The 1153433-nt window shown below is 43.3% G+C and overlaps 4 protein-coding genes, 1 long non-coding RNA gene and 1 pseudogene across 10 annotated transcripts; all 6 read left to right on the top strand.

Annotated features, from left to right (window-relative positions):
- Nucleotides 1-31849: 31849 nt before the first annotated feature.
- Nucleotides 31850-31968, top strand: LOC141142061 (5S ribosomal RNA; annotated as a pseudogene).
- Nucleotides 31969-136810: 104842 nt separating this feature from the next.
- On the top strand, nucleotides 136811-146954 carry LOC141141379 (uncharacterized). The gene is made up of 3 exons (XR_012244054.1): nucleotides 136811-136948; nucleotides 140754-140889; nucleotides 143372-146954. It is a non-coding gene; the product is annotated as an uncharacterized lncRNA (long non-coding RNA).
- Nucleotides 146955-223063: 76109 nt separating this feature from the next.
- Nucleotides 223064-514866, top strand: LOC141139298 (adhesion G protein-coupled receptor F5-like). Of its 2 annotated transcripts, none has more exons than XM_073625271.1 (21): nucleotides 223064-223227; nucleotides 392734-392859; nucleotides 409565-409634; nucleotides 435600-435740; nucleotides 436618-436776; nucleotides 443044-443147; nucleotides 446859-446917; nucleotides 450894-451033; nucleotides 453311-453526; nucleotides 456999-457199; nucleotides 463422-463577; nucleotides 466860-467081; nucleotides 474130-474336; nucleotides 477607-477750; nucleotides 479169-479371; nucleotides 483430-483606; nucleotides 496552-497916; nucleotides 502647-502688; nucleotides 502782-502841; nucleotides 503314-503380; nucleotides 507374-514866. In XM_073625271.1, exons 2-21 carry the CDS (start codon nucleotides 392743-392745, stop codon nucleotides 507448-507450), a joined length of 3927 nt encoding a protein of 1308 aa, XP_073481372.1. In that variant the 5' UTR covers nucleotides 223064-223227; nucleotides 392734-392742; the 3' UTR covers nucleotides 507451-514866. The 2 variants fall into 2 exon arrangements, with proteins under 2 accessions (XP_073481372.1, XP_073481371.1); XM_073625270.1 differs by lacking the exon at nucleotides 223064-223227 and adding an exon at nucleotides 329137-329354.
- A 9161-nt stretch (nucleotides 514867-524027) lies between these two features.
- On the top strand, nucleotides 524028-867926 carry LOC141139297 (adhesion G protein-coupled receptor F5-like). 4 transcript variants are annotated; one of them, XM_073625266.1, is made up of 18 exons: nucleotides 524028-524125; nucleotides 550312-550427; nucleotides 567320-567374; nucleotides 569621-569773; nucleotides 571846-571977; nucleotides 606774-606986; nucleotides 666039-666242; nucleotides 682181-682333; nucleotides 692720-692899; nucleotides 713047-713265; nucleotides 726257-726388; nucleotides 804777-804976; nucleotides 827801-827980; nucleotides 835367-836704; nucleotides 841962-842003; nucleotides 845020-845085; nucleotides 850684-850765; nucleotides 865283-867926. In XM_073625266.1, exons 2-18 carry the CDS (start codon nucleotides 550326-550328, stop codon nucleotides 865351-865353), a joined length of 3522 nt encoding a protein of 1173 aa, XP_073481367.1. In that variant the 5' UTR covers nucleotides 524028-524125; nucleotides 550312-550325; the 3' UTR covers nucleotides 865354-867926. The 4 variants fall into 4 exon arrangements, with proteins under 4 accessions (XP_073481367.1, XP_073481370.1, XP_073481369.1 ...); XM_073625268.1 differs by lacking the exon at nucleotides 524028-524125 and adding an exon at nucleotides 528409-528494; XM_073625267.1 differs by lacking the exon at nucleotides 524028-524125 and adding an exon at nucleotides 537792-537906.
- Nucleotides 867927-874290: 6364 nt separating this feature from the next.
- LOC141139296 (adhesion G protein-coupled receptor F5-like) lies at nucleotides 874291-1003205 on the top strand. 2 transcript variants are annotated; one of them, XM_073625264.1, is made up of 19 exons: nucleotides 874291-874439; nucleotides 884019-884119; nucleotides 884285-884400; nucleotides 888424-888478; nucleotides 890858-891010; nucleotides 908323-908454; nucleotides 912760-912972; nucleotides 917889-918083; nucleotides 921696-921857; nucleotides 956327-956506; nucleotides 958188-958406; nucleotides 972964-973101; nucleotides 974225-974424; nucleotides 985284-985463; nucleotides 987022-988350; nucleotides 991888-991929; nucleotides 995472-995537; nucleotides 996969-997050; nucleotides 1000351-1003205. In XM_073625264.1, coding segments are annotated over exons 1-19 (3636 nt in total). In that variant the 5' UTR covers nucleotides 874291-874437; the 3' UTR covers nucleotides 1000422-1003205. The 2 variants fall into 2 exon arrangements, with proteins under 2 accessions (XP_073481365.1, XP_073481366.1); XM_073625265.1 differs by lacking the exon at nucleotides 884019-884119 and having other exon boundaries at nucleotides 874312-874439.
- Nucleotides 1003206-1017630: 14425 nt separating this feature from the next.
- On the top strand, nucleotides 1017631-1152029 carry LOC141139295 (adhesion G protein-coupled receptor F5-like). Its single transcript, XM_073625262.1, is given in 17 exon segments — nucleotides 1017631-1017732; nucleotides 1020457-1020511; nucleotides 1021704-1021801; nucleotides 1026992-1027054; nucleotides 1091991-1092192; nucleotides 1094427-1094621; nucleotides 1098493-1098654; nucleotides 1102774-1102944; nucleotides 1112569-1112781; nucleotides 1118269-1118406; nucleotides 1121613-1121812; nucleotides 1123234-1123428; nucleotides 1139409-1140740; nucleotides 1145539-1145580; nucleotides 1146819-1146884; nucleotides 1149363-1149450; nucleotides 1151160-1152029. Coding segments are annotated over 17 exon segments (3393 nt in total). The 3' UTR covers nucleotides 1151231-1152029.
- The last annotated feature ends 1404 nt before the right edge of the window (nucleotides 1152030-1153433 follow it).

Here is a 1153433-nt window from a genome sequence, read left to right as displayed (position 1 = left end):
TTCAGAGTTTTACTTTAAAAGATAATGCTTTGGGTGAGACAATTGCATAAAAAATGGTGCACTGTCCAATCATAAACAATGAATACGGAACAAATAAGCAATGATTATTTATACTTCTGTAAAAGTGCTTTGTGATATGAAACCAATTGCTGTTCACTAATTAAAGTGTTAAAGTGATTGTAAAGGTTTTTTTTTTTTTTTAAACAACAAACATGTCATACTTACCTGCTCTGTGCAAGGGTTTTGCACAGAGCGGCTCCGATCCTTCTTTTCTGGGGTCCCCCTGGCAGCACTCCTCCTCCTCGTCGAGTGCCCCCACGGAGAGCCAATTTACATGGGGGCACTCATGCAGGCACGCTCCCGAGTCCTGCTGCTACATCCATTGACAGAGACAGCAGGACTTGGCCCCGCCCACGGCTCCTGTGTCACTGGATTTGATTGACAGCAGCGGGAGCCAATGACTCCTGCTGCTATCAGTCTATCCTATGAGGACCCGAGAAAGCGGCTGGAGCTGCTGGGCTAATGCTTGTCGCTGGAACGATCGGGTTCAGGTAAAAAAAGGGGGGATCTGGGGGGCTGCTGCAGCACAGAAGGTTTGCATAGAATGCATTAGGTGAAAAACCTTGAGGGTTTACAACCCCTTTAATATGCTGTACTACATTGAAAATGATAAATAACAATAATATTAATAATAAATTATATTACGTTATCTACTTATAATAAAGTGCAATATGTGCTATAAAACAATTCACCAAAGTACTTGTGCAGTAAACTTTACAATAAAGTCTGATTTTGTTATGATAATTGTCCATGCAGTTTATGAAGAATCCAAATATATAAATCCATCCGATGTTCCACCACCGATGTTGAATGTATTACCACCATTCAGGAGTGTAAGCCTGCCACCATGGAAGAGAGGGGCTGCTAACCAGAAAGCTAACCTCCAAATTATAGGAGGTTTTTAAATGCCAAACATATCTGCTCTGTTATACATATCTGCTCTGTGCAGTGGTTTTGCACAGGGCAGCCCCAATCCTTCTCTTCTCGGGTCCCACACCAGTGCTCCTGGCCCCTCTACCCTGCTGAGTGCCATAGCCAGCCGTTAGCTATGGGGGCACTTGTGCGTGCTTGTTTCCGAGCCTTGCTCTGTGTGTCTATGAGACACACAGAGCAAGGCTCAACCCCACCCCCTGCTCCCTCCTCACTGGCTGTGATTGACTTCAGCAGGAGCCAATGGCTCCCTCTGCTGTGTCTCAGCCAATGAGGAGAGAGAGACCTGGAAGAGACGCTACTCCCGTACACAGTGCTGGATTCAGATGTGGCACAGGTAAGTGTTGGGGGTGCTGTGGGGGCAGCAGCACACAGAAAGTTTTTTACCTAAAATGCTTTAACGTAAAAAACCTTCAGCCTTTACAACCACTTTAAATAGACTCTGCCTGACCCTGGATGGCTGCCAAAGTCACATGGCCTGTCAGCATCCAAGCGAATCGCTGTCCCGGTGACCCAGAAAACCATAGAGGAACCAAGTTCCTCTTGACTTCCTCTCTCTCTGCACTGCCTTTGTGATTAGTGGGAAGAAGAATGTTCCTTACATTGGTGGTCAGTGGGAAGAAGAATGTTCCTTACATTGGTGGTCAGTGGGAAGAATGTTCCTTACATTGGTGGTCAGTGGGAAGAAGAATGTTCCTTACATTGGTGGTCAGTGGGTAGAAGAATGTTCCTTACATTGGTGGTCAGTGGGAAAAAGAATGTTCCCTACATTGGTGGTCAGTGGGAAGAAGAATGTTCCTTACATTGGTGGTCAGTGGGAAGAAGAATGTTCCTTACATTGGTGGTCAGTGGGAAGAAGAATGTTCCTTACATTGGTGGTCAGTGGGAAGAAGAATGTTCCTTACATTGGTGGTCAGTGGGAAGAATGCTGCACTCTTCTCGATGTAAAATGCATTTTTTCCCGATTAATAAATATAAAGCACTTTACCATATGTAGCAATATAAAAAAACAGAGTCCATTATAACCTCAGTGTATAAAATGGGGTCTCATTCACTTAGAATTTAAATTTAACCCTAAGCACACAGCTTAAATAACGAAGGAGTGGCTTCACAACAACGCTGTGACTGTTCTTGAATGGCCCAGCCAGAGCCCTGACTTAAACCCAATTGAGCATCTCTGGAGAGACCTAAAAATGGCTGTCCACCAACGTTTACCATCCAACCTGACAGAACTGGAGAGGATCTGCAAGGAGGAATGGCAGAGGATCCCCAAATCCAGGTGTGAAAAACTTGTTGCATCTTTCCCAAAAAGACTCATGGCTGTATTAGATCAAAAGAGTGCTTCTACTAAATACTGAGCAAAGGGTCTGAATACTTAGGACCATGTGATATTTCAGTTTTTCTTTTTTAATAAATCTGCAAAAATGTCAACAATTCTGTGTTTTTCTGTAAATATGGGGTGCTGTGTGTACATTAATAAAGACCAAAATGAACTTAAAGTGGAGTTCTACCCAAAAATGGAACTTCCACTTTTTAGATCCCCCCCCCCTCCGGTGTCACATTTGGCACCTTTCAGGGGGGAGGAGGGAACAGATACCTGTCTAATACAGGTATTTGCTCCCACTTCCTGGCATAGATCACCGCGGTGATTGCGGTGACCTACGCCACTTCCGCCGCCTACCCCGTCCTCCCCCGCTGTATTCTGTGAGACACAGAATACAGCAGGGACCTGTGAGGACGCGCAGCGCGGCTCGCGCATGCGCAGTAGGGAACCAGGAAGTGAAGCCGCACGGCTTCACTTCCTTACTCCCTTACCGAGGATGGCGGCGGCAGCAGCCGAGAGCTGAAGGACGGATCGGCTTCGGCTGCCGACACCGCAGGCTCCCTGGACAGGTAAGTGTCCATATATTAAAAGTCAGTATTTGTAGCTGCTGGCTTTTAATATTTTTTTTTTTTCAGCAAACCTCCGCTTTAAATGATTTTAGCAAATGGCTGCAATATAACAAAGAGTGAAAAATTTAAGGGGGTCTCAATACTTTTTGTCCCCACTGTATATATATATATATATATATGCTTCATTTCTCATTCTTTAGCAGGAGGGTTTATGTGAGGACACCTCTGCTTTTTCCCAGACTCCTATCCTCTCTAGCACAGCCATCTCCAGTACCAGAGGATTGATGAAGGAATGTCTGTGATTCAAGGAGTGATTCAACTCAGCCACATCATTTCCCAGACAATCAAAGGCTTTCTGCTCCTTACTGACAGGTATTGTGAGACACCAACATAAATACTTCCCATTATACCCAGTGACTGCAGTGCTTTCTTATCACACCACTCAGGCTGTGATTATACTTTCTATCAGTCTGCTTTAAGCACACACACCACTAGACACAATGATTGCATAATCAGAATTTGTGTGGGGAACGGGGATGCACCATCATCAGGGCCGGTTTTAGAAATCATGGGGCCCCGTACAGCCTACCTGGGGCCCCCCTGACCCTGCCACTGACCCCATCCACCTGCCTTAAAAAAAAAAAATGCAGCTTTTGTCTTCAAATGATTTTTATCTTCTTGTAGCCTGTTATCAATTAGATTAGACTTGGATCTAAACATGCCTTAGCCCATCCCTGCTAATGAGAATCAGACTCCATACATCACTTGCAGAGACAATGAACAGTCTTTTGCTGATTTTGTTTTTTTTTTTATTATTGGGGGGGTACAACTTGGTTGGGGAAAAAGTGTATATGGGATGCCTATAGGATGTTTCAGTTACCATCATATTTTAGAGATTATACGCACTAGCACATATTTGGAGCCAGAAGATATGATGTGCATCTGTAACTGTTGTGATTCTCTTCCTGCATCTCCATGCAGACTGTTGCTCCTCCTGCACTTAACTCCCACAGACTATTGTTTCCAAGAATACCCTATTCAATACCGTGTACAGAATGAGGACATCACTCCTGACCGTGTAAGAGTGATGTTCCCAGAACTTCTTTCCTCCTGCACAAACTTATCCTGAAGTGAAGTAATGTCACATCTTCTTCTGTTGAGCAAGAAGAACCCATTCTGAATAAGTCCTTAAGCAGACTCTAGTTGCTTCGTTGCTACTAAGCCAGAGGCCTGCAGCACCTCTCCCCGGAGGCCTAGTAGGTTAAAAGCATTCTCTTGGATAATGGCCTACTGTTCCCAGCCAGCCCAGCTTGCAAATCCTGTGCCCTCAGGCCACATCAATTTCACACATAACCACACAGTCTCTCCTCTGATCCAGGACTCCCCATCATTCCCCGTGTAAATGATGAAGACTTTTCTCACTGACCTTTCACTGCCCTGAGTCCTTGATGAGGAACTTGACCAGACCATACGTTCCGACAGCTTCACCTTCCCCTCTGCTCCAGGAGTTCTTTATCAATCACTGTGTGACATCGCCAATGACCGTGTAGAGGCAAAGTTCCTACACAGCTCTCCCCGGGCCTCCTCCTGCGATCGGCGCATCCTCCCTAGATAGGGGTGCCCTCCTGCTGCTGCCTAGTATTCCATCCTTCACTTCACTCAGTCGACATCTCCTCCCCAGTGGCATGTTACCTCAGCTTATATAGGAGTCCTGCCTCCTGCCAATGCCAAATGGGGATTGGTCAGGGCTCCCACATGAGCTGCCTGCCGATCCAGTTCTAGGCCCAGCAACTCTTCCAGAACATTCTCCCTGAAAGCAGGGTAGCACCTCAGAACTGGAGCACAGGTGGTCACCCCCACTGCTACTCTGACCACTCCCAGCCCCCAGATCAAAACAGACAGGCCTAGCTTGCAGCATAGGCCTGCCTAAATTTGCCTGTGCTGAAAGTTCCTAGTAAAAACCTATTACTAGCACCTGCCTATTGGTAGAGGGTGCTACATGTGTTTAAATCAGCTGAAGCATATACTCCAATAATTATTTAAATTTTTTTCAAACATGTTCACACTAGCATTGCTCTCTGAAAAGCGATCTACATTTAGATTGCTCTTCAGAGAGTAGGTAGCTGGTGCTGATGAGGCGTTGTATCACCTCCTAACCACCTGTTTTAAACACTTAAAAATCCTGATTGCAGTTAAATGGCATTTTGTTGAGCAGACAACATGGTGGGTGGTGACAGTGGGGATAAAAGCATTGCAGTTGTGGAATATGTAAATTCCCCTCAGCTGCCTTTCCAGCATTAGAGTTCTTTCAAACAAAGCCGATCTGCTCAGCAGGGGATCCGTGGGCGCATTTCCTGCTGAATTGGAGCAGATGTCAGTGTTTTGACATCCGTATCTGTTCAGTTTGTGTCCACAAACCACACAGCGCACAGGAGTGCACTTATAATGGCTCTATGGGTAGCCGGATGTAAACAGATTCATGTCCATTTGCATCAAGCTACCTCTGATCTGGCATGTTTAAGTCTGCAAAAATACAAAAGGACACAGTCCTTTTCTCGTACTTATGTAGACCTACAAGGAGCTTTCAATCAGGCCCACATGAAAAACTGACAGGTGGGCCTAATTGGAAAACTTGCACCTTTACTTAAGGGGCAGTTGGGGATGTAATTTGGAACTAATGCATGATATCATAAGCCATCCTCCCCTAGGTGCAAGATAACACTTACCAATTGTCAATGTCCTTGCACCCAGCAGTCTACCTAGCATTTTGACACCTGGCGTGGATCATTTGACTAATAACAATGGGCAGAAAAGTATGAGCACTTTTGCATTAGTGGCCAGTGAAAAAATGCCCCTTTATACAGTGGTCAGTAGCAAATGCTCCCCTCATGTTGGTGGTCAGTGGAGAATTACCCCTTCTGTTGGTGGTCAGTGGAGAACTACGCCTCATGTTGGTGGTCAGTGGAGAACTACCCCTCATGTTGGTGGTCAGTGGAGAACTACCCCTCATGTTGGTGGTCAGTGGAGAACTACCGCTCATGTTGGTTGTCAGTGGAGAAGTACTCCCCTAGGCAGTGGTCAGGAGAGGATTCTAATCTTTAGATAGTGGTCAATGTAGAAATGCCTTCTTATGTTGCTGGTCAGAGAAAAAGAGCCCCCAAATATTGGTGGTAGGTGGAGAAATGCCCCCTTACACAAGTGTTCAGTGCACAATTACATTGGTGGTTAGAGATGAGCAAAATTGAGAGTTTTAGTTTCCCACAACACTTCATTCAAAATCAGGATAGTTTTGTGAAGTGTATTGGAATCAATGAAAAGGCAAAATTAAAGTCCATGTATAGGCAAAACTTTTTCCTGGTGTCTCCATGGCAGCATATTTGTGATAAGCTCCGCCCTGGACTCCTCCCCTCAGGATAGTGAATATATTATAAAAGAAAGACCAATACCCCCATAGCATTCTCCTTTTTTTCCTCATACCTCATGGATGGTGGTGTTGTGTGTCCTTGTCTCTGCCGTGTGCAGGTTCCGTCTGGGTTCAGGCTCTCCCAGATGCAGTCCTTCTCCTTGGGCTGCTAAAAGCGCTGATAAGGTGGTGAGCCCCTTTTTAGGGTCTTTTGGGGCAGCATCAGTCTCCTAACCTGGAGCATTGGTCCTGCATTCTGGGTATGGCTGGTACAGTGCTGTGTGGGCAGGTAAGGCAGCTCTGCTATTTTTGTTTGGTATGCCACTGTCATTTTTTGCTAAACTTTAACATTTTCCCTTTGGTTTTCCCCTCTTTGCTCTCCCTTTAGCTTCCCTCTGGTGGCATCCCTCATGCTGTGAGGCGAGCGGGCTGCCGTCATAACAAACATAGTCTCTGCGAATCAGAGACTGTAGGTGGGACCTGGGCGGCATTTGCAGCCGTACGGCGCATGCGAGATGAGCTGGCCGCTCTAGCACTATCTTCCTTGAGGGAAACAGCTTCAGGTTTTGCCCTCACAATAGAAGAAATGGGAGGGCATGGACTAAGGTGATCCCTTGCCCCCCCACCCCCTTATTCTTCCCTTGTCCTATTTAAGGGTGAGGGGAGGTTAGTATGGCAGCCTGCTTTGGATCATCAGGTTGCCTGTGCTGAGTGCTCCTGAATGCCCTCAGATCGCTGGTGCTCTGGTGGGTGGTATTTTTTATTAAGAAAAAAAAAAAAAGATGTAGTAAAGAGGGTGGAAATATAAGACTAGCGGTTGTGGCGTGCTGGACCATGCGAATGTTTATTTTTGAAAATCTGTCTTTTTTTTCCCTCTCTATTTCCTTCCAGTTTTTCTATCTTCTATCTAACTGTTACTGCCTGCCCCGCAGCAATGAGTCAGCCACCTTCAGATCAAGACCCTTGCTTACTTAGGTAAGGACATGCACTTGGGTTCCTCGTTCCTGAAAAAAACAAAATTATGTTGAAAGGAAATTAAAAGACTGCTTTTATGCTGTTACTTTTGTTTCAGCCCTATATGCCAAAATAAGTCTAACAAGACTTCTGGCCGACATGGAGGTCATTCCCATCCAAGCCCTGAACACAATCGTCTAGATCACCACATCATTCTGATGAAAGGTCATCATCTAAAAGACACCGATCGGCAAATTCTCCCAGACGAGAAAGTTCTAGAAGGTGTCAGGCTTGCGGAGCCGTCCTTATGGCGGATAAGTTGGTCTGCAAGGACTGTTTCTGAAGCTATGCCACTCAAGGGGAGGCTGAAGCTCAACAAGTGACAGATTTGATCAAGAAAGTCGTCAAAGACTCACTAGTGGAGCTAATGGGATCAACACCTTCCCAGCAGGCTGCGACAAGTGGGCAGGATGAAACTTTGGATGTAGTGCTCCCAGGTCCTTCTGCCACTGGTCCTGTAAAGTCCGCATCATTACCTCCTTCTATAACTGCAGGAGATAAAGATGGGTCAGAGGATTCAGCTGAGACTGACTTGTCAGGATTCAGTTTTTCTTTAGTTCAGCTGTTTGTTTCAGCAGCAAAGCAAGCAATAGGCTGGGAGGAGGTCGAGGAACCTCCTAAGAAGTCGAGGTCCTATTTTCCATTTCTGAAGAAGAGACTTTTCTTTTTTACCTCTTATGGAGAAAATGAAGGACCTCACAGAGAATGAATGGAAAAAGACGGAAAAAGGATTTTCCCTGAATTGTTTAAATAAGCTTTACCCTTTAGCCGAGTTAGACTGAGCTCTTATGGACACCTCTCCGGTGGTTGACGCTGCAGTAGTTCACCTAGCCAAGAACATCACCTTGCCAATGGAGAACTCAGCCTCCTTTAAGGATCCTTTAGATAGGTGCATTGATTCAGACCTCAAAAAGGCCTACCAGTCGGATGGAGGCGCCTGCAGATCAGCAGTGGAGTTGACGTCAGTCTTGAACGCTATTAGAGTCTGGATGCAAAACATAGAGGTGGCCATTCGGCAAGATGTACCAAAGGATGATATTATAAAGGCACTGGAAGAGCTCAAGATATCAGCTGATTTTGTGGGGGAAGCTGCCATCGATTCAATAAGATATTCAGCTAGGGCTATGCTGCATGCGGTTATGGCCAAATGGGCCTTGTGGCTAAAACCATGGGCTGCAGATGCAGCCTCTAACCAGAAATGGTGCAAGATCCCCTTTGATGGGAAGGCATTATTTGGGGACAGGCTTGAAAAAGCGATCTCCCGGTTGACTGGAGGGAAGTCAGGAGGATTACTTCCTCAAGACAGAAGGATGAGACGTTCCCGGGTATTCTCTTCCAAGTTTCAGTCTTCCAGGAACAGGAATTTCTCACAGTTCCGTCAAAACAGAGACCCTAAAAATAATTGGAGAAGCACTCAAGCCACTTTTTTTAAATCTAGTAAACAGAGGATTCTTTCCAATCCCCAGGATGGGGCGAAACCTTTTTGATGCGAGGCCACCCCAAGTAATTCCGGTCAGGGCCAGGTTAAGTCGCTTCTCCGGGGTGTGGTCCAACCATTGCAAAGATTCTTGGGTGGTATCCACTGTCTATTTTGGGCATTTCTGGACATTTTTAGACCATCCCTGGCAAGATTCATTCGCCCTAACGAGAATTCCACTCTCCCCACAGAAGGCAGAAGCACTGCAAAAGTTTCTACTCCTGTTGCAGGTTCAACAAGCTGTAGTTCCTGTCCCTCCCTCCGAGAAGTTCACAGGGTTCTATTCAACCCTTTTTCTAGTCCCCAAAAAGAATGGGGAATGGAGACCGGTGGTGGATTTAAAACCACTAAATCGTTTTATTCATTTAGATACCTTCAAGATGGAATACTTACAAACGATCATCCAGATGGTGCAGCCAGGAGATTGGATGATTTCAGTGGATCTCTAAGGTGCCTATTTCCACTTTCCCATTCTTCCCGCCTTCCAGAAAATATCTAAGGGTTGCAGTCGGTCATACACATCTCCAATTCCAGTGTCTCCCCTTCGGCCTCTGCACCTCCCCGAGGGTATTTTCAAAGGTCCTGATTTCAGTTCTAGACCCTCTAAGAGAGAGAGGACTGAGAGTATTTCACTACCTGGATGACATCTTGTTGCTAGCTCCCAATCCGGAACAGCTTCCGGAGCATAAAGAGATCTTGCTATCCACCCTTGCAGAATTTGGGTGGCTAGTGAATTGGGAGAAGAGTCTTCTCACCCCAACCCAGTCAATGATCTACCTAGGAGCCCTATTCAACACTTCAGTCAGAACAGTGTGTCTCCCTCCCCAGAAAGTAACAGCTATTTCCCAGAAGATGAGTCATGTCAGGTCACTATTCCGCCTCTCTGCGTCAGGTTGCTTGAGTTTAATCGGGACCATGTCCTCCTGTATCCCGATGCTGCCTTGGACTCATTGGCACCTGAGATTTTTTCAAGTAGGCTTCCTGTCACAGTGGAAGAAATAGTCGTTGGATCCGCGGATATTTATCTCGAACCCCATGAAGAGGAGTCTTCTATGGTGGACGAAGAAAGATCTGATCTCAAAGCCACGCAGTGCCACTCCTTGACCATACTTACTACCGATGCAAGTTTAAGGGGTTGGGGAGCGCACTGCAATCAATTCGCAGTTCAAATTCCCACTGCGGGAATAGTCTCAAATGTGCTGTAGATATGGGCAGCCTATCTAGCCCTAGTGAACCTGGGAGATCATCTGCAACAAAAACTGGTCCTGTTACGCTTGGGCAGCTGTGTCGTATATCCACATCCGTATAACGGCAGGGGGGAACTCACAGTATTCCTTTATTGAGGGAAGTTGAGCCCATTATGTTGTGGGCAGAAAGGAACCTGCTGGATCTGAAGGCAGTCTACCTTCCGGGCCACCTGAACGAGGAGGCAGATCACCTGTCCGGGAACTTTCAAGACAGCAACGAATGGTCCCTTCACCCCTCAATATTCAACTGGATCACGAGTCTCCAGAATCCCCAGAAAATCGATCTCTTCGCCTCATCAGTGAATGCAAATTACCGAGGTTCCTCTCCCGCCTGCCTCATCCCCAGGCAGAAGCAGTGGATGCCCTTTCGAGTTCTTGGCAATGCAGGACAGCATATGCGTTTCCCCCCAAACCTCTAATCTCGAGGTTCCTCCTCAGAATACTGAAAGAATCTATCAGAGTGGTGGCAATTATCCCATACTGGCCGAGGAGGCCATTGTTCCCCTGGGCAATGTGCCTCAGTACCTGTCTCCCCGTCAAGATTCTGATCTTACCTCTCAAGGGAGATTTGTACACCCGGCACCTCACAAGCTGAATCTTCATGTTTGGATGTTGAGAGGCAAAAATTCCAATCCCTAGGTTGCTCATCTCAAGTAATTTCAACACTGTTAAAGGCTAAAAAACCATCCAAAAATTGTATATACACAAAAGTCTGGAATAAGTTCAAAATATTTTAAGCTGGCAGGTGTTCAGACCCCGCTGTCCTTTCTTCCTCGCTCCTCTTAGATTTCCTACAAGCAGGCCTAAACCTCGGTCTCGGACTAAGTTCTCTAAAGGTTCAAGTGGCGGCTATTTCAGCAGCTACACAAAAGAGATGGGCAGAAGACATGCTTATTATCCAATTCTTCAGAGCAGTTAAGAAGATTTGGACGCCAGTAAAGCAATCTTTTGCTGCTGGGGATCAGTCCTTTGTCTTAGACTTTCTAAAAACTCATCCTTCATTGCACCGTCGGAATCCTCTTCTTTATGGAACCTGAAGCTCAAAACTGCCTTTTTGATTGCAGGTAAAAGAGCCTCGGAACTTCAAGCATTGGGGGCAGAAGATGAGCATATATCCTTTTTTCCAGATAGAAGCTACGGCCAGTTCAAGGTTTTGTTACTAAGGTATCTTTCCAATCCACTCTCTTGGAAGTTTGGGCACTACCTACCTTTCCAGATCCACAGTCAGTAAGTAAGTATGATACCATTTCCCGTTTTTTTGTTTGTTTGCTTTGGATAGAGTGGAGAAGGCAATGTTTTCTTTTTTTTGTTGCTGTCTGTATACCATTGGGTACATTTTCCTTCACTTCCTCGCCTATTGATGCAATAAGAAGTTGAAGAAGATCTCAAAAAGTGAGTGGAATTCCCCATTAAAATTTTGGAATGACTCTCACGTTCTTTCTCGGCGACAATGGATACCAGTATAAACAGTGGGGCGAATCTCCCCAAGGAAATCACAGACAACAAAAACTTCACAGGGGGTTTAACCCTCTCCCACTTTATCTAAAAAAAAAAAAAAGAAGATACACCTTATACTTTACACTAGATATACACTTTAATAACCACTTAACAACCGGCCCATAGCCAAATGAAGGCTACAGGGTGGTTGCTTAACTCTGGGAGGGCGTCCAGGGACGTCCTCCCAGAATTCCGCTCTCGCGCGCCCCCTAGGGCGCGCACTCGAGAGCATCCATGACCGCTGGGTCAAGAGGACCCGGCGCATTGCGGATCTCGGTAAATGGCCGCTAATCGCGGCCGTTTACCATGTGATCATTCACATGTAAACAAACCGGTGTCATGTCATGACGCGGGTTCCTCTCCTCCCCTCCTGTGTACCGATCGGTACACTGAGAGCGGAGAGGGGGATGGATGGATGGTAGCAGCGCTGTGGGCTGGATGTGTAGTGCCCACAGCGCTGCACAGTGACAACTGCCATCCATCCATCCATGCTCAGCCATCCCTCACTACTCTGCAATGCCCTTCAATGCTGTGCAATACTCTGCAATGCCCCACAATACTCTGCAATGCCCCACAATACTCTGCCATACCCTGCAATACCCAGCAATACTCTGCCATACCCTGCATTACCCCGCAATACTCTGCCATACCCCGCAATACCCAGCCATACTCTGCAATACTCGGTGATACCCAGCCATACTCTGCAATACTCTGCCATACCCAGCCATGCTCAGCCATACTCAGCCATACCCTGCCATACCCTGCCATACCCTGCAATACCCCGCAAAACTGTGCAATACTCTGCCATAACTCGCAATACTCTGCCATACCCAGCCATATTCTGCAATACTCGGTGATACCCAGCCATACTCTGTCATACTCGGCGATACCCAGCCATGCTCGGCCATACTCTGTCATACCCGGCCATGCTCAGCCATACCCAGCCATGCTCAGCCATACTCGGCCATGCTCAGCCATACTCTGCTGTGCTCGGCCTCTGTATGTGGCCAGGTTGTGGAAGTCTCACACATGTGGTATCGCCGTACTCAGGAGGAGAAGAAGAATCTATTTTGGGGTGTGATTTTTGGTATGTACATGCCATGTGTTAGAAATATTGTATAAATGGACAATTTTGTGTTAAAAAAAAAAAAAGCGTTTTAACCACTTCCCGCCTGCCATCATACAACGTCCTTGACTTTGTGCGGGGATATCTGAATGATGCCTGCAGCTACAGGCATCATTCAGATATCAGCTTATTCATCCGGCGATTCCCTACACCATAAGAACAATCATAGTGGCTGTTACACTACTTGATCGTTCTTACGGTAGGCGAGAGGGGACATCCCCTCCTCCCACCGCCCTCCGGTGCTTCTACCGACTCACCGCTACGATCGAAGCCAGGATCGTTTTTTTGGGGTTTTTTTATTTCAGGCACAGCCTAGAGGTGAGATGTGGGGTCTTATTGACCCCACATCTCACTGTAAAGAGGACCTGTCATGCCATATTCCTATTACAAGGGATGTTTACATTCCTTGTAATAGTAATAAAAGTGATCAAAAAAAATTTTTTGGGGAAAAAAGTGTCAAACTAAAATAAATAAAGTAAAATGAACAATAACAACAACAAAAAAAATTTAAAGTGCCCCTGTCCCCGTGTGCTTGAATGCAGAAGTGAACGCATACATAAGTCCCGCCCAAATATGAAAACGGTGTTCAAACCACACATGTGAGGTATCGCTGCGATCGGTAGAGCGATAACTCAAAATTTGTAACCAGTAAAAAATTTTAAAGCGTCGCCTATGGGGATTTTTAAGTAGTGAAGTTTGGCGCCATTCCACAAGCGTGTGCAATTTTGAAAGGTGACATGTTAGGTATCTATTTACTCGGCGTAACTTCATCTTTCATATTATGAAAAAACATTGGGCTAACCTTACTGTTTTGTTTTTTTTAAAAGCACAAAACAGTTTTTAAAAAAAAAAAAACGCGTTCGAAAAATTGCTGCGCAAATATCGTGCGAGATAAAAAGTTGCAATGACCGCTATTGTATTCTCTAGGGTCTTTGCTAAAAAACCATATATAATGTTTTGGGGTTCTATGTAATTTTCTAGCAAATAAATGATGATTTTTACATGTAGGAGAGAAATGTCAGAATTGACCTGGGTGCTCCAGAACGCCTGAAGGTGCTCCCCTGCATGTTGGGCCTCTGTATGTGGCCACGCTGTGTAAAAGTCTCACACATGTGGTATCGCTATACTCGGGAGTAATAGCAGAATGTGTTTTGGGGTGTAATTTGTGGTATGCATATTCTGTGTGTGAGAAATAACCTGCTAATATGACAATTTTGTGAAAAAAAAAAAAACTTGGTTTTGCAAAGAATTGTGGGAAAAAATGACAACTTCAATAAACTCACCATGCATCTTTCTAAATACCTTGGAATGTCTTCTTTCCAAAAAGGGGTCATTTGTACTTTTCTGGCATGTTAAGGTCTCAAGAAATGAGACCGTCAGTAATTCAGGTGTGATCAATTTTCAGATATTGGCACCATAGCTTTTGGACTTTCACAAAGACCAAATAATATCCACCGATTTGGGTTATTTTTACCAAAGATATGTAGCGGTATAAATTTTGGCCAAAATATATGAAGAAAAATTACTAATTTGCAAAATTTTATAACAGAAACGAAGAAAAATGCATTTTTTTTACAGATTTTTCGGTCTTTTTTCTTTTATAGCGCAAAAAATAAAGAACCCAGCGGTGATTAAATACCACCAAAAGAAAGCTCTATTTGTGTGAAAAAAGGGACAAAAAATTTCATATAGATACAGTGTTGCATGACTGAGTAATTGTCATTCAAAATGTAAGAGCACCAAAATTGGTCTGGTTATTAAGGGGGTTTAAGTGCCCAGTGGTCAAGTGGTTAAGGTGTCATTTGGTTATTTTTAAGGGTGCAATGGGACTCCTGAGGATTACGAAACCAACCTGGACCTGTTCTTGTGCCAAAAAAACAGTCCATCAAAAAAAACAAAAAAACAAAAGGAACAAAAAAGTTTTGAAAACAAGATCTACAAAGGTCACTAAGGTCATCACAGAGGACAAGAGGGCACTCTTTACATCTAGAGGAAAAAAGATTTAATCTTTAATTAAATATGGAAGGCTTCTTCCCAGTAAGAGCTGTGAAAATATGCAATAAATTCCCTCCAGAGGTGGTTCTGGCCAGCTCGGTAGATTTCTTTAAAAAAAGGCCTGGATTCTTTCCTAAATGTACATAATATAACTGGGTACTAGCATTTATAGGTAAAGTTGATCCAGGGAAAATCCGAATGCCTCTTGGGGGGTCAGGAAGGAATTGTTTCCATTGCTGTAACAAATTGGATCAAATTGGATCATGCTTTGCTGGGGTTTTCTCCTTCCTCTTGGATCAACTGTGGGTGAAGGATTGTGTATACGGCAGTGATGGCGAACCTTGGCACCCCAGATGTTTTGAAACTACATTTCCCATGATGCTCCACTACACTGCAGAGTGCATGAGCATCATGGGAAATGTAGTTCCAAAACATCTGGGGTGCCAAGGTTTGCCATCACTGGTATATGGGATTGTGTGATTTTTATTTTATATGGTTGAACTAGATGGACTCGTGTCTTTTTTCAACCTGACTAACTATGTAACTATGTAACTGTATTAGTGTCATGGGTTACTGCAAAGTGTTAAAAGTGTCAGTTAGTGTCTGATTTTTCACCACAATATCGCAGTCCCACTTATAAGTCGCCATTTTCTAGTATAAAAATAAATAAAATTCTATACAGTAAATATATACCATAGTTTGTAGATACTATAACTTTCCTATTGGTTCTAATCAATCATTAAACGTTTATTGGAATTTTTTTTACCAAAAACATGTAGCAGAATACATATTGGACTAAATTTATGAAGAAATTAAATTTTTTAAATTCATTTTTGGGATCTGTTTTATAGCAGGCAGTAAAAAATATTGTTGTTTTTTTTTCTAAATTGTCGGGGTTTTTTTTGTTTATAGCACAAAAAATAAAACACGCAGTGGTGATCAAATACCACCAAAAGAAAGCTCTATTTGTGAGAAAAAAAAATGTTAAAAAATCACATAACCGCGCAATTGTCAGTTAAAATAATGCAGTGCCGTATCATCACAAAAAATGGCCTGGTCATGAAGGGGGGTAAATCTTCCGGCGGTCAAGTGGTAAAACAGTGGGACAAGTAAGCAGGTCTGCGTTACAGGAGAAAGAGGAGTTATAATAATTCATTTCTCATTACAATGCATTCCAAATGTTTTATTGGTTCCCAAACAAAGCAAAGCAAACAAATATTGAAACATTTCCAAAGAGAACCTGAAATCAGTGTCACAATTAGATCCATCAGACATTTAATGAATATATTGATAAAAGTTATTTTATGATCCAAAGTATAAGTAGAATTTTATCAAATGATCACCACCCTGTCTTCTGTTCAGGAGTAATCCTTGTATTTTCTTTCTCTGGACGGATCTGCAGTTGTAGTCATTTGGCCAGCAGAGGGAGGCCCTTCTCTACATAAAATCTGCACTGAGAAATAGCAATGAAGAGAAGAGGAAGGGAAATGTTTTGGTAATCTGCTGGAAGGAAGTAATTAGAAGTGTTTATATACAACTTGTCAGTGCCAATTTAAAATTCTCATGCAAAATGATTTATTTACAAGGCAATAATAATTCTTCTATGAATATTTGTAACAGTATTTTTTTTCCTTTATTGTCAGCGATTTGATGGGAAATCCTGTGATACACAGTAGTCTACAGCAGCCAATCAGAAAGAAGATTACAAGACCTGGGCAGAAAGCTGGTATCTGGGTTGCATGGGTAGCTGGACATAAAAGTTTGTTTAATAAATCTTAGAGACAGGGCTGTGTTGCTAATGAGGTTGCACGGAGGCTGGGGGTGGGGTCCTCACTGAGGCTCAGTAATGTTGCTCTGTTTACACATGACAACATTACTGAGCTGGTTGCTAGGGCCCTGGCAGCTGGGCACATACGTTCAGCCCCTGGGGTACCTGCACCCTAACAACCAATGAGGCTGTGCTGTCCAGCCACCTGCATTCTAGTAACCAATGAGGCTGTATGGCCCAGCCAACAGCATCCTAGCAACCCATGATGCACAGTTTGTTTGGTTACTAGGGCACTGGCGGTCAGACCACACAGTATCATTGGTTGCTGTGTCATCATCCTAGTAATTAGATGCTGGGGGGGGGGGATATATCGCCTTCCAGCCACTTGTCAACCGCCTACTAAAGGCAATCCACTGTGGATCGCTTTTCAGAGGGAAGGTAAGGGCTGCTACAAATGTAAACTAGGCCTTACAATGTGTATCTAGCCATATGACTCAATGCAGATTGATTAAAGTATTTATCTAGAAGTGATTGCTTTACTAAATGTTTATGTGTATTGAATTACCTGGCTTAGTACACACGTTTGGCAGGACCCCGGCCTCCACCACTGCATCCTTGTACAAGACCCTGCTTGCAGCCCTGACACCATATTGCAGCTCTGCATTAACAGTGCGCCCACGTCTGCACTCACCAACAACACACTGTGCACACATTTGTTCTCGTTAACGACACACCTGTGCCCACTTTTGCACACACAACCTCCAAATACGTCTGTATTTGCCAACATCACATCTCCACGCATTTCAGTACAAGCTGCCACTGCACCTCTGTACTAGCTGACATTGCACCTAATGCAATTTTGCACTCTCCAAACAAGGCAACAACACTCTTTTCTGCACTCTTAATATTGCAACTACATGCACTTCTGCATTTAAAAAGGCACACTTTTCCACTTTTTTCGCAGCCACTGTGCCATCAAACGCCACCACTGTGCACATCAAACGCAGCCACTGTGCACATCAAACCCAGCCACTGCGCCCATCAATTACTGCTACTGTGCAATCAAACGCAGACACTGTGCCCATCAAACGCAGCCACTGTGCCCATCAGACACAGCCACTGTGCCATATCAAATGCTCCCATTGTGCCATCAAATGCTGCCACTGTGCCATCAAATGCTGCCACTGTGCCATCAAATGATGAAACTGTGCCCCATCAAATACAGCTACTGTGCCCATCTTATGCAGCCTCACTGTGCCCCATCAAATGCAGCCTCACTGTGCCCCATCATATGCAGCCTCACTGTGCCCCATCATATGCAGCCTCACTGCCCCATCATATGCAGCCTCACTGTGCCCCATCAAATGCAGCCTCGCTTACTTACCTTACAGGCAGCTCCGCTCGGGCCGTGTGTTCCATGGAGCTGCCGACGTCACTTCCAGTTTCCCTGTGGAACAGGGAAACCGGAAGTAACCTCTTAACTTGAACAACAAAGCTCCCCATCAAATACAGCTACTGTGCCCATCTTATGCAGCCTCACTGTGCCCCATCAAATGCAGCCTCACTGTGCCCCATCAAATGCAGCCTCACTGTGCCCCATCGTATGCAGCCTCACTGTGCCCCATTGTATGCAGCCTCACTGTGCCCCCTCATATGCAGCCTCACTGTGCCCCATCATATGCAGCCTCACTGTGCCCCATCATATGCAGCCTCTCTGTGTCCCATCATACGCAGCCTCACTTACCTTACAGTCAGCTCCGCTCGGCCGTGCGTTCCACGGAGCTGCCAACGTCACTTCCAGTTCCCTGTGGAACAGGGAAACCGGAAGTAACCTCTTAACTTGAACAACAAAGCTTCCACCCATAGCGCTGTTCGGCGCTTTGGATTGCGCCGCAAAGCAGGTCAAAAGCCTGCAAATGAAGCGTCTCGTCTGCAATCTTGTGCTTGCATTGACGTGGCGCTTCCCATAGTGCACTGTGTCTGGCGACCAAACACAGTGCACTTAAAGAACATTTTTTTTCTATTTTTTTTAAAGGGACCTTATTGTGACTGCTGGGTGGGGGGATGGCGCCCATGCGCCCCCTATGGACAGGCCGCCACTGCATTTGACATCACCTTAATGATGCACACCTTTGCACTTACCAACATAGCAATGACAAGCGCTTTTGCACTCACCAGTACCACAATGACTTTCGCTAACACCACACATTCACATACTTCTGTACTACCTGACACCACAGCTATGTGCACGCTTGCACTTGCCAATACCGCACCAGGGGGTTCTTGCTGACACTGTACTGATGTGCTCTTTTTCACTCACTAATATCACAATGATGTGAACTTCTGCACCTTCCAACACAGTAAGGCCCCATACACACTGTTAGATTTTCTGCAGATTTTTGTCTTCCGAGTTACCAAAACCATGTAGTGCGAGGGCCTGCCTGATTGCATACAAATTGAAACTCTTAAGGCTTGACCTCATATTATATGATTTTGGTAAATCTAATAGTGTGTATGGGGCTTTACAATGCGCTGTTCTGCACTTACCAACATTGCAGCTACGCCCATCAGGCACAGGCCAACATGTACTCTTGTATACATCCTACATGCACTTCTGCATTTGTCAACACTGCCACAGTTCACATTTTTTCATTCACCAACAGTGCACCTCTGTGGATTTCGGCACTAGCCAACACTGTACCTCTGCACTTTTGCAGTAGCTAACACCTAAACACACTCTTTGCAGCACAACAGCAATGCGCCTTTCTGCACTCACCAAAGCCGCACAAATGCGCACTTTTGTAACTGCCAATACCACAACTGTACATGCTTCTGTAGTCATGCTCTCGCTACCTGTCACAGGAGAGGTTTGCTCTCTCTCCCCTCTATAGCAACAGCAGCTTTATTCATTGTTGCGTGGCAAGGCAGAGAGAGCACAGTGCTCATGTAATGTCCGGGGTGAGTTCCCAATGGCTAAAGTATCCCAGTAACAAGACAGGACGGGGGAATTCTAATTATGAAGTTTACTGGCAGTGGCAAGGCATCAGGGAGTGGAGCAAATGGTCTATAGGTATAGGAATTACATTAATCAATATTCAAAGCTGCACAGTTTTTTTACCTACTGTGGTTCCTTTCCTGCATAGGCAATATTCTTGAAAAAGCCTGTATGTAAAAAACTAGTTAAGTAACCATTTATTCCATTAATTTATTCAATTTATAACATGTATTTCTGGTGAACAAAAACAATCTTGGATGATCTGCACTATTTGAGTATTTTTTCTACTTTGTGGATTCCGGTGGAGTGAAGCAGTATACAGAATACTTTATTAATCCCAAAGGAAAATTGGGAAATTGTTAAAGTTGCCCAATTTCCCTTTTGAGATTAATAAAGTATTGGAGTTTGAAGAGATGGCCGAGGTCCATTCCTGAATCCTATGCGGTGATTGCATTCTACAAATGGCAAGTGGACTTTCCTGGTACCAACACAGGTATCACAACATATTAATAGTAAAAAAAAAAAAAAAAAAAAAAAAAAAGTATATCATTAAAATCTCCTAGAACATTAATACAGAGTATTGCGAAAAAACTCCCTCACAGCTGGACACTAATTGTTTACACAAAAGTACTTTCCAGCACCATATACATGTTAGTGGACGATGGAAACAAATAAATAGATAGCTCTTCGACATGTTTCACGGATAATCGGCTTCTTCAGGAGTGTTGGAGGGAGTGAATTTCAAAAAAGATTAGTATAGCATAACATAATAACAATAACCAATGATGCTGTACAAAGCAAGCTGACATTATGGGGGAGATTTACTATATCCTACTGGTGCACACAGAATCTGGTGCAGCTGTGCATAGTAACCAATCAGCTTCTAGGTTTTATTGTGAAAGCTTTATTGAAAAATTTGAAGTTAGAAGCTAATTGGTTATGATTCGCAACTTCGACAGATTTTGTGTGCACAAATTTTAGTAAATCTTCCCCTATGCTTTACGTATAACGCAACATAACTGAGATGGGGGAAAAAAGCTTACCCAAAGGGACTAGGCGGGCAAAGGGGAACTAGCACATGCAAGGGCCTAGGACCAATCCTCACCTGGCAGGTATAGGAGCAATATAAGATAAGGGAGATATCTGTATATATATAGAAAAGCACATATACAGTGCCTTGAAAAAGTATTCACCCCCCTTGAAATTTTCCACATTTTGTCATGTTACAACCAAAAACGTAATTCTATTTTATGTGATAGACCAATACAAAGTGGCACATAATTGGGAAGTGGAAGGAAAATGATAAATTATTTTTTAATTTTTTTACAAATAAATATCCGAAAAGTGTAGTGTGCATTTTTATTCAGCCCCCTTTACTCTGATACCCCTAACTAAAATCTAGTGGAACCAATTGCCTTCAGAAGTCACCTAATTAGTAAATAGAGTCCACCTGTGTGTAATTTAATCTCAGTATAAATACAGATATTCTGTAAAGCCCTCAGAGGTTTGTTAGTGAACTTTAGTGAACAATGTTCAATTCATCATCAGAAAATGAAAAGAGTATGGCACAACTGCAAACCTAGACATGGCCATCCACCTAAACTGACAGGTCAGGCAAGGATTCATCAGAGTAGAAGCCAAGAGGTCCATGGTAACTCTGGAGGAGCTGCAGAGATCCACAGCTCAGGTGGGAGAATCTGTCCACAGGACAACTATTAGTCATGCACTCCACAAATCTGGCCTTTATGGAAGAGGGGCAAGAAGAAAGCCATTGTTGAAAGAAAGCCATAAGAAGTCCCGTTTGCAGTTTGCGAGAAGCCATGTGGGGGACACAGCAAACATGTGGAAGAAGGTGCTCTGGTCAGATGAGACCAAAATTTTATTTTTTTGCCTAAAAGCAAAACGCTATGTGTGACGGAAAACTAACACTGCACATCACCCTGAACACACCACCCCCACTGTGAAACATGGTGATGAAACCATCATGTTGTGGGGATGGTTTTCTTCAGCAGAGACAGGGAAGCTGGTCAGAGTTGATGGGAAGATGGATAAAGCCAAATACAGGGCAATCTTGGAAGAAAACCTGTCTGCAAAAGACCTAAGGCAGAGGTCAGGGCCGTCTTTAATATTGATTGGACCCTGGGCAAAAATTTTCTTGGGCCCTCCCCCATGCAATTTCGCTCTCCACCCCAACATCCCCCCCGCCTGTCAGCGATAATGTGATCTTAACCACGCATACACAGCTCACATTACATTTATGGGCTGCTCTGCGTGCCGTAGCCATATGACTCCCATGCGCATGTGCGAGATTGATGTCGCCGCAGCCCAGCTATTCAAGTGGCCAAAGATAGAGAACCTGGAACAAAGACTGGTAAAAGAGGGATGTGCCAAGGGTTAAGGGGAGCCATGACAGCACAGTGCTGGAGGGCTCTGTTTACAGGTAAGTCTGTCATAATGTGCTAGTATGTAATGCATACTAGTACATGACTTAAAACTGCAGGGAAACCAACTTTTTTATTTAAAAAAAAATGATTTTACTCCGCCACTTGTTGACCGTCTAACTGGGAAAAGATGTTATGTCTTTGACGTTAAAAACCGGGCTTATGGCTGCAGCTAGATGCCATAACCCCGGTATAATTTTTTCCCTCAGGCACCGGTCTTCCTTATAAAAATGGCCTTCCTTATAAAAGTGGCGGATTCGCTGCTGGGTCACTTTTAGAAGTGACAGGAGGGTGGTTTTAGAATCGCTTTCTGGTGGTTTTATGGCTTACCTGGCCCTATCAGGAAATCGGGAAGGAAAAATGGCCTTCGCTCATCTCTATACCCTCAGACAGTGATGCACGCCAAATCTTTTGGAACTACATTTCCCATAATGCTCAACTATATTGCAGAGTGCATGAGCATCATGGGAAATGTAGTTCCAAAACATCTGGGGTGCCAAGGTTCGCCATCACTGCCCTAGGAGGACCAGAGTGACGTCATGATGTCACTTCTGGTTTCGGCAACATGTAAACAAGGCCATTTTTTTTAAAGCAAAAGATCAAAATTAATTTTTATTTTAATCTTTTTCTTTTAATGGTAGGAGAGATTTGGGGTTTTTTAGACTCCAAATCTCTCCATAAAGAGGACTTGTCATGCTGTATTGGTATTAAAAGTGATCAAACATTTTTTTTAAAGGGACAGTGTAAAACTTTTAAAAAATAATAAAAAATAATAAAGCAAAAACGTTTTTTAAAGCGCCTCCCAGCTCCGTGCACGCAGTGGTGAACACATACGTAGGTCACGCCGCGTACGTATGTAAATGGTGTTCACACCACACATGTGAGGTTTGGCCATGAATGTCTGAGTGACAGCAATAATTCTAGCGCAAGACCTCCTCTGTAAATCTAAAGTGGTAACCTGTAGAAATGTTTAAAGCGTAACCTATGAAGATTTTTAAGTACCATAGTTTGGTGCCATTCCATGAGCGCACGCAATTTTTAAGCAGGACACGTTAGGTATTTATTAACTCAGTGTAACATCATCTTTCATATTATACCAAACAATTGGGGTGTATATTATGTTTTGCTTTTTTTAATTCAGGAAAGTGTATTTTTTGCCAAAGAAATTGTATTTGAAAAAACGCTGCACAAAAACCATGTGACATAAAAAAATTGCAACAACTGCCATTTTATTCTCTAGGGTCTCTGCTAAAAAATATCTATATCTATATCTATCTATCTATCTATCTATCTATCTATCTATCTATCTATCTATCTATCTATCTATCTATCTATCTATCTATCTATCTATCTATCTATATATAGATAGATAGATAGATACTGTGGATAGATAGATAGATAGATAGATAGATAGATAGATAGATAGATAGATAGATAGATAGATAGATAGATAGATAGATAGATAGATAGATAGATAGATAGATAGATTATATATATATATATATATATATATATATATATATATATATATTATATTTTTTAATGTGACAACACTGAAGAAATAACACTTTGCTACAATGTAAAGTAGTGAGTGTACAACTTGTATAACAGTGTAAATTTGCTGTCCCCTCAAAATAACTCAACACACAGCCATTAATGTCTAAATCGTTGGCAACAAAAGTGAGTACACCCCTAAGTGAAAATGTCCAAATTGGGCCCAAAGTGTCAATATTTTTTGTGGTCACCATTTTTTTCCTGCCTTATGCCTCTTGGGCATGGAGTTCACCAGAGCTTCACAGGTTGCCACATTGTAGCAAAGTGTAATTTCTTCAGTGTTGTCACATGAAAAGATATAATAAAATATTTACAAAATGTGAGGGGTGTACTCACTTTTGTGAGATACTGTATATATAGATATATATCTATATATAGATATAGATATATATCTATATATATATAGATATATATATATCTAATATTTGGGGGTTCTAACTAATTTTCTAGCAAAAAATACAGATTTTTACTTGTACAGGACATGTGTCAGAAAAAGGCCCGGTCAGCAAGTGGAATTATAGAAGCATATCAAGCAGTGCTGGGTTTCACTATGTGTGGAAGATGTGCCATGGTTGGCCCATGCTCTAGCTGGTCAACAGAACAACAGCCACAGGTCAGGTCAGGGTTTAGGAACTGACCACAGGCGGTCTATATGGGGAGAAGGTATAACCATTAAACTAGTGGCATCTCTGGGGGGTGGCTATTGAGTCTATAGCCCAGAATCTGGGGCCCATAGCCCCGAGTCTCTTGCCGCCGGGTCCCTGCCTAACCAGTGGGTCGCGGCTGCGGCGGGTGGACTTAGAGAGTCAGATAAGAGGAGAGAAGTGAGCAGGCGGACGAGCAGAGATGACATCATCTCTCTCTGCCCGCTCCACATCACCGCTCTTCTGCCCTCACAGCCGGGCCTCTTTAAAGTGGGAGCGAGGTGCAGCGTGGAGCAGAGAGATGACATCATCTCTCACTGCCCGCCACACATCAGTGCTCTTCCACCCTCACAGAAGGGCCTATTCAGTGTCGGAGGTGCGGCCTGCCTGCCCTGCATCACTGCTCTCCTGCCCTCACTAAATGAACCAGTGCTGCCACCAATGCAGTGACAATGCACATTTGGTGGCACTGGCTGGCATGGCAGATGACAATCCACTTCACTTGGCAAGTGACAATCCACATCTGGTGCCAGGCGTTGTGGCAAGTGGCAACCCACATCTGGTGGCAGGTGATGTGGCAAGTGACAATCTGCAAATGGTGGCAGGTGACGCGGCAAGTGACAATCCGCATGATGATTGAAGCGCCAACACCAGCCACCTATCACTGGCAGCCCCCCCGGCCTGCAAAAAGGTTGGTGACCCAACCAAAAAGGTTGGGTCTAGCCCCAGATCTTTTTCAGACCTAGCAACGCTCGTGCATTAAACCACCAAAAATATGGCTCTATGTTCTGTAATAATGGATAAATATTTCAGGACTCCAAAAGACCAAGTAATTGTCCATAGCTACTGAGGGTATAACAACCTGGACAGATGGGTAGAAGTCATAGCCAAAATATATCCAAAAGCACTTGGTATTTGCTGCACTTGGCTTAGTGTTTCTCACATGAAATTTTCCCCCATAAAAAAATAATTACATTGCATTAAATTACTGTATTTTTTGCTCCATAAGACGCACCTGACCATAAGACGCACCTAGGTATTAGAGGAGGAAAACAAGAAAAAAAATATTCTGAACCAAATGGCTGCGGGTCCTGCTGGGAGCTGGCCGAGGACCTGTGGGTCCTGCTGGCTGCTGGTCTGTAGAACCTGCTGGGAGCTGGCTATGGCCTGTGTGCCACAGGCCATGGCCAGCTCCCAGCAGGACCTACAGGCCAGTGGCCAGTAGGACACACAGGCCAGCAGGACCCACAGACCATGGCCAGCTCCCATTATGATCCACAGTGTTGAGGGCTAATTTGAGGTTACTGGGTAGACACTGGGGCAGAGTAAATGGGATGTATGGGGGGGTGGAGAGAGATGGGATGGGGGGATCAGCTGGCCCTGGGGGTGTCAGGGTCTCTCACCTCAGTGATAGCAGCTGCTAGTGCCAGCTCAGCAGGTCCTTGCATGGCCTCCTCCAGTCCTGGGGGAGGGGGGGTTATGCTCCTGTCCTGAGGTCAAGCAAAGTTGCAGCCTGAACCAGTCACATTGGTCCCAAGTCCCGACTCCCTGGCGCGCCCTGCCTCCAAGATCCTGGAAGTTGTAGTTCCCTGGCTGTGCTGCGCTGCTTCTCCACCCACCGAGAGCTTGAGCGTGCGCGGAGTGGACTACAACTCCCAGAATGCAAAAGCGTCAGCTAGTTGCCGGCCGGCCGCCACAGTCGTGCCCCCGACCCGACTATTCTAACACGGCGGTGGCAATGACGGGTCAATATTTGCTCCATAAGACGCACAGACATTTCCCCCCATTTTTTGAGGGAAAAAAAGTGTGTCTTATGGAGCAAAAAATACAGTAAACAAGATGTATAAGAACAAGTTTTTATTGATGACAACCACAAGGCCAGAAATTTGGCTTTTTGTGCATGCAGACAAAATTCACTTGCTGGTCACAAGATCAATGGCAAGCAATGTACTTGTTGATCATAATATGCCTTATATAGTGCATGGAGCCTTAAACTTACATATCCCCCAGTGACAGGGGGTCTGCATGTGTCACCGGTCTCAAACGTGAACGAATGAGAGACAATAACTGTAGAATGATGAAAAATTGGAGCAATTTTATTCTGCCATGTTCTGGTTCTTTCTCTACTTTATGTCCACTGTTAGCCAGTGAATATAACACTTCAATATCATTTATAACATTATCAACAATTACAATACTGTGCCTAGAAGCATGTATCTTGTTTCATTTACACAATGATAGAAACATTCAGGGATGACAAAACAAATGTAAAACAATTACGGTTTGCATAACTTTTGCATGTGAACTATTTTTCTTCCTTGTGCCTCTTGAATGGTATATGGCTGCTGACAGTCCGTATACTGCATAGTCAAATACAGTAAACAGCATAACACAAACTAAGGCCAAACCTCTGAATCCATCAAGATACACATAAAAAATATATATTTATTTATTTTATATATATATATATACATCCAGTTGTGCATCTAATATTTTAGGCCTATCATTTCAATTATACAAACACTTTTGACTAATTTAAATGTTTTTACCTTTTACACCTTGAACTAATCAATTGCTAATAATTATAATTAATGATAATAATAATGATATTATATTGATAATGATAATAATACTCAATACTGGTGTTTAACGCAACATCTATCATTGAGGAGCCATTATGAGTCTTTTACGTATAAATTTACCTAAATTTATGTCATTAAAACTGTTCTGCATACCTAGAATGATGAGAAATGAGAACCGTTTTATTCTGCCATGTTCTGGCTTTTTCTCTACTCTATTTCCACTGTTGGCCAGAACGTCACTTCCCCCCTCATTACTGTGTAATGCGCTACCTACAGTTTGCTTCCAGATCATCTTTTACAGAACTCAAACTTAAAGTGGAACTTCAGTCATTTTTTCATCTTTCCATCTATTAAATCTTCTGCCATTGTTGTTTTAACTTTGGATAGTAAAACATTTTTTTTTCTGCCAGTAAATACCTTATACAGCCCACTTCCTGTTTCTTGTCTGGAAAAAAAGCCTAGGCTTATGATATCATGCACAGCTCTCTCTCTCCTGAGAGTTTGCTAGGAAGGGAGGGGGGGGGGGGGGAGTCATAAGAGGGCCAATGAGAGCTGCAGAGCTGGAGGTGTGTGTCTGTGTAAATCCAGGAAGTGAACAGACAGCAGCTTCAGCTGCTCACAGTTTAAATGGTTGCAGCCAGACTCAGCGGAGGGAGATTTCTGCAGCATATTTGGAAAGTACAGAATCACAGTATACATACCTCCCAACTTTTTGAGATGGGAATGAGGGACACCTATCAGCAAAAGTATGCAAGCATAGGACACACCCCTTGCCACACCCCCTTAAAGGAGAATTGTACAAAAAAATAAGATTGGTTAAACCCACAAGTGCTATTTGTTTATATTGGCTTTTGTAATTTATAACAGCAGGGGCTCAAAAAGCAGCTGCTTTGGGTCCCCAAACAATGATTGGGCCCAGAGCAGCTGCCCCTTTTGCCCCGCATTAAAGACGGCCCTGGCAGAGGCTCAACTTCCAGCAGGACAACAGCCCTAAACATACAGCCAGAGCTACAATGGAATGGTTTAGATCAAAGCATATTCATGTGTTAGATTGGCCCAGTCAAAATCCAGACCTAAATCCAATTGAGAATCTGTGGCAAAAAAAGTGCTGTTCACAGACGCTCTCGATCCAATCTGACAGAGCTTGAGCTATTTTGCAAAGAAAAATGGGCAAAAATTTCCCTCTCTAGATGTGCAAATCTGGTAGAGACATCCCCAAAAAGACTTGCAGCTGTAATTGCAGCAAAAGGTGGCTGTACAAAGCATTGAGTCAGGGGGGCTGAATACAAATTCACGCCACACTTTTCACATATTTATTTGTAAAAAATCTTGAAAACCATTTATCATTTTCCTTCCACTTCGCAATTATGTGCCACTTTGTGTTGGTCTATCACATAAAATCCCAATAAAATACATTTACGTTTTTGACTGTAACATCACAAAATGTGAAAAATTTCAAAGGGTGTGAATACTTTTTCAAGGTATTGTATCTCTCATAGTTGTCCATTACAGCCATTGCTTCTTGATTATACACAAGTCCAAAAAAATATATTTCTTTAATCGTACATCACGGGTCACAGAGTTATAGTAATTACTATGTGGGTTATAGTCCACCTTCAGGTGATGGACACTGACACACCCTAAACAGAAAGTTGCCTCCCTATATAATCCCTCTCACTACTAGGAGTATCTCAGTTTTTTCGCCAGTGTCTAAGGTGTTGGTCACGAGTGAAGATATGCTGTGCTGAGCTTCTCTGGAGCAATCCTTGCTGGGGCTAGCTATGCAGCCTGATCCATTCAAAGTGTCTTTTATGCCAAATCGAATGGTGCCCGATCCTCGTAGCCGAAGAAACAAGGTTTTGCCTGTAAGGCTTCTCATTTTAGAGAGCTGGCTTCCTCCAGACACCCCCACCTGAGCTGAACTCTTCCCCTCTTTAAGAGTCTGAGTATAAGGGAGAACTAAAAACGATTGGCAATGCCGTTTTCTTTCACCGCCCCTACACGGTGGCGGCTTCCAGGTCTCCTTCACGCCATCCCTCCCTCACTCAGCCAATCCCGTTGGATCGGAGAAAAATTGCAAAATTGTCGGAGAGACATAAGAGCAAAGAAAAGCATGAAAGAGGTTTTGGTGATACAGGCATTTCCTATTTGACACATTTACTATTTGCATCAGGCTGAGCATTAATAGCAGCGGCTGTGGCTGGACTTTTTCTCAAGCAGTGGATGCGATTTCTTCTAGTAGTACCTCTGCTTTGTGCATCGGGCTATGGTCAGAAGGGGAGGTTGAAACACCCCCAAAAAAGAGTTAACAGGGTCTCCCTCAAGCTCTGGAAAGCCTACTCATCTCTACAAATGGCATCCTCCCCTGAGAGAGGGTGGCTGGTCAGAGTGAGCATCAGGGCCATGAAATGTCTGCAACTGTTTTTAACACTACAGCCCCTGTTTATTTCATGAGGCATCCTCCCCTGAGAGAGGGTGGCTGGTCAGAGTGAGCATCAGGGCCATGAAATGTCTGCAACTGTTTTTAACGCTGCAGCCCCTGTTTATTTCATGATATTTTTTTTAAAAAAGTTTAGTAACTTTAATCGCATCCCAGTGTGGTTTAAAAATGCGACAGGTTCTCTTCCATTACCCAGGACCCTCAAACTGAGGAACTAGGGGCAGGAGAAGACGAATTCCCTAAGGGGACCGTGGTGAGGCTGAAGACTCCTCTTCTGAGGTGTCAAAATGCGGGAGAATCAGCTGTTCCAATCTTAAGATTGATGGTGCAATTTCTTGCTGAATGATCGCTCCACTTTTATGTACCCTTAACTGAGTGTTTGGGTTCACTAAAGCCTCCTCAAGCTGTGCAGGCCTTTTCCTGTCCATTCATTGCTGGAAAAGCTTTTTTGTATCTGAGAGGATCATTCAGATAAGCATTTTTTTCCCTCCTAAAAAGTTTTCACACTTTATCCTATGGTGGAGGAAATTCACTAAGTAGGGTATACCAGCAATTGACGCTGCTATATCCTCTGTGGGTAAGTTTGACTTGTCAGGCAGACAATGCTCAAATGCTTAGGGATCCAACAGATAAAAAGGTGGAATTCCTATTGGAAAAAAAACAAAAAAAACCCACTTTTTTTTCTCTGGCAGATTGAGTGTCTCAGCCTGCATTGACAGTAATTGCTTAATCATTGAGAGACCAGTTTAAACAGGTGTTCAAGGTTATCCTGCTGAGCAGGCCCAGGAGGTAGCTTTATGTTTGCAATAGTTGCTATGAGAGATTCTATCCTTCAGGCCTTGCGCTCTTCGTTAAGCGCCTTGTAAGAAGCTCCAGGCTAGTCTTCCTTTTTGCGGTGTAACAGCTATTTGAGGATGTTTTTGATAATACATCCAAAGAAATTCTGGTGGAAAGCACCCCTTTTGTCATTTAAGAAAAGGAGTAAATGTATTTTCGTTTTAAAGCTCCTTCTCCTGTGTCAGAGGCATCAGCCTCCAGGCAGTCACTGCAGCTTTCACCGTCAGGTTCAGTCGAATAGGGGGAATTCTGCAGTTCACAAGGATCTGACAGGAAGAGTGTCAAGACGAATGGGGGACTTCCTCAATAGCTCCAGGGTACAAACTGGAGTTCCAGAGTTCCTGTCTCCTCGTTTTCTCAGATCAAACGTTTCTAAGGATCCAGAGAAAAAGAAAAAAGTGATCATGGGGATCCCCATGTAAGAACAGAGGTTGGGGTTTGATTCAAACCTCTTTTTTTCACGGTGCCAAATCCGAATGGGCATTCTGGATCTCAAAAGTCTAAATTCAATTCCTGAATATAACCACTCTTTTTTCGTATGGAGTCAATCCAAATCAGTTATCTCCATCCTACAAGGAGGAGAACTTCTGGCATCAATCAACATCAAAGATGCATACTGCCATATGTTTCCTCACTCACTAGTAATATCTACTTTTCAAGGTGGAAAATCTTCATTTTAGTGTGTAGCTCTGCTTTCCGGTCCAGCTACTGCACCTTGAGTGTTTACAAAGGTTCTGGCCCCTCTTCTAGCCAAATTAAGGGCCCAAGGTATGACGATTATGGTTTACCTAGTCGATCTGTTCTTGATAGACCAGTCGGTAGCCCGCTTAGACCAAAGTATGGTCACCACATTCAACTACCTGGAATATGTAGGTTGGATTCTCAACCTAGGAGAAATCTTTAAAACCATGAAGAAGGCTAAAATACTTGGGTCCGATCATAGGTACACCCAGAAAAGGGTATTCTTACCCCAGGCAAAGATCAGCGCCATAAAGGAACTGATTTAGGTGGTCGAAGCAAGATTAATTTCTTCTATTCAACTTTGCATGAGGTTGTTGGGAAAGATGGTGGCTTCATTCGAGGCTGTTCCTTATGCTCAGTGTCATTCGAGACTGCTGCAAAACAGTATCCTATCGGCTTGGAACAAAGGGTTCAAGCTCTACAAGCTCTTTCCTATACGGAAACCAAAATTCCAAAACTAAGACCCCATGGACACCTCACACCATCTTTGGACAGACCAACTCGCCAAGCACCAAAGCCAAGAGTCTTGTAGTCATTTTTGAAATGTCAATGGATGCACAAATAGGATCAGTAGTCAGCGGATCTCACCATCTTCTCCGCCTGCTACGTAGACTCATCCCATTCGTGCCAGAAGAGGACAAAGCAGCAGTAGTTGGAACAATCATCAATTCCAGACTCGACTACGCAAACTCCCTCTACATAGATACAATACATACAATATCAGCTTGCGCGCTTACAACTCATCCAAAACACGGCGGCAAGACTGTTAACAGGAAAAAAACCCTGGGAATCCATCTCCCCTTCCCTGAGGAGCCTACATTGGCTAACCGTAAAGAATCGGATCACTTTCAAGACCCTCTGCCTCACCCACAAATGTATACATGGAAACGCTCCTCAATACCTATGCGATAAAATAAAACGCTACACACGCAATCGCAGTCTTCGATCTTCTAACCATAACCTCCTCCTTATTCCAAAAACCCGCTACAAAACAAAGGGAGAACGAAGATTCGCAGTCCAAGGACCACGGCTATGGAACGCTCTACCTACACACATTCTCATGGAAGAAAACCATCAGGCCTTCAGAAAGAAACTCAAGACCTACCTCTTCTAAGAAGCTTGACTACTCGCAACTGCAGTTGCTAGACAAATCATTCATTCATTCATTCATTCATTCATACATTCCCAATGTGTCTGACTCCAAAGCCTACGGCCACATCACCCTGATAGTGCCCGTTCTCGTCTGATCTTGGAGGCTAAGCAGGGTCGGGCCTGGTTAGTACCCGGATGAGAGACCATCTGGAAATACCAGGTGCTGTAGGCTGGGTGCGCCGGAGCCTCAGTTTATGGTTAATATCATAAAATTTACTAAGGGGAAAATCCTTCCTTCAGTTACCTGGGAAGTGGTAACAACATATGCCAACCTTTTTTGTTTAGCTTGGGGAACAGTCCTGGAAAAGGCAACTGTCCAAGAGAAGTGGCCCAGATCAGAAATGGCCTTGCCCATTAACATTTTAGAAATTCAGGCAGAGCTCTTGGTCCTGAGGGCCTGAACGTTCATTTTACAGTATTGTCCTGCCAGGATTCAATCCGACAATGCCACAGCAATGTTAATCACCAAGGGGGCACAAGAAGTTGTGCGGCCCAGAGAAAGGTGAATCATATCCTATCTTGGACAGAAAACAATGTACTTTGCCTATCGGCAGTCTTCATTCTAGGAATAGAAAATTGGCAGGCGGACTACTTGAGTCACCAGCAGTTGTTCCCTGGAGAATGGTTCCTTCACCCCTTCCTGTCAATATGTCAAAAATGGGGGATCCCAGACATAGATCTGTTTGCGTCTAGGTTCAAAAAAGAAATCGACAACTTTGTGTCAAGAGCAAAGGATCCGCTAGCATGCGGAACAGATGACTTGCTATTCCCGTGGAATCGGTTCTCACTGATTTATGCATTCCCTCCTATTCTGCCTGCATCCACGACTTCTTTGCAGGATCAAGCAGGAAGGAAAGTCGTTGATTCTTGTGGCACCCAGCGGGGCCCAGGAAATCTTGGTATGCAGAGATCATAAAGATGGCAGTAGGGGACCCATGGACCCTACCATCACGGCCAGACCTTCTCTCGCAAGGTCCGGTGTTCCATCCTACTTTACAAATGCTAAATTTAACAGTCTGGCTATGGAGACCCACACTCTGAAGAAGCGTGGGCTGCCAGGTTCAGTAGTTTCTACCTTGGTTAATGCAAGGGAGCCGGCCTCCATAATTATATATTATGGAGTCTGGGAAACATAGGTCTCCTGTTGTGAAACCAGGAGTTGCATCCCAGGAAATAGGTCAAAGGTAGAATCCTTGACTTTCTGCAGATGAGGTGAGAAATAAAGCTGGCCTTGAGTGCTTTCTAAGTACAGGTCTCAGCCTTATCGGCCACTTGCTTTGCATTCTTTGGTTCGTAACTTTATTCAGGGGGTAACATGGCTTAATCTCCGGTTAGGTAAACCCCTGAACCCTTGGGACTTGAATTTAGTTTTGTCGGCATTATAAAACAGCCTTTTTTTGGGCCGATACGACATATTCCCTTAGTCCTTTTTTGACAAGGAAACTATTCTTTCTGGTAACCATATTTGCTGCAAGAAGGGTATCAGAATTGGCTGCTCTTTCTTGTAAAGAGCCATATTTTTTCTATTCAAGGATAAGGTAGTATTGCGTCCTCATCCTAACTTTTTACCGAAGGTAATATCAAGTTTTTATCTAAACCAGGATATTGTTCTACCTTCATTTTTGCCAGGTGAACACTTAGAGGATCTTCACATAACTCCAGAAATATACAATATAAATAAAAAAATTCAAAGTTTCTTAGAAAGCACCACATGGCCCAGAGAGCAATACAAACATCTGTGTGTAGAAGCAGAGATCCAGAGGCAGAGAATGAGTATCAAAACCCTCCACCAATGGGTATCCTGCTTGCTCACTTTAGATGATGGACACCTGAGCTAACAGGAAGCCATACACGCATGTCTCCCTGAATTGGGGTAAAGGTAAAAACCCACGATGTAGACAGCAAGCTCCAGGCATTTACCCTATACATCTAGATAAAAATAAAATCTAAGTGCTCTCTGCTAAACTTGCCAAGAATTTATTAAAAAATTAGAATTACATTCATGTAAAACAGGCTCATATGCATAGGACGTAGCTTCATATTACTTTCGACATACAGGATGGCAGCGGGTGACATCATCCGAACGTGGCCCCCCCCCCTGTGTTTGTTATGTCTAATGGGACTTCGTCCCGCTGATGAAGTCCCATTGGACGTATCACGTACGGGTGGGGGGGGGGGAGCCACGTTAGGGATAACTGTGTGCCTAACCATTGTTTTACTATACTGTTAGAGTTGCTTTTACTAGGGGAAGAGATGGAATTTATTAATTATTATTATTTGTTGCAGGGACACAAATGCCATCCCTTCCCTCCTGTCAGAGCGGCAATCTGCCTTGTTTACATAGGCAGACTGCCGCTCTGACTCTCTGCCTAATGATTGGTGGGTGCCAGCGGACATCGAGTCCATGGTACCCGCCGATTGGCTCCCGCTGTGTGTAATCACAGAGGAAGCAAGCCACTGGCTGCACGTATGCGTGCCCCCTACTCGGAAGAGTTAGATCACGTATATATACATGATCCGGTACAGAGGTTTCACCCGGTAGCAGTAAAACTGCAATATGGCGGACCTTAAGTGGTTAATTGATGTGTTTGAGGGCTTGCGTTCGCTTCAAATGGATTTTAGTGTTCTCAAAAAATCTAGTGGCAATGCAAACCCAGCTAGAAGTAGGGCTAATGCAGGTCAGAAGGAAGTCAACTGCAAGTCAAATGCACATGCCAGGGCTCATTCACATCAGTGACCACGTTGTACATTTCAGAACCGTGCACATTACTGTGGGCTTTAACACTTGTTAAATGTGTTGGTGCGATACAGTGTCAATAATTTTACTTGGCACCCCAACGCATCTCGCGATGGACATGCATTGCAGTGAGTGCAGTACGATGTGCAGTAATGTGCTAATATGTCTGCGGTGCGCTGTTCAAAAAATTATGTGTGCAATCACTGATGCAGTCGCTGCTCATCACAATCCCAAAGTTCATCGATACAATGTAAATTAGCAGATTAATATATAATAATAAAAATATTAACATATTAAAATACAGGTTAATTGTTGGGCATAAGTGGGGTGATTTTGGTGTATTTTTGTTTATTTTAATTAGTGTGCTTGGTATTTGTGTTTTTTCCCCCTTTTTGTGTATTTATCCTTTGTTTGTGGGCCATTTTTTGGTACTAAAACTTGTTCAGGATAGTTCAAAGGAGCCTCCTTATCTCCTGGGAGCCTATTGCACTCGTAAAAAGGACCAAAAACCATCTAAAGTTCGCTCTCACAATTGACTTCAATACATTTGGCCATAATGATAAAATTTCACTGAAATGTCCTGAGTTTTGCTGGAGTTTCAGGGAAATGAAAAGTCTGTTTTTCTCACTCCTTATAGATATTACTTATTAAACAGTTCATATGAATATCTTAATGTAAACCATCTGGAAACAAGGCATTAACTTGAAAGCCTGTTGTTGTTCCTATTATAGAAACGTCTCCAAGCCTATTAGAAACCTAGAGTATGAATTAAAAGTTTGTAACCCATAAAACATAAGACATTGGGATGTTTATTACAAAGTTACAATGACTGCTATGGGATTTCTTCCCTTTCCTAGTACTATGAACATTCTCAGCCATCCTCTTCCTGTACATAGAGACCTTGGTGTAGCATGGGTCACACAAGAACCGATAAGTGCCTATTCTTTTCTGGTGGTGGCTGCTTTGAAAAAAGAAGATAAAGTGACTTTATGATTACATGGTGGACACCCTTGTACTTTGTTTTTAGTTCTGTGCATATTTTATATATTTTCTTAAAAAAAAGGATGGTATTTTGATAGATATTGTTATGTATTATATTCAGGGCCAGTTCACACTAGGAATCGCACAGTAACACGTGTGTGGTGAATGTGGTGCAGGAAACACACATAGAACATGGGTTTCCCACACCGCGTTTGGTGTGAACAGGCCCTCAGTGGAAAAAAAAAATAATACGAATGCAACAATGTTGTTAAAATGCATTTTATTTATTTTCTTAATTAAACTGTAACTAAAGGCAAAACTTTTTTCAGATTTGAATAGAGCTGAGGTTAAACAAACTGTCAGGTTTTTATTGCTGTCTTTATCCCTATTAGGAAGATTTAATCCAAAATTTTAAGCTGCTAACAGAACTGGAATAGAGGGGAAATCTTCCATAGGGACACTTGTTCAGTGACAACTGTCTAAGGCCCAAGGCGTACTGGGCATTTAGCCCCAGTGCACAAGCCTCCCGTCCTAATGTGAGGGCAGAGGGCACAGTTGCACCATCCAGCCTTGCTGCTGGCAGCCCTCTCAAACTACAGTATATGAGAGGCTGACAGCTGCTGTGGATGGATGGGGCTGGACAGTGCACCTAGTGCTACGAATGTTTAGGGCAGTATGCGCCAAGGGACCAATGCCCAGAACGCAAGTGGTCTGCAATCCAAGCATTCATCTCTGGGCGGATACAGCCCGAAACATAAAGTTTGAAAGGCTACCATCAGTGGGGCTGGATGGTGGACATGGACTGGAGCCTTGTGCACCAGATCTGTTCATTAGGCTTTACAGTTGGCAGTAGTTACAGCCGAATCCTGCTCCCACAGCTAGACTGGATAGGAGAAGAAACATAATAAAGCTGGGAGCTGCAGGCACAGGGGCTGCTGGGCGCTGTAGTCCTCCAGAAGCAGCCTGTGAAAAAGCGGGATTACAAGTCCCAAGAGAAGAGGGCTGCTGTGGAGGAGGAAAGAGGACTGGAAAGCCCAGACTGTGGGGAGTCTCATGTGGCGAAAGGAGAGGAAGGAGCTGTGTTGTCAGAAGCTCCTGTGTGCTGTAGCAGGGAGACTAAAGCCACTGCTCCTGTTTAGTGGCTGCTACTGCCATGCCAAGAGACTCAAAAGCCCAGGCTGTAGGGAGTCTCATGTGGCGAAAGGAGAGGAAGGAGCTGTGTTGTCAGAAGCTCCTGTGGGCTGTAGCAGGGAGACTGAAGCCACTGCTCTTGTTTAGTGGCTGCTACTTCCATGGTGACTGCAACGTGTGCACAGAGGACCATGGTCTGAAGTGGTGGGACTCATTAAAAGACTGGCTCTCATTTCTTATCCTGATGAATTTTCACTAAAGTTGTGGTGTCCAGACCCATGTCATCATAGTATTATAAGGCCCAGCATGCTGCAGAGAATATCTGCACCCAGAACATCTGCTGCTCCTTCCAGGGTTGCTGCTACTGTGTTCAGGACTTACCCTAAGACCCCTTTCACACTTATACGACTTGACCCACGATTTTGGACTGCAAAATCGCATGACAAGTCATTCTCCATGATTTTGAATGACTACCATTCATATTGGCACGACTTTAAGTCGTGCTGACTTCAAAGTAGTTCATGCACTACTTTTTTTCTGAAGTCGGATCAAAGTCGGATTCCATATTAACTGATCTGACTTTGGCATGCGACTTGTGCATAAAGGGGAACTCCACGAAATTTTTTTAAAAGAAAAAAACGGCATGGGTTCCCCCTTCATGAGCATACCGGGCCCTTCGGTCTGGTATGGCTTTTAAGGGGACCCCCCACGCCAAAAAAACAGCGTGGGGTCCCCCCAAAATCCATACCGGACCCTTATCCGAGCACTAGCCAGTGAGCGCCCCCCCCCCCTCCTGAGCCATACCAGGCCGCATGCCCTCAACATGGGGGGTGGGTGCTTTGGGGCAGGGGGGCCCTGCGCCCCCCCACCCCAAAGCACCTTGCCCCCATGTTCCCGACAACCCCGACCATTGTTTTTCGGGGTCTGCATGCGGGGGGCTTATCGGAATCTGGGAGTCCCCTTTAATAAGGGGCCCCCAGATCCCGGCCCCCCACCCTATGTGAATGAGTATGGGGTACATCGTACCACTACCCATTCACCTGGGGGAAAAAAGTGTCCATAAAAAAAACACACTAGACAAGTTTTTAAAGTAATTTATTAGGCAGCTCCGGGGGTCTTCTGCCCGACTTCGGGGGTCTCTTCCGACTTCTTCGCTCTCTTCTCCCGCTCTCTGATTCTTCTCCCGCTCTCTGGTGCCTTCTGCCTTCTACAGGGCTCCTCCACTACCTTCTTCCAGCTCTTTTATTAGCCTTGGCCCGGTCTTCTCCGTCGTCTTCTTCCCTCTTCTCTTCCTCCGATGTTGACACGGCGCTCTCTCCCGTTTTAATGCTGTGTGCGCGTCGCGCAGCGATTTATATAGGCATGGGGCGTGGTCACTGGGTGATGATCGTTGCGCACCGCGCACACGGCATTACAGCGGAGAAGACCAGGCCAACGCTAGTAAAAGAGCAGGAAGAAGATAGCGGAGGAGCCCGGCAGAAGGCACTGGAGAGCGGGAGAAGAATCGATGAGCGAGAGAAGACACCACAGAGCGGGAGAAGAGAGCGAAGAAGTTGGAAGAGACCCCCGAAGTCGGAAGAAGATCCCCAGAGCTGCCTAATAAATTACTTTAAAAACCTGTCTAGTGTGGTTTTTTTTATGGACTTTTTTTCCCCCAGGTGAATGGGTAGGGGTACGATGTACCCCATACTCATTCACATAGGGTGGGGGGCCGGGATCTAGGGCCCCTTATTAAAAGGGGCTCCCAGATTCTGATAAGCCCCCTGCCCACAGACCCCGACAACCAACGGCCAGGGTTGTCGGGAAGGGGCCCTTGTCCTCATCAACATGGGGGCACAGGGCCCCCCCTGCCCCAAAGCACCCACCCCCCATGTTGAGGGCATGCGGCCTGGTACGGCTCAGGAGGGGGGGGGCGCTCGCTCGTTCCCACCCCCTTTCCTGACCGGCCAGGCTGGTGCTCGGATAAGGGTCTGGTATGGATTTTCGGGGGACCCCACGCCTTTTTTTCGGGGTGTGGGGTCCCCTTAAAATCCATACCAGACCGAAGGGCCCGGTATGCCCATGAAGGGGAAACCCATGGCGTTTTTTTTTTTTTTTTAAATTGCCATGGAGTTCCCCCTAATTATTTGGTAATCAAAGTCGCACCCCTGCTCATTGAAGTCGTACTTCAAGTGGTGGGGCAAAGTCGGATCCACAGTCGTATGACTGTGTTGTCAAAATCGCAGCCGTGAAATCGCGGCAAAATCGCGCGACTTTGGAGTAGCACAAGTGTGAAAGGGGCCTTGCCCTTACCCTCAGAGACCACAAGTGTTAGCCTGTTTCTGATGAACTTCAACGTGATGAGAGGCCTTTGGTCACCATATTTGCTATACTTCTGCACCACCCCTTTCTGGGACCCCCCTGGGATTTTTTCCAAGCAGTATCCCCCTTTTCCCATTTGTGTTATTGGTGCAGCAACTGCCATTTGCCATTGTTTGCCATCATTTTTTAATATTGCTGTTGTTGCTATTTGCTTTACTAGACATGGTGCCCAAAAAAACTACCTTTCTTTCAGGCTTGTTGTGTCAGACAGTGCGGTACTGCTTGGGTCGTTAGCACAGTGCTTCCTTTGGAGTAAGTGCTACACTGGAAACACCTGAAAGTCATGATTTAGCCATATTTTCTCATATTGTGTATATCATGAGATCTTGAGAAATGTATATAAGGATAATTTTTTTGGATTTCAGTGATATATGAGCCCTGAAAGATTTGCCTGAACATGAAGAATAATGTTGGCATTTTCTGTCCAAATACAGTCTTATCAGATGCGTTCTCCACCCTTTCTCAGTGTACCAGCTTGTCGCTCCACATTTATCTGGTCTCTACCATGAGGGCAGGGCCTCCTCACTGTCAGGGATTTTAAAGAATTGTCCTTTCATTTGTCATTTTTTGTGACAATGGACAGTATTGTTCTTAAGAACGAGTCAGGGAATTGAGATGTCTTAGGAAATGATAAATGCTGCCTTTCTCATTTCAAAGATTAACAGGGACAAATGAAGAACAAATAATATTTTAAGCATAGTTAATATCTTCATGAAAGGCAGCCGTGTTCTAGCTTAAACAAATCCTTTGGTCATTATTTAAAGGACAGCTTTCTGCCAATCTACCGATTCAGGATTTGCAGATAAGGGGGAGGTAAGCACAGTGTGTAAATTAATGTTAATTTCTGTATATTTAATTCCCAAATCCAGTCCTTGATTGTCCTAGCCAAATCTACCTCCAACCCTGTTATCTTATGCTATACCAAAACCCTAAATTAAATTCTAGTAACCAGTTTTAATCCCAGATAATTCCAGTACCAGCATCCAGCCATCAGCAACCACAGTCATGTAAGTGCAGCCTAAAATCCACTGAATTCTACCACTCTCATCCCACATAATGTACAAATCTCAGATGATTTCCTTTATTCACCAGAAACCTGACCAGTGGCGGCCCATCCATTAGGAGCGCACGGGTGCCACCCCCCCCAATCCATGGGTCCGGCCCCCCTGATCTACATGCAGGGCGCCGGACGCATGGATTCCAATTGGGGGGGGGGTTAAGCACATTTTTTTGCAGAGTGCCCCTTTTGTATTGAACTTTACTGTAATTGTGTTGTCCCCCTATACATTGTAAAGTGCTGCGTAAACTGTTGGCGCTATATAAATCGCGTATAATAATAATGGGAAGAAGTATCACATTTGAAACAGGAGGATCTCTTCTATTTAGAAGATATGTAGTGCAAAGTTAGATTTATGGAAAAGTTGATGAAGGTGAACTTATACTTAAAATAGCACTAAAGGCAAAACTTTAATTTTTTGCATTGTGGATAGAGTAAGGGAGTTTTTTTTTAACCCTTATCAGGTTTTTTTTATCTGCCATCTGCATCCGTTTGGGGAGATTTTCCTTCAGTTCCTGTCCCATAGCCAAAGCAGGAAGTTAGAGGAAATCCCATTAAAGTGAGGGAATTCTTGGTTGTCTCAGGGTCACCAGATCTTTTGTCCCCATTGGAAAATTTCCCATCCCTTAGGCCCCATTCACACTAGCGCGTTTTTTGATGCATTTTGCATTTTGCAGAAATGCACGGGAATTTTTTAACATGGGTTCCTATGGAACATGTTCACATCAATGCTTTTTTGTATCTCCGCGTTTTTGGAAAGGGTCGGGGACTTTTTCTCATGCAAAATGCAGCGTTTTGCATGTAATGGTTTTCAATGGACAAGCATCAAAAACGCAAGTGCACCTTTTTTGCAGCGTTTTTGATGCGTTTTTGATGCGTTTTTGGTGCGTTTTTGCCGTTTTTTTTTTTTTTTATTTTTTTTTTTTTTGTAATTTTTTTGTAAGACTGTAAAAAAAAATGAAAAAAAAAAAAAAAAAAAAAAAAACGCAAAACGCAAATCGCGGCAAAATCGCGGCAAAAACGCGGCTCAAAAACGCGGCAAGCATGAAAAAAAAACCTCCAAAAACGCTCAAAAGCAACATGCATAGGTGTGAATCGAGCCTTAGTGTTCTGAGGAAAACTCAAAATTTGGGATTTTTCTTTACTTTCACTTTTAATATTAATGATAAACAGGACAAAGAGGGTGAATCTCCCTAATGGGACACAGCAATAAAAACTTAAAAGGTGTTCTAATCTCTCTCCACTCTATCCAATACTAATAAAATAGTTTTGCCTTTAGTTGTACTCTAATTAAAGAAGACTGACATGCCATGAAAGCCCTGGATTATGTTTTACTGAATAGCTGTATCCATTGCTACTGTATGCCTGCTGTTCCTGACCACCTCTAGCCACATTTCCAAAGTCGCTAACCACTTCATGCAGCATGTCCCCAGTTGTAAACACTTGTGTAGCATTAAGGATAGAAAAGTGTGGCGCTGGTGAATGGTGATGTAAAAGTTGTAGGTCAGGACATGATAATCCTTAAAAAGAACAAATAACAATTACAGTGTGGATTTGTGTAATCAAAAGCAATTGTTTTGGGAGGACATCTAAAAGAGTGTATAGAAAATAAATTGAAAATGAAAAACTCAAATGTGTGAGGGAGTGAAATGTTCGATAACAACCTGTAGGGTGGCTAAAAAACAATCATACATACACAACCATATTCTAAAGTGACATTGCAGGAGGATAGATAAGAAGTACAGGATATCTTAGTATACTAAATATACAGCTCCACGCAAAAATACTGTTCATTGGTGTTAAAACCAGAATTAAGGATTCACACTATGTGGAAGCTTTTTTCTTTTTCCTTTCTCTGCCTGTTGTCTCACGTGGCTGGCTGTTGAGGAAACGGTCATTCGGCGACCGCAACCGAATCCTGGGAGCTCTGGATCCCACCCTGGCACACCATCCGAGGACGTCTGACGAGATTTCGTACCAGCCTTCGCACAGACCTCCACCCCACACCGCCTGACGGTACAAGCCCGATTGACTCACCGCCAACGGCCTGTGAGTCCACCAGATCCGGTAAGGGCATTCTTTTGTCTTTTTTTTTCGATGTTGGGATCATCCACATGAGTCAACAATCTTTCCGTACTTAAGGATCTGTCATCATCTCACGGGAAGACGGCTTATGTCCGGATATTTGTGGGACTTATTTAGTAGTACTTTATTTGTCCCCCAATTAACATTGACCATTCACATATGCGTATCCCCTCATAGGGATTCTGACGTCCCCTCTTCTGGTTTTAACACCAATGAACAGTATTTTTGCGTGGAGCTGTATATTTAGTATACTAAGATATCCTGTACTTCTTATCTATCCTCCTGCAATGTCACTTTAAAATATGGTTGTGTATGTATGATTGTTTTTTAGCCACCCTACAGGTTGTTATCGAACATTTCACTCCCTCACACATTTGAGTTTTTCATTTTCAATTTATTTTCTATACACTCTTTTAGATGTCCTCCCAAAACAATTGCTTTTGATTACACAAATCCACACTGTAATTGTTATTTGTTCTTTTTAAGGATTATCATGTCCTGACCTACAACTTTTACATCACCATTCACCAGCGCCACACTTTTCTATCCTCCTTATTTCTACTTGCAACGGTCAAATTGCTGTGTTGGCTGCTTTACAAGAGTTGGCGCAATTTCTACACCTTTTTTACACTTGTGTAGCATGTCCACACTCCCTGACCACCTCCTGCCACATTTCCAAAGTTCCTGATCACGAGCTGCAACATTTCCACAGTCCCTGACTACAGGGCTGGACTGAGACAAAAATGTGTCCCTGGACTTCATCCAGACAGGCCCAATTTCATTTTGCAAACACGCACAAAAACAGTATATAAACTATATGCAATTGCACAAAAAACCCTCCCCCCTACATCTGAGTCCCTAGAGAACCATCCTTACATCAGGGTCCCCAGAGAGCCCCTCCTTACATCAGAGTCCCCAGAGAGCCTCAGTCTTGCATCAGTGTCCCCAGAGAGCCCCCCCCCCCTTACATCAGAGTCTCCAGAGAGCTTCAGTCTTGCATCAGGATCCCAGAAAGCCCCCCCCTTACATCCGAGTCCGCAGAGAGCCTCAGTCTTGCATCAGGATCCCAGAGAGCCTCCTCCTTACATCAAGGTCCCCAGAGAGCCTCCTCCTTACATCAAGGTCCCCAGAGAGCCTCCCCCTTACATCAGGATCCCCAGAGAGCCTCCCCCTTACATCAGTGTCCCCAGAGAGCCCTTTCTTTACATCAGGGTCCCCAGAGAGCCCCCCCTTACATCAGAGCTCTCAGAAAGCCCCCCTTACATCAGAGTCCCCAGAGAGCCGACATTACATCAGAGTCCCCAGAGAGCCTCAGCCTTGCATCAGGGTCCCCAGAGAGCCCCCCCTACATCAATATGAGAAACATATTACTGAATATGCAACTCTTTGGTAATATCCAGTGCCACACTTGAGGCCCCCTAAACAGAATAAAATAAGTTCCCTACCATGTAATCAGTGCCCAAGGTGAAGATGCCAAACTGTGTCCCACCCTCCTTCCCTCGGGTTGGGGCTGAGAGGTGGTACAATGGGCTGTGTAGTAGACAGTGCATACAGAATAATGTAATCCTGTGGCCTCTTGCTGATGTTGGTACCTGACTCGAGTGCTTGATGCTGGATAGTTCAGTTTACTGAGGTTTACCGTAAGAGGGAGCCCGCTCTCACACATGAGATAGGGTAGCTGTGAGCGGGGGGGCGGGGGGGGGGGGTATTTACCCTCTACCCCACCAGTCTGATCAAGCTGGGTGCTTCTCATTCCATAGAGTTTAGTAGTTCAGAAGTTTAAAGAGTAGCAGTGAGTGATGTTCATGTGGTGGCCCCCTACCCCCCCCAGATGAACACTTCACCCTGGGCAGCTGCCCCTCCTGCCCCTACCCTTGCCCTGGCCCTGAATGTATTTATGGTATGACATGATGGAAGGAGTGAAAACAGAAAATCCAAACTGTATGTTAAAAAAAAGAAATATTAAAAACATATCACTGCTAAAAGTTACAGATTTATAAATAGTTAATAAATACATGTACTTTGGGGAATATTATTAGAACTATGCTATATACTCTATAAGGAAAATAGGCATAAGCATACTATTCGTTTACATTTGTGATTGAACATGTATTTATATTCCATTGTAAATTTTATTTCACATGGAATGAGGACCGCTGTCAGAAAGTCAGCTTCAAAATGAACTGCTGTTTTACGAGATGCTAAAAAAAAAATCTGTTCTTTTAAACTATTTTTAATGACCTGAAGTGGCTTTTCCTAAACCATTTTAAGTTGGGAAGTTGTCTTTATATTCTAGGAAATCTCATCTTTACTCTCAGAGGGGGTAGGAGTTCCAATGTCAGGACACTTCCACCAGTGAGAAGATTACACACCGGAAAGAGAACTGGGTGGTGGGGGGGACAGATATATAAGTTAGAAGCCAGGTTTTTGTATTGTGTTACATTGGGTCTAATGTTATGGAAAAATTAGTGACTGATTATAAATTTAGACATTTTCAAACTATCTTTAGAAAAGGATAATTTTACATATCATAGCAAAGAATGATTTGGTCAGCTTTTCTGCCATTTGTCAAATGCAGATCTAGCTTCTATTACCCACTCACCTGCTACTGATCCAGCAGTGCTTAGACATTCCTCTTTCAGGTTAACTGATGCCCTGAGTCATTCAACCTACTTCTTATTAGCCTAATACACACCTCCCAACATTTTGAGATGGGAATGAGGGACACCTACTAGCAAACATATGTAGGCATAGGACATGCCCCCTGCCAAACCCCCCTAAAGGAGAATTAACCAAAAAACAAAAGGTTAATTAAATCCACAAGGGCTTTTTTTTACCACTACTATTCCTTTATATTGGCTTTTAAAATTTACAAATGCAGCAATTTAGAATTTTAATGAAAGGTTTAGCACTGCAAACACCTGGACAAAAGGTATTATGTATATTCTTGTAAAGGGTACCAAGGCAGATAACCACCAGTGTTGTGGGATTTCAAAATCCCACTGACCACCAATGTTGCATAATTATAACAGAAAGGAGGGTTAAAGTGCCACTGATCACCAATAAGGAGTGGGGTTAAAATGCCACTGACAACCAATAATTGTGGGATCATTGTTTTTTTGGGTGGTGGTGGGTGGGATTGGGTTGAAAATGTTTTGGATTTATCAATGGCATTCAACAACATCAATGACAGTGCAGTTTCATTCTCCAGGCTAAGGGCACTTTACCCACCCCAACATCACCTCAAGTTTCTTAATTTACAAAAACCTGTGGCAAAAATATGATCACACTGAAAAGGAGTCACTTTGGTGGTGTTTGTACTATCCTGACATTTTTAAATTTGATATATTTTACACAAGGAATTAAAAAAATAAAAATATAAAAAAAACAGTGGTTATTAAATACCACCAAAATAAAGTTCTATCTGTCTCAAAAAAAGTGTTATAAAATCTATTTGGATACAGTGTTGTATGAATGAGTAATTCCCAGTCAAGGTATCACAGCACTACCAGACTCTCATAGACCCTTAACACTGATACTATATTGTTGGCGAAGGTCCTTGCCAACCGCCTTGTACTTTACTTCCATGAATTTGTATTATTTATTATATAATTTATTAAATAAAAATGTAGTAACTCACATTTAAAATCGATTACAACACCATCAGATCCCTGATGAAGTCACGTGGTCTGTGACGCAATTAGTCGGGAAGGAGTTGGGTACGTCACTTCCGGTTTTTGGCCGATCCTGGAAGTTCATGGTTTCTGATGCTGTTGTAATCGATTTTAAATGTGACTTAATACGTTTTTATATAATACATTTTAATTGGAATACTACAAAATGAGGATTTGCTTTCTTGTATAACCATATCACCTACTGGAGGAGAGTGGATAATGGGAGAGAGTGTGGACAGACTCATAATGCATCACATTGCTGATTGGAAGAAAGGATATGATATAGCCACCCATAGAGAGGAATTGCTTACACCCTAAATGCCTTCTGGTCTAGGGAATGAGGTGAGCTGCTAGCCCACACAGTGTGGATTGAGGTGGAAATGGAGAGTGATCACATCACTGAGGAATTTGATGACACTTGCACAACGGATATCACTGGATACACTGATTTTGTTCTTTTAATGGACACTGTTATATAAAAATCAAGTCGCTAAATTGGATTGTTTTTCACTTTATCACTGTATTGATTAATATTTAATCTATTTTTGCTTATTTGCACATTTTTGCACAATTTTGCATTCTTTACAGCACTGGTGTTTTTGGCTTCAAAACCTAGTAGGGGTACTTTTTAAACCACTTCAGCCCCGGAAAGATTTGCCCCCTTCCTGACCAGACCATCATAATGCGTCGCATTAACTGACAATTGCGCAGTCGTGCGACGTGGTACCCAAACATAATTGACGTCCTTTTTTTCCCACAAATAGAGCTTTCTTTTGGTGGTATTTGATCACCTCAGCTATAAATAAAAAAAGAGCGACAATTTAAAAAAAAAACAATATTTTTTAGTTTTTGCTATAATATCCCCCAAAAAACGGATTTCTTCATCAGTTTAAGCCGATCAGGGGCGGACTGACCATTAGGTCACTCGGGCGCCGACCGAGGGCCCGGTGTCCAGCAGGGGGCCCCACAGTGTTGCCAAACGCCCGTAGATTTAACCCCTTTTTTAGGCTGACTGTAGCCCCGTTATGGGCATCGGTGCCCGTAAAAAAGATGGCCGCGAGCCGACCATGGAACTGCGCATGTGCCGCTCCGAAGCCGGCCGGGCTCGTGAAAGCTCGTCCGCGCTTGGCCGGGGCGGCGCATGCACAGTAACGTAATGGCGCCCACCGGCGCTATTTTCAAATAGACGCTCGGGACACACCATGGCAGAGGAGACAGAGACAGAGAAGCCGAGCAGGGGTGAGGACTGAGGAGGAGGAGGAGAGTAAAACTGTGGGGAGTGAGAACGGTGGACATCGCTGGGAGCCCGGAGGCGGTAGAGGGTGAAGCTGTGGCATGCAGGGGAGGGACAGAGACTGATGTGTTCTGTCCACCATCATATTACTTCTCCACATCATCAGTGCTGTGTCCTCCTCCTGTGCCCATTTCACCTCTCCACAGGTCAGGGCAGCACATCTGTGGAGAGGTGAAAGTGACCCAGGAGGAGGACACAGCACTGATGATGTGGAGAAGTAATATGATGGGGGACAGAGGAGGAGGCTACTGTGAGGGGGTGATGAGGACACTATCATGTCCGCAACCTCTGTCCACCTCCTGCAGTATGTCTGCAACCTCTGTCCACTTGCAGTATGTCCGCAACCTCTGTCCACCTCCTGAAGTATGTCTGCAACCTCTGTCCACCTCCTGAAGTATGTCTGCAACCTCTGTCTACTTGCAGTATGTCTGCAACCTCTGTCCATATGCAATATGTCCGCAGCCTCTGTCCACTTGCAGTATGTCCGCAGCCTCTGTATACTTGCAGTATGTCCGCAGCCTCTGTCCACCTCCTGCAGTATGTCTGCAACCTTTGTCCACTTGCAGTATGTCCGCAGCCTCTGTACACTTGCAGTATGTCCGCAACCTCTGTCCACCTCCTGCAGTATGTCCGCAAACTCTGTCCACCTCCTGCAGTATGTCCGCAACCTCTGTCTACCTGCAGTATGTCCGCAGCCTCTGTCAACTTGCAGTATGTCCGCAGCCTCTGTCAACTTGCAGTATGTCCGCAACCTCTGTCCACTTGCAGTATGTCCGCAACCTCTGTCCACCTGCAGTATGTCCGCAACCTCTGTCCACCTCCTGCAGTATGTCCGCAGCCTCTGTCCACCTCCTGCAGTATGTCCGCAGCCTCTGTCCACCTCCTGCAGTATGTCCGCAGCCTCTGTCCACCTCCTGCAGTATGTCCGCAACCTCTGTCCACCTCCTGCAGTATGTCCGCAGCCTCTGTCCACCTCCTGCAGTATGTCCGCAGCCTCTGTCCACCTCCTGCAGTATGTCCGCAGCCTCTGTCCACCTCCTGCAGTATGTCCGCAACCTCTGTCCACCTCCTGCAGTATGTCCGCAACCTCTGTCCACCTCCTGCAGTATGTCTGCAGCCTCTGTCCACCTCCTGCAGTATGTCCGCAACCTCTGTCCACCTCCTGCAGTATGTCCGCAAACTCTGTCCACCTCCTGCAGTATGTCCGCAACCTCTGTCTACCTGCAGTATGTCCGCAGCCTCTGTCAACTTGCAGTATGTCCGCAGCCTCTGTCAACTTGCAGTATGTCCGCAACCTCTGTCCACTTGCAGTATGTCCGCAACCTCTGTCCACCTGCAGTATGTCCGCAACCTCTGTCCACCTCCTGCAGTATGTCCGCAGCCTCTGTCCACCTCCTGCAGTATGTCCGCAGCCTCTGTCCACCTCCTGCAGTATGTCCGCAGCCTCTGTCCACCTCCTGCAGTATGTCCGCAACCTCTGTCCACCTCCTGCAGTATGTCCGCAGCCTCTGTCCACCTCCTGCAGTATGTCCGCAGCCTCTGTCCACCTCCTGCAGTATGTCCGCAGCCTCTGTCCACCTCCTGCAGTATGTCCGCAACCTCTGTCCACCTCCTGCAGTATGTCCGCAACCTCTGTCCACCTCCTGCAGTATGTCTGCAGCCTCTGTCCACCTCCTGCAGTATGTCCGCAACCTCTGTCCACCTCCTGCAGTATGTCCGCAGCCTCTGTCCACCTCCTGCAGTATGTCCGCAACCTCTGTCCACCTCCTGCAGTATGTCCGCAGCCTCTGTCCACCTCCTGCAGTATGTCCGCAACCTCTGTCCACCTCCTGCAGTATGTCTGCAACCTCTGTCCACTTGCAGTATGTCCGCAACCTCTGTCCACCTCCTGCAGTATGTCCGCAGCCTCTGTCCACTTGCAGTATGTCCACAACCTCTGTCCACCTCCTGCAGTATGTCCGCAACCTCTGTCCACTTCCGGCAGTATGTCTGCAGCCTCTGTCCGTCTCCGGCAGTATGTCCGCAGCCTCTGTCTGTCTCCGGCAGTATGTCCGCAGCCTCTGTCCTCCTCCTGCAGTATGTTCACAACCTCTGTCCACCTCCTGCAGTATGTACTCAACCTCTGTCCACCTGCAGTATGTCTGCAGCCTCTGTCCACTTGCAGTATGTCCGCAACCTCTGTCCACTTGCAGTATGTCTGCAACCTCTGTCCACCTGCAGTATGTCCGCAACCTCTGTCCACCTCCTGCAGTATGTCCGCAGCCTCTGTCCACCTCCTGCAGTATGTCCGCAGCCTCTGTCCACCTCCTGCAGTATGTCCGCAACCTCTGTCCACCTGCAGTATGTCCGCAGCCTCTGTCCACCTCCTGCAGTATGTTCGCAGCCTCTGTCCACCTCCTGCAGTATGTCCGCAACCTCTGTCCACCTGCAGTATGTCCGCAGCCTCTGTCCACCTCCTGCAGTATGTCCGCAGCCTCTGTCCACCTGCAGTATGTCCGCAGCCTCTGTCCACCTCCTGCAGTATGTCCGCAGCCTCTGTCCACCTGCAGTATGTCCGCAGCCTCTGTCCACCTGCAGTATGTTCACAGCCTCTGTCCACCTCCTGTAGTATGTCCGCAACCTCTGTCCACCTGCAGTATGTCCGCAGCCTCTGTCCACCTCCCGTATCATGTCCGCAGCCTTTGCCCCTCTCTGCTTCCATCCCAGGGATCCCTCTCTGCTTCCATCCTAGGGGTCCAGGGGTGTACACATGTTGCAGCCTCAGCAGAAATTATACACCCTGTCACGCTTGGCATGGGGCTTGCTCTGCAAAGGTAGTGCAACCTTATGCAGTACAGCGACCAAGCGGCTAAAGCAGGCTATAAGGAGGTGTTGTATTGCCTCATCACATAACCTGCTTTAAGCCCTTGGATCCCACACTAGCATGCTGCTACTGCGTGCATTACACATGGTTGCTGGGTGTTTGCAGAGTGGCCCTATTTACTTGATTGGGTCACTATCACCCACCAAAAGCAACAGGGGGTATAATTCCTGCTGCAGCATGTGTACATCCTCAGCTGCTGCCTCTGCAGCTAAAGGGGGTAGAGACCAATGTATGTAATGTGGGGAGTGTGGTAAGGGACACAGGGGGGGCCCCATGGTCTCCTATTGCTCGGGGGCCCCATGAGTTGTCAGTCCGCCCCTGAAGCCGATATATATTCTTCTACATATTTTTGGTAAAGTAAATCACAATAAGCGTATATTGATTAGTTTGCGCAAAAGTTATAGCATCTACAAAATAGGGGATAGATATATGGCATTTTTATTATTTTTTTTTTTACTTTACTAGTAAATATAAATATAGATTTATATAAATCCATATATCTAGTAAAGTAAAAAAAATAATAAAAATGCCATATATCTATTCCCTATTTTGTAGATGCTATAACTTTTGTGCAAACCAATCAATATACGCTTATTGTGATTTTCTTTACCAAAAATATGTAGAAGGATATATATTGGCCTAAAGTAAGGAAAAAATTTATTTTTGTTTTTTTAAATTTGGGATATTTATTATAGCAAAAAGTAAAAGATATTGTGTTTTTTTTCAAAATTGTCGCTCTTCTTTTGTTTATAGCGCAAAAAATAAAAACCACAGAGGTGATCAAATACCACCAAAAGAAAGCTCTATTTGTGGAAAAAAAGGACGTCAATTTTGTTTGGGTACAGCATCGCAAGACCGCGCAATTGCCAGTTAAAGCGACGCATTGCCGAATCGCAAAAAATGGCCTAGTCATTCAGCAGCCAAATCTTCCAGGGCTGAAGTGGTTAAGCAGCAACCTCACGATTCAGCATTGTACTGGTAACCATTACTAACTTGCAGTTCTTACATAGTAGCGCAGAAGTTCAGTTATCTGTAATAACAAGACACTGCTCTTGTCAATGGTGTCACCTTCATACACATTCTGTAGCTTTCTGTGGTTTTCAGACAGCCTGCACCCCCTCCTTCATCAAGAACTCAATGATGACACACTGCTCATGCTTGGAATTCATTATTTACTTGCAATAAAAAAGAAGAAGAGTTATGCCCCGTACACACGGTCGGATTTTCCGACGGAAAATGTGTGATAGGACCTTGTTGTCGGAAATTCCGATGGTGTGTGGGCTCCATCACACATTCTCCATCGGATTTTCCGACACACAAAGGCTATAAAATTTTCCGACAACAGAATCCGTTGTCGGAAATTCCGATTGTGTGTACACAAATCCGACGCACAACGTGCCACGCATGCTCAAAATAAATAAAGAGATGAAAGCTATTGGCTACTGCCCCGTTTATAATCCCGACGTACGTGTTTTACGTCACCGCGTTCAGAATGATCGGATTTTTCGACAACTTTGTGTGACCGTGTGTATGCAAGACAAGTTTGGGCCAACATCCATCGGAAAAAATCCTAGGACAAAGTCCGACCGTGTGTACGGGGCATTACTATAGGGGAAAAGTTACTCTATCAACGTGAAATTTGAACAACCTTAATAAAAAGTTATGCTCACTTTTGCATTTCTTTTGGTACAGCTCTCGTATATCCAGCAGGGATGCGGTGGACATTTTAACGACATGCTCTATTCATGCATAAGATTATTACAGTCATGTGCTGGATCTGGCCACATTTGCTGGCATTTGCTTTTGTTTATCAGGGCGATTTTAGGATTTACTGGAGGTGGGTGAAGGAAGAAAAAGCTGTTATGTGTAAATAAAGAGCAATTTTTGTGTTCTCAGCAAAGTCAACCTGCATTGGTAGTTTTGGGTATGTGGCTCCTGGCAACAAATGAAACCTCTGTATGTCTCCTAACACAAAAAAAAGCAAAATATACCTTCATGAAAGCACCCTCTCTTAACCCTTTTAAAGCGGTATTAACCCCAAAACCATACATTTCTCAAATTGCAGCTTACTGATTCTTGGATGTGGTGACTTAATTCGTTTTCTTGTATTTTCCTGTATTTATACCTGGTAATTAGACCAATAAGTCTATCATTTTTCAACTTACTTTAACAGACCAAGCTGTCCAGACAAGGCCGAAGTTACAGGGTCAAGACAAAACGTTTACCAATGACAGGAGTGCTTACTCAGCTACTCAATAATGTAAAACCTTTATCCCAAAAGAAAAAAAAAAAACTGTTGATGTACCTGCCTATAAAGTATAAGCTTGAGTTCAGTTTCAATTTGTTAGTCGGGTCCATCTAAACCTGCTAGTCTAACCCTACCCTCTCCCCAGACTGACAATGCTACTGTCCAAAGGTGTCTGCTTTACTACTTCATCAAGAATGAAGACACCTTATGGCAGAAATGTGTTACTGGCAGGATCACTAAGTGAACTAAAGGGGGAAAAAAAACTTATAAAAGAAAACAAATGCAGCCATCACATCTTATGCCGTGTACACACGGGAGGACTTTACTTTTCCACCGGACTGGTCTGACGGAACAAAATTTCTCTTGCAAATCAGACAGACTTTAGATTTGGAACATGTTTCAAATCTTTCCAACGGACTCGAGTCCGGTCGAAAAATCTGTCTGTATGCTAGTCCGACGCACAAAAAAGGACGCTAGGGCAGCTATTGGCTACTGGCTATCAACTTCCTTATTCTAGTCCCTTCGTACATCATCACGTTCAAACCAACGGACTTTCGAACGGACTTTAGTCCGTTCATGTGTGGGCAAGTCCGGTCACCCGAAAGTTCATCGTAACTCAGTTGAAAGTCCGTCGGAAAGACCGTCGGACGTTTGATGCTGAAAAGTCCGCCCGTGTGTACGCGGCTTAAAGATTGGTAAGCTGCAATAAATAACATTTTTGGTTTTGTGTTTAATACTACCTTCTGTGCTCATTTTCAGGGAATAGAGCAGGGGTGTCAAACTCAATTTCATTGCAGGCCGCATCAGCAATATGGCTGCTCTCATAGGGCCGGTTGTATCTGTAAGTTTATACAAATGTATCTTCTCTATCATATTAGATAGCTGCCTCTGCATTCCATTATTACTGGTTTTGGTAATAAATTAAGACTTAAGCTGTGAAGGGTGGGTGCAGACCAGCACGGAGGCTACTCCCACTCTTGTAGCAGATGATGCACTTCTGAAAAGGGTTGCACACCACTGGTGTCATCCACAAGAAAAGTTTTTGGTGATTGCTCAGATCAAACATGGTGTGGCCATGGTGTTCTGTCTGAGCAGTCTTCAATAAAGTTTCTTGTGGCTTATACCAGTGGTGTGCAACCCTCTGGTGGTGGGGCAGCAGAGACAACCCTCTCTGCAGCTGCACAGAGAAGTGCAGGATCTGGCAGAGGAATCCTGTCCTCCTCTCTGCTGCCAACTGCTTAGACAAGGTAGGGGTGGAGATGAGGGGAGTACCACAGCTGCAGGATAGGTGCGAGGTCCACATTAAATGGCCTGGTGGGCTGCTTTTGGCCCGCGGGCCTTGTGTTTGACACACGTGGTATAGAGGAATAAGCTGTAATAATTATGTTTTTCCTCATGCCAGCAAAGTCCACTCCTATGGAACCTCTTCTCTAAGGTGCTTCCAGCCACATTTGCATTCCTGCCATCTACTCCTCCTCCTACAATGCATTGTTTATGTACCTGCATTGCACGTGATGACACTAAAAGATACCCATAGGGAAAAGAGGACAGCACTGGTGCCGGCCAAAGTTGTGGTAAGGATAGTGATACAGCCTTCTCATCTTTTTATTTTTATTATTTCATCCCAGAGTTGGGCTTTAATAATTAAAGCTGAGCCCCAGTCAAACAGCAAAATACACAGATAAAATTTATAAAAGAGAGCTGTTTTACCTGTCAAATGATTTGTTTTTCTGTCCACCTGCAATTCACAGCTAATAACCTGACTTTTCTCTGATGCAGTTTAAGTAGAACTATAGTCAAAACTTTTTTTTTTCATTTTGGATAGCGTAAGGGAGGGTTATAACCCCTGTCAGATTTTGTTTTCCCCATCTATGCCCCATTGTGGAGATTTCCCTTCACTTCCTGTCCAATAGCCAAACAAGAAGTGAGAGCAGACTAAGAGAATTCCTTGGGGACCCCCAGGTCACCAGAACTAGTGTCCCCATTGGAAGATTTCCTCTCTATTACTTTTATGGGGACAATACAAAATGTAGGATTTTCTTTTACTTTCACTTTCAATGATAATGGTAAAAAAAGGACTAATAGATAGAGAGGGGGAATCTCCTTAACTGGGGCACAGACAGCAATAAAAACTCGCAAGTATCTAAGCCCTCTGCACTCCCTCCAAAACAAAAAGTTTTGCCTTTAGTTATACTTTAAACACATGTTCACACTGAGGACGTGTTTGAAATCGATTTCAAAGCGGAATTTCAGTCTGACTTCGGAGTCGATTTGACAGACATCTGTGCGGGTTCATGCACAGATGTCTATTGAAATCGCCCCTGAAGTCGCCAAAAGTAGTGCACAAAACTACTTTTGGACGATGCCATTGCCGGCAATAGGCTCCGATTTGGCATGCAGTTTGACATGTCAAATCGCATGCCAAATTGGCCCAATGTGAACGTGGGCTAAGCAACACAGTTAGGTTACCTCCCCGCCCTCTGATAATGAATGGTCAAAGAGCAGAAACAGACTAATTAGGCCATCTCTGCTTTTCTGACAGCATGTAAGCACCAAACACTTTCCCCCTCCCAGTATTAGACCTCTAAACTCCCTCATCACTGAACCCCTAAGATATTGAAGCCTAACTCAAAACTAACCGTAAAAGCCCAAATTTTGGAAAAATATCCCAATCTTAGCCGTTTATAGGCTATCACAAGATGATCCATGAAGATTTTTCTGGTACCAGAGAGTGGTGATTGGAAGTGATTGGAAGTTGCAGTCCAGGCCAACTGACCAGTCTTGTTCAGGACCTTTTGAGGACACTAAGTTAGACAATTGAGGCAGTCAATGGGCAGTATCCATGTTAGCAGAAAGTGATGTGGGTATTGCAAGAAGAACAATCCCATACTACAGAGCAGAAATAGGAAGAATTATGAGTTATCGGTTGACCAATGTTTTAGGTAAGTATTTGGGGCTTTTAGTTAGATGTTTTGAAAGAAAAAACCTTGTGATTAGTTAGGGGCAAAGCAGATGGGGGAAGTTTTTGTTTTTTTTAACTGGAGATGAGCTTTTATCTAAGACCTAATTGCTAACTGATATTTTAGTAGACAGTGCAGGCTGTCCTATATCAGGATCCTCTACTCTAATAGCACATAGGACTAACACATGCGGCACTGAGAGTCCAGCTCCAAAAGCAGCTTAATAAAGCATTTTGTAGTTAAACTCGGGACAAGCAAGCCCCCCACCCCGCAAAAAAAAAAATACACAGCACTCACAGGGGTGTGTTGAAGAGATCAGGCGGCTGCACAGCTGGTGGATCATTTCTATCTGACAGCTGACAGACAGTTGGCTCGCAGTTTTACATACACTCCCGGCAGCTACAGCCACTGGGAGTGTGTGCAAAAAAACCCCATAGCCACCAACATAGGGCTTACAGCAGTGGTGGCAAAAGGGTTAAAGGGGTGAACATTGTCATTTAGATAGAAAGTGTTTGGAAATCCAAAATTTTACAGTCGTCACCAGAACAGGACATTTTCCAATGGGGACACACTCTCTCACCTCTCTGGGTGCCTTAGTTGTCCTGGCTTTCTCAGTCCCCTGAAACCTCTAGATCCCCTCAGTGCTTGTCTCAGCTTTCTCAGTCCTCCAGACCCTCTTAGCTATCTCAGCTCTTAGTCAAGGAATCTCCTGTCTCCAGCATGAAGTGCTTTCTCCTGAGCAGAGCACACCTGTCTCCTACCGTGAGCCCTGGTCTATGCCCAAGCCTGCCATTATAACAACTGTGCAAGACCTGGACACTAGTTTGGAAACTTCTTCCCCCAAAAAACTCCTCGAAGTCTCCAAATTACAGAATCCAATCCAGGAACATCAAAACCTGAAGAAAACCAAAAGATCTGTTTTATTTCATTTTGGCTGTAGACGTTTTGTGGTTTCTTTTAATATTATTTTCTGTTAATATTGGCAGCAAGTTATACTCTGCCTGAAACTCTCAATTCTCACAGTTGGCAATTTCCTTCTAGCCAGCTGTATGAACAATCTAAATTCCTTTACATTCTGTGAATATTTTCGGTCCCTTTAAATCACAGATACGTGCCATCCCTGTGGATTTTGTCTTTGTTATAATTGGTTGCCGGACAGTTGGGAGCTATTTCCTTCTATTGTCCTACCATCCGTTTGCTCCTCTAAATATTTGACACGATCAGTTGGGAGGTATCCGCCATTAACACTTGTTGTACATAACAAGTAACATGGTGTTGGTAAAAAAAAACACATTAACATAATCATCCATTGTTCTTGCACTTGATATCTGCTGTGACTGTCCCTCAAAACGTACCTGTGCAAGTTTACGGCTAAAGTGTAACAATAGGCAAAATCAAAATAGTCATGTAAGACACAGTCTGTCTCTCTAGCGTTAGCACAGCAATTTTTGCTTTTTAAGTCCTCCCTGTACTGTAGACACTTCCTGTTACAAGGTGATAATGCTCTGTGCCTGTTGTGCTCCTTCATTGCCACCCTGTCCTATTCTCTACCAATGGACCCTGCAAGAGTCTGAGGATGGAGGACTCTGAGGATCAGTTACATAGTTTACAGTTTTTCACTCTGGAGAAAAGGTGCTTTATTGGGGATATAATTACAATGTACAAAAACAGTATGTCAATGGTGACTTCAGCCCCGGAAGGATTTACCCCCTTCCTGACCAGAGCATTTTTTGTGATTCGGCACTGCGTTGCTTTAGCTGACAGTTGCGCGGTCATGCAACATTGTACCCAAACAAAATTTTTGTCCTTTTTTTTCCCCATAAATAGAGCTTTCTTTTAGTGGTATTTGATCACCTCTGTGGTTTTTATTTTTTGCGCTATAAACAAAAAATTTTTTTGAAAAAAACCAATATTTTTTACTTTTTGCTATAATATATATATAAAAAAACTAATTTCTTCCACAGTTTAGGCCGATATGTATTCTTCTACATATTTTTGGTAAAAAAAATCACAATAAGTGTATATTGATTGGTTTGCGCAAAAGTAATAGTGTCTACAAAATAGGGGATAGATTTATGGCATTTTTATTGTTATTTTTTTTTTTTACTAGTAATGGCGGCGATCTGCGACTTTTATTGGGACTATGACATTATGGCGGACACTTTTGACACTATTTTGGGACCATTGTCATTTATACAGCGATTGGAGCTACAAATAGCCACGATTACTGAATAAATGACACTGGCAGGGAAGGGGTTAAACACTAGAGGGCGATCGAGGGGTTAAATGTGTCCTAGGGAGTGATTCTAACTGTGGGGGGGGGGGACTCACTACAACATGACAGCAATCGCTGCACCCGATGACAGGGAGCAGTAGCTCCCTGTCATGTTGCTAGGCAGAACAGGGAAATGCCTTGTTTACATAGGCATTTCCCCGTTCTGCCTCTCCTCGCCGCAATTGCGGGCCGCCACCGAACATCGAGTTCGCGGGACCCACGGGTACGATCCCGCGGCGAGCGGCGGGCGCCATAGGCAGCAAAAAAGGGAGGTACAGGTATGCCCATTTGCCTGCCTGTGCCATTTTGCCGACGTATATGTGTGTGCAGCGGTCGGCAAGTGGTTAAAGTTGTTGAAGGGGACACACACCTATGATTTGCGGTTAGAAGAAAGAAGGTTTGACCTTAGATAGAGGAAAGGGTTCTTTACTGTAAGGGCAGCCATGGACAGGGCAAAACCACTGGTTGCAGGAAAGAAAATTGCTCGGCTCCCCCATCAACACAGACAGTGTTGCAGGCGAATCCTTCCTGCAGAGCCATTGTGTTCTCCCGGCGGGGGAAGTTGTCCCCACTAAGAGAACACAGTGATTATTGCTAGTGGCCATAGCAGCCGTTAGCAATAATTGCATGTAAAATACAACAGGTAGGGTGTACCCAAATTGATTGATCAATCAACTTGGGTACATTCAGGTTGTCCATACATGGCTTGAATCTTGGCCGGTTCCTGCTGTCTATGGCCAGTTCAAAAGCAGTAAAAATGTAGAACTCCCTCTCCCAGAAGGTGGTAGTAGCTGAAAAAGTCTTCTTCAGGAAGCAGAATATACAGGGAATGGTTAGAGAATAAATATCATAAACAAAAAAAAAAAAACACATATAGGTTGAACTGGGTGGTCTTGTGTCTTTTTTCAATCTTAGAAACTTTGCAAGTATGTAAGTAATGGTTCCCAGTAGAGATGCACCGATACCGGTATTGGTGCCGACACCAAGCATATGCGTGAGTATCAGTACTCGCCCAAATGCTCCTGATACCGAAATTAATAATTTGCAGTGTGATTTGGGTCCATACAAAGAATCGCATGTTATTTGAACAGAAACGCAGTGCAATTCCTGTACAAATCACATGCGATTCCCCCCCCCCCCCCCCCGCTCCTGTTTGTGTGTATAGAAAGGGATTTAAGTGCCATCTAGTGGGCAGTTTAAAAAATGTCTGAATTGTATTTGATTTTCCCACTGCTCCTGTGTGTGTATACAGAAGAGAAAAGCGACATCTAGTGGGCAGTTTTAAAAAATGTTAAAACTCACAGTACATATCTGGCCACATTTAAAAAAATTTACATAGGTGTCCCAGTCCGCCGATGATAGCAAATCAGAGCCACTGGAGGTGGTCACAGGGCTGGAGGGGATGTAGAGGCGGTCCACCCCCAAGCTGACATTACTTCTGTCTTATACCCACGGGTCCCGGAACTTCTCCTCCAGGCCTGTGAGCACCTCCAGCGGCCCTGATTTGCTATCATCAGTGGACCGGGACACCTATGTAGATTATTTTGCATGTGGTCAGACATATACTGTGAGATGCTAACATTTTTTTAAACTGCCCACTAGATGGCGCTTTCCCCTTTTATAATTATATATATATATCTATATATATATAGATATATATATATATATATACATATATACACACACACACACACACAAACACAGAAGTAGTGGGGAAAATGAAATGTGATTCGGACAGGAATTGCACCGCATGCAATTTTTTGCAGTTTGCAATTTTTTGTATCGACGCAAAAGTATCGGTACCGCAAGGTATTGGTACTCGGTATTAGCGAGTACTTGACCGAAAGTATCGGTACTCGTACTCGCGGATAAAAAAAACGGTATTGGCGCAACCCTAGTTCCCAGTACACCCAAGTGTGGTGGTTGTATGAATGCTTCCATCCCACAACATTGCTCATGTAATTTACAATCATAACCCTAAATTTGTAAGGACAAAAATAACACTATAGTTTCCCTCAAAACATGTTATCCAAACATTCTGTTTGTGGCCAGTTATATAATGTTATATAATGTGGTTATAGACAGAGAATTTTGTGTGACCAGCTGAGGGCGCTCCTTCAACATGCACTACTCATTGATGCCAATCCCTTTATGATTGATTTCCTTTTCCTAAAAGAGGCTAAAATAGCTCATTCTGTATCTCCATCCGCTGGTGGCTGTGTCTTCCTTGCCTCTCAGGAGGAAATTATTAATAAGAGTTCTTCAATCATGTTTGGTGATTTTGTCTCTGTTTGCTTGTTATGTGCAGCATGTGGACACTTCCTGTTTAAGTTTATTATTAGCCCTGGGAGAAGCTCTTTGGGTGCTTGTGCTGGTTCTCACACCCAAGCCTCTGCCCATTCATCTCTACATTTTTCATTTGGGGTGAATTTTTTACCCCCCACATGCTTCTCTATAAGTCGTAATTATTTTCAATGGTAATCATGAAAATAAATTTATATTAATAATGGACAGAACAAAACTGGAGACAGTGAAGACTTTCTTTATCCGTATGTTTTATATATAATCAGGTATGTAAAAAAAAATAAAAACCAACGTGTACTGTACTGTTGTGAAATATAGGTATCTGCACAATGAATGAAATAAAATCCAAGGTTTTATTAGTAGTGCGCATAGTGCGCCATGGCGAAACATGAGGATAATAAATGCAGTCAAACATAAGGATTATGTGTTGTGCTTTTATAATGACAGGCCCACAGGAAACAAAATTATATTAACACAATCCTCTAAACCAGCCATTTTGAACCATCATGCCTTGGCAAAACGTCTGAAATTTGCACAATGATTGTCTACAAGCCAGTTTTCATTGTGCACCATTATAATTTTTCTGCCGCTGGTCTCCTAACAACCGAGGACATCGTCGGCTGATAAGGAGGATGTCAGGTGCCTGCACAACATCCTTGTTTGCCCCTCACCTGGCCCTCTCCATCAGCACTGGAGTTACATTAGCTGAGTGAGGGAGAAGAGAAACATTGGAATACTAGTCAGTATCAGTGTGCAAAGGTACGTTTGCTTTGGAAGAATGAATCACCTCTAATGTTATGCTAGCCGCACACCAGTCGGAAAAACATTTTAAACCCATTTCGGAAAAACGAACACTGTCATGAGCGCCAACGATATTACCATCATGTAATGACCGAATTTTGAACAATAAATCACTCAATGGTCATAAATGAGATAGTTTCTCGTGTGTTTTTTGCTTCTGGGTCACATATGCTCAGTACCAACATTTACATTTTTTTAACGGGTGAGAAACACATTAACCTTTAAATTTATCATCCGTTCGGCAGAAGTTTTCCAAATTTTTCTTTTTGATTTTTTGGTTCAAAAATGTCACAAGTAATTTGTGCCCATTAACTACTAGACGAAACACGAACGAACTGTCCAAATGACAGATTTTCTAACGATTTTTCCTCTAGTGTATGGGCACCATTTGGTGTCCTACGTGTGTGGATGTTGCTGCTTTCAGTAAAACTATTTCTTTAGTTTTTCACATTTTAGAATGGGTGGCCTCAAGATTGTACATCATTTTAAAAGGTGCCTTGACTGAGAAAAGGTTGAGAAATACTGCTCTGAACAGCTATGACTGGGTAAAAATGGCTAACTTGACATTACATGGGCCCCAAATTAGTAATTATTACACACAATACACATGAAACAAATGGGCAATTGTGATAAAATGTGGCAACAAAGTGGCGAGTCGTGACAATATGAAGGCAACAAATGGCCAATTATGATAATACATTTGCAACACGTGACAATGTGGGCAATTGTTAAAAAAGGTTAATTGCACAGAATTGCACAGAATTACTGAACAGGGATTAGGGGTGTATAGTAAGTTAAGTAGAACTATAGGCACAACTTTTTTTTATTTTGGATAGAGTAAGAGAGGGTTAAAACCCCAGTCAGATTTTTTTTCCGCCATCTGTGTCTCATTGCATTGATTTCCCCTCACTTCCTGTCCCATAGCCCAACAGGAAGTGAGAGAAATCTTTGTAAATTAAGGGAATTCCTTGGGGACATCCAGGTGACCGGAACTAGGGTCTCCATTAAAAGATTTCTCTCTTTTTTTTTTTTTTTTTTTTTTATGGGGACAACTCAAAATTTGGGAATTTTTTTTTTACTTTCACATTAAATAATAATGGCAAACAGGACATATAAAAGAGGGGGAATCTCCCTAACGGGGGGCACAGACAACAATAAAAACTGACCGGGGCTCTTATTCTTCTGTACTCTATCCAAATTAAAAAAAAAAAAAAAATTGCCTTTAGTTATACTTTAATTCCAATTATCTGAAGTTCTAACAAGCACCTTTATGATTAATTACAAAGGTTATTCAACGTTTGATTAAATACACTTTTGATATTGTTTTGCTAACCTTTTTAATGAACTGATCAATGAAAAATGAATAAATCTTTAATTTCAGATGTTCAGGTGAGACTCAGGTTAAAGAAAACCTTTTCCCTTTTTCCTTCTGCCTCCAAGTGTCATTCTTGCCTTTCGTCATCCATGTCCCATCTGTCATCCCTCCAAACCTTACATTATGTGCAGGCTTTAGTCCATGTACCTCAGCCCACTATAATATAAAGTCTTAATTATATATTTACGACACAGCAATAAAATGATGACCAAAATGGAAATACTGACACTGATAAGAAAGATCATGGATGACGCCTGTAACGTGCTGTCATTCAGTTTTTCCTATATCCTCTGCCTATTGTTTCAGAAACGTACAGTGCCTTGCAAAAGTTTTCACCCCCTTGGCTTTTTACCTATTTTGTTACATTACAGCCTTTAGTTCAATGTTTTTTTAATCTGAATTATATGTGATGGATCAGAACACAATAGTTTAAGTTGGTGAAGTAAAATTAGAAAAATATATACATAAAACTATTTTTTAGAAATAAAAAACTGATAATTGGCATGTGCGTATGTATTCACCCCCTTTGTTATGAAGCCCATAAAAAGCTCTGGAGCAACCAATTACCTTCAGAAGTCACATAATTAATGAAATGATGTCCACCTGTGTTCAATGTAAGTGTCACATGATCTGTCATTACATATACACACTTTTTTGAAAGGCCCCAGAGGCTGCAACACCTAAGAAAGAGCCACCACTAACCAAACACTGCCATGAAGACCAAGGAACTCTCCAAACAAGTAAGGGACAATGTTGTTGAGAAGTACAATTCAGGGTTAGGTTATAAAAAAATATCCAAATCTTTGATGATCCCTAGGAGCACCTTCAAATCTATCATAACCAAATGGAAAGAACATGGCACAACAGCAAACCTACCAAAAGACGGCCGCACACCACAGCTCACGGACCGGGCAAGGAGGGCATTAATCATAGAGGCAGCACAGAGACCTAAGGTAACCCTGGAGGAGCTGCAGAGTTCCACAGCAGAGACTGGAGTATCTGTACATAGGACGACAATAAACCGTACGCTCCATAGAGTTGGGCTTTATGGCAGAGTGGCCAGAAGAAAGCCATTACTTTCAGCAAATAACAAAATGGCACGTTTTGAGATTGCGAAAAGGCACGTGGGAAACTCCCAAAATGTATGGAGGAAGGTGCTCTGGTCTGATGAGACTAAAATTAAATTTTTTGGCCATCAAAGAAAACGCTATGTCTGGCGCAAACTCAACAAATCACATCACCCAAAAAAAAACCATCCCCACCGTGAAACATGGTGGTGGCGGCATCATGCTGTAGGGATGTTTTTCAGCAGTCAGGACTGGGAAACTGGTCAGAGTTGAGGGAAAGATGGATGGTGCTAAATACAGGGATATTCTTGAGCAAAACCTGTACCACTCTGTGTGTGATTTGAGGCTAGGACGGAGGTTCACCTTCCAGCAGGACAATGACACCAAACACACTGCTAAAGCAACACTTGAGTGGTTTAAGGGGAAACATGTAAATGTGTTGGAATGGCCTAGCCAAAGCCCAGACCTCAATCCAATAGAAAATCTGTGGTCAGACTTAAAGATTGCTGTTTACAAGCATAAACAATTCAACTTGAAAGAGCTGGAACAGTTTTGCAATGAGGAATGAATAGGGTGAATAGTTATGCACATTGACTATTTTTGTTATTTTGTCCTATTTGTTGTGTGCTTCACAATAAAAAAAAATATCTTAAAAGTTGTGGACATGTTCTGTAAATTAAATGATGCGAATCATCAAACAATCCATGTTAATTCCAGGTTGTGAGGCAACAAAACACGAAAAATGCCAAGGGGGTAAATACTTTTGCAAGGCACTGTAGCCCAAAATGCAATCCTAAGGAAAGTTCAATCATATATGTATATTGCATGTAAACAACAGAATGGCATAGATAAATAGATCCTTTCTCCAGACCCTTCACATTAACAGCAATCTTTCCATAAGATTATATGTGTACTTAATGTATTTTACGCATATTATTTCCCTGCAAAAGCCTCCCATATGTCGACATGCAAAAGCCCTGAGACTGCTGCTGTGCATTGCCTTTTTAGATGTGACATCAGCAGCCCCAGCAGAAGTGGAGCTGTCACATAAGTGCTACTATATAGCACATGTGTCAAACACAAGGCCCGGGAACGAATATGGCCCTCCAGGCCATTTCACATGGCCCTCGCATCTCTCCTGCAGCTGTGGAACCCCCCTCGTCTCCACCCCCACTTTGTGTCAGCAGTCGGTAGCACAGAGGAGGACAGCACTCCTCTGCCAGATCCTACCCTTCTCCCTTCAACTATGGAGAGGCTCGTCTTGGCCCCCTCCCCTTCTCAGCAGTCAGCAGCAGAAAGGAGAGCAGAACTCCTCCGAAAGATCCGGAGCCTCTGTGTCTGTGTGTGTGTGTCAAACACAAGGCCCTGGGGGCCAAATCTGACCCTCCAGGCCATTTTTTGTGGCCCTCGCATCTCTCCTGCAGTGGCAGCACCCCCTCATCTCCAACCCCACCTTGTCTCAGCAGTCAGTAGCAGAGAAGAGGACAGAACTCCTCTGCCAGATTCTGCGCTTCTCCCTGCAGCCACAGAGAGGCTCGTCTTGGCCCCCTCCCCTTCTCAGCAGTCAGCAGCAAAGAGGAGGTCAGAACTCCTCCTACAGATCCTGCACCTTTCTGTGCAGCCGAAGCACCCCCTTGTCCCCACCTCCCCGAAACTCAGCATTCAGCAGGCTCCAGCAGCTGACTCCACCCCTCCTCTGGTTCTCCTCCAGACCCTGCACTTTCTACTTCCCAACCTTGCATTAACACAAGGTAAGGATGGTGCACTGTGATGTAAGGTAGGGTGGGGGATCCTTGACTTCTTGCTCTGGAAATCTAGTCCTACAGATACAACCGGCCCCTTGAGGGCAACCATAATGCTGATAGAGCCTGTAATGAAACTGAGTTTGGCACCCCTCCTCTATAGTATTCTGCTCTGATTGCTACATAAAAGGTCATATAAGGAGGTAAGGGGAGGGTGGAGGAGCTAGGCCAGCATAGACAGTAATTAGACAACACTCCCAGAAGGGGAAAGGACTATGCAAGGGGACGGGGAGGAACTGTGCTAGGGAAGTGACTCTTCCAGAAGTATTCAACTTGTATAGCAAGTTTAAAGGCTCAGTGAAAATGAAGAAAAATTGTTTATGGAAAGAAAAAAAACACTGCAAGTAAGCAGTACAAATACTTTATTTGTGTGTGATTTTATCTGCAGTTTTAAAATGAATGACAGGGTCTCTTTAATTTTATCTATAGGGCAAAACTTGATAATATACACTGACATCCTGCTGTGTGTGCGTGTCAATAAAGGAGTCACATGGCTGAAATAATAACTCGTCTAGAAAAGAATAAGAAAATAAAAAACAAAAGGCTTCCCATTCGTAGACTGGTTTCTCAGAAGATTCTTTATTTCAAAATACAAAGTGACAAATGCAGCATTCTAGACACAAAAATAATCAATGACGTGTGCTCAAAAGAATTTTATAACTTGTTGTACAATTATTTTCTGCAGATGGTGGCTTTCAAGTCATGTCATTGAAATGAGTACAGGGCAGATACAGACTAAAAAATATCTGCTACTATTACAAGCACAAAAGATGGGAAGAGGCAACTGATCTCTAAAATTGCTTGTTGGCATACAATGGAGTTTTCCACAAATCTCTATTAAACTTTTTTAAATATCTTCCCATGTATGGGAAAACTTTGGGCATCAAAGGTCTCAGATACTTTATTAGAATTGTATTTATTTTATCTTAAAGGATATATGTAGCCAAAACTCTTTTATTTTTATTTTGGAAAATTGAATTTATTAGAATTTTTCAGACATAAGAAACCATATACCGTATATACTCGAGTATAAGTCATCCCGAGTAAGTCGAGGCCCTAATTTACCACAAAAAAATGGGAAAAACTTATTGACCCGAGTATAAGACGAGGGTGAGAAATGCAGCAGCTACTGCAAGTGGAAAAAGAGGGTCAACAATGCCCATCTGCAGCTGTATACCTCCCTGTGTCCTGTGCATGTGTCCTGTGTATATGTGCATGTGTCATGTGTCCTGTGTATATGTGCATGTGTCATGTGTCCTGTGTATATGTGCATGTGTCATGTGTCCTGTGTATATGTGCATGTGTATATGTGTCATGTACCTGTGTATGTGTCCTGTGTATATGTGCATGTGTCATGTGTATATGTGCATGTGTCCTGTACCTGGGTCCTGTGTATGTGTCCTGTGTATGTGTGCATGTGTCTGTGTCCTGTGTATGTGTGCATCCTACCTGTGTCCTGTGCATGCCTCCGTGTGCTGCTCTGCACTGATCAGCGTGTGCTATTACTATTCGGCTGCCATTCACTGTTCAAAAGCCGTGCCTCCTCCTCGTCCGTGATAGGCAGAAAACTCCATTTCCCAGCAGTCTGCGGTCAGCCTATCACGGACATTCTCTCATCCTCATACCACGGACGAGGATGAGAGAATGTCCGTGATAGGCTGTATACTGACTGCTGGGAAATGGAGTTTTCTGCCTATCACAGACGAGGAGGAGGCGTAGCTTTTGAACAGTAATTGGCCGCCGAATAGTAATAGCACACGCTGGCCGCCGTCTGCCTGCATGAAACGCTGATCATGTAGGCAGACGGCGGTGACTCGAGTATAAATCGAGGGGGGCACTTTTAGCCCAAAAAAAAAGGGCTGAAAATCTCGACTTTTACTCGAGTATATACAGTAAACAGTAAAAACAAATACAACCCAGCAAAAAATAAAGTGCATAAGAGAATGAAATAGGACCATTAGCCCTCTCAGCTGTACACAAAACCTTAACAGAGATTATCTTATATGTAATCAATAAAGATCTCCCAGCCAGGGGTAGTAGCTTCAGTTCACATTAGAGATAGACATCAGACCTATTATGTTAACATCAAAAATAAGGTTCAGTCCAGAGTGTCAGTGGCTGAAAGCCAACACTGCCATACCTTTTCGAACTTTTTGGGACAACCTCTACTTAAGTATGTGGCTTTATATAAAGGCAGAACTTTGTTAACAATGCCTTTCCGATAAGATAAGGAGGGAGCCTCCGGTTTCTTCCAGCACAACAAAATGGCCTTACATGAATAGAAGAGGGAAAATTAAAGAATGGTCCTTTGGGCCCTGCGTGGGGCCACCTCCTCCATTAGACCTAACGTGCAAATTGGAATGGTCATAGGAACTGGGATGGAAATGAGGTCCTTGAGAGTACGAGTAACCCCCCCGTCCAAAACTCCTGGCTGACAATGCCAAAATATGTGATCAAAATCGGCAGGAGAGGTGGAACAGCACCAACATTCCGCCAAGTCACTGCCATATATGGTGGCTATTCTTGGTGGAGTATATTAAGCTCTGTGGAGCAGTTTAAATGGAATGCATCGGTAAAACTGTTTTGTTTTTAATTCTGGATGCCACTATGGGTTCGAGATTTGTGGTCTCGGCGAATTTTTGTGAAGATTCACCCTGAAGAATTTTTTAAGCGGTAATGCACATAAAGCCTTTAAACTTTGGCCAGAAGACTTACAGTGCCAATAAGGGGTCTTTTAGATAAGTCAACACCCAGGGCCGGATTTCCCAATAGGCACTGTAGGTATGTGTCTACAGGCAGTGCCAGGACAAGGTTATCTAGAGCCCAGAGAGAACAAAACAAACTCCTCCCGCCCCCCCCCCAAGATGTATGAACATTATGTGTCAGCAAAAATCCCCCCACAAAAACATTACGCACTACTCTGCATGCTTACCCCATAAGCATAAATTCCCCATCCTCCCAGTACAAATACCCACCTCCATTTCTGAAATCCCTCCTCTCAGCACAAATCTTTGCCCCCCACCAAAAAAAAAATCCCTTTCGCTCAAATGCCCCCCCAAAAAGAATTTGCCCTCCTAGCACAAATCCTCTACCCCAAAAATGTCCCCTCTTATTACACATCCCCCCCTCCTGCCACAAATTCCACCCAAATCCTCCCTCCTAGCACCAGCTCCCCTCCCAACACAAATCCCCCTAAATCACAACTTTTAGCACCCCCCCCTCCAAATTTCCTCTCCTAGAACAATACTTAGCCCATGCCGCCTCCCAAATTCCCCTACCCAACACAAATCTCCTCCCCCCCATCCCCTTGTGGCACCCCCCTCCTACCTCACATGATACCATAGTGCCCAGGGCAGCTTCCCCTCCTGCCCACCGCTTGTCCTGTCCCTGCCTACAGGTGCCCTTTTCTAGAGGGCGTTTTTTCTGTATGAGTTTTTTTTAACCCACTGCCTGACAGCAAGGGGTTTCACACACAATCCAGTGGCTGCAGCCACCAGCATTGTGTGTAAAATTGACAGGCGGCTTCCTGCCCATCAGGTGGAAGCATTCGGGTGGCTGCACTGTCGCTCATTTGCTTCCACACACCCCTGGTACTGGGGCCCCCACCATGTATTCCAGGCTGCGCTTGCCTATCTGCGGGCCCCGGACAGACATGGTGGGTGCAGGTGGTTGGAGCGGATGGAGAATAATGGACACGCGCCCGCTCTCCTCCCCTTCTTGCAGTGCCCTGGAAAGAGGGTGTGAATTGCAAGCGTGCATTGCAATACATTCAGTGGAGCCCAAAGGAGACATGCAGGGTCTAAAAGACCCTGCATTTCTTATTAAAGAGAACATGTCACCTAAAAATCATCACATTGGGGATGTTTTGTCCCCTATGTGATGGGAAAAAAAAAGTTTAAGCACATAAAATCCCACTCAAAAAACATTTTGAGGCCCCTGACCCCCACATATACAAACATACAAACGTAAATGTATGTGTTGGGGGACACCTACATGTGAAAACTTTGATTGCAATACACATGTTACATATCACTGTGTGAGAGCAATAATAGTAGCACAAGACCTCCTTGGTAACACTAAACTGATTACCTATAGGGGGCTTTTGAAGAGTCGCCTATAGAAAATATAGGGTGCTGAAGTATGTCACCATTTCACATGTTCACTTAAATTTAAGGTTTGACATGTACAACCTCATTTTTTACATTTTTCCAATAATGTAGGTAGTTTATTGCATTTGTTTGCCCTAAAATCCACTTTTGTGTGTTTTTTACAAAAATGTTGCGTTTCCCAGACCTTTGCTGTAATTTATCAAGAAAAAAAAGTCGGTCTCACTGACTTTTTTTTGGGGAGGGGGTGCTTCAGAATTCTCTGCTCATAGGCTCCTGAGATGTACACTATATTAGAAATGTGCGCCTTCAATAAATTTGTTTCGTTTCGTTCCGTTTTGTATTAGAATTAATTATCGAATGTTTGTTATATGATGGATTTATCATTATGAGGGGCTCCCACCATCCCTGTGCTGTGCTGACTTCCTGGGTTTTTAACTTTTAGGTTCGGTAACTTTTCGTAACAATTACGAATGTTCGTTAGGAATTTGGATCCAAAATTCGTAAACGAAATTTCATATTTCGTACAAAATTCGGAAGCATAGCAATTCGTATTTCGGATCCTCCCGAATGTACAAATTTACGGAAATTCGTACGAAACTAATCGCACATGTCTACACTATATGTCACTATAAATTGAGGGGCACAGATCAGCCATAGTGTCAGTGAATTGGAAGCTGTTGTAGAGAAAGCTGACAAGCTTGCATTGGGAGAGATTGAGGTCAGTTAAGGCACTTTCACACTGGGGCAGGGGGAGCGTCGGCGGTAAAATGCTGATATTTTTACCGTTGTTTTAGCGGCACTTTCTGCGCTTTTAAACCACGCTAGCGGCTGAAAAAGAATTAAAAATGCTGGCAATTCGCCGCTGCAGAGAAGGTGAATCTCTCCAGCAGGACATAGAGAACAATGTGAATCTTACCGGGGCTTTAACCTATTCTTGCTGTTTCCAAACTACAAAAAAAAAAAAATGGTTTTGGCTTTGTAAACACTTTAACATGAACATTGCGCATAAACTCACTCATTGAACACATCTCCACCAAGTGGCTTGTCATTGTTGCATTTTTCTTGTGAACTTTGCTGACCTGATAGTTAAAGTAAATTGGTCATATAGAACTATCGATGCTGCATTTGAAATGTTCATGGTGTCTGTCTGTTATTATGTCTATCTATGCAGGAGCAGCGTTGTCACCCTAGGATGCTCGCTACTTGTGCGTACAGCAGTACAGTCTATTTACTAAGTCCTGCATATCTACACATTATATCATCGGTGCGAGGATTTAAAATTATAAAAAAAAAGATCCTGATATACTGTCATAATAAACCTTAGGTTAGAGGATTTACCTAGGTTTTAATTCTGCCTTATTGCAGTTTAGATTAATAAATGAAGTTTAAAAGTAATAACATCCATTGCACCCTCCTGGGAATCTGCTGTTCACTATTCACTATTTCCACATTTATCAGGAATTACTAAATTAACTTAATAAAATGCATGTCATTCTGTCAAATGGAATATAAACATTTAGGGGTGTGTAAATCGTTAAAGTGGCTGAACAGAATTAATTCATACACATACACACATGAATGTGAGGATACGCCTTGTACATAGTTTAGTTATTTATTTATTTATTTTTTTCCATAAAGTTTTTATTAGAAATAGTAGAGAACACACATATGTAGAATTTCACAGAAATACATAATATAAGTCAAATGAAAATGGTCAAAGTATGTGTAGCGCTGGTAGATTTTCCAATCTATTACCAATAGGTAAATACCAATAGGTAAATTTAGTGGGTCATCTGTTCTGTACATAGTTCAGATTTAGTTTATTGTCAGATTTAGCCTCTGTTCCAGTTCGGCTGTGTTGCGTGTAGTTTCACACTGTGCCTGTGGGTGTCGTTGTCACCATGGGTCAGTGTTGGAAAGGCAACATGCTGAAGTGTATGAGTGCTCTTCTGTCCCGGAGATAACTCGGCGGCGGTGGTCCTCCGGGTTGCATTCTGGGAGAGGGTATTTATGGCACAGACGCCATGTTTTGGGGAGCTTTACCTCGTGGCCCTCCTGGCCTAGAGGCATGTGTTTGTGAGTCTACCTCGTGGCCCTCCGAGCTGGAGGGTTGCGTTGCGGCAGCCGTGCGGGTAGACCCAGAAGCCTGTCTGGGGCCTGCTATCGCTGGGATGGTCCTGTGCTGTCTGTCCTGTGGGAAGAAGCCGGACAATCGGGAAGATCCAGGGGAGGACACATCTTGGAAGAGACCATGCAAGGCTGGTCTTAAGAAGGGCCTGGTGGATTGGATTACGCATTGTAAACTACTCTACCGCACAAGTACTGCCGGGTTGGCTTAAAGGTTCTGGTACTGTGTTTGCTGTTCATCGAGAACTATTACATCCTGTGGCAGAGGATCGTACAGTTTTGTCACACCCAAGTCTGTGGCAGAGACTTTTTGTCTGTCCTGCGTTCCGGCTGCTAGGTTAGTGAGAGAGACCTATCCGGGCGAGCAAAGATTTAATATTGAGCTGAGGATACATTCATCTCAAAGATTTCAATTCCTTAACGCTACGCCAAGAAAAGGTATTTGAACTTCCCTGCAACTCTTCTTCTGCCTCTTTCCTGCTACTTCTTCCAGTTATCTCCCATTAAAGCATTGAAAAAAATACTCAAGTGACTGGTGCCTACATTGTCTGGTAGTGAGCTCAACGGGACCCTAGACCTGGTACTGGTGAAATTACTGGTAAAAAGGTGACGGTAACAGCCCGCTAAAAATCAGCAGCTCCACCGTGAGTTAGTGCTACATATGTAAATATTGTAACTTAGAGGTTATGAAAATCAAAATGTTAAATAACGGTAAACTGAAGAGGGAGAACCCTGTATCTGTGGAGTTAGAAGCTTGCTGGGCACATGATTTTTGGTTGGGTTTGTGAGTTTTATAACCTTGTGGGTAGGATAGGAGTTATGGAGGAGGTGGGAATGTTTTGGTAGAGTCGGGGTGTATCAAAGGGGGTTCTGATAGAGTAGAGTGTTGTAGGTCAGGTTCAGCACAAGGTTTTCTGTGTGTCTAGGAGGATACTTAGGTATCTGGGGAGAGGCGTGTCAGTGATAAAAAAAAAGGCGGTAATTGGTGTGTTTAGGGGAGGTGGGACAGGAAAGAGGGGTCTAGGGGCAGGGGGATGAATGAGGTATAATTTTGTAAGTGGTGATAGGGGACCGGGGGGGGGAGGTGTTTGTTATCCATCTCTCTTTCCCCCTGGTGGGGGAAGATAAGGGGAGCAGTGGGTTTTGTGGAGACGTGGGCAATAAAGATAGCTAGTTGTTCTCGGTCTGTATATATAGTGAATATAAGGGGGTGTTTGAGTTGATTCTGGATTTATGTAGTTGTCATAGGAGGATGTCCGGTGGGCGTTGCATTGGTAGTGGTGAGGTCTTTGTAGTCTGTTGTTGTCTGGAAGTGGGTCCAGCAGGCCCATTTGGAAGAGAATTTACCGGGTGTATCGTGGGCGATGCTGATGAGGCGTAGTTTAGCTATTTTAAGTGGAGTACTGTTTTTGCTACAACATACAAAGACATTTTAGACAATTGTGCCTTTCCATATTTTTGGCAATATTTTGGGAAAGGCCATTTTCTGTTCCAGCATGACTGTGCCCCTGTACACAAAGCTAGCCCTAGCTCCATAAGGGGGGGGGGATTCAATAAATAAACAAGGATTGTTTTTGGAGTTATGGACCTTTATGTAGAGATGGAGAGGAGCCAACTTTATTGAAAGGGTTGAGATCCGTTTTAAAGTATGTAAACCCTCACCTTGTAAAAACAACCCATTCAATTTAAAATAGAAGTAAAAGGCAAAACATTTGTGTTTATATATTAAAATAAACAATAAATACCTTTTTTTAAATTTAAAAGTGATCACATGACCTCTGTTCACAGAAGCAAAAGGGGCTTGGAGAGATTGGGGTGGAGAAGCAGCAGTAGACTGATTTTCCCACTATATAGTTGTGCGGGGGGGGTGTCAGCACAAGTCTTGGCTATTGGAGGACAGACAGGCTGTTCTCCCAACACTGCCAGAAAACTGACCACATTGGGATAGATATTCTCCTAAGACTAGCATAGCTGTTTTGAAATAGGAAAGTGGGGGGACTGGCAGGATCACCAGGTATTTCACACAAAGGAAGCAATGCAAAGAAAACAAGATACTTTTTAATACAAGTATATGGTACAACAGACACAAATCAGAAATTTGAAATGTTGGGGTGACTTATTCTTTAGAGAGCTGTTGGCTTCACAGCCGACAGCCTCCTAACATCCAATGACGCTGCAGTGAGTGGAGCTTGATGAGGAAGCTGAGACACTAGTTCCCCATCAGGTCCAAACTCGCCTTGTAATTGACAGCAGGCAGTGGGTAGATTCTTTAGCCAATAGCTAATGGATAAGGATCTGCCCACTGCCTGCTATCAATCACAAGGGGAGCAAACCTAGTATCTGTAAATCCCATAAGGCACTGCCCCCCCAGGTACAGGACCTCCCCCACCGATGCGCTGTCTGTGTGACAGCTTCAGCACCGAGGAGGGGGCACCACTGTACTGAGGTCGGAGTATCTGTATGGACACTCCACTCTCAGTGCGCCTCCTCATTCAGTCTGTGCCCCAGATTCATGTACCTGTGTACAACAGGTACATAAATCTGTTGCCCACACCGACATTTGTTGTGTGGGGGCTCATTGGAATTCTAAAGAGTGTCTTAGACACTATTTATGATGTCCAGGGGTGGTTTGATGAGTTTGGTGTGAAGGAACTCAAGTGGCCTGCACAGAGCCCTGACTTCAACCCCACTAAACACCTTTGGAAGGTCAAAGGTGTAAGCCAAGTTTTCTAATCCAACATCCTCACAAATGGCTTTTTTTGAAAGAGTGAGGCTGTTTTAGCCAATGATTTTGTAACTGGCTAGCCTACAAGCTCATGTAGATGTGATGGTCAGGTGTCCATCATTTTCTGACTAACTAGTGTATATATTTAAAAAATATTGAATGCTGTTTGTTCAGACTTCCGTTTTAAATGGTGCTCAAAATTGTTTTGTTATCTTGCCTCTCTTTATTTTGTCTCTTAGATTATTTTTGTTTGAAACGTTTTCAGCACAAGGCGACACTTAAACTCTTTTATGGGTCCCCAGAGTTGTTACTCCATATGCAGTATATGTCGCTGTCCTTCATGCTAGTTATAACTCCCAGGAGATAAGCTCAGTCGCCATTTCATGTCGCGCACTGCAAATTTTCCTTCTAGTAAAAGATAAAAGGGGTTAATGTGAGCTATCACAGTCTGCTCTTCTCCCAGGATTTAAAAAAGCAATCCTCCAGGGGACTAGTAATCATCATATTCTATAACTGGAATGTTCTCATAGTGAATCTGAGAATATCGTCTGCAAAGTCTGAAGATTCGCATTTGGCGTGTTTACATATGATGTTGGTTTAATAGAATGTCCCGTCTCTCATAAAAATGTGTAAACCAGTTCAGAAAATACTTCTCAGGGTAAGCATTACAATTTAGTGAAATCCTAACTAGAAGAATCTGGATGAGAGTTTGATTTCACTTATTTATAGGGCATCAAACAGGGATAGTTGACATTTCCACTTCTAAATAAATAAAAAAAATGCCCAACAATCATTAAAAAATGCAATTCTCACTGCAATACTCACCTTCTCCCTGGTGCTGTCCCCCACAGAATCACCTTATTTGCGATCCATCACCAATCCTCTACCGGGTTGAATGCCCATCATCATTCAGACTGCTTCCTGTCAGCTGCCCCTGCTGGAGCAAATTGGACCATGCTGTGCTGGGGTTTTTTGCCTTCCTCCGGATCAACTGTGGGTATGGGATTGTGTATAAAGGATTGTAAACATTTTGTTCCCCCTTTTTATTGGTTGAACTAGATGGATTTGTGTCTTTTTTTCAACCAGACTAACTATGTAACTATTATTGAAGGTCGGGGGGGGGGGGGGGGGACATTACTCAGCTCACTTGATTCTCACCAACAGAATTCCCTAGAATGTAGTGATGGGAAATCTAAAAATTAAAGTTTTGACCAGAACAAAAAATTATTTCTTTAGAAACCTTCATCTCCTTTGGGGGGGGGTGGGTTATGGGTAATTATACTCCCAAAGCCTGTAGGTAAATAAGAGAACCAGAACCTTCACTAATGCCGCGTACACACAAGCTGACTTTTTTTTCCCAATCGTGTGTGGGCTCCAGCAGACTTTTTTTTTCCAAAAGTCCGACGGACCTAGAAATAAAACATGTTTCAAATCTTTCCGACGGACTCAAGTCCGGTCGACAAATCGGCTCGTCTGTATGCTAGTCCGGACGGTCTAAAACCGACGCTAGGGCAGCTATTGGCTACTGGCTATCAACTTCCTTATTTTAGTCTGGGTCGTACGTCATCGCGTACGAATCTGTCGGACTTTAGTGTGATCGTGTGTAGGCAAGTCTGTTCGTTAGGGAAGTCCGTCGGAAGTCCGCCGAAAGTCCGTCGGATAGACTGTCGGACCAGTCCGGTCGAAAAGTCCGCTTGTGCGTACGTGGCATAAGTGGAAGTATGGGTTTAAAGTTCGAAGTGCCTCCACCCAGGATAGAGGAGAGTCCCTTCCTGAGAGATGAATCAGTAGTCTAAGGAGAGATTAAAATGATTCTAAAGGAAAGAATTAAAAAAATAATAATAACAAACATGTTATACTTACCTGCTCTGTGCAATGGTTTTGCACAGAGCAGCTCCAATCCTCGTCTTTTTGGGTCCCATGCTGGCAGTTTTACCGCCTCCCCCTGCCGAGTGCCCCCAATAGCAAGCCTCTTGCCATGGGGCACTTGTTTAGGCTCCTTTACGTGACGTCAGAGGAAGGCAGGGTCATTAGTTTACGTCACCGAGTGGCCCCGCCCTCAGCTATATAACAGCTGTAAAAGCCAGAAGCGTGCAGTGTGTGCGGGAGCCTCCCCTGTTGCTTTTTTTTTTTTTTAGACTAAGTATAAGATCATCCTAGATTGTAAGCTCTAATGAGCAGGGCCCTCTGATTCCTCCTGTATATAATTGTATTGTAACTGTACTGTCTGCCCCATGTTGTAAAGCGCAAACTGTTGGCACTATATCAATCCTGAATAATAATAATTCAATCCTGAATAATAATAATCATAGCACATTAGTTTTGAACATTGATATGAACATTATAAACATTGATAAAAAAAAGTGTGCTACATCACTTACCACTGATTTTGCCCTTTGACAAGTCAGGCTACTTTAACTACACAACCCTGTTTTGGCTCATAACAAACATGTCTGCAACCCATTTTGGGTCCTGAACCATAGTTTAACCACTTCAGCTCTGGAAGGTTTACCCCCTTTCATGACCAGGCCATTTTTTGCGATACAGCAGTGCGTTATTTTAACTGACAATTGCGCGGTCGTGCGACACTGTATCCAAATAAAATGTATGTCTTTTTTTCCCCACAAATAAAGCTTTCCTTTGGTGGTATTTGATCATCACTGCAGTTTTTATTTTTTGCGCTATAAATAAAAAAAGGCCGACAATTTAAAAAAAAAAAAAAAATATTTTGTACTTTCTGTATAAAACATTCCTAATAAAAAAAAATGTAAAAAATCTAATTTCTTCATCAATTTAGCCCAATATGTATTCTGCTACATATTTTTGGTAAAAAAATCCCAATAAGCATATATTGATTGGTTTGCACAAAAGTATAGCGTCTACAAACTATTGGTTATATTTATGAAATTGTTATTTATTTATTTATTTATTTATTTTTTACTAGTAATGGTAGCGATCAGCAACTTATAGCGGGACTGCGACATTGTGGCAGACAAAACAGACACCAAGTGACACTTTTGACACTTTTTTGGGGACCCGTGACACTAATACAGGAATCAGTGCTAAAAATATATGCACTGTCACTGTACTAATGATACTGGCAGGAAAGGGGTTACCATCAGGGGCGATCAAAGGGTTAAATGCGTGCCTAGGGAGTGCTTACTAACTGTGGGGGAGGTGCTTGTATAATAGGAAGGCACAGATCCGTGTTCCTGCTTTGCAGAAACACAGGATCACTGCCTTCCCTTCTCACAGAATGGCGATCTGCCTTATTTACATAGGCAGACCGTTGTTCTGCTTCTCTCCCGAACGATCAGCGGGTCCTGGTGGACATCGAGTCCACCGGACCCGCTGATTGGCTCCCGCTGTGATTGTGCGTGCCTCAGACCCAAAAGTGCAGGATTACGTACAGGTATGTGATTTTGCACAGGAGAGCTGCCTTGCTGCCATGTATGTACAGTATACTGTCGGCAAATGGTTAATGAACACTTAAAAAAAGAATGGTTAAAACCATTCCAGAAAGATTCCTCTTCCTGGAAAAATAACATGAAGTGAGTAGAAAACCATACAGTGAGTTGAATAATACGTTTGTCACCTAAACAGTTTTCCTATTTGAAGATTCCCAACTGCAACATTTTCGATTTCCCATCACTTTCTGTCTTAGTTAGATTGGTCAACAGGACAAATAAAGAAAGTGAGCACATATAGTGCTAAAAACCTGCAGGGGTTGTAAACCCTTCCCTGCTTTATTCAAAACTTTTTTCGGAATATATACACTTTAACCGATTCCTGACCGCCTCACGCAGATATACTGCGGCAGAGGGGCACGTACAGGCAGATTAACGTACCTGTACGTTGCCCTTTAAGAGGCGGCTCGCACACACCCGCTGGGATTTCCGTGACCGCGATCGCGGGTCCCGCAAACCCAATGTCCGCGCGGATACCCGCGATCGTCTCACGGTGAGGAAGAATGGGGAGATGCTAATGTAAACTAGCATCTCCCCGTTCTACCTAATGACACTGTCACTGATCTCTGCTCCCTGTGATTGGGAGCAGCGATCAGTGTAGTGTCACACACAGCCCCTCCACCCCACAGTTAGAAACACTCCCAAGGACACACTTAACCCCTACAGCGCCACCTAGTGGTTAACCCCTTCACTGCCTGTGGCATTTTTACAGTAATCAATGCAATTTTTTAGCATTGATCGCTGTTTTAATGCCAATGGTCCCAAAAATGTGTCAAGATTGTCCGATGTGTCCGCCATAATGTCGCAGTCACAATAAAAGTCGCTAATTGCTGCCATTACTGGTAAAAAAAAATCAATAAAAATGCCATAAAACTATCTCCTATTTTGTAGACGCTATAACTTTTGCGTAAACCAATCAATAAGGGCTTATTGCGATTTTTTTTTTCCAAAAAATATGTAGAAGAATACATATCGGCCTAATCTGAGGAAAAAAATGTTTTTTTAAATATTTTTGGGGGATATTTATTATAGCAAAAAGTAAAAAATAATGTGTTTTTTTCAAAATTGTCGCTATTTTTTTGTTTATAGCGCAAAAAATAAAAACCGCAGAGGTGATCAAATACCACCAAAAGAAAGCTCTATTTGTGGGAAAAAAAGGACGTCAACTTTGTTTGGGAGCCACGTCGCACGACTACGCAATTGTCAGTTAAAGCGAAGCAGTGCCGAATGGCAAAAAGTGCTCTGGTCAGGAAGGGGGTAAATTCTTCTGGGGCTGAAGTAGTTAAAGTACATGAGTACTTTTAGTAAACCCTTCTAATCTAAACTCACCTAGAAACCGACCCCCCATCTGTTTACTTACCAGAGAATGACAACCACAACCTCTTCTACTGTTTACATCCTCAACTGCTCAGTGGGTCACCATAGACTGGATTCTGATGTCTCTATTCTCCCAGTCTCCAACCTGAGTATGGTGGAAAGGATTTTTATACCTGCCTTAGGCTCCATTCACACTAGTGCGTTTTTTGATGCATTTTGCATTTTGCAGAAATGCATGGGAATTTTTTTAACATGGGTTCCTATGGAACATGTTCACATCAATGCATATTTGTACCTCTGCGTTTTTGGAAAGGGTCAGGGACTTTTTTTCATGCAAAATGCAGCGTTTTGCATGTAATAGAATTCAATGGACCAGCATCAAAAACGCAAGTACAGCGTTTTTGCAGCATTTTTACAGCGTTTTTGCAGCGTTTTTGACACGTTTTGCGTTTTTGGCGGGTTTTTTTTTTTTTTTAGACTGTATACAGTCTAAAGAAAACTGTAAAAAAAAAACAAAACAAAAAAAACCGCTAAACGCGGCCTAAAAGCTGTAAAAATGCTGTTCAAAAACGTGGCAAGCACCGCAAAAAACACTGCAGAAACGCTCAAAAGCAACATGCATAGATGTGAATCGAGCCTTAGGCCCTTTACCCTTGTTTTTTAAATACTACTTATACATTTAATGATTTTTTTTTGTGAATGCATACCTGAATTAAGGGTATTTTTAAATTTTGAGTCATTTAAAGAAGATCTCCAGATTAAATTGACTTGCCATTGTCCATCCCATTTTCCCCAAAAAACTATGGTATGGGATCAGGGTCAAAGGAAGTTCTCGTAAGGGCTTACCTAGGTTGGAGTCCATGGCACAGAGATGTACGCTCACCCTTGCAAATAGACACAGCCCATGGTAACAAAGAGATAAGCTACCTGGGCTGTGAATCTGTGCACGGGGGCTTGACAGGAATTTGCCAAAGGATATTCGAAGTAAAGCCATAGTCAGGGATTCCAGAAGTCAGAATAAACGATAAGCAGAGCCAGAGTCAGAAGCCGGAGTCAGTCTTGGAACACTGGAAGACTGGAACACTGGACACACAGGAACACTGGAAAACTGGACACACAGGAACACTGGAACACTGGACACACAGGAACACTGGAACACTGGAACACTGCACACACAGGAACACTGGAACACTGGACACACAGGAACACAGGAATTTTTGGCAAAACAGGAAACAATAGACAATGAACTGACAAAGCCCTCAGAGTGAGGCAGTGCTTTATACCCAGGTGATTGGATAAACTGCCTCAGCTGAACCAGGAGTGACAGGTACAATCAGAGTATCGCCCACAGTACTTCATGAAGAACTAGGCGTAGCGGGAAAGCAGGCTGAAAGGAACTGTGGTGTGGCTCAGAGGCAAAGTAACATGCCATCTGCATGGCACGGTAGGGACCGTGACAGTTTTGTGAATGATGCTGGCCTTCAGCCACCCTGGTATTTTCATCAGTAGTTTTTTTTTTTCAAAATATTGCAATATTCCTTCTCCCTGTACCTGGGATCTATCAATATGTAATGATTATCCTAATGGATGTGATATGGATGGATATTTACAAACTTGTATGTCAACTCCATCAGTGAGTACAAAATCAACCGTTGTTAAACACTGCCATATTTTAACTCGTGTGTTTATTTTTTCTACACCTTAAATTTACATCTTCCTCATATGCCTCATATTTCCATCACACATGCCAAGAGGTACAGTATATTCTCTCTTGTACCACTCATTCTCTCATTCACTACTTTGCATATGCAGACTCTATTTTTCAAAATTCTCACAATGCTTTCCCTTGACATCTATATTCTTGTCAAAAGAAGTTTATTGAGTATACAATGTTATAAAGATACATAAAGTAAGTTTACAAGGATCTATAAAGTAAGCTCATTGTTTTACAGTAGGGTTTATATAGGTAAATATCATGAAATTTCAAATATTAAACATTGGGTTCACGTAAACCTAAATTAAAGATATATATCATTTCCTTAGTTACTTTTGTAGGTATTTAAATGATTTATACCTACTATACATATTGTTTACAAGTAGTGTGTATATAGGTCAAATAAATTCTGATAATGAGCTTTAATCGTAAGGTGGAGAAAAGGAAAGAGAAAGAAGAAAAAGGGTTGAAAGGTAGAGGTATGGTCCACAAGGTTGTCCCGCTCGTCAGTTTATTATTCTTTTTAGTTCTCTTTGAAGCCTTAGAATGGGTGTCTCTGTAAGTCATTTAATCTGTTACCATGGCAACAGGACAGAGTCATTGAAGTTTGACAGGAACTGTTGTTTTATCCAAGGATGCCAAAGTTTTTCAAATTTTGGAATTTGATTTTGATCGATGGCTACCATCTTAGCATGGGACATTGTATTATTCATTCTGTGAATTGTTTCTGCTAGTACCAATGTAGGAGATTTCCATGCCTTGGCCACTGTTTGTTTTGCAGCCGTTATTAGTTGGATCATAAGTTTGAATTGAGAGAGTGTTAACCATTCCGGTTTTAGATTAAGTAAAGTTAAATATGGATCTGGTTGTATTATTTTTTTAAATATTTTAGATGCAATCACGAAGACTTCCTTCCAGAAGGTTTGGATTACTGGGCACGTCCACCATATGTGTAAATGTGTGCCTATTTCTGGGCATCCTCGAAAACAAAGAGCTGAGGTATTAGGTGAATATTTTGCCACTCTAGCGGGTACAAGGTACCAGCGAGTTAGGACTTTATAATTTGTCTCCAGTGCTAAGATGTTGGGTGAAGATGACTTAGATGTGAGCCATATGTTAGACCAGTCCGTGTCTTCTAAAGTTCGTCCCAGGTCCTCCTCCCACCTCTGAACGTAAGAGGGTCTATTAAGATTTGCTACTCCATATAATTGATTATAAAGTGATGAAATTGTACCTTTAGCAAATGGATCTTTTGTACAGATTGATTCAAAAATGGATAATTGGGATAATGGTGTATCCCCCTTTAGGAATGATGTATAGAAATTTTTGATTTGGAGATATCTAAATATCTCAGAGTTTGGTAGATCATATTTTTCTCTAAGTGATGGGAATGAAAGGAATGATTTAGATGCTATGAAGTCATTTAGTGTCTGAATGCCTGATGTTGTCCAAGCTTTAAAAGAATTTGGGTAGATCCATGCCGGATAAAAGGCCGGATTTCTGATAAAAGAAAGGAGAGGATTGTGTGGAGATTGTAACTGATATTTGGTTTTTAGTTTATCCCAGAGAGATAAGAAGTGTTTAGTTATGGGATTATGAATTTTAAAGCGGTCTTTAGGATCAAGCCATAATAAATTTGATATTAATAGAGGGTCATTTTCTGAAGCCTCTATAAATACCCATAATGGGATTTCCTGTTTTGCATGGTATTTGGACAGACTGGCCAAATGTGCTGCTCTGTAGTAGTTAGTAAAATTAGGGTATCCCAGGCCTCCTTTATTTTTGGGAAGATGTAGTGTGTGTATAGGTATATGTGGTTTAGAAGAGCCCCATATAAACGAAGTTGCTCTTTTTTGTACTATTCTCAAAAAATAGGAAGGAATTGGAATAGGGAGGACTCTGAATAGATAAAGCAATTTGGGTAGAATAGTCATTTTGATTGCATTAATCTTCCCTATCCAGGATAAAGGAAGTTGCGACCATTGTTTTATTAGATTTGTGATCTGTCTTAATACAGGAGGATAATTGGTTGAGAATAAGTCAGAATGAGATGCTGTTAAATGAATTCCAAGATATGGGATTGATTTTTCTGCCCATGTGAATGGGAGTGCAGCCCTAGCCGGGATCAATTCCATGTTTGTGAGTGAAATATTAAGCACTAGGCATTTCTTAGGATTAATCATAAGGCCGGATAGGGCTGCAAACCCATCAAGAGCTGGTATTAAGTTAGGACCAGAGACCTGTGGTGATGATAGAAAAAGTAATATATCGTCTGCAAATATACATAATTTGTGTGTAATACCTCCTACTTCAATGCCAGTTATAGTTTGGTTTGTTCTGATGTATTGGGCCATGGGTTCGAGTATAAGGGCAAATAATAAGGGAGATAATGGGCAACCCTGTCGGGTACCTCTTTCGATATTAAAGGCTTCAGATTTGTATCCAGCATATTTTATATAGGCTTTGGGTTTATTATATAATGCTTTGATCCATGTTAAAAAGTGGGGTCCAAAACCCCATTTTTGTAATGAATATTGCATATATTGCCAGGATACTGTGTCAAATGCCCTCTTAATATCGAGAGACAGAAAACATAAAGGGATTTTCCGTTTTTTAGCAATATGTGCCAATAACACTGCCCTGCGTATATTATCGCCTGCCTGTCTATTTGGCATGAAGCCTACTTGATCTCTATGTATTAATTTTCCTATAATGCTATTGAGGCGTTTTGCTATTATTTTTGCTAATAATTTAATATCGAGGTTTAACAGAGAGATAGGCCGATAATTCACACAGGAAGTATCATCAGAAAGGGGTTTTGGGATCATACAAACAATTGCCATTAGTGTTTCTTGCCGAAAAGAATGTCCATCTAGAAGTTTGTTAAAAGTTTCAGTGAGAATGGGAGAGAGTATTTCTGAGAATGTTTTATAGTATAAAGCCGAGTAGCCATCTGGGCCTGGTCTTTTATTAAGTTTTAGGTCTTTTATGGCGTTAGCAACTTCATCTATAGTTATAGGCTCATCCAAACTGCTTTTTTGATTTTGAGATAACTCAGGTAAGGTTATTTTTGAGAAGAAGGATTCAGCCTCTGTAGGATTAAATTCATTGTTTGTCTTGTATAAAGTTGCGAGATGTGAGTGAAATTTATGGACTATTTTAACTGGATTACAAGTGTAAACATTTTTTGATAATTTCAAACGTATTGGTTTGAAAGATTTGTTAGTTGAATTTAATGCCCGAGCCAAATATGTACCTGGTTTGTTTGTATTCATGTAGAAATTGTGTTTGGAGCGTTTGAGGGATTTATCAACTGACTCCGTGAGAAATAGATCGTATTCCAATCTAGATTTTTCCAGATGAGATTTTGTACTCTGAGATGGATTATCTTGGAATGATATGTAGGCTGCATTAAAATTGAGTTCTAGTTTTTTTGCTAGATTTTTGCGTTCCCGTTTAAATAGTGCCATTTGTCTTTGTATTGTACCACGCAAGACAGGCTTATGAGCTTCCCACAGTGTTATTGGGGAGATGTCTGTTGTATTATTAATTGATATGTATTCCTTTAAAGCTTGTTCAATGGCCATCTGATGTAGTGGGTGTTTGAGCATTATGTCCGGTAAGTACCACGTTAGGTCATGCGCTTTTGGTATGGCTGAGGCTATAGTAGTGTATACTGCATTATGGTCAGACCACGGAATCGGAATTATATCTGATGCAATAATTTCTGGTATAATTCCTATTGTTAGAAAAATATGATCTATTCTGGTGAAGGTTTGATGAGGGTGCGAGAAATAAGTGAATTTCTTTTTCATTGGGTTACTTTCTCTCCATGAATCTACCAGATTGTATTTGGAAAGAAGTTGAGAAAAAGGTAATCTAGAGGTTATTTTGGATGGTGTAAAAGGTGATTTATCTAGAAATGGGAGGAGGACCTGGTTCGAATCCCCACACATTATCACTGTTCCTATTTTGTGTGTATTAATCACTTGTAATATATGTGAGAGGAATGGTGTAGGTTGTTTGTTAGGAGCGTAGTAGGAAATCACCGTGATTGCTGTATCCATTATATAACCCATGAGTATCAGGTATCTACCTTCTGGGTCTTTAATTTCTGATGATAAGGTGAATGGTGTGGATCGGTGAAATGCAATTAGAGTTCCCCTTTGCTTGGCACAGGCAGAAGCCGTGTAAATTTGTTGATAAAAAGGAGAAATATATTTTGGAGTAGAATCTTTGGTGAAGTGTGTTTCTTGGAGGCATACTATGTGAGCCTTCTTGTTATGGAAAGTACGGAAGGCTTTGGTCCTTTTTTGAGGGACATTTATTCCCTGAACATTCAGGGAAAGTATATTCAGTGGTGCCATGGCAACAGATCAAATAGTTTTGACTTACTTTTTGTTATGCAGAGCTGACTGCGCAGATCAACCTGTGTGGACTGGAGAGATGAATAGATAGAAAAGAAACCAGTGAATTCTGGAGTAAAGAGTAAAGAAAAAACATACGAGATTAGATGATACATTGTATAAATTATTTTTTGCAAGTAATCACAATTTACCCGTGAAAGAGAATAAATATCTCTCTCAGGGGAATAAGTGCCTTCGTCACACTCCCACATAATATGGTTGGGAGAATGAGGAGGGCTAATGGGGGTACACGGATCTTCCGCTTACAGGAGAGAAGTGCTATGTCAAAAGACATCAAAATGATGTTTCATTAATTGGAGTGCAGAATATAGTTTTTGTTGAAATTATTTATTCCAGGGTGGTTGTATATGGTTAGTCTTGCCCTAGGCTAAATAATTCAGTTAGAAAGGTACTGTTAATAACTTTGGTATTGATGAAGATAGTTTGAATTATTTTGGGATTTTAACCCTTTTAGAGTAAACAATTACATATTTTATTCATATGTAACTGTTTAGATATGTTAACTCATAAAATTGAGGTTGTATTGCTTCAGATTAGAATAAACAAAAACATAATTCTAGGAACTAGTTAGATAATAATATATTTGTTTTAAGAAAAGAAAGAAAAAGCTTCCATTACTTCTGGATTATTGAACATATTTGTCCTAAAAAGTAATAAATCTATTGTTATTACCTGATAATATATAACTGAACAAGAATTTCCTTATTTCACTTATATATTCTAAGGCTATATGAATCAGAAGTAATAAGAAATATAACTGGAATGTAACATGATCCCACACAGTGTGTGACTATCAGAATGCAGTTACATTCAGTTATAAATATAGTTTTTTTATAGAGAACCATCTCTTAGTATAATAAATGAAGAGATATCAGGAATTAGGATGTCAGTCCATTGAATCTTCTTGGTCCATGGATGATGTGGCATAACGGCCTCTTTTGTGAGAATGATGATTCCCATTTTGTTCTGAAATTTTCTGGGTGCTGCCTGAAGGTGAAGATGACGCCATTCTTCTGCGTGTGGGAGAGTTGCTGCTTGTGGGTTCTGTCAGATTTAATTTTAAAAGGGTTTGTTGTAGTTCATCTGCTGATCTGCTTCTGTAAATTGTACCTTGGTAGTTAAATCTGACTGAAAAAGGGAAGCCCCATTGATACATAATGTTGTGGCGTTGCAGTTCCATTAGTTGGGGTTTCATGGATCGTCTTTTAGTAATAGTAAGTTGGGATAGGTCAGCAAAAATGTGATAATTGTGTCCTTGAAAATTAAGTTCCTTTTTTTCTCTTGCAGCAATTAGTATTTGTTCTTTCGTTCTGTAATAATGAAATTTTGTGATTATATCACGTGGGGGTCCATCTTTCTTTTTGGCTGTGAGGGCTCTGTGTACTCTGTCCAGTTCTAAACGTTCAATAGGGATATCTGGCTTTAGTTCTTGTAATAGAGCAGTAATAGTAGATTGCAGGTCTGTCACAGTTTCAGGTATTCCCCTTATGCGTAAGTTTGAACGTCTGGCTCTATTTTCGTAATCTTCGAGCTTAGTTTGAAGTATTAAATTCTCTTTTTTTAATTGTTCCAATTCTGTTATATTTTCTTGGGTTGTAATTTCAATTTCATCCATTTTTATTTCTAAAGCTGCGGTGCGGTTTCCCAGCTCTCTTATTTCTTTGGTTAGGCTTTTTGTTATTTGGTCTGAGGTTTGTTTTAAAGCCTTATGAAGCATCTTTTCAAATTGTAATAATATTACTGGGGATACTGAGGAGGCTTGTGGAGAAGTTTGTGAGAGGATTTGTTCTGTATCTGACTCAAATGGAGAGTCTTGCTGTGACATTTTCTGTCTGTGTGAGCGCCCTGATGCTGTAACTTGTGAGGTGACTGGAGCTGCTTCAGCTGCAGTGAGTGCCTGTGAGCTCTTTGTGAGGTGATTTTTATTTCTGCCACGGTTTCCTCCCAGTACCATATTTCCTGCTCAAACTTTCACAGTTTGTTCCCTGGGGTAAAAAGGTTGAAATGGATACCTTTTGAGCCTGCAGGCTCCGCTTTGTCCTTCTCTTCTCTCCTCAGCGGTGTGGAGCTCTAACAATGCATGTCTGCTCTGCTAGGCTCTGCCTCCTGCCCCGACATCTATATTCTAACAAATAATTAAAAAAAAAAACAACCTTGTGTACTTGTGCTCAAAAGTTCTCTATGACAATTACATCAATATAATAATGGACACTGACATTTGGAACTCCATCCTTATGTAGCCTTTGTAGACCTGTCTTATGGTGTCCAGCTATGATGTCATCCCCCACTGCATGGACGTTGTGTCAAGTGTTTGTGACTTCTCTATAATAGATTGGCAACTTAAGCCTAATAAGTCACCAAGGCTGAAACACATACACTATACAATTTACTTGTATAATTTTCCTTTAGACTTACCAAAACCATAATATGAGTTCACACCTGAACACTTTTAATTTGTATGCAATCAGGCTGGATCTTGTACTACAAATTGAAGGTAAATCGTAAGGAAATTGAATAAGAAAATTGTATAATGTATGGCCAGCTTAAGGCTCCGATCAGATCTTGTGGAATGGCGCTTTAAATTTTTTTTAGAGGTTACATGTTTAGAGTTACAGGGGAGGAGTACCAGTGGGATCGCTCAGCGCGACTCACGCATGCGCAACAGGGAACCAGGCTGTGAAGCCACAAGGCTTCACTTCCTGATTCCCTTACCGAAGATGGCGGCGCCTCCACTCGAGAGCTGAGGGACAGATCGGCTTCGGGTGCTGACATCGTGGGCGCCCTGGGCAGGTAAGTGTATATATATATGAGGTACAGTTTCACTTTGCAAAGAATACCCAATCACATGCAAGGAAAATTATTTAAAAAAATGAATTTTTGCTTGCACATGATTGGATGATGGAAGTCAGCAGAGTTTACTCCCCTCATTTACTAAGCTCTAAGGCTGGGTTCACACTGGTGCGACACGACAGCCGTCCTACTTTGGATCCGACTTTGCCCTGCGACATGAAGCCGGCATGTGTCCGACTTTCAATGAACGGGGATCCGACTTGGATTCCCGCCAATGCCGGCACTGTGTTTGGTATGAATCTTTAGGGGGGAACTCCGCGCCAAATTTTAAATAAAAAACCGGCATGGGTTCCCCCTCCAGAAGCATACCAGGCCCTTGGGTCTGGTATGGACCTTGAGGGGAACCCCCTACGCCGAAAAAACGGCGTGGGGGGTCGCCCCCAATCCATACCAGACCCTTATCCGAGCACGCAGCCCGGCCGGACAGGAATGGGGGTGGGGACGAGCGAGCGCCCCCCCCCTCCTGAACCGTACCAGGCCGCATGCCCTCAACATGGGGGGTTGTTGCCTTGGGGGAGGGGGGCGCGCTGCGGCCCCCCCCACCCCAAAGCACCTTGTCCCCATGTTGATGAGGACAAGGGCCTCTTCCCGACAACCCTGGCCTCGCTCGTCCCCACCCCCATTCCTGTCCGGCCGGGCTGCGTGCTCGGATAAGGGTCTGGTATGGATTGGGGGCGACCCCCCACGCCGTTTTTTTCGGCGTAGGGGGTTCCCCTCAAGGTCCATACCAGACCCAAGGGCCTGGTATGCTTCTGGAGGGGGAACCCATGCCGGATTTTTATCTAAAATTTGGCGCGGAGTTCCCCCTCAAGATGATCTGAGCACAAGTCGCGTGCCGAAGTCGGATCATGCGAGACGGCAATCCGACTTTGATCCGACTTCAATGATAGTCAATAGGCTGAAGTAGGATCAAAGTCGGACCAAAGTAGTACAGGGAGCATTTCTAAAGTCGGAACGACTTGTGTCGGACCAGTTAGGACGGCTCCCATAGGGAAACATTAAATTTCACACGTCATGCGACATGAGCTCCCAATGTCGGAGCGTTTGTCGGACCAGTGTGAACCCAGCCTAAAGCAACTACACTTGCAGAGTGCAATCAATGATCTGTAGTGATGAATAATTCAAAACTCATGATGGAAAATTCTAAATGTTAATGTGGTTTTTGTTCAAGAAAAGTCATATGCAATGTAATGCACGTGTTCTAGGCACAAAAGAAATGTGTTTAAAATTGGACCAGATTTTAAGGGCCTTTCGACAAAATTATTTGACTCATTATGTGCCTAGAACATGTGCATTACATTGCATATGACTTTTTACATTGCATATGAAATTTTAAGTTTTTTTTTTAACAAAATTAGTTGACTCCATGGGGTTGATTTGTTAAAGGCAAATAAACTGTGCACTTCGCAAGTGCAGTTGCGCCAGAGCTTAGTAAATGAGGTAAAGCTTCACTTTGCAAAAAGTACCTAATCATGTGCAAGAAAAATTAAAAAAAAAAGAATTTTTGCTAGCACATGATTGGATGATGGAAGACAGCTGAGCTTTTGCTCATTTACTAAGCTCTGCAGCAACTGCACCTAAGTCAACTAATTTCCTTTAAAAGCCCTTAAAATTTCATCCAGTTTTAAACAAGTCTAGGACAGGCGCATCACATTGCATATGATTTTTCTTGAACGAAAACCACATTCCAAGCTAAAAAAATACAATAATAATAAATATATATTTTCATTAAAAAATGCAAATGCACTCACTGGGTGTGCATGTGTATGGAAATCGTGATCTCACCACATGTTACATATCACCGCAAACATCAGAGTAAGAACTATAATTCTAGGACCTTCATTTATGGTTTACAATAAGCTGATGAGCTGCAAAAACCCTTTAAAGTGTTTTTTATTTTGTACAAAGAAATCTCAGATTAAATTGTGTTTGTGTTCAATAACATTCATTTTAGTGTATCCTTTAGTGAAAATATAGATTTCATAAACAGTTGCACAAATATGTTAGATAAAAAATTTCAACTACTATATTTTTGTTCTGCAAGGCCTCTTTTCTTTCAGAAAACTTAGACTCCATGCACACTAGCCTAAAAAAAAACACTCAGAACAGCAGCTTTTGCTTTTTTTTTTGCTTTTTTTTTCTGCTTCTAGAAGCAAATAGTGTTATTGTATATGTCCATGCACACTACAGTGGATCTAGAAAATATTCACAGCGCTTCACTTTTTCCACATTTTGTTATGTTGCAGCCTTATTCCAAAATGGTTTCAATCCATTATTTTCCTTAAAATTCTACAAACAATACCCCATAATGACAATGCGAAAGAAGTTTGTTTGAAATCTTTGCAAATTTATTAAGAATAAACATTTTTAAAAAAATCACATGTACATACTGTAAGTATTCACAGCCTTTGCCATGACACTCAAAATTGAGCTCAGGTGCATCCTGTTTCCACTGATCATCCTTGAAATGTTTCTACAACTTGATTGGAGTCCACCTGCGGTAAATCCAGTTGATTGGACATGATTTGGAAAGGCACATATCTGTCTATATAAGGTCCCACAGTTAACAGTGCATGTCAGAGCACAAACCAAGCCATGAAGTCCAAGGAATTGTCTGTAGACCTCAGAGACTGTTTGTACCAAGGCACAGATCTGGGGAAGGGTACAGCAGCATTGGGTCTGCAGCATTGAAGGACCCAATGAGCACAGTGGCCTCCATCATCCGTAAATGGAAGAAGTTTGGAACCACCCGGACTCTTCTTAGAGTGGGCTGCCCGCCCAAACTGAGTGATCGAGGGAGGAGGGCCTTAATCAGGGAGGTGACCAAGAACCCGATGGTCACTCTGACAGAGCTCCAGCGTTTCTCTGTGGAGAGAGGAGAACATTCCAGAAGAACAACCATCTCTGCAGCACTCCACAAATCAGGCCTGTATGGTAGAGTGGCCAGACAGAAGCCACTTCTCAGTAAAAAAGCACATGACAGCCCACCTGGAGTTTGCCAAAAGACACCTGAAGGACTCTCAGACCATGAGAAACAAAATTCTCTGGTCTGATGAAATAATGATTGAACTCTTTGGCCTGAATGGCAAGCGTTGTGTCTGGAGGAAACCAGGCACCGTTCATCACCTGGCCAATACCATCCCTACAGTGAAGTATGGTGGTGGCAGCACCATGCTGTGGGGATGTTTTTCAGTGACAGGAACTGACAAACTAGTCAGGATAGAGGGAAAGATGAATGCAGAAATGTACAGAGACATCCTTGATGAAAACCTGCTCCAGAGCGGTCTGGACTTCAGACAGGGGCAAAGCTTCATCTTCCAACAGGACAATGATCCTAAGCACACAAACAAGATAACAAAGGAGTGGCTATGGGACAACTCTGTGAATGTCCTTGAGCGGCCCAGCCAGAGCCCAGACTTGAACCCAATTGAATATCTCTGGAGAGATCTGAAAATGGCAGTCCACTGACACTCCCCATCCAACCTGATGGAGCTTGAGAGGTCCTGCAAGGAAGAATGGGAGAAACTGCCTAAAAATAGGTGTGCCAAGCTTGTAGAATCATACTCAAAAAAACTCAAGTCTGTAATTGGTGCCAAAGGTGCTTCAACAAAGTATTGAGCAAAGGCTGTGAATACTTATGTACATGGGATTTTTTGGGCTTTTTTTAATTTTAAAAAAATTGCAAAGATTTCAAACCAACTTCTTTCACGCTGTCATTATGGAGTATTGTTTTTAGAATTTTGAGTAAAATTATGCATTTAATCCATTTTCGAATAAGGCTGTAACATAACAAGGTGTGGAAAAAGTGAAGCACTGTAAATACTTTCCGGATGCACTGTATTTTAGTCTAGAAGGTTTTTGAAGCTTCAACTACTAGGAGCAGAAAAAAATACTCTTTTGTTTTCCCTTTTGGGGACGATTTGCCCGCATTAAAAAAAAAAAAACTGAACGTGCCTAACTGCTTCTAAAAAGTGGCACAAAAACGGTATCATGAGCATTTTTCATCCAGCGTTTTTCTGGCATTTTTTTTAGCTTATCGTTTGCATGGAGCCTCAAAATGTTATGGGGGGGAGGGGGGGTTAAGTAATTTCATAACCAAAAATGCAGATTTTAACATATGTGCAAAAAAAATTAAAACATTGTTCTAGAGACTAGAGTGGAACTGGTTAGAGTGGCAATAATAAGAATCAACTGACTTTGTTGTCCATGTCTATAATGTTACTAAAACTGGAGCAAATGGTTGCCTAAATTAGGCACAGGTAGTTTGAAAGTTAACAACGTCCAGAAATGTGTTGTAAAGGCTCTACTGAATTCTCTCAATAATTTTAGAAGTGGGTCCTCACTAGAAATTTTAGCACACTTATCATTTAATTAGCGTTAGGTCAAGTGACGATTAGATATGTCTCAACAATTAGTGCTAGAGAGGCAAAAAGAAGCTTTTAAGCACTTTCCCTTGAGTGGCAGATTTGAACATTTGCCACATAAACAATTAGCTAATGAAATCTATTTCTGGATTTGACATGATGTGCTACATCTTGATTTTAACATGTTCCCAAGATAGGAAATCCTAGTCTTTCAAAATAAAATATGGAACACTGTGTTTAGAGCTTCTAAAACATCTGTGTTAAAATGTCCCTTTTAACCTTTTTTTTTCTTGTTTACATTGTAAAGTAGATGTAATTTAAATTGGACGACACTCTTCATTAATCCAACCTGAGCCAGTGAATGTAGGACTGAATTCCCAAAAGTAAAGATTACCATGTGCCTTCTTTGTTTCTGTGAACACCTCTTCCCCTATTAATTTTATACTTATCTTTAGTCTTACATATTCCTATTTTATTTTAATTAGTTCAGGGTCTCACCAAACTTAATAAGTGGTAAGAGCACTGGTCAGTGAACACATACTTTGCGGTAGAGTGTGGACATTGCCCTCCATTCTCTAAGTGAGCCTTTCTAAACCAATTGTCAAACTCCGTGCCCAAGTTAAACCATACTGTGGCATGTGAACAACCCCATCAGGCTGTTATTTTGCAGTTTGGGTAGGCAGCCAGGGGGCAGTAAAACCGCAACCAATTTTACCACCCCTGACTGCCCATCTGAAAGAGACCTATTTCATGAGCAGTTTTACCCCAGAAATGTAATAGAGGGTAAAGTTACTAGTTCTGGTGACCCGAGGGTCCCCAAGGAATTCCCTTAATTTGCAATGCTTTCCTTTCACTTCACGATTGGCTATGGGACAGAAAGTGAAGGGAAATCTCAGCAATGGGACACAGATGGCGAAAAAAAATCTGACAGGAGTCATAACCTTTCCTTACTCTATCCATAATAAAAAAAAGTTTTGCCTATAGTTTTACTGTCAAGTATCCTCATACATATACATTTTATGAACTAACTAAGACTCACAAAAATTTGCAAATGCCTCTGGGACAACTTCTTAACTCAGTGATGGGTTGTTAGACTGTACTTCCAAGCCGACTTGTTGACGTTCATTTCACGTCACAAGTCTACCATCTATGTGAAAGAAACTACTGAATTACTGAAGATTCTTGATGAGGTAATTATCCCTTCACAAACTATTTTTGTGGCCATTGATATTGAGGGCCCATGTTATAGTATCCCTCACATGATTGGGATTAAAATGATTGAAGGTCATCTAAAAGAACGTGGATAATCCTGTTGGCCTTACAATAGGTTTGTCATGATATTATTAGAACACACGCCAACACATAATATGTTAACATTTCAGGATTCCCACTACCTCAGGTGCAGGGAGTTGCATTGGGAACTTTCTGTGCCCCATTGTGTTCTGCTTGAGCGCCAAATACTTTCTGATAACTTGCCCTCCATGTATCTATACCACGTTTTGCAGTGGCACAGGTACAAAAATGATGTGTTTGTCATTTGGACTGGTACTTCTTAAGAAGCTCTTGGTGAAAATACATCTATTTTAAAATTCGCTATGAGTTTAAGTGATCACAAAGTTTTATTTTTGAATGTTAAAATTATAGTGAAGGAAGGAGGTTTATTGGCTAATGCCGCGTACACACGAGCGGACTTTACGGCAGACTTTGCCCGGTGGACTTTTCGACGGACTTTATGACGGACTTTCTGAATGAATGAACTTGCCTACACACAATCCACCAAAGTCCGTTGAATTCCTACGTGATGACGTACGACCGGACTAAAACAAGGAAGTTCATAGCCAGTAGCCAATAGCTGCCCTAGCGTGGCTTTTTGTCCGTCGAACTAGCATACAGACGAGCGGACTTTTCGACCGGACTTATTGATTTAAAACATGTTTCAAATCTAAGTCCGTCCAACTTTTGAGAAAACAAAGTCCGCTGGAGCCCACACACGATCGAATTGTCCGACGAAATCCCGTCCGCCGGGCAAAGTCTGCCGTAAAGTCTGCTCGTGTGTACGCGGCATAAGACTTTATACAGGAAACCCACAGTGGGTAATACTTCATTCCACCAGCACCCAGCAGCTCTCTTATCTCGAATTAAAAGTATCCATAGCCTTTTCTCCAAACAGTGGGAGATGGTATGGATGCCTGACATTGACGACCATCTTTCATAGATGTGTTCCCTATGGGGGATGTGATGGTTTGCCTCATCATGCCCCCCCCCCCCCTTATTCTTGTGATACTATAATCCCTCATTTTTTCTCATTATATGATGGCTAATGGGGTGAATCCCTGTCTGTTACAAGGCAGGGATTCTATCATGTGGAGCTATGGACACGGCTCCACCAGTAGACGTCATGGGTAGGCAGGGTCTGCACTATAGCCAAACATCACATTTTGTGTTGTATACATCAACCACTATTATGCAGGAAGGGGTAGATAAGGAGAGCCTCAGGGCCTCTAATGCTGCTTGGGGTAGACTGTTCCCTATCTTGGTGGGAGATACCTAGAGTGTTGCATCAGTGGGTAAACTAGTGAGCCAATGGACTTTTATTATTTATACTGTACATAGGCTTTTGCATTAATTGTTACTTAAACATCTGACTGATACTTTTTAATCAGCTCCTTGTCTGAGCAATTATTAGCTATACACCTATTGTATAATTGCTCTGATACCTATGTACATATGGTCCCAATCAACAATTTGCAATATTTCACTATACAAGCTGGCAAGTGTTTCTCAATATTTTGTATTGACATAGATCTTATTTACCTTACATTTAACTTACAGCACTTACATTTCAGATGAATGAAAGCCTTACAGGAACTTTGGTGATCCTTGACCCATTGTATGACCATTGCTGTCTCCTTTTGGGAGTTTGTCCATGGTTCATTACATGACTAATCTGATGGTTTTCTTGACCCATGTAAGCTATGTTATTACATAGTTACATAGTTCATAGTAGGTGTGGTTGAAAAAAGACACAAGTCCATCAAGTCCAACCTATGTGTGTGAATATATGTCAGTATTACTTTGTATATGCCTGTGTGTTGCGATCGTTCAGGTGCTTATCTAATTTTTATCTAATTTTTAGGTGCTTATCTAGTTTTTTGAAACTATTGATGCACCTCGCTGAAACCACCGCATGTGGAAAGGAATTCCACATCCTTGCTGCTCTTACAGTAAAGAACCCTCTATGCAGTTAAAGGTTAAACCTCTTTTCTTCTAATTTTAATGAGTGGTCATGTGTCTTATAAAACTCCCTTCCGCAAAAAAGTTTTATCCCTATTGTGGTGTCACCAGTATGGTATTTATAAATTGAAATCATATCCCATCTCAAGCGTCTCTTCTCCAGAGAGAATAAGTTCAGTGCTCGCAACCTTTCTTCATAACTAATATCCTCCAGACCCTTTATTAGCTTTGTTGCTCTTCTTTGTACTCGCTTCATTTCCAGTACATCCTTCCTGAGGACCGGTGCCCAGAACTGGACAGCATACTCCAGGTGAGGCCGGACCAAAGTCTTGTAGAGTGGGAGAATTATTGCTTTATCCCTGGAGTTAATCCCCTTTTTAATGCATTCCAATATTCTGTTTGCTTTGTTAGCAGCTTGGCATTGCATGCCATTGCTGAGCCTATCATCTACTAAGACTCCCAGGTCCCCTTCCATCCTAGATTCCCCCAGAGGTTCACCCCCTAGTGAGTAGATTGCATTCAAATTTTTGCCACCCAAATGCATTATTATACATTTTCCTATATTAAACCTCATTTGCCATGTAGTTGCCCACCCCATTAATTTGTTCAGATCTTCTTTCAAGGTTTCCACATGCTGCGGAGAAGTTATTGCCCTACTTAGCTTAGTGTCATCCGCAAATACAGAGAACTGTTTACCCCATCCTCCAGATCGTTTATGAACAAATTAAACAGGATTGGTCCCAGCACAGAACCCACTTCCCACCCCTGACCATTCCGAGTACTCCTCACTTATCACCACCCTCTGAACTCGCCCTTGTAGCCCGTTTTCAATCCATGTACTTACCCTATGGTCCATGCCAACGGACCTTATTTTGTACAGTAAACGTTTATGGGGAACTGTGTCAAATGCTTTTGCAAAATCCAGATACACCACATCTACGGGCCTTCCTTTATCTAGATGGCAACTCACCTCCTCATAGAAGGTTAATAGATTGGTTTGGCAAGAACTATTCTTCATGAATCCATGCTGATTACTGCTAATGATACCGTTTTCATTACTAAAATCTTGAATATAGTCCCTTATCATCATATTGATGTTAGGCTAACTGATCTGTAATTTCCAGGGATATATTTTGGCCCTTTTTTAAATATTGGTGCTACATTGGCTTTTCTCCAATCAGTTGATACCATTCCAGTAAGTAGACTGTCAGTAAAAATTAGGAACAATGGTCTGGCAATTACTTGACTGAGTTCCCTAAGTATCCTCAGGTGCAAGCCATCTGGTCCCAGTGATTAATTAATATTACGTTTCCCAAGTCTATTTCTAATTCTGTCCTCTGTTAGCCATGAGGGTGCTTCCTGTGATGTGTCATGAGGACAAACACTGCAGTTTTGGTTACTGAAGCCCCCCGATTCCCTCGTGAAGACTGAGGAGAAGAATAAATTCAATGCTAATGTTAATTTTTGTGATATAATAAATACACCCCTTTATCTACTAATGAAACTTTTTTTTTTTTTGTTCAATGGATTTTTTTTTTTTTTTAAGAACAAGTTAGATGATACGACTGACATACTGTATCCCAAAACAGTGAAATTGGCAATCGGATAGAAGTCAGCGTTACACTGTAGAATAACATAACAAAGTACCAATGAAGCTGATTTTTTTCAAAGTGGAAGTACATTGAGAGCTTTCCTTTTCCCACTGCAGGCATCCACAATCAGCATTAATGAATGGAAATGACTATTGCTGTAATGTACCAATGCATTGTTGTAAGTAGTGTTTGATTGATGGTAACAATATACAAGTGTGCTGAGCAGTGAGTATTTGAGTTTATATATGGAGGTAAAATTCTGATGTCCTGAAATTACAACAAAATTAACCTTTTTTATATGTTTTTATGTGATGTTTTGGATTTATTACCAATAAAAATTGGGCCCTGTTTACACCTCTGTAACTTATGTGCGTTTTTGGTGCAGTGCATTAAAAAAAGTTCTTCATGTGTGTACATCAAAACACAAGGTCTATAGAGTTCAATAGTAAATGCACCTTAGACAAAAGTATCAAGAGATCCCAGATTTTTCCACTTCTTAATCAATGATTGAACAGTACTGACTGGTGTATTCAAGGCTTTAAATATTATTATATATCCTTTTCCATCTTTATAAAGTTCCAGTTATGCAGGTCTTTTAACAGTTCTTTTCTATTCGCCATGGCTAAGAATCTAGCCTGCTCAGTGCATCCATGTGAGAGCTAATAAACTCATTGACTATTTATACATGGACACTAATTGCAATTTAAAAAGCCACAGATGTGGAAATAAACCCTAAATTGCCATTTTAACCTGTGTGTCTCACCTTGTGTATCAGTACCAAGGATAAACATTCCAGGGTATGTGAACTTTTGATCAGCGCCATTTGGATGATTTATGTTATGATGTAAAAAGGAGCCAGACAACAATGGCTTCATATGATCACTATCCTTAAATGGATGATCGGTCATATTTTCAATGTCAATCCCAAACTTTCACAATTTCTGCCAGGGTATGCAAACATTTGAGCACAACTCTGTGTGTGTGTGTGTATATATATATATATATATATATATATATATATATACATACACAGTATCTCACAAAAGTGAGTACACCCCTCACATTTCTGTAAATATTTTATTATATCTTTTCATGTGACAACACTGAAGAAATGACACTTTGCTACAATGTAAAGAAGTGAATGTACAGCTTGTACAACAGCGTAAATTTGCTGTCCTCTCAAAATAACGCAATGCACAGCCATTAATGTCTAAACCGCTGGCAACAAAAGTGAGTACACACCCCTAGGTGAAAATGTCCAAATTGGGCCCAATTAGACATTTTCCCTCCCCAATGTCATATGACTCATTAGTGTTACAAGGTCTCAGGTGTGAATGGGGAGCAGGTGTGTTAAATTTAGCGTTATCGCTTTCACTCTCTCATACTGGTCACTGGAAGTTCAAAATGGCACCTCATGGCAAAGATCTCTCTGAGGATCTGAAAAAAAGAATTGTTGCTCTACATAAAGATGGCCTAGGCTATAAGAGGATTGCCAAGACCCTGAAACTGAGCCAAGACCATACAACAGTTTAACAGGACAGGTTCCACTCAGAACAGGCCTTGCCATGGTCAACCAAAGAAGTTGCATCCAGAGGTTGTCCTTGGGAAATAGACATGTGAGTGCTGCCAGCATTTCTGTAGAGGTTGAAAGGGTGGGGGGTCAGCCTGTCAGTGCTCAGACCATACGCCGCACACTGCATCAAATTGGTATGCATAACTGTCGTCCCAGAAGGAAGCCTCTTCTAAAGATGACGCACAAGAAAGCCCTCAAACAGGTTGCTGAAGACAAGCAGACTAAGGATATGGATTACTGGAACCATGTCCTGTGGTCTGATGAGACCATGATAAACCTTTTTGTTTTAGATGGTGTCAAGCGTGTGTGGCGGAAACCAGGTGAGGAGTACAAAGACAAGTGCATCTTGCTGACAGTCAAGCATGGTGGTGGTCATGGTCTGGGACTGTATGAGTGCAGTCGTTGCTGGGGAACTACAGTTCATTGAGGGAACCATTAATGCCAACATGAACTGTGACATACTGAAGCCGATCATGATCCCCTTCCTTTGGAAACGCCCACAGGGCAGTATTCCAACATGATAACGACCCCAAACACACCTCCAAGACGACCACTGCCTTGCTAAAGAAGCTGAGGGTAAAGGTGATGGACTGGCCAAGCATGTCTACAGACATAAACCCTATTGAGCATCTGTGGGGTATACTTAAAGTGGAGGTCCGTTGAAAAAAAAAATATTAAAAGCCAGCAGCTACAAATACTGCAGCTGCTGACTTTTAATATATGGACACTTACCTGTCCAGGGAGCCCGCGATGTCGGCAGCCGAAGCTGATCCGTCCTTCGGCTGCTGCTGCCGCCATCCTTGGTAAGGGAATAAGGAAGTGATGCCGTGCGGCTTCACTTCCTGGTTCCCTACTGCGCATGCGCGAGTTGCGCTGCGCATCCTCTCAGGTCCCTGCTGTGTTCTGTGTCTCACAGAATACAAAGGGGGAGCACGGGGTAGGCGCTGGAAGTGGCATAGGTCACCGCAAGCGCCGTGGTGAGCTATGCCAGGAAGTGGGAGCAAATACCTGTATTAGACAGGTATCTGCTCCCTCCTCCCCCCTGAAAGGTGCCAAATGTGACACCGGAGGGGGGGAGGATTGCAAAAGGTGGAAGTTCCGTTTTTGGGTGGAACTCCACTTTAAAATGGAAGTGGAGGAGTGCATTAACATCTACCAGCTCCGTTATGTCATCTGGAGAAGTGGAAGAGAACTCCAGTGGCATCCTGTGAAGCTCTGGTGAACTCCATGCCCAAGAGGGATAAGGCAGTGTTGGAAAATAATGGTGGCCACACAAAATATTGACATTCTGGGCCCAATTTGGACATTTTCACTTAGAGGTGTACTCACTTTTGTTGCCAGTGGTTTAGACATTAATGGCTATGTGTTGAGTTATTTATTTTTATTTTTATTTTTTTAAGGGGACAGCAAATTTACACTGTTATACAAGCTGAACACTCACTACTTTACTTCGTAGCAAAGTGTCATTTCTTCAGGGTTGTCACATGAAAAGATATAACAAAATATTTACAAAAATGTGAGGAGTGTACTCACTTTTGGGAGATACTGTATATATATATATATATATATATATATATACACTTCTCAAAAAAAAATATGAAAGGAAGACTTTGAAAACACATCAGATCTCAATAGGGAAAAATATCATGCTGGATATCTATACTGATATGGACTGGGTAATGTGTTAGGAACTAAAGGATGCCACATTGTTTGATGGAAATGAAAATTATCAACATACAGAGGGCAGAATTCAAAGACACCCTGAAAATTAAAGTGAAAAAATTATGCAGTAGGCTAGTCCTTTTTGCTGACATTTCATTGCAGCAACTCAAAATGGTACTCAGTAGTTTGTATGGCTCCTACATGCTTGTATGCATGCCTGACAACGTTGGCGCATGCTCCTAATGAGACGACCGATGGTATCCTCGGGTATTTCTCCCAGATCTGGACTACTGCATCACTGAGCTCCTGAGCAGATTGAGGTGCAACATGGCGGCATCAGATGGACCGAAACATAATGCCCCAGAGGCGTTCTATTGGATTTAGCTCAGGCGAGCGTGGGGGTCATTCAATGGTATCAATTCCTTCATCCTCCAGGAACTGGCTGCATACTCTTGCAACATGAGACTGGGCATTGTAGTGCACCTGGAGGAACCCAGGACCCACTGCACCAGCGTAGAGTCTGACAATAGATCCATGGAATTCATCCCGATACCTAATGGTTAGTCAGGGTGCCAATGTCTATCCTGTAGAGGTCTGTGTGTCCCTCCATGGATATGCCTCCCCAGACCATCACTGACCCACCACCAAACCACCAAACCGGTCATACTGAACAATGTTACAGGCAGAATAACGTTCTCCACAGCTTCTCCAGATCCTTTCACGTCTGTCACATGTGCTCAGCGTGAACCTGCTCTCATCCTCTCATCAGTGAAAAGCACAGGGCGCCAGTGCCGAACCTGCCAAATCTGGTGTTCAATGGCAAATGCCAATCAAGCTCCAGAGTGCCGGGCAGTGAGCACAGGGCCCACTATAGGACATTGGGCTCTCAGGCCACCCTCATGAAGTCTGTTTCTGATTGTTTGGTCAGAGACATTTACATCAGTGGCCTGCTGGAGGTCATTTTGTAGGGCTCTGGCAGTGCTCATCCTGTTCCTCCTTGCACAAAGGAGCAGATACTGGTCCTGCTGATGGGTTAAGAACATTCTATGACCCTGTCCAGCTCTCCTAGAGTAACAGCCTGTCTCCTGGAATCTCCTCCATGCTCTTGAGACTGTGGCTGTGTATTGATGTGCCATCCTGGAGGAGTTGGACTGCCTGTGCAACCTCTATAGGGTTCAGGTATCGCCTCATGCTACTAGTAGTGACACATACCCTAGCCAAATGCAAAACTAGTGAAAAACAGTTAGAAAGGATGAGTTGGGAAAAAAAAGTCTGTGGCCTCGACCTGTAAAACCATTCCTGTTTTGGAGATCATCTCATTGTTATATACACTGTGTTAAACAGTATATACTGTGTTATTTCACACAATCTCAGTTTGTGAGTAAATATTCTGTGTTAACCTCTTCCAGACCAGCCGCCGCAGTTTTACTGCGGCAGGTTGGCTCCCCTGCGTGAAACCACGTAACTGTACATGGGCTCGCAGGGTCCGGATAGCACAGCGGGGTCATCGCGACCGAGCGATTGTGAGCAGGAGACACAGAACAGGGACAAGTGTGTGTAAACACACACTTCCCTGTTCTGTTCTGACAGGAGTGACAGATCGCTTGTTCCTATTAGCTGGGAACCACAATCTGTCACTTCCTGTAGTTAGTCCCTCCCCCTTCAGTTAGAATCACCTTCCAGGGAACACAGTTAACCCCTTCACCGCCCCCTAATGTTAACCCCTTCACTGCCGTGACATTTTTACAGTAATCAATGCATTTTTAATCGCACTGATCGCTGTATTAATCCCAGTGGTTCCAAAAATGTGTCAAAATTGTCTGATGTGTCCGCCATAATGTCGCAGTCACAGTAAAAATCACAGATCGCTGCCATTACTATTAAAAAAAAAAAAAAAATAATAAAAATGCTATAAATCTATCCCCTATTTTGTAGACACTACAACTTTTGTGCAAACCAATCAATATACGCTTATTGCAATTTTTTTTTAACCAAAAATATGTAGAAAAATACATATCGGCCTAAACTGAGGAAAAAAATAGTTTTTTTTATATATTTTTGGGGGATATTTTTTATAGCAAAAAGTAAAAAATAATGTGTTTTTTTCAAAATTGTCGTTCTTTTTTTTTGTTTATAGCGCAAAAAATAAAAACCCCAGAGGCGATCAAATACCACCAAAAGAAAGCTCTATTTGTGGGAAAAAAAAGGACATCAATTTTGTTTGGGTACAGCGTCGTACGACCGTGCAATTGTCAGTTAAAGCGATGCCGAATCACAAGAAGTGCTCTGGTCAGGAAGGGGGTAAACTCTTCCGAGGCTGAAGTGGTTAATACATGATCTCTGTACTGGTGATTGAAGGGTTATTCCAAATAATCTGTGGTTCGATGATTGAACATTGGGCGTTATTCCCCACAACCTCTTATTCAATGCAATCTTTGTGTTTGTATGTGGGTGTTGTGTTATTTCACACAACCTTTGTGATCGCGTATGGGCATGTGTTATTCCCTGCGATCATCAAGATGATTAGTGGATATTATGTATTATTCTTCACCATCTGTGAATTGGTGCAGGGGCATGCATTATCCCATCCAATCTCTGCATTGGTGAGTGGACATTGTGTGTGTTTTTGCAGCCAGGCTGGTGATATAGACAAAAAACTGATTAGAGCTTGTTATCTTGCACTACCATACTGCTTATACACCCATTACGGCTTGTTGTTCTTATAGCACAATGGGCGAGCTGACCTCAATAAAATGTTATTACTATCGGCAGAGGTATACATGCTTCTCCTGCTTCCAGTAGTAGCTGGCCTTGCTTCCTGGTACAGTGGAGGGAAAAGAGACAATTAGAATTATTATCACTGTATATTTATTGAGCGCCAGTATTTCACAATTTGCTGCCAAATCCAAAGGAAAACAGTAATAATGACGTCAATATAAATGTAAACCTGCAGATGTTTTGCGTACATGCCCAAGACACATGTAACCCCTTCTTGTCTAAAACAAAATAAAAAGTAAAAAAAAAATCTTTAACTGCATTTCAAAACCATGCTATTATACAGTCTCTTTACCATCAGGATGTCTACATAGACCTAGGAAGATGGATAACTCAATACTGCTTTGGGGAAAATTGTCCAACAATCTCATGTCTATGAGAAGCTCTGGACATTCTTTTTTTTTAACATGATACACTAATAATGGAGCAGTCCATAGCATAAACATGCATGCTCAGCCAACCAAGAGAGAACACGGTGGGCCAAAAGATAAGGGCTGCACATCTGACCCTTTATAGCCATCTTGCGATTTCCAGATCTTTATGCAAATATCCTCCTACTTTTGTTCAACAGGTCATTCTACTTTTTCTTTCTTAGTATAAGAAAGCTAGCTTGCAAAAAAAAACCCAAATTGACCCTGTCCAACAATTCCCTCTTAAAACAGAGGTTTTAGTTGCACTCATTTGCAAATACATGTGGATGCTGCAGTGCCTACGTCAAGGCACCTCTCTGTACTGCAGTCCTAATTCTATATTTTTGAGAGTCACCAGGTTGGGTCATATATAGCTTATGTACAGGTGTGTAAGACCTGGCCTGCCTTCTGGACTCTACTACCGCCTTCTGCCTTGGATCTTGTTTGCCCCGCTGTTACTGAGCTCAGCTTGTCTCCTGGACTCTGTCTTTGACTCCTGATTCAGCACCACACTGCCCTTATGTTACTGACCTCCTGGTACCTAGTTCGTTTTCTGTGATCCACAGCCCCCTGATCTGGTTTGGCCTGAAAACTCCAGAACGTGTGCCACTCTGTGCCCTCACACTCTCTGTCACCTCCTTCAGGAGTGTTGCGCAGGAGGTCCAACTCATCTACTCAGTTTCTGCCAGGTACATGATACAGCACTTAGAAAAACTGGTAATAAACAGTTTTTTGTTTTTTTTTTACATTGTAACTCAAGCAGGGTAGTACTTGGCTGGGGTGCAGGGGGCATTTGTTCCCTGGGCCAGCACTAATAAAATATGCTGTGCTGATGGCACTAAACACAAATGTTGTACCATTCAGACATTGATTAGAGCGGGACCTGCAGGAAGTGAAACATTATACATCTACCTGCTCCCTGTTGGACCTGTGATCATAGATTCTGGCAGCAGCACTGACTTTATTGTGGCTCTGAGATGTAATGTGACCACATTACAAGGGTGCAAAGCATATTGATGCTGGCTGATTTTAAAAGGGGTGTCACAATAAATGACTTCCTTCAGAAACAGCTGTCTTTCACCATGCACAACAATCACTGTGTCAAAATGGAATACTTTGCAAGGTTCTTTTTCTTTAGCCCAAATGAATCTGTCTCTACCATAAATGGACCAGTTGGTTTTATATGCCCCAAGCCAAAGGTTCCAAGACCTCCCCTTAACTCCAATCTGAACTACATATGTAGCGCTGGTAGATTTTTTCAATCTACCGCTTATATAATTTAGTGGGTCATCTGTTCTGTACATAGTTCAGATTTAATCTATGGCTAAATTAGCTTCTGTTCCAACCTTGGTTGTGTTGCGTGCAGTTCCACTCCGTGTTCTGTAGATGTCGGTGCCACTACAGACCGGAGCTGGAAAGCAACAGACTGAGGTGTATTGAGGGCTCTTCTTTCTCAGAAGTAACTCGGCAGAGGTTGTCCCCTGCGGTGCATTCTGGGAGGGGGTATTTAAGGGGAAGACGTCATATTTCTGGGTCTTTTTGTTCCACCTGTTGGCCCTCCTGACGGACAGGTATGTGCTAGGAGTCTTACCTCGTGGTCCTCCGGGCCGGAGGACCACGATGCTGCAGCGTGTAGGTGGGCCCAGAACTACAACTGCTGTGGAGATGATCCTGTGCTGTCTGTCCTGCGGGAAGAAGCTGGACAATTGAGAAGAATCCAGGGGAGGACCCGTCATGGAAGGATCATGCGGAGCACTGGTCTGGAGAGGGGCCTGGTGACTCAATTGGAGGACGCATCTTAAGTTAACCTACCACATAGTACTGCCGGGTCGGCTTAAAGGTTCTGGTACTGTGTTTGCTGTTCACTGAAAGCTACTACGTCCTGTGGCAGAGGATCGTACAGTTTTGTTCTACTCAAGTCTGTGGCAGAGACTTTTTGTTCGTGCTACGCACCGGCTGCTAGGTTAGTGAGAGAGACCTATCCGGGCGGGCAAAGATTTAATCCTGAACCGCAGATACATTCATCCCTGAGATTTCAATTCCTTAGTGCTACATCAAGAAAAGGTATTTGAACTTCCCTGCAACTCTTCTTCTACCTCTTTCCTGCTACTTCTTCCAGTTATCTCCCATTAAAGCATTGGAAAAGTACTAAAGTGACTGGTGCCTATATTGTCAGATAATAAGTTTAACGTGGACTCTAAATCTGGTACTGGTGAAATTACAGGTAAAAAGGTGACGGAAACAGCCCGCTTTAAATCAGCAGCTCCACCGTGAGTTATTGCTACACATAGAATGACTGTTGGGTGTTTATCACTGTCTCTATCCCTATAGGGGAGATTTTACCCTCATTTCCTGCATGTCACCAGAACAGGAAATGAGAAGAAATCTTTCCAGCAGGAACTTAGAAAGCATTGCCTATCTATAGGCTAAAAAAACAGTTTTAGTTCCTACAATCATAATTTCTTGTCATTTTACAGCCAGCATGGCTTCATTCAATGTCACAAAACACAATGATTAATGCCGAGTTTATACAGAAGAGCAAAAACTCATTAACAGCAACTTTTCGTCATTATTTTAGGCTTATGATAATTTTCTGGACACATAACTCAGAATGACTGACCATCTGTTTTCCTCAAGTGGCTTTATATCTTGCTGCACTAGGGAACTGGGTTCAAGACCACTGCTGAGTATAATAATCATATTGTGGATCATAAAGACTTATTTTGTTAAAGGCAGCATTTAGAATCACATGACCTGAAATTTCACATGCAGATGATGGATAGACAAACAAAACAGACAATTTTCTGTCACTGTGCAGCATACAGCCTGTGTGGTGTTCATATAATTTGCAATTTGCAATGCTGACCATATACATATTGGCAAGATATTCATTGTGGTTGTTTTATAAAGCTGTAAAATTCCCACACAGAACATTTTTTTCTCTAAATACTGGTGACTAGCCATTTGTACTCTGCTTGTCATTTTTTGGGCACAGCTTCAACAGTACAAGTGTTCTTTAGGTTTTGAAAGTCTATCCTTTTCCGCATAGATCATACTATGAACTTTCAGGAATGTTATATGCCCTGTACTTATCCAGTGTCTTCTCCTAAGGAACATCAACGTCATACAGAAGAGCTGCAAGATGATAAGTGACACATAGAAGAGGATAGTGTACATCCCATTATTAGTGTCCCCACATAGATTGCATCCTTTTGTAGGGAAAGTAGTTTTTGTCATAAAAGGAAAACACAATTCGCTTTAATGGCTAACTGTGTTGAGAATCATATCAAAATAGATAGTCTCCTTTGTCAGAGGACAACTGTTCATATCAGAACGCAAGACTTTTAAAGTGCTGAGTCAACACATACTCACATAGAACCATATATAATAAAAACATACTTTTTTAAAATTTCACTTAAAGTAGAACTATAGGCAAAACGTTTTGGGTTATAACCCCTGTCAGCATTTTTTGCCATCTGTGTCCCATTGGGAAGATTTCCCTTCACTTCCTGTCCCATAGCCAAAACAGCAAGTGAGAGGAAATCCCTGCAAATTAAGGGAATCCCTTGGGGCCTCCAGACTAGAACTATATTATTTCATTTATAGATATTAGTTGTTCCCAAGACATTAATTCCATTAGTGGGATAGAGATAGTTTTCTCAACATGTTTCACTGATTACCAATCTGCTTCCTCAGGAGACATAGGAGGTATAAGGTGATGCTACTATTGCTAGTTATGTGCTGAGTCCAAAAAGGTAATCAGATCCATAGTACAGAGGGAAAACTGATGAGGATTTACACATTGATGTAAACTTTGGTCATTCAAGTAACTTTAGTCTCTGAGTGAGTTTAATGCTGAATGCTTCTATGTCAGCTGGGCTGGACTTCTCTGGGGAATTCAAATAAGCCATTACAAGACTGATATACTGTAATTCACTATAAAGAATGTTGTCAGTAGTGATTGCATTAGATATCAGCAATTAGGCTTCTATGAAAAGTAAAAACACTTTATGGATATGGGTGTTAAATATCCACATTAGAAAATCCAATAAGAAGAACTTGCTGGAAAACAGTCCAGGAGCCAATTCTCCAATACTTGCATTGCTGGTTGTTCTGCCAGCTGCATGCGCCTCTTGCCCTTTACTTCCCTCTCGCTTTTGTGAAGCAGCTGCCTCTCACCCTGAGCTTCCTTAATGTTTGCACATCACAGTGGTTCTGTGTGATCCCGCTCACTCCTGCCCTCCTCCATCCTGGCTGCAGTGGACCTGAACCAATCAGAGGCGGAGAAAGGACTTACTATACAGAAATTGAGGATCATGGGAAATGTAGTCTTAAACGGGCACTGTACAATACAAGTGAATAGCTGCAGAACTTCAATACTCAGGCTGACCTGTGTCAGGAGGAGGAGAGATACAGGTTGTTTCCTGGACAAATTAGTGCCGCACAGGGGGAGAAAGAGTGCAGACCTGTGCTGTCTGGGTCTACGCTCCCACTAAAAGACAGAGCGAGAGAATGGATAAGAGCTAAGCCAAAGCCATGGAGGACCATATACAGTATCTCACAAAAGTGAGTACACCCCTCACATTTTTGTAAATATTTTATTATATCTTTTCATGTGACAACACTGAAAAAATTACACTTTGCTACAATGTAAAGTAGTGAGTGTACAGCTTGTATAACAGTGTAAATTTGCTGTCCCCTCAAAATAACTCAACACACAGCCATTGATGTCTAAACCGCTGGCAACAAAAGTGAGTACTCCTAAGTGAAAATGTCCAAATTGGGCCCAATTAGCCATTTTCATTCCTGGTGTAATGTGACTCATTAGTGTTACAAGGTCTCAGGTGTGAATGAGAGGCAGGCTTGTTCAATTTGGTGTTATCGCTCTCACTCTCTCATACTGGTCACTGGAAGTTCAACATGGCACCTCATGGCAAAGAACTCTCTAAGGATCTAAAAAAGAATTGTTGCTTTACTTAAAGTTGGCCTAGGCTATAAGAAGATTGTCAAGACATTGAAACTGAGCTGCAGCACAGTGGCCAAGACCATACAGTGGTTTAAGAGGACAGGCTCCACTCACAACAGGCCTCACCATGGTCGACCAAAGAAGTTGAGTGCACATGCTCAGCATCATATCCAGGGGTTGTCTTTGGGAAATAGACGTATGAGTGCTGCCAGCATTGCTGCAGAGGTTGAAGTGGTGGGGGATCAGCCTGTCAGTGCTCAGACCATACGCTGCACACTGCATCAAATTGTTGTGCATGGCTGTCGTCCCAGAAGGAAGCCTCTTCTAAAGATGGTGCGCAAGAAAGCCCGCAAACAGTTTTCTGAAGACAAACAGACTAAAGACATGGATTACTGGAACCATGTCCTGTGGTCTGATGAGACCAAGATATATTTATTTGGTTCAGATGGTGTCAAGTATGTGTGGCAGCAACCAGGTGAGGAGTACAAAGATAAGTGTGTCTTGCCTACAGTCAAGCATGGTGGTGGGAGTGTCATGGTCTGGAGCTGCATGAGTGCTGCCGGCACAGGGGAGCTACAGTTCATTGAGGGAACCATGAACGCCAGCCAACATGTACTTTGACAAACTGAAGCAGAGCATGATCCCCTCCCTTCGGAGACTGGGCTGCAGGGCAGTATTCCAACATGATAACGACCCCAAACACACCTCCAAGATGACCACTGCCTTGCTAAAGAAGCTGAAGGTAAAGGTGATGGACTGGCTAAGCATGTCTCCAGACCTAAACCCTATTGAACATCTGTGGGGCACCCTCAAATGGAAGGTGGAGGAGCGCAAGGTCTCTAACATCCACCAGCTCTGTGATGTCATCATGGAGGAGTGGAAGAGGACTGAAGCTCTGGTGAATTCCATGCCCAAGAGGGTTAAGGCAATGCTGGAAAATAATGGTTGCCACACAAAATATTGACACTTTGGGCCCAATTTGGACATTTTCACTTAGGGATGTATTCACTTTTGTTGCCAGCGGTTTAGACGTTAATGGCTGTGTGTTGAGTTATTTTGAGGGGACAGCAAATTTACACTGTTATTCAAGCTGTACACTCACTACTTTACATCGTAGCAAAGTGTAATTTCTTCAGTGTTGTCACATGAAAAGATATAATAAAATATTTACAAAAATTTGAGGGGTGTACTCACTTTTGTGAGATACTGTAAGGTCCAAGTTCTTAAATGTTGAGCTGGAGCCGTGCAGATTTTGGAGTCATGCATCGGGACTGAGAGACTGAGCCATCATGAGCTGCTGTGTCTTGGAACCAGAGCTGAGAGACCTATTGCTGTTTGTGTCTACAACCATTGAGGACTGAGACTTCTAGAACAACTGATTGCCAAGTGTACTGGACCTGATCCATTTCATACCTGGAGTGGTGAGCGGAACTACTGAGTTTAACCTCTTGCTGCTCACAATCAATGCTAACTAAGACTGCCCTTTACTTAGCAGCCAATCAGCCATCCCTTGTGTACAATAAAAAGGAAGAAAAATGTGCAACGCTATAAACAAACTAATGTCAAGAATGAAAATTATGGACAATATTGAGGATAAAAGTGATCAGAAAATTAAACATGTGGGAATATTGAAAAATATAGTGACATATAATCAATATAAAAAATAAATGAAAGTGATGAAAAATACAATAATAGAAATTCAATAGAAATTAATGTCCATATGTGATGATGAGGGACCACATAAGGTCATAATAAGTCCCAAAAGTGAGTGATCCAAAACAAGTATGTGACAATCAATGAGATCTTAAGCAAACATCAAAGTGAGTAGTGAGTAGCATAGAGAATCCACCACCAGAAATACCAATCTCTTACCGGAAAGATTGGACTTATACAGGTATACACCTGATAAGCCAATCAAGCTTAGGAGGTAACCAGGAAGGCACCAATTCAATACATAGGATGCAGCTGTTGGCACTTTCCTTTGACTTTGACAACACCTTGCCTTCAGGAATATCAGGGATTAGCCATCCCTTGTGTACAGTCTTAAGGGGACAGCTACAGTTGCACCACCTACAGTAGTGTATTTAGGTTTTGTGCTGCCCTAGGCCTGACTAAACTCGTGTGCCCCCTAATTTAAATATGACCCACCCCTTCCTGCCAAGGCCACATCCCTTTCTGTTTAAGACCCGCCCTGAAATTTTCGAGTGGGGACACTAGTTTTGAGGGCCGGGGGGGGGGGGGGGGGGGCAATGGATTCCCTTAACTTGCATAGATTTCCTCTCACTTCCTGTTTGGCTATGGGGCAGGAAGTGAAGGGAAATTTCTGCAATGGGACAGGGATGGTAAAAAATAAACTGACAAGGGTTATAACCCTCCCTTACTCTATCCAAAATTAAAAAAGAAAGTGTTGCCTATAGTTCTACTTTAAGCACAAATTTCTGATAATTTTATGGAGAGGACTAAGAAGATAAAGTGACTTTATGATTACATGGTGGACACCCTAAGGTTTGCGGTCCAGGATGAGGGGACAGTCAAAATTAGAAGGGGCGCCCCCCCCTCCACAGTTGTGGAATGCCAGCTGCCCGCACACCGGAAGCAGTGCGGCCGCTTTATGGGGGCGCTAGACTAATTTGCCTCTCAGCCCAGTCCATCCCATAAGACTGGTGCTACACTAACAGTGTAGCGCAAGCTGGCAGGAACTCTTTTCATGCTGCCCCCTTGCTAAGTGCTGCCCTAGGCCTGGGCCTTGTCGGCCTAGGCCAGGATGTGTATTAGAAAGTGGTGAGTAAAGACACACATGATACATATGAATGCAATGTAGCAAAGTTAGTCAAATTGATTAGACTCTGTGTTTCTGCCTTTTACATGCTTTTTTTAACAGTTATTTGTTACAAATAAAACATGCTATGATGTATGGTCCTATGTGAGGACATGTAAATTTGAACCCTAAAAGTCCTGTGTTGTTATAGGAACGGATGTCCAATAGATTTGGAAAGGACATAGTGTTTTGATCAGTCCAGCACATCATCTTATCTTTTTTATTTCACAAAGTGTTTTATTGGGTTTTAAAGTTTTATACAAAGTACAAAGCTTCTGGCATATAAAAAACTGTGTAAGAGAAAACGTGACAGAGGCTGATACACAGTAGCAGGTCCATTCAAACATCAGAACAATACACATAGAGTTATCACAAATGAGTAGAAGGTTTAGAAGTGTACAAAGCTAGCCTCGGCATAGCGTAAAAGGTTTCCCAGTAGAAAAGCATATTGTTCAAAAAGCTTTATCCTGAATTGGAGCAGAAATGGAGAAAGGGAGAAGGCAGGAACAACTGGAAAGCAAACAGAACACCAGAAAGGAGGAGAGAGTAAAAGATAAGTAGCCGCCTGTAGTCCACAACAGCCTGTCATTTCATATTCATATTTTTTATAGTAGGGCCCTTTGTCAGACTAATTACAAATTAAGCATGGAAATTTAAAGCACACAGTGTATCTGAAGTGCAAACGAGGAAGCAAACTTGAAAAGAAAACATGCAAATTAGGCAGCATGGTTGATAATAAAAATAATCCATAAACAAATGTTAGGGGATTTAGTGCATATGGGAAGTATCTTCAAGACAGACGTTTGTTAGCATAACGTTTTATTTAGTACTGGCCGGTAGCCATAAAATGCCCAGGACTAATGGATGATCTGACATGACCTGAAAATTCTTTAATAGATACCAAGTCCTCTTTTCTTTTCTACAGTTTTTACATCAGGCCTGTTTTTGAATTCATTGATACCCTGAGTTTTCCACCTATGCTTTAATATCTTTTAAAGCAAGGTCTCCTTATTTACTTGTGAGCGGGCTTCTGGTTGGCCACCAGCAACGGCCATGCTGACCAAGGACACCTCACTTCATCTTATATGTCTTGACCAGATTGGGGTCTCAACGCATCTTACTAGGAGACAACTCCACCATCTTGGCTACTCACTTACTCCCAGCTTAAGGCTCACTCTCCACTTGTGTCACCCCATTGGCTCCTAATAAACTATTGTCCACAAAATCAGCCATTTAGAATGCCTTACTGTTTTGGTTGGGGGGTCAGCATGGTCTCGTTCGGGCGGCCTGTTCTTAGTGGCCCAATGAGCGGTGAGTGGAGCCGGACTCTTCCCGAGCCTTCGAATGGGATCGTTGTCTCTCCCCCACTGGTCTTCCGTGGTCTCTTCTGGGATTGCGCCCATCTTAGTGCACCGGTAGACTTCCGGCGGGATGACCTCACGACCGTCTCACCACCCAAAGGGAGACTGCCATGTCCTTTAGACTCCAAAAATTGCAAGAGGTGATATAATACACACTTTTCTTTACATACACTGATGAAATTAAGCTGGCTTAGTGGGAACACATTTTTACTTAACCCCCCAACTCTAAAAGATTTCAGTTTGTTGTTCAATTGCGTTGTACAGTTTATAGGTGACATAAAAGGTGGAAAAAGTTCTGAAATTATTTATCTTTGTCTCATTTTTTTACATCACAGAAACCTGACATTTTAACAGGGGTGTGTAGACTTTTTATATCCACTGTATAAAGATTATCCCATATATGCCCATTTTAGTAACTGCTTCACATCAGCACATCAGCACAAACATGGATTTGCTTTCTGACATATGTAGCACCCTTGTCCCAAAGCAGGGATATAGGTAAATTTAGTTGTGCTGGGAGGTAGCCAGCCTGGCTAATTTGTAGTGTTTAGTAATTTTCTTCCTAATCCTGTTTTAGCTGGGGCTTCTCCTTTTTGTCAGTAGGTGGCGCTGTTGCCTTTGACATTAATATGATGAGCTGCAGTGAATTCAGGTTATGAATAAACATACCTTTCTCAACCAATCAGACTGGCCGCTATGTTTGCTGGGAGAAGCTATTTATTTGGAAGAAGTCAGGTGATCTAGGTCTGGTGCCCAGTTTCTATCTTGTTCATCACCCACCATGCTTAGTAACCTGCATTCTGAGGGAGTATGTCAGCCCTCCCCCCCTCTGGGGGTCACCACCAGGCTCCCGGAAAGTTGGAGTAGGCACTACACATATTAAAAAATGTACTTGTGCATTGCCCACGGCAATTATATATATTTTTTCACCTGAGTGATATATCACATAGCGCTGCATTTTGTTTATTTTTAATATTTTATACACAGATTATGAGAGTGTGAATATGCTTAGCGGCTGTGGATTGGTTCTCTTACTTTTAAAACATTCTTTGCACACTCTTCATTGGTAGCTCGCAAGACATCTATCTATATCACAGGCGCTACACATATAGTTGGGAATAATATGGCTATATTTAGACCCTCTCTGTGAGGCTTTACTGTTTAAATTTGATAGCTGCTGTCCAAATCCCCCCCTATTTTCAATTTGTGTTGCTCTGTGCTCTATCATTATAGGTTCTTTTGGGACACTTTGGCTTTCTCCCCCGTTGATGCGAATGGTTGGCCTTAGTGAGTTCCCTCCAGTTTTTTTTTGCAGATGTTGATGGCAGCTCTAATGTGATGGATGGATGAGATCAGTGTTTTTCTTTTAACTACTGTATGGCTGTAATAACATTAATAATACATAAAGACGCTATGTAAGTGACCTCTGATCTAATTAGGTTTGTTAAATTGTTATACCAACTGATTATGTTTTTGAAATGTATGGTCTTATTCAGACTTTGGTTATAACTCTTTTGTTATGCACCCCGGAAGAAGGAAAACAATTTTCTGAAATGCGTTTAGTACTCTTTACCAGCAGAATACCATTGGGTTCTTACCTGCATGGCGGAGGATACAGAGAGGACTTTGGTTTAACCAGTTAACGGACGCCCGCCACAGTTGTACTGCAGCAGGTCGGCTCTCCTGCGCGAATCGCCCTCATTGTATGTCGGCTCGCACAGGAGCAGTTGCGGGCAGGCGCGCACCGCCAGCAGCACGCTCTCGCACCCACTGAATGCTGCGGGAGCGTGCCCGCAGGTTGGGCGGACTCGATGGCTGCCGGCGACCCGCGAATGCAGTGAGGAGAGACAGAATGTTTTGCCTTTGTAAACAAGGCAAATCCCCATTCTGACAGGTGACATGACAGATCTACTGTTTCCAGTGATCGGGAACACTGATCTCTGTCATGTCCCAGGCAGCCCATCCCCCCTACAGTTAGAACACGCTGAGGAAACACAGCTAACCCCTTGATCGCCCCCTAGTGTTAACCAGTTCCCTGCCAGTGTCATTTTTACATTGATTAGTGCATTTTTATAGCACTGATCAATGTAATAATATCACTGGTCCCCAAAAAGTGTCATTTGGGGTCAGACCTGTTTGCCGCAATGTCGCAGTCCCGCTAAAAATCGCAGATCGCCACCTAAATCTATCCCATAGTTTGTAGACGCGATAACTTTTCCGCAAACCAATCAATATACGCCTATTGTGATTTTTTTTGCCAAAAATATGTAGAAGAATATATATCGGCCTAAACTAATGAATACATTTGTTTTTTTATATTTTTTTTATTGGATATGTATTATAGTAAAAAGTAAAAAAAAAATTTTTCTTTCCAAATTGTCTCTTTTTGTTTATAGCGCAAAAAATTGCACGACCATGCAATTGTCAGTTAAAGCGACGCAGTGCCGTATCACAAAAAATGGCTTGGTCATTAAGGGGGCAAATCCTTCCGGTCCTTAAGTGGTTAATATAACCTGTTACTTTCACACCGTGATACATTTGTATTGTATAATGCACAAACAGCCGTTTCCTTTTTAGAGAATGTTTTTAGTTCAATCTTATTTTATCGAAAGACCACTTTCAGTAGCCCAATCACCCAGAGAGGCCATGTCTGTCAATCTCCAGTGTCAGAGAATTACTGCCCTTGCCGCAGCTAGGAAGTGTCACAGTAAATCTTTTTTGTTGATTTGAGAGGGCCCGGGCTCATAGACAAGAGGGCTACCTCTGGTGAGGGTTGAATAGAGGTCGCCATCAGTTTGCAGTGCAGATGAAAAATTGTTTGCCAGAATTTCCTTACAGGAGGCCAATCCCACCAGATGTGGAGCAAGGTACCTCTAGAGGACAAACATCTCAATCAGGTGTCTGGCAGAGATGGATTGAAACATCGTATAGTAGATGGGCATCTGTACCATCTAGTCATCAACTTGAACCCTTTTTCCTGGGTCTTAGTTGCTAAAGAGAGCTTATGTGTCTAAATGAAGCATTTTTTCCAGTCTATACGAGAAATAGGGTGTTGTAGCTCTGATTCCCAGGTGTATTATTCCATGTATTATGGGAGGTTGGGAGAATAAGCATTGAGCAGTAGGGAGTAAAGTTAGGAGACTACATGTGTTGCGGGATTGGCCTGCAGGAGCATGTCTTAGAATCCTGATGGTTCAGATAAAATATCTGACAAAGAAGGGAATTACGAATATATGATAAGACTTGTCTCTGAAGCCACTGAGTTGGGTGATGAGAGGATACTGTCAGTAAGGACGGGTCTGCATGAAGGACTTTGGCAAGTCGCCTGTAGTCATCTGTACACCAAGGTCCGAACCCCGTCCCACGTATGGCTGGTGGAAAGGCCGGAGTTCCAAAGAAGGGAGTCATGGGTCTCAACTGTTTGGATATGGCACCAGTTCATGTCAATCGGTCCCATATTTGGATTGTCTGGCGGGTAAGGTCGCTAAAAGACTACGAATCCTTATGAGGTCCACGGTAAAGCACAAAGCTCAATCAAGTTTAAGTAATTTTTCAGTTGGACCCAAAGCCTGGATGAAGGATGGTGAAACCAGTCCAAAATACGTGTGAGCACCACTGCCTTGTGGTACTAGAAGCATTTGGGACTCCAGCCCCTCCACTAACTTTTGGAAGAGAAAGAGTTTCATATCTTATCCTGGGACAGGCTGCTTTCCACATGAATCTGGAAAACATCTGGCGGAGCTTCTTGAAATACGAGGTAGGTATATATAGATAAGGATTGTTTGGAATAAATATAGTAACCGGGCGAGGACATTCATTTTCAAAACATTTACCCTTCCTAACCAAGAGAGCCGTTTGGTTGCGTATGTGGATTAGTCCTCCTGGGTTTTAAGGAACAGGGGAGTGAAGTTCCCAGAAAAGAGCCAGGATGCGTACGTTGGTATGTTGATTCCTAAATAGCGAATAGAGGTGGAGCCAGTCTTAAAAGGGAATGAGGACGAAAGTTGTTGTAGGGCCGCCTCTGACAATGAGATATTGAGGATTTCCGATGTGATTAACTTTAAAGTTGGGTGATCTCGCAGTGCATTGACTGTCTCGCAGTTCATTATGGGGCGTTCAGCGAATTTCCCGTGAACGCCCCATAATGTTCTAAATTCAGCGAACACACGATGTTCAAGTCGAACTTAAGTTGCCGCCCCTTCCCAGAAGGCATTGCAAACAGGAAATGATGCGATGGGCCACGGCCAGGGAGGAGGAAGTGAAAAATGAATACAGCAGATATACAGTAGGTGCTGAGAAAATTTTTTTTAAAATATCCAATTCGTTTACAGTGCACAGTTTAGTAAGGGATGCTGAAAAGTTTTAAAAGTGGGTGGAACTTCACTTTAAGGCAAATTAAAACTTTGAATGTTTCTTGTACCATGTCAAGAGGCCCATAGGAGGTGGAGCCCCAATATAAACTTTCCTTACAAACATCTTTAAATAGCAAATTGCAATTAAAGCTGAACATTTTGAGGGCCCATATAATTGTTTGTCATGTACATCATGATGCATTGTGTTAAGACAGCTATTAAAAATAATGAGCTGCCAATGCATCAAAAACCCTGTTTGAGTTTGCTCACTGCACGATGGAGATGTAAAAAATTTGAAAGAACAAAAAAACCCCCAAAAAGTCCTGAAAATCAGACATGTCACATATTCATAGTTTCATGTGTGCGCATCACACGGGCTGTGCAAAATTTTAAAGAAAATTTAAAAAAAGAAGAAAAGTCCTGAAAAGCAGATGGGTCACAGTTATCAAGTTTTGAATGTGTGCACCACACTGCAGAGCTGTAAAAAGATTTAAAGAAAAAAAAAAAATCTGATGTTTCACAAAATTTGTAATATATTACACTATGGTATAATATAAAACAATAGAATTGCGATAAAACACAAAAAATGAGTCAGTTCATCAGATATGAAAACATAACATCCCTATGTGAGTCCACCAATCATTCTAGCCATGAGACTTGATAAACTGTGATGATGAAACCGCCAACAATCACCTCATGTGAACAATACCCAGGTTTATACCCAGCCTGGGCCTTTTTCCTAATGGAATCCAGGATGTCACTCGGCAGGATGTCACTCGCTCATATGGATGGATATATGTCAAAAACAACAAAAGCTTCACATGGCATAAAACCTTTTTAACCACTTAACAACCGCGCCATAGCTGAATGACGGCTACAGCGCGGCTCGGTAACTCGGGCGTACATTGATGTCTTCCAAGAATCGCGCTCTCGTGCGCCCCCCCTGGGACGCGCACATGGGGGTGACCGCCGGGTTCGGTGTCACGGATCACGGTAAATGACCGCTGACAGCTGTAGTGCCCACAGCGCTGATCTGTGCCCATTGCAGCCTCATCCAGCAATCCATCCATGCTCAGCCATCCATGTTGTCATACTCATCCAGCAATCCATCCATGCTCAGCCATCCCTCTGTCATACTCATCCAGCCATCCATCCATGCTCAGCCATCCATCTGTCATACTCATCCAGCCCTCCATACTCAGCAATACTCATCCATGCTCAGCCATCCATACTCAGCAATACTCATCCATCCATGTTCAGCCATCTATACTCAGCAAAACTCATCCATCCATCCACCCCCATCCATACTCAGCCATACCCAGCCATACTCAGTCATACCCAGCCATACCCAGCCGTACCCAGCTGTACTCAGCCGCACTCAGCCATACCCAGCCGTACTCAGCCATACCCAGTCGTACTCAGCTGTACCCAGCTGTACCCAGCCGTACCCAGCCATACTCAGCTGTACCCAGCCGTTCCCATCCATACGGAGCCATCTCATCCATACACAACCATCCCATCCGTACTCAGCCATACTCAACCATACCCAGCCATACTCATTCATGCTCAGTCATCCCATCCATACCCAGCCTTCCACATTTATGGCTCAACTATGCTCAGCCATCGCAATCCACGGCTCATCCATCCCCATTCATGCTCATCCATGCCACATCAGTTCTCATCCATGCCACATCCATGCCACTACACTGCCACTATTGTGTTAGAAATATTGTATAAATGGACAACTTTGTGTAAAAATGCGTTTTTTTTTTTTTGTTTTGTTTTTTTGTAAAATCTTTATTTAGCAACATTTTAGTAGAAAACTACACACATTGTAGAAATGTAAAACAAAACACATAGAAAACATGTCCAAATACAGGCCAGTGCAAATGAATATTTCAGACCCAAGGTGGCATCACAATCAAAAGTCTATAATAAACACCCTGAATCAGGATGATCGTGGGGTGATGGGCTGGTCAAAGGCCAGTCTCAACCCCTTTCGAGGTGCTAATTGATCAGGAGAGCCAATGGGCGAGCACCCTCCTGCCGACGGTCCGAACAGAGGGGGGCAATATGCCTCCAACAACCTCGTCCGTCCCTCCATTCCCAGGAAGGGCACACTCCCCAAACCCCCATCCAACCAGAGGTGGAAAAAAAAAGGGGGTCCACCCCAGTGTGACGAGGTTGCCCTCCTCCTTGCTAGCCGCTGCCACCCTGTGTCCGAGTGGTATAACATATAACGTCTATGAAAACAGCCTGGTATCAGGGAGCCAGTAAGTAGTCATGAAAGCAAAGTTAGAGAGGGAGAGAAAGAGAAGTAAAGGATTAGAGTCAAGGTGTACCAGGTAAGAAAGGATGTGAGGGAAGGGAAAGGGTGGGGGGGAGAGGGGTGTGGAGCATACCTCATAGTCTGAGAAGGTCTTGTAGATCTGCACCGAGCGAGTTCCGCCAAAGACAGGTCATCTTTATAGTGGGTAGATATGGAAAATGTCTGTCAATGGGCATTATTGCCGTTATTCAAACGGGATCTCAAGGACGGTTCCGCTAACTCTAGCAGGGCCAAATCTAGACTCGAGGGTATGAGATTCGGGTCAAACATAAAGTCACTCCAAGGTCCCCATATGAATTCAAAACGTTCCAACTTTCCTTTACAGGATGCTATCCAATGCTCAGCTTCCCTAATGTCATTAACTTTTTTGATCCAGTCTTCCCTAGAAGGGACATAAAAATGCGTTTTAATTTTCTTTCCACATTTTCCTAAAACATGTAGAAAAAAATGACATGTTCAAAAGACACATTATGCCTCATATATTATACATTGGGGTGCTTTCTTTCCAAAATAGGGTCATTTCTGGGGCGTTTCCATTGTCCTGGTGCTCCAGGGCCTTCAAAAGTGTAAGAGGTAGTCAAGAAATGATATGTGTAATTTATGCTCCTAGAACGTCTGATGGTGGTCCTTCAATGTTGGGCCTCTGTATTTGACCACGCTGTGTAAAAGTCTCACACATGTGGTGTCGCCCTACTCAGGAGGAGTAGCAGAATGTGTTTTGGGGTGTAATTTGTGGTATGCATATGCTGTGTGTGAGAAATAACCTGCTAATATGACAATTTTGTGAAAAAAAATCTAGAATTTGCAAAGAATTGTGGGAAAAAATTAAAGATTCAAAAAACTCACCATGTCTCTTACTAAATACCTTGGAATGTCTACTTTCCAAAAAGGGGTCATTTGGGGGGTATTTGTATTTTCCTGGCTGTTAGGGTCTCAAGAAATGAGATAGGCCGTCAGTACTTCAGGTGTGATCAATTTTCAGAGATTGGCACCATAGCTTGTGGACTCTATAACTTTTACAAAAGACCAAATAATATACACCAATTTGGGTTATTTTCACCAAAGATATGTAGCAGTATAAATTTTGGCCAAAATTTATGAAGAAAAATGACTAATTTGCAAAATTTTATAACAGAAACAAAGAAAAATGCATTTCTTTAAAGAATTTTTAGTCTTTTTTCTTTTATACCGCAAAAATAAAAAAACCCAGTGGTGATTAAATACCATCATAAGAAAGTTCTATTTGTGTAAAAAAAAAGGACAAAAATTTCATATGGGTACAGCGTTGCATGACTGAGTAATTGTCATTGAAAATGTGAGAACACCGAAAGCTGAAAATTGGTCGGGTTAGGAAGGTGGTTTAGGTGTCCAGTGGGTAAGTGATTAAAAAAGTATTTTAAAGTAAAGTAATGCACTTACAGAGTAAAAATTTCATAGAAGCTTTAAGTTTGGTGTTCCGGCCGGCGCACGACCAAAACAAACCCATCCTTCCGGGACACGAGGGGATAGGTGACTTCAGCGCGTCGCTCCACCTTACGCATTTTGTCAGAGATTACGTCGTCCAGGGTCCATGGTACATTGCCGTTTGTTGCAGCACGCTGCAATGGATGTGCATTGATTTACTGTGGTAGGGTGCCACCCAAAATGAATGACAATGCAATGTGCACTGCTGTGCGTTGTCGCAGTACAGAAGTGTCAATGGGCCCTAATTCTCTGTCATGGAAAGTCAGTATGCATCCACATGCTGGTAAATGCACTTGTACTTTCCCACACCTCTTGGCCACATCTGTAGGTGTCATGCTTTGGCAGCTATAAAATGTAATAATTCCACTGGTGACTTTGTTTACATAGCAGCTGCTGTTGAAAATCAGGAAAAGAAAATTATAGGAGTGGTCACTACAATCACTGCAAACACTCAGAATCCTGCATTTTATTCAGCTAGAGGTGTACCTATGGGCAGGGCCGTCTTTAGCGCAGGGCAAACGGGGCACTTGCCCTGGGCCCAATCTTTGTTGGGGGGCCCGCGCTAGCCGTAACTTGGGGCCCCGATCACAGCTTTGCAGAGCGCACAGAGGACACGGGAGGAGGTATTCCTCGCTAGTCAGCTGAGAGGGGGCGGGGCCAGGAGCTCCACTGATGCTCTGACCCCGCCCACGTGCAGCCTGTGTACTCCGAAAAGAGCTTCTGTAGTGAGAGCCAGTGATCGGAGTGCGAGTGTCAGTGGAGCTCCCGGCCCCATCCCCTCTATACTGGCTGGTGAATACAGAGGTCTGGGGGCCGGGCCCGGGAGATCCAATGACACTCCCACTCCGATCACTGGCTCTCACTACAGGCGCTCTATCCCCAGTACACAGGCTGCACGTGGGCGGGGTCAGAGCGTCAGTGGAGCTCCCGGCCCTGCCCCTCTCAGCTGGCTAGCGCGGAATACATCCTCCCATGTCCTCTGTGCGCTCTGCAAAGCTGTCATCGGGGCGACAATTCACGGGTGATGTGGGCCCAGGGCCCACCCAACAAAGCATCAGTGGGGCTCCCAGCTGCTTTAGTGAGAGCAGAGAGTGGAAGCCCCGCCCACAGTCTTGAATGTATGTAATGAGTTTGGCTGGCCAGGTATGTCCTTACAACCATAAAATGCCTGATTGTTTAAACCCTGAGCTGTGTTATTTAACTGTAAAGATGTGCATTGCTGAAAGTCCTCTGACCATCCCCTGTATAATGTCTGCAGTCTCTGTCTCCTGCAGTATGTCCGCAGTCTCTGATTGTCTCCTGCAGTATGCCCGCAGTCTCTGATTGTCTCCTGCAGTATGTCCGCAGTCTCTGATTGTCTCCTGCAGTATGTCCGCAGTCTCTGGTAATCTCCTGCAGTATGTCCGCAGTCCCTGATTGTCTCCTGCAGTATGTCCGCAGTCTCTGATTGTCTCCTGCAGTATGTCCGCAGTCCCTGATTGTCTCCTGCAGTATGTCCGCAGTCTCTCATTGTCTCCTGCAGTATGTCCGCAGTCTCTGATTGTCTCCTGCAGTATGCCCGCAGTCTCTGATTGTCTCCTGCAGTATGCCCGCAGTCTCTGATTGTCTCCTGCAGTATGCCCGCAGTCTCTGATTGTCTCCTGCAGTATCTCCGCAGTCTCTGATTGTCTCCTGCAGTATGTCCGCAGTCTCTGGTAATCTCCTGCAGTATGTCTGCAGTCTCTCATTGTCTCCTGCAGTATGTCCGCAGTCTCTGATTGTCTCCTGCAGTATGTCCGCAGTCTCTGGTAATCTCCTGCAGTATGTCCGCAGTCTCTGATTGTCTCCTGCAGTATGTCCGCAGTCTCTGATTGTCTCCTGCAGTATGTCCGCAGTCCCTGATTGTCTCCTGCAGTATGTCCGCAGTCCCTGATTGTCTCCTACAGTATGACCGCAGTCTCTGGTAATCTCCTGCAGTATGTCCGCAGTCTCTGAGTGTCTCCTGCAGTATGTCCGCAGTCTCTGATTGTCTCCTGTATAATGTCCGCAGTCTCTGTCTCCTGCAGTATGTACACAGTCTCTGATTGTCTCCTGTATAATGTCCGCAGTCTCTGATTGTCTCCTGCAGTATGTCAGCAGTCTCTGATTGTCTCCTGCAGTATGTCCGCAGTCTCTGGTAATCTCCTGCAGTATGTCCGCAGTCTCTGAGTGTCTCCTGCAGTATGTCCGCAGTCTCTGATTGTCTCCTGCAGTATGTCCGCAGTCTCTGATTGTCTCCTGCAGTATGTCCACAGTCTCTGATTGCCTCCTGCAGTATGTCCACAGTCTCTGATTGTCAACTGCAGTATGTCCGCAGTCTCTGATTGTCTTCTGCAGTATGTCTGCAGTCTCTGATTGTCTTCTGCAGTATGTCTCTGAAACTCTCCTGTAGTATGTGTATTAATGTGCCCCTTTACTTGCTCAATTATTTGGGATTGCTCCACTGCTCAGTGAGAGGTAATGATGTGCATGAACCTCTAGCAACCAATCAGCAAACAGTAGTGATCTGCTTTAATCTCTAGCAACAAATCAGTAAGTGCTAATGATGTGCTGTAACCCCTAGCAACCAATTAGTGAGCGCTAATAATGTACATTAACCTCTAGCAACCAATCAGCAAGCAGAAATTATGTGTTGTAACCTCTAGAAACCAGCCATTGAGCAGTAATGATAGGCTGTAACCTCTGGCAAACAATTGCAATCGCTGCGTGATCTGCTGCAGTAAACTGATTTTGAGTCTACCTGCTATTTTTTGTATGTCTCAGAATGGAGGGGGGGCCCCAAGAAAATGTTTGCCCAGGGCCCAATCAAAATTAAAGACGGCCCTGCCTATGGGAGCAATAAAACAGTGACACAGACAGTCATATTATACAAATACATGGACATGAACTGTCAGTCCTTTTGCCAAAAAGAGCACAGCTTTGGCATTGCAGTGAGCTCTGAGTGCTATGAGATGTGTCTTCCTGCATGTTTTGGGCTGGTGACAACAATATCATTATTCTTCCTCTTATATCTACCATGGCCACAACACACGTTTAGGTAAATTCCATAGGCATGTGCAGGTGTCTGGTGTAGATTCCTCCTGCTGCCTGGGCCCTGTGTCATTTACCAGCCACTTTCTTTTCTGAATGAGCACAGTGAGTGATCACTCACTGTGTTCGTTCATAACTGAAGTCTAGTAAACTGTGTTTACTAGGCTTCAGTTTGTGAATGAACAGAAAGCCACTCAGCACAAAGCATTTCCCATTCATTCACCATCCAGTGCAGCTGAAGCTGCAGAGAAAGTGACTGGGACATTTCTGTCCTCAGCCCCTTTCTCTGTCACAAAAGTGAGACATCAGGGGTCTGTTTAGAACCTGATATTTCACAAAAGCTCCTAAAAGAATTGTAAATACAAAATACTGTAAAAAATAATAATAAGTAAATAATAAAAATAAAAAAACACTGACACTGCCCAACTGATACCAATCTCTGCCCTACTGACACCGTCCACTTTTTAATACATTTTAAAATATTTACATTAACGAGTCTGTGTCTGTCTAAATATATATGTGTGTGTGTATATATATATATATATATATATATATATATATATATATATATATATATATATATATATATATATATATACACACACACACACGCATATGTGTTTGAGCTTTGGGGTGCACACTCTAGTGCAATAGTTTGTGCACACCTATGGTAAATTCTTTAAAGCATTTCCAAAGCCTTTTTTCTGGTTTTGCATAGGAACCCCTGTCATTTTTTTTTTTATGCTGTCTATATCCTATTGGGGAGATCTTCTTCTTCATTTGCTGTCTCGGGACACAAGATGAATGGAAAGGAGATCTCTCCAAAGTACGGGACAATTCACTTTTAATTGTCACCAAAACAAGCACCCCTATTAGAAGATTCCTTCACAGGTCTGATCACAGGTGCAGACCTTGGCTCACCACCGTGGAAGACGAACAAGACAAGGAATTGCCGCACACTGGAACTCCAAATTTTCTTGATGTCATCTTTATTGTCAAAAAAGGGTCAGACAGATACAGGCAATGGTAGACATTTCACAAGCAATAGCTTGCATGTTCACAACCCAGATTGTGAACAAGCAAGCTATCGCTTGTGAAACGTCTACCATTGCCTGTATCTGTCTGACCATTTTTTGACAATAAAGATGACATTGAGATCATTTGGAGTTCCAGTGTGCGACCAATTCCTTGTCTTGTTAGTGAAGTCAGTGGATGGGTGTCAGCTAAAGAGGATACTTGTGAGTGTCCTGAAGAAAAGTGGTGCATTGAGTCTGCTGCCAGAGCAAGCAAAGGACTTATCTTCCCACACAGCTATAGTTTGGTTTAGTTGTGAATCTGCTATCCAGATCAATTTAATGGGGTCAAGTGAGAGTTGTCCTCATCTTTGCATAGTTCAAGTTGGAGTGTCCCACTAATCCCTTCTTCTATCCAAGTTCTACCAATAAATACCAAAAAAAAACCAAATACCCTAACGAGCAGAAGAGTGTGCGGGTGATAGTGTGAAAATACCCAAGTGTCTGGTTGCAAGATATGTAGAGGGAGGCCCAGGAAAGATCATACTCCGCAACCCCTACGGGGGCAGTGCTACACACTTATGAGAATTAGATGTTGGTTTCCCCACATCCTATTCACATTACAGGAGACTGTGACTGGCTTTCAATGGAGCCGGTTCACCCATCTCCATAATGGCTGTGGAACGAATTGCACAGGGGTCCTGTATGTCTTTGGCTCAGTTTCAGGTCCGAATTCAGGCAAAAATTCAGGCCTGATTCGTTCCTGAAACAGGGAACAGGAACGCCCCAGACCCCTTCTGTGAGCCGCACCTGAATTAAATGTGAACCCAGCCTTAAACATTTTCCCCCACATTCAGTCCCGGTGAAAAAGGTCATCAGGACAAATAGAGGTGGTGCTTGTCCCAAGTGAGGGCACAGTCAGCAGTAAAACCTGACAAGGATTCTAACCCTACCTCACTCTATCCAGAGTAAAAACAAGCATTTCGGTTTAACATACACTTTACAGCATAAAGCATAAATTACAATAAGGTGTATTTACTAAAACTGAGGAGTGCAAAATCTGGTGCAGCTCTGCATAAGGGCCGGTTCACACTGGTGCGATGTCAGAGATTGGATGTGATTCACACTGCACTGCAGTGAAAATCACATAGATCTCTGTGCGATGCAATTTCAGCCATAAAGATCGAATGGCTGAATTTGCATCAAACTCGCACAGGACCATTTTTTTTGTCCGCAGCAGAATCGGATCGCATGGATGTTAACACCCATGCGATCCGATTCCTGTCCGGGTTTGCAGATCGCACTGCGACATGCGAACTGATTTGGGGGCGTCACTAACTTTTTCCTGACACTCCCAGCAGTTCGCATAGGGCAGCATGAACTGTACATATTCCTATGCAGTTTGTCAGCTTTCCCCACTACAGCTTTCAATTCACTGCCACTATTTCTGCTCTGTGCCCCCTTTTTATAGTGATGGGGCTGGTCTCCTTTGTTGGCCATTTTAGGCCTGCTGGCCAAAGTTTAAAGGCCATGCACGGCATTACGATTTGAAAAACTCTCCAGGGTGAATCTGCACATACATTCCCTGGAACTGCAAATCTCGAATCCCCAGGATTTCTCTTGAACCAATGGTAGAAGTGAACCCAATCCTCATCCCTCGCTAAGACAGGCTGTATACTTAGAAACATTAATCTGTACAAAAACATTGAGAGATCATAAAGTGAGCCAAAAAACAAGAAGACGTCTAAATATATTTTATTAAAATGAAGTTAAGCAATAAGTTAGTTTTTATTTATTTTAAGACAAAATATTGACTGGTCTTTTTTGGAATGCAGAAAACACTTCATTGTGTCAGAAAGCAGTGAATAAATGATTTGAACTTTCACCTACGGCATGCTAAATTCATATTTATTTCTGAATATGGAATATTTTATTGTTCAAACATTCTGCTGTGTCTGTGTCCAAGGGGAACATGGGACTAAGTGAGCAACATGTGGAAAAGTCCCATATTCTTTCCAGCTATGGGATTTTAATAAAAATAAGACTTCAACTCCATCCTCTGTACTCATAGTCATTATGTTGAGTGTAAAGAGATGAGGGGTAACACTTTATAAGAGGGACATCCTTTATTAAAAATGTAAATTTCAATATGAATTTTTGCAACCTGCAACACCAAGTAATTAAAGCGGTATTAAACCCAAAACCAAATATGTAATCTATTTTCACTTTTTCCAATCATTAGATGTAGTGGCTGCTTTTGTTTTAGTTTTTAAAGTGTAACTAAACCCAAGAGCCTGCATTCACTATATCTGGTCTCCCACAGTACAAAGAACATGAAAATGCAATTATTTTGTAAATATAAATTGCATACCTTTTCTCAACAGCAGTATATAGCAGTCTTGTGACTTCTCTCAGTGTCCGGCCGAGCACTGGTTAAAGCTTGTAGGAGGAGTTTTCATTCTTCTCTGACTGTCCTCTGAGGCTGCCTGACCCCTGACACTATGTCTGGACTGTGCTGATTGGTCCTGTGCTGATTACATGCACCCTCCCCAAAAAAACAAACAAAAAGAAACTCTCTAGCAAAACCCACCAAACTGAGCATGTGCAGAGTGCCTAGAAGGCTTGAGATGGATTGGGGACAGTAAAAGAAGGGGAAGTTTAAAAAAGATAGGATCAAACAGCTTTTTTACGCAAAGTGCAGGATTAACCCCTTAGGTTCTTCAGTGACTATAACCAGAATGCTTTACTACATATACAGACTGATTTTACTGTTGTGGGTTAAGTAACACTTTAAGACTTTTTTCCTTAGCACTTTCAGCAAACAGTTTTGTTCCTTTGGCATAAAGGTTTTACATAAATAAATAAAGTCTGGTCATTGTAGGAACCCCTGCCAGTGGTAAATGGTTTGGCTCATCTCTGTAACTGATACATTCTGCTGGAAAGCTTGTTCTATTGAAAGAAAACAGACTTACTGGCTGGATCACCAGATGAAAATAGAAGAAAGAAAGAAAGCCTAAAAAAGAAAATGATTTCAGCTATCACATCTAAGAAATGGTAAGCTGCAATATAATAAATATTTGCTTTTGGATTTAATTGCCCGTTTAAATACTGGTGCTGGTTGATGATATTTACCAGATAGCAGATAAAATCTATACAGTGATCTGCTGGTACTACTAAGAAAATACTGCTTTTATGCTAAAGTCAGATTATCCTCACATTTTCCTTTATTTTAGACTCATAACTGGACAGAAGTGGGATTTCTGATTGTATAATGTGTGGGCCTGTGAACCTTCCTTATTCTGCGACATTCATCCTACCAAAGAAATGTTTTTGGGGGTGCTTATTTCAGATGATTGCAAAATGAGTAAAGAATGTGCCCTGGCAATGGGGAAAATTATTAGAGAGATCACCAGCAGGAGAAACGCTGTCCTGATTTTCCTTTATAGATCGTTAGTTATCACTAAACGGACCATCAGCAGGAGGAAGAAGTCCTGATTCCTCTATATAAATCTTCAGTTATCACTTGAGGGATCACCAACAGGAGGAAGGAGGTCCTGATTGTCTAAAATAGATCTATAGTTATCACTAAAGGGATCAGCAGCAGGAGGTAGGAGGTCCTGAATCTCCTAGATAGATCTTTAGTTATCATATAAGGATCACCATCAGGAGGAAGGAGGTCCTGATTCTCCTAGATAGATCTTTAGTTATCATATAAGGATCACCATCAGGAAGAAGGAGGTCCTGATTCTCCTAGATAGATCTTTAGTTATCATATAAGGATCACCATCAGGAGGAAGGAGGTCCTGATTCTCCTAGATAGATCTTTAGTTATCATATAAGGATCACCATCAGGAGGAAGGAGGTCCTGATTCTCCTAGATAGATCTTTAGTTATCATATAAGGATCACCATCAGGAGGAAGGAGGTCCTGATGGTCTAAAATAGATCTATAGTTATCACTAGGAGGATGATCAGCAGGAGGTAGGATGTCCAGATTCTCCTAGATCAGGGGTCTCAAAGTACCGGCCCGTGGGTCATTTGCGGCCCTCGGACCGGTTACAAGTGGCCCGCAGGCAGGGCCAATCCTAGGCGGGTGGCAGCGGCTGGGAGCTTTCTCTCTCTGTCTTCTCTCCCCCGCATGCTGCTGCAGCCCAGCACAGGAGAGCAGAGTGGAGGGAGGATTGTCCATCGCCCCGCCCACCTGTTCTATCGAGAAATGCCCCATCGAATAGTGCCTGGGCTGAAGGGTGCATGCGTTGTACGTAACATCACAACAGGTGATTTTACCATCAGCTGTTGTGACGGCGAGGCGGCGCAGGCGCAAGCGCACAATAGCCGACAGAATTTTTTTTTTCTGTCAGATTGTGCCCCACGCTCCCCCGTGCTCCTGTGGCAAGTTCATGTCCATTATGGATGGATTTCTACAAGTTGTGGGCGGATTTATGGGCACTTGGGGGCAGAATTACATATCCAGTGCTGCAAAACAAAACTTTGTGATGGGCAGATTTCTACATTTCTTGTGAGCGGATTTATGGGCACATTGGGGCAGAATTAGGCCAGTGCTGCAAAAAAATAAAACTTTGGGGGTTATTTACGAAAGGTAAATCCACTTTGCACTGCAAGTGCCCTTGAAAGTGCACTGAAAGTGCACTTGGAAGTGCAGTTGCTCTAAATCTAAGGGGTAGATCTGAAATGAGTGGAAGCTCTGCTGATTTTATCATCCAATCATGTGCAAGCTAAAATGCTGTTTTTTTATTTTCCTTGCATACCCCCCGCGGATCTACAGTGACTTTACTTCCAAGTGCACTTTCAGTGCAAAGTGGATTTGCCTTTAGTAAGTAACCCCCTTTGTGATATTCTGCCCCAAAGTACACATAAATCCGCCCACAAGAAATTTAAAAATCCCCCCATCAGAAAGTTTTATTTTTTTGCAGCACTGGCCATCTTATTCCGTCTCAAAGTGCCCAAAAATCCGCCCACAAGAAATGTAGAAATCCGCCCACAAGAAATGTAGAAATCCGCCCATCACAAAGTTTTGTTTTGCAGCACTGGATATGTAATTCCGCCCCCAAGTGCCCATAAATCCGCCCACAATGTGTAGAAATCCGCCCATCATGGACATGAGCTCGCCATGGGAGCGCGGAGCACAATCTGACAGAAAAAAAAAATTCTGTCGGCTATTGTGCGCCTGCACCGTCTCGCCGTCACAACAGCTGATGGTAAAATCAGCTGTTGTGATGTTACATACGGCATATGCGCCCTTCAGCCCGGGCACTATTCGATGGGGGGCATTTCTCGACAGAACACCTGGACGAACTGCGCATGCGCCGTACGTAATACCACAACAGCTGATTTTACGATCAGCTGTTGTGTTGGTGAGACGGCGCCTGCGCACAATAGCCAACTGAAGACATTTTTCAGTATGTAGGTGAGGGGCGGAATTTAACATGAAGGGGGCGATTTTTTTCATGGAAGGCCAGTGCTGATTTAACATGAAGGGGGTGGATGTTTCCATTGATGACCACTGCTGCAAAGATGGGGGCAGAATTTTAAACGTTTAGCTAGCTAAATAGACCCTCCAGGAAGAATAGAAGATAAAGATTTGTTTAGCAGATTTGTTTGGGCATCGTTAAAAATTCCGCCCCCATCTTTGCAGCACTGGCCATCATTGAAAACATCCGCGCCCTTCATGTTAAATTCCACCCCTCACCTACATGAACACTCCTCGGCAGCGCAAGGCACAAAGTGACAGAAAAATGTCTTCAGTCAGCTATTGTGCGCAGGCGTCGTCTCGCCAACACAACAGCAGATAGTAAAATCAGCTGTTGTGCTATTACGTACAGTGTATGCGCAGTTCGTCCCGGGCACTATTTGATAGCGGGCACTTCTCGACAGGACACTGGCCCTGGATCCATGGTCCTGCTGCCACCACAGGGCGTAAGATTGTGGTGTTCTCAGGGTGCCCAGCCACTAGGCCTGTAATGAAACCAGGACCTGAAAGGAGGAGAGGACTCGAGAGGCAGAATATCAGGCCACCAGCTGACTGCCAGGAGGAGAGGTAAGTGAGCCATCACACAGAGGCTGAGCAAAGTCCTTAGTTGCTGGACTGGGGTTGAAATTTGTGAAGAGGGGGTATTTGTGGAGTGTGTGTGTGTGTGGAGGGGGGGGGTATTTGTGGAGTGTAAGGGGGGATATTTGTGAAGTGGAGTGTGGAGGGGGGGTATTTGTGGAGTGTAAGGGGGATATTCGTGAAGTGGAGTGGGGGGGGTATTTGTGGAGTGTAGGGGGTAATGCTGGGGTTTAATATTGCGTCCGCTGACACCAGTGCTGGGGTTTAATAGTGCGTCCGCTGACACCAATGCTGGGGGTTAATATTGCGTCTGCTGACACCAGTGCTGGGGGTTTATATTGCGTCCGCTGACACTAGTGCTGGGGGTTAATAGTGCATCCGCTGACACCAATGTTGGGTGTTAATATTGCATCTGCTGACACCAGTGCTGGGGGTTAATAGTGCGTCCGCTGACACCAATGCTGGGGGTTAATATTGCGCCTGCTGACACCAGTGCTGGGGGTTAATATTGAGTCCGCTGACACCAGTGCTGGGGGTTAATATTGAGTCCCCTGACACCAGTGCTGGGGGTTAATAGTGCATCCGCTGGCACCAATGCTGGGGGTTAATATTGCGTCCGCTGACACCAGTGCTGGGGGTTAATATTGCGTCCACTGACACCAATGCTGGGGTTTAATATTGCGTCCGCTGACACCAGTGCTGGGGGTTAATAGTGCATCCGCTGACACCAATGCTGGGGGTTAATATTGCGTCCGCTGACACCAGTGCTGGGGGTTAATATTTCGTCCGCTGACACCAGTGCTGGGGGTTAATATTGCGTCCGCTGACACTAGTGCTGGGGGTAATATTGCGTCCGCTGACACCAGTGCTGGGGGTTAATATTGCGTCCGGTGACACTAGTGCTGGGGGTAATATTGCGTCCGCTGACACCAGTGCTGGGGGTTAATAGTGCGTCCGCTAACACCAATGCTGGGGGAAAGGACAGTTTGCATGCGGCCCCCAGTGGATGTGAACATTTGTCCTGTGGCCCTTAGGTAATTTGAGTTTGAGACCCCTGTCCTAGATAGATCTTTAGTTATCATATAAGGATCACCATCGGGAGGAAGGAAATCCTGATTCCTCTATAATGATTATTAGTTAGACCTCATTTAGAATATCATTTAGAGTACCACGTTGCACTCTCTCTTTAGTAAATCAACCCCAAATGACTCCAGAGATGGGCAACATCTTAAAAAAATCTGAGGAATAAAACATATCAGGAAAAACTGCAGGCACTTAATATATACATTCTTGAGGAAAAAAGGGAAAGCGATTAAAACCCGTTAAATACATTAATGCCCCGTACACACGGTCGGACATTGATCAGACTTTCCGACAACAAAATCCATGTATTTTTTCCGATGGATGTTGACTCAAACTTGTCTTGCATACACACGGTCACACAAAGTTGTCGGAAAATCCAGTCGCTCTGAACGCAGTGACGTAAAACACGTACATCGGCGACGGAACTATAAACAGGGCAGTAGCCAATAGCTTTCATCTCTTAATTTATTCTGAGCATGCGTGGCACTTTGTGCGTCGGATTTGTGTACACACGATCGGAATTTCTGACAACGGATTTTGTTGTCGGAAAATTTTATAGCCAGCTCTCAAATTTTGTGTGTCGGAAACTCCTATGGAAAATGTGTGATGGAGCCTACACACGGTCGGAATTTCCGGCAACAAGGTCCTATCACACATTTTCCATTGGAAAATCCTATTGTGTGTACAGGGCATAAGGGTTTGGATAAGGCCCAGGAAGGTTGTATTTCTCAATGTTAAGCTAAGATTGAAAACACAAGGACATAACTTCAAACTAGCAGGAGGAAACTTCAGAACTAACCTAAAAAATAATAATTTTACTAAAAGAATAGTTGATACTTGTAACAAACTTCCAGCAGATATAGGGAGTCATTCAACAATAATTGAACTAAAACATGCTTGGGTCAAACATAAATTTATACTAAAAAAAAAAAAATCAAAAAAGGGGCAGACTTTATGAAGAACCTTATCATTTTCCGCTGTCACCCTTTTATATTTTTATTATTCATGAAACTGGTAGTAGAGGGCTTATGAAAGAAATCCAGAACCAGCTTTCTGACCTCCAGACCCAAGGGAAGGCAAGCATAGGTATGTCATCAGTGTTGGAGGACTTGCTATACAAGGAATCCCTGTTCAGCAGCTCAATAAAGCCAGCTCCTTTGAGCTTTGAACTAAAGCAATGAGAGAGAAATCTAGACAATGCACCCCTTCAATATTTTCAAAGCTATTTGCTGTCACAGTTGATTACCTCCACGCATATCAAATGAACCTATCAGGCCCAGGTAGGGCACCTTATCTGCAAGCTGTAGTGTCAGGGGAGAGATGCCATATGGCACTAATGTTAATGAGGATGCTGGCAAAATGGTTCCCATTTATTTAGAAATGTAGTAAAGCCTGTCAACATCAACATAATTTCTGTATCTGCATTATTCTCTCTTCAATAATCTCCTGCAGTCAGATTAAGTAGAGCTTTTGGTATGGTTCTTGAGCAGCAGCCTTGTAAATCAGCAAATAATTGTGCATGGCATTAACAAACATTATCCACCTCTTGGGGGTTGTACCAGCATCCCTGCCCCTTCAATATTGTACCAGGACAAAAAGAAAATCATTTTTCGGAATTTAAAGGTACATATATTTGATTTGGAAACATCACACTATTTTTATTAAAAAGAAAAATATTTTATTAACCAATTATGTTAAAATTGTAAAGCACATACTTATTTTTTTTTTTTGTGTTTGCAATACGTCCACCGCCACATCATTGGTAAGTACATAGCTCACAAGTTTTATGGCAAGAAAAGCATATGCTATATATTATGGGAAGAACCATAAACTATATATTATGGGAAAGAAACGATAACCAGCACTGTAACAGTTGGTCTATATGGGTGAGACTATTTGACATATGTTGACAGGCTGACAAGAAGACTATGTTTGCAGACATGACAGTGTAGTAAGAAATAGCTTCTGGCTAGAAGACATTAGTAGTAGTAGTAGTAAGTTTAACTGTACACTGTATATGGCCTTTTGATGTCATTGGTGGATGCGATTGTTACAGTGTAAATAATATATATATTACCAATACTTTTCAGCCTGCTTCTTAAAGATGACTATAGTGATATACAGTAGGTTGGTATAAACAAAGTCTCTTTAGGAGTGTATGGGAAACCAGCGAAGAAGTTCATCATCAGCAAGCTAAATGGACCCTTTGAGGTCTTTCCAAGTAATATTACCATTATCATTTGACCTATAGAGCCGTATTAGTTTATATACAGCATAGAAATATATATTTAAATATATATTTATAGATAAATACTCTTATAAAGGGCAATGGTGTCAATAGATGGATGGAAGGCTCTTAAATTTTCTCTATGGCCTTATGCTCACAGATCCTTTAAATACACCTCCATTGTTGATTCCTGTTTCTACACTGATGTATCATCAGGGTATTCTGATAAAAACAAATTCCAGGTATATGGACACTGAATATTATTTATTGTTGGTTACAGACCCTACTGTGTTGATAATAGACCCTTGATATATATTTTTCCTACGGTCACCTACATTCCATAACAAGCCCTTCAAGTAGGTCCTATAGGAGATTATAATTAGATTTATATTTAAAGAAAAATAAGGACCAGAGAGAAATGTTTAATTGTGTTTTTTTATAGCCATAGATTCTTACCTGAAGTCGAGGTACTTTTCTGGACTTCAGTAAGGAAAATCAGTGCTGAACATTGGCATAAAATTGGACTATCTGCAGACTTGACCCCTAATAGATAGGAAGGATTTTAGGGATGTAGGGTCTAAGTGCTTTAGATGGTATGAATAATTGTGGCCATGATGTCTGCAGATCTTGGGGTGGGGGTCCCTTCACTGTTACTAAGGGGCAAAGCCCACCCCTAATGAAAAACCCCCACCATAATCCTCCCTCCAACAAATGATTTGGTCCAATGTATAAAGCAAGGTCCATAAAGACATGGATGAGCCAGTTTGGGGTGGAGGAACTTGACTGGCCTGAACAGGGTCCTGACTGTTGGAGTGGAGACTGCGAGCCAGGCCTTCTCGTTCAACATCAGTGCCTGACTTCACAAATGCGCTTCTGGAAGAATGGTCAAACATTTCCATAGGCAGACTCCTAAACCTTTTAGACAGCCTTCCCAGAAGAGGTGAAGCTGTTATAGCTGGGCCAACACAATATTGAACCCTACGGACTAAGACTGGGATGCGATTAAAGTTCATGTGCGAGTAAAGGAAGGCGTCCCAATACCTTTGGTAATATAGTGCGTATATATATATATATATATATATATGTGTGTGTGTGTGTGTGTGTCTGTGCCAAGGAGTAAAAAACAATACTTCTTGTCTACAAGTAAATGAAAATATGTAACCAACAAAACCATAAATCATATCATCCTGTCAGCGTTATCCTAACAGATGTGCAAAGAACATGTGCAATAGTTCATGAAATAAATTAACAAAAAAAAAGAATTCATGAATTAAAAGAACAAATAAACTATAAATATATTCCAAATTTGACATGTACAATTAATTCATAAAAAAATCTTGTGAAAATGTTGTTACAACAAAGTGCTTAAAGTGTCCAGTGCAATAGTGTGCCACATTTTATATGCAATGTTCCAAAAAAGTGCCCTGTGCTTTAAAAAGTAAGATGCAAATCTTCAAATAACACAAAGATATTCCTCATGTACTGTGTATTTCTTCAAATGTGAAGATAAACCAGTGAAACCTCTATCAGTCACACTAAATGACTCACCAGAACTAATGACCTAATCAATTTAATCAATGGGTCCTCTCTTGTCTAATCAATTAGTCCCAGTGGTTTCTCCTCAAAGAGATGATATCAGCATAAATTAATTGTCAGAAATTATGGGTGGAAGACAAGAAAAGACAATTCTCATTGCATAAATCCTCTTTTATTAAAACCACATTAAAAACAAAGTAGTGCATTCAAGTATAAGAGGTGTTGTTCCCAACACTAAAGGTTAACCGCACTGTCTTGTTAGGCCTTTTTCACACCTATGCATTTTTTAGTGTGTTTTCAGTTTTGCAGAAACACAGTACAGTCCATTTAACATGGTTTCCTATGGGCCATGTTCACATCTGTGCATTTTTGCAAAGGGCCAGGGACTTTTTTCTGGTTTTTGACTCCATAGACTTCAATGGATAAAAAACACGTATTGAAAAATGCAAACTGCACCTGGAATATGCAAACTGCAACCTGCATAGGTGTGAACCAGGCCTTAAACTGCGGCGGCTCCAGCTGCACACACTGGCTGCAGGCACACACAGACCAACGATGTACAAGCCCCACCTTACGCTTTTCGTCATGATGATGTCTTCAGGGATGGATTTTGGATGATGAGAATCTTCTTTACTTGTCTTCCACCCATATTTGCTGAGAATTGAATTATGTTGGGAACTCAAATTGTGTTACTGGCCAGATCAGCAGATAAAAACAGGGAAAAAAATACTAAAAAAAAAAAAGCTAATGCAGCCACCACATCTAAGGATCGGTAAGCTGCCATATATTACATTTTTGGTTTTGTGTTTAATACTGCTTTAAGGAGACCACTTTGTGATTCTCATCTATGGAGTGTCTTCAATGCAGGGAGCAGCCATCTTGACTGGGTCTAGAGGACAGTGATTGAATGATGCACCAGAACATGGAGAGTGAACTGTGCTGCTGTAGTAAGGGAGGTCTGTTGTACCACCAGCCAGGTAGGAAGCCACTGTGGGGACCATGTGCTGCTGCAACCATTCTCCTGTGTTAAGGAGCTGGGAGGGAGCACCACAAGGCTGCAGTGAAGGGAGAACAGTGGTGTGTGGCCAGAGTTTGCTGGAGCTATCTGATGTTGTGCTCCCCAGGAGAAAAGGGCTGATTGGAAACTGTTGTTGCTATCATACTCTGTGCAATGCTACATGTGAAGGGACAGTCCTGGAGGCAAGCATGTGTGTGGGAAAGAGACTGAGCTGCTGCTGCAGCTATGGAATGAACAGATCCCTGCCATAGTTGACTACAATTGGGCGAGAACTCAGAGAAGCAAAGAGACTGAGAACCTTTCCCCTGGGAGGGTGGGATTTGGATGCCTGGTATGATCAGGCTGTACTAGAGAACACTCCCACCACTTGTATGAAAGGAAAACAGAGATGGAAAAGGATTGAAAGAGAGAGATCATCAGCAGCCTCTATCCCCGTCTGACTTGAACTGGACTGTTACTGAATAAGAGCACCTGTCCAGAGACCCAGAAAAGAGTATCCTGGGATTGGTAAGAGCCTAAAATATTACGAGTTAATCTGTTGTCTGCTGGGAGCTGTTGTGCTTTCTTCAAGAGCCCCAACTTTGGCGGCCAATGTTTTTTCTTCAATCATTTTTCTGTTTCATCAATGGGACTGTTATAGCAGATCAGGACTGTGTTTATAGGCTGTTGAAAACTAAATGCAGTTCTGTTCTGTTAATTACTGTTAGTCAGAATACTGCAGGTGTATAACCATACACTATATTGTCCTAAATATAGCAGGGAAAGGAAGGCTGTGTTACACTTCCTTCTGTCACAGCAAACTACCAAAACTGTCCTTCTGCCTTGATAATCAGTTGGCAATTGTCAAAGGGGGGGGGGGGTGTTGTGGGGGTATTGTGGGGGACAGAACAAGGCTAGATGCTTTGACTGCCAAATATTAGCAGCAGCACAGGGTGTTCCAGGAGATAAATGGGGATTATGACCTTTCCTCTGTTGTTTTTCTTGGAATGCCCAGGACATTGGAACAAAGTGTCATGACACAAGGGAAGTTACAGAAGAGAGGAGGATTTTGTCATTTTGGTGTATGAACGTTTTTTTACACCCTTTGTTTAACTACTTCTGAATTTTATGCCCATATAAGTGGTATATGCTCTTAATGACATAATTATTAGGTATGGTTCTAATGTTCCATGAAAGTCATATAATTACTTGGCGTAAAGTTCAGATTTAACTTACTGTTTGGTAGAATTGCCGTGCTGAATCAATTTAAAATGCACTCCCTGAAAACAATACAGCTGAGACAAAAGTCAATTCCCACTTCATAGGATTTATGATCCTATATGCTCAATTCCTAGGTGACTTAAAACGGTGCTCCAGCCCCCCACAATTTTTTTTTAAATCAGCAGCTACAAATACTGCAGCTGCTGACTTTTAATATTAGGACTCTTACCTGTCCTGGAATCAAATGTCAGCACCCCAGCCGATGTTTCCATCGGCTCTTGGGTGCTGCCGCTGCCATAGCCTGCAAGGGAAATCGGCAGTGAAGCCTTGGGGCTTCACAGCAGATTCTCTAATGTGCATGCACGTTCTGAATGTCCCTGTGGCAGGAAATGAGGAGGGGCTGCTCGCCACGTAGAGGTCCAACGGATCTGGGGACAGGTACCTATCAAAAACAAGTACCCTCTCCCCCCCCCCCGAAAGGTGCCAAATGTGGCACCGGAGGGGGGAGGAGAGAGATAAGCTGAGCTTCCACTTTTGGGTGGAACTCCGATTTAAGCTGGCCATGCACCAGTAGAATTTGATTTAAACATTCATATGGACATTCTGAAAGATCGTTTGTCTAAGAGCCCTTTCACACTGGGGTGGTTTGCAGGCGCTATTGCGCTAATAATAGCGCCTGCAAACCGACCCGAAAGTGCTGCTGCTGTGTATCCAGTGTGAAAGCCCCGAGGGCTTTCACACTGGAGCGATGCGCTGGCAGGACGGTAAAAAAAGTCCTGCCAGCAGCATCTTCGGAGCGGTGAAGGAGCGGTGTGTATACCGCTCCTGCCCATTGAAATCAATGGGATGGCGCGGCTATACCGCCGGCAAAGCGCCTCTGCAGAGGCGCTTTGCAGTGGTATTTAACCCTTTCTCGGCCGCTAGCGGGGGGGTAAAACCGCTCTGCTAGCGGCCGCATACCGACGGTAAAACGCCGCTAATAATTGCGGCATTTTACCGCTGACGCCGCCCCCCGCCCCAGTGTGAAAGGGCTCTTAGGATTCATTAGTGCCATTATAGGACACATTTTGTATGAAAACCCGGAAAAAAATTGATTGATTTAGATCATAAAAGCTTTTTGGTTAACCTCTTCATACTACTGGGCACATACCTAGACTATAAACAAAAATCTGGAGCTGTAAAATAGTGATGGGCCAATCTATTTGGGTTTACTTCTACCTCAAAGTGGATCTTGCAGCTCTGAGCAACTAAAACATACAGTATAAGGTATTAAGGTATCCCCCCCCCCCCATTCACAATTCTAAATCCCTAGGCCTAACAACAACAAAAAACTTAACTAAAAGAAGGAAGAAATACCTACCTTAGATCACAGCTTTTGTAATATTCTCCTAAGCAAGGTGACATCACTCATCCCTCTCATGCAAAAGCTAAGGATTCCAAATTTGGTAAAATTGGCCTCCATGTTTATAAAACATGACATTATTTTAATATGCGGCCTGAATTATCCTTGATAACAAATACATTGGCTGAGCACCACAGTTGGTTACCAAGACCCATGAATGCTCTCCTACAGATGTTTTATTGAAAATAGAAGCCGGACCTCCCAGGGAGAGAAGACCTTTATTTATCCTGTGTAGCTTCCAGAGACATCAGCTAATTCCATGGGGGGAGCATCACTGTGGTTAGGAAATGGTAAGAATAGATTTATGAGAAACAGACAGAAACACACAAATGTCCTCGTGTCATCTCTTTCTTTCAGGAACTTTTATTGTCATAGAGCAATAGATTCTATCAATTTCTAAAAATAATCCTGAGGTAGGCTCATCATAACCTCCAAAAGACCCCCCACAGAACCAGTGTGGATCAGCCATCTTTGGATCACTATACATATTGCAATTTGTTAATTTTCAGCATTAGATTTAAGAAAATTTTGTGAAATGCGACTATCCAATCAATGTCTATCCAATCAAGCAGGTCCTTTCACTACATAATTGCAATTTGTATTGTGAACTTTAGAAAATAAGGTACAGAATTTATATATCTCACTCCAATCATGGGTCCAAAAAAAAAGGAGTTTATCCCAAATTTTTGGATAGTGGTGGAGATACTTTCTCCTCTCCATTCCCTGCCCTAGCCCACTGCAACTGGTCTGGTGTAAAGTTTTTATACAGTATAACTATTTAAACATAATTGTTTAACATATTACTACAAGGCAAATAAAATTAAAGGTAGCAGTGTTTTTTAAGTAAAGATGATGGGAACAATACTAGTGGTATTTCAGAGTACATGATACATTCTGGAAGAATACACAAACAGACAAACAGTCCCGGGGCTAGGAAGGTAAGTGCAACCGTTTACCCTACAACACACATATAACTTATGATCCCTTTTACTTTCTACCAAAGGCAACAAACCATGAATAAGGGTGAGTGGAGGACTGTACTCCAGAAGCCCACACCTTATTAACTGCCTGGAGCCTGGAATAAATATTTTTAGACAACTTGGAGTGATTTCAAACATGCAAAAACATAGTACATCCGCACACGTCTGTATTTCTTTCCCTTCATTGCATAAGCATGGCAGTACAAAACAGTCAAGCTCCAACTTGGGCTAGACATGGTCCAAAATGTTCCTCTGTGAAATAATAGACTGAAGCAGGAAGTCAGAAGATGCATAAAAGAGGGGAAGATCTGGCACTGAAGCGTGGAACAGGTGAATGTGACCTATGTGATGGAGATGAACAAAGGCAGACATTTCTGAAGTCCAGCCTAAGTGACAACCATGGCTGCCCCCATAGATACAGTAAAAAAATAAATATAGCCACCTAGGTGTAGGAAGTGGATTACAAGGTAAAAATAAAGGGAAAAAAGCCTGAAAAAAGAAAATGCAGCCACCACACCTAAGCACTGTAAAGCTGCTGCAATATATTACATTTTTGTTTTTGGGTTTAGAGTATAATTTCACCTTGCCCATTGACTCCAATTCATCAATATGGCAAAATTTCACCAAAATCTTCAGATTTTTGCTAAAATTATAGAGAAATTAATAAATAGGTCAAAGTGGTTCTAAAGGTTAAATGTTTTTTCCATAATGCATTTCCTTGCATTCCTAGGCTTTGCTGAGAACAGTGGGAGCCATTGGGGAAGTTGAAGCGCAACTGAAAAGTAGACAGTTGTGGACGGAGTCGGTTGGAAGCCGTTTGGAAGCCGTTTGTGGGTTCTAGGACGAGTGTGTACCTGGGGAGAGAGGTAAGAGCGGAGACCCAATACACATGGAAGACCATCGGGTGAAGTATGAACGGTGTAGAAAACTTACGCAAACAATCCCAAAAAGCACGGTATGACCAGTAGATACTGATACAGTATCTAGAAATATGAGTAGTAGGTTAATATCCTGTGTTGAGTGTCAGTCCATATAAGGACAACAGAAACACTTTGAATGGAGTACATTTTATGTCCATAGGAGCACAAGCACTTTATATTGAGAGCACCGTCATACTGGGACTTTTTACTGGACTGTTTGCTGTTATTGGTTTTATATCACAGTATATTAATGCTTTATTTATGCTTTATGCTTTTATCAAAATGATGAATGTGGGCTTTACAGGTCAAATTTATATAGATAGCAGCGTTGTTTTCAATTTCACATATACTGTATGTTTGACATTTGTGTTTATTTAGCACATAGGGTTAACTGCGGCAGCTACAGATAATTAATTTTGACAATTTGTATTCATTTATATGATTCCACGGAGTGGGGTAATATTTTTGAAATTGCTTCATTGGCTCCTGCTGCTGTCAGTCAAATCCTGTGAGCAAAGAGCGGGGCCCGGGGCTGAGCAAGGCTGTGTGTGTTTATGGACACACACAGCCTTGCTCAGTAGTGTGCTCTCATGTCTGCCACCATAGCAAGTGCTTGCTATGGGGGAAGACACAGAAGAGGAGGAGCCAAGATTGCTGGCAAGGCACCATAGGAGAGGAGGATCGGGGCTCAGAGCAGATGAGTATAACATGTTTAATATTTTAATTTTAAATAATGCCCCACTGGAGAGGTTTTCTCCTACTTCCTGTCCCTAAAATGCCTGTACAAAAACTGGGCAGTACAGTTACATAGCTCCCAACTGTACCTCATTTCGGGGGCTGTCCCTCATTCAGAACAAAGTTCCTCTGTCCCTCTTTCCTTCTAATTTTTCCCATTTTGGCCTGATCTATATAAAATGCACTACTTAACTATCACAAAGTGTTCACCAGTGCTAAACCTTTCATCCAATTTCTAAATTGCTGCATTTGTAAATTGCAGAAGACAATATAAAGGAATAGTAGAGGTAAAAAAAAAAAAAAACACTTGTGGGTTTAACCAATCATTTTTTTGTACAATTCTCCTTTAAGGGAGGTGTGGCAGGGGGTGTGTCCTATGCCTACATACTTTTTGCTTATAGGTGTCCCTCATTCCCAGTTCAGAAAGTTGGGAGGTATGCAATTGTCAGCAGGACAAGAAGCTACATGAATCAATAGAACATCTGATTTAAGAATAAAACTCCACACCACAAATTAACAGTCCAGATACAATTTGTTCCAAACTTAAAGTTGGGTAGGAGATCAAATTAGAAAACCAAAGGAGTTGATTTACTAAAAGCAAATAGGCTGTTCACTTTGCAAGGACATTTGTCTGATGAGGTCTCTCTGACTGACTTCCATCATCGAATCAGGTGTAAGGAAAAATGCATTTTTTTTCCTTGCACATGATTGAGTATTCTTTGCAAAGATAAATTTCACCACATCTACTAAGCTCTGAGGCAAATTCCCTTGCAAAAGTGAACCGCCTATTTGATTTTAGTAAATCAATCCAAAAGTGCTTTGGGGAAGGTTTATCCCCTGCATCAGAACTAAGAAGATATAACAAAGTAGTATTTAAATTAATACAATTTTCTGTTTTTTTGCAGAACCTAAAAAGATGATAGAAAAGTAAGCTGTATAAAATATAGCTGCATATTATAACTATAGATACTATGAATAAGACACATACTGTGAATATATGATCATGATTATAATATTTTCAACAGAAATATATTTAGTAAAATGTAAAACTCACTATAACTCCAAATAGTACTAGAACTTGTTAAACAATATAAATAGTAATGTAGTAATAGTAATTATATATAAAATATAATGTATAAACAATATAAATATATAAATCAACAAAAAAGAGATAGCTCTGTAATAAGGATTATTTACTATGATTGCATGATATTATAATTATTATTTTCAAAGGGCAGCAGTCATCTTTTCCTTCCTTACAAATCATTGCACATTTTTTCAGCAATTAATTCAAAACACCTCTTTCACTATGGCCGCCAATCACTGAGGCGCCCTTTGTTTGGTGCACTTTGTTTAATCCATTGGAAGCCATCTCTATAATGAAACCATCTTGTGTTTGCCTCCCAAGCCAATTGTTCCCAGTCCTCCCCTGACCTGGTCCCCCACATGGGGTGCCGTGTTTCCTCCTGCTGGCCACTACATCACAGCAGGACACAGTAGTGATATTGCGGCTGGTGGGAGGAATCATAGAGCTCACTACAGAACCAAGTATTCGACACATGTGAATAGTGTGGATAGTTTCAGTGCCTTTAGCTTAGCAAGAGAGCAAAGACTGAAGTCACCACCCACTGGAAAGGTAAATATTACTAATCTTCTTTTACAATGTTGTTATTCTTCTTCTATTATTTTACAGTAACAACAGGGTCACTCAAGAATGAATAACCCATGAAAAGATAAAGCAACAATACCAGCTTTGCTGCATTATTCACCTTTAATCCAGAGATTTCTCCAGTAGTACTTTATTATCTGCCAGTAGATGTCCGCAGCCTGATGGCCAGCATCATTCAACACAAACATCTTTTGAGCCCAGAATGTTCTGGATCCACTGTGTACACACGACCAGTTTTGCGTCAGAATAAACTCCGAAGGTTTCTCCGACGGAACTCCGATGGAATTCCATTCAAGCGGTCCTGCCTACACACGGTCAAACCAAAGTCCGACCAAAGTCCGACTGTCCAGAACGTGGTGACGTACAGCACGTACAACGGGACTAGAAAAAGGAAGTTCGATAGCCAGTAGCCAATAGCTTCCGTCTCGTACTTGCTTCAGAGCATGCATCGTTTTTGGTCCGTCAGAACAGCATACAGATGAGATGAGCGGTTTTCCCGATAGGAATTGGTTCTGTCGGAAATATTTAGAACATGTTCTATTTCTAGGTCCATCAGATTTTTCGAAAAAAAAAAGTCCGATGAGGTATACACACGATTGGAATAGACGATGAAAAGATTCCATCGGACTTTTTCTGTCGGACATTCCGCTCGTGAGTACACGGCTTTTCTCGTTATGGAGTAGAGAAGCAGCAAATTGATAGTTTCATTATCACGCTGAGTGAGGTTTTCCTAGAACAAGATAAAAAGAAATATCATGCAGGTGAACATATAGGAGCACAATTTGATGATACTTAAACAAGAATGAGCTGCATGGTCGAGCTGCCAGAAAGAAGCCTTTACTGCGTCAATGTAAAAAAGTCAATATAACTGTGAAAAGACTCTTCTGCCTTTTCTAGATGATTGTGAGACAAATTTCTTAGTTCTATGACTGAGCTTGAATCAAATAGTGTGATTTTATTTCCACACATTAGCTCAAAAGACCTTCCTGCACACATAATTTCAGGAGATTTCATAACCTCGGTTATATACTTATAGGACCAAATTAAAATGTAGATATTAAGAATATAACATTCCCCTATGAAATATGAATAATAATCATATTTCCTTTATATCATTCACACGTCCATCCATATCACAAATACTCTGGCTTTGATCTAATAATTCCAAATGTTTTGTCATTTGTAACTGAGTTTGCAACTCCAGAACCCATTCTTCTCTTAAGCATATTTTGCAAAAGATCATCACCTTTCCTGATTTCATTTCTAATTCGAAAATAATTTTTTTTCATTCTAAACATTAAACATAACTGAAATATAATGCATAACATAATAATAATAAAAATAATGACTATAGGATGCGATAAAATATTTCCTGCTCCGGGATTAATTGAAATTTTCCCCCAAATTGATATACTATTACTGAATTTTTTCCACCAATTATTACCTGAGAACTCTGACCATTGATGAGCTATTTCTTACAAATTTCCTTGTTCATGTTTAAACAATATTTCTGCATTCTGAAGTTCCTTAAAGCGGGGTTCCACCCAAATTTTGAACAATATCTGTATGTATTCTCTTCCTTGCCTAGATGCTGACATGCCGTTTAAAAAAATTTAAATCGCCGTAATTACCTTTTATTTTTCTATTCTTCTTTGCACTTCCTGGTTCTCCTCCAGTGGGAGTAGGCGTGTTTCTAGCCTCTCCCAGACTCCTGGGAGCTAGTCTCAGGCTTCCCAGGATGCCACTGAGCATGTGCGGGAATGAGAGGTGAATGCTGGGAGCACAGCATTCACCGCATCCAGGAAATAAATGCTTGTGGGCTTCAAATGCCCACAATGAAGATGGAAACCGCCTGCAGTGAATAATATAAGTTATTCTTTCCGACGACATCTGACACAGGCGGACATATTACACACAATATGTGAGTATGTAATGCTGAGAAGAAAAGTTTGTGAATGAACTCAAAAAAAAAAAAAAAACGATAGATAGGTGGACCCCCGCTTTAATCACTTACGGACTGGCCGCCGTCGTTTTACGTCGCTACTTTGAAGAGGAATACCATTGTTATGGCAGCAGCTAGCTGCCATAACCCCAGTATCCTCTTCTTCAGCGGGCGGTCTGCTTCAAGATAAAAGCAGTCTCTGTGGCGGATTTGCCGCAAGATCACTTTTATCGGCGGCGAGAGAGGGTCCCCCCTCCTGCCGCTCTCCGGTGCCTTCTGCCACTTACCGGAGCCATCGACAGTGGCGGAGGCTATCGTGTCCTGTCCCTGGCTTGGCATGGAGACAAGTGAGGGGAAGATGGCCACTCATTCTCCATACCACTGCAGGGCGGAAGCGACGTCAAGACGTCACTTCCGTCCATAGCTCTTAAAGGGACTTTTTTTTTTTCAAATGACATAAAAAAAGTTTTTATTTTATTGCATTTTAGGGTAAATATGAGATCTGAGGTCTTTTTGAGACCCGATCTCATATTTAAGAGGTCCTGTCATGCTTTTTTTCTATTACAAGGGATGTTTACATCCCTTGTAATAGGAATAAAAGCGACACAATTTTGTTTTTTTAAAAGGATAGTGTAAAAAAATAAAAGGTAAAATAAATAAGAGAAAATAAATAAAAAATTTTAAACACGCCCTGTCCCGCCGAGCTTGCATGCAGAAGCGAACGCATATGTGAGCCGCGCCCAAATATGAAAACGGTGTTAAAACCACACATGTAAGGTATCATCGTGATCGGTGAATGAGAGCAATAATTCTAGCCCTAGACCTCCTCTGTAAGCCTAAACATGCAACCTGTAGAATTTTTTAAACGTCGCCTATGGAGATTTTTAAGGGTAAAAGTTTGTCGCCATTCCACGAGCGGGCGCAAATTTGAAGAGTGACATGTAGGGTATCAATTTACTAAGCGTAACATTATCTTTCACAATAGAAAAAAAATTGGGCTAACTTTACTGTTGTCTTATTTTTTAACTCAAAAAAGTGTTTTTTTTTTTGTAAGACCGCTGCGCACAGAAAATATTGCCTCGACTGCCATTTTATTCTCTAGGGTGTTAGAAAAAAAATATATATAATGTTTGGGGTTCTAAGTAATTTTCTAGCAAAAAAAAAATGTTTTTAACTTGTAAACACCAAATCTTAGAAAGAGGCTTGGTCCTTAAAGAGGAGGGCCAGTCAAAAAAAAAAACAACAAAATTAAAAGTCAGCAGCTACAAATACTGCAGCTGCTGACTTTTAATTAGACACTTACCTGTCCCAGGGTCTAGCGATGCGGGGGGTCGAAGCCCCGCTCGTCTCCCCCTCCGTTCAGCGGCGCCGGCATTGCAACTGTGGGCGCCAGGCTGTGGCTTCACAGCCTGGCACCCACTGCGCATGCGCAAGCGGCGCCGCGCGCCGTGATTGGCCACTCAGTCACCTGGGACCTGTAATGGGTCCCAGATGATTGACAGGAGGGAGGGAGCAGAGCTGAGCCCTTCCTGTGCCGAGACGGAAGTGATGTCACCAGCCCAGGCACTGGAAGAGGCAGACTACGAGGGACCACCTAGCAACAGGCATTTAGAGGTGAGTAAAAAAAAAAAAAAATATCCAAATGTTTTTTTGTATTTTTTTTTTAGGATTTTTCATGTAGTTTTTTTTTTTTTTTTTGGGGTGGAACCCCACTTTAAGTGGTTAACTAAAGCTATTAATAAACCTTTATCCTTTTGAATTACATTTGCCCATTCTTCCCAAGGAAATTCATCTATCTGAGATATATTGTATTGTGTGGGAAGAGCACTTATATTTTCATAAGCATATTTGTTAAATTTGTTCTCTACCCATTTACATTTATTGCTACAATGTCTCCTTCTATACAATGCGAAGAAAGTTTTAATACCTTCTGTGTCTGTCATGATTTGGAAACAAACATTCTTTTTATCTACAAGAGTAATTAATTCAGAAGTAGTTTCAACTTTTTCTATTCTTGCTGAACATAATGTATGATTATGATAACAAGAATGAAATATACTTTTGTCTTGATTAGGTAAACAAATAACTTTAGACTGGAATTGTAAACATGATGACAGATCTAAGGCCCCTTTCACACTGGGGCGGTGGGGGCGTCGGCGGTAAAACAGCGCTATTTTTAGCGCTGTTTTACCGTCGTTTTTGCGGCTGTATTCGGCCACTAGCGGTGCGGTTTTAACCCCCGCTGGCGGCCGAAAAAGGGTTAAAACCGCTCGAATAGCGCGGCTATAGCCACGGTATTGCCGCGGTATAGCCGCGCTGTCCCATTGATTTCAATGGGCAGGAGCGGCGAAGGAGCGGTGAATACACCGCTCCTTCACCGCTCCAAAGATGCGGCTGGCAGGAGTTTTTTTCTTCTCCTGTCAGCGCACCACTTCAGTGTGAAAGCCCTCGGGCTTTCACACTGAACAAACAGCAGCGGCTGTTTTGGGTCGGTTTGCAGGCGGTATTTTTAACGCAATAACGCCTGCAAACCGCCCCAGTGTGAAAGGGGTCTAATTGTCCTAATTCAAAATTGTCACTGTTAAACGCAAAATCTGTATACTGTAATTTATAATTTAATAATTGTGTACTGCTGACAGGTAATCCCAAGACAGTAATTGGAACCAGTATTTGTTCTTTCCCTACTATTGGAATCATAAAAGAACTATAACATACATTCTGATTGCATCCTATCCATTTATTTACCCATAATTGTATGATTAATTGCATATACATATTGTCTGGGTAAATTCTGTAAAATGCCAAGAGGAGTTATTCCACCCTGAAATGCTTGCGCAATTATTTTCAAATTAGTGGAATATTCGGTCTGGATCTCTAAGCATGCTCTGGTTATATGAGAATGTTGTTCACTTGTCATTAAATTAAGAGTAATATTTTGAAGATGTAATATAGATGGACCCATTACATTAGCTGTTTTAATAAACATATCTTCTAATATCTGATTTAACTTTCTTTGTACCTTAATACTTTTAATCCCACTAAACCAGGGGTCTTAAACAAGCGGCCCTCCAGCTGTTCCAGAACTACAAGTCCCATGAGGCATTGCAAGGCTGACAGTTACAAGCATGACTCCCAGTGGCATGATGGGACTTGCAGTTCCGCAACAGCTGGAGGGCCGCCAGTTTGAGACCCCTGCACTAAACCAACTGTCTCAAGATCAGACTTTAAAGTGTTAAAATCCATACTATTTCTTATACTTCCAATAGTACCGACTCCTCCTAAAATACCTTCAACAATACCACCCTTATTTCTGTTATGATTCCTACTATTAATTCCAAACCATCTTTCAATACCCAATTCCATATTAAGCAAATGTCCTTGACATTGTCGAAACCTTGTAAAAATTTTCCATTCTGAAATATTAAAGTTCCACAATATAATGACAAACTTTCCCTCTCTCAAGAGAGCTCTGGATTGGAAATGGTTAATCTGGAAAGGATTAGCAGGAACATTTTCTTATCAATACATGGAGTTTTCCTTGGAGACATTACAACACTTGCATTAGCACATTTCAATGGATAGTTTTCTATTGATATACAGCACTCATATATACCGGTATCATTTAAAGATACACCTATTCGATGATAAATAAATTTATCATTAATCCAATTCACACTACCAAAAATTCCTTTATGAATTATATTAGTAGTACTGTAAAGAAAACTACCAAAAAATTCACCATTCCTTTTCCAAGTTAACAATGAACTTTGAGGTAAATATATCTGTGTACTACATACCAAATGCAAACTATCTTTGTCTTCAATAATTTTTAAAGACTGTGGAGACACTTTTATTTCTGGAACAATCATATCTACCACAGTAATACTAATTGTAACACTTATTTGAGCTAATTTTCTTGTTACTTTAAAATCCCATATTTTTACAATGTCCCCCTTTTCATCTCCTATTATATTTAAATGTTCTGGATCTAGCATTTTTACAAAACTTTGTAATAGGTAATAAGACTGTAATTCTGGGTAAAGTAATTTCCCAGACCTTATAATATTATTAGTAACATCTCCAGACCAAATTGTTGAATCATTACCTTTTACAAATACTGACCAGAAACCCCTTTCCACTATAATACATTCAAAGGTTCCGGTTCTGTTATTTAGTTTATAAGACCCCTGCATTTTAACAAATTTTGTTTTAGATTTTATTTTTACGTTGACTTCAACATCATTACTATGAATGAAATACAATTCCATACAGCAAGTATATCCTTGTCCTATGCATACATATCCAAACAAATCTTCAGCCGTATTGATATCAGTGTATGTAAATTTATCTCTTTTGTCATCTATAGTGATATCATTGTCTTTATCACTTTTGTCATCTGTATTGATATCAATATCTTTATCACTTTTATTATCTGTATTGATATCAATATCTTTATCACTTTTATTATCTGTATTGATATCAATATCTTGCTAGCTTTTGTTATCTATATTGACATCAATGTCTACATCTCTTTTGTTTCTGAATAATGTAATGTCTTTGTTGTGTAAATCTTCAATCCTGTTAACCTCTGCATTGCTGGAACAGTTTGTGATATATTTTACCGCAGATAAAATTGTCACTAGAGAAAAGATGATTCTTGTGATTATGATGATAAGTCTTCTCTCTTTAAAACTTTTATTTTCTTTTGTTGTCATCTTTCCTTCTTTTTGGAATCCATGATTCCTCCAGGTCAGATTTTTAGAAATCATTCCTGAAAAAAGAAATGCAGTATCATTATCTCGGCATATACAATTTGCATTGATTGGTGTGTACTCACATTTTATGTTGTCTACGTGCATTTTTCACTGAATTGAGAGGTCTTTGGACTTGCACCATTACACCTTGAACATCTAAAATGTCAAATGGACCTTACCAATTACTTTGCCATGGTCCACTTTTCCTGAAAATTATTATCATAAGTTGTCCTCCTTTCTTAAACTTAGAAATACTGTATGTGGAGGCACCATTTTTTGCATACAAGTAGCTGCATGTGGCAAAATATTGTTCAGATTGTCCTGTAACATCTGTAACCATTTTGTTTTCTCTATTGCCTGTCTTTGCGGCATAGACAAAGAAAATTGAGTACTGTCCGTGATACTTTTTTTATTTGCACTAACATACAATTTTTCAGGACAAGCTTTCGGGGTATGTCCCCTTCTTCAAGGTCCAAGCAGTACTGATTCACAAATTTTTAAGCAGAATGTTAAAGAAGGAAAAAAAAAAAAAAAAAAAGAAAACCAAACACAATCGGCATAGACAAAAAAGGTTCATTGGGAAACACAAGCGGCATTTTCCTTCCTGTCATTAATTCATTAAATCATTAATTCATAATTAACCCCCATCAAATCATTCTTTGCAGCTATTACCTTTTGTACCACCACCCCCTCCCTTTAGAATGTAAGCTCTACGAGCAGGGCCCTCCTGTACCTTTTGTATTGAACTGTACTGTAATTGTGTTGTCCCCCTTATACATTGTAAAGCGCTGCGTAAACTGTTGGCACTATATAAATCTCGTATAATAATAATAATAATATAATAATAATAATAATAATTCAAAAGGAGAATACTGTGTTGTTGAAGATGCTGTGATTCTGACACTCATCAGAACAAATGGTACAGCATCAACCCAAGTATTTCCTCTGTCTAACAACATTTTTGCAATTCTAGATTTGATAGTCCTATTCATTCTTTCCACAATACCTGCAGACTATGGATGATATGGTACATATCTGATTCCTCTTGTACCAAATTGTAATGTAACTGTAATGTCTGCCTTCATTTTGTTAAGAGCTGCACAGACTGTTGGCGCTATATACTGTAAATCCTGTATAATAATAATAATAATAATAAAAATGAAATCTCTGTTCTATTCCCAAGATTTTACACATTGCCTGCATGATTTTACCTGTAAAGTGGGATCCTCTGTCACTATTGAGGTTTGTTGGTATACCCCAAACTGGAAAAACATCAACCAAAACTGAAGCAAATCTAAATCCATTTTTCCCTGATGGTAATGGTCCTATATAATCTATTTCTATAGAAGACCAAGGACCGTCTGCTGGGGGAAATGAAGAAAATGATAAAAATGTCATCTGGGTACAGTGTAGCATGACTGCGCATCTAACATTAAAAGTGCCAAAGCGCTGAAACCTTAAAAATAGCCTGGGTAGGAAGGGGGTGTAAGTGCCCTGTAGGCAAGTGGTTAAACACCATGCCATAAAATTAGGGACCCATAATCAGAAAATTCTATTCCTTTGATCATCACGAAAGTTGAAATGATCACAAAAACTTTAAAAGACATCCTTATTGTCAAACGCATCTGCTCTTAAATCATAGTGGGGGATATCTTTCAAAATTTTCATCAACTGATCATGTATTTGCAACTTAAGCTTAGACGCTCTATCTCATAACTTTAACTTGCGTACTTCTGCTTCTCTCGCATCATCTAATTCCAAAGGAGAATCTGTTATATAAGAGGCCTTAGGCATTTCTGACTGAGTTTTGATATTCCTCGTCGTAACCACAGAGATATGTTTGTTTTTTGAAATTGTAACATCCTACATTTCCATTTCACTCTCCAAATGCTCAATATAGTTACAAAAAAATCACAGTTTGAACAACTAGGTTCAGTAGATAAATTCTCATGTGTTTTGTGTAATTTCTGAAACATTTTCACCTCCTGATTTGTTCACTACACAAATCATATGTTTTTTCTGGCACATCATAAACCATTGATTTAAAAACTGTAACTAGCTTCATTACATTCCGTAATTTTTTTTTGTTTTAACTAAATCTAGCCTTATCAATTTCAACATTCGCCTGTGAACATTGTTCATACATTGATTTCCACAAAATAGTGTCAGACACATAATTCGCTAAACCTTTAAATTGTATTTTACTTTCATTAGCTAGACCAGGGATCTTCAAACTACGACCCTCCAGCTGTTGCAGAACTACACATCCCATGAGGCATTGTAAAACTCTGACATTCACAGACATGAATAGGCATGATGGGAATTGAAGTTCCTGAACAACTGGGGGGACATAGTTTGAAGACCCCTGAGCTAGACAATCAACACATTCCATGATTTCTCACTGAATATAGGACTTTTTCCTTTATGCGCTGATCTCAAATAACCGTCTTTCAAGACTTCTGATTTCCACATGAGATTCTCAGGTGTTCACAATCATCAATCGATCAAATTTTCTTCTAGGTTCATTTAATAGTTCCAAAGTTTAATTTCAATACATCACTTCTCCCCTCTGATTAAGGAAGGAAGTGGTAAAAAAAGCTTCTGCAAAACTGATACTGGCTGCCATGCGCCAAGGTAATAAAGTCAATATAACTGTGAAAATACCTGCCTTTTCTAAATGATTGTGAGATAAATGTCTTAGTTCTTTGACTGAGTCAGCTTGTCAAATAGTGTGATTTGATTTCCACACAAAAGTTACAAAAATATTTACAAATGTTGCAGATTAAAATACAAAATAAATGTAGGTTTCAAATAAGATCAAAAATTATAAGATAAAGTTGTTTGTTTCAAAAATATAAGTTCAAGACATGTGCTTAAGATGGCTGAAATTTCCTTTGTTCTGAGATCAGCTGTCTGTATGCAGATTTATGTAGATATGTTAGAATTGAAGAGAAGAAGAAGAAGAAGAAGAAGAAGAAGAAGAAGAAGAAGAAGAAGAAGAAGAAGAAGAAGAAGAAGAAGAAGAAGAAGAAGAAGAGTGACTCTAACCATGTGTCTTTCTTTTAAGAAACTCAATTTTCTTGTTGAAAGCACACCTAAAAATAACCACTCCCTTGTTACTCCCATTATAACCTCCCCTCCACTCCCCACAAGGGTGGGGGCTAGGAGTAAGAATTCAATTTGGCCAGCATGACTAATTAAAGACAGAGCTAGAAGAGAGTTTGCAAGACAGCTTGGCTCAGAGTAATTATATAAACACCCAATTTCTCAAGCAAGATATCAGTGACATAGGAATACCTTTAAAAACATAAAACTAAAGATCATCAATCAATGTATCTTGACAGCCTCTTGAAATTGAGAACTCAGTTCAAATGTCAACATCTGTAAGTCATTAGCTCAAAAGACCTTCCTTGCACACATAATTACAGATTTCATAACCTCAGTTATATACTTATAGGACCAAATTAAAATTTAGATATTACGAATATAACAGTCAACGCCACAAAAAAAGCCCGGTTACAATATGCCCAACAACACCTTGACATGCCTCTCCGGCTTTTTTGTGGCAATGGCAAAGTAAAGGCTTCTTTTTGGCAACATGACCATGCAGCTCATTTTTGTTCAAGTATCGTTCTATTTTGCTCCTTAACCACTTCCGGACCGCCGCATGCCGATAAAAGTCCTAACTTTGAAGAGGAATATTGTTGTTATGGCAGCAGCTAGCTGCCATAACCCCGGTATCCTCTTTTTCGGCCGGCGGTCCAGTTTCCGATAATAATGGTCTCTGCACCGGATTCGCCACAAGATCACTTTTATCGGTGGCGGGGGAGGGCCCCCTTCCCACAGCGCTCCAGTGCCCTCCGCCGCTTACCGGAGCCGTCGGCAGCAGCGGAGGCAATCGGATCCTCTTCCTTGCTGGGTATGGAGACGAGTGAGGGGAAGATGGCCCCCACCCATCTCCATACCATTGCAGGGCAGAAGCGACGTCAAAATGTCACTTCCTCCCATAGCTCTTAGGGGGCCATTTTTTTTTAAATGAGAACTTTTTTTACATTTTTTTAAATTGCATTTTAGTGTAAATATGAGATCTGAGGTCTTTTTGACCCCAGATCTCATATTTAAGAGGTCCTGTCATGCTTGTTTTCTATTACAAGGAATGTTTACAGGAATAAAATAGGAATAAATAGGAATAATAGGAATAAAAGTGACACTTTTTTTTTTAAAAGAACAGTGTAAAAATAAAAAATAAAGGTAAAATAAATAAGACATTTTTTTTTAAAATGTGCCCTGTCCCGCCGAGCTTGTGCGCAGAAGCAAACGCATAGGTGAGTAGCGCCCGCATATGAAAACGGTGTTCAAACCACACATGTGAAGTATCGCCACGATTGGTAGAGCAAGAGCAATAATTCTAGCCCTAGAACTCCTCTGTAACTCAAAACATGCAACCTGTTAAACGTCGCCTATAGAGATTTTTAAGGGTAAAAGTTTGTCGCCATTCCACGAGCGGGCGCAGTTTTGAAGCGTGACATCAATGGGTATCAATTTACTTAGCGTAACATTATCTTTCACAATATAAAAAAAATGGGCTAACTTAACAGTTGTCTTATTTTTAAATTTAAAAAAAGTGTATTTTTTCCAAAAAAAGTGCGCTTGTAAGACCGCTGCACAATTGCAATGACCGCCATTTTATTCTCTAGGGTGTTAGAAAAAAAATGTATAATGTTTGGGGGTTCTAAGTAATTTTCTAGCAAAAAAAACTGTTTTTAACTTGTAAACAATAAATCTCAAAAAGAGGCTCGGTCCTTAAGTGGTTAAAAACAAACACATTGTCTTTTTCCAGAGCAGCCTGTGTTTCTCCTGAGGTTAGAGTGGGGGGCCTATTCATGCATTCTCATCTTCATATTAAGTACCCAAAGGCTGCTCTGTTACTTTGTCTATTTGCCCTTCCCACTGTATTTATACGTGTACATATGCATAACATATGTGCACATTTATGTATAGGCTTTCAACTTTGGTGATGTAACATTGAAGTGTCACACCCCCTCTTTTTTTTCTTCCCTATTGGCTTAAAAGGTTTTCTTTTCCACATACGTTTTCATATTTTCTTTTATGTTATGACTTTATTACTGCATCGATTGTTTCCATCATAGGTGTGCGCAGCCTATTGCATTAGGGTGTGCACCCCAACTCTCAAACACACATGAACGCCACCTGCTGTCACAGAAAGGAGGCTCTGGTGGTGGGAGAAAGTTGATAGGGAGCATATTACGTTACGCCCTAAATACAGGTGTAACGTGTTCCTACTGTTGAACCTAGCCTTTAATATAATGAGGGCATTTACACTGGTCACTGGCACCCCCAACTACCCACCTGGTGCTGTCCCTGGATAATGCTAATGCACATGGGGTGATTAGGGTGTGCCCAGGCACACCTGGCACACCCTGTGCGCACGCCTATGGTTTCCATATTCCTGTGCACACATTTTTTTCTGTATGTCTATATTTATCTGCTATTAGGCATCATATTTCATCTGTATTTTTGATAGAGTTAATATCTTTCTTAATTCAGTGATTTTTTTTTTTAATTATTATCTAATTGGATAGTCCCATATTAATGTATCCATAGTAGTTTCTTTTTCTTTTTTGTATCTTGTAAGTTTTTTGCATTTCTATACATGGTGGAGCCGCTGGTCCCTGTAGTCCTCCGGCCGCGGCTCCAGCCAACATAATATATAAGGCCACTTTTTGTAATGCTCCCTTAGGCCTGCAGAAGGAGCCAAATGCTCAAAGCGCACAGCATCACGCTTCGAGCAGCTTCTTGTCTGGTACCTCCTATCCTTCCAGTGACGTCACTTCTGCTATGCTTTCCACGCTGGTTAGCGTGGCTTCCTGGGTCTCTTTCAGGCTACTGAGCCAGCCATCTCTCTGCCCAGCAGCCGGAACAGATGACAGATAGATCCACAGACGCTGATACCAAATGAGCAATTGTATATCTTACCTCTTGTGAGTGTTTTTCATCTTTTGCTATAAAAACCTTTTAACCCGGATACTACAGTTAGCTGGCACTTCCTTCCCTTTCTGCTTCTTTCCTCTTGGTCTATACAGAAAGGTCCCAACTCTGAGGACAGCAGTCGCAGGTGGTCCCGTGAATTCCTTTATTACACCCCTATAACCACAGACCAGTGACATTTTATGGATTACCCTCCACCCTGATCATTGGTATTTTTAGATATTTATTGCTGGCTGGACTATATACTCTATATAAACTCTGTGCCCCCATTTCTCAATTTTCTGTTTCTCCTGAGGTTACCTTTGGTTTTTTCTTTGTATCCTGAACAATTCTTCAGGCAGTTGTGGCTGCAATCTTTCTTGGTCTGCCTGACCTTGGCTTGGTATCAAGAGATTCCCAAATTTTCCACTTCTTAATAAATGATTGAACAGTACTGAATGGCATATTCAAGACTTTGGATATCTTTTTATATCCTTTTATAAAGTTCTATTACCTTGTTACACAGGTCTTTTGACAGTTCTCTTTTGCCTCCTATGGCTCAGTATCTAGCCTGCTCAGTGCATCCATGTGAGAGCTAACAAGCTCATTAACTATCTATACACAGACACTACTTGTATATTAAAAACCATAGATGTGGGAAATTAACTTTTAATTGCCATTTTAACCTGTGTGTGTCACCTTGTGTGTCTGTATCAAGGCCAAACATTCCAGTGTATGTTTTGATCAGGGCCATGTGGGTGATTTCTGTTATCATTATGATTTAAAAAGGAGCTGAACTATAATAAATAATAAATAAATAAATAAATAATAATGATAATAAATGGCTTCATATGATCACTATCCCTAAATAAAAGACAGTTTTTGGCATGATCACTTCAATATCAATGCCAAAATTTCTCGATTTCTGTCAGGGTATGCAGACTTTTGAGCACAACTGTATAATGAGTATGTTATGGGACTGTTTCTGTGATCAAAACATGGAAATTTGAAATCAGACATGACTCCTACAAACAACACATCTCCCTTTTATCTGAACAATCACCAAGGCCATTTCTGGTAGTGATGAGCAATCAGCATAAAAACTGGTTCGATTTTTATTTTATGCTCTTGACTATAGAATAAAGAGTACTCCAGGTGCATATAAATGGTGCTCGTCTGGTTTCCAAATTGTGTTAATCTCTCTACATCTAGATGCAAACATTCAGGAAAATCACAAAGTACTGCAACATCATTTCTCCTGATACGACCATCACTACATTCTGGCACAGGCCAAGGATAGCGGTATGTTAACATACAATATGAAAGTACTTGTATTTTATTATTGAATCAAAAAGCCAAGATAAAATATGTTAAAGAAAAAGAAATTGCGCTAGGTGCATAAAAATTAATGAAAAGATAAAGAAAATTCCTGCTGCTGTGCACTATAACCCCGATATAAGGGCACAAAAAACAAAAAAATAAAATATAAAGAGTGCAGCGCTGGACATGTGAAGTGAATAGTGAAGTTTGATAGACCAATTACCGTCCCCTGGAGTATTCCTGTGGTGGTTCCCCCATATCTGCTAAGCTTGTTTTGACCCCCCTGAATAAGGGCGGTCACAGGCTTTCTGGTAAGCCTTTTATTCATCTATTCGGTGGTGGGCAACATTGAATATTGAAGATGTATCCCTGAAATCTACATCGCATTATATACACTGTTTTGGACTTTTATGTGCTGTCATAAGTTTTATTTACAGGAGTTTTTTCTTCACTTATTTTAATTCATATGTCCACGTTCTAAAATATTTACAATATATATATATATATATATTTTGGTATATTGACTTTGAATCACCTTTTACCATTTAAATAATTGGTCTATCAAACTTCACTATTCACTTCACATGTCCAGCGCTGCACTCTTTATATTTTATTTTTTTAAGATAAAATATGTGTATTCCCAGTAATGACCAAGCCCAAGATATTTCTAGATCTGATTTGAAAACAATTTTACCACCAACCTACCCAAATATAAATAGTGTTCTTATTATTTTGTTAATTCTTATGGTTTTTCTGTATAGAAAAAGGGCAATCAGCGCAAAAAGTCCATTCCACATATGGGGACTAAAACATCCAAAAAGTGAAAGGCAAGATCCCTCGTGACGGAAAAGGAAATACATTTTCCAGTAATATATTGGTAACAAAATCCTCCATCACAGACAGCCAGATGCGCTTACCGGATCAGGTGGACCTCTGTATTATAGGAGGTCATATGCGTGTTTATTCTGTTTATGAAAGATCCAATCATGGAAAATGGGGGACGAGGAATCAGAGGCTGTCCCAATTTTCTGTACCCGGAGCTGTTTAGGATATAAAAAAAGTAAGTGCCATGTTGTGTGCAGTGTGCACAGGGAGGTGCTGTCATGGCAGCACCTCCCTGTGCACACTGCACATGACATGTCACTTACTTTTTTTATATCCTAAACAGCTCCCGGTACAGACACAATAATACACTGATGCCTGTTTTTCTCATCTGTCCCGTGAGTGGCGTTTGTTTATGCGCACTTTCTTAGTGCCGGCAGTACTTCACTATGTTATATTTTTTTCCTCTTATATGTATGTGATCCTCCGCGGTCCGTATGGAAATCGTTTGTGGTAGCCTTACCATTCCTTTCATTCCAATCATCTGAAAAGCCTCTCCAAGTTCTGGTTTTAATTCATCACAACCCCACTAAGTGTGTTTGACCCCCAGACTGCAAAGCTGAGGGTCCATGATTTCTGGTGAGTGGGGTCATAGTAGGGGAGCGTATCTTTGATGTATGGTCCTTGAAGTTTCCTTATCACTTGGCTGTGAATTTTTACCGTCACCAACAACTATAATTAATTTTTTGCTGTCAGCGACAATTTTTACTTTATTATTTGATATATCACTTTTGCACTTGTGCACTTTACATTGTAATTGTATATGTTTAAACCACTCCACTAGCGCTGTTAATATTTGTTCATGTGTATTTTAAAGCATATTAGATGCTTTATTACTGTAAATTTAGTGAAGCAGATGTACAGTAAATGAAGGACCCCAGCAGCACTGATCTTCCGGAGGTGAGCAACCACAGAGAGGTGAAAGTCCTCTTTCTCTACAATAAAGCACCTAAAGAAAAGATAAATGTGATGTCAGATACTCTTTGGTAATGGTCATTTTAATCCAAGATAATAACATAAACATTTAAAGCTTTTTCTTTTTCAGCCAAAAACTGGAAAACAATCAACATAAACCCCCCCACCCTCATATAGTTGCTGAGCAGTGAAAGACTTAGCATGTCTGGTAATTAGACTTTTTTACAGTCCCTATACTATCACCATTAGGGATGAGTGGAGTGATTTTGCTGAAATGCATTTGACTGCAAAATTACCAATTTGGCCAATGGCAAAATTTCGCAAAGCATTACACTCTGTTTCGTTCTTTGAGCTAGTTACGCTGAATTTCCTTGATAAAACAACAGATCTAGCATGAGAGGTTGCAGACTATACATTACCTCTTGCATGGACTGACTCCTTACAGTATCTGTGAATTAATACCTACCCTAATGTTACCGATTTTGCCAAATTAAATCTGCACCCCTTGTTAGTCACTACCAAACAAAAATTGAAAGCATTGGACAACTTCCCTTTGTCCCTTATAGGTAGAATCATCCTTATTAAAATGAAAATACGTCCTATTTTCCTCTATTTCCTAAGACACTCCCCCATTTGGATTCCAAAAAGTTTTTTAAACAATTTGACTCACTATTTTCCATGTTTTTGTGGAAATCCTGCCCCCCCCCAGATTCAGTAAGAAAGGGGGGGGGGGCAGGAATTCCACAAAAACATGGAAAATATTGAGTCAAATTGTTTAAAAACACAAGGAGGTCTGGTGTGCCCCAACCTACGGACTTACTTTTTAACAGCCCTTCTTACCCACGCCCACAACTGGGTGATCTCAGATGACACTAATTCCTCTGTGATCCTTGAGGCCTCACATTTGGGATCCTACGAAACCTTACATTATCTTCTTCTTAGCTTTCAAGCCCAATTTACTCTTACCCTCTCTATGCAGGCGGCGCTTAAGGCTTGGCAATTGACAGTGTCCAAACGCTCTGCAAGCGCTTCTCATTGATTGGTCTCCTCATACCTCTGTCTGGTTTAACCCGGTACTGTCTGAGTTCCAGTCGATTCCTGATCTGACTGTTTGGGCGTCTAGGGGCATTAAAACCCATGGCCATATTTGTGCTGGAGGGACATTGTTAACTTTTGACAGCTGGTTGTTTTATTATGATTTCTGCAGCTCCACCATGCCTATCATTCCCAATCTGGCGCTTCACATTTGGTTCTTGCACCTTCTGACATAGAAAGCTATGCTTCGTGATGACTCTTTATCCAAACCATTGTCTGCAATTTATAAGGCTCTCATGCCTTCAGTTCATGTTGGCATGGAGAGTCTTCAATCCAAATGGCAGGTGGACGCTCCTGATATTGATGATGAAGACTGGGAATATACGTGGGATTACCCCTTTTCACAGTTAGTCACTAGTCAAAACAGATTCATTAAATTTAAACTGCTGCACAGGATTTACCTGAGGCCTCTAAGGTTGCATAGATTTTATCCTGAGTTTCTTCCCAATGCTGGAGATGTGTGAGTGACTGCTGATTTGGAACATATCTTCTGGCTTTGCCCGAAAATGGAAGTTTTTTGGACTGAGGTCACACAGTTTATTGCCCAATTGACTAATATAGTAGTTACCCTGCTAATAGACTTTTGTTTACTTGGCTTAGTGGGTCCCTTGGCCATTCATCGGCAATTAGGACCCTTGCAAGTTTATTGTTATTCTATGCCCGTAAGGCTATCACCTTGAAATGAAAATCAAAGATGCCCCCACTTTGAATTTCTGGAAATCTTTGATTAATGGTGTTGTGCCCCTTTATAAGACCACCTACCTGTCTCATGGCTGCCCCCAAAAATTTAACAAAGTGGGACCTATGCTTTGATTCCCCTTCTACTAACGCATAGTAATTCTCTAGGTCTCCTAGACAACTCTTTTCTTTGGCAGCTGAGACATTTTGGTACTAGATCATAACCGTTTCTTATGCCGCGTACACACGGTCGGACTTTTCGTCTACAAAAGTCCAACGGATGCTGACGGACTAAAGCTGGCTGGTAATCCGATCGTGTGTGGGCTTCTCCGGACTTTCAACTGACTTTTTTAGCCTCAAATCCGACGGACTTTAGATTTGAAACATGCTTCAAATCTTTACGTCGTAAGTACGACGGACCCCGAAATCCGCTCGTCTGTGTGCTAGTCCGACGGACAAAAACCCATGCTAGGGCAGCTATTGGCTACTGGCTATGAACTTCCTTATTTTAGTCCGGTGTACGTCATCACGTACGAATCAGTCGGACTTTTGTGTGGTCGTGTGTAGGCAAGTCCGTTCGTAAGAAAGTCTGCCGCAAGTCCGCAGAAGGTACGTCGGAAGTCTGTCGGACAGGCTGTCGGACTTTTGTAGACGAAAAGTCCGACCGTGTGTACGCGGCATTAGTCTCATTTATCTGTTGCTAGAGTGCATGCTAGGAGTGCCTTTTTTTCAGATGTATTGTCTCCTTAAAGACGTTTTATTTGAGTTATGATACTGTTATATATAGTGGGTAAATAAAAGAATCACCCCCCTGATTAAAATAATAACATTGTGTTGCTTTGCAGCCTGAAATGAAGACAGACACAGTTTTTGTTTTATCCAGCTGTATTTACTAATGCAACATATAACATTCAAGTGAAAGATATAACACCAACATGTAAAAAAAACATCAAAAAACAAAAAACAAAAACAGAATCACTGAGTTGAAAAAAAGGATCACCCCCCTTATGTCAGTATATTGTTGGACCACATTTTGCTTTAATTACAGCCTTTGGTCTGTTGGGATATGTCTCAACTAACTTTGCACATCTAGACTTTGCAATATTTGCCCACTCTTCACTGAGTGGTCATTTTTGCTGTGTGCTTTGGGTCATTGTTGTGTTGGGAGGTAAACCTAATTTCCCATTGACAACTTTCTGGCAGAGGGCAGCAGATTTTCCTCAAGAATTTGATGGTATTTTGCCCCATCCATTTTTCCTTCTATCCTGACAAGTGCTCCAGTCACTGCCTCAGAGAAACACCCCCATGACAGGATATTACCACCTCCATGCTTTACTGTAGGAATGGTGTTATTTGGATGGTGAACTGTATTGGATTTCCACCAGACATATCGTTTCGTGTTGAGGCCAAATAATTCAATTTTATTCTCATCTGTCCACCTTAAACGCACCTTGAGGATTCTGAGGCCACACGGTAAAGGCGTTAAGACTAGATTGAATTTTTTGGTCTCAACACCAAATATAAATAAATATATTTAGTGTCTTTAGAGTTATTTTTTTGTTATTGTTTTTTTGAGCTGGGGTATGCTCCAAAGCTTTGTTTTGTATCACCTACTTATTAAACTAGAATCCAATAAAAAAGAATTTATAGAAAAAAAATAAGAAATAAAATAACAGATCAACTTTTTTTATTTTGTGGGTCGTTTTTGGAGTTGTATTTGATGTACAGTGTTTTTATATTTATAGTTACATAGTAGTTGAGGTTGAAAAAAGACACAAGTCCATCAAGTCCAACCTATGTGTGTGATTATATGTCAGTATTACATTGTATATCCCTGTATGTTGCGGTCGTTCAGGTGCTTATCTAATAGTTTCTTGAAATTATCGATGCCCCCCGCTGAGACCACCGCCTGTGGAAGGGAATTCCATATCCTTGCCGCTCTTACAGTAAACAACCCTCTACGTAGTTTAAGGTTAAACCTCTTTCTTCTAATTGTAATGAGTGGCCATGAGTCTTGTTAAACTACCTTCTGCGAAAAAGTTTTATCCCTATTGTGGGATCACCAGTATGGTATTTGTATATTGAAATCATATCCCCTCTCAAGCGTCTCTTCTCCAGAGAGAATAAGTTCAGTGCTCACAACCTTTCCTCATAATTATTATTCCTCCAGACCCTTTATTAGCTTTGTTGCCCTTCTTTGTACTCGCTCCATTTCCAGTACATCCTTCCTGAGGACTGGTGTCCAGAACTGGACAGCATACTCTAGGTGCAGCCGAACCAGAGTCTTGTAGAGTGGGAGAACTATCATTTTATCTCTGGCATTAATCCCCTTTTTAATGCATGCCAATATTTTGTTTGCTTTGTTAGCAGCAGCTTGGCATTGCATGCCATTGCTGAGCCTACCATCTACTAGGACCCCCAGGTCCTTTTCCATCCTAGATTCCCCCAGATGTTCTCCCCCCAGTGTGCATTCATATTTTTGCCACCCAAATGCATTATTTGACATTTTTCTACATTGAACCTCATTTGCCATGTAGTTGCCCACCCCAATAATTTGTTCAGATCTTTTTGCAAGGTTTTCACATCCTGCTGAGAAGTTATAGCCCTGCTTAGCTTAATATCGTCCGCAAATACAGAGATTGAAGTGTTTACCCCATCCTCCAGGTCGTTTATGAACAAATTAAACAGGATTGGTCCCAGCACAGAACCCTGGGGGACCCCATTATCCACCCCTGACCATTCCGAGTACTCCCCATTCATCACCACCCTCTGAACTCGCCCTTGTAGCCAGTTTTAATACATGTACTCACCCTATGGTCGATGCCAACGTACCTTATTTTGTACAGTAAATGTTTATGGGGAACTGTGTCAAATGCAAAATCCAGATACACCACATCTACGGGCCTTCCTTTATCTAGATGGCAACTCACCTCCTCATAGAAGGTTTATTGATTGGTTTGCTTTATCTCTTTGCTTTCTATTTTTTGTGTATTTATTTGAATACAGTTCTTTTACAATTGTTATATTTTTTTACATTTTGTTTTTCTTCCTTTGCTGTCTAAAATAATGAGGCTAATGATGGGGCTGTTGAAAGGAGATTTCCTAACCCTCAGGAGCTACAGTATCGCACAAAAGCGAGTACACCCCTCACATTTTTGTAAATATGTGATTATATATTTTCATGTGACAACACTGAAGAAATTACACTTTGCTACAATGTAAAGTAGTGAGTGTACAGCTTGTATAACAGTGTAAATTTGCTGCCCCCTCAAAATAACTCAACATACAGCTATTAATGTCTAAACCACTGGCAACAAAAGTGAGTACACCCCTAAGTAAAAATGTCCAAATTGGGCCCAATTAGTCATTTTGTCTCCCCGGTGTCATGTGACTCATTAGTGTTACAAGGTCTCATGTGTGAATGGGGAGCAGGTGTGTTAAATTTGATGTTATCGCTCTCACTCTCTCATACTGGTCACTGGAAGTTCAACATGGCACCACGTGGCAAAGAACTCTCTGAGGATCTGAAAAAAAAGAATTGTTGCTCTACAAGAAGATTGCCAAGACCCTGAAACTGAGCTGCAGCATGGTGGCCAATAGCATACAGCAGTCTAACAGAGTCCTATCCAGAGGTTGTCTTTGGGAAATAGACCGATGAGTGCTGTCAGCATTGCTGCAGAGGTTGAAGGGTGGGGGGCCAGCCTGTCAGTGCTCAGACCATACACCGCACACTGCATCAAATTGGTCTGCTTGGCTGTTGTTCCAGAAGGAAGTCTCTTATAAAGATGATGCACAAGAAAGCCCACAAACAGTTTGCTGAAGACAAGCAGACTAAGGACATGGATTACTGGAACCATCTTCTGTGGTCTGATGAGACCAAGATAAACTTCATTGAGGGAACCATGCATGCCAACATGTACTGTGACATACTGAAGCAGAGCATGAACCCCTCCCTTCAGGGACTGAGTCGCAGGGCAGTATTCCAACATGATAACGACCCCAAACACACCTCCAAGTGGTTGCCTTGCTAAAGAAGCTGAGGGTAAAGGTGATGGACTGGCCAAGCATGTCTCCAGACCTAAACCCTATTGAGCATCTGTGGGGCATCCTCAAATGGATAGTGGAGGAGTGCAAGGTCTCTAACATCCACCAGCTCCGTGATGTCGTCATGGAAGAGTGGTGGGAGTGGAAGAGGACTGCAGTGGCAACCTGTGAAGCTCTGGTGAACTCCATGCCCAAGACGGTTAAGGCAGTGCTGGAAAATAATGGTGGCCATACAAAATATTGACACTTTGGGCCCAATTTGGACATTTTTAGTTAGAGGAGTACTTACTTTTGTTGCCAGCGGTTTAGACCATTTAGAGTTTTTAGAGGGAACAGCAAATTTACACTGTTATACAAGCTGTACACTCACTACTTTACATTGTAGCAAAGTGTAATTTCTTCAGTGTTGTCACATGAAAAGATAAAATAAAGTATTTACAAAAATGTGAGGGGTGTACTCACTTTTTTGAGATACTGTATGTAAAGCACAGTTTTCAATGAAAATTGTCACCCCTACTAATACTAATGTATGCTCCTGTAGCTATCACAGACTTTTTAAAAGTATTAGATTTATTGTCAAAGGCTCTTTGATAGATATGAGTGCGTTATGTGAGGAATGCAAGGGACTCTTGTAGAGTACGTAATAAAATATAATGCTGTGACATATGGGTATCAATGACTGTCATTTAGGCTTTGGGTCAGGCCACTTAGCAAACTGATGACTACTGCTCTTCTGGTAATGTTGTAAGCTTTTTCTGAAGAACAGATATTTATGATAATTGCATGCCCTCAGCAGAAAATATATAGGATTTTCTAGTGACCAGGCTCAGGGTTACTGAAAAAAATAAAAAAATAAAAGTATTCAAAATGCAACAGCCTATATATCAGGTTTTGTTGTTGGTGCTCCCCAAAATAAAACTTGCAATGTAGTACTTCTACTTTTTTTTTAGTCTAAAGCCCAACTTTTTCTTTTTTTTTACTAGTGTAGCTCTCTTGTTTTTTTTTTTTTTAATTTTTTTTTTTGGGGGGGGGAGGTGGGGGGGGTTATGACGAATAGCCCTTAGTAAACAGGGTATTGTACTAAACATGTTGGTAAAGAACAGAAGCAGAACCTTTGCTGAGTGGATTAGTGGCTTTGATAATAAAGTTGGCAGTGTCTCCATCCAGGACAGGGCCTCTGTGAACTGAGGGGATTCCATTCCTGGGAAAGTATCTATTAATCTAATCAAAGCAATTAAGAACAGAGGAACCACTGCATCCAGCATATAACATTGACCATATATAGATGTACACCAGTATGTAAATAATACAAGTTTTATATAAGAAAAAAATAATATTTGTACATACAGACAAAGTACAAACAAGTATTAACAAGAGCCCTGATGGAATTGTGCACATATATCTGGGTATATATTGCTATTAATAAAGATATCTCCAGATGAAGTTGCAGCAAAGTTCAGTTGCAGGGGCCTCTGAGGATGATCATGATATGGCGTCCGTCTTTGCGTCAGTGACCTGAGAACAAGATCCGCGGTGATAGGGAGATCCTCTCTAACTTTTGTCCAAAAAACCTGGAACGTAAATTCTCACCAGCCAAAACCGTGGTATGGCACTGGATATCAGAGTCAGCCTATGTATTCTGCATCGTAGTCCGTAGTAGCTTTTCATCTATCATGCAACTGGACCTCTAACTACCAGAAATGGCTGTCAAGTGTCTAACCTGGCTTAAGCCTATGCTGGTTAATAAGCCCTAAGCCAGAACTAGCTATAGAATCCCAGACGTGAAGGGACAGGGCTAACTGAAATAACAAGAGCTATATATAAACGCTATTGCAATAAACAGGTTTACCTACTAATATACTGGAAGGTTGCCACTACACACATACAATAGCACAGACTGAGCTATCTGGCACTGTGCATGTAAGATAATAACAATAGGACTGAGATACTCTGTCTATCATAAGGATTCAGATACGCTATCAGAACATAGGAATACTTAACCACTTCACCTCCGGAGGATTTGGCAGCTCAATGACCGGAGGACTTTTTACAATTTTTCACTGCGCTGCTTTAACTGGTAATTGCGCGGTCATGCAATGTTGTACCCAAACTAAATTTGTGTCCTTTTTTTCCCACAAATAGAGTTTTCTTTTTATGGTATTTGATTGCCTCTGCAATTTTTATTTTTTGCAATATAAACGGAAAAAGACTGAAAATTTTGAAATAAAATGATATTTTCTACTTTTTGTTATAAAAAATTTTTAATAAACTAAATTTCAGTCATACATTTAGGCCAAAATGTATTCAGTCACATGTCTTTGGTAAAAAAAATGTCAAAAAGCGTCTATTTACTCGTTTGCGCAAAAGTTATAGCGTCTACAAACTAGGGTACATTTTCTGGAATTTACGCAGCTTTTAGTTTATGACTGCCTATCTCATTTCTTGAGGTGCTAAAACCCCCCCAAATGACCATTTCAAAAAATTATTTTGGAAAGTAGACACCTGAAGGAAATTGCTGAGAGGCACGTTGAGCCCATTGAATATTTTATGTTTTGTCACAAGTGATTGAAAAATGACAACAACAAAAAATTACACAAAGTTGTCAGTAAATAATATATTGCTCACACATGCCATGGTTATATGTGGAATTACACCCCAAAATACATTCTACTGTTTCTCCTGAGTATGGGGATACCTCATGTGTGAGACTTTTTGGGAGCCTAGCCGTGTACAGGACCCCGAAATCCAATCACCGCCTTTAGGATTTCGAAGGGTGTAAATTTCCTCACTACCTATCACAGTTTCGAAGGCCATAAAATGCCAAGATAGCACAAAACCCCCTAAATGACCCCATTTTGGAAAGTAGACACCCCAAGCTATTTGCTGAGAGGCATGTTGAGTCCATGGAATATTTTATATTTTGCCACACGTTGCGGGAAAATGAAAATGTTTTTTTTTTGTTTTTGCACAAGGTTGTCACTAAATGATATAATGCTCAAACATGCCATAGACATATGTGAAATTACACCCCAAAATACATTCTGCTACTTTTCCTGAGTACGGGGATACCACATGTGTGAGACTTTTTGGGAGCCTAGCTGCGTACATAACCCGAAAACCAAGGAGACACTTCAAGCTATTTGCTGAGAGGCATTTTAAGTCCATGGAATATTTTATATTTTGCCACAAGTTTCTGGAAAATTAAATTTTTTTTTTTTTTTACACAGCGTTGTCACTAAATGATATATTGTTCAAACATGGCATGGTTATATGTGGAACTACACCCCAAAATACATTCTGCTGCTTCTTCTGAGTACGGGGATACCACATGTGTGGAACTTTTTGGTAGTCTAACCACGTACAGGACCCCGAAAACCAATCACCGCCTTCAGGCTTTCTAAGGGCGTACATTTTTGATTTCACTCCTCACTGCCTATCACAGTTTCGGAGGCCATGAAATGCCCAGATAGCACAAAATCCCCCCAAATGACCACATTTTGGAAAGTAGACACCCCACGCTATCTGCTGAGAGGCATGTTGAGTATTTTGCAAATCTCACTTTTTGTCACAAAGTTTTGAAAATGTACAAAAGAAAAAAAAAATGTTTTTCTTTTCTTTCTTCATTTTCAAAAATAAATGAGATCTGCAAAATACTCACCAACTCACCATGCCTCTTAGCAAATACCTTGGGGTGTCTACTTTCCAAAATGGGGTCATTTGGGAGGGGGGTTTGTGGTATCTGGACATTTCAGGGCCTCCGTAACTATGATAGGTAGTGAGAAGTAAAATCATAATTTTACGCCTTTAGAAAGCCTGAAGGCGGTGCTTGGTTTTTGGGGTCCTGTACGTGGCTAGGCTCCCAAAAAGTCTCACACATGTGGTGTCCTCATACTCAGGAGAAGCAGCAGAATGAATTTTGGGGTGTAATTCCACATATAACCATACCATGTTTGAGCAATGGAGGTTATTTACTAAAAGTGCATGGTGAAAAATATGGTGCATCTCTGCATAGAAACCAATCAGCTTTCAGGTTTTATTGTCAAAGCTTAATTGAACAAGCTGAAGTTAGAAGCTGATTGGCTACCATAAACAACTACATCAGATTCTGAGTGCTCCAGTTTTAGTAAATTCCCCCCAATACATCACTTAGTGACAACTTTGTGCAAAAAAAAGTATAATTTTCCAGAAACTTGTGACAAAATATAAAATATTCCATGGACTCAACATGCTTATCAGCAAATAGCTTGGGGTGTCTACTTTCCAAAAAGGGGTCATGGGGGGGGGGGGGGTTTGAACTGTCCTGGCATTTTATGCACAACATTTTAGAAGCTTATGTCACACATCACCCACTCTTCTAACCATTTGAAGACAAAGCCCTTTCTGACACGTTTTGTTTACATGAAAAAATATTATTTTTTTTGCAAGAAAATTACTTTGAACCCCAAACAGTATATATTTTTTTAAAGCAAAGGCCCTACAGATTAAAATGGTGGATGTTGCAATTTTTTTTTCACACAGTATTTGCGCAGCGATTTTTCGAGCGCAATTTTTTTGGAAAAACACACTTTTTTAATTTTAATGCACTAAAACACACTATATTGCCCAAATGTTTGATGAAATAAAAAAGATGATCTTATGCTGAGTACATGGATACCAAACACGACATGCTTTAAAATTGCGCACAAACGTGCAGCAGCGACAAACTACATACATTTTTAAAAGCCTTTAAAAGCCTTTACAGGTTACCATTTTAGATTTACAGGGGAGGTCTACTGCTAAAATGACTGCCCTCGATCTGACCTTCGCGGTGATACCTCACATGCATGGTGCAATTGCTGTTTACATAGGACACCAGACCGACGCTTGCGCTCGCCTTTGCGCATGAGCACAGGTGGGTGCTTTTTTTTTTTTTTTTAATTATTTATTTTGCTTTTTTATTATGTTTTTAAACTGTTCCTTTAATTTTTTTTAAACATTTTTATTGTTATCTCAGAGAATGTAAATATCCCCTATGATAGCAATAGGTAATGACAGGTACTCTTTTTTGAAAAAATTGGGGTCTATTACACCCTAGATCTCTCCTCTGCCCTCAAAGCATCTGACCACACCAAGATCCGTATGATAAAATGCTTTCCCGGTTTCCCAATGGCGCTGTTTATATCCGGCGAAACCTAAGTCATGAGATGCTCGTAGCTTCTGGTTTCTTAAGCTATAGAGATGATTGGAGCTATTCTGGTCTCTGATCAGCTCTATGGTCAGCTGGCGGAACCTCCAGCTGCATTCTCGGGTTCCCTGTTGGGACAGGAGAGCCCAGGAAATCCATGGAAGACTGTGGGGGGGGGGGCGTTCCCTCCCACTGTTTATAAAAGCAGTCTAGAGACTAATTAGCTGCTAGGATTGCTTTTATATGAAAGCCAACCTCTGGCTGAAGAGAATGATGCCAAGATGATACCTAAACCTGCAGGCATCATTCTGGTATAACCACTCAAAGTCCAGCAACATACCAGTACGTTGCTGGTCCTTGTTGGGCATACATTGTAATGTTCTTTTTTTTATGCAGCCTGTTGGCTGAATGAAATAAAGAGATTGATCAGTGGGTATGCCCACCATTAGAATACCGCCCTTCATCCACCCACTTCTAATGATGGGCATACATGCACCATTTTTTTTAAACTGTGGTGGAGAAATCACCGCAGACAACGCTGGAGTCATGGCTTTATGTATCGTGGGAGCATACACTGTTGCTGTCAAGATAAATAAACCCGCGCTGCAGCTGAATGGCGTACCTGCTAAGCAAATGATGGTTAACAATAAAACAAACATTACAGTATAACAGTAAGACTTACCATACCTGCACAGCAAATACAATAAAACATGGTAAAAATAAAACATTGCAATCTGTGCCTAAAAAAATATATGCCGAAGCATGGGGGCAATCCGCCCCTAATGTTAGGAGCAAATCACTCCTTCACCCCTGCCCCCATGCTTCGGCATATATGCTCTTTTTTTTCTTTTTAACTGTGGTGTTGATATCACCTCCTACAGCGCTGGAGTCATGGCTTTATGTATCGTGGGAGCAAACTCTGTTGCTGTCAAGATAAATAAACCCACGCTGCAGCTGAATGGCGTACCTGCTAAGCAAATGATGGTTAACAATAAAACAAATATTACAGTATAACATACCATACCTGCAAAGCAAATACAATAAAACAGTAAAAATAAAACAGAGAGAGATCGATAGATATAGAACAATAGTGAGCGAACAGTAGAGCGGACAGTAGGGAGCGAACATAAGAGAGAGAACAATAGAGAGAGAGAAGAAAAATACAACCACAACTATTTTTGGATTTTTTATCTTATTTTTTTTGAGTTTTTGTGTGTGTTTTTTTTTCACTTTTTTCACTTTTATAAAAACTGTAAAAAAACTGCAAACTGAACGTTGCAGATTAGGGTCTATCAAAATGTGATGGCCATCACATCTTTCAAGACCCCGAGACCCTGTGTTAGTGTGCCTAGGACTGTGTGGCGCTGTACCCTATGCTAATACTAGTGTGTCGTAGCGTTCAAAACAGTCACAAATGCAAAGACCAGGTTGGTCAGAACAGGAGGGACAATAAAAGCGGGTGTCACGCCTAAATCTGCGTTTTCTGCAGACACGACATCTTCTTTGGGGTGTTTTTTGGGTAGGGGTACCAGGGAGGACATGCGGAAAATGCCTCTCATGCAGCCGGCTCACTGCATTTGGATTGGGAAATTGGGCAAGAGCACCGTCTGGATACAGAAGGGCTGTGACGATCTCTTCCTTGAATTTAAGAAACGATCCAGTCCGCCCTGAAGCTTTGTATAGCACAAAAGCGTTCAGCAAAGCCAATTGAAATAAATAAATAGACACGTTTTTGTACCAGCGTCTGGCCTTACGGGCAATTAGGTACAGCGCAAACAACTGGTCATTGAGGTCTGTCCTCTCATGCTAAGGTTGTATTCGTGGACACAGAGGGTTTCTCCACAACACCAGTCGCCGTAAGAATTTGGACTGTCGTGTCTGCGTGAAGCGAGGACAGAACAAAAACATTCCGTGAATCCCTCCACTTCACTGCTAGCAAATTATTACACTTCAAGCAGGCTCTCTCCCCCCGTCTAAGTCGGGATTCTACAAGCCGTTGGGGGAAGCCCCGGCGATTAGATCTCACGGAGCCACATGCGCCAATTCCATAATCAAAAAGGTAACTAAAAAGTGCCACACTCGTGTAATAATTGTCCACGTAAAAGTGGTACCCCTTTCCGAATAAGGGTGACACCAAGTCCCACACTATCTTACCAACGTTCCCTATGTAGTCAGGGTAGTTCTCCGGCTCTATGTGACTATCTCTTCCCTCGTAAACCATAAAACTATATGTATAGCCTGTGGCCCTGTCACAGAGCTTATACATCTTGACCCCGTATCTGGCACGCTTGCTGGGAAGATACTGTTTATTCGGCCAGAAAACGTAATCAGGGACTCATCAACGCAGAAAACTTGATCAGGAGTAAACAAGGCTGCCAAATGTTGGTTTAAGTGGTTTACGAGGGGCTGAATTTTGCAGAGCCGATCAAATCCAGGGTCACTCCAAGGACGACAGAGTTCATTGTCATTGAAGTGCATGAACGGCAAGATCGGCTTGTATCGTGTCCTGGTCATGGAGGCAGAGAACAAGGGCATATGATGAATTGGGTCAGTGGACCAATATGACCTCAACTCACTCTTTTTAGTTATGCCCATGAGGAGGGATAGGCCCAGAAAGGTCTCAAATTCGGAAACTGTAATTGATTTCCAATCTCTGGGTCAGCTGGCGATTAGCGGCGATGAATTGACCAGCATACAAATTGCTTTGGTCCACAATAGATCTATAGAGATCTTCAGTGAAAGACAGCGAATAAAAATCAAGTGACGTAAAATCAACTGTTTCCACCTGAATTCCAGGTTGGCCAGTGAATGGGGCAAGTATAGGTGCTGCAGAAGTGGTGGGCTCCCAATTAGGATTAGCGAATGCAGCAGGAAGGGCACTATGGGCTCGACGGGCCTGTGTTCGTCTTCTTCTTGGTGGCAGTGGGACACTACTCGCTTGCCACCTCGCCAGCTTGAACTGCACTTATCGGACTCGCCACATCACCAAGTGTTACTGCAGTGCTGGATGTGTGACCAGGATGTACTAGGCCGCTGGTGCTTGCCAGTTCACCAGAAGGAATAGCAGCACTAGTACTGGCTCTCTGCTCCATACAAGGGACCTGCAGTTCTTGCACCTCAACAACAGCAGAACTGGGTCTGGTATGCCTGACCTTGGCAGGGACCACAACTCCGTCATCAGAGCTATCTGTCAGGGTGCCGCTGCTGTCTACAGGTTTGTATTCTGAGCCTGAATCTGACAGATGAGTGACTTCCTCTTCACTATCTGTCATGCTCAGAAACGTGTAGGCCTCTTCACTAGTGTACCTTCGATTTGACATTTTGGTCTCTAAATTTACTGGTACACTAGTGAGACTCACAGGTAAAAAAGCTCCTGACTGTTAGCTACTGATTCAAACGCTACTAAAAAACTGTTAGCGTTCGCAGGGATCAGGCCTGGCTCTGCGAATGCTGCAGTTATGCGTTTGGTGTTTTGTAAGTGACAGTGTTCAATTGATACTGCACTTGGGTGGGCTGGGCTGGGCTGGGCGGAGGGGCTAAACGCAGGTGCTAGCAGGTATCTGGGCTGATCCCGCTAACACTGCGTTTTTGGGAACCCTAAACTGCAGGGGACGATAATATAGATCTGATCAGTTCAGATATTGATCTGTTCAGACACTATACTACTAAAGGGAGGTGTATGGTGCGTGCGAGGGTGTTAGTGTTACTGGCATTAATCTGACGCTGCCTGGGGAGACGCAGACACTAAAACCTAACTTTGATCACCCGCCGGGTGATCAGGGGGTTAAACCTTTATTGAGTAAAATACGGCGGGTGCCCTGACGCTATAAAAAAAAAATTTAAACTATACTGCGTCACCTGTGAAACTTATACAGTGATCACTGGTGACAGGGGGTGATCAAGGGGTTAAACCTGTATTGGGGGGTTTGGGGGGGGTCTGACGCTAATCTGACGCTGCCTGGGGTGACACAGACCCTAACTGACGCTAAAACCTAACTTTGCTCACCCGCCGGGTGATCAGGGGGTTAAACCATTATTGGGTAAAATACAAGGGGTGCCCTGACGCTATAAAAAAAAAATCTAGCTAAACTGCGTCACCCATGACACTTATACAGTGATCACAGGTGACAGGGGGTAATCAAGGGGTTAAACCTTTATTGGGGGGTTAGGGGGGTTCCTAGACCTATCTGGGTCTAATACTAATTACCCTAACACTGATTAGTGTCACTAATGACACCAGTACAGCAATCCAAAAAAAATCTGAATGCTGTACTGGGTGACACAGTGACAGGTGGTGAAGGGGTTAACTGGGGGGGTAATCGAGGGGTGAATTGTGTGCCTATGTGACCTGATGTCTGTGTAGTGTTGTGCAACTCACTCTGAGATGTCTTCTCTCCTCGGTCTGGAATGGAAAAGACCGACACGAGGAGAGATGACATCACTTCCCCTGTCAGTGTTTACAGTTACACGACAGGGGAAGGATCTCATTCGTCAGGACCGATCACCAGGTCCAGGCCAGATATGATTGGCCTGGGCCTGGGGATTGAACGGTTCCTGATTGAATCCTATGGTTGCAGCCAGCGGGGGGGGGGAGCGCGCGTGCACGCCCCCCAGCCAGCCACGCAACGTATAGCTCTGACGCTTTATGCAGCTGGACCAACCTGCTGCAGCATAACTGCGGCGGCTGGTCCGGAACCGGTTAAATAATAGTCCATAATGACCTGGCATTAACAGAATGGACAGGATATGTGGCTGAGACTTCTCTCTCTCTTTATTTCCTCCTTCTGAGATTTAAGCTAGCCTGCCAATGACAGAAAGTGCTAAAAATATAATTTTAAATAACACTGTAATATCAGCAGCTAACAGTAGAAGGCAGCAGATCTCTACACTAGCAAACTTGTACCCGTTCCTTGAATGACAGAAATGTAAAAGGGATATTTTTCAATGCTATAATATTATCCCGCTACCCTCTCATACCTGTCAACATTACAATGAAGTGGTGCAGATTCACTTTACTTACATAGTTGGTTATAGTCAGACTTTGTAACTATAGAATAACATATTCAAATAGGCACTTTTAGACTTGCAAATGTAGTCAGGGAAAACTTTGAACAAGCTCAATAGCTATGGTGAGGCGCTCCCACACAGCAAGACTTCCCTTGATGAACACCCAACAGTAACTCAAACCATAGACATACAAAAAAGAGAGCCATGCCAAGATTGGAAAAAAAAGTCCAAGATAGTTTTAATTGTTGATGAAAAAGTCATATAAAAATAAGCAACATATTTCAGGGGACAACACCACTGTCCCTTCATCAGGGCTCAACACAGGATAAAACTTGGATAGACTCAGAGAAAACAGGGACTTCACAGAATGGAAAGAGCAACAATGATAAAACCAAACCCATATCTCGGTCCTGTCCCCTTCACCCCTCCTTCCCTCCTTCCTGCCTCTTCCCTAAACCTACCTTTTCCCCCTTTATTCCTCCCCCTTTCTTTCTTCCCCAAGTAATCCTGGGAATACGGTATCCTAAGGTGCCACAATCTTTGTACATGAACTACAGAACGTCTGGTTGCATTTAAACAACTACATACCACTGTATTTAATTGATATTATCTTATTTAATGACTCTTCTATTTGTTGCCAATTTTTTTGTAACTGAACAAACACTTGAATTTTCTGGTAAACCTATTAAAAAAGATTGCAATCAAAGCTGAACTCCAGGAATTATACTGTTTGCAAACTTACATCGGTCCAGTTTGGCTCTGTGTAATTATATCTGACATCTGGAGGGCCACTGGGGATGCTGTAAACCACTGTTGTAGTCAGTGCTACATATAGCGAGAGTGGTGATTTTACAGGTTCTGTGCAAGTGGCTTCCTCTCTGCATACTGGCAACAGGGGATGCTCCATCAGCACCTCCACCATTCATAGAATTCCTTGTGTAGCACCTACCTAGGTAGGTTGCTAGGATGTATAACGGTTTGTGTAGTGTTAAAACATGACACAGGAACAGGAAAGTAACAGGAAGTCCTGTGTGTTTCACAGTGCTGCTGTGACTGTATTGGCTCTGCTATATCCCGGCAACTTTGGAAGGTGCTGGATGAATAGGAGTGACTCATGAGTTAATATCTTTCTTAATTGAGTGATTTTTTAAAAATTATTGTCTAATTGGATGTCCCATATTAATATATCCATAGTAGTTTCTTTTTTATTTTGTATCTTGTAAGTTTTTGCATTTCTATACATGGTGGAGCCGCTGGTCCCTGTAGTCTTCCGGCCATGGCCCCAGCAAACATACTATATAAGGCCACTTATGGTAATACTCCCTTAGGCCTGTAGAAGGAGCCAAATGCTGGAAGCGCACAGCATTGCTTTTCTTCTCGTCCCTGTACCTCCTATCCTTCCAGTGACGTCACTTCCGCCATGCGTTCCACGCTGGTTAGTGTGGCTTCTTGGGGCTCTTCCAGGCTCCTGAGCCAGCCTTCTCTCTGCCCAGCAGCCGGAACAGATGACAGTGCTCCTGCAAGATGGTTTTAGGAGGATCCACATATCCACATCCACAGACTCTGATACCAGATGAGCAATTGTATATCTTACCTCTTGAGAGTGTTTTTCATCTTTTGCTATAAAAACCTTTTCACCCGGATACTACACCGTTCTTGTGATCATTTTGACCCCACGTGGTGAGATCTTGCATGGAGCCCCAGATCGAGGGAGATTATCAGTGGTCATGTATGTCTTCCCTTTTCCAATTATTGCTCCCACAGTTAATTTCTTCACACCAAGCTGCTTGCCTATTGCACATTCAGTCTTCCCAGCCTGGTGCAGGTCTACAATTTTGTTTCTGGTGTCCTTCGACAGCTCTTTGGTCTTCACCATTGTGGAGTTTGGAGTGTGACTGTTTGAGGTTGTGGACAGGTGTCCTTTACACTGATAACAAGTTCAAACAGGTTCCATTAATACAGGTAATGAGTGAAGGACAGAGGAGCCTCTTAAAGAAGAAGAAGATACAGGTCTGTGAGAACCAAAAATCTTGCTTGTTTGTAGGTGACCAAATACTTATTTTCCACCATAATTTGCAAATAAATTCTTTCAAAAATCAGACAATGTGATTGTCTGGATTTGTTTCCACATTTTGTCTGTCATAGTTGAGGTATACCTATGATGACAATTACAGACCTCTCTCATCTTTTTAAGTGGGAGAACTTGCACAATTGGTGGCTGACTAAATACTTTTTTGCCCCACTGTACAATGCAGAACTATTAATCCTGTATTGTACGTGGTGGAGGCTAGCGTGCGACTGTGACCAAAAAAAGCTTAGAGAGGAGGTGTCGGGGACCATTGTAGCACTGAAGGGAGTGGGGTGGAGGGGAAGGCCCACTGCAAGAGTACATTTTTTGTTGTGCCTGGAGTTGGGTTTAAAGGATAAATATACAATCTATGGGAAAAAAATGGTGGACACCTGACCACAACACCTATATGAGCTTGTTGGACATCACATTCCAAAACCAGGGGCATAATTAAATGGCATCCCTAGCCTTACCTTTGTGGCTATCCCAGAATCCACTATTCTGGAAATGTTTTCAACAAGATTTTAAAGTGTGTATGTGGAATTTTCGGCACAATGAGCCAAAGGAGTATTAACAGTGCTCTTCACTACAAAAACCCGAGGTACAATAATTTGGAAGGGTGTCTACATACTTTTGACCATACAGTATGGTTGCTGGTGTTATGTTGTCCCCTGGCAGGTGAAGCTGGCTCACACGAAGCATGGAGTCCTGGTGGGGGAATTTGGCCAGGAACCCTATGGTCCCAGTTTATTTTGTTGCAAACTGACACCAAATCACCGCCCTCAGGATCATTTCACCAAGGGAGTGGATGTAACGGAGAGGCTATGGTGCAGATGCTATTCACAGGGCTGCAGATGAGAGAGAAGTTGTAGTAGGTGAAAAGAAGTTGACCCTTGCCTTGACCCCAGGAGGAATAGCGCCGCTAAGCGCTTTACCGCCGACGCCCACAACTCCCCAATCTGAAAGTAGCCTAAGCTTTTTTTTTTTTCAGCCAAAAACTGGAAAACAAGTAACATAAACCCAACCCCCCCCCCCCCATATAGTTGCTGAGCAGTGAAAGACTTAGCATGTCTGGTAATTAGACATTTTAAAAGTCCCTACACTATCACCATTAGGGATGAGTGGAGTGATATTGCTGAAATGCATTTGACTGCAAAATTACCAATTTGGCCAATGGCAAAATATTGCAAAGAATTACACTCAGTTTCGTTCTTTTGCACGAGAGGTTGCAGACCATACATTACCTCTTGCATGGACTGACTCCTTACAGTATATGAGAATTAATACCTCCCCTAATGTTACCGATTAAATCTGTACCCCTTGTTAGCCTCTACCAAACAAAAATTGAGAGCATGTGACAAAGTCTGTCTGGTTTAACTCAGTACTGTCTGAGTTCCAATTGATTCCTGATCTGATTGTTTGGGTGTCTAGGGGCATTAAAACCCATGGCCATATTTGTGCTGGAGGGACATTGTTAACTTTTGACAGCTGGTTGTTTCTTACGATATCTGCAGCTCAGATCATTCCCAATCTGGCGCTTCACAATTGGATCTTGCACCTTCTGACATAGAATGCTATGCTTCATGATGACTCTTTATCCAAGCCATTGTCTGCAATTTATAAGGCCTTCAGTTCATGTTGGCATGTAGAGTCTTCAATTCAAACGGCAGGTGGACACTCCTTATATTGATGATGAAGACTGAGAATATACATGGGATTACCCCTTTTCACAGTTAGTCGCTAGTCAAAACAGATTAATTAAATTGAAACTGCTGCACATGATTTACCGGAGGCCTCTAAGGTTGCATAGATTTTATCCTGAGTTTCTTCCCAATGCTGGAGATGTGTGAGTGACTGCTGATTTCGAACATATCTTCTGGCTTTGCCCGAAAATGTAAGTTTTTTGGACTGAGGTCACACAAATTATTGCACAATTGACTACTATAGTAGTTACCCTTTACTTGGCTTAATGGGTCCCTTGGCCATTCGCCAGGCAATTAGGACCCTTGTAAGTTTGTTGTTATTCTATGCCCGTAAGGCTATCACCTTGAAATGAAAATCAAAGGCTGCCCCCACTTTGAGTTTCTGGAAATCTTTGATTAATAGTGTTGTGCCCCTTTATAAGACCACCTACCTGTCTCGTGGCTGCCCCCAAAAATTTAACAAAGTGGGACCTATGCTTTGATTCCCCTTCTACTAATGCACAGTAATTCTATAGGTCTCCTAGACATCTCTTTTCTTTGGCAGCTGGGACATTTTGGTACTAGGTCATAACTGTTTCTTAGTCTCATTTATCTGTTGCTAGAATGCATGCTAGGAGTGCCTTTTTTCTATCAGGTATATTCTCTCCTTTTATTTGAGTTTTGATACTGTCATATATAATGGGTAAAGAAAAGAATCACCCCCCTGATTAAAATAATCACATTGTGTTGCTTTGCAGCCTGAAATGAAAACAGACACAGTTTTTGTGTTATCCAGCTGTATTTACTAGTGCAACGTATAACATTATAACATGTTATTATGTCAGTATATTGTTGGACCACATTTTGCTTTAATTACAGCCTTTAGTCTGTTGGGATATGTTTCTACTAACTTTGCACATCTAGACTTTGCAATATTTGCCCATTCTTCACTGTGTAGTCATTTTTGCTGTGTGCTTTGGGTCATTGTTGTGTTGGAAGGTAAACCTTTTTGCCATTGACAACTTTCTGGCAGAGGGCAGCAGATTTTCCTCAAGAATTTGATGGTATTTTGCCCCATCCATTTTTCTCCTATCCTGACAAGTGCTCCAGTTACTGATGCAGAGAAACAACCCCATGACAGGATATTACCACCTCCATGCTTTACTGTAGGAATGGTGTTATTTGGATGGTGAGCTGTATTGGATTTCCGCCAGACATATCATTTCATGTTGAGGCCAAATAATTCAATTTTATTCTCATCTGTCCACCTTAAATGCACCTTGAGGATTCTGAGGCCACATGGGAAAAGGTGTTAAGACTAAAATGTAATTATTTGGTCTCAACACCAAATATAAATAAATATATTTAGTGTCTTTAGAGTTATTTTTTTTGTTATTTTATTTTTGAGCTAGGGTATGCTCCAAAGCTTTGTTTTGTATCACCTACTTATTCTACAAGAATCCAATAAAAAATAATTTATATAAAAATATAATAATAAAATAACAGATCTACTTTTTATTTTGTGGGTCATTTTTGGGGTTGTATTTGATGTGTTTTTATATTTATCTCTTTGCTTTCTATTTTTTGTGTATTTATTTGAATACAGTTCTTTTACAATTGTTATATTTTTTTACATTTTGTTTTTCTTTCTTTGCTGTCTAAAATAGTGAGGCTAATGATGGGCTGTTCTAAGTCCAGGATAGTTGAAAGGAGATTCCCTAACCCTCATTAGCTACAGTATCTCACAAAAGTGAGTACGCCTCTCACATTTTTGTTAATATGTTATTATATCTTTTCATGTGACAACACTGAAGAAATGACACAATGTAAAGTAGTGAGTGTACAGCTTGTATAACAGTGTTCAATTGCTGTGCCCTCAAAATAACTCAACACATTAATGTCTAAACCGCTGGCAACAAAAGTGAGTACACCCCTAAGTGAAAATGTCCAAATTGTGCCCAATTAGCTATTTTGCCTCAGCGGTGTCATGTGACTCATTAGCGTTACAAGGTCTCATGTGTGAATGGGGAGCAGGTGAGTCAAATTTGGTGTTATAGCTCTCACTTTCTCATACTGGTCACTGGAAGTTCAACATGGCACTTCATGGCAAAGATCTGTTTGAAGATCTGAAAAAAAAAGAAATGTTGCTCTACATAAAGATGGCCTAGGCTATAAGACCAAAGAAGTAAAGTGCACGTGCTCAGAGTTCTATCCAGAGGTTGTCTTTGGGAAATAGACGTATGAGTGCTGCCACCTTTGCTGCAGAGGTTGAAGGGGTGGGGGGTCAGCCTGTCAGTGCTCAGACCATACGCTGCACACTGCATCAAATTGGTCTGCATGGCTGTTGTCCCAGAAGGAAGCCTCTTATAAAGATGATGCACAAGAAAGCCCACAAACAGTTTGCTGAAGACAAGCAGACTAAGGACGTGGATTACTGGAACCATGTCCCGTGGTCTGATGAGACCAAAATAATGGTGGCCACACAAAATATTGACACTTTGGGCCCAATTTGGACATTTTTATTTAAGGGTGTGCTTACTTTTGTTGCCAGCGGTTTAGACAGTAATAGCTGTGTGTTGAGTTATTTTGAGGGGAAAGCAAATTTACACTGTTATACAAGCTGTACACTCAACTACTTTACATTGCAGCAAAGTGTCATTTCTTCAGTGTTGTCACATGAAAAGATATAATAAAGTATTTACAAAAATGTGAGGGGTGTACTCACTTTTGTGAGATACTGTATGTAAAGCACAGTTTTCAATGATAATTGTCACCCCTACTAATACTAATGTATGCTCCTGTAGCTATCACAGACTTTTTAAAAGTATTAGATTTATTGTAAGAGTCAAGGGCTCTTCGATAGATATGAGTGCGTTATGTGAGGAATGCAGGGGACTCTTGTAGAATACGTAATAAAATATAATGCTGTGACATATTTAGGCTTTGGGTCAGGCCACTTAGCAAACTGATGACTACTGCTTCTCTGGTAACATTGTAAGCTTTTTCTGAAGAACAGATATTTATGACAATTGCATGCCCTCAGCAGAAAAAATAGAGTATGAGAAAATATATAGGATTTTCTAGTGACTAGGCTCAGGGTTACTGAAAAAAAAAAAAGTATTCAAAATGTAACAGCCTATATAGCAGGGTTTGTTCTTGGTGCTCCCCAAAATAAAACTTGCAATGTAGTACTGCTACTTCTTTTTGAGTCTAAAGCCCAACTTTTATTTTTTTGTAGCTCTCTTGTTTTTTTCTTTTGTTTTTTTTTGTGGGGGGGGTGGGTATGATGAATAGACCTTAATAAACAGGGTATTCCACTAAACCTGTAGGTACAATAAATAACAGAAGCAGAACCTTTGCTAAGTGGATTAGTGGGTTTGATAATAAAGTTGGCAGTGTCTCCATCCAGGACAGGGCCTCTGTGAACTGAGGGGATTCCCTTCCTGGAAAATATGCAGTGATCTAATCAAAGCAATTTAGAACAGAGGAACCAGCATCCAGCATAATATAACATTGACCATAAGTATATAGATGTACACCAGTATGTAAATAATACAAGCTTTATACAGGAAAACATTAATATTTGTACATACAGACAAGTACAAACAGGTATTTAGCCCTGGTAGAATTGTGCACATATATCTGGGTATATATAGTTATTAATAAAGATATCTCCAGATGAGTTGCAGCAAAGTTCAGTTGTAGGGGCCCCCGAGGATGATATGAGTCCGTCTTTGCGTCAGGGACCTGAGAACAAGATCAGCAGTGATAGGGAGATCTTCTCTAACTTTTGTCCAACCAGCCTGGAACGCAAATTTTCACCAGCCAAAACCGTGATCTGGCACTGGATCTCAGAGTCAGCCTATGTATTCTGCATCTTAGTCCCTGGTAGTTTTTCATCTATCATGCAACAGGACCTCTAACTACCAGAAATGGCTGTCAGGTGTCTAACTTTGCTTAAGGCTATGAACTATAACTGAAATAACAAGAGCTATATATAAACCTTATTGCAATAAACAGGTTTACCTACTAATATACTGGAAGGTGGCCACTACACACATACAATAGCACAGACTGAGCTATCTGGCACTGTGCATGTAAGATAATAACAATAGGACTGAGATACTCTGTCTGTCATAAGGATTCAGATACAAACTCAAGAAGCTATGGGCAGCTGAAGTTACGCTATCAGAACATAGGAATACTTAAATAATAGTGCATACAGACCTGCAGTTAACAGAATGGACAGGATATGTGGCTGAGACTTTCTCTCTTCACTGTCTACTTCTGAATTTTAAGCCAGCCTGCCAATGACAGGAGGTGCTAAAAACATAATTTTACATAACATTGTAATATCAGCAGCTAAAAGTAGAGGGCAGCAGATCTGTACACTAGCAAACATGTACCTGCTCCTTGAATGACAGAAATGTAAAAGGGATGTTTTTCAATGCTATAATATTATCCCACTACCTTCTCATACCTGTCAACATTACAATGAAGTGGTACAGATTCACTTTACTTATATAGTTGGTTATAGTCAGACTTTGTAACTATAGAATAACATACTCAAAGAGGCACTTTTAGACTTACAAATGTAGTCAGGGAAAACTTTGAACAAGCTCAATAGCTATGGTGAGGTGCTCCCACACAGCAAGACTTCCCTTGATGAGCACCCAACAGATCTGTCCACATCACGGATCTTGTGGACAGATTACTGGGAGGGGCTGGGGAAGACCCGGCTGTCATGGTGCACGTTGGCACCAATGACAAAGTCAGAGGCAGATGGAGTGTCCTAAAGAACGATTTTAGGGACTTAGGTGCTAAATTGAGGAAAAGGACCTCCAAGGTAGTATTCTCAGGAATACTACCGGTACATCGAGCCACACCAGAAAGGAAGAGGGAAATTAGGGAAGTAAACAAGTGGCTGAAGAGTTGGTGTCGTAAGGAGGGGTTTGGGTTCCTGGAGGACTGGGCCGACTTCTCAGTCGGTAACCGGTACTATAGAAGGGACGGACTGCACCTAAATGAGGAGGGTGCAGATCTGCTGGGAATGAAGATGGCCAAAAAGTTAGAGGGGTTTTTAAACTAGGCGATGGGGGGGAGGGTCCAGAGACAGTGATAGCCAGCGCGGATGATATTCCAGAGGGTAGTGTTGGGGGCATTAGTGGTAGGTTAACCAAAGCACAAAAACACAAGGTGAGTATAGTAGCAAGTCCTAGTTGCAATTTTGAAACACCCAATACGAGGACAATATGCGACCGGTCTAAACTATGTGGCATGTTCACCAACGCCAGGAGCATGGCAGACAAGATGGGTGAACTAGAGATACTGTTGTGCAAGGAGGATTTGGATTTTGTGGGAATTTCAGAGACCTGGTTCAACAGCTCTCATGATTGGCTGGCAAACATTCAAGGGTATACCCTATACCGCAAGGATAGAGAGGGTAAAAAAGGGGGAGGGGTATGCCTATATATCAAGAATAATGTACAAGCGAATGTGAGAGATGACATCACTGAGGGAGCTAGAGAGGAGGTGGAATCCTTATGGGTAGAGCTCCAAAGGGATGAAGCTAAGGGGAAAATAATACTGGCAGTATGCTATAGGCCCCCTAACCTGAAGGAGGAAGTGGAGACGGATCTCCTATCACAAATTGGATTAGCAGCAAGGATGGGAAGTTTTATCATAATGGGGGATTTTAATTATCCAGACATAGACTGGGCGGAGGGAACCGCGCATTCATTTAAGGCTCGCCAGTTCCTTAATGTCTTGCAGGACAACTTTATGGGTCAGATGGTAGACGCACCAACTAGAAATAAAACATTACTGGATCTACTGATTACCAACAATACAGACCTGATCACAGATGTGGAAATACGGGGCAATTTAGGTAACAGCGATCCCAGGTCAATTAGTTTCAGCATAAATCACACAAATAGGAAACATAAAGGGAATACAAACACACTGAATTTCAAAACAGCCAACTTCCCTAAACTACAAACCTTGCTAAAAGGCATAAATTGGGATAAAATATTAGGAACAAAGAATACGGAGGAGAGATGGGTTTGCTTTAAGAGCATATTAAATAAGGGCATTAGCCAATGTATCCCATTGGGTAATAAATTTAAAAGAGCGAACAAAAATCCTGGATGGCTTAACTCCAATGTAAAAATGCATATAAAAGCAAAGGAGAAGGCCTTCAAAAAATACAAGGTTGAGGGATCATCCTCAGCATTCAGACTTTATAAAGAATGCAATAAGAAATGTAAGGGTGCAATTAGGACGGCTAAGATAGAACATGAAAACTGGGGGCGTGTCCAAGATGGCGCTGGGAGCGGACGTGTAGTACCAGAGCTCCCATTCCGGACCTAAATCCTTCTAAAATCCTGGTGTGGATTTTGCACATATCGCCCCGCCACATACACCGAGGTCTCCCCTGAGACTCGGGGAATGCGCAGATACAAAAAAGGGGCACAGAAGCCGCGACTTCCTGAACATACGCGAACGCCGCCGAAGTCCGGGCCTTCTCTCCCTAAGGCTCACCACATGGAGACGCAGACACCCGCCCCGCCGGACGGCGCGATCCAGGCTGGATCCCAGGCGTTTGAGGCCCTGATGCAGGCTATTTCCACATGCCAGGCCACTCTCACCATAAAAATAGACCATGTCCAGGAAGAAACCGCTCTCATCCGCCGAGACATGGACCGGTTCAGGGAACGAGTGGGGGAGGTGGAACGGCGGGTCTCTGCCTCAGAGGACGTGCAGAGAGAACACCATGAGGACATCCAGATTCTGAAGACGAAGGTGAAGGCACTCGAATTCAGGGCCGAAGACGCCGAGAACCGGAATCGGAGGAATAATCTACGGGTCCTCGGTCTCCCGGAGGGTGCAGAGGGGACAGACCCGGTCGGATTTATGGAGAAGCTGCTGCCGACTCTCCTCCCGAAAGCACAGTTTTCCCCGCACTTCTCCATCGAACGAGCCCATCGAATGCCTGCTAGCAGAGGCCCACAGGGAGCGCCGCCGCACACTTTCATTTTCAAACTCCTGCATTACAGAGACAGGGATACAGTGCTCCGCTCTGCTCGCTTGCAAGGAGACCTACACTACGAAAATACGAAAATTCTCATCTTTCCAGACTACTCTGTAGAGACACAGAGGCAGCGGAAATCTTTCGACCATGTTCGTGCCATGTTGAGGGAGAAAGGAATCAAGTATAGTATGCTATTCCCAGCCAAATTGAGGGTGCAGGATGGCGAGAAAGTGCAGTTCTTCACCTCTCCCAGAGAGGCGGCTGCTTGGGCTGATACCATCCGAAGGTGACTTCCACCTGGAGAATTGTGAGTACACTGCTGGAGAGTCTGCAGGGGTTTTGTTCCTGGAAGGAAGGGATTGATACTGGACATCTTTGTAAATCCCCTATCATACCATCAAGGGCACCCAGGGGCTATTTGTTCAGTACCTTCTCTGTACTTTTGACTCTGGACCTAGCCCACATTCCCTCCCTCCAGCATATTCCTAGTGGCACGCAGGTCTCTCCAGGTTCCAGCGAGGGGTTAGGAGGGATGATCGGTGTGATATGCTGAACCTCTCCCTATATATAAATACCCTTCATCGATACTGTGTGCTGCTGGACAAAAGAGGGGTCTCCTCATTAATCCTGGGTGGCCACCGAGGACGCAGTTGTGACCCCTTATCCTCTTTGGGACAGGATGGGGCCCTAGTAGCCACCTGCATTTTGTACTTTCCTCCCCCCTTCTCCCCCCCCTCCTTCCCCCTGCTACTTTCTCCAGCAAATCCTCGATCCCGGCCGGGGTCGGGGACACTCGGCAACTACCGCAAGCTTTGTGCCCCCGGGGCTCCGGGCGATCCACACCACCGTTTCTTTACCGGAACTCAAAGTACACTTGACTATTTTTCTTTTTTTTTTTTGATTCTCAGAGGTTGGTTGCCTCTAGTTCACTGCCTCCATGACTAGCCTTTGGGCTGTTGCAAATTTTGGGTTACAAACCTGCCTCCGTGTTGGGGGGTCGGGTGGGGTGGGGGGTGGTTTGGGGATGTTGAGCCATGTTTCTGGCTCCCAGTTTTTTGTTTTCTATTATTTGACAGTACTGTGTTTGCTCAGTTTACTAGAACTCTTGCCAAGCCTTGGTTCACTTCAGGCGTCCTTTGTGATGGCCGGCGGTGCACCGGGACTTGTATGCAACATATATCCTGTTTCTTTAATAATTAAATTGTATACATGACCAACCTTGATATCCTCTCCTGGAACACACGGGGTCTAAATTCTCCACTGAAATGCTCCTTAGTGTTTCAATTTATCAAAAAGCATAACCCTCATAATGTGGTGCTAATGGGGGACTTCAACCTGGTTCCGGACTCTGGGTTGGATAGGAGCTCAATGGGCGGTACGCCTCGCCATGACTTGGCGGACTGGGCTGACACATATGGTCTGGTGGATGTTTGGAGATGGAAAAACCCTCAAACTAAAGCATTTACATGCCACTCAGCCACGCATAGATCATTCTCTCGTATAGACCTGGCCTATGTGGCGGCCCCTGTCTTTCCCAGAGTTCGGGATATCAGCATACTTCCAAGGGGGATCTCGGACCACGCCCCGCTGCTGCTATCCCTGGAACTGACGGCGACTCCGTCGAATAGACTCTGGAGGTTATCCAGATTCTGGATATCTGATACGGATGTGGACTCTCAGTTTCGGGAATTGATGCAGCAATTTTGGGAAGTCAATCCGGGCACTGCCCCTGATAACACTGTCTGGGAGGCCTTTAAGGCCTCATCAAGGGGGCATTACCAATGTATTATTGCTAAAGTAAGGAGACTACGTAGGGCAGAACTCACTAGACTTGAGGCTGAGGCGATTAGGCAGGAGGCTCTTTATGTCCGGTCTCGCGACCCACAAGACTATACCACACTCCAATCCCTTATCCAACAAACCTTATTGACTCAGACCTCCCTGACACAAAAAAAGCTACTATACCAATCCCAACGCATATTTGAGCAGGGTGAGAAGACAGGTCGCCTGTTGGCCTGGCTCTCCAGGGAACAATTCGGGGTAACGGCAATAGCGCAGATCAGGGACCAGGATGGGACACTTCATTCCTCCCCAGCGGAAGTAAACAGATGCTTCACCAATTATTATCAGCAATTATATAGCTCACGAGTAGTATATGACCAACAAGCCCTCACTGACTATTTGGGGGAAATTGATATTCCAGTCCTTACACCCACCGCAGCAAACAATCTGGACGCTCCCATCCAAGTGGAAGAGATACAAAAAGCCCTCAAAATGATGCAGACAGGGAAAACGCCGGGTCCGGACGGCTTCCCGGTGGAGTTCTATAAGATTTACATGGAAGAACTAGCCCCTAGATTACAGATGGTTTTTAGCTCAGCTCTAAAAACTGGGGCCCTCCCGGCCTCGATGAGTGAAGCAGTTATAGTGCTCATTCCGAAGCCGGGGAAGGACCTTACCCTCTGTGCGTCTTACCGCCCTATCTCTCTCCTAAATGTTGATGCGAAGGTTTTAGCCAAAATCCTTGCCAACCGTTTAAATAAAGTTATCACTGCCCTGACTCATCCGGACCAAACCGGGTTCATGCCCGGTAGAGGTACAGATATAAATATCCGTAGATTGCACACTCATATTGCGGTGGCTGACCCGGGGAGCCCTGGGGTGGTAGCCTCACTCGACGCAGAGAAAGCTTTTGACTCGGTCGAGTGGGGCTACCTATGGAGGGTACTTTCCAGATTTGGGTTTGGCCCGGTTTTTCTCTCTTGGATTCAAATGTTGTACGCACACCCAAGGGCTCGCATACGCACGGGAGGTAACCTCTCGGAACCATTTCTCTTGGAGCGGGGGACCCGGCAGGGATGTCCGCTGTCCCCGGCATTATTTGCCTTGGCCCTGGAGCCGCTGGCGGCCCATATTAGAAGTGACCGGGCTATTAGGGGTATCAGGGTAGGCCCACTGGAGGAGAAACTGTCCCTTTATGCCGATGACTCCCTCCTTTATTTAGCTGATGCCTCCGGGTCCTTGAGGGCTGCCTTGTCTCAGTTTGATGCCTTCAGACGCTTTTCAGGAGTCCATATCAACTGGGACAAGTCAGTTCTCTTTCCACTTCATCCATCCCTACCTCGCATTGACACTCTGACCCCTCTTGGATGGGTTGAAGAGTTCACGTATTTGGGTGTCAGAGTGGCCTTGTCCTTAGATGGTTACCTGGAACGTAATATTCTTCCGGTAGTGGACAAGCTTACCAAACAGTGCACTACCTGGCGCAAGCTCCCACTTACGCCGGTGGGCAGAGGGAATTTAATCAAAATGGTGTATATGCCCAAACTGCTATATTTTTTTTCGTCACACTCCTGTTCACATACCCCGGGCTCTATTCCGGAGAATCGACAGCATTGTAAGTGACTTTTTCTGGGCGGGTAAACCTCCTAGAGTGGCCAGACGGACCCTCTATCTTCCCCTCTCTGGAGGTGGCCTGGCCCTCCCAAATTTCCTTATATATTACTGGGCGGCGGTTTTGGTTACCGTCCGCTGGTGGTTTTCCCAGCCTAGGCAGAACCCTGCGGTTACCCTCGAAGCTGCAATCCTTGGTTCATATGCAGCCCTTTCTAATCTAGTCTTCAGGGGGTGTAAAGCACACCCGGCTGTTACGGTGCCTATGAAGACCACTATACGGGTTTGGCAGTGCTCCCGGATGGCACATCGTGACCCCATGGAGGTCTCCCCTCATACACCCCTTTGGGGCAACCCCTCTCTTCCCCATTTGAATACAGTACCTGATCCGGCGGCGTGGGCAGCGAAGGGCATTGTTACCCTTAAGCAAATAATGCCAAATGGCAAGATCCTAACATTCCTGGAACTAAAACAAGCATTTAAACTTCCTCGATCCTTCCAATTTCGCTACTGGCAGCTCCGACATGCCCTTACCTCCCAATTCCCTAGCCCAATCACTCTGACTTCTGACTCTATTGAGAGACTTCTTACATCAGAACATTTGCACAAACCACTTTCCACCCTCTACATGTATCTTACAGTGGCTCACGACACGGACACCTCACACTTGCTTGCTGGCCAAGTGGAAGGTAGACATTCCCAACCTAGACGAGGAGATATGGGAGGAATGTGTTTCCACATATATTCCCTCTATGATAGCGTCCAGAGATCGTTTTGTGCAATTAAAATTCCTGCACAGGGCATACTATACCCCACAAAGGTTGGCTAACATATACCCCTCTCACAGCCCACTGTGCACGAGATGCTCCACCGAACGTGGCTCCTTCTTCCACATGGTATGGACTTGTCCCAAGATCCATCCCTTCTGGAGAGGTGTAGCGGAGGTATTAACGGAAGTCTGTGGCGCCGCGCTGACACTGGACCCTCTTGTCTTCTTGCTCAGCTATCTTGGGGATGTAGAAGGTGACCGCTATACCAAATTATGCTTAACTTTTGCCCTCTATTATGCAAGACGAGAAATCCTATTGAAATGGAGGGGTACAGAGCTCCCCACAGTTGCCGCATGGCGAAATGCAATCAATAAAGTCCTTCCATTATACAAAATCACGTATGAAAGTAGAAACTGCCCGGCAAAATTTGATAAAATATGGTCAAACTGGTCTGATGCCTAAAGCAGCGAATTCACGTTAAGTACAAATGCATCCATAAACCACTGGGGAGCTGGGGGTGGCTGTGGGTCGTTCTCTGGTTTATCTCTCCCCCCCATCGTCCTCCCCCCCCCTGCTTCCCTCCCTTCCCCATGTTCCTCCCTTCCCCTCCTTCCTTCCTCCCCCCTTCTCCCTATTCTCTCCCCCCCCCCCCGGTCGCAATAATCTCCTTCTCGTTATATCTTTAGCAGGAGAATGTTAGGCATAAGATAAGAAGATCTCTGTTTGTATTAAATATATGCACCTCCCCTTATTCATACTGAACCATTTGATATTGGTAGTTTTAAAATAGACATATTCGTTACTACAGTCTGCTTTTCTCCTTTGGAAACTGTGATTTTCTGTGTGCCTGGCAATGGTCAAATCCCACTGAGTTATGATCTGGTGGCAAATACTGTACTGACTATGTTCATGTTATATGTATTTTATAATTCTCTTTTCTTTCTTAAAACAAATAAAAACTCTTACTGTCAAAAAAAAGATAGAACATGAAAGACACATAGCGGAGGAGAGCAAAAAAAATCCCAAGAAATTCTTTAAGTATGTAAACAGTAAAAAAGGGAGGACAGACCATATTGGCCCCATAAAGAACGAGGAAGGACATCTGGTTACAAAGGATGGGGAGATGGCAAAGGTATTGAATTTATTCTTCTCCTCAGTCTTCACGAGAGAATCGGGGGGCTTCAGTAACCAAAACTGCAGTGTTTATCCTCATGACACAACACAGGAAGCACCTCCATGGTTAACAGAGGACGGAATTAAAATTAGACGTGAGAAACTTAACATTAATAAATCACCGGGACCAGATGGCTTGCATCCGAGGGTACTTAGGGAACTCAGTCAGGTGATTGCCAGACCGTTGTTCCTAATTTTTACAGACAGTCTATTGACTGGAATGGTACCAGCTGATTGGAGAAAAGCCAATGTAGCACCAATATTTAAAAAGGGCCCAAAAAACATCCCTGGGAATTACAGACCAGTTAGCCTAACATCAATAGTATGTAAAATCTTGGAGGGGATGATAAGGGACTATATACAAGATTTTAGTAATAAGAACGATATCATTAGCAGTAGGGATGAGCCGAACACCCCCCGGTTCGGTTCGCACCAGAACCTGCAAACGGACCGAAAGTTCGCACGAACGTTAGAACCCCATTGACGTCTATGGGACTCGAACGTTCGAAATCAAAAGTGCTCATTTTAAAAACTAATTTGCATGGTATTGTCCTAAAAAGGGTTTGGGGACCCGGGTCCTACCCCAGGGGACATGTATCAGTGCAAAAAAAACTTTTAAAAACGGCCGTTTTTTCGGGAGCAGTGATTTTAATGATGCTTAAAGTAAAAAAAAAAAAGTGAAATATTCCTTTAAATATCGTACCTGAGGGGTGTCTATAGTATGCCTGTAAAGTGACGCGTGTTTCCCGTGTTTAGAACAGTCCCTGCACCAAATGTCATTTTTAAAGGAAAAAATCTCATTTAAAACTGCTTGCGGGTTTAATGTAATGTCGGGTCCTGGCAATATGGATAAAAATCAGTGAGACAAACGGCATGGGTACCCCCCAGTGCATTACCAGGCCCTTTGGGTCTTGTATGGATATTAAGGGGAACCCCACACCCAAATTAAAATAAGGAAAGGTGTGGGGCCACCAGGCCCTATATACTCTGAACAGCAGTATACAGGCGGTGCAAACAAGACAGGGACTGTAGGTTTGTTGTTAAGTAGAATCTCTTTGTAATTTTGAACGGGTACATTTTTAACGTGTTTAGCTCCAGCCAAAAAATCTTTTTTAAGCTTTTTGGAAAACATAGGGAAGGGTTATCACCCCTGTGACATTTGTTTTGCTGTCTTTCCTCCTCTTCAGAAGATTTCACCTCACTTTTTGTCCCAATGGATTGGAAAGCATCAGTGGAAAGGAAAAATGTTTTTCCCATATTAACTCTTACAGGAGAGAATTTCCCTTCCTAGGGGTAGATTTCATCTCACTTCCTGTTGTCTCCTTCTGTTTGCAAGTAGGAGTCGTTTGTAAGTTAGTTGTTTGAAAGTAGGGTCCTGCCCTATATACTCAGCAGAAATTTGGGCCTTAGGTGTTGCTGTGGCCACAACACTGTAAGCCCTCACAGGGCCCTGCTGTGAAATATTAGATCAAGAATTGTAATTACATGCCCCTGTTGAACAGGAGCTGAAAAATTAGGCCTTAGGCACTGGTGCTGGTGCCACAACACTGCAACCCCTCACAGACACTCTAGTTGGAACACAGGAACGAGCCCTGCTGCAAAGTATCGCATCAAAAATTGTAATTACACGCCCCTGTTAAACAAGGGCTGAAAAATTGGGCCTTAGGCACTGGTGCTGGTGCCACAACACTGCAACCCCTCACAGACACTCTAGTTGGAACGCAGGAACGAGCCCTGCTGCAAAGTATTGCATCAAAAATTGTAATTACACGCCCCTGTTAAACAGGGGCAGAAAAAATGGGCCTTAGGCACTGGTGCTGGTGCCACAACACTGCAACCCCTCACAGACACTTTAGTTTGAACGCAGGAACGAGCCCTGCTGCAAAGTATTGCATCAAAAATTGTAATTACACGCCCCTGTTAAACAGGGGCAGAAAAAATGGGCCTTAGGCACTGGTGCTGGTGCCACAACACTGCAACCCCTCACAGACACTCTAGTTGGAACGCATGCTGCTGATGCTGAGTGCCAGGCTCCACCTCCATACTGACACAATCTTCCTCCTCCTCCTCCTCATCCTCGTCCTCTTCCTGTGTGATCGGCGGGCACGCAGGAACACTGTCTGGATAAAGGGGGCCTTGAGAGCTAAGGAAGTCCTCCTCTTCCTGCCTCTGTTCTGCCTCAAGTGCCCTGTCCATTATTCCATGCAGCGTGTGCTCCAACAGGTGGACAAGGGGGACAGTGTCACTGATGCATGCACTGTCACTGCTCACCATCCTCGTGGCCTCCTCAAATGGTGACAGGACAGTGCATACATCCCTGATCATGGCCCACTGGCGTGGGGAAAAAAAAACAAGCTCCCCTGACCCTGTCCTGGTGCCATAGTTGCACAGGTACTCATTGATGGCCCTCTGCTGCGTGTGCAGCCGCTGCAGCATGGCCAACGTTGAGTTCCACCTGGTGGGCATGTCACAGATTAGGCGGTTCTTGGGCAGGTTAAACTCCTTTTGGAGGTCCGTCAGCCGAGCACTGGCATTATATGACCGGCGGAAATGCACACAGACTTTCCTGGCCTGCCTCAGGACATCCTGTAAGCCCGGGTACCTGCCCAAGAACCGCTGCACCACCAAGTTAAGGACGTGAGCCAAACAGGGCACATGGGTCATTTGTCCCTGTCGGAGGGCAGAGAGGAGGTTGGTGCCATTGTCGCAAACCACCATTCCTGCCTTAAGTTGGCGTGGCGTCAACCACCTCTGAACCTGCCCCTGCAGAGCTGACAGAACCTCTGCCCCAGTGTGGCTCCTGTCCCCCAAGCACACCAGCTCAAGCACCGCATGGCATCTTTTGGCCTGCGTACTTGCGTAGCCCCTTGAACGACTACGGAGCACCGCTGGTTCCGAGGAAGAGGCCATGGAGGAAGAAGAAGAGAAGGGGGTGGAGGAGAGAGGTGTGTCACAATCATTAGCATTTTGGAGGCGTGGTGGCGGAACAACCTCCAACACTACTGCACCTTGTCCTGCATCCTTCCCAGCTGCCAGCAGAGTCACCCAATGCGCCGTGAAACTTAGGTAACGTCCCTGTCCATGCCTGCTGGACCATGAGTCAGCGGTAATATGCACCTTACCGCTGACCGCCCTGTCCAGCGAGGCATGGACATTGCCTTCCACATGCTGGTAGAGAGCCGGAATCGCCTTCCGTGAGAAAAAGTGGCGTTTGGGTACCTGCCACTGAGGAACCGCACATTCCACAAACTCACGGAAGGGGGCAGAGTCTACCAACTGAAAAGGCAGCAGTTGAAGTGCTAGCAATTTTGCCAAGCTAGCATTCAACCGCTGGGCATGTGGATGGCTGGGAGCAAACTTCTTTCGGCGGTGCAGCAGCTGGGGCAGGGAAATTTGCCTGGTACAATCTGACGTCGGTGTACCAAAATCAGATTGCCCACAAGTACTTGGCTGTGACACACCTAATTCTACACCTTCATTCCTCTCAGTGCAGGTCTCAGAGAGGACTGAAGGTCTAGTGGGGTTGGAAATCTCAGCTGATGAGGAGCAAGGAGAGGTCCTCTTTGTTCTTTGGTGTGGGTCTTTTAGATACGCTTGCCAACGAACTGCATGGCAGGTCAACATATGTCTGGTCAAGCATGTGGTACCCAAGCGGGAGATGTTTTGGCCACGCGAGATACGCTTGAGACATATGTTGCAAATAGCAGCGGTGCGATCTGATGCACTCGTCTCAAAAAAGGCCCACACCAATGAACTTTTTGAATAACGCGCAGAGACTGCAGCGCCCTGCACATGTGGAGCTTTGTGGTGTGATGCAGTCAATGTGCTGCCCTTAGGCTGGCCCCTGGAGGGCATCCTGCCTCGTTGGTGATGTGCCGCCTCCTCCTCCTCCTCCTCCTCCTCTCTCCTATCAGGCACCCACGTTGAGTCAGTGACCTCATCATCCCCTCCCTCCTCATCACTGGAGCAAACCTGGCAGTATGCTGCAGCAGGGGGAGCATGACTGCCAGATTGCTGTCCTTCTTGGGCACCCCCTCTGTCCGTGCTCATGTTACTGCCTTCATCGAGCTCAGTATCATCATCAGAGCCTTCCAAACGCTGGGCATCCTCCTGGAGCATGTACCCAACACTGTGGTCAAACAGTTCGAGGGACTCCTCAGGAGGACATGGTGGGGCTAGGGAAGAAGTTACTGATGACATTGAGCCGAGGGAAGAGGCCGCTGCTTTGCCAGACAAAGTACCCTGGGCATGGGTGAGAGAGGATGAGGAGGATGAGGACGGCTTGGTCATCCACTCGACCAAGTCTTCCGCATGTTGCGGCTCAACATGGCCAGCTGCCGAAAAAAAGGCCAAGCGTGTCCCATGACCACGTGCTGATGAGGATGCACCGTCTCCACGACCAGCACTAGACACAGAGCCTGCTTGCCCTCTCTTATTGGCTTGTGACTGTCTGCCTCTCCTTCTTGGCCTTCCAGACATACTAATGGCCCCTGTAGCTGCACTAAGCTGGGATATATATATATATATATATATATATATATATATATATATATATGTACTGATACTGCAGCTAGCAAAATCAACTGCCTGCCTGTAGTATGAGAACACCACCAACCTTCTACAGGTAGCTTTAGCTGAACACTGTGAGGTGGACGCACCCCACTAACTTGTAGGTTTAGCTGAACACTGTGAGCAGGACGCACTGCACTAACTGTAAATAGTCTAGCTGCCTGACTGTGGTACTAATAGGATCAAAAGAACACCAGCAATTTTCTTCAGGTAGCTGTATTTACTGTAACAAGACAAGCCTGCCTGTCAGTAAGAAGATAACAGAAACGGATCTAGCTGAACACTGTGAGCAGGACGCACCCCACTAGCTTGTAGGTTTAGCTGAACACTGTGAGGTGGACGCACCCCACTAACTTGTAGGTTTAGCTGAACACTGTGAGCAGGACGCACCCCACTAACTTGTAGGTTTAGCAGAACACTGTGAGCAGGACGCACTGCACTAACTGTAAATAGTCTAGCTGCCTGACTGTGGTACTAATAGGATCAAAAGAACACAAGCAATTTTCTTCAGGTAGCTGTATTTACTGTAACAAGACAAGCCTGCCTGTCAGTAAGAAGATAACAGAAACGGATCTAGCTGAACACTGTGAGCAGGACGCACCCCACTAGCTTGTAGGTTTAGCTGAACACTGTGAGGTGGACGCACCCCACTAACTTGTAGGTTTAGCTGAACACTGTGAGCAGGATGCACCCCACTAACTTGTAGGTTTAGCAGAACACTGTGAGCAGGACGCACTGCACTAACTGTAAATAGTCTAGCTGCCTGACTGTGGTACTAATAGGATCAAAAGAACACAAGCAATTTTCTTCAGGTAGCTGTATTTACTGTAACAAGACAAGCCTGCCTGTCAGTAAGAAGATAACAGAAACGGATCTAGCTGAACACTGTGAGCAGGACGCACCCCACTAACTTGTAGGTTTAGCAGAACACTGTGAGCAGGACGCTCTGCACTAAATGTAAATAGTCTAGCTGCCTGACTGTGGTACTAATAGGATCAAAAGAACACCAGTAATTTTCTTCAGGTAGCTTTATATACTGTAACAAGACAAGCCTGCCTGTCAGTAAGAAGAGAACAGGAACGGATCCAGCTGAACCCTGTGAGCAGGACGCACTGCACTAAATGTAAATAGTCTAGCTGCCTGACTGTGGTACTAATAGGATCAAAAGAACACCAGTAATTTTCTTCAAAATACTGTAACAAGACAAGCCTGCCTGTCAGTAAGAAGATAACAGGAACGGATCTAGCTGAACACTGTGAGCAGGACGCACTGCACTAAATGTAAATAGTCTAGCTGCCTGACTGTGGTACTAATAGGATCAAAAGAACACCAGTAATTTTCTTCAAAATACTGTAACAAGACAAGCCTGCCTGTCAGTAAGAAGATAACAGGAACGGATCTAGCTGAACACTGTGAGCAGGACGCACTGCACTAAATGTAAATAGTCTAGCTGCCTGACTGTGGTACTAATAGGATCAAAAGAACACCAGTAATTTTCTTCAAAATGCTGTAACAAGACAAGCCTGCCTGTCAGTAAGAAGATAACAGGAACGGATCTAGCTGAACACTGTGAGCAGGACGCACTGCACTAAATGTAAATAGTCTAGAAGATAACAGGAACGGATCTAGCTAAACTGAATACAGTGTGTATATATATATATATATATATATATATATATATATATATATATATGCAACACCTGGGATGCATATATATAGACAATACACTTTAAGTGCAGCTAACTGACTGACTGTCCTGCCTAATCTAGCTAACTCAAATGAAATTACACTGTCTCTCTCTCTCTCTATTTCTCAGCACACCGGAACACACTGCACAGGGCCGCCGTGCAGGCGGCCTTATATAGTGTGGGGCGTGTACTAAATCCCCTGAGCCATAATTGGCCAAAGCCTCCTTGGCTTTGGCCAATTACGGCTCTCTGTTAAGGCGGCGCTGTGATTGGCCAAGCATGCGGGTCATAGTGCATGCTTGGCCAATCATCAGCAAGCAATGCACTGCGATGCCGCAGTGAATTATGGGCCGTGACGCGCCACACGAATTTGGCGCGAACGGCCCATATCGTTCGCAATTCGACGAACGATCGAACAGCCGATGTTCGAGTCGAACATGGGTTCGACTCGAACACGAAGCTCATCCCTAATTAGCAGTAATCAGCATGGATTCATGAAGAATCGTTATTGCCAAACCAATCTATTAACCTTCTATGAGGAGGTGAGTTGCCATCTAGATAAAGGAAGGCCCGTAGACGTGGTGTATCTGGATTTTGCAAAAGCATCTGACACAGTTCCCCATAAACGTTTACTGTACAAAATAGGGTCCGTTGGCATGGACCATAGGATGAGTACCTGGATTGAAAACTGGCTACAAGGGCGTGTTCAGAGGGTGGTGATAAATGGGGAGTACTCAGAATGGTCAGAGGTGGGTAGTGGGGTTCCCCAGGGTTCTGTGCTGGGACCAATCCTATTTAATTTGTTTATAAACGATCTGGAGGATGGGATAAACAGTTCAATCTCTGTATTTGCAGACGATACTAAGCTAAGTAGGGCAATAACTTCTCCGCAGGATGTGGAAACCTTGCAAAAAGACCTGAACAAATTAATGGGGTGGGCGACTACATGGCAAATGAGGTTCAATGTAGAAAAATGTAAAATAATGCATTTGGGTGGCAAAAATATGAATGCAATCTATACACTGGGGGGAGAACCTCTGGGGGAATCTAGGATGGAAAAGGACCTGGGGGTCCTAGTAGATGATAGGCTCAGCAATGGCATGCAATGCCAAGCTGCTGCTAATAAGGCAAACAGAATATTGGCATGTATTAGAAGGGGGATCAACTCCAGAGATAAAACGATAATTCTCCCGCTCTACAAGACTCTGGTCCGGCCGCACCTGGAGTATGCTGTCCAGTTCTGGGCACCAGTCCTCAGGAAGGATGTACTGGAAATGGAGCGAGTACAAAGAAGGGCAACAAAGCTAATAAAGGGTCTGGAGGATCTTAGTTATGAGGAAAGGTTGCGAGCACTGAACTTATTCTCTCTGGAGAAGAGACGCTGGAGAGGGGATATGATTTCAATTTACAAATACTGTACTGGTGACCCCACAATAGGGATAAAACTTTTTCGCAGAAGAGAGTTTAATATGACTCGGGCCACTCATTACAATTAGAAGAAAAGAGGTTTAACCTTAAACTACGTAGAGGGTTCTTTACTGTAAGAGCGATAAGGATGTGGAATTCCCTTCCACAGGCGGTAGTCTCAGCGGGGAGCATTGATAGCTTCAAGAAACTATTAGATAATCACCTGAATGACCGCAACATACAGGGATATGTAAGGTAATACTGACACATAATCACACACATAGGTTGGACTTGATGGACGTGTGTCTTTTTTCAACCTCACCTACTATGTAACTATGTAACTATGTAACTCAAACCAAAACCATACAAAAAGGAGAGCCAGGCCAAAATTGGATAAAAGAGTCCAAGATATTTTTAATTGTTGGTGAAAAAGCCATATAAAAATAACCAACATATTTCAGGGGGCAACACCACTCCCCCTTCATCAGGGCTCAACACAGGATAAAACTTGGATAATCTAAGAGAAAACAGGGACTTCACAGATCTGTAATAGAGCCATGTGAATGGAAAGAGCAACAATGATAAAACCAAACCCATATCTCCGTTTCGTCCCCTTCACCCCTCTTTCCCTCCTTTCTGCCTCCTCCCTAAACTTTTTGCCCGTTTATTCCTCCCCCTTTCTTTCTTCCCCAGTTAATCCTGGGAATACGGGGTCCTAAGGTGCCACAATCTTTGCACATCAACTACAGAATGTCTGGTTGCAGTCAAACAACTACACATAACCGTATTTAATTGGTATTATCTTATTTAATGACTCTGACATTTGTTGCCATTTTTTTTGTAACTGAACAAACACTTGAATTTCCCGGTAAACCTATTAAAAAATATTGCAATCAAAGATGAACTCCAGGAATTATACTGTTTGCAAACTTACATCGGTCCAGTTTGGCTCAGTGTAATTATATCTGACATCTGGAGGGCCACTGGGGATGCTGTAAGCCACTGTTGTAGTCGGTGCTACATATAGCGAGAGTGGTGATTTTACAGGTTCTGTGCAAGTGGCTTCCTCTCTGCATACTGGCAACAGGGCATGCTCCATCAGCACCTCCACCATTCATAGAATTCCTTGTGTAGTACCTTCCTGGGTAGGTTGCTAGGATGTATAATGGTTTGCATAGTGTGGTCTCCTGTTGAAACATGACACAGGAACAGGAAAGTAACAGGAAGTCCTTTGTGTTTCACAGTGCTGCTGTGACTGTATTGGCTCCTCTATATCCCGGCAACTTTGGAAGGTGCTGGATGAATAGGAGTGCAGATCAGCAGCATTAATATGGATGCCATCTCAGTCAATTACAAGCATAGGGGCATCTATGCATGCTGGGAGGGGTATTTATATTTGGTGGAACATACAGGAAGTGCTCTTTTCCTTGAGAGGATAGTCCACCTGAGGAGGGGGTGCCCTCCTCAGCACCTGCTTCCATGTGGGCTCGGGTGGGAGGCCTGAGAGCTGAAATGCTGACCTGAAGAGCTGACTGAGGTTGAGCCGTTCCCATGAGATCTGTCTGGGATCGGCGGAGGGTGCTTCTGGAAGGTTGGAAGGAGGCTACCATACGGTCCAGAGGCCATGTGAGTATAGACTGTAAAGATCTTTGGGCCTATTTCCTTGGCTACCCCCCTCTGTGCTAGGAAAGTCAGCTACTGGGTCAGCAGGAAGAGGGTACTGGCTAGTGTCCTGCAGAGCAACCGTCCATTATTCCTACAAAGGACTTGATCACGAGTGTACAGTGTATTGGGCAGTAATTCCACAGTTCAGTTAAAGAAAATGTCCTCCTTGTAACTGGTTGAATTTGTATTATCCCACTACATTCCCTTCCCCATCCAAGGTCTACAATAAAATATCAAAAACAACCGAAACCCCTAGACTGATCATTGAAGAAACGAGCGGAAGTAAGAATGTGCCTGGCTGTGGAAGAAAATACTGTGTGCCTGGCAGCAGGAGTTGGACTAGGAGAAGGTCCGGGTAATATATCTAGTGGCTCCTACGGGGGTAGCGCTACACTTGTATAATTTTTTTATTGAATTTTTTATTCCGTGATTAGATGAGGTGAAGAGGAGGGCCAGTGGCATCATGATCTCTGCCTCATTCAATCACAGAATGCCTTGTATCCATTGAAAGAAATACAAGGCATTCTGTGAACGGTGGGTGGTGCTGCAGAGAAGAAGCCACTCACACAGAACACAGAAGATCACGGCTCTTACTGTATGTAGCATGGGCTACTACAGTGTTTTGCACCATCCCCAGTGACCCTCCAAATTTCAGATATACAGTATCTCACAAAAATGAGTACACCCCTCACATTTTTGTAAATATTTTATTCTATCTTTTCATCTGATAACACTGAAGAAATGACACTTTGCTACAATGTAAAATAGTGAGTGTACAGCTTGTATAACAGTGTAAATTTGCTGTCCCATCAAAATAACTCAACACACAGCCATTAATCACACAGCAGAAAGAGGAATCAGCACCACAGAAATACCCGGACAATTTTGGATCCCAATTAAGAATGCTCCCGCTCAGTCCTAGTAAAATACTAGTAGGTAGTGAGAATAAGTAAATTTGCAGCGCAAATCTATGGAATATCAACAAGTGTGTGGACAATTCCCACCAAATATGTATTTATTCTGAAAAAGATGAACTTTATATGGTTCTAAAATACCCAGCCCCTCACTAGAAAACTCTATTATATGTGTGAAATCAGCCTAAATTGTGTAATTATTCATATCTAAAAAGTGCAAGTGCAAATCCCTATGTAATTATATGAATAAAGTGCAAGTGCTTATAAAATGAATCTGTGTCTGTAATAGCACAACATTCAATGTGTTAAAAGCAAAGCTCTCTAAACTGTAAACAATAATGTGTGTAATGATTAACTTATAACTGTTGATGCGATTATAATAAACCAAATAATGTTACAATTGTTTTTAGATATGAATAATTACACAATTTAGGCTGATTTCACACATATAGTAGGGGCAGAGTTTTCTAGTGAGGGGCTGGGTATTTTAGAACCATATAATGTTCACCTTTTTCAGAATAAATACATATTTGGTGGGAATTGTCCACACACTTGTGGATATTCCATAGATTTGCGCTGCAAATTTACTTATGCTCATACAGTCATTAATGTATAATCCGCTGGCAACAAAAGTGAGTACACCCCTAAGTGAAAATGTCCAAATTGGGCCCAAATGGTAGCCACCATTAATTTCCAGCACTGCCTTAACCCTCTTGGGCATGGAGCTCACCAGAGCTTTACAGGTTGCCACTGGAGTCCTATTCTACTCCTACATGACAACATCATGGAGCTAGTGGATGTTAGAGACCTTGCGCTCCTCCACCTTCCGTTTGAGGATGCCCCACAGATGCTCAATAGGGTTTAGGTCTGGAGACATGCTTGGCCAGTCCATAACCTTTACCCTCAGCTTCTTTAGCAAGGCAGTGGTCATCTTAGAGGTGTGTTTGGGGTCATTATCATGTTGGAATACTGCACTGCGGCCCAGTCTCCGAAGGGAGGGGATCATGCACTGCTTCAGAATGTCACAGTACATGTTGGCATTCATGGTTCCTTCAATGAACTGTAGCTCCCCAGTGCTGGCAGCACTCATGCAGCCCCAGACCATGACACTCCCACCACCATGCTTGACTGTAAGCAAGACACACTTGTCTTTGTCCTCCTCACCTGGTTACCGCCACACACACTTGATACCATCTGAACCAAATAAGTTTATCTTGGTCTCATCAGACCACAAGACATGGTTCCAGTAATCCATGTCCTTAGTTTGCTTGTCTTCAGCAAACAGTTTGCGGGCTTTCTTGTGCGTCATCTTTAGAAGAGGCTTCCTTCTGGGACAACAGCCATGCAGACCACTTTGATGCAGTGTGCAGCGTATAGTCTGAGCACTGACAGGCTGACCCCCCCACCCCTTCAACCTCTGCAGCAATGCTGGCAGCACTCATAAGTCTATTTCCCGAAGACAACCTCTGGATATGACTCTGAGCATGTGCACTCAACTTCTTTGGTCGACCATGGCGAATCCTGTTCTGAGTGAAACCTATCCTGATAAATCGCTGTATGGTCTTGGCCATCTTGCTGCAGCTCAATTTCAGGGTCATGGCAATCTTCTTATAGCCTTTGCCATCTTTATGTAGAGCAACAATTCTTTTTTTTCAGATCCTCAGAGAGCTGTTTGCCATGAGGTGCCATGTTGAACTTCCAGTGACCAGTATGAGAGAGTGAGAGCGATAACACCACATTTAACACACCTGCTCCCCATTCACACCTGAGACCTTGTAACACTAACAAGTCACATGACATCGGGGAGGGAAAATGGCTAATTCGGCCCAATTTGGACATTTTCACTTAAGGGTTTAATCACTTTTGTTGCCAGCGGTTTAGACATTAATGGCTGTGTGTTGAGTTATTTGAGGGGACAGCAAATTTACACTGTTATACAAGCTGTACACTCACTACTTTAGATTGTAGTGAAGTGTAATTTCTTCAGTGTTGTCACATTAAAAGATAAAATAAACTATTTACAAAAATGAGAAGGGTGTACTCGGGGCTCAGTCCTACAGGAACGAGTAGGAACGACATTTCTGTACTTTTTTCACAGCAGGAACGTCGTTCCCATTAGCAGCAGTGTCCTGCAGGACTGCGAGCTGTGGCAGACAGAATGGGTGTGCAGGTAGGGTTGACACATTATCCCTTTAATCCAGGACACATATTAATTACACAGGTTCTGTGACTGATTAAGGTGGTAATTAAACTCATTGGTGCCTTATCTGCATTAAATCAGCCTCAGAACCTGTGGAATTAATATGTGTCCTGGATCAAAGGGATGATGTGGCAACCTTATGTGCAGGAAGGGAGGGTGTCCATGTCAACGGGGGGCAGTCCGCCCCCGGGAACCACACATTGGGGAAGAGGGGGGTGTCATCTCAGCGTGCCTGTCCTCCACTCCGTCGGCCCTCCTCCTCCAACGGCCCCTATAACAAAATCCTGCTTCCTAGAGTTCAGTGACTGGAGTAACAATGCCGCTGCCACGGCATGTATTATAGGAAGCGGGACCTTGTTACAGCGGCCACTGGAGGAGGAGGTCCGAGGGAGGGGAGGACGGTTGCGCTGGGATGACACCCCCCCTCCCCAATGTGTGGCACCCAGGGCAGACTGACCCACCTTGGCACTGGTAAGGCTGCACTGATGGGGACACTGATCACGCTGCATAGCTGGGGAACTGATCAGGCTGCATTGATGGGGACACTAATCAGGCTGCATTGCTGGGGGCACTGATAAGGCTGCACTGCTGGGCACTGGTGAGGCTGCATTGCTGGGCACTGGTGAGGCTACATTGCTGTGCACTGGTGAGGCTGCATTGCTTGACACTGGTAAGGCTGAATTGCTGGGCACTGGTAAGGCCGGCTTGCTGGGCACCGGTGAGGCCACATTGTTGGGCACTGGTAAGGCTACATTGATGGGCACTGATAAAGCTGCATTTGATGGGCACTGGTATGGCTGCACTTGATGGGCACTGATCAGGCTGCACTTGATGAGCACTGATCAGGCTGCATTTGATGGGCACTGAGGAGTGAGCAGCCCGGGGCAGGGGCCCCACTTTGCACAATCAACACAGGTGGCTTGAGGACATTGTGTGTGTGTATATATATATATATATATATATATATATATATATATATATATATATATATACACAGGGCTTTTTTCAGCGGGAACGTGGGGGAACGCAGTTCCTGCACCTCCAGCACTGAATGTATCTAATGGCAAGGGGTGCTAGGGTGTGCTGGGGTGTGCTGGAGGGTCGCTGACTGCTAGGAGATCTATTGTTGCTGGAGGGGATCTGTTTTTGTATGGTGGCCTATTGTTGCTGGGGAGGTCTATTATTGCTGGTGGGGGATCTATTGTTGCTGGGGGAGGTTATGTAGCTGTGGGGGTCAACTGCTGCTGGAAAGGATCTACTGTTAAAGGAGGGGGTCTATTGTTTCTGGCTGCTGGAGAGTCTTTTGATGCTGGCCGCTGGGAGATCTGGTATTGCTGCCGGAGTCTATTGTTGTTGGGATGATATTTTGTTGCAGGGGTTCTATGTTTCTGGGGGGTCTATTGTTGCGGGGGGGGGGGGTATATTGCTGCTGGCTGCAGGGGATCTATTGTACTGCTTTTCTTGTTATCATTACCAATTTCCATACCAATTACTTTAGCATAGCATGACAAAATCATACTTGGCTCTGTATTCTCTGAATGAGACGTTGCTAGAAGGTGGGTAGGGGGTGGAACCAAGAGATGTTGCTCGGAGGTGGGTAGGGGGCAGAGACAAGAAGTGACTCAGTAGGTGGGAATCCCAGCACCTATTCTTTGAGAAAATACACACACACACACACTTTTTTATTTTGAGGTGGGGGGCGGGAATCTTGGGTGAGTTCCCACACTTTTTTCCCCAGGACTTGACCCCTGGGTGTACTCACTTTTGTGAGATACTGTACTTACATCGCGCCATGCTTGACCAATATAAGTATGCAAAAAATATCATTCCTGGAGTTCCAGGCTGCTGGCAGGTTAAGCAGAGCAGGATAATGCCACAGGAATAAATAATATCCTGTCTAATAAAACAGATTTTGTCTGTCAGCACCAACTATTATTTCCTCTTCTGGGATAATAAAACTCATTTTGTAATTTCTGCCTGTTGCCAGAACCATCCCAAAGAAAAAAAATCTTTGTGTTAAAAAAAGCAGCATTTATTGACTCTTCAAGCCGTCTTTTTGTGTGAATGGAGAATTATGTGAAAGTTAAAGGCAATGACAAGCTGTAAACACAGCACAAGGACACAGCACTGTACTGTAGACAGCAATGTGTATGTTCAATAGAAATGTTACAGCAATCCCCAGTGTCACTGACCCGGCTTCCTCTAGGAACAATTCTTCTCCGTCCCTACCCGCCCAAACAAACCCTTCCTACACAGCGGGAGGCAGTACACTGTCTCCTACTGACTTGTAGAGGGGAATACGGATTGTCAAAGCAGAAATATGTGTGGGAAAGGAGATGGCGTTTCAGGGATCTTTATGAAAAGCATATGGCTTAATCTAAAAATTATTATTTCAAGTGGCTTGGGGAATTGACTCCAGCCTTTATGTAAGGCAGATCCACCTTAAAGTGGGACTCTGGGCAAACGGCTAAATATACAGTTGAAATATACATACTGTACATATAAACGGTATTATCTTCCAAATGATCTGTTTTTATGTTTCACCAGCCAAGTGATTCATAAACCTCTGCTGCATTCACAGACCAAAAGTGGCAGAGTAAAAAGTGAGCGTTCTTCTCCAATCTGGAGGAGCAAAGCCTTACATAGGAAAGGATGGATGAACGGTTCTAATTCAAGGATAATTTATTTGATTGTTATAATCACACCCAATGTGTTTATGGATTTTATTAAGATAAATATAAAAATTGTGTAGAAAACAATATCAGATCCATATAAAAACCATTTGAGGAAGAGAAAGCGGAAAAATGTACTATGTAACATTATTATATTGAATATTATGTATAATAGTGAAGAAAAAAAAGCACCTGAAGTATATTATTCTGTATACATATACTGTATATACCACACACTTCTGGGAATAACATACTCACTCGCCTTGCATCACCCCCTTGCATTATATTTTATTTGTTTTGGTGCTTTCTTCTGGTTGCGTGCATAGATAGCTGTTTTTACCGGTGGATGCTGTCTGCCATCCTAAAGTATGTGCCTTTTCCCACTGTACACATGGATTGCTGGATTTTGGTCTATAGTTAACTTCTGGGGCCTTGCACAGAAAAGGATAGACAAATTGTCCTTCAAAGATATTTGTTTGCTGTTAACTGTGGGTGGGAAGGGGGGGAACAGCAGACACAGGAACACACACAACCTCTCCTCTAGCTGGCAGCACAGTGGTAGGGGCATGGGGATGAGGAGAGCAAGCATAGGCACACACAGTCCGCTCCTCCAACTGTTACATTATTTTATTGAATATTATAAATTCGCCCCTTTTTAACAAATGAAACCACCAAGCTACTCATTCACTCCCTTATTATCTCTCGCCTTGACTGCAACTCCCTTCTCATTGGCCTACATCTCCATAGGCTATCCCCAATTCAATCTATCATGAATGCTGCTGCCAGACTTATCCACCTTACCAACCACTCAGTGTCGGCCACCCCTCTTCTCCAATCCCTACACTGGCTCCCGATTCACAACTCTGCCCCCAGCTACATCATCAATCTTGTCTCCAAATATCACACAAACTTCCCTGTTCGCTCTTCTCAAGACCTCCTTCTCTCAAGCTCCCTTTTCTCCTCCTCCCATGCTTGTCTCCAGGACTTCTCCAGAGCCTCTGGAACTCTATACCTCAATCGGTCTGGCTATCTCCTACTCTAGCTGCCTTCAGGCAATTCCTAAAAAACTTATCTCTTCAGGAAAGCCTATCATGCCTCCAACTAATATTTTACCACTTCCATCAGCTCATTCCCCACATTTACAACCTTTTGTACCACCTGCCCCACCCTATTAGATTGTAAGCTCTTCTGAGCAGGGCTCTCTTGACCCTCTTGTATTTTATTGTATTGTAACTGTATTGTCTCCCTTTTATATTGTAAAGCACTGCTTAAACTGTTGGCACTATATAAATCCTGTATAATAATAATAATTTTGTATAACAGAATAAAAGAACACCAGAAGTGTATTTTACATATTCAGTATATACACCACACACTTCTGGGGATCACACATTTTATTTATTTTGGTGGTTTCTTTAGGGACACACGTGGTTGCGTGCATAGATAACTGTTTTTACCTGCAGGTATTTTTTCAAATTGTGGCTGTGCATAGCTTAATTTTGGTCTAGAGCTCAACTCCAGCTGTATCTGTTTGCCCCATATTGGTACTATGGGGTTGATTTACTAAAGAGACAAAGACTGTGCACTTTGCAAAGTGCAAAGTGCAGTTGCTTCAGAACTTAGTAAATGAGCATAAACTCTGCTGACTTCCATCATCCAATCATGTGCAAGCAAAAAGTAGCAAAAAGAAGCAAGTAGTGCACAGTCTACTTGCCTTTAGAAAATCAAGCCCTATATGTCCACACTCTGCAAGATAAAGTAGGGACTGGCTGGAGAGGAATCACTATGAGTTAGGGTTTGCTAAATGTAAGGGTTATTAAGTGGTTACACCTCTTTAGAATCTTATGTATTGCACATGTAGCAATGTGGACTACAATTATAAAGTACAGTGATCCTCCGGTATTTCTATGCATCGCATGTCCCTCTAGTGCCCAGTGTCATCAACTGACATCATGTTTGTGAGCCAAGCTAAAGGGATTATGGGATGAGTAGTTCTTCAGACTGATAATTGCTTCGCATGACTCTGTATCTGGACTACATATCCCAGGGATCTTTGCTACCATCGGAGAGATTGCTGGGAGGAACTGTATAAAAAGCTCTACCCTGCCCTGTGCTCGTCCTCCTGGGCCTGACGCGAGACGGACCTCTCTGTGTATGGAGAGAGAGGTTGTGGCCTACCACGCGATCTATCACATTCCAACCGGGATGAGAGGGGCCTAGCACTGCTTGCTGTTCGTCAGACATCCATTCAGCACCACTTCAGTCACCTGCCAACCTGTGTTCTGAGCTTCTTATCGGGAGATCGATACAGCGGATCCGCTGCACGTGTGTTGCTACAGGATCTGCTGTCCAGAGGGCATTACATTGGCCTGGTCATTGGTGAGAGGACAATCACCTGCCTTTACAAATCCTTTTCCCTCGGGTTCACTGGAATACTTTGCACACACATCTCTACCTCGGGAGTACTTTACTGAACCTATCTTGAACACTGTGCATAGACACCTTTAGCTTTTACCATTTCAAGAAACTGTATTGCTTGCTATTACACCTTATTGGATACAATTAATGAGCTCCTACTGCAGATGAAGACCATCAGATCTGCAACGGGGACATTACTGTCATTATTGCTATAAGGGTCCTTATACCATTGCCATTAAGTCTGACCTCTCATTAGGGTTAAAGGTTCCTAGGCTGGCCGAGGTTTCCCCTTTAGAAATTTGTCAGTATAACCATTTAAGTGTGTTTATCCTATCAGGTGCAAGCAGAACTCCACTGTACTTGTGTATATAATAGACTGTTTTACCTGCAAAAATCTTGGCTTGTGTTATTTGGAGGAATTCCTTTGCTGAGTTGGCGTTGTTGCCTAAAACTCAGCAGATCTATTATCTCCTCTTTGTGACAATATCTTCTTTGAACTGTTCTAGTAAACATTATCGGAACATAGCCACACAGAGTTGTCTAACATATTGCTTTAAGGTGGTGCTAAGATGTCTGAACCCAGAGTGTCAGGTGGGATGGAATGTTCATCTGGTCATGGCAGTGCAGATGAGCAGGTAAATCCAAGCAGTCCCTTAGGGGGGCGTGTTACACACAGCATATATGGAAGCTATGTATGACCTGAACACTGATTATACAGCGGGGACAGAAAGTATTCAGACCCCCTTACATTTTTCACTGTTTGTTATATTGTAGCCATTTGCTAAAATCATTTAAGTTAATTTTTTTCCTCATTAATGTACACACAGCACCCCATATTGACAGAAAAACATAGAATTGTTGACATTTTTGCAGATTTATTAAAAAAGAAAAAATGAAATATCACATGGTCCTAAGTATTCAGACCCTTTGCTGTGACACTCATATATTTAACTCAGGTGCTGTCCATTTCTTCTGATCATCCTTGAGATGGTTCTACACCTTCATTTGAGTCCAGCTGTGTTCGATTATACTGATTGGACTTGATTAGGAAAGCCATACACCTGTCTATATAAGACCTTACAGCTCACAGTGCATGTCAGAGCAAATGAGAATCATGAGGTCAAAGGAACTGCCTGAAGAGCTCAGAGACAGAATTGTGGCAAGGCACAGATCTGGCCAAGGTTACAAAAAAAATTCTGCTGCACTTAAGGTTCCTAGGAGCACAGTGGCCTCCATAATCCTTAAATGGAAGACATTTGGGACGACCAGAACCCTTCGTAGAGCTGGCCGTCCGGCCAAACTGAGCTATCGGGGGAGAAGAGCCTTGGTGAGAGAGGTAAAGAAGAACCCAAAGATCACTGTGGCTGAGCTCCAGAGATGCAGTCGGGAGATGGGAGAAAGTTGTAGAAAGTCAACCATCACTGCAGCCCTCCACCAGTCGGTGCTTTATGTCAGAGTGGCCCGACGGAAGCCTCTCCTCAGTGCAAGACACATAAAAGCCTGCATGGAGTTTGCTAAAAAATACCTGAAGGACTCCAAGATGGTGAGAAATAAGATTTTCTGGTCTGATGAGACCAAGATAGAACTTTTTGGCCTTAATTCTAAGCGGTATGTGTGGAGAAAACCAGGCACTGCTCATCACCTGTCCAATACAGTCCCAACAGTGAAGCATGATGGTGGCAGCATCATGCTGTGGGGGTGTTTTTCAGCTGCAGGGACAGGACGACTGGTTGCAATCGAGGGAAAGATGAATGCGGCCAAGTACAGGGATATCCTGGATGAAAACCTTCTCCAGAGTGCTTAGGACCTCAGACTGGGCCGAAGGTTTACCTTCCAACAAGACAATGACCCTAAGCACACAGCTAAAATAACGAAGGAGTGGCTTCACAACAACTCCATGACTGTTCTTGAATGGCCCAGCCAGAGCCCTGACTTAAACCCAATTGAGCATCTCTGGAGAGACCTAAAAATGGCTGTCCACCAACGTTTACCATCCAACCTGACAGAACTAGAGAGGATCTGCAAAGAGGAATGGCAGAGGATCCCCAAATCCAGCTGTGAAAAACTTGTTGCATCTTTCCCAAAAAGACTCACGGCTGTATTAGATCAAAAGGGTGCTTCTACTAAATACTGAGCAAAGGGTCTGAATACTTAGGACCATGTGATATTTCAGTTTTTCTTTTTTAATAATCTGCAAAAATGTCAACAATTCTGTGTTTTTCTGTCAATATGGGGTGCTGTGTGTACATTAATGAGGAAAAAAATGAACTTTTTTTAGCAAATGGCTGCAATATAACAAAGAGTGAAAAATTTAAGGGGGTCTGAATACTTTCCGTCCCCACTGTATATGTACATATGGGCCATAGTTCATTTAATATACAAATCAATAGCCAGATATTAGGTTAAGGGAATACACATAATTTTAAAATAATCCCAAGCTAATATTAGGTATACTAATACAAAATATACCTACGGTAGTTATAAATAATATTACAAGATAAAAACACTGCAAAGACAGACAGGCAAAACCACTAATTTGCTGTTCCTCTTTATAGCTTCCGGTTTTAACTCTCTAATCACACAGCTGATTCCTTGTCCAGTGCACAGGCCAGTGACATAATAATGTACAAAGCTAAATCAAGAAAAATCTCTCAGATACAGTACCTTGAGATATATTTGATATTTCAACAAATGCCAAATAAAAGTGACATGATGTATTCGTTCTCACATTCTAAATCAAAGACTAAGTTCACCTTTTTTCTTATTTCTAAATTCCAGCTCCCATGTACCAATATACTATTAATGTACCTCTGTTGCAGAAAAATAAAAGCTCTCTTTGATTTTTAGAACAAAGCCTTACCTTAGCCCCTGGTGTGTTCAATAGAAAAGTTCATGACTTCCTGGTATGTACCCTATTTTTCGCTCCATAAGACGCACCTCACCATAGGACCCACCTAGGTTTTAGAGGAGGTAAACAAGAAAAAAATATTCTGGACCAAATGGTGTACTAAAATATTTACCAGTGCCAATAAAATGCAGCCTGACCAGTGCCATGAAATGCAGCCTTACCTGTGCCACTTCCAACTTGCACAGACTGAGATTTCTTATGCATCCTCCTGTCACTCAGAAGACAGAGCAGTCCGAATGGCCGCTGCGACCGTACTCCATTCGGCCGCTCAGGCTGCTCTGTCTTCTGTGAGTGAGTAAGTGAGTAACAGGCCCAGCGGGAGATCGCTAGGTGCTCACGGGAGACGGCCCTGCTGCTGTTGGCCTGGTATTGTAACATGTGGCAGCAACGACGGGGGGGCTGGGCATAGCCAGTATTCACTCCATAAGATCCAGAGCCATTTTCCCCCATTTTTTGGGGGAAAAAAGTATGTCTTATGGAGCGAAAAATACGGTAGATTTAGGACATAAAAACCAGTAAGACACAGGAAGCATTTCACCAGCTGACCTCATTAGCACACACACCCTGTACCCATCAACTATGTTTGCACAGCATTTGCCAGACTTGTCAATGTAGGCTGCCACAGCTGCTATGTTTGCATGGCATCCCCAGCATCTCTCCAGAAGTCCAGTCTTTCTTGGCACACTTCTGTTGGGCTCTGCCCCTCTTCTGTATATATAAAATAGGAAGGAGCTTTGTCCAGATGGAGTCCAGCCATATGAGAGAAGAGAAGCTGACTGCTGCCTGGAATGGCTCTGCTCGGCTTCAGCTACCTTCTCTGCTATCTTTCATCACTGGAGATGCCTGCTGTGAGAAGCCTGCCGACATGCCTGGGGCTGCTGAGACCTGTAGTCCCAAAACACACACCCTTCTGCATGGAAGGGAAATACATAGGCAGCCAGCAAGGTGTGGATGAGTTTCTGTCTTGATTCCAGCAAAGCTGCTACAATCCTGTGTCCTGGAGCTTTCCACATGTATGGGACTAGGGATGTTAGGAAAAGACTGAACTTTATGATGTTGAACAGTTATCTTGTGTTTCTCATCATGTTGTCAGTAAAGCCTTTGAAACGTTTCCATGCCTTGTCTGAAGGGGTGCAGGTGGTAATGGTGTATGGAAGAATAGGGCTTGTAATTCACATACACGGGGTGAAATGGTGACATGCTGTTGCTACAGGGTAACAAGTACAAGAGAAGGAGGATATGACAGCCAGACAGAGAACAGTATTGGCAGGGGTAACGGGTCTCATGCATTGTGAAGGAGGCGGTTGGTGCCCCAGCAATCAGGACACCCTAGGTACCTAGCCATATGGTACAGCAGAGTTAACTATGCACGCGCATGGGGCCTGTGCTACTTGCCGGCAGGACCTACTCTGTCACGGGGAGATGGGTGGCGGGGTTTAGCTGGACTGGTGGAACAGGACATTGCAATGTGGTGTCTCCTTCAAAATGTTGCATCCTGAGCGGGTGTATGTATCGCGGGGCTGTGAGGCACCTGTACAGAGCAAAGGGAACGTAAGCTCTGTGTGCACCGGGCGGGTTAGCAAGTCATCCCCGCCCATAAACGTGCTGCAAATGCACTAAAAAGCATGGTAAAAAGAAACTCACCACGCTCCACTCAAAAAGAGATCTGGAGCTTCTTTGGAAAGTTTGTCATGCGTAGGGCAGTCCATTCAAGTGAATTGGCTGCCCTATGTGTGACGAGCAGCAAACAACACATACAGAAATGTAAATGGGGACTGACAGCTGAGTGTCTCCATCCACTCCCTCCTATGTACATGCATAAAGGCAGCCATGCACTATACAATCTGGTTGTAAAATCTCTGTACAATTTCCTTTACATTTACCAAAACTATGGCATTGGAGACCTACCTATCTATCCATTCACTCTGTATCCAACCAGTTAGGCCCTTGCAGTTTATCAGGGGTGTCCAACCTGCAGTCCATGGGCCACATGTGGCCCCAGAGAGTTTAGCATTCGTAGAGATGCTGGGGATGCTGTGCAAACATTGCAGCCGTGACAGCCTACATTGACAAGCGTACAAACGTACGCCTGTGCAAATATAGTTGATGGGTACAGGCAGTGTGTGCTAGAGAGGTCAGCTGGTGAACTGCTGCCTGTGTCTTACTGGTTTTCACGTCCCATATTTACATACCAGGAAGTCGAGAACTTTTCTATGGAACACACCGGGGGCACCGGAAGTGGATTAGCATTATGGAGGTCTAAGACCTGATCACTAGGTACCAAAAGGAAGAAGTAAATTAGGACACGTATGAGACCTGTGTCTGGTGGTGTTGCATTCCATACTAGGAGTGACACAATATAGGTACGCTGAAATGGTGGAGTGCATAAGGGCTCTGCATGTCCCTACGAATTCAGTTCAACCAAAAAAATAAAATAAGTCATATAATCCTATACACACAATCCTATATCCACAGTTGATCCAGAGGAAGGCAAAAACCCCAGCAAAACATAAACCAAATTTGCTCCAGCAGGGGAAAAAATTCCTTGCTGTTCCCTGAGAGGCAATCAGATATTCCCTGGATTAACTTTACTGGTTTTCAGGTCCCAAATTGACATACCAGGAAGTCATGAACTTTTCAATGGAACACACCAGGGGCTAAAATTAAAGAAAGCTTTTATTTTTCTGCAACCAAGGTACTTGGGAAGAAACATCTTATGCCGCATACACACGAGCGGACTTTACGCCAGACATTGTCCTGCGGACTTTTCGACGGACTTTACGTCGGACTTTCCAAATGAACGGACTTGCCTACACACGATCAACCAAAGTCCAACGGATTCGTACGTGATGACGTACGACCGGACTAAAACAAGGAAGTTCATAGCCAGTAGCCAATAGCTGCCCTAGCGTCGGTTTTTGTCCGTCCGACTAGCATACAGACGAGCGGACTTTTCAACCGGATTCGAGTCCGTCAAAAAGATTTGAAACATGTTTAATTTCTAGGTCCGTCAAACTTTTGGGGAAAAAAAGTCAGCTGGAGCCCACACACGATCGAATTATCCGATGGACTTCGGTCCGCCGAACCAAGTATGCCGTAAAGTCCCGTCGCGTGTACGCGGCATTAGAAGTAACTCTGTACATCAGTGCTGCACACAAGTGGCTCATCTCTGAGTCGGGGGATTGCCTTAATGTTTGATTTTTCACATGACCGCAGCCTCCGCCTGGTCCTAGGCATTGGTGAGAAATGCCTTCAGATGAGGTGTTACCCCACTTGCACAGGCGCAGTAGACCCCGCCCACACCAGGATCTGCCTTTTTTACTTCAATGACTCACTGGAACACAAACTAAGGCCAGCCGTACACGGTGCAAATTTCTTTCCTGCAACCATGGGTTGCAGGAAAGAAATTCACACGATTCTGCCATCAACGCAGACAGTGCTGACAAGGGAATGCCTCCTGCCAGGCCATTATCTTCTTCTGGTTGGGGAAGCCATCCCCGCTGGGAAAGGACAGTGACTATTGCTAGAGACCATAGTAGCCACTTGTGATAATTGGATGAGAATCCAGCAGGCTGGTTGTACCCAAGTTGATCGATTGATCAACTTGGTACCTTCATCCTGCCAATTAACGGTTAAATTCTCAGCCAGTTCCTACTGAACCGTTTGAGATTCGAACCGTGAATGGCCAGCCCAACAACATGGGGTTGAGATGGTAAAGGTGGTAAACATAATCTAAAGACAAAGAACACAGACATCTGAAGAGTACCTCAAGACTTATGACTACCCAGACTGAGCTTTCATTAAATGGATTGAGAACTCACAGAGTGATATATTTATCCTCCATGTGGCTTGAGTGTCAGAAAAACTCTAAAACATTGTCATTAAACATTGAATTCCAGTGTCTTTCAAGCCTAGCAATACACTAATATAGCAACTTGTATATCCAAAATACAACAACCAAATACAAGTGACGTAACTTGATACAAAGCTGAGTAGAGAGGATTGCAAAGACCTGTACATTGGGGAGATACAGTAAAACAAACTTTCTACAAATGAATGAGTTAGCATACAAGGGTGAACTCAGCAGAGCACAAATCAGCAGTTCTTTTTCACCTTAAAGCGGAGTTCCAGGCTTTTTTTGTTTATTAAAAGTCAGCAGCTACAAAAAGTGTAGCTGCTGACTTTTAATAAACAGACACTTACCTGTCCCATGGTCCAGCGATGCAGCCGCAAGGAGCCCCGCTCCTCTCCTCCTCCTCTCCTCTGCGCCTCCATTGAAATTGTGGGTGCCCGGCCCTGAAGCCACAAGCTGTCACAGCCTGCTGCTCTCCCAGTGGACAGGCAATCTTCTGGGACCTGTAATGTGTCCCAGAAGATTGCCGAGAGGGAGGGGCCGCCTAGGGGGAGAGGAGGGGTAGCCTAGGCGGCCCGTAGGCGGAAGCAGGAAGTGGGACAGGAAGTCGCACTCAAAACTAAGCACCCCCCCCCCAAAACAAATTACATGCCAAATGTGGCATGTAAGGGGGCAAGGAGTGCTTAAAGCGGAAGTTCCACTGTTCGGTGGAACTTCGCTTTAAATAGTAACTTTAAAGCTTTGCTTTTTTTAAAGGGTTATCCTTAAAAAACACAATCACACCTCCACACGCCGAATCCCGTTTTGCTATCTTAGCTTTCTACATCACCAGGAGCCAGCTTTCTTCTTGGCTGCTCCTGCAGCCTCTTGGGATAGGTGACAGTGATATCCCAATTGGTTGTAAGAGCAGGGACATGTCATTCTTGTCCAGGTGAGAATGGAGGCAAGGAACAGGTCAAAGTAAAAGAAAAAGTAAATAAGCACATAGGCACATAAAATAATAATTGTCTTCTTCAAATATGGAGGGAAGTAAAGATAGTTGAAAGGAGGCATAAATGAAGACACTCATTAGAACTGAAGAAACAACTTGGATGAGCACTTGAATTCAACATTCAGTTGAATATGGCAAACTTCTACTAGATATGCAAAGAACAAAGTGTTACATATAGGTGTAGCACCCTTGTCCTAAAACAGGGCTACAGGTATATTTAGCGGTGCTGGGTGGTAGCTAGCCTGGCTAACTTGTAGTCTTTATAGATCAAATGGGTGTCCTCCTAATCCTGTTTTAGCTGTGGCTTCTCCCTTTTGTCAATAAGTGGCATTGTCGCCTTTGGCATTAGTGTGATGGGCTACAGTGAATTCAGGTTATGATTAAACATACCTTTCTCAGATAATCAGACTGGCTGCTATGAATGCTGGGAGAAGGTATTTATTTAGAGAAGGTCAGGTGATCTGGGTCTTCTCTGCTCAGACTGCCGTCTGGGTGGGTGTGTGAGAAACAGCTCCTGGCTGCTAGGCCTGAAGCCTGAGGCCTATCCAGGAGTTCTCCTGGCTGCTAGGTCTGTTTGAGGCCTATCCAGGTGTTCAAGATTTTACAGAGGAGATCTTGCTCAATACCTGGAAACAAGGGGGGGATGGAGCTCTAGAAGAATACCAGAGGTGACTCTTCATGGACTGGGGACCCATGAGGTGGCTGGGAGAGCTTCAAGAGAGAACTCATCCAAGAGAATTCTGTGTGATGCTGTGAGAAAAGTTCAGTTACTAGAGGAGTTGGCCTATTATACAAAGTACAGATGAGCTGGTTCAGCTTAAAGGCTCTTTTCCTGTACTGCTGTCTGCCTTTTTGTCTAAGGAGTCTGCCTGTCTACTGATCGTTACTATTTTTGACTAATGCCGCGTAAACACGATCGGACTTCTCGTCGGAAAAAGATAACAAGGTTTTTCGGACGGGATTCCGCTCAAGTTTGCCTTGCATACACATGGTCACGCAAAAGTTGGCTGAACTTACGACCGTCAAGAACGCGGTGACGTATAACACTACGACGAGCCGAGAAAATGAAGTTCAATGCTTCCTAGCATGAGTCGAATTGTTTCCGAGCATGCGTAGGAATTTTGCGCGTCGGAATTGCCACAGATGATCGCATTTTCGGATAGGAACTTTTTCCGACCGAAAAATTAAGAAAATGCTCTCAATCTTTTGCTGGCTGGAATTCGGCCAGCAAAAGTCCGATGGAGCATACACACGATCGCATTTTCCGACTAAAAACTCTCATCGGTCTTTTGCAGGCCGAAATTCTGATCGTGTGTACGCGGCATAAGGGTGTCCTGTGCCCCATCCCCTCTCTCCCACATTTTCCTGTTTGTGAGAAATTAACTTCTCTTTGTTCAGGCATAAAAGTGACTGGTGCCCATCTTTATACCATGTACACCACCCACCATGCCTAGTAACCTGCACCCTGAGGCGGAATGTTGGCCCTCCCTGATTCCAGGGGTCACCACCATGCCTCCGGAAATTGGGGGGGTTCTACATAGGCAAAGACAAGGTCTTCTGAAACAATGTGCTCTGGACTGATACATCAAAGATAGACTGTTGTTTAGTAGAAACAGTAGACCTGTTTGGCAGAAACCAAAGACCGCATTTAAAAAAAAACACCTCATATCTGTGAAACATAGTATTTGGAATGTTATGGTTTGGGGTTGCTTTGCTATTTCTGGGCCTGGGCAGCTTGCTCTAATCAAGTGAGTTAGATTTCTGCATTATATTTAGGTGTGCTGGATGCGAATGTGAGGCCATCTGTCTAAAATTTGAAGCATAAATGGATTTTTCAACAAAAAAAATGACCTAAAGCAAATCCACCAAAGAATGGTCAAAAAAAAGACATTGAGGGTTAGTGACTGGCTTAGTCCAGGCCCTGATCCGAATCCCATTGAAATGTCGTGGATGGATTTGAAACAGACTATTCATGCAGTAAAAATCACAAATATCTTGCAACTAAAGGAATTCTGCATACAGAAATGTTGCCAAATCAATGTCAGAGACTAATGGGCGATACAAGAAGTTATTTCTTTTAAAGGAGGCAAAACCAGTATCTGAGGGTAAGAGCGCCTGTACTTTTTACCCAGTACACCATTACATCCATTGCTGTTTTTTTATGCTTTGTTATATTATAGATATGAAAAGCATATCACAGGAGAACAAATGCATCCCTCCACAACTCAACTACAGCAGAGTAGTCATACAGTAGATGAAAGGTTATTTGTGTAGAGTGCTTAAGCAGTACAAAGACAAAACTGAAGCTTTTCATTCACCTCAATACACAAAGCGCGTTAAGTGGAACTCTCGGTGCATCACTTCTGGTTTCGGTGGAATGCACGCCAACTACCCAGCACCTTTCTAAACCAACCAGACATTTTGAGCATACACGTTTTGCATATAGATTGTATGTGTTTGCTATGGAAATGAACGTTTTTAATAAAATGAATGGTTTTTACACTATGAAAGGATCCCTCTTCTCTTTCTTTTGATTCTGGATCTCCACCATTTCTGATCCATTGGACCATTGGTCTATTCAACCACGAGTGGAGGATGTCTATTCCAGGCACCATCCCAGTGGCATTATCCGGTATTTCAATGACCAACAAGCAAGGCTGACTTTTCTTGTACAAGAACAGGGTCAATACAGTGTGGTGAGTGTGGATTTTTATATGAACACGTGGTGACACAGTAATCTTGGGGGCATTTTCCTGGTGGCTCTTCTTTCGCTTTTTTCCTAGCTTTTATGGATGGACACTATCGATCATGATAACTGTAAACTAATCACTATAGACTGAGCACTTATCAATGTATTGATTGAATATTGATTAATAGTAATTTTCTATTTTACACTTAATTAATATTTTTTGCAAGCGCTACCTGCCACAAAATTTTTTTTGCGTTATTTGTAACACAAAGACCGAAGCCTAAATATTTTGAGGTCCATACCAACTGAGAATAAAACATGTTGCTCAAACAGGGGTTAAGGGAGAGAGGAGCAATCTTAACTATACAGGTCGACACAGGATGTAAGTAGAATGGGGGAGGTGTTCCTAATAGGGGTTAGGGGAGAAAAGTTGGGAGAGGACAGAGGGAGGGAAGGTGCAGGAGGCAGGGAGTGGGACTTTGCCTATCCCAAACAGGACCATATTGGGTATAGGTAGGATTTGAAGAGAGTATAATATGGTATTTACACAGGGAAGTGGATGTCGTGCCTAAACATTGATGTTTCGTCAGAGTTATGAGTTATTCTAACTCATTCGTACAGGTGAATTTGTTTTCAATAAAACCACATATTAAAAAAATTAGAGTGTGCATTTTTCAAGGAACTAGTGAGGCTTTCCATTAGTCCAATATCTTCTACTCGTTGAACCCACTGTTGCACTGTTGGGGCGAGGAAGATTTCCATAATGCTGGAATACACAGGTGTGCTGCATTTACCAAGTGTTTAATCATGGATTTTGTATAACTTGTTGCAGATATTGAGTTATGGTGTAGGGAAAAAAATGCAGGTGCTTTGGGGATTCTCCTATCTGTGAGTTTTTGAGTTATCTCATGTATTTAGGTCCAATAGGTGTTTATGGTCAAACGTGACCAGAAAAAGTGTAATAGGTCTCTAGGTTCTAGGTCACATCTCCAGTACATTGCTGAGCAGGAGGAATATATGGCATGAAGCATGTTTGGGGTACGACAATGGGTGATGAGCTTCTGGTCAAATTTCTGGTTTTAATTGCTTATGGAAGACTTGCACGCAGTGGCGGCCCGTCCATGGGGGGCGCACGGGCGCCGTCCCCCAAAGCTAGTAACCCAAAAAAAAGTTCCTTTAAAAAAAAAAAAGGTCCTTTAAGTGCGCTGTGCACGGGCGCCGGACTCAGTGCACTATGGGCAACATGATGTCTATGCAATCATGTGATTGCAGGTGAGATGCTTCATTTGCCTGCTTTTTTGAGTCCTTGTGTTGCAAAGCAATGCCCCTGAACACTCCCATCTACAGTAATTCTCCCTGTTGTGGGGTTTTCTATGTGCACCGCCGTAGGACATGGAAAGCGGTGCTTTCCTTGGAGCCGCGGTGTCACTTCCGGTTTCTCTGCGTCAGTGGGAAACCAGAAGTGACATTGTGGCTCCGTGGATGGAATGCACTGCCTGAGCGGCGCATTCTTTCAGAATCTCTCAGCTGAATTGGTAGGTTCAGAGAGATGGTATATATTACATTATTACAGATGGTCTCATAATAAGGAAAATTATTTAATAGTACATGGCTAAAATAGTTTTTTAGTGTAATTGCAAACTGTTGTATGCTTGGGCTGATTTACCAAAGAAGTTTGAAGAATCTCATCTCACTAAAAACATTGTGTGAATTTTCACTTCAATTGTCAAGTCATGCAAAAAGCAAATTTCTGTTCACTTGTACCCTGCCCCATGTGCTATTCATCAAATTTCACTACATACTCTGATCTCATTTTACCACATACTCTGACTCATATGCTATACATCCTGTTATACTGCCTACATAATATGCCCTAAAACTCATTTTAGCACATACCCTGACTCATATGCTATACATCCCGTTATACTGCCTACATAATATGCGCTATATGTCATTTTACCACATACTCTGACTCATATGCTGTATATCCCGTTATACTGCCTACATAATATGCGCTATATCTCATTTTACCACATACTCTGACTCATATGCTATACATCCCGTTATGCTGCCTACATAATATGCCCTATATCTCATTTTATCACATACCCTGACCCAAATGTTATACATCACATTACACTAGATATCCTACACCAAATGCTATACATCCAATTCTAATACAGTGTATACATTACACCATATTTAGACTCTTCCCCTCTCTCTCCTCTCTGCTTCTCTTTTTGGTAATTCTCCAGCATTTTCATCTCAGTATAAAATATACATTAATATTGCTATCCTTTTATTAAAGAGCCCACATAATTTCAGCAGTGTACAGGCTAACATATGGTGGAGGCATCAGTGTAGGGAAAAGCACCCTTCTATACTGTATTGGCAGGTAAAGTGCTGTACACACTTACAGTATTGGGGTACAGTGCTGTATACACCTGGCTCCTTCCTATACTGTATTGTAGGTACAGCCCTGTGCACACCTGGCACCCTTCAATGGGGGGGGGGGGGGGGGGTACAGCAATGTATACACCTGGCATCTTGCAGTCTCCCTCCTTTTTCCCATATTGGCAGTGCTAGGATATGATGCAACATTTTTATCATATTGGCACATCTGTGTGGGGTATATGATATATATTTTCTAATTTTTAAGTGATACCACGTATGTGCCCCGAACCCGCCCACTTTTGACTTTAGCAAATCAAAATTTGCCACGCGTCACTTCTGGTTTCCCGGCCAATCAAGAGGCTGAAGACTTATAACACGGAAGCCGCCTGGTATCAGGGGAGCCATGACATCGATGGAGGCTCTGTTTGCAGGTAAGTACCTGGACCTGGAGGGGTTTGCGCCCCCCCCCCTCAAAAAAAAATTTCACCAGTTGCCACTGCTTGCACGACATGGAAAATATTGATTGCTTCAGTTGAAAAAGTGATACCTAGGTCTCTCTCCATACTATCATCGCATACTAGCCCATTATGTTGCACTTACCTGCAAATGAACCCCGCGATGTCCCCGCTGGTGGTCACATCCATCTTTACCCCTCTTCCTTCCAGCGCCGCGGACTCCGGCTCTGTGACTGGCCAGAGTCGCCGGTCCCGGCACGGGCCATTTAGAAACGGCACAATCGTGCCCTTTCTTCAGTGCGCATGCACCGGTGATGTTGGCGCAAGCGTATATGGTAAATATTTCCTAAACTGTGCAGGTTTAGGAGATATTTCCAGTACCTACAGGTAAGCCTTATTATAGGCTTACCTGTAGGTAAAAGTGATGTAACTAGGTTTACAACCACTTTAAGCAGTTCTGCAAAGAAGAGTGAGCAAATATTGCAAAGTAAAGATGTGCAAAGTTAGTAGAAACTAAAGGCTGTAATTAAAGTAATTAAAGCAATAGGTGGTTCAACAAAATGCTGACATAAGTGTGTGTGGGGGGGTACTTTTTCCAACTCAGTGATTCTGTTTTTTATTTATTTTTTCTGACATGTTGGTGTTATACCTTTCACTTGGATGCTTGGATGTTATAAGTTGCACTGAATAAATACAGCTGGATAAAACAAAAGCTGTGTCTGTCTTCATTTCAGGCTGCAAAGCAACAAAATGTGATTGTTTTAAAGGGGGTGATTCTTTTCAATACCCACTGTAAATGTTTTTGTTGAAATGGCTCAATTGGCAAAGTTTTTAAAGTTTATATGTAGGCACTGTTTGAATGAATAATTTCAATGAGGCATACTTACTTTTTCACATGACTGTATATTTCATGTACTTTTTGTAATAGTGTTCCTTTAAATAGAAGTTACATATTATTTATGCAACACAACATAAGTCTTCAGTATGCATGTTAGAAATGTATCGTCCAGCAGTGTTATTCTCACTGGAGGTGTGGTCTTCCAGGGAATATTAAGAATTGTGCATACCCTTCACAAACCTTCCTGACTTTATCATAGCAGGCAGCAAAACCGAAGCTAGGATTAGCAGAGGAGACACAAAAAAAAAAAAAAGGTAAGAAAATTAAAACATGAAAACAAATTTGTATGAGCGCTTTGTTTCTAATGCAAAATTAAATTCCAGATATATTTTTTTTACAAGTGTCAATTGTTTAGCAGCTTGTATGTGAAAATATACACGGACTGAGCATGTATTTATGGAACAGGAAATTTTCTGCAACAATTTGCCTTCCTGTTTTGGGGGTCTATTTTTTTGTTATAGTTTTGTGATTGTGTTCAGCTGTGGGATCGTCAGACTAAATATTGGTTTGTTTTAGAGAATAATTCATTTGTTTTTTTTGCTTGATGAAGTTTGCAGCAGGAATTCAGCTTATTACCAAAAAAAAAAAAAAAAAGTTGGATTGTGCTATCTATTTATTTGAATGATGTATATTTCTCTATGAGAGCTATTGTTGTGTTGAATACCTAATTTATTCAGTTTAGCTTTGTTTTCTGTTATTGCTTTATGCTCATTTATATAACTGGAGATGACAACTTTCAGGTTTCTTTTATGTTTCTAAAGTGTGAAAATGTTGCTTTAAAAGAACAATGTTTTGCAAAGGTCAGCAAAGCTGTTCGTACAAGACCTAGTCACGTTAAGAGCAATCTCATAATTACTTTTTATTATCTATGCTAATACATGAACAGTGCTTTGCTGGACTTGCGATATCTTGCAAAAATGTAATATTACCTATTCTTCAATGTGGGGGCTTCTTTAGTTTTTTTTGTTTTTATTAATTTTTTGTGTATTTTCACCTGTTCTTCAGGCCAATAACACACTCAGTGTCTTAGCCCCCGTTCACATCTCGCGATTTGGGATCACAGGCAGAATCAGCGCGATCCCAAATCAGAACACGTGATGTCCTTTTGGGTGCCATTATTCTTTAGTGGCACCCAAAACATGATGCAATCTTGCCGTATTCGTCGCGCGACACAACGCAGTATATTTCAGTGTGTTGGTGCATGTTTAACACAGTATATTTTAGTGCAGTATATTTCAGTGTGTTAGTGTACGTATAGCGCAGTATATTTTAGTGTGTTGGTGCATGTTTAACACAGTATATTTTAGTGCAGTATATTTCAGTGCATTAGTGTACGTATAACCCAGTATGTTTCAGTGTGTTGGTGCATATTTAACACAGTATATTTCAGTGCGTTAGTGTATGTTTAGTGCAGTATATTTCAGTGCATTAGTGTACGTATAAGGCAGTATATTTCATTGCGTTAGTGTACTATAACACAGCACATTTCAGTGCGTTAGTGTATGTATAACGCAGTATATTTCAGTGCGTCAGTGTACGTATAACACAGTATATTTCAGTGCGTTAGTGTATGTATAACGCAGTACATTTTAGTGCGTCAGTGTACGTATAACGCAGTATATTTCAGTGCGTTAGCGTACGTATAATGCAGTATATTTCAGTGCATTAGTGTACGTATAACGTTGGGTGTATTTCAGTGCTTTGGTTTTAAAAATATGCTACGCTTGTCACCAAAAAAGAAGCTGGGGGCTTCTTTTTGAGTGACAAAGCGCATAGAGCAGCCCACGAAGTGAATAGGCTGCTCCATGTGTGACACGTGAAATCGCATGCAAATCAAATGCAAATTGCGAGCTAGAAAGCTTGTTCCCGCTACACAAAAGTCTGAAGGCAGCTGTAGGGTGGCTGCTCTGTCTGTGGAGGAGCAGGGGAGACATGTTTGGACAGCAGCTTTATCAAACGGGGGTGGGGGGGTTATGTTTGACGGACTAGTAGATTTCGATGGACGAATTAAAGCCAAACTATAGCTAACACTTTTTAAGCAGTTACAGCTGTAGATTTTTTTCCTTTTGGGATAAAAGTTTTACATCAATGAATAAAAAATGACCATTGTAAGCCCCTATCAGTGGTAAATGGTTTGTCTCAACACTCTAACTGCCACTTTTGCAAGACAGCTTGGTCGGGTTAAGGAAGTTAAAAAATAACAGACTTACCGGCAGAATCACCAGGTGAATATATGCCTAGAAAACAAACGCAGCCATTACATTTAAATAATATTAAATTGCACTATATTACGATTTTTAGGCTCCATGCACACTAGAGTTTTTTAAGCTCCTAGAAGCTGTTATTAGCATTTTTTTCTGCTCCTAGAAGATAAATAGTGTTATCCTATGTGTCCATGCATACTACTTTAGGCTACTAGCGTTTTTGAGCTTCAGCTTCTAGAAACAGAATTTTAAAAAATCTGTAGCGTTTCTTGACGCGTTTCTCCAGTAGAAATGCTCCTAAACGCTACTAATAGTGTTTTTAGCTTTCCCCCCCCCCCTTTCTTTTAAAGCAACTACAAAAATACTAAAAAAATGCTAATGCTCCTAAACGCTCCTAAACACTCTTAAATGCTCCTAAATGCTACTAAACGCTACTAATAGTGTTTTTAGGTTTTTTTTCCCTTTTTTTTAAGGAAGTGCAAAAATACTAATAAAATTCGAACACTCCTAAATACCCTTAATGCCATGTACACACGAACGGACATTCCGACAACAAAATCTTGGATTTATTTCCGACAGATGTTGGCTCAAACTTGTCCTACATACACCAAGTCACACAAATGTTGTCGGAAATTCCGAACGTCAAGAACGCGGTACAACACATACGATGAGCCGAGAAAAATGAAGTTCAATAGCCAGTGCGGCTCTTCTGCTTGATTCCGAGCATGCATGGAATTTTTTGCGTCGGAATTGTGTACACATGATCAGAATTTCCGACAACGGATTTTGTTGTTGGAAAATTTGAGAACCAGATCTCAAATTTTTGTTGTCGGAAATTCCGACAAAAATGTCCGATGGAGCCTACACACAGTCGGAATTTCCGACAACAAGCTGTCGGAAATTCCAACTGTGTGTACGCGGCATAAGCGTTCCTAAATAGCTACTAAAACGCTGCTACAAAAAGCTTTTACCAGAATTTTCTATCCAGTGTTTTTTCTTAGCTAAAAAAAAAAACGCTAGTGTGCATGGAGCCTTATTTTTGAATTTAGATACATTTGAATAAATTATCTATTCCCGTCTTTTACCTCTGGTCGCTCCCCTTCCCCCTTCCTTTCCCAGCTATGTTATGTACATATAGAAACAATTTACTGGACACCTTTTGGGTCACCATTGCCATTTTTTTTTAGACCACAACAGAATATTTACATACTTATGTGCATATCGGAAAATAGATCATAAGACTCAGTATTTGTGAACTGAATGCAGACAACTGATCTAATCATGTGGGTAGTTACTGTACAATAAAACCTTATAAATACCTTATATATTATTCTTTTCTGATTACAATTTGATGATGTAAGCAAATGTTTTGAAACCTAAAGGTGACATGCCCAATGTGGGTTGGCAGATATGTATATCAACTTTGTATTTAACTGTTTGGCTTGAGTTTAGTCTTTAGCTATGACATGACATGAAATGACAAACTGTCTGGCATTAATATTTGTGTTGTATCCAAAATTAGAGCAGGTTGAATTCATTTCTATGTCTCAGTTGACTGATATCTTGGAGAGTATTGGTTTAAGAAGGTAAATGGTGTTATCAATTACTTATGAATTGTCTGAACCTTAATCCTTCTTCAGATATGGTCGGAAATGTGTTGCAGTTGTCATAAGTGGATAATAGTAATATTTACCTGCTTAAGCCAACTAGAGTTCTTACGTGTTGGTATTCCTGTTACTGTGCCATCAAAAGTGGTCTAATGGAGAGTGGATATGCAATGGCAATTTATTATACAGCGACACTGGATAATTATGATATTACATTTTTACTATTGATGAATTACAATCCTGTAATGGTTTGTGCATACATGCAGCCTATATGAATGTTTGGAAATTAATGCTAACATAGTTATCTTTACACGCTAAGAGCACATGTTTAATTTTTAGGTTTTTGGGTTTTCACGAAATCCAAACCTGACAATTATCGTACCCCATCCTAACCCAAAACAATAACTTTTTTTCCCTCCATTCTACTCTGATTACTATCACTATAGTTTATTCTAAGTACAAATAACTTTGTTATTTTCATCCTTAAATAAACTTCTCCTTAAATAAACTAACCTTGTATACATAGCCACATTCTTATTATATGTACACCTGTTACAGTGCCTTGAAAAAGTATTCATACCCCTTGAAATTTTCCACATTTTGTCATGTTACAACCAAAAACGTAAATGTATTTTATTGGAATTTTATGTGACCAACACAAAGTGGCACATAATTGTGAAGTGGAAGGAAAATGATAAATGTTTTTCAATTTTTTTTACAAATAAATATCTGAAAAGTGTGGTGTGCATTTGTATTCAACCCCCTTTACTCTGATACCCCTAAATAAAATCTAGTGGAACCACTTGCCTTCAGAAGTCACCTAATTAGTAAATAGAGTCCTATGGTAACCAAGCAAATTCCGCCCTTCTTGGTTTCCCACCATTGCGCTTGTAGAACAATTAATATGATGAAGCTGCCAAATCTGTGAAATAATATATTAATTTGCAATAGTGTCAAAGAAAACTAATATAATATATTATTTCACAGTAAATAGTCCACCTGTGAGTAATTTAATCTCAGTATAAATACAGCTGTTCTGTAAAGCCCTCAGAGGTTTGTTAGAGAACCTTAGTGAACAAGCAGCATCACAAAGGCCAAGTAACACACTAGACAGATCAGGGATAAAGTTGTGGAGTGGAGAAGTTTAAAGCAGGGTTAGGTTATAAAACAATATCCCAAGCTTTGAACATCTCACGGAGCACTGTTCAATCCATTATTCGAAAATGGAAAGAGTATGGCACAACTGCAAACCTACCAAGACATGGCCGTCCACCTAACTCTGGAGGAGCTGCAGAGATCCACAGCTCAGGTGGGAGAATCTGTCCACAGGACAACTATTAGTCGAGCACTCCACAAATCTGGCCTTTATTGAAGAATAGCAAGGAGAAAGCCATTGTTGAAAGAAAGTCATAAGAAGTCCCATTTGCAGTTTGCGAGAAGCCATGTGGGGGACACAGCAAACATGTGGAAGAAGGTGCTCTGGTCAGATGAGACCAAAATATAACTTTTTGGCCTAAAACAGGCATGTCCAAAATCCGGTTTAATGTGGCCCCACTGGTAATTTGGATATATATACGGTAACTTTTGTGGCCCCCAATGAATCTCTGAGCACCGTATTTACCGTATTTATCATTCTGGCAGCCTTGGAGGGGACAGGGAGGAGGCAGGACGAGTGCCGTCAGATTACATACAGGTGGATCTACTGTTTACTCGGTGGCCTCTGTAATAGGAGGTCCTGTCTCCTGGGCTGACATTGGACTGTTCTGTCTAGTATAGGAGGTGGGACTTTGTATTAAAGAGGCTGCCGAGATTCTCCTGTATGTAATCTGTTGGCACTCGTCCAGACCCCCTCTCTGTCCCCTCTGAGGCCGCAGATGGGCATTGATCAGGCTGCACTGATGGCAATAGTGAGGCTGCATTCAGAGGCTGCATTCATGTCAGTGGTGAGATTGCATCCATGTCAATAGTGAGGCTGCATTCATGGCAATGGTGAGGCTGCATTCATGGCAATGGTTAGGCTGCATTCAGGGCAATGGTGAGGCTGCCTAGAGAGGCTGCATTCATGGCAATGGTGAGGCTACAGCTGGGCACTGATTAGGCTACATTGATGGGCACTGACCCTTATTTTGCTTCACAGTTCTCTATCTAAAATGTAATTTTCTTCCTGAAACTTTCCTCTTGTGCGTGTTATATGCCGATAAATACAGTATATCCAAATAACACGCCTAAGCTCATCCTTAGACTCTTCACCACACACAGCCACAAAGGCAAGAGAATTAATTTTTGGCAGTGTATTAGTTAATTTTCCATTTAATTTTAATAGTTCACAGAATGTCAGGCAAAATGGTCGGCCCTCACGCATGTTCACTTGATCAAATCTGGCCCTCTTTGAAAAAAGTTTGGACACCCCTGGCCTAAAAGCAAAACGCCCTAAACACACCATCCCGACTGTGAAACATGGTGGTGGGTGGCAGCATCATGTTGTGGGGATTCTTTTCTTCAGAAGGGACTGGGAAGCTGGTCAGAATTGATGGGAAGATGGATGGAGCCAAATACAGGGCAACCTTAGAAGAAAACCTGTTAGAGTCTGCAAAAGACTTGAGACTGGGGAGGAGGTTCACCTTTCACCAGGACAATGACCCTAAACATACAGCCAGAGCTACAATGGAATGATTTAGATCAAAGCATATTTATGTGTTAGAATGGCCCAGTCAAAGTCCAAACCTAAATCCAAATGAGAATCTGTGGCAAAACTTGAACATTGCTGTTCACAGACGCTCTCCATCCAATCTCACAGGACTTGAGCTATTTTGCAAAGAACAATGGGCAAAAATTTCACTCAAATTTCTAGATGTACAAAGCTGGTAGAGACATCCCCAAAAAGACTTGCATCTGTAATTGCAGTGAAAGGTGGTTCTACAAAGTATTGACTCGGGGGGGGGGGGGCTGAATACAAATGCACGTTACACTTTTCAGATATTTATTTGTAAAAAAAATTGAAAACCATTTATCATTTTCCTTCCACTTCACAATTATGTGCCACTTTGTGTTGGTCTATCACTCAAAATCCCAATAAAATACATTTACGTTTTTGGTTGTAACATGACAAAATGTGGAAAAATTCAAGGGGTGTGAATACTTTTTCAAGGCACTGTATGTGACCATTTTACTGCAAAACGGATAATCACATTCATTGAAAGAAAAAGGAGGAAAAATGAACAAATAATCCAAAGGACATATCAATCATGACTACCCTGCCACTGCTGTTCAAGAGTAAAAAAAAAAAGGTTTTTAATTGAAAAGACCCATACTAGATGCATAGCAGATGTTAAAAGGCACTTGTCATTAGAGAAATATAGGGGCTGCCATTGCTAAACTCCTTAAAACTCTGGTTGGCTTCAGTACTTTCTGATATACTGACTGAAGAAACATGCTATAAAGACAAACATCCTTAGCTGCATATTTTTCTAGGTTAGTGAGTTGGACAGTATTAAAGCTAAAGGACCATCATGACAACCAATCAACTAGCCTTCGTCATTTTAGTCTTGTGATAAATTTCCTTTAGGCTGGGTTCACACTATTGCAAATTGTCATTTGAACGCTTACCTAAAATGGCGGTGGCAGCACCCGGGAGCCAATTAAAAAATCCGCCTGGGTGTAGACACTGCTGGATTCGTGGACAGGTAACTGTCCTAATATTTAAAGTCAGAAGCTACGGTATTTGTAGCTGCTGACTTTTCTTTTTTTTTCTGATGGAGTCTGGCACTCCTCTCTAAGCTTAACAATATCAAACAGACTTAAAGTGACAGTAAAAAAAAAAAATCTCTTTAAGTTTATATTCTTAACTCAAAAAAGTCCCTTCTATTGCTCTCAGCCACTTCTAAATCTTCAAATTTCTTTTTTTGCTGCTGTAATCAGACTCATTAGAGGGTGGCTATGTTGGTCCTTCTTGGCCACACTGTATGTAGTAATGTAGCAGCCCTCTCTTGCTCACTCCCAAATGGACTAAGGACTATGAACTATGGGGTTTCCAGTGTGCATTAGGCTGGGTTCAGACTGATGCAGTCATGGGTCCCAGTACGGGGTCCAGTGTGTTCCTGAACACTGATTTAGGTGCGAATCAGGTCCGAAATTTTGCCTGATCTCTACACAGTACACTTTTCCATTGTGGACCGCGGTCGTCCCAGTGATATGTGAACTGGCTTAATTGAGAGCAGGTCACAGTCTCCTGTCATGTGAATTGGATGCGGGGAAAACCGTTTCCAATTCGCATAAGCGTAAACCAAGCCTAAAGCAGTGCACATGATTATGGCTAACAAACAAACAGACATTAGAGGGAAAAGGAGAGGTTTGTAAGTTCATGGAGAATATTACAAAAACACAGAAAAGATTTAATGAAAAACAGTTTACAGGGTCATTAAATAGTGGATATGTATTGATTATTTTTGGAGAATAAGGATATTGTTTAGTGTCATTTTAATAGTCATTTCTCTTTTTTTCTGTTTCAATAAGTTTATTGTTTTTTGGGTTTAAAAATGAACAAGAGATTACAGAAGCAAGCTTGTAAATTGCCCACACAGAGGCTAGAAAATGGGTAAACATCACCAATGAACAATAAAGATCCTAATTACGCTAACCAAAGTGACATAAGTCTGAAATTAGGGGATAATACTGAGAAATAAACAAAAAATGCCATGTCCCCCATAGGTGGCGATGGCATGATCAGGAATAGTGAGGAACCAGGGACATGCAGTCCGGGGAGGCAGAGCCTCACCTGCCATGAATAGAAAAAAAAATACCAAAAAAAAGACCGGGCTTTGACGGTTGTAGCTCGGCAACCTGGGGGTAGGTAGCTGAAGTCCTACCCCACCACTGGACAAATTTTGGGGCTCCTGACACCTATACTTCCGGAGATACGGGGCTTCTTGTGCAGCCTGTCAGAAGCTACATACAGAGCAGACCGTTTAAATACAAGCTGGCACACTCTGTTTGCAGCAGACTGAGAGGATGAGCTCACAGTGCCTCTCACTTCTTGTCAGAAGCACTGAGCTTAATGGACAGCTTGGAGCCTTGGACAGAAGGAGAGCAGCGCCATCTAAGTGCAGCATTATTAAGACATTTTATTCCATAAAAGACAATTGGTAACTGACAAGATGTATGAGATGTCGGCACATGTGGGATTAATAATGTGGTTCATCCACTTGAAGCCTTGGACCAATGGTAAAGCACCATTGGAACAAGTTATCATATACAAATGCGGCACTGGAGGAACGCCTCTCACTGCAGTGTCATAGAGGGGGGCATGTGTCTAAAAGACACATGCTCCATTCCAGCCCAGCCCTCTTATCTAGAAGGAAAAAGCATGGGTTTATGGGTATACAATGTTTTTTTCACACAGTTAAGAGGGAGAATGGGAATCTGCTGCTGCTGAAAAGGTACTGTTTGAATCAAGCTAAATCATATCTTATTTATTATGCTATATGTTATAACATAATAATTTATTATTTATCTATTTACTGTGAAATTACTTGTTTGAAGTTATAACAGTAATTTGTCTGTTAAGCCACCTGCTTGAGTACCGTTTTTGAAAATATAGTAAATTACCTTAAAAACAATATATAATAATTTTTTTGTATATTACTTACTTATGTAATTAACCACTTGCCACCCAGGCCACTTCTCTCCTACAATTTTTGCTAGAACCCCAAACATTATAAATATTTTTTTAGCAGACACTCTAGGAAATAAAATGGTGGTTGTTGCGACTACTAATATGTTACATGGTATTTGCGCAGCAAATTTTTTTTGGGAAAAAAATCTGTTTCATGAATATAAAAAAAACAAAAAAACACTAAAGTTAGCACGATTTTTTTGTATAATTTGGAAGATGATGTTACGTCAAGTAAATAGATACCTAACATGTCATGCTTTAAAATTGCGCACACTCGTGGAATGGCGCCAAACTTTGGTACTTGAAAATCTCCATACTCGACGCTTTCAAATTTTTTACAGATTACATGTTTAGAGCTACAGAGGAGGTCTAGTGCTAGAATTATTGCTCTCGCTCTAACGTTTGCGGCGTATATAACCTGTGTGTATCTGGCTCTGATACCAGCCAGTGCCTCACCAGCCACTGAACTCACCGCATGTCCCTGTGAGGAACTAAAGAGTAGGCGAGAAAAGCAGAAAAACAGGAAAAGAGGGTCGTAGGTAAGAGAGAGGGGAAAGGGGTAACTTGGACTCGGATGCCCCAAAGGGAAAAATCAGACAAGGCCCAAACAAGGCGATTGAGGGAAACTCATAAGAGATCCATGGTTCCCAAACCTTTAGAAATTTGGCATGTGAATCATTCACAATACTGCACATTCATTCATGAAGCATCATATCGTTCATACGTGTCTTCACCCCCTGGAAGACTACGCGTTGGATTTTCCAGGCGTGAGCTATAGCCTGTTTAACCACAATAAAAAGATATGTGGCCAGCTTCTGCTGTGATGCGTATAAACCAGGTATTGGACAATGTAATAGGGCTAACCTAGCATCCCTATGGACCGTTAGATGGAAAAGGGTCTGAAGTAAGCCAAAAACCCTAGACCAGAACCCCATTTCTCTTTTTTTTCAATCTATGTAATTATGGTGAGTTGAAAGTGGAGCTAAGATCACAGTTTTAAAAAAGTGTGAGCAGGTAGAGATTTATGACAGAAGAGACCCTGATGGAGACATTTACTAAAACTGGTGCACTCGGAATCTGGTGCAGCTGTACATGGTAGCCAATCAGCTTCTAACTTTAGATTGTTCAATTAAGTTTTGACAATAAAACCTGGAAGTTTCTATGTAGAGCTGCACCAGATTTTGCACTCTCCAGTTTTAGTAAATAACCCCTGTATGTGTCTGCCATAAAATCTCTTCCCCTGCCTGCTAGGAATTTTTTTCTAATAGTACACTTTCTATTGTGCAAGCTAAACTTCTGTACACACCTGGCATGGGTGAGATGTGCAAGTACAGGGGTTATATCAGTAATGGCGGGCCAACAGAGCAGAAAGAAGTGTACCATATTTTGTAAATATGCAAGAACCTTGGGGGACCAAGCTAAGTACAGTTCTTCTTTGATAGTCTAGATACAGTGGAACCACGGTTTGCGAGTAACGCGGTTAACAAGCGTTTCGCAAACCGAGCACTCTATTTCTAAAATTCCTAACTCTGTCTCGCAAAATGAGCAGGATTCAGGCCAAAAGCGGTGTGCAGTACCGCTTTTGGCCTGAGGTCGGGGGCCCCGGAGCCGAGCAGAGCCGAAAGTCGCCGATCGGCGCCGTCCGGAAATGCACAGAAAAGCCAGAGGACAGTTCGGCTGACCTCGGCAAACCTTGGAAAGACTCATGAATGGAGTCTTTCCGAGGTTTGCCGAGGTCCGCCGAAGTGTCCCTCTGGCCTTTTCGACCGTTTCTGGGGCTCTCTGACACCCCCCGCCTCTGGCCGCATGCGGTATTGCATCCCATTGAAGTCAATGCGGAGCAAATTATTTTAGTTTCCATTGACTTCAGTGGGAAAACTCGCTTTGATATGCGAGTACATTGGATTACGAGCATACTCCTGGAACGGATTATGCTTGTAATCCGAGGTTCCACTGTATTTACATTTATCTTTAGCTTTGACTCTCAGTATTTACCTTTAAAATTGTCAATAGGCATTAACTACACCTTACATTTTCTGTTGGATAGACAAATTAATTTAAGCATATTTATTGCTTGAATTCATCTGCAAGCATATTATATCACTCCCAGTGGTGGCCCGTTCATTAGGGGCGTGGGGGGCGCCGCCCCCCTAATCCATGCGCCCAAACCTAATCTACATGCAGGGCGCCGGATGCATGGATTTCAAGGGGTCTTTTTTTTTAAGCACACGATTAGAGCCCGTGGCTCTAATTGGCTTCAAAAGAGGGTGGGCTCAGGGCGCAGAGTACTGCGCTCTAAGCCTACTCAGTTGTGTGGCAATAGCAAACTAATATTCGCTATTGTCTTCCTGATTCTACTCCCAGCCAATCAGGAAGCGGCACCTGATACCCGATTGGCCGGAAGTCTTAGGAGTCTCAGGAGGACCCAATTCCTATTCAGCCACGAGGAGAAGCAAAGGCCCCGCCTCTTCCCTGGAGCAAGGAGCAGCATTGGCCTTGTAAGGTAAGGCCACTGATCTCCGCCATCTGTCTCCTGTGGGGGGACACTGATCGCCACCATGCTTCTCCCATGGCGGGGGGACACTGATCGCCACCATCCTTCCCCCATGGGGGGGGGACACTGATCGCCACCATCCGTCTACCATGGGGGGAGACTGATCGCCACGGACCATCTTCCACGGTATAGGGGCAGGTTTGTTATCCCCCCTCAAATATAAAGCACCAGCCGCCACTGTTCCCTCCACGCATGTCAGAGAGCTTGGTGTAATTCTAGACTCTGACCTCTCCTTCGGACCCCACATCCATTAACTGGCTAAACCTTAATCTTCAAAACATTTCCATAATTTGCCCCTTCTTAACCGACACAACAAAACAACTAATTTGCTCCCAGGTTGTCTCCCACCTGGACTACTGCAGCTGTATTCTCAGTGGCTTCACTGCCCTCAGCTATATCACTCACATCACTTCAACATATTGGCCAGATCATCCAATCCACTCCTCCCAGGACCTCCTATTTTCTAGCTCTCTCATCACCTCCTCCCCATCTCTCATCCTCTGGAATTCCCTACCCCCAACTGTTTGACTGCCTCCTACATTTTCCACCTTTAGATGATCTCTGAAAACTCATCTATTCAGGGGAGCCTACCCTGCCTTCACCAGAAAACTGTACCTTGACCATCTCCATCAGCATTTCCCCCTCAGCTGTAACCTTTTGTAGTACTTCCCCCTCCCTTTTAGATTGTATGCTCCATAAGCAGAGCCCCATAATCCTTCTGTATTGAACTGTATTGTAACTGTACTGTCTCCCTTTACCGCACAAACTGTTGGCACAATATAACTCTTATATAATAACTTGCTCCAGGTCAGGAAAAAACAGTGCTTACAATTGTATATCAACACATTTACCTACCATTCAAAATGGTTTGTCATAGTTAATTACGTGAATTTAGGTTATGCGTAAACCATTGCATCAGTGCCATATGGTTGCCATGATTGTGGAGCTCTTGGGTTCAGGTTTCTTCTCATTTTACTCCAGCGCGCTGGCTAATTAATGTATGTATGTCATATAGCTTGCCTAGGCTGTACTTAGCTGTGACTTGTTGCTTTTGTAAAGTATACCTTTATGATGTTTTGCTGCAAACTCTTTCTATGCTAGTTTAGGCATCAGTCATGCCTTTTATGCATGGATATATACATAATGCTTTTATAGCCCTCAAAATTTCCACTCGCCTGCTCGCATTAGGCAAGTGGAAATAAGCTGAGGATGAGTGTGGAGCTGCATTGGAGGGCTCTGCCCAGGGCCTACCTAATGAGCAGGCAACCCAGGGCACTGCCCAGGGGCCCCAGCTACATGGGGAGCCCCTGCACTTTCCCTGTCCCCTTGAATCTTGGCCAAGTCAATCGGGTAAGCAGGCGGCTCAGCAGTGAGGGGGGGGGGCTGCCCGTAACACTCCTCCCAAGGTCTTGTTCACTTAAGCTGAGGAGGAGAGACCACAGCAACCCCAGGAGTGTTCATATTCAGCAATGCTGTAAGTGAGTGAGCACATTATCACAGTCCTAACCTGCCACTATTTCACGCTATATTAGAGCTTAAGACATTTGCTTTGAATCTAGAAGCTAGCTAAAAAAGTTAGGAGCCAGTTTTTTTAAACTAACAAATCTTACCAGTGGAACAAGTAACATGTTCCTGAACGTGAACGTCTCGTCTAACCCTTTTGCTGCCAGAGCCGTTTTTTGCACACATTTAAAAAATCATTTTAGGCCTGAAGATTATATAAAACCCCCAAACATTTTTTTTATGTCACACAATATTATCGCAAAGGTCTAGGAAATGCAAAGTTTCAGTAAAAAAACACATTAAAAGGTAATTTTAGGGGGCACCAAAATGCAATAAATTACCCAATTTTTTGGTAAAATATAAAAGCCGAGGTTGCACTGATTAAATAGATACCCAACATGTCAAACCTTAAACATGTCAGCCCCCTATATTTTCCATAGGCGGTGGTGACAGGTTCTCTTTAAAGAGATATCTGCATGTCTCCCCTGTACTTCACTGGGTGTAATGCAATGCACATCACTCTGCATTACATTCTTTCCCAGCCTTGATGGCCAGGGAAACTGTCAACGGGAATGCGGAAATTACATCACTTCCGGGTCAACAACTAGAAGGGGAGGAGAGCGGATGTGTGTCCACTTCCTCCCCACCCCCTCTACCCAGCAGCACCCGCTATGCCAGTCCCACAGATGGGCAAGTGGAGCCCAGGATACGTAGCGTGCGGGGGGGGGGGTGACGTGAGGGATTTGGGGAGCATTCGGGTACCAGGTCGAAACATCTGATTGCATCTTAATATTGTTAGCGTTGTTGTTAATAATTATTTTTGTAACTTAATTCTGCATAAAGCCTTTAACAGTGTAATTTCATGAGATAATTTATGAGGGCATGTTTAGGGGCGGAATTAGGGGCAGGCAGGGTAGGGGTTGGTTGGTGGCGAGTATTTCTTAAGGCCTGGCTAATAGCCCAGGACTTGAAATTTTGAGCCCTGTGCTATTGTATACCAAAACCTGTATAAACCCTTCTGCATATGGCGTTTTGCAATATATTTAGCAGTACAGTAAATATAAACCCTAAAAAAAAGATGTGTAGTCTCTTTATTCTTGGTTACATATCATTGCTGCTGATCTCCAGCAGCCTCTTTGCAGCTATGTCCAGTTCAGAAGCACTGAAATTATGACTATGTGGCATTTCCCAAGGCAGTTATCTTGATGCCAACAAGAATAGATCATGCCTGTGTAATATTGTTGCCTGTGTTGCCATGACTACATATAGTCACCAACGGCCTGTCCGACAACACAGGTATACAACTGTAAGACAGGGATAAAGTATTGTCATCCTATAACAGGAAGTACCTGAGCAAAGACCTTAATGGCAGGATCACCAGGTATTATTTTAAAAATATTAAAAATTACTTTTGAAATCATATTAACAAAACATGGTATAGGATGTTCACATTGCATCTTAGTGAATATGGTGAAAATCCAATTTGTGAATAATACCCAATCACGGGCAAAGAAGATAAAAAAAAACAATAATTTTGCTTGCATGTGATCGGATGATGGAAGTTAGCAGAGCTTCACTTCATTCACTAAGAAAAGGGAACATTCTCTTGCAAAGTGAACAGTCTATTTGCCTTTAGTAAATTAACCTCTCTGTTTCCCCAACGTACCAATGTAGCCCCCTGGAAGCGAATACTAGCTTCCTAAAATTCAGTTTTTGCATAGGGCTTAGCAAACCCATCATAAGACATTGCTCGAGTCTATTTGATTGGTGGCTCAGGCACCAATAACACTGCATTGTAGAGCTGGGTACAGGTGTGTACCCTCTTCTTAAAGCGGAGTTCCACCTTGTACAAAAAACAATTATAAGTCAGCAGCTACAAATGCTGTAACTGCTAACTTTTAATATAAGAACACTTACCTGTCCATGGTTCCCACGATGTCGGCACCCGAAGCCATTTCGTCCATCAGCTTTGGGTGCAGGTGCCGCCATTGCAAGTAAGGGAAACTGGCAGCGCTTGCTGAGTGGTCCCTTCATCTTCTAATGCCCTGTACACACGAGCAGATTTTTCGGCAACAAAGGTCTGACAGTCTTTCCGACGGACTTTCGAACTAATGGACTTGCCAACACACGATCACACCAAAGTCCGACGGATTCATACGTGATGACGTACGACCGGACTAAAATAAGGAAGTTGATAGCCAGTAGCCAATAGCTTCCCTAGTGTCGGTTTTTGTCCGTCGGACTAGCATACAGACGAGCGGACTTTTCAACCGCACTCGAGTCCGTCAGACAAATTTGAAACATATTCCAAATCCAAAGTCCGTCAGATTTTCGACCAAAAAAGTCTGCTGCAGGCCTGATGGAGCCCACACATGGTCAGATTGTCTGCCGTATTCAGTCCGTCGGACCAGTCTGGTTGAAAAGTCTGCTCGTGTGTACGCGGCATAAGACACACACAGGTCCCAGGTGGCAGTGGGGGGGAAGGAGTAAGGGGACTAGATTGTGAAAAGTCTTATATGTGGGTGGAACTCCGCTTTAAGTGTGGGTGCACGACCGGACTAAGGTGGCAGTGGGGGGAAGGAGGAGGGCCCATATAACTCGGGGAAATTACGTACCTTGCCATGGCAGGGTACATAGGAAGTGAAGAAGAAAAACAATAGAAAACAAGGTAAAACAAACACAGAAATAAAAGTTGCATTAATTGACTAGATTGTGAAAAGTCTTATATGTGGGTTGAACTCAGCTTTAAGTGTGGGTGCAGCAAGTAGGTGGCAGTTCTGGGCTGACAGATGCAAATTACTTTAATAAAGGCTTGCTTGTTTCTGTAACTGGCAATAGAGGATCATATCTGTATTTGGAAATTTGTGTGGAAATTTTTAGCAAACATTGAGATCCAGGATTGATTCAGAGATGGAGTAGGTGGGGTCCCCAATTTTTTTTATAAAGCAAAGCAACCACTGCTTTTAGTTTACTGTAGTGAGGGTAGGGATATATAGAATCTGATTGGTAGCTGTGGGTCTTAGAACGGTGTTCTCTACCCTATTAAATAAGCCTGCAGGTCACTCTACATGACTTGGTTTACTGACTTCACTAATGAGTCCAACACACTGGACTAAAGCAGTCTTTCACACGCAGACATTACATTTAGTGTTCCTTCACATCCAGGTCTGTTGTGAGCAATGAGGATGAAGGTTCTTCCTCTGCAATCAGGAAATGGAAGCAGCTGACTGGACACCCTGCTATTCAGGAAGGCAGGATATTATGCTACTTAGTCCTGTGTGACCCCTGGACTGTCTCTCTGTGCTTTCTACATTTCATATTGCATCCATCGAAGGATTCATCCATCACCAGAATACATTCTCTTCATTACTAGTGACCTGCTTGCCTGGACTCTGCTGTAAATCATCTTAGGCTGTACTCATTAGTTACCAGAGCACCTGCTCCATACAAGCATGACCTGTCTATGTACATTAAATAATGGAAAATAACAGTATCCACTGAGCAGGTTGTAACTTCCCAGACACTTGGCAGCAACCCTTTTTTTCTCTTTGGTTCACCTTCATTTGTCCCAATGGCATCATTTCCGAACTGTAATCCCAGGGATTTTTGGATAGAAACACGTGTCCTTAACCATGCATATGTAGTAAAATCTACTACAAACCCAACAGAACTGCAAGTATTTTTATTGTATTAAAATGGCATCCTTTAAAAAGAATAATGTATCAATAAACACACTACTATAGTTAGAGTTAGGGGAAAGATGTTCTTCATATTGATCTTTTATGCCACACTTGTTCAGTACATTAACCATTGTGAGCCTGGTCTGTAGTTATTCAAAGAGGTGCATGTTGGTTCTGGCGTTTCTAAAGAACCAGGGTCTGTATAGCACTAAAGGGTATGAAGTAACACCACTATAAAGGGTTAACTTGGCAAGAAAAGGAGGAGGAGTGTAGATGTTATTAGTAACCAAGTGAAGGTAAGAGGTAGGAAACCTACAAGCAAACAATTGTTAGGTCAATTGTTAGGCTTGGTACCTAGTAAGGTGGCAGGTCCTCCAGTAGTGTGGGGGTCGATGTCTGGCTTCCTAGACATCCTAGGTCCTTACTAGGTGCATGATGGGACCCATTCTGTTACTGGGAGTGAGTTAACAAAGATATGCTGGAACTGGTGAAGTGGGCACCGGCTCTGCACGTCTCTCCTAATGCAACATACTACTAGTTACAGTGTGTAGTGACATGGAACAAGACACTTCACAGAGGAAATATATATGTCATTTTACTGCACACAGTGAGGGAGATCCCAATAGCGACATCTGTTACAAAAACTAGAATGGTAACCTCATGTAGAATATTGTCAGAAACCATGAAATCAGACCGAGACAGAAGTACAGTTAAATCACACTTGTTTAATGATAAAAGTAAAAAGAACAAACATAGTCAAAACATAGCCAAAGTTCAGTAAACGGAATGGATAGTCAACCAAGTCAGAAGTCAGGGATCAAAGTAGTGGAACAGCAAGCAGGATCTGGAGCCAGAAGGGATGTCAGCAAAGCCAGTCTTTAAACAGGAACACAGGAGATAGTTTCTTGTGATGTGACCAAGGCGAAGGCAGAGCTCCTCTGGACTGGACGGCTTAAGTAGGCAGGACTGACGAGCAGGATCATCAACAGCTGAGTAACTGTGGAGAGAGATGGGAGCTGGCAATTAGCCAACAGCTGAGCAGCCAGCTCAGAGTAGGAAGGGCTGAGCCCAGCCCTGACAAATATGAGACTAAAATGAATAAAAACATAGAAGAGTCAGCTGGTTGCCATTGAGGATATTTTACAACAAAAGTACTACTACACCTGTAGGGGTCTTCATTTGGGGTGAGAGGCTGCGGCACACTATTGATGCACTACGGGTGGTGGAAGCAATTGTCATATTTTTATGAACTGAACTTTTTGCATTTGATTGCACATTTATTACCAAGGATTTTTACAAACACTTTAAATTCATTTTTTATCGTTGAAAAAAATTTTTCATGTTGGATTTATTTGTTCCTATGTATTGTATATTGTCATTCACATTTGCATCATAAGTTGAATAAGTGTTTGGTGCTCTTGCTATGTTTTGCACATCTATTTACATTTATATCACTTTATGACATATTCACTGTTTATTTATTTGAGTAAGTGCCACATTTATTTATTTGATTCATTGCATAATATGTGGGAACACTTTTTAATGTTGGCAGCCACTCTTGGTCCTTTTTTTAGCTTGGTTTGCGCATTAGTTTTGTTCATTTATTGTTATTCAGCTATTATCCACTTTGCACTTGTGCAGCAACCATGGAAGTTTTTGTTTTTTAAGAAAGTAGAATTATTGATCTAGATAATATCTTTGACAAACAAGAGACTAATCAACTAGGAGATATAGAGAGTATTGAATAAAACACCCCAGTTGAAGTCCTGTAGGACGAAATGCGTTGGGTTATTGCTTGCAAAGCTCCACACAATGTGCCTGTTTTTTATGCTCTTTGTGATCACAATTTTATTTTACACATCTAAAGTGATGCTTGTACCCTTTTTGTTACATTAAATCCATACTTTTTGATTTATGCCGTGTGGAAGCCTTCTCTTTTCTTTTATGATTGCCATTCCCATTATTGATGGATGAGAGATCTGTGGACATTTCCTAAAATCGGGAGATCGTGGTTGGGTTCTTGCTTCTGGTATTTCTTGCCTGCTGCATCATTGCTGGCATGTATCCCCGTCTTTCAAACCTCAGGAGATCGTGCCTGTGACTCCGGTTTCTCTCCATGCCTGTATGACTCACTGCTGTTGGCGTGTGTGTCCACATCTTATGGTAAGAGTACCTACCCCTCCCTTGGGTGGTGGAAGCACAGTCTTGGGTGTCTTTTCATAGAACAGTGGAACATCATCATCCGTGTTTATAAGATCTTCTGACACCTTCTGTACCTATCAAGGGTTTTTTGGAGCATATCCCGATATCAATTATTGATGGACTTGTTATTTTGTCACAATTTGTTTATGTTAATTGGATGATTTATAGATACAGCACGTGCACTTTACACATATCTATATGTGTCTATATTCATTTAGTTATATATTATGGTAACACCCAATCTGTGGTATCATTGATTTATGTGATTTTGTTGTTCAATTGTATTTAGCACGTGCACTTTCACACATTTATATGTACCTATATTAATTTGTTTGGATATTACAGTCATTTTGGCACAATCTTTTTGTGTGTATGTTTACTTTACTTTCAGGTTTATACCTGGGGCACATATGTTTGCTTCACGCTGCACTTTTTCCACTTAGATATAGAGAGTAGTTTCAGAAAAATGTGACACCTCATGGAAAAAAAGATGAAAATGCATGGTGGCATATTGCTACCCATGAGAAATATATTAAAGATAAATGAATACCTAGAAGGTTGAGATGGGATGTACCCATTAATGATGGACTGTTAGATAAAGAATCAACAGATGAATGGTTCCATTTTTTAAATGATAAAGGTTTGGAGTTACTTGAATTTTTGATTAAGAGAAAACAATGCAAGATAAGGAAGTTAGATGCACAAATTTCTGAATTGAAAGTTGGCTTAGAACCATCGAAAGAACTTCCTGAGTTCTAAACAACTGAATGGAGATATGGAACAAAAGGATAAAGAAACTGTGGTTAGGAAGAAGCGATATTAAGGACTATTTAGGAAGGGATATTATGGACTATGAGGAAGATCTTGTTTTTAAATGGCAAAATAATTTAGATGAGACAACTATGAAATCTACTAATAGTTCTCCTGAAAAAGAGGTTGAAAACATTTTTTCATGTTGGATTTATTTGTTCACATGTATTATATATTGTCATTCACAATTGCATCCGAAGTTGAAGAATTGTTTGGTGCTCTTTCTACGTTTTGCACATCTATTTACATTTATTTCACTTTATGAAATGGTTATTTATTTGAGTAAGCGCCACATTTATTTATTTGATTCATTGCATACTGTGTGGGAACCCATTTTAATGTTGGCAGCCTTGCTCCTTTTTGTAGTTTGGTTTGCGCATTAGTTTGTTCATTTATTGTTATTCAGACATAATATTTAGCACCTTCTGCAGTATGTGCTCATCTACACCAGCACCTAAAATGACCTGAAGGTCTACTTTTTTAAAATATAGAACTAAAAACCTAAGAGGTAGTACCATAGGGGACCTACAATTGTTTGCTTCTAATGACCAGAAAACACTTGTAGGTTTTGGCTGAACTTTCACTTGCTCTTCAACTGTGCCTGCCATTTAAGGTTATACCGAAAGCTACCTTTCCTATAAGTTCTGTAAAATCATCAGTTTATAGAATTCTATGGGTCCACTCCCTTCCTCTTCTTTGTGATTCTCAGGCTTTATCATTAAGGATTTACACTATATGTCTGGGATCTGGTCTTTCTCTGATGAGCTCTGACCTCTGTTTTGTTCCTGGAATAGATATGAACTGAAATGTTTTATGTGCAGTTTATGACTAGGCTATAAAGTATGATTCTAACTTTGTTCATGTTCCAAGGAGAATTTATGTGCATAAATAGGAAATTAATTTTTCAGGGCCAGTGGGCTAAAGTTTTCACAGGGGTCTCCTGAGAGCTATGTACTTAGAGGGGCGCTGAGCATTATTGTATGAGGCCCCTTGTGTCAATGTGCCAGTGTTTGGGGCTGAACCATGTTGTTTTTTTTTTATTCTGGGAACCCCAAGAATATGTCTACAAATGGCTTATGTACAAAAATATTTGAGTGAGTAACATATCCATGACAGCTGTAACCAGGACTGCGACATTTGGATAGGGTTCACCAACATCCCGGTACTTACTGTGACTACAATACCTCTGTATGGAAGATCTATGACTGTTTTCGTCTCACCTCTGTACTAATCATGTGTTGGCTTGTTGGTATAGACCAGGGATCTCTAAACTTTTGAAACAAAGGGCAAGTTTTTTGCCCTTCAAACTTTAAGGGCCAGTGGGAGTAGACACTGCCCTGGCATCAGTGGGAATAAACAATGCCATAAACTTGGTGGTCAGTGGGAATAAAAAAAAATGACATCATTGGTGTCAGCAGGAGGAATAGTACTCCATCATCGGTGTCAGTGGGAGGAATTAGTTCCCAATCTCTGGTGTAAGTGGGAGGATTAGTGCTCCATGTTTGGTATCAGTGGAAGAAATAGGGCCTTGTATTAATGGAATGAATTGTGCCCCAAGGGCTAGATAAAAGCAAGCAAAGGGCCACATATTACCCACAGGCCATAGTTTGGAGACACCTGGTATAGACATTGGACAACCAGACTACATCTCTGTACTGTATCACCAGGGTCTATATTAGCATTAAGGATCTGAGGCACATGAGGAGTGACAAGAGGCTTGTGTGATGGTGTCACTTAGGACAAATTTCCCACCTTGCCTCATGAGAAGATCATGACATCTGGCATCAGTCTGTGGTATTGCTCTTCACCAGTGGGCCCCCAATTGTTACCAAATAATGCAATGCCTAGAATAATGAAAATGGTCAGCTGTTAAAGTAATCCTATACCTATGGCTAATACCTTATGATGGAAACTCCCTTTTCATTTTCGATATAAGGTGATGACCTTCTAAACCTTTTCAGTAAGAATGTTGCCAACTTAGCATTGTTGCATGCATGTTGCAGGTCTCTTTCTGGTCTCACTATAGCTGAATGTCCCCAATGTTTGTCTCAGAAGGACTCTAAATAAGGTTCAGTTGTTGTATCTATAATAGCACTTCCTCAGGGGCCAGTGCTCCAGTACAAGCTAGGCCATTTATGTGAATGTAGTGGTGGCACATTCTCAGGGTCCTGGCTAATAGTACAAACCATGGTAAAGAACTGATGATCTTGGCTGTGCTCTGTTGTATTGTACTCTACTTTGAACTCAAGTGGTACTAAATGCTAGGTTTTTTTTTTACCTTAATGCATTCTTTGAATTAAAGTAAAAAATGCCCCAGTATCTTTCTATGCCCCCTGTCCCCAAACATCTGTAGTCATTGCTGTTGGTTCCAGGACAATCAGTGCTGCTTCCCTGGTCTTCTGGGTGTAGAGGAGGGTACTGAGGGCAGCAGAGGAAAAGGGTCCCACTGTGGTCACTCAAATTGCTGGGAAAAGGGAGGAGAAGGGAGCAGGGACGTGGCTAGGTAATTAACAAGCCTCCCACAATTAGGCAGGGGGTGCAAGTGGCTTGGGGACCAGCCACAAAAGACTGGGTTTAATATCACTTTAATGCTAACATTTTTAGGACAGAGCATCTATAAGTTTATCTAGCGTAGCCAATTGGCTCCCTTATAATGAGTGCCTGCAGAAAATATGGTGTTTTCTTGGGATCTTGGGTAGGCAGGGCTATTAGAACATGGGCAAATCATTTCCTTCCCAGGTAGCATCAACTGGCCTCTTGCCCTAGATTACATTAGTGTGAGTCCCCAGTCCCAGAGGGAGGCAAGTAGTGTACAATAATCACATTTACATTAACATTGCTGACACTTCATCCCGCATTCCTCTACTGGCTGAGCAAATATAGAGCATTGATAGCAAGAAGAGGCAAGTCCAACATATTTTCTAAGCTTTGTTTTCACAACTTCAAGGTAGACAACCTCAGGGCATACAACTTTTGGGCAAAGAGCTCCTCATCAATTATGGCAGTGATCGTTGGCTCATCCCCAGGTCAGGCAGCAGTGGTCGCTGGCTCATCTCGGTCAGGCAATCTATGTCCTGTCCCCAACTGCCTCCTATCCACGGCATCAGGACCTCTCTAAGTATTCCAAAACTGGAGAATACGAATCACTGGAAGCTCTACATTTCTGCAGGAAGGGCCACACCAATTTATATGGGGGCCAGCTCCAGAGTCTCACTCCTGTCATGTAGACTGTTTAAACTCCTAATACTTTCTAACGTAACCCATTATTTATCTGTAGGGAGGGCACTGTCTAGTGTCAAAACTGGAAATAGTACTAACACCCCCTTACACTTGCATGGACAAGTGACACCTGAGCCATACTAGGTTATGTTGTTTCTTTTATTAACTCATCTATTTCTATGTGATTTAGAAGGAAATTAAAAAAAAATGATTTGCAGCTAATAACCAGTTGGTAGACCCGATGTACTGACTACTCCATAGAAATTAGTAAAAGTCTCAGAAAAGTCTCAGAAAAAGCAACTGTTTATATTTGACTGTAATATTTATATTAGATACAATAGAAAAATGAAAAGATATGTGGACGGAGTCCCTTTAAAACGTCACACTCCCTTATCTCACCCGTCCAGTCCTGGGGACACAATTCTTCCAGTGTACATTCTATAATGTCAGTGGTTTCACAGGGAGATTTTGCAGGTTTTATAATGATTGTCTGCTGCGCATTGTCTGAAGTTCCTTTTTAGATGAATGTTCTATTCTTAGCCCCTAATTTTCTTTTCTATTGTACACAAAACACTCGATGTTTGGATTTTCCTGACTGAGCGCTATACGCGGACAACTGGCTGGTTAAGTGGTACAGCAGAGAGTGGTGACAAACTTATAACAGGCGGTACACTCTCCTCCCTAAGCCAACAAAAGTACAGGTGAAACAATTAAACATGAAAATGTTTTTATATGTAAACCTTAACTAAATACCATTTAGTTTACAATATTATTATCTATCATTAGCAATTGCCGTTTTTAAAAATAAACAACTTGTTTTCACCTTTTTTTTCATCTTTTGGTTGAATGGTTGAAGCAGATCCCCTGCAGCCTCTTTTAAGTCATTTCCTGTCTACATGCATTCCAGAGCATGCCTGCATGATGGTGATCACAGTTTACCATGCTTGTGTAATGTGTGTTGAAATGGCAGCTTGTAGTCTCCATTAGACAGGGTGACAACACAGAATTACAACTGAGACAGGGACAGAGTGTTTTCACATAGAAAGAAGAAAGGAGGGCGCACCGACCTTGTGCATTACCAAAAATAATTTTAATAAAGCTAAAAACAGTAATGGTTATACTCACATACAAACGTGGTATACAAGCATTCAAGGCAACAGCAATAGCGAACGGTTCCTCTTAGGTCAATAGTGGGAACCAAAGATACCAGAGAACCAGACAGTATTGCAGTTAAAAAAAAAAAAAAAATTTTTTTAAAGCACCCCGTCCCGCCGTGCTCGTGCGCGGAAGCGAACACTTACGTAAGTCAGGATCTCCAACAGGTCATGTTTCAAGGCTTCCCACTATTTTGCACAGGTGATTTGATCAGTTTCACTGCCTTAGTAATCACCACAGGCATTTCATCTGAGGGAAAGCCTGAAAACATGACCTGTTGGGGTCTGCTGCTGTCTTGCTGCTGTTTCATTCCTCTGTTATCAGCATGATAACTTCTGACAAGTTCTCCAACACAGTAGATAAAAACAGCTGGAAATTTGTGTCAGGAATGTTGGTGAAGAGAAATTAGCAGAGAGCTTGTCTATTCAAACTGCAGCTCTACATGTTTATTCGTTCCTTTGTCCTATGTGGAGGGGGGGGTGCCTTTCCTCCAATCAACTCACACATAGTGTCACATTTTCTAATACGATGTGCACTTTCCTAAGAGCGTAGAATGCCGATTACAGCAGATATACAAATAAAACTTATGTAGGGAGATTTGTTTAATCTCTGTGTATCTGAGGCTGTTCACGTCACTGGGTATATGTGAGGGTTTACATCCACTTTAATTAAGTAATTCATTAATTATTATTTATTATTATTATTAGGGATGAGCCGAACACCCCCCCCCCCCCCCCCCGGTTTGGTTCTCAGCATAACATGCGAATCGGCAAACAATTTGTGCGAACACGCGAACACCGTTACAGTCTATGGGACACGAATGTGAAAAATCAAAAGTGTTAATTTTAAAGGCTTTTATGCAAGTTATTGCCATAAAAAGTTTGGTGACCCGGGTCTTGCCCCAGGGGACATGTATCAATGCAAAAAAAAGCTTTAAAAGCGGCCGTTTTTTCAAGAGCAGTGATTTTAATAATACTTAAAGTGAAACAATAAAAATTAAATTTAAATATCGTGCTTGGGGGGTCTCCTTAGTCTGCCAGTAAAGTAGCGCATCTTTCTCATGTTTATAACAGTACCACAGCAAAATGACATTTCTAAAGGAAAAAATTTCATCTAAAACTGCTTGCGGCTGTAATGTATTGTTGGATCCTGGCAATATAGATAAAAATCATTGAAAAAAACAGCATGGGTTCCCCCCAGTCCTTTACCAGGCCCTTTGGGTCTGGTATGAATATTAAGGGGAACCCCGTGCCAAAATGTAAAAAAAGGGCATGGGGGTCCCCCCAAAGTCCATGCCAGGCACTTCAGGTCTGGTATGGATATTAAGGGGAACCCCACGCTAAAATGAAAAAAAAAATTAAGGAATTAAGAACAAATTAAGAAAAATCACGTGGCTTCATCAGGGGTCAATTTCCTGATGAAGTCACGTGATTGCGACGATACGCGTTGGATTGGCTTACTTGAGCAGCGAAGTGACATCAGGCCACGAGCTCGCTGCTTGTTTTTATCTCGTTTTTTTACCTGTTTCACTATGTGAGTACTTTTAAACCTTCAAATTCAAATAAATATCTGTGATTACATGATTAACAACTTGGTTCCCCCCCCTCTTCTTTTTACTCTATGTTCACGGATCTGGGAGGCTGTCCACTGTCACTGAGGCATATAGAGATAACCTATCATTATATATGAAGATTGTACATCAGTCTACCAAGGGATATTAGGATATCTAGTCCACTACTACACAAGAGAAACATCAGATGAGAGCAATTGGAGGATTTACTGACCACCACCCTTTGTTACAACACGCTGTTACCTTACAGAGGTAAGGTAAGTTAGTCACTGCACACCTGAGGTGTGTATACACTGAAGAGGATTCACATCACTTATGCACTAAAAGACTGTGTTTTCACTGACTGTCACTTGGAGCACAACACTTCACCGCATCTTATTTTTATTTTATTTTTACATTTTCTCTATTCATGTGCACTGTTGGACTCTACCTCATATTTTGTAAGCATTAGCACTTTTTTATTCTATGCAATTTGAAGGTTATGCGATTATGTAGCAATTTTATGCGTTTCTATGCAATTTTGCACATGCGATGTCACTTTATATGCATTTTTTTGCAATTTGAAGGTTATGTGATTATTTAGCAATTTTATGCATTTCTATGCAAATTTTCACATATACGATGTCACTATATATGCATTTTATGCAATTTTGCACATGCATTGTCACTTTATATAGCACTTTAACTAATTTAGCACTTTATTTATGGTACTAATTCTCTCACTAGAGCACGACACCATATATTGATTTTTATTTACTTATTGTTGGTGCGGTTTGACCAGTTCGGTGTCTGCTGCAGCTAGTGTTCCGTTGTTTATTGTTGTCCCGGTAGTGTGGAGATACTTTTTCTTAATTAATGTACCCCATACTCATTCACATAGGGGGGCTGGGATCTAGGGGCCTCCTTGTTAAAGGGGGCTTCCAGATTCCAATACGCCTCCCGCCCGCAGACCCCCACAACCACTGGGCAAGGGTTGTGGGGAAGAGGCCCTTGTCCCCATCAACATGGGGACAAGGTGTTTTGGGGGGGACCCCAAAGCACCCTCCCCATGTTAAGGGCATGTGGCCTGGTACGGTTCAGGAGGGGGGTGCTCTCTCGTACCCCCCTTTTCCTGCGGTCTGCCAGGTTGCGTGCTCAGATAAGGGTCTGGTATGGATTTTGGGGGGACCCCCATGCCATTTTTTTTTTTATTTTGGCACGGGGTTCCCCTTAATATCCATACAGACCTGAAGGGCCTGGTAATGGACTGGGGGTGAACTCACACCTTTTTTTTCAATGCTTTTTATGTATATTGCCGGGATCTGACAATACATTAAAGCCGCAAGCAGTTATAAATTAATTTTTTTCCTTTAGAAATGTAATTTTGCTGCTCTCATTCATTATACTATGTACGGCGGCTATGTAAGCAGCCTTATATAGTGTGGGGTGTGGGGTGTAGACCCTGAGCCATGATTGGCCAAAGGCACCCTGAACTTACGTTCGAGTCGAACATCGGGCTCATTCCTAATTATTATAATTATTTATGTATTATTTATTTTATTTACAGTTAGGTGCTAGGGTTAGGGCTTGATTTATTTATTATTATTTAATATGTACAATTTGGGGTGTTTGCGGCAAATTCAAAAGCTGCGGAACACCCTTTAAAAGTCTATGGGAGAAATAAAAAATGCTAATTTTAAAGGCTTATATGCATGGTATTGTCATAAAAAGTGTTTGGGGACCTGGGTCCTGCCCCAGGGGACATGTATCAATGCAAAAAAAAGTTTTAAAAATGGCCGTTTTTTTCGGGAGCACTTTTGATTTCAAACGTTCGAGTCCCATAGACTTCAATGGGGTTCTAACGTTCGTGTGAAGTTTTGGTCTTTTCGCAAGTTCTGGTGCGAACGGAACAGGGGGGTGTTCGGCTCCTCCCTAGTAAGGGCACACCCAGATCAAAATTCCGCCAGTCCCTTCTGAACCAGCTGAATTCAAAACAAAAATTCTAGGATTTCTCTTTCTAAAACGTAACTTGAGGTTTGTAATCCTGCAATATAAGCCACAATTTAACAATTGCATGTAGGTAATACAGCACTACTTTGACTAAACCACAATTTCCAGCATTTGCTTAGATTTTCACCAAAGCCCTAAGATCCTGTACTCTTAAAAAGACACTTTAACATACTTTTTGTTATACTGTATGTCAAGACAAAAACTTTTATCTAGTTTTAAACAGAGTGGGGAAGGATTAGAACTCTGTCATCCAGGGCTCCATTGGAGAGCAATCTCCTCACCTTCTGTCTTGATAACAACATTTTACCAAATGGGAAGTGAGGTAAGATCTGCAAACGGGACACAGAAATAAAATTTTGACAAGGGTTCTAGCCATCCTGTACTGTACTGAAGACAATAATTTTTATTCCTGATCGTGTTGTTGGATAGTTCCCCTCACTTTCTGTCTAGTAAAATGTTGCAGCAGTACAGGAATTATGGGTAAATCTCTGTGACAGAGCCCCAGATAGCAGTAAAAAACAGGATCGGGATTCTAATCCTTCTCTGCTCCATCCAAAACCATGAGAAAAGTCTTGGTTTAATGTAAACTGACACTGTCAGATGACAAACAGAGAGGTCATTGAGGGTACTCATATTCATATTTTGCTATGGGGCCCTATGAATTATAGCTACCACCCTACTGGAAAACCTTCCTTTCTGTGCTTTGATGTGGTAGGGCACAGCTGCAGTTAGGGAATGGCATGAACCATGGAACACTGGCTTTTAGGTTTAGAAGTTCAGATTCAGAACATTTGGATATTGATAACTTTAGGTAAGTAAAATTTATGTAACCCCTAAAGTGGTTGTAAACCCTTAAACCCAGTGAAGTGACTGGCCTGGCCTCAGGTGATACACGGAGATGAAACATATCCTCATACATAAGCTCTACCTGTCTATCTGCTGTCTTCTCTTCTCTACATCTGTTCAAAGTCCAAAATGTATAAAGCTTGGCTGAGCGGTTAGAAAAAAAAGGGCAGAGAGCTGAAGGTACACTCTGCAGAGCTCAGTGAGACAAGCTCTTCTTGTTGGACCTATTGAACCTTCCAGTAGTAGTTGTATGGGAACTCCCATTCCAATGGTGACAGCAAAGCCCTTTTGAGAGTCTATCAAGGCTCGTTGTTGTCACCTTTTGATGCACAGTACCTACTGGCATGCCAAGGCACCATCACTCCAGCATATTCAAATTTCCTTGGTATGATTTCTAGCCACTCATCAGTAAAATTACAGATTCAGGAATGCTACAACTTGGTCTGCTCACCTCAATTCTCATTGACAAGCACTCAAGGCACTGCTGCAGGTCGCCAGCCTGGAAATGAAGCACCAAGAATTGTGAACAACGTTGTCAACTAACAACACAAAAAAGTAAATTACATCAAGGATTAAAAAAAAACAGATGCAATTATACAAACAATAAAAAAAATTAAAGAAGAAATCCAAGTCTGCCACTGTATGCATAGTTATATTGACCCAGCTTGGACCAATGTAACTGAGCATATACCATACCTGTTTGATCCCTCTAGAACAACCTTTCTCAATCTTTTCAACACAGAGGAACCCTTGAAATAACTTTCTGGTCCCAGGGAACCCCTGCTAAGAATGACTATAACTACAACTCATGACACATTAGTGTGATGGTGAGTAGGAAGAATGCTAGTGACCCAAGCTGTAGACTATATGTGTTGGTTACTTGCATTGCACCCCTTTAGTAACTTCAGACCAAGCAACAACAAAGATTCAAACATTTTACTTGAAGAATAAGTTAACATGATGATAAGACAATTGACAGTCCAAGAAAAAGTGCAAACATTTCCTAACACCCCTAGTCCCTAACTACAGGCTTGTGGCTGCCCCAGCATACCTGTTCAGGCAAAAGTCTGGATGTCTGGAGTCTAGCTCTGACTTTGGCAGAATACAGGCCATTCAGACTACAGTATCAGGCAGACCTGGCAGGGTAAACCAATCCCAAATTGAACTTCCCTCTGGTGGAACTCTAGGGTTCCTTGGAACCCTGCACTAGCAGCTGAAAATCACTGCAGTAGGCACCACCACTACAGTGATCTCCAGTAGCTTCTGACTCTCATGCCAAACACCTGCTCTGCTGCATTCTAAGCATAGGAGGTTTGCTGCTCAGCATGGGTATCATTCAGAGAATGCTTTGCATTTTCTCAGTGAATACAATGTGTTCTATGGTTAAATCAGTTGTAGAGGCAGGAAGGTAATGTCAGCCAAATTATTACACAAATAGTAACTTGAAATTTATTGTATGAATGCAAGATAAATTGACACTGCCAATACAATGGTAAAGAGACATGCAACAAGCAAAAGACAACCTAGGGGTAATTCCTACAAAGGCTGAGAGGTGGCAGCACAATGCAGAATAACTGTATCTAAGACAACGGAGTATAAGAAGAAACCAATAGTAATAAACATCACAATATAGTTCAATCCAATGCAAACATAGATAATCGTGGTTTCCTTGAGAAAGGGGGGGGGGGGCGTCACACCTCTCTAACAGAGAGGCTGACTGTAGTGGTAGCCCAGGTGGTCCACCACAGGGTTCTCTAGGCAGGCTCCAAAGAGGAGTGGCAGAAGGAGTCTCTGGTCTGGATGTCCAGGTAGCAACAGATGCTCCAGGGATGGGTGTATGAGAGAGGCAGCTAAAGATATAGGACCACCCAACGGGAAGGCAGTATAGCACAGTGCCCCCCACACTATACCACCTACCTAAAACACTTTTTCAAACAGCTTTTGCAGGTTTGAAAGTCTGAATTTGTTTAGAGTACAAACCAGCAAGGGGATTTTTCCTCTCAGTATGGGAAACGGAAATTTATAAAAGCTACTGGCCTCTGTTCCTTCTGACTACCCGACCTAAATAAGCCAAATAAAGTTAAAAGGGAAATTTCCAATGGGAACAGAATTATTGCAATGTAGGAAATCCTTTGTTACATTAAAGAAGAAACTGTTAATCATAAAAATATTATTTCATAGAGCTGGGCTTCCTAAATTATGGTTAAGCCTAAATGAAGAACAGTTTTTATTATTTGAAACCAAAAAATATAATGTGTTCATACTCCCAACATGCCTTCGTGTGACAAAAGACATTGGAAACAGGTACACAGGGCTTTTTTTCAGCGGGAACGTGGGGGGAACGCAGTTCTGGCACCTCCAGCACCAAATGTATGTAATAGCAAGGGATGTGCTGGAGGGTATATTGATGCTGTCTGCTGAATGATTTATGGTCACTGGTGGGGATCTGTTTTTGTGTGAAGGTTTATTATTGCTTGTGGGGGATCTGTTGTTGCTGGAGGGGGGGGGTGTTTTATGGTGCTTGTAGGGATCTACTGTTGAGGGAGAGGTCTAATGTTGCTGGCTGCTGGAGGGTCTATTAATGCTGACCGCTGTTGCTGGGGTGGATCTTTTGTTGCTGAGGGGGGTATTTTGTTGTGGATGGTCCATTGTTTCTGTGTGGGGGAGTCTATTGTTGTGTGGAGAACTATTGTTGCTGGGGGGAACTATTGTTACTGGGGTGGGGACCATTGCTGCTGGGGGAATCTATTGTTGGGTGAGGGATCTACTTCTGCTGGGAGGGGAACCTATTGTTGTTGGGGTGGGTCCATTGTTGCTGAGGAGGTCTATTGTTGTGTGAGGGATCTATTGTTGCTGGGGTGGGGTCTATTATTGCTGGGAGGGGAATTTTTGTTGCTTGGAATAACCTATTGTTGTTGGGGTGGGGTTTATTATTGGTGGGAGGGGAATCTATTGTTGATTGGGAGGATCTATTATTACTGGGGTGGGATCTGTTGTTGCTGGCTCCAGTGCATCTATTTTTACTGCTTTTCTTATTATTAGACAAGGACAAATTCCATACAAATTATGTATCTCTTAGCAACCTGGAACTCATCTGCCCTAGCAACCACTAAACATATCCAGTGCTTAATTTTCCTCGGGGGGGGATCTAGAGACCGTGACACCCCTACCATTTACAGATCTTGAGGACTCGGTATCTGTGCACATTGTACAGAATGCATGAACCTCTGGAGTAGCGTTGGCCCAACGCCGTTGGGCTCCCGTGATCTCTGAGAGTGTGTTTGAAAGATGGGGTAGTGCTATGGTCTTTGGACTTATATGTAAATTGAAGCAATACATGGTAAAGTCATACGCCTGTTCTCTAATGTTTAATTCTTTCATCTCAGTGACCTTACACATATAAAAAAAAAATCAGCAAAGACATGTTTTATTATTAACCTTATGGATTCTCTTTCATAAAATAGCAGCATTTACTGCAGCCTATAACAATGGTTCAGTGACCTCAGTACAGTTAACAGCATGCCAAGACATAACAGGATTAGGATTCATGCTCAAGAAGACCATAAAGGGGCATGCACAGCTTGTGTGATCACTTTCCTGAGACCCGCTTCTGCCACACACAGTTACCTATTGTGATGAATTAGATGATGCGGCTCTATGCGGTAATTCACCCAGGGTTGCATAATGCATGCACACAGACATATGCTACAAGTGCACATATATTTGGGGAATCAAAAATTACATTGGTCATCGATATTGCAAGATTGTTTTAAAGTGTCGCTGACCATCAGTGATAAAGGATGGGGTGGGTTAAAGTGCCACTGACCACCAATAATTGGGGAATTGTTTTGTGGATGGATTTCAAGTGTTTCCACACAATGCCATTTGAGTTCAATGCAATTTTAACCCACAGGGATCCGAAGGATGTAAAAATAGAAGTCTTGCACATAGCTTCAGTAAGCAACTTAATTTTTAACTACCTTAATACCAGAATGTTTTTTTTTCATTTCCAAAAAAAATGTGGCCAAAACGATATCACCTTGGGGTGTCCACTTTACAAAAAGAGGTCATTTTGGTGGTATTTGTTCTGTCCTCTCATTTTTATTTCCTATATTTTATGCTAGAAAGTAAAACAAGAAAAAAAGACAACAGAGGCACAAACTAGATGTAATAGATAGGTACCCTTTTAATAAAAAGACAAATGGCAATTCACTTGTAAAACAAAATGGATCTTTTTAAACGGAGTAAATGTACCAATGGCAACATCACATTTCAAAAAAGCTAGGATGGGGCACCAAAAAGCTTGTCAAAGTAAGTGGTACTAACAAGGAAGACCTGGAAGAACACTTTGCAACTAATATGGTTAATTGGCAACAAGTCAGTAACATGATTGGATAAAAAGGGAGCATTCTAGAGAATCAGAGGGGTTGATTTACTAAAACTAGAGAGTGCAAAATCTGGTTTCAGCTGTGCATGGTAGCCAATCAGCTTCTAACTTGAGCTTGTTCAATTGAGCTTTGACAAAAAGTACTCAAAATTGATTGGTTTATATGCAAAGCTGAACCAGATTTTGCACTCTCCACCTTTAGTAAATCAACCTCAGAGTGTCCCAGAAGCAGGGACGGCCTGTCCATTGTGGGCACACGGGCACTGCCTCCCCTATCCACCGCCGCCGCCCTCCCTTGATGCGCCCACCTCTTTCAGGATGCTGGGCGCATCAATTTCTATGGCGGGGGTGGGCGGGGGTATGTTTTTTTTAACATCTGATTAGAGCCAGAGGTTCTAATAGGCTTCAAAATAGAATGGTCTCAGGGCGCAGAGCATTGCATCTGGAGCCCACCCAGTTGTGTTGCAACAGTGAATTAATATTCGCTGTTGCAACACTGATCTTCCTCGCGGCCAATGGGGAAGCAGGTCTGATACCCGTCACCCGATTGGCTGAATGGACAGGTGATCCTATTGGATGCCTAGGAGGAGGGGAGGAGATGCATGGCGGAAGCAAGGAGGAGGAGACACAGGAGCCACTGCCCGATGTCTAAACCACATACTGCATCTATGATAACAGCATGGCTTTGTAGTAGAAGAGTCCGGGTCCTTACCTGGCCATGCCTGCAGTCCAGACCTTTCACCAACTGAAAATATTTGGTGCATCTTAAAACAAAAAATATGTCAAAAAAGGACTGTTGAGCAGTTTGAATCCTATATCAGGCAAGAATGGGACAACATTCTTCTCCCAAAACTCCAGCAACCAGTCTCCTCAGTTCCCAGACGTTTACTGAGTGTTGTTAAAAGAAGAGAGGATGCTACACCATGGTAAACATGGCCCTGTCCCAACTTTTTTGAGAAGTGTTGCTGCCATCAATTTCAAAGATACGTTATTTTTTCTTAAAATGTATCATTTTCTCATTTTAAACATTTGATATATTTTTTTATTTTCTATCATGAATAAAATATGGGTTTATGAGATTTACAAATCATTGCATTGTCGTTTTATGCAGATTTTACACAGCGTCCCAACTTTTTTGTAATTGGGGTTGTACTTGCCATTGCAATAGCTATTTTAAACCATGTGAATATAGTCTTTAGCTTTATTGGTGCATATTGCTGAAAGCAAACAATTGTTATTACTTAGCTGGAAGAGGGGGACCCAAATATTTTTGCTGCATAAGTGCTCCTAGCTTATTTGGATTTGCGCATCTGCAAAAGCCCTCAGATGGAGGTCAGAAGACACTAATGCCCCCTACACGCGATTGGATTTTCCGATAACAAATGTTGGATGTGAGCTTGTTGGCTGAAAGTCCGACCGTGTGTATGCCCTATTGAACATTTGTTGTCGGACTTTCCGTCAACAAATGTTGGCTAGCAGGTTCTCAAATTTTCCGCCAACAAAACATTGTTGGCGGAATTTCCAATTGTGAGTACACAAGTCCGACGCACAAAAGTTCACGCATGCTCGGAATCGAGCAGGAGGAGCCGCACTGGCTGTTGAACTTCCTTTTTCTCGGCTCGTAGTACGTCTTGTACGTCACCACGTTCCCACGTTCATAATTGTTGGCCAACATTTGTGTGACCATGTGTATGCAAGACAAGTTGAAGCCAACAACCTTCCAACAAAATTCCACGGTTTTGTTGTTGGAAAGTCCGATCGTGTGTACGGGGCATTAAAAAGATCTTAGAAACAACTTAAGATGATTTCCAATATAAGCTGAGCGGAAGGGGGCTGTAGCAACTAATGAGGGCCCAAATGGGAGCGGGCATGAGACTCTGATACTAACCTCTTGAGTCTTTTAGGTCCTCCTAAATAAACCAGAAAAAGTTCTGGAGCCGGCAGTGACAAGCGGAGGATTGGTGGACCGTTGGCTGTTTGCCACCAGCAGTTAGGCTTCTGAAGCATATTGAGGAGGAGATCCATAGTGAGTCCGCAGTCATGTTACTGTGTTTGTTAGTGGGGCTGGTCAGCATTGTTCTGAAACTTCTGATCCAAAACTCCAAAAACAAAAATGCTGATGTCAGATGTCAAAAATGAATGTCCCGCAACAAAGACAGTCTGTGTTAGGTTTTTATAAAGGAGCACTTGTCTTTATAATTCCTCTATCTGGCCTTCATCTGTAGTCCCAGTGTTTGCAGGATTATAATACAATTATCAGGAAGTAATATATTACCACCAGGTAAACAAACATACACAGGCGAGCAAAAACCGCTCAGCTGCAGTGAGGTCATATTAAAGACCTTTTCAGCATATGCACTTCCAACCATGGAGGCTTTTACTTAATCCACTGGGACATCTATATAACTTTGTTGCCCCTCTTTCCCCCACCCACTATACAGGTTCCTACACATGTCTTTCGAAGAGAAGCTGTCAATTTGATAGTGGTAGAATAAAATTAAATTTGTATAAAATCTTTGGATTTTTGACTTGTGACCCATTGTTTTCTTTTTTTTTGAAAGAGAGAGCACAGCAACAGCTGTTTACTTTCAGACTGTCTCTATCTTATTGAAACTCTGTAAGGAACAGTTTGAACAGCTCATTCAGTTGCGTTTGTAAATTTTGTTTGAATGATTTTCAACAAAGCACGTATGGATAGACTTGAAAACATGTAATTCTAGGGCATCACCTGTTGGCTTAAAATAAGAATACAAACTATTCAAATACAGTTTTTAACCAATAATACATAAATAGATAAATACTACAACAATAAAACAAATAAAACATCCCCTTTAAAGCAGTGTCAAACCTAAGACAAAAACTTTTAATTTATTGCAGCTTACCAATCATTAGATATGGTAGCTGCATTAGTTTAATTTTTTCACCTGGTGATCTGGCCAGTAACACACCTCCTGAATTAGCAAGCCCCAACTCTGGATGAAAAAAGCACAGGGACGCCTTTGGGCAGCAGCATGTTTAATCTTGAGGGGAGTGTAATGCAGCGTACACACGGTCGGACTTTTCGACCGGACGCCAACGGACCGAATCTGGCAGACAATCCGATCGTGTGTGGGCTTCACCGGACCTTCAGCGGACTTTTCCAGTCGCAAATCTGACGGACTTTAGATTTGGAACATGCTTCAAATCTTTACGTCGTAACTCCGCTCGTCTGTATGCTAGTGCAATGGACAAAAACCGATGCTAGGGCAGCTATTGGCTACTGGCTATCAACTTCCTTATTTTAGTCCGGTCGTACATCATCACTTACAAATCCGTCGGACTTTTGTGTGATCGTTTGTAGGCAAGTCCGTTCGTTAGAAAGTCCGTCGGAAGTCCATCAAAAGTCTGTCGGACAGGCTGTCGGACTTTTGTTGCTGAAAAGTCCAACCATGTGTACACGGCATTAGATGTACTGGAAGATTTAGATAAACTAATAAAATAGATCCAAACTCCAGCTCACATTGCAGTTACACAAGCAGTTACAGAAACAGTTTTTTTTTTTTCTTAAAGGTTTTACATTAATAAATAAAAGCTGATCATTGTGAAAAAATAAATAGACTTATGCGTGTGGATTAAAAATTAAATCAACAAATAGATCAAAAATCACAATAAAGTAATAAATGTGGAAAAAACTTGAATAGTGAGATAAAGCTGCCAAAACTCCTATAGTGTCACTAACACTATTTTTTAAAGCAGAATCGCTAAATCACAAATAACATCAATAACCATACAATCATACTAGAGAAATATATACTGTACAAAGCATATATAATAGGAAAAAAAATGTGTTTTCAAGATTTGTGAAAATAAAAAAGTCCAGTGTAGGAAAATGTGAATATCAATAGCAATGGTGTACAGTCCTTCTTCAATAAAGTGGTAAGTGCTTGACAGACAAATCCCAGTATCAACGTTCATACATTTGTGAGGAACCCCAAAAAAGAGCAAACTTCGACACCATGTACAATGGCCACTCACCCCTATTCTAAAGGTAATGCGCATCAAACTGCTGAAAGCAAACTTCATATGCTATCATCCGTCATTAGCCATCACACATTCAACAAGGAAAATAACTCATGGAGGGAGATTTACTAAAACTGGTGCACTCAAAATCTGGTGCAGGTGTGCATGGTAGCCAATCAGCTTCTAACTTCAGCTTGTTTAATTAGGCTTTGGCAATTAAACCTGGAAGTTGATTGGTTTCTATACAGAGTTGCACCAGATTGTGCACTCCCCAGTTTTAGTAAAAAACCCCCAATGTGTAGTATAAAGCAGTAGTTTATTTAAAACAAAGATAGACTTACATTTAAAATAGATGTGCAAGTAGCCAAACAGATATGGGGTCACACATCAGTGAGATGCTGGAAAAGGAGAACTTCCGGTTTCAGCTGTCACCCGGCTCCTCCCTAAAAGCTGATCATTGTAAACCCAACCCGTCACTGGTAAATGGTTTGTTGCAACCCTCTTAACCGACACATTTGCAGGAGAGCTTGTTCTGTTGAAAAACAGACATATTGGCCAGATCACCAAGTGAAAATAAAATAAAGAAAGCTTAAAAAGTTAAAAGAATGCAGCCATCACATCTAAGAATTGGTAAGCTAAAATATAATAAATGTTTACGTTTGGGTATAATACCACTTAAAGCTTTGTTGCAGATACTCTTACAACTCCAATAAAAATATACTGTAAATCCCAAGTAAGTAGCTGGATAATTTCTCTTGTATTTTAGTTGCAATGTTTCTACAATAGCGGTTGCTGGCACAATATATTTGAATTTTTTTTTATAACATCTCCTGTTTTGGTTAGTAAAAAGCTAAGATGTCAGAATTCTAAGTGGGTCTAATTCACTTCCTGTCATATTTACACCCATTAAGTTGTCTTCCCAGAACAGGCTGTACAGAAAACAGGTCATGAACTGATAGAGAACGCCAGTGATATCATAGAAGACGAAAAAGTTCTTCTTTCTGTCTGCAAAAGATTTACACTACAGGATGTGCTACCCAAGTGGATATCACAAAATAAAGATGAACAGTTAAGGCTGAACTCCGGGCACCAACATTTCCATGGCTTTAGCATAACTTCAAAATAGTATCCAAAAAGAGATCACATCACAGCAGAGGATTGCAATGTTCTGGGGAAATGCAGGACCCCTATCCATATCAGGCATGTGAAGCACCTGATGAAGGTGTTCTGCGTTTGCTAAATTTTCTAACCATTAGTGGGGTCAAATCAAAGTCCATTTTCGACCATAGTGATGAGAACATTCAAAAAAAGCAGGATGGAAAGTTTTCACTAACTCATTTCTAATGCCACGTACACACGGGTGGACTTTTTTCACCCGGACTGGTCCGACGGACTTTCCGATGGACTTTTGATGGACTTCCGACGGACATTTGAACGAATGGACTTGCCTACACATGATCACACCAAAGTCCGACAGATTCGTACGCGATGACGTACGACCGGACTAAAATAAGGAAGTTGATAGCCAGTAGCCAATAGCTGCCCTAGCGTTGGTTTTCGTCCATCGGACTAGCATACAGACGAGCGGATCTTTTGACTAGACTTGAGTCCGTCGGAAAGATTTGAATCATGTTTCAAATCTACAGTCCGTCAGATTTTCGACTGGGAAAAGTCCGCTGAAGCTCCGATGAAGCCCACACACGATCGGATTGTCTGCCGGACTTGGTCCGTCGGACCAGTCCGGTCGAGAAGTCTGCTCGTGTGTACGCGGCATAAGGCCTGATTCACAGGGCTGTACTTAAAGTGACACTAAAGGTTCTTTTTTTTAAAATAACAAACATGTCATACTTACCTCCACTGTGCAGCTCGTTTTGCACAGAGTGGCCCCGAACCTACTCTTCTGGGGTCCCTCGGTGGCTCTTGTGGCTCCTCCCCACTCTTCCAGGGGGTTACCCTGCGGGTGCACTCCCGAGTCATTCATTCGGCGTCCATAGATGCCGAATGCAGGCCTCGGCCCCGCCCCCGGTGCCCGCATCATTGGATTTAATTGACAGCAGTGGGAGCCAATAGGCTGCACTGCTATCAATCTATCCAGTCAAAAGCCGAGAACCCCGGGCAGAGAGACAGCCCGTCCCCGTGGGTCAAGTTCTAGGGCTCAGGTAAGTAAAACTGGGGGGGCTGGGGAGCCGGTCACTGCCAGAAGTCTTTTCACCTTAATGCATACGATGCATTAAGGTGAAAAACACAAAGGTTTACAACCCCTTTAAGTGTCCATCCGTGTGAAGGGCCGTGTTTACCCACACAGAATGCACAGGTGTTCTATTCATCCAAATGCAGGCAGTCCCGTTCATGTCTATAGGGATACAACAGCTGCACAAATACAGCCGCTGCTCCCATTTTGACATCTATGTGGGTGTGTGTGCATGTTCCTGAACTCACATTGTCTGCATTTGGGGACATGCTCCTGTGCGTACCAATAGAAATGAATAGGGCTACCTGCTGTGCATCCCTTGTGAGCAAACATGGCCCTTTGCATGGATGTACACTTAAAGGGGTTCTAAAGGCTCAAGTTCTTTTTATCCTCATGCATTTTATGATGCATGAAGGTAAAATACCTTCTGTGAGCAGCAGCACCCCCCCCCCCCAAGTCCCCCATACTTACCTGAGCCTGAGCCAATAAGGAGAGGGAGGGGCCGAGCCGCAGGCTTGTGTGTGAATGGACACCCAGAGCCACGGCTCAGGAGCGAGCCTGCTTGGGTGCCTCCACAGCAAGCTTCTTGTTGTGGGGGCACTTGGCAGGAGGGAGGGGCCAGGAACGCTGCTAGGGGACCCAATAAGAGAAGGTCCGGGCTGCTCTATGCAAAATCAACTGCACAGAGCAGGTAAGTATAACATGTTTGTTTTTTTTTTTTTTTTTAAACAAGACTTTAAAGTGTAAGTTCACTTTTACAGAAAAATCTGTAAGGTGAACTTACACAGATCCCCTTCCTCCCCCCCCCCCCCGGTCCCGCTGACCTGAACAGCGGCAATCTCCGGTTCTAAGCCCCGGTATATCCACTCTCCTTTTGAGAGTTCATACTGTATTCTTTGGAGGAGCATGAACTCATATGAGATGTGACATCAATTAAAGAAACTTTCCAAACAAAAAAAATTAAATAAATACATAAAATATATTCATATTAACCGCTTCAGCCCCGGAAGAATGTACCCCCTTCCTGACCAGAGCACTTTTTGCGATTCGGCACTGCGTAGTTTTAACTGACAATTGCGCGGGCATGTGACGTGGCTCCCAAACAAAATTGACAACCTTTTTTTCCTACAAATAGAGCTTTCTTTTGGTGGTATTTGATCACCTCTGCGTTTTTGATTTTTTGCGCTATAAACAAAAAAATAGCGACAATTTTGAAAAAAACGCATTATTTTTTACTTTTTGCTATAATAAATATTCCCAAAAAATATTGAAAAAAACATTTTTTTTCCTCAGTTTAGGCCGATACGTATTCTTCGACATATTTTTGGTAAAAAAAATCGCAATAAGCGTTTATTGATTGGTTTGCGCAAAAGTTATAGCATCTACAAAATAGGGCATAGTTTTATGGCATTTTTTTTTCTTATTTTTTTACTAGTAATGGCGGCGTTCATCGATTTTTATCGTGACTGCGACATTATGGAGGACACATCGGACAATTTTGACACATTTTTGGGACCATTGGCATTAATACAGCGATCAATGCTAAAAAATTGCATTGAATACTGTAAAAATGTCACTGGTAGTGAAGGGGTTAACCACTAGGTGGCGCTGTAGGGGTTAAGTGTGTTCTAGGGAATGTTTCTAGCCATGTGGGGGAGGGGCTGTGTGTGACACTACACTGATCGCCGCTCCCAATCACAGGGAGCAGAGATCAGTGACGCTGTCACTAGGCAGAACAGGGAGATGCTTGTTTACATTAGCATCTGCCCATTCTTCCTCATCGTGAGACGATCGCCCGTATCCCCGCAGACATCGGGTCCACGGGACCCGTGATCGCGGTCACGGAGCTCCCAACCCGCAAGCCGCCTCTTACAGGGCAACGTACAGGTACGTCAATCTGCCTGCACGTGCCCTTCTGCCGCAGTATATATGTGTGAGGCGGTCGGGAAGCGGTTAAACCCCCTATTAAACCTTAGTTAGCACTAATTAACCCCTTTTCCCTTTCTCCTCCTTGACCTTTATTTTTAAATTTTGTTATGAAATTTTTTTTTATTCATATTGTTTGAAATTTTTTCAGTGTTAGATAAAAAAAATTGAACAAAATTCAGAAGAAAACACAATTTTTATTTGCAAATACTGTAAATACGGACACGTTTTGTACCAGAAGCATCAATTTACTGTAGTGTGATTTTAAATGGGACAAATTATAGAATAAAATGACTTATTACAGTAGCACTACTTATTGTAAAACATTTGTCAAAATAAATATAAAATGCATTTATTTTTCTTTATGCTGAAAGAAAGTCTAGTCCCCCCCCCCCCCCCCAAAAAAAAAAAAAAACAAACGAAAAAAGGTTCTCCCTGGTAAAATCATAATGTGCTAGTATGCAATGCATACTAGCACATTATGAAAGACTTACCTTCCCCTCCAGATAAATTTTATTAACATTGAGTGTAATCTTCTAAGATATGTGTGTTGCAATGTTATTGGTAGCAATTGCATTTTATAGGTTATTTTTGGTAGTAAAACCATTTTATATACATTAATTCTTCCCGCCCAGGATAGTTGACCCAGATGTATTCTATTTAGTTCGGTTTTTACCTCATTTAACAGTGCGATAAAATTCACTTGGTATAGCGTTTCCATTGATGTAGTGATTTTTACACCCAGGTAATTCAGTTCTTTTTTACCCTACACAAATATTTTTGATAAGAGTAGTCACTTTCCTTACTGTGGTTTATTTCTAATGCTTCGGATTTAGTTGGGTTTACTTTAAAGTTCGATAACTTTCCGTATTCTACCAGGGTGGCCATAACATTCGGGAGGGAAGTCCTTGGATGGGTTATGTACAACAGGATGTCATCTGCAAATGCGGCGAGTTTGTATTCTGTGTTACCCATTACTACCCCACTGATATCCCTATTTTGTCTTATGTTCGAAAGGAGGGGTTCTAGTGTCAGCAGAAAAAGCATAGGGGAGATTGGGCACCCCTGTCTTGTACCATTGTGCATGTCGATTGGCTCAGAGAGGGTCCCATTTATTTTTACTCTCGCCGACGGCCTTGAATACAATGCCTTAATCCATTTACACATCCTCTCCCGCAGCCTACTTCCTCGAGCGTACTCATCATGAAGTCCCAGTCTACTCTATCAAATGCTTTTTCTGCGTCTATAGATAGCAGTAGACCTGGGACTCCGCTCTTTTTGATTTCCTGGACTAATAGGAGGGTTTTAATACTGTTGTCTCGTCCCTGCCTACCCGAAATAAACCCAACCTGGTCCGGGTGGATGATCCTCTCTATTACCTGCTTCATTCTATCCGCCATCACTTTTGCGAATAGTTTAGTATCCACATTTAACAGGGAGATAGGCCTGTAGCTTGAGCATATTGTAGCATCCTTGTCCTCCTTATGAATGATCGTTATATTAGCTGCCAGTGCTTCTCTGCTCATTTCCCCCTTATCTCCTATGTCGTTCATGTAGGAACACAGTTTAGGAATTAGGTAGTCTTGATATTTTTTATAATAGAGTACTGTCAGCCCATCCGGGCCTGGGCTCTTACCTACTTGTGTCTCCCTCTGCCTTTCTCACTTCAGTCTCTGTAATAGGGTTCTCCAGTGTGGTTCCCTCATTTTCCGTTATTTTGGCCATTCCCGCCTCACTTAAATAGTTTTTAATTTTCACTTGTTTTTGCTCCCTCTCCTTAGTTGTTACATTTCTATTTATGTAGTATAACTCCCCGTAAAATTCTTGGAACGTCCTTGCAATATCTGAATCCCTGTAGCTGATCTCATTTGCTCTTGACCTTATCTTATCAATATATTTGTTGTTTTTCTTTTTACTTAATATCTTCGCCAGATGTCTACCAGGTCTATTACTGCCTAGATATCTTTCTTTTTTTACGAGATGATACTTCTTCCGATTTTCTTGTTCGATTAACTGCCGCATAGCCTCCCTACTCTTATATAGTTTTACCAATGTTTCTCCATCCCTCGCTATCTTATGATGTTGCTCTAATTTAATGATTTCCTCCTGTAGCACGCGAAAGGTCTCTCCCTGTCTTCTCTTTTTTTCTACTCCCGCTTTTATTATGATCCCTCGGATGTAGGCATTATGAGCCTCCCAAACTATTGTTTCTGATGTTTCCTCGGCGGTATTGATTTTAAAGTAAAATTCTAGTTCTTCTTTAATGAGTTTATCTATTTTTTCATCATGTAGGAGCTCTTCATTTAGTATCCAGTTGTTACTCCGCGATTTATGCTTACTAAATTTTATTTGTAGGCTCACCGGGGCATGGTCCGAAAACGTCATTGGTCCTATATTTGTACCCTCTACCTCTTCCACATACTGATGCTCCACAAAAAAGAGATCAAGCCTAGAGTACGTCGCATGGGCGGGGAGTAAAAGGTATAATCTCTTACATTCTGATGTTGCATCCTCCATATATCTACCAGCTGCTGTTGATGCAGCTTTTTCTTGAGTTTGTTCATCCATATACCCTCGGACCCCCGAACATGCGACGTACTGTCTTTCCCTGGCTCTAGGCAGATATTAAAATCTCCTGCAATAATGGCCCTCCCTTTCTTAAAGGCTTCGAACTTTGCCAGGATTCCCAGTAGAAACCTTCCTTGGTTGGTGTTTGGGCAATAAATGTTCGCCAATGAACAATCCGTCCCATTCAAATTACCTCTTATAAACAGGAAGCGACCCTCCGGGGCAGTTACTCTCTCCTCTATTATGAACCCTACTCCCTTTGCAAAACCAATCGCAACTCCTTTTGCTCCTCTTATCGGGGAGTCTCCATAAATCCAATACGGGAAATACCTTGTAGCTATTTTCTTGCTTTTACCAAGGTATAGGTGGGTCTCCTGCAAGAAGATCACCTCTGCTTTCAGGGATCTCAATTCTCCCATTATGTTCGCACATTTTATGGGAGAATTGAGGCCCCTCACATTGTATGTAACTATATTTATCCTGGCCATCTTGTTGTTTTTACCACATTTACACCTTTGCGTAGCCCAAAAGGACTAAATGGTTGGGTCCACAGAGGAATGGACCGGTCTCGTCCTACCCGTAACCCCCCGCCCCCCCTCCCCCCGACCCTCCCCCGCCCCTCTAACCTCCCCTCCCCCCATTGGGGTTGTTTGACCTCCTAGGCCCTTTTAACCCGCGGCCCCACCCACTCCACTCGGCCCTACGGTTGCCCCCCTAGAGGTTGAGCTCAGTGTGGCGATCCTTGTATCCAGCCGCCACCCCCGGGCCCCGGCCTTCCCCCCCCCCCCCACTACCCACCGCCCGCCCCCCAATGTTAATAAAATTTATCTGGAGGGGAAAAACACCAAGATTAAAATTTACACAATTGATTAACACTAAAGGTAAAGGGGGGTGGGGAGCACCAGACATAAGGAAATACTATGAAGCTATCGCCCTAGCCAGAGTTATTGATTGGGTTAAAAATAAAGAAAAACTAACAGATTAAATGACTTACAGAGACACCCATTCTAAGGCTTCAAAGAGAACTAAAAAGAATAATAAACTGACGAGCGGGACAACCTTGTGGACCATACCTCTACCTTTCAACCCTTTTTCTTCTTTTTCTTTCCTTTTCTCCACCTTACGATTAAAGCTCATTATCAGAATTTATTTGACCTATATACACTCTACTTGTAAACAATATGTATAGTAGGTATAAATCATTTAAATACCTACAAAAGTAACTAAGGAAATGATATATATCTTTAATTTAGGTTTACGTAAACCCAATGTTTAATATTTGAAATTTCATTATATTTACCTATAGAAACCCTACTGTAAAACAATGAGCTTACTTTATAGATCCTTGTAAACTTACTTTATGTATCTTTATAACATTGTATACTCAATAAACTTCTTTTGACAAGGAAAAATAAAGAAAAACACTGGGTAGTAATAGAAAATAAAATTAGTAATACTAAATTGGACAAGATTATATGGATCTCACCCCAACAGAGAAAATACAGCACCGAAACACATGAAATCACTAAGCATGCACTTAAGATATGGGACACCCTACACAGAAAGGAACACTGGGAATACAATTCACCCTTGATGCCACTTAAAGACTTAAAGCAGTTTGCACCAGGGAAAGAGGAATGGTTTGGCAAATGGTTACTAGAAGAAAACATACAATTAAAAGATGTAATGTGCAGGGGTAGAATATGCTCATTCCAAGAGCTGCAGGATAAAAGAAATATGATAGTTATAAACCCCTGGCGCTATAATCAATTAAAACATTATATAGATTCCCTACCGCGACCAATCAGATCGGTGAATAATTTATTACCACTTGAGAAAATTTGCGTGGATAAAAAGGAGAGAGGGGGCTTCTCCCGGATATATAAAGCGCTAGTTGAACTTGGAAAGATAGATACCCCGGACTGTATAGGGAAATGGGAGAAGGAGTTAGAGAGAACTCTCACAGATACAGAAGTCTCACTGATTTTAAAAAGAGTTTCAACTACATCGGTTAATAGCAAATTGTTAGAACTAAATTTCAAGTGCCTGACTAGAATGTACCTGACCCCAGATCGGGCCCATAAAATACAAAGGGATAAGTCGCAACTCTGTTGGAGGGGCTGTTCAGAATTAGGGACAATGGCTCACATTTGGTGGCTATGCCCGGAAATGAGAATGTACTGGGGCGAAGTGAGAAAATACATTAAAGAGATCACTAATTTAGAGGTCCCAAACGACCCCTGGATATTGTTATTTCATATGAGTGATATGCCCACTAAAACATATCTCAGAACATTATTGCCACATCTTATTGACGCAGCCAAGAGCCTAATCCCTAAGTATTGGCAAAAGAAAGAGAGACCAAAGATGAGGGAATGGTTTAATAAAATTAATGAGATACAGTGTCTGGAGTATTTAAGGTTTAGTGAAGGGATAAAAATGGGGGCCTATGAAACTAAATGGAAAGAGTGGGAAAAATTTAAAGAATCCCCAAAAGCGTTTGAGATGTGGTCCGCGTAACCCAGAAATAGGGATCATCGCCCCAGGGCACGATATAGAGGTACACCCAAAGCGGGAGCAGACAGGAAGAGAGAACGGGAGGTCAGAGGAGAGGAACGCAGAGGGATGGATGGGGTACAGTCTGCGGGGAGGGGGAGGGGGTGAGGGGGGGGTATCGGTAGGAAGGAAATATTAGTAAATCTTAGAATGAATACTTACTTGTGTTGTTTGGTAATATATTAATTTGGATTCTTAAGCAAACTCAAAGCCACGATGATGTGAGGATAAGATGGAAAAGAAATTTGAATTTTAAATAATTGAAAAATCATTTCCCGGGAGAAACTTTCTAACTGAAGTGGCAAAAAAAAAAAAAAAAAAAATGAAAGACTTACCTTGAAATGAAGCCCTCCAGCAGGGAGCTGTCACCATCGACAGGGCTTCCATCTTCACCTGGTCTTCCGTTCAGGTTTGCGGGCTCCTGCCATTTGATAAGTTGACCCGCAATAATGTTACTCCTGCGCATGCACCCGCGATCGCTCCTGAGAGAGACAGAATGGAGATCTGTCAATGTAAACAGACAGATCTCCGTTCTGTCAGGGGAGGAGAGACAGATCTGCTGTCCCAAGTGATTAGGAACAGCGATCTGTCTCCTCCTCCAGGCAGTCCCCCCCCCCCAGTTAGAAATACTCCCTAGGGAACATATTTAACCCCTTGATCGCCCCGTAGTGTTAACCCCTTCCCGGCCAGTGACATTTATACAGAAATCGGTGGCTATTTTTAGCTCTGATCGCTGTATAAATGTCAGTAGTTCCAAAAAAGTGTCAAAAGTGTCCAATCTGTCCATCGCAATGTCGCAGTCCCGCTAAAAAACGCAGATCACCGCCATTACTGGTAAAAAAAAAATAATAATAATAAAAATGCAATAAATCTCTCCCCTAGTTTGTAGACCCTATAACTTTTGCGCAAACCACTAAATATACGCTTATTGCGATTTTTTTCACCAAAAATATGTAGAAGAATACATATTTCGGCCTAAACTGATGATGAATTTTTTTTTTTTTGGATATGTATTATAGCAAAAAGTAAAAAATATTGTTTTGGTTTTTTTTCAAAATTGTCGGTCTTTTTTTGTTTATAGCGCAAAAAATAAAAATGATAGAGGTGATCAAAAAGAAGAAGAAAGCTCTATTTGTGGGGAAAAAAGGACATCAATTTTATTTGGCTACAGAGTCGCACGACCGAGCAATTGTCAGTTAAAGCGACCAGAGTTCTGGTTAAGGAACAAATACAAATGTTTTAAAGGTCATGTCACTTGAAGGTTTCATCGAAAACCACTAGATATGTTCTCTGCACGTTTCAGAACATGTATCTCACACGAGGCTTGCTTGGGAACTTCCTCTTTATTAAAACAATCCAGCATTTCCGTTAATTGTTGTTGGGGATAAATTTTATCATGACAAGGGTTCCTGTTCCACTGCATTCTGTACACAAACTCACCGCACATCAATGGCTCACTGAGAATCTTTTGCAAGGTTTACTGCTATCTTGGCTGGTTTTCAACAGACAGAATTCTAATCAAATGACACAAGGCTCCAGTACAGCTGAATGGTAGAACAAGATATTTGCATATGATTGTCTATCAAGTAAGAATATCTAAGGCTGACAGGTGTGGTTCTGTAAACTTCCTTATCTGCCATCTGAAAAAACTGATCTGCTCTTCATTTCATACACTATACTTATTTTTGAAGTGGTCATACAGATTTCAGTGCCCTGCCTACAGACAGACAGATCACTCTACCAGAGGGACAGACCTTAACCGCTTCAGCCCCGGAAGATTCTACCCCCTTCCTGACCAGAGCACTTTTTGCGATTCGACACTGCGTCGATTTAACTGACAATTGTGCGGTCGTGCAACATTGCACCCAAACAAAATTGACGTTCCTTTTTTTCGCACAAATAGAGCTTTCTTTTGGTGGTATTTGATCACCTCTGCGGTTTTTATGTTTTGCGCTATAAACAAAAAAAGAGCAAAATTTTGAAAAAAAAAGCAATATTTTTTACTTTTTGCTATAATAAATATCCCCCAAAAATATATAAAAAAACAAATGTTTTCCTCAGTTTAGGCTTATATGTATTCTTCTACATATTTTTGGTAAAAAAAATCGCAATAAGCGTATATTGATTGGTTAGCGCAAAAGTTATAGTGTCTACAAAATAGGGTATAGTTTTATGGCATTTTTATTATTATTTTTTATTAGTATTGGCGGCGATCTGCGATTTTTATCATGACTGCGACATTATGGTGGACACATCAGACACTTTTGACACTATTTTGGGACCATTGTCATTTATACAGCTATCAGTGCTATAAAAATGTATTGATTACTGTATAAATGACACTGGCAGGGAAGGGGTTAAACCTTAGGGGGCGATGAAGGGGTTAAGTGTGTCCTAGAGAGTGATTCTGACTGTGGAGGGGATGGGCTTCAACTTGCATGACAGCGATCACTGCTCCTGATGACAGGGAGCAGTGATCTCTGTCATGTCACAAGGCAGAATGGGGAAATGCCTTGTTTACATAAGCACTTTCCCGTTCTGAGGCTCCGTGACACGATCGCCGGGAAAACCTGCAGATATCGAGTCTGCCAGTCCCGCGGGCACGGTCACGTTGTACACGGCGGGCACGTGCCTGCTAGCCCCGCCAATTAAAGGGGATGTACAGGTACGCCCATTTGCCCACCGCTGCCATTGTGCTGACGTATATTGGCGTGCAGCGGTCGGCAAGTGGTTAAGCCACTGCGCCTTCTAATTAGCCCGGTGGTGGAGCAAGGAGGAGGGAGGCCGAACTTCCGAGGGACGGCGCCGTAGTGCCGTCACCCAGAAGCGGGGACAGGTACCTGTCAAAAACAGGTACCTGTTCCCCGTCCCCCATGAAAGGTGCCATTGTGGCACCGGAAGGGGGGAGGAGTCAGTTAAGCAAGGGTTACACTTTTTGGGTGGAACTCCGCTTTAAGGACCAAGCCTATTTCTGACACTTATTGTTTACAAGTTAAAATCAGTATTTTTTGCTAGAAAATTACTTAGAACCCCCAAATATTATATATAATTTTTTAGCAAATACCCTAGAGAATAACATGGCGGTCTTGCATTATATTATGTCTCGCCATGGTATTTGCGCAGCGGTCTTTCAAATGCAATTTAAAAAAAAAAATACAATTGACTGAATTAAAAAAAAAAGTTAGCCCATTTTTTTTTGCATATTGTGAAAGATGATGTTACGCCAAGTAAATAGATACCTAACATATTACGCTTTGAAATTGCACGCACTCGTCGAATGGCGACAAACTACGGTACTTAAAAATCTCCATAGGCGACAGTTAACATTTTTTAACAGTTTCCAGTTTAGAGTTACAGAGGAGGTCTTTTTTTAGAATTGTTGCTCTCGCTCTAACGTTCGTGGCGATACCTCACATGTGTGATTTGAACACCACTTACATTTGAGGGCGCGACATAGGTATGCGTTTCTTTGGTGTGCGAGCACACGGGAACGGAGGCCCTTTAAAAATTTTTAAAATTTTTTTCTTATTTATTTATTTATTTATTTATTTTTTATATTTTTACCTTGCTCCTTTAAATTAAAAAAAAATTCTGATCACTTGTAAACATCCCTTGTGACAGTAATAGGCAGTGACAAGTACTCTTTATGGAGGGATCTGGGGTCTAAAAGACCTCAAACCCCTCCTGTGCACTTCAAAGTATTCCAAAACACCAAAATCAGCATTTTTGAATTCCTTTGATTCTTTTAAATCGATGTCGTTTGCAACCGAGTAAACCGGAAGTAACGTCGTGACATTGCTTCTGTGTTTCTACATCGGAGACCCGAGCAAAGCCGATTATGGCCTTGTTCGGGACACTGACCAGCCGGCGGAAGGCGGTGGGGGGGGGGGCTGCTTGTGATAACGGCCGAGCGGCTCATTAGCCGCATCAGTTGTTATCACCTGAAAGCTAACCGCCAGCTCGAAAAACTGGTACTGGGGTGATGCCTCAGGCTGCAGGCATCACCTCAGTACAACCGCTTCAACAAAATGACATACAGGTACGTGATTTTGCGTGAAGTGGTTAAAGCATATGTAAACCCAAAAAATCAAAAATGCAATTTATTTAAGAACTGTCAGACGGCGGAGCAGGCAGATAGCAGGAGCCTTCGACGAGACCAGATATTTTTTGGTTTTTTTTCCTGGTCGTCAGGTCGCTTTGTGATTGACAATGCATCTACAGCAGGGGACATTTCTTTTTATTTTTGCCTTTTTTAATAAAGGACTTGTCAAAAACTCGTGTTGTGCCTTTACTCATTTTTTACCCTTTTTAATGAATATTCATTGGCATGTAGGGGGTGGGGGTGGGATCTGGGAGCCCCCTTATTAAAGTGGGCTTCCAGATTCTGATAAGCCCCCTGCCCGCGGACCCCCACACCCACCGGCCAGGGTTGTGGGGAAGAGCTGTTTGGCCACAGTTTCTTTTTCATAGTAAAGCTTTTAAGGTGGCTTGAATATAACCGAGCTACTCTCTGATATAACCAGTAGGAATTCAGCAGCTATCTCTATGTAAACATCCTCTGTTATTACCTTGTACTTTAATCTGATATATGTCAGCCATAGAGTCTTATAGCAAATGAACTTGTGTTGCAATATCATGGCATAAGATAGGAAGAACTTTTTAAGGGTTTTAGAAATTTTTATTGCCTGTTCCTGCATCTCCGGCCTTGTGTAATAGGTTGTACACTGTACACAGAGTAGATTATCAATGTCAAGATAGTAAAGAATTCTAATAATGTATTTTATAAACATCACATACATTGCTTTTAAGCTGAATTCCAGGCAATCAACTAAATATGAACAAGCTCAACACTCAAAATGATCCTTCGAGATCAAATGTACAAGAGGCTTCCGCAAGCGCTCCTTAAAAGAGAGTCTTTCTCTGAGTCCGGAGTCAATGAGGATGATAAACATGATCAACTTCTCCAGCTCAGGGTATATCTCGGGCTGCTATCTCATCCTTGATGATATCCTTGATGATATCCTCATATTTTCCAAGTCCCTGGAGAGCCGCCACACAGATGTCTGTCATGTGCTTCAGAAACTAAGAGAGAACAATCTCTATTGTAAACTGGAGAAGTGCGAGTTCCATGGTGAACAGTCAGCTACAACGGAGGTTACATCAGCACGTAGACTAGGTCACCAGAATTTCTGGGAAATGGCCCAAAAGTGTTGATTCTTCCCAGGGTGATCCAGTTCATCCAATGTGGGAAAAATATTACTAACAATTGGATCTTCTGAATTCATGGCCTTCGCCTGGACATTTCTTACACATTTGACATGCATATAGTATATTTCCTGCTGCCTTCCCACATCCGGGGAGCTTCTTGTGCTCTATACAGCCATTTACTTGTTATTTTCGATCAAGAAATACACACAACTACTTGCCATTATCCTCATAGACAGCATCCCTTTCAGTGAGGTCCAGGGTAGTTTTGGTAGACCCAGCCAGATAATCTATGAGTAAAAGCAGCACACATACACTTGTAAGGCACACAAGTAACCCCTTAATTGCCCTCTGATCACTCTTGTCACCCTGTGAGTGTCACTAGTACAGTGTACAATATTATTAATGATCACTGTATTAGTGTCACTAGTGAGGTCAGTGTCAGTTAATCATTTAGTGTACCTCCCAGCCAGTGTCAGCTAGTTCCATATTGTCCACCACACTATCATAGTCAAACTATAATGCTGTGTACACACGGGTGGACTTTTCGGCATCAAAGGTCCGACGGTCTTTCCGACGGACTTTTGACGGACTTTCGAACGACTGGACTTGCCTACACACGATCACACCAAAGTCCGACGGATTCGTACGTGATGACGTAAGACCCGACTAAAATAAGGAAGTTGATAGCCAGTAGCCAATAGCTGCCCTAGCGTTGGTTTTCGTCCGTCGGACTAGCATACAGTCGAGCGGATTTTTCAACTGGACTCCAGTCCGTCGGAAAGATTTGAAACATGTTCCAAATCTAAAGTCCGTCTGATTTTCGACCGAAAAAGTCCGCTGCAGGTCCGATGAAGCCCACACACGGTCACATTGTCCAATGGATTCGTCCCGTCGGACCAGTCCGGTTGAAAAGTCCGCTCGTGTGTACACGGCATAAGTCACCGATTACTGCCATTATTAGTATAGTGTCTGTACAGATCAGTATCTTGATCACAATCAGAACTATGTTAGAGTCCCCAATAGTATGGTGTCCCCAAAAAGCAGGATCAGACCCAATCACTGCTAGCACTTGTGACATATAGCAGAATGCATTTTGGCTGAATTTATGAAGACATTTGATTTTATTGGATATGTTTTATAACAAAAAATAGAAAATATTGATTTTTTTCAACCTCTTTTTATTTTCATTATTTATATTATAAAAAATAAAAAGAGTGGTGATCAAATACTACCAAAAGAAAGCTCTATTTGTGTGAAAAAAAATTATATAAATTTTGATTTTGTTGCATGACTGCGCAATTGTCAGTTATAGTAGTGCTAAATAGCAAAAAAAAATGACCTGGTCATGAAGCGGGTAGAACCTTCTGGAGATAAGTGGTTAATGTGGGTTTTCTACATTCTGTTATTGTATAATTCATGCTAAGACACAAGAGACTTGATTTATTAAAACTGGAGAGTGCGAAAATCTGATGCAGGTCTGTCTAGGAACCAATAAACTTCCAGGTTTCATTGACAAAGCTTAAAGTGACACTAAATAGAGAAGTGTTAATATCTCACATAAATCATATATATCATGTTACCGTGTTTTGTTTTTCAAAAATAAAATCCTAAAGTACCATATTCCTGCAGCGCAGTTTTGTGGTCGTATGATCTTTCTCTGTTCTTTTGCATCTGCAGGGAAATATCCTTGGGAGGGGCTTCTATACTTCTGCTAATGTATGTCCTCTACAGAAGTTTTTCTCAACCTTTTACGACAAAGTACCCCTGCGAGTCAAAAAAAAATTCCAAAGTATCCCTATCTCGAAAAAGTGATAGGCACTGAAAGGCGGCACCGATGAGGCTGCACTGATAGGAGGCACTGATAGAAGGCACTGAGGCTGCACTGATAGGAGGCACTGATAGACTACACTGATGAGGCAGCACTGATAGGAGGCACTGATGAGGCTGCACTGACAGGAGGCACTGATAGGCTGCACTGATAGGGGGAACTGATAGGAGGCACTGATTGGAGGCAATGATAGGAGGCACTGATGGCTGCACTAATAGGCTGCACTGATAGGAGGCGCTGATGGAGGCACTGATGGCTGCACTGATATGAGGCACCGATGGCTGCACTGATTGGAGGCACTGATAGGAGGCACTGGTGGCTGCACTGATAGGAGGCACTGATGGCTGCACTGATAGAGGCACTAATGGACTGCACTGATGGCTGCACTGATAAGAGGCACTGATGGCTGCACTGATGGAGGCACTAATGGACTGCACTGATAGGCTGCACTGATAGGAGGCACTGATGGCTGCACTGATAGGGGGCACTGATAGGAGACACTGATGGCTGCACTGATAGGAGGCACTGATATGAGGCACTGATGGCTGCACTGTTGGAGGCACTGATGGCTGCACTGATAGGGGGCACTGATGGCTGCACTGATAGGAGGCACTGATAGAAACACTGGTGGCTGCACTGATAGAGGCACTAATGGAGGTACTGATAGAGGTACTGATGGCTGCACTGATAGAGGCACTGATGGGAGGCACTGATGGCTGCACTGATAGAGGCACTGATGGGAGGCACTGATGACTGCACTGATAGGAGGCACTGGTGGCTGCACTGGTAGGAGACACTGAAGGCTGCACTAATAGGGGGCACTGATAGGCTGCACTGATGGAAGCACTGATAAGCTGCACTGATAGGAGGCACTGATGGAGGCACTGATAGAGGCAATGATGGCTGCACTGATAGAGGCACTAATGGAGGCCCTGATAGAGGTACTGATAGCTGCACTGATAGAGGCACTGATGGGAGGCATTGATGGCTGCACTGATAGGAGGCACTGATGGCTGCACTGGTAGGAGACACTGATGGCTGCACTAATAGGGGGCACTGATAGCCTGCACTGATGGAGGCACTGATAGGCTGCACTGATAGGAGGCACTGATGGAGACACTGATGGCTGCACTGATAGAGACATTGATGGAGGTACTGATAGGAGGCACTGATGGCTGCACTGATGGCTGCACTGATGGAGGCACTGATGGCTGGACTGATAGAGACATGGATGGAGGCACTGATAGGAGGAACTGATGGCTGCACTGATGGCTGCACTGATGGAGGCACTGATGGAAGCACTGATGGCTGCACTGATGGAAGCACTGATGGCTGCACTGATGGCTGGGCATGCTGCCATGTGTAGTTCTTGAGCAGGCAGGACTCACCTTTTTTTCAGGGAGCTGCAGCAGGCCTCTACACACATGGCAGGCAAGACATCTGAGGCATGCTGGAGAGGGGGATGAGTCGGGAGATGGGAGGACATGGGGCCACCCCTGGTTAATCAGTCCTGGCCAGGCAAACATCTTCCTTCTGGGCAGTGTGGCCATTACATTGACTGGGCCCCTGGCAGATGCCGCTGGCCTGACACCCCCCACCCCCCATACACGGGGCGGACTGCTACTCCATTGGTAACACAGTCCTGCGCAGCAGGCTACAGCGAGCCACCGGGGACTTGGGGATTTGTGTGTGTGGGAGGCGGGAAACGGGGGACAGAGAACTCTGCATACCCCCTGCCCGTGGTGCACGTACCCCAAGGGGTACCACGGGTTGAGAAACCCAGCTCTACAGTAAGAGCCTGTGTCTGCTCAGCCCTGATTGGTGCTGTGCCGGTCACATGACCAAAAAAAAAAACTGTTTCTGAAGAGCAATTCAAATTAAATTATAAATATAAAAAGTAGCTCCCTATAGATCTTTATTGAACATGAAATGTGTATTTTGCGTTGTAGGCAGAGTCAGAGGTAGCTGACATTAGCTTTCATTTTGTTCAGACAGTATCTGCATCTAAGGCTCTTTTTTACTTTACATGTATTAGCAATTACATTTTCTATTTCTATATTTAATACTGATTTATATTAAAATGATGCATTTTTGTGAATCTCTTAGTGAATGTAATCAATCAGAATATTATATCTCACGCTCATAGCTTTTAGCAATAGAAGGACATTGAGGAGGAGGGAGGGGACTCTATAGTCATGTGGGCTGTACAGATAAGAAAATTGAGGAAATGAAGAGCTTAGAAGGGAACTGAAATATAAGCATGCTCAGTAGAGGACACCAGCTGGTCTACACAATCTCAGCCTGTAATGGGGACACAGTGAAGATGGGAGGGACAGCTGAAGGCAAGATCAACCAGGTGTATTTTACTCTACACAAAATGAATGCTTTAGTGGCTTTTTGAGTATGCACACTCTGTTATATAGCATGTAATGAGAGTCTTTCATAGTCTGGGTTTAATGACACTTCAATAAAGCAAAGGAATTACAGTGCTAACTTTAGATTTTTTCTTTATTTGACTGATATATATTTCAAGGAGAAAGCTTATACCATTGTTATCTTCATCTCCATATTTGAAAGACAATTACACCTGTAAAAGGCTCACATCTGTTTATGCTATATATCATGCTTAACAATGACTATTTTAAATTGTGTCCGATACTGGTGTGGTACTAAGTATTGTAAATACTGGTCTTTAAATTGTTTCTTTTTTGGAGTGAAACATGATGAGTTTCTAAGTATAGACGTGTGGAATATTTTCCTTTTAAAGTCTCATAATCCCTCTTTATTTCCACATAAAGTTACAATCTAATTATGGCAGACATGACGTTTCTTCTGAAGACGGTCACCATATTAAAGGAGATGTAGAGTCTATCACTAAAATCTCTTCAATTTCTTTAAAAAGTTAAAAAGTCATTGTTGATATTTTAAATTTGCAGATTTCATTAACATAGTAACGGGTGATTCTGCTCTAACGGTCTTTGTTCAGACACTTATGCCGCGTACACACGACCGGATTTTCCGACGGGAAATTTGGATGTGAGCTTGTTGGCGGTAAGTCCGACTGTGTGTATGCTCCATCGGACATTTGTTGTCAGACTTTCCGCCAACAAATGTTGGCTAGCATGCTCTCAAATTTTCAGCCATCAAATGTGTGTTGTTGGACTTTCCGATCGTGTGTACACAAGTCCGTCGGACAAAAGTCCAAAGTACAAACACGCATGCTCGGAATCAAGGATGAGCCGGAAGCGCTCGGTCTTGTAAAATTAGAGTTCGTAATGGAGATATCACATAACTATTGAACTTCCTTTTTATTGGCTCGCCGTACGTCTTGTCACTTGTCACTACGTCGTAATTGTTGGCCAACATTTGTGTGACCGTGTGTATGCAAAACAAGTTGGAGCCAACAACCTTCAAACAAAATTCCATGGTTTTGTTGTCGGAAAGTCCGATCGTGTGTACGGAGCATTATACTTACAGGGTGGCAATGCATTATTCCCGTCTCCCAGTTGCTCTGCTGCCTTGTCACCCAGTGTTATGTGCTTTGAAGACTATATTAATCTGTGCTGGTGCTCAATCCACAGGATTTTTCCACCAATAGGGATTAGCTCAATGTTTGGTCCAAACATAAGTTTAGGGCATATGGCGTGGACGAACTTGACAGCTTCCAACTGTCACTGGTTAGTGTCCTTACCAACCACTTACGTCACCGACCCATTCACTTACATGGCTAGTAAGGATCGGCTATCTGTTCGAGTCGAACATTGGCTGTTCGACCGTTCGCCGAATAGCGAACAATTTGGGGTGTTCGCGGCAAATTCAGAAAGCCACGGAACACCCTTTAAAAGTCTATGGGCGAAATCTAAAGTGCTAATTTTAAAGGTTAATATGCAAGTTATTGTCATAAAAAGTGTTTGGGGACCTGGGTCCTGCCCCAGGGGACAGGTATCAATGCAAAAAAAAGTTTTAAAAACGGATGTTTTTTTCGGGAGCAGTGATTTTAATAATGCTTAACGTGAAACAATAAAAGTGAAATATTCCTTTAAATTTTGTACCTGGGGGGTGTCTATAGTATGCCTGTAAAGTAGCGCATGTTTCCTGTGTTTATAACAGTCCAAGAGCAAAATGACATTTCTAAAGGAAAAGAAAGTCATTTAAAAGTGCTAGCGCTAGTGCCGGCTATTAATGAATTGTCGGTCCCGACAATACACATAAAAGTTATTGAAAGTCATTGAAAAATAAAAAAAGGGGAACTCCGCGCCATAATTTTTAAAAAATGCCATGGGGTTCCCCCAAATATCCGCCCCTCTCTGATGCAACGCAGGAATATTTTCACTTTTATTGTCACTATGGTCAAGTTTACCCCACTAATGATTAGCAAATCGTATGAACGTTCTTAAAATGAAAACTTTTTTTTCTTGAATCATACTTACCTAGGTGTCATCTGTCCCCTGCTGACTTTAAGACTGAGAACTGACTGATCAAACACCACTGATCACTCAGTTCTCAGAGCTCCGTGAGCAGAGAGCTGGTGACTGGTCAAGTTTACCCCACTAATGATTAGCAAATCGTATGAACGTTCTTAAAATGAAAACTTTTTTTTCTTGAATCATACTTACCTAGGTGTCATCTGTCCCCTGCTGACTTTAAGACTGAGAACTGACTGATCAAACACCACTGATCACTCAGTTCTCAGAGCTCCGTGAGCACAGAGCTGGTGACTGTCAGTCACCAGCTTTCGGCTCTGCCCCCCCTCCGCACGCTCACTGGAGTGCTGGGCTGTGTGGGTGCGTCTCAGGCTCTCTGCGGCTCGCTGAGAGGCTGAGCCAGATGCCGCTCTAGGCATGTGGATTGATCCCAATGTTTCTTAAGCCTGCACCGGCTCTATGACATCAGCTGACAATGGGCTTCAGCTTGTTGTCTGCTGAAAAGGGGTCACAGTGCAGAACAAACTGCACTCCTGTGATCCACAGGAGAAGTAGAGCCAAACGAGCTTTAGCTGTACTTCTCCTTTCAGATTCTGCAGTGTCTCTGCTGTCCTGAATCACTTTTTTCTGCTCCAAACTGGTCTGATGCATCAATCAGTCATCAGTTAAACTGATCTGATGCATCAATCAGTCATCAGTTACAGAGATATTCATCAGATGTGGGACATAGGGAATTTCACAAACTTATTTTGATCTTTTTATGTAAATTAAAGTTATTTTCCGAGAAACAAGCTCATATAGTAAGTTATGAAAACTTGATGCTTCGAAGTGTTACTTCACTTTCCTTTATGGTATTCAAAACCCAAAGGAGTGAAGTTGAGGTTCTGTCAAAAACCATGAATCAGACTGAGACAGAAGTACAGTTAAATCACACTTGTTTAATAATAATAATAAAAAGGTAAACAGAGTAAACGTAGTCAAAACATAGCCAGAGTTCAGGAACCAGAACGGATAGTCAGGCAAGCCAAAATGGGCGGCACGGTGGTGTAGTGGATAGCAATTTCGCCTAGCAGTAAGAAGGGTTGCTGGTTCTATGACTTCAGCTGACAACAGGCTTCAGCCCGTTGTCTTCTGAAAATGGGTCACAGTGCAGAACAAACTACACTCCTGTGATCCACAGGAGAAGTAGGGCCAAACGAGCTTTAGCTGTACTTCTCCTTTAAGTTTCTGCAGTGTCTCTGCTGTCCTGAATCACTTTTTTCTGCTCCAAACTGGTCTGATACATCAATCAGTCATCTGTTACAGAGATATTCATCAGATGTGGGACATAGGACATTTCACAAACTTATTTTGATCTTTTTATGTAAATGAAAGTTATTTTCCAAGAAATAAACTCATATAGTATGTTATGAAAACTTGATGCTTCAAAATGTTACTTCACTTTCCTTTATGGTATTCAACCTACCTGCTACCTATACTATACTCCCTGCCTGGAGTTTGCATGTTCTCCCTGTGCCTGCGTGGGTTTCCTCCGGGTACTCCGGTTTCCTCCCAAACTCCAGAGACATGCTGGTAGGTTTATTAGATCCTGTCTAAATTGGCTCTAGTATGTATGAATGTGAGTTAGGGACCTTAGAGTGTAATCTCCTTGAGGGTAGGGACTGATGTGAATGTACAATATATATGTCTAAAGCGCTGCGTAAATTGGCGGCACTATACAAGTACCTGTAATAAATAAATAATAAATAAAATGTCAGGGAGCCAGAGATGAGCGTAGTAGAACAGCAAGCAGGATCCGGAGCCAGAAGGAATGTCAGCCAAGCAAGTCTTTAACAGGAACACAGGAGAGCATCTCTAGAGATGAGGCGAAGGCAGAGATCATCTGAGCTGGATGGCTTAAGTAGGCAGGACTGACGAGCAGGATATCATCAACAGGTGAGTTATTGTGGAGAGAAAGGAGCTGGCAATTAGCCGACAGCTGAGCAGCCAGCTTTGAGAAGGGCTGAGCCCAGCTCTGACAAGTTCAAGCAGATTGTCAAGGAAGACGTCTGAGCAATCAGAATGACAGAAGAAGACCTGTGTGCAGAGTTCCTATTAAAAGATTCGTCCGGTGCATGCGCATGTGCGATAGCGTGAACAATGGCGTGTGCACGCTTGTGCCTTGTGACAGCACTTGCCGCCCAGAAGCACTATTTAAAGGAGACTGTTACCATTCTGCTTTGCTGTCCGGTCTACAGCGTTTCCTGAGAACCCTTGATCAGGGGCATAACTACCACCATAGCGACCCATGCGGGCCCTATGGGGCCTGCAGCCGAGTGGGGCCCAGTGAGGATAAGAGCACCGCCAGCACAGTCTCCCAGCCAGGGGAAGAGAGAGGAAAGGAAGAGGCGAGCTGTCCGTATCAGCAGAGAGCTGAATTGCCTGATGTAAGAGCTTTCATTAGAACTTCCAGTGTTCCCGGGGCTCACGTCACATAGCTCCACCTTTTGGCCCAGTGCCTTAGACAGAACGCTGATCCAATGCGGGACATGTGACGTCATCAAAGGCGTCGGGCCAAGAGGTGGGGCTATGTGACAATTACAGCGGGCAATCCTGCTCTCTGCTGATCTGGGTGGCTTGCCTCTTCCTCTGCATAGGTGGGGCTGTATGGGGCACAGGCAGACCAGGCTGTATTGTGCACAGGTCACGCTGTATGGGGCACAGGTCACGCTGCATTGACACTAGGGCAGCTGTGGGGCGGGGCTGTTTGCAGGGGGGCCCCATACAACATTTTGCTATGGGGCCTTGCTATTTCTAGTTACGCCCCTGCCCTTGCTGCTGTTATTCTGATTCCTGATACCTGGCTTGTTCTTGACCTTCCCTGCTTGCTGCCAGTCTCTGATCCCGGCTTGTCCTGACGTCTCTTCTGCCTTCTCCTTGGTCCTTTGCTGCCTGCCTGTTGCCTACCCGGCTTGCTTCACAACTTCGCTTTGGCTACTGCTCCTGTACCGCATCTGCCCGCCTGTGTATGACCCGGCCTGCCTGCACCTGTTTACGTTCCGGACTACAGGACACCTCCCAGTTGTTTGCTGACTTCAGCTATCAGCCTGATCCTCCTGAACTACAACACCTCCTTGCCGTCCGTAGCCTTCAGCTACCTGCCGGCTTCTCCTGGACTATAATACACCTCCCTGCTGTGTGCTGTCTCCAGTTTACAGTTTGTTACTGCTTCCTGCCGGGTTCCCTGCTCCAGTCTGCAACTGGTCTCCTCACAGCATCGGAAGTCCGGGTCAGCTCCTGCATCTTCTAACCTGTCAGGCACTTGTACCCCTTTGCACTTCTGAGCCCCTGTCTGCTCTATCAGGGGTTCTCGATCCTGAAGTATTCGAGAAGCCAGATAGATAAAAGGTGATATTGCGAGCCACAATGGTATATTGCCTCAAATGTGGAAATCACCTAGCTGCCCGCGCAGAACACTTTTCAAATGCCGTGCAATACAATGTATACAAAAGATACGCTGCGCTAAGGTGAAAATGTCAATCTGGAGATCATTAATGCATATTAGGTATACTGAAAATACAGCATAAGCGGCTTATCCAGCCACAGCAAGGCACAAAGGATATATGTATAAAAAAAAAAAAAAAAAAATTTTTAAAGTGATTATAAGGTGCAATGTGTAAATAATATACTAGATGTATACCATTAGAATAAGAGTAGCGATGATTAAACTACTAACTGTATATATAATAAATGAAAAATTATTTATATAATCTGAAATTTACCGTGTAAAAAATATATATAAATAATATCACAGTGATAAGTGCAAAAAATACAACAAAGTGCCAAGTGCCACACAATGAGTGTGAATATCAAATCCAAGATGTGATACGTGGTTATTAATGTCCAATTTATGAAAGAAATGCACATAAAGTCCATAAAAACAGTTCATAAAAAATCCAACGTGCGTGCATTAATTTTAGTGCTTAGTGCTCAGAATTCCATGCTCAAGTGCCATCCAGTGACCCCCTGGGGACAGCTGCTCGCCTCAGAGCATGCAACTCAGCTGTGAGACTGAATCTAAACACCCTCATGAGCAATCCCATGGCTCAGTGAGACTGTTATCAGATTGGTGCACTCAAGCACCTTGAAAATGTGAGTACCCTAATGTGGGGAGCTTTTATTCCAATAAACATTTATAAACGATATCACACTATCCAGTTTTTCTTTTTCTTTTCCTTTATTCCTAACTGTGGAGCTGCTGCTGAATACTGTGTATCTGGATTCCATCACTGAGCCGTGGGATGGCTGGAGAGAGGGGGCGGTGCCTGTGCTCCCTTAATAGACGGGCTGCCCCTGTTCTTCAGGCAGATCGTTTACACAGCCAACCTGTTTTGGGGACTGTAGCTCCACCCCCTTTATTAGAGCTTTAGGCCCCTTTCACACTGGGGCGGTTTGCAGGCGCTATTGCGCTAAAAATTGCGTCTGCAAACCGACCTAAAACTGCCGCTACTGTTTCTCCAGTGTGAAAGCCTATATATAGAAGTCCAATCTTGTGGATGGAAATCAACAATAAAAAAACCAATGTAGTGAAAAATATAGATCTAAATGCTCAGTCCCATGATAGATCAGCCATATAAACTTATATGTGAAAACTCAATAGTTCAGTGCAAACAAATTTGGTGATGACTTTAATGATGAAAAGGTGATCTAGTACAGTACTCCAGAATCATGCACTGCACCCCTGTGAACTGGACAGTCACCAGAAAAGCTGTCTGCCGTTACAGCAGCAAACAAACACTCAGTGTAGATCCACCATCTGTTGTGGGGAAAGCTGTTGAGCAACTCGCACCATCCAGATGTAGCTGTAGTAAATAAAGCTCACCGGCAGCCAGATGAAGTCTCCATAATGTAGCATTTTTTGGAATTGTAGGTTAAAAGCCAAAATAAAATGAATAAAAAAAAACATATGACAATGGATGCCACTGCCAACCCGGTATCGGACAGTGGCCTGACGACAGCACTAGTGTCTGCTCCCCAAAGCTTTTCGTCCAATAGGACGTTATCAAGGGGTCTTACAATTCCAATAAATACTACACTATGGAGACTTCATCTGGCTCCCAGTGAGATTTTTTTAGTACAGCTACATCTGGATGGTGCAAGTTGCTGAACAGCCTTCCCCACAACAGATAGTGGATGATGCTGGAGCACTGTACTTGATCACCTCTTCATTAATCATGTCTTTAGTCTGCTTGTCGTCAGCAAACTGCTTATGGGGCTTTATTGTGCATAATCTTTAGAAGAGGGTTCCTTCTGGGATGACAACCATGCAGACCAATTTAATGCTGTGTCTGGCGTAAGGTCTGAGCACTGACAGGCTGACCCCCCACTCCTTCCACCTCTGCAGTAATCCTGGCAGCACTCATACATCTATTTCCCAAAGACAACCTCTGGATATGACGCTGAGCACGTGCACTCAACTCCTTTGGTCGACCATGGCGAGGCCTGTTCTGAGTGGAACCTGTCCTGTTAAACGCTGCATGGTCTTGGCCACCATGCTACAGCTCAGTTTCAGGGTCTTGGCAATCTTCTTATAGCCTAGACCATCTTTATGTAGAGCAACAATTCTTTTTTTCAGATCCTCAGAGAGTTCTTTGCCATGAGGTGCCATTTTGAACTTCCAGTGACCAGTATGAGAGAGTGAGAGCGATAACACCAAATTTAACACACTTGCTCCCCATTCACACCTGAGACCTTGTAACACTAACGAGTCACATGACACCAGGGAGGGAAAATGGCTAATTGGGCTCAATTTGGACATTTTCACTTAGGGGGTGTACTCACTTTTGTTGCCAGTGGTTTAGACATTAATGGCTGTGTGTTGAGTTATTTTGAGGGGACAGCAAATTTACACTTTTATACAAGCTGTACACTCAATACTTTACATTGTAGCAAAGTGACATTTCTTCAGTGTTGTCACATGAAAAGATATAATAAAATATTTACAAAAATGTGAGGGGTGTACTCTCTTTTGTTAGATACTGTGTGTATATATATATATATATATATATATATATATATATATATATATATTACCGTGCAAAAGTTTTAGGCAGGTGTAAAAAAAATGCTGTCAATTCAGAATGCTTTTATAAATAGAAATGTTAATAGTTTACTTTTATCAATAAACAAAATGGATAGTAAATGAACAGAATAGAAATAGCATATCAAATCAATATTTGTTGTGACCACCATTCACAAAAGCATCAATTCTTCTAGGTACACTTGCGCAGTTTTTTCACGGAGGGTGAGTTTGGCCCTTAGGTAATTAAGCACCTTGTATATTTGCCTTAGGATTCATGCACTCTGATGGGGACCGTTGATGTAAGAGGGGCACTCTGATGGGGACAGTTGATGTAAGGGGGCACTTTGATGGGGACATTTGATGTAAGGGGGCGCTCTGATAGGGACAGTTGATGTAAGGGGGCACTCTGATAGGGACAGTTGATGTAAGGGGGCACTCTGATAGGGACAGTTGATGTAAGGGGGCACGCTGATAGGGACAGTTGATGTAAGGGGGCACGCTGATGGGGATATATGATGTAAGGGGGCACTATGATGGGGACATTTGATGTAAGGGGGCACTCTGATGGGGACACTTGATTTAAGAAACCCTGATATAAGGGGTATAGGTTTTTGTTTAATCATCCTAATCTAATGACAGCCTAATACATAGTATGGTTCCCTGTTCACTCCTGCATTATCTGTCAGATATTATGTTCGGGTTGTGACTTGTGGTACAGAAGCGTGCCAAGTAACCTGGGAATACTGATTCCCTGCATCTCTCTCACACTACTGACATTATGCCCCTTGACATATTTTACTGAGTGCAAGATCGGATAATATTAGATTAGGCTATATCCGGCTCTGCCCCCCAACAACCCCCCTACTCCAAGCTGCAAATCCAGCCATACAGAGATATACATGTAGCGGGCACCTACATTTATGTAGGTGAGCTTTCTGAGTTTAAATTACAAAGTATGGTTTCAGGTAAATTTAGGCAGGCTTGTATTGTGATTCCAGGCCTGGTTGTTTATTTTGGAAACTGGGAGTGTCAGTGTAGTGCAGGGTGTGGCCACCTGTGCTTGAACCCAGAGATGCCTCCTCTTGCTTTCAGTGGAAATGGTTCTGGAAGAGAGGTTGGACTTGAGATCTGAGTGACAGGCAGCTTGTAAGTGAGTTCTGGCCAATCATTCATTTGTTTGGCAGGAGCCGGGACTCTCATAAAAGCTGGGGTCACATGGTGCAAGGCAGTTCCAGAAAGGGAGAGCCCGGAGAGAGAGGGTCCCCTGCGGGGAGCCAAGCAGAGCCCCCCTACAGGGAAGGAGGGACAGGACAGGGAGGAGAGGAGTTAGCAACACCACACAGCATGTAGTCGCTGGTGTTGCTGGGCGCCCCTGTGGGGAAGGGAGCGTGCCAGACTGGAGGGAAGGGATGGAGAAACCATTACAGAAGAAGTAGCAACTAAGCGGAGGACAACTGGGCGATCGATTGTTTGTGAGTGGAACATGGACTGTCGATCAAGTGAGTGAAAGCCCAAGGGAAGGGTACTACCAGAGGCTGAGGGATGTTGGTACGCAAGTCAGTGAGACAGGTGGTGATGGCCTGTGACTTTGGGTTCAACAATGCCCCAGGATTCCACTCAGTCAGGCGGGAGGAATTATTCAGAGTAATCTCTTCCTTAGCTCAACTTGGAAGTACTGTACAGACGGGAAGTAGTGGTCAAAAGGCGGCGGTAAAGCTCCAAGCACAAATAGAGATACAGATTGTTCTTAAAAGTTCTGTAGGTGAAGAAGTTATTCAGAGTGACTCTTTACCATATATTCTCTAGTAAATCTACTTCTTTCTTCCCACTGAAGAAGTCATTCAGAGTGACGTCTCATAGTCCGCATTGTTCTAAGTCTTTGCATGAGAAGGCAAAGGAAAGATTATAAAGCAGCAAAAGAGCATCTCAGAAAACCCTTCTCCTATCCCAGTTCATGTTATACCAATAAAAGCAAGAGAAAATTACAATATGGACTGTTTTCTATTTCTATAGACTGCGATGGGCTAGATGGCAAATGTAAATTACGGATAGAACACACAAATTGCAGCTCCTTCGGGGGTAGTGCGCGACATACACAGGCAGCTATGCTTTGCAACATGGCAGAAATGAACCCCCTTGTCACTTTTGGTGGGTTGTTCCGCCCTTCAAACAAGACCCACTCAAGTGAATGGGGTTTTGCCACAACCGTGAGACAATTGCAGCACAGTGGTGCAGACTTTAGGGGTTTAAACACACCGCAAATTGCCCTAGAGGGCACTGCAAGTGTAAACAAGCCCTTAGGGAGAATGTTGTGGGAAGTTTATTTATCCAACCACTCCATCACATGCACTGCCAATGACCGGAATACTTTGTACTGCTACTTTACAGGCAACATAATTCCTGCAAATTTAGAAATATCACGTTTCAGGCTTGTAGGGTAAACAATGCTGTGTATCATGGCTTTTTCACATTTGCGTTGTTCAGGAAAAAGCAAGTGTGTAGTGTAAATAAAGGGATTAGATTAGATTATGTTGTAACCTTTGGAGGTGAACTTAATATGTAAATATGATATGAGGAGGCTTTTTTTCGTGTTGGAGAAGAATTGGAATACCTGTCAAGTTTTTAACTCCTATCTGGGGTTCTTTTCCCCTCACTTCTAGCCTGGGTGACAACGGTTTCACCAGATAGGAAGTGAGGAACAATTTGCAACAGCAGCATAGAAATATAAATGTTTTTTTTTCCCCATAAAGTAAGGAAGGCTAGAACTTTAACTTTTTATTGTTGTCAGGGTCCCTGTAGCAGACTTTTTACTTCCTGTTTGGTGAAACTGTTCCCACCATGACAAAGAGTGAAGATTTGGCAATTTAACTGTTGCCTTTGAAGCCGAATGAAAAGACCCTCTCACCATGATACTTTAACCCCTTCCTGCCTCCCCCCATATCCCTTTAAAGTGATTGTAAAGACTTTTTTAATTTTTTTAAATAACAAACATGTTATACTTACCTCCTCTCAACAGTTGGTTTTGCACAGGGCAGCCCAGATCCTCCTCTTCTCGGGTCCCTCTTTGCTGCTCCCGGCCCCGCCCTCCTTTGAGTGCCTCCTCAGCAAGCAGCTTGCTACAGGGGGCACTAGACGTGCTATTAGTTTCGTACAAATCGAAAATTCGTACGAATTTCCGGAAAAAAAATTTTTATCCATACGAATTCTGTACGAAATACGAAATTTCGTTTACGAATTTCGGATCCAAATTCATAACGAACATTCATAATTGTTACGAAAAGTTAACAAACCTAAAAGTTAAAAACCCAGGAAGTCAGCACAGCACAGGGATGGTGCGAACCCCTCATAATGATAAATTCATCATAACGAAAACTCGTAATTGTTACGAAAAGTTAACAAACCTAAAAATTAAAACACCAGGCAGTCAGCACAGCACAGGGATGGTGGGAACCCCTTATAATGGGCACAGCGGGTGAACACTTAGACCTGGGAACTCAGCACAAGGATGGTGGGAACCCCTCATAATGGGCACAGCAGGTGTACAGACCTGGGAACTCAGCACAGAGATGGTGGGAACCCCTCATAATAAGGTCACATCAGGTGTACAGACCCGGGAACTCAGCACAGGGATGGTGGGAACCCTATGGGAATTTCTATGCTTACGAATTTTGAACGAAATACAAAATTTTGTTAACGAATTTCGGATCCAAACTCCGTTACAACAGAATCATGACTGGTGTTTTGTTCACCAATCAGAGGAAGTCAGCACAGCACAGGGATGGTGGGAGCCCCTCATAATGATAAATTCATCATAACGAACTTTCATTATTTTGCGAAAAGTTTACGAATCTAACGAAAATTCGTATTTCGTATGAATCCGAATTGAATTTCGGACACGAATTACGAAATACGAATCAATTTTCGTACGAAACGGAACAAAACAAAACAAATTTATTGACATCGCACATGTCTAGGGGGCACCCAAGCCGAGTCAGAGCTCTGTGTATCCATTCAGACACGGAGCCCCGACCTGTCCCCGCCCCTTCTCTCCCCCGATTGGCTGACTGACTTTGATTGACAGCCAATCAGGAGGAGTGTACTGGATGGCTGAGGGGATCGTGGGCATTGCTGGAGAGAGAAGGAGCTCAGGTAGGTAACTGGGGGGTGCTGGGGAGGTTGCTATACACAGACGTTTTTTTATCTTAAAGGAAAAATGCATTAAGATAAAAAAACCTTCTGCCTTTACAACTCCTTTAAAGCTAAACTAAAAGCTACATTTTAAGCTGGCAGGCTTTTTATTGCAGAACAGACATGCATTAACTCTTCTGCAATAAAGTGTACTTTTCTGCCTGTTTGCAATCCTCTGTGGAAAGTACACTGAGTTGTGCATGTGCAGCTCAGTGTACATTCTGGCACACTGCCATTGTGCTGCAATTACTGCACTCCCATGCGTGTGCAGGGGAACAATTATTTCCTGATCCCCCAAGAGGCAATCAGATTTTCCCTGGATAAACTTTACCTATAAATGTCAGTACCCAGTTATATTATGTTCATTTAGGCAGGGTTTTTTTTCTCAAACAATAGGTGCTGGAACTTAACCATGGCCCCACAACCCCCCCCCCCCCCCCCCTACACACCCTCCAAATCACATCAAATAGTTCAGTCAAATTTCACAAAAACAGTAGGAGGGTCTTAAAGGGGCATTAAATACCAGGTTTGCAATTTATACAGAGTGCAGAGCTGTCACTTGTAAACACAGAAACCAGACTTCTGTGTTTACAAGTTATTGTGGTGAGCAGGCACCAAAGGGTCTGAGCCAGAGGTGGTGGAACTGAGTTTCACCAGGTTCCCCCTGAAAAAAAGCCCTGCATTTAGGAAAAAATCCATGATGCATGTACATTTAGGAAAAAAAACATGTCATGATGCATGTCTCCTATGGCACTGTCCTGCTTCCCATGCCAAGTAATTTGTCTATTATCCCAAAAAAATGGCCAGCATTTCACGAGATTTTCCTCCTCCCCCTTTTCCATAGACTTTAGTGGGATTCATAAAATTACTTGGTGAATCAAACCCAAGCAGATTTGCCTACCATTACCTGATTGTATGGATTAGGATTGTAAGTTCGGCAAGGTTGTAGCATGGATAGCCATTTTTTGAGAGTCTAGATCCTGATTAATTATAATGTGAGATGGGCAAGTTGGATGAAGTGGCCATGTCAGGGTGTATGCGCGCTATAAAGAGAGAGTGCTACATTCCAACCGTGGCCACTAAAAGAGGTAATATATGATAGCAGTGCTAAGGGTAGCATTTCAGTTGAAGTACTCCACAAACCTAATGTATTCTCAACCTATTTTATCCCAGGCTGTTCTATTAACTTTTTTGAGCTCTGGTATTCTTACCTATCAGCTTCTGAGTTCAGAGAGAGCTATTGAAATTCATCCTTTCACAGCACCAAAGTGACCAACTACCATATCTATGTTTAGGTGTCAAAACTAGGTGACAGGATAACTTTGCCCATTGAATTATGTTTTAATACAGAAGAGCACTTTGTGGGGATGTTAGCTATTTCTTTTCCATTTTTTGTGTAGTGCCCTCAGAGCTACTGTTATGCTAAATTTAGTTTTTGCCCTCTCTGTAAGCAGGAAGGCATGGTTTGATTAGCTAGGTCTGCTCTAGACTCCATAGGTTTGTGCTCAAATGCTTCTCCCTGTCTACCAGGGGCTCCTGGGACATAGTGGGTGGGAGAATTATTATCACAGCCTGCATTTGGGATATCTCCTCAGCGAATCCCTGGTTGTTATGCAGGTGACCAGCAGGGGGCTGAGAAAGGTTTAAATGGGCCAAAGTCCAGAACAGAGGTCTCTTGGTCCTGGGGGAGTAAGACCAAGCCTGAGGTCTGCCGCATCCCTGGGAGATTCACCATGGGCTGCAGAATTGCTGTGGGGTCACTGCTACAGTCTGGCTGGGGGACCTCTGCCCTATCCTTCTGGGAGTGTTTTCAGAAAGTCCACTACAGATCCACTGAAGTACTGAAGTTTGCAGATTCTGCACTTGGCTGCCTGAAAATCAGAAGCAGTGAGTACTTGTCTGTTGGATCCCTAGACTTTCCTTAAAGTGGAGTTCCACCCACTTTTACAACTCTTCAGCATCCCTCACTAAACTGTGCGCTGTAAACGAATTGGATATTTTTTTTCTCAGCACTTACTGTATATCTGCTGTATTCATTTTTCACTTCCTCCTCCCTGACTGCGGCCCATCGCATCATTTCCTGTTTGCAATGCCTTCTGGGAAGGGGCGACAACTTCCTCTGACACTGCCGTTGCTATGGAAACCTGACCTGAAACCTATTACACCGCTTGTGCTGCACTGAGCATGTGCGAGATCTGCAAGGATGAGATCCAGGAAGAAATACAGTCTGGCTTCAGATGCCCACACTTAAGATGGCCACGGCCTGCTGTAAGTTTATAAAATAACAAACTACTGCTATAAACTAACAAAACAGACCTTAGTTTACAGACTAACTTTACTAGAATACATTAAGCTTGTGTATTATAGGGATATTTTTATTTTAAAAGTATCATTTCGACCGGAACAGCACTTTAACTCCTTTGGAGGACCTTTAGTTGCTACCCTTTGCACTCAGGACTGCATCTCTTTTGGGATTCCTGTTTGTTTGCTGCTCAGATTTACAACTTTAAAGAGAGTGTTTTCACCGTGACATTTTGGTACAGCTTAGTGTCCTCATTACCAAGTTATAATTTTCTGGAGTATCCCTAAGCTTATCCCTACCCAATCCAAGTTCTTTCCCACAAATAAAAACACCATAAAAAAAGAGCTGCACGGCCTGTTTACTGACTCTGTGTATGAAATGTTGTGTGTCTGGCTGCCATGTGCCGAACAGGGAACTGAGCTTGGAATCAAATTGCCGGACCAATCTGGTCTGTGCACTGCATTTGTGGTTTTGTTTGCTGCACTAGTCAATACACTTCCTTATATTAAAGTCTTAAATAGAGGGGTAGGGTAAGACTATCTTCTCTGGGGCCCATACTGGACACAAGCGTTTCTGTTCAGCAAAATACTTCCATAGGAATTAACTGGGACTAAATCAAAACCAAAACAAACTGACACAAGTGGCAGGAAACCTTAACCACTTGCCGACCGACTCACGTTGATATATGTCGGCAAAGTGGCACTGGTGTAGAAAACGATGTACCCGTACCTCACTGTGTCATCGGTGGCCCGCGATCGTGGCACGGAGCAGCCGAACGGGGAGATGCCTATGTAAACAAGGCATTTCATGGTTCTGCCTAGCAACATGACAGGGATCTACTGCTCCCAGTTATTGGGAGCAGTGATCTCTGTCGTGTTCTAGTAAGCCCACCCCCCCTACATTTAGATCGCCCTAGTGCTTAACCCCTTCCCTGCCAGTGACATTTACACAGTAATCAGTGCATTTTTAGAGCACTGATCGCTGTATAAATGCCAATGGTCCCAAAATAGTGTCAAACATGTCCGATCTGTCCGCCGCAATGTCACAGTCACGATAAAAATCGCAGATCGCCGCCATTACTAATAAAAAAAAATTAATAATAAAAATGCCATAAATCTATCCCCTATTTTGTAGACGCAAAAACTTTTGCGCAAACCAATCAATATACGCTTATTGCGATTTTTTTTTTAACCAAAAATATGTAGAAGAATACATATTGGCCTAAACTGAGGAAGACATTTTTTTTTTATTTTTTTTTTTGGGATATTTATTATAGCAAAAAGTAAAAAATATTGCTTTTTTTTCAAAATTTTCGCTCTTTTTTTGTTTATTGCGCAATAAATAAAAACCGCAGAGGTGATCAAATACTACCAAAATAAAGCTCTATTTGTGGGAAAAAAAGGACGTCAATTTTGTTTGGGTACACCGTTGCATGACCGTGGAATTGTCAGTTAAAGCAACGCAGTGCCATATCGCACTTATGCCGCATACACACGAGCGGACTTTACGGCAGACTTTGCCCGGCGGACGGGATTTCGTCAGACAATTCGATCGTGTGTGGGCTCCAGCGGACTTTGTATTCTCAAAAGTTGGACGGACTTAGATTTGAAACATGTTTTAAATCAATCCGTCGAAATCGAGTCCGGTCAAAAAGTCCGCTCGTCTGTATGCTAGTTCGATAAAAAGCCACGCTAGGGCAGCTATTGGCTACTGGCTATGAACTTCCTTGTTTTAGTCCGGTCGTACGTCATCACGTACGAATTTGACGGACTTTGGTGGATTGTGTGTAGGCAAGTCCGTTCATTCGTAAAGTCCATCGTAAAGTCCGTCGAAAAGTCTGCCGTAAAGTCCGACCGTGTGTACGCGGCATAAGGGCTTGGTCAGGAAGGGGGAAAACCTTCCAGGGCTGAAGTGGTTAAATGTAGGCAATGGATTCCACTATATTCTGTATTTTCTTTTACAAATATCCCCAGGTCACAGAAAAATAGCATTTTGACATCAGCAAAAACAGGACAATCTTGGACAATCTTGTTTCAGTGCAAATAAATCTCAGCATAGCAGTGCCATGTTAAGAGCATTATAGGTCTCCGGGCAATACAGTGCACTGGGGCCCTGTCTACACAATCACGCACAAGAATAAAAATGCAAATTATCAATAAGGCTATATTTATATGTACTTCCAACAAAATCAGTGTTTAAACAAGGAGCTGGCAAAGGTAATAAAAAAAACAGTACCCTAGGACCTGTGAAATATAGAAAAAAAAGAAAAAAACAGTGCCCCAGGACCAGAATAACCATACTAATTATAACCTGAGCACAATCTACTTTAGACCTACTAACAACTATAGATCTATATAGGGCATGTTTGATACAGATTGATGGTTCCTTTACGCAGGCCCTCATAATTACATAGTTTTGATCAATCTAAAACTGTATATAAACAGTACTGTCGGATTGCAAAAATGTATGGAGCATCCTATCAAAGTAATAAACCAATAGTGGGGATTGGGATGGAGAAGGAGGCTGCTGTGACCAGGAAGTTGTTTGCAGGAGAAAAGCGCACTAATATTCAGGGATCCTGGAGGCTGGATTACTGGACAGAAGAACAGAAATGTCAAGTATCAGGGGTTTTTTTTTTGTAATTTACCCACTCTTGCCACTGCCACACTATTTGCCCAGTAAAACAACTCCTTTATTTCTTGATTCATCTACCGTTTCCTGTGGCAGAGGCAGGCAAAATATCCAACAGCGGCTTGGCGGCGATGGGAGTTGTAGCATGCGGTAGGCTGGCTGCGCTAAGCTTGAGCACACAGCCGCCATGGACTACTCCCATAAGCAACAGCGGCGGCTGTCTCACGCGACGTCACCTGACAGACTGACAGTCAGTCAATAGTGAGTCTTGATTCAGCGGGCGGAAACTCGGATAGCCGCGGCGCCGCCCGGCGGCCATTGTTTTGGTTATACAAACAGACAGTACAGTATTTAACTTGGGGGGTACACAGTAAAATTGGGGGGGACGTGGCCCCCTCAAGCCCCACCCTGGTGACACCACTGAGCACTGGCACAATGCGGCAGCAAACTTTGTGACATCTGAATGATCAGGGCTCAAAATTTCAAGTCCTGAGCTACTAGCCAGGCCTCAAGGGTTACTCGCCACCAGTTGCGCCACCCAACCCCTACCATGCCCCGCCCCTAATCCCACCCCTAAACTTGCCCTCATAAATTATCTCATGAAATGACACCTAAATGTTTTACGCAGAATTACATTATAAAAATAGATATTAATAACTTTATCTGTGGCCCCAATGGAGATATGTGTCCCCAATGCAGCCTGTGTCCCCAATGCAGCCATGTGTCCCCAGTGCAGCCTGTGCCTGCCGGTGCAGCCTGTGTCCGCCAGTGCAGCCTGTGTCCGCCAGTGCAGCCTGCATCACCAATGCAACTTGTGCCCGCCAGTGCAGCCTGTGTCACCAGTGCAGCCTGTGTCCACCAGTGTCACCAGTGCAGCTCTGTGTCCGCCAGTGCAGCCTGTGTCCGCCAGTGCAGCCTGTGTCACCAGTGCAGCCTGTGTCCCCAATGCAGCCATGTGTCCCCATTGCAGCTTTGTGTCCCCAATGCAGCCATGTGTCCCCAATGCAGCCATCCAATCCTGGGACGGGTGATCTGTCTATCAAAGTGCCCGGACAAGGGGGAGGGGCTGTATATGACGGCGCGTGGTGGGGAAAACACAGCTATTGAAATGAAAGCTGTTATGTTCCCCGCACTCTGATCAACCAGGCGGCGGCTCTCCTCTCCCTTTCCCTACGATCGCTCTGACAAACCCAGGCTGCCAGCGGTACTCGCCCCCCCGCCCCCAGGCAGCCCACACTCTTTTTTGAGGGCTGTGAATGATGCTTGGCTGGGGTCGCTGGGCAGGTGGGGCCCCCCCAGGCAAGTGGGGCCCCCGGGCAACTGCCCAGCGTGCCCAAAATTTGGTTCAGTTTCATGAAAAATGAGCAAGGTATCCATTGTGGGGAATTACAAAATAGATAGGTAAATTTAGGTATGAGTTTCATTTTAATTAATTTAATGTGGCCTAATAGGGATAGAGGAAGGTTCTCCCAGGCTTTTAGTTTGGCCTTGACTCCTTGGACCACCGGGTCTAGGTTAACAGGGATAAAGCTGGATGCGTCTCTCAAGACGGGTACCCCCAATTACACCATTTCGTCCACCCGTTGCATCTGCAGATCTGGCCGGGCTAGTCTTTTTGCCTCAGGGTCGATAGCCAGCAACTGGGATTTTGTCCAGTTCACCTGTAATCCTGTTACCTTGAAGAATTCAGTCAATACTTGCAGCGCTCCTCTAAGGGAGGAGTCCCCGTCTTTCAGAAAGAGCAGGAGGTCATCAGCATACAGAGCTACCCTCTCCTCCAGCCACGCTATTTTTAGTCCTTTAATATGGGGTGAGACCCGCAGTGCTTCCGCCACCGGTTCAATAGCTATTGCAAACAATGCTGGAGAGAGGGGGCAGCCCTGCTTGGTACCCCTGGACAGCGGGAAGGGGGGAGAAACACTACCTCCCAGTCTGATTGCTGTCTTTGGGGATTTGTATAAAGTTTGCAGCCAGGCAATAAGAACCAATGGAAATCCCATCCTCTGCAGAGTTTCCCAGGAAAATGGCCATTTAACGAATCGAATGCCTTTTCGATATCGAAGGAGGCAACCATTCTAGTGCTCACATTGTCATGTATGGCATGCAAGTTGGTGAATAATCTGCGGAGGTTATTATCTGTTGATTTATGTGCCATGAACCCAGTCTGATCTGTGTCTACAATGGAGGGCAGAATAATAAGATTTTAAAATCAATATTAAGAAGTGCAATGGACCTGTATGAGGTACTGTTTGGGATCTTTACTGGGCATAAGGATTAGAATAATGTGTGTATCTGCCATAGAGGGTGGGAGCGCTCCCTCCTCCGGACATTGGGTATACATTGGGTATACAGGTCTGCCAACAGGGGGGCTAGGAGATCCTCATGAGACCGATAAAATTTGACGGGTAGGCCATCAGGACCCGGGGCCTTCCCAGTTGCCAGTGTGTTAATGATAGCATGTACCTCCTCTGCAGTGATAGGCCTAACCAGATGGGACCTCTCCTCATCTGAGAGCCACCTCAGAGCCAGGGGGTCCAGGAGAGGTGCCATCTCGCCAGGAGTCATATCCTGAGGGAACGTAGTACTGTATAGTGTCTGATAAAAGGTCTGAAACTCCTTTAGGATATCCTCTTGGGATGTAATAGATTCACCTGTGGGAGAGATCAATTCGGGGATCAGAGTTATGGGGGTGTCGTGATGGGACATCATTGCCAGTAGTCTGCCATTTCTATCACCCTGCTCAAAGAATCTTTGTTTGGTGTGGAATACCTCTAAACGCGTAACCTCAGTGAGATGGAGGTGGAGATCTCTCTTTGTGGACTGCAGCAGTTCGAAATTGGAAACAGAGTGGTCAGACCCGTAAGTGGCTGATGCCGCCTCAATTTCCCCCTCCAACCGCCTTGTTTTGGCTTGTTGAGTCACTTTCACCACCCTAATTGCTGACATATAGTGTCCTCTAGTGAACGCCTTGAAGGCGTCCCAAACTATGGGGGAGAGGATGACCCGGCGTTATGTTCCCAACATTCGCGCAATGTTTGTGGAGTCTGCCCTGAAATCTCATCATGGGAGATCCAGCGGGCCCCAAGGCGCCACTGCCTTTGTCTCGGGTCCGCATAGTGATCTTGAGGGAGGAGTGATCAGAAAGCCGCTAGGTAGGTATGTTGCCTCCACTATGTCATTTAGCATAAGTTGATTTGCAAACGCGTAGTCAATTCTAGAGGGGGTTTTATGAGGTGGAAAAACATGAATAAGCTTTAGTTTGGAGGAGGTAACCACCTTCACACTTCAGCAACCCCTGCTGAAAGTGTCCACTCCAGCAGGTCCCCAGTAGAGGACTGTGAAGGCATGGGCCTGTCAAGATCAGGGGAGAGGGTGTTATTGAAGTCTCCTAGGATTAACAATTTAGCTGGACAGTATGGGTTAATCCTCTCCAAAATAGTGTACAGCACTTCCAGTTTGAAAGGTGGAGGGATATAAACTCCTACTTTGAAATACCTTTTGTTGCCAGGCCGTCAATACCAAAATTACAAATTTGCCATGGGGGTCTGTAAGAATCGCCTCAACATTACATGGGTAGGATTTATTTATCAGTATTGAGACCCCCCTGGCATATGAGGAATACGTGGCATGAAAAGTTTTCTGAACCCAGGGCTTTTTCAAGGCTATCAGTTTGCCACCCATCAAGTGGGTCTCCTGTAGGGTCAGTACCTGCGGGTTGTGCGTCTTGACATACTGGAACATCAGTGCCCTTTTAAATTTGGAGTTGAGGCCTCTGACATTCCAGGATATCACTGACATTGTTCCCTGATCACGTGAAGCCATGATCCCAGGGGAGAATTGCTAACTTCAGGGTGAATGATTCCCAACTGAATCCCACTTGATGAGTGTTTTTAGAGCCTGAGCCAATCGCACATAACATAGAAAACATAGCAACCAAATTAAAACTTCCCAAGCACCAGGTGCTTATCCTACCATTTCCCAGCGGCCCCCAGAACATCATGGGGGAGGCCAGGAAGTGGTCTATACCCAAAAACAGAAAAAAAAAATACAAAACACGATGCCTGTGAACCTGAGAGTCAGGTCACAGTGCAGTCATCAGTAGTACTGAACTGAATTTTCAACTTTTGCAAAAAGCGGGGTGTAACAGTTTGGGGAACTTTTGTGCTCTTACAAAATAACAGTAGGCGATGGTTTGGGGATATGCATCCCAACTCAGCAAGGAGGACCAGGCGATCCGGAGCACTTGTATAGTTCCTCTGGGTAGTTGATATTCTCCAGATAGATGGATAGCACCAGGCCCTCCGCTCCTTGTAGAAAAAAAATAAAAACCTGATGGGGGGTCAGGTGTAGAGGTACATTTGAAGTAACTTCGGCATTTGGAAGATCTGTGCATCAGATGAATTAATGAGAAGAAACTTTTAACGCAAGCTGGTCAGCCAGTCGTCAGCATCCGCTGGGTTGTCAAAGAATCGGGTCGTTCCGTCATGTTGGACTTCTAAGCGGCTTGGGTAGAGCATGCCATATTTAATGTTATTATCTCTAAGCTGTCTGCGGACATCATTGAAGGTTTTCCTCTTTCTCTGCAGATCAGCCGAAAAGTCAGGGAAAAGAAGAATAGAGGAGTTGCAATGTTTGCGGGCTTCCGAGAGAATCCTGTCCCAATAGTTAAGGAAGCGGACCAAAAAAGGCCTAAGAAGATTCCCTGGGATGGCTCGGCCCGTGGGCACACGGTGGACCCTTTCAACCACGTATGTAGGGGGTATGTCCGTGAGGCCCAGTGGTTTTTTTAAAGAACTCTTCCACGAAAACAGCAAGATGGTGCCCTTCTTCTCCCTTAGGCAGACCCAGGACTCTGACATTATTGCGTCTCAGTCTATTTTCGGCGTTTTCCGATTTTGCGACAAGGGACTGTAGTTCAGCAGTAGAGTGGTGGTCCTAAGATCTTCGGTGGCTGATACTCTGGACTCAGTTTTGGTCATTCTCCCCCTTATTTTGTCAAGGTCGTTCCGTATGAGATTACACTGGTCAGCGAGGTGGTCAATGCGCACCAGCAGCGAGGTCCTACTTTGCTCAATCGCAGCAAGGATCATGGCAGTACCGTTCTGAGGAAATGGGAATGACCCCTCCATCATTGTAGCCTCTCCTGGGTCTATTTCCAAGTCAGACAGCATGGCACGAAGCCGCCCCTACCAGTACTGGGTCTGTTCGCGGGGAAGACGCAGTGGTAGCCGGAGCGGTGTGTTGGTTTTCGTGGCTTTGGAGGACCCCTTCCCCTTTTTGGAGGAGGAGGACATCTGGCAGTTCACCATGGGAGCCCTCTATCTGGGATATTTGTCTGTGCTCAGGTGAGCGTTCAGGGGGCAGTTAGTGGGCGACCAAGCTGGCAGCAGGCGCTGAGCCCCAGGCGAGTACACGCTGGACAAGTTGTCAGTGTTTGCCAGCAGCCCCTCACTTCACAGCAGACACACAGGCAGCGACAAGGTGGTGAGGATGTGATGCTGGGAACACCAGAGTGGGGGAGGCCAAGAGCAGTATGGCTGAGGCAGAGGGTTGGCAGATGACAGGTGACACTTGGCCCCAGGAGTTCACAGCCAGCTCAGGTAAGCAGTCTCTGCTGGGCTGGGCAGCACACCAGGCCTTGGCATGGGTGTGGATGGGTGGCAGGGTGGTAGGAGACAGACCATCCACACACCTGATTTTGGGAAACACCGGTGCTTTACAGGCCTCACTAGGCCGCACCAGGCCGCGCTAGGCTGTGGCCGCCATGGACGTCCCCAGCAGCCGAACGGGCCTCCGGACTGTGCTAGGCAGGTGAATGGGCAGGCAGATGTGGATGGAGGGCAGTCCCTTACCTCCAGTCCGGCCGGTATCGGTTCTCCCCAGTGTGGCACAGGCCGGCAAAATGGCGGCGGCCACAGGATGGTGGAGGCTATCTTGTGTAGATGACCCCGGCCAAAGAGATTCCACAATTTTGCCCAGGATAAGGCAGGGAACGGGCTAGCAGTGTATCAGCTTGTTTTTTAGAGGCAGATGCACGGATGGCAGAGGATTCAGTTCAGGATACCCGGAGCTCCCCAGATATACGTCCGCCGGCGCTCACATCCGGACACGCCCCCCGCAGCTAACCATCTATATAGAAATCATTTTTAGACGTAATCCCTATTCATTTGTGCTGCCTGAATTTTATTGAAGTAGCACACTCCCAATGACATGTGCTGGAATTTTCTGTGTGTTTTTTTTATATATAATGTAAAATATTGTACAGCAGTGAGAGGAGAACATAACAAATGTCTGTCAAATAGTTACTCGTGATAGTTGTTGGATTTGCTAGGACCTGTTCTGCAGGTTCAGGGACTATTTTACGAGAAATGATCATATCCATTTGTTTTATGGATGTACTAAATGAATGATGTAAAAAACAGATAACATTCCTGCAATATCATGTTTACCTTATTATATATCTACCATGGTTGTAATATAGTAGGTAGTAGTAAAGTAATATACCGTAGATACATTATTTGTGTATACCAACTAGTACAAATAGAGTTAAAAGATACATGCAAAAAAAGCAGTAAATGCAGTAATATTGATCTTATGATCTTATCGTATCTTATTTTATGATTATCTTATTATATGTTATGATCTCTCTGAACTATCTTTTGCAAAGCATTGCATCAAAGCCACAATTTTCCAAATTTTATTCTAAACTAGACATTTTGTAATATGAAGATGTCTTTAAGTATATACCTCTATTGCCCAGATCGATGGTCAAAAAAATTATAGATAATTTTTAAAAAGTATAGAAAATTGTAAAAAGTAGTCTTTTTTTTCTTCAATGAAAGGTAATAAGCTCAGAATTCCTAAGCATGTGGTGTCAGCCCTACCACCTTCATTTCTGACGGACTACATAGAACATAGCCCTCTCCTCATTTCCTTTCCCCTCCTCATTTCCATAACCCCTTCTTATCCCTTCCCCCCTTCTCATCTCTATAACCCCTCTTTATCTCCTCCCCTCTTTATCACCATAATCCCTTATTTTCTCTCTCTCCCTTCTCATCTCCCCCCCCACTTATCGCCTCCCCATCCTCATCTCCATATGCCCTCCTCACCTCCTCCTCCACCTCATCTTCATAACCCCTCCTTATCTCCTCCCCTACCTTATCTCCATAAACCCTTCCAATCTCCTTCCCCTCATCTCCATAAACCCTCCTTTTCCCTCCCCCCTCCCCATTTCCCCTTCCCTTTCCTCATCTCCACAATGCCTCCTCATCTCCTTCTCCACCACATCTTCATAACCCCTCCTTAGCTCCTCCCTCTCCATAATTCCTCCTCATCTCCTTCTCCACCACATCTTCATAACCCCTCTTTAGCTCCTCCCTCTCCATAATTCCTCCTCATCTCCTTCTCCACCACATCTTCATAACTCCTCCTTAGCTCCTCCCTCTCCATAATTCCTCCTCATCTCCTTCTCCACCACATCTTCATAACCCCTCTTTAGCTCCTCCCTCTCCATAATTCCTCCTCATCTCCTTCTCCACATCTTCATAACCCCTCCTTAGCTCCTCCCTCTCCATAATTCCTCCTTATCTCCTTCTCTACCACATCTTCATAACCCCTCCTTAGCTCCTCCCTCTCCATAATTCCTCCTTATCTCCTTCGCTACCACATCTTCATAACTCCTCCTTAGCTCCTCCCTCTCCTCTTCTCCACAATCCCTCCTTATCTTCTCCCCCTCCTCATGTCCATAACCCCTTCTTAACTCCTTCCTCTCTGCATATCTATAATCCCACCTTATCTCCTTCCTTTCCTCATCTCCATAACCCAATCTTATTTCCTCTCCTTCCTCATCTTCATAACCCCTTTCTTATCTTCTTTCCCTCCTTATATACTTACCTCCTTCTTAACTCCTCCTCCGCATCTCTATAACCCGTCCTTATCTTCTCCCCCTCCTTATTTCCATAACTCCTTTCACACTGGCAGAGAACACAGGAAGTTATCAGCTCACAAGATTTCTGGCAAAATCATCAGGTATTTTTTGTGCTCTTATTAAACAGATATAACAAAACACTATTTACCATACAAAAAGAAGCAAATTAGAGACATTCATTGCTTGCTTATACATACTCTTTAACCACTTCCCGTCCCGCGTATTGTCATATGGCGTCTGCAGATGGGATCTCCCATCCTGGGAGGGCGTCATATGACGTCCTTGGCTTCCCAGCGGTATAGGGGGCACTAGTATATAGGAACACCGATCGGTCTCCTCCCCTAGTCAGTCCCATACCACCACAATTAGAATCACTCCCTAGGTAACTCATTTAACCCCTTGATCGCCCCCAAGTGTTAACTCCTTCCCTGCCAGTGACATTTCTACAGTAATCAGTGCATATTTATAGCACTGATCACTGTATAAATGTCAGTGGTCCCAAAATATTGTCAAAAGTGTCCAATGTCACAGTCACTATAAAAATCGCAGATCACCGTCATTACTAGTAAAAAAATAAAATAAAAATAAAAATGCCATAAATCAATCACCTATTTTGTAGGCGCTATAACTTTTGCACAAACCAATCAATATAAGCTTATTGTGATTTTTTTTTTTTTTTTTTTAACAAAAATATGTAGCAGAATACATATTGGCTCAAACTGAGGAAATTTTTAAATTTGGGATATTTATTATAGCAAAAAGTAAAAAATACTGTTGATCAAATACCACCAAAGGAAAGCTCTATTTGTGGGGAAAAAAATTATAAAAATTTCATTTGGGTACAGTGTTGCATGACCGCGCAATTGTCATTCAAAATGTTACAGCGCTAAAAGCTGAAAATTGGCCTGGTAGGAGGGGGGTGAAAATACTCTGTATTGAAGTGGTTAAGGATCAAGTAATAGTGGGGGAAGCTGACACAAGTTCAATGTTCTACTTCAGGTCTGCTTTAAAATGACCTTTACATAAGTTTATAAAAGTTATGTAATTTATAGTTAGAAGCCCTTTAAACAGAATTGGCACCGTGCCTTCTTTTACCAGAGTAACAGGAAGTTCAGCTACAGTTCCAGGTGCTGATCATCTGCACTGAAACCGATCACTAGTGTCTGTTGGCACCATCAAGAAGGCGATTAAACTCACTGTACCAGCCAGAATCATTTATCCTCATTCTACTGCAGTTAGTCACTTTTCAGTATCTTAATATCAACGCTACTAATGTTTTCTTTTCTGATGCGTGAATCATCAGCCGCTCACTGCCAGAATGAATTTTTCCACCTGATTCTACTTTGATCTGTGGATCGAAAAGATTTATGCATTAAAGATAAGGCAAATGAAAAATACTGCTGAAAAATATTGAGAAAAGCCATTAGCTCCCACTAATTTATTCAACTACATGGATTGTGTGTTTCCTCCCTGTGTTTGCGTAGGTTTCTTGTGGGTTCTCTGGTTTCCTCCTACACTCCAAAGACATTCTGGTAGGTTAACTGGCTCCTGTATAAATTGGCCCTAGTATGTGTGTACATGCTAGCTATGTACATGTATTATCACATTCTACATGCTGGTACCAAGCTAAGCATTTGGGAAGGGTCAAGGAAAGACTCTGACTACCAACCGTGTAAAACGGAAAAGGCTTGCAAGTGTATTAGACATGGTGCCAGAGAGCTGGTCCATAGAATTACAGAGAGTTGGAAACGAGTGACATACAGTATCTCACAAAAGTGAGTACACCCCTCACATTTTTTATAAATATTTTATTATATCTTTTCATGGGACAACACTGAAGAAATGACACTTTACTACAATGTAAAGTAGTGAGTGTACAGCTCGTATAACAGTGTAAATTTGCTGCCCCCTCAGAATAACTCAACATATAGCTATTAATGTCTAAACCGCTGGCAACAAAAGTGAATACACCTCTAAGTGAAATTGTCCAAATTGTGTCCAATTAGCCATTTTCCCTCCCAGATGTCATGTGACTCGTTAGTGCAGCTCAGTTTCAGGGTCTTGGCAATTTTCTTATAGCCTAGGCTATCTTTATGTAGAGCAACAATTCTTTTTTTAAGATCCTCAGAGAGTTCTTTGCCATGAGGTGCCATGTTGAACTTCCAGTGCCCAGTATGAGAGTGAGAGCGATAACACCAACTTTAACACACCTGCTCCCCATTCACACCTGAGACGTTGTAACACTAACGAGTCACATGACATCGGGGAGGGAAAATGGCTAATTGGGCCCAATTTGGACATTTTCACTTAGGGGTGTACTCACTTTTGTTGCCAGCTGTTTAGACGTTAATGGCTGTGTTGAGTTATTTTGAGGGGACAGCAAATTTACACTGTTATACAAGCTGTACACTCACTACTTTACATTGTAGCAAAGTATCATTTCTTCAATGTTGTCTCACCAAACGGTATAATAAAACATTTACAAAAATGTGAGGGGTGTACTCACTTTTGTGAGATACTGTACATACATACAATGTGCAGTATACAAATGTCTCTCTTCAGTTAAGTGAGAACTATATGAGCATCTCTACTGAAGCTGAATGTAGATTTAAAGTTTTGTGCTCCAAAGGGTCCAATCTGACAGCAATCATCCTTAAAAATCGGACCACGGCCGTTTCCTCTTGATAAAATGTACCATTTAGCACTCTTATGCCCCGTACACACGGTCGGACATTGATCGGACATTCCGACAACAAAATCCATGGATTTTTTCTGACGGATGTTGGCTCAAACTTGTCTTGCATATACACGGTCACACAAAGTTGTCAGAAAATCCGATCGTTCTGAACGCAGTGACGTAAAACACGTACGTCGGGACTATAAATGAGGCAGTAGCCAATAGCTTTCGTCTCTTCATTTATTCTGAGCATGCGTGGCACTTTGTGCGTCGGATTTGTGTACACACGATCAGAATTTTTATAGCAAGCTCTCAAACTTTGCGTGTCGGAAATTCTGATGGAAAATGTGTGGTGGTGCCCACACACAATCGGAATTTCCGACAACAAGGTCCTATCACACATTTTCCGTCGGAAAATCCGACTGTGTGTACAGGGCATTAGACATTCTCAATATTCTTTTCTGAAGTGCATGTAGGTAAAAGTCACACTTTTTATATCTAAGAAGGGAAGTGTCCCCCATATGTGGGGTTTTCTAGGCAGCAAAAATTGTAGAGTAATACTACATGAATTGAAATTTGTGGATCTTTATTGATAACAACCATAAAAGCTTAGCAGTGATAGTTCTAATAACAGCTGTAGTACAGGCGATATAAAAAGCCAACACAAATGGGGCTGAACACAATATTAACACAACATTCATTATCAAAAATGCTGATGGTGCACAAGAACTGATATGTTTCGACCTAACATGGTCATTTTCAGAGGATTAGTGTGCTGTGGAAAAATTTTTATATATAATATAGGTTCATAGTTATAGACATAATAAATAGTATTGGAAAAACATCTAGATGTGTAATTACCAATCACAATGTATTATAGAAATTCTCCTAGACCTGAAGTCCTCTAGAAAGCCTTTCACTCGATCCCACCAAGAGATCCCGGCCAACCGACACTCCAGATGGGGAGCCCCATCACCCATGCGCAGCTTACAAAGAGTCACACTTGTGGAAAAACTTGTGGGGGTTTTTTCCACAAGTGTGGTTCACTTTTTATAGCCATTCAAACCCCTTGTGTTTTTCCAGGCCTTCCCACCTCTACACAGGAGTAAAATTATGTCAAAATCACAAACAACTCGCACTGCATACTCGTTGCAGGTTGGTACTCAAGAGGTTAAAGGGAATCCTCAGTCTCCATTTTCAGTTTATTTTATTTAACTTTGGCTGAAGAGAACAGCCCTGTGCAAAAGTTACACATATTATGATAGCACTGATATAAAAATCCAGCGCTGTAAAAACCTGCAAATAACTTTATTGCCATTTTCATTTCTACCAAGTTTGCCCTGCATTCTAGTGAATGAATGGGAAGAGCTTCACCATAAAATGCCTTAGGTAGGGTGTGACTGGCAGGTTTGTGTGGGGGCAGCATGAGGTTAGTTTATATGGTTATTTTATCACACACATCTTTTTGACTATAACAACTTCTACACTTCTTGGAGCATTTCATTTTGGAGTCAGTCTATGGGAATTTGTTCAGCCAAAACAGCCTTTGTGAGATACAGGTGTTGGGGGAAAAAAATACCTGGCTTTCAATTGGCTTTCCAGTTTACGCCAAATGTGTTGGAAAGGGATGAGGTCTGAGTTTTGTGCAGGCCACTCAATTCCCTCTACATTCAATTATGTCTTTATGGATCTAGCATAGGAGGGAAGGGACTTCCCAAAACTATTGCCACAAAGGTTGGAGGCGCACAACTGTCTTTGTATACAAGGGCAGTGCCCTTCCCTGGAAACACTTGAACACAATTATTTAAAAGAGGTGTACACATTCTTTTGGTGCCTTCAGTGGAAAGACATGCATTCCCACCATCCTTGGACAGACCATCTCTCCTAGCACCAAAGCCAAGAGTCTCGGAGTCATCTTTGACTCAGGAATGACAATGGATGCACAAATAGGATCAGTGGTGAGCGGATCCCACCATCTCCTCCGCCTGCTACGCAGACTCATCCCCTTCATCCCAGAAGAGGACAAAGCGGCAGTTGTGGGAACAATAATCAATTCCCGACTCGACTACGCAAATTCGCTCTACGTAGGACTACCACAATATCAACTTGCGCGCTTGCAACTCATCCAAAACACGGCGGCTAGACTCTTAACAGGGAAAAAACCCCGGGAATCCATCTCCCCATCCCTAAAGAGCCTTCATTGGCTAACCGTGAAGAATCGGATCACATTCAAGACCCTCTGCCTCACCCACAAATGCATACAAGGAAACGCTCCACTATATCTCCGGGAGAAAATAAAACACTACACACCGAATCGCAGTCTTCGATCAGCTAACCAAAACCTCCTTATCGTTCCCAAATACCGCTACAAAGCTAAGGGAGAACGACGATTCGCAGTCCAAGGACCTCGACTATGGAATGCTCTCCCAACCAACATCTGCATGGAAGAAAACCACCAGGCCTTCAGGAAACAACTAAAGACCTTCCTTTTCTAGAAGCTGACTACAGAGAATGCATCTAGCGCCTTGAGGCGATTCAGTTCACATTTGCAGCGCTTTACAAATCATTCATTCATTCATTATAGAATGCAGGTACAAGTTTGAAGACATTATGTGCGAAATTATCACAAAAACAGTCCGCAAGATATCTATTATGTCGCAGTGACTATAGTTGATAAGAAGTCCTGCATCACCTACTGCTTTTTTTCCATGTGCCGAAAATATATACAATCTTTTTCAATTATACGTTGCACACATCGCAACAGGGATTTTCTGATGCACATGACACATTCCACAGTAACATGCAATGCATATGAACGATTGTTTATTTGTTGCAGTAGTAAAAATTTAGCGATCTGCACTATTTTAATGTTGCACCACTGATAGTTTAACGGGCCCTTTGTTTAGTTGGTGTACTGTTCTGATTCTGAATGATTATCTGCATATGACACAAGAGTATAGGATCACCACCTTCTTCCACTACACTTCTTTTACTGACTACGGTCTTGCTTTGTCACTATGTAGACAATTCATTCCAATTCTTTATTCATACCCTGAGCTATTCTCTTAAGAGTAAAGGAATGCATGTAAAAGTTTAAGTTTTACATAAAGTTAACACAAAAGTAGAAAATCATTAACAAGTTCACTGGCTTTCGTTTTAATACAGAACTCAAGGCAGAAAATCATGTTCTTTATTCTGAGAAAAGGTAGGTGACCCTGCGCCACAGTTCTTTATTCTGTTCTGCTTCTGGTCTCCCCTCCTCCCCCTGCCTGCTGATTAGACAATGAACGAGCAGCACATCAGTGTTATTTCTCCTCCTGTTAGCATGTTCAGAATGTCAAGCTGCCTACCGGCGGCCGGATGTGGTCCTTTGCTTGCCTTTTTTTGCCCCCTGGTGCACTATTCCTCCCACTGATTTGAGACTAGGTATGGGCAGAATGGACCCCTGTTTGGTTTGCACCAGAACTTTCGACACCGCGAATATTCGGACCTGAATAACGAACCCCATTAAAGTCAATGGGACCCGAACGTCAAAAATCAAAAGTGCCCATTTGGAAGGCTTATATGCAAGTAATTGGGCATAAAATGGTTATAGCGGTCCGGGTCCTGCCCTGGGTGGGGATAAATTAAAAAAAAGGTTTGTGAAAAACGTAATTTTTAAATGAGCATTTATTTTTTGATTTTTGAAGTGAAAGCCTAAAAATGAAAAATTCCTTCCAATATAGTGCCTGGGGGGTTCCCCTTAGTCTACCTGTAAAGGGGCAGATCTGTACCATGTATTGTAATCCGCTGCAGCAATAATTGCATTTATAAAGCCAAAAAAATGAAATTTTCCCTGCAAGCTGCCTTTATTTTGCTCAGCAACAGCTGGGGAGCCAGTGTGTATGATGAGGCCACAATTTAGTGTATTGGGAACAAGATTAGAGATTTTTTGGATACATTCTGGTGTCACTTTGACTTTGTATAGAAGTAATGGGTGCGTAAAAATTGGTCTTTGGGTGTCGTGGTGCCTTCCCACCGTAACCCTACAGAGGTACTCTTGATGAAAGCAAGAATTGGCCTCGCTGTAAAAAGTTGCAATGATATGCACCTGTCAAACAGGTGCAGAAAGATTACTCTTTGGGTGTCGGGGGCACCTTCCCACCGTAACCCTATAGAGGTGCTCTCCATGAAAGCAAAAAAAAATTGCAATGATATGCACATGGTTGGTGTTTTTGCCATGTTTGATGTGCCTGAGACACAGTTTGCAGATAGCAACAGTGCTATCTGCTGCAGATGTGCGAAAAAGCTTTGGGGAGTGGGCCGGGAGATAACAGCTGCAGAATGTGATGAAATAGGGTGGCTGCTCTCTGCTCTTTCTTGATGTCGGCCACCTTGGGGTTGTGCCGCCTCACCTTTAGTTTCCTCCTCTGCTCTATCTGGCACCCAAGTCGCATCAGTGACATCAACATCTCCATCTCCTCCATCTTCATCATTACCCCTGGAGACAACTTGGCAATATGCTGCGGCTTGGGGAACATGAATGCCAATTTGTCTACCAGTGTTCCTCCCTCTCTCTAGGCTCATGTTCCTCTCATCCTCAACCTCAGAACCAACATCTGAATCTAGTAATGACTGGGCATCATCAAGGCGCTAGTGCTGATGCTGTGGTCAAATAATTCAGCTGACTCCTCAATGGCTGATGTTGGGGCTATGGCAGGAATAGACGTGGACAAGGAGGCAACTGCAGGGGACTGCACACTTGTCTCTGCTTGCATGACAGAGGATGAGGAGGATGAGGAAGGTTTAGTAAGCCAGTCCACCACCTCCTCTGCATGCTGTGGCTGGATAGCACGGGCAAACTCACTAAACAGAGGAAATGATGCCCTGCCTGAGGACTGACCACCACTCTCACTACACTACAGTGAAACTATCTGAGCTGTCCCTACTCTAGCTGCACACTATGCAAAGCTGAATGATGGTCCTCCTCACTACACTCACACTATCCCTAGACTGACACTAAACTAATATTCTACACTGACAATTGAAGCAAAATAGCACAGTATAGCACACTAACTAACTGATAGCACTGAACAGAGCCCTGTTCTATCTCTCTCCATGCCGAAATCACACTGAAAATGGCTGCCATTGAAAGAATACTTTTATACTGTGGGGCGGGAATGAGTCATGATTGGATAAAGTCATGATGACAGTGTCCAATCATGACTCTGACAGTGCTCTGTGCCCTGATTGGCTGAAGCTTTCACTGCTTCAGCCAATCAGGGCTTGCAATGCACTGTTCAGCGCCACAATGCATTGTGGTCGGTTCGGGGGGCCAAACAAACGGTCGAACGACCCGTTTGTTCGGCTGTTCGTCGAACGTCCGAACAGCGAAAGTTCGGCCCGAATTTAAGCTCGGGCCGAACCGTTCGCTCATCCCTATTTGAGACACTATTCTGCCTAAAGACATCAACAGTGGGGCACTATTCATCCCAATGATACCAATGTTGAGGCACTGTTCCTCCCAATGAAAGCAATGATGGGGCACTATTCCTCCCAGTGATACCAACGATCCCTCTCCCTAATACCAAATGTGGCAATGTTTATTTTCAATGATGCCAGGAAAATTTCCACTCCCGCTGGCCACAGTCTGGCCTCCCTAAAGTCTGAAGGACAATAAAATGGCCATTTGTTTAGGAGGTTTGGAGACCACTGGTTTAAGGCAACAGGACCTTGATTCCTGGTGCTGACCCACCATTTCTCTTAAGCTGCATTGCTGTATGATTAAAAAAAAAGCTGCTATTAGATATTTATCAAATTTTGTTTCCTTTATTTGAGATATGCTGCAGGCTTGTACTAGGATCTCCCCCTAATCTCCAGGCATATAATAGGGATATTATTGCCTGGAGATTATTATACTACGTCTGACAGTTGACTTTTAACTTAATGCGTAGTCTTCAGTATATGTTTATTCAGTTAGTAGAATTCAGACTACATTCTTGAGGGCTTTGTCCCACCCTATGCAGTTATTATTGAAATATTGTATTATGCGGTATATATATCGTCAAATATATCTTTCATAAAACATGTATGCTGGAATGCTTTTGTTTCTTAATACTTTATCTTCAGATTAGCTTGTATTATGTGTCCTTGCATCTCCGAAGAGATAGTTTAAGTGCTTTCTATCCTTCTGGTCACTGTACATGGTTTCTTTTTGTACTTGTGAAAATGTATAATGAAAGCAGATTAAACTAAAAAAGCTGCTGTATGTATGTGTGTAAAATGTAAAATACATTTCTTTATTATGCCTCCAATCCAGTCAACTCAAGTGATATACTCTTGCCCTATAGGTTTTATGGGAGTAAGACATATTGTACGAGCACTAAATATGTTTAAATGGTATCTCACCCAGGTTTGACTCATTGGGATGTCTGGAAATCTCCTCTCAAAGTTTTTTTTTAAAAATCGGAGAGATAGGGGACATTCATTCATTGTTGGTACCCATGGCAGATGGCCCAAGAATATTGGGGTAAGCGTGCTCCTCAAGGAATTTCATTATCCCCTTGGACATCAAGGTCTACGTTTCGAAGATTGAGCAAACATAGCAAGAAGTTAATCCAATACATTAAGTCTTGTAGGTATCTAAGCAGAAGTAATCTACTGTGTTCTCCAAGTATCAACTATTACAGAAAATCTCAATTATTTAGAAAAGGGAAGCTCTGAGATTAGAGACAACCCCTTATTTCCTGAAAATATTACTGCCACATAATCTCAAATGCTACAAAGCTGTACTTGTTTTAGCTTTTAATGATGATAGTTAAAGCAAAACTCCAGTCTCAGCTATTTGTGACAAATCTGCTTCAGCCTCTGATGCTTGGTGAAACACTTCTGAAGGAGGTTCTGGAAATAGATGGGCCCCCCTACCTGTGTAGAGGCAACCTGCCCTGGTACAAGTCCCAGTAGCTCACCAACAAAGTTAGGCTCCTGTCCCAAGGGCTTTTTACAGTTTATTTAACAAAACACAGACAATGCAGAGATGTGGGTTCAGGGTGCAGGATACCAGAAACACAGCTTCCCGAAAATCTAAAAGTTACAGGCCCTTTTGCATCAAGAGCATAGCCACAATTCCTATAATTCTATAAAAGCAGCCACAATCCAGAGATTGCACCACCTGGTTGAATCGGGTCCTCTGCTCCTGTTTCGACCCTATTCAGGGCCTTAACCGCACTGACACCACCACTATACCTTAAGAACTGATGTAGAGTAATACCTTTTATGTATTTTAAGGGACACACAAGAATTAGACTCATAACTATATTATAAATAGCAGAGTGTATTGACAAGCTAAGTTCAGTCCCATAATGCATAACAATGGAAAACACAACCAGGTAACACGCTGTATACAGGGTTCCTTGCAGTGATTTTAAATTCCAGCATATATTATATCTCTGACAGCATAAACTATAGCTTTCCTCATAGGATGAGCCGCAGCAAGTGACAAGAGTGGATAGCAGTTTTGGATATGGGGCACTTGGGAGCTCTCACAATGGCTGGGCCTGTGGTAAAAGACTTAAAGCAGCATTCTGTGTGGTGTTCCGTGTGGGGAAAAAAATATTAAAAGTCAGTAGCTACAAATATTTTAGCTGTTGACTTTTAATATATGGACACTTACCTGTCCAGGGAGCCTGCGATGTCGGCACCCCAGCCAATTTTCAGATCGGCTGTCGGGTACAGCCACCGTCATTTGTCATAAGGGAAACCAGTAGTGAAGCCTTACGGCTTCACAGCTGGTTCCCATACTATGCATTTGCAATGCACGCTGCGCTTTCTAATTGGCCCGGCAGCGGAGGAAGGATTAGGGTGGCCGAACTTCCAAGGGACATGCCGTAGGACTGTCTCCTGGAAGTGGGGACGGGTAAAAACAGATACCCATTCCCCCCTCCCCCCTGAAAGGTGCCAAATGTGGCACTGGAGGGGGAGAGGCAGCAGATAAGCGGAGGTTCCACTTTTGGTTGGAACTCCGCTTTTTGTTCTAATGCAGATCTGCCCTCAGGATCAAATAACCTAAATACAGTCCTTAGCATTACTTTTCTATCAGCTCAGTTGGGGCCCTTGATGACATTGGCTCTTGTGAATAAAATATGTCTGTGGTGTAAGTAGTTATAATCCTGCACCCGGTGGTGGGAGATGGTAGAAATCTTTGACACAGTATCCAGCATAACTGTGGGTCTACAACCCTCTCACCGCTCTCCCTGGGGATCTCCTCAGCGACTAGCCAAGACGTAAGCAGGCAAGCTAAAATGGGGGTTACCACTGGGCTCGGGCACACAGGGGGGCCTGGACAGCAGGGGGATCGGTGGGAGGGGTGAGTGTCTCTTCCTCCAGCAGCTGAAAGCCGGTTTTCTCTCCCACTCCCATCCACCGGCTTTCAGCTGCTGGAGGAAGAGATGCAGACACAGTGAGTTATTCTGTAATTGTTCTCCTTACCCATCTCCCCTCCCTGGGCTGCCGACATCTGATTCCCTCCTGTGTACACCCCCCCCCCACCGCAGCGCCATCAGCTTATAAATGATTTTATTTGTGTAATTGGGGGGGGGGAGAGCAGAGGCAGGCTGTATGGGGCGCCGTGATTTCTAACGACAACCCTGGTTGGAGGGGCCCTATTTTCTTGTCCTTTAGCAGACTAGTGGGAAGGAGGATGTAGGCTGTAGCAGTAGGTCGCCTTCTTGACTCCTGTAGCAGGCCTGGGCGGCAGTGATCTGGATCAATAGTTGATGGTTCTGGCTAGCACCGGAACTCTTCTCACTTCCTGGTCTCCCAGGTGACACTGAGGGCAGTGGAGCCATAGGCTCCTGCTGCTGTTAGTCAAGCTCTTGTAAGGAGGAAGCAGGGGCGTGCATTGCTGTCAGTGTGTGCCTAGGAGCACAAACACATAAGTGCTTGCTAAAGCGGTACCTAGAGGAAGGAGGAGCTAACAGCACTGGCGGAGAACTTTCAGAGGAGAAGGTAAGGGACCTTTCTGTGCAATATCATTGCACAGAGTAGGTAAGAGTACTTTTTTTTTTTAAAACAAAAAAACTACTGTATAGCCTTTAGTATCACTTTAAAGTAATTTCTTGCAAAAAATGCAGATTTTAACATGTGTGTGTGAAAAATTTGGAAATTGGCATGTAGACAAGGGGTTAAAAGGTATCTACCTGTAATTCCTTTTTATAGTTTTTTGTAGGTTAAATTTTTGTAGGTCACATTTTACTATAAGAAAATATGCTAGAGGAGCTGTAAAAGCTGACATTTAAAATACTTTCAGTAGAGTTCTTAGGGTTAATTTTATTGCCAGAGACGTGGGTTTTAGTGTTTGGAGCATGATTTTTACTCGTTTGTAGAGCTAGCTGCGTGTGCCAGTGTTAGGGTTCATGTACTGTTTAGGCTTGCCTCAGAAATTATAGATTTTAAGGCTGACTAATCACAGATGTTCCAATTCAAATGCTATTAAATTCTTGCCAGATGCTCAGTGTTTGTTAGACGCTTAGCTACTGTTTTATAAGCAGTTTTAGAGCATTCAGAAATGTTTTGCAGGGTTCCAAAATGTTATGCAAATGAGGACATAGTGTGCCTCTTCTTTTTGCTAGAGAAAGATTGTGGGTTTTAGCAGGTAATTTACTATATAGCTTATTTTAGAATCTGACTCACTGAGAAAACTCATTATTGCAGAACTGTGGCTGGGTTATGGACAATTAAATATTGACATATTCTTAGCAGGCGGTAAATACGCTTTCAAACAAGCCACAGCTAATCTCTGAAGCTGTAGAGACTGTGGAGCAATTCATCCTCAAAGTTCACAACAGAAGCAGTAAAGTCATTTAAATCAGGTATCAACACTTTGTTCTCCTAATATGCCTGTTCTAATATTTATGTAGCAACCCGGAGTTTAGGCAGGGTTGCTCCTCACAAATTTACTTGCCGGGAGTAGTTATCCTGGTTGATTGTTAGAGATCTATTGATTTCTCCCTAAGTTTGGTCTTGTTGCACTTTTCTCTTCTACCACTAGGGGGCCAGGCACTTGGTGGACGGTACTAGATATGAGAAGGGCAACACAAGGTCAGGTTATGGGTATATGGCTATATGGGGTATCTCAGCCAATGGACAGGGATTTTTTTTAATCCCTTGGCCTGCTGGGAGAGCCTATACATTTGGGTGGAGTCAGGTGATCTCGGTTCTGTGCCACCTGGGTGGCTGTCTGGGTGGACGTGTGTTGTGCTGCTAGGCTGGAGATGGGGCCTATCCCGGGCACATCTGGCTGCTAGGCTGTCTGAGGGCCTATCCAGAAGCAAGAGAGCAGCGCTGGGTTGGGACTGCGGCTTGCAGTCCAACCAGAAGTGACGGTTCTGCCGGCCAGAGAACCTGTCGTGGTCAGAGGTAGAGGGGAAGCTGTCACCAGTAGGGGACTATCTGCCTAATTACCAGGGATCACAGAGAGTAACTGAAGCAAGTACCGGAGCAGTATTCTCCCCAACCGGGGATGGTGAAGAATTGGGAAACTTCAGTGGGTATCAAGCCAGGGACCCAACCAGCGGAGGTGACACATGCAGAGCAGCCTTATTTGTCAAGCCAGGGACCGAGCAGGCCAGTGGGGTGAAGCTTGAGACGTACCTTGAGTGCCAAGCTAGGGGTCCAGCAGAGAGTCGGGGGTGACGCTTGAGGAAGATACTACAGTGAAGATTGGAGGAGCTCAAGGGATTCAGTGGCAGTGAATCAGCGGGTCTAGTGAGAGACCAGGAGCTCAGTGGGCTGAAGAACTACAAGGAGTGATTGTAGTGAAAGTTAAAGAACTGTTACCCTTTGTGTTAGGAACTGTTAAAGACTGTTGCCATAGGAGACAGCATTCCTGCACATGCAGATGTGGCATCTTGCTGGATGCCTTTCCCTGCATGGCTGTTTGAAGTCTCTATTGAAGTCTCTATTGAAGTCTCAGAGTCTGCCAATTAATCTTGCAACTACCTAAGGGTGTCCTGGCCCTAACCCTCTCTCCCCCAAAAAAGTTTGTTAAGAGAAATAAACTTTCTTTTGTATTCAATTGTCTGGCGCCCAATAAATTTAACTACTCTGCACCCACCATGCCTCATAACCCACTACATACAAGAGGGTGTCAGCTATCTCTGGCCCTGGAGGTCCTCATTAGATCAAAGGAGGCCTGAGACCTTGCTACATTTACATTACAGATTAGATGGCTGGCAGGCTAAAGCCAGGTACACACATACCGAAAATAGGCCAGTTCAGCAGGAACCAGCTTAATTTTGGTTTGTGTGTACAGCTGTCTGTTCAACAAAGGCCGGTATAATGACCCATTTCTATTGAATAGTCCTGTTGGAAAACCAGCATTCAAAATTAAAAAACAAAAAACAAAAAAACCTCAACGTGTATAGCTTGGTTTAGTCTCTGCTGGGAGGGGGAGCAAAATAAGGTATTGCTCAAGAAATGAAAGTGAGAGTGTGAGAAGTGAGACTGTTTTTGTTCTGATTGTTGAAGGTGCATTGCTCTACATTGCCTGCAGCTACAGAGGTCAGCCAGGTCTTTTTTAAAAGCCTATTTACTGTTTGTTAAGGCCGCTTGCACATGGGGTCATCTAGCTGAAGTGCATTCTCTCAGTGTTTTAGTGTGCCGGGAGGGCCAGTTACAATGTCTAGCCTTGCTGCAGGTAGCCTGTCTAAGTCTATGTCAGGCTGCGGCTTGACGGGGCTTTATGCTGGGTGTATATAGGAACAAAGACACATGCTTACCAAATGCCCTTGTTAGTCATTGTGTTAGCAGGGCCCCATGGAGAAAAAACACACACTTCACCTCCACCTTTTTAGTCCTCAACATCAATACATCTGCACAATGCACATCCAACATCAACAAAGGATGGCTGCCCAATTCTTCCATTGTCCTCACAGTATGGCCCTATAGGTGGGTCCTCCAGTGGAGCTTGTACTGGGCTTACAGGATCTTCCAGTTCAAGATTTTGAAGGCCTAATATAGCCTTACCCACAATACCCACCCAGGGTAGGGGTCTCTCTATAAGGGGGACTAACCCCTGCTTACACACTGCATACTTGCCAACTGTCCCGAATTTCCTGGGACATTCCCGGGATTTAGACCCTTTTCCCGATTTAATCGTTTGTCCCGAGATTTAATCGAGATGTCCCGAGAAATTCGTTTTTTCACGATTTTCGGCACCGAGGTTCGCGCAGCCGGCCGATAGAGGTCCGCGGCCAGCGGAGACTATGTCTCCGCTGGTCGCCATTTTCAAGAAGACCATAGAAGTAGGCTGGCTAGATGGCTACAATAGAGATTGAGCTGCGGCGCTGCCCACCCCCCGGCCCGCTCCGCCCCGCTGCCAGTCTCTGTGACCTGTTATGGAAAGGGGTGGGGGATGGGCGGCGCCGCAGCTCAATCCCCACTGTAACCATGCGCCTCCGCTTGACCAACTTTGGGGCCGCATAGCCTGGATGTCACGGGGGGGGGGCCAGTCTGGATGTCACAGGGATGGCGGTCTGGATGTCACAGTGGGGGACGGTCTGGATGTCACGGGGGGGCGGTCTGGATGTCACAGGGATGGCGGTCTGGATGTCACAGTGGGGGGCCGGTCTGGATGTCACAGGGGGGGCTGGTCTGGATGTCACAGGGGGGGCCAGTCTGGATGTCACAGGGGGGGGCGGTCTGGATGTCACGGGGGGGCCGGTCTGGATGTCAAAGGGAGGCCCGTATAGTCTGGATGTCACAGGGGGGCCAGTCTGGATGTCACAGGGGGGGCCGGTCTTGATGTCACGGGGCGGCCAGTCTGGATGTCACAGGAGGGGCCGGTCTGGATGTCACGGGGGGGGCTGTATAGTCTGGATGTCACAGGGGGGCCAGTCTGGATGTCACAGGGGGGCCGTTCTGGATGTCACGGGGGGGCTGTTCTGGATGTCACGGGAGGGTCCGGTATGGATGTCACGGGGGGGCGGTCTGGATGTCACAGGGGGGGCCAGTCTGGATGTCACGGGGGGCAGTCTGGATGTCACAGGGGGGGCCGGTCTGGATGTGACAGGGGGGCCAGTCTGGATGTCACAGGGGGGGCCAGTCTGGATGTCGCAGGGGGGCCGGTCTGGATGTCACAGGGGGGGCCAGTCTGGATGTCACAGGGGGGGCCAGTCTGGATGTCACAGGGGGGGCCAGTCTGGATGTCACAGGGGGCCGGTCTGGATGTCACAGGGGGGGCCAGTCTGGATGTCACAGGGGGGGCCAGTCTGGATGTCACAGGGGGGCCGGTCTGGATGTCACAGGGGGGCTGTATAGTCTGGATGTCACAGGGGGGCAGTCTGGATGTCACGGGGGGGCGTAGAGTCTGGATGTCACAGGGGGGGCCAGTCTGGATGTCACGGGGGGTGTATAGTCTGGATGTTACAGGGGGGGCCAGTCTGGATGTCACGGGGGGCTGTATAGTCTGGATGTCACAGGGGGCCATATAGTCTAGATGTCACGGGGGGGCCGTATAGTCTGGGTGTCATGGGGGGGCCATATAGTGTGGATGTCACAGGGGGGCCGTATAGTCTGGATGTCACAGGTGGGGCCGTATAGTCTGGATGTCACGGGGGGCCGTATAGTCTGGATGTCACAGAGGGGGGCTTATAGTCTGGATGTTACAGGGGGGGCCAGTCTGGATGTCACGGGGGGCTGTATAGTCTGGATTTCACAGGGGGGGGCTGTATAGTCTGGATGTCACGGGGGGGCTGTATAGTCTGGATGTCACAGGGGGGGCCGTATAGTCTGGGTGTCACTGGGGGGGCCAGTCTGGATGTCACGGGGGGGCCGTATAGTCTGGATGTCACAGGAGGGCACCAGATGTAATGGGGACTGATGGGGACACAGATGTAAAGAGGATTCTGCTGATGGGGACACAGATGTAAGGAGGACTGATGGGGACACAGATGTAAGGAGGACTGATGGGGACATAGATGTAAGGAGGACTCTGCTGATGGGGACACAGATGTGAGGAAGGCTCCGCTGGGGACACCTGATGGCATCTGGTGGCAGGCAACATGGCCGGTGACACGCTCAGGGCTCCCACTGATTCGGCATTATGGTGAGTTGAATGATTTCATTTTATATTACAATGTAATAATAGAAATAATGCGCTTCAATCATCCTGACACCATAACAATCATGGTGCTGGGATGATTGAATCGCTAACACCAGGTGTTTGGAGTATCTTTATCTGCTGATTGTTAAACTCTGGAATACACATTTCTATTGTGGTGTAGGATCTGGGGCTGCTGTCCCTCCATCCCTGTCCCCCCCTTTCCCCCTTTTCCTCTCCATCCCTCATTCATCTCAGACTCTAACTACACCCCATTTGAGCTACGCCCATTTAAGCCATGCCTACTTTTCCACATAATCCACGCCCACTTGTCGGCACGGCGCGCAAAGCGCGCCGCATTTTTTTTCAACTATGTCACGCCCACAAATGCATGCCCCGCTCCCTAATTATAATGCGACTCCGCCTACAGCCAAAAAAGTGTCCCTAAAAATATTTTTACAATGTTGGCAACTATGACACTGTAGTAGAGTAGGTTTACCTCTACAAGCATTTATTAGCAGAGGAAGACTAAGGAACCCTGAACTGGGTTTAAGAAGCATAAACAAGGCTACTCCAATGGTTTTATTAAATGTTTTTGATTACTGTGCCATGCCCTAAAAAAAACATAATATGCATCAATGTTTTTAAAACCTAATTTGTAAGTTAGTATTTACACAGGGACACCCTTGTTTTTCTCATTGCCTATCCATACTCTATTTACTGCCTACTACTACAACACAATGATTGTGATTTACTGTTGCTTCTTACAACACAAGTCAAAAGGAGTGTTTTTATAAAAAATTGGTTCAAAATCAAATGTTCTCAGGAAATATTCTCTATATTATGGCCATTAGATGGTTCTGAGTATCATGGGTAATATGCATGCTCATCTGCTCCATCTAGTGGTCGTAATGTGATATTTTCTGCATTCACACGTGCGTTCTGCAGGGAATATAACCTGAGATCATTAAATATCACCCCATTTGCATAGAACAAATTTACATGCAGTTTCAATGGATGAAAAGCAATGCAAATTTCTTTATTAATATACTTTTAAGAGTCAAGAAACCCTGTGAAATTGATGCACTACCTATATGGCTTTTATCATAACTTAACAGCCATTGAGCAGTATTCCGTAACAAATGTAAAATGCCCCAACAAAACTTTTTGGGAGTTTTGCCTGTTCAGAATGGTTTGGTGTTTGGGAGAAAAGGGGGCAATAATATCAATGTACTAAATACCTGCTAGCAACTTTTAGTTGCTAAAATTAGTTAAAGCGGTGTCCCCCCTCCCCTCCAAAAATAAAAGTCAGCAATTACACATACTGTAGCTGCTGACTTTTAAAATATGGACACTTACCTGTCCTAGAATCCACCGATGTCGGCACCCAGCCGATGATTCTATTGGCTGTTGGGTGCTGCCGCTGCCATTGCCGGTAAGGGAACCCATCAGAAAAACCTTGCGGCTTCACAGCCAGTTCCCTACTGCGCATGCGTAAAGCACGCTGCGCTCTCTTACTGGGCCGGCAGCAGGGGGAGGAAGGAGGAAGAGCCAAACGTCTGACGTAGGGTTGCTACATCATACCTTTAATCCAGGACACATATTAATTACACAGGTTACGTGGCTGATTAAGGTGGTAATTAAACTCACTTAGTGCCTTATCTGCATTAAATCAGCCTCAAAAGCTGGGAAATTAATATGTGTCCTGGATTAAAGGGATGATGTAGCAACCCTAGTCTGACGTACCTCACCGCCCCGACGGAAGTGGGTACAGGGTACCCGTCAAAAACAGGTACCTGCTCCCCCCCTCCCCCTGAAAGGTGCCAAATGTGGCACTGGAGGGAGGGAGGAGGCTGATAAGCGGAAGTTCCACTTTTGGGTGGTACTTCTCTTTAAGAATTAGGAGTCACTTTAAGATAAACAGCAGGGCTCAAAATTTCAAGTCTTGAGCTACTAGCCAGGCCTTAAGGGCTACTCACCACCTGTTGCCCCACCCAACCCCTAACCTGCCCGCCCAAACTTTCCATCCCTAAACACGCCCTCATAAATTATCTCATGAAATGACACTTAAATGTTTTATGCAGAATTAAGTTACAAAAAAAAAACTTTATCAGTGCCCATCAGTGCAGCCTCACTTGTGCTCATCAATGCGGCCTATCAGTGCCCATCAGTGCAGCATATCAGTGCCCATCAGTGCAGCATATCAGTGCCCATCAGTGCAGCCTCACTTGTGCTCATCAATGCAGCCTATCTGTGTAGATGAATACCGCTCCACCTGTGCCCAACAACATAGCCTACCTGTGCCCAACAATACAACCTACCTGTATCCATCATTGCCCCTTCACCTTTGCCCAACAATGCAGCCTACCTGTGCCCAACAATGCAACTTACCTGTGCCCAACAATGCAACCTACCTGTGTCCATCAATGCCGCCTACCTGTGCCCAACAATGCAGCCTACCTGTACCCAACAATGCAGCCTACCTGTGCCCAACATGCAGCCTACCTGTGCCCAACAATGGAACCTACCTGTGTCCATCAATGCCGCTTCATCTGTGCCCAACAATGCACACTACCTGTGCCCAACAATGCAACCAACCTGTGTCCATCAATGTCGCTATATCTGTGCCCAACAATGCACACTACCTGTGTCCAACAATGCAGCCTACCTGTGTCCATCGAGGCAGCCTATCAAAGCAGTCTATCAAAGTACCCGGGCCAGGAGGTGGGGCTGTATGTGACAGTGAGTGTGGAGAACGCTCGATAATTCTAATGAAAGCTATTACAGCAATGTTCCTCGGCGCCCTTATGATCCGGCTGCCTACTCTCCTCTCTCTTCCCCAGGGCAATCGCTGGGAGAATGGCTCCCATTCAACCCCAACTGTCAGTGGTGCTCGCCCCACCCCCTACCACCCCCCCGTGCTCAGAGGCAGCCCACGCTCGCGAGTAGGCCGGTGGAAAATTTGAGGGCTGTAAACAGTGTTAGCAAAATGAATCCTTGAACTATGTGGGTTATGTAAACACTTAACTCGGGTACACATGATCAGAATATCGTACAAAAAATATCGCTTTCGAACCAATTGTACGATAATCTGATCGTTAATACATAGCTTTCGTCCGAAATTTTCCAAAGGGACAAACACGAAAATCAGTACAGTTTTTGTCTGAAAATACAATACAAATGCACTACATCACTTCCGAATTTTTATTGCCATACAAGAATTTTCGTGCTTTAGTAACCTACGGTATTTGTTTTCAATATGGAGACTAGCATGCAAAATAAAATAAAAACGGGACGATCATTCATCCGATAATCTCATTGTGTTTACTAGGCTTTAAGATGTCAGATTTAGTCCTTTATCTTCTTTCTGCCAGTTGAACAATGACATATCCTGTAATCTGGATCTGTTTTTTCAGGAACAGTGTAACTAAAGTCTGCAGGAGGGCAAAAGTCTTGGCTTGGGCCTTTGTTATGTAATAATTCAGGTCATATATGGGCAATGCAGGTAATATGAGTATTCAGAAAATCAGACGAAAAATATTTTCAAAGCGATCGTACGATAATCTGATCATTAGTACACAGCTTTTGAGAGCTGATCATGACAGTTCAAGCCAAATTATCTGAAGGGACAAACACGAACATCCTTCTCGTACAATACCAGAACGAACAATTTTAGTTTAAACAGTACAGTATTTGTCCAAATTTTTTTTTTTAACTAGTTATGGCGGTGATCAGCGATTTTTATTGGGACTGCGACATTATGGCAGACAGATCGCACACTTTTGACACATTTTTGGGACCATTGACAATTATACAGCGATCAGTGCTATAAAAATTGCATTGATGACTGTGTAAATGTCACTGGCAGGGAAGGGGTTAACACTAGGGGGCGATCAAGGGGTTAACTGTGTTCCCTAGTGTGTGTTCTAACTGTAGGGGGAGGGGACTGACTAGAGGAGATGACAGATTGTGGTTCCTAGCTAGTAGGAACTCACGATCTGCCTCTCCTCTCCTCACAGAACAGGGATTTGTGTGTTTACACACACTCGTCCCTGTCCTGGCTCTCATGCCCGCAATCGCAAGTGGCCGTCAGTCATCCTGACCGCTGACCACTCGCATCGGCACCTCTGTGCGCACCTGCTATCCCCCCCTTAAAGGGCTGACGTACAGCTACGACGGTTTGCGAGAACGTGCCGACCTGCCGCAGTATAGTGACGGCAGCTGGTCGTCAAGCGGTTAAAGCGGACCTTCAATCATTTTTTCAACTTTCCATCTATTAAATCTTCTGCCCTTTATGTTTTAACCTTGGATAGTATTAGTGTTACACCTTGGATAGCGTTAGTAAAACATTTTTTATTGCTAGTAAATACCTTATACAGCCCACTTGCTGTTTCTTATCTGGTAAAAAGCCTAGGCTTATGACATCATGCACAGCTCTCTCTCTCACTCTTGTGAGAGTTTGCCAGGAAGGGAGGGGGATGAGTCTAGGGGGGCCAATAAGAGCTGCAGAGCTGGAGGTGTGCCTCTGTGTGTTTGTGTAAATCCAAAAAGTGAACAGGCAGCAGCTTCAGCTGCCCACAGTTAAAATGGTTGCATCCAGTGGAGGGAGATTTCTGCAGCATACAGGAAGTACTCGAGTTACGAACACCTGAATTACAAACGATTCCTACTTACGAACGGCCTCAAATGCCGGCCACTTGTGCTTCTCGCTGGTCCTGGATACCTCCGAGCACCAGTGGACACATCCCAAACTGCAGTACTACATGTACTGCATGGCCAGAAGAGCCCCAGATAACATAACAAGCGCCCGGAAAATCCCACATCCATGCACAGGAGGAAGTTACACTTACAAACGCAGTGTTCCGACCGGAAGTTACACTTAAAAACGCAGTGTTCCGACCGGAAGTTACACTTACAAACGCAGTGTTCCGACTGGAAGTTACACTTACAAACGCAGTGTTCCGACTGGAAATTACACTTACAAATGCAGTGTTCCGACCGGACGTTACACTTACAAATGCAGTGTTCCGATTGGAAGTTACATTTACAAACGCAGTGTTCCGACCGGAAGTTACACTTACAAACGCAGTGTTCTGACCGGAAGTTACACTGACAAACGCAGTGTTCCGACCGGAAGTTACACTGACAAACGCAGTGTTCCGACCGGAAGTTACACTTACAAAGGCAGTGTTCCGACCGGAAGTTACACTTACAAACGCAGTGTTCCGACCGGAAGTTACACTTAAAAACGCAGTGTTCCGACCGGAAGTTACACTTACAAACGCAGTGTTCCGACTGGAAGTTACACTTACAAACGCAGTGTTCCGACTGGAAATTACACTTACAAATGCAGTGTTCCGACCGGACGTTACACTTACAAATGCAGTGTTCCGATTGGAAGTTACATTTACAAACGCAGTGTTCCGACCGGAAGTTACACTTACAAACGCAGTGTTCTGACCGGAAGTTACACTGACAAACGCAGTGTTCCGACCGGAAGTTACACTGACAAACGCAGTGTTCCGACCGGAAGTTACACTTACAAAGGCAGTGTTCCGACCGGAAGTTACACTTACAAACGCAGTGTTCCGACCGGAAGTTACACTTACAAAGGCAGTGTTCCGACCGGAAGTTACACTTACAAACGCAGTGTTCCGACCGGAAGTTACACTTACAAATGCAGTGTTCCCACCGGAAGTTACACTTACAAACGCAGTGTTCCGACCGGAAGTTACACTTACAAACGCAGTGTTCCGACCGGAAGTTACACTTACAAACGCAGTGTTCTGACCGGAAGTTACACTGACAAACGCAGTGTTCCGACCGGAAGTTACACTTACAAACGCAGTGTTCCGACCGGAAGTTACACTTACAAACGCAGTGTTCTGACCGGAAGTTACACTGACAAACGCAGTGTTCCGACCGGAAGTTACACTTACAAACGCAGTGTTCCGACCGGAAGTTACACTTACAAACGCAGTGTTCCGACCGGAAGTTACACTTACAAACGCAGTGTTCCGACCGGAAGTTACACTTACAAACGCAGTGTTCCGACCGGAAGTTACACTTACAAACGCAGTGTTCCGACCAGAAGTTACACTTACAAACGCAGTGTTCCGACCGGAAGTTACACTTACAAACGCAGTGTTCCGACCGGAAGTTACACTTACAAATGCAGTGTTCCGATTGGAAGTTACACTTACAAACGCAGTGTTCCGACCGGAGGTTACACTTACAAACGCAGTGTTCCGACCGGAAGTTACACTTACAAACACAGTGTTCCGACCGGAAGTTACACTGACAAACGCAGTGTTCCGACCGGAAGTTACACTTACAAACGCAGTGTTCCGACCGGAAGTTACACTTACAAATGCAGTGTTCCGACCGGAAGTTACACTTACAAACGCAGTGTTCCGACCGGAAGTTACACTTACAAACGCAGTGTTCCGACCGGAAGTTACACTTACAAACGCAGTGTTCCGACCGGAAGTTACACTTACAAACGCAGTGTTCCGACCGGAAGTTACACTTACAAACGCAGTGTTCCCACCGGAAGTTACACTTACAAACGCAGTGTTCCCACCGGAAGTTACACTTACAAACGCAGTGTTCCCACCGGAAGTTACACTTACAAACGCAGTGTTCCCACCGGAAGTTACACTTACAAACGCAGTGTTCCCACCGGAAGTTACACTTACAAACGCAGTGTTCCCACCGGAAGTTACACTTACAAACGCAGTGTTCCAACCAGAAGTTACACTTACAAATGCAGTGTTCTGACCGGAAGTTACACTGACAAACGCAGTGTTCCGACCGGAAGTTACACTTACAAACGCAGTGTTCCGACCGGAAGTTACACTTACAAACGCAGTGTTCCCACCGGAAGTTACACTTACAAACGCAGTGTTCCCACCGGAAGTTACACTTACAAACGCAGTGTTCCCACCGGAAGTTACACTTACAAACGCAGTGTTCCCACCGGAAGTTACACTTACAAACGCAGTGTTCCCACCGGAAGTTACACTTACAAACGCAGTGTTCCCACCGGAAGTTACACTTACAAACGCAGTGTTCCCACCGGAAGTTACACTTACAAACGCAGTGTTCCCACCGGAAGTTACACTTACAAACGCAGTGTTCCAACCAGAAGTTACACTTACAAATGCAGTGTTCTGACCGGAAGTTACACTGACAAACGCAGTGTTCCGACCGGAAGTTACACTTACAAACGCAGTGTTCCGACCGGAAGTTACACTTACAAACGCAGTGTTCCCACCGGAAGTTACACTTACAAACGCAGTGTTCCCACCGGAAGTTACACTTACAAACGCAGTGTTCCCACCGGAAGTTACACTTACAAACGCAGTGTTCCCACCGGAAGTTACACTTACAAACGCAGTGTTCCCACCGGAAGTTACACTTACAAACGCAGTGTTCCCACCGGAAGTTACACTTACAAACGCAGTGTTCCAACCAGAAGTTACACTTACAAATGCAGTGTTCCGATTGGAAGTTACATTTATAAATGCAGTGTTCTGACTTACAAACAAATTCCACTTACGACCAAACCTACAGTCCTTAATGTGTTCGTAACACGGGGACTGCCTGTATTTGGCAAGTACAGAATCACAGTATATAGAAAATAATATGCAAAGTGGTTGGAGGGAAGCTTCCGAATGGCAAAGATGTTTTTATTACTAATTATGTGAGCAGACTGCAGTTCCTCTTTAACTTTTCAATTTGCTGTTTGTTTGTGCATTTTGCATTAAAACATTCTTTGTCCATAAATATCATTTCAGCACATGTATTAAAGGGACAACTTGCATAATAAAATTTTTACTTTGTATAAATATTCACTTTTCAGATAACTTTCATGTTTTTTAGAATAGAAAGAGAGGGCGCAATCTTATCATTCATCCTAATACAAACTTTCCATACATTTTTTGGGGAAAAAAATGCACATTACTGCCAGTACTGAAGCTGGGGGGAGTTGGGAGTTGTGGCTCTCTTTGGCCAGTGCAGTAAGACCTGAATATCCGGCCGTCTGGCTTCTTGAGTTCTTTCACCTTTTGTATGTAAAATAAAATCCAAAGAACGACGAAACAAGTTTGTCCACATTTACAAAGCCTAAGTAGGTGAAAACTAAAAGAGCTGCAGATGAGACATTCCTGAGAAAGCGTCACCAGGAAGTAAATTCAGTAAAATATGTATAGTGGTTTCAGCTCTGCTGCCTTCCTATCTCGAGCATTCAGACCCAGTGCTGTCTCTGGAGTAGCTGTCACGCATTCCCGTTTGCTGGAGATGATCTGTCTACTGCCTGCGGATTATTATTACTAAAAATGCTACTTACTTTAGATATCCTACAGCCAGGAACTACAACAGAACAATTTCAATAGCATCCAAAAGGATCAGAAGGAGCAGGTGAGAAAGATAATCATGTCAAATTTATGCTGAATTACTGAAAATAAATAGAAGCCAGATTTTTGTTAGTAAAATATAGGATGGATTTACAAGGGTTTGGGAAGGAGAATTTTGAAGGTTTGGAAGAAAAATGGTTTTAAATAAAATTAGAACCTGTGGCTCCTGGCAACTTTTCTGAGGATATGTGTTTATGGGGGTCTTTGTAGTAGCAGGTTGATCTACCTGGGTGTGGCATTTTGTCAGTAGTCATGACTTTATGTCATAAGGACTTTTATAGATAAATTTTGTTTACATAACCTTTTGTATTCAATGGTCCATCCATAGATGGTTTGAATCTCAGCCAGTTCAACAGGGATCGACCAAGATTCAAAATATCTATGGGCATGCTGATTGAAGTCGATCCATCAACCGGCTTGGGTACAACCAGCATGTCATATTTTTACATGCAATTATTGCCAGCAGTGCAGGGAGTGCGTTTGAACTGCTTATGCTGGCAACACCAATGATTTTATTAGAGCCTGATCCAGCTATAGATAATTAAAACAGACCTCAGTCAACCTTGGAATGGTCATCTTCTCTACACATTTGAAGGTTTCTCTAAACATCATCTGATTCATAAATAGAGCAAACAGATAAATAGTAGGCATTACATAAGTTACTGGATATCCAAGCTCATTCATATCCAATTGGCACCCTTCTTCTGGATCAGTCATTTTCGGGGCTGAGGTCCTGGTGCTGTGAAATCTACAAACTTTAAATACTGAGAATTGTTTGACCTAATAAAAAAAGTGTGGACTTGATGGTTAATTCATTTTATGAAATAGGTTCCGGTTGTCATCGAGGGTTAGGAAGGTGAGGTTAAAAATTATGTTTGAGGGAGTTAAGTGATAGGATTTTTTGGTTAACTTAGGCGTTAAGGGTCAATTTTTAAGGGTCAGGTCAAGTGTAATGATGGTTAAGTACTTGGGCAGTTTTTCTCCATTATTGTTAACTATTTCTTCGAACACAAGAATGGATCAAGACAGTTTTGAGTGGCTGTTGTCAGGGTTGGAGTTTGGGGTAAGGTTAAATGCTGTGGACAGGTTGAGAGTTAAAGTGAACCTGTTTTGAGAGAAATGTAGAGGCTGCATTTGCTTTCTTGCTTGGCTGTTTCGCAGACCTATTTGATTTCAATACCTTCTGTGTCACGGACATAGACGAGGCAGACTAGTAGGAAATGCCTGAGGTCCTTCTCTGCAAACCTGTTCCAGGTCAGTAAGTCAAAATCTTAACGCAAGTGGGTCAGCAGGAAAGCCAGAATTAGAATTTTCAGAAAAAAGATGTTAGCAATGGCTGCCATGTTTTTATCTCATGACAGATTTACATGAAGTATATATGTAAAACTTAAAAAAAGAATGTTTGGGCTTTACATACACTTTTTCTTGTATGTTTTGTGCATTATTATGGCACGCTGGCAAGCACCTCTAACAAACAGTGGTGTGCTTTTTCAATGGCCTTTCTAATGCTGCCATTGTTATCAATAAATCATTTAATATAATGCATAAAAATGCACATACTTTTTTTGCCCAACACGTATCACACAAGTGTGAACTAGCACCACAGGTAAAAATCGCTAACTTGTGTACATGTGCTAATGTGCGTTAAAACTTGTAAAATCATAGAAGACCAACAACAGAAAAAGAAAAGATCTTTCACCGACTTACTACCTCTGCTGGAAGTCTATTCCAGGTATCAGTTACTCTTTAGATAAAATAATGCTTTCTAGGGTTAGTTTTGAACTTAGAAATATAAAAACATTCAAAAGTGACATTGAAAAAGAAAAATACCAAGTGGTCCAATGAGTTTGCCCCTTTTTTTAAATTTATTTAATGTATTTATTATTTTTTTTTTATTTCTTTGAGTAAAGATTTACGTTTGTCCTAAGCATGTGTAAATTCCCTTACTATTGACTGACTCACTACCCCTGTTGGAAGCCTACTCCAAGTATCAACTGCTTTTTCGGTAAAACAATAATGTCTTATGTTCGTTTTTAACTTTTCTTGTGCTATGTCCCCTTGTTCTTGATCTTGTCTTCACATTAAAAATACTGCCCTTCTGCCCTTCTGAACTTTACTCACACCCTTAATGTATTTAAAGGTTTCAGTCATGTCTCACATTTTCATTTCTTTCTTCAAGACTGTACATATTAATTTCTTGCAGCTTCTCCTGATACATTTTATCCCTCTAACCTTTCACCATTTTTATTTCCTATTTTTGTACTCATTCTATCTTATCAATATCTTTTTTAAGTGAGGTCGTCAGAATTGGACACATACCCTAAACCAAAGATTTAATCTCAGTTCACACTGAGGCGACCTGTCAGCTGCCTGACAACTTGCACTCCATTCAGTGCAACGGAACCATTCTAATTGAGACAACTCAAGTTGATTCGACTTAGAAAAAAGGTTCCTGTACTATTTGGGGGCGACCTCAGAGTGACTTGCATTGACTTCTATTACAGAAGTCGTTATGCAAGCCGCGCTGAAGTCGCGCTGTATGGGGCGCTTTAGAGTCGGGCGACTTTGAAGCCGCCCCAGTGTGAACCGAGACTTACTGTATTTAGGGTAACCAGGACCGCCTCCCGCCTGCTGGTGATCCCTCTATTGATAATTAAAATTCTTTATAGAGGAATCAGGACCTTCTTTTTTCTGCTTGGGATGGTCTAAAGATACCTATATATATATATATATATATATATATACACACACACACACAGTTGTGCTCATAAGTTTACATACCCTGGCAGAATTTATGATTTCTTGGCCATTTTTCAGAGAATATGAATGATAACACAAAAAGGTTTCATTCACTTATGGTTAGTGTTTGGCTGAAGTCATTTATTATCAACCAACTGTGTTTACTTTTTTTAAATCATAATGGCAACAGAAACTACCCAAATGACCTTGATCAAAAGTTTACATACCCCAGTTCTTAATACCATGTATTGCCCCCTCTAATATCAATGACAGCTTTAAGTCTTTTGTGGTATTTGTGGATGAGGCTCTTTCTCTTCTCAGATGGTAAAGCTGCCCATTCTTTTTGGCAGAAAGCCTTCAGTTCCTGTAAATTCTTGGGCCGTCTTGCATGAACTGCACGTCTGAGATCTCCCCAGAGTGGCTCAATGATATTGAGGTCAGGAGACAGATGGCCACTCCAGAAGCTTCACTTTATTCTGCTGTAGCCAATGACAGATCGACTTGGCCTTGTGTTTTGGATCATTGTCATGTTGGAATGTCCAAGTACGTCCCATGCGCAGCTTCCTGGCTGATAAATGCAAATGTTCCTCCAGTATCTTTTGATAATATACTGCATTCATCTTGCCAACAATTTTGACCAAATTTCCTTGCCTTTGTAGCTCACACATCCCCAAAACATCAGCGATCCACCTCCATACCTTTCATCGTAGGCCTTGCTGACTCCTCTCCAAATGTAGCGTTTATGGTTGTGGCCAAAAAGCTACATTTTGGTCTCATCACTCCAAATGACTTTGTGCCAGAAGGTTTGAGGCTTGTCTCTGTGCTGTTTGGCGTATTGTAAGCAGGATACTTTGTGGCATTTGCTTAGTACTGGCTTTCTTCTGGTGACTAGACCATGCAGCCCATCTTTCTTCAAGTGCCTCCTTAGTGTGCATATTTTCCTGGCAGTTGTGGCTGAAATTTTAGTTGGTCTACCTGACCGTGGTTTGGTTTCAACAGAACCCCTCATTTTCCACTTCTTGATTAGAGTTTGAACACTGCTGATTGGTATTCTCAATTCCTTGGATATCTTTTTATATCCCTTTCCTGTTTTATACAGTTCAACTACCTTTTTCCGCAGATCCTTTGATAATTCTTTTGCTTTCCCCATGACTCAGAATCCAGAAACGTCAGTGCAGCACTGGATGAAAGATGCAAGGGTCTGTCAGGAGTCCAGAAACGCATTGACCTTTTATACACACACACTAATTACAAGCAAACAGATCACAGGTGAGGATGGCTACCTTTAATAGCCATTCAAACCCCTTTGTGCCAACTTGTGTGCATGTTATCCGGCCAAAATCCCCTAAAAAAAGTTAACAATAAGGTAACTTGTTCCTTATAATAAAGTTAAATGCCTAATATTATCCTCATCAGAATCTAAAACCTAGCTAGGGAGGAGCTTTGGGTTTGGAACGAGGTAGAAGTCAACTGTCGGGAAGCTGTCATTTACCAGCAATTGAAATGCCCTTTTGTCAGTTTTTCTGTAGTACATTGCATACACCACACAGATGCACCACTTCACAGGTTTAAGGCACCCCAGGCATGTTATTTTTTAAATAATTGAGCGTTTTTTATGTTCCACATTGTTATAATTGTTGCTCCCCACCAAATGGTATAAAAAAAATTGCACTCATTTGTTTTCTTCAGGGAAGTGTCCAGCCCCCCACGCCATCTGTTTGACAATCGCTTGCCTATTAGCTTTGAAAATGAATTGTTTTTAAAGATGTATCTCCCATTCCACTGTAGTAGTAAAATCAATTAAAAAAAAAAACACACAACTTGCTTGGTTGTGCTGTCTATCTTGATTTCAGAAAAGCATTTGATATGATTCCACGCAATGATCTCATTAAAAAAGTGCACAAGCTAGGATTTAGCACTTTTAGCACTTGGACGATCACCAGCAGGAGGAAGGAGGTCCTTAAACATATATATATATATATTTATAGTTGTGCTCATAAGTTTACATACCCTGGCAGAATTTATGATTTCTTGTCCATTTTTCAGAGAATATGAATGATAACACAAAAACATTTCTTTTGCCCTGTACACATGGTCAGACATTGATCAGACATTCCGACAACAAAATCCATGGATTTTTTCCGACGGATGTTGGCTCAAACTTGTCTTGCATACTGACGGTCACACAAAGTTGTCGGAAAATCCGATCGTTCTGAACACAGTGACGGAAAACACGTACGTCGGGACTATAAACGGGGCAGTAGCCAATAGCTTTCGTCTTAATTTATTCTGAGCATGCATGGCACTTTGTGCGTCGGATTTGTGTACACACGATCGGAATTTCCAACAATGGATTTTGTTGTCGGAAAATGTTATAGCAAGCTCTCAAACTTTGTGTGTCGGAAATTCCGATGGAAATGTGTGATGGAGCCTACACACGATCGGAATTTCAGACAACAAGTTCCTATCACACATTTTCCATCGGAAAATCCGACCTTGTGTACGGGGCATTACACTCATGGTTAGTGTTTAGCTGAAGCCATTTATTATCAATCAACTGTGTTTACTCTTTTTAAATCATAATGGCAACAGAAACGACCCAAATGACCCCGATCAAAAGTTTACATAAGATTAGGCATTTAACTTTATTATAAGGAACAAGTTACCTTATTGTTAACTTTTTTTTTTAGCTCTAAGAACAAACAGGGCCGAGAGCTAAAATTTGTTTTACTGACATGATTGTTTTGTGAATGATTTTTTTTTAAACCAACCCGCAGATTTTCATGAATCTAAATCCCTTTCCTTGTCACACATACAGTGTCTTGAAAAAGTATTCACACCCCTTAAAATTTTGCACATTTTGTCATGTTACAACCAAAAACGTAAATGTATTTTATTGGGATTTTATGTGATAGACCAACACAAAGTGGCACATAATTGTGAAGTGGAAGGAAAATGATAAATGGTTTTCATTTTTTTTACAAATAAATATTTGAAAAGTGTGCTGTGCATTTGTATTCAGCCCCCTTTACTCTGATACCCCTAACTAAAATCTAGTGGAACCAATTGCCTTCAGAAGTCACCTAATTAGTAAATACAGTTCACTTGTGTGTAATTTAATCTCAGTATTAATACAGCTGTTCTGTAAAGCCCTCAGAGGTTTATTAGAGAACATTAGTGAAGAAACAGCATCATGAAGGCCAAGGAACACACCAGACAAGTCAGTGATAAAGTTGAGGAGAAGTTTAAAGCAGGGTTAGGTTATAAAACGATATCCCAAGCTTTGAATATCTCATGGAGCACCGTTCAATCCATCATCCGAAAATGGAAAGAGCATGGCACAACTGCAAACCTACCAAGACATGGCCGTCCACCTAAATTGATAGGCCAGGCAATCAGAGAAGCAGCCAAGAGTCCCATGGTAACTCTGGAGGAGTTGCAGAGATCCACAGCTCAGGTGGGAGAATCTTTCCACAGGACAACTATTAGTTGTGCACTTCACAAATCTGGCCTTTATGGAAGAGTGGCAAGAAGAAAGCCATTGTTGAAAGAAAGCCATAAGAAGTCCTGTTTGCAGTGTGCGAGAAGCCATGTGGAGGACACAGCAAACATGTGGAAGAAGGTGCTCTGGTCAGATGAGACCAAAATTGAACTTTTTGGCCTAAAAGCAAAATGCTGTGTGTGGCAGAAAACTAACACTACACATCACCCTGAACACACCATCCCCACCGTGAATCATGGTGGTGGCATTATCATGTTTTGGGGATGCTTTTCTTCAGCAGGGACAGGGAAGTTGGTCAGAGTTGATGGGAAGATGAATGCAGCCAAATACAAGGCAATCTTAGAAGAAAACCTGGTAGAATCTGCAAAAGACCTGAGACTGGGGTGAAGCGGAGGTTCACCTTCCAGCAGGGCAATGAGTCTAAACAGTCCAGACCTAAATCCGACTGAGAATCTGTGGCAAGACTTGAAAAGTGCTGTTCACAGATGCTCTCCATCCAATCTGACAGAGCTTGAGCTATTTTGCAAAGAAAAATGGGCAAAAATTTCACTCTCTAGATGTGCAAAGCTGGTACAGACATCCCCAAAAAGACTTACAGCTGTAATTGCAGTGAAAGGGGGTTCTACAAAGTATTGACTCAGGGGGGCTGAATACAAATGTACCCCACACTTCACATATTTATTTGTAAAAAAAATCGAAAACCATTTATCATTTTCCTTCCACTTCACAATTATGTGTCACTTTGTGTTGGTCTATCACATAAAATCCCAATAAAATACATTTACGTTTTTCGGTTGTAACATGACAAAACGTGGAACATTTTAAGGGGTATGAATATTTTTCCAAGGCACTGTACAATACTTTAATACAATACTTTATTAACACAAGCTTTACATTTGTCTAGCATTGCGTGCAACATAGTAAAAGATTGGACGTTCACACTCCTCCAGTTCATCATCTATCCATTAGGTTTTTTTAGCATTATTTATTACCTGCTGCCACTCATTTCTTTATTCAGTGTGAGTTCATAGACTTCAGTTCTCCTGCTTGGTAAACCCTATATACTTGTAATGTTATTTATTACAGGTATTTATATAGCACCAACAATTTACGCAGCACTTTAAATATATTGTACATTCAAATTAATTCCTGCCCTCAAGGAGCTTACAATCTAAGTTCCCTAAGTCAAATATATACACGTTCTAGGGCCAATTTAGACAGGAGTCAATTAACCTTCCAGCATGTCATTGAAGCATGGGAGAAAATGGGAGTACCGGTGGGGAAACACACGCAGACACAGGGAGAACATGTAATCTCCAGGCAGGAAATGTTGTGGTTGGGGTAACAAACGAAAACCCTAGTGCTGCCAGGAGGAAATGCTAACCACTTAGCCACCGCCTGTCTATTGCAAAAAAACAAAAACTACTGGCTAGATCTAAGGATTAGCTGGACATACACCGCTTATCTGTTCCATATGTAATGCTTCTAATAAGTGTACTCTCACAAAGCATTGCATTCACCAGCTTCATGCTTGGGTTGGAAATACTACTGACAAATGAACAACAGATCAGGAAGAATCCAAACTAGACTATGCCAACATTAATGTCATGTTATTGAAGAGGCTCAATTAAAGTAAAAGTCTAGGTAAAATAAACAATGACATACACAGTCTGTTCCTAACATTTTTTTCTACCTGTAATCGAGTGTTATTGCCTGTTAAACTTGTCAATAGGTTGATTATTTTCCTAATTCCTTTAACGCACCAAGCTGTCCAGCAAACGTGACAGTTCCAGGGTTTGGGATAAACCATACAACACTAGCTGGTCACAATAGCCAATTATTCATGTTTTCCAAAAGAAAAAGAAAACGTTGTAATTGCTTACAATTAAATATGTACGATTAAAGAATATGTTACCCCAACATTACTTATTCCTGATATGTGCCTGCTGTACCATTTACTTGTATGAGAAAGTATCCTGTTCTATTTGTATTCCTTCCTTTGTGTGAAATACCTGGTGATCCTGTCATATCTCTGCTTTCCGAATAAAAACTGACCACACTAAGCAAGAGAACACAACTTGGTCAGTTCTCTAACTATGCTGGGAACTCAGCCTGCTTTCCTCCAATAATTAGACTTGCCCTGACACCCCCTCCCCTGCACAGCCATTCACTGGGAAGCTCAGTGTACTGCTGCTTCTCCTCCCCCAGCATATGCAGCTGAGAACAGAGGGAATGTGATCACTTATAAAAAGGGAAGGGGGGAAAAGGTATTTATAATGTTTTTTATATCTATACGCAAATGTTTTGCCTTTCATTTCTATTTCTATTTTAAACTGAATGGGTTGTTTTACAAGGTGATCGTTTACATACACTTTAAATACAAGTAAATAATATGTAAGAGAAAAACCTATAAAATGAATGCGCTAATGTCCTAATAAACAGCAGCTGCTAGCACTACAATCAGACAGGATATTTTGTAACAATTAAAAGGTAAAAAGAGTGCAGCGCTAAATGTCAGCGCGATATATGTTCAAATCAATGAACATGACAAATAAAAAATATCAATAAAGTGCAATGTGCCAAAATAACAAGTGCAACACTAATATGTACATGTACATACTCAAATAAATATAAATCAACAATAAAAAAACACATATAACTAAAGTTCAATGTGCAAATAAATTATGTGCAAAACAAAATCCAGTTAGTGAGGAGTCCACACATAGGAACTGTAGGTAAAGAGCAGCCACTGTGTGTCAAAAAAGTCTAAATGAGAAAATGAATCCACTCTAGTAATGGTAGTAGAATATCCAGTGTCCACTTAAGGAGTCACCAAGGCATGTGCATCCATCACCCAGAGGGGAGAGTAGAGTCCACACGTTCTGGTAAGCGTGTTTACTCTCCCTTCTGGGTGGTGGATGCACATGCCTTGGTGACTCCTTAAGGGGACATTGGACATGTGTGGACTCTTTCACTAACTGGATTTTGTTTTGCACATATTCATTTATTTGCCCATTGCACTTTAGTTACATGTGGTATTATTATTGTTGATTTGTATTCATTTGAGTATTTATATGTATATATTAGTGCTGCACTTGTTATTTTGGCACATTGGACATTGATATTTTTTTATTTGGCACGTTCATTGATTTGAACATATATTATGCTTACATTTAGTGCTGCACTTTTTACCGTTAAATAATATGTATGGATGACCACATTTTCCTGGGTTTGGTTCGCAAGCAGTTTTGAAAATTCTGTAAGAAGTTTTTGCAACAAACCCCATTGAACTTTTTTGGGGCTATCCAGTACTTGAGATTATTGGCTCTTGTGGCTCAGACAACCAGGGGCAAGGGCTACGCACTGCACTGTGGGTTGTTCCACATTTCTGGTGGGTAACCTGTAAAATTTTTGAGACAAAAGTTTACAATCTTTCCTGAACCCCTGGGATTTGCTGCTAACCCGTGGTAGTGGTAGGGCCCTCTTAACCCTCTTGTATTTTATGGTATTGTAACTGTTCTGTTTCCCTTTTTACATTACATTAAATGCTGTATAATATTAATAATAGTGGTGAATGTTGGTGGTAAACCAAAACCTCATCCCTACTAATAAGGATATTTCTTCACTACAACAGCACTTGTGTACCTCCCAACCTTCCCTCAGTTTGAGGGATAGTTCCTCTTTTGGAACCAAATCCATCTGTCCTTCTTTTCTCCTTAGTGGTCTCTCGTTTTGGTCTGATGTACAGCTATCTATGAAAAATGTGCTTAAACCTTCTTCTTATCGCTTAATTATCTCATTTTTTATTTTAAAAAGCAAGTATAAAAGAAAAGTCATGTTGGGAAAAAAAACAATTTTGAGTTCAGCCAGTAATTTTTGGCACATACTTTCTTAATAGTTTGCATAATTAGGTACTTGGCAGGGGTGTGCCCGTTGCCTAAATACATTGTGATAAAAGGTGTCTCTTCTCATCTTAGAAAGTTGGGAGGTATGGCACTTGTCTGAAGTATTATGTTTTAATTAAACCAGGTTTACAATGCATGTTTTTGTACTAATAATTGTTTTTCAACGGATTTATGCATGTGTACTTGCTACTTTATAATACATTAGTAGTATAAATGTGGAGTGTTCTTTCAAGGCTTGTGGCTGTGTGCCATGCTTTGTGTGCTCTGTTGTAAACAAGGATACAATACCAGTGTTTTGTGTCATGACTTTTATTGAGGTAATTAAGTTTCATTTAATAACCATTGCTTGATACAGTAACAGTGAATAAACGTTTATTAAATGTAGTGAGGCATATGCTTTTCCTAAGAAGTAGGAAAAAAAAAGCTGACTATAAGTAGGGACGTTAGAATTTTGTTTTAATTAACTAATTATTTAAAAATGTATTTTTATGTCTGCAATGATTCTGGTATGTTTCTGGATGATGGTAAATTGTAAGAGAATTCTTTTGGAATTAGGAAGCTTGCAAATGTTTTAACATGAGGGACTAATGCAGTTCAACCAATAAAAATCCCTGCCACCTTTTCCATTAGCATGTAGCACCAGAAATTAATATGGGGTGCTTGTGCCTTGAAACTCGCTTATCGTGACTCTCCAAGGTATCATGCTGATTGTACACACACAGTATATTATCAAAAGTGTTAAGACGTCTGCCTTTACACGCACATGAACCTTAATGGCATCCCAGTTTCAGTCCATAGGGTTCAATATTGAGTTGGCCCACTTTTTGCAGCTTCATATACTCTTTATTAAACTTTCCTTTTTTCCTTTTTACACAACACGTACATACAATTCATTAAACAAAATACTTGTGTCCAGTTATCTTAATAGTTAGACATTCCATGAACATACAATGAATACTTAAATATTTATAAACACTAATCTACCCATAAATATTTACACACACACACACACACACACACACACACACACACACACACACACACACATACATACACACATATATATATATATATATCTATATATATAGATATATATCTATATATCTATATATATAGATATATATCTATATATATAGATCTATATATATAGATCTATATATATAGATATATATATATAGATCTATATATATATATCTATATCTATATAGATATATATATATATATCTATATATATATATATATATATATATATACTACATTGTCAAAAGTATTAAATGTATTGGGACACCAGCCTTTACACACACATGGACTTTAATGACATCCCAGTCTTATGCTGGCCATACACTATATGAAAAATCGGCCGAAAAATCGTTCATATAGACACTTCGTTCGTTTTTCGGCAAGTTAATGGGCACAAATCGATAATCGTTTGTGACGTTTTTGTGGGAAAAAAACGAACGGGAAGTTTGGAAAATTTCTGCCGAACGTACGATAAATTGCAAGGTTAATGTGTTTCCCGTCCGAACTGTCTGCACTAGTTATATGTAAAAAAAACAAACAAAAAATTATTTATTCATGTCCACTGAACAATTTATGGGTCATTATATGATGGCACGATCGTTTGCGGTCACGGTCGAACGTTCGTTTTTCGAAAATGTGTTCGGTCGATTTTTCGTATAGTGTATGGCCAGCATTAGTCCGTAGGGTTCAATATTGAGTTGGCCCACCCTTTGCAGCTAGAACAGCTTCAACTCTTCCGTGAAAGCTTGAAGCATGGACAGAAGTACCAGGTCTCACCACAAGATGGGCTGTGGAGACTTAATAAATAGAGCAGTGCCAACGTCCTAAATCTACAAAGGTCAAAACTATACCCAAGGGGGTGGAAAAATGGACTTTGTAGGCACCAATCATAAAATTCAATAAGAATGTTTTATTATACAAAAAAATAAAAAAAATACAAAAATCAAAAAACACAAATAATGTTTAAAAGAGCATTGCAGTACCGTGAGACCATAACCCTCTATTCAATATAGGAGACAACAAGCTAAAAAGGCTCTACATGTTTCGCAGTTGAATGCTTCTTCAGGAGCAATTTAGGTCACCTATATTATGTAAATCCTGGAGCCAAAATGGAGTGAGAAGTCCCGTTTACCAAAAGAGAATAAAGGGAAGACAGAAAAACCAGAAAAGGGGAGAGGGGGAAAAACAAAAAAAGGGAAACGGAAAGAAGAGGAGGGGAGGGGGGGGGGAGGAAAAGAAAAGGGAGAAATAAAAAAGGAGAAGGGAAAAAAGAGAGGGGAGAAAAAAGTGTAGGGAGGGAAAAGGAAACAGCGACCAAGGAAAAAGGGGGGGGAGCCAGGGGATGGGGGGGGGGGGGAGGGAAGAGAGAAAGGAAGAGAGAAGAAGGAAAGAGAAGAGACAAAAGGGGCTGGTGATAAAAAAAGATCTATATAATGAGGCCTACCTCGGTATAAAATCAGAAATGCTGATAACTGGATACAAGTTGTCAGGTTCAGCAAAAGAAAGGCTGAGGCACAATGGATAACAATGAATCTAGATATAAACAGTATGGTACAAATTACACTGCCAATTACTATATCTGTATAAGTATGTAGCAGAACAACAACAAATACTGCCAAAAGACTGACTAGATAATCCACAAGCTAGCAATGTAGCCAGGACTGCATATCTAGAAGGTCTCACCTTGTATAGAGGGATATATAATAACCCGATCCTATAAGTAGTAGTAATGGGTTGTTCCCATACAGGACATCAGCGGTAGGAAATCAGTGAAAAAGGATCAAGCTGAAATTTTTTGAATGTCCATCAATACAGTTAAACAGCGGTCAGAGACAGGCCATCTAAAGAAGTAACACACAAACTCAGTATCGCCAGTCAAAGGGTTCACATCCAAGTATACCATGACCAGAACTCAAGACAATGGGAAACAAACACTTACCAGGCAGTAGTAACACTGAACATGGCGTCAGAACGCTCCCTTTTAGTACACGCCCCAATCAGGTGTGCAACAAGTGCAACACCTGACTCGGCCGACCAAGGCTGCGCGCGCATCCCCGTAAGACCGCGCATGCGCAGTGACAACAGGTCAGCTATCGCAGACCCGGACAGGGGCGTGTTCCTTAAAGGCTTTCAGCGTAGCCCATTACCACGCCACCTCATTCTACGATGCCTGAGCGTTCTGACGCCATGTTCAGTGTTACTACTGCCTGGTAAGTGTTTGTTTCCCATTGTCTTGAGTTCTGGTCATGGTATACTTGGATGTGAACCCTTTGACTGGCGATACCGAGTTTGTGTGTTACTTCTTTAGATGGCCTGTCTCTGACCGCTGTTTAACGGTATTGATGGACATTCAAAAAATTTCAGCTTGATCCTTTTTCATTGATTTCCTACCGCTGATGTCCTGTATGGGAACAACCCATTACTACTACTTATAGGATCGGGTTATTATATATCCCACTATACAAGGTGAGACCTTCTAGATATGCAGTGCTGGCTACATTGCTAGCTTGTGGATTATCTAGTCAGTCTTTTGGCAGTATTTGTTGTTGTTCTGCTACATACTTATACAGATATAGTAATTGGCAGTGTAATTTGTACCATACTGTTTATATCTAGATTCATTGTTATCCATTGTGCCTCAGCCTTTCTTTTGCTGAACCTGACAACTTGTATCCAGTTATCAGCATTTCTGATTTTATACGGAGGTAGGCCTCATTATATAGATCTTTTTTTATCACCAGCCCCTTTTGTCTCTTCTCTTTCCTTCTTCTCTCTTCCTTTCTCTCTCCCCTCCCCCCTTCCCCCCCCCCCAATCCCCTGGCCCCCCCCCCTTTTTCCTTGGTCGCTGTTTCCTTTTCCCTCCCTACACTTTTTTCTCCCCTCTCTTTTTTCCCTTCTCCTTTTTTATTTCTCCTTTTTCTTCCCCTCCCTCCCCCCTTTCCCCCTCCCCTCCCTTTTCTCCCCCCCCCCCTCTTCTTTACGTTTCCCTTTTTTTGTTTTTCCCCCTCTCCCCTTTTCTGGTTTTTATGTCTTCCCTTTATTCTCTTTTGGTAAACGGGACTTCTCACTCCATTTTGGCTCCAGGATTTACACATGTTAAGGTTTCATTACCAAACACGTCCCCGCATGTGATTGTTTGTCACCATATGCTCGTTGGGTTATGGATCCACCGGTTGGCTCCCCTATGTTGTCCATTAATACTAATTGAAACTCTATTAACAAGACTCTAAGTTAATATTAATATTATGTATTATTTTGGTGTATGTCCTGTGTTTTTTTCCTCTCTCCCTAATATAGGTGACCTAAATTGCTCCTGAAGAAGCATTTGACTGCAAAACATGTAGAGCCTTTTTAGCTTGTTGTCTCCTATATTGAATAGAGGGTTATGGTCTCCCTCCTTGGTTTGAGGGCTATCCCTCTATATCCCCTATCTGTATGTGAGAGAGCACTAGCGGTTGCCTTGCTCGGTACTGCAATGCTCTTTTAAACATTATTTGTGTTTTTTGATTTTTGTATTTTTTGTATTTTTTTGTATAATAAAACATTCTTATTGAATTTTATGATTGGTGCCTACAAAGTCCATTTTTCCACCCCCTTGGGTATAGTTTTGACCTTCTGTGAAAGCTGTCCACAAGGTTTAGGAGTGCGTCTATGGGAATGTTTGACCATTCTTCGACAAAGTGCATTTGTGAGGTCAGGCGTTGATGTTGATTGAGAAGGCCTGACTCACAGTCACCACTTTAATTCATCCCAAAGGTGTTCTATCGGGTTGAGGTCAGGACTCTGTGCAGGCCAGTCCAGTATCTCCACCCCAAACTCGCTCATCCATGTCTTTATGGACCTTGCTTTGTGTACTGGTCCAAATCATTTGGTGGAGGGGGGATTATGGTGTGGAGTTGTTTTTCAGGGGTTTGGCTTGGCCAAGTGAAGGGAACTCTTAAGAAAGCAGTGCACAAAGCAAGGTCCATAAAGACATGGATGAGTGAGTTTGGGGTGGAGGAACTTGACTGACCTGCCCAGAGTCCTGACCTCAACCCGAATGAACACCTTTGGGATGAATTGGAGCAGAGACTGCGAGCCAGGCCTTCTCGTCCATATCAGTACCTGACCTCACAAATGCTCTTCTGGAAGAATAGTCAAACATTCCCATAGACACACTCCTAAACCTTGTGGACAGCCTTCCCAGAAGAGTTGAAGCTGTTATAGCTGCAAAGGGTGGGCCAACTCAATATTGAACCCTACGGACTAAGACTGGGATGCCATTAAAGTCCACGTGTGTTTAAAGGCAGCTGTCACAATACTTTTAATACTTTTGACAATATAGTGTGTGTGTGTGTGTGTGTGTGTGTATATATATATATATATATATATATATATATATATATATATATATATCTGTGTGTGTGTGTCTATGGGTAGATTAGTGTTTATAAATATTTAAGTATTCATTGTATCTTAATAGAATGTCTAACTATTAAGATAACTGGAGACAAGTATTTTGTTTAATGAATTGTATTTATCTGTTGTGTAAAAAGGAAAAAAGAAAAGTTTAATAAAGAGTATTTGAACTAAAAAAAAGAACATGCATTTACGATTATGCATAGATTGTGTGCAAACAAGAAAACTGCATGCTTGCAGAATCTACTGTGTGACTGTGATGCACGTACACACGCAAACAAGCTTCATCACATATATGTGGAATTTACTGGCAAGTGTGATTTGCTATGGAATGTATGCCCCACCGTCATATACCACCTAAGCAATGACAAACATAAAAATGTGAATTTCTTTAAGGCTGATTTACATCTTTGAGTTGCGGCAACATACCCGTTACTGTATTGCACATTACATGCATTGATGCATGCAAAATAGCACCTAATACCGTATACACACGGGTGGACTTTTTGGCATTCTGAAGGACTTTCGACGGACTTTTGACGGACTTCCGACGGACTTTCGAACGTACGGACTTGCCTACACACGATCACACCAAAGTCCGATGGATTTGTACGTGATGACGTATGACCGGACTAAGATAAGGAAGTACATAGCCAGTAGCCAATAGCTGCCCTAGCGTCGGTTTTAGTCCATCAGACTAGCATACAGACGAACGGATTTTTCGGCCGGACTCGAATCCATCGGAAAGATTTGAAACATGTTTTAAATCTAAAGTCCGTCTGATTTTCGACCGAAAAAGTACGCTGCAGGTCCAATGAAGCCCACACACGGTCGGATTGTCTGATGGATTCGTTCCATCGGACCAGTCTGGTCGAAAAGTCCACCCGTGTGTACACAACATTAAGCACCGAGGCATTATTTATGCTTTGCAATGCGATGTAATACACCATAGTGTGATGCAGTGTGATGTTACAAAAATGTTGGAACAATGTACGATCTGACGTGGCTGATAATGGGGACGTTCTTGTGCATCAGAAATTCATTGATCCATTGATTTCACCGCACAAATGTAGATGGGCTGTTGATTTTTTAGGTCTGTTAGCATTTTGAAATGCACATTCAAGATATGACTGAAACCACTTTATGTGCACATGGCTAAAGAAAGTGTAAACAGCCTCAGTGAACTGTACACAGAGGGGTATTGAAGGCCCCCTGACCCACCCCTGTCTCCTAGGGAAAGGGTGCCTTGACTGCTGGAAGATTGGCAGCTACGTGGGTGTTAAACAAAAGCAGGGAGTTTAAGTGGTTCCGACGGGAGCACGAGGTGACTGGGTGGAGCCGGAACTCTAGAAAAAGGCTACCCAAGGGTCACGTCCCACCACTCTGAGGAGATTCTAACATCACAAGAGTTGCCCACCCGCCTGCCCGTTGTGACTTTCGTCTCAGCTTTATTGGCGGTTTTTCCTGGCCAGCGGTGGATATTGCTTTATGGGTTATGCCCTCAAGTTTAAGTCTTGGATCAGTTTAATGCCTGTCTCGCACTGATGGTGGAGACAGGCCTCTTAGACTATCTGTGTTTGTTATGGATGCTCACGATATAACCGTGACTGGCATTGTTATGTGGTATGTTGAACACTGTTACAGTTAGAAGTTCAATAAAGCTGTGGCCTTGCCCTAATTCCACCTTAAAGAAGGAGTATGGGTTTGGCATTTTTTCCCATATTCATACTTGCCTAGGTGGATGCAGCATCGGTCCAATGCTGCATTTGTCCCCCGGTGTCCCTGCGCTGAGAACCAAGCCATCGAACATCGCCGATGGCTCGGTTCTCTCGGCACCCCAAGAGGAGAGCTGCTGACTGTCAATCAGCAGCTCTCCTGCTCTGCTCCTCCACGCTCATTGGAGCGCTGAGCTGTGGAGGGGCTCATTGAGCAGCTGAGACTGCCATCAGTCCAGGCACCTGGTGGATCCAGACTTCCAAAGTTGGGATGACGCGGTGCCTGGACTGATCTTGGTAATGTCAGCAGAGAGTAGACTTCAGACCGCTCTCTGCTGAAAACGGGTCACAGGAGTGCAAAACTGATTGCACCCCTGTGACCCTTAGGAGAAGCCCAGCCAAACGAGCTCAGGCTGGACTTTTCCTTTAAATAAGTCTGTGTGTCTTTTCTGGGGGGGGGGGCAAAGTTTTGGTTGGTAATAAAACATGCCTACGCTTCTCAGCAGTCATGTATTGCACGTGGACGTATCTTTATGTTCCATGGGCATGGAACAAAGATTCCAATGATTTTTTTTATGCATTCCAATGTTTTTTTACATGCATTTAGCTTGGAACATGCCCTTTTTGTTGATAAACGAGCCAGACGCATTTTACCTAAAGTGTTGACGTGTGCGTTCTGTAGTGAACCTTATAAGAAGCAATGACACAAAAGAAACAATACATGGATGTTCAACATGCATGGCAAACTATTTGCTTTCTTAAAAAAGGCCTTAAAGTTGAGTTCCACCCCCTTTTGAGAGGTGGTCTTAAACGAAAGACCACCTCTCCACCCCTCATTTTTGGATATTTTTTTTTCTTCTAACGTACCTTTTTATGAAGTACACAGTGTACTTTCGATCCATCTGGTCCGCGGCGCAGAACATCATACCCTTTTTGTGCGGCGAGACCCTCCACTGTCTTCTGGGACCTGTGTGTGCCCCAGAAGACAGCTGGCCATTCACAAAGCACTGCGCGACTCGCGCATGGGCAATGAAACTGCAAGGCTCCACTGCCAGTTTCCCTTAGTTAGAATGGCGGCACCTGCACCCGATCTGATGGACGGATCGACCACGGGGGGGGGGGCGACATCGCGGGCTCCCTGGACAGGTACGTGTCCATATTAAAAGTGAGCAGCTACAGTGTTTGTAGCTGCTGACTTAAAAAAAAAAATAGATATTACTGACAATATGAGCTTACTTGAAAAAAATCTCCTTTCATGTTGTGAATGCTGCCTGTCTGTTGGCCATCTCTTTCCACAAATACCTGTATTTCCTGCATTCTTTGCAGCTTCTCTTCTGCTGTTTGTATTACTAAGGACCACATATCCCATGGTACCTTGGTGCCTGAAAGGCTTGATTCCTGTGATATAGCAGTGTCAACCCACAGGGCATTGTGAATACAAGTCACCAAATTCTAGGATATAAATGTGAGAGGATCTTCACAAAGTAAGTTTGCAAACTTCAAGATTGGTCAGATTAATAAAAGTAGGCTAGAAATAAGTGAAATACATTGTGGAAATCAATATATGAATTTACATTCTGACCATAGATACACGTTAAAGGGTAACTCCACTTTCGTGGGGGAAAAAAAATTGCAAATAAAGAAAAAATAATATAGCACATATAATTGCGACACTAATCATATTGTAGTTGAATGTTATTAAATATTACCTTTCCTTTTCAATCTGCAGCCACTGTGATTTTCTGAGAATGCATTGCAATATGGCTACCTGGAGTTGTTCCGTACACAGAATGTGCTGACCACTCCCCCAGAAACCTAATTTCCTGCTTGTGTGATTGGCTCACCAATTTTCCCAGAAGTCTGCCTAAGATTTCAGGCATCCCCTGCATCCCCTGCAACAAAAATGTCATTTTTGGACACTTTCAATAGGAGCACGTCCAAAGGGATGCAGGCCCAGCAGATTTCCTCAATAGTGCCTTGCAGCTGCACACCTGACAGTTAATTATGAAACCACTCCCATTAGCCCCACTCAGCACAGAGGCACAGACAAACACACATGGATTACTTCAGAATAACAAAAGGTAGGAATCTGCAACAAAGGTTGTTATAATCCTTGCAATGTACATAGATCACCTAGAGGGGAATGCTTTTTTCTCAACAAAAGTGAAGTTATGCTTTAAGCTTGTACATAGTAAGTTGTATTTTCTACATTAGAGGCACGACAACCCCATATAGACTTTTTTTTTTTTTTTTATCATTTAGGCCTCATGCACACAGGACGTTTAAAAAACACCAGTGCTGCTGCCAGGAAAAAGCAGCGTTAAAAACGCGATGTTAGCAACATTTTTATAATAGCGTTTATGGGAGTTTTTTCCACATTTTTTGGCGTTAGCTTTTTTTTGGTGTTTTTTTTTCAGTAAAACAATCCCTATAATGTAAAAACGCCTAAAAATGCTAAACATTTGTTACAGCGTTTAGCCACATTCAGCAGCATTTTTCATTTTTACAGCTTAACAGCCTCTGCTTCTGGACGCACAGGCTGTCGATTTTTTTCTACTGGCCCTAAATACTTATTATTACACAGGATTTATATAGCACCGACAGTTTACACAGCGCTTTATGACATTAGGGCAGACAGTACAATTACAATACAATTCAATAGCTGTGGGGGATGAGCTAATGGATAAAATAGTCCAGTTGTTAGATGGAGGCAGGATAGGCTTCTCTGAAGAAGAAAGTTTTCAGGGATCGCCTAAAAGTGGATAAATTTGGAGACAGTCTGACAGATTGGGGTAGGGAATTCCAGGCGTGGCTCGGGAGAAGTCCTGGAGGCGGATATGGGAGGAGGTGATGAGGGAGCTAGAGAGCAGGAGATCTTGGGAGGAATGGAGAGGGCGATTAGGTTGGTATTTTGAGACTAGGCTAGTGATGTAGCTGGGGGCAGAGTTGTGGATGACTCTGTAACTTATTGTTAGTATTTTGAATTTAATTCGTTGGGTGAGTGGCAGCCAATGGAGGGATTGGCAGAGAGGGGTAGTAGACACTGAGCGGTTTGTAAGGTGGATGAGTCTGGCAGCAGCATTCATGATGGACTGAAGGGGGGATAGTCTATTTAAAGGTAAGCCAATGAGGAGGGAGTTGCAGTAGTCGAGGCGAGAGATAACCAGGGAGTGAATCAGGAGCTTTGTGGTTTCATTGGTTGGACGTAGTTTAGAGATGTTGTGGAGGTTGAGGCAGCAAACTTTGGAAAGTGATTGGATGTGGGGGCGAAAGGAGAGTTCAGAATCCAGGATAACACCAAGAACCCTGACATGTGGGGATGGGTGGATGGTTGTGCCATTGCTCTTGACAGATAAGTCAGGAGAAGAGGCACGTGGGGGAGGAAATATGATAAGCTCGGTTTTGGACAAGTCGAGTTTAAGGAAGCGGTGTGACATCCATACAAATATGTTGGTTAGTTAGTGATGCATGAGGAGACTGATGGAGTGAATTGAGGGGGGGAAAGATAGATTTTTGTCTCGTCAGCGTAGAAATGATATTGAAAGCTATGAGAGGCTATCAGCTGACCCAGGGAAGAGGTGTAGATTGAAAATAAAAGAGGTCCAAGAACAGAACCTTGGGGGACCCCGACGGAGAAGGGAAGAGGAGTGGAGGAAGTAGAATTGTAAGTGACACTGAAGGTGCGTTGGGATAGGTAGGATGAGAGCCACTGAAGAGCACAGTCACGGAGACTGAGGGAGTAAAATTTTTTGAGGAGGAGGGGGTGGTCAACCGTGTCAAAGGCAGCTTAAAGGTCCAGAAGTAGGAGTACAGAATAGAGTCCATTGGTTTTTGAAGTTAGTAGGTAATTTGTGAGTTTTAAAAGAGCAGTTTCTGTGGAGTGTTGGGGGCAAAATCCAGATTGAAGGGGATCAAGAAGGTTATTCTTAATGAGGTGGTCACTCAGTTGGTTGTAAACCAGGCGTTCAAGGAGTTTAGAGGAAAAGGGGAGCAAAGAGATAGGGCGTAGGTTGTTAAGATTGGAAGGGTCCAAGGGTGGCTTTTTAAGTATGGGGGTGACCAGTGCATGTTTTAGAGCATTGGGAAAAATGCCAGAGGTGAGGGAGAGATTGAAGATGTGGGTTAGAGAGTGTAGGATGGAGTCAGAGGGCGACCGTAGCATGTGAGAGGGAATAGGGTCCAGTGGACAGGTAGTTAGCAACTTCGTCTGTAGTAGCAGATTTGAATGAGGGGAGTGTCAGTTGTACCTGTTGACATGGGGTCTTAACTGGGGGAGATACCTGTAGAGTGGAGATTTTATCACGGATTGTATTAATCTTGTTTTTGAAGTGATTAGCGATATCCTGGGCAGTGAGTGAGTCAGTGGGTGGAGGCGGTGGAGGACAAAGTAGAGAGTTGAAGGTAGAGAAGAGTTTACAGGGACTGGATGAGAAGGTGTTAATGAGAGTTGTAAAACAGGTTTGCTTGGCAGTGTGGAGGGAAGAATAGTATTTTTGGAGGGCAGATTTGTATTGGTTGAAGTCTTTGAGAGACTTAGTCTTGTGCCACAGACGCTCAAGAGTGCGACTACGTTTTTTGAGAATTTTAGTGTCAATACTTATGCCTCCAAACACCTCTGAAAATGTATGTGTGCATTGACACATAGGCTAACATGGAGGGGCATTTAGAGGCAGTTAAAAAAAAAAATCACACGCCCCTAACAGCAGCTGTAAAAACATTCTGTGTGCATGAGCCCTTATTATAAAATGGTGCCAGCCCTATGCTTTGTCATCAGTTCAGATTCAAATGCTTAGTCCTATAACCAAAGGTATGACATTTAGCTATCTGGAGGAAATTGTCTTACGGCGTAATATCTCTGACTCAGCTAGGGAAATAATGATCAATCACAGAGCCCTGGAGCTAAAACACACACAAAAATCTCTTTTTATTTCATACAAAGGGTCCCATTTAGTGCTTTGCATGCTATTTCTACATAATATGGAGTTTTTGTTTTTTATTAATTAAAGCATACCCATAGTCACAAACCTGCAGTGTGCAGGAAAACAGGCACCATAATTGCTTCTCATTGTCTGTCCCTGCAGGGCATAGTTCATAGTCCCCAAAATTCCTATGGAAATGCCAATAAACCTGCGTTTAGTTACAGCCCTGTCTGCATCCAACAATATCCTCTCACTTCCTGTTGAGTGCACAGGATAGGAAGTGAAGGAAAATCTCCTCAATGGTGCAGAGATGACAAGAAAACTGGTAAAATTAGCAAAAATGTTGGCTTAAGATATACTTTAATAATGCACTAGCACAGCAGGGGAGTCTACTGCCCTGTACACACGGTCGGATTTTCCGACGGAAAATGTGTGATAGGACCTTGTTGTCGGAAAATCCAACCGTGTGTAGGCTCCATCACACATTTTCCATCGGAATTTCCGACACACAAAGTTTGAGAGCAGGCTATAAAATTTTCCGACAACAAAATCCGTTGTCGGAAATTCTGATCGTGTGTACACAAATCCGACGCACAAAGTGTCATGCATACTCAGAATAAATTAAAAGACAAAAGCTATTGGCTACTGCCTCGTTTATAGACCCGACGTACGTGTTTTACGTCACCACGTTCAGAACGATCGGATTTTCCGACAACTTTGTGTGACCGTGTGTATGCAAGACAAGTTTGAGCCAACATCCGTCGGAAAAAATCCATGGATTTTGTTGTCGGAATGTCCGATCAATGTCCGTCCGTGTGTACGGGGTATAAGAAGTAGTGGAGTGACAGACAGTAAAAACAAATGGTATGGCTATATAGTAAATATATGATTGAATACAGGTGCAGGTTTAATACGCCTAAGAATTCAAGCAACATATAACAGAACAAAAAAGCAATTGGTAAAGACAAAACAAAATGCACATTTATTTTGGACATACAGAATATAACATCTATGCCCAGGGCTGCCATTAGAAATTGTGGGGGCTCCCTATAGTCTGCGTGACAGTCCCCCGATACAGCCTGCCTGAAAGGGTCGATCCCCCACCCCCTCCACCTCACACAGATAAGGGACTTATTATGTATGCACTGTAATCAGCTGTGGTCCCAACAATTAAATAAATGTTCCCAGGGCTCAGGGGTAGAGAGGGGACTATTTAATATTTTTTTTAATAATAATTTTCTGGATCAGGCGGAGTAATGCCAGACAATTAAAGTAAAGTTCCAGCTTGCCCAATGGGTTGAAGAAGAGGCCAGAACTTTCAAATAATTGTCAGGAACAGCTTAGAGGATACTGTTTTTTTATCCCAAAAATTACTAGAAAGTGTCCTCTGTCCTCAGACCCTGCTCTTGAACTGTTGGGGTCCAGGGAACTTTTATTTAATAGCTGGGAGCCATGACCTAAGGGATTATTGCGCATGCGCCCAAAGGTTTTTAAAAAATCTCCTCTCTGGCCCTGGGCCCCCTGCTGAATTAAGACCAATCAGCACTGTCAAGAAAGATGGACAGGGGTCATGCAACCTCATAGGAAAGTCAGAGGAGAATGAAAAAATCTCCTAAAACCTATAAAGAGGAAGTAAAGCCTCTTAAAAAAAAATACACCCTGCAAGGCAAAGGCATAATGAGCCAGTATGCATAGCATACTAGCTCATTATGAATTACTCACCTGAGATCGAAGCCCCAGCATTGGCCCTCGTTCGCCTCCTCGGACGCCACCATCTATCCTGTAGTGACTTCCGGGTATCGTGGCTCCAGTGCTGTGACTGGCCAGTGCTGCGATGACGTCACTCCAGAGCATGTGCGCTGGTGCCAACGGCATGATCGGTGCGCCTGCGCCCAATGTCTACGGTGCATGCGATGTAGACATCAGTGCCGCTATTCCTGCAAATATCTCCTAAACCTTTTAGGTTTGGGAGATATTTCTTATACCTACAGGTAAACCTTAATCTAGGCTTACCTGTAGGTTAAAGAGGTTGTAATGGGTTTACAACCACTTTAACTAGACACTGATAGAAGTCACAAGACTGCTATATATATACTGCTGATGAGAAAAGGTATTTAGCAGTTTATATTTACTAATTTAATTGCATTCCCATGTTCTGTGTGCTGCGGGAGACCAGATATAGTGAATTCAGGGTCCTGGGTTTAGTAACACTTTAATAAATAACCATCTTGAAATACATGTAAAGGAAAAAAGTATTTCCAGTTCCCAAGCACACCCAGCTTGTTTAAGATCTCCTTTTGTCGGATATGGTAAGGGACAGTTAATGCCCTTGTTTGAATGTAGTCTCAATCCACTCAGTGACATTCATTAGCCCTAAACTTTAAAGTAAATCCCTTTGAGTACTTTACTTCTACAGTAAAGTACTCAAAGCCTTACTGAAGCCTTGCTGAAAAGCGTGTAGAACCACTCCGCAGGTGACCGCCCTTTAAGTTATAGCAGCAGTTTTAACAAGTTCTCAAACGAAACAAGTAATACACAGAGTGGAGGTCATAGTTTGACCACAGTAGAGGAGATACAGTGGGAGGAGATACAGGAGCTACAGATCTCCTAAAAGTGAGTACACCCCTCACATTTTTGTAAATATTTTATTATATCTCATGTGTCATTTCATGTGACAACACTGAAGAAATTCCACTTTGCTACAATGTAAAGTAGTGAGTGTACAGCTTGTATAACAGTGTAAATTTGCTGTCCCCTCAAAATAACTCAACACACAGCCAATAATGTCTAAATCGCTGGCAACAAAAGTGAGTACACCCCTAAGTGAAAATGTCCAAATTGGGACCAAAGTGTCAATATTTTGTGTGGCCACCATTATTTTCCAGCATTGCCTTAACCCTCTTTGGCATGGAGTTCACCAGAGCTTCACAGTTTGCCACTGGAGTCCTCTTCCACTCCTCCATGAGGACATCACAAAGCTGGTGGATGTTAGAGACCTTGCACTCTTCCACCTTCCATTTGAGGATGCCTCACAGATGCTCAATAGGGTTTAGGTCTGGAGACATGCTTGGCCAGTCCATCACCTTTACCCTCAGCTTCTTTAGCAAGGCAATGGTCGTCTTGGGGGTGTGTTTGGGGTGGTAATCATGTTGGAATACTGCCCTGTGGCCCAGCCTCCGAAGGGAGGGGATCATGCTCTGTTTCAGTATGTCACAGTACATGTTGGCATTCATGGTTCCCTCAATGAACTGTAGCTCCCCAGTGCTGGCAGCACTTATGCGGCCCCAGACCATGACACTCCCACCACCATGCTTGCCTGTAGGCAAGACACACTTGCCTTTATACTCCTCTCTTGGTTGCCACCACACACACTTGACACCATCTGAACCAAATAAGTTTATCTTGGTCTCATCAGACCACAGGATATTGTTTCAGTAATCCATGTCCTTAGTCTTCTTGTCTTTAGCAAACTATTTGTGGGCTTTCTTGTGCATCATCTATAGAAGAGGCTTCCTTCTGGGATGACAGCCATGCAGACCAATTTGATGCTGTGTGCGGTTTATGGTCTGAGCACTGACAGGCTGACCCCCCACCCCTTTAACCTCTGCAGCAATGCTGGCAGCACTCATACGTCTATTTCCCTATGACAACCTCTGGATATGACCCTGAGCATGTGCACTCAACTTCTTTGGTCGACCATGGCGAGGCCTGTTCTGAGTGGAACAGCTGTTCTGCTAAACAGCTGTATGGTCTTGGCCACCATGCTGCAGCTCAGTTTCAGGGTCTTGGCAATCTTCTTATAGCCTAGGCCATCTTTATGTAGAGCAACAATTCTTTTTTCAGATTCTCAGAGATTTCTTTGCTATGAGGTGCCATGTTGAACTTCCAGTGACCAGTATGAGAGAGTGAGAGCGATAACACCAAATTTAACACACCTGCTCCCCATTCACACCTGAAGCCTTGTAACACTAATGAGTCACATGACACCAGGGAGAGAAAATGGCGAATTTTGCCCAATTTGGACATTTTCATTTAGGGGTGTACTCACTTTTGTTGTCAGCAGTTTAGACATTAATGGCTGTGTGTTGAGTTATTTTGAGGGACAGCAAATCTACACTGTTATACAAGCTGTACACTCATTACTTTACATTGTAGCAAAGTGTAATTTCTTCAGTGTTGTCACATGAAAAGATATAATAAAATATTTACAAAAATGTGAGGGGTGTACTCACTTTTGTGATATACAGTACATATAATTAATTTTTTAGGGTTGGGCATATGGACGAACACTTTCGACCTTTTTTTCAATCCCAGGGGGTTTTTACAATGAAAACTATGCCGCAAACAAACAGTTGGCACGTGGTTGCGACACTGTCCTACTGACTTAATTTGGCACGTTTGCCAAGTAGAATGCCTGAGTTATATCAGTAATGAAACCTACTCATCTGGCTACCTTTAATGCTGACAGGAGACATTAGACTTCAGCATGCCTTAACACAGGTTCCTTAGTGCATTCTGTCGTGATTTTATTAACATCGACTGCTCAAGCCTTGAAGAAGGAGGAGGATTTTACCCCAAAACTAGGTGGCTGTATTTCATGCTTTTAACCATTAAATGTTCAAAAAAGTCCTTGCGTGAGATGAACTTTTGCATCAGGCGCTCCTCAGTACACATCTAAAGATGTACTGTCTGGCCAATGCTTCCTTTGTCACTTTGAAAGAGGGAGTAGGATAGAACCAGAGCAGGGTCCAACCATACTTTATTTCAACCATTCAACCACATTATTTCAACCAAGCTATGAGTAAGCACTAACGTTAGTGCGAAACATCAGCTCTATTCCTGTCTGCTGTTACCCTGTAATTGATGTGCATCTTCCTAAATAAACAAGGCTAATCTATGAGTGCGGCTGTCCAGAATTCATTCCCGTCTACTCATACTTTATTTCAACCATTCTTTGAAGGAAAAAATCACTGTGTGGTAGATCCATAAGCATCAACTTTCATTTCTTTTGGTGCAGCACTAGCACATCCATTAGTTATGAGGGCCATGGCAATATCAACAGACCTGAGTGCCCGTCTTGTTAATTTGTAAGTAGACAGTGGGAAGAAGGAAAATACATGGATCAACCATCTGTTTTTAGTACCCCTTTGCCACTTGCATGAACTTAGCCTAACACTGTTGATCCATTTCAACGACTCCTTTTCCATAGTCCTTTGGTATTAAAAACACAGAGTGTAGTCACAAACGCACTGCTTATAAGAAGATCCACATTACAGTTCGGGGCAAACCCCACAGGTCCATTTGCATAACTTTTTAATGCAATGAAAACCATTTATCTTTACGAGCTCTATCAACAGTGGGAATCCACCTTTTCGAGCTGCCCACAACAAATATTTATTATTGACTTTATTCTTTATTGGTTACTCAGTTACGACACAAAAGACATACTGTTTAGTGGAAACAGGTTTCATTCTGGTGTTTCTTTATTTTGAGACAAGGAAATGTGTAACATAATAGGAGCTATAAATCCCTCCTGGAAAGCAGTTGTTGAAAACACCCATTTAAATGGAGCAGATTAGTATTGGGTGTCAGTGCTGAATGTGGGAGAAGTGTGAACAACTAAGTTCCATTGCAGCCTCGAATCTGAGCCAGGCATATGCATGACTTTCCTGAAAGGTAGCTTAGCTCCCAGAGCGTTATTATGCTTTATGATGTTTCATTGTACTTCTGTGTTACAACAAACAATAGACATATTCTTATTATTTAAAAAAAGGCTTTATGGGTCAGGATCAAAGTGAAAGATGAATACAACACTGTACAGAGACATTATTGATGAAAACCTGCTGCAGAGCGCTTTGGACCTCAGACTGGGGTGAAGGTTCATCTTCCAACAGGACAACAACCCTAAGCACACAGCCAAGATAACAAAGGAGTGGCTATGGGACAACTCTGTGAATGTCTTTGAGTGGCCCAGCCAGAGCCCAGACTTGAACCTGATTTAACATCTCTGGAGAGATCTGAAAAATGCTGTGCACAGTCCTGGTGGTTCCAAACTTCTTCCAATTACGGATGATGGAGGCCACTGAGCTCATTGGGACCTACAATGCTGCAGATATTTTTCTGTACTCTTCCCCAGATCTGTGCCTCCATACAATCCTGTCTCGAAAGTCTACAGATAATTCCCTGGACTTCATGGCTTGGTTTGTGCTCTGACATATAGACAGATGTGTGCCTTTCCAAATCATTTCCAATCAACTGCATTTACCACAGGTGGACTCCAATCAAGTTGTAGAAACATCTCAAGGATGATCAGTGGAAACAGGATGCACCTGAGCTCAATTTTGAGCGTCATGGCAAAGGCTGTGAATACTTATGTACATGTGATTTTTTTTGTTTTTTATTTTTAATACGTTTGCAAAGATTTCAAACAAACTTCTTTCACGTTGTCATTATGGGGTATTGTTTGTAGAATTTTGAGGAAAATAATGAATTTAATCCATTTTGCAATAAGGCTGTAAGATAACAAAATGTGGAAAAAGTGAAGTGCTGTGAATACTTTCTGGATGCACTGTATTTCAACAGAGTGTGTAATATAATGAATGGGTGAAGAAGTAATAAATTCTGGATATTATCAGATGGGTAAAATGTATTTTGTTTATTACACGTATTGATATAGCCCTGACAATTTGCACAGCACTTTACATATATACTCACTGGCCACTGTATTAGGTACATCTGTTCAATTGCTTGGTAACACAAATTGCTAATCAGTCAATCACATGGCAGCACTTCACTGCATTTAGGCATCTAGATGTGGTGAAGACAACTTGCTGAATTTCAAACCAAGCATCAGAATGGGGAAGAAAGGGGATTTAAGTGACTTTAAATATGGCATGGTTATTGGTGCCAGATGGGCTGGTCTGAGTATTTCAAAAACTGCTGATCTACTGGGATTTTCACACACAACCATCTCTAGGGTTTACAGAAAATGGTCCAAAAAAGACAAAATAAGTAAGCCGCAGTTGTGTGGAGGAAAATGCCTTATTGATGTCAGAGGTCAGAGGAGAATGGGCAGACTGGTTCGAGAAGTATGAAAGGCAACAGCAACGCAAATAACCACTCTTTACAACCGAGGTATGCAGAATACATCTCTGAATCCACAACACATCGAAAGTTGATGCAGATGGGCTACAGCAGTAAAAGACCACACCGGGTGCCACTTTTGTTAGCTAAGAACAGGAAACTGAGGCTAAAATTCACACAAGCTCACCAAAATTGGACAATAAAAGATTGGAAAAACGTTGCCTGGTCTGATGAGTCTTGATTTCAGCTGCAATATTCAGATGGTAGGATCAGAATTTGGTGTAAACAACATGAAAGCATGGATCCATCCTGCCCTGTATAAACAGTTCAGGCTGGTGGTGGTGGTGTAATATATGTGGGGGATATTTTCTTGGCACACTTTGGGCCCCTTAGTACCATTTTCGTTTAAACGCCACGGCCCACCTGAGTATTATTGCTGATCATGTCCTTCCCTTTATGACTACAGTGTACCCATCTTCTGATGGCTACTTCCAGCAGGATAATGCACCATCACAAAGCTCAAATCATATCATCACTGGTTTCTTGAACATGACAATGAGGTCACTGCACTCCAATGGTCTCCAAAGTCACCAGATCTCAATCCAATAGAGCAACTTTGGGATGTGGTGGAATGGGAGATTCACATCATGGATGTGCAGCCAACAAATCTGCAGCAACTGTGTGATGCTATAATGTAAATATGGACCAAAATATCCGAGGAATTTTTACAACACCTTGTTGAATTTATGCCACGAAGAATTTAGGCAGTTATGAAGGCAAAAGGGGGTCCAATCCGGAACTAACAAGCCTAATAAAGTGGCCGGTGAGTGTATGTGGTATATTTGCTTCAGTCCCTGCCCTCAAGGAGCTTACAATCTAAGGTCCCTAACTCACATTCATACATACACATATTAGGGATGATTTAGACAGGAGCCAATTAATCTACGACCATGTCTGGGAGTGTGAGAGGAAACCCACGCAAGCACAGGGTGCACATGCAAACTCCATGCAAGTAGTTGAACTTAACTATTTTTCACTGATCACAAACCAGCCTGTATCCTCTTCGATGCACTGCATTCAGCTAGGTACCAAGGCCCTGGAGTCAGCTTTTGCTCTACTGTAGTCCACCATCTAAATAACAGGCCATACACCAAAGACATCCAGTCAAGGTTTATTGCCATGACATCACACTGCTATCTTCCATCCAAAGTCACGCCCCAACATGTTATGCTTACAATAGGGCCCCTGTTGTGGGTAAAACATGTTGGGTGCATGGCTTTGGGTGGGAGTGAGCAGTGTTCTGTCATTACAGTCTGAAGCTGTGGAGCTTGGTGTAAGTGGAGCTGGAATAAGTGGGAGTTAAAAACCAGAGTTAGAGTATACAAGTCTTGCTGTTTGCTGTCTGTTTGCTGTCTGTTTGCTGTTTGCTGTCTGTTTGCTGTTCGCTGTCTGTTTGCTTGGTTGCATTTTTGGGGCTTTTCCCTTTAGTTTTTAATTTGCCTTTTGCTGTCACTTTTTAAATAGCTTTTTTTTTTTTCTGGTTTCATCAGTCTATCAATTAAGGGGTGTGGTTAATTGCTCACAGGTGCCTATTTAACTGGTTGTAGGACTCAGTCTGAGCGTGCTCAGTCTGAAGCTGTGGAGCTTGGTGTAAGTGGAGCTGGAATAAGTGGGAGTTAAAAACCAGAGTTAGAGTATACAAGTCTTGCTGTTTGCTGTCTGTTTGCTGTCTGTTTGCTGTTTGCTGTCTGTTTGCTGTTCGCTGTCTGTTTGCTGGGTTGCATTTTTGGGGCTTTTCCCTTTAGTTTTTAATTTGCCTTTTGCTGTCACTTTTTAAATAGCTTTTTTTTTTTTTTTCTGGTTTCATCAGTCTATCAATTAAGGGGTGTGGTTAATTGCTCACAGGTGCCTATTTAACTGGTTGTAGGACTCAGTCTGAGCGTGCTCAGTCTGAAGCTGTGGAGCTTGGTGTAAGTGGAGCTGGAATAAGTGGGAGTTAAAAACCAGAGTTAGAGTATACAAGTCTTGCTGTTTGCTGTCTGTTTGCTGTTTGCTGTCTGTTTGCTGTCTGTTTGCTGTTCGCTGTCTGTTTGCTGGGTTGCATTTTTGGGGCTTTTCCCTTTAGTTTTTAATTTGCCTTTTGCTGTCACTTTTTAAATAGCTTTTTTTTTTTTCTGGTTTCATCAGTCTATCAATTAAGGGGTGTGGTTAATTGCTCACAGGTGCCTATTTAACTGGTTGTAGGACTCAGTCTGAGCGTGCTCAGTCTGAAGCTGTGGAGCTTGGTGTAAGTGGAGCTGGAATAAGTGGGAGTTAAAAACCAGAGTTAGAGTATACAAGTCTTGCTGTTTGCTGTCTGTTTGCTGTTTGCTGTCTGTTTGCTGTCTGTTTGCTGTTCGCTGTCTGTTTGCTGGGTTGCATTTTTGGGGCTTTTCCCTTTAGTTTTTAATTTGCCTTTTGCTGTCACTTTTTAAATAGCTTTTTTTTTTTTTTTCTGGTTTCATCAGTCTATCAATTAAGGGGTGTGGTTAATTGCTCACAGGTGCCTATTTAACTGGTTGTAGGACTCAGTCTGAGCGTGCTCAGTCTGAAGCTGTGGAGCTTGGTGTAAGTGGAGCTGGAATAAGTGGGAGTTAAAAACCAGAGTTAGAGTATACAAGTCTTGCTGTTTGCTGTCTGTTTGCTGTTTGCTGTCTGTTTGCTGTCTGTTTGCTGTTTGCTGTCTGTTTGCTGTTCGCTGTCTGTTTGCTGGGTTGCATTTTTGGGGCTTTTCCCTTTAGTTTTTAATTTGCCTTTTGCTGTCACTTTTTAAATAGCTTTTTTTTTTTTTCTGGTCTCATCAGTCTATCAATTAAGGGGTGTGGTTAATTGCTCACAGGTGCCTATTTAACTGGTTGTAGGACTCAGTCTGAGCATGCTCAGTCTGAAGCTGTGGAGCTTGGTGTAAGTGGAGCTGGAATAAGTGTGAGTTAAAAACCAGAGTTTAAAACAGGAGGTTATAACAGGGGTCATAGTACCTGTGTAGTGTGAGTATCTGAGTGTTGTCTGAGTAGTGTGTGTGGATCGTTAGTACTTGTGTATTGTGTACTTGTGTATTGCGAGTGCACGTAGGTCTGTGAGTACCTGTGTATTGTCTTGTTGTGTACCTGTGTATTGTCTTGAGTATTAGTGCCAGGAAGCTAGCTGTTAGGTAATTTGGACAGGGTAAAATCCCCAAATCCTCACTATATTTAATAGGTACGATGCCCGGCGGGTGTGGAGAGGTGACTCTTTGTACATCTTGCCGCATGTATGCGATCCTTGATCATCCGATCGAGGGCGAATACTGCTGTGCAAAATGTATGCACATTGTTTCCCTGGAATCCCAGGTTCTGAATCTGGGGAAGCAACTGTCAGCACTGAGAAGTCCCTCCATACTAAAGGTGAGCCAGGAACGTACACGGCAGGGGCCAGCACAGAGGCGGGTAGAGACAAAGAGGTGCAGGCACTAGCAAAGAGTAGATGGGTGACAGTCAGGAGGGGTAGAGGGGGAAGTGCCAGAGAGGCCGATCCAGGACTGGAGCATCCCAATAAGTACGCTCCATTGAGTGACATTGGTGAAACCAGTCAGGGACCAGCACTGCTGGAGATGAGGGACTCTCCTAGCTGCCAGGGGAAGAACTCCTCCAGTGAGAGTGGGGGGGCAGCAAAGGGAAAGGAAAGACAGATTCTGGTGGTAGGGGACTCAGTTCTTAGAAGGACAGAGAGGGCAATCTGTAACCAAGACCTGAAGCACCGAACAGTATGTTGTCTACCGGGCGCTCGGGTTCGGCACATCACGGATCTTGTGGACAGATTACTGGGAGGGGCTGGGGAAGACCCGGCTGTCATGGTGCACGTTGGCACCAATGACAAAGTCAGAGGCAGATGGAGTGTCCTAAAGAACGATTTTAGGGACTTAGGAGCTAAATTGAGGAAAAGGACCTCCAAGGTAGTGTTCTCAGGAATACTACCGGTACATCGAGCCACACCAGAAAGGCAGAGGGAGATTAGGGAAGTAAACAAATGGCTGAAGAGCTGGTGTAGTAAGGAGGGGTTTGGGTTCCTGGAGGACTGGGCCGACTTCTCAGTCGGTAACCGGTACTATAGAAGGGACGGACTGCACCTAAATGAGGAGGGTGCAGATCTGCTGGGAATGAAGATGGCCAAAAAGTTAGAGGGGTTTTTAAACTAGGCGATGGGGGGGAGGGTCCAGAGACAGTGATAGCCAGCGCGGAAGATATTCCAGGGGTAGTATTGGGGGCATTAGTGGTAGGTTAACCAAAGCACAAAAACACAAGGTGAGTATAGTAGCAAGTCCTAGTTGCAATCTTGAAACACCCAATACGAGGACAATATGCGACCGGTCTAAACTATGTGGCATGTTCACCAATGCCAGGAGCATGGCGGACAAGATGGGTGAACTAGAGATACTGTTGTACGAGGAGGATTTGGATTTTGTGGGAATTTCAGAGACCTGGTTCAACAGCTCTCATGATTGGCTGGCAAACATTCAAGGGTATACCCTATACCGCAAGGATAGAGAGGGTAAAAAAGGGGGAGGGGTATGCCTATATATCAAGAATAATGTACAAGTGAATGTGAGAGATGACATCACTGAGGGGGCTAGGGAGGAGGTGGAATCTTTATGGGTAGAGCTCCAAAGGGATGAAGCTAAGGGGAAAATAATACTGGGAGTATGCTATAGGCCCCCTAACCTCAGGGAGGAAGTGGAGACGGATCTCCTATCACAAATTGGATAAGCAGCAAGGATGGGAAGTGTTATCATAATGGGGGATTTTAATTATCCAGACATAGACTGGGCGGAGGGAACCGCGCATTCATTTAAGGCTCGCCAGTTCCTTAATGTCTTGCAGGACAATTTTATGGGTCAGATGGTAGACGCACCAACTAGAAATAAAACATTACTAGATCTACTGATTACCAACAATACAGACCTGATAACAGATGTGGAAATACGGGGCAATTTTGGTAACAGCGATCACAGGTCAATTAGTTTCAGTATAAATCACACAAATAGGAAACATGAAGGGAACACAAAGACACTGAATTTCAAAAGAGCCAACTTCCCTAAACTACAAACCTTGCTAAAAGGCATAAATTGGGATAAAATATTAGGAACAAAGAATACGGAGGAGAGATGGGTTTGCTTTAAGAGCATATTAAATAAGGGCATTAGCCAATGTATCCCATTGGGTAATAAATTTAAAAGAGCGAACCAACATCCTGGATGGCTTAACTCCAATGTAAAAATGCATATAAAAGCAAAGGAGAAGGCCTTCAAAAAATACAAGGTTGAGGGATCATCCTCAGCATTCAGAATTTATAAAGAATGCAATAAGAAATGTAAGGGTGCAATTAGGATGGCTAAGATAGAACATGAAAGACACATAGCGGAGGAGAGCAAAAAAAATCCCAAGAAATTCTTTAAGTATGTAAACAGTAAAAAAGGGAGGACAGACCATATTGGCCCCATAAAGAATGAGGAAGGACATCTGGTTACAAAGGATGGGGAGATGGCAAAGGTATTGAATTTATTCTTCTCCTCAGTCTTCACGAGTGAATCGGGGGGCTTCAGTAACCAAAACTGCAGTGTTTATCCTCATGACACAACACAGGAAGCACCTACATGGTTAACAGAGGACGGAATTCAAATTAGACTTGAGAAACTTAACATTAATAAATCACCGGGACCAGATGGCTTGCATCCGAGGGTACTTAGGGAACTCAGTCAGGTGATTGCCAGACCGTTGTTCCTAATTTTTACAGACAGTCTATTGACTGGAATGGTACCAGCTGATTGGAGAAAAGCCAATGTAGCACCAATATTTAAAAAGGGCCCAAAAAACATCCCTGGGAATTACAGACCAGTTAGCCTAACATCAATAGTATGTAAACTCTTGGAGGGGATGATAAGGGACTATATACAAGATTTTAGTAATAAGAATGATATCATTAGCAGTAATCAGCATGGATTCATGAAGAATCGTTCTTGCCAAACCAATCTATTAACCTTCTATGAGGAGGTGAGTTGCCATCTAGATAAAGGAAGGCCCGTAGACGTGGTGTATCTGGATTTTGCAAAAGCATTTGACACAGTTCCCCATAAACGTTTACTGTACAAAATAAGGTGCGTTGGCATGGACCATAGGGTGAGTACATGGATTGAAAACTGGCTACAAGGGCGTGTTCAGAGGGTGGTGATAAATGGGGAGTACTCAGAATGGTCAGGGGTGGGTAGTGGGGTTCTCCAGGGTTCTGTGCTGGGACCAATCCTATTTAATTTGTTCATAAACGACCTGGAGGATGGGATAAACAGTTCAATCTCTGTATTTGCAGACGATACTAAGCTAAGCAGGGCAATAACTTCTCCGCAGGATGTGGAAATCTTGCAAAAAGACCTGAACAAATTAATGGGGTGGGCAACTACATGGCAAATGAGGTTCAATGTAGAAAAATGTAAAATAATGCATTTGGGTGGCAAAAATATGAATGCAATCTATACACTGGGGGGAGAACCTCTGGGGGAATCTAGGATGGAAAAGGACCTGGGGGTCCTAGTAGATGATAGGTTCAGCAATGGCATGCAATGCCAAGCTGCTGCTAATAAAGCAAACAGAATATTGGCATGCATTAAAAGGGGGATCAACTGCAGAGATAAAACGATAATTCTCCCGCTCTACAAGACTCTGGTCCGGCCGCACCTGGAGTATGCTGTTCAGTTCTGGGCACCAGTCCTCAGGAGGGACGTACTGGAAATGGAGCGAGTACAAAGAAGGGCAACAAAGCTAATAAAGGGTCTGGAGGATCTTGGTTATGAGGAAAGGTTGCGAGCACTGAACTTATTCTCTCTGGAGAAGAGACGCTTGAGAGGGGATATGATTTCAATTTACAAATACTGTACTGGTGACCCCACAATAGGGATAAAACTTTTTCGCAGAAGAGAGTTTAATAAGACTCGTGGCCACTCATTACAATTAGAAGAAAAGAGGTTTAACCTTAAACTACGTAGAGGGTTCTTTACTGTAAGAGCGGCAAGAATGTGGAATTCCCTTCCACAGGCGGTGGTCTCAGCGGGGAGCATTGATAGCTTCAAGAAACTATTAGATAATCACCTGAATGACCGCAATATACAGGGATATGTAATGTAATACTGACACATAATCACACACATAGGTTGGACTTGATGGACTTGTGTCTTTTTTCAACCTCACCTACTATGTAACTATGTAACTATGTAACAATCATCCATACGGGTGGTGTCATGGTTGGGATTCAAACTGACAACCCAGGCACAGGGCCGTCTTTAAGGCAGGGCAAAAGGGGCAGATGCCCTGGGCCCTGTCATTGTTGTGGCGCCCAAAGCAGCTGTCTCATACTTGCCAACTATCCCAGTTTAAATTCATCCATTAGGGTTTTAGTCTTGTGCTGTGTCCTGATATCTCAGTGTGAAGTTCTGTTACTAATGCTGCCCAGCTCTGCCTTATTGTTGTGCACAGATGACTCAACTGCAGACCCTGTGTTTACATGTAAATTCTGGCATTGATATGTCAAAAAAGTGATGGCATTCATATGTAAATAGTGGCAGACCAGCAGCATTTATATGTAAATAGAGGCGTTATTCATATGTATATCATGCCTACCATCAGCCTGTTCTGCAAAGGTAAGAAAATTAGTGGTGGGAGAGGTAGTGTGAGGTGTGCAAAGGTAGGCAGAGAAGGAATTACAGTTTGGGGTGCACAGATGAGCAAGGAGGGGATGTGTAGAGGTAAGGAAGGTGGGTGCAAAGATGAGCAGAGGAGCAGGTAGAGTTAAAGGGGTGGAGGGTTGAAGCGGAAAGGGTGGGGGAGGTTTGGGGTGCAGAGGTTAGCAGGGGTTTTAGGGTGCAAAGGTGTACTGACAGGGTGGATAAAGATGTAGGTCACATGTAGGAGCCCATTAAATTCAATGGGCTGTTCTATGCTCTACAAATGCAGAAGAAAGTCCCAAACCTTTTTTCAAAATCACACGGTGCCAAGGCACATGTCAGCATACGTGTGAGGGTGTCATTAACAATTAATGTCACTGCTGTGTATCTGCTAAAGGGCAGCATGTTTCTGTGGTGTCAGGAAAGCGATTTTGAATGCGTTACCAACACACACAAATGTGAACGCAGGCTAAATATCTCAGTTACATTGGTGGTCAGTGTAAATCTTCTCATTACATTGCTGTTTGGTGTAGAATCCTTCCATTCACATTAGTGGCCAGTGTGAATGTCCCTCTTACATTGTTGGTCAGTATAAATCCCTCCTTACATTGGTAGTTACTGTGAATGCTTATATTACATTAGTGGTCAGTGTAAACCCCATATTACATTGGTGGTCAGTGTAAACCCCTATTACATTGGTGTGGCCAGTGTTGAAACTACTGTTTATATTGGTAGTCGGTAAGAAAAAAAAAATCAGCAATGCCCTTGATCACACTTCCCCTCCCCCCAGCACTGTCACTGATCCCAGGATCCTAGGAATCCCTAGGAGTTTTTTCTCTATTAATGAGTCCCCTCACCTCCCCAGTCTATGGTGTGCAGGCAGTAAGGAGGTGATGTGCTGTAACCTCTAGCAACCAATCAGTAAGCAGTAATGATGTGCAGTAACCTCTAGCAACCAATCAGTGAGCAGTATTGATGTACAGTAATCTCCAGCAACCAATCAACAACCAGGAATCATGTGCTGTAACCTCTAGCAACTAATCAGTGAGCCGTAATGTAGGCTGTAACCTCTAGCAACCAGTTAGTGAGCGGTAATGATACACTGTAACCTCTGGCAACCAATCTCAATTGCTGCCTGATCTGATTCAGTAAACATATTTCGAGTCTAGCTGCTATTTTTTTATGTCTCAGAGCAGGTAGAGAGCAAAACTGCATTGGGGGGGCCCAAGAAAATTTTTGCCCAGGGTCCAATCAATATTAAAGAAGGCCCTGCCCAGGCGGAAGCGCTAACCGCTAAAAATTTCCATTATAGATAGTTTAAAGGAGTTGTAGCACTTTTAAACTTTGCTGTCTTATAGTGGGTTAAGTCCAAGGAGGTGTATGCCACCTTGTGGACTTACCTCTTTTCTTTACAATTAACACTTTTTCAGCATGCCAGAAGTACTGCTGTCGCAAAACTTCTGGTGCTCTGATGGCACATGCGGCACTGCTGCACAGCAGTCACTCTGTCCGTCTTTCCCCTCCACTGTCCCTCACAGAATACTTTGTATTTTTTGAATAGGTTCACATAATATAATAATAAATATAAATACAATGTATCAATTAAATGCTCATTGTCATGCAGTTTTTGGGGGTTGCTGTTGGTAAAACTGAATTTCTGGTGGGCAATCTTACCCTATATTTAACGTCCACAGAGAGAAGACTGTATGACGTCTGAGTCCTTTTCTGAAATTGAAAAAACTGACAGATGCTGATTATGCTGACATTTAGATATTTAATCATTTATGTAAGGTAATATGGCAGCTTTTCCCCAACAACCAGTTCTTGATCATGCAGCAGACGTCCTATAGACTTTAGCACTGTTGATGACAGTGAGCTCAGGGCTGTTAACAACTTAACAACCTAAAAAAAACTATAATAATATTATTAATAATATAAAACACTCTCATTGATCATCTAAAATTATATTGGTCGCTTAAAATGTTGTCAGGAGTTATTGTGTGAATGTGAAACACACAAGAATGCCATAACGTCACTTTCTGCAATACTAAACTTAGGACAACCAAACTGTCAGCGCTATATAAATCCTGTATAATAATAATAATATGTAAAGAATTTGAGATATTTGCCATTAATGATTTCATCTCTCGTATCTGTACATCCCTTAAAGACCGGAGCAATTTGTACATTTCAACTATGAGCCTGTTTATTTGCCATTAATTTTCTCGCTATGATAAGATTTTTTTGGGGTAGCCATATTGTTTTGAATAAATATTTTATTTTCTATGTAATCTATAGATGTAGATGATAGATGATATAAAAATGTAAAAAATGTAAAAAGAACAAAAAAAAGTTGTGTTTTTTTCCCTGTTTTGACCAACGTTACTTTACAAACGTGGTTTTACTGTAAAAAAAAATTTAAAAAAATGACATGTTTAATTCTATTATTTGTCTATTTCAATTATTTCAATTAAGTTTCTTGTACAAAGCATGCAAAGTTATTTGCAAATGAAAAAAGGCATTTTTTTAACTTGAACATTCTCTTAATATGAAACAATGAAAAATTAACAAACAATACAAGTGAAAAAAAAATATTAATAGCAAAAAAAAAAAAGACAGTTAGAGGGAAGGGAGAGAGTGAGGAAGAAGTGAAATTAGGGCTGATTAGAGATAACTACAGGTTAGTAAGTACTATGAATAGTTTTTCTTTAAATAGATGTTATGTCTTATGCTGCAAATGAAGGCCACACCTTTGATCCACAAATTAATGAAATTGTTAATACAATGAAACATTATATCATTTTACACAGTAGTGGCAATACAAAGCCTCTCCTGGCTGTCAACTTACAGCCGCCTTTTCATTGTAATAGTGGTGGGAGGAGAGCCACAGCAATGGGAGAGGATCTAGACATAGGGAATGGTCCTTGAAAATGTTTTTGAAGTTTAAGTAACTTATCTTGGTTAAAGGAATTTGCAGGAAAAGGTGGAACAGCCTGTTCATGGGATACTCCAATAAACATAAACAAGGCTTTTAAATGGAGAGCAGCTTCCCTTTCATTTTATTTGCTTAAATGTGAAAGTCAGAGGCAGAAGTGCCTTAATATTACACTGCACATACACATACTGTATATGGGGCTGTAGGCACAGGAGTGCCTAGGCACACTTTTTTTTACCAGGAAGTACATTTTCAGGAGGGATTTAAGATAAAGATATATTTTCAGGGTAAATGTTTCTTAGACACAATTAATTTTTCTTAATGTTCCTTCTAACATAGCAAATCTTCATAATTTTGGGTCATTTTCAGTGTTCAAGCTAAATATAGCAGGGAAAGGAAGGCTGTGTTACACTCCCTTCTGTCACAGCAAACTACCAAAACCGTCCTTCTGCCTTGATGATCAGTTGGCAATTTTCAAAGGGGTGTGGGGTGGGGGTATTATGGGGGACAGAACAAGGCTAGATGCTTTGACTGCCAAATTTTAGCAGCAGCACAGGGTGTTCCAGGAGATAAATGGGGATTATGACCTTTCCTCTGTTGTTTTTCTTGGAATGCCCAGGACATTTGAACAAAGTGTCATGACACAAGGGAAGTTACAGAAGAGAGGAGGATTTTGTCATTTTGGTGTATGAACGTTTTTTTTTTTTTTTTACACCCTTTATTTAACTACTTCTGAATTTTATGTCCGTAAAGTGGTATATTGACACCCAACATGCTCTTAATGACATAATTATTAGGTATGGTTCTTACGTTCCATGAAAGTCATATAATTATTTGGCATAAAGTTCAGATTTAACTTACTGTTTGGTAGAATTGCTGTGCTGAATCAATTTAGCATGCACTCCCTGAAAACACTACACCTGAGACAAAAGTAAATTCCCACCTCATAGGATTTAGGATCCTATATGCTAATTTCTTAGGTGACTTAAAGCGGTGCTCCAACCCCCCCCACAAAAAAATTTAAAGTCAGCAACTACAAATACTGAAGCTGCTGACTTTTAATATTAGGACTCTTACCTGTCCTGGAATCCAGCGATGTCGGCACCCCAGCCAATGTTTCCATCGGCTCTTGGGTGCTGCTGCCACCATAGCCTGGAAGGGAAACCAGCAGTGAAGCCCTCCGGCTTCACAACAGATTCCCTACTGTGCATGCGTGAAGAGCGCTGCACGTTCTGAATGGCCCTGCAGCAGGAAAGGAGAAGGGGCGCTCGCCGTAGTGAGATCCAACGGATCTGGGGACAGGCACTTGTCTAAAACAGGTACCCTCTCCCCCCCACCCCCGAAAGGTGCCAAATGTGGCACCGGAGGGGGGGGGGGACAGATAAGCGGAGCTTCCACTTTTGGGTTGAACTACGCTTTAAGCTGGCCATGCACCAGTAAAATTTCATTTAAACATTCATATGGAGATTCTGAAAGATCGTTTATCTTAGCATTCATTAGTGCCATTATAGGACACATTTTGTGTGAAAACCTGGGAAAAAATTTTTGACTGCCATGCCAACGTTTTGAGTTCTACACTTAATTTTGAGATGCAAATGCGCATTACAATAAGTCACTTTTTACGCCAAAAAACACAAATTCACAGTTAGAATCTCAATCAATCTAGAAAAAAATCATCCTTCTTCAATTTACCTTGTCAGTTAAAAACAATTGTCAATTTGACCCCATTAACTATTAGAAATTCGAACAAATATTCCCCAAACTTTTTTTTTTTTGGAAATTCTACTGGTGTATGGCCAGATTTAGTAAGCAAATACCCTCTTGTTGCTTAGTACGTTTGAAAGATTATTTGGATTCCTATCTTTTGTCCTTAAGCTAGGATTCCCCACTCCCTTCTTTTGAACTATGATTAATTGTACAGGTGATTATGCAAGGTACCCACCCTCTTTGACATCTGTTCTAATCAGGAGTTGCTGTAATTTCCCATTGCCCAACCTACAGCCATTTGGAACTTACTGTTCAGCCCTTGAAGCTTGTGTAGAAAGTAGTACTTTTTTTCTTTAGCTTGGTGCTTGTTCAGTTGAAGATGCTTACTAAGCATTGCTTAGATTGTCTGTGAAGGTTCTTATTTATCCAGGTCCTGGTATATCTAGTGTAGTGGTGTAGTTGCCACTAGTAACAGACAATTAACCAATTCACCCCTGCCAGACTTCATACATCACTTGCAGAGACAATGAATAGTCTTTTGCTGGTTTTGTTTTTGTTTTATTGGGGGGTACAACTTGGTTGGGGAAAAGGGTATATGGGATGCCCATAGGATAGTTTAATTGCCATCATATTTTAGAGAATATACACACTAGCACATATTTAGAGCCAGAAGGTATGATGTGCATCTGTAAAAGTTATGTTTCTCCTCCTGCATCTCCATGCAGACTGTTGCTCCTCCTCTGCTCTACTCCTGCAGAGTTTCCTACCAAGGATTCCTTATTCGATACCGTGTAGAGAATGAGGACACCACTTCTGCCCGTGTAGAAATGATGTTCCCAGAAACTTCTTTCCTCCTGCACAAAGCTTCTCCTCAAGTTCCCCTCCTGCACAAACTTATTCTGAACTGAAGCAATGTCACATCTTCTATTAAGGCCAGAAGGACCTACTCTGAATAAGTCCTTTAGCAGGCTCTGGTTGCTCGCTGCTACTAGACCTGAGGCCTGCAGTACCTCTCCCCAAAGGCCTAGTAGTTTAAAAGCTTTCTCATGGACGGTGGACTACTGTTCCCAGCCAGCCCAACTTGCAAATCCTGTGCCCTCAGGCCACATCGATTTGACACAGATCCCCACAGTCTCTCTTCTAATCCAGGACTCCCCATCATTCATCGTGTAAATGATGAAGACTTTGCTAATAAACATGTAGAAGCAAAGTTCCGTCACAGACTTCCTGGCACATCCAGCCCTCCACTGTGGTAACACTCACTGACCTTTAACTGCCCTGAGTCCTTGATGAGGAACTTGACTGGACCATACGTTCCGACAGCATCACCTGCCCCTCTGCTCCAGGAGTTCTTTATCACCAACCGTGTGGTGACAAAGACAATGCCAATGACCGTGTAGAGTTCCTTCACAGATTCTCCCTGGGCCTCCTCCTGCGATCTGCGCACCCCCTCCAGATGGGGGTGTCCTCCTGCTGCTGCCTAGTATTCCATTCCTCACTTCACTCAGCCGACTTCTCCCCCCAGTGGCATGTTACCTCAGCTTATATAGGAGGCCCATCCCCTGCCAATTCCAGTCGGGAATTGGTCAGGGCTCCCACACAAGCTGCCTGCCACTCCAGTCCTAGGCCCTGCCCCTTTTCAGAACATTCTCCCTGGAAGCAGGGGAGGCGCCTCAGAACCAGAGCACAGGTGGTCACACCCACTGCTACTCTGACCACTCCCAGCCCCCAGATTAAAACAGACAGGCCTAGCTTTCAGCACAGGCCTGCCTAAATTTGCCTGTGCTGACAGTTCCTAGTAAAAAAAACAAAAAACTATTACGAGCACCTACCTATTGGTAGAGGGTGTTACATTGGTAGCAGTATATCTAGTTGCATTTAGTCACATCCAATTGGACTCTAATGCTGAAGACGTTTTGTAGATTCTCCAAACCACTTCTTCAGTTCCAGTGAGTGTTAGCAACATACCTCTCAATTTATATCCACACAGCCCACACTAATCCAATCACCATGGAATGTGTCAAGGCAGATGTTGTTTGTCCAAGAACAGGAGGGAGGTGTGAAAACACCCTATTCTAATTATTTCTGAGTTTCAGGATTAACTGGTGGGGTATTCCTCACACTCCTTAGAACTGAAGAGGTTGCTTGGAGAAGCTTCAAAATGTCTTCAACATTACAGAACAAGTCCAGAGTTAAATAATATAGATTATATGTTTCTCTCTAAGTAACTATTACGTGGGCCTTAGGCCCTGTTCAAATCTGGAGATTTGGGATCGCGGGAAGAATTGGGGCCGTGTGGCAAAATACACCACGCCTGTTAGGGTGCCATTCATTTTTAACAGCACCTAAAAAAGGAGCAGGAGCTTTTTTTGGGCGACAAGCTGCGCAATCTTGGAGAAACCACACCACATTTATTTGCCACTACAAATTCATGGCACCCAAACACATGTGGTGCGTTTTGCCACTATTGATGTGCAATTTGGGATCATGGGTAGAATCACAGTGATTCTGCCCATGATCCCAAGTTGCCAGATGTCTACGGGGCCACAAATCTGGAGGCATTGGGGTTGATTTATTGAAGGTAAATAGGTTGTTCACTTTGCAAGGAATGCACTTTGCAAAGGAATCTGTCTCAGAGTTTAGTGAATGAGGTGAAGCTCGGCTAACTTCCATCATACTATCATATGCAATGAAAAATACTGATTGGGTATCCTTTGCAACTTTACAGCATTCACTAAGTTCTGGGGAAAAATGTCCCTTGCAAAGTACAACTTCGCTTGCAAAGTAAATGGCCTGTTTGCCTTGAGTAAATCAACCCTATTGATTTGTAAAGGGGCTATAATAGCAGTGCTCCCTAGCAGGCTCATGTAATGTGTCTCCCGAAGCATGTCCCCCTATCACATGTCTGCAGTCTCTGACCATCTCTTGTAGCATGTCTACAGTCCCTGACCATTTTTTGTAGCTTGTCTGCAGTCTCTGACCGTTTCTTGTAGCATGTCTGCAGTCTCTGACCATCTCTTGTAGCATGTCCGCAGTCTTTGACTATCTCTTGCAGCATGTCTGCAGTCTCTGACCATCACTTGTAGCGTGTCTGCAGTCTCTGACCATCACTTGTAGTGTGTCTGCAGTTTTTGACCATCTCTTACAGCGTGTCTGCAGTCTCTGACAGTTTTATATTCTCTTCAATATATGTGTTGCCCTTTAATGATGTCAGGGGCTACATCTGAGGCCCCATATATCATGAAAGTTGACCACCTCTGCTGTAATTCTTTACCAGGTGCTGCCCTTATAACGAAATATAATATCTGCCTGTCAGTTCACAATGGAGATTAATGATGACCAGATCTCTAGGGCTGCTTTCTGGAGATTTAGTTGGGGTTAGCATCATTATACATTTCATGTATGGTGGAAACTTTCTTCCCCTTCCTTCATTTATACCCATTATATCTGCTTTGAGTTCAGCTTTAACCCTATATTATTATTAGGATACAATATTTTTTGTGATAGTGCTCCTTTAATCAGGGCTGACATTTGTATTAAAACTTGCATTAACTGTCCCATATATGGCCACCTTTAATTACCGTAAATAAAGGATTGTATTCTGTGTTTTTTATTGTGCAAGAATTCCACCTATAAACACTGTCTGCAAATGTGCCATTCATTGTGAAAAATATGCTGCTATGCCAGTGATTCTGATTTCATTTAATTTCAGACACAGCAAAAAGCCTTAAGCGCCAAATAATTTCTTCGTAAATGTCTTTGTTTGGGGCTAGGAATTTATTTTTCATCTTCAGATATTTTAGCCTACAAGTTCACTTGTATACTTATTTTTCAGATTGCTTGTTTGTAGAATGTCAGGTTTAAAATAGCTTAAAAAGTCTATTTTTTGAAGTTGTTCTGCTGGTTTTAGACCCACACATTGAGAATGAGGTAGCCCAGCCTAGCCCAATTCTAGACAAAACTTGTTGTAGAGAGTTATGCCGTGTACACACGGGCGGACTTTTTGACCGGACTGGTCAGACGGGATGAATCCGTCGGACAATCCGACCGTGTGTGGGCTTCATCGGACCTGCAGCGGACTTTTTTGGTCGAAAATCAGATGGACTTTAGATTTGGAACATGTTTCAAATCTTTCCGACGGACTGGAGTCCACTTGAAAAATCCGCTCGTCTGTATGCTAGTCCGACGGACGAAAACCAATGCTAGGTCAGCTATTGGCTACTGGCTATCAACTTCCTTATTTTAGTCCGGTCGTACATCATCACGTACGAATCTGTCGGACTTTGGTGTGATCGTGTGTAGGCAAGTCCGTTCATTCGAAAGTCCATCGGAAGTCTGTCAAAAGTCGGACCTTTGATGACGAAAAGTCCGCCCGTGTGTACACGTGATTAGAGTAGAGAAGGATCTGGCCTGTGCCAGGTTTTTATTTCCAATTATGCCTCTACTAGGGAGATCACCCCATATCATCCTGTCAGGACAGGAATTTATAGCAAATCTCTCCAAATTAGACACAAACAAAAACTAATTTCTAGTAGAACAGAGAAGGGTCAGAACTTCTGTTAATGTTTTTATTACTCTCTGTGTCTTTCTGTTCCAGTGATGCCCACACAACGTAAACCTTGTCCACGTGTCATAGGGACAGAAAGTGAGAGAAAATCTTCCCACAGGGCTCATAGACTAAAAAAAAAAACACATTTTCACTGTCTCTATTCAAGGCTTAAAAAAAATGTCTTTGCCTAGAGTTAGACGTTAGATTGAACCTGTACTCAGACTATATACACTAAAGTATTTTTATATTCTGAACAAGCAGTAAAAGCAAGCCTCCATTCATCTCTGTAGCTATAGGCATTTTGGAGAAATCCATCCTCAAAGGTCACAGCAGAGTCAATGAAATCTTATGCCGCATACACACGACCGGTTTTGCCGTCGGAATAAACTCCGAAGGTTTCTCCGACGGAACTCCGACGGAATTCCATTCAAGCGGTCTTGCCTACACACGGTCAAACCAAAGTCCGACCAAAGTCCGACCATCAACCGTACGACGGGACTAGAAAACGGAAGTTCAATAGCCAGTAGCCAATAGCTTCCGTCTCGTACTTGCTTCAGAGCATGTGTCGTTTTTGGACCGTCGGAACAGCATATAGACGAGCGGTTTTCCCGTTAGGAATTGGTTCCGTCGGAAATATTTAGAACATGTTCTATTTCTAGGTCCGTCCGAATTTTGCAAAAAAAAATCCGATGAGGCGCACACACGATTGGAATATACGATGAAAAGCTTCCGTCTGACTTTTTCTGTCGGACATTCCGCTCATGTGTACGCGGCTTAAGAGTTTACTCCTATTATTTTCTATAGCAGGAGAATCATGGAAGCCTGTCATATCTTTAAAGTGTTTGAAAAGGTTTTTTTTTTTTTTTAAATAACAAACATGTCGTACTCAGCTGCTCTGTGCAGTGCTTTTGAATAGAGCAGCCCGATCCTCCTCTTCTCGCGTCCCCCACCGGCGATCTGGGTCCCTCCCCCTTGCAGAGTGCCCCCATAGCAAGCCACTTGCTGTGGGAGCACTCGTGCATGCTTACTACTGAGTCGTCCCTCTGCGTTCATAAGACACAGAAAGCATGGCTCAAATCCGCCCCCCCCGCTTCCACCTCTCTGGCTGTGATTGACAGCAGCGGGGGCCAGTGGTTCCTGCTGCTGCATCTCAGCCAATCATGAGGGAGAGACCCGGTAAAGCCTCGGGTCTCATGTACATCGCTGGGTCGAGATCAGGCTTAGGTAAGTATTAGGGGGTCTGAGAGGGGAATACAGAAACGTAAATAAAACCTTCATCAAGTGTTTCAGCTGCTGGAAACCAACTGAAACTCAACTTTAGTATCTCTGTTGTGATCTTTTGTGATTTTTGAAAATTAATTACTTTGTCTAGAAAACATCAACACTGTCTTATGCAGGATTTCACAAAACAACATGAAAAATAAAAATACACTGGTGCTCAGAAATGATGAAGCAAAATACTATAAATAAATCAAGGAAATCCATAAAAATGAACAATATGTTGGAAAACACTGGATAAAGGAATTTTCTTGTAGGGCACAGTATCAGGCTATTCACAAAGGGCGGCTCTTCTCTGGAGTGAAGTCAGCTCAGATCCATCAAAGAAAAAACAAAAGGAGAGGAGCGCCTCTAAGTAAAAAGGTTTATTGCAATTGACAAGTTAAAAGTATCCACTTACATGTAAAAACGATGTTCTGGGTGGGATGATATATATATGGGGCTTTCCTGGGAACCGGTGTTCTTCCCTCCACCTTCTTCTGAAATATATCATCCCACCCAGAACATCGTTTTTACATGTAAGTGGATACTTTTAACTTGTCAATTGCAATAAACCTTTTTCCTTAGATGCGCTACTCTCCTTTTGTTTTTTATGCAGGATTTCAGAATAGTCTCAACCAAATCATGCTCTTCAAAAACTTACAGGATTTCAAGAGGGCAAATAGAAAAAATTATAGTGAATCTGTACCCTATCATCTAGGAGGAGCTTTTCTTCCTTTCCATGTGACCCTTGTATTATCCACTACCCCTTACCACTCCCTTTTTGTGTGCAAGCTTCCTCTGCCCCCCATGTCATACTCAGCCGACATCTTTGGTGACTATTTCTGTATACAAAAAAAGGCTGCGCTGCTGCTAGTGAGTATGTGCAAAAGTAAATCACTTAAATATCACGACTAGTGCACCGATATGTGATGAATAAGCAATGAAGAATTAAATCTGAAATTCCAATATTGACAAAAATTCCAACATAACTCCCATAAAATAAACACAAAAAATTGAGCATGAGAGGTCAAATTCAAAACTGGATAGAGAAAGCAAAGTCGCGTATTAAAATCACAAGCCGGCCGGCTCAAAAGCTGCAGCAGCTTTTGAGCCGGCAGGCTTGTGATTTTAATACGCTAATTACGCCCCCTGTTTCCCTGCCCCCACTCAAACATAACAGAAAATGACATTCTACACAACCAAGGTTACATCTATGCATGGATCACATTTATACAATGTCTCTACTCTTCCCCATTGCTTTAGGACTCATTCACATAGGTGGCCAAGGGGTGGTAAAATCCAGCAGTTGAGCCCTGGTTTATGCCCTCCAACCCCCCGCACCTGAAGAAGGGTACGCAGCTGCTCATGGCTGTACACATGGCACAGCACATATTAAACAGCACAGTACCGCCTCCGTATAGTATTATGTAACAGAGAAGTTCCATGGAAGAAACTGGCAATACTAATAAGGTTAAAACCACAACGCTAATTAAGTCATGAATACACATGTGGCTTTTTTCTTGTTTCCAGACAATACGCACCTCTAGACCTTTTCTGTTTATCTAAATGTATTGTTTTGTTTACAACTATTTACCTACCTAATCTTCTCACAAGTATTTAACCTTGGAGAGGAAACCAGTAGATTAAACATTAAAGTATATGTCAAATCAAAATAATAAAAACATATGCAGTACATCCCTAAAAAATATGCATATTTTCCCATGTTTTAGCCTATGTTTACGTTGGAGTGATTTGGCATGCGATTTCAAATCACATGGCAAATCTGCGGCAATTGCCGGAAATGGCACCATCCGAATCGGTGCGACGCCGCATTTGCAGCACCGCACCGATTCCCAAAAGTAGTTTCCTCTCACTGAGCCTGTCAGTAACATTCTGTTTAAAAGCCTTTTGGTTGCTGGAAGTGCAGGTCTTACATGCCGGTAAAATCTATAAAATTTATGGCAGTACCTAAATGCAAGTGGAACACAGTGGTGGAATTACCAGGGTCACAAAGGTTGCACTTGCGACTGGACCCTGGTGTTCTACTATTGTGGGGGGGCCATCGTTTACGTGGCCACCATTATTTTCCAGCACTGCCTTAACCCTCTTGGGCATGGAGTTCACAGAGTTTCACAGGTTGCCACTGGAGTCCTCTTCCACACCTCCATGACGACATCACGGAGCTGGTAGATGTTAGAGACCCTGCGCTCCTCCACCTTCCATTTGAGGATGCCCCACAGATACTCAATAGGGTTTAGGTCTGGAGACTTGCTTGGCCAGTCCATCACCTTTACCCTCAGCTTCTTTAGCAAGGCAGTGTTCCTTTTAGAGGTGTATTTGGGGTCGTAATCATGTTGGAATGCTGCCCTTTGGCCCAGTCTCTGAAGGGAAGGGATCATGCTCTACTTCAGTATGTCACAGTGCATGTTGGCATTCGTGGTTCCCTCAATCAACTGTAGCTCCCCAGTGTCGGCAGCACTCATGCAGCCCCAGACCATGACACCCCCAGCACCATGCTTGACTGTAGGCAAGACACACTTGTCTTTGTATTCCTCACCTGGTCGCCACCACACACGCTTGACACCATCTGAACCTAATAAGTTTATCTTGGTCTCATCAGACCAGAGGACATGGTTCCCGTAATCCATGTCCTTGGTCTACTTGTCTTCAGCAAACTGTTTGTGGACTTTCTTGTGCATCATCTTTAGAAGAGGCTTCCTTTTAGGACGACAGCCATGCAGACCTATTTGATGCATTGTGCGGCGTATGGTCTGAGCACTGACAGGCTGACCCTCCACCCCTACAACCTCTTCAGCAATGCTGGAAGCACTCATACATCTATTTTCCAAAGACAACCTCTAGATATGACGCTGAGCATGTGCACTCAACTTCTTTGGTTGACCATGGCGAGGCCTGTTCTGAGTTGGAATCCCTTTAAACCGCTGTATGGTCTTGGCCACCATGCTGCAGCTCAGTTTCAGGGTCTTGGCAATCTTCTTATAGCCTAGGCCAGTGATGGCGAACCTTGGCACCCCAGATGTTTTGGAACTACATTTCCCATGATGCTCAACCACACTGCAGAGTGCATGAGCATCATGGGAAATGTAGTTCCAAAACATCTGGGTGCCAAGGTTTGCCATCACTGGCCTAGGCCATCTTTATGTAGAGCAACAACTCTTTTTTTCACACCCTCAGAGTTCTTTGCCATGAGGTGCCATGTTGAACTTCCATGACCAGTATTAGAGAGTAAGAGCAATAACACCAAATTTAACACACCTGCTTCCCATTCCCACCTGAGACCTTGTAACACTAACTAGTCACATGACACCGGGGAGGGAAAATGGCTAATTGTGCCCAATTTGGACATTTTCACTTAGGGGTGTACTCACTTTTGTTGCCATCGATTCAGACATTAATGGCTGTGTGTTGAGTTATTTTGAGGGGAAAGAAAATGTACACTGTTATACAAGCTGTAAACTCACTACTTTACATTGTAGCAAAGTGTCATTTCTTCAGTGTTGTCGCATGAAAAGATATAATAAAATATTTACAAAAATGTGAGGGGTGTACTCACTTTTGTGAGATATTGTATATCTTGAATGTGTAATATAATTTTACCACAGTATTATAGAAGCATACTATAACTTGTATATAAGATTGAATATTAGTTTCTTGTTGAGACAGCGCTGGTAATATATACCTACAGGCACAGAAGTGATCTCTATGATACAGCGCACAATGGCAGACCAGAACTTCTGAGCCACCGGGCAATGCCAAAAAGTATGACCAAAATTGGCTGGTGAATGTGAGCAGAGCCAACATTCCGCTGAGGTCCCCGGGTAATTTTAGATAACTTTGCTGGAGTATAATCTATAATCTTGAAGTGAATTAATCGGTTCATTGCTGATACTAATTGGGTGAAAGGGAAACGCCACATATCATCCCAGTCTTCTCCTCCCAAGTCTGGAACTTCCTCAATCCATTGTTCCCTACACCTGGTTACCGAGGTGGGGGAGACACGGAAAATGTCCTTATACAACTATGACAACGGCTTTTTCATGGACTTGTCCAGTAGGACATCTCTGAAGCTGAGGACTTAATTTACACTCTGGTGGATTTTTTTGCTTTTATTGAACAGATATTACAAAAAGGTATATTGAAGACCAAATCCAGGAATTAGACAAAATATACCCTGTCAACTGAGCTCCCTCCACTCCAGGGATTGAAAGATTTTTAGGACTCGGGTAGCCTACGAAATTGCATCACTTACCTTTACCCCCACTCTGGCCGGTTCCACCACTCTCCTCCTCTCCCTCTGACACTCTGGGTTGTGGGTGGTCCCTCTGTGTCATCACATACAATGCATGTGTAGGCAGGCCCTTGATTCACCGCCAGCAACGACCGTGTTGGCCAGGGTCCTCCTTCTAGGAATGAGATAGGGTATGCAGACACCTGTAATGAGAGAAATTCTGAAGATCACTCATCCTGGCCTGAGACCTATCTCCAAAAATAACTGTCCACACGTTCAGCCATTTAAAGAGTCACTAATCCCACATCTTAAAAAAACTATCAATAAATTCTATATTACATGCTGTTGATACTCACTTAGTCACTATGGAATTTATTTTATATATTCTGCAAAAAAACTGGTTGACCCTGCTGTTCTCTATCTCCCTATTCTGTCCATGTCCCCACTGCAGTTGGGGATTTTGCAGAGCAGCGTTGGCAGCTAGTGCACATGCTCAGTGGGTTTCTATGCTGAGCATTTCCTCCCTATCACATCTGAGCAGCCCATGTTTCTATAGTGTCACACATGTGGGCGTATATACAATGGTAAATGACAGCTTACTCCTCCTGCATGCCCACTAACCAGCTAAACACAATGGGGTGGGATATTACATCTTGACTGATAGAGGCTTTACCTCCCTGTAATTCTAAGACACAGGCTGGAGGGGCATGCAGATTTCCACCCATGCCATCTTATTGCCAAAGATAATAAAGATTTGATTTCAAATATATATTTGTATGATAACTGTTTATTGATATTAATTATTTATTTTTACTCTGTATCTCAAAGGATTTTTTTTTATTATGAACATGTGACTAGCAGTAGAGGACTAGAAGCTCCTCCTGCCACTGTTTCCCTGCAGACAGGCTGGGAAAGAGCTGGGTCATGTGACAGCTGGTTATTGATTAGGAAAGAAGGTACTTAGATATTTTTTTTAAAATAAAATACTTACAGTGCCATAATTCACATAGAGTAATAGAAGGGACGATGTAAATTAAACTGCGTGTTTAGTATCACTTTAATATTTTTACCGTGACAAATGTAATGAAAAGTTCTTTACATCACAACCTTTATCTCCACATGCCCAAACCCAACACGCATATTCTGCACAGTGCATGTCCAACACAACGTTCTTAGATTTCCATATACCATAGAATATACATTTTTCTGCATTATACATTGATATACTGGGCTGCAAGAAAGATGTATTCTCTCTTTTACTTCCATATCTTGATGGTACCAGTTGAGGATAGTAACAAGTCTATAGGAATTATGGCAACAAACAAAGTTCACATTTTCAGCTTTGCACAATCAACGCTTGAGATGTCTGTGCAGACCTACTACAAATTAGGTAAAGCAGATCTAAATTTAAAAAAAGCCCTGCTGTATTCCTTGCTGTTTTCTCTTGATACTTTCCTTTTGCACATCTTCAGGCCGGTCATGTGACATGCAGGGTGCTCTTCCTCTTTAGATATTCTCAGTGGTGGGTGGTCCTCAATTATGCAGAGAGTGGTGCTGATGACGTCAGCAGTGCTCTCTGCATTATTACACCGCGAGCGCAGAAAGCCGCGTTGGCCCCCCTTTAGTGCACTCACAGAATGCTCTCAGTCTTCTTGGTTGAATGACACTGGACGCAATTCAACCTGGAAGACTGAGGACATCTAGTAGTGGAAAGGAATTATTTCTCTATATTGTGCAATCAGGCTGGTATAAAACATGCTTCACATTTTATTATATTTAAGTGGAGATATGTACTCCCTCCAGCTATGTACTTCTTCACTGTTGCTGACATGTTCACATGTTCACATGATTGGGATGACATTCCTGCACAATTGCTGACTTACCATGCCTTTGCATTGTGTCTTAGGGGGGGCAGCCACCTTGATAGAAGGCAAGGCTTGATAGAACCTCTAGAAAACAGTAGCAATAGTAGAACAGTAAAAGCATCATCAAATCTCACAGTAAATCTCCCAAGACTAGCAGTTAGAGGTAGCAGTGCCTTAGATCTCACACTGCAGATAATTAGGCTGTACAGTATATGAAGCTATAGGTACAGGAGAGCCCAGCCACCTTCACATACCAAGAAATGCTTTCCAAATTTTCAGGCCAAATTTCCCATGTAGCAAAACTTCACTTTTTGAAACCGGTTTCCCTGTAATTTATCCTGACATCAAGACATGTGGAAATTCTACTTTAAGTCATGAATCATACAGAGTTTTGTGAGGAGGAAGGTAAGAAGGTTCTATTGCAGATGAAACAAAATATGCTTCAAAGCATTCTTGCTAGCATTTTATTCATTTTTTTACAGGTAAAGTTTGTTTTTTCTTTTCTTTCCACTTTTTTTTTATGACTCTTCAATAGTATATTCTTATAGCGGTTTCAATTTCAAAAGTTGCCTGGGGTGAGCGGAACACACAAGACACCCTAGGTAATGACGCACTTGTTGGTACTACAGGCCATGCTTTGTGCCGCTGCATGTCAGAGCACGCAGAACACAGAATCAGAGATAATTATAATTACTACAGAAGCATACATTAAATAAAAGTAGTGAGGTTAAAAAATAAAATGTGCATCTAATAAAATGGCTGAGCCACCGGGAAATATCTATTATGCCGCGTACACAAAAGCAGAATGTCCGACAGAAAAAGTCAGATGGGAGCTTTTCATCATCTATTCCGATCGTGTGTATGCCTCATCTGACTTTTCTTTTATAAAATTCTGACGGACCTAGAAATGGAACATGTTCTAAATATTTCCGACTGAACCAATTCCTGTCGGGAAAACCACTCGTCTGTATGCTGTTTCGACGGACCAAAAACGACGCATGCTCTGAAGCAAGTACGAGACAGAAGCTATTGGCTACTGGCTATTGAACTTCCTTTTTCTAGTCCCGTTGTAAGTGTTGTACGTCACCGCGTTTTTAAAGGTTGGACTTTGGTCGGACTTTGGTTTCACCGCGTGTAGGCAAGACCGCTTGATTGGAATTCCCTCGGAGTTCGGCAAAACCGGTCGTGTGTACAGGGCATTACTGTTTTTGCTGAGATAAAGAAATGGGACTTCATTGTATGCAAAGCGCTATGCTAAGAATCTGCCAATGTATCATCCTGGATGTCATAGGGCAGGGGTGTCCAAGACAGCTATGAATGCGGCTCAACACAAAATTACAAAATCACTATTTCTTTTTTTTGTAAAAATGCATTTATACTTAGCGAACACTTGACTGAAGACGAATTACTGGACCTTTTATAAGTTTTATCTTCCCCAAAAAAAAATCTCCCACTCTTCACAATCATGCCTTATTTATGCCATCAGTTTTTGGCAGCACCTATATTTGTGAGCAACTATTTTCAAGGATAAAACACACAAAGGGCAAAATTAGAACCAAAGTATCTGATGAGCACCTTGAAAATTCATTGAGAATTGCTGCTACATCCATCAAACCAGATTTTGAAGCGTTGGTTTATCAAAAACAGTGTAAAATTTGACACTAGTTTCATGTTGCCGTCTTTTACTTTTATAATAAAAAATATTAGAAAAAAATGAAGTTTTATTACTCAGATTTATACTCAGACATTATCTATATCAGTGACCTTTAACTTCTGATCTGCCTAACTTTTTCTGCTCATCAGTTATCCTTATTGTAAGTGTATTTTATGTGTGGCCAAAAACAATTCCAGTTCTTCCAATGTGGCCCAGGAAGGTCAAAGGGTTGGATACCATAGTCATAGGGGGGTCATTCAGGGAAATGTTGACCAATGATTATGAGTGGATCATAGGAGGGCACAGAACAATGTGCAGAATCTGATTGTATATTCAATGTGTTCTTTCCATTTTGTCATCTGGAATCATGAGGGCTGCTTCTGAGAAGACCCTATGTAAAATGCAACCATCTCTCCTAGGAGAATCCTGATTAGTAGACTTTGTTGTATGCTCTGCATATAAGAAAACAGTACAATGTGGCTTTATTAGGTTTATACTCAGACAAAAGTTAAAAAAAAAAAAAAAGAAAGAAATAATATTAACCACTTCAGCCCCGGAAGATTTGGCTGCTGAATTCTTTTTTTCTCACAAATAGAGCTTTCTTTTGGTGGTATTTGATCGCCTCTGCGTTTTTTATTTTTTGCGTTAGAAACAAAAAAATGCGTCGATTTTGAAAAAAACGCAATATTTTTTACTTTTTGCTATAATAAATATCCCTCAAAAATATATTAAAAAAACATTTTTTTTCCTTAGTTTAAGCCGATATATATTCTTCTACATATTTTTGTTAAAAAAAATCGCAATAAGCGTATATTGATTGGTTTGTGCAAAAGTTATAGCGTCTACAAAATAGGGGATAGTTTTATGGCATTTTTATTATTCATTTTATTTTACTAGTAATGGCGACGATCTGCGTTTTTTTATCGGGACTGTGACATTATGGAGGACACATCGGACACTTTTGACACATTTTTGGGACCACTGGCATTTATACAGCGATCAGTGCTATAAAAATGCATTGATTACTGTAAAAATATCACTGGCAGGGAAGGGGTTAACACTAGGGGGCGATCAAGGGGTTAGCTGTGTTCCCTGTTTGTGTTTCTAACTGAAGGGGGAGGGGACTGACCTAGAGGAAGTGACGGATCATGGTTCCTAGCTAATAGGAAGTCACGATCTGTCACGCCTCTCAGAACAGAACAGGGATGAGTGTGTGTGTTTACACACACTCATCCCTGTTCTGCCTCTCGTGCCCACGATCACTCGTGGCTGGTGGTCATCGCGATCGTTGGCCACGAGCATTGGCACCCGCGCTGAGCAGTGAGCGCTCAGCCCACCTGCTATCCCGATCTTGCGAGCCGATGTATAGCTACGACGGCTCACGGGGTCGTGCTGACGGCGGCTGGTCGGCAAGCGGTTAAAAAAGGGGCAGATTCAATGAACCACTTTTTTTCTGCTGTCATTCTTCAATGTTCTATATCAGTGATTCTCAAACTGTGCTGTGTGAGATTTGCAGGTGTGCCATGGGAGTTTTGAAAATTTTTTTAAATTGCTAGTGTTTTGAAACCTTGAATGTATTGAAAAAATTTAATTGTAAATCAATGTTGCAAAAGTTAAAAAAGTAAAATATATAAAAACCATAGGCGTGCGCACAGGGTGTGCCAGGTGTGCCTGGGCATGCCCTAATTACCCCAGGTGGCACATATTCCCTCTGTTAAAGACCCCAGATATTTCGCACAAAAAAAAAAAAAAAATGTAAAAAAATATAGTAATAGTATAAAAAAATAAAATTGTAAAAAATATTTAAAAAATAAAATAATAAAAATAAGAACTACTGCCACTGTCCACTACCCTACTGACACCAATCTCTGTCCTACTGACACCATCCACTGCTTTAATGACACCCTGCACTGCTATACTGACAATGTCTGTATATATACACATACACGCATATGCGTTTGAGCTTTGGGGTGCATACCCTAATGCAATAGGTTGCACACACCTATGATAATAACGCAATCTCTGTCAGTCTGTCATCCGTTGCTTCTTTTTGTAACGCAAGACTTGTGCGAGATCTCCATTTGTTTGTTCCGTTTGTTGGCTTTGGAGCCTCGCTTCAATCTGATTTGCTCTTGAAAGCAGACACATCCTTCACATTCATTTTAAAATGAAATATAATATAATATAATATCTAAAAATAAATAAGTTCTTCACCACAAAAATTGTTAAAGTTTGAGAAACACTGTTCTATATACTGTTTTTTAATATTATTAATAAGACCCAATTCACCCCTGAGCAATGCTGCTGTGTTTTTAGCTCATTTTTTGGCATGTTTTTATAGCACTAAAGAAGCTCATGTTCCAAATGTTGGCACTGAGCCAAGCGCATTCTGCATTGGGCATTTTTGCATCCTTTCCCCTGGCTGCTACCTGCGTTTGCACATGTCATTAGGAAATAATGGCACCACAAGCACGTTGCTCATTTTTTGTGCATCTCTGCTACACCAAGAGGTGAACAAGATCAGCCTTGTCCTCATAGGTGTGCACAGCTTATAGCATTAGGGTGTGCACCCCAAAGCTCAAACACACATGAGTGCGCATGTGTGTATACAGTATATATATATATATATATATATATATATATATATATATATATATATATATATATATACTGTATATATATATACACACACACACACACACACACACACACACACACACACACACACACACACACACGCAGATACACACTCTTATAGCAGAGATCAGTGGGAGATCTTTCCAATCTCCCTGTCAGCACACAGAGTGCTAATGCTAATTAGCACAGGGGGTGTGCATTAGGGTGTGCCCAGGCACACCCGGCACACCCCCTGCGCTTGCCTATGCTTGTCCTTTATGTTCCAAAGTCCGCTAAGGCAAAACTAACCAAGGGACATACAATTCTATTATCTGATCAGAGTGCAATTTGATCAAAACAATTGAATTGGAAGCGAATCGAATAGCCCTGACTTCCCTTCTGATCAATTTAGACTCAGTTCAGAGTCGATCGTCAAAGGCGGAAATTATTGATCATTTTGCATTAATCAGCAGCACCCAGACGATTCCGATTTGATTATATTTTGATGGATCGGTTTATGAGGTTGGCTGGTGGAAATACAGATATAATAATATAATAAACAAACTGGAACATAGACAACGATTAAAGACAAAGTGGCTGCATGCTCAGCAAGCGATTAAATCAGCTGCTGAATGTGCTTAAAACTACTTTAAAATTGTCACACTTGCAATCCTGTCGCTATTAACAGGATCTTTGAAAAGTGCTGTGAAAATACCTGTTTCTACAGGTCACTCCACTCTTGACTGGATGACTCGGTGAGAGGTAGGTTAGATAGGTTAGAAGTCAGGGACGCTTCAACATTTAAAGATATTTCAATGTTGAATTGTAATGGAGTTATTGTAATTAAAATGAATTAAGTAGGTCTACGACAATATTATACTGAGTGCTGTCACCGTTGTATATTTCATTAAAAAAAAGAAAATATTGAAAATAATTTCAAATGGTAATGAGTTATGAAATCCTTAAAGGGGAAACACCCAATATTATCCAGAAAACCAACTTTGACCTTTCTTAGAAACAAAGAGTCAATATCATCTGCTCAGTACGGGGTAGGACTGTGTTGGAGCATGGAGGTGGAGTGTCGATATGGATCATGCTTTTGGAGGGCAGGAGATTTATAGTACACAGACTAAAAAGTGCAAAGACTAAAGTGGACCGTATCATTTCTTTGGAAATGATTAGCACCTGAAGGCCTTTTTCTTCTGTTTCTTATATTTATACTGTGTTTTCACAATTTTATATTGATTTTCACATGTATTTCCTTTTTTTTTAATGTGAAGTATAAATGTGTATACTGTACTTGGTAGTCATTTGTGAGCACGGGGGTCATTAGGTAAGCCCTAAATATTGAGTGATTATATTATATACTGTATATAAATTTGTGATATAAAAATGCATTTATACAGTACTGTGCAAAATTTTTAGGTAGGTGTGAAAAAATGCTGTAAATTAAGAATGCGTTCAGAAATAGAAGTGTTAATGGTTGCCTTCAAAATCGCAGGTTTAAAGGGTTTAAATGTGTTCCCTGTGTGTGTCCTAACTGTGGGGGGATGGGACTGACTAGGAAGAGACAGAGATCGGTGTTCATACGTAGTATGAACACACAATCTGTCTCCTCTCCCCTGAGAGAACCGGGATCTGTGTGTTCACTCACACACAGATCCTGGTTCTCGTTCTGTCATGAGCTATCACGGGTGCCCAGCAGTCATCGCGCCAGCTGGGCACTCTCATCGGCTCTGGCGGCGAGCCGCAGGTGCGTGCGCACCCTAGTGGCCAAAAGGCTAAGCGACGTAAGGTAACATTGTTTCGCTGCCGCAGTACAACTGCGGCGGCTGGTCGGGAAGGGGTTAATTCTTCTAGGTACACTTGCACACAGTTTTTAAAGGAATTGTGCAGGTAGGTTGTTTCAAACATCTTGGAGAATTAACCACAGATCTTCTGTAGATTTTAGGCTGCCTCAAATCCTTCTGACTCTTCATGTAATCCCAGACAGACTTCATGATGTAGAGATCAGGGCTCTGTGGGGGCCAAACCATCACTTCCAGGACTCCTTGTTCTTCCTTACACAGAAGATAGTTCTTAATGACATTGGCTGTATGTTTGGGGTTGTTGTCCTGCTGCAGAATAAATGTGGTGCCAATCACACGCCTCCCTTGTGGTATGGCATGATGGATAATTATCTGCCTGTATTTGTCAGTATTGAGGACACCATTAATCCTGACCAAATCTCCAACTCTATTTGCAGAAATTCAGCCCCAAACTTGCAAGGATTCTCCATCATGCTTCACTGTTGCCTGCAGACACTCATTATTGCATATATATATATAAAAGCATTCTTACGTTACAGCATTTTTTCACATCTGCCTAAAACGTTTGCACAGTACTGTACATATATATGTACGTAAGTACGGAGATTTAGGGCTACAGTCACATTTTCATGCCTTTTACAGACATCCCAACCTGCAGAAACTCATTTCAGGGAGGTGGCGCTTCGCGCCCGCAAACGCCCACCCCCCGCGGCAAAATATTATTTAATTTGTCTTTAATTTTTTTTCACAATGCTTTTTGTGGGGAGGGGGTTGGGGCAGTGGACAGTGTTGGTAGGACAGGGGAGAGTGGTGTCAGTAGTTTTTTTTATTTTATTTTATTTTATTTTTTTACACTTTTTCATTTTTTTAGAATTTTTTTACAATTCTTTTTTTTATATTTTTTAGGGGGCTTTGGTGAGATGTCAGGGGTCTAAACAGACCCCTGACATCTCCCCTTTGAGACAAACATAGGGACTGAGAACACACATTCCCCAGTCCCTTTATCGGCACTAAAGATGAATGAACAGGAGACAGAGGCTCCTGTTCATTCATAAACTGAACAGAGTAAACACAGTTTACTATGCTTATTTATCACAGAACACAGGAGCGATCTCGCTCGCTCTGTCCATTAACTAGTTCCCCCCGCACCCGGCCGGGAGAGGAGAGGAGGGGAACCGGCTGCGGGGGACAAGGGGGCGGAGGAGAACAAGGGGGGTGCGGAGAAGGACATGGAGGGGGCCGGAGGAGAATGGGGGCAGAGAAGGACATGGAGGGGGCTGGAGGAGAACGGGGACAGGGAAGGACATGGAGGGGGCCCGGGAGGAGAACGGGGGCAGAGAAGGACATGGAGGGGGCCGGAGGAGAACGGGGACAGGGAAGGACATGGAGGGGGCCCGGGAGGAGAACGGGGGCAGAGAAGGACATGGAGGGGGCCAGGGAGAAGCACACAGAGCAGCTAGCGATGATCGGTGCGGCTGGAGGGACAGCTGTGATCACCGATCTCCCTGTATAGCTTTTTAGCTGACAGCCGCGGGAGGGAGAGAAGGAGAAGCGGCTGTCAGCTAAAAATCTATACAAAGGAGATCGGTAATCACAGCTGATCCCCGCTGCACCGATCATTCCCGGGAGATCGGGAGACGCTTGCGGGTGTGCGGGAGCCACCGCAGAAATGCGGGAGTCTCCCGCACCTTCTAGGAGACTTGAGATGTCTGCTTTTAGATGCTCTTTTTTTTTTTGCTGTCCATTATTAATGTGTTTTTCATACACTCCCATTAAAATCTTGAGGCCAAAAAGCATTATGCGATACCAAAAGATGCACATAGGTGTGAACGGGCCCTACAGACAATGCTCAGATTCCTCTTGTTGTGCATTTTTGAGTGACGGTCAATAGAGGTGTCAGTGGGAAAGTTGGCCATACTCTTAGTAGATTCTCGAACAACCATTCATATAAATATTTCTGCGAACATTAAAAAAAAAAATTCTTTGTACCTTCGATGACTTGATGAATGTTGTTAAAATTTTATTTGCTTCAAACATTTAAATTTTGGAATAAATGTAATTAAAAACTTTATTCACTCAAGAAAAATTTTCAATATTGCTTCTTTGAATTTTCTCATCACATAGAAAATGACTGTCTATTTGACCCCACTAACAATTAGGAAATCGCTCCTTAGGGTGAACAATAGAGAAGGGGCAGGTTTCATAACTCTACTTGCAGTAGAGCCATAGGCATCAAGTGAAAGACATTGAGCATGGAAAAAAAATATATCAGCATATATAAGATATATATATACTGATAAGGTGCACTGTTTGCTTGAATCAATAAACTTTTCCTGTGCTGCGATCCTACTTTCAGTGGAAAGAAAAGTCAGGCGTTGTATAATGAGCTGTCATCGGACATCAGAGATCAGCCTATAGAGATTTAAGTCACACTCCGGAGAGATGCTATATAAACTGCTCTGATCCTTCGTTTACATGAGGTCTGTTTGGCCTCGGGACATCCTGACATCTTATAGATTGGCTGTGTGAGATGCAGAAACCTGTCTGTTTAACAGCGCCCATCTCAACGCGTGACGTAAATGGCTTTTCACATTTTTTTCTTTACTTTCTAATATTCTTGGTAATAAATAAGTGTATAAAAATATTTTTTTTTCATGATTTATTTAAATATCAAATATTGCATATGGCTATTTAAAATTTACCATTTCTAGCTAGCTGATAGGACAATAGGTTGGTTTTCAAAATCCTACCGAAAAAAAAAAACGCATGGCAGCCCATGTACACAGGTTAGCCATTGTTTTGATGAAAAGAAAGGAGGGCGCAAATGCCTAGTGCATTACCTTCACCATCAGTTAATATTTATTGAAAAAAGGCAAAATATACCCACAACATGAGATGATTAAAAGCATATCATTCACAACTCCAGTATCAGGGATGACAAATCTCTGCAATTGGAAAGTTGACGCGTTTCGGGAGGCAAGCTCTTTTCCTTTTAATCATCTCATGTTTGTGGATATGTTTTTTGCTTTTTTCAATAACTATTAATTGGTGTTGAAGGTAATGCACTAGGTGTATTTTTGCCCTCCTTTCTTTTCTTTATAGTGATTTGGAGTTTCCCCGCTCAAGGAGGGCAGCAACACTAGAGACAATAATAAGCATCAGAGTGAGCGCTGAGGTTTAATTGTTTTTAGCTATTGTTTTTAAAAGGTGCTAGTACACTGTATAAATGGTTTTAGTACCCTGCACAATAGTATATTGTAGACAATATTTAGTACAGTAGTAAATGAAAAGCTAAAGGGTATCTAAAGCCATTTTCGTTTGCTTTGGATATGGTGGGAAAGTGCTAACCCCTATTAGGTTTTTATAGCTGTCTGTGAACCCACTGGGAAGATTTCCTATCTGTTTTTTTCTGGGTGATTACTGTTACAGGACAGAAAACGGGAAATCCAAAATGTTCTAGTTATCACTAGAACAAGAATAGAAATCTTCCAAAGGGAACCCTTGTCCTACTGACAGTTGGGGATTTCTCTTGCTTTAGAGAAAGTTGCCCTCTCTTCCTGTTGTGTTTCTGGGACAAGAAGTAAAGTGAAATCTCCCTGTGGCACAGAGTGGAATAAAAAAAAAAACACCCAAAAAACAAAAAGGGGTTTAAACCATTAATGTACTTTATTTCTTGATGACAGACAAAATGATTTTCCATAAAAAAATAACAATTTTTGCTCCTCTGTTTCAGATTGGTGGCATGAGACACAAGATGCGTTTTGTATGGATCTTTATCTTGACGCTGATGACGGCTCGGGTGACGCCGACTGATGGGGTCCTGGAATCATGGGGGGTCTCACAGTTGCTGTCTCTTTTGGTGAGTATCAACAAGTAACACTGAATGTTGTTCATGCCGCTTTCTGTCACAAACAGGGACAACCATTCCAGCGTTAACTCCAATCAAAGAATTGTACTTAAAGTGTTACTGAACCCAGGAGCCTGCATTCACTATATCTGGTCTCCCACAGTACACAGAACATATAAATGCAATTATTTTAGTAAATATAAACTGCGAAATACCCGTTTTCATCAGCAGTATATAGCAGTCTTGTGACTTCTATCAATTTCTGGTTAAAGCTTGTAGGAGGAGTTTTCATTCTCTCCTCTGACTGTCCTATAAGACTGCAGGACCCTTGACCCTCTGTCTGGACAGTGCTGATTGGCCCTGTGCTAATCACTCGCACCCCATTCCCCCCCCCCCCCCCGCCCCCTCCGCCCAGCAAAAAAAAAAAATCTCTAGCAATTACGAGATGAAAGCTATTGGCTACTGCCCCGTTTACAATCCCGACGTACGTGTTTTCCGTCACCACGTTCAGAATGATCAGATTTTCTGACAATTTTGTGTGACCGTGTGTATGCAAGACAAGTTTGAGGCAACATCCGTCGTAAAAAATCCATGTATTTTGTTGTCGGAATGTCCGATCAATGTCCGACCGTGTGTACAGGGCATTAGAGTGACAATGCTCCTCCTTCATAGACAGTACAATAAGTGACCGCTGTCATCCTCGGGCAGGAAATTAATTACTGGCAGGATCACTATGTGAAAATAAAGGGGGAAAAGGCCTAAAGAAGAAAACACATGCAGCCACTACATGTAAGGACTTGTAAGATGCAATATATTACCTTTTAAATAAGGTTTAGCTATGCTTTCACTTTTGGATGCTAAGGTTATGTAGATAACATATGGCACATTTTCTCGTAACTTAGACCATATGGATGTCACCCGTACTTAATCATTGCTCAAACATGACCTTTATTCAGTTACAGATCTAGACATGTTTCACAGACACGAGGACTCTCTTTATCAAGGTAACAGTGACAATGAACCAAATTCAGATATACCTTACAAAGTCACTAAAAGCATTTGCTAACACCTGCCCAAAACAATTAAGGGCACCTATCACCAATGTAAATATACAATGAATACAAACATTTCTGTTTTTATTCCATACGATAAGGCCTCATTTAGGAGTCTAGATTTATTTTGAGCTACTGTTTTCGTGGGAAAAATAATAGCAAAAAACAAAAAACAATAATAATGATATAATAGACACTATATTGCCAAAAATATTGGGACATCTGCCTTTACACGCACATGAACTTTAAAGTGGTTGTAAACCCTTACAGACCACTTTGTGCTACAGGTAAGCCTATAATAAGGCTTACCTGTAGCTACCCAGGACATCTCCTAAACCTGCACGGTTTAGAGCCTGAGACGGCCGCTCCCCGCCCCTCCACAGCTCAGTACTCCAGTGAGCGAGGAGGCAGAAGAGCAGAGATCTGTGACTGACAGTTTACAACTCTCTGCTCGGGGATCTCTGAAAACCGAGTGATCGGCAATGTTCGATCGCTCGGTTCTCAGTGTAGAGGTGCCGTGGCACAGTTGCAGCATTGGAGCGATGCTGCATCCACCTAGGTAAGTATGAATCGCAAAAAAAAATAATAATCCTTTACTTCTCTTTTAATGGCATCCCAGTCTTAGTCCGTAGGATTCAAAGTTCAGTTGCCCCCCCCCCTTTGCAGATAAAACAGTTTCAACTCTTCAATCCAGACTACACTGGTTGCAGGTCCTTGATGCTATCATATAACAAAAACTTTGGGGTTGATTTGCTAAAGTGCAGTTGCATTCTGAAAGTGCAATTTCTCCAGAGCTTAGTAATTGAGGTAAGGCTTCACTTTCCAAAGTATACCCAATCACATGCAAGGAAAATAAAAAAAAATAGCATTTTTGCTTGCATATGATTGGATGATGAAAGTCAGCAGAGCGTCCGCTCATTTACTAAGCTCTGGAGCAACTACTCTTGCAGACTGCAACTGCACTTTGCAAAGTGTACAGTCGATTCGTCTTTAGTAAATCAACCTCATAGTGTCTGTGGCACCAGTTAGCTAAGGTATGACCCCAGCCACCAATCACCGCTTCAGGGACTAACCCAGCTGACCTCAGACACCCACCGGTCTTACCACTACCCAGTCACTATGGATGCCATACTTAAGATGGGTCCCCACTGTTTTACCAACAACACCAGATTTAGACCCCCATCATGGACTTCAGGTTTACCTTATATTTGGGAATAATTATCTGCCGGTAAGTCACAGGTGCCGCACCGAGGGTACGAAATCAGTGACAGGCTGGAATATACGCCAGTTGTATTCTGATGCACATCTGTGTAGTACTTGCATATGGGGATGTATGCGCTGCACTAAGCTCCTTTTTTCAAGCTTACTTTCCTTTTTTACTGATACTGTACTGTATCAGGTCAACAGAAACAGAACAGGACTACTGGAACCTCCCTCAGTCTCTTGTACATAACTGATAACAGTGCAGAGGGCACAGGCAATCAACTGCCAAGATTTCTGGCAGGATCAATATGTTTTTATTTTTGTACGTATCAGATACAATATTTCCAATGGTTTATTTAAAAGGCAAAAAAGGGAACAAACAAGAGAAGTTCATTGTTAGGATTTGCACACACTTTAATTAGTCTTCTTCATTGGGTGCCGAGGGCTCTCTGGCACCCTTTCTCTGCCAGTCTTGACCCCCCCCCCCCATTGTCATTTACTACATTTACACACTGACTGTTAGTGCTTCTGTCACAAAGTTGCATCTGTATATGATTTGAGGCTGAATAAAGCTCATATTTGGGCAATGATGGAGGTGACATCTACATATCGCCTGCCTTGAACAGATTGTAAAGCATTCAGACTGTTTTCATCTATAACTAAACGCATTTCCAAAAGAATGTCAGACTCGCAGCTATTTTGTTGCCTTCTCCATAGTAGTTAATTTAATCAAATCCAATCACTTGCTTGGCTCACTTTAGACACAAAACCTCAGAGTCCACATTTTTCTATATATGGCTATGAGATTTATGACATAAATAATTGCTTATCCACGGTGTTTGGTCTAGGCTTGAAAAAACATCTCATATAACCATAAGACATCCTGCAATAATTAAAACATTGGGGAACAAAGAGAGTTGAGTTTTAGGGCTTTTTGTGTGGCCGGATAACAGATGTTGGCCCATTGTTTTAAAATTCATTTTGAATTCCTTTTCATGATTGTTAAAACTCTAGTTTATGTATATGACCTTAGCCTGTATGCAAATTGTTTTTCAGATATGTGCCTTTAAAGTGCACCTGTAAACAAGGGCAATTTTAGAAATGGATGAACAAGTAGCTAATGGAGGTTATTTACAAAAACAGGAGAGTGCAAAATCTGGAGCAGGTCTGCACAGAAACCAATCAACTTCCAGGTTTTATTGCCCAAGCTTAATTGAACAAGCGGAAGTTAGAAGCTGATTGGCTACCACGCACAGCTACACCAGATTCTGAGTGCTAAGTTTTAGTAAATCTCCCCCAATGTCTTATAAGTGGACATCCAACAGTCCAGGATTGCAAGGGTATGCATAGTCCCTGTGTTTTAGGAGGGCCTCTCAACAGTCCCAGATTCCAAGGGTATACATAGCCAATGTCTCACTGGAAGGCCCCCCAACAAACCTGGATTCTAAGGACATACATAGCCAAAGTCTGTTGGGAGAGCCCTCCAACAATCCTGAATTCCAAGAATATGCATAGCCAATGTCTCACAGGAGTGTTCCTCAACAGCCCCAGATTCCAAGATTATGCATAACCAATGTCTTGTAGAAGGGCCCTCATTAACAGTCCTGAATTCCATGGGTATACATAGCCAGTGTCTGATTTTATGTTATGATTTTTAACTGATTTTTTGTGTGAAAATGCCTTAAATGCAAGAACAAAAATATAAAATATTGTAGCTTGTCAATTCTTTGGTGTGGTGGCTGCATTCTTTTTCTTTTTTTTTTGTAATTTTATCTGGTAATCCTGTCAGTCCTAGGGTGGCAATGCTCAAATGCTTATTGTACGAGGAAGCCACCTAGGACAAGACATGTGTTGAGACTCTAGAACACCCCCCCTCCTCATTATTACAACATAAGGGGAGGTTCTGTCGTTTACAAAAAAACTGATAAGGGTCCAGAAAAGGCAGATATAACAAGTAGTTAGGAGGTTTCTGGATTTTTTGCAGGATCAACAGATATTTTTTGCACTTATAATAAAATGCTTTCAATGATATCAGCACTGTTGATTGGGAAGGGGGTGTGTTGGTAGTGGTCCAACTCTTACGTGTGCTGCCAGCACAGAGTATTTAAACATATAAAAAAGAAATCCTGGTATTCCTACCAGGATCAGAAATTGGCTAATTATGCAACAAAAGTCTACTGTAGATCTAGGTATCTATAAAATTACAAAATGTATTGGTCCCACTTCGGGCACACACTACATAGATTTAAAATGCAACTGTAAATATTGGTTCAACTTTACACAGCAAACTTCTCAAGGTTCTCTCAAGAAGGAGAGATTCCCCAGAGAAGGATGATCCTGTGGGCACATTAAGAAAAAAAGAAGGAAAAAAACACATATACAAGACAATGCACAAAAACAATCAAAAACCAAAACACAGGAAGTCCAGACAGCAGCCTACCATTCACAGTGAAACTGATATGCGATTAACTCGCATTGATGCAACAAAGGGCATGTAAAAAAGAGAAGCGGGAAAAAGGTCCCGAATTCTAGTATTAAAAAGGAAATATATTACAGTTTCACTGCGAATGGCCCCCGGGGGATCTCAAGAAATTGGTGGTAAAAACCATTGAATCAAAAAAATACAACAGAGTATTTAAACCCTATCTGTTGCAAATCATGAAAAAAAAAAAAAGATGCCAACATTGATTACTCCTTATGCAGCCTGTCTGCATTACAGCAATCATTTATGAAGCTTCAATTGGGCTTCAAGTGCTGAAATAAATAGGTAAAGTAACCACCTCCCCTGTCCTCTCACTGCCAACTGCATTATGTTTATTGCAGTTGCGCTATAAGAAGATGGCAGATGGCCGCACTGACTTCTTTTGGATAGGTTTACATTTCTGTGATTTCATCATATGCATACCTCCCAACTTTCTGAGATGGGAATGAGAGATGCCCATAAGCCAAAGTATGCATTAATAGGACACACCCCCTGCCACTGCCCCTTACAAGGAGAATTAATACGCTAAAAAAAAAAAAAAAAAAAACACAAGTGCTTTTTTACCAATACTATTCCTTTATATTGGCTTTTGAAATGTACAAATACAACAATTTAGAAATGGGAGGAAATCTTTACTACTGTAAAACACTTTTTGATAGAAAAGTGCATTTTTAATACAGGTATATACATCAGATCAAAATGAGGGACAAATGAGGAGGAGAGAGGGACAGAGGGACATTGCTCCAAATCAGGGACAGTCCCTCGAAATCGGGGACAGTTGGGAGGTATGCATATATACAACACTCCACGCTTATTATGAAGGTACTCTTTGCAATTATAACCCATAACAATCAATCACATCATCAATTTAGACAGACCAATGGCGGGTGATCATTAATTATCTGTAACTTCACGTATTGGTTTATTAAACATGTCCGCTTGTGTTTGAAAGGAACTGGGTTGCCCGGCGTGTGAAGTGACATTTACGTTGAATTCTTTGCTTTCTTTCATTTCTTGGAAACGTTCAGCTGTCGTAAATGTCTGCGCGATTGTAGAGAAAAGCTCATTTAGTTTAGTATAATGTGAGGATTAGGCAAACCGGTAACAAAAATAACATTTGATTTACATGTTTCTCTTATCTCTTTCTATGCTGTCCAAGGACTTTGTAAAATGCAGAGGTGAGTTACAGGTGCTGGAGCTGTGTAGTATCAGCTTATATAGGCTTTGCTTTAGTAGCTTAGCTGCTTTAGTAAATCCAGGCATAGCAAGCAAGTGTATAGAGATAGAATCTTTATTTTTTTTCCTTCTAACCTTTCAGATCTGAACTTGAATACTGATAAAATCAAATGCAGATGCAGAACTCTGAGAGCGTGGAAAGTGAAATAAATTTAGTCCATCATCTCATTAGATGTACAGGATAGGCCAGGGTTTCTCAACCAGGGTTCCATGGACGTCTAGGGTTCCTCCAGAGGTTGCAAAGGGTTCCTTGAGCAATGAGCAATTTCTGCTTCTCAGATAAGTTCCCACTGACACCAATGATCTTTTTAGCTATCTGTAAGGGGGTAATTCTTCCTAATGACCACAAGTGTAAGGAACATTCTTCCCAATGACAATCACACTAATGTATCATGAGTTGCAGATATAGTAATTTTTAGTAGGGGTTCCCTGAGACCAGAAAGTTATTTCAAGGGTTCCTCTGTAATGAAAAGGCTGAGAAAGGCTGGGCTAGGCTATCCTGTAATTGGCATGCTGAGATAAATAAGGGGTACATATGCACATCTAAAGGATTAAACACTGACAACACTGCAACCTCTTTCTTTCTTTCCTTGGCACATTTCCTTTCGCATATTATTTTACATACAGCACTTCAAGCTGTATTTCCCAGGATTGAGGAGCAACATGGCAATTGATTATATTTATCACAAAGGATAATTTATCTTTGAAGTGAACCCGTCATTAGGATTACACACTTGGTATAAAGTCACTCTTTAACCACTTGCCCTCCAGGAAGATTTACCCCCTTCATGACCAGGCCATTTCTTTGCGATGCGGCACTGCGTTACTTTAACTGACAATTGCGTGGTCATGCAATGCTGTACCCAAATAAAATTGATGTCCTTTTTTCCCACAAATTGAGCTTTCTTTTGGTGGTGTTTGATCACCACTGCGTTTTTTTTATTATTTGCGCTATAAACAAAAAAAGACAACCAATTAAAAAAAAAAAAAAAATATTTCTTACTTTCTGCTATAAAACATATCCAATAAGAAAACTTGAAAACAAATTTAATCCCTTGATAACTTTAGGCCAATATGTATTCTGCTACATGTTTTTGGTAAAGAAAATCCCATTAAACGTATATTGGTTGGTTTGCACAAAAGCTATGGTGTCTATAAACTATGGGATATATACTGGAACATGTATTTATTTATTTTACTAGTAATGGTGGACATTAGCGAGTTATAGCAGTACTGCGACAGACATTCGGACACTAATTGACCCTTTTTGGGAAACCAGTGACACTAATACAGTGATCAGTGATAAAAATATGCACTGTCACTGTACTAATGTCAATGGCTGGGAAGGGGTTAAATATCTAGGGCAATCAAAGGGTTAAATGTGTGCCTTGCCAGTGTTTTGGTGTACTGTGGGATGTGCTTTTACTAGAGGAAGTAATGGATTTTATTCCCTGCTTTGCGGTGAAAGAAAATCTATTACTCCCTGCTGACAGGACAGGGCTCTGCCTTGTTTACATAGGCAGTACTCTGTCCTGTGTAAATTCATAACGATGAAGAGGTAGGTTGGAGAAGCTATAAAGTGTACTTAACATTACAGAACAATTACAGTTGAATGTGACAGGCTACTACTAGCTAGGAGCACGTATTTTTACCTTCCTGGTGACCTATGAGTCAACACTTCTGAGTATGTGAAAACTGCTCCACTCATGGAATATCTGCTCCGCTTGTGGTTCCTCTGGCTCCCACATCACTACAGGCCATGCAAGTCGACAGGAGGATCCACAGTAGGTGACAGATGTACTAAATATCTCAGAGGCAGGGGAGTTTTAACTCACAGGTTGCTAGAAATTGAACTATACCTGATCTTCTAATACAGGGTGGCTTTACATAAAGATCCTGATCCTGATGACAAGGACAATAATGTACCTATAGTTACCCTACTGTTTTTAAACTGCTGTAGCAGTCACTTCCAGGCACATGCACATGGATTTAAAGTGTCACACAGATCGGACAGTGCAGCAGAGGTGGACCCCAGGATGTAATGAGCGGGACCGTGGAAAAATGGCAGCAATTGCTTCAGTTACAAGGACCCCTTAGCATAAGAGCAACTGCTCCTGCCAAATGATGACCAGCAGCTAAGGGTGTAATGTGCATCACATTATCTTTGTGCATTTGTGCATTTGTGCATTTGTGCATTTGAGCACTTTTGAAATGAGCACTTAAAAACCTCTTTCTCTTGTGAACAACATTACACCCTTGGCTGCTGGTCATCATTTGGCAGGAGCAGTTGCTCCTGTGCTAAGGGGTCCTCTTAGCTGAAGCAATTGCTGCCATTTTTCCATGGTTCCCCTCTTTCCATCGTGGGGTCCACCTCTGCTGCACTGTCCGATCTGTGGGACCACTGACCATTCTACCTCTGGTTACATGCGGTATTTGTATATGCATCCTAATCTCTACTACCCATATGACATAAAACCTCAGAAGAAGGACTATGTTTGGTCCGAAGGTGTCTACCCCAGTATGTACAATTGCTAGCTCGCCAACTCTCTATGGGCAGGTTGTTCAACATACATGTAGCACCCTGGTGTTTAGGCAGGGTTGCTCCTGAATTTACCTGGCTAATTGTTGAGGATCAATTGATTTCACACTAAGTCTGTAATTGCTGCACTTCTCTCTTTTGCTGCTAGGTGGCCAGGTACCTGGTGGCATTAGATATGAGAAGGGCAATGCAAGGTCAGATTATGGGTATATGGGGTATCCCTGCCAATGGGTAGGGGTTTTCTTAAATCCCTTGGCCTGCTCGGAGAACCTATATATTTGGGTGAAGTCAGGTGATCAGTGTTCTGTGCCACCTGGACGACTGTCTGTGTGGATATGTGTTGTATTGCCCGGGCTGCTAGGCCAGAGTTTGGGCCTATCCCGGGCACATCTGGCTGCTAGGCTGTCTGAGGGCCTATTCAGAAGCAAGAAAGAGAGCAGCGCAATGAGTAGCTGAAGCAAGTGCCGGAGCAGTATTCTCACCAACCGGGGACGGTGAGAATCGGGAAACCTAAGTGAGTATCAAGCCAGGGATCCAACCAGCGGAGGTGACGCTTGCAGAGCAGCCTTGTGTGTCAAGCCAGGGACTGAGCAGACCAGTGGAGTTATGCTTGAGAAGTATCTGGAGTTCCAAGCTAGGGACCCAGCAGAGAAGCGGGGGTGAGACTTGAGAAAGATACTACAGTGAAGATTAGAGGAGCTCAAGGGATTCAGTGGCAGTCAATCATCTAATCTAGTGTGAGAGACCAGGAGCTCAGTGAGCTTAAGAACTACAAGAAGTGATTGTAGTGAAAGCGAAGGAACTGTTACAACTTGTGTAAGAAACTGTTAAAGACTGTTGCCATAGGAGACAGCATTCGTACACATGCAGATGTGGCATCTTGCTGGATGCCTTTCCCTGCATAGCTGTCCTCTTGTTGAAGTCTCGGAGTATGCCAATTAACATTGCAACTACCTAAGGGTGTCCTGGCCCTAACCCCCTCTCCCAAAGTTCTGCTAAGAGGAATAAAAATCCCTTTGCATTCAAGAAGTGTCTGGCGCCCAATCAATCTACCTTGTATTACAACCACTATGCCTTGTAACCGATCACATACAGAAGGATGTCAGCCATATTTGGCCCTGGAGGTTCTCATTAGACTGAAGGAGGCCTGGGACCTTGCTACATACAGATGCATTTATTTGGGTATATGTATCTTGTTTTTATATGATGCTACTTATTGTTCCTATTTTTATATGATGTTTCAATGAAATAAAACGTACTATTTTTACCTAGATACCTGGTCTGCCTATTTAAAATCCATGAGGGGTTTTACCGTGCCTTGAGCACTAAGTTTTTTCTTTTGTTCAATATTGGATTGGACAGACCAGGTTTTCTGACTATACACTTGCCAATTCCTCCTTTCTTTACCTCCATCACCAATGCCATCTTCGCCATTCAACACTTTATTACTAAAAACTCAATGGGCAGTTGAGATCCTCCAAATGAAGTTTTTAATGGTCAATGGGAAGCTTTAGTGCTGGAAATGGGCAGACCTTAGCAATGACTTGTGTCAAAATGAATCACGTTTCACTAGGACAGAAAGTGAGAGGAAATCTTGAAGCGGGACAAAGACAGCAACCCCCCTCCCAAATCTGCTTTTTATTGTTGTCTGTGTCCACATTTGAGATGTCCTATTATTTCTGTCCTGGTGGCAATGATGTCATCTCTACAGAAAGCAAAGGGAAAATTTGCACCAAGCCTCATACAACAATAAAAACCCACACAGAATATGAAAAAGTGCAAAGTCCATTATCTATATCATGCATTTTTTTTTTTTAAATATGGATAATGCTCTTTGTTCTTTTTTACATTCTGTATCTATGTATTTCTTATTTATGTGTAGCGGTTGGTTACCACTAGTTACTAACATTCACCAAATCACCCTGCTTCCAGACCCCCATCTATCACCTCTGAGACAGTGAGCAGTCATTTGCGTAGTTTTATTGCGTTTATTGTGGGTTACAACTTGGTTAAGGTAAAGGAAGATATGGGATGCTCATAGCACTTATTAAATTGTCATCACTTCGGTAGAATATTGATTAGCAGCTTTAGCCCTGAAAAATGATGCACTTCTAACATTCACAGTCTATTTCCTTTGCATATCTCCACTGCAGACTATTGCTCCTCTTCCTCCTCTGCACTGACTCCTGCAGAGTATCACTCTTCTTCTTCTACTGCAAAACTGTTAAATTCCTGTGGCTTCACTTCCAGTGAGACAAGAAGGGATCACTCTGAATAACCCCAACTTGCTGGCTATACTTGTTACTGTAATAAAGTCTCTGAATTATGCAAATTAATAAGCCAGAGGCATACAGTACCTCTCCCTGGCGGCTCAATGAATTTGGTAGCTACACAGTCTTTTGGAAGGTATTACCAGAGTGCTTTACCAGGTCAGAGATACTCGGTACCTCTCCCCGACGGCCTAGCACGCGGTAATAAGCGGACTACTATTCCCAGCCAGTCCATAACTGCAAATGCTGCGTTCCCCGGCCACAGCATTCTGCACTACTCTCAACAATTCTCCTTTTGCTTCTTGCACACTGACCTTCTCCAAAGCACCAGTCCTGTGTTCCCCGGTCACAGGACTTTGTTCTATTCTCAACAGTCCTCCTTTGATTTCTTCCTCACTGACCTTCTCCAAAGTGCAAGTCCTGAGTTCCCCAGTCACAGCAGCTTGACACCAACTCCATGGTAAAAGGTCTTTATGCAGGAATCCATCCTAGCGGCTCCTCTGGCCCTCCTCTGCGCTCGGCGCCGCCCCCCCCCAACATGGGGACGCCCTGCAGCAGCTACCTACCACTCCATTATCCTTTCCTGCACCGTGAGAACTCCCCTAGAAGCATGTGACCTCAGCTTATATGGGAGGCCTGCCCCCTGCCAACACTGAATGGGAATTGGTCAGAGCTCCTCACATGAGCTGCCTGCCACTCAAACCTCAGGTCCAACCTCTGTTCCAGAACAATCTTCCTGAAAGCAGGGGAGGTGCCTCTGAGTCAGAGCACAGGTTATCACACCCACTACTACACTAAACACTCCCAGCCCCAAATCAAAACAAACAGGCCTAACCTAAAGTACAGGCCCGTCTAAATTTGCCTACATTGATATCTTAAACCCAGAAAAATCCTATTTTAGCATCTACCTAAAGGTAGAGGGTGCTACATATGTTTTGCACTATTTTGGCAACATTGTGACATCATTATGTATGTGGGTTGCCCTTGTTAGCTAATCGTTTACACTGTGTATATAATGTTTGTTTCTGCTTGCCGTTGCCATCATTATATTGCTTGAGAAAGGGACCTGCGAGCGGTTTTAAAGTCATCCTGACATCTAAAATGAAATGATGGTGGTTATAGGGAAATGCATAGCAATTATCCAAAATGACTGTTTGACAGAAGGTCTGAAAGAGCAAAAAGGGGAGAATGAAACGGAAAAAAAAACAGAAATAAAAGTTGCTTCTGCTTTTTATTTCTATCACACTATGGGGTTGATTTACTAAATCTGGGGAGTGCAAAATCTGGTGCAGCGCTGCATAGAAACCAATCAGATTCTAGGTTTTTTTAGTGAAAGCTTAATTAAACAAGCTGAAGTTAGAAGTTGATTGGCTACCATGCACAGCTGCACCAGATTTTGCACTCTCCGGTTTTAGAAAATCAATCCCTATGTTTCTTTTAGAAAGGAAACTTTCAAGGTCCCAAAACATTGGTATGAACTCTGTGACCTAATGTTTAAAAATAAAACAATGAAACAAATGTCCTGGAGCGCTAGTAAGTTTCTATGTTTTATAGCCATAAAAACCTGACTACGATTCTAATTCCCCGTACACACGGTCGGATTTTCCGACGGAAAATGTGTGATAGGACCTTGTTGTCAGAAATTCCAACCATGTGTAGGCTCCATCACACATTTTCCATCGGATTTTCCGACACACAAAGTTTGAGAGCAGGCTATAAAATTTTCCGACAACAAAATCCGTTGTTTCCGATCGTGTGTACACAAATCCAACGCACAAAGTGCCATGCATGCTCAGAATAAATAAAGAGATGAAAGGTATTGGCTACTGCCCTGTTTATAGTCCTGACGTACGTGTTTTACGTCACCGCGTTCAGAATGATTGGATTTTCCGACAACTTTGTGTGACTGTGTGTATGTAAGACAAGTTTGAGCCAACATCCGTCTGAAAAAATCCTAGGATTTTGTTGTCGGAATGTCTGATCAATGTCTGACCGTGTGTACGGGGCATAACACTTTTCACTCTATCCAAAACAAAAAAAATAAGGGTTTTGGCTAAAATAACTCTTCAAAATCCATGGCAGGAAAAACAAGGTAACAGCAGTTATGTGCCAACATTCCAGTGTAGTTTCTGTTCACTGCCAATCTTGATATGGGGCAAACTCCTTCTACAGTTAGGCCCAGAGTAAGAAAGCTAAAGGAAGAGTAGATGCAGGGCCCACACCTTTGGGTTCCTAGGGGTTTGGCATATGGAGTGGTTAAAGAATTTAAATTACATTTAATTGGAATGGTCTGTATCTGGTTGGTGGGACAGAAATGAACAGGGTGGGCTTCAAGGGATGGTACATTAGAGATTTCATGCAGTCTTCAACCAGAAGATTGCTGACATCAAACTTTTCATTCACACCCCTTTTTTGTTTCTTCTTTTCTTTTGTTACTTCAGATTTTAGAGCATGCTGATAGTGGGCTATCCTTGGTAGTCATAACAGTTGTCAGGGTAACATGGTTCTTGAAGGCAGTCAATATGGTCAAATGTAAATTGGGTAGGGACCCATCTTAAGTACAGCACCCCTTATTATGTATGGTTGAGTGCCAGTGAACTGGTGATCATTCATGGTCTGTGGTACAATTGTCTCTAAGTTGGTGTTGTGCTGCTGGAGGCCTATCTCACAGGTTTACGCAGATACTGAGTTAAGTACAAGCGCCTCAAAAGAACCTTGGGCTCCATTCTTTTTGTATTTGATTACATTATGTTGTTTATACTATTTGTTTGTGAAAGACTGCCATTAAACTTGTCTGTGTCACGTGTTGGTTATTTATGTTAGTTGTTGGGTAGTGGAGTGGTGCCCAGGCAGTCTGAGAGACAAACGATCTTTAATAACCTGGTCATGAACTGGTTTAATTATCACAGGTGTTATTATAGGTGTTTACAGGAACCATGAAATGCCTATGTACGCAGTACTGTTAACCTATTATGTTCTAAAAACATAATAAAATAACATTAATGCTTCGTACAAACGATCGGACTTTCCGCCAACAAAACCGTGGAATTTTGTCCAAAGGGTGTTTGCTCAAACTTATCTTGCATACACACGGTCACACAAAAGTTGGCCAACAATTACGAATGTAGTGACGTACTAGACGTACTACGTGGTTTTTCAGCTCTTTAGCGCCACCCTTTGGGCTCCTTCTGTTAATTTCATGTTAGTAGAAGTTTAGTGAGTGTTGATTCGCGCTTTTCTTTTCGCGTTTTTCATTTTGTGCTTTTCAGTTCGTTTCTGAACGGCCGTTCGTCAACCAGGCATGTTGTGGAATTGGAAGAGATAACATATTATTAATTATTGGCCTTGGAGTTATTGATTTGACATTTTTTTTTGGTTGAATAATTATTGATTTGGTATATTTTCTATATTTTTGGATGCATAGAATGTACTTTTTGGTTAAATTCTATTGGCAGATAGCATGTCAATTTTTTTTTTAATGTACAATAAAAAAATTGTGGAGAATAATACTTGGCTTTGTGTTTTACTTCAAATGACAGTTTGGGAGTAGGCAGTTACATTTTAAAAAATACAATGTAAAATTACCAAGGGACACCAACATAGTTGTATCTTTTATCTTATAAACTACGGGATAATGGTGTTGTGGTAACTTGCACAAATAAAAAAAAAAAAATATATATTATTCTTGATATCACTAGAAAAAAAAAGCCTTGGAAAATTTGTTTTGCAATAACTCCATCAGTATCACCAGCAAAGCAGCTTCATTCTTATCCCATTAAAGAAGAAGAGAATTGTGCGCTGCATTTGAAGATTTCATAATTTGCCACGTCACGAATCTTAATTCTCCATTACGAACGCTAGTTCACAAGACCGACCGCTTCTGTTTCCAAGCATGCGTGTTTGTACTTTGGACTTTTGTCCGACGGACTTGTGTACACACGATCGGAAAATCCGACAGCACACATTTGTTGGCGGAAAATTTGAAGACATGCTAGCCAACATTTGTTGGCAGAAAGTCCGTCAACAATTGTCCGATGGAGCATACACATGGTCGGATTTTCCACCAACAGCCTGACCTCCAACATTTCCCATCGGAAAATACAATTGTTTGTACGTGGCTTAAGACTTTTGTTACCTCCCATGTTTTACTTCTTTGTGCCCCAGAGCAGTTCCGGCATCTGACTGTAAATGATGGTGTTTAGAGGGCAACGAACAGCAATTATCAGAAATTATTGTACAACAGAGAGTCTGAAAAAAAAACCTGAAACACCAGTTGCTTCCTATGGATGATAAAAGTAATATAAGATAAAACTACTAATTGCACACACCGATTAAATCCCCCCCCCCCCCAAAAAAAAAATACTAAGAAAGTTGTAATTAATGAGATAAGTTATTTTTGATTTATACTGACCAGACTTTTGGTCTTAAAATCTTGGCAATGGACTAACCGGTATCTGGAGAGTGAGGATTTCATGGAAGAATAAAATCTGTTCTGAAAAACCACAAATGTGTTACTCTTTAAAGATATCTGTAGCTAAGGAGAAATGATTGTTAATTATGTTCTAACAAGACAGTTTTATCATTTTCTTTTCAAGATCAACTCTGTCCAAAACCGATATTTAATTGTGTGTGGGCAATGACAAGGTGAATCACATTCTGGCTTTCCTTACTATCTGATTGGTTAAGTTTGGCTTAGACAGTTTTGTACATTTTTTTTCTGCACATTGTATATTGCCACCTAAAGAGGAATGGCAGGTAAGGCATTTTTTGCATAGTTACATTGGACCAGCTTTAACCAATGCAACTATGCATATACCGTAGCCATGGGATCCCTCTAGAAGCTGAAATAAGCACATCTAGTCCAGTAACCTTCACTAACTTCCATGTTCTGTGCCGAGTGCCCTCCCTGCTGCATTGTGAACACAGGCCACTCATCATGGGCACCATTCAGAGAACACTTTGCATCATCTCAATTGATGCAAATCTTTCTCTGATTGGACAAGGTGGAGAGGTGGGGCGGTGATGCCACCCGCCAGCTAGTGGACATCACTGGAAGAGCGGTGTCTACTACAGTGATTTCCAGCTTGTAGAGGGTTTCCACAAGCTGGACCAATGTAACTATGTAAAAAATGCCATACCTGGAATCCAGCTTTAAATTGGAACTCCTGCGCCCCCAATGCCTCTTTAGGATTTTTGAACCCCTATGTATAACTTTTTTCCTACAGTCTTCAGGACAGTGATGTCACGGGCCCTTCCCCTTCTTTGCTAGCAGTGGTAGACGTTCTGTTCTCCTGGACTGAATGGTGGCCAAGTAACTTTGCATGACCACTAATCAGTCCTGGAGTACTGTTGGCCAAGGCTCTGTGATGATGCGGGGGGCGGGGGCGTGTTCACAATAGCATGGTACACCATTCAACCTAGTGTTCTGCTTTAAATGGTTTAGTATGGAATACATTTGCTTGGGACATGGAATTGTCAATGACCTAGTATCATTGGTGCTATTGTTGGAATTAGAGTAATTTCCATTTTGATAATAGTTTTGGTCTTGGAATTATGAATTTGAGAGTTTTTATGATTTTGAGAGAAGTATGATTTTTTGGTATAGGGTTACACTGAGAGTACAGGTTGGGGGTTTGATAAAGTAAAAGTAAGATCACTAGAGTACACCATTGCACCTTAAAAAAGCATGTTTATTACTTACCTTGTTAGTAAGCGGTGAGTCAATGGGCACCGCTTCCTGTGTGCCAGATGTCAGATGAGTGCTCAGGTACCTCCTACCATCCGCTACATCACTCCTGTGTCCTGTAGTGTGTAACCAATTAAAGCACTAGATATCACTGGTCACTTTTGCCTCACGGATTGATGGATATAGAGGTACCAGTAAAACCAAACACACATCCTGCCTTTATATAATATATACTATGTTTTCTTTTAGGGGCATCAGGACCATGAACTGGAGTCTGACACAAGAAGTTTGTCTAGGCAGAGACGAGATGTTTCTACTGGTAATACAAATCATTGTTATAATAATTATAAATGGTATTGTCTCACGTATTACAGAACCAGTTTGTCACTGTAATGATGATCGCCCTTTATTGAAAAACATTCAAGGGAACATGTCATAAGATATACTGTATGTGAGGGCTGAATTCTGGAAATGTGTAGACCAATAACTCATTATTAAAGTCAGGGTTATGCAAGACAAAATCGACCTGTTTCTATGTGCAGTATTTCTATATTGATAATTTATCATGTTTGTATAATGTGGTGTCATCTAGATCAGCCTTTGTTATCCAGGGTTCCTCCAGAGGTTTCCAGGGGTTCCTTGAGCATTGGGCAATTCCTGCCTCTCAGATAAGTAACCACTGACACCAATGATCGTTTTATCTAGCTATAAGGTGGGATTTTTCCCAATGCCAACAAACGTGCCAACAAACTTAAGGAGCATTCTTCCCAGTGATCCTCACACTAATATACTGTGAGCTGTAGATACTGTATAACAATTATTAATAGGCTTTTTAATTAAAATTTATAATTTGGCTTTATAATTATCAATAGGAGTTACTTGAGCCTGAAAAGTTATTTTAAAAGGTTCCTTCATGTTACACATGTTGAGAAAGGCTGGTCTAGACAGATTAAAATATTTGGGAGAATACGTTTAGGTGCTCATGTATTGTAGGATCAGGGCTTTTTTTCAGCTGGAACTTGGTGGAACTCAGTTCCACCACCTCTGACTCAGGCCCTCTGCTCCCTGCTGACCACTATTACTTGAAAACACAAAAGCCCAGTTTTATGCTTACACGTGGAAGTTTGTTCCCCAACAGCTCCCACAGATCAAATCTCCCGAGTGGCTCCCACTGAGTGAAGGATGGTTACAAGGGAGATGCAGGTACACGGGGTGCAGTGCAAATGCCAACATCACCACTGGATGATCTCCCCGCAAGTGAGAGAGGTGGAGCCAACTATAGTATGCAGGGAGGTACTAGAGCTGGCTGGGTGCTTCAGCTCAATACAGCAACAAAAATAAGACATGTGGAAGATGGTGGAGCTTTTAAATAGATGGGGGCAGTAGAGGGGGGTTGTATGCAGAGGTCAGAGCTGAAGAGGGGTAATTGTGAGATGTGGATGAAGGATTTGTGGAAGAAGGCTGAATTCTGTACTCTGTGTGTAGGGCACCGCTAAACTCTGCACTCTGTATGCAGCGCACCTCTGAACTTTGCACTATTTATGTAGCACACCCTGAACTCTGCAGTCTGTGTGTAACCCCCTCCCTGAACTCTGCACTCTGTACATATTGCACTTTGTACATATTGCACTCCTGGTATTTAATGACCCTGTTAAGACCCTCCCACTGTTAGTGAAATTTGACCACACCCACTATTTGATGCGGTTTGGAGGGTGTGTGTAAGGGATGGGGGGGGGGGGTTGTGATTCAGTTCCTGTACCTATTTTCTGAGAAAAAAGCCCTGTGTATTATGTATTAGCAGTGCAGAATTATCCTGTAATCAGAGTGCTCGTGGAGAGCAGTTTAGTGTAATAGCTCTTGTCATGGTATTTTATACACAATGGAAGATCGGGAGAACTGCTGACATTTCTCTTGATGTATTTGTTTATCATTCAGTCAACAAATCAGTGGGCTGCACATTATATTATTTACCATATCATGTCCTATGTCTCTACCCAGCTCCTCAGGGGTTAAACACATTCCAATTCAGACCAAAAAGGCCAGCACAGAGAAGCCTTAATACAAATACACCTCTTTATTCCACATACTCCATCATCTTGAATAAATAGAAGGTAAGTAGTACAGCACGTGAATTATCAGATAGCAGCATATCAAGTTGTACTACCTACTGCCGATTGAGGATGATGGAGTATAGGAAACAAAAACATTATTTGCATGTAAAGCCAAAATGTTTCTTTATAATTTTAGGCTATGATTAGAAGCTCTATTGGGTCGTTGGCCAGGGTTGGTCACGAAAGCTTACGGTGTATGTGCGCCTGGAGTGGCAGTCTAGGGGTGTCTGAAGATCACTGTGAGTGAGGGTCACTTTGATTTAAGGCATCATGGTCACTGCACTATTACATGCTTTTTTTGCACCTGCCTCCTGGGCCGGGCCTTTTGGCTGGGACCGGAGGAATTTTTTATTCCTGGCCGCAGGGCCTGGCCGTTGTATTGCACAATGGCCACCTTTTCACTCTCCCCTACTCCCTTTTCCCCCGCTTTCTTTTAATTTATTTCCTTTGTGTGTCACTTTTTGTATTTTTGTGTGGTACACGTTTTGCACTGTGTGATGAGTAGGGTTGCAGGTCCTCGGGCGTGCCCTGAAAGTCTTGGGAGGGGATGGACATGGCCTTCTGGCTTGGTTAACCCTCTCTCATGGGGTCTCCCTTCGGGGGAGCCCCACCGAGTACTTGGGGGGGTCTGTTTCGGCAGTCCCTCCAGAGAAAGGGGTCCATCTGGTTTCGGCCAGTCGGACCAAGTGTAAAGTACCCTTGTCCCCGTCTGGAGCCTAACCCCCCCATGGGATTCAGGCCAAGGTCCTCTGCTTTTAGAGGGCTTGTGTACCCGTTGCACTTTTTTGTGTTTCACTCTTTATGTTTCACGCCCCATGGGCTTTCAAAAAAAAAAAAAAAAAAAGCTCTATTGGGTGTTTTTATACTATTTTCTTATTGGGGAAATTCATCCTCACTATTTTTATTAAAAGACCACTGTCTCTGGTACAAAAGGTACCAGAGAAAGGTTCCAAAAAAGAAATCTAATACTTTGGAGTTGTCACTGGAACAGGAGAAAAGGAGAAGTCTTTCAGTGGGGAACAATTGTCTAAAACTGGTCATAAACGTTTATTTTTTTCTCATTCAGCCTGCTTCTGGCTGAAAAAAAAAAACCAACTATCGATCCCCCCATCCACACTAAACAGGACAGACAAATCTCTGTGGATGGACAAATCTCCGACTGCCAGCTGTTGTATTCTGACAGGCTGTCGAAATACATAAACAGTGACTGCAGCCAATTGGCTGCAGTCACTGTTCGACCAACTTTTTTCTAACAATCTCCTTTGAGTTCTCAATCTAAGCTTGTTGAGCCGGGTGGTTTCGTCAGAGACAACCATGGCTCAAACTGCGTCTGAGTTACAGGAATTGACCAAAATTCTAACCATGTATGGCCAGTTTTAGAGAGGGGTTTACCCTTGATTGGTGAGATCTCCTGATGTATCTCTGGACAAGAAGTGAAGGGAAATTTCCTCATTGGCACACAGACAGGTTTCTTAAGCATTGCGTATTCTATCCAGAAAAAAGCTTTGGCTTTATTTATACATTAAATTCAGATTTTGTTTACCATCCTTGGGTAACAAGGGCAATGGGTGTTTTAATCCCATATACTTCAGTTGAAGCAAAGGATATTTATTTTTAAATCTTGTATTAATTGACATAATATTTTAATATTACATTCAAGTTGTTTTATTTTTTTATGAGATTTCTCTGTCTTTGTGAGTGATCCAGATGCCCATCCTATGTGTCTATTGTTGATTGGTGTGCTTTTTTACGGTGAGACCCAGTGGTTTGGAAATAGTAGGGGGGGTGCATTTGGATGGTGTTAAAAAAAAAAAGCAAGCTATTCTCCTTTCTCCCCAGTAGACTCTTCTGTGTTCATCAAGGGTTGTGATGCATGCATCGCTTGGGCAATGGCATTCATTTCAATTGCTCCCAGTGGGAGTTCACACAGTGAGTCAGGCAAAGTTTCCATATGGACAGCTTATGTAAATGTTGTTATATATTTAAAATTTCAACCTACCCGCTAATGTTCCCGTGTGTGTGTGTGTGTGGGCGAGGGCTACAGTAAACCCAGAGATGAGGGCGGGGCCTGGAACCAGGGAACACATTAACCACTATTTTGCATAGCTGAAATTCAGGGACATTCAGAAGATGAGTGTATCTCTAACGAAGCGTATTTGGCAATGCACAGCCATATATACAGTATACTGTAAGAATGCTACAGTGAATGAAGAGTCACCCAGGAAGTAGGATATATATACCCTCTTTTTCATTTAACATACAAACATATTTCTGTATGACATTTAAGATACTTCTAGAAAAATGATCATGACATTTAAAGCTAATAAAGTCATCCTCTTCTGTGGCTGCATGAATCTACTCACAATTAAACATTACAAGCTGAAAATTTAATTAGTGGTTTAGCCGCAAAACAAATATTAGCTGAGGAAATTGACACAGCGTACAATCTAAGTATTTCAAATTAGTAACATGAGATTATTATAGGGCAAAGCAGCACAGACAGCAAAGCTCAAGTGCAAAGTGCTGTCACTTAGACTTATGTCTGCTGAAGTCAGGCCACCAATAGATGGATTTTGATTGGTTGCTGTAGGTAACAGACAGATCTACATATGTTGTTTTATGAGTTTGCTGTAGGTGCTTCTGTTTGCACTCACAATACAAAAAAACATACTGCTAGGTTCAGCAGTGCCAGATCCAGATGAAGGTAGTGTGTACACTAGTGTGAGAGCAGTAGTAGGGACTTGTGATTGGCAGCTCCTGGGAAGGGACTGATATTAATTGTGCTATATAGTCTGGGGGGGGTTATTAAAATTGGAGCACGCAAAAACTGGTGCAGCTCTACATAGCAACCAATCAGCTTCTGGGTTTTTTTTTGTCAAGGCTGAATTGAACAAGCTGAAGTTAGAAGCTGATTGGCTACCATGCACAGCTGTACCAGAAGTATATAAGGGTGTAACTACATTCATGACAGACCATGTATCTGCTTTGGGGACTGGAGCTTGTGTGATTTACAGTATATGGAGGTAGTAATAGTGTTTAACAAATACATTTGAACAAAATGAATGCTTCAATACTCTTTCTCTTCCCTCCCTCCTCCCTCTCTCCCCCTCTCATTTTACCTCCCCCCTCTCTCTTTTTTCCTTTCTTCCCAATCTCCTCTCTCTCCCCCTTTCTCTCTCTCTGTCTCTCCTCCCCCATCTTCCCCTTTTCTCTCTCTCCCTCCCCCCCCCATACCCTCTTTTTCTCTGTATCTCTCCCTTTCTCCCCCTGTTTTCTCCCCCTCTCCTCATACCCTCCTTTTCTCTCTCTCTCTCCCTCTCATTCCCTCTCCTCTCTCTTTCCCCCTCCTCTCTCTCTCTCCCCCACCCCCCTTTCTCTCTGTCTGCCCCCCCTCTCTCTTTCCCCCTCTCCCCCCTTTTATCTCTGTCTCTCTCCCTCTGCCCTACCTCTCTCTCCCTGTCTCTCCTTTTCTCCTCCCACTCTTTCTCCGCCTCTTCTCTCTTTTCCTTCCCTCTCTCTCTTCCATCTCCCTCCTCTGTCTATCTCTCCATCTTCCCCCCTTTCTATCCTCCCCCTGCCCACCTCTCTGTTTCTCCCCCCTCCTCCTCTTGTTGCCTAGCCCCCCCTTCTCTCTCCTTAACCCACTTCCCCCTCTATCTCTCTGCCTCTCTCTTCCCCTTCTCCCCCTCTCTCTCACTCCCTCTCCACCCCCCCTTTTCCCTCCTCTCTTCTTCTCTCCCACCCCCCTTCTATCTTCCTCTTCCTATTTCTTATCCTCCCTCTCTCTATCCCCCAAATTTCTCTTTACCCCTCCACTATACCCATCTTGCTTTCACTTTCCCACCTCTCCCTCCCCCTCTTTTCCTCTCCCCCCTCTCTTACCCCCCTTCTTCCTCTCCCTTCTGTCTTATCCCCCCACTCATCCTCTCCCCCTCTTAACCCCCCTCTCTTCCTCTCCCCCCTCTCTTATCCCCCCTCTCTTCCTCGCCCCCCTCTCTTATCCCCCCTCTCTTCCTCTCCCCCTCTCTTCCTCTCCTCCCTCTCTTACCCCCCTTCTTCCTCTCCCCTCTGTCTTATCCCCCCACTCATCCTCTCCCCCCTCTTAACCCCCCTCTCTTCCTTTCCCCCCTCTCTTATCCCCCCTCTCTTCCTCGCCCCCCTCTCTTATCCCTCCTCTCTTCCTCGCCCCCCCTCTCTTATCCCCCCTTTCTTCCTCTCCCCCCTCTCTTATCCCCCCTCTCTTCCTCTCCCCCCTCTCTTATCCCCCCTCTCTTCCTCACCCCCTCTCTTATCCCCCTTATCCCCCCTCTCTTCCTCTCCCCCCTCTCTTATCCCCCCTCTCTTCCTCTCCCCCCTCTCTTATCCCCCCTCTCTTCCTCGCCCCCCTCTCTTATCCCCCCTCTCTTCCTCTCCCCCCTCTCTTATCCCCCCTCTCTTCCTCTCCCCCCTCTCTTATCCCCCCTCTCTTCCTCGCCCCCCTCTCTTATCCCCCCTTTCTTCCTCTCCCCCCTCTCTTATCCCCCCTCTCTTCCTCTCCCCCCTCTCTTATCCCCCCTCTCTTCCTCTCCCCCTCTCTTATCCCCCTTATCCCCCCTCTCTTCCTCTCCCCCCTCTCTTATCCCCCCTCTCTTCCTCTCCCCCCTCTCTTATCCCCCCTCTCTTCCTCGCCCCCCTCTCTTATCCCCCCTCTCTTCCTCGCCCCCCTCTCTTATCCCCCCTCTCTTCCTCGCCCCCCTCTCTTATCCCCCCTCTCTTCCTCGCCCCCCTCTCTTATCCCCCCTCTCTTCCTCTCCCCCCTCTCTTATCCCCCCTCTCTTCCTCGCCCCCCTCTCTTATCCCCCCTCTCTTCCTCTCCCCCCTCTCTTATCCCCCCTCTCTTATCCCCCCTCTCTTATTCTCCCCCCTTCTCTCCCCCATCTCCCTCTTGCTCTCACTTTCCCCACCCTCTCTCTCTCTCTCTCTCTCTCTCTCTCTCTCTGTATTTTTTATGCTGTATATGGCAATGCTTTTTTCGACAACAGAAACTCAGTACTTATATGATACACAGTGGGGCGTTCGGCTAGATTAATTGTGAATTAAATAATAGATGAGTGAACAAGTAGATCATCTGACATAAAGTTAGGTACGCTGATTCACCAAATGTGAACTATGATGTTTGGTAATATGAAAAGAACAAATTAAAAGATTGAGCAATGTGAATTGCTACTGCTGATTTCTTTTTTTGTCATGGCCCTGGGGCTCTTATGCCTGATCTGACACAAACATGTAGCCAGTGGAGTATGAAAAGTATAAAGGAGGAAGAGACAGTAGCAATCACGTGCAAGGAAATAAAAAAAAAAACATATATGTACATACATGTGATTGGATAAATGACGAGAATGTAGCTTCACCTTATTTACTAAGCTAAGTGAACATTCTTTACTCATTTAGTAAATTGACCCCCATTAAAGTGTTTGTAATCCCTAGCCATAAACTTATAATTTGCTGCCTTTTGTTTTGTAATATCTGTTCGAGTGCAAAACATGCTTGTCGATCCTGCCTTAAATCTCATAAGATGATATCTTCCTGTGCTATCTGCCTGTGCAAACTGTTACCAGTTTTTTTTTTGCCAGCTCTCTCTGTGGACTACAGAGTCCTGTCCCCACATGGTGAGAGAGGGAGGTGCTCCATAGTCCTGTGCTATCTGGTACTGCTGCTTCAGCATAGATACAGTCTGTTTGAACCCTAGGACAGGAAGTGAGTTAGTGGCTGGATCAGGTGAAAAGGAAAAAAAAAGAAAGCTAATGCAGCCATCACATCTAAGGTCTGGTAAGCTGCAGTATATTATTACAATTTTGTCTTAGGTTTAGACACATTAATTGATCCCATAGAGTTGAAAACAGTATTTTACTGAACAGAAGGGGCTTTATATATAGTGTGTATATGTGTGTGTATATATATATATATATATATATATATATAAATATATACCGTATTTATCGGCATATAACACACACTTTTTTCCCCTGGGGAAAATCGTGGGTGCGTGTTATAAGCCGATCCCCGCCGATTTTGTGTCATCGGAGCGATCGCGGCAATTGCTGCGGTCGCCGCCGACATACACAGCCGTGGGTAGATTCAAATATGGCGCCGAGACTGCAGGGATTCGTCGGAGCCGAGATACACATACCAGAGTGTTCTTGGCTTTTTTCGGCGCCGCCGTCACGCCCAGTCCCGCCCCTTGGACCTGTGTTATGTCCATCATAGGGCGGGACTGGGCGTGACTGTAAGCGGCGCTGAAAAAAGCAGAGAACACTCTGGTATGTGTATCTCAGCTCCGACGAATCCCTGCAGTCTCGGCGCCATATTTGAATCTACCCACGGCTGTGTATGTCGGCGGCGAGTGCACAAAGCTGCAATGACATGGCTGGACTGGGGCAAAGCTGCACGGGCAAACCTGCACTAACAAAGCTGCACTGGGGCAAGGCTGCACTGGGGCAAAGCTGCACTGACAAGGCTGCACTGACAAAGCTGCACTGACAAGGCTGCACTGACAAGACTGCACTGGGGCAAGGCTGCACTGACACTGAAAAGGCTGCAGATGGACAGATAAGGCTGCATTGATGGGCATTTTAATGTAAGTATTTTTTCCTTAAACTTCCCTCCTAAAAGTTTTTTTTCCTTAAAATTCCCTCCTAAACTTGCGGTGCGTGTTATACGCCGGCGCATGTTATACGCCGATAAATACGGTATATATATATATATATATGTGTGTACTGAGCAGAATTATAAACGTAACACTTTTGTTTTTGCCCCTATTTATCATGAGCTGAACGCACAACTTTTTCTATGTACACAAAAGGCCTATTTCTCTCAAATATTATTCACAAATCTGTCTAAATCTGTGTTAGTGAGCACTTCTCCTTTGCCAAGATAATCTATCCACCTCACAGGTGTGGCATATCAAGATGCTGATTAGACAGCATGATTATTGCACAGGTGTGCCTTAGGCTTGCCACAATAAAAGGCCACTCTAAATTGTGCAGTTTTACAGTATTGGGGGGGTCCAAGGGGTCTGAAAACCAGTTAGTATCTGGTGTGACCACCATTTGCCTCACGCAGTGCAGCACATCTCCTCAGCATAGAGTTGATCAGGTTGTTGATTGTGGCCTGTGGAATGTTGGTCCATTTCTCTCCAATGCTCCCAAACATGCTCAATGGATGACATGTCCGGTGAGTATGGTGGCCATGCAAGAACTGGGAAGTTTTCAGCTTCCAGGAATTGTGTACAGATCCCTGTAACATGGGGCCGTGCATTATCATGCTGCAACATGAGGTGATGGTCGTGGATGAATGGCACAACTATGGGCCTCAGGATCTCGTCACAGTATCTCTGTGCATTTAAAATGCCATCAATAAAATGCACCTGTGTTCGTTGTCCATAGCATACGCCTGCCCATACCATAACCCAACCACCACCATGGGCCACTCAATCCACAAAAAAAACAAAATAAAAAACTGCACTATAAAGTGAAATTGCAAAGAAATCAATAATGCAATAAATCAGTGTATGTAATAGAAACACTCAATCCACAACATTGACATCAGCAAACCTCTCACCCACACAATGCCATACACGCTGTCTGCCATCTGCCCTGTATAGTAAAAACCAGGATTAATCCGTGAAGAGAACACCTCTCCAAAGTGCCAGATGCCATCGAATGTGAGCATTTGCCCACTCAAGTCGGTTACGACGACGAACTGCAGTCAGGTCGAGACCCCGATCAGGACAGCGAGCATGCAGATGAGCTTCCCTGAGATGGTTTCTGACAGTTTGTGCAGAAATTCTTTTGGTTATGCAAACTGATTGTTGCAGCAGCTGTCTGGGTGGCTGGCCTCAGACGATCTTGGAGGTGAAGATGCTGGATGTGGAGGTCCTGGGCTGATGTGGTTTCACGTGGTCTGTGGTTGTGAGGCCGGTAGGATGTACTGCCATATTCTCTGAAACACCTTTGGAGACGGCTTATGGTAGAGAAATGAACATTTAATTCAAGGGCAACAGCTCTGGTGGACATTCCTGCAGTCAGCATGCCAATTGCATGCTTCCTCAAAACTTGCAACATCTGTGGCATTGTGCTGTGTGATAAAACTGCACATTTTAGAGTGGCCTTTTATTGTGGCCAGCCTAAGGCACACCTGTACAATAATCATGCTGTCTTACATACACAAAAGTTGACACAAAGGCGTTTGAATGGCTATTAAAGGTAACCATCCTCGCCTGTGATCTGTTTGCTTGTAATTAGTGTGTGTATATAAAAGGTCAATGAGTTTCTGGACTCCTGACAGAGCCTTGCGTCCTTCATCCAGTACTGCACTGATGTTTCTGGATTCTGAGTCATGGGGAAAGCAAAAGAATTGTCAAAGGATCTGCGGGAAAAGATAGTTGAACTGCATAAAACAGTAAAAGGGATATAAAAAAGATATCCAAGGAATTGAGAATGCCATTTAGCAGTGTTCAAACTCTAATCAAGAAGTGGAAAATGAGGGGTTCTATTGAAACCAAACCACGGTCAGGTAGACCAACTAAAATTTCAGCCACAACTTCCAGGAAAATTGTTTGGGATGCAAAGAAAAACCCACAAATAACTTCAGGTGAAATGCAGGACTCTGAAAACATGTGGTGTGGCTGTTTCAAGATGCACAATAATGCCCCGTACACACGATCGGATTTTCCGACGGAAAATGTGTGATAGGACCTTGTTGTCGGAAATTCTGACCGTGTGTAGGCTCCATCACACATTTTCCATGGGATTTTCCGACACACAAAGTTTGAGAGCAGGATATAAAATTTTCCGACAACAAAATCCGTTGTCGGAAATTCCGATCGTGTGTACACAAATCCGACGGACAAAGTGCCACGCATGCTCAGAATAAATAAAGAGATGAAAGCTATTGGCCACTGCCCCGTCTATAGTCCCGACGTACGTGTTTTACGTCATCGCGTTTAGAACGATCGGATTTTCCGACAACTTTTTGTGACCGTGTGTATGCAAGACAAGTTTAAGCCAACATCCGTCCGAAAAAATCCTAGGATTTTGTTGTCGGAATGTCCGAACAAAGTCCGACCGTGTGTACGGGGCATAAGGAGGCACATGAAGAAAGATGGGCTGCTTGGTCAAATCGCCAGAAGAAAGCCATTACTACGCAAATGCCACAAAGTATACAGCTTACAATACGCCAAACAGCACAGAGACAAGCCTCAAACCTTCTGGCACAAAGTTATTTGGAGTGATGAGACAAAATTGAGCTTTTTGGCCCCAACCATAAATGCTTCCTTTGGAGAGGAGTCAACAAGGCCTACGATGAAAGGTACACCATTCCTACTGTGTAACACGGAGGTGGATCGCTGATGTTTTGGGGATGTGTGAGCTACAAAGGCACAGGAAATTTAATCAAAATTGGTGGCAAGATAAATGCAGTATGTTATCAAAAAATACTGGAGGAACATTTGCATTCACCAGCCAGGAAGCTGTGAATGGGACGTACTTGGACATTCCAACATGACAATGATCCAACACACAAGGCCAAGTCGACCTGTCATTGGCTACAGCAGAATAAAGTGAAGGTTCTGGAATGGGCATCTCAGTCTCCTGACCTCAATATTGAGCCACTCTGGGGAGATCTCAAATGTGCAGTTCATAAAAGACAGTCCAAGAGTTTACAGGAACTGGAGGCTTTTTGTCAAGAGGAATGGGCAGCTTTACCACCTGAGAAGATAAAGAGCCTCATCCACAAATACCACAAAAGACTTCAAGCTGATATTAAAGGGGGCAATACACGGTATTAAGAACTATGTAAACTTTTGATCAGGGTCATTTGGGTAGTTTCTGTTGTGATTATGATTTAAAAGGAGTAAACACAGTTGATTGATAATAAATGTCTTCAGCCAAACACTAACCATATCATTCATATTCTTTTAAAAATGGCCAAGAAATCATAAATTATGTATGGGTATGTAAATGTATGAGCACAACTGTATATATATTTTATTACAATGATGGCAGTTACCTGTGTTGCTTGCCATTATCTCTTTCCATGTGTGGAACAACTTGCTCTTCTCTGTCAACAATCTGTTCCTATACGTCTGTAGGGTTTGGCAGTGATTTACTTGATATTCTTGCTAGGGCGGTTTTCTAACCAGAGGCACTGATCGCTATCATTGAAATGATAAAGCTCCATTGTTCCATTGTTAAAAAATTATCTAAATCCAAACTCCAGCCAAATTTTTTTTTCTTAAGCCAGCCATAGACGGTTCGAATCTCAGCCAGTTCAGCAGGAACTGCCCGAGATTCGAACCATGTATGGACAGGCTGAATGTACCCAAGTTAATTGAACAATCAACTTGGGTACAACCAGCCTGCTGGATTTTACATGCTATTACTCCAAGAGGCTGTTATAGCGGCTAGTAATAATCACTGTGTTGTCCCGGCGTGGAGAACACAATTGCTCGGCAGGAAGGATTTCCCTGCAGGGTTGCCAACCGTCAGCAAATTCACAGACAGTTTGTAAAAATCTGTGATTTTTTACAACTGTCTGTATATATCCGGAGCTGATAATTTGTAATGCAGTTTGACTTTCTAAGTGTAAACCAGATAAACTACTTGTTATGGGTATTGTCAGTGTTTCCATATTGTGTTTATACTGTATAAATATTGGTTGTCTTAGTTTTTAATATGTTCTGTAAATTTTGCAGGGTGTCAGTAAAAAAATGTGCTCCACCAGTAAATCTTCCATTTTGTCAGTAAAAAATGCTGCAGGAGGTTGGCAACACTCTTACCTTGTCAACACTGTCTGTGTTAATGGGGGAATTGAACAAATGTATTTCCTCCAACTAGTGGTTGGAGGAAAGAAATTTGCTCCGTCTCTGACTGGCCTTAGGCAGGCCATGGGACCACGGGTTGAAGGAAAGAAAATTGCTCAATTCCCCCATCAACACAGACAGTGCTGATGAGGAAATCTCTCCTATAGTATTCTGACAGCAGGAGGTTTCCTAGCTGTCACAATACAATGATATTTGCCTACTGCCATAGCCGCTCACTGTAATCACATGAAAAAAAATCAGACAGGCTGGTTGTACTAAGGTCAATCGATGGGCCGACTTCAGTACAACCAGCTTGCCCAGACTATAATATAATTCCTGCCGAACTCCAGCCAGATAAATTCCAGATAAAAATACAAAATCCATTAAAATAAGACCTGTGCGGTTCATTTCGTTCCGAATTTATAATTTTTCGTTATTCAGAGATTCGGATATATATGCGAAATACAGTATGAACTAAGTTTATCGAATGCTCCGAATAACCAAATTAAATTCATCTGAATTTCCGAAATTAAAATTAAAATTCAAATAGAATTTTACATCAAATTCCATTCGCATTCAAACTGTAAACATATTTCTGAAATCAAATACTGTGTGTGTTATTAGAGTACCACTTTGAAATAATGCTATTTTTGTTAAGCCAAAAGTGATTTATCATTAGTCATTGTAATCATTTGATGAAGATTTTTCTTTTGTTTGTTCACTTTGCCGCATTAGAATAGAAAAAAGTATAAAATTTTCATTTAGACAGATTTGAAATTCATCGATTTGAACATTTTGAACTGAAAAAAATCAGTAAATTCGAAGAAAACCCAAAAAATTCCGAATACGAATTCCGAACACAAATTGAAAGCATCAGCCGAATTTAACGAAACTGAATAACTAGATTAACGAATCTAAACGAAATAAAACATATTTTTTCCTCATGCAGATGTTTAATTAAAATATAAATTAATAAAAACAGCTTTTACTACAGTACTCAGCGTCAGTTCAGAGATTACCACTTCAAAACTTTTTCTGACACACTGGGGGATATTTACTAAAGGAAAATCCACTTTGCACTGCGAGTGCATTTGGAAGTAAGGTCGCTGTAGATCCGAGGGGGACATGCAAGGAAAATAAGAAAACAACATTTTAGCTTGCACATGATTGGATGATAAAATCAGCAGAGCTTCCCCTCATTTCAGATCTACCCCTTAGATTTAGAGCGACTGCACTTCCAAGTGCATTTTCAGTGCACTTTCAAGTGCACTTGCAGTGTAAAGTGGATTTGCCTTTCATAAATAACCCCCTAAATGTCCTTGTTTTGATGGCCAGCATCACTCTATCCACGTTTTCTAAGCCCAGATCATCTAGGACCCACCCCAGCCTGTGAATGGATGGTGAAAGGAGAAGCAGCACAGAGATGAGCTCATCTCTTTGTCACTTCTGCTTTCTCAGCACATGAATTGATTTGGCTCTTTATGCTGTTTCTCACTTTGCCAATGTGAGCCCTGCTATACAGAGCCTGCAAGAGACTGATATAGGGAAAGTATAGGTGCTTACATTGCTTGCATTGAAAGTGTTTGTGAACCCATATAAGTAAGTCTATGCCAGCCCCTCTATTATAGCTAGGTATAGCACACTGTACATGTCTTTTTAAAAAAACAAGGCTTGTAAATACCTTTTTAGGGTGATCTCCAGGCCGGTCACGTGACCCGCGGCCGCTTTACATTTTGGATACATGGATACTGCAGGAGGGGCTGAGATCTCCCTCTGACGTCAGTCAGGGAGATCACACGGCCACTCAGCCCCTCCTGCAGTAGCCCTGAAACCCAGCCGTGAGTCACGTGACCGGCCTGAAGAGCGCTCTAAATCAGTATTTACATGCCTAGTTTTTGTAAAAGGCATGTACAGTGTGGTATGCCAGGCTATAATAGAGGGACTGGCACTGAGCATTTAGAATTTTTGATTTATATGAATAGCGGAGAGGGGGGGGAGCCGGGGACACAGGCGCGGAACGGACAGGCAAGGAGGGAGGGGTAAGGGGGAGAGAGGAGAGCTGCGGATGATGGAGGGACGTACACTGACCACGGTGGTCAGGGCTCAGCAGCCCTGATTTTCGTGGTCAGCGCGGAGAGGGGGATACAGGAAGTGGCAGATTCAAGGAGGTTTTTTTTACAGTTTACACGGGGGAAGATTACACAGCACAAGCACTGTGCTGTTTAATCTGCTCTAGGGGACCAGGATCTCTATTTATTTTTTTTTTGGGTTAACAAACACTTTAACTAAATACATTTAAAGTTCAACTTTAAACATAACAGAGGCCTAAACTGTTTGCTATTCTATTAAAAAATGTTCTTGCTGGAGTCATAAACGTTTATTGCTTAAAAGAACAATGGTTCCCTAGCCTACATGATCTTGTATAATTAAGCAGAAAATCCGAGCATTTCCATTATGTCAGCTGGAGCAAAGAAATGCGGTTATCCCTCTTGTCTTGCAGCATTGGGGTTATGCGTTGTCATCTCACTAGGATAGTATCTGTGTGATGTTTGTGTGCTGTCCCCAGCATGTTTGGGTTTCCATGTGGGAAAATATGGCTAGTTTATGTGGGTAATGATGGGATGGCTACCGATTGGTTGCTTTGGGTTACTGCAAGTCTTTTTACTGCCCTAAAACATATTTAAAGCAAAAACTTTTTTTTTTTCGTTTTGGATAGAGTGTAATAAGGTTAGAATTCTCAGCAGGTTTTTATTGCTGGCTGTGTCCCCACTAAGTAGATTCACCAGCTCTATTTGTCCTGGTAACCACTGTCATCAAGGCAGTAGGTAATGGAAAATCCTAAAGTTTAGTGTTGTCACCAGAACGAGAGATGACGGAAATTTTTCAACTGGAGAAACCTGTTCTGGGGGCAACAAGAGAATTCCCCTAAATTATAAAGATTTCCTCTCACTTTCTCTTGCATACCTGGTATACCAAACCTTTCTTTTTGTGCTGGTGATCGTTGTTACTAAGACTAAAGTGCGGAGAAATTCCAGTGGGGACACTATGAGTGACAACTGTCTTAGAAGAAACTTTCCTGATCCTTACTCCCTTTTGTGTATACAGAAGACAAAGTAAAATTCATTTACAAAGACAAAAAAAAAACACAATGGAAATAGAAAATCCCAAATTTTAGAGTTGTCATTAGAATAGGAGGTGAGATGGAATCTCTTGGAGGTGTCTGTCCTGGGGAGAGGAAGTCACCTAAATTGTAGAGTTTTTCCTGTCACTTTCTTTTACATATCTGGTATACTAAACTTCTTTATTTGTCCTGTTGATCATTGTTAGCAGGAATAAAAGTAAGGGGAAGTTCAATATTTTATGAGTTGTCACTGGAACAGGAAGAGAGGAGAATTTTCCAATGTGGACACTTTGGGGGAAAGTGTCACCAGAACAGGAAGAGAGGATAATTTTTCTAATGTGGAAAGTTTGGGGGAAAGTGTCACCAGAACAGGAAGAGAGGGGAATTTTTCCAATGTGGGCACTATGGGGGAAATTGTCACCAGAACAGGAAGAGAGGATAATTTTTCTAATGTGGAAAGTTTGGGGGAAACTGTCACCAGAACAGGAAGAAAGGGGAATTTTTCCAATGTGGACATTATGGGGGAAATTGTCACAAGAACAGGAAGAGAGGGAAACTTTTCCAATTGGGACACTATAGGGAAAATTAACACTGAATGGTGCAAACATAATGCTTGCACCACTCTTCTAAACATAGAAAATAGTGCAGATTGACAAAAGGGGCGCAAGCCCCTTTGTTAATTAGGACTGATCTGCTCCCTGTTATATGCTGTGTCTGTCACAGACACAGTACAGAACAATACATGGCCTGGATTTGTCTACCTGCTCCTGCCCCATGCTCAGCTAAGTGTGGGAGCTAGAAGGAGGGCTCTGATCACAAGAGCAGAGGGAGAGTTGTGAGCTGTCTGCTGACAGTTTGCATTCCATACACCAGGTCCGACATGGTAGGGATTTGCAACAGTTTTCTTTAAAACTGCTGTATTCTCTTTTTTAATAAGGAGTAGACCCTGTACCAGTTTCTATTTCACACTATTTCACATGTGGCACAGATAGACCTAAAACAGGTCTGTCTGCTTAATTAGGGTGGCGCACGCCAGTTTTCTGCCACAGGAAGCCTAGTTAATCCTTTGATATGAGTGATAACTGTCCAAGACGGGTCTTTCCTCACCAATACTTCCTGTTGTGTCTACAAAAGAGGAAAAAAAGGTAATTTACCAAGACAACAAAAAACACATAACGGCATTGGCCATTCTCTACTCTATCCAAAACTAAGTTTTAGCCTTTTAAATACTTTAATAAAACATCTCCAGCAAATGTTCTGCAGGTTTCCATCATGGAACATTTTGCCCTTCTTTCACTGTAGAGAAGACCAAGCCCAGTCGGTTCTCTGCATACATAATCATAGAAACAAAAACAAGTATTATCAGCTGTAATCATCCTAAACTATGCAATGTGCTAACGTAATCAGGTCACAGAAGCTTCTTCTTCCATCATTTCAAGCGGAAACCCGCATTTGTCTGAAGTTTTATTTAAAGAAACTTGTGGCATTCTGTGGTGTCAGACTGTTACGTTAGTGGCACTGTCAGACAATGGGATGGCAACTCATGTATGTGTTGTACTTTCATCACTAATCTCTAGTGACCTTCAGAGGGAGTGTGCTGAATTCTTGTAGATCTGTATTAACTGTATGCTATGGAGAGTATGTAGACCATTGGCAGGATGCCGAATTACTTTGTGCCTATTGGTTTTTCATCAGTCACTGGCAAATAAGTGTGTGGTTTTTATTGCTGTCTGTGTTCCTGTTAGGGAGAATTGAGTTCACTATTTGTCCTAATAGCCATGATCACTGAGACTGGATGGGAGGGAAAATGTAAAATTTTGAGTTGTCATTGGAATAAGCATAGAGGTGAAATCTAACAATGGTTTGTCTGTTCTGGGGACACTGTCTAAGAGGGAATTTCCTCAGATTTTTCTCTCACATCCTGTTGTATCTTGATTTAGGAAGTGAAGGTAAGTCTTCCCACTTAGACACACGCACCAAAAAAAGTTGACCAGTAGTGGTCCACTTTCTTGATATGGGAGGCCTGCAAATGTGGCCCTTGACATCGCCAAAGGGCAGCACATACAATTCAATTATTATTTATTATCAATTAATGCAGACACACAACAGGATATAATCAAAGACTAAAGGCATTATTGTCAGAGACTGTGGACATAATACAGGAGATGATCAGAGATTGCAAACATAATGAAAGAGATGGACAGAAACTAAAGACATAATACATAAGATGGACAGAGACTGGGGACATAATGCAAGAGATGGTTAGAGACTGCAGACATGATACCAGAGATGGTCAGAGACTGGGGACATGATACAAGAGATGGTCAGAGACTTCGGACATGATACAAGAGATGGCCAGAGATTGTGGACATGAAACAAGAAATGGTCAGAGACTTCGGACATGATACAAGATATGATCAGAGAATGCAGATATTCAGCAGGATACTGTCAGAATCTGTGAACATGCTATAGAAGTTGTTGGAGGCTGGAGGCATATTAACATGAGGCTGCTAGAAATCACTACTATAACAGGGCAATCGGGAAACACAGATCAATGCCTTCAGAGGCCCTGAAGGCGGCACAAAGAATACCCTCAGGCTGCAGCTTGGACACAATGGGGGAGATTTACTAAAGCTTGAGCACACAGAATCTGGTGCAGGCATAGTAACCAATCAGCTTCCAGGTTTTATTGTCAAAACGTAATTGAACATGCTGAATTTAGAAGCTGATTGGTTACTACTATGCATAGCTGCACCTGATTCTATGTGCACCGGTTTTAATAAATCCCCACTTATGGGCTTAAACCTACTCTGTTGAAAATTAAGAGAAGTGCTTTAAATTTAATAATATTGAGATATAAGATGGATTCATTTAGAGCTAATATGTGAAATAGGCCCATGTGCAGGAAGCACATGACCCACATCTCTCATCTAGTATAAAGACCATATTGATCACTGTATGCTCAGTGTCTGCTATTGTAATATGTATGCTATTTATACAGTATATGTATACTTACTTATTATTTGTGGCTCAAATTTCAGATGATTCCTGTAGAATTAGCTGAAATTCAATCCGTGGGTGGCCTTGTGGGCACCACCCGGCTCAGGAAAATTTGGAAACTAAGGCTGCTTATGTTGGAGACCACGTTAAACCGGTGGTCCATTGTATATTTAAAAAAATGAAGGTATTTTGCCAAAATTGGGACAGCTATGAGGTATATGAGTCAGAAATGCTGGGACGACTAGTTACTTTACCACTGATGTGTTGCAGATTGCTAACCCCTATGTAGCCTTTCTGTTTGCTTTGACTTTTTGACAGCCACGGGATGTCATTTCATTACAAAATAGTTTAGAACCTGATAATACCAAGAGATTTGAGGGTGAAGTGTTTAAAGTGTTGCTAACAACAGCCCGACCACCTGGCACGAGCAAGGGCATAGCTCACTCATTAAACAAACTTGTCAGTTCACACTCCTCTAAACTAAACCGAGATTAATCTATGCAAGGTTGACAATAAGAACATTTTAATCATCAACTTAGAAGCTTTAAGTGTCAGATGTTTAATTTTAAGGTGAATTTAAAGCTTTTACCGCTGTTCAAAAACTCTACAGAGATTCTTGTGCCATCCTGTAGGATCAAGAAGACAACTCAGTATTGCTGCGGATCACTGGTGGTCCAGTATACAGTCCATCACAGCCCAACTCTGGCAGGATGGTCATAACTATGACTGCTTCCTCTAAACGCTGCCTCAAAATTGATAAAATTACTGATTATATAGCCAAGTGCGATGAAATACGCAGCTATAAAATTAAATTGTGTCGACGTTGACTAAGATTTTTCAGTCTTAAAAAAAATCATAAGCCCAGTGCTAACCCTCATTTGTAAACATAAAAATGGATTGGGACATCCACGTCTTCTTACCTAGCCTTGCCAAACTCATCTGCATGGCTAAATTTATAAAATTGAACATTTTAAATCAGAATGGCAGGTTAGAGAAGCTAAATGTGGCAGATGTGCATGAATCACTGAGGCCTAAAATCAAAAAACTTAGGGGGTTACTTATACACTGGACAATTCCTTCCTGCTCCCCTACTATGTACTAAGTATATTTTATTATTTACTAATTTTTAGTTCAACATGTTGAGCACAAAAAAATAAACATTACCCAATATACTATTTGCTAAAATTCTTACCCCATCACTTGCAATTTACAACTTTCAACACTGCTGGCTCATGTTTTATCAGTGCTGCTTCCCTGAATTTCTGGTTTCACAGAAAAAAAGTTAACAGTGAGCAGCAGAGTCTACAGTCAGTCTGTTTAGCTTAGAGAGGGGAAGGGCAAGGAGGAGGAGGGAGGAGCAGAGGCTAGGCTAGGTCATCCTAGGCTATGAGTCTGTGTGATTCTATTGATGTACAAAGTGCACCTTTGGGATGAGTTACAGTGGAGAAAGCGAGCCAGGCCTTCTCATCCAACATCAGTGCCGGACCTCACAAATGTGTCAAACATTCCCATAGACACACAACCTTGTGGACAGCCTTTCCAGAAGAGTTGAAGCTGTTATAGCTGCGAAGGGTGGACCAACTCAATATTGTCTCAATACTTTTGGTAATATAGTGTATATATATATATATAGTATATCCACTATTGCTTCATTAATTTCATAAGCAATAAAAGGAACCTGTTTAATACTTTTGGGAATTCATTTATGTAGTGGGGCTTAAAGAAATCTTTAAAACGCAACTTCAGGAAATTTGAAAATCCTCTAACAAAAAGCCACCACCACAATGAATATCCTTAGTTTTATCATCAAATATGGCTACAATCCAGACTAGTGCAAGAGTTAACTGTTTGCTTAGTCTGGGGGAGAGTTTTTCCAATTTAACTCACCTGGTCATCCGCTCCCCCCAGCAGATGGCGCTCCCTTATGCTCCAACAGTGGACATTCCCTCGGTGTCAGGTCTATGGAACCTGCATCAGTCCTGATGTCTTCAGGACCTTAGACCACTGGGCATGAGGAAGAAGATGCTGAGGAGACCTGTCTAACAGTGTCAAGGATCGAGTAATTAGATCTTCTTTTCTATATTCTGTAGACCAAAGCAAGCAATTAAAGTGGAACTTCACCCAAAAGGGGAATTTCACCTTGTTTGCCTCCTCCCCACCTTCTTTTTTGGTTTGGGCACTAGTTTTGACAGGTACCCACTCCTACTTTTGGTCAGATCGCCATGGTAATCTGAGCGGAAGTTCAGCCCCCCTTCCTTCCGCGCAGCGCGGCTTGTGTATGCGCAGTGGGAAGCCGCAAGCACTTACAGCCGCCTTCCCAAAAGTAAACGTGTCAGCTCCTGAACCTGAAGATGGCCGAAAAACAGGTTCAAGTGAGGACTGCACTGGATCTCTAGACAGGTAAGTATCCTATTAGTAAAAGTCAGAAACTACAGTATTTGTAGCTGCTGACTTATTTTTTGTTTGTAGGGTGAAGAACCTCTTTAACCCTTGCACTTTGGGTGCAGCCCCACTGCAAGGGATAATTATTAGGTTTCCTGGAGTTGGGTTTTAGGGCATTCAAATGAAATGTAATTGACTCAATGATGGCATCATCAAATGCTTTATCGAACAATTTTTCTGACTTTCATAAGAACATTCCAATGAACATGTAACCATGTTTGGCTAGCTTTAGAAAGATGTAAAACGAGTGTAGTGTTATACAGTGAAGCAGCTTAACAGATATATGAACATTAGACTAGAGGTCATGTGTGCACCAGGAGTCTAGTGTTCCGAAGAACAGCTTTGTAGTTGTAAAAAGCCAGGAGGATCAGCTGAAAAGATAAAAAAACAAAAACAGCTTGTGTAGATCTAGATTAGCAAACAAAGCGGTTAGTCACACCTTAACCACTGAAAATGCTATAATCTTTCCTGTCTTCTCAGTCACATGCACGCAGTGCAATTGTCCTTCAGGGCTCTGGGTAAACAAAGCATTTATTGACGCTGTGTCTGATACTGTTACTATTTGCCAAGACATACACTACTGGCCAAAAGTTTTACAACCCCCCTATTTCTCAGGCTTTATTAAAAATGTACGCATTCGAATGTCCAATTATACTCTTAAAATTTAAGAACACAACAGATAAACAATTGGAGATAAAAATTCAATCACTAAGTGGTTTCTTTAACAAAATTAGAAACACAGAAGTATGACGGCAGGAAGAGACCAAGTGGTCCATTGAGTCTGCCTCCTTCTTAATTTTTTTATTTTTTTAAAGCCTCCACCCTACTTGGAGCATACCCTCCAGTCTGACATCACAGGTCCTGTTCCTTCTGACCTTCCAGTTGTGATCAAACTATGTAGGCAGGTGAAGTCTACTTCACTGCAGGTGGCACTCTCACTGCTGTTGGAGAGGGACTCAAGAGGAACATGGTTCCTCTATGGTTTCCTGGGGGAAGCTATCCTATTGGATGCTGCCACCCCATGTGACTTTGGCAGCCTTCTTGGGTCAGTCAGAGTCTATTTAAGGCCCTGGCTCCTAGATTTGGCACGTATTTTGCATGCAGGCAGCGTAGGGAAAGGTACCCGCCTGAAAGGGACAGTGTTAGCAGTAGGGAAAGGATCCTGACAAGGAGGGAGGGTCTGTGACCCCTCTAGAGTCTTCCCGTTTGGGTACAAGATGGCCAGGCCACATTCTACCCTATATAGGGTGCTGTTCACTTTGGTCCATTCACTTTGCTGAAAAACATGAGTGCACCCAGTTATATGCCCCCCCCCCCCCCCAAATTCTGTTGTGAACTTTTTGTGCATACTTCAATACAAGTTCTTTATAACATTCGCCTGTGTGAATAATTGCCACGCTGCACACCACCTACAAGTGACACAAGCAAAAACTTTTTGGTATAAGAAGGGTCTACTGAGCTTCAGATTGGCCAGGAGGAGGCCTTTTGGTTCCTTTTGGCCCTCCTCACTATACCGCCTGGTTATACTTTTTGTCCTTATTTTGATGTCCTTTTGGGAGGTACTGTATGTGGCTTGCCAGGTATTATGCCATGGGCACTGAGAGTCTTGTATCAGGCCATGCCATCTAGGGGTGGAACCAAAGCTGATCTTCATTGATTATGGGAATAGGTTAGAGGGCATTTCAGGCAACACCGTATGGGAAATGCAGAGAAAAAAAAAAAGCTAATGAAATATTAGGTAATTCATCTTAAAACATCAATCACACACATAGTTTGCTTTTACTCAAAGCTCCCTCCTTTTGGAACAGATCTTGGCTTTTCTTGGAGACATTTATTTTCTCAGCAGAGTAAAAATGACTATTATGTATAACTCTAAACCGTCTGGTATCCATAGTGAGCATATGATTGTACGGGCCCTCCTGGCCTTGGCTTGCTAGGGCTGCAGCTGGTATCTGGTCTGGAAACAGATAGCAGAGCTGGTACAACCTCTCCCTTATAATCCCCGGACATAAATATGAAGCTTTGGATCAGATAGCTGAGTGATGAATAGGATGCTCTCTATCTTCCAAACTTTTGGAGGGTTAGACCGCCCAAAAACAATACGCTGCCTTCTCATAATTCTTAGGGGCGTCAACAGTAAGATCTCCTTGTCAGAGCTTCCAACTTCTGCTATGAAAGCTCACCTCTGCTGCTGCATATTTTATGTTGTAAACTGAACTCAAAATTAAACAGGGAAGGTACGGCATTTAGAAATGGATTCAGCCTTCTAGTGGGAATGGAACTCAGGCGTAGAAAATATACTGATGGGGAGCCTGTGGCATGAAAAAAAGCCAGATAGATGGTCCAACTTGATGGCATTTACCCGAAACTGAAATGTCAGTTCTAGGTGGACATGCCCATTAAGTATCTGTTTCAGCTTTCTGATTCACTTCTCTTCTGCGCTGCACCATGTGAATCCAATGGCTTCAGTGCTTTGAATTAATGACCCAGATCAAGTATGCAAGGACTTTTCTCTAGCTTATCTGATCTGTCTGCTGGCCCGGCCATGTCGCAGCCAGGCAACTAGCATACTCAGAAGGAGGTCTGCAACGGTAGGCCTCATATTTCTTTCATGACAGGTTCAGTTTAAAGCTGGCTATACATGTTTACATGCCTTTCATCTTGCAGGCAGAATGTAACAGATTCCTATATCCGTGCTATACAGTGTAGATGGACAAATTTCATGCTGCAGCTATTGTATTGTGACAGCCGACCCCACTGGCTGTCAAATTACCTGGACAGTGCTTGCATCTGATTGGATGCAGCTGTTGTTTGCCAACAGTTTTTTAGCCTGGCCTGGACACACCAATTTTTCAATCATGGGATGTCCATCAGGAGGCAGCCAATAGGGCCACGCCCTGAACCAATCTCAGCCAGATTATCAGGAGCTGGACAGAATTTGAACGGTGTATGGCCAGTTTAAGACTACTACAGGGCACCCCATTCTCCATCTCTGATTTTCAGGAGTAAACCAATCGGAATGTCTATTTAAAGGAAGAGTCATAAGAGAAATACATGGCCCGCCACTTAAAAAAAAGTAACTTGCCCTTTGGAGGACACCATGTGATCAAAGCTTGGCCATGTGACCACTCAACTAAATTATTTCCCTCTTGAGACGAGGAGGATAAGGGGAGGATACAGGGATGTGATCACTTTGTTTAAATACATCATTAACATGAAATACATTCTAGCAACAAGGCAGGAAGGGGGAGATGTTATCTCTGGGAGTTTTTGTTGGCCAGGCCTTGAGAGGTACGTAAATGGGCTATACCATTGTAAGGACATTATTTAACTTTGGCCAGAAAGGCACAGTTTGTTTTTATAGACTGGCTCTCCTTATCTGCATGAGCATTTTTTTGTAAAGGTGAACTAACCCTTTAAATCTTAGTGCAATTAAAAAAAAAAAAAAGGATCACAGACAATACTCAGTTCTTATTGTTGCAAGTGCACTAATAGTCCACAGTCAACTCAATGTCCAAATATGGAAAGACTTCTCTGCAGTAAGAGCTGTGACAATGTGGATTAAACCACTTTGTAAGTGGTTCCAAGAAAAGGCTGGATATGTTTCTAAATGACCAGAATATAATTAGATACTATTAATATTAGGTTATAACATTGTATTCTTATTCTTGTTATTAATTATTATAATATTTAATAATTATTATAATACAGGATTTATATAATGCCAACAGGTTGTGCAGCACTTTACAAGGAACGGTACAGTTACAATACAATTCAATACATTAGGGCCATGCTCGTGAGAGCTTACAATCTAAAAAGTAGATTCAGGGGAAATCTGATTGCTTTAGAGATCAGGAAAGATTTTTTTCCCCCCATTTCAGCTAATTGTATCACCCATTATAAAGTTGTTTTTTTTTTATTTTCCTCTGGATCCTCTGCAGGTTTACAGTTGAGGATGGCGGTCTTTAATATATTTATTTTTGTCATTTGGTTGAACTTTATGGATATGTCCTTTTTTTTTCTCAGCCTGACTAGCTATCTATTTATATGACAAGCAATGTACGGACTCAGAAAAATGACAAGCAAACAGATTTATTTATCTTATCTGATTTTTGCTTTTTTGACAGTATTGGTGGATTTTCCATTCCTAGAAGTCTGGGGAAATTAGTCTTTCTAAAGTAGGCAGCACCACCTACAGGTCTTTTTGAGTAATGCACACAGTACCTAGCTATATAACTCTTTTTCTGCTTGATGACTAATTTATTTGAGAATTTAGATCTCTGAACAAAAATGAACAAAACAAAAACAAGAATATAAAATGAATATATGGCAGCTTAGCAGTCCTTAGATGTGGTGGCTACATTCATTTTCATTAGCTAGTCACCTCCTGTGAGTTGAAATTGAAGAATACAACAATGTTATCTTATTTCTGGCAACTACTAATCCCATTAGTCTACTCTACACATGAAGGATATAAAGGTAGACATGTTTGTAACTTGAGAACCATGGCTCCCTCCAAAGATTCAGTGGAGGATTGAGTGTAGCCACCCAGGATTGCAAGATCACCAGATGAAAATAAAGGGGAAAAAATGGAAAATACAAAAGAATGCAGCCACAAAATCTAAGGACTGGTAAACTGCAGCATATTATGTTTTTGGTTTGGGATTTAGGTACACTTTAAATTCATTCATCTTAATTTGGTGTATATGATTGGAAACACTTATAACGCTATGCTAATTGTTCCACATCTTTTTTCTTATTTTTTAATAGACTACATTCTCGATGTTGAGATTAGTATTCCTGACCCTTCAATGGCCATCCAAATAAAGCAGTACTTATCCTATAATCTCACTTTTCCCTTGGCTCTGGGCGCTGGAGACACTAATATCACAAGTATAAAAGTGACCACAGGTAAGTTCTCACCATGGTAAAATTTACAGTAAATAGCCTTTGGTATTTTTTTATATTATATTTTTCCAAAAACATTGTTATAAGTATTTTTAATTTAAATTAATTTTTCCAAAAAAAATATTTATTATAGAGCAGATACATGACACAGTTAGCAAAGCATGTTAGAGTTTCTAAAAAGTACAGCATTACCTGCATGTTTATTGGTGTCCTGTGTATAACTTATAAGCCAAGCAGGGGCCCCACATTTTTTTTTTACATACCTTTAAAGTATAACTAAAGGCAAAACTTTTTTTAGTTTTGGATAGAGTGGAGAGGTGTTAGAACTGTCGGGTCTTTATTGATTTTTGTGCCTCCATTAGGGAGATTCACTCTCTATTTGTCCGGTTTACCATTATCATGGAAAATAGAAGTGAAACTAAATCCCAAATATTGGGTTGTCACCAGAACAGGAATAAAGAGGAAATCTTCCAATGGGGACATTTGTTCTGGTGACACCCTGGGATTCCCTCATTTTGGATGGATTACCTCTCACATCCTGTTTTGGCTATAGGACAGGAAGTGAAGGGAAATTGCCCCAATGAGATATAGATGGCACAAAACTGGCAGGGGGTATATAACACATACCCTTGCTCTATCCAAGGAAAATGTTTTGCCTTTAGTTTTGATGTAGGTCATGTCTGAAAAAAAACAAAAAAAACAAAAAAAAAAAAACCTTGGCAGAAAGAGTTAGGAATGATCATATCATGCTGGATTGTACTGGACTTCTCCAGCTCAATGTGCCAGGGTTGAATTATTTGAGTTATGTATTCACACTCTAGCTGAACAACATGATGATTCACTTTTCTGACACCCTGTGTATATCTGTACTTCCCTTTAGCTTGTAACCAAACAGGATCAGAGGTGCAGTGTTCCTGTGAGAGCGGGTATATGTGGTCATCTGATGTATGTGCCTCAAACAAACCATGTTCCGGTGTCAGTGATTGCAGCTGCATCACGAGCTCAACATTTCCGACTCAGTTCTGCCAGCCCCAAACAGGTGAGGAACTAACAGTATGTGTCCTGTGTATGTATGAATTGTTACCTTGAGAATACCATCTTAATAGAAGAAATTGGCTTAGTAATTAGTACGCCTACCTTGCAACATAGGGGTCCTTAGTTTGAACTTGAAAAAGCGCATGAGCATGAAACCCGTTGTCATGGCAACAGGGACGCATGTGTTCCACACTGGCCACATCGGCTTCCTTCTTCCGGGTACCGTGCTACTGCCCAGGGCTCCAGTGACGCCATCCACACACGCCGGCGGGTTCAGCTTGAATACAGCTACTGCTTGTTACACCTTGCAGCCATAGTGGTTGGCGCTTCCCCATGGCTTTCCTCGTTTTGGATCCACAGTCCATCTCAGATCCATCAGTATCTGAGCCAGCTTCAAAGTCAGTGTGGTAACGATGCAACTATATGTTTTATGGATTATGTACTGCTTTTAACTGTTTTGTGAATAAATCTCCAGGAAGTTCTGAGTGCTGTCAGCCTTGTTTGTCCTTAGTTTGAATCCCACCCAGGTCACTATCTGCATGGAGTTCGCATACTCTCCCTGTGCTTGCGCGGGTTTCCCCTGCGTACTCCTGTGTCCTCCCTAACTCCAAAACACGCTGGTAGGTAATTGGCTCCACTCTAACCTGGCCCATGTATGTGTGTACAAATTGGCTATGCACATGTGTTATCACATTCTGCATGCTAATTCCGAGGGTTGAGGAAAGACCTACCAAACCCCCTTTATGAAATTTAGGATTTTCTGAATATCCTGAAATCCTGAATAAGGATATCAAGTTCAGTTGCCACTGAAAGGATATATACATGGTAAGAGTCAGAGTAGCTGCAGTAAAAGTTGAGTGACTCAAAAGTCATGGGACCTATCTTGCACCGTTTTGTCTATTTCTCTCCTAACTAGTCACCTCTGTTGGACAGTCTCCAACCTGCTGTCCTTTTTAGGACTTAAGCTGAACTGCATTTTAGCATAAACTGGCAATGTAGTTGTATCATTCATAAGAAAGGAGAAGATGAAAGCCATACTACTGACGTGATTGACAGTTTAATCCAGCCTTTCTCAGCCAGGAATCTGTGATACCCTAGGGATCCTCCAAAGGTCACTATGGGTTCCTTGAGCAATGAGGAACCTTTGCCTCTCAGTTAGGTAACCACTGACGCAAATGATCTTTTTAGCTGTAAGATGGGGATTCTTTCCAATGACCAAAAGTGTAAGGAGGATTCTTCCCAGAGACCATCACACTAATGTACTGTGAGCTGGAGCTATAATAATTATTAGCAGGGGTTTCCTACTTCAGAAAGTTGTTTCAAGGGATCCTCCATGTTAAAAAGGTTGAGAAGGGTTTAGAAATGTTGAGGCATAATTCCTAACTTCAGCAAAACAATTTTTCCTTTTTTGTTCTCGATAGGGTGGGAAGAGTTAAAGTTTTTATTTTTGTCATTGGAAGATTTTTTCTTGTTTCCAGTTTCTATGACTCCAATACATGGAATGGAGGGGTGCGGATGTCATTGGGACAAGATGGCATGAACAGAAATTAGGAATTGTCCAAAACTGTAACCCTTCCTCACTCTGCTAAAAATGTGTTTTTGTCTGTGCACCCAATGGAGAGATGTTCTGTCACTACCTGTCCTGTCCTTGGTCTTATGATATTTCCATCACAGTCATATTCCTGGGCAAGGCCTGGAATAGTAGGGTGCTGTAACAACTGCCAGCAGGTTTGCTGAAATCAGCATAGACAAGAACATATGTTGCCAGTACACCATGAAGCCATAATCAATAGTTCATTGTTTTATTGAAATGATCACATCACAGTAAGTGCAAATGCAAAACTACACTTGCACTTATTATGATGAAGTAGCTTCAATAAAGGTTTGGATTATTGACCATAGGTCCATAGTGTACAGGCAACACTTGTTCACAGTAGGGACACAGAGGACGTACAGATGTTTTCATTATACAGTGAGGACGGAAAGTATTCAGACCCCCTTAAATTTTTCACTCTTTGTTATATTGCAGCCATTTGCTAAAATCATTTAAGTTCATTTTTTTTCCTCATTAATGTACACACAGCACCCCATATTGACAGAAAAACACAGAATTGTTGACATTTTTGCAGATTTATTAAAAAAGAAAAACTGAAATATCACATGGTCCTAAGTATTCAGACACTTTGCTCAGTATTTAGTAGAAGCACCCTTTTGATCTAATACAGCCATGAGTCTTTTTGGGAAAGATGCAACAAGTTTTTCACACCTGGATTTGGGGATCCTCTGCCATTCCTCCTTGCAGATCCTCTCCAGTTCTGTCAGGTTGGATGGTAAACGTTGATGGACAGCCATTTTTAGGTCTCTCCAGAGATGCTCAATTGGGTTTAAGTCAGGGCTCTGGCTGGGCCATTCAAGAACAGTCACGGAGTTGTTGTGGAGCCCCTCCTTCATTATTTTAGCTGTGTGCTTAGGGTCATTGTCTTGTTGGAAGGTAAACCTTTGGCCCAGTCTGAGGTCCCGAGCACTCTGGAGAAGGTTTTCGTCCAGGATATCCCTGTACTTGGCCGCATTCATCTTTCCCTCGATTGCAACCAGTCGTCCTGTCCCTGCATCTGAAAAACACCCCCACAGCATGATGCTGCCACCACCATGCTTCACTGTTGGGACTGTATTAGACAAGTGATGTGCAGTGCCTGGTTTTCTCCACACATACCGCTTAGAATTAAGGCCAAAAAGTTCTATCTTGGTCTCATCAGACCACAGAATCTTATTTCTCACCATCTTGGAGTCCTTCAGGTGTTTTTTTAGCAAACTCCATAATGGCTTTCATGTGTCTTGCACTGAGGAGAGGCTTCCGTATAGCCACTCTGCCATAAAGTGGGCGGCGCAGTGGTGTAGTGGATAGCACTTTCGCCTAGCAGTAAGAAGGGTCGCTGGTTCAAATCCCAACCACGACACTACCTGCCTGGAGTTTGCATGTTCTCCTTGTGCCTGTGTGGGTTTCCTCCGGGTACTCCGGTTTCCTCCCACACTCCAAAGACATGCTGGTAGGTTAATTGGATCCTGTCTAAATTGTCCCTAGTATGTATGAATGTGAGTTAGGGACCTTAGATTGTAAGCTCCTTGAGGGTAGGGACTGATGTGAATGTACAATGTATATATAAAGTGCTGCGTAAATTGACGGTGCTATATAAGTAACATAAATAAATAAAAATAAAATAAATAAAGCCCTGACTGGTGGAGGGCTGCAGTGATGGTTGACTTTGTACAACTTTCTACCATCTCCCGACTGCATCTCTGGAGCTCAGCCACAGTCATCTTTGGGTTATTCTTTACCTCTCTCACCAAGGCTCTTCTCCCCCGATAGCTCAGTTTGGCCGGACGGCCAGCTCTAGGAAGGGTTCTGGTCATCCTAAACGTCTTCCATTTAAGGATTATGGAGGCCACTTTGCTCTTAGGAACCTTAAGTGCAGCAGAAAATTTTTTGTAACCTTGGCCAGATCTGTGCCTTGCCACAATTCTGTCTCTGAGCTTTTCATGCAGTTCCTATGACCTCATGATTCTCATTTGCTCTGACATGCACTGTGAGCTGTAAGGTCTTATATAGACAAGTGTGTGGCTTTCCTAATCAAGTCCAATCAGTATAATCATACACAGCTGGACTCAATTGAAGGTGTAGAACCATCTCAAGGATGACCAGAAGAAATGGACAGCACCTGAGTTAAATATATGAGTGTCACAGCAAAGGGTCTGAATACTTAGGACCATGTGATATTTCAGTTTTTCTTTTTTAATAAATCTGCAAAAATGTCAACAATTCTGTGTTTTTCTGTCAATATGGGGTGCTGTGTGTACATTAATGAGGAAAAAATTTAACTTAAATGATTTTAGCAAATGGCTGCAATATAACAAAGAGTGAAAAATTTAAGGGGGTCTGAATACTTTCCGTCCCCACTGTAGTTGGGCTTGAAATTAGTATTATTATTATTGTGCCGTCTTTCTTGCATAAGAATTTTATTTGCCCCCATTGCTCTGGGCCTCACTTTTCTACCTGTGCTTGGGGTGAGAAATCACTTGAGGTCTGACAGTTGCTGCCATTGCCAGGCAGTTGTTAGACTTTATGTAATCTTTAATTTACTGATAAAGCTTGTTAGTAAAGCTTGGGGTTTGGAGGACAAATATCAATTGTTTCATATACTCAAATACTGTAAATAAGAGTGAATATGCAGACTCTTCCATAAGATCAGCTGCAACCAATTCTCTTTTGAACATATGAAATTGTTGTCAGTGTTAATTATTGTGCCAGCCAAAGACGTAGATTTTGATTAAAAGGGGTAGTTCACCTTTACCAGAAAGTGGCAATGCATATAAGGGGTGGCTGTAGATAAATTGTAAAAAACACAATAATTGTTGCGTAGGGTGTTCCAGCAGGCAGAGCTGTGTCATCTGGGATGATGAAAACATTTTGGTTTCCAAATACTGAACATATAGTCCAAGTTCTAACCAATGAGGAGCAAAGAGTCACTATTGAAATAGTATATGTATGTAAATACAAGGATATATAGTTAGGTATGACTCATGATGGGGATGATGGGTTTTAGAAGGAAGTCCATAGCCTGGGTAATAACCACAGGGAGTATAGCTGACACAGGTAAGGTAGCACGCTGAAGAGTAGAAGAAACACTGGGAAGGATACAAGACAGACAAGCAGCGCCAATCTAAGTGCAGCAATATTAGTATAGCAGGCACATCTCTATGAGTATCAGATGGACATCAGGGATCCAGAGCGGTATCCAGGCAGCGCTGTGGGGTCTTGCTCGGCGGCGCCAGTGGTTTCCGGTGTCCAGGGCTAGATGTAAGGGGCGCAGGAAGAAGCCATCAGGCAGGAGGTCCCTGGTCTCTAAAAGAGGAGGCTGTAACGTGCACGCTTTCGGAGCATGCGTGCTCCTTCTTCAGGCATGGTTGTCGGCCATCTTAGGTGTGGTATATAGAGATGGCAGGGTGGGCGGGCCAATCGGATCACAGGACCGCCCCCCTTTCGGTAACTACACACACCCCAGGGAAGCCAAGGGGTGGGAATTGAGCATAACATTGTACAAACCATTTGAAACTTTATGTGTAAAGGAAGGGTACATATGCACACAGACGCCCACAGACAGACAGGACACACAAAAAACATGAAAACACAAAGCATCACAGGATAATGGATGACGATGGGATAGATGATTAATCGAATGTCCTAATTGACTGATCGATTAATCATCTATCCCATTTTCATCCAATTGAGTTAAAAAGTGCAACAAGGGCCAACAGGTGAAGCAGCTAACAAGGGGCAGCAAATAAGTGAACTATCAAACCTCAGCACATTTGCAGGTTCACTATTTCCTCTGTTGATGCATTGCTGAAGTCAGAGCTACTGCGACAGTGGAGAGAGTGTGCACACAAAGGGATTTGAATAGGGGAAAGAGCACACTCCTGTGATTATGGGGGTGAGCACTAGTAGCTTGAAGTGTCTTAGCATGTGCTAGCAACATAGAAGGACAGGAGGCATCTTGGGGAGTTTTTCGGCCAAACTTCGGTAGGTATGTAAGTGGCCTACACCTATAACAAAGGCATTATTCAACTTTGTTCAAAGCTGCGCAGTTTGTTTTTATCTATAGGTGCCCCTTACCTCCATAAGCAGTTTTTGGTAAAAACAAATTAACACTTTACTAATTACACTGACGTCTGTTCAAAAGAAAATTGGATGAGAGAAAAGAATGAAGACCATAGAGTCACTGCCTTTGCATCAGATTTGCAGCCAACCACTAGAAGTCAGTTATAGTAGCCAACATACAACCTACAGCTGCTGTTGAGTTTTTCTGAAGGCTGCCCTTTCATAGTACTGCAAAAGAGACACAAGCCCATCTAGTTCAACCAATAGAACCAATAACTTATATCAAGTTCATCACCTAGAGTTTTTAGCTACCTTTGTGCCCTGATGAAAGGCACACTGTTGAGCCCCTTAAATGTGTTGGCCTTATACAAAGACTCTGCTTGCTTGTTTCATTTGAAGATCACTTTGGACTTTAACACTACTGTATAGCACTTAGGTCCTTATCTCTTTCTACATACAACCTACATGACAAGTTTCATTCTGCACGGAGCAACACAAGGATGTTTTTTCTGTTGTTTTTACAATGTTATGGCTGCAATACTGTTTACTTTCCTATAGGGCCCAGTATCATCCAGGACCATGCTAGTTTGACACACTGTATGCTTTGTTTTACAGTTGCTACAAAAATGAGCCTCACAATCTTGAAAGATTTTACACCTGATTTTCTGAACTCAGCTTCATCCTCATACCAAGACTGCAAAAACTTTCTGGAAAGTTCGGTAGGTTTAAATATGCATGTGAAAAGAATATGTATAAAATGACACATTGCACTGAATTTCTATATGGACTCAATTATAGACATAAACTGTATTGCTTTCCAGCAGTGTGCTGATTGATCATACAAGTTTCTAGAGGTATCCAATAGACAAGTGTTTACATTTTCTTTAAAGCGCAAAACACCCCAGTAATTAATTTCTCCGTTTGGGATGGAGGCAATCAGGCTGAATCAGCCACCATCGTCTGAGAGCTAAGGATGGTTCCAGAGATGCGCTGTCTGGGGCTCAAACCTCTGTAGAAGCCTTAGGCCCCTTTCACATGGGCTTTGCAAGCAGGTGCACCTGTCAGTTTTTCAGGCGGACCTGTTTGGAAACTCCATGCAAGGCTATGGGCAACCGGATAGATGTGTGTCTGTTTACATCCACCTGCTTCTGAGTCCATCCAGGTCTGGAAAAAAGGGGGAAGAGATCTGCATCTATTTCTGTTTTTCCGCTCCTAAACGTGACTGATCAGACCTAAACGTGATGTCCGTTTATATCCTGCCTCCCATAGATCTAATATAGGTCTGGAAAGTTCTGGGTTTTTTTTTTATAATGGAGCTAAACACTGAACAGATACAGATGTCACAAAAGTGACATCCATCCCATCGTGCTTCCATTCAGCAGGGGATCTGTTCATGAATTTGCTGCTGAATGGACCCGATGTCACCCATGTGAAAGGAGCCTTTGATAGCTCACTTTATTCTAGGTAACAGCAGCACATGTGTCGCCCCCTGCTGGACACTTCACTGGTCTATTTGGAGAAATCGTGGGTTTTCTGATTGGCTGGCTGTTGGTGCCAAAAGGTGTTAGTCCCCACCCTGTAGTTCTTAAATTTCGTCATATTGTGCTTAGCTCCTTGGCATTAGCCTTATCACAACATCCCCGGACCCCAGCCATTAGCCTTTATATTCACAAGAAAGGAATGTCCACACAAAGTTATAGTTTCCACACTTTGCTCTTATTCTTCAAAGATGGCAGTGACACATCACATCACAAAGACATACTTTTCGGTGTTGAATGGCATACTTAGCCAATCACATATAGTGGACGTAACATAGCAGTCAATTGTGAAAGACACATTGCACATCACTGTTAAGCCATATTCCATTAATATCTCTCCTCCAGTCGTTGGTACTCACTCAGAGGGCTCCGACTTGCCCATAAGGCTTTATGCATCAGGCTCATGACTCTCTTCTAGTTGTTCCAGAGACAGGCCTGCAGCTGCTACTCTAGGTACAGCAGATTTCACTAGAAATCCTAGGTGCATTAGTACACTCCTCAGAGAACACTAGCCTGGCTTACAAGGCCTTCTGCATCCCGGTCTCAGTCAGTTAGACCATTTTATGTGAGACAGGAAGACTACAGCTGGCACTCCTGGGGTATTGAACTATCTCACCCAAGACCTTCTGCCCCATGTAGGGCCTTGGCTGTGCTGAATACATCTGCATAGGTGTGGGGTGTTTGGCTTCCATGCCCTGTCTGCCTAATGCTCCTCCCCTCCTGGCCCTTACATAGGCACTGACATGACATCACAACAGGAAGGCTTTGTCTAAAAGGGGACCTAACACCCAATTACATTATTCTGTGTTACAGCACTAGTGGAAAACTAGCTAACTGCACCTTCTTACAAACAGATCAGCACAGTTATTCAGAATTCAGAATTAAGATGACATTTTCATAATTTAATGGAAATTGCATCTCTGTGGCAAGCCTTTTCCCTTGGAAGTCCCATATCTTTAAAATGTGAACATTTGATTTCACAGACCATTTAACTATTCATTATTTAAAATGTATATAAACCAAGCCAAAACTTTTTTTTTGGATTAGTATAGAACCCCTGTTTCTGTTTTTACTGCTGTCTGTGTCTCTGCTGGAGAGATTCACGCTCTATATTTGTCCTGATGACTATTGTCACTGGGACAGAAGGCAATGACAAGAGCTACCTTTTATAGTTGTCACTGGAACAGAAGTGGAGGGGAAATCATCCAATGGAGACACTTAAGGTGACAATTGAGGGAAATTTATCTCACTTTGTAGAGATCGTGTCTTCCTTCCTGTTGTGTCTGGTACAGGAAGTAAAGGGAGATCTTTTCAGTGGGACATACAGTAGACTGCAAACTGTTTTATTTATCAAGAAAAACATTTTTTGGCTTTAGATTACCTTAAAGGCTGTAAAGGCAGAAGGTTTTTTATCTTAATGCATTAAGAGAAAAAGCGTTCTGTGTGCAGCAGCCCCCCTCAGCCCCCCTAATACTTACCTGAGGTCCATCTCTGTCCAGCAATGTCCATAAATGTCTCAGCCGTCTGAGATTCTCCCTCCCCGATTGGCTGAGACACAGCAGTGGTGCCATTGGCTGCCGCTGCTGTCAAAGTCTGACAGCCAATCAGGGGAGACAGGGGGCGGGGTCAGGTCAGGGCTCCATGTCTGAATGGACACAGGGAGCTGTGACTTGGCTCGGGTGCCCCCATAGAAAGCTGCTTGCTGTGGGGGCACTGAACAGGAGTGAGGGGCTAGAAGAGTCGAAGAGGGACCTGAGAAGAAGAGGATCTGAGCTGCTTTGTACAAAACCACTGCACACGGCAGGTAAGTATTACATGTTTTTTATTTTTAAAGCAAAAAAAACAAGACTTTACAATCACTTTAACGATTTTTATATTTTAGCTGATTAATGAACTTTGAAATTGAAAAAAGGTTTAATGTCTGTTATTTCAGATATAATTTTTTCATTTTGGTTGGCATAGAGAGAGACTCTGTTGAGGAGGAACTGCAGTCTGCTCACATAATTTGTAATACAAAAACATCTTTGCTATTCTTAAACTTCCCTCCAACCACTTTGCATATTATTTTATATATACTGTGATTCTGTATTTGCCAGATATGCTGCAGAAATCTCCCTCCACTGAGTCTGGCTGCATCTATTTTAACTGTGGCCAGCTGAAGCTGCTGCCTGTTCACTTCCTGGATTTACACAGAGGCACACCTCCAGCTCTGCAGCCCTGCAGCTCTCATTGGCCCTCTTATGACTCATCCCCCCCTCCCCCTCCCCTCCTGGAAAACTCTCACCAGAGTGAGAGAGAGAGAGCTGTGCATGATGTCATAGGCCTAGGCTAATGACCAGAACAAGAAAGAGAAAGTGGTCTGTATAAGGTATTTACTGGCAGAAAAAAATGTTTTACTATCCAAAGTTAAAACAACAAGGGCAGAAGATATAATAGATGGAATGTTTAAAAAAAGACTAAAGTTCCGCTTTAAGTTTCTATTGTGGTCTGTGTCACCACTGGGGAGAACCACCCCCTCTTTTTGTCCTGGTGACCACTCTTACCAGAACATAAAGTGATGGGAAATCCAGAAGTTTATAGTTGTCACAGAAGGTGAGGGAAACCTTTCACTGGATTAACCTGTTCTGGTGACAACTAAATAGGGGATTTACCCTCACTTCAGAGAGTTTCCATCTCACTTGTTTCTGTGTCTCTGGGACAAGAGGGAAAGGAAAAAAATATGATAGGAGTCTTAGTTCCTCCACACTACATCTACAATCCTACTTTCCTAAGGCAATCACTATTCACCCCCCAAAAAATAGCTTTAGATCTACTGTAAAACAATAAAACATTACACAATATCCATATCTAAGTTGTTCCTAACCCCATATCTACATTTTGTTTGTTCTCCAGTTTAATAAATCTTATCAATCGCTTCCTGGCTTCCAGTCAGCCAATGTTACCGGTTTCAGGTAAGAAATTGTTATGAGTATGTAGTGCTCCAATGTTCTTTAGTTCTTGATATTGAGACTTATAGGAAACACACTAATGCACTACAACAGACAGCAAGAAGAAAGAAGGGGGGATTTGGTACTTTAAAATGAGGCACATATGCAGTGTGCCTCCATCCCTGGTACAAAGACTGAGAAAAAGGGTTCTTGGGACTTTGGTTAAGGCAGTAAACATTGTGAAAGTTAGTTAAATGATGGTACAATTTTATTAATCATAAATTCATAATACATCTAAAAACCAGAAACCACATGCAAGAAGGACATTGTAATAAATGTGATTCTATAAATATTAACACGCACATAAGTATGCGTGCATACAATACAGGCATCAAGGGTACAACAGTGCATAACAACCAAGCGCCACATAGTGGTCTGAATAAATAGGTTATGACATGAAATGAATTAATATATGTACATGGATCATCTGAACAACATAGCAGAAACAATAAAGATGTATACAACCATAAGGACCATGGTGGATAAAAATAGATGCTAAGAAGTGGAAATCAATGCATGTATCTGCATCCCTGTTTCCCGATGCATTTCCTGCATTAGGAACACTCATCAGGGGCAGGTGCTTCTGGGATATCTACAAAATATAAGGAGGTGTAATTAATGGGTCTGGTTGTGGTACAATATATTAACGGTGGGACAACAAAGCCCACCTTGAGTACTTACATGGGAATACTGCGATGAGATGTGGTGAGTGTGGAGCCAGAGCCATAGTTTTGCCCATCATTGGAGCTGAGGTGGCCTAGGGCCGCACGCCAGCAGGGCGCATACACAAAGCCCCCCTATACAAGGACACAGGATGCAGAATGCTGAAGTTCTTGGTGGGACCAGATGGTGAGCCAATGGTGGCAGCCAGAAGGAGTCTAGGAAAAATAATATCATTGTATCATATTAATTATCCGCCAAGAATAATTAATCCAGGCGGATAGAGGATACTGAGGGTAAAGGGTGTATGTTAACCTGCAAGTGGCGTCCTTGGGTCCCAAAAAAGGTTAGATGTGGAGATGAGATGTGACATCCGAGGATATAGCATCAGGACTGTGTCAGAGGAGGCTATATATAGCCGCCCAAAGGGCGCGCACGCCGTAGGCCACCAGCGTCACGCTGGGTCTGGCAAAAAGGAGGAAGGCGTCCCGACACAGACGGCTTACACCGCCCACGGGGAACGCCCGTGTTCCCCCGCTGCCAGACCGAAGATGGTAATACACACGCTCCACGTCGTGACGCCAAGCATGACGCCACACGTGAAGCTGGAGGAGTGGTGCCGATGCACTGTGTGCGCCAAGGAGTCCCCCCACGCATCTGGCCGCCTGAAAGGGGCGGAGGGAAGGGTGGTGGGGAAGAGGCACGCAGAGCGCATCGCAGCTCCCATTAATGGACAAGTAACGGCCACAGATACACAGCCAGGCACACATCAAACACAGAACCATGTCATACTGCGAGACTGCTGAATAGAAACCTGAACACAATGTGGTTGTGTTCAGGGTGAGCCAAGCCCAGACACGATGCATGGTCAGTCCGGGACTTAGAGACCTAACACATGGGTAGCGGGGGAACACTGCTGACCCTGTAAAACATGCCTCCATCCCTGTTGCAAGAAGAAAGAAGGGGGGGATTTGGGACTTTAAAATGAGGCACATATGCAGTGTGCCTCCATCCCTGGTACAAAGACTGAGAAAAAGGGTTCTTGGGACTTTGGTTGAGGCAGTAAACATTGTGAAAGTTAGTTAAATGAAGGTACAATTTTATTAATCATAAATTCATAATACATCTAAAAAAAAAAAAAACAGACAGCAAGCACAAAGACAATTCAGTGTTGCTCAGTAGAGCTTGCAATTCAATAAGGAATATGGAATGATATGTGAAACCTTAAGCAGGATGGACCAGCATCTTTAACAGCCTGTGCCAATCAGGTCACCAGGTGACATCATCGGGTGGCTCTGCCCCTTGGTTATTTAAGTACCGTCACATGGCGGAGCTGTCACACAACTGGAGCCTTCTGTCTTTTTTACACTACACTTTTTTTGGGTGAATGAGTAGAGGTCCTATGTACCCCATACTCATTCACATGGGGGGGGGGCAAGATCTTGGTGCCACTTATTAAAGGGGGCTTCCAGATTCTGGTGTCACCCCCCCCCCGCACCCCAACAACCACTGGGCCAGGTTTGTGCAGAAAAGGCCCTTGTCACCATCAACATGGGGATAAGGTGCTTTGGGGGGCATGTTGAGGGCTTGTGGCCTGGTATGGTTCGGGGGGGGCACTTGCTCACCCCCCCTTTCCTGCTTTCTTGGATAATGTTCTGGTATGGACTTTGGGGGGGACCTATGCCATTTCTTTTTTACATTTTGATGTGGGGTTCCCCTAAAATCCACACCAGATTGGGGGGGGGGGACTCCACGCTGTTTTTTCTGAATTTTTAATATTTTAAAAATACTATTGTTACTGTGGATTAAAGGTATACATTTTAATTTATTTTAGAATTTGTTGCATCTATAACAATACTGAAATTCTGTTTCTGATTTAAAAGTTTTTACAAGTGAAGTACAGTTTGTTTGTTCCTGTTTGCATATTTGTAAATATTAATGTGTAAAAAAATAGAAAAGAAAAAAACAGTCAACAGTAAAATAATGGCTAAAGGCAGTCGTGAAAGGCATGCTGATGGAGCAAGCTTTATTTATTTTATTTTATTTTTTTAGCACATGAAAATGAAATATCAAATTTTTAACTTTGATCCATTAGAGCTGTGAAGTAACGAGTCAGAATTTAACTTCCATGATTTTTCCTGCAGCACAAAAAAAAAACTGGTCGCTATTGTTAACAAACATTTACCTTAAGGCTCGGTTCACACAGGGGCAACCCGACTTACAGCGCGACTTTGCAAGGCGTTTTGGAGGCAACTTTAGTGTGATTTTAAGCAACTTACAACGCGACTTAAAGTTGCCTCCAGGACAGGGGACTTTGGCTGTGGCCAATCACAAAATAATCAGCTCTCTGGGAGGGAGGGGTTTGCCTGTGTAAACTAATTTTTTTTCCTGTAAAGTCGCTTCAATATAGATGGAGATCCGACTTGGAGGCAACTTCCATTGAAATCTATGGGTACAAGTTGCCTAGAAGTTGCCTTGAAGTAGTACAGGAACCTTTTCTGAAATCGGAGCAACTTCAGTAGTGTACATTAAGACAGCTCTCATTCACTTCAATAGAATTTCTAATGTCCCGCGACTTGGGGCAACTTGAGGTCTGACAAGTCGGATCCCAAATCATTGTAGTGTGAACCAGCACTTAAGGAGAGTTCCACTTTTGCAGCCAAATTGGCTACTTTATTTTTGTTATATGTCCCCGTTAACATGGCATAATTTAACAAAAAAAAAAAAACGGCAGCTTACCTGCTGTTTTCTGAAATTCAAGCAAGGAAAAATTCTACTAAGTTCTCTTTGTTATGAGGGGGCTGGAAAGCTGCATTTGCCATAATTAACCCGGCACTGTGCAGGCAGAAATCATCTCATCAGTTGTACTAGATTTGAACAAAGTGTGTCTTCAAGAGTTCAATGTTTAGAAGCTGGACTTCTACATTGTATGTTAAGGAGAACTGAGCAGCTGTCACAGCCCAGCTATTGAGACAAATTACGCTGAACTAGTTGACAAATGCTTGCAGTCAGCCATGACACCTTCTCTTCAGAAACATAAAAAAGTAAGATATAGTTAAAAAAATATGCTGTGTGAATATCAAAACATAACAGTCATATAGTGGGTTTTCTCAAATGTACCTGCAAATGTGCAAAACACTTTAAATTGTGTTGGTTTAGCCGTAGGAAATAATCCGTACTGTTTCCTACTCTCTTCAAGACAAAAAGAAAAAAAATATTTTGACTTGATGGATTTGGGCTTTAGTTTTTGCACACTGTGATCATTTTTTTTTAATTTCAGACCTGGAAGCATTGTTGCCGATTACACTGTGGTCTCTGAGCCTACTACTACGGATGTACTTAGCACTGCCAATACAAATTTAATATCAGACTTATCCACCACTGTCTACAAAGCAGCTTCTGTTACACAAATGGTTCAAGGTAAGACATTTTATTTACTTAGTTCCATAAAATGTTGGCTGAAGGATGTTGTGAGCGAATAGTACAACATCCATTCCCGATTTCTTCTGTGACTAACGAAACTGTAAGTGATGATGATTCTGTCACTTTCAATTTAGAAAATGTCATTCCCTGTGCTTAATTAGCTGAATTGGACAGCAGGGGAGAATTCGTTTGTGTGTTTGCTTCTGCGTGCGAACATGGAGGGATGGGGCACTTTATTTTTTTTAATTTATTTTAGTTTTTATTTTTACACCGTCCCTTTCATTTTTTTGTTATCCCTTTTATTCCTATTACAAGGTAAAAAAAAAAACAAAACAAAAAAAACAGATCTCTCATTTACCTTTAAAAGCAAAATAAATTAATTTTTTTGACACTTAGAGGAAAAATTATTTAAGCCCAGGAACCGGCAGTGATGTCAGAGGTTGCTCCGGTCCTCCAAGGGCATAGAGCCGAGTGGGGGCCATCTTGCCCCCACTCGACTTCCTGCCTATCCACCACTCAGATCACTTCCGGGTTTACAGACGGCTCCGGTAAATCCGGAAACGTCCGAAAAAGTGATCCCGTAGCAAATCTGCTGCTGGGATTACATTTATCTGATGCTGAATCGCCCATGGAGCAAAACGATACCGGAGTTATGGCAGCTAGCTGCTGCCTTATCCCTGGTATTATTAAATGTCAAATAAATGGCTTAAATGTACTGTGGGCGGCCAGCAAGTGTTAAAGGACCCTCCTTCCCCACCCCCTGTGCATACACGCAAATGCAAATGCGAGCATAAGTCCAGCACATGTATGTAGACAGTGATTGCACCACACATCATAACTGCACCACAAACATCAGAGTGAGAGCAATAATTCTAGGGCAATCAATTCCAAACTGATAACCTCTGAAGGCTTTAAATAATTCACCTTTAAAAATTTTAGGTACCAAAGTTTGTTGCCATTTCACAGGCTTGCGCAATTTTGAGTCTTGACATGTTTGATATTCTGCAGTGCGCGTGCGCCCCCTATACCGCCGGGAAGCCGAGGACATCATACGACGCCCGCCCAGGATGGGAGATCCCTCCTGAGGACGTTATATGTCTGTACATGGGTAGGGAAGTGGTTACGTTGTTTTGGTTTAGCTGTAAATTATAAAATAGTTAAAATAAATAATTATAGATCAAAGGGTTAACTGGGTGCCTAGCTGGTGTTTCCATACTGTGGGGGAGATGCTTGTACTAGGGGAAGGCATGAATCTGTGCCCCTGCTTTACAGAGCACAGGAGAATGGTGATCTGCCTTGTTTACATAGGTAGACTGCCGTTCTCCCTCTGTACTGAAGGTTCGGCGGGTGCCGGCGGACATTGAGTCTGTGGTACTCGCTGAGTATGTAAGTTGTGCGGTCAGCAAGCGGTTAATCCTTTCTTACTCTATGCAAATCTAAAAAGAAAAGATTTTGGCTATACATATACTTGAAAATGTATGTCAGGGCAAAAAAAAAATGTAGTGAATTTATACAATACATGCACAGTTTCCAAAGTTTTATCCATTTAAATACACTTCAAGTACAGAAGAATACCAGATGATCTGTCAGAAATACATTTAGCTTGAAAGTCTGGTGTTTTTTTGTTTTTTTTGGGAGTGGGGCGGGGTTGCCACCCCCATATAAATAAAAGCTGACTGTTACACACATCCCTGTCAATGTGACATATGGTTTCTCCCGACTCTCTCACTGACATTTTTGTTGGGCAGCTTGGCTTGCTACAAAAAATGGAAAAATTAATTAATCTACTAACAGAAAAAACAAGTAATTAAACTGTAAAATGTCACTGGGGAAGTACTTGTCCACGGGGTGACAACGGGTGGCAATGGTGCTGTGTAATTTCACAGCAGAACGGACATTGTTGTCACCCTGGTAAAAGAAGTAAAATAATAAGGGATCTACTGGCCTTGATTATTATAAGGGATCATAGGTTGGATTTGATGGACTTTTTTCAACCTCACCTACTGTATTTGTAACTGACGGCTGCTCTCCTGGATGCCTTGCTGCATTTGCCTGTTTGACCATTATAATCTATGGTCCTGCATATCTGGCAAGAGGCTTGTCTATGAGGTTATGGCTGGTGACAGATCCTTATAGAATCAACAGAATTAAAGCTGTAAAATGTTACAAAGGGAGGCAATTATTTTCTTTTTGTGTGTTGAAGGTAAAGGTCTGCCGGATAGGTTTGCAATATTGTAAAATCCCAAGGTGGCTTATTTTCTTGAATTTTCATAGGTTGGAGCAGCATCAGTGTGAGTCCAAACAATATCTTCGTTAATGACAGTGTAACGCTAATATGTTCACTGAATGTCACCACTTACTCTGTTTCCTGGTACTTCAATGGCACGCAGAAGATAGAAAACGATACGAATTGGTCATACACAACAGCCAGTGTTGCTGGTGGCATCCAGTCTACCTTAACTATAAGAAAATCATCATTAAATAATTCTGGTAAGACATTTTTCTTTTGTTGTTTAAAATGGGATATACTTAAAATGTCAAATGGAACTATTGTGTACCTTCCTATATACTAAAATTGAGGGGTCCCTTTTGTTAATACTGTTGTGCGCTCTTCATGAGGACCTTGAATAATAGAGGCTATCGCTTGCAGGTATTTATTCCCTCTCAAGGAGATCTCGGTATTCCACTGACAATGCCTTCTATGGCTGGAACTAAAGCTGGCCATACACTAGTAGAATTTTATGCCTAAATATTTGTTTGCAGAATGTAGTTCAATTTTCTAATGCTTAGTGGAATCAAATGGCCATTCGTTTTTGACTGTAGTGATGAGAATATTCAGAGGAGCCGGATGGAATTTTTTTCTTGAATGTGCTTTTACATTCATTTAAAAAATGTATTGTAAAAGCAAACAAAATTTTTCAGCACATTTGAACGGCATTCATCAGATCTCTGTAGGCACTATCGAATGTACAGATGAGTGTTTTTGTACAAACATTCATATGAAAATCTACCAGTATATGGTTATTGATGGTCCAGAGATGACACAGTATTGTAAATCTTGGTAAAACATGTACAAGAAGGAAACCGCCAAGCAAGTTGTGTAGAGTCCCTATAACCCGTTCAAACAATTAAATGTATTTATTTCTTGTAATTTTCTTTGAGACCTGATAAAAAGGGGACCTTCTGAAGCCCAAAATGCATTGGATTTTTTATAAATACAACTTCCAATAAATATATTTTCTTCACTGTATACAACTTGCTTGGAGCTTTCCATCTTGTACATGAAGTCTATCTGTGATATGAGTTGACCCATGGCTCTTGAATGGGGATTTCTCTTAAAACTTACCAAAACACCTACCTCGAAAAAGTGATCCAGTGCCCCATACTTCTCCTTCCATAGTTTACCTGTGTCCTAGTTTATTATATTGGTTGCTCAGTACCACATTTATCGGTGTATAACAAACACAGGCGTATAACACACACCTTCATTTTAAGAGGGAAGTTTCAGGAAAAAAAACTTACATTTTAAATAAAGAATTTTGAAGCAAAATAAGGGTCAGTGCTCATCTGCAGCCTCACCGGTGCCCATCAATGCAGCCTCACCATTGCCCATCAATGCAGCCTGGTCAGTGCCCATCTGCACCCTCACCCATGCCCATCAATGCAGCCTGGTCAGTGCCCTTCTGCACCCTCACTATTGCCATTGCCCATCAATGCAGCCTGATTAGTGCCCATCTGTAGCCTTACCATTGCAGCCTGATCAGTGCCCATCTGCAGCCTCAATATTGCAGCCTGGGCAGTGCCCAGCTGCACCCTCACCATTGCCCATCAATGCAGCCTAATCAGTGTCCCTCTGCAGCCTCACTATTGCCCATCAATGCAGCCTGATCAGTGCACATCTGCAGCCTCACCATTGCCCATCAGTGCAGCCTGATCAGTGCCCATCTGCAGCCTCTCCATTGCCCATCAATGCAGACATGCCGGATTACAGAGAGGGGATCTCCTGTTTACTCAGCGGCCACTGTAATACGAAGTCCCGGCTCCTATGATAGACAGGACACTGGTCTAATGCCGGGACGTGTGACATCGAGGAGGTGGGGCTTCATATTACAGCGTCCGCTGAGTAAACAGGAGATCCCCGCTCTGTAATCCGGCGGCGCTCACTCCCCCATTCCCCTCTGAGGCAGCCCAGATAAAATATTGGCGTATAACACGCACACGTGATTTGCCCTCTATTTTCAGGGGGGAAAAGTGTGTGTTATACGCCGATAAATATGGTAAACCAGGAACCCATTTGTCATAGTTATCTACAACATTTGTCCCATCCTGGTTCACTTTGCTTCACCCAATCTATTATCATGAGATGTTCTAAAATTACAAAAGTTCCTTTAAGTGATTCATTCTAGAGTTCACCGAAATGTTTTCACTGGCTGGCAGCTTTATGGGGTAGACTCGTTGGACCATTTTTTTTTTTTTTGCCATCACTTTTATATGTTTCAAAAGGTCCATACCTCTGTATGGACCCGAGGCTGGGATGTAAGCAGTGCAGAAGCCTGTACTTTGCACAAACAATGTGCTGATCACTATTGCAATGATCTGCAGGCTTCAATTCAAAAATGTAATACATGTATTTTTTATTTTATGAATGTGGTGCATTTGTTATGTTTTTTGCACAAGGTGAACTATGTCCCTATTATTTGTTTATTACAGGTACTTACATAGCACAGTCAATTTATGCAGCACTTTACATAGATATATATTGTACATTCACCATCATCAGTCACTGCCCTCCAGGAGCTTAAGATCTAAGGTCCCTAACATACATTCGTACAAACACATATTCGAGCCAATTTAGACAGGAGCCAATTAACCTTCCAGCATGTCTTTGTAGTGTGGGAGGAAACCAAAATACGTGGAGGAAACCCACGCAGGCACAGGGAGATAATGTCCTTAAAAAAAACATTTCTTTCTTTGTGCATATCAGATGTACCTAAAAACAAATATAGTGACAGCGGCCAGTGACATGGCTTTGTTTATTAACAAATCGGGTTGATGATCACATGTCTTTGTCAGGAAACAAAGCCAGGTGCTTTTTGTTTTTTTAAGCAATTATTTTGGTTGATTTCTAAAAAAAATTTGGTGAATGCCCAATAGATTATTTTGCATTACTATACACCACCTTGGCCAAGATCAAGCTGCCTGCCCTCCACTGAGCTGCAGGAAGACAAAAAAGAGGCTCTCTTTAAGGCTGGCCATTCATTATACAATTTTCTTGTACAACTTTCCTTTGGATTTACCAAAACCATATAATATGAGGTCAAACCTAAACACTTTCAATTTGTATGCAACCAGGCAGGCCCTTGCACTACATAGTTGATGGTAAATCTAAAGGAAATTGAACAAGAAAAATGTGAGTGTCAATACTTTCGGTCAAGTACGCAGTGATAACAAGTACATGTCTGAATCACATGCGGTTTCCTGCACTGCTCCTCTGTGAACCCAGGCTGAAGTCACCATGACAAGCCTGGGTTCACACATGAGCGGTGGGGGAAACCGCATGGGATTTGGACAGGAATCGCTCTGCATTTCTGTTTAAAGTGCATTTTTTTTGCTGTGTGTTTTGCAGTACGATTTCAGCCCATTCATTTTGTATGGGCTCAAATCGCACCACAAAGGTATCGGTTTAGGTGTTGGAGCATTTGCACGAGTACAAGTACTTGTACAAATGCTCAGTATCGGCACTGATACCGGTATCAGTATCGGTACAACTCTAGAAAATTGTATAATGTATGGCCAGCGTTAGGGTCAGTGATGGCACAAAATCTTTTGTGGAATATGTATCATTATCCTTTAGCTGCTGAGAGGTTCAGATAAGGATAAATAAAATGTGTACATCCAATGAAAATGTTACATTATTATTTCTACAATCTTTTGACCTTTGTCTTTGTTTTATGTTTTTAAGGCAGCTACCAGTGTCATATAGTTGAGGGTTCCTTCACTTATACAGCAGACTCGACTATACAAATTAATACTCTGGATCTGACACCAGTGAAATCAGTTGTCACCTGTAACAGCATGAAGGTTGAAGTCATTAAGTGCTGCACAAAAGGAGGGAATGTGACATTTAATCTCACCTGCCAGAAAACTAGTGGAAACATTGTTGGTAATTATTCCGAATTAAGAATAAAAAAACAGCTAGATTTTGTTTTGTTTTTTTCTTTACAAGAGGACGTCACATTCTTGCATTCAGATTGCTCCATTTAATGTTTTTTTTTTTTTCAAATATAAAGTTTATTCAACTCCAAACAGGGGCGAGGGCCCCGATATACAAACAGAAGTGAGTACAAACACTTTGTTACACTTACTATACAGAGGTCACATAAATTCAAGACATTGTACAGTACATGTGTGAGCATGGACCTTCCAAGCGTGTGACTACCCCTGGTGTGATATATGTTAACGAAGGACAATATTGTGCTAAGTTCTACAGCTTCGGGGTGTCCCCCGCTCCATTTAATGTTACAATGAGGGAGACAATGGGGTTTATTTACTAAATCTGGAGAGTGCAAAATCTGGTGCACCTGGGCATGGTAGCCAATTAGCTTCTACCTTCAGCTCATTCAATTAAGTTTTGACAATAAAACCCGGAAGTTGATTGGTTTCTTTGCAGAGCTGCACCAGATTTTGCGCCTAGTTTTTGTAAATGAACTCCAATGTCTGAAGGCAAACGAGTTCTTCAGTGCAGTCGGTTTACAAAACCTATAGTCTTCTGTGAATCCTGTGTTGTGGGTGAACCCTGCATAAAATGTTTATTTATAAACATCATATTAAAAGAAAAAATTTGAATAAGGACTGGTTCACACCGGAGTTATCCTGTGCGCTACAGTGTGATGTGATTTTTAGCCCATTCATTTGAATGGGCTGAAATTGCACTGGATAGCACCAAAAGTAGTGCATCAAAAACGCACTGCAACCAGATTGCCTGGTGCTTCTGTACCAAGCAATCTGGTGCAAGCTAACGCAGTGCTTTTGCGGTCTGCATTTGGGGTGTTTAAGATTACATTGACACCCGCAGCAGATCGCAAAGGCATGTGTTTTGAACATGGTGTGCGGGAAATGCGCATGGAACGTAGGATTCCCACACCACATTCTGGTGTGAACGGGCCCTAAACCCAACTTGGACAAAAAACAAAGACATAGAAACCTCCCAGTAGCTATTAAGAAGAAAATAAGCAGCTTCTGCTTCTCACCAACGTTGTCCCCTGCAGCCTCATCATCTCATTGATCGAGCCCTGTTCTTCAAGATTTTATGATGCTCATCATCATTCGACCACCTCCTGTGAGCCCAGGTCTTCATGGCATACCACCCCACCTCCATCCAGGGATCACAGGAGAATGCTGCAGAGGGTGGCACAATGTAATATTGTTGCACCAGTTTGTGCAACATTTAGGATCAGCCCAACACCAAGGGGTGAGGAAGTACTGTGATGTCACCAAACTGAAGACACCTAGAAAAAATGGAGCCTTGAAAAGAAAAAAAAACAACAACAACATTGTTTAAAGCCTACAGGGGTACTCTAAATGGGTTGGGGGGAGGGGGTAAACTGGAAGGGGTTAGGACAGGTAAGTCCAGGAATGGGCTTTAAAAGCCTTATATAAACTTCAAAGTTGTTATCGTTTACCTTTAAGGTGTCTTCTGATCTAATAACAGCCCAAGCTTCTCCATGGGTGGATGCAAAGCTTGAAGCTCCAAATTGCTCAACATTCAAAATCCCATGGTTTTCATTTGTGCCTGTTCCCACCTGAGCATAGTGTCGCTTAAAGCTTGTAACTTTTAACTTGTAGCTCAAAATAGTACACAAGCTTCTTTTGAGCTACAAGCTTCAAGTTTGATGAGCTTTTGGCCCCAGTGAAACAGGATCTATGATTGAAGGATGGGTGTATGATTGAAAGGTCCGCCCCTCTTTTCATAGATCGTGTTGCATTCATAGAAGCATTAGTACAGCTTTCATGGATGGAGTACCTGGGCGGAAAGTCTGGACATAGTTGGACTCTCTCACTTAGAGCCTGTGACAGCCTCTTAACCCCCCCCCCCCCCTTAGTGACTAAGGGTCGGTTCACACATGGGCAACACGACTTTAGCGCGACTTTGCACGGCGGCTTCGACGCGACCTCGACGCGACTTCGACGCAACTCCGACGCGACTTCGGCAAATTACGAGGCGACTTGAAGTCGCCTCCATGACAGGCGACTTCGCCTGTGGCCAATCAGCTCTCTGGGAGGGAGGGGGGGAGGGAGGGGTTTTCCCTGCAAAGTCGCTTGACTTTACAGAGAGATCCGACTTGGAGGCGACTTCCATTGATTTCTATGGTACAGGTCGCCTACCAAGTCGGATCAAAGTAATACAGGGAGTACGCTCTGAAGTCGGAGCGACTTCAGTAGTGTCTATTAAGACACTAGCGTTAACTCCCATCAAAACTATTTCTGGGGCGACTTGGGGCGACTTGAGGGCGTACAAGTCGGATCCCAAGTCGCCCCAGTGTGAACCGAGCCTAAGGGTAAAACAAATGTTATTGCCTAAGCACAATTTTGCAACTTTGACATTAGTTAGTAAAACTGTACATATCATCACGACTACTCAGTGTATCCAGGATTATACCTTGTTTTTTTCAGAACAAATTGGACCTTGTTTTGGTGGTAAATGGTAATGGATATCTCCCGATTTTTCTTTTATTATCAAAACTGGTCCAAAATAGTAAAAAAAATGTTTTTTTTTTTTAAATATAGCTGTATATTTCTTGCTCTTACCATAGTTTACCACCAGAGAACAACCCAAAATAAATTCCCCTGCTCCTGGTGATCACAGCAATACCACCCGTGTATGTTAGTTGTTGTTTGTACCTGTAGTAGGGCCCAGAAATAAAGGTGCACATTTTGCCTTTTTTTTTTTTTTTTCCTGCCTAACACACACTGACACTGACTTACTGATTCACTCATTTTAATTTTTTGTTTCTTAATTTTTTTTTTAAGTGTACCCAAAATATACTGACCGTGACCTTTTCCCCCGACCTTTGGCCTTGTCCTTTGACCCTAAGGGTCGGTTCACACTGCCGTGATTTGGGATCTGACTTGTGCGACCCCAAGTCGCGTGACATGAGGACTCTCATATTAGTTAATGAGAGCTGTCTTAATTAGCACTACTATAGTTACTTTAGAAAGGGTACTACTTCAAGGCGACTTGTGCCCCATAGACTATGGTAGTCGTCTCCAAGTCAGATCCTCATCTATATTGATATGATTTGGATCAGACTTTACAGGAAGATTACCCCGGCATTCCCTGAAAGACTATTTATATAAATTATTCCTGCGCTACCTTGGAAAACAATGGTGCACATGGACAGCTGCAAACACTGAGTGGGATCAAACAAAGCCCATGGGTAGTGTAAAAAATATAAATAAAAAGTGCTGCGCTGGTCCAATAAGGTGTAACTATGTGATAGTGTGCGGTAAAACAAAATATACAGTAAAAAACGGAGGGGTGTACGGGTAATGTGTCTGTGTGCACAGTATCCTGTGAAAAAAATCAAACGGTGTAAAGGAGTGAATATCTATCCTGTATCTAATGTCAGGACTGTAGCGGTGCAGTGTGTGCAGGGAACCAATAGGGATAATCCTATCCCGTTTGGGACGGGATAGGCACTGACACAGGTCTGGATTGACGAGCTTGCCGCTCGTAGGATATACATGGGATGTACACCTGCTCCATGTGAGTACATGCCTTTGACTTGAATAAAAGTATCGTCTTGCTCAAAATACTACACTATCTGGCATCCCCTTTTTTTGTTCCTCCATATGTTGACTCTGCCATTGTTGATGCTGGTACTGAGGGATTAAAGTGCAGGGACCATCGGCTCCGGTCCAGGGACCCCAAAGAGAGACCATCTCTTCCATTTACACTCTATGCGGTTGTCCCATTGCCGCAAGGTAAGGGGCCACTACCTATCTGTGTGTGTTTGAGCACGAAGAGGATAGACACCCTCTCTCTTTCGGCACCCCACTGATTATTTGTTGCACATTTGGATTTTTTTAAAGGATCACTGAATATCTCTTTTGAGTTTGCACTGGCACATATGCTTCATTGTATTTGCAAGGACTTGGTTTGGACTTCACGCAGCTATATTTCTAGTGGCATTTTCTACCTGGGTCGTATAGAGTGATGCCACACACCTATGCTGCACTGATGCGTTTTTTGCACAATATTTATTTTGTATAGTTTTTCACTTTGTGTCCATATATATTTACCCTGCAGAATTTGCACTTTCTTTATCCATATATTTTACTCTTTGCATATGCTATTTCTGTGATATTTATTATTTGATTCTTTTATACACATATTTTACGATTACATTTTATTGATATGGGTTGCACAGTGACACTACAGCACTTTAAGGTTCATCTGCACAAGCTCTATTAGCACTAGGTGTGCAAGAGGATTATCCCTATTGGTTCCCTGCACACACTGCACCGCTACAGTCCTGACATTAGATACAGGATAGATATTCACTCCTTGACACTGTTTGATTTTTTCACAGGATACTGTGCACACAGACACATAACCCGTACACCCCTCCGTTTTTTACTGTATATTTTGTTTTACCGCACACTATCACATAGTTACACCTTATTGGACCAGCGCAGCACTTTTTATTTATATTTATTCCCTGAAAGACGCTTCAAAGTCGCATCAAGTAGTACTCAAGTCGCAAGCAAATTGCCAGGAAGTCGTCTGGCAAAGTCACACCGTAAGTCGCACAACTTTCAGGTAGCGCCAGCATGAACCGAGCCTTTCACTAACCCTGTCAAACCTCGATCTAGATATTTTTTTCTTTATTTTTTATTCTTATTTATTTATTTTTACACATACCTGTTTGTTTATATCTTCCTCCCCTGCAAGAAGAGAAAAATACAATGTAGACACAGGGGTGAACTCACGGTGTCTGATCACTACGATAGCCAATCAGAGGCTATCACAGCGATTAGTCCCGGGTCCTGATTGTTAGTACCAGACCCGATGCTCTCAGTGAGCACAAAGGAAGATACGCATATATGTGGCCCCACGGAAGAAAAGCCCACTTCTGTGAGGCCACCTATGTGCGCACGGTCGTGGGGAAGAGGTTAACCTGCAATAATACTTGATCAATTCGTATTGCTGGTGATTTTGAAGAAAATTTCAGGCATATTACAGATGTTTTTGCATGTGTATCAGGCTTCGGGAGTTTGTTTCCTTGGCTGGGGAAGAGGAAAAGATCAATTCTATAGGCATATAGTCTATGGCATCAAAAACACTAGATCAATGCACTCAAAAAAAACCTCATGTACTTGTCTAAGTGTAAGGTGACTAAGAGTACAAGTGTCAACAGGCACAATTAGAAAGAATGGGATTCTATGTAGTCAGGAGTAAAGAAACAAGCAGAAAAAGGCCAGGTGTCAATTGGGGTTGATCTCTATTATCCCCTACCACACCAGAAGATTACAGAAATGGGGGGTGGGGGGGGGGGGTGGACGGTGGACGGATGGAGGATTTCACCTAGAAGAAGTGCATCAGCCCAAGGGACACATCCTACTGACTGTAAGTTATGTCCCTTGTGCTGATTTTTCTGTTTTTTTATTTTGGCTGCACCTAGGCTTTAAGTGATTGCAGGAACCTGGCTTCTGATCTTGTTCCAGGAATGGTGAATGACATTCATAATGATGCCCTATAGTCAAGTCCTGTTTGCTAAGTAAGTCATGGATTAGAACTAATGAACGCTAGGTATTTAAAGGGTCTAGTTATAATTTATTCGCTGTGCGAATGCCTCAAAACTTCACACAGATTTCACCAAAAAATTGCTGTAATGTCTCCAATATGTTTATTTCCTATGTCCATCAGTGCCACCTAGTGGCCATAATGTGATATTTACCTGAAGTACCTCAATTAGGGAAATACTGCATTATGGCTACTAGGAAATAAACATATTAGACACATTACAGTGATCATTCGTGATGCTTGAGGATTTATTTTTATTTTTTTAATAAATAGAGCCCTAGTGTTATCATATTATAATTAAATACAAACTATTGTCTATGTTCACTTGCTAGCAAAAGCATCCATGTATGAATATTGCCATTCCTCTGTATTGCATTATTTTTATCCTGCTGTGTTTGGGGCCTAATAAAGGCATATTAATATTCTGTTGGATCTGTTTCCTTGGACCTAATGCAAGAATTTTCCTGAGCATTACAATATGCTATGTCTTTATTTTTCTATATCACACCATCTATTTTAGATGCTGCTATGCTATCACACGAGTTTCAGTATTTCTGCTTCTTTATTTTATGTCCATAGGGATCTCAGAATCCTCTTCAATGTGTCAATCTTACACAATTACGGAAAATCCTCAGTCGTGCGCCTCAACACAGACCTCCACCTTCAGCTGTGCCTGCACAACAACTAATGGAGCTGTTCTAACCCAGGACATTACAGTGACCTATAACGTCTCATGTACGTATCATGGAGAGACCAATAAAGTTGACCATACATAGTCATCTTGGCTGGGGTTGGCCCTCGCTGTTTAGACGGTTCACAAATTTGACAGTTATTTGGTGCTGAATGCTAGACATGTGCACTGCGGAAAAATTTGTTAATTTTCGTTTCATTAGTTTTTTGTTTTTTTCCAGAAATGCGAAAATTCGGAAATTTGCAAATTCATAAATTCGAAAATTTGGATTTCCTAAATTCGTAAATTCGAAAATTTGGAATTTGTTAATTCGAAAATTTGTAAATTCGGAATTAGAAAATTTGAAAATTCGACAATTCGGAAATTCGAAAAATTCGGAAATCCGAAAATTTTAAAATCCGAAAATAAGAAAGGAAATCTGAACTAATAATAACTAACTATTAAATTATAGGTATTGTAATTTCCTTTCAAATTTGTCTGTTAGTGAACGTAACAAATTTATCTGAAGTTAAGAATTATCTGAAATAAAGAATGCTGCAGCCAAACAAATGGAACGGAACTAAATAATAATAAATAATAATACGTTTTTATTATTAATATTATTGTTATTTATTATTATTAATTTGTTACATTCCATTAGTTTAGATACGGCATTCATTATTACGGATGATTCGTAACTTCGGATAAATTGGTATTCGTTATGTTCACTAACAGCCAAATTTGAAAGGAAATTCCAATACCTATAGTTAAGTTATTATTAATTATTATTTCAGACTTTCGAATTTTCTAGTTTTTGAATTTTCGGATTTTCATTCTTATTTTCGGATTTTTATTCTTATTTTTGGATTTCCGAATTTCCAAATTTTCAAATTTCCATGTTTTGGGATTTTCGAATTTCCGAATTTTGAATTTCCGAATTTCGAATTTCCAAATTTCCGAATATTCGGAAATTTGGATATTTCTGAATGAATGATTTTGTCTAAATTTGTAAAAAAAAAAAACGAATTTGGAACTGAACGAATTGCACATGTCTACCGAATGCACAGGTGGGCGATATGGGAGTTTGAGCTAGTTAGTCCCCCTAACTTTCTTCCCTAGAGACACAAGAGACCAACATTGCTGCCTGTGGACTGTGGTGAATGTGGCTCTTGGAGCATGTAATGAAAACCTTTTCAAGTGCAGGGCAAGACTGCAGGTTTGATTTAATTTTCCCATCCATTGAAGTACACACTCACCTTTCCTTCAATCTCCCACTGCTAAGTTCAGCTGCCTGGGGCAAAGGAATCACTCCAGTCAGGGCTCATACAGGGCTGGGGGGGGGGATTCTCCGACCCTGGGTGATAGTCCTATGCAAGTCAAAAGGAGGACAACTGCAGGTCGATGAATTCTGAATGATCTCAAGACTGTGTCAAACAGATGCCATCAACAGAAGCCTAAGGCTCAATGACACAGGCCCTAAAATAAATGAGCATAGCCTAGGGCAGGGATACCCAACCTCCGATGAGGCCCGCGACCTCCTGCTCTGGGATGGCAGGTCGGCAAGCCCAGATCGCAGGTTTCTCCATCTGCCATCCCAGAGCATCAGTGTTGAGAATGGAGCCGGCGATAGAGGAAGCATGCGGCTTCTGTAGAAAGCAGAACCGATGCTTCCTGTAGAGCTTCGACTCCTGGTACAGGTGGAGTGATACCAAATGCACGTCGCCTGGGACAGCAACAGCTGGTGATACCTGCAAAGTGATTCCCGAAGTGAAGATTGTGTTTCAAGGTCAGTTTTCTTTTAATTACAATCACATAGCAACGGGCATATCTTTTTGTAGTTCTGCACTGGTTACTCTAGGCTGCTTTACGTGCTTGTCCGTGTATGGACTCCGCTTTGCTCAATAGGGATCGATCCGCTGATCCCCGCTGAGCAGGCGGATGACAGGGCCCTCTCCGCTCCCTGTGCGGAGATGGACCTATCAAAGCCCCACTATCCTCTTTGGAGATCAGATGAAAGTGGACCGCCTGTCCGTTTTTATCCGATCCTATCGGATCCGATTCTCCAGATGGATGGAAAATAGGGTTTCCATCCGTCTGGATTTCATGGACAGGATTGGATCAGATATCGGCGGATGTCAGCGGTGACATGTCATAGAGGTGCATGGAGCTTCTGATCTGGTCCGCCTGAAAAACTGACAGGTGGATCTGATCGGAAAGCCCGTGTGAAAGAACCCTAAAACTGATCCGCAGGTGCAGCACAGTGCACCTACGGGTTACCTGCACTGAGCAATAGACTTCTGTTATTTACCTGCGGGTTTGGTACGCTTTCTGAAAGTGCACCTCACCTGTAGGATATAATAAAATTCTATGGCAAAGTGCAGCTAACTTTCAGGAAAGCCACAAGTGCACTGCACCTGCAGCGTGGGTAAACCGCAGGACACATCAGTGTGAAAGCAGCCTTAAGCCCCATACACACTATCAGTTTTTCTGCTGAGTTTTTCCTTCAGGTTTACCAAAACCATGTAGTGCAAGGGCCTGCCTGATTGCATACACATTGAAGCTCCTAAGGTTTGACCTCATATTATATGGTCTTGGTAAATCTGAAGGACAAACTCAGCAGAAAAACTGATAGTGTGTATGGGGCTTTAGGCCCCTTTCAGTCCGATCGGGTCCATCTGTCTGCTTTTCAGGTGAACCCAATCGGACCCTCCATTCATCTCTATAGTGTCCGTTTACACTTACTTACCTCCAATCCGACCTGCTCCGAAAAAAACAGAATGGGATCTGTCCCCTTCCATGTAGGCGGATTGGTCCGGAGCGCCCATAGAGTATAGTGGGCTGTGTCTGTGTCCACTCTACATATGTAGAGCGAACACGGACCTGTCATCTGCATGACCGGTTCCTAGACATGTGCACTGACAAAAAATTTGTTCGTTTTAGTTTTCGTTTCATTTGTTTTTATGCTTTTTTGAAATTTCCGAATTTTCAAATTTTCGAATTTCCGAAATTTTCGAATTTCCGAATTTCGAATTTCCGGAATTTCGGAAATTCTAAAATTCAGAAATTTCGGAACTTGAAAAATTTGGAAATTTCTGAATTAACAAATTTGTCAAAATTCGTTAAAAAACGAATTCGGAACTAAACGAATTGCACATGTCTACCAGTTACCAAGTCGCTTAAGTGGCCCTCGCTCTTCAAAAGGTTGGGCACCCTTGGCCTAGGGGGAAAAAGGCTACATGATTACAGGCTCCATTGTTGGAAATGCATTGTGGCCAAGGACTAGTACGGTGAACATGCTAATGCATATATGATTGTTAAACCTCTGTTCTCTTTTACTATCTGCTTAGATGAAGTTAACGTCACTGGAAACTCAGACAGTATTTCGGAAGGGGATATCCTCACATTAACGTGTAAATGTAGTATCATGAACGTACAGAATATGGCCTGGTATTTTTTGGGTAATGACAACGCAAACTCCAGCATTGATCCTAAATATCAAACTACTGATCGGTCTACCTGTAATTCTGTTCTGACAATCCCATCCAATATCACGTCAGTGAACTGGAATGGTAAGTAGATTGATCTGGAAAAAACAGAAATATTATTACATTGTTGAGGGCCAGCCAACATTTAAATTCTGCATCTAAAATCATGACAAAAAGCAGAGGTTTTAACTGTGTGTGACAGCCACATATCAGTATCAACAGGCTTTAATGTATTATGTCTCAGATGGTTTACAATTCCTTTCTAGTAATCACTTAGCTCTTTTAGTACCAGTTACTAGAGGATATTAAAACAAGTAAGAGAGAAATTGATTGGTTGATAGGAAGGAATGACAGTCTTCAGTCTGGCACTTCATGCATCCCATAATAGTGGGAATGTGGTTCCCGCTCTAAACTATGGGAGTACCAAATCTAAGACTATTGGAAGATGTTGAGGAAGGGCAGTGCCCAGGACAGGTTCCTGTATATTTATCCACTTGAAGACTGATGCCCTGTACACACGGTCGGACATTGTTCGGACATTCCAACAACAAAATCCATGGATTTTTTACATATTCCTTGTACGAGAAATTATATTTATAGAGGGATCTGGGGTAAAAATTATCAAAAAGACCCCAAATCTCTCCTTTACCTTCAAAAGCAAAAGATATTTGTTTTTTAAAGCAAAAGATCTAAAAAAATGCTATGTGCTTACTTCCACCCTAGACCGGATGTAACGCCATGACATTGCTCCGGTCATCCAAGGCCATGGAGGCGATCAGAGATGATCTAGTCTCTCAATGCCTCTGTGACCAGCCAGCTGCACCGTCGGACTGTTTCTCGGGCGCGCCGGTGAAAACGGTAAGCCCAAGAGACACCAGAAAGCGTCAGGAGGGGGTAGGGCGATCCAGTGGCTAATGAGCTGCTCGGACTGCTTTCCTGAGAAAGCCAGCCGCCGGCTGAGGAAAAAGATACTGGGGTTTTGGCTGAGCTTCAGCTATAACCCCAGTAAACCACTTGCAAACTGCAACGTATATAAATGTACTGCAGTCGGCAAGTGGTTATATATAATTTTGGCATTTCACACAGTGTTTAAGATAGAACTATGATCAAAATAAAAAATGTAATATATGATGCAGTCCGTCACTAGCATCAACATGCAACATATTGCGTTTAGTGTCACTCATAGTAGAGGTGAAAGCAAATCCCTGTGTCTCAGAATATTGGGTGCAGGCTTTTCCTAATACCAATACCCATGACTAAGCCCCAGTGGGCAAGGCAAAATGCATCAGGGTGTGTGGTTTGGTGGAGACATCTAGGCTGAGGCTGCTCCTTATCGTTTATTCACCTGGGCTGGTTGGGAATAGCAGCGATCCTTTCCTCTTTACAAAAACACTGTTCTTTCTGCAGTGAAATGGTACAGCAGCGTTGTCACCCTGTGGACAGTGTAGCCAAAGGACATATTGTTTTTAACCACTTGCCGCCTGTGCTATAGCTGAATGATGGCTACAGCGCGGCCGGCTAGTTCTGGGGTGCCGTCATATGACACTACTGATCACAGATTGATGTAAAGAGCCAATCAGCAGCTCTTTACCACGTGATTAGCTTTGTCTATGCTGATAGCATGAGGAGAGGAGAGGACAGCCGATAACCAGCTTCCCAAAAAGGGACATGTACACTGATAATCAGGGCACTGATTATCAGTGTCCTGATTATCAGTGCAGTCCCCAACACCAGTGCTGCCAATCAGTGCCCACCAGTGCTGCCAATCAGTGTCCACCAGTGCTGCCAATAAGTGCCCACCAGTGCCACCTATCAGTGCCCATCAGTGCCGCCTATCAGTGCATCCTCATCAGTGCCTACCAGTGCCGCCTCATCAGTGCAGCCTATTAGTGTCCATCAGTGCCGCCTCATTAGTGCCCATCAGTGAAGCCTATCAGTGTCCATCAGTGCAGCCTTATCAGGGCACATCAGTGAAGGAGAAAAATTACCTGTTTGCAAAAATGTATAGCAAACTATATAAAAGGTCATTTTTTTTCAAAGTTTTCAGTTTTTATTCGTTTATGTGGCAAAAAATTTAAGGTGGATGTAAACCCATTTTTTTTTAAATTAAGGCTTGCACCTTGCACAGTATAGGATTTAATGTCATCTGTGTCCTGTCTTGCCACAAAGAGTTAATTCAGCTCTAAGCAAGCCTCTTATCTTTTTTCAGTTAGATAAAAACTGACACAGTCATGGCTCATAGAAGCCTCTTAATTTTTTTTTTCTCCTTGGCTTGGGTGAATTGGGAACACATTTAATATAAGATATTTGGAGGAGGGAGGGGGGATGGAGGGAGGGGGAGAGAGGAAAGTTTCCCTTTTTTTGGGGGGGGGGATTGGGAAGTGGATAAAGATGTGTTGACTTTTTGTGATAAATATAAATATGTTATAAAGGTTGTTTTAATGGACATGTCAAATTTAATAACATTTAATAATAATAAAGATAAAAACTGACACACAGAGAAATAGGTGTCAGTTCTTCCCCCTTGTTGTGAGTGACAGGTGATTTATATATCTTATGCACAAGCCTGAGAGAGACATTCTGTGTACTTCATATCCCCTCCTCCTTTCTTCTCTAGCTCTCCCAGGATTGGCTGCTCCACACCTCAACATGATTGGGCATGCTGAAGTAATGTGGTGACTTTTCTGGGTTTTGACTGGATGTTAGTGATCATAGCAGAAGTTCAGTGTAAGAAATATACAGGAGAAAATGCATGTTGACAAGGGGAGTGTAGAGGTGGGCGGGGAGTCTACTGACATCACGACTCCACCCACCGAGCTCCAGACAACAGACCCACCCACAGAATATGCAGTTTTTCGGGTCTCATAACAGACAGAGGGGAGACATTTGACAGGTAAAGATACATGCAGGAGGCATGTATATCCTTATAGATAACCCCTACGGCAGTAGTTTAGAAAGGATGAGAGTGGGTTTACATCCACTTTAAAATCTAGAGGTGATTAAATACCACCAAAAGAAAGCTATATTTGTGTGAAAAATTTTTAAAAATTGTGTTTGGGTACAGTGTTGCATGACTGCGCAATTGTCATTCAAAGGGCAACAGCGCTGAAAGCTGTCCTGGTCAGGAAGGAGGTAAAAATGCCCAGTAAGCAAGTGGTTAAAGGCCTTTAGTTAATCAATAAACAAACTAAAGTCCAACTAACACTTTCTAACTGCTTGCCGACCAGCTGCCGTCATTATACCATTATGCCAGGTTGGCACTATCCCGCGAACCGCCATAGCTTTACGTCGGCTCCTGTAGCCTCCCTGGCGGTTTTCCCAAGTGTGGCTCGGGGTTGAAATTCAGTACCATTAGCGGTAACCCCGAGCCACACTCGGGATCGCATTGCAGGATCCTGGGGCGGTGTTACTTACCTTGTCCCAGGGATCCTGCGATGTCACCCGCAGTGTCCGAGGGCGCTGTCCTCCTCCGAAGCCTCTCAGTGCCAGGCTCCGTTCCCTGCGAGCGGCGCGACGCACGGGGGGCGGAGCCTGGCGGCAAATTAAAAAAAAAGTAAAAATCATAACACATGCAGTACTGTAATCTTACAGATTACAGTACTGTATGAAATGATTTCACATCCCTTTTGTCCCCATTGCTCTGGCCCATGCCCTGCATGCAGTTTTACATGATATACACTGTTCTTTCTGCCTGGAAACTGGAGATTGTCCATAGCAACCAAAAAGTGTCCCTTTACGTCAAAAGTGGCTTTAGACCAGCTAGAAAACAGTGATAGTAAATTAGAACACTTGCAGAATTGAGCGATAGTGAATTGTGGGGAAATTTATTTTATTACTATTTTTTTTAATTTTTTTTAATTATTTATTTTTATTTATTATATTATAATTTATGTTTTTGTGTTTCAAACTTTATCATACCCGGGATATCTACTAGACTCTGGTTTGGACAGATTTAAGTTTGTTATTATTAAGATTTACAGACCTACAATATAAAACGCCAAATTTCCATGCAAAATAATGGTACCGCTTTCAGCACCTAAAATCCGAAATAATCATACCGCCAGGGAGGTTAAGCAGTATAGCAGGCGCACGTGTGTACCCGCTGCACTGCAGGAGTGCCGATGCTCGTGGCTGGCGGTCGCGATGACCGCTGGCCACGTGCAATCACAGGCACAAGAGCCAGAACAATGATATATGTGTGTAAACACACAAATATCTGTTCTGTGAGGAGAGGAAAGGCAGATTGTGAGTTCCTACTAGCTAGGAACAACAATCTGTCATCTCCTCTTGTCAGTCCCATCCCCCACAGTTAGGACACACTGAGGGAACACAGTTAACCCCTTGATCGCCCCCTAGTGTTAACCCCTTCCTTGCCAGTGACATTTACACAGTAATCAATGCATTTTTTATAGCACTGATCAATGTATAACTGTCAATGGTCCCAAAAATGTGTCAAAAGTGTCCAATCTGTCTGCCATAATGTCGCAGTTCCGATAAAAATCAGATCATTGCCATTACTAGTAAAAAAAAAAAATAATAATAAAAATGCCATAAATCTATCCCCTATTTTGTAGCCTCTATAACTTTTGCGCAAGCCAATCAATATATGCTTATTGCGGTTTTTATTACCAAAAATATGTAGAAGAATACATATTGGCCTAAACTGAGGAAAGAATTAGCTTTTCTAAAAAAAAAATTGAGGGTATTTATTATAGCAAAATGTAAAAAATATTGTGTTATTTTCAAAATTGTTGCTTTTTTTTGTTCATTTTGTTTATAGCGCACTTTTTGGGAAGTGTGTTATTTACATGATTACCAAGTGATAATAAAGCAAAAGAAACTTAAAGAGGAACTGCAGTCTGCTCACATAATTTGTAATAAAAGCATCTTTTCCATTTTGAAGCTTCCCTCTAACCCTAACCACTTTGCATATTATTTCCTATATACTGTGATTCTGTACTTGCCAAATATGCTAAAGAAATCTCCCTCCACTAAGTCTGGCTGCAGCCATTTTAACTGTGGGCAGCTGAATCTGCTGCCTGTTCACTTCTTGGATTTACACAGACACACAGAGGCGCACCTGCAGCTTTGCAACTTTCATTTGCCCTCTTATGACTCATCCCCCCTCCCTTCCTGGCAATGTCTTATGAGAGTGAGAGAGAGAGAGCTGTGCATGATGTCATAAGCCTAGGCTAATGACCAGACAAGAAACAGGAAGTGGCCTGTATAAGGTAATTACTGGCAGAAAAAAATTATGTTTTACTATCCAAAGGCGCAGAAGATTTAATAGATGGAAAGTTGAAAAAATGACCGAAAGTCCACTTTAAAAAAAAAAAAAAAAAAAACCATGAATGCAGAAACAGCACTAGTAGGCTAAAATATATTACATTTTTGGTTTTATAATTTGGTTTATTATAGAGGTTGTAAACCTCTCTGTGTCAATTGTTACTATAGGTACTGTAAATATCTCATAAACGTGCGCCATTTAGGAGGTATTTGCTGTACACCGCACCAATGATATCATTGGCGCATGTGTTGTGAAGAAGCGGCCGCCTGTGCCGTTGCTTCAATAGCGAGTGCCGTGACCAGCGGCTCTTGCGTGCATGTGCGGGAGTGATATCATGCGACTCCGGTCAGTCACAGAGCCGGACATGCCCGTTTTACTGCACATGCAGTGGGCTGACAGCTTAGGGAGAGACATAGTTCGTTTGGGCCAGCTTGGCCCAAACAAACTATGTAAATTAGTTCAAAAGCTGGAGTTCTCTTAATTTTCTGCATTGGTACTACAATATAATATTATCATTGATTTACTTCTTTAATATAGTGGATTTTTAAATACCATGTATTATTGAAGTCATCGTCCTCGTCTACTTGTAAGGTGTTAATACGTATCATGTTTTATTTTATGGTTTATGTAGCACTTTCCCTGAAGGGGCCGCTGTAGTTTAATAGGTTCTTTCCCAACACAGTGCAGAGGCACTAAGCTCCGTGGGGGGAGTGAAACACGTTGGGGGCGGGGCCTGGTCAGAGTCCAGGCTGCAGTTGCCACATTCATTGCAGTAGGACACCATAGATGTGCAACTTCCAGGGGTTACTCTTCCTTTCTTGAACCTTTTCAGGAGCCAGGATGGGCTCCATCCCCTGTCAGCAGTCTAGCAGCAGCTGCGGATGCACTGTCCACCTACCCCCTCCCTATTGAGCTTGAGCGGACCACACACTTTTTTCAGGTCACAGTGCAGAGGCAGCCAGGCACACAGCAACAGTCCATTCACGCTCATTAAACAATCTAGGGGATGTCTTTTTATAGTTTATTTGCTTGTAGAAACTTGCAACAGGAGGGGACCACGGGGAATGGGACACTCTAAAATGCTTGAGTACAATTCTGCAGAGGACATTTTACTTAGCAGCAGTAGCACTAATGTAGGTAGACTGGAACAGTCCATAGTTTACAGCTGGGGACCATGAAGTAGTATGAGCACAGATAAAGGCAGACTGGAACAGTCAACAGTTCATAGCTGTAGAATATGAAGTAGCTTCACACAGAAAGATGTTTTACTCACTCCTGGTACACAGACAGTCCATAGCTGCAACCTCTTGCAAAGTAGTGTCATATTTAGGCCAAAGGGCTCCAGGGGCAAACAGCCCCTCTCCTCTCAGCTCAATGATCCATTCCCACAGGGGGTAAAAAAGACAGCCTTCTCAGGGCTCCAGACTATTTAACAGCAACCAAGCCACCATCTGAGCACACCTCCCTAGGGATTGCCCAGGCCCTGCTAAATATTCAGGCTGGGAGTTTTAATTATCCCTTCTATAAACTGTAGAAACATGGAACAGGATCCATTGGTTATCCTGAAACTACATAAACTAGTGTGTACATCTATTTGCTCTACTCTAGTGAAGGGGCAGTGCTGTCATTTTAACAGCCAGAAATTGCTGATAATAATAGTAAAGGGATGGTAACAGGGGGAGAGAGACAGGGCTTGCCACAAACACTCAGTGTGCTTGTATAATACTTGTGGGGCGTATTAAGTAAGCTCAAGATATGCAAGCAGTTAAAAACAAAAAAATAAATACCTGCCTTTTATATCTCTATTTCCCTTATAACATATGCTATGTTTTTTTTATCTTGCAGGAACTTTTATTTGTATGGTTAATGGCGCCTATCCAGGAAACAAGACAATTGCTGTGTACAGAAAGGCCAAACCTTCGCAGATTACCATATCCCCAATTAGCAGAGGATTCACGTGCGACTCTACAGTCAACTTTTCGTGCTGTGTGGACCACATTGAAGCCTATCAATCATCCGGCTCACAAATCAATATCACAGGAACCATCACCCGTAATGGACTTTTTAAAATTCAAATATAATACATTTTGACATTCATCATAAACTTTAAAGCAGAGTTTCACCCAAAAGTGGAACTTCCGCTCGTTGTACTCCTCCCCCCTCTGGTGCCACATTTGGCACCTTTTGGGGGGGAGGGGGTACAGGATACCTGTCTTTCACAGGTATCTTGTTCCCACTTCCGAGGGCAGCTTTAGCTTTCAGAGTTATGCCCCTTACACACGATAGGAAATTCCGCCAGCAAAAGTCCGATGGAGCATACACACGGTCGGAATTTCTGACCAAAAGCTCACATCGGACTTTTACTGGCGGAATTTCCGATCATGTGTACGGGGCATAACTCTGAAAGCTAAAGCTGCTTTAAAGGAAATCTGTAATGAAAAAGTTATTGGGCTGCCATTGCTGAAAATGCTAATTGTCTGACTAATATGCTGACCCTCTGGTTTTGTTACTTTAAGTCACACACCTGGAACAAGTATATGGATTAGAAAAATCAGAAGAGTCCAAAGTACTTTTCTACATACTTGTCAATGGTCATTGAAAGAGTACTAAAGCCAGTGAGTGAGCATAACAGTCAGAGAGTGGGGAAAACAGATAGAATTCTGGGGTGTTTCATGAGAGGGATCACAGCAGAAGCAAGGAGGTCCTGATTCACCTATAAAAGAACTTTAGTTATCACTAGAGGGATCCCTGGTAGGAGGAAGTGATGTTCCACCTTTGAGCCAGAGAAGGGAGATTGAGGACACAGTCCTCTATCCTCATCTCTGCAGCCTCAGCTGCATAAAATGAATGGACATGAATAGCTCTGTACAGAGCTTCCTATTCGCTCACATACTGAAGCATTGTAAACCCAGTTCACTATGCTTCAGTTATGAATGAACAGAGTCAGTGATCAGTACCGATTGCTGACTTTGTCCATTAATAGAGGGAAGGGGCCAGTAAATTACATATTTATTAGCCCTTTCCCTGATCTCCATCCTGACACATCCCCTGCAGCAGCCGGAGGGAAAGAGGCGGGGGTAAGCTATCAGAACTGCAGTGGGGAATAAGGGGGGGGGGGCAGGGGAGCACACAGGGGCCTGGGGGCATAGAAAGAAGAGGAAGCTGGATAGGAGGGTTGGTGGCATATAAAGGAACCAATCTCCTCCATTTTCCTCCTGCAGCCACTGAATGCTTTCAGGGGGATGAGGAAATGAAGCAAGCTTTCAGCAGCTGCAGAAGAAAAATGTAGGGGATCGGTTCCTCTATATGCTGCCCCCACTGTCCCTCCTAGCCAGGTGTACATGGGTGCTGCACAGGCCCCCAGAGCATGGAGCCAGGTCGCAATTACGACCCCTGTAGTTACACCCCTGATCTGCCTATACAGATCTTTCGATATCACTAGGGAGATCAACAATGTTAGGAAGGAGGTTCTGCTTCCTCTATACAGTATAGATCTTTAGTCATACCTCCCAGCTTTTTGAGATGGGAACGAGGGACACCTATTAGCAAAAGTATGTAGGCATAGGACACACCCCCTGCCACACCCCCTTAAAGGAGAATTATACCAAAAAACTTGTTAGTTAAATCCACAAGTGCTTTTTTTTCCACTACTATTCTTTTATACTTGCTTTTAAAAGTCACAAATACAGTGGTTTAGAAATTGGATGAAAGGTTTAGCACTGTGAAACACTTTTTGAAAGATAAAAAGTGCATTTTATATACAACTAAATACAACTATAGATCAGACCAAAATGAGGGACAAATGAGGAGGAAAGACGGTAGGAGGGACTTTGTTCCAACTCATGGGACAGTCCCTTGAAATTAGGGACAGTTGAGAGATATGCTTTAGTTGTCACAAGAAGGATCCCCGGCAAGAGGAAGGCGTTCCTGATTCCTCTATATAGATTTTTAGTTAACAACACCAACAACATCACCCCACATATAATCAAGATGAAAAAAAGCAGACATGCTTGAAGTCCAACCTGGTGACAACCACAGCTTCCTCCATAGATCACAGATACGCAGAAAGGGAGAGCATAGTTACCCAACGACAGGAAGTGTGTTACTTACAGAATTACCAGTAATAATAAATAATAATAATAAAATATATGTAAAAAAGGTAGGCAGAACTGCTTAAGAACATCTTTTTTATCCTCAAAAAAAAAAAAATCTTTCTTGCACAGTGACTATTGTCAGTCCCAGCTAAGAAAGCTTATATTATACAGATCTTTATACTGACCTACCCTAAGTGTAAAGCGGAACTCCCAGCAACTATTTTTAACATTTTTTTTTAATATAAATGCAAGCAATGTAAGTGCTTGAATTTCACTTGGCATAAGCCTCTTGCAGTCCCCGTACAGCAGAGCTCAGGAAGGGGAGGAAAAAAAAGCAGCACAGGGAACCTATCATTTGTGCAAGAAGCAGGGAAAAGACCTGTTAGTGAAAGTGAAACTGCAGCAGAGAAAGATCAGGACCTCTCCCCTGCCAGGTAGGACTGTGCTTTTGCCAAATAAAAAAGCATGCTGCCTACACTGTTGATCTTCTAAAAAGCAAAAACTGTGCCTAACACTTCTGGAATGTCGGACACCTGTGCCCCCCACCACGTGCTGTGGTTCCTTTTGCTGGACCCTGTGTCATCAATGAAAAATTAGTGATATAGGGGCTGGCGGATAGAACTGCAGCACTCAGCAGGGGGGTCAGGCATCTGACAAACCCAGAAGTATGAGGGGCCCCATTCACACCTGAGCATAGCGTTTTCAGGCAGAAAGTCACGTGATTTTACCGCGATTTTTGACGCATTTTTTAATCACGTTTTGCCGCGATTTTGCACAGGTCAAAAGGTCGCCAATGTAAAAAGCAGAAAAACGCCCAAATCTGCCTAAAAAAAAAAGTTCAAGAACTTGTTTGCGTTTCAGGCATTTTGGGGCTTCTGGCTTCAGGCGTTTTGGAGTGGAGATGTGAACCATCTCCATAAAGAATAATTGATTTTTTCCCCTCCAGCGTTTTGCAGCTTCAGGCTTCAAGCTGCAAAACGCTCAGGTGTGAATGGGGCCTAAGTCTTCAGCAGTGGTAGGAAGCAAAGATTGGTCAGCTAGAAAGGTAAGTATTAAATGTACCCTTTACTAAATCATTGTGTAAAAACCTGAATTGGACATAGTATCATCCACTTGCAATCGTTGGGTCCTTTTTATGAAATAATGCACATTGTCTGATCAGTAAATAGGTATTAAGGGTGTTACCATTGCCATAATAATTTATATGAATGTACCTCTTCCTTCACAGCTATGACTCTTTCTGGCAACTGTTTTACGCGTCAATATACTCTTTCTAAGCCCTACTGTAAAAATTTGGAAGCTAACTGCATCATTACCAACTTGTTAAATGCTACTGTGAAGAGTGCAGCAATGGTACTTAATTATATAGAGGGTAAGATTTCTTATCTTTTTATTTTCCATTTTGAACTTAGTAAATTGCGCATGCTCTTTGACTGGCTAATTTGGAATGCTGTGTTTTATTTAATGGCTCTATTCAAAAAAACAATCATTGGACGAATGCCACACACACATTTGTGCATGCGCAATGAATTTGGGCCATCATTTCTCTAATAGATTAATTCCTATGATCATTAACTCCATGTAGTGGACAAAATGCGAGATATTTTCTCATAGAGGTATGACATAAAGCTATACCACATTGTGGCCACTAGATGAAACTGAAAATTCAGGAATTAATCTATTAGAGAATTTTACAGCCAATATACAATAAGCATGCACGAATGTGTGTGACATTCATCTAACGAATGTTTGGTGTCAGTGTGAATAGTATTCTCATGACTATGGTAAAACAGATGCAAGCTGGCCTCATACCTTTGCACAAACCCTACTATTATGTTTACCATCTTAAATAACCAAACGACACCCTTTTGGAGTAAACTTGGCCGTACCGGCCATTTTACTAACAATAAACCATAAACATATTATTTACAAGCAATACTTTTTCAGATCAGTCGTAACCATGTTGTAGATCTTTGAAGGCACTGGAAAGACCCCGAATTTATATAGTATCAGCGTTGACACACCAGGTCCCCAGTCGCAGCACGCCGACTCGGAGACAATACCAACTCTTCAATTTCCAACGCTGATACCCATATCCAAATGCCCAGTTAAACCTTGGTTAACTGGCAGCTTCCCGAGGATCCCATACCAAGATGGTTCCCCACTATGCCATACTGGTCTTAATTTAGAAGGCCTCCAAAGATCTCAACCGCTATAACTTACAACAATCAATGCCAAAGGTTCCAAATGTAATACAAACAACAGGCCGGGAGGGTGGGAGCTGTTTCTTCGTCCGGTGGCCTCCGACTGACCACCGGACACTGGCCCCTCCCTAACTATGCTGCATACTATTCTGGCCACCCCCTCTATACTGACCAACTAAAAACACCCAGTTAAACCTTAATTGCCAAGCTGGCCCTGCTACCCTGTCATGCCAGCCCTGCACCTATTTCTGCGTCTTTTGCTACTGGCTTCTCTATTTTCAGTGTAAACAATGTTTTTAGCAAGGCCTCAGAAGCATAAGGGGGATGGCAGTAGAACTCTGTTCAAGTGTGCCCAGTAAATTTAGTCATGAGCAAACGTAATCTGTGTTCATACAATGCACCCCCCCTGAAATAAAGGTTTTACTACAACGCTGGTGCCGTCAAAGCAAGATGGATGTAATGGGCTTCAAGTTTAGTGATTTTATGGCAATGTAAAATAATTATTTTAGGTAACTGCAATAATAATAATAAATAAAATGTGTAGCATGGTAATGAATCCTTCTATTAAATGCAAATTTCTCTGCAGATTCAACATGTAATAATCCGCCAGATGGTTTATCCATTAACATTGGTGCCGCAGCAGAAAACCAAGACGTAACAGTTTCCTGTCAGCAGATTTCTCCCAATCAGGATGGGACTCGTATTTACACTTGCAAGAATGCTAAATGGGTACTGGCCAGTGATAACTGTGTGTCTAAAGCTCTCAACAATCTGAACAACCAAGTTGCGGTACGTTTTTTTTTGCAGTGCTTTTCAGCCAGGTGCCACAAACAGTAATATAACATCCAAAGACATAACTAGAACACCTGCCAAGACCATAAAGATGTCAAGTGATACAATATTGCACCAGAATAAAATCTGCCAACTTGTAATGTGCCGTGAAAAAGGACCTAATGGGATGGAAATGGTTACTATATGATATAGGGTATAACATAAAATGTTTATTAAAGGGGATAGACTGTGTTCAAGGTACTAAAAACACAAGTTACCATCTTGGCATTCACTGACCAAAGGGTTCCCCAGCACACGCAAATTGTGCGTATATTTTACTACACGAAATATGTACTGCTTACGAAAGGCACTGGTGGAGCGCATGCAAAACCGAAAAACATTCAAAGTGAAAGCGCCTTACTGAAATATATTGTATATTAAGAAACGCTTATTCATTACTGGTACATTAGGGACCTGGATAAGGGGGAAACAATAAAAATGCTGCATTATTTGCGTGTGGAGCATTATGCATTTTGTTTGTATTAAAAATAGTGTGGCACAGTTTATGGGACTATATTACATACACTATGTTACCAAAAGTATTGGGGTGTTTGCCTTTACATGCACATGAACTTTAATGGCATTCCAGTCTAATGCCCTGTACATACGGTCGGATTTTAAGAACGGAAAAAGTGCAATCGGATTGTGTTGTCGGAAATTCCGATCGTGTGTGGGCTCCATCGGACTTTTTCCGTCGGAATTTCCGACACACAAAGTTTGAGAGCAGGATATAAAATTTTCCGACAACAAAATCTGATCGTTTAAAGTCCGATCGTGTGTACACAAATCCGACGCACAAAGTGCTACGCATGCTCAGAATAAATTAAGAGAAGAAAGCTATTTGCTACTGCCCCGTTTATAGTCCCGACGTACGTGTTTTACGTCACCGAGTTCAGAACGTTCGGATTTTCCGACAACTTTGTGCGACCGTGTGTATGCAAGACAAGTTTGAGCCAACATCCGTTGGAAGAAATCCGATGGATTTTGTTGTCGGAATGTCCGATCAATGTCCGATCGTGTGTACAGGGCATTAGTCCGCAGGGTTCAATATTGAGTTGGCCTACCTTGGAAAGTTATAACAGCTTTAATTCTTCTAGGAAGGCTGTCCACAAGGTTTAGGAGTGTGTCTATTGTTTGACTATTCTCCCAGAAGAACTACCAGCAATTGTGAGGTCAGGCACTGATGTGGACGAGAAGGCCTGGCTCATAGTCTCCGCTCTAATTCATCCCAATGGTGTTCTATCAGGTTTAGGTCAGGATTCTGTGCAGGCCAGTCAAGTTTCTCCACCCCAAACTCGCTCAACCATGTCTTTTTGGACCTTGCTTTGTGCACTGGTCCAAATCATTTGGTGGAGGGGGGATTATGGTATGGCGCTGGGCTTGGCCCCTTAGTTCCAGTGAAGGGAAATCTTAAGGTGTCAACATACCAAGACATTTTGGACAATTTCATGCTCCCAACTTCGTGAGAACAGTTTGGAGATGGCCTCTTCCTGTTCCAACATGACTTGTGTTTCTTCCATTTGTGAATAATCGCACCAACTGTTCTCATCCTCTCACCAAGCTGCTTGGCGATGGTCTTGTAGCCCAATTCCAGCCTTGTGTAGGTCTGCAATCTTGTCCCTGACATCCTTGGACAGCTCTTTGATCTTGGCCATGGTGGAGAGATTGGAATCTGATTGATTGCTTCTGTGGACAGGTGCCTTTTACACAGGTAACAAGCTGAGCTTAGGAGCACTCCCTTTAAGGGAGTGCTCCTAATCCCAGCTCATTACCTGTATAGAAGACACCTGGGAGGCAGAAATCTTGCTGATAGGGGATCAAATACTCATTTCACTCATTAAAATACAAATCAATTTATAACTTTTTTAAATGCATTTTTCTGGATATTTTTGTTGTTATTCTGTCTCTCACTGTTAAAATAAATCTACCATTAAAATTGTAGACTTAACTTTTTTTGTTTTTCAGTGGGCAAATGTACAAAATCAGCAGGGGCTCAAATACTTTTTTCCCTCACTGTACATAGTCTTAACCATAGTAAAAGCATATAAAAAAGATGCTCCTTCAGTGCCCCAACCCAGGTTTCACCTTCAGCATTTAGCTGGCCATACGCTAGTAGAAGTTCCTTCAAACGTTTTTGTTTTAGGACGATTGTTCAATTTTCTAGTTATTAGTGGGATCAAATCAACATTTTTTTTCCAAACAAATTTCTAAGAGTGTACATGGCTTTCGTTCGGGAGAGTCCATTCACTCCAAAACCAAACCTTAAAAGTACTTTTGAACGACATTCATCAAGTCTACTGAGAAAAATTTACTTGTGTATTGCCAGTTTTTCTCAGGGGATTTAAAGGTAATAACACACATTCCATTCCTATTTATTTAAAAAAAAATCCTCCTTTCTATCAATTGTCACACATTAATGGAGAAGTCCAGCCAGAACTCGTTTGGCTGGGCTACTCCTTTGGGTCAAAGGGGTGCAATTCGTTTTGACTGAAGTCCGCTCTCTGCGCTCCCCTCCCCTCCACAGCTCAGCGCTGTAGTGAGCATGGGGGGGGGGGCAGAGTGGAGAGCCGCTGACTGACAGTCAGAAGCTCTCTGCTCAGGGAGCTAAGAGTACCGAGCCATCTGCGACGTTCGAACGCTCGGTGCTCAGTGAAGAGGCGCCTGAGGACAGACTGGCACCTCTTACCATCCACCTATGTAAGTATAAATGGGGAACCCCCCCATACTTCTCTTTTAACCACATCCCGACCAGCCGTTGTACTGCGGCAGAATGGCAGGGCTAGGCGAAACAACGTTGTGTAACGTTGCTTCGCCCTGTGGCCACTAGGGGGCGCACGCCCCCCGCGCCAATGCGATCGCTCGGGGCACACGGATGACCCGGAACACAAACTAGGACACACATTAACCCCTTCACTGCCCCCTAGTGTTAACTTCTTGAATGAAATTTTTACGGTAATCAATGCATTTTTAATCGCACTGATCACTGTATCAATGCCAATGGTCCTAAAAATGTGTCAAAATTGTCCAACGTGTCCGCCATAATGTCGCAGTCATGATAAAAATTGCTGATCGCCGCCATTACTAGTAAAAAAAAAAATTATTAATAAAAATGCCATAAAACTATCCCCTATTTTGTAGACGCTATAACTTTTGCGCAAACCAATCAATATACGCTTATTGTGATTTTTTTTTTTACCAAAAATATGTAGAAGAATACGTATCGACCTAAACTGAGGAAAAAAAATGTTTTTTTTATATATTTTTTGGGGATATTTATTATAGCAAAAAGTAAAAAATAATGCATTTTTTCACAATTGTTGCTCTTTTTTTGTTTATAGCTCAAAAAGTAAAAACTGCAGAGATGATCAAATACCACCAAAAGAAAGCTCTATTTGTGGGGAAAAAAGGACGTTGATTTTGTTTGGGAGCCACGTCGCACGACCGCGCAATTGTCAGTTAAAGCGACGCAGTGCCGAATCGCAAAAAAGTGCTCTGGTCTTTGGGCAGCCAAGTGGTCCGGGGCTTAAGTGGTTAAAGCTGGTATACACTAGTAAAATTTTGTTTAAAATCTTTTGTTTTAAGAATGTTCATTCGATTTTCCAGTGAATATTCCTTTTTTGACCTCAGTGACAAAAACTCTAGGGAGCAGGATGGAAAGCTTTTCTCAAACAAACACAATTTTAAGAGTATATGGTTTTTGTTTGGGAAAATCTATCCGTTACAAAATCGAATGTTAAAAGGATAATTAAATTCAAAGTACTTGGCAAGTAGATGAATGTTCTGAGAATTTTCAGCAAATTTTCGTATGAACATATGGCCAGTGTTAGCTCTCTGAGGGCTTTTCACAAGGCAAGATTCAAATAGAACATACATAAAATGTATCAAATTATAAAATATTCCAAAAAGCGCAGTATAAATATTACATTCATATAGTCAGGATAATGCATCTCCTGTCATTAACTACACATGCTTTTTTTTGCTATGTGAACTTTAATGTGTTATTTTTAATTTTTCAGGATCTGCTTACAAGCCCAAACCCTAACCAACAAGTTCCCTCTATTGTTGCTATGTTAAATAACACTGTAAGTCAGAATCAAGATATAACGAATTCAGGCGCCAACATTCAGCTTGTGGTCAACATATTAAAGCAGGTTGGAAGTGCTGTTACATCAGTGCCAACAACGGTTATGCAGGTAAGCAGGGGATACTGTATGTATAAGATTTGCTGCCTAGCCTAATCAGTCTATCTATCTATTTATCTATCTATCTATCTATCTATCTATCTATCTATCTATCTATCTATCTATCTATCTATCTATCTATCTATCTATCTATCTATCTATCTATCTATCTATAAAACAACTATACCTGAGATTCAAAATTACCACAATTTAGTGTATAAATAATATAATATAAGAATCATATAATATACATAATCAATATTAATATATTATAATGGCACCAAATTTCCATCACCTTACAAATGAAGTGACTCAATAACACAACACAAATCAATATGCGTACATTTTCATGTTAAGGTAGTGGAAGGAGTCAAAGGTCTATTTTTCTTTTTTTTTGTGATAGATCCAATCCTTATTCAATTACAGTGGCCATTTTTTCAGTTCCCTTTTAAATATTCAATAATGCATACTATAGGTACAAAAACATACAACTGATGAGATTAGGAGACAGTGGACAACTACGGTACGTGTCAACCTTATGGCATACGTATCTTCCCAGAGCAGGTATCTGCAATAACAAGGTTTAAAGGCTTTCTATTTTTTCCATGAGGTTTCAAAATATCAATAGCCAAAAATATATGAAATTAATTTTAAAAAGTCCAGAATCCCATGTTCCATATTTCATATGTCACATGTCATTCACAGGTCATTGCCAATAATTACATGAGAACTTACCCTGTTTATGGTCTCTTGTATCAACAGATGGTCAAACACTCTTGAGTAAACTCCCAATAGGCTCCAACTTTCTACACCAGTCTTTCTCAACCAGGGTTCCTCCAGAGGTTGTTAGAGATTCCTTGTGCAACAGGCAATATCTACCTCTCACATTAAAGGAGTTGTAAACCCTCAAGGTATTTCACCGTAATGCATATGCATTAAGGTGAAAAACCTTCTGTAGTGCAGCAGCCCCCCCCAGAGTCCCTCTTTTACTTACCTGAACCGGATCGTTCCAGTGACAAGGACAAACACAACAGCTCCAGTCACTGTCTCGGGTCCTCATTGGATAGATTGATAGTAGCAGGAGCCATTGGCTTCCGCTAATGTCAATCAAATCCAGTGACACGGGAGCCGGGGGTAGGGCCGAGTCCTGCTGTCTGCGTCAATGGATTCGGGAGCACGTTCGCACGAGTGCCCCCATGGAATGCGGCTCTCCGTGGGGGCACTCAAGGAAAGGAGGAGCCAGGAGCGCTGCTGAGGAACCCCAGAAGAGGAAGATCGAGGCCCCTCTGTGCAAAACCCTTGCACAGAGGAGATAAGTATAACATGTTTGTTATTTAAAAAAAAATAAAAATTAGATCCTTTACAAACTCTGTAAGTAACCACTAACAGCAATTATATGTTTAGATTTCTTGGGTCACACTGGCCCCCAAGTAAGGAGCAGTCTTCCAAGTGATTATCACATTAATGTATTGTTAGCTTTAGAAATATTTTTTTTTAGCAGGGGTTCCCCGAGATTAGAAAGTTTTTTCAAGCTCTCCTCTATGGTAAATAGGTTGAGAAAGGCTGCGCTACATGTTTTAAAATATTAAGAACAAAAAACTCAATCAAAAAACACTACCTTATGGACCATTACAGGCCATACACAATGTTAAATATCACCATTATCCTATTATAAAAATTAAATACAAGACAGAAACTAAAGGGCTAAAAAGGGCTGTTTATTTGTACACTTTTTAAAATCACATACTATGGTACAGTGGAACCTTGGTTTGCGAGTAACGCGATTAGCGAGCGTTTTGCAATACGAGCACTGTATTTTTAAAAATCATAATTCGGTTTGCAAGTGTTGTCTTGCAAAACGAGCACGATTGAGGCCAAAGCGTGTGCAGTACCGCATTTGGCCTGAGGTGGGGGGACGCTGGAGCCGAGCGGCGCCGATTGGCACTGTTCGGAAATGCACGGAAAGGCCCGAGGACAGCTCGGCTGACCTCGGCAAACCTCTGGAACGGAGTCTTTTCGAGGTTTGCCGAGGTCAGCCAAGGTGTCCTCAGGCCTTTCTGGCCGTTTCCGAGGCTCTCCGGCCCCCCCCCACCTCTGGCTGCATGTGGTATTGCATGCCATTGAAGTCAATGCGTAACCAATTATTTTCGTTACCATTGACTTCAATGGGGAAACTCGCTTTGATATGCGAGTACTTTGGATTACGAGCATTCTCCTGGAACAGATTATGCTCGTAATCCACTGTATATTAACCGCTTGCTGACCGCATCACTTAGGCTCCTGAGCTGGATCACATACCTAGTATGTGATCTGGGACTTCCGGATAGGGAGTGCGTGCGCAAACAGCCAGCGCCGTGGCTACGCTGTGATTAGACACAGCATGAGCCAATCAGCGGGTGCCAGTCAATGGATGTCCTTCGGCACCTGCTGATTGGCGTAGAGAGACACAGAACAGAGCTCTGCATATGTAAACAAGGTAGAGCTCTGTTCTGCCAGCAGGGATATGATGGATTTTCTTTCCCTGTAAAGCAGGGGATAAAATAAATCAGATCCCTTAGTAAAAAGAGGACACAGTACGCACAAACACTGGTTAGGCACACATTTAACCCTTTGATCGCACTAGATGTTTAACCCCTTCCCAGTCAGTGTCATTATTACAGTGACAGTGCATATTTTTAGCACTGATCACTGTATTAGTGTCACTGGTTCCCACAAAGTGTGAAAAGTGTCAGACTGTCTGCCGCAATATCGCAGTCCCGCTATAAGTCGCTGATTGCCGCTATTACTAATATAAAAAATAAAAATAAAAAAATATTCCAGTATAAATGGCATAGTTTGTAGACCCTATAACTTTTACACAAACCAATCAATATATGCTTATTGGGATTTTTTTTTTACCAATAATATGTAGCAGGATACTGTATGGCGCTTTCCAGAAAATTAGAATATCATCAAAAAGTTATACGATTGCTCGGAAGCAAGGATGAGCCAGAAGCGGTCGGTCTTGTAAACTAGCGTTCGTAATGGAGAATTAACATTCGTGACGTGGCAAATTATGAAATCGCGAAATGCAGCGCACAATTCTCTTCTTCTTTAATGGGATAATAATGAAGCTGCTTTGCTGGTTATACTGATGGAGTTATTGCAAACAAATTTTCAAAGTCTTTTTTTTTCTAGTGATATCAAGAATAATATTACTATGCTTTTTTTTTTTATTTGGGCAAGTTACCACAACACCATTATCCCGTAGTTTTTAGGATCAAAGATACAACTATGTTGGTGTCTCTTGTCAATTTTACGTTGTATTTTTAAAATGTAACTGCCTACTCCCAAACTGTTATTTGAAGTAAAACACATAGCCAAGTATTATTCTCCACAATTTTTTTTATTGTGCATTAGAAAAAGAAAACAAATAAAATTAGACATGCTATCTGCCAATAGAACTTAACCAAAAAGTGCATTCTATGCATCCAAAAATATAGAAAATATACCAAATCAAATCATTATTCAACCAAAAAAATAATGTCAAAGCAATAACTCCAAGGCCAATAATAAATTACACGATCCTCCGATTCTGCAACGTGTCTGGTTGATGAACGGCCGTTCAGAAATTAACTGAAAAGCACGAAATGAAAAGCGCAAATCAACACTCACCAAATTTCTACTAACACGAAATTAGCAGAAGGTGCCCAAAGGGTGGCGCTAAAGAGCTGAAAAACAACGTAGTACGTCACTACATTCGTAATTGTTGGCGAACAATTGTGTGGCCTTGTGTATGCAAGACAAGTTTGGGCCAACACCCTTCGGACAAAATTCCACGGTTTTGTTGGTTAACAATCCGACTAGGCTTTAGTGTGTAACTGTTTGGACATACGATGTATGGCCAGATATCTTACACACAGGGTCTGCAAGAGCCCTGCATAGCAACCACGATCTGCTGATTGTGGGTGCACTGCTTTCCAGGCTCCCAACCAAACAAATAATAAATGCACTTTTTTTTCCTGCAAAAAGATGTGCATTTATTTATTTTTTTGTAAAGGTGAACTTATCCTTTGATCCAAAACTTCTGAGCATTTCTGGAAATGTCTGTAGCAATTTAAAAATAAAACCCTTGGCCTCATTTGTTCCAGGAAAGGTTGGGGGCAGAAAGAGAGGACTATTTATTGACTGTTGGGTGTAGCTGGAGTAATCTGCAGTGTTGTGTTTCCGACAATTAAATTAAAGTCCCAGCCTTCCCCTGTGAATTGCTGTAGAAGAGGCTGGGACTTTAATTGTTGTTACATAGTTACATAGTAGGTGAGGTTGAAAAAAGACACAAGTCCATCAAGTCCAACCTATGTGTGATTATGTATCAGTATTACATTGAATATCCCTGTATGTTGTGGTCATTCAGGTGCTTATCTAATAGTTTCTTGAAGCTATCAATGCTCCCCGCTGAGACCACCGCCTGTGGAAAGGGAATTCCACATCCTTGCCGCTCTTACAGTAAAGAACCCTGTATGTAGTTTAAGGTTAAACCTCTTTTCTTCTAATTTTAATGAGTGGCCATTAAAGAAGAGTTAAACTCTCTTCTGCAAAAAAGTTTTATTTCTATTGTAGGGTCACCAGTATGGTATTTGTATATTGAAATCATATCCCCTCTCAAGCGTCTCTTCTCCAGAGAGAATAAGTTCAGTGCTCGCAACCTTTCCTCATAACTAAGATCCTCCAGACCCTTTATTAGGTTTGTTGCCCTTCTTTGTACTCGCTCCATTTCCAATACATCCTTCCTGAGGACCGGTGCCCAGAACTGGACAGCATACACTAGGTGTGGCCGGACCAGAGTCTTGTAGAGCGGGAGAATTATCGTTTTATCTCTGGAGTTGATCCCCTTTTTAATGCATGCCAATATTCTGTTTGCTTTGTTAGCAGCAGCTTGGCATTGCATGCCATTGCTGAGCCTATCATCCACTAAGACCCCCAGGTCCTTTTCCATTCTAGATTCCCCCCATTCATATTTTTGCCACCCAAATGCATTATTTAACATTTTTCTTCATTGAACCTCATTTGCCATGTAGTTGCCCACCCCATTCATTTGTTCAGATCTTTTTGCAAGGTTTCCACATCCTGCGGAGAAGTTATTGCCCTGCTTAGCTTAGTATCGTCTGCAAATACAGAGATTGAACTGTTTATGCCATCCTCCTGGTTGTCTATGAACAAATTAAATAGAATTGGTCCCAGCACAGAACCCTGGGGAACCCCACTACCCACCCCTGACCATTCCGAGTACTCCCCATTTATCACCACCCTCTGAACTTGCCCTTGTAGCCAGTTTTCAATCCATGTACTCACCCTATGGTCCATGCCAACGGACCTTATTTTGTACAGTAAACGTTTATGGGGAACTGTGTCAAATGCTTTTGCAAAATCCAGATACACCACGCCTTCCTTTATCTAGATGGCAATTCACCTCCTCATAGAAGGTTAGTAGATTGGTTTGGCAAGAACAATTCTTCATGAATCCAAGCTGATTACTGCTAATGATACCGTTCTCATTACTAAAATCTTGTATATAGTCCCTTATCATCCCCTCCAAGAGTTTACATACTATTGATGTTAGGCTAACTGGTCTGTAATTCCCAGGGATGTATTTTGGGCCCTTTTTAAATATTGGTGCTACATTGGCTTTTTTCTAATCAGCTGGTACCATTCCAGTCAGTAGACTGTCTGTAAAAATTAGGAACAATGGTCTGGCAATCACTTGACTGAGTTCCCTAAGTACCCTCGGATGCAAGCCATCTGGTCCCGGTGATTTATTAATGTTAAGTTTTTCAAGTCTAATTTTAACTCTGTCTTCTGTTAACCATGGAGGTGCTTCCCGTGTTGTGTCATGAGGATAAACACTGCAATTTTGGTTACTGAAGCCCCCAGATTCACTCATGAAGACTGAGGAGAAGAATAAATACAATACCATCTCACCATCCTTTGTAACCAGATGTCCTTCCTCATTCTTTATGGGGCCAATATGGTCTGTCCTCCCTTTTTTACTGTTTATATACATGTGACAGACCTAGCCGGGAGAGAGACTTTTGGAGGGCACTGTATGCTAGCCTCTTGCCAATCGATCGTGGGCCCTTGCATTTGGGGTAACGGTGCTCTTTGTGAGCTGTATGCCTGGGGACCCGTGAGGTGGTATTACTGTGGATTCCCCCAGGACACACAGACTCTGGGGACACTGGATTTGCCATATTGGAATAGTGGCTGATTCATAATGCTGGGACAGATACTGTTAGGAGATGCTGATGTAAATTCCAGCACCTGTCTGTCTGTTGTCTGCTAAAATGTGTATTGTAAATAAGTCTATAGTATGGGATCTAAGAGTCATTAGATCCCCATTGTTGTTTGTGTTAATTAACTCTGCTATTGTGTGAAGAAGAGTCTATGTTGATTGTGATAATGTTGATTGGATTTTCTGAACTACAAGACGGCCAGTCTGGCCTAAAAGTCGTGTCTGAGTCATCTAGGCTGTCTAAAGGGATTAGTTAATTAGCTCATGTTAATTAGGTTAATTAGGTTACAGCTGTATTGTTAGAGTAATATGAGCAGGAGGTCTGCACCTCCACTTTTAGTGTATAAAAGCCTGTATTTTGCAATAAAGTGAGATTCCTGTTTGAACTTACATACAGCCTGCCTGGTGTTTGTTCTGAGCTATCACAACTGGGTTAGAACAGCACATAGCTGAAGTTCTAATCCCGGAGCATTGGATGACCGAACCATCAGACGTTGCAATCTGATTCAATAGTCTACAGAGGAGTGTCGGGAGAGTGGAACCGAGCGAGCAAGGGGCTCGTTACAATACATAAAGAATTTCTTGGGATTTTTTTTGCTCTCCTCCGCTATGTGTGTTTCATGTTCTATCTTAGCCATCCTAATTGCACCCTTACATTTCTTGTTGCATTCTTTATAAAGTCTGAATGCTGAGGATGATCCCTCAACCTTGTATTTTTTGAAGGCCTTCTCCTTTGCTTTTATATGCATTTTTACATTAGAGTTAAGCCATCCAGGACTTTTGTTCGCTCTTTTAAATTTATTACCCAACGGGATACATTGGCTAATGTCCTTATTTAATATGCTCTTAAAGCAAACCCATCTCTCCTCCGTATTCTTTGTTCCTAATATTTTATCCCAATTTATGCCTTTTAGCACATTTTGTAGTTTAGGGAAGTTGGCTCTTTTGAAATTCAATGTATTCCCTTTATGTTTCCTATTTGTGTGATTTATACTGGACCTAATTGACCTGTGATCGCTGTTACCTAAATTGCCCCGTATTTCCACATCCGCGATCAGGTCTGTATTGTTGGTAATCAGTAGATCCAGTAATGTTTTATTTCTAGTTGGTGTGTCTACCATCTGACCCATAAAATTGTCCTGCAAGACATTAAGGAACTGGCGAGCCTTAAATGAATGCGCCGCTCCCTCCGCCCAGTCTATGTCTGGATAATTAAAATCCTCCATTATGATAACACTTCTCATCCTTGCTGCTAATCCAGATTGTGATAGGAGATCTGTCTCCACTTCCTCCCTCAGGTTAGGGGGCCTATAGCATACTCCCAGTATTATTTTCCACTTAGCTTCATCCCTATGGAGCTCTACCCATAAGGATTCCACCTCCTCCCTAGCTCCCTCAGTGATGTCATCTCTCACATTCACTTGTACATTATTCTTGATATATAGGCATAGCCCTCCCCCTTTTTTACCCTCTCTATCCTTGCAGTAAAGGGTATACCCTTGAATGTTTGCCAGCCAATCATGAGAGCTGTTGAACCAGGTCTCTGAAATTCCCACAAAATCCAAATCCCCCTCGTACAACAGTATCTCTAGTTCACCCATCTTGTCCGCCATGCTCCTTACATTGGTGATCATGCCACATAGTTTGGACCGGTCACATATTGTCCTCGTATTGGGTGTTTCGAGAATGCAACTAGGACTTGCTACTATACTTACCTTGTGTTTTTGTGCTTTGGTCAACCTACCACTAATGCCCCCAATACTACCCTCTGGAATATCTTCCTCGCTGACTATCTCTACCTCTGGACCCTCCCTCCCATCGCCTAGTTTAAAAACCCCTCTAACTTTTTGGCCATCTTCATTCCCAGCAGATCTGCACCCTCCTCATTTAGGTGCAGTCCGTACCTTCTATAGTACCGGTTATCGACTGAGAAGTTGGCCCAGTCCTCCAGGAACCCAAACCCCTCCTTACTACACCAGCTCTTCAGCCACTTGTTTACTTCCCTAATCTCCCTCTGCCTTTCTGGTGTGGCTCGATGTACCGGTAGTATTCCTGAGAATACTACCTTGCAGGTCCTTTTCCTCAATTTAGATCCTAAGTCCCTAAAATCGTTCTTTAGGACACTCCATCTGCCTCTGACTTTGTCATTGGTGCCAACGTGCACCATGACAGCTGGGTCTTCCCCAGCCCCTCCCAGTAATCTGTCCACAAGATCCGTGATGTGCCGAACCCGAGCGCCCGGTAGACAACATACTGTTCGGCGCTTCAGGTCTTGGTTACAGATTGCCCTCTCTGTCCTTCTAAGAACTGAGTCCCCTACCGCCAGAATCTGTCTTTCCTTTCCCTTCGCTGCCCCCCCACCCTCACTGGAGGAGTTCTTCCCCCGGCAGTTAGGAGAGTCCCTCAGCTCCAGCAGTGCTGGTTCCTGACTGGTTTCGCCAATGTCACTCAATGGAGCATACTTATTGGGATGCTCTAGTCCTGGATCAGCCTCCCTGGCACTTCCCCCTCTACCCTTCCTGACTGTCACCCATCTACTCTTTGCTAGTGCCTGAACCTCTTTGTCTCCACCCGCCTCTGTGCTGGCCCCTGCCGGCACCTGTCATGTACGTTCCTGGCTCTCCTTTAGTATGGAGGGACTCCTCAGTGCTGACAGTTGCTTTCCTAGATTCAGAACCTGGGCTTCCAGGGTAACAATGTGCTTACATTTTGCACAGCAGTATTCGCCCTCGATCGGATGATCAAGGAACGCATACATGCAGCAAGATGTACAAAGAGTCGCCTCTCCACACCCGCTGGGTGCAGGAGATTAGTCCGTCTGCACCCAAAAGTAATTTAATAGTCCTTTTTGTGTCCCTGGGCCCCATTTCTTTAGTGCCTGTCAAATGCTCTGAAAAGTGATCCACCATGAAACACTTTTCAGAGGGGTACACCTAGCCTAAAAGATAGGAGGGTTTTAGTTCTGCTTTTTAAATCCTTGTCTGCCAACAGACTTTACAAAACCCCTTTTTTCCCCCCATGGAGTTCTTCTTTAAATGCACAGGCCCAGAGAGAGAAATATAGCCCTGTTATGGGGGGGTCATAGGAAGTTGCCCTCTCCACACAGGCTATGGCGCTAACCTGCAGCTAACCGGCGCTAATCTGGCTCCCAAAGGAGCCAGAGCCTTCGCTAAAGGAAGAGTGGACTATGAATATATAATTTGCAGTGCTTCCACCTAGAACAGGACTCCAGCTATATGTAGAGATGTCCCCTTTCTAGGACAATAACTAGAAACTCACCCAAAATAATTGACAGCAGTAGTACTAATACACCCAGCATAGATTTCTAAGATTAAAGATATGCAGACACACCAGCAGGTGATTATTGTAACTTTATATATGATAAAGTGATGGCATTACATACAACCAAAGCATTAACAAGAAGAATGTACTTATGTCGTAGAAGAACAGTGTACATATGTATCTATATATCCGGATATATAACTAAAGACCGTTAACACCAATACCACCAATTAGGCCCTGTGGCACAGTTCCATTGCAAAGACCCCTGATGAGCTGGCTTGCAAGGCGTAACCCAATCCGGCTTCAGAGGACAAATGCTGATGCATCTGTGGAGCGGTGGCTTCCTGGGAACACTTGTACAGATGAACCTAGCATCTGACTACAGGCTATCAATGCGACCAGACCTCTACCTATCTAAGTGGCCATCGGAAGCCTGAATGGATGGATGGATACAGCACAAAATCAGCCTGCAGCACCTCCTGGCCTGCAAAGCATGTGTCTGGCCACTCTCTCCTTTCATTTCCTGTAAGAGCCCTTTCACACTGGGGCGGTGCGGGCGCCGGCGGTAAAACAGCGCTTTACTGTTGTTTTAGCGGCTGTATTGGGCTGCTAGCGAGGCGGATTTACCCCTCTGCTAGCAGCCGAGAAAGGGTTAAAACCACCGCAAAGCACTGCTGCAGCAGGGCTATGCTGGCGGTATAGCCGCGCTGCCCCATTCATTACAATGGGCAGGAGCGGTGAAGGAGCGGTATACACACCGCTCCTTCACCGCTCCAAAGATGCTGCTAGCAGGACTTTTTTTAGCATCCTGCCAGCGCACCACACCAGTGTGAAAGCCCAGCCAATTTGTATAAGCCAGAGTACATTTTGTGAATAAAACAATGAGTGAAAATAGCACTCAACCTGCGCAATTGGTGATAAATAAACAAACTAAGTGAGAGTAGCTTGTTGTAAGCAGATGTAAATATGGAAAATAATTAATAAAAATTAATTAAACCGCGCTCTCTATAGAGTATGTGATTTAAAGTGCAAGTGCTCAAAAGCAATAAACAATCTCTATATTCAAAAATATATAAGCTCAGCATCAAATATACCAATGTGTAATATAAACTGTATGTGACGTCACAATAAAGTGATCAAGTGCATATACAATGTGATAAAAAGTTCATTAAATTTTCTGTGATCTATTCCTGTGATTCATTTCGGGTCCTGGTAAAACAAGGATCTTTCCACCACCATCACCACCTGCCACACATCCTACTCACCGAAATCCCATGACACCCATTACAGGTAGTTATATGCGCTTAAACGACAATCCAGATTGGAATTCCTTACAGCCTCAACACTGGTCCAAGTGGAAGATCAAACATTTTGTGAATATTGCTGTACCTTGAGCTTGGCAATAGCTGGCATTATTGAACATTGGAACATCTGCAAAACCACCACAAAACTAGTGTGTCTTTGTTTCATCCATAGATCTAGTAGTTAAAATTTTCTCCTTCACTGTCAGGCTTAAATTATGAGGAATCGAGGAATACAAAGCCTCAATATCCAATGTCATCCTTATTGTGCCCTCTGGTACAGTAATATTGTCTAGTAATGTTAGGAGGTGAGCTGTATCTCTAATATACGATGATTAAGATGTCACAAATAGTGAAAAAGATTTTATTGATATACTCACTTTCTTAGTCAATGCTGCAGATCCCCTTTCCTACACCTTGAACAGTAAGTCCTTGAATATTTCTTGTTTCTCCTTTCCCAATGTTGATTGTAAGAGCCAAGAAAGTACTGTAACACTGGCAATAATGCAGCTATTGGTAAATTTCACGTTAAAATGTAATTATTTCCAAATGCCTTAGCAAAATCAACAATTTCCCCCATGTCCCCTCTTGAAAGAATAAGGAATAATCCTGGACAGGTACACCGACAAGGTCACATCCCTGAACAGGTGCCTTTCCCATCCTAGAAAAAAAATTGCATACGGCAGATCACATTTTGTGCCCTTGAGCTTGGCAATAGCTGCCATTATTGAAAATAAATTTCTAATTGGCCAGGAGGAACCTCTGTAAATCCCCCACTAAATTAGTTTGTATTTCATTCATAGATCTAGTAGTTAAAACTTTCTCCATCACTGTGGGGCCTAAATTATGAGGAATTAAGGAATACCAAGCCTCAATATTCAATGTCATTAGTATTGTGCCCTCTGATACAGTACTATTGTCTAGTAATCTTAGGAGGTGAGCTGTATCTCTAACATATGATGGTTATGATGTCATAAATGGTTGTATAATGTTATTGATATACTCACTTTCTCAGTCAATCCGGTTGATCCCTCGGCTCTTATATGTCATGCAAGCTGTACTGCTTCTTTATCTCCCATTACTTCTTGACAGTTTTTTAACTCACTTCCCTTATATGTGATATCACTCCCATGTACAAATACAGAAACCACTGGTGCCACTTAATTATTACCTTCTTCCAACACCCCATTTGTCCTCTTTATTGCCCCCTCAGTGCCCTATTTGCCTTTTCTTTTTGATGCCCCTTCTTTGAAGAAATGTGTCCCCCTCCAATTTTTACTTTCAGGTGCACTGCTCTCTTATTGTGTGGAGTGTCCTTCCATATTATGTTGTTTGTGTTCATTGTAATTAGTAGCACCCTCCAACATATGCATTCCTGTCTCTTTCAAGTTTACCTTCTTTTCCCACCAATAATTCTCTGTCCAGTTCTTCAATGGTGTTACAGATCTCCTTGTCTTCTCTTTCATAAATTACAGTTTGCTTAAACAACATTAGTGATTCCGTAATATGGTAATGCATTCCTTATTTACCATATTTAGTTGTTGCTCATAAAACTCCACTAGCACAGTCGTCATATTTCATGAAAAATTCTAAAAATGATTCTCCCACTTAAGCTTAAACTCACTGGTGACCGCTCTGATTTGTGCAAAGATTTGAACAACAAGTCCTTAAGAAGATATATTTTCGCCTAAATTTTTCTTTAAAAAAATGACATTCTATTGTACCTGTGATTTCCTCTCATACAGATATTTCATTATGTACAACAATCTTAGGATCACTCTTCCTTCTGTTTAATGTTATCATCGCTCTATTCCTTCAGCAATATGTCTTCCCAAAAGCCCAAGCCCAACTTATACATATCGTAAACAAAATAATTGCAGACCAACCTAAAAGTAAAAAACCTCTGTTTCATTTGTCCTGCAAAAATGATTAAAATATAGACAGAGTAAGAGAGACTCATCATAGCATAGCAGATTTCAGAGTTCGTGATATCACTTCCTCCTCCTTCCTATGTCTTTCTTCACAAAGAGTTCACCATCTACTAATTCAGAATCTTTTAATATAAATCTATCTATTTATCCTAAATCTTTCTGATTTTTTTTCCAGGATTTCCTAAATTCTATCAGCATTGTTGTGGACAATTCAACAACAACCACTTGGAACAAGATTCAGAATAAAACCAGTGAAAGTTCGACTCTGTTAAATTCAGTAGAGTCATTTGCAACGAAGCTGGAGTTCAACGATACTACAATTAATATAACTAAGAAAAACGTCCAGTTAATTGGCAGTGTAGCAAGTAGATTGTCAAATAATTATAATGCCAGTTTTGATTTCAATGATGCGAACAATTTAACGGGCAACATTGTAATTAACAAAACAACGCTGGACAAAATTCCGAACAATACAAGGGTTGTGAGTGTTGCCTATGCTACTTTAAAAGATATCTTAGGTGACCCTCAAAACTCTACTTCCAAGTCGAATGTGAATGGTCTTGTCATGACAACAGTTTTGTCAAGTAACTACTCCGAATTCAAGATTGGGATGGATTTTAAAATCAGTAATTCCTCACTGACAAATGCCAGCTGTGTATGGTGGAACTTCACAAAGCAAGATTGGGATACCACCGGCTGCGAGCTAAGTAGCCTGACAACCAATGACACCGTGCACTGTATTTGCAATCACTTGACGTCCTTTTCTATTCTCATGTCAACAAGTGACCTTTCACCAGAGGCTGAGATAATATTATCTTGGATTACATACATTGGTGTGGGCATCTCCATATTCAGCCTGGTGGTCTGTATCATAATTGAAGCTATGATCTGGAAGTCGGTCACCAAGAACAAGACCTCCTACCTGCGCCATGTCTGTATCATGAACATTGCCATCACACTGTTAATGGCTGATATCTGGTTCATCATTGGTGCAGCTATGAATACGACAAATAAACTTAAAGCCTGTGTAGCGGCAACATTTTTTGCGCATCTCTTTTATCTTTGTGTCTTCTTCTGGATGTTAACAATGGGACTGATACTGTTCTACCGCCTAATGTGTGTCTTTCATGACCTGAGCAAGACAACCATGATGGGAATTTCATTTTTTCTGGGATATGGATGCCCTGTTATTATTGCAGTGATCACTGTGGCAGTCACTCAGTCTCAAAACACCTACCTGCTTCCCACAAAATGTTGGCTAAATATTATAGAAAGCAAAGCATTCCTTGCATTTGTATTACCAGCTTTAACCATTTTATTAGTGAATTTTATCACCTTGTTGGTGGTAATTATTAAGGTTCTCAGACCTTCAGTAGGGGATAAACCTAAAAAAGAGGAAAAGAGCACCTTAAACCATATCACAAAATGTATACTGATCCTAACACCGTTACTTGGCCTGACATGGGGCTTTGGCATCGGGACAATGGCATCCTCATCAATTGTAATCCATGGAATTTTTGCAGCATTGAATTCACTTCAGGTAAGTAATATGCTTTTAGAAAACTTTCTTGTAGATTTATGTGGTTGTCTCAGTTAGGGATGAGTGGAGCCATATCAGTGAAATTGAATAAATTAACCAGTTTTGTCTTTGCTGAAATTTCATTATAGTAAGTTTCTAATTTTACCTATGTAAAAAAAAAACACTTTCCAATAACTGTCCTCCACCTAAAGCCTATCTTAGCAACCAGTCAGCGGATGGTCATTCCTCTCCTTTAAGTAGGGTCATTTGACACCTATGAATGCACTAATGTACACATTTTTTCCAATGACACATTGCATTAAGGCAGTTCATCCATTTTAAATGGGCTCTTAATTGGCTTCAACACATGGAACATTGCACTTGGACCACTGTTGGGCAACACAACATAATTTATATCCTTGTAATGTGGTGCACTATAGCACAGATGCCTTTGTTTTTACTGCATATGTGCATTAGAGTGGGATTCAAAATAAATGGTAACACATAATTTCAGCTAATAAAGGGAATTTTTGGCACTAAGGTTCTTAAAGGAGCTTCCCCAACCCATTAAAGCCAAGTTAAAGTGGTATTCAAGGTTCACCTTTTTTTTTTTAAATAACAAACATGTTTTACTTACCTGCTCTGTGTAATGGTTTTGCACAGAGCAGCCTCTTCCTCTTCTCAGGCCCCCCCCCCAGCACTCCTGGCTCCTCCCCCTTGACCAGTGCCCCAATAGCAATCCGCTTGCTATGGGGGTACAGGTGTGTGCTTGCTCCTGAGCCCTGCTCTATATGTCCATAAGACAAATAGTGCCTCGGCTCCGCCCCCCTCTCTCCCTATTTGCTAACTGGCTGTGATTGACAGTAGTGGGGCAAATGGCTTCTGCTGCTGTCTTAGCCAATAGGAGAGGGAGTCCCGGGCTCTCATGAACATCACTGGATCAAGAGGGACCTCAGATGAGTATTAGGAGGGGCTGTGCGGGATGGAGCAGCACACAGAAGTTTTTTTTTAGTAGAGGTAAAGAAGGTAAAGAACCTTAAACCTTTACAACCACTTTAAACCTTTACATTTCAAAAGCGGGATGTGATCAGACAGGCTAGCCTAAAAGCAAACAATGTGATGAGATTGGGTCACAGACAAAAATCTAAATCTGGTGGGGTATCTAGTCTTTCTACTAATACATTTTAAAATAAAGCATTTTTTGCTGAAATGGCAAAACTTCAGCAAAAATGTTGCTAAATGAAAACTTTCTATATAGCTCATCCCTAGTCCTAAAGTGCATATGTCAAATAAAAAGTTGCTTTTTACATAGAATAGTGCTCTACAAAGGAGACACACAATGAGCACCCATCAATGTGGGTTGTACTTGGTGAGACCACAGGATAGTGTTGGAAAGGTAGCAAAGTCTTTGTGACTTTGCTAAGTTAGTTACAGGCCAAGTCATTATTTTGGATGGAGAGCTTGACACATGTTATGGTAAGATTATCATATCACTGCAATGTGTCAGATCTGTGTGAGGCAGCCAATCATAGTTATGGCCAATTGGCATGTGGGTTTAGGAGGTTGCTGACAAGCTCTCGCATTACCCTCAGGCAGAAAGGCCCAACATTCTAATCTAGAGGGGACCAAACATGCTGCTGCAGAAATCTGTACAACCACCTTACCTTTATGCCTGCTGGCCACTTTATTTTCTTTTAAAACGACAGGATCTCTTTAAGGCTTGAAATGCTGACAGGGAGTACAGCCTCATTCAGTTTTAAAGCCTTTTGACCAGACATTATACTGCACCAATCCATCCCATACTGCATTGGGTGCTATATGGTCCAAACTAAGCTGAGCAAACTTTTAGACTATCACAGTTGCACTGCTTGCTGCATAACATTAGCCGTTAACTAACTCATTTAACTTGCTGCCTAGATTTGCTTTTCAAAATCAATTAGCCAATTAAAGGAGACATTATTGGTAATTGTAAGAGCTTTATTTTTTTAGGTTGTGTTTTTAAACAGATTTTTTTGGCACTTCTTTTATATTTTATAGTATTTGTTCATTTTACGGATCAATACCCTGCCTTGAAAAAGTATTCACACCCCTTGAAATTTTCCACATTTTGCCATGTTACAACCAAAAACGTAAATTTTTTGGGGGGGATTTTTATGTGATAGACTAACACAAAGTGGCACATAATTGTGAAGTAGAAGGAAAATGATAAATGGTTTTCAACATTTTTTACAAACAAATATGTGTAAAGTGTATGTGTAATAGCTCAAGCTCTGTCAGATTGGATGGAGAGCACCTGTGATTGCATTTAGGTCTGGACTTTGACTGGGCCATTCTAACACATGGATATTTTTTGATCTAAACCATTCCATTGTAGCTCTGGATGTATGTTTAGGGTTGTTTTCCTGCTGGAATGTGAACCTCCGCCCCAATCTTAAGTCTTTTGCAGACTCTAACAGGTTTTCTTCTAAGATTGCCCTGTATTTGGCTCCCTCCATCTTCCCATCAACTCTGAACAGCTTCCCTGTCCCTGCTGAAGAAAAGCATCCCCACAACATGATGGTGTCACCAACATGTTTTACGGTGGAAATGGTGTGTTCAGAGTGATGTGCAGTGTTATGCCCCTTACACACGGTCGGAAATTGATCGGACATTCCGACAACAAAATCCATGGATTTTTTCCGACGGATGTTGGCTCAAACTTGTCTTGCATACACACGGTCACACAAAGTTGTCTGAAAATCCGATCGTTCTGAACGCGGTGACGTAAAACATGTATGTCGGGACTATAAACGGGCCAGTAGCCAAAAGCTTTCGTCTCTTAATTTATTCTGAGCATGCGTGGCACTTTGTCCGTCGGATTTGTCTACACACGATCAGAATTTAAAGGATCGGATTTTGTTGTCGGAAAATTTGATAGCCTGCTCTCAAACTTTGTGTGTCGGAAATTCCGATGGAAAAAAGTCCGCTGGAGCACACACATGGTCGGAATTTCCGACAACAAGCTCCGATCGCACATATTCCGTTGCAAACGGAACATCTAATGGCTTTTTTTCAACAATGGCTTTCTTCTTGCCACTTTTCCATAAAGGCCAGATTTGTGGAGTGCTCGACATAGTTGTCCTGTGGACAGATTCTCCCACCTGAGTTGTGGATCTCTGCAGCTCCTCCAGAGTTACCATGGGCCTCTTCTGTGATTAATGCTCTCCTTGCCCGGCCTGTCCGTTTAGGTGGACGGCAGTGTCTTGGTAGGTTTGCAGTTGTGCCATATTCTTTCTAATTTCAGATGATAGATTGAACAGCCCCTGAAATGTTCAAGGCTTGGGATATTTTATATAACCTAACCCTGCTTTAAACTTCTCCACAACTTTAACCCTGACCTGTCTGATGTGTTCCTTGGCCTTTACGATGCGGTTTGTTCACTAAGCTTCTCTTACAAACCTCTGAGGGCTTCACAGAACGGCTAAATTTATACTGAGCCTAAATTATATCCAGGGGGACTTTACTAATTAGGTGACTTCTGAAGGCAATTGGTTCCTAACTAACTGGATTTTAGTTAAGGGTATCAGAGTAAAGGGCGCTGAATGCAAATGCACACCACAATTTTCAGATATTTATTTGTAAAAAATTTGGAAAATCATTTATCATTTTCTTTCCACTTCACAATTATGTGTCACTTTGTGTTGGTCTATCACATAAAATCCCAATAAAATACATTGACGTTTTTGGTTGTAACATGATAAAATGTGAAACATTTCAAGGGGTATGAATACTTTTGCAAGGCACAGTAGTTATTGCTTAGGGGTCTATATATATATATATATATATATATATATATATATATATATATATATATATAAAAAATGTTGGACCAACATGACGAGCAATCACCCAGCCTTGACAAATACTGACAGTATTTTAATTAATAGAGTCATTTCCTATAAATGTTAGTTCTATCTAGTGGTCATAATGTGGTATTTTTTCTGAAAGACCTCAATTAGAAAAATATGCATTATGGCCACTAGATGGAGCTGAAAATCATAGGAAATCATTATGTTAGGCAAAACACGGACAGAATAAGCCAAAGTAAATGTTTGTCATATTTTTTATTTTTTATAAATATACCCCCTAGTGCAGGGATATGTCATGTTGTTCTGCAACAGCTGGAGGTCCACTAATTGCATATCCCTGCCCTAGTGTAACCATAACATTTGCTTTGATGAGAATGAGTACAGACATAGCATTTCCCTTTGTGATTGCCTTTCATTAACTATACAGATGTTCTGAGCAGAGGGGTAGCATGATTTAGTCAGTCCTCTGATCATTCCGCTGTCTGTATAATTTGAACTTCAGTAATTCAGTATATTTTGGTGTGGTGAGTCGCATCGACTGGACACACAGTAAAGAATCTTGTTTTGCAAACTGTGGCTCCTTTTTAAGTCCCCTGGATGTGTGCATTTGTGTGTGTGTGTATATATATATATATATTATTATTATTATTATTATACAGTATTTATATAGCGCCAACAGTTTACGTAGCGCTTTACAACTTGAGGGTAGACAGTACAAATACAATACACTTTGATACAGTAGGAATCAGAGGGCCCTGCTCCTTAGAGCTTACAATCTAAGAGGGAAGGTCAAGAGATACAAGGGGTAATAACTGTGGGTGATGTGCTGATTGATATATATATATGAAGAACAAGAACAAAATTGTAAAGCAGTGGTTAATATCTTTGTGTGTTTTATTTCAGGGCCTATTTATTTTGGTGTTTGGATGTTTGATGGATAAAAAGGTACGTTCTAAGAATACCATGTAGCTATTTTTTGAACAGAACAGCATAATCCTCAGGAAGAACTCATGTTTGATTTGCTCTTCTACATTCCAGGTACGGGATGCCTTGCTCAGCAGGTTCTCCATCTCCAGATGGACTTCACAGCTGACAAAGGTAGGGAGTCATGTTTGTTACAGTTTGGTACAGATTCATTTAGTATGGGCATCTGTCTACCTATGACTTTAACACTTCCAGAATCACAGCACATGTAACTGCTGCAGCAATTGCCAGGAACTCAAATGTTTGGCTTCTGCCCATTACTAGTGGACTAAAGCTGTCCAATGACACCATGATCCTGAATAGTAGTACAATACAATATAATCCACATATTCTATTTTTTAATATGTGGTAAAGATTCAATGGGCTGTGTTTATAGGAGTGCTGGGAAAAAGTGTAGTACTGAGCAACCAATCAGATTCTCCCTTTCATGTTTTCAACTGCAGAATGGGAGAGTGAAAGTGAGTATTTGATTGGTTTCTGTAAACAACCTGTTTCTAGTTCTAACAATATTATCTGTGACATCCAAAGAATGTGGAACTGTATCTATGCTAATCATGCTAATTTTATGTATTTTTTTTTTTTACAGACTTCCAATCTAAGTTCTACAGATCCCGTTACTGCAAAAAAGGGTATCAATTTGTTTGCTAAAAAGGGTAAGTAAACAAAAGTCAGAGAAAACTGGAGCACCAAGGCCCCCATCAATACTGTCTCCATTAGAGCATAGTGAAGTCTATAGTGGGCTTACCTTTGTTTTTATGATGATGTAAAGAAGATTGCTCTCTGGTTTGTTCTTGTGGCTTGCTGTCAACCCATTGTAATGGAATGGGTGGACGGCACACTTTCTAGGGTGGTATGATATTTTAAAACTTCTTTTGTTTTTTTAAATTGCCCTTGTGTGTCCCCGTGGTGGGCACACGCACTGTACTGTGAGTACCTTGTCCATTGGACGGTGCAGTTCACAAAAAGAAGGCATAGAGCCAATGAGACCTGTGGCTCTGTACCACAAGATTGCATGGACCAAAAACTGCATCACACAATATAAACTTTGGCTACAGCTAGCAGCCAACTTCCTGATCACAGCCGGAAGCAGCCGGAACCAGTGTAAATTAGTACCAGTGTCATTCAGCACAGTGTCATCCATCCGTTCACTGTCATACAGCCCTCTACAGTATATGTCAGCTCCATCTTGTCTGTGATCTGAATCTGGAGTTACAGGCCTTGCAGATGTCCTAACCACATTAGAAAACATTGGGCTAATCCAACTGGATCAGGGAACAACCTATGTATGTAGACAAATTACATAAAAAATACCGCGCTATACAATTTAGATAATGACAACAATTATAAATCTTATATCATCAGGTAGTGACAATATGTGAAAAAAACAGTGATATAATTTTGAAAACTAAAACCAACAAATAAGAGCAGCTGCTATAAGTGGGATACGCACAAGAACATTTGGTATAGTTGATAGCACCGCTAACAGCAGTGATATTAAACCCAATGCTAAAAAACTGTGATAATTCAACAAAACAAGTGCATAAGTAGTAAAAAAACGTCCATCTGTATGAAAAGATAATGTTGTGGATAATCTTCCAATACAATGATTAAATAAATCCTCCACTGCACCGCAGTGATGACACCACACAGAGTGCTTGCTTACCATAAGGCAAGCTTAAATAGCTTGGGACCTATTACCCGGCCAGGGCCTTTATCCAAAGGAAATCAGGGGGGTGATATTCCAAGCCCCACGAAAGGGGTCATCACCGACACAGATTCCGCCAAGCACAGGTCACATAGAGAGCCAGATGAGTGTTACTCAGATGTTCCCCAAAAAAGGAACGGATTCAACATAGCGTAATACTGATAACTCTCATTTATTTAGAAGATAGAAAAACACTTACAATGTCACGGAGATAAAACAGCAAGGCAGCCGGCCGGCTAGTGTAAACACCCGTCCTACAGACGGCACACGCGGAACGTCAGCACGTCAGCTCCTCCCGACCTGCGTTTTGTCACACGATGACGTCGTCTGGGGCACAGCACAGTGTCATCCATCCATTCACTGTCATACAGCCCTCTACAGTATATGTCAGCTCCATCTTGTCTGTGATCTGAATCTGGAGTTACAGGCCTTGCAGATGTCCTAACCACATTAGAAAACATTGGGCTAATCCAACTGGATCAGGGAACAACTTATGTATGTAGAATTTCCCTGACTATGGCCAATGCCCCCTGATAAAGCATTCCTAGGGCTCTTTCGCATTGTGCATCAGCAACTTCCATTCACAGGCAGTGAGGAGGCAAGATGTTGCCTCCCCACCTCCGGATTTAGCCCTACAATTTTCCATACTGTGATTGCATGCTGTTATGGTGCAGTTGTAGCATGGCCCCATAGAACTGCATTAGCCGCCGAAAGCAACATGCTGTTCAAGTTTTGCTGTGGCTTGCCTACAGCTGTGAGCGGCTATATGTTAGTGTTCATGTGGGGGGCCTTGGGGCAGCAGAACTGTGGCTCAACCATCTGGACTTACTGCCCCCAGGCAAGTTCACTGATAGGGAGGTAGAGCTGGTCCTCCTGTACAGGGCCTGGGCTCCATCAGCTCACGAGGGGGCCTAGGGGCAGAGAGGGTCTCTTTGAGAACTTTTTGGCAAAAGTAATCCCAGGAGCTCTGGCTCCTAGCATTTAAATAAAAATTCCCCAGGCCCCATCAGTTCAGCAGCAGGGGCCGGGGACAGGGAGAAGGTCATTTACTAATTTTTCGCAAGCCGAAGGAACAATTCTCTTTGCCACAGTTCCTGACAATTAAATTTAGGTTCCAGGCCTCTTCCTCTATATCAGTCCTCCAGGGGCAGGCTGGATTGCTTTCTTAGGAACCATTGACAGTGGTAAGCTGTCATACATAGAAGCGATATGAATTCTGCTTACATGTACTGGAGGATGTTTGACTCCCACAAAACAGGGGGTCAAATGAGCAATATTTCAGGTTTTTGTCTGGGCGTCCAAACAGCCAAAGTTTGGTCCAAGCCTAGATTCAGACCAAACTGTTGGCCCTTCCCTAGTTAAGGGGGGGGGGGTTGTCAGGCAGGCAGTATGGGACCCCATGATTTCTAATGGCGGCCCTGCAACCAGCCGTACGTGTAAACAAAGCCTTAGGGACATGTTGCATTAGCAACTTTGTAGCAGAGATTTGTAGGCTACAAACCTCTCTTCTTTTTTTCTCTGGTGATTTGTAGCTGGATATAAAGTTTGTGATGTCGCAGGCAATAAAGTTAAAAAAGCTACAGTACATTTACAACCCCACCCCAATCCTCGAACACTTCCTTGCCACCGCCAGAGGGTCTGGGACAAGCCATGCTGTTCCTGGACCTTCTGGGTTGTACAGGAGACAGTGAGGGTAAGGGAGTGATAGGCTCCTGCAGCTGTCCATCAGTTTGCTAGGAGGAGGAGGCAAGGATGTAGCTTGCAGTGTGCTTGAGCCCTCATTTTCACTAGTGTGAAAATACGCACTACATCTCGCAGTTTTGTTCACAAAATGTCCAAAACACATGCCACGCTTTTAGTGCCACTCTTTGTTAACGGTACTCTAATATCGGCAGGCAAGGGTGTGTTTAAGTGCGCACAGGAACAAGCAAACTAGTACGCAAAAAAGCACAGATGAAAAACACGAGAAGAGCAACGCTCAAAAAGGGGCATTAGCTTCTATGCTGTATTTGTCACATTTTCCAGGAAGAAGACTATAAATATTTAGTCAGCCTGAACTTCCTCAATCTGTGTGACATTATCCAACATGTTTGCATAATATCACATCTCTCTTCCTTCAATGAAGAATGGACCAACAGCCTGAGGTTCAGTAGCAATCTTGTGACTTTTCAATGTGAACACAGTAAATCCACCACCACACAAAGTGCACGCTTACCAGCTGCACAAGTTCAGACACTTGTGGCTAATACCCAGCCAGGGCCTTTTCCTCCAAAACCGGAAGATGTTTGGTCTGGTCATATGACGTAGTAAGTCATTTGGTCAGGAACGTAGTTGGAGGTACAGCTTATGGACCCATACACAGTACACGTGGCGATGAGGAGATGGCAGCTTTCTGTTGTGTTCAGCTTAGAGCTGTTCTAAAAAGTGCTCTGGTCAGGAAGGGGGCTGAAGTGGTTAAAAATGATTGCCAATGCTTTAAAATGTACACATTATTTTTCTTCACACTTTAGATCAATACTTAGTAGACTTACAGGGGTGTATTTATTAAAAATTTGTATAGCTGTTCATCGATCAAAGCTGCATGCAAATTAATTCTATGAGAGTGGGGCAACATCAAAAAGTTTTCAGACTATAGTCTATGCAGTTTGAATGTGTGAGTGTGGAAAATACCTCATTATGGCCACTAGATGGTGCCAACTATTCTAAGAAATACGTATGCTCCTCAGCTCCACCTAGTGACTACAATGTAGTATTTTTTGAACTCTGGAAAATATAGCCTGAGAACATTTGATTTCTAGAACAGAACAAATTTGCATACTGTATCAGTAGACAAACAGCTATATAATGTGTTACACCCCATATGGTATGTGAGTCCTGAACCTAGTATTTGTAATGTATTTGATGTCTATGTAAACCCTAATGTTTGTATCTTCTTCCCTAGGAGTATACAATATTTCTTCAGCTCATGTGAACTCCTCCAGCGAAATGGCTTCAAATTCCTACTCCTTGCTCTCCTGACAATAAAGGGACATACCAGCTGAACCCTATTGCCTATCTCTGGATATGCTCTAGTGTGTTTGTTGAGTCTGCTGTATGCACTTTATTCCATGCTGTCATTCATTTCTTTCTTCTAGTGCATTGTAATGCAGGCAAGCTGAACTGTTACCACTATAATCTGTTTGATATCACAGACTGGTTATTGTTTATTTTAGAGTATCACAGCTTATATACAATATCATCATGCAATATACTTGAAATAATCGTCTGTCTGTTTTCAGCTGAGGCTAAGTGAAATCTAAATTATATTAGATGTAAATTGTACAGTAACATATCATTTTCCTGAGAAAAGTTAGCTGTAAAGTTTAGTCCCTGCTTCCCATGGAAAAAGCTATTACACTAAACTGCATTCGACTACTATAGAGAATGTCATGCACGCAGGGATTTTGCCTAGTGCCAAAAGAAATTATATCATTATTTTTCACCACTGCATACCAGAAATATGCTATACAGTGTAATACACAGTGAACACTGCTAACTGATCTAACTAAAAGGGTTATTTATTAAAATAAAAAAATCACAGCAGTTTGTCCATTAAACCTGACTGTAAATTCATTCTGTACAAATGGGGAAAAATCGAATGTTCTGCGGCTATATACTCAGCAGTTCAACTGTATGAATGTGGAAAATGCTGCATGCATTATATCCACTAGATGGTGCTGAGGAGCATACTTAATTCCTGTGATAGTCAGTGCCACCTATATTCTATAATCACATATTGCAGATAATTTAGCCAGAGAACATTCGATTTTGCCCCAATTGCACAGAACGAAATTACATGCAGTTTCGCTGATCGAACAGCTGTGCAATTTATTTTATAAATATACTTCTAAGAGTATGTTCAATATTATACCGTATACCCTGCTAAAGGGTTGCTTAAAGCGTATGTCCAGCCAAAACTATTTTTGTATAAATTATTTTTTATTGATGTCTGTGATGCTGTTCCTTCATTTCTGGTCTGGTCAACATTTTTTATTGGGACAGTCAGGGTAAACCTCTCTAACAAGGCCCCAGACAGCAATAAAACAATAGGGGTTCTAATCACTCCCCGCTTCTTCCAAACCTATAAAAACACTTTAATAAAGAGTAATGTGCAATTTTCAATATTTTTTTAACAAGCAGTGATCGGTCATCTTTTCTTGATCTGACTGATGACTGGCGTCCCCAATAATTTTCCGTCTTTGTACTCTTTTATTCAACCTATTTATTAAAAAGTTGTATGTATGAGAACATTTGCATCACTTTAAACCCTTTATAAGCCTTCTTTATCTAAATACGTTTTATCAGTCTGCTGTTACTATGTGTAATATGCCCTTGCAGGATGCCTAAGAACAAAATTTTATAAAAATAGATATGGCAAGGAGTTGCTTAAAGTTCATGTGTATGGATGATGATGATGATGTTGTTGTGGAGCTTGATAAAGAATAACAAGAGGGTTAGTAATAAGTCATGGAGGGAATGCTGCTTTATATACCCTGTGGTGTTGCTCAATTTATCCGGTATGGCAGCTGGAACTGGTAGGTCAGACTCCGGATCATGCAGCACTGTGGTTGGTTGTACAGTGCTGATGTCATTGGGAGCTTGTCCTATCATACCAATTGTTGTTAGTTGACCGTGCGCTGTCGGTGATAGCTGGATCATAGTTCTGGAGTGCGTCCCAGAACAAGACACTGACACATATGTGATGCATATATGCAGCGGCTGGCCGTTAAGGCCCAGCCTCCTGCTGCTGCATATATGCATGTTTATGTTGTAAAGGTGTTAAAATACATTAGGTAGTATGGTCTTTGCTGAAGTGAGGATCAATGTTTCGACTTGTTGATCTGCTTCTTCAGCTGGGATCATATGACACATGCCCAAGTTTTTATGTGAGCAACACTGGGGTGATCCCAGACCAGCAGTTTCTCCCGGAAAGTGTTTTTTTTTACACTCTACTTATTCGTCACAGTAAAAAAAAAAGTAAAATAAAAATCAACTTGAAACAACTTTTGCATACTATACTGCCAGATCTTTAAGCAAGAAGCCATATTCTGAAATACATAAGTACTATGTGAGATACACCAACCTCATTCCACTGAATTTGTGTCAGCTAACTTTGATAAAAAGGTCATCTCCATCATCTGTTGTTGCATTGTTAGTGAATTCCCAAGCAGATGCTGTTGAAAAAAAATAAAATTGAGAACACAAAGAGGAAATAGCAACATATTTGGGCAATGTATGTTACTCTAGAACAGGGGTCTACAGACAATGGCCTGCCGGTCACATTTGGTCCACTACACGATTTTATCCAGCCTTCAGTATGTCCCCAGTGTGCACAGATTGAGAACTAAAGTGGTTGTAAAAACTTTTTTTATTTAATTAAAATAATAAACATATTATACTTATCTGCTCTGTGCAATGATATTGAACAGAATGGTCCCTTACCTCCTCTTTGGGAGTCCCCCCGCCAATGCTCTTCTCTCCTGCGTGTGCCCCCAAAGACACACACAGTGCGGCTCAGTCCCGTCCCCAGATCTCTGTTCAGAAATTGACTGACAACAGCTGGAATCTATGGCTCCTGTTTTTCCTGGGTCTCCTGTGAGACTAGGAAGAGGGGAGAGAGGAGATGCAGACGGGCATAGTAATGGATCGAGGACTCAGGTAGGTGCTTTGGGGGGCACAACAAGTGGTAAAACTTTATGTACCTTAATGAGAGTGCATTAAGATAAAAAAAGTTTTAACTTTAGAAACACTTTAAGGTTGGAAAGGGGCTGCCTATGGTCTATGCATCAACCACCTCCAACCCACACTCAGACTCCAGGGGGACTCTTATGGGGACCCTAATTTGCTATAATTAGGATCCTAATGTAAGGGGTGACTCTGATGTGATAGGGGACTCTAATGGGAACCCTGACCCTGGGGGGTGCTAATGGGGTTCCTGAGGTAAAGGGGATTCTGATGGGGACCCTAAAATAAAAGGGAATCTAATGGACCCTGATGTGACGGCAGACTATATCGGGGACCCTGATGTAAGGGGGGACTCTGATCTAATTGGACCCTGATGTACGAGTTACTCTGTTGTAAGGGGGAATTTTATGGGGGTTTTTAAAACACACAATGTAGTGATCTTACTGAAATGTTTGGAGACCCCTGCTCTAGAACATATGAGAGGTATGGCTTATTTGGATGTTGGTTGAGTGGAGAGGTAACATAAGACTGAACTCTGGAGTGTTTAGAATTTCTGTAGATCTACAATGCTCTTAGCAAATATTTTGAGTTATTTTAATATTTATCTACAAGTCATTTTTCATACTGTTTTCACATTTGTATGGCAAAAGTTTAACACGTTCATACATGATCAACTATTGTCTCATGCAGCCTTTCTCAAACAGGGTTCCTCCGATTTGATAAAACCTCCTATTTGATGGTGCCTGCACAGTTCTAGGATAAATGCCATTTGGTAGAGCCAGCAGCATGGCACCATTTTTAGCTGCCTGGGTGGCACTCTGACCACTTCCTTAAGGAGGGCATTCTTGCCACTGACTACCAGTATAAGGGGCATTTTTCCAAATGGCCATCAACAAATTGGTTTTATCAGGGATTCCCTGAGCCCTAAATTATTTTAAGGATTCCTGTGGAGTAAAAAAGGTAGAGAATGGCTGGCCTAAAGTTTATAGGTAGCCTAAAGAGAACCAGTCATGATCAAAATTATGCAAGAATCTGAACACCTTCATTCTGCACTATAAGTCTGCCCCTGATTTAACTAGTGAAAGGGTAAGAGGGGTGTTATTTCTGAGTTCTTAATTGATTCTGCTATACCAGCAACTCCCCCTAATGATTATTTATACATCTTCCTGACCTTGAGAATCTTTTATTGGTGTCTAGGACTGTGCAGACCTTTTGTTTCGGTGCGCCTAAAATTTATTAAGCGGATTTAAACTGAAAGTTCCGTTTGGCCTTAAGTTACGCTAAATAAAGTGGCAAATATATATATTTTTTAAAGGTAAGCCTGTACATTTGTGATCATTAAAGACTGATTATTTAGATTCTTGCATAACTTTAGCGATGGCGGTTCTCTTTGGTAGTATACAGTCCATTGTTTTAAATGACAGACCATGCCCATAGTCATGCACAAAGAGCAATAAAGTACTGTCACTGTAACTAAGTAAGAAGCAAGCAAAGATGGCTACTCCATCGCATATATACATTTACAGAATATACACAGAAAAACATTATTTTAAAACATTAGTATATATTGATAAAGGTATTTACATTATGCTAATCACACTCACATGCATACCTAAAAAATACAAAACAATTACAGTTCCATTTTACATTTTGCTAACCACATCCTATATTCAAATCTATTTGACATTTGGGACTTTCCCATTAAGAGCTTTCATAGTTTTATTTTGTATAACTATTTATTTCACTTTCTTCGTTGCTAAAATGTTGTATTTGAATTCATTGTGTGTTGGCTCCTGCTGTAATTTTGCTGAATGTGTTGCTTGTATGTACTTAAAGATCACGTTATTATTGTGGTTATATTAAACTAAAAAATGTATGTTCACTAAGGCAAGAGTTGTGTTTATTTTATGCTCAATTTGTGTGCTTTGTAGGCAAAAAAGCACGGGGGTAAAAACAGGAATCTAACAAGCATGATCTTTAGCAGCCAATCAAATTCAAGTTACACTACATGGCCAAAAAAAATTGTGGACATCTGACCATCACACCTATATGAGCCTGTTGGACATCCCATTTCAAAACGATTGCTCCCATAATTCTCCCAGCTATAGCAACCGTTACTCTTCTTAGAAGGGACTCCGAGATTTTTGAGTTTGCCTGTGAGAATTTGTGTCTATTTGACCAAAAGAGAATTTGTAATGCACTATTTGATGAGAAGACCTGGATAGCAATTTGCATTCCACTTCATCCCAAAGATGTTCAGTCAGGTTGAGGACAGGGTTCTGGTAAGACCACTTGAGTTCCTCTAAACCAAACTCATCAAACTCTGTTTTTTGCTCATATGAACTCAATAATATGGAAGGGTGTCCTCATACTTTTGGATATTTAGTGTACGCTGGGTAAGAAAGAATCAACTAGCATATCACTGGCTCCGCTGTTAATCTCAGTTGTTCATATATGGTTTTGCTGTTATATTTAAATTTGTACTGCAGCTTCTACAATGATACCATGGTATGACCACGCAGAATGGCAAGCAATTCTGAACGTTTGACTTCACATTTCTGAAAAACGTATCTGCTCCAGTAAAGCTGACTATACATCAGAAGAATTATGTTGGACGTTCTTACCAATTCTAAAAAATTGTTTGTCAGAGTATTTATTCCTGCCATCATTGTCAACCAGGCATTTGCCTGGAGGGCAGAGGCTGCATGTCCCAGGGCCAGGACAAAGGGTGGGCAGAGGGAGGGCCCCAGTAGCGTTCTTGGAGCCGGGCATCCAGCCATGCCCTGCTTCAATTGCCGGCATCCGCATCATCCCTTACCACCCGTCATGCTTGTCAAACAGAGTTGGGGAAGCTTCCCCTAGGCTCCTCCTTGACTCTGATGTGCCCTATGAGAGAAGATGAGGAGGAGCCTGGACCGAGGAACATCTCCGTCCCAGAATTAAACAATGATGTATACAGTCTGAGAGCTGTGTATGGAGGAAATGGCAGTGGACTTTGATCAATGCTAGAAGAGTAAAGGAGAGAGGTTATGGAGGGATGTGGAGGACAATGATCATCGAGAGGTACAGTAGGCGATGATAGAAAAGAATGATGGTGACCAGAAAGTAAAATGGCAGAAATGGCAGTGGATAGAAGGGAAGGAGAATGATTCAGAGCGGAACGTGGCAAGGATGAATTTAAAGGAGAATGTTCAGGGTGCAGAGCATGCATCTTTAGAGCAGAAGGATAAACTAGAGAAGAGTTACAGAGAGAATGAGAGTGCCTGTGGATAGAAGAGGGAGGGGATAAAGGGGTTTATGGTGGCATTTGTACAAGAAGGGAGGGGAGGGGTGAATAAAAAAAGGGCTGCTCAGTCTAAAATACACAGCCTATTTTTTGTCCCAGTCTGGGCCTGTTGTCAACTCATTTTGTTTAAAGTCCCTTGAAATTTCATCCAGGCCTTGCATGGAATCCCATTGATTTTGCACCTGGAACATGCTTATTACAACATATACGATTTTTACAGAATGAAAAACACATTTACAGTTAGAAATTCCTTCATTTGAGACAGGTTTTCTATCCTACTCCGTATTTTCTCGACAGTATGGTCAAAAATGATCATTTGACCCCACCAACCACTAGATAATCAAACAAAAGTTCTGAAAATTACAATTTCAAACTTTCTATTATTTAGTGACGGTGCTCCATTATTCTACTAAAGGCTTTTGAAGGGCCATTGTTGCTCTTGCTCTTGGTATGATCATGCTTTTCCGTACTGCCTTTGGATGTTCACCGTTGAGTGCTTGCAGTCCCCATTTGATTACATGCAAAATGAGAACATAAGTATGAGAGACCACAGTCAGTAATTCCTATTTTGTGAAAGTTGATGGATTCACTGCTACTTAACATCAGGGCAATAAAGGTGGCATTAGCTTTGTGTTGCTCAAGAGATGTGATGTCCAGCTGCTCCATCCTGTTCAAATATGACCTATTTGTATTGTATCAGGTTGATTTGCTAATGGCAAATAAGCTGTTCTATTTTCAAGTAAAATTTCCCTTAACTTAGTGAATGTGGTGAAAACTCTGATTGCAACGAATCACAATCACATGCAAGGACAATTAAAAAAGTATTTTTGCTTGCATGTGATTGAGTAATGGAAGTCAACAGAGTTTTGCCTCATTCATAAGGCACAAATTCCCTTTCAAAGTTAACAGTCTATTTGCCTTTAGTAAATTAACCCTTATGTGTTTATTATTTTCTTTACAGCGATTATATACAGTACCATATCCACATTTGAAATCTTTGACACTATCAAATGCACAATAAATAATTCTTGGACATTTTTGGCATTGCCCACCTCTAAACCACAAACATCCTAAAGTGAAAAGAGCTGTGTGTATGTTAATACAATAAACCTTCATACAACCTGAGACAGATCTGGAATCACTGTATATTTAAATTATTCCTTCCACGTATTCTACATAACTATACTCTGTTTCATGTGTATAAAGTCTGAATGCGAAAAAGCTTTGGATGTTCATTGATAAGATGCTGAATATGTATATGTCTTGTATAAACGTATTTTTTGTCGTTACCTACACATACAACTGCCATAATGCATGCTGTACTTGTGTCTATTATTACTATGATATGTCCAGTTTATTGTTGCCTACGGCATTTTTTTCTTACTAAATTGTTTTATAAATATGCAAATAAAATCACAGAACCATTTCAGTATTTTTTTTAATGCCTAAAATACACAGCTGAAGCTGAACTGAAGGTGACGGTATTACCTTTCTTTTGTATGTATAGGGTTCATTGGGCTTCAGATCAAAGAAAAGAAATAGAATAAAAAGTAGCCAGCACCCAAGCTGCCAGCACTTGTTAGGGCTTTGTTCCAGAATTATTTCCAAAATACTAATAATATTATAATAATATAGCTCTTAGCACTAAAAAATGTAATACCATTAGCTGCTGACACCTAACACAATCCCATATATTTGTGTGTATCGAACCATTAAACTATTTATGTGCTGTGCTTTGCAAAGTGAATATCACAATATTAAGCAAATGGAATATAACTAAAAGTTAAAAATACTCCTAACCCCAAACATTAGAAGTATATTTATCCAATGGGTCTATAATTAATGCTAACCATATAGATTATAAAACCAAAGTATAATGCCCATTAACCATAAAACAAATATAGTCCTTGAAAGTCCAATCGTGAATCTGTACAGCCCAAAAAAATGTAAACCAAAGAGAAATATATATATATGAATATGCAACAAATTCTTCACAAAAAAAATCTCTTAATTTTTTTGTGCTGTGCTCATAATGCTGTGATAATTGTGCTCCCCCTCCACTGGGTGTGCTCTCCCCTGGATTTATGTGACCTTACAATGAAGTTCGGTCAGATACTGCTTGTGTCCCTCTGGGACTGAGGTAGGTGTTTATAAATATGGGATTCTCCACCCTTCCTTATTCTTCTTTACTCCAGTGTATGGATATCTTTAATGCAAATACCAATCAGCCATTTTCATAAAAGGAAGGAAAATTGCCAAACAATAGAGCTTATACCATTTTGTTTGTCAGTGTGCTATTGCCATGTAATTACCACATGATGTCAGTAATCAGTAACTACCACTGATGAAACACATCCAAAATCAGAGCGTCCTGACGACAGTTGCCCTTCCCCCGAGGAAGCCACGTGAGGCCTAATATACTATAGCTCCAGCTCTACCCTAAAATAATATAGCCTTAGCCCTATTAACCCAAATATAGCCCTAGCTCTACTAGCCCTCATATAATATAGCTCTAGCCCTATTAACCCTAATATAGCCCTAACTCTACTAGCCCTAATATAATATAGTTCTAGCCCCATTAACCCTAATATAGCCCTAGCTCTACTAGCCCTAATATAATATAGCTTTAGCCCTATTAACTCCAATATAATATAGTTCTAGTCCTAATATAATATAGCTCTAGCCATTTTGACCTTCATATAATATAGCTAGGGATGAGCCGAACACCCCCCGGTTCGGTTTGCAGCAAAACATGCGAACAGGCAAAAAATTTGTTCGAACACGCGAACACCGTTAAAGTCTATGGGACACGAACATGAATAATCAAAAGTGCTCATTTTAAAGGCTTATATGCAAGTTATTGTCATAAAAAGTGTTTGGGGACCTGGGTCCTGCCCCAGGGGACATGTATCAATGCAAAAAAAGTTTTAAAAAAGGACGTTTTTTCGGGAGCAGTGATTTTAATAATGCTTAAAGTGAAACAATAAAAGTGAAATATTCCTTTAAATTTCGTACCTGGGGGGTGTCTATAGTATGCCTGTAAAGTGGCACATGTTTCCCGTGTTTAGAACAGTCCGAGAGCAAAATGACACTTCTAAAGGAAAAAAAGTCATTTAAAAGTACTCGCAGCTATAATGAATTGTCGGTCCTGACAATACACATAAAAGTCATTGAAAAAAACAGCATGGGATTCCCCCACAGTCCATTACCAGGCCCTTTGGGTCTGGTATAAATATTAAGGGGAACCCCGAACCAAAATTTAAAAAAATTGCATGGGAGTCTCCCCAAATTCCATACCAGGCCATTCAAGTCTGGTATGGATATTAAGGGGAACCCCGCGCCAAAATTAAAAAAAAAATGTCGTGGGGGTCCCCCTTAAAATCCATACCAGACCCTTCAGGTCTGGTATGGATTTTAAGGGGAACCCCGCTCCAAAATTTAAAAAAAAAGGCAAATTTTGGGGGTCCCCCAAAAATCCATACCAGACCCTTATCCTAGCACGCAACCTGGCAGGCCGCAGGAAAAGAGGGGGGACGAGAGATCGCCCCCCCTCCTGAACCGTACCAGGCCACATGCCCTCAACATGGGGAGGGTGCTTTGGGGTAGCCCCCAAAGCACCGTGTATGCGGGCGGGGGGCTTATCAGAATCTGGAAGCCCCCTTTAACAAGGGAACCCCCAGATCCTGCCCCCTCCCTGTGTGAATTGGTAATGGGGTACAAGTATCCCTACCATTTCACAAAAAAATTTCAAAAATGTTAAAAAAGACAATAGCCGGTTTTTGACAATTCCTTTATTAATGGCTTCTTCTTTCCCCGCTTCTTCTTCCATCTTCTTCTGCTTCTTCCCAGCCATCTAGTGACAGAAGAGAGAAGTGCAGCAATTCCAGAATTAGGGTGGAATGAATTGATCCCCTATCAATTGGCCAAAGTGACTATACCTGGCAGGTAAATTTGCTATCAGCCCTGCCTAAACATCAGGGTGCTACATATAGTGTTCACATAAAAAGTTACTCTAAAAAAAGAATAATTGTTACATTCACAAAATTAATATCCCTTATACATGTCACCTGCCATCCAGCTATTGGTATCTAATGTTTTAGGGTATACATCAAATGGCTACCTATCACAGAATATACCATAAGTTATTGAGATGGCCTCTACTTCTTTAAACAAAAATGGGAATACTCATCCACAATTATACAAGCTTATGTTAGAATCAGATACTTTATATTTCATTAATCATTCATATCACAACATAAATTTACAAAAAACATATATTATGGCACCCCACTACAGACTTAAAGCGGAGTTCCACTCAAAAGTGGAACTTTTGCTCATTTGTCTCCTCCCCTCCCCCTCCGGTGCCACATTTGGCACCTTTCGGGGGGGGGGGGGGGATATCCTGTCCCCACTTCCAGGAGACCGGGCCGGGGTGAATTACGTCAGCAGCTCGGCTCCCTCCTCCTTCCCCTGCTGCCAGGCCAGTAGGAGAGCACAGCGGTGCCTCGCGCATGCGCAGTAGGGACTCGGTGTGAAGCCGTAATGCTTCACTACTGGGCCCCCTTATCACCAATGGCGGTGGCAGCATCTGACAGCTGATGGATACATCAGCTGTAGTGCCAACAGCGCTGGACTCCAGGACAGGTAAGTGTTCTATTACTAAAAGTCAGCAGCTGCAGTATGTGTAGCTCCTGGCTTTTAATTTTTGCAGGGGTGGGCGGACCTCCGCTTTAAAGAGGTATGAAAACCAAAATTAAAAATGTTATATGTTTACGATTACCAATCCTGAATTGTGGTAGCTGTATTCGTTTTCTTCTTTTAGGCTTTTTTCCTTTATTTGTCCCCTTTGGCACAGACAGCAAAAAATGATGGCAGGAGTTCTAATCTTTGCCTATTCAATTGAAGAACAAATTATTTGTTATTGAAAACACTTTAAAGTGTATCCAAACCCCCAAAAACAGAAAACAATTATACTGAATCTTATCAGTCCTTAGATGGAGTGGCTGCATTTGTTTTATATTTTTCAGTTTTTATTCCTTTATATTTACCTGGTGATCCTGCCATTAACTGACTTCCTGTCCTAGGGTGCCAACACTCACTTGACAGACTGTATCCAGGGGCGTAGCTACAGGGGTTGCAGTAGACGTGACCGCGACTCGCCCCCATTCTAAAGGGGGCCTGTGCGGCCACCCTGTAGGTATGGCCGGCGCCAGCATAGGCGGCTAGGTGGGTAGGAGTACCAGCGTACTGTGCACACGGGTGGCTGAAGGTCAGGGGTGACTAGCAGAGCTCCATGCTCTACCGCACTGGCTGCTCTTTAGCTCTCCACCTGACCTGTGTCCACAGCCGGCTCCTCTGGGTCCCTCTCTCCTGCCCCATCCAGCACCGCTCAGTCCAGTGTCTGTCCTCCCCAGCCAGAGTCCCGCCCCCTAAGTCCAGCTCACAGTGCACTGCATGCTTCTCCCAGGCAAACAAACTTTCAGCACACAGATGCAGCCCTATGTAAGCCGAAATCGGCAAAAGTAGTGCATGAACTACTTTTGCAAATCGGTGCAGCGCCGCTAAGTCGGCGTTGCACCGATTTGAACGGTGCCATTTCCGGCAATAGGCTGCGACAAATCACTCCAATGTGAACGGGGGCTTACACTTGTTTCAAAATGTGGCATTAGACACACTGTTTTCTTTAAAGCATTCTGAATGCCAACTAAAGTGGATGTAAACCCTCACATATACCCAGTGATGTGAACAGCCTCAGATATTACACAAAGATGAAACAAATCTCCCTACATAAGTTTTACACGTATATATACTGTCTTCAGCTTGCTATATTCTTTAGAAAGTGCACATTATGTTAGAATTTTTACTTCCTCATTCAGCAGTGGGAGGGGAGTTTGGGCATACAGCGTGTGACAGCTGATTGGAGGAAAGGTACACACCCCCCCTCCACATAGGCAGATACTTGCAGAGCTGTGCTGTGAATAGACCAGCTCTCTGCTAATCTATTTATAGCACCCACCCTGACACAAATTTTCAGCTGCTTTTATCTCCTGTGTCAGAGAACTTGTCAGAAGTTATCATGCTGATAAGAACAGAGCAGCAGAAATTCAGGAGGCTTACTGCTTTGGAGAGAGATAAGAAAACACTACAGATATATGTGTCCTGGTCAAATTTCATGAATCGGGTTTACATCCACTTTAAAGCACCTGTCACTAAATAAAATGGTAAGCCTGCAAACCTGTTCACACAATGTGTTTGCTTTTCTTTGCTTCAAAAATGATACCCCATGTTGCTTTCCTGGTGCTTCAAAGTGTCTTCAAAGCCTCCATAGAAGTCTATGACAATGCTTGCTTACAGCTCCTGAGCCTTTTGAGAGGCTTTTATTCAGTGTTAGCTCACTTTGTTTTCTGCAATGCTTTCTGAAGTGATAGGCACGTTAAAGGCTAAGGCAAATGTAAATGAGCCCCTAAGGTTGATAGAAGTAGAACAGGATTGAGTGTAAGTGGTATTGTATATGTGGGGGAGCAGTGTTGTAATGTACAGACCAGCCTTTTTTCAACCAGGGTGCCCAGGCATCCTGGGGTGCCTTGAGGTTTCTTCAGAATACCTAAAAACTGCCCAAAAATTGTATACAAGCCGGCGTGTGGATGAAGTCTGCCTTTTACTTACACAAAGCCACAGGTTTTCATTGTGCACCATTACAAGCTACTAGCTGCCGGAGCCCTAACAACCAATGACAGAATTGTTTGACCCTCTCCATCATCGTTGGCATCACATTAGCTGAGTGATGGAGAAAAACTGAGGGTGAAGAGAAACATAGGAACACTAATCAGTACCAGTTTGCAAAAATGTATTTGCTTTGGAAGAATAAATCCCCTCTAATTTTGGGTGCCCTACATGTGTGGATTTTGCTGGATTATGTAAAATAATTAAAACAGTTGTTACATTTTAGAATGGGGTGCCTCAAGACTGTCCATCATTTTGAAAGGGTGCCTTCAGATTGTCCATCATTTTTAAAGGTGTCTTGACTGAAAAAAGGTTTAGAAACACTGGTAATAAGTAACACCTGTTCTTATTTTCATTACATACTGTATAATGGATAGACATGTGCGGTTCATTTTGTTCAGAATTAACAATTTTTCATTATTCAGGGATTCAGATATACCCGAATTACAGTATAAACAAAGTTTACCGAATTCTCCGAATAACCAAACAAAATTTGTCCGAATTTCCGAAATTCAAATTGAAATTCGAATCCAATTTTACATTGAATTCCATTCTAATTCAAACTGTAAACATATTTCTGAAATCAAAGACTGTGTGTGTTATTAGAGTACCATTTCAAAATAATGCTGTTTTTGTTAAGCCAAAGTTGATTTAACCACTTAATAACTGTGCTACAGCTGAATGACGGCTACAGCGTGACTCGATAACTCTGGGAGGGCGTACATTGACGTCCTTCCAGAATCACGCTCCCGTGCGCCCCCTGGGGCGTGCACACGGGAGTATCTGTGACCGCCGGGTCCTCTGGGTCCAGAAGACCCGGCGCATCACAGATTAAGATAAATGGCTGCTGTCAGCGGCTGTTTACCACGTGATCGCTCCATTAAATGATGGAGCGATCACTTGTAAACAAAGTGCGTCATGTCTGGTTCTTTTCTCCCCTCTCTGTACCAATTGATACAGTGTGAGCGGAGAGGGGAGAGATCGGTTGCAGCAGCGCTGTGGGCTGGATCTGTAGTGCCGACAGCACTGCTCTGTGCCCATTGCAGCCTCATCCATCCATCCATTCATGCTCAGCCATCCCTCTGTCATACTCATTTATCCATCTATGTTCAGTCATCCCTCTGTCACACTCATCCATCCATCCATGCTCAGCCATCCCTCTGTCATACTCATCCAGCCATCCATACTCAGTAATACTCATCCATCCATGTTCACCCATCCACACTCAGCAATACCCATCCATCCATGCTCAGCCATCCATACTCAACAATACTCATCCATCCATCCATGTTCAGCCATCCATACTCAGCAATACTCATCCATCCATCCATGCTCAGCCATCCATACTCAACAATACTCATCCATCCATCCATGCTCAGCCATCCATACTCAGCAATACTCATCCATCCATCCATGCTCAGCCATCCATACTCAGCAATACTCATCCATCCATCCATGCTCAGCCATCCATACTCAACAATACTCATCCATCCATTAATGCTCAGCCATCCCAACCCCCCCATCCATACTCAGACATACCCAGCAATACTCAGCCATACCCAGCCATACTCAGCCATACTCAGCCATGCTCAGCCATACCCAGCCATATCCAGCCATACCCAGCCATACTCAGCAGTACCCAGCCATACCCAGCCATACTCAGTCATCCCATCCATATTCAGCCATACCCAGCCATACTCATTTATGCTCATTCCATCCATACTCAGCCGTTCACATTTATGGCTCAGCCATGCTCAGCCATCCCCATCCGCGGCTCATCCATCCCCATTCATGCTCATCCATGCTACATTAGTTCTCATCCATGCCACTACAGTGCCTCACAAAAGTGTAATCGGTAGTCAAATTAGATTAGAGAAATGTATGCCCCTAGAACACCTGATGCTGCTCCCTGCATGTTGGGCCTCTGTATGTGGCCAGGCTGTAGAAAAGTCTCACACATGTGGTATCACCATATTCAGGAGGAGTAGGAGAATCTATTTTGGGGTGTAATTTTTGGCATGTACATGCTATGTGTTAGAAATATTGTATAAATGGACAACTTTGTGTAAAAAAAAAAGCGTTTTCATTTTCTTTCCACATTTTCCAAAAACTTGTAGAAATAAGTGATATGTTCAAAAGACTAATTATGCCTCAGATTATAAGTTGAGGTGGTTTCTTTCCAAAATTGGGTCATTTTTGGGGGCTTTTCCATTGTCCTGGTGCTCCAGAGCCTTCAAGAGTGCAAGAGGTAGTCAGGAAATGATATGTGTAATTTATGCTCCTAGAACGCCTGAAGGTGCTCCCTGCATGTTGGGCCTCTGTATGTGGCCACGCTGTGTAAAAGTCTCACACATGTGGTATCATCATACTCAGGAGGAGTAGCAGAATGTGTTTTGGGGTGTAATTTGTGGTATGCATATGCTGTGTGTAAGAAATAACCTGCTAATATGACAATTTTGTGGAAAAAATAAAAAATCTTGATTTTGCAAAGAATTGTGGGAAAAAATTACAACTTCAAAAAACTCACCATGCCTCTTACTAAATACCTACTGTCTACTTTCCAAAAAGGGGTAATTTGGGGGGTATTTGTACTTTCCTGGCTTGTTAAGGTCTCAAGAACTGAGATAGGCCATCAGTACTTCAGGTGTGATCAATTTTCAGAGATTGGCAGCATAGCTTGTGGACTCTATAACTTTCACAAAGAACAAATAATATACATTAATTTGGGTTATTTTTACCAAAGATATGTAGCAGTATCAATTTTGGCAAAAATTTATGAAGAAAAATGACTAATTTGCAAAATGTTATAACAGAAACTAAGAAAAATGCATTTTTTTTACAGAATTTGTCAGTCTTTTTTCTTTTATAGCGCAAAAAATAACCCAGCGGTGATTAAATACCACCAAAAGAAAGCTCTATTTGTGTGAAAAAAAGGAAATATGGATACAGTGTTGCATGACTGAGTAATTGTCATTCAAAATGTGAGAGCACCGAAAGCTGAAAATTGGTCTGGTTAGGAAGGAGGTTTAAGTGCCCAGTGGGTAAGTGGTTAAAGAGTCATTGTAATCATTTGATAAAGATTTTTCTTTTGTTTGTTCACTTTGCTGCATTCGCATCGAAAAAAATATAACATTTTCGATTTGACCGATTTGAAATTTATTGATTCGAACGTTTCGAATTAAAAAAAAATCAGTAAATACGAAAAATAAATAAAAAAAGACAAAACAAATTCCAAATACAAAATCCGAATATAAATCCCGAATGGGGATTGAACGAATCAACCGAATTTAACAAAACTAAATAACTAGATTAATGAATCTAAACTAAACGAAACACATTTTTTTCGTCATGCATATGTCTAGTAATGGAGTTGCTTTGTAGTTCACAGAAGATAGCTGGAAAGGCAGATAACATTGAAATTGTAGGCTAGTGCACAAGGACCCAAGGAAAGCTAAAAAAAAAAAAAGTCTGAAAAAAGGAAACCGAATGCATCAACCAAATCCAAGGGTTTAGCTATTCTTTAACGTGCTACTATGCTGTTGTCCGTCTCCATTGTATTGTATAATGAAGAAAACCACTTGATAAAAGATGCATTCTGAGTCTAAAATATTTATATTAGTCTTAATTAGAATTTATGTTTTATACCACTGTGAATTCCCATATATTTTTTTTTTACCTGTGTGGTATCTATCAGTCCTGGTGTCTTCTTCCTGGTGGAGTTGCTTCTGCAGCTGTTTTCCTTCACCCAGTCATATACTGGAATGTCCACATGTGAAACTTGAAGACAGAAAAAAACACAAAGGTAAATTCTTTGTGTAAGTCAGGAATGAGGAAGTTTGTCTACAAAATTCTCATTATCAGTGGTATACCCATATTATTTCCTAAATACAGTTCAGTGCAGCACTTGTCCCACTGGAAGTATGTGAGTGAGGAACCGCAGGAGACAAAATACGGCAACATGTGAGTACTGCCTAATTAGAGCTTCTTATGACAGCGGGAAAATCTACCCACATTTAGCTAGCTCAAGCAATAATCTCACCTATGCTGTCCAGCCGTAGCCAAGAGATTTTGGGAAAACAGTGACTAGTTCCCCTAGAATTATTCATATGTTTTCCCTCTTGATATACTAGAGCTAGAAGTATCTGGCATCGGCTCACCTCCTCCATCCATACCATAAATATGGACGCTCCAAGCTAAGGTGAGCTAAATTGATCATACCATACCCAAGAGACAATTCAGAGGGTGTAGACCTGAACATACATTAGACCATTAGACCATCCCAGAAAATGTGCGGTTTATAAATTGTAACTTTTTTTTATACTGTAAGGCAGGCTAGCAAAATTACTTTAGAATAAGTCGGGTATGCACGTGCCGAAAATTGTGTGTACTGCTGTCTGTTCAACAGAAATCAGTCGTACGACCAGCTTCTGTTGCACAGGCATGCTGGAAAACCAGCACTCCAGCAGCTGAACCGAATATTCTGATCCCCCTATCAGAATACAGTAGCACTGCAGGGAAGATACCTGGATCAACATCGCTTGTGTAGATGTGGGGATCAGTCAGTTTGAAAAGAAAAACTGTGTGTGTACCCAGCTTTACTCCCTTATGCATGTACATACTGTTGTGGTATCTGTTACATGGAGGCAGTTAACTAATCCTGCTTGTTCGCTTTGGGCCCGGTTCACACTGCCCATGACTTCAAAGTTGTGTGACTTCTGTGCGACTTTGAAGTCGGACCCCAGCATGACTTTGCAACTTCTGTAACAGAAGTCAATGCAAGTTGGACCAAAAGTAGTGCAGGAACCTTTTTCCAAGTCGGAGCGACTCAAGTCACATCGATTAGAATGGTTCCATTGCACAGAATGGGGTCCAACTTCTGATGCAACAAGTGCTCCAAAGTCAGAGCGATTGTCGCATCAGTGTGAACCAGGTCTTAGGTAACTATGGACACTATGGAAAGCTGTGTCTGCAAGAACATTACAAAGGCAATAATAGTAATATAATTTTTAGAAGAAAAACAGTCTTCCTTAAAAGTACAGTTTTTTTTTTTTTTTTTTTTTTTATAATGGATATAGGGGTTGGTTGATTTACTAAAGTCAAATTTCTGTGCAGTTTTGAAAGTGCAGTTGCTCCAGAGATTAGTAAATGAGGTAAACCTTCACTTTACAAAGAACAACCAATCACATACAAGGAAAATAAAAGAACAACATGTTTGCTTGCACAGGATTGGATGATGGAAGCCAGCAGAGCTCTCCCTCATTTACTAAGCTCTGGAGCAACTGCACTTGCAGAGTGCAACTGCACTTTCAAAAGTGCACAGTAAATTTTACTTTAGTAAATCAACCCCATTGTCTTCCATAAAAGTGCATTTTTAATAAGGAATATAATCTTCTTTTACCACTTCCCTACTGGGCCAATTCTGTCATTTCACTCCTACACGTAAAAATCATATTTTTTTTAGTAGAAAGTTACTCAGAATCCCCAAACATTATATATATTTTTAAAGCAGTGGCTCTAGAGAATAAAATGGTGGGCGTTGCAATTTTTATTGTCACACAGTATTTTCACAGCAATTTTTATACACTTTAACCTCTTGCCGACCAGCCGCCATCATTATACTGTGGCAGTTCGGCTCTCCTGCGCAAACCGCCGTAGCTGTACGTCGGTCTGTGCAGTGAGGCTAGCCGGACTCCATGTCCGCCGGCGACCCGCGATCGCGGTGTACAGATGCAGAATGGGGGGGGAACTGCCTATGTAAACAAGGCAATTCACTGTTCTGCTTAGTGACATATCAGAGATCTTCTGTTCCCAGTCATCGGGAATAGCGATCTCTGTCATGTCCTAGGTAGCCAATTCCCCCTACAGTTAGCACACACTTAGGGAACACACTTAACCCCTTGATCGCCCCCTAGTGTCAACCCGTTCCCTGCCAGTGACATTTATACAGTAATCAGTGGTTATTTTTAGCTCTGATCACTGTATAAATGTCACTGGTCCCAAAAAAGTGTCCGATCTGTCCGCCGCAATGTTGCAGTCCCTCTAAAAATCGCAGATCGCCGCCATGACTAGTAAAAAAAAAAAGTTAATAATAAAAATGACATAAATCTATTTCCTATTTTGTAGAAGCTATAACTTTTGCGCAAACCAATCAATATATGCTTACTGTGATTTTTTTACCAAAAATATGTAGAATGCATATTGGCCTAAACTGATGAAGAAATTTGTTTTGTTTTTTTTTTTAATTTTGGGGATATTTATTATAGCAAAAAGTAAAAATATTTTTTTTTTTTCAAAATTGTTGGCCCTTTTTTGTTTATAGCGCAAAAAATAAAAACCGCAGAGGTGATCAAATACCACCAAAAGAAAGCTCTATTTGTGAGGAAAAAAAAGGACATAAATTTTGTTTGGATACAGCGTCGCACAACCTCGCAATTTTAAGTTAAAACTATGCAGTGCCGTATCGCAAAAAAGGGCCAGGTCATTAACCTCCCTGGCGGTATGATTATTTCAGATTTTTGAGGCTCAAAGCGGTACAATTCTTTTGCATGGAAATTTGGCATTTTTATGATATAATTCTTAGTAATAACACACTTAAATTTGTCCAAACAAGAGTCTAGTAGACATCCCGGGTATGATAAAGTTTGAAACACAAAATAATAAATTATAATATAATAAATAACTATAAATAGTTATAACAAATAATAATATAATAATAATAAAAATTATAGATAATTATAATAATAGAAATTTGCTAAGTTGCAGAATTGTCGCTGTCATTACTTTCAGTGTTTGATGACGAATTTCCCCACAAATCACTATCGCTCAACTCTGCGAGTGATTCCAATTTATTATCGCTGTTTTCTAGCTGGTCTAAAACCTCTTTTGAACGGTTTCGGTTGCTATGGACAATCTCCAGTTTTCAGGCAAAAAGAACAGTATATATAATATAAAACTGCATGCAGGGCACTGGACAAAGCACTAGGGACAAAAGGGAGGTGAAATTATTTGATACAGTAATGTAATCTGTAAGATTACAGTGTACTGTATGTATTGTGTGTGTTTCACTTTTTGAATTTGGCGCCGTGCTCCGTCCCGGTGTGTCGTAACGCTCGCAGGGCACGGAGCCCGGCTCTGTGATACATCGAGTGGAGACACAGCCGCTGCACACAGCGGGAGGACATCGTAGGATCCTGGGGACAAGGTAAGTAACTGTACCTGGATCCTGTGATGCAATCCCGAGTATGGCTCGGGGTTACCGCTTTTGGTACTGAAAATCCACCCCAAGCCAGACTCGGGAATACCTCCCCCCACCCCGGCCGGATTGACAATGCTGCTGTCTGCTGTGCCTGCTGTGCTAGTTTCTTCAAAATACAGGAGGTGTGTTACTATCCAGATCACCGGGTGAAAACAAAGGGAAGTGCCAAAGAAAATAAATTGGATGCAGCGTGCAGCCAACACATCTAATAATTGTCAAGCTGTGATATAATACATTTTTGGTTTTGGGTTTAATCTTTTTTTTAAGAGTGCAATTTTTTTTAAATCTTCCTTAGGAGCAGAGTTTTTCTAAAATCTACAAATATGGCTTTTTTCTATATTATTGTTCCATTTTGGATGGTGACCATTGTTGTAGTGCAGGTATGAATGTCCCCTGTAGGTTTGAAATGATTTCTTAAATTGGTGTTATCGTGGGTGAGTTCGTGATCTAAGGCTAGGTAAGTGAAATTACTAACGTGTGTGAAGTGGAGACCAAACTTGTTAATACAGAAATTTACAAAATGAAATATGGAGTCTTCAGGGCCAGCCCATATTATTATTATATGATCTATGTACTGACTATAGAAAATGATTCTAGATGCTAAAGGATTGTCCTATATATATCTATCATTCAGGTAGCCCATATTAAGAATGGCATAACTGGGAGTTTAATTGGATCCCATTGCTGTGTCACGTACGTACTTGAAATAAAGATTGAAAAAAAACAAAACAACATTACAAGGAAAATCTAGTACAGTCTAATGGAAATGATACGCATAAGGTAATAGGTTAAAGATAAAAAGGCCTTCTTTATGGGAATTTTTTCTGTGCAGGGAACAAACATTCAGTGAAAGTCATGTTTATATTGGGTATCACATGTAGAGTTTCAGAGTTTCCAGTAGATGCCTGGAATCACGTATGTATGCGGGGAGGGAAGTACCGAGAGGTTCTAAGAAATAATTATATTCTGACAGACTGCTGCTGCTGAGGTTGGTCCACCTGGAGACATGTCTGAATCCTCATAGAGTTTGGGTAGAGGATAGAAATATAGTGTGTTGTACTATCATCTATAAAGGTAAACCCACTGCTTTTTTTAAATACTCATATCTATAAGAGCTTTGTCAATTTCCAGTAATGTTTACAATTCTTTTTTGTACTCGGATAGAGGAGAGGTTTGTGTAGGTGATTGCATCTGATGGAAGTTGTAAAGATTCCTTTTTGTAGTCATTTTTCTTTTTTTATGACAATGCCATCTCTTATTAGATTTTATTTCCAGCAGTTTATTTAAAACCTTTTTCTCAATAATTGTGAGATTATTATTAATTATTTTGTATTCTTACTGTTGCTAGATCTATCTTCAATCATACAATTTTATTAATTCAGAGTAGTCAACATGATAGAAAGCTTTCATAAAAGATCCCTTAGCATAAGATAGGTAAAATTAAGATTTTGGTCTAAGAGTAGTGTGTTTAATGTGAAGATTATATACTGTACGGTTTCTAATTCCATCTCTGTAGTATTGTTTTGAGAATTAAGATCTTATAAAGTCTAATAAAATATCAGTTTCTCTCTATCGTCCCAAAGATAGGGGTTCAACTGGGGTTTCAGATTTGTTGTCTCTAATTCAGAGAAGCAAAAAGATAGAAAGTTTCAATAAAAGATTCCATGGTATGAGGATACACTTCAAAATAAAGATCCTTTAATAGTCTTAATAAAAAAAAAAATCGGTCTCTCTCTATCAGCCCAAAGATAGAATCTGGATTTGGCTGGGGCTTCAGATTTGCCATTCTCTGTTAGTCAAGTACAAAGACAGAGTGTCTTGATAAAAGATCCATTGGTATGAGAATGAAGTTCAAAATAAAGTTCTTTTTTTTTTAATATATAAACTTTATTTGATTTTATGCAACACTTGTATACAAAACATTTTCAAATCCATATACATAATTTATCTTGTTAATCCCCCCCCCCCACTTTGTCTGGTCTTCTTCTTTATTCGTTATTTGTCTCTTCCCATTCCCCCCTGCTCCTCATCTTTACCAGAGCCCTGCATCCACTTTTCCATAAACGTCCTGGTTTTCTTAAACCCTATCCACTTTTCCCATATAGTGTTGAATCTTTCTGCCTGGCCCTCTTCTCTACTACTTAGATATTCCATTCATCCAGAATAAAGATATTTTAATATTTCTAATAAATGCATCTGTTTCTCTCTATCAACTCAAAGATTTGGATTCAACTGGGGTTTTTAGATTTGTCTTCGTCTGTAAAGACTGACAATTCAGAGATAAAGAACCTTTTTACTATCATATGCCATATGAATTTATTTATGTCTGTAAATATCGTTTAAAATCAGGTGCAAATTTAGGACCATTAGCCTGGTTTCACAAATGTGCGGTGCGAATTGAAGCTCAGGTTTCACTGGGGAGATAACAATCTCCTGTTCAACGGATTCATTGCGTTTTTGCTCAGGATTAGAGAGCAGGGAGAGGGGGAGGGAGGGGGGGGGGAGAGGGGGAGGTGTAGTGAGGAGAAAGAGAAAATCCTTGTTCAGAACGCAATGCATCTACGAATCAGATGCGTTCCCATAGGAGATAATAGGCTTGTAGTTCGCACCGCAATGCCCAAAAAACGCACACGTTTTTTGTGCAATGCGCAGTGCGAATGCAACGCACATATGTGAACCAGATGCATTCATATGAATGTATTTTAAAATGTCCTGCGAATTAGATGCGGTGTAAGCCGCATCTAATTCGCATAGGTGTGAACCCGGGCTTAATAAATAGGGAAGTTGTTTCCTCTTGAAAGTATGTTAGTGGATATATTAAATCAGTTTACTGCAACTTAATGAAGTTCTAAATATTTTTGACTTTTTATGTGAAGCCATGGATCTTTTTTTTCTGCTTAACTTTGCGTATTTTTAATTTTTCTTTCAAATAGTTTGTTTGAAGTAATTCCTTAAAAGTTAGAGTACTGGTGGTGTTGACTATGGGGATATCTTCTAGGTTTTGTTTGGATCATGTGTATTCTCACAAATATGCAGTACATAGATCTTCTTACACTTTTTCTTCTATAGATAGAGACCAATAGGGAGGTAAGTACAGCGCTGCGCTGAAATCTAAAAAATACCAAAAAAGCAGCTAACACACCTATAGACTTAGGTTAAAGATTCAAAACAAAAATAAAAGTGTAGCGCTATATATGTTAATCAGAAGGTCATACGTGTATACCAACAATGAATGAAACCTTATCACATCTTGTATGACCAAAGGTATGAGGTGCATAATAAAGTGACACTGTGTAATTCAAAACAACTTGACTTGAATTCACCCATTCTTTCTTCAAAACCGTTTGTGGATGTGGAAGCTGTGTTGATATCCCTCTTCCTATTGCACGCTGAGGATACTTGACGAGTTATATTGACCAGACGGGTTGGTCAACAAGCCTTTTTGACTTGTAAGACGTAGGTCTTTTCAAGTCATTAAGTTCCGGTAAGCCTCTTGATGTTCCGGTGATGGCCCTGACACCTATTTAGACCCTCTGTTCACCTGTGGTTCCTTTAGCCTGGTTTCACACATGTGCGGTGCGAATTGAAGCTCAGGTTTCACTGGGGAGATAACAATCTCCTGTTCAACGGATTCATTGCGTTTTTGCTCAGGATTAGAGAGCAGGGAGAGGGGGAGGGAGGAGGGGGGGAGAGGGGGAGGTGTAGTGAGGAGAAAGAGAAAATCCTTGTTCAGAACGCAATGCATCTGCGAATCAGATGCATTCCCATAGGAGATAATAGGCTTGTAGTTCGCACCGCAATGCCCAAAAAACGCACACGTTTTTTGTGCAATGCGCAGTGCGAATGCAACGCACATATGTGAACCAGATACATTCATATGAATGTATTTTAAAATGTCCTGCGAATTAGATGCGGTGTAAGCCGCATCTAATTCGCATAGGTGTGAACCCGGGCTTAATGTCTACTTACCTGCCAGATTTGATGAATTCCATCTACGTGTGAACTTGGGAGTTATATTTTCATCATTTCTAACGTACAACCCCCATAGACTTTTGGTGGTGGTTTTTTTCTTTCACAATTTACTACCATTTTATATTTTGGACTTTTTTTCTCCATATGGACTTAAGTGGTTGATTTGCCGAACCTTTATGGTTTTTTTAGATATAATTTATTATTTATTTGCAATTAAGTTTTATATTTCACTTCAACTGTTGTTTTGAATTACACAGTGTCACTTTATTATGCACCTCATACCTTTGGTCATACAAGATGTGATAAGGTTTTATTCATTGTTGGTATGCACGTATGACCTTCTAAATAACATATATAGCGCTACACTTTTATTTTTGTTATAGATAGAGACCAAACTTGTTGGATATAGGGACATTTATAAGATATGGTGGTATTATTGTGCTCTAAAGGGACTTTTGTTGTTGGTCTTGATGGGGAGTCCTTAAAAGATACGTATGTGAATCTTTTGTTTTTTTTAATCATACTTACCTAGCTGGATGCAGCATCGATCCACACTCCTGTGGATCCACAGGTGAAGTACAGACAAACAAGCTTTGGCTGCACTTCTCCTTTAAGCATTTGATTCAGTGTATTTTTAGTACTAGATTTCTAACTTCCTTATTTGTGTGGAGTAAGAAAACTATTATAAATCTGTTCAGTGGATTACAAAGTTTTTGAGAGTGTCATAACTTTGGCAATATAGAACCATTTTTATATATTGAGAAACAGGTATGGGGTGACTTTGTTTTATGTACTGACTCTATTTCTTGGAATACATTCTTTACATCATAATTCAATAAAATGTCACAACACGAGGTATTGTAATGGCAGAGATTGCATATCTTGTATAAAGCAAGGATACGTTTCATTCGAAACACTCCGTCTTGTATTCCATAGTGAAATGTATATGTCATACAGAGAGGAGACTCATACTAAACAGATCCTATTTATAGGAAAGTATTGACTCTTTGGGGTTGATTTAATAAAACTGGAGAGTGCAAAATCTGGTGCAGCTCCGCATAGAAACCAATCAGCTTCCAGGTTTTATTGTCAAAGCTTAATTGAACAAACTGAAGCAAGAAGCTGATAGGCTATCATGCACAGCGGCACCAGATGTTGCACTCTACGGTTTTAGTAAATCAAGCCCTCTCTGTCTGGTATGGGGTTTCTTTTGTGATGAACTGTGGTGTTGGTTTTAAGCTAATTAGAAGTGAAGGATTGTTTGGAATGTTTGGTCTTGCACATGAAGATTTTCTCTGCTTTGTAATCTTTTTTTATCTTGTTCTAGTTTATTGGTTTTGGTGATGATAATTAGTAAATTACATAGTTTATAAGGTTGAAAAAATAGACCATGCAGTTCAACCTGTGTGTATATGTGTTTCTAATTTTTATTCTATAACAATTCACATAGCCTGTATATTCTCCTTTCTGGGGAAGACATCTAAAGCTTTTTGAAGTTGTCGACACTCCCAGCTAGTACAAATTCTTGGGGGAGGGAGTTCCACATGTTTACTGCTCTAATAGTAAACAACCCTTTCCACAATCTAAGGTTAGACCTCTTTTTTTTCTTCCTCAAATTGTGGTTGAACGTCCTCTTAAAGCAGAGTTCCACCCACGCCTTTAAAAATGAAAAGTCAGCAGCTACACACACTGTAGCTGCTGACTTTTAACATTAGGACACTTACCTGTCCTGGAGTCCAACGATGTTGGCACCGCGAATGATGTTTCCATTGGCTGGTTGGGTGCTGTCGCCACCATTGAGAGCAAGGGAACCCAGCCGTGTAGGCTTTGGGCTTCACCACCGGGTCCCTACTGCGCATGCGAGAAACGCGCTGCGCTCTCTCACTGGCCCGGCAGAAGCGGAGAAGGAGGGAGGGAGGGACCGTGCTGCTGACGTAATTCACCGTGGCCCGGTATCCCTCAAGTGGGGACCGGGTACTTGTAAAAAACAGGTACTCGCTCCCCCCGAAAGGGGCCAAATGTGGCCCTGGAGGGGGGGATCAGATAAGTGGAAATTCCACTTTTGGGTGGAACTTCGATTTAAGAGACCATAGAGTAAACAGTTTATTACAGTTACTGGAGTCACCTTTGATATATTTACTCAGAATGCTAATTTGTAGTCCTGTGAGCCTCCAGGTAATTGACCAAATCTGGTCTCCAAAATAGTATATCTTTGCAAATGATCAGCTGCTAACGTTACGCATGTCTCATAACCATGCAAAATAGTTAAACCAAATTGTACACACGCTGCGCTTATCAAAATAAAAAAAATAAGAAATTTCCACTAAAATATTAATAAAGTGATATTGTGCTTAACATATACAAAATCTATTAATACTATACTATACGTTAATGTGCAATAAATTTCAATAAATGAATAAATAGGTAAAAGTGCTCCAATAAGCCTGTGTATTGCAAATATTCCACAAAGCTTGTGCAATTTTCAAACATAAATAGATAATTCAACACAAACATCCATGCGATTTAGTGTTGCATCCAAGCATATCAGTACTGCATCTATGCAATATGGTGTTAGTGCAATGTTTGAACAATAAAAAGTTAAATAATACAAAAAAACGCATCCATGCGATTTGGTGCTACATCCATGTGATTCTATGCAATTCAGTGCTGTGTTGCTGTGCAATGATCAAATTAACAGTCCGATTTAGTGTTGCATCCATGCATTTCAGTGCTGCATCTATGCAATATGGTGTTAGTGCAATGTTCAAACAATAAAAAGTTAAAGAAATACAAAAAAACGTATCCATTCGATTTGGTGTTGCATCCATGTGTATCTATGCAATTCAGTGCTGTGTTGCTGTGCAATGATCAAATTAACAGTCCACAGATCTTCCACAATCCATTCATGTGTTATGGTGAACACAAACTAAATATAATATGCAGGGTCCTTGATAGATTTGCGCTGGTCCTCTGTTCCTCAGAGCAGTCCCGTTTGTACAGTAACAAGGCGCTTAAGGGCGCCACACTAAAACAGCAGAGACGAACGGGCAACAGCGGCCGGTATGGGGTGGCGTGCTAATCTGTTCCAACAGGTTGTATGTATAACGTTCCGTCCTGTCCCCTTCCCCTACACGTGTTCGATACAAGGGGTATTTCGTATCTTCATCAGGGGGTGATTTTGATGAAGGTACGAAATACCCCTTGAATCGAACACGCGTAGGGGAAGGGGACAGGACGGAACGTTATACATACAACCTGTTGGAACAGATTAGCACGCCACCCCATACCGGCCGCTGTTGCCCGTGCGTCTCTGCTGTTTTAGTGTGGCGCCCTTAAGCGCCTTGTTACTGTACAAACGGGACTGCTGTGAGGAACAGAGGCACCAGTGCAAATCTATCCAGGACCCTGCATATAACATCGAACCCAGAGAGGTTCTAAGGCGCATTCTGACCAAGCTTAATTGCAAGGTCACACGCCCTAAGGTGAGGGGCTATCACCTGGGGGGGAGCACTTGTATAAGCGCACAGCACTTTAGTTTGTGTTCACCATAACACATGAATGGATTGTGGAAGATCTGTGGACTGTTAATTTGATCATTGCACAGCAACACAGCACTGAATTGCATAGAATCACATGGATGCAACACCAAATTGCATGGATGCGTTTTTTTGTATTTTTTAACTTTTTATTGTTTGAACATTGCACTAACACCATATTGCATAGATGCAGCACTGAAATGCATGGATGCAACACTAAATCGGATTGTTAAAGCGGAGGTTTGCTGAAAAAAAAATATTAAAAGCCAGCAGCTACAAATACTGCAGATGCTGACTTTTAATATATGGACACTTACCTGTCCAGGGAGCCCGCGAAGTCGGCAGCCGAAGCCGATCCGTCCTTCGGCTCTCGGCTGCTCCCGCCGCCATTCTCGGTAAGGGAATAAGGAAGTGAAGCAGTGCGGCTTCACTTCCTGGTTCCCTACTGCGCATGCGCGAGCCGCGCTGCGTGTCCTCACAGGTCCCTGCTGTATTCTGTGTCTCACAGAATACAGTGGGGGAGGACGGGGTAGGCGGCGGAAGTGGCGTAGGTCACCGCAATCACCGCGGTGATCTATGCCAGGAAGTGGGAGCAAATACCTGGATTAGACAGGTATCTGCTCCCTCCTCCCCCCTGAAAGGTGCCAATTGTGACACCGGAGGGGGGGAGGAATCCAAAAAGTGGAAGTTCCATTTTTGGGTGGAACTCCACTTTAATTTGATCATTGCACAGCAACATAGCCCTGAATTGCATAGAATCACATGGATGTAGCACCAAATCGCATGGATGCAATTTTTTGTATTTTTTAACTTTTTATTGTTTGAACATTGCACTAACACTATATTGCATAGATGCAGCACTGATATGCTTGAATGTAACACTAAATCGCATGGATGTTTGTGTTGAATTATCTATTAATGTTTGAAAATTGCACAAGCTTTGTGAAATATTTGCAATACACAGGCTTATTGGAGCACTTTTACCTATTTATTTATTTGTTGTAATTTATTGCACATTAACGTATAGTATAGTATTAATAGATTTTGTAAGCACAATATCACTTTATTAATATTTTAGTGGAAATTTCTTTTTTTTTTTATTTTGATAAGCGCAGCGTGCGTACAATTTGGTTTACCTTTGATATATTTGTTTTCAATGTTATCGGATGTTGTGCCATATATGATCCTGGGATTGTCCACATAACTTACCAGATTTTGATATAATTGTACAATGCCTCTTCTCTGGAGGGAATAATTGTAATCCTTGTAATTGGTCCCTAAAGCTAAGGTTTCCCCTCCTCAATAATGTTCTCAAATGTCTTATGCCGCGTACACACAATCGGACTTTACGGCATACTTGGTCCGGCGTACCGGATTTCATCAGACAATTCGATCGTGTGTGGGCTCCAGCGGACTTTGTTTTATCAAAAGTTTGACGGACTTAGATTTGAAACATGTTTCAAATCTATCCAGCGGACTAGAGTCCGGTCGAAAAGTCCGCTCGTCTGTATGCTAGTCCGACGGACAAATACCGAGGCTAGGGAAGCTATTGGCTACTGGCTATGAACTTCCTTGTTTTAGTCCGGTCGTACGTCATCACGTACAAATCCGTCGGACTTTGGTTGATCGTGTGTAGGCAAGTCCGTTCATTCGGAAAGTCCGTCGTAAAGTCCGTCGAAAAGTCCGCCGGGCAAAGTATGCCGTAAAGTCCGGTCGTGTGTACGCGGCATTAGTATTCCTTTTTGATACTTCTATTTTAGAAAGAGAGAAGAGTAAAATAATTCTAATTTAATTAGCTGAAGCGTCTTTTCTACATACTTCAAACTTCTTATCTCTTTGCACGGGCATAGATAAGAAGGGGATAAGGGGGGATAAGGGGGGTCCAACCTCTCTTTCCCCCCAGAGCATGTGGGGCACAGCGCAGTAGCTATTGCTGACAGCCACGGCAAACGCCCAAAGCAGGAGCTGCTCCAACAGCCTGTCAGTTCAGTGCAAGCGAAGCCTGCCTGTACTCTGAACTGCCCTGGTATATTCAGTGTATTTTATGGCAAGGGGAGAGCTGTAATGAGGGGGCAGAGCTGTACGGGTGGGGTGGGGGGGGCTGTATACAGAGGAATTGTACTTGGGAGAGAATTGTGCTATCAGAATGAATCTGTACTAGTGGGGAGGGGGGTCTTTTTTTGGGGGAGGGGTTTACGTTTAGAAGGAGGTAATTTTTTGTTCTGCTTTGTCTACTGGCCTGTGCATTACACACCCTAATCTCTGTGTTCTCCTGACCCTTGCATCCTGTATGTTACACACTCCTTACCTCTGCGCTCTGTGCCATAAGCACTTTTTACCCTTGTACTCTGTAAGATGTACAATCTTGAGCCTGTTATGCACTCTTGACCCCTGCTCTCTGTGTTTTACGCACTTCCTACTCCTGTGAGATGTGCAACTTGACCCCTACTCTCTGCAGTACTTATTCTTGAGCCCTGCACTTTGTACATTTTCAATTCATGACCCAGTGGCGGAACAATCAGGGTCGCACCAGTCGCACTTGCTACTGGGCTCTGCCTTTCCGCCACAATGGGGGGGGCCCCAGGACCCAGCATCTCCCCCCCGCACATCCAGTTGTCACTTCACTACGCAGTGGAGGGGCAGCGATTGGCAGCTCTGTGGTGCCTGCAAGCCGCGGGATCTCCCTCTGGCGTTCAGTTCCCTTTTCTCTCTATACAGTGCAGAGGGGAGGGGCACAAACTCCTCTTCAGCAGCAGATCAGGTGGCTCTCGGGTGTGCTCTCTGTTACTCCTGCAGAACATGCTGGAGGCGGATCCTGCCGAGGCTTGCATTTTGATTGGGATGGACTCGAGGAGGGGGTGTGGCCAGCCTCAAATGTGATGGCGCCCACTCCACCTTCTGGTGCAGGTGCGAGGCTCAAGCTGCATGGACAGACCCTGTGAGAGACTGGAGCAGACGGTGGAGATACTCTGATAGAGGTAAATCAGATTGGTACACCAGATTAAACTTTGCTAGGTTTCATTTAGTCATTGAATTATCTGTTTGCATAAGCTGATCTCCTTGCTATACAGGTCTATTTCAGCACAACTCCTCTTGCTTTTATCTCACCAGCATCACCTTTTAAAAACACATTACAAATGTACACCTCCACCCTTAACTAAAATAGATGGAACCTCAGCATCTCCCCTGCCAGCCATTGTACCACTTTGCTGTCGCTAAACAAGATTACAGATTTATTTGATTATTATTGTTACTGGGACATTAGGCTTCCAATGGAGATGTTCCTAATATGTATGAAAATGTAAAAAATTGCTAAAGTCACCATATATACTGTGACAGTGTGACTGATTTTTTTTAATCTATTGTTAATGTGAACGTGGATATTTATTTGGGTTTATTATTATAGTTTATAATAAGCTACAATAGGAAATCCAAATAAATATCTGCATTTTTGCATTACCATGAAAGTAATATAAAAGTACAGTCACAGTATATATGGTCACTTTAGCAAGTTTTCACATCTTCATGCATTTTACGATAATATCTCATATAGAATCCTAATGTCCTAGTGACAATAATAATAGATACATGCACTGGGCACGCAGAGAATGTACTCTAAATCTCTCATGGGGTGTCCAGGGTCCCTACAGCAGCATCTCTCCCCGCTATTCACCACATGTCACAAAAGTTAAACAGTAAACTTTAGGGCTCTTTCACGCGGGGCAGATCCGCCCAGCGAACTCCGCTTTGCTCAGCGGGGGATCGATCCACTAATCCCCACTGAGCAGGCGGATGACAAGTCCGTCTCCGCTCACTGTGCGAGGACAGACCTATCAGAGCTCCGCTCTCCTCTATGGGAGATTGGATGAAAATGGACCGCTTGTCTGTTTTCATCCAATCCCATCCGATCCTCCAGACAGATATAAAATAGTGTCACCATCCGTCTGGATTTCGTGGACAGGATTCGATTGGATAGCAGTGGGTGTCAGCGGACATGTCACTGCTGACATCCGCCGCTCCATAGAGGTGAATGGAGTGTCCAATCAGGTGAATGGAGTGTCCAATTAGGCTTGCCTGTAGCTGCACTGGATATCTCCTAAACCTGCACGGTTTAGGAGATATCCCTGTATTTGCATGTGCTGACGTCATGCGGCACATGCGCACTTAAGCCAACTGAAGCAATGGCATGCATGGGCGGGAGTGACGTCATCGCGGTTCCGGCCAATCACAGCGCCGGAGCCGTGATACCCGGAAGCTAGCCCCAGGTGAGATGTTGGCGGCCTGAGAGAGAGACGAGGACGGCTGTGGGGGCTTCATTCTCGGGTAAGTAATTCATAATGAGCTAGTATGCTATGCATACTAGCTCATTATGCCTTTATCTTGCAGGGTGTGTTTTTAGTTTTTTTTGCAGGAGGGTTTACTTCCTCTTTAAAAAAAGGTGTCCCTAAAAACTTTTTTGAAATGGTGGCAACTATGGGGGCCCCTGACCTAGGCAGGTATCGGCTTCAGTAAACAAGTGATTCACACTGCTTGTACACTGAAGTCGATACCTGCTCGGGTCAGAAGCCCCTCCCCTCTCCACTGTATAGACTCGGCAAGTAAACTGCTAGCCGGAGGGAGATCCCGCAGCTCGCAATGGGAGTAAAGGGCCCTGGATAAGTGGCAGGGGCAGCTGGACGAGGTCAGGGGGGCCCTTCATGGTTTCTTGCACCGGGGCCCTGAAGGTTCTAGTTACGCCACTGTCATGACCCCTGCTCTCTGTACATTATATACACCTGATCTTGATGTGTATGTTAAGTACTTTTGTACCCTGGGCTCTGTGTGATATGCATTCCTGACCTCTACTCTCCTGTACTCTGTGCCATATGCACTCCTTACCCCTGCACTCTCTGACTCCTACACTCTGTGTCTTAGGCACTTCCAATCCATGTACTCTGTAAAATGTACAATCTTGACCCTGTTACGCACCCTTGACCCCTGCTCTTTGTGTCTTACACATTTTTTACCCATGTACTGTATGGGATGTGCACACCTGACCCCTACACTGTCTGCATTACTTATTGTTGACCCCTGCACTCAGACCCCTGCTATCTGTACATTATATACATCTGATCCTGATATGTGTGTTGTGTACTCTTGTCCCCTGGGCTCTGTGCGATATGCATTCCTGACCTCTGCTCTCTGTGGGTTATACACCTCCACCTTCTGTACTCTGTGCCATACGCACTCCTTACCCCTGCACTCTCTCTGTTGCATACTTTTGACCCCCATGCTCTGTTTCTTAAAGCAGAGTTCCACCCATTTAAAGGTCTCAGCAGCTACAAAAAAAGTAGCTGCTGAATTTTAATAATTGGACACTCACCTGTCCCACGATCCAGCGATGCAGGCGAACGAAGCCCCGCTCCTCTCCCCCTCCTCTCTGCGGCGCCGGCATCACTACTGTGGGCATGCACTGCGGATGCCCAAGCCACACTGCACGCTGTGATTGGCCGGACAATCTTCTGGGACCTGTGACGTGTCCCAGAAGATTGGAGGGAGGGGGGAGAGGTGAACTTCCTTCCAGCGCCGTGGAGCCCCGGGAGGAAGTGGGAGCTGGATGCCTCTAAAAAGAGGGTATCCGCCCCCCCCACCCAAAAAAAATGACATGCTAAATGTGGCATGTCAGGGGGTCACCGTCACTTAAAGCGGAAGTTCCATTTTTGGGTGGAACTGCGCTTTAAGCACATCTGACCCCTGTACTTTGTGCAATATGAACTCTACATTGCCCTGCAGTGATTAGACACAAGAGGCGGGATTTATGATTTCTCCAATCACAAGTAGGGGACAGGGATTGCGCCTCTCCAGACATTCTCAGCCAGGATAAGGAACTGTCCATGAGTAAAGCAGCAATGTGGCGGCCTTTTTTGGGGGCATCAGATTGATTGGGCTCAGGGGTGGCTGTGTCAGTTTCATTTCGGGACACTGTATTGTCCTGAAATGAAGGTGCCCAGGACCTAGGACAGACCTGCAAAATGGACCACGTTGTCACCCTAGTGGCCATATACAGTATATACAGTCTAAGGACAGCAAGTGGTTAAAGCAAGTGAGAACAGTCTCCTGCTGGAGCGTGATGTGAAATAGATCTGTAATGTCAGCAGAGTGCTTTAAAAAAACAACCTGAGATGTTATCAGGCCCTGCTGCTTTCTTTATGTTTACTCCCATTAGGACATACCTTACATAGTGATATCAGGTTGAAAAAAGGTACAATTCTAGTGTTTATCACTTTCTTCATGTCACGCTTGTGAGTATGTGTTTGACGTTTAGTTTTAATAAAAGTCAATGGTAATGCACTGTGTTTGTGCCCTCCTGTTTACTGTTACAGAACCATGACTGGGGTATTGCCCATGTTACGGCTGCCGTGTCACTTACCCAATTCCCCTTCATTTTACTTCCGACCAGCTTAACCGGTTCCCGACCGGCTCATGAAGATATACTGCGGCACAATAGAAACATAAATGATCCAAGGTCCGCCTCCATCCCTAATTCAATACATATATACAAGGGGTTCACCCTGGGACTTTGAGTGAGGTGAATATGGTTAGTCAAGAAACATGTCATGGAAGTAAAATCATGTAGATTTATTACAATTGTTGCACATCTGAAACACAACAGCAATAACTACAGGCCCATAAAATATGCATAAAATGTGAACATGAGACAATCCACATACATGGTAAAACAATATATAACAATATACAAACATCAGAGAAATTTGCAAGCATGAGTAGTACCCAACGACGTTTTGCGAGACCACGCTTGCTCTTCAGGGGTAAATGCTTTGCTATATCTGTAATACAAGTAGTAAATCAAATGAATGAGTGCATATTACATCAAACAGGCAGGAAGGTGAGTAATCATCGGAGTCAGGCTAGGGACCCCAAAAGGTAACCCCAATTGGGGAACAACCGGAGCACCGACATGGCCTTTGTAGATACAAATATAAGTGTCCTTAGAAGTCTACCCTTGTCCATGATCATGAACTATAAAGATGGTAAAAAAAAAGAATATATATATATATATATATATATATATATATATATATATATATATACACCAGAAAGACCCTGCCAATGAGGTAAACTTCCTGCTGTGTTGGGTATGCATATTGCAAAAATAATAAGAGAGTATGTAGATGCAGGTGATTTTCCTGTATTGTTTCATATACATATAAGCGTATAGGGACCAGCATAAAGTAAATGCTGGTATATGTTGGGAGACTAAAAGGGCATAAATAAAGGACATTACAGAGTAAAGAAATGTTGGGCCAGTAAGTGTGCAAGTGCACATTGAGTGGAATAGAGTGGGGGTTGAAAGAAAAGGATAACAAATGTGCTAAAATGTCAACTAAGCTATACAGCAAAACAATTTACCTGGGTGTGATGTGAGACCATCCCATTGTGGAAGTGCAGCTGCGGCACAATGGCTCTCCTGGGCGAAATCCTGTACGGGTACGTCCTTTCCCTTAGTGGCCACCAGAGGGCGCCCGCGCACCCGCTGCATGGCGAGGGACATGTCGGACTCCTAAGTAGGAACATCAAAATGTCTCCTCACCTAGTAAGTCACATCCCCAAACAGTTAGAACATGCTGAGGGAACACACATTTAACCCTTTGATCGCCCCCTAGTGTTAACCCCTTCCCTGCCAGTGACATTTACACAGTAATCAGTGCATTTTTATAGCACTGATTGCTGTATAAATGTCAATGGTCCCAGAAATGTGTCAAAAGTTTCCGATCAGTCCGCTGCAATACTGCTAAAAATCACAGATCACCGCTATTATTAGTAAAAAAATAAATTTTAAAAAATGCCATAAAAATGCCATAAATCTTTCCCATAGTTTGTAGACGCTATAACCTTTGCGCAAACCAATCAATATACACTTATTGCAATATTTTTACCAAAAATATGTAGAAGAATATATATTGGCCTAAACTGATGAAGAAATTATTATTATTTTTTTTTTTTTTAAATTGGGGATATTTTTAATAGCAAAAAAGTAAAAAAAATGGAGGTGATCAAATACCACCAAAACAAAGCTCTATTTCTGGGGAAAAAAAGGACGCAAATGTTGTTTGGGTACAGCGTCGCACGACCGCTCAATTGTCAGTTAAATCGATGCAGTGCCAAATTGTAAAAAGTGCTCTGGTCAGGAAGGGGGTAAAATCTTCCGGGGCTGAAGTGATAATTCAACTATAATAACACAGACCAAACATCTTTCTTTGGGTTTAAATGGCCATAGCAGCCCTTTTATTAAACAACCATAAATAACAATAAAATCTCTTTATTATATTAACATTACATTCTCAATTAAACAAAAACAAAACATCCTGATGTAACTACCAGCTCTTCTACTAGGTCTTAGGATATTTGAAGGCACACTTGCATGACCAACCAGCTGTATCTGGCATCAAATTACATCTCCACGGCCCCCAGCCGCAACTACACCGGCAGCCAGCTAACCCAACCCATATACTTCTGACACTTATTTGGGCAGGTACACACATACCGAAGATGGGCCCAACCCATCGTTCTCCAAAGAACGAAACCATTCCCGCCTTCAAAAACCATGCGACCTCTGCTTGCCGCTATGACTACACCAATCCCACCCAAAATTACCTGTCAAAGTAACTACCCATATAAAAAATAAAGGGGCAGGAGGGTGGGAGAAGCTTGTCCGATGCTGTCCCCTGACCAACTGATGCCAGAGTCAACACTTCCCCCCACTAGAACCCTAGAACCACACCCTACCCTCCACCAATGGGTTAAGGCCTGTTCTCTTTAACCACTTGCCGCCCGCCATATAGCAGAATGACGGCGGCAAAGTGGTTTCAATATCCTGACTGGACGTCATGGGGGGGCGCGCATCGCGGCGATCGTTGTTGCGGTGTGTCAGTCTGACACCCCGCAACACCGATCTAGGTAAAGAGTCTCCGTCAGATGGACACGGCTGATCACGATGTAAATAGGAAGAGCCGGTGACAGACGCGAGTAGAGGAGAGCCAATCGGCTGCTCTCCTGACGGGGGGGGGTCTGTGCTGATTGTTTATCAGCACAGCCCCCCCTCGGATCCTACCCAGGACCACCAGGGAAGCCGCCCAGGACCACCAGCGAAGCCGCCCAGGACCACTAGTAAAACCAGCCACACGGGTCCACCAGGTATGCCCCCTAGACCCCCAGGGAAAAACTAATCAGTCCAAAGGCAGCTGCCAATCAATGCCCAGGCAGCTGCCAATCAGTGCCCACTCCAATTCCTACCACTGCCAGTGCCACGTATCAGTGCCACGTATCAGTGCCCATCAGTGCCACCTATCAGTGCCCATCAGTGCCGCCTATCAGTGCCCAGCAGTGCCGCCTATCAGTGCCCATCAGTGCCACCCATAAGAACCCATCTTTGCAGCCTTTCAGTGCCCATCAGTGTCGCCTATCAGTGCCCAGCAGTGCCCACCAGTGCCACCCATGAGTGCCCATCAGTGCCGCCTATCAATGCCCATCAGTGCTGCATATCAGTGCCACCCATCAGTGCCGCCTAACAGTGCCCATCAGTGCCGCATATCAGTGCCCATCGTCAGTGCCCGCTCATTGGTGCCACCTCATCGCTGCCGCCTTATCAGTGCCCGTCAGTGCCGCCTTATCAGTGCCCATCAGTGAAAGAGAAAAGTTACTTATTTACAAAATTTTTAAACAAAAACAAAAGCAAAATTTTTTTTTTTTTCAAAATTTTCGGCCTTTTTTTATCTGTTTCGCAAAAAATAAAAACCGCAGAGGTGATCAAATACCAGCAAAAGAAAGCTCTATTTGTGGGAACAAAATGATAAAAATTTAGTTTGGGTACAGTGATGGATGACCGCGCAATTGTCATTCAAACTGCGACAGCGCTGAAAGCTGAAAATTGCTCTGGGCAGGAAGGTGTCTAAGTGCCCTGTATTGAAGTGGTTAAAGACAAAACACTCTTATATTAACCCCTCCTTTACTACATCCTAGACTGTCAAACCCAGTCATGTAGGCCTTTCTGCTTAAGCTGAGCCTGCAGCTCCAGGCCTATATCTTTCTTAAATCTGCCTTGTTGAAATCCCCACCTTCAATACAAATACTCCAGTGAGGAAAAAAAAGAGGTGCTGAGACTTTATATGAGTTCATGCAAAGTAGTGAGAGCACAAAAACCCTTGTACAACATGACACAATATTAGGGATGCACCAATACCATTTTTTAAATTAAAATACTTCTCGCCGATACCAAGTGCAGATACTCTGCTGTGTGATTTGAGTCCATACAAAATGAATCGGTGCAAATCTTACTGCAAAGAAGGCGATTTGAACGGAATGCAGTTCCATTTCTGTCTGAAAAGCATGCGGTTTCCTCACCGCTCCTATGAGGCTTGTCATAGCGATTTAAGCCTGGGTTTACACAGGAGCAATGCAGGAAACCGCATGACAGGAATTGCAACACATTACTATTCAAATTGCATGCGATTCTTTGCAGTGTGATTTGCGTACATTAGTTTTGTATAGACTCAAATTGAATTGCAAAGTTTTGGTTTAGGGTATCAGGAGCATTTTTTTTTACGAGTATTATTATTATTATTATACAGGATTTATATAGTGCCAACAGTTTACGCAGCGCTTTACAACTTGAGGGTGGAGAGTACAAATAAAATACACTTTAATACTGCTTATTAGATAAGCACCTGAATGACCGCAACATCCAGGGATATACAATGTAATACTGACACATAATCACACACATAGGTTGGACTTGATGGACTTGTGTCTTTTTTCAACCTCACCTACTATGTAACTAAGTAATACAGTAGGAATCAGAGGGCCCTGCTCCTTAGAGCTTACAATCTAAGAGGGAAGGTCAAGAGGTACAAGAGGCACTAATCACTGAGAAATGCATCCCAGCTTAGTCTCCCTATAAATTTATGGCAGCTTATGGGGTGGTGCAGACAGGGGCAAGGGGCAGACATCATGGCTCTGTCCTGAGTGGCTCTGTCATGAGTGATGCACAGTTTCACCGACGCAGTTTAATGAAAGCATGATAACTAAACATGCATGAACAACAACAAGAACTCTGCTCCACTCTGCAAGACGACAAGCAAACCAGCTTTGACATTTATTTTATATTAGGTTAGTTTCCCACTCTCTATCCACTAACATGCTCCTTATTCTCTTCCTTCTCACATTGGTGTCTTCTATCCTCAAATTATCTTTACTCTACTCCCCCTCTCTTCTCTGCAGCATGCACATACCCTCTCCCTACTATGGCACCCATCATCTCCTGCATTTGCTGCACCCACATGCTGACATAAACACCAGGGCCACTAGACACGTGCGCTCATGCACATCCCACTCCCACCTTGCCTTCCTCGCCCTCCTCCTTCTCCTAGTCTCAGGTGGCATTTCTCCTAATCCTGGTCCGCCATTTTCCAAATGCAAGCCATATATCCAATACCCCTCCCCCCCTGGCAACCACCGCAATCCACTCAGTTTAATTTCTATCCCCCTGCTTCCTCAAAGCACCCCACCAATCTCATGCGCCCTTTGGAACGCCGGCTCCATCTGTAACAAGCTAACATCTGTACATGACCTCTTCATCTCTCATGGCTTGAACATACTCGCCATAACAGAAACCTGGCTTCAAAATTTTGACTCAGCTTCTCCTTCTGCCCTCTCCCATGGTGGTCTCCATTGGACTCACTCCCCCAGACACAACAGACAGAAAGGAGGTGGAGTTGGCTTCCTTCTATCCCCACAAAGCACCTTCCAAGTCCTTCCTGTCCCTCCCTCTCTATCCCTCTCTTCTTTCGAGATGCACTGTATTCGTCTGTTTTCTCCCATTTCTCTGAGGATTGCAACAATTTATAGGCCTCCAGGACCGGTATCGCGCTTTCTTGATGACTTTGCTGCCTGGCTACCCTACTTTCTCTCCTCTGAAATACCCACCATTATTCTTGGTGACTTTAACATTCCTGTCAATGTTAACAGCACAACTACTGACCTTATATTCTACCATCTCTGCAACCCTGGCAACCTCACCAACACCCCCTTTCCTCTATCTGATCACAACCTCATTACTTTCACTGTATCCTTGCCTCCAACCACCCATCCCTCCAAGCAGCAAACAATTACTTGTAGAAACCTTCGCCACTTTAACCCTTCTCTTCTCTATTCTGCTACCGACCACCTATATGACATAATCTCTCCCCTGTCCTGTCCTGTCCTGGCCACCTCTGTCTACAACAGTTCACTCTTATCATCACTAGATGCACTTGCTCCTCTAACCACACGCAGCATCAGGCCCTGACCGTTACAACCCTGGCAAACTGACAACACTAGAAATCTCAAGAGACATTGCCGTGCTCTTGAACGACTGTGGCGTAAAACCAAATGCCTGCAAGACTTCACCCTATATAAATCTGCCCTTCTAAAATACAATTCATGCCTCCATGCTGCCAAACAAGCCTACTTTGTCTCTATTATTAATTCCTTGTCATCCAGTCCCCGTCGGCTCTTCTCAACCTTTAACTCTCTGCTTCGTCCACCACCCCCTCTACCCACTAACTCACTCACTGCCCAAGAGATTGCCAATCACTTCAAAGACAAGATCGATGCAATTCGTGAAGGACATCTCCACTGTGCGTACGTCTTCCCCACCCAACATACCTTGCCTAGCAGCACATTCAACACTCTCCTCTTTTGAATTGGCTACTACGGAAGAGGTTACAAAAATTTTCTCGGATGCCCACCTAACCAATTGCCCCTTGGATCCTGTTCCCTCACAACTACTACGGTCACCCTCTTCTTCTATCCTATGTTCCCTCACCCACATCTTCAATCTCTCCCTCTCTAGTGGCATCTTCCCCTCACCTCTAAAACACGTGCAGATCACTCCCATTCTTAAAAAGCCCTCACTGGACCCTACCGACCTGAACAACTTAAGACCCATCTCATTGCTCCCATTCACCTCTAAACTTCTAGAACGCTTAGTCTACAACCGTCTTAGCTCCTACCTCAATGAAAATAACCTTCTTGACCCCTTACAGTCTGGCTTTCGCTCGCAGCACTCCACGGAAACTGCCTTACTAAAACTCACTAATGATTTACTAACTGCTAAAACCAACAGCCAGTACTCCATACTCCTACTACTTGACCTCTCTGCGGCCTTTGATACTGTTGACCACCCGCTCCTTCTCAATAAACTACATTCCCTTGGCCTCCGAGATTCTGCTTTACCCTGGTTCTCTGCCTATTTATCACAGCGCTCCTTCAGTGTCACCTACAACTCTGTCTCCTCCTCTCCACTGCCCCTTTCTGTGGGGGTCCCCCAAGGCTCGGTTCTTGGACCCCTTCTCTTCTCTATCTACACCTCCTCCCTAGGTCACTTAAAAACTGCCCACGGATTCCAATACCACTTATACGCTGATGACACCCAAATCTATCTGTCTACTCCTCACCTCACTCCTTCAGTCTCCTCTCGCATTACTAACTTACTAACTGACATATCAGCATGGATGTGGCACCACTTCCTTAAACTAAATCTCTCTAAAACTGAGCTATTAATATTCCCCCCCGCCCGTGCCCCCCTCCATGACTTTTCCATCAAAATCAACAATGCAACCATCAGTCCCTCCCCTCACGCCAGGGTACTAGGTGTAATCCTAGACTCTGACTTGTCATTTCGGCCTCAAATCCAATCGCTGTCAAAAGTTTGTAGAATTCACCTCCGTACCATCTCTAAAATTCACCCTTTTTTAACAAATGAAACCACCAAGCTCCTCATTCACTCCCTTGTTATCTCTCGCCTTAACTATTGCAACTCCCTTCTCATTGGCTTACCTCTCCATAGGCTATCCCCTCTTCAGTCTATCATGAATGCTGCTGCCAAAGTTATCCACCTTACCAACCGCTCAGTGTCTGCCAACCCTCTACTCCAATCCCTATACTGGCTCCCAATCACCCAGCGAATTAAATTAAAAATACTAACCACAACATACAAAGCCATTCACAACTCTGCCCCAAGCTACATCACTAATCTTGTCTCCAAATATCACCCAAATTGACCTCTCCTCTCTTCTCAAGACCTCCTGCTTTCAAGCTCTCTCATCTCCTCCTCCCATGCTCGTCTCCAGGATTTCTCCAGAGCCTCTCCCATCCTCTGGAACTCGCTACCTCCATCTATCCGGCTATCCCCTACTCTTGCTACCTTCAGGCGATCCCTGAAAATTCATGTCTTCAGGAAAGCCTATCACGTCTCCAACTAATCTCCTACCACTTCCATCAGCTCATTCCCCACAGTTACAACCTTTTGTACCACCTGCCCCACCCTATTAGATTGTAAGCTCTTCTGAGCAGGGCCCTCTTATTCCTCTTGTATTTTATTGTATTATAACTGTATTATCTCCCTTTTATATTGTAAAGCTCTGCGTAAACTGTTGGCGCTATATAAATCCTGAATAATAATAATAATAACCGTGGGGGATGTGCTGATGGAGAAAATAAATGTACAGTTGTTAGGTAGGGACCGGATAGGCTTCTCTGAAGAGATGAGTTTTCAGGGTACTGAAGGGCACTGAAAAGATGAGTTTTCAGTATGAGCATACTCAGTATCGGCACCTACACAATATAATATAGATGTGAATGTAACCTGTATAATCATAAGTCTAACAATCACAGAAAATCATGGATAACATGTATGCTTCCTCATTCTCAAACAGACAGCAGATGGTCACAAGCAAAATTAAACAGCACAAGGGTGAAAAGATACTGCCCACAGCGTGTGCGCAGGCCACCATCTTGGTAGCATGTAGTGAGATCTATTGGATTTCTCTTATTCAGGGACAGTGTGAGTTAGAGAAAGCTATATATATGTATGGCTAGATCTATTCACAAGAGGTGCCCGGGGACGTGATGTACTCTATAGGGGAGATTTACTAAAACTGGAGCACACAGAATCTGGTGCAAATGTGCATAGTAATCAATCAGCTTCTAGGTTTTATTGATAAAGCTTAATTGATCAAGCTGAAGTTAGAAGCTGATTGGTTACTATGCACAGATGCACCAGATTCTCCATGTCCCAATTGTAGTAAATCTCCCCCATATCTTGTGAGAAATTTGGGGCATGAAATGCTGAAAGCCACTGAAAGCTGAAAAATGGCCTGAGCAGGAGGGGGGGGGGGGGTAAAAGTGTCCGGTATTGAAGTGGTTAAGTATGCCCATGTGGATGAGGCCTTGTTCACTAAAATAAATGAACAATCTATTGATTTACTAAGCAATCATGAAGAAATCTTTCAGTGGGTTTCATGATCAGCCCTTCAATATTATAATACAATTCTCTTTTGTTTCAGCAACCTACAGCAGAATGACAGCACTGCCATCAATTTTGTACCTATTTTTATGTCTCTCATGGCAAACATCCAGTGGCTTATCAGAGGAAAATTTTCAAGATCTTTTAGCGCAAAATGTAAGTGAACAATACAAATAACATGTTGTATGTTTTTGTCACAACCGGTCACATGAAGGAAAATAACATGACTAAAGTATTGGTTAACCTAGGTCCTCACAATGTTAGAATAAAGACACAGACTGAGTGACATGGGTTTTATACGGCCACAACAGCCAATTTTATTAACCAAAGAATAAAATAACATAATATTAAAACACACCAATAAGTGCAAATTCAACAATGTAATGCCCAACAAGAGGTCTTTGGGTGTCCTTAACCTCCCTGGTGGTATGATTATGTCAGGAATTTTGTACCAAAAGCAGTACAATTTTATGCATGGAAATTTGGTGTTATGTATTGTAGGCCTGCAATTCTTAGTAATTATTTACTTAAACCTGACCAAACAAGACTCTAGTAGACATCCCAGATGTGATAAAGTTTGAAACACAAAATCATGAATTATAATCTAATAAATAATATTTTTTTTTTCAATAATGTAATACACAATAGTGAAATTTGTCAAACAAAGAAAATTCAATAAGCATCCTGAGCGTGATAAATTTTGAAACAAGGTACAGCACAAAGTCCGAAGTCATAATCAGGACAATGGAACCTACTTTCTTTTTGGACTTTCTTTCCATTGCCATCTCTCTTTGAACAGCAAACCACGCACATTTGCGGTTGGCGGTATGTAGTCCATAAAGTGAGACCAGTCAGGCGTTCTGGGTTGGCAACGTCAACAGCACGTCGTCCTGGTCTGTTCACAGCTACTGATGGCGTCTGGTGGTTGACAAAAATCTGCTCAGCCACCTTCCAGATAAAATCAGAATGAACAAGAGGCTTATCACTCTTTTCTCTGTACAGGATATATGCATTCCAAAAGCATTGTTCCAGAAGATGCCTGAAAATCTTCTTATAATACTTTTTTTGCTGTAGTCTATCACGACTTGCACATCTTTTTCACCTTTTATGTGGACCATGGCAGTGGAGGTATTGTGCACAGTACTCATGAGACACACATCCTTCTTGTCTCGCCATCGCATTGCCATCATCTTACCCTTCTCCCAGGCGACCATTTCACAGGTTTTTAGTTTTTTCTTGGCAAACATAGATGGCATGTCATGTCGGTTAGGCCTAACGGTACCATACGCATCAGTCTTGTTTTGTAGCAAAACCTCATACAGTTCCGGAGACGTGTAGAAATTGTCAATGTTCACACAATATCCCTGGTTCAGCAATGGCTCCAGCAGTGTAAGGACAGATGATGTGGCCATCCCTTAGCCGCTGTACCTGGGGTTGAACTTCGTGCCTTTAACGGTGTAAATGATCGAATTTCAGATGTACCCAGTGGATGACTCACAGAGCATGTAGGATTTGATGCCAAACCGCGCTCTTTTGGATGCAATAAACTGTATCCAGTTTAGACGTCCCTTGTAGGCCATCAGACTTTCATCCACGCTGACGTCCCTTTCTGGCACGTAGGCCTGCTGGAAATTGGTCACAATAATTTGGCATACCTCCCAGATTTTTTTTAGTTTGGGCGCAGGATGCGTGGCCTCATCAAATTCTTCGTTGTTCGTGAAGTCGAAATACTTCATGATGAGGGAAAACCGGTATCCTGACATCACGGTGCCAAAAAACAGAGTGGCCAGTAACTTATTGGTGGTCCAGTACCATTTCGGGAGCGGTTTCCGCACCACCCCCCTGAAGAATGATGAGTCCCAGAAACTGCCAGATGTCCTCTTTGGTCACCGGTTCCCACCTTCTGCTTCTGGAAAACCTGGCATGAAGCGTAGCGGATTGCTGCTCTTGGTAGCGATTTGTCTCTGTGACAATTTTTTCAATTACCTCCTCAGTGAGGAATAATTGCAGGTATGCCAGAGGGTTGTCACGCTCAACATCTACCTTCATCCCAGGTGATCCAGTGAAGGGGAATTTTGGGGGCGCTACCTGGTCCGTATTACAGTCAATAGGGCACCAAGTGCGCACATCGCAGAGGTCAGGTGCAGGATCATCACCGTTGTCACTTGCCAGATCAGTGTCAGATGACAAATCTCCCCACAACTCACTATTGCTCAGTTCTGCGAGCAACTCTGTGTCGCTGTCACTCAACTGGTCCAAAAGCGCTTTTGTAGTAAAGTGGCGCTTTTTTTATGCCATGTTATAAAAATTTTTGCGCACAAATGACAGTAAAATGGCAGGCAAGGGGCACTGTACAGTGATCAAGTGTCAGATCTGAGATGATACAGGGTAATCCTCTCAGATTACAATGTATCACCTCTTTTATGTGTGTCACTTTTGAATTACCCGCCCAGATCCGCTCCCATGCACCGCTGCTGCTCGCAGGGAACGGAACCGGGAAGTCAGATGCCAGTCGGCGCTCTCGCCGGTGATCTCGCCGGCAACCACAGTGGAGGACGTCGCTGGATCGCCAGGAGAAGGTAAGGGGACTCTGCTGACAGCTCTACAATGTTACCCCGAGCGTGACTCGGGGTTACCGCTCCTGGCAGAGAAAATCAACCCCGAGTCACATTTGGGAATACCGCCAGGGAGATTAAGGCGCAATTTTTACTGGAATCGTCCATGTCCTCAGCCATGCCCCAACCGGCTCAAAGACTTTCCGACATCACACATAATTCCATATTCCCCTGCCCCAGGAGACCTCGCTCATGGGAAAACATTCACAACATACACCATTTAGTAAATTATTATTACATTTTTCTTTTTTTTTCTGATTATTATTATAATTTTTTTTGTTTTATATAAACTTGATAAAAACTTTAGACACATAAATACAACCACTTACCAATCCACTTCGGTAAACCCCTAATACCAGGGTGGGTGGGTGGGTAGCTGACACTTCTCCTGACTCCTTGGAATGTGAGAGAACTACCTCATCACAAAGACCCTCTCATCTGAACCCTGCCCCTTCGAACTCTGCCTCCAATTCGCTCTTCTCCCACTTATCCAAAATGTCCCCCTCTCCTCCCACTTATCCCCAATGTGCCTTCTCTCCCCCCTCTTATCCCCAAATATTCCTTCTCTCCCCCCACTTATCCCCAATATTCCTTCTCTCCCCCACTTATCCCCAATATCCCTTCTCTCCACCCACTTATTCCAAATGCCCCCCCTCTCTCTCCTCCCACTTATCCCAAATATTCCTCTTCTCCACCCACTTATTCCAAATGCTCCCCTCTCCTCCCACTTATCCCCAATGTCCCCCTCTCCCCCCACTTATCTGAAATGTTCCTCCTCTCCCCCACTTATCCCCAATACCCCTCTAGTCCCACCACTTATCCTCAATGTCCCCCTTCTTCTTCTACTTATCCCCAATGTCCCGCTTCTCCCACTTATCCCAAATGTCCTTCACCCCCCCCCACTTAGCACCAATGCCCCCTCCCCCCACTCAGCAACAATGTTCCAACTCTCCCCCAAGTTAAAATTTAGGACATTGCTCCCCCCCCCATTTAGCAATGTCATCCCCTATCCCCTCTCTTTGCACTAATGCCCCCCCACTCCACTTAACATTGCACTCCTACTGCAAGTTGTAGTTGCTTTTCTGTAGCAGCCCCTCTCTCTGATACTATCTAGGTGGTGAAGAAAAGGGCTTGGGAGTGGGAGGAGAGCTTTGTACTAGAAGGGGGGTTGTAAACTGTCCTGTGAGATATGCATTCCTGAACTCTGTTCTCTCTGCATAGCACACTCCTGAACTCTGCACTCTATACATAGTACAATCTTGCATTTTGTATATAGCACACTCCTGATCTTTGCATTCTGTATGTAGCAATCTCCTGAACTCTGCACTCTGTGCAGAATGCACAAATGGTATTTAACAATGCCCCATTAAGACTCTCCCACTGTTAGGTGGCGGTGACATGGTTAAATTCCTGCACCTATTATCTGAGAAAAATAGCCCTGCCTATAGTATGTCTGCAGTCTTTCATTGTCTCTTGCAGTATGTCTGCAGTCTCTGACCATCTCCTGTATCATGTCTGCAGTCTCTCACCATCTGCTGTAGTATGTCTGCAGTCTCTAACCATCTCCTGTATCATGTCTGCAGTCTCTCACCATCTCCTGTAGTATGTCTGCAGTCTCTCACCATCTTCTGTATCATGTCTGCAGTCTCTCACCATCTCCTGCAGTATGTCTGCAGTCTCTCACCATCTCCTGTAATATGTCTGCAGCCCCTGACCATCTCCTGTAATATGTCTAGCACTAAATATTATGCACAACCCTTAAGTCAGGGTTATGATTGGCTGCCTGCTCTGCTGTATATAAGTGCTCCTCCTTATATACAACCTGAACATCTGATTGGCTACCCACAGCCTTTAAATATTGGTTGGTAATGAGAAGATATCTCTTTGACTACTGTAGTCAAAGAGATATCTCAGATCTAGCCAATAATAAAAGGCTGCAGGCAGCCAATCATAGGCTCAGGCTGTGAGTGGAGGAACACTTTGCGTTTTGACAGCCACAGCATGTATGCAGCAGCAGAGCAGTCCCTGGGTCCTCATTCTTAGGTGCTAAAAGTCCACAGGTCAGGGGGCACAAATGACTTGCCTTGCCCCGGGTGCTGACAACTCATGCTATGCTACTGCTGGCAGGGAAGGGGTTAATATCAGGGGCAATCAAAGGGTTAAATGTGTCTCTAGGCTTGAGTCAGAGCCAGTAGAATGCCTGCTGTCATCAAAAGTCCTGCATTTCCACTTGTCCTCACTGTACTTCCACCTCACGATAGCTCCTTCCTCTAAACTGACCAAGGTTTTTTTGAAGTGGCAACAAGATATTCCTTCCTTAACTGAGGAGGACTGGTAAGGCTGTGTTTCTTCCTATGTCACAAATTTGATCTCTGCATGGGATCGCTTTATTCAATTGAAGTTTCTGCATAGAGCTTACTATACGCCTCAGAGACTAGCTGCTATCTACCCTGATAGGTCCTTGTCATGTCCACGATGTTGGAACCTGTAGGCTTCTTTTATACATGATTTGGTCATGTACCCTTCTGAAGGAATATAGGGAGAAGGCCCTAGCAGATATTAACCAGGCTGCAGGGACTACCCTTGCACTTACCCCTGAGTTCACATTGTTAAATGTAATTGCAGACCCCACTGTGCGTAAATATACTAAACTATTCATAATATATGCTGCATATTATGCTCGTAGAGAGATTTTGCTGAAATGGAAGGCTGCGATGCCACCCACTGTTGTCTCCTGGAGAAATACCCTGAATAACGTCTTACATTTGTATAGAATAACGTACATTAACAGGAACTGTCCGAGTAAATTTGACAAGATCTGGTCTTCCTGGATAGAGTCTTGGGACTCCCTACAAATGGAGATTTCTCCACCTAGCCCAGAGGTGGACCCATAGAATTGAACATACTACTTGACTTGGTCTCCCCTGGCATGGTTACGCCCCCCCCAGCTGACTCTCCCCTCCCTTTGTAGCAATTTCCTCCTTTATCCTTGGGTCCTCCCCCCGTTCTACCACCCTGCCTCTTCCCTCTCTTATGCCCCGTACACACGGTCGGATTTTCTGACGGAAAATGTGTGATAGGACCTTGTTGTCGGAAATTCCGACCGTGTGTGGGCTCCATCACACATTTTCCATCGGATTTTCCGACACACAAAGTTTGAGAGCAGGATATAAAATTTTCCGACAACAAAATCCGTTGTCGGAAATTCCGATCGTGTGTACACAAATCCGACGGACAAAGTGCCACGCATGCTCAGAATAAATACAGAGATGAAAGCTATTGGCCACTGCCCCGTTTATAGTCCCGACGTACGTGTTTTACGTCACCGCGTTTAGAACGATCAGATTTTCCGACAAGTTTGTGTGACCATGTGTATGCAAGACAAGTTTGAGCCAACATCCGTCGGAAAAAATCCTAGGATTTTGTTGTCGGAATATCCGAACAAAGTCTGAGCGTGTGTACGGGGCATTACACTCCTTTTCCTTGGGCCCTCCCCCCCTTGATGATGCGATCCTGGCCTTTGTCAGATGCTCCAAATGCGTTGTCTATTCTGTTAGATGTTTCCCCTTGCACAGTTCTCTTTTTGTTGTGAACATGTATACCTGTACATTTATGTATGCCATGCAACTATTTTCTGTTACTGACATGTGATTACTCTAACTCTAGTTCTTTCCATTGTAAAAAAAAAAAAAAAAACAGTGTGTGTTCCTGTTTAGCAGAAACACAAGATCTCTGTCTTCTCCTGTCACAGAACAGCGATCTGCCTTGTTTGCATAGGTAGACTGCCGTTCTGTCTGCCTTGGGAATGAACGGTGGGTCCCAGCGGACATTGGGTTCATCGGACCAGCTGATTGGCTCCTCATAAGTGCCAACAGTCCCGATTTTCCCGGGACAATACCAATTTTGGGACCCTCGTCCCGATCGGAGGCCGTCCGATTCTGGATTTTGCCTTTTTTGCCCAGGGAAATCGGGAATGTTTGCTTTTGCACTTTTGCAGCAGTTGGCTTCAACAAAGCTGCACGGATCGGCCCCTCCCCTCTCCACTGAACACATGGTGCCGGCTGCTCGTGGAGTTCCTTCTGCTCTTGTCCCTGTCTCTCAGTGTAAAGCCCAGGCAGCAATTTAACTTTAATGTACAGGAGGAAGGTTAACTATATACAAGGGGGGGGGTTAGCTATATACAAGAGGGGGGTTAACTATATACAGGAGGGGGGCTTAACTATATACATGAGGGGGGTTAACTATATTCAGGAGGGGGGGTTAACTATATACAGAAGGGGGTTAACTATATACAGGAGGGGGGTTAACTATATACAGGAGGAGGGTTAACTATATATAGGAGGAGGGTTAACTATATACAGGAGGAGGGCCGAACTATATACAGGAGGGGGGTTAACTATATACAGGATGGGGGTTAACTATTTACAGGAGGAGGGAGTTAACTATATACAGGAGGGGGGGTTAACTATTTACAGGAGGGGGTTAACTATTTACAGGAGGGGGGTCAACTATATACAGGAGGGGGTTAACTATGTACAGGAGGGGGAGGGTTAACTATGTACAGGAGGGGGTTAACTATATACAGGAGGGGGGGGTTAACTATGTACAGGAGGGGGGTTAACTATATACAGGAGGGGGGTTAACTATGTACAGGAGGGGGTTAACTATATACAGGAGGGGGGGTTAACTATGTACAGGAGGGGGGTTAACTATATACAGGAGGGGGGTTAACTATGTACAGGAGGGGGGTTACCTATATATAGGAGGGGGGTTAACTATATACAGGAGGGGGTTAACTATTTACAGGAGGGGGGTCAACTATATACAGGAGGGGGTTAACTATATACAGGAGGGGGGTTAACTATTTACAGGAGGGGGGTTAACTATATACAGGAGGGGGGGTTAACTAGTTACAGGAGGGGGGGTTAACTAGTTACAGGAGGGGGGTTAACTGTATACAGGAGGGGGTTAACTATATACAGGAGGGGGGTTAACTATATACAGGGGGGTTAACTATTTACAGGAGGGGGGAGTTAACTATATACAGGAGGGGGGTTAACTATTTACAGGAGGGGGTTAACTATGTACAGGAGGGGGGTTAACTATGTACAGGAGGGGGAGGGTTAACTATGTACAGGAGGGGGGTTAACTATATACAAGAGGAGGGTTAACTATGTACAGAAGGGGGGTTAACTATATACAGGAGGGGGGGTTAACTATATACAGGAGGGGGGGTTAACTATGTACAGGAGGGGGGTTAACTATGTACAGGAGGGGGGTTAACTATATACAGGAGGGGGGTTAACTATGTACAGGAGGAGGGGTTAACTATGTACAGGAGGGGAGGTTAACTATGTACAGGGGGGTTACTATGTACGGGGGGAACTATGTACAGGGGGGTAACAATGCACTGGGGGGGGTTACTATGTACAGGTGGGTAACAATGCACGGGGGGGGTTAAGTACAGGGGGGTAACTATGTACAGGGGGTAACTAGGGGGAGAGGGGTAACTATGTACAGGGGGAGGGGGTAACTATTTACAGGGGGGTAACTATGGCTCTGCCTGGGACACTGATGTAAGGACTAATGCCCCATACACACGGTCGGATTTTCCGATGGAAAATGTCTGATCGGAGCGTGTTGTCGGAAATTCCGACCGTGTGTAGGCTCCATCGGACATTTTCCATCGGATTTTCTGACACACAAAGTTGGACAGCAGGAGATAAAATTTTCCGACAACAAAATCCGTTGTCGGAAATTCCGATCGTGTGTACACAAATCCGACGGACAAAGTGCCACGCATGCTCAGAATAAATAAAGAGATGAAAGCTATTGGCCACTGCCCCGTTTATAGTCCCGACGTACATGTTTTACGTCACCGCGTTTAGAGCGATCGGATTTTCCGACAACTTTGTGTGACTGTGTGTATGCAAGACAAGTTTGAGCCAACATCCGTCAGAAGAAATCCTAGGATTTTGTTGTCGGAATGTCCGAACAAAGTCTGACCGTGTGTACGCCCTATAAGGCTGGGAACACTGGTGTAAGCACTGACTCTGCTGGGGGTACCTGATGCAAGGATGGACTCTGCTGGGGACACCTGATGCAAGAACGGACTCTGCTGGGGGCACCTGATGCAAGGACAGACTCTGCTGGTGGCAGGCGACGTGGCAGGTGACACGCTCACGGATCCCACTGATTCTGCATTATGGTGAGTTGAATGATTTCATTTTATATTACAATGTAATAATAGAAATAACGCACTTCAATCATCCTGACACCATAACAACCATGGTGCCGGGATGATTAAAACGCGCTAACACCAGTTGTTTGGAGTATCTTTATCTTCGGATTGTTAAACTTTCTAGAATACACATATTTCTATTGTTGTGTAGGATCTGGGGCTACTGTCCCTCCATCCCCCTCTCCCCCTTTCCCTCTCCATCCCTCATTCATCTCAGACTCTAACCCCCTTTGAGCCACGCCCATTTAAGCCACGCCCACTATTTTGGGTAAACCACTGCCACTTCTCGCCACATTTTTTGTTTTTCCCTATGCCACGCTTGCAAACGCATGCCCCCCTAATTATAATATGACTCCGCCTACAGCCAAAAAAGTGTCCCGGAAATTTCTTTTACAATGTTGGCAACTAAGACCCTTTTTCACACCGAGGGCGTTTTGCAGGCGCTATAGCGTTAAAAATAGCGCCTGCAATCTGCCCTCAAACAGCTGCTCCATTGTTTCCAGTGTGAAAGCCCGAATAGCGGCGTTTTACCGTCGATGCTATAGGCGGCTCGGTGTGAAAGGGGTCTTAGGCTCCCGCTGTGTCTAATCACAGCGGGAGCGGGTCACCGGTGGTGTGAACACACGTCCCAGACCCAGAAGAAGGAAGAAATCACGTACAGGTACGTAATTTCACGCTTAAGTCCACCCTGCCACAGTGTATGTACTGTATGTGGGGCGATCCTTAAGTGGTTAAAAAACTAAATACGCAAACCCAAATATGGCCTAAAACATTGGCTGCGGCTCTATTGATTTCAAAAACAGTAATTATTAAATCATTATAAAAGGAAAAGACAAAAAAAATATGGCCTCTCACTACAACTCAAGCCTCATCCATGAAAAACTGAATTTTTCAAACAACCGCCTCCTTTTTTCAAGGCGACCCACCACATAATAAGGCCCCAAAAAAAAGGGGCGGGGAGCTCAAAAGCTGTATTCTTTGTCAGCTCACCTCACACTATAGATGTAGAGGGTCTCCACAACCCTCTAGAATTTTCTAAAAGGTCACCTGACTTTTCTCCTCACTTTTTTCCCCTCACAAAAAAGATGCAGGGAGAATCTTGAAACCTGCTGCTGCCATGATCCAGTGAGGGAAGGGGGGCCTTAAAACAGGCTTCCCTCATATCCCTTTCACTCTTTTTTCCTAATATTACACAGCCAAAATGTTACAGCATTTACAGAACTCCAGGTAACATGTAATACATACTGTATGTAAGCAGCTGTGTGCAGGGCAGCCTAGCTGGCTGCAGGAGGTAGTGGGTTAACAAGTGTATATTCTCACTTCCAGCCTCTTTGAAATGTTTATTATGTGTACATAGGTTCAGAGCTGTTTGGCCTCTATATTGTCTCTGGCACCATTTTGAAGAAGTCTGGTGTCCTGATAGGACAAGCAAATCTCGAGAGATTTGGTCGGCCATTTTTGGGTGGATATCTTATATAGGATGGCTCAGCCATGTTTAGTGCAGTTCACGTGTGTACACAGATAGGGTGAGTGAACCTGCTTGTCAGGGTGAGTGAGGAGACGATAGGGAGAGTGTTCTGGCCTGTGAGGGATAGCTCAGGGTTCCCTTTGGAGTCCTGTATCAACAATCCTGGTCGGATAAAAGACTCCCCATGGCGGATAATAAATCCGGTGCCCTCGCTGTGAGGAAGGGACAAGTGTATTAGATGCCTATATCCATCTGCTGAAGGAATACCGCTGTTATACCGGGTAACGTGTGTGAATATCAGCCTCTACAGATACGCATTGTGTACTTGGGTTTATACTGTGTCAGTCAGTGAGAAGTGACTATAGTGCTGACAAATACAACTACTGCTTACATCAGAAGCGACTTTGCTGTGTATCTATGCCTCCATGTCTGGAGTGAAACTACTTGCATTACTGCTGTAAATACTCTACCATCATCTCTCCGGTAATAAACATTGCCTGGTTATAAAGTCAGTACGTGTGATTCCCTCTGTGAAGCCGCTACACCCTACACCCGCTTACATGTAAACGAGAGCTGTGTAAGCTGCACAGGGATAGGAGACCTGGTTTTACACTATTGCAGTTCAGTACCACTTCAAAGTCCCGTCCCTCCCCCACCCTGTGAATGGACAGTGGAAAGAGAAGCAGAAGACTGATCTCATCTCTTTGTCATTTTCTTCTCTAGTCAATATCAGTTGCGGTTGGTGGTAGTTTTCTTTTGGGGGGGGTGGCAAACAGTGCACCCACCAATGCCGCCCCCCCTCCCCGGTCCGGTCGGGTCTGAAGCACTTACCCCATCTATGGTGGTGAGCATCATGGGCGGTGGGCATCACGAATGGCTTCCCCTTTTCTCCTCCACAGGCATCAAGGGTGGTGGGCATCACGGGCGGCTTCCCCTTCTCTCCTCCGAAGGCATCACGGGCGATGGGCATCACGGGCGGCTTCCCCTTCTCTCCTCTGCAGGCATCACGGGTGGTGGGCATTATGGGGAGCTTCCCCTTCTCTCCTCCGCAGGCATCACGGGCGGCTTCCCCAATCTCCTCCGCACGCATCACGGGCGGCTTCCCCTTCTCTCCTCCGCAGGCATCACGGGTGGTGGCTATCACGGGCGGCTTCCCCTTCTCTCCTTCGCAGGCATCACGGGCGGTGGGCATTATGGGGAGCTTCCCCTTCTCTCCTCCGCAGGCATCACGGGCGGCTTCCCCTTCTCTCCTCCGCAGGCATCACGGGCGGCTTCCCCTTCTCTCCCCTGCAGGCATCACGGGCGGTGGGCATTATGGGGAGCTTCCCCTTCTCTCCTCCGCAGGCATCACGGGCGGCTTCCCCTTCTCTCCTCCGCAGGCATCACGGGTGGCTTCCCCTTCTCTCCTCCGCAGGCATCACGGGCGGCTTCCCCTTCTCTCCTCCGCAGGCATCACGGGTGGTGGGCATCCTGGGCGGCTTACCCTTCTCTCCTCCGCAGGCATCACGGGCGGCTTCCCCTTCTCTTCTCCACAGGCATCACGGGCGGCTTCCCCTTCTCTCCTCCGCAGGCATCACGGGTAGTGGGCATCCTGGGCGGCTTCCCCTTCTCTCCTCCGCAGGCATCACGGGCGGCTTCCCCTTCTCTCCTCTGCAGGCATCATGGGCGGTGGGCATTATGGGGAAATTCCCCTTCTCTCCTCAGCAGGCATTACGGGCGGCTTCCCCTTCTCTCCTCAGCAGGCATCACGGGCAGCTTCCCCTTCTGTCCTCTGCAGGCATTACGGGTGGTGGGCATTACGGAGAGCTTCCCCTTCTCTCCTTTGCGGGCATCACGGGTGGTGGGCATCATGGGTGGCCATCCCCTTCTCTCCTCCGTGGGCATCACAGGTGGCTACCCCTTCCCCTGCTCAGGGGCTTCCACTGGCTTCTGTCTCCTCCCTCCTCGTTGACGGCTAATCGGAACGCTTCTCCTTTTGGCCAATCGGGAAACGGGTCCTAGACCTGTTCCCTAATTGGCGGGGAGAAGATTCAGTGTGAAATTAGCGAATATTCATTCTCTAATGTCACACAACTGGGTGGGCTTGGTTCGCAGTGCTCTGTGCCCAAAGACCACCATATTTTGAAGCCTATTAGAGCCTCTGGTGTTAATCACGTGTTTAAACCCCCCCCCTCCATTGTAATTCATGCATCCACCGTCCTGCAAGGCGCCGGATGTATGGATAGGGGGTGCGGCGCCCTTAATGTGCGCCCCTGGTCAGCACGTTCCTTTTATTGCAGCACACCTGATTGGCTCCTTGTGTTGTCCCCCCCCCCCCCCAGTCTTAGCTCTGCTGTACCAGGACTGTGAGAGGAAGATACTGAGTTACATGTACAGGCAAAGCGACATACTAGTATATAGTTGCCTGTTTTCGGGTCCTGCTGTGATTGTACACAGCGGGAATTTGTCAGCAGGTCCTGGCCAATGATTAATGGGCAGGACCTGCTGACCAGCTGTGTACAATCGCTTTCCAGGCAGTGTCATTAGTACTGTGAAAGTGTATAGTGCTTTCACTGATCACTGTATTAGTGTCATTGGTGATGTCAGTGGCAGTTAGTGTCCGATTGCCAGCCGCACTTTAGTGTATAGCAGTGGGGCAACAAAATGAAAATTCTGGACTGAAACCGAAAACTCAGGATGCACGTGGCCGAAAACCGAAATCGAAATGGACAGTTTTAAATTTTTTTTTATTATTTTTTTTATTTAATTGTATTATATTTGACTTTTTAATTAATATCATGAATTTATTTTCAGCCACTAACGGCACCTTTTCAGCCAATAGGCTGCTTTCACACTGAGCAGTTTCTGAAGCGTTTTTGCATCAAATCGGTGTTCCAGCCGCAATTTTTTTTTTAAAAGTCAGCAGCTACAAACACTGTAGCTGCTAACCTTTAATAAGGACACTAACCTGTCCAGGGAGCCCGCGATGTTGGCCCCCCGAGGCTGATCCATCCATTGTGGCTTCACTGCCCGTTTCCTACTGCGCATGCACGAGTCGCGTGGCGCTTTGTGAATGGCCCTGTTGTTTTCTGGGACACACACATGTCCCAGAAGACAACGGGGCAGCTCGCCGAAGAGGAGGAAGCGCCGCGGAATAGGAAGAGGCAGATTAGGAAGACTGCCTAGCAACAGGGGTTTCTGGGAAGTAAATTTTTTTTTTTTTCACATTTTTTAAATATTTTTTTATTTTAGGGTGGACCTCCGCTTTAAAAAAAAAGCACAAGAAAAGCTCAAGAAATATGCATCCCTTTAAATTCTATGATTCTACTGGTCAATTGTGCTTCTGTTGCGGTGTGGAAAATCATGATTGCTGCATTTTTGGTGCATATTTGGACAGTTAACCTCTTCAGCCCCGGAAGGTTTACCCCCCTTCATGACCAAGCCATTTTTTGCGATACGGCACTGCGTTACTTTAACTGACAATTGCGCGATCCTGCAACACTGTACTTTAATAAAATGTATGTGTTTTTTTCCCACAAATAGAGCTTTCTTTTGTTAGTATTTGATCACCTCTGCGCTTTTTTTTTTTTTTTTTGCGCTATAAACACAAAAAGACCGACAATTTTGAAAAGAAAAACAATATTATTTACTTTATGCTATAAAACATATAAAAAAAAGTGTAAAAAAAAATCAAATTTATTCATCAATTTAGGCCAATATGTATTCTGCAACATATTTTTGGTAAAAAAAAAATCCCATAAAGCGGACCAGTGACACCAATACAGTGATCAGTGCTAAAAAAAAAATAACTGTCACTGTACTAATGATGGCAGGGAAGGGATTAACATCAGGGGTTAAATGTGTTCCCTGGGAGTGCTTTCTAACTGTGTATGTGTGTGTGGGGGTGTGTGCTTAGACTGGGGGAAGACAGAGATTTGTGTTCCTGCTTAGCAGAAACACAAGATCTCCATCTTCTCCTCTCACAGAATGCCGATCTGCCTTGTTTACATAGGCAGCGTGCCGTTCTTCCTCTCTTGGGAACGATCGTGGGGTGCCGGCGAACATCAGGTCCTTCAGACCCGCTAATTGGCTCCCGCTGTGCCCATTTACAGCAGGAGCGGGTTACTGACAGCGCGCGTGCATGTCCCAGACTCGGAACTAGAAATCACGTACAGGTACATGATTTTGTCCAGAAGGGCCAACCTGCTACAGTATATATACATGGTCCAAGAGAGGTTAAAAAAGCGCACCAAAAATGTACCTCCGCATTGAAATGCATTGCAAACGAAACAAAAATGCATAAAAAGCGCACGCATGTTGCCATTTTGATGCAGATTTAGAGTTACGTGACCTATGAAAATTGCACAATAAACGCAGCAAAATCCACCTTTTTTTTTTCTATCAGCAAAATGCTCATAACCCCATTTTTGGCCAATAATTTTCAGTGTCCGATATCCAGTGCATCCCTAGTGTATAGTGCCATTAGTAGTATAAAAAGGAAAAAGAAAAAAAATTCAAATATATTCCACAGTTTGTAGACGCTATAACTATTACGCAAACCAATCAATATACATTTATTGGGATTTTTAGCAGAATAAATTTTGGCTAAAATTTAAGAAGAAATTCGATTTTTTTTTTTTACATTTTCTATTAGATTTTTTTACTAGCAGAAAGTAAACAATATTGTTTTTTTTTTCAAAATTTTTGGTCCTTTTTCATTTATATAACAAGGCATAAAAAACCCAGTGGTCATCAAATACCACAGATGAAAGCCCTATTTGTGGAAAAAAAAGGATATGCATTTTGTTGCATGACCGCGCAATTACCACTTAAAGTAGCGCAGTGCTAAATAGCAAAATATGGTCATGAAGGGGGTAAAATCTTCTGGAGCTCAAGTGATTAGGCAAAGAAGGAACTAGAGAAAGCAGAGTGCGTCTTTGCTAAAACCTACATACTAGCCTGATATCTGCTTTGTAGGAGAACTTAGCTTTCTGACCGGTGTCAGGAATGTGTGTCTATTCATTTCTGAATGGTTCAGGGTTGTGTGTCCTTGTGAGTGTTTTTGCAAGTACCAGTGTATACCCGTGTACTGTAATTGCATTCCACATGTTCTGTACATGAAGATTTTACTCATGTTCTGTACACTCTTGCACACTGTATGGCCCTTTTACGGCTGTGCCCCATGAGCCTCTATTTTGCAGCCTACCAGACCTCCAATGTAAACACACAGCAGATGTCTCAAGGTTGTTAGAAACTGACTTCAGAGTCTCTGCTTTGATCTTTGAGGATGAATTACTTCATAGTACACGCGGCTATAGAGGTCATAGATGGCTTGTTTAACCGCTACCCACGCAAATATACTGCGGCAGGGCGGTCCTCCTGCACAAAATCACATACTGGTACGTGATTTCGTGCACTGGGTCTGGGGTGCGCGCCACTGGTAAACCACTCCCGCTGTGATTGGACACAGTGGGAGCCAATCAGCGAGTACGGCGGACCCTATGTCCGCTGGGACCCGCCAATCCTTCTCCTGTAAACAAGGCAGACCGCCGTTCTGTGAGGGAGGAAGATAGAGATCTTATGTTTCTGCTAAGCAGGAACACGGATCTCAGCCTTCCGATAGTACAAGCATCCCCCACACAGTTAGCAAGCCATTCCATGGAACACATTTAACCCTTTGATCGCCCCTGATGTTAACCCCTTCCCTGTCAGTGTCATTAGTACAGTAACAGTGCATTGTTTTAGCACTGATCACTGTATTCGTGTCACTGGTCCCCAAAAAGTGTCACTTAGTGCCAGATTTGTCTGCCGAAATGTCGCAGTCCTGCTAAAAATCTCCGATCACCGCCATTACTAGTAAAAAATATATATATAAAAAAAAAAGTCCATATATCTATCCCATTGTTTGTAGACGCTTTTGCACAAACCAATCAATATATTTACCAAAAATATGTAGCAGAATACATATTGGCCTAAAATGATGAATACATTTGTTTTTTCTACATTTTGTTATTGGATATGTTTTATAGCATAAAGTAAAAAATATAGGGTTTTTTCCCCAAAATTGTCTGTCTTTTTTGTTTATAGCGCAAAAAATAAAAAGCGCAGAGGTGATCAAATACCACCAAAAGAAAGCTCTATTTGTGGGGGAAAAAGGAGAACAATTTTATTTAGGTACAGTGTTGTACAACCACGCAATTGTCAGTTAAAGTAACGCGTAAAATGGCCTGGTCGTGAAGGGGGCTGAAGTGGTTAAGGGCCAGTTCACACCACAATGTGAAAATCGCGCATGCACGTTTTTGCAGGGCCCTGCGCTCCCATTCCTTTTATTTAGCTGCTGGGAGCGTGCAAAAAATACAGCAGACGTGACTTTTAAAACTGCACAGCACCATTAAATGGCGATTGCGCTAAAGAGGGCAGCCTGTTCCCGTGCAGGGAGGGAAACGTGCATGAAAATACATGTTTCCTGCACGGCAAGTGGTGTGAACTGATCCTTACAGCTCTTTTTATGCCTGTTCAGTATATGTAATGTTTGCACACATGTCCAATCTAAAGAGATAGGGGTAAGGGCAACCGAATTATGAACCCGCAGACAGAATCCTCACTCTGTTCCCAAACAGATATCCTGTTCTGCTCTGAAGGTAGAAGTTTGTTGGCCTGTGTGAAGTGCGTTATGTGACACTTGTATGTGATGATTAAATGTCGGTGAACAAAAACAACTTACATTTGACATATGTTGTTCCAGATGCTCCGTTTGGATGACAACACTCACATTTCTTTACAGCGAGAGAAGCGTGCAGGTAAAAAACGTCATCGCTTTTCTTACATGCAAATTAAGGTGGCTTCATAGTATTTATATGTGTGTGTTATTTCTAATGTCTAGTAATACCTATCAAATTTTGAATTGCACTCTAAAGCAGAGTTCCACCCGTTTTTTAGTTTAATAAAAGTCAGCAGCTACAAAAAGCATAGCTGCTGACTTTTAATAAACCGACACTTACCTGTCCCACGGTCCAGCGATGTGGCCGCCCGGAGGCTAGCTCCTCTCCCCCCCCCTCCTCGGTGCTGTCAGCTGTCATGGTAACTGTGGGCGCGATTCGCGCTGCGCTCTCCTATTGGCCAGCCAATCTTCTGAGTTGTGTCCCAACAGATTGCTGGCAGGGAAGGGCCGCCTAGGGGGAGAGGAGGAGTCGCCTAGGCGGCCGAAGATAGGAAACATGAATTGGGACAGGAAGTCCCACGAAAAAAAAGGGTACACACTCGCCCCCCAAAAAAATGACATGCCAAATGTGGCATGTCAGGGGGCGAGGAGTGCTTAAAGCGGAAGTTCCACTTTTGGGTGGAACTCCGCTTTAAGGCCTCACGCACACTGGACATTTTTGATGCTGCTTTTAGGGGCATCTAGTTTTTCTGCCTCTAAAAGCTCCTGCATGTTAGCCTATGTGTCTATGCACACAAAGGCATTTAGAGAAGTTTAGAGGCAGTAAAAATGGCAGCGCATTCAGGAACAGCGGCGTTTCAGTAGAAAAAACACTTAACGCGTGTAAACGCATGTTAACTCTAGGAGAGTTTAGCGTTTGAGCGTTAATTCATATCAATGGGCAGAATAAATTATTCTGCCTACTGAAATGGATTAATACCAATGCGTTTGTCATGCCTAAATATGTTACACACGTTTTTCTGCAAAAAACAAAATGCAGGATTCAGGAGTGCTTTACGCTCAGAATGCAGGGATCAGGAGTACGTTACGCCCAGAATGCAGGGATCAGGAGTGTGATGTGAAGGGTGGTAAAGGACACTGCTGTGGGGTGGACCTGCCCATAGCAGTGTCCTCTGACCCTTCACATCACCCCCTCTGCCCCCCCTCCCCCTCTATTCCTTCCCTCCCAAAACGATGTTCCATAGCAGTGTCCTACCTGTGTACACAGAGGAGAGAGAGTGGAAGGCAGCACAGTTCTGCACAGAGGGTGAAAGTGGGAGCTGTCAGAGTGACTTTTCATATCAACAAACTGCTGATTGGCTGCTTAGGACGCAAAAAATGTTAATTTGGCCAGCTCCTCCTCCTGACCTCCATCCTGAGCTGTACTGCCTCCCACTCTCCTCTGTGCACTGATAACAGTGGCGGAGAAGGGGGGGGGGGGGGAAGGACCATGGACCAACACCTAGGGGGCTGAGGAGAAAAAGTAGGATGACACCTAGAAGGTGGAGCAGAGGAGAATGGAGGCGGGGAGAATACAACCAGCACCTGGAAGCTGGTTTAAAAAAAAAAAAAAACTTATACAGATGGGCCGGGCGCCCCTCTAGGAAGGGCGCTCGACCAACACCTAGAAGGCGCAGTGGAGGAGACTGGGGAGAGAAAGAAGGACGAGCACCTAGAAGGCATGGAAGAGGAGGCTGGAGGAGGGAGAGACGAACCGGCACCAAGGAGCCGGTTTAAAAAAAGAAAACGTATACAGACGGGGCGGGCGCCCCTCTAGGAAGGGCCCCCAACCAATACCTAGAAGGCGCAGTGGAGGAGACTGGGGAGAGAAAGAAGGACGGGCACCTAGAAGGCATGGAAGAGGAGGCTGGAGGGGGGGAGAGACGAACCGGCACCAAGGAGCCGGTTTAAAAAAAAAAACGTTTACAGACGGGCCGGGTGCCCCTCTAGGAAGGGTGCCTTTAGGTACATGCCTACAGTGCCTAGTGGAAAATCCAGCCTTGCTTTTACCCCTTCTCTCTGCTGTGCTAGTGGGACTGATCATAGTGAGTCTGCTTGGTCAGCACCAGCACAAAGTATCGCTCTGATTTGTGCTGTAAGCACTGCACAGAGAAGAGAGAGAAGAGCGGGGATTGTAAACCAGCTGACAGCTCATCACCCACAGAGGTAAGTACAGCAGGAACTGGGGGGTGGGGAGGGGATATGGTGTTCATTTTTTCATTTTTTCTGAACAGGTGACCTTACACCTTTAGTAGTGGTGCCCCCATGTACACATATCAATAACCAATTTCCTATTTAATGCACTTTACTATTTATACAACCTTATCAGTTTTTCTATCATTGCAGCCAGCCAGGATATGGCCAGCTATGCAGTTGATATTGAAATAAGCTTCTCTGATGCCGCTTTGGCCACAAATTATACAAACGTTTTGAAGAATATGGATGTGTATGCTTCACTGCCGAATACTATAGTGATATCCAGTGTTTCATCCTCTGGGGGTAAGTATTCTGGTGTACCAGTTTTCTCAGAAAGCATTTACTTTTTTCTTTTTGTTTTAAATAGTTTTTCAGATGTCTGATCATTTTAACACATGACATAATACATATACAGGATTACTCTGTAAAGCAGTGCAAAAAAGACTGGTAATAGTAAACAAATGGCTGAAATGTGGCCGCCTCTTCAGACCTGATAGAGTATGTTGGTTGTTGGGGGCGCTAGTTCTCTGAGCAGGGCTTTTACAGTTGTGCAGCAGAGTATCCTAAGGTGCAGTGGACACAGTACAGACTGAGGGCCTTACCGGGGCAGCATCTGCTGGAGAGGTGGCGGTTTGGCAGGTGGCTGAAATGGTGGCGGCTTAAAACGGCCTGGAGCGAGTGCCTGCAGGGGTACTGGAGATGGGTGCTGACTACAGCACACAGTGGCATCCTCTAACTCTGGCCCTACTTGCACTGGAATAGGGCCTGAGTAGTTTCCCCTGGCACCTATACTTTGTCCCTGCCAAACGGGGCTCCCTACACTATGCAACCACCAGATATGCGCCAAACCCCGTAGTGCCGTGGAAAATCACGAAGTGCAGAAGTGCACAGCTGCCTCTCCTGTGACACGCATGGAGGCTGCAGGGGAACATCTTCCCCTTAGGTCTCAACTCCATCCCTGAGCATGAGCAGCAAGGCTCCACATGCTGGGCGAAGAAGAACTTCACTTGCCAACACCTTAAGCTATCCCTATTTTTCATAATTAAACCTTAATCTTAACTTTTACACTTACACGTCATCCTTAAACTAATCCTTCAAAATAAAGAATTACATCCTTCAACCTAAAATTCATTTTCAAGTCCCTACTTACTGTCCCATAATGTGCATACTAGCACAATATGACTTAAACTACCCAAGTGCCCAATTTTTTTTTTTTGGTGCGGTTTACTACCACTTTAAACTGTCTGCATTTAGGGACATGCACCTGCACCTACACAGTTGTCACATTGGGACACAGCAGCTGCGTACATGCAGCTGCTGTGTCTCAATTGACATGAATGGAACTGCCTGCACAGGGATGCATTGAACACTTGTGCATCCCCTTGCAGGTAAACACGGCCCTGCACAGGCACATGGTATAATATGCCCCATGTGAACGAGGGGCAAGGTCTGAGGGACATTTCAACACCCTAAATGCTGCACTACCACACGTAGCATGGCCCCATTCACATCAATAGTTTGTGTTTGGCAGGTGGTAATGCCCACCAAACATGGCAAGGAGTATCATTCCAGACAAGAAGCAAAGCATTGTGGCTTCAGCATGTGTACACCCACGGACGCTGCCTTTGCAGCTTAACCTGTAATGTAATGTAACCACATAATGCACATGTATGGCAGCAAGGAGAGTGGGCTTTAACACCCAGATGCTGCACATATGCATTCATGGGCTGCAGAGCTTTTTTTGCTGACTGAGCTGTCACAGACAGGATCTCCCAATCATGTAATCACTGTGACAGCCAACCGCAGTAGTCACATGATTGGCTGATCCTTGTGGTCCATTAGACACACAGGCCATATTAAAGGTGGGAAGCGGTTAAGTGTTAATGAGCAACTGTGTTAAAGAGGAGGACAAAAAAAAGAATTTGTTTCAAATTAGTGAAGGTCTTCCTTAAGCCCTGGCTTCATACAGTTACCCCATGGCTGCATGTGCTCCAGCACAGCAGCCTATTTGTTTGAATGTGCCGCTGTACCCTCTGCAAACACAGGAAAAAGGCCCCTCTTCCTTTTAAGAAAACTCAGCTGCAGGGAAACTGCATAGTGCAGTGTGGTTTCCAGTTCATGGGGGTGCCATTATGATTAATGGCCCCCCAACACATCTCCTAAACTGCATTGCACTTTTTTGTGGGCATACCATTAATGCAACAGAACTCACAGGTGTGCCGCTATCCCAAAAAAGACAGGCATTGGAAAACCAGTCAATAATGAAACAGGGAAAAAGATAAACAAAGGAGATTGAATGCCCTTGGCCTTGTGCATCTAGAGAAGAAAGTCCTAATTTGCCTCTAGCATCCCAAATAATTGTCTTTTTCTTTTAGCCTGTACTTTCAATCAAACCCACGCAAACTGCTCCTGTAGTGAGAATTCTGTCTGCCTAGGAACACCTGGACCATGTGTCAATGGAAGCTGTATTTGCATCACCACCCTTCCGCTGCAACAATACTGCATACGTAAGTAAATGCCTTACATGATTACATGCCTTACGTGCCTTAAAAAAGTATTCATACCCCTTGAAATTTTCCACATTTTGTGATGTTACAACCAAAAACGTAAATGTATTTTATTGGGATTTTATGTGATAAACCAATACAATGTGACACATGAAGTGGAAGGAAAATGATAAATACTTTTCAAATTTTTTTACAAATAAATATCTGAAAAGTGTGATGTGTATTTGTATTCACCCCTCTTTACTCTGATACCCATTACTAAAATTTAGTGAAAGCAATTGCTTTCAGAAGTCACCTAATTAGTAAATATAGTCCATCTGTGTTTAATTTGTGTCCATCTGTGACTTCACCATTAATATCAACAACACAATCATTGGTCCCTCCACACATGCCAGGGTCCTGGGTGTAATCCTTGACTCTGACCTCTCCTTCAGCCCCCATATCCAATCACTGGCTAAATCCTGCCGCCTTAACCTCCGCAACATCTCCAGAATTCGACCCTTCCTGACTAATGACACCACAAAGCAACTTATTCACTCCTTGATTATTTCCCGCCTCGACTACTGCAACTCTCTCCTTAATGGCCTACCCTTGAGCAGGCTATCCCTCCTTCAGTCTATTATGAATGCTGCTGCTAGACTAATACACCTCACTAATCAATCTGTTGCTCCTCTCTGCCAATCCCTTCACTGGCTTCCCCTACCCCACCGTGTAAAATTCAAAATGCTAACCATAACATTCAAGGCCACCCACAACATCACCCCATCTACATCACCAACCTCATCTGCAGATATCGCCCAAATCGCCCCTCCGCTCCTCCCAGGACCTCCTGCTCTCTAGCTCCCTTGTTACCTCCTCCCATGCTCGCCTTCAGGACAACATCGCCCCCATCTACATCACCAACCTCATCTGCAGATATTGCCCAAATCGCCCCCTCCGCTCCTCCCAGGACCTCCTGCTCTCTAGCTCCTTGTTACCTCCTCCCATGCTCGCTTTCAGGACTTCTCCAGAGCCTCTCCCATCCTCTGGAATTCCCTGCCCCAGTATGTCCGATCAGCCCCTACCCTATCCACCTTTAGGAGATCCCTGAAAACTCATTTATTCAGGGAAGCCTATCCCACACCCACATAACTGTTCCTGAGCCACCCCCATCAATCATTCTTTGCAGCTATTACCTTTTGTACCACCACCCCCTCCCTTTAGAATGTAAGCTCTACGAGCAGGGCCCTCCTGTACCTTTTGTATTGAACTGTACTGTAATTGTGTTGTCCCCCTTATACATTTATTGTAAAGCGCTGCGTAAACTGTTGGCACTATATAAATCTTGTATAATAATAATAATAATAATAATAATAATAATAATAATAATAATTTAATCTCAGTATAAATACAGCAATTCTGTGAAGCCCTCAGAGGTTTGTTAGAGAACATTAGTGAACAAACAGCATCATGAAGGCCAAGGAACATAACATACAGGTCAGGGATAAAGTTGTGGAGAAGTTTAACCGGCTCCCGACTGGCTCATGCAGATATACTGCGGCACAATAGCTCTCCTGGGCGAAATCTCATATGGGTACGTCCTTCCCCTTAGTGGCCACCAGAGGGCACTGCACGGTGGAGGACCCGATGCGCGTGTCCGATGGGCGCGATCGCGTGCACGAGCGCCAGCACGTGCACACGATGTAAACACACAAATCCCTGTGCTGTCAGGGCAGAGGAGACATGTTGTTTGTTCCTACTAAGTAGGAACAACGATATGTCTCCTCACCTAGTAAGTCACATTCCCATACAGTTAGAACACGCTGAGGGAACACACATTTAACCCCTTGATCGTCCCCTAGTGTTAACCCCTTTTCATGCCAGTGACATTTACACAGTAATCAGTGCATTTTTATAGCACTGATCGCTGTATAAATGTCAATGGTCCCAAAAATGTGTCAAAAGTGTCAGATCTGTCTGCCGCAATGTCGCAATACCACAAAAAATCGCAGATCAGCGCCATTACTAGTAAAAAAAATATATATTAAAAATGCAATACATCTTTCCCATAGACTGTATATGCTATAACTTTTGTGCAAACCAATCAATATATGCTTATTGCAATTTTTTTTTTTTTTTTTACCAAAAATATGCAGAAGAATATATATCGACCTAAACTGATGAAGAAATGTGTTTTTATTTTTTTATTTTAATTTGGGGGATATTTAATATAGCAAAAAGTAAAAAATATTTTTTTTTTTTCAAAATTGTCGCTATTTTTTTGTTAATAGTGCAAAAAATAAAAACCGCAGAGGTGATCAAATACCACCAAAAGAAAGCTCTATTTGTGGGGAAAAAAAGGACGCAAATTTAGTTTGGGTATAGCATTGCATGACCTCGCAATTGTCAGTTAAAGCGACGCAGTGCCAAATTGTAAAAAAAGTGCTCTGGTCAGGAAGGGGGTAAAATCTTCCGGTGCTGAAGTGGTTAAAGCAAGTTTAGGTTATAAAAAAATATCCCAAGCTTTGAACATCTCACAGAGCACTGTTCAATCCATCATATTAAAATAGAAAGAATATGACACAACTGCAGACCTACCAAGACATGGCCGTCCACCTAAACTGACAGGCCGGGCAATGAGAGCATTAATCAGAGAAGCAGCCAAGAGGCCCATGGTAACTATGGAGGAGCTGCAGAGATCCACAGCTCAGGTGGAAGAATCTGTCCACAGGACATCTATTAGTGGTGCTCTCCACAAATCTGGCCTTTATGGAAGAGTGGCAAGAAGAAAGACACTGTTGAAAGAAAGCCATAAGAAGTCCCATTCGCAGTTTGCGAGAAGCCATGTGTGGGACACAGCAAACATGTGGAAGAAGGTGCTCCAGTCAGACGAGACAAAAATTGAACTAATTGGCCTAAAAGCAAAAGCAAAAAATGTGTGGCATGAAAACTAACACTGCACTTTAGCCACAATACATCATCTCCACTGTGAAACATGGTGGTGGCAGCATCATGTTGTGGGGGTGCTTTTCTTCAGCAGGGACAGAGAAGCTGGTCAGAGTTGATGGGAAGATGGATGGAATCAAATACAGGGAGTCTGCAAAAGACGTAAGATTGGGGTTGAGGTTCACCTTCCAGCAGGACAACGACCCTAAACATACAGTCAGAGCTACAATGGAATGGTTTAGATCAAAGCATATTCACGTGTTAGAATGGCCCAGTCAATGTCCAGACCTAAATCCAAATGAGAATCTGTGGCAAGACTTGTAAATTGCTGTTCACAGACACTCTCCATCCAATCTGACAGAGCTTGAGCTATTTTGCAAAGAAGAATGGGCAAAAATGTCACTATATAGATGTGCAAAGCTTGTAGAGACATCCCCAAAAAGACTTGCTGTGATTTCTGCAAAAGGTGGTTCTACAAAAGTTTTGAGTCGGGGGGCTGAATACAAATGCACGCCACACTTTCCAGATATTTATTTGTAAAAAATGTAGAAAATCATTTATCAATTTCCTTCCACTTCACAATTATGTGCCACTATGTGTTGGTCTATCACATAAAATCCCAATTAAATACATTTAGGTTTTTGGATGTAACATGACAAAATGTGGAACATTTCCAGGGGTATAAATACTTTTTCAAGGCACTGTATTTATATTTGTTGGACTAGTGTAGCCTTTTACCTGCTTACCCTCCTGACTACTTTGCTGTTGCGAAACATGGATATGCTATTCGTTTCTGTGGCTAAGGTTGCCTCCTTTTCTGTAAAGGAAAACTAACTTTATTATCTGTTTTCTATTAATAACAATGCCCACAAAACCAATTTTGACCGACCAGGTGGCAATTTTACCTGTGGTCCATCTCGTTGCTCACCTTTGATGGAGTATACTGAGGAGATGCAGTGTGTCTGTTCAGTGGTGCACCTACGGTATTTGGCTGTGCCTCCATCCCCATAACTCCCTGTACTGAGGGCTGCATCATGCATTATGGCTTCTGCCTCAAGCCACTAGTAGTAACATGTGGGCTCACACAAGCTCTCAACTTATTACCGACTTTGTTTTTAAGGATGGTGATGATCAAGTGCCCCACACTTTGCTTTGCTCTGCAGACTTCCATGCTTGTATGAACATATGCTCACTCTGGGAGGGGCTACAATCACTGGCCCTAGAGGGTGGATTTCATGGTTACATGAGCCATAAGTTTCTGTTTCCATTTGCTCCAGTGCCTATAAATGATAGGCCAACATTCTTTTTGTACACTGCATTTCAAGATGGGTGGGTGACACAAAAGCTACTTGTGAAAAGCATAAATTGGTGGTATACAACTGTAAGTGTTTGGTTATTTACACCCATACCGTGAATGACCAAAGGATAGCAGATTTAAAGCGACATGCCAATTTTTAGGAGATTTTACATTGACCATTAAGGGTAAAATAATAGTGTCTGTGTAAAGACAGTAATCATGAGAACAAACAAGCAATGGCAGCTTGCAGCAATGAAGGGCAGTATAATTGCCTCTAATATGGGCCAGTGTTGAAGAGTGTTTGAACCTTTAACAGGCCTGGCCGACAACAAGAACTAAATGTAACTAATAGCAATGATGTGTGGGTCAGCGACCATCTCATCAGTCCTCTTGCAGCAATCCAAAGAAGCAATATATGTTCTTCGGTGGGGGGCCCCTTTAACTCAAGATGTGCAGTGATGCATGCGACCCATGCACTCTTGCAGTTGAAAACATCTCCCCAGAGCAGCCTCCTACTTTCCAGCCCAACCCTGTCACGTAACTGACGGTTGAGCCTGACGAGCAGTGGGAGGCATCTCATACAACCCTGGCTCAGGGACCACCAATGTTGCAACAGTGGCCTCGAGAGCGTGGTGGTGTAAGGGTGCCTGAAATTTCTTGCTTGTGCGGGGTATGGTACCCGGGTGGACTAGGAAGCCAGGCAGCAGACGTAGATAGGTCAGCAGATGCTTGGCTGAAGGTAGTAGGAGGTACCAGATGTGTGGTTAGACAAGCCGGGTTGGCAACAGATGGTCAGATGCAGGCATAGACGGCAGGCAAAGAATGTTCAGGAAGCAAGCAGAGATCGGCAACGTAAGTTCAGGCAAATAATGCAAGAAGCAAGGCCAAATTCCAGATACAGGCCAGGGTCAGGATAAGAGAGGTACAACAGAGTCAAAGGCAAGCTGGGTCAAATACAGGAGTCAATAGGATCAGGTTTCAGGCTCACAGTTACAGATCAGATAGAAAAGTACCAGTGCATCTTCTGCACCTATATATGGTATTTGGCGCTAAGCTTATTGGTACACGTGCGTGCCCATGCGTGTTTACGCTTGCGCATTGGCGCACACATATTTTTGTGCCTGGCAGGATGGGCACCTGTAGAATTCTGCCTCTGGGCAGCTGTTGTGCCAAGGCCAGCATGTCCCTGACAAACCCTGTCTAGTCCAGATCAGGATGGCTGGACACAAACTCTCACGCTCTTTTCACTTGCAAAGTCTCCTTCAAACTCCCTGTGTCTTCTCGGGCTTTTCACTTTTATTTGCTCCCGTCATTTGGTGATTGCTGATAGGTTCTGTAGTTTAAAGTAGGCTCAAGTTTTTTTACTTTCTACATTCTATGCATGAAGGTAACCCCCCCCCCCCACCCCCCTAATCCTTACCTGAGCCCCCTTTGATCCAGTGATGTCCACAATAGTCTGGGCTGTATGTGGACTCTCAGTCCTCATTGGCTGAGACAGAAGCTGGAGCCCATTGGCCCCCACTGCTCTCAGTCACAGCCAATGAGGACAATGTAAGGGGGAGGCGGGGCTGTGCAGCGGCTTTATGTGTCTTGTGGACGCATAGAGCAGCGGCTTGGGATCGAGCATGCAGTGGTGCCCCCAGGGCAAGCGGCTTTCTCTGGGGACACTGCTCGAGGGAGAGGAGCCAGGAGCATTGGCAGGGGACCCGAAAAATAAAGGTTCAGAGCTACTCTGTGCAAAACCACTGCACAGAGCAGGTAAGTATGACAAGTTTGTTATTTAAAAAAAATAAAAATAAATAAAATAAAGCAAAGTATTAATATTACTCTAAATATAAGTGGTTGAATAGGGTGAAGGTTTTTTCACTTTCATGCATTCAGTGTGCAACTCCTCTAATACTTACCTGAGCCCAATCCCGGTCCAGTGCTGTAAATGAGAGCAGCGGCTCTTCCGGGTCTCTTGTTCCTCATTGGCTGAGACACAGTAGCGGGTCTATCAATCACAGCCAGTGAGGAGGGAGTGGGGGCGGGACTGACCCATGCCTTGTGTGTCCCATAGTCACACAGAGGTGGCCCGGGAGCGAGCACGCATGAGTGCCCCCAGAGCAAGCATGAGGGCACTTGGCAAGAGGGAGGGGCAAAAGCGCCAGCAGGGGACCCGAGAAGAAGAGGATCAGGGCTGCTCTGTGCACAATCATTGCACAGAGCAGGTAAACATTATGCAATTATGCATTAATTATTTTAATAAAAAAAAACACTTTAACTGTGAAGAAAAGTTCTGCTTTCAACCTACAACTCCCAGAAGTCTCTCAACATTTGCATTAAGGCTATGACAAGCAAAAGTGTTTTTTTTGCCATTCAGCCAGTCAACATAACAAAAAAAAAAAAAAAAAAAAAAAAGAAAAAACGGAACCGATTCCCCCATCCACACGTTCGGTGTGGATGGGGAAATCTTCCAGGCTGTGTCATTGTATTCTGACAACGGGGAGACTCCTCTACTTTCCCGTCATAAGAGTACACAGATTAGTGCTGCTGAAACTGAAATTTTCAAGCAGTCCGATTCTTGAAAAGTCGATTGATAGGTTGACTTCTCATGAACAGGAATGGCCATACATGAATCAAAATTTACATTTTCCTGCCAAAGTCTAAATATCCATGTATGACCAGTGGTGGCTGCATTAGGGTTGACCGAAGAGTGCAACATGTGGTGCAGCTGTGCATGGTAACCAATCAGCTTCTAACTTTAGCTTGCTCAGTTAAGTTTTGACAAAAAAAACTGGAACCCCACTAGGTTTTATGCAGAGCTCCAACGGATTATTATTTGGGCAGCAGAGGAATGAAGGAAAGACAAACATGTGCTGCTGGGGATAGAAAAATATAAACCTTAGTGCCTTTGGATAAAAGAACTGATCATCAAACTCCAGCTGCAGTAAAAAACTTGCTAATAAACAAATGGCAAAGAAGCAAAGTGAGAATATAAAAACAGTTTGCTGCACTTAGGATTTATCACATTCATGTAAACATATTATTAAATACACAAATTAAAATAATTCACTCACATTTAAAAGTGCCTTATAGTCCTGGCACCTAAGCGTGTGTAGCAGGCGATTATTAAGGGTAATCTGCCCTGATAGGAAAAGCCGCCGTTTGCGGCGTTCAGCTCGATTCCCGGGTAGTTTCGTATGGGCGGAAGTAACGTGATGACGCGGTGAAACCTTCGACGTTTCAGCCTGTCACAAAGCCATCAAGTGATCTAGTGCTGCTGGGGGTTAGGGTAGGGGGAATAAAAACAAATCTGTTGACTCAAATGGGCAAATTACTGGTTTGCCTTATGAAACATGAAATTTACAAAAGGTTTGTTCATCTAAGAAAACACATTAAAATGCAGGGCTGCTGATAAGGCAGTATAGCCAGCCCTCCTGTACCAGGCCTAAGCCCCATTAAAAAGGGGGGGGGGTCTGGGCACCTGGCATTTGGATTACTCTCTGGTGAACATTTGCACAAGAGTCCTATTCACTGGAATGGGACTTGTTGGATGGTGGTATTATTTCTGCCATGGCTGTGAAGCATAGCATAATGGCCATGGCATTTTAGCAAAAATATAATTTGATATTTTCAAGGGGGGAGACTGTCAGGTAGGCTGTACGGGGCCATGTGATTTCTAACAGCAGCCCTGTTAATATGTAAGGTAATATGATCTTGCCATCAAACCAGTGTTGCCTGGAAAATATGATCTGTACTGGGGGAATTTTTCTTCACATGAACCAATTTTTTGCAAGGGTTTAAGTGCAATTAATTGTACCTAGTAGCACATTTTTTTTCACACACCATTTTAGTCATCAGCTGATTGACATATTCCTTACAGTAACCAACCTTTCAGAAATATGAAGTATGACTGCATTGCTAAGGTACATAAATAGACGTTAAACGTGTCCTAAAAGGGTTCTTTGGGGAAGAAAGTTTTAACAGCTCACAGGAGGTAGTAAACTAAGAGCTATAACTGATGATTTATAGGGGGCAATGTACTGTATATCAGGAGCTTTTGACGTGGAGCAATTTCACCAGCATTCCAAATATAAATGACCAAGTTAAAGTGGTTGTGAAGGCTGAAGGTTTTTTACCTTCATATATTCGATGCATGAAGGTAAAAAACCTTCTGTGTGCTGCCCCCCCCCCCCCCCCTATTTTTCAAAAGCTATCCTAGCGGCTGATTAGCTGCTAGATGGCTTGTACAGGCAGTGGGAGTGGACATCCCCCCTCCCGCCCCCCCGCTGCCGCCTCTCCGGGCTCTCCCGTGTAATCGGGTTATCTCAGCCACCTATTTCTATGTTCCTGGGAGGCTGGAAGTGACGTCATGACGTCACTTCCATGTTTTTTTTTATATGAAAATGTATTCAGTTTTTCCATAGTACAGCAATGCTAATGAAAAATAAAAAAATCATAATAAGGTGACCAGATGTAAGCCAAGGAGGAAGCATTTACAAGGAGCTCCGATCATCCTACTCTAATCCTTCGCCATCCTTACTGCTGAACAGCCTGGTCAGCCTGTACATCTGCCCTACCTAATCCCTGGCATCCCCTGCTTCGGATTCAGTCATTATTTCTGTGCCCGGCCAGCCGGCCCTGCTGCAGTAATCCGGCCAAGGCGGGCTCCAGATACTCGCAGCTCTGATCAACCTACTCTAATCTTTCGACATCCTTGCTGCTGAACAGCCTTGTGAGCCTGTACATCTGCCCTACCTAATCCTTGGCATCCCCTGCTTCAGATCCAGTCATTGTTTCTGTGCCGGGCTGGCCGGCTCTGCTGCAGTATTCCGGCCAAGGCTGGCTCCATATACTCGAGGCCCACCGACATCTTGAGGACTACAGTGCTTCTCACATGCTACCTGATCTACTGTGGCAGCACTCTCTCTACTCCTCCATCCCTGCTGGTGGAATCCCCTGGGGAGGGCTGGTTTATTCTGCTGTATCTGGGGGCGGTCGGCCCCTGTCATCTAGGCCTCATAGGGAGTGCTGGGCAGGCCCTCTATTCATCTGTAGCTGCTCTCACTGCTCAAAAGCATCATCTGTTCTAATCCCTGGACTTGGCTGGCTTGAGGGGGTACTGGAGCGGGCAGCCTGCACCTGCAATCTGGAGGCCTGAGCCTGTGCTGAGATGCTGCCCTGGTGAGTACCCCAGTGGTGTCCACTAACACCCTGAGACTGACTGCTGTGTGCCATGTGTCCCCCCCCCCCCTGCCAGATTACCAATTAGCTATCCATCCACCTGCTTCATCCTACCAGACCCTTGCCCTCAGATTAATAGGCCCTAAGAACCGGGCCAAAAACTCATCCACAAGCCGCCCGCCCCCTGTCACGGCTGCTAAGCTAGATCCTTCTCTCATAGGGAGGTTGCAAGCCCTGCTGGCTGAACTAGCTATGGAGTCTGAAACTTCCCCAAGTGTGGCTCTCCCTGCCCCCTCCATCCAGGATAGCACTGCAGTTATCCTGGCCACCACTGAACAGAGCAAAACCTCCATGCTGGTGAGAATCGATCGCCTTTCAGAAGAATGTAATCTCATTAGAAACAACCTAGATAAGATCATAGGTAGGCTGACTGAATCGGAATCCAGAATTTCTGCCACTGAAGACCTTACGGCTACTCACACTAACAACATAGCGGACTTGCAACGCACGGTACACCTACTTGTCGCCAAAATCTATGATGCAGAAAACAGGGCAAGATGCAACAATGTCCAAGTCCTGGGTCTCCCAGAGGGAGAGGAGGGCGATCGCCCGGCCAAGTTTGCGGTAGAGTTCTTCAGGAAACTGCTAGGCCTCGCGGATGTCTCTCCAACCTATATCTTTGAGCGTGCCCACCATGTACTCACAGGACGCACTATCCCTGGTCCGAACCCCCAACCCTTCTTGGTCCGCTTCCTTAACTTCAGGGACCGCGACAGCATCCTTTCCGAAGCCCCCAAACACCCCTCACTTCCATACGGCAATTCCTTGGTCCTACTGTTCCCGGATTTCTCGGCTGAGCTGCAGCGTAAGAGGAAGTCCTTTAATGAGGTCCGTAGGCGCCTACGTGAAAAGGACAATAAATACAGCATGTTGTACCCCAGCCATCTCCGGGTCCCTCACAATGGCTCGGTCAGGTTCTTCGACTCCCCGGCCGATGCGGATAACTGGCTGGACACCCTGCGGTAGGCATGGTAAGCTGTTCCTCGCTACAAGTTGCTTTAAGAAAGTTGCCTTAAAGATGCTATTTTCCCTCCGGACACACGCATTAAGGGGTTGTTTATTCAGTCATCAGTCTTTTGTTGTCTAGCCCTCTGGTCTCACCACCTACTTTGCTGCAGGCTGCCTTCTAAGTCTCTCACGCAAGCCATATCCACCGTTTCAGATGGGCTACAGTTCTACTTCCTGAGGCTGAGGTGTATGACTTACCCCTGATTATGGTCCCTCTCTCACTAGAGCCATCGAACACTGGAGTTCCTCCTGGTCCTGGACTAGATGTATGTTTTCTTCTAGATCCTTCTTCTCCAGAGCTACCTTGTTGGACACAACTCACTGAAGTATCTAACCCCCCTCAGTTTTTTCGGCCTCTTGAAGAGGCAACAGCGGCGCCAAATTGCCGCATTCTGGAACTCTTCAAAAAAGTCTGAAGATCTATCTGTTAAGGTTTTTAAAGTGACTGGCATTGTTGTTGGGGTTGCCAGTCAGTATAGAGTTCAACAGGTTTTGGGTATTAAACTGGCAATAGTTCGTGTTTTTTTTTTTTTTGTTTTTTTTTTTTAAGGGTACCTTATGGTGAGTAGGAAGTTCATAGGTTACTGTTTTACTTTTTCTTTTTTGTACACTCTATATCCACTGAATGACACTTTTATATCACATATTCTGTCAATACTCATCATGCTCAGAACCAATTTCTTTTTGCATCCCCCCTAGGTCCCACAGGGGGCTGAGCCTCCCCGCACAGGTATTATCTAGTACCATACTATGCCAGTGCCTTCATGGAGTTAAAACTGGTGTAATGGAACGTACTGGGTCTCAATGACAAGGTAAAAAGGGCTTTGATGTTTAAATACTTGAATGGTCATAGACCTCATATCTTGTTCCTGCAGGAGAATCATCTTCTGGGGAATAGGATTCTAGCGCTGAGTAGACCCTGGGTACAGCATTCTTTTCATGCAACGTACTCCAGTTATGCAGGGGGAGTGGCCATCTTATTGAACAAATCCCTTGCATATATGGTTCTACATCTAAAAAATGATCAGGAGGGCCAATTCATAATCCTCCTACTAGAGATCAGAGCGGTAGTATATGCTCTAGTGAATGTATATGTTTCTTATCCCTTCAACCAGCGGCCCTCTACAGGATATATAAGCATTTAGCTACATTAAAATTCTCCAGACTATACATAGCTGGAAACTTTAATTCTACGTTGGATCCATCTCTTGACTCGTCCAATCCAAAAAGGGTATATTCACCAGAATTGCTTCAATAGGCACAAACCTTTAATTACACAGAGATCTGGAGATGGAAGCACCAAACCTCTAGGGCTTACTCCTTTCACTCCACTACTCACAAATCGGGCTCCAGGATCGGTTTAGTCTTTGGTAACACCTGTGCCCTGGCAGCGGTGAGGGGGGTCTCGTACTTACCTGCGGGCCTCTCTGACCATGCCCCTCTAGAGGTCACTTTGGGGTTGTCAGACACCAGAGGTCAAGACTGTTGGCGCTTTACAGCCAAATGGTTACAGGACCCTAAGGTGGGGGAGGAGGTCTCTCCTAAACTACAACAATACTGGGAGATCAATGAGGATTCAGCCTCAGCGCAGGTAGTCTGGGAAGCCTTTAAGGCCAACACCAGGGGAGAATACATTTCGGCTATCAAAGCGGTTTGTTCTGAGATGTCCTATCAGGTTCAGTTACTTGAGGAGGGAGAGGCTAAGGCCGCGGAGGCATTTTCTGGCTCCCCGACTTTGGGTCACTTCAGCCAGCTAGCTGAGACAAGAGGAGCATTGTCTCTACACCTAGCCTCGGCCACACATTTATATCTAAATTCACTGGCAGGGAGGATCTTTGAGTCTGGGGACAAAAATAGCAAACTCCTGGCGAATCTAGTTGCGGACTCTAAAATGCAGACAGTAGTGTCAGAAATTTGTGGTTCGGATGGTCAGGTGATCTCCGCTCCCGAGCTAATTCTAAAAGAATGCAGATCCTTCTGTGACTGGCGTAGGGAATTTTTACAGTCCTTGCATCTACCCACTCTTTCGCAGGACGATCTTGAATTTTTGGACAAAGATTTTACCACCAAGGAGATAGAGTAGGCGATCTGCTCATTCCCCAGCGGTAAAAAAACCAGGACCAGACGGCCTACCTGGTGAATGGTACAGAATGAATGCCTCATTAATTTCACCAAAACTGTTGAAGGTCTTTTCTGAATGTAAAGGAAAAATGTCCTTGCCCCCTTCTATGTATCAGGCACATATAGTCCTCATCCCTAAGCCCGGCAAAGACAAATCCCACTGTGCTTCCTATAGCCCAATCTCCTTGCTAAACTATGACCTCAAGATTTTGACAAAAATATTGGCAACCAGGCTGCGGACGATTCTCCCATCTCTTGTTAATATAGACCAGACTGGTTTCATGCCAGGGAAATCAACAGATATAAATTTACTTAGTGTGTTTACACATTTTTAGCTTCCTTCCACTGAGTCCTCCACTAGGGTAATGGTTACACTAGACATTAAAAAGGCGTTTGATTCGGTGGCGTGGCCTTTTATGTCTTCAATTCTAGAAGTCATGGGTTTCGGAGAAGGATTCCGCAGGTGGATCAACATATTCTATAAAGACCCGACAGCACAGATAAAACTTAATGGTGCTCTGTCAGCACCCTTTCGTGTTGGAAGAGGTACAAGGCAAGGTTGCCCTCTGTCGCCAACTCTCTTTGCTCTGGTGATGGAGCCACTTGCCTCGGCCCTCAGACAAGCGGACAGGGTAAGGGGCATACAAGTGGGTTCCATACACGAGAAAGTTGCCTTTTACGCAGATGACCTTATTCTTTTCTTAAATGACCCTGCCCAGTCCCTTCAGGAGACGCTGGCCGTTCTATACAATTTTACTAGCTGCTCAGGACTCAAGGTAAACTGGGACAAATCCCAAATTTTACCGATAGATAATGCCACGAAGGATGTAGCAGATCCCAACCTCCCTTTACTATGGACAGACAAAATTAAATATCTAGGTATTTACATCTCCACATCTACCTCTGACTACAATAGCCTTAACTTAGAGCCACTAATACAACTGACGAGAGCAAGACTGAAGGCGTGGGCACATCTCCCCCTCTTTCTAATCAGGAGAATTAATCTATTCAGGAAGAAGCATCTACCTGCTTTTCTCTATGTTCTCAGACATGCCCCCGTCTGGATACCCAAAACAGTATTTCGCCTGATAAGCATTTTACTGTCTTTTCTCTGGGGCACCAGTCACCCGAGATTTAGGCTGACAGTGCAACAGAGACCTTGGGGAGAGGGAGGTCTGGCTTGTCATGACCTCCATCCCTTTTTTGTTGCTGCCCTGTTATCCCATGCCCACAACTGGCTGGTCTCAGATGACTCCAACACAGCGGTGGTCCTGGAGGCAGCAAGTCTAGGGTCTTATGAGGAACTACGGAACCTACTTTACCGGGGTCTTAGAGCTCCCTTCCCTCTTACAATGGCAATGAGAGCGGTCCTGAGGGCATGGTCGGTGGCAAATTCCTTGCGCCCCATGCCTCCTGGACACATCTCCCCACATAACCCTCTTTGGTTTAACCCGCAGCTGTCAGGATTTGGGTTCATTCCTGATCCCAGTGTGTGGGCCTGCAAGGGCATCAAATATGTGAGTCAGATTTGTACTGAAGGCCGACTACAGACATTTGATAGATTGAAACAACAATATAACCTACCTAATTCACATTTGTTTAGGTTTTTGCAGCTTAGGCACGCCTTTAACACTCAGTTTGAAAATGCACAAGTGGCCTTTTACACCTCAAACCTGGAGACTTTGCTCAGGGATGAATCTAAACCTTTATCCAGCATATATAAAACATTACTTCCCAACATTCACACGGGCCTTGAAAACCTTAAGGCAAAGTGGGTGTCCCTTTTCACAGCTAGTATCGGCTAGAGATAGATTAGTGCAATTCAAAATACTACATCAAGTGTATTACACGCCCATGCGCCTACACAAAATATATCCATCCATCCCAGCTTCTTGCTGGAGATGCGACTCGCCCTCAGCGAGGGCAGTTTAAGGACAGTTTTTTTGGAACTGTCCTTAGATTAAAGTCTTTTGTGCTGAGGTCACCACTTTTATTTTGACTGTCGCCACCATTCCTGTGCCATTGTCAGTGGAGGTATGTCTGTTGGGACTCGTAGAACCGCTGGCCCCTCGCCGGGCAAGTAGAACCCTACTAGGTTTATTTCTTTATTATGCTCGTAGGTCTGTAGTACTCCGATGGAAGGCTTCGTCCACACCCTCAATACATTTTTGGAAGAGGTTGGTGAACTCGGCTCTGCCGCTATACAAGGCTACTTACCTGTCGCGTGGCTGTGCTAAGAAATTCCATAAAATATGGGACATCTGGACGGAATCCCTGTCCACTAATGCAGACTCGATGGACGATTAGTAACGCTCTATTAATTACTTGTAATGGCTCAAGTGGCATCTCTGAACTTGTAGGCTTCCTTGGGTTGCTCGGTCAATAGTTAAGGGGAGAGGGGGAAATGTGAATGTGTATATGTAACGTGTACTTCATTTCGTAAGTGATTAAAATAAGCTATGTGGAGTATCTGTGGAAATAGAAGAATACTTTAGATAATCTACACAGGTGGTTGAGCGTACAGCAGTTTGGTTGTTTATTATTATTTTAGTTTTTAGCTTGTCTGTGACCAAGCCTGGGTATGCCCAATAGGCTGTGTATTGTATTTTTTTTTTTTTACCTTGAAATTACAATAAAAACAACTTTCAAAAAAAAAAATCATAATAATAAAATACAGACTGTGCTCAAAGATTATAGAAGCAGAAATTGTAAATATGTGTTGCAAAATATTAGGCAACATTCATGCGGCACTATGATAACATTGACTAGGTAAAGGACTAGCATCTGATCCAATGTTTCGCCTACCATTGGATGTGAGTTAATGTGGAGGTAACTGATAAGCGTGGATGAAAGGGGTAACCTCGTCAAAAACTTCCTGTTTTGGAAGATGCAAACACTGCCATTTTTTTTTTGGAAAGCAGAGATCCATTTTTTTTTTTTTGTGCCTTCTAGGGTAGAGGAGTGACAACTCCCAACAACTCCCAATTTTTAGTCTAAACCCAAAAACAGAAAGATAATACAGTGAAGCCTACGGTTTCATAAATGTAACGGCTGCATTGGTTTTCATGTTTTAGTCTTTTTTTCCTTTATTTTCACTTGGTGATCCTGCCAGTAACACACTTCCTGTCTTAGGATGATAACCGTAGGTTATCACCCTAGGACAGAACTGCAGGAAAAATGTAACCGATAATAGTGCAGCACAGGCAGAGAGTCCAGGAAGTTATCAGCTCACTGGATTTCTGACAGAACTTTTTTTTGGGCACTTATGAAACAGATATGACAAAATATTTTCAATGGTAAATTTACCAGACAAAGGGGAGACAAATAAGATAACTCATTGTTAGTTTTACATACATTTTAACCTCTTGGATACCAATATCGTAATAATAGCACATATAAAATCTCACCAATAAATGTGATATTAACACAATATTGGTATTTAAATTGAGAGGTTAATGATCATGTGTTTTGAAGTCCCTAATTAACCTCTTCAGCCCCGGAAGGATTTGCCCCCTTAATGAACAGGTAATTTTTTGCGATATGGCACTGCGTCGCTTTAACTGACAATTGCACGGTCTTGCGACGTCCTTTTTTTCCCACAAATAGAGCTTTCTTTTGGTGGTATTTGATCACCTCTGCAGTTTTTATTTTTTGCGCTATAAACAAAAAAAGACTGACATTTTGAGGAAAAAAAAACAATATTTTTTACTTTCTGCTATATAACCTATCCAAAAAAAATGTATTCATCAGTTTAGGCCGATATGTATTCTTCTACATATTTTTGGTAAAAAAAAAAATCACGATAGGCGTATATTGATTGGTTTGCGCAAAAGTTATCGCATCTACAAACTACAGATAGATTTAGGGACTCTTATTTTTTTTTTATTGTTTTTACTAGTAATGGCGGCGATCTGCAATTTTTAGCGGGACTGCGGCTGACAAATCTGGCCCCAAATGACACATTTTGGGGACCAGTGACATAATTACATTGCTCAGTGCTATAAAAAAGCACTGATCAATGTAAAAATGACACTGGCATGGAAGGGGTTAACACTAGGGGGCGATCAAGGGGTTGAGTGTGTTCCCTAGGTGTGTTCTAACTGTAGGGGGGATGGGCTGCCAGGGACATGACAGAGATCACTGTTCCGGCAGCGCGCTTGCTATCCTCCCTGCATGGACAGACGTACAGGTATGTCAGTTTGCACAGGAAAGCCAAACTGCCGCAGTAAATGTATGGATAATACATGGTAATATACTGTAGTTATGCATCTAACGAAGGTACCTTACACTTTACAGCACTGATCCCCGTTCTGACAGGAGAGTACAGCGCGATCGTCTGTTCCTAGTGATCAGGAACAGCAATCTCTCTGTACTCCCAGGCAGTCCACTCTACCTACAGTGAGAAACACCTCCCTAGGACACACTTAACCCCTTGATTGCCCCTAGGGTTAACCCCTTCCCTGCCAGTGACATTTATGCACTGATCAGTGGCTCCGATCACTGTAATAATGTCACTGGTCCCAAAAAGTGTCCGATCTGTCCGCCATAATGTCGTAGTTCCGCTAAAAATCACTGATCACCACCATTACTAGTAAAAAAAATATATATAATAATAAAAATGCCATAAATCTATCCCCTATTTTGTAGATGCTATAGCTTTTGTGCAAACCAATCAATATACGCTTATTGCGGGTTTTTTTACCAAAAATATGTAGAAGAATATATATTGGCCTAAACTGATGAAGAAATTTTTTTTACTTTTTTGAGGGATATTTATTATAGCAAAAAGTAAAAAATACTGTTTTTTTTTCCAAATTTTGTTTATAGCGCAAAAAATAAAAACCGCAGATGTGATCAAATACCTCCAAAAGAAAGCTCTATTTGTGGGGAAAAAAAGAACATCAATTGGGTACAACTTCGCACGACCGCGCAATTGTCAGTCAAATTGACGCAGTCAGAAAAAAATAGTCTGGTCATTAAGGGGTTAAATCCTTTCGGGCGTTAAGTGATTAAGATGATTACCCCTTCCCTTTTTGATCATTTTTCTGTCTGTTGACATATTGTACCTCTATGGAAATAAAATAACCGTGCAGGAGTATAACCGCAAAGTCCTTCACCATCCTCCAAGTTAATTTTCTGTAAACAGCATCATGAAATGAGGAAGAGAACACAAAAACTGGTTATATAACATTTAGGAATTAAAAGAACTTGAAGCCTCTGTTTATGAAATGCCTGGTGGGGATTTCCACTGCCAAGTTGTTATTGGTCTATACATACTGCTCGTTGTCACTATTCTCTTTCCTGTATGAGAACAATAAATATAACCTGCAATATAATACATTTTTGTTTTGTGGTTTAGATACCCTTTGTCCTGCAGAGGCTGTTGTTAAAACTTACCCTGGGCCTCCTGTGATATTTCCAATCAAGAAGAGCTGGCATTGAATGTACAGGATGAGACTTCAGAATCATTGTCACTAGTCACAGATCCCCTTTGCAGGCTGTGCAGTAAGGAGAAATTGTTTAGCTTGGCTTCTGAGCTTCTGGTCATCCCGGCCAGCACTGAAATTGACCCTGTATGCCTAATGCAGTGTTCTTTGGGCTGTACAAATTCTCAGATTGTCTCTTTAGCTGACAATATAACTGTTAGTAATTCTGTAAAAAAAAAGTTTGTTTGTGTAAGGGTAAGAGAGTAATTGAGTGTGGGACTACTAACATATATTAAACTATTGTAAAGATTTTTATTAAGGCCCCTTTCACACGATCGGACCGTTCAGGTCCGCCTGTCAGTTTTGACGGCGGACCTGAACGGGCGCTCCATGTTAGCCTATGGAGCGACGGATGTTCCCTGACATCCGACCCCGTCCGATCTGCTAAAAGCAGACGGATGGCCCTACGTCCAGATCCGTTGCGATCGGATCGGGTGAGATCTGAGGAAAACAGACATGCTGTCCGTTTTCATCCGATCCCTCCATAGGCAGCAGCGGCGCCTGACAAGCCCCTCCCCGCTCAGTGAGCAGAGAGGGACCTGTCATCCGCCGGCTCAGCGGAGATCAACGCACTGATCTCCCGCTGAGCCGGCGGACCGAGGCGGGCTCCGTGGAAACGAAGTCCGCCTCGTGTGAATGAGGCCATACGCTACTAGAAGTTTCATTTTTTTTTACTATTAGACCAGTTTTCCTTCAAAGGGGTTTTATTTTAATATGTAAAGACAGGGAAAAAAAAAAGAAGGCGGGACTTTAAATGAAGCCTCTCTGTAACTACTAGGGATGAGCTTCGTGTTCGAGTCGAACCCATGTTCGACTCGAACATCGGCTGTTCGATCGTTCGCCGAATTCGTGTGGCGCGTCACGGCCCATAATTCACTGCGGCATTGCTTGCTGATGATTGGCCAAGCATGCACTATGACCCGCATGCTTGGCCAATCACAGCGCCGCCTTAACAGAGAGCCATAATTGGCCAAAGCCAAGGAGGCTTTGGCCAATTATGGCTCAGGGGATTTAGTACACGCCCCACACTATATAAGGCCGCCTGCACGGCGGCCCTGTGCAGTGTGTTCCGGTGTGCTTAGAGAGAGAGAGAGACAGTGTCATTTCATTTGAGTTAGCTAGATTAGGCAGGACAGTCAGTCAGTTAGCTGCACTTAAAGTGTATTGTGTATATATATGCATCCCAGGTGTTGCATATATATATATATATATATACACTGTATTCAGTTTAGCTAGATCCGTTCCTGTTATCTTCTAGACTATTTACATTTAGTGCAGTGCGTCCTGCTCACAGTGTTCAGCTAGATCCGTTCCTGTTATATTCCTACTGACAGGCAGGCTTGTCTTGTTACAGTATTTTGAAGAAAATTACTGGTGTTCTTTTGATCCTATTAGTACCACAGTCAGGCAGCTAGACTATTTACATTTAGTGCAGTGCGTCCTGCTCACAGTGTTCAGCTAGATCCGTTCCTGTTATCTTCTTACTGACAGGCAGGCTTGTCTTGTTACAGTATTTTAAAGAAAATTACTGGTGTTCTTTTGATCCTATTAGTACCACAGTCAGGCAGCTAGACTATTTACAGTTAGTGCAGTGCGTCCTGCCCACAATGTTCTGCTAAACCTACAAGTAAGTGGGGTGCGTCCTGCTCACAGTGTTCAGCTAAACCTACAACTTAGTGGGGTGCGTCCACCTCACAGTGTTCAGCTAAACCTACAAGCTAGTGGGGTGCGTCCTGCTCACAGTGTTCAGCTAGATCCATTTCTGTTATCTTCTTACTGACAGGCAGGCTTGTCTTGTTACAGTAAATACAGCTACCTGAAGAAAATTGCTGGTGTTCTTTTGATCCTATTAGTACCACAGTCAGGCAGCTAGACTATTTACAGTTAGTGCAGTGCGTCCTGCTCACAGTGTTCTGCTAAACCTACAAGTTAGTGGGGTGCGTCCTGCTCACAGTGTTCAGCTAAACCTACAAGTTAGTGGGGTGCGTCCACCTCACAGTGTTCAGCTAAACCTACAAGCTAGTGGGGTGCGTCCTGCTCACAGTGTTCAGCTAGATCCGTTTCTGTTATCTTTTTACTGACAGGCAAGCTTGTCTTGTTACAGTAAATACAGCTACCTGAAGAAAATTGCTGGTGTTCTTTTGATCCTATTAGTACCACAGTCAGGCAGCTAGACTATTTACAGTTAGTGCAGTGCGTCCTGCTCACAGTGTTCTGCTAAACCTACAAGTTAGTGGGGTGCGTCCTGCTCACAGTGTTCAGCTAAACCTACAAGTTAGTGGGGTGCATCCACCTCACAGTGTTCAGCTAAACCTACAAGCTAGTGGGGTGTGTCCTGCTCACAGTGTTCAGCTAGATCCGTTCCTGTTATCTTCTTACTGACAGGCAGGCTTGTCTTGTTACAGTATTTTAAAGAAAATTACTGATGTTCTTTTGATCCTATTAGTACCACAGTCAGGCAGCTAGACTATTTACAGTTAGTGCAGTGCGTCCTGCTCACAGTGTTCTGCTAAACCTACAAGTTAGTGGGGTGTGTCCTGCTCACAGTGTTCAGCTAAACCTACAAGTTAGTGGGGTGCGTCCACCTCACAGTGTTCAGCTAAACCTACAAGCTAGTGGGGTGCGTCCTGCTCACAGTGTTCAGCTAGATCCGTTTCTGTTATCTTCTTACTGACAGGCAGGCTTATCTTGTTACAGTAAATACAGCTACCTGAAGAAAATTGCTGGTGTTCTTTTGATCCTATTAGTACCACAGTCAGGCAGCTAGACTATTTACAGTTAGTGCAGTGCGTCCTGCTCACAGTGTTCTGCTAAACCTACAAGTTAGTGGGGTGCGTCCACCTCACAGTGTTCAGCTAAAGCTACCTGTAGAAGGTTGGTGGTGTTCTCATACTACAGGCAGGCAGTTGATTTTGCTAGCTGCAGTATCAGTACATATATATATATATATATATATATATATATATATATATATCCCAGCTTAGTGCAGCTACAGGCCATTAGTATGTCTGGAAGGCCAAGAAGGAGAGGCAGACAGTCACAAGCCAATAAGAGAGGGCAAGCAGGCTCTGTGTCTAGTGCTGGTCGTGGAGACGGTGCATCCTCATCAGCACGTGGCCATGGGACACGCTTGGCCTTTTTTTCGGCAGCTGGCCATGTTGAGCCGCAACATGCGGAAGACTTGGTCGAGTGGATGACCAAGCCGTCCTCATCCTCCTCATCCTCTCTCACCCATGCCCAGGGTACTTTGTCTGGCAAAGCAGCGGCCTCTTCCCTCGGCTCAATGTCATCAGTGACTCCTTCCCTAGCCCCACCATGTCCTCCTGAGGAGTCCCTCGAACTGTTTGACCACAGTGTTGGGTACATGCTCCAGGAGGATGCCCAGCGTTTGGAAGGCTCTGATGATGATACTGAGCTTGATGAAGGCAGTAACACGAGCACGGACAGAGGGGGTGCCCAAGAAGGACAGCAATCTGGCAGTCATGCTCCCCCTGCTGCAGCATACTGCCAGGTTTGCTCCAGTGATGAGGAGGGAGGGGATGATGAGGTCACTGACTCAACGTGGGTGCCTGATAGGAGAGAGGAGGAGGAGGAGGAGGCGGCACATCACCAACGAGGCAGGATGCCCTCCAGGGGCAAGCCTAAGGGCAGCACATTGACTGCATCACACCCCAAAGCTCCACATGTGCAGGGCGCTGCAGTCTCTGCGCGTTATTCAAAAAGTTCTTTGGTGTGGGCCTTTTTTGAGACGAGTGCATCAGATCGCACCGCTGCTATTTGCAACATATGTCTCAAGCGTATCTCGCGTGGCCAAAACATCTCCCGCTTGGGTACCACATGCTTGACCAGACATATGTTGACCTGCCATGCAGTTCGTTGGCAAGCGTATCTAAAAGACCCACACCAAAGAACAAAGAGGACCTCTGCTTGCTCCTCATCAGCTGAGATTTCCAACCCCACTAGACCTTCAGTCCTCTCTGAGACCTGCACTGAGAGGAATGAAGGTGTAGAATTAGGTGTGTCACAGCCACGTACTTGTGGGCAATCTGATTTTGGTACACAGACGTCAGATTGTACCAGGCAAATTTCCCTGCCCCAGCTGCTGCACCGCCGAAAGAAGTTTGCTCCCAGCCATCCACATGCCCAACGGTTGAATGCTAGCTTGGCAAAATTGCTAGCACTTCAACTGCTGCCTTTTCAGTTGGTAGACTCTGCCCCCTTCCGTGAGTTTGTGGAATGTGCGGTTCCTCAGTGGCAGGTACCCAAACGCCACTTTTTCTCACGGAAGGCGATTCCGGCTCTCTACCAGCATGTGGAAGGCAATGTCCATGCCTCGCTGGACAGGGCGGTCAGCGGTAAGGTGCATATTACCGCTGACTCATGGTCCAGCAGGCATGGACAGGGACGTTACCTAAGTTTCACGGCGCATTGGGTGACTCTGCTGGCAGCTGGGAAGGATGCAGGACAAGGTGCAGTAGTGTTGGAGGTTGTTCCGCCACCACGCCTCCAAAATGCTAATGATTGTGACACACCTCTCTCCTCCACCCCCTCCTCTTCTTCTTCCTCCATGGCCTCTTCCTCGGAACCAGCGGTGCTCCGTAGTTGTTCAAGGGGCTACGCAAGTACGCAGGCCAAAAGATGCCATGCGGTGCTTGAGCTGGTGTGCTTGGGGGACAGGAGCCACACTGGGGCAGAGGTTCTGTCAGCTCTGCAGGGGCAGGTTCAGAGGTGGTTGACGCCACGCCAACTTAAGGCAGGAATGGTGGTTTGCGACAATGGCACCAACCTCCTCTCTGCCCTCCGACAGGGACAAATGACCCATGTGCCCTGTTCGGCTCACGTCCTTAACTTGGTGGTGCAGCGGTTCTTGGGCAGGTACCCGGGCTTACAGGATGTCCTGAGGCAGGCCAGGAAAGTCTGTGTGCATTTCCGCCGGTCATATAATGCCAGTGCTCGGCTGACGGACCTCCAAAACGAGTTTAACCTGCCCAAGAACCGCCTAATCTGTGACATGCCCATCAGGTGGAACTCAACGTTGGCCATGCTGCAGCGGCTGCACACGCAGCAGAGGGCCATCAATGAGTACCTGTGCGACTATGGCACCAGGACAGGGTCAGGGGAGCTTGTTTTTTTTTCCCCACGCCAGTGGGCCATGATCAGGGATGCATGCACTGTCCTGTCACCATTTGAGGAGGCCACGAGGATGGTGAGCAGTGACAGTGCATGCATCAGTGACACTGTCCCCCTTGTCCACCTGTTGGAGCACACGCTGCGTGGAATAATGGACAGGGCACTTGAGGCAGAACAGAGGCAGGAAGAGGAGGACTTCCTTAGCTCTCAAGGCCCCCTTTATCCAGACAGTGTTCCTGCGTGCCCGCCGATCACACAGGAAGAGGACGAGGAGGAAGAGGAGGAGGAGGAGGAGGAAGATTGTGTCAGTATGGAGGTGGAGCCTGGCACTCAGCATCAGCAGCAGTCTTTAAGGGATCAGTCCCAAGAAACACATGGACTTGTACGTGGCTGGGAGGAGGTGGCTGTGGACCATGTCGTCCTTAGTGACCCAGAGGACTCCGGACCGAATGCCTCAGCAAACCTACGCTGCATGGCCTCCCTGATCCTGCAAAGCCTGCGTAAGGATCCTCGTATTCGTGGTATCAAGGAGAAGGACCAATACTGGCTGGCAACCCTCCTTGATCCACGTTACAAGGGTAAGGTTGCGGACCTTATCTTGCCATCGCAGAGGGAGCAGAGGATGAAACATCTTCGGGAGGCCTTGCAGAAAGGTCTGTGCAACGCGTTCCCAGAGACTGGGAGGTTACAAACTCCTGTTTCTGGACAACGTGTTGCTGAGGCTTCGGTCAGTCAAAGAAGGAGCGGTGGAGAAGGTGGCCATCTGACCGATGCGTTCAGACAATTTTTTGGTCCGCAGCCCCAAGGTATGATCGGTTCCAGCAACCATCGCCAGCGTCTGTTTTACATGGTGCAGGAATACCTAGGGGCAAGATCAGACTTGGACACCTTTCCCACCGAAAATCCTCTGGGTTACTGGGTCTTGAGGATGGATCACTGGCCAGAGCTTGCACAGTATGCAATTGAGCTACTGGCCTGTCCTGCATCCAGCGTTCTTTCGGAACGCACATTCAGTGCTGCTGGAGGCGTGGTAACCGATCACAGGGTGCGTCTGTCCACTGACTCGGTCGATCGACTGACCTTCATAAAAATGAATGAGTCTTGGATCACCACCAGCTACCAAGCACCTGATGCTGATGTAACCGAATAATTTTTTTTTAAATCTCAGATCCCTTCAAAGACTGCCTATGCTGATGCTGAGTGACTATCCCTGAGTAATTATCCTCTTCCTCCTCAATCATCACGCTGATAGCTTGTAAGAACATTTTTGGTTCTGGGTGCCACCACCAGTGCCTAAGGCACAATTTTTCAGCCCCTGTTTAACAGGGGCGTGTAATTACGATTTTTGATGTAATACTTTGCAGCAGGGCTCGTTCCTGCATTCCAACTAGAGTGTCTGTGAGGGGTTGCAGTGTTGTGGCACCAGCACCAGTGCCTAAGGCCCAATTTTTCAGCCCTTGTTTAACAGGGGCGTGTAATTACAATTTTTGATGCAATACTTTGCAGCAGGGCTCGTTCCTGCATTCCAACTAGAGTGTCTGTGAGGGGTTGCAGTGTTGTGGCACCAGCACCAGTGCCTAAGGCCTAATTTTTCAGCTCCTGTTCAACAGGGGCATGTAATTACAATTCTTGATCTAATATTTCACAGCAGAGCCCTGTGAGGGCTTACAGTGTTGTGGCCACAGCAACACCTAAGGCCCAAATTTCTGCTGAGTATATAGGGCAGGACCCTACTTTCAAACAACTAACTTACAAACGACTCCTACTTGCAAACGGAAGGAGACAACAGGAAGTGAGAATAAATCTACCCCTAGGAAGGGAAATTCTCTCCTGTAAGAGTTAATATGGGAAAAACATTTCTCCTTTCCACTGATGCTTTCCAATCCATTGGGACAAAAAGTGAGGTGAAATCTTCTGAAGAGGAGGAAAGACAGCAAAACAAATGTCACAGGGGTGATAACCCTTCCCTATGTTTTCCAAAAAGCTTAAAAAAGATTTTTTGGCTGGAGCTAAACACGTTAAAAATGTACCCGTTCAAAATTACAAAGAGATTCTACTTAACAACAAACCTACAGCCTGTATACTGCTGTTCAGAGTATATAGGGCCTGGTGGCCCCACACCTTTCCTTATTTTAATTTGGGTGCGGGGTTCCCCTTAATATCCATACAAGACCCAAAGGGCCTGGTAATGGACTGGGGGGTACCCATGCCGTTTGTCTCACTGATTTTCATCCATATTGCCAGGACCCGACATTACATTAAACCCGCAAGCAGTTTTAAATGAGATTTTTTCCTTTAAAAATGACATTTGGTGCAGGGACTGTTCTAAACACGGGAAACACGCGTCACTTTACAGGCATACTATAGACACCCCTCAGGTACGATATTTAAAGGAATATTTCACTTTTTTTTTTTTTACTTTAAGCATCATTAAAATCACTGCTCCCGAAAAAACGGCCGTTTTTAAAAGTTTTTTTTGCATTGATACATGTCCCCTGGGGTAGGACCCGGGTCCCCAAACCCTTTTTAGGACAATACCATGCAAATTAGCCTTTAAAATGAGCACTTTTGATTTCGAACTTTCGAGTCCCATAGACGTCAATGGGGTTCTAACGTTCGTGCGAACTTTCGGTCCGTTCGCAGGTTCTGATGCGAACCGAACCGGGGGGTGTTCGGCTCATCCCTAGTAACTACCAATAGCTATATAAACTATTTTTTTTCCCCGTCTTTACATATATTTAGGGATGAAAGCCTGCCTCTGTCTTGTTTGGGTACTAAAAGGTCACTTTTCATTTTTTTAGCATGTTTTATTTTAATATTGTCAATGTATCTACAGTCAGGTCCATAAATATTAGTACATCGACACAATTCTAATATCTTTGGCTCTATACACCACCACAATGATTTGAAATTAAACAAACAAGATGCGTTTTAACTGCAGACTTTCAGCTTTCATTTGAGGGTATTTACATCCAAATCAGGTGAATGGTGTAGGAATTACAACAGTTTGTATATGTGCCTCCCACTTTTTAAGGGACCAAAAGTAATGGGACAGATTAACAATCATCCATCAAACTTTCACTTTTTAATACTTGGTTGCAAATCCTTTGCAGACAATTACAGCCTGAAGTCTGGAACGCATAGACATCACCAGACACTGGGTTTCATCCCTGGTGATGCTCTGCCAGGCCTCTACTGCAACTGTCTTCAGTTCCTGCTTGTTCTTGGGGCATTTTCCCTTCAGTTCTGTCTTCAGCAAGTGAAATGCATGCTCAATTGGATTCAGGTCAGGTGATTGACTTGGCCATTGCATAACATTCCACTTCTTTCCCTAAAAAACTCTTTAGTTGCTTTCGCAGTATGCTTCGGGTCATTGTCCATCTGCACTGTGAAGCGCCGTCCAATGAGTTCTGAAGCATTTTGCTGAATATGAGCAGATAATATTGCCCGAAACACTTCAGAATTCATCCTGCTGCTTTTGTCAGCAGTTACATCATCAATAAATACAAGAGAACCAGTTCCATTGGCAGCCATACATGCCCACGCCATGACACTACCACCACCATGCTTCACTGATGAGGTGGTATGCTTTGGATCATGAGCAGTTCCTTTCCTTCTACATACTCTTCTCTTCCCATCACTCTGGTACAAGTTGGTCTTGGTCTCATCAGTCCATAGGATGTTGTTCCAAAACTGTGAAGGCTTTTTTAGATGTTGTTTGGCAAACTGTAATCTGGCCTTCCTGTTTTTGAGGCTCACCAATGGTTTACATCTTGTGGTGAACCCTCTATATTCACTCTGGTGAAGTCTCTTGATTGTTGACTTTGACACACATACACTTACCTCCTGGAGAGTGTTCTTGATCTGGCCAACTGTTGTGAAGGGTGTTTTCTTCACAAGGGAAAGAATTCTTCGGTCATCCACCACAGTGTCAGTACTAGGATCCCTTTAGGACCCAGCACAACTCACCTGACACAGCCTTTGCCTGGGAAACAACACTGATTGGCCAGCTCACCCTAAAATCACCTGTATCAGCATTCAGTCAGTGCTCATGTTAGTTTACCTTGTGTTTGATCCAGCTGATATCTGCTCTGTGTATTTTGTGTATGACCCGGCTCGTTTGACCCTGTTTGCTTGCTTCTGATTCGGTACCGTTTGGACTCTTTCTGTGTATGACCCAGCTTGCCTAGACTACGCTTTGCCTGATTCTACTGTAGTACCTTCTTGTGCAGCGGTGAACTACAAGCACCAGTTAGTATCTACAGCGGTGAACTACAAGTCCCAGCTGACCTGCTCTGCTCAGACCTGCTCATGGCTGTTACCTGTTATATGCTCCTAGCCTGACACAGTTGTTTTTTCGTGGTCTTCCGGGTCTTTTGGTGTTGCTGAGTTCTTTCTTTTTAAGGATGTTCCAAACAGTTGATTTGGCCACACCTAATGTTTTTGCTATCTCTCTGATGGTTTTGTTTTTTCAGCCTAATGATGGCTTGGTATGTGCTCTTGTTCTTTGAACTCTTTGCATAATCAGAACACCTGAACTGTTACCTGTTATATGCTCCTAGCCTGACATTAACACGAGCCATACATAATAAGGGAAACCTATCATGGATCCTGAGCAGGCTCAGTTGTTTCCACAAGAACTTTGCCACTTATCCCATCAAGTTCAGGAAATGGCCACAGAGCTCACCGAGGTGCAATCTCCTTCTACTACCACCGCTACAAAAACTCCATCTGAACCAAAAATTCCTTTGCCTGACCGGTTTTCTGGTGACCATAAAGGGTTTTGCAACTTTAAAAACAGCTGCAAATTATATTTCATGTTAAGGCCATCCTCGTCTGGCCCTGAAACTCAGAGGGTTCAAATCATTATCTCTCTACTACAGGGTGACCCCCAGGCTTGGGCCTTTAACCTGGAACCAAACCATCCAGCCTTGCTAACAGTAGATGCCTTTTTTGAAGCCCTAGGGTTGCTATATGATGATCCAGATTGTGCTGCTACTCCAGAATCAACCCTGTGTAACTTAAAGCAAGGAACTACCACAGCTGAAATGTATTGCTCAGAGTTTCGCAGGTGGGCCCCGGAATCTTGCTGGAATGATGCAGCTCTCCGCAGCCAGTTTAGAAGGGGCCTTTCAGATGCAATTAAGGATGCTCTGGTCAACTTCTCCTACCCAGCCTCACTGGAGGAGGCTATAAGTCTAGCCATTAGAATTGACCGCCGCCAGCGAGAGAGAAGACGAGAACAAACTACAGCTGTGGCAAACTATATACCTCCCTTGCCGCCTGACTATTCCACCTTCAGTGCCAAATCTGAGGAAGAACCTATGCAGTTAGGCTCCACCCGGTTAGCTGCCCAGGAACACATGCGCCGGCGTAACATGGGACTTTGCTTATATTGTGGCCTCAAGGGTCATATGCTCCGTTCGTGCCCTACACGTCCGGGAAACTCCAGGACCTAGGTAATTGCGGGGAGGTTACCTTAGGTCTGCTCTCATCTCCCCAGGGGGACAATCGTATTGTTTTACCCGCTATCATTCACTTTGGGACAGGGGCTCATGAACTGCTAGCCTTGGTAGATTCTGGAGCCGCTGAGAATTTTATTGATAAGACTCTGATTATCTCTTTGTCCCTGGAAACTCATGCTCTAGATTGCCCAATCCGCCTGATGTCCTTGGATAATCGGCCTCTCTCACAAGATCTAGTGCTCCAATCCACCAACCCTTTCCAGTTACAATTGGGGGCTTTGCATTGGGAGAAGATTTCATGTCTTGTCATTGACTCTCCATCCACTCCTTTGATCCTAGGCCTTCCTTGGCTTCAGAAGCACAATCCTGTAATTGACTGGCGAACAGGAAATATTCTGGCTTGGTCCAATCAGTGTAAAAAGAACTGCATCCAGCACCCTGTTCGACTTGCTACCTGTCAAGTGGGAATGGAACAGATTCTACTTTGTTTATAAGGACTTTCGGGATGTGTTTTCTAAAGGGATTGCTGACACTTTACCTCATCGCAGTTATGATTGTCCCATTGACCTCTTGCCTGACACTACACCTCCTCGAGGAAGAGTCTTTCCACTGTCTGAGCCAGAGAATCTTGCCTTGCAAGAATACATCCAGGAAAACCTAGGGTTTCATCCGTCCCTCCACTTCTCCCGCAGGAGCAGGATGCTTCTTTGTCCCGAAGAAGGATGGGGGACTGAGACTTTGTGTTGATTACAGAGGTCTAAATAAAATAACTGTTCCCAATCAGTATCCTCTTCCTCTCATCACAGAATTGTTCTCTCAAATCCAGGGAGTCAAAATCTTCTCCAAACTGGACTTAAGGGGAGCCTATAATCTGGTGCGCATCCGTGCAGGCGACGAGTGGAAGACAACCTTTAACACCAAGGATGGTCATTACGAATGCCTTGTCATGCCTTTCAGTCTCAGAAATGCACCAGCTGTCTTTCAGAACTTTATGAATGACATTTTCTGTGACATGTTGGGTCGCTTCATGCTTGTATATTTAGACGATATTTTGATATATTCTCCCAATCTTGAAACACATCAGAAGCATGTCTGTTCGGTATTGGCCGATTAAAGACTCACTCCCTTTTTGTAAAGCTTGAAAAAATGTTCATTCCATGTTAAACAAGTACCTTTCCTAGGCTACCTAATTTCTGACACAGGCCTCACCATGGATCTAGCCAAGATTCAAGCCATTTTAGACTGGGCACCACCTACAGACCTGAAGGCAGTTCAGCACTTTCTGGGCTTTGCCAATTTCTATCGAAAATTCATTAAGAACTTTGCCACCATTGCACATCCCATCACCACTCTCACCAGGAAGACTCCGACTACGTTTAAATGGACTACTGAAGCCCAGGCAGCCTTCACTCAGTTAAAGAAAGCCTTTACCTCTGCACCAATCCTACGCCATCCTGTTCCTGAGCTACCTTTTATTGTGGAGGTAGATGCATCTGAAGTAGGGGTGGGGGCTCTTTTGTCGCAAAAGGATCCTGTAAATGCTGCCATCCACCCCTGTGCCTTCTTGTCTCGTAAATATTCCCCAGCAGAGCGCAGTTATGATATAGGCAACAGAGAACTTCTAATCATAAAGCTTGCTTTGAAGAAATGGAGACATTGGCTGGAGGGAGCTCGCTATCCATTCATAGTTCTGACTGACCACAAAAACCTTGAATACATCCGTTCTGCTAAAAGACTGAACTCACATCAAGCCAGGTGCCCATTGTTCTTCTCCAGATTTGACTTCACAATTTCATATTTACCAGGGCCAAAAAACAATAAGGCTGACGCCTTGTCTCACAGCTTTTTATCAGAGTCTCCTCCTCCGCTTCCTCCACAACCCATTATCTCTGAGGATAGGATTTTGGCTTTCACCCAGACTGACATCTCTGAGGCCTTGTTACCTGCACAGGCTGAAGCCCCACCCTCCACTCCCCCTGGTATGTTTTTTGTGCCCCTGGCTCTTCGTTTGCAGGTATTGCAGCAGGTACATGCATCAAAACCTGCAGCACATCTGGGGTTTAGACAAACTTTTGAGTTTATCTCTCGCAACCTCTGGTGGCCATTGATTAGGCAGGATGTGTTGACTTTCGTCCAGGCCTGTGAAGTTTGTGCCAGAAGCAAGAGCAGTACCTCTAAGCCGCCCGGTCTTCTATGTCCTCTACCAATACCTATCTGTCCCTGGACCCATTTATCTATGGACTTTATCACTGACTTGCCTCCGTCCCAAGGATGTTCCACGATCTGGGTGGTGGTAGACAGGTTCAGTAAAACTTTGTTCCGCTTCCGAAACTTCCATCTGCTAAAGAACTGGCATCTTTATTCATTAAACATGTTTTCAGGCTCCATGGGGCACCAATTAACATTGTCTCAGACCATGGCTCTCAGTTTATAGCCCAGTTTTGGAAGGCCCTTTGCTCTCAGCTGGGGATTAAGTTATCATATTCTTCAGCATATCATCCTGAGACAAACGGCCAAACAGAAAGGACTAATCAGACTCTAGAGAAGATGGTACGTTGTCTGATGGCCAATGATGAGGTGGAGTGGGGCAACGTCCTGCCATGGGCAGAGTTTGCCTTTAATAATTGTGCCAGCACATCTACAGGGACCTCTCCTTTCTTCTGTATTTACGGGTTGCATCCTCGTGTGTGCTGCTTTTGATCTTCCTCCCTCTGATGTTCCAGATGCCAACACCACAATAGAAAATTTCTCCAAAATCTGGTCCGATGTTAATTGTGCTATTTCTCGCTCTGTGCAGGCTTTTAAGCAAATGGCTGACAAGAGGCGCTCAAAGGTACCAGGATATAAAGTTGGTGACAAAGTGTGGCTATCATCTAGGAATCTGTCCCTGCATGTTCCATCTAAAAAAACTTGGCCCAAAATTCATCGGGCCCTATGAAATTTCGGAGATTGTTAATCCTGTATCCTATAGATTAAAGCTCCCCCCATCCATGCGCATTCCAAATGTCTTTCATGTTTCATTGTTGAAACCTGTTCATTCCAGCCTCCAAGTAAATTAACCAGAACCTGTGGATGTGTTGGACAGTCAGGAATATGAAGTGGCATTTATTCTTGATTCCAGACGAGTGCGCAATTCCTTACAATATCTCGTTCATTCGGAAGGTTTCGGCCCAAAGGATCAATCTTGGGTCCCAGCCGACTTAAGAAGAAGTTCCATCTTCGTTATCCAAGTAAGCCTGGGGGTGCAGGAGTAACCCCTCGAGAAAGGGGGAGTACTGTCAGTACTAGGATCCCTTTAGGACCCAGCACAACTCACCTGACACAGCCTTTATTATAAACAGAAATAAAAATAAAATGTAGCGCTAATGCAAATAACCAATAATGAAAAACACATCAATGATGGTGATCATTAATGGAGGCCCATGAATAAAACACATATAACGTGACAAAGATACATGATGAGTGGGATAAAGTAATGTCCCAATGTGTGGCCATGGGTCAGACAATAAAAAGTCCCAAAATAAACTGTATACAAAATGTTGCACTGGTGCAGGAATCTTCTCCTCTGTATTTTATAGATAGTACGATCATATATGGGAATAGATTAAATACGCTTACCAGAGGGAGTGTATTCAGATGCCAGTGACACCGAATCAAACAGGCTCAGAGATCCTTGATGGACGAAGGTAATTCCCAGAAACCCCGGAACTCAAGGGGGATCTTTCCTCTGTAATCACTGTCGCGACTGCCAGTTCCAAGGACCGAGGAAGGGTCACGGCCACGGGAGAGTCTCCAGAGTGTAAGTGGTTCCCAAAAAGATGTAAAAAACGTCAATAGTGCAGATCAAATGACGTATTTTTATTGGATATCACCAATAATCCACAAACAATATAAAAAGCGTGATCACGTAAAAACCGATAAAATCAAGTGTAGGGAAGAGTAAGGCTTGCCCGATACGTTTCGTCCACATGGACTTCAACTGGGGCATCAGCCTTTGCCTGGGTAACAACACTGATTGGCCAGCTCACCTTTAAATCACCTGTATCAGCATTCAGTCAGTGCTCGTGTTAAAGTTTACCTTGTGTTTGATCCAGCTGATATCTGCACTGTGTATTTCGTGTATGACCCGGCTTGTTTGACCCTGTTTGCTTGCTTCTGATTTGGTATCGTTTGGACTCTGATCTTCCTGTGTATGACCCAGCTTGCCTAGACTACGCTTTGCCTGATTCTACTGTAGTACCTTCATCTGCAGCGGTGAACTACAAGCCCCAGACAACATCTATCCTTATCTGCAGCAGTGAACTACAAGCACCAGTTAACATCTATCTTCATCTGCAGCGGTGAACTACAAGGTCCAGCAAACATCTACCTTCATCTACAGCGACCTGCTCTGCTCAGACCTGCTCATGGCATGTGCTCTTGTTCTTTGAACTCTTTGAATAATCAGAACACCTGAACTGTTAACTGTTATATGCTCCTAGCCTGACACAGTTGTTTTCCGTGGTCTTCCGGGTCTTTTGGTGTTGCTGAGCTCACCGGTGAGTTCTTTCTTTTTAAGGATGTTCCAGTTGATTTGGCCACACCTAATGTTTTTGCTATCTCTCTGATGGGTTTGTTTTGTTTTTTCAGCCTAATGATGGCTTGCTTCACTGATAGTGACAGTTCTTTGGATCTCATATTGAGAGTTGACAGCAACAGATTCCAAATGCAAATAGCACACTTGAAATTAACTCTGGACCTTTCATCTGCTCCTTGTAAATGGGATAATGATGGAATAACACACACCTGGCCACGGAACAGCTGAGCAGCCAATTGTCCCATTACTTTTGGTCCCTTAAAAAGTGGGAGGCACATATACAAACTGTTGTAATTCCTACACCGTTCACCTGATTTGGATGTTAATACCCTCAAATTAAAGCTAAAAGTCTGCAGTTAAAGCACATCTTGTTTGTTTAATTTCAAATCTATTGTGGTGGTGTATAGAGTCAAAAAGATTAGAATTGTGTCGATGTCCCAATATTTATGGACCTGACTGTAGTCCAGTTCTGAAATAATAATTAAAAGTGTATCTAAACCCAGAAACAAAAATACAATATTTCAGCTTACCAGTCCTTAGCTATGATGTTTGCTTTAGAACCACTTTAATGCATTCCCTGCATTAAGGTAAAAAAGAAATAAATACCTGCTACCCCCTCCATAAACATTTACCTCAGTCCTCTCTTGCCTATATACCTGCCAGTTGTGTGCAACTATATTACACAAATCGGTTCTTAACCTAAATTCTAGGGTATCCAGCCTGCGCTCCTATGGTGGCGCACCTGTGGGCTTGCTGTCAAGCCGGGCTGTGTGCATCTATAGACACACACAGCGTGGCTCGGCTCTCCCCTTGCTTCCAACTCACATTATTTGATTCACAGCAGCAGGAGCCAATGGCTCCCCCTGCTGTTTATGAGATTGTGAGAGAAAGAAAACCAGCGTTGCTGTAGATGGGCACAGCACTGGATCGATACAGGACTAAGGTAAGTATTTAGGGAGGGGGGTGGGGAGTGGAAGGTTTGTTACCTTAAGGCAAGTAGTGCATTATTAAGATTAAAATAAAAACTTTTTGCTTTAGAAATATTTTATGCTGGATATACACTGTACAAATTTTGGCCGGTTCCTCAAGAACCCGTCAAAATTCTCTTGGTGGGTGGCCTTGTTGGTTGACTCCTGCCAAACATTGCTTGATTGAAAAATCAAAGGAGCTAGGCAGAAAACTGTCATCTGAAAAGTAGTTATATCCAATCAGATTTAACCTCTGCTTGAGTATTTTGACAGCTGGTGGGGCCGGCTTTCACAATACAATAGTGGGAGAATCGTCCATCATTGATGTATAGCGAGTATATGGCCAGCCTTTTACTCAACAATCGTGATAGCATTCACACACCAGCTACAGGCACTACCACTCTCTACAACAAGAACTGCACTTCATTGCTCTGGACCGGCTTCCTGATGTTCACAAAGGTGAATACCATTCCTGCACAAATCTAAAAAAAATGAGCAAAACTTTTGAAATTGCATTATCATCTTAATGCTTATATGACATTTTAGTGATCATGTTTACATTTGTTTTAATCACGTCTTTCTTTTTTCTTATAGCAAACTCAAGTAAAGCATTTTCTCCAGACCCCATCTTCCAAGGAGACACAGTAACAATTTATTGTGCGTTCAGTACGTCTGGCAGCATTTCCTGGTATTTTAACTCAACAACACTAATTTCAGCTAATCAAAAATACAACACCTCTTTCGGTCTGCAAGGCACAATGGTGCAATATACACTGATGATAGGAAATGTTAGTGATACTGATCAAGGTGAGTAAAGAGTCACTACTATTCTAAAACACATCAGTGACATTAGGCTGAGAACAAGGAATATTGTCTGTTTGTTTTGTACCCCTGGGAAAAAGGAAGAGAATTGAAAAGTTGCAACCTGCATTCTCCATCAACAGATAAGGAAAAAACAGCAGGGGTGAAAGATTTTGAAAGTTTATTTCAAAGAGTAATGTCACGACAGTAAAAGTAAAGGTTAGAAAGCAGATATATGAATCCACTTGAAGGTCCTCAGACATAGCAAAAAGACTAAATAAATACACTTTTTGCCGCAAGAGGACTGAATTACCATCAACAAAATGACGCTGACACTGAAGCTATTAATTTCACTTATTAAAGCAAGGTTCCACCCAAAAGTGGAGCTTCTGCTTTAAGGAGTCCTAACCCCCTGCCATACCACATTTGGCATTTCATTTTTTTTTTGGGATGGGGACCTAGTTTTGACAGGTACCCAGCTCCCACTTCCACCTGCGCCGCCTAGGCGACTCCTCCTCCCTCCTCGTAATCTTCTGGGCGACAATGCAGTGCGACTCGCGCATGTGCAGCGCGCACCCGGCTGTGAAGCCGCAAGCTGTCACAGCCGGTTCCCCACACTAGTGATGCGGACGCAGAGGAGAGAACTGAGGTTTTGGGTGGCCGCATCGCTGGACCGTGGGACAGGTAAGCGTGTGTTTATTAAAAGTAACTTTTAATAAACTGAAAGATTTGTGAAACTCAGCTTTAAGCTGCTTTGGTAAATTTTTAAAATTTTCTTGAAAAGAAAAAAAAAATATTTTTTTTGTATTTATAGGGCGTGGTTTATTTTCTAATTTATGCATTTGGCGTAGTTTAGTATATTTGATTGTTTTTATAGTTGTATTTTTTCCCTTTTTTAAACTATTTGATCATAATTTGCACATTGTTACTTAAAGGTTTTATTTTACCTTATTTTTCCTCTGTTTTATTTTGTATGAGAAAAATGTAATCACTTGCCGCCCGCCATATAGCAAAATGACATCGGCAAAGTGGTTTCAATACCCCGACCGGACGTCATATGACGTCTTCAGGATATTGAGACACTGCGCGCCCCTGGGGGCGCGCATCACGGCGATCGTTGTTGCGGGGTGTCAGTCTGACACCTTGCAACACCGATCTAGGTAAAGAGTCTCCGACGGAGACTCTTTACCACATGATCAGCCGTGTCCAATCACGGCTGATCACAGTGTAAACAGGAAGAGCCAGTGATCGGCTTTTCCTCACTCGCGTCTGTCAGACACGAGTAGAGGAGAGCCGATCGGCTGCTCCTCTGACAGGGGGGGTCTATGCTGATCGATTATCAGCGCAGCCCCCCCCGAGGATGCCCACACTGGACCACCAGGGATGCCACCAGACCACTAGGGATGCCCACCACCAGGCATGCCACCCTAGACCACCAGGGATGCCAATCAGTGCCCACAATGGATGCCAATCAGTGCCCACAATGGATGCCAATCAGTGCCCACAATCGGCATCACTGATTGCCAGGCATTGTTTGGCACTGATTGGCATCCATCAGTGACATACATTATAGTACATCAGTGCCCATCCATGCCCATCCGTGCCACCTATCATTGCCCATTCGTGCCACCTATCAGTGCCCATTCGTGCCACCTATCAGTGCCCATCTGTGCCGCATATCACTGCCGCATATCAGTGCCCATCAGTGCAGCCTATCAGTGCCTGTCAGTGCAGCCCCATCAGTGCCCATTAGTGAAGGAGAAAACTTACTTCTTTACAAAGTTTTTTGTAAATGAAACAAAAAAACTAATTTTGAAAAAAAAAAGTCGGTCTTTTTTTTATTTGTTTAGCAGAAAATAAAAATCCCAGAGGTGATCAAATACCACCAAAAGAAACCTCTATTTGTTGGAACAAAATGATAAAAATTACATTTGAGTACAGTGTAGAATGACCGCGCAAATTCATTCAAAGTGCGACAGCGCTGAAAATTGGTCTGGGCAGGAAGGTGTATATCCCCCCCCCTTTTTTTTCATAATAGTCCTTTTGTACATCTTACTACCATTAATTTATATAATATTTACTTAATGCTATTTATGCCCATCATCCGGCAATTAATTATATCCCCCCTCTTTACCCCCCCCCTTTCTTGTATTATTATCATATTAGCTATTCCCCCTTTAGAGGCTCCACTGTGAATCATGTGCCCCTCCTAATCCATCGCCTAGACGCTTTTGTCCAGCTTTGGCCTCTATCTTTATCTCTGGCAAAATGGAGGCTATAGTTTACTATAGTTTGTCAATCTTACGTCATGACTGCACTTCCACCCCGTGGACCGCAACCCGGAAGCGTTGGAGCGGCGTGTGTTCCACTCGGCTCTACGGAGCATTGGGACATGTAACTAGCCAGAAACTGCCAGCAATGGATGCCGGAACAGCCACAGTCTCCACAGGGGCACCCTGCTTGAACAAAAGAGCCATTTGCCCTGTGCATTACAAGGTATGATGTTTGATTCTTGATTCTAGATTTCTGATCCTTGTACTCTGATGCCTGTTATCTAAAAGAGAGAAGGGGGGTTCCAAGCAATGTTAGTTATACCCTGGCTCACCTGCATAGTGACATCTGTAGGACAATCTCGGCCTGCCTGCCATTGGATGCGTACACTTCTGAATATATGTATGGCTGCTGACTAAAACTAAAATCAAAACTAAAATTAAAACTTAAATCAAAATAAAATTAAAATATAAATACACTATTGTCTTACAATAATGAAGCCAAGGCCCATCCTTCTCATAGGACCGCCCACCAATTAAGGGAGGGGTTTCAGCACCAATCTGAAGAGTGCTTTTCAGATGGACACATGTATAAAGACTAACAGGAGACTAGCACCACTAAGGCTCTGATGAAGAAGGGACACCTTCGAAACGCATTAGCCAGCAGCAGTCCGTACGTCCTCTTCCTAGGACCTGGAAAAACTGCTACCATTGGACCAATCGCTTCTGTGCCGTATACAATGCGATTTTTTTTCTCCTACCTTTGTGAGTAGACTTTAATTTTGGTTTTAACTAATAAATTTATCAAGGATAATGCACTAGGCCGGTGCGCTCTTTCTCTCTTTTCTATCAGGTGTATAAGTGCCCTGTATTGAAGTGGTTAAAATATTTTGGCTAATGATGGGCCATTTATTGGCACAAGAACAGGTCCAAGAAAGCTGAAAGAATGTTCAGTAACCACTGGGGCGCTTTCACACTGCCGTGCTGCGATTTGGCTGCAATACAGCACAATGTACCTGAGGTTTTCATGTAGGTTTTTCGTGCACTTCTACTAGATCAGGTGTTTTTAGTGCATTTTCTGAAAGCACCCCGAAGATGTAGTATGCAGGATTTTTGGTGCACTTTCAGAACATGCAAAAAAAAAAAAAACCCACCAGATCTAAAAGAAGTTACATAGTTACATAGTAGGTGAGGTTGAAAAAAGACACAAGTCCACCAAGTCCAACCTATGTGTGTGATTATATGTCAGTATTACATTGTATATCCCTGTATGTTGTGGTCATTCAGGTACTTATCTAATAGTTTTTTGAAACTATCGATGCGCCCTGCTGAGAACACCACTTGTGGAAGGGAATTCTACATCCTTGCCGCTCTTACAGTAAAGAACCCTCTACGTGTTTTAAGGTTAAACCTCTTTTCTTCAAATTTTAATGAGTGGCCACGTGTCTTGTTAAACTCGCTTCCGCGAAAAGGTTTTATCCCTGTTGTGGGGTCACCAGTTCGGTATTTGTAAATTGAAATCATATCCCCTCTCAAACGTCTCTTCTCCAGAGAGAATAAGTTCGGTGTCCGCAACCTTTATTCATAACTAATATCCTACAGACCCTTTATTAGCGTTGTTGCCCTTCTTTGTACTTGCTCCATTTTCAGTACATCCTTCGTGAGGACTGGTGCCCAGAACTGGACAGCATACTCTAGGTGCGGCCGGACCAGAGTCTTGTAGAGCGGGAGAATTATCGTTTTATCTCTGGAGTTAATCCCCTTTTTAATGCATGGCAATATTCTGTTTGCTTTGTTAGCAGCAGCTTGGCATTGCATGCCATTGCTGAGCCTATCCTCTGCTAGGACCACCAGGTCCTTTTCCATCCTAGATTCCCTTAGAGGTTCTCCCCCAGTGTATAAATTGCATTCATATTTTTGCCACCCAAATGCATTATTTTACATTTTTCTACATTAATCGGTTCCCGACCGGCGCACGCCGATGTACGTCGGCAGAATGGCACAGCTAGGCAAATGGGCGTACCTGTATGTCCATTTGAATTCCCCGCCGTGCCATTGCGGGCGCGCCGCCGGACCGCGGACTCGATCGCCGCGGGGATACCCGCGATCGCCTCACGGAGAGGACGAACGGGGAGATGCTGATGTAAACAGCATCTCCCCGTTCTGCCTAGTGACAAGTGTCACTCGATCTCTGCTCCCTGTCATTGGGAGCAGAGATCAGTGACGTCACACACCAGCCTATCCCCCTGACAGTTAGAAATCACTCCCCTAGGACACACTTAACCCCTCCCCGCCCCATAGTGGTTAACCCCTTCACTGCCAGTGTCATTTACACAGTAATCAATGCATTTTTAATTGCACTGATCGCTGTATAAATGACAATGGTCCCAAAAATGTGTCAAAAATGTCCGACATGTCCGCCATAACGTTGCATTCACAATAAAAATCGCTGATCGCCATTACTAGTAAAAAAAAAAAAAAAATTTATAAAAATGCTATAAAACTATCCCCTATTTAGTAAACGCTATAACTTTTGCGCAAACCAATCAATCAACGTTTATTGCGATTTTTTTTTTTTTACCAAAAATATGTAGAAGAATTCGATTGGCCTAAACTGAGGAAAAAAAATGTTTTTATATTTTTGGGGGATATTTATTATAGCAAAATGTAAAAAATAATGCGTTTTTTTCAAAATTGTCGCTCTTATATTGTTTATAGCGCAAAAAATAAAAATCACAGGCGATCAAATACCAGCAAAAGAAAGCTCTATTTGTGGGGAAAAAAGGACGTCAATTTTGTTTGGGAGCCACGTCGCACGACTGCGCAATTGTCAGTTAAAGCGACGCAGTGCCGAATCGCAAAAAACGTTCTGGTCAGGAAGGGGGTAAAATCTTCCGGGGCTGAAGCGGTTAAAACTCATTTGCCATGTAGTTACCCACCCCATTAATTTGTCCAGATCTTTTTGCAAGGTTTCCACATCATGCGGAGCAGTTATTTTCCTGCTTAGCTTAGTATCGTCTGCAAATACAGAGATTGAACTGTTTACCCCAGTATCCTCCAGGTCGTTTATAAACAAATTAAATAGGATTGGTCCCAACCCTGGGGAACCCCACTTTCCACCCCGGACCATTCCGAGTACTCCCCATTTATCACCACCCTCTGAACTCGCCCCTGTAGCCAGTTTTCAATCCATGTACTTACCCTATGGTCCATGCCAACTGACCTTACTTTGTACAGTAAACGTTTATGGGGAACTAGCAAACAGGCAGAGAATCTAGTGCGCAAGACCTAACCCTTTACCAAACACAGGAAGCTGCCAACATAAGAGTGTACTCACGAAACTCAAGAATAAACTGAAATATATATAAATTTAATGGAACGGTTGGGACTTTGAATGAGGCATGGGACTGTGCCTCCATCCCGAATGCAAGAGAAAAAGAGGGGGGGGAAGGCCGGAGGCCAAATGGGACTTTAAATGAGGCAGCAGACAGGTTGGAGTAAGATCAAAAAATGTGTACAAGTTTATTGGTAAAGAATTCTGGGTATACAACACATGTGAGGGTTACGTGTGCATGCGCACAGACCATGGCCTACATGAATGCATATGTAGACAAACAATCAAAGAAAGTGTATCTAACCATATAAAACTGTAGCAAATATACACTGTATAATAGATGCATAGATATATGCTGGGGAGCACAAAACACATGATGTAAAAGGTGAGTATGAAAAATAAAAAATAATAAAATGATGAGGTACATCAAAAAATTGATCAATATCAGATCCAATTAAAAGCCCAGTGGCTGCATCCTTGGTGCCCGACGCGTTTCTGTGAATACACTTCTTCAGGGGCGGATGCTACAGGATTTCTGAAATTACAAAATATGAAGCCATCAAAAAAAAAAAAATAAAAATAAATAAAACCAGAAAGGACAATATGTCAATTTCTGGGTACTCACAATGTAGCCAGACTGTGGTACAGGGCAAGGACTGGGCAAGGAATATGCTCTCCCCCGGAGCTGGGGTGGCAGGCACTCAAGCGCAGGACAGGCGCACACCGGCAACATCCCCAAAGCACAACCATCATCTCCACAACAAGGCCAATCATGGGTCAGGGTGGTGGACAAGGATCTAAAGTGAATAAATAGATCCATGAAGATGATCAAAGTAAAATATATATAAATATGTGGCGCTACCTCATCAAAGCAAAAATCACAAATAATATATATTAAAATAAACCTTCCAAATAGCTAATGCAGGACAGTATCAGTGGTGACATTCATCAATGTGTGAAAAAAATATACGTGAGTTCAAGTATAAATGTATAAATGTGAGCATGTGAGGAAAGGGCTGCGGATAACCAGTCTGTTTACATGTGATCAGCTGATCACATGGTAAAGGGCCGATGTGATTGCGCTGGATGCATGTCCCAGGGGTCATGTGGGAAGCATGGTTTTGGGAGGATGTCCATGGACATCCGGGGCTCGGATGGAAGGGGGGCCCATCATGGTTTCTTGCACCGGGGCCCTGAAGGTTCTAGTTATGCCTCTGCTAATAAGGATAAGTGAAAGTCACAATACTGTGCATAAAATCAAAGTGACTAAAAACAATAATCCATTTACTGGCATGTAATAGATTAAGTGAAAGGCAAAAAAGTTTTTATGCACATTGCACCTTTTGAGTGATATTTCATCATTTACATGTTAGAAAAAGGATCAACATCCTTAGTCATTTTGGACTTATTTGCTGTCACAATTTTATACTTGAACTCACGTAGATTTTTGCTTTGATGAGGTAGCGCCACATATTTATATATATATATATATATATATATATATATTTCAGTTTATGGGGAACTGTGTTAAATACTTTTGCAAAATCCAGATATACCACGTCTACGGGCCTTCCTTTATCTTGATGGCAATTCACCTCCTCATAGAAGGTTAATAGATTGGTTTAGCAAGAACGATTACTGCTAATGATACCGTTCTCATTACTAAAATCTTGTATATAGTTCCTTATCATCCCCTCCAAGAGTTTGCATACTATTGGTGTTAGGCTAACTGGTCTGTAATTCCCAGGGATGTATTTTGGGCCCTTTTTAAATATTGGTACTACATTGGATTTTCTCCAATCAGCTGGTACCATTCCAGTCAGTGGACTGTCAGTAAAAATTAGGAACAATGGTCTGGCAATTACTTGACTGAGTTCCCTAAGTACCCTCGGGTGCAAGCCATCTGGTTCCCGTGATTTATTATTGTTAAGCTTCCCAAGTCTAATTTTAATTCTGTCCTCTGTTAACCATGGAGGTGCTTCCTGTGATGTGTCATAAGAATAAACACTGCAGTTTTGGTTACTGAAGCCCCCCGATTCCCTGGTGAAGACTGAGGAAAAGAATAAATTCAATATTTCGCCATCTCCCCATCCTTTGTAACTAGATGTCCTACCTCATTCTTTATAGGGCCAATATGGTCTGTCCTCCCTTTTACGGTTTACATATGTAAAGAATTTCTTGGGATTTTTTTTGCTCTCCTTCGCTATGTGTCTTTCGTGTTCTATCATAGCTACCCTAATTGCACCCTTACTTTTCTTGTTGCATTCCTTATAAAGTCTGAATGCGGAAGTTTATGATAAAGCATGGGTAATCTGCACCAAAGACTCAGCTACACTGCGCTGCACCCACACTGTGGCCAAACCACAGGAGGGCAGTGTGCAAGCACCCTTAGAAGCCATTTAAAGCTTTCCTGGTTCCTCCCTCACCCCCATTCTCATAAATATGCTAATTACATTTTTAAATAAAACCTCTGTTTTCATTACATACCTTAATTTAAACCCAGTGATGTCGTCATGAGGCAGGCAGATCATGGGTGGGAGAGGCCAGCAGGGTGCTGTACAGAACTTCCTGAAAACATCATCTCTCCCTGCCTCAAGACACCTCTCAAGAGCAGTCAGCCCTGATGCAACCAGTGGACTAAACCTTGGGAGAAGTTATGCAAATATGACATTGCCTTGATGGTTAAATGTCAGTTTGGAGAAGTGGACATACCTAGGTAAACTATTTGCATGCAGACTGACCCAGGTAATGCCCAGGTGTCATACTGAGCCTCCATAATTAAAAGAACTGAAAACCAATAATCGTGAGGGGTTGGCCAGGGATAGTATGTCTTGGGAGGAAAGGGAAATGTTATGTTGAATGTCATCCAGCCTGGAAATGAGGAGGGCTATCCTATTTGCAACACCTTCTAATGCACACCGTGGCAAGCTCCCAATGTGCAGTGAAATCAGAGTAAGTAAGAGTGAAAGTGTAATGGAACCGATTGGCACCCCGATTAGGTGCTTCCGCCAAACCGTGCTCCCTGCCCTCCAAACCATTACAGCAGACCAAGAGCTAATACTAGCACTGTTACCCTAATCATTGTACACAGACAAGATGTTGGGGGTAAACTCCAAGGGAATGACTCTTTATTGAAACTCAGACACATACTTTATACCCCACAGGAGGACATTCCCCTCTTGAGTAGGGATGAACCGAACACCCCCCGGTTCGGTTCGCGGAAGAACATGCAAACACCGTTAAAGTCTACGGGACTCAAACGTGAAAAATCAGAAGTGCAAATTTTAAAGGCTAATATGCAAGTTATTGTCATGAAAAGTGTATGGGGACCCGGGTCCTGCCCCAGGGGACATGTATCAGTGCAAGAAAAAGTTTTAAAAAACGGCCTTTTTTTCAGGAGCAGTGATTTTAAGAATGCTTAAAGTGAAACAATAAAAGTGTAATATTCCTTTAAATATCGTGCCTGGGTGGTGTCTACAGTATGCCTGTAAAGTGGCACATTTTTCCCATGTTTAGCACAGTCCCTGCACAAAATGATATTTCTAAAGGAAAAAAGTCATTTAAAACTGCTTGCGGCTATAATGTAATGTGCTCCCATCCCCCTCCAGCCCATTACCTGGCCCTTTGGTCTGGTATGGATATTAAAAGGAACCCCGCACCTAAATAAAAAAAAAAAGGCGTGGGGCCCCTAGGCCCTATATACTCTGAACAGCAGTATACAGGCTGTCCCTAGTTACAAACAAGATAGGGACTGTAGGTTTGTTGTTAAGTTGAATCTGTTTGTAACTTGGAACAGGTACATTTTTTTAAGTGTAGCTCCAGCCCAAAAATATAAGCTTAAGCTTTTTGGATAATATAGGGAAGGGTTATCTTATCACCCCTGTAACATTTGTTTTGCTGTCTGTGCCCCTGTTCAGAAGATTTCACCTCACTTTCTGTCCCAATGACAATTGAATTTTGAAAATTTTGGGTTATTAGGGAAACAAGGATTGGTGATAAAGCATCAGTGGAGACACCTTTTTCCCATATTAACTCTTACAGGAGAGAATTTCCCTTCCTAGGGGTAGATTTCCTCTCACTTCCTGTTGTCTCCCTCCTTTTCTAAGTAGGAGTCGTTTGTAAGTCGGATGTTTGAAAATAGGGGACTGCCTGTATATACTATACGGCCTGCCCGATACACTCTGCGGAAAATTGGGCCTTAGGTGTTGGTGGTTCCAGAACACTGTAAGCCCTCACAGTTACTCTTAGTGGGCGCTGGAACGGGCCCTGCTGTGAAATATATCAAAAATTTTAATTACATGCCCCTGTTAAACAGGGGCAGAAAAATTGGGCCTTAGGCGGTGGTGGTGGCACAACACTGTAAAGCCTCACAGATACTCTTGTTGAGCGCAGGAACAGGCCCTGCTGTGAATTATTAGAGCAAAAATTGTAATTACATGCCCCTGTTAAACAGGGGCAGAAAAATTGGGCCTTAGGCAGTGGTGGTGCCACAACACTGTAAGCCCTCACAGTTACTCTTAGTGGGCGCAGGAATGGGCCCTGCTGTGAAATATTAGATCAAAAATTGTAATTACAATACAGTGCAGCCGTAGTGCAGTTGCTACTACTTTTCTGGTGGTGTACACAATACAGTGCAGCTGTAGTGCAGTTGCTACTACTTTTCTGGTGGTGTACACAGTACACAATACAGTGCAGCTATAGTGCAGTTGCTACTACTTTTCTGGTGGTGTACACAGTACACAATACAGTGTTGTGTTGCAAAACAAAATATACATCATGTCCAGGAGGCCACCAAGCTAAGGGAGATGCTCACACGCCACAAAAAGAGGGCAAGCAGGCTGTGTGTCTACAGTCAACAGTGCTGGTCATGGACATGGTGCATCCTCTGACGGTGGCCATGGGGTACACCTGTCCTTTTTTGCTGCTGCTGGTCGTGTTATTTAGCCAGAACATGCAGAAGAGTTGGAGGAAGGAAAACAAAGCCGTCCTCATCATCTGCCACCCAGGCTCAGAGTAGTTTTCCTTCCTATGCAGCTGCCAAAGCGGCCTATTCCCCTGGCTCCTTGTCCACAGTCACTCCTTCCGTAGCCCAAACATCATGCACAGAGGAGTCCCCCGAACTATTCGACCACAGTTTCAGGTACATGCTGCTGGAGGATGAGCAGCGATTTGAAGGCTCCGATGTTGGTTCCCAGGTTGAGGAAGGGAGTAACGTGAGCCTAGAGAGAGGGGGTGCCCAAGAAGGACAAGAAACTGGCAGTCATGTTCCCCCAGCTGCAGCATAGTGCCAAGTTTACTCCAGTGACGAGGAGGGAGGGAATGATGAGGTCACTGACTCTACTTGGGTGCCTGATAGAATAGAGGAGGCACAACTCCAACAAGGCAGGATGTCCTCTAGGGGGCAGCTTAAGGGCAGCCACCCTACTTCATCACACCGCAGAGCTCCGCAGGTGAAGGGCAATGCTGACTCCCCGCTGATTTTGAAAAATTCCTTGGTGTGGGCCTTTTTGGACACATGTGAAGCAGATCGCACCGTTGCTGTTTGCAACCTATGTCTGAAGCAGATCAAGCGTGGCCACAACAGCAGCCGCTTGGGCACCACATGCTTGACCAGACATATGACGACCTCCCATGCAGTCTTTTTCCCGTATACTATATTTGAGATTTAATATCTCTCAGATATGATTTGGGGTAAATGAGAGTTCTTTGACCATGAGTGAAAGCTTTAACACAATAACAAGATTTATTGGTGAGTAGTTGAAAGCCTATCTAATACACAACCATCTATCTATAGTCTACACTAAGGAAGAAAATATTAGGTTAAAATAAGAGAATTACATGAAGGAATACAGAGTATATTCCTGAAAACATTAATCTACAAACATATTTAGTTACAAGTAAAATGCAGACCTTTCCTATAATTATTAATGTGAAAATGTGTTGCGCTATAATTAACCTTTCAATCAATATTTAAATCCCGTGTTGAAGATTTCTCATCTTGAGTATTCAGTATACTGTTCATTGCGCAATGATGTTTTCTCTTTGATTTATTGCATGGAATCTCCTGCAATTAAGAACGGCCATCAAAACGTCTTTTAAGCCCCAAACAGCATTATAAGAGAAGTTTTTTGAATGGACCTATTGTCATTTTATCGAAATTTATATACTTAGTAACCATATATATTCACAGAACGGCCATCAAAACATCTTTTAAACCTCAAACAGCATTTTAAAAGTAGTTTTTTTTTTTTTTAATGGACCTATTGGCAATTTATCGGACTTTATATACTTGGTAGCCATATATATTTACAGGTGGGAATCTGTGGAGTATTCTATTGGTGTAGCATATGATCATGATTGTGAGGTTATATGATTTTTAATTTTTGGCTATACCACATACAGTATTTGTCTTTTTTCTATTTCATTTATTTTTATTTTCACTATCACTATGAAGAATTGATTTACTTAGTAATAACACGGGATTTAAATATTGAATGAAAGGTTAATTATAGCACAACACATTTTCACTTTAATATTCATTATAGGTGCCTGAACACTTAAAGTTTTGCAGCTTTAATTATTTGGTTTTCTTTCAATCACAAGTTTTGCAACCTGACAACTTTATAGTTTTGTAGCTTTTATTATTTTGGTTTTCTTTCAATCACATTCACTAATATCCATTTCAGCACTTTAGTATTTTTGTTTTTTCTTTCCTATAATTACCCTTTGCACCAAGGTTCCATTCTGATGGTTGTTCTCCCATAAAAGTGTGTTTTGCCCTCCCATCTAGTCTGTGTGTATCATTGCATGCTGATGCCACATTGGTTGGCATAGCGTGCTCTGATTGGTGAGCTTCCCTATTCCTGGTTAAGGACTGGCTACATCTCCAATCCCTATACTTTGCATAAGTCAGCCCCCTTTAATGCAAATCCTTGTGACTATTCTGAGTGGGAGCTTAACTTGAATTTTTCCCGGGAAATTAAGTATTGATTACGGGTTGGCCTCCCTTCATTGCATATCCCAGCATGGGATCCTTTGAAGTGAGTATGTGTAAAACAGTGAGGTTTGGATCCCATTGTTTGTATACACAAGCCTAGGCACCGACTTGTCTGGTTTACCAGAGATTTCTGTGAAGATAATATGTTCCACCCTACATATATAAAAGCCAAATGAAATATATTCATAATTACAATATTTTACAGCTATTAATGGAGATTTCACATAAACTGATAAGGCAACAAGTCCGTTGGCAACAGCACTTGAAAGACCCACATCAAAGAAAAAGGCGGACTTCTCCGTGGTCCTCATCTGGGATCTCCAACCCTACTATACCTCCAGTCCTCTCGAAAACCTGCACTGAGAGGAATGAAGGTATAGCAATATAGCAATAGGTGTCCCAAGTACTTGCAGTCAATCTGCTAGCAGTACACCACCACCTGATTTTAGCAGGCAAATTTCCCTACCCCAGTTGCTAAACCGTAAAAAGAAATTTGGTTCCATCCACATGCTCAGCGTCTGAATGCTAGCTTGGCCAAATTGCTAGCACTAAAACTACTGCCTTTTAAGCTAGTAGACTCTGCCCCCTTTCGTGAATTTGTGGAATGTGCTGTACCTCAGTCGCAGATTCCAAAATGCCATTTGTTTTCACTGAAGTCCATTCCAGCCCTCTACCAGCATGTGGAAGGCAATGTTTTTGTCTTGGACAGGGCGGTCAGCAGTAAAGTGTATATTACCGCAGACTCATTGTCTAGCATGCATGGGCAGGGATGTTACCTTTCCTTCATGGCGCACTGGGTAACTCTGCTGGATGCAGGACAGGGTTCAGTATTGTTGGAGCTTGTTCCACCACCACGCCTCCAAAATGCTAGCAGTGATTCTGCCACAGCTCTCTCCTCCACCCCCTCCTCTTCTTCTTCCTCTATGGCTTCTTCTGCAGATTTGCTCTCTGAACCAGCGGTACTCCATAAGCGTTCAAGTGGCAACGCAAGCACTCAGGCAAAAAGATGCCATGCGGTGCATGAGTTACATAGTAGGTGAGGTTGAAAAAAGACACAAGTCCATCAAGTCCAACCTATGTGTGTGATTATATGTCAGTATTACATTGTATATATGTTGCGGTCGTTCAGGTGCTTATCTAATAGTTTCTTGAAACTATTGATGCCCCCCCGCTGAGACCACTGGCCGTGGAAGGGAATTCCAGATCCTTGCCGCTCTTACAGTAAAGAACCTTCTATGTAGTTTAAGGTTAAATGACTGCTTAGGGGACAGGAGCCACACTGGGGCAGAGATTCTGTCAGCTCTGCAGGGTCAGGCTCAGAGGTGGTTGATGCCACATCAGCTTCAGCCAGGAATGGTTGTATGCGACAATGGCACCAACCTTCTCTCAGCTCTCCGACAGGGACACTTGGCCCATGTTCTATGTTTGGCACACATCCTGAATTTTGGTGGTGCAGCAGTTCTTGAGCAGGTACCCAGGCTTACAAGATCTCCTGAGGCAGGCCAGAATAGTCTGTGGTAATTTCCAACGGTCATACAATGCCAATGCTCGGCTGGCTGGCATTGAAAGGGAATGCAACCTGCCCACCAACTGCCTCAATTGTGACATGTCCACCAGGTGGAACTCAACGTTGGCAATGCTGCAGCGGCTGCACACGCAGCAGAGGGCTATCAATGAGTACCTGTGTAAGTATGGGACAGGGTTGGGGAGCTTGGCTTCTTTTCGCCACGCCAGTGGCTACTGATCAAGGATGCATGCACTGTCCTGTCACCATTTGATAAAGCCACGATGATGATGAGCAGCGACAATGCATGCATCAGTGATACTGTTCCTCTTGTCTTCCTGTTGGAGCACATGCTTCGTGGAATAATGGACAGGGCATTTGAGGCAGAACAGCGGGAGGAAGAGGAGGACTTCCTTACCTCTCAAGGCCCCCTTTATCCAGATATTATTCCTGCAGGCCCGCCAAACACACAGGAAGAAGAGGAGGAGGATTGTGTCAGCATGGACGTGGAGGATAACACTCAGCAGCAGTCTTCAAGGGATGGTTTTCAGTCCCCAGAAACCCAAGGAGTTGTATGTGGCTGGGAGGAGGTTGTTACGGATCATGTGATCCTTAGTGACCCAGAGGACTCAGAATCGAATGCCTCTGCAAACTTTCACAGGCTTTGCAGAATCAGGGAGGCCATGCAGCGTAAGGACCCTAGGATTCGTGCTATCAAAGAGAGGGATCATTACTGGCTGGCAACCCTTCTTGATCCACGTTACAAGGGTAAGGTTGAAGAACTCATCCTGCCTTCGCAGAGGGAGCAGAGGATGAAACATCTTCAGAAGACCTTGAAGAAAGGTTTGTGCAATGTATTTCCAGACCCGGTGAGGTTACAATTTCCTGGTGCTGGACGTGTTGCTGAGGCTTCGTTCAGTCAGAGGAAGAGCAGTGGAGAAGGTGGTCGGCTGACCGATGCCTTTAGACAATTTTTCAGTCCTCAGCGCCAAGGTCTGATCGGTTCAAGCAACCATCGCCAGCGTCTGCATTACATGGTACAGGAATATCTAGGGGCAAGAGCAGACTTGGAGACCTTTCCAACAGAGCATCCACTGGGTTACTGGGTCTTGAGGATGGACCACTGGCCAGAACTAGCTCAATATGCAATTGATCTACTGGCCTGTCCTGCATCCAGCGTTCTTTCTGAACGCACATTCAGTGCTGCTGGAGAGTTTGTAACGGATCATAGAGTGCACCTGTCCACAGATGAATCAGTCTTGGATCAGCAGCAGCTATCAAGCACCTGATGCTGATGTAACTGATTGATTTTTCTATGTATGTGGGATTCCTTGAAGACTGCCTATGCTAAGTGACTATACTATTCCTCCTCAATCTTGATGATGCTAGCTTCCAACAATATTTTTGGTTTAGGGCACCACCACTGCCTAAGGCCCAATTTTTCTGTCCCCGTTTAACGGGGGCATGTAATTACAATTTTTGATATAATATTTCACAGCAGGGCCCGTTCCTGCGCCCACCAAGAGTATCTGTGAGGGGTTACAGTTTTGTGGTACCACCACCACCAAAGGCCCAATTTTTCTGCCCCTGTCCCAGCAGCAGAAAAAAAGGACACGCGTGCCCCACGGCCACCTGCAGAAGATGCACTATGTCCATGACCAGCACTGGGGACTGGAGACACAGAGCCTGCTTGCCCTCTTTTAGTGGCCTGTGAGCGTCTGCCTCTCCTTGGTGGCCTTCCGGACATGATGGGGATTTTGTTTTGCAACACCACACTACATTGTATTGTGTACTGTGTACACCACCAGAAAAGTAGTAGCAACTGCACTATGGGTGCACGGTACTGTGTACACCAACAGAAATGTAATAACAACTATGGGTGTACTGTATTGTGTACACCACCAGAAAAGTAGTAGCAACTGCACTAGGGGTGCACGATACTGTGTACACCAACAGAAGTCTAATAGCAAAAGATCCTGGCCAATCGCCTCAACTCCTTTCTTCCACGCCTAAAAAAGGACCAGGTGGGCTTTGTCCCAAGGAGACAGGCAGGGGACGCCATTAGACATCTCCTTAAAATACAACATAACGTCCACAATAGGTCCCTAGAAACAATGTTCTTGTCGTTGGACATTAATAAAGCCTTTGACACCTTGTCATGGCCCTACCTGACACAGGTGCTTAGCCACTATGGATTCGGCACCTCCTTCATGAGCTGGGTTTCAGCTATTTATGATTCCCCCCAGGCCAAAGTGAAATACTATGGGTTTGAGTCGCCTACCTTTTCTATTAAACGGGGTACCCTCTAAGGTTGCCCACTTTCCCCACGCCTATTTATCCTGGCACTGGAACCCTTGGTGGAGGCCATCCGATCCCACCCAGACATATCGGGGGTAGAAATAGCGGGTACTTCACACAAGTTGTCAATGTTTGTGGATGATATCCTGTTGACCATCACTAAACCCAGAATCACCCTCCCTAATCTGCTCAATTTTAAGTGCCTTCGCCAGGTTTTCAGGCCGATCTGTTAACCCCGCTAAATCCAAAGCAATGTCGATTAATCTATCGCCCTCCGAGCTGATAACCCTGCAATCTGCATTCACCTTCCAATGGTTAAAATCGTTACCCTACCTTTGGATCCGGCTCACCCCAAGATACTCGGGCCTATATCAAGCCAACTTCCCCTCATTGTTTGGGAAATTGACTACTATGCTCTCCTCCTGGTTCACCCTCCTGTTGTCCTGGTTCGGAAGGATTGCAACAATCCATATGACCTATCTCCCAAAGCTGCTCTATTATTTCAGGGTTTTGCCAGTCCGGGTCCCTTCTCACATCCTGTGTATACACCAATGCAAAATCAGCAATTTATCTGGGGTTCTGTAAGGCCCAGGATCAAGAGGCAGGTTCTGTACACCCGCAGGATCAATGGTGGCCTAGCCTACACGCTTACTATATGGCAGCGGCTATTGCCCCATTATCTCATCTCCATGAGAAGCATCAAATGCCGTTGTGGGCCACCCTTGATCTGGTGGATTCTCACCCGATACCATTAGTCTCCCTCCCTTGGGTCCCTCGAGTCCATCGCCCGCGTATTATCGGTCCATGTCTGGCCCACTCACTTCGGTTGTGGGACACAGTCAAATACTCAGCCGGCCTGATCTCCCCCCATCTCCCCCTACTCTACCTTCTTCAGTGCCCTTTATTCTCACCGGATGCGATAGTTCGCTGCAGTTCAAGTGGTGGATCGAAAATGGCTTTGTGGATGTCCACTCCATGTTTACCCCCACTAAGAAAATTTCATTTGCTGCCTTACGTTCCTCTCCTGATATCCCCCTTAGGGAACATTACAGGTATATTCAGCTCCAACACTTCCTCCAATCTCTTATAAAATCTCGACCAATCCCTTACACTTTGACCCTCTTTGAAAGCCTTTGTATATCACGACCCCAGTCCTCGGGTTTGATCTCTTTAATATATGCAGCCATAATGGGCTTCAAAAAAACACCCTTGAGACCATACCATCTACAGTGGGAGACGGAACTGGGAAAACGATTAGACCCAGAGGACTGGTAGATCATGACTATTGCACTGTCAAAGTGCTCAAAGAACGTCCTCTTCTTGGAAAACGCTTATAAAGTGCTTTATAGATGGTATTACACCCCGGCCATATTAGCGAGTTTCCTTCCAACATACACTCCCTTATGTTTCCGTGGGTGTTCTCAGGAAGGCACAATGGCTCACATCTGGTGGAAGTGTCCCAGGGTATGCAGATTGTGGGTCAAAGTCTATACACTCCTTCGTAACCTCTTCAACACTAATATAAAGAGGGACCCTTTTGAAGCCATTCTGGGGAAACCGAATACAGAATTACTACGACCAGAATGCCAATTGGCGTCGCATATTTTTACTGCAACTAAATTGACCATAACAAAAGCCTGGAAAACTCTAGCTCTCAGTTTTGAAGCAGTTAAAAACCGAGTAAATGACATCTTGGTTAACGAGAAACTGACAGCCGTGTTGTCTGACACACATGACAAATTCCTCCGGACTTGGCAACCTTGGGTGGCATATACCCACCCTTCCCGATTTGACCCAGAACTACTCTCTCTCTAGTATATCTCCACTCCCCTCACCCGTGGACTTCCCCCTTGTCTCTCACTCCCCTTTCTTTTTTCTTCTGCTTCTTCCCATCTTTTTCTATCCTACACACCTATTCCATTCTTCTTCTGGTCTTCCCCCTTCCCATGCTATCTTCCTACCTTCTCTTTTCTATGTCTCTCTGGCCACAGGCTAGGTCCTGCTGGTATTGGACACATGGTGAGAAAACCTTTACGGGTATATACTGCCTTTCATTAAGCACGCTCAACAACTTGTTTACTTTTATTTTTTCTCTCCATCTGCTCTCCTTTTTAAATGCTATGTTTTACATTATCTTGCGACACGTGTGCCATATTAGGCACTGCAAAATCACTTATACACAAGTGAAATCTAGCGTGTTACCACACCTCCAGGATTTGCGGACCCTATATGATCACCCCTGAATTTTCAGGAATTGGCGCAAACCCTTGTCTCCCGGACTAATACTTTTGACACCTGAAGTTTATGTGAGTATGAATACAAGATGTGTCCAACAATGTTTCTTTTGTTTTCTTTTTTTTTGGTGTTATTTTCTGTATTATTCTGTTTATCTCTATGTTCGATAAAACCCTTTGTACAAGAAGTCTAATAGCAACTATGGATGCACTGTTTGTACCACCAGAAAAGTAGTAGCAACTGCACTATGGGTGCACGGTACTGTGTACACCAACAGAAGTGTAATAACAACTATGGGTGTACTGTATTGTGTACACCACCAGAAAAGTACTGTAGTAGCTACTGCACTAGGGGTGCATGGTACTGTGTACACCGCCTGAAGTATATTAGAAAAAGTACACCAGGAACGGCCTGCAGTCATATATAACTAAACATATATATATATATATACACGAGATTAAGGCAGCCTTATATAGTGTGGGGCGTGGACTTAGTCCCCCTGAGCCATGATTGGCCAAAGGCACCCTGCCTTTGGCCAATTATGGCTTTCTTAGCTGAGGGCGCTGTGATTGGCCAAAGCATGCAGGTCATGGTGCATGCTTTGGGCAATCATCATACAGCAATGCACTGCGCTCCCGCAGTGCATTGCTGTATGATGATTAAGTGATCTTCTTTTTTTTTTTTTAAATTGTTTATTTTAACAATTGTAAAACATCATATCGTAAAATAAAGAGATCATGACATTTTAACTTCAGAAAATACAAAAGTAATAAACAGAACAAATTAATAGGACTTGGCAGGGATACCAGTATAGGCGAATGTCAGCAGCTTCCATCATTGGATCCTCTAAACAAAAAATATCCATACAGTATCCAAATTTAGGTCAAAATAAAAAAGAAATGTGTCAACTAAATAATCGAATATAAAGGATGGTCAAAGGATGTTGCTAATGAGCTTCAAAAAGGATTGTGACTATCAGATTTAAAAGAAAATACTGAATCATCCCAAGCTTTCCAGATTTTATCAAATAGGGGGAGATTACCCTCAATCTTTGCAGTCATATGTGCCATCCTGCGTACATCTGCGACTATGGAAAGAACATGGTGTAAGGTGGGAGGGGAAGTAGAGAGCCAAAGCCTAGGGATGGCTCTTTTCGCTGCTAATAGTATGAATGACCCAAGTTTCTGTAATGATTTAGGAATGCCCGGGATATGGAGACCCAGAAGAAAATGTATGGGGTTCAATGGAATGGTTGTAGAGAGAAGTATTTGTAATAATTTTTGAACCTTGATCCAATATGGGCCTAAGATATGGCATTCCCAGAATATGTGGAGATGAGTACCCACGGACTTTCCACATCTCCAGCATAGGTTAGAGACAGAAGGGTTCTGGGCATGTAGCAAGTCAGAAGTTCTATACCAAAAAAATAGTATTTTTTAATGGCGGTTTCTTTTTGTGCTACACATCTTGAAACTTTTGAAGATGATTCCCAAATTTTCCCCCAGTCCAACAATGAGATTGGATGGTTTAACATTCTGGACCATTTTGCCATGTAGTTATGTGAGGAGTTAGTTAGAGGGGGCACTGCATGGAGCATTTTATATATAGATGAAATTAGTTTTGGTCATAGGCATGCGCAAGGGGTGTGCCAGGTGTGCCTGGGCACACCCTAATCCTGGGGTTGGCAACCTGTTAGTGGTGGGCAGCTGATAGGTTACCCGCAATCCTTCCTTGCCGACTCTCAGAACCTGGACAGGAGAGATGGCGTGAGTGGAATTTTGTGGAACTAATCTGTATTTTCCTCCTGCAGTAGCTGAAAGTAGGCTTCTCCTCCTCTCCCTTTTGATAACATTTAGCTGCCAGAGGAGGAAAATATAGGGGATCGGTACTAATATATGCCACCCCTCCTTTCCCTGTTCCTCTTCCTTCTGTTGCCCGGATCCCCCATGTGCGCCCTTGCGCCCCCTTCCCCCCATTGTTTCAGGATGGAGAGCGGGGAAGAGTCCGGTAAATATGTCAAATGTATATGTGTTGGAGCTTTTGGGTGCACACCCTAATGCAATAGGCTGCTATGGTTTTGGTTCATATGGGCCACTTGCACACAGTATTTCAAAGTCTGTAGGCTTTTCTAAGGACAATGAAGGTGAATTGACAAGGAAAAAATGTTTAATTTATATATAAGAGTATTCCATAGAGGCAGACAGATCATGTTTTTTTGGAGATCTGAAAATGATAGGAATTTACGCGTAACCGGGTGTACCAGATGTCGCAGCTGAAAGATACCCGCTTGAGTCCACGGGAGTGTTCGTGAATAAGATAGTCCATCTGGGATGTCTGCATTAAAAAGGACATTCCGGAGTGGGGAGCATAGTGAGGAAAGAGAGAACCTATCTGCACATCTCTTCCAAATGGATAGGGTGAAAAGCATCTGGGACAAAGAGACCTCAATTGGGGCATGAATTTGTTTGAGGATGGCCATAACATGTAACGGGTGCACTGGAGCAGTGATCCCTATTTCAATTTCAGCCCATCTACTTGGGGCTTTCCTAGAGGTCCAGGTGGTCAATACCCTGAGGTGGAAAGTGTAATAGTATTTAATGAGATCAGGAGCAGCCAACCCACCTTTAGTCCTGAGGGTTAAGACTACTGATTGAGCAATTCTATGGGAGGCATTATTCCAAATAAAATTGAGGCATTTTCTCTGGAGATTCTTCAGCTGCAAAATTTTGACCGGGATTGGTAATGTTTCAAATACAACAGTTTAGGCAATATCAACATTTTGAGAACGTTGATTCTGCCAAGGAGAGAGAGTGGAATGGGGGTCCAGAGGTGTAGAAGTCTAGAGATTTCTGCAAACATTGGAGGGAAGTTGGCTTGATAGAGCAAGGAATATGAGGGGGTAAGATGAATTCCTAGATATTTCAGCGAGGTCTGACACCATCTGTATTTGAATCTGCTTTGTAGAGAGCTGAGCAAATCTGGGGATATATTGATAGGGAGGGCTTCTGTTTTGGTCTGGTTAATCTTAAAACCTGATAAGATTCCAAAAGTGGATAGGATGCCATGTAGAAAAGGTAGGGAGGTTTCAGGATGGTGATAGTTGGTAAGATGTCGTCTGCAAATAGTGACAGTTTGTAGTCCTGTTGTCGCAACGGAACTCCCCTGATATCAGGGTGGGATCTGATGGCTGTTGCTAATGGTTCGAGACTCAATATGAACAATAGGGGTGATAAAGGACACCCTTGTCTGGTGCCATTACTAAGGGTAAACTGTTGTGATGTGTAGGAAGACATCTGGACTTGAGATGTGGGGTGAGAGTACAGGGTTTGTAAAGCCTGTATAAAGGGACCTGAGAATCCAAATTTGGCCAGGACTGCAAACATAAATGGCCAGCTTAAACAATCAAATGCTTTTTGTGCATCCAAGCTTAAAACTATGGTGGGACGTTTGGTTTTGGTTATTAAGTCGATCAAATCTATGGTTCTTCTTGTGTTGTCTCCAGCATGTCTTGTGGGGATGAATCCCACCTGGTCTCTATGAATCAGGGCTGGCAATAAGGGTGATAATCTACTGGCTAATATATTCGTAAAAATTTTATAATCCGAATTTAATAAAGCAATGGGGCCGTAATTATCTGGTAACGCGGGGTCTTTAGGGATAACTGTTATGTTAGCATGCAGGAACTGTGAATGTGGTATGGTACCTTTAAGAAGAGAGGAATACAGGGATTGCAGATAGGGATTTAGAGTCTGTGAAAATGTCTTACAATAAATGTAAGGAAGGCCGTCAGAGCCTGGATTTGTGAGCTGGTAAATTTTTAATCACTTCTCCTATTTCCTCTATGGTGATCGGGCAGTTGAGTGGAAATATGTTCAGCGGAAAGTTTGGGTAATGTTAGAGAAGACATGAATTCATCAAACTTAGATTGTGAGAATTGAGGATTTGAATCAGGGCTTAAGCAGTTATACAATCGGCTATAGAAATCTCCAAATACTTTTGACATAGCTTTAGGGCAATATGTGGGGGTACCATCAGGCTGCATTAGATGGTCAGGGATTGATAGAAAGGGCCGTGGTTTTAACTTGTTAACTAGCATTTTGTGTGGTTTGTTTGCAAATTCATAGAATTTTTGTTTGGACCATAGCATAGATTTAGAAATTTTGTTCATGTCAAACGATTTGATTTGGTCTCGGATTGAGGTAACAGTTCTCAGTTTTTCCACCGTGGGGGATACCAACAAGCGCCCTTCTGCGTTCCGCAATTGAGCAAGTAGATCGTTTTTAAGTTTTGCAGAATCTCTCTTCAGGCGAGAGCCTGCAGGTATGCATTCGCCTCTAAAAAAGGCCTTGTGGGCCTCCCACAGGGTGGAAATCTCCGAAACCGAACCATCTTTAATTTGGAAGAATTCAGTTAGCTTCTGTTGCAGGTGGGTTTGGGAAATTGGGTTTTTGATCAGAGATTCATTAAGACGCCAGTGACATGTTTTAGTGTATGACGACGTCAGCACAATATCGAGTTCAATGGGTGTGTGATACGACCAGGTAATAGGGTTTATCTCTGAAGAGACTACATAGGGAAGTAAAGGAGCTGTAACCAGAAAATGGTCTAATCTGGAATATAACTTGTTAGAGTGGGAATAGAATGTGTAACTCTTTTGAGTTGGATGTTTTACTCTCCAAGTGTCAAAGATTGTGTGATCTGGTTAGTTTACGAAAAGAGTATACAAAAACAAAAATAACCTTGCGCTAACTCTAAATCATACTAATCCAAAAAACATATAAGCCGCTGACACTGCAAATAGAAATTTTGCTGAAAACTGTAGAGTGTATAAAGTGGGTGTAGCGCTATAGATTCAAAGTGATGTAAAGTAGTTTACGAAAAGAGGCAGATAATTTCTGGGAAGCAGTTTGTGGGGTAACTTGGAATAAGGTTCTTCTATCCCTGGTCGGGGACCTGCACACATTGAAGTCGCCTCCTAAAATCATAAAAGGCTGATTGTAACTTTTCAAAAACTGTTGTAAGAAAACTGATTTGTCCTACATTTGGGGCATATATGTTCGCCAAAGAAAAATGAGTATTTAGGTGACTACAATTCAGGAGTATGAACCGACCGTGAGGGTCTAAGTAAGAGGAGAGTATCCGGATTGGGCATGATCGTTTAATAAGAATTGCCACTCCTGCTTTTCCAGAAGGATCGGAGGCCATGTAAGCTCCAGGAAAATATCTGGAGGCAAATTTAAATGAGCCCCCAGATTTAAAATGAGTCTCCTGAATCATAATCACCTCTGCTTTGGAGGACCTAAATTCCTTCAAAGCTTGCCATCGTTTCCTGATGGGGTTCAGTCCCTTAACATTACATGAGTAAATCTTAAGAGCCTTATCTAATCAGAAGAAATAATGCTAATATTATATATACTGTAAACAAGTAGATGAGCATCCCTAGAATATAACACATAAAGGTGTACAGATACCAAAGTTGATACAGTATTGTAGGTATAGCATTGAAAACCATATAAAGGTCAAAAAGGAAAAAAAAGACCTGCAAATTGAAACAGCAAAAAATAACAGAAGAAAAATAGAAAAAATGAATAAAAAAACACAACAAAACAAAAAAGAATTTTTTTTTTTTTTAAAAGCCTGAATATGAAAACATTTCAGGCTACCCAGGCAAAAGCCATGGGCTGTAGTGAGGGGCATGGTAGCCTGCAGGGACTGGCGGGGGGGTCCCACGTCTCTGCTTGGAAAGCAGACAAAACTGGCTTGTGATAAGCTGTAAAATGAACATAAAAAGAGGGAAGAAACGACTTCCAAAAGAGTTATGAGTGGTAAGATCTAACCAACATTGAAGGGTGTATCTCTCTATATGAGAGAAGGTGACCTATCTCCGGAGAGGTCACTGAGGTAGCCATGAAACATATTATCTGGTCATGGGGTGAAAACAATAAAGATTAATGGAAAGTAGGTCTCTTCAGGTCGGAAATCTGTGGGAGTTGGCTCGTTGCGGTGTGGAAAAGGCCTTCTGCAATTTTCGTTGGACTGGAGTCCAGATCTTGACTGGGGTGGTGAGTGGTTTAGGGTTCAGAGCTTGGGGTTGAAGATCCTCTTCAGGCAAAGGTGGAAGACCCAGGTTGCGGATGAAAGCTTCACTTTCGTAGAGATCTCTCAGAGTATTGGAAGCCATCCTTAGAAGCGGATAAGCCAAAAGGGAACCCCCATCGGTAAGGGACCTGATGATTTTGTAGATGTGTAGTGACAGGTCGGAAGCTGTGCCTTTTGGCCAAAGTAATCGGGGATAGGTCCCTGAATATCTGGATCTTATTTTGCTTAAAGTCAATGTGTGACTTGTTGCGTGTTGCAGCTGTGAGAGCTTCTTTGCTCTCGTAATAGTGGAAATGAACAATAACGTCTCTGGGGTTAGCATTGGGAGGGGGTTTTGGGGCCAAGGATCTGTGTGCCCTGTCCAGGCGCCAGTCTATATCAGGAATATGGGGAGCTAAAGTAACAAACAGGCCCAAAAGATAGGGACATAGCTCCTTATCACTAACCGCCTCAGGGATTCCTCTAATTCTCAGATTCTGACGTCTTTCACGGTTCTCCAGATCTTCCTGCTGTAACTGGAGCTGGGAGGCTGTATGTTTCATGGAGGCATTATCCTCCTCGAGAACATGTACATATTGAGTCAGTTCATCAAACTTATTCTCCAAAGTATCAGTACGTTCCCCCAGCTGATCAATTTCTCCCCGCAACTCGTGTACTATTTTACCCACCTCTTTAGCAATGCTGTGGGTCAGATCGTGCAGTAATGAATTCAATTTCATATCGAGGACAGCTACTGTCACGTCATCTGTGGGGCTTTCAGGTGGATGAGAATGCTGGGATCGCTGGGATCTGTTGCCATCCAAGATCGTGGTTCCCGGTATTGTGCAGGAGTCAGCTGTGTCCGGCTGGCCAGGCAGGTTAACTCAAGGCTGGGGATTGCGGCCTATACAGGAAGCGCTCCATGTTTTGAGAAGGCCACGACGGTGGCGGCGGAATAAAGCCTCCATAGATCGCTTTTTGGAAGCCGATCTTACCCATGCAGTGCCAGGGGATTTCTAGTAGTCTGCAGTGTCGCTCCTAGAGTTAGGGATGATCTGTTAGCTGCGCAGGAGCCGCGGATAAGGAGACAGGGACCGGAGCTCTCCTCCATCCTGCACGCTGTGCATGCACCCCGATTTAAGTGATCTTAATTCACCAGTAATCTAATTAACAAACATATAACATCCCACAATAGTTTGCTAACAAGTATGCACACAATACTAGCAGACAGACAGAAACAGTAGATGACCCAATTAACAATGGGAGAGACACAAACTTGTGTATTCTGTCCACTAGAAAAGTCATCAGAAGACAGAAAGTGATACAGTCTGTTACAGTGAAATTAATTTATCTATGTAGATCTTTAAGGATTATGGTTGATCAATATTTATGTCCCAAGTGAAGGAGCCTCTCCAACCCAGTCTGCAGGAGGGCCACCATATTCCCTCTGACCATTAGCCTGTACAAGTTTAATATTACACCTTTCCATTATTTCCATTCTTGGCCACAGGGAAGGGTTGCCGTCAGTAGGTGTGGTACAGAGGTTATTAACCCTCTGTCCGACTGCCAGCGATTAAGCTGGGTTGTCTTTACCGTTCCGGGCCTCGGTCTGCTATGGAGGAGAGGGGCCGACTGCCCAGGCTCCCTGGAAATCCAGAGTTGTTGCCGGTGCTGGGCAAAGGTTGGTGGCACTGTGCCCTGATGCCAGCGCTTCAGCTGGAGACGTTTGTTGTAACTCCACAGATGCTGCTGGCAGGAAATCCCATGTCCCTGTTAGTGGGTAGGAGGCTTGCCCCTAGTCCTCTCCAAAAGCCACTATTGGGTCTGTCACAGAAAGTAGTGCTGGAGTTCAGCTTTAAAGTGAATTGAATGATATTGGAATTTATTTTAAATCTGATGGCTAAAGGATTTTAAACGAAAAAGCAACTCTGGCAGCGCTACTCATCCGATATTAAGAGATGTTTCTTGCAGACTCACTACTCTACCTGCACTGTATATAATGATTGTAACTATATCTGAGTGTAAACTGTCTGCTCTAATATATACAAGGAAAGATCAATCCAATAATTCATCCTAAAAAGCTTTTACAGTACATCACAACATGCAACAGAATTACAGAATACATTATGCTTAGAGTAGTAAGCATATTTGCTTTAATCCCGTTTCATGTTGGGATGCATTATAAAGCTTTTTAGCAACTGACTAAAACCCAACTTCAAAGTCTCTGTTGTAATCTTTGAGGAATTACTCCACAGTACATGGAGCTACAGGGATCAGTGATGACTTCTTTTAACCACTTGACCTCTGGAAGATTTACCCCTCTTCATGACCAGGCCATTTTTTGCGATACGGCACTGCACTACTTTAACTGATAGTTGCGCGGTCATGCAAGCTGTACCCAAATAAAATTTTTGGTGGTATTTTGATCACCTCTCCGGTTTTTATTTTTTGCACTATAAACAAAAAAAGACCGACAATTTAAAAAAAGAAAACAGCGTTTTTTACTTTCTGCTTTAAAACACATCGAATAAAAAAATTGAAGAAAACGAATAGGTTGGACTTGATGGACTAGTGTCTTTTTTCAACCTCACCTACTATGTAACTATGTAATTTCTATATAAATTTAGGCCAAGTGCAGGTCACCTCTTTCCTAGTGACACATCCCTGCAGGGGCATATTTACCGCAAGGCAAACAAGGCATTTGCCTTGGCTGGCATTTTTCAGGGGAGCGGCACCGCCCTTCCAGGCAGAAGGGCAGAGGTGGCTTTTTAATTAGGTTTTGCGGACGCTTCATTTGCCAAGGTGAGAAAAAGCAGCATGCCGGAGGCCCCTGTGGTAGAAGTCATACACAATGAGCAGGGTAATGGAGGAGGTGGCTCAGCGTCTCCAGTCACGCTGTTCAGGGCGCCTTCTCTCGCCCCTGCTGCCTCATCTCCTTTCTACCCCATTCAGCCACCACAGAGCCCCCCAAGCTAAGATAACAGCCCGGACGATTTTTTTTTCTTGCCTCCTCCTCCGTGACTACAGTCAGGGAGGGGCCAGCTGACAGGCAGTGGCGGGGGCCAATTGGAGACGAGGAGGGAGGGCACAGTGACAGGAGGGAGAGGTATGGCATGACTTATGGAGGTGAGGCATGAGAGAAGTGATAACTGTTCAGAGATGTAAGTGCAGGAGAAGACCTTCTGTAAGAGCTTTGCCATACTGATCCCATCCCCTGCTCTACTGACCCTGTCCCCTGCCCTAGTGACCCTGTTCCCTGCTCTACTGACCTAGTGCTCTGGCCCTCTGACACCATCCCCTGCTCTACTGACCCGATCCCCTTCCCCTGCCCTACTGACCCAGTCATCTGGCCCGCTGACCCCATCCCCTGCCCTACTGACCCCGTCCCTTGCCCCACTGACCCCGTCCCTTGCCCCGCTGACCCCATCCCCTGCCCCGCTGACCCCATCCCCTGCCCCGCTGACCCCTTCCCCTGCCCCATTGACCCTGTCCTGTACCCCACTGACCCAATCCCCTTCCCCTCTGACCCCATACCCTGTCCTACTGACCAGATCCACTGACCCCGTCCCTTGCCCCATTGACCCCATTCCCTGCCCTACTAACCCCATTGCCTTCCCTGCTGAACCCATCTCCTGCTCTACTGACCCCGTCCTCTTCTCCACTGACCCCGTCCCCTGTCCTGCTGTGCCCGTCCTCTGCCCCGCTGACCCCGTCCCTTGCCCCATTGACCCAGTCCCCTGCCCTACTAACCCCATTGCCTTCCCTGCTGAACCCATCCCCTGCTGTACTGACCCCGTCCCCTGTCCTGCTGTGCCCGTCCTCTGCCCTACTGACCCAGTCCCCTGCCCCGCTAACCCTGTCCCCCTGCCCCACTGACCCCAGCCCTAGTCCTACTGACCCCATCCCCTGCTCCGCTGACCCCATCCCCTGTTCTACTGACCCTGTCCCCTGCCCCGCTGACTCCATCCCCTGCCCTGCTGACCCCATCCTCTGCTCCATTGACTACATATTTGGCACTTGGACGAATCTTTGCTCAGGATCTGATGAGGAAGCTGTGAACGGTGGCAGCTTCCTCATCGGACCCTGAGACAATAAAGGTATACCGCGGCTGGGGTGGAATGAATTTAGATGGAGGAGGGCCCTGGTTTTAGTCTTGCCTACGGCAGCACAAAATCAAAATACACCACTGATTCCATGGTTCCTATGGGGTGCAGGAAACGCTCTCTCTTTTCCAACCTCCCTGCTTGCTCTTTTCTCCTGAGGGGCCCCTTTACATCACTGTTTTGCATGATTCCAGCCTGGATCCCTACATATTCTTTGCCGCGGGTCTCTTCCCAAAGAGTGGGGAACTGGACGCTAGTGGAGGTGCCAAGCACCTAACCCACTCCACTACCAGAGGAACCCTGCCAAACACCTACCTCCTAGCTGATTGGCTGCATGTGACACAAACACTGTAGTCCTTAGCAGCAACACATTAGCTTCCACTGGACGTTACTTTGTGTTTTAGACCCATGTATTGCATCACCCTCTAGCTTAGACCCCTTGTTGTGTTGCAAGCCCTGTTCTTTAGATACACTGTACATGCATTCCTTTAAGACAGCGGTCTCCAACTTTTTTGGCACCAGGGACCACTTTTGGTGTAGCCAATTGTTCCAGGATCAGGGGATGGGGGAGGTGGGTGTTCATGGAGTCTCACAACCCCCCTTTTATATCCGTGTCCACAGTCGCCCTGCACATCACAGTTCCCCCTTTAATGCAGTCCTACAGTCCTTTACTGCACTAAAGGGGACTGCACTTTAATGATTACCATGTACCTGTACAGTACAGAACCCCTAGCAATCAGCAATCACAGCTGCCTCCCATTATCACAGTGCCTCTTGCAGTCACGGGTCCCCCTGTCCCAGTACCCCTTACAGTCATGCCCCCCCCAATCACAGTGGCTCTTTCAGTCACGACCCCCCATTACCATCCTCCTTGCAGTCATGGCCCCCCATCACAGTCCTTGCAGTCATGGCCCCCATCACATTCCTCCTTGCTGTAATACCCTCATCACATTCCTCCTTGCCGTCATGGCCCCCCTTTCCTCTTTAACAACACAGTGCCCCTTTCAGTCTCTGCCTCCCTTGCACAGTCTTACCTTCAGCAGGGCAAAGTCAGTTATCAGCCTGTGTCTATTCTCCCAGGTCTCTTGCCCAGCCGCCAATGTCATCCTATTAGCAGGGCAGGGGGCAGGAGAAGCTGCAGATCAGGACAGGGGGCTTAGGCTGCCAAACCTATCATGTTAACAACCAGGGGTGATTATCCGCTTGTAAAGGTAATTACCCGCTTGCCCATAAGGAAAGCATACCTGAATAACAGCAGAGTCCAAAGAGGCAGAAAGTTCATGGTTAGCAGCTACATGTCCATGAGGGTCTCCACACTCAAGACCCTCACCAGGAATCATGATAAGGCTCCTATCAACCCCCAAAAGGGGATGATCCCTCCAGCAGAATATCCAGTTACATTTTGGCAGTATTCCCCCAGGCCAGCTCTAGCAGGAAGCACACAGGGAATTTCAGTGAGCCCTTTATGTGGATCTCTGGAAAATTGGTAGGAAAATCTAGCAAATCAATTCCTTAGATTCAGCAAACATCTACATTGTAACAATTTGCACCTGGCTTGCTCAGTAAACTTGAAGACATGAGCACAGACAGGAGATAAGGCACAGCAGAAAAACTTCAACCATTTGTAGGCTCCTGCCTACAATTTGGTTCTCTGTGTTCTCTATGTGTATGTAGGGCTACTCCCGTAGGAGCCACAGAATTACTTCTGCCCCACAGCCAGGCACACAACAGGCTCATTCACTCTTTCTTCAAGGACCAGTCTAGCGGATGTTGTTTTTGTGTTTTTTTTTATAGGCTATATGGGTAGAGATCAGTGTTTATAAACGTTTTTTATATATGTACCATCATCCCTGAAGTAGTAAACCAAAAAAATATGTAGAAAATGGGATTTTAAAGGTACCCCTGATATAGGAAAAGACATTATCTACTGAGAATATATCAAATATTTATTAAAGCAGTTTTACAAAAAAAAAATATACAATAAAATGTGAGAACAGTTTTACATTCACAGTCAAAGGTATACATCCTCAACCTAATATTGACAATGAAAAAAACTGTGGTCACCAAGAGTTAAAAGCATAACCACGTCCACATAATTTCAACATGTTTCGCCCAGAAGGCTTCATCAGGAAAATGGACGAGGCTTTTCAATTATTCAACAACAATATTCACGATAAAAACAACCTTGGATGTTCAAAAGAGAAAGAGAAAAAAAGTAAATACGCAGAAAAAAATACATAAAACATTCACATTTATGTAACTTGAAAGCTCTTTAGCTTGTGCAACCATAACTCCACCAAAGCCACCCTCCAGAAACAAAAACAAAAACAGGAACAAAAACCATCCCACCCCCCATCCCACTCCCCCCCCCCAAAAAAAAAAAAAAAAAACACCCAACAACCCCCATCACACAGGCTCACACCCAACCCTCCCCTAATACTCCCACCCAACACAACCACCGCGTCAACTCCATACCTCTGTAATAGAGTTCTGGGGAAGTCGCAGGATACGAGGCGTCAACTGAGAGAAGAGGGGAGGAGGGGTGCCCCCAGAAGTGACTCCCCCCTGTGTAGTCCAGATGGATGCCTGATCACCCGTAGGGAGGGATGTATATTCTCATGGATGAAAATCATCAAAAGCAAAAAGGATGATTACGGTATCTGTAACAGATATCATAGATAATAAAATTTCACACATATTGCGGGTGAAGAGAGAGGTAGACCACAAGACAAACTAGACAGTGGACACCACTCACCAACCCCCCGAAGAGTATTTGTATTGGGAGCTCATGAGGACTGAATGGCACAATATCAATTGTAAAAAAGCTCCTGTGTAGGTGAAGACAAAGCTGCTCCACAGTTTCTGAAAAAGTATATAAAAAAAAAAAAAAAATGCATGTAGCTATATTAAACTTCAATGCGACGAGGAACATATGTACGCTGCAGTTTTAAATCTTCAAGAGCACCTGCTCACCTTGAAAAGATATCACATCGTTATATAAGAAGCTACGTCACATTTCTATAGGCGCTGCTGAAGGGGCACCCTAAAGTAGTGGGCCACAAAAAATAGTCACTTCCTATGAAAAGAAAAAAAAAAAATAGATTTGTTTAAAAGGAAATAGAGCACCAAAAAGTGGTGCTTTAGTTTACAATTAGACATATCACAGAGTGTTGAACCGATTAACGGTCAATGTTTAGTTTTACCTGGTGCCGGCGTCCATGTTTGGCATGAGCTCCCTGACTGCTAGCAAGCATCTGAATGTGTGGGGTTTAACCACTTGACAACTGGGCACTTAAACCCCCTTCCTAACCAGACCAATTTTCAGCTTTTGGTGCTCTCACATTTTGAATGACAATTACTCAGTCATGCAACACTGTATCTTTATGAAATTTTTGCCCTTTTTTTCACACAAATAGAGCTTTCTTTTGGTTGTATTTAATCACTGCCGGGTTCTTTATTTTTTGCGCCGTAAAAGAAAAAAGACCGAAAAATCTGTAAAAAAATACATTTTTCTTCATTTCTGTTATAATATTTAGCAAATTAGTAATTTTTCTTCATATATTTTGGCCAAAATTTATACCGCTACATATCTTTGGTAAAAATAACCCAAATCGGTGGATATTATTTGGTCTTTTTGAAAGTTATAGAGTCCAAAAGCTATGGTGCGAATATCTGAAAATTGATCACACCTGAATTACTGACGGCCTATCTAATTTCTTGAGACCCTAACATGCCAGAAAAGTACAAATACCCCCCAAATGACCCCTTTTTGGAAAGAAGACATTCCAAGGTATTTAGAAAGATGCATGGTGAGTTTTTTGAAGTTGTCATTTTTTCCCACAATTCTTTGCAAAATCAAGGTTTTTTTTTTACTTTTTTTTTTCCACAAAATTGTCATATTAGCAGGGTATTTCTCACAGACCGCATATGCATACCACAAATTACACCCCAAAACACATTCTGCTATTACTCCCGAGTATGGTGATACCACATGTGTGAGACTTTTACACAGCGTGGCCACATACAGAGGCCCAACATGCATGGGAGCACCTTCAGGCAATCTGGAGCACCCGGGCGAATTCTGACATTTCTCTCCTACATGTAAAAATCATCATTTATTAGCTAGAAAATTACTTAGAACCCCAAAACATTATAAATGTTTTTTTAGCAAAGACCCTAGAGAATACAATGGCGGTCGTTGCAACTTTTTATCTCGCACGGTATTTGCGCAGCAATTTTTTTAACGCTTTTTTTAAAAAAAAAAACTGTTTTGTGCTTTACAAAAACCAAAACAGTAAAGTTAGCCCAATGTTTTTGCATAATGTGAAAGATGAAGTTACGCTGAGTAAATAGATACCCAACATGTCACCCTTCAAAATTGCACGCGCTAGTGGAATGGCGCCAAACTTTGCTACTCAAAAATCCCCATAGGCGACACTTTAAAATTTTTTACTGGTTACATGTTTTGAGTTACAGAGGAGGTCTAGGGCCAAAATTATTGCTCTCGCTCTACCGATCGCAGCGATACCTCACATGTGTGGTTTGAACACCGTTTTCATATGTGGGCGGGACTTACGTATGCGTTCGCTTCTGCATGCGAGCACACAGGGACAGAGGCGCTTTAAAAAATTTTTTTTTTTTTTTATTGTTCATTTTACTTTATTTATTTTAGTTTGATGCTTTTTTCCAAAAAAAAAAAAAAATTTTGACCACTTTTATTCCTATTACAAGGAATATAAACATCCTTGTAATAGGAATATGGCATGACAGGTCCTCTTTACAGTGAGATGTGAGACCCCACATCTCACCTCTAGGCTGGGAAGCCTGAAATTAAAAAAAAAAAAAAAGATCCTGGCTTCGATCGTAGCGGTGAGTCGGTAGAAGCACCGCAAGGCGGCGGGAAGGGGGGACGTCCCCTCTCGCCTCCCGTAAGAACGATCAAGCAGTGGAACAGCTGCTATGATCTTTCTCATGGTGTAGGGAATCGCCGGCTGAAAAAGCTGATATCTGAATGATGCCTGTAGCTGCAACCATCATTCAGATATCTCCGCACAAAGTCAAGGACGTTGTATGACGGCCGGCGGGCGGGAAGTGGTTAAAACGCTTTTTTTTTTTTTAACACAAAGTTGTCCATTTATACAATATTTCTACCACATAACATGTACATGCCAAAAATGACACCCCAAAATAGATTCTCCTGCTCCTCCTGAGTACGGCGATACCCCATGTGTGAGACTTCCACAGCCTGGCCACATACAGAGGCCGAGTACAGCTGAGCATGGCTCAGCATGGCAGGGTATTGCGGAGTATGGTGGGGTATTGCAGGGTATTGCGGAGTATGGCGGAGTATGGCGGGGTATTGCGGGGTATGGCGGAGTATGGCGGGGTATGGCGGGGTATGGCGGGGTATGGCGGGGGCATGGCAGAGTATGGCGGGGGGCATTGCAGAGTATTGTGGGGGCATTGCAGAGTATTGCACAGCATTGCAGAGTATTGTGGGGGCATTGCAGAGTATTGCACAGCATTGCAGAGTATTGCACAGCATTGCAGAGTATTGTGGGGGCATTGCAGAGTATTGCACAGCATTGCAGAGTATTGTGGGGGTATTGCAGAGTATTGCACAGCATTGCAGAGTATTGTGGGGGTATTGCAGAGTATTGCACAGCATTGCAGAGTATTGTTGGGGCATTGCAGAGTATTGCAGAGTATTGTGGGGGTATTGCAGAGTATTGCACAGCATTGCAGAGTATTGCACAGCATTGCAGAGTATTGTGGGGGTATTGCAGAGTATTGTGGGGTATTACAGAGTATTGCACAGCATTGCAGAGTAGTAGGGATGGCTGAGCATGGATGGATGGATGGATGGATGGATGTCTCTGTGCAGCGCTGTGGGCACTACACATACAGCCCACAGCGCTGCAGACATCCATCCATCCCCCTCCCTGCTCACTGTGTACTGATCGGTACACAGGAGGGGAGGAGAGGAACCGGCGTCATCAGATGACGCCGGTCTGTTTACATGTGATCGCGCCGTCATTTGACGGCTCGATCACATGGTAAACGGCCGCGATCAGCGGCCATTTACCGGGATCCGTGATGTGTTCGGATGCGCGCCCCAGGGGGCGCGCGAGAGGGGAATTCTGGGAGGACGTCATAGTACGCCCTCCCAGAGTTATCCAACCGCCCTGCAGCCGTCATTCGGCTATGGGCCGGTTGGTAAGCGGTTAAATATCCCTCCCCATGGCCCCAGAATGCTGTGCGTGTCATCACACTGCACTGGAGCCAAGCGGACGCAAAGGGGAGGTTCCTGGTCCAAGGACTATTGACCCGGAACCGGAAACGACAGACAGGAAGTAAAACTACTTCCTGTGTGCCCAAAACAGCACTAAGACTCCCTTTGGAGACAGTGCTGAGCCAAGAAAAAAAAAACTTGGACAGTTGGAAAGATGGCTGTGGGATACGGTTATACCGGTATGCCAAGGACTATAAGGAGACCACAAGGCGGGCGCATACCGGGTTGGCAACCCCCAGGAAACAAAAGCCCAAGGGGGATGTGTGTCCAGCCTAGTATTATACACCCTTGGGCGTCCATACGGGGATTAAATGGCACTGAACTAGGGGGGGTAAAAAATAGAGCCTGGGGAGGGGTAAAAAAAAAAAGGGAAAGAGGGGTTCCCCAAGGTTTGGGTGTGGTCATGATTGCACATTACAATGATTTGTCTACAACATTGTACCACTAATTTACATCCACATATGAAAAGCTGTATCAATATGCATATCATTGCAGCTGACTCAATATATGTTAGTATCCCTTTTCTAAAAGATGTATTGTTTCTAATAGAGGCAATTCTGGCCTAGACAACTAATCCAGAATTAGTCGCGAGAGGAATAGTAAACGTCTAGTGATCCCATGATATTCAAACGCAGTAAATGTTAACAAAACAAGGGAATGGAAGACACTCAATGGGGCACATGCTCCCAAGGAGACAGAAGTGACCAGATCACAAAAGGGCGGATATTTATAGAAAAGGCTTATAGCTAATCCCCTCATTGAGGCCGGGGGACCGAGTAGCCTGTAAACAATAGATCCATCTCGTCTCCAATTGGAGAAGTTTATTATCTATATCACCTCCTCGTTCATGTTCTGGTATGTGTTCAAGGCTGAAAAAGCCGATAACTTTTAAATCGAAATTGTGGTATAGCCCCACATGGCGGCTAATAGGTGTTTCCATCCTATGTTTGTAGATAAGGGACACATGGTCCCTGATTCTACAAAAAAGTGGGCGCTTAGTTTTTCCCACGTAAAATGCCCCGCAATGACATTTCATTAGGTATACTGAACCAACCGATTGACAGTTTGTTCTATGTTTGGGGGTCCAGATGTTATTGTTGGGAAGGGTAACATTGTTCCCTTCTAAAATGAAGGGACAATAGTTGCATCTGCCACAAGGGTAGGTGCCTGGTGATTTAGACTTGAGTACAGTCTGATTGCTATAGTGGCTACTCACTAGACTATCCCTCAAGGAGCGAGAGCGTTTGAAGGTGATCTCTGGATAGGGTCTAATGAATTTGGAAATTTTTTGATCAGCTGCCAATAGGTACCAGAACTTTTTATAGATATGTTGCACCTTTGCATGTTGTCTATTATATTTGGTAATCACTCTTGTTGATGTTGATACTTTATCTCGTCTGGGTTTGTATAGCAACTGTTGTCTATTCTCGTTTTTTACCCTGTTGAATGCTTTTTTCAGACATGTTTTACTATATCCTCTAGCTAGGAGGCGATCGCGTAGCAGGTTTGCCTCCTTTTGGAAGTCTGTACCCAATGTACAATTGCGTTTCAGGCGCAAGAATTGACTGAAAGGGATGCTTTTGATTAGTTTTTCAGGGTGTGAACTGCTGGCATGCAGTAAGCTGTTGTCTGCTGACGGTTTGCGATATAGTGTGGAACAGAGCATTCCTGTTTCATTTATAAAGATCTCTACATCTAAGAAAGTAATTTTTGACTGGTCGAACGTGTAAGTAAACTTAAGATTGTATGTGTTCACCTGTAGACCCACCAGGAACTCTAGTAGTTGTTCTTTTGATCCTGCCCACACCATAAAAACCATCATCTATGTATCGATGCCATGATACAATCTTACCTATAAACTCTGCTTTGGATTCATCAAAGAAAAGGTCTCGTTCCCACCCCCCCAGGTACAGGTTTGCGTAGGAGGGGGCATATTTTGCCCCCATTGCCACGCCCTGTACCTGGAGGTAGTGGGAACCCTTAAACACAAAAATATTGTGTGTAAGTATAAAATTAAGAATTTCAATCACAAATTCGTTATACTTCCACGAGTCAAGATCCCGTTCATTCAAGAATTCTCGCACAACCTCCTCACTTCTGGTATGGGGTATGGAGTTGTACAAGGCCTCTATATCGATCGCAACTAGCCAACATCCCTGAAGTAGCTGTAATCCATCCAATGTTTTCAATAACTCAATGGTATCCTTAACAAAGGAAAAAAGTCCCTTTACGTGGGGGTATAAATACTCGTCCACTAGTTGGCTGGCCTTTTCTGTCAGGGATCCGCACCCCGAAATAATCGGTCGGCCTGGGGGATTCTGTAGGTTTTTGTGCACTTTAGGCAGTGCGCAGAATGTTGGAGTCACCGGATTGGTAGAGTCCAAGAATTTTAGTGTGTTAGAGTCAATGACCCCCCTGTAGTGCGCCTTAGCCAGAATGTCCTTATAAAGTTTCATGTAATAATTAACGTGAGATTTGGGTACTGGTCTGTACCAGTCAGTATTACGTATGATATCAAAACACATGTGCTCATATTGTTTTGTATCCATCAGAACGAGGTTGCCACCTTTGTCGGATGGTTTTATTACGATATTTTTATTAGACCTCCAGTTCTGTAATGCCTTTTTTAAGTGTTTAGATAAATTGCCCGGAGGGCCAGTTAGCCAGTTGGTAGCTTCAATCTCTTTAGTGACCTGGATCACAAAGGCCCACAAGTTAGAATTTCCCTGTAGGACAGGGAAGGACTTGGATTTGGGTTTATATGTCTTTGGTGTCTCAAAGGTTATTCCAACAGAAGATATGGAAAAAGAATTATGGGGGTAAAGGGGGTTGTTGGATGGACCAGCCCCCTGATTTACAGGTTGGGAGGTCTCTGATCCAGGTGGGTTGAATATCCAACCCGCCTCCTCGGGATTGCTCTCCTCCCACAAATCCATCAAATCCTGAAGGGCTCGTAGGTCTTCAAAAGTAACACCTTCTAAATTGGCATTATCTGAGTTCGTTATCTCAACGTCATTCGGATTTTTGTCATATAGGACTTTGTACATGAGGCGTCTGGCAAAGAGGTGCAGATCCTTGATCAGTTCAAATTTGTTTGCCTCCTCATCCGGACAGAAAGTGAGACCTAGCTCTAACAAAGTGGTCTCATCCTCTGTCAAGGGATGTGAGGACAAGTTGATAATGTCAAATTTGTCCCGGTTCCCATCCAAGATGGAACCGGGACCCTCTACTTTAACGGTTGACTCATTGTTCGTACGGGAGTAGGTGTGGGTAGGGAATTGCGCCTAAGGTCCAAAGTATTGGAACTAAAAATGGGTGCCATTCGAGAATCCGTGGGAAAGGCAGTTGTGGCTGGGTGTTGTTCCAACATTTGTTGGGACATGGGTCCCGCCGGGGTTGAGACCGGATTTAAATTTACTGTTGGAGTGGTTAACGTCACAAGTGAATGGTTTTGTATATTACCATTTCTTGAGGTATTGGGAGTTACACCACCACGCGAACGTTGTACACGTGTTTTCTTGTCATTACTTTTGTCATGAGTTGACTTGGGGCGTTCCTGTGAGCTAGTTTCACTATCTTTTTTTCTCTTTCTAGAAGCTCCACTAGAATCCCTATAGTGTGTAGCTATCGGGACATATGATGCTGAGGACATGGATGAACTATCGGATTCAATCAGATCCACATTATGGGTCTGAGGAGCCCGATTATATGTGGTCCCCCGACGGGAGTGATGGCCCTGTTGGTGCCATTTGTATGCTTGATCCTGATCGTACGCTTTTTTATCTTGCATAAATTTGTTTTCTTTGGTTTTGATTAAGTTCGTGGCATTTTTTGTTAATTGCTCTTTCAAAATCTTGTCTTTGCCAAGAAAACAATTATGAGAAGACAAGTGGCTATGATCCTCCTGCCATTTCAAAATTTCTTTGTCTAATACACCCATGTCCGTTTTATATTGGTCACTAAGCATTTGCATCATTTGTAGGGAACAAGCCTGCAGGTTTGCTTCCCATGCTTTTTTCACATTTGGTTCAACCTTTTTTATATTTGGGAAAATTTGGATACGCAGACCCCATGGTATGATCTGGTTTGTCACATATTTTCCAAAATATTCCTTGTGCCAAAATAAACGAGTTTTCCTTTCGACCAGACGTTGTAACCCCAAGAAATAGATATCTACCTCAGCTTCAGTGACATCATCTTTGGATCGGGCCTGTTGTACCTCTGAAACAAACCCATCCCATGCCTGACCACAGTAGTCCGTCATTTTGTAGACCACTCACTCACGTGAATCTCCCAGATGTGAAGGCGGAAGTTGGGATTCAGACGAATATGAGCCACAACTGTGCCAGACTGCTGTCCATAACCACTATTTGCCACTTTAGATAAATCGAAAAGGGAGAAAAAAGTATAAGAGATTATGCTAATGAGATAAAATTGCAATGAAGAAGCACATAGAAAGAATGCAAGAATGCTATAAATGTCACCTGCATGTATTCACAAAAAAGAAAATAATCATGAATTTCGACCAGAAAAAATAAACCTAATTACTGATCACTTCTACCCAAGAATGGGTTTTTTCATGGGTGTATTTTCCACCCGGTATTATAATAGGCTATATGGGTAGAGATCAGTGTTTATAAACGTTTTTTATATATGTACCATCATCCCTGAAGTAGTAAACCAAAAAATATGTAGAAAATGGGATTTTAAAGGTACCACTGATATAGTAAAAGACATTATCTACTGAGAATATATCAAATATTTAATAAAGCAGTTTTACAAAAAAAAAAATATACAATAAAATGTGAGAACAGTTTTACATTCACAGTCAAAGGTATACATCCTCAACCTAATATTGACAATGAAAAAAACTGTGGTCACCAAGAGTTAAAAGCATAACCACGTCCACATAATTTCAACATGTTTCGCCCAGAAGGCTTCATCAGGAAAATGGACGAGGCTTTTCAATTATTCAACAACAATATTCACGATACAAACAACCTTGGATGTTCAAAAGAGAAAGAGAAAAAAAGTAAATACACAGAAAAAAATACATAAAACATTCACATTTATGTAACTTGAAAGCTCTTTAGCTTGTGCAACCATAACTCCACCAAAGCCACCCTCCAGAAACAAAAACAAAAACAGGAACAAAAACCATCCCACCCCCCCATCCCACTCCCCCCCCAAAAAAATAAAAAAAAAACACCCAACAACCCCCATCACACAGGCTCACACCCAACCCTCCCCTAATACTCCCACCCAACACAACCACCGCGTCAACTCCATACCTCTGTAATAGAGTTCTGGGGAAGTCGCAGGATACGAGGCGTCAACTGAGAGAAGAGGGGAGGAGGGGTGCCCCCAGAAGTGACTCCCCCCTGTGTAGTCCAGATGGATGCCTGATCACCCGTAGGGAGGGATGTATATTCTCATGGATGAAAATCATCAAAAGCAAAAAGGATGATTACGGTATCTGTAACAGATATCATAGATAATAAAATTTCACACATATTGCAGGTGAAGAGAGAGGTAGACCACAAGACAAACTAGACAGTGGACACCACTCACCAACCCCCCGAAGAGTATTTGTATTGGGAGCTCATGAGGACTGAATGGCACAATATCAATTGTAAAAAAGCTCCTGTGTAGGTGAAGACAAAGCTGCTCCACAGTTTCTGAAAAAGTATATAAAAAAAAAAAAAAATGCATGTAGCTATATTAAACTTCAATGCGACGAGGAACATATGTACGCTGCAGTTTTAAATCTTCAAGAGCACCTGCTCACCTTGAAAAGATATCACATCGTTATATAAGAAGCTACGTCACATTTCTATAGGCGCTGCTGAAGGGGCACCCTAAAGTAGTGGGCCACAAAAAATAGTCACTTCCTATGAAAAAAAAAAAAAAATAGATTTGTTTAAAAGGAAATAGAGCACCAAAAAGTGGTGCTTTAGTTTACAATTAGACATATCACTGAGTGTTGAACCGATTAACGGTCAATGTTTAGTTTTACCTGGTGCCGGCGTCCATGTTTGGCATGAGCTCCCTGACTGCTAGCAAGGATCTGAATGTGTGGGGTTTAAATATCCCTCCCCATGGCCCCAGAATGCTGTGCGTGTCATCACACTGCACTGGAGCCAAGCGGACGCAAAGGGGAGGTTCCTGGTCCAAGGACTAATGACCCGGAACCGGAAACGACAGACAGGAAGTAAAACTACTTCCTGTGTGCCCAAAACAGCACTAAGACTCCCTTTGGAGACAGTGCTGAGCCAAGAAAAAAAAACTTGGACAGTTGGAAAGATGGCTGTGGGATATGGTTATACCGGTATGCCAAGGACTATAAGGAGACCACAAGGCGGGCGCATACCGGGTTGGCAACCCCCAGGAAACAAAAGCCCAAGAGGGATGTGTGTCCAGCCTAGTATACACCCTTGGGCGTCCATACGGGGATCAAATGGCACTGAACTAGGGGGGGGTAAAAAATAGAGCCTGGGGAGGGGTAAAAAAAAAAAAGGGAAAGAGGGGTTCCCCAAGGTTTGGGTGTGGTCATGATTGCACATTACAATCATTTGTCTACAACATTGTACCACTAATTTACATCCACATATGAAAAGCTGTATCAATATGCATATCATTGCAGCTGACTCAATATATGTTAGTATCCCTTTTCTAAAAGATGTATTGTTTCTAATAGAGGCAATTCTGGCCTAGACAACTAATCCAGAATTAGTCGCGAGAGGAATAGTAAACGTCTAGTGATCCCATGATATTCAAACGCAGTAAATGTTAACAAAACAAGGGAATGGAAGACACTCAATGGGGCACATGCTCCCAAGGAGACAGAAGTGACCAGATCACAAAAGGGGGGATATTTATAGAAAAGGCTTATAGCTAATCCCCTCATTGAGGCCGGGGGACCGAGTAGCCTGTAAACAATAGATCCATCTCCACCTCTATTACAACGTATCAAAAAATGTCAATCATTAGCTTACTATAGTATTAATGCCACAAAATCAAGGGTTAACATTAACCATGTAAGGGTCTCCTTAAATCCCTTATAAATGTGGTACCAAAAGTGCACTGTGCATAAAATAGATTAAAGTGCATTAAACTTATATATATTAAATTACATAAAGCCTCAAGTCATATGAGCAAACCCATGAGGGCATAAATCCAAACATTAATGTTCATATAAAAAGTACATCTGTGGACAATGAAAGTCCCTAAAATGAATACCAAACCAGGGAAAAAACTCTTAATAAAATCTATTTAGAAGAAAAAATATTTAGGTACGTCAGGATCAATTATCATGCATTCCCAGCTGTCCAGGGGGTAGTAGTAGGTGACTCCTGTGCATATAGAAACTGGTGACTTCAAGTGCTCCCCCACTCACCGGACTCCGTCACCCTCAAAGGGGTACTAAGCAAGAGAGTGGGTGCCTCAGGATGGCTGCTGTTGTGGGATGTCCCTCTACCGCTCTGCTTGTTCGTTCATAGATCCCTCCTTATGTGCTGGTAATGAGGTTCCCCTTATCCGGATCTGGATGTATTCACTATTTACCACCTCCGTGCTGTTAAAGACTCCTCCCGTGAAGAAAACAGACAAGGGGCTTGTATGGTGAAGTACTTCCAGTTTAATCAAGCTTGAGCGGAGCGGTAGAGGGACATCCCACAACAGCAGCCATCCTGAGGCACCCACTCTCTTGCTTAGTACCCCTTTGAGGGTGATGGAGTCCGGTGAGTGGGGGAGCACGGGGGGGAGCACTTGAAGTCACCAGTTTCTATATGCACAGGAGTCACCTACTACTACCCCCTGGACAGCTGGGAATGCATGATAATTGATCCTGACGTACCTAAATATTTTTTCTTCTAAATAGACTTTATTAAGAGTTTTTTCCCTGGTTTGGTATTCATTTTAGGGACTTTCATTGTCCACAGATGTACTTTTTATATGAACATTAATGTTTGGATTTATGCCCTCATGGGTTTGCTCATATGAATTGAGGCTTTATGTAATTTAATATATATAAGTTTAATGCACTTTAATCTATTTTATGCACAGTGCACTTTTGGTACCACATTTATAAGGGATTTAAGGAGACCCTTACATGGTTAATGTTAACCCTTGATTTTGTGGCATTAATACTATAGTAAGCTAATGATTGACATTTTTTGATACGTTGTAATAGAGGTGGAGCACATTTTAATCATATTTACACATCATGATATTTATTTAAGTCACACAGAGGAGTCGCACATTTACTTTTAATAAAATATATATTTTTCACGTATTTATAAATTATAGCACAAATGTAGGGGAAGTCACTCACAAAAGGACCCCCATTTTTATTTTATTTTACACACTTACTTAATACTTGTAACCTTTTTTGTTTTACACACTTATTCATTACTAGTAAGATTTGGGAAAATTTATTTGAGTAAGGCAGCGCCAATTTCCCTATTTTCTTTTCCAGTACATCTAATTAACTCCTAATTAGGAATTAATTAAGGGAAGGCAGCAGCCCTGTTAAAATCCTAAGCGCAGACTCTCAATCTAATAGATCCATCTCGTCTCCAATTGGAGAAGTTTATTATCTATATCACCTCCTCGTTCATGTTCTGGTATGTGTTCAAGGCTGAAAAAGCCGATAACTTTTAAATCGAAATTGTGGTATAGCCCCACATGGCGGCTAATAGGTGTTTCCATCCTATGTTTGGAGATAAGGGACACATGGTCCCTGATTCTACAAAAAAGTGGGCGCTTAGTTTTTCCCACGTAAAATGCCCCGCAATGACATTTCATTAGGTATACTGAACCAACCGATTGACAGTTTGTTCTATGTTTGGGGGTCCAGATGTTATTGTTGGGAAGGGTAACATTGTTCCCTTCTAAAATGAAGGGACAATAGTTGCATCTGCCACAAGGGTAGGTGCCTGGTGATTTAGACTTGAGTACAGTCTGATTGCTATAGTGGCTACTCACTAGACTATCCCTCAAGGAGCGAGAGCGTTTGAAGGTGATCTCTGGATAGGGTCTAATGAATTTGGAAATTTTTTGATCAGCTGCCAATAGGTACCAGAACTTTTTATAGATATGTTGCACCTTTGCATGTTGTCTATTATATTTGGTAATCACTCTTGTTGATGTTGATACTTTATCTCGTCTGGGTTTGTATAGCAACAGTTGTCTATTCTCGTTTTTTACCCTGTTGAATGCTTTTTTCATACATGTTTTACTATATCCTCTAGCTAGGAGGCGATCGCGTAGCAGGTTTGCCTCCTTTTGGAAGTCTGTATCCAATGTGCAATTGCGTTTCAGGCGCAAGAATTGACTGAAAGGGATGCTTTTGATTAGTTTTTCAGGGTGTGAACTGCTGGCTTGCAGTAAGCTGTTGCCTGCTGACGGTTTGCGATATAGTGTGGAACAGAGCATTCCTGTTTCATTTATAAAGATCTCTACGTCTAAGAAAGTAATTTTTGACTGGTCGAATGTGTAAGTAAACTTAAGATTGTATGTGTTCACCTGTAGACCCACCAGGAACTCTAGTAGTTGTTCTTTTGATCCTGCCCACACCATAAAAACATCATCTATGTATCGATGCCATGATGCAATCTTACCTATAAACTCTGCTTTGGATTCAAAGAAAAGGTCTCGTTCCCACCCCCCCAGGTACAGGTTTGCGTAGGAGGGGGCACATTTTGCCCCCATTGCCACGCCCTGTACCTGGAGGTAGTGGGAACCCTTAAACACAAAAATATTGTGTGTAAGTATAAAATTAAGAATTTCAATCACAAATTCGTTATACTTCCACGAGTCAAGATCCCGTTCATTCAAGAATTCTCGCACAACCTCCACACCTCTGGTATGGGGTATGGAGTTGTACAAGGCCTCTATATCGATCGCAACTAGCCAACATCCCTGAGGTAGCTGTAATCCATCCAATGTTTTCAATAACTCAATGGTACCCTTAACAAAGGAAAAAAGTCCCTTTACGTGGGGGTATAAATACTCGTCCACTAGTTGGCTGGCCTTTTCTGTCAGGGATCCGCACCCCAAAATAATCGGTCGGCCTGGGGGATTCTGTAGGTTTTTGTGCACTTTAGGCAGTGCGTAGAATGTTGGAGTCACCGGATTGGTAGAGTCCAAGAATTTTAGTGTGTTAGAGTCAATGACCCCCCTGTAGTGTGCCTTAGCCAGAATGTCCTTATAAAGTTTCATGTAATAATTAACGTGAGATTTGGGTACTGGTCTGTACCAGTCAGTATTACGTATGATATCAAAACACATTTGCTCATATTGTTTTGTATCCATCAGAACGAGGTTGCCACCTTTGTCGGATGGTTTTATTACGATATTTTTATTAGACCTCAAGTTCTGTAATGCCTTTTTTAAGTGTTTAGATAAATTGCCCGGAGGGCCAGTTAGCCAGTTGGTAGCTTCAATCTCTTTAGTGACCTGGATCACAAAGGCCCACAAGTTAGAATTTCCCTGTAGGACAGGGAAGGACTTGGATTTGGGTTTATATGTCTTTGGTATCTCAAAGGTTATTCCAACAGAAGATATGGAAAAAGGATTATAGGGGTAAAGGGGTTTGTTGGATGGACCAGCCCCCTGATTTACAGGTTGAGAGGTCTCTGATCCAGGTGGGTTGAATATCCAACCCGCCTCCTCGGGATTGCTCTCCTCCCACAAATCCATCAAATCCTGAAGGGCTCGTAGGTCTTCAAAAGTAACACCTTCTAAATTGGCATTATCTGAGTTCGTTATCTCAACGTCATTCGGATTTTTGTCATATAGGACTTTGTACGACTTTGTACGCCTCATGTACAAAGTCCTATATGACAAAAATCCGAATGACGTTGAGATAACGAACTCAGATAATGCCAATTTAGAAGGTGTTACTTTTGAAGACCTACGAGCCCTTCAGGATTTGATGGATTTGTGGGAGGAGAGCAATCCCGAGGAGGCGGGTTGGATATTCAACCCACCTGGATCAGAGACCTCCCAACCTGTAAATCAGGGGGCTGGTCCATCCAACAACCCCCTTTACCCCTATAATCCTTTTTCCATATCTTCTGTTGGAATAACCTTTGAGACACCAAAGACATATAAACCCAAATCCAAGTCCTTCCCTGTCCTACAGGGAAATTCTAACTTGTGGGCCTTTGTGATCCAGGTCACTAAAGAGATTGAAGCTACCAACTGGCTAACTGGCAATTTATCTAAACACTTAAAAAAGGCATTACAGAACTTGAGGTCTAATAAAAATATCGTAATAAAACCAACCGACAAAGGTGGCAACCTCGTTCTGATGGATACAAAACAATATGAGCAAATGTGTTTTGATATCATACGTAATACTGACTGGTACAGACCAGTACCCAAATCTCACGTTAATTATTACATGAAACTTTATAAGGACATTCTGGCTAAGGCGCACTACAGGGGGGTCATTGACTCTAACACACTAAAATTCTTGGACTCTACCAATCCGGTGACTCCAACATTCTACGCACTGCCTAAAGTGCACAAAAACCTACAGAATCCCCCAGGCCGACCGATTATTTTGGGGTGCGGATCCCTGACAGAAAAGGCCAGCCAACTAGTGGACGAGTATTTATACCCCCACGTAAAGGGACTTTTTTCCTTTGTTAAGGATACCATTGAGTTATTGAAAACATTGGATGGATTACAGCTACCTCAGGGATGTTGGCTAGTTGCGATCGATATAGAGGCCTTGTACAACTCCATACCCCATACCAGAGGTGTGGAGGTTGTGCGAGAATTCTTGAATGAACGGCATCTTGACTCGTAGAAGTATAACGAATTTGTGATTGAAATTCTTAATTTTATACTTACACACAATATTTTTGTGTTTAAGGGTTCCCACTACCTCCAGGTACAGGGCGTGGCAATGGGGGCAAAATGTGCCCCCTCCTACGCAAACCTGTACCTGGGGGGGTGGGAACAAGACCTTTTCTTTGATGAATCCAAAGCAGAGTTTATAGGTAAGATTGTATCATGGCATCGATACATAGATGATGTTTTTATGGTGTGGGCAGGATCAAAAGAACAACTACTAGAGTTCCTGGTGGGTCTACAGGTGAACACATACAATCTTAAGTTTACTTACACGTTCGACCAGTCAAAAATTACTTTCTTAGATGTAGAGATCTTTATAAATGAAACAGGAATGCTCTGTTCCACACTATATCGCAAACCGTCAGCAGGCAACAGCTTACTGCATGCCAGCAGTTCACACCCTGAAAAACTAATCAAAAGCATCCCTTTCAGTCAATTCTTGCGCCTGAAACGACATTGTACATTGGATACAGACTTCCAAAAGGAGGCAAACCTGCTACGCGATCGCCTGCTAGCTAGAGGATATAGTAAGACATCAAAAAGAAAAGAAGAAAGGCGCAAAAGGATGTCTCAACTACTCCTGTATACCAAACCGGATCTCCCTCTAGGAAGCTAGGTGGCCATACATTGGCCCTGACCTCTAATGGGGATTAAACCCGATTATACCGTCTAAATCCGGCGTCTCGGATAATGGTTATAAATCAGAGACGCCAGGATTTAGTTGTCCTCTGAGTTATTGTTGAATCATAGGCATCTAAATCAAATGTCAAACAACAACCCTTATTCCCAGAACACATTAAAAAGACCTCATGTCTGAAGGAAATATTGGTGGCCACCAGTTTGCAGATAAATCTCATCGACCTCTCATACTCACATCCACATACACCATTCAATCAAAGTCGCTTGTCAAGTCTGTCTGGATACTCATCCGATGATTATGGGATTTGTCAGTAATAGTGATACACGTGTTGGATCATCATAGGCAGTCCCGATCATGGATTATTTATTCACTATTAAAGCAGTCTCATGAAAAGATTTAAAGTGCAGGTGTGGTGAAACAATTCCAAATGAATTCCGTGAGATTAGCTTAAGACAATTGCGGCTTTAAGTAGAACCAAATGTCAGTAATCTGATCAATTCAATAATAGCCAGCAGTGGGGTAACACAGCATGTAAAGAGTAGCATCTATGTAATATATTGGAGATAAATCTGATTTACCGTACTAAAGCTGGACAGGGGGATCCCTTTTTGGTGGTCTCGATGTAATCATCCACAATTTGCGATGTCAGTCTTCATCAGCTGGTTATACGGACATCATCTCCTTGATGCTATGACAGGTGCTATACCCGCTGAGAGAGCCGCAAGTGTCAGGCTCTGATGCTTTTCCACGGTCAGTACGGAGAGAGGTTTGGAGAGCAATTCAATTAAAGGTGTGTGGCCATCCGTAGATCCTTCTTGTGGATATCACCTTAATGATGCTTACATGTTTCGCTAAATAATAGCTTCCTCAGAGCATGCGCATTAGTGTGTCAGTCAGGTTATATATCGTCATTTCAATCAAGTTTCAATTGATTACTACTGGTCAGCAGTCCACAGCGCATTAATCATTCATGATATCACTCACCCGTGCATAGTCACACATAGTGCAGAGGAACATTTAGAGTTTAACCCCCTATGTATCTGGAATCATTTCAGATATTGGGTTTTGTAGGGGAATTGCCCTTCCTATTTAGATTGACCAACGTAACTAGAAGTAACCAGAAGTAACCACCAACAGTTTAAATAAAATAAAACTATATAAAAAAATCCCAAATCGTTTAGGGAAATTTTTATAAACAAATCATCTATTGAAAATTGCTACAGTGCCTGGTGGATACATGGATGGATGAATAGGTGTAGCCGTTCATAACGGATAAAACCCAGATCAATTTCCTGTGCATGTATGCACCTGAAAACTGATCATTTATTTAAGTAGATGGTTTTTTGAACAAATAGATCAGTGCAGGCAGCTCTAATATAAGGATAGGGAAACTTCATATGCAATGTTTATAAAGGATAAAAAACATTAAACAAGGTTTCTTGGTAGCGATTTCCTGATTATAGTTATTAATCATAGGCAGATCATATAGGGATAATGGTTTAGGGAATCATTGGTTCAATACCGTCCTACACCCAGATTACTGGGCTTCTGGGGAAGTAATCCTATCATATTAAGTTACCAAATATAACCATTCTAAAAAAGTTGCTACATTCCACTATTTAGTGGATACAAAAATATATGTAGCAATTTTGTAGCACAAAGAGGTCATCATTACACCTAGTGCAGATACACCCTTAGAGAGTAGTCACTTATTTTTTAGAATAACATTATAAACAGAAAGGGTAAAACAGGTAGCTAATATATGCAAGTAAGGAAACTACACATGCCTAGTTAATAGAGGATATAAAAATTAAATGGAGGTTTTTGGTAACAGATCCCTAATAATACCTATTGGTCCAGACAAAGGGGTTATATACAGATAGACGGCAGTCATGGGGACCCCTAATTCAGTCCCATCATATGAAGAATCCCCATTCATATCCACAAGCCCCTTGTTAGGGGGGCTTTGCAATAGTAGTTATCCTTTATGGTTCTAAAAAAACAGATAAGTTGCATTCATTGTTCAGGCCTCGTGGCTGCATGCTTTTTAACATAAATATCCACATTTTTTCATCTATGTACCTCAGCCACATGACACAGTGGCCGAGGTACATAGACGAGGGATAAACGCGCTCCCGTTCCCATAGCCCTAGGTGCAGACAAGCATATGCTGGTGCCCATGGTGCCCCCATGGAGGTGCCCCTTATCTGTCTATAATATTGATTAAGGAATTGGAAGCAGTTGTTATCCAGCATAAACTGTAGCAAGTCTACAATGAATTCATTCTGAGCGGCTAATTGTGGGAACTTGGAGTCAAGGAAATACTGTACCGCTCTGAGTCCACATTCATGTGGGATCGACGTATACAGGGACTCTACGTCAATCCCCACCAATATGGTGTCTGTTGGTACCCTGAGTCCGTCGATTTTCCTTAGAACGTCGCGAGTGTCCTGTACATAGGAAGGGAGATCAGTCACTAATTCCTTTATCATTGCGTCAACGAATTTGCCCACTCTCTCCAGTGGTCCTTTGATCGCTGACACTATGGGCCTTCCTGGAGGGTTCGTAATCGATTTATGCAGTTTGGGTATTATATAAAAAGTTGGCGTATTAAATTCGCTGACGCAAAGATACTTTGTTTCCTTATTAGAAAGGAGGTTGCTATCACAAGCCATCCTTAATTTGAAGTTTAAAGTATCAATGATTTCGGGAAAAGGATTGTAAGGTAGTTTCTTATATGTAGTTTGATCATTTAAGAGGCGCATAGTTTCCGTCTCATACATGTCCAGTGATAGCAATACTGTATTTCCACCTTTATCACTGCTTTTAATGATAATATCCTTCGATTCCTTAAGCTCTCTAAGGGCCTTTCTCTCCTCCGGGCTTAAGTTGTCTATTCCATGGTAGTCCCAGTTAAGTGTGGACAAGTCCCTTTGGACCTGCTCCAAAAATGCCTGGATCTGTTTATGTTTCGAGAGGGATGGCATTTTAAGAGACCTAATAGTTAAATTTGAGGGACGCAGAGGTATGGATGAAGGGCTATTGATTTCATCATTGAGACTAGTATTGTCATTTTCTTCCAGCAGAGATACTAGTATCTCTAAAGCCTCCCTCTCTTCCCTAGTTTTCTCATCATTGGGATTCACTTCCCCTTTGTCAGAGTGCCAGTATCTAAAGATGACCTTACGTAGAAATAGGTTTATATCTTTAAACACCTCAAATTCACTCATTGAGCTTGTAGGTGAAAAAGAGAGTCCCTTTTGTAGAAGTGATATATGGTGCTGATTTAAAGGAAAGTTGGATAAATTAACCACTTTTTTATCTTGCATACCTGAAACATGTATGTTGTGTGTTTCACTCATATTTCCCTCCTTAGTTAAGTCCTCCGTGAGGACGATCTTAATTCCCTCTGGCTTCCTTTTATGTCTTTTTCTCTTCCTTGACTTCCGTTTTTGCCTTGGGGAGGAATTTTTCCTGTTTTCCCTTGGCCCCTTCTGGAATTTGGGCTGTTGGGTAACTCCCCCCCTGTGTCTAAAAAAGCAACTGTCCTTTCAAGATTTCCTGTTTCACTATCTGTGGATGAGTGTCTTGATTGAGTTACTTTGGACCTCTTTCTATGGTTTCGTCTGCGGGATCTACTTCTACCCCTGGGTATGCTGGGGTCAAACACATCACCACTTTCCCAGTCCTGTAGGTTTTGTTTGAATTTTTCTTGTTTTGTAGACTTCAGGGTTCTTTGTGTTTTTTCTACCTCTTTCTTCAAGAGTTCATTAGATTTGATGAATAGAGGATCCTCTTTGTATGGTTCAAGTAATTGGACACTTGTGTCTATGTCCCTTTTAATCTCTTCTAGCTGTAACTGTTCTTCCTCAACTATCATGTTAAGAATAGCTAGACCACGCTCCAAACAGCTTTGTTTCCAAAGCTGGAGAAATCTTGGGGTATGTAGATGCCCTGCTGGAGTTACTCTTTCCCTCAGACCTCTGGGAATTATCTTGTGTGCGATATGCGATTTTAGTGAGGAGATGTCCCACTTTCTATTAAGGAATTTAATCGTAAGTTTTTTATGATTTTTCAAAAGTCCTTTTAGGGTTTCATCTCCACCACTATGTATCGCTGTCGCTTCATCTGAAAATGCAGATTGTATTTCAAGGTCTATTTCTTCATCCAATAGATATGCCATCCTCAAGCTGATGATGGAAAGGGTCAGTAATTCCCCACAATTTCCCTAATTTATACCCGCATGTGATTTATATATGTATTTTAAAGAGTATATTCAGAATGTCCCTCATTGTGTATATTAAAAGTGACCCAGGAATAAATGGGTGGGTGGATAGGGAGAGGAGTCCTTTAGAAGGGAAGTATAATCCCACTGGGTTTCATGTAATCAGAAAGAAAAGAAGAAAGGCGCAAAAGGATGTCTCAACTACTCCTGTATACCAAACCGGATCTCCCTCTAGGAAGCTAGGTGGCCATACATTGGCCCTGACCTCTAATGGGGATTAAACCCGATTATACCGTCTAAATCCGGTAGTAAAACATGTCTGAAAAAAGCATTCAACAGGGTAAAAAACGAGAATAGACAACTGTTGCTATACAAACCCAGACGAGATAAAGTATCAACATCAACAAGAGTGATTACCAAATATAATAGACAACATGCAAAGGTGCAACATATCTATAAAAAGTTCTGGTACCTATTGGCAGCTGATCAAAAAATTTCCAAATTCAATAGACCCTATCCAGAGATCACCTTCAAACGCTCTCGCTCCTTGAGGGATAGTCTAGTGAGTAGCCACTATCGGAATCAGACTGTACTCAAGTCTAAATCACCAGGCACCTACCCTTGTGGCAGATGCAACTATTGTCCCTTCATTTTAGAAGGGAACAATGTTACCCTTCCCAACAATAACATCTGGACCCCCAAACATAGAACAAACTGTCAATCGGTTGGTTCAGTATACCTAATGAAATGTCATTGCGGGGCATTTTACGTGGGAAAAACTAAGCGCCCACTTTTTTGTAGAATCAGGGACCATGTGTCCCTTATCTACAAACATAGGATGGAAACACCTATTAGCCGCCATGTGGGGCTATACCACAATTTCGATTTAAAAGTTATCGGCTTTTTCAGCCTTGAACACATACCAGAACATGAACGAGGAGGTGATATAGATAATAAACTTCTCCAATTAGAGACGAGATGGATCTATTGTTTACAGGCTACTCGGTCCCCCGGCCTCAATGAGGGGATTAGCTATAAGCCTTTTCTATAAATATCCCCCCTTTTGTGATCTGGTCACTTCTGTCTCCTTGGGAGCATGTGCCCCATTGATTGTCTTCCATTCCCTTGTTTTGTTAACATTTACTGCGTTTGAATATCATGGGATCACTAGACGTTTACTATTCCTCTCGCGACTAATTCTGGATTAGTTGTCTAGGCCAGAATTGCCTCTATTAGAAACAATACATCTTTTAGAAAAGGGATACTAACATATATTGAGTCAGCTGCAATGATATGCATATTGATACAGCTTTTCATATGTGGATGTAAATTAGTGGTACAATGTTGTAGACAAATCATTGTAATGTGCAATCATGACCACACCCAAACCTTGGGGAACCCCTCTTTACTTTTTTTTTTTTTTTTACCCCTCCCCAGGCTCTATTTTCTCTCGTTTTTACCCCCCCTAGTTCAGTGCCATTTGATCCCCATATGGACGCCCAAGGGTGTATATTGGTTGGACACACATCCTCCTTGGGCTTTTCTTTCCTGGGGGTTGCCAACCCGGTATGCGCCCGCCTTGTGGTCTCCTTATAGTCCTTGGCATACCGGTATAACCGTATCCCACAGCCATCTTTCCAAGTTTTTTTTTTTTCTTGGCTCAGCACTGTCTCCAAAGGGAGTCTTAGTGCTGTTTTGGGCACACAGGAAGTAGTTTTACTTCCTGTCTGTCGTTTCCGGTTCCGGGTCATTAGTCCTTGGACCAGGAACCTCCCCTTTGCGTCCGCTTGGCTCCAGTGCAGTGTGATGACATGCACAGCATTCTGGGGCCATGGGGAGGGATATTTAAACCCCACACATTCAGATGCTTGCTAGCAGTCAGGGAGCTCATGCCAAACATGGACGCCGGCACCAGGTAAAACTAAACATTGACCGTTAATCGGTTCAACACTCTGTGATATGTCTAATTGTAAACTAAAGCACAACTTTTTGGTGCTCTATTTCCTTTTAAACAAATCTATTTTTTTTTTTTTTTTTCATACGAAGTGACTATTTTTTGTGGCCCACTACTTTAGGGTGCCCCTTCAGCAGCGCCTATAGAAATGTGACGTAGCTTCTTATATAATGATGTGATATCTTTTCAAGGTGAGCAGGTGCTCTTGAAGATTTAAAACTGCAGCGTACATATGTTCCTCGTCGCATTGAAGTTTAATATAGCTACATGCATTTTTTTTTTATATACTTTTTCAGAAACTGTGGAGCAGCTTTGTCTTCACCTACACAGGAGCTTTTTTACAATTGATATTGTGCCATTCAGTCCTCATGAGCTCCCAATACAAATACTCTTCGGGGGGTTGGTGAGTGGTGTCCACTGTCTAGTTTGTCTTGTGGTCTACCTCTCTCTTCACCTGCAATATGTGTGACATTTTATTATCTATGATATCTGTTACAGATACCGTAATCATCCTTTTTGCTTTTGATGATTTTCATCCATGAGAATATACATCCCTCCCTACGGGTGATCAGGCATCCATCTGGACTACACAGGGGGGAGTCACTTCTGGGGGCACCCCTCCTCCCCTCTTCTCTCAGTTGACGCCTCGTATCCTGCGACTTCCCCAGAACTCTATTACAGAGGTATGGAGTTGACGCGGTGGTTGTGTTGGGTGGGAGTATTAGGGGAGGGTTGGGTGTGAGCCTGTGTGATGGGGGTTGTTGGGTGTTTTTTTTTTTTGGGGGGGGGGGGGGAGTGGGATGGGGGGGTGGGATGGTTTTTGTTCCTGTTTTTGTTTCTGGAGGGTGGCTTTGGTGGAGTTATGGTTGCACAAGCTAAAGAGCTTTCAAGTTACATAAATGTGAATGTTTTATGTATTTTTTTCTGTGTATTTACTTTTTTTCTCTTTCTCTTTTGAACATCCAAGGTTGTTTTTATCGTGAATATTGTTGTTGAATAATTGAAAAGCCTCGTCCATTTTCCTGATGAAGCCTTCTGGGCGAAACATGTTGAAATTATGTGGACGTGGTTATGCTTTTAACTTTTGGTGACCACAGTTTTTTTCATTGTCAATATTAGGTTGAGGATGTATACCTTTGACTGTGAATATAAAACTGTTCTCACATTTTATTGTATATATTTTTTTTTTTTGTAAAACTGCTTTAATAAATATTTGATATATTCTCAGTAGATAATGTCTTTTCCTATATCAGGGGTACCTTTTAAAATCCCATTTTCTACATATTTTTTGTGTTTGTTTTTTTTTGTTTGTTTTTTGAGAACTTAGATAGGGTTGAGGGAAGTGGTGGGAAACTCCAAAGATAACTATTACAACTTGAGGACTTGGAATTTCTTTCTAAACAAGCTATAATGAAGTCCAGGCATATAACAATCAGTAGGCTTTGGCTTAAGTAGTAATTAGAACCACATAAGCAGAGTCCCTTTAAGTAGGAGATTATCTGGACAAAGCTCTTCAAGACACCAGCCAGTGTCCCCTTTAACAGGCCCACAGCTGACTATAAGGCACCAGAGGGGTAGCTAGAGCACAGGGTCCCTCAGTGTCTGTACTCACAATGCCCAAGGACAGAGGGTATCCTCCTTCCAATCTTCCAAGCAACACCTTCCAGTGATACTAGAGAGGTCTTTGGCGCAGAGCTCCCCTCAGTAAGCTTCTTCTTAACACCTGGGTCTTAACATTCCTCCCCTCATATTATCCACCTGAGGCCTCACCAACAGCAGCTTTTGCCTGGGAGGCCTCCTCCAATCTGGCACAAAACCCTGAGCTTTGTGTGGTCCCAGAATAAATACAGTCCCTTAGCATGAAATCAGAGCCTGCCTTTCTGGGATAGGCTGGGGATGCATCAATATTCATGCTTCCATCTGCATAACTCCACACCTATCATCCAGAAACTTCTCAAGTTAACTGGATACAGAGGTAGCTATCAGACAGACTGGCAGCAGCAGAGCACACAGAGCAGACCTAACTAAACAATTAGAACTCACTGAGTACAGTGAGCCAAACTATGCTTTTACCTTACCCAAAATTACAGTAATGCTGACTACAGTGTGGCAACTAAATCAAAAACACAAACTAACACTTACCTAACTATCCTAGTACCTACCTAGGAGGGTGCTACATGTAAATGCAGTGTTGTTTTGCTGTCAGTAGAACTGAATTGTTGCATTTTTGTTGTATTTGATGATAATTAACCACATGCCGACCAGCCGCTGCACTTGTACTGCAGCAGAATGGCATGGCTGGGCAAAACGACATTATGCAGCGTCGATTCGCCCTTTGGCCACTAGGAGGGCACGCGCATAAGCCCCGCTCGCCCCCCTCCTGCGATCGCTCGGAGCACATGGAGAACTAAGGATCTGTGTGTGTAAACACACAGTTTCCGGTTCTCTGAGGGGAGAACTGACAGATCCTCTGTTCATACAGAGTATGAACAGAGGATCTGTTAGTTTCCATGCACAGTCCACATCCCCCTTCAGTTAGAACACTTCCTAGGACACACATTAACCCCTTCACTGCCCCCTAGTGTTAACCCCTTCACTGCCAGTAATATTTTTACAGTAATCGATGCATTTTTAATCGCACTGATCGTTGTATTAATGCCAATGGTCCCAAAAATGTGTCAAAATTGTCCAACGTGTCCGCCATAATGTTGCAGTCACGATAAAAAAATCGCTGATCGCTGCCATTACTAATAAAAAAAATTATTAATAAAAATGCCATAAAACTATCTCCTATTTTGTAGATGCTATAACTTTTGCGCAAACAATTAATATACGCTTATTGCGTGTTTTTGTTTTTTTTTTTTTTACCAAAAATATGTCAAAGAATACGTATCGGCCTAAACTGAGGAAAAAAAATTTTTTTTTATATATATTTTGGGGATATTTATTATAGCAAAAAGTAAAAAATAATTAGTTTTTTTCAAAATTGTCGCTCTTTTTTTGTTTATAGCGCAAAAATTAAAAACCACAGAGGTGATCAAATACCACCAAAAGAAAGCTCTATTTGTGGGGAAAAAAGGACATCAATTTTGTTTGGGAGCCACGTCACACGACCGCGCAGTTGTCAGTTAAAGCGACGCAGTGCCGAATCACAAAAAGTGCTCTGGTCTTTGGCCAGCCAAATGGTCCGGGGCTGAAGCGGTTAATGTGTGTTTCCCTATTTACCTTCATAGTATAGAGTATAGTAGCTTAGACTAGGGTCTTATGCTGTGTAGTGTAATCTGAACAACAACACTTGGAACACACAATATCTGGTTCACTGTATTTTACCGTTCACATTTAGCAATGTTGTATGTATGTATAGGGATGATATCAGCTAAAGGTCAACCACTATCAAGTGGGTGTGGCTGCAGTGAGGTGCTGCCTCTTCCTGACTGTCAGTGCAAAGCCAAATGAAAAAAACAAGGATGGTCGTGTGGCCTCATTCTTCTCTATATTTTAAGGTAGAAAACCTCAAAAAAATATTGAAATAACAAGAGAAAGTGGCACAGTAAATAGGGGGAAGTATAAATATATAGATTTATGTTTTGATGTCCATAGTCTAGATGTAGGTGCACGTTAAGCATTTTTTTTTATTATGTGCCTATTTTGAGCTGCCCAACGTTTGTGACAGGTATACTTTAAAGAGGACCAGAAGTGTATTTCAGTGCCACAAACCGAAAACTGTATTTTGTTGTAATATTCAAAGCAAACCCCCCTATCCATCCATATTTCCATTCTTTATTTTGTTGAGAAATTACTTTGAAAAACACCCCCTAGCATTTATAGCCACAGTCATCTTGAGTAAGGGTAGATGATTAATGAAGCATTTACATCCTGGAATCCATCTGCCCTTAGGTTATGCTGCAACCAGGACAGTGTGCTTAGCTGAGAAATCCCCTCCTCCCCTCCTCCAGATGAAAAAAATAAACTAGGAATTTGACCCACCCTTTGCAGCTATAACAGCTTTAACTCTTCTGGGAGGGCTGTCCACAAGGTTTAGGAGTGTGTCTATGGAAATGTTTGACCATTCTTCCAGAAGCACATTTGTCAGGTCAGGTTGATGTTGAACAAGAAGGCCTAGCTCAGTCTCTGCTCTAATTCATCCCAACGGTGTTCTATCGGGTTGAGGTCAGGACTTTGTGCAGGCCGGTCAAGTTCCTCCACCCCAAACTCGCTCATCCATGTCTTTATGGACCTTGCCACCCCCAAACTGTTCCCACAAAGTTGGGAGCATGAAATTGTCCAAAATGTCTTTGTATGCTGACACCTTAAGAGTTCCCTTCACTGGAACTAAGGGGCCAAGCCCCACACCTGAAATACAACCCCACACCATAATCCCCCCTCCACGAAATGATTTTGAGGGGTGGCCCAATACTTTTGGCAACATAGTGTGGATGAGGGAGTTTAGGGTGGAGGAACTTGACTGGACTGCACAGAGTCCTGACCTCAACCCGATAGAACACCTTCGGGATGAATTAGAGCGGAGACTGCGATCCAGGCCAACTCCTCCAACATCAGTACCTGACTTCACAAATACGTTTCTGGAAGAATGGTCAAACATTCCCATAGACACACACTTAAACCTTGTGGACAGCCTTCCCTGAAGAGTTGAAACTGTTAAAGCTGCAAAGGGTGGGCCAACGGAAATTTGAATAACACTGGAATGCCATTAAAGTTTACACTGCTTGTCTTGATGTCAGTAAATGAGTGGATTACAAATGGACCCCTTTGTCCCTCTTCACTTATCATAGATGTACAGTAATACCTTGGATTACAAGCATAATTTGTTTCAAAAGAATGCTTTTAATCCAAAGCACTCGTATATCAAAGTAAGTTTCCCCATAGGAAATAATGGAAACTCAGATAATCTGTTCCACAGCCACTGCTTGTCTATGCAGTACTACATGTGGCCAGAGGTACGGGGGGTGCCGGAGACACTCGGAGACATTCGTAGTGTTTCTCAGCATCTCCGAGCAACTCTGAGCCTCACCGGCGCCCCCGCACTTCTGGCCAAATGTGGTACTGCACACCCCAGCGGCTTGAATCCTGCTCATCTTACGAGACAACGCGAGTCAGGATTTTTCTTAAAAATGCTTGTATTGTGAAACGCTCGTAAACCGCATTACTCGCAATCCACTGTAGGTTCCACTGTACTCAGCTCTTTGTATTATCCTCTGTTTCCTGGTACATATAAACATTTTGGAACTTCCTCTTTCTATAGGTAGTTACACTTGCTCTCTTACGTCTAGTGGAACACCACAAAATCAAACCATAACCATCAGCACAATTAAGACATTACAGATTTATCATTTGAATGGGGTCATTGAAAAGGACTCGTACTGTGATGGCGCTGCCTTTACCCTGACATGCTGTAGTGCTGACATCGGCAAATTTAATGTGGCATGGACTCCGATTGACCCTTCAGGTAAGGTCTCTACATCTTTTTAATTTTACTTTTCAATATTTTTATTGAAGTAACAATGTTATTTAAGGCACAATCAATAAACAATGACATAAACAGAGGTGAAAATTGAGCACCCACAGAGAGTGCCTTTCCTTCAAAATGATCATAAACATAAGACCTATGAAAAAGAGACAGAGCAATCTTAACATAAGATGTGTTTGGTGGGAGTGCCAATTAAAATGACCATATAACATAAAAAATTTAAGTAGTTCACTGTAGAGTCAAGAAATATATCTCCAATCAACTAGGAAGTAGGGACCACTTGCATTTTGTCCCATCAAGCTACTTTAACTTGTAACATTAGAAATGACTGTCACAGGGAGAAAGAAATATGGCGTAAGGAACAGAGGAAGGGGAGGGGGTTAAGGAAATGGGGAAGGGTAGGAAGGGGGAGGGGAAAGAGAGGATAAAGAAGGAGAACCCCTGTGTACATTTCTACTAGTATCATATCAGCATAGATTATACATGTTCTGTCAAAGCATCTTACAGTTATCAACCAGAACCAAATCAGCAAAAATCTAAGAAAGTAAAGAAAAAAAAAAGGAAGTAAATAGAGAGAGAGAAGAAGAGGAAAGAAGGAAGGAAGAGGGTCGGCCAGAAGTGCTTTAGGGTGTAGATAAATAACGAATCCATGGATCCCATGTCGCATGGAATTTCTTAGTAGAATTGCGAAGGATACAAGTAAGTCTATCGTTAACCATGATCCAGTTAAGTTTATTCTTCATGTGGTCAAGGGGAACCATCGACTGCTTCCAATATTTAGTGATAGTTATTCTAGCTGCCAAAAACATATATGTAATTAGTTTTGTCGATTTTTTTTTTTTTCTTTGGGGACCTCATCAGGAAAATTTAAAAAAAGCGCTGGTTCTGGGGATCTACGTATATTAACTCCCATCACAGAATATACTAGGTTAAATATTTGAATCCAAAATCTAGTGACTATAGGGCGCTGCCAAACATGAAACATTGTACCCATCTGGCCACAATGTCTAAAGCAGGTGGGTGAGGCAGACGAATGCATCCTTCCGACTCTAGTCGGGACCAAATACCAACGTAGAAGTGTTTTATAATTTGCTTTAACTAATGTTGTATTAACCACTTCAGCCCTGGAGGATTTGGCTGCCAAATGACCGGGCCATTTTTTGCGATTTGGCACTGCATCGCTTTAACTGACAATTGTGCGGTCATGCGACGTGGCTCCCAAACAAAATTGACGTCCTTTTTTTCCCACAAATGGAGCTTTCTTTTGGAGGTATTTGATCACCTCTGCGGTTTTTATTTATTGCGCTATAAACAAAAATAGAGCGACAATTTTGAAAAAAAGCAATATTTTTTACTTTTTGCTATAATAAATATCCCCAAAAAACTGACGCTACGGTGATGTCACCGGGTGACCCTGCCCCCCTCTGACGCATCAGAGAGGGGCGGGGTCACCCGGTTATATTCCCCTCTGACACTACGGGAAAGCCATAGGGATGTCCCCGTGTATCAGAGGGGGGTGGGGTCACCCGGGGACGTTACCCGTGTGACCGTTTTTTTTTTCTTTTTTGGTCCGTCGGCGGAGCAAGAGAAGACAACTTTGTGGGACATTTTAATTTTTTTAAAAAAGGACTTGTCCCAAACCGTGTCTTGTCATTTTTACCATTTTGACACTTTTTTGTGAAATGGTAGGGGTACCCTGTTACCATTTCACACGGGGGGAGGCCAGGTTCTGGGGGTTCCCTTGTTAAAGGGGGCTTCCAGATTCCGATAAGCCCCTCCGCCCACAGACTCCCACAACCATGGGCAAGGGTTGTGGGGATGAGGCCCTTGTCCCCATCAACATAGGAACAAGGTACTTTGGGGTGCTACCCCAAAGCACCCTCCCCATGTTGAGGGCATGTGGCCTGGTACTGTTTAGGAGGGGGCTCTCTCATCCCCCCTCTTTTCCTGCGACCTGCCAGGTTGCGTGCTCGGATCAGGGTCTGGTGTTGATTTTTGGGGGGATCCCCACGCCATTTTTTAAAAAAATTTTGGCGTGGGGTTCCCCTTAAAATCCATACCAGACATGAAGGCCTGGTATGAAATTTGGGGGGGACCCCCAGGCAATTTTTTTTTTTTAATTTTGGTTCAGGATTCCCCTTAATATTCATACCAGACCCAAAGGGTAATGGACTGTGGGGGAATGCCATGCCGTTTTTTTCAATGACTTTTATGTGTATTGCTGTTGTAAACTCGGGAAACATGTGCCACTTTATAGGCATACTATAGACATACGAAATTTAAAGGAATATTTCACGTTTATTGTTTCACTTTAAGCATTATTAAAATTACTGCTCCTGAAAAAACGCCCGTTTTTAAAACTCTTTTGCTTTGATACATGTCCCCTGGGGCAGGACCCAGGTTCCCAAACACTTTTTATGACAATAACTTGCATATAAGCCTTTAAAATTAGTACTTTTGATTATTCATGTTTGTGTCCCATAGACTTTAACGGTGTTCACGTGTTCGAACAAATTTTTTGACTGTTCGCATGTTCTGCTGCGAACTGAACCGGGGGGGTGTTCATCTCATCCCTAATAAGATTGTAAATTAGGGAGGCCAAGCCCACCAGACGGTTTTCGAGACGTACAATGTCAGTTAATTCATTCAAGGTTTCTTACTGCTCCAAATAAAACCAAGAACGTCTGATTGTAATCGCTGTAAAAACCCCCTCGGGACCGCAGTCCTAAAGTAATAGGACTAAAATAATAAAGTATCCTAGGTAGAAAGGTCATCTTAATAAAATTGATTCTGCAAAACCAACACAAGTGATAGTCTGCCCATTGTTGAAGATCTTCCCAGAATCAACAGGAAGAGTGGAGGATAGTTAACCCAGTAGAGAGTATCGATCGAGGGTGTCAGCTGGATGCCTAAATATGGGAGGGAGCTTTGTGCCCATTGAAAATGATAAGTGTTTCGTAAGGTCGAGACTGTCGAAGGGGGGGTAAAGAAATATTATGGGCTGTCGTTTTTTTTTCATTTTTAAAGAAAGCCCTGAGATCTGGGAAAATTGATGGAAAAGAGTCAATAGATTAAGTAAAGTAATTTAAGTATTTGTGACATACATGAGGACGTCGTTGGCAAACAAGGAACATTTATGCTCCTGTTGCCCACAACATATGCCATGTATATTAGGATGAGATTGAATTGCTACAGCTAGGGGTTCAATTGCTAGGGCAAAAAGCAATGGGGAAAGAGGGCAACCCTGTCTCGTTCCATGTCGCATAGGAAACAATACTTATCTATGACCCAAATGGAAACCTGGGCCGACGGGTTACTATAAAGTTGTTTAAGTAATAAAATAAAAGCAGACCCAAATCCAAAAGCCTCCAGAGTGGTAAATAAGTAGTCCCAATTTAAGCTATCAAAGGCCTTATGAAGGTCCAATGAAAGAAGTAATAGTTCCCTCATCTTTTTAATTTTAATGGGCTAATAAACTCAGAATGTGGTATTAAGGATTTCTAATTAAAACTGAAATTCCAATTTACCTGTGAATCCTGTGTAATAATAGAGCATCTTGTTACCCCACAGGTCTTGGGGCTTACTGAAATAAGTTGTTGCAATTATAGGTTTCATTTGCAGTGCCACCTGCTGGGGAATTTTTTTTTTCTCAGTGCGGAAATCCAGATGAACCTGTTTTGCCTGGGAACCTTAGTTACATAGTTACAAAGTGGGTGAGGTTGAAAAAAGACACAAGTCCATCAAGTCCAACCTATGTGTGTGATTATATGTCAGTATTACATTGTATATCCCTGTATGTTGAGGTCATTCAGGTGCTTATCTAATAGTTTCTTGAAACCATCAATGCTCCCCACTGAGACCACTGCCTCTTTTCTTCTAATTTTAATGAGTGGCCAATTTTAGTATAGCAATGTTATGGCTTTAGTCAGTTGGGCAGTGCAAATAATAAGACCGGGATCTCACTATTGATTTCAAGCGTCTGCTTGTTAATATATAGGGCTTTATTCACTAAGCTAGAACACGTTCATTGTCATTATTCTCATAAAGTATTTTTGAGTTACCCACTGCTTCCACTTTCTGTAGCTTGTCTGCATTATTATTATTATTATTATTATAATACAGGATTTATATAGCGCCAGTTTACGCATCGCTTTACAATATAAAAGGGAGACAATACAGTTATAATACAATAAAATATGAGGATTAAGAGGGCCCTGCTCAGAAGAGCTTACAATCTAATAGGGTGGGGCAGGTGGTACAAAAGAAGTAATGTGTTGCGCTAATATTAACCTTCCAGTCAATCTAAAACCAGTGCACAGTTGGTGAATAAATCAATCCCTCTACGTGACAAATAAAAATAAAAAAAATAAAATAAAAAGCTGGTACAAAAGGTTGTAACTATGGGGAATGAGCGGATGGAAGTGGTAAAAGATTAGTTGGAGACGGGATAAGCTTCTCTGAGTTTTCAGGGATCGCCTGAAGGTAGCAACGGTAGGGAATATCCAGAGAGGTTGAGGTAGCGAGTTCCAGAGGATGAGAGAGGCTCTGGAGAAATCCTGGAGACGAGCATTGGAGGAGGAGACGAGAGAGCTAGAGTGTAGGAGGTCTTGAGAAGAGCAGAGAGGACGACTTGGGTGATATTTGGAGACAAGATTGGTGATGTAGCTCGGGGCAGAGTTGTGACTGGTTTTGTATGTTGTGGTTAAGATGGCCATACACCATACAATTTTCTTATTCAATTTTCTTTAGATTTACCTTCAACTATGTAATATAAGGGCCTGTCTGTCTGATTGCATACAAACAGAGAGTGTTTAGGTTTGACCTCGTATTATATGGTTTTGGTAAATCTAAAGGAAAGTTGTACAAGAAAATTGTATAATGTATGGCCAGCCTTAGTATTTTGAATTTAATTCGCAGCTGGGTGATTGGGAGCCAATGTAGGGATTGAAGGAGAGGGTTGGTAGACACTGAGCTATTGGTAAGGTGGATAAGTCTGTTAGCAGCATTCATGATAGACTGAAGAGGGGATAGCCTATGGAGAGGCAAGCCAATGAGAAGGGAGTTGCAATAGTCAAGCGAGAGATAACAAGGGAGTGAATGAGGAGCTTTGTGGTTTCATTTGTTAAAAAGGGGCGAATTTTTGAGATGTTACGGAGGTGAATTCTACAAACTTTTGACAACGAATGGACTTGAGGCTGAAATGACAAGTCAGAGTCTAGGATTACACCTAGTACCCTGGCGTGAGGGGAGGGACTGATGGTTGCATTGTTGATTTTGATGGAAAAGTCATGGAGGGGGGCATGGGCGGGAGGAATATTAATAGCTCAGTTTTAGGAGAGATTTAGTTTAACCACTTACAGACCGCCCGCCGTTGTTATACGTCGCTACTTTGAAGAGGAATACTGTTGTTATGGTAGCAGCTAGCTACCATAACTCCGGTATCCTGTTCAAGAGCGGGCGGTCCGCTTTCAGATAAAAGTGGTCTCTGCGGCAGAGTGAGGGGAAGATGGCCTCCCCCCGTCTCCATATCATTGCAGGGCGGAAGTGACGTCAAAACGTCACTTCCGCCCAATGCTCTTAAAGTGACAATTTTTTTTTTTTTAAATGATCTAAATTATTATTTTTTTAATTGCATTTTAGTGTAAATATGAGATGTGAGGTCTTTTGACCCCAGATCTCATATTTAAGAGGTCCTGTCATGCTTTTTTCTATTACAAGGGATGTTTACATTCTTTGTAATAGTAAAAAAAGTGACCCAAATTTTTTTTTTCAAAAAACAGTGTCAAAATAAAGTAAAAGTAAAATAAATGAGAAAAAAAATTTTTTTTTTTAAAGCGCCCTGTCCCGATGAGCTTGCGCGCAGAAGCGAACACATATGTGAGCAGTGCCTGCATATGAAAACTGTGTTCAAATCACACATGTGAGCAGGCGCAACTTTGAAGCGTGACATGCTGGGTATCAATTTACTTGGCGTAACATTATCTTTCACAATGTGAAAAAATTGGGCTAACTTTACTGTTGTCCTATTTTTTAATTAAAAAGTGATTTTTCTCCAAAAAAGTGCGCTTGTAAGACCGCTGCGCAAATACGGTGTGACAAAAAGTATTGCAACGACCGCCATTTTATTCTCTAGAGTTAGAGAAAAAAAATATATAATGTTTGGAGGTTCTAAGTAATTTTCTAGCAAAAAAAAAAATGTTTTTACCTTGTAAACACCAAATCTCAGAAAGAGGCTTGGTCCTTAAGTGGTTAAGGAAGTGGTGCGACATCCATGCTGATATGTCAGTTAGTAAGTTATTAATGCGAGAGGAGCCTGAAGGAGTGAGATGAGGAGTAGACAGATAGATTTGGGTGTCATTGGCGTATAAGTGGTATTGGAAGCTGTGGGTAGTTATCAAGTGACCAAGGGAGAAGGTGTAGATGGAGAAGAGAAGGGGTTCAAGAACAGAGCCTTGGGGGACCCCCACAGAAAGGGGCAATGGAGAGGAGACAGAGTTGTTGGTAACACTGAAGGAGCGCTGTGATAGGCAGAGATCCAGGATAGAGCAGAATCTTGGAGGCCAAGGGATTGTAGTTTATTGAGAAGGAGCGGGTGGTCAACAATATCAAAGGCTGCAGAAAGGTCAAGTAGGAGTATGGAGTAGTAAGGCAATTTCCGTGGAGTGCTGCGAGCGAAAGCCAGACTGTAAGGGGTCAAGAAGGTTATTTTCACTGAGGTAGGAACTAAGACGGTTGTAGACTAAGCGTTCTAGAAGTTTAGAGGTGAATGGGAGCAATGAGATGGGTCTTAAGTTGTTCAGGTTGGTGGGGTCCAGTGAGAGCTTTTTAAGTATGGGAGTGATCTGTGCATGTTTTAGAGGGGAGGGAAAGGTGCCACAAGAGAGGGAGAGATTGAGTGAGGGAGCAAAGGATAGAAGAAGAGGGTGACCGTAGTAGTTGTGAGGGAACAGGATCCAAAGGACAATTGGTTAGGTGGGCACCTGAGAAGTTTTGTAACCTCTTCAGAGGTAGCCAATTCAAAAGAGGAGAGTGTTGAATGTGCTGTTAGGCAAGGTATGTTGAGTGGGGAAGATGTACGCACAGTGGAGGTGTCCTCACAAATTGCATCAATCTTTTCTTTGAAGTGATTGGCAATCTCTTGGGCAGTGAGTGAGTTAGTGGGTAGAGGGGGTGGGGGATGAAGCAGAGAGTTAAAGGCTGAGAAGAGCCTATGGGGACTGGATGACAAGGTATAAATAAGAGAGACAAAGTAGGCTTGTTTGGCAGCATGGAGGCAGGAATTGTATTTTAGAAGGGCAGATTTATATAGGGTGAAGACTTGCAGGCATTTGATTTTACACCACAGTCGTTAAAGAGCACGGCAATGTCTCTTGAGATTTCTAGTGTTGTCAGTTTGCTGGGGTTGTAACGGTCGGGGCCTGATTCTGCGTGTGGTTAGCGGAGCAAGTGCATCTAGAGATGAATGAACTGTTGTAGACAGAGGTGGTCAGGACAGGGGAGAGATTATGGCTCCTGCAAGTAATTGTTTGCTGCTTGGAGGTATGGGTGGTTGGAGGCAAAGATACAGTAAAACAGACAAGTTTGTGATCAGAGAGAGGAAAGGGGGGTGTTGGTGAGGTTGCCAGGATTGCACAGATGAGAGAATACAAGGTCAAGGGTATTACCATTGGAGTCAGTGGAAGTACTGTATGTGTCCATTGGGTTAGCTCAAAAGATGAGGTTAAGTTGAGAAAGTGAGCTGTAGTTGGACTGTTAACATTGACAGTAGGGATGGGCCAAACACCCCCCGGTTCGGTTTGCATCCAGAACATGCGAACAAACCGAGTTTGCGCGAACATTTGAACACCGTTAAAGTCTATGGGACTCGAACGTGAGAAATCAAAAGTGTGAATTTTAAAGGCTAATATGCAAGTTATTGTCCTAAAAAGGGTTTGGGGACCCGGGTCCTACCCCAGGGGACATGTATCAATGCAAAAGAAAGTTTTAAAAATGGCCGTTTTTTCGGGAGCAGTGATTTTAATGATGCTTGAAGTGAAAAAATAAAAGTGAAATATTCCCTTAAATATCGTACTTGGGGGGTGTCTATAGTATGCCTCTAAAGTGGCGTGTGTATCCCGTGCTTAGAACAGTCCCTGCACAAAATTACATTTTTAAAGGAATAAGTCAGTTAAAACTGCTTGCGGCTTTAATGTAATGTCGGGTCCCGGCAATATGGATGAAAATCAGTGAGACAAACGGCATGGGTACCCCCCCCCCCCCCAGTCCATTACCAGGCCCTTTGGGTCTTGTATGGATATTAAGGGGAACCCCGCACCCAAATTACAAAAAGAAAAGGCGTTGGGCCCCCAGGCTGAACAGCAGTATACAGGCAGTGCAAACAAGACAGGGACTGTAGGTTTGTTCTTATGTATAATTTGTTTGTAATTTGGAACAGGTACATTTTGTAAGTGTAGCTCCAGCCAAAAAATCAATTTTAAAACTTTTTGGAAAACAAAGGGAAGGGTTATCATCGCCCCTGTAACATTTTTTTTGCTGTCTGTGCCCCGTTCAAAAGATTTCACCTCACTTTCTGTCCCAATGACAATTGGATTTAGAAAATTTGGATTTTTTAAGGGAAACAAGGATTGGTGATAATAGACAAACCTTGCGAGCCACTTACGGATAAATGCCCAATAAAGTATCAAAATAGTGTATAACCAATCTTGTATATCCAACCAGCTGCAAACACTCAATCACGTTTCATAATCGTGTAAGATAAAAATTATCATTTCAGTAATAAATACAAAAATAAATAAATGCGTAAAAAAGTGTTATAGCTAACCAATAATAGAAAAAACAAATCAAAAATAACCCTAAGTACATAAACTTGTAAAGTGCTCAGTGATATATCAAACATGCAATATAAGTGCTCACTCAGGAAAATAAAATATCAGAAAATTCAATATAAGTGCTCAATCAAGAAATTGAATAAAATATAAAAGAAAAGAAAATATCTTCTTGTGAATCTAATAAAGTCCAAGACAATGTGCATCCAGAGATAAAAAAGTGCCCAAAAACATCGTCCATATTCAGTGAAGTTCACACATCTTTCCTTCTGAAGGTGTACCACCATAAAACGTGCTAAAGTGTCTTCCAGCGTTCCCCACAGGCATATATGCTCACCTTCTTGCGTGTGACACAGTGAATTACACTCTGTCAAAACAAGCTTTGGAGACACTCCTGTGCTCTTCATCTCCCCCTGATGAAGGCACGTGATCCCGGTGCCGAACACGCGTAGGGGAAGGGCCTGGACGGAGCTGTCAGCAGAGAGAGAGAGGGAGAGTTCGAATGATACACCGCACCGCACGCCATACCATGAGATCGGCCATTTTTAATCTATGTAGGATGGTGCACTAACGCACCCACAGTATGTGAGTACCCCCGCAAGGGGAGATAGTCTTTTCTTAATAAAACGTTTTATTACATTATGCAATGTTGCACTATGGAGTCTCTTTTCTTTTTGCATATTTAATCTTGATTGAGAGCATTGGAGGTCTACACAGCAGTTTCCACTAGAGCACAGGAGTGTCTCCAAAGCTTGTTTTGACAGAGTGTAATTCACTGTGTCACACGCAAGAAGGTGAGCATATATGCCTGTGGGGAACGCTGGAAGACACTTTAGCACGTTTTATGGTGGTACACCTTCAGAAGGAAAGATGTGTGAACTTCACTGAATATGGACGATGTTTTTGGGCACTTTTTTATCTCTGGATGCACATTGTCTTGGACTTTATTAGATTCACAAGAAGATATTTTCTTTTCTTTTATATTTTATTCAATTTCTTGATTGAGCACTTATATTGAATTTTCTGATATTTTATTTTCCTGAGTGAGCACTTATATTGCATGTTTGATATAGCACTGAGCACTTTACAAGTTTATGTACTTAGGGTTATTTTTGATTTGTTTTTTCTATTATTGGTTAGCTATAACACTTTTTTACGCATTTATTTATTTTTGTATTTATTACTGAAATGATAATTTTTATCTAGCGCAGACACATTTTTTCTAAAGGATTGGTGATAGATCAGTGGAGGAGACACCTTTTTCCCATATTAACTCTTACAGGAGAGAATTTCCCTTCCTAGGGGTAGATTTCCTCTCACTTCCTGTTGTCTCCCTCCATTTGTAAGTAGGAGTCGTTTGTAAGTCGGATGTTTGAAAGTGGGGGCTGCCCTATATACTCTGCAGAAAATTGGGCCTTAGGTGTTGGTGGTACCAGAACACTGTAAGCCCTCACAGTTACTTTTGCTGGGTGCTGGAACGGGCCTTGCTGTGAAATATTATATTAAGAATTGTAATTACATGCCTCTGTTGAACAGGGTCAGAAAAATTGGGCTTTAGGCACTGGTGCCACAACACTGCAGCCCCTCACAGATACTTTAATTGAGTGCAGGAACGAGCCCTGCTGCAAAATATTACAGCAAAAATTGTAATTATGTGCCCCTGTTAAACAGGGGCAGAAAAATTGGGCTTTAGGTGCTGGTGCCCAGAACCAAAAATGTTCTTAGAAGCTATCAACATGAACATTGAGGAGGAATAGGATAGTCACTCGGCATAACAGGATAGTCAGTCAGAATCAGTATAGGCAGTCTTCAAGGGATCTCACATTCATAAAAAAAATTATTTGGTTACATCAGCATCAGGTGCTTGGTAGCTGGTGATCCAAGACTGATTCATTTTTATGAACGTGAGCCGATCAACCAAGTCGGTGGACAGGCGCACTCTGTGATCGGTTACAAAGCCTCCAGCGGCACTGAATGTGCGTTCTTAAAGAACGCTGGGTGCAGGACAGGCCAGTAGCTCAATTGAAAACTGTGCAAGCTCTGGCCAGTGATCCATCCTCAAGACCCAGTAACCCAGTGGATTTTCGGTTGGAAAGGTCTCCAAGTCTTATCTTGCCCCTAGATATTCCTGCACCATGTACAACAGACGCTGGCAATGGTTGTTAGAACCGATCATACCCTGGGGCTGCGGACTAAAAAAAATTCTCTGAACGCGTCGGTCAGACACCTTCTCCACCGCTCCTTCTGTGACTGATAGAAGCCTCAGCAACATGTTGTCCAGGACCAGCAATTTGTACCCTCCCAGGCTCTAGAAATGCGTTGCACAAACCTTTCTGCAAGGTCTCCCGAAGATGTTTCATCCTCTGCTCCCTCTGCGATGGCTGGATAAGTTCTGCAACCTTACCCTTGTAATGAGGATCAAGAAGGGTTGCCAGCAAGTAGTGATCCCTCTCCTTGATCACACGAATCCGAGGGTCCTTTCGCAGGCTTTGCAGGATCAGGGAGGCCATGCAGCGTAGGTTTGCTGAGGCATTCGATCCCAAGTCCTCTGGGTCAGTAAGGACGACCTGATCCCCAGCCACCTCCTCCCAGCCACATACAAGTCCATGGGTTTCTGGGGACTGTAAACAATCCATTGAACACTGCTGCTGAGTGCTAGGCTCCACCTCCATACTGACATAATCCTCATCCTCCTCCTCTTCCTGTAGATCCGCGGGCCCGCAGGAATACTGTCTGGATAACAGGGCCTTGAGAGGTAAGGAAGTCCTCCTCTTCCTCCCTCTGTTCTGCCTCAAGTGCCCTGTCCATTATTCCACGCAGCGTATGCTCCAACAGGTAGACAAGAGGGACAGTATCACTGATGCATGCATTGTCACTGCTCACCATCCTCGTGGCCTCCTCAAATGGTGACAGGAAACTGCATGCATCCTTGATCATGAGCCACTGGCGTGGTGAAAAAAAGCCAAGCTCCCCTGACCCTGTCCTGGTGCCATGCTCGCACAGGTACTCGTTGATGGCCCTCTGCTGCATGACTACGTGTGCAGCCACTGCAGCATTGCCAACGTTGAGTTCCTCCTGGTGGGCATGTCATAGATGAGGCAGTTCTTGGGCAGGTTGCATCCCTTTTGAAGGTCAGCCAGCCGAGCACTGGCATTATATGACCGGCAGAAATGCCCACAGACTTTCCTGACCTGCCTCAGGATATCCTGTAAGCCCGGGTACCTGCACAAGAACCGCTGCACCACCAAATTAAGGATGTGAGCCAAACAGGGCACATGGGTGAAGTGTCCCTGTCGGAGGGCGGAGAGGAGGTTGGTGCCATTGTCGCAAACCACCATCCCTGGCTGAAGCTGGCGTGGCGTCAACCACCTTGGAGCCTGCCCCTGCAGAGCTGACAGAATCTCTGCCCCAGTATGGCTCCTGTCCCCTAAACCAACTCAAGCACCGCATGGCATCTTTTTGCCTGAGTGCTTGCATAGCATCTAGGACACCTACGGAGCACTGCTGGTTCTGAGGACAAATCTGCACAGGAAGAGGCCATAGAGGAAGAAGAAGAGGAGCATATTAGCAGATTGCCGCAAGTACTTGGCACACCTAATTCTACACCTTCATTCCTTTCAGTGCTGGTTTCTGAGAGGACTGAAGGTATAGTGGGGTTGGAGATCCCAGCTGATGAGGAGCAAGGAGAGGTCTGCCTTGTTCTTTGGTGTGGGTCTTTTAAGTACTGTTGCCAACGGACTGCACGAGAGCTCGACATATGTCTGGTCAAGCATGTGGTGCCCAAGCGTCTGCTGTTGACCACGCTTGGTACGCTTCAGACATATGCTGCAAACAGCAACAGTGCGATCTGCTGCACACGTTTCAAAAAAGGCCCACACCAAAGAACTTTTGGAAAAACGTGCAGAGCCGCAGAGCTCTGCGGTGTTATGCAGTCGGTTGGCTGCCTTAACCTGGCCTCTGGAGGGCATCCTGCCTCATTGGAGATGTGCCTCCTCCTCCTCCTCCTCTCTTCTATCAGGCACCCACGTAGAGTCAGTGACCTCATCATCCCCTCCCTCCTCGCCACTGGAACAAACCTGGCAGTATGCTGCAGCTAGGGGAACATGACTGCCAGTTTCTTGTCCTTCTTGGGCACCCCCTCTTCTCTCTGGGCTCACGTTACTGCCTTCATCCTCAACCTGGGTACCATCATCAAAGCCTTCAAAAGACTGCGCATCCTCCTGCAGCATGTATCCTACACTGTGGTCGAACAGTTCAGGGGACTCCTCAGGGCATGATAGTGGGGCTAGGGAAGGAGTGACTGATGACATTGAGCCGATGGAAGAGGCCGCTTTGGCAGCTGCATTGGCAGACAAAGTACCCTGAGCCTGGGTGACAGAGGATGAGGAGGATGAGGACGGCTTGGTCATCCACTCTACCAACTCTTCTGCATGTTGTGGCTCAACACGGCCAGCTGCTGAAAAAAAAAGGACAAGCGTGCCCCACGGCCACGTGCTGAGGATGCACCGTGTCCACGACCAGCACTGTTTGCTGCTTGTCCTCTTTTAGTGGCCTGTGAGCGTCTGCCTCTCCTTGGTGGCCTTCCAGACATACTGTACAATTAGATTAGCAAAACAACGCCTGAAGTTTACTAAAAACAGTACACCAGGAATGGCCTACAGTAAGGTATAGGCTTGGCTGGACTACAATGCAGTGAATATATATTTTATGAATTGCAGCTCAGTGAGTCACCTGCCTGGCTGAAAGTGTCTTTGAACACGCACTCAGACAATGGCCTACATTCAGGTATAGGCTTGGCTAAACTATATATATATATATATATATATATATATATATATATATATATATATATATATGTATAATATCTCTATCTAGATAGATATATCTATATACAAGCCTGTATATATATTTATTAAATGAACTGCAGCTCAGTGAGTCACCTGCCTGGCTGAAAGTGGCTTTGAACACGCACTCAGGAAATGGCCTAGTCAGGTATAGGCTTGGCTAGAATATATATATATATATACACACACACACACATACACAAGCCTGTATATATAGTTACAAAGGTTGAATAAAGACACCAGTCCATCCAGTTCAACCTGAGTGAGTGTGGGTGCGTATCTACAATCATCCCTATTTATTTAAGGTACTCACATAGCGCTATCAATTCACGCAGCACTCCACACATACATCGTACACCCACATTGGTCCCTACCCTCAAGGAGCCCACAATCCAAGGTCGCCAATTTTTGAACCGAAGCCAATTAACCTACCAGCATGTCTTTGGAGTGTGGAAGGAAACCGGAGTACCCGGAGGAAACCCACGCAGGCACAGGGAGAACATGCAAACTCCAGGCAGGTAGTGTTGTGGTTGGGATTTGAACCAGTGACCCTTTTTTACTGCTACGCGAGAGTGCTACCCACTACACCACTGTGCTGCCCATATATTTATTAAATGAACTGCAGCTCAGTGAGTCACCTGCCTGGCTGAAAATGTCTTTGAACATGTGCTCAAGGAATGGCCTACAGTCAGGTATAGGCTTGGCTGGAATACAATGCAGTGGATATATATTTTATGAACTGCAGGTCAGTGAGTCACCTGCCTGGCTGAAAGTGTCTTTGAACACGCACTCAGACAATGGCCTAGTCAGGTATAGGCATGGCTAGATTATATATATACAAGCCTGTGTGTGTGTGTGTGTATAAATATATTTATATTAAATGCACTGCAGCTCAGTGAGTCATCTGCCTGGCTGAAGTATATTAGCAACAGTACACCAGGAATTGCCTGCCTGCTCAAACTAAATTAAATTACACTCTCTCTGTCTCTCTCTGAACAAACGCTACCAACACACTACACGAGGCCAACGTGTGGGCGGCCTTATATATTGTGGGGCGTGTACTTAACCCCCTGAGCAATAATTGGCCACAAGCACCCTGCCTGTGGCCAATTATGGCTCTCTTCACTGACGGCGCTATGATTGGCCAAAGCATGCGGGTCATAGTGCATGCTTGGCCAATCATCAGCCAGCAATGCACTGCGACGACGCAGTGCATTATGGGCCGTGACGCACCACTCGAATTTGGCGCAAACGACCCATAATGTTCAAAATTCAGCGAACAAGAGAACGGCCGATGTTCGAGTCGAACTCATGTTTGACTCGGACAGCCCATCCCTAATTGACAGGAATGTTGAAGTCACTAAGAATGATAGTGGGTATTTCAGAGGAGAGAAAGTAGGGTAGCCAGGCAGCAAAAAAAAAAGCGCGATACCAGTCCAGGAGGCCGAAAAATTGCTGCAGTCCTCAGAAATGGGAGAAAACAGACAAATACAGTGCATCTCGAAAGAAGAGAGGGATAGAGAGGGAGGGATAGGAAGGACTTGGAAAGTTCTTTGCAGGGATAGAAGGAATCCAACTCCACCTCCTTTCTGTCCATTGGGTCTGGGGGAGTCCAATGGAGGCCACCATGGGAGAGCAGGAGAAGCTGAGTCTGCATCTGGATTTTCCATTTTGAGCCTAGGTTCACACTGAATGCGAGTTTGAAATCGTGCGAGTTTAGCCGAAGTTGCCAAAAGTTTTGCAGGAACTACTTTTGGGAATCGGTGCGGCATCGCAAAGTTGTCGTCGCACCGATTCAGACGTTGTGGTGTCAAATCGTATATCAAATCAGCCCGGTGTGAATGAGGGCTTACTGTCATTTTACATTTTCCAGTGGGAGTTATGAGGCTTCCATCTTGGGCTTCATGTTCTGTCACTGTTGTAGCGTGGCAAAGGCTTGATCTGCTACAGTTCTAATAGCTTAAAAATGGCAGCCAGTGACTAAGTCTGGTGGCATCCACTATACACTATGTACTATATAGATATTGTTTTGGGTGGACCCATCAACTGCTTTCTTACAGACAGGTTTTTGGACAGGGAAATACCATAGTGCTGCCGCTGCTGTTGGCTTTAGACCAACTTTTGTTGTAAATTTCCCTGTAGTTAATTCTAAATGGATTTCTTCTGGATGTCTTTTTATGAAAAGTGTGTAATAAAATGTAACTTATGTATAAACATGATATAATTCTGTTCTCAACACAAATTGCAGGGACCGTGACAAGCGAAGGAAGTTGCAGCATATACACTCTGACCCCCAGCATTAGCTCTTGTTCCTCCCCTACCGTCAATTACATCTGTAATTTTACCCGGAATGAAGGCGCAACCTCTTCAGAGATAATAAAGGTGAACTACATACAAAGAGGTATGACATTTTGTATTTCTATAAATGTATGTAGAGCTTATAGTTCGCTAGTTTGCTTAGGATAAAGATCACGAGTCTCCCTGTGTAACATCATCTTTCACATTATACAAAGAAAAAAAAAAAAATTGGGCTAACTTTACTGTTTAGTTTTTTTAAAATTTATTAAAGTGTATTTTTTCCCAAAAAATTACGTTTGAAAGACCGCTGCACAAATACAATGTGACATAAAATATTGCAACAACCATCATTTTATTCTCTAGGGTCTCTGCTAAATATATATATATATATATATATAAAATGTTTGGGGGTTATAAGTAATTTTCTAGCAAAAGACCTTTTTGAACTTGTAAGCAACAAGTGTCAGAAAACGGTTTAGTCTTTAAGTGGTTAGACTGACCTCATCTACAGACCGAAGTTCTTCCCTTTGATCCAAGAACAAAATATTACTTTGTTTATAGTTATCTCCAATGTTAAGATAAACTTGTCAGGCTGCCTGGATTTTTTTATTTATTTTTTGTCAGCTGTCAGAAGTGAGCATGCAAAAAAGGAAAAGAAAGGCGTCTCTAAGTGCAGTATGTAAAATTTAATAGAGTGCACAAAGGGCTAAAAGCACTTACAAGATTGTTGAGTGTGAAAAGACATGATAAAATCAGGAGTCCTCATCTGTGGCATGTGTCCATCCTCAGCACGGTGGTAGAGAGCAGTGTAGAGCCATCCAGCAGCTGTAAAGCGTTCTCATGGGTGTTGGAAAGAGGAGGCAGCAGGGAAGCCTGTATTCACTGCGGGACACACAAAGCTGATGGTGTCAGTGTAGAGAAGGGGGTGGTAACGCGTTTCGGAGCATGTGCGGCTCCTTCGTCAGACCTACGCCCACACTCCTCAAGCTGGCTTATAAATGGTGAGGGGGAGGAGCAAGGGGAGGAGTGTGGGCAGATACTAAATACACAATGATAAAGGGAAGTGACAGATGTATTATGAGGACGGCCAAGACGACCGTGCACTCGCAAAATGGATTATTAACGTCAGTGCTATATACAATGAAGTCCTGAAGGAATTTGACACAGGGGTACAGGGCACAGATGGCAGTGGTTAAATTAACAATAATAAATAAATAAATATACAAACATAAAGTTGACATTGAATTAATATACAGGTGTGTTACATGGTCGGCCGGGTGTCTATATGAATGTGTTTATAAAGGCGGCCGGGCGTTTGTACACATGCAAATAGGGTCGTAAGTCTAATGTTGAGTTGACAATGAATAAATCTACAGCCGTGTTACAAGGGCGGCCAGGCGTATAAACACATGTGTTACCGGGGCAGCCAGGCATCTATGTGTACGTGTTACAAAGGCGGCCGGGCGTTTGTACACATGCAAATAAGGTCGTAAGTCTAATGTTGAATTAACAATGAATAAATAATAAATAAATATGTAGCCGTGTTGAAGCTTCTTGGCTGCTGCTTAGGCTGGAACAAGCTTGGTCGACATCACCGTTATATCAAGGTTCTTTCTTCATAGACTAACAGGATTTACCTTGCTATCATCAAGGAGACCCATGGACAGTACAACTGATTGAACAGTGACTGTGTCTTGTGTGCTCCTTTCCCTACCATTTGACCCCCTCCCTCTGCTTCCTCATCAGCCCAAACCCTTCCCTTCCCCCCTCTCCACTAATCTTCCTTTCTCACTATCAATCCCTGTTTGTTTTTGTTTTTTTGTCTGCATATCATGGAACTCTTGAAGGAAATAGAAACCTTAAAATACTCTATATTGGACACTTTGTACCCAGTGCTTCCAAGCACACTATTTACACCCACCAACAAATGTATTCATCCCAAATATAATGATCTATGTATATTATTCAAAAGGTTTGAACGGGCATGCACCTCTGCCAATACACAATGGTGGGATAGGTACTTTTTAGAAAAATACCATTCCACGCATATTTCACCCCGAGGCCTACGCATATTAAAGGACTGTTCATTTCTAGACCAACCACGCGAAAAGGAATGGCTTTCGATTGCTGAATTCTGTACACAAAAGTGGATCAGTATTATCGAACAGAGAACTATTAAATATGACGCAGCAGTACATTTAGTACAAATCCTCTCTGACGATATTTTAACGCTCACCAATACACTTCCTGACAGATGGCTCAACACCCTCAAACAAAACACCAAACATCAAGAGGACATCCTCATTTGTACCAAACTAAGGAAATTCAAAAGAGATATAGATGATTATAATCATAATAAAGTTTTTACGTGGAAACGCAAAAACGAGAACAGTATACCCTCATTATTGCATATTGACCCCTGGGTGGTCACTATTACCTCTAATCATCAGGAACAACCCACCATCAATAGACCTAGACCCTCCAATAACAACCAGAACAATACCACTACTATAGATGCAAGTAGTGTATCCAGAAGGAATAACACCACCACAGGCATCAGTGGAGTATCTAATACTACTGACACCCGCAAAGTTCCAGTTACTAAACAGAATAGTAATACCAGCCATAACCACCCTACAAGAAATACATCTACCACACTAGAATCAAATAGTACAGTCTCCCCATCTACCTCACACCAGACTATCCCAAATTTCCATACGAGTATGTCACATACATCTCATAACCCTACCTCCAGCAATTCCACTATTCCATCCACTTCCAGCTCCAGGGGCACCATTGACTATTCCACTGTAACTGGTGCTCAACTTACTTCAGACGCAGCACTACCTGCGGTCTCTTTTTTATGGCCCAGCCTCTTCCCCACCAGGCCGTCAAAAAGAAAATACACCGAAGAGGTTGTAGGGGATGAGGAGGAAAACATAAACCCAAGCCCACACAGCAGAAAACAACGCCTACGGTGAAGATTTTCAACTTATCTTCACACACACGCAGGAAACTATCTTACTCACACGAGGACTAACTTTCGCACCAACTAATTTGCCTAACGCCTTCCAGTTGTTCAAAGATTTAACAAGTTTATCCGAGACCTTACCCTCAAAAGATTTTATAATATAAAAGCAGCTAAAGATGCATCTATCATTTCAATTGACACAACCTCCCCCTCTTCAGCCTATAGCAACATCCTAGACGAAAAAATAGCCTTGGATATATTAGAAGAATTTTATCACGAAGGAACTGGACCGCTCCTTAACCCTGATAATCCTGAATCAGATGCCCTTTTATATACCCAACATCTAAATTGTTCTCCTGCAGTTAAACACACCAATTTTCGTCCCCTGTCTAATTTTTATCCCACACAATCTAAAGGCCCATGCCTTGAAACATTTTACCGCATGGTATACTCTGAATTATTGATGATGTGCCAACAACACAACCCCTATAAAAATCACAATTTAACATACCCAGAAAGATTAGCCCTCAATTTATTGAAAACCAATGAGAATGTTATCATTAAATCAGCAGATAAGGGCGGTAGCATTGTGTTGCAAAACCGGGTAGACTACATCAAAGAGGCCATTAGACTACTCGGAGACTCACAAACCTATACAAAATTGCAAGAGGACCCCCTACCTAGTTTCACTATTGATGCTACAATTTTAGTTAACCAAGCCACCAAAGATAATGTAATTACCAAAAACGAAGCTTCATTCTTGGTTAAAAAATATCATCAAACTCCGTATTTCTATCATTTACCAAAAGTACATAAAAGCACTACCAACCCCCCTGGCAGAACCATAGTTGCCTCTATGAACAGTATTACTAGTGGTTTTTCCCAGTATGTAGACCTTTTTCTACAACCTTTTGTTTCCAATTTACAATCCCATATCAAAGATAGAATACACCTGCTTGAATTATTAGGTCCATACCAATGGGAGCCCAACTACATCTGGCTCTCACTGGATGTCCAATCATTATACACATCCATCCCCCATAATGTCGGCATGCAGGCCATACAATACTTTCTGTCAGAAGACCCATCTATTCATCCAAACCAAGTTAAATTCATTCTAGATGCCACATTCTTCTGCCTGACTCACAATTATTTCATATTTGAAGACCATTACTACCTTCAAACCCATGGCACTGCCATGGGCACCAATTTTGCACCTTCATATGCCAACTTAACTATGGGTCTTTGGGAAACGCGATACATATGGGCAAATAACCCTTTCATAGCCAAAATTATATTTTACGGTCGTTATATTGATGACATCATTATTATCTGGGACGGTAATACCGATGATATTGAATCTTTTGTTTCCCATTGTAATAATAACAACATGGGCCTATCCTTTACATCTGTTCACGATAAAACACATCTAGCATTCTTAGACCTTGATCTATTTCATGATACTGGTCGCATCCATGCAAAAAATTATTGCAAACCCACTTCTGGGAATTCCTATCTGCACTTCAATAGTTGCCATCATCCTCGTTGGTTTAAAAAACATTCCAAAAAGTCAATTCTGCCATCTCAGACATAATTGCACCATGCAGTCAGACTATCGGACACAAAGCATAAATCTCAAACAAAAATTTCTTGAAAAAGGCTACCCTCCTTCACTCATCGAACAAGCCTACACCACATACGTCAATCCTGATACTCATACCCATAAAATTAATTCATCAAAGGACATTCGGTTCACGACTCAATTTCATAACAAATACAAAAATATGGAACACATAGTTCATAAACATTGGCCAATACTACTGCAGGATCCCCATCTCAAAGACAGTATATCAAATAAACCTAAATTTTCATATAGGAAAGCACCTAACATTAAGGGAAAGATTGCCCCAAGCAAACTCAAAAAGAAAACAAATACGTCATCTTTACTCCAACTCTTTTTTATGATTGGGATGTATCAATGCCGCAAACCCCTTTGCCTTACATGCAGTTTTGTACAACATGGTCAAAAAACATTCACGATTAAAAATAAAACATACAAAATTTCAGAATTCTACACCTGTTCTACAGACCATGTAGTATACTGCCTGACCTGCCCCTTCGGCCTCCACTATGTAGGTCGAACTATACGCCCCCTACGCCAGCGTTTTGGAGAGCACCGCCAATTCATCGAGGCCGGTAAAGACCATCATAGCGTCCCACGACATTTCACCCAACATCACCCTAAATCTACCGTAGGCCTAAAAGTATGGATCATCGAATCCATACCAGCCACTCTCCCTGCGGCAGAGAGATTTAAACGTCTCTGCCAACGGGAGACTTATTGGATATACGCTCTTGACGTACTTTTGCCTGGAGGTATTAATGAAGAATTGGAAATTAGCACCTTACTCTAGATGATACCACATTTAACATACAGACTGTAATATTATGGTTCATTTATCATTCATCCCTCCTTATTATCATATCCATATGTCATGGTGTTTGCCTGTTATACATGTACATATCTGCCATCTGTCACAATCAAATACTATTTGTAGAGCATCCATTACATCTTATTACCTATTCCTATAAGTTAATTCCTTATAGTAGATTTGTGACCTTATTTGCGGGTGTGTAAATGCCCGGCCGCCCCTGTAACACACTCGCATACTTATTTACAGTCTATTATTATCTATTATTATCTATTATCGTCAGAGTATTGCTACAGGCATAATCTGCACTATTTATATAAGTATCCACTACCTCCTATTATCCTTCTGTAGTTTATAGACGCCCAGCCGCCCCTGTAACACTTCTATATTCTAGTACACAGTTGAGTAATACCTCTCACTGTGAGATTATTGCTACAGGCATAATCTGCACAATTCGTACAACTTGTATAAGCATCCACTATTTTCCTCTATCTGTCTTTAGTGTATAGACGCCCGGCCGCCCTTGTAACACACCTATACACTTATTCATAGTAAAGTAATATTCATCACTGTTTTATCATTGTTACAGACATAATTAGTAATCGCTTATTCCTTTTTTTTTATCCCCTTACAACAGATTTATTACTTTATTTGCATGTGTACAGATGCCTGGCCGCCCCTGTAACACAGGTGTATAGCTCCCCGGCTGCCCTTGTAACACAGCTACATATTTATTTATTTATTTATTATTTATTCATTGTTAATTCAACATTAGACTTACGACCTTATTTGCATGTGTACAAACGCCCGGCTGCCTTTGTAACACGTGCACATAGATGCCTGGCTGCCCCGGTAACACATGTGTATATACGCCTGGCCGCCCTTGTAACACGGCTGTAGATTTATTCATTGTCAACTCAACATTAGACTTACGACCCTATTTGCATGTGTACAAACGCCCGGCCGCCTTTATAACACATTCATATAGACACCCGGCCGACCATGTAACACACCTGTATATTAATTCAATGTCAACTTTATGTTTGTATATTTATTTATTTATTATTGTTAATTTAACCACTGCCATCTGTGCCCTGTACCCCTGTGTCAAATTCCTTCAGGACTTCATTATATATAGCACTGACGTTAATAATCCATTTTGCGAGTGCATGGTCGTCTTGGCCGTCCTCATAATACATCTGTCACTTCCCTTATCATTGTGTATTTAGTATCTGCCCACACTCCTCCCCTTGCTCCTCCCCCTCACCATTTATAAGCCAGCTTGAGGAGTGTGGGCGTAGGTCTGACGAAGGAGCCGCACATGCTCCGAAACACGTTACCACCCCCTTCTCTACACTGACACCATCAGCCTTGTGTGTCCCGCAGTGAATACAGGCTAAATTTTACATACTGCACTTAGAGGCGCCTTTCTTTTCCTTTTTTACATCTTCAGAGTTGCTTCTCCTCTAACCAAAGTGCTGCCAGAAGTGCCATCTCATCACTATCATCCCTCTGACCAGCTACCCACCTCCACCAGAGCGCCCTTATCACCTCTCTGTCAGAAGTGAGCAGAGAACTCTCTGCACTTGTTACATAGAATCGGGGAAATGCTTTTTTAAGATCGGGAGTGGGGTAGAATCGCTATAGTTTTGGTTCTTTAACGATTAATCGTGCAGCTCTATTGGAAACTTGAGGTTAGATATTGAGGAACAGAGAAACACCATTTCTAACATTTGTTGATAAACAAACCCATGTGTTTGCTATGTCAGCTTTGTTAAAAGAGAAGTATGAGTTTGGGGTTTTTGCAGTTTTATACTTACCTAGGTGGATGCAGCATCGGTCCAATGCTGCATCTGTCCCCCGTCGGCTCTAATGTTGAAAACCGAGCGATCTAACACCACAGATTGCTCAGTTCCCACAACTCCCCGAGCAGATAGCTGCTGACTGTCAGTCACCTCTCTCTGCTCTGCCCCCTCCTCCCTCACTGGAGTGCTGGGCTGTGGAAAGGGGTGGGAGAAGTCGACTTAGGCTCTCAGCAGCTTGCTGGGAGGCTGAGCCGTATGCCGGTCAAGGCATGTGGGCATATCTCGACCCCAATGTCGCGATCTTGCCCGAGCCTGGGCCAGCTATGTGACGTACGCAGGCAGCGGACTTCAGCCCGCTGTCTGCAGAAAACAGGTCACAGGAGTGCAAAATGAACTGCACTTCTGTGATCCATATAAGTACATCCAAATGAGCTTTGGCTGTAGTTCTCCTTTAAAAAGTACAAACAAAATTATCACCAAAGCAGTGTGCAAAATAACTCCACTCATCTCTAGTTATGTGCTCCCATAACTTATCCAGCATGTATACCCTGTAGTCAGATCTACCTCCATCCTCTGTAGCCAAGTCTACCACCATATACTGCAGCCTAGTTCACCTCCACCCCCTTTAAACCAAATCAGCCTCTATCCACTGCACCCAAATCTACTTATATCCCCTGAAACCAAATTAATCCCCATCCCCTTGCAGTCAAATCTACTTCCATCTCCTGCAGCCAAATCCTCATCCATTCCATTTAGCCAAATAAGCCTCCATTCCCTGCAGCCAAAATAGCTTCCACTCCCTGCAGCCAAAATTGCTTCCACTCCCTGCAGCCAAAATTGCTTCCACTCCCTGCAGCCAGATTGACCTCCATCCCCTAAAAACCAAATCGGGCTCCATCCACTGCATCCAAGTTTACTTCTATGCCCTGAAAACAAATTAATCCGCATCCCCTTGCAGTCAAATCTACTTCCATCTCCTGCAGCCAAATATATATCCATTCCCTGCAGACAAATTGGCCTCCATTCCCTGCAGACAAATTGGCCTCCATTCCCTGCAGACAAATTGGCCTCCATTCCCTGCAGACAAATTGGCCTCCATTCCCTGCAGACAAATTGGCCTCCATTCCCTGCAGACAAATGGACCTCCATCCCCTGTTGCCAAGTCTACCTTTATCTACTGCAGCCAAATTCACCTCCATCCCCTGCTTCCAAATTTACTTCCATCACCTGAAATCAAATCAATCCCCACCCCCTTCAGTCCAATCATCCTCTATCCCCTGCAGACTAATCTACCTCCATCCCCGGTAGCCATATTCACCTCCATCCCCTTGAGGTGATTGTAGCTATATTAGTGCACTTTTAACAAAAACAGTTGAGTACTGTTCATGATACTTATTTTTTTGCACTAGCATTAAAATTTTCAGGTCAAGCTTTTGGGGTGGTACAGTACATGTCTTATGTTCGATGTCAAAATTAAAACAAAGGTGTGGGGTCCCCCCAAAATCCATACCAGACCCTTATCTGAACAAGCCACCCCCCCCCCACCATACCAGGCACATACCCTCAACATGGGGGGTGGGTGGGTTCTTTGGGGTGTTGATGGGGACAAGGGCCTTATTCCCACAACTCTGGGCTGTGGTTGTGGAAGTCTGCAGGCAGAGGGCTTATTTAAATCTGGAAGATCCCTTCCCCCCCCTATGTGAAGGAGTATGGGGTACATAGTATCCCTACCCATTCACCAAAAAAGTGGCAAAAAGTAATAAAAACACAGACAGTTTTTGACAACTCCTTTATTAAAAAATTAAAAAAACTGTTTCTCCCGATGTAAATCCATCATCGATCACGATGCCAGCCACACTGCCAGACCTGAAAAAGAGAAAAAAAAAACGCTCTCCCGTCAACTAAGGCAAACCACTGACTGCCTGGTTTGCCGTTTGCTAGTTCTTATGTAGGTAAGGGCGGGGCCAACTGGCGACATCACCTGGTGGCACCACCCCCTTGAGATGTCACCGACCCTCTGTGTTGTCATGAGGGGGGGGTGCCACCAGGTGACGTTGCCAGGTGGCTCTGCCCCTCACCTATATAAGAACTGTCAGACGGCAAGCCAGGTATTCCTCCGTGTGCCTTAGTTGACGACGGAGCAGTTTTTCGGGTCCGGTGGTTGCATCGGCGTCATGATTGATAATGGATCTACGTTAGGGGACACTGTTTTTTTTTTTTAATAAAAGAATTGTCAAATACTGTCTGTTTTTTATATTACTTTTTTACCTTTTTAGTAAATAGGTAGGGGTACTATATACCCCATACTCATTCACTTGGGGGGGGGCAGGATCCGGGGGCCCTCTTCTTAAACATGGGGACAAGGTGCTTTGGGGCTGGGGGAGCACCCCCCAGTGTTGAGGGCATGTGACCTTGTATGGTTCAGGAGGAAGGGGGGCTCACCCCCTTTCCTGGCCTGTCAGGCTACATGCTTGGATAAGGGTCTGGTATGGATGGGGCCACATGTGTATTTTTTTTCCATTTTGGCGTGGGGTTCACCTTAAAATCCACATCAGAACCAAAGGGCCTGGTATAGTTCAGGAGGGAGGGGGGTCACTTGCTCGCCCCCTTCCCCCTTTCTTGGCCTGTCCGGCTGCATGCTTGGATAAGGATCTGGTATGGATGGAGGTCACATGCGTTTTTTTTTTTTTAATTTGGCGTGGGGTTACAATTAAAATCCACATCAGAAGCAAAGGACCTGGTATGGGCTGGGGGGCTTCGTTTTTTTTTTTCAATTGCTGGCAATGTTTGTTTTTTTTCTATTCAGCTGTCAGTGGAGAAGCAGATTGATAGCAGATGATTCATCGGTTGTTAAGGACGCCATGGCTGGCTTCCCGGCCCGCTCCTTAACAACCAGCTATTTACTGCGCCCTGATTGGGCAAAGCTTTGCCCAATCAGGGCTCAGAATGCACTGTGCAGGGCGCAGTGCATTGCAGGGCCTTTGGCAGAATTACATTTAAACAGGCCATATATGTGGTAATTATAAATCAATTTCAGCCACTTTTGGTTGACCAGGAAACATAAATGTGATCAAATGTAATTGGCAGAAATTAGGCAATCTACCCCCCAGGAATGCAATAGACCTCCAGAATTGAAACGGGGCAATTAATGACAGCTGCAATACAGTTTTTTTTTTATAATTAAACTAATGTAGCCACTACATCCAAGGACTGTCAAGATGCAATATGTTACATTTTTGTTCTTGGGTTTAATGTAACACATTTATTTCTGTTTCCCACAGCCGACATCAGTTTCACACCATCATCGTCATCATATGATATATCAGCTGGCAAAATTCTGACAATAATTTGTAATACCAACAGTCCACTCAGTTCTATAGCCTGGGCAAAAGACACCCTCACTAATATCGTAAACAGTAGCAATACATTATTTACAAGTAGTGCATCAACAGCCTGGTCCGGTGAGTTAAAATGACAATTTATGTTTGATACATAAAGTAGTATATTTTATATTGTTTTAGCTGATCAAATACATACAATGTGCTCATTGGGGTTGGTTTACTAAAGCAAGAGAGACTGTCCATACTTAGTGAATAAGTATAGCTAAGTTCCCTTCAATCATACTGCCCAACAAAAATAATTTCCCTCCCCCTCTTTAAGACTAGGTGTTCTAAGTGGATACAGCTTCACTTTATTATTAAGCCATACACTTTGCAAATTGGACAGCCTCCACATCTTTAATAAACCCCAGTATCATTTTAAACCTTAACCACTTCAGCCCCAGAAGGTTTTACCCCCTTCCTGACCAGAGCATTTTTTGAGATTGTCATTTTAACTGACAATTGCGCGGTCATGCGACTTTGTAAGAAAAACAAAATTGACGTCCTTTTTTCCCCAAAAATAGAGCTTTCTTTTGGGTGTATTTGATCACCTCTGCTTTTTTTATTTTTTGCGCTATAAACAAAAGAAGAGCGACAATTTTGAAAAAAAAAAAAAAAACACAATATTTTTTTACTTTTACTATAATAAATATCCCACCTTTTTTTCCAAAAATTTTTTCCTCAGTTTAGGCCGATATATATTCTTCTACATATTTTTGGTTAAAAAAAAAAATGCTAATAAGCGTATATTCATTGGTTTGCACAAAAGTTATAGCGTCTACAAAATAGGGAATAGATTTATGGCATTTTATTATTATTATTTTTTTACTGGTAATGGCGGTGATCTGCGAGTTTTATCAGGACTGCAACATTATGGTGGACACATCAGACACTTTTGACACATTTTTGGGACCATTGGCATTTAAACAGCAGTTAGTGCTATAAATATGCACTGATTACTGTATAAATGTCACTGGCAGGGAAGGGGTTAACACTAGGGAGCGATCTAGGGGTTAACTGCGTTCTCTCTGTGTTCTAAGACCCCTTTCACACCAAGGTGTTATTGCAGCGTTTTAGCGCTAAAAATAACGCTATTAACCACTTGCCGACTGCCTAACGCAGATATACTGCGGCAGAATGACATGGGCAGGCAAAATCACGTACTTAGTGCCCGAGGTGGTCGGCTTCGTTAGGGGAGCGATCCAGGCTGAGGGGGAGACCACTCATTCGTGGCCACCCCCTCGCGATCACTCCCAACGAATGAGAATCTTCCTCTGCTGCTGTATAGTAAACAGCAGCAGAGGAAGTGATGTCATCGCTCCCTGGCTCGGTATTTTCCGTTCCGGCGCAGAGGAGAGAAGACATCTGAGTAAGTGCACCAACACAACACACACAGCAAAACACACCAGGCACACATTTCACCCCCCAATCACCCCCTAATCACCCCCCTCCCCCCCTTCACAGTGACACCAAGCAGTTTTTTTTTTTTTTCTGATTACTGCATTGGTGTCAGTTTGTGACAGTTAGAAGTGGTAGGGCAGTTAATGTTAGCCCCCTTTAGGTCTAGGATACCCCCCCTAGCCTCCCCCTAATAGTTTTAACCCCGTGATCACCCCCCCGTCGCCAAGTAGTGTCCTGCTGCCACCAAGTCCCCCCCGTCGCCAAGCACAAGTAGTGTCCTGCTGCCACCAAGAAGAAGAAGACAAACACAGGCCCGTCGTGCCCATAATGCCCTTCCTGCTGCATTCGCCAGTCCTAATTGGGAACCCACCACTTCTGCAGCACCCGTACTTCCCCTATTCACATCCCCAACCAAATGCAGTCAGCTGCATGAGAGGCATTTTCTTTATGTCCTCCTGAGTACCCCTACCCAATGAACCCCCCCAAAAAAGATGTCGTGTCTGCAGCAAGCGCGGATATAGTCGTGACACCCGCTATTATTGTCCCTCCTGTCCTGACAATCCTGGTCTTTGCATTGGTGAATGTTTTGAATGCTACCATACACTAGTTGAGTATTAGCGTAGGGTACAGCATTGCACAGACTAGGACACACTTTCACAGGGTCTCCCAAGATGCCATCGCATTTTGAGAGATCCGAACCTGGAACCGGTTAGTGTTATAAAAGTTACAGTTACAAAAAAAAGTGTAAAAAAAAAAAAAAAAAAAAAAAACACAAAAAAATATATAAAATAAAAAATACAAAAATAGTTGTCGTTTTATTGTTCTCTCTCTCTCTCTCTCTCTCTCTAGTCTCTCTCTATCGTTTTGCTTTTTTTTACTGTATTCTATTCTGCAATGTTTTATTGTTATTATGTTTTATCATGTTTGCTTTTCAGGTATGCAATTTTTTATACTTTACTGTTTTTTATTGTTAACCATTTTTTTGTTTTCAGGTACACCATTCAGCTGCAGCGCGGATTTATTTATCTTGACAGCAACAGCATTTGCTCCCACAATATATAAAGCCGTGACTCCAGCGGAGGAGATATATGCCGAAGCATGGGGGCAGCAGGGGCGGAGGAGCAATTTGCTCCTAACTTTTGGGGTGGATGCCCCCATGCTTCAGCATATATAAATGGTGCATGTATGCCCATCATTAGAAGTGAGTGGATGAAGGGAGGTATTCTAATGGTGGACATACCCACCGATCAATCTCTTTTTTTCGTTCAGCCCACAGGCTGCATGAAAAAAAAAGATTACAATATATGCCCAACAAGGACCAGCAACATACTGGTATGTTGCTGGACTTTGAGTGGTTATACCAGAATGATGCCTGCAGATTTAGGTATCATCATTCTTTTCAGCCAGCGGTCGGCTTTCATGTAAAAGCAATCCTAGCGGCTAATTAGCCTCTAGACTGCTTTTACAAGCAGTGGGAGGGAATGTCCCCCCCTCCCACCGTCTTCCATGTTTTTCTCTGGCTCTCCTGTCCCAACAGGGAACCTGAGAATGCAGCCGGTGATTCCGCCAGCTGACCATAGAGCTGATCAGAGACCAGAATGGCTCCAATCATCTCTATGACCTAAGAAACCGGAAGCTACGAGCATTTCATGACTTAGCTTTCACCGGATGTAAACAGCGCCATTGGGAAATTGGGAAAGCATTTTATCACACCGATCTTGGTGTGGTCAGATGCTTTGAGGGCAGAGGAGAGATCTAGGATCTAATAGACCCCATTTTTTTTCAAAAAAGAGTACCTGTCACTACCTATTGCTATCATAGGGGATATTTACATTCCCTGGCATAACAATAAAAATGATAAAAAAAAATATAAAAATGAAAGGACCAGTTTAAAAATAAGATAAAAAAGCAAATAAAATAATAAAGTAAAAAAAAAAAAAAAAAAGCACCCCTGCTCTCGCGCAAGGGCGAACGCAAGCGTTGGTCTGGCGTCAAATAAGCGTTGGTCTGGCGTCAAATGTAAACAGCAATTGCACCATGCATGTGAGGTATCACCGCAAAGGTCAGATCGAGGGCAGTAATTTTAGAAGTAGACCTCCTCTGTAAATCTAAAGTGGTAACCTGTAAAGGCTTTTAAAGGCTTTTAAAAATGTATGTAGTTTGTCGCCACTGCACGTTTGTGCGCAATTTTAAATTATGTCATGTTTGGCATCCATGTACTCAGCCTAAGACCATCTTTTTTATTTCATCAAACATTTGGGCAATATAGTGTTTTAGTGCATTAAAATTAAAAAGTGTGTTTTTTCCCAAAAAATTAGTTTGAAAAATCGCTGCGCAAATACTGTGTGAAAAAAAAAAATGAAACACCCACCATTTTAATCTGTAGGGCCTTTGCTTTAAAAAAATATATGTTTGGGGGTTCAAAGTAATTTTCTTGCAAAAAAAAATGATTTTTTCATGTAAACAAATAGTGTCAGAAAGGGCTTTGTATTCAAGTGGTTAGAAGAGTGGGTGATGTGTGACATAAGCTTCTAAATGTTGTGCATAAAATGCCAGGACAGTTCAAAACCCCCTCAAATGACCCCATTTTGGAAAGTAGACACCCCAAGCTATTTGCTGAGAGGCATGTCGAGTCCATGGAATATTTTATATTGTGACACAAGTTGTGGGAAAAAGACAATTTTTTTTTTTTTTTTTGCACAAAGTTGTCACTAAATGATATATTGCTCAAACATGAGTCCCACACATGTGGTATCCACGTACTCAGGAGAAGCAGCAGAATGTATTTTGGGGTGTAATTCCACATATGCCCATGGCCTGTGTGAGCAATATATCATTTAGTGACAACTTTGTGCAAAAAAAAAAAAAAAAAAAAGTTTGTAATTTTCCCGCAACTTGTGGCAAAATATAAAATATTCCATGGACTCAACATTGCCTCTCAGCAAATAGCTTGGGGTGTCTACTTTCCAAAATGGGGTCATTTGGGGGGGGGGGGTTGAACTGTCCTGGCATTTTATGGCCTTCAAAACTGTGATAGGTACCGTAGTGAGGAGTGAAATCAAAAATTTACGCCCTTAGAAATCCTGAAGGTGGTGCTTGGTTTTCGGGGCCCCGTACACGGCTAGGCTCCCAAAAAGTCCCTCACATGAGGTATCCCCATACTCAGGAGAAGCAGCTAAATGTATTTTGGGGTGCAATTCCACATACGCCCATGGCCTGTGTGAGCAATATATCATTTAGTGACAACTTTTTGTACATTTTTTTTTTTTTTTGTCATTATTCAATCACTTGGGACAAAAAAATGAATATTCAATGGGCTCAACATGCCTCTCAGCAATTTCCTTGGGGTGTCTACTTTCCAAAATGGGGTCATTTGAGGGGGTTTGTACTGCCCTGCCATTTTAGCACCTCAAGAAATGACATAGGCAGTCATAAACTAAAAGCTGTGTAAATTCCAGAAAATGTACCCTACTTTGTAGACGCTATAACTTTTGCGCAAACCAATTAATATAAGCTTATTGACATTTTTTTTACCAAAGACATGTGGCTGAATACATTTTGGACTAAATGTATGACTAAAATTGAGTTTATTGTATTTTTTTTATAACAAAAAGTAGAAAATATCGTTTTTTTTCAAAATTTACGGTCTTTATCCGTTTAAAGCGCAAAAAATAAAAACCACAGAGGTGATCAAATACCATCAAAAGAAAGCTCTATTTGTGGGAAGAAAAGGACACAAATTTCGTTTGGGTACAGCATTGCATGACCGCGCAATTAGCAGTTAAAGCGATGCAGTGCCAAATTGTAAAAAGTGCTCTGGTCAGGAAGGGGGTAAATCCTTCCGGGGCTGAAGTGGTTAAAACGCTCATAAAATGCTCCCCATGCATCTCAATGGACCTTTTCACACAGAGGCGTTGCGCTGGGGGGGGCGTTGAGAAAAGTCCTGCAAGCAGCATCTTTGGAGCAGCTTTTGGGCGCTGAAAAAAGCACTTCAAAAATGCCCCTCTCCATTGAAATGAATTGAAAACGCTGTAAAAACGCCTGAATAGCACCTATAATCCATCCTGAGCTGTAGAAAATTCACATGATCTCACAAAAAGGTAAACATGCAAGCAGGAAAGAGAGCATCTACAACAACAGAACTGAAATTGTGGGAAGGTCAGAATGATTAAACAGACCATCAAAGTGCCAAAAAAAAACAAAATTAAAGTGCCAAAAAAAGAATTAATCCCAGAAAAATGAAGATTTGAAGAAAAACAAGACACTGCTTGTTACTTTACAAGACAGTGCTTGTTTTACATGATATCACAAAGGATAAACATGCAAGCAGAAAAATAGCATCAATAACACACGCGTCAATAACGCTTGAAAAACGCTGTTAAAACGCCTGCAGCGGTGTGTTAATTTTACTGCTAGCGCCCCTAAAACGCGGTAATAACGATGAGGCGTTTTAGGGCGTTTTTGAAGCGCCGTGGTTTGAAAGGGGTCTAACTGTAGGGTGGATGGGAGTGACTAGGAGAAGAGAGAGATCGGTGTTCATACATAGTATGAGCACACGATCAGTCTCCTGTCCCCTGAGAGAGTTTACACACACAGATCACGGTTCTCGCTCTGTAACGAGCGATCACGGGTGCCCCTAGTGGCCAAAAGGCGGTGCGCCGTAAGGTAACGTCGCTTCGCCCAGCCGAGCCATTCTGCCGCAGTAAAACTGCGGTGGCTGGTCGGCAAGTGGTTAAAGAAAGAGTAGACAGTGCCACAAGTGTGACAGGAGCCAACACACTGACGATATACTGTAGCTGCTGTCAGTTTTTACTTTTATAGAAAAGGGTCTGGGCTTTCCATTCTTTCAAATTATTGGCTCTTCTGGCTCATGACCATGGGCAAAGCTTTGCCCTGCATTATAAGTTGTTCCTTATTTCTGGTAGTGAAGTCAAAATTTTGTGACTTGTGGATTTTGAAAATCCTGGGGATTTGGCACGAACCCGTGTTAGCAGCTAACCAGAAACCAATGCCTAAACATGAGCAGAGGGAGCATATTCCTATGGGAACAATCCTTCCAGTGACAACTGCTTCCCTGACTGCAGAGGTATTCTCTCACTCCCTGTTATTTCTAAGGATGAGCTCGGTATGTTCACACATCCCACGTGCAGAGCCCGCCAATAAGTCGGCACTGCGCTGCGCTAATCACAGGCAGTGAGACATTTCCCGATCTCTGCAGCCGCGCATCGAGACCATGTCTCACTGCTTGTGATTAGCGCAGCGCAGTGCCGACTTCCTGGTGGGCTCTGTACGTGGGGTGTGTGAACACGCCAGAGCTCATCCTTGGTTATTTCTATAGGACAGGGAGATATGGAAAATCTCCACAATGGCTCACGATGGGGGCTTTATCCATTCCCTACTTTATCCCCAAAAATTTAGTTTTAACTTTACATATACTTTAAATCCCCTGACAGGTATTTATTGCTATCTTTTCCCCATTTGCAGATGTTTACCCTTACCTCCTGTTGTGTCTCCAGGACCAGAAGTAAGGCGAATCTCTCTGATGGGTATAAAACCAGCAAGACAGCACCTTTATTGTTAGAGTGGGTGTTAGAACAGCTGTTGTGACCTTTGTTGCTGTCCCCGTTGGACAGACTTACATATTTCCATTAGTGTCACAGAATCAGAAGGTGCCGTCATTAGGGTTGGTGTCACCCGGTGCTGAAAAAATTGGTGTCACCGCCCCCCCTGCCCTCCACCAACTATAGTCCCCCCTCAGTACAGACCCCCCTCAGTACAGACCCCCCTCGGCTAACAGACCCCCCCTCCCGCAGTATAGATCCCCCTCCCTCAGTATAGATTACCCTCACTAAGAACAGACCTCCACCCTCAGTGCAGACCCCCCCATCAGGGTAGAATCCCCCTCTTAGTGCAGACCCCCCCATCAGTATAGAACCCCCCCCCCCTTAGTGCAGACCCCCACAGTTTAGACATCCCCCTTAGTGCAGACCCCCCATCAGTATAGGCACCCCCTTTAGTGCAGACCACCATCAGTATAGAATCCCCCCTTAGTGCAGTCCCCCCATCAGTATAGAATCCCCCCTTAGTGCAGTCCCCCCATCAGTATAGAATCCTCCCTTAGTGCAGACCCCCCATCAGTATAGAATCCCTCCTTAGTGCAGACCCCCCATCAGTATAGCATCCCCCCTTAGTGCAGACCCCCCATCAGTATAGAATACCCCCTTAGTGCAGACCCCCCATCAATATAGACACCCCCCTTAGTGAAGACCCCCAGCAGTATAGATTACCCCTTAAAGAGTGTCATAGACTCCCTTTTTTGGAATTCCATCGTATTTCCAGACCAAAGATAATTGTAGCCAATTGTCTGCAATTAAGGGACAGTGTGCAGTGCTGTTGCTGTGGAGCTATCTCCCTCTAGTGTTGGCTTGGTCTTCGTGTTTTCATTTCCTAAAGATAGAGCGAAGCAAGGCATCGTGGGATGTGTAGTTCAGAGTGCTGGGGCTTCAATTCTAGCAGGACTGACCTGAACTACAACTACCAGATGTCTGTGAAAGAAGAACAGATTGCTGGGAAAGGATATCAAAGGGGCTGGTCTAGGCCTGGATCACTCTCTTAGGACCCCAGCCTGGATCTGTCAGCAGCACTCTGTGCCTGTGTAAATTGCGGCTGAGAGTTATCTGGTGGCATTCATGGGGACATCCACAGACAGCATCGCTTTCTATCTGCAGCAGTCTGGAGGCTGTTCCTGCTCCTTCCACACTACCTGCACTCCAGATCCGGGTGGGCCACGGTGTGGTGTGGCGGTGGTTGGACGCCATTCCCTGAGCCAGGACCCAGAGGGAGATCCTGAACGAACCATCACCATCTGCATCGCTACTAGCAACTTCAGTTACAGTGTCGGTGAGCTGCCCATTTAGTCCTATAGACACTGCATACAGACACCATTGTCTTTTTCCACAGTTCTGATACGTGTAGTGCTACTGGATGCAAATGTATTTAATCCCATAGACACTGTATGCGGATACCTGTGCTTTCACTCAAATCCCTGGCATCTGTAGTCCTATTGGATACAATACCATTGAACCAACATATATGGCGACCACTTGTCATTAGGCTATACAGGAAAAGTCTGCATCTTCTATTGGTTAACCACATACTAGCTAAATTTTCTCTGCTCTACCACCCAGGATTATTCCATCCACCAATCTTAAAGTGCTAGCTGAAGATCTGCTGGATTCTGCAGAGTTATCATTAACCCCTTTTTGTCCTTTCCTCATCTTCACACGTGACTAGTGTTATTTAACATAAGAGGTTTGCTCTCATTTAACTGGAACTCTGCTTAAAGGAGCCAGCCAATTTAAACACAACAGTTTCTTGAGTGTTTTGTCAGTTGTTTTGATGTTAAGTGCCTCTTGGCTGAGGAGACAAAAAGGAGTGGTCTGACATAGTCCACAAAGTGCCGGTCCCCTACCTTTCTGCTGCCTGTTCACATAGGCTTCAGTGACTAAATAGGGTTGGATTGCACTGTGTTTCTTTGCATTCTATCTTGCTAACAGAAATCCATAGATTACACAATCACATTTAATACTAGTGCTTTGTTGTCTTCAGATAATATATCTTTATGACATACAGTTTTATGTTATGCACTTCTATGTGTCACTCTTGCCACAGTAAACAAACTTAACCTGCTTCACCTATAATGTGTAGGGTTTCTTGTTATAGGGCGTACACACGGTCGGACTTTGTTCAGACATTCCGACAACAAAATCCTAGGATTTTTTTCCAACGGATGTTGGCTCAAACTTGTCTTGCAAACACACGGTCACACAAAGTTGTCAGAAAATCTGATCGTTCTGAACGCGGTGACGTAAAACACGTACGTCGGGACTATAAACGGGGCAGTGGCCAATAGCTTTCATCTCTTTATTTATTCTGAGCATGCGTGGCACTTTGTCCGTCGGATTTGTGTACACACGATCGGAATTTCCGACAACGGATTTTGTCGTCGGAAAATTTTATCTCCTGCTCTCCAACTTTGTGTGTCGGAAAATCCAATGGAAAATGTCCGATGGAGCCCACACACGGTCGGAATTTCCGACAACACGCTCCGATCGGACATTTTCCATCGGAAAATCCGACCGTGTGTACGGGGCATTATTGGTGTCAATGGGTAAAAATTAGTGAACCCAGGGTGTCAGGTGTCGGAGGACTTGCAGAGCCGGGGCAACCAGTGGGGTACAGATTGTACCAGCAGTCTTCACGAGGGTAGTGCTAAATTTGGGGGCTCATCCAGGATAACCCATCTGCGGTGCTCGTGCAAGTCAGGTGACGTGTCCAGGGCAGAAGAGAGAATGGACTTGGTCATCGCCTCTGATTGGGGACAAGAACATGGGAGCCAATTGGAGCTGACCATAGTATTGAGAGTGCCTGAAGTTGGGTGGACTGAAAAGGAGGACAGTTGATGAGGAAGGCTGTTCCAGAGCAAGGGTCTTATCTCTTAGACATGAAACCTGAGTATGAGAATTATGACACCTATACTTTCCTAGAATAGCGGGAGAGTGTTCCAGCTGAGTTTCAGAAGAGTGCTGTGAGCTTGGCGAAAGGATTAGAGGCACAGGTGATACAATTACTGCCAACAGGTGATTCTGATGAAAATCTCTCCCAACTAGGATCGGCGACTCAAGCCTGGGAGGTGGCAGACGGCCCGACTACAGGGATTCCCCCAGCGTCTTTCTATACGGATATGAGCCGATTGGTTGAGAGCCCGATTAAAAGCAACACCATCTCTTCTCATCTGGGGTATCAGAAACTGCAGTTTTTCTCGAGCCGTATACCCACACCTAGGGGAGAGGAGGATTTTAAAAGTTGGATGGATCAAGCTATGCAGGCAGTTGAAGAATGGAATGTGCCAGAGTAGGTAAAGAGGCAGCGGATCAGTGAGAGCCTCAAAAGTCCTGCAGCTGACGTTTTCCGGAGTTTAAAAAGGGGAAAACCAGATTGTGTGGCTATGGATTACATTGAGACTTTAAGTGCAGTCTATGGAAGAGTGGAAAAGCTACCTGACTTGATGTTCAAGTTCGAACATACGCATCAGTGTCAAAGAGAAAGGCTATCTAACTACGTCGTCAGAGTAGATCGAATCAGATCATCTTAAAAAAAGAGATTGACCCTCGGGAAGCTGATAAAGTCAGGCTCGAGAGAATTCTACAAGGGGCCAGACCTAATCAGCCAGCTCAAGTGGATACTGGTGGGCAGGAAGTGGATAGTGACGAGGATTTAAAGTGGGGGTAGTGCTTTAAGGCTCCTGTGATGCAGTCTGTACTTAAAGCTGCCCCTGTTAAGTTGCTCACGTAGGTGGCTCAAGCTCAAGACCAGATATAACAGGCCTTGATGTGTGTCATGGAAGCACAAACAAAGCTTAAGCAGGGAAGACTGATACTCGGAAGTGTTTCCAGTGTGTGGAACCAGGGTATTTCAGAGTGCAGTGTCCTCAGAAGGAAGGGAAGGCGGAACTTCTTTTGGAACTCTTGAGAGTGGGGCAAAAGTTACTTCCGAACCAGAAGGCGGGAAACTTCCAGGGGTCTCAGTGAAGGAGCCAGCTGGGAACCCCCGCTGAAGAAACAGAGCTCCAAGATGGATAAGAAGAGGAAGGCTAAGAAGAAACACCAGAAGAAAAGCCTAGGGTTGACAATCCCATCACCCTCATAGTCAAGTAACCCATCACCAGGATTGGGGACATGGGCACAGGAGGTCAATGTCTCACCGCCATCCAAGGCCATTGTTGGGTCTTCTCAGCGTAAGGCTAGGAAAGATCACAGAAAAATCCTTACTGGGAATACCTCAGAAAGCTTACCAGAGAGGTTAGTGGGGCCATCCCCAATGGTATCTGTGCAAGTAGAGGGTATTTACACTAGGGCATTGTTGGGTACTGGGGCACAGGTCACTCTACTCTACAACGACTTTTATGATAAGTACCTTAAGCACATTTCTCTATGCAAGCTTGAGGAAATGGAGATCTGGGGAATCAGAACTGGCGAATGCCCATATAATGGATATATCCCCATCCAGATCGCATTTGGGCCGGCAGCTACTGGAAAAGTAGAGGCGTTTGTTACCCTAGCAGTAGTGTGCCCTAGGCCACCAGGGGCTGAACAGAATTCCATACTGATTGGGACGAACACTGACTTGGTAAGGAGGCTGTTGTCGTCCGTACTGGGAGAAGATGGTTCTGTGCCCAATGGGATTCACCCTAAATTGCTTCAGGCTTGTCGACGTGTTGTCAAAGAACGGAGTGCCCCTGCCGAGGGAGTGGGACATCTGTGGAAGCTGGAAACCAGGGAGAGAGTGCTGCAACCTGAAGAAGTGTCTTGCCTGAAGGCTACAGTTAAGTTGACCTGGGATCAACCCGGCCCCTTCGTTGTGCTGGAGACTGATGAGCAGGCCAAAGATGCTGGGATAGAGATGGTCCCTGAGCTAGTCCCTACTAAGGATTTGTCCCAAACTGGAAAGAAGATGCCGATCAGTCTTCGGAATGTCACAGATCATCCAATTACCTTAGGAGCACATATGCTGGTGGGACGAGTGAGTGTGGCCACCCCTGTGATCCCCGAGGAGGCTGCTGGGAAAGAAGAATATCAGAGGATGCAGAAGGAGATTCAGCATTGTACTGAAGCTTTACCTCCTGCATGGCAGCGAAGGATGAAATTGCAACTGGCTAGGTGGGAAAAGATCTTCTCGAACGATTTCGATGTGCGATGTGCCAAGAGTGCTCAGCATCGAATCCGTTTGCAGGAAGACAAGCCCTTTCAAGAGCGAGCCCGGAGAATACCTCTCAGCGATCTAGAAGACCTTTGGGAACAGTTGGCAGAGTTGAAGAGGTCCGGGGTCATTCAAGAGTCCACAAGTCCATATGCCTCTCCCATTGTGGTGGTGTAGAAGAAGAATGGATTATTGCACATGTGCATTGATTATCGGACTTTAAATCGACGTACTGGTTTTTATTGACTAGTACACGACCCCTCGCATTGAAGATGCCCTACAGTGTCTTACTGGAGCCAAATAGCTCAGTGAATTCAACTTAAAGTGATTGTAAAGGTTCGATTTTTATTTTATTTTTTTAAATAACAAACATGTCATGCTTACCTCCACTGTGCAGTATGTTTGCACAGAACATCCTCTTCTGGGGTCCCCTGGCTCTCTTGGCTCCTCCCGATCAGATAACCCCCTCTGGGAAGCGCTCTGCTGAGGGGGTTACCTAGCGGGCGCGCTCCCGAGTCCAGCATTCGGCGGCTATAGGATGCATTAAGGTGAAAAAACAGGAGGGTTTACAACCCCTTTAAAGAGTGGGTACTACAAGATCCTCATGCATCCAGAGGATAGGGAGAAGACTGCGTTCATTTGCCCTTTGGGATTCTATGAGTTCAACCGGATGCCTCAAGAATTGTCAGGGGCCCCAGAAACCTTCCAGAGTTTAATGGAAAGAACAGTGGGAGACATGAATTTGATTAAAGTATTAGTGTACCTGGATGAGGACATTGTGTTCGGGAAGACTTTGGAAGAGCATGAAGGTAAATGTTTTTGCACGGCTCCATGAAGAAGGGTTGAAGCGGTATTTGGAAAAGTGCCAGGTTTACAGAACTTCCATCACATACTTGGGCCATGTCGTCTCTGCTGGAGGAGTAGCCACAGACCCGAAGAAGTTGGAGGCCGTCACTATGTTGCCTAGGCTAAAGACTGTAACTGAGTTGAGATCTTTTTGGGGATTCTGCTCTTACTACAAGAGATTTGTGGCGAACGATGCGAAGATTGCTCGGCCTCTTAATGAACTGCTGCAGGTAGCCACCGGGGGGAAGGAGAAGATGGGCCTAAGGTGAAGAAGTCTGGTCCTCGCTGGAAGGGAGAATTGATGCAAGAGCAATGGACTCCCCAGTGTGAAGAGGCTTTCTGGCATCTTAAGAGGAGTCTCAACGAAGCTCCGGTATTGGCCTATGCTGACCCCGCCAAGCCCTATGAACTTCATGTGGATGCCAGCAGGGATAGGCTGGGTGGAGTCCTCTACCAAGAACAAGACAGTGGACTCAGACCAGTGGCTTATGTGAGTCGCAGTCTCACTCCATCTGAGAGAAACTACTCTGTCCACAAACTAGAGTTCCTGGCTTTGAAATGGGCCGTGGTGGACAAGTTGAAGAATTACTTGTATGAAGCCGTATTTATGGTGAAGACGGACAATAATCCTTTGGCCTATCTCCTATCCTCTGCCAAATTGGATGCAACAGGACATAGGTGGTTGGCTGTCCTTGCAGGATTCCAGTTCAGCCTGAGGCAGGAAATCGAGACACGGATGCCCTAGCCCGTAGGCCTTACCAGTGGGTGGAGGAGCCAGAAGATTGGTCCTATGTGACCGCAGAAGGTGTGCAGGCGTTGTGTCAAGGTATGGCTTGGCAGCTAAAGGAAGTGTTGGAGAAAAATCTATAGGAGCCCATCCTTCTGGAGTACTCAAATGCTACTGCGCGTTGATGCAAGTACAAGGTAAGGGCCTTCCTCTTTTGTCCAAAAGAGATCTGAGGAAGGACCAGGATCAGGATTCGCACTGCCACCTGGTTATTCAAGCCCTGAGCAAGCTAGATCCAAACTTGTTGATGAAGAGTTCTGTGAGTGGAGCAAAGATTCTATATCGGGAATGGAATAGATTGCAATTGAAAGATGGATTACTGTATAAGCGAGGTCCCTCTGAGGCTATGGAGGGAAAATGGCAGCTATTTATTACTGAGAAACACAGTGCAACAGTCTTGATAGCTTTGCATGATGATCATGGGCATTTAGGTACAGAGAGAACTTTTCACCTGATTAGGGATAGGTTTTACTGAACCAATATGAGAGGGGAAGTAGAGAGTTACTGTCACTTATGTTTGGCATGCATTCAATGCAAGACATTATCAGTTCGGGCTGCTCCCATGGGACACTTGCAGAGCCAGGAGCCCCTGGAGCTGGTGTGTATTGACTTCCTGTGCCTGGAACCCGATACAGGTGGAAAAATTAATGTCCTAGTGGTGACTGACCATTTCACCCGCTGTGCTCAGGCCTACCCCACCAAAGATCAGCAGGCAAAGGCCCACAAACCTGCTGTGGTGTGTATACATTTCTTATTATTGGTGTCAACGAGTAAAAATGACTGAACCCAGGGTGTCAGGTGTTGGAGGACCTGCAGGGCAACCAGTGGGGTACAGATTCTACCAGTGGCCCTCATGAGGGTAGCGCTACATAATTTTGTTGTTGGGTGGGCAGAGCCTAATGGGGATTCTGAGATTATGTAGTTCCCCATCAGGTCCACCCCCTTGTGATTGAAAGCAGAAGACAGTGTGAGGTTCCCCTTAGTCGTAATAAGTAATATAGAATCTGCTCGCTACCATCCACTGTCAATCACAAGGCAGGTTGACCTACTGGGGAACTAATCTCTCCCTGTCAGCATGCTCCTATGTCAAAGGTTGGTAGGCCGCTGTTGGCTATGTAGCTGACAGTGTCACAACAACCAATGACCCATTGTCTTCCCATTCAGCAGCCAGCTGGGAGATTCCTGTCATTGTCCAAATATAGCCACATTTGGGTAATGACGTCAGCCAGCATCCATGCCCATTTGTTTACATTCAGCTGCCAGCTGGGAAATATCCTGACTGGCAGCTGAATAAGCCTGAGGATGAATCCCTGGTTGCTAGGATGCCAGTGGATGCCTGTGTCAAAGCAACCCATTTGCCCTGTGCAGGAGACTGTCACATTCATGACCGCTTCCCAGCACATACATTCCAGACTGTGAGCAATGGTGTCTCTCTGTACACCAGCTTATCATTGGTCTTAAAGCCATAGTTCAGCTACACAAGAAAACTGCCTATGCAGATAAGAGACATCTGTAGATAAAAAAAAACAAGCTGGGCAGCTCTGACCACAGTTGAATTATTTCCTTACTATAGGTGTAGGCCATTTACGTACCTCATGAAGCCCGACTTTGAAAACTTCCTGCAAGCTGCTAAGAGATGCCTATCTGTTACTGCTTACCTCCACCATCACAGGAGCGAGCTCTTTCTCTGATTTAATCCCCCTCACATGCGCATGGTCTTCCCTGATGCAGCAGATCTGAGCTCAGCATTTGGGAGCTCACTCCTATGATGGTGAAGATGAACAGTAACAGCTAGAGCTCTTAGTAACATCCTAGGAATTTTCCAGTCAGGATTCCACCTTTCACGCTGCCACCTTACTATGCTGTGAACCATACCCTGCCTGGCTCTGAACAACACCTGACCACTCTGACAATACTCTACATCCAGATCTTTTTGATCACTGCTTTATATGATCCCAGACTGCGAAGCTGAGGATCGATTATTTTTAGTGAGTGGGGTCACCAAAGGGGGGTCACCTTATCTCTGTGGAAGCATCGGATTATATATCGTTTCACTGATTATTGAAGCACTTTAAATTGTGGAGGCACTGTCATTTTTCACTGATTATTAAACTGAAGCACTTTATAGTTATAATATTATTTTTCATGTCACCAATTTTGTGCACCCAGCACTAGGATTGGTTGTTATAGGCTGCTAGCGCTGCTCCATATTCTTTTATCACATTTAAAGTTTTAGCACTTTTTGTGCAGCAGCTGCCGTCTCTCATCTACTTATTTGCACTTTAGCGTTTTTTTGAATTAGATTTTTAGTATGTACACTTGCCAGCCACTTTATTAGGTACACCTGTTCAATTGCTTGGTAACAAAAAAAATACTAATAAGACACATGGCAGCAACTCAATGCATTTAGGCATCTAGACGTGGTGAAGACGACTTGCTGAAGTTCAAACCAAGCATCAGAATGGGGAAGAAAGGGGATTTAAGTGACTTTGAACGTAGCATGGTTGTTGGTGCCAGACAGACTGCTCTGAGTCAGGGGGTGGACTGACAACTCATGGGGCCCCTGGGCAACAGGAGACCCTGTGTCCCTGCCCACACTCAAGCCGCACCCACACACAGGTCCATTCCCCACCCCTACACTGCGTGGACGCTTCCTTCGTGGGATCAAAACTGGTTGATTTAAGACAGGCTGAAGAGGGTGGGACAGGGCTAAGGAGGGCAAGTGTCTAAGGAAGCAGAGACTTTAAGCTGGAGGTCCAATAAAGTAGGGTTTCTCAACCTTTTTTCCAAAGAACTCTTGGCAAAAAGTTTGAGATCTCAGGGAACCCCTAAAATGTTCAGTTCTACAGCTCACAAAACATTGGTATGATCAGCGAGCTGTTGATATAACAATTACTTTTAGAAACAGCATAAACAATGGAATAAATATTAAAACTTACCTATTTAATGTGAAACTTGTGCTTGCATCATTCTGCACAGATGCGCAATTCTGGGTTGAACCTAAGATAAGCAGTACACATGGGGCAGCAGGGCAGAGCATGGGGAGTCAAGCAGGCACAGTACACAGGGGGGAAGCAGGGCAGAGCATGGGGGAAAGCATGGCAAAGTATAGGAGTCAGCAAGTCAGAGCACAGGTGGTTAGGAGGGCACAATATGTGTGTTTGTGTATGTGAGGGGGGCAGGAGGGCACACTATATGGGGAGCAGCAGGGCACATTACGAGGCACACCAGGGCACATTATGGGGGAGGGGGCACAGTAGGATACATTACATGGGGGCGGCAGCAGGAAGCATTATTGGGCACAGTAGGGCACATTATGGGGGCTAGCAGGGCACATTATGGGGCACAGCAGAGAATATTACATGGGGCAGAAGGGCACATTATGAGGAACAGCAGAGTATATTACATGGGGGCATGAGGGCAGATTATGGGGCATAGCAGAGCACATCATGGGGCAAGAGGGCACATTATTGGGCACAGCAGAGCACATGGGGGAGGGGGCAACATGGCATATTATGGGGCACAGGCACATTACGGAGGGGGGGGGGCACAGCAGGACACATTATGAGGCACAACAGGGCATATTACATGGGGGCAAGATGATACATTATGGGGCACAGCAGGGCATATTACATGGGGCAAGAGGGCACATGGGACACAGCATGGTGCATCACAGCACACAGCAGGGCACATCATGGGGCGCAGGGCGCATTATGGGGCACAGCATGGTACATCCTGGGGCACACTGCAGGGCAAAGGGCACACAGTAGGGCACATCACATGGCACACAGCAAGGCACAGGGCACATCACGGGCATACAGTAGGGCTCAGGGTACATCACAAGGCACACAGGAGGGAACAGGACACATAGTAGGGCATGGGACACACAGGGCACACAGGGCATGTCACAGGGCACACAGCAGGGCACATCATGGGGCACACAGCAGGGCACATCATGGGGCACACAGCAGAGCATGGGGCACATCATAAGGCACACAGCATAGCACGTCAAGGGGCACACAGCAGGGCATGGGGCACACAGTAGGGCACAGGACACATCAGTGGGCACACAGCAGGGCACATCATGGAGCACACAGCAGGGCATGGGGTACACCATGGGGTACACAGCAGGGCACAGGACACATCATGGGGCACAGCAGGGCACATCATGGGGCACAGGGCACATAATGGGGCACACAACAGGGCATGGGGCACATCATGGGGTACATAGCAGGGCATATGACACATCACGGGGCACACAGGGCACATAATGGGCACACAGCAGGACATGGGGGCACACATCAGGGCATGGGGAAAACAGCTGGGCACACAGCAGGGCATGGGGGCACACAGCAGGGTACATCATGGGGCATATATTAGGGCTTAGGGTACATCACAAGGCAGACAGGAGGGAACAGGACACACAGTAGGGCACATCATGGGCACACAATAGGGCAAATCATGGGGCACACAATAGGGCATATCACAGGGCTCACAGCAGGGCACATCATGGGGCACACAGCAGGGCACGTCATTGGGCACACAGAAGGGCATGGGGCACACAGTAGGGCACATGGGATACACAGCAGGGCATAGGACATCACTGGGCACACAGCAGGTCACATCATGGGGCACAAGTCACATCATGGGGCACACAGCTGGGCATGGGGCATACAGCTGGGCATGGGGCACACAGGGCACATCATGGGGTACACAGCAGGGCACAGGACACATCATGGGGCACACAGCACATCATGGGGCACACAGTAGAGCATGGGGCACACATCTGGGTACACAGCAGGGCACATCATGGGGTATCATGGCCCCCTACTGGACACGGGCCCTTGGGCAGTGCTGGAATGGTCAGTCTGCCCCTGGTCTGAGTATTTCAAAAACTGCTAATCTACTGGGATTTTCACGCATCTCTAGGGTTTACAGAGAATAGTCCGAAAAAGAGAAAATATCCAGTGAGCAGCAGTTTTGTGGACAAAAATGCCTTATTGATGTAAGAGGAGAATGAGCATACTGATTTGAGATGATAGAAAGGCATAGAAACAGTAGAAAGAACAGTAACGCAAATAACCACATAATTCAATTTTCTTTAGATTTACCTTCAACTATGTAGTGCAAGGGCCTGCCTGATTGCATACAAATTGAAAGTGTTTAGGTCTGACCTCGTATTACATGGTTTTGGTAAATCTAAAGGAAAATTTTATGGCCAGCCTAACTCAAAAAACCACTCGTTACAACCAAGGTATGCAGAATATCATCTCTGAACGCACAACACATTGAACCTTGAAGCAGATGGGCTACAGCAGCAGAAGATCACACCTGGTTCCACTCCTGTCAGCTAAGAACAGGAAACTGAGGCTACAATTTGCACCAACCCACTAAATTTGGACAAGAGAAGAATGGAAAAACGTTGCCTGGCCTGATGAGTCTCTATTTCAGTGGCAACATTCAGATGGTCGGGTCAGAATTTGGCATAAACAAAATAAAAGCATGGATCCATCCTGCCTTGTATCAACGGTTCAGGCTGGTGGTGTAATGGTGTGGAGGATATTTTCTTGGCACACTTTGAGCCTCTTAGTACCAATTGGACACCGTTTAAACACCACCACCTACCTGAGTATTGTTGCTGACCATGTCCTTCCCTTTATGACTACAGTGTACCCATCTTCTGATGGCTCCTTCCAGCAGGATAATGCACCAGGTCACAAAGCTCAAATCATCTCACCACTGGTTTCTTGAACATGACAATGAGATCACTGTACTCAAATGTCCTCCACAGTCATAACATCTCAATCCAATAGAGCACCTTTGGGATGTGGTGGAATGGGAGATTTGTATCATGGATTTGCATCCAACAAATCTGCAGCAACTGTGTGATGCTATCATGTCAATATGGACCAAAATCACAGAGGATTGTCTCCAACACCTTGTTGAATCTATGTCAAGAAGAATTAAGTCAGTTCTGAAGAAAAAAGGAGGTCCAACCCGGTACTAGCAAAGTGTACCTAATAAAGTGGCCGCTGCGTGTATGTGGCCTACACCTATAGCAAGGACATTATTCAACTTTGGTCAGAGCTGTACAGTTTGTTTTTATCTACAGAAGCCCCTTATCTGCATGGGAAGTTTTTGGTAAAGCTGAACTATCCCTTTAATTACCGCCAGTTTCCTATTCAGAGAAATGGTGATAATTATTTTTGAATCTGTTGCAGTCATAGCGACAGGTTCTTAAAGTGGCGGTACTAAGAACTATCTGAATCTATCACATGTGTCAAAAACCTGAACAAAGCTGTCACAAAGCTTCCCTGAATTAGGTGGAGGTTGTTGTCAGAAAAGTGTTGTAAATGTTTTACTGAATTCTCTGCTATATCTATTGTGGACAATGTGAGGTACAAACCTGACCTGTTTTCTGTTTTGCTATCTACAGGTACCTACTTTTGTATTGTGTCTCAGGGGAGACTTTCCACATCTGCCAGCGTCTCGGTGAATATTGTACCTTTGCCCAGAAAAGAAGTGATATCTGTATTCCCTTTGATGACAGTTATAACAAGCTGTGATCCACCGACAAAATTATCATGCTGTGTAGCTGACCCTGCTTCCTCTAGTTACATTATAAAATTCACAAATGACAACTCGCCCACACGTGGTAAGTAAAATGTCATACTGATGTGAAGGAGGACATGGTTTTTCAGAAGTGTCTCTGCACTACCTGTTGGTTTGGAATGTACATCAAACAAGGATATATGTAACTAATCTAAAAACTGCTCCCCCTCCTAACAACTATTCTGACTAACCAGTGTAAGAAATATCTATATTATAGTTGCAAACGTTGTCAAAAAATTTATAGGGACACTTTTTTTGTCTGTAGGCGTAGTCTTCTTATATTTAGGGGTGGGGCATTTGTTTTAGGAGCGGTGTAGTGGGCAAGGGAAAATGGGCGTGGTTTAAACAGAATAATGGGTGTGGCTTAAATGGGGCGTGGCTCAAAGAGGTGTGGTTCGAGTCTGAGATGAACGAGGGATGAAGGGAGAACGAAATAAATAGGAAGGGAAGGAGAGAGAAGGAAGGAAAGAAAGGGATGGAGGGACAGCAGGACCAGATCCTACACCACCATAGCAATATGTGTATTCCAGAAAGTCTAACAATCAGCAGATAAAGATACTCCAAACACCTGGTGTTGGCGCTTCAATCATCCCGGTTGTTATGGTGTGTGGATGATTGAAGCACATTAATTTTATTATTACATTGTAATATAAAATGAAATCACTCAACTCACCATAATGCAATCAGTAGAAGCCCTGAGCGTGTCACTTGCCACCATCGCCTGCCATCAGATGCCATCAGGAGCCCCTCCTTTCACCAGGCGTCCTCAGCGGAGTCCCTCCTTTCACCAGGCGTCCCCAGCGGAGTCCCTCCTTTCACCAGGCGTCCCCAGCGGAGTCCCTCCTTTCACCAGGCGTCCCCAGCTGAGTCCCTCCTTTCACCAGGCGTCCCCAGCTGAGTCCCTCCTTTCACCAGGCGTCCCCAGCTGAGTCCCTCCTTTCACCAGGCGTCCCCAGCTGAGTCCCTCCTTTCACCAGGCGTCCCCAGCTGAGTCCCTCCTTTCACCAGGCGTCCCCAGCTGAGTCCCTCCTTTCACCAGGCGTCCCTCCTTTCACCAGGCGTCCCCAGCTGAGTCCCTCCTTTCACCAGGCGTCCCCAGCGAAGCCCCTCCTTAGATCGTTGTCCCCTCTAGTCGGACACACAGGGCGGAGGGTTGGCGGCAGCTCCATTTCCCATCTTTCCCCCGTGTGTTCAGTGGATAGGGGAGGGGACTCCAATCCGTGCAGCCAATCAGCCTCAGTGTACAAGATAATTGTCTACTTGTACACTGAAGAGAGAAGCCGCGGATTTCACCGGCAGCTTTATAAGTAAATATCTCCTAAACGGTGCACGTTTAAGAGATATTTACTGTACCTATAGGTAAGCCTATAGTAAGACTTACGTAGAAGTAAGAATTGTCCATGGGAGTTTTCTACCTCAAGTATATGCCGGATTTCTATTGTAAGATAATGAAGTAATACATTTTTCGTGACGAACAAGGCATTCTCTTTGTAATATTGTCTTGCAATTGTTTTTTAATTTTCTATGCAATCTATAGAAAAAAGACCACAAAACATTTTTTTCTTATTTGACCAGTGCTAGTATAAATACAATTAGGGGTTTATTTATAAAAAAAAAAATGCTGGACAAATGTTACAAGCATTCACCCACCCTTGACTAATTCTGACCACATTTTATTTATTATAGTTATTTGCTATCATTGTCAGCTGCACCTAATGGACATAATGCGGTATTTGTGACGACTGGGGTATTTCAGAAAAAAATGCCACATTATGGAGCAGATGATTACAGAAAAAAGCTAAATGTGGTCAGAATTCATCCCAGCTTGTCACAATTCAACAATTGTTTTGTTGTTGTTATAAACAGACCCCTATGTGTTGGTGTGCTGTTTATAATGACCATAAAAATAACTTTATCGTACATCACGGAACACAGAGCAGCCATAGTAATTACTATGTGGGTTATACGCCCACTTATACTGGTACACTCAAGACAGGAAGTCCCCCCTATATAACCCTTCCCACACTGGGAGTACCTCAGTTTTTTTTTTTCGCCAGTGTCTAAGGTGTTGGTCACAGTTAATGATGTGCTAATAGAGCTCCGCTAAGAAGATCCCTGACAGGATCAAGGGGCTATGCTATCGGATCCATTCAAAGTGCCAAAAAGGGCTAAAGTGAATGGTACCCGAGCCTCGAGGAAGAAGATCGAGGTCTTGCCTGTAATGCTCCTCTTTTGAGGGCTGGACCCTGGGATCCAGCTCCTTGGTCACATATACTATACCAAAGGTTGCTCTGGCAAGGTGCTGTACAGGTCCAAGGGTGAGGACCCCATATACAAAGAGGACCCAGTCCTTGAAGGTCTGTCATGACATGGCCCGCCGTGATGGGAGAAGATTGGGTCTGTCTGTGATTCCAGTAGTATCCTGCGGCGGTAATGGTAAGTTGAGAAGGTCCTAAAGGAACGTAGGTTCACTTTTGGACTTCTGTAATTTGAGTAGTCTGTGTCTTACCTGTTGTCTCCTCTAGAGGGTAAAAGTGCATAACAGAGTGTACATTACCATACTTCTCCAGTCCTGCTAAGTATCAGCTTGCAACAGCCAGGCTCTAATAGCAGCCATCAGAAGGGATAGGGGGATTTCCTGGGTTCCCCCTGGAAGAGCTGCCGGCGTGCATGAGCATCGGCGTGCACATAGTGCACGGCGCAGGTGCAGGGCTCATTCCCTGTTTAAAAAGTTTCACTCTGAGAACAGTGGTGGCTGCTGGAGAGGACACAGAGCATTTGTGGGGCACATAAGCTGTAAGAGCAGTGGACACAGGCATTCTTAAGGCACGTCTACTCCGCATCAGGCTTAGCAATTATTGCGGCATGATACTCATTGCTGGACTAGTGCTCAGCAGTAGATGCATTGTGTTAGTCCTAAGCACAAAAGCAGAGGTACTATGTCTTCCCAAAGTAAAAAGGGGAATTCAGCATATGTCACCAAGGACGATTTGGCCTCAGCATTAGCTGGGTTGGAAGGGAAAATAGCAGATATGCTCGCATCTTCCTCCCTGGTTGGGAGAAAACGTGACAGGTCCCCCTCTCCTGCCCCTGACCTTCCAGCATTGGAACAGGAGTGGGCAGGAGATGTTGAATTACCTTTGGGGGATCGGGAAGAAGGGCATGCGGATGTCTCCTCTGAGGATTCAGTCTGAGAGGAGCCTTTTTTAGCCTTACAATCCCAAAGACTGCTGGTTCAGTCCCTTACAGAGTTGGTCCGTTCTGGATATAAGTTGCCCCCAGCAGAGGCAGCTGAAGCCTCCTTTTCCTCTTTGGGTTCCCTAAAACCTCCACAGGATCATCACGCTTTTCCTGTACACCCTTTGCTGGAACAGCTAATATATGCTGAATGGGATCACCCAGATAGGCATTTTCTTCCTTCTAAAAAGTTTTCTCTTCTTTACCCTATGGTAGAGAAGTTCACCAAGAAATGGAGTTTACCTGCAGTAGACGCAGCTATCTCCTCTGTGAATAGGAGTCTGACTTGTCCAGTGGACAATGTCCAGGTGTTTAAGGATCCAGCCGATAAAAGACTGGAATCTTTACTTAGTGCCTCATTTGCCGTGGCAGGTTCAGTACACAACCTGCAGTAGCAGCAATAGGTATTTGTCAAGCCCTAAAGGACAAAGTTAAGCAGGTTATCAAAGCAGTACCTACTTGAGGAGAAGAGGCCCGGGATTTAGCTGAGCTGCCAAGGGCCCTGTGTTTTGTGGTTGATGCTATCAAAGATTCTATTCACCAGGCATCACGCCTTGCTCTCCTATTAATGCACATGCGTAGAATTCTGTGGCTGAAGCATTGGTCAGCTGAGTCACCATGTAAAAAGCTATTGGCTGATTTTCCTTTTCATAGGGAACGGTTGTTCGGGCAGGATTTGGATAAGAACATCCAAAAAATTTCAAGTGGTAAGAGTACCCTTCTACCGGTTAAGAGAAGGAGTAGGCGTCCTTCATTCAAACGTGCTTCCTCTCCAGTGCAGGGAGCGTCTGCCTCCAGGCAGTCGTGACGGCCTCCGCCGTCAGGATCAAAGGGTAGGCCTCAGGACCAAGCACAAGGCCAGAAGAGGCCCTGGGGGCAGAAGCCTACAAAACAGAGTCCCAAGTCCCGAGGCCTCCTTATGAAGGGGTGCCCCTGCTCGATCGGGTGGGGGGATGAGTGGTTTTCAGGGACTTGGCAAGAAGAGATCCTAGATGGGTCATATCTGTGGTAGCCCTAGGCTACAAACTAGAGTTTCAGAAGTTCCCTCCGGTTCACTTTTTAAGCTCGAACATCCCCAAAGACCCAGTGAAAAGAAGGTCTTTATTTCTGGCACTAGACCGGTTGATGTCTCAGGGTGTAATCATAGAAACCCTCTCAGAAGAGCAGGGCATGGAGTTTTATTCAAACCTCTTCACGGTACAAAAACCGAATGGAGATGTCAGACCCATTCTAGATCTCAAAGATCTGAATCGGTTTCTAAACATCTGCCCTTTCGCATGGAGTCAATCCGGTCAGTCGTTTCCACCTTGCGGGGAGGAGAATTTCTAGTGTCTTTATTCTATACATTTTTATATTTTTGTAATTATGATATTCATTTATGTATTACAATACCCCAGCCAAGATTCAACCCTGTGAGGTATTAATTTGGACACATGTTAAGTTATGACTATTTACAGTTTCTCGCATGTGCCCTAGATATACATGTTTACCTGTCATTCGGTCTAGACATGTAGTTAGCCTTTTTTTGTTCTAAAGTGCTCTCTTTGGACTAATATTAACAATTACTAATTTTTTAGATGTATTATTTGTGATGTTTCACGTTGGGGCGCCTGTGCGAATTGGTCTTTTTATTAGTTATTTGACCATTTCAGGTAAACAGGTTCACAAAAGTTTTTTCTATATATAATGTTTAACGCTGATTTTTACTAGAAGGATGGACACTCCAAACGAGGCTTGAGTCTCACTGAGTGACACTTGAGCCACACGTGTTCTGCCCACCAGCCTGTGACATTTTCGGTGCGCGACGGGGAGGCCGGCTTCAAGTTTGAGCGATCTGACGTTATGTCTGTGATCGTGGTGCCGCCCTTGCCGTTTTGCGTCTTGACGTCATGTCCGTGGTCACGAATTCCGGCGTGTTGGCCCGCGTCTGATTTGTTAATCGGAGAGAGGCTTGGTTCAATGTGCGCTCCAGGAAGTTGTCTACCCTATGATCGGCTAATGGAGATGAGGTTTGGTTTGGTCTTCCTGTTTGGCCACTCTCCTCTTCTTCTCACATTGAGGCTTGAATGGCACGCATCGCCGCCATTTTTAGCAACCAGGAAATAGACACAATCATCCGGCTAATTACCTGCAGGTTTGTCTCTTGTGTTTGGGGGTCTTAACTTAACTTATCTATATAAGCGCAGTTGTGGCAGTAGATTGACACCCGAGATGATGTCTTCTCAGATGAAACGCGTCGGCTCAAATCTACAGCTACTACTGCATTAAACATCCCCATTTTATATAAGCACTTGTTACTTCTACTCAAATATGAGTGTGTTTTTTATCCTTTTTCAAATAAATGTTTTCCCGTTTAAACGGACTTACACTATGTGCATACTTTTTCCTTATTTTTGGTAAACCTGACCATCTCTGCCACTGAATCCATCCTTGAGTCTTGGTCTAATGTTACTTGTCCCTGAGATGAAATTGTGATAGCCACATTCTGGTGTCTGTCATCTCCAGTGCTGACGTCATCCGTCCTCGGTGCAGTGCCACCATACAGCTCTCAAAAACTCATTTGGCGTATGCCTTGTTGAGTCCATTCAGTTTGGTAAGCCTCATTCCTATTTGTGGTGGTTGTCTCTATTTTCTTATCTTCAAGGTTGTGTCAATTGAAGACTTACATCTATTTTGTTTGGACTATTGTTTCACCAATGTCATTTTTTCCACACCTAGTTGGATCTCTTCAATGTTTTAATCATCGTTTTTTTCACTTGTATTTGAATTTTTCACTGTTTCACAGAGTGGATTATTAATTTTTATTTATGTTTAGAGCTGTTATATGCTTTAATAGGTTTTAACACGATTTATTATATTGTCCTTTTTTAGGACTTTTTTAAATTTAAGTGCTGCACTTTTTTTGTATCACTTTGTTTTTTGGCTATTTGTCATATGTTGTGCTAGATGCTGCTGTTTCCTTGCGGATAGCGCGGTATTTACATATTTTTATATGGGTAGAATTCTTGCCTTCCTACAGTTGGGGGTATAAATGAAGCTAGCCTTGAGTACAATCAAGGGTCAGATTTCGGCCCTGTCAGTGTTGTTACAAAGGCCGCTTGCTTCGCATTCTTTGGTCCGGGCCTTTTATACAAGGGGTAACACATATAGCTCCGCCAGTTAGGTCACCCTTGTGCCCATAGGATTTGAATTTGGTTTTGTTGGTTTTACAAAGACAGCCTTTTGAGCCGATGCGCAATATTTCTTTGATTCTTTTGACAAGGAAATTGGTGTTCTTAGTTGCGGTAACCTCAGCAAGAAGGGTATCAGAATTGGCTGCTTTTCCCTGTAAAGAGCCATACTTAATTATTCATGAGGACAAGGTGGTGTGTCCTCACCCAACCTTTCTGCCTAAGGTAGTGTCTGGTTTTCATAGAAATCAAGAGGTTTCCCTGCCTTCCTTTTTTCCAGAACCTCGTTCTGCAGAAGAAAAATTGTTACATTCTCTTGATGTAGTGAGAGCAGTAAAAGCCTATCTGAAGGCGACAGCTCAGATATGGAAAACGGATGTTTTGTTTGTACTGCCGGATGGCCCCAGGAAAGGGCATGCAGCATCAAAATTGACTATTTCAAAATGGATTTGTCAGGTTATTATTCAAGCTTATGGCCTGAAAAGGAAGAGTCCTCCCTTTCAAGTTAAGGCTCACTCAACCAGGGCAGTCAGTGCTTCTTGGGCAGTGCATCACCAAGCTTCTATGACTCAGATTTGCAAGGCCGCAACTTGGTCGTCAGTGCATACATTCACAAAATTCTATCAGGTGGATGTAAGATGGCAAGAGGATGCCGCCTTTGGGAGCAGTGTGCTGCAGGCAGCAGTATAGGTCCTCGTGTCTGCCAGAAGCCTGCCTTTATTTGTGTCTCCCTCCCCTCAGATGGCATTGCTTTGGGACATCCCACATAGTAATTACTATGGCTGCTCTGTGTCCCGTGATGTACAATAAAGAAAATAGGATTTTTATAAGAGCTTACCTGTAAAATCCTTTTCTTGGAGTACATCACGGAACACAGAGGTCCCTCCCCTCTTATTGGGATATATATATTTCTACAAAACTGAGGTACTCCCTGTGTGGGCGGGGTTATATAGGGGAGACTTCCTGTCTTGAGTGTACCAGTGTCCATTCACCTATAGGTGGCTTAGAACCCACATAGTAATTACTATGGCTGCTCTGTGTCCTGTGATGTACTCCAAGAAAAGGATTTTACAGGTAAGCTGTTATAAAAATCCTATTGTAGCGCTACCCCACGCAGCAGCTGTTGGTGAATGAAGGTGTCTCTCACCCCGCAGAGCCAGGCACACAGAAATTTACAGCAAACACTGGAGTCAAGAATACGTCCTTGAAGCTTTGTTTTTGTATTTTACTAGGGGTATTAAACTTGGATAGGGTTGAGGGTGTTATGGGATGCCCACTTGATCAAAATAATAGCAGAACTCTTCTCTTTCCACCTCCAGCACAATCTTGCTTGTAGAACAACAAATCCCAGGACCAGCTGGCTCTGGTGGAACCAACAAAAGCTCAGTTAGATCTGTAGCAAATGCCCTTCACATGAAGGGACTGTGGGCCCCTTTGGTTGTGTAGCAAAAAGTCCCAGTGCTCAGCTGTCCTACTCCTGTGGCTACTGATCCCAGCACCACCTCTTCAGGCTCTGCCAGCCCACCTGGCTTCAGCTGCCTCTTTCACTAGACACTTCTGGCTTAGACTCCACAGTCCTTGTAGACTGTCTCTGCATCCATCCCAGACTGCTTGCACCCAGTTCTCTCAGGCTGCCTCTCAGTCCTCTGACTGTAACACTCACCAGCCCTCCTGGCTGTCTTCCTCCCTGGAGATTTGCACGGCATTGTTCTCTTGCTGTCTTCCACTTGCTCCTGTGCCTCTGGTCAGGACACTTCTGTGTGTTGTGAAGAAGGCCCCTTCCACACCTGAGCCCAGGCCGAGTTTACCCCCCCAGACTAGGGGGAACCCTCAAGGACCACCGGCAGCCTAACACTCCATCTCCATCTTCCAGTTCCACCCGAACTCCACTGCCCCAAGCTGGGCTGACCCTGAGTATTTGAGGGGGTCTGCCCCCTGCCAATCCATCTGTTGAGGATTGATCAGGGCCCTCATGAATACTCCAGGCAGCTCATCCTCACCTCCACTCCCATTCTTCTAGAATCTTCTACCAGTTTCTAGATGTAGGAGGTGGTCTCAGAGATGCTGCCTGTGAGTCATCCAGTCCTTCCTGAGTCACTCAGCAGACCCAGATAAATCAAAAGAACATAGGCTTGGCTAACAGCCAAGCCTGACAATTTACCTACACTAACGAAACCTTTTCTCCTTCTAGCACACTAGAGGGTGCTACATAACATTTCTGGTTTAAAGCATTGCAAAATTATCTACTAATGAAATAAATGCTTTTTCTCATTATTTATTGCATATTTGAAATGTAACACTAAAAAAAAAAAAAAAAAAAAGGTTTAAATCTGAACTCAAAAACTTTCATATATATATATATATATATATATATATATATATATATATATATATATATATATATATATATATATATATATATATTTCTCTATTATAGTGTTGAAAACATAGTGTTTTTAGAAGGGTGATGATTTCACAAAGATGAAAAGCACTTACATTTGGTAAGGTTGCGAGAAGACAAAAAATTTTTGGTAAATGCAACCTTACAAATTGGCATGTGGAGAACATCTCCATGCAGGAAGTGAGTAGTCACACTTGGTGCCTCTGGGAGACCCAGCGCTAGGTCCTCAGGAAAGATGTTAGGGTGGTGGGTAGAGCTTGGGTGGAGAGAAAAAAATCCCTCAAGGGTTTATGCGGCAGAGGCGGTAGTGTAAAAGTGGTTTATGCGGTAGTGTGGGGTGGTGGCCATAGAAGGGTCAAAGTCAAACAAACACCACCGGAGGTGCTTGAGCAGTTATACCAGCAGATTTTTAGTGAAGAGGCCCTATCACCAACCCACCTATTTCAGCAAAATCCTCCCATACGTTTACTGAATATAAGCATTTAACATGTATATTAGGCATGTTCATTACCAGTAAAAGCTTCCCTTGTGCTGCTTTTTGACTGCTGCTGGTGGTCGCTGTCTTCGATGGGATATCGGCAGACCCAGGGCTGTCATTCAAGTGACAATCTGTAAGGTTCCCCTCCCCAGTGTTGCCAGCCTACCAGATTGCAATTTATTGACACGACACCCAAAATTTACCGGCACAGCCAAGTTGTTACTGGCATTTCCAAAAGTTTCAAAATTACAGTTTTAAGTGCAAATTTCAGTATTTAAGATACAAACAAGTACAATATGCAATAAGCAAAGTGATTTAAGGTAGATATTAAGGCAAAAAACATCTCTTATTTTATTTTCGATATAGTAAGTAGCTCTGGGGCAGGACTCAGGGGGGCAAGAAATTAGAATAAGTGCGGCACACACACATGAAATTGACTCTCACAGTGACACTGACAGCAGTGTGCAGTACCACAGATGATGATGACACCTCACGACATGACACGTCCCCTCCTGAGTCACAGTGACAGTCTCTTTCCTTGGCAGGTGATCCCTCCAGTCCACTCCAGTCCAAACAGCACTGACAGTCTCGTTCCTGGCTGGCCTTGCTCCCGTCCTGCAGACCCGCACACCAGGCTCTGACTGCACCGCTCGGCTCCCTTGCACCATTGCATCACACTACCTGCTCAGGGACCGCCTCTGCCAGACCCCCCCCCGCCAGCACCGCCCAAACACACTGTAGCAGGCATATATACTTATAACTCCAAACCAAAAAAATACTGCGCTATCCCTCCATATAATCAATATAAATTAAATGTGCGTCTGTGAAAACAAAAGATTTATTGGTGCTACTGCAACCATAAATGTGAGACAACCCCCACTTAAATTACTATATATAGGAAAGGCTGCGCTGCTAATATTAAGTGAGTGTGATCATGATTCCTTTGTATGACCACAACTATAACACCCTTGTGCAATATAAAACAATGAAGAAAAAATAATCAAACTTGAATCTCACAGGTTAAACTTATACAGTTAATCCTTAGGATGTGGACAATCAAAAACCAAGCAGAATGAGCAAAGTCCATACAAACAGAAGTTCTTGCTGAAAAAGTCTTTCATAAAAAAGAGAGAGAAAACACCACTCTTCAAACAATGTGAGGCATGCAATGTTGTCACCCTGAGGAGCGTGATGATAGGAAGAATTCCTCCACCTCAAAAACAATCTGCCCCTTACCAGATCATTGGATCTCTTGTTAAGGAGATCGTACAAGCAAGTGGCTGTATCCCCCAGCCACTGGGTCTCTGTTGGGAATATGTCTCCACAGGTCACCGCTCAAGGGGTCCAGTGAATGGTGTATTAGCGCTCAGATCCCAAGGACAAATGCAAAAAAGAAAACTCCATAGCGTAATACAATTAACATTTATTAAGAAGAAAGGTAAGAGATGCACTTACAATGTGAAAGCTTCAAATCGCGTATAAAACAATATATGCCGGCCGGCTCGCAGCTGCTGCCTATACTTATAACTGGAATCCACTAGTTGCATCACTGACATTTCTTAGAGTCCAGCACTAGTCATAGAACTTCAACAAAGCAGGATGGACAATAAAATCCAGACTTCTCTATAATCAGAAATCACATTTTTCTTCATAGATCAGAAGGCAGTATTAGCTACACAGTCTCAAAGGTGTTAACTGCCATTCATACTTTATGACTGTGCAACTGCAGGCCGGGAAGATCTTCTCCACCCCCTCAGGGAGGGACCAAATTGGGCTCCATATATTAGGCAGGCCAGGGTCGGTATTTCAGCCCACCCTAATAGGCTTCTATTAACAGAATAAGAAACTGGCAGGCAGCTAGTAAGGGTGGAGAACTTAATTCTAATGTTCTAAATACAGCTTTTTATTGATTTTTCAGATGAATGTCCTGTTGCTAGGCAAATTAGACTTTTTTCCCCCTAATCTACCTAGCAAGTAGCAACAGCAGGAAAACAGAAAAAAATAATTATAGTTTATTTTTTATTAATTTACTTTTTTTTATATTCTGCAACAAAACTGATGGGGCGCTACCCCAGGAGCCCCTATGGACGAGCCTCCACTGCTAGAGGGTGCTACAAATAGTCTGAGCTTTAGAACAGCAGGGTCTTTCTGTTGGGTCAACAGTTCTACTGATTCAAGCTGATGTTCACCAAGGTCTTGGCTGTGACAGAGCTGGAAGGCCTACACATAAAAGTATCTCTGACACCCTGAGACTTCCCCTAAAGAATCCAGTCCACACGGTTTAAAGTGTAAGTAACCCCCCCCCCCATCGTTTTCAGCCAAGGAAGCTGCCATCTTTGCCTCTGTTTAATCTACAACTTCCTCGATGCTGCACATGTGATCAGTTATGACACCAGCCATTGGATGGTTTGGCAGTTTGGTTGAGCGCACAACAAATTAAATGGTTTTATGGATAGGTTTACTTCCGCTTTAACTAGAAGGTATCCAGAGAAAGCTGAATAGGTACAGTTGCTCTCCTGAACTTGTGAGTACCGATTTTATTACAAGATCCTGGTGACTGTGCACTATTGGGATCGCTGAGAAAGTAGTTCTTGTCCTGAGGGGTCCCTACCTCTGGCCTTTCCAAGTCACTAGACAGCGAGAACTCTAGTCATTATCATTATCTGTATCATACCTCCCAAATTTTTAAAATTGGAACGAGGGACACCTATTAGCAAAAGTATGTAGGCATAAGACACACCCCCTGCCACGCCCCCCTTAAAAGGAGAAATATACAAAAAAAGGATTCGCTAAACCCACAAGTGTTTTTTTTTTTTTTTTTTTATATAAAAAAAAAAACAAATACAGCAATTTAGAAGTTGGATGAAAGGTTTAGCACTGGGAAACACTTTTTAAAAGATAAAAAGTGCATTTTATAAACAACTATATAAATCAGACCAAAACAAAGGAAAAACGAGGAGGAAAGAACAGAGGGACTTTGTTCCAAATCAGGCACAGCCCCTCGAAATCAGGAAAACTTGGGAGCTATCTCTGTGCTGTAGACATCACCACTGTAAACTACCATGGTCCTCACTGTGAGATTAGACTGTGTCAGTCTAACAACTGCTTTATAGAGTCCAACTGTGAGAGTTACAGTAGGCGGTGTTATTTCTGCTAGTTTGCTAAAAAAGAAGAGTGTGCTCTATCTACCGGGCTTAACTATTTGGGCATATGCCTTTTATCCTTTCCTGTTACAAGTTCTGCAAGCAATAAATGTTAAAAAGACAACCCCTAGACTGTTTAATGAGCTAGAGTGAATGGGCAGTTGCTTTGTGCCTGGCTGTCTCTGCACTGTTTTGAGAAAAGAACCTGTTAAACTCAGCGGCCTCTGGTGGCTTGCACTACATAAAGAAAATAATTTTTACTTCTGTCTGTAATGCTGTTGGAAAGCTACTCTTGTTTCCTGTCTGTTGTCACCAGAACAGGGAGTGAGGGTAAATCTCTCTCAGGATAGCAATATAACATGACAGAGGTTCTAACCCTTCCCCAACCTATCCAAAAAGGGGAAAAACTGGCTGGATATACATTTTAAACCATGTATAAATATATTTACTGTTGTCAGCACCCTTTCATGATACCACATCATGACATAACAACTTCTCCAATGTTAACACTTTTTTTTCCAAATTAATATACATTTTGCTCCTTGGCAGTAATTCACTTTTGTATAGAAGTGCCTCATTTTCTTCCACTGTACATTTACTTACAGATTTAAAAACAAATTGTTATTTCACCTATGCTGAATGTTCTACTGGATCAAATACTATTGTCAGCTGTGTGGTCTCCAATCATCTGGGTGACAGTGTCACAAGCGATAACATGATTGTCAGCCAAGTTAAAGGTAAGGCAAATTAGTCTCATGCCTAGGCAGCTCAGTCCTAAGGACAAGAGGGAAATGATTGTGATGCAAATATACTATACCAGGAAATACATTTGTTGTATGGATACATTTATCTGATCCTTTTGTTACATGTCATAACTTTAGGATTTGTTCACACATTTTACTGCACTGGATGAATGCAGGTCACTGCTAGGACTCACAGAAAAAGCTGAGTTAGACTTACCGGTAACTCCTTTTCTGAGAGTCTTCCAGGACAGCCCATGAGACCTTGGGCTCCTCCTACCAGGACAGGAAACACGTCACCCCCACCAGATAAAAGGGCGGTCCTCCAGGCCCATGTCAGTATTCTCAAGAACCGTAGGACCCTGCAAAACATATGTATAATACACATAACTTCAGACAATACCGGGTGGGAATCCGGCTGTCCTGGAAGACTCTCAGAAAAGGAGTTACCGGTAAGTCTAACTCAGCTTTTCTCCAAGCGTCTTCCAGGACAGCCCATGAGACGATGAGCCAGAACTTACCAGTCTAGGGAGGGACAACTGCCTGAAGGACCTTACGACCAAACGCCTGCTCCTGAGCTGATAGGAGATCCAGGCGATAATGTTTAATGAAGGTCGAGTAACTGGACCAAGTGGCAGCCCTGCAAATTTGTTCCGGTGAGGCACCAGCCCTCTCAGCCCAAGACGTAGACAAGGCTCTAGTTGAGTGCGCAGTAACAAAAGGTGTAGGGACCTCCCTAATTTTGTAAGCTTCCAAGATGGCTTGCTTTATCCATCTAGCCAATGTGGCTTTAGATGCACTATTCCCCTTGTGAACTCCAGAAAAGAGGACAAACAAGGCATCAGTTTTCCTAAAGGTGACCTCAAGATAGACCAAGAGAATCCTTCTTACATCTAGAAAACTAAATTTTCTTTCTAAGTCGCCCTGTGGCGAACTACAAAAGCTTGGCAATACGATGTTCTGAGATCGGTGGAATGTACTTGCCACCTTGGGCAAAAAAACCTGGATCGGTTCGTAACACAACTCGATCCTCAAAAATCGTGAGGAAGGGCTCCCTAACTGATAGGGCCTGCAACTCACTTACCCTACGAGCTGAGGTAACAGCTATAAGGAACACAGTTTTTAATGTAAGAAACTTAACTGACATACTTTCCAGAGGTTCAAACGGAAATTCTACCAGAGTTTGAAGTAATAGGGACAGATCCCACGTTGGACAACTTCTCACTACTACTGGTCTGGCCCTAGAGATAGATTTGAAAAATCTGGCTATAGTGGGATTTTCCAGGAGAGAAAACTGGAGGAACACACTAATAGCTGCCGCCTGTACCTTTAAGGTACTAACAGAAAGACCTTTGTCGACACCCTCTTGGAAAAATTCCAAAATAGACGGAATATCATGAGCTAATCTATCATTTTCAGATAACCATGAGTTAAACCTTTTCCAAACTTTGGAATATATGGCTCTAGTAACTGGCTTCCTGCAATTAACGAGAGTCCTGACTACTTTGTCAGAGAACCCTTGGGCGCTCAGTATCTTTTCTTCAGATACCAGGCCGTCAAGTTTAAGGAAACCACCTGAGGGTGTGATACTGGACCCTGCAATAATAGGTCTTCCCTTTTCGGAAGACTCCACGGAGGCTCTGAAACCAGAGACTGTAGCAGGGAAAACCATGGCCTCTTGGGCCAAAACGGGGCAATTAGAATCAGATCTGTCTCTTCCAGCCGAAACTTCCGGAGGACTTCTGGAATCAGCCTGATTGGCGGAAAGGCATAACATAGGCCTGGAGGCCATGGGTTTGCCAGAGCATCGATCCCCAAGGCTTGGTCTGCCGGGTTCATGGAAAAGAATATCTCCGTCTTGCTGTTGTTTCGGTTTGCGAACAAATCCGCTACCGGATAACCCCATCTCTTGGTGAGGTCTGCAAAGACTTCGGGATGAAGGGACCAGTTGTCTCGGTCTATCCTGTGACGGCTGAGATAATCTGCCAGGCAATTGTTTTTCCCCTTCAGGTGTACAGCAGAAATGGAGGCTAGATTCCCCTCTGCCCATGAAAGGATCTCCTGGGCAATGGACTGAAGCCTCCGGCTTCTCGTGCCTCCCTGCTTGTTGATATACGCAACTGTCGCTATATTGTCTGACAGGATTTGGAGGTTGTGACCCCTGATCTCCATCTGAAAAGACTGGAGGGCTCTCTGGACTGCAAGCAGCTCTCTTTGATTGGATGAGGCCCTTGCCTCCTCTGGGGACCACTCTCCTTGTGCTACTGCATTGCTGAGGTGGGCCCCCCATCCCCAGGAACTCACATCCGTGGTAATCCTTCGGGAAATGGGAAAGGACCATGGGAGACCTCCTGCTAGGTGCTGACCAGCTCTCCACCACCACAGGCTTCTTTTTATCCTGTCGGGAAGCCAGATCCTTGACTCCAGGGACCTTACGTCCCCGTCCCAGTTTCTTAAAAGAAACCTTTGTAATGGACGCTGACGGAGTCTCGCCCATGGTACTGCGGGAAAACATGAGGTCATAAGACCCACTGCCCTCGACACCTGTCTCAGAGAGACCAACTGGTTGGTCTGCAATGTTGACATAGTCTGGAACACTTTGGTAATCTTCTCCTGAGGAAGAAAAACTCTTTGGTTCACGGAGCAAAAATCGTAACCCAGATAAGTTACTTTCTGGGCCGGAATCAAGGATGATTTTTCTTTGTTTATTAGCCAGCCTAGGGACTGTAAGAAGTCCTGTACAGCCTGGAGATCTTCCAACAGCCTTTGGTATGATTTTGCCACTATCAGGAGGTCGTCTAAGTAAGGGATAACCGTTATTGCCTTTAATCTTAGAGGAGCCAGCACTTCCCCCAACACCTTCGTAAAGATGCGTGGGGCTGAGGAAAGACCGAAGGGGAGGGCCTGAAATTGAAAATGTCGGGTCCCCATACCCGTCTTCACTGCCAATCTCAAAAACTTTTGGAAGGCTGGATGGATAGGGATGTGAAGATAAGCATCCCTTAAGTCCAACGTGGCCATAAAGCAGTTTGGGTATAGTAGGTTTTTGATTGTAAAAAACGTCTCCATACGGAAATGCTTGTATCTGATGGACTTGTTTAAGGTCCGGAGATTCAGGATAAGTCGAAACTTTCCTGCCGGCTTTCTGACCACAAATACATGGGAATAGAATCCCTTGCCCCGCTCCGATCGAGGAACAGGAATCAGGACTTTTTGATCTAATAAGTCTCCGATCTGGAGACCCAGAGCCCTCGCTTTCTCCCGATCTTGTGGAGGAAATGTGACCAACAAACGTTCTGGTGGTTGGTGAACAAACTCCAGCCTGTACCCGTTGGTCACTAGGTCCAGGACGAAGGGGCTCCGAGTGACTGCTGCCCACTGTGGGATGAAGGCCCTCAATCTCCCTCCCACCGGGGAACACAAGTCACTGCGGCTTGGCGGGCTGTTGAGGAGGGTTAAATAGCACTCCCCCTTTGCCTCTGTCTTTGTGCCCAGTCCAATGCTTTTTCGGCCTGCTGTCCTTTTCTCTAGGACTCTGTTGCCTGTTTTGGCCACGAAAAAATTTTCTGGCTGTCTGAACTCTCTTCTTCTCTGGAAACGCCTTTTTCTTATCAGCCGTGCGTTCCAGTGCCTCCTGTAGACCTGGGCCAAATAAATGATCGCCAGTTAAAGGAAGGCCACAAAGGCGCAACTTGGAGGCCGAGTCCCCTGACCAGGTCTTAAGCCAAAGGCTTCTCCTGGCCGAGTTAACTAGAGCCGAAGTCCTGGCTGACATTCTTACCGACTCAGCGGAAGAATCTGCCAAAAAACCCACTGCCTGAAATAGGAGAGGAAAAGACTTTAAAATTTGCTCTCTGGAGGTACCTGCTGACAGATGTGACTGAATCTGAGTCAACCAAACCTCCAGATTTCTGGCCACACAAGTGGAGGCCAAAGCTGGTTTCAGGTTTCCAACTGCTGAGTCCCAGGCTCTATGGAGAAGGATATCCCCCCTCTTGTCCATCGGATCCTTAAGCGTACCCATATCATCAAACGCCAGGTCCGAGTTTTTTGAAACTTTTGAAAGAGGTGCGTCTAACTTGGGATTCTTATTTCATGGCTGCGCAGTGTCCTCATCAAAAGGAAACCTCCTTTTTAGGTTACTAGAGAAGAATGGTTTTCTCTCAGGATTATCCCATTCCAGTTTAATAGTATCAACCAAAGAACTATGAACTGGAAACACTCTTGATTTTCTGTTATGTAATCCTTTATAGATAAGATCATGTTTGGATAACTGAACCTCTTCCTCTTTTAATTCAAGGGTAGTATAGATAGCCTTTAATAAGTCATCTACATCCTCAACAGATAACTTAAATCTTGAGCCTCGAGTGGATTCTCTATCTCTGGGCTCTGTATCTGACCCTGATTCTTCCAGAGAAGAACGGGTAGATCTGACCTCAGCCTCAGAGTCTTTACTCTCTGCCTGCTGCGGAGTGCTTACTGACGCCTTCAGTGAAGACGGACTCTCTGCTGGAGTCTGGAGCTTGTCAATAAGCGTTCTAAAGGAACTGAAAGTGGACGCAAGCTCATCCCTAACAGAAGTAAGCATCTTCTGGCAAGAGGCAACCGGGTCATCCTTTACTAGGCCTTCTATACAGGTGCGACAAACTGCTTTGCTCCATGAGGAGCTCAATTTGTTTGCGCAAACCGCACATTTCCTTTTAAGTGGCTGCGCTTGGGCCTTGTCCTGAGTCTTGGTCTGCAAGACAAAATAAATGACCCACAATGTAATTAAAGCCACACAATCACTCCGTAACACCACGTGCAGGAGGGAGGAAATGTGTCCCCTTACACCCACTACTACAGAGGGGGGAGGGGGAGGGAACACTAACAGGGATAGTAAGGTGGTGACAGAACACCCCAGGCTTACCTGTGAGGTGCTGGTGTTGGGAACTGCATCCGCTGCCTGTGCAGGTACTGCAGGAGGATCCATTCTGCCCCTCTTGGTCATCCACAGCCTGGCTGCTTAACACCAAGAAACACCAGCAGCTAGCGCTCTCTGTTCGCGCCGTTTATGAAGACTGGAACCTCGTCTCCGGCGCCCGATGATGATGTCATATGCCCCGGAAGTAACCCTCTCCAGGCACTTCCTGTGGGCCAGCTTGGAGCGCAATAGCTCCGCCCCCTCGAACGCTGCGGCTTCCTCCATTCCTTGCTCAGATCAGCCAGGCTGTCGGCAGGGAGGGACAACCGAAGCTCAGCTGAGCTAGAGTGCAATGCACTGCGCTGGGGGCACGACCTCACACCGGTCCTGGCCCTCTCCAGGCACTGAGGACAGAGAACAGCAACCCAGCCAACCTCCCCAGCGGTGTGCTGCTTCTGGCAGAGGAAGAGGTAAGTGATATGCCCCAAAAAAAAAAATCCCTACAAAGCCCCTACTTATAAGGCCTATGGGAGCAGGTTCCATGAACATGTTACCCCCCGTCCGGAGGAAACACAAATAACTGACATGGGCCTGGAGGACCGCCCTTTTATCTGGTGGGGGTGACGTGTTTCCTGTCCTGGTAGGAGGAGCCCAAGGTCTCATGGGCTGTCCTGGAAGACGCTTGGAGAAATAATTGTCCTATTTACACTGCAGTGTACCTGGAGGTGCTGTGCAGTGAGCTGCAATTAAAATGTAGAAATGCTGCATTTTATTGCAGCGCACAGGATAAGATTATATGTCACTGTACATCAGCACAACGCATTGCTGCTGTACAGTGACATGAATGAACTGTCATTTTTGTGCACTTCAAATAAAGTTTGCACAAAAAAAAGGGAACTGTGAACACCCATCACACGAAACCCACCACTGGCTCACTGCAGCTGGAACACACAGCTGCCGCACACTAAAACGCTGCAGTTTTAGTGTGCAGCAGTTGTCCATGGCAGTGTGAATGGGCCCTAAAATTGACAATGAATAATAAATTAAAGGATTCATGAATTAAATGAAAACAAACAGTGATGTCAAGCAACAGGCACCCTGGTTAGATCTCAAACTCAACACTCAATGTGCCTCCAAATTTCCAACACACTAGTTTGCAAATATTGACTAGGTTTCCTGGTGAGCCTGGATCTTATCCCTCCTAACCCTTTTTCTGGCACTGGCATAACTGTTAGGATAGCGGTATTACCGGCATGAAGACAAATTCCTAGCCCTTATTGCAGCTGGAATTTTTTTTTACTTGTTGCACCACCCCATGGGGGTTGCTAGATATTTCTTGTCCCCATATGCTGCTCTGACCCTGGGATCTTCCCAGCCCCTCTGACACTCTAGGTTCTGATATAGTGTATGCCCATTTAAATGAAACACAGACACAACGGTAACTGAGTTCAGAAGTAGTTTATAATAACTAGGCAGAAGAAAGGGGTGTATAAGAGCGTCAATCAGCCAAATCCTGGGAAAAAACATCCCAAAACTAGGTTGAATTGAACATTCAGCAGACTGGTATGTACAAATAGCAAAAACAATAGATAACAGTGACACTCCAATGGCCTAAACAATATAGACAGTTAGCAATGAGATTATCAGAATGACCTTAACTGCTTATGCTACCACAAAAATGACTCTGATCCTAATGAGAGCTTGAGTTATGTTGGAACCAGTCACTCTACCCTTTAAAGGCAAGAAAGTGGTGGTAGTCCGCATGATAGACCTGAGGGTTATCTTCACCGGCAGCGTTGGAGCTCGGATGTGAACAGGGAATCCTCAGTGTGTAACATAAGGGGTTGATAATCAGCAGAGGAATGATAGGTATGCATACCGCCCAACTTTCTGAGATGGGAATGAGGGACACATATCAGAAAATATATGTAGACATAGGACACACCCTCTGCCACGCCCCATTAAAGGAGAATTATACATAAAAAAATAAGTTAAACTTCCAAGTGCTTTTTTTTGCCACTACTATTCCCTTATACTGGGTTTTGACATTTACAAATGCAGGAATTTAAAATTTGGATGAAAGGTTTAGCTCTGGGAAACACTTTTTGAAAGCTAAAAAGTGCATTTTATATACAACTATACAGATCAGACCAAAATGAGGGACAAATGAGGAGGGACAGAGGGACATTGCTCCAAATCAGGGACAGTTGGGAGCTATGGGTATGGCAATGTGTCAGTTCCCTTGATATTCCAGGCTATGTTGTCCGTATACAGTGTTCATATACTATTTGCTACTGACAGACTGGAGACGATTTGGGCATAAGCCCCCTCACCAGATCCTGGGGACGCAAAAACAAAAAAGTCCAGTGCTCAAAAGGTCAGAGAAACAGACCGCTGCATTCAAAAGTTAATGATTGAAATATTTAATGAAGGTAGACAGTCAATGTAAACAATCCCATGGATTCACAAAACTGAAATGAGATTAAAACCAATTGGTGTGTTGACTAGATCCTGGGGACGGACGGCTGTCACACACACAGGAAATGATGTAGGGTCTGTGCACTGGTCAGCAGAAGCTGGATGCGATGGATCAGTCGGATGGATTCAGCAGTCTGGGCTGTCACCCGCTACACTGTCTCCCTCTTGTTACCCTGAAAAATCTATATTTAAGATTTTTCATATCTCATAGATATGAGGTGGGTTAAATAAGAGTTCTTTTCGACGAAGAGTGAAAGCTTAAAATATAATAACATTTATTAGGAAGCAGTTGAAAGTCTAGCTAATACACAATCATCTATCTATCGCCTTACACCAAGGCAGAAAATATTAGGTTGAAATAAAGTATTTACAGGAAGGAATATAGGGTATATTCCTCAATACAGTAATCTACACACATATTTAGTTACAAGTAAAAGGGCATTCCTTTCCCATAATTACCCATCCTTACCAAAGCTCCTTTCAGCTCGCTGGTCTATCAGAAAGAGAGTGATACCTCCCCCTTGGCTCTGAGTATATCAAACCAAGCTGATGTCTCATTGGTTGGCCTAGCTTGGATCATGATTGGAGGGCTTACTCCATAAGTCGGCCCCCTTTCATGCAAATCCTTGTGACTATGCTGGCCAAGTGTGTTAATTGCATTTCCCCCAGGAAGTTAGGTCCATTGCATATCCCAGCATTGCACCCTTTCAAAGGAGTAGGTGTAGAACAATGGAATTGGCTCTCCATTGTTTGCATATACAAGCCTTGGCCCACATTCTCTGCTCTTAGCAAAAGCTTAAATGAAACCCTTTTTTTTGCCCGGCTTTCATAAATGCCAGCTAAATGAAATATATTCATCAATACAATATTTTACAGTTATTAATGGAGATTTCACATAAACTTATAAGGCAACACTCTCACTAGTAGAAGTCTAAGGATGTCTGTGCAGTGGATACACCTGGGTAGAAACAACGGTGACCTCAGGCGCTGGGGTAGGCTGCAATTTTGCAGTAGAGTGGCAAAGCCAGTGTCTTGTCGAATACAGTCCCCTATCATATAGTGTCCGCCCTGTACTGCGCAGGCTCAGTACGGAGGACAAACGAGACGCCGAAAGTCTCCGAAGTTTAACAGCTGATCATCAGCTCTACACGGTGCCTGCGCTTTTATTCTCACCCTGTGTCCAGGTTCATTCCCTACTATCCAAGTGGACATAGAGTTAGAATAAATAGATGCCGAGGGCAGCGAGGCTGTGCCCGAAGCATGGCGAGTGAAGCGAGCCCGCAAGGGGCCCTCTTACAAAGCCATCGCTAAGAAGTGCCCAAGCGCCGTGTACAGCTGATGGTCAGCTGATCAACTTCAGACACTTTCGGCATCTCCTTCTGCTCTGTACTGCGCAAGCGCTGCGCCGGCGCAGTACGGGGCGGACACTATCCGATAGGAGGACAGTTCTCGTCAGAACACCAGTGCTCACACGATGGGTCCCGGGAAGAAGAGAGGGCGGGCCTCCTCGGCAGTTGTTCTTATAGTCTGGATTGCTAGGGAATGTAGTCTAAGGATTCAGCAGTACAGTGATGGTTGCGCAGAGGACTACAATTCCCACGATGCTCCCCTTACTGGCTTAGGAAAGTGATGCAATATGATCTGAGTCCAGCACTAGGGGATATAAGAACAGTCTAAAGAAGTGAAGATTATGTCTGCTGAATTTGGTCACCGTAGTACATACTTTTTTCACCAGGCTGCCAGCTACTGTATATAGTAGAAGTGACTTCAGTGGCTGTAAAGCCATCCATCCACCTCTACACTGTTTGTATAATGCTACCCCCTATTCTCAGGCTTTCCTGTCCCTACAAGGTGCCTGCGACCTCCATAGTGGGTGTCAGCGTGGAGAGCTGATCTGGGGGTGTAGTAATAAAAGGTCACGAAGCATGATGTCAACACTGTGAGCAAGTCACTGACAGCCGGTCACACAGTGTGGCAGAGATTCATGAAACCAATATTCCCTGTTTACTTGGCACACTTTTGTACCACAAGTCATGACCCTGTAGTAACATCTGAGGGTAGCGCAGAGGCAGTGTAGGAATGAACAGGAAACACTAGTATGTATTAGGCTATCTTTGGATTAGAAGGATTAGACAGAATCTGTGCCCCCTTATAGCAAGTGTCCCTATCAGAGTCTCCCTGGTAGGCATGCGAAAGGCGTGTGCCTGGGCACACCCTAATCCTGGGGTTGGCAACCCGTCAATCAAGAGCTACCCAACGAACACAGGCAGGTGACAGGTAAACTGCGATCCTTCCTTGCCAACGCCCAGAACCTGGACAGGAGGGACGGCGGGGGTGGAATTTAGTGGAACCGATCTGTATTTTCTTCCTGCAGCAGCTGAAAGTAAACTTCCCCTCCTCTCCCTCTCGCCGACATTCAGCTGCCACAGGAGGAAAATCCAGGAGATCGTTACCAATATATGTCACCCCTCCTGTCCCAGTTCTTTTTTCTGCTGCCCGGGTCCCCCTCTGTGCTCCCTTGCTTCCCCCTCCTCCCATTGCTACAGGATAGAGAGCAGGGAAGAGGCCGGTAAATATGTCAGATGTGTTGGAGCTTTGAAGTGCACACCCTACTGCAAAAGGCTGCGCACACCTATGGTCCCCCTTTACATCAGAAGTCCTCATCAGAGTCCCCCCTTATATCAGGGTCCCCTTCAGAGTGCTTTCATACATCAAGTGTCCCAATTAGAGTGCCACCTTGCATCAGGTGTCCACATCGCAGTGCCCCCTTACATCACGTGTCCCCATCAGAGTGCCATCTTACATGGATTTTCCCCATCAGAGTACCCCTTTACAACAATACATGTACTCATCAGCAGTGGCAGCTGGTGGTATATATATAATTTTTTGGGGGGGATCGGTCCCTGCACTTACCCCATCAAGGTCACGGGCTTCCCCTGGGTGGCGGGCAGTGTCTCCTCCTTCCTCGGCTTCACGGCGGTGCGGTTTCCCCTGTGTCTCCTTCCTCCTCCTTCTAGGTGGCCAATAGGATTGCGCATCTCCTTTCAGCCAGTCGGGTGACGGATCTCAGGAACCGCTTCATGACTGGCTGGGATAAGCAAATATTAATTCACTATTGTCATGCAAGTGCTCAGTCTGAAGCTGTGGAGCTTGGTGTAAGTGGAGCTGGATTAAGTGGGAGTTAAAAACAAGAGTTAGAGTATACAAGTCTTGGTGTTTGTTTGCTGTTTGCTGTCTGTTGCTGTTTGCTGTCTGTTGCTGTTTGCTGTCTGTTTGCTGGGTTGCATTTTGGGGGCTTTTCCTTTTAGTTTTTAATTTGCCTTTTGCTGTCACTTTTTAAATAGCTTTTTTTTTTTTTTTTTTTTCCTAGTTTCATCAGTCTATCAATTAAGGGGTGTGGTTAATTGCTCACAGGTGCCTATTTAACTGGTTGTAGGACTCAGTCTGAGCGTGCTCAGTCTGAAGCTGTGGAGCTGGATTAAGTGGGAGTTAAAAACAAGAGTTTAAAACAGGAGGTTATAACAGGGGTCATAGTACCTGTGTAGTGTGAGTATCTGAGTGTTGTCTGAGTAGTGTGTGTGGATCGTTAGTACTTGTGTATTGTGTACCTGTGTATTGTCTTGAGTATTAGTGCCAGGAAGCTAGCTGTTAGGTAATTTGGACAGGGTAAAATCCCCAAATCCTCACTAAATTTAATAGGTACGATGCCCGGCGGGTGTGGAGAGGCGACTCTTTGTACATCTTGCCGCATGTATGCGTTCCTTGATCATCCGATCGAGGGCGAATACTGCTGTGCAAAATGTAAGCACATTGTTTCCCTGGAAGCCCAGGTTCTGAATCTGGGGAAGCAACTGTCAGCACTGAGAAGTCCCTCCATACTAAAGGTGAGCCAGGAATGTACACGGCAGGTGCCGGCAGGGGCCAGCACAGAGGCGGGTGGAGACAAAGAGGTGCAGGCACTAGCAAAGAGTAGATGGGTGACAGTCAGGAGGGGTAGAGGGGGAAGTGCCAGAGAGGCCGATCCAGGACTGGAGCATCCCAATAAGTACGCTCCATTGAGTGACATTGGTGTAACCAGTCAGGGACCAGCACTGCTGGAGATGAGGGACTCTCCTAGCTGCCAGGGGAAGAACTCCTCCAGTGAGAGTGGGGGGGCAGCAAAGGGAAAGGAAAGACAGATTCTGGTGGTAGGGGACTCAATTCTTAGAAGGACAGAGAGGGCAATCTGTAACCAAGACCTGAAGCGCCGAACAGTATGTTGTCTACCGGGCGCTTGGGTTCGGCACATCATGGATCTTGTGGACAGATTACTGGGAGGGGCTGGGGAAGACCCGGCTGACATGGTGCACGTTGGCACCAATGACAAAGTCAGAGGCAGATGGAGTGTCCTAAAGAACGATTTTAGGGACTTAGGAGCTAAATTGAGAAAAAGGACCTCCAAGGTAGTGTTCTCAGGAATACTACCGGTACATCGAGCCACACCAGAAAGGCAGAGGGAGATTAGGGAAGTAAACAAGTGGCTGAAGAGCTGGTGTAGTAAGGAGGGGTTTGGGTTCCTGGAGGACTGGGCCGACTTCTCAGTCGGTAACCGGTACTATAGAAGGGACGGACTGCACCTAAATGAGGAGGGTGCAGATCTGCTGGGAATGAAGATGGCCAAAAAGTTAGAGGGGTTTTTAAACTAGGCGATGGGGGGGGAGGGTCCAGAGACAGTGATAGCCAGCGCGGAAGATATTCCAGAGGGTAGTATTGGGGGCATTAGTGATAGGTTAACCAAAGCACAAAAACACAAGGTGAGTATAGTAGCAAGTCCTAGTTGCAATCTTGAAACACCCAATACGAGGACAATATGCGACCGGTCTAAACTATGTGGCATGTTCACCAATGCCAGGAGCATGGCGGACAAGATGGGTGAACTAGAGATACTGTTGTACAAGGAGGATTTGGATTTTGTGGGAATTTCAGAGACCTGGTTCAACAGCTCTCATGATTGGCTGGCAAACATTCAAGGGTATACCCTATACCGCAAGGATAGAGAGGGTAAAAAAGGGGGAGGGGTATGCCTATATATCAAGAATAATGTACAAGTGAATGTGAGAGATGACATCACTGAGGGGGCTAGGGAGGAGGTGGAATCTTTATGGGTAGAGCTCCAAAGGGATGAAGCTAAGTCGAAAATAATACTGGGAGTATGCTATAGGCCCCCTAACCTGAGGGAGGAAGTGGAGACGGATCTCCTATCACAAACTGGATTAGCAGCAAGGATGGGAAGTGTTATCATAATGGGGGATTTTAATTATCCAGACATAGACTGGGCGGAGGGAACCGCGCATTCATTTAAGGCTCGCCAGTTCCTTAGTGTCTTGCAGGACAATTTTATGGGTCAGATGGTCGACGCACCAACTAGAAATAAAACATTACTAGATCTACCGATTACCAACAATACAGACCTGATAACAGATGTGGAAATACGGGGCAATTTAGGTAACAGCGATCACAGGTCAATTAGTTTCAGTATAAATCACACAAATAGGAAACATGAAGGGAACACAAAGACACCGAATTTCAAAAGAGCCAACTTCCCTAAACTACAAACCTTGCTAAAAGGCATAAATTGGGATAAAATATTAGGAACAAAGAATACGGAGGAGAGATGGGTTTGCTTTAAGAGCATATTAAATAAGGGCATTAGCCAATGTATCCCATTGGGTAATAAATTTAAAAGAGCGAACAAACATCCTGGATGGCTTAACTCCAATGTAAAAATGCATATAAAAGCAAAGGAGAAGGCCTTCAAAAAATACAAGGTTGAGGGATCATCCTCAGCATTCAGAATTTATAAAGAATGCAATAAGAAATGTAAGGGTGCAATTAGGATGGCTAAGATAGAACATGAAACACACATAGCGGAGGAGAGCAAAAAAAATCCCAAGAAATTCTTTAAGTATGTAAACAGTAAAAAAGGGAGGACAGACCATATTGGCCCCATAAAGAATGAGGAAGGACATCTGGTTACAAAGGATGGGGAGATGGCAAAGGTATTGAATTTATTCTTCTCCTCAGTCTTCATGAGTGAATCGGGGGGCTTCAGTAACCAAAACTGCAGTGTTTATCCTCCTCATGACACAACACAGGAAGCAACTCCATGGTTAACAGAGGACGGAATTAAAATTAGACTTGAGAAACTTAACATTAATAAATCACCGGGACCAGATGGCTTGCATCCGAGGGTACTTAGGGAACTCAGTCAGGTGATTGCCAGACCGTTGTTCCTAATTTTTACAGACAGTCTATTGACTGGAATGGTACCAGCTGATTGGAGAAAAGCCAATGTAGCACCAATATTTAAAAAGGGCCCAAAAAACATCCCTGGGAATTACAGACCAGTTAGCCTAACATCGATAGTATGTAAACTCTTGGAGGGGATGATAAGGGACTATATACAAGATTTTAGTAATAAGAATGATATCATTAGCAGTAATCAACATGGATTCATGAAGAATCGTTCTTGCCAAACCAATCTATTAACCTTCTATGAGGAGGTGAGTTGCCATCTAGATAAAAGAAGGCCCGTAGACGTGGTGTATCTGGATTTTGCGAAAGCATTTGACACAGTTCCCCATAAACGTTTACTGTACAAAATAAGGTGCGTTGGCATGGACCATAGGGTGAGTACATGGATTGAAAACTGGCTACAAGGGCGTGTTCAGAGGGTGGTGATAAATGGGGAGTACTCAGAATGGTCAGGGGTGGGTAGTGGGGTTCCCCAGGGTTCTCTGCTGGGACCAATCCTATTTAATTTGTTCATAAACGACCTGGAGGATGGGATAAACAGTTCAATCTCTGTATTTGCAGACGATACTAAGCTAAGCAGCGCAATAACTTCTCCGCAGGATGTGGAAATCTTGCAAAAAGACCTGAACAAATTAATGGGGTGGGCGACTACATGGCAAATGAGGTTCAATGTAGAAAAATGTAAAATAATGCATTTGGGTGGCAAAAATATGAATGCAATCTATACACTGGGGGGAGAACCTCTGGGGGAATCTAGGATGGAAAAGGACCTGGGGGTCCTAGTGGATGATAGGCTCAGCAATGGCATGCAATGCCAAGCTGCTGCTAATAAAGCAAACAGAATATTGGCATGCATTAAAAGGGGGATCAACTGCAGAGATAAAACGATAATTCTCCCGCTCTACAAGACTCTGGTCCGGCCGCACCTGGAGTATGCTGTCCAGTTCTGGGCACCAGTCCTCAGGAGGGACGTACTGGAAATGGAGCGAGTACAAAGAAGGGCAACAAAGCTAATAAAGGGTCTGGAGGATCTTAGTTATGAGGAAAGGTTGCGAGCACTGAACTTATTCTCTCTGGAGAAGAGACGCTTGAGAGGGGATATGATTTCAATTTACAAATACTGTACTGGTGACCCCACAATAGGGATAAAACTTTTTCGCAGAAGAGAGTTTAATAAGACTCAAGGCCACTCATTACAATTAGAAGAAAAGAGGTTTAACCTTAAACTACGTAGAGGGTTCTTTACTGTAAGAGCGGCAAGGATGTGAAATTCCCTTCCACAGGCGGTGGTATCAGCGGGGAGCATTGATAGCTTCAAGAAACTATTAGATAATCACCTGAATGACCGCAGTATACAGGGATATGTAATGTAATACTGACACATAATCACACACATAGGTTGGACTTGATGGACTTGTGTCTTTTTTCAACCTCACCTACTATGTAACTATGTAAGTAGGAGCACTCGGGGCACAGGGCCCGAACCCATCCTTTTTTTTAAGCTGGATGCATGGATAGGGGTGGTGGCGCCCCTGCAACCTGCGCCCTGCATTATGGGCCGTCACTGCTCAACAGAGTGCCCCTTACATCACCTGCCCCATCAGAGTGCCCCTTTAAATAACCTGTCCACATCAGGGTTACCCCTTACATAAACTGTCCACACAGCAAAACTTGAACCTTCAGGGCCCAGTGTAAGAAACCATAAAGGGTCCCCCTGACTTTCGGCTGGGCCCTTCCCTCCAAGCCCGGTGCTGGAACACCAGATCGCAAGTAAAAAACCTTTGTGACCCTGGTAGTTCCGCCACTGGTGTCAGTAGTTTTTTATTTTTGTTATTTTATTTTATTAAATTTTTGTATTTTTTTTAAACATTTTTTATGAGCTTTAGTGAGATATCAGGTGTTTAAACAGACCTCTCATGTTCCACATTTTGAGACAGAGAAAGGAAATTGAGGACACAGCCCTCAATCTCCTTCTCTGCAGCCTTGGCTGCACAGAATGAATGGACAAGAATAGCTCTGTACAGAGCTTACTGTACTGAAGCATAAGTGTGCGTAGCCTATTGCATTAGGGTTTGCACCCCAAAACTCAAACACACGTGTGTGTGTGTGTATGTATGTATGTGTGCGCATATACTGTATGTATGTGTTTGTTTATGTGTATATGAATATATATATATATATATATATATATATATATATATATATATATATATATATACACACACACACACACTGTATCTCACAAAAGTGAGTACACCCCTCATATTTTTGTAAATATTTTATTATAACTTTTCATGTGACAACACTGAAGAAATTACACTTTGCTACAATGTAAAGTAGTGAGTGTACAGCTTATATAACACTGTAAATTTACTGTCCCTTCAAAATAACTCAACACACAGAAATTAATGTCTAAACCGCTAGCAACAAAAGTGAGTAAACCCCTAAGTGAAAATGTCCAAATTGGGCTCAATTCGCCATTTTCCCTCCCTGGAGTCATGTGACTCGTTAGTGTTACAAGGTCTCTGGTGTAAATGTGGAGCAAGTGTGTTTAATTTGGTATAAATAAATAAATTAAGTGCGCTTGCATTCAAAAATCCATGTGTTACTTATAAGTGAATATAAATAATGAATAATTAATAAGGTTAAATATCTTGAAAATAAAAAAAAAATTAAAAAAATGAAAAACTGGGTAGATCAATAATGAATGAATCAAGTGCTCAATGTGTAATAAAACATGTGAATGAAAAACATGATCAGGAATCAAAACATATTATAATAATAAGTGAAGTCTGTTTCAAAGAAAAAAGTTCAGTAGAAGTGCATCAGTCCCATGAAGGCAGGATTACAAATCCACAATTCACCAAAGACAGCCAATATGAGTGGAAGAAGGAGAAGAAGATGCAAGGATGTATCCCATGGAAACAGTGAATCCGGAGGACACTAAGGATGGACCCTTACCCGGAGTGGTGGACCTCCCTGTTAGCGAGGTCTTGTGCGCGTGCAGATACTGCCCTCTGCGGGGACAGCTGAATGGTGACGTCCGACTTGGCTGATGAATGGAGCGTTCCCAAACGAGACTAGTCCAACCCGTCTGCCTGGAGGGGGACACCCACTCGACCCGAAGGTGGTAGGTGGAAAAAAAGCAGAAAAGGGTTCCAATGGTGTAGTAAATTAAAAAATATTTATTGATAAATCAAGGCCGGCGACACCAAACTCCGTTATACAATGTTAAAAACGTTGTAAAAAGCCGGCATATAAAAAAGCGAACACCCGTGCAAACATGGGGACATGTTTCGTCATAAATGACGTCTTCAAAGGTGCCCCTTTGAAGACGTCATTTATGATGAAACATGTAGGGCGTGGCTACGCACTGTACGCCATCACACCGTTCGCCCCATGTGTGCACGGGTGTTCGCTTTTTTATATGCCGGCTTTTTACAACGTTTTTAACATTGTAATACGGAGTTTGGTTCTCTGGCCTTGATTTACTAATAAATATTTTTAATTTACTACACCATTGGAGCCCTATTTCCACCTACCACCTTCGGGTCGAGTGGGTGTCCCCCTCCAGGCAGACGGGTTGGACTAGTCTTGTTTGGGAACGCTCCATTCATCAGCCGAGTTGGACGCCACCATTCAGCTGTCCCCGCAGAGGGCTGTATCTGCACGGGCACAAGACCTCGCTAATAGAGAGGTCCACCACTCTGGGTAAGGGTCCATCCTTAGTGTCCTCCGGATTCACTGTTTCCATGGGATACATCCTTACATCTTCTCCTTCTTCCACTCATATTGGCTGTCTTTGGTGAATTGTGGATTTGTAATCCTGCCTTCATGGGACTGATGCACTTCTACTGAACTTTTTTCTTTGAAACGGACTTCACTTATTATTATAATATGTTTTGATTCCTGATCATGTTTTTCATTCACATGTTTTATTACACATTGAGCACTTGATTCATTCATTATTGATCTACCCAGTTTTTCATTTTATTTATTTTTTTTTATTTTCAAGATATTTAACCTTATTATATATTCATTATTTATATTCACTTATAAGTAACACATGAATTTTTGATTGCAAGTGCACTTTATTTATTTATTACAGTTTATTACACAGATATTGGTGTTTTTTAGTGCAGCTGCAGTCTTGTAATCCTTCTTGCTCTGTAGCGCAGGTTTTTCTTTTCTTTTTATTTGTGTTTAATTTGGTGTTATCGCTCTCACATACTGGTCACTGGAAGTTCAACATGGCATCTCATGGCAAAGAACTTTCTGAGGATCTGAAAAAAAGAACTGTTGCTCTACAAAAAGATGGTCTAGGCTATAAGAAGATTGCCAAGACCCTGAAACTGAGCTGCAGCACGGTGGCCAAGACCATACTGCGGTTTAACAGGACAGGTTCCACTCAGAACAGGCCTCGCCATGGTCGACCAAAGAAGTTGAGTGCACGTGCTCGGCGTAATATCCAGAGGTTGTGTCTGGGAAATAGACGTATGAGTGCTGCCAGCATTGCTGCAGAGGTTGAAGGGGTGGGGGTTCAGACTGTCAGTGCTCAGACCATACGCCACACACTGCATAAAATTGGTTTGCATGGCTGTCATCCCAGAAGGAAGCCTCTTCTAAAGATGATGCACAAGAAAGCCCGCAAACAGTTTGCTGAAGACAAGCAGACAAAGGACATGGATTACTGGAACCATGTCCTGTGGTCTGATGAGACTAAGATAAACTTATTTGGTTCAGGTGGTGTCAATCGTGTGTGGCGGCAACCAGGTGAGGAGTACAAAGACAAGTGTGTGTTGCCTACAGTCAACCATGGTGGTGGGAGTGTCATGGTCTGCTGCCGGCACTGGGGAGCTACAATTTATTGAGGGAACCATGAACGCCAACATGTGCTGAGACATACTGAAGCAGAGCATGGTCTCCTCCCTTCAGGGACTGGGCCGCAGGGCAGTATTCCAACATAACGACCCCAAACACACCTCCAAGACGACCACTGCCATGCTAAAGAAGCTGAGGGTAAAGGTGATGGACTGGCCAAGCATGTCATCAACGAGGAGTGGAAGAAGACTCCAGTGGCAACCTGTAAAGCTCTGGTAAACTCCATGCCCAAGAGGGTTAAGGCAGTGCTGGGCCCAATATATATATATATATATATATATATATATATATATATATATATATATATATATATATATATATATATATATATATATTATATATATATATATATATATAAAATTGTACACATACGACAGAGCCGGTCAGTGGGATCTCCCCATCGGTACATTGAATGCCTCACTGGCACAGGGAGAGAGAAGTGCAGAAGAACTTCTCTTATGGCAAAGATGGTCAGAGGGAGATCTTTCCCTTCTCCCTGTTGCAACACAGAGCGATAATGCCAGGGCTTTTTTTTCTCAGAGAATAGGTGCAGGAGCTCAAGCACATCCTCCATTGTGGGGGACGAGCATGCTGCAACAAATAGTGAATGTAACCAAAAGGCACTAACAGTGGGAGGGCCTTAAAGGGGCATTTTAAATACCAGGAGTGAGCTACATACAGAATGCATAGTTGCCAACATTTAAAATAGTGTTTCTGGGACACTATTTATGATTGTGCATTCAGCAAGTCACTGTTAAGTGTACTTTATGTGGGGGGCATTCATTTAAGTATAGAGCGTATAGTGGTATTTGCAGGAAAGGAGTGTAATGTGTTTGATGATGTGTGCAGGAAAGGAGTGCAATGTGTATGGCGGTATGTGTACAAAATGAGCACAGACGGTATGATGGTGGGTAGTATGCGCAGGAGAGGAGTAAGGAGGGTGTACCGCTGGATAGTATATGGATGAGAGGAGTGTGGAGTGTTCAACTGCAGGTAGGATGTGCAGGGAGAGGAGTGTGGAGTGTATGGCGGCAGGTAGTATGTGCAGGAGAGGAGTGCGGAGTGTACGGCGGTGGGTAGGATGTTTAGGGAGAGAAGTTTGTAGTGTATTGCGGCGGCTAGTATGTGCAGAAAAGGAAAGCGGTATGTATGGTGCTGAGTAGTATGTGCAGAAGAGGAGTGTGACATATATGGCAGCCGGTAGGATGTTCAGAGAGAGGAGTGCAGAGGGTATGAAGGTGCATGTGAATGAGGCAACAACTGATGTTAGCTGCAGACAAACACCTTCCTGCACACTCACTCACTCCCCTTCTGTGCCCCCCCGCCAGCTTACCTCCCCAAACACATCCTTGCAAGAAATACTGTAGTTTTCATCTTTACCGATGGGATCTCCAAGACTGGGCATTTACCTGTCTTCCTGCCTGCACATATTGGGAACAGCAGTCGGCAGTTGAGGTGGCTCCACCTCTGAGCCCACTCAACGGCCTATGCTGGAGGAGGGAAAGTGGATTCTGTGCAAAGGGAAGGTTCATCCTGTGGAGATGCCGACGGTGGAGTACTGTCACTTGTAGACACAGAGGCTAGGCTAGGACTCTGTGTTTACAACAGCAAGTGACACTAGAGACTGGCAAGCAGAGGGCAGGCGCTGGGGGTAGCGGAACACTGCGGTGCTGCAGTGGAAGGAAGCTGGAAAGGAGGAGCAGCGACTGCACATAGGTAAACTGACGCTTCCGGGTTCGGCCGTACCCGGAAGCAGCGGCACCTGGCTCCTCCCGGACGTGTTGCGTCACAACACATGTGACTTTCTCTGGGTACGGCTGAACCCAGAAGCGTTGGCTTCTATTGCTGCTTATATCGTTTCTTAAATGTAAGTTACTATTGTTCGTTTTCCAATAAAATGTAATCACTACACTATGGAGCCATTTTTTCTTTTCTACCACCCATCCGCCTATATCTACTGAATGTGGGAGAGTGCAATTGCTGGATAGATATCGGATGTCCCCAAGTGCCGTGACCACTATCGGAAGTTGCTATTTCTTTGGATATCTTTACCACTTGCTGGTTCACGCTCCACTTGGCCCGTTGGGGGCCGCTGCTTAAGGTGAGAGGCTGGGGGAAATAGGTGTCGCACTCCGGAATCTGTTTGAAAGCACACAGCGACTTTAACCACTTCCCGCCCGCCCTATAGCGGATTGACGTCCGGGAAGTGGTTGTGTTATCCTGACTGGACGTCATATGACGTCCAGCAGGATAACATGCCGCAGCGCGCCCCCGGGGGCGCGCATCGCGGCGATCGGTGGAGCGGTGTGTCAGTCTGACACACAGCTACACTGATCTTGGTAAAAAGCCTCCGGCGGAGGCTCTTTACCACGTGATCAGCCGTGTCCAATCACGGCTGATCACGCTGTCAATAGGAAGAGCCGTTGATCGGCTCTTCCTCACTCGCGTCTGACAGACGCGATTAGAGGAGAGCCGATCGGCGGCTCTCCTGGCAGGGGGGGTCTGTGCTGATTGTTTATCAGCGCAGCCCCTCCTCAGATCACCACACTGGACCACCAGGGATCGCCACTAGGACCACCAGGGAAGGGGCAACATGTGGATGGCCAGGTATGTACCCCATGGCCATCCACATGTGCCCAGTGTGCCCAGTCAGTGCCAATCAGTGCCCACAAATGGGCACTGATTGGCACAATTATGTTGCAGTGATGCCCAACAATGCCACCCTTAGGGGCATCACTGCAAACAACCAGTGCTGTCAGTGCCACCCATCAGTGTCCATTCATGCCACCTGTCAGTGCCCATCCGTGCCCATCAGTGCCCATCTATCAGTGCCCATCCATGCCCATCTGTGCCAACTATCAGTGCCACCTATGAGTGCCCATCAATGCCACCTATGAGTGCCCATCAATGCCACCTATGAGTGCCCATCAGTGCCGCCTATAAGTGCCCATCTGTGCCACCTATTTGTGCCCATCAGTGCCGCTTACCAGTGCCACCTATCAGTGCCCATCAGTGCTGCCTATCAGTGCCCATCAGTGCCGCCTATCAGTGCCCATCATCAGTGCCCGTCAGTGCCACCTCATCAGTGCCACCTCATTGGTGCCACCTCATCGGTGCCCATCAGTGCCGCCGTATCAGTGCCAGTCAGTGCCCGTCAGTGCAGCCATATCAGTGCCCGTCATTGAAGAAGAAAACATACTTATTTACAAAAAAATTTTAACAGAAACAAAGAAAAACTTGTTTTTTTTCAAAATTTTCGGTCTTTTTTTATTTGTTGCGCAAAAAATAAAAACCGCAGAGGTGATCAAATACCACCAAAAGAAAGCTCTATTTGTGGGAACAAAATGATAAAAAATTTGTTTGGGTACAGTGTAGCATGACCGCGCAATTGTCATTCAAATTGTGACAGCGCTGAAAGCTGAAAATTGGTCTGGGCGGGAAGGTGTCTAAGTGCCTGGTATTGAAGTGGTTAAACACTCGTCACCCCAGTAATTGCTCACTGCACTTGCACTTTCCTATACGATCAGATGATTTTTTCTTGCTAATATTGGAAGCTACATTGCATGATGTTTGGACTTTATTCATCACTCGTTCATTAATATCTGGACAGTTATTACACGTCATTCTGAGTCACGGGTTTATTTAATATTTTTTGCACAAATTAACTTTTTTGCACGTTTAGGTATTTATTGCAATTGCACTTTGTTTATGAACGTATTTCTCTCTTCATTATATGAATTTTGTATAAATTTATACCACTTACGTATTATTGCACATTTGCTTAGTCTGTTTATTTACTACACTTATTTTTGGAGTCACAGATTTTAATGATTTTTTTTGCACATCGTTTATGCATTTTGGTGGAATCACATTATACATTTTTAAAAGTTTTATTTTTTATTGATGCAATTGAGTGCAACTGCACTTCACAGTTCACGAGGTCACTTTAGTTTTTATCTTATGATTCTATGTATTTATTTATACATTATTACACATCCTTGTAGTTTATGTATATTTGTTGAGTCACGGATTTTTATGGATTTTGTTGCATTTTTTTGCACAGTCTTCTGCATTTTTTGTGGAATTGCACCACACTCTGCAAGAGTTCAATTCGTCCCTTAATTAAATTATCATTTATTGATTTAAGATATTTATGCACTATTATTTATTTGTAGTTAGGCAGAATAGTGCCACATACATTGAATCTAGACTCCGCTTGAGTGCTTTCGTCATATACCGCTTCCTCCCAGTCTCAATATAGATATCAGATATTCCAACCGCTCACAAGCACAAAACAAGATGATACGCGTTTAGTTGCTGAACATGGACTCTTTATTAGAACCAAAATACAAGTCTAATATACAGTTAAAGAGGAGTCGGTTCCTACCTCCTGCTCCTATTACTCTGACAATACAACTGTAACCAGAAACAGAATTAACATGAGCTAATTAACTAATCCCTCTAAAGCAGCCAATGTGACTCCATGCCCTCCTGACAATTGTTATGATTAATCAGGATTTCACTACAGGTCAGACTTGCTGTCACCGAGCTTCACACAGTGCGGAGATACATTATCATAAGTATAACACAGGACACCTTCACACAATAGCAGGAGCTCCAGCAGGAGTCAGCCTGTCTCCTACATTGTACAGAGGCCAATGTGATCAGCTCTCTCGACTAACATGTTGAGTTCAGAATCAAACAAACCAAGAATATACACAAAAATTTTAAAATTACCGCGCTGTACCAAGATGGCCAAAGCAATTTTAGCCAAAACACCAAGCAGGAGTTAAATTCAAACACCTAAAAAGAAGGCTGCTGCTATAAGTGAGATACACACTAGTTCAAAACAGAAAATAATATATAACAGCGCTCAAAAAACTAAAACAATATTAATAAATGAATATCAGTATTGAATGTGCCATGACTATTAATAATAAATAATGATAATAAAATGATTCATACACCCAATCACGTGAATTTAAATGTGAGTAAACAGTTGAGTAAATGAATAGAAAAAAAGTCCATCAAAGAGTAAAGAATAAAAGTCCAAAGATGTACAATGCATTCTTCTTAACGTTAAGGGTAGATGGTTAATTTATTCCTCCACCGCACCACTGTGTTATCACCAGTAAAATAATATGCTTACCACAAGGCAAGCTAGACAAGCCTGTAACCTTAACCCGGTCAGGGCCTTTAACCAATGCGAGTGCCTGGAAGAGTCAGCTGCTGTAAAAAAACCTCCATGCGCACCAGAGCAGAACAGAGAAGCAGATTGACAAGCTGGAGCCTGAGATCAGCCTAGAGGACAGAATCAGCAATCAGCAGTGAGCATTCTGGTGTTTGCTAGACAACCCAAAGAGGAAGCTACCTCTGAGTGCAGGTGAAACCAAGAATAGTCTTTAAATATATCCTGGGAGATATTGTGGATTAATATTACTGTCCCATTTTAAGTAATCCAAGATATATTTTCTCAGTCACTATTTCTAAAATGGCATATACAGGGTTCCCAAAGTCTGTGTGTCTTGGGGGACATGGACCTGAATCTAAAGTAGCACCACCTCAAGGGTCCCCAGGCCTGCAGCTCACAAAGAGCGCCGTTCCCCCAAATGAAAGGGCCCATAATCGGTAGGCAAGAGGCCAGCATTCAGTCCCCTCCAAAAGCCTCTGTCACAGTGATATTAAACCCACAAGTTTTATTTTAAAAAAATAACAAACTTGGCATACTTAACTCCTCTATGTAATGGTGCAGGGCACCCCTGGTCCTCCTCTTCTCAATTCCCCAATGGCGCTCTGGTCCCCATGCCAAGTGCCCCCATAGCAAGCCACTTGCTATGGGGCACTCAAGCCTGCTCGCTCATGAGTAGGGTTGGCACCTTTTTTTTTAAACCAAACACTTAAGCGGTGCACCGCAATATATTCTTTTAGTATACAAAACAAATGAAAAACAAAATGTAGTACAAAAAAATGTAAAACCTGCATAACCTTTTTTAAAAATTGTGGTGCACCAAAACGCATAGTATTTTGTTATCATACATTTTGCTGCAGACGAAAGAGAGCAAAAGCAAGATGTGCGGTTGTGCCATTAAGACTGAATGGCACCACTGCACACCTGCAAAAGGGCTGTGTGTTTTTTTGCATTGCAGGAATGCGTGCAGTTTTTTTTTTTTTTTAATAGAAAAGTTTTTTATAATGAAACAAGGCAGATTTACAAATCATACATAAAACAATGAGGTATATGAGACATTGAGATACTAAGGGATCAGAAGTAGGGGGGGGGGGTTGGAGAGGGAGAGATAGGCATGTTAAGGAAGGACTGAAATTGACAATGGCCCATTCCAAATAAACGTTACCACCTCAACGTGATCTAGCTCACAGGATCTGAAACCTAGCTCAACCCCAATAGGGGCTCCGCCATCCCACACATCAGCCAGTATGAGTTTAGAAAATAAGCGATCTGACGGTAACCCAAGAGTTCCACACCTTCTCAAATTTCTGGGGACATTTGTGACCCATGTATGTGAGTTTATATAAGGACAGTACAGAATCTACCAGCATATGCCACTGGGCAACTGTGAACTCCCAGATAACATGGAAACATGTTCCAACCGCCTGTTGGTGCTTAGGGCACATCTCCGATTAATTAATAACCACATATTGACCATCCGGGTCTAGGCAGAGATCCAACAATGGGAAGGGAAGGGCTTTATGGATCAAGATACTGACCACACAGCAGTGTGCAGAGAAGGTTGAGCGGTAATAGGATCTTACCCAAGGCTTTTTAAGGGAGAGCACCCTGGCACCAGTGAGATGTGTCTCCTGTAAAATACAAATATGCGGGAGATACCTTTTAAGAAAGGAAAATACTAGGGAGCGCTTAAATTTGGAATTCAGCCCCTGCACATTCCAAGAGAGTAATCTCAAAGAAGCCATAGGAAAGAGAGCATATATTTTAAACACTCTCCCAAGTCTGGATCTCCACCCAAACCCAGCATTAAGAACCTAGATATCAGCACTCTGTCCAACATACTCAACTTACAGTACATAAACCTCAATAAGAAGAATGAAAGATTAAAAAAACAACAAAAAACTATCATAATATCCCAACTTCCCTCACCCTATGTCACCCCTAGAACCTGGGTGTGTCTGAGATCCAGGGATGGACTGGCCATTGGGACTACCGGGAGATTCCCGGTGGGCCGATGGCTCAGTGGGCCAGTTTCAGAGACAGGGAAGGAGAGATACATAGCGCCAAATGTAGCATTAAAACAACTTTTAATCCACTTAAAAAACGTTACTGACAAAGTAGGGTGAAAGGCATTGAAACACTGTGCAAGAATCCAGGCTTGTCAACAATTTGAATTAGGAGCGGCCACCTGGAACCGATCGGGCCAGTAGATGCAGAGAGCATCGGTGTGTACTACTACTTCCTGGTGGCGGAGGAATGATGGCCTGAAGGATGCGTCACCTCCCACATCTTGCATCATTTCCGGATGATGACATCACGTCCGCCCCATCATGCGTTCCACCGCTACCAGGAAGTAGTAGTACACACCGATGCTCTGCATCTACTGGCCCGTTCGGTTCCCGGTGGCGGCTCCTAATTCAGATCGATGACAAGCCTGAACTCTTGCACAGTGTCTCAATGCCTTTCACCCTACTAACTTTGTCAGTAACGTTCTTTAAGTGGAATACAAGTTGTTTTAATGCTACAATTGGCGCTGTGTATCTCTCTCTCCTCCCCTGTCACGTTGTGTGTTGGGGGGGTTACAGAGCTGGGTTGGAGGTGCCCATCAAGTCCTGTAGTAGCACTGCATCTGCCATCTGGTGACAAGTGACTTGGCAGGATACAGGCGACGGGGCAAGTGATATGCGGCATCTGGTGGCAGGCGACGTGGCAAGTGACAAGCTGCCTCTGCTGACAAATGACGTGGCAAGTGACGTTTTGCATCTGGTGGCAGGTAACGTGGCAAGTGACATGTGGCATCTGGTGGCAGGCGATGGTGGCAAGTGACATGCAGCACCTGGTGGCAGGCGACGTGGCAAGTGACACGCTGCATCTGGTGGCAGGAGACGTGGCAAGTGACACGCTGCATCTGGTGGCAGGCGATGGTGGCAAGTGACATGCAGCACCTGGTGGCAGGCAACGTGGCAAGTGACATGCAGCATCTGGTGGCAGGCGACGTGGCAAGTGACAAGCTGCCTCTGCTGACAAGTGACGTGGCAAGTGACATTCTGTATCTGGTGGCAGGTAACGTGGCAAATTACATGCAGCATCTGGTGGCAGGCGACGTGGCAAGTGACAAGCTGCCTCTGCTGACAAGTGCCGTGGCAAGTGAAACACTGCATCTGGTGGCAGGCAACGTGGCAAATGACAAGCTGCCTCTGCTGACAAGTGACGTGGCAAGTGAAACACTGCATCTGGTGGCAGGCGATGTGGCAAATGAGGTGGCAGGTGACACACTCAAGGCTCCCACTGATTCTGCATTATGGTGAGTTGAACTATTTCATGTTATATTACAATTTAATAATAGAAATAATGCGCTTCAATCATCCTGACACCATATGAACCATGGTGCCGAGGAGATTGAAGCGCCAACACCAGGTGTTTGGAGTAAAGTGGGCCGGTCTGGATGAAGTCCAGGACCAAATTTTTGTCCCAGTCCAGCCCTGCTGAGATCCCAAACTGAACATGACTATAGGTCACTGGGGGCAGTATACCAAAAAGGTGCCTAGAGGACACAGTAAAAAAGTTCAACACAAAAACTGGTATATAACCAGAACGAGAGGGCAGCAGCCATGCCACCTGTAGATAGGGAGAAACCCTAATATTGGAAGAACTGATCAAACCTCCCTGCAGGAAGGTATCTACCCAGGTAATACTGGGGGCACAGTCTTTAACAAAGTTTCAAACCATAGAAAAGTATAGTCAGTATTCAAACCTGGCTGCAGAAGCAGAACATTATTTCCAACCCTCCCAACTCCAGGGGGTATGCACATCCACTGTAACTAAGAGTCAGACGTCCACCAGGTAAATCAGTTGCAGATACTTCCAACACAGTGGATGGGTTAACGTGCGCCCACAGTTGCAATAATAGGGTGAGTATCATCAATGGCATTCCGATATGGGGTTTGTCTGGTAGTGACTGAGTTAGTTCCAAAGGGGAGGCAGGAAAGTCCGCAACAGATCTTGTAAAGCCAAGGGACATGCCATTGCAGTAATAAGGAACAGTTGGGTAACTCACCCGCCAGAGAAGGGAGGAAAAGCAGGAGAAATTGTAGTACACATGCTGTATCAGCGCGGTGGAAGGGATTCCAACCAGTTAGGAGCTTCCTCCAGAGATGTGAAGAAACGAAGGGACTCGGCGTCCTGTACTCGCAGGCGGGCAGGGAACATCATGCCGTATTTCAAGCCCCTCTGTCTCAGGCTAAGCTTCACATGGTCGAAAGACTTGCGTTGCTTCTGTGTTTCCACAGAAAAATCTGGGAAAATCATGAGCCTGGATCCCTCAAAGCTCAGGGGTTCAATCTTCCTGCTCTCCCGCAGCACTAGGTCCCTGTCTCGGAAATTCAAGAGCTTGAGGATAAATGAGCGCAGGGGGGTCCCTGAGCAGCCGGCATTCTGTGAACACATTCTACAGCAAAGAACGGAGAGAAGGCCGTCTGAGGAAGCAGCTCGCAAAGGCTGCAGGGTTGGGGTCCTCTGACCCCTCCGGGAGCCCAATGATTCGAAGATTGTTTCTCCTGTTGCGATTTTCAGAGTCCTCGGCTCGGTATTCAATCGACTTCACTTTAGTAGTAAGGGTGTGGAGGGAGATAGTATGGTCTCTCAGCGTGTCCTCAGTATGCCCCACGCGGTGCTCTACCTTTCATCAGCCGGGCCCTGAACTTGTCCATATCTTTCCGGATCAGACTAATCTCCAGCTGCATGGAGTAAATTTTCCCCATCAGAGTGGTTTGACAAGTTGTAATGGCCTGCATCAGGGCAATGTCCTGCTCCCGGATCATCGGGTCCGCTTCCTTCGTCTGGGATGCCATATTGGACATCACGCGGGGCCCAGCTTTCACGCCATGAGGCCGTGCAGTCAATGGGGAGGCTTTCTGGTGCGCTGAAGAGTTGCGCTTTCCAGGCTTACCAGCTCAGAACACTACCAGGAGTGCTGGTGTACATTCGGATAGTTTCCGATCTGCAGGGAAACAGGATAATTAACAGGCAGAATAACGGAGCTCTCACACCATGCCTCTGCACTGGTCACCATCTTGGACACGCCCCTCAGGAATGCATGCAGCTTTGGGGGGGTAATGAATTAAAATTAAAGGCTGTTCCGGTCGCTACAATTTTCTTCAAGCTGGGGTCTGAATTGCTTTCTAATATAACATAAAAGTAGGCCAATCACATCCATATTTCAAGTCTGTGTGCAATAAGAAGCTGCATGCAGAAGGTTTTTCTATCTTCATGCATAGAAAGGTAAAAACCCTTGTGCCTTTAGAACCACTTGACCACTGAACTCTGTATGCTTTGCTGCTGCTCCACACCAAATCTTACCCTGTCAAAACTCCCCTCCCTCTAAAAAAGTAATGCCTATCATTTACCTCTGCACCTCCATCCATAGCTTACCTCAGCACCTCCCATCCACAGCTCAGCTCTGCACCACTCTTCAAAAGGTCATCTCTGCACCTCCAGTCTGCAGCCTCCTTATTCACAACTGGCCACAGCTCACCACTGCCCCCCCCCCCCTCCATATGTCTGCACTCACCTCTGCACCTCCTCTCCACAGCTCACCTTTGCACCCTCTTCCACAACTCACTCCTACACCCCCTGCCCACAGCTCACCTCTGCACCCCTGACGGCATCTCACCTCTGCACACTCTCCCCCTTCGACCACTCACCTGTGCACCCCCCATCATAGCTAATCTCTATCCACAGCTAACTTTTGCATCTGCCTTCCGCAGCTTATCTCTGCATCCTCCCCCCCAAACTGTAGCGATTCTTACAGAAGCTGGGCTTCTGTGTTTACAAGTGACAGTAGATAGGGCTACTGTCGTAGCGGGCAGAACAGAGTTTCATCAGCAGTTGCTCCAACATAGTGTAACATAAAAAATTGAAATCGTCATAATTTAATTCTATAGCCTCTCTGCTTTCAGGAATTATGCAATGTTTTGGGGGTTACAAAATTTTCAGGCGAAAAAATAGGGACTCCTTCCCCTTCCCCACAGTACTTCCATCCCTTCCCCAGGTAGCATTTTATGCTCTTTTTTTTTTTATATCATTTTTTTTACCAAAGACTTCAGGTAGTTCTCGGGTTACAAACAAGATCGGTTCTATAGGTTTGTCCTTAAGTTGAATTTATATGTAAGTTGGAACAAGGTACATTTTTCAAGTGTAACTCCACCCAAAAAGATAATTTTTACGTTTTTGGATAGCATGGGAAAGGATTAACACCCCTGTAATGTTTGTTTTGCTGTCTGCGCTCCTGTTCAGAGGATTACACCTCACTTTCTGTCCCTGTGACAATTGGATTTTGAAGAATTTGGGTTGTTGTGGAAACAAGGATTGGGGATAAAGTTTCAGTGGAGACGCCTTTTTTCCATAATAACTCTTAAGGGGTGAATTTCCCTTCCTAGGGTTAGATTTAGGGTTGCCACCTGTATAGGTTTCTCCTTGACAGTCCGGTTTTTAAATGATGTGTACGGGTTTTCATCTGCTTCAGACCCAGATACATCATTCGGACCAGACTGCACCAAGAGTGATGAGACTGCTCAGTGGATGATGTGTCTCCCCTGCCCTGCCATCTCACTAGCGGCACAGTGTCAGTCCACCCCGCACTAATGCTGAGTGCAGGGGAATCTGATTAACTTCAGTGAGCTCACACTGCCTGCCGCTGATTGCATGCAGGAGGGAGCCGGTGGGCGGGCCCAGACAAGGTGGTGGCAGCTGAAGAATCCAAAAGCAGGGACGAGTATGCGCCCATATCTACTGCCTTTCTATGGCAGCAGCACACCCTTTCCACTCCTTTTCTCCTGGGCACAGGCTCCTCTCAGGCTGGGCAGCTGGATCAGGGCTGTAACAGAGCTCCTCTACAGGTGGGCGGAGCAAACGAGACAACCCTACACTGACTGCAGCCCGATCACTGCTTCCTGCCCAGCTGACATCAAGGCTCACCCCGAGGCAGACAGAAGATACCAGAGGATAGATGCCACACTGCATATTCTCCTCCTGTGAGTCCCAACGTGTTCTGCTTTCCAAACTGTATAATGCTGTGCTGTAATCCTGTTGTGCACCTTGCAGTGTACCACTGACTTGCGGGTGGCGGTTTTTACGTTGCCAGCAATTGGTATTCCTTTATAGGCTATGCCCTCAAGTTTCATTCCGGGGTCAGTTTAATGCCTGTCTCGCACTGATGGTGGAGACGGGCCTCTTAGACTATACGGGTTTGTTATAGATGCTCACGGTATAACTGTGACTGGCATGGTTTTAGTATTTTGAAGGTTGTTATACTTGAGATGTTCCATAAAGCTGTAGCCTTGCCCTACTTCCAACTTAAAGTAGACTCTGTGTCTTTTTGGAGGGCAAGGTGGGTTGTGGTTAAAATAAGTGGGGGTTATAGTTAAGCCTAAGCTTCTCAGCAGTCAAATAACAATCTTGCTATGCCAGGAATATATTGGGACTTTTCAGGCTCCACATGGATGCATTCCACACACATACCATATCTTATTAAAAATGATTCTTTTTGATAATGTGAAATATTTCTATGTAGAACCTGAAAAGTCCCAGTATATCCCTGACATTGTCATGAGCATAAACAGCAAGAGACATACAGAATGCAGCCCATCTCCAGGAAAGGGAAAAGTCCACTCTTGCACTGCTGGGGGGAAATTACCACTTTTACTTCTATGTTTCCATGTTCCAGCCAGCTGCAGTGCTCTCCTCCTCCACCCAAAGCCTCAGCATTATTGCATACCATACAGGAACATTAACCCTTTATGGTACAATGAGGATGATGGAGTGCTACCACAGCCTGTTACAACTTTCACAGAAGCTGCAGGGGTCCAGTCACAGAGACTGAGGGAATCAGAAAAAGTTGGGTACACACAGTAAATTTGTTCCAATTTACTATGTTTATTATGCTTCAGAGAAAGGAATGGGAGAATCCACTCTCAGTCCCTTTCTCTGTTTCAGTAATGAGCTATCAAGGGTCTGTTTAGTCCCCTGATATTTCACCAAAGCCCTCCCAACAAGACTGTTAAAAATGTAAAAATAAATACATTTAAAAAAAAGAAATAAATAAAATACTACTGACACCGTCCACTGCCCAACTGACACCGTCCTCTGCCCAACTGACACCGTCCTCTGCCCAACTGACACCGTCCTCTGCCCAACTGACACCGTCCTCTGCCCTACTGACACCGTCCTCTGCCCTACTGACACCGTCCTCTGCCCTACTGACACCGTCCTCTGCCCTACTGACACCGTCCTCTGCCCTACTGACACCGTCCTCTGCCCTACTGACACCGTCCTCTGCCCTACTGACACCGTCCTCTGCCCTACTGACACCGTCCTCTGCCCTACTGACACCGTCCACTGCCCTACTGACACCGTCCACTGCCCTACTGACACCGTCCACTGCCCTACTGACACAGTCCACTGCTTTTCTAACACCATCCCTGCTTTTCTAACACCGTCCTGTGCCCTACTGACACCGTCCACTGCTTTTCTAACACCGTCCCTGCTTTTCTAACACCGTCCACTGCCCTACTGACACCGTCCACTGCCCTACTGACACCGTCCACTGCCCTACTGACACCGTCCACTGCCCTACTGACACCGTCCACTGCCCTTCTGACACCGTCCACTGCCCTTCTGACACCGTCCACTGCCCTACTGACACCGTCCACTGCCCTACTGACACCGTCCACTGCCCTACTGACACCGTCCTCTGCCCTACTGACACCGTCCTCTGCCCTACTGACACCGTCCTCTGCCCTACTGACACCGTCCTCTGCCCTACTGACACCGTCCTCTGCCCTACTGACACCGTCCTCTGCCCTACTGACACCGTCCACTGCCCTTCTGACACCGTCCATTGCCCTTCTGACACCGTCCATTGCCCTTCTGACACCGTCCATTGCCCTTCTGACACCGTCCACTGCCCTTCTGACACTGTCCACTGCCCTTCTAACACCGTCCTCTGCCCTACTGACATCCACTGCCCTTCTAACACCTTCTGTGACAGACTCACCCAGGAAAGAGGCGGACTGAATGCTGGCCTCTTGCCTACCGATTATGGGCCCTGGCATTTGGGGGAACGGTGCCCTTTGTGAGCTGTATGCCTGGGGACCCTTGAGGTGGTGTTACTTTAGATTCAAGTCAATGTCCCCCAAGACACACAGACTCTGGAAACCCTGTATATGCCATATTAGAAATAGTGACTGATTCATACTGTTGGGACACATACTGTTAGATGCTAATGTCATCAACTCTTGCCACCTGTCTGTTGTCTTCTATAATGTAAATTAGTCTAGTCTGGCTTGCCACAGCTTCTACACACAAGCGGACTTCTCGTCGGACTGAACTCCGAAGGACTTTTCGATGGAGTTCCGACGGAGTTCCAACGAAACGGACTTGCCTACACACGAGCACACCAAAGTCCGAATGAATCGAACGTGATGTACGACCGGATTAGAAAAGGTAGCTCAATAGCCAGTAGCCAATAGCTGTTTTTGGTCCGTCGGACTAGCATACAGACGAACGGTTTTGAAACTTGTTCTATTTCTAAGGTCCGTCAGATTTTAAGACAGAAAAGGTCCGATGAACCCCACACACGATCGATTGTCCAACGGATTTGTTCCATCGGACCTTTGATGCCGAAAAGTCCGGTCGTGTGTACGCGGCATAAGAGCATTTCACCCATTGTTGTTTGTGCTAATTACCCATGCTACTGTATGAAGGAGTGCTGTGTTGATGTTTATGATGTATAATCTACTCTGTGAAGCTTGGTGACAACAAGTCTGACCTGTAGTGAAATCCTGATTAATCATAACAATGCTCAGGAGGGCACGGAGTCACATCAGCCGCTGTAAGGGATTAATTGGCTCATGTTAATTCTGTTTCTGGTTACAGTTGTATTGTCAGAGTAATATGAGCAGGAGGTAGGAACCTCCTCCTCTTTAACTGTATATAAGACTTGTATTTTGGTTCTAATAAAGGAGTCCATGTTCAGCAACTAAACAAGTATCGTCTTGTGTTGTGCTTGTGAGCGGTTGGAATATCTGATATCTATATTCAGATTGGGAGGAAGCGGTATATGACGAAAGCACTCAAGCGGAGTGTGGGACATTTTGTTACATTGGTGGCAAGCAGTGGGACGCTTCCTGCAGTCTGGGACATCTAAACTACCACCTGGATCCAAGGTCCGGATAGCAGGAGAGGAGAGGTACAGATACCAGCCACCATGGAAGAGGAATTGAGAAGGAGGTTGCGGGAGATGCAGATACAGCACAGAGGACTAGTGTCAGAGCAGGTTCTGCTGGGATGGTTTGATTCTATCCGCTGCAAACTCTGGAGGGAAGCGCTAGCCTGTGAGCAGCGTCACCAGGGAAAAGTTCTCCCCTCCATCCAGGAAAGGTACTGGTCGCAGTAGGGATTGCGGGTGCTGTTTTTGGTTGAAATACCGCACAAGGAGCAGACAGCTGAATTAAGCAGGCTGGTCTGGGCAGAGATGCGGCTGGATGAGACCTACAGAGCCTTTCGGAGGCATGCCCTTGGATAGAGGATGACAGCCCAACGGAAGACTTTGGCTACGAGGGTCTGGGACTGTTGTATGTGAAGCTGACTGGGGACCCTAACTTTGGGAGTGATTTGGAGTGGCAGTTGGACGAAATCATGGATTTCAGAGAAGGGCTACTGAACGTCTCGGAAGTGCACTGGGCACTGGAAGATATAGAGTTTCTGGCCGTTTAGGAATGGGAGCTGGAGATCTCCTACCGACGGCTGCTAGACTCTGCTCAGCGCCAGGGCTGGGCTCCCTTTGCCTGGGACTATCAGGAAATACCAGTTGACAACTCTGAAATCCTGGCTGAAGAGCCGGCAATGTGGCAGAGTAACAGTGTGCTTTGCCAACCTGCCTCCGCAGCTATGGACGCGGAGGTCTTATGGCGGATGCAGCAAGTGCTGACTGACCTTGATGATCCTGTTTCTGCATGGGATGATCTTGGATGGAGGAATGTGCCTGTCCAGCAGCATGCCAGAGAATCGGCAGTGCAAAATCTGGAGATTGCCATCCCCAAAGCTGAAGTGTTGACAACAGGGCAGAGCTCTGCTAACCTCTGCCCAGCAACGATGGCATCTTCTGGGTTCCACGGACAGGAGATGGTGAACCTCTATCCCCAGACACCAGTTGCAGAGACAGGGGATTTGATAGACTTTTCTTCTGAGGAAAAACAACGTGATGAGCCTCCAGCAGAAGAGCTGGTATCAGGACCAAACTTCACTGTGCTCTGCCCAGCACCAACAGCAGTATCTGTGGAGTTGCAAGGAACTTCCCCAGCTGAAGCGCTAGTCACCGGACAGAGGGTCCAAGACCTCTGCCCTATACCTATGGCAGTTCCGGAGGCTCAGGGTGAGAAGGTGGCGATCACTTCCCAGCAGCAGATACAGGGGTGAAGGGAGAGGAGGTGTTCATTGTCCCTCCTCAACAGTCGGCCAGGGTGGAGAAAGCGGTCTTTCCTCCTCAGCAGAGATCCGTGCACCTGGGAGACAGTACCACAGGCATGTCGTCCCAGCAGTCAGATGAGGGAACGGAAAAGGAAGCAGCCAGCTCACCTACCCAATGGCAGCTACCAGGGGCGGACTGACAACTCATGGGGCCCCCGGGCAATAGGAGATCCTGGGGCCCCTGTCCCTGCTCATGTGTTCCCACCCACACCCAAGCCACACCCACACAAATCCCCACCTACATTTTGCACTGCCCACACTACATGCGTTCGTCACAGAATTAAAGAAAGTGCAACAACGGTACCTTTCCAAAATTAAAGTGATTGTAAAGGCTCGTTTTTTTTTTAAATAACAAACAGATCATACTTACCTTCACTGTGCAGTTCGTTTTGCACAGAGTGGCCCTGAACCTCGACATCTGGGGGTGGCTCTCGCGGCTCCTCCCCACATCAGATAACTCCCTAGGAGAAGCGCTCTCCCGGGGGGGTTACCTTGCAGGTGGGCTCCTGTGTCCAGCATTTGCGTCCATAGACACGTTTACATACATGTGCTCATCGTATATAAAGCTTTTCATGTAGAGCATGTGCGGGGATCATGGGGGTGCTTTACATTTTTTTTTTAATTATTTTTATTAACTTTATATAATTTTCACTGATCACTAATGTAAGGGGCATTCTTCTCACTGATCACCAATGTAAGGGACATTCTTCTCACTGATCACCAATGTAAGGAACATTCTTCCCACTGATCACCAATGTAAGGAACATTCTTCCCACTGATCACCAATGTAAGGAACATTCTTCCCACTGATCACCAATGTAAGGAGCATTCTTCCCACTGATCACCAATGTAAGGAGCATTCTTCCCACTGATCACCAATGTAAGGAACATTCTTCCCACTGATCACCAATGTAAGGAACATTCTTCCCACTGATCACCAATGTAAGGAACATTCTTCCCACTGATCACCAATGTAAGGAACATTCTTCCCACTGATCACCAATGTAAGGAGCATTCTTCCCACTGATCACCAATGTAAGGAGCATTCTTCCCACTGATCACCAATGTAAGGAACATTCTTCCCACTGATCACCAATGTAAGGAACATTCTTCCCAATTTTCTTTATTAAAAGTCTTGCAATCAATAAGCATAAAATCACTATATATAATATACATAAATATATACATATTTACATAAATGAAAATAAATATAGCAAATCTGCTCTCAAACGAAAAATGACTTTACAGCAAAAACAAAACTCATCATGAACATGTCATTATTGGGGATAATCTTACTACAACTCACACCAAATACACCAGACATCTAAACTGTGAGGTCAAGAAACAAACCCGCACCCATTATGCATTCAGCCCTTCTTCAAAAAGAAACTACTAACCAACAAAAGCTAAGGAAGTGAAAGAAACAGAAAAAGAAAAGAGCACCTCACCCAGAGATGGGCAGTTCACCAAAAGGCAGGTCTGATATTCCTCCACGCCCTTTTCCAGACCGCCCGAGGCTCCCTGCCCCTCTCAAGACCCCGAATTTTCCCAACCTCACCCAGAATATCATGCACCACCACCTCAACAGAGAGGACTTTTTTCCGCAGGGTAATCTGGCACCGTGCATTCCATGTGAAGTAACGGACAACTATACTAACTAAAAACAGTGTATCCAAATCAAAATCCCAGCAAGTCGGGAATGCCCCGTACACCCACTCCGCATAACTCATGCGATAGAAAAAGGGGATGCCTAGAGCCCTCCCCACCTTTTTATACACCTCTATGTTAAAGGGACACTGCAGCAAAAAGTGGTCCATAGACTCCACCTTACCAACACACTCCGCTCTAGGACAATCCCGATCATCCACAGGGCGATGCTTCAAGTTCCCTCTGACATAGAGCCTTCCATGGAAAGCGAGCCAGGCTTGATCCCTAAACTTCAAGGGGATTCTTTCTAAATTTATAAAACGCAACCCCTCCCTCATTACAGAGCCTGGGCAATCCCTTAAGGCCAGTGACACACTGAAAGCAAAGTTCAAAATCCTCTTCTCCAGAAGCTTCCTGGGGAGGGACTTGATATCCTCCACTGTCACCTGCCACTGCCGAAGTATTTTCAGACACGGGGCAACATAAGCCGGGAGCTTGCCATGTCGGACTCTCAGACTTTTCACTGGCCCGCCATCTTCCCAGCATCGCAGAAAAGGCCTAAAACAAGATTGAAAAATGCCCACCCATCCCGGCGGGTTCTCTGCTAGCATGTTACCAAGATTGTACTTTAAAAAGAGCAGAGAAAAGAAAACTATTGGGTTGACCATTCCTAGGCCACCCTCCCGCCTAGACAGGTAAGTTACATTGCGTTTGATCAGGTTCAGCCTACTTCCCCATAACAGTTGGAAAAAACAGCTGTACGCCCTTGCATAGAGAGATGCTGGAAAGATACAGACGAAGCTGACATATAAAAAGATTGGGACCAGGTACGTTTTGATCAAGTCAACCCTCTCCCTCAAGGAAAGCTTCCATTTCTTCCAGCTTGCTACTTTGGCATTGGCACACACCAACCTGCTTTCCCAATTTCGATGACCATAGTCACCAGGACCAAATTTGATGCCCAACACTTTAATTTCCTGCTGGGGCTCTGGGAAGGCATCCCAGAAGTTCGAAGCTTTCACCCTCCTCATCCATCCAGAAAACTTCACTCTTTTCATGGTTGACTTTAGAACCAGAAGCCTTCGTGTACTGCTCTATCATAGAGACCACCTCCTGCGCCTCCTCTGTCCCAGAGACAATAACAGACACATCATCGGCATAGGCCACGACCTTCAGAGGCGGCACACCGCACAAAGATTCACTCTCTAGCCTTCTTATGAAGGGGTCGATTGCGAATACATATAACAGGGCGCTCAGAGGACATCCCTGGCGCACACCAGAGCCAACCTCAAAAGGCCATCCAACCCAACCATTAACCAGTGGGAAGCTCTCAGCCCCTCTATATAATGTCTTCAGCCAATCTATAAACCTCCCCTGCAGGCCGTATCTACCAAGTAGCAAATACAGCTACTCGTGATTGACTCTATCAAAAGCCTTCACCTGATCCAATGCCAGCAAGTACTTTCTCCATCCAGCAGCCCTGCATTGTTCAAAAGCCTCCCGGACAGCTAAAACCGCTGAAAAGGTACTTCTACCTTGGACAGAGCAGTGCTGATGACTGGACAACAAATCGCCTGCTACTGACGACAAGCGCCAAAAAAGAATCTTCGCCAGGATCTTTCTATCAACATTGAGAAGACTGATGGGGCGCCAGTTCTCAATCATTGAGGGGTCTTTACCTTTTGACAGAAGAATCACAGCGGATTGCCTCATGGAGGGAGGGAGCGAACCCTCTTCTAGACAGCTGTTATAAACCTCTGCTAAAAAGGGAGCCAGAATGGACTTAAAACACTTGTAGAATTCAGCTGTCAACCCATCTGGCCCAGGCGATTTTTTGGTGGCCAGCTTCTCTATATAGCATGAACTACCTCATCCACTGAAATTGGTTCTGTCAAATCCATCAAAGGCAACGTACCATTTCCCAATCCTGGAGTAGAATCCAGAAAGCTTTCCATCCTGTCCCGACAAAGGTCCTTTCTTCCCAGAAGGTCTGCGTAATATGATCTGAAGATCTCCAGGATCCCTGATCTGGACTTCACCAGGGAACCCGTACTATCCCTCAGGCCTATGACCATCTTAACTGCTATGCTTTGCTTACAGTTCTGGTAAGGATCAGGCGAGTGATATTTTCCATAATCCCTCTCCAGAACAAGGCATGCCGGTCGTATTGACACTTCCTAAGAAGAAACTTCACCTCAGAGATCTCCCCTGGATCTCCTCTATATGAGACAAGATTATCAAGCTTCGTCCGCAAATGCTGGTAGGCAATGTACATACCAAGCTGCTTCTTCTTACTTATGGCCTTGAAAAAGCCAATTGCCCTTTGTTTCACAAGCTCCCACCACTCTGACTTACTGCTGCAAAAGTCCAGAATAGAAACCTGTGCCTGAAAAAAATCCTCAAAGGATTGTCTTACCTCTACATCTTCCAGGAGAATCGAATTCAGCTTCCAGGTACCCCTTCCCCTGGGTGGAGTGTCCGAGGCATTCAGAGTCACAGACAGCATACAGTGGTCAGAGAACTTCTCCGCCCTCAACTCAGGAATGTGAATCCCGTGCTGCCAGGGCAGTGCTTAATATGCACATCTACCAGGCCTGCTTGTCTCACCATATCTCTAAGAAAAACGCTATCGTAACCCAGCCTGTCTATTAGGGGTGCAACGGATCAAAAAACTCACAGTTCGGATCGTTCCTCGGATCAGAGTCACGGATCGGATCATTTTCGGATCAAAAAAAAAAAAAGACAAGACAAATAAACATAAGTTTTGTCTTTTTGTTTATTAACACTTTTACATTACTTGAAAATATATAAAATCAAGTTAAAGTGCACAAGGCATAATCTCTTCTTTGTAACATAATGAAAAACTTAAAGTGCAACATAAAAAAAGGCATATCTCCTTCCTTCAAAACATGGACCGATTGGCTATGAGCCAAAAACAACTTAAAGTGCAACATAAGAAGGCACATCATCTTCCTTGAAACATGGATTGTGAAAGCCTAGTATGTCCACACCATCAAAGAAGAATAAAAGAAAGAAAGCAAAGCATTCCTGAGCTTATAATTTCAAATTCTTTTTCAAAAAGGCAAGGGTGTCTACATTGTCTAGGGAGAGTGTGGACCTCGTTGCAGTCACTATGTCCCCTGCTGTTGAGAACACTCTCTCGGAAGGAACTGAAGAGCCTGGCACAGCGAGATAGCATCTTGCCATCGTGGCAATATGAGGGTATCTACACTCATTGCTTTTCCACCATGTCAGCGGATCACCATCCACTGTAATGCCGCTTGCTGCCAGGTAGGATGCCACCTCCTCTTTGATGATGTCAGCAGGAGTCTTGTTGTCTTTGCTGGAAGTGGCAAAGGTCTCTCCAAAAAGCTCTGCCATCGCCGACTTCTTTTGTGGAGGAGATGATGAGTCCAAGTTTGCTCCTGTTGGTTCTGCAGCTTGACCCTGCAGAAAAAAAAATTGTTGATTAATAAAACCTATTATTTATTTTCATGTTTCATAGACCTGAAAAATGTGGCAATATTATTGCCACATTTTTCAGGTCTATGAAATATGAAAATAATAACATTTAAAAAAAGCCATTATTACGAAAATAAAAAATGTATTTAGATTTAAATTTATGATTTTTAAATAATATTCTTTTTCTTTACCTCATCACAGTCTTCAGTGCCCAGACTGCTCACAATCTCAGTGGTGAGGTCACTGTATGTCCTCTGGCGTAGGGCAGGGTCCATGTGAGACAGGGACTTGAACCTCGGATCCAGGGCAGTAGATCTGTGAAGGTAGTCCTGTAGAGTAGGGGGTGAAGTGTATCTGTGCTGCAGGTCATGGCAGTCTTGACATCTCGAGTGATGATGCTGTCTTCCACACTTGGAGCCATGGATTGTAGAATCCTTGTTTTAAGCGGCAGGATCATTGACACAGATGGTGAACTTTCAGTGCTCAGCAGAGATGTAACAGTTTTGAGGGGTTTAAGCACCTGGAGGACCTCCTCTGACACTCTCACATCATCATCAGACAGGGTAATGATGTCTTTGACATTTTTCTTCAGGGTCTTGTCGGTCAATGCAGAGTATATAGCTGCCTGCTGCTCCAGATAACGCTCCATCATATCATAAGTAGAAATCCACCTTGTTGGGACATCATGTATGAGCTTATGAGTAGGCAGCTTTAGCATTTCTTGCTTTGTCTTAAGCACATGAGCAGCTGTTGTGCTTCGGTGGAAGTAGGAAACCACCTTCCTGATCCTCCCAAGGAGGCGGTCCATCCTATTGATTGAGATTCCCTTCTGTGATGCCAAATTCACTACATGTGCAAAGCACCCTATATGTGGGCCCAGTCCTGCCTCATTCACTGCATTTATTTGATTTTTGGCATTATCAGTTGTGACTGGGATATTAGTACTGGGCCTTTTCAACTTCCATTCCTCCACTGCTTGAGTCAGTATCTGCGCAAGATGAGTGCTTGTGTGACTCTCGTAGAGGGGACGTGTCTGCAGCACCGGACTTCTCATCTCCCAGTCTGCTGTGATGAAGTGAGCGGTTATCGTCACATAGCTCTGTGCTCTCCTGGATGTCCACCCGTCTGTCGTGAGCGCAACAGAGGATGCTCGGGATAGTTCATCCACAACTTTTTTTCTTCTCCTGCTCATAAAGATCTGGCACAATCTTTTCGCTGAAGTGGGTGCGCGACGGGATGTTGTAATGTGGCTCAAGCACTTTCAGCATGTGTTTAAAGCCCTCGTTTTGCACAACCGAATATGGCATCATGTCTGCACCTATAAACACACCGATGGCTTTTGTAATGGCTTTAGCCCGGTCTGATTGTGCAACAAGTGGCTGCGTAAATGCTGCGGTGATAATCGGTTGTTGAGTGGCTTTCGTTTTCAGTTTCACTCCTGTCAGTGAAACACCGGGGTGATGTCGCTTCAAATGCGTAGCCATGCTTGATGTGTTTCCAGTGTCATACAGTAGGTGACCGCGATATTGTGTCAATCTCGCCGCACTTCTCGGCAAGATTTGACACCTACGAGCCCCGTCGCAGGGGCCAGCGCCGAGATGGCTCACTCATCGCGAAAGGAAAACTTTGTTTTCCTTCCGCGATGAGTGACAGGCAGTGCTGACAGCTGTCTGGTATGAATCCTGAGGCGGGAACACCGCGCCAAATTTTAAATGAAAAAACCGGCGTGGGTTCCCCCCTCGGAGGCATACCAGGCCCTTAGGTCTGGCATGGATTGTAAGGGGAACCCCCCTATGCCGAAAAATCAGCGTGGGGGTCCCCCCCAAATCCATACCAGACCCTTATCCGAGCACGCGGCCCGGCCGGCCAGGAAAGGGGGTGGGGACGAGCGAGCGCCCCCCCCCCCCTCCTGAGCCGTACCAGGCCGCATGCCCTCAACATGGGGGGGTGGGTGCCTTGGGGGAGGGGGGCGCCCTGCGGCCCCCCCACCCCAAAGCACCTTGTCCCCATGTTGATGAGGACAAGGGCCTCTTCCCGACAACCCTGGCCGTTGGTTGTCGGGGTCTGCGGGCGGGGGGCTTATCGGAATCCGGGAGCCCCCCTTAATAAGGGGGCCCCCAGATCCCGGCCCCCCACCCTGTGTGAATGAGTTTGGGGTACATGGTACCCCTACCCATTCACCTAGGGAAAAGTGTCAATATAAAAAACACACAGTACACAGGTTTTAAGAGTAATTTATTAGTCAGCTCCGGGGGTCTTCTTCCGACTTCGGGGGGTCTCCTTCCGACTTCTCCCGGTGTTCGGCCTCTTCTCCCGGGCCCCACCGCTATCTTCTTCCAGCTCTATTGCCAGCGAGGGGCCCGGTCTGCTGCCGCTGTCTTGTCGCCGCTGTCTCGCCTCCGCTGTCTCTCCGCTTCTTCTCTTCTTTTCTTCTTCCCCGATGTTGACACGACGCTCTCTCCGGCTCGAATGCTGTGTGCGAGCTGCGGAGCCATTTATATAGGCGGTAACCCCGCCCCCTTACGACGTCATGGTCCCAGCATGCGCAGGGACTCTGGCGTCATAAGGGGGCGTGACCCCAGAGTCCCTGCGCATGCTGGGACCATGACGTCGTAAGGGGGCGGGGTTACCGCCTATATAAATGGCTCCGCAGCTCGCACACAGCATTCGAGCCGGAGAGAGCGTCGTGTCAACATCGGGGAAGAAGAAAAGAAGAGAAGAAGCGGAGAGACAGCGGAGGCGAGACAGCGGCGACAAGACAGCGGCAGCAGACCGGGCCCCTCGCTGGCAATAGAGCTGGAAGAAGATAGCGGTGGGGCCCGGGAGAAGAGGCCGAACACCGGGAGAAGTCGGAAGGAGACCCCCCGAAGTCGGAAGAAGACCCCCGGAGCGGACTAATAAATTACTCTTAAAACCTGTGTACTTTGTGTTTTTTATATTGACACTTTTCCCTAGGTGAATGGGTAGGGGTACCATGTACCCCAAACTCATTCACACAGGGTGGGGGGCCGGGATCTGGGGGCCCCCTTATTAAGGGGGGCTCCCGGATTCCGATAAGCCCCCCGCCCGCAGACCCCGACAACCAACGGCCAGGGTTGTCGGGAAGAGGCCCTTGTCCTCATCAACATGGGGACAAGGTGCTTTGGGGTGGGGGGGCCGCAGGGCGCCCCCCTCCCCCAAGGCACCCACCCCCCCATGTTGAGGGCATGCGGCCTGGTACGGCTCAGGAGGGGGGGCCGCTCGCTCGTCCCCACCCCCTTTCCTGGCCGGCCGGGCCGCGTGCTCGGATAAGGGTCTGGTATGGATTTGGGGGGGACCCCCACGCCGATTCTTCGGCATAGGGGGGTTCCCCTTACAATCCATGCCAGACCTAAGGGCCTGGTATGCCTCCGAGGGGGGAACCCATGCCGGTTTTTTCATTTAAAATTTGGCGCGGTGTTCCCGCCTCAGGATTCATACCAGACAGCTGTCAGCACTGCCTGTCACTCATCGCGGAAGGAAAACAAAGTTTTCCTTTCCCGATGAGCGAGCCAGCGCGACATTCACAGTACCCTGTCGCTGAGAACCAGCGCGATGGTATCGCGCTGGAAACACAATCTCGCGGTCAGGTACTGTATGGCTTTCTTGTGCCACAGTGCCTACACGCCGTAACGGTTTTATCCACTAACCTCTTTCCTTCATCATCATATTTGACAGGGAAGCCAAAATGCTCCCATACAGGGGATTTCAATGACGTGGGGTGTTCAAGCTCCTCTGTTCCTCCGCTCGCCATGACCACACTGTGTGTGTGGACTGATTCCTTCCCCAAAGTAGAGGCAGGATGTGGAAGCGCTTCGGTAGCCTGGAGGACGTTCCAGGGGAGGACGAAACAGTGGGCAGTCGTTTGCCCGACTCGTCAGTCAGGGAAGGCAGGGGAGCTCACCTGGAAAAAAGGAAAGAAACTGCGCTAAGACCTAGAAGCGATCTTGTGCGGCCGAAAATCGCCTAAGACTCAGTGGAAGCAGCAATCCTTCTGCAAAACCCCAAAACAAGGAAAAAAATATAGAAAAAATAGGATTGCGCTAAACGTAATATTACAATAGTGAACGACGTAAACGACATAAACACATGAATTGACAAGAACACCAAAAATATGAAAAATAATTAGAAAAATATATGAATCTAAAAGTCAATTTGGATAAATGTGCAAAATGCAATTAATTGAATTTGCAAAAACCTGTGAAAATTCCACCACCATATAGTCCCCACTGTAATCCAGTTATCCACAATCTCCCCCACTGCAATATCCATGTCATCTCCCCCACTGCTGTAATATCCACGTCATCTCCCCACTGTAATATCCACGTCATCTCCCCCACTGCTGTAATATCCACGTCATCGCCCCACTGCTGTAATATCCACGTCATCTCCCCCACTGCTGTAATATCCACGTCATCTCCCCACTGTAATATCCACATCATCTCCCCCACTGTAATATCCACGTCATCTCCCCCACTGTAATATCCACGTCATCTCCCCCACTGTAATATATCCACATCATCTCCCCCACTGTAATATATCCACATCATGTCCCCCACTGTAATATAGCCCCATGTCCCCCACTGTAACATAGCCCCATGTCCCCCACTGTAACATAGCCCCATGTCCCCCACTGTAACATAGCCCCATGTCCCCCACTGTAACATAGCCCCATGTCCCCCACTGTAACATAGCCCCATGTCCCCCACTGTAACATAGCCACATGTCCCCCACTGTAACATAGCCACATGTCCCCCACCGTAATATAGCCACATGTCCCCCACCGTAATATAGCCACATGTCCCCCACCGTAATATAGCCACATGTCCCCACCGTAATATAGCCACATGTCCCCCACCGTAATATAGCCACATGTCCCCCACCGTAATATAGCTAGTCCACATGTCCCCCACCGTAATATAGCCACATGTCCCCCACTGTAATATAGCCACATGTCCCCCACTGTAATATAGCCACATGTCCCCCACTGTAATATAGCCACATGTCCCCCACTGTAATATAGCCACATGTCCCCCACTGTAATATAGCCACATGTCCCGCACCGTAATATAGCCACATGTCCCGCACTGTAACATAGCCACATGTCCCATACTGTAATATAGCCAGTCCACATGTCCCCCACTGTAATACAGCCAGTCCACATGTCCCCCACTGTAATATAGCCAGTCCATGTCCCCCACTGTAATATAGCCAGTCCATGTCCCCCACTGTAATATAGCCAGTCCATGCCCCCCACTGTAATATAGCCAGTCCATGTCCCCCACTGTAATATAGCCAGTCCATGTCCCCCACTGTAATATAGCCAGGCCATGTCCCCCACTGTAATATCCAGACTTCACACTGTATACATTAGTGCTGCTGTGCCTGTTAGTCATACCTTGCTTGCTTTAGAGAAGCCGACAAACCCACGAGTTGGGGGCGGGGTGATGACGTCAGCACGATGCTCAGCGCCGCCGGGTGTACCAAGATGGCCACGGCTCTGGAGCTAGGCCGAAGCCGCGGCCTTTCCTAAAACCCGAGGCCGCGGAGCGCTCCGCAGATCGCGGGTGTGGCGATCCGAACAGGTTGGCCCGTTCGGATCGCGGATCGGTGACAATCCGTTGCACCCCTACTGTCTATGGAGCCTCTCCTGTCTTCAGGCCTAATTATGGTGTTAAAATCACCTCCAAAGACAACCTGCTGGGACGTAAAAAGGAAGGGCTTGATCTCTGTGAGGAGGCATTTCCTGCCCCATTTTGACTGCGGTCCATAGATATTGATTAGGCGCAGGTCCTGCCCCCTAACAGAGACGTCTAAGACCATGCATCTCCCCATTTCTACCTCAATTACCCGCCGGCATGTTACCATATCGGTTTTAAAAAGGACCGCAACTCCGCTGCAGGGCTCAGCCGCAAGAGACCAAAAGGAGGGACCACATCTCCACTCCCGTTTTGCTAGATGGACATCGGCCAAAGTAGTGAGCCAGGTCTCTTGCAAAAATAAAATCTCGGCATCAAACTCGCTGAGCAAAAATAAGGCAATATCACGAGCTCTTACAGATTTAATGCTGGCGACATTAATGGTCGCCACCTTTATCGGAGTGGGAACTGCCATCAGGATGATTGGGGTAGTAGTTTCTTAACCTTTGCCACACTCTCATCACCAGAAACAGCTCTCTTCAGACTACGTGACTCCCCCTCATCCATGGATGATAAAGAGAAAGATATATCAGACATCTCATCACCCGACAACACTGAAAAAGTATTACCAAGAGGAACCCCTCCTGGGTCCGACTCTGAGGAAGAAATGACCACTTTACTTGTCTTCCTCTTCTTCTTTTTCTTCCTCCTAAACTTCTCCCACCCCTCATCATCCGAATCCCCCTCAACAGAGGGTGAGACATGGGATATGGACACCCTTCTATCAGCCCCACCCCCACCCAGCACCCCCACATTCCCCTGACCACGTTTGTGCTGCTGAGGGACAGGGACTGGAGGCCGAGAGGGAAGATCCGCCAAACCTGCCCCCCCAGCAGCTTCTGCCAGTCTGGAGGATCTACGTACAGTAGGAATAGGGACCACCACATGGGGGACAGACTCAGGGACCACATTACTAGGTGAAACAGAATCCGAAACAACAGATGTAACAGACACAGGAGGGACAGACTCAGGGACCACATCACTAGGGGAAACAGAATCTGGAACAGATGTAACAGAAACAGGAGGGACAATAACAGTTTTAGCGGCCTCATCCTCCTTATCAAGTCTCTGCAACTCAGCCTCCTATCCTGGCAAGTTATGTAATGCCTCCGGGCACTGGCTATAAGGATGACCGAGCTTTTGGCACAAATTGCACCGAATTTCAGTATAATCCTTAGCCAAATGGTCCAGATCCTGGCATAGTGAGCATTTCTTACGGGTACAGGTAGATGCAAAATGGCCTTTGTCACCACCACATTTATTACAAACTTTAGGCTGACCCTGGTAAAAAATGGTCAGCTTATCCCTCCCCAGAAAGGCTGAACAGGGAAGGTGTTGAACTACATTTTCAAGCACCCCCAATTTTAGTGACACTGTCCAGGCCCCTGTCCATATTCCATGTTCATCCAGGACCTTCTGCAGTGGAGCGAGGACCTCACCATATCGGCGTAGCCATACTATCAAATCAGCCTCTGGTATGGATTCGTTGCGCACCAAGATCGTCACCGACTTTATCAGAGGCTGCCTGGAAATCACCTTTGGCACCAAACCACTCCACTGAGGAAGGCCCTTGCACTTCCTATATCGCTCCCAAAATAAATCCAAACCCTCAGGCTTTACAAAGGACAAATTAAATTCATAACTCCCCACTGGGCAAATCAAAGCAAATATATCCAAGGCTTTAAACCCCATTTCTAAAACCAACTCAGCCACCCTCCCCCTTACTGGTGGGGTCCCCTCCCCCTCCCACTTCAACTGAACCACATTCCTTCTCCTGTACCCAACCATCCCACCACCAAGCCCCCCCAAATTGTGACCTCTAATATTTACAAAATTCCCTCCACCCTCCTTGGTGCGACTCCCCAGAACAGACGCATAACTGCCCACATTTCTCCCAGCAGAAGAAACATCTGTGTGCTTTGAACCATCTGACACATTTCTAGCAGATATCGATTGTACAGATTTGGTCTGAACAATCGATGAGTCTTTCCTCTGCTGAGCAGTGAGAGCAATGTCATTTTTATTTTTCCCAGCAGTATTAACCCCTTCACCACCACCCACCACATTCATTGTTTTATCATTACTGTCATTCTTAATACTTGCTGGTATATTCACACTTCCTGCAGTCTTCCCAACAGTGTCAGTTCCCACTGCTGTGCTGGTGGAATCTTCAGCTGGCCTGTTCTCTTCCATCAGGACAGGACTTTCAGCAGGCTGGTCTGACACATCCATGGCTTCCACTGCACATGGTGCAATGTGCTGATCCCCTCCCCCATCAGCATCAATCAGCTCTGCTGGAACACAGAGAGGCTCAGGTGAGGCAATCTCTTTGCAGGTGTCAGCCATACTGTGTGAAACACATGGAGAAAACTTGGTAGAGGAACTACTGGTCTCAGCAAATGCAGGAGTAGAAACATCCATGATCAGGGTGTTTGGTGCAGGTCCATCTTCATTCCCTGGTTTATTTTTTTTCTCATCCTCAGGGATTTCTGATGGATCATCAGAAATGGCAAACTTGTCTGCTCTCAGGGGTGACTCCATCTGCTGGATGAAGGTCAGGGTGCCATGCTCACTCTCTACCCCCCTGGCTGGTTGCCGCTGGCGATTCCAAGGCCTTACATGGGGAGAGAGGTGCAGAGGCAGATGGACCCGGGTCATCCATTACCTGAGGCTGCTGATCCATGCAAATTACTGACTGGCTGGCAAATCTCTTCTCATTGTCAAATTTTTCTTTAAAAGCTCCACTTCTGGCTTTTAACTTCTCCAACAATAAAGTTTGCTGCTTTACCTTTTCCTCCAATTCCTGTATCTCAGGCTTCATCGCTGTGCGATTTCTACTCCAGGCCTGGAAGTATTTGGCTCTAAAGTTTTTATGTTCAGCTTTCAAAACTTGAAGTTTCTCTTCAGCCCTTCCAATTTCCCTAAAACGATCAACAATCTTCTGACTGAAGATACTCGCATCCATACCAGGGCCTGGACCCACAGTCAGATCCTCCACCTCCTCCTCACTAGGTCCCGTGTCATCAGGGGGATCCCTCCCAGGGCCTCCCCCAGGATCAGGCATTGTTCCTGGGCCAAACTAGCAGGCAAGGCCCAGGCTTGAAAAAAAGGCTGGTTCTCACAGAGAGCTCCTTGGGTGTGTCCTCCTCCTCCTTCCCACTGACCACCAATGTAAGGAACATTCTTCCCACTGATCACCAATGTAAGGAGCATTCTTCCCAATTTTTCTTTATTAAAAGTCTTGCAATCAATAAGCATAAAATCACTATATATATATATAATATACATATTTACATAAATGAAAATAAATATAGCAAATCTGCTCTCAAACAAAAAATGACTTTACAGCAAAAACAAAACTCATCATGAACATGTCATTATTGGGGATAATCTCACTACAACTCACACCAAATACACCAGACATCTAAACTGTGAGGTCAAGAAACAAACCCGCACCCATTATGCATGCAGCCCTTCTTCAAAAAGAAGATACTAACCAACAAAAGCTAAGGGAGTGAAAGAAACAGAAAAAGAAAAGAGCTCCTCACCCAGAGATGGGCAGTTCACCAAAGGCAGGACTGATATTCCTCCACGCCCTTTTCCAGACCGCCCGAGGCTCCCTACCCTTCTCAAGACCCCAAATTTTCCCAACCTCACCCAGAATATCGTGCACCACCACCTCAACAGAGAGGACTTTTTTCCGCAGGGTAATCTGGCACCGTGCATTCCATGTGAAGTAACGGACAACAATACTAACTAAAAACAGTGTATCCAAATCAAAATCCCAGCGAGTCGGGAATGCCCCGTACACCCACTCCGCATAACTCATGCGATAGAAAAAGGGGATGCCTAGAGCCCTCCCCACCCTTTTATACACCTCTATGTTAAAGGGACACTGCAGCAAAAAGTGGTCCATAGACTCCACTTTACCAACAAACTCCACTCTAGGACAATCCCGATCATCCACAGGGCGATGCTTCAAGTTCCCTCTGACATAGAGCCTTCCATGGAAAGCGAGCCGGGCTTGATCCCTAAACTTCAAGGGGATTCTTTCTAAATTGATTAAACGCAACCCCTCCCTCATTACAGAGCCTGGGCAATCCTTTAAGGCCAGTGACACACTGAAAGCAGAGCTCAAAATCCTCTTCTCCAGAAGCTTCCTGGGGAGGGACTTGATATCCTCCACTGTCACCTGCCACTGCCGAAGTATTTTCAGGCACGGGGCAACATAAGCCAGGAGCTTGCCATGTCGGACACTCAGACTTTTCACTGGCCCATCTTCCCAGCATCGCAGAAAAGGCCTAAAACAAGATTGAAAAATGCCCACCCATCCTGGTGGGGTCTCTGCTAGCATGTTACCAAGATTGTACTTTAAAAAGAGCAGAGAAAAGAATACTATTGGGTTGACCATTCCTAGGCCACCCTCCCGCCTAGACAGGTAAGTTACATTGCGTTTGATCAGGTTCAGCCTACTTCCCCATAACAGTTGGAAAAAACAGCTGTACACCCTTGCATAGAGAGATGCTGGCAAGATACAGACGAAGCTGACATATAAAAAGATTGGGACCAGGTACGTTTTGATCAAGTCAACCCTCTCCCTCAAGGAAAGCTTCCATTTCTTCCAGCTTGCTACTTTGGCATTGGCACACACCAACCTGCTTTCCCAATTTCGATGACCATAGTCACCAGGACCAAATTTGATGCCCAACACTTTAATTTCCTGCTGGGGCTCTGGGAAGGCATCCGGAAGTTCGAAGCTTTCACCCTCCTCACCCATCCAGAAAACTTCACTCTTTTCATGGTTGACTTTAGAACCAGAAGCCTCCGTATACTGCTCTATCATAGAGACCACCTCCTGCGCCTCCTCCATCCCAGAGACAATAACAGACACATCATCGGCATAGGCCACGACCTTCAGAGGCGGCACACCAGCAATGCCCAAAGGCACCCCGCACAAAGATCCACTCTCTAGCCTTCTTATGAAGGGGTCGATTGCGAATACATATAACAGGGGGCTCAGAGGACATCCCTGGCGCACACCAGAGCCAACCTCAAAAGGCCGTCCAACCCAACCATTAACCAGTGGGAAGCTCTCAGCCCCTCCATATAATGTCTTCAGCCAATCTATAAACCTCCCCTGCAGGCCGTATCTACCAAGTAGCAAATACAGGTACTCGTGATTGACTCTATCAAAAGCCTTCGCCTAATCCAATGCCAGCAAGTACTTTCTCCATCCAGCAGCCCTGCATCGTTCCAAAGCCTCCCGGACAGCTAAAACCGCTGAAAAGGTACTTCTACCTTGGACCGAGCAGTGCTGATGACTGGACAACAAATCGCCTGCCAATGACGACAAGCGCCAAAAAAGAATCTTCGCCAGGATCTTTCTATCAACATTGAGAAGACTGATGGGGCGCCAGTTCTCAATCATTGAGGGGTCCTTACCTTTTGACAGAAGAATCACAGCGGATTGCCTCATGGAGGGAGGGAGCGAACCCTCTTCTAGACAGCTGTTATAAACCTCTGCTAAAAAGGGAGCCAGAATGGACTTAAAACACTTGTAGAATTCAGCTGTCAACCCATCTGGCCCAGGCGATTTTTTGGTAGCCAGCTTCTCTATAGCATGAACTACCTCATCCACTGAAATTGGTTCTGTCAAATCCATCAAAGGCAACGTACCATTTCCCAATCCTGGAGTAGAATCCAGAAAGCTTTCCATCCTGTCCTGACAAAGGTCCTTTCTTCCCAGAAGGTCTGCGTAATATGATCTGAAGATCTCCAGGATCCCTGATCTGGACTTCACCAGGGAACCCGTACTATCCCTCAGGCCTATGACCGTCTTAACTGCTATGCCTTGCTTACAGTTTTGGTAAGGATCAGGCGAGTGATATTTTCCATAATCCCTCTCCAGAACCAAGGAGGCATGCCGGTCGTATTGACACTTCCTAAGAAACTTCACCTCAGAGATCTCCCCTGGATCTCCTCTATACGAGACAAGACGATCAAGCTTCCCCCGCAAATGCTGGTAGGCAATGTACATACCAAGCTGCTTCTTCTTACTTATGGCCTTGAAAAGTCCAATTGCCCGTTGTTTCACAAGCTCCCACCACTCTGACTTACTGCTGCAAAAGTCCAGAATAGAAACCTGTGCCTGAAAAAAATCCTCAAAGGATTGTCTTACCTCTACATCTTCCAGGAGAGCCGAATTCAGTTTCCAGGTACCCCTTCCCCTGGGTGGAGTGTCCGAGGCATTCAGAGTCACAGACAGCATACAGTGGTCAGAGAACTCCACCGCCCTCAACTCAGGAGCCGAAAAAGCAGAGTTCTCCTTAAAAAAAAAACCTATCTATCCTACTCTGACTATTCCCTCTCTGAAATGTGAATCCCGTGCTGCCAGGGCAGTGCTTAATATGCACATCTACCAGGCCTGCTTGTCTCACCATATCTCTAAGAAAAACGCTATCGTAACCCAGCCTGTCTATGGAGCCTCTCCTGTCTTCAGGCCTAATTATGGTGTTAAAATCACCTCCAAAGACAACCTGCTGGGACGTAAAAAGGAAGGGCTTGATCTCTGTGAGGAGGCATTTCCTGCCCCATTTTGACTGCGGTCCATAGATATTGATCAGGCGGAGGTCCTGCCCCCTAACAGAGACGTCTAAGACCATGCATCTCCCCATTTCTACCTCAATTACCCGCCGGCACTTAACCATATCGGTTTTAAAAAGGACCGCAACTCCGGTGCAGGGCTCAGCCGCAAGAGACCAAAAGGAGGGACCGCATCTCCACTCCCGTTTTGCTAGATGGACATCGGCCAAAGTATTGAGCCAGGTCTCTTGCAAAAATAAAATCTCGGCATCAAACTCGCTGAGCAAAAATAAGGCAATATCACGAGCTCTTGCAGATTTCATGCTGGCGACATTAATGGTCGCCACCTTTATCGGAGTGGGAACTGCCATCAGGATGATTGGGGTAGTCGTTTAACCTTTGCCACACTCTCATCACCAGAAACAGCTCTCTTCAGACTACGAGACTCCCCCTCATCCATGGATGATAAAGAGAAAGATAGATCTGACATCTCATCACCCGACAAAACTGAAAAAGTATTACCAAGAGGAACCCCTCCTGGGTCCAACCCTGAGGAAGAAATGACCACTTTACTTGTCTTCCTCTTCTTCTTCCTCCTAAACTTTTCCCACCCCTCATCATCCGAATCCCCCTCAACAAAGGGTGAGACATGGGATATGGACACCTTTCCCTCAACCCCTCCCCCATCCAACACCCTCACACTCCCCTGACCACGTTTACGCTGCTGAGGGACAGGGACTGGAGGCTGAGATGGAAAATCCGCTAAACCAGCCCCCCCAGCAGCTTCTGCTAGCCTGGAGGATCTACGTACAGTAGGATTAGGGACCACCACATGGGGGACAGACCCAGGGACCACATTACTAGGGGAAACAGAATCCGAAACAACAGATACAGGAGGGACAGACTCAGGGACCACATCACTAGGGGAAACAGAATCTGGAACAGATGTAACAGAAACAGGAGGGGCAATAACAGTTTCCTCCCTAACTTTAGCGGCCTCATCCTCTTTGTCAAGCCTCTGTAGCTCAGCCTCCAATCCTGGCAAGTTATGTAATGCCTCCGGGCACTGACTATAAGGATGACCGAGCTTTTGGCACAAATTACACCGAATTTTGGTACAATCTTTGGCCAAATGGCCCAAATCCTGGCATAGTGAGCATTTCTTACGGGTACAGGTGGATGCAAAATGGCCTTTGTCACCACATTTATTACAGACCTTAGGCTGACCCTGGTAAAAAATAGTCAGCTTATCCCTCCCCAGAAAAGCTGAACAGGGAAGGTGTTGAACTACATTGCCCAGCATGCCCAATTTTAGTGACACTGTCCAGGCCCCTGTCCATATCCCATGCTCATCAAGGACCTTCCGCAGTGGAGCGAGGACCTCACCATATCGGCGTAGCCATACTATCAAATCAGCCTCTGGTATTGTTAAGTGCAGTCTTCAACTTAACTGCTTCTAGTTTATATTGCTTTGCCAAATTTAGCTATCAAAGAAATAAGACACAGAATATAGATTTCTGTATATCAGATCCGAGCCTTAAGGGTCCCGTACTGTCAACTGAACCTGTCGGCTCTTTATTGGGGCTTTTTATAAGGCTTGGTTACACAAGCATCAGTTTGAGCAAATTTCCATATAAGGTAACAAGCAGTATAATTTCAACATACATGACGCTGGACACATCTGGAAAGACTTAAGCTACGTCTTACAACTGACACGCACATATTATACATAAAATGAAAAACAACCTAAGTAGAACTCCAACCTATTATTTCCAACCTTATCAATTTCCCCCTTTGACATCATCCCCTCCCCGATTCTGGGTCCTTGCAAACAAGTGAATAGCCGATACTTCAAAGAGTACTATCCCTGACCGCGGGTTGTCAGAGGAGGATAAGTCTTCTTTATTTACCCTCATCCCTCAAATCCATACCAGCATCTTATAAGCAAAGAGAATAGAAAAGGGGTGATGTCAAGTTACCCTTTTTGTCATTGGAGTTCCTAATACCTTTCTCTTTCCATTCTATCTGTTCATACCTTAATCTTCCTATATAATCAACAGTTTATCACAGTAAGCAGTACAAAAACTAAAATTAGAATAAGTAGCGGATTGAGCATCCAATTAAAAATTACCGTAGCAGTGGGTGACCATCCAGCAAATACATCATACCAATGATGTGTTGTTTCATCTCTTATTTGTGAGGATAAATGTATTAATTTCCCTTTATCTATAACCGCAGATATTAGATTATTTTGAAGGGTATGTTCTTGTGTCTCTATGTGTTTTCTAAGTATTTCGGACTCATTTAAGATTTGCTGTAAGAGCTCTAATGATATTATAAAAGGAGTAGTATCAGTAAGATTATCTACCGTCCATTCTAGATTAAATATTCTATGTGCATCTGGTTCAAAAAGGAAAGTGTCATTTTGCCATTTAAGCATTTTAACATTCTTTACGCATCCTGAAAAAAGGGGCCGTTTTATTTAAACTTTCCATAGTTTCCTGATCATTTGTGACTAAACAAATATGTTGTGTTCCTATCTCCATAAATCTGTTTCCTACACCTGCTGGTAATCTCTGAAACTTACATATGTTAGATTGATGTTTCAATAAGCAAAGTTCATAGACTGGAGAACTTCTTCCACAGACTATTCCCTTATTAGTTTTAACACATAAACTTAGATCATGAGTCATGTTTTGTGTATCTACATAGTGTCCATAAATCTCAGGGTACCAAAATTCAGGTAGATCCTTTCCTATCAGGAGTGGCATCACTATTAACTTACACATTACCTGGACCTCCTCCACTTTGTATACATCAAACCTTCCAGCACACCATCTTTCCTCACATTCAACTTCTTTTCCTGGTACTTCAAACCATATACTTTCTAAATTCAAACCCTTGAAATAGTTCATCCAAGTGCGATTTGAATGTGATAAGATAGTGTAGAAAAAGCACATTGAGTAATGTTTATAAACTCCTGATTTTCTTTCCACAACTCCAGACTAACTAGTGCTGTGTGATTAACCATAATATTGAGATATTTAGTAAATTGTACCTGGCTAATTTGTGTTTCGAATGTTGTAGGTAACCATTTACTTATGATTATTAAACTATCAGCTATGTGACTTCCTGCACATTTCCACTTATTTTGTATCATTTCCATCTGTATCCCATTCATTATTCCCATTCCAGTTCCTGCAGCTCCCAGAACTGTATCATACCATTCTCGGCGATACCATTATTCTGGTAGCTGGGGAAAAGTTACATTAAATTTGTTTTTTGTTTTCTGTTGTAATACCGAAACATTTATGCAAGATCTAGGAATAGGAGTTAATAGAGAAGATTCGAAGATGGTGGGTAGAGCGTCTTCTATCTTTATATTGAAACCATAATGTTGCCATTGTATATATATCCTCCTGTTGTGCTTCCCATTTCCTTACTGGTACAAAATACCATTCGTAGTAATGATATTGTGTTATACTCTTATCCTGATTTACCCATCTAAGATCAGTACTATTTTCATGAACTGTTACATTGATACCCGGAGTCCATGTATAAACAAACATTTGAAAACATTCAAGCACTATTATCATAGAAGAATCTTCATTCTGTTTCTCTCGGTTCAAGACTCTTTTTGCAGTGTGATGCGTGGATCCAGGCTGCTTTTCCTTCCAATTTCACTGAAGTGGCTGTAGTCAAAAGCACTTGATAAGGACCTTCAAATCTAGGTTCCAATGTCTTTCTGGTGTGTTTCTTAACATATACATAATCTCCTGGTAGCAGTGTATGTGTACCTGCTATTGAGTTAGGGTCTGGAAGAGAAGAATACACACTTTTGTGGATCTTAGTTAGACGTTGTTGTAATTGTATCACATATGCAGTCAAACTATCACATTGCAATTGCATACTCTGTGGAAAGTATAGACCTAATCTAGGTGCATTCCCAAAAAGTATTTCATATGGGGATAATCCTGTTTTCCCTGTTGGAGTGTATCTTATAGAGAACAAAGCCAAAGGCAGGCATTCTGGCCATGGCTTGTTTAACTCTTGCATGGCTTTTTGTATTTTCAACTTTATTGTCCCATTTACTCTTTCCACTGATCCTGAACTCTGTGGATGGTAAGGGGTGTGGAAACTTTGTTGAACCCCTAACATGGTCATCACATTCTGCATGATTTCTCCTGTAAAGTGTATCCCCCTATCTGATTCTATTGTTTCAGGAAGACCAAACCTAGGTATTAACTCAGTAATCAGTTTCTTGGCTGTGGCTTTTGCTGTAGCTGATTTTACTGGATAGCTTTCGGGCCAACCCGAGAATAAATCGATACACACGAGGACAAATTCAAAAGGGACGCTCTTAGGCATTTGTATGTAGTCAATTTGCAGTCTCTGGAAGGGGTATTGGGCCCGGACCTGGTATTTTCATGGGGTTTTTACTCTCTGTCCTGGGTTATTCAGGAGACAGATTTGGCAGGCTGCACAGTAGTTTCTTGCAGTACTACTGAATCCAGGGGCGAGCCATCCTTGGTTCACAATCCTATACATGGAATTGGAACTGACATGTGTGGGTAGGTGAACTGCCGCTGCCATTGCTGGGTACAGAGAGGCAGGCAGGCATACTTTGCCCCCTTCCCTCCATACACTGTCAAGGTCTGGTGCTGCTCCCATCCTGACCCACTTATCTTTCTCGCTCTCCCCTGCTTGCTCCTGTAATTTACTCAACTGCTGCCATGTTAGTTCTGGGATACTCACCTCTACCGCTGCTAAGGTCTCAGGGCTTCCTTCCCCTAGAGCTGCCTGTTTTGCAGTCAAATCTGCAAATGCATTTCCTTTTGCCTCAATTGTTTTTGCGCTCGTGTGTGCCACTATCTTCATGATTGCCACTCGTTTAACCTTTTAAAGATTGTTCAGAACTCTCTTAATCCCTTCTCCATGTTTTACAGGTGTACCTGCTGCTGTCAGATAACCTCTAGCCCTCCATATATGGCCATAATCGTGCGCTACACCATAAACGTAGGCAGAGTCAGTGTAAATATTCCCTTCTCGTTCTTTTAAGTATTCTAGGGCTTGTTCTAAAGCTTTTAATTCTGCTTCTTGTGCTGACATGTGGGCTGGTAAGGGCTGTGCGTCAATCACCTGTGTATCAGTCACTACGGCATACCCTGTGTGATATTTACCCTTGTCATCAGCAAACCTACTACCATCTATGTACAAAGTGTGCTCAGCATTTAAGATTGGTGTATCTGTAACATGTACCTTTAAGAAAAAAAAAAAAAAAAATGTACTCTGTCTTAATTATCACCAGATGTTCCTTCTAACTAGAATGACTCTATTGTAGGGATGTTTAACCCTTTCAACTCTGAAAATACACTATATATAAATGTAAAAAATGATGTGTAAAAAATATCTCATCTTGATATAATAAACATGTCCTGTCACATAAAAATGATATATAAAAACTGCAACATATCTGATGGATAAATTATTTCATCAGTAGTCAAAAAAACTAAAAAGTCCATTGTTTTTAGAATGTCCTCTCTTATCAGAGGTTCTCGAGAATTTTTTTTTTCTTCCTCTTCTTCTTCCTTATTAGCACTATTATTCCCCCTTGCCAAATCTGGTGACTGAAGAGGCAAAAAGGTAGCCAAATTTAAAGTTGTACAGCGCTGAAAAGACGGTGAACCTCTGGACACTGGATCTAATGCTGCTGAAAAGTAAGCAATAGGTCTTTGTTTTACATGTGCCTGTGTCAAAACACCTGTGGCGTGTCCAGTGATTTCAGCAATGTACAAATAAAATATCTTGGTGTAATCTGGAATATCGATAGCCAGGGCAGAAATCAACAACTTTTTCAAAGTGACAAACGACTCATAAGCTACTTCTGTAAGCATATACGGTACAATTTTCAAACAATCGTATAATGGCTGCATCAAAGCGCTAGCATGTGGTATCCATTGTCTACAATATGACACGATACCTAAAAACATATGCAATTGTTTGAAATTCCGTGGGGGTAACATTCCCTTTATCACTTGAACCCTCTCCTCAGTGAGATGTCTTGTACCCTGTGATATACAATGTCCCAAAAAGATAACTTTTTCTGACACACTTGCAACTTTTTCTTATTAACCTTGCAACCTTTTTCTGCCAAAAATCGCAACAAATTAAGGGTGGTGTGCAGGCTTTCAGTCTTTCACTTATCTGTGGAATTAATCCTTCCATAAACTGTCTATTGAAGGCTCAGATCGTGACTGGCAGAGCCAAATCCAATCCCTCATCTGCCATCATACTTTCCATAGATAAGTAAAATTCTGATACAGTCTGTCCTGGCATTTGTTTCATGAGTGATATTGACCCTCTCTCCTGTTGTTTTGCCTGAGAGAAAGCTTCTAATCTAGCAATAAAAGGAGCCCTTGAGTCTATGTGTCTGACCTCCTGTCTCTAAATTGCCATCCCCCCTCAGCTCGGTCTGTAGGTCGGTCATAAACTAGTTAAACAGGGTCAGAGTCATTTTATGTCTGCATAAATCCTCCCCATCCTGCCAGGTTGCTTCATGTGTATTCATTAACTGTGTCACAAAAAAAAAATCTACAGAAAGCAGCTGGCTTTGCTATACAAAACCCATCCTCTACCCTCAATTTCAGGATATATCTTGTGTAGTTTACGTACTATGTCAGTATATGGGGGTGGGATGGTTGAACTAAGATTATTTAAAATTTCAGCATTTTTTTTTTTTATTCTTCTGTCTTTCATATCCCAACCATCACAATCTGGATTATATTTCCACCCCTCTTCTTTTGCTCTATTTGAGACTTTAATTAAGCATTGAACCTGACGCATCCATTGCTTCTCTAACACCTCTCCTTGTCTGTCCCTTTTTATTTCACTCCATACATCCAGGTCTAAACCCGCTGCTCCTTTCACCTTAAATTTACGAAGGACATCCTTTAAGTCCTATGCTTCATCTTTCCCATAGATGTTCTTATCTGTGGCACTGTATAATGCACCACAATTCCCTGACGGGGTTTCGTGTTCTGCTGGCCCATTCTGACAGTCCGTGCCTAGGTAGCGTGTGGGACACTTAGTGTACAGTACTAAATACTAAAAAAGCTACACTAGTTCCTCGTTGCCTTCCTCCTAGGGTGCCAGAATACTAAAAACCTCTCCAGGATGAGATTTCTGAAATCGAATTACTTTATATGCTAGCCAACTCACAAATATTATGACCAGAATGGCAGCTACACATATACAAGCATTCCTTTAAGTGACCAGGTATCCGACTAGATCTCCGGGCTTATGGAGACCTCATTCCCCCTGTATCTGGGAATCCCTCTCATACACTCTTATCCCTGCTTTATGGAGCAGACAGGGCTTATACTTTCAACCCGTCTATGGTTTATGAATTAAATTGAATATCAAACTTAAGCGGCAGACCCCCAAAGTCCTCTTGCGAGGTTAAGGACGCATTCTACTGCTCATTGGGATGATATTCTTTCAATTCATACCAACCTAGGCAAGGCTCATTCACTTTCTCAACAAGACAGACAAAAAACAAAACAACAATTAATTCCAGCAATATAAACCACAATATGCAGTAATTCTAGACTCACCACTACAGAGGCTGGTGTTTTAAAACCAGGAGAACCGTAACTGACAGAACGGATAGGCACAAATCAGGGGAGCACAGAATATAAGAAAAATAAAGCTTTTTCTTACCTGCGCAGGTTTTCAATCTGTGGTTCCCGGAATGCCTGACCTTTTGTTCCGTCAGTCCAATTCATCCACCTCTTGAAGTGTCATCGGTGTGTCCCTACTTCCGGGCGCCAGAAATGTTAAGTGCAGTCTTCAACTTAACTGCTTCTAGTTTATATTGCTTTGCCAAATTTAGCTATCAAAGAAATAAGACACAGAATATAGATTTCTGTATATCAGATCCGAGCCTTAAGGGTCCCGTACTGTCAACTGAACCTGTCGGCTCTTTATTGGGGCTTTTTATAAGGCTTGGTTACACAAGCATCAGTTTGAGCAAATTTCCATATAAGGTAACAAGCAGTATAATTTCAACATACATGACGCTGGACACATCTGGAAAGACTTAAGCTACGTCTTACAACTGACACGCACATATTATACATAAAATGAAAAACAACCTAAGTAGAACTCCAACCTATTATTTCCAACCTTATCAGGTATGGATTCGTTACGCACCAGGATCGTCACCGACTTTATCAGAGGCTGCCTGGAAATCACCTTTGGCACCAAACCACTCCACTGCGGAAGGCCCTTGCACCTACTAAACCTCTCCCAAAATAAATCCAGACCCTCAGGCTTTACAAAGGACAAATCAAATTCATAACTCCCCACTGGGCAAATCAAAGCAAATATATCCAAGGCTTTAAACCCCATTTCTAAAACCAACTCAGCCACCCTCCCCCTTACTGGTGGGGTCCCCTCCCCCTCCCACTTTAACTGAACCACATTCCTTCTCCTGTACCCACCAACCATCCCACCACCAAGCCTCCCCAAACTGTGACTAGTATTTACAAAATTCCCTCCACCCTCCTTGTTGCGACTCCCCAGAACAGATGCATAACTCCCCATATTCCTCCTTGCAAAGGATCCATCTGTGATGTAGAAACATCTAAAACAACTTTGGCAGATAACGATTGCACAGATTTGAGATTGGATTGCACACCTGAAGAATCTTTCCTCTGCTGAGCAGAAGAAATGTCATTTTTACCTATAGCAGCCACATTAACCCCTTCACCACCACCACCCACCACCAACACATCCTTTGCTTTATCAGTATTATTGCTGTCATTATTTTCAGTCACATTTATAGTTCCTGCTGTGTCCTCACTCACTGCTGTCCCCATACACACATCACCTCCAGGCAGACTCTTCTCCTCCATCAGGACAGGACTAACAGCAGAGCAGAGTGAAGGTTGTTCTAATACAGCAACAGGTGAATCATTGCAGGAGACTTCCATTGCTGTCTCCACTTCACATGCTGCAGTGTGCTGATTCCCTTCCCCACCTGCATCAATCAGCCCAGGTGAAGGTGAAACAGGCTCTTTAGAGCTGGCAGCCATCTTGCTTGTAGAACTACAAGTCTCAGCAGTAGCAGCAAAATCCATGTCCGGGGTGTATGAAGTAGATCCATCCACATTGCTCTGGTGAGCTAATGACACCTCTGCCAGGGGTTTTCCCTCCATGTCTGCAGAAGGTTTCTCCACAGCAGAAACTCTAACAGGCAGCGGTTTGCAGGGCTCCTTCCCTTCCTGTTCCTCAGCCGGAACACCATCCATTACAGCCGGTGGGGCAGACATGTTGGAAGGAGGCAGCATGGTGCACTGGGATTTTTCCACCAGTGCTGGCTCTGCCGGTCTGTAACCCCTCTGCTCATCCTCTGGGACTTCACCAACAGACCTGTCTGCCCTTAGGGGTGACTCCATCTGTTGGATGAAATTTAGGGTGCCATATTCATTCTCAACCCCCTGGCTGGTTGCCGCTGGCGATTCCCCAGCCTGACATGGGGGGAGAGGTGCAGAGGCAGATGAAGCCGGGTTGTCTGTTACCTGCGGCTGCTGATCCACACAACTCGCTGATGTCTGGCTGGCAAATCTTCTGTCATTTTTAAACTTTTCTGCAAAAGCTCCACTTTTATCTTTTAATTTCTCCAAAAATAAAGATTGTTTCTTTACCTCCTCTTCCATCTGCTGTAACTCTGGCTTCATGGCCAAACGATTCTTACTCCAGGCCTGGAAATACTTGGTCCTGAAGTTTTTATGTTCAGCTTTTAAACATTTCAGTTTCTCCTCAGCTCTTCCAATTGCTCGAAAGCGATCAATGATCTTCTGTCTGTAGACATCCACATTCTCACCAGGGCCTGGACCCACAGTCAGATCCTCCACCTCCTCCTCCTCACTAGGCCCCGTGTCATCAGGGGGATCCCTCCCAGGGCCTCCCCTAGGATCAGGCATTGTTCCTGGGCCAAACTAGCAGGCAAGGCCCAGGCTTGAAAAAAGGCTGGTTCTCTCAGAGAGCTCTTTGGGTGTGTCCTCCTCCTCCTTCCCACTGACCACCAATGTAAAGAACATTCTTCTCACTGATCACCAATGTAAGGAACATTCTTCCCACTGATCACCAATGTAAGGAACATTCTTCCCACTGACCACTAATGTAAGGAACATTCTTCCCACTGACAACCAATGTAAGGAACATTCTTCTCACTGATCACCAATGTAAGGAGCATTCTTCCCACTGACCACCAATGTATAGAAACATTCTTCTCACTGATCACCAATGTAAGGGACATTCTTCCCACTGACCACCAATGTAAGGAACATTCTTCCCACTGACCACCAATGTAAGGAACATTCTTCCCACTGATCACCAATGTAAGGAACATTCTTCTCACTGATCACCAATGTAAGGAGCATTCTTCCCACTGACCACCAGTGTATAGAAACATTCTTCTCACTGATCACCAATGTAAGGGACATTCTTCCCACTGATCACCAATGTAAGGAACATTCTTCCCACTGACCACCAATGTAAGGAACATTCTTCCCACTGATCACCAATGTAAGGAGCATTCTTCCCAATTTTTCTTTATTAAAAGTCTTGCAATCAATAAGCATAAAATCACTATATATAATATACATATTTACATAAATGAAAATAAATATAGCAAATCTGCTCTCAAACAAAAAAAATGACTTTACAGCAAAAACAAAACTCATCATGAACATGTCATTATTGGGGATAATCTCACTACAACTCACACCAATACACCAGACATCTGAACTGTGAGGTCAAGAAACAAACCCGCACCCATTATGCATGCAGCCCTTCTTCAAAAAGAAGCTACTAACCAACAAAAGCTAAGGGAGTGAAAGAAACAGAAAAAGAAAAGAGCTCCTCACCCAGAGATGGGCAGTTCACCAAAGGCAGGTCTGATATTCCTCCATGCCCTTTTCCAGACCGCCCGAGGCTCCCTGCCCCTCTCAAGACCCCGAATTTTCCCAACCTCACCCAGAATATCGTGCACCACCACCTCAACAGAGAGGACTTTTTTCCGCAGGGTAATCTGGCACCGTGCATTCCATGTGAAGTAACGGACAACTATACTAACTAAAAACAGTGTATCCAAATCAAAATCCCAGCAAGTCGGGAATGCCCCGTACACCCACTCCGCATAACTCATGCGATAGAAAAAGGGGATGCCTAGAGCCCTCCCCACCCTTTTATACACCTCTATGTTAAAGGGACACTGCAGCAAAAAGTGGTCCATAGACTCCACTTTACCAACACACTCCTCTCTAGGACAATCCCGATCATCCACAGGGCGATGCTTCAAGTTCCCTCTGACATAGAGCCTTCCATGGAAAGCGAGCCAGGCTTGATCCCTAAACTTCAAGGGGATTCTTTCTAAAATGAATAAACGCAACCCCTCCCTCATTACAGAGCCTGGGCAATCCCTTAAGGCCAGTGACACACTGAAAGCAGAGCTCAAAATCCTCTCCTCCAGAAGCTTCCTGGGGAGGGACTTGATATCCTCCACTGTCACCTGCCACTGCCGAAGTATTTTCAGACATGGGGCAACATAAGCCGGGAGCTTGCCATGTCGGACTCTCAGACTTTTCACTGGCCCGCCATCTTCCCAGCATCGCAGAAAAGGCCTAAAACAAGATTGAAAAATGCCCACCCATCCCGGCGGGTTCTCTGCTAGCATGTTACCAAGATTGTACTTTAAAAAGAGCAGAGAAAAGAAAACTATTGGGTTGACCATTCCTAGGCCACCCTCCCGCCTAGACAGGTAAGTTACATTGCGTTTGATCAAGTTCAGCCTACTTCCCCATAACAGTTGGAAAAAACAGCTGTACACCCTTGCATAGAGAGATGCTGGCAAGATACAGACGAAGCTGACATATAAAAAGATTGGGACCAGGTATGTTTTGATCAAGTCAACCCTCTCCCTCAAGGAAAGCTTCCATTTCTTCCAGCTTGCTACTTTGGCATTGGCGCACACCAACCTGCTTTCCCAATTTCAATGACCATAGTCACCAGGACCAAATTTGATGCCCAACACTTTAATTTCCTGCTGGGGCTCTGGGAAGGCATCCGGAAGTTCGAAGCTTTCACCCTCCTCACCCATCCAGAAAACTTCACTCTTTTCATGGTTGACTTTAGAACCAGAAGCCTCCGTGTACTGCTCTATCATAGGGACCACCTCCTGAGCCTCCTCTGTCCCAGAGACAATAACAGACACATCATCGGCATAGGCCACGACCTTCAGAGGCGGCACACCAGCAATGCCCAAAGGCACCCCACACAAAGATCCACTCTCTAGCCTTCTTATGAAGGGGTCGATTGCAAATACATATAACAGGGGGCTCAGAGGACATCCCTGGCGCACACCAGAGCCAACCTCAAAAGGCCGTCCAACCCAACCATTAACCAGTGGGAAGCTCTCAGCCCCTCTATATAATGTCTTCAGCCAATCTATAAACCTCCCCTGCAGGCCGTATCTACCAAGTAGCAAATACAGGTACTCGTGATTGACTCTATCAAAAGCCTTCGCCTGATCCAATGCCAGCAAGTACTTTCTCCATCCAGCAGCCCTGCATCGTTCCAAAGCCTCCCGGACAGCTAAAACCGCTGAAAAGGTACTTCTACCTTGGACCGAGCAGTGCTGATGACTGGACAACAAATCGCCTGCTACTGACGACAAGCGCCAAAAAAGAATCTTCGCCAGGATCTTTCTATCAACATTAAGAAGACTGATGGGGCGCCAGTTCTCAATCATTGAGGGGTCTTTACCTTTTGACAGAAGAATCACAGCGGATTGCCTCATGGAGGGAGGGAGCGAACCCTCTTCTAGACAGCTGTTATAAACCTCTGCTAAAAAGGGAGCCAGAATGGACTTAAAACACTTGTAGAATTCAGCTGTCAACCCATCTGGCCCAGGCGATTTTTTGGTAGCCAGCTTCTCTATAGCATGAACTACCTCATCCACTGAAATTGGTTCTGTCAAATCCATCAAAGGCAATGTACCATTTCCCAATCCTGGAGTAGAATCCAGAAAGCTTTCCATCCTGTCCCGACAAAGGTCCTTTCTTCCCAGAAGGTCTGCGTAATATGACCTGAAGATCTCCAGGATCCCTGATCTGGACTTCACCAGGGAACCCGTACTATCCCTCAGGCCTATGACCGTCTTAACTGCTATGCCTTGCTTACAGTTTTGGTAAGGATCAGGCGAGTGATATTTTCCATAATCCCTCTCCAGAACCAAGGAGGCATGCCGGTCGTATTGACACTTCCTAAGAAGAAACTTCACCTCAGAAATCTCCCCTGGATCTCCTCTATACGAGACAAGACGATCAAGCTTCCTCCGCAAATGCTGGTAGGCAATGTACATACCAAGCTGCTTCTTCTTACTTATGGCCTTGAAAAGTCCAATTGTCCTTTGTTTCACAAGCTCCCACCACTCTGACTTACTGCTGCAAAAGTCCAGAATAGAAACCTGTGCCTGAAAAAAATCCTCAAAGGATTGTCTTACCTCTACATCTTCCAGGAGAGCCGAATTCAGTTTCCAGGTACCCCTTCCCCTGGGTGGAGTGTCCGAGGCATTCAGAGTCACAGACAGCATACAGTGGTCAGAGAACTCCACCCCCCTCAACTCAGGAGCCGAGAAAGCAGAGTTCTCCTTTAAAAAAAACCTATCTATCCTACTCTGACTATTCCCTCTCTGAAATGTGAATCCCGTGCTGCCAGGGCAGTGCTTAATATGCACATCTACCAGGCCTGCTTGTCTAACCATATCTCTAAGAAAAACGCTATCGTAACCCAGCCTGTCTATGGAGCCTCTCCTGTCTTCAGGCCTAATTATGGTGTTAAAATCACCTCCAAAGACAACCTGCTGGGACGTAAAAAGGAAGGGCTTGATCTCTGTGAGGAGGCATTTCCTGCCCCATTTTGACTGCGGTCCATAGATATTGATCAGGCGCAGGTCCTGCCCCCTAACAGAGACGTCCAAGACCATGCATCTCCCCATTTCTACCTCAATTACCGGCCGGCATGTTACCATATCGGTTTTAAAAAGGACCGCAACTCCGCTGCAGGGCTCAGCCGCAAGAGACCAAAAGGAGGGACCGCATCTCCACTCCCTTTTTGCTAGATGGACATCGGCCAAAGTATTGAGCCAGGTCTCTTGCAAAAATAAAATCTCGGCATCAAACTCGCTGAGCAAAAATAAGGCAATATCACGAGCTCTTGCAGATTTAATGCTGGCGACATTAATGGCCGCCACCTTTATCGGAGTGGGAACTGCCATCAGGATGATTGGGGTAGTCGTTTCTTAACCTTTGCCACACTCTCATCACCAGAAACAGCTCTCTTCAGACTACGTGACTCCCCCTCATCCATGGATGATAAAGAGAAAGATATCAGACATCTCATCACCCGACAAAACTGAAAAGGTATTACCAAGAGGAAGCCCTCCTGGGTCCGACCCTGAGGAAGAAATTACCACTTTACTTGTCTTCCTCTTCTTCTTCTTTTTCTTCCTCCTAAACTTCTCCCACCCCTCATCATCCGAATCCCCCTCAACAGAGGGTGAGACATGGGATATGGACACCCTTCTATCAGCCCCACCCCCATCCAGCACCCCCACATTCCCCTGACCACGTTTGTGCCGCTGAGGGACAGGGACTGGAGGCCGAGTGGGAAGATCCGCCAAACCTGCCCCCCCAGCAGCTTCTGCCAGTCTGGAGGATCTACGTACAGTAGGATTAGGGACCACCACATGGGGGATAGACTCAGGGACCACATTACTAGGTGAAACAGAATCCGAAACAACAGATGTAACAGACACAGAAGGGACAGACTCAGGGACCACATTACTAGGGGAAACAGAATCTGGAACAGATATAACAGAAACAGGAGGGGCAATAACAGTTTTAGCGGCCTCATCCTCCTTATCAAGTCTCTGCAACTCAGCCTCCAATCCTGGCAAGTTATGTAATGCCTCCGGGCACTGACTATAAGGATGACCCAGCTTTTGGCACAAATTGCACCGAATTTCAGTACAATCCTTAGCCAAATGGTCCAGATCCTGGCATAGTGAGCATTTCTTATGGGTACAGGTAGATGCAAAATGGCCAGCCTATCCCTCCCCAGAAAAGCTGAACAGGGAAGGTGTTGAACTACATTTCCAAGCACCCCCAATTTTAGTGACACTGTCCAGGCCCCTGTCCATATTCCATGCTCATCAAGGACCTTCCGCAGTGGAGCGAGGACCTCACCATATCGGCGTAGCCATACTATTAAATCAGCCTCTGGTATGGATTCGTTACGCACCAGGATCGTCACCGACTTTATCAGAGGCTGCCTGGAAATCACCTTTGGCACCAAACCACTCCACTGCGGAAGGCCCTTGCACCTACTATACCTCTCCCAAAATAAATCCAGACCCTTAGGCTTTACAAAGGACAAATCAAACTCATAACTCCCCACTGGGCAAATCAAAGCAAAGATATCCAAGGCTTTAAACCCCATTTCCAGAACCAACTCAGCCACCCTCCCCCTTACTGGTGGGGTCCCCTCCCCCTCCCACTTCAATTGAACCACATTCCTCCTCCTGTACCCACCAACCATCCCACCACCAAGCCCCCCCAAATTGTGACCACTAAAATTCCCTCCACCCTCCTTGGTGCGACTCCCCAGAACAGACGCATAACTGCCCACATTTCTCCCAGTAGAAGAAACATTTGTGTGTTTTGAACCGTCTAACACATTTCTAGCAGATATCGATTGTACAGATTTGTTCTGCACAATCGATGAGTCTTTCCTCTGCTGAGCAGGGAGAGCAATGTCATTTTTATTTTTCCCAGCAGTATTAACCCCTTCACCACCACCCACCACATTCATTGTTTTATCATTACTGTCATTCTTAATACTTGCTGGTATATTCACAGTTCCTGTAGTCTTCCCAACAGTGTCAGTTCCCACTGCTGTGCTGGTGGAATCTTCAGCTGGCCTGTTCTCTTCCATCAGGACAGGACTTTCAGCAGGCTGGTCTGACACATCCATGGCTTCCACTGCATATGGTGCAATGTGCTGATCCCCTCCCCCATCAATCAGCTCTGCTGGAACACAGGGAGGCTCAGGTGAGGCAATCTCTTTGCTGGTGTCAGCCATACTGTGTGAAACACATGGAGAAAACTTGGTAGAGGAACTACTGGTCTCAGCAAATGCAGGAGTAGAAACATCCATGTTCAGGGTATTTGGTGCAGGTCCATCTTCATTCCCTGGTTTATTTTTTTCCTCATCCTCAGGGATTTCTGATGGATCATCAGAAATGGCAACCTTGTCTGCTCCCAGGGGTGACTCCATCTGCTGGATGAAGGTCAGGGTGCCATGCTCACTCTCAACCCCCTGGCTGGTTGCCGCTGGCGATTCCAAGGCCTTACATGGGGGGAGAGGTGCAGAGGCAGATGGACCTGGGTCATCCATAACCTGAGGCTGCTGATCCATGCAACTTACTGACGACTGGCTGGCAAATCTCTTCTCATTGTCAAATTTTTCTTTAAAAGCTCCACTTCTGGCTTTTAACTTCTCCAACAATAAAGTTTGCTGCTTTACCTTTTCCTCCAATTCCTGTAACTCAGGCTTCATGGCTGTTCAATTTCTACTCCATGCCTGGAAGTATTTGGCTTTAAAGTTTTTATGTTCAGTTTTCAAAACTTGAAGTTTCTCTTCAGCCCTTCCAATTTCCCTAAAGCGATCAACAATCTTCTGTCTGAAGATACTCGCATCCATACCAGGGCCTGGACCCACAGTCAGATCCTCCACCTACTCCTCACTAGGCCCCGTGTCATCAGGGGGATCCCTCCCTGGGCCTCCCCCAGGATCAGGCATTGTTCCTGGGCCAAACTAGCAGGCAACGCCCAGGCTTGAAAAAAGGCTGGTTCTCAGAGAGCTCCTTGGGTGTGTCCTCCTCCTCCTTCCCACTGACCACCAATGTAAGGGACATTCCTCCCACTGATCACCAATGTGAGGAACATTCTTCTCACTGACCACCAATGTAAGGAGCATTCTTCTCAATGACTACCAATGTAATGAACATTCTTCCCACTGATCACCAATGTAAGGAACATTCTTCCCACTGACCACCAATGTAAGGAACATTTTTCCCACTGATCACCAATGTAAGGAACATTCTTCTCACTGATCACCAATGTAAGGAGCATTCTTCCCACTGACCATCAATGTATAGAAACATTCTTCTTACTGATCACCAATGTAAGGGACATTCTTCCCACTGACCACCAATGTAAGGAACATTCTTCTAACTGACCTCCAATGTAAGGAACATTCTTCCCACTGATCACCAATGTAAGGAACATTCTTCCCACTGATCACCAATGTAAGGAGCATTCTTCTCACTGATCACCTATGTAAGGGACATTCCTCCCACTGATCACCAATGTAAGGAACATTCTTCCCACTGACCACCAATGTAAGGAACATTCTTCTCACTGACCACCAATGTAAGGAACATTCTTCTCATTGATCACCAATGTAAGGAGCATTCTTCCCACTGATCACCAATGTAAGGAGCATTCTTCCCACTGACCACCAATGTAAGGGACATTCCTCCCACTGATCACCAATGTGAGGAACATTCTTCTCACTGACCACCAATGTAAGGAACACTCTTCCCACTATTTATTTAATCCATATTGAGCACTATATTTGATTGGCTGCTTCTGCTTGGCACACACACACAATCACAATCACAATAACGCACATGATGATGAAGTCATCATCATGTGCAATTGTGCATGTTTTCCAGGCCTAAGCAGAAGCAAACAGCCAATCAAATATAGTGCTCAATATGGATTCAATAAATATGCATAACCATAGATATCATAAATGACTACAGGAGATAACCAGAGACTGGGGATGCGACTACAGGAGATAACCAGAGACTGGGGATGCGACTACAGGAGATAACCAGACTGCGAATGCGACTACAGGAAATAACCAGAGACTGCGAATGCGACTACAGGAAATAACCAGACTGCGAATGTGGCTACAGGAAATAACCAGAGACTGCGAATGCGACTATAGGAAATAACCAGAGACTGCGAATGCGACTACAGGAAATAACCAGACTGCGAATGCGACTACAGGAAATGACCAGACTGCGAATGCGACTACAGGAAATAACCAGACTGCGAATGCGACTACAGGAAATAACCAGAGACTGTGAATGCGACTACAGGAAATAACCAGACTGCGAATGCGACTACAGGAGATAACCAGAGACTGTGAATGCGACTATAGGAAATGACCAGACTGCGAATGTGACTACAGGAAATGACCAGACTGCGAATGCGACTACAGGAAATAACCAGACTGCGAATGCGACTACAGGAAATAACCAGAGACTTTGAATGCGACTACAGGAAATAACCAGAGACTGTGAATGCGACTACAGGAAATAACCAGACTGCGAATGCGACTACAGGAGATAACCAGAGACTGTGAATGCGACTATAGGAAATGACCAGACTGCGAATGTGACTACAGGAAATGACCAGACTGCGAATGCAACTACAGGAAATAACCAGAGACTGCGAATGCGACTACAGGAAATAACCAGAGACTGTGAATGCGACTACAGGAAATAACCAGAGACTGTGAATGCAACTATAGGAAATGACCAGACTGCAAATGCGACTACAGGAAATAACCAGAGACTGCGAATGCGACTACAGGAAATAACCAGACTGCGAATGCGACTATAGGAGATGACCAGGTAGCCAGTTTTAAAATTTAAACTTCCAGCAATGCACAGCTATACGGGGGGGTAAACAACATTTCCAGGGATGGTTTAGCAAAAAAAAGGGGTCTACAGGCTGTGTATATAATGTAGGCTGAAGGACCTACCTGTCCAGTCGGGCTCACCTCCCACTCTCAGAGGTCCGGGGGCGGAGCTTTCGTCGGTAGGGGTGGAGCTTTTGTCAGTAGGGGATGGAGCTTTTGTCGGTAGGGGGCGGAGCTTTTGTCGGTAGGGGGCGGGGATTTTTGTGGTCCATAGCGGAGCTCTCAGAAGTGCAGGAGAGACGCTCTAATTAGTTTTAGACTCAGACTACATGAGGAGGGGCGGGGCAGGGCAGGGTCAGAGCGTCAGTTGAGCTCCCTGCCCCGCCCCTCCCTGCTGACAGAGCCTCTCTCAGCCTAAGCCGAGGTCTGCTCGGGTAGCGGGCTGGCCGCGGCGCTGGGAGCAGTAATAATCCAGGAGGACGGGGTTTTCGTGCGGTGCGGCGGGCGGCTTTTTTACGCTGCTGACTGAGCCGCTCATGGGGCCCCGACGGTCGGCGACCGAGTGACCTAATGGTCAGTCCGCCCCTGGCAACTACACAGTTTGGAAGTGGAGGAATCCAGCCTCCTGCCCCAAAGGTTAGCCAAAGTGGATGATGCGGAGTCCCCAGCAGAAGTGCTGGCAACAGGGCAGAGTGCTACCAAACTCTGCCCAGCACCGGCAACGACTGTGGAGTTCCAGGGAGCTGGGGCAGTCGGCCCATCTCCCCAGCAACAAGCGGATATGGTGCATCTTCTAGTCCCAGCTGAATCGCTGGCAACAGGGCAGAGTGCCGCTGGCCTCTGCCTAGCACCTACAGTTTCTTCTCAGCTTCAGGGAACTGGGGCAGTGGGCCCCTCTGCCCAGGAACAGGCCAAGCCATTAAATGGTAAACACCACCCAGCTGAAGCGCTGACAGAGTGAGAGTCAATGACCTCTGCCCCACACTTACTGAGGTCAACTATTCCTTGCAGCCAAGAAAGGAGATCATGCGGACAGACTATGTGAGTTCACTCTGCCTGACTAACGCATGTCCAGACCAGGTGGAGGTCTGAGACCTTGTTAGTCAACTTTTGATGGGGGAGAAATGTGACAGACTCACCAGGGACAGAGGCTTTTGGAGGGGACTGAATGCTGGCCTCTTGCCTACCGATTATGGGCCCTGACATTTGGGGGAATGGTGATCTTTGTGAGCTGTATGCCTGGGGACCCTTGAGGTGGTGTTACTTTAGATTCAGGTCCATGTCCCCCAAGACACACAGACTCTGGGAACCCTGTATATGCCATATTAGAAATAGTGACCGATTCATACTGTTGGGACACATACTGTTAGATGCTAATGTCATCAACTCCAGCCACCTGTCTGTTGTCTTCTATAATGTGAATGAGTCTAGTCTGACTTGCCACAGCTTCTAATGCCATGTACACATAGTCTGACTTTTCGACAGCAAAGGTCCAACGTAACGAATCCGCCAGACAATCCGATTGTGTGTGGGCTTCATGGGACCTTTGCTGTCGAAAAATCAGACAGACTTTAAATTTGAAACATATTTCAAATCTTCCTGCCGGAACCAGTTCCTATCGGGAAACCCGTTCGTCTATATCCTGGTCCGACGGACCAAATACGACAAAAGGGCAGCTACAGCACGTGCCCGCGAGAATGTTTCCAGCGTGATCATATCGCGCTGGTTCTAGGCGACAGGGTACTGTACATCTCGCACTCGCTGCAATAGGAAAAACACATTTTCCTATTGCAGCGAGCGCGAGAAAGAAGCGACAATGTCCCTTAGGTCTGGTATGGATTTTAAGGGGAAACCCTACGCCGAAAAAACAGCATGGGGGACCCCCTAAAATTCATACCAGACCCTTATCTGAGCACGCAGCCTGGCCGGTCAGGAAAGGGGGTGGGGACAAGCGAGCACCCCCCCTCCTGAACCGTACCAGACCGCATGCTCTCAACATGGGGGTGGGTGCTTTGGGGAAGGGGGGCACCTTGTGGCCCCCCCCACCCCAAAGCACCTTGTCCCCATGTTGATGAGGACAAGGGCCTCTTCCCGACAACCCTGGCCATTGGTTGTCAGGGTCTGTGGGCGGGGGGCTTATCGGAATCCGGGAGCCCCCTTTAATAAGGGGGTCCCAGATCCCGGCCCCCCACCCTATGTGAGTGAGTATGGGGTACATCGTACCCCTACCCATTCATCTGGGGGGAAAAAAGTGTCAATAAAAAAACACACTAGACAGGTTTTTTAAAGTAATTTATTAGGCAGCTCCGGGGGGGGCTCTTCCGTCTTCGGGGGTCTCTTCTGACTCCTCCGCTCTCTCAGGCCTCTTCTCCGGCCTCCTTTCCTGGTCTCCGGTTCTTCTCCCTCTCTCCGGTATCTTCTGCCGGGCTCCTCCGCTATCTTCTGCTCTTTTGCCGCTCTTTTGCTAGCGTTGGCCCAGTCTTCTCCGTCTGCTTCCCTGTTCTCTTCTTCCGGTGTTGACACGATGCTCTCTCCCGCTGTAATGCCGTGTGAGCGGTGCGCAACGACTTATATAGGCATGGGGCGTGGTCACTGGGTGATGTCACCCGTGACCTCGCCCCTTTATAAAGTCACAGCATGATGGGACTGTGACGTCATAAGGGGCGGGTCACCGGGTGACATCACCCGGTGACAACGCCCCATGCCTATATAAGTCGTTGTGCACCGCTCACACGGCATTACAGCGGGAGAGAGCGTTGTGTCAACATCGGAAGAATAGAACAGGGAAGGAGAAGACCGGGCCAACACTAGCAAAAGAGCGGCAAAAGAGCAGAAGATAGCGGAGGAGCCCGGCAGAAGATACCGAAGAGCGGGAGAAGACCCGGAGGCCGGAGAGCGGGAGAAGAGGCTGGAGAGAGCGGAGGAGTCGGAAGAGACCCCCGAAGCTGCCTAATAAATTACTTTAAAAAACCTGTCTAGTGTGTTTTTTTATTGACACTTTTTTCCCCCCAGGTGAATGGGTACCCCATACTCATTCACATAGGGTGGGGGGGGCTGGGATCTGGGTGTCCCCTTATTAAATGCCCTACTGACACCGTCTTCTGCCCTTCTAACACCGTCCACTGCCCTACAGACACCGTCCACTGCCCTACTGGCACCATCCACTGCCCTACTGACACCGTCCTCTGCCCTTCTGACACCGTCCTCTGCCCTTCTGACACCGTCCACTGCCCTACTGACACCGTCCTCTTCCCTTCTTACACCGTCCTCTGACCTACTGACACCATCCAGTGCAATTCTAACACCGTCCTCTGCCCTTCTGACAACGCCGATAAAAGCGGCGAGATTGACTTCCTTTTCTAGTCCCGTCGTTCCTCATCACATTCAAAATGAACAGACTTTAGTCCGTGTGTGAGCAAGTCCGTTCGTTCGAAAGTCTGCCGTAACTTCGTCGAAAGTCCATCGGGAAGACCGTCGGACCTATTCTGCCGGAAAGTCCGGTCGTGTGTGGGCAAGTCCGTTCGTTCAGAAAGTCCGTCGGAAGTCCGCCAAAAGTCCGTCGGGAAGACCGTCGGACCTAGCCTGCCGGAAAGTCCGGTCGTGTGTACGCGGCATAAGAGTATTTCACCCATTTTTGTTTGTGCTAATTACTCCTGCTATTGTAAGAAGGAGTTCTGTGTTGATGTTTATGATAATCTATAATCTACTGTGTGACGCTCGGTGACAACAAGTCTGACCTGTAGTGAAATCCTGATTAATCATAACAATGCTCAAGAGGGCACGGAGTCACATTGGCTGCTTTAAGGGATTAGTTAATTAGCTCATTTTAATTCTGTTTCTGATTACAGTTGTATTGTCAGAGTAATATGAGCAGGAGGTAGGAACCTCCTCCTCTTTAACTGTATAAAAGACTTGTATTTTGGGTCTAATAAAGGAGTCCATGTTCAGCAACTAAACAAGTATCATCTTGTTTTGTGCTTGTGAGCGGTTGGAATATCTAAATTCAGACTGGGAGGAAGCGGTATATAACAAAAGCACTCAAGTGGAGTGTGGAACGTTTTGTTACACCGTCCACTGCTCTTCTACGGTAACACCGTCCACTCCCCTTTTAACACCGTTCACTCCCCTTTTAACACCGTCCTCTGCCCTTCTAACACCGTCCTCTGCCCATCTAATACCGTCCTCTGCCCATCTAATACCGTCCACTGCCCTTCTAACACTGTCCACAGCCCTTCTAACACCGTCCTCTGCCCTTTTAACACCGTCCTCTGCCCTTTTAACACCGTCCACTGCGCTACTGACACCGTCCACTGCGCTACTGACACCGTCCTCTGCCCTTCTGACACCGTCCACTGCCCTTCTAACATCGTCCACTGCCCTTCTAACACCGTCCACTGCCCTTCTAACACCGTCCACTGCCCTACTAACACTGTCATCTGCTCTTCTAACACCGTCCTCTGCCCTACTGACACCATCCATTGCCCTTCTAAAACAGTCCTCTGCCCTTCTAATACCATCCACTGCCCTACTGACACCGTCCACTGCCCTTCTAACACCGTCCTCTGCCTTACTGACACTGTCCACTGCCCTACTGACACCATCCTCTGCCCTACTGACACCATCCACGGCCCTACTGACACCGTCCACTGCCCTACTGACACTGTCCACTGCCCTACGACACCATCCACTGCCCTTCTAACACCGTCACCTGCCCTTCTAATACCGTCACCTGCCCTACTGACACCATCCTCTGCCCTTCTGACACCGTCCACTGCCCTTCTGACACCGTCATCTGCCCTGCTGACACCATCCTCTGCCCTGCTGACACCATCCTCTGCCCTGCTGACACCGTCCACTGCCCTTCTAACACCGTCCACTGCCCTACTGACACCGTCCACTGCCCTACTGACACCGTCCACTGCCCTTCTGACACCGTCCACTGCCCTTCTTACACCGTCCACTGCCCTTCTAACACCGTCCTCTGCCCTTCTAACACCGTCCACTGCCCTACTGACACCGTCCACTGCCCTTCTGACACCGTCCACTGCCCTTCTGACACCGTCCACTGCCCTTCTGACACCGTCATCTGCCCTTCTGACACCATCATCTGCCCTACTGAGACCATCCACTGCAATTCTAACACCGTCCTCTGCCCTTCTGACACCGTCCTCTGCCCTTCTGACACCGTCCACTGCCCTACTGACACCGCCCACTGCCCTACTGACACCGCCCACTGCCCTACTGACCATCCTCTGCCCTACTGACACCATCCACTGCCCTTCTGACACCATCCACTGCCATTCTGACACCGTCCTCTGCCCTTCTGACACCGTCCACTGCCCTTCTAACACCGTCCACTGCCCTACTGACACCGTCCACTGCCCTACTGACACCGTCCACTGCCCTACTGACACCGTCCACTGCCCTACTGACACCATCCACTGCCCTTCTGACACCATCCACTGCCCTTCTGACACCATCCACTGCCCTTCTTACACCGTCCACTGCCCTTCTTAAACTGTCCTCTGCCCTTCTGACACCATCCTCTGCCCTTCTGACACCATCCTCTGCCCTTCTGACACCATCCACTGCCCTTCTGACACCATCCACTGCCCTTCTGACAACATCCACTGCCCTTCTGACACAGTCCACTGCCCTTCTTACACCATCCACTGCCCTTCTTAAACTGTCCTCTGCCCTTCTGACACCGTCCACTGCCCTTCTAACACCGTCCTCTGCCCTTTTAACACCGTCCACTGCGCTACTGACACCGCCCACTGCCCTACTGACCATCCACTGCCCTACTGACCATCCACTGCCCTTTTAACACCGTCCTCTGCCCTACTGACACCATCCACTGCAATTCTAACACCGTCCTCTGCCCTTCTGACACTGTCCACTGCCCTTCTAACACTGTCCACTGCCCTTCTAACACCGTCCACTACCCTACTGACACCGTCCACTGCCCTACTGACACCATCCTCTGCCCTACTGACACCGTCCACTGCCCTTCTGACACCGTCCACTGCCCTTCTGACACCGTCCACTGCCGTTCTGACACCGTCCACTGCCCTTCTAACACCGTCCACTGCCCTTCTAACACCGTCCACTGCCCTTCTAACACCGTCCACTGCCCTACTGACACCGTCCACTGCCCTACTGACACCATCCTCTTCCCTACTGACACCATCCCCTACTGACACCATCCTCTGCCCTACTGACTGACACTGTCCGCTTTTAAGGTAGGCCAATTCATATTTTTACAGTGACATTTTATTTATTAATTTAATCATATTTTTTGGGTACAAGAATGCGTTTTATTTAACAATGTCCCTTTCAGCCCCCCCAATGCAATTTGGCAAACACTCACTGTTCACCGTGGTGCACCTAGCGCACTGCATTTCTACTCTCCTTGAGGCACTCAAAGGTCTCCTAGGTCTTTTACAATCCTATAGTGTATACTCCATTAAAAAAAAAAAATAAATAATAATGTGCCACTAAAGTGTTTGGGTTTGGCTTGAAGAAAAGGTGGCAACCCTAATTAGATTTCCTCTCACTTCCTGTTGTCTCCCTCCTTTTGTAAGTATGAGTCATATGTAAGTCAGATGTTTGTAAGTCAGGGACTGCCTGTACTGCTTTGCCCAGATCAAGAGAGCAGATCTTTAAATTTAAAAAATACATCACAAGGCACAGCCACATCATCATGCTAGTTTTGGACTTTTGGCTTTATCTTGAGTGTTTACCACATAATTAGCATTATGTTAGACCTACTTGGTTCAATGAATGGGTGAGTGCATTAGCTCTATAGTATGGTACGAAGTATTATCTGATCCACAATGAACACATTTCCATTTCTGTCATCCCCAGCATCATCAGGAGACTGCAAGGCAGATGCTTCCCAAGAACTTCCTTCATCTCCAAGTAGTTCTACATATAGTGTGGGATGTTCGACCAAGAACCCGAATATGCTAGGCACAATAAATTACACCTGCACAAATGGGATTTGGTCCTCGCCAGTAAGCAGCTGCTACTCTGCAGCAGTTCTACAGCAGCTGGTGGCTGTTCAGGTAATGATGGATTGATCGTACAATGGGGTTGATGAGACAACATGACTTTTCTTTCCACAAAAATGTCTACGTCTTCATGGTGCGCTCCACTGCAAAATTCTCCAGTGCCGGTCCACTGCACTCCAGCAAAGCAGTCAGTAATATAAAAATAATTCACTGCACTCTGGACTGCAAACTTTCTAGTTAATGTGAGCAGACTGGAACTAAAGAGCGCTTCTTTTAAGAATGTAAAGACTTACACATAAAGCCGTTTTACACATGGATTACAACACTTGTGCATACACCAAATGTATATGAGAGGTGCACGCTACTTTTGATATACTATAATGGAACTGTGCGATACAGCACTTAGTGCTATAAAGCTATCTAATGTGCAAATATCAAAAATGCATGCTAAAAATACAGTCCTAAATCAGTGACTAGCTGCTATGAATTTAACCAGAATCTTTTATCTCAATCTCAATCATTTATCGCTATAGATATAACCACTAACTGTCAAATAGTCACAGATTTAGCACTGAGATAGCACTTTATTTTTAGTACGAATCTTTGGTGTTTGTACATTAGATAGATTTACAGCAGGAAGCGCTATCACACAGATTCACTTGTAGGTACAAAAAAATTTATTGAAGACGGTATCATTTTAGTATGTGCTCATTCCCCAATCAGGGGTGATCCTATGACTGGACAACTATACTACAAAAACACTCACAGGAAATAGGGGAAAAAGACATTCTTTATAAAGGAACACAGAGCTTTATATAAAAAAGTACAGTGGAACCTTGGATTGTGAGTAACGCGGTTAACGAGCATTTTCTCAATGCGAGCTATTATTCTTTTTTAAATCCTGACTCGGCAGTGTTGTCTCGCAAAACGAATAGGATTCAAGCCTCTGCAGTGTGCAGTACTGCATTTGGCCAGAGGTGCGGGGGCGCCGGTGACACTCAGAGCCGTTCGGAAACTCTCGGAAATACTTGAAAACACACAGAAATACTCCGCTCTCGAGTGTTTCCGAGTGCATCTGAGCGGTGTCCGAGTATTTTCGAGTCTCTCCGGTGCCCCCCCTCCTCTTACCACATGCAGTATTGCATGCAGTTGAAGTCAATGTGGAACGAATTATCTTCGTTTCCATTGACTTCTATGGGGAAACTCGCTTTGATATGCGAGTGTTTTGGATCACAAGCATTCTCCTGAAATGGATTATGCTCGTAATCCAAGGTTCCACTGTACACTACTTAATTCAAAAATATCGAAGATTTTAGAAATATGACATAAGTTCAAAATATAGGTAAAATCATCACCTTTTCCCCTAGAATAAAACCATCTATGACAACATTGTCATGTGTAGGACATCCCCAAAACACACCACACGCATGCCTATACACGGATTTAATTGGTTCAGCTCTAACTCATTTATGAGGTACACCTTGCTTGTACCGGGTTGGACCCCCATTTGCCTTCAGAACTGCCTTAATTCTTCATGGCATAGATTCAACAAGGTTTTGAAAACATTCCTCAGAGATTTTGGTCCATAGCGACATGATAGCATGATGCAGTTGCTGCAGATTTGTCGGCTGCACATCCATGATGCGAATCTCCTGTTCCACCACGTCCCAAAGGTGCTCTATTGGATTGAGATCTAGTGACTGTGGAGGCCATTGGAGTACAGTGAACTCATTGTCGTGTTCAAGAAACCAGTGGTGAGATGATTTGAGCTTTGTGACATGGTGCATTATCCTGCTGGAAGGAGCCATCAGAAGATGGGTACACTGTAGTCATACAGGGATGGACATGTTCAGCAACAATACTCAGGTACGCCGTGGCATTTAAACAATGCTCAATTAGTACTAAGGGGCCCAAAGTGTGCCAAGAAAATATCCCCCACCCCATTACACCACCACCACCAGCCTGAACCTTTGATACAAGGCAGGATGGATCCATGCTTTCATGTTGTTTACGTAAATTCTGACCCTACCATCTGAATGTTGCAGCTGAAATGGAGGCTCATCAGACCAGGCAATGTTTTTATAATCTTCTATTGTCCAATTTTGGTGATCTGTGTGAATTGTATTGTCAGTGTCCTGTTCTTAGCTGGCAGCAGTGGCACCCGGTGTGGTCTTCTGCTGCTGTAGCCCGTCTGCTTCAAGGTTCGATGTGTTGTGTGTTCAATGATGGTATTTTGCATACCTTGGTTAGAACGAGTGGTTATTTGAGTTAGGCTGGCCAAAGGTTATACAAATTTCCTTTAGATTTACCAAAACCATATGATATGTGGTCAAACCTAAACACTTTCAATTTGTATGCAATCAAGCAGGCCCTTGCACTACATGTTCGCTGGATTTTTTCTCTTTCTCTGACCATTCTTTGTGTAGCACCCTCTACCTTAGGTAGATGCTAGAGTTAGATTTTTGGCCAGTACAGGTAAATTTAGGTTGGCCTAGCTTAAAGCTAAGCCTGTTTGTTTTGGTCTGTGGTGCTGGGAGTGGTCTAGAGTAGGCTGGTGACTCGCAGGGCCTCTGGCTCTCAGAAGATTCTGGAAGCAGAGGAGGGGAAGAGAGGTGGAACTGTCTGGGGTGTGTTAAGGAGTTCTGACCAATCCCCAACTAGGATTGGCAGGGGGCAGGCCTCCTTAAAGGGGTTGTAAAGGCTCGTGTTTTTTCACCTTAGTGCATCCTATGCATTAAGGTAAAAAAACACCTGCCAGTCATCGGCACCCCACCCCCCATTTTTCTTACCTGAGCCCCTTCATCTCCTCGGCGGGGACGCGCCGTCCTTCTCTTCATGGGGTCCCGGCTCTTAAATTGGATAGATTGATAGCAGCACAGCCATTGGTTCCCGCTGCTGTGAATCAAATTCAATGACGTGGGGGACGGGTCCGAGTCTATGGATGCAAACGGTGGACTCGGGAGCGCACCCGCAAGGTAACCCCCTCAGGAGAGCGCTTCTCCTAGGGGGTAATCTAATGTGGGGAGGAGCCGCAAGAGCTGCCGAAGGACCCCAGAAGAGGATGTTTGGGGTCACTCTGTGCCAATCGAGCTGCACAGTGGAGGTAAGTATGACATGTTTGTTATTTAAAAAAAACAAAAAAAACGATCCTTTACAATCACTTTAAATACCTAGGGTCAGCTCAGAGAGGATGGCAAGATTTACAATGGTGGTGGAACCCTCCTACACATAAATACTACATTTAGACATAGTTTTAGGACCTGGGAGATGAGACAGGGATCGGGAGAGCTGGGAGAGTCATGCCAGGGATGGATGTAGAGCCAGCGGCAGAGATTGTGATGTTACTGGCATTGAAGTCGGGCGGCTGCAGCCAGGAGGGCTGTCAGAGTCTGCACAGGACTGACTGGGATCAGTAGTACACCTTAATACAGCTAGCACTAAAAGACTTTTCTTCTGCTGTTGGTTGCTACACTAAAGGGACCCGCGGTCCCTGCCAGCAAATGGCAATTGCAAAGGCTTAACTGTGTTAGAGTTGGGCCTACCATGTGCTAGCTGTGCCAGGAACCAAGTATTGCACAAGAGAGAGCGAAACAGTCTACAAATAAGCCTTGTGGTGGAGGAGACTGGAGCTTTAGAGAATTTGAATACAGGTTCCAATCATCTCATCGATTTCTACTAATGATTCTGGGCATCCCATAATTCCCTTACCCCAGCCAAGTTTAATCCCTCAATAAATTAACAAAAACAAATCTGATGGACTGTTCATTGTCTGGAGAGTGACTGGAAGTTAAAGCCGGGCTGGGCAGGTTGACAGGTGGAATTTCTACATTTAGCGGTCCCTATGGGGGTACCGCTATATCTACAAACCTTGGAGATGGTTGTGCGTGAAAATCCCAATTGATCAGCAGTTTTTAAACACTCAGACCAGCTCATCTGGCACCAACAACCATGCCACATTCAAAGTCACTTAAATCTCCTTTCTTGCTCAGTTTGAACTTCAGCAAGTCATCTTCACCACATCTAGATGCCTAAATGCATTGAGTTGCTGCTATGTGATTGGCTGATTAACAAATCTGTTTGGTTCACAGCAGAACATGTGAACAGGCTAAAAATTTGTGCAAACACCGTTAAAGTCTATGGGACATGAACGTGAAAAATCAAAAGTGCCCCAGGGGACATGTTTCAATGCAAAAAAAAGTTTTAAAAGCGGGCGTTTTTTCGGGAGCAGTGATTTTAATAATGCTTAAAGTGAAACAATAAAAATGATATTCCTTTAAATATCGTGCCTGGGGGTCTCCTTTGTCTGCCTGTAAAGTAGCGCATCTTTCCCATGTTTATAACCGTACCACAGCAAAATGAGGTTTCTAAAAGGAAAAAAAAATAATTTAAAACTGCTTGCGGCTGTAATGTCTACATAGTTACATAGTTAGTCAGGTTGAAAAAAGACACATCCAAGTCCATCCAGTTCAACCTTAAAAACAATAAATACAATCCAATATACCCAATTTTATACCCTCTGTTGATCCAGAGGAAGGCAAAAAACCCCAGCAGAACATGCTCTAATTTGCTACAGCAGGGGAAAAAATTCCTTCCTGATCCCCCCCGAGAGACAATCGGATTTTCCCTGGATCAACTTTACCTATAAATGTTAGTACCCAGTTATATTATGTACATTTTAGGAAAGTATCCAGGCCCAATCTTCTGAGCTGGCCAGAACCACCTCTGGCGGGAGTCTATTCCACATTTTCACAGCTCTTACTGTGAAGAAACCTTTCTGTATTTGGAGATGAAATCTCTTTTCCTCTAGACGTAAAGAGTGCCCCCTTGTCTTCTGTGTTGACCGTAAAGAGAATAACTCAACACCAGGTTCACTGTATGGACCCCTTATATATTTGAACATGTTGATCATATCCCCCCTTATTCTCCTCTTCTCAAGAGTGAAAACATTCAGTTCCTCTAATCTTTCCTCATAGCTGAGCTCCTCCATGCCTTAGTTTGGTTGCCCTTCTCTGCAATTTCTCCAGTTCGTCAATATCCTTTTTGAGAACTGGCGCCCAAAACTGAACTGCATATTCCAGATGATGTCTTACTAATGATTTGTACAGCATCTTCCATACCTTTTATCATGTTTTTGGCATTGTCCCGGACCACAACATGAACAGAACTTTTGGGAATCGCCCAAGTCTGAAGCATTTCCTCAAGTATGTTTGCTATTGCTTGACCGGTATGGGAGCCTTCAAATTTTGTAGCGTGGAGCATGACCTGATGCAGAGAGAATTCGCCATCTATCCACTGCACCGTTAAGCTGATGAGAGACAGTGGACTCACACTACTGCTCCAGATGTCAGTGGTGAAGCTAATTGCCTTTATGTCCTTCTGCAACATGATGGTAATGTGCTTTTTAACCGTGCCGTGGATCTTTGGTAAGATGATGTCTGTTATGTAATGGCGACTGGGAATGTCATACTGCGGCTCCAACACATTAAGAAATCGATGAAAACCCATGTTCTCAACAATTGAAAGAGGTTGATCATCCAGAATAATAAATTGGGTGAGCGCCTTTGTTATTTTTACAGCTCTGGGGTTGTCTCTTGACAGCTTTTCTCTTCTGGCAAAAGTTTGCTGCAGAGTTGGCTGCTGAGTGCTACTGCTGCTAGCAATAGTGGTAAATTCTCCATGCTTTTATGTTTTAATTTCAAATGCTTTATCAGATTACTGGTATTGTAAGAACTTTTTTTTGTACCACCTCTAGATAATTTTGCAGAACAAAGGTTGCAGTCTGCAATCCGTGGGTTGTCCTCGTTAATTTTAAAATACTTCCACACAACTGACATTCTGCTGGTGTCTCTGTGCAGTGTGCACCGAAGGGCTCTGATAATTTGCTCGACCTTGGGTGAAAAAAATGAAATAAACAATTAAGCGCAAAGTGTCCATTGTTTAACTACTTCTATATCAGGCACTCTCACCCCCTTCCTGCCTAGGCCAATTTTCAGCTACCAGCGCCGTCACACTTTGAATGACAATTGCGCAATGCGCAATCATGCTACACTGTACTCTAATTTTTTTTCACACAAATAGAGCTTCTTTTGGTGGTATTTATTTTATTTAACCACTGCTGGGTTTTATTCTTTGTTAAAAAAAAAAAAAAGAAGCCTTTCTTAGTTTCCGTCACAAAATTTTGTAAATAAGTACTTTTTCTCCTTCACTGATATGTGCTACTGCTAATGAGGCTGCACTGATGGGGCACTGAAGTTGCACTGATAGGCTGCACTGATGAGGAGAGACTAATATGCAGCACTGATAGGATTGGGTGGCACTGATGAGGAGGCCCTAATATGCAGCACTGTTGGGCACTGATAGGATTAGGTGGCACTGATATGCAGCACTGATGAGCACTGATAGGTGGCACTGATTAAGCAGCACTGATAGGTGGCACTTATGGGCACTGATAGGTGGCACGCACTGATGGATGGGCACTGATGGGTGGCACTGACTGGCTGGCACTGATAGATGACACTGAGTGATGAGCCGTGAGCACTGATAGGTGGCACTGATTATGCAGCACTGATGAGCACTGATAGGTGGCACAAACTGATGGCTGGACAATAATAGGTGGCATGCACTGATGAATGGGCACTGATGGGTGGCACTGACTGTCTGGCACTGATAGATACCACTGAGTGATGAGCACTGATAGGTGGCACTGATTATGCAGCACTGATGAGCACTGATAGGTGGCACACACTGATTGCTGGGCACTGATAGGTGGCACTGATATGTGGCCGCACTGATGGCTGGCACTGACTGAGGCGCACTGATAGATGGCACTGATGAGCAGTGCACTAATAGGTAGCACTGATTATGCAGCACCGATAAGCACTGATTATGCAGCACTGATGAGCACTGATAGGTGGCACACACTGTTGGCTGGTCAGTGGCACTGAAAGGTGGCACTGACTGATGGGCACTGATAGGTGGCATGCATTGATAGGTGGTATGCACTGATAGGTGGCACGCACTAATGGGCACTGATAGGTGGCACACACTAATGGGCACTGATAGGTGGCACGCACTGATGGCTGGCACTGATAGATGGCGCTGACTGATGAGCACTAATAGGTGGCACTGATGAGCACTGATAGGTGACACGCACTGATAGGTGGCACGCACTGATAGGCACTGATATGTGGCATGCGCTGATAGGTGGCACACACTGATGGCTGGTACTGACTAATGGCTGGCAGTGGCACTGGCTGGATGGGCACTAATTGATGGCTGGTACTTATGGGCATGAGAGGATTTTCTATGCTGCCTCTGCGACGCCGATCTTGGTACACCTTGCACTCGGCCTCAATAAAGCAGCAGCGGACGTCTTGTTACACCCAGCCTGAACTATATGGGCTGGGTGTAACAAGATGTCCGCTGCTGGCAGGGTGTACCAAGATGGGCGTCGGGATTTTTAAGCACTGACAACGGTGTAATGGCAACACGGAGCATCACTTCCATTACCGAATGTGACGGCTCCGGTCACCGAGCCCTGCACTCTGCACTACCTGCTTGAGGACTCAGAGGACTCGCTCTCTGCTCCGCCCTCCGCTCTGCCCGCTGACTCCGCCCGCTGAGTTCCTGTATCTCCCATTCCAAGGTATCGGCTAAGGCATCGGGAGCATTTGTTTGAGTACAAGTACCCGCGCAAATGCTCGGTATCGGTCCTGATATCGTTACTAGGACAACCTTAATAAGAATCATTGAAAAACACGGCGTGGGCCCCCCCCCCCATTCCATTACCAGGCCCTTTGGGTCTGGTATGAATATTAAGGGGAACCTCGCACCAAAATTAAAAAAAAAATTGCCTGGGGGGCTCCCAGGCACTATATACTCTGAACAGCAGTATATATACTATACGGCCTGCCCTATATACTCTGCAGAAAAATTGGGCCTTAGGTGTTGGTGGTGCCAGAACACTGTAACCCCTCACAGTTACTCTTGTTGGGTGCAGGAACGGGCCCTGCAGTGAAATATTATATCAAAAATTGTAATTTCACGGCCCTGTCAAACAGGGGCATAAAAATTGGGCCTTTGGTTTTGGTGGCGCCATTACACTGTAACCCCTCACAGTTACTCTTATTGGGCGCAGGAAGGGGCCCTGCTGTGAAATATATAAAAAAATTGTAATTACATGGCCCTGTTAAACACTGTATTATATACTGTGTACACCGACTGAAGTGTATTAGAAACTATATACCACCGAATCAGTGTTAATTTTGTCGACTAAAACATTTTCGTCGACCAAATTAATACTATTTTAGTCAACTAAAATATGACTGAAACTAAAACGATTGAGATGACTAAAAATACGACTAAAACTAAAATGGCATTTTAGTGAAAAGAGTATGACTAAAACTAAATTGAAATTTGACGTCAAAATGAACACTGGTCTGTAGTGCATCTTCAAACCTAAATACCATAAATAATAACAAATTTGATTATTCACTGCAGCAGTATATGAATTTGGAAATTGTAGAGAAATGCATTACAATTTAATGACATCCATTCGATTTTAGACGACTAAAATGAGTTTTATTCGACTTAGATGATTTTAGTCGACTAAAATGTACTGGAGATTTAGTCGACTAAATATGACTAAAACAATTGCAGAAGACTAAAATGGGACTAAAACTAAAATGCCATTTTAGTCAAAATCACTAAGATTAATGCCATGTACACACAATCGGAAATTCGGCCAGCAAAAGACCAATGAGAGAAAATGCGACCGTGTGTATGCTCCATCGGACTTTTGCTGACAGCAAAAGATTGAGAGCATGTTCTCAATTTTTCGGTCGGAAAAAGTTCCTATCCGAAAATGCGATCGTCTGTACACATTCCGACGCGCAAAATTCCTACGCATGCTCGGAAACATTGAACTTAATTTTCTCAGTTTGTCGTAGTGTTGTACGTCACCACGTTCTTGACGGTAGTAAGTTCAGCAAACTTTTGTGTGACCCTGTGTATGCAAGGCAAGCTTAAGCGGAATCCTGTCGGAAAAGCCATCATATCTTTTTCCGACGAGAAATCCGATCGCGTGTACGCGGCATTAAACTAAATCGAAACACTTGCTGCCAAAATGAACACTGCACCGAATGCACTGTATATGTAGAAAGGCCAGTATGGTGGCCTGAATTTATGGGAGGAGCCCGGGGGGTATTTAACCAGCCCATTCGCCTGTGGTATTTGTCGGTTTCCTGTGCGCGATACTACGTCACTAGGCCTTTTGATAATTAGATAATAACCCTGCGCAGTGGAGGTAGGTAAAAGCTTGGTTAAGGAGGTTTAGAACTGCTGCCCCCCCAGAAGCAATCACCACCAAAGTGGAGAAAGCTGAGCTATAAAGGAGTATATGGATGGGTGTGGCGCTGTTCTGATTTAGATGGTAATCTACTCCCCTCACCTCTCCGAGGTGGTTATGAGTATTTTTGCCTCAGATATAAAAAATGGGTGAAAAAATAATATATATATATATATATATATATATATATATATATATAGTACTTTAGAAAACAAAAACCTAGAAATAGTGTTGGTTAAGCAATAAAGTGTTTGATACAGTGGTCATACACTATTTCTATTCCATACAGTAATGAACAGCAGTAATATATTCCAGTGTCCAACACCATGTGTTTTTAAAAAACTGATTATGAAACCACAGTGATGAAAAAAGTCCCACTAGTGTGCACATATGGTAAATAGTGCTAGCGCGTAAATCCTCTCAATTAGCAAAATTAATCAGTGTAAACTTCCTAGTTTTATACAAAAAACAACAAAACAAAAATAAACATAAACAAAATTGTTCAGTGCAATCTTCTTAATATTATTTTCATTGGTGACAGTGGTAGTTAAAAATCGCTCTTATCGTGCAGACACTCACCAACTCCTTTCACCCCTACAGGGGTATCATGCAGTCAGTCTGTGCCACTGTGCGGCAGCTCCTGGCAGTCTCAGGATCGTGTTGATGTTAAACATAGGAGAGAAGGGATGCCCATAGCGTAAAAACGTTTTTAAAATCTTTATTTAGCCAAAGAGATGGAGCGGTACTCACATTTAGACAGCTCAAATCAAGCAAGAAAGTATCAAATCAAACCGTCAACAATCCTGTGTATTTGGGAGATGATACAAGACATAGATTAGGCCACGCCCTACGCGTTTCATCATTGGACGTCTATGGCACACCCATCCATATACTCCTTTATACGTCACTAGGCCGACTATTCGAAACTCAGCGTCCGTGATTTCTAGTGTTCATGAGTTCCCGTATTAGTAAGTTTCCGTGTTCGAGATTCGAGGTCCTCGTTACCGATTCGTAAAATCGTACAACGCGCCTGGCTCGGCTGTCGCAGGTAGGGTTTCGGCTGACGTATTTCATTTCACGCATTGTTAGATATCATGTCACTAAACCGTGATATCAAACTTACGAATCAATCGCAAAAATTCACAACGTAATCGTAATGCATACCACTCGTACCGTCATCATGTCAGCCATTTCGTTATTTTGTACCCCACCGCGACGCAGACGTCGCTTCGTTCAGGCATGTCTAAACTGTTTATCATGCTTCATGAGACAAGTCGTTGTCATTCGCAACTCGTGTCAGTTCGATACTAATTAATTTCATAAACATTTCTAAAACATTTCTAAACATTTCTAAGCATTTCAAACCATTTCGAATCATTTCAGTCACGTACCGCGCTCCGATTCGAATCCAGTCGCATCTAAAGATTCACCAATTTGCTCCGGTGAGCCCCAGTTGCTTATGGCCCCATTTCAGTACATGCTCCAGAGTCAGGTTCATTGTCAGTCGCAGGTTTCGGCGTACTGATTCGTGTCTCTGTCATGGCCATCATTTCACTGTCACATATCACGTTCCGATACGAATCCAGTCGCATAAAAAGTGCACCGATTCGTCTCGGCGTGCCCCAGGTATTTACCACATTTCGGCACATGCTCCAGAGTCCAATTCGTAGTCGCAACAGCGGCATGATCGATTCGTGCCTCTGTCATGGCAAACAAACCATTTTTCACTGTCACGTACAGCGCTCCGATTCGAATCCAGTTGCATCCATGATGTACCGATTCATTACGGTGTGCCCCAGTTGTTTGGCCTCATTTCAGTACATGCTCCAGAGTCTGGATCGTTGTTAGTCGCAGATGCGGTGCGACCGATCCGCAACTCTGTCAAACATTTCAATCATTTCATTGTTACATACTGCGCTCCGATTTGAATCCAGTCGCATCCAAGATGCACCGATTCGGTTCGGCGTGATCCAATATTTGCTGTTGCCTCATTTCAATACATGCCCCAGAGGCCGGTTCGCTGTCAATCGCAGTCACAGTATGACCGAGTCAAGCCTCTGTCATGGCAAGATGTTATTTAATTCATGTTCAAGGCAAACATTTAATTCATTTCATTATCTGCACATAGCACTTTGGTTCGAATCTTGGGCAATTATGAGGCATCGATACATCCCAGTAGGCCACGACACTCTTAGCCTTGTTTCATGCCATGCCCCACAGTTCGATTCATAGCTTGTCGCAGTCGCAGCATACCGTTCGAGCCACAGTGAAGGCATGCATGTTTCACTCATTTATCTTATCCCATGCACTTGTCATCTAAATCACCATACAAATTACTTCTCCAACTTACTTAGCAAACCCTTCACGAGTTGTTACCTTTTCATTTTCCTCCAGGTCAGTCAAGTTCAGTAGGTCCACCCTGCAACAGGTTGGACGATATCCCCCCAGGTAAAAAAAAAAAAAAAACCCCGAAAGACCACAAGCTGGGTACGTATGCCTTATAGGGAAAAGAAGCAAACTTGAAATTCATGTCACCCAACAGGTTCCATCGTATCTAGATAAACCATGTCTCAGGCCGGCAGCGAAGACCTCACGGCCCCTCAGTCACCCTCTCCGGTCTCAGAGAGCGGCAGTGTGCAGTCCCTCAGGGGATGGACCATCCCCAAGTTGACTGCAGAAATAAGACACAGAGGCGTGCCCTTTCCCGCTACAGCCAGGAAGGGTGAGCTCTTCAAGCTCCTCTTCCCTCCACCAGCCACAGCAGGACCCAGCACCCAGCAGGCGTCCCTCCAGTCAATATCTTCTGCCATCTCAAAACTCCACACTATGGTATCGTCCCTGTCTTCCTCGGGCACGGACGTACAAACCAGAGTGATTCCTGGAGGCTCGGCCGGCCGCAGCTATTCCTGACCCGACCGCAACCCAAGTTTTGATACCCCATACTGCAGGTACCACAGGGTGGAGCCCCATTGTCTACCCCTCCCATTTCATTCCAGCCAGCATCAGGAAGGACATCCTGGACAGCAGGGACGTCAACCTTGCCTCTCTCCTCATTTCCGTCCACGATCTGGCGGAAAATAAGGCCTATACCTGGGGTGAGGTGTCGGTGGTCCTTAAAGCCAAAGACCCCAGACTCAATCGGAAATGATCCGTCCCAGAATTTACATTGGCCTTTGGCATGCTGAGGGATGTCCTATGTTCAGCTGCTCCCAGCAGGAGGGAAGAGCTGGACTTATACCTCCATACTGTAGTAGACCTGGGCTACAAGTATGGAGGATTTTCTTTCTACGATTATCATCGTTCTTTTTCCGCAAAGGCAGCAGCCAGACTCACACAATTTCAAACAAGCACAAATTGGAGCCTCATGGACACAGAGCTGTTCTGTCGCCACTTTGCCGGCTTGCACTCACCACTGTGCACAATTTGCCAGTCCTCCACTCACACCGCCACCTGGTGCGCCAATGCGACAATCAGACGCCCCTTTGAATTTCCCTCTACCTCCGTTGCACTTCAGGGCCAGTCGGCCCCTGCACAAACGCCTCAGTTGGACAAATTCAGACGCCCAGTCCGAACCGTGGGAGGGGCAGCCATCTGCAACAATTATAATTACGGGTCCTACGACTTCAGTCAGTGCCGCCTGCTCCACATCTGCACCCTATGCCAGAGGGCGCATCCAAGGAAGTGCGAAGTCAAGCAACAGAAGAGGGCATGACAAAGCCGAGTCAACGTTCTGTGGCTAGGGCTCTACCTCACCTCACACCCCACTCCCTCCCTGGCCACCTACCTTATCCAGGGATTCACAGTAGGGTTTCACACCGGCCTCATTTCACTGCCCCATACTACCTACGAATGCAGGAATCTCCGCTCAGCGGCCACCGACGAGCAGGCCATAGACCAGCTCTTACAGGCAGAAATAGACAGAGATTTCGTTATAGGCCCCTTCACTCAGCCCCCTTTCAGTACTTGGAGAGTCAGCCCTATTGGGCTTGTCAAGGGCAAGTTCTCAAATAAATTACGCTTGGTGTACGACCTGTCTGCGCCTCATTCTTCCCACATTCCCAGTCTCAATTCCCTAATCCCCTCCGAAGAATTCTCCCTAAAATATTCCTCTGGATATGGCAATCCAAGCGATCATCAAAGCAGGTACAGGCGCCTGGCTCTCCAAAGCCGACATCTTGGACGCCTTCAAGCTCCTGCCTATCCACCCCGTCCCTTTGGTGCTGGCATGGCATTAAGTGGAAGGAGGCATACTATTTTGCCACGAAATTGACTTTCGGTTCGAAGAGTAGTCCTTGGCTTTTCGACACATTCGCTCAGTCCCTCGCCTGGATACTCTTGCACAAAGCTCAGTGTCAAGAGGTCATCCATTACCTGGACGACTTCTTACTAATAGAACCACCCAGCATGCCCCCAGGAGACCTCGACAAACTTAGAGTCGTATTCGGAAATCTCAGTGTTCCCATCGCTGAGCATAAAGTTGACGGTCCAGCACACAACATTACCTTCCTCGGGGTCAACTTAGACACCTGCACCATGCAGGCCAGCCTCCCCCTCGACAAACTAACCCGCATTAGGGCGATCCTTCGAGAATTCACCCACACTAGGGGGTGTACCAAAAAAGCAGCTGCAATCTCTCCTGGGAATGCTTAATTTCGTCATGCGAATCATTCCACAGGGTCGCACCTTTGTGTCACGTCTGCTGATATTTTTGTCACAAACACAAGACCCCAATCAGATCCTCAATCTAGATACCGCAGCAGTAGCGGACCTATCCATGTGGGAGGAATTCCTTTCCACCTGGAATGGTATATCCCTATTCATACTTACGGTCTCGTCCCTTTCACCCCAGGTGGTGACAGATGCTGCAGCTTCCACAGGCTTCGCGGCAATTTTTGGCCACCAATGGTTTTCAGGACCCTGGCCACCACAGATACTGTTAATACCTGGCTTCACCCAAACATCCTCCCTCTTCGAGCTCTATCCTATAGTGGCAGCTGCACAGCTCTGGGGTCATCATTGGACAGGGCAAACTGTGATCTTCACCACCGACAATCAGGCCACGGCAGACATTATCAACAAAGGCAGGTCCAAGTCCCTATCAGTCATGTCCTTCCTGCACAGACTGGTACAACTGTCTTTACAACATCAGTTTAATATTCACTGTTCATTTATTCCAGGCAAGTACAACCTAGCAGCAGACGCACTGTCACGTTTTAATTATACTTCCTTTTTCAAACAAGTTCCCGGAGCCGATCCAGTTTCGGCCCCTATCCCCGTTTGGTCTCAGCTGACCCTGGACTAGTGCAACACCTACAAGGAGCGACCCAGCTCATCAACTACTCACTGTCCCATAACACACTCAAAGCCTACCAGACAGCTTGGAGTGCGTTCAATAAATTCCTGGCACCCTGCTCCAAGGAAACAGATGTCAAGCACGTACTGGCCTTCATTTCATATTGCCATACTCAGCTGGCCTTATCTCATAATACTATTCGGCTATACCTAGCCGGCATACAACATTTCTTGACTCTACAAGACCCCGCAAAGTCTTCTCTGTTTTCATCCCACGCTATCCCAGCCATCCTACGTGGCACCCAGAAACACCAACTGGTGGTCAGTACCAAACGTTTACCCATAACGGGGCCCATCTTTAGGGGTATGTCGACCATCCTGAATACTTCTCCATTTGGTCTTCTCCCCAGTACGGTCCTACAAGCTGCCATATACTTGGCCTACTATGGGTTCTTGCGACCTGGCGAGTTCACCTGTAGCAACCCCGCAGGCCAAGTGCTACGCAGACGGCACTTGGTTCGCTACCATGACCACTTCATCCTCCACCTTGTGGTTTCTAAAACCCAGCAGGCAGGCTCTGGAGTGGACATCCACCTTAACAAAACCAATAATAGCTGGTGTCCAGTCACAGTACTCAATCATCTTCTGTCACTCCTGCCTGAACAACCGGACTCCAGCCCCCTTCTACCATTTCCAGTCAAACCCTTAAGTGCCTGTCAGTTTGTGAAACACATAAGGATACTTCTCTGCAACCTTCACCTTAACCCTAGTCAGTACTCCGGCCACTCCTTTCGTATTGGAGCGGCCTCGGCGGCATCCCGCCACGGGGTCCCAGACCACGTCATTAAAAGACTAGGCAGGTGGAAGTCAGCTTGCTTCGCCCGTTATATCCCTAATCCTCAAGTGGAGATGGCACAGGCATTTTCAAAATGAGCTCAATGAACAACTGAAAAAACAATAAAATACCATACCCCTACCTGAATGTTTTTGCCCCCTTATTTTGGTATACCGTCCATCAGACCAAGGCACACTTTCAGGTCCATTTCATGTGGTAAGTCCACACTTCCAGATCCATTTCATATGGTAAGTCTTATGTTAACTATAAATGTTACCCATGTCCGTATCGGCCATGGGGCTTCAACCATATATATATATACCGCCTGAAGTGTATTAGAAACAGTACACCACCAAATGCACTGTAGATATAGGCTACACTGGATGCCCGTCCCACCGGGAGACCCGATCGACGATCCGCCTCTTCCGACGCCCAGACAAAGACTGCCACGAAGCCAGAAACGGCTTTGTTCCAGTCTCCTGTATGTAAACACGGAAGCGACATCACGACCTGTTACCTATTACTGTGTCACCTGTTACTGTCACAAGGGATGTTTACATTCCTTGTGACAGCAATAAAAGTGATCAAACATTTTTTTTTTTTTAAACACAATGTAAAAATATAAAAATAAATAAAATAAGAGAAAAAAAAAATTACAGCGCCCCCATCCCCGTGAGCTCACACAGCAAAGAAAACGCATACGGAAGTCGCGCCCGCATGTGTAAACGGTGTTCAAATCACACATGTGAGGTATCGCCACGATCGTCAGAGCGAGAGCAATAATTCTAGCACTAGACCTCTTCTGTAACTCTAACCTGGTAACCGTAAAAAAAAAAATTTAAAACGTCACCTATGGAGATTTTTAGGTATCGTAGTTTGTCGTCATTCCACGAGTGTGTGCAATTTTAAAGCGTGACATGTTTGGTATCCATTTACTCGGCATAACATCATCTTTCACATTATACAAAAACAATTGGGCTAACTTTACTGTTTTGTTTTTTTTAAATTCATGAAAGTGTCTTTTTCCCCAAAAAGTTGCATTTAAAACACGCTGCACAAATACCGTGTGACATAAAATATTGCAACAATTGCCATTTTATTCTCTAGATTCTCTGCTAAAAAATATATATAATGTCTGGGGGTTCTAAGTAATTTTCTAGCAAAAAATACGGATTTTAACTTGTAAACACCAAATATCAGAAATAGGCTTAGGCGTGAAAGGGATATAGTATCTCATAAAAGTGAGTACACCCCTCACATTTTTGTAAATATTTTATTATATCTTTTCATGTAACAACACTGAAGAAATTACACTTTGCTACAATGTAAAGTAGTGAGTGTACAGCTTGTATAACAGTGTAAATTTGCTGTCCCCTCAAAATAACTCATCACACAGCCATTAATGTCTAAACCACTTGCAACAAAAGTGAGTACACCCCCGTATGGTCTGAGCACTGACAGCCTGACCCCCCCCCTTCAACCTCTGCAGTAATGCTGGCAGCACTCATATGTCTATTTCCCAAAGACAACCTCTGGATATGACGCTGAGCACGTGCACTCAACTTCTTTGGTCGACCATGGCGAGGCCTGTTCTGTCCTGTTAAATCGCTGTATGGTCTTGGCCACCATGCTGCAGCTCAGTTTCAGGGTCTTGGCAATCTTCTTATAACCTAGGCCATCTTTATGTAGATGAAGGTGAATAAAGTGATTTTGCGCAGATTGTGGTAATAAATACACTGAGTAAATATTGTACCAAATGGGATATATAAATAAATACAAACGTGTTCTAAAGCATCCAAATATAGTGACAATGTATAATATGTAATAATACACATATGAACCATATATCTAATAATCCTAAATCATGTAGTGTATACTTCAAAAGTGTCCTTAATAAACGTATAAAAGAAAGTGTGTGACACCTTCCGTGAGGGAAAAACACAGCTATAAAATCGAAATGAGTATTTTAGAGAGTCAAAAATAAAAATGAAATGAATAGAGAATGATAAATAATATGAAGAAAATTGTACAAGCGTTATTAAATGTCCAAGACTTCTTTAAGTGAATAAATAAATAGATGTGATTCTGTTGCTATCAGGATTGATAGAGAGGATTGTCCATAAGTGATCCTGCTGTGGCTTCTTAAATGTTAAAGTCTCCCAAAAATCTCACCTCAATGCTATGAATGACAGGCAATCACCATCTGAGATCTCCACTGGCCTCCCTGGGTAGGTAGGTGTAACAGCGCTCCTCCTATGGGCGCAACGATTCACTCCAAGATCGCAGTGGTATGAGGGGGTACCTCAATGTGAGATAGGGGACAAAAAGGGAGAAACCTCCAATAGTGCAATATGTCAGGACTAAAAACGTTTTTATTAAAACAGAGTAAAGTGGACTCAACAATTCTTTTTTTCAGACCCTCAGAGTTCTTTGCCATGAGGTGCCATATGAACTTCCAGTGACCAGTATGAGGGAGTGAGAGCAATAACACCAAATTTAACACACCTGCTCCCCATTCACACCTGAGACTTTGTAACACTAACGATTTACCTGACACCAGGAAGGGAAAATGGCTAATTGGGCCCAGTTTGGACATTTTCACTTAGGGGTGTACTCACTTTTGTTGCCAGCAGTTTAGACATTAATGGCTGCGTGTTGAGTTATTTTGAGGGGACAGAAAATGTACAGAAAATGTACACGGTTATACAAGCTGTACACTCACTACTTAACATTGTAGCAAAGTGTCATTTCTTCAGTGTTGTCACATGAAAAGGTATAATAAAATATTTACAAACATGTGAGGGGTGTACTCACTTTTGTGAGATACTGTAAGTTCCAGATACTGTGTAATATATATATATATATATATATATATATATCTTGTGGTATTGGGGTTATTTAGCTGCAGCTTAGAGCTTACCAGTGAGCTGAGTCTACGCCAGATATGCAGTTTAAGGGCTCTTTCACACGGGGCGGATCAGTGATGATCCGCCCCGTAAACACCCGCTTGCTCAGCGGGGATGGCTCCGCCGATCCCCGCTGAGCAGGAAGATGACAGGTCCGTCGCTGCACACTGTGCAGCGACGGACCTGTCAGAGCGCCGCTCTCCCCTATGGGGGATCGGATGATGACGGACCGTAGAGTCCGTCGTCACCCGATCCGATCCGAAAACGGATGGAAAAGTAGGGTTTTCCTCTGTTACACTTTTTCGGATCGGAGCGGGTCGGATGTCAGCGGACATGTCACCTCTGACATCCGACGCTCCATAGGGATACATGTATGTCCGTTTTTCATCCAAAAACGGAAGGATGAAAAACGGACATACGGATCGTCCGTGTGAAAGAGCCCTAAGGGCTTTTTTGGCCCATGTTTATTGAAGTAAAAGAAAAACAGTCCATTCAGGATTCCCACGCAGGGGTTTCTTCCACAAAGCAATAATGAAATAAATGGAAAATTCCGAGCCGCCTGGCTCTCTGGTCAGCACTGCTGTTCAAGTACATATTTGGGGGGCACACCATACAATGCATTTAAATTTAAGATGGTGCTGCTGTAAGACCTATAAACAGTACAAAATATTTTACAGCGCACACATACAAGAATGACATTTCCTGCAGGGCTAGTTAAAAACACCTGAACATATTAAAAAAATACGGGGGTTTGGTCACACTATATGGTCATATAGTGCTAAGCCCACTTACTGCGACAAAGTACCCCGAATTAGTGGGTCCTACACTAGTAATAGAATGGAAGATCCTCTGTCTCAACCATGGGAGCTGAACTCCTCTATGTGGGAGAACTGAAAGGGATACATCCTAATCACTGGTGGCCACTAAATAGGAGGTAATGAGGAGGGGGAGGAGTGCTCCAGCCCAAAAACCTGGTCAGGGCCTATTACAACATACAAGTACATATTTGGGGGGCACACCATACAATGCATTTAAATTCAAGATGGTGCTGCTGTAAGACCTATAAACAGTACAAAATATTTTACAGTGCACACATACAAGAATGACATTTCCTGCAGGGCTAGTTAAAAACACCTGAACACCTGAACATATTCAAAAAATACAGGGGTTTGGTCACACTATATGGTCATATAGTGCTAAGCCCACTTACTGTGACAAAGTACTGCTGTTCAGGCGTTGACCTCGGTCCTCTTGACCCTGTAACTGTGTCCCTATTTAGTACCCACACTGTACCTCTGGTGACACACTCTCTTACAGCTTCCTGGCTTACGTTATTGCCACACGGCTGCTTCAGGCCTGTAGCCTAGTCTCTTCCTTCTTCTCCGCGCTCTCCGGCCTCTTCTCTGCGCTCTCCGGTTCTTCTCCCACTCTCCGGTATCTTCTGTCGGGCTCCTCTGCTATCTTCTGCTCTTTTGCCCGCTCTTTTGCTAGCGGTGGCCCGGTCTTCTCTGCCATCTTCTTCCCTCTTCTCTTCTTCCGATGTTGACATGATGCTCTCTCCCACTGTAATGCGGTGTGCGCGGTCAGCAACGACTTATATAGGGATGGGGCGTGGTCACGGGAGATGTCACACGGTGACCCCGCCCCTTATTATGTTACAGTCCCAGGGCATGATGGGACTGTGACGTCACAAGGGGTGTGGCCTCCGGATGACGTATTCCAATTGCCACGCCCCATCGTTATTTAAGAAGTGCAGGACATCGGCGTCTACAGATCACCAGGACGCAGAATCGGAGGAGGGTCGTCGGCTGGAGCGGCGGCAGAGGAAGAAGAAGAACACCGGACAAAGACAGAAGAAGAGCGGAAGAAGAAGCAGGGGGAGAAGGAGAAGACCGGAGGATGAAGATGCAGGAGAAGATGGAGGAAGACCAGAGGAAGAAGCGGAGAAGAAGAACAAGATTTTTAATAAAAGACTTATCAAAAACTTGTCTACTATATTTTTTAACACTACACTACTTTTTTTTTAGTGAATGGGTAGGGGGGGCCGGGATCTTGGGGCCTCCTTGTTAAAGGGGGCTTCCAGATTCAGAAAAGCCCCCCGCCCGCAAACCCTGACAATCACCGGGCAAGGGTTGTCGGGAAGAGGCCCTTGTCCCCATCAACATGGGGGCAAGGTGCTTTGGGGTGGGGGGGCAGAGCCCCCCTGCCCCGAAGCACCCATCCCCCCATGTTGAGGGCATGCGGCCTGGTATGGTTCAAGAGGGGGGGCGCTTGCTCATCCCCTCCCTTTCCTGACCTGCCGGGCTGCATGCTCGGATAAGGGTCTGGTATGGATTTAGGGGGGAACCCCACTCCATTTTTTTTTTTGGCATGGGTGTCCCCTCCGAATCCATACTAGACCCAAGGGCCTGGTATGGACCTGGGGGGGGACCCCACGCTGTTTTTTTTCAGAAATTTTTTTTTTTAGCCGGCTTTTTTTTTTTTACATTGAGCAGGAAGCCAGCTGACAGCTGATGACAGCCATCGGTTAAGGACACGGCGGCCGGCTTCCCGGCCCCCTCCTTAGCAACTAGCTATATACAGTGTAAAAAAAGAAATAAAAAAAAAACGCGAAACGCAAATTGCGGCAAAATCGCCGTAAAAACGCAGTAAAAAGGCGGTACTTGCGTTTTGGATGCGGGTCCATTGAATTCTATTACATGCAAAACACTGCATTTTGCGGGAACAGTCCCCAACCCTTTCCAAAAATGCAGAGGCACAAAAAATGCATTGATGTGAACATGTTCCATAGGAACCCATGTTAAAAAATGTCCCTGTATTTCTGCAAAATGCATCAAAAAACGCATTCGTTTGAACCAAGCCTAACACATTTACGCAGATTTAGACAGCTTTGTGAACAATATTTGAGAGAAATAGGCCTTTTGTGTACATAGAAAAAGTCATAGATCTTTGCGTTCAGCTCATGATAAATAGGGGCAAACACAAAAGTGTTGCGTTTATAATTTTGCTGTGTATATATGTGTGTGTGTGTGTGTGTATGTATATATATATATAAAATAAAAAAGAAAAACATTTAATAAAAAAATTGTAAAGACATGATTATTATTTATTTTTGTAGTCTTGTTTTCATTTCTTCATTTTCCAAAATTTATGACAAAAAATTACAACTTTAAAAAGCTTGCCATGCCTCTTACTGAGTACAGTGGACTGTCTACATTCAAAAAGGGGTAATTTGGGGGATATTTGTACTGTCCTGACATTTTTGGGCCTCAAGAAATGATAGGCTGTCAGTGTCAGGATTGATCAATTTTCATATATATATACCATAGCTTGTGGACTTTATAACTTTCCTACAGACTAAATAGTGTACACTGATTTGGGTTATTTCACAAAAGAAATGTAGCAGAATACATGTTGGCCTAAATTTATGAAGAACAATTATTTTATACCAGAAACAAAGGAAAACGTGAACATTTTCAGTATTCATTCGTTTTTTTAGCAAAAGATAAAAATCCCAGTGGTGATTAAATACCACCAAAATAAAGATCTAGTTCTGTGAACAAAATGCTAAAAATTTCATTAGGGTACTGCGTTGCATGACCGCGCAATACTCATTCAATGTGCGACTGCGCTGAAAGCTGAAAGTTGGCCTAGGCAGGAAGGGGGTAAAAGTGCCCAGTATTGAAGTGGTTAACTAATTTTGGTCAGACTAGATAAAAAGCTAATTTTTTGATTTGGTTATAACTTTGTCTATAGATTGCATAGAAAATAAAATCTTTTTTTTTTTCAAGACTGTATTGCCTGGGTTAGGGCTATTTGTAGTGAAAGAACATATATGTATTACTTTGTTAGCTCATTGCTGAAATGTAAAAAAATCTCTGGTCATAGTATAGAGATTAAACTAGAAGTAAACTGGACTGGTTAAGAGCTGGATATCAACTATTTATCATCAAAACCTGGAAGAGATTCTAAAGGCCTGTACACACGATCGGATTTTCCGACGGGAAATGTGTGATGACAGGCTGTTGTTGGAAAATCCGACTGTTTGTATGCTTCATTGGACAATTGTTGTCAGATTTTCCGCCAAGAAATGTGGGATAGCATGCTTCAAAATTTTCCGCCAACAATTGTGTGTTGTCGGATTATTCGATCGTGTGTACAGAAGTCCTTCGGACAAAACTCCAAAGTACAAACACGCTTGCTCAGAAGCAATGCTAACCATAACACAACATTAGCAGAAGTTGCCCAAAGTGGCGCTAAAGAGCTGAAAAACCACGTAGTTTCGTGTTTGTTGGCTGACAATTCTTTGCTGTTTGTATGCAAGACAAGTTAATGGCCAACGCCCTTCAGACAAAAGTCCTATGCTTTCTCTGTGGAAAATCCACTTTAACTTGGCAAATATTGAAGTGTACAGCATGTGAAGAAAATATAGCATAAAAAGAAGTGTATAAGATAACTAATTCAGCAATATTCTTCTTTCCTCTATCACTTTAACATAGGATGTATTAAAAGGTCCGGCAGTACAGCAAGATTTGCCAAGATTACTTCAAAATATCAGTGCCACAGCCACCAACCAGACAGCAAACATTGCAAGCTCCTCCCAAACTTTACAGCTCATGGTGAACATAATATCCACAGTCTCAAGCGCAAATGTAACAGTGGAGCCTGCCGTGATGCAGGTATGTCTGTCTATATCAGCCAAACATAAAAGAAATTCACTATCAAAAATAATGAAGAGCTGCACACTAGTAGCCAGCCCAATCACATAGCTGCCAACTGTCCCGGATTTCCCGGGACATTCCCGGGACTTGGACTTCATTCCCGGATTTGTGGTGTCCCGGGAAATGTCCCGAATTTGAAGCCGCCGCCACCGCCGCTAGAGGTCGGCGGCCGGCGGAGACATTGTCTCCGCCGGCCGCCATTTTGTTGAAGTTCAGGAAGACGGCTGGGGGGGGCTAGACGAAGCTTCTGCGTCGCCGCCCACCCCCTGCCCCGCTCCGCCTCGGCCCGCCTACCCCCCGCCCCGCTGCCAGTCTGATATGGAAAGGGGCGGGGGTTCTAGGTGGGGGGGAACGCGCGCACCGCTGTGGGACACCTGAGGTGAGTGAGGGGGGGGCACTGGGGACACCTGATGTGAGTGGGGGGGGCACTGGGGACACCTGATGTGAGGGGGGGCACTGGGGACACCTGATGTGAGTGGGGGGGGCACTGGGGACACCTGATGTGAGTGGGGGGGGCACTGGGGACACCTGATGTGAGTGGGGGGGGCACTGGGGACACCTGATGTGAGGGGGGGCACTGGGGACACCTGATGTGAGTGGGGGGGGCACTGGGGACACCTGATGTGAGTGGGGGGGGGGCACTGGGGACACCTGATGTGAGTGGGGGGGGCACTGGGGACACCTGATGTGAGGGGGCACTGGGGACACCTGATGTGAGTGGGGGGGCACTGGGGACACCTGATGTGAGGGGGGGCACTGGGGACACCTGATGTGAGTGGGGGGGGGCACTGGGGACACCTGATGTGAGTGGGGGGGCACTGGGGACTCCTGATGTGAGTGGGGGGGGCACTGGGGACACCTGATGTGAGGGGGGGCACTGGGGACACCTGATGTGAGTGGGGGGGCACTGGGGACACCTGATGTGAGTGGGGGGGGCACTGGGGACACCTGATGTGAGTGGGGGGGGCACTGGGGACACCTGATGTGAGTGGGGGGGGCACTGGGGACACCTGATGTGAGGGGGCACTGGGGACACCTGATGTGAGTGGGGGGGGCACTGGGGACACCTGATGTGAGGGGGGGCACTGGGGACACCTGATGTGAGTGGGGGGGGCACTGGGGACACCTGATGTGAGTGGGGCGGGCACTGGGGACACCTGATGTGAGTGGGGGGGGCACTGGGGACTCCTGATGTGAGTGGGGGGGGCACTGGGGACACCTGATGTGAGGGGGGGGGGCACTGGGGACACCTGATGTGAGTGGGGGGGCACTGGGGACACCTGATGTGAGGGGGGGCTCCGCCGGGGACTCCTGATGTGAGGGGGGGCTCCGCCGGGGACTCCTGATGTGAGGGGGGGCTCCGCCGGGGACTCCTGATGTGAGGGGGGGCTCCGCCGGGGACTCCTGATGTGAGGGGGGCTCCGCCGGGGACTCCTGATGTGAGGGGGGCTCTGCCGGGGACTCCTGATGTTAGGGGGGGCTCCGCCGGGGACTCCTGGTATGAGGGGGAGCTCCGCCGGGGACTCCTGGTGTGAGGGGGGGCTCCGCCGGGGACTCCTGGTGTGAGGGGGGCTCCGCCGGGGACTCCTGATGTGAGGGGGGCTCTGCCGAGGACTCCTGATGTGAGGGGGAGCTCCGCCGGGGACTCCTGATGTGAGGGGGGCTCCGCCGGGGACTCCTGATGTGAGGGGGGCTCCGCCGGGGACTCCTGATGTGAGTGGGAGCTCCGCCAGGGACTCCTGATGTGAGGGGGGGCTCCGCCGGGGACTCCTGGTGTGAGGGGGGGCTCCGCCGGGGACTCCTGATGTGAGGGGGGGCTCTTCCGGGGACTCCTGATGTGAGGGGGGCTCCGCCGGGGACACCTGATGTGAGGGGGGCTCCGCCGGGGACACCTGATGTGAGGGGGGCTCCGCCGGGGACTCCTGATGTGAGGGGGGGCTCCGCCGGGGACTCCTGATGTGAGGGGGTTGCTCCGCCGGGGACACCTGATGTGAGGGGGGGCTCCGCCGGGGACACCTGATGTGAGGGGGGGCTCCGCCGGGGACTCCTGGTGTGAGGGGGGGCTCCGCTGGGGACATCTGATGCAAGGACGGACTCTGCTCGGACATCTGAAGCAAGGACGGACGGCTGGTGGCAGGCGACGTGGCTTGTGACACACTCGGGGCTCCCACTGTTTCTGCATTATGGTGAGTTGAATGATTTCATTTTATATTACAATATAATAATAGAAATAATGCGCTTCAATCATCCTGACACCATAACAACCATGGTGCCGGGATGATTGAAGTGCTAACACCAGGTGTTTGGAGTATCTTTATCTGCTGATTGTTAAACTTTCTAGAATACACATATTTCTATTGTGTAGGATCTGGTGCTGCTGTCCCGTCATTTCCCTCTCTCTCCCCCTCTCTCCCCCTCTCCCCCTCTCCATCCCTCATTCATTTCAGACTCTAACCACACCCTCTAGAGCCACGCCCATTTAAGCCACGCCCACATTTCCGCGTAAACCACGCCCATTTTCGCGTAAACCACGCTTCGCGCGCCGCACTTGTCTATTTTTGCTAGGTCACGCCCGTTGACGAATGCCCCGCCCTCTAATTATTGGACAGCTCCGCCTACAGCCACAAAAGTGTCCCACATTTTTTTTTTACAATGTTGGCAACTATGCAATCACTGTATGTAGAAGAATGTCTTTAGCTTGTCTGCACCCAAGCCACGCCCGTCTGAACATTTCTCACTCCCACAGGCTTAAGCTGAATACACATTATATAATTTTTGTTCAATTTCCTATAGATTTACCTTCAACTATGTAGTGCCAGGGCCTGCCTGATTGCATACAAATTGAAAGTGTTTAGGTCTGACCTCATATTATATGGTTATGGTAAATCTAAAGAAAATTATATAGTGTGTATCCAGCTTTAGTCATAGCCATGACTAAGCCCGTGAGAGGGTGAAACGCATCAGATGGGCGGGGCTTGGGAGGAGACAAGCTGAAACCGTTCTCCTACATATGGTGATTGGGCTGGCAACTGGCGTGCGGCTCCCCATTTTTTTGTTGATAGTCATTTTAAGTAGGCTGGAGTATTGAAGCCCCCAGATTGTTGTATGTTTGTTCTTGAAACAGCGATCTTCATTATTTCTTAGCCCCCCGGTCCCACCAATCGCAACTTGAAGTAGCACGATTTCAAAAGTAGTACTATTTCAGGTGCTATTTGGAAGACATCTGTGTCTTCATGCGCAGAAGTCTATGCAAGTCACACCTGGACTTACAAAAATTAGTGTAAGAACTGCTTCAAAATCAGTGCAACTCCAATGGACACTGATTGGACTGCCTCCATTGTGTACAATAGGGTGTGACTTGTCATGCGATTTGAAACTATTTGAAATAACATGACAAGTCACATCAGTGTGACCGGGGCTTAGGGTCACAGTTAAAGAAATTAATTTCATGTGTTTACTAGACTTAACAGTATTTATCTTCATGGAAGAACATAAACTTTTAGAGGATGTATTAAAAAAAAAAATCAAAAAAATAAAAACTTCTGTAGTGTGTTAGGAAGCATTTTTTTTAACATAACATAACACACACATTTGACTCTTATCAGAGCTCTAATATGAGTGAAACACGTTAAATCTTTGTGATTAACCAGCCCCAACTGTTTGTATTTGGAGAGTCTAAATAAATCAAGATTGAAGGCTTTTACCTGATCAGCGGCTCTTTTTTTGAAAGCTGATAGGTTTGTTCACATTTTGGCCTGCGTTCTTAGCTTAAAGCGGAGCTCCGCCAACAAAAAAAAAAAAGAATGAAAAGTCAGCAGCTACAAATACTACAGCTGCTGACTGTTAAAACAAGGACACTTACCTGTCCAGGGCACCTGCGCCTGCGATGTCCTCACCTGAAGCCGACCTGTCCCTCGGTGGAGGCTCCGGCATCTTAAGTAAGGGAATCAGGAAGTGAAGCCTTGCGGCTTCACAGTCTGGTTCCCTACTGCGCATGCGCGAGTCGCGCAGCGCCTTCTGAGTGGTCCCTGCTGTCTTCTGGGACCTGTGTGTCTCCCAGAAGACAGCAGGGGGGACAAAGGAGGGGCCGGACATTGCGTAGATCTCCGCGGATACTGTGGCAATCTTGTCGGAAGCGGAGCAAATGCCTGTATTATACAGGTATCTGCTCCCTCCTCCCCCCTGAAAGGTGCCAAATGTCCCCGGAGGGGGGGAGGAATCCGGACAGCGGAAGTTCCATTTTTGTGTGGAACTCCGCTTTAATGCAGCAGAGAAAACTCAGTGATTGGAAAATAGGCTGGTCACATGGCTTTGGCAAGTCATGGGGCTGTCTTTATACCTTTTTTTTTTTTCTTTCTTCTATGCAGAAGAATAGTGCTGTGCTGAAATTATTATAAATATGTGCAACGCAATTACACTTAATAATATACCAATTTATACCATTATACTATATACAAAACAACCCTAACAATAAAGTCCTTCATAATATTCATAATAATATTAGTGAAAATCAGTAAAATAAACTGCATAAAAAAAGTCTTTAATCTTCAATGAATGGTGCAATATATTAAATGATGATTTTTCACTGCAGTAAACACCTCTTCTGCCACCACCACATGAATATGGTGAATCTGCTCACCTTGGCAGTGACCTCAAGACTAAAGGAAGTCAGAACAAGCACTATGATATATCAGGAAGGGGATTATTCCACAGCTCTGCCTTTAATGGATACTCAGATATAACTCCACCACTCATTCGTAAGCATCTGATGACGTGGATAAATGGTCACAATGCCCTGACCACTTGATGTGCAGCCTACACTCTGAACTGCCAACCAGCAACTGACCAAATGCTACACATAAAGGGAAACTACAAGGTCCATCATGTCTTACAGCACATCAGGAAGTTGGGCCATTGTGACAATTTTACCTGTCACCTGTGGATGCTTATGAAGGAGTGGAGAAGAAATATCTGAGTATCAATTAAAGGTGGCCATGTGTTAAAAATCCCAATATACAATAATGCTTGTTCTGACTTATAATTTTGAGGTCACTGCCAAGGTGAGCAGATTCACAATATTCAGAGAGGATGGATTAGAACACCTGTCAGTTTTTATTGTTGTCTGTGTCCCGGTTAGGGAGATTTTACCCTTTCTTTGCCCTGTTTACCATTATCATTGAAAGTCAAAGTAAAAGAAAATCACAAATTTGGGGTTGTCCCCAGAAAAGTATTAGAGGAGAAATCTTCAAATGGAGACACTGGTTCTGGTGACCTAGGTGTCCCCATGAGATTCCCTTAATTTTCAGGGATTTCCTCTCGCTTCTTGTTACAGCTATAAGGCAGGAAGTGAAAGGAAATCTCTGCAGTGGGACAAAGATAGCAAAAATAAAGGCTCTATAACCCTCCTTTGCTCTATCCAAAATAATAAAAAAGTGTTGCCTATAGTTCTACTTTAAGGACGTTGTATTATATGCACTTTTATTTTATTGATTCACTGATTTTCACTAATATTATTATGAAGATTATGCTGGACTCTATTGTTATATTGTATATATTGGTATAAATTGGTATATTATTGAGTGTAATGGCGCTGCACTTATAAATATTTCAGATTGTTTATTTGCTGTAGGTGATACAGTGAGTCCTGGAGCAAGGGAGCGAAGGGATCAGCGGAGGGACAGCATGACATGTGCGGACTGCACAGTCACACTGTTAGCTAGCTTTCACTTTAAGAGAAGGGGAGTGGTTCTAGCAGGGGAGGCGCTCAGGAGGAAGAATTAGGAGAAAAGGGGGAAGTGATGTCAGTGGTGAGTGGCGGGGAGTGAAGATTTCCGCCCACCCTCCCTGGTTTACGTGTAATTAGGAAGGGGGCTACGGTGAGGGCCTAGGCAGTGGTTTTGGGTCTGTGAGAAGGAGGAGATGTATGTTATATGGAGATATAACATGGTTGGTACCCATATGTAATATGGGGTTTATCTGGTACCTTCCGGTTACGAGGGGTTAACCAGGAAGGGGTAAAGTTAGGTCACAGCGAAGGTTGGGTACTGTCTCGCTGTCCGGGGTTGCGACTCGAGGCCTAAAGTTTATTGAAGTTTATCGCGGTGACCAGTGGCGTGTGTTCCCCTCCAAGACCCCAAGAGAATACTGAACGGTTATTTAAAAAGTTATTTTAAAATGTTATTTATTTAGTTTTATGTTAATTTTAATAAAAGGCCGTCAAGGCCATTTACTCCAATACCTTGTCAAGTCATTTGTGGGAAGGTTTTTGGAGGGTGGAGAGTACGGTTAAGGGGTAATTCGAGGACTGGGGAATAAGTCCTTCACATGTCATGTACAGAGTTTGCTGGCTGGCTTTTGCACATTTTTACATTTTATTAATAGTGCTATGCTGCCTTCGGAGTTCAGTAGAGCACTAATGTCCATTTGTTAACCACATATCATTAATTTAAGAAATGTTTTTAAAAGATTAACAAGCATTCATTTAATAAATTCCGTATGCTTCAAAATAGTAAAAAAATACCTTTGAAATGACATCCATGCGTTAAAGGTTATTTGAGATTCTAACGGCTGAGTTAAAATTTACTTTAACACTTGCTGTTCGGGCAATTTTTGACATTTTTTACATACATGTAAAAATCAGCATTTTTTTTCAGATATTATATATTTTCTGAAAACAGGGGACCTGAAGAAAAAATGGTATTTTCAAATTTTCAGGAAAAATTACACCTAAGTGCATTTTAGTGCGGACAATATAATACCCAACATTTTGGTAAAATATAAAAGATGATATTGCGCTGGGTAAATAGATACCAAACATATTAGGATTTAAAATTCTGCATGTCTGTGAAATGGCAGCAAAGTACGGTAACTAAAATTGTCCGTAGGCAACACTTTAAAAGCCTTTAAAGTGGTTGTAAACCCTTACAGACCACTTTAACCTACAGGTAAGCCTAGATTAAGGCTTACCTGTAGGTGCTTGAAATATCTCCTAGACTTACATGGTCTAGGAGATATTTGCAGTTCGCCGTACGGCAATTTCTTCTGCACATGCGCCGGAGTTAGAAAGGGCACGCTGTGCCGTTTCTAGCTCGGGTCATGCCGTGACTGGCGGCTCCCGCGCGCATGCAATAAATATATATTTATGACAACACCTCCTCTTGGAACTACATCTCCACCTCCCTATTTCAGATAAACATTCAGGTATCGCCCAGTTTTCAGTTCTTTTGGCAATGCTTTTATACCCTATGAATGTAGCCTATCGATTCTATTGTTGTTGAGTAATTTGAAGCTTTTACAGCTAACTGGTCTTAGCAAAATAATTACGCCAGTTTTTTCTTCTCCTAGAACTTTATAAAAACAGTTGATGTTGTGGTGACCGCATCCAACGCTTGGAGCAGTAATACTAACAGCAACAGTGTAACTATTCTGAATTCTGTTGAGAAATTTGCAGAAAATCTGAACTTCAATGAAACAATCGATTTTAAAAATGATTCTCTCAACAATATTCAGCTTTATGGAAAAGTTGTGACCAATGATGAAAGCTACAACAAGAATTTCTCCTTGCAAAATTTAACTGGAAATGTGTTTATCAATGGGGGCACATTAACAGGCAACTCTACCCAAATAGTTACCATTGCTTACGGAACAATGAAGGACATTTTGCCAAAAAATAACACACAGGTGGTCAACGGTCTGGTTATGTCAACAATCCTTGGTAAGAACTCCAGTACAAACATTGACAGCAGTACATTTAAAATAAATATGAGCTTTACTGAGAGTATTAAATCACTAGAGAATCCAGAATGCGTCTGGTTTGACTTGACTCAGAACATTTGGAGTAGCAGCGGTTGTACCCCCAGTACGGTAGACAATGTGATAGTATGCACATGTAACCATTTGACTTCTTTCTCAATCCTTATGGGATCATCAATTCAAAATGAAAAATTTTTAGAAATCATTACTTACATTGGAGTTGGAATCTCTCTTGCTTGCTTGGTGATTACTCTGCTCATTGAGACCTTAGTGTGGGACTCGGTTATCAAAAACAAGACCTCCTACATACGTCACGTCTGCCTGGTAAATATTGCTGTAACGCTTCTGGTAGCTGATATCTGGTTTATCATTGGAGCGGCACTAGTAGAGAACAATAAAGGATCAGCTGCATGCAAAGCCGCTGCCTTCTTTAGCTTCTTCTTCTACTTGTCTTTGTTTTTCTGGATGCTGACCACAGGACTTATTCTTTTTTATCGCATGGTCTACATCTTGCATGACATGAGTAGGAAGACCATGATGATCATAGCTTTCCTCCTGGGTTATGGTTGTCCACTCCTTATAACCATTATCACTGTGGCTTCAACAGAACCCAGTAAAAGATTTATAAGCAGCAAATTCTGCTGGCTTGACTACAGTGACTCCAGGTCGTTCCTTGCCTTCGTGGTGCCAGCTTTAACCATTGTATTTGTTGACATACTGATCCTGGTGGTGGTCATCTTCAAATTAATGAGGCCTACAATTGGTGAACAATCAGGAAAAGAAGAAAGGAAAACTTTGATTTTGATTGCTAAAACCATGGCAATCCTCACTCCTCTTCTCGGAACCACCTGGGGATTCGGTCTGGGAGTTGTAATTCATCCCGACAACCTAGTGATCAATGGAATATTTGCCGCGCTCAATTCATTTCAGGTAACTGTAATAAAGTACATGCAGTAGTATATATTTAAGAGGTATTTATTACGCCCAAAATATTTGGTTTTGGGTTACCAATCATGTAGTGGCTGCATTAATTTTCTTTTTTTTTCGGGGGGTGGGGTGGGGGGGGTTCCCCTCTGTTTTCATCTGGTGATTAGGCCAGTAACAAAGCCCCTGTATTAGAGAGCCCCCACTCTGGATTAGAGATCAGCAGAGACATTTTCAGACAGTACCACTGTTGGTTTGGAGGAAGTGGAGTGTTAGATGTACCGGCAAATTTAGACATGCTAACAAATTAAAGCCAAACTTCAGCTAACACTTTAAAAGCAGTTACAGCACCAGTTTGAGATAAAGGTTTTACATAAGTAAATAAAAGCTGATCATTGTAAGCACAAAACAACAAACAAGTGCAGCGCTACAATATTGAACATGTGAGAATAAACATGTGAGGTGAACACCTTTGCAGATGTGGAAAAAATATTGATAAAATATCCTATGTGAACACCTATTGCAGATGTGAAAAAATATCAAAAACAATTATTATTGAAATATCTATGAAACAGCAAAAAGTAGTAAATGAAAAAAGTCCATGGACTTTTACTGAACGACATTACTGAACCTGGCAGCAGAGGAGCCCCCTTTTTTCTTTTCCATGCTGAACCATCACTCCTGGATCGTTCCCCCTTGGTAACCGGGAACTTGAGGGATAGTCGTTCCACTCCTGTTCGTGCCTACCATCATCGGTTTGGGTTTACGGCCTACAGATACCACTTGGTTTGGACACCACGGGAGATACCATCCAGTCTGACGTACTGCCATAAGGTACGTGCGTCCTACGGATCTGGTAAGGGTACCCCCTCATTCCTAATAAATTCTAGTATGCTTCTAGATGTTCATCGGCAGCTTCCTATTTGAAGAGACATTCCTCCATTATTTCCACATGAACCTCTACTTTTACTGTTTTTCAATTTGCTGTTCCATATTTTCATAGGACAATTTTTTTATGCTTCATTTTTCACAATATTATTTTTTTTTTTGGTTGAGACATTACTCCCCATATGGACTTTTTTCATTTACTACTTTTTGCTGTTTCATAGATATTTCAATAATAATTGTTTTTGATATTTTTTCACATCTGCAATAGGTGTTCACCTCACATGTTTATTCTCACATGTTCAATATTGTAGCACTGCACTTGTTTGTTGTTTTGTCCTATTGAACGTGGTTTGTTTGTGTGCTAGCTGCTTTTGTTTTTTTTTTTGGGTTTAGCGCAGCATTTTCACTTTCCAGATCATTGTAAGCACCCCTGTCAGTAGTAAATGGTTTTTCTCCTCTAACTGCTACATCTACAGTTGGAGGGTTGGGACAAACCATTTATCACTGACCGGGGTGCTTACTGGGTGGATCACCAGGTGAAAATACAGGAAAGAAAACCTTAAAGCGGAAGTAAAGTCTCCTATAATTTTTTTTTTTTTAGGCCCCCCCAGGTAGGTTATGCCATAATGTTCTAGTATGCACAGCATATTAGAACATTATGGCAGGCTTACCTGTCATATAGTGTCCTCTAGTGTAGTGCTGGGACTGATCCGGCGGGCCCCCGGCACTTCCATCTTCGCCTGGTCTACCTTCTGGTTCCCGTGCCTTTGGCCACTTGATAGACCAGGTTGCAATTACGCCACCCCCCGCCCATGTGCACGGGAGTCACATCACTGTGGCACAGATCGGGGGCTGATCGGGGCTGTAAATGGTCGCTGAGCTGCGCATGCGCGGCTCAGTGCACATGACAACTGACAGGCAGAAGGATGCATTTATGCCAGAAGAGACCGGTGAGGTCTCTTCTGGCATAAATACACTGCCTGTCAGCCAGTAAACAAATGCAGCCAACACATCTAAGAATTGGTAAGCTGCAATATATTAAATGTTTGCTTTTGGGTTTAATACCATTTTAATATATTTAAAATAAGTATAATATACACTGTAAACTGTAAATATCTGCAATTCATAAACTATAGAACACTTTGTGAAGCACTGTGTAAATATGTAAGAAAAATATTATGAGGCTGATTTATTACAATATATATATAATATATATATAATATATATAGAATATATACATGATTCAATGCAGCTGGTCCGCACTGATGCAGTAAATGTACAGTGCACGGATGGAAAATGGTTAAATTGGCAGCAAATGAAAGTTCCCTGCTGCCTATTTCTGTTTGTAAACACAGCAACTGGGGAGTCCCTCATCTATACTACATCCTACATGGAGATGGGGGACCTTAAAAAAACAGCATGGAATTCTCTCTAAAAATACATGGATGCCAAGAGGGATCCCAAGCAAAAAAAACCCCACAATGACAAAAATGGCGTGAGTTCCCCTGGAATGTTGATAAGGACAAAGGCCTCTTCCCCACAACACTGGCCTGGTGGTTGTGAGGGTCTGTGAGCAGGGGGTTATCAAAATCTAGGTGTCCATTTTAACAATAAGGGGACCTCCAGATACCAGTCTCCGTATGTGAATAAGTAAGGGGTAAGTAGTACCTCTACTCATTCACTAAGATATTAGACCGTAAACGTACATTAATAACACCCGATGCCTGACCAAAAAACCAAATCCTGTCAACTGCCGACATAAACTGCGTTTTAAATTTTTTTTTTTTAATTTAAGGGCTTATCAAAAAGTGTCAGTGTGTTTATTTCTTTGTTTTTTGGGGATTTTTTTTGTGAATGATCAGGGGTACTCTTTACTCCTTCACATGGAAGGATTGGTATCCGTGTGACCCCTTATTCTTAAGTGCTTGCCAACCGCCGCATGAACATTTACGTCGGCAGAATGGCACGGACAGGCAAATGGGCGTACAGGTACGTCCCTTTAAATTTGCCACCGTGTGGTCGCGTGCACACAAGCTCCGTGAGCGTGATCGCGGGTCCCACGGACTCTATGTCCTCGGAGATACCCGCGATCGTCTCACGGAGAGAAAGAACGGGGAAATGCTGATGTAAACAAGCATCTCCCCGTTCTGCCTCGTGACACTGACACTGATCACCGCTCCCTGTGATCGGGAGCGGTGATCAGTGTCGTGTCACACATAGCCCATCCCCCCCACAGTTAGAATCACTCCCTAGGACACACTTAACCCCTACAGCGCCCCTAGTGGTTAACCCCTTCACTGCCAGTCACATTTACACAGTAATCAGTGCATTTTAATCGCACTGATCGCTGTATAAATGTAAATGGTCCCAAAATAGCGCCAAAAGTGTCTGATGTGTCCGCCATAATGTCGCAGTCTTGATAAAGATTGCCGCCATTACTAATAAAAAAAAATTATTAACAAAAATGCCATAAAACTATCCCCTATTTTGTAGACGCTATAACTTTTGCGCAAACCAATCAATAAACGCTTATTGCGATTTTTTTTTTTACCAAACATTTGCAGAAGAATACGTATCGGCCTAAACTGAGGAAAAAAATATGTTTTTTTTTAATATATTTTTGGGGGATATTTATTATAGCAAAAAGTACAAAATATTGTCTTTTTTTTCAAAATTGTCGGTCTTTTTTTGTTTATAGCGCAAAAAATAAAAACCGCAGAGATTATCAAATACCACCAAAAGAAAGCTCTATTTGTGGGAAAAAAAGGTCGTCAACTTTGTTTGGGAGCATCATCGCATGACCGCGCAATTGTCAGTTAAAGCGACGCTGTGCCGAATCACTAAAGACGCTCTGGTCTTTGGGCAGCCAAATGGTCCACGGCTGAAGTGGTTAAAGGGGGCTTCCAGATTCTGATAAGTGGGCCTCCACAACCACTGGTCCAGCATTGTAGAGAGCATGTCCTTGTCCTTATTAAGCACTTGCCACTTGCCCACATTGTACAGCGGGCTAACTCAGAGTGAGTTAGTGTCAGATTGCCCACTGCACTATTACTATATACAGAGGGTAAAATAAGTGCTGAACATATGACCATTTTTCTAGCTAAATATATTTCTAAATTTGCTGTTGACATGAAATTTTCACCACATGTTGGTAACAACCCATGCAATCCATACATACAAAGAAACCAAAACAAATAAGTTATTATGTTTCCTGGTTCTTGCTTGGCGGGCTTTCTTGGGTCCAACCCACTGGTCCTATATGGTATAAAAGGAGGGCAGGTGTCAGATTCAATGGGCGAGTAGGTGTGCCTATCACCTGACATGTCATCGTTACCGGAGACTGTCCACACAGTCTTCTGCTGAAACCGGAGCACCTATAGATAAAACAGCCTCTATGAATACGGGATCACTGAGAGCTACAGACTGCCCAAAGACACCAATACTGGAAATCTGCCATAATAGACTCTATCCTATTCAATATGCTGAGGCAGTCATCAGACCTGAGTTAGGGATTAGGGATGTTAGGAAAAGATGGTTACTGTTATCTGGAATGACCAAGTTTTTCAGTAAAGCTTTTGAAACTTTGTCCTTGCCTGGTCTGAAGTTACTCAAGGGGTGTAATACAAGTAACCGGCGCACATAGTCTACAGCTTGGGTCAGTTAAACACATTGGGGTATAAAGACAGCAGTACAAGAGTTCATGCAGTACAAAAAACAGCAAGTGGTTACCAAGGGTAACAAAGGTATCACATGCAGCCTGTCGTAAGTGTGTACATGTGACTGGTGGGAGAGCTTCTTGCAGGAGGAATTGGCACTCTTTCTATGAGCGGTTCATCTCCCAAAGCAATGGGAGCAGATCAGCACCACAGAGGTCCTCAGCCTGTACACAGGTACAGAAGAGAGAGAATTAAGTGAAGTGCACGCATGGAGTCCACGCGAGGTGGACCCCATACCATTACTGGGAGTGATGTAGCATTGGTACACTGGACAGGTGTAGAGGGCATTGGCTCTGCATACCCCTACTAAATGCAACAGTGACCATGGTGATGTTTATTAACACCAAGAGAGTTAGAGTTCAGTTGTCTGTTCAAGCGAAGGTACCTGATGTGTAACGCAGGGGCCCTATCCAAGGTGCCTAGTGTAGCCCAGAAGAATCCACCCCTGGGTAGACCTCCTATATGACCCACACCTGGTGCCAAATGAGGAGGGAAACATGGAGGAAGCTCCACCCACCTACTACCCCCCCCCCCCCCCAACTTACAAACCAAACTGTCTTCACTATGTGCTACATATATCTGCAGTAATCATATACATGAATAAAATAACGCAGAACTCTTACATATGCTTTGTTTTTTTTTGTTTTTTTTTTATCCAGGGTTTATTCATTTTGATATCAACTGTGCTGCTGGACCAAAAGGCAAGTATAAACTTATTATAAGGAACAGAAGACCTGCCATCAGCATCAAGTGTAATTCTGGCCAAAGAAGTCAAATTAATATTACAGGATTTGGCTGATTTTGACTGCCCACCAGACACCCCCCGGCCGACACTCCTTGGGAGAAAAAACAATAATTTAGGTGTAATGGCAAAGGTTGAAGAAAGACTCCAAGTTTAACCCCTCACAGCTCCAGGCAAAACAGAGTCTTCTGGACAACTATTGCCAATGTTGTGCCACATGGGGGGGGGGGGATCCTTCTTGACCCCAAAGGAGTCCAGTCAGATCAGTTTTCTTAATCAAACACCCCTATATTATACTAATTATAACTATGGATACCATCACTTATAAGAAAAGTATCTTGTTCTAGCTAATTTTGCCATAGTTCCCTCCCACAAACCTCCCTATTTTGTGTACAACTGATGTCCCCTTGTCATTTGTACTGTATTTGCACCATATTAACAAGTAAAACATGGCTCAGAAGACCCCACAACAGTTCCCCGGTAATAGAGCTAAAGCATTCCCCACATAGAGGGAGCTCTTGTTTAACCACTTCAGCCCTGGAAGATTTGGCTGCTGACTGACCAGGCCATTTTTTGCGATTCGGCACTGCGTCGCTTTAATTGACAATTATGCTCTCGTGTAATGCTGCACCTGAACAAAATTGACGTCCTTTTTTTCCCACAAATAGAGCTGTCTTTTGGTGGTATTTGATCATCTCTGTGGTTTTTATTTTAAAAGAGTGAACATTTTGAAAAAAAACACAATATTTTGTACTTTTTGCTATAATAAATATCCCCATTTAAAAAAAAAAAACACATTTTTTTCTCAGTTAAGGTCGATATGTATTCTTCTACATATTTTTGGTAATAAAAATCGCAATAAGCGTATATTGATTGGTTTGCGCAAAAGTTATAGCGTCTACAAAATAGGGGATAGATTTATAGCAATTTTATTATTATTTTTTTTTTTTTACTAGTAATGGCGGCAATCTGCGATTTTTAGCGGGACTGCAACATTATGGCGGACACATTGGATACTTTTGACACATTTTTGGGACTATTGGCATTTATACAGCAATCAGTGCTATAAAAAGGCACTGAGTACTGTAAAAATGTCACTGGCAGGGAAGGGGTTAACACTAGGGGGCGATCAAGGGGTAATTGTTTTCCCTGTGTGTGTTTCTAACTGTAGGGGGAGGGGACTGACCTAGGAGAAATGACAGATCATGGTTCCTAGCTATTAGGAACACACGATCTGTCTCTCCTCGCAGAACAGAACAGGGATTTGTGTGTTTACACAAAAACATCCCTGTTCTGCCTCTCTTGCCTGTGATTACTCGCGGCCAGCTGGTCACGACCATTGGCACCCCGCGATGCAGCCTCTGGCAGCACATGCCTGCTATCCCGCTTAAAGGGATCGACGTATAGCTACGACTCTTCGCGGAATTGTGGCGACCTGCCGCAGTATAATGACGGCGGCTGGTGGGCAAGCAGTTAAAGGAAATAAGGTATCTTGCATGTAACATCATGAAGTTGGTTTGAGAACAAAAAGTGTACAAAACAAAAAGAGTGCAGGAGTCAGGGGTGTGTAATGCACAGTGTAGGGGTAAGGAGAGTGCAAAATCCCCCCACAAGCAATACTCCCTTCCACTTTACCACTCCCTCCTCTCCAAAAAAAGCACAAATTTGCACTCTCGCCCCTCCCCCCAGTACAAATCCTCTCTCCCCCTCCCAGAGCAAATCCTCCCACGCAAATCTCCTCGCAACACAAAGTTCTCCCCAGGACCCCTCTCAGAATAAATCCTCTTCCACCGCCCACAACATCACCCCCCAATCCCTGTTTTAGCGCAGATCCCCCTCCTCTCAGCGTAAAGCCTTTCTCCAATTCCAGCACAAATCATCTCCCCCAAATCCCCCCTACCAGCACAACTCCTCATCTTGGTACAAACACTCCACCCCAAAATCCCCTCCCAGCACAAATCCTCTCCCTACTTGTAGCACAGAACCACCCCACCCCTCCATCCCAGCACAAACCCTTCTTTCTCCTCTTCAAAACCCTCCAGGACAAATCCTTCCCAGCAAAAACCTTCTCTCCACTTTTAGCACAGATCCTCACTTCCAAGTCCTCCCTTATCTCCCCTATCTCCATTTCGAGCCCCCCCATCACTGTGATCCCCTGTCATTATGCTCCCCCTTGTCACTGTGCCGCCCTCACTCTGCACCCCTGTCACTGTGCCTGCCCATTGCTGTCCTTTACTGTTTTAAGAAGGAGGCTAGAGGGAATATAAAGAAAGAGCTGCTATGCTAATTTTCTGGTGTTATTGCCTCTTTTTAGCATATTGTGCAAAAATTCATGAAGCATCAGCAAAATGTTTTATTAGTTCTAAAATGCGCATCTTTTGCATTGTGGCGCATTGAATGCACCAAATTTAAAAAAAAATACAGGCAGTTCGTATGTTATGAAAGTGGAACTAATTATGACCAACTCTCCTTTGGCATATAGAGAGAAACTGGCGCAGGTAGTGTGTCTCATGTGCATTTTAGCATGCATCAAATTAAAGTACAAGTTCTAGAGAGGTATGTGGATTTAGAGCATTCTGCACCACTTTTAGAACACGAGAGACACTTTTTCAAAATCTGTCTGCACCAGACTTTGTCCAGTAGCAGCAATATCCAGCAAATTGTCCAGCGTTACAGATTTTTTTTAGCATTCTAAGGCTGGTCATACATTATACAATTTTGTTGTTTAATTTTCCTTTAGATTTAACAAAACCACATAATATGAGGTCAAAGCTAAACACTTACAAATTGCATGCAATCAGGCAGGCCCTTGTACTACATAGTTAAAGGTAAATCTAAAGGAAATTGAACAAGAAAATTGTATAATGTGTGGCCAGCCTAAATTCCTCCATCTCTGAACAGATCATTAATGAATCAGATAGATTAGATGTTTACCACTCTGGATGTATAATTATTCTTTCTACATTTGTTTTTAGGTGCGAAAGGCGGTAAGAAGCAGCATAACGTCTTCCTACTTCAGAACGCTCAGGTCCAAGGGGCAGGTGAGTTTCCCCCATAATATACATTGGGACTGAACATGAAAGTATAACTAAGGTCCCTTTCACACTTGTGCAACCTAAAAGTCATGCAATTTTGCCGTGATTTTACTGTGATTTTTTTTGCCGCAATTTTTGCCACGATTTTCTGTAAATATGAGGTCTATGGACCTCAGATCGCATCACACTTGGACCAAAGTAGTACAGGGACTACTTTGAAGTCCCTGAGACTTCAAGTCGCACAGATATGAATGGTACTCATTGGAAAACATGGGGAACGGCTTGTCATGTGACTTTGGAGTCCCAAGTCGCAGGACAAGTGGCACAAGTGTGAAAGGGGCCTAAAGGCAACCTTCTTTTCTTTTTCTTTTTTTCTTTTGGACAGAGTGGAGAGGGATTAGAGCACCTGCCACTTTTAGATTCCCACTCCTCTATTTGTCCTGCTTACCATTATCACTGAGAAAGAAAACCACACATTGTGGGTTGTACCCAGAACAGAAACAGAGAACATTTTACATTGGGGACACTAGTTCTGGTGGCAACCAAGAATACACTTCCTTTAAAGTGACCCTTTTAGACATTTTAAAACTTAACAGAACTTTCAGTTTAAATCAGCTAAAAACATTCCAAAAGGAATGCAGTATGTACAGTTTGTTTCCTTAAAAATGTGTAACAACCTGAATAAAAAAAGCTTGCCCCTGACAGCTTGTTTGGTCCTCTGAGTGGAAGCAGTGGTCTCTCTGCAACGGTCTAATATGTCCCCTACCGAGTCAGAGATAGAGTTCTCCAGTCACCTGGGGGGATGACGACATATTCTTTATTGTTTGCATTAAATGTTTAAGCACATTCAATTAGGGTTGTCTGCTTTTTTGCCTTGGTTTGGCTCTCTACACATTTTATTTTCTTTTTTATTTGCGAAAGCAAAATTCTCTTTTAATAACGCTATTCTCCAGGAACTCTAGTACCAAGACCTATTTGGAACTGCAGTTACCTTCCCCCCCCCCAGCCGCCAATCAGCATTTGTCTGCCCTAAATGTGATTGATAGTTGTGAGCAAACAACTCCAGTTCTTAAGTGGGGTACACACTATAAGAAAATCAGGCGAACGATCGTTAAATTTTTCCTCATTGTTTCACAGCAAATCGGAACCGATGAAGAAAAATTCGGATGAACATTTTGATAGGCTTTTTTTTGTTGTTTTATTGTTTCTGATCATGCGCAGTCTTTCGTTTCTGATTTTTCTCATAAGAAAATCCTACGAAAACAGTACACATTAAACAAAATTTGTTTGTTCTGTTCCTGTACGAGAAACATTTTGGAACTTGTCCCTTTGGAAATTTTCACTCAGAACGCCAGAATCCGCTTGTAATAAAGTTATCGACACTATGCAAAAATCGTTCCTTGGATGGAAATTTATATATAAATAGTGATAGCGCTGCTCATAACTTATGTCTAATAGGTGTCTACAAACATAGTGCCATACCATTTATAAAGAATAAAACGACGGATTCGCCCTGGGACTTTAAATGAAGTGGGTACCGTTTCCGCCAGTAAACATATCAGTAGTAAATACAGTATATGGTTTATTCAAGTCAAATTGTTTACATGCATAGGTAACACCAACAGTTGCCAATCAAAAAAAGATATATAAACAATAAATATTGGTACATGGATGTAATAGCAGTCATAATACATGGGCATCATACTACCCCACTAGTTCATGAGATCCAGCTCGCTCTTCAGGGGTGGATGTGTGTAACAATGTACCACTGAGCTTGACCATGGCTACAGGTGTGCGGCTCCAAGATAGCGGCAGAAGATGCCTCACCCGGGAGCTGAGGGGGCGGAGTCAGATGGGGCCCCACCAGGGGCCAAATGGAGAGCAGGCATGGCATGGGTGTAGTGAACTCTTCAATGAGAATACACACAGCTGTGGAGGTTGCCTGCTGTGTTTCACTACTCTTATACTCAAGATATTCACCACACTCAGCCTATTCTCTTTATGGACTAACAAGCTCCCTAGGGTTACATCACTACACCCATGCCATGCCTGCTCTCCGTTTGGCCCCTGGTGGGGCCCCATCTGACTTTGCCCCCTCAGCTCCCGGGTGAGGCATCTACTGCAGCTATCTTGGAGCTGCACACCTGTAGCCATGGTCAAGCTCAGTGGTACATTGTTACACACATCCACCCCTGAAGAGCGAGCTGGATCTCGCGAAACTAGTCGGGTAGTGCGATGCCTGTGTACTATGACTGCTATTACATCCATGTACCAATATTTCTTGTTTATATATCTTTTTTTGATTGGCAACTGTTGGTGTTATCTATGCATGTAAACAATTTTACTTGAATAAACCATATACTGTATTTACTACTGATATGTTTACTGGCGGGAAACGGTACCCACTTTATTTAAAGTCCCAGGGCGAATCCGTTGTTTTATTATATGTTATAGGGATGGAAGTGTGTTACTGGGGACACCAGACCTTTCCTTTTTCTTTATACCATTTATAAAGTGTCAGTGCCAATATGATCCTCCAGATGAAACCACGAGGGTGGTGGCGTAATGCGTAGAGGTGGAGCCAGGCGGTGATATCTACATGCTATAAGTGAGATTTCCTGGACTTGTTTGTTTATGCTGTCTTTGATCATAATAAATGTGAGTGCAATTTTTTGAAGCTGGGGTGATGAGGTTTATTCAGAATAACACCCAGGTACTGCACTATTGTAAGCATTCTTGTCTTTCATTCTTGTCATTTTGGAGCTGCTGGTGACCAATGTGGGGCGACTTTCAAAGGGAATCACACTCTGTTCAGAGCGTGTTTGACCCTTATAGGGTCTAAAAAGGAGGTGAGCTTGCATTGAACCTGGTGAAGAGAGCAAAAGTCATGGAGTAGAAATTGTTGTGAGGCACATTTTCCATGGCGAAGTTTGTTGTGCACCTGTCTACAACAAGACATCCATTCATTCATTTGTTTTTTATTTATTATGGACTCTTTATGAATTTTGCATCAATTATTTGCACCTATTGGAAAATCTGTATATATTGGCACTGACACTTTATTACCATATTTATTGGCGTATAACACGCACCCCAAGTTTAGGAGGGAATTTTAAGGAAAAAAACTTACATTTAAATGCCCATCAATGCAGCCTTGTCGGTGTCCACCTGTAGCCTTGCCGGTGTCCACCTGTAGCCTTGCCGGTGTCCACCTGTAGCCTTGCCGGTGTCCACCTGTAGCCTTGCCGGTGTCCACCTGTAGCCTTGCCGGTGTCCACCTGTAGCCTTGTCGGTGTCCACCTGTAGCCTTGTCGGTGTCCACCTGTAGCCTTGTCGGTGTCCACCTGTAGCCTTGTCGGTGTCCACCTGTAGCCTTGTCGGTGTCCACCTGTAGCCTTGTCGGTGTCCACCTGTAGCCTTGTCGGTGTCCACCTGTAGCCTTGTCGGTGTCCACCTGTAGCCTTGTCGGTGTCCACCTGTAGCCTTGTCGGTGTCCACCTGTAGCCTTGTCGGTGTCCATCTGTAGCCTTGTCAGTGCCCATCTGCAGCCTTGTCAGTGTCAGTGTAGCCTTGTCAGTGTCCATCTGTAGCCTTGTCCATCATTGCAGCCTTGCCCCTGTGTCATTTGCAGACTTGTCAGTACACTGCCGTTTAAAAACGGCGCCGCCGTTCTCGGCGGCTCTCGGACGCTTTCTCTGGGGCTTTCGGCCGTTATCGTCGGCTTTTGGATGCACTCGGCTGCTCTTGGTGGCTTTCGGCCGTTCTCGGCAGCTTTTGGTCGCACTCGGCCGCTCTTGGTGGCTTTCACTAGCTCACGCGGGACCGCTGAAAGCCGCTGAGAATGGGCGAAAGCGGACGAAAGTTCTTACTAGATGGTAGATGGATACACACAGCTGTGGAGGTTGCCTGCTGTGTTTTACTACTCTTATACTCAAGATATTCACCACACTCAGCCTATACTCTTTATGGACTAACGAGGTCTCTAGGGTTAAATCACTACACCCACGCCATGCCTGCTCTCCGTTTGGCCCCTGGTGGGGTCCCATCTGACTCCGCCCCCTCAGCTCCCGGGTGAGAATGGGCGAAAGCCGCCGAGAACCACCAAGAACAGCCGAAAGCCGCCGAAATCGGCCAAAAGGCTCACAATCGGCGGGGGATCGGCGTATAACACGCACCCACAATTTTCCCCTGATTTTAAGGGGAAAAAAGTTCGTGTTATACGCCAATAAATATGGTAATTGTATGGCACTATGTTTGTAGACACCTATTAGACATAAGTTATGAGCAGCGCTATCACATTTTATAAATAAATTTTGCTGTTGATGTGGGAACACATAAGTGATAGCAGCAGCACCCCTTTTTTGTTTTATTTGTTTTATTTGTTTTCTGGTTAACGTTATTTGATCATTGGTCAAATAATTTTGTACATACCACTAGGTGGCAGAGCGCAACTGCTTGATTGTTTCCTTGGTCGTAAGGCTGCTATCACGTTGGAGGCGTCGGCGGTAAAATGCCGCCATTCTTAGTGGTGCTTTACCGTTGTTTTTGCGGAGGTTTTCGGCCGCTAGCAGGGCGCTTTGAACCCCCCGCTAATGGCCGAAAAAGGGTTGAATCCACACGCAAAGCACCGAACCACTGGTGCTTTGCCAGCGGTTCGGCGCCGCTGCCCATTGATTTAAATGGGCAGGGGCGCTTTAGAAGCGGTGTATATACCTCTCCTACAGCGCTGCAAAGATGTGGCTTGCAGGACTTTTTTTACCGTCCTGCCAGGGCACCGCTCCAGTGTAAAAGCACTCGGGCTTTCACACTGGAGTGAGAGGAGAGGCTCTTTACAGTCGCCACGCAGGAGCTATTTTTAGCGCTATAGAGCCTGTAAACGGCTTCAGTGTGAAAGCAGCCTAAATGTTCGCCAATTTTCCTATAGTGTGTACTGTACGAGCCTTTAGACAGGACATATTGATGCATTAACACTTCAAATGCAACTTAAATATGCACCCTAATAACCACAAAGAATTTAAATCCATTCTGTGTGTGTCAAATGCCTTGTAAAAGTAATGGTGGCACCACCATGCTAAACAAAGCCTGTATAGAGAGCAGAGATTTGGGAGGGGCCCAACAACTCCACCCACTACAAGCTGCTTGCAGAAAACTACAGGAGGAGGCGGAGACAAGACCAATCACCCTGCATAAAGAGAGAGAGCAGCAGTGACTGGTTTTTATTACAGGAAGCTCCTACAGAGAGGCAAAGTGTCACACTGGATTACTTCACAGATCTGGAAGAGATATACAAAGCACACCAAGATTCAAATAAGAGTACACGTGTCCCTTGTATTTAGACATTGGAGGTAATTTACAAACGCTGGAACAGACAGAATCTGGAGTAGCTGTGCATAGAAACAAATCCGCTTCCAATTTCAGCTTGTTCAGTTAAGCTATTAAAAGATGAAAGCTAAAAGCTGATTGGTTGTCATGCAGAGCTGCTCCAGATTCTGGCTGCTCTGGTCTTAGTAAATTCCCTTCAATATTGGTGTATCCCGGAATGCAGGTTTACCTCTTCAGAATTGCATTTAGATTTCTGATAAACTGTTTGTTTTACCTTCACAGACAACATCTACAGATTCATCGGGAACGTCAAAGCCAAAGAAAAGGAAGAACGCCTTTAAGACAGGATTTTTTGGCAAAAGAGGTGTGTTTGGAAAATGTGCAGATTTACAGCCAAATTTTACCTTATTTCACATTTATTTTTAATAAATACTTTACATTTATGAAAAGTATTTATTAAATTGAGGGGGCCCGCTTTGACCTAACTTTTTCTCGTTAAATAATTTTTTATTTTAAAGATTGTAATGAATTACAATAAATCAGTATTGTAACAAAACAAGTATTACAAGATAAAGTCAAAACATACATTAAAACTTCTTGCATAAATAAGAATTAATAAAATAAAGGTAAGATTGTAGTATATTATGGTAGATTATATAATAAATAATGCATTGTGTTAGATTATTCACATTAAAGAATAAAATAGAATGTACTAAATAGAAATTAGATTACAAGTGTAAGAACATTAGTCAGGTATTATTATAAATACCTAATGTTAGAGAGGAGTAATGATAAAATAATAATATAAAGCAATATAAAACAATAATAGATTATAAACTACAATCAGGGTCAAGGTCCGTCTTTGTGGTTTGGTAATCCCTGGGATGGCAGGTGAACATATTTTCTGCCACTCTTTTTACTATAAGAAGGGGGTAAGGAAAGGGAAGGGTTAGTAAAGGGAATGAAGAAAAACCTTCCAGAGATTAATATATTGCGGTATAGTATAAAACATGTATCAAAGAGAGTATAGTATTTATCTTATTTTGTGTTTATATCAATGATTTATTTGTGCCTGGTGGGAGATAATGATCTATCCATGGTTTCCATATGGATTCAAATTTGGGCATTTTGTCTCGATAAATCGCTTCAGTCTTTGCATGTACCATGGTTTGTGTCACTCTTTGTTTAACCTCCCTGGCGGTATGATTATTTCAGATTTTTGCGTCTCAAAGCGGTACCATTATTTTGCATAGAAATTTGGCGTTTTATATTGTAGGCCTATAATTCTTAGCAATAACACACTTAAATCTGTCCACCAAGAGTCTAGTAGATATCCCGGGTATGATGAAGTTTGAAGCACAAAATCATAAATTATAATATAATAAAAAAATATAAATAATTATTAAAAATAATAATATAATAATAATAAAATAAATTTCCCCACGATTCACTATCGCTCAATTCTGCAAGTGTTCTAATTTACTATCGCTGTTTTCTAGCTGGTTTAAAACCACTTTTGACGTAAAGGGACACTTTTTGGTTGCTATGGACAATCAAGTTTCCAGGCAGAAAGAACAGTATATATCATAGAAAACTGCATGCAGGGCATTGGACAAAGCATTGGGGACAAAAGGGATTTGAAATGATTTCATACAGTACTGTAATCTGTAAGATTACAGTACTGTATGTGTTATGATTTTAACTTTTTTTATAATTTGCCGCCAGGCTCTGCCCCCGTGCGACGCTCGCAGGGAACGGAGCCTGGCACAGAGAGGCTTCGGGAGGAGGACAGAGCCCGTAGACACCGCGGGGGGATATCGTAGGATCCTGGGGACAGGGTAAGTATACCGCACCAGGATCCTGCAATGCAATCCCGAGTGTGGCTCGGGGTTACCGCTAATGGTGCTGAAATTTAACCCCGAGCCACACTCGGGAATACCGTCAGGGAGGCTACCCGTTTGTATGCAAAGTGAGTTATTTTTCCAAGCTTTCGCTATGGATTGTTTAGCTGCTGTTGTTATAAATACTAGTAGTTTAAATTGATGTTGAGTCAAGTTTTGGGGTTTATAGTTTAACCACTTCCCGACCGGCGCACGCCGATGTACGTCGGCAGAGTGGCACGGCTGGGCAAATGGACCTACAGGTACGTTTATTTTAATTTCCCGCCGTTTCCTCCATTTGAATTCCAGGCGGCGCGCGCCGACCGGGAGCTCCGTGAGTCAGGTCGCGGGTCCTGCGGACTCTATCGCCGCGGGGATACCCGCGATCGCCTCACAGAGAGGACGAACGGGGAGATGCTGATGTAAACAGCATCTCCCCATTCTGCCTAGTGAGAAGTGTCACTGATCACAGCTCCCTGTCATCGGGAGCAGTGATCAGCGTAGTGACACACACAGCCCATTCCCCCTACAGTTAGAATCACTCCCCTAGTACTGACTTACCCCCTCCCTGCCCTCTAGTGGTTAACCCCTTCACTGCCAGTGTCATTTACACAGGAATCAGTGCATTTTTAATCGCACTGATCGCTGTATAAATGACAATGGTCCCAAAAATGTGTCAAAAATGTCCGACATGTCCGCCATAACGTCGCAGTCACAATAAAAATCGCTGATCGCCGCCATTACTAGTAAAAAAAAAAAAATTAATAATAAAAATGCCATAAAACTATCCCCTATTTTGTAAACGCTATAACTTTTGCGCAAACCAATCAATAAACGCTTATTGCAATTTTTTTTTAACCAAAAATATGTAGAAGAATACGTATCGGCCTAAACTGAGAAAAAAAAGTTTTTTATATATTTTTGGGGGATATTTATTATAACAAAAAGTAAAAAATAATACGTTTTTTTCAAAATTGTCGCTCTTATTTTGTTTATAGCGCAAAAAATAAAAATCGCAGAGGTGATCAAATACCTCCAAAAGAAAGATCTATTTGTGGGAAAAAAAGGACGTCAATTTTGTTTGAGAGCCACGTCGCACGACCACGCAATTGTCAGTTAAAGCGACGCAGTGCCTAATCGCAAAAAGTGCTCTGGTCAGGAAGGGGGTAAAATCTTCCGGGGCTGAAGCGGTTAATAGGGCTACAGTTGGATCAGGCATTAGAGACGTCCTAAATATTCTCGAAAGAATTTTGAATACTTTCTTCCAGAATGAATTGGCTATGGGGCACTCCCACAAGATGTGTGTGTGTGTGCCTAGTGTTGTACATCCTCTAAAGCAGTTGGCAGGGTATTGATGGTTAAATTTGGCTAACCGTGCTGGTACCAAATACCATCTAGTAAGAACTTTGTAATTGTTCTCAAGGGCTACAACGTTAGGAGTGGCTGATTTAGTTGCTTGCCAGATTTGAGCCCAATCTTGTTCATGGAGATGGAGGTTAAGATCATTCTCCCATTTGTCTGTGTAGAATGGGGGAGAGGAAGTTGTTTATGCGATTAATTGAGCATATAAATCTGAAATCAGTCCCCGTCGGTGTGGATCTGATATACAGCTTTGTTCAAAAATAGAAAATGTATGAGGTGTAGCGGTTGTTGGTTTGTATGGAGTTAGAAAATTCTTAATTTGGAGATATCAGAAGATTTCTGTTTGCGGTAAATTATATTATTATTATTATACAGGATTTATATAGCGCCAACAGTTTACGCAGCGCTTTACAATATAAAAGGGAGACAATACAGTTATAATACAATAAGATACAGGAGGATTAAGAGGGCCCTGCTCAGAAGAGCTTACAATCTAATAGGGTGGGGCAGGTGGTACAGAAGGTTGTAACTGTGGGGAATGAGCTGATCGAAGTGCTAAAAGATTACTTAGAAACATTATAGGCTTTCCCGAAGAGATGAGTTTTCAGGGAGCGCCTGAAGGTAGCAAGAGTAGGGGATAGCCGGGCAGGTGGAAGTAGCGAGTTCCAGAGGATGGGAGAGGCTCTGGAGAAATCCTAGAGACGAGCATGAGAGGAGGAGACGAGAGAGCTTGAGAGTAGGAGGTCTTGAGAAGAGTGGAGAGGACGATTTGGGTGATATTTGGAGACAAGGTTGGTGATGTAGCTCAGGGCAGAGTTGTGAATGGCTTTGTATGTTGTGGTTAGTATTTTGAATTTAATTCGCTGGGTGATTGGGAGCCAGTGTAGGGATTGGAGGAGAGGGTTGGCAGACACTGGCAGACAAATTATATTGCTCACATAAGGTTGGGAAAGGTATTATATTGGAAGATTGAAAAAACTGGTGGATTCGTAGTAGACCTGCTTTAGACCATGCTGAAAAAGACTGTGAGGAGGACCATGCCGGATAAAAGGAAGAATTATGAAGGAAAGAGAGTAATGGATTTTGTTTAGATTGGAAACCAAATCAAGTTTTTAGCCTGTCCCATATGGATAAGCTGTGTTTTGTGTAGGGATTAGTGATAGATCTTCTTTGAACGGGGGTAAGTCAGAGGAGGTTTGCAGTGGAAAGGGGATCACAGACCACTGATTCTAACGCTACCCATAAAGGTATTTCTTTACTAGCATGGTATTTTGTAAATTGAGCTAATTGTGCTGCATTATAATATTTCGTAAAATCTGTTACCCCTAGCCCTCCTTTTGTTTGGGAGCATATAGAGTTTGTTTAGGTAGGCGTGGTCTAAGTTTATTCCAAATATATTGTGTGGTTTTGTGTTGAAGGATGTATAAGAAATGTGAGGGAACTGTTATAGGAAGCACTCTAAAGAGGTAGAGAATCTTTGGGAGGATGGACATTTTAATAAGTTATCCGACCTATCCATGCTAGGGGTAGGTATGACCATGTGGAAAGTAGTTTAGATAGTTGCGTTAACATCGGGGGATAGTTTGACATATAAAGATCACTTGGATTAGCTGTAAGATTAATACCTAGATAGGTGATATGAGTCACTAACCAGGTAAATGGGAGAGAGCTGTGTAGTTGTGATTGAAGTTCAGGTGATAATGATACGTTTAGTGCCTTAGATTTTTATGCATTAAAGCGGGGGTCCACCTATCTATCGTTTTTTTTTTTTTTTAGTTCATTCACAAACTTTTCTTCTCAGCATTACATACTCACATATTGTGTGTAATATGTCCGCCTGTGTCAGATTTCGTCGGAAAGAATAACTTATTATTCACTGCAGGCGGTTTCCATCTTCATTGTGGACATTTGAAGCCCACAAGCATTTATTTCCTGGATGTGGTGAATGCTGTACTCCCAGCATTCACCGCTCATTCCTGCACATGCTCAGTGGCATCCTGGGAAGCCTGAGACTAGCTCCCAGGAGTCTGGGAGAGGCTAGAAACACGCCTACTCCCATGGGAGGAGAACCAGGAAGTGCAAAGAAGAATAGAAAAATAAAAGGTAATTACGGCAATTTAAATTTTTTTAAACGGCATGTCAGCATCTAGGCAAGGAAGAGAATACATACAGATATTGTTCGAAATTTGGGTGGAACCCCGCTTTAACTTTGAGGCCAGATATACAGTATCTCATGAAAGTGAGTACACCCCTCACATTCTTATAAATATTTTATTATATCTTTTAACGTGACAGCACTGAAGAAATGATACTTTGCTAGAATGTAAAGTAGTGAGTGTACAGCTTGTATAACAGTGTAAATTTGCTGTCCCCTCAAAATAACTCAACACACAGCCATTAATGTCTAAACTGCTGGCAACAAAAGTGAGTACACCCCAACAAAAGTGAGTGAAAATGTCCAAATTGAGCCCAATTAGCCATTTTCTCTCCCCTGTGTCATGTGACTCGTTATTGTTACAAGTTCTCAGGTGTGAATGGGGAGCAGGTGTGTTAAATTTGGTGTTATCGCTCTCACTCCATCATACTGGTCACTGGAAGTTCAACATAGCACCTCATGGCAAGGAACTCTCTGAGGATCTGAAAAAAGAATTGTTGCTGTACATAAAGATGGCCTAGGCTATTAGAAGATTGCCAAGACCCTGAAACTGAGCTGCAGCAAGGTGGCCAAGACCATACAGCGGTTTAACAGGACAGATTCCACTCAGAACAGGCCTCGCCATGGTTGACCAAAGACGTTGAGTGCACATGCTCAGCGTCATATCCAGAGGTTGTCTTTGGGAAATAGACGTATGAGTGCTGCAAGCATTGCTGCAGAGGTTGAAGGGCTGGGGGGTCAGTGCTCAGACCATACGACGCACACTGCATCAAATTGGTCTGCATGGCTGTCATCCCAGAAGGAAGCCCATTCTGAAGATGATGCACAAGAAAGTCCACAAGCAGTTTGCTGAAGACAAGCAGACTAAGGACATGGATTACTAGAACCATGTCCTGTGGTCTGATGAGACCAAGATAAAAGTATTTGATTCAGATGGTGTCAAGCGTGTGGGGCAGCAACCAGTTGAGGAGTACAAAGACAAGTGTGTCTTGCCTACAGTCAAGCATGGTGGTAGGAGTGTCATGGCCTGGGGCTGCATGAGTGCTGCCAGCACTGGGGAGCTGCAGTTCATTGAGGGAACTATGAATGCCAACATGTACTGTGACATACTGAAGCAGAGCATGATCCCCTCCCTTCAGAGACTGGGCTGCTGGGCAGTATTCCAACATAACGACCCCAAACACACCTCCAAGACAACCACTAACTTGCTAAAGAAGCTAAGGGTAAAGGTGATGGGCTGGCCAAGCATGTCTCCAGACCTAAACCCTATTGAGCATCTGTGGGGCATCCTCAAATGGAAGGTGGAGGAGCGCTAGGTCTCTAACATCCACCAGCTTCATGATGTCATCGTGAAGGAGTGGAAGAGGACTCCAGTGGCAACCTGTGAGGCTCTGGTGAACTTCATGCCCAAGAGGGTTAAGGCAGTGCTGGAAAATAATGATGGCCACACAAAATATTAACACTTTGGGCCCAATTTGGACATTTTTACTTAGGGGGATACTCACTTTTGTTGCCAGCAGTTTAGACATTAATAGCTGTGTGTTGAGTTATTTTGAGGGGACAGCAAATTTACACTGTTATACAAGCTGTACACTCACTACTTTACATTGTAGCAAAGTGTCATTTCTTCAGTGTTGTCACATGAAAAGATATAATAAAATATTTACAAAAATGTGAGGATAATCGGATAAGTTGGGCTAGGGGTTCTATTGCTAAAGAGAAAAGTGGGGATAAGGGACATCCTTGGCGCGTTCCTCTTTCAATAGTAAAAGATTTTGAGCGGAATCCGGAATAGGATATAAAAGCCTTTGGATCTTGATATAAGGCAGAAATCCATCTGAGGAAATGTGTACCAAATCCCCATTTATGGTGAATTGAATTTTTAAATAGGGCCAGGACAAGGAATCAAATGCCTTTCTGATGTCTAATGAAAGGATGCAAGTTGGTATGTTTCGAGTTCGGGCTGTATGGGCTAAGATTGTGGCTCGGCGTATGTTATCTCCTACTTGTCTGGAAGGAATAAATCCAATTTGATCCCGGTGTATTAAGGTGCCTATAATCGGATTAAGTCTAGTTGAGATGATTTAAGCCAGCAATTTAATGTCAATATTAAGTATTGATATTGGTCTAAAATTAGACCAAGAAGTATCATCTGTATTTGGCTTTGGTATCATAGAAATTTAAGCTATAAGGGATTCTGGACGGAAAGAATGGCCAATAAGAAGGGAATTGAAGACATCAACCATAATCGGTGATAACAGATTAGCACATTTTTTATAATAGGTGGCTGAAAAACCATCAGTACCTGGGTGTTTGCAAGGTTTTAATGATTTTATTGCTGCTTGTATTTCTAGTTCGGTTATAGGTTTGTCTAGAGATATTTAGAAAGTGAAGGTAAGGTAATTAAGGACAGGAGATTACTTAGTCTAGTTTGGTCAAAATCATGGGAGTCTTTATAAAGTTCAGATAATCTCTTTTGGAATTCATGCAGAATTTTAATTGGATTACTAGTATAGTTATCTTTGGTCAATTTCAATCTTATATATTTTGGGTTGTGAATTTTTTTTCGGAGTGCAAGGGCTAGTAATTATCTGGTTTGTTAGCCTTCATATAGAAAACGTGTTTAGATTTTCGGAGAATCTTCTCTGCTGATTCCGTTAAAAACGGATCAAGTTCTAAACGTGTCTTGTCATATTGTAATTTTGTTGATGGGATGGATCAGATTGGAATTTCTCCGAAGCTTCGTTAAATGCTGTTTCTATCCTTTTGTGAAGCTGTCTCTTTTGTTTATAGAAATGAGAATCCTGACTTATACAGACACCTCTAATATATGGTTTAAGAGCTTCCCAGTAAGTTAAAGGATTTATATCACCAGTGTTATTGTTTGCAATATAATCTTTAATAGCTTTCTCAATGATCTGTCTATATGAAGGCTGTGCTAGTAAACCGTCATTTATATACCATGTTTTATGATTCGGTCGAGGGATCAATGAGGAAAGGGATGTTAGGATTATATTATGATCACACCATGCACATGGTGTGATAGTAGAGTCTAAGATATATGCTGAAATATTGACATTAATAAAAAGATAGTCTATGCGGGAGAATTGTTTTTGGGGGTGTGAATAGTGAGTATATTGTCGTCTCACCGGGTGTTGTTCCCTCCATGTATCTAATAGGGAATATTGATTAAGTAGTTGATATGAACACCGTTGAGTGCGACTTTGAATTGGGGATTTATCTAGGAATGGATATAAGACATGATTAGAGTCTCCACCCATTATAAGAGTGCCGCGTTTGTGATTCTCTATGACAGAGAACAAATAGGAAAGGAAGAACAGTGGATTTTTATTTGGAGCATAGTATGAAACTATAGTCGTTTCGGTATCTTGTAAAAGGCCTGTATCGACCTTTAGGGTCTTTAAGTTCTGAATGAAGTGTGAATGGCGTTGTATGATGGAATGCGATTAAAACACCTCTTTGTTTAGTTTCTGCTGATGAAGTATAAACTTGCAGGTATTTGCGGCTAAAGAATTTAGGACAAGAATGGGATGAAAAATGTGTCTCTTGAAGACAGACCACGTGTGCTTTAAGTTTCGAGAAAGATCAAAAAGCTTTAGTTCTTTTTGGGGGTGAGTTTAGGCCCTGTACATTAAGGGTTACAATATTTAGGGGAGCCATTGTACAATTAGAATAAGGGGGAGATATGAAAAGAATTAGTTATATATCAATTTCTCTCTGGAAAATAATATGGAGCCTGGGGGATGCCTTCTAGGTATACTTGATGGATCAAGAATTCCAGTGGAATATATTGTTTCAATAAATAGAAGTCTATTCCAGGCTCGTAAACTCATAGCACTAAAATGGTTATCATCATATCCACCTACTGTAGCAGAATGGAAAATACAAGTAAGGGAAACTTTCATTAAGAAAAAATATATTTTCCTACACAGAGGCAGGGTAGAAAAATTCGAAAAAATATGGAAAAGGTGGTTTGATACCTTGGAGGTATGATGAGAGAGGAGAGGATCAATGTATGAGTAATGGGGGGAGGGGGAGTGGGAGCATGGGTGCCAGGGGTGCTTTTTTTTTTGCTTTCCCCTTCTCCCTCTTAATACGGGCTGGGGTTGTAGGTTTTGTCCCTTTTTTTTTGCTTCCTGTTTTTGTGTGTGTGTATATAAAATGAATAAAAAGATGATTTGATTAAAAAAACAAAAAAACAAGAAAATAATAAAAAAAGCTCCTAAAAGGAGCAAGTATCCAAAGGCTGGTAGTAAATGCCAACCTGTGGGTACACTTAGTCCAAAGAGCGTCCAAACTGTTTGTTGGACACTCGAGGAAGTATCGGAGGTGCAGTAACTATCTCCGGGACTACGATGGCCATCATGTAAAATGATTTGAAAATAAACATTTAATAACCAAGTCTTAGATGACTAAAAGTTTGAGGTGCTAATAAGAATCTATTTTAGATCGGTGACTTTGTTTATAAAATTATAATAGTGTTACATATTAAACTAAATTTAGAATAAAATCAATATTCCGGATATGGAATCTAGGTATTAAACTCATACCGTACCATAGTAAATAGAGTGAAAACAAGTCACTTACCATGAAGATAATATGTTACTATATATAATTTAAATAGAGTATAGAAATAACTAGACCACTATAATAACTATTTTCTATTTAAATAGGTAGAGATTTAGATCTCTTAATACGCAAATAGAATAAATAAACATAGATAAATAGTTTTAAGAGGTATTCAATCTCAAATAGTAAAATGTTAAGCAAGTTTAGACTTATCTAAACTCTGTTGATACTCTGAGTAGAATTAATTATGGATTCTATCCAGAATTACTTGTCTAAGGGATATGTTTGTTAGAATGGTATTGTTTATAGTCATACCATCAAGAGATAATTTCAACTAGAATAGTATATATGTTATCGAGTATAAATACACATATATTAATTCACTGGTTCAGTGTCTGAAGTATATGAAGTGGAATGATTTTATTTATAGGTTCTAGAAAAAATAAATTGTATTAATAATCTATAAATCTTTATAGGAACTATAACTTTGTTCATAGATATATAATATTGTTATGGAAAATTCACATCTGGGGTAAAAAACAACATTCCAGACATGATAGACAACAACTAAGTATTCTATTTATATCATAGGAAATAGAATGGGAGTAAACCATACCTTCTCCTATGAAAGATGGTATGGTATTTTATATTAAATAGCTAGAGTCTAGAACAACTGGATTACTAAATAACCAAATTTAATTTAATTAAATAAGATTTAAATCTTTTAGTGCATATTTGAAATACTAAAAGATAGAGATATATAATCTCAAATAATAATAATAAGTAGATCTGGGTATATCCACACTCCATATGCAGACTAAATATAATCAAATATGGATTTTATCCAGATCCACTTGCTTAAGGAGTATGGGTTTTAGAATAGTATTTTCCATATTCATACTATTTAAGAAAAAAATTACCCAGTGTAATATATATATTTATAGGTATAAACATATATATTTATCAATTCATTAGTTCATTGGTTCAGTGTCTGGGGTAGGTGATTATAAACGGCTTCTCTTATGAGCACTTGAAGAAGCAGGTTGCTCTGGAGTGTCCTTTTGGAGTGTTGGGGAACCAGAGTTTGCCCGTCGCTTGGATCCTTCTGCAGTTGCCTCAGGTGTTGACAGGCGAAGATCTAGGATTGTAGAAAGTAATTCATCAGCAGTTTTACAAGTGTAGGTAGTTCCTTTGTATGTAAAACGAATTGCAAAGGGAAAAGTCGAGCGGTATGTGATATGGTGATATTGGAGGACCTGTAAATGAGGTTTCATTTCTTTTCTCTTCTAAAGGATCTGTTGAGAGATGTCTTGATATATTTGGTACCGATGACCCTGAAATATTAAGGATTCTTTGTTGCGGCTGCATCCAGTAATTGTTCCTTTGTGTGGAAGTAATGGAATTGAATAATTATATCCCTGGGGGGACCACTATCTTTCCTTGGTGTTAGGGACCTGTGTATTCTGTCCATTTCAAGTCTTTCTATTGGGACAGATGGTGCCAGTTCCTGAAATAGCGCCGTGGCTGTGGATTGTAATTCTTTTTTCAGGGATTCCTCTAATACGGAGATTGGATCTCCTATTCCTATTTTCAAAATCCTCAAGGCGGGTTTAGAGGGAAGAATATTCTTCCCTGAGGCATTTCAATTCTTCAGCCTGATTAGATATTGTGGCATCCAGTTCATCTGTTCTCTGTTCTAGAATAGATGTGTGCCTTTCCACCTCACGGATTTCTCTAGTTAATTTTTCTGTAATAGTGTCTGATGTATTCTGTAGGGCTTTATTTAGAATCCTCTCAAATTGGCTAATTAATTCAGAATTAGGAAAAGCCTGTTGCAGGGAATTAGACATAATCTCAATGTCATATTCTGACTCAGAGCGCTGTATGGAAACAGGCAGCTGCAGCTGTTTCTGTGAGTGAGTTTGTGAGGAGAGCTCTGCCGCCGTTTTTGAGGTAGATTTAGTCAGAGAATCCTGAGCTTTCCCTGTTTTTAGTTTAGCTTTCCTTCCGCTGTACATCATCTCAAAAGATGCCCAGGGGTATTCGCAAAGTAACTGTTATAAATTCGAGTTTTTAGCCGTTCGTGTCCCCGTCGGTGCGAAGCGCTCAGGCAGATATGTCTACCCCAGACGACCTCGCGCATGCGCCTCTTGACCTAACTTTTTAAACTTTTCAGAGGACAAACTGTTTGCATTGCTTAGTAGTTCAGATGACTATAAATATTTTGTTCACATGACATTTCTGGGTAAAAGTTCTTGAATGTGAACATCTTCAGCTCCGGGAGATTTAACCCCCCCCCCCTTCCTGACCAGGCCATTTTTTGCGATACGGCACTGTGTTATTTTAGCTGACAATTGCGTTGTCATGTGACGCTGTACCCAAATACAATTTTTGTCTTTTTTTCCCCTGAAATAGAGCTTTCTTTTGGTGGTATTTGATCACCTCTGTGTTTTTTATTTTTTATGCTATAAACAAAAACGACCAACAATTTTGAAAAAAAAACATTTTTTTTTACTTTCTGCTATAAAACATATCCAATAAAAGAAAAATTAAAAAATTTAATTTCTTCATAAATTTAGGCCAATATGTATTCTGCTACATATTTTTGGTTAAAAATACCCAATAAGCCTATATTGATTGGTTTGTGCAAAAGTTATAGCATCTACAAACTATGGGATATTTTTACGGCAGTGGTAAAAATATGGCAGTGATCTGCGGCGGGACTGCAATACTTTTTTTTTCAGGTTTTTTTCCTTTATTTTCAACTGGTAATGCTGCAGATAAAACACTTCCTGTGCTAGGGTGGCTACGCTCGCTCCTCCACTGTATCTATGAAAGTGCCATGGTTGTCACCCAGGTTGGACTTCAAACATGTCTGCCTTTGTTCATCTACATTTGATAGGGAATGACAGGATTAGCATTTCACAAAATAAGACCAAGACTGTTTTGCTTCCTGTACAGTTCACAGGAAGTGACAAGAAACTGCATTTCTGGCAAGATCAACAGGTTTTAGTTTGCTTGCTAAAAATGTTCTCAGCCTGAAAACTAATTTTCCACCTCATCAAAGGGCTAGTAAGCTGCAATATACAAAATTTTTGTTCTTGGGTTGAGTTATCATTTAAAGAAAATTTACCACAAATCAGAAAACATAGGTGGGAAGTAGTGAAGAGCTGCAAGTGGGTAGGTGCAGCATGGTGCAGTGACAGAAAACACTCAGAGTCCAGGTGCAGAGAACAGAAATATATTGTAATAGAAGTTCAGCAAATAAACAACAAGCCTGATGGGAAGGGCGGCACAGTGGTGTAGTTGGTAGCACTCTAACCTAGCAGTAAAAAGGGTCGGTGGTTTGAATCCCAACCATGACACTACCTGCCTGGAGCTTGCATGTTCTCCCTGTGCCTATGTGGGTTTCCTGCGGGTACTCTGTTTTCCTCCCACACTCCAAAAGATATGCTGGTAGGTTAATTGGCTTCTGTCCAAAATTGGCCCTAGTATATGAATGTGAGTTGGGGACCTTGGATTGTGGGCTCCTTGAGGGTAGGGACCGATGTGAGCGTGCGATGTATGTGTGGAGTGCTGTGTAAAATTGTCGGCACTATATGGGTACTTTAAATAATAATATAATAGATGAGCATCTAAATGAGACACAATGTACAGGAATAGGGACAATTGTAGACACACTCAGGATGGACTGGTGTCTTTATTCAAACCTTACTAACTAACTGTGAAGGCATCGCTGTTACACAGTACCAGCAAGGGGTAGAAGCAAGGGGTCTTAGGTGTGCCAACAGTGTCTGTATCATGGGGCAAAATGCAGCCTGGCCAGTCTGTAACCAAGTGGGGAGGCTTCCAGGTAGGATGGTGTGTCCCTGCACTTTCCCTACTCCTCGGGAACCTCTCCCTGATGCTAAGCACTGTCCCTGATAGAAAGATGGCTGCCAAAGTCACATGGGGTGCCAACATCTAATTAGATAGCACCCCCCTTGTGACCCAGCAAAACAGAAAGGAACTAGGTATCTCTTGGCTTCCACCCTCTGCACTGTGGTTGAGTGCTACCTGTAGTGAAGAAAACAGACTGCACCTGCCTACATGTGAACCCGGGTTCGCATCCAATTTTTCTTGTCTGGATGTTCATCAAACCGCCAGAGGATGCATGAAGTGCAACATTGCTAAATGTGACCGCTTTACCTCTGGCTGGTTGTTAGTAAGCCGGTAGCCACCTGATGACTCCAGGTGATTCAATTGTCAGCTGGGGATTCCCATGTTGATAAGGACACGAGCCTCTTCCCCACAACCCTGGTTATTGTGGTGGTGTCCAGGTGGGGGTAAGGTTATCAGAATCTGGAAGTTCTCTTATAATAATTAGTCCCCCAGACACATCCCTATGTGAATAAGTATTACACACCCCTACTCATTAATGCAGAAAAGTAAACACACTGATAAGAACACAGAAAAAAAAGAAAAGCAAAACAGTCCCCCAGTTGTACATCCACCATTAATTACGTCATCCAGCAATGCAGATGCACATCAGTCAAAATGAATGATGCCCACCAACCACGGTGATATGAGTGAGCATATATAGTCATGACCCCCCCTTTAGCTTCAATAGGGTTTGAACTTGGCACCTGAACTTTAAAAATGTATACTAAACCCACATCGAGCCAAACCCATGTACATTTGGCTCATCCTTAGTGTGAAGACTCAGATGGTTCCTAGGCCAACGTTCCAGGGAAGTGAAGTCCCTTGTACTGAAGGCTTATCTGCTCCAGGACCAATATGTGACCTGAGGACACTGGGGAGAGCAACCTCTCACACAGCTATTTCACTGTAGGATAGGCTCTCTTTGATTTTATTTTGTCAACTCTCTAACATTTAAATATTTGTTTTGTTTCAGCTGTCTACAATCTCTACTCTACTCAAGATTCAACTGAAACATCTGGAAATTCATACTCGGTTCTCACATAAAAGACGACGGCTAAAAAGTGTGATGACCTTGGGGCAGTGGATCACTGTTGTACTAATGAGTAGAAAAAAATCAAAAGACATGGGTCTATTTATCAATTAATTCATGCCAGATTCCCTTTCACAAATTTTCACAAAAGATTTAATTAGAAAAACATGTAAATCTTCGGTGAAAATAAATAGTCTCTCCAGATGGCAATGTTATGTTGTACACTGATATACAATGTGATTTTCTTATAATTACCACAAATTTGTGTATCTTAGTGTGTTCTGGGTGGAAGGAAAATAGCAGGCCAAAATGTGAAACCTATTATTAGGCTCTGACATTCTACACTTTCATTTCAATTTAATTTCTACAAACATATATTTTGGGCTATTTCATACATAAAGTTTAACCACTTAAGGGCCGAGCCTCTTTCTGAGATTTGTTGTTTACACGTTAAAAACAGTTTTTTTTGCTAGAAAATTACTTAGAATCCCCAAACATTATACATTTTTTTTTCTAACACCCTAGAGAATAAAATGGCGGTCGTTGCAATACTTTCTGTCATATCGTATTTGCGCAGTGGTCTTACAGATGCACTTTTTTTGGAAAAAATACACTTTTTTGAACTACAAAATAAGACAACAGTAAAGTTAGCCCAATTTTTTTTATATTGTGAAAGATAATGTTACGCGGAGTGAATTGATACCAAACATGTCACACTTAAAAATTGCACCTGCTCGTGGAATGGCGACAAATGTTTACCCTTAAAAATCTTCATAGGCGACGTTTAAAAAATTCTACAGCTTGCATGTTTTGAGTTACAGAGGAGGTCTAGGGCTAGAATTATTGCTCTCACTCTACCAATCGCAGCAATACCTCACATGTGTGGTTTGAACACTGTTTTCATATGCGGCGCTACTCACGTATGCGTTCGCTTCTGCACGCGAGCTCGTTGGGACGGGGCGCGTATAAAACATCTTTTTCTTATTTATTTTACTTTTTATTTTTTATTTTTACACAGTTTTTTTTTTTTTTTAAATTGTCACTTTTATTCGTATTACAAGGAATGTAACCATCTCTTGTAATAGAAAAAAAAAGCATGACAAGACCTCTTAAATATGAGATCTGGGGTCAAAAAGACCTCAGATCTCATATTTACACTAAAATGCAATAAAAAGAAAAAAAAAAAATTGTCATTTAAAAAAATAGTTTAAAAAAAAGGCCCTTTAAGAGCTATGGGAAGAAGTGACGTTTTGACGTCGCTTCCGCCCTGCATTGTTATGGAGACGGGTGGGGGCCATCTTCCCCTCACTCATCTCCATGCCCAGCAGGGGTGAAGATCTGATCGCCTCCGCTGCTGCCGACGGCTCCGGTAAGCGGCAGAGGGCACCGGAGCACGGTGGGAGGGGGGCCCCTCTCCCGCCGCCGATAAAAGTGATCTTGTGGCGAATCCGCTGCAGAGACCACTTTTATCTGAAACCGGACCAATCACTGAAGAAGAGGATACCAGGATTATGGCAGCTAGCTTCTGCCATAACGATACTCCTCTTCAAAGTACCGACGTATAACGACGGTGGGTGGTCCGGAAGTGGTTAAATTCTGTTACCCTAAATAATACCCTTAATACAATTTCTCATATCTCACCAATGTGTAGTGATCCAACATGCCTGGAGTGCAATACAATGAAAAGTATAAAATGCTAAGCTGAACTCTCAAAGAAAAGTTAATAAAACGAGATAGTTAATAGTGATATATCAAATAAATATATCCATAAAATACTGCTCAATAAGTAACAAATTGGCCTCACAAGGTAAAGCAGAGCCAAGAATATACCATAACTATGGGGTCTGCTGGTAGCCAAAATGGTGTTTTTCATATATTAAGATTTCATGGCTAGGGGGTGGGACAGAAGTTGTTTCATTTAGGTTGATATTTCCATGTTTGGTAGATGTTAAAACTACCTAACAGGTGTTTTTTTTGTTTTTTTATATATCTCTTGGAGACTGTATTGATGAATCAGAATGGTGATCTTCATAGTTAATGAGTTTATGGATAAGAGTTGTTTCATACAGGTTGAAGTGACCCAAAAGTGATATTTCTATGTTTGGTAGATGCCAAAGAATAAAGCTACCCAACAGTTTGTTATATCTCTCAGGGACTATAGCAGTAGGCCAGAATGGTGTTTTTCATTGTTCACATGTTTATGGGGTGGGATTGGAGCTGATATCTCTATCTCTTGGTAAGTTCTAAAGAGTAAAATTACCTAAACTCTCTATATACTTTATATTAAAGAGAACATAATAGAAGGAGATGGTGTGTGGAAACACCCAAACCTCCCAGGTAGACAGGAAAAGAGTCTGGAATTATGGCATGTAAAGATTGTTGGAATATCCAATACCTATAAGAAACCAGGGGTTCCTGCTGTATGTAAAGTATAACTTTTGAGTGGGCAGCCCCTTTAAAGTCAGATCACCTACAATGTTTTCTTATACTTTTTGTTCTATTGTTTCACTTAACTTGTTTATTTTTGTGTGATATAATTCAAGTATGCTCTTTCAGTTTGCAGAACCAATAAAACACCTTTGCTGTATACTGTTCTCTTTTCCTGAAATCCATTGCATATACTAATGCTCTCTGAAAAGTGTCCATAAAGAGTGCAGATGAAAAGTCATAATTTGGTAGTGGAGCATTGCCCAGTTCAATTTCTTTTTGTAGTGACCAGTATCATTCTCACTACAATTTTTCTTCGGTCTTGCACAGCTGGTAAATTGCTTTCTAGCACCAAGAACATATTCCTACAGTAAGTTCTCAGCTTCAGAAAAAGAACACAATCTAACTTTCAAACGTAACCCCCAGAAAACACTTACCCCCATGTAAAACCTAACCCTAAAGCAGAACTACAGTTTTGTACCCTCCTTCCCCTGTAGACTCTTTCCTCACTAAGCATATACGGTATTTATAGTTATGCCCTGTACACACGCCCGAATTCCGCTCAAGCGGTCTTGCCTACACACAATCACACCAGAGTCCGACCGTCCAGAACGTGGTGACTTACAACACGTACGATGGGACTAGAAAAAGGAAGTGCAATAGTCAGTAGCCAATAGCTTCCGTCTCGTACTTGCTTCAGAGCATGCATCGTTTTTGGTCCGTCGGAACAGCATACAGACGAGCGGGTTTCCTGATAGGAATTGGTTCCGTCGGAAATATTTAGAACATGTTCCATTTCTAGGTCCGTCAGAATTTTCGAAAAGAAAAGTCCAATGAAGCATACACACGATCGGAATAGACGATGAAACGCTTCCGTCTGACTTTTTCTGTCGGACATTCCACTCGTGTGTCCGCGGCATTAGTCTTGCAGCAGAGAACAAGGAATGTGTAATTATGCGTGTTCCAAATTTCCAGACCTGCCGTCAATCAGAAAATATAGTCAGGGTTATTGTCAAGTTAACTTGAGATGATTGGTTTTTGTTGTCAAGTTAACTGATGCATTTCCAAAACCCAATCCAGTTACCAAAAAATTTCAATCCATTATGTTCAAGTTGTGCCCATTTTTAGTAACATTTAAGAAAGTCAAGAGTCCAAGTCCCTTTTAGGATTTGGTCATAGGGTATAGACATGGAAGATTCTCTAAATAGTTTAATAACCTGCTCCTAGCAGTGGTCATGGCCTAAAATGGGCTTGTTTGCTCTGGCAAAGAGGCATTCTATTCCCAGAACACAACAGGTGATGTTGCTGAGTGTGGGTAAGACCAAAGTGTATTTGGATAAACAGGCTGTGTGTAGTTAGCATGTGGAATTGAAAAAAGTGATCATTGCTACCTCTCAATGCTTGTCACAGGAGATTTGGAGTTGAATTTGGTGACGTAACTATTGTGCTGCTGGCTCACCGTTTTTTTTACTGGAGAAGATGCTCTATCTGTGGACCTGAATTGAAAGGATCTCCCTGTTTCCACTTCATCCATTCTGGGTCTCTATGATTCCTCGATCTCTCCTGCTGCTCTATGCTACCAGTCATCAGATCATAAGTCATCAGGGGCAGCTCTACCAAGATAGCCACCTCCACATAAAGACACATTACAGAGCAGGGCATGGTAAGTAAGTAACTGGTAAAAGATGAGCTGGACATACAGTAGACTACAAAAATGTGTGACTAGTCCTGTGCCCTCTGTTGGCACTTTTGTGGACAGAAATTGCACAGTTCTTTCAAAAAAGAAGAAACCAAACTTACAATTAAAGAATCAGTGCTGTGCCACTTCAGTTTAGTTTTACTACTAAACACCACAGGAGCCCTAAAATTAACAACGCTTTGGTATGAAAATTTTGACTGTAGCTTCCATCTTTTGTGCTGAACTACTGGACAAATAGGTGACCCAATACAGTGATAGGCTGAGACTGGTGCGCATAAAGTGTTGAACTGGGAGGGAGCCAGGCTGTCAACCATAGGCATACCACACCTTATAACTAAACTGATATGCATGCTCCTACTCATGTTCACTATGACATTGCACTGGCCATTACCTTAACTTGACTTGGTCGCTTTTACAGTTATCCAGTTTGTGGGTGTTTCCCACATAAATATACTTTGCTCCAATTAAAGAGGCTGTTATGTGACTTTTGGTGAACAAGATATGTCACAGTTCAAATGCCAAAGTTTTTGCAACATTGTTTTGGACACAAGATAAAGTTGTATGTCTATGTCTGCTCAGATAATTAAAAAATAACTTAAAGTGGAGTTCCACCCACTTTTACAATTCTTCAGCATCCCTCACTAAACTGTGCACTGTAAACGAATTGGATATTTTTTTTTATTTTTTTTTCTCAGCACCTACTGTATATCTGCTGTATTCATTTTTGCACTTCCTCTTCCCTGGCCGTGGCCCATCGCATCATTTCCTGTTTGCAATGCCTTCTGGGAAGGGGCGGCAACTTCCTCTGACACTGCCGTTTCTATGGAAACCTGACCTGAAACCTATCACACTGCTTGTGCTACACTGAGCATGTGCGAGATCTACAAGGATGAGATCCAGGAAGAAATACAGTCTGGCTTCAGATGCCCACACTTAAGATGGCCACGGCCTGCTGTAAGTTTATAAAATAACAAACTACTGCTATAAACTAACAAAACAGACCTTAGTTTACAGACTTACTTTCCTAGAATACATTCAGCTTGTTTATTATAGGGGTATTTTTATTTAAAAAGTATCATTTCGTCCGGAACACCACTTTAATGGCCAAGATGGACTGGAACTAAAAAGAATCAGTGGGGCTACTGTAAACTGTGGTAAAGATTTAACATTTCTGTCAGGTTTTTATTTCTGTCTGTGACACATTAGGGTGGATTTTCCTTTCTTCTTTCTCTGTGACACCCATTCAAGGAATTTATGTCACTATGACATAAAGACATATACAAGCAACAATAAAAACACTAAAAAAAGTTCTGTGAGAAGCACACACGTGCTCAATTCGGGGCACATTGATGAAGCTAGGTGCATGTGCGAAGCAAGAAAGACAGACTGCACTGTCTTCCCTGTTAGGCCAGGTAGTGGCCCTGTAAATATGGCAAAAACAATCTCTGGCCGCCCAGGCTGTTGTTCATCTCTGGATCGTGAGAAGTAAATTTCAGGCTTTGTTAATGGACAAAGCAAAATCTAAATTAATCTATACTAGGAAATGTTATGAATTTGGGAGCAAAGTGGGCCGACCATTGGCAAGGTCTTTGGGAGGAGGCTTTTCTTGGTGTTATAGTCCTTGTATACTTTCGCTTAGAGGGGTGAAATGACGCAAATCTCTAGTTATTGCTCATTGCTTTGACGAGTATTATAGTAAACTATACAATCTAGCATCGGATGGGAACCAACACACCCCTTCTGATCGATAGTCAGCAATCGAGGCCTTCTTGGCCCAATTGCATGCCTAAATTGTTGACATAGGTGAGGGAAGGCCTGCATTCCCGACACTTCATGCAAGCCTACAATTTCCTTCTAAAAAATGTTACCTTTTCCCTGCAATTCTTTTTTGGCTCATATCTCACTTATCCCCAAGGAGGGGAAGGACCCCCTGAATTGTGCTATTGCGCAATCTCATTGCTAAACATAGACCTTAAAATCTAAGATAATAAATAAATAAGATCTTAGCAAATCAGGTGGGATTTGTCCCCTCCAGGTAATCTAGGGACAATGCCATTAGGGTGTTGAACCTGTTCCACTTGGCCAGATTGAAAGACATTTCAACATTGATGATTTCTGCAGAGCAGAAGAGCAGATGTGGAGAAAGATTTTTTTGTTGCTTGAGATTTTTCTTCATTAATTACATTTTTATTTCTTGTACACACGATCGGACTTTCCAGCAACAAAACCATGGATTTTTTTCCGAAGGATGTTGGCTCAAACTTGTCTTGCATACACACGGTCAAACAAATGTCGGAAATTCCGAACGTCAAGATTGCGGTGACGTACAAGACGTACTATGAGCCGAGAAAAATGAAGTTCAATAGCCAGTGCGGCTCTTTTGCTTGATTCCAAGCATGTGTGGACTTTTGTGTGTCAGACTTGTGTACACACGCTCGGAATTTCTTGTTGTCGGAAAATTTAAGAACCTGCTCTCAAACCTTTGTTGGCGGAAAGTCCAACAGCAAATGTTCTATGGAGCATACACATTACACACGGTCAGACATTCCGACAACAAACTCACATCCAGCATTTGTTGGCGGAAAGTCCGATCGTGTGTACGGGGCATTACAGTTTAGTGAACTCGGCAACATTTTGTGGTATTACAACTATGTAAACATTTCCAATATTAAAAAATATAACACCTTTTCCAACTGGTAAGGCACAATGGTGCTATATGCACTGACAATAAATATATACTCATTTTGGTCATTCTGACCAAGGTAAGTAAACCTTTAAACCAAACCTGGTTCTAAGATTTTTTTCCATGGTAATTACATGCATAATATGCCATTTGAGAGTTTAAAGCTTGAACTTCAGTCTTACCTTCAGTCTTGCACAGTTTTACAACTTCCTCTCCTGCTTACTCTGATTTCACTTCATACTGCAAGCTTTTCACATTATAATGGGTGAAGTAACAGTTTCACTTTATAGGAGGATGTGTAGTCTATTTTCTCCACTTCAGTTGGCACTCAATCGCAGTGGCATTGCAGAGGGAGAGGAAGTCAAGAGGAACATAGTTCCTCTGTGTTTTCCTGGGTTATTGGAGCAGTGATTCAGTTGGATCCTGGCCACCCATGTGACGCTGATGGTCATCTTAGGTCAGACAGATCTATTTAAAAGCCTGGCTCCTGGGTTTGGCATGCATTTAGCGTGTAGGTAGTGGTCAACCATCTTTCAGTGCAGAGGGAGAGGAAGTCAAGAGGAACATTGTTCCTCTATGGTTTACTGGGTCAGTGGGACAGCGATATGATTAAATGCTGGCTGCCAATGTGACTCTGGCTGCCATCTTAGGCAGGGCAGAGTCTATTAGGACCCTGGCTCCTGGGTTTGGTGCACATTTAGCGTGTGGTTAGTGTAGAGACAGGTCACCTGTCTGCCAGGGACAGTAATAGTGGGAAAGGTTTTAGATGAGTAGGGAAAGCGTAGGGATCTGCAACTCTTATTGGAAACCTTCCAGCTTGGGCATGGACTGACCCTAAAGACATACACTGTAGTTCGGCTGACATCTGCTGCAACCTGCTGTTCATCCGTGAGTGTTCCCGATCGGGCTTCCTTCCTATTGGCTTGTTGTGAACTGTTATACTCTGACTACAATACAAGTTCTTTCAATTGCATCTGGACTGTGTGTGTGTTACTGCCGCCGCACCACGCTGCACCCACCTATATACTTACCTTCCCTGCTCTCTTTCATTGCCCTGTCTCACTCCCACTACTGAAACATCCTGCAAACCTTCTACAAACTTCCACTTTCTAAAAGTCAAAACCTGTATAAGACTCAGTAAGCTATATCCTGCCTTCAAAGGACATCTCTCGGGCCTGCAATTGGCCTCTAAGACACCCAATACTGTCTTATGGAGATGGGGTTGTGAAATTACTGATCCAGCTGTGAAATTATCAAATATTTGCTTGGAATTATGGTGCAGTGGCTCAGGAAGAAGTATGAGGAAAGTCCAGCCTGCCTAAGACGCCTTCTATAAAGGGAACCTGATGCCTAGTATTGAAAGACTGCAACTTTATTTTAAGTTAACCATTCTGGCAAACTGAAACTTTTGATAAAAATCCTCCCTATAACAAAGTAAATGCTTACCACTCCTGCTGTCTGTGTCCTGTAGTCATGTCGATTTCAGCAAGAGGAAGCAGTGCGCATAGCAGGGGACCAGGAGATGGATGCTGCCAGAAGTGTCTGCTTCAGCCAACAAATTTCTCTTTAGTGATGTGGCAGCGTGGGCATGCACATTTACTGTGACTCTGATGGATAAACTCCATTGAGGTTGATAGAAGTAGAACAGGTTTTAGTGGAAGTAGTACTGTATTTGTGGAGGAGCAGTGTTGTAACCTAAGTACTTGAGCTTGCAGGTCAGTGCACAAGGACCCAAAGAAAGCAAAAAAAAGCCTGAAAAAGGAAATCTAACACCGCCACCACATTTAAGGACTTGTAAGCTGCAATATATTACATTTTTGTCCTTGGGTTTAGCTCTTTTTTAACTTGCTACTATGCTGTTGTCCAGTTCCAATGCATTGTATAATAAACAAAACCACATAGTAAAAAATGCATTCTGAGTGTGAAATGTTTCCATTAGTTCTAACTATAATTAATAAAGAATATATATTTCATACTACTGTGTGTCCCCATTTTATTTTTCTTGCCTGTGTGTTATCAGTCCTCCCGTCTTTCTGGTGGAGCTGCTCTTGCAAATTTTTCCCTTAATTATCCATTTTAAACCAGTGATAAATGCCTGCTCGTGAAACTTGGAGACAGAAAGATACACAAAGGTGAATTCTTTGTGTAAGTGAGGAATCAGGAAGTACGTTTTAAAAATTCTCATTGTTTCTGGTATCCATGTGTTATTTCATAAATACAGTTTGGTGAAGCACTCGTCATACTGGAACTGTGTGAGTGAGGAAACTGCAGGGGACACGGTGCATCAACATGTGAGTAGTGGCTTATTAGAGATTTCCTATAGCAGTCTGACAACCTGCTGATATTTAGCTAGATCAAGCAACAATCTGCTGCCCATAGTGTAGCCAGCTGTAGCCAAGAGATTTTTGGAAAACAGTGACTAGTTCTCCTAGTATTATTATGTGCTCCCCCTTAATGTACTCCCACCATAGCATAAATGTATATGGTCCAAGCTAAGGTGAGCTAAATTGATCATACCATAACCAAGAGACAATTCAGAGAGTGATGATGTTGACATACAATACATTTGTCCATTATAAAAGACCAGCCCAGAAAATGTACAGCTTATAAATTGTAACCTTTTTTAAAACTTTAAGTCAGGCTAGCGAAATAACTTTAGAAAAATTATACTATTATTTATTATTACTTTAAGCTGGGTACACACATACCGTAAATCAGTCAGTTCAACAGAAACTTTCAGCCAGTTTCTGTCAAACGGCATGCTGGAAAACCAGCATTCAATCAGTGTATTTCAGTGGCTTTTGGTGTTTTTTTTGGGGGGGGGTAGTAAACAATCCACCAAATGACACCACCCAAACCCCCCGGGTTGGTCGGGTCACGCTGCGAGTGCGCCACCTGGCGGCCAATCCAATCGGATCTCCTATCGGCCAATTGAGTGATGGGTCTCAGGACCCACTTCCTGATTGGCTGGGAGGAGAGTCAGTGTTACAATAGCAATTATTCAGTCACTATTGTCACACAACTAGGTGGGCTTCGGGCACAGTGCTCTGCGCCCCGAGCCTACCCTTTTATGAAGCCTATTCGAGCCTCTGGCTCTAATCACATGCTTAAAAAAAAAAAATTGGAATCCATGTGCCCTGCATGTAGATTAGGGGGCCAGACACATGGATGGGGGGGGCGGTACCCATGCGCCCCTAGTGGACGTGCCGCCACTGGTGTATTCTAGCGGGCAGAGTCCCCCTGTCAGAATACAATAACACAGAGGGAGACATCCCCGTTGACATTAACTTTTTTTTCCCGTTCAACCTGCTGGTTGCTGGTGTGTGTGTACTCAGCTTTACTTCCTTATGCATGTACAGATCGTGGTGTCTGTTACATGGAGGCTAATCCTGCTTGTTGGCTATAGGCAACCATGGACACTATGCAAAAACTGTGTCTGCAAGAGCATTGCAAAGGCAATAATAGTAATTCACAAATGTCCAGGGCAGCCGCGGCCCGTTTTTGAAAAGGGTCCTGTGCGATTTTGGGTCCCATTTAGGTGCAAGTTCAAGTAAAAATTCTCACCTGAATCGCACCTGAACCAGTGAACAAAACTGCACTGCACTAAAGACTGCAAACCGCAGCCAGACATGTGTGAACCTAGCCTTAAGGGTGCAATTTTTATAATGAATACATTCTTCCTTAAAAGTGCTCTTTTTTTTTAAGGAAAATACTGTAGTTTTCCCTAAAAGTATTTTTTTTTCCGGTAAGGAATATACTCTTGCTTAAGAGTGCAATTTTTCTGAGATCATCCTTAAGAGTGCACTTTTTCTTAAATCTACAAAACTGGCTTTTTGGTATAATATTTTTCTATTTTGGATGAGGACAACTGTTATAAAAAGGTATGAATTTCCCCTTTAAGTCTAAAATGATTTTTGAAATTGGTGTTAGTTTTATGGTGGGTGAGTTCATGATCTAAGAAGACTAGGTAAGTGAAATTACTATGTGTGGTCAAATTGAGACCAAGCTTGTTGTTACAGAAGTTTACAAAATGAGTGAGAAGTCTTCAGGGCCCTTATATTGGTTCATCAATGTAGTGACTGTAGAAAATTATTCTGGTTAAAGGGTTGTTCTCCTAGATACAGTAGATATCTATCTTCCCATTAGCTCATAGTAAGGGTGGCGTAACTGGGAGAATAATTGTCTCTCATTGCCGTGCCACTTGAAGAAAAAAGAAAAGAAAAAAAAATGCTCATGGGGAATTTGGTACACTCTAATAGAAACAATAAGTATAAAGTAATAGGTTAAAGCAGGCTCTCCAGCTGTTGCGGAACTACACATCCCAAGAGGCATTGTAAAACTCTGACATTCAAAGACATGACTAGGCATTATGGAAATTGTAGTTCCTAAACAACTGGAGGGCTGTAGTTTGAAGACCCCTGGGTTAAAGGAAACAAAAACCTTCTTCATGAGAAATCTTTGTGTGCAGGGAACCCACATTCAGTGAAAGTCATGTTTATATTGGTTACCATGTGTATAGTTTCAGTATTTCCAATAGATGCCTGGAATCACATATGTATGTGTGGAGGGAAGTAACAATAGGTTGTAAAAAATTGATATTTTCTGACAGACTGGTGAGGCTGATCCATCTGGAGGAATGTCTGTATCCTGATACATTTAGGGTATATGATAGAAATGTGGTTTTCTTTTTTCTTTTTTATATATTTATACCCATAAGGGCTTTGTCAATTTCCAGTGATGTTTACAGCTATTTTTTGTACTGGGATAGCGGAGAGGCTTGTGTAGATCTGATAGAAGTTGAAAAGGTTTTTTTTATTCATAGTCATTTTTGTCAAAGTTTTGTATGATAATGCTTCCTCTCCTATCACCTCGTATAATTTCAATATGATTTTTTTTTTCCATCAGTTTATTTGAAGCCTCGTTTATCATTAACTGTGAGATTATAGTTTATTATTCTTACTGTTAGCTCTATCTCCAATCTTACAAGTTTAGTAATTCAGAGTAGGCAACATGATAGAAAGCGTTCATAAAAAATCCCTTGGAATGAGATAGGTAAAACAAAGATTTTGGTCTTAGAGTAGTGTGTTAAATGTGAAGATTACAGTGTTTTTAGAATAAAGATGTAAATATAAAGAATAAATCTTGTAACGTCTATTAAAACATTGATTTCTCTCTATCGGCCCAAAGACAGGATAGAATTTGGGTTTCAGGTTTGTTGCTGTCTGTAATTTAGAAGTAAGTAACAAGACAAAGTCTCAATAAAAGATCCCTTGGCATGAGGATAAAGTTCAAAATAAAGATCTTTTAATAATCCTAAAAAAAAAAATCTGTTTCTCTTTATCATCCCAAAGATAGGATTTGGACTCTATTGGGGTTTCAGATTTGCCTTTGTCTGTAGTTCAGAGTAAGCAACATCATAGAATGCTTTGATAAAAGATCCCTTGCTATGTATAGGGTAAAATTAAGATTTTGGTCTTCCAGAAGTGTGTGTAATGTGAAGATTATATACAGTTTTTAATTCCATCTTTGTGGTGTTGTTTTTAGAGTAAAGATCTTATGTCTAATAAAAAATCAGTTTCTACCAATCTTCCCAAAGAAGGGATCCAACCAGATTTTCAGATTTGTTGTTGTCTGTAATTCAGAGTAAGCAACATGATAGAAAGGCTCGATAAAAGATCCCTTGGCATGAGAATAAAGATCCTTTAATAAACCTAATAAATTTGTTTCTCACTGTCATCCCAAAAATATGATTTAGATTTGACTAGGTTTTCAAATTTGCCGTGGTCTGTAATTCAGAGCAAATAAAAAGATAGAATGTCTTGATAAAAGATCCATTGGCTTAAGAACAAAGTTCAGAATAAAGATCTTTTAATATTTCTAATAAATAAATCTCTTTTTCTCTATCATCCAAAAGAAAGGATTTGGATTCGACTGGAGTTTTAGATTTGTCTTTGTAGGTTTTCCAGCATTTGACAAAAAGAGAAAACTAAAGAAAATTTACAAACCATAAGAGAAACAAGAGAAAAATCAGACCACCTTAACGTGGGTGTGGTAAAGATCTTCCAAAAAAAAAAAAACACATTCATAAGTATGGATCACAGTTTATGAATGTCATAGTAAGTAGATTCAGGTCACAAAATCCTTATTCATCCAGCAAATAACACTTGGACATGACCACGTACAAAATCAAAATGCAATACAGGTGGCTGAAAATGAGTAAGGAAATTAGTCACTTTTCTTGACTTTGCCAGAATGTGTCATTGCCTCTTCCCTCTCTGTGGGGGTGTGTGTTTGAAAAAGTGAGGGAAAGGGGTGAAAAGGGAGGCGAGGTAGAGGGAAGGGAACCACTTACTAAGGATGAAGAAACAGAATGAGCCGCACTTGCTCCTGACATGGTCCAGCATCAAAAAGGTAAGGAAAGTCCCTCAATTTTAGTCTTATCCTAAGGTAATGATCCAGGATCGGTCCCTTATTGCGCCACCAGAGGCCAATCCAACCGAAGGGAGTTCTGAGTACTTTTTTTATGTGCAGCTTCCCTCTGTGTATTTTTCATTTTTCTTTCAAATAGTTTGTTTGAGGTAATTCCTTAAAAAGGTACGATACTGGTGGTGTTGACTATGAGGGCACCTTTTAAGTTTTGCTTGGATCACATGACTTCTCACAAATATGCAGTACATAGATCTTCTTTTACATGTTTTTCAATAACTACAGACCAGACTTGTTGGATATAGGGACATTATAAGATATGGTGGTGTTATTGTGCTCTAAAGGGACATCACTTTTGTTGTTAGCCTTGATAGGGGAATTCCTTAAGCATTTGATTCAGCCTTTTCTTAGTACTAGATTTCTGACCTCCAAATTTGTGTGGGGTGAGAGAACTATTATGAGTCTGTTACGTGAATTAAAACATTTTTGGAAGTGTTAGGCAGTTGTTGTACCTTTGGCTATAGAGAAGCACTATTTGTATATTTAGGAACAGGTTTGGGGTGATTTTGTTGTATGTGTTGACTATTTTTTTTAATACATTCTTTATTTCCAAAGACAATGATGGTTTTACAGCATAATTGAGTAAATTGTCACAATACATGGTATTGCAATGACAGAGATGTCATATCTTGTATACAGCAAAGACACGTTTCATTCAAAACAGTCCATCTTGTATTCCATAGTGACATATATATACAGTATCTCACAAAAGTGAGTACATCCATCACATTTTTGTAAATATTTTATTATATCTTTTCATGTGACAACACTGAAGAAAAGATACTTTACTACAATGTCAAGTAGTGAGTGTACATCTTGTATAACAGTATAAATTTGCTGTCCCCTCAAAACAACTCAACACACAGCCATTAATGTTTAAACCACTGGCAACAAAAGTGAGTACACCCCTAAGTGAAAATTTCCAAATTGGGCCCAAAGTGTCAATATTTTGTGTGGCCACTATTATTTTCCAGCACTGCTCTAACCCTGTTGGGCATGGAGTTCACCAGAGCTTCACAGGTTGCCACTGGAGTCCTCTTCCAATCCTCCATGATGACATCACAGAGCTGGTGGATGTTAGAGACCTTGCGCTCCTCCACCTTCCATTTGAGGATGCCCCACAGATGTTCAAAAGGGTTTAGGTCTGGAGACATGCTTCATCACCTTTACCCTCAGCTTCTTTAGCAAGGTAGTGGTCATCTTGGAGGTGTGTTTGGGGTTGTTATCATGTTGGAGTACTGCCCTATAGGGTAGGGCCAAACGGACCCCTGTTCGGTTCAGAACTTCCAAACACTGCGAAAGTTCGGACTCGAATAGCGAACCCCATTAAAGTCAATGGGACCTGAATGTCAAAAATTAAAAGTGCCCATTTTGAAGACTTATATGCAAGTAACTGGGCAAACACTAGTTATAGGGGTCCGGGTCCTGCCCTGGGGGCCATCAATTTAAAAAAAAAAGTTTGTGAAAAACTTAATTTTTAAATGAGCAGTGATTTTTTTTAATTTTAAAAGTACTATTCAGTACTTTATTTACTGACTAGCATTACTGTCTGCAGCACACTATAAGCCCAACATTAAAAAAAGAGAGGCTCCCACAACATTTGCATCTAAATATAAAAAATCCTGGGGTAGTGGTCTCTTAGTCCTGACTCCCCTGAGTGATCTGTGATTGCCTTTGAACTGAATACCTCATGCTGCCTGGCGCGCTCTCAGTCTCTTCCTCCCTACCTTCCAGCAGCTCCGCTCGGGCCGAAGAACGGAGCTGCTGAAGTCACTTCCATTTTTTGTCTGTTCTACAAAACCCAGGAGTAACCTCTAGATTTAAACAACAATGCTCCCGCCCGTAGTGATTCTATGGGCGGAAGCTACTCGGCGCTTTGGTTGCATTGACGTGGCGCTTCCCATAGTGCACTGTGTCTGGCACCCGAACACAGTGCACTTAGTTGAAGGACCTTTTTTTTTTTCTTAAAGGGGCCGTTTTTTAAAAAAAATTTTGGTGACTACAGGGGGGGGGGGGGCGGCACCCGGGCGCCCCGTATGGTTGGGTCGCCACTGCTTTCCTTATAGATGAGCTCCTCTTTGCCTCTTATCAGTGATAACTGATGTCTCAACTGCAAGGGGCATATCTTTCACTAATGAGGTCTGCTTAAAGACTTTATCCTAGTTAAGAAGTTCAAAATGGGCAAAAAGTCATTGAGACCATCAGGGAGAGAGGCTTCACACCCCCCACCTAAATTTATATTCTTTTATAATTTGTGATGACATAAATAACCTGCCACACATCCTACTTTGATATTATTTGTCATAGGCCCCTTCCACAGGGGGTGGATTCTGCCATTAGTCTGCCTCCTGCGTGTGGTATCTGTTTGCTGATCCCCGCTGAGTCCGCTTCTGTTTTTGCACAGCCGCTCTCCTCTATGGGCGGTCAGATATGAACTGATGTAATATATTGCACCTTACCAATCCTTAAAGTGATTGTGAAGGCTAAAGGTTTTGTACCTTCATGCAAAGGTAAAAAAACTTGCGGTATGCAGCTCCCCCAATACTTACCTGAGCCTGATCCAAAGATTTGCATCACAGCAGCTGTTCTCCTGGGTCTCTGCCTCATTGGCTGAGAGACAACAGCAGGAGCCATTGGCTCCTGCTGCTGTCAATCACAGCCAATGAGGAGGGAGCAGGGGCAGGCCCTGGGTTCACACTAGGTTCCTGCGAGTTGAATCCGTTTTGCAGTGCGATTTCATGTGGTATAGAGGCTATTTGGATACAGCTGGGATTTTTGTCCTGGTCTCTCTGTCCTCTACTAGTACATGGTCTAGGAATGAGAGTTGAGGATCAAAGAAAAAAAATTGCAGAAAATATACTGTAATTTGTGTTACTTTATTCATTTATTACAAGTACTTATATAGCACCATCAATTTACACAGCGCTTTACATATACAGTATATTGTACATTCACATCAGTCTCTGCCCTCAAGGAGCTTACAATCTAGGATCACTAACTCACATTCATACATACACATACTGGGGTCAGTTTACCTACTAACATGTCTTTGGAGTGTGGGAGGAAACCCACGCAAGCACAGGGAGAACAAGCAAACTGTGCAGGTAGTGCCGTGGTTGGGATTTGAACTGACAACCCTAGTGCCGCTAGGTGGAAGTGCTAACCACATAAAGTAAAACCTTGGTTTGAGAGCGTTTTGCAAGACAAGCTACATTTTTAAATACATTTTGACTTGATAAACAAGCGATGTCTTGATATACAAGTAGCGTCAAGTCACAACTGAGTATAAAAGAGAAGAGAGGCGCCTCTGAGTGTAGCAATAAGGTTACATTTAACGAAGGTACAACATTTAGCAACTCACATGGTTGATGATTAAAATAGGCATAACTTAGTATGCGAGCTGTCCACATAGACCGTCCTACGTACTGCCATCTACGTCATCCCTTCCACTCTGCGCTTCACGAGCGATTCAAGGCTCGCTTTCAGATCGCTTTACTGCAGAGTAGTCTTCCCGGTCACAATTGCTGACTGACAGTGGTGAGAGCTGGCGGTGCGGAGGAAAGTCTATATGGAAAGTTTTACCCCAGATGTCTGCATACTTAGATGTGCCTCTTTTAATCATCAATCATGTGAGTTGCTAAATGTTGTACCTTCATTAAATGTAACCATGTTGCTACACTTAGAGGTGCCTCTCTTCTCTTTTATACTCTATGGCTCCTGCTGGATTTTGCTTCTAATCCCCTTGTGGAGGCTGCCATTTGTGGATGGATATTTTATGGTTACACACCCTGGTCACATTACTATAAACTTTTTATATGGACTATAAACTGAAAGACCTATGAATAAATGGTTGTGGAACGAATCATCTGAGTTTTCATAATTTTTTATGAGGAAATTTGCTTTGATATACAAGTGCTTTGGATTACAATCATGTTTCCCGAACTAATTATGCTCGCAATCTAAGGTTTTACTGTATTACTTTAGAACAGATAAAGTGATCTGCATCCCAGGAAGGTCTTGCGGTGTCGCCAAAGCATCTTAACAAGAGGTTCCTGGAAAGTAGTGAATCTGGTGCCCCCGGGAATCACAGGTAGACACTTGGAGTCGAGTGTTACTGGAGGCTCGACCTCAGACATAGGTAGGAATAGGAGCACCTCGCATTGAGGACAGCTAGTCTGTAGGTGAAGGAGGGACAGCCGTCATCTGACAGGTGGGGCAGATGACTCATGGGTGCCCGTGTGACATTGGGCAAACCCGACTGCAGGCATGTAGTGAACCCCGGCATTGGTGGTGGCTGGATTCTTCCATGGAAGCTGCTGTCTGGGCATGATGGCTCATAGCACGCAAATGGAGGACCCGAGCACCATTCCGGGATCACTTGCTATATGCACCGCTTATCAAAGTCTCTGCCAAGCCGATAAGGGTACCTTTTGCAGAAGCCAATCAGGAAGTAGACATGCGCAGCTCACATGAACTATCACTGGGCAAGCCTGGGCAAGTTCCAAAAAACTACAGCCATGGTAGTATGGTGGTATTCAGGTGCATGTGGTGGGCTGCCGATTAGTTGTGGGTGGGATCTGGCTGTGCATGTGAGGTAACACTCACCAATGCCCGGACCAGGCGGAGGCTGCAGTCATGAAGAATCTAACATTAGGGCAGTGCCCGGCTTAGAGAGGAGCCACTTGTGTGTAGCACTAATAAACGGAGTTCCTCCTTAATATGTTTTATCGCAAGTAACTATACACTTGAATAGATGTATGTGTTGCAGTCGGAAGGACATACAGAACCCTTGCCCACTCCACCAGTCCAGCGTACCTCTGTCATCTCGCTCCCAGTAACAGAATGGAATCCCCCGAGCACATAGCAGGCCCCATGCATGTGATGCTAGTCTGTTCCTGGTGACTGGAGATGGACAGCTAGGGAGAGATCAGACCCTGTCACTACCGGAGGACCTGTCACCTAACCAGGTACCACGCCAAATGACTGTTTGCTGTAGCTGTACTTCTGCACGGTTACCCGTGGTACCTCCACTACTTTGCCTTGTGAGTTCACCTTTTTTAGTAGTGTGACAAATACCCCAAAGTGCTATTACAAACTACAGTAGGTTCTTTAGGAATACACCACCCGACATGCACCCCTTTAATAACTTCAGACTAGGCTTAGTGCAGTTGAAAGGCTTTACTGAGAGTTCAGTAAAACACGTACAGTATAACATGCATAAGTGTTCTCAACCTAACTGTACCTGACTGAGGCTGCCCCCAGTTATGTGAACAGATGTAGTAATGTTGGGAATAGTCCATTCTTGGAATGTCCTGGTGAGTTGGCATTCAGTGCTGGACCACAGGTCCCAGAGAACTCTTGCAGATGTCCCTTCTTCTCTTTAGGTACCGACTCCCCTCGGGATCCAGACTTTATCCTCTTTTATACAACCTGGGACGGAGGCTGGACCTCAGCAAAAAGCCAAAGAACACACACAAGGAAGGCGGTAAGCCATTAACTTCTCCTCCCCCCCCCCCACCTGGGCAGCTGAAGCTAACTAAACATCCAGTAGGCCACCTGCCTACATACTAAGCAATCATAAACAACATTTTCACTGTGTTTCATGATCAGTCCTTCAATATTTATGTAATAATTTTCTCTTTTCTTTTAGCAACCTACAGCAGAATGACAGGACTGCCATCAATTATGTATCTATTTTTATGTCTCTCATGGCAAGCAACCAGCGTCTTATCGGAAAAAGATTTTGAAGGCCATTTAGTACCATCTGTAAGTGCACAATACAAATAACATGCTTGTCACAACCGGTCACTAGAAGGAAAATATCATTATAAGGCCTCATTCACACAGGGAGTATAATACTGTACACCAGTGTGAAGGGCCATGTTTTCTCGCACAAGGATGCACAGGTTGGCCATGCATCTCCATGCAGGCAGTGCCATTCATGTGAAATGAGGCACCCGTTGTGTCCCAAAAATCATGTCAATTGGAACATCTGTTGTGTCCCTAAAAGCCGGCAGTGTGTGCTTAGGGACCTGCATGCACTTGCACCCAAGCGGGTGTCATGTTAGAATACAGCCGTTGTGTCCATGCAGACGCTGCGTATCAATCGACATGAATGGGACTACCCAGGACGGAACACCTTTGTATCACTGAGCGGGTACACGTGGTCCTCCACAGACATATGGTTTTGTACACCCTGTGTGAATTAGGCCTTACAGGAATAGGCCTCTTTCACATGGGGTGATTACATCTGTGCCCAGTGCAGGCCCCTATTTATGGCACAGGGATGCACTGGTGTTGTGTGCATCCCCATGAGGCAGTCCCATAGCTTGCAATTGGGACGCAGTGGCTGCATGGACATAGATGCTACTCCTGAAGAAACATTCATGCAGGTGCATCCAGGGATTATTTGGGCTCGTGCACCCGCACCGTAGACAACAATTGGACTGCCAGCACAAGGATGCAGACAACACTTGTGCTTCCCCGTGCCAATAAAACATGGCACAGGTATAATTGCCCTGTGTGAATGAGGCCAAAGGGTAAGATTCCATTTGGAATCATGGGTAGCAAGTAAGAAATAAACATGACATTAAATTGTTACTAAAGACATAATTTAAATTAATTAAATAATAAACATGTTATACTCCCCGCTCTGTGCAGTGGTGCACGGTCAATCTTGGATCCTCCTCTTGGCTCCCAGCAAAGGGGGCACTGTTGGGTAACTGCCGTGCAGACAGAACGGAGGACAAGAGGGAACCCATATTCCTCTAAGGGTTCTGTAGATGTCATCAGCAGAGCAACTGTCAGGTTGGACGCTGCTGCCCTGGCTGACTTCCACCGCCATCTTTGATGTGGGTAGTGCTAATAAACAGTATTGTCCCCCTTTGCCGCGCATTTTGCAAGTGATTAGTTCAGGGACAGAACCTCTGCTGGTTAGGGACAGCTTGTCTAGTGTATATATTTGAAAATTAATCAATCCTGAAGTACTGACGGCCTATCTCATTTCTTGAGGCCCTTAAAATGCCAGGACAGTACAAATATCCCTCAAATGGCCCCTTTTTGGAAAGTACACTGTCTGAGGTATTTACAGTAAGGCGTGGCAAGTTTTTTTAAGTTGTAATATTTTGTCACAATTTTTTGACAAATAAAGAAATGTAATAAAGTTTTTTTTTTCACAATTGTTTTTACATATTGTCACAAGTGCAGAACAGCATCATAATATGACTGGTGTGGACCATGGTGATCAAGGATATCAACTAGTGACAGTATGTTAAAAAATATGTATATAATTATATATAAAAAATATATAATTTTATTCTATGTTTTAACATTTATTTCTTTATTTACATTTTTTTTTTTACATACTTCATAATAATAGTTCAGTGTCACCTTTGTAACCGGGTATTACTCTGGGTGGGTGATCAAGGTTTTTTGTTTTCTTTGACTTTGATTGCTGTTACAGTGATGGTCACTGTAACAGCAATGTCTTCTGTCATTGGCCCAGGTACTTTGTGATAGCTGTGGGCCAATTACAGCATCACGTTACTAAGCTCAGCTGTTATGAATGAAACCCATACGTAACAGGTGTGTTTACATTGTGATCATGTGATCGCATAGTGATCAGGTGATACCCCAGCTGCTCAAAGCAAGCAGTAAATGTACTGTGGTCAGCAGAAACTGTTTAAAATAACATGTGTTTTGGTGGCCGCATACGTGCATTAGCACACCTCCCAACTTTTTGAGATGGCAATGAGGAACACCTAGCAGCAAAAGTATGTAGGCATAGGACACACCCCTTGCCACGCCCCCTTAAAGGAGAATTGTACAAAAAAAAAAACAAGATTGGTTAAACCCACAAGTGGGTTTTTTACCACTACTATTCCTTTATATTGGCTTTTGGAATTTACAAATGCAGCAATTTAGAAATCAGATGAAAGGTTTAGTGCTGGGAAGCACTTTTTGATAGATAAAAAGTACATTTTGTATACATCTATATAGATCAGACCAAAATGAGGGATAAATGAGGATAAAGCGGGAGGATAAATGAGGGATAAATGAGGAGGAATGAGGGACAGAGGGACATTGCTCCAAATCAGGGACAGTCCCTTGGGAGCTATGCATTAGATGTGTTAGAGGTGCCATTAACAATTAATGGCACCCACGCTCATCTAAAGAGTGCAGCTCTTTCCTGTGCGGTGTGGAAAACGCACACAGGATTGTGCATGGAAATGTGCACTTCCCACACCGCAAGTGGTGTGGACTGGCTCTTACAGCTCTTTTTATGCTCATTAACCACTTACGGACCGCCCGCCGTCCTTTTACGTCGCTACTTTGAAGAGGAGTATCGTTGTTACCGAAGCTGTCGGCAGCGGCGGAGGCGATCGGGTTCTTTTTCCTGTGTGGTATGGAGACGAGTGAGGGGAAGATGGCCCCCACCCATCTCCATATCATTGCAGGGTAGAAGCGACGTAAAAACGTCACTGCTGCCCATAGCTCTTAAAGCAGTGGTTCTCAACTCCTGTCCTCAGGAGCCACTAACAGGCCAGATTTTAAGTATTACCTTGTCGAGATGCAGACTAGAATACTGCAATCACTGAGCAGCAAATGCTATCACCTGTGTTGTATTTCAGTTATCTTGCAAACCTGACCTGTTAGTGGGTCCTGAGGACAGGAGTTGAGAACCACTGTCTTAAAGGGACATTTTTATATATTTTTTTCAAATGACAACTTTTTTTTATTTTTTATTTTTTTTATTGAATTCTAGTGTAAATGTGAGATCTGAGGTCTTTTCGACCCCAGATCTCATATTTAAGAGGTCCTGTCATGGTTTTTTTTCTATTACAAGGGATGTTTACATTCCTTGTAATAGGAATAAAAGTGACACAATTTATTTTTTTAAAAGAACAGTGAAAAATAAAAAATAAAAGGTAAAATAAATAAGAAAAAAAAAATTGTAAATGCGCTCCGTCCCGCCGAGCTCGTGTGCAAAAGCGAACGCATATGTGAGTAGCGTCCGCATGTGAAAACGGTGTTCAAACCACACATGTGAGGTATTACCACGATCGTTAGAGCGAGAGCAATAATTCTAGCCCTAGACCTCCTGTGTAACTCAAAACATACAACCTGTAGAATTTTTTAAACTTCACCTATGGAGATTTTTAACGGTAAATGTTTGTCACCATTCCACGAGTGGGCGCAATTTTGAAGCGTGACATGTTGGGTATCAATTTACTCGGCGTAACATTATCTTTCACAATAAAAAAAAAATTGGGCTAACTTTACTGTTGTCTTATCTTTTAATTCAAAAAATGTATTTTTTACAAAAAAAAGTGCGCTTGTAAGACCGCTGCGCAAATACGGTGTGACAAAGTATTGCAACAAGCACCATTTTATTCTCTAGAGCGTTAGAAAAAAAAATATATAATGTTTGGGGGTTCTAAGTAATTTTCTAGCTAAAAAACCTGTTTTTAACTTGTAAACACCAAATCTCAGAAAGAGGCTCGGTCCTTAAGAGGTTAAGTATATGTTATGTCTGGACACAGGTGCAATCTAAAGACGTGGGGGGAGTAGCAAACAAATTATGTACCTGCAGACAGAGTCCTCCTTCCCAAACAGACAGACATTCTTTTCTGTTTTGAAGGTAATGCTTTGCTGTGTGAACTGCGTTATGTGACACTCTACATAAACTCAACACTCTCATTTGGTGTTCTGTTTTTTTAATCTTTCTACTGTTAAATGATTAAATGTTGGTGAACAAAAACAACTTGCATTTCACATATGTTGTTCCAGATGCTCCGTCTGTATGACAACACTCACATTTCTTTCCATCGAGAGAAGCGCGCAGGTAAAGGAGTTCATTATTATTATTATTATTATTCAGGATTTATATAGCGCACTTTTCCTACATGCAAATTGAGGTGGCTTCATATGCATTTTATCTCTAATGTCTAGAAATTGCTATTACATTTTAAATTGCACTTCAAAGATAAGATTTCTGACAATGAATCACTAAAACTTAAAACAGAAATGCACTGCATCTGAGCACTCACAAACCAAAAATGCTATTTAATTCATTTTTAAAATTCAATGAAAACTCGCCCATCAATCAGGTCTCCATGCTTTAATTTGCTAATAAATCACTTTGAAAAATACCCCTTGCATTTCTGGCCATGGCCATCTTGAGTAAGGGCAGATGATTCATGTAACATTTACTTCCTGGTATCCATCATGCTCAGGCATGCAAGCAGGTGGGTGTGCTTAGTTGAGAAAACCCCTCCTCCTCTCCTGAAGACTCCTGGAATGTATGACACATTTGCCTAGGTCAAAAACCAGGAAGACACTGAAGAAATATAAAAAAAAGTTTAACGCAAGTAAATATATTATACTTTCCTATCTATTTACTAAGGCAAGAAGCACATGGTTTAAAATAGTCAGTATTGATTGAGAGAGTTTAGTTCCCCTTCAATTTAGGTGGACCCAAACTCAAAAAGTAAAGATCTGATATATGGGATATCTAATAATGCTAGTTGTGCCTAAGCAATATCCTGAGTAAGGATGAGCTTCGGCGTGTTCGCACACTCCGCGTGCCGAGCCCGCCAGGAAGTTGGCACGGCGCTGCGCTAATCACAGGCAGTGAGACATTTTCCTGATGTGCGGCTGCAGAGAACGGGAAATATCTCACTGCCTGTGATTAGCGCAGCGCCGTGCCGACTTCCTGGCGGGCTCGGCACGCGGAGTGTGCGAACACGCCGGAGCTTATCCTTAATCCTGAGGGTCCATGCACACTAGACTTTAAAAAAAAAGGCAGTTCCCTTGGCAAAAAAAATGCTCATATAGAGCGTTTTTGTACAGGAAGTTAGAGTTTAGAGGTTTTTAGAAGCGCTTAGGCACATTCATTGTTTGTTTTCTGCCAGAAAACGGCTCTCAAAAACGCAAAACAGAAGGGTTTTTATTCTGCCTCTAAATGTTGAGCCTAAAATATGCCTTTAAATCTCCTAATGTGCATGGACACATATGATAACATTGAGCTGCTTCCACAGGCGAAATGCAAAACTCCTGTAGAAGCAGCATACTTTAAGCCAGTGTGCATACACCCTGAAAAATGCGTTGCCTGGAATTTCTCCTGAAAATAGAAGCACACTTTCTGTGCCTAGGCACTCCCATGGCTTGAGCCTCATAGCTGTATATCTGCAGTACGAGAACTAAGGCACTGCTGCCTCGTCTTGTTGGCCTCTGCAGATATGGAGTGAAATTTGATGGATTTAAAAGGACTCTGGTTACTAGTGTGCTGCTCATTGTTCTCTTTACTGGAGATGAAGTTGTACCTGAGGACCTACAGTGCAAGAATCTCCCTGCTACAGCTTCAATCATTTTGTGGAATATTTTTTTTTCCACCTGTCTGATGCTTTTTGAGTCATCAGATCACTGGTCATCAGGGTGACAGCTCTAACATGAGAAATCAAGACCCTGGTTCCAAGATGGTTGCAATCACACAGAAACACATAATGGAATAAGGCATGGCAAGTCATTAAAGGGAAAAGGATGAGCTGCAAAGGGACCACAGAAAATTATGGGGACTAGTCCTTTACACACTGTTTAGCTTTTTTTAACCATGACTTCCAGAGTTCAGGTCTTATTTAACAATTGTTGAGATAATATATCAGCCACATAGAGAGAGCAATGTTTTTGGCCAGTTGGCCTGACTCATAGACATGCAGTGAGAAGAGAAATAATGCACAGTCATTGTGTTACATTGCAAAATAGAAAGCAGAGCCTGGATATTTAAAGGGTATTTAACCTTTTCAGAAAAAATGAAAATGTGTTTCCCCCCTTGGTCCCCGCTGTACTTACTTTCAAAAATACTGAGCTGTTAGTGTCCAAGAGGTGCAGTGGTCGAGGGATCTGAATTCCCCTCCTCTTCTCCCTGCAGTGCTACTGGTACAGATCAGAGCAAATTTGATTGGTCAGCGCCAGCACAAAGTATCACTCTGATTTGTGCTGAAAGCACTGCACAAAGAAGAGAGAGAAGACAGTTCATTGCCCACATAGGTAAGTACAGCAGGGACTGGGGGGTGGGGAGGGGATATGGTGTTCATCTTTTCTGAACAGGTGACCTTACACTTTTAGTAGTGGTGCCCCCATGTACACATATCATTGCAAACCAACTTCCTATTTAATGCACTTTACTATTTATACAACCTTATCAGTTTTTCTATCATTGCAGCCAGCCAGGATATGGCCAGCTATGAAGTTGAGATTGAAATAAGCTTCCCTGATGCCGCTTTGGCCACAAATTATACAAACGTTTTGAAGAATATGGATGTGTATGCTTCACTGCCGGATACTATAGTGATAACCAGTGTAGAACCCTCTGGGGGTAAGTATCCTGGTGTAGCAGTTTTCTCAGAAAGAATTTTTATAATTTACTTTTTATTTTTGTTTTAAATAGTATTTCAGATGTCTGATCATTATAACACATGACATAATACATATACAGGATTACTCTGTAAAGCAGTGCAAAAAGGGCTGGTAATAGTAAACAAATGGCTGAAATGTGGCCGCCTCTTCAGACCCTATTGATCAGATAAGTCCTGATGTTGTATGTTGGTTTTCGTGCTGCTAGTTCTGAGCAGGGTTTTTACAGTTGTGCAGTGGAGTATGCTCAGGCACAGTGGACACATTACTGAAAAGGTCTTCCCGGGGTGGCATCTGCTGGAGAAGTGAGGGGTTGACAGGTAACTAACACGGTGATGGCTCAAAACGGTCTGGAGCGAGTGGCGACACCTGTGTAGTAGATATGAGTGCTGACTACAACACACAGCGGTGTCCTCCTACTCGCACTGGAGTAGAGTCAGGGTAATTTCCCTGGCTCTAATACTCTGTCATAAACAAGGCCAAGGATAAATCCAAGGAAAAAACCAAGCTTAACTTACCGACCAGCCCGTAGACAACCAAGTCTACAGGCTGGTCGGTAAGTTAAGCTTGTTTTTTTCCTTGGATTTATCCTTGGCCTTGTTTATGACTGTTGTTAGCCTTCCAATACTTCTTACTGTGATAGCCAGGTATAGAGGGGGGGACAAGTGGCATACCCTTTTTGTAGCACTGTTGTGTTTTATGGTCAGGCAACGCACTGACACCTTTGCAGTCATTGTGCTCTAGTACTCTGTCCCTGCCAGATGGGGGTTCATCCCCCTACAATATTCACTCGTACATATGCACACCAAACCTGGGTAGGGCACTGCTATATATTAGCATTACCCTTAGCCAAGATGGCCATGGAAGATCACTGGAAGTGAAGTATGATAGCTGCCTCTCCTGTCCTGTGACACCTACAAAGGTTGCAGAGGAACATCTTCCCTACGGATGCAGTATGGCTGCAGCATGTGTACACTTTCGGCTGCTGCCTTTGCAGCTTAACCTGTAATGTATTGTAACCGCATAATGCGCACCTACGATGGCAAGGAGGATGGGCTGTAGCACATATGCATCCATGGGCGGCAGAGCTTTCTGTGCTGAGAGTGCGCTTATTGTCCACTCCCAGCATAGTGACTGAGTTGTCAAAGACAGCTCTCAGTCTGTACTAATGATTGGGAGTCGGTGGGACCAGCTCCCAAACATGTGATGACTGTGACAGCCAATCACAGTAGTCACATGATTGGCTGATCCTTCCTGTCCATCAGATGCACAGACCATATTAAAGGTGGGAAGGGGTTATAGAGGAGCTGTAAAGACACAACTCAGTGGTGCATTTTTACCACCCACAAGTGTGAATGAGCCCTTTCAGCAATTTTGTTAAAGCGAGGGAGGAGGAGACAGAAAATAATACACTACATTGTCAAAAGTATTGTGACGCCTGCCTTTACACACAAACATGATCTTTAATGGCACCCCAGTCTTAGTCCGTAGGGTTCAATATTGAGTTGGCCCACCCTTTGCAGCTATAAGAGCTTCAACTCTTCTGGGAAGGATGTCCACAAGGTTTAGGAGTGTGTCTATGGGAATGTTTGACCATTCTTTTAGAAGCGCATTTGTGAGGTCAGGCACTGATGTTGGACGAGAAGGCCTGGCTCACAGTTTCCGCTCTAATTCATCCCAAAGGTGTTCTATCTGGTCAGAACTGTGCAGGCCAGTTAAGTTCCTCCACCCCAAACTTGCTCATCCGTGGTTTAATGGTGCTTTGTGCACCATTAAACCCTATGGACTAAAACTGGGATGCTATTAAAGTTTATGTGCATGTAAAGGCAGGTGCCCCAACACTTTTGACAATATAGCGTACATTTCAAATGGGTGAAAGCTTTCCTTAACCTAACGGAAAATGTTTATCTAATCCCAGTGCTGTCAATAGATAGCAGATACCTTAGGCCATTTCAGTTTGAGAAACTTGGCTACCTAAATTCTTGTTTCTCTGAATACACCTAACTCTTCGGTTACTGCTTGCTCTACCTCCTCCTTCCCTCACCCCCTCATGCTAATCCTTAAGGTGTATGTAAACAGAAAACCTGTTTTTCAGTTTGTTTCAAAGCGTCTTACCTGGGTAACCAGCCAAGAACAGCACTATCATCCTGTTTCAGACTGACAGTGCTAATCCACTGCCTCATTCCACAATCATCCTTAAGGCCTCATGCACATGCACATGGGGATACTTAAGCGTACATCTGTTTGAAGGGCCGTATTTGCACGCACAGGGTACATAAATGTTCCGTACATCTGTGTGCAAACAATTCCATTTATTCCATTTATTTCTGTTGGGATGCAGCAGCTGCACGGACACAGACGCTGCTCCCAGTTTGACATCTATGCTGGTGCACCTACACGCATTAGGAACCGCATGCATGTCAAATTGGGAGCAGCGGCTGTGTCTGTGCAGCCATGTCTCAGTAGACAAGATTGGGATTTTTTGCACGTGGATACATGGAGCATTTGTGTTTCCCATGTGGGCAAACATGATCCTTCACACGAATGTAAGCTTAAGAATGCTGTGTGAATGAGGCCAAATAGCAGCTGCATTGTCGGCTTTCTGTGCTTTCTGTTAGGGCCCGTTCACACCAGAACGCACCGTGGAAAACCCACGTTCTGTATGCGTTTCTCATATCAAAACACGCTGAGGGTGTCAATATAATCCTAAGGGCACCACAAACACAAATCACAAACACAGTGCATTTACCTGCACCGGATCACATTTTACCACAGTACCAATGCAGTGCAGTTACAGAGCGATTTTAACCCCTTCGCACCTAAGGGTAAAACAAATCTTAATGTCTAAGCACAATTTTGCAACTGTGACGCGTGTTACTAAAACTGTACATACCATCACAACTACTTTGTGCATCCAGGTGAATTATACTGCGTGTTTTTCAAGACAAATTGGTGGTAAATGGTAATAGATATCTCCTAATTTTTTTTTTTTTATTATCAAAGAAAAACTGTCCCAAAATAGTAAAAATAAAAAATATTAAATTCAGCTGTATATTTCTTTGCTATTACCATAACCTTCCACCAAAGAACAACCCAAAGTAAATTCTCCTGATCCTGATGATTGCAGTGATACCACATGACCTGTGAAGGACTTAACTTCAGTCCTAAGAGCTACCCCTTATAACAATTACCCTCTAAAACCTCCCACAAATGACGTGACAAGGTGGTGGAGTAAATGGCCTTGCCGGCCTTTTATTAATAAAATATAAAATCAATAAATAACATTTATAAATAACTTTTTAAATAACTTTTAATAATAACTTCTCAGAACTTATTGGAGTCTAGGAGGGGAACACACCCACAGGTCACTGCATAAAAACTCGTAAACTTTTTAAGGCCTCCAGTCGCTAACCCCAGACTGTGAGACAGTACCCAACCTTCTCAGTGACCTAACTTTTCCCCTTCCTGGTTAACCCCTCGTAACCAGAAGGTACATAAAACAGCCCATATTATATATGGGTACCAACCATGTTATCTCTCCATACCATCAATCTCCTCCTCCTCACAGACCCAAACCACTGCCACCGCCCGCAAGGGGTAAAACCTTACCCTTGCGGGCACCTCCACACCTTCAAAGCTCGCTGTACCCCCTCCTGCAAACCAAGCGCCCAAAGATCAGTGCCCACATCATTAAGATGCAACCCCATCGCTCCTAAGGTACCTCCAGGTATCCAACTCCAACTCCCTATGCCGTATGGTCACACCCCCATTCCTCATAACAAACCTGCTGACCTCCTTGTTTACTTTTACACGGGCCCTATCCACCTTTTTATCAGACAAAGCCCAGCGCCATGACCTCCTCCCCACCATGTCCGACCATACTATCACCATCCCAGGAAATGCCGCCTGTAAGCGTAAAACATCACATTTTATATCTCGGATAAGATCCCTCATGGACCTAACCCCCATGTCGTTCCCCCACACATGCAAAATAAGACATCTGGAGCCCTGTCCCACCGAGCAAACTTGTGAACCTCTGACCTTACCCTGTTCCACAGCATCCCCGACAACCCAATCCACCTTACCTGTGCCTCCTGCCTTGGGATACCCAGCTGCCTACCATTCGGCCGAACGTCGGCCCGCTTGGCCCCCCAGAAAACTAATGAGTGGCCCAGTATCCACACCAGAGCCACCGAGTCACCTGTAAAGCAAGATTGACATAACACAACAATAAATCACCAAACCTTAACCCTAAATTCCCAAAATGAAAGAAAAACCACCCCCCATTCAACAAGCCTGTAATAAATGTGGGTGGATATAAAGCTTGAACCTATCTGAGTCCCACCTGCCAATACGCTTCACTGCCTCAGAACCAAGACCCGCCCTGGCAGCTTCCGTAGTCGCCCCAATACGAAAAGAATGGGACGAGTAGCTAGTGGGGTCATAGCCGGCTGCCGATAAACACTTTTTGAACAGGGCTATAAATTGAAATTTCGACAAGGACGACCCGTCCGCATGAATCAGAAATGAGCCTGGACATCGCGGGCGCAAATCTCTAAACGTTGCCACCGCTGCTACCGGACATATCTGTGATCCCGCAATACGGAAAACCTCCATTTGTACTCCCTTCCCCGCCTGATCAGTTTTTGACCGTTTAATATAAATCCTAACTGAATCATTTGAACACTCTAGATCATCCCATTGCAGTCCCCCATTTGCACGCTTAGACGGGCTAACCAGTTCGCTCACCCGCAGCGCCCCAAAGAACGCTAATGTAAACGCCGCGCAAAATAAAGCGCTTTCAAACTTTGAACTGCAAATGCCTTCTATCTGGCTAAATAGTCCGTGCAACATGTCAAAAGACACCGGGCGTCGCCCATCTCTCCTCTTGTGACCTTTCCTGTAACCTTTCACTGCCTGCCTCGCCCAAAAATCTTTTGTATGATCTCGCAGACCCTGCAACTTAAAAAGAAAGGCCAAACCCGCCATTTTTTTATCGACAGCGGCTGCCGAGATGCCCCGCTCGAATCCCAAATTAATAAAGTATAGCATCACCTGAGGTACCTCCCGGCTCACAGGGTTGATTTTTAACCTAGATAAGCATGCCAGCCATTCTTGCCATACCTTGGTGTAAGCGTCCCAAGTGGCCTTACTCACGGAGTTTTGGATCCACCTTGCCGCGCTCCCAAGGCAACGGTCCACATCCAGTCCGGGCAGGTAACCCCCTGCTGCTCCGCGTCTGGTGTCAATTCCCGAAACCCGTCCCACTGAAAACGAGACAGTGCGTCAGCTAAGGTGTTGTCCACTCCAGGTAAGTGTACAGCGTAGATAAAAACATTCAGTTTCAAACAGCGCAACACTAAATGCCTCAGCAACCTAACCACTGGCAAAGACTTGGCCGACAAACGATTAATCACCTGTACAACACCTAGGTTGTCACAGTTCAGCCGCACCTTCAAGTTCCGAAAAGACTCTCCCCATATTTCCATTGCCACCACAATTGGAAACAATTCCAGAAGGACCAGGTTCTTCAAGAACCCAGCCTCCACCCAAGTTGGGGGCCAGCGGGCTGCGCTCCAAGTTCTTTGGAAAATGGCCCCGTAGCACGTAGAACCTGCCGCATCCGTAAATAGTTTGAGATCCCAATTACTGATGGGACCTGACATCCACAAGGCCCGCCCATTAAAGGATTCTAGGAACTCATGCCATACCCATAAGTCCTCTCTGTGCTCCCTGTTGAGCCTCACAAAGTGAGTGGGGGCCGTGACCCCCGCGGTAGCTGCCGACAACCGCCGGCAAAAAACCCTGCCCATTGGAATTTTTCGGCAAGCAAAATTCAGCTTGCCCAATAATGATTGGAGCTGCCTCAATTGCACCTTGCGCTTGCCAATGGTCCCACGCACTTTCGCCTTGAGATTTTCAAGCTTGTCCGCCGGTAATCGACACTCCATCCCCATGGAATCTACCTCAATACCCAGAAAAACAATGGTGGACGTAGGGCCCTCCGTCTTTTTCCGGTGCTAACGGGACCCCAAAACGTAACGCTATGTGCTGCAAAGTCCCTAAGAGGACAGCACAAACGTTGGAACCAGCCGGGCCAACACAAAGGAAATCATCAAGGTAATGGATTACCGATTCGATCCCCGACACGTCCCTAACCACCCATTCGAGAAATGAGCTAAACCTTTCGAAGAAAGCGCATGAGATAGAACATCCCATTGGAAGGCAGCGATCCACGTAGAACGCCCCATTCCATGTGCAGCCAAGCAAACGGAAACTATCCGGATGAACCGGCAAAAGCCGGAAAGAAGATTCAATATCCGCTTTCGCCAGCAGTGCCCCCCGCCCATAGCGCCGCACCCATGATACCGCTGCATCAAAGGAAGTATACGTCACCGCACACATTTCCGGCGCAGTTGAATCATTGACTGACGCACCCTTCGGAAAGGAAAGGTGATGAATCAAGCTGAATTTATTTGGCTCCTTTTTAGGGACTACTCCCAAAGGGGAAACCACCAATCCTGGCAGTGAGGCCGAGGTAAAAGGACCAACCATGCGCCCCAATTGTACCTCTTTTTTCAATTTATTAGTAACCACCGTCGGATGCATGAGGGCCGACCGTAAATTTTTTGCTAAGGGGGGTGCCGCATCCAAGGAACACGGTATTTTAAAACCACTCTCAAAACCTGAGTCTAATAACTGTGCTGCCTCTCGGTCGGGATATCTACTGAGAAAAGGACGTATCCTTTCCACCAGCACTGGAGTCGTCCCTTTTGTTCGCAGGCTCTCCACCACGCCCTTTTCCACGTCTGAAGCACTTGGACAGGGCATGAGATCCCCCGCAACCCGAGCATGTGTGCTTGAACCGGCAGGTTGCACCAAACTTACAGGTGCCTTCATTAAACTGCCAACAGAAGCCCCATTTTTTGTCGGTCGGTTGTCCTGGAGCTGTGTTACCTCCGACCCCTGCCTGAAAAAACTGGTTCGGAGCCCTCGCCGCAGTCATAAGCTTCATCCACAGGCTGATGTCCTTATGACCCCAGCGTAGTGACGGTCGGACGGCCATCCGTTGCCTAAACTGCTCGTCGTACCGCAGCCACGCCACTCCACCGTATGTCCGATGTGCCTCGCTAATAGCATCTAAGTACACAAACAAGGCCGAGCAGTGCTCAGGGGCCTTTTCCCCAACCACACTCGCCAGGATAGCAAACGCCTGCAGCCAATTGGAAAAAGTATGCAGAATCAGCCGATACCTGCGTTTTTCTTCATCCTCTTTTTTGCGTTCTTCTGGTTTCAATCTATCCAGATTGAATTTCTCTAAAGGCAATAACGTGAATATCTCCACATATTCCCCTTTCCAAATTTTTTCTTTTACTTCTGCTTTAAGATGTGCTCCCAATGGGCCTTCAAAGCAGACATACACTTCACTTTTTGCAGCATCAGCCAATCTGACTGACTCCGCCTTCTTTTCCCCTGTTTTTTCCTGGCTGTTCGTGACCGAAACGCCACTTGATGTTCCAGGCAACTCAACAACCGCCGACCCCGCACCTACACCCATTGTCTCAGAACCTCCACCAACCTCGACCGCCGGCACCGGCGTACTTACCACAGCCGTCTCCTTTTCCTGAGTTGTGGCCCACGCCCACGCTGGTGACGATCTGTCCCCCGTGGGTGGATCAAAACGCTGTACTAAGTCCCGCAAACCTGCCAATAAATCCTGCAAGCCCCTACTGCTCGCCCCCTCACTTGCCTCCCTAGGTTGTGCTGCCGGTGACCTAACCACACTTACCCCCCCGGAACCCCCCCCCCCCGGAGGGAGCCCCTTTTCTGCCCTGCTCTAATGATTTTTCTAACAAAGAAGAAATAGCACAAGTAGAGCTGCACTCACCGGGCTGCCCAGGACTGGGCCCAACAGCCGCCATTCCGGAATCCACTGCTGCCGCATGTCCCTGGTCCTCGTCCCTCTCTGACCCGGACATTTCTCCCTCCGATCTGTCGCTGACTTCCTCCTGATGAACAACCGATGACTGCACTCTAGAGGTTCCCGCTCTGGCTGCCGGGGTTCTCCGCTGTTGCTCTCTTCCTGCACGCTGCGCCGCAACACCAGACCCGTGTCCTGGCCTCGTAGACGAACTTCTGTTCATCTGACCGTACTGGGCCTCAGCTGGTCTCCCTCTGCCTCTGTTCACCACCGAAACGGCGCCTCTCACGGTTCTTCCTCTGGCTGGCGTAGGGCTGCTGGCCGCCTGGACCGCCTGATCAGCCCCCCCGATCGACTGACGATGCCCGATGGTCTGACTGACTGCTCGCTGACCCCCGCGACTCACCATCCGGCTCTTCCTGACACCTGTGACACGCTGAGGGGGGGGGACTGAGGGTTGCACTGGTCTCCCCCATCCCTGCACTTCGACCTCTGTGCTGTGACCGCTGTCCGTCACCTCTTCTGGCTCCCCGAGCTTGCTGTGCACTGGGGGATGGCTGACTCGATCCTCCTCTGGGCTGATGCTGTGGCTTCTGACTCCCAGGAGCAGAGTCAGGGCTGAAGCGCTCTGGCGGCCTGGAACAGCGCCCACGTGGAGCCTCCGGGCCCCCCCCGCTCGGTGGCGCTCTGTCTTCCTGCATAATGGTTGCGACCTGAGCCTGCAGCCAGTCTGCCCCTTGTGCTGCGGCCACCGCTCGTAGCTGTTCGAGCATTGCCGCCGCCGTTAATGCTGCCATGATGTATGATTACAGTGGAGCGATGTGGGAGCGTGTTCAATCTTCTTCCCCGTCGCTCTCCACTGACGTCACTTCCCCCTTCTTCCCTTCTACATTTCTCTCCGGCATTTTTTATCCTACCTAAAACATACTGACACTGATACTAATTTAAAAAAAAAAAAAACCTGTCCAAAAAATATAGACCTTGACCTTTGACACTGAACTTGGCCTTTGGACCCTGCCTTTGACCCAAACACTAACCCTGTTACTGACCTAGATGAAACCTTGATATAGATTATTTTTGTATTTTTTTTTTTTGTATTTTTTTTATTATTTTTTTTTTTACACACTTTTTTTAATCTCTGCAAGGAGAGAGAGATATGATGTATCTCTCTCCTCCATTCACAGAGAGAGAAAACACAGGGCGAGCTTCACAGTGACTAATCACTATGATAGCTAATCAGAGGCTATCACACCGATCAGGTGACCCGGAATCGGGAGATTGTTAGTACGGGGTCGGGGCTCTTGGCGAAACCCCAGTCTCTGTGCTGGGAGCACGCCGTGTGGCACAAACGGAGATACGCAAATATGCTGCCACACTGAAAAAAGCCCAGTCCAGTGGGGCCGCATATTTGCATAGGCTCAGCTCCAAGGGGTTAAAAGTAATGCATGCACTACCTTTGGGGCATTCCAGTGCATTGCACCAAATTGCACAGGAATTGTACAGGAAATTGGAGTTCATTCCTGTGCTATTCTTTGTGAATTGGCACTAAGTCCACCACTGGGCTGCAGCCCAATGATGATTAAAAAATTAGCACGGCGCAGGCTGACAACACTACTACTAATTGAAATTAAGAAAACTGGATAAAGTGGGGCTTGTTGCCAAACTGATAAAAAAATAAATACAAAAATTTGGGGCTTAAAACCACTTTACAAGTAACCGTTAAACCCTAACCCTATCAGTAAACAATAAAATAACCCCCACCCCAATCAATATTCCAAATGTTAAGCTTATAACCCATATCCCTATCGCTATGTTAACATGTTGAGTGGGTGCAGAGTGGTGCGATGGCAGAAAACACACAGAGGCCTGGAGTGCAGTAACCGATGTATTGCAGAATTTGCAAACAATACAACAACCCCACGGGGAGCTGATCCAACTGGGAACTCATGCCCTGTACACACGGCCGGTTTTGCCGTCGGAATAAACTCTGAAGGTTTTCATGACGGAGTTCCAACGGAATTCCGCTCAAGCTGTCTTGCATACACACGGTCACACCAAATTCCGACCGCCCAGAACGAGGTGACGTACAACACGTACGACGGGACTAGAAAACGGAAGTTCAATAGCCAGTAGCCAATAGCTTCCGTCTCGTACTTGCTTCAGAGCATGCATCGTTTTTGGTACGTCGGAACAGCATACAGACAAGCGGTTTTCCCAATAGGAATTGGTTCCGTCGGAAAAATATAGAATATGTTCTCTATCTAAGTCCGTCTGAATTTTCGACAGAAAAAGTCCGATGGGGCATACACGCAGTCGGAATATACGATGAAAAGCTCCCATCGGACTCTTTCTGTCGGAAATTCCGCTCGTGTGTATGCGGCATAACTGTCAAAGAGAGTCAAGGATAGTAGGCCCCAGGGACGTGTGGTGAGGTGAGTGGCTGGTGAGGCACTGGCTAGTATCAGAGCCAGATACACACAGGTTACATACGCCGCAAACGTTAGAGCGAGAGCAATAATTATAGCACTAGACCTCCTCTGTAACCCTAAACATATAACATGTAAACATTTTTACAGCGTTGCCTATGGAGATTTTTAAGTACTGAAGTTTGGCACCATTCCAAAAGTGTGCAATTTCAATGCATGACATGTTAGGTATCTACGGTGCCTTGCAAAAGTATTTACCCCCCTTGACATTTTTCGTGTTTTGTTGCCTCACAACCTGGAATTAACAAGGATTGTTTGAGGATTTGCATCATTTAATTTACAGAACATGCCCACAACTTTGAAGATTTTTTTTTTTTTGTATTGTGAAGCAAACAACAAACAAGACAAAATAACTATTCACCCCCCTAAAGTCAATACTTTGTAGAACCACCTTTTGCGGCTATCACAGCTCCAAGTCGCTTTGGATAAGTTGCTATCACAGCTCCAAGTCGCTTTCAATAAGTCTCTATGAGCTTGCCACATCTTACTACTGGGATTTTTGCCCATTCCTCCTTGTAAAACTGCTCCAGCTCCTTCAGGTTGGATAGTTTGCGCTTGTGGACAGCAATCTTTAAGTCTGACCACAGATTTTCTATTGGATTATGGTCTGGGCTTTGACTAGGCCATTCCAACACATTTACATGTTTCCCCTTAAACCACTCAAGTGTTGCTTTAGCGGTGTGTTTGGGGTCATTGTCCTGCTGGAGGGTGAACCTCCGTCCTAGCCTTAAATCACACACAGTGTGGTACAGGTTTTGCTCAAGAATATCCCTGTATTTAGCACCATCCATCTTTCCCTCAACTCTGACCAGTTTCCCAATCCTGACTGCTGAAAAACATCCCCACAGCATGATGCTGCCACCACCATATTTCACTGTTGTGTTCTTTGGGTGATGTGATGTGTTGGGTTTACGCCAGACATAGTGTTTCCTTTGATGGCCAAAAAGTTCAATTTTAGTCTCATCAGACCAGAGCACCTTCCTCCATACAATTTGGGAGTCTCCCACATGCCTTTGCGCAAACTCAAAACGTGCCATTTTGTTTTTTGCTGAAAGTAATGGCTTTCTCCTGACCACTTTGCCATAAAGCCCAACTCTATGGAGCGTACGGCTTATTGTCGTCCTATGTACAGATACTCCAGTCTCTGCTGTGGAACTCTGCAGCTCCTCCAGGATTACCTTAGGTCTCTGTGCTGCCTCGCTGATTAATGCCCTCCTTGCCCGGTCCGTGAGTTTTGGTGTGTGGCCGTCTCTTGACAGGTTTGCTTTTGTGCCATGTTCTTTCCATTCGGTTATGATAGATTTGATGGTGCTTCTAGGGATCATCAAAGATTTGGATATTTTTTTAGAACCTAACCATGACTTGTACTTCTCAACAACATTGTCCATTACTTGTTTGGAGAGTTCCTTGGTCTTCATGGCAGTGTTTGGTTAGTGGTGCCTCTTGCTTAGATGTTGCAGCCTCTGGGGCCTTTCAAAAAGGTGTGTATATGTAATGACAGATCATGTGACACTTAGATTGCACACAGGTGGATATCATTTCACTAATTATTTGACTTCTGAAGGTAACTGATTGCACCAGAGCTTTTTATGGGCTTCATAACAAAGGGGGTGAATACATGCGCACATGCCAATTATCAGTTTTTTATTTCTGAAAAATAGTTTTATGTATATATTTTTCTAATTTTACTTCACCAACTTAGACTATTGTGTTCTGATCCATCACATATAATTCAGATTAAAAAAAACATTGAACTAAAGGCTGTAATGTAACAAAATAGGTAAAAAGCCAAGGGGGTGAATACTTTTGCAAGGCACTGTATTTACTCGGCGTAACATCATATTTCATAGTATACAAAAAAAATCGGGCTAACTTCAGTGTTTTGTTTTATTTTTTTATTAATGAAACAGTTTCTTTCCAAAAAAAAATGTGTTTGAAAAATTGCTGCGCAAATAATGTGTAACATAAAAAGTTGCAATGACCACCATTTTATTCCCTAGGGTGTTTGATTAAACAATATATATAATGTTTGGGGTTTCTGAGTAATTTTCTAGCAAAAAAATGATGATTTTTACATGTAGGAGAAAACTGTCAGAATTGGCCTGGGTGACAAGGGGTTAATTACCATAAGTAAGTAATATACAAATAATTATTACATATTATTTTAAGGTAATTTTACTATATTTTCAAAAACTGTACTCAAGCAGGTGGCTTAACCACTTCACACAAAACAACATACCCGTACGTCGGTACTTCGGTCGCTAAATACCAGGGTTTTGGCAGCAGCTAGCATCCTTTCCCGTGGATGCCTGGCTGCCAAGTGAGGGGAAGATGGCCCCTGCTCAGCTCCATAGTATGGGAGTGCAGAAGCGACGTCAAACGTCACTTCCGCCCATAGCTCTTAAAGGAGAATTATTTTTTTCCTTTTTTCAAGTGACTTCTTTTTATTATTGCATTTTAGTGTAAATATGAGATCTGAGGTCTTTTTGACCCCAGATCTCATATTTAAGAGGTCCTGTCATGCTTTTTTTCTATTACAAGGGATGTTTACATTCCTTGTAATAGGAATAAAGGTCACCCAATTTTTTTTTTTTTTAAGACAGTGTCAAAATAAAAAATAAAAAGTAAAATAAATAAGAAAAAAAAAAAAAAACCCATGTTTAAAGTGCCCCGTCCCGACGAGCTCACGTACAGAAGCGAACGCATACGTGAGTAGCGCCCGCATATGAAAATGGTGTTCAAACCACACATGTGAGGTATCACCACGATCGTTAGAGTGAGAGCAATAATTCTAGCCCTAAACCACCTCTGTAACTCAAAACTGGTAACTTGTAGAAATTTTTAAACACCGCCTATGGAGATTTTTAAGGGTAAAAGTTTGTCGCTATTCCACGAGTGGGCGCAATTTTGAAGCGTAACATGTTGGGTATCAATTTACTCAGCGTAACATTAGCTTTCACATTATAACAAAAAAATTGGGCTAACTTTACTGGTGTCTTATTTTTTAATTCAAAAAAGAGTATTTTTTCCAAAAAAAGTGCGCTTGTAGGACCTCTGCGCAAATACGGTGTGACAGAAAGTATTGCAACAACTGCCATTTCATTTTCTAGGGTGTTAGAAAAAAATAATATAATGCTTGGGGGTTCTAAGTAATTTTCTAGCAAAAAAAAATGATTTTAACTTGTAAACAACAAGTGTCAAAAAGAGGCTTGGTCCTTAAAGTAGAGTTCCACCCAAAAATGGAACTTCCACTTTTTGGATTCCTCCCCCCCCTCCGGTGTCACATTTGGCACCTTTCAGGGGGAGGAGGGAGCAGATACCTGTCTAATACAGGTATTTGCTCCCACTTCCTGGCATAGATCACCGTGGTGATCGCAGTGACCTACGCCGCTTCCGGCGCCTACTCTGTCCTCCCCAGCTGTCTTCTGGGAGACACACAAGTCCCAGAAGACAGCAGGGACCAGTGAGGATGCGCAACGCGACTCGCACATGTGCAGTAGGGAACCCTTAACGAGGATAGTGGCGGCAGCAGCCGAGAGCCGACGGACAGATCGGCTTCGGCTGCCGACATCGCGGGCTCCCTAGACAGGTAATATATTAAAAGTCAGCAGCTGCAGTATTTGTAGCTGCTGGCTTTTAATATTTTTTTTTTCGGCGGACATCCGCTTTAAGTGGTTAATGGACAAATGACTGAGTTATAACTTCAAACCAGTAATTTCACAGTAAATAGATAATAAATATATGATTTAGCTTGTACCTTTTCAGCAGCAGTAGATTCTCATTCTCCCTCTTAAAGCGGAGGTCCGCCGAATTTTTTTTTTTAAAAGTCAGCAGCTACTGACTTTTAAAATACACTTACCTGTCCAGGGCGCCCCCGATATCGGCACCTGAGGCCGAACCGTCCCTCGGTCCTCAGATACTGCCACCGCCATCTTCGGTAAGGGAATCAGGAAGTAAAGCCTTGCGGCTTCACTTCCCGGTTCCCTACTGCGCATGCGAGAGTCGCGCTGCGCAATTCGAATGGTCCCTGCTGTCTCTGGGACCCTTGTGTCTCCCAGCAGACAGCGGGGGGGGGGGGAGACAGGAAATGGCGTAGACCCCCACAGATTCTGCTGGGGTCTATGCCCGGAAGTGGGTGCAAATATCTGTATTATACCGATATCTGCACCCCCCTCTCCCCTGAAAGGTGCCAAATGTGACACCGGAGGGGGGGAGGGTTCCAAAAAGTGGAAGCTCTATTTTTGTGTGGACCTCCGCTTTAACTGTGTGAGAAAAACATGGGATTGGGGGTAAATCTTATACCCATAAACCCATGTTTTTTCCTTGTAGTTAAGAGGGCTGGGCTGGAAGGGAGCATTTGTCTTTTACATACATGCCCCCTTCTATGACACTGCAGTGAGAGGCGTGCCTCCACTGCAGCATTTTTTTATTGGACAGCTTGGGCCAATGGTACTTTACCATTGGTCCAAGACTCCAAGCTGTCTATTGAGCTCAGTCTTCAAAAGTACACAATAAAAATCAATTATGTGTGTGATTCCGCGCAAAACCTCTAGATGAACAATTCTAATAAATATTAAATATGAGTGCACAAATGCTGAAATTCCTCGAAATATTAATCCACAATTAATAAAAATATATATACGTGATTGTCCATAAATAAATAAAACGTGACTTCGGTGCTAATCAATCAAGTAAAATGAAATAAATAAGATGCATAGACAAGATGTGACTATTAAAAGTGAGCATGCGTTGATAGGAGATCTGGTGACTTTCGTGGTGTTAGATACCCACTAGGGGCTCCCAGAACTCTCACCTTGATGACACAATAAAAGTGCCTATATGAATCCTTTGGAACTGTGCTCTTTCTGGTCCAATCTGTGCTGGCGTTCTGTTCCGTCTATGGGGAGGAGGCACTCCCTCCGGTACGTGAACTGCTGCTGATGACAAGATCTTTTCTTATTCTGAAGAAATCCATGTGTGTTCAAAACATCAGCAGCAGTTCACGTACCAGAGGGAGTGCCTCCTCCCCATAGACGGAACAGAACGCCAGCACAGATTGGACCAGAAAGAGCACAGTTCCAAAGGATTCATATAGGCACTTTTATTGTGTCATCAAGATGAGAGTTCTGGGAGCCCCTAGAGGGTATCTGACACCACGAAAGTCACCAGATCTCCTATCAACGCATGCTCACTTTTAATAGTCACATCTTGTCTATGCATCTTATATATTTCATTTTACTTGATTGATTAGCACTGAAGTCACGTTTTATTTATTTATGGACAATCACATATATATATATTTTTATTAATTGTGGATTAATATTTTGAGGAATTTCAGCATTTGTGCACTCATATTTAATATTCATTAGAATTGTTCATCTAGAGGTTTTGCGCGGAATCACACACATAATTGTTTTTTATTGTGTACTTTTGAAGTTCTTTAGTAGTGAGTGGTGTTCACTATTCTTTGATTTTGCAGCATCACCCATATTTATACACGGTTTAATTTTAGCAGCGCAGAAGTCCATCTTAGGATCTCTTACAACTATTGAGCTCAGTGCTTCTGACAAGAAGTGTAGAGAGGCACTGTGAGCTCATCCTCTCAGTCTGCTGCAGAGTATGCCAGCTTGTTTTTAAACTAGCTGCTCTGTATGTAGCTTCTGACAGGCTGCCCAAGGAGCCCCGTATCTCCAGAACCATAGATGATAGGAGTCCCAAATTTTGACCAGTGGTGGGGTATGACTTCAGGTACCTACCCCCCAGGTCGCCAAGCTACGACCCTCAAAGTCGATTTTTTTTTTGTTTGTTTTTTTTCATGGCAGGTGAGGCTCTGCCTCACCTGCCTCCCCTGACTGCAGATCCCTGGTAGGCCCATACCAAAGACAGCACTTGCCAAGGGGGGATGGAATGTGGCCTGGCTGGTTCAACCCAAGAGGGAGTTGCTGAGTTACAGATGAAGGCCCTAAGCTGTTCCTACTCGTCTGGAACCTGTCCCTACTGCTAGAACTGTCCCTGACAGATGCTTATGCTCTCGCTACACCAGCCACTTTGTGAAAGCATGCCAAAACCTGGAGGCAAGGATTTAAAAAGGCCCTGTGTGGCCCAAAAATGGTCACCAGTGTCATCTGGGTGCAGTGTAGCCAACTGAAAAGCTGCTCCAGGGAACTAAGGGAATCATAGAGAAACCAAGTTTCTCTTGACTTCCCCCTCCAGCTGCACTGCCACTCTGGGCAATCACCACCTACAGTGGAAGAACTGGACTGCACCTGACTACAAACATCTAAAATGAATGACCTTTAAGATGCCAGAAGTATCAGCTTCAAAAGTCCCACATCAACATTTAACAGCAGCAAGACCTTGGTACCAAAAGACATTAATTATATCAATGTAAAAAATTTACTGGTCATTCCTTAGCCCCAGAAGCTCCTAGTTTAACGGCGTCCTGCAGTTGCTTTTGGTTTCAGGCCTGCTGCAGTTCCTGGCTAGATGCCTGAATCGGCCACACCTCTAGCATTTCCAATCTTCATCTGGGTCCATCCTTAGCGGATTCTCACTACTTGACCACACATAATAGATGCATCTGTTTTGTAGGTGGGATAAATTTTAAATAAGGCACTAAATTATTTTATTAGGATTTCAGCTAAACCATCTGTTTTCATTTTTTTTATTTGTTATGCATTGTGTAGAGAAGTTTTCCATTATATCTAAAAATACAGCCCCTTTTTAGACTGCTATTGGTAAACCAGTCAATAATGAAACAGGTAAACAGATACACAAAGGAGCTTGAACCCTTGGCCTTGTGCATCTAGAGAAGAAAGTCTTTTTAAATTCATCTTAGCATCTCAAATGTTTTTCTTTGTTGTTTAGCATGTACTTTCAATGGATCAAACGCAAACTGTTCCTGTAATCAGAATTATGACTGCCTAGGAACATCTGGACCATGTGTCAATGGAAGCTGCATTTGCATCACCACCTTTCCACATCAACAATACTGCATACGTAAGTCAATGCCTTACATGATTTATTTATATTTGTTGGGCTGGTGTAGCCTTTTGCCTGCCTACCCTCCTGCCTACATTGCTGGTGCAATACATGGACGTACTATAAGTTCCTTTGACTAAGGTTGCCACATTTTGTGGAAAAGAACACCAACTTTATAATCTCCTTTCTATTAATAACAATGCCAACAAGTCCCATTTTGATTAGCCAGGTGGCAATCTTACCTTTGGACCACCTCATTCCTCACCCTTGATGGAGTATAATGAGGAGATACATTGTGTTTGTTCAGTGGTTCACCCACTACTGTTGGCTGCACCTCCACCCCCATACCCCATACATACCCACCAACCTTTTGAGATGGGACCAAGGGACAATTATAAGCAAAAGCATGTAGGCATAGAAAACACCCCCTTAAAGGAGAATTATATATATATAAAAAAATGGGTTAAACCCACAAGTGCTTTTTTACCACCACTATTCCTTTATACTGGCCTTTAAAACTTCCAAATGCGGCAATTTAGAAATTGGGTAAAAGGTTTAACACTTTTTGATAGATAAATAGTACATTTTATATACACCTATATAGATCAAACCAAAATAAGGGACAGTTCCTCGAAATCAGGGACAGTTGGGAGCTATGCTGAGGGCTGCATCATGCATTATCGCTTTTGCCACCTGCCACAAGTAGTAACATGTGGGCTCACGCAAGCTCTCCACTTATTACTGACTTTGTTTTTAAATATGGTGATGAAAAAGTGCCCCATCCTCTGCAGACTTCCATGCTTGTATGAGCATATGCCCAATCTAGGAAGGGTTTCAGTCACTGGCCCTAGAGGAAGGATTTTAATGTTACATGAGCTATCAGAAATTTCTGCTTCCATTTGCTCCAGTGCCTATAAATGAGAGGCCAACATTGTTATTGTACAGAGACATAACTGATAGAATGACTTATAGGGGCAATGTATATCAGGAACTTCCTGACCTATAGCCAAAACAGGGGGTGAAATTAAATTCCCAAAATAAGAGAATCCCTGATTACCACCAGGGTCACCAAAACTAGTGTCCCCATTGGATGATTTCCTCTCTATTACTGTTTTGATGGCAGTCCAAAATTTGGGATTTTTTTTTTTACTTTCACTTTCGATGATAACGGTAAACAGGACAAATAGAGAAGATGACAGCAATAAACATCTGACGAGTGTTCTAATCCCTCTCAACTCTATCCAAAACAAAAAAAATGACTTTAGTGTCACCCTAATGTTTTGACCAACATTTGGGGTGCGTTCTGCAGTACATTATGTAGAGCATCGCTGTAGGAGCCACAGAATGATTATACCGTAGAAAAATAGAAGAAAAGAGGGCGCACTGGCCTAGTGCATTATCCAACATAGATTTATTGTATCACAAAAATTGTATAAATGTCTACTCACAAACATGAATGTATAATTTGCTCAACATGTCACATATACATGGCTAATCTCTCCCAGATTGTCTGGAACACCAGGCTAGGGTAAGGGGACCCAAAACCAGGTCCCTGCTGGCTGACGTGTTTTAAAGGACAAGCCTTCTTCCTCTGAGTCTGACCTGGGGTCAAACCACCAAATATTACTGTATCAACCATTCTGCAAAACCTCTAACAAGGATTTAACTACACCAATTTAGGTGAGGCTGACCCCTAACTTCATACAGACCTACTACACTAACAGTAACAGGAGAGGCAAGGAACAACTGGGCCCGGATTTTGCTACCAATTAATTATTCAGATTAATCTATAGCAGGGACACTGAACGCACAGTGGTGACAATCAGATTGTAGGAACAAGACCCCTTTCTGACTATGCTGTCACCAAGTCCCCCTAACATGACCCCAATAAGTCCAAGTCTGCCTTCAAGTCTTTGAAAAGTAATTGATAACAGATTCTCTGTGTAAGGATACCAGAATGTAATATTATGCTTGAATAGAACAAGTAAAAAAATGATTGTGAACAACAATTATAATTTGCCTGCTTGGCTGGGGCCCTTATGGTGGTGCACGTCTGATGGAGTTCACTGGTTCTCTCCTAGTTAAAAATCAGTAGGCCATTAAACAGAATAAACTATTAGGTGTGTATGTCCCCCTCTCTCCCTCTCTGGTTGCAAAGGCCCCTGGGTGCTGTAGTCACTTTCCCAGCAGAGAGCAGTCCCACTGAGATCTGATGGAACTATATATCCCATGATTCTTTTCTTTAACATTCTCCTCCCCTTGGCACCCAGTCTAAGCCAATCAGGAGGGGACAATAGAAGTCAATGAGAACTTAATGTGCGGACATGCTGCATTAAATGCCAATGTAGCAGGGTCATTTACATTGACTTACTAATGTAAAATAAGGATTAAAGTAGAACAAACAAATAGACAAAACGTATTTTTCTTTTTGATAGAATAAGGGAGGGTTATAACCCCTGTCAGGTTTCTTTTTACCATTTGTGTCCCAAAGGGGAGATTACCCTTCACTTCCTGATCTATAGCCAAACAGGAAGTCAAAGTAAATCCCCAAAATAAAGGAATACCTGGTTGTCACCAAGGTAATCAAAATGAGTCTAACCATAAGATTTCCTCTGTAGTCCCATTCTGGGGGAGAACCCAAATCTTTTACTTTCACTCTCAGGGATATAGCTAAATAGGACAAATAGAGAGCGCAGATCTCCCTAATGTGGGCGACAACTATATGTCTGAGGAGTGCTGGCTACCTGATATTACAATGGGGATTGCTATATGAAACCTTCTATGACTTCTCTACAATCTGAGAGTCATAAACATAAGACAAGCCTCCCGATGTGTCTATGTGGTGGTGGAGACACTTTGTGACGTGGAATTCACACATCTATATAGTGAATCTACCCACTGAGCACATTATTTCTTTGTGGACATTTTTAGTTTCATGTTTTGATTAATTTATTCACATTTATATGCATTTGTGGAGTCATCAATTTATGTGACTGTAAATGATATATGTAAAATGTATTTAGTGTAAAGAGCAGCACATTGGTTGGACACATTTTTATCTGTTGATCCTGCCACTAACACATTTCCTGTCCTAAGGTAACAACACTCACTTACCATACTGAATCTATGAAGGAGAAACATTGTCACTTTAGGGCCATAAAAAAGGGTTATAATCTATAAAGGTTTTTTACCCTAATGTATTCTCTGTGTTTAGATAAATAAATGGTATTGCACAGAGCAGCCCTGAACCTTCTCTTCTGGGGTGCCCCCACAGGCGCTCTCGGTTCCTTCTCTTCTCTGTGCACCCCCATAGCAAGTCGCTTTCTACGTTGGTGCACCTGCCGGCTCATTCCTGAGCTGGGCAAAGTGTGTCTATAGACATACAGAGTGCAGCTTGGACCTGCCCCCAATCCCTGCTCACAGCATTTGACTGACAGCAGCAGAAGCCAGTAGGCCCCCCCCTTGCTGTCCTTGAGCCTGTGAGAGGGGAGAAAGAGAACCAGCATTGCTGCAGACAGGGCACAGCTCTGGAGCAATACAGGACTCAGGTCAGTATTTAGGGAGAGGGGTGGGGGAAGCAACTAGCGGATGTTTTTTTTTTATCTTAATGCAAATAATGCATTAATGTAAAAAACCTTTTGGCTTTAGAACCACTTTAAGCTGGATATACACTATATGAATTTTGGTTGGTTCCTCAGGAACTGGTCAAAATTTACTTGGTGGGTGGTCCTTTTGGCCATCTCCCACTGAACATCCCTTGATTGAGAAATTGAAGGAGCTAGGCAGAAAACTGTCAGCTGAAAAGTAGTTACATCCAATCTGATTTAACCACTGCTTGAGAAGTTTGACAGCTGGTGGGGCCGGCTATCAAAATACAATAGGCACACTGGGAGATCCATCATCGATGTATAGCGAGTCACCCTCCAGGTATATGCTGGATTTGTTTTTTTTTTCATTTATTTTTATTTTTTTTAACTAAAGTTGATGTCAACCCCAACTGGTTGACATTTAGTTTACATGCTCTGGATCAGCCTCCTGATAGTCACAAACCCAAATACTTACTGCAGAATGTGTTCCCCTTATAGGCCTCAACCAGGGAGCATGTGACAGGGTAACAACACAGGAGCACAATTAGGATATTTTTTAGGAGTTTTTAACCCCGAATGGAATTGCTTGAACAAGGACCTTTATGACAGGGTTGCCTAATATTTTTTTAGTAAAAACAGATTGCATTATCATCTTAATGCTTATATGACATTTTAGTGAATAAGTTGACATTTGCTTTAATCACGTCTTTTTTTTTTTTTTTTTTTATTTTAATAGCAAGGTCAAATATAACAGTTTCTTCAGATACCATTTTCCAAGGAGACACAATAACAATTTATTGTACGTTCAGTGTGTCTGGCAACATTTCCTGGTATTTGAACTCAAAAACGCCAATTTCAGCCAATCAAAAATACAGCACCTCTTCCGGTCTGCAAGGCACAATGGTGCAATATACACTGAAGATAGGAAATGTTATTGATACTGATAAAGGTGAGTTAAGAGTCACTACTGCTCTAAAACACTTCAGTGACATTTGGCTGTGAGCAACCTTTGGTTTTTTATTTTTTTACCCCTGGAAAAAAAGGAAGAGAAATAAAAAGTTGCGACCCGCATTCTCCATCAACTGGAAATGAAAAAACAGAAAAGGTGAAAGATTTTAAAAGTTTATTTCAAAGAGAAACATCATGACAGTAAAATTAAAGGTTAGAAAGCAGATATACTGTATTAATTCACATGAAGGTCCTCAGACATAGCATAAAGATGTTGGCTAAGCTGATTTTGCCGCAAGAGTACTGATTCACCATTGGCAAAATTATGCTGATGCAGATTTAATTTCACTTTTTAAGCTGCTTTGGTAAAATTTTCTTGAAAAAAAATCTCCTTTTTTTCTTTATAGGGTGTGGATTTATTTGTTGCACCAAAACTATGTGGTGCACAAGAACAGACCCAAGATAGCTGAAAGAAGCTTCTGTAACCCCTAGGGTGCTCTCACACTACGGCGCAGGTGCCACACAGTGTACACATGGTTTTCATGCAGGTTACCCATGCTTTTCTATAGACTTCTATTAGATCGGGCATTTTTAGCGCATTTTCTGAAAGTGCATTCCAGATGCAGTATGCACGATGTTTGGTGGGCTTCAGAAAATGCACCAAAAATGCCAGATCTACTAGAAGTCTATGAGCCAGGTAAGCCGGCAACTGCAGATCTCCTCATCAGCATAGAAGGGGTGCCAGCCCAGTACAGTACAGTACACAGTACACTACACAGTACACCACAGCACACAAAGAAAGTCTGGTGGGCTGCACTCCCTTGCTCTTAATTACTAAGCATTTGCACGAGTATTGGTACTCATGCAAATGCTCCCATACCTGAAACCGATGCTTTCAGGCTCAGTTATTTCAGCTGTCAGAAGGATTCCCCCATTGACAGCTAAAATTTAAAAAAAAAAGCCACCAATTACCGGTTGTTAAAGTGGTTGTAAAAGGACAAGGTTTTTTACCTTCATGCATTTTATGCATGAAGGTAAAAAGCTTTCTGTGTGCAGCAGCCCCCCCCAGCCCCGAATACTTACCTGAGCCCCCTCTCGATTCAGCAATGTCCACGAGAGCTTTGGCGTGCTTTTTGCAGCAGTGGGAGCCATTGGTTTCCACTGCTGTCAATAACAGCCAGTGAGATGGAGGGGGCGGGGCAGAGCCATGTGTCCATGTGTGAATGGAAACACAAAGCCATGGCTCGGGAGTGTGCTCATTTGGGTGTCCCCAGAGCTGCTTGATCTGGGTGCACCCGGTAGGATGGAGGGGCCAGGAGCGCTGGCAGGGGACTCCAGGCTGCTCTGTGCAAAACCACTGCACAGAGCAGGTAAGTATAACATGTTTGTTATTAAAACAAAAAACAAGACTTTAATATTGTTTTAAGGAGCGGGACTGCCGCATCCTTAACAACTAATAACTCATTCAGCTGTCGGCTGGGTTCTCCTGTTAACAGCTGAAGTGTAAACAAAAAGATAAAAAGAAACATTGTTTCATTTTGTATTTTTCTGTTTATTCATCTATGGATCAAAGGGATGAACTTCAATCTGCAGATGAAGTCAGTTGTAAAGCAACCTGTCAAGTAAAAAAAGTTTTTTGTTTTTTTTAATTAAATGTTCCTCTGGTAAGCCCCTTATTAACCCCGTATTTACTCTATCAGCCCTAATTAAATGCCGCATACACACGATCGGAAATTCGCCCAGCAAAAGACTGATGAGAGCTTTTTGTCGGAAAATGCGACTGTGTGTATGCTCTATTGGACTTTTACTGGCCGAATTCCAGCCAGCAAAAGATTGGGAGCATGTTCTCAATTTTTCGGTTGGAAAAAGTTCCTTTCCGAAAATGCAATCGTCTGTATGCAATTCCGACGCGCAAAATTCCTACGCATGCTCAGAAACAATTCGACGCATGCTCGGAAGCATTGCACTTAATTTTTTCGGCTTGTCGTAGTGTTGTACGTCATCGCGTTCCTGACGGTCGAAAGTTCAGCGAACGTTTGACTGACCGTGTGTATGCAAGCCAAGCTTGAGTGGAATTCTGTCGGAAAAACCACCCAAGATTTTTCTGACGGAAAATCCGCTCGTGTGTACGGGGCATTATTCTCCAGTTCCATTTAACCATTATTTTCCTGCTGATTTTTATTTTTGTTCACTTCTATTATATAAACTGTTAATTAATAAAATTTTTTGTTTTTCTTTGCTTTGTTTGTTAATATTTTTACACCTTTAACATATAGTTACACGTTTCACATTGAAAAAAGTGCAACATTTAAAAAAATTAAATGTATTTAATTTGTAAATAACTTTTTAATGCTTTGTACCATTGCTGACAGCTGAAGTGTAAATAGTTGCCGGCAGGTATCGGTAATTGGTATCGACGAGTAAAAAAAAAAGTATCCGTACTCATACTCACTGTAAAAAAATAGTTTTGGTGCATCCCAAGTCTTAATGTAATTGATTCATTAATTCCAAAATTCCATAAAAACAGCACTGATATGCAAAAGCACACTGGAAGGAGGGAGAAAAAGTTTAACACAATTCACATTCACCTAAGACAAAGCACAGCAAATGTGAAACGCGTTAACCTTTCGTTCCCTCCCCCCAGTGTGTTTTTGCACATCAATGCTGTTTTTTTGGATTTTTTAAATTAACAAAGCAATTACATTAAGCTCAAGGGAGTGCAGCTCACTGGACTTTCTTTGTATGCAGTGGCTACTGGGCTGGCACCCCTTCCATGCTGATGGGGAGATCTGCAATTGCCAGTTTACCTGAAGCAGGCGGCTTGTGTGACACCAAAAACTGTTCATTTTCTGCACTTTTTTGCATGCACAGTGACATGCATTTGCGGTACATTTTTCCTAAGCTTGCATTTCTTTTGAGGTCACTTCCATCTTCTTTTGTCTTTGGGCTTTTATGTGCACAGTGTTGCAGTGCGTTTTCATGCAATTACATGCATTTGCATGCATTTCTGTGCATTTGTTGTGTGGAAAAATGCAGCCTACTGTACTTTTTTTTTCAATGCACTGCACTGCAAGAGTGTAAACTATGCCCATAGGATAAGCTGGATTTTGGACAGTCTATGCACCGCCTTCCACTGCATCTGGTGTAAATCTGGTGTTAATCCCTTTTCATGTCCCTTTTCATGTTGGGCTGTATTGTAACTGACTAAAACCCAACTTCAGAGTCTCTGTTGTAATCTGTGAGGATTAATTACTCCACAGTACATGCAGCTACAGGGGTCAGTGATGGCTTCTTTTAAAGCTCTTTTGCTGCCAAGAATGCCCCCTGTGGACACTGAATCCTGAGACTCTCATTTTTGCTCTCTAGGTGTAAATGCAGTGTTGTTTTCGCAGTGAGTAGAACTGACTTGCTGCATTCTTTATTGTATTAGGTAATACTGCATGCTGTACTACCCCACCTTTACAGGAGCAGTAAGGAGTATTAAAGGGTAGCTTAGTCTTATGCTGTGTAGTGTGATCTGAAGCATAACACATGTAACATACATTATTTGGTTTACTGTCTTTTATGGTTCACATTTAGGTACACCTGTGTGTAGTGTAGAGGCAACGCATCACAGCAGCCCCATCCACTAAACAGTGATTGACATTTAGCAAACCTAATCCCTGCCAAAGCTCTCTAATTGGCTTTGATATAGATAATATCTGCTAAATGTCAATCACTATCATGTGGGCGTGGCTGCGGTGATGTGTTGCCTCTACCTGACTCCTCCCACAGACCAGTGCAAAGCCAGATAAAAAAAACAAAGCCGCTCACGTGGCCTTTTTTTCTCTTTATTTTAAATGTAGAAAACCTCAAATGTTGAAATAAGGAGAGAGAGCTGCACGGTAAATAGGGGGAAGTATACATATATAGATTTCTGTACGAACAGAATTTCTGCTTTAATGCCCGTACTTTGAATGCAGGTGCACTTTAAGCATTGTTTATGTGCTAAATTTGAGCTGCCTATGTTTGTGATTTGTATATATTAAAGAGGAACTAAACTGCATTTGAACACCACAAACCGAAAAACCCTTTTCAATTCAATTTTAATATTCAAAGCAAACTTACCTATCCACCCAAGTCTCCAAACTTTATTTTGCTGAGAAACCACTTTGAAAACTACCTCCCTAACATTTCTAGGCACAGCTAACTTGAATAAGGGCAGATGATTCATGTAGCATTTGCACCCTGGAATCCATCTGCCCTTAGCTCGGGCTGCAGCAAGGAGGGTGTGCTTAGCTGAGAAAGCCCCTCCTTCCTTTCCTCCAGAAGAAAGAATGAAATTCCCATGAAGACTCCTGGGATATATGACATAATTTTGGCCTAGGCCAGAAACCAGGAATCAACTGAAAACATGTAAAAAAAACAAAAAAAAGTTTAAAACAAGTAAATACAATATACCAGGGGTATGCAATTAGCGGACCTCTAGCTGTTGCAAAACTACAAGTCTCATCATGCCTCTGCCTCTGGGTGTCATGCTTGTGGCTGTCAGAGTCTTGCTATGCCTCATGGAACTTGTAGTTTCCACAACAGCTGGAGATCCGCTAATTGCATATCCCTGCAATATACCTTCCCATCTATTTACTAATACTAGAAATATAGGAATTAAAAAGTGTTATTGTTGATGGAGAGAGTCAAAGTTCCACTTTATGAGGGGAGTGGCTATTGTCAAGGGTACCATAGTAGAAACTTCTCTCTTAATCCAGATTCAGGTAAAAGGCATATGAATTTGCCTGCCTTCTGCGTGCCTTGATGTCAGTAAATGAGTGGATTATAAGTGGATTTTGCGTGTCCCTCTTCACTAATCATAGAAGTACTCTGGTAATATCCTCTGTTTTGTGGTACATATAAACATTTTGGAACTTCCCCTTTCTATAGGTAGTTACACTTGCTCTCTTGCGACTGGTGGAACACCACAAAATCTAACCACAACCATCAGCGTAATTAAGACATTACAGATTCAATCGTCAAATGATATGGACTCGTACTGTGATGGCGCTTCCTTTACACTGACATGCTGTTGTCCTGACATCGGAAAATTTAATGTGACATGGACTCTGAGTGACCCTTCAGGTATGGCCCCTACATCATTTTCATTTTAATGGGCTAATATACTCAAAATGTGGTATTAGGAATTTCCAAATAAAATTGAAATTCCAACTTACCTATAAATCCTGTGTGATCATATAGTGTCTTGTTTCCCCTTCAACAGGTTTTGAGGTTTATTGAAATACATTTTTGCAATTATAGGTTTAAATCTGCAGTACCACCTGCTGGAGAAATCTTTTATCTCAGTGCAGTCCAGATGAACCTGTTCTGCCTGGGAGCCTTATGCTGTGTACACACAGGTGGACTTTCCGGGATTAAAGGTCCGACGGTCTTTCCTACGGTCTTTCCGACGGACTTCCGACGGACTCTCGACGGACTTCCGACGGACTCTCGAACGAATGGACTTGCCTACACACGATCACACCAAAGTCCGATGGATTCGTACGTGATGACGTACGACCGGACTAAAATAAGGAAGTTGATATCCAATAGCCAATAGCTGCCCTAGCGTCTGTTTTCGTCCTTCGGACTAGCATACAGACGAGCGAATGTTTCAACCGGACACGTGTCCGTCGGAAAGGTTTGAAACATGATTTGTCCCGTCAGACCAGTCCGGTCGAAAAGTCCGCCTGTGTGTACACAGCATTAGTATAGCAATGGTTTGGCTTTAGTCTGTTGGACAGAGTAAACAGCTAGACTAGGATCTCACTATTGATTTCAAGCAGACTGTCTAAGATCACATCCTCTTGTTATCATATAGAGCTTTATTCACTAAGCTTCAGTGCCTTGAAAAAGTATTCATACCCCTTGACATTTGTCGCTTTTTTTCATGTTACAACCAAAAACTTGAATGTATTTTATTGGGATCTTTTGTGATAGACCAACACAAAGTGGCACAAATTTTCTGACGTGGAAGGAAAATGATAAATGGTTTTCAAATTTTTTTACAAATAAATATCTGAAACGTGTGGCATGCATTTGTATTCAGCCCTTTATTCTGATACCCCTAACTAAACTCCAGTGGGACAAATTGCCTTCAGAAGTCACATAATTAGTAAATAGAGTCCACCTGTGTGTAATTTAATCTCAGTATAAATACAGCTGTTTTGTGAAGCCCTCAGAGGTTTGGTAGAGGATCTTAGTGAACAAACAGCATCATGAAGACCAAGGAACACCCCAGAAAGGTCAGGGATAAAATTGTGCAGAAGTTTAAAGCAGGGTAAGGTTAATAAAAAAAAATATTCCAAAAAAAACTTCTCACAGAGCTCTGTTCAATCCATCATCCGAAAATAGAAAGAGCGTGGCATAATTGCAAACCTACCAAGACATGGCGTCCACCTAAACTGACAGGCCGGGCAAGGTGAGCATCAATCAGAGAAGCAGCCAAGAGGCCCGTGGTAACTCTGGAGGAGCTGCTGAGATCCACAGTTCAGGTGGGAGAATCTGTCCACAGGACAACTATTAGTCATGCACTCCACAAATCTGGCCTTTATGGAAGAGTGGCAAAAAGAAAGCCATTGCTGAAAAAAAGCCATAAGAAGTCCCATTTGCAGTTTGCGAGAAGCCATGTGGGGGACACAGAAAACTTATGGAAGAAGGTGCTCTGGTCAGATGAGACCAAAATGGCCTAAAAGCAAAACTCTATGTGTGGCGGAAAATGAATAATGCACATCACCCTGAACACATCATCCTCACTGTGAAACATGGTGGTGGCATCATGTTGTAGGGGATGCTTTTCCTCAGCAGGGACAGGGAAGCTGGTCAGAGTTGATGGGAAGATGGATGAAGCCAAACACGGGGCAACCTTAGATGAAAACCTGTTAGAGTCTGTAAAAGACTTGAAACTGGGGCAGAGGTTCATCTTCCAGCAGGATAACATACAGCCAGAGCTACAATGGAATGGTTTAGATCAAAGCATATTCATGAATAAAAAAAATGTGTTAGAATGGCCCAGACTAAATCCAATTGAGAATCTGTGGCGAGACTTCTGTGGCGAGAAAATTGCTGTTCACAGACGCTCTCCATCCAATCTGACAGATCTTGAGCTATTTTGCAAAGATTCACACATTATAGGGTAAAACTCTTGATCGTGTAGGGAGGGAAAGAAGCCACCCTAGACACCCAAATACACTGCCTCTTACCCTTTTCTGTGGCCCCCTATTATAGGGGTCAGATGAACCTTGGATAAAATAGCCTTGTTATCCACATTCAAACGATCAATATACCAAGCAGGTTTAAGCAGGGATGATAAAATCGCCACAATTTGTCCACTAGGCTCATATCACCAACTCCTCCTCTCTGATATAAACTGAAGGGACACATAGGGGGGTTGGACCTGATGGCCCCCTTGCTAAAGGGGCTTCCAGATTCCGATAAGCCCCCTGCACGCAGACCCCCACAACCACCGGCAATGGCAGAGCACCCCGTGCCCCAAAGCACCCACCCGCCTAGGTTGAGGGCATGTGGCCTGGTATGGTTCAGAAGGGGGGGCATTTGCTCCTCCCCCTTTCCTCACCTGCCGGTTTTCATGCTAGGATAAGGGTCTGTCATGGATTTTGGGGGGACCCCACGCTGTTTTTTTTATTTTAATCTGGCGTAGCGTTTTTTTTTTTTAAACCGAAGGGCCTGCAATTTAAATGTCATTTCATGCATTTTTTTTCTTTAGAAATTTCATTTTTGCTGCGTAATGTTCTATATTTGTTACAGATGCACCACCATACAGGCAGACTAAGGAGACCCTCCAGTCACTATCTTTAAAGGAATTTTTCATTTTTATTGTTTCACTTAAAGATGGAACCCCACAGTCAAATCCCATTTAAAATGACTCGTGGTTACAATTGCTGGAACCCGGCTATTGAAAAAATAAAGAAATAAACAGCTCTTCAGGTCTGGTATGGATTTGGAGGGGAACCCTATGCCAAAATTAAAATAAAAAAATGGTGTGGGGTCCCCCCAAAATCCATACCAGACTCTTATCCGGGCATGCAGCCTGCCAGGTCAGGAAAGGGGGGACCAGCAGAGCGCCAAGAGCGGAGGGAGAGGAATCAATCCGCGACACCAGGGAAGGCAATATGCAGGACACTGGCCAGGACTTTAGCAAGCATGAGGAGCGGGCACATAAGAGATATTCTTCCGCGTCAGAAATAGAAGAAATAGTCCCTACCTGCCACCCACAAGAACGCTGGTATGGAGTTACCAAAAATGTAAAAAAAAAAATGTAAAAAATCAGCGGGGGTGGGGGATGTTTTCGGGGGGTTGGGGGGTGGATGGGGGTTGTTGGCCTTGGCATTCTTCGGTCATGGCTGGAGGAATTTTTATTAATTTTTTTCTGCATGCATTCGTTCTCTGTCAAGGTTGCCCGGGCCCGGTACAACAGGGCCAGTTGTACTGATCTATCAGTGGCCCTGCACACACACACACACAGTATATCGGTTTGGGTGGACCAATCAACTGGTTTCTTACTAGCGAGTTTTGTTTTTTAGACAGGGAATTCCCCAAATACCATGGGTGCGGTTGGCTTTAGAAGAACTTTTCCCTGTAGTTAATTCTCCATGGATTTCTTTGGCTGTCTTTTATGAAAAATGTGTAATAAAATGTAACTTCTATATAAACATCATATAATTCTGTTTTCAACAGGAATTGTAGGGACCAAGACAAGTGATGGAAGTTGCAGCATATACACTCTGACCCCCAGCATCACACAGTCTTGTTCCTCTGTCATTAATTACAACTGTAATTTTACCCGAAATGAAGGGGCAACCTTTTCAAAGATAATAAAGGTGACCTACATGCAAAAAGGTATGATATTTTGTATTTCTATAAATGTATCCAGAGGGAGAGCTTATAGTTCCTGGACCCCCCCCCCCCCAATATATTGTCATCGTTAAGGAAGAGTGGAACTAGGAATGTTTGCTTTACTAAATTTGGGCATTGTGCTAGCATTTTGCCATTTGGCAAATGCACTGGTCCAGTAGAAACGGCAGGATCAATGTGTTTTTTTAAAAGTGCTAGTGCCTAAGGGTTATCAAAGCTCTTTTTAAATTATTTGAACCCATTTTTGTGCCAAGAAATGCCCACTTAGTTGACAACTTGGGAATAGATACCGAGGAGCAAAGAAACACCAATGCTAATCTTTGTTTGTAAACAAAGTCAGATGTTTGCTATGTCAGCTTTGTTAACCACTTGGCACACAATCACGTACATGTACATGGTTGTGTGCAAATGTTTATACCGGGGCCATGGCTGCAGCTGTCAGCCCTAATCCCGATATCAAAGTTTTCATCTGGTGATTCTCTAACCTGTAAAAGTTTTATGAGTGCCTAATTAGACGCCTTTTTTTATAAGCAGTGGGAGAGGTTGCCCCCTCCCGCACCCACCGGTGCTTCTTCGGCTCTCCTGTGCGATCAGAGAGTCCGGCACGGAAACCAGCGGTTCCACTAGCTGATCATAGACCTAATCCAGAAACTGAATGTTCCCGATCATCTCTATGGTCTAGGAAACTGGAAGCGACGAGCATTTAGTTACATACGGTTAGGAAGAATACCTTTTAGACCTCAGATGTCTCCATAAAGAGGACCTGTCATGCTTTATTGTTATCACAAGGGATGTTTACATTTCTTGTGAAAGCAATACAAGTTATTAAAAAAATTAAAGGAACGTTGTAAAAATATATATTTTTTTTTAAATAAAATAAGTTTTACATTTGTTTTAAAGCCTTGCAGGAGCAAACACATATGTAGGTCATGCATGCATATGTAAACGGTGTGTTCTCATGTGAGGTATTTCTTCGTATGTTATAGCGAGAGCAATAATTCTAGCTCTAGACCTCCTATGTAACTCTAAACTGGTAAACTGTAGAAAATTTTAAATCATCGCCTATGGAGATGTTTACGTATCGCTGTTTTTCGCCATTCCACAAACATGCGCAATTTTAAAGTGTGATATGTTAGGTATCTATTTACTTAGCGTAATATCATATTTTATAGTTTACCAAACAATTGGGTTATCCATTGTGTTATTTTACATTAAAATTCATTAACCACTTGCCGACCGCCGCACGCCGATGTACGTCCTAAGTTTGGCGGCGGATATCGTTGTTATGGCAGCAGCTAGCTGCCATAACCCCGGTATCCCCATTTTCGTGCAGCAGTCGGCTTTCAGATAAAAATGGTCTCTGCGGCGGATTTGCTGCGAGATCACTTTTATCGGTGGCGGGAGAGGGCCCCCCTCCCGCCACGATCCGGTGCCCTCCGCCGCTTACCGGAGCCATCGGTAGCTGCGGAAGCGATCGCGTCTGTCCCCTTGTTGTGCCTGGAGACGAGTGAGGGGAAGATGGTGCCCACTCGTCTCCATGACACTGCAGGGTGGAAGTGACGTTTTCATACGTCTTAAAGGCACATTTTTTTCAATGTCATTTTTTTAATGACTTTTTTTTTTTTTATTGTATTTTAGTGTAAATATGAGATCTGAGGTCTTTTTGACCTCAGATCTCATATTTAAGAGGTCCTGTCATGCTTTTTTCTATTACAAGGGATGTTTACATCCCTTGTAATAGGAATAGAAGTGACACAATTTTTTTTTAAAACAGTGTTAAAATAAATAAAATCATGTAAAATAAATAAGAAAAATAAAAAAAAATTTTTTAGAACCCCCCGTCCCGACGAGCTCGCGCACAGAAGCAAATGCATACGTGAGTAGCGCCCGCATATGGAAACGGTGGTCAAACCACACATGTGAGGTATCGCTGCAATCGTTAGAGCGAGAGCAATAATTCTAGCCCTAGACCTCCTCTGTAACGCAAAACATGCAACCTGTAGAATTTTTTAAACGTTGCCTATGGAGATTTTTGTGGGTAAAAGTTTGACGCCATGCTACGAGCGGGCGCAATTTTGAAGCGTGACATGTTGGGTATCAATTTACTCGGTGTAACATTATCTTTCACAGTATAAAAAAATTGGGCTAACTTTACTGTTGTCTTATTTTTTTATTCAAAAAAGTGAATTTTTTCCAAAAAAAGCGCGCTTGTAAGACCGCTACGCAAATACGGTGTGAAAAAAAGTATTGCAATGACCGCCATTTTGTTCTCTTAGGTATTAGAAAAAGAACAATATATAATGTTTGGGGGTTCTAAGTAATTTTCTAGCAAAAAAACCTGTTTTAAACATGTAAACACCTAAATTCCAAAACGAGGCTGGTCCTTAAGTGGTAAGTGTATTTTTTCTGCTGCACAAATATTGTGTGATAGCGCTTCCGTTACACTGACATGCTGTAGATAAAAAAATTGTAACAACCACAAATTTATTCTCTAAGGCCTCTGCTAAAATATAAATAAATATAGATATAGATATATGAAATGTTTGGGTGTTCTAGCAAAAAATACTGATTATTACTTGTAAACAAAAAGTGTCAAAAAAGGCCTGGTCTTCAAGTGGTTAAAAAAATACAAATGCAATTTTCTTTCTCGTACATCACGGGACAAGAGCAGCCATATACATTACTACCTGGGTTATGCACCACCTATGGGTGAATGCACACTGGTAGAATAACCAAAAACAGGAAGTGATCCCCTATATGACCCTTCACATACAGGAAGTACTCCAGTTTTTTCGCCAGTGTCTACAATGGTGGATGGTCAATTTTGAGCTCTCTGTGAGCTTCCATGCTGTAATCCCGCACAGGTTCTTAAGAATCAAGGGACAGCGTTTCCAGATCAGATCCATTTTAAAAAGCTACTATGCTAAGATAAATGGTACCCGAGCCTCGTAAAGAAGATTAAAGGATCAACAACGAGGTTTTGCCTGTAATGCGACCTTCAGGCGCGGGACCCTGTGTAGTGGAATCCTGTAATAAATCATATATAACCAAGTGTAGCGCTAAAAAATGAGAAAGAAAATATTGCTATACCACATATAATAGCAAAATGAATTGTGAAAAGATAGTGTTTTGTATACTTTGTGAACATTCATACATATAGAACACTTATGTTATAAAGCCTTAGGGTCACCAAAAGTGATAACAGGATGTAAAAATGGCAATAAAGTCCAAAACTGAATGTGCAGATACGGTGAACATAAATTTTGCAATGGTGATAAATTCCAAAACATATACTCGTGAGAGATTTCTGTATGTAATCCAACATGTGCTGACAGACCCTTGTGCGAAACCGCCACCTAGGATGACTGGAGGCTTACCAGAAAGTTGGGACCCACCTAGCATACGCTATATGGGTCAAACAGGCTTGGATTGCTCACTGGCAATGAAGGTAGGGAACCAAGGGCTGGTGAATGGTGAAGTTGTAACGTTGCTATCCCAAAGAGGTCTTCTTCATATGGAAGCTCGGACACCAACGGACATTACCCACATGTAATGAAGAAGGGGCTCATAGCGTAATTCCGTAAACCATAAAAAATTTATTAAAAGGAAAAACACTTACATTTCAGAATAAAAAGCGCTTGCAAGTAAAATGGCGGCAGTGGAGTCCTCCCGACGCGTTTCGTCATACAAGACTTCGTCTGGGGTACTTGCCCACTGCAGCCAGACTCCTTTATATAGGGACAAAGACCCCTCTGATGAGAATCCAGCTCCCAGGCTTGTTTGCATTGGCACTTCCGGGGTCATCCAAAATGGCGGACCCGAGTGCTATCCAAGCCTCTCTTTCATGTAATTCAATTCCCATAGGTCTAATGGTATCATGTGTTTCAAGAGAAGACGTGGTGCTGAGTGCCTTCCAAGCCTCTCTTTCACATGATTCCATTCCCATAGGTCTAATGGTGTCATGTGCTTCAGGAGGAGACATGATGCTGAATGCCTTCCAAACCTCTCTTTCAAATGATTCCATTCCCATAGGTCTAATGGTGTCATGTGCTTCAGGAGGAGACATGATGCAAAGTCCATTCCCATAGGTCTAATGGTGTCATGTGCTTCAGGAGAAGACATGATGCTGAGTGCCTTCCAAGTCTCTCTTTCAAATGATTCCATTCCCATAGGTCTAATGGTGTCATGTGCTTCAGGAGGAGACATGATGCTGAGTGCCCTCCAAGCCTCTCTTTCAAATGATTCCATTCCCATAGGTCTAATGGTGTCATGTGTTTCAAGAGAAGACGTGGTGCTGAGTGCCTTCCAAGCCTCTCTTTCACATGATTCCATTCCCATAGGTCTAATGGTGTCATGTGCTTCAGGAGGAGACATGATGCTGAATGCCTTCCAAACCTCTCTTTCAAATGATTCCATTCCCATAGGTCTAATGGTGTCATGTGCTTCAGGAGGAGACATGATGCTGAATGCCTTCCAAACCTCTCTTTCAAATGATTCCATTCCCATAGGTCTAATGGTGTCATGTGCTTCAGGAGGAGACATGATGCAAAGTTCATTCCCATAGGTCTAATGGTGTCATGTGCTTCAGGAGAAGACATGATGCTGAGTGCCTTCCAAGTCTCTCTTTCAAATGATTCCATTCCCATAGGTCTAATGGTGTCATGTGCTTCAGGAGGAGACATGATGCTGAGTGCCTTCCAAGCCTCTCTTTCAAATGATTCCATTCCCATAGGTCTAATGGTGTCATGTGCTTCAGGAGGAGACATGATGCAGAGTCCCGGCATCCAGAACCTCCCACTTCCACTTGTTACTACCCCTTATGACCTCTTAGTGGGTGTATGGAGGGGGAGGCCGTGACTCTGCATCACCACATCAGTGACATCCCCCCTAACGTATATTACGATAAAAAACCACGCTCGCGCATGCGCGCGGCGTAGTTCAACGCGGTGACATCAATGAAGGGCGAGGCCGCAACTGTGCGTCTCAACCTCAATCACATCCCCCATAGTCTAATAGAGACCGCGCTCGCGCATGCGCGCGGCGTGGTCCAGCGCGGTAACGTCATCAAAAAACGACGCATGCGTACATCACCTCCGGTCTCCGTTTGATCACACCAGGAAGTGACCTGCAGAGAGGGGAAAAGGGCCGGAAATGATGTTATAATCCCCAGACTGGCCTTCAAAGTGTACGCAATGAGTGTGCATTAATGGGTGACCTAAACACGATCAGGACTTTATTCAAAGATGATAGATGAGTCCATGAAAACAAAAAAAATGAAAAAAATATGAAGAAGATGGATTCTCAGCAGGAGAGAGAAGAGATGGACAATTAATTATTCCATCTCTTGACTCACTCTATGTCCCCATATAGCTCATATTGTATTACTTCAAAAACGACAATACTTTAATAATAACTACCCAATTGTCAAAATAAAGTAAATATAATCATAATAATAATAAAATAATGTGTAACAGATGGAAAGGCACATGCATGTAAAAAGTATCAGACATAATATACACCCTAGGTATTAGTACTCCTAAACGGAAGTTGATGTTTCTTATCTCATGATAAATCTGTCAAGACTCGTTTATAAAGGCATTAACATCTACTTCCACGTTCATGCCTTGAGGAAAAAAGGTCTGTAGTTCATACGCCCAGAACATTTCAAGGCGAGAGTGGAATCCTGGGCATCACAGAGCTAAGGCATTCCTGCAGGGTGCTGTACAGGTCCAAGGGAGTGGACCCTCATCCTAAAAGGGTACCCAGTCCTTGAAGATCCGTGGTGACAGAACCCGCCGTGATGGGTGAAGGCTGGACCTCTGGCTTAGGCTATTGTCCTGTGGCGGGAGTGGTGGGTGATTCTGTGAAAGACCAGGGTCAAATCATTAAATATTCCCCTGCAACAGTTGTATCTAGGCTTATTCTGTGTTTCTCTTCCCAGAGCTTTTTAAAAAGAAGCCTACAGTCAGAGGTCTTGTTGGACAGACTGGAGGGACACAGAGCAACCTATCCTGGGGTGACACATGAGTCCTATGAGTGATGGCAGGTGCAGCCTAGCTATGTTGCATTGACTGGAATAACAGGTCATTTGTATACGTTTTTTCCAAGGGGGAATCGTGGTACTGAGGAACTTGTGTATTGTGTCACAAAGCCAGTTACCATTGCTTCAACAAGCTATGTATTCCAAGAAGCATTCTGTGGAGTGCTGCAGCAAGGGGCACATGTGTTCCATCAGTGGCCCCTGTAGAGGCTAAATGGAACTCTGCTGCAAGACCAGATGACACCGGGCAATCTGAGCCGCTGCGTCTATCCGGCATTGTGCCTGCTACCAATGCTTCTACCTCAGCATATATTACCAAGGAGGATCTATCATCAGCTTTGGCTGGTCTAGAAAGCAAGAAATGATAGCTTATGTCACACAGAGTGAAAGAAAGCGTGACAGATTCCCTTCCCCTATTCCTCCTATATTGGAGCAAGACTGGGTGGATGAGGTAGAAGAGGTAATGGGCGATCAGGCAGCTGATATCCAAACAGAGGAATCTCCCTCAGGTGATTCAGAGCCTGAAGAGGCTCAGATTATATCAGCCTCTCAATCACAAAAGCTTCTTATACAGATGGTCCATACAGCTTTTAAGTTACCTCCAGTAGAGGTCCCTAAAACACCTTGTTCCTCCCTTGGTTCTTTGAAAGCACAGCAGGTTATGCAGGTGTTTCCTTTTTACCCACTCTTGAAGCAGGTGGTATATTCCGACTGGGAGCACCAAGACAGGATGTTTGTGCCTCCAAGGAGATTTTCTTTGTTATATCCTATGGAGGAAAGCTTTAATAAGAAGTGGAGCATACCGGTTGTGGATGCAGTGGATAATGCACAGGTCTTTAGGTATCCTGAGGATAAAAAGCTGGAAGCCTTGTTAAAGGCATCCTTCGCCCTGGCAGGTTCCGCTATTCAGCCCACAGTAGCAGCAATTGGGGTCTGTCAAACCTTGAAGGATCAGGCTAGACATCCAATAGACCGAAGGATTCTGTTCAGGATAGAGCAGATCTGCCTCAGGCTCTTTGCTTTGCTATAGATGCCCTTAAAGACTCCATGCAGCAGATCTCCCGCATGGCTCTTTTGTCTGTGCACATGCACAGAATTTTGTGGCAAAAAAGCTTGTCAGCAGAGCTCCCTTGTAAGAGGATGCTAGCTGGTTTTCCTTTTCATGGAGAACGTTTGTTTGGGGATGATCTTGATAAGTACATCCAAAAGATATCTGGAGGAAAGAGTTCCCTCCTTCCTGTGAAAAAGGTAGCTACACGGCCCTCTTTTAACCACATACAAACCGCCCGCCATCGTTATACAGCGGCTGTTTGAAGGAGAATTTCTCCGTTCCCAGTGGAAGCCTGTTGAGGGGAAACGCGTCGGATGGAGCAAATGGCTGTGACACCATCACGTTCTTTTCTTTTGCAGTTAGTTGGTTTGATCCTCTGCTGCCTTTATGCTAACTGAAGCTAGTTTTTTTATCCGCTTTTTTTGTTCCTGCTGATTGCCGTGTGATTTGGAGTTTACAGTTCAAAGTTTTTCCTGTTTGCTGTGAATGTCTGCCGTGACAAAGTGCTGTGAATATTAGTGACTTTTTTTTTTTTTTAATAAAACCTTTGAATACATCTACACTATGAAGTCTCCCCTTGTTTTATCTCCACTGAGGGGTTAAACTTCAGGACGGTTTCTGGAAAGAAAACCCTACTAAGGGTACTATCGTTTTCCTCACCTGTGGATTCGAGCTGTTGAATACCTGTCTTCTGGTTGTTGAAATCAGACAAGGATATCCTTCTTTCTCGATTGAAGTGGAGGTGGAGACCCTCGGTGCCGGCAGGCTAATGCACCTGGCATACATGATCTCTATAATCTGAGGTCCAACATATCTAGTAAGTGGCTATTTTAAACATTTGTGGGCTGGAAGAACACTGATATTTTCCCAAGCACGGAAGAATTGTGGCTGATATATTTTCTCACTACACAATGGGACTATTGTTTATTTATTTATTTATTTGCCTACTCAGAGCTTGTGAATTCATAAGAATGCAGATTTAGTAATTTGTATCAATTTATTTTCACATCACAATTGGTTACATGTATTGGGTAATATTTAAATTCATTTATCACGTTAAGATTTGTGTTAGTATATATTATTTATTTTAGCAACTCAGCAACTCTTGCACAAGCAGCTGCACTGCATTTCTGTCTATTCATTTGGTTAGCGCAAAATATACACCTTTTTGATATTTTTGGCACCAAGAGTCGTCTGACCCACACGGAGGTCAGTCATGTGTTATCCTGGGCAGAAAGGCATGTGCCAGTGCTATCTGCCGTCCACATTCTGGGGGTAGAGAACTGGAAGGTGGACTATCTCAGCCGCCAACAGATACATTCAGGAGAATGGTGTCTGCACCCACAGGTGTTTATGCAGATTTGCCAGCAGTGGGGCACACTGGATGTAGACCTGCTAACATCCATGTTCAACTGCAAGATTCAGCAGTTTGTATCCAGAGCAAGAGATCCACTTGCGATCGGGATAGATGCTCTGGTAGCTCCCTGGACTCAGTTCTCTTTGATTTATGCATTCCCCGATTCCTCTTTTGTCAACATCTTTTGCGCAGGATCCGAGAGGAGATGACATTAGTCTTTCTGGTAGCTCCAGCCTGGACTAGGAGGGCCTGGTACCCAGAGGTAGTGAGATTAGCAGTAGGCAAGCCTTGGACACTTCCGCTCCGGCTCAATCCACTGTCACAGGGGCCTATATTTCACCCGAATTTACGCTTGTTGAATTTGACAGTGTGGCTATTGAAGCCAGGGTGCTAGGAGATCGTGGTATCTCTGGTCCAGTGGTAACTACATTGGTGAATGCCAGAAAGGCAGTCACCAGGAAGGTTTATTACAGGGTTTGGAAGGCTTACATTGCGTGGTGTGAGGCCAGAAGTTGGCATCCTCGCAGATATTTGTAGAAAGAATTCTCTCTTTTCTTCAGTCAGGCTTATGCCTCGTACACACGGTCGGATTTTCCGGCGGAAAATGTTCGATGGGAGCCTTTTGTCTGAAATTCCGACCGTGGAGGCTCCATCGGACAGTTTCCATCGGAATTTCCGTCGCACAAAATTTGGGATCTGGTTCTCAAATTTTCTGACAACAAAATCCGTTGTCGTAAATTCCGATCGTGTGTACACAATTCCGATGCACAAAGTTCCACGCATGCTCGGAATCAAGCAGAAGAGCCGCACTGGCTATTAAACTTCACTTTTCTTGGCTCGTCGTACCTGTTGTACGTCACCGCGTTCTTGCCGATCGGAATTTCCGACAAGATTTGTGTGACCGTGTGTATGCAAGATAAGTTTGAGCCAACATCCGCCGGAAAAAAAACAAGGATTTTGTTGTCAAAATCCTATCGTGTGTACAGGGCATTAGATAAAAGATTAGCCTTGACAACAATTAAAGGGCAGGTTTCAGCTTTATCAGTGTACTTCCAGAAGCTTTTGGCTTCACATTCCTTGGTCCGGACTTTTCTTCAGGAAGTGACTCACTTATTGCCTCCCGTTAATTCACCTCTTTGCCCTTGGGATTTGAATTCGTTTTTTTCTGTGCTACAGGAACAGCCTTTTTTAACCAATCATCGAAGTTCCGTTAGTTCTTTTGACACGGAAGTTGGCTTTTCTTTTTGCAATTACTTCGGCTAAAAGGGTCTCCGATTTGGGGAGCCTTTCCTGTAAGGAGCCATATTTGATTTTGCACCATGATAAAGTGGCGCTACGTCCTGTTCCATCCTTTTTGCCTAAGGTAGTTTCTGAATTTCATTTAAATCAGGACATTGTTCTACCTTCTTTTTCCTCTCAGCCTGGGTTGCCAGAAAAGAAGCAGTTGCACCTTTTGGATGTGGTGCAGGCGGTCAGAGTCTACCTGGAAAGGTCTGCAAGCATCAGGAGCTCTGATGCGTTTTTTGTTTTGCCGGAAGGCCCCAAGAAGGGTCAAGTGGCTTCTAAGGCATCCATTTCACTTTGGATTCGCCAGTTAATCACTCAGGCCTATGTCCTGAAAGGTAAAGCTCCTCTGTTTTGGGGTTAGAGCTCATTCTACCAGGGGTGTTGGAACCTCCTGGGCTTTTCACCATCAGGCGTCAGTGGCGCAGATTTGGAAGGCCGATACTTGGTCTTCAGTACATACGTTCACAAGATTTTATCAGGTGGATGTTAAGGAAGCAGAGGATTTGGCTTTTGGCCATAGGGTCTTGCGGACTGCTGTATAAATCTTATGGTGTTTTCATACAGTGTGTCTCTCTCCCCTCAAGGTTATCGCTCTGGGACGTCCCAGGTAGTAATGTATATGGATGCTCTGTGTCTCATGATGTACGAGAAAGAAAATTTGATTTTTTCTTCATACTTACCTGTAAAATCCATTTCTTTGAGTGCATCACGGGACACAAAGGTCCCTCCCCTCTCTTTTTGGGAGTTTATTGCTTGCTTCAAAACTGGAGTACTTCCTGTATGTGAGTGGTTATATAGGGGATCACTTCCTGTTTTTGGTTATTCTACCAGTGTCCATTCACCTATTGGTGGCGCATAACCCAGGTAGTAATGTATATGGCTGCTCTTAGTCCCGTAATGTACTCAAAGAAATTGATTTTACAGGTAAGTATGAAGAAAAAATCCAATTATCACCTAGGCAGTGTGCAAATTAACTCCACTCATCTCTAGTTATGTCCTCACATAACTTATCCAGCATGTAGCTAATGAAAAAAGGGGAACGTTGGAGCAGACTTTATAGGTACCAGAAAAGGAATACAAAATATTATTAGAAAAATTATTAATGTATTATACAAAGTTATAAACAATTGACAATATAACATTAAAAACAAATAGTGTTGGCTTCCAATAAAATAATAATTGTTTATATATTTGTATAATTAATTATTTTTCTAATAATAATTTGTATTCCTTTTCTGGTACCTATAAAGTCCGCTCCCCTTTTTTCATTAGCAATTTCATATGGATGTGGTACCCCCTTGGCCCTTTCTTTATTTATCCAGCATGTAGTCATATCTAAATCCAACCTCTGTAGTCAAGTCTATCTCCATCTACTGCAGCCAAATTCACCTCCATCTCCTAAAACCAAATCAACCTCCACCCCCCTGCAGTCAAAGCTACTTCCATCCCCTGCAGCCAATTTGACCTCCATCCCCTGTTGCCAAGTTTATCTATTCCATTACCTGAAATCAAACCAATCCCCCAGTCATTCAGTCCTATCATCCTCCATCCCCTGCAGCCATATTCACCTCCTTCCCCTTGAGGTGATTGTAGCCACATATGTGCACTTTTAACAAATACAGTTGAGAACTGTCCATGATACTTTTTTTTGCACTAACATTTACATTTTCAGGACAAGCTTTATGGGTGGTACACCCCGAAAGCTTACCTCCATCCCCTGAAACTAAATGGACTATAATAGACTATAGAGGGGGCATTAGACTGTAAGCTACAGAGGAAGGGATTGATGAGGCTGGTTTTAGGTTCTGTTATGGAAATGATTAAGAGCTCCAATCGAGCTCAAGGTTATCTGCTGCTGTCTCTAATTGGAAAGTGTGGATATGCATGCATATAAAAGTAAACACTCTGAGACACGCTCAGCACCGTTACTTCTTACACTTCTAATTTATTCAAGGCGGTGCTAATGTTTTATACACAAAAATACGTCATTGCTATGTTAGTCTAATAGGTACATCTCATTGGTTAAGATAGAAAAGAAGATGGAGAATCTTCATAACGAGGTTTGGCTGTCCTTGGTTTTATCTTCAGTTCCGCGTTCTTCTGATGTGTGGGATGTAGGGGGTACCCGCCATTTTGAGAAAATATAGGAACAGAGCTAATCTGTATACTTATATAATGAGTAAGGAGAAAAATATGTATACACATAAGAAAATAGACATTTTCAGATTATTATTATTATTATCTACATCACATTCCTTCACAATCCCCCCTAAAATGACTATTTTCTCTTTTCTGTCCCTAATACTAAAGGTCCTACTTTGGCCTGGCCCTTCTCCTCAGCAACTCTTTTAGGCTGTATATAGAATTGGGCAGCAACTGTTCACTTCCCTCCTCGATACAGCTGGAGAGGTGCAGTCAGGCGCTATCTATCCCTATAACCCTATAGGATTGTGAGGTTATGGACAGGGAGTGACTGCAGAGGAGTGAAGGATTTGTCATCTTCCATCATAAGGGGGTCCTCTTCTTCTTGGTGGAGAAATGTAGGTGTGCTATTGTCTACAGCCTTGCTCATTAACTTTTTACAAAAGGTAGAATACAGCATACAATCAGGGCTAGAAGAACCAGGATTATTAATACCCTTACCCGTATCTGGACGAGCACCTTCTACCACCCACTCATCCAGCTAAAGTATTGATCCCATGGGTCTGTGATACCTGAGTTCTTCAGCTCCAATGACAGATCTTCTAATTTCTTTATAGCTAGAGTAACCTTACCATTTGGGCCAATATTATCAGGAATGTATGTACAACAGGTTCCCGTTTTTTCCTATGATTTTACAAAACACCTCCTTTCCCAACTAGCACCATGTCTAAGGCCATCCGGTCCTGGAATGTCATGTAGGAAGTGGGGGCTAACTGGTCAGCAATTCCCTGGAGGGCATCTTTAGAGTAATTTACAAATCTCTGTTGGTTATAATATGTGTAGTGTCAGGTCACCTAGAGGCTGGGTGACAGATGCACACCGTTGGGATCAGAAGTGCACCGCAAGGTAGTGGACCCTACGGCTGACTGCTGCGGATTGAACCCCGGGAGGTTCAGGAAGCAGGTCTACTGGATCACTGACACAGATCCCACTGGGAGCTAGAGCATAGATTCCCCAGGGCGCGGAGTATAAGAGCCAGCAGGTGTTCACCAGAGCCTTTAATGGTAAGGATGGACTGCGCTGCAGTCTGGCTCCAGGTCGCGGCCCCCGGGTCTCACAGCTCACGCTCACGGTAGACTACAGGAGAAGAGGAAGGAGGCAGCAGGCTAGAACAACAAGGAAAGTAAGGGACAAGCCAAGGTTCAGGGTCACAGGCAAACAGGGATGGTCGGGAACAGGCCAAAGTCGGTAACAGGAATCAGATGTAGGAAACACAGCAAGTACACATAGAGGCTAACACACAATGGTTGATCAGCACTGCTGGCTTGCATTGCACAGGTTAATATAGGGTTCCCTGATAGGGCCTGGGGTGGGGCCATGCTTAGAGAAGAGGTTACAAAAGCAGTCAGGTGAGGGTCAGCTGGTCTCTAGAGATGAACACATGGAGACAGGTATGCTGATCGACAAACTCTATTGCATAACAATGACATGTAGTTAATCCAATCTACATTCTTGCTGACAGTTGTTATGGGGATCAAAGACTCAAAACCAGCTTTTACCTGGCCCCTGGCTTTAAATTCATCAGGGACCCCCCTTGTAACCCTTATGACATCTATGTATACATGAGGGTCAAAGCTTCCGGAGAGAGCTGCTCGCTTCCTCCTCTGACTGTGTGCTGGGTCAGTGTATCAGGGGTATCTTCAGTTAGGATATGGGGCTTTCTATTTTCATCTTTTTTGTCTAATGCACTCTGTGATCGCCTAGTCTGGCCCTGTGTTCCAACCCACTGGCCCCCACAGAAGCCACAACTCTGTCCTCAGTAACTGTCTGTGTGGCATACATATATGTCCTTACCGTCAGGGATATCACTGTACCAAAGGCATCACCAGGAAGGGTCAAACGGACAAGGTACTATGTCACAGTAATCTAAGGTAAAGGTGGTCACATGTGTACCTGAAGAGTTACACCAAAACGTAATTATGTTATCATTTTTGTGATGGCCACCTTCTGGGCCCCTCCCCCCTAGATCAAACAGAAAAAGGATATGCAGCACCCGAAAACACGCTTTCCTGCAGTGATAAGCGTGCATTCAGGTGTTCTTCCTGGCCAACTTGACTGAGGTGGCTGTGGTCAGCAAAACTTGGAATGGACCATCATAACTTGGCTCAAGGATCTCCAGACAGTAGTTGGTGTGTTCCTGTATCTAATTCAGGATCTGGAATGGAAGAAAACACCTGGACATGCATTCAGGTTAATTCTCGTGATAATGTGGTTACATAATTAGTCAACACATCAGACTGCAACTGTAACTGTTGTGGAAAGTAACAACCAAGTCTGGGAGCTGAACCAAACAAAATTTCATAAGGGGATAGGGCATGTTTCCCCCGGGGGTGTGTCTGACACTGAACAGGGCTATGGGCTAACTGTCTGGCCAACTCATGTTAGTCTCTTGGGCCATCTTTAACATCCTGTTTTTAGTGTCCCATTCATCCTTTCTACCTTCCCGCTACTTTGAGGGTGGTATGGGATGTGTAGTGCCAACTGAACCCCCAGTGCTGCCCAAATCTCTTTAGTAAGGGTTGCTGTTAAGGCTGGGCCCTGATCTCTCAATATCACCTCTGGGACCCCAAATCTACATACTATCTCACTCAGTAGTTTCTTAGCTGTGGTCCTGGCAGTCGTGACAACTTCCACTAGGGCGTTTTCGAATCTGCCACTTCTTGGCACTTGAGAATGATCAATTTGCATCCTCTGGAATGGGGTATAGGGCTTTTGCCAGGTGCTTCTTCTGTGTTTTTTTTCTGTGCGTCCTGGGTTACATTTGGTGCAGATAATGCATTATCTGCAGAAGTTGTCGGTCAGTGGAGTAACTCTTGGCGCAACACTTGTTGATAAGAGAGTTCATAAAAGTCTTTGTCAAGTGGGCAGCTCCATGTGCCCATTGCACCACGGCTGGGTACATACTCCTGGGTAGACAAGGCTTCTTGTTGCACTCGAATAGTCCATTTCTGAGAGTTGCTCCTCTCCGTTTCCAGCTTTCCTTCTTATCCGGACTTGTTGTTTCCTGTAGTTCTTTTAGATAAACTCTGTCCACTGGGAAAGTCTGTAAGGTAAGCACGGGGTGGTCTTCTTCTACCACCCTGCTGTCCACTTCCCGTGGACCACCAGCTGTCTGTTTGGCAGCTGAATTGACTAGATGATTGCCTCGAGCTTCCTTTGAGTTCATTTTGTCGTGTGCTTTACTCATAATAGTCACTTGGGTTGGAGGGTTGGGAGAAGCAAGGCATCAATCAAGTTTTCACAGGTGTTCCTGCAGCGTCAGGAATCCTCTGTCCTAGATAACACCATAATGATGGGCAATGCTGAAAGCATATCTTGAGTCCATATGAATGTTGGCTCTTTTTCCCTCTGCCCATTTACATGCTGTAGTAAGTGCTTACAGCTCTGCCTCCTGTGCAGACATCACCGGTGGTAAGGCTTCAGCTTGTAGAACAGTGTTTTCAGTGGTGACCGCGTGTCCTGTGTGGTCATGGGGTGACAAGTCAAGACTCTACTCCTCCTCCTCCTTTCCCCCCTCGAGAAGTGGAAGAAGGGTGGTAGGGTTCAGTGTTTGACAACTTAATAGAGTAATGCTGTCCAGTAGGAGGGAACACAGGAGTCTCAAGTGTCTGGTAGTGGACTAGTGTTTCGGCTGGATCTTGGTTGAATATGGCAACAACATCATGGGGAGTAAGCAGAACGAGGCAGTGTCCGAGGACCAAGTTCAAAGTTTTGTCAAGCAAGGCTTGTATAGCAAAGCCAGCTCGCAGACACAATAGGCCTCCTCTTGCTACCGCATCCAGCCGACAGGAATAATATCCTATGGGGCGTAGGCTGATGCCGTGTGATTGGGTGAGTACACCTGCAGCATGTCCCAGACGTTCGGATACAAAGAGCTTGAGCGTTTTATCGTAGGCTGGGAGCCCTAGCGCCGGGGGTGGTGCACTTAAAGGCTTCAAACTTTAGATATTTCTTCAGGAGACATCTGGAAGGGTCTGATTGCAGAGCATCAGTAGGAAGGCTTCTGGAATCCATGCTCTGCACTAGGAAATTAGTCCAAGGAAAATGACAGGTGTTGAGCACCACTGCATTTTGGCTTTGAGGCTCTGCAGCCCTGGTTGGCAAGATAGCACAACAGGCTTTCTGAGGTGACTTTAACAGGGGGTAAGTCAGCTGCACAAAGGAGAAGGTCATCAACATGTTGGAAGAGAATCACTTCCGGGTGTTCCTCTTGTCATGTGTCAAGGATGATAGCCATAGCTTTTGCAAACTGGCTTGGAAAGTTCTGTGCCCCTTGCGGCACAACTATTTAGGTATGTTGCCGTTTCTTTCCGTGGATGAATGCAAAAAGGTACCAGCAGGAGGGGTGAGGGTGGACACTGAAGAAAGCGTTTGTAAAGTCCACCTCTGTGAGGTACTTTGCAGTCAAAGGCATCCACAGCAGGTACCTGGTTCTCTTTTTAGGATTCTCTTCTTGGGGTTATTGTGGTTTCCAGGGCAATGATGCGCCCTCTTTTAGCTTGACTGAAACTGGTGGCACATTTAAATGACCGTTGTCTTCCGGTCCCGTGGACCATAGGCACGCAGGGATTCTGTCAAGTACTTCTTGCAGTATTGAACTTGAAGTTTTTGCTTCATTAAGTGTCATCAGGAGAGGCAAAAAAACACAAAGCAGATGAGTCTTCTAAACATAGGGGAGTATGTAACTTCATCCCCCCTTCAGGCATGTCCTGATTGAGACCTGTAGACTGGACGACACATCAGCTCCTAGTAGATTCAAGGGACATGTAGAGGACGCCGCAAATCAGGAAATGTCCCCACTTGGAGTGGCTCTACAAATGGACTGGAGCGGGGAAACCCATCCACTCCCACGCAGGAAACGTGTGTGTCTCTTTTTATAGTGGGAGAAACTCAGATCATCAAAGGCCTGTACTAGTCTAGCATGATACTTCTTCAGACTCCCCTTTATCTTGGGTAATATCTTGGATTGTGGTGGTCTGATCCGTCAACTTCTCCTTTGCCCAGTCGTGGAGTTGTGCACAGAACTCCACTCCTGAGGCGTAGGAAGTGGCACTTGTCAGGCAGGCATCATTGAAGGCCGGCTGCATGACTGGCCAAAAGACATGTCCTGCTTTGATTTGGCATAGGCTGATCAAGTCTCTCCAGGCAGCTGAGTAAGTTTCTTGTATCTGCACTATCCTGTGGTAGAAGGGAATTGGCTGCTTCTCTGGGTCAGGCAGACTTGTCACTAAGGCCTCTGCTTGTGATGGAGTAAAAGCGACATACATCACTGGTGCCCCTTCTGGTAACCGAGACTGTTGTTGGGGCGGGGGCTGGCAAGAGGCACTGTTCCTTACGGTTGCCAGCATGTGTTTGAGATCCTCTTGGAACTGTGAGTCCGGAGCCGGATTGGGGGTTAAATCAGTGGGTGGCCTTGCTGCCTGTTGTTGGGCTTCCCACTCAGACGCTTCTTCATCATTAACATATCCGGCCTGGGAATGTGATGCTTCCGTATTAGGGAAGACAGATGTGTGGTACGAACCATCCTGGTTTAAAACAGGGAGGGCTGGGTACAGGCTGTTTAAGCTTACTGGGTGTACCAAGATGGCCGCCGGCAGGAAGTGCACTGGGCTGGGTAGAAAGTGAAGGCATGGGTGCACTAAGATGGCTGCCGGGCTGAGTTGTCATAGTGGGTTGTGCTTGGGTGGTGAGAAAGGAGTGGTTGTTAGACGGAGGGCAGTGCTGTCCCTCCCCTCCTTTTGTTTCAAGTTCAACATAGCGTGGTAATTTCACATACTGTATCATCAACTCTGTGATACACATACATAATACAATCGCCATCTTTCTTAACTTCCTTTATCCAATTTTCTTTATCACACAGGATTTTTCTCCCTGTTTCTTTAGCAACATAACTTTCGCCACTTCTTTCAACTTTGTTAACTATTTCAACATCTTCTTCTCTTCACAATATCACATTCTTTACAATATTACTTTCTTTACAATATCACTTTCTTTTCTCTCTCTGTTTCTCGGCTAACGGCTTGAGAGGAGAATACGTACAACCAAGGGGTTGATATTCTTTCTCACTGCTCTTTATCAATAAATTCCTTGGGTGGGGGCACATAAGACTGCGCTTCTAGTTGCTACTGTCTGCTATAACCCTGTAATGTACGGTTAATCTCAGAACAAGAACAAACACATCAGGGGTAGTGAGGAGCAACGGCCCGCGACCCAACAGATCCCCCGGGCAGCCCCCCTCCGACCTTAACCAGTCCCCAACCCCTCTCGTGTATAGCAAACAGTAAACCACAAATACACTCACGACAGGACATTACACCTGCCACTCTTCGAACTGCAAAATTTCAGCAGGCTAAGGTAACCTCAGGGGCAGACAGCTCCCCTTAAACCCAGTTAAAGGTCGTCATTACAGTTACTCCCAGAGGCCGACAGCTCATCTGGGGGTGAGACATCTGTAACGCTTTCAGACTGGGGGGCTCCAGCAGCTGAGATTTCCCTCAAAGGTCCAACAAACCCATGAGTAACCCGTCCTATAACCGACTGCCACAATAACCCATCTCACTCCAGAGGCCGACAGCTCGTCTGGAGATGAGAAGACACATGTAGCACTTTTAGACTGCTGAGTTTCGTAGCCCAAAGAATGGCAGACAGTGAACAAATACAGACAGCAGAAACCCATCGGCAGGTTCGTTAAAACAACCTCAGGCGAGGAAATACCTGCCTCTAAGACAGTCTCAGCATACCGACAGAATCCAGCGGTCAACCGAAAGATAAGAAAGTCGTACAGTGGTAAGAATATAAAGAAGACTTACCGGTACTGTTAGGGCTGCGCAAACCCCCTCTCATCTTTCAATTAACGCTCGAATGCTTATCGCGGTATGGCTTCGACTGTAGCCTGAGGTCCCGGATTTCGGCACCATCTGTTATGGAAATGATTAAGAGCTCCAATCGAGCTCAAGGTTATCTGCTGCTGTCTCTAATTGGAAAGTGTGGATATGCATGCATATAAAAGTAAACACTCTGAGACACGCTCAGCACCGTTACTTCTTACACTTCTAATTTATTCAAGGCGGTGCTAATGTTTTATACACAAAAATACGTCATTGCTATGTTAGTCTAATAGGTACATCTCATTGGTTAAGATAGAAAAGAAGATGGAGAATCTTCATAACGAGGTTTGGCTGTCCTTGGTTTTATCTTTAGTTCCGCGTTCTTCTGATGTGTGGGATGTAGGGGGTACCCGCCATTTTGAGAAAATATAGGAACAGAGCTAATCTGTATACTTATATAATGAGTAAGGAGAAAAATATGTACACACATAAGAAAATAGACATTTTCAGATTATTATTATTATTATCTACATCACATTCCTTCACAGTTCCTTGTAAAATATTGCAGATGTCAGAGCTTATGGGGAACTCTAATGCCGCGTACACACGGTCGGGATTCCCGACAGAAAAAGTCCGATGGGAGCTTTTGGTCGGACATTCTGACCGTGTGTATGCCCCATCGGACTTTTTCTGTCGACATTTCCGACGGAATTAGATATAGAACATGTTCTAAATCTTTCCGTCAGAAATGCAGACGGAGCTTAGCCCGTTGGCAAGTACGACCATGTGTACTCGGCATAAGGAGAATTCACAGGTCAGATAGCAACCTTCTCACCAAACCCTAGCAGATTCTCCAAAGCTATATACACCGATCCGCCATAACAATCCAAGTAAATAACATTGATTTGATTTTCTTGTGATAATGGGACCGGAAAGTGGGTAGGATGTATTGGGCTGCAAGTGAACACGTTGTCCCGGAAGTTGATGTATTGAAAGCAAAATGGGCAAGCGTAAGTATTTGAGCAACTTTGACAAGGTCCAAATTGTTATGGCTAGACAATTAGGTCAGAGCATACCCAAAACTTCAGCTCTTGTGGGATGGTCCTGGGCTGCATTGATCAGGCCCTACCAAAAGTGATCCAAGGAAGGAAAACTGGTGAACTGGTGACAGGGTCATGGGCCATTGCTCATTGATGCACACCAGAAGCAAAGGCTGGTCTGTGTAGTCCGATCCAATAGAACAGCTACTGTAGCTCAAAATGCTGAAAAAGTTAATGTTGGTTCTGATAGTAAGATGTCAGAACACACAATGCAACGCAGTTTGTTGCTTTTGGGGCTGTGTTAATGCAGACCTGTCAGGGAGCCCATGCTGACCCGTGTCCACAGCCAATGGCCCTGTGAGCATCAGAACTGGACCACAGAGCAGTGAAAGAAGGTGGCCTGGTCTAATGAATACAAGAATGGTTTGAGGAAGACAGCAACAAGTTTGAACTGTTGACTTGGCCTCTAAATTCTCCAAATCTCAATCAAATTGAACATCTGTGGGATGTGCTACAAAAACAAGTCCAATCCATGGTAGCCCCACCTCGCAACTTGCAGGACTTAAAGCATCTGCTACTGACAGCTTGGTGCCAGATACCACAGCATACCTTCAGAGGTCTAGTGGAGTCCATGCATCAAAGGGTTATGGTGGATGGTCATGATGTTGTGGCTGATCAATATAAAGAATGAACTCCAAAGAGAGGTCGGGTTTAAAAAAGTCAAAAATAAACTTATAGTGGTATGTCTTCTACAATTTTACCCACTTTCCACTGTTGGCATATTGACTAAATCCGCTGAATCATTTGTATGTAAATTGGAACTGGTTAAGAGCACTCAGATATAAGCAAGCCATACACGTAAGTCATATTCAACCACTTTCGATCTGCCAGAAAACGCAAAAATGATTGAATGTAATTGGCAAAAATAAGGCAATCGACCCCCCTAGCAATGCAATAGACATTCAGAATTCAATGCATTATAAAGTTGAAACTGGGCAATCACTTGACAGCTGCTATACTGTTTTTTTAAAACATTTTGAAGAAAAAAGGCATTTATTTGCAAAGCAATCTGGTTTCAGGTTCAGGTTCATTGGGAGCATTTTCAATCCCATCTCTTTGAAGTCAATGAAAGTCATTGCCATGTGTATGACGAGCTTTAGGCCCCTTTCACACTGCCACAATGTGAAAGTCGCATGATCTTACCGCAATTTGGCGACCACGATTTTGCTGTGATTTCAGGGAATGCCTCTGTAAACTTGAGGTCTATGGACCTCAACTCGCATCAAAGTCAGACCAAAGTAGTACAGGGACTACTTTGAAGTTGGTGCGACTTTGCAGTCCCAAGTCGCAGGACAAGTCGGACAAGTGTGAAAGGGGCCTTAGAAATGAAAGATACCTACAACATATAACTATTTTCATAGAAAGGTCTGTAGCTTTTATCTATACTGATAGTAGCATGCTATCGTTTTAGACACAAAGGGGTTGATTTACTAAAACTGGATAGAGTGAGATCTGGTGCAGATCTGTATAGAAACCAATCAGCTTCCAGGTTATTTTTTGTCAAGGTTTAATTTGAACAAGCTGAAGTTAGAAGCTGATTGGCTACAATGCAGAACTGCACCAGTTTTTGCTCTCTCCAGTTTTACTAAATCAACTCTAAAAAGTGCTTGCTTGGGATTTTCTTTAAAGTGTAACTCCACTTTTGTTGAGAAAAATCCATTACCCTCTGGGTTATCTATATACATTACAAGGATTTTAACAAACAGTGTTGCAGATTCCAACCTTTTGTTATTCTGAAGAAATCCCTTTGTGTTTGTCTGTGTCCATGTGGGAAAGAGAGTCTAATAGGAGTGGTTTTATAATTATTAATCAGCTGTGCACCTGCAAGGCTCTCATGAAGAAGGCTGCTGGGCCTGCATCCCTTTAGACGTGTTTTCCTATTGGAAGTGTAGCACCCTCTACCCTAGGTAAGTTGGTGCTAGGTGTAGGTTTTGTGTAAGGTGCCAGCGCAGGTAAATTTAGGCAGGCCTATGCTGTGAGCTAGGCCTGTTTGTTTTGATCTGGGGGCAGGGGAGTGGTTTAGTTTATCAGTAGGTGACTGACATGTACTTCAGCTCTTGGGTGCCTCCTCTGTTTCCAGGGAAAAGGTTCTGGAAAAGGGGTAGGGCAGAGAGCTGGAGTGACATGGGGTGCATGTGGGAGCCCTGTATACCTCCCAACCTTTTGAGATGGGAATGAGGGAAACCTATCAGCAAATATATGTAGGCATAGAACACACCCTCTGCCACGCCTCTTAACCACTTGACGACCGCCTCACGCTGATGTACTTCAGCAGAATGGCACGGGCAGGCAAAATCACGTACCTGGTACGTGATTGCCTTCCCACGGGTGGGGCCCCCCCCCCGGTGCCTGAGGCGGTCGCCGTTGGTCTGGCAGCGATCAGAGATGAGGGGGAGGCCATCCGATCGTGGCCCCCCCTCGCGATCGCTCCCAGCCAATGAGGATCTTCCCCTGACTCTGTGTAGTACAAAGAGGCAGAGGATGTGATGTCATCTCTCCTCGGCCTGGCCGTTCCGGCGCCGAGGAGAGAAGACATCTGAGTGAGTGCACAAACACACACACACAGTAGAACATGCCAGGCACACTTTACACCCCCGATCGCCCCTCCCCCTCCTGTCACACTGACACCAAGCAGTTTTTTTTTTTCTGATTACTGCATGGTGTCAGTTTGTGACAGTTAGAAGTGGTAGGGCAGTTAGTATTAGCCCCCTTTAGGTCTAGGGTACCCCCCTAATAAAGTTTTAACCCCTTGATCACCCCCCCGTCACCAGTGTCGCTAAGCGATCATTTTTCTGAATGAATGAATGAATGAATGAGTAACTTGTATAGCGCTACCTATGCGCTTTTTTGCTGCCGGTGTCCATCTGCAGTATAGCACGGTCCTTTGCCCCATGGGGTCCTGACACGCTTACAAACACATACACATACAACATACACATATTTGGCCAATTTTTCGACAGGGTCTAATTACCTACCAGCATGTCTTTGGAGTGTGGGAGGAAACCGCAGTACTCGGAGGAAACCCACGCAGGCATAGGTGTCGTGATCGGGATTTGAACCAGCGACCCTATTCCTGCTAGGTGAATGTGCTAACCACTACACCACTGTGCTGCCCTGATCACTGTATTAGTGTCACTGGTGACGCTAGTTAGGGAGGTAAATATATAGGTTCGCCGTCAGCATTTTATAGCGACAGGGACCCCCATATACTATCTAATAAATGTTTTAATCCCTTGATTGCCCCCTAGTTAACCCTTTCACCACTGATCACCGTAAAACCGTTACGGGTGACGCTGGTTAGTTCGTTTATTTTGTGTCAGGGCACCCGCCGTTTATTACCTAATAAAGGTTTAGCCCCCTGATCGCCCGGCGGTGATATGCGTCGCCCCAGGCAGCGTCAGATTAGCACCAGTACCGCTAACACCCACGCACACAGCATACGCCTCCCTTAGTGGTATAGTATCTGAACGCATCAATATCTGATCCGATCAGATCTATACTAGAGTCCCCAGCAGTTTAGGGTTCCCAAAAACGCAGTGTTAGCGGGATCAGCCCAGATACCTGCTAGCACCTGCATTTTGCCCCTCCACCCGTCCCAGCCCTGCCCACCCAAGTGCAGTATCGATCGATCACTGACACTTACAAAACACTAAACGCATAACTGCAGCGTTCGCAGAGTCAGGCCTGATCCCTGCGATCGCTAACAGTTTTTTTGGTAGTGTTTTGGTGAACTGGCAAACACCAGCGGCCTAGTACACCCCGGTCGTAGTCAAACCAGCACTGCAGTAAAACTTGGTGACGTGGCGAGTCCCATAAGTGCAGTTCAAGCTGGTGAGGTGGCAAGCACAAGTAGTGTCCCGCTGCCACCAAGAAGACAAACACAGGCCGTCGTGCCCATAATGCCCTTCCTGCTGCATTCGCCAATCCTAATTGGGAACCCACCACTTCTGCAGCGCCCGTACTTCCCCCATTCACATCCCCAACCAAATGCAGTCGGCTACATGAGAGGCATTTTCTTTATGTCCTCCCGAGTACCCCTACCCAACGAACCCCCCAAAAAAGATGTTGTGTCTGCAGCAAGCGCGGATATAGGCGTGACACCCGCTATTATTGTCCCTCCTGTCCTGACAATCCTGATCTTTGCATTGGTGAATGTTTTGAACGCTACCATGCACTAGTTGAGTATTAGCATAGGGTACAGCATTGCACAGACTAGGCACACTTTCACAGGGTCTCCCAAGATGCCATCGCATTTTGAGAGACCCGAACCTGGAACCGGTTACCATTATAAAAGTTACAGTTACAAAAACAGAGTAAAAAAACAAAAAACACAAAAAAATATATAAATAGTTGTCGTTTTATTGTTCTCTCTCTCTCTATTCTCTCTATATTGTTCTGCTCTTTTTTACTGTATTCTATTCTGCAATGTTTTATTGTTATTATGTTTTATCATGTTTGCTTTTCAGATATGCAATTTTTTATACTTTACCGTTTACTGTGCTTTATTGTTAACCATTTTTTTTGTCTTCAGGTACGCCATTCACGACTTTGAGTGGTTATACCAGAATGATGCCTGCAGGTTTAGGTATCATCTTGGTATCATTCTTTTCAGCCAGCGGTCGGCTTTCATGTAAAAGCAATCCTAGCGGCTAATTAGCCTTTAGACTGCTTTTACAAGCAGTGGGAGGGAATGCCCAACCCCCCCCCCACCGTCTTCCGTGTTTTTCTCTGGTTCTCCTGTCTCAACAGGGAACCTGAGAATGCAGCCGGTGATTCAGCCAGCTGACGATAGAGCTGATCAGAGACCAGAGTGGCTCCAAACATCTCTGTGGCCTAAGAAACCGGAAGCTACGAGCATTTTATGACTTAGATTTCGCCGGATATAAACAGCGCCATTGGGAAATTGGGAAAGCATTTTATCACACCGATCTTGGTGTGGTCAGATGCTTTGAGGGCAGAAGAGAGATCCAGGGTCTAATAGACCCCAATTTTTTCAAAACAGAGTACCTGTCACTACCTATTGCTATTTTCCCTGAGATAACATTAAAAATGATTAAAAAAAAAAAATGAAAGGAACAGTTTAAAAATAAGATAAAAAAGCAAAAAAATAATAAAGAAAAAAAAAAAAAAAAAAAAAAGCACCCCTGTCCCCCCCTGCTCTCACGCTAAGGCGAACGCAAGCGTCGGTCTGGCGTCAAATGTAAACAGCAATTGCACCATGCATGTGAGGTATCACCGCGAAGGTCAGATCAGGGGCAGTAAGTTTAGCAAATCTAAAGTGGTAACCTGTAAAGGCTTTTAAAGGCTTTTAAAAATGTATTTATTTTGTTGTCACTGCACGTTTGTGCGCAATTTTAAAGCATGTCATGTTTGGTATTCATGTACTCGGCCTAAGATCATCTTTTTTATTTCATTAAACATTTTGGCAATATAGTGTGTTTTAGTGCATTAAAATTTAAAAAAGTGTGTTTTTTCCCCAAAAAATGCGTTTGAAAAATCGCTGCGCAAATACTGTGTGAAAAAAAAATGAAACACCCACCATTTTAATCTGTAGGGCATTTGCTTTAAAAAAATATATAATGTTTGGAGGTTCAAAGTACTTTTCTTGCAAAAAAAAATAATTTTTTCATGTAAACAAAAAGTGTCAGAAGGGGCTTTGTCTTCAAGTGGTTAGAAGAGTGGGTGATGTGTGACATAAGTTTCTAAATGTTGTGCATAAAATGCCAGGACAGTTCAACCCCCCCCCCCCCCAAGCTATTTGCTGAGAGGTATAGTGAGTATTTTGCAGACCCCACTTTTTGTCACAAAGTTTTTTTCTTGTCTTTCTTCATTTTCAAAAACAAATGAGAGCTGCAAAATACTCACCATGCCTCTCAGCAAATAGCTTGGGGTGTCTACTTTCCAAAATGGGGTCATTTGGGGGGGTTTTGTGCCATCTGGGCATTCCATGGCCTCCGAAACTGTGATAGGCAGTGAAGAGTGAAAACAAAAATTTACACCCTTAGAAATCCTGAAGGCGGTGATTGGTTTTCGGGGCCCCGTACACGGCTAGGCTCCTAAAAATTCCCACAAATGTGGTATCCCCATACTCAGGAGAAGCAGCTAAACGTATTTTGGGGTGCAATTCCACATATGCCCATGGCCTGTGTGAGCAATATATCATTTAGTGACAACTTTGTGCAAAAAAAAAAAAAAAAATTGTCACTTTCCCGCAACTTGTCTCAAAATATAAAATATTCCATGGACTCAACATGCCTCTCAGCAAATAGCTTGGTGTGTCTACTTTCCAAAATGGGGTCATTTGGGGGGGGGTTGTGCCATCTGGGCATTTTATGACCTTCAAAACTGTGATAGGTAGTGAGGAGTAAAATCAAAAATTTACGCCCTTAGAAATCCTGAAGGCGGTGATTCGTTTTTGGGGCCCCATACGCGGCTAGGCTCCCAAAAAGTCCCACACATGTGGTATCTCCGTACTCAGGTGAAGCAGCTGAATATATTTTGGGGTACAATTCCACATATTCCCATGGCCTGTGTGAGCAATATATCATTTAGTGACAACTTTTTGTAATTTTTTTTTTTTTTGTCATTATTCAATCACTTGGGACAAAAAAAATTAATATTCAATGGGCTCAACATGCCTCTCAGCAATTTCCTTGGAGTGTCTACTTTCCAAAATGGGGTCATTTGAGGGGGTTTTGTACCGCCCTGCCATTTTAGCACCTCAAGAAATGACATAGGCAGTCATAAACTAAAAGCTGCGTAAATTCCAGAAAATGTACCCTAGTTTGTAGACGCTATAACTTTTGCGCAAACCAATAAATATACGCTTATTGACATTTTTTTTACTAAAGACATGTGGCCAAATACATTTTGGTCTAAATGTATGAATAAAATTGAGTTTATTGGATTTTTTTTATAACAAAAAGTAGAAAATATCATTTTTTTTCAAAATTTTCGGTCTTTTTTCCATTTATAGCGCCAAAAATAAATCAAATACCATCAAAAGAAAGCTCTATTTGTGGGAAGAAAAGGACACAAATTTCGTTTGGGTACAGCATTGCATGACCGCGCAATTAGCAGTTAAAGCGACGCAGTGCCAAATTGGAAAAAGTCCTCTGGTCCTTATGCAGCATAATGGTCCGGGGCTGAAGTGGTTAAAGAAGAATTATACAACATAAAAAAAAAAGATTTGTTAAAACCATGAGTGCTTTTTTTTTACCACTACTATTCCTTTACACTGACTTTTGAAATTTACAAATGCAGCAATTTAAATTGGATGAAAGGTTTAGCACTGGGAAAAACTTTTTGAAAGATAAAAAGTGCATTTTATATACAACTATATAGATCAGACCCAAATGAGGGACAAATGAGGAGGAATAAGGGACAGAGGGACAATGCTTCAAATCAGGGACAGTCCCTCAAAATCAGGGACAGTTGGGAGCTATGGCCATGACCAATCCCCAACTAGGATTGGCAGGGGGCAGGCCTCCTACAATATACCTGTGGTCAGCCTGTTGAAGTTGGAGTTGTCGGCTGGGTGAGCTGGATGATGAAGTGTTAGACTGTCATGTCTGAGGGAACCCCATTTCTGGGGGGGGGACCTCAGGCGGGGGCTCGGGAGCTGGGACAGAGCTTCTCCTGAGCCGGTGTCCTGGGAACAGGAGCTGGAAAAGACAGTTGGTCAGCACGTCCAGAGTAAAGTCATCCAGGAGGGATCCAGGGGAGCTGGATGTAGAGCCAGAGGGAGAGACTGTGAGAGTTATGTGTCAAGTCGCTGCAGCCAGGAGGGCAGGCAGGATTTGCAAATCAAGAAAGGACATGAAGACTTATTCAGAATTGAGGCCTAGTCATGTGCTGATGGTGTGACAGGACACTAAAGTTGGATAGAGAAGTAAGTGCTCCTAAGTAGTGTGCTGGAGGAAGTGTGCTAAGGAAAGGACAGTCAAGTTAGTTCTATAAGAAGTATATGCGCAGTTACTTTTATTCTGCTGAGAAGTGTGATGCAGCTACTTCTATTCTACTAATTCTACTACTCATCATATGGGCATCCCATGTACCTTTTCCATGTACCTTTTCCCCAACCAAGTTCGATCCCCTAATAAAAACAACAAAAAACAAGCAAGAGACTGTTCATTGACTGAGAAGTGTGTCTAATGGATGTCTGGGAGCAGGGTGAATTGTGTGGATGTTGTAACACGTAGCAACCCCACGGGGCCAGCGCTACAGAAGTATCTCACCAAAAATGACATTTTTGTTGCAGGGGATGCCTGAAATCTGACTTGTATCTTAGTGTAGACTTCTGGGAAAATTGGTGAGCCAATCACACAAGCAGAAAATTATGTTTCTGGGGAATATTCAGTACACATTCTATGTACAGAAACCTCCAGGTAGCCATATTGCATTGCATTTTCAGAAATTTACAGTGGCTGCAGATTAAAAAGGAAAGGTACTTTTTAATAACATTCAATTACAATATGACTTGAGTCGCAATTGTATACGCTATATTATTTTTTTATTTGCTATTTTTTGCCCACAAAAGTGGAGTTGCCCTTTATGGTAATTTGCAACACATGAACATAAATTGTATATATTGCAGATTATCAGTCTTGACTGCTGAGGTGCAATAAGCCCAGGTCCCAACCATACCGCTTAGCGTACCTTACCCCTTCTTCCCATCCAATAAAAACCACATACAACCATTAACGTTGGAAAGGGCAAGGCCACAGCTTTATTTAACTCAAAATTAACATTAACTCTTTTAGACCGTGCCAGTCACAGTTGCACTGTGAGCACTCAACTACAAATGTAAAAGGGAGATGAAGGAGGTGCCTGTCCTTACCATAAGTGCCGGACCGGCCGTCAATCTCCCAATTACCATCCGGGCATAAAAAGGGGTTCCATATTTGCTGGCAAGGTCACCAAAACCGCCACCAGCCAGTCAGTGATCTACTGACGGGCGCCCCACCGCAGCCAGCGCCTGTTCCACCCCCCTCTGAAGTCCCAGGTTAAAAATGTCCATGCCAATTTCGTTGAGATGAACACCATCCCTCCTCAACAAGTCAGTGTTGTTTCCCTCCAAATCTTTGTGACGGACGACGACCACCCCAATCCTCCGAACAAATTTGGACACTTGGGCGTTGACCTTCCTGCGAAAATTTTCCAAACAGGGTCCAGGGACTTCTCTTGCCCAAATTGATCGAGGGAAAATTTCTGACCAGACGAAAGTCACACTGGTAAACATTGCAAGGCACTGAGCAATATCGCCCTTTATGGCAGCAATTAGATCCACGGACCGGGTGTAACCTACATCATTCCCGCCGGCGTGAACCGAGGACAATGTGACCGGACACACGGGTACGCAGCTGCCAACATTCCGACAGTACCTGATGCCAATGCAGCCCGAGCAGACCCAGCCAGCGGATCCTTGCCACGTCTGATGAGAGTCCCAAATTTCTCCCATAATTTCGGATCTCTGCACGACGAGCCGCCCAGAAGATAAAGAAATCACAGTATCCATACTTGAGCCGGGGGGAAACCTGAAATTAACACACAAGGTGAGGGCGAACATACAGCGAAAAACGAGACGACTCCCATCTACCCAACAGCGGAAGTTCCGTATCGGAAAACCCTAAGCCAGAAGCGGCGGTGGCAGTGCCTATGCGAAATGAATGAGTCGAAAAATCGCCCGCGGGTAGGCCTAAGGCCTCGAGGCAAAAACAAAAAACCTTCAAGAATTGAAAACGACTCAACGAGGAGGAGTCAGCGTGCACAAAAAACGTGGGGGATGGGGGGCGCGCGGAAAGAAAAGGAAAGGCCAGAGACACTGGGCAAAATGGGCCGCCACAGTGGTGCAGCACCACTCGGCTGCCCCTGCCAAAACTGTCAGTCTTTGAGGAGCGCAAGAAAATGGTGACACTGCGCTCCAACAAAGAAACATTCTCCGACCAAATACCCCCAGGGGACGACCTGGATTTTGCAACTAATTGCAAAGCCCCAAAAAACGCCCATGAAAAAGCTACTCGAAAAAGCAAAGTCTCGAACTCGGATGAGCACACCTCCGGCAACATAGCCAAAACATCCGATAAGATCTGAAGGGAAATGGGGCGCCTGGAATCTGGAAGATGTGTGATGTGTTTCCAGCCCCTCAATATCCGACGTACTGGAAAGGCTTTTGTGACATCCCCCCACCCCAGGAGTTGAAACCAAAAAGATAGTGCGGACATGGCCGAAGAGACAGTGGAACCCGACACGCCGAAACCACAGGAGCCTGCCGCATCAGTGTACAACTCCAGCTGTGAGTTCGGTACCTCCTCCTGCAACCAACAAGACTGTCCGTTGTAGGATTGCAAAAAGGTTAGCCAAATATCCAAATCAGCCCGCATGGGGTTGGTGATCCGAATGTAGTGGTGAGGGGCCGTAACGCCCTTCGTGGCCCAAGACAGGCGCCTGCAGAAAGCCCTCCCCATGCGTATGACCCTGCAAGCGAATACTAGGTGTCCCAGCAGAGATTGTAGCTGTTTCAGCTGCAGTTTTTTGGACCCTTTCGCCAAACGAACCAAGGATAGAAGCTTAGTCAGCTTCTCCCTCGGCAGGCAAAAGGCCATGGCCACTGTGTCAATCTCAATTCCCAAAAAAGATAATACCGTTACCGGACCCTCAGTCTTGTCCATGGACAGTGGGACGGCGAAACGCCAACAAACATCTTGAAAAACAGAGAGCAAGCATTGACACTGCCCACTGTCCGCGGGGCCCACAAAAAGGAATTCATCCAAGTAGTGCAGCAGAGACTGAGACCCAGCCTCCCGGGTGACTACCCACTCAAGGAAGCTACTGAATAACTCAAAGAAATAACACAAAATGGCGCAACCCATAGGCAGGCACATATCGAAGAAATAGCTTCCCTGAAAGTAGCAACCCAGGAGATGGAAACAGTCCGGGTGAACCGGGAGAAGGCGAAAAGCGGACTCAATGTCTGCTTTTGCCAAAAGAGCGGAACGCCCTGCTGCCCTGACGAGGTGAAGAGCCTTATCAAATGACGCATAATGCACCCGCGATTCCTCGCGATCAATTCCGTCGTTGACAGAGGAGCCAGAAGGGTAGGATAAGTGATGAATTAAACTAAATTTACCACTCGCCTTTTTTGGGACCACGCCGAGTGGGGACACCCGCAGGTTGTGGAATGGGGGGAGATCAAAGAGGCCCGCCATGCGCCCCAGTTCCAGCTCCTTCTGGAGCTTTTTGGCCACTACGGATTCAAATTCCACAGCCGATTTTAAATTTGCCGACATGGTAGGAGCGTCCGACGGGGAAAACGGTATCCAGAAACCTTGATCCAGGCCATCCTTTAGGATCAGGGCCTCCCTATGAAGGGGGTACCGGTCTAGCCAGGGAAGCATCCCTAGGACGTTCACCGGCATCCTCCGGCTTAGGAAGGTCGGTCTTGGCTCCCACTCTGGGAAGTGTCTGTTTTCCCTTCCTGAAGCACCGGCTGGCGGGGTGTGCACCCCCACAGCTAGAGCACTCGTGCCTGAAGCGACAGGCGGAGTACCATTTACAGTGGCTTTCGTTGAAAAGCCAACAGACACCTTTTTTGGAGACGGCCGACGCTCCGGATTGGGGAGCGCCGACCGCGGACTGAAAGGACGATGGCCTGTGAGGGCACATTAGCAACAACCACAGGCTACCATCCTGACAGTCGAAGCGAAGCTCTTTGCGCGCCGCCATCTTCTGCCGAAACTGGGTGTCATACTGGAACCAACACTGACCCCCATAAACCTTGTACGCCCCCCAGATAAGGTCCAGGTAGCAGAACAAGGAAGTCGCCAACTCTGGGCAGCGCTTGCAGAGCACTCCCGCGTAGGCACAGAAACCCTGCAGCCAGTTCCCAAACATTCTAGGAAGCTGTTTGACTTTCTCGCCCTGTGTAGTAATGTCTACCCGCCGGGATTTGTCAACCGTTTCCCTGTCCGACGGAACTAGAGCGAGGAAATCAACGAATTCCCGTCGCCATATTTTTTCCTTCGTCTCCTCCGGTATGTGGGCGCCCGTGGGAGCTACAGCCCACAAGGCCCCTCCGGAAGGAGGGGAAGGATTTGTCGCCACACCCGAAACACCCATACTGGAGAGAACCGACCTAACCACCGACGATATGCGGTCTTCGGGGCCCGATACGGAATCATCAACTGACCTCCCCCAAATCAATTCACAATCATACTCACTGATCTTTGGGGGCATCACCGATGACGGGCGATCAACAGGCGAGGCGGTGTCCCATGTGACTCCGGAAGACTGCAGACTGGAGCGGCCAGCACCGTGAGGAGCAACGGGGCCGTGTACGTTAGGGCCGTCTCGGCCGACGGAGAGATCCAAAGGCGGGGGTCCCGCCACCGACACTGAAGGGTCCCCTTGGCCGAGGGGAGCAACTGTGCAGGTACAGGAGTATCTATGGACTCTGGCCGGCTGATCCGGGGCGGAAGCTGTCGCCAGCCCGGATCCGGAATCTCCCGCCCAGCCGGGCGCAGGGAGACTGGCGTTACCCGCCATGTTGACCACGTAGGGGGGGTTAAACCCCGGTGACTGTAGGGGGGGTTCGCGAGACCTCCGCCCGTCCGGGCGCAGGAGGGCGGCCGAGAGTACGGGGGGGATGGTATCCGCGAAGGCCGAAAAACCTGTACCCGCCCTGCTGGGCGCAGAGGGGGCACATCCCATCCGGGATGTTACATGGCGTGGCGCTGCCTGGGTCTGGGACCTGTCCCCCACCCATCCGGGAGCAAAGGGAGTCCTGCACTGTGATACACCCGCTCCTGATGGCCCAGAAGTCACCGAGGACCCCGCCCATGAGGGCGCAGAGGGACCTTGCGACCTGGCAGCGACGGTATGATGCCTGTCTCGGGATGAATTACCCCCCACCCAGCCGGGTGCTGAAAGGGCCATGTTCAGCAAAGCGCCCTGGCCATACGAGTCATGGGCCAGCTGCGACCCCGCCCAGGAGGGCGCAGGATGAGGCAGCCCGCACCCATATGTTCCCCTGTGAGTGCCGGCCAGATCACCCCCCGCCCTTCCGGGCGCAGAGGGGTGCTGGGCACATGCATCCTGTGTTTGGTACACGGCCAGTTCAAATACTCCTGCCTGGCTAGGCGCAGGGAGTGAACTGGCCGCTAGGGGGAGCCGGTCCCGTTCCGAGGTGCCGCCGACGCCGCCATCCGAGGGATCAGAAGCCGTCGGAGCAGGCGAGCAGCTCCGGCCCCCTCCAGCTGCTCTGCGAGAGGACAGCCTGGCCGAGGAGCGGAGCGGCCGCACACCCGCCGCCCCCCCGCTGTCTGCAGGGGCGGAAGCAGGTACTCCATAACGCGAGGCCGTGGGCTGGAGCGCTTCAGCTCCATCCAGGCCTCGCGCCATACCCTGGGAAGGGGAGGGGGGCGAGGGGGGTGTGCCGAGCGGGGGCTGCGAGAACAAGGACACCGGGGGGGGGCCGCGCGTTGATCCGGATGGCCGGAGAAGGGGACCGACGAGGGGGGGCACGCCGAGAGCGGGCGGCCAACCCCCGCTTCCTGGCTGCTGGAGCCCTGGGAACCCGAACCGGAGAGGAATGGAGAGGGGGAGGAGGAGGGGGGCAGTAAGAGGCCGCAGAGGGGCTGGGGCTGAGGCGAGAAGGTGGACGGACACGTCTGCGGGCCCTGCGTCCATCCAACTCAGGAGGAGGAACAGGGGAAGGGGCAGGAGAGGGCACCCCAGGGGATAAGAGGGCAAAGAGCCAGTCAGCCTGACCCCTGAGGGCCAGCTCACGGACCTTAGCTAGGAGGTGATCCGTGTCCATGGCTGGAGCCGCAGGGTCAGGTCCGAGCTCTTCCATGCTTCCATCCGAAAGGGACCATAATCCCCTGGGGTGCCAAAAAACGTGCTCTGAATTGGATAAGAACCAGAACTTTCAACACTATAAGCCTGGTACTCTACCCACTTTACTCCATGCTTCCGTCCGAAAGGGACCATAATCCCCTGGGGTGCCAAACTCCTGAGCTCAGGCCCAACCCTTTGCCCCCCCCTGTACCAATCCTGAGTTAGACCAAGTTCAGTGTAACTACTCCCTGGCCATGCCCCCATCAGTCAGGGCTCTCTTTCCCGAGGGGCTCAAGAGGCTCTCATTAGATTTGTTGGCTGGATCAGCTTTTTTTCAGAATTTTTTCCTTTATTTTAACCTAGAGATCCGATCAGTAACACACTTCCTGCATTTGATTGACAATGCTCACTCCCCATACTGTATCTATAGAGAAGCATTGCTGTTATCCTAGACTGCTCTCCTTAGTTGAACTGCAAACATATCACTGGAGGAGGTGTTCTGTAGCCCAGAGAAGAAAACTGTGACAGCTGTTCAGTTAAGAGCATACTAATTTACAAGCACATTAGATTTCTGGCAGGATCAACATGAAATGTCTGTACTTGCAGAAAATGTACGTAGCCTAAAGAAAAAAACGAATGCAGCCACTACATCTAAGGACTGTCAAGCTGCAATGTGTTACATTTTTGTTCATAAGTTTAATCTAGACACTGGACTTAAACTGATCGTTATTATATCGCATTTTGTTTCCCACAGCCAGCATCAGTTTCACATCATCATCGTCCTCAAATAACACGTCCGCTGGCAAAATTCTGCACATAGTTTGTAATACCAACATTCCAATCAGTTCTATAGCCTGGGCAAAAGGCACCCTCACTAATATCGTAAACAGTAGCAATACATTATTCACAAGTAGTGCATCGACAGCCTGGTCTGGTGAGTAAAAATTATCTTTTAGGTTTGTTACATAAAGTAGTATATTTCATATGTATTTTTCTAGCTGATCGAATACATGCAATGTGCTCATTGGGGTTGATTTGTTAAGGCCATAGAGACTGTTCATGCTTAGTGAATAAGGCAGAGCTGTGTTCCCTTCAATCATCCTCTCATGTACAAACAAATATTCTTTTTTTTTTCCTGGATGTGCTAAGTGAATACAACTTCACTTTATTTACTAAGCCATTCACTTTCCAAAGTGGACAGCCTCCAGTTCTTTAGTAAATCAACCCCAGTACACTTTTAACCCTTAGGGCCAGCTCACACCACATGCAGTCCAGTGCGTTTTTTTTTTCTGCATCACAAATGCATGGATAGTAGATTATATAGTTTTGAAAAAAGTTCTCAAAAATAAGCGTGTTGGAGGGGTAGAAAAAAGCTCATAGCGCATTCACTTTTTAAACAGATAAAAGTTTAATAAAAAGTTGCACTTACAAAAAATTTGATAAAATAACACAATAGTGTGAGCATGACCACCTGCAGTACGGTCTGTGCTCTAAAACGCCACACTGCTTGCTCCTTGACTAATGCGTTTCCCCTGAATAGGCATCAACTGGGATTGGAGGCCTTTTAAAAAAAAAAAACTGCCTATGCAGATAAGAGGCACCTGTGGATAACCAACTGTGCAGCTCTGACTAAAGTTGAATAATGCCCTTGCTATAAGTTACAATATGCCTGACAACACCTTGACATGCCTCACCAGTCTTTTTTGTGGCATTGGCACAGTATAGGCTTTCTGGCAACATGACCATGCAGCTCATTTTTGTTTAAGTATCTTCGTATTGTGTTCCCTAAAAACAACCACACTATCTTTTTGCAGAGCTGCCTGTGTTTCTCCTGAGGTTACCTTTGGGTTTTTCTTTGTATCCTGAACAATTTGTCTGGCAGTTGTGGCTGCAATCTTTCTTGGTTTATCTGACCTTGGCATGGTATTAGGAAATCCCTGAACTTTCCACTTCTTTAAAAGTGATTGAACACTGACTGGAGTGATTGTACTGACTGGCATATTCAAGGCTTTGGATATCTTTTTATATCCTTTTCCATCTTTATATAGTTCCAGCTACGCGGGTCTTTTGACAGTTCTTTTCTGCTCCCCATGGCTCGGTGTCTAGCCTGCTTAGTACATCCACGTGCGAGCTAACAAACTCATTGACTATTTATACACAGACACTAATTGCAATTTAACTGCTTGCCATCCAACCAATAGCAGTTTTACTGCTACAGGACGGCAGCTGTGATGGTGAAGGTGAGCAGTAATGACTAGGCCTCACTTAGCAATATCCTAGCAATGTCATCGGAGCATTCCAGTCAGACTTTAGGAGGTATGTAAATTGCCCACACATATCGCAAAGACATTATTCAACTTTAGTCAAAGCTGCAGCTTGTTTTTATCTACAGATGCCCCATACCAGCATTGGCAGTTTGTTTGTTTTTTTTGGTAAAGATGAACTAACCGTTTATCAAAGCTGTCGAAAGCCTTGCCTGAAATGGGTGGAGGTTGTTTTAAAGGGACCCTACCACCACGAAAAGTGTTGTAAATGCTTTACCAAATTCTCTGCTATATCTATTGTGGGACATGTGAGGTACAAACCTGACCTGTTTTCTGTTTTGCTATCTACAGATACCTACTTTTGTATTGTCTACCAGGGGAGCCTTTCCACATCTGCCAGCGTCATGGTGAATATTGTACCTTTGCCTAAAAAAGAAGCGATATCTGCATTCCCTTTGATGACAGTTATAACAAGCTGTGGTATACAGACAAAATTATCATGCTGTGTAACTGGCCCTGCTTTCTCTAGTTACCGTATAACCTTCACAAATGACAACTCGCCCAAATTTGGTAAGTAAAATGTCATACCGATGCGAGGAACGTGTTTTTCAGCAGTGTCTCTGCTCTACATGTTGGTTTGGAATGTACAAAAAAAAAAGATATACCCTATTTATCGGCATCTAACACGCACCCCAATTTAAGAGGGAAGTTTCAGGAAAGCTTTTTTTTTAAAATAAACCACTTTGAAGCAAAATAATGGTCAGTGAGCATCAATGCAGCCTGATTAGTGCCCATCTGCAGCTTCAGTGCAGCGTGATCTGTGCCCATCTGCAGCCTGATCTGTGCCCATCTACAGTCTAATCAGTGCTCATCTGCAGTCTAATCAGTGCCCATCTGCAGTCTAATCAGTGCCCATCTACAGTCTAATCAGTGCCCATCTACAGTCTAATCAGTGCCCATCTACAGTCTAATCAGTGCCCATCTGCAGTCTAATCAGTGCCCATCTGCAGTCTAATCAGTGCCCATCTACAGTCTAATCAGTGCCCATCTGCAGTCTAATCAGTGCCCATCTACAGTCTAATCAGTGCCCATCTGCAGTCTAATCAGTGCCCATCTGCAGTCTAATCAGTGCCCATCTACAGTCTAATCAGTGCCCATCTGCAGTCTAATCAGTGCTCATCTGCAGTCTAATCAGTGCCCATCTGCAGTCTAATCAGTGCCCATCTACAGTCTAATCAGTGCCCATCTGCAGTATAATCAGTGCCCATCTGCAGTCTAATCAGTGCCCATCTGCAGTCTAATCAGTGCCCATCTACAGTCTAATCAGTGCCCATCTGCAGTCTAATCAGTGCTCATCTGCAGTCTAATCAGTGCCCATCTGCAGTCTAATCAGTGCCCATCTGCAGTATAATCAGTGTCCATCTGCAGTCTAATCAGTGCCCATCTGCAGTCTAATCAGTGCCCATCTACAGTCTAATCAGTGCCCATCTGCAGTCTAATCAGTGCCCACCTGCAGCCTTGCCGAAATATAGGCTGCCACCGAGGGGAAGGAGGTGACGAGCGCTGCCGAAATAGAGCCGGATCTCCTGTGGGCTCGGCGTCACGCCCAGTCCCGCCCCTTGGCCTGGATCCTATGATGGACATAACGCCAGTCCAATGCCGGGACATCAATCCTAGGTGATGTCCAGGGGGCAGGACTGAGTGAGACTGCGAACCGAGCCGAACACACAGGAGATCCCGCTCTATTTCGGCAGCAATAGTCCCCGCCTTCCCCTCGGTGGCAGCCTATATCGGCATATAACACGCACACACGATTTTCCCCCTATTTTAAGGGGGGAAAAGTGCGTGTTATATGCCAATAAATACGGTAACTAACTAATCTTAAAACTGCTCCCTTCCCTCTCCTAACACCTATTCTGACTAACGTGTAAGAAAGATGTATACTGTACACTTACCTATTTTCAGCCCACTTTCGTCCGGTCATGTGATCTCACCTATGTCAGCCAGTGCTGGCTGCAGCAGAGAGGAGACTCAACAATAGCTGGTAATACCTGGAGCACCGACATCACCCATTGGCTTCAATGGCACATCTGTTGTTGCCTCTCCCTCTTCCCTGAAGTTATACTGCTACCTGACAGGAAAGCCGGATCAGACCGATGTGGCCTTAAAATAGGTAAGTGTACAGATCGTTCTTACACAAGTTACTTAGAATAGGTGGTAGGGAACAGTTTTATGATTAACTATATAAGTATATACAGTACCTGAATTCCCCTTTACAATACTTTTTTTTGTAACAATCAAGGCATTCTCTTGGTTGGTAATATCTTGCAATTTTTATTTTACTCATTTGACCAGCATTACTTATTATTACAATTAGGGGTCTATTTATTAAAAAAATGATGGACAAATGTGACAAAAGCATTTGCCCACCCCTGACAAATTCTGACCACATTTTATTTAACCACTTCAGCCCCAGAAAGGATTTACCCCCTTCCTGACCAGAGCACTTTTTTGCGATACGGCACTACGTCGCTTTAACTGACAGTTGCTCGGTCGTACGACGTTGCACCCAAACAAAATTGACCTCTTTTTTTTCCCACAAATAGAGCTTTCTTTTGGTGGTATTTGATCACCTCTGCCGTTTTTATTTTTTGTGCTATAAACAAAAAAAGAGCGACAATTTTGAAAAAAAAGCAATATTTTTTACTTTTTGCTTTAATAAATATCCCAAAAAAATATATTAAAAAAACTAATTTATTCCTCAGTTTAGGCCAATATGTATTCTTCTACATATTTTTGGTAAAATAAATCGCAATAAGTGTATATATTTATTGGTTTGCGCAAAATGTATAATGTCTACAAAATAGGGGATTAATTTATGGCATTTTTATTATAATTTTTTTTTTTTCTTAGTAATGGCGGCGATCTTTTTATCGTGACTGCGACATTGCAGCAGACACATCGGACACTTTTGACACTATTTTGGGACCATTGACATTTATACAACGATCAGTGCTATAAAAATGCACTGATTACTGTGTAGATGACACTGGTAGGGAAGGGATTAAACACTAGGGGGCGATCAAGGGGTTAACTGTGTTCCCTCACTGTGTTCTGACTGTAGGGGGATGGGCTCACTAGAACATGACAGAGATCACTGCTCCCAATCACTGGGAGCAGTAGATCCCTGTCATGTTGCTAGGCAGAACAGGGAAATGCCTTGTTTACATAGGCATCTCCCCGTTCTGCCTCTCCGTGTCACGATTGCGGGCCACCGGCAGACATCGAGTTCACGGGACCCGCGGGCACGCTCGCGCCCTCTAGCCTGCGATTTAAAGGGGACATACAGGTATGCCCATTTGCGCAGCCGTACATCGTCTTGCGCTGGTCAGCAAGCAGTTAATACAGCGATTTCTTATCATTGTCAGCTCCACTTAAGAGCCATAATATGGTATATTTCCTGGCTGGGGTATTTCAGAAAAATGCCACATTATGGAGAGGACTATTACAGGAATTTACAGTATAAGGCCCCTTTCACACGGGACGGATCCGTGTTGATCCGCCCCGTGTTTATCCGCTGCTCAGCGGGGATCGCTCCGCTTTCTCCAGCTGAGCAGGCAGATGACAGGGCGGGACCCGCACACTGTGCAGGGACCGCCCTGTCAGATCTCCGCTCTCCCCTATGGGGGATCGGAGGAACACGGACCGTCTGTCCGTGTTCCTCCGATCCGCTCTGCAGACGGATAGAAAAATAGGATTTTCTTCCGTCCGCAGAATCGGACGAGAGCGGAGGCGGACGACATCGGGTGTTAGCGGATGTACATCCGCTGACACCCGCTATCCCATAGGGATGCATGTATGTCCGTATTTCATCCGAAAACGGATGGATGAAATACGGACATACGGTCCGCATGTGTGAAAGGGGCCTTAGGCTAAATGTTGTCAGAATCCATCAAAGGTGGGCAAATGCTTGTCACAATCATCCAACAATGTTTCTTTTTCGTTATATATAGATCCCTATGTGTTAGTGTGCTGCTTATATAGACCATAAAAATAAAATTTATGGTATAAAGCATTGCAAAGTTATTTAAAGTGGTTGTAACCCTAAAAAATAACTAAGATCCTACTCCTTTAAAGCAGTGGTTCTCAACTCCTGTCCTCAGGACTCACTAACAGGCCAGATTTGCAAAATAACTGAAATACATCACAGGTGATATAATTTGCTGCTCAGTGATCAGGGCCGGATTTCCCACAAGGCCACCGAGGCCTGGCCTCGGTGGTGCCGCGCTCCTGCGGCGACTTCTCGGCCGCCCCCACACTAACACAGCAGCATGCAGTGCACATGGGCGCCAGAGAGGTGGGGGCGCTGAAGCGCCAGAGTGCTCCTCTCCCTCCTCCTCCTGTGTCCAGACTGAGGCGGCTCCCTCCGCAGGTCACTGCCACCGCTGCTGTTTTTTTCTAGGCTCAAGCCCGTCCCCCCTCCCCCCTCCCTCCTCCTGTCAGAGAAGGAGAGCAGCCTCCGGAGATCGGAGCGGCTGGTCTCTGTGGGGGGGGGCTCTCACTCCCGCCCAAGCCTGTCTCCATCTGTTCTCCACCCGGGCGGCGCGGCTGCACACTGTCCTCTCCTCTCCAGCTGCCGCCCGGGTGTTTTTATGTACACTAATGGAGGGGGGGTCTCTACTAATAGAGGGGGGGTTGTCCTGGGGGGGTATGTACTAATGGAGGGGGGTTGTCCTGGGGGGTCTGTACTAATGGAGGGGGGTTGTCCTGGGGGGGGTCTGTACTAATGAAGGGGGGTTGTCCTGGGGGGGTTTGTCCTGGGGGGTCTGTACTAATAAGGGGGGGTTGTCCTGGGGGGGTCTGTACTAATGGAGGGGGGGTTGTCCTGGGGGGGTTTGTACTAATGGAGGGGGGTTGTCCTGGGGGGGTTTGTACTAATGGAGGGGGGTTGTCCTGGGGGGGTTGTCCTGAGGGGTCTATACTAATGAAGGGGGGGTTTGTCCTGGTGTGTTTGTACTAATAGAGGGGGGGTTGTCCTGGGGAGTTTGTACTAATGGAGGGGGGGTTTGTCCTGGGGGGGTCTGTACTAATGAAGAGAGGGGTGGTTTGTCCTGGTGGGGGTCTGTACTAGTGGAGGGGGGTCGTCCTGGGGGGGTTTGTACTAATGGAGGGGGGTTGTCCTGGGGGGTTTGTACTAATGGAGGGGGGGTTGTCCTGGGGGGGTTGTCCTGTGGGGTCTGTACTAATGAAGGGGGGGTTTGTACTAATGGGGGGGTTGTCCTAGGGGGGTTTGTACTAATGGAGGGGGGGTTGTCCTGGGGGGGGTTGTCCTGGGGGGTCTGTACTAATGAAGGGGGGTTTGTCCTGGGGGGTTTGTACTAATGGGGGGGTTGTCCTGGGGGGTTTGTACTAATGGAGGGGGGTTTGTCCTGGGGGGGTCTGTACTAATGAAGAGAGGGGTGGTTTGTCCTGGTGGGGGTCTGTACTAATGAAGGGGGGGTTGTCCTGGGGGGTTTGTACTAATGGAGGGGAGGGATTGTCCTGGGGGGGTTTGTACTAATGGAGAGGGGGTTTGTCCTGTGGGGGTCGGTACTAATGGTGGGGGGTTTGTCCTGGGGGGGTCTGTACTAATGAAGGGAGGGGGTTTGTCTTAGGGGGGGTCTGTACTAATGGAGGGGGGTTTGTCCTGGGGGGGTCTGTACTAATGAAGGGAGGGGGGTTTGTCCTGGTGGGGGTCTGTACTAATGGAGGGGGGTTTGTCCTGGGGGGGTCTGTACTAATGGAGGGGGGTGGTTTGTCCTGGGGGGGTCTACACCCAGGGCTCCAGAGGGAGAGAGCAGTGCTGAGAGAACACCATCAGAGACAGAACCCTGCTGCCCTGCGCCACCAGAGGGAAAGCCACACAGCCTGGCGCCATCCCTGGCGGAGAAAGGAATGGAGTCATTGCAGGAATACAGATCTGGGTGCTACCCAGCGGAGTCGCCATGGGCAATTCAGCGTGAGCTGACTCCTGATCAGAGGCACCATTGCTGTATCGCTGGGTCAGGTGAGAGGGCCGATCGGCTATTATCTACTAACGTCCATAGGAACTGCAGTCTCTGACCGTCTCCTGTACCATGTCTGCAGTCTCTGACCATCTCCTGTACCATGTCTGCAGTCTCTGACCCTCTCTTGTATCATGTGTACAGTTTCTGACCATCTCTTGTATCATGTCTTCAGTCTCTGACCATCTCCTGTACCATGATTGCAGTCTCTGACCGTCTCTTGTATCATGCCTGCAGTCTTTGACTGTATTATGTCTAAGGGGCTCTTTCTAACAGACAGCATTCTGTGTGTGCATCAGAGGGACTCCCCTCCAGGTCTCATTAGTGTACTCTCTTCCTGTATTTTCTTTATTGTTAAGAGATCATGGGAGGATCCCAAGGTAACGAAGGATTCTAAGGGGAGCATCTCTGTGTTTGAGTCATTGCCATAGAAACGTTTGTAAAGGGGAGGAGTTGGTAAGATGACCACGCCCATGTGGGGGCACCAGAAATATTTCTGCACCCAGGCGTCTGTGACCCTAGGATCGGCCCTGGCAGCATGGCAGGTGTGGCAGTTCCGTGCCTTCTCTAATACCACTGCACTGCCCCCTCCCCACACTGCCTGTCTTATTCACAGAAAACATGAAGCGCGGCCGCTCTAGACAAAGGGCGGGGCTTTTTAAGTTAAGAAGTGGGTGATTGGCAGCGGGGCGGTACCAGCAATAAATTACTCACTTTTAACGTGAAAAGTCCCGCCCGTTGTCTAGAGCGGCCAGGCTCCATGTCTTGTGTGAATAAGGTAGGGTTCTTTGGGGAGGGGGGAGTGCTGTGCTGTAAAGGAGTTAAATATTGAGAGAGGACTGTGATGGGGACTGTAAAAATGTGGTGAGGGTGTAAAAACCTTCTCTTCTCACAGACACGTGTTATGTCAACAGTGTCTTAGGCGTTTTGTTCAAAAGTTCAGTAGCCAGGCTGTCTTAAAACAAAGTGTGAGTTTATTTGGTCACACTTGGCAACAACTTGAAAATATATACAAAGTTAAATTCTTCTTACAGCTTGATGTAGTAAAACAAAAATAATAGGAACAAAATCTTGTATCAAGAGAGTTCAAGAGATGCATCAGCTCTGTCTGTTTCTTCTCTATGTCAGAGAGGTGTCTGCTCTAGCAGCTGTTTGTGACGTAGGCTGTGTATAGGCCTAATGTAAACTAAATGCCTTCTGTAGTATAAGGATGAGTGTGTCCTTCCTTGTATGTGTGAAAGTAGTGAAGTCCTTCTGTGTGTGTGAGTGAAGGACATGTGTAGTGTGTTGTAGTGAAGTGTCACTCTGTTTTTATACTATTTCAAATCTACCAGTCAGCAGACTAAAGCCATAGCCATATACGGCTAGAACTAAATATGAAATGATCATATTCGTGATTATTCTAAATATTCTCTTTGCCAACAGCTGACACGTCTCTTAAACCTCTTTGATTGTCAGTAACACACAACAGATTCTTATAAAAAACTAAAGGTGAATGACCTTTCCAAATGGCCGAATTCTTGTAATGGATATTCTTTAAGCTACAGAAATGCAATTCTGTACCAAACCTTACAAATGCATATTAAACTATAATTGGATACATATAAACATATATTACTTCACACAAACTCAATCTAGCTAACTAATTAAATAACTATATCAAATAACTAACTATATTATAGATAATATATGTTTTTACTTTTAAAAAGATCTTTACAATAAAGTCTATGACAGATATATTGAGTATATTCTTATCTGTGAAACCACTGACCTACTGACCTTTAGTCATTAACAGTACATGGAGAACAACTGTTACAGAAATGACATGCACACAACCTAACTATTTCAAGATTCGTCTTATGCTGAGCTGAGTGAGATTTCAATGTCAAAGCTACAATCAAATCAAAGCATAAAAGGGAACTCAGACTGCATAAATACAGATCTTGATAATAAAGCCGAATTAATATAATTATTCTACAATTCCCCCTGAATATAATTTATTATATTAACTAAGTCACGCGCACTCCATTTATGGCCCTTTCATACACATTTTGAATCAGTTGCTCCAGATGTACCACAGCCAATCACAGGATCAGATAAGCCAGAAGTAATTTTCCGACTAAAAATACCTGTCATAATTTTTTCACCTTTTTTCATCTCTTTCTTAATCAATTTGTAAAATCGTTTCATTCTAACCATAATACAGATTTGCAATAAAATACATAATATCATGATAATAAATATAATAACTATAGGATGCAATAAACAAAACATTATAATTCCAATGTACCTTAAAAATAACAAAATAATCTTTCCAATTGGCATCCCAGTTGACATCTCTGTTTGCATCCCTGGTACCTTAAGATCTATAATTCTTAACCATAACTTTAGCTACTGGAATAAATTACTAAACATACTCATAAGAAGTAGAAATCTCATTCAAGACATCATTTCTATTTCAATTTAGCAAAGGCCTAGCCATAATTTGTGAACAAACTTCTGAAATACCTGTACCTGTTGTTTGCAAAGTTTGCAACCACACTTCTTTCTATACAACAGATTATATAAAAATAATGGAGTATGCTGATCTCAAAAGACATCCTGTCATTAACTCAAAAAGTTAACAAACCTAATGTTTAAAAAAATAATAAAGTTTTTAAACTAAGACTATAACAGGTAAATAAGTCACCCAATCTTTACCTTATTCTTGAATAATCTTACCCTATTTAGACTTTATAATACTATTCATACGTTCTACAATACCTGAGTATTTAAGATGATAAGAAACAAAAACTTTACTAAATACCTAAAATTGCATACATATGCTGCAAAATTTTAAATCATAATCTGATTCCATGGTTTGAAATCCAACCCCAATGGAATATGACATAAGTTCACAACAACTTAGCTTTTGTTAAAAATATTATTTTTTCTAGAATAACCTCAATTAATTTATCAAAAAGAAACATTAACTCAAAAAAACAAATCCTAATATCCTCCTTTAGTAGGTGGAAAAAAACTAATATAATCAATCTATATGGATTTGCCAAATTCCTCAATACTTTGTAGTATCAGGTTACTCTTTCCTATTGGATTGCTCTATAAACAAATAAAACACTATTCAGAAGTTTGATGACAAAGTGTTCTAAAATGAGTAGTTCAGAATTTCTTTCATTAGCTTAAACAAAAAAATCAATCAATCAGTCAGTCAGGTACCTGGATATGCAAAAAGAAATATTTTCATTTAAAAATAACTCTATCCATTATTGTTGGAATCAATTATTTTTTTTTTTTACAATAAATTTTATCTCCATAATCAATCTGTACTGACTCTAAGACAAAATTTCATAGTCCCCCTCTTTATCCTGTGACTAATATTAAATCTTGTAAAAGAATAATCTTACCAGATTATTGTATTTTTTTCCTTTACACTGACAATTTAGGTTGGGCTTTCCCAAATATTCTATTTCTGAAAGAAATGTGATCATGTTGAAATTTCTTTTCAGAACTAAAAACATCCCTCTCATACAGTATGATTGAATGAACCACACATGCCTGACACTCTGACTGCTAAACAAACACATGGCAGTCTTAAGTTCAGCTTTTAATGCAGACACCTACAGAAAGTTTAATATTGTCATTCCATTGTGCCAATATATTTAGCGCTATTTATACAAACACAGGAAATTCTTTCCCAATAAATGTCCACTAAAAGTTGAAAAAGTGACTTTTTCATGATTAACTTACAGAACGGTGGCTCCATCACACTGCATAATTTAATCCCCATGTATTTTTATATACCACTACAACTAATTTTTTTAACATCCAATTGCCACTAGACAAAGCTGTGTGTGTTGACACCTTCTGTTTTCTTTGTAATAACACCTTTAGTGTAACATAAGATGTTTTCAAAACAAATGGTGCAAAACCCACAATGTCTCAGATCTGTAGCATTGGACAATGTTCCCTTAACACATTTTTTATAAATATCAATGAAATTGTCTCATCACCCACATACACTTAAATGTAAAATGGCTGAGAGAGATCTCTATATTAATCAAAAAATTCTAAATTAATAAGGGCTTTCTTTAGATCTTCAAATTATTCTATTATGTTATCTTTTGTTTTTAAAAAATATTTGCCCTACAATAAGCCTATATAATTCATTAAAATTTACTCAGACAAATACTTTTTCTGTAAAAATCTCAATGAACTCTTGAGAAAAGTTATTAAGGCCCCAAAAATCTTATTTTTAAAAACAATAACTTTAGTAAGTAATAATACCTTTTAAAAATACATTTTTTCCTCATCCATGAACCCTCTTCCAGTTATTTGGAAGACTTTGATCCACAGAAGTGAAAACTGTCATGGCATGATGACTAGTCTGTGTAACCTGATCTGCATTTCTCTGTTGGTAATAGGCTCCTCGTATGTCACAAACTCTTCAGAGAATGATCTGTTACAGTCAATCTTAGCTATCATGCTTTGTATACAATACACTGTACAATTTTGTAACAATCTAGTTTTTCGTTTTTAAAATGTTTAACCTTTTTACCACTTTTTAAACATATTTTGTTTGTACATCTGCCAAAAATCATGTACACTACGTTATATGACTTTCCTGATTATAGTAATGACAAAAAAATTGTTTAGAGGACAATCTCGTGAAACTCACAGATTGGGTCCTGCCCAAAAACTGCGATTGGCCATATCCCCAAGAAAACTCCTCCCTCAATCAAAGTCCTTACTTTTACCAGAAATACTCATTTCCAAAGACTTTTAACAATTCTTATTTTTACAATTTTTTTAGATTGAACAAAACTTTCATATTTTAATATTTTCTCTGAGTAGTCTTAAGTAAATTAGAACAATCTACTACTTTTAATTTAATAACCAAATCTAAGTTTGGAATTTTTGTAAAAATTGTTCAATCCTTAACTTATTATTTCTTACAACCAAATCTATAGCATTTTTGTAAGACACTAAACACCATGTTATTTTCCATAATCTCAATTTCATGCAGTTCTTTCCACAATCTTAATCTATACTTTTTCTCTGAAAACTTTTTTCTGCCCCCTATATATGTGTTTTAAAATGACCACGTGTAATAACACACATTTCTGTTGTTCAGGGCCTAAAATATTCATAAACATCATAAACATTTACATGCAGCATTAAACTTAGTTTCCTTATTAAATAACTTCTTTACACTCTGGCATTAATTAATTACCTTACTACTGCATGTATTCCTGTATTCCATATATATGGAATGTATCAATTTCCCGATAGTACAGGAAAATACTTCTGAGCCTTGAGATGTTAACCATCCCATGTTACCATTTTATATAAACAAACACACTCACCCCTTGTTAGTATGATAGTCCTTGTGCACTTAAAAAAAACAAGAGATGAATAATGTCCTTTAACTTTGTTGTTCTTTGCCTTTTCTTTCGTTTGTTGCTTTTTCTTTCTTTTGTTGCGTTTTCTTTCTTTCGTTGCTTCTTCTTTCCTTTGTTGCCTTTTCTTGGAAGAATCATTTTCTTGTAGCTTTTTGCCTTGTTCCTTGTATTGTGTGCTGTAGTGTGCTTTAGTGTGCTTTAGTGTTCTTGCCTGTTGATTTTTCTTTGCCTGTTTCTTGGACTTTCCATCTTCAAACATCAAAATCCGACTTTCATCTTAGCTTACCCAAAAGAGTACTTCTGCCAGTTGTACACAATGGTAGCTTTTTCAAATAACGTGAAGTCTCAGTTCCTGATTCAACATTTTTAGGAACTAACCTTGGCAGAAATCTTCACGTACGTAACGTTACGTTTTCACAAAGTCTTGGATTTCCAACCATAGGTTGAAGCATACCGTCCAAATGGCCTTGACAATCAACTTCGTAGGCTGGGTCTTCCTTTTTTTTTTTTTTTTTTTTTCAAAGTTACAAACTTTGGCTAGAGGTGAGAAAACAGACAAAGAAAAACTCACCCTCGACTTTACTGAAATGTTGTCCACATCTGACGCAAACGCCTCCTTCTAGGTTCTTTACTTAGTTTCTTCTTGGAGCTGCTTGTTCCTCCATATTTGATTATCAGATGCCATATCTTATTTAGAAGAATTTCTCGTCTTTAGCTGGCTCAGTTCCTTGGACCTTGCATCCTTGTCTGATGGAACACAAACGCCACTTTCTAGGTTCTTTGATGGTTTTTTTCCGAGACTTGATCAATCATGAAAATGTGTGAGTCTCCCCCCTTTGTCGAGGAACAGGGAAAAAAAACTGGACTGGCTGGCAATCGCCAATGTAAAAATGTGGTGAGGGTGTAAAAACCTTCTCTTCTCACAGACACGTGTTATGTCAACAGTGTCTTAGGCGTTTTGTTCAAAAGTTCAGTAGCCAGGCTGTCTTAAAACAAAGTGTGAGTTTATTTGGTCACACTTGGCAACAACTTGAAAATATATACAAAGTTAAATTCTTCTTACAGCTTGATGTAGTAAAACAAAAATAATAGGAACAAAATCTTGTATCAAGAGAGTTCAAGAGATGCATCAGCTCTGTCTGTTTCTTCTCTATGTCAGAGAGGTGTCTGCTCTAGCAGCTGTTTGTGACGTAGGCTGTGTATAGGCCTAATGTAAACTAAATGCCTTCTGTAGTATAAGGATGAGTGTGTCCTTCCTTGTATGTGTGAAAGTAGTGAAGTCCTTCTGTGTGTGTGAGTGAAGGACATGTGTAGTGTGTTGTAGTGAAGTGTCACTCTGTTTTTATACTATTTCAAATCTACCAGTCAGCAGACTAAAGCCATAGCCATATACGGCTAGAACTAAATATGAAATGATCATATTCGTGATTATTCTAAATATTCTCTTTGCCAACAGCTGACACGTCTCTTAAACCTCTTTGATTGTCAGTAACACACAACAGATTCTTATAAAAAACTAAAGGTGAATGACCTTTCCAAATGGCCGAATTCTTGTAATGGATATTCTTTAAGCTACAGAAATGCAATTCTGTACCAAACCTTACAAATGCATATTAAACTATAATTGGATACATATAAACATATATTACTTCACAAAAACTCAATCTAGCTAACTAATTAAATAACTATATCAAATAACTAACTATATTATAGATAATATATGTTTTTACTTTTAAAAAGATCTTTACAATAAAGTCTATGACAGATATATTGAGTATATTCTTATCTGTGAAACCACTGACCTACTGACCTTTAGTCATTAACAGTACATGGAGAACAACTGTTACAGAAATGACATGCACACAACCTAACTATTTCAAGATTCGTCTTATGCTGAGCTGAGTGAGATTTCAATGTCAAAGCTACAATCAAATCAAAGCATAAAAGGGAACTCAGACTGCATAAATACAGATCTTGATAATAAAGCCGAATTAATATAATTATTCTACAGGGACCCAGTCTGTGACTGGGGGGTCAGTCTGTGATTTGGGGGGTAAGTCTGTGATGGGGGTCTGTGATGGGGAGTCTGTGATGGGTGAGGACCAGTTTGTGGTTTGGGGGGTAGGTCTGTGATGGGGGTCTGTGATGGGGGGTCTGTGATGGGTTTGGGTCAGTCTATGATGGGGGGTCTGCTATGGGTCAGGTCAATCTGTAATGGGGGGTCTGTAAAGGGGGGTTAGTCTGTAATGAGGGGTCTGTGATTTGGGTGGTCGGTCTGTGATGGGAGGGTCTGTGATGGGGGGTCAGTCTGCGATGGGTCAGTCTGTAATGGGGGTCTGTGATGGGGGGCAGTCTGTAATGAGGGGTCTGTGATTTGGGGGGGTCAGTCTGTGATGGGAGGGAGGGTCTGTGATGAGTCAGTCTGTGATGGGGGGGGTCTGTGATGGGTCAGTCTGTGATGGGGGGTCAGTCTGTGATGAGTCAGTCTGTAATGGGGGGTCTGTGATGGGGGGCTGTCTGTAATGAGGGGTCTGTGATTTGGGGGGTCAGTCTGTGTTGGGAGGGTCTGTGATGGGTCAGTCTGTGATGGGGGGGGTCAGTCTGTAATGGGGGGTTTGTGATGAGGCAGGGGGGGATGTGACGTAAGGGGGGGGGCTAAGGACACTGATGTAAAGAGGGACGTGATGTGATGTGATGTGATGTGAAGGGGGGACTGAAGACACTGATGTAAAAGGGGTCTGTGATGTGATGTGAAGGGGGGGACTGAAGACACTGATGTAAAAGGGTGTCTTTGACTTCTGCACTAGCAAAACACAGGTCTCTGCAAGGGCACTAGAAAACAATTGTTTTCTATGTGTCCTGTTCACACTGCAACAGCGCCACTGTGTGCTGAGCAGTGTGGTGCAAAATGCATACTCTTTCTATGCACTGCAACTGAGCTGTGGTGCATAAAAATGAATGAAATGTATTTGCATAAAGAACTATTTACGATCATCTTTGGGCCAAGAAAGACTGAACAGTTTAGCGTTACTTGCCATTGAGTCGGAACTTTTAAATACTTTGTCCTACGAAGATATTATCGATGAGTTTGCCAAAAGAAAAGTTAGAACTAAAAAATTGTAGGGAGTTTCTTACTGCTATAATCTTTAAAAGGCATTTTCTGCATTACAGAGTATTTTCAGTCTGTACAATTAAAGCCAGTTATTTTCAGTGTTCTCTTGTGTGGAGATATGTTTTTAACTGATCTATTGTAGCAGTCATCGATAAAGGACGAGAATGGTGGTGTGTGTGTGTGGGGTTGGGGGGGAGCGTCATTGAAGGACCCGGCCTTAGGGCGGCAAAGGGAGTAAATCCGGGCCTGGAGCTACCCTTTCTTCCTGTCTGTTGTCACTAGAACAGGGAGGAAATGTAAATCTATCTCAAGGTAGCAGTAAAACCTGCTACCCTTCCCCACCCAATCCAAACATTAGGGAAAAGAAACTAGTGGACTTTACACTTTAAACCATCTGTAAAAATAGTGACTCTTGTCAGCAACCTTCCATGATAATATCACGCCATGACAGAACAACTGTTCCTGTGTTATCACACTTTTTTTTTCCGTAAAAAAAAACATTTTGCTCCATAGTGTTATTTCACTTTTGCATAGAAGTGCCTCATTTTCTTACACTGTATGTTTACTTGCAGAATCAAATTCAAATTGTTATTTCACCTACATAACTGTCGGTTGCACTACTGGATCAACAACCACTGTCAGCTGTGTGGTCTACAATAGACTGGGTGACAGTGTCCCAAGCGATAACATGATTGTTCGCTATGTTGAAGGTAAGGCAAGTTAGTCTCATGCCTAGGCAGCTCAGTCCTAAGGGCAAGAGGAAAATCTCTGTGATGGAAATATACGGTACCAGGAAATATTTTATCTGTTGCGTGGACAAATTTGGTCCTTTTTTACATATAATAAACTTAGGGCTTCTTCACACCAAGGGGTTGATTTAGTAAAGGCAAATGGATTGTGCACTTTTGCAAGTGTAGTTGCACTCTGCACCTGCAGTTCCTCCAGAGCTTTGTAAATGAGGGGGTGCTCTGCCAGCTAGTGGCTACCATCATTTAATCATGTGTAAGCAAAAATGCCGTTTTTTAAAAAATGTTCTTGCATGTGATTGGGTATTCTTTGTAAAGTGAACTCTTACCTCATTTACTAACCTCTGGAGCAACTGCACTTGCAAAAGTGCACAGTCTATTTACCTTTGGTAAATCAACCCCAATTTGTATTACTGCTTTCCCCAAATCAAGAGAAGAGATCTTTAAAAAAATATATGTGAAGGCACATCCACATCGTCAGGCTGTGTACAAAAAAAAAAAAACTTGCTAGTTTTGGACTTTTGTCTTTATCTTGAGTGTATTCCTCACAATTAGAATCATGTTAGACCTACTTGGTTCAATGAATGGGTGAGTGCATTGGCTCTATACTATGGTACAATGTATTATCTGATCCATAATCACCCATAAGGGGGATATGATCACCATGTATAAATATATAAGGGGTCCATATATTGAACTTGGTATTGAGCTATTCACTTTACGGTCAGCCCAGAGGACACGGGGGCACTCTTTACGTCTAGAGGAAAAGAGATTTCATCACCAAATACGGAAAGGTTTCTTCACAGTAAGAGCTGTGAAAATGTGGAATAGACTCCCTCCAGAGGTGGTTCTGGACAGCTCGGTAGATTGCTTTAAGAAAGGCCTGGAATCATTCCTAAATGTACAGAATATATGGGTACTGACATTTATAGGTAAAGTTGATATAGGATTGGGTATATGGGATTGTATGATATTTTTTATTTTATTTAATTTTTTATTTGTTATGGTTGAACTAGATGGACTTGTGTCTTTTTTCAACCTGACTATGTAACTATAATGAATCCATTTCTATTTCTGTAATCCCCAGCATCATCGGGAGACTGCAAGGTAGATACTTCCCAAGGCCTTCCTACATCCCCCAGTGGTTCTACATATAGTGTGGCATGTTTGACCATTACGCCATCATGGCTGGGTACAATAAATTACACCTGCATAGATGGGATTTGGTTCAAGGCAGTAAATGGCTGCTACTCTGCAGCAGTTTATCAGCAGCTGGACAATGTTCAGGTAACAGTGGATTGATGATGCAATAGGGGTGATGAGATAACACATGACTTTTATTTCCACAAAAATGTATACTACTTTATGGTGTACTCTACTGCAAAATACTCCAGTGCCAGTCTGACTAATTGCACTCCAGCAAAACAGTCAGTAATCTAAAATGAATTACTGCACTCTGGACTGCAAACGTTCTTGTTAACCTCCCTTGCGGTATGATTATGTCTGATTTTTGAATGTCAGAGCGGTACATTGTTTTGCATGGAAATTTGTTGTTTTATATTGTAGGCCTGTAATTCTTAGGAATAACTCACTTAAATCTGTCCAAACAAGAGTCAATTAGTAAATTAGAATCAGTTGCAGAATTGAGCGATAGTGATTTGTGGGGAAATTCGTCATCAGACACTGAAAGTGACGACAGCGCCAATTCTGCGACTGAGCTCAGTGATGTGCGAACTTGGTGCTCTATTCACTGTGGTACAGATCACGCAGCACTGAGCTTAGTCGCAGAATTGTCGCTGTCGTCACTTTCTGTGTCTGATGATGAATTTCACCACAAATCACTATCACTCAATTCTGTAAGTGATTCTAATTCACCAATTACATACTTTTCAAGCACTTTGTGATTTCATAGACTGTGTGGATATAGTCACTTCATATTTTGTGTATTTGCACTGGACGTTTTATTTCACTATTGCACTTTAAGAAGTTGTACACATTTGTCATTGGATTTTCACTGCCATCTTGTGTTCATTTTGAGTAATACACTGTTGCATTTCAGAAGCTATATGCAGTTGATACCAGTGTTTGTTTGCCAGATGGTGTTCAAATTTTACTTGTATTTCACAGTTTTTGTAGTTTATTCAACAGCGCAGCACCATTTACAGCATATCACGTTATTTTTGGTTTTGAATTCAACTATCGGTGTTTGCAGCAGTTGCACTATTTATCTATTTTCATTTCCTCTATAGTGGTAGTGAGGGAGTACCCTCTTCCTAATTCACTATCGCTGTTTCCAGCTGGTCTAAAACCACTTTTGACATAAAGGGACGCTTTTTGGATGCCATGGACGTTCTCAAGTTTCCAGGCAGAAAGAATGTCAGAAAGAATGATATATATAATATAAAAGTGCAGACAGGGCGCTGGACAAAGCACTAGGGAGAAAACTGATGTAAAATAGATACAGTGGGGGTTATTTAATAACGCAAATCCACTTTGCACTACAAGTGCAAACTACAAGTGCAAAGTGCACTTGATATTGCACTGAAAGTGCACTAGGAAGTGCAGTCGCTGTAGACCTGAGGGGGACATGCAAGAAAAATAAAAAACAGCATTTTAGCTTGCACACGATCGGATAATAAAATCAGCAGAACTTCCCCTCATTTCAGATCTACCCCTCAGATTTACAGCGACTGCACTTCCAAGTGCACTTTCAGTGCAATTTCAAGTGTACTTTGCAAAGTGTAGTGCAAAGTGCATTTGCCTTTCGTAAATAACCCCCACTATTTAATTTGATACAGTAATGTAATCTACTGATTACAATGAATTATGTGTGTGTTATGTTTTTTCTACTTTGTCGCTGGGTTCTGCCCCCAAAGCATAGCGGCGAACGCAGGGAATGGTGCCCGGAACAGTAATACATTGGGTGCAGGATCCGGTGGAGGACACAGCGGGAGGACACCACAGGATCCTAGGCACTAAGGTTATGTTCACACTTCACACATATGCGGCTCTGCGAGCCTTGTTTTGCATGGGCAAGGCAGCCCATTCATTGAATGGGCTGCCGTGCCTCCTGAAATGCAGGGAAAAGGTCCCTGCACCATTTCTGGAATTGCAGCCCACACGGGAAACACAAATACAGTGCGGTTGCCAGTGCGCAAGTGATTTCCAGTGTGCGTGGCATGACATTAGGATTAATGGCACCCACACGCATTCAGCACATTTTTCTGTACGGGTGGTTGCGGCTGCGGGAACAGGTGTGGGACCCCAGCAGGAACCCCCCGCACAGATGTAAACCTAGCATTAAGAGCGCTTTTTCTAAGATTGTAGAGACTTACACATATAGCCATTGCAGACATGGATTACAACACTAATACACCAAATGTATATGAGAAGTCCGCACTAGAATAAAATACTAGGTATTGAAATGAAATTGACAGCTGCTGTGTGAATATCAAAGAATACTTTTGATACACTATAATGGATCTGTGAGACGCATCGCTTGGTGCTTTAAATCTAAATCTAAAAATTCATGCCAAAAATAAAGTGCAAAATTAAGTGCTTAATCAGTGACCTACTGCTATAAAAATAACCAAATTGCTGTCAAGTAGTCACTGATTTAGCACTGATAGCACTTTATTTTTAGTATGAATTTTTGGTGTTTGCACATTGAATAGATTTACAACACCAAGTGTTGTGTCAAACAGATTGACTTGTATGTACACACCTGTGGATTAAAACGATATTTAACCCCAAAACAAAACTATATTACATTGCAGATCACAAATTCTTAGATGTGGTGGGTGCATTCATTTAGTTTTTTTAGGCTTTTTTTCCTTTTTTTTCACCATCCATAAAGTTCCATAAAGACATGGATGAGCGAGTTTGGGGTGGAGGAACTTGACTGGCCTGCACAGAGTCCCGACCTCAACCCAATAGAACACCTCTGAATTAAATTGGAGGCAGCGAGCCAGGCCTTCTCGTCCACATCAGTGCCTGACCTTACAAATGTGCTTCTGGAAGAATGGTCAAACACTCCCATAGACACACTCCTAAACCTTGTGGACAGCCTTCCCAGAAGAGTTGAAGCTGCTATAGCTGCAAAGGGTGGGCCTACTCAATATTGAACCCTACGGACTAAAACTGGGATGCCATTAAATTTTATGCGTGTGTAAAGGCAGGTGTCCCAATACTTTTGGCAATATAGGGACTTGGGAGCTAAATTGAGGAAAAGGACCTCCAAGTTAGAATTCTCAGCAATACTACTGTACATTGAGCCACACCAGAAAGGCATACGGAGATTAGGAAAGTAAACAAGTGGCTGAAGAGCTGGTGTAGTAAGGAGGAGTTTGGGTTCCTGGAGGACTGGACCGACTTCTCAGTTGGTCACCATTTCTATAGAAGGGACAGACTGCACCTAAATGAGGAGGGTGCAGATCTGCTGGAAGTGAAGATGGCCAAAAAGTTAGAGGGGCTTTTAAACTAGGTGATGGGGGGAGGGTCCAGAGGTAGAGATAGTCAGCACTAACATAGTTAGCACTAACATAAAAAACTGACAGGAAATACAGCCCAAAACAAATTCTACTACTCTCTTCTCCTTTTACCATCCAAGAAGAAACATCTGTCAAGTCGAGAACCGAGTACCTAGCTCATCGATCGAACTCTGATCAACCCTCGGACATTAATTGCAAGTATTCTTCCTTCCCAATTCTACCTTATTGCTTTGTGGCTGTATATTGTCTTTATCTTTTTGAAACATCTTTTTTCTGTAAATATTTTATTTGCACCAACTTTGACCTTTTCATAATAAACCCTTATGTTGAAAAGTGTTAACCTTGTCTCTAAAGCTCTTAATGCAAGCTATAAACGAACCTGCCTCTTGAAGGGCGCTACTGTTGTAGAGTAAGACTCTGAGCAGACCTGTCTGTGGTGGCAGCGTGTGTGGCAGACGCTTATTCTAAAATTATAATTGGTATTGCTAAATTACGAGTCTCCCCCGGCTCAGTCTTTTAAACGGGGGTGGTGGCAGTTAAAGGGTTAATTGTGTAATTAGCCCAGTGACAATCACTCTCAGGTTGCTTGCACCTAGATTGTGGTCCCGCAAGCTGGAAAATCTTTGTGCTGGGCGCAGCTGAGAGTGGCATTGTTACGTAAGTGACAGCGTGGTGTGAGGTTGGCCGGTCCTTCGTTGCAAGTTAGCGAGGAGGGCAGGGATCTGGCACCCGCGTTCGTCACATATGTACCAGACATATATCTCGTTTATCACAAAAATCAACCAACAGTGCATAACAAACAATGTACTGTAATGGTCATCTCTATATGAGCGGTCAATGAATATAACTTAGTGTCTCTCTTCTGAAATCCCCACAATTATTCTTGGGGACTTCAACATCCCTGTCAACACTAACACTACTATTACTTCTAAACTTCTCAGTCTAACCTCATCGCTTGACCTGAAGCAATGGATACAGGCTCCTACCCACTCCAATGGCAACACCCTTGACCTTGCCTTCTCCTATCTGTGCACTCCGTGCAACCTTTCCAACAATCCACTCCCACTCTCTGATCACCACCTTATTACTTTTGCTCTCTCCTTGTCTTCCACCTCTTCTCCCTCCAACCGCCTAACAGTTACACGCAGAAACCTTCGCCACCTCAACCCTTCTCTTCTCTACTCTGCTACTGATCACCTCTATGACAAAATCTCCCCCCTGTCCTGCCCCAACCTAGCTACTTTCATCTACAACAGCTCACTGTCTTCCTCCCTAGACAAGCTGGCCCCCCTCACTACACGCAGAATTAGGCCCCGACCGCTACAACCCTGGCAAACAGATGACACCAGAAGTCTCAGAAAACGTAGCCGCGCTCTTGAGCGCCTGTGGCATAAGACTAATGCCGCGTACACACGGTCGGACTTTTCGTCTACAAAAGTCCAACGGACGCTGACGGACTAAAGCTGGCTGGTAATCCGATCGTGTGTGGGCTTCTCCGGACTTTCAACTGACTTTTTTAGCCTCAAATCCGACGGACTTTAGATTTGAAACATGCTTCAAATCTTTACGTCGTAAGTACGACGGACCCCGAAATCCGCTCGTCTGTGTGCTAGTCCGACGGACAAAAACCCATGCTAGGGCAGCTATTGGCTACTGGCTATGAACTTCCTTATTTTAGTCCGGTGTACGTCATCACGTACGAATCCGTCGGACTTTTGTGTGGTCGTGTGTAGGCAAGTCCGTTCGTAAGAAAGTCTGCCGCAAGTCCGCCGAAGGTACGTCGGAAGTATGTCGGACAGGCTGTCGGACTTTTGTAGACGAAAAGTCCGACCGTGTGTACGCGGCATAAGCCTGAATGATAATTTGCCTAATCCATCTAGAAATAATAGTTTTTGATGCCGACTGACCCAGGAAGACTTCACACAATATAAATCTGCCCTCCTAAAATACTACTCCTGCCTTCACACTGCCAAACAGACCTACTTTATCACACTCATCAACACCTTCTCATCCAGTCCACGTCAACTCTTCTCTACCTTCAACACTCTACTCTGTCCTCCACTGCCTCCACCCACCAACTCACTCACTGCCCAGGAGATTGGCAATTCACAAGGAGATCGCCAATGCGCAAAAACCTCCCCCATGCAACACCCCATGTCCACAGATACAATCATTACTTCCCTCATTCAACCCTGCTACTACTACTGAGGTTGCTAAACTTTTATCTAGCACTCATCTAACCACTTGCCCCCTGGGTCCTGTTCCCTCGCAAATGCTACGCTCACCCTCTGACTCGATTCTACGCTCTCTAACTCACATTTTCAACCTCTCCCTCTCTTGTGGCATCTTCCCAAACTCTCTAAAACATGCGCTAGTCACCCCCATACTAAAAAAGCCCTCACTGGATTCCACCAGTCTCAACAACTTACGTCCCATCTCCTTACTCTCCTTCTCCTCCAAACTTCTTGAAAGACTGGTCTACAACCGACTAAGCGACCATCTGACCATGAATAAACTTCTTGATCCCCTTCAGTCCGGTTTTTGCCCTCAACACTCCACGGAAACTGCTCTCCTTAAACTCTCAAATGACCTACTAATGGCTAAAGCCAATGGACACTATTCTGTACTACTTCTCCTGGATCTCTCTGCTGCCTTTGACACAGTGGACCACCCCCTCCTCCTCAAAAAACTCCACTCCTTTGGTCTCCGTGACTGTACTCTTCGCTGGTTCTCATCCTACCTATCCCACCGCTCCTTCAGTGTCACTTACAACTCTACTTCCTCCTCTCCTCTTCCTTTTTCTGTTGGGGTCCCCCAAGGTTCTGTTCTCAGACCTCTCCTTTTCTCAATCTACACCACCTCCTTGGGTCAGTTGATTGCCTCCCACGGCTTTAAATATCATCTCTACGCTGATGACACCCAAATCTATCTCTCCACCCCCCAGCTCTCTCCATCTGTCTCCTCACGCATTACCAACTTACTAGCAGACATATCAGCCTGGATGTCACATCACCTTCTCAAACTCAACCTATCCAAAACCGAGCTCATGATATTTCCTCCCTCGGGTGCCACTTCCCCTGATCTCCCTGTCAAGATCAACGGCTCAACTATCAACCCATCTCCCCACGCCAAGGTCCTAGGTGTAATCCTGGACTCTGAACTAACCTTTCGACCCCACATTCTAACACTATCCAAAGCTTGCCGCCTCTGTCTTCGCAACATCTCCAAGATACGCCCCTTCCTAACCAATGTCACCACAAAGCTTCTAATCCACTCCCTGGTCATCTCCCGCCTTGACTACTGCAACTCCCTCCTCATTGGTTTACCTCTAAATAGGCTATCCCCACTTCAGTCCATCATGAACGCTGCGGCCAGGCTCATCCACCACACAAACCGCTCAGCGTCTGCTACACCCCTCTGCCAATCCCTCCATTGGCTGCCACTCAGTCACCGAATTAAATTCAAGATACTAACTATAACTTACAAAGCCATCCACAACCTGGCCCCTGGCTACATCTCTAACCTAGTCACAAAATACCAACCTAATCGTTCTCTTCGCTCCTCCCAAGACCTCCTGCTCTCAAACTCCCTTGTCACCTCATCCCATGCTCGCCTTCAGCACTTCTCCAGAGCCTCCCCCATCCTCTGGAATGCTCTACCCCAATCCGTCCGATTTTCTCCTACTTTATCCACTTTCAGACGATCCCTGAAAACTCATCTCTTCAGAGAAGCCTATCTGGCCCCCACCTAACAACTGTACATTTATCTTCTCAATCAGCACATCACCCACAGTTATTACCTCTTGTATCTCTTGACCTTCCCTCTTAGATTGTAAGCTCTAAGGAGCAGGGCCCTCTGATTCCTACTGTATCAAATTGTATTGTATTTGTACTGTCTACCCTCAAGTTGTAAAGCGCTACGTAAACTGTTGGCGCTATATAAATACTGTATAATAATAATAATAAAAATAATACTCCTCCCGAGTATGGCGTTACCACTTGTGTGAGCCTTTTTTTACAGCCTAACCAAATAGAGAGGCCCAAAGTACAATTAGCACCTTCAGGCTTTGTAGGGGCATAAATAACGCATCTAATTTCCTGACTGCCTATCATATTTTTTGAGGCCCTGGAGCAACAGGACAGTAGAAACACATGACCAGAATTTGGAGAGTATGTATGGTGGTGATTCTTTTGAAGACTTCATTTTTTTGCCAGAAGTTTTTGGAAATGTGGAAAGAAATGACAAATTTTCTTACACAAAGTTGTCAGTTTTATAAGACATTTCTCAAACACATCATAGGCATACTTACATACATAATCCTCCTGAGTATGGGGATGCCACATATATGAGACTTATTATGTACCAGACATATATCTCGTTTATCACAAAAATCAACCAACAGTGCATAACAAACAATGTACTGTAATGGTCATCTCTATATGAGCGGTCAATGAATATAACTTAGTGTATCATCACCTATAGCAGTCCCCATTCCTACAAGCCAAACAAGCCTGGCCTACTGGTATGTGGTAGCCCTCAGAAATGCCATATTCACTGGTCAGGAAGTACAGAAGGCTGAAGAAAGGAAAAACAAAAGAGTTGCTGTGGTTTCTAATGCCCCGTACACACGGTCGGATTTTCCGATGGAAAATGTCCGATCGGAGCGTGTTGTCGGAAATTCCGACCGTGTGTGGGCTCCATCGGACATTTTCCATCGGATTTTCCGACACACAAAGTTGGAGAGCAGGAGATAAAATTTTCCGACAACAAAATCCGTTGTCGGAAATTCCTATCGTGTGTACACAAATCCGACGGACAAAGTGCCACGCATGCTCAGAATAAATAAAGAGATGAAAGCTATTGGCCACTGCCCCGTTTATAGTCCCGACGTACGTGTTTTACGTCACCGCGTATAGAACGATCGGATTTTCCGACAACTTTGTGTGACCGTGTGTATGCAAGACAAGTTTGAGCCAACATCCGTCGGAAAAAATCCTAGGAGTTTGTTGTCGGAATGTCCGAACAAAGTCCGACCGTGTGTACGGGGCATAAGAGTGCATTTGGCCACAGGGGATGGCAGGGACTGGGGTCTCGGAGCAATGTAGTCAGCGGGACATGCAGATGGCTCAGTTCAGGTGTCAGGCAGTGACATGGTCAATATACAGGCAAAGGATCGGTCCAGGCAGCAGGCAAAAACGTGGTCAATAAACAGGCCAGGTACAGTACAGGTGGCAGGCAGAGGCTACACTGTACTGATGTGGTGATCAGGAACGCTTTTGATGGCTGCACTGGCCCTGGTGGCACTGGCCCAAGTTCAGGGACACTGTTGCCGGCTCTGGTGACATTGTCACTGGTGTTGGGGCTATCAGGAACACTGTGACTGGCTTCAAGTGAATGAAGCCTTATGACGACACTGGGAATGGTGCAGCGGTTCAGGGAGACTGTGACTGGCTGCACAGGTGTGGGGAGTTTATTGCAGTTGGAGGAGGTAAAACCCTGTGGTTGAGTCACATTTTGCCCCTCATCTGCTCCCCATTTAGATGGGAAGATAGCAGCCAGGGGTGTGTACATTCCATGGCAAGAAATATACTCCCTATTGCACTCTGTGGGCATTACTGATGTATTATCTGCTGAGCACAACCCATTTAAATGAATAAGAGCCCCTTGGAAGTGCTCTGCAACCATGCACAATGCACACAGTTGTGGGGCAGTAGTCCAACATTAAGGGGGTTAAAACTGTTTAACCCCTGTTCAGATCACTCTTCAGAGAGCACTGTGAGTGTGAATGAGCCTGTAATTATTTTATTTTTTTTTAACTTTTTATTTTTTTTTAATTTTACCATTTTTTTTCTTTTTTTACATAAAAAACAAAAAAAGATTACTGTCATAAGAGCAGTGCAGTGTCACTATGGTGACATTACATTACTCAATTCATCAATTATCAGAGATACTGTATGCAGTAGCCAAATGTGATCTGCTGTTTCCCTACAGATTGCACCAGCAACGGCCTTGGGGCTGCTCACCGGTGCCCAAAATGGGACGACATGTGCGTACGTTCTCCCAGAAAAATCTGATTTCTGACTAGCTGTTTATCTACACTGGCTGGGCGGGAAGCAATACCAGCAAAAGTTTTATCTGTCAAAAAAAAAAAAAAAGAAAATATATAAAATTCATTTTGGCACAATATTGCATGACTGAATAATTGTGAGTCAAAGTATCACATCACTTAAAAATGAAAAATGACCGGAAAGGAAGAAGGTTTAATAGGCTGGTCTTCAAGTAGTTAATTAACTTTTCATTTTTATTCATTTACGTCTTAATTGTTATTTCATTTGTAAGTTCTATTCTTTGTAAATAGAAACAAAATTAAAGTGCTACTATACATAGAAAAAATTAAATAATGCACTTTTTTAATCTAAAAAAACACTTGTTTTTTCTTGTTTTTTAACTAATTTTGGTCAGACTAGGAAAAAAAAGCACTTTTTTCCTTTCTTTCTTTTTTACTGAAAAAAAAACCCAATATATTTCTTACTTTGTTAGCTCATTGCTGAAATGTAAAAAAAATTCTGGTTGTAGTTTACAGGTAATCTGAACTGTAGTTAAGAGCTGGTTATCAACTGGTTATCAGTGAAAATCTGGAAGAGATTCTAATACTAAGTCCCACTTTAAGGCTTCATGTACACTGCTGAAGCAGTTGGGCGTTTTTTCAGCTGCCCCTGAACTGTCCTCTAGGTTATCTTATCAGTACATGTACACAGGGTTTATAGTAGTTTCCAGGCAGTTGAGTTTAGAAGCTTTTTTTGGAAAACAAACAAATGCGTTCAGGATGGATGTTCAGAGGCATATGAGACGCCAAATGCCTGTAACAGCTTGTAAACATCGTAAGGCCTCATGTACACTGCTGCTGGTAAATGGACGTTTAGGAGCAGTTGGGCTATTTTTTCAGCTGCCCCTGAACTCTCCTCTATGTTATCTTATCAGTACATGTACACAGGGTCGTTTACAGTAGTTTCTAGGCAGTTGAGTTTAGAGGCTTTTTTTGGAACGCAAAAAAAAGGGTTCAGACGCTGAGTTTAGAGGCATTTCAAGCGCCAAACGCTTCTAAACGCTTTAACTTGCGCTTCGTTTAAAGGTGTTTTTTCATTTTTGCTTTTTTTTTTTTTTTTTTTTTTTTTAAAGCTTCTAAACGCAGCTAAACGCTTTAACTTGCACTTCGTTTAAAGGTGTTTTTTAATTTTTTCCTTTTTTTTTTTTTTTTTAACGCTTCTAAACGCAAACGCTAAATGCGGCATGTAAACGGCAAAATGGACGAGGTTACTATCTGTTAAGTTAAATCGTTCAGTAGAGGTTGTAAAAACGCCCCGTGTACATGAAGCCTAAACGTGGTAACTAGCGTTTAGCCACGTTTCGTTTACAGGCATTTTTAATTTTTGAGTTTAAAAAAGCGCTTCTAATCGCAAACGCGGCATGTAAACTGGTTACTATCTGTCAAGTTAAATCATTCAGGAGAGGTTGTAAAACGTCCTGTGTACATTAGGCCTACCTTGGAAGATTTTGAAGTGTGCAGTATGTGAAGAAAAGACAGCAGAAAAAGAAGTGTATAAGATAACTAATTCAGCAACTTTTTTCTTTCTTCTGTCCATCACTTTAACATAGAACGTAATAGGCAGTCCGGAGGTGCAGCAAACTTTGCCGGTATTACTTAAAAATATCACTGCCACAGCCACCAGTGAGAAGCAAAACATTGAGGACTCCTCCCAAACTTTACAGCTCATGGTTGACATCATATCTGCAGTCTCAAATGCAAACGTAGCAGTGGAGCCTGTCATGATGCAGGTATGTCTGTCTATATCAGCCAAACATAAAGGAAATTCACTATAAAAAAGAATGTGGAGCTGGGAACTGCGGTTGACAGCGGCAGGTAGGTGGCCCCCTTTCGAGCCCTGTAAAAGTGATCAGTGATCGCTGACTAAAACATGACATCAAGATCATGGCTGCAGCTGCAGCCATAATCCTCTTATAACTGCTTTTCATCCAGGACATTTATATACATACACTGGACGAAGCAGTTAGGCAAGCAGCTAAGTTGCAGCTAAATATTCTGTGGACAGCAATCTCTCAAATGTCATAAGCGCTGCACCTGGAGTTTTTCTTTCTGCTGACATAAAGTAGCATTACAGTTAACTGTATTTAAAGTGGTAGTAAACTCTTTTTTTTTTAATTTTTACCACCTACAGGTAAAACTATAATAAAGATAAAGCTCACCTGTAGGTAAAATGAATATCTCCCAAACTTGTACCACTTAAGAGATATTCTAGCAAGCAGCAGCCAGTGACATCACTGGTGCGTGTGCTCTGATGCATGCCTGAGCTGTGTTCCACGGCCAACATCGGGATTGACGTCATCGTGGCTCATCCAGTCAGGAGGCCAGAGACCCGAACCCAGAAGGTAGACTGGGCAAAGATGGAAGCCTCTGCAGTGGTGAAAGCATGCCGCTAGAGGGCTTCTTTCTAAGTTAAGTCTTTCATAATGTGCTAGTATGCAATGTAGTGTGGCACAGTGGTGTAGTGGGTAGCACTCTCACCTAGCAGTAAAAAGGGTCGCTGGTTCGAATCCCAACCAGGACATTACCTGCCTGGAGTTTGCATGTTTCTCCCTGTGCCAGCGTGGGTTTCTTCTGGGTACTCCGGTTTCCACACTCCAAAGACATGCTGGTAGGTTCATTGGCTTCTGGCCAAAATTGACCCTAGTATATGAATGTGAGTTGGGGACCATGGATTGTGGGCTCCTTGAGGTTAGGGACCGATGTGAGTGTGTAATGTATGTGTGGAGCGCTGGTTAAATTGACGGCACTATATGGGTACCTTAAATAAATAATAATATAATAGATGAGCATCTTAATGAGACACGATGTACAGGAATAGGGAGAATTGTAGACACCCACTCACACTCACTCAGGTTGAACTGGATGGACTGGTGTCTTTATTCAACCTTACTATGTAACTATGATATTGCCTTGCAGGTGGAGTTTTTTTTTTTCCGGTATAAAGGAGTTTACTACCACTTTAAACAGTCTGAGTATATAACTTCCACGCTTCCACTGGAGATCTGGGGACTTTGTGAAGTCTCAACCTGTATCTGAAATCAGCCATGCTGATGTAGACTGGCTGTTAAAAGACACAACCATAGGAATAAATATGTATTTATGGCAACACCTTCTCTAACAACTACATCTCCACCTCTCTATTTCAGATAAACATTCATAATCACAAAATCTTCAGTTCTTTTGGCAATGTTTTCATAGGAATGTAACTTATCGATTCTATTTTATTTTAGTATTTTTACAGCTAACCGGTCTTAACAAAATAATTACACCAGACTTTTCTTCTCCTAGAACTTTATAAAAACAGTTGATGTCGTGGTGGGCACATCCAGCGCTTGGAACGGTATGGCTAGCCAGAGTGTAACCATTCTGAACTCTGTTGAGAATTTTGCAAAAAATCTGAGCTTCAATGGCACAATCAACTTTACAGATGATTCGCTCAGCAATATTCAGCTTTCTGGACAGGTTGTGAGCAAAGATGATAGCTACATAAAGAATTTTTCCATGCAACATTTAACTGGAAGTGTGTTCATCGATAAGGGTGCAATAATAGGCAATTCTACCACTGTAGTTACCATTGCTTACAGTACATTGAAGGACATTTTGCCAAATACCACACAGGGGTTTGTCAATGGGCTGGTTATGTCAACGATCATTAAGAACTACAGTGAAAACACTGATAGCAGTAAATTTCAAATAAATATGAACTTTAGTAAAAGTAAAACATCACTAGTGAATCCAGAATGTGTCTGGTATGACCCGAAGCAGAAACTTTGGAACAATAGCAGTTGTACGACAATTACAGAAAATGATATGATATTATGCTCATGTAACCACTTGACTTCTTTCTCAATCCTTATGGGATCATCAATTCAAGATCAGTTTTTGGCAATCATTACTTACATTGGAGTCGGAATATCTCTCGGTTGCTTGGTGATTACTCTACTCATCGAGGCCTTAGTGTGGGCCTCAGTTATCAAAAACAAGACCTCCTACATACGTCATGTCTGCCTGGTAAATATTGCTGTAACGCTTCTGGTAGCCGATATCTGGTTTATCATTGGAGCGGCACTAGTAGAGAACAATAAAGGATCAGCTGCCTGCAAAGCCGCTGCCTTCTTTAGCTTCTTCTTCTACTTGTCTTTGTTTTTCTGGATGCTGACCACAGGACTTATTCTTTTTTATCGCATGGTCTACATCTTGCATGACATGAGTAGGAAGACCATGATGATCATAGCTTTCCTCCTGGGTTATGGATCTCCACTCCTTATAACCATTATCACCGTGGCTTCAACAGAACCCAGTAAAAGATTTATAAGCAGCAAATTCTGCTGGCTTGACTACAGTGACTCCAGGTCGTTCCTTGCCTTCGTGGTGCCAGCTTTAACCATTGTATTTGTTGACATACTGATCCTAGTGGTGGTCATCTTCAAATTAATGAGGCCTACAATTGGTGAACAATCAGGAAAAGAAGACAGGAAAATTTTGATTTTGATTGCTAAAACCATGGCAATCCTCACTCCTCTTCTCGGAACCACCTGGGGATTCGGTCTGGGAGTTGTAATTCATCCCGACAACCTGGTGATCAATGTAATATTTGCCGTGCTCAATTCATTTCAGGTAAGTGAAATAATGTACATAGTATATATCAAAGATGTGATACACACATAACCAAAAATTACAAAATATTGCAGCTTACCAATCATTAGATGTGGTGGCTGCATTAGTTTTCCTTTTTTCCTCTGTTTTTACCTGGTCTGGCCTGTAACAGACCTCCTGTATTATTGTGCCTAGTACACTCTGGATGAAGGAGTAACAGAGATACTTGTGGCCAGAACCATTGTCACTCTTGAGGGGAGAGTAGGGTTATGTGCAGGGCCAGGACAAGGCATGGGCAGGAGGGGAAGCCGCCCAGAGTGCCGCAGTAGTGGAGGGCGCCCCCTTACCGCATGCAAGGTCCATATCAGCTTGGCTATCAACCAGGGGCCGCAGTTCCATATCTGCTCTGACAGCTACTACTGCCACGCCGTGCTCTAACATACCTGCTTTCCCCCACTTCCGCCCACAGCTGACACAGGAACACACTGTGCATGTGCAACTACCTTCTAGCCACAAAAAAGCAAGAGACTGGCCATACAGGGGCAGTGCACACTCCATGCCAACCATGAGAAGTTAGGGAAAAGAATGGGCACAAGTTGGTACACCAATTCTATGGCATGCATTAGGAGGGTGGCGCAGTTCTGCCTCCTTGTCCTGGGCATTGGAAGAACCTGTCCCAGTTCTGTTTATATGCATTAGCAAATTTAGATACACTAACAAATTGAAGCCAAACTCCGGCTCACACTTTTTAAGCAGTCACAGCAAACAGTTTTGTTCCTTTTGGGATAAAGGTTTTACATAAATAAAAGCTGATTATTGTAAACACCTCTGTCAGTGGTAAATGGTTTGTCTCAACCCTCTAACAGCTACATCTACAGGACAGCTTGTTCTGTTGAAAAACAACACACAAGCTGGCCATACGTGTATCAAAATTCATCCAGTTCAGCAGGAACCAGCAGAATTTTGATGGTTGTTCCTGTTCATGAAGAGCCAATCGATAGATCGACTTTACATGAACAGGCTTTTTGGAAAGTCATTGTTTTTCTGGATGCTGACCCCAGGACTTGATTTCTTTTGTTATGTGATCTACATCTTGCATGACAGGAATAGGAAGACCATGATGATCAGAGGTTCGTTCAGCTACCTGAACAAAAAATGTGTGATGTATGGTCAGCTTTATTGGCTAGATCACCAGGTGAAAATACTGTAAAGAAAACCACCACATCTAAGAATTGGTAAGCTGCAATATAATAAATGTTTACTTTTGGAAATAATACTGATTTAAAATATAATATGTATGTAGAGTGGACCCCTGATGGGCCCCACAGATTTGTCCCAGGCTCTCTTTCCAAGTGAGTACACAGGCAGCCAGGCACACAGAAACTCTCACAGTCTTGCAACACAATGACAAGGCAGTGAGTGTCTTTTTGGGGTTTAATGCTCATTAAACTTGGTCGGGGTGCAGGGGAAGCCTTGGGATACTCCACATTTAGTGCACAATGTAGCAGAGGACACTCTCTGGTTTAACTAGACTCTCATGATAGCCCCCTTAACAGTAGATGAATGAACAACTCAGGGGCTCCAGACACAGGAAAAGTCCTAAGTCAACAACTCTGGAGCAAATGCTAAAATAGTTAGTAGCAACAGTCACCAGGATCTCTTACTCTGGCCTTTACTCACTATGTCCCTGTGTGCTTGGATGCCTTTGTCCAACACCAGTCAGACACTTCTCCTTGTGAGCCTCCAGGCCAGATCCAATGTGAATCCCTTCTGAATTGCCTCCAGCTTTACTCAGCAAATAGACCCCCAGCTCTCCCTACGCTTGTACCTCAATGAACTCCTGCAGACTTCAGCTAATCTGCCTAGAAGGGAAGCAGCCCTTCAGGTGTGGTCTTCTCCTCCTGGACAAGAACCCTACTGTTCCAGGCCCCAAACTATGTATGCACCCCTCAGCCACCTACTGGGCAGTCTCTCCTCCGGGAATTGGCTGAGACCACATGAATATTCAGACCAAAGGTCTGTCTCTTTCAGACCGGAACCTCCTAGAATACACTAGAAGGCAGGGGAAAGTAGTTGATCCTGTACCCAACAGGACCTAGAACAGCCAAAAATAATCACACACTGCTGCACTGACTACAGAGAAGCTAAAAAGATTAAATTTACGTTAACGTATCTAGCATCCTAATCTAGGAGGGTGCTACAAGTATAATACACACAAACTGTAAATACATGTAGTTCATAAACTAGAGAATCAGAGGTGTAACTAGAACCTTCAGTGCCCTGGTGCAAGAATCCATGAAGGGTCCCCCTGACCCCCCTGACTACTTGATCTCCCACATGTAATCAGTGATGGCTCCATTAGCAAGTGTGAGTGGGGCCTTAGGGTTAACATGTGCTTCAACTAACCCATCTTTTTCCACACCACTTGCATCCTTAGTGGTTTGTTGCAGAAATTCATAGACCCTATCTCCCTGGTTCTGTTTCATGCTGCCCATGTAATGGCCCCTTTCACATGTGTGTTAGGCCCCTAGTAAGAAGGTGGGGGGGGGGGCAATAAGGTAAGTATGCTTTGTTTGAAAGTTCACAGCTGGCCATATATCAGCCATACACCAATAGAATTTAGATGCAAATGTTTGTTTTCGGAACATTTGATTCTCCAATGGTTAGTGTGGTCAAATCGATGTTTATTTTCAAGCATAGTGAGGAGAAAATTCAAACAAGTAAAATTCTAATTGTTAACAGGGTCTTTGTTCACATCGGTGGCGAACACTCCTTTAGGAGCGCAGGGGCTCCGCCCCCCTGATCCATGTGCCCGGCCCCTAATCTACATGTAGGGCGCCAGACGCATTGGATTTCAATTTTTTTTTTTTTTTTGGAAACACATGATTAAAGCCTGAGGCTCTAATTGGCTTCAAAAAGGGTGGGCTTGGGGCTTGGAGCACTGTGCCCCAAGCCCACCCAGTTGTGTGACAATAGCAAATTAATATTCACTATTGTTTTCCTGCTTCTCCTCCCGGTCAATCAGGAAATGGATCTTAAGACCCAATTGGCCGAGAGGAAAAGCGACCTTATTGGCCAGGAGCAGAAGCAGGGAGGAAGCCGCCGAGGAGGAGATACAGGGGGAAGCCAGCAAAGCTGCCCACGGCCTGGATGGGGTAGGATGCGGGGCTGGTGGGAGGATGGGCGAGCAGCGGGCGGGGGTCGGTTTGCCAATCAACAGAGCGATGAGGGGGTGGGGGTGGTTTGGTTTGACCGATCGAAAGGGGAGGGCAAACAAACCACCTGCCCCCGACCCCTCCGAAAAAATGGAGCACCATGCGCCACTGGTACACATTGAATTTCCATATGAATGTTCAAACAAAAATCTAAGCATGTATGGCCAGCTTACTTTTTAACCCAATCCAAAGCATCCAAAGCCTCGTAGACTTCATTCTGAGCATGAAGCCATTTTGCTGTCCAGCCAAGCTGTCTTCACTGCATATTTTATATGCTTGCAGTAATTGTATACATGAATATAATAACCCAGAACTCTAACATATGCTTTGTTTTTTTTTCCAGGGATTGTTCATTTTGATATCAACTGTGCTGCTGGACCAAAAGGTGGGTAGCAACGTGATAAGATGTGCCATCAGCATCAAATGTAATTCTGGCCATGAGATGATTATCACCAGATGTGGCTGATTTTAGCCACCCATCAGACACCCCCTGGTCAACCCATCTTGGGAGGAAAGAAAAACAGTCAGGTGTATTATCATATGTTGAAGAAAGACTCCTGTCCATCCAGTTTAACCCTTCACAGCTCAAATAAGGCAAAACAGAGCCTTCCGGGCAACTATTGCCACATGGGGGATCTATCTTGACTCAAAGAAGTCAAGCTAGATCAGTTGTCTGGATCAGAACACCCCAATATTATTCTAAGTATAGTTATGGACACAATCACTTACAAGAAAATGATCCTATTCTTGTTCATTTTACCATCATTCCCTATTTTGCAAAATCATCTCTATTACATGCACAACCAATGCCCCCCACCTTGTCATTTTGTATGTATTTGCACCCTGCAGCAGTTCACCGGTAGTAGAGCAACAGCATCTCCCACATAGGGGTAGCTGATGTTTATGGAAACCAGGGATCCAGCTTGTAACCACATGAGGTTTATGAGGCGAGTTTCCCCACCCCTGATGACACTATAGGCTAAATAAGTAGTTTATAGTATGTCCTCTTAACGTGTTATCTCAAAAAAGAAGTTTAGTACTTATTTAAATTCAAAAACAAACATTTAAAGTTGAATTCCTTCCTTCCCTCAGTCTTGCACAGTTGTGGTGGCTCCTTTCCTGTACTAAAATTACCATATTTATCAGCGTATAACACACACTTTTTTTCCCCTGAAAATCGGGGGCAAAGCAGGGGTGTGTGTTATACGATGACAGCGTACCTCACCGAGCCGTCATCTCCTCTCCACTCGGCTCCTCGGCTTTCACTCAGCTCTCATGTCGCATACAGTCCTGCCTCCGCCACCGGCATTGGACCAGTGTTCTGCCTATCACAGGAGCTGGTCCAATGCTGATGGCGGAGGTGGGACTGTGTGTGTGTAACGTGAGAGCCAAGTGGAGAGAAGATGGCAGCTCACTGATTTCCTTATTCAGGCTGCTGGTGAGGGAGATGGTGAGACTGCAAAAATGGTAGTTTAAAAAAGGAATTAATCAGGCTGCATTGAGGACAATAATCAGGCTGCATTGAGGACAATAATCAGGCTGCATTGAGGACAATAATCAGGCTGCATTGAGGACAATAATCAGGCTGCATTGATCAGGCTGCATTGAGGACTTTATTTGGGCTGCATTGAGGACAATAATGACCACTGATAGGTGGCACTGATGGGAACTGGTAGGTGGCACTGGTGGGCACTGGTTAACAGAACTGATGGGCACTGGTAGGTAGCACTGGTGGGCACTGGTTAGGAGCACTGGTGGGCACTGGTTAGCAGCACTGGCGGTCACTGTGTGGGACCGATGTCCCTTTTACAGAAGCTGATAATCACCCTGTCAGAGTGAGGGGGGAAAAAGCTGATTACCAGCTTCTGTTTACATCATGTGATCAGCTGTCATTGGCTGAAGCTGATCATGTGGTAAAGGGCTGGGATTGTCCCTTTACTCCGATCAGCCGAGTCCCAAGTCGCAGGCAGCGTGAGCACGGGAGGACATCCATGTACGCCCTCCCAGCAATTTAGGCCCACGCTGTAGCCATCTTTCAACTATAGCGCAGGCACCAAGTGGTTAAAGCTTGTAAGAGGAGATTTTGTTCTCCCCTGATTGTTCTATGAGGCTGCAGGACCATTCTCCCAAGAAAAAAAAACAACTCTCTAGCAATACACACCAAACTGTGCATGTTTCCCCCATGGTTTGGGAACTGTGAAATAAAGAAAGGATCAGAGAAGACATGATCAAACAGCCTTTTTACACAATGCAGAGGATTAACCTCTTAGGTTCCACAGTGAGTATAACAAGCATGCTTTACTGCATATACAGACTGGTTTAACTGTTGTGAGATTAGTAATACTTTAACTACTTCCATACAGGGCATTTTCACCCCCTTCCTGCCCAAGCCAATTTTCAGCTTTCAGCGCTGTCGCACTTTGAATAACAATTGCGCGGTTATACAACACTGTACCCAAATGAAATTTTTATCATTTTTTCCCCACGAATAGAGCTTTCTTTTGGTGGTATTTGATCACCCCTGCGGTTTTTATTTCTTGTGCTATAAACAAAACAAGAGTGACAAGTTTGAAAAAACACAATATTTTTTACTTTTTGCTATAATAAGTATCCAAATGTTTTTTGTTTTTTTAAACAAATTTTTTCCTCATTTTAGGCCGATACGTATTCTTCTACATATTTTTGGTAAAAAATATCGCAATAAGCGTATATTTATTGGTTTGCGCAAAAGTTATAGCGTCTACAAAATAAGGGGATAGATTTATAGCATTTTTATTATTATTATTTTTTTTACTAGTAATGGCGGCGATCTGCGATTTTTATTGTGACTGCGATATTGCGGCGGACACATCGGACAATTTTGACACATTTTTGGGACCATTCACATTTATACAGCGATCCGTGCTTTAAAAATGCATTGATTACTGTATAAATGTGACTGGCAATGAAGGGGTTAACCAGCAGGGGGCGCTGTAGGGGTTAATGTGTTGCTGGGGAGTGATTCTAACTGTGTGGGGAGGGGATTCACAAGGGGAGGAGACCGATCAGTGTTCCTCTGTACAAGGAACACACCATCGGTCTCCTCCCATCTGACAGGATGTAGATCTGTGTGTTTATACACACAGATCCACGGTCCTGCTCGGTTACCGGGCAATCGCGGGTGCCCGGCGGACATCGCGCACCGGTACGCGCACCGGGACCCGAGCGATGCGGCGGGCGCGCGCGCCGCCTGGGCTGCGCCGTCATATGACGGCGGCCCAGGATAACAGCTGCACCGTCCCGCCGTCATATGACGGCGGGCGGGCAGCAAGTAGTTAAATACACGTTAAAAAGGAGCTCCAGTCTTTAAAAAAATAAATAAGTCAGCGGCTACAAATACTGTAGTTGCTGACTTATTAAAAAGACAATTAGCAGCCCAGGGATCCTGCACTGTCTTCACCCAGGCTGGTTCTTTGCCAGTCTTTGGGTTTCCTGTGCCGCCATGTTGACTGTGGGATTCCAGGTGTGACTCCCTGCAGCTTCACAGCCAGCTAACCACTATGCATGTGTGAGCCATGCTACGCTTTCTGAATGGTCCCGTGGGCTCCTGGGACATGTGTTCCGGGGGTTGCGGGCAGGGAGGGGGGTGCCGAACTTCCACTTTGCTTGACTAGGCAAGCCATAGGGAAAGTGGGAGAGAGTACCTGTCTAAACTAGGTACCCACTCTCAGAAAAAGAAATGTTTGCAAAAGGAGAGGGGGGGAGGCAGATAAGTGGAACTTCCCTTTTCAGGTGAAGTTTTGCTTTAAGTCCAGTAGCAGCAATATCCAACAATGATTGCAGATTTTTGTAACATTCTATGTTCCTCTATCACTGAACAGATTATTTATGAACTATGTTAGATTTTACTGCTCACGATATAATTTGTATCTCTATGTTTGTTCTTAGGTGCGGAAGGCAGTAAGTAGCAGCATAACTTCCTCTTACTTCAGAACACTCAGATCCAGGGGGCAGGTAAGTGTACCCCATAATATACATTGGGACTCAACATTTGAAATGTAATTTTGCTGTCAGACTGTTCTAAACACGGGAAACATGCGCCCCTTTACAGGCATACTATAGACACCCCCCAGGTACGAAACTGAAAGGAATATTACACTTTTATTGTTTCACTTTAAGCATTATTAAAATCACTGCTCCCGAAAAAAACGGCCGTTTTTAAAACTTCTTTTTGCATTGATACATGTCCCCTGGGGCAGGACCCAGGTTCCCAAACACTTTTTATAACAATACCTTGCATATAAGCCTTTAAAATTAACACTTTTGTTTTCTCCCATAGACTTTTAAAGGGTGTTCCGCGGCTTTCGAATTTGCTGCGAAAACCCCAAATTGTTCAGCCGATGTTCGAGTCGAACATGAGTTCGACTTGAACTCAAAGCTCATCCCTAGTCATAGGTAAATGGTGTGAGCAGATGTTCACACTGTTTGTGTATAGCCCGGCCAAGGCTGACACTACCCTGGTTTCCTGCAGTTCCACTCTGTAACGACATCCCGAATATGAAAGGGGTTAAAGCCATTTAGAACATTCCATTTCTGAACGCAAAGGCAGCTACTGAACACTCCAATCAGCCGAACAAGAAACCCATACGAATAATTCTCCCCCCCCCCCCCCCAAGTACGAGATGAGGCTCTGTACGGAGGGTCAAACAGGAATCAGACTCTTTTATAAGAACCAGAATACAGTCTTATATACAGTAGAAGAGGAGGTCCCCCTCCTGCTCATATTACTCTAACAATACAACTGTAACCAGAAACAGAACATGAGCTAATTAACTAATCCCATAAAGCAGCCGATGTGACTCCGTGCCCTCCTGAGCATTGTATGATTAATCAGAATTTCACTACAGGTCAGACTTGTTGTCACTGAGCTTCACACATTAGTATAAACACAGGACCCCTTCTCACAATAGCAGGAGCTACAGTCAGGTCCATAAATATTGGGACATTAACACAATTCTAATCTTTTTGGCTCTATACATAACCACAATGGATTTGAAATTAAACTAATAAGATGTGCTTTAACTGCAAACTTTCAGCTTTAATTTAAGGGTATTTACATCCAAATCAGGTGAACGGTGTAGGAATACAACAGTTTGTATATGTGCCTCCCACTGTTTAAGGGACCAAAAGTAATGGGACAGATTAACACTCTCTAGTTTTAGTAAATCGACCCCCTTGTGTTGTTGATACAGATTTGTATCACACATCAGGACTTCCCATGTGCTTTTTAATGTTTTTTCATATAGTCTTAGATCATGGATGCCTGTAGATATAGCAATTTTAGTGTTAGGCTGGACTTTTAAGTCTTCAGAATCGTATTTCGATTTTTGATAAACTGCTCCCCATGATTAGTATATTACAAAGTGGTTTGTTTTACCTTTACAGACAACATCTACAGACTCATCAGGAACATCAAAGCCAAAGAGAAGGAAGAAGCCCTACAAGAAAATATTTTTTGGCAAAAGAGGTGTGTATGTATAGATTTACAGCCACATTTCACCTTATTTCACATTTTCTGACAGTGACAAGGATGTTTTTTCTTCACTTTTCTTTTGTCTCCGTGGCCTTCGGTCTCTGACCCTTCCCCTCCTCTATATATATATATATATATATATATATATATATATATATATATATATAAATTAATATAACATTACACTCATCTGTTGAAAAAAAAAACACCTCTCCGAGATCCCTTGACATTTCACTAGACCTTTGAAGGAAAGGGGCACAAACATCATCTGTGGGCTGACAGAGAAGGCGGCTGTCAATGACGTTTTTTATTTAAATGGTGGTATGGGTTTTCAGAAGAAGGAAAAGATTAGGGAAACAGAGCAAGGCAGGCAAGTTCTGCCCACTTTATTATTTTTAATACATTTTTTACTTTTATGTCAAGTATTTTTTTAATTGGTGGGGTCACTGAACTTTTTGAAACTTTTCAGAGGACAAACCTTTGTTTTGGATCGTTTCGTTTCTAATTTTCGTTTCATTTCGTTTTGTTTGTTTGTTTTTGACCGGATTCAACTTTTTTCCAATGGATTTAAATCAAATTTGAATATATTAAATATATATTAAATCAATCCAAATTCCTTATGAATAATACTGTAATTACTTCTTTTCTATTCAAATTGGTTTGATTCTAAATTCGAATTTCGGAAGATAGTTATATTCTATTTTATTCTATTCTATTCTATTTTTTTCTAGTCTATTCTTTTCTATTGTATTCTATTATTTTTTATTCTAATCCATTCTATTCTTTTCTATTCTATTACTTTATTTTCTATTCTATTGTGTTCTGTTTTACTCCATTTTAATCTCTTTTATTCTATTCTATTATTTTCAAAATTCAAATTTCAGAAGATGGCTTTTCACACTTTTCAGATATTTAGTTTTAAAAAATTTTTGAAAACTATTTATCATTTCGCTTCCACTTTACAATTATGTGCCAATTTGTGTTGGTCTATCACATAAAATCCCAATAAAATACATTTACGTTTTTGGTTGTAACATGACAAAATGTGGAAAATTTCAAGGGGCATGAATACTTTAAGGCACTGTATATTATAACACTTATAATCTTGGATTGCGAGTAATGCAGTTAACGAGCGTTTCGCAATACGAGCACTGTATTTTTAAAAATTCTGACTCGGTTTGCGAGTGTTGTTTTGCAAAACGAGCAGGATTCAAGCCACAGCGGTGTGCAGTCCTGCGTTTGGCCTGAGGTGGGGGGCGCCAGAGCCGATCGGAACCGTTCGGAAATGCTCGGAAAGACTCGGAAATACTCCATTTCCGAGCCTTTCCGAGGTTTGTCCTTGGGCCTTTCCGTGTGTTTCCGAGGCTCTCCGACGCCCCCACCTCTGGCCGCATGCGATATTGCATGCCATTGAAGTAAATGCGGAACAAACTATTTTCATTTCCATTGACTTCAACGGGGAAACTAGCTTTGGTATGCGAGCACTTTGGATTACGAGCATTACAAGGTACAGTTTTGCCTATACTAAGCCCCTAGTATAGTTACAAAGTAGGTGAGATTGAAAAAAGACACAAGCCTATCAAGTCCAACCTATGTGTGATTATGTGTCAGTATTACATTGTATATCCCTGAATGTTGCGGTCATTTAAGGTGCTTATCTAATAGTTTCTTGAAGCTATCGATGCTCCCCGCTGAGACCACTGCCTGTGGAAGGGAATTCCACATCCTTGCCGCTCCTACAGTAAAGAACCCTCTACGTAGTTTAAGGTTAAACCTCTTTTCTTCTAATTTTAATGAGTGGCCACGAGTCTTGCTAAACTTTCTTCTGCGAAAAAGTTTTATTTCTATTGTAGGGTCACCAGTACGGTATTTGTATATTGAAATCATATCCCCTCTCAAGTTGTTCAGTGCTCGCAACCTTTCCTCACAACTAAGATCCTCCAGACCCTTTATTAGCTTTGTTACCCTTCTTTGTACTCGCTCTATTTCCAGTACATCCTTCCTGAGGACTGGTGCCCAGAACTGGACAGCATACTCCAGGTGCGGCCGGACCAGAGTCTTGTAGAGTGGGAGAATTATCGTTTTATCTCTGGAGTTGATCCCCTTTTTAATGCATGCCAATATTCTGTTTGCTTTGTTAGCAGCAGCTTGGCATTGCATGCCATTGCTGAGCCTATCATCTACTAGGACCCCCAGGTCCTATTCCATCCTAGATTCCCCCCAGAGATTCTCCCCCCAGTGTATAGATTGCATTCATATTTTTGCCACCCAAAGTTTTCTACATTGAGCCTCATTTGCCATGTAGTTACCCACCCCATTAATTTGTTCAGATTTCTTCTACAAGGTTTTTTTTGTACATTTTACTGTATTCAATAAAAATGTATTGAAAGGTAAAATCATACGCTACACCTCTCTCAGACATATATCACTCATATACACAATATGTATAATCTCCTATATTGATAACTTATCAACATAACAATCGTATAGAGTTAGTATGAGTGATTCCAAAAAACTTAGTAGATTCTAGGTGATCCTCAAAGTGGAAGAAAAGTGTGCATTTAATTCCCAGGACAGACCCAGTAGGTAAGTCAATTATTCCAGATGGAAAACCGACATATACTTCCAGAGATTGAACCAGTTGACAAAGTGGTATTCCAAAGTATAGAAAGCACAGAGTCTTCAGGTATTGATCACAAATGTATTAATGGTATACACTATGGAGCCCCAGATGATGCACTGGCGGCACCCTTAACCATATTCATAGGGCCCTGTGGTCCAGAGGAGGATATTTTACAGAGCCTATGTGTTCCTACAGATAGCTAGGCTCATATTCCACTGCAAACACCTCCCTCGCACACCAATAGGGGCTCATTTCAAAAAGCCATGGGCATACAGAGCTTGGATCTTAAAGGCATTTCAAAGCATGTGCGATCATATTGTATATCCATAACTCAAGTCCATATATTCCATATGATTAAGTTGAAGCTAATGCTTATATTCCGCAAGGTAGCCTCTGGATCAAAACAAAAGAACATGATGTTGCATATGCACATGTATTATACTGATCAGTCCATATTGGATCATTAGGGGTTAGACCCTGATTTTTTCTATTTTTTCTTTTTGTTTTGTCATATTTGGGTTTTTTATATACGAGAGTTGGTAGAGTCTAAACCAGTTGTTTTCAATTTTGGAAATTTTGCATGCATAGGGGAGCAGACATTTTGCCGTATGGTAGGCCCTCTTTGATTGTATATTGTCAGCTCTAATATTTGAATATTTGTTTTAATTTAGCTGTCTACCATCTCTACTCGACTCAAGATTCAAGTGAAACATCTGGAAATTCATACTCAGTGCTCACATAAAAGACAACGGCTGGACAGTGTGATGAACTTGGGGTGTGGATCATGAGTGATCATAACTGAGTAAAAATAAGCAAAATGCAGGGGTCTACAATGTAATCACACTGATATACAACATGATTTTCTTATAATTACGAAAATGAGTGTATTTTAGTGTGTTCTGGGTCGAAGGGAAATAGAAGGCCAAAGTCTAAAACATTTTATTGTAAGCTCTAATATTTCTCTACTTTAAAATCATCCCCAAACACATATTTTGAGCTATTTCATACGTAAAGTTAAATTTTTGTAACACTAAATCAGTGGTCTCCAAACTGTGTCATGGGGGCCAGATGTGACTCTTTGCTTGCTTTTATCTGGCCCTTGGGGCACTATCCCTCCCACTGACAACAATGATGGGGCACTATTCCTCCTACTAATACCAAAGACAAATTATTTATTCTCACTGACACCAGGACATTTTCTACTCCCACTGACCACAGTCTAGTCCCCCTAAAGTCTGAAGCACAGTAAACTGGCCCTTCGTTTAGAAAGTTTGGAGATCTCTGCCCTAAATAATATCCTTAATGTAATTTCTCGATTCCCACCAATGTGTAGTGATACAAAATAGCACAAAAAATGTAAGCAGCCTCACCCAACATTTGCCTGGAGTGTGATACAATGAACATAGATGAACTTTCAAGGAAAAGGTAATCAAGATGAGGTAGTTCATAGTAATATACTGTATATTCATTTAGATGTGGGGAGCCTCCACCTCTCACGATGCATCTCACCTTCTCTTTGTGGAATAAATTCGTACTTATTAAACTTCTATGCATTTTTAACAACCAAAATGGATGTAAAACCTTATCCCCATACAGGCCAGGAGGAGGGGTGTCTGCCAGCTCAATTACTACCATATGTAAGCTCAACAAATAGATGCACAGACTAATCAAATCTATATATACTGTATTTTTTTACATAGATTATACAATCTATATATGCTACTTTTCCCAATCTAGAAGAAATAAAAATATAACAACTGGACTATTTCATTAAGATTCAACACATTTATACATACAGTATGTTAGTAATGTTAAAGTGATTGTAAAGTCTTAAAAAAAATAAATAACAAACATGTTATACTTACCTCCTCTGTGCAGTTGGTTTTGCACAGGGCAGCCCAAATCCTCCTTTTCTCGGGTCACTTTTTGCTGCTCTTGGCCCCTTCCTCCTGTTGAGTGCCCCCTCAGCAAGCAGCTTGCAATGGGGGCACCGAGCTGAGGCACAGTTCCCTGTGCCCCACCCCCTCTCTCTCCTGATTGGCTAAGTGACTTTGACTGACAGCTGTGGGAGCCAATGGCACCGCTGCTGTGCCTCAGCCATTCAGGAGGAGCGTCCCGGACAGCTAAGACACTTGTGGACATTGCTGGAGAGAGATGGGGCTCAGGTAAGTAATTAGGGGGTGCTTGGGAGGTTGCTACACATAGAAGTCTTTTTATTTTAATGCATAGAATGCATTAAGATAAAAAACCTTGTGCCTCTACAACTCCATTAATAAGCAAATATTAGATATTAGAAACTGGAAGGCTTCTAACACCTATTGAAGAGGCAGAGTGCCAATAAAAATTAAAAAATTCAGAAAGGGGAGGGGAAAAAGAAGATTTTCTAAGCACTTTGTGAGAAGGCTAGAAAGCAGGTAAAAAAGGTAGAAAAAAAAAGAACGCAGTAATGGAGTGAGACTAGGTCAAAACTAGGTCAAGAAGATAAGGATGGGTGAGGGGAGGGGGAGAAGGAAAACCAGGACCATAGGATGAGGAGGGGAGCGAAAAATCCCTGCAGGATCCAAGCCAACATAATGAGTCACCAGAGGCCCAGTCAGACATAGAGTGGAGCATGGTCAAGGTTCAGGCCATCATTTCAAGATATCCACATTTCCCAGACTCTCAAAAACATGAGTGTAATTCAGTATTGAGGTGAGCTTTTCATGGACCATAGTCCTCATGAGTTGCTGCTTTACTTCAGCAAAAAGGATAAACCGTTGCAGCCAAGCTTTAGTCAACATCTGATGAGCAGCCAGAAAGACAAAGCCCACCAATTTTCTCTAGTTCCTAGAAAATGTGACAATGGGCTTATGTAGTAGCCCCACGCATTATGCACTAAAGATGTATTGAGAACTGCCCTATACTAAAGACTTTTGAAAAGCCATTTTTGCTCTGTGAGAAGTCATCATGCTTTTTTGGAACCACCTTTGGATATTCACCGTAGAGTGCTTGTAGTCCCCATTTGACTATATGCAGAATAAGAACATAAGTATGAGAGACCACATTCAGTAATTAATATTTTGTGAAAGTTGATGGATTCCCCGCTACTTAACATTAGGGGAATAAAGCTGGCATTAGCTTTGAGCTACTCAGGAGATGTCATGTCTAGATGATGCATCCTGTCCAAATGTGGCCCCTTTGTATTGTATCAGGTTGATTTACTAATGCCAAATAAGCTGTTCTCTTTGTATGTGAATTTTTCCCTTACAAAGAATACCGATCACATGTATAGAAAATTAAAAGTATTTTTGCTTGCATATGATTGGGTAACAGAAGCCAACAGAGCTTTACCTCATTCATGAAGCTAAATGAAATTCACTTTCAAATTCCTTTTAGTAAATGAACTCCTATGTGTGTGTTCTTTTCTTTACAGCAATCATATACTATATCCAAATTCAAAATCTTTTTACGCTATTGATTGCTCTATAAATATATATCTGTGACAAGAGCTGTGTGCATGTTAATGCAATAAACCTTCATAAGCCTAGGACAGATCTGGAATGACTGTTTATTTAAATTATCCTTGGTCTATCTGCTACATAACTTTACTCTGTTCCATGTGTGTAAAGTTTGAATAGGAAAAACAATGTTGGATATTCATTGATAAGATACATGTCCTGCATACATTTATTTTTGCCATTACCTACACATACAATTGTCATAATGCAAGCTGTACTCGTGTCTATTAATATTATAATATGTCAAGTTTATTGTTGCCTTCAGCAATTTTTTCTTCCGAAATTGTTTTATAAATATGCAAATGAAGTACCAGAACTAATACAGGTTTCTTTTTTTTTTTTTATCTAAAATGCACAGCATTACAAACTGTAAGTATCAATATTACCTTTGTTATGTATAGGTCTCACTAGGCTTCAGATCAGCGTAAAGAAATAAAAGAAAAAGTAGCCAGCAACCCAAGCTGCCAGCACTTGTTAGGGCTTTGTTCCAGAATTATTCCCAATATAATAATAATAATGTGTAGCTCAAGCTATAATATAATATAGAATAAATAAATGTGATAAGTAAACACTCGCGCCTGTGATAATAAACCTTATAAACAATATACTAAAGTGTTAATTGCAGCAGCTGTTTCAAATACAGTGATTAGTAATTGATAATAATGTCACAAAAAATCTAGATTCCCGTGAACAAACAGAGCTTGCTGGTAACAAGTGATATTTATTGTTTATTTCTAGGAGTCTGATATCACTTGTTACCAGCAAGCGCTGTTTGCTCACAGGAATCTAGATTTTTTGTGACATTATATCATAATATAATATAGCCCAAGTCTTTTTAGCCCTTATATAATATAGATCTAGCTATATTAGCCCTAATATAATATAACCCTAGCCCTATTAGTCCTAATACAGTTTAATATAGCCTTAGCCCTATTAGCCCCAATATAATATAGCTCTAGCCATATTGACCTAAAAATATAATAAAGCCCTAGCCTTATTAGTCCTAATGTAATATAGTTCTAGCCCGCTTAGCCCTAATATAATATAGCCCTAGCCCTATTAGTCTTAATATAATATAGTAAAGTATCAATGACGCAAATTACATTGCGAAACGCGTAGAGGCTGCTGGGAACGTTCTCGTCACATGCCGCTGTGAGGAGACACAGTTTTTAATAAAATGAAATGACATACTATACCATGATGGCTATCCATATGTCTTTATGAGCACTGAACAGAGCAAGAGATACTAATACATTGCTTGGAAAGGCTGCTATTGGACCCATCACAAACGGTATAGTTATCCTTAATGAACCAAAGACGTTTATTCTTACTACATCTGGTGAGTGGACATTGCATGAGGTGGTGGTAAAGTCTTGATAAGTGGTGAATTAGGAGCACAATATACTGAAAAGGAACGTCATTGCACAGAAGTGATCACTCACTGAAGACATCCAGTGTACTGTGGTGTTACTGCAAATGTCAAGGTCATATATTTTTTTGCACTATGCAGTACATATGAATGTTGATATGTAATATTTTGTTAGTAATATTGGCACATTGTTTAGTATTAATACTTTTTAAAATAGCTTTTGGTAGCACCTACGTCATTGCACAGAAGTAATTACCCACTGAGGACATCTAGTGGGCTGTAGTGTTTTTGCACATGCTGAGGACATGAGCAAGTAGTTTATATGCATGTTGATATGTGATATTTGATGGTCACTAGGTAATATTGGCACATTGCACATTTTTTAATATTTGTCATATTTTATTTTTTAGCACTAGCACTTTAAACAGTTTTTTGGAATATTATTTTGTCACTAGTAAACATTAAGTGGACAGTATATTGTTGACACAATATTAATTGATATAGAAAAGCACGCTACATAGGATAGATATCGTATTTTTGTAGATTTTTAAGAAGTGGTATGATACACAGAAGTTAGCGCAATCCACTTTTATATTACATTAATATAATATAGCTCTAACCTTATCAGCCCTTTTAGCCCTAATATAATATATCTCTCGTAATATTGGACCTAATAGAATATAGCTCTAGCCATATCAGCCTTATTAGTCCTAATATAATATAAGTCTAGCCATACTGACCCTAATATATTATAGCTCTAGCCCTAATAAAATCTAACCCTAGCCCTATCCACCCTAATATAATATATAATATAGCCCTAGCCAGATTAGTCTTTACTGTATATAATATAGCTTCAATATAATATACAGGAGTCCTAGCCCTATTAAAAGAGAAATTGTTTTTATATTTTATAAACCATACTTACCTAGGTGGATGCAGCATTGGTCCAATGCTGCATCTGTCCCCCGCCTGCTCTAAGACTGAGAATTGAGCGATCAGACACTGCTGATTGCTCAGTTCTTAGTGCTCTGTGAGCAGAGAGCTGGTGATGGTCAGTCACTGCTGTCTGCTCTGTCTCAATGGAGCGCTGGGCTGTGGAGGGGGCAGAAGAGGCTGGCTCAGGCATTCAGCAACTTAGAGGCTGAGCCAGGTACTGGTGCAGGCTCCTGGGTATATCCTGACCATCTGGTAGGGCCCTGTGTCAGCCGATAGTGGGCTTCAGCTGTCAGCTGAAAACAGGTCACAGGACTGCAGAACGAACTGCACCCCTGTGGTCCACAGAAGTACAGGCAAATGAGCTTTGGCTGTACTTCTCCTTTAACCCTAATATAATATAGCCCTAGCTCTGTTAGCCCTAATATAACATTAGCCCTAGCCCTATTAGTCCTAATGTAATATAGTTCTAGTCCTCTTAGCCCTAACAGAATATAGCCCCCTAACCCTATTAGTCGTAATATAATAAATCCCTAACCCTATTAGTCCTACTATAATATAGCCCTAACCCTATTAGTCCTAATATAATATAGTTCTAGCACTATCAGCCCTAATATAATATAGCCCTAGCCTTTTTAGTTATTTTTTATAAGGATTATAGTCTTCCTTAAAAGTGCATTTTTAAAATAAGGAATATAGCATTTCTTAAGAGTGCAAACTGGCTTTCTGGTATATTATTTTTCCATTTTGGATGGTGCCAACTGTTCTAGTGCGGGTATGAATTTCCCCTGTAAGTTTGAAATTATTTTTGAAATTGGTATTAGTGTTATGATGGGTGAGTTCATGATCTGCGAAGACTAGGAAAGTGAAATTACTAACGTGTAAAACCAAACCAAACTAAACTTGTTACAGAAGTTTACAAAATTAAATATGGAGTCTCCAGGGCCAACCCATATTATTTTTATTATTATTATGTCATCTATGTATTAACTATAGAAAATTTTTCTGGATGTTAAAGGTTTGTTCTTCTAGAATATATATATATATATATATATATATATATATATATATATATATATATATATATATATATATATATATATATATATATATAGTAAAATTGGTATAATTGGGAGCATAATTGGCTACCATTGCTGTGCCAAATGCTTGAAGAAAAAAATGGAAAAAAGTTATCGGAATCTGGGAGCCCCCTTTAAAAAGGGGGCCCCCGGATCGCGGCCCCCCACCCTATGTGAATGAGCATGGGGTACATTGTACCCCTACCTATGCACCTGGGGAAAAAGTGTCAATAAAAAAAACACACTAGACAGGTTTTTAGAGTAATTTATTAGGCAGCTTCAGGGGTCTTCTTCAGACTTCTCCGCTCTCTCCGGCCTCTTCTCCCGGTGTCCGGTTCTTCTCCCGCCTCTTCTCCCGGTGTCCAGTTCTTCTTCCGCCTCTTCTCCCGCTCTCCGGTTCTTCTGCCAGGCTCCTCCGCTATCTTCTGCTCTTTTTCTAGCGGTCGCCCGGTCTTCTCCATCATCTTGTTCCCTCTTCTCTTCTTCCGATGTTGACACGACGCTCTCTCCAGCTGTATTGCCGGGTGCGAGGTGTGCAACGACTTATATAGGCATCGGGTGTGGTCACCAGGTGATGTCATCCGGTGACCCCGCCCCTTATGACGCCACCGTCCCGGGGCATGATGGGACTGTGACGTCATAAGGGGTGACCACGTCTATGACATCACCCGGCGACCACGCCCCAAGCCTATATAAGTCATTGCACACGGCATTACAGCGGGGGAGAGCGTCGTGTCAACATCAGAAGAAGAGAAGAGGGAACAAGATGACGGAGAAGACCGGGCCACCGCTAGCAAAAGAGCGGCAAAAGAGCAGAAGATAGCGGAGGAGCCCAGCAGAAGAACCGGAGAGTAGGAGAAGAACTGGAGACCGGGAGAAGAACCGGACACCGGGAAGAAGCAGGATAAAAAAACAGAGAGAAGAGGCAGGAGAAGAACTGGACACCGGGAGAAGAGGCCGGCGAGACCCCCGAAGTCGGAAGAAGACCCCCAGAGCTGCCTAATAAATTACTTTAAAAACCTGTCTAGTGTGGTTTTTTTTGACACTTTTTCCCCAGGTGAATGGGTAGGGGTACAATTAAAGGGGGCTCCCGGATCCGCCCGCAGACCTCGACAACCAATTGCCAGGGTTGTCAGGAAGAGGCCCTTGTCCTCATCAACATGGGGACAAAGTGCTTTGGGGTGGGGGGCTGCAGGGCGCCCCCCTTCCTCAAAGCACCCACCCCCCCATGTTGAGGGCATGTGGCCTGGTACGGTTCAGGAGGAGGGGGCGCTTGCTCGTCCCCACCCTCTTTCCTGACCAGCCGGGCTGCGTGCTCGGATAAGGGTCTGGTATGGATCTTGGGGGGGGACCCCCCACGCCGTTTTTTCGGCGTAGGGGGTTCCCCTTAAAATCCATACCAGACCTAAGGGCCTGGTATGCCCTTGGAAGGGAACCCATGCAGGTTTTTTATTTAAATTTTGGCATGGAGTTCCCCCTCATGATTCATACCAAACACCTGTCAGTATTGCTTGTCGCTCATCGGGAAAGGAAAAAACACATTTTTCCTTTCCCGATGAGCGAGCCAGCTCGGCGCTGGCTCCTGCGACGGGGCTCGCAGGTGTCAAATCTCGCCGATAACAGCGGCGAGATTGACACAATATCGCGTTCACCTACTGTACCTGAACTGTTCTTTTATACTTGATGTTTCCTGTATTCTGTTCTCATCAGCGGTTGAAATTTATTGTTAACAATTACTTGCCTATCTTTGTTTGGCTCAGTTTTGATGAACTATGTTCCTTAGTGGATATATAGATATTTTTACCTCAGCACATGCACAATTCCTGCTCTGAAGTTCCATTTCGGCTCACACCGAAATTCACCACTGGATGGCGACAAAGCACCTCCTACTACACAAATGAATCTTAAAGTCATGACATTCAATGTGAGAGGATTGAACAGCCCATACAAACACAGATCTCTCTGGAAATCAGCACTGGACTTACACTGTGACGTTCTATGTGCGCAGGAGATGCACTTCTCCAACACCAACCCTCCGAAATGCACGCATGTCAAATATCCACACGTCTTTACAGCCAATGACTCAGTCAAAAGAAATGGAGTACTAATTGCTATCAAGGACTCAGTATCCTTTTCCCTAATTCAACAGCATATTGACCTGCAAGGTCGCTTCATCATTCTGGTTGCAGAACTGAAAGGCAAAACCTACACCCTGGTGAACTTGTACGCACCCAGTATCAAACCTCGCAATGTAGTTAAGTTCGCTAAGCAAATGTTGAAAGGTAATTTACTGCTGTTTGGTGACTTTAACTTGGTCTTGAGTGATGAACTCGATTCCTCTTCAGTGGCTCGGAGAAGGAGACCTAATCTAGGAGCTCTATGCCTAGAGGAAAGGCTATTTGATCCATGGAGCTGCCTCCGAACCACTGAGAAGGACTACACATACTATTCTATGGCTCATAACAGCTATTCAAGAATAGACTTCTTTCTTAGAGATGTGTACACTCTGCAGACCATAGGCAAAGCGGATATCCACAACATCACATGGTCGGATCACGCACCGGTAACCATTGAGGTTGTGGATTCAAGCACTGTTTCCCACAGACCCATATGGCGCAATAATACCTTCCTTCTATCACAGCCCAACTTGAGGGATGAGATGGAAAGAAAAATTCAGGATTATTTCACAATCAATGACACTGGGGACTGTTCCCCCACGACAGTTTGGTGTGCACATAAGGCTTTCACCAGAGGGATTCTTATACAAATTGCCTCTAGAGAAAAGAAAAAGAAACTGCAGCGCATAACAACACTGCAAAACTCTATAGCTGATCTAGAAGCGCAACACAAAAACCCCAATACTACCCCTACCCAAATACTTAAAAGCCTTAATTAGTGCTGCAAGGAACTAAGACAGGTGCTTGGGGCGGATTATGACGTGTACTTTAAAAGACTTAAACTGACATATTACGCACAAAATAATAGGGCAGGAAAGCTGCTGGCCTCCCAACTAAAAAAACGACAAGCACGCTCCAACCTCACTCAGATAAAACACCACCAAACCAATGCCACTATACGAAACCCGAAAGCCATAGCTAGCCTCCCAACTAAAAAAACGACAAGCACGCTCCAACCTCACTCAGATAAGACACCACCAAACCAATGCCACTATACAAAACCCGAAAGCCATAGCTAATGCATTCAGAGACTACTACCACTCCCTCTACAACCTTAATACTGATCCAGATACTCACCAACCCACTAAAGCCGAGATCATTAAATTCCTTAATGGTATCCAATTGCCCTCTATAGATAACACCACACTGCAAAAACTGAACTCCCCTATTACTGAAGCGGAAGTTATTAAAACCCTTCCTATGCACAAGGCACCAGGAGGGGATGGCTTTTCCGCTGAATACTATAATGCCTTTACTAAGCTACTTACCCCTAAACTAGCTGAAGTCTTCAATGGGGCGGCAAAATCTGTCTCTTTCCCGAGCGAAATGCTACAAGCAGTCATAATCACGCTTCCCAAACCCGTCAACCCCCCAAAACTTTAGACCCATATCACTACTAAACACGGATCTTAAAATATTCGCCAAAACCCTAGCTAACAGATTGATGGAAATTATCTCATAGGCCTGGATCAGGTTGGTTTTGTTAAAAGCAGCCAAGCACCTGACGGGACTAGGAGAATGCTTGACCTACTGCATTTTGCAGAAATATCAAAAGAACCTAGCGTATTCCTAGCCCTGGATGCTGAAAAGGCCTTTGACAGGGTCCATTGGGGATACCTGTCTGAGAGCTTACATAAATTTGGCATATCTGGAATGATCCATTCAGCGATCATGTCCTTGTACTCCAACCCCTCTGCCCGAGTCTATACCTCTAGCTTACTTTCAGATCCATTTGCTCTCTCAAATGGGACCCTTCAAAGATGCCCATTATCCCCGATCATTTTCTCACTTGTTATAGAGCCTCTAACAGAATACATAAGAACCAGTAAAGCAATACAAGGTATCAACATAGGCACCAAGAGTCACAAACTAGGTTTATTTGCTGACTATGTCATATTGACCATAACCAAACCAGAATCATCTATCCCAGAAATTCATTCCCTACTGATTAAATTTGGAGAGGTCTCCCTCTATAAAGTTAACATGACCAAATGTTATGCCCTTACACTAAAAATGCCAAAAGAAGGAGTTAACAGAAAGGTATTCCCCGGCAATTGGGAACCCCCCCCCCCCCCCCGATCACCTATTTAGGTATACAGCTAACCTCATCCTCCACAAAAATTTACGCTAGTAACTACCCTCCTCTGCTCACCAAAGTGGAAGAGGAACTCAACCAGATAGGCAAACTCCAACTAACGTGGCTTGGTAGAATTGCTGCTTACCAAATGCAAGTGTTGCCCAAAATGTTATACTATTTTTTTTAAATCCCCATCCCTCAATAATTCTTCTCGCAGCTAACAACATGCCTGCGGAAGTACATATGGGCAGGGAAAAAACCTAGAATATCGCTATCACATATCTATAAAGCTAAACCACTTGGAGGTGTAGGACTCCCCAATGCGCAAGAATCCTATAGAGCTGCAATACTCGATCAAATGAAGTATTGGTTCTCTTGCCAATCAGATAACAGGTGGACACAAATAGAAAGAGAAATTACACCAGGGCACAATCTTCCAGCCTTAGCAATTGTGGCTAGCCTATACCATAACCCATCACTTCCCCCTTACCCGACCATACAAGCCACAACAGCAGCATGCCTGCGGAAGTACATATGGGCAGGGAAAAAACCTAAATATCGCTATCACATCTCTATAAAGCTAAACCACTTGGAGGTGTAGGACTCCCCAATGCGCAAGAATACTATAGAGCTACAGTACTTGATCAAATGAAGTATTGATTCTCTTGCCAATCAGATAACAGGTGGACACAAATAGAAAGAGAAATTACACCAGGACACAATCTTCCAGCCTTAGCAATGGCGGCCAGCCTACACCATAACCCATCACTTCCCCCTTACCCGACCATACAAGCCACAACAGCAGCATGGTCTTCACTGACAAGGCAAAAATGTACTGATAAACCACTATGCACACTACCAATTAGCTTGGCATCCTTTAAATACCTAATTCCGGGGCTATTTACCCAATCCTGGACAAATAAGGGGGTGCATTTCTCAACAGCTGATATACCAGACCCAGATGCACTGGATAGATATAAGACTCGCCAAGTACAGCACTTCAAACTCTCGAACCAGGCCCACCCTATAGAAATACCTATTTCAGTATGGAACTATTTACGGTACAAACTACCAGGCAAAATAAAAGGGATATCATTATTTTTTAAGACTACCTCCCCCCTATATATTCAGACTAAAACACCCAACATGATAAAATGGGAAAGGGATTTACAAAGAGAATTTACTCTACCCCAATGGCATTTAGCTAGACCTTAAGGGTCTTGTATGGATTTTTGGGGGGAACCCCACGCCATTTTTTTTTTACATTTTGGTGTGGAGTTCCCCTTAATATTCATACCAGACCTAAAGGGCCTGGTAATGGAATTTTGGGGGACCCCCCTCGCATTTTTTTTTTTTTTTTTTTACTTTTGAATGACTTTCAATGACTTTTATGTGTATTGTCGGGACCGACAATTCATTAATAGCCGGCGCTAGCACTTTTAAATTACTTTTTTTTCCTTTAGAAATGTAATTTTGCTCTCGGACTGTTATAAACACGGGAAACATGCGCTACTTTACAGGCATACTATAGACACCCCCCAGGTACGAAATTTAAAGGAATATTTCACTTTTATTGTTTCACTTTAAGCATTATTAAAATCACTGCTCCCGAAAAAACGGCCGTTTTTAAAAAACTTTTTTTTGCATTGGGCAGGACCCAGGTCCGCAAACACTTTTTATGACAATAACTTGCATATTAGCCTTTAAAATTAGCACTTTTGATTTTTCACGTTCGAGTCCCATAGACTTTAACGGTGTTCGCGTGTACGAACAAATTTTTTGTCTGTTTGCATGTTCTGGATGCAAACCGAACCGGGGGGGGTGTTTGGCCCATCCCTACTTGTAACTGTCCGTGGCTTGCAATGCCTCGCGGGACTTGTAGTTCTGCAACAGCTGGAGGGCCAATGGGTTGAGCACCCATGCTTTAATGGAAGTTGCCTCCAAGTTGGATCCTCATCTTAACATTACAGGCATTCCTTAAAGTTGCTTTAAATTTGCGCATAAAAACATTAAGGGGGTCTATGTATATTAAAAAAAAAAATACATATCTGTTTATCTAGCAAAACAAGAACATTCTTTCTGTGTGAGTTAACCAGCTGTTGTGAGAATGGAAAATAATTATTTTGTCAGAGCCGTGAGTATATTAAAGTACTGTATAACTAATGGCAAAACTTTTTTTTTTTGGATAGAGGGAGATGGATTGGAACACATGTCAGTTTTTCTTACTGTCTGTGCCCACATTAGGGAGATTCCCCCTCTCTATTTGTCCTGTTTAGCAGTGTCTTCCAACGAGGACACTAGTTCTGGTGACCTGGGGGTCCCCAAGAGATTACCTTAATTTGCAGGGATTTTCTCTCATTTCCTGTTTTGGCTATGGGACAGGAAGTGAATGTAAATCTCCCCAATGGGACAAAGAGGGCAAAATAAAACCTTACAGGGGTTACAGTATAACCCTCCCTTACTTTATCCAAAAGAAAAAAATAAAAGGTTTTGCCTGTAGTTCTACAATAACTTTTTCTGTTTTGTAACATTGTTTCTATATGCCACAAAAAATCATCAACACCAGTTTATTGGGTTATAATTTACAGCATTTCTGTGTCTAATGTATGTAGCGCCCCCCTGGGTCTACTGAGAGCAAGGAGGTACCTCCAGAGGCAGGGGGCAAGCCTACATTCACCCCAGGGCTCAGTCCATGACTATAATGGAAAGTTAGAACAGAATTTGGGCGCCAGTCAGTATTTTTTCAATGCTTTAATGAGGAACTTGAAAGAAGTAGTAAGAGAGAGGGTTATGGGAGGTTTCAGATACAATTTGCAGATCACTTATAGACTCCTTGCATCCAAAGGTAAAACAGCTTTCTCTTTTAGCAGATCTTGACTACCTGGATAGGCCTCTCACACAGACTTAGCAGCCAGTAGAACTCCTGGATAAGCCTCTCTCACAGACTTAGCAGCCAGGAGCTAGTTACCACGATTTAGATTGTAGAATAGGATTCAGCTTTACAGTGTCACAACCTTTAAGCCATCCGGCAACACTGTAAGGTTAGTTCAGATATGGGTGCATCCTCCAAACGAGTCACCAGGCCCTCCTGAGAGACCAGTCTTCGTCCTGGCTCTCTCCAGCAAGGGTCCTCCCCTGGATTTTCTCAGCTTGGCTAGGCTTCTTTCACGCAGGCAAGACAGCCTAAGGACCACCACAGGATTAGTAGGCCCCAGACAGGCTTCTGGGCCTGCTTGCAGAACTTGCAGCAGCACACCCTCAGGCCAGGAGGGCCCTGAGGTAATGAATCACCAAGAGCACATGGCTCTGCCCATTAAATACCCCTTCCCAGATTGCACAGAGGCAGGAAACTCCTACGGGTTGTTCTGGAAAAAGAATATTCACTATAGCTCAACCTAGTTGTAATTCTCATACTGGCCTGTGGTACCAATGACACCTACTGGCAACAGTGAGAAATGCATAACTCAGTCAAGTTTAGAACAGAACTAATAAACTATACATTCAAATCTGAGCTGTTTACAGCTCAGCAAAAACTAAATTTACACTATAGCCCAATTTTAGGAACAAGGGGCTGCATGTAATTATTTAAAACACAGCAATAGTGGTGTTATCAGAAGCAGGGAGTCCACAGCTGCATGACTGTGCATGCTCCTCCTGCTCATGCCGAGTACACATCTACACTATGTAACTATGTAAGGTGTGTCCTAATGAGAGTAAAAGCAAAGAAAAGGACCTGATAACATCACTGGTTTTATCTTAAAGCTCTGTGCCGGGATTACATATACTTTAAAGTGATTGTAAAGCCACTTTGTCATGTTCATACAATCCCCAGTGTTAGATAACATTATGTGCTTCATAAAAAAATATGCAGATTTGTACCTTACTTCAGAGTGTCTCTTGGCACTCACGTGACTGCTCGCCGCTCTCCTCTACCAATCTGATAGCTACAGCGGGAAGGGCTGAGAACCCCCACTGACGTCAGCCGGAAGGTGAGGAGGAGTGTGGCGAGCAGTCACGTGATTGCCGAGAGGCGCTCTGAAATAAGGTACAAATCGGCATATTTTTTATAAAGCACATAACGTTATCAAACACTGGGGATTGTATGAATATACCGGCTGACAGGCAGATAGCTGCCATAACCCCCTTATTTTTATTCATGGCTGGCGGTCCTCTTTCGCATAAAAGTGGACTCAGTGGTGGATTCGCCACAAGATTGCTTTTATGTGCGGCAGGAGATGTGCCCCACTCCGCCGCTGCCCGGAGCCGTTGGAAGCGGCGGAAATGATCCGATCGCCGGGATGGATGAGCAGGAAGTGAGTCGATGAGCATGATGGCCCTCACTCGACTCTATGCCCTTGGAGGACCAGAGCAACATCAAACAACACTTCTGCCCTCCGGCCATATAAGGGACAATATTTTTTTATTGAAAAAAAAAAAAAAAATTTTTTTTGTTTTATTGCTTTTAAGTAATCCAATTTTTTTTTTCAAAGGGACAGTGTAAAAATAAAAAGTAAAATAAATACGATTTTTAATTTTATTTTAAAGCTTCCCTCCGAGCTCGCACGCAGAAGCGAATGCATATGCAAGTCGCGCCCAGCCGCCCACATATGTAAACAGTGTTAAAACCACACATGTGAGGTATCGTTAGAGCGAGAGCAATAATTCTAGCCCAAGGCCTCCTTTGTAACTCAAAACTGGTAACCTGTAGAAATTTTTAAATGTCGCCTATGGAGATTTTTAAGAGCCAAAGCTTGTCATCATTTCACGAGCGGGCGCAATTTTGAAGCATGACATGTTAGGTATCAGTTTTACTCAGCATTATCTTTCACATCATAGAAAATTAGGCTAACTTTACTGTTTTATTTTTAAAATTCAAAAAAGTGTATTTTTTCCCAAAAAATTGCGTTTGTAAAACCGCTGCGCATATACGGTGTGACATAAAGTATTGCAATGTTCTCCATTTTATTCTCTAGGGTGTCTGCTAACAAAAAAATATAACATGTTTGGAGATTTTAAGTAATTTTCAGCCCCCCCTCAGATGCCCACACTAGACCACCAGGGAAGCCCCCAGCATGTGGATGGCCAGGTACATCCCCCATGGCCATCCACATGTGAAAAAATATGCCCAAAATATGCCAATCAGTGCCCACAAATGGGCACTGACTGGCACCTCTGTGGCACATTACAAAACAGGGATGCCAAGCAATGCCACCCATCAGTGTTATCAGTGCCACCCATCAGTGTCCATCAGTGCCACCTATCAGTGGCACCCATAAGTACCCATCAGTGCCATCCATAAGTACCGCCTATGAATGCCCATTAGTGCTGCCCTACGAGTGCCCATCAGTGCTGTCTACGAGTGCCCATCAGTGCCACCTATGGGTGCCCATAAGTGCCACATACCAGTGCCACCTATCAGTGCCCATCAGTGCCACCTATCAGTGCCCATCATCAGTGCCCCTCAGTGCCACCTCATCGGTGCCCATCAGTGCCGCCTTATCAGAGCCTGTCAGTGCAGCCATATCAGTGCCCGTCATTGAAGAAAACTTACTTATTTACAAAAAGGTGTAACAGAAACAAGGAAAAACTTGTTTTTTTTTTCAAAATTTTCGGTCTTTTTTTATTTGTTGCACAAAAAATAAAAATCACAGAGGTGATCAAATACCACCTAAAAAAAGCTCTATTGTGGGAACAAAATGATAAAAAAATTTGTTCGGGTACAGTGTAGCATGACCGCGCAATTGTCATTCAAATTGCGACAGCGCTGAAAGCTGAAAATTGGCTTGGGCAGGAAGGTGTCTAAGTGCCTGGTATTGAAGTGGGTAAACAAGAAACAGCAAACTTGGTGTAGGTTTCACATACATGTTAAAAATATGCATTTTTTTGCTAGAAAATTACTAATTTTCAGGTTTTTGTACTGTTTTTTTAGTGTTATTACTAAAATAGTGTTATGTGTGATGTTTGTCGGGTACTTTTGTTACCCTATTTTGTACTTTTGATTGCAAAACCAATAAACACAATTTTCAAAAAAAAAAAAACTACCAGCATGTCTTCGGATTGCGGAAGGAAACTGGAGTACCAGAGGAAACCAACGCAGGCACAGGGAGGACAAGCAAACTCCATGCAGGCAGTGCCATCGTTGGGTGTGGTCCTTTTAATACCTTGTATATAAAAGGGAAGAAGAAAAATTTAAATATGCATCCACTGTCCAAAGTGGGGGCAAAGAAAAAGTTTTAACCTTTGGAGACATTTATAAATTGTAAAATCAGTCTGTATATGCAGTAAAGCATGCTTGTTATACTCACTGTGGAGCCTAAGGGGTTAATTATTTGCATTTTGTATATAGGCTGTTTGATCCCGTCTCTCTGATCCTCCTCTTCTTCCACTGTCTCCAAAAAATAACACATGCTCGGTTTGGTGTGTATTGCTAGAGAGTTTTTTTTTTCTTGGGAGGGTGCATGTGATCAGCACAGGGCCAATCAGTACTGTCCAGACAGAGGATCAGAGGAGAAAGAAAACCCCTCCTACAAGCTTTACTAGGAACTGATAGAAGTCACAAAGCTGTTATATACTGCTGATGAGAAAAGGTATTTATCAGTTTATATTTACTATTTACTGTGTACTGTGGGAGACCAGATATAGTGAATGCACGGTCCTGGGTTTAGTAACACTATAAGTACGCCCACGTGAATGAGGCCTTGTTCACTACATTAAATGAACACTGTCTTACTTTACTAAGCAATCATAAACAACTATTTCACAGGGTTTCATGATCAGCCCTTCATTATTTATTATTTTCTTTCAGCAACCTCCAGCAGAATGATGGGACTGCCATCAATTTTGTACATATTTTTATGTCTCTCATGGCAAACATCCAGCGGCTTATCGGAGAAAGATTTTCAAGATGATTTAGCACCATCTGTAAGTGAAAAACACAAATAACATATTGCATGTGTTTGTTACAACCAATCACTAGAAGGAAAATATCATTCACACAAGGCATACAATACCATACACCCATGTAAAGGGCCATGTTTATCCACACAGGGATGCACAGGTGTTCCGTCCCATTCATGTGAATTGCAACCCAGCCATGTGACATGTGTGTGTAGGTGTGAGTTTGGGGACCTGCATGCACCCGCACCCACACAGATATCATATTGGGACTGTATATAAAAAAGGCTGCGCTGCCTAGTGAGTGAGTGCAAAAGTAAATCACTTAAATAACCACAACTAATGCACCCATATGTGATGAATGAACAGTGAAGAAAGAATCAAATTTGAAATTAAAATATTACCAAAAATTCCAACATAACTCCCATGAATTAAACATAAAAAATTGAGAATGAGAGGTCAGATTCAAAACTGGATGGAGTAAGCAAAGTCCATATAAAGAGTTCCTTGCTGGGAAAGTCTTTCAAAACAAGAAATACACCAGTCATCCAAACGATGTGAGGCATGCAGTATTGTCACCCTGAGGTGCGTGATGACAGGAAAGTTCCTCCACCTCAAAACCAACTGCCCCTTACCAGATCGATTGATCTCTTCTTAGGGAGATCGTGTGAGCATGTGGCTGTGTCCCCCAGCCACAGGGTCTCTGCTGGGAATGAATCTCAAAGGGTCACCACTCAGGGGGTCCTCTAGAAGGTGCATGAGCGTCCATTTTAGTAGATAAAAAAAGCACTTTAGAATAAACCAGTAACTTCAGCAGAGCATCCCAATGCGTTTCATCTTAAAAGACATCATCTGGGGTGATCATATTGGGACACAGCCACTGTGTTCATCCAGCCACTGCGTCCCAATAAAAATGAATGGGACTGCATGCAGTGGGATACTCAGAACATCTGTGCATCCCTGTGTGGATACACACGACCCTGAATGGGCATATGGTATTGTATACCCTTACAGGAAAAGGCCTCTTTCACATGGACACAGCCACTGCTCCCAATGTGACATCCATGCAGATGAACAAGATATTGGGGGGGGGGGGGCACACCCTAAAAGATGCATTAAAGATGGTGCAGCCATAAGACCATACAACAGAACAAAATATTACAGCGCACACATGCAAAAAAGACATTTACCTCCTGCAAGGCTATTTAAAACACCTAATCATTGTCAAAAAACATTATCAAAAAATATGGGGATTTGGTCACACCATATTGCTATATGGTGCTTAAGCCCACTTACTGCGACAAAGTACCCCATGATTAGTGGGTCCTACACTATCCATAGACTGGGAGATCCTGCTTCTCTGAACCATGGGAGCCATACACTCCTCCGCATGCAGATGCACCCAAGGTGCGTTTGGGGGCAGTGCACCTGCAACACCTGTGCATCCCAGTGCCGGTAAAACACTACCCTGCATGGGGCATGGTTCTAACCACTCCGTGTGAACGAGGCCAGATGGTAAGATTATGTATGGGATCATAGGCAAGCAACAAATAAAAATAAAATTAGATAAATAAACGTACAAACCCAAATACAGCATAAAATAGGCTGTAAAACGGCAATTATTAAATCATTCTAAAAGGCTTAAAATAAATAATCAATTTAATCATCCAAATAAATAAAAAAGGCAGCCCAGTCACTACGACTCAAGCCGCATCCATGAATAACTGAATTTTAACTAAAAAAGAAAGAAAACTGTAGTCAATTGCCATGAATAACTGAATTTTTCAAACAAGCCATTGTAGTTAGAGAATGCACTTTAATTACGGGTGGGGCATTCATGTAAAATGATGTGGGTGGAGTATAAAAATTGCGTTTGAAAATATAGAAAATGTTTGGGGGTCCTGAGTAATTTTCTAGCAAAAAAATTACACAGGACTCCACCCACATCATTTTACATGAATGCCCCACCCATAATTTAAGTGCATTCTCTACCTACCATGGCTTGTTTGAAAAATTAAGTTATTCATGGCAATTGACTACAGTTTTCTTTCTTTTATAGTTTTTAAGTGTTTCTTAAAATCACAAGGTTGGAATGTTAAATGAAATTAGTTTTGAGGCATGTCTGTGATTCGTTTTTTTTCTACACAATTAAACAATTGAATGAACATTTTCCAAGAGTGGTGATTCCAGGAGTTGTAAATGTGTGCATTTCTATGCTCCCACTCATTTGATTGGGCTGCCAAATGCGCAGGAACAAGCATTTAAAATCACACTGTACCAAACTGCATGGTACTGTGGTACCATGCGCTTTGGTGGGTACAAACATGCACACGCTTGTTAGATGCGTTTTTAGGTGCTTTTAACAATTAATGGCGCCCGTGCTCATCTAAAGAGTGCAGTGCATTCCCGTGTGGTGCAGGAAATACAAACGGACGAGCGTTTCCCTCACCGCAAGTGGGGAGAACTGGCCCTTACAGCTCTTTTTATGCTCGTTAAGTATAAGTAATGTCTGGGGAGGGGCAACCAAAATATGCACCCGCAGACAGAATCTTCTTGTTTCCAAACAGATAGATACATAACGGTATATCCTTTTCTGCTTTGAAGGTAATGCTTTTGTTGGTCTGTGTGAACTGCGTTATGTGACACTTTTCATACATTTGAACACTTTGGTGTTCTCTTTTCACATTTCTGCTGTTAAACGATAAATGTCGGTGAACAAAAACAAGTTACATTTGACATCTATTGTTCCAGGTTTTCCATCTGGATGACATCACCCACATTTCTTTACATCGTGAGAAGCGGGCAGGTAAAGGACTTCAATCACTTTTGCGTTTTTTTTTTTTTTTTGAGCTATAAACAAAAAATACTGACAATTTAAAAAAAATATATATTTTTTTTTACTTTCTGCTATAATACATGTTAAATAAAATATGTATATATAAAAAACAAATGTATTCATCAGCTTAGGCCAATATGTATTCTGCTACATATTTTTGGTAAAAAAAAACTGCAATAAGAGTATGTAGATGGGTTTGCACGAAAAAAGTTATAGCGTCTACAAAATAGGGGAAAGATTTAGAAACTTTAAATTTTTTTTATTGTTTGTACTAAAAAATTGCGATTTTTAGCGGAACTGCAACATTGCGGCAGACAAATCTGACCCTACGTGACACTTTTTGGTGACTAGTGACACCAATACAGTGATCAGTGCTATAAAAATGCACTGATCACTGTATAAATGACACTGACAGGGAAGGGGTTAACACTAGTGGTGATCAAAGGGTTAGTGTCCCCTAGGGATGTGCTTTCTAACTGTCAGGCCGATGGGCTTACTGTGAGTAGAGAGAGAGCTCTGTTCCTGATCACTAGGAACAGCTGATCTCTCTCTCCTTCCCTGTCAAAATGGGGATCCACCTTGTTTACATAAGCAGTTCCCCGTTCTGCCTCTTTTCACTGTGATCGGGGGGGGGGGGGGGGGGGGGCAGTGAACTGTATCCAATGTATGAACCGACGTACCTGTACGGCACAGCTGGGCCGCCCTGCCGCAGTATGTGGGTGGTTCGGAAGTGGTTAATATTCAAAGCAAACTCCCCCATCCATCCTTGTCTCCATGCTTTATTTGTCTGAGAAATCTATTTGAAAAACACCCCCCTAGTATTTCTGGTGGTGGCCATCTTGAGATCTTGAGTAAGGGTAGATGATTCATGTAGCAGTCACTTCCTGGAATCCATCTGCCACTAGCTCAGGCATACAGACAGGAGGGTATGCTTATCTGAGAAATCCCTCCTCTCCTCCTGAAGACTCCTGGGATGTATGACATCATTTGCCTAGGCCAGAAACCAGAAGTTAACTGAAGAAATGTTAAACAAATAAATATAATACAGAATATATATACTTTTAGTAGTGGTGCCCCCATGTTCACATATCATTGCAAACCAATTTCCTATTTAAGGCATTTTAATATGTATATGACCTCATGTGTTTTTCTATCGTGGCAGCCAACCAGGATATGTCCAGCTATGAAGTTGAAATTGAAATAAGCTTCCCTGATGCTGGTTCGACTACACAATATGCAAATGTTATGCAAAATATTAATGCTTTGCTGCCAAATACTATAGTGATAACCAGTGTAGCATCCTCTGGGGGTAAGTATCCTGGTGTACTAGTTTTTGCAGAAAGCATTTTTATGATTTTCTTTTTGTTTCAAATAGTATTTCAGATGTCTGATCATTATAACACATGACATAATACATATACAGGATTACTCTGTAAAGCAGCGCAAAAAGGGCTGGTAATGGTAAACTCTGCCTCTGGCTGCCTCTTCAGACCCTTTTCATCGTATAAGTCCTGATGTGGTATGTTGGTTCTCAGTGCTGTTAGTTCTGTGAGCGGGGTTTTTACAGTTGTGCAGCGAAGTACAGTATCCTCAGGTGCAGTGGACACAGTATGAACTAAGAGGGTCTTATCTGCTGGAGAGCTGGTGGGTTGACACCTTTCTGACACATTAGCGGCACACAGCAGTGTCATGACTAGTGTAGTCCAGATGTACCCCAATTTTACCCATACTGTTAGCCACCATACTCCACCCTCTTACCAACTTAAATAACGAGACCACACCTTTCATCTGGAGTATAAATGGCCATAACAGCCTTTTATTAAACAACTGTATAAAATTACCTCCAATATTAACTTCAATATGAATAACATATAAACTCAGATAAAACAACATGTTTTAAACAATCTGTTGGTCAATGACGGAGCTACCCCAGTTTACCACATATCCACAAGAGGGCACTGCAGGAACATGTTTCAAAACTGATAAGGCCTCCAGCTGTACCGCTCGGAGACAACCCCCTCCCACAGTGCAACATACCGGTATTCCTTTCAGGAATACACAGGAGGGGCCATACTATTGCTGACCCCCCACCCCTTTTAACCTTTTATTTACCGCTACCGTCACCGACCAACAACAACAAACCAGCCAACCATCCAGCTGTCATGACGACCAAATGCTTCCAAACCTGAAAAATAAACACACACATTAACAACACCAACAACACATTACACAGGGAGGGAGGGTGGGAAATTCTGCCTCCTCGTGTCTCCTTCCCAGCACACTGTTCCGTTTTTGCTCCTCCCCTCTTTTATAAGGCCACTCCTCCTTACTTTCCTGTTATCTCCTCCCACACTTTTCCTTGAAACATTAACCCTATGTGTGTCACTAGACACACTGTCATGCCCGGCCCTGCACTATTCCTCTTCTTTCCATCATTCCGGGCCTCACTTGACTAGTGTAGTCCAGATGTACCCCAATTTTACCCATACTGTTAGCCACCATACTCCACCCTCTTACCAACTTAAATAACGAGACCACACCTTTCATCTGGAGTATAAATGGCCATAACAGCCTTTTATTAAACAACTGTATAAAATTACCTCCAATATTAACTTCAATATGAATAACATATAAACTCAGATAAAACAACATGTTTTAAACAATCTGTTGGTCAATGACGGAGCTACCCCAGTTTACCACATATCCACAAGAGGGCACTGCAGGAACATGTTTCAAAACTGATAAGGCCTCCAGCTGTACCGCTCGGAGACAACCCCCTCCCACAGTGCAACATACCGGTATTCCTTTCAGGAATACACAGGAGGGGCCATACTATTGCTGACCCCCCACCCCTTTTAACCTTTTATTTACCGCTACCGTCACCGACCAACAACAACAAACCAGCCACAGCCCGAAAGGATGAAACCTTATCCTTAAGGGCCCCTCCACACCCTCAAGGCCCGTTCTATTCCTTCCTGCAAACCCATGGTCCAAAGATCCGTCCCCACATCTGTGAGGTGGACCCCATCCCTCCTCAAATAGAGGCCTACATTTATCTCGAGCTCTCTGTGCCGAATCACCATGCCCCCTTGTTGAACCAAAAACCTCCCCACCACCCTGTTGACACGTATACGAGCCTTGTTAATCCTTACCACAGACCTAGCATTGCGCCACGAAGTTCGTGCCACAATATCAGACCATAGTAACAAAGTGTTCGGATAATTAGTGTGCAAGTGCAACAAATCTGCTTTTACATCCTCTATCAGGTCCCGGACCGTCCTCACCCCCAAATCGTTACCTCCAGCGTGTATGACCAACACATCCGGAGGTCTATCTAGCCAGGCAAATCGTTCCACCTCTGAAACCACTCTGCCCCACATCATTCCTGGTCTCCCCAGCCACTTGATAAAAGCCTCCCTTCTCGATATGCCTAACTGGCGCCCATCTGGTCTCGCATCACCTCTACTTGCCCCCCAACAAACGTAGGAGTGTCCCAGTATCCAGACGAGGCGTGGAGACACTCCATCTGAAACGAAAAGACAACAAGGCAGGGTGATATCACCAACGCAACAGACCAAAAACACCCACTACCTATATGTGAAAACCCAACTTATACAACATACGGGTTTCATTTATTTTTCATTTATTTATTTATTTATTTATTTATATATATTATTTTTTTTTTTTTTTTTTTTTATTATTCCACTACTAATTGAGGGCGAATGTATGAACGGAATCTCTTTGATTCCCATCTACCGATCCTCCGCACCGCTGCTTCATCCAACCCGCATCTGGCAGTTTCTGTGGCCGCCCCAATGCGGAAGGAGTGTGAGGCGTATGCTTTCTCATCCAAACCTATCATCGATAAGCATTTTCGAAACACCGCCACAAATTGAAACTTTGAAAGGTAAGCACCATTCTCATGACATAAAAATGGACCCTCACCTACCGGTCTAATCTTCCCAAATTCATTAACCGTCCTCACCGGACATACTGGCGATCCCGGTAATGCATGCAGCCACACATCTATGCCCTTTCCCAATTGGTCTGTTTTCGACCTCCTCAGCCGTAAACACACACTTCCCGTGCGTGCCCGCACGTCTTGCACCAAAATACCCCCCGCTTCCTTTTTGGATGGGCTGACCAACTCCCCTACCCGAAACGCCCCAAAAAACGCCAGCGAAAAAGCCGCTGTAAAAAGTAAACATTCATAACTTGAGCTGCACACCAACCCTAGCTGATCACAAATTGCCAACAGGTTGGCAAAAGTGACCGGTCTACGGTTATCTTTTTTCTTGTGCCCTTTCCGGTACCCTTTTAGTGCCTGCCGTACCCAAAATTCCTTCGTCCAATCCTCCATCCCCTGTAACTTAAACAGAAACGACAGCGCCGCCAATTTCTTACCAATAGACGATACCCCCACCCCATTTTCCATATTCCTGGACACAAAATAAATGACCAATAATCTCAACTCTCCCCCGTCATCCTTTGCTCCGGATTCCCGTACAAGTCTCAACCATTCACCCCATACCTTCACATAGGCCGACCATGTGGACTCACTCACAGACTGTTGTATCCATCCTGCGATGACTCCAATGCCAGCTCCCAGATCCAACCCGGGCAAGGAATCCCTTCCTTCTCTGCAGCCGGAGCTAATTCCCTGAACTTGTCCCACTGAAAGCGAGACAGTGAATCAGCCAGCGTATTTTCAATCCCAGGTATATGCACAGCATATATAAAAATATTCAATTGCAAGCACCGTAATACCAACTGTCGCAATAGTCTTATGACAGGTTGAGAAGACGCTGACAAGCGATTGACTACCTGCACCACTCCCATATTATCACAGTTCAACCGCAACTTTAAATTCTGACAAGCCTTGCCCCATAATTCCATAGCCAGAACTACTGGAAACAATTCCAATAGTACCAAGTTACGAAGGAAACCTGCTTCAACCCAGGATTTTGGCCATGGTTCTGCACTCCATTGACCCTTAAAGAACGCCCCATATCCAGTAGATCCCGCCGCGTCAGTAACTAATTCTACATCGAAGTTGCTTACCGGACCAGACATCCACACTGACCTCCCGTTGTATTCCGACAAAAATTGATACCATACCTTTAAATCCTCACGATGATCCTTAGTAAGCCTAATGAAATGGGCCGGTGCTTTTACCCCAGCCGTAGCTGCAGACAGCCGTCGGCAAAAAACCCTACCCATGGGTATGATTCTACAAGCAAAGTTCAACTTACCAAGCAAAGATTGGAGATCCCTCAGCTGTATTTTTTTCATCCCATGGACCCGCCTTATTTCCGTCTGCAGATCCAGTAACTTTCCTTGCGGTAACCTACATTCCATTGCCATTGAATCAATAACAATGCCCAAAAAGCTAATCTCCGTGGTGGGGCCCTCAGTTTTGTCAGCAGCCAGGGGAACACCAAACCGTTCTGCAGTGTGTTGCAACGTTGACAATAAAATCGCACACACACTGGAAGACGGTGGGCCTATGCATAGGAAATCATCTAAATAGTGTATCATAGATTCAAGGCCGGACAAATCTCTTACCACCCACTCCAAAAAGGAACTGAAAACTTCAAACATGGCGCAGGAAATGGAGCAACCCATAGGCAAGCATTTGTCCACATAAAATTGTTCCTGCACTTGCAACCCAGCAGCCAAAAACTGTCCGGGTGTACTGGCAGCAGCCTAAACGCTGCCTCAATATCAGCTTTTGCCATCAGTGCCCCTTTTCCATAGCGCCTGACCCATCGAACCGCCGCATCAAACGAAGTGTATGACACGGTGCAGACGTCCGGGTCAATGAAATCGTTAACCGAACCCCCTTTTGGAAATGATAAGTGGTGAATTGAGCGAAACTTATTCGGCTCTTTCTTGGGCACCACCCCCAGAGGGGACACCACCAAGTCATTCAATGGTTTTGCCTCAAATGGCCCCCCCATCCGTCCTAAAGCCACTTCCTTTTCCAATTTCTCCCCCACCACCCCCGGGTGTTGCAACGCAGATTTTAAATTCCGTGCTACTGGAGGAACCACCGCCAATGAACATGGAATTTTGAACCCCTCTCTAAAACCCTCAGTGATCAGTAACGCCGCTTTCCTATCCGGATACTTACTTAGGAAAGGTTGCATCCTTTCCACCTTCACCGGCGTCATCCCTCTTGTGAGCAAACTCCCCGGTACGTTTACCTTTTTTGAAACACCGAGACAGGGTGTGGGCTCCCCCACAGCCTGAACACTCGTGCTTGAATTTGCAGGACCCCCCAAATTTACAGGATCCTTCATTATACTGCCAGCATACCCCCCATTTTCTGCCGGCCGGTAGTCCTGAGGAGTTAGTACCCCCGGCCCCCCCTTGAAATAACTGAGGCGGGGTCCTAGCCGACGACATCAGCTTCATCCATAGGCTAATATCCTTATGGTCCCAACGCAGAGCCGGACGCACCGCTCTGCGTTGACGAAACTGCTCATCGTAACGTAACCACGCAGTTCCCCCGTACACTCTATGTGCCTCACCTATAGCATCCATATAACAAAACAACCCCGAACAATGTTCAGGGTTCTTTTCACCAATGACACTAGCCATGATAGCGAACGCTTGCAACCAATTCACAAACGTCCGCGGTATCAATCTATATCTCCTCTTCTCTTCATCCTCCTTCTTGGAATCGTCGGGTTTAACCCTATCCAGGTTAAACTTTTCCAATGGCAACAAGGAGAAAATTTCCACGTACTCACCTTTATGAATTTTTTCTCTCACTTCAGGTTTCAAGTGTGCCCCTAACGGGCCTTCAAAACAAACATATATCTCACATTTTGCAGCATCTGCCAGCCTAACCACATCAGTCCTGCCTTTTGTTTCTGCAGCCCCCTTCTCACCTGCTGTTTCCTTGTCTGCCACCTTCTCTGGCGTTGTGGTAGCTGGCACCTCTGTAACCGCAGCCCCTGTCGCCCTTTGTGCATCCCCTTGCAGAGCCTGCCCTGGTCCCTCTCCAAAGCGACCAACCAGGGCCCTTAAACTCTCCAATAGCTCCTGGAGCTGTCCCCCTGACCCCGAACTGGCGGGTGCAGTACTCGCCAGTTGTTGGTCAGTAACCTGACCCACCCCGCTCTGCAAAGGTGTCACCATCCCTCCTGCAGTTGTTGCTATCCCCCCCAGCAAGCCCTGCAAAGCATTGGTAAAGGAAAAGTTATCACTAGACTTACCGGGCTGACCAGGATTCCTCCCAACAGCCGCTGTGCTGCTCTCTCTTGCTGGTTCCGGCTGCTGTAGCCCATCTTCCTCATCGGACACCTCGTCTTCGGACTGTTCCCCTTGCACTGGGATTGGCGTCAGAGGTAGCCCCCCAGGAGAAGCCCTCCTGGAGGCCGGAAGCCCACGCTGGTGTGAGGCCTGCACTGTGCGACGAGTCACTGCTGCTCCCTGCTGCCCTGAACTTCCAGCTACCGGGCCAGCCTGGGCGCTGTTTCCATCGCCATCTTGGGACACGTCCCCCCCGCCCGGTAAGCTCCGCCCACCCGCGGTGCCGCTCGATCCACGCGACCCGGACGCTGCTGCTCTCGGCGCCGTTCTCCCCCTTCTGTCCACCCGCTCACACTCGTACAGAGGTACTGAGGGGCTGTTCGAAATCCTCCGTGCAGTGCCAGCGTGCGGGGAAGTGGCGCCATGTTGGCCCGTGGCCCCGCCCACCGCTCCGTGACCGCGGCGTGTAACCCGCCCGGGCCCCACCGAATCACCCGTGTGGCTCCTCTTGGCCGGCGGTGCCGATTGTTCCCCCCTTGGGCTCCGTGTCAGACGACCCTGTCCATGTCCTGGCCCAGGTGAATAGCGCGCCGGAGGCCGCGATCTCCGCGCACGCACAGACGGCTCACCTTCACCCCCTGCATGGCTTGCTTCTCCCCCGAGCATCGCTGTGACCTGGCTGCGAAGCCAGTCCGATCCATTCGCCGCCGCCGCCTGCCGCAACCGCGCCAAAATCGCCTCAACGTCCGCCATTGTGTCTGAGGAGCAGAGAAATTCTGCCTCCTCGTGTCTCCTTCCCAGCACACTGTTCCGTTTTTGCTCCTCCCCTCTTTTATAAGGCCACTCCTCCTTACTTTCCTGTTATCTCCTCCCACACTTTTCCTTGAAACATTAACCCTATGTGTGTCACTAGACACACTGTCATGCCCGGCCCTGCACTATTCCTCTTCTTTCCATCATTCCGGGCCTCACTTTCTAGTTTTGGCCCTACTCATACAGGAGTAGAGCCAGAGCAGTTTTCCTGGTTCTAGTACTCTAGTGCTATTTACTAGTATGCCCTCAACCAATATGGCTGTGAATAGGCACTGGAAGTACAACATCTAATTAGACAGCTGCCTCTCCTATGACACCTACGGAGGCTGCATTGGAAAATTTTCTCCTTATGTCTCCACTCCATCCGCGAGTGGCAAGGCACCTCCTTGCCGGGTGAAGAACTACTACACCTACCAACATCTTAACCAATCCCTATTTTTTATAATTAAACCTCAAATCACAACTTTAACACTTACATTTAAACTGGTCAAAAATGTGGGCAGAGATCAGCACAAAATTTATTATAATAACAGTTGGCGGGAGTGGCCCATGATCCATGTGATAACTGTGACAGCCAACCACAGTAGTCACATGACAGGTGCGGGTGCACTCACATGCACTTCCATGGATGTCAAATTGGGAGCAGCTGCAGTGTCCATGCAGCCACTGCATCTCAAGGACATGAATGGTAATGGCTGCATGTGGATGCATGGTACATTTGTGTATCTCGTGCGAGCGAACACAGCCCTTTACATGGATGTACAGTACGCTTTTGAATGCCCGTTGTAGTAGTCAAAGGATACAACCAAGACATGAATAAGTTGTTTTGTGGTGTCATTAGTCAGGAAGGGGCAAATTCTGGAAATGTTGAGGAGGTTAAGGCAAGATTTAGCTAGTGAATGGATGTTGGGCCCCGAAGGAGAAGTCAGAGTCTAGGATTACACCTAGCACCCTGTCATGATGATTGTGCTGTTGAACTCAATGGTAAATTCATGAGGGGGATCGGGGAGTAGAAAATATTACAAGCTCAGTTTTAGACAGATTGAGTTTGAGGAAATGGGGTGACATCCATACTAATATGTCACTCGGTAAATTTGTGCTACTCGAGGAGTTCGAGGGGGAGAGCTGGGGAGTAGAGAGATAGATCTGGGAGTTGTTGGTGTAGAGGTGGTATTGGAAGCCATGGGAGGTTACCAACTAGTGCAGGAAAGAAGTGTAGAGAGAGAATAGAAGGGGCCCAAGGACAGAGCCTTGGGGTACCCCAAGAAAAAGAGGAAGAGGAGTGTAGAAGTTGGTGGTTAATATGAGGCTGAAAGAGCACTGAGATAGGTAAGAGGAGAACCAGGAAAGAGCAGAGTCACGGAGGCCAAGGGAGTGTAGTTTATTTAGAAGAATCAGGTAGTCAACTGTGTCAAAGTCAGTGGAAGGTCTAAGAATATGAGTTTGGAGTAATGGTCATTGGTTTTAGCAGTTAGTAGGTCATTAGCGAGTTTTATTAGGGCAGTTTCAGTAAAATGCTGTGGGCAGAAGTCAGACTGTGGGCGATCGAGAAGGTTGTTGTTAGTGAGATGGTAACTCATACAGTTGTGGGCAAGGCATTAAAGAAGCTTGGAGGCAAACAAGAGCAGGGAGATGGGTCTTAACTTATTCAAACAGGTGGAGTCCAGTGAGAGTTTTTATTGTTTGGGGGTAACCAGTGCATGATTGGGGAGGGAAAGGATCTTGTGGAGAGAGAGAGAGAGAGAGAGAGAGAGAGAGAGATTGGAGATGTTGGTTAGAGAGTTTTGCATAGAACAGTAAGGGGGCCTTAGTAATTGTGGTAATTGTGGGGACAGGTGGTGAGGTGGGCCTCAGAAAGGAGTTTGGCCACTTCCTTAGTTGTAACAGAGTCAAAAGAGGAAAGTATTGAGTGTCAAGTTGGAGCTCATCACGAATTGTGTTGATCTTGTTTATAAAATGACTGGCAATCTCCTGGGCAGTAAGTAATGTAGCGGTACCCCCATGGGGGCTGCTGATTGACTCTATACCCCACTGGCCACCCTGACTTTGCAGATCCTCTCTTACCTCTGAAACCTTGGGTTCCATTGTAAAATATCACGTTAATAATGAGAAACTCAGACAAAATCACTGAACCACTCAAGAATATTTACTATGGTAATAAATAACACAAGGAAATGGTATGGTTAAACAATGATTGAACACAGGTCACGATCGATAGAGGTATTATTCAGTGCAATTATATCATACACTCGTACCCAATAACAACCTGATGGGGGTATATGTGAACAGGTGGACAGGGAGATAGATCTTCAATACTTGTAACACATGTATTGAATACCTTCCCACTGAGGCCTCAGCACATACCAATGCACAAAGAGAATGCACAAACAGTGAATAGAGTAATAAAATGCAAGTTATAACTATATCTCAGATAAAATAAAAGTGCAGCGCTAAAACAATAATGTGAAAGAAAAATAATGATATACAAAACTCTCAGAAAAAAAATCATATATGTATGTGAAATAAGAGCCAGCATATCAAAAAGTGACTAAAGATGATAGCTCAAACATTGATACAATGAATAAATTATAAAAAATATGTGAAAAAAATATTGATAAAGTAATGGTGAGAAACAGTCTCACATAAAAGACTAAGGCAGATATCTCAAAAAATGTAAAATCATAAAAAACAATGTTCAAATGAGAACATATAAAACAATGTGTAGAAATGCAATAAAAGGGAAAATGAAATCCCCCCAAAAATTTGCAAATAAAGTCCCAGTGGCAAATAGTGCAAGGATTTCCAAGCTGAACAATCCATATACAATGTGAGTAAAATTCCAAAGGAAAAGTGGTGACAGGCAAGTCCAACATCCAAGGTAGTTCACACCCAAGTGAGAGTTGAGGCTCCTTACCAGCTATAGATGACCACCATAACAGTAGTCTCACCAGGCATTTGGGAAATTTCAGGTTTCCCACTAACCTATGCCGACATCCACAGTTGAAATCGTGATACTCAGAAAACAAAAACAAAAAATGCTCCCATAGTGTAATAGTTCAAACAACGTTGTTTATTAGGCGACTTGTATTGTACTTACAAAAATTTCCATCCTTTAAGAGCGTAATCATATGTCAAGGTAAAGATCGCGGCGTCTCCACAAATGTCCTCCCGCTTACTGTGTGCGTCCCATCAGTCACCAAGGAAAAACGTAACGACGTCAGCGTCACAGGCTCCACCCACACATTTGAATGGCCTTTTCCTGACAATCCTCTTCAGGCTGCGGTCATCCCTGTTGCTTGTGCACCCTTTTCTTCCACACTTTTCCCTTCCACATAGCTTTATATTAATGTGCTTTGATACAGCACTTTGGGAACATCCAACTTCTTTTGCAATTACCTTTTGAGGCTTTCCCTCCTTATGGAGGGTGTCAATGATGGTTTTCTGCACAACTGTCAGGTCAGCAGTCTTTCCCTTGATTGTGATTCCTACTGAACCAGACTGAGAGACCATTTAAAGGCTCATGAACCCTTTGCAGTTGTTATGGCTTAATTAGCTGATTAGAGTGGGACACTTTGAGCCTAGAATATTGCACCTTTTCACAATATTCTAATTTTCTGAGATTGTGAATTTGGGGTTTTCATGAGCTGTAAGCCATAATCATCACAATTATGACAAATCACGGCTTGAGCTATCTTGCTTTGCATGTAATGAGTCTATCTCATATATTAGTTTCACCTTTTAAGTTGCATTAGTGAAATAAATGAACTTTTGCAAAATATTCTAATTTTTTGAGTTTCACCTGTATGTCATCCAGCTCTGCAGATCTACATCAATCATAGTTACCAAATATAGTCATGTCCACCCTGTCCCTTTGACTTCAATTGGGTTTGAATTTGGCACCAGAACTTCAGTATTGTTCACTGCACCCACCTCGAACCAAACCCAGGTACATTTTGCTCATCCTTAGTGTGAAGCCTCAGATGGTTCCTAGGCCAGCTTTCCAGAGAAGTGAAGCCCCTTGTACTGAAGGCTTATCCACTCCAGAACAAAAATGTTTCTGAGGACACTGAGAGGAGCAACTTCTCACACAGCTATTTTGCCGTATGATAGCCCTGATTATATGTTTAAAGCTTGAACATTTGTTTTGTTTCAGCTGTTTAACATCTCTAATCGATTCAAGATTCAACTGAAGCATCTGGAAATTCATACTCACATAAAAGACGACGACTGGATAGTGTGATGTACTAATGAGTAAAAATAAGCAAAAGACGGATCTATTTATCAATGTAATCATGCAAGATTCCTCCAACTTTCACACATTTTTCCCCAAGATTCGATTGGATAAATGTGTAAATCTTTGGTGAAAATAAATAGACCCCCCCCATAGTATCTCCAGATGGCAATGTTATATGGTACACTCATATAGAACCTGACTTTTTTATAATTGCGAAAATGAGTGTATTTAAGTGTGTTCTGGGTGGAAAGGAAATAGCAGGCCAAAGTGTGAAAGATTTTTTTTGTAGGTTTTAACATTCTCCACTTTCATTTAAATTCTTCAAACATATATTTTGGGATATTTCATACATAACGTTTAACTTCTGTTACCCTAAATAATACCCTTAATACAATTTATCATATCCCACCAATGTATAGTGATACAAAATAGCAAGAAAAATGTAAGCAGCTTCACCCAATATTGGCCTGGAGTGCAATACAATTAAAGGTACAAAATGATAAGCTTAACTCTCAAAGAAAAGTTAAGATGAGGTAGTTAAAGTATCATTAAAACTTCATATTTTTTTAAATCAGGGGTCTCAAACTGGCGGCCCTCCAGCTGTTGCAAAACTACAAGTCCCATGAGGTGTTGCAAGGCTGACAGTTGCAAGCATAACTTCCACAGCCAGAGGCACGATGGGACTTGCAGTTTCGCAACAGCTGGAGGGCGGCCAGTTTGAGACCCCTGCATAAATTAAAGCGGTTGTAAACCGCTGCAGTAAAATAAAAAAAAACTTCTCCCTGTAAGACAATTGCATAATGTACTTAGTATGCATCGCATATAAGCACATTATGAAAAAATTTACCTCAGAACAAAGCCCTCCAGTGGCGTGCTGTCACCACTGACAGGGCTTCCATCTTCCCCTGGTCTTCCTTCCGGGTTCGCGGGCTGTGCGAGTGGCCAGAGCCCTTATGAAATTACTCCCTCACATGCATTCGGGAGCCCTCAGTTCCGGCACGGTGCTCTAAAGGTCCGGCACGGTATGAAGGACCTTCAGAGCACATGCTCCGGTGATGTCACTGGCTGCATCCAGTGTGAATATCTTCTAAATGGTGCGTGTTTAAGAGATTTTCATTTTACCTACAGGTAAGCCTTATTATAGGCTTACCTGTAGGTAAAAATTACAAAACAGGCTTTAATACCGCTTTAAAATAACAAATATGTTTTTACTTACCTACTCTGTGCAATGGTTTTGCACAGAGTAACTCCGATCCTTTTTTTCTGGGGTCCCCCCCCCCGCCTGCGCTCCAGGCTCTTCCTCTTTAGCAAGTCCCCCCCTAAAAAAACACTTTCCATTGGGGCACCCGTGCGGGCTCACTGCTGAAATGCCCTGTCTGTGTCTAATGACACAGAGTAGGTGGCTCGGCCCTGCTTGCTCTGCACAGCATTTGATTGACAGCACCGAGAGCCAATGGCTCCTGCTGCTATCCATATGCCCAGGGAGGAGGGAGACAGCGGCAAGAGACGCTGCTCTCGTGCACATTGCTGGATTGGATCAGGCTCAGGTAAGGATAAAGGGGGCTGGGAGGATTCTGCAGCACCAAAGGTTTTTCACTTTAATGCAGAGTATGCATTAAGGCAGGGGTCAGCAACCTTTTTCCACTTGAGGGCCGGATTCAATGAATGTGAATGCATGGAGGGTCGCATTCACCTGCTAATAAATGAAGATAATAATCTGGACCCCTTTACATTACACAGTCCCCTGCACTTCTGGACCACTTTACATTACACAGCCCCGCACCTCTGGACCCCTTTATATTACACAGCCCACCCAGCATATTACACAGCCCCCCTTCCCAGCCCCCTTGCATATTACAAAGCCTCCCTCCCCCATGTTATGCTTTAAAATTGCCCGTACTCATGGAATAGCGATAAACTACGGTACTTAAAAATCTCCATAGGCAACGTTTTTAAAAATTTCTACAGGTACCAGTTTAGAGTTTACAGAGGAGATGATGTGCTAGGATTATTGCTCTTGCTTTAATGATCTCGCTGATAACTCACATGTGTGGTTTGAACACTGTTTACATTTGCGGTCGTGGCTTACGCATGCGTTCGCTTCTGCGCACGAGCACGGACGGATAGGGCACTTTAAATTTTATTTTTCTTTATTTTATTTCATTTTTTTTTTACACTGTCCCTTTAAAAAATAAATCTGATCACTTTTATTGCTGTCAGAAGGAATGTAAACATCCCTTGTGACAGTAATAGGCAGTGGCAGGTACTCCTTTATGGAGGGATCTAGAGTCTATAAGACCCCAAATCATTCCCTTGCACTTAAAAGCATTCAAAATGCCAAGTTTGGCTGTTTTGACTGCTGTCATTTTTTAAAATTTGGCGCCTTTAGGTCTTCTGTAAACCGGAAGCAATGTCATGACACTCTTTCCGGGTTACTAGATCCGAGACCCGATCAGAGCCAATTCCGGCTTCGTTCGGGTCTCTGCCGGCTGGTTGCTTGGCCTTGGGACCGTAGGGACCAGACGAGCCACGAAAGGCGGCGGGAGGGGGGAAGTCCCCTCCCGCTGCTTGGGATAACAACCAAGCGGCTTCTTAGCCGCATCGGTTGTTATCCCAAGAAAGCAAAACGGGGTTAAAATGTCCGCGGGATGACGTGCATCACGTGCACCGACGGGCCAGACATTTAGCGGCCACAGGCCAGGTGGGACTCATGGGCCATAGGTTGCTGACCCCTGCATTAAGGTGAAAAACCTTAAGGCTTTAGAACCACTTTAATAGTGATATAAAAAATCCATAAAGTGCTGCTCAATAGTTCACACATTTGCCTTCACAAGGTAAAGCAGAGCCAAGAATAAACTATAACTAAAGGGTCTGCCACTCAAGCCAGTGGCCAAAATTGTGTTTTGCCTATTTTATGATTTTATGGCAAGGTGGTGGGATAAAAGTTGTTTCCTTTAGGTTGATATTTCCATGTTTGGTAGTTGCTAAAGAGTAAAACTACCTAACAGTTTTTTTTTTATATATTTTGGAAACTGTATTGTTGAATTAGAAAGGTGATTTTCATAGTTCATGGGTTAATGAAGAGGATGGTGGGATTGGAGTTGTTTCTTACAGGTTAAAATGACCCAAAACTGATATTTCTATATTTGTTAGATGCTAAAGAAAAAAAATACCCAATAGTTTGTTATATCTCTCAGGGACTATAACAGTGGGCCAGAATAATAGGATTTTTATAACAGCTTACCTGTAAAATCCTTTTCTTGGAGTACATAACGGGACACAAAGCAGCCATAGTAATTACTATGTGGGTTATACGCCACCTTTAGGTGAATGGACACTGGTAACCCAAGACAGGAAGTACCCCTCTATATAACCCCTCCCATACAGGAAGTACCTCAGTTTTTGTAGCAAAGCAATATATATATATATATATATATATATATATATATATATATATATATATATATTAAATATATCCCAATAAGAGGGGAGGGGCCTCTGTGTCCCGTGATGTACTCCAAGAAAAGGATTTTACAGATAGCTGTTATAAAAATCCTATTTCTTTATTGTATATCACAGGACACAGAGCAGCCATGGTAATTACTATGTGGGATGTCCCAAAGCAATGCCTCTGAGGGGAGGGAGACACAAATAAAAGAAGACCGCCATCAGACTTGAGGATCTATACTGCTGACTGCAGTACACTGCGCCCAAAAGCGACATCCTCTTGTCGTCTTACGTCCAAGTGATAAAATCTAGTGAATGTATGGACTAACGACCAAGTTGCGGCCTTGCAAATCTGAGTCATAGAGGCTTGGTGATACACTGACCATGAAGCACTCACTGCTCTAGTAGAGTGCGCTTTAACTTGAAAAGGCTCAACCTTTTTTTTTTCTCCAACCATAAGCCTGAATTATAACTTGCCAAATCCACTTTGAAATAGTCGATTTCAAGCTGCCTGCCCTTTCCTGGGCCCTTCTGGCAGCACAAACAAAGCATCAGTTTGCCGTATCTGAGCTGTCACCTTCAAATTTTTCCTCCGGAGAACGAGGTTCTGGAAAAAAGGAAGGCAGGAAGACATCTTGGTTCAGATGAAAACTGGACACTAGGTAGAAAGGTTGGGTGAGGACGCAACACCACCTTATCCTTATGAATAATTAAGTATGGCTCTTTACAAGAAAAAGCTGCCAATTTTGATACTCTCCTTGCCGAGGTTACTGCAACCAAAAAAAAAAACAACTTCCTTGTGAAAAGGATCTACTCAAGGCTAGCTTCATTTCTACCCCCAACTGGGGGGCTTATGTTTCCTGGTGTGAAACTAAAGGATGGCATCCTCGGAAGTATGTCATAGGAAGAATTCTTGCCTTCCTACAGTTGGGGGTAGAAATGAAGCTAGCCTTGAGTACAATCAAGGGTCAGATCTCGGCCTTGTCAGTATTCTTTTAAAGGCCGCTTGCTTTGCATTCTTTGATCCGGGCCTTTATACAAGGGGTAACTCGTATAATTCCACCAGTTGGGTCACCCTTGTGCCCATGGCAGTTGAATCTAGTTTTGTCGGCATTGCAAAGACAACCCTTTGAGCCGCGGTAGCAGCTGAACTGAAGGGGAATGCATAAATCAGTGAAAATTGATCCCAAGGAGTTACTAATGCATCTGTCCCACATGCGAGTGGATCACTTGTCCTTGACACAAAGCTGTCCAACTTCTTGTTGAACCTGGACGCCAATAGATCTACGTCCGGGGTGTCCCATTTTTGGCAAATGGCTGAAAAAAATGTCGGGATGGAGAGACCATTCTCCAGGGAACAATTGTTGGCAGCTCAAGAAATACGCCTGCCAATTCTCCACTCCTGGAATGAAGACCGCCAATAGGCAAGGTACATGCTTCTCTGCCCAGGCCAGAATATGGTTCACTTCCCTTTGGGCTGCATGACTTCTGGTACCCCCTTGGTGGTTGATGTAAGCCACTGCTGTGGCATTAAAGATATAATGGAATAAAATCCGCGCTTGGTAAAAAACAGCATGCAGCAGCTGAGCACTATAACCCAGATATTAGGTATAAAATAGATGTGTAAAAAAAAGTGCAGCCCTAAATGTAAGAAAGTTGTTATAAGCAACCTAATAAAATGTGCAAACTTATGACCATAGAGTTGTGAACACAATTCACCATAAACTACATAAGAAACAAAGTAAAATAGAGTGCTTGAAAATAGTGCCAATTGATAAACTTGCATATATCAAAACTAAGGAATGAACAAAAACCAAAAAAATCATATAAGAGAATGCTACAATAAAGTGCAAAGGTATGGTGAAAAATGTTATCAAAAAAAGGTCCATAAAAGTGACTGGATAATCTTCATATAAATTATATGACTTGATATGCTTGACCTCGTGAGACCCGTCACCTCTAGTTAGATGGAAGGCTTAGCGAATTGCCAGCGACCCCCCTTACTCAGGGAGGTCAGAAAGCACAAATTGGATCACAGATCCCCACCATGGAACTCCAGATCTCCTGGGCTTCCTAGATCTCACGGTTGTCTCTTGTAAGTAACCTCTGGGTCTCACATGGTCAATCATGGGAAGTATCCCAAGTGTTCAAAGATAGTGCAAATCATGAGCAACTGGTCCGTGTAATCTGATCTCTCCTCCCTCTAGTGCAGCACACACGCCAGTCACGTTTCCTTGCCACTCCGCATGCTTCTCACCTCTCTTTTGGGAAGACATAGTCCTAAGCACAAAAGGCTATAGTCCAGCAATGGAAATATCTCAGTCTGATGCTGAGTAGACGTGCCTTTAGGAATGCCAGTAACCAACACCCATACAGCGCTTACATGCCCTCATATGCTCTGTGTCCCTCTGTCAGCCACCAGACTCTTTCCAGAGTAAAGGCTTTATAGGCAGTAAGCCTTGCGCCTGCGCTGTGTATTACGTGAACGTTCGTTTCCACGTGCACATCGGTGGAGCCAAGCCACGCCCCCCGCGTCCTAAGATAGCTTATTTAAACAGAGCTATTCCCGCGCACGAACGAACAGTCCTGCAGACGGAACGCTCAGGGGGACAAGGGCTGCATCCCCAGGGAAAAAGCTGTTTTTTCAGGGCGGCGATCCCCCAGCCCTTTTCGGCAGCCATGACAGAGCAGAGTAAGGAGGCAACGCTGTTCGACAGGAGCACTGGCAGACACTGAGCACACTGCAGGGGAAGCATGGTAATGTTAAACACCAGGTATGTTACAATTACACCTTCTAGTGGTAAAAAACAGGCAATGCATCGTTTACTCAGAAGAAGTCACCAAGTGAACCGTATGTGTTCCTTAGGATCTTCTTTGACTTACCATTCCCGCCGCAGGATACTGCTGGAAAAACACAGCCAGATCCAATCTTCACCCATCACGGCGGGCTACATCATGATGGACCTTCAAGGACTGGGTCCCTCTTGTACACTGGTGTCCATATCCTTGTAACTGTACAGCACCCTGCCAGGGCAACCTTTGCTTTAGTCATGCGACCAAGGTGCCAGATCCCAGGGTCCAGCCCTCAACAGAGGAGCATAACAAGCAAGTGACCTTGCTGTTTTCCTTCCACGAGGCTCGGGTATCTTCCATTTAGGCCATTGCTTTTTGGCATCTAGGATGGATCCGACTGCATAGCATCTTGATCCTGCTTAAGGATTTCCGTAACAGAGCTTTTTTCTTTAGCATAGCACTTCTGCAACCGTGACCAACACCTTCAGACACTGGCGAAAAAACTGAGGTACTTCCTGTATGGGAGGGGTTATATAGAGGGGGACTTCCTGTCTTGGGTTGCCAGTGTCCATTCACCTATTGGTGGAGTATAACCCACATAGTAATTACTATGGCTGCTCTGTGTCCCGTGATGTACGATAAAGAAAGTATTTTTCATAGTTTACATAGTTATGGGGAGGATTGGAGTTGTTTCATACACCTTGAGGTGATCCAAAGTTTAGATGTCCATATTTGGAAGATTCTAAAGAGTAAAATTATCCAATAATTTGTTTTATTTCTTGAGGACTGTAGTGGTGGGATTTCTCCGGGCTGCTCACCCACTGTGGCCACTAACAAGAATTTAAGAAGAGGAGCTGGTGAGTGGGAACACCCAAATCTCCAAGGTAGATAGGAAAAGAGTCAGGAATTATGACATGTAAAAATTGTTGGAGTATCCAATACCTAATAAACCTCATACACACAATCGGATTTTCTGCGGACAAAGCGTAGGACTTTTGTCCAAAGGGCATTGGCTAGGAACTTGTTTTACAAACAGCAAAGAATTGTCGGTCAACAAACACAAAACTATGTTTTTTTTCAGCTCTTTAGTGCCACCCTTTGGGCAACTTCTGCTAATGTTGTGTTATGGTGAGCATTGCTTCTGAGCATGTGTGTTTGTACTTTGGAGTTTTGTGTACACACGCTCAGATAATCTGACAACACACATTTGTTGGCGGACAATTTTAAAGCATGTTATCCCACATTTGTTGGCGGAAAATCCGACAACAATTGTCCGATGGAGCATACAAACGGTCAGATTTTCCGACAACTGCCTGCCATCACACAATTCCCGTCGGATAATCCGATCGTGTGTACGAGGCTTAAGAAATGAGGGGCTCCTCCAATATGTAAAGTATCACTTTTGAATGGGCAGTCCCTTTAAACTTACAGCTGCACTTTTTATTCTCATTCACACCATACATGCAGAAAAACTTTTTTTTGCACATTGACAGTATTTTTCATGCGTTTTTATTTTTTTTATGCTCAGATTCCCATTTGTAGAGAGAGAATACATTTTGAACAGTTTTTTGCTAGTGTTATTGCAGAGCCTCTATTTACATCTGTCCCCATCAGAGCCTCCTTTTACACCACAGTCCTCAACAGAGCCTTCCTTAACATCAGTGTCCCTATCAGAGCCTCCTTTTACATCATAGTCCCCATTAGAGCCTTTCTTTGCCTCAGAGTCCCCATAAAAGCCTCCCTTTATATCACAGTCTCCATCAGAGCCTTTCGTTATATCACAGTCCCCATCAGAACCTTCCTTTAGACCACAGCCCCCATCAGAGCCTTCCTTTACATCACAGCCCCCATCAGAGCCTTCCTTTACATCACAGTCCCCTTCAGAGTCTTCCTTTTCATTACAGTCCCCATTAGAGCCTTCTTTAACATCATAGTCCCAGTCAGAGTCTCCTGTGCATTATAGTCCCCGTCAGTGCCACCCTTTACATCATAGTCTCCATCAGAGTCCTCTGTGCATTATAGTCCCCATCAGAGTCCCCTTTTACATCATAGTCCCCATCAAATCCCTCTTTACATTCTAGTCCCCATTAGAGCCCCTCATGTGCCAATGATCATCAGTGTCCCCTCTCATCAGAGACCCCCTCCATAAGAGTCACCCACATCAGTGACCTCCTCATCAGAGACCCCCTCCATAAGAGTCCCCCACATCAGTGACCTCCACATCAGTGACTGTCATATCAGAGACCCCACATCAGTGAATATCCACATCAGAGTCCCCCACATCAGAGCCCTCATGTCAGAACCCCCTTATTAGTGACCCCCACATTAGTGACCACCATATCAGACTCCACCACATCACAGCCCCTTTCATCGGAGCCCCCTTATAAGTGATCCCCACATCAGAGCCCCCACACATCAGAGTCCCCGCATCACCGCACCATACATCAGAGTCCCTGCACTGCAGTGACCTGCAAATAAGAGTCCCCACGCATCAGAATACCCACATCATAGCCCCACACATGAGAACCCCCACATTAGACCCCCAAAAATTAGAGCCCCCCCATCTGTGCCCATTACCAGTTTTCCCCTTCTGACCTCTGCCCTTAATGAGTGTCAGCAGTATAGAAGCAGGTAAGTGGAGCAGTCTGGGCACAGGGCACCACTCTCCTCTCCACTGCCCGTCAGGGTTTTTTTATTTTTCCAGTGCAGAGCAATGCTGTGCTTTTCCTTCAGTTCATATGCATAGCTGGGCGGAAAAATGCAGACATGCTGCATAATTCCACACAGCTCTGTACCGCACATCACAACAGTGTTTTGGTGTGAATGAGATGCATAGAAAACAATTGTTTGCTGTGTGTCTTGCAGAGAGCTGCGTTTTTCTTGTGCAGAGAAAAGTAGGTCTCTGCAGATAGTGTGAACGAGCCCTAAAGGTCAGCCCACCTAGTGTTTTCCTTTTTGTATTTGTTCTGATATTTCACTTAACTTGTTTATTTTTGTATGATAAAATTCAAGTATGCTGTTTCAGTTTGCAGAACCATTAAAACACCTTTGCTGTATACTGTACTCTTTTTCCTAAAATCCATTTTATATATGCAGCGCTACCCCCAGAGGCGCCGCTTGAATATTTGTGCCCACAGGGTATTTTCACACAGCCAGGTGCACACACTCTTCCGCTTGTTGTCTCCAATAATCAGTGTAGGGGATTTGTTATTTTTGTATTTTATTTGGAGAACATGGATAGGAGAAGGGAATTAGTAGGATACTCCAAATTAACTAGGCACAAGCAAGGACAACTTAATAGAACTGTGTAGCAGACTATCAGTAGAACTATGCAGCAGGCTGTACAGAACAGAGCAAGTCCCTTTGTAGCAGAAGGAATTTAGTGGACTTTGTTTCTTCAGGACACTAGCAAGTGTCCCCTTTAGTTTACACCCAGAATGCTGACTTCTAGCACAAAGAGGTTTTTTTTTTTAGCAACACCAGTCTCTAGGATCCCTTAGGGAGTCTGTACTCAAAAGGTCCTGGCCACAGGTCACCTTCCTGAGACAGATACCAGACAAGAGCCATGGACATCCTGCCTAAGTCAGCTTGCAAGGGAACCACGGGTTTCATCTTAAATGTTTCAGGCCCTCAGGTAGACCACCTGAGGCTGCATGGGAGCCTGTGCTGGGGAGAGGCAGCAGCCAGCTCCCCACCTGGACCTCTCTCTTTGTAGAGGTAGACTGGACCCCGAGCCCATGTGCTCTTCAGATATAAATACAGTCACCCAGCATGCATTGGGGCACTTCCCCTTCTAAATGGCCATGGCTGTATAGACATCCATGCTCTTATCTGCCAGGTTTCCTCCCACTGTCCAGTATACTCCATAGCTATTGGACCAGTGTGCAACTTTCAAGACAGCATGAGCAGCATCAGAGCACACTGAGCAGACTCTATCAATCACAGCTCTCGGTTAAGCAGACAGCACATACATTTACCTAGCTGTCTCCCTGTTAAGCAGAGAAACCAAAAACCATATACACTTACTCTAGCACCTACCTAGGAGGGCGCTACATCCACCCCCCCACCCCCCCCCCCAAAAAAAAAAAATAGGCCATTTACTCATTGACCTGGGCAGCCACCCCTAAAGAAATGTTTGTACAAAAATTTAGGTGGAGTATCCCACAAAATTGGAAAAAGGGGAAAAAAGGGAAATAATAAATGAACAGGGCCTGGTGCATACCCCATATGTGGCCAGTAAGTACAATAAGTTAAGGTGAAAAATGTATGACATCTGCTGTACAATATATACATGTTAAGGCAGAACTCTACCGAGTGCACTACAGTGCCTTGAAAAAGTATTTATACCCGTTGACATTTTCCACATTTTTTTTATTGAGATTTTATGTGATAGACCAACACAAAGTGGCACATAATTGTGAAGTAGAAGGAAAATGATAAACGGTTTTCAAAAATTCTTACCTGAAAAGTGTGGCGTGCATTTGTATTCAGCCCCCCTGAGTCAATACTTTGTAGGACCACCTTTCGCTGCAATTACAACTGCAAGTCTTTTTGGGGATGTCTCTACCAGCTTTACACATCTAGAGAGAGACATTTTGGCCCATTCTTCTATGCAAAATAGCTCAAACTCTGTCAGGTTGGATGAAGAGCGTCTGTGAACAGCAATTTCCAAGTCTTGCCACAGGTTCTCAATTGGATTTAGATTTGGACTTTGACTTGGCCATTCTTATGCCGCGTGCACACGATCGGAATTTTCATCGGAAAAACCTTGGATGGTTTTTCCGACGGAATTCCGTTCAAGCTTGGCTTGCATACACACGGTCACACAAAAGTTCTCTGAACTTTCGACTGTCAAGAACGTGGTGACGTACAACACATACGACGGCACTAGAAAATGTAAGTTCCATACGAAGCGCGCCACCCTTTGGGCTCCTTCTGCTAATCCAGACCGAGCGCTTCTGTCTCGTACATGATTCTGAGCATGCGTGGTTTTTTGCACGTCGGAATTGCATACAGACGAACGGAATTTCCGATAGGAACTTTTTCTGACGGAAAAACATTGAACCTTCTCTAAATCTTTTGCTGGCGGAAATTCCACCAGCAAAAGTCCGATGGAGCATACACACGGTCGGAATTTCCGACCAAAAGCTCACTGCTGGCGGAATTTCCAATCGTTTGTATGCGGCAAAACTAATGAATATGCTTTGTTGTAAACCATTCCATTGTAGCTCTGGCTGCATGTTTAGGGTCCTTGTCCTGCTGGAAGGTGAACCTCCGCCCCAGTCTCAAGTCTTTTGCAGACTCTAACAGGTTTTCTTCTAAGATTGCCCTGTATTTGGCTCCATCCATCTTCCCATCAACTCTGACCAGTTTCCCTATCCTTTCTGAAGAAAAACATCCCCACAACATGATGCTGCCACCACCATGTTTCACGGTGGGGATGGTGTGTTCAGGGTGATGTAAATATGAAGTACTGTAATTGTGCGTTGTTAAGGACCTCACAACTAACATAAATAATGTACAGAATAAATACCAAAGAATATATCACCCTAAAAATACACATGAAAAAGCTGCAACCATTAGCAAGTGGCCTCAACACTCTAATGTATACACGATTGGATTTTCCGACGGGAAATGTTCGATGGGAGCTTTTTGTCGGAAATTCCGACTGTGTGTAGGCTCCATGGGAAATTTTCCGTCGGAATTTCCGGCAAACAAAATTTGAGATCTGGATCTCAAATTTTCCGACAACAAAATCCGTTCTCGTAAATTCCGATCGTGTGTAAACAATTCCGACGCACAAAGTTCCACGCATGCTCTCAATCAATTACGAGACGGAAGCGCTCGGTCTGGTAAAACTAGCGTTCGTAATGGAGATAGCACATTCGTCACGCTGCAAATTTTGTGCAAATGCAGCGCATTCTCTTCTTCTTTATAATGCTAGAATAATGAAGTTGTTTTGCTGCTGATATTCACACAGAGTTCTGAAAAAATGATTTCTTTATTATTTCTCGTGATCTCCTGAATAATATTATTTATTTTTTTCATCAGATCTCCATAATAATGTTTAGTATTTATTTTTATAGTGATTTTTTTTATCAAGATCCCCTGTTTTATTTATTTTTTTCTAGTGATCTCCACAATTTTTTTTTTTTCGTTTTCTGTGTCAAGTTACCACAACACCATTATTATCTTGTATTTTTTAACCTCAAGGAGATTGGTTGGTGTCCCTTTGAAATGTACCTGCCTACTCACAAACAAACTGTCCTTTTTGTAGTAAAACACATGTAGGTATAGCAAGTATTTTAGCAAAAAAAAAATAGCCATTTATTATGGGTCATAACAAAATAAAGAGGAAGGCAACGCTGGATAAACTGGTGGGATTTTCAAAGCCTTTGTGCCCCAGGGCACACATCAAAACTATTTTACAGGCAAAATTGGTGGCCTGAGGAGTCCATATAATAGTGAGCACAATCCGGTCCAGGAGTCCAAGAGATCATGAACAGCAGCAGATGACATATTAAGTGATTGTTAAGTGACTAGGCTAGGTGTGTATGGGCCCAGGATAGCATGCTGGAGAGGTTAGTGAAGGCAAATATGCATGGAGGACAAAAAAGGAAGTTTAAGAAATTCAAGCATGCATGAGAACAAAGGGGAAATTCACAGCATATTACAATCATGGTAATTAGGGAATGATGAAAGAAATACAATACATTAGCAAACATTAAATACATAGAATGTGATGTTAAAGGAGAAAACTTACCCTAATATAGTCCTTCTGCAGGACCTGAATGATGGCAGAACAGGTCTCTGGAATAATGATCCCCAGAGCCTGGGGGGAGATGCCTGTTGAAAACTTGATGTCCTGCAGACTTCTCTCTGTCGCCAAGTACTGCAACGTGGCGACTAGCCTCTGCTCGGAAGTGATGGCTTGCCGCATGCAGGTGTCCTGCCTGCTAATATAAGGGGACAGCAAAGCCAACAAACGGTGAAAAACGGGGTCCGTCATCAAAGGGTGGCGCACTGGCTATTGAACTTCCCTTTTCTAGTGCCATTGTACGTGTTGTACGTCACCGCGTTCCTGACGTTTGGAATTTCCAACAAGATTTGTGTGTGTATGCAAGACAAGTTTGAGCCAACATCCGTCGGAAAAAAACATGGATTTTGTTGTCGGAATGTGCGATCGTATGTATGCGGCATAAATGTGAACCAACTCCTGACCAAAGTAAATTTTAAATCGACTATCTAGTGGCCACTGTCCATCTTGGCTAAAAAAAAGAAAAGAAAGATTTGTGCAGAAGGGCTACAATAGTGATCAAAAGCAAGAACAATTCACATGAATGTTTAAGAGAAAAAAAAACTGTGTGAATAGTCAGGAATGGGGATTCATTTCGAACTTCCATACACAAACTTACATTTCAGAAGACACTAGCACATCCTGCATTTCCATAGGGTGTTAGGTTCAGTGCTCCCTGAAAATCCACCTTTTATTTACTGCAGAACCCCTAACTTTGAAGATAGGGTAGTAAAAAAGATTTTGGACACCCATGTGAGACAGTTAACATTTTGGGATCAAAAAGGTTTCTTTGAACGACTAAGAGGTATAACTAGTTTCACATCTTCAGCGAACAGGGAGTTTCAAATCTTGAAATTTATCACTTGCAACACCACTCATGTGGTGTAGGCTCTGCAATGCCCTTGCGATCTAATGTATATAGGTCACACTAAAAGACCTCTTAAAAAAATAATAGTGGAACACATTTATACCATCAAAATTGGGTTAAAGTATCATAGTGTGATACTACTATTTAGACAATGTCAAAGAAGGGATCCTGCCGGTTAAATGTTTTGGGGGGTGGATAAGATTGTGCCTGCAATGGAGGGGTAATAATATGGTGAGGGATTATCTAAAAAAAAAACTAAATGGATCTATTTGACAGATGTATTAACTCCTAAAGGCCTGAACATTGATATCAATTGCTATATTAGTGATTACTAAATAAGTATCAGTATTGCTGTTTTATTGCTGAAGATTTATACAATTATAATGTTCATTTTAAAGCGGAGGTCCAAAAATGTTTTAAGTTAACCGCCATCGCATTCTTTCCTTGCATACATTGTCAAATGGAAATTTTTTTTTTTTTCGGAGGGGGTACCTGTATATCCGTGTTTTCTTGGTTGCTTCCTGTCTCTGACCCCCACGGGTATGGGCGGGTGTGGTCGTCATATCCTGCGGCGCACTGTCTCCTGGGAGCTATGTGTCATTATTCCCAGGAGTCAGTGCGGATAGCCGCTGCTAATTCTCGCGAGATTCAGAAACAGGTTTATCTTCGTTGCCATCACAACGGGGCGGGAACTTCCGACAACGCCTGTTGTGATGGCAACGTTGTAGTTTACGGCGCTCCACGCTGTACAAACTGAGCATGCGCAGGAACGAGGGGTGCACTGGAGTTGATCCCCTTTTTAATGCATGCCAATATTCTGTTTGCTTTGTTAGCAGCAGCTTGGCATTGCATGCCATTGCTGAGCCTATTATCTACTAGGACCCCCTGGTCCTTTTCCATCCTAGATTCCCCCAGAGGTTCTCCCCCCAGTGTATAGATTGCATTCATATTTTTACCACCCAAATGCATTATTTTGCATTTTTCTACATTGAACCTCATCTGCCATGTAATTGCCCACCCCATTAATCTGTTCAGATCTTTTTGCAAGGTTTCCACATCCTGCGGAGAAGTTATTGCCCTGCTTAGCTTAGTATTGTCTGCAAATACAGAGATTGAACTGTTTATCCCATCATCCAGGATTCTCGCGAGATTCAGAAACCAGTTTATCTTCGTTGCCATCACAGCGGGGCGGAACTTCCGACGACACCGCCTGTTGTGATGGCAACGTGGTAGTTTACGGCGCCCCGCGCCATACAAACTGTGCATGCGCGGGAACGAGGGGTGAGTTCTAGTAGCTCAGCATCACCATATCCAGGAAGTTTATGCTTGTGGGCTTCACATGCCCACAAGCAAGATGAAACCTGCCATTGCTAATTTTTATAAGTACGTTTAATGTACGAAACCGGACATCGGGGGATATATCTCATAAAACAAGTGAGGGTAACATTTACATTATATTAACTTATGAATTGTTAAAAAAAAAATTGGAATTGTCAGCGGACCTCTGCTTTAAGGTTTAAGGATTTCATTTTAAGGTTTAAGGAATGAATTATGTGATGTAAAAATATAGTACGTCTTAACATCTTATTTTATGTTGATGTAAATAAGTTTGATTAGATGTATTTTTTATGATCAGTTGCTAAGAGTCATTTGTTAATTTGATGATCGTTGGTTTGAATCCCAACCACAGCACTGCCTGCCTGGAGTTTGCATGTTCTCCCTTTGCCTGCGTGGTAGGTTAATTGGCTCCTGTCTAAACTGGCCCTACTATGTGTGTATGAATGTGAGTTAGGGACGTTAGATTGTAAGCTCCTTGAGGGCAGGGACTGTTGTGAAGGTACCATATATAAATATAAATATATATATATATATATATATATATATATATATATATATATATATATATATATATATATATATATGTCAATCGCTGCGTAAATTGATGGCGCTATATAAATACCTGTAATTTTGTTTTTTGTTTTCTCCTTTTTATTGGTTGAACTGGATGGATTTGTGTCTTTTTTCAACCAGACTGCCTATGTAACTGTAAAAAATAAATAAATAAATAAATCATTTGATATACAGTATTTAATATCAGCCAATGTAATATCATATACTACCACTAGATGTCATGGTGGATTACTACTGTGGCAGACACAATGTGATAATGGGAGCTAATGGAACTTGAAGTGTATTAAATGCCAAAGAAAGTTAATTATAAATAAGGAAATGTTGTCCATTCCGTCAGAAGAAGTTGTAAGGACAAAACATCAGAGGTTTGGCTAAACGGCGTATAAAAAGTTATGTCAGCCAATTGACCTGAAGTGATACGGAGCCCTGAGGCCAACAGAGTTGTGAGACACCGTATGTCATCCTGAGGCAGCAGAGGGTTGGCATTTCAGTTATTTTGGCTACCTTTTTTACTAATTTTTCATCACCATTTGGTGGAGGACTTTGAACTTTTAGAGCACTGCAATTTTTTTTATGACATTTGTATTTATAACTAATATTATATATAGTATATCTTAACATGTAAGTATAATATAATCTTTAAACTGTAAATACATTTTAATGTTAATATTTGTGTAGCCGGGCAGCCGATTCCTCCATCACTCATTTGCCTGCCAAAACCCCCTCTCCCCCCCCCCCCCCCTCGAGGTAAAGCCAAGAAAGGAACCGGATGAAAAGTTTAAATGGGCAATGATAACATCTTTCTCAACCCAGCACAAACAAATTAAAAGCATTGTAAAAAAACACTGGGATGTCTTGAGACATGATAACATTCTAGGCGGGTCATTACCAGAAGAGGCCAAGATTATATTTAGGGGAGCACCTTCTCTACAGGGTCAGATAGCCCCCAATGTTATAAATCCACCATCCCGCCTTCCTTTTTCCATAACATGACAGGCTTTTACCCGTGTAGAAAATGTGTGGTATGTTTGCACAATAACCTGGAAGGACGTAAAGTCACAGAGTTCACATCCACAGTCACGGGAAAAAGATATACAGTGAAATCTTTTTGCACGTGTAGTACCAAATACATAGTATATCTTATCACATGCCCCTGTCGTAGACAATATATTGGCCGTACCACCAGAACGTTCACGACAAGGGTAGGGGAACATATTGCTCTAATCTAAGCATACAGTACCCAGACATTACAAGCAATATCATAATAGTAACCCCACTGGATCACAATTTGTCATTATAGACAAATACGTCCCGCCGTGGAGGGGGGGGGCCAAAATCAGAGGGGTCTCTCGCCTTGAAATGTTCTGGGCGTATGAACTACAGACCTTTTTTCCTCAAGGCATGAACGTGGAAGTAGATGTTAATGCCTTTATAAATGAGTCTTGACAGATTTATCATGAGATAAGAAACATCAACTTCCGTTTAGGAATACTAATACCTAGGGTGTATATTATGTCTGATACTTTTTACATGCATGTGCCTTCCATCTATTATATATTATTTTATTATGATTATATTTACTTTATTTTGACAATTGGGTAGTTATTATTAAAGTATTTTCGTTTTTGAAGTAATACAATATGAGTTATATGGGGACATGGAGTGAGTTAGGAGATGGAATAATTAATTGTCCATCTCTTCTCTCTCCTGCTGAGAATTCATCTTCTTCATATATATATTTTTTTCGTTTTTCATGGTCTCATCTATCATCTTTGAATGAAGTCTTGATCGTGTTTAGGTCACCCCTTAATGCACACTTATTGCGTACACTTTGTAGGCCTGTCCGGGGATTATAACATCATTTCCGGCCCTTTTCCCCTCTCTGCAGGTCACTTCCTGGTGTGATCGAACGGAGACTGGAGGTGATGTACGCATGCGTCGTATTTTGATGACGTCACCGCGCTAGACCACGTCGCGCGCATGCGTGAACGCGGTCTCTATTATACTATGGGGGATGTTATTGAGGTTGAGATGCACAGTCGCGGCCTCGCCCTTCACACACCCTTGGTTGATGTCACCGCGCTGAACTACGCCGCGCGCATGCGCGAGCGCGGTTCTTTATCGCAATATACGTTAGGGGGGATGCCATTGATGTGGTGACGCAGAGTCACGGCCTCCCCCTCCATACACCCACTAAGAGGTCATAAGGGGTGGTAATAAGTGAAAGTGGGAGGTTCCGGACGCAGGGACTCTGCATCATGTCTCTTCCTGAAGCACATGACACCATTAGACCTATGGAAATGGAATCATATGAAAGAGAGGCTTGGAAGGCATTCAGCATCACGTCTCCTCTTGAAACACATGATACCATTAGACCTATGGGGATTGAATTACATGAAAGAGAGGCTTGGAAAGCACTCGGGTCCGCCATTTTGGATGACCCCGGAAGTGCCAATGCAAACAAGCCTGGGAGCTGGATTCTCATCATCAGCCCTGCCGCCATTTTACTTGCAAGCGCTTTTTATTCTGATATGTACGTGTTTTTCCTTTTAATAAATTTTTTATGGTTTACGGAATTACGCTATGAGCCCCTTCTTCATTACATGTGGGTAATGTCCGTTGGTGTCCGAGCTTCCATATGAAGAAGACCTTTTTGGGATAGCAACGTTACTACTTCACCATTCACCAGCCTTTGATTCCTTACCTTCATTGCTAGTGAGCAATCCAAGCCTGTTTGACCCATATAGCGTATGCTAGGTGGGTCCCAACTTTCTGGTAAGCCTCCAGTCATCCTAGGTGGTGGTTTCACACAAGTGTCTGTCAGCACATGTTGGATTACATACAGAAATTTCTCACGAATATATGTTTTGGAATTTATCACCATTGCAACATTTATGTTCATCGTACCTGCATATTCAGTTTTGGACTTTATTGCCATTTTACATCCTGTCATCACTTTTGGTGACCCTAAGGCTTTATAACATAAGTGTTCTATATGTATGAATGTTCACAAAGTATACAAAACACTATCTTTTCACAATTCATTTTGCTATTTTATGTGATATAACAATATTCTCTTTTTAATTTTTTAGCGCTACACTTGGTTACATATGTTCTACTGTTTCTGACAGGCAAGAAGCTGGCGAATGCAGAGTTCAGCTGGAAAATGCAGGCCGTCATTCTACAGCTTCCTGGCCGAACTTTGCATTCGCCAGCCGCTTACTTGCTGGTTTCTGCAGCTCTTTAGTTGACCTCAATCTTATTGATGACATGCTGGCTCTTTCTCATTATCCGGTGAGTGCATTCATTTAGTTATAATTTTATGCAAATACACAGTTAATATTTGTACTTAGATTGGGGCGCCCTCTCTTGTTTGCTTATATAAGTCCTTCATCTATACTCGATCCACCTTGAAGAGGGTCTGGTATAGATTTTAACGGAGCAAACCACATACATATCAAAGAAAAATAAAAAACAGCATGGGGATGTAAATTCATGATTAAAGACATCATCTAGCGATGCAAATCCTTGTCAATCACGAAGAATGATGCCAAAAAAAAATCCTCCTGCTGACTCACGCCAGATGTAATCTCCGCTGACCACTTTATAAGGGTATAACGTCATTGACCAGATATGGTCCTGTTCATTTATAATAAATGACGATATTGTGGCAGCAGGGGACCAAGAAATTACATTTGTCAGGAGCGATGGGTTTGGACGTGTTGGCAGCAGGCGGTTTTTTCTCTCTTTTAGCGGGTTGGTGTCAAGGATGACTGAAAGTGGATTTAAATTGTGGAACTCTTTTTTTACTTACATCGCTCGTTACTATTGATGTTGTTTTTTTTTTGGTTATCCTTCAGTATATATGGTATCTCACAAAAGTGAGTACACCCCTCACATTTTTGTAAATATTTTATTCTATCTTTTCATGTGACAACACTGAAGAAATGACACTTTGTTACAATGTAAAGTAGTGAGTGTACAGCATACAAATGCAATAAATGACTAATGTAAGCCCAATTGTAGACAGAGATATTGTTACACGCTATCAGGTGAGTAGGCCCCTGTGCGTCAATGCGTTTCACTGATCTGTTTCCTCAGGACACACAAAGAGGGGTAGAGAAACTGATTGCACTTAATAGATGAAAAAATCTTCCACCATTAAATGAAATTGGGATCTGCTTGCTGTCTGTGTGTGTGTGTGTGTCTTTGTTATGTGGCCCTCTCTATCTGTTGCCCTGTGTGCATAACCATGACGTTGTTTTTTTGTTGCTCTGGACTATCTTACCCAAGTTTTATGTGTTGATCTTATCTTGGCCTCTGACCTCTTGCTATACTGACTTTAGAAGCAAAAGGTCCACTCTGATTGTTAGGCATTCTTATATTCACTCATGATTAATTAACAAACTTCCACCCCACCCTCATAACAGTATAAATTTGAGCATCCTTAAAGGGTCAGCACATTGCTGGGGGAGCACATTGCAGGGGCTTCTATCCTTAAGGCTTCTATCTCTAAGTGATTCTTTCTACAAGTGATATGCACTTCAATCTCTGCACTTCAGCAATTGCACAAAGCAAACAAATATAGCAATCTGCACTGGAAAGCACCTAACAGACTGCAGGTGACCCTGTCTTTCTATTAAGCTCTCCTTCCACTCTGTAACATGCGCACTCTACCACTGCTTCTGACACTCATGTCCTCTCTCCTCAAACTCTTACCTTCACCCCCCTCTCCACCCGCCTGCTTATACATATCACACCTGCCTTCTGTCCTCTCCCTACTACTGCTCCTACCTACTTGCTCATTCTACATCCATATACTGATAAAACTTCCAGTACTCTGAGACATGCCCCTTCACATAAATCACATTCCCACATTACCTCCCTCACCCTCCTACTTCTCCTAACCTCTGGTGACATATCCCCAAACCCTGGGCCACCATCATCTGTCTTTGCCCAACGCTCCCATCCCCCTACACCCTCTGGCAGGAGCCGCAACCCACAGAACTTGGTCTCTATTCCTCTTTCCAAAACCAGCCCCCCCTTTTCCTGTGCCCTTTGGAATGCACGTTCTGTCTGCAACAAACTCACTGCCCTTCACGACCTCTTTATCACAAATTCCTTTAACCTACTTGCCATTACTGAAACCTGGCTTCAGATACTACTTCTCCTGCTTCCCTCTCCCATGGGGGCCTTCTCTGGACTCACTCCTCCAGACCAAGTGGACGGAAGGGAGGTGGAGTGGGAATCCTTCTATCCCCATGCAGCACCTATCAGGTACTTCACCCACCTCCGTCTCTGACACTCTCCTCTTTTGAGGCACATTGCATTCGTCTATTCTCTCCCATTTCTCTAAGAATTGCTGTCATCTACCGGCCCCCTGGACCAGTATCAGCCTTCTTTGATGACTTCTCTGCCTGGCTACCCTACTTTCTCTCTTCTGAAATCCCCACAATTATTCTCGGTGACTTCAACATCCCTGTTAACACTAACACTACTATTACTTCTAAACTTCTCAGTCTAACCTCATCGATTGACCTGAAGCAATGAATACAGGCTCCTACTCACTCCAACGGCAACACCCTTGACCTTGTCTTCTCCTATCTGTGCACTCCGTGCAACCTTTCCAACAATCCTCTCCCACTCTCTGATCACCACCTTATTAGTTTTGCTCTCTCCCTGTCTTCCTCCTCCTCTCCCTCCAACCGCCTAACAGTTACACGTAGAAACCTTCGCCACCTCAACCCTTCTCTTCTCTACTCTGCTACTGATCACCTCTATGACAAAATCTCACCTCTGTCCTGCCCCAACCTAGCCACTTTCATCTACAACAGCTCACTGTTTTCCTCCCTAGACAAGCTTGCCCCCCTCACTACACGCAGAATTAGGCCCCGACTGCTACAACCCTGGCAAACAGATGACACCAGAAGTCTCAGAAAACGTAGCCGCGCTCTTGAGCACCTGTGGCATAAGACTAAGATCCAGGAAGACTTCACACAATATAAATCTGCCCTCCTAAAATACTATTCCTGCCTTCACACTGCCGAACAGACCTACTTTATCACACTCATTATCACCTTGTCATCCTGTCCACGTCAACCTTTCTCTACCTTCAACACTCTACTCTGTCCTCCACTGCCTCCACCCACCAACTCACTCACTGCCCAGGAGATTGCCAATCACTTCAAAACTAAGATTGATACAATTCATGAGGAGATCGCCAATGCGCAAAAAACCTCCCCCGTGCAACACCCCATGTCCAAAGATACAATCATTACTTCCCTCATTCAACCCTGCTACTATTACTGAGGTTGCTAAACTTTTATCTAACACTCATCTAACCACCTGCCCCTGGATCCTGCTCCCTCGCAAATGCTACGCTCACCCTCTGACTCGATTCTACACTCTCTAACTCATATTTTCAACCTCTCCCTCTCTACTGGCATCTTCCCAAACCCTCTAAAACATGCGCTAGTCACCCCCATACTTAACAAGCCCTCACTGGACCCCACCAATCTCAACAACCTACGTCCCATCTCCTTACTCACCTTCTCTTTCAAACTTCTTGAAAGACTGGTCTACAACCGACTAAGCGACAATCTGACCATGAATAAACTTCTTGATCCCCTTCAGTCTGGATTTCCCCTCAACACTCCACGGAAACTGCTCTCCTTAAACTCTCAAATGACCTACTAACGGCTAAAACCAGTGGACACTATTCTGTACTACTTCTCCTGGATATCTCTGCTGCCTTTGACACAGTGGACTACCCCCTCCTCCTCAATAAACTCCACTCCTTTGGTCTCCGTGACTGTACTCTTCGCTGGTTCTCATCCTACCTATCCCACCACTCCTTCAGTGTCACTTACAACTCTACTTCCTCCTCTGCTCTTCCTTTTTCTGTTGGGGTCCCCCAAGGTTCTGTTCTTGGACCCCTCCTTTTCTCAATCTACACCACCTCCCTGGGTCAGTTGATTGCCTCCCACGGCTTAAAATATCATCTCTACGCTGATGACACCCAAATCTATCTCTCCACCCCCCAGCTCTCTCCATCTGTCTCCTCACGCATTACCAATTTACTAGCAGACATATCAGCCTGGGTGTCACATCACTTCCTTGAAACTCAACCTATCCAAAACTGAGCTCATGATATTTCCTCCCTCAGGTGCCACTTCCCCTGATTTCTCTGTCAATATCAACAGCTCAACTATCAACCCATCTCCCCACGCCAAGGTCCTAGGTGTAATCCTGGACTCTGAACTAACCTTTCGACCCCACATTCTATCACTATCCAAAATTCGCCACCTCAATCTCCGCAACATCTCCAAGATACGCCCCTTCCTAACCAATGTCACCACAAAGCTTCTAATCCACTCCCTGGTCATCTCCCGCCTCGACTACTGCAACTCCCTCCTCATTGGCTTACCTCTAAATAGGCTATCCCCACTTCAGTCCATCATGAATGCTGCTGCCAGGCTCATCCACCTAACAAACCGCTCAGCGTCTGCTATACCCCTCTGCCAATCTCTCCATTGGCTGTCACTCAGTCACCAAATTAAATTCAAGATACTAACTATAACTTACAAAGCCATCCACAACCTGGCCCCCAGCCACATCTCTAACCTAGTCTCAAAATACCAACCTAATCATTCTCTTCGCTCCTCCCAAGACCTCCTGCTCTCAAACTCCCTTGTCACCTCATCCCATGCTTGCCTTCAGGACTTCTCCAGAGCCTCTCCCATCCTCTGGAATGCTCTACCCCAATCCGTCCGATTTTCTCCTACTTTATCCACTTTCAGACGATCCCTGAAAACTCATCTCTTCAGAGAAGCCTATCTGGCCCCCACCTAACAACTGTACATTCATCTTCTCAATCAGCACATCACCCACAGTTATTACCTCTTGTATCTCTTGACCTTCCCTCTTAGATTGTAAGCTCTAAGGAGCAGGGCCCTCTGATTCCTACTGTATTAAAGTGTACTGTATTTGTACTGTCTACCCTCAAGTTGTAAAGCCCTACATAAACTGTTGGCACTATATAAATCCTGTATAATAATAATAAATACATATGAATCGTTTATATTGTATATACAGTATCTCACAAAAGTGAGTACACCCCTCACATTTTTGTAATTATTTTATTATATCTTTTCATGTGACAACACTGAAGAAATGACACTTTGCTACAATGTAAAGTAGTGAGTGTATAGTTTGTATAACAGTATAAACCACTGGCAACAAAAGTGAGTACACTCCTAAGTGAAAATGTCCAAATTGGGCACAAAATGTGTCAATATTTTGTGTGGCCACCATTATTTTCCAGCACTGCCTTAACCCTCTTGGGCATGGAGTTCACAGAGCTTCACAGGTTGCCACTGGAGTCCTCTTCCACTCCTCCATGACGACATCACAGAGTTGGTGGATGTTAGTGACCTTGCGCTCCTCCACCTTCTGTTTGAGGATGCCCCACAGATGTGTCATGGTTATGCAGTAATCTTTGTCTGTCAGCTTTCCTCTCCTCTATGTATTTACCTTTAGAGGCCAGACACCCTCACCTGACTGCTTATATAATCTTCCCTCAGCATAGCTCCACCTCAGCCTCTAATTAGGAACACTATATTAACCTGTGCATTGCAAGCCAACCTTGCTGATCAACCATTGTGTGTTTAGCTTTCGTGTGCAACTTGCTGTGTCTCCTACGTCTGATTCCAGTTACTGATCTTGGCCTGTTCTTGACTATCCCTGTCTGCCTGTGACCCTGACCTTTGGCGTGTTCTATGTTTATCCTTGTCTGCTATTCGCCCCAACCTTTGGCTTATCCTTTTACTATCCTTGTTGTTCCAGCCTGCTGTTTCCTTCCTCTTTCTCCTGTAGTCTACCGTGAGCGTGAGCTGTGAGACCCTGGAGGCCACGACCTGGAGCCAGACTGCAGCACAGTCCATCCTCACCACTAAAGGCTCTGGTGAACACCTGCTGGCTCTTAGACTCCGCCTCCTAGGGAATCTATGCTCTAGCTCCCAGTGGGATCTGTGTTGGTGCTCCAATAGACCTACTTCTTGAACCTCCCAGAGTTCAATCCGCAGCAGTCAGTCCTAGGTTTCACTACCTTAGCGGTGCACTCCTGACTCCTACGGACTGCACCTGTCACCTGGACTCAGGTAACCTGACAAGATGCTCATCAATAGGGTTTAGGTCTGAAGACATGCTTGGCCAGTCCATCACATTGACCCTCAGCTTCTTTAGCAAGGCAGTGGTCGTCTTGGAGGTGTGTTTGGGGTCATTATCATGTTGGAATACTGCCCTGCGGCCCAATCTCTGAAGGGACGGGATCATGCTCTGCTTCAGTATGTCACAGTACATGTTGGCATTCATGGTTCCCTCAATGAACTGTAGCTCCCCAGTGCCGGCAGCCCCAGGAGCATAACACTTCCACCAACATGCTTGACTGTAGGCAAGACACACTGGTCTTTGTACTCCTCACCTGGTTGCCACCACACACGCTTGTCACCATCTGAACCAAATAAGTTTATCTTGGTCTCATCAGACCACAGGACATGGCTCCAGTAATCCATGTCCTTAGTCTGCTTGTGTTCAGCAAACTGTTTGCGGGCTTTCTTGTGCATCATCTTTAGAAGAGGCTTCCTTCTGGGGCGACAGCCGTGCAGACCAATTTGATGCAGTGTGCGGCTTATGGTCTGAGCCCTGACAAGCTGACCCCCCACCCCTTCAACCTCTGTAGCAATGCTGGCAGAACTCATACGTCTATTTCCCAAAGACAACCTCTGGATATGACGCTGAGCACGTGCCCTCAACGTCTTTGGTGGACCATGGCAAGGACTGTTCTGAGTGGAACCTATCCTGTTAAACCGCTGCATGGTCTTGGCCATCGTGCTGCAGCTCAGATTCAGGGTCTTAGCAATCTTCTTATAGCCTAGGCCATCTTTATGTAGAGCAACAATTCTTTTTTTCAGATCAGTTCTTTGCCATGAGGTGCCATGTTGAACTTCCAGTGACCAATATGAGAGAGTGAGAGCGATAACACCAAATTTAACACACCCGCTCCCCATTCACACCTGATACCTTGTAACACTAACGAGTCACATGACACCAGGGAGGGAAAATGGCTAATTGGGCCCAATTTGGACATTTTCACTTAGGGGTGTACTCACTTTTGTTGCCAGAAGTTTTAGACATTAATGGCTGTGTGTTGAGTTTTTTTGAGGGGACAGCAAATTTACACTGTTATACAAGCTGTACACTCACTACTTTACATTGTAGCAAAGTGTAATTTCTTCAGTGTTGTCACATGAAAAGATAGAATAAAATATTTACAAAAATGTGAGGGGTGTACTCACTTTTGTGAGATGCTGTATCTAATTGATAATATACATTACTACGCTTACACTTATTTATTTATTTATTTTTTCTGTATTGTACTGTCTAATACGTGATCATAATAAACATAATTGTTTAAACAAAAAAAAAGTAAGGGTGTTTTTTCAAAAATGTCGGTCTTTTTTCCTTTATATACCAACAAAATGAAAAACCCAGCGGTGAATATATACCACTAAAAGTAAGCTTTGCCTTCCTCAAAAATTAATATAAAATTAATTTGGGTTCAGTATTGCATTGTCAAATAATTCTCAAAGTATCACAGCATCGAAAAGCGAAAATTGTCCGGGAAGGAAGGTTTAACATGCTGGCCCTCAAGTGGTTAATAAACTTTTTAAAATTGTAATCATGTTTTCCTTTTTGTAGCAATGCATTGTAAATACTGTAATTCATTTATTTGATCGGCCCCTTTCACACGATCGGACCGTGCAGGTCCGCCTATCAGTTTTGACAGCGGACCTGAAGGGGCACTCCATGTTAGCCTATGGAGCGACGGATGTCAGCGGAGACATGTCCGCTGACATCCGACCCGGTCCGATCCGCTAAAAGCAGATGGTTGGCCCTACGTCCAGGTCCGTCGCTGGCGGATCGGATTGGGTGAGATCTGTTTTCATGCGATCCCTCCATAGGTGGCAGTGGCGCCTGACAAGCCCCTCCCCGCTCAGTGAGCAGAGAGGGACCTGTCACCCGCCGGCTCAGCGGAGATCAACGGACTGATCTCCTACTGGAGTGGAAACGGAGTCCGCCTCGTGTGAAAGGGGCCTAAGTCCTATGCTTTGTAAAAGAAACAAAATTATGAAATTATGCATAAAATATTTTTTATTATAAGTGTGCACTTGTGCTTGTTTTTGGACTAACTCTGGCCAAACTAGAAAATAAGCACACTTTTTTTGTTTTGTCACAACCTTTGTCTATAAATTGCATAGCAAATACCAAATATTTTTTTTTAAGGACCATATTGCCCAGGTTAGGGTTAAGGTTAGGGATGTTTGTACTGAAAAACAATATACATGTATGTATTACTTTGTTAGCTCATATCTGTAAAATATTTATTTATATGTAAACAGGGCAGGACTTAGGGTGGTGGGGGCTCCTGGGCTTGAGTCACTTTCGGGCCTTACCTTCTATACATTACTTTAAATAGAACAAAATGTTGACTGGTACCGTAGGCAGTGTTACATGTTAAAAAAACGTAATAATCTATTTATATGACCACTGACTGAAGCTTGAAAAATGTTTTTTCCAATAGATAAATAATGATTAAAAAAGCAAAAAATATCTTTTTCTGTTTATAACGCAAAAAATAAAAAACGCAGAGGTGATCAAATACCACCAAAAGAAAGCTCTATTTGTGGGGAAAAAAGGACGTCAATTTTCTTTGGGTACAATGTCGCACGACCGCGCAATTGTCAATTAAATCGGCGTAGTGCTGAATCGCAAAAAGTGCTCTGGTCATTAAGGGGGTAAAATCTTCCGGGGGGGAAGTGGTTTATGGCTGTGTGTTGAGTTATTTTGAGGGGACAGCACATTTACACTGTTATACAAGCTGTACACTCACTACTTTACATTGTAGCAAAGTGTCATTTCTTCAGTGCTGTCACATGAAAAGATATAATAAAACATTTACAAAAATGTGAGGGGTGTACTCACTTTTGTGAGATACTGCGTATACCATAATTTGTAGGGGCTACAACTTTTGTGCACACCAACGAATATACGCTTATTAGGATTTTTTCCCCAAAAATATGTAGCAGGATATATATTGGCCTAAATTTATGAAGAAATGTGATTTTTAAAAAAAAAATATTGGATATGTTTAATAGCAGAAAGTAAAAAATATTTTATTTTTCAAAATTGTTGCTCTTTTTTTGTTTATTGCGCAAAAAATATAAAACGCAGAGGTGATCAAATACCATCAAAAGTAAGCTCTATTTGTGGGAAAAAATAACGTAAATCGTATTTGGGTACAACGTCGCACGATTGCGCAATTGTCAGTTAAAGTAGCACATTGCCAATATTGCCAAAAATGGCCTGTTCATGAAAGGGGGTAAATCTTTGGGAGGTCAAGTGGTTAATGTGATAACTATCTTACCCAAGTCTTTATTTTCTCATATGCCTCGTACACACGATCGGACTTTCCGCCAACAAAACCGTGGAATTTTGTCCAAAGGGTGTTGGCTCAAACTTTTCTTGCATACACGCGGTCACACAAATGTTGGCCAACAATGATGAACGTAGTGACGTACTAGACGTACTACGTGGTTTTTCAGCTCTTTAGCAGCACCTTTTGGGCTCCTTCTGCTAATTTCGTGTTAGTAGAAGTTTAATGAGTGTTGATTCGTGCTTTTCTTTTCACGTTTTTCATTTAGCGCTTTTCAGTTCGCACTTTTCATTTCGTGCTTTTCAGTTTGTTTCTGAACAGGCATTCATCAACCAAACATGTTGCGGAATCGGAGGAGATAACGTGTTATTTATTATTGGCCTTGGAGTTATTGCTTTGACGTTATTTTTTTGGTTGAATAATGATTTGATTTGGTATATTTTCTATATTTTGGATGCATAGAATGCACTTTTTGGTTAAGTTCTATTGGCAGATAAAACTTCTATTGGCATGTCTGTTTTTTTTTTTTTTAAGGCACAATAAAAAAATTGTGTAGAATAATACTTGGCTATGTGTTTTACTTCAAAAGACAGTTTGGAAGTAGGCAGTTACATTTTAACCACTTCAGCCCCGGAAGGATTTACCCCCTTCCTGACCAGAGCACTTTATGCGATTCGGCACTGCGTCGCTTTAACTGACAATTGCGAGGTCGTGCGATGTGGCTCCGAAACAAAATTGACGTCCTTTTTTTCCCCACAAATAGATTTTTCTTTTGGTGGTATTTGATCACCTCTGCGATTTTTATTTTTTGCGCTATAAACAAAATAAGAGCGACAATTTTGAAAAAAACGCATTATTTTTTACTTTTTGCTATAATAAATATCCCCAAAAAATATATTAAAAAACATTTTTTTTCCTCAGTTTAGGTCGATACATATTCTTCTACATATACAATAAGCGATTATTGATCGGTTTGCGCAAAAGTTATAGCGTTTACAAAATAGGGGATAGTTTTATGGCATTTTTATTAATAATTTTTTTTTACTAGTTTTGGCGGGTGATCAGCGATTTTTATTGTGACTGCGACATTATGGCGGACACATCGGACATTTTTGACACATTTTTGGGACAATTGTCATTTATACAGCAATCAGTGCTATAAAAATGCACTGATTCCTAGTTAAATGACACTGGCAGTGAAGGGGTTAACCACTAGGGGGCGGGGAGGGGTTAAGTGTGTCCTGGGGAGTGTTTCTAACTGTCAGGGGGATGGGCTGTGTGTGTGACGTCACTGATCTCTGCTCCCGATGACAGGGAGCAGAGATCGAGTGACACTGTCACTAGGCAGAACAGGGAGATGCTGTTTACAACGGCATCTCCCCGTTCGTCCTCTCCGTGAGGCGATCGCGGGTATGCCCACGGCGATCGAGTCCACGGGACCCGCGACCCGACTTACGGAGATGGCGGCAGGCGCGCGTGCGCGCACACGGCGGCAAATTCAAAGTAATGTATGGGTATGTTACTTTGCGCAGCCGTGCCATTCTGCCGACGTAAATGTACAGGAGCCGGTCGGGAACCGGTTAAAAAATACAATGTAAAATTGACAAGAGACACCAACATAGTTGTAGCTTTGATCTTAAAAAACTACGGGATAATGGTGTTGTGGTAACTTGCGCAAATAAAAAAAGAAAAAATACCATAATATTATTCTTGATATCACTAGAAAAAAAAAACCTTTGAAAATTAGTTTGCAATAACTCCATCAGTATCAGCAGCAAAGCAGCTTTATTATTATCGCATTAAAGAAGAAGAGAATTGTGTGCTGCATTTCGAGATTTCATAATTTGCCACGTCACGAATGTTAATTATCCATTATGAACGCTAGTTTACAAGACCGACCGCTTCTGGCTCGTCCTTGCTTCTGAGCATGCGTGTTTGTACTTTGTACTTTTGTCCAACGGACTTGTGTACACACGCTCAGAAAATCCGACAACAGACATTTGTCCGCGGAAAATTTGAAGACATGCTAGCCAACATTTGTTGGCGGACAGTTCGACAACAATTGTCCGATGGAGCATACACACGGTCGGATTTTCAGCCAACAACCTGACATCCAACATTTCCCGTCGGAAAATCCGTAGTCTTGTTCCACCCTGTTTTTGTCCTGCAGTAGCAAATTAATCCTTTTGCAGACCATCCTCTTCTTCTGCAGACACACAAAGCAGTTCAAATCTACAACATCTCTATCCACGGCAACACAGAAAAGTTGCCCTCATTCTGACAAACCTTCTTCCTGAGTTCCAGTTTTCTTCTTTAACTCTTCATTGAATTTGTAATATTGCTTTTGCCTTCACAGTCTTTTGAGCAATTGTCCTTTGCAGCCCTTCCCTAGTTGTGCCCTTGAACCAAATGATGTAATGGTACACCCTTTTCTGAAATGTACAGTACACTCCACAAGGTAAATTCCTAAAGTTGTGACGATTCAGGGAGCATTGCATGAATTCCGCTCTATACAGTCACTGTCACACTAAGATCATGTGAGCAAAGAACAGCAGAAGACACTAAACAAGTGAGTACTATTTTATTATATGGGTAAAAACAATGGCAACAGGAATAATAATAAGTAATTTGTAATGTCCAAACTATCTGCAAGATAGGATAGCAAATAGTCAGCTTTGTCCTTTGTCATTATATTCCTTTGTGATTTGTTATCTTATTTATTTTATTTCTTTTTGCATTTACAGAATACTGATAAATCTACTTGATGGAGGGGAACTTATTTAATACAGTTTGTTACCATGTAGGCTTAATGAATATATGAAAGGTTGTGCCTGCAATGGACATTCATAGACAGCCGTAGATAACATTAGACAGGTGTAAATGTCAATTATCATTCCACCCGAGGCTTACAAAATAGAAAAATTGCAAAAGGTATCTACTAAAGAGAGACTTTCCCCACTAAATTACTACAATTAAATTATGCTTGAAAACAATATAAACTGCATTAGTAAACATCCCAAACATTATTATATTAACAAGACATATGCTATTGATACGATCCACAAATAATTAAAACAATTAAAAATGTTATCCAAAAAGTACTATAACCTTATGCATGGGAATATGTATATCCTTAAAACCCCCTGGAAGGGGAGACCTGCCTTCAGTGGTCCAGACTGGGTTCCACAAAACCTAAAATGAATAGATGTTGCAGCCAATAACTACAATTTACAACTACAAGAATCAATACCAAAATGTAAAAACCCTTTTGCTTAATGACATTATAAAATATAACTCATACAGTATATACATAAAAATATGAATAAAAACCCACATAAACATGCATAAAGTTCTATTACTGAAGGAATTAAAATAAATATCTAAAACAGTGCAACAGATCAACCCCTAAATTAATATAAATTGCTAGTTGCAGCTACAACTCAGTAACCAGCAGATCACAAAATTATAACTTTACTTTAACCCCCCCTCCTTTTTCTTACCTCAGGCCCAATCCGATCCAGCAATGAGTTCCGCTGTCTGTGTCAATTGGCGCAGTATCAGGACTCAGGAACAAGCCCGCACGGGTGCCCCCATGGGAAACGGCTTTTTGTGGGGGCACCCAATGGAGAAGAGGAGCCTGGAGCACCAGTGGGGTACCCCAGAAAAAGAGGATTGGGGCTGCTCTGTGCAAAATGATTGCACAGAGCTGGTAGTTATAGGCATGTTTGGTATTTAAAAAAAAAAACAAAAAAAAAACGAGGGTTTACAACCACTTTAACCGCTTGCCTACCAACCAACTTCACCCCCTTCCTGCCCAGGCCAATTTTTAGCTTTCAGCGCTCTTTGAATGACAATTGCCTGGTCATGCAACACTGTAACCAAATTACATTTTTATCATTTTTTTCACACAAATAGAGCTTTCTTTTGGTGGTATTTAATCATGCTGGGTTTTTTATTTAAAAAAAAAAAAAGAAAAGGAAAAAAAAGACACTTTACAGCTCCTATGGATGTCTTCTGCGGGAAGAGCCCTGATCTCCCTCTGACGTCAGCTGGGGAGATCAATTTGCCGCTTGTCTCCTCCGCAGAAGCTCTGTCTCGTAGCTGTAAAGCGGCTGTGAGTCACGTGACCGGCCTGAAGACAGCTCAAATTATTTAGAAAGCTCGTTTTTGAAAACTACTTACATAGTGTGCTATGCCAACCTCTAATAGAGGGGCTGGAAGTGACAATTGTACCTTTTTTCAAGAATAGCGGCAAGGTCGTGGGGCAGAGACAGACACAGAGAGGGAGATGAAAGGAGGAAAGGCAGGAAGGAGGGGTGAGGGGGGAGAGAGGAGGACAGAGAGGACAGCAGCGTATGATGCGGGGACATACTCTGACCACTGTGGTCTCTCTCTCCATACATACATACATACATACAGCGGGTAAAATAAGTATTGAACATGTCACTATTTTTCTAGGTACATATATTTCTAAAGGTGCTACTGACATGGAATTCATACATACAATAAAACCAAAACAAATAAGTTTAGAATTTAAGTTATGTGTAATAAAATGGAATGAGACAGGGAAAAAGTACTGAACACATTAAGAAAGGGAGGTGCAAAAAGGTATGGAAAGCCAAGACGCCAGCTGAAATCTATCAGTAATTAGAAAGCAATCCTGCCCCTTGTCAGTGCAAATTAATATCAGCTATTTCAGTTTCAGTTTCAACTGTTTTAGTTTCAACTGATGGCCTATAATACATGTTTCATTACCAAGGTGTCACACAATAAGCATGTCATGCTGGGTAAAAGCAAAGAGCTCTCTCAAGACCTTTGCAACCTTATTGTTGTAAAACATACTGATGGCATTGATTACAGAATGATTTCTAAACTTTGGAATGTTCCATTGAGGACTGTTGGGGCCATAATCCAGAAGTGGAAAGAACATATTTTCACCATAAACCAGAGGGGTGAAAAGAATTATCAGAAGAGTTGTCCAAGAGCCAAGAACCATTTGTGGAGAGTTTCAGAAAGACCTGGAATTAGTAGGTACAATTGTTTCAAAGAAAACAGTAATGCACTCAACTGCCATGGCTTGTAGACACGCTCATCATGCAAGACTCCATTGCTGAAGAATAAGCACGTTAAAGCTCATTTAAAGTTTGCTGCACAACATTTAGACAAGATTGTGAAATACTGGGAGAATTTAGTCTGGTGAGATGAAACCAAAATTGAACTCTTTGGATGGCATAATATACATCATGTTTGGAGGTCAAATGGCACTGCACATCACCCCAAAAACATCCCCATACCAACAGTGAAGTTTGGAAGTGGAGACATCATGGTGTGGGGCTGTTTATCAGCATATGGTACTGGCAAATTTCATGTCATTAAAGGACGGATGAATAGAAAAATGTACCAAGACATTCTTGATACAAATCTGCTGCCATCAACCAGAATGATGAAGATGAAATGAGGGTGGACATTTCAGCAAGACAATGATCCCAAACACAAAGCCAAGGTAACTCTCAATTGGTTTCAAAGAAAGAAAGTAGGGCTGCCAGAATGGCCCAGCCAATCACCTGACTTTAATCCAATAGAAAATCTATGAAAAGAAAAGTGTATTAATAAAGGGCAGAAATAGTCAGCAGAGAGCACCACATTCCATGTCTAATATGTATGAGAGTGCAAAAATGCCAAGGGAGGGGGTTTGAGGCAAACACCCCGGGGACTTTTAAGGTGCTTTTAAATGTATAGTACACACAGAAAATAGATAAATCTGTACAGTATATTTTATAAAAAATCTATAATTTTTATTAGAAATTTGTTTTTAAAACCATATGTCCTTACAAATAAGACATCATCATAAAAATTGATACAAAAATATACCCCCCTATCCTGGCGGCGTCTGACCTCACCGCCGGGATGGGGACATCCATTGAGATTGCCTAGGTCAATGGACGTCCGCATCCCGGCGGTGAGGTCAGACGCCGCCTGGATGGGGGGTATATAATGGCGGTTCGTTATACCGCACACTGCTCTGCTAAGAGGCATTATATCACAGGGAATGTACAGGTCGCTCCTAAGTTCATCTGCCTCCGGATATTCACAAGTAAGTACTTTATCTGCAGCCCTGTCTTTGTATGACAGCAGCTGCACTTATGAAGCCTTTCTAATTGCGGTTGTTTTGTAAGTATGGTGTTTGGTGTGGTTTTTCTATGTGGCTTAGAATACGGCAGAGACTGGGGGAAAGAAAATATTGTAGCAAAATTATTCGAGAAAATACTTATATGAATGTGCCTCATTGATACCGGGAGGAACGCATGCATTCAATCGTTCAATCCAAAGGGATTCACGTTTTAAAATTTCACGGTCCCAATTGCTCCCGCGGGGGTCTTCAGGGACAACGTCTAACACCGTAAACTTTATACAATCTAGATTGAAGCGATGATGGATTCCAATATGGCGACCTACGGTGGTAAGCTTGCCATTTGTGGAGGCATAAAGATGGTCCCCCAGTCTCTGCCGCAGTTCTCTAATTGTTTTCCCCACATAGAAAGCACTGCAAGTGCAGGTCATGAGGTAAATTACTCCACGTGTACCACAATGGGCTGAATGTTTGGGAAAAAACATTTCACCATTGGGGAGTAAGAAATGTTGTCCTTCTTGAATCCAGGGGCAATGTGGGCAATTGCCACATTTATATGTGCCCCTGGGTTCCAGCGGACGAGAGGAAGGAGCCCTGTAATGGCTGTGTGTTAGTCTGTCCCTCAAAGAGGTGGCCCTTCTAAAGACCAAATCGGGGGTGGATTTGATGTATTTTCTAAGAGTGTGATGGTCGGTCAGGATATGCCAATGGTTGGATAATATTTTCCGTAGTTGTTGATGATGAGTGGAAAATTTAGTAATAATCTTAGTCATGTAGGGTTGTTTAGGACGTGGAGGGCCATATAGTAGTGTTTGTCGGTCTAGAGCTGAGGCCTTGTTAAAGGCTTTTCTCAGCACAGTACGTTTATAGCCTCTCGCCAACAGTCGTGTGCGAAGGGCATTGGCCTGTCTATAGAAATCCCCGTCCTCTGTGCAGTTCCTTCTCAGTCTGAGATACTGAGCAAAAGGAATGCTGCGAACCAGGGGGCGGGGATGAAGACTGGAGGCATGCAACAAGGTGTTGCCTGCCGTGGGTTTGCGATAAAGATCAGTGGTTAAATGACCAGTGGAGTCCTTGGTAATCAAAACATCCAAGAATGGAATGCTCAATCTATCATAAGAAAAGGTAAAGTGAAGATTGAAAGAATTGATATTTAGCTCTGCAATAAATGTCTGTAAAAGTTGTTCTGTGCCTGTCCAGATAACCAGGAGGTCGTCAATGAACCTGAACCATCCCAGAACATGGTCTAGGAATGGTTCCAAAAGGTCATCACTGAAGACCGCCCGTTCCCAGCCGCCAAGGTATAAGTTCGCGTATGAGGGGGCACAAGATGTGCCCATTGCAACGCCTTGAATTTGAAGATACATTTGGTCCATAAATAGAAAATAATTTTTTGTTAAAATGAATTCTAGAAGTTTAAGGATGAAAGTGTTGGTAGGCCAGGTATGATGGTCTTGTTCCATCAAGAAGGAGCCCACCATCCGGACGCCCTGCTCGTGGGGGATGCTCGAGTAAAGGGCCTCGACATCGATGGCCACGAGGAGGGCGTCCGGAGGGATCTGGATCCCCTCAATGTGTTTCAACAGGTCGGTAGTATCCCTGATGTAAGAGGGTAGCCTCATGACGTGAGGTAAGAGGAAAGTGTCCACCAATTTGCTGGCGTTTTCCGTTAGTGAACCCTTACCAGAAACGATGGGTCGGCCTGGGGGTGTGGAAAGGTTTTTATGAGTTTTTGGCAGAGCATAAAACGTAGGGGTGCGCGGGTATTGTACATTGATGAATTTATAGGTGTCATCATCGATGAGGCCCTCGAAGAAGGCCCCACCGATGAGTCCCCTAAATTCATCAATGGTTTGTTGAATAAAGTGATTTTCGATGGGTAAATACCAACTGGTGTTAGAGAGGATTTTAAGACACATAGTCTGATATTGATGATGAGTCATCAGTACTAGGTTTCCACCTTTATCAGACTGCTTTATGACCAAATTGGTGTTTTTTTGTAGTTTGGTGACTGCTTGAAATTGTTGTCGGGTCAGATTAGAAGGTGATGTTTGCCATCGTTCTTTTTTAAGGGAGAGGATACATTCATGCAAAAAAGCCCAGATCGAGGGGCAAGTTAATAAGTCAGGAAAAACCTTAGACTTTATTTTTAAAGGGGTTTTGGGAGTCAGATGTTGGGGTTGGAGGGTACTGGTCGTTTGACAAGTGGAGAGGGAGTCGGAGTTGTCGTCGTGAGAGTCCGGCTCAACCTCTCCCTCATCAAAAAGTAGCATAAGGTCCCTTAATGCTCTGGACTCCGCTATCGTGAAATTCTTCGTCCTTTCCGCCAACTCCTTTTCCAGGTTGGCACGTTTTCGGTCAGGGTCAAACATAAAATTAAAGGTTAATTTACGGGCAAATAAGTAAAGATCTTTAATTGTCTCATAGATATCGATTGGCTCCGAAGGACAGAAGCCTAGGCCTAAATGAAGGACCTGTTCCTCCTCCGGGGCCAGCCGGTAAGATGTGAGATTAATAATATTGAGGGAGTGGGATTCATTAGTGTGGGTGGGGGTGATTATTCGTGAGACGTGTTTGGGGTTGGGGTCTTCTGCACAAACATGTCCAGATTCCCTTGTTTGGAGGGCTCTGGGCCTGGTTGTACTAAAAAACCGGGCTGTGATAGGAGTGTTTGAATATTGGGTTGTAAAAGTTTAGGGATAATGTTGTGTAAAGTGGGTTGGAGGGAACCTGTGGAGGGAGTCTGTCCACCTGGTCTTGGTGTTTGTGGTGTTTTTAGTGCTTTGCCATGTTGTTTTCCTTTTTTAGGGTGTTTAGTAGTGGAACTATCACCAGTGAGAGACCTCTTTCGAGGAGCGCCTGGTGCTCGTGATGTACTAGGGCGGGTGGTGATTTGTGAAGATACAGAGGATATCGATGAGTCAGATTCCGTGTAGTCAGTTGCCGTCGGGGCCGGGAATTGTCGGTTTTGGCGTTTCTGTTTATGAGGGAATGCTTTCCCGGACCATTTGTATGCATAACCCTCCGAAAAGGCCAATTTATCCTGGGAGAATTTCCTTTGTTTTTTAATGATAATGTCTTTATTAAGACCTTCAATTTTATCTCGTATTTCCTTCCATTTGTTAGTGAATGAACTTGACTCTTGAATGTTGGGAAACTGATTCAGAAGTCTATCAATTTCCGCATCAAGAGACAACATATCAGAGCGGTATTGGATAGTCAATTTTGACATAAGTTCAATACTGCATTTGGTTAACGTATTCTCCCAGGATTTCTTGAAATCCACAGAGGGATCTTTGATTGTAGGAAATAGTTGGACGCGGAGGCCCAGGGGACAAACTTTTTCAGTAATGTATAATTCAAAATACTGAATGTGCCAGTGTAAATGGGATTTTTTCTTAAGGAGATTAAACAGTCTATCTAGGAACGTTTTGGTTTCGTCCTCTAGCTGTTGATTGGCTAGACATCCTGCCTGTATGGTGGACATGAAGTCTCCCCAGGCAGTGCCCAAAACATCCATAGCTAAAAATATACCAAACAACAGAAAAGGACCTTGACCATAGACTAGAAGGACTCAAACAAAGAAAATAAATTGAATAAGTGGCTGCTACAAAACCAGAGGTAACCATAGGTTAGAAATACATATAAGATCAGTTTAGTAAGTGGCACAAGGGAAAAGGGGAGAGGGGGGGGGAAAAACCCCCAAAAAAGGGGAAGAAATGGATCCTAAGATCCGGGTGTGTTATCCACCCACTATTTGGTTTCTTTTGTATGCATGGATTGTTACCGACACGTGGTGAAATTTCATGTCACCTTTAGAAATATATTTACCTAGGAAAATGGTGACGTGTTAAATACTTATTTTACACATACACACAGTGCCTTGCAAAAGTATTCACCCCCTTGGCATTTTTCGTGTTTTGTTGCCTCACAACCTGGAATTAACATGGATTGTTTGAGGATTTGCATCATTTAATTTACAGAACATGTCCACAACTTTGAAGATGTTTTTTTTTTTTTTTTTTTTTTTTTTTTTTTATTGTGAAGCAAACAACAAATAGGACAAAGTAACAGAAAAAGTCAATGTGTATAACTATTCACCCCCCTAAAGTCAATACTTTGTGGAGCCACTTTAGTAAAAAAGTAAAGTAAAAAAGTAATTTTAGTCTCATCAGACCAGGGCACCTTTCTCCATACATTTTGGAAGTCTCCCACATGCCTTTTCGCAAACTCAAAATGTGCCATTTTCTTTTTCGCTGAAAGTAATGTCTTTCTTCTGGCCACTCTGCCATGAAGCCCAACTCTATGGAGCGTACGGCTTATTGTCATACTATGTACAGATACAGGTCTCTGCTGCGGAACTCTGCAGCTCCTCCAGGGTTACCTTAGGTCTCTGTGCTGTCCTCTCTGATTATTGCCCTCCTTGCCCGATCCGTGAGTTTTGGTGTGCGGCCGTTTCTTGGCAGGTTTGCTGTTGTGCCATGTTCTTTCCATTTGGTTATGATAGATTTGATGGTGCTCTTAGGGATCATCAAAGATTTGGATATTTTTTTATAGCCTAACCCTGACTTGTACTTCCCAACAACATTGCCCCTTACTTGTTTGGAGAGTTCCTTGGTCTTCATGGCAGTGTTTGGTTAGTGGTGCCTCTTGCTTAGGTGTTGCAGCCTCTGGGGCCTTTCAAAAAGGTGTGTATATGTAATGACAGTTCATGTGACACTTAGATTGCACACAGGTGGACATCATTTCACTAATTATGTGACTTCTGAAAGTAATTGGTTGCACCAGAGCTTTTTATGGGCTTCATAACAAAGGGGATGAATACATACGCACATGCCAATTATCAATTTTTTTATTTTAGAAAAATAGTATATTGAATAATGTATATATTTTTCTAATTTTACTTCACCAACTTAGACTATTGTGTTCTGATCCATCACATATAATTCAGATTAAAAAATACATTGAACTAAAGGCTGTATAATGTAACAAAATAGGTAAAAAGCCAAGGGGGTGAATACTTTTGCAAGGCACTGTACATATATATATATATATATATATATATATATATATATATATATATATATATATATATATATATATTCAGACAAGTGAAAAAAAATTGTAATTCAAGGAATCATCTAACTGGAAAAGTGGTTTACTCATTATATGGTGAGTTCATTTCTCCCTTGTCTAAGAAGGATGGTAATGGAGCCAAGATCTCAAAATTGATAGTAGGTAATTTTATCAATCAGTAACCAATCAAAATTAAAATACAATTTAGCTGAATTGTTTCTTTAGGCAACTGTGCAAATTTTTATTAACATCACTATGATACTTTAGAATTGTTTTCTGTGTTGTTTCAGCAATCTTAAGCGGAATGACTGTGCTATCATCAATTTTGTACATTATTATATGCTTCCCTTTATGGCAAATATCCAGTAGTTTACTGGAAGAAGATTTTGAAGACAGTTTACCTCCATCTGTAAGTTAGCAATACCGTTAGATAATTAAAATTGGATAATTATATTTTTGGAAGCTTTGTAATCACATTGATAATTGACTGTAATTGTAAAGAGAGCCTGGACTGCATGGTTGTTGGTTTTGTAAAAGAAATGTTTAAAAATCAATACAAAAACAATGTTAAAACAATACCATTAGTTTGCTAACAGTTCTAACTCAAGAATAAATTTCATAAGAGGTGCTGGACCAAGATCCAGGAAAGTGGATGAAACTTGATAATTGAACCTAGGCAGCTCTACCACAAAGCATCCTGCCCCCAAATAGCACACAAGGGCCCCCACTAGGAAATCCAAATGAAAAAACAAAAAGAGTGCCAATTGGTCATCTTAAGATTTCATACACATGTTGTTTAGCCCCAATTCTTATTAGTGTTCGGCAGTCTCTGTCAATCAGGTTTGGTTTTGGCCACTATTGTTCTTTGATGAATGTAGTCTTGCCATGCCTTGTGCATGCAGTAATACACCCATAGAGACTCTTTCTCTTAAAACCTCAAATAAGGGATAGATGCAAGATAGGGCCGTAAGGCCAAAGACCGATCGCATCAGCATCCCTGGTATTCAATGCCACAGTCTTCTATTCCCTCTTTCTTTATGGTATGAGGATCTATATCTGGATGGACTGGGTGGTCACTGCCACAGAAGGCAATGTGAGACCTTAGCGTTGGGGGATTTTCAAGTCTTCCTTAATCAAGTGGTGCTATATATATATATATATATATATATATATATATATATATATATATATATACATATACATACATACACACAGTATCTCACAAAAGAGAGTACACATATTTACACATTTTTGTAAATATTTCATTATATCTTTTCATGTGACAACACTGAAGAGATGACACTTTGCTACAATGTAAAGTAGTGAGTGTAAAGCTTGTATAACAGTGTAAATTTGCTGTCCCCTCAAAATAACTCAACACACAGCCATTAATGTCTAAACCGCTGGCAACAAAAGTGAGTACACCCCTAAGTGAAAATGTCCAAATTGGACCCAATAAGCCATTTTCCCTCCCCAATGTCATATGATTTGTTAGTGTTACAAGGTCTCAGGTGTGAATGGGGAGTAGGTGTGTTAAATTTGGTGTTATCACTCTCACTCTCTCATACTGGTCACTGGAAGTTCAACATGGCACCTCATGTCAAAGAACTCTCAAAGAGGATCTGAAAAAAAGAATTGTTGCTCTACTTAAAGATGGCCTAGGCTATAAGAAGATTGCCAAGACCCTGAAACTGAGCTGCAGAACGGTGGCCAAGACCATACAGCAGTTTAACAGGACAGGTTCCACTCAGAACAGGCCTACCCATGGTCGACCAAAGAAGTTGAGTGCACGTGCTCAGCGTCATATCCAGAGGTTGCCAGGTTGTCTATGGGGAATAGACGTATGAGTGCTGCCAGCATTGCTGCAGAGGTTGAAGGGGTGGGGGTCAGCCTGTCAGTGCTCAGACCATATACTGCACACTGAAACAAATTAGTCTGCATGGCTGTCGTCCCAGAAGGAAGCCTCTTCTAAAGATGATGCACAAGAAAGCCTGCAAACAGTTTGCTGAAGACAAGCAGACTAAGGACATGGATTACTGGAACCATGTCCTGTGGTCTGATGAGACCAAGATAAACTTATTTGGTTCAGATGGTGTCAAGCGTGTGTCAAGCGTGTGTGGTGGCAACCAGGTGAGGAGTACAAAGACAAGTGTGTCTTGCCTACAGTTAAGAATGGTGGTGGGAGTGTCATGGTCTGGGGCTGCATGAGTGCTGCCGGCACTCGAGAACTACAGTTCATTGAGGGAACCATGAATGCCAACACATACTGTGACATACTGAAGCAGAGCATGATCCCCTTCACACCTCCAAGACTACCACTGTCTTGCTAAAGAAGCTGAGGGTAAAGGTGATGGACTGACCAAGCATGTCTCCAGATCTAAACCCTATTGAGCATCTGTGGTAAATCCTCAAACAGAAGGTGGAGGAGTGCAAGGTCTCTAACATCCACCAGCTCCGCGATGTTGTCATGGAGGAGTGGAAGAGGACTTCAGTAGCAACTTGTGAAGCTCTTGTGAACTCCATGCCCAAGAGGGTTAAGGCAATGAACATGAACGAATTCTGGACTCATAAGCTATGAGTAAGCACTGACGCTAGTGTGAAACGTCAGCTCTTTTTTGTCTGCTGTAATTCTTTGAATTTGATGTGCATCTTCTAATAAACAAGGCTATTATTTGAGTGCGGCTATCCAGAATTCGTTCATGTTCATTGCGATCAGCATTAGCCAGCACCTGTGACCTCCGAACCAAGATTGATCTACCTTTTGTCCGTTTAGTGCTCCTGGAGCGGTGATCATTTCCTCCTACCTTCAAATTTCTAGGGTTAAGGCAATGCTGGAAAATAATGGTGGCCACACAAAATATTGACACTTTGGGCCCAATTTGGACATTTTCACTTAGGGGTGTACTCACTTTTGTTTCCAGCAGTTTAGACATTAATGGCTGTGTGTTGAATTATTTTGAGAAGATGGTAAATTTACACTGTTATACAAGCTGTACACTCACTACTTTACATTGTAGCAAAGTGTCATTTCTTCAGTGTTGTCACATAATAAGAGCTAATAAAATATTTACAAAAATCTGAGGGGTGTATTCACTTTTGTGAGATGCTATTGTCAGGACCTGGGCTTGAGCCTGGGACCTCTTCTGTGTCTGGCATTGACTCTTCTCACTGAGCTATCTGGGATCCTGGACAGCTCCCTGCCTGATCTATTGGACAACCCTGCCTTGTGTCTGATTGCTGTTGAACCTTGAACTCCTTGTTCCTCCCATGAACTTCCGATATAAGCCTGGTCTCAGCACTTCCTCTTTGCCAGGTTATTGTGCTTTCTCAGCCAGTGCCTTGCTCTTGTCTTGCCTGCTGCCGTCTGTATTTTGCTACCACTCATTTTGGACCCTTGTCTTGTTCCTCGACTACTCTACTGCCTGATCCCAGCCTGCAACTACTCATTACCGACCTTTTGGCTTATTTACTGACCACGCTGCCATTTGATCCTTAACTGCTTATCCGCTACCGGACCCCGGCTTGCTCACACCCTGGTGGGGCGATCCTGAGGACCGTGACCTGGTACTAACAAGCAGCTAAATTCATCTCCACCATAAGGAGCTCTGGTGAACACTGTTTAGTACTTAGACTTCGCACCTCAGGTGAGCCTGTGTCATCTGCCAGGGTGACTGCCTGTGTACCTATCCTGCTGGTCGGTGGTAGTCCTGCAACTGCTATAGCAACTGGTCTTGGAGCCTGATGCCTGATATATATATGGGCTTAGTTCCCCCTGTGGCTGCTGATGTCCCGCTGGGTGACCCCACTGGTGCATAGTTTGTTTCTTCTGTCTTTGAATGTTGGTCCAGTGATCCTGAATACTCCTTTGGCATTCTATGCAGTTTCCTCAAGTCTTCTGAGGAAGCCATTGTATGGTGAAACATGTAAAGCTGGAAATACTGCACATGTATTCCGGGCCACATGGATACTCTATGATGGTTTTATATTCAATGCTATCAAATTAGTGTCTTTTAATCATGTTTATATTGTAATAAAATGTGTATATTTTATCATATAATATTCTGTGGAGTTCATTTTGGCACCTATAAAGTACCTTCCCTTTGCTTTTCTCTTATTGAATATTTTTGCTGGGATGTGGTGCCATTGACTCTCTAGCCCCTGGTAATCTTAATTTGTTAAAATGCTTATGAGCAAAAAACAATTTATAGTTAACAAATGCTGTTTCAAATTTTACAGTTGGATAACCATGTTTACTTACATCGGGAGGTACGTGCAGGTAAAGAATCTCATTGCACATTTTATGTGGGTCATTTCTGTCACTTTTACTGCTAGGCTAGGCACTCATCTCCATTCATATCTATGATGAACAGAGGTCTTACAGGACACACTATGTCACTGAAAGGCCACAGATCAGAGGACCAGGAATGCACAATGCTTTATTTCTAGTTAGCTGATCTGCATTGATATATTATCCCTCCAGTACATTCTATTCATATTAAAGATGAAGCGTTATCCCCCTTCCGATAAAAATAGCATGTAAATAAGCTAAGTAACGGCGTGGTGGTTGTGGAGTAGACCAGGGTCTGCGCAACTAATGTATACATATTAACAGGCTAACGGGAAAATCATTTTAAGATCACCAGTATATTGTTTCATTTATTGAACCCTAAAGCAGTACATGGCTGAAACCAAACTGTGTTGAAGCTTCCAGATGGTCACTGAGTAATCTAGGGCTCTAAAAAAGTAATGAACCAGTGCATCTGGAATGTTGGCCAAAGCTTTGAGATGGCATTCTTAATTTGGAGATATATCTGCAGTTCTTTATTAGGAAAATTTGGATTTATTGGAATTGTCTTATAATCAAAGCAAATTGGAAATTCAATAATCGTGTGATCTTGTAATTGGACCAATGAATGAAAGCGGAAGGACGTAAGGAGGGACTATATACAAAAGCATTGTAGAGGTCGATGGGGTAATTGAGAGGAGACCCCCAAAGTATTTAATTTTTAGACAACCAAATGAGCCAAAATAGTACACATCTTAAAGGAAGGACCGAAGGAGGGACTATATACAAAAGGATTGTAGATGTCGATGGGGTAATTGAGAGGAGTCCTCCAAAGTATTTAATTTTTAGACAACCAAATGAGCCAAAATAGTACACATCTTAAAGGCAAAACTTTTTTTTTTTTTTAAGTTTTAAATAGAGAGGAGAGGGATTAGAGCACCTGGTCAGTTTTTATTGCTATCTGTGCCCCCGTTAAGGAGATTCTCCCTCTCTATTTGTCCTGTTTACCATTATCATTGAAAGGCAAAGTAAAAGAAAATCCCAAATTTTGGGTTGTCCCCAGAAAAGTAACAGAGGGGAAATCTTCCAATGGGGACACTACTTCTGGTGACCTAGAGGTCCCCAAGGAAATCGCCTAATTTGCAGGGATTTCCTCTCACTTCCCATTTGGCTATGGAACAGGAAGTGAAGGGAAATCTCCACATTGGGACACAGATGGCGAAAAAAATTTGACAGTACTGACTCTCAGCCTGGTGGACCTGACTTGAATGATGGGGCTCTCCCACTTTGAGGTGAGCTTGCTGGGGCAGGAGAATTGTCATGAGCGAAATGGGAGAAAGGTAGGTCTGAGGTCTTCCTAGTCATGTAATTCACATGGATTAGTTACCATCAGTATAAATTTGTTTGCCCGGGGTGTGTAAAGTACTTTTACAAAGTGAATGTCACCTGTTATCAAAAAAAGCCAGGTGCTTGTTTGCTACCTGTCTCAAAAAAGTTTTGGCTTTAGATACCCTTTAATTAAATCAAAGTGTAGTATAAAATGAACCCTTAAGCCGGGTACACATTACATTTTATTTTATTTTTGTGCAACGCCACGGGAAAAAAAGCTGACAGCTCGGGCGGAAGCCGCTGTACTAAAGCATGGTACACAGGGGCAGAATGTCGGAAGAAAAATGCCAGTTCAAAAAAAAAAAGTCTGACATTCTGCCCGTGTGTATCTCAGTCTGTCCAACAGAAGCCGGCCTGGAAAACCAGCAGACTGACTCCCGATCAGTGCTCTCAGCCAATTGCTGATAGGAGTGTTCTGGAGGGGGGGGGGCGTCCCCCTGTCAGAACACAACAGCTCAGTGGTTAGTAAAGTGTCTCCCGACCGGAGCTGTCAGTTTTTTTTTTTCATGCAGACCAACATACACATGGTCAGAATGACATTCTGCCCGTAAGTACGCGGATTTAAAATATGTTGCGTAATTTAAAACTAAAGATTATTTAAACTTGTATACCCTTTCCATGATAGTTGCTCTTTACAAACAAGATACTATTGATGTTATTATCTTATCTTTGCAGCCAGTGGTGATCTATCTTACTATGAAAGCGACATTGAGATAAGTTTCTCTGATCCTAGTCTGGAAGGAGAAATCAGACGTTCTTTGGAGAATCTAGATATATATACCACACTCCTGCCTACAACTACAGTAATGCATGAGGACTTTGCTCCAGGTAAGTATATCACCATGCTGCTATTTTTCATTTGGCCACATGAGTAAGAAACCATTAATTTTTTTGTTTCAACTTTTTTAAAGCTGAACTTCTTAGATCAGTGGTCTCCAAACTGCGGCCTGGGGCCCTTTACTTGCTTCTATGCAGCCCTTGGGGCACTATTTAATTCACTGACACCTACGAAGGGGCACAATTCCTGCAAATGACCCCAACGATGGGGCACAATTCCTCCCAATGTCACTAATAATGGGGTCCAATGACACCAATGATGTGGCACAATTCCTCCCAATGAAACCAATGATGGGGCACAATTCCCATTAATGACCTAAACGATGGGGCACATTTCCTACCAATGACACAATGATAGGGCACAATTCCTTTCATCAAAGATGGGACACAGTTTACGCCAACTGATGCTGGGACATTTTCTACTCCAGACGGCGACAGTCCTGTTAGGTTCAACTTTTAAACAAGTTGCTTAAGTTTATATTGCTTTGCCAAATTATTGCTTCTATAAGAATAATGACACGGAGTCAGGTATGTCTGTATCACAGTTCTGAGCATCCCCCCAAAAAGGACTGCTCCCTTTACTTCTTTTATAGGCAGTTCCAAAAGCAGTAATCTTATCGGCATTACCAAATGAGGTTAAGGTACAAAGAGTTTCTCATCAGCGAACATGTAATGATTATTCAGCAGTTCCAAATTCCATCTAGATACAGATTGATAGAACAATTGATACGTACACAGGTAAGAAAGGAGCACAAACAATTTAAATAGAACAATTGATACGTACACAGGTAAGAAAAAACAGAAACAATTAAAGTGGAACTCTAAGTCATTATTTCAACCCTATCAATTTCCCCCTTTGACATCATCCTCTCCTTCCCCCTGGGTCCTCATGAATAAGTTCTAGTCAGTTTTTCCCCAGAGTCCTTTCCCTGACCGCGAGTTGTCAGAGGGGTAGAACCCATCCCCCTAGGTATTACCAACATCTTAAAATTCAAGAAGAGGAGTTTTATAGGAGTAGGGTGATGTCAATACACATTTATCGGTATGCCCTGTCTATTCTCCTAATTTTCCTATTTATTTTCCTGTATACACATATATTTGTGATTGTAAGTGATATTAATATTAGAATAATAATTACCATTGGACTTAACAACCAGTGAAAGGTATTGGTTGCTGTAGAAGACATTCCACTAAATATATCCCACCAATGTGGTGCAGTATCCTGTTGTATCTGTGAGGAAAGATGTACTAGTCTACCTTTGTCAATAATAATTTGCTACTTTAGGATCATCTATAGCCCATTCGAAAGTTGTTGTTTCCTCTACTTCAAGTACATTAATACCAGGAGTCCATGCATATATTTGTAAAACAACAATCTTCAACAAAAAATATGTAAGTAGATATTTCATCATGTTGTTTTCTCGGGTTGTTTCTTGCAATGTGATGCGTGTATCCAGGTAGGTTTTCCTTCCAGCTTTACTGAGGTGGCTGTGGTCAAGAGTACTTGGTAAGGACCTTCAAACCTGGGTTCCAATGTCTTTCTGGTGTGTTTCTTCACATATACATAATCCCCTGGTAGCAGAGTATGTGTACCTGTTATTGAATTAGGGTCTGGAAGAGAAGAATACACACTTTTGTGGATCTTAGTTAGACGTTGTTGTAATTGTATCACATATGCAGTCAAACTATCACATTGCAATTGCATACTCTGTGGAAAGTATAAACCCAATCTAGGTGCATTCCCAAAAAGTATCTCATATGGGGATAATCCTGTCTTTCCTGTTGGAGTGTACCTTATAGAGAACAAAGCCAAAGGCAGGCATTCTGGCCAAGGCTTGTTTAACTCTTGCATGGCTTTTTGTATTTTTAACTTTATTGTCCCATTTACTCTCTTCACTGATCCTGAACTCTGTGGGTGGTAAGGGGTGTGAAAATTTTGTTGAACCCCTAACATGGTCATCACATTCTGCATGATTTCTCCTGTAAAGTGTGTCCCCCTATCTGATTCTATGGTTTCAGGAAGACCAAACCTAGGTATTAACTCAGTGATCAGTTTCTTAGCTGTGGCTTTAGCTGTAGCCGATTTTACTGGATAACTTTCGGGCCAACCTGAGAATAAATCGATACACACGAGGACAAATTCAAAAGGGCCGCTCTTAGGCATTTGTATGTAATCAATTTGCAGTCTCTGGAAGGGGTATTGGGCCCGGACCTGGTGTTTTCGTAGGGTTTTTACTCTCTGTCCTGGGTTATTCAGGAGACAGATTTGGCAGGCTGCACAGTAGTTTCTTGCAGTGCTACTGAATCCAGGGGCGAGCCATCCTTGGTTCACAATCCTATACATGGAATTGGAACTGACGTGTGTGGGTAGGTGAACTGCCGCTGCCATTTCTGGGTACAGAGAGGCAGGCAGGCATATTTTGCCTCCTTCCCTCCATACATTGTCAAGGTCTGGTGCTGCTCCCATCCTGACCCACTTATCTTTCTCGCTCTCCCCTGCTTGCTCCTGTAATTTACTCAGCTGCTGCCATGTTGGTTCTGGGATACTCACCTCTACCGCTGCTAAGGTCTCAGGGCTTCCTTCCCCTAGAGCTGCCTGTTTTGCAGTCAAATCTGCAAATGCATTTCCTTTTGCCTCAATTGTTTTTGCGCTCGTGTGTGCCGCTATCTTCATAATGGCTACTCGTTTAACCTTTTGAAGATTGTTCAGGACTCTCTTAATCCCTTCTCCATGTTTTACAGGTGTACCTGCTGCTGTCAGATAACCTCTAGCCTTCCATATATGGCCATAATCATGCGCTACGCCATAAGCGTAAGCGGAGTCAGTGTAAATATTCCCTTCTCGTCCTTTTAAGTATTCTAGGGCTTGTTCTAAAGCTTTTAATTTTGCTTCTTGTGCTGACATGTGGGCTGGTAAGGCCTGTGCTTCAATTACCTGCGTATCAGTCACTTAGGCATACCCTGTGTGATATTTACCCTTGTCATCAGCAAACCTACTACCATCTATATACAAGGTGTGCTCAGCATTTAAAATTGGTGTATCTGTAACATGTGGGAATCCCATTGTCTCCTGTTCCATGAGCTGAAAACAATCGTGCTGATCTACTTCTTTAAACAAAAGAGTGTCAGTGTCCTCATTTCTTTTCTCACTAGTACTATTAGTACTATCATTCCCCCTTGCCAAATCTGGTGACTGAAGAGGCAAAAAGGTGGCCAAATTTAAGGTTGTACAGCGCTGAAAAGTAACATTTGGAGGTAAGAGTAAAGTACACTGTAATCTTAATTGCCTAGCCATTGAAATGTGTTTGGGCTGTACCTGAGACAAGATTGCATGTATGTCATGTGTGGTATGCACTACGACTGGATTGTCTAGAACAATCTCTGATGACTTATCTATGATAATTGACACTGCAGCTACCGCCCGTACACAAGACAGTGAACCTCTAGATACTGGATCTAATGCTGCTGAAAAGTAAGCGACTGGTCTTTGTTTTACATGTGCCTGTGTCAGAACACCTGTGGCGTGTCCAGTGATCTCAGCAATGTACAGATTAAATATCTTGGTGTAATCTGGTATACCAATAGCCGGGGCAGAAATCAACAACTTTTTCAAAGTGATAAACGACTCATAAGCTACTTCTGTAAGCACATACGGTACAATTTTCAAACAATCGTATAATGGCTGCATCAAAGCGCTAGCGTGTGGTATCCACTGTCTACAATATGACACGATACCTAAAAACATACGCAATTGTTTGAAATTCCGTGGGGGTAACATTCCCTTTATCACTTGAACCCTCTCCTCAGTGAGATGTCTCGTACCCTGTGATATACAATGTCCCAAAAAGATAACTTTTTCCTGACACACTTGCAACTTTTTCTTATTAACCTTGCAACCTTTTTCTGCCAAAAATCGCAACAAATTAAGGGTGGTGTGCAGGCTTTCAGTCTCTCACTTATCTGTGGAATTAATCCTTCCATAAACTGTCTATTGAAGGCTCAGATCGTGACTGGCAGCTCTAAATCCATTCCCTCATCTGCCATCATACTTTCCATAGATAAGTAAAATTCCGATACAGTCTGTCCTGGCATTTGCTTCATGGGTGATATGGACCCCCTCTCCTGTTGTTTTGCCTGACAAAAAGCTTCTAATCTAGCAATAAAAGGGGCCCTTGAGTCTATGTGTCTGACGTGTGTCCTGTCTCTAAATTGCCATCCCCCACAGCTTGGTCTGCAGGTCGGTCATAAACTGGTTAAACAGGGTCAGAGTAATTTTATGTCTGCATAAATCCTCCTCATCCTGCCAGGTCGCTTCATGTGTATTCATTAACTGTGTCACAAATCTACAAAAAGCAGCTGGCTTTGCTACCGGGTCTGGGGCGCTCTGTATTAATGCCATAAGGGTGTCTGCCGACCATGGTGCCCAAGTCCTTATTTGCATTCTACGAGTGACAGTAGGCGGGGCATTTGGATGGGCTGCTTGTCCAAATTCTGGATTGTTTACCTGAACAATGCATGTATCAGTGCGTACGGGAGCTACAGTTTCTGGATGAGGTTTTTGTGCCCCACAATGCACACATTCTACTGCCCATTCTGGGTTTTGTGCTCCACAATCCTGACAAACCCATCCTCTCCCCTCAAGTACCGGATATATCTTGTGTGGTTTGCGTTCTACGTCAGTGTATGGGGGTGGGATGGCTGAGCTGGGAGCCTCAACATTTTTTGTTCTTCTATCTTTCATATCCCAACCATCACAATCTGGATTATACTTCCACCCCTCTTCTTTCGCTCTATTTGAGACCTTAATTAAGCATTGAACCTGACGCATCCATTGCTTCTCTAACACCTCTCCTTGTCTGTCCCTTTTTATTTCACTCCATACATCCGGGTCTAAGCCCGCTGCTCCTTTCACCTTAAATTTACGAAGGACATCCTTTAAGTCCTGTGCTTCGGTTTTCCCATAAATGTTCTTAATTATCTGTGGCACCGTATAGTGCGCCACAATTCCCTGACGGGGTTTTGTGTTCCTCTGGCCCATTCTAACAGTCCTGCCTAGGTAGCGTGTGGGACACTTAGTGTACAATATAATGCGGCTACAACATATACAAGAATGAATAATTACTTTATATGCTAGCCCAATAGCAAACCAGCTAAGTTACACTAGTTCCTCGTTGCCTTCCTCCTAGGGTGCTAGAATTCTAGAAACCTCTCCGGAATGAGATTTCTGAAACCGAATTACTTTATATGCTAGCCCAATAATAAATAATTACTTTATATGCTAGCCCAATAACAAACCAGAATGCGGCTACAACATATACAAAAATGCGGCTACAACATATACAAGCATTCCTTTAAGTGGCCAGGTATCCGACTAGATCTCGGGACTTTGTTGAGACCTTATTCCCTCCCCGTATCTGGGAATCCCTCTCATACACTCTTATCCCTGCTTTATGGAGCAGACAGGGCTTATACTCTCAACCCGTCTATGGTTTATGAGTTAGATGTGAGGTTAAGCATAAGCGTCAGACCCCCAAGCTCACAAGCCCTCAGGTTCCCAATCGTGTGAGGTAAGGCGCATTCCGTTGCTTAGTTCGGCAATCCCCTTCTAACTCATACCATCCTTGACAAGGCTCATTCACTTTCTCAACAAGACAGACAAGACAGACAAGACAGACAAAACAAACAAATAATTCCAGCAATATAAACTAAAATATCCAGTAATTCTAGACTCACCACTACAGAGGCTGGTGTTTTAAAACCAGGAGAACCGTAACTGACAGAACGGATAGGCACAAATCAGGGGAGCACAGAATATAAGAAAAATAAAGCTTTTTCTTACCTGCGCAGGTTTTTTTTGATCTGTGGTTCCCGGAATGCCTGTCTTTTTGTTCCGTCAGCGTAGCTCAACCACCTCTTGTAGTATCATCGGTGAGTCCCTGTTCAGGCACCAAAATGTTAGGTTCAACTTTTAAACAAGTTGCTTAAGTTTATATTGCTTTGCCAAATTATTGCTTCTATAAGAATAATGACACGGAGTCAGGTATGTCTGTATCACAGTTCTGAGCATCCCCCCAAAAAGGACTGCTCCCTTTACTTCTTTTATAGGCAGTTCCAAAAGCAGTAATCTTATCGGCATTACCAAATGAGGTTAAGGTACAAAGAGTTTCTCATCAGCGAACATGTAATGATTATTCAGCAGTTCCAAATTCCATCTAGATACAGATTGATAGAACAATTGATACGTACACAGGTAAGAAAGGAGCACAAACAATTTAAATAGAACAATTGATACGTACACAGGTAAGAAAAAACAGAAACAATTAAAGTGGAACTCTAAGTCATTATTTCAACCCTATCAGTCCGGACCCCTAAATTCTTAAGGACAATAATCTGGCCCTTTGTTTGGAAAGTTTGGAGACCCCTGTCTTAGATCATGCATTGTTAATTGACAAGTGTATTTCACCTGCAGTTTACTTCCCTTTAAGCTGCATTAACCTGCTCAAAGCTGCTTTTTCATTTTTTTAACTTGTATTTTAGAATACAATATTTAGGCAAAAGGCAACATTCATGTTACACAGCTATTACACAGACCATGATGTGCAATAAATTATCATTTAAACCGCTTCAACCTATGGCTAATTCTTAATCACTGCTTTTCTTTTAAGTTAACATTTGAAAATGGGAAACAGAAAAATCTGAAGGTTAGATGTAGGGTTGCCACCTGTCCAAGATTTACCCGGACAGTCCATGTTTTGAATCATGTGTCTGGGTTTCAGGCAGACTGAAACCTGGACACATTCAGACCGGGCTGTGGCTCCCCAAGTAACCAAGACATTCACACACAAATCTGTTGCCCTGAAGCCTGTGGGTGGCTGTCTGGGGGCAGGTTCGGCATCACTGGGGGGCAGGAAGATGATGTCAGCAAGAGCAATTTGGCCACACCCACTGTTCGCTGCAGCACACTATGCGCACTACATTACTACTCTTCTTGGGGCACCCAAAGGTGTACCAGGCCGCTAAAGTGTTTGGCTTGAAGAAAAGGTGGCAACCCTAGTTAGATGAGAAGATGTGTGTAGTATGACACTTTTGGCAGTTTAAAAGGGAAACCTGACCTAAAAAAATAACAAGGAGAGAAGACAGAGGGATTTGGTGCTACCAGAGGGAAAGTCCCCACAAATACATTTTGGGACATTTGGGAGCTAAGCTTTGATTTTAGTAGAAGAAAATTGCTTAGGTTATTGCCAAAAGCAGGCAGATTTATAGGCCCAATGCAGAACACAGGGTGGATGACCAAATGGCAGGTCTGTGAAATAAAATACCTTGATAAAATAAATAAATAAATAAAACCAGATTTATACTAAACATTTAGATATTGCAATATCTTGCTATAACTTTTTCATCTTTTAGTATGTATTCTAACTGAATCACAAGCAAACTGTTCCTGTGATAAGGATTATGACTGTCTTGGAACACTTGGACCATGTACTGATACAAGCTGCACATGTATCACCAAACTTCCACTGCAAAAATACTGCAATTGTAAGTCAATCCCCTCATCAGATTCACTGACATTTGAGTTAACTTTATTATAAGTACTACTTTTAGATTGCTGTTTTGTATGTGTTTTTTTTTACTATAGATCCTATTATTGATTTGGACATAAACATTTAAAACTTCACAAAGTATGCAAAGAGGCAGCACAGCAACATAGATTGCTTTGAGGCTTGAAACCACAACTAAGCTGCCTGCAGGCTCCAGGCTATTTTTTTTTTTCGAATGGTCTCTCTCGTCTCTCTGAAGATGTAAAAGATATATTATCTATCTAACTATCTAAATAGATAGATAGATAGATAGATAGATAGATAGATAGATAGATAGATAGATAGATAGATAGATAGATAGATAGATAGATAGATAGATAGATATAGAGATATTTATATATCTATATATAGATATACAGTATATATATATATATATATATATATATATATATATATATATATATTTATGTATATCTAGTTGTGCTCATAAGTTTACATACCCTGGCAGAATTTATGATTTTTTTTTTTGGCCATTTTTCTGAGAATATGAATGATAACACAAAAAAATTCTTTCACTCATGGATAGTGTTTGGCTGAAGCCATTTATTATCAATCAACTGTGTTTACTCTTTTTAAATCATAATGGCAACAGAAACTACCCAAATGACCCTGATCAAAAGTTTACATACCCTGGTGATTTTGGCCTGATAACATCCACGCAAGTTGACACAAAGGGGTTTGAATGGCCGTTAAAAGGTAACCATCCTCACCTGTGATCTGTTCGCTTGTAATTGGTATGTGTGTATAAAAGGTCAATGAGTTTCTGGACTCCTGACAGACCCTTGCATCTTTCATTCAGTGCTGCACTGAGGTTTCTGGATCCTGAGTCATGGGGAAAGCAAAAGAATTGTCAAAGGATCTGCGGGAAAAGGTAGTTGAACTGTATAAAACAGGAAAGGGATATAAAAAGATATCCAAGGAATTGAGAATGCCAATCAGCAGTGTTCAAACTCTAATCAAGAGGTGGAAAATGAGGGGTTATGTTGAAACCAAACCACGGTCAGGTAGACCAACTAAGATTTCAGCCACAACTGCCAGGAAAATTGTTCGGGATACAAAGAAAAACCCACAAATAACTTCAGGTGAAATACAGGACTCTCTGAAAACATGTGGTATGGCTGTTTCAAGATGCACAATAAGAAGGCACTTGAAGAAAGATGGGCTGCATGGTTGAGTCGCCAGAAGAAAACCATTACTACACAAATGCCACAAAGTATCCTGCCTACAATACGCCAAACAGCACAGAGACAAGCCTCAAACCTTCTGGCACAAAGTAATTTGGAGTGATGAGACCAAAATTGAGCTTTTTGGCCACAACCATAAGCGCTACATTTGGAGAGATGTCAACAAGGTCTATGATGAAAGGTACACCATTCCTACTGTGAAACAGGGAGGTGGATCACTGATGTTTTTGGGATGTGGGAGCTACAAAGGCACAGGAAATTTGGTTAAAATTGATGGCAAGATGAATGAAGTATGTTATCAAAAAATACCGGAGGAACATTTGCATTTATGAGCCAGGAAGCTGTGCATGAGATGTACTTGGACATTCTAACATGACAATGATCCAAAACACAAGGCCAAGTCGACCTGTCATTGGCTACAGCAGAATAAAGTGAAGGTTCATGGGTGGCCATCTCAGTCTCCTGACCTCAATATCATTGAGCCACTCTGGGGAGATCTCAAACGTGCAGTTAATGCAAGATAGCCCAAGAATTTCCAGGAACTAGAGGCTTTTTTCCAATAGGAATGGGCAGTTTTACCATCTGAGAAGATAAAGAACCTCATCCACAAATACCACAAAAGGCTTCAAGCTGCCATTAATGTTAAAGGGGGCAATACATGGTATTAAGAACTGGGGTATGTAAACTTTTGATCAGGGTCATTTGGGTATTTGCTGTTGCCATTATTAAAAAGAGTAAACACAGTTGATTGATAATAAATGGCTTCAGCCAAACACTAACCATGAGTGAAAGAAAAGTTTTTGTGTTATCATTCATATTCTCTGAAAAATGGCCAATAAATCAGAAATTCTGCCAGGTTATGTAAACTTATGAGCACGACAGGAGCCAACAGTCAGGCAGGGAGGGGGAGAGAGGAGAGCAGTGGGATGACAGAGGCACGTAACTTGACCACGGTAATCATGGATCAGCAGCCATGATTACTGTGGTCAGCACACTAAGGGGGACATGGGAACAGGTTTTTTACAGCATAGAGAGGGAGATTAGGCCGCACAAGCACTGTGCTGTTTAATCTGCTATATGGGTTTAAGGGTTACAATCTCTTTAAGGGTAAATTTTGAGAGCCTGTCCAATGAGCCTTTTAATTTGTATTAAATCATGCTGCTCTTGCACTACAAAGTTGTAAATGGTTCAAAAGGGGATGGTGCCATCCAAATGCTATGGTCAGCTTGATGCTCCTCAGCAACCTCAATCCTCTCCCCTGCAGATTCTCCCATCCTGCCTCCTGCTACCAACCAAGCTGGAACAAATTATCAATTTATAGTTAGCCCTCCTAGATTCAACCTCCTTGCCAACTGTAAAGAGGTCATGTCTTTACTTCATATAGCCACTCCAATGACTGTAATATAGAACACAATTCAGCAGTTAATATGTCAGCCTAATTTTCTACATATTTTTGTTTGACATCAGAGATAAGTAACATGCCTCTTACTGTAATCCGCCCATCAAAAATATGTGTGACCGCATACCTAAGGAGCTACATGACAGTTATTGATGTACACACGTAAATAGCTCTGGGGTATTTTGACCCACTTTACAGAAAATAAATAAATGAATAAACTAAAGTACAATGTCAAAATTTAATAGTACACTTGTGTAATAACGTCTACATTCAATTAAATGAAAATTCTGGTGTCATGAAAAATGTAGAATACTCCAGGCAATAAGGTATGACTTCACTCTAAAACTGGAATCTTAGTCAAAACTACATCTCCTTCGGGGAGATTTCCCTTTCTTTTATGTCCACAGGTAGGACTGAGCTGAACTTCATGTTTCCCTTCTCTAGAAGGCATGCTTCATATGTTCCTTTTAAGAGCCCACTGGGGGCCACCACTGGGGGCCACCACTGGGGGCTAGGGTCATCAATAGAAACTAAGCACATGATTTAACCCTTACCTGCTCTATTCAAAAAACGAAAAAAGTTTTACATTTAAGATCATTTTTAAATATTGCTTATATAGAGACACGTGCGCTGAGCTAAATATTATATATGTATTTATATAATGGAATTTACACTGTTATATGCCATTATTGTGAGTGCAAGCCCATTAGCAACCCATTGGAATTTCTTTTGTGCTTTCTTTGAATTGTCTCTATTTTATGTCTAGAGTCATAAAGGGTCAGTTCAATCAAAACTAATATTCAATTGTAGGCAAACTCTGGGGAGGGGATGGGGGTGTGCTGCAGAGTCACTTGCATTTTTCTGCCAAAATTCAGTTTAAGCCTATCTTGAAGTCACATTCTTCCTTCTACCACTATCACAACTTTGGTTATGATCTCTGTAACATAATATAAATTAAATATCAGGAATCAGTATAAACAAAATTGAGAATGAAGCATTTGGCAGGAATCAGGATATTTTGCAAAATTTTACTTTTTTGGTGAAATGCATTGAAGCCAATTGTGAAAGTCAAATTAAGGCTTTTTAACCTCCTGCTGCACCTTGGGATGCATATAAATGTCTGAGGCAGCAAGCAGTTATATCAGAATCATGCCTGCAGCTAGTACCATTTTTTAAGGCGGCGATTGGCTTTCCAGTAAAAGTGATCTGAGTGGCTTTGTAGCCCCCAACCGCTCTGTCCTGTTCCACTGAGGACTGAGGAACCGCTGTAAGCAGTCAGAGTGGCTGCCATCGGAAGAGAAGGAGGAACATCCATTCCCCATTCTCCCCTGTGATGAAAGACGCCAGAAGCGTCAAGGATTTAGGCTGCTTTCACACTGGGGCATTGGGGGCATCGGCGATAAAGTGCCGCTATTTTTAGTGCCGTTTTAGCGGTGCTATTCGGCCGCTAGTGGGGCACTTTTATTTCCTGCTGACGCGCGAAAAATGGTTAAAACCACCCGCAAAGCGCCACTGCAGCGGCGATTTGCCAGCGGTTTGGCGGCGCTGCCCATTAAAATTCAATGGACAGGGGCGCTTTAAGAGCGGTGTGTACACCGCTTCTATAGCATTGCAAGATGCTGCTTGCAGGACTTTTTTTACCGTCCTGCAAACGCACCGCTCCAGTGTGAAAGCACTCTTTCACACTGGGGTGAGAGGAGAGGCGCTTTACAGGCGCTATGCAGGCGTTATTTTTAGTGCTGTAGCACTTGTAAAGCGCCTCAGTGTAAAAGCAGTCTAAGTCATTTACGGTTTCAGAGCAGTCTTTCCTTGGCTGTTACAGCCAGGAAAGCATCTCATCAAACAGGATCAATGTTTGAACAGATACTTTAAAGGGCAGAGGAGACATTATGTATCTAATAGACCCCTAATGCCTCAATAAAGAGTACCTGTCACTGCTCAAAGCTATCACAAGGGGGGATTCACTAAAACATGTGCACTCAGAATATGGTGCAGTTGTGCATGGTAGCCAATCAGCTTCTAACTTCAGCTTGTTCAATAAAGCTTTGACAATACATTTTGGAAGCTGATTGATTTCTTTAAGAGCTGCACCAGATTTTGCACCGTGCAGTTTTAGTAAATAACCGACAAGGGTCTTGTTCACCACTTGTGATAGCAATAAAGTTAATTTTAAAAAATTTAACAAATAAAATAAAATAAATAAAAATGCCCACATAGGTCCAGAATGCAAATGTAACAGATAATTGTACAACAAACTTGGGGTATTGCAGCAAACGTCAGAGTAAGAGCAATAATTCTAGTGCCATAGCTCACGCTTAATTCTAAACTGTGAAGGCTTTTAAAGTGTGGCCCAAGGACAATTTTATGTACCTTAGTATGTCGACATATCACAGGCATGCGCAATTTTAAATCTTGACATGTTCGATACCTATTTACTCAACACAACATCCTATTTTATATTTTACCAAAAAAAATTGGTATTATATTGTGTGCACTAAAATTCATTTAGGTGTATTTTTTTTCCTGAAAATTTGCATTTAATAAATGGCTGTGCAAATATTGTGTCACCCACAAATTTGCAACAGCCACTATTTTATTCTCCAGGGCCTCTGCTTTCAAAAAATATTTCATGTTTGGAGGTTCTAAGTAATTTTCTATCTTATAAATGCAGATTATGAATGTGTGTGAAAATGGCAAGTGGTTAAAGGAGAGCAAAAAGTGTCACATAACATCTGGAGGCTAAAAAAAGTCCTTTCTACTATCCTGGACCTGTTCTTGGACCATTTAATGGCTTCTCATTAGCTGGGAGCAGGATGTTAGATACTGAGTAACAGAGAAACACTAATTCTATCCCCAACCCTAACCTTTCACTTTTTTGTTTTGCTTGAGATTTTTCTTCATTAATCACATTTTTATTTTGTCATACAGCAAAGACAATATTAATTTCTCCGAGCACCGTTTTCCAGGGAGATACGGTAACAATTGATTGTCTGTTTAGAGAACTCGGGAACATTGCCTGGTATCACAACTCTGTAAAAATTCCAAACGTTCAAAAATATAACACCTCTTCCAACTGGCAAGGCACAATGGTGCTATATACACTGACGGTGAATGACGTAACTGATTCTGATCAAGGTATGTGAACCATTAAACCAAACCTGGTTCTAAGCTGTTTTTTTTTCATTATAATTACATGCATGATAAGCAATGTGTGAGTTTAAAGCTTGAGCTCCAGTCCTACCTTCAGTCCTGCACAGTTGTACAGCTTCCTCCCCTGTTTGAACTGATCTCACTGTGCACAGTGAGCTTTTCACATTATAGTAGGCAAAGTAACAAGTTCACTTTATAGGAGGCTGTACTTACCTTCCCTGCTCTCTTGCATAGTCCTGTTCCTCTCCTGAAACATTCTGAAATCCCTCTACAAACTTCCACTTTCTAAAAGTCAAAACCTGCACAGGACTCAGTAAACTCCTTCCCGCCCTCATGTGACATCTCTCAGGCCTGTGATTGGCCTCTAAGACACCCAGGACAGCCTTATGGAGATGGGGGTTTCGGGTGTTACTCCCATTTATGAAATTACCAAATATTTTCTTGGCGTTCTGGGATGGTGGATCAAGAAGAAGTATGAGCAAGGTCCAACCCGCCTATGATGCCTTCTATAAAGCGAACCTAATGCCTAGTATTGGAAGACTGCAGCTTTATTTTAAAGTAACTGTTTTGCCAAAATGAAACCCCTAATAAATGTCTCCCTGTAAAAAAATGAATACTTGCCTCTCCTGCCTCCTGTGTTCTGTAGTGTTGTGGATTTCAGCAGAAGGAAGCAATGAGCATAGCGGGGAACCAGGAGATTGCTTCTGAAGAAATTTCAGCTGGCAAGTGACTTGGCCTTCAGTGATGTGGGCAGCAGGAGAGGTTCAATTTGATTTTTCTTTACTGAGAAACCTTTTATTGTGGGTTTGTTTGCCAACAGGATCACTTTAAAGTGGAATTTCACCCACTGTTGGACACATTTTATTTGGGGGGGGGGGGAGGGCAGTGTGTACCTAGTTTTGATGATAGGTACCCACTCCCACAGGTGATTCAAGAGGAAGTTTGGCCCCCCTCTCTTTGTCCGCAACCTTCTGGGACATGTTACAGTTCCTAGGAGGCTGTGGAACCATTCACAAAGCGTGGTGTGGCTCATGCGTGTGTAGTGGAAAGCCAGCTGAGAAAGTCACAAGGAGTCATAGCCGGCTTCCCAAAGTAAACATGCCGGCATCAGGGACCTGAAACAAGCACTGGATTCTTGGACAGGTAAGTGTCACACCACAAACCAAAAATGCTATTTAATTAAAATGTAATATTTAAAGCAAACTCCCCCTTCCAACCATGTCTCCATGCTTTATTTTGCTGAGAAATCACTTTGAAAAATACCCCCTAGCATTTCGGCCATGGCCATCTTGAGTAAGGGCAAATGTTGTAGTATTCATTTCCTGGAATCCATCTGCCCTTAGCTCAGACTTGCAGGCAGGAGGGTGTGCTTACCTGAGAAAACGCCTCCTCCCCTCCTGAAGACTCATGGGGTGTATAACATCATTGGCCTAGGCCTGAAAACCAAGAAGTAGCTAAAAATGTTTTAATTAGGTAAATATAATATTAAGTATTATATTATATAAGTATTATATAAGTATTAAAAATAGTCAATACTGATTGAGAGGGTGACGTTTCACTTTAGGCTATCTGCCTGCTCACATGCAGAAAGAATGTAAGCCCTGAATGAAGGCTCAGAGAGAGGGAACAAAATCTGTACCTGCATTATGTACAATTCATGACCAATAATGTTTATTTAACCAGAAAGATTAAAGCCTATTTTACAGGGGCTTTCGCTTGTATAAGAGCAGTGTGAACAGCAAGCATTGACAAAGCATTCGCAGAGCTTTCAGCAAGCTTTGTTGAAGTTCCATTCAGCTCCAGTTTGTAAATGCTGAACGCAGATCCTAATAGGAGTGCGGATTGCCACTTTAAACAAGCTGCTAGCAGGCTTCAGCACTTCTTGAAGCTTGTTGAAGCCTGCTAGCAGCTTGCTTAAAGGGCAATCACCACTCCCATTAGGATCTGTGCTTAGCATTTACAAACTTGAGTTGAATGGTACTTTAAATGCTACAACAAAGCTTGCTGAAAGCTCTGCAAATGCTTTGTCAAAGCCTGCTGTTCACACTGCTCCTATACAGGCTGAAGCCTGTGTGAAACAGGCCTTAAGTGGCATGTGCATTTCCGTATGTACTGTTTGACTGGACAATCCCCAACCATTGGGTTCTGAGCACTGACTTGGAATTCTCCTTTCTGGTCCCTGATGCTCCTTAACGTCTGGACACATTCCTTTTTTCTAGGGAATTACACCTGCTCTCTTAACAGTAGTGGAACACTGCAAGCTAAAAGCACGATCCTTGGTAATATTAAGACGCTACAGATCAGCTCATCAGACAATGTGGACTCATTCAGCGATGGCGATGAATTTAACCTGACCTGTTGTAGTCCTGATATTGGGGAATTTAATGTAACATGGACTGAGAATGGACCCGCAGGTGAGCTCCTTACATTATTTTCATTTCAATGGGTCAGTAAAAATACAGCTGAACACCAGACCAACATAAAAAGACCACTTGAGGCATTAAAAGCCTCATGCACATGGTCACATGCCGCCGTATAATGTCAATTGCAGGTAAATATCCACACTTGGAATACACAGCTGCCATGTACAGACCACCATAGTATTGAATGGCTGTATGCAGCTGTACGCGGGTTTTCGCCACTACGAGCGTAAACATGAACAATCGCTGAGGCAAACATAAAACAAGACCGACAGCCTATCTCTCCCTCTCCTCTTCCCCATAACATATGGGGAGGTGTTCTGTAGCCCACAAAAGAGAACTGATAACAATGTGACCGATAAGAGTGCTGCACAGGTCATGAGGAAGTATTTTTCTGTATTTGCAGCATCCCCTGTCGCCCCCCTGTGATGAGGTCAGTCATCATTTCTCTCTCCTGAGAGGACTTTGCCATTGACCATCCAATAGGAAGTGTCCCTGTGTCACACAGGCAGTGATGTGGGCACCTAAAAAAGGACCTCAAGTAGGAAGTAAACAGAAGAAGAGAAGACACGGACTGTGGCGTCACATGACTGGGGTCAAACAAAAATGTCATTTCGTTTTGGACAGAGTGGAGAGGGATTAGGTTTTTATTGCTGTCTGTGCCCCCATTAGGAAGATTCACCCTCTCTATTTGTCCTGTTTACCATTATCATCAAACATGAAGGTAAAAGAAAATCTAACATTTTGGATAGTCCCCAGAACAGTATTAGAGGGCAAATCTTCCAATGGGGACACTAATTCTGGTGACAACTAGAGATTCCCTCACTTTACAAGGTATTTATTTTACTTCCTGTTTGGCTATGTAACAGGAAGTGAAGGGAAATCTCCCAATGGGACACATATAGCAAAAATAAATCTGACAGGGGTCATAACCTTCCCTTACTCTATCCAAAATGAAAAAAAAAAAAAAAAAAACTTTTGCCTTTCTACTAAAATCTGGCATTTAGGAAGGGAGTTCCTTTTTTTTGTTCCAGTGATCACACAGAGGGACGTAGGAGGGAGGTGTGTCTGGGACTGACATCAATGCCAGAGTGAGGCTTTAACTTTTACTACAATTAAAGTGATTGTAAAGGTTTGCATTTTTTTTTAAAATTTTTTAATAACAAACATGTCATACTTACCTCCACTGTGCAGTTTGTCTTGCACAGAGTGGCCCCGAACCTCGTCTTCTGGGGTTCCCCGGCGGCTCTCGTGGCTCCTCCCCGAATTGTATAACCCCCTGGGAGAAGCGCTCTCCCGGGGGTTACCTTGCGGGCACGCTCCCGAGTCCAGCATTTGCTTACATAGACACGAATGCCGAACTCTGCCCCTGCCCCCCCAGTGCCCGCATCATTGGATTTGATTGACAGCAGCGGGAGCCAATGGCTGCACTGCTATCAATCTATCCAATCTAGAGCCGAGAACCCCGGGCAGAGGAAGAGCGCGTCTCCGCCGGGTGAAATTCCAGGGCTCAGGTAAGTAAAACGGGGGGGGAGGGGGGGGGTCACTGCCTGGTGTTTTTTCACCTTAATGCATAGGATGCATTAAGGTGAAAAAACATGAGGGTGACGTTCAAACGAGGGTGAGAGCCAATTTATGGTTTTGAAATCCCTTGTGATGTGTTAAGGCCTTCTACAGTGTACGTTGCAATAAAGCTGCCAACACACTGCAAGGGGCAAACACTGCACAAGAACCTTTTTTTACAGTAAGACTTTTTTTTTCTTACAAAATGCATGGTATGTGCATTGTGGACTGCTGTGCTGTGTGATGCTCTCTACTTTACTGTAGTACATTGCAATGCACGGGTCAGGCCAAACCGAAACAGCTAGAACCAAACTAGCAGGACAGCAACAAGAACCTCCTAGGCCCCCAAGGTCCACGCCTCTGTCCTTTTTGTAGCTCACAGGATCCGGGGGGGAGCGGCTGGGGGGCAGACCCAGGGAAAACCCTGGAAACACAAGTAACTCCCAACTTACCTGCTGGGGCAGCATTAACCACTATCTGCCTACAAGGTCAGTACAGGAATCACAAGGTACCATGGGAAATGTAGTCCTTGTAAATATAAGTAAACAGCAGAGGAGAAGCTGCAAAGCATTCAGGGAATACAGGAAACTGTGTAAAGAACTGGCCAGCAGACAGGCAGCACTCATAACGTGAAAGGAGATTTTTCAAGTAATCTTATATTGGATTGTCAATAATAGGTATTGATTGTATTGTTATTACAATGCTGATGTTATAAAATGAAAGTGCATGCTGTGACCATAGAACTTATTTAACCCTTTTGTTTTTGCCCTTTTTTTCTGCACATGTTTAAAAGAATCAGTTTATAGCAAATCAAGCATTTTTTTGCTCCACTTTACACTTTAGCGTCACTTAAAGTGGATGTAAACCCCATTCATGAAATTTGAGCTGGGCACATATATCCGTAGTGTTTTCTTATCTCTCTTCTAAGCCCTATGTCCTGTGGCTTTCTCCTGCTCCGTTCTTCTGTTATAAGCATGATAACTTCTGACAAGTTCTCTGTCAGATCTATGATCAAACCAGCCTGAGTTTTGTGTCAGGGTGGGTGCTATAAATAGATTAGCAGAGAACTGGTCTGTTCACAACACAGCTCTGAAAGTATCTGCCTATGTGGAGAGTGGGTGTGTGCCTTTCCTCCAATCAGTTGTCTCCCAGTGTAAGCAAAAAATCCACACCCAGTGCTAAATGAGGAAGTGAAAATCTCTAACATGATGTGCACTTTCTAAACGGTATATAAAGCTGAAGGCAGGTATACCCTGTTTCCCCGAAAATAAGACCTAGCGTTGTTGTCGGTGATGGCTGCAATATAAGCCCTACCCCCCAAATAAGCCCTAGTTAAAGTCCTTGTAGGTCTTATTTTCAGGGCAGGGCTTATTTTGGGGGAAACAGGGTAGGGCTTATTTGGGGGGTAGGGCTTATATTGCAGCCATCACTGACAATCACACTAGGTCTTATTTTGGGGGAAACAGGGTACATGTAAAACTTATGTAGGGAGATTTGTTTCACCCCTGTGTATCATCTGAGGCTATTCACTTCACTGGGTATATGTGAGGGTTTACATCCACTTTAAACTTCACACTCCCTTCAAATACAAATTGTAAAATTTCCCCTAGAGGGAAAGGCCTCATTTCTGCCATTTACAATATATAATATTATCCACTCCCACAGCTGAAGAAATGCCATACATGATGAAATGGGAACAATAATGTAGAGAAATGGTCAACTATGATAGTTTTTTTAGAGAAACAGCTATAAAAGTCTTAACTAGATGGTATTTTACACCATCTAGATTACATAACATGTTTTCTGAGACCTCTGATTGCTGTTTCATAGGCTGTAAATCCAAAAGGTCCTTTTTTCATACATTTTGGAGTTGTGAACAGCTGCAACCAACATGGAAAACCTTGGCCTCTCAGTTATCCTCTAATTCTATTATTCTTACTCCACCAATGTGTTTATTATTTGCTCCTATTCCCATTATACCTTCATCCTTAGATAAATGAATCCACACACTATCATGTGTAGCAACACTTTGAGGCGAATAATACTGTGCACTGCAAGTGCATTTGCTCTAGATCTGAGGGAAAGCTCTGAAATGAGAAGAAGCCCTGCTGATTTCTATCATCCAATCATGAGCAAGCAAAAATGCTATTTTTTATTTTACTTGACAAAAGAGTGTCAATCCTTCAAAAATGAGGGACAGCTGGGAGCCATTGTTTATGGTATACAAAAATGTTGCTGTTTTGCAATGAAAAATGTAACTCTACTAACTTCTATGTAAATAATCTCAGTCTGTTCTCAATAGGAGGTACAGGGAACCCAACAAGCAACACAACCTGCAGCATATACAGTTTGACCCCCAATGCCATAGAATTACTCTCATTGGTCACCAGCTATACATGTAGCTTTCAGCGAAATAAAGGGGCAACAATTTCGAAGACAATAAAAGTGACCTACTATAAAAAAGGTATGTTGTCTACATTTATTCAGAGAGGTTGCTACCCTCCTTAGTACCTTCTACACTCAGGTCTACCACCACTATTCCCCCAACCCTTCCAATACATAATCTCATAAGTCTACAGCTCAACCTTTTACCTCCACATTTTACAGACTTGGACCCTGATCTTGGAAGCTGCCGCATCACATACTGTATGCTAAAAGCGCAATTTAAACCAATCACGTGATAATAACTCACCAGAGAAAAGTTTTGGCCTTTTTAAACCACTTGACACCCTATCATATATTTCAGAGACCCTGTTGCTAAACCATTCATTTCAACAACAATCTTTCCATAAGGTTATACATGCCTTTAACCCACTTTGGGGCACAGGCGGCGCGCTTTGTGATCACTGTGTCCCCTGGACACTGCTGATCACAGATTGAGGTAAAGAGCCAATCAGCGGCTTTTTACCACATTAGCAGCTGTGTCCAATCACAGCTGATCACGGATGTAAACAGAAGCCGGTTATTGGCACTCTTTTCCTCACAGCGCAAGGAGAGGAGAAGAGAGCCGATAACCAGCTTGTCTAAGAGGGACATGTACGCTGATAATCAGGGCACTGATTATCAGTGCCCTGATTATCAGTGCAGTCCCAACAGTGCCCAACAGTGCCCACTAGTGCTGACAATCTGTGCCCACCAGTGCTGCCAATCTGTGCCCATCAGTGCCTCCTCATCAGTGCCGCCTACCAGTGCCTGTCAGTGCCACATATCAGTGCCCATCAGTGCAGCCTATAAGTGTCCATCAGTGCAGCCTATAAGTGCCCATCAGTGCAGCCCATAAGTGCCCATCAGTGCAGCCTCATCAGTAAAGGAGAAAAATTAGCTGTTTGCAAAGTTTTTTTTTTTTTTAACAATTGTTGGTGTTTATTTGTTTATTTAGCAAATAATAAAAAAAACCCAGTGGTGATTAAATGCCACCAAAAGAAAGCTCTATTAGTGTGAAAAAATTATAAAAATGTCATATGGTTACAGTGTTGCATGACCACGCAATTGTCATTCAAAGTGCAACAGTGCTGAAAGTTTAAAATTGGCCTGGGCAGGAAGGGTGTAAAAGTGCCCAGTAGGCAAGTGGTTAAAAAAAAAAAACAAAATAACAAGGCTTTACTATCATTTAAGGCAGGGGTGCCCAACCGATGGTCCGCGGGCCACATGTGGCCTGCAGCGCCCTCCGATGTCTTGCTCTGAGATGGCGAGTCGGCAAGCCCAGATCGTGGGCCCCCAACCTGCCAGCTCCAAGCATTAGTGCGAAGAACGGAGCCACCACTAGAGGAAGCAGAGCCGATGCTTCCTGTATATCGCTGGCTCCTTCACAGGCGGAGTGATACCAGATGTACTCCACCTGTGACAGGAAGCATCGGCTCTGCTCTCTACTGCAGCTGCATGCTTCTGTCATAATTATGCTTGGGGATGGCAGGTCGGGACACAGGAACCCGCCATCTGGGACAGCAGCGATCTGGGACAGTACCAGCCACCATTATCAGTGCCAGCCAGTAGTACCAGTACCAGCCAGAAGTACCAGTACCAGCCAGCAGTACCAGTACCAACAGTACCAGCCAGCAGTACCAACCAACAGTACCAGTACCAACCAGCAGTACCATACCAGCCAGCAGTACCAACCAGCAGTACCAGCCAGTAGTACCAGTCATCAGTACCAGTACCCGCCAGAAGTACCCGCCAGCAGTACCAGTACCAGCGAGAAGTACCCGCCAGCAGTACCAGTACCCACCATCTGTACCAGACATCAGTACCAGCCAGCAGTACCAGTACCAGCCACCAGTATCAGTACCAGCCAGCAGTACCAGTACCCACCAGCAGTACCAGTCATCAGTATCAGTACCAGCCAGCAGTACCAGCACCCACCAGCAGTACTAGCCAGCAGTACCAGTCAGCAGTACCCACCAGCAGTACCAGTACCAGCCAGCAGTACCAGTACCAGCCAGCAGTACCAGTACCAGCCAACAGTACCTGCCAGCAGTACCAGCACCTGTCTGCAGTACCCACTGGCAGTACCAGCCAGCAGTACCAACCAGCTGCAGGAATCCTGAGGAAGAAGTGAAGATTGAGGTCAGTTGAGGAGCAGGTAAACCACTGTGCATCAGTGTGAAAGCAGCCTTAGGCCCCTTTCACATGATCGGTCCGATGTCTGTCTGTTTTTCAGGTGGACTTAAACGGACTCTCCATTCACCTCTATAGAGCGGCAGATGTAAACGGACTTGTGTCCATTTACACCTGCCTATCTGCAGTCTGATCTCCTTAAAAAAAACAGAAGGGGCTCTGTCCCCTTCTGTCTGGGCGGATCGGAGGGCCCTTAGGGTAGAGCGGGTTGCATCTGTGTCTGCTCTACATATGCAGAGTGGACACAGACCTGCCATCCCCCTTTACGTTCATTGTGGCCCGCGACCGCTTACCAAGTCAATAAAGTGGCCCTCGCTCCTCAAAAGATTACCAGTGATTTAAGGCTACTTTCACACTGAGGTGCTTTACAGGCGCTACAGAGCTAAAAATAGCGCCTGCATAGCACCTGTAAAGAGCCACTCCTGTCTCTCCAGTGTGAAAGCCAGAGGGAGTGGTGCGCTTGCAGGACATTAAAAAAAGTCCTGCAAGCCGCATCTTTGCAGCGCTGTAGGAGCGGTTTATACACTGCACAGCACTATGCGGGCGGTTTTAACCCTTTTTAGGCCGCTAGTTGGGTTAAAACCTAAGGCTGAATATCGTCGCTGAAACAACGGTAAAGCGGCGCTAAAAATAGTGCCGATTTACCGCCGCCGCCCGCCGCCCCAGTGTGAAAGTAGCCTTAAGCCTCACCCAATATTTTGCCTGATTTAACCCCACTCACTTTTTGCCCCATTAGCCATCTCCCTAATATGTCTCCCATATTCAAGTCCAAAAGTTGGGATGTATGAACAAGTATCTTACCAGGGGTTGCACAAGAACAGAGCCGCTGGAGTGCTGTAGGATAACAGCATTGCAGATTCGCCAGTTGCGCCTTATTAAACTAATTACTTTTTTGTTAAATTACCTTCATTGAAATGTCACAGATTGACATGCTAAAAAAAGTACATACCCTTGCAGTCATGTCGTGAAGTAGCCAGGTAGGAGACAAGGCATTTTGCCTTGTCTTGTAGTGGGACTGCGCTGGAATAACTGCCCTATGCTGTCCTACTGCACCTGGTGTGAACAGGCCTGAAGGTATTTTAATATAAGTACTTTTGTCCCCTTATCTGGAGTTTGCCTAGTCCATGAGTGTCCTGTGCCCTAACTTCTTCTCCCAGGAGGGAGAGTCAACGAACTTCATTTCATGCATCGAAAAGTGACTGGGGTGTTAGCAGGGGTTGGTACCCCTTTTAGGGAAACCCTTCCCTTGGGTGGATCTAGTGGATGGGGCTAGTCTGTCCTATATAATCCTTAGCTAGGAGAGCCTGTGGCTAAAGGTGATGGGAAAAGGCTATCCCTAGTATACTAATATGTAAGCTTGTAGCCGTAGGAAGTGAACCTTTCGGGGTAGGGCCATAACATGCTTGGGTGGAGAATCCACTTATGGGGAAACCTACGGTGAGGACCATGGAAGAGTTGAGCGGCTATCCCATGTTGTTATGGACTTCCATTGTGCAGAATGATAATGTCAGGACTGACAGTGCGGAGGTGGAGGTTGTGTATTGCTTGTTGTTCTCCTGCCACAATAAAACGTTAAAAGGTTGATTGTGTGGACAATCATAATTTGAAAGGTGGACCTCAGGCCTGGAGAATGAGAGTGACCAAAGATGGCAGGGTTTCCCCAAGTGTGACACTGTCTGTACCCTATCTGGCTCCTGTGCAGGACGATGGTGGGAGGGACCCTTAGCCAGCATGGTCGTTGCTAGCTGTGAACCAGGGCCCCGCTTACAGATGCCCATCTGTACACATTTCTCCACTACTGCCGAGGACTAGACCCTGAAGTGGAATGCTAGCCCACCCTGCCTTTGAGGTTCCCCACATGCTCTGGGGATCAGAGGGGTCCTACATCTATATCGGGCCTCTGAGTTTTTATTAACTTCAGTTTGCTTTGTGTGGGTATTTTCTAACTCTCTATTTCTGTTTCCTGCAGCTAATATCATAATACCATCATCCTTGCAAATTTCAGCAAGAAAAAATCTTAATGTGAATTGCCAGACAAATATGAATGTTACTAAGATCGTATGGACGAAAAACACCATGAGCAACATTGTGGCTAACAGTGGAATTTTACAGCAGGATGGGGTAACCCCTGCTTGGGCTGGTGCGTTAAACAATCATATGTGACATACGATATAAAGAATTTTATAATATGACCAGATCACATAAATGTAATATGGTCAAACTTAGTTAGTTAGTTTACCTTCATCAAAAAATTGCCTATGCAGGTAAGGGGCATCGATAGATAAAAACAAACTGTGCAGCTTTGACTAAAATTGAATAATGGCCCTGATATTGGTGTAAGCCATCTACGTACCTCCTAAAGCCTGACCGAAAAACTCCCAGAAATGGCATCACTGTCCTGCCTTGTTGCTAGGCTGTTGCTAAGACAGTCCCAGCTGTAACTATTCACACCCACCATCATAGAAATGGACACTTCTCCTTTGTTGCAGCATTGCTGGACTCAGAGCTACTGCAACAGGGGAGAGAGAGCACACGTGAAAGGATTTGAATCAGCTGGGAATGTCTTAGCAACATCCTAGTAACAAGGCATAAGACATAATTGATTGGTCAAAGCTGCATGGTTTGTTTTTATCTACAGGGGCCCCTGGAGTTTTTTTGGTGAAGGTGAACTAACCATTTAAAGCTGAACTCCAGGCAGATATAAACAGCAGCTATGTAATCATGAATACATCGTAAATGTAAGCAGTACAAATACCTGAACTTGGCTTGGTATCAGACTCACAGGAGAGCTGAGACTAGGGTAGGGAGAAGCAACAAAAGGAACCAATCAGCTGTGCTGTATTACAAGAAGCATGCTGATAGGAGCAGAGAACAAAGAGTCATGATCTTAACAGTGTGTTGCTTCTCCTTTTATTGTCTACTCTGAGGCTTGCGATGGAGAGACATGTAAGTGAAACTGCAGCTAAGACAGACCAGGTCCTTTCCCCTGCTGTGTAGCAGAGCTGTGTAAATTTCAGGACTGGACAGACAGAAATATAAATCCTTTGGCAGATAAAACAGCTCTCTTAACACAGTACTGTGTATTTCATTTTGTGTAATTTAGCTGTTTGTCTCAAGTTTTAATGAAAAATTGGAATTTAATTACAAAAAAAAGCGAAAAAATATATTTTATGTAGATATAGTAAGTACTGTTGTTTAAGTTAGTCTATTTTTTGGGGTTCCAATGATATCTCTCCAGCAGAATTTCCAGTTTCTTTTGTACTGTTGTGGCCATTACTAAGTAATGGTACTAACCCCCACTGTGGTTGGATTCAGTGATGGAGACCCTTAGTGACGATAAACAAGATCCTTCATTTCCAAAAATAATCCATACACATCCACTACTTAATGGCCCTGTCATCTATTTTTAATGAAATTGTGTCTTACTGTGTCCTTCTGGCTCCTTGTAATGTTCTCTGTGAGCGCCCAAATGTATGTTGGTGGGATAAAGCCCAGTAGTCATATCTCAGTAACAGAGCTGGTTTCGGGGAGGAGCGGGTGGTGAGCCTGGCTGGCTAGGTAGGTCCTTCTCCCCATAGACTGCTTGTTGACTGTTATCCTAGCCCTAACCTGTTTATGAACAGTATAGATGTACACTGCTGATAGGTAAAATTTTAAAATGGTTACTTAGTTGATCACCTCCTGTACTCTGGTCTCTGGTTATTTCCTGTATTAGATCCGCAGTCTTTGGTCATCTCCCGTATTAGATCCGCAGTCTCTGGTCATCTCCTGTATTAGATCCACAGTCTCTGGTTATCTCCTGTATTAGATCCGCAGTCTCTGGTCATCTCCTGTGCTAGATTTGCAGTCTCTGGTCATCTCCTGTGCTAGATTTGCAGTCTCTGGTCATCTCCTGTATTAGATTTGCAGTCTCTGGTCTTCTCCTGTACTAGATTTGCAGTCTCTGGTCATCTCCTGTATTAGATTCACACTCTCTGGTCATCTCCTGTACTAGATTTGCAGTCTCTAGTCATCTCCTGTGCTAGATTTGTAGTCTCTGGTAATCTCCTGTACTAGATTTGCAGTCTCTGGTGGTCTCCTGTATTAGATTTGCAGTCTCTGGTCATCTCCTGTATTAGATTTGCAGTCTCTGGTCATCTCCTGTACTAGATTAGCAGTCTCTGGTCATCTCCTGTATTAGAGTTGCAGTCTCTGGTCATCTCCTGTATTAGATTTGCTGTCTCTGGTGATCTCCTGTATTAGAATTGCAGTCTCTGGTCATCTCCTGTATTAGATTTGCAGTCTCTGGTGATCTCCTGTATTAGATTTGCAGTCTCTGGTCATCTCCTGTATTAGATTTGTAGTCTCTGGTCATCTCCTGTATTAGATTTGCAGTCTCTGGTCATCTCCTGTATTAGATTTGTAGTCTCTGGTCATCTCCTGTATTAGATTTGCTGTCTCTGGTGATCTCCTGTATTAGATTTGCAGTCTCTGGTCATCTCCTGTATTAGATTTGTAGTCTCTGGTCATCTCCTGTACTAGATTTGCAGTCTCTGGTCATCTCCTGTGCTAGATTTGTAGTCTCTGGTTATCTCCTGTACTAGATTTGCAGTCTCTGGTGGTCTCCTGTATTAGATTTGTAGTCTCTGGTCATCTCCTGTACTAGATTTGCAGTCTCTGGTGGTCTCCTGTATTAGATTTGTAGTCTCTGGTCATCTCCTCTATTAGATTTGCAGTCTCTGGTGATCTCCTGTATTAGATTTGTAGTTTCTGGTCATCTCCTGTATTAGATTTGCAGTCTCTGGTCATCTCCTGTACTAGATTTGCAGTCTCTGGTGGTCTCCTGTATTAGATTTGTAGTCTCTGGTCATCTCCTTTATTAGATTTGTAGTCTCTGGTCATCTCCTGTATTAGATTTGCAGTCTCTGGTCATCTCCTGTATTAGATTTGTAGTCTCTGGTTATCTCCTGTATTAGATTTGTAGTCTCTGATCATCTCCTGTATTAGATTTGTAGTCTCTGGTCATTTCTTGTATTAGATTTGCAGTCTCTGGTCATCTCCTGTATTAGATTTGCAGTCTCTGGTCATCTCCTGTACTAGATTTGCAGTCTCTGGTCATCTCATGTAATATGTCTCTCAGTGAGCAGTAATGATGCGCAGTACCCTCTAGCAATGAATGAGGAAATGTATTGTAACCTCTAACAACCAGTCAGTGATCGGTAACAATATGCTGTATCCTCTGGCAACCAATTGCAATTGCTGCCTGATCTGCTGCAGTAAACAGATTTTGAGTCTTACTGCTATTTGTTCTATGTCTAAGAGCGGTTGGGGGGCCCCAAGAAAATGTTTGCCCAGGGCCCAATCAATATTAACCACTTCAATACCAGGCACTTAGACACCTTCCCACCCAGACCAATTTTCAGCTTTCAGCGCTGTCGCAATTTGAATGACAATTGCGCGGTCATGCTACACTGTACCCAAACAAATTTTTTATCATTTTGTTCCCACAAATAGAGCTTTCTTTTGGTGGCATTTGATCACCTCTGCGGTTTTTATTTTTTGCGCAACAAATAAAAAAAGACCGAAAATTTTGAAAAAAAACAAGTTTTTCTTTGTTTCTGTTAAATTTTTTTTGTAAATAAGTACGTTTTCTTCTTCAATGACGGGCACTGATATGGCTGCACTGACGGGCACTGACTGGCACTGATACGGCGGCACTGATGGGCACCGATGAGGTGGCACCAATGAGGTGGCACTGATGAGGTGGCACTGACGGGCACTGATGATGGGCACTGATAGGCGGCACTGATGGGCACTGATAGGCGGCACTGATGGGCACTGATAGGTGGCACTGGTAAGCAGCACTGATGGGCACTCATAGGTGGCACAGATGGGCACTTATAGGCGGCACTGATGGGCACTCATAGGTGGCATTGATGGGCACTCATAGGTGGCATTGATGGGCACTCATAGGTGGCACTGATAGTTGGCACAGATGGGCATGGATGGGCACTGATAGATGGGCACTGATGGGCACGGATGGGCACTGACAGGTGGCATGAATGGACACTGATGGGTGGCACTGACGGCACTGGTTGTTTGCAGTGATGCCCCTAAGGGTGGCATTGTTGGGCATCACCGCAACATAATTGTGCCAATCAGTGCCCATTTGTGGGCACTGATTGGCACTGACTGGGCACACTGGGCACATGTGGATGGCCATGGGGTACATACCTGGCCATCCACATGTTGCCCCTTCCCTGGTGGTCCTAGTGGCGATCCCTGGTGGTCCAGTGTGGTGATCTGAGGGGGGGCTGCGCTGATAAACAATCAGCACAGACCCCCCCTGCCAGGAGAGCCGCCGATCGGCTCTCCTCTAATCGCGTCTGTCAGACGCGAGTGAGGAAGAGCCGATCAACGGCTCTTCCTATTGACAGCGTGATCAGCCGTAATTGGACACGGCTGATCACGTGGTAAAGAGCCTCCGCCGGAGGCTTTTTACCAAGATCAGTGTAGCGGTGTGTCAGACTGACACACCGCTCCACCGATCGCCGCGATTCGCGCCCCCGGGGGCGCGCTGCGGCATGTTATCCTGCTGGACGTCATATGACGTCCAGTCAGGATAACACAACCACTTCCCGGACGTCAATCCGCTATAGGGCGGGCGGGAAGTGGTTAAAGACTTTGCGCAGGTGAAGTACAGTCTGACCCTGCATGTCATGATTTGTCAAGATGCCATTTATATTCTAATTTTGGATTTTCATGTGTCAAGTTCTATGGCCACAGTAGGGGGCAGTGTTGCCAACCCCCCGAAGTGAAATTTACTGGCAGAACGTCAACATTTACAAACGGTGCCAATTTTTTACTGACCAAAAAAACACATGAAATTTACTGGCAGATCCACATTTTTTACTGGCACTGCAAAAAAGTACCTAGAATTACTGTTTTTAGTGCTAAACATTGCAAATATTAATATTTGAACTATAAACACATAGCTAGTGCTATTAGCAATGTGTTTAAGTTAAACAAAAGTCAAAAAACATATTTCTCAATTTACATGAAGGTCAGGTTACTATAACCCAGCCAGCAGAGAGTTCCCCCTTACATCAGAGTGTGCAGGACCAGAGACCACCTTCTGCAGAGTGAATACACTAAGGTAAGGGGGGATTACTAATATAGGGGGGGACCTTTATATCAGTGCCCCCTTACATTATTGTATTCACTCCCACCTTACATCAGTGACCTCCCCCAGACTGGCCTGGCGGCGCTGTCACTGACCTCCTCTCAGGTGCACCCAGCAGGGCTCAGTCAGACGGCTCCAGCTTGGTGGCTATTCTATAGTCTCCTCTCCACAGTCCACACGTGTCTGTCTCTTCCCGTAACCCCCATCCCGGCAGCGCTCCCACATTTGAATCTTTTCTAGGATCTCCTCAGAGACTGCAGACATGATAAGAGACAAGAGATGGTCAGAGACTGCGGACATACTACAGGAGAAGGACAGAGGCTGCGGACATGCTACAGGAGGTGGACAGAGGCTGCGGACATACTACAAGAGGTGGACAGAGGCTGCGGACATACTACAAGAGGTGGACAGAGGCTGCGGACATACTACAAGAGGTGGACAGAGGCTGCGGACATACTACAAGAGGTGGACAGAGGCTGCGGACATACTACAAGAGGTGGACAGAGGCTGCGGACATACTACAAGAGGTGGACAGAGGCTGCGGACATACTACAAGAGGTGGACAGAGGCTGCGGACATACTACAAGAGGTGGACAGAGGCTGCGGACATACTACAAGAGGTGGACAGAGGCTGCGGACATACTACAGGAGGTGGACAGAGGCTGCGGACATACTACAAGAGGTGGACAGAGGCTGCGGACATACTACAAGAGGTGGACAGAGGCTGCGGGCATACTACAAGAGGTGGACAGAGGCTGCGGGCATACTACAGGAGGTGGACAGAGGCTGCGGGCATACTACAGGAGGTGGACAGAGGCTGCGGGCATACTACAGGAGGTGGACAGAGACTGCGGACATGATACATCCTCACAGCAGCCTCCTCCCCTGTCCACCATCATATTACTTCTCCAGTCCACATCAGATTCATCAGTGTGCTGTGTCCTCCTCCTGTGCCCCTTTCACCTCTCCACAGGTCAGGTCAGAGGTGAAAGGGGCACAGGAGGAGGACACAGCACACTGATGAATTTGATGTGGACTGGAGAAGTAATATGATGGTGAATAGAGCACATCAATCTCTGTCCCCTGCATATGCCATGCAGCCAGGGACAGAGACTGATGTGCTCTATTCACCATCATATTATTTCTCCCGGCTCCAGTCCCAGTAATGTCCTCCTTTTACTATGAAGATCCCCCCCACAGCTTCACTCTCCGTACCTCCGCCTGGTGCCTGTGTGTGCAGCCAGCCAAGTCACTGCATGACAGGACAGAGTCGCCTCATCGCCTGGCTCAGCTGTCAGCTTGCCGCCGTGCTCAATCGATTCAAAAATGGCGCCAGGCGGCGCTATTAGGTTACTGCGCATGCGCCGCCCGGCCGAGCGCGTACGAGCCTTCCCGAGCCCAGCCGGCTTCGGAACGGCGCATGCGTAGTTGCGTGGCCGACTCGCGGCCATCATTTTTACGGGCACCGTTGCCCGTAACGGGCATTCACGGGCGCCCCGAAAAACGGGTTAAATTTACGGGCTGCCCGTAAATCTACGGGCGGTTGGCAACACTGGTAGGGGGGACTGTGCACAGGTGGGGTATCGTATGACTCAGAATGTTCTAATTAGTTGAGGGGCTATTTATTTCTTCATTTTGGATTGTGTCGAGTGCTAAAGCTCCAGTTTGGCGGGACTGTGGGTAGGTTGGGTGAGGTTGACCCTGTATGTTCTGATTGGTCAAGAAGCTATCCAGTGGCAGTGCGTCCATTAAGGGCACACGGGCGCCGCCCCCTCTCCCCAGCCACCCCCTCTATGACTAATGGATAGATTCATGTATTGCATGAATCTATCCATGGCCGCCGCCACGACCCCCTATTCAGGCATCCGGCCTCTTTTCGGACGCCTAAATTACAGCGGTGGGAGTGTATTTTTGAAGCACCTGATTAGAGCCATAGGCTCTAATAGGCTTCAAAAACAGTGAACTGCAAGAGCAGAGCATTGCGCTCGCAGTACAGCCAGGTGTGTTAGAACAGCGAATGAATATTCGCTGTTCTAACACTGAACCTCCTCTCCACCAATCAGGAAGCATGGGTGTGTTACCCATCACCTGGTTGGCTGAAACGACAGGCCCTGTGATTGGATGCCTATCAGGAGGGGGGGGGGGATGCAAGGAGGACACAGCTCGCCGCCGTCACCTGCTGCCCCAACGAGATAGGGTAAGTGCCGGGCAGACGGCGAGTGGGCGGGGGGGGTCACAGTGTCAACTTTTGATGGACACAGTGGCGGTATTTGATAGGCACAGTGGCAGCATTTAAAGGGCACAATGGTGGCATTTGATGGCACAATGGCTGCAATTGATGGCACAGTGGCTGCGTTTGATAGGCACAGTGGCTGCATTTGATGGGGCACATTGGCTGCATTTGGCACAGTGCCTGCAATTGATGGGCACAGTGGCTGCATTTGATGGCACAGTGGCTGGGTTTCAGATAATAGGTAAGGGGAGAGTGGCACTCCCTATAATGATGGAAGACTGAGTTTCTACAAGAATGTTTTATGCTACACTCAAGTGTAGATATGCTCCAACCACCTAAATAAAAATAGTAAAAATAAAATTAAATAAAAATAAAAATAAATATGGGTTGTATGTTTGTGTCACTAAGTGTGTATATCCTTTAACACAAAAAGGAGTGAAGTATATAAGTATACCACACCTTAAAAAAAGGATGTGCCTCACCTAGTGTACACAAGGTGTGTAATGCGTATGTCACTATGTAGGAAATTCAATAACGAAGCATCTAGTGCAAACTCATCAATCAGACCAGACCCTACAATAGTGCACCAACATTAGAAAATGGAGACTCCCCCACAGGGGATTTCCAACTTGCAATAAAGTGACAACCAGAAAAAAAAAAATATATATATATATATATATATATATATATATATATATATATATATATATATATATATATATATATATATATATATATATATATATACACAAATGGTAAATGTCCAAATCACATAAAAGATTCCTCAGTTGTGAAGGTAAAGTTCTAAATTAGCAAAATGTGCAAAACAACAAATATGATAAGCAAGTAATGATACAAGTGGTCAAAAAAAAAAAAAAAAAAACTCCAAAGATGGCATAATGTTCATAGCAGAAAAATAATCATACAAAAAATGTGCCCAAAAAAGTGTCCAAAAAAAAAAAAATATATATATATATATATATATATATATATATATATAAATGTTTATAAACATCTAAGGTGACTCTTGTGCTCCACACAGCATCCAGTGATTTCTGTGATCCCCCTCAAGGGTCCCCACTCACCAGCTCCTGGCACCCCCACAGGGGTAGAAAGCGTGTAATATAAAGGTGGATGAGCTCCTATCCCGGATGGGACGTTCCCACCGATCCTGGAGATGATTCACCAGCTTTCAGTAGTCACATCCTCTCCTTACTGAAGTGTTCCTCTGCCCTGATTCCTTTCACATATGTGGTCTGCTGTGCTCAGTAGCTGCGTTTGAATGCACAATGGCTGCGTTTGATGGCACAGTGAGGCTGCAGTTGCTGATTTTTTTTCCCCGAATTTTTCAGTTTGTTTGCGCCCGCCCCCCAAAAAAAAATTTTGAGCACCAGCCGCCACGGATTTGGACCACCCACCCATAACATTATGACCACCCACCATAACCCGTCGAGGCATGGACTCCACTAGACCTCTACGGGTATGCTGTTGTATCTGGCACTAAGCCATCAGTAGCAGATCCTTTAAGTCCTGTAAGTTGTGAGGTGGGGCCTCCATGGATCGAACTTGTTTTGTCAACGCATTTTACAGATGCTCAATTGGATTGAAATCTTGAAAATTTAAAAGTCCAGTCAAGTCAACACCTCAAACTCATTGTTGTCTTTCTTCTCAAATATTTTTTGAATTCATCAAACCAGGTCATCTTCTTCCATTGCTACGTGGTCCAGTTCTGATGCTCACATACCCATTGTTGGTGCTTTTGGCTGTGGACACGTGTCAGCATGGGCACCCTGACCAGCCCCATACGCAACAAACTGCGATACACTGTGTGTTCTGACACCTTTCTTTTAGAACCATTAACTTTTTTTTATTAATTTGAGCTACAGTAGCTCTTCTATTGGATTGGACTACACAGGACAGCCTTCTCCCCGCATGTGCATCAATGAGCCTTGGCTGCCCATGGTTCAATGGTTTTCCTTCCTTGGACCACTTATGGTGGGTTCTGACCACTGCAGACTGGGAACATCCCACAAGAGCTGCAGTTTTGGAGATGCTCTGACCTGGTCATCTAGCCATTACAATTTGGCCAATGCCAAAGTTGCTCAAATCATTACGCTTGCCCATTTTCACTGCTTTCAACACATCAGCTTCAGTATAATTCCACCGACTTTCAGATGTCATTGTAACGAGATAATCCATGTGATTCACTTTACCTGTCAGTGGTCATATTGTTATGGCTGTTTGCTATATATTTTATATCCTACTTGTGGATTTTCATGTGTTGGGTAATATAGCCCCAGTGTTGGGGAAATTGTGGGTAGGTGGGTGCAATCTAACCTTACATAATTTGATTGGTCTTTTGTTCACAGGCACCTACTTTTGTGTCGTCTACCAGGGCAGCCTACGTACATACGCCAATCTCACTGTGATTATTATACCTTTGCCTCTCACAGAAGAAATAACAGTTTACCCTCTGCAAACATATCTGACGTGTGAAAACACAGCACCGGTACAATTAACATGCTGTGTAAATGGCCCTGGCTACACTCGAAATTTCACAAATGGTTCTCCACCCATACATGGTAAGTATGTCCTTTATAATGAAGTAGAGGATTTGACCTTCTCCAAATCAATTAATCAATATGCTAAATAATTTTAGAGATGGTTGAGTTGGGCAGTGCACATCATTTTAAAGAAAAATCCATTCAGTGTTGAGTGCTGTAAAATAAGTGTTATGTAAAGCCCAATGAAGCCCTGGTATAACTGTAATTCGGTTGCATAAGCCACACCACCCCCATAGAAGCAGCTGATTAGGATGGGTCCTCTTTTCTTTGCCTCAACCTTTTCAAGAACTTCAGCCCCTCTGACACACCAGGAGTGTACAAACATACAATATCACAGGAAACCACTGAAAGTAATACTTAGTGCCCAGTAGTAGAGCTATATCAAAGAACTAGCACTAAACCAGGTAGTAAAGGCAAACTTAAAATTATACTAAAGTCTTGTTTTTTTTTTCGTTAAAGATAACAAACATGTTATACTTACCTGCTCTGTGCAGTGGTTTTGCACAGAGCAGCCCAGATCCTCCTTTTCTTGGGTCCTTATTTGGTGCTCATGGCCCCCCCCTCCTGTTGAGTGCCCCCACAGCAAGCTGCTTGCTATGGGGGTACCCGAGCCAGGCCGCAGCTCCCTGTGTCAATTTAGACATGAAGCCCTGGCCTGGCCCAGCCTCCTTTCTCTCCTAATTGTCTCACTAACTTTGATTGACAGCAGCGGGAGCCAATGGCGCCACGCTGCTGTCTCAGCCAATGGGGAGAGGAGTCCCGGACAGCTGAGTCTCTTGTGCAACATCGCTGGATCGAGATGGGGTTCAGGTAAGTATTAGGAGGGCTGACGGGGGCTGCTGCACACAAAAGATGTTTTATCTTAACCACTTGCCGACCAGCCGCCATCATTATACTGCGGCAGGTTGGCACGATTCCGTGAGCCGTCATAGCTGTACGTCGGCTCCTTTAAGCGGGATAGCAGGCGCTGCACTGCAGGGGTGCCGATGCTCGTGGCCGGCAGTCGCGATGACCGCTGGCCACGCGCGATCGCGGGCACGAGAGACAGAACAGGGACGTGTGTGTGTAAACACACAAATCCCTGTTCTGTGAGGAGAGGCAGATTGTGAGTTCCTACTAGCTAGGAACCACAATCTGTCATCTCCTATAGTCAGTCCCCTCCCCCCCACGGTTAGAACACATACTAGGGAATACAGTTAACCCCTTGATCGCCCCCTAGTGTTAACCCCTTCCCTGCCAGTGACATTTACACAGTAATCAGTGCCTTTTTAAAGCACTGATCGCTGTATAATTGTCAGTCGTCCCAAAAATGTGTCAAAAGTGTCCGATCATTACTAGGAAAAAAAAATAATAATAATAAAAATGCCATAAATCTATCCCCTATTTTGTAGATGCTTTAACTTTTGTGCAAACCAATCAATATACTCTTATTGCGATTTTTATTACCAAAAATATGTAGAAGAATACATATCGGCCTAAACTGAGGAAAAAATTATCTTTTTTAAAAAAAATTGGGGATATTTATTATAGCAAAAAGTTCAAAATAAGTGTTTTTCAAAAAGTTCAAAAAGTTTTTTTTTTTTTCAAAATTGTCGCTGTTTTTTTGTTCATAGAGCAAAAAATAAAAACTGCAGAGATGATAAAATACCACCAAAAGAAAGCTCTATTTGTGGGGAAAAAAGGAAAATTTTGTTTGGGCACAGCGTCGCATAACCGCGCAATTGTCAGTTAAATTGACGCAGTGCCCTATCGCAAAAAATAGCCTGGTCATTGAGCAGCCAAATCTTCAGGGGCTGAAGTGGTTAATGCATAGAATGCATTAAGATGAAAAACATTCTGCCTTTACAACCACTTTAATATATTGTAACCCAAAATGTTTAGTATTTAGGGAAGCTTAAAATGGATTAACAATGGTAATAACACAATTTAGCATTCAAAGTGATTAACATTAAGGATTAGGCATAAAATGACATTTGGCGTCCAGATCAGCATAAACAGTAGCAAGGCCACCTCAAGTCCAGCTGTGGGCAGTAGTAAAGTTTAATCTACCGAGTGCTGGAACTATACTGCCAGAGTGTATTTATGGTAGCAATGCTAGACCTAGACCAACTAGGTATGCACTGTCCAAAAGAAAAGGTGATGGTAGAGGTGTGGGCAGGGGAACAAAGGGGCCTGCAAAACATTTATTACAGGAGGGGTAGTCCTTTGAGATGTACTTCTGCTGGCTATCGTTGAGGTAATTTGAGAGCATTGGTGCACTAAACGACAGTCCCAGTTAACTTGTATGCAGTATATAGTAGGTACAGTATAGATATGGTATAGTCTTGGCACAGGTGCAAGGTAGATGTGGTAAAGGTTTGGTATAATACGGTATAGGGTTGGTATAGGTACAGTCTAGGTTTGGAATAAGTGCAGTATGGGTGGCTCAGTCCCCACTAGCAGTATCAGCAGTATCTTCATTCCTCCTACTGCTATCATGTACCTGGTGCTGGAGGCCAATGGAGAGAGGGCTTCCCTTGTGGCTAAGTTCCAGACCCCCCTGAGGGTGGAAACAGGAGAGGCCAGGCTCAAATTAGAATGGGTCGCCTGCTGGACTGCGTGCAGGAGGTTCCAGAGTACAGCTGGTGTGCTGGCATAGAATCAGCAGACAGGTGGCGCCCATGAGGTGTTGCAGGACTCGGATAATGCTGAGACTGGAGCGTGGTCAGAAGGAAGAATAGGTCATGAGCCAGGTGGGTATCAGAGCAGACGTGGTCAGGTGGATAGTCGAGGTCGAACATAGGAAGCAAACAGGAGACAGGTCAAGGATAACTTAGGTCTGTAACAAGAGACACAGAAACAGGAATATCACAAAAAAACCGCAATGGAGGAGCCGAAGATCAACCAGCAACTGTAGCCACTAACAGGCTTCCTTATACAGGCTTCCTTATGTGAAGTGCTGGTAGAGATGCTGGGTCCTAAAGTCCTTCTCCTGCCATAAGTGCTGGTAGAGATGCTGGGTCCTAGAGCCCTTCTCCTGCCGCTAGTGCCCTGACAACTGCACAGTGCATATCGGGATCTGTAGAGTAACCATTATAGTGTAGCCATTATATGGCTGCCATCTAAAACTACAACTCCCAGGATTCTCAGTGCTCTGCATAGAAATCTATGGGTTTGGTTGGCTTGAGCTCTCCTCCTGCTGGCCAGAGGAAGATGGTTCAGCATACCATCTGGATCTTAGTAGAGAAAAAGAAGAATAAAGGGCAATGTCTCCATCTCCATGTTTCTGTAGCCCAGCACCTGGCTACATGTACATGAAAAAGTCAAGGAGTTTTTAGGGAAGAATATATTGTCAATGATGTGTGTATAGTAGTTATACCATAGAAATGTTCTTCAGCCTATTGTCACTTTAAATTGTCATCCAGCCAACTATGGCAGCTAATACAGAACAACAGAATGTCCAGACAAATGTTAAAAAATGTTCATCAGTTCATTTGTATACACATTCTTAATGCTGCTAGTGTAACTGCCTAAAATCCCATGATATTATTTTGCTACAACCCTTTGTACAGCACAAATCAGCCCAGGTTGCAGTGTACTGGTCAACACAATGGTGTAGTAATGGTTAGCACTTCTGCCTGGGATGACCAGTTCAAGCCACAGCACTACCTGCCTGGAAATTGCATGTTCTCCCTGTGCTCATGTGGGTTTCCTCCCACACTCCAAAGACATGCTGGTAGGTTAATTGGCTTGTATGCATGTGAATTAGAGAGCTCCTTGAGGGCAGGGACTGATGTGAATGTACAATATATGTGTAAGGTGCTGCGTAAATAGTTGGTGCTATATAAATACTACTGTGAAGACAATTAGTACTATACTGCATTGTGTAATGATGTCAGTCTAATGTGTTTCAGGCCCTGGAGGCAGAAGATAAGCTGTTTAACCAGTTCCGGCCAAACTCCACATTTCGCTCATACATGTAAAAATCTGTTTTGTGGTTTTTCTTTTTTTGCAAGAAAATTACTTAGGACCTCCAAACATTATATTTTGTTTAAGTAGAGACGCTGGGGAAAAAAATGGTTGTTGTTGCAATTTTTTATGTGGCACAATAGTTGCGCAGCGCTTTATTAAATGCACATTTTCAGGAAAAAATACACTCTAATGAGTTTTAGTGAACACAAACACAATATAATATACAATTATTTTTCAAAACATAAAGATGATTTTACGCTGATTAAATGGATACCTAGCACCATGTCTCGCCCGTGAAATGTCGCCAAACTACGGTACCTAAAAATCTCAATAAGGGACTCTTTAAAAGCCTTTACAGGTTACTAATTTAGAGTTACACAGTAGGTCTGGTGCTATAATTATTGCTCTGACATTCGCAGCGATACCTCACATGTGTGGTGCAATCACCGTTTACATATGCGTAATAGACCTACGTGAGCTTACTCCTTTGCACATGAACATAGGGGGACAGGGCACTACATTTTTTTAAATCTGTTATTGTTTATTTTATTTTTTACACTGTGTGTGTGTATATATATATATATATATATATATATATATATATATATATATATTTTTTTTTATTTTTTCCTTTTGGATCAACTTTTTTGCTATCACAAGGCACAAACAACATCCTTTGTGGTAGTATGGGCCGTGACAGGTCCTCTTTTTGGAGAGATTTGAGGTCCAATGGACCCCATATTTCTCCTCTGGCCTCCAAAGCATCTGATCAAGCTGAGATCGGTTTGATCTGATGCTTTCATAAGCTGTTAATGGCTTGTTTACATCAGACCGTAACCGGAAGTGACTAAATCTTTGTCGCTTCTGGTTTCTGAGTTTCTAAGTGGGAGGAACAAAGTTAGTTCCTCTCATTATGTCTGGGGAAGCCGATGCCACTGGCCGCATCTTTACTGGTCTCCCCGATGGGAGGGGACCCCTTCCACTGCCTGTAAAAGTATTTCAGTTGCTGTATAGTTCAAATCACATTTACCTAAAAGAGGATTGCTTGCTGAAAAGAACAATACAAGGATCATAACTGTAAATGGCCTAAAGATGGGTAGTGGTTAAAAGGGGTACCTGTCAGGATAGTGTTAATTTACTTTTTGCTTATTTATTTATAATAGTACAACTCATTTAGGACTCATTGAGATCTATTCATATGTGTTGGGCAGATACACTGTCATGTGCGTTTCATTTGTGCGCTGACATGTATTTTGCATGCTATGTGTGTTTCTGGTGCTTTTTTGAATTTAGGATTTGAAGTGGATAGAAAAAACAGCAATCGATCAAAGCTTGTTAATACTTGTTGCCAAGGTATCAAATCTCACATTGCCATTGACTTTTATGGGCCTCCCCACGAACTCAAAAAATGTACATGCTGTATTTTTCAAAGCCCACTGCAGCACAGAGATGGGAACAGGCACTGTTATTATAATGGGGCGCCTGGACACTTGCTCGTGTCTGAATAATGTAAATGGGCCTTCAAAGTTTACTTAATGGTCTATTTATTTGCAGATACAACACTGAATTGTTCTTACAGCAACATGAACTTTGATTGTAATACTAAAACACCGGTCAGTGTCTCTTGTGTGGTTTTCAACAGCCAGAACGATAATGTCACTAGCAAAGCAATGACCATCAGCTATGTTCAAGGTAAGGCAAAGTAGGCTTATGTCTTGGCAACACAACCCTATGGCGACTATAAATGCTATATTTCTGTTTTTCAGTGGTCTTGTTGTCATTACTTACTGGTTTTAATTAAATGATCATTTATGCACAAAATACATATTTCATAATTATGTTAGCATGTGTTTACCAAATCCACCAACAGGGCACATTTTACAGGTAACCTCACTTCATCTGCAGAGTTACCATTTTCTCAGCAATGTGGTTTATGTACCTGTCTGCATATACTTAACAGAAACTGTTAGCAATTACCCTAGGGCAGGGATTGGCAATCCCTTGGCACCCAATGTCTTTTATGTGGGCACCCACTTCCCTGAAGAAAGCATGCCATAGGCTGAGGACGCTTGAGACTGTGTATGAGGAAGTTTGCTTGACTGCCAGAGTTGAGTGCTGAGCTGGTCCCCCCTTCCATAGACTAAGGCTGCGTACACACGATCAGACATTCCGACAACAAAACCGTGGATTTTTTTCCGACGGATTTTGGCTCAAACTTGTCTTGCATACACATGGTCGCACAAATGTTGTCGGAAATTCCAAACGTCAAGAACGCGGTGACGTACAAGACGTATGACGAGCAGAGAAAAATGAAGTTCAATAGCCAGTACGGCTCTTCTGCTTGATTCCGAGCATGCGTGGAATTTTGTGCGTCGGAATTGGGTACACACGAATGGAATTTCCGACAACGGATTTTGTTGTCGGAAAATTTGAGAACCAGCTCTCAAATTTTTGTTGTCGGAAATTCAGACAAAAAATGTCCGATGGAGCCTACACACAGTCGGAATTTCCAACAACAAGCTCCCATCAAACATTTGCTGTCGGAAATTCCGATCGTGTGTATACGCGGCATTAGAGGTATTTCACCCGTGTCTTTTTTTTTGTATCTTCGGCACACACATATCCTTTCTCATCCCACATCCGCTGTGCGTTGCTGCCGGCTCTGCACCCCCTATTAACACTAGCACTGCAGTCATGGAACATTTGCCCCCAGAGCTCTACTCACTCCACTTAGCAGCTGTATTTTTCGGTGTGCAAAAAGTATTACTGCTAGTACTCAGGGTACCCAAGGTCCCCCTTGGGGGAAGGAATGAAATATTTTGAAAAATGATCCTTTGTGATAAGGTTTATGTGTGTCTGTAAGACTCTTATTTGTTCCACAGTAATTAGGAAATATTTTGTGAGGACTGCGCTTTACATGTGTGGTGTACATGTACAGAGGATCACACTCTATGAAGCCATGTAAAAAGGTTCAGCATAATTTATCCATGCATAATTTTCTCCCTTTGGTGTCCCTCTTTAGTTCTAAAGTTGGGAGGTAGGATGGGTGTCTGGAAAGCTGTAGGGGAGGGGATAATGATTCCTCATGGCAATCCTGTCTGGCACTTCTAATTAAATTTATAGAAACATTTTTTGATACACTAGGCTCAAAAGGTGGCCTACCCATGCTCTACGGCTACACTAGTGACTTTTAGGAGCTTAGGAGCTTAAAGTGGAGATCCGCCCACAAGTCAGCAGCTACAAATACTGCTGCTGACTTGTAATATATAGACACTTACCTATCCAGGGAGCCTGCGATCTTCGGATTGGCTGTCGGGTGCAGCCACCGCCATTAGCGGTAAGGGGACATGGCAGTGAAGCCTTTAAGCTTCACGCCCGGCTCCCTGCTGCACATGCGCGAAGCGCGCTGCGCATATCAATTGGTCCGGTGGCGGAGAAAGGAGGAGGGGGCTGGACTTCTGACGTACCTCGCCGCAACGAGGTGTGACGGAAGTGGGGACAGGGTACCTGTCAAAAATAGGTCCCTTCCCCCCGAAAGGTACCACTTCCCATAGTTGCATAGTGCCACAATGTAAATGCATAGCAGAAGCTATTAGTGAATATTCCCCTCTCTACCCCCCCTACAGCTGACCAGTGGCGGCCCGTTCATTAGGGGCGCACGGGCTCTACCCCCCATTCATGCGTCCAGCCCCCAATCTACAAACAGGGTGCCGGACACATGGATTTCAATGAGGGTTTTTTTTTTTAAGCACGTGATTAGAGCCAGAGGCTCTAATAAGCTTAAAAAAAGGGTGGACTCAGGGTGCCCCAAATCCCACCCAGTTGTGTGACAATAGCAAATGACTATTCATCATTATCACACTGATTCTCCTCTTGGCCAATCAGGAAGGATCGTTTCCCGATTGGCCGAAAGAAGAAGCCATCCTATTGGCCTATGAGGAAGGAGGAGGAGGAAGGAAAAGTACGGCCGAGGAGATGCATGGGAAGCCCGACTGATTGATCTAGGACACAGAGGAGACAGAGGGGGGAAGCCACCACCACCGTCTCCACCTGTTAGTAAAGGATGAGTGAGCTGGCGACCGGGGGGGTATGATGCGGGGTGCGGGCTGGAGCGGCGAGGGGGGGTCCATGGTCAGGTCCGTCTGCCGCCCCCCCCCCCCCCCCCAAAAAAAACCGATGATGCACCAGCCGCCACTGCAGCTGACCATACACTACAATTGTACAATGTCCTTAAAATCTACCAGCAACTGTAATGTGCAAGAAGTATGCCTCAGATCAGGACTAAAGCTGGCCATAGGTGGATCAAATCTTGGCCGGTTCAGCAGGGACCGGCCATGATTTGATTCATTTATGGGCAGGCTGGTTGTACTGAATCCATCGATTGACTTTAGTACAACCAGTCTGTTTTATTTTTTGCATGTGATCACTGCCGGTGTTTATAGCAGCTGACAATGATCATAGTGTTCTGCCGGTGGGGATGGCTCCCCACCGGCAGAACACAATAGTGCTGCGGGAGGAATTCAGTCAGTCTTGATGGGGGAATCAAAAAGGAAAGAAAATGGTATAATCTATGGCTTGCTTAATTGAGAGCAACAATGGAGGAATCAGGGATCCCTCTAGATGTGCACTTTGCTTTCCAGTATTGACTGATTAAATAAAAACAGGTAGCGGCTGTCCACAACTTTCTCCTTACCAGTGCAGACTGCAGACATTCTGAATATAAGCAGTGCAATGTTTGCATTGGCCTGGGTCATCAGCTCTCAAAGCATAGAACAAGAAGTCAGAGGTTATATTTTTCGTAGTTGTCAAAGATATTTTTAACTAAAAAAGAACTGCATTTATCCTTTAAGATGGCTCAAAGAATTACCTGATCCACAAGGAAAATATTTATATTTTAGTGACTGCAGATCAACAAAACTGCAAGGCGCAAGACGGACGTCCTGAAACTCCCAGCGGTAAAACATATGATGTTCCTTGTCAGACGTTTGATACAACAATGCTGGGCACCAAAACCTTCATCTGCAATGATGGAAGCTGGTCAGTGCAGGAAGATAACTGCTATTCCGCAAGGATTTTCCAGGAACTGCTGAATGTTCAGGTATCTTCCCATTGGACTGGGATGCTAGTGTAGCAATGACTCCCAAAGGAACCACTGGCTGTTAGGGCTCATTCAGACAGGCTCTGACACCCATCCTGTGTGTCAAATTTTGAAATGCAGTTGTGTCCGTGAAGCCACTGCATCTGCATCCACTTCTATAGGCTGCCTGCATTCAGCTCTGAGGTGGATGCAGACGTGTCAGTGCCCATCTCCATGAGCCCTAAAGAGGCTGTCCGAGCCTCCTGCTAATGATTTGCCCTGTAGCTGCACACAGGCACTGCTTGAGCCACATACAGGGAAAGATACAGAATGACAGACTGCCACTCTGTCAGTATTTTTATTTTTGCTATTTTCTTGGCTCAGTTGTCCATGGATTAATGGGTTGGGGGTGCACGATGCCCACAAACAGCAGCAAAAATTCCCTCTGCTTGGTATTATATTCTAGTATCTGTAATCTCTGCCACAGGCTAAGACAGGTTTAGTGAACCTTCTACAGCCCCTCTCACTGGCTAGTTGTGGCCCAGATGGATAATTTTTCAATGTGAACCCTTAAGCCAAGATAGGCAATTTGTTGGCATGAGCCTCTAAATTGAAACTGAAGTCTAAAGCTGACCATACATGGATCGAAATTCAGCCAGATCAACAGGGCCCATGTATGGGCAGGCTGATTGTACCCAAGTTGATCCATCGATCGACTTGGGTACAACCAGCCTGTCAGATTTCTTACATTCGATTACTGCTAGCGGCTATAGTCGCTAGCAGTGATTGTGTTCTGTCAGACAGAAGGGCTCCCCACACTGGCAGAATACAATACGCTGCAGTAGGTATTCCCCCCGCAACCTTATCAGTGATTCTCTTTCCTTCCACCATGGTGAAAGGAAAGAAAAACTTAAAAAAACTGCAAGCAGGCAGGCTATTTATTTCAGAAAAGACTTGCAACGTCTCCTATACAAAAGAACAAACGTACCTGCCTGCTCGCCGTCAATGTTAAAATGTACACTGAGTTGCACATGCGCAAGGATAGTGTTTCCTTGTGAGCAAGCCCATTAGGGCGAAACGCGTTAGTCAAGTGTGGTTACCTTGGGTGGAGTCAATATGCATGCAGCTGCTTTGTTGATAATGGAATAAACCATCAAGACTCAGCCGAGTTTGACAGGTACAGTGAAATGAATGCACAGTCCCCAATGCAGAGCTGGTGCATTCAGGCCCTTGCACCCGTTCCTGCATACCTGTCAAAATTTGGCACAGGTGAGTCCAGCCGATGCATGTCCATTCACTAATATGGACTACCAGAATGCAGCTCAGAGCTAAGACAGAAAAGTAAACAAAGGGCTCTTCACGTTGTACGGGACTGAGCTCCCATGTTAGTGAGCCCTTAGACAACCAGCTGTTTGTTTATTTTGTGCATCTCGTCATTATAGGATGTGGTCAGTGTCCCAGGCCCTCAGCTACTGCAGTCCTTTCCAAAATTACTTGATAATATCACCGTTTTAGCCACCAGTGAGAAAGAAACTATTCTGAATTCTTCAAAAACTTTGGAGTTGATGGTCCAGATCATATCGATATTGGCAAACACGACACAAATGAGTGTTCCAGTTGACCAGCCGATGATGCAGGTATGTCTGTATGTATAAGCCAGACAAGTGAAATTTATTTACATTTAATTATTAGAGTTTAAAGTGATTCCTAAAATATGTTATAAGAGACAATGACGTAAAAAGTGAAAGAGCAGTTGTACCTTTAGTAAAGCTGTCCTTTAATGACTTCCCCAAAGCCCTTGAGCAGGGCCGGACTGGGAATAAAAACCAGCCCTGGAAATAATTTCATACCAGCCCCATAGTATTTTTATACCAGCCCAACCGCATAACGTCGTTATTTTCTTGTTCACAAAAGGGAAAACCATGCATTTTAAAGCACATTTGAAGAGTGTATTATATATAGATAAAAGAGAACATGGCTTTTACAAACAGCAGCAAATTTTTCAAGGCAAAAATCATGCCATTTACTGGCACATTTTTTATTGACACTGCAAAAAAAAGGTGCCGTAAGTGGCAGTTTTCAGTGCAAATATCAATATTTAAGCTATAAACTGCTATCAGCAATGTGTTAAGTTAAACAAAAGTCAAAAACCATATTTCTCCATTTATATGAAAGTCAGATTAATATAACCCAACACAGAGTTCCCCCATATATCAGGAGGGAACTCTGACATAAAGGGGAATATTGCAGATCATGATCTAAGCGGGAACTCTGATATAAAAGGGGGGCACTGGTGACCAGAGACCCCACTTATATCAGAGTCCACTGCATTCCTCTTTACATCAGAGTTCCCCCTTGCACTGTAAGACTATGATGTAAAGGGGAACTCTGGGAATGTGGGGAGGACTCTGGTGACCAGAGAGTACCTTCCGCAGAAAGAAAACACTAAGGTAAGGGGTTTACTGATATAAGGGGGAAACCTTTATATCAGTGCCCCCTTACAATATTGTATTGACCCCCCCCCCCCTCAGGTAGGCCTGGCGGCGCTGTCACTGACCTCCTCTCAGGTGCACCTTGCAGGGCTCAGTCAGTCGGCTCCAGCTCAGTGGCTCTGGTTTTATCCTGTAGTTTCCTCTGTAGTTTCCTCTCAGGCAGGAGGTCAGAGGCTGCAGGGGGGGCAGGAGGTCAGAGGCTGCAGGGGGGGGGACAGGAGGTCAGAGGCTGCAGGGGGGGACAGGAGGTCAGAGGCTGCAGGGGGGGCAGGAGGTCAGAGGCTGCAGGGGGGGGGGGCAGGAGGTCAGAGGCTGCAGGGGGGGCAGGAGGTCAGAGGCTGCAGGGGGGGCAGGAGGTCAGAGGCTGCAGGGGGGGGCAGGAGGTCAGAGGCTGCAGGGGGGGCAGGAGGTCAGAGGCTGCAGGGGGGGCAGGAGGTCAGAGGCTGCAGTGGGGGCAGGAGGTCAGAGGCTGCAGTGGGGGCAGGAGGTCAGAGGCTGCAGTGGGGGCAGGAGGTCAGAGGCTGCAGGGGGGGCAGGAGGTCAGAGGCCACAGTGGGTGCAGGAGGTCAGAGGCTGCAGGGGGGGCAGGAGGTCAGAGGCTGCAGTGGGGGAATAAGGGGGTGCATAAGGGGGAAACCTTTATATCAGTGCCCCCTTACAATATTGTATTGACCCCCCCCCCCCCTCAGGTAGGCCTGGCGGCGCTGTCACTGACCTCCTCTCAGGTGCACCTTGCAGGGCTCAGTCAGTCGGCTCCAGCTCAGTGGCTCTGGTTTTATCCTGTAGTTTCCTCTCCACAGTCCATACATGTCTGACTTCTCTCATGACCCCCATCCCTGAGGCAATCCCACTCTTGACTCCACTCCAGACTTCAGACGTGATAAAAGACAAGAGATGGTCAGAGGCTGCGGATGGTACAGGAGAGGTCAGAGGCTGCGGATGGTACAGGGGAGGTCAGAGGCTGCGGATGGTACAGGGGAGGTCAGAGGCTGCGGATGGTACAGGGGAGGTCAGAGGCTGCGGATGGTACAGGGGAGGTCAGAGGCTGCGGATGGTACAGGGGAGGTCAGAGGCTGCGGATGGTACAGGAGAGGTCAGAGGCTGCGGATGGTACAGGGGAGGTCAGAGGCTGCGGATGGTACAGGAGAGGTCAGAGGCTGCGGATGGTACAGGGGATGTCAGAGGCTGCCGATGGTACAGGAGAGGTCAGAGGCTGCGGATGGTACAGGGGAGGTCAGAGGCTGCGGATGGTACAGGAGAGGTCAGAGGCTGTGGATGGTACAGGGGAGGTCAGAGGCTGCGGATGGTACAGGGGAGGTCAGAGGCTGCGGATGGTACAGGGGAGGTCAGAGGCTGCCGATGGTACAGGAGAGGTCAGAGGCTGCCGATGGTACAGGAGAGGTCAGAGGCTGCCGATGGTACAGGGGAGGTCAGAGGCTGCCGATGGTACAGGGGAGGTCAGAGGCTGCCGAAGGTACAGGGGAGGTCAGAGGCTGCCGATGGTACAGGGGAGGTCAGAGGCTGCCGATGGTACAGGGGAGGTCAGAGGCTGCCGATGGTACAGGGGAGGTCAGAGGCTGCCGATGGTACAGGGGAGGTCAGAGTCTGCCGATGGTACAGGGGAGGTCAGAGGCTGCCGATGGTACAGGGGAGGTAAGAGGCTGCCGATGGTACAGGGGAGGTCAGAGGCTGCCGATGGTACAGGGGAGGTCAGAGGCTGCGGAGGGGGGATGACAGGAGGTCAGAGGCTGCAGGGGGGGGATAGGAGGTCAGAGGCTGCAGGGGGGTGACAGGAGGTCAGAGGCTGCAGGGGGGTGACAGGAGGTCAGAGGCTGCAGGGGGGGTGACAGGAGGTCAGAGGCTGCAGGGGGGTATGACAGGAGGTCAGAGGCTGCGGGGGGGATGACAGGAGGTCAGAGGCTGCAGGGGGGGGACAGGAGGTCAGAGGCTGCAGGGGGGGACAGGAGGTCAGAGGCTGCAGGGGGGGGCAGGAGGTCAGAGGCTGCAGGGGGGGCAGGAGGTCAGAGGCTGCAGGGGGGGGACAGGAGGTCAGAGGCTGCAGGGGGGGGACAGGAGGTCAGAGGCTGCAGGGGGGACAGGAGGTCAGAGGCTGCAGGGGGGACAGGAGGTCAGAGGCTGCAGGGGGGACAGGAGGTCAGAGGCTGCAGGGGGGGCAGGAGGTCAGAGGCTGCAGGGGGGGCAGGAGGTCAGAGGCTGCAGGGGGGGGCAGGAGGTCAGAGGCTGCAGGGGGGCAGGAGGTCAGAGGCTGCAGGGGGGCAGGAGGTCAGAGGCTGCGGGGGGGGCAGGAGGTCAGAGGCTGCAGGGGGGGCAGGAGGTCAGAGGCTGCAGTGGGGGCAGGAGGTCAGAGGCAGCAGTGGGGGCAGGAGGTCAGAGGCTACAGTGGGGGCAGGAGGTCAGAGGCTGCAGGGGGGCAGGAGGTCAGACAGAGGCTGCAGTGGGGGCAGGAGGTCAGAGGCTGCAGGGGGGGCAGGAGGTCAGAGGCTGCAGTGGGGGCAGGAGGTCAGAGGCTGCAGTGGGGGCAGGAGTTCAGAGGCTGCAGTGGGGGCAGGAGGTCAGAGGCTGCAGGGGGGGCAGGAGGTCAGAGGCTGCAGTGGGGGCAGGAGGTCAGAGGCTGCAGTGGGGGCAGGAGGTCAGAGGCTGCAGTGGGGGCAGGAGGTCAGAGGCTGCAGGGGGGCAGGAGGTCAGAGGCTGCAGGGGGGGCAGGAGGTCAGAGGCTGCAGTGGGGGCAGAAGGTCAGAGGCTGCAGTGGGGGCAGGAGGTCAGAGGCTGCAGTGGGGGCAGGAGGTCAGAGGCTACAGTGGGGGCAGGAGGTCAGAGGCTGCAGGGGGGGCAGGAGGTCAGACAGAGGCTGCAGTGGGGGCAGGAGGTCAGAGGCTGCAGTGGGGGCAGGAGGTCAGAGGCTGCAGTGGGGGCAGGAGGTCAGAGGCTGCAGGGGGAGTAGGAGGAAGAGGCCACCAGACGAGTACTCACTGGCGCTGCGGTACTTTTAAAAATGGCGCCGCTCGGCGCCACCGTGTCACTGCGCATGCGCCCGCATTTCCGAGAATTGCCGAGTGTGTACGGACTTTCCCGAGCACAGCTAGCTCGGGAAAGCCCGTACACACTTCCGAGAATAGCGCTAGCGCATCACAGCGGCACCAGGGGCAGCCAGACAGCCGGCCCACCAGGGGATTTCCCGGTATCCCGGTAGGCCAGTCCGGCCCTGCCCTTGAGTGCAACTTGCCTGGTAAAACACTTACCTTCCTTCCCATTCTAGTGGTCAAGCTTTGCATGGCATAGCACAGCATTTGCTGCCTGGCTCAACCATGTGTTTTTACTGTCCCCCAACCACAAGTGTAAACAAAGCCGTAGACAGTTCTCATTGGAATAATCAAATAAATAGACGGGGAGATGGGTGGGGGCCTATACAGAGCACCTCATCCTGGGATAATATATAAACAATGGGATGGACAAATGGACTTTATGTGGTGCTCAAGGATCTACTACACAACTTTATATTTGTCAGGTCACCTTGAGGCTAGGTGACAGTTGCACACCGTTGGGATCAGGAGTGCACCGCAAGGCAGTGGACCCTACGGCTGACTGCTGCGGATGGGAGTCCGGGTATAAGGAAGGCAGGGTCGCTGGAACACCAACACGGATCCCACCGGGGTAAGAGCGTAGGATTCCCTGGGGCGCGGAGTCTAAGAGCCAGCAGGTGTTCACCAGAGCCTCTAGTGGTGAGGATGGACTGGGCTGCAACTGGCTTCAGGTCGCGACCCCCAGGGTCTCCCAGCTCACACCCACAGTAGGCAACAGAAGGATAAGGATAGTAAAGGAATAAGCCAAGGTCAGGGCCACAAGCAGACAAGGACAACAGGGTATACGCCAAGGTTCAGGGTCAAAGGCAAACAAGGATAGTCGGGGACACGCCAAAAGGTCAGGATCACGAGCAGACAGGAATGGTATAGAACACGCCAAGGTCGGTAACAGAGATAAATGTAGAGCACACGGCAGGCAGAAACAGGAAGCCAAACACAAAAAAGGTTGATCAGCAGGGCTGACCTGCAGTGCAGAGGTTAATATAGAGTTCTCTGATAGGAGCTGGGGTGGAGCCATGCTAGAGGAGAGTTAATAAAAGCAGTCAGGTCTGAGAGACAGCTGGTCTTTGGAGATGAACACATGGAAACAGGTAAGCTGACAAACAGACTCTATTGCATAACCATGACAATATTAAAACATACAATTTTCTTTATTTATAAAACATCATAAAAACAGTGATAATTTAAAAGAGCTTTCCTGTCTGGCTTTACACAGTTGTCTCATTCCCTCAATAGCTCAATCTCCTTGGAGTACAAAATACAAAGTGAAAGAAATATTTAACCACTTTACACATTTAAGAATATGGTATCCAAGGGGAGAACTTCTATTTCTCAATGTGTTTCGCTGATATGTAACTGCTTTATCAGGATCTGCGAAACGCATTGAGAAATAGAAGTTCTCGCATTGGAAAGCTCCTTTAAATTGTCAATGTTTTTATGATGTGCGATTTCTCACGTGAAAATTGCGGCAAAACTGTACCACGTTTAGGTGCCATTAAAAATGAATGACACCTGAACACTCGGGGTGTGTTTTGACACTATTGCAGTGTGATTGTGATTTGGGCCTAGCACCTGACAGGAGTTCTAATCTTTCCCTACCCTATGCAAAACAAAACAAAAAAAAGTTAAGGTGCCATTGAAAATGAATGGCACCCGAACACTCGTGGTGCATTTTGCTACTATTGCAGTGATTCTGCCCAAGATCCCAACGCCAGATGTGAAGGGGGCCTCACTGCATTTGGAGGCTCCGTTGGAGAGATTCCTTTACTTCCTGTCTGCTAAAAAGGGTAGTCCCCAGGACAGTAAATCTTAGTTATCATTTGTGGTCAGGAGGGGAAGTAAAAATAGGCAGTTGGGTTTCAGTTTTACCTACCTTGATGCCCCGCAGTCAGACCAAGTAGCACACATGCCGCTGGCCACAATGCTTTGCAAAGCAGCTAAAAAATATCTCCCCAGTTACCTTTGGCAGGCCATTCAAGTTCATGGGACCATACTGTGCTCATTATTGCGGCATAGTATTCCCATTCAAAAACCTAATTTGGCTGTAAAAAAAAAAAAAAAAAAACATTCAGGAGGTGGGAGTATCACTTCCTCAATGCCTGTCACGGCAATTCTGCCAAATTGCCAAGTGTGAACAGGGCTTTAATTTTACAGCTGAGTTATTTGAATGATTTATTAAGATATACAGTATATATTTATACATTTTACGAATGGTGCATAGGAAATGTACGTTCAACCATTTTCCAATACACCATTCACTTGAAAAACCATGTCTGATTATTGTTTAAATATTAATAATAATGTTTTAGAACTAGCGGGTGGCTATTTTTCTGAATTAAAGACTTTAACATTTTATTTTTATTAGTAAGTGCATTATTTACTTTCATTTTTACATTCATAAAACTGTAGTCCTGTAAGTTCTCACGAGATTACAGCCTGTATTCACAGTTCTCCTGTGTGCTCAGCGTTTGTAGATCGCTTCTCTTCTCCTCAAGAGAAGCGATCTACAATTCTTCATAAACCGACACTCAATGGAGAAATTGTTACTCTGACAATGCCGGCGATCTTAACAACAGGGATTTCCCAGTGCTTAAGACTCCTTTCACACTGAAGAAGTTTTCAGGCCTCGTAAAGCGGCTGAAAACTGCCTCCCATTCTCTGCAATGGGTGCTTTCACACCCGGGCAGTGCACTTTCGGGACGTTAGGAAAAATCCTGCAAGCAGAATCTTTGGGGCAGGTTGCAAAAGCGGGGCTTAAACAGTGGTAAAGCGCAGCTAAAACGAGCGGTGCTTTACCGCAGCCCCAGTGGAAAGGGGTCTAATAAATGTACACCAAAGTGAGGAGAAATCTCCTAAACAAAGCCATGGATAGAATTAAACAGGAAGTAAACCTTGGCGGGTTTTACTTCCACTTTATTTCCCTGCAAAGGTAAAGCATAATGGGCGACTATGCATCGCATAGTCGCCCATTATTTGTCACTTACCTGAAACCAAAGCCTGCGATGTCACCGCTGTCCCCACTAGCAGCGAGCGTCCATCTTCACCCCTCTTTCTTCCGGGGCCGCAAACTCCGGCTCTGCGACTGTCCGGAGTCGCGTGATGTCACTCCTATGCATGCGCGCGGGAGCCACCAGTCGCGGCATGACCCCTATTAGAAACGGCACGTTTTGCCCTTTCTAAAGTGCGCTTGTGCCATTTTTGTAAATATCTCCTAAACCATGGAGGTTTAGGAGATATTTCCAGCACCTACAGGTAAGCCTTAATATAGGCTTATCTGTAGGTAAAAGTGGTTGTACAGGGTGTACAACCACTTTAAAAGCAATACAAATGTTGCACTGTGTTACTAAATTAAATGTGTGTTATTTATATGTATTGCAATACAAAGGATCATAATATTATTAATGTGACATGTGTACCAACATCACATATCCAGTTACAATTGAAAAAATGGAAATATGAAAATTCAGAGGGTGACACTACTATTCCAAAGTGACACACAAAATAAAAAATACCAACTAAGAAATCAATGAACATAGATCCTGATGGAAGTCCACCACCTACTGTATATGCAAATGTCCAGATGAAACAAGTAGTTATGTGTAGGAGGCTTGTGAATGACAATAAACAGCCTTGTGAATTCAACACCACCACCAACTGCAGCCTCTTACCAAGCGATGAGACCCCAAATTATAGGTGGTCTTATAACAGCATGCTATCAGTAATAATCCACCCACAGCCTTGGAATCATATGGAATATCACAGCAACAGGTTGTTCAATGGCACTCAGGAACTCCAGGGTACACCAGCAGAAATTCACTGTTTGCACCTCCGCTCCACCTTGTACATTAACCAGTTCCCGCCCATAGCAAAATGATGGCCGGGCAGGACTTTCGTAGATCCAGGTGGTTGTCATATGATGTCCCTGGATCGGGGACCTGATGCACGTGGCTGCGATGTCTGCCGGCCACCTGCGATCGCGGGCACGAGAGACAGAACGGGGATCTGTCAATGTAAACAGACAGAATCCCATTCTGATAGGGGAGGAGAGACAGATCTGCTGTATCTAGTGATTAGGAACAGTGATATGTCTCCTCCTCCAGTCAGTCCCACCCCCCCTACAGTTAGAAACACACGCGAGGGAACACATTTACCCCTTGATCGCCCCCTAGTGTTAACCCCTTCCCTGCCAGTTACATTTACATAGTAATCAGCGCATTTTTATAGCACTGATAGCTGTATAGATGTCAATGGTCCCAAAAAAGTGTCAAAAGTGTCCGATCTGTCTGCCGCAATGTCGCAGTCCCACTAAAAATCGCAGATCGTTGCCTATCTATCCCCTATTGTGTAGACGCTATAACTTTTGCACAAACCAATTAATATAAGCTTATTGCAATTTTTTTTTTTTTTTTACCAACAATATGTAGAAGAATATATATCAGCCTAAACTGAGGAAGCTATTTTTTTTTTTTTACATTTTTTGGGGGGATATTTATCATAACAAAAAGTTAAAATTATTGTTTTTTTTTTCAAAATTGTCGCTCTGTTTTTGTTTATAGCGCAAAAAATAAAAATTGCTGAGGCGATCAAATACCAGCAAAAGAAAGCTCTATTAGTGGGAAAAAAAAGGACGTCAATTTTGTTTGGGTACAACGTCGCACGACGGCGCAATTGTCAGTTAAAGCGATGCTGTAACCTAAAAATAGCCTGGTCATTAAGGGGGAACATCTTCTGGTCTGTAAGTGGTTCTATTGCTCTGTTCACAGCGTGTTAGAAAAAAAATTGTGAGCAAAAAGAAAAAAAATGAAATACATTTTTTTTTTTTTTTTTTTTAGTACTGACACCAGTCAGTGTCCCTGATCATCAGTTATATGATGATGCTGTACTGCATGGTGACAGTATGTAAAAAATTGTAAAAAAAAAATTAAAAAAAAAAAATTGTGGATTTTTTTTTAATTTCTTTATTTTTTAAAAAAGTTTGACAAAAAAATTACAACTTCAAAAAAATCACCATGCCTCTTACAAATACCTTAGACCGTCTTTCCAAAAGGGGGTCATTTGGGTATTTGTATTGTCCCGACGTTTATGGGCCTCAAGAAATGAGAGGTCGTCAGTACATCAGGATTGATCAATTTTCAGATATATACACCATAGTTTGTGGACTCTATAACTTTGACACAGACTAAATAATGTACACTGATTTGGGTTATTTTCACCAAAGAAATGTAGCAGACTACATTTTGGCTATTACTTATGATAACCATTTATTTGCAAAATTTTATAACAGAAACAAAGAAAAAGCATTGTTTTTTTTTGTTTATTTAGCAAAAAAATAAAAAACCCAGTGGTGATTAAATACCACCAAACAAAAGCTCTAGTTGTGTGAACAAAATGATAAAAATTTTGTTTGGGTACAGTATTGCATGATCACGCAATTGTCATTCGAAGTGCGACAGGGCTGAAAGCTGAAAATTGGCCTGGGTATGAAGGGGGTAAAAGTGTCCAGTATAGAAGCGGTTAAGCCATCTAAGAGATAAGCAAGCATTTCATAGTGCAACCCTCAGACTTATTGTAATAAGTATTTGTGCATCTACTTACATAGGTACAAGGATACATCACATGTAAATACAACCTCTACCACTGCTAACTACACATAACTACTTATTTTATTTGGACATTTGCATATAGGTGGTGTACTTCCATCAGTATCTATGTTTATTGATTTCTTAATTGGTATTTTTTATTTTTGTGTCACTTTGGAATAGTAGTGTCACCCTCTAAATTTTCATATTTTCATTTTTTCTTTTCCAATAATTTTTCCAGTAAAAAGTAAAACTCAACAGGTACATTGACTACAAATAATATACATTAGTTGTGTATCAGAATACATTTCTTAACATAAAAAAACAACATATTATCAATAGTTCAGACTAATACACAATGAAGATATACCCTCTCCTGTCCAATCATGTTTCATCTCTCCCACCAATAGCTTGTCACAGGGGTTGGAGGGGTGGGGATGATGCTGTGGTGTTCTGGAAAATAATCAACCCCTCTACTAGGGCCCTATGAATGGGGGGCCAGAGGGGACAAACGGTGTCCCTGTCATCCTCATCCCACAGCACAACCCCAGGGTATAGAAATGGGCTCATAGTATACCATATAATACCGCACATGGCCAAATGGCCTTAGAGAACAAAGAAAATAGGAAGAAATAAAGGTAGGTAGCAAAACAAAAGGGGAGTAGGTGAACAAAGCAAAGACAGAAGTGCACTCTATCCTGCCATGGAGAGCAGTAGTGTAAATGTCCTAAGGGGCTTCCAAGAGATAATTTATCCATGGGTCGCAGATTTTATCAAAAAAGGCAATCCTATCATTTAAGACTGCAGAAAGGCGTTCATTTACCATGATCCAGGACAGTTTAGACTTTACTAGACTGAACTAGATTGTAGGGGATTTCCATGTTCTGGAGATGGCAATTCTAGCCGCCAGGAAGATAAATGTTAAAATCCATCTTTTATGTCCCGTTGCCCCCTCCACCGGACACCCCAGCAGTGCCTGTAATGTTGATTTGATAAGGTTCACCTAGGTAAGCGAGTAGATAAAATTATAGATACAGATCCAAAATCTCCTCACTTTTGAGCAGGTTCACCAGGTGTGGAACATCATGCCCTCCAGTCCACAGCCTCTTAAAGCGGAGGTCCACCTACATCAACCTAAAAAAAAAAAATATTAAAAGCCAGCAGCTACTAATACTGCAGCTGCTGACTTTTAATACATGGCCACTTACCTGTCCCAGGGTCCAGCGATGTCGGCAGCCAACGCCGATAACCCGCTCGGTTCTCGGCAGCTGCCGCGGCCATCCTAGGTGAGGGAATCAGGAAGTGAAGCGTTGCGGCTTCACTTCCCGGTTCCCTACTGCGCATGCGCGAGTCGCGCTGCGCATCGTAACTGGTCCCCGCTATCTCCTGGGACCTGTGTGTTTCCCAGGAGACAGCGCGGAGGGACAGGAAGAGGCATAGACTCCTGTGGGAGTCTATGCCGGAAGTGGATGCAAATACCTGTCTTAGACAGGTATCTGCACCCCCCTCCCCCCTGAAAGGTGCCAAATGTGACACCGGAGGGGGGGAGGGTTCAGAAAAGCGGAAGTTCCATTTTTGTGCGGAACTCCGCTTTAAGCCCAGGAGGAGGCCCCTGGAAGACCAGATGTCACTCTCACTGGCACCATGTACCATCTTAGAAATACTTTTTTAGTTTGCTTCAATCAATAAGGTGTTAATAAGCATTTTAGACACATGTTGTGCCAACTTACACCAATCCTCTACTTCCAAAGTCTCATTGATATCATATTCCCATTTGTTCATATAGAACTGATTAGAGGAGGCTGTATTCAACATAATATACATTTTAGAAATGTAACTAGTGTGTTTGTCAAAGTTTTTACATAAATATTCCATCGCTGTGGAGGACGTTAGGTCAGAAGTTCTATGTAAGATAGCTAGGAAGTGCGCTGTCTGGGTGATTAACGAAAGGGTTCTGAATTGGGTAGGTGATATTTTTCTTGCAGGGATGGTTTTGACAGGACACCTCTGTGGTCACAGAAATCTGCAGTTCGTAATAAACCTTTATTGGTACACCAGGTAAAAACTTGAGGATGGAGTCCTGGGGTGAAGGTAGGGTTGCCCAATAGTGGGACCATGGGGGCATAAGGAGACTTGAAGATCTGTATTGTCTTCAGCCGATCCCATAAATTTAATGAAAATGACAGGGTGGGGCACAGTATAGTCGGTCTGTTCTTGGCTCATAGCCACATCAGATGACTGATCTTCCTAGTTGGACAAAGAGATGATTCAAGAGTCATCCAAAGTGGGCGCGACTGTCACATATGAAAACGAAACAGCTGGGACAATTGAGCAGCTTGGTAGTATTCAGTTAAATCTAGTACACCCAGTTCCCCCCTTATTGTACAAGTGCGTTTGTTCACCCTGGGTCTCTTATCTCCCCACGTGTATCTCAGTATCTTTCTTTGAAACAGCCTTAAAGCATTTGTTAACCCAAACCAAAAAAAAACAGATCCTGTTCCCTAAAAGCATGTTATACAGCACAGAGCTTGTGCTGTGTAATTTGACCCCCTGTATCACCTAAAAGACCTGGCTGATCCTGCCTGGCTACACCCTACCCCCTGTACACTGACCACGATAATCAGGGCTTCTGAGCCCTGACACCATGGTCAGAGTACGTGCCTCTGTCATCCACAGCTCTGCTCTCCTATGTCTGTGTCTCCTCTGCCCCCCCCCCCCCCCTCCCTGCCTGTCTGCTCGTAGCAGTGATTGCCTCCCCCCACTCCTGCTGCTCTCAGAACTTCTATTAAATCCTGTAATCCCCTCTGTACCATAATAATTAGTGTCCCCGTGTCTGTGTAATGTAAAAAATCTTCCGATCTGTACCTATATAAGCATGGCTCCTGACGCTCAGCTGACTGTTGGCTCTCTCTCCCATCTCTCCCCCTCCTCCCCGGCTGACATCAGCGGGAGTGCTCGGCCTCACCCACTGGATCTGTGAGTCAGAGAGAGAAGATAGCTGACAAGTCAGTTGGTGCTGGGAGTGAAACTTATATAGGTACAGATCGGCAGATTTTTTACATTTCACAGAGACAGGGACATTTGTTTTTACAGAGGGGATTACAGGATATAGTAGAAGTGGGTTAACACCCACTTTAAGTCCGACATATTGATTGAGACTATTGGTCCTAAAACAGATATAATAGCCTAGGCAGGACATTCATTTTTATCGAGTACAATCGACCAAACCACGATGAGGGATTATTGGACAACCTATTAAGATCTTCTGACACTTTTTGATAGTGTGGAAAATTCGTGGTGGAAAATTATTTTGGTGCAGCGTGGACAGGGGCGTACCAAGCGGTTGGTGAGACCGGTGCCCTCCAGGGGTGCAGGCCGAGTGGGGGTGCAAATTGGCAGGCCGTGGCACCGGGCGCAACATGGGGGGGCGAAATCCCGCACCAGTTTATGTTACTGTGTGTCCCCTGCGATCCGGCTGCCATGTTGCGGCAGCTGGTGCCCTGTGATTGGGCGGTGGCCATGTGCTGCGGCGGGGCTGGCCAGTCCTTGAACGTGGGCGGTGCATGCGCAAAGGCTGCTCCTGGAGTCCTGCCCGTGCTTCTGTAAGCTGCCGTCGTCTTCTCCTCCACCCTTCCTCCTGACTGCGCCAGATCTGGAAGTGCAGTGGGACTTCATCTGGAATTATTCCCTGTCGGCAGTGTGACAGCATACAGTGAGTGATTGATGGAGAACAAAAAAGAGGTGAGTGTGTGTGAGCCTGTGAGGGAGCCATCTCAGATGGGAGCAGCTGCAGGTCAGCAGCAGTTAGGGAGAGCATGTAAGGGGTTAAATGATGAATCCTACTAGGTATTTGGCATGTCGAATGCCCTGGGGAATGGAGTGGGTCTGTGGGTGCTGCATTCATGGCAATACGGTGGGTGCTGTATTCATGGCAATACGGTGGGTGCTGCATTCATGGCAATACGGTGGGCGCTGCATTCATTGCAATACGGTGGGTGCTGCATTCATGGCAATACTGTGGGTGCTGCATTCATGGCAATACTGTGGGTGCTACATTCATGGCAATGGAGTGGGTGCTGCATTCATGGCAATGGATTGGGCACTGCATTCATGGCACTGGAGTGGGTGCTGCATTTATGGCAATGGAGTGGGCGCTGCATTTATGGCAATAGAGTGGACGCTGCATTCATGGCAATGGAGTGGACGCTGCATTCATGGCAATGGAGTGGACGCTGCATTCATGGCAATGGAGTGGGAGCTGCATTCATGGCAATGGAGTGGGCGCTGCATTCATGGCAATGGAGTGGGCAATGGCATTCATGGCAATGGAGTGGGTGCCGAATTCATGGCAATGGAGTGGGTGCTGCATTCATGGCAATACGGTGGGTGCTGCATTCAAAATGAAATTAACATAAGGGGGTAATTGCTGTAAAAAAACAAACAACTGAAATTCTAACTCTTTAATGAAAGGGGGGGGGGGGGCGCCGATACAGATTCTCGCCAAGGGCGCTGGAGACCCTAGGTACAGAAAGGGAAAATACCCAAGTAGGGAAGAGCATCCGATTGTGGGCCTCCAAGAATATATAGTATTTGGCGCTAGGGATTTTGAGTGATTAACCGAGATAGAAATAAAGTGTCGTAACACCATGTATAAATTAGGTATCGAGGTGATTATATTTTAATTTTTCCAATTGTAATTGGATATATGATGTTGGCATGTCACATTAATAATAATATGATCCTTTGTATTGTGATACATATAAATAAGACACATTTAATTTATAAGAACAATAAAAAGAGCGATTATGGGACTTTAAATGAGGTGTATGTCTCTACAAATATGGAATGTCAACTTATTGGTAGTAACCAATCCCCAAAGGGTAGTCCCTGTCATGAACAAAATAATATTTCTTGTGTACAATATAGGCACGATATAAACATATTCGATGCACAATAGTCACATATTTAATGTTTATACATAAAAGGACATGATTGGTACAAACAACAATAATGAAGAATTAATGTACAGATTTGATAATAATAAATATTTATAAACAACATAGTAAGATAATTCATAGTATTCAAGCACGCTGTAAACCTGGCACCCTTGAGTATGGACTCAACGCGTTTCATGGCGTTTAAAGCCAATCGTCAGGAGTAGGATGCTAAAAAATAAGTAAAAAATGGAAAGTAAATAAATAAATTAAATAAATTTGCCTACGTCAGAGATCTATATAGTAGGTTAGGCTCACTAGTTAGAAAGAAGATGTAATGATGGTACTAACCTGTAGCGTATCCAATGGGTGTATACCCATTGCTACTGTGTTAAGATGAACAAAGCCTGGGTATGTTTGTCTCACCCGGGGTTGAGGCGGGGATACCCAGCCCAGTGCAATCCCCCCAAACCCAGCGCCCATACGGATATGCAGGCTAGGTGGGGGGTGGAGGGGCCAGCCAGCCGAGGATAGGAGGATAGACCACACATAGGGGGACCAAGGTGGGGAGTTAGAGGGCCCAGGATAAGGTATGGTTACTGTATATTAGGTAAATCCAGGAACGAAGTGTCCATTAGAATCCTACAATACATACAAGAAAGGGGCTAAGTATATATAATTACATGTATTGTATACATATTTAGTAACACGGCACAACATTTGTATTCCTTTTCATTTTGGTTCAGCATGGTATTATGTGTTGTTTGTGACTGCAGCTGTGGGGGATTTAGATTTTTGCTTGATGCTGAGCACCAAGCGCAGCTTTTATATCATATACCATTTATACCCTGGATAGCAATAAAACCTGACAGGGGGTCTAACCTTTCCCTATTTCATCCAAGGCTAAAAATGGGGTTATAGATACACTTTATTTGAGATATTTAGAAGTATATAATACTGTACTGTATAAACTGCTAAATATAGTTCAAAAATGCATTTTTACTGTTTTAACTTCAAAAAGGTTTGTAAATATGTTCAGCCGGTCCTGTGATTTACACACATTTGCAACTCTGAAGGCAGGCAACATACACATTTCCTGGTTTAGCAATCTACTTTCAGCCTGCTCACTGGACAGTAAATCAGCATCCAACTAGGAGGTAAGTGATCCAGAAAGCTGTAAAGCTGAACCAGGAAGCAGTATTGTGATCCTTTCAGCTTTCAATGTGACAGAGTAACAGTGTAAATCACAAGAGTATAGTTATTATCATAGAGGATTCATATAGCCCCAATAGTTTGCTCATCACTTTACAATATAATGGAAACAGTACAGCTATAATACAATTCAGTACAAGAGGGTTAGGAAGGCCCTGCTCAAGTAGCTGAACAGAACTAAAAAGCCTTAGGCAGGTCAAATAGTGGCCATACACTGTATGTATTTTAAGTGCATATTTAGGTGTTTACCTGGAGTTTTGTTATAACAATAGTATTAATACCAGACTTTTTTTTTCTAGAACATTATCACGACAGTTGATATTATGGTGGACAGGCCCAGCGCTTGGGATAGGGTGGCTAATCAAAGTGTGACCCTTCTAAATGATGTAGAGACTTTTGCAAAACATCTAAACTTCAATGGCAATATCAGCTTTCAAAATAAATCCAAAAACAATAACATTCAGCTTTTTGGACAAACCATAGACAAAGCCACTGACTACAATGGGGGGTTTTCCTTGCTAAATTTAACAGGCGATGTGTTTATCGATACAAGCAAATGGCCGGGAAACTCTAGCAGGCTGATCACTGTCTCTTACGGTACAATTAAGGACATTTTGACAAAGCTAGTGAATACAAAAAAGGTTGTCAATGGGTTGGTTATGTCGACAGTTATTGATAATAACTCCATTACAGATATCAATAGCAGCACATTTAAAATAAGAATGTCCTTTTCTAAGAGTAATATGTCTTTGGTGAACCCAGAATGTGTTTGGTATGACTTGGTGCGGGATGTTTGGAATAGCAGCGGCTGTACCACCACAGATGAAAAAGGTCTGATAGTATGCTCATGTAACCACTTGACTTCCTTCTCGATCCTTATGGCACCAGTGGAAAATACATTTTTGGACTACATTACTTACAGCGGAGTTGCAATATCTCTTGCCTGCTTGGTGGTCACTCTGCTTATCGAGGCCTTAGTGTGGGCCTCAGTTATCAAAAACAAGACCTCCTACATACGTCACGTCTGCCTGGTCAATATTGCCGTTACACTTCTGGTAGCCGATATCTGGTTTATCATTGGTGCAGCACTAGAGCAGAATACAGGATCAGCTGCCTGCAAAGCCGCTGCCTTCTTTAGCTTCTTCTTCTACTTGTCTTTGTTTTTCTGGATGCTGACCACGGGACTTATTCTTTTTTATCGCATGGTTTACATCTTGCATGACATGAGTAGGAAGACCATGATGATCATAGCTTTTTTGTTGGGCTACGGATGTCCTCTTCTGATAACCATTGTCACTGTGGCTTCAACGGAACCCAGAGGTACATTTACAAGCAGCAAATTGTGCTGGCTTGACTATGACTCCAAGACATTTCTTGCCTTCGTGGTGCCCGCTTTATCTATTGTGTTTATCAATCTGTTGATCTTGATAGTGGTCATCTTCAAGTTGATGAGACCTACTGTTGGAGAAAAACCTGGGAGAGAGGACAGGAAAACGGTGATTGTAATTGCTAAAACTATGGCAGTCCTCACACCTCTTCTAGGAACCACATGGGGATTGGGGCTCGGACTTATATTTGATCCTACAAATTTGGTGGTCCATGCCTTATTTGCAGTACTCAACTCTTTTCAGGTAAGTATTGTATAAACTTCCAATATGTTTATTAAAAACATTTGCAGGGCAATTCATAAAACAGAGAACATGTAGCTTTACAGCACAATAAAAGGCTTGTAAAATAAAATAAATCATTGGCTTATATAAAAGAGCTTTTAAGGCATTCACAGATAGTTATGCAAAAGCTTCAGGAAGTTATCAAAAGAGAACATATTTGTACTAAAGAGTTAGTAATGTAACAAACAGGGGTGTTTCTAGACCTGGGCATGAGCCCAGGAAACTCTGCTTAAAGTGGGAGTAAACTCCCAAGCCTATAATAAAGCTTACCTATAGGTACTGTAAATATCTCCTAAACGGTGCATGTTTAGGAGATATTTACTTTAGATGCAGCCTGTGATGTCGTGGTGCATGCGCTTTGAAGTAATGGCATACCTGTGCCTTTCCTTCAAAGCCGTGCTGTAAACAGTGACTCCCGCACACATGCCATTCATACCACCAAACCCGGAAAGAACGCCGGGTGAAGATGGAAGCCCCTTCAGTGGTGACAGCGCGCCATTGGAGGGCTTTGTTTTCAGGTAAGTCAGTCATAATGTGCTAGTTTGCAATGCAGACTAGCGCATTATGACTTAAACTGCCTGGGGCCCAATTTCTTTTTACTTCCGCTTTAATGCTCCAGGTCTCCAGTGCAGTAGTTGTTGCTGTTAATGGTAAAACTGTGCAATTTGTTTATTAAAAAATTATCTTCAACCCTTATTTAGATTTTACATAATTATTAAAAGGATATAAGGATTATAAGGTTTGATAATCACTTGCATGTGGCATATAACAAATTCCAGTCTTTCAAATCCTCAGTGTATGCAAAGCAATATCAAATAAAAGAACCATGTGAACTATAAATGAAAAATGATAAACAGTGAACTATCTGGTGCTCTGTTGTATAATACTGTTTTGTACACTTAAGTGGGGTACGCGCTATAAGAAAATCGGCAAACAATCGTCCAGTTTTTCTGGTTGTTTCACACCAAATCGGAACTGATGAACGAAAATCCGTACGAAAATTCTCATACGACAAAGGCTTTTTTTTGTTTATTGTTTCTGATCATGCACAGTCTTTCTTTTCTGATTTTTCTTGTGCGAAAATCGTAAAAAAACGGTACACATTAAATGAAAATCGGTCGTTCTGTTCCCGTGCGTGAAAAATTTTGGAGTTTGTACCTTTGGAAATTTTCATACGAAAATTTGGAATCGGCTGTCGAAACTTGTGTACACACTATACGAAAATTGTACGAAAATTCTTTGGACGAAAATGTTCGTCCCATTTTCTTATATCGTGTACGAGCTATTAGTAGCTGAAAGAACGTATTGGGTCCATTTATACAATAAAAATCTTGGACGAATGCGACAAGCATTTGCTCATCAGTGACAAATTCTGACTGTAGTGTGCTTAAATTGGTTCTAAAGCCTTAAAACTTCTGTGCTGCAGCTCCTCCCAGACCCCCATTTTTCTTGCCTGATCCTGTTCAGCTATGTGGATGAGTGCAGCGGCCAGCCATTAGGTCCCGCTGCTGTCAATCAAATCCTGTGAAACGGTAGCAGGGGGTGGAGCCGAGTCCCTCTGTCTGTGTCAATGGACGCAGCAGCGGGACTCGAGAGCAAGCATGCAAGGGCACCCGACAAAGAGGAGTGGCCTGGAGCGCTGGCGGGGGACTCCAAAAGAAGAGGATTGGGCTGTTTTTTGCAAAAGTATTGCACAGAGCAGGTAAGTATAGCATGTTTGTTATTTAAAAAAAAAAAAAAAAGTTTTAGAACCACCACTTGCTGACCGCCCACAGTACATTTACATGACAATTTTGACGGTTAATACCAGGGTTATGGCAGCAGCTAGCTGCCATAACCCCAGTATCATTTTTTTCTTTGGTTGATTCAGCATCAGATGAAAGTGATTCCGGCAGCGAATCCGCCACAGGATCACTTTTTAGAGAGGTGCACCCCCCCCTCCTGCCGCTTTCCGGTTGTTTCTGGGTTTACCGTCGATATTCCCGGAAGCGATACGATCTGTTAGATTGATACCCAGGAAGCCGAGTGAAGGCAAGATGGCCCCCACTCTGCTTTATGCCCTTGACTGACCGGAGCGACCTCTGACGTCACTTACGGTTCTCGGGCTTAAAGAGGAACTGCAGTCTGTTCACATAATTTGTAATAAAAACATCTTTGCCATTCTGAAACTTCCCTCCAACCACTTTCCAAATTTTTTATATATATTGTGATTCTGTACTTGACAAATTTGCTGCAGAAATCTCCCTCCACTAAGTCTAGCTGCAGCCATTCTAACGGTGTGCAGCTGAAGCTGCCCCTGTTCACTTCCTGGATTTACACAGACACACAGAGGCACACCTCCAGCTTTTCAGTCCTGCAGCTTTCATTGGGCTAACCCCCCCCCCCCCCCCTCCCTTCCTGGAAAACTCTTTACAAGAGTGAGGGAGAGAGCTGTGCATGATGTCATAAGCCTAGGCTAATGACCAGACAAGAAACAGGAAGTGGGCTGTATAAGGTATTTACTGGCAGGAAAAAAAATGTTTTACTATCCAAAGTTAAAAAAACAAGGGCAGAAGGTTTAATAGATGGAAAGTTGAAAAAAAGACTGAAGGTCTTGTTTAAAGTGTAAAAAAAATATTTTTTTTTCTTTAGCTTTTAAAGGTAAATGAGAGATCTGGGGTCTCAATAAAGAGGACCTGTCATGCTTATTTCTATTACAAGGGATGTTCAAATTCCTTGTAATAGGAATAAAAGTTACCAAAAATAAAGAAATAAATAAAAGGACTGTGTAAAAATAAAAAAAATAAAAAGTAAAATAAATAAGGAAAAAGCAGAAGCGAACACGTACAGTCGCTCCCGCATATGTAAATGGTGTTCAAACCATTTGTGAGGTATTGCCGCGGTGATTAGAGTGAGAGCAATAATTCTAGCACAAGACCTCCTCTGTAAACAGGTAACCTGTAAAAAATTTTAAAGCGTCGTCTATGGAGATTTTTAAATACCGTAGTTTGTCGCCATTCTACGAGCGTGCGCAAATTTTAAAGCATGACATGATAGGTATCTATTTACTCGGCATAACATCATCTTTCACATTGTACAAAAAAAAAAAAAGGGCTAAATTACATTTTTTTTTATTCATTTAGGTGTATTTTTTCCAAAAAATTGGGTTTGAAAGATAGCTGCACAAATACAGTGTGACATAAAATATTGCAACAATCGCCATTTTAATCTCTAGAGTCTCTGCTAAAAAATATTTATAATGTTTGGGGTTTCTAAGTAATTTTCTAGAAAAAAATACTAATTTAAACTTGTAAACAAAAAGTTCCAGAAAAAGCTTGGAGCATGTTACATGTTACACCCTAAATACAGGTGTAACGTATAGCATGCTCCAAAGGTCAACTTAGGTTTCAAAGCAGTATTAAACCCAAAAGCAAACATTTATTATTCTGCAGCTTACCAATTTTTAGATGTGATGGCTGTATTAGTTTCCTTTTTTAGTCTTTCTTTCCCTTATTTTCATCTGGCAATCTGTCCCCTAAGTCTATTGTTTTTCAAAATAACAAGCCCTTTTGGCAGATGTAGCAGTTACAGACATGAGACAAACCATTTACCACTGACAGGTGTCAGCTTTTATTTATGTAAAACCTTTATCCCAAAAGGAAAAAAAAAGTTTGCTGTAGCTGATTATAAATGGTTAGCTGGAGTTCAGCTGCTGTTTGTTAGTGTATCTAAATCTGCAAATATATTTAGCACTCCCCTCCTCCCAGACTGACAATGCTGCTGTCCAAAGGTGCCCCCTGTACTCCTTCATCCAGAGTGTGGAGCAATCTAATACAGGAGGCACGTTACTGGCCAGATCACCAGGTGAAAACAGAGGGAAGAACCTGAAACGCATCTAATGATTGGTAAGCTGCAATATATTACATTTTCGGTTTTGTGTTTAATACCACTTTAAGATTAGACTGGTAAATTTGTGAACAAGAGCCAAGAGCTCCACCTGCTGGCTGGAAAAGCCAACTTTTCATATGAAGCATTATACTGCATATTTATCTGGCTTAGGACTAATTCACACTATGTGTGGTGACAGATGTTTTACTACATTGTAAAATTACTGCCACCGCAGGGACACACAGGAAGCAATTGTTTCCTATGTGTCCCATTCACACTGCAACACACTGCATTTTATCGCAGTGCACATTGCCAAATTCCATAGCAATGCACAGTAGCTCTGTGCATCGCACTACCAGACCTTGTCATGAATGAAGTGTACGTTTTAAACACTTCAAATAAAGTTGATACAAAACAAAACAAAAGGGAGCTGTATGGCGCACTAAATTGTGCACCTACCTACGCTACCTACCACAGCAGGGAACAGAGAGCTGCCAGAGTGTTAATTGTTAAGCCCCATACACACTATCAGATTTTCTGCTGGATTTTTCCTTCAGATTTACCAAAACCATGTAATATGAGGTCAAACCTTTGGCGTTTCAATGTGTATGCAATCAAGCAGGCCCTTGCACTAACTACATGGTTTTGGTAAATCTGAAGGAAAAACTCAGCAGAAAATCTGATAGTGTGTATGGGGCTTTACTGTGTGAATCCAACCTAAAACTAACTTTTTAAAAAATCTCAAGCTTTTTTTTTTTTTTTTTTTTAAGACCTGAACATAATAAATGCAATATATACAAACATTCTATATATTTGACTTGTTTTTTTTTTTGTTTTTTTTTTACCTGAAACACAAAATAAGGAATGCTGACTTGTATTGTTTTTGATCTAGGGTTTATTTATTTTGATATCAACTGTGCTGTTGGACCAAAAGGTAAGTGATATCATATTAACATACATAAGATCTCAGAGTTACCAGCATTTTACATCAAATCTGCAGTGAGAAAATATACTGTATACTATATGGCTAAAATTATTTGGACACCCCTCTAAATTATAGAGTTTCCAGTGAAGGGTACTGTTATCGCTACAGCATACAAAGACAGATTTGAGTTTAAGGCTGGGTTCACACTGGAGAACGCAGCGGCTCACAGCAGGAGTCCAGTGCATCCCCATTCACCATTTCAGGTCCGATTTCAGCCCAAATTTTTGGCTTAATTCGGACCTGACAAGGACCAAAAGACACACAGGACCCCTGTGGAAATGTGTGAACCAGCACCATAGAGAGCCGGTCACAATCTCCTGCTATGCGAATTGGATTCGGGAAAGCCGCATCCAATTCGCAATAGTTTGAACCCAGCCTTAAACCTTCAAAAGTGTAGGAAAGGCTCTGTTTTGTTCCCGCATAAAGTCATGGTTTGATTGGGCTGGTGTGGAAAAACTTGAGTGGCCTGCACAGAGCCCCTGGCTGGTCCGTACCCAAGTGGGGAAGCTTTTAGAAAGGACGGTGTCTCTGCGCTTTCCCTACTCGTCTGGAACCTTTCCCTGACACTAAGCATTGTCCCTGACAGATGTGTGACCCATCTCTACTTAGGCCACACGTGAAATTCACGCCAAACCAGGGAGCATGGGTCTTAAATTGATCTGCCTGACCCAAGATGGCCGCTAAAGTCACATGGGGTGCCAGCATCCAATCGGATGCCTACTCTCTGGAAACCATAGAGGAATTAGGTTGCTCTCAACTTCCTCCTCCACCTGCATTGCCGTTGCGGATGAGCACCACGTGCAGTGGAGAAAGTAGACTGCACCTGACTACAGGTAGATGTGCATTAAAAATAGATGGCACTCCAAGACCCAATAACACTAAATTCTTTTACTTAAGCTAGGGTATTTTAGAGACATCCTGTGACCTGGCGGATGTATCTAGGAGGAGATTTCTGCATTTCTCTAGTGCTTTATTTCACATAGACATCTTGCACCATGACATGTTCTGTTTAACCACCAGACATTACCAGCTGAACCAAGTCCATCAGCAGTAATAACCAGCAATATGTACAGCATTGCTGTGGGTTTTAAATTCATTCTCAGTTCTGCCTTCTTTGGTTGATAAAATTGTACAAAAATGTTAGCACATTCTTGCGCTGATGTATAATAATGCTCCACTCTACTTAGGTACGGAAGGCAGTACGTAGCAGCATATCTTCTTCCTACTGGAGAACTCTCAGGTCCAGGGTGCAGGTGAGTAAACCCCAAAATACATGTAAAGAGTGAACTAAAAAGTCAGGTGAAAACCCATGGTGTGGCCCTATAGTACATTAAAAAAATACTTTCAAACAATGCAATCTTCATTCTTTGTTCTGTAGTGCAATATGTCATATTATTACTAGGGTTATGTTCTGGGATGAGGACTTTGGTCCTTCTCTTTGCAATTTGTTGGCAGCAGTTCAGCATGTGCTAATAAAACAATGCATGCTTACAGATCTGCTAGTCATGTTATCTCAGAAACATTTCCTCCCCTTCCAAGTTAAGCACAAAGCTCTCAGCATTTGAAGCCTCGCAAGAATTTAGGGTCCTTGAGAAAAAGATAAAATTGGAAGTACACTTTGTCCATCTGATTGTAGGCCACTCCAAAAGAATGAAGGACCTGTAGAGACCAGAAAGTGGTATTGGTAACATTGACATACAACTATATTACATCTCTTATGTAACATGACTGTGTGCTTGGCTGCCTGCCTCCTTTTTGTCTTCCTCATGTCCTGAGACTGAGAGGTAGAGGAGCACCTTCACTAGTTAACCCATAAGCGTCCTGACCTTCCTGCTATTATCCAGCCTACTGGGATTCTCTAGCACAGTGGTCTCCAAACTGTGGCTGAATCCGGTCTTTTGCTTGCTTTTCTCTGTCCTTCGGGAAAATATTCCACCCACTGACACCAACAGTGAAGAACCATTCTTCTCACTGACACTATTCCTCCCACTAACACCAGCAATGGGGTATAATTCCTCCCACTGATATAAACAATTAGGCACTATTCCTCCCGCTAATACCAATGGTGGGGCACTATTCCTCCCACTAACACCAATGATGGTGGGGCACTATCCCTCCTTCTACTGACTACAGGCACTTTTTACTCCCACTGATGCTGCGGCATTTTCAATTTCCACTGGCCACTCCAGCCCCCCTGAAGTCTGAAGGACAGTAAACTGGCTCTTTGTTTAGAAAGTTTGGAGACCCCTGCTCTATCATAAGGACAGCTGGGTTCCCAGTATACATTGCCTGTCAGAAGACACCTGGCAAAGCACCCAGTTTGGCCTAACCAGTATCTCTGTAGCTGCACAATCCATATCTCATGAATATCGCAGGTATTGGACCCCATTGCAACCCATCATGCACCAGTCTGTTTCCAGGAGATGTCCTCATTTATGTGGTCAGCAATAATGGAATGTCCATGCCAAAGATGCCTTTGCTTTACTAAATAAAACATAACAATTCTTACAATCAGTTAATTTGGCCTTCCAGACAAAAGCAACACAATCTTGATAGAAGAGTATAGCGTGTTGCGAAACCTGATCGCTCTGGAGGACCATCCCTGAGTCCTGTCATTCCCAAAGCTATGATAGTAGTCTTAAAACATAAGTCCTTCATTTGTGACAGCCTGACTGCCTGCTCCCTGCTTTCCCCTATGCGGGAAGCACACTTTCTTGGCCTTCTGCTTACATGGTGAATCACTTGCCAGTTACTTCTGAGAATCCAAATCCTCCTTGAGTTACCAGAACCACAAGGGAGCACCTAAGAAAACATAATGCTTCACCCTGCATAGCTTCTGACTTTATTATCTACACCAGGAAGAGTTGCACAATCAACAATCCTGGGGGAATATTTATAAGGCCTCATTCACCTGGTTGTTTACAGATGTACCCTCCAGGATGCTCATGGAGATTCATGCAGGTCCGTGCAGCCATAAGCTTGTCTTTGATTTGAACAAGCTGCCTGCAAAGGTCTGCACGGGACACCTGTGAACCCCACATGGATCAAGATGGCCTTTTCACATGAGCATACAGATCAGTATATTTGTGGGAATGAGGCCTAAAGCAACCATTCACTGCAGGTGAACCTTCCTGGCGCAAGTGTTTTAAATGACAATAATTGATTCACCACCAGAGAATGTTTGTGCGGTGTGAAAGGTACGTAGGCAGTATGTACAGGAGAGGTTGTTAGCAGAGCCTGTATCATGAAGTCCAGGAACAGTGGAGGTGGGCTGGGGCTCGGGCAGGTCAAACTCTTGGTAACAAGGGTGAAACCAGGATCACGAGGGGGCACAGAGAAGAATTGTCAGGCTAACAAAGGTAATAGCAGGTTCTTGCTGCTAAGCACTGAATGGTTAACCAGTTTACTGGTTAATTTACTACAATTTACAATTTACTAGGTTACAATCACTTATTTTTGTACTATAAGTAGCAATTGCTTATACCTGTACATTGGAGTGTTTAAAAGAACTCATGGCCACATAATACAACCTCATTCTAGTTTTATTTAGTTTAAAAAAAAAACAATTAATTGTTTAAAATTGGTTAGCGTATCTTAATGCATCTAACTAGCAAACAATCACATTTGTATCTTTTGCCACAACTACAGCTAGCAGCACCTAGTACCTAACCTAGAACTGTGTAATGGTTTGGAATGTTCAAAATTATGAGAAAATCATTTTACATTCACAGACAACGTCTACAGATTCCTCGGGACAATCAAGGTCAAGGTCAAAGCCAAAGAAAAACCATGCCCAGAAAAAGCTTTACGGCAAAAGGGGTGTGTATGGGGTAATGCATGGTGTGAAAGCACTCCTGCCCTTTCGGTAGGGTTTGTAAGTCACTAGCTTGGGTGAAACCAAACCCCCCAGTCATTTCACTAGAACTCTGATGATGTGATATACTTTCTCAAAAGCATAGCATAGGCATAAAAAGCTGCTGTAAATATGACTCTTATCAGTTGGAATGTTGCTGGACATATGACTGAGCCCTTCTTGATTTATTGGAAAACAATAGGAACACAGAGACAGGAAATTACATCAGAACCATATGGTTCCACTAGGAAGAGCATCACCACCTAGTAGCACCAAATATATGAGAATGGTGTTTGTACCTATGTCTGTATAAACAGCATCCTAACACTTTACAACAACCTCGCGGTCTGGAGAGCCTCTCTGTATGACCTGCCCAATAGAACACAGCCTCTGGCTGAAGTCTTCCAAGCTGCACTGAGGCATACACCCTATGCATGCCTCCATCTACTAAAATGGGGATCTATCCTGCAAGCTGGGAGAGAATAGCAAGTTAGTTGATTCCTTCCAGTATTACATTAAGCAGTGTTCTTTCAGCAGCTAAAGTTTCATCTGATTCTTCTTTCCAGCAGTATCTTAGCAGCTCAGCTCCCCCTGCTTTCACATCTCAGCAGTAACTCCACAGCTTAGCTCCCTCTACCCTACCATACCAGCAGTAATTTAGCTAATTTACTTTCCCATCAGTAACTCAAAAGCTCAGTTCCTCTGCTCCCCATCCCAGCAGTAATTCAGCACCTTAGCATCCTCTGCTCCCCCTCCCAGTAGTAACTCAGCACCTCAGTTTTCTCTGCTCCCCCTCCCAGCAGTAACTCATCACCTTAGCATCCTCTGCTCCCCCTCCCAATAGTAACTCAGCATCTCAGCATCCTCTGCTCCCCTCCCAGCAGTAACTCCCAGTTTAAATTCCCTTGTCACTTGAAGTTTTAGTCCGGTGCTGTGTCCCAATATCTCAGTGTGAAGTTCTGTTACTAATGCTGATTAGCACTGCCCTATTGCCATGTACAGATGACTCACCTGCAGACCCTGTATTTATATGTAAATAGCGGCATTCATATGTTAAGAAAATGTTTGCCCAGGGTCCAAAAAATATTAAAGACGGTCCTGGGTATCACTCCGCATGTGACAAGCACAAGCACTACAGAGGAGGTATCGGCTTATGTGGCTCTTGCTCCCTACTCCAACTTTACAAGTAGTCCCTCTGCATTGCACTTTCATGCTCTGGGATGACGGGTCACCTGTCTGCGATCTACTGGTTGCTGACCCCGCTCTATGCAGTGCAGGCAGATCATAGATCGTGCTAGGGGCTTTATATAGCATCCTGACAATAGCAGACTGCCCTGGTAATGATGCTGAGCTCCCATATTTAAAAGAACTCAAATGAATAAAAGGGGTGGGCCAAGGACAATTAAGCTGGGGAGGAAAACACTAGAGATGTTAGATGTCCTTCAGCCTGGAACTCAGGTTGGCTCAATCTGACTTGCTGCACTTTCTAACACACACTGTGAAAAACTCACAGTGTGCATTAAATTCAAATTAAGCATTTTCAGTACAGGAGAGGAGCAGTGCAGTTCAGCTTCAACTAAGTTCATTTTGAGAGAATACAAGTTTGGTATGAGGTTTCTCCCTTTTTTGATGATTTATTTGATGCTTTAACATTCAAATTTTCTTCTTGTTTTAGCTACCTACGATTTGTTTGCAGCTGCAGATTCAAGTGAAGCTACGGGAAGTTCATACTCAGCGCTCACATAAAATATGGCTGTACAGAGTAACATTATGGAGACCAGGTCATGGAATCTTTTTACATTCAAGCAACCAAAAGTTTTTCAACCTTTCAATATGCGGAAGTCATATACACTGATATACTTTGTGATTGTGTAAATGGATGTATTTGAGCTGTTTTGGGTAAAGGGCTGTTAATATGCCAGTATGTAAAAAAACGAATGCATTACTTACACTTTAATTGTCTCAGTATTTTCCCACGAGCTCAGCATAGCACTTGAAGCTAAATTCAGCTATCTCCTGTAACATGTGCTTCATTGTTATGAAGATTTCTAACTGACTCACAGAATCAGATAAAATGTTTAGTGAGGCTGTTTCTCTTCTTATTATAACACTGAGACTGCTCAGGTGACAATAAGGAAAAAAATCATTTTACAGGTCAATTTAAAAAAAAATAAATAAAAAAATAAGTTTTCTAACAGTCCATTTGAAAAATGTTTCCGGAAGAGGATTTTTTTTTTTTTTTTGCAATAAAACTTTTTTTAAGATTTTTTTTAAGACCAGCCACAACTTCAGTCCCCCTCCTGTTTTCCCTTTTCTCTCCACCTAAGGCCCCACTGTATTTAGTTTTTTATACTTGCCATTTTTTCAGGACCGCATGTTGTAAGAATTGCTTGTTATTCGCAAAATCTTTGAAATGATGATTGTGCGACAAATTTCTGAATTATGTCTGAGTCAGCTTGAATCAAACCGTGTGTTTTACACACAAAAATAGGAAAATAAGTACAATAGTTGTACATTAATACAAAATAAATGTAACTTCAAATAAGTTCAAAGATATGAAAAAAGTTCTTTAAGACGTGACACCATGTGCTTCTGGATTTCAAAGATGGCCGATTAACCCTTTGTGTGCTGAAGAAAGTCTGTATGCTGTAGAAGTAGATGTAATGTAGATGGCAGGCAGGAAGATAAGAGACCTGGCTCCTTTCAGCTAAAGCCTTTTATAAACTTTTGCATTCTTTGTTTGAAAAACGCGCCCAAAAATATCCACTCCCAGAATATTCCTACTTCCACTCCCCTCTGAGGGTGGGGGCTAAAAGTAAGAATATGAGGAATATGAGACCAAAGATCTGGCTTAATTACGGTAACCTCAGACACAGGAAATAGGGGATGCCATTCAGACTGCCTTAGAATGCATCTGTCAAACAGAATATCGGTTAACATATGAAATACATTTATAAAACTATACAAACTTAGAATATCCATCACATGTCTTGACAGCTTCTTGAAATTGAGAACTCAGTTCAAATGTTACATCTGTTAATTATTAATTCGAAGTCTGCCATTCATACAATTATAATTATAGGGAATTCATTCTCTGAATAATGTATAATAAAGCCAAATTAAATTTTAGATATTCAGAATATAACACATGTGACGCACAGGGTTTTTTTTTTTTTTTTTTTTTTTTTAGATTCTCGGCACTGAGTAGTCCTCAATTTATTTTTTTTTTCAAATAACAATTTTTATTAATCATAAGAGCGGGTAAAAAGACATGAAGTTGACACTATAATACACAGACTTCAGCATAACAGACGGAGGAGGACAAAGCCCACCTGATCCTTATGTATCAAGGAGGGCAGTATCAGGTTTAGACGCATCGAGAGGAGCTTAGGCCTCAGTTTTTTTGATAACATTCAGGAACAGTTACCAAGGACTAAAAATAAAATTTTAGCTGGAAAGGGTGGATATCCTCTTTAGGCCTCTTTCACACTTGTGCAACTTGTCCCACGATTTGGGACTGCAAAGTAGCATAACAAGTCTTTCCCCATGATTACCAATGACAGCCATTCATATTAGCATGACTTCAAGTCGTGCCAACTTCAAAGTAGTCCCTGCACTACTTTCGTCTGACTTTGATCCTACTTCAGCCCATTGGATATCACTGAAGTCGGATCAAAGTCAGATCGCCTATTAACGGATTGATCTTGAAGGGCAACTCCACACCAAATTAAAAAAAAAAGGCATGGGTTCCCCCTCCAAGAGCATACCAGGCCCTTCGGTCTGGTATGGATTTTAAGGGGAACCCCCACGCCGAAAAAACGTTGTAGGGGTCCCCCCAAAATCCCTACTAGACCCTTATCCGAGCACACAGCCCGTCCCCACGCCCTTTCCTGACCTGCCGGGCTGTGTGCTCCGATAAGGGTCTGGTAGGGATTTTGGGGGACCCCCA

This window comes from Aquarana catesbeiana, linkage group LG04, assembly GCF_042186555.1.
Source record: "Aquarana catesbeiana isolate 2022-GZ linkage group LG04, ASM4218655v1, whole genome shotgun sequence".
Taxonomy (NCBI): Eukaryota; Metazoa; Chordata; class Amphibia; order Anura; family Ranidae; genus Aquarana; species Aquarana catesbeiana.
Note: the sequence above shows the minus strand (reverse complement) of the source record. Positions and strands in the feature narration are given on the sequence as shown.

Excerpts from the sequence above, each read along its gene's own strand:
- LOC141139296 (XM_073625264.1), top strand. Across the intron at positions 908,455-912,759 it reads ACATCAACAATACTGCATAC|CAAGGTCAAATATAACAGTT; the intron begins GTAAGTCAATGC and ends TTATTTTAATAG. Across the intron at positions 956,507-958,187 it reads TGCATCGACAGCCTGGTCTG|ATACCTACTTTTGTATTGTC; the intron begins GTGAGTAAAAAT and ends TGCTATCTACAG.
- LOC141139297 (XM_073625266.1), top strand. The coding sequence starts at position 550,326 with ATGACAGCACTGCCATCAATTTTGTACCTATTTTTATGTCTCTCATGG. Across the intron at positions 692,900-713,046 it reads TGCATCAACAGCCTGGTCCG|GTACCTACTTTTGTATTGTG; the intron begins GTGAGTTAAAAT and ends TGCTATCTACAG. Across the intron at positions 850,766-865,282 it reads AGGATTTTTTGGCAAAAGAG|CTGTCTACAATCTCTACTCT; the intron begins GTGTGTTTGGAA and ends GTTTTGTTTCAG.
- LOC141139298 (XM_073625271.1), top strand. The coding sequence starts at position 392,743 with ATGAGACACAAGATGCGTTTTGTATGGATCTTTATCTTGACGCTGATG. Across the intron at positions 457,200-463,421 it reads AACTAGTGGAAACATTGTTG|GGATCTCAGAATCCTCTTCA; the intron begins GTAATTATTCCG and ends TTATGTCCATAG. Across the intron at positions 483,607-496,551 it reads TGCCAACAACGGTTATGCAG|GATTTCCTAAATTCTATCAG; the intron begins GTAAGCAGGGGA and ends TTTTTTTTCCAG.